This window comes from Eubalaena glacialis, chromosome X (genome assembly GCF_028564815.1).
Source record: "Eubalaena glacialis isolate mEubGla1 chromosome X, mEubGla1.1.hap2.+ XY, whole genome shotgun sequence".
Classification (NCBI taxonomy): domain Eukaryota; kingdom Metazoa; phylum Chordata; class Mammalia; order Artiodactyla; family Balaenidae; genus Eubalaena; species Eubalaena glacialis.
The window spans coordinates 78181450-79334882 of NC_083736.1; the positions used below are offsets into that span (position 1 = coordinate 78181450).

A 1153433-nucleotide genomic window follows, 5' to 3' on the forward strand; every position below is an offset into this window, starting at 1 on the left:
CAAAGAAATATTGCTAAGACTGATGTCAAAGAGTGTATTACCTATGTTGTCTTCTAAGAGTTTTATATTTTCAGGTCTTACATTTAAGTCTTTAATCCATTTTTAGTTTATTTTTGTATATGGTGTGAGAAAGCAGTCCAGTTTTCCCAACATCATTTATCAGAGGCTCTCTTTTCCCCATTGTATATTCTTGCCTCCTTTGTTATAGATTAATTAACCATATAAATGTGGATTTACTTCTGGGCTTTCTATTCTGTCCCATCGATCTATGTGTCTGTTTTTGTGCCAGTACCATGCTGTTTTGATTACAGTAGCTTTGTAATATAGTTTGAAATCAGGGAGGGTGATAACCTACAGCATTGTTCTTCTTTCTCAAGGTTGTTTTGACTATTTGGGGTCTTTTGTGTTTCCATACAAATTTTTGTATTATTTGTTCTGGTTCTGTGAAAAATGCTATTATTGGTGGTTTGAAAGGGATTGCACCTAGAGGGTATTATGCTAAGTGAAATAAGGCAGGCAGGAAATACAAATACTGTTTTAATTCACTTATATGTGGAATCTAAAAAACAAAACAAATGAACAAACAGAAATAGACTTATAGATACAGAGGAAAAATAGGTGGTTGCCAGAGAGGAGGAGGAGTGTGGGGAGGATGAGTGAAATCAGTGAGGGAGATTAAGAGGTACAAATTTCCAGTTACAAAATAAATGAGTCATGGGGATGAGACGTACAGATGGGGAATATAGTCAATATTTTAATAACTTTGTATTGTGACATATGGTAACTAGACTTATCGTGGTCATCATTTTGTAATGTATAGAAATATTGAATCATATGTTGTGTACCTGGAGCTAACATAGTGTTGAATGTCAATTATACTTTAATTAGAAAATAATAAAAATAAGTGAAAATAAGAGAAAAATGCTATGTTGATAACATGAAGAGTAATAGTATCTAATATATATTAGAATGTGAATAGAAAACTAAGAGCTATTATTTCATCTTTTCAAGCTCTACAAATCCTCTGCTGAATTAGTATAGTCTTGCGATTTTTTCCCACACATGAAAAATTTGAATAGAACAATTCACTAATGCTTCTCGAGTAGAAAGTTGTCCATCTCTAAAGAATATTTCTTTTAGGGGTCAACTGTCTCATTGACGGGAAGAGGATTTACACATGCAAGTCCTATTAACATTAATAGGTGTTACCAGCATAAATCTCCCTGTAGTGATAGGTGAAAAAACCCTCCAGTCTACTAGGATTCAAGTTCTAATGATTACCTGTCAAATGGTCCTAAGAGTCATCATCACCAGAAAGAGAAGACGTGGCAACTTGTATGGGAAGGGCATCTCATTGCAGCCCCACAGCTAAACTATGTTAATAGAAAGAAAAGTGGCCTTCAAAGTGTGACCTGGGATGCTGTGTTAAACCTCTTGCATTTTTAAAAAGCCATCATTAAAGAAGAGAACTCAAACATACCAAAACACTTGTTTAAGAAAAAAAAAGTGTGAATACTCTTATGAACTCCAAGGTGTTTGAAGGATAATACAGCTACTTGTTTAAAAATTCAATTAACCTTATCTTTCTTAAACTTGATTCATTAATAATCTCACAGATAAATTGCCAGTTTTGAAATAATGATGTTATCTTTTGAATATGTCCTGTCTGGGAAGATTTAAAAATGACTTGGAATTGACAGAAAATGTCACTCTTCTTTAATTATTTGATTCAAGAACAAATCATAGTTCAGTGAATGATTTCTGCATGAAAAGAACATCAGCAGTCTCTTATCTGCTGCAAGTAAGCTGTTGGGGACTCAACGACCACAAAGAAAAACACTTCATGTTCTCATTCACCAAGTAAATAAGAAAAACGTTTCAGATTCTCATACACTAAGTGAGATGCGAAAACAGTTTGCAGGTAATGTATTGTAAAGCCATATCCCATGCCTCAGAACACTGATTTCAAACAGAATGAGATCTGATGCTGGCATCTAGAACAGTTTGCTAAGTAAATCATACCCATGTATCATTTGATTGCCTTTTTCAGAGACCTGACACAGTTGGCAGATGCCTAGAAATAAAACCAAGTATACAGCTGGACAATTAACTAAGAATTTAAGTAATAGACTGGTATCAACAAATAAATCAGTTCCAAGACAATTTTAATTTCTTGGCATATATACAAAATTTTAATATTAAAAAATAGGATACCACGCCTGAAAGGCATTAAAAACAGACTTTATTTCCTCTGAAAACTTACTGTTACAGTGTGCAAATTATGAATAATCATATATTCATGCTTTTGGAAATGCATATAAGAAAATCAAGAGTTGAGAGAGAAATTATCCAATACCAATAGCAGTAAATAACTTATTTGTAAGAAAACTGCTTTGAAGGATCACTACTATTTAGCAATCAAATTTCAACAAAATTTTTTCGAGGTTTTTAGGACTTTAGACAAAGGGCTGCCTTCTCCAGAACTACAGCTGTGACAGAAGTTAATCATTAGTGTGGCCATTATTTTACACAAAGGGCTACCCATCTCAGAAACCACTATTCCAGAAGTTAACCATTAACATGACTATTTTCCTATGAGCAGCTAGATATCATAGAAGATGGGGAAATTATAACTCAGTTTTCCTATAGAAAAATATATGTTTGTAATATACATATCATATATATCTATCTTTTTCTGGGCAGGCATACCAACTAGACAAAAATACAGTAGCAACATAGGGTTAGTAACCCGTTTTCATGTTGATCACTAAACTGAATGGTATTATCATTTTTGGTTAATAAGAAACATGCATAACATAAACATTTTAAACACATGAATAAAAATTCTTTGATAATAGCTATTTTCAAAATTTAAAATTAGCTACTGAAATTTCTGCATCACATACAGCATCTATATTTTATTCATATGACTTCAGGCTTACGGTTTTACAACAAAACTAAAAGGTTTTCCTTTAAAGCGATGAAAACAAGTATTTGCAGTAATTAAGATAGCTGAAAAGAATGCTCTTAGAATAATTTCTATTACATTCTGAGGCAACAGGAAATATCTAAAGTTCTCTAACACAAGGTTTTTAACAGTTGTGTATTATCTTAATCATCACTAATCATATTCAGGAGCTTTTAAACATTTCAACAGTATTTAATAAATAACCTGGAAGAGAAATTCCGATGCTGGCTAATGGATGAAATAGGGTACAGTATGGACTGGGCCATGAGACCACAGAATATCTCCTTCATTGTTCTAGAGAGCTGTAGTAAAGCTATCAGTATTTTTCTAGTCATTCTGGGTGTACCTGATTGGCTGTTTACATAAGTGTGCATGCTGCATCAAGAGGCCTTAACTCTAAGACTATAACAAAGTACAATATCTTAATTGGTGCAGCTTACTGCAATTGTATTCAGACTCAATACTCTCATATAGTGGAAGCTTTTATATTGCTGGTACTGCGGGGCAGAGCCAATACCCGGTGCTTATAGGTATGTATTGTGCATTTAGCGCATGCCGCAGTTGGGTTTCAGGAAATATGATTTAAGATAGATCTGAATCCATATAACAAAGTAGGTTATAATGTGATTCTATTGTCCCTGATTTGTATAACATTATAAAAGGGGAAGAAAGGGATAGAGGGGATTAAAGAGATAGGGGAGAGGCTATGCAATGGGGAGGATTAGGAGTAGCCTGAGAGGCTGGGAAGATTTTCTTCTGGATTCAGCTATATCTGCAGGGGGTTTAAAAGGTGAGGCAAGAGCTACATTCCTTGATTCTTTCCATTTCTCATGAGGCTGTGACCTGACAGAGCTGGCTTCCTTTAAGATCTTCTCTGAAATCTGGAGAGGTCAGAGCCCTGCTGCAGCTGAAGTACGTAAGAACTATGTGCTTTCTACTGTAGCCATGGCTCTCTGATCAGCAAGATAGGCCAGACTGCATGACAACACACTTTTAATGTATTTATTTATTGAAATAAGTTGTTGAGTCCAAACTATTGCTCAAAAAAGGTAAACCATTAGAGCTTGGCATTTGGAAAGATTTTAATATAGGCACTATCACTGTAACTAGATTTGCTGCCTATGTACAGCCCTTATATTTTTATGTTAAGTGCATATTAGGGTTTACCAATTGTCATATTCTATTTAGAGTCCTTGGTGGTTTCAGGTTTACCTACTAGAAGAGGAATATGAAGAGTTTATAGACTGTTTTCCTTATTAAGATTCAAAACCACAATTCCACGTTACTATGTTTACTTTTCTATTAGACTATAAAATACTAATTAAGGAAATAGATTTTTATTTTAAAAGCTTAATTCAATAAGAACACTATGATCTATTGTGTTGGGGGAGGTGACAGCAAACAATTATTTGCTGCATGAGATCTTTGATATTCACCCTCAAGTCAATGAGAAAATTCTGAAACAACTTTTATTCCAGAAAAACCATTCTAAGGATGGCACTGCATTTATCTTCAAAATCATTCTCATACAGTAGACATATGGAGAAACTGAGACCCAGAAGTTAAACAATTTGCTTAATATCATCGGTGGCATAGCTAGGACTAAATTAGGTCCATAGACAATTAGGCTAGTGCTCCAGATACTCGACTAGACAGAATTTCCAAATACCAATGAGCCTATTCAAATCTTTCCTTCCATTTCTTCAGTATTGAGCCTTCCTAGTGTGTTCAGGATTCACATACAAATATCACTACTAACATTTAAAAGAAAAAAAAAACACTGAGTAATGAACTCATGACTTGTTTGTAAAAATGTCTACTTTAATATTAGCATTTTCAATACTCAAGATAGAAAACAAAACAAACCTCTATTTCAAGCATAGGCTCCTGCCTGGATCATGACACTTTAGTTTTTATCAGCTATATTTACGTATGCTTTTATCATTTGTGTCACGATGCTCATACCAATATAGAAAATATAACTCAAATAATCAAAGGAAATATGTAAGCAGATTTTGAAGATGTGGTTTTCAAACAAAGATCCAAAGTGGCAAGCAAAAGCTGTCCTAATACCATAGAATTATTAACAATGCATAGGATCACTTTCATAAACATAGCTATATTTCTAGGAATCAATCCATTTATAATTTTTATCTGCTAATTCCACAGGTTTGGTATCTTAAAGCAGGCAAGTCAATGTGCTTTACAAGTGTTTTGTGGTCTTGGAATGTCCTTTTTAAGGAAAATTCCCTTTTGGATTTCTATCATCTGTTTCTCTTGGTAATTCTGCATGTCAACTGACTGCTGCTTTGTAACATTTTTCAAACAGTTCTTCCATCAAGAGGACTCTGAGGCTAGGAGGATTTTCCAAAATGTGCTATTCAGTTTGGTGTATACTCGTTATTCAGAGGGCTCCTGTGGGTTTCTCAGATTTGCGCTTTCCCTGGGAGTCTCTGAGTTGGCCTCTGGTATAGCACTGGATTCTGAAGCCTCTGGTTGTAAACTGTCTCCATCAAGGATAATGTCTTCAGGATTTGGTGGGGGTGGACAGAAGTCTTCGTTGGGGCAGATTTGTTGGAAAAGTGCTTCAGCCTGGCCAGGGAAAAAAGGGCACAAGAGTTTTTGTATATTAACTTAAAATGTATGTGCCTTTCTGGAACTATCAAAAAAATGAAGTATCACCCTTAAAATTTTCTTTAAGTTATAGAACTTTAGGCAGCATACATGACCTTCTAAAAACTGCTTTCAGAACTCCATGACTTTTCTCCCTCTAATTTATACATTCATTCAGGCCCACCCTTCAAGTATATCAGTACTTGCTAAGACTCTTTATGAAGTGCTCAAATAGTTGAGATTTTAAGGTCATTCATTCTACATGTCAACAGAAATACAATTTCCCTTAATATCCTTTATATAATTTCCTAATAGAGCCTGTTTGTGATATTTGCACAGTCTAATTTAGCATATACTAAGTTTAACAAGTCATTGTTCAAATCAAGAAAATTCTTCACTGTTTGCTCAACTATTTGCTTTTCTAATTTTCCTCTCCCTGTGCTTTGAGGAATATAACACAGTGTCCAAGACAATGGACACTGAATAGATAACCATGCCCAAATGCTGGCTCTGCCACTTAGCAGCGATGTGATCTGGGGAATGCTTACTCAGCTTCTGAGCCTTGCTCTCCTTGCCTATAGAATGGCAGAGAGTAAGCCTCTCTATTTGGTAACTGTAATCATTGTTATTAATAATAACATAAATTAAAATGTTGAGATTTAAGCTGAGCTTAGTCTGGCAGGGTAAGAGAATAATAAAGTAAATGTGATCTTAATTAACAACAACAAATACACACACATACAAGAAAGTTAATGTGGCAAGTAGCATTGTTATTCTATTCTAAACATATTCCTACTATTATTTAGATGCATACAGTTCTTTGTTAGATAAGGGTCCCTGCCAGGCTAGGGAGCTTGCACTCTAGCCTACTGGTAAAAGAACGTCATTAAAGGGTTTTAAACATATGCTTGTTTTGCTTTAAAGGTTACAATGTCTGTCTGTACCACTTCAACCCTTCTTCCCAAAGTACACGCAAGGTCATCCATTAGGCCAGGAGTTGACAACTATGGCCCACACGCCAGATCCAGTCTGCTGCCTGTTTTCATAAATAAAGCTTTATTGGAACACAGTTACTCTCATTCATTTATCTATGGTCTACAGCTGCTTTTGCACTGCAATGGTGGAGTTGAGTAGTTGCAAAATACATTATATGGGCTGCAAAATCGAAATTATTTGCCATTTGGCCATCTATAGCTGGTAAACTCCTACATCAGGTGAATAAAACCAGTATCTTTGGGACAGGGTGAAGGGTTGGTTAAGCAGAAACTTTTGAGCTTTGATGTGGAGTTGAAAGAAGGGGCAGGGAGAGAAAAATAGCTTCTTTCTTTCTTAAGTATAGTTCAAAGTTATATTTTTAGACATGCCATTTTATTATGGATATTTTGAAATTAAATATTTGAGATGACTGCTTTGCTTCCATCCTGGGGTCTTACCATATACATCTTTGCTGAAGACATTTAGTCCCTAGAAGCAGGACTGAGGTCAGACAGAGCCTCTACCTCACACTTTAGTTCCTCTAATGGTCATTGTGTCTGTTATCTCTACCTTGTCTGCCTATAGAAGTTCTCCTTCTCCTTTACTCTCTGCATGCAATCAATCAGCAAATCCTATCAATTTTATCTCTTAGTTCTTGACTCCACCTGTTCCTCCACTAGAGACATAGCCCAGACATGCACCATCTTTCCCCTGGACAACTGCAACATCTCAGAACTGGACTGGTCACTTTGCCTCTAGGGTTCCCCTGTGTAATCCATCTTTATGCTGCCCTTAGAAGGGTCAGTGGAAAATGAAATTCTGTTTATGCCTTTTTTTGGCTTAAAACTCTTCTAACAGGATAAAAATCCAAGATACTTATTATGGCAAACAACACCCTTCAGGCCTATCTTCTCTGGTCTCATCGTCTTCTTCTTCATCCCATCTCTGCCTCTCAGGCTTTTTGCTACACTGTTACCTGTTTATTGGTACTTTCTTAAACATACCATGATGTTTACATCCTGGGCTGGTGCAAATGCTATCAATTTGATTGTCTATCACTTGGATGAAGAATTGCTACTCATCTTTTATATTCTTCCCTGTAAGGTTCTCTGACTCCTAGATACAACTCATGGCTCCTCTATATTACTTTTATACTTTCGATATCATTCTCTTGTTGCATATACCACACTGCAATGTCATTTGTTTACACGTTTCTCTCCTTTACCAGACAGTGATTCATCCAGGAATAATGACTGGGTTTTAGTTAACTCTGAATCCTTAGTGCCAGGCATGGAGTAGAATCTCTCTTTCTCTCTCTCTTTATATATATATATATTTATATATATAATATATATATTTTATACATATATATATAAATGGAAGAACTTTAGAAACCATATAGTATACAAATGTTGAATATAAATATTGTAACAATTATTATTACTATTATTATTACTGTTCCTCTTACTTCTACTCCAATTCCTCTGTATCTCACACCTTGTCTCCCTTTTGCCACCTCCCTGTAGGATAGATTTTCTCCTGAACTCCAGTCCCTGCGGCTGGATCCCACTCGACCTGTTTTTGTATATCCCTGTCATGAACAATGTGTGTCCTAAGACTGCCAACCAATTGCAGGTTGCCGCCCTGCTTTTATTTGTGTTCTACCTGCTTGTGGAAATCCCACCTTCAGCTCACTGCCATTGGCCCTCTCTGATGCCAATTTCCTACAGCCAGACTCCAGCCTTTCCCAAGTCTCTCCTCTTTCCAACTGCTGGAACCTTTTAGGGTCAACTGCCACTTTCTGGAAGGTCTGTCTAATGCTTCTTGGTGAACTTCATTTCATTTGCCAACTAAGCCCCAGTTCTGAGAGTTGTCACCAAGAGGTTGGTTCAGAGTACTTAATTGTCAACTTTTAATCTTCCTTGCTCTTTTAAAGCCAGAAGTTAGCTTAAAGGGTAAAGACTTTCATGTGGTTAAAATAATTAAAAAGGGCTAATTATATTGTGAATTAGTTTCCTTATACTGGGAAGTACAGAGAGGACACGTTGAGTTATTTAGATATTCCTATGTTTCTTTAACATACATCTACACAAAACAAACAAATATTTTGTCAATCTAGCAGTTTAATGTATTTAGGATGTATCTGCATTAACGAGTTGAAAGTAGCATAGTATACTAGATGAGTGTACAAGCACTGGGGTCCAACAGACTTGAGGTTAAATCTTGGATAAAAAATTTACCAGCTATGTGATCTCTGGAAAAGTTATTTAGCCCCTTTGGGGCTTAGTTTCCTCATCTGTAAAATGGGGGGGATGTCACAGATACTTACCTCATAGGGTTGTTGTGAGAACCAAATACAATAATATATATGAGATGATTAGGACAATGCCTGGCATATAGAAAATGCTCAATGAATGGAAGCTTCAGAAGATATGACACCTAAAATTGCCCTCTCCCTCAATGGCTTGAGAAAGTGAATGCTACTGCACTATGTGAGCAACTTGACAGTTCCTACGACCTATAAAGCTGGTCTTCAACTTACAAATTATGTACCAAAAGTCATAAGCAAGTTGCTGATCTGTCCATATGAACAACATTCTACATGGTGGTTAGACTGCCAGCCCAGTCCACATCAGCCAATATAACCCATTTCATACCTTAAGTATAATACAGAGTACAGTACTATTTAACTATTCTTGTTCCCAAGGCAGTGGCAGCTCCTAGGCAATGGGGGCTCCTGAAGAAGGAGGGAGCTATCACTGGCTTGGGAGTACAGACAAGTAGGGACTATAGACCAGTCTGTTCATCAGTATCTGTGGGTAAATGAAACACTCCCTGTATTAAGGAAAGAAATATCTATGTCAGGTTCAGAAAAAAACTGGAGTAACATAAACTACAAAAACTAGCAAGTCACAGAAAGAGTCACATAATAGGGAATGTCTTGGTATGCTCCTGCACACAATTTTTAACTTGTAAGTAATAAACAGATCAGATTACTTTATATTTTTCATATGTCTTCAAATCATAAATAGCTTCATATGAACACAAGAGAGATAGGTCTATGTTATTCAACATCTATATACTTACAAATAAGAAGGGCAGATGCAAACTTGCCAACTAGCAAAATGAAGCATTTTATTTCAAAAAAAAAAAAGAGAAAGAAAGAAAAATGAAATCTGCAGGTACTTATGTTTCCTACACAGGCAAAGCTTAGGTGATGTTCTGAGGGCTTTTAGAGACAATTTGGAAAACAGAGTCATCAGTTAGTGTTTGGGATGAACAAAGCATGATATACTGGAATTAGAACACAGTTTATCTGAATAAACTGGCTATTTTTAAATGTTATTATTGATGTCCTTTAAGGTAGGCATTATAATATTTCTCCCAAAACTGATGTGAGGTTAAAAGCTGTATAACAAATATAAACCTACTTATAATTAATAGTATATAATAATTAGCACCCAAACTAGCATTATTACTGTTTTCTTCTGTGAAAACACTGTACTCAAGTCTATCTTCTTGGGAATCAATATCTCATGATAAAATTATCCTTCAATTATAATCTTTTAGCTTGCAGTTTAGATCACATGAGCACTTCTATATTAAGTCCTTATTTAAGGCCTTCCATTTTGGTTAAAAAAAACCATTAAAGTTCACTCAGGAATAAAGTTACCTGGCTGATAACTTGCTGGTAATTTCTTCTTGGAAAAAAATGGACCATCAAAGCAAAACTGACTTGGCCATTTTAAGCCATAAATGTAGATATTGAACCATCCTGAGTTGCTATTAAACTAACAGAATAAATGATGGATGAGAGATGTGACTTCCTATTTTTGTTTGTTATCACTGACTAAATATGATTATCCTGGATCACCACTAGACTCTGAAGATGGGAAACAAAGAATCTGGTAAAAAACTGTAAATGTATAGGTCATGGCCTTGCTGCTATGCCTAAAAATTAGATTAAAGGCTCAAAAAGGCCATCTGCTCCTATAAGATCCCTACCACTAGTGGGAATGAAACTTCCATCTGTGGTCTTAGAACAACGTTAAATTATCCATTTATTGATTCAATAAACAGATGCGCCAACTATATTGGTGAAAAGTTTAGACTTATACCTTAAAAAACAGTATTTTCTGCTCTTCTCTTCCTGTCAAGCGCAGAAAAGTGTGTTTGTACATGCATATGAATTTTCAGCTTAGTAGACTCATAATTCACTTTTGGCATTTTGTGTCACCTGCCCTGTACCTATTCATAGCCCTGCCCAGGAGTGCTACTCCTCAGCAGCTATTATAGTAGCTTTGGGACACCAGCTTGTGTCAAAACATGAAAGGAATCATGTTAATTGTGAAAAACTACATGTTCTTTTCCATGGTTAAGAATGTGCCTTAAAAATGTGCCATTTTAAAAATACATTTTGTATGCCTTACTAGTTACACTCCTTATGAAATGACTCAAGTTTACAGAGGAAAAAGTTTGTGTATTTCAAAATACAATGATAGGCCACCATTTAAATTAGAAGCAATGTTTCTTTAGAATACTGGCATTATAAATTCATTTTTCTGAATATGTATTTCTAACATCTTCTATCTTTATTCCCACAATGGAACTCATAAACAATCTCTTGTAGTTCATCATTATATTCAAGAACGTGAAAATATTTGATATTAAAGTGGCTTTGCTGTTCACCAAGCAAAAGTTTAGGGGCAAATTGCAGAGATGGTATTAAATGAGAGAGATGCTTTTTTAGTTTCTTTTCCCACCTCCTAGAGGAAAAAACAATTCACTTTCCCTACCACACCAACTTCCTAACATAAAACCAAGAAACACCAACAGCCTTACCTGTTTGACTGCATTATCATTTCCTAAAGCACAGTCTGGGCCAGAGCAGACATAAACGTTGGATGGTAAATCATTATAAGAGTTCCTGCTGACGTCTGAAGAATCTCTCATATTGAAGTAAAGAGCCCACAGAAGTCTTGGCTTTTCAACTTCTTCATTTTCTAAATGTAGACATAAATTTTACTTACATCTAAAGCACAACATGCCTCTCAATTACTACAACATGTAGCCAATTGCTAACAAAGCTACGACTATATATTGTAGTAAATCAGAGCTTTGTATGTAAACTATAGTAAATCTGTATCCACACACTCTAATACATGTGTATGATATTTCAAGCAATGATGGCTTTTCAACCTAAGGCAAGTTAGATTTTAAAAATTATTTTGATTATTAGTAAGTTACTTAGATTTAACTCCAATCATGTTCCCTTGGATTTGTCTTATTTCTCATCACCAGTATGAAAGCGCTTATGATCACATTCATCTTTAAATTATGCCAATGAAGTGAGAAGTTAACATAAAGTGATTTTCTTATGTTTCACATGGATAAACCAACTTAAAAAATTATAAAGTAAGTCAATACTATATACAGGATTATGAGATGACCAGAATAGAGAAATCTATAAAGACAGGAAGTAGGGGAATTCCCTGGCGGTCCAGTGGTTAGGACTCAGTGCTTTCACTGCCGAGGCCCAGGTTCAATCCTTGGTTGGGGAACTAAGATCCCACAAGCTGCGTGGCATGCCCGCCCCACCCCCCTCAAAAAAAGACAGGAAGTAGATTAGGGTTACCTAGGGCTGTGGGGGAATTGAGGGTAAGTGCAGGTTAATGGCTAATGGGTATGGGGTATGGGTTTCTTTTTGGAGTGATGGAAATATTCTAAAATTGACTGTGGTGATGTTTGAACAATACATTAAAAAACATTGGATTTTATACTTTAAATGGGTGAATTGTATGGTATGTGACGCTCAATAAAGCTGTTATTAAAAAATAGTATATACAGGATTAAAAATTGGATATCCTAACTCACTAACACTCTGTCCTACTAGATTACAAAAGTAATGCCAACCAACAAACAAATAACAAAAATATGATTATGAGACTGTAAGCTGTTTTCAGTGCACATTCTCTCATTTACAGCAAGCATCTATTATGTGTTAGGCATCAGGCTAGGAGCTGGGGATACAAAGATGAAGTAGACTTAGTCCTTATTCTCTTGCTCTTTCATGCTCCCTAATACAGAGCCTAGCACATAACAGATGCTCAATGAATAATTTCTGAACCAATTTTAATTCTGCTTTCAGGTATAATCAAAGCATGATGTGTTTATTAAAAGATCCAGCTCTCTTAATCTCAATACCTAAAGCCTAATCCTTGCTACCTTAATAATTATTTCTATGCCTCTCTTCTTTAGAAGTGTTATAATTACATTTTCTTTGGTTGAAAACAGAAAATATTGCTGTTAATATATTTATTGACTACAGTGTTTTCTTAGCCTGGATCTGAAGAAAAATTCAAATTCTGTACAATGATAATAAAGGATGTGCATGACTATTACCCAAGACCATAAGGCACCTTGTGAATCATAAAGAAAATTCTAAAGGTATAATTATCTAGTTAATTAACTCTTATTGGTAGATTTATAATCAGTGTAGAAAAGTTAGCTAATTGCGTTCCTCAGTTAAAAAGAATGTCCCATTCCCCAATTCAGGACAAATAGGTTTTTTATTATACTTAATTTAAAATATCTCCACTACAACAATACCAAATATGTTCTTTTTCTAGTTCATCCTGAATAATCCATAATTATTAATGTGATAGGATGAAGAAACTCTGGATGAAGTGATCCTTTAAGATGCCCCTTTCTAATGCTAAGATCTATGAGTCTAAGGTATCACTAACTTCATGTAAAGCACACAATAGGTGGCAAAACCTACTTACTGACAAAACAAAGGAACATAAGAGACTCATATTTCACAGCTAAAACCATATGGCTCTTAGTAAATTTATTGGTGAGCTTAGTTTCAGTAAATCTTACGGGAAGATAGTTAAACATACTGCCTATCACTTGTGAAACCAGACTCTAGGAGCATTGCAGAAAAGTGAGCTAAGGTCTGGAAGTCCTTTAATATTGCTCATTCCATTTCTAAGCATATACTAAGAGAGCTTATCTTATATTTTATGAAAGTTCCAGCTCAGAGGAGGGCTTTCATTCAATAAAAGTTAGGGGAAATGAATAATTCAATTATAGGAAAGAAATTTCATAGAGGTTGAAGTTTTGAAAAGAAACCGAGAGGAAGATGAAAAGTTGACATAGGCTGAAGATAAATGCTCTAGATACAAGGGAGTTATCGGGCTTTGACCTTAAAACCCTCAAAGAAACATGTAATTGCTTCATCTTTCTTTGAGGCCAGCTGGAAGGCAGAGAGATAGCTGGAAAAATAACATGCAATTGTGCAGTGCAAAATTGTCAAAAAAATATTAAAGCTGTCGAGGTTTGGCTAGGAATACATCACTTGGCCAGAAATAGAATTGGTTTTCTGTAATAGCTCATTTCATTCAATTAGATTGTGCAAAGGACTAAACAAGTATAGGTAATTTAGAATAAAATCTTGGGCGAATTAAACTGGGGCAAGTACAGAATAAAGTAGGCCTAAGAAAATCAACAGTGGCACACCAAATAAAAGCAACAAATAGTCTATAGCTGCATGCCATGTTTAGGGAGAGAGTGAACTATTTTAGCAACATAGCACAGTAGCACAAGACCAAGAGAGTAGGAGACTGCCACAGCTGTGACCTAGACTGGACACAACAAATACAAAAAGGAATTAAGATAAGGCATTTTACTTCTCAGCTCAGTAAAAACACCCTCACCAGCCACCTATTTCAAAATGACACCTATAAGGGGAATTCCTGTTTTTAGGCAGTGCTGCTTTTTTGAGATAGGAACTGAATGAGATAGAATGAGATAACGCCACATGCTGTGCCCAATGGAGGGAAAAAGAGAAAGAAGATGGTGCAGTGATGATATTACACTGCAGACATTTGAAGATATTGTACTAATGAAATTCTTGCTTCAATTTGTATGGAAATATCTCAATTTCCTGGGTAAAATAAGAAACCACTTAGGAAAGTTCTACCCGTGCTTTGAAGGATATTATGGAATCTGGAAGAATTAATGCACATATGAATGGTGAGCAATCACCTCATTTTCTCACCTGCAGAATCAGGTTTATTAAGCATAAAGTATCTGAAATTTCCTTGGACTGTGAAGTAGGGAAGAGTTTAGAGATCTCTGATGTTCTTAAAGGAGCCTGGGAAGTAGGGCTCTTAGAAGTACTAGTACAACTGCTTCTTAAGACAGAGCATATGTCAAGAGCTCCAGCTGATATCTTAAACATGAACAAGTAAGAAAGAGAGGGAATAGAAGGAATACCTTCACAAGGCTATTGGATTCCTCAGATACAAAGGCAAAGAAGTACTGTGTTTGAGAAGAGAACATTATCTTTTAATACGATAAATAAACTTCATTGCAAAGTGACTAGGCTGACTTTCACAAAAGCTCATGAAGCACAGCACTACACAGAACATAGAAGTCGAATAAAAAGAAAATAAGCTTAAATAATGTTATTCCTCTGGCACACATTTTAAAACAAAATATTTATAAAGCTTTAAAGCATAAGGTTTCATATCATTGTCAAATAAAACATAATAGTAAAAACCATCAATCTGTGAAAATAGGGGCTTTTGCTACAGAGAAGAATGTACTTTAATGTATTAAAAGTTCATATTGCTCATAAAGTTCCTTCTTCCTCATTTAGGCAGGAAAATGAGTTGAGTTCTCTTCTCCAGGTGACTTTGCCTCTTTGACCTGCCATGGCCCAGTGCTCACTTTATCTGGTGATTCATTTTCAATAACTCCAACAGTATTTGTTCTGACATTTTAATTAAAATATGACCACTACCTCATCCTGATGATAAAAAGGCCTATGTGTCAGTGAAAACTGGCTTTTCAGTGCCTCAGTGCACCTGAGGACCCCTCTGAGCACATAGTTCTTACTAAAGAATTTCACTCAGGTTCTAAACAATACATCATTTCAAAATGGGATCACATTAACCATTAAGATTAATGTTTAAAAATCTAAAATGGCTAGAGGATGCTAAGTAATGAATATGTAATTTCCCCATCTCGATTTTTAAAAAAAGAAAATGCATTTAAAAAGTGAAGAGCAATGATACAATATTCAAATTTAGTATATTATTTGGGACCACCACACAATGAAATTACAACCAAAAGTTATGAAAAAATTCAGAAATAAAGAAGGAATTCTGAGTTTTTATAAGCAAGGTAACTAAAGCCAAAGATAAAACTATGATTCCATTTTACATTTAGGAATATTATTGTGTACCGTAACTCTGCAATCAAATTTTTAACAATACATTTATATGAGACTTTCCAATGAAAAAAAAAAAAGTAAATATGAAACAAATTAAATTCCAAACTAAAGTGAAGTAAATTTTCAGATTGCAGAATTTGATTCAAGCAGCCCCCCCAAAAATTAATTATACTGATATTAGCTCCTGAGAATGGAGCAGTTTGTTTTCCTATGTAAATGTAAATGCCCCTTTATGCACTATCTTGCAAAGAAAACAAACAAGACACACAGAAGATGAACTAAAAGGAAATACAATAGGTAGGGGTAAATAAATGGTTGCCTGAACAAACATAACATCCAAAGAAAATGAAGATATATGAATTAACGAACTGGCCAGGATTCAAGTGGACATCCAAATCCTTAATGAAAATCACCGTCACTTCATATAAATGAATAAGATCCATTAGGCCATGTTTTGATCACCTACACATAGAATTCACTACAATTTGCTCCATTCACAGCTACAAGGGCTACCCTATGATGCGGGGAGAAAAGTTAAAAAATTCGTGGTTGAAAAGCATCTTTCCACCATGAGTAGGCAGCAAAGTGGCATATATGTTTTGAAAGCTAAATATTTATCACATCACTAGCATGCTATGCATGAAAAGACAATTATTGGTTAGGAAGGATTCCTATGTTTGCCAATTAATAGCTTAACCTTCTCTCAGTTGAACTAAGTTTTTTTTTTTCTTTATAAATGAAGATAACTTTTTCTGAAAAAGGAATATATGCTCTTCATACAACATCTATAAAATAAAGAAAATTAAAAGGAAAAATAAATTATACATAATCCCACCAAAATTGAGAGATTTCCTGACAGTCTTTTTTCTATGCATATGAGTATGTACACATATAAATGTATGTTTTTGCACTTAATTATATACATTGTGTGTGAGATGTAGCTTTTTCCCTTATCATTATAAATATTTCCCCATTTTTAGGAAGAGAATGTGCTTAGTCATCCTAGTAAAACATATAAGCACTGGTGCTGAATACATCACCTTTCAATTCAGGTTGCAGAAACCTTCCTGAGATCTCTAAAGAGGAATAAAGTGGTCACGTTACCTTTCCATCATGAATCACTGATTATTGTTCTTACCTATCTCCTTTTCGGTATATGGAGTAAACAATTTCTGCACAACTGGTTCTAAATCTTCTCTTGCTGTTTTAGAAGATGTACAAGTCAAATGAACCAAATCTGTTTAAAAAAAAAATATTTTGAGTTCCTGCTTATCACAAATTTCACTGTGTACTCATATTCAAGGCACTAAGCTGGTGCCATGGGGAACAGAACCAAGCACGTCATGGCTCCTGCCTTTAAGAACTTTATAATCTAGTGATGGGGGACATGTAAAAACCATAACAATATGCTATGTGTGTTAAAAAAAATAGCGAAAATATATGTTAACTAATAACCAAGAGGGAGCACACTAAGACTCAAGACTAAGTACCAGTTGATGGTTATGTAAAACCAGCAAGGTAAAAAAGCTTAGGAAACCATTTATTCATAGAAAGAGCTTAAGCTATCCTTATAACATTCCCAACGAGGGTGGATAAAGGATTGCTAAGCAAAATATTGTATAAAAAAGACTAAAAGTGGACTATTTTTTTTACCTAGAGAACACACAATATTCTTCAGACAGAAAAACCCATTTATACAAGCTTTACTGATAAGTTAAAAACAAATCATCTATTCATTATAGGGTTCTCTAAGAAAGCTTTTTAGGGAACACTGTTAGCTTAGTTTGAATCATACATATACTTAAAAGTCCATAATATGGCACAAGTCAAAACTTGTGTAATATTTTCAGGATTTCCAAATCACTTTGTTTTGCATTTACAGGTTCATGGGGCCCAGACCTCAGAGAATGTTTGGGTTAGAGAATATCATGTACAAAAAAGGTCCTTCACAGAAGTGAAATACTGTAGCCTAAGGCACTTAGAATTCCTAAAGGCCTACATACAAAGGGCAAAGGAAGGACAAAAGGTTCTACATACTGAAAGGAAGAACTAAGGGGATCCCTAAATGGGAGTAATTCTTGTGGTTTTGGAAAGGGTTTAGGGCAGAACAGAATTATGGCAGAAAGAATATATATTAGAGAAAAGTATATGAACTGAGACATTCCTACTCCTAAAACACCAGTAGAGAAGTACATGCACTTCTTTTCTAAAAGTTTACTTTAGGCTAGTAGACTTTTTTAAACCCCAGGAACATGGTTCAAAGTTTATCATGGAAGCGCAACATCAGAATAGAATTCTCTTTATTAAAATTAATTCCACATTCTACTCTAAAATATATCTAAGCATAAAGGGACTCTTAATAACCATGTGAGCTAAAATCAAATTTTGTAGTATTTTTTTCCAGGTGCACCAAACAAAGTGATATTCTAAGAAAGTTCCTGTCTTACGTATGGCCTAATAAAATATCTACCTTATTTAAGCAATGTTTTTATATGACTATAACAATGATTCCCATTGGTTCTGGGATATTGAAGGATATACAGTATTTCAAAAGGTATAATAACCTTTACAACAAAATTATTCCTAATGAACTTAAAATTTTCAAATGCAATATAACTTTGGTAGGGAGGGAGTTTAAAGTCCCTAGATAAATGCTGAATTAAACAGAGTATATAACTATAAAGGCAGAAATCTCTGATGTAACACTTGAGAGAAAATGTCCTGTCTCTATTATCCCACAGTCTCACAAAATACCAACGTTCATGTCAAAGTTCTCAATTTTCCAGTTCTTTCCTATTCAATTAACGTACACTAGGGGGAAAAGCAGATGAACGTGAATATAAATAAAACAGTATATTTTCAAAAATATCTTAACGGTAAACTACTAGTTCTATAAATCAGGATATATAAAAGAAATACACCAGAGTAACTATATCCTTATGTTTCCTAACAGTGTAACAGAGTTCAGTTCATGGAATGCTAGCAAAAATTTCTAGTAATAAAGTCAGATTATCATCTTGTACTTAATAAGTTTTATTACAATTCTTAGAAGGAAAAATTAAAGACATCTATACCTTGAATTCTAATACCTTGATTCTGCTTAGATGCTACATTATTAATTCATTTACAAATTTAAGGTACGAACAACTACTTTTTCTCCCTGCTTATTACCCGCTTTTCCTGTTATCTATGTCACTTCCTTGTATAGGTTACTCTCAATTTATTGCTTCTTTTCAAATCAGAGGTTGATTGTATTATTTTTTTAAAATTCAGATTATTTTCAAAATTGGTTTATTAATCTTCATACATCTCATAAGTCTTTAGCAAGGGCAAGTTTTAGAGTCAGTTTTCCTCTTTGTCGAATATAACTTTTACTTTTCAATAGGTGTTTAATAAACATTTGTGGCTAAAGACAATTCGCTTCCCTGACATGAGCAGACATTAAGTACTCACAGTCTTAGGAAGACATACATGTGCATACAAATATATGTATGCATACACATGCATAGGGAAAATTTTACTAGTTACTTATATGAAGTGTGGAAAAATTATCTGACTGACCAGGGTAGAAGTAAGGAAAGCATAAGTGGATAATCCTCAAATTACTTAAATCTGCCTGAGAAATGCTCACAGACGCTTTAAGATATATCTTTAAAATTCTCAAAAGAATTTAAAAGATTATCTAGAATTTACTGTATGGTGAACTTGCATGTGTCAGACACTACCCTAAGCATGTCAGAAGTATTATTTCATTTTACCTGTGCAATAGCCAACTATTATCTTCATTTTACAGGTGAGAAAACAGAGGAACAGTGGAGTTAAGCAGATTTCCCAAAGTTATGCAATTACTAAAAGGAAGAGCTGGGGCTCAGAGCTGGAATTCAAGCCCACGTGGTCTGCCTCTAGAGTGCCTGCTCTTAGTCACTGAACAATGTTGTGTAACTGTAATAATCTCCCGTAGAAGGTGCAGCTAGTCACTTAAGGCAGCAACATTCAAACTGGGAGGTGTATAAAGATACTAGAGGACTATCCACAAGGTAAATAACTCTAAGGGAGTCACTGTCCAGGTGCTCAACCTCGCCTCCTGCAATTTTATTAAGCAATGCATTTCAAGAAATTTACTTTGTGTTTAATAATCCTTTATCAAAACTGTAATATATTTATGATAGTTTGACTAATTTTGCACAAATATAATTGGATTAATTACTGAATCCAGAAGACATTTTTTTAAGCTTACTGTCTTTGGAAATTTAAAAAAAATCTATTTCCATTTATTATTTGAAGTGGGTGATAGTGGGTATCAAATATCTCTGATACTTAAATTCCATTGAATACATTTAAAGGGGTGATGTTACCATTTTACCATTACATACCAACATTTATAATGTTAGAAACTACACTCTTGGTGATTATTTGAATCTTATGATGAAAAACTGTATATGTCAAATTATACGTGTTTGAGGGGTACATGAGCAAAAAGGTTTCAATACCTTAAGGTGTTAACGTAATTGCAAAACCATACCTATATAACATGTTGTCATATTTCTACCAAAATTTAACTCTGTGTAAAATGCTCCTTTCTATTCTGTGACCTTAACTCCTCTCCACGAAACTAACTTGCTCAGTAAATGCTAAAAATGACCACAAATTAGATCAGATGGGGCAACTGCTTTCCTAAAAGTATCACATTCATTAGTGCCAATTAACAACTATAACTAAGATTGTGGAAGATGCAATAGAACTGGAAACATTAGCCACTGGCATCATGTGAGATAATAACTGACTCAAAAAATGGTTTAAACCTTGACTCTACCTTTTATAAAGTATGCTCCTTTTACTTCATTTAGCAACTGCTTAAAGGCTTAATGGGCTAAAAGATGACAAAATGTGTTCTCTATCACAATTCTTCCCTTGGCAATATATTTAGCTTTGCATTGGCATTAAAGAAACTGCAAAATACCCTATTCAAATTTATAAGCTTTTGCACAGCAAAAGCTGTGCAAAACAAAACGAAAAAACAATCTACAGAATGCGAGAAAATATTTGCAAGTGATGTGACCAATAAGGGCTTAATTTCCAAAACACACAAAAAATTACACAGCCCAATATCAAGAAACAAACAACCCAATCAAAAAATGGGCAGACCTAAATAGACATTTCTCCAAAGAAGACATACATATGGCCAAAAGGCACATGACAAAATGCATAACATCATTAATTATTAGAGAAATGTGGGAGCACCTCAACATATAAGCCAAATGCTAACAGCCATAAAAGGGAAAATCGACAGTAACACAATAATAGTGGGGGGACTTTAACAACCCACTTACACCAATGGACAGATCATCCAGACAGAATATCAATAAGGAAACACAGGCCTTAAATGGCACATTAGACCAGATGGATTTAGTTGATATTTATAGAGCATTCCATCTGAAAGCAGCAGAATACACTTTTTTCTCAAGTGCACATGGAACAGTCTCCAGGAAGATCACAAACTGGGCCACAAATCAAGCCTCAGTAAATTTAAGAAAACTGAAATCATACCAAGCATCTTCTCTGACCACAACACTATGAGATTAGAAATAAACTACAGGAAAAAAAACTGTAAAAACACAAACACGTGGAGACTAAACAATATGTTACTAAACAACCAATGGTTCACCGAAGAAATCAAAGAGGAAATCAAAAAATACCTAGAAACAAATGACAACAAAAACACGACGATCCAAAACCTATGGGATGCAACAAAAGCAGTTCTAAGAGGCAAGTTTACAGCAATACAATCTTACCTCAGGAGACAAGAAAAATCTCAAATAAACACCTAATCTTACACCTTAAGCAACCAGAGAAAGAATAACAAACAAAACCCAAAGTTAGTAGAAGGAAAGCAATCATAAAGATCAGAGCTGAAATAAATGAAATAGAAACAAAGAAAACAACAGAAAAGATCAATGAAACTAAAAGCTGGTTCTTTGAGAAGATAAAATTGATAAAATTGATAAACCTTTAGCCAGACTCATCAAAATAAATAAATAAATAAACAGGAGATGACTCAAATCAATAAAATTAGAAATGAAAAAGGAGAAGATACAACTGACACCACAGAAATACAAAAGATCATAAGAGACTACCACAAGCAACTATATGCCAATAAAATGGACAACCTAGAAGAAATGGACAAATTCTTAGAAAGGTACAATGTTCCAAGACTGAACCAGGAAGAAACAGAAAATATGAACAGACCAATCACAAGTACTGAATTTAAAAACTTCCAACAGAGTCCAGGACCAGATGGCTTCACAGGAGAATTCCATTAAACATTTAGAGAAGAGTTAACACCTATTCTTCTCAAACTCTTCCAAAAAACTGCAGAGGAAGGAACACTCTCAAGCTCATTCTACGAGGCCACCATCACCCTGATACCAAAACCAGACAAAGATACCATAAAAAAGGAAAATCACAGGCCAAAATCACTGATGAACATAGATGCAAAAATCCTCAACAAAATACTAGAAAACAGAATCCAACAGCACACTAAAAGGATCATACACCATGATCAAGTGGGGTTTATCCCAGGGATGCAAGGATTGTACAATATATGCAAAGCAATCAATGTGATACACCACATTAACAAACTGAAGAATAAAAACCATATGATCATCTCAATAGATGCAGAAAAAACTTTTGACAAAATTCAACACCCATTTATGATAAAAACTCTCCAGAAAGTGGGCAAACAGGGAAATTACCTCAACCTAACAGAGGCCATATATGACAAACCCACAGCTAACATCATACTCAATGGTAAAAAGCTGAAAGCATTTCCTCTAAGATCAGGAACAAGACAAGGATGTCCTCTCTTGCCACTTTTATTCAACATAGTTTTGGAAGTCCTGGCCACGACAATCAGAGAAGAAAAAGAAATAAAAGGAATCCAAATTGGAAAAGAAGTAAAACTGTCACTATTTGCAGATGACATGATCCTATACAGAGAAAATCCTAAAGATGCTACCAGAAAACTCCTAGAGCTCATCAATGAATTTGCTAGAGTTGCAAGATACAGAAATCTCTTGCTATACACTAATAATGAAAGATCAGAAAGAGAGATTAAGGAAACAATCCCATTTACCATCACATCAAAAAGAATAAAATATCTAGGAATAAATCTACCTAAGGAGGCAAAAAACTTGTACTCAGAAAACTATAAGATACTAATGAAAGAAATAAAAGATGACACAAACAGATAGAGAGATATACCATGTTCTTGGACTGGAAGAATCAATACTGTGAAAATGACTAGACAACCCAAAGGAATCTACAGATTCGATGCAATCCCTATCAAATTATCAATGGCATTTTTTACAGAACTAGAACAAAAAATTTCAAAGTTTGTATGGAAACACAGAAGACCGCAAATAGCCAAAGCAATCTTGAGAAAGAAAAATGGAGCTGGAGGAATCAGGCTCCCTGACTTCAGACTATTCTACAAAGCTACAGTAATCAAGACAGTATGGTACTGGCACAAAAACAGAAATATAGGAACAGGATACAACGTCCAGAAATAAATCCATGCACCTATGTTCAATTAATCTATGACAAAGGAGGCAAGAATATACAATGGAGAAAAGACAGTCTCTTCAATAAGTGGTGCTGGGTAAACAGGACAGCTACATGTAAAAGAATGAAATTAGAACATCCTCTGACACTATACACAAAAATAAACTCAGTATGGATTAAAGACCTAAATGTAAGGCCGGATACTATAAAATTCATAGAGGAAAACCTAGGGAGAACACTCTTTGATATAAATCGCAGCAATATCTTTTTGGATCCACCTCTTAGTGTAATGAAAATAAAAACAAAAATAAACAAATGGGACCTAATGAAACTTAAAAGCTTTTGCACAGCAAAGGAAACCATAAACAAAATGAATTGACAACCCGCAGAATGGGAGAAAATATTTGCAAACAAAGCAACCAACAAGGGATTAACTCCAAAATATACAAACAGCTCATGCAGCTCAATAACGAAAACAACAACAAAAACTGATCAAAAAATGGGTGGAAGATCTAAATAGACATTTCTCCAAAGAAGACATACAGATGGCCAAGAAGCACATGAAAAGATGCTCAACATCACTAATTATTAGACAAATGCAAATCAAAACTACAGTGAGGTATCACCTCACACTAGTCAGAATGGCCATCATCAAAAAATCTACAAACAATAAATGCTGCAGCGGGTGTGGAGAAAAGGGAGCCCTTCTACACTGTTGGTGGGAATGTAAATTGGTACAGCCACTATGGAGAACATTATGGAGGTTCCTTAAAAAACTAAAAATAGAGCTACCATATGATCCAGCAATCTCACTCCTGGGCATATACCCGAAGAAAACTGTAATTCGAAAGGATACATGCACCCCAATGTTCATTGCAGCACTATTTACAATAGCCAGGTCATGGAAGCAACCTAAATGTCCATCAACAGAGGAATGGATAAAGAAGATGTGGTATATATATAAAATTGAATATTATTCAGCTATAAAAAAGAGCAAAATAATGCCAGTTGCAACAACATGGATGGACCTAGAGATTGTCATACTGAGTGAAGTAAGTCAGACAGAGAAAGACAAATATCATATGATATCACTTATATGTGGAATCTAAAAAAAATGGTACAAATGAACTTATTTATAGAACTGAAATAGAGTCACAGATGTAGAAAACAATCTTATGGATACTGGGGGGAAAGGGAGGGAGGGATAAACTGGGAGATTGGGATTGACATATACACACTACTATATATAAAATAGATAATTAGTAAGGACCTACTGTATAGCACAGGGAACTTTACTCAATACTCTGTAATGGCCTACATGGGAAAAGAATCTAAAAAAAGAGTGGATATATGTATATTTATAACTGATTCACTTTGCTGTACAGGAGAAAGTAACCCAACATTGTAAATCCACTATACTCCAAAAAAAAATTAGAGAAATGGAAATCAAAACTACAACGAGGTACCACCTCGCACCAGTCAGAATGACCATCATCGAAAAGTCTACAAATAATAAATGCTGGAGAGGGGGTGGAGAAAAGAGAACCCTCCTACACTGTTGGGAATATAAATTGGTACAACCACTATGGAGAACAGTATGGAGGTTCCTTAAAAAACTAAAAATAGAACTACCATATGATCCAGCAATCCCACTGCTGGGCATATATCTGGAGAAAACTCTAATTTGAAAAGATACATGCACCCCAGTGTTAACAGCAGCACTATTTATAATAGCCAAGACATGGAAGCAACCTAAGTTTCCATCAACAGATGAATGGAAAAAGAAGATGTGGTATACATATACAATGGAATATTACTCAGCCATGAAAAAGAGAATGAAATAATGCCATTTGCAGCAACATGGATGGACTTGGAGATGATCATACTAAGTGAAGTAAGTCAGAAAGAGAAAGACAAATACCATATGATATCACTTATATGTGGAATCTAAAAAATGATGCAAATGAATTTATTTACAAAACAGAAACAGACTCACAGACATGGAAAACAAACTTATAGTTACCAAAGGGGAAAGGTGGGGGAGGGATAAATTAGGAGCTTGGAATCAACAGATAAACACTACTAAATATAAAACAGATAAACAACAAGGCCCTACTTTATAGCACAGGGAACTATATTCAATATTTTGTAATACCCTATAATGGAAAAAAATCTGAGAAAGAAGTTATATATATATATGTGTGTATGTATATATATGTATATACATACACACACATATACATATATATAACTGCATCACTTTGCTGCACACCAGGAACGAACACAACATTGTAAACCAACTATACTTCAACTTAAAAAAAAAGAAACTACAAAAGAAGTTTTAATTCATAGACCATAGCATAAGGGTAATAACTGAAAAACTTTGGTGAATGGAGTGCCAGTCACAATCAGCACCACTGAAACAAGAGCATCTGAAACTCAGAAGTCAGACATCACTCAACACAAACCAGAAATAACACACTTTCAGTTCTCTAAAACTGGGTTTGGAACACCCATTTTTCACATAAATGACTGCCTTCTTACAAGTTGTTGTTTTGAAACACACGGGAAGTGGGATTTCTACTCAGAATTTGCACAACAATAATAATGTACACATTTAAAAGTGACAAAAGTGAGAAGTCTAATGTGCAGTAGCAGGGTGACACAGTAGAGGATGGCTATGCAGGTCTTGTATTACTTTGGTCTTTGTATCAATTTGGCCAAGTCAGTTTATCTCTCTGGCCTCAGTGTTCTCATGATTAAATGGAAGGAGTGGAATTAGTTCCATCTACAAGACTTCTTCTAGTTCTAAAGTTTTATGAATCTAACTTCATACTCATCAGCCATGATTCTTTCAATGATGACAGATGTTAAACCCAAAACTGATGACATTACAAATGTGAATGTAAAACCTAAATGAATGCTTGCTGAAAAAAATAGGAACTCTATTTCTCAAGCTTCTGAGACTATCACACACAGCAGTCATACAAGTAAGCAAAATGGTTCCAAATGCATTTAAAGAAACTTTACGTACGGGCTAGTCAACAAGTGCATTTTGTTGGGCAACCTAACTAGGACTAAATAATTTATGTACATAGGGATCGATGTGGCTCATAACTTGTCTTTCATATAGGCATAAAGGCCAAATGTCATTTATGTAATATAGTCCAAGTAAGAATATGACTGTGTCAGTAAGATAGAAAAGGTCAGAAACACATTTTCTTTATGATACCAAGTGAGGAACTGAGTTTGATGACATATGGCACACAGTTTGGTTTCTGAATCCAACCATGAAAAACTCCAGAATAACTCCAGAGTCAGTTTGCACTTTCTCAATAGAATTTAATGGAAAAAAAAAAAACAAAACAAAAAACAAACCCTTGAATGTCAACTTAAGATCACTAGGAAATATCAGTTTATTTGCAAGATCAAATCCGTGCTTCATGACAATACTAATAAAAGAGAAAAGAAAAAAGGCACCAATGATTGTGTTAAATCATTATCTAAACTCATTTTTATGAAAGGTATATAACATTTTCTTTAAAGAATCATAAAAGCAGAAAAGATTATATAAACCAGTACCTACATAAAATTCTTGATTATCCATTTATATATATACTTATGTGTATATATATACATATGTGTATATATTCACGCTATGTATTCATAAATATATATTCACACTATGTATTCATAAATATATAATCATATCACAGATAAATAACATCCTGTAACATCAAATCCCAGAATAAAGCAGCTGTTACTGACGGATCATGTACACAAAAATCGAGCTTTCAAGCTGCTTAGAATACGAAAAAGTACTGTAAAAGAGTGAAACTGAATGTCAAATGGAAGGGCTACAGAGATGATGTTTTGCTCATTTACAAATTATTTTAGAAGAAGAAAATAAATTCCATATTAGATTCATTTAGGATATAAAAAAGGATGAGTTGAAAATAAAGATGTAAGGTATGTTTTGAAAGATGCACTATGTGTGTGAAAAATATAACTTGTTCACCTTTGGAAAACATAATAAATAAATTTCAAATATTTAAAAATCTTAAAACTTGAATCAAATTACCTGAAGGGAGGGGAAGTTAAATTGATTTACAGATTAAAAAAATGTAACATTACTACTTTAAAAAGATAAAATAACTAGGCTAACCTAGGGTTGCTTAGAAAACCCCTACATTAATGGATAACAATGATTTGCTATCAGTGTATCACATACACTTAACCAATACTGACCTCTGTTTATATTGCAATTACAGTAAGACCTCATTTATTCAGAAGCATTTCATCCACAATCAAGAACCAGGAAGTGTGCCCAACCCCCCCGAAGAAAGGCTTCAGCACCCAAGGCAGATGTTACAAATACCCATAGACTAACACAACCACTTTCTCAGGACTTGGTTAATATTACATCAGTTTCAACAAGCTTGGCTATCTTGTTTTCTGGCCCTCTGCAGATTCCAAGTAGCAAATAAGGGGGAAGAGCAGTGTGTGGGAAGAGCGGCCAGAAAGAACATCCTGACAGTTGCATGAAAACAGCTGGAGGAAGACATATAAAATGTAGATGCAAGAAATGATAGAAGCATGACAGTCTAGGGTCATTTAGCATAGGAACAAATAGACCTAAACACCTCAATAGGCCTCAAGGGCATCGCTGGATTACGATGAAATATAATAAATAATGTTCACAATATCCCTAAATTATAAGAAAAAGGTTAACTATATATAAACTAGGTAGCTAGTAAGGACCTACTGTATAGCACAGGGAACTCTACTCAATACTCTGTAATGGCCTATATGGGAACAGAATCTAAAAAAGAATGGATATACGTATATGTATAAGTGATTCACTTTGCTGTGCACCTGAAACTAACACAACACTGTAAATCAACTATACTCCAATAAAAATTAAATTAAAAAAAGTTAGGGACCAGAAAACAAAACAAACAAACAAAAAAAGGTTAAATTATGTTTCATATATTCAGTATACTATGGCAAAGGAAATGTGTGAAACATGCTAGGAAGGTAATTATTAAAAAACTTCAATCCTAATAAATTTCAATCCTGAAAGGATACATTTCAGCTATCTGAAGAATGCATTTGAGGAGACTACAGCACCCTAGGGGGTGCTAAAAAAATGATGCATTACTGACCAGTATTTACAAGCTAATTGATATTTCTAACTGGCTCTCAAACTTCTCCTATCTAACCTCAATTCCATTGTAATGAAAACTCATTTAACAAGTCACCTAAAATATTTTCATTTTGAACAAACGGTATTTCCAGTTTCCTTAGAAGGCATCTCTGCCAGGCATTTCTGGTCTGTACGCAGATCAGAAGTCTGCTTTTGGAGCAGGAAATTATTCTGAAATAAATGCGGATAATCACTGGCTCAGTTCACCAACACATGTGTCCAAGAGTATTCATCCATGTTTTTGGAACACACCTCTATGGTTCCTACGATCTCTCTAACTCTGGTGATCAATTTTTAAGTAAAAACTAATATGTACTGAGCATTTATAAGTGCCATACACTGTTCACATGAATTTGATCCTGGTAACAATCCTGAGGTAGGTACTATCATCATCCCTATTTTATAGATAAGGAAGCTGAGGCACAGAGAGATTAAGTAATTTGCCTAAGGTCAATCCAACTAGTATGTAAAAGAGCTGGGATTTGAACCCAGACTGTTCTCAACTACCATACAATACTGTATCGTTAGAATGCATCTTTCTTGTTAACTGAACTATACACTATCCCCATACTACCTGAAGGTAAACTTCAATTGTACACTTACGGTTTTACAAATTCTAAATCAAGCCAAATATAAGCCATGAAAACTTCTTAAATTAAGAAGACTAAAAGGTGAAAGTGAATTTAAGGCATTTTAATGTCTTAAGTACATTCTTGGCCACATACTTAAAGACTACGGTGCAGTGCAGTATTGACATAGCATTAGATGAAGAATTAAAAAGTCTAAAATATGTGATTTGTAAAAAGAAAAATTAAAATTGTTTACAAATTGAAAATATTGAGAGAATTATATGTTCTAGCTTATTACACAATGTCTAAAACATTAATATAAGATTGTCTTCGACAAAGACTACAAAATGAATTTTATGTCTGCTTCACTGAATGCAACACAGCAATTGAAAAATATTTAATATAAAGTACCAGAGTATTGGTCAACCCTGAATTATACTGTAAAAGGTCACAAATTTCTACCCTGTGCTCAATGGGAAGAAAGTAAAAGCTGGTGCTGATTCAAGAATGAGCAAGTTTGAGCAGTAGATACTCAACAGAGGTAAAGATAAACTGAGTACCAGAATTAGTCAACGAGTACTTAGTATGTGCTCAGAAAGAATAACATAAAACCTTCATTAACTAAGAGCAGAGTACCTGTGACAAATTTAAATTCCTTTGTTTTCTCATATTTATTTAAGTGGAGAAAAACACCTTTGAAATCAATAACATCATTAAAAGGAAAATAAATCATTAGATATAGATTGCTATGGCTAATGAAGAATGGACTATACTAGAGTTAGCTTCAATAAAACCCAGTATTTAAAGTAAAAAAAGACTTAAGGACCTACTGTATAGCACAGGGAGCTATATTCAATATCTTGTAATAACCTATAATAGAAAAGAATCTGAAAAAGAATATATATATAACTGAATCACTTTGCTGAACATCTGAAACACTGTAAATCAACTATACTTCAATTAAAAAAGACAAACTTTTACTAAACAATTCCTATTTTTTGTCTAGAAGCCATAATTTTGTCATATGTCTTACAAACAAGCTAATTTGCTCATGAATAATGTATCTTTAAAATGCATTTCACTGTTAAACAACTGAACTATAAATCGCCAAACTTCACATCATTTACTTTCTATACATTTCATTTTATTAACTTTGAGGAATGAATTCAAGTCACAAGCCTCAATGGTATATATTTTGATTATGTTTGATTTACTCAGGTACAACTGCATTAGTTACAGTGGTTGCCAACATTTGTCTTCAAGTGATTCTTCCAAGAGGAAGAACGATGAGTTTAGATTATGATTTCAACATTACAGCCTCAATTTTTAGAACAAGTGAAGGCTTTTGGTTCCACTCAGCTGGCAATACTGATTATTATGTGCCTATCGTTTATAAAATGGGACCAAAGTCTAGATGTATTTGTCTACTTAAGTAACAGTTTTAAGGGAAAATAAGCCACAGTAAAACCCACTTAATGACTAAAAAATATCAAATTTACACAACATTTAGAATTTATTCTAATACTATAATATTTTATTTTTTGATTTCTACAAAATGATGAGCACATGGATGATCATTAACAGCTCAACATCGTAATTAGTATAAATATGAGAAAACCACAACATAGCTAACCTAGATATATAAAAACAAGAACATTCAGACAGAATAGTAAAAAGTCTTCTCTCAAGAATCCTAACTGTGATAAATTCTTCTGAAGATACTTTTTTTTCCAAGTATGAGTAATGTCAAATTCTATAGTACTCCTCCCTCAAAAGGTGGGTTCTTACACCATAAATATTCAGCACTTTCACTTCTTGGTGCTTGACCTGGGAAATAATGAAAATTTTCTGTGAAGAAACAATTATATAAATTTTAAAAACCTGTTCTGTTGGGTTCAGGATATGCTTTATTCAAAAGGTTCAGGAAAAAAGACAAAACTCTTAAAAGAGATTTAGAAGTAAAAGTAGAGAGAAGAGAATGACTATGTAACACTGTAAGCTAAGAAATTTGTCTATAATCAGGGAGCTTCAAAAGGAAAATAAAATGAGCTGGGAACAGGTTTGGATACATAAAATAAACACATGGCATAGTCTTTTTTTTTTCTTTTTCCTGACTTAAAACAAAAAAAAAAAATCAAGAGAAAAGGAAAGCGTGCTTTAAAGTCTTCTGTTATATTATCAGAGTAGTTCTGTTTCAGAAGAGAAACTAATTACCAAGAGCAGAACAACTTGTGACTAGTTGTGACATGAATGACTCAATTAGGGCAGCAATCAGAAAATACACTTTTAAAGACTTTAACGTCCAAGTTACAAATTGCTCCTGAAAGTCTGTGAACAGGCCCAAAACATAAGAAAAGGAGGAGGAAAAAAAGAAGACAAACTTTAATTAAGTAATAAAAGCGAGTGAATAGTGATGTCAGTTTCTATCTCAGTGTATTTCTTAAATCTCCTTAATATACCATATAAAGTATTAACTCTATTAAAACTATTAACTAGGACTTTTTAAATACATGCATGTTATTATAGGAAGAAAGCATACAAGATTTAAAAATGAACATGAACTTCTTTTTTTCTCTGGAACAAGGCAACCTATAAATAATAAATTCGAACTTATCTCTTTCAGTCAACCTTCCTGGAATAAGCTGCCTTACTATTGAGACTGAAAAACCAAAACCAGTCCATTTGTCTATACTGCTGGCTTTATATTTATAAATTGATTAAGCTACAGCAAAGATCTGTAAGATAATTTAATCACAGAAAAAAGAAGTGAGAAAGTTGGAGACAGCTTTAAAAGAAAAAGGATCTTAGCTATTTTGCTTAAAATACTGTCACATACATTATTAAAAACGTATACAGGACAGGTGGCTTTTTGCACACACATGCAAAATCTGACCATTGAGGGTGTTCGATTTGTATGGGATCTTTCTAAATTCTTTAGACTAACTCCCATCCCCAACTTTTAATGAAGAAACCAAGACACAAGAAAATAAGAAATTTGTTCAAGGGTAAATAACTAATTGGAAGTAGTAATTCTGTAGACTCTTGGGCCAATATTCTCTCCACTATACCAGTATGCTCCTTAAATTTCCTATAAAGTCAAGCTGGAAATTGATTCCCACAACATTAGGTACATGAACTAGAAAACAAATTATTAAAATAATTTTTCATTTCAATTTCATGACATATTAAAGACAGAGTGCTTTAAAATCCTTTGTTTTTCATTTGCTAGTGGGTAAAAAATTTCTAAGAAACTTTAGTTTTTTAGCTTTAAAGTTAGAAAATGTCACTTTAGAAACAAGACTTTGCAGGTAGTTTTTTTGTTTTTGTTTTTTTTTACTCAAAGTACTAAGCATAATGTACATATTGGGTTGACCAAAAGGTTCATTTGGTTTTTTCCATAAGATGGCTCTAGTAGCACTTAGTTGTCTTTAACTTCATTCAAAACAGTTTTCTTAGATTGTATGTGAGAGCTGTCATATCAGTGTGCATTTACGAAAGACTTATCAAAATTGGTGAATTGTTGTGTAGCAATTTTAATATTGAACATGGAAGAAAAAAAGCAATTTTCGGCATATTATGCTTTATTATTTCAAGAAAGGTAAAAATGCAACTGAAACGCACAAAAAGATTTGTGCAGTGTATGGAGAAGGTGCTGTGACTGATCTGAACATGTCAAAAGCGGTTTGCGAAGTTTTGTGCTGGAGATTTCTCACTGGAAGATGCTCCACGGTCAGGTAGACCAGTTGAAGTTGATAGTGATCAAATCGAGACATTAATTGAGAACAATAAACGTTATACCATGTGGGAGATAGCCGACATACTCAAAATATCCACATCAAGTGTTGAAAATCATTTGCATCAGCTTGGTTATGTTAATCGCTTTGATGTTTGGGTTCCACAAGTTAAGGGAAAAAAACCTTCTTGACCGTATTTCCGCATGTGATTCTCTACTGAAACGTTCCGTTTTTAAAACAAATTGTGACAGGCGATGAAAAGTGGATACTGTACTATAATGTGGAAGGAAAGAGATTGTGGGGCAAGCTAAATGAACCACCACCAACCACACCAAAGGCCGGTCTTCATCCAAAGAAGGTGATGTTGTGTATATGGTGGGATTGGAAGGGAGTCCTCTATTCTGAGCTCCTTCCAGAAAACCAAACGATTAATTCCAACAAGTACTGCTCCCCATTAGACCAACTGAAAGCAGCACTCGACAAAAAGCATCTGGAAATAGTAAACAGAAAATGCATAATCTTCCATCAGGATACCGCAAGACCACATGTTTTTTTGATGACCAGGCAAAAACTGTTACAGCTTGGCTGGGAAGTTCTGATTCATCCGCCGTATTCACCAGGCATTGCACCTTCGGATTCCATTTATTTCGGTCTTCACAAAATTCTCTTAATGGAAAAAGTGTCAATTCCCCGGAAGACTGTAAAAGGCACCTGGAACAGTTCTTTGCTCAAAAAGATAAAAAGTTTTGGGAAGGGGGCTTCCCTGGTGGTGCAGTGGTTGAGAATCTGCCTGCCAATGCAGGGGACACGGGTTCGAGCCCTGGTCTGGGAAGATCCCACATGCCACGGGGCAACTGGGCCCGTGAGCCACAACTACTGAGCCTGCGCGTCTGGAGCCCGTGCTCCGCAACAAGAGAGGCCGCGACAGTGAGAGGCCCGCGCACCGCGATGAAGAGTGGCCCCCGCTCGCCGCAACTAGAGAAAGCCCTCGCACAGAAACGAAGACCCAACACAGCCAAAAATAAATAAATTAAAAAAAAAAAAGTTTTGGGAAGATGGAATTATGAAGTTGCCTGAAAAATGGCAGAAGGTAGTGGAACAAAAGGGTGAATACATTGTTCAATAAAGCTCTTGGTGAAAATGAAAAATGTGTCTTATTTTTACTTAAAAACCGAAGGTACTTTTTGGCCAACCCAATACTTAAGTTCTAGGAATAGAAATGGCAAGCCATGGTTCTGTTCCTCGTATTGGATAAGAAATGTAAAGCTAATTATGCTACAACTACTCTGAGAAACAGTATAGCATGGTGGTTAAAAGTGTAAGCCCTAGAGTCAGACTGTCCGGGTTCAAATTCTGCTTCTCCCTCTTACTAAATCTGTGACCTTGGGTGAATCATTTACCTATTCTGTGTCTCAGTTTCCTTATCTGAATAATAGAAAAGACAACGGCACCTATCTCAGATTTGTTGTGAGGGATAAATTAAGTTAATCCATGTGAAGTACTTAGAACAGCGCCTGCATATATTAAGTACTTGATAAATGTTAATTATCATTATTATTAAATTGTAATAAATGTTAACTTAGAAAGAAGTTCGAGTTCTACCTAAATAGAGGAGCAAAAGCCTAAGTACATGAATGAGGCAGGGGAAGGTGATAATATTTGAACTAAGATTTGAAGGATGAACAGGCATTTAACTGGTGCGCAAGGCCAACCCTTACGAAGCTTATGACAGTCTCTGTGTGAAATGCAGGGGTGAGTAGACAAAAGTTTTCCTCACCACAAATTGCTTTAATAGATACTGTCAAAGAATACACTTCATCCAAAGGCGGGGATCGCCTATATTTGGAAAGTGCAGAGATGTCCTACCACCATTTCTTACCACATAACATTTAACTCTGGAGAATTTAATAATATGAGGGAAGTTCCTTGACCTCTATAGTGATTCCATGAATAAATATAACTCTATTATATGAGAAAGCTACTAAGACAAATACATACATGTGAAATGCATTTTAGTGTTTCCCCCAAAGAATATATTGGAAATTTAACGATGTCAAAATTCCAAGGAAATGTCCCTGCGATGTTTAAAATAACTAAGATATTGCTTTTTTAAAAAAATGTGAAGGTCACAGTACCACTTCATGCTACATATGACTACAGAACACAAAGATACATGCTTTGTCCTTCTCAATCATTAGAAAGACTTTCCTGAATGAGCTGACCTGAAGAAGAGGTTTGGGGATGGGAAAGTATACACACACATAAATAAATGAATTAAGCAGGAACAGAATCCAAATGACAAAGAAGGAAGGAGCCACATGGGAAAGGGCTAACTTAAGATGGGTCACTGATTAGTATGTTGTGAGGCAATTTGGAAAAGTGGTTTAAAATTTCAGGAAATTATGTATCAAAGTAGGAAGGTTTGGTAGTAATGAAGCATAAAGAAAAATGCTCAAATTTAATGACCACTTGAAACATTTTTATATTGTAGCAGCCTGGAAATAAACACCCCAAACTGTGGATTCAATTGTACATAATCAAAATTATAACAAACATCTGGTATAGTATGTCAAATTTTGGTTACACTATTATACATGTCTGTAATATGATCCTTTATCTTTGTGGTATAACCAGTTAAATCTGTTTTTAATTCATACTGTAGAGAAATCAGAAAATCAAGGTAAACAAATAAAAAAAAACAACTAAAAGTTAGTTACTTGTCTTCCCACCATTTAGGGATAACCACTGTTATGACTATTTTGGCATATACTCTTTGGAATTTGTTTCCTATACAGTGATGTACTTATAAATACACATATGTGTCTGCATATGTATATATAAACCCACAAATAGGTTCATCCCTCACAATACAAAATTAGTTCAAAAATTTTACTCATGACAGAAAATTTATATAAGCAAACTTTATGTTATCATTATAGTTAACATGAAACCGCAAAGTTTCTTATATACCATTTTTAAGGCTAGGATCATGTTCCATATTTTTCTTGAAGAATTCCTAGATCATTTTAGACCACAGTGGCCTGTCCTGCATTTAACACTCATTGCTTGTATCCTTAGTTTATGCTACCTTGCTTTGCTTACTGTGTTTTTGTTTTCATTTTTAGTTTATTTGTTGTTGCTTTTCTCTTCCCCAGTAAATTTAAAGCTTCCTGAGATTATGGATTATTTATCACTTTCCATCTTACTCCCAAGACCTAGGGTAATGCCCTCTACCTAACCTATGTTTTAAAAAATGCTTAGTGAACCAAGAAACATACTTGTAACACCTAAGACCAAGGGTTGATACCCTTAACGTTTATTTTTTTATGGTGAAATAATCAGGTTTATGTTTTATGTTTTATTTAGTTTTTTACTTAATTTTTTTATTGGAGTATAGTTGATTTACAATGTTGTGCTAGTTTCTGCTGTATAGCCAAGTGAGTCAGTTATACATACACATATATCCACTCTTTTTTAGATTCTATTCCCATATAGGTCATTATAGAGTATTGAATAGAGTTCCCTGTGCTATGCAGTAGGTTCTTATTAGTTATCTATTTTATATATAGTAGTGTGTATATGTCAATCCCAATCTCCCAATTTACCTCTTCCCCCCTCCTTTCCCCTTGGTAACCACAAGTTTGTTTTCTACATCTGTGACTCAACTTCTGTTTTGTAAATAGGCTCATTTGTACCATTTTTTTTAGATTCCACATATAAGCGATATCATGTGACATCTGTCTTTCTCTGACTTACTTCACTCAGTATGACAATCTCTAGGTCCATCCATGTCACTGCGAATAGCATTATTTCATTTTTTTAATGGCTGAGTAATATTCCATTGTATATACGTACCACATCTTCTTTATCTACTCCTCTGTTGATGGACATTTAGGTTGCTTCCATGTCCTGGCTATTGTAAATAGTGCTGCAATAAACATTGAGGTGCATGTATCCTTTTGAATTATGGGTTTCTCCGGGTATATGCCCAGGAGTTGGATTGCTGGATCATATGGCAGCTCTATTTTTAGTTTTTTAAGGAACCTCCATACTGTTCTCCATAGTGGCTGTACCACTTTCTATTCCCACCAACAGTGTAGGAAGGTTCCTTTTTCTCCACACCCTCTGCAGCATTTATTGTTTGTAGATTTTTTGATGATGGCCATTCTAACCGGTGTGAGGTGATACCTCATTGTAGTGTTGATTTGCATTTCTCTAATAATTAGTGATGTTGAGCAGCTTTTCATGAATGTTTATTTTTAATTATTACTTTACCCTTAATGTTTATATTGTGCTTATAAGTTGATAAGAAAAGAATAATCAATAGACAAATGAAATGAATAAGGGATTCATAGAAAAAGTATAAATACCCAATAAACACTAAGAAAGGATGGTCAACTTCATGAATTATTAAATACACATTTAAACAAAATATTTTCTACTTTCAAACTGGCAATGAAGATTTGATAAGATAATACCCAGTGCTCTTGTTTGTTTAGAGAAACAGACATGTTTGCTTATAAACTACCATTGGATATGTAAGTTGATACAACTTTGGGAGAGGGACAATTTGACATTATGTATCAAAAGCCCTAAAAACTCCAGAAACTTTCAGAAACTTTGGGACTTCCATTTCCAGAAAGATGGAGTAAAGGTACTCTTCTCTATTGCTCTTGCTAACTACAGCTAAAAATCTTGGACATAATATATAAAACAAACATAAGAAAACCCTGAAGTACAGAGAAGAAAAGCAGACCAGCTAGGGACCTTGGGACCAAAGGGGGCCAACAAAATGGCAGAGTTCCCTGGGTTTTCTTTTGTTTTTTAAAATTAATTAATGAATTAATTAACTTTTGGCTGCGTTGGGTCTTCATTGCTGTGTGTGGGCTTTCCCTAGTTGCGGCGAGCAGGGGCTACTCTTCGGTGTGGTGTGTGGGTTTCTCATTGCGGTGACTTCTCTTGTTGTGAAGCACAGACTCTAGGCGCGCGGGCTTCAGTAGTTGTGGCACGCAGGCTCAGTAGTTATGGCTCGCGGGCTATAGAGGGCAGGCTCAGTAGTTGTGGCGCATGGGCTTAGTTGCTCCACGGCATGTGGGATCTTACTGAACCAGGGCTTGAACCTGTGTCCCCTGCGTTAACAGTCGGATTCTTAAACACTGTGCCGCTGGGGAAGTCCCTCCCTGGGTTCTCTTTTTGCCTCATATATCTCAGACTGGTTACCAGAGAAACTGGCAACCAAGAAACATCAATGGACTCAGACAAACAAAGCCCCAACAAAAGTCTACTCTCATTAGTCAGAAGACCAGGAAAGGGGCAACCTAGCAAGATAGAAAACTTTTAGACAATAGTTGTTCTACCCCAGTCAAAGACCATAGAAAAAAACCAAGGCCCCACCTCTACACTCACCATTAAAGGCTGAATGGGGAGTGTAGACTTCCACTCTTCACCAGGCTGTAATGAGGTGCCCCAACCTCCCTGGTAGGGTGGTGTCAAAGAAGGCCAAGTATGGAGCTAGGACTTTCATCCCCACAAGGAGAAACAGTCCCCATCTTCTACCATGTCAGCAGAGACCATGATGGGATCCTAGATTTTCACCCCTACCCAGCAGTAATGAGGACCGCTCCCCAGCCCCACTGTGGTGGTGTCATAGGAGGCCAAATGGAGAGTGAAGTCTCTCACCATTGCCTGAGTAATGAGGCCACACCTTCTACCCACGGTGTCATTGAGGCCATGTGGGGAGCAGTGTTGAGACACTGCTGCTCCTCCTAGCCAGGTTGGACTGAGTGGAGGCCTAGTGGAGAGCCAGCACTACAATCACTCAGCAGTAATAAGGAAGTTCTCCAACCTCTGGGTGCCAGGAGAGGCCAAGTGAGGAACCAGGACTTCCACGTCCACCTGGCAGTAACAAGGGAGCACTCCCTTTCCCCACCAGAGCAGTGTCAGAGGAAGCCTAAGAATAAGATCTAAGTCCCATTATATAACAAAAATGCCTGGGTATCAATCCAAAATTACTCATTATACCAAGAACCAGGAAAACCTCAACTTGAATAAGAAAAGACAATCAGCAGATGCCAACATGACACAGCTGCTGTACTTGTCTGAATATTTAATGTAGCAATCATAAAAGTGCATCAGGGACTTCCCTGGTGGCGCAGTGGTTAAGAATACGCCTGCCAATGCAGGGGACAAGGGTTTGATCCCTGGTCTGGGAAGATCCCACATGCCGTGGAGCAACTAAGTCCGTGCACCACAACTACTGAGCCTGTGCTCTACAGTCCACGAGCCACAACTAACTGAGCCCATGCGCCACAACTACTGAGCCCACACACCGCAACTACTGAAGCCCGCGTGCCTAGAGCCCGTGCTCTGCAACAAGAGAAGCCACCGCAATGAGAAGCCTGTGCACTGCAACGAAGAGTAGCCCCTGCTCACCGCAACTAGAGAAAGCTCGTGTGCAGCATTGAAGACCCAACGCAGCCAAAAAAAAAAAAAAAAAAAAAGCATCAATGACCAATTACAAACATACATGCTGGAAACAAATGAAACAAACTGTCTCAGCAAAGAAAGATAAATTGTTCATTTCTGTTTACAAAGCACAATATACATAACCATTATAATTTATAGATAGCTTAAGAAAAAGAAGGGTTCCTTAAATCCAGAAAAAAAGAAAATTAAAACATTAACAGTACTCTAAAAAATAAAAAGTCACAACCATCCCTCATCAGTTCGTTCCATCTTAGTAATGAATTCTTGTTCTAATCAATCATGGGTTAGTCGTCTCCTGATACCTGCTTCCTCACTAGAGTTCTGAAAATCCTGATGCATTCCACAAGTAACAAGTAGAAGATTTAAAGAAGAACCAAATGGAAAATTTTAAACCAAAAATGTAATAATTAAAATTTTAAAACATAATGGATGGGTCCAAGAGCAGAATGGAATGCACAGACGAAAGAATCAGTGAACTTAAAAGTAGAACTGTAGAAACATGACACAATATGAACAAAAGAGAGAAAATAGACTATATGAACATGAACAGAAATACATGTAGTTTGGGCTCTTCTTGCTCTTTGTACTATCTTTGTACTCTCTGTATCAATACTATCTTAGTATTGTTACCACTTTGGCTATACTCCTTCATATAATCCACTGTGTCTAGCAGGGTACACTGCTGTCAATAGGTGTAATAAATATCTTTGAATAAAAAAAATGAACAGAGCCTCAGAGACATGTGGAACTATAGTGAAAGATCTAACAGATATGTTTCCTCCCAGAAGAAGGAGGAGAAAGAGGGTTGGCTGAAAAGTACTCAAAGAAATAAACGATGAAAATTTCCCAAATTTGACAAAATATATAAGCCTGCAGATTCAAGAAGCTGTACAAATTCCAAATTAAATTAATTAATTTTGGAATTAATTTAATTCCAAAATTAAAGACTAAGAAAAAAATCTGGAAAGCAGCCTTGAGAGAAAAACAAACAAACAAACAAACACTAGCTATAGGGGAAAAACAAACAACAGCAGATTTCTCATGAGAAACCATGAAGGCCAGAAGAAAGTATACCTTACCATGGAATACTACTCTGCAATAAACAGGAATGAACTATTGATACATGCAACAAGTTGGTTGATCCTTAACGAAATTACACCGAGTGAAAAAAGTCAATCTCAAAAGATTACATACTGTATGATTCCTTTTATATGACATTCTCAAAATGGCAAAATTATTGAGACGGAAAAAGGATTAGTGGTTGCCAGGGATTAGGTAACAGGTGTGGGGAAGGAGGGATTTGGCTGTGGCTATAAAAGGGCAACAACAGGGATCCTTGTGGTAATGTCATAAGAATCTACACATGTGATAAAACTGCATACACACATTGTACCAGTGTCACATTCCTGGTTTTGATATTGCACTATATTGGAAGAAACTGGAAGAAGGATACATGGGACTTTTCTGTACTATCTTTGCAAATTCCTATGAATCTATAATTATTCCAAAATTTTAAAAAAATCCATACACTTTGACCCAATAATTCCACTAAAAAAAATCTTACAAAAAATAATGGATGCTCACAAATATTTACTTATAAAGATGGCTGTTTGTTACAGGACTATCAAGTAAAATTTTTCAAAACAATCCATCATGGGATTAAATAAAAATGGCATATCCACAATCACTGAAAATTATATCATAGACATGCAAAAAGATTTTTGTTGTATTATTAAGTCTTTTTAAAAAGCAGATTATAAAACAGTGTATAAATTAGTATTGCATTTTTATGAAAATATACATGCATACACAAACAAAAAAAAGACAAACATAATCAAGTATTTATCATTTCTAGGTAGAAAGATTATAGTAATTTTACTTTTCTTTTTTTACATCTTCCAAATTGTCAACAGTGAATATGTATTATTAGACTGGGAATACGAAATATTTCACATAGAAAAATAATCAATAAAAATAAATTTACAAAAATATTCACAAACATAAAATAAATGCAATTTAGAAAACTAAAAATGTGCAGTTTTATTTTATACTTAAGATGCTAACACAGATAAAAAGACACACACAAAAACTGGCTAAAGTAATAGGGGAAAAATAATACGGATAGCTGTCATGGTAAAGACTTACCTGTATCACTATAAAAGGAAAAAAACCTTCTCTGAGCTACTTTTTCAAATGGAAATTTAGGATTACAGCAATATTGGATAAGTTTTCTTCCCTCTCCCTGCTGGCATCAAGCTCTCACTTCTCTTTGACCACATTTTTGTCACTTTTTTTAAGTAATAGCACTACACTTGTAAACATAGTCAAGTGTTCCTTGACTAGGCCAAACCAGATTAGTCTTCTGCTTCTCATAATTCATGTAACAGTTTCAGTAAAACTTAATATAAGTTTATAGAATTTAAAAACATCCTAGCTAATGATACTGTTATGTTTTCCTCCTATGACTCTCTAGTGTCTAGTTTGTTGGTACCTCTCTTGTGGTATTTTAATAGTCTGCCTCTTACAGCTATTTCTGTGTTTGTCTTATCTGTCCCACTAGATTGTGAGTTCCCGAAGTTCAGGGCCTATGTTGTATTCATCTTTATCTATCCTGATATGCCTACCAGAGCACACGGTTAATATTGTCTTGTTCCATTAGATGTGCAGTAAGATTATGAATACTTCGAATCAGGAATGTCAGCCTCTGTTCCTTTATAATCCCTACAAGTACAGTTTAGGTCTAGGCATAGTGATGGCTAATGTATACATGCTGATTTCAATTTACTGAAACATCTTTAAGAAATATGTTGTAGGAGGCATGATACATGAGAGTGGTGAGACAGAAATTTTGATACACACAAATAAAAGAACAGATAGATTAATTAGTCCCTAACTTTAGTCTCATAAAAAAGAAATACATTGAAGATTTATACATGGTAGAAATTCAGTAACTAGGTTAAGAATTCGAAGGAAAAGTAAAGAGGAAAACTAGTAGTAAAGAAAATAAATTTTGTAAAAGTAAGTTTCCAATAAACTTAAAAAAATTAAAGAAAGAATCCTTGCAAAGGATCTTGGAACTAGACCTCTGTGAACTGGCTCTTTCAGTTTGTCCACTTAAAAGGAATAATAGGAGGACCTACAAGATGGCGGAGGAGTAAGACGTGGAGATCACCTTCCTCCTCACAAATACATCAAAAATACATCTACATGTGGAACAACTCATACAGAACACCTACTGAACACTGGCAGAAGACCTCAGATCTCCCAAAAGGCAAGAAACTCCCCACGTACCTGGGTAGGGCAAAAGAAAAAAGAAAAAACAGACACAAAAGAATAGGGACGGGACCTGCACCTCTGGGAGGGAGCTGTGAAGGAGGAAAACTTTCCACACACTAGGGAGCCCCTTCGCGGGCGGAGACTGCAGGTGGGCCGGGGGAAAGCTTCGGAGCCATGGAGGAGAGTCCAGCAACAGGGGTGCAGAGGGCAAAGCGGAGAGATTCCCGCACAGAGGATCGGTGCCAACCAGCACTCACCAGCCCGAGAGGCCTGTCTGCTCACCCGCTGCGGCGGGTGGTGGGTGGGAGCTGAGGCTCGGGCTCAGGGAGAGGACTGGGGTTGGCTGCATGAACACAGCCTAAAGGGGGCTAGTGCGCCACAGCTAGCCGGGAGGGAGTCCAGGAGAAACTCTGGACCTGCCTAAGAGGCAACAGACCATTGTTTCAGGGAGCGCGAGGAGAGGGGATTCCTTCCCTGTCTGCCCACAGAAGGCAGAGCACCGCTTAAACGAGCTCCAGAGACGGGCGTGAGCTGCGGCTATCAGCTCGGACACCAGAGACGGGCATGAAATGCTAACGCTGCTGCTGCAGCCACCAAGAATCCTGTGTGCAAGCACAGGTCACTATCCACACACCGCCGCACCGCCCCGCGAGCCTGTGCAGCCCACCACAGCCAGGGTCCCATGATCCAGGGACAACTTCCCCAGGAGAACACACGCCTCAGGCTGTTGCAATGTCACTCTGGCCTCTGCTGCTGAAGGCTCGCCCCGCATTCCAATTATAACTACCGTACCCCTCCCTCCCTCCGGCCTGAGTGAGCCAGAGGCCCCTAATCAGCCGATGCTTTAACCCCGTCCTGTCTGGGTGGGAACAGAAGCCTGAGGGCAACCTACACGCAGAGGAGAGGCTAACTCCAAAGCTGAACCCCAGGAGTTGTGCAAACAAAGAAGAGAAAGGGATATTTCTCCTTGCAGCCTCAGGAGCAGCAGATTAAATCCCGACAATCAACTTGAGGTACCCGCATCTGTGGAATACCTGAATAGACAAGGAATCAACCCAAAATTGAGGTGGTGGACTTTGGGAGCAACTGTAGACTTGGGGTTTGCTGTCTGTGACTGACTTGTTTCTGAATTTTATGCTTATCTTAGTATAGTTTTTAGCACTTGTTATCATTGGTGGATTTGTTTATTGGTTTTGTTGCTCTCTCATTTTTTTTAAGTACATTTTTATTTTTATTACTTTAATTATTTGTTTTTATTTTATTATTTTTTTTCCAATTTTCTTTTTCTTTCTCTTTTTCTCCCTTTTCTTCTGAGCTGTGTGGCTGACAGGGTCTTGGTGCTCCAGCCTGGTGTCAGGCCTCAGCCTCTGAGGTAGGAGAGCCGAATTTAGGACACTGGACCACCAGAGACCTCCCGGCTCCATGTAATATTAATCGGCGAGAGCTATCCCAGAGATCTCCGTCTAAAAGCTAAGACCCAGCTCCACCCAATGGCCAGCAAGCTCCAGTGCTGGACACCTCATGCCAAACAACTGGCAAGACAGGAACACAACCCCACCCATGAACAGAGAGGCTGCCTAAAAGCATAATAAGTTCACAGGCACCCCCAAAACACACCGCCGGACGCAGTCCTCCCCCCAAAAAAGACAAGATCCAGCCTCATCCACCAGAACACAGGCACCTGTCCCCTCCACCAGGAAGCCTACAAAACCCACTGAACCAACCTTACCCACTGGGAGCAGACACCAAAAACAACGGGAACTACAAACCTGCAGACTACAAAAAAGAGACCCCAAACACAGTAAGTTAAGCAAAATGAGAAGACAGAGAAATACACAGCAGATGAAGGAGCAACGTAAAAACCCACCAGACCAAACAAATGAAGAGGAAAAAGACAGTCTACCTGAAAAAGAATTCAGAGTAATGTTAGTAAACATGATCCAAAATCTTGGAAAAAGAATGGAGAAAATACAAGGAACATTTAACAAGGACCTAGAAGAACTACAGAGCAAACAAAGAAGGATGAACAACACCATAAATGAAATTAAAAATTCTCTAGAAGGAATCAATAGCAGAATAACTGAGGCAGAAGACCTGATAAGTGACCTGGAAGATAAACTAGTGGAAAAAATTACCACAGAGCAGAATAAAGAAAAAAGAATGAAAAGAATTGAGGACAGTCTCAGAGACCTCTGGGACAACATTAAACGCACCAACATTCAAATTATAGGGGTCCCAGAAGAAGAAGAAGAGAAAAAGAAAGTGTCTGAGAAAATACTGGAAGAAATTATAGTTGAAAACTTTCCTAACATGGGAAAGGAAATAGTCAATCAAGTCCAGGAAGTGCAGAGAGTCCCATACAGGATAAATCCAAGGAGAAACATGCCAAGACACATTATAATCAAAATATCAAAAATTAAATACAAAAAAAAATATTAAAAGCAGCAAGGGAAAAACAACAAATAACATACAAGGGAATCCCCATAAGCTTAACAGCTCATCTTTCATCAGAAACTTTGCAAGCCAGAAGGGAGTGGCAGGACATATTTAAAGTGATGAAAGGGAAAAACCTACAACCAAGATTACTCTACCCAGCAAGGATCTCATTCAGATTCAATGGAGAAATCAAAACCTTTACAAACAAGCAAAAGCTAAGAGAATTCAGCACCCCAAAACCAGCTCTACAACAAATGCTAAAGGAACTTCTCTAGGCAGGAAACACAAGAGAAGGAAAAGACCTACAAAAACAAACCCAAAACAATTAAGAAAATGGTAATAGGAACATACATATTGATAATTACCTTAAATGTAAATGGATTAAATGCTCCAACCAAAAGACATAGACTAGCTGAATGGATACAAAAACAAGACCCGTATGTAGGCTGTCTACAAGACACCCACTTCAGACCTAGGGACACATACAGACTGAAAGTGAGGGGATGGGAAAAGATATTCCATGCAAATGGAAATGACAAGAAAGCTGGAGTAGCAATTCTCATATCAGACAAAATAGACTTTAAAATAAAGACTATTACAAAAGACAAAGAGGATACTACATAATGATCAAGGGATCAATCCAAGAATATATAACAATTGGAAATATTTCTGCACCCAACATAGGAGCACCTCAAAACATAAGGCAAATGCTAACAGGCATAAAAGGGGAAATCAACAGTAACACAATACTACTAGGGGACTTTAACACCCCATTTTCACCAATGGACAGATCATCCAAATGAAAATAAATAAGGAAACACAAGCTTTAAATGACACATTAAACGCGATGGACACTATAAAACCTTTAGAGGAAAATATAGGCAGAACGCTCTATGACATAATCACAACAAGATCCTTTTTGACCCACCTCCTAGAGAAATGGAAATAAAAACAAAAATAAACAAATGGGACCTAATGAAACTTAAAAGCTTTTCCACAGCAAAGGAAACCATAAACAAGATGAAAAGACAACCCTCAGAATGGGAGAAAATATTTTCAAACAAAGTAACTGACAAAGGATTAATCTCCAAAATTTACAAGCAGCTCATGCAGCTCAATATCAAAAAAACAAACAACCCAATCACAAAATGGGCAGAAGACCTAAATAAACATTTCTCCAGACAAGATACACGGATTGCCTACAAACACATGAAAGGATGCTCAACATCACTAAGCATTAGAGAAATGCAAATCAAAACTATAATGAGGTATCACCTCACACTGGTCAGAATGGTCATCATCAAAAAACCTACAAACAATAAATGCTGGAGAGGGTGTGGAGAAAAGGGAACACTCTTGCACTGTTAGTGGGAATGTAAATTGATACAGCCACTATGGAGAACAGTATGGAGGTTCCTTAAAAAACTAAAAATAGAACTACCATATGACCCAGCAATCCCACTACTGGGCATATACCCTGAGAAAACCATAATTCAAAAAAAGAGTCATGTATCACAATGTTCATTGCAGCACTATTTACAATAGCCAGGACATGGAAGCAACCTAAGTGTCCATCGACAGATGAATGGATAAAGAAAATGTGGCACATATATACAATGGAATATTACTCGGCCATAAAAAGAAATGATATTGAATCCTCTTTAGTGAGGTGGATAGACCTAGAGTCTGTCATACAGAGTGAAGTAAGTCAGAAAGAGAAAAACAAATACCATATGCTAACACATATACATGGAAACTAAAAAAAAAAAGGTTCTGATGAACTTAGAGGCCGGATAGGAATAAAGACGCAGAGAATGGCCTTCAGGACTTGGGGAGGGGGAAGGGTAAGCTGGGACAAAGTGAGAGAGTAGCATTAACATATATACACTACCAAATGTAAAACAGATAGCTAGTGGGAAGCGGCCACATAGCACAGGGAGATTAGCTGGGTGCTTTGTGACCACCTAGAGGGGTGGTATAGGGAGGGTGGGAGGGGACACAAGAGGGAGGGGATATGGGGATATATGTATACATATAGCTGATTCACTTTGATATACAGCAGAAACGAACACAATATTGTAAACAATTATACTCCAATAAAGATGTTGAAAGAAAGAATTGGAAAGTCACAGAAATCCTTTCACCGGAGAGGTTAACAATGGTGCCTGTGAAGATTTAGCCATAGAAATGTTTAGAGGCAAGGGGAAGGTATGAAATGACTTACTGTATGAACATACACTGTTTGAACAAATACTGTGAATTAAAAAAAAATATATATATATATGGCAAAACTCTATTAACACAACCCTGACAACGGTAGCAACAGCTGTCCCCGTTTACTTCCCAAACAAACACAAAAGACAAAATACCAGACTCTGTTATGCTTACATGTGCCTTTCATGCATGTCATTGTTGAGGAACATAACTCAATGACCCGAACAGCAAAAGCTCCTGGTTCTTCTGCTGGCACTGTCAAAATGGAAATCTAAAAAGCAGAAACAAAATATCAGACATAGCTGTTAGATCTCATTTTCATTCTTCTATCATTGAAGTGCAATTAACTTCCAAACTGAGTGTCTTTTTTCAAACACTCATTGATGTTTGAAAAACACTGATCTGGAAGGATTGAATTTTAGAACACAGTTTGAAACATAAAGCATGCACATGTGTCCTAATGTCCAGTTTCTGCATTATTGATATATTTACATATGTTATATATTGCAGTCCTTTAATTTGTAGACAATAAATATTTCAAATATCTTTAATATTTATTAAATCCTTCACTTACTACATATTTTCAAAGGATATGATTAATTACTTCTGAGTTGTATGCACTTCACCATTTGAAATCAGAGCACATTAAATTATTTTTGATTATTCATATTGGCTAAAAATAGCAGTTATAGAGCACTAAAAATTTAAAATGTTACGAATCGCAAAGAAATTGAAATAAGCAAAGTATATGTCAAAATATACCAAAGTACAGCTAAACATATACCAAAATGTTTCAAAATGAATGGCTTCAAAGTAATTTAAGGACTCCATTAATATGTAGTATGCTGCCCTAGGCACCACTCATATGCTATATGGCTTTATATTTAAAAGACTTTAAATAACCATCAGGTCAGTGTTTCTCTACAGAACCAAAAGCTTCAATATTAATTCTCAATTTAATCTTCAATCTGAGGAAACTATATCATTTTATATAGGAAACATTGCCAAAAAGTAAAGCCCCATTTGTACTTTTACCTGTGAGCATTATGCTTAGATTTTTGACTGGCAATGTCACATTGATAGCCTACCGAGGAAATGCCTACAAGTTCTGAAAATAGAAATTATTTTGATAATCATGACTATCTTACTATCATTACCTGTATATACATTTTGGGTTTTACAATGTCTCAAAAATTGTGTTCTCCATATTCCTCTTAACTCCTTTTGCTGCTGTCTATGATAAAAAGTGTTGTACTTTAGCATTAAAGAGAGAAGAACCACTAAAACATGGATTTAATGTCGTATGATAATTATCAAATGACTATGACTAAAAAAATGTGTATAACTGGAAAGGTATCTTAAGGACTGTATCAACACGTAAGTACTTCTTTTGTTTCCTACAACTATCATCTATATTTTTTTTAAAAATTGAGATACAATCAGTGACCCCCTACCACAGTGCCTTCTGTCTGAACTCTGAGAATGTAACTGTCTTAAGTCTCAGAGAGATTATAACAGCCATCAAAAGATAATTCCTTCAACACTTTAATACCACTTCCATAAAATTTATCTAGACCGACACCTACTCTTTCCTCTAAGTCTCATCATTTTATTTGTGCTTCAAAAATTTAAAAAGGGGAAAAAAACTCATATAGGAAACAAAAAAAGGCAAGCCAGGTATACATTTTAGATTGATCTCTCTGATGGCTGTGTGGAGGATAGATTTATAGGAGACAAGATGAGAAGCAGGGTGACCAGTTAGAAGGAAGAGGTGATGAGTTCCAAAACTGGAGCAGTGAGAATAAGGATCAAGAGGAAAAGCAGAATGGAGCAACTTCTAGGATGTACAGTTACAAGGACCTGGAGGCTCATGAGATGTCAGAGATAGGAGGAAGAAGTTGTTGTTGGAAGGATGTAAGTGCTTTCATGGAAGTAGGAAGCGATGGATGAGTAGTTTGGAGAGGGAAGACGGTGAGTTCAGCTCTGAGTATGTTCAGTTTGAGGAGTCCTTGGGACAGATGTCCAGTAGGAAATTTGGCCTGTAGGCCAAAAGTCCTGGGAGATATACAAGTGGAAGGCTGTCACCAACTTTTATGCAGAGTTGGAACCATGAGAGTACATGGAGTCAAGCAGCAAGTGTGCAAAGAATAACAGATATGGTGGGCTGAGCTGAGAACCCCGAGGAGGCCCAATATTTAAGAGGAGGATAGAGCCCACAGAGGAGGCAGAGAGGGAATAGCCAGAGAGTTATGAGGAAAACCAGGAGAACACAGTGTCATGGAAGCCAAAGGAGTAGAGAGTTTCAAGAGAAAGGGAATAATCAACACTGTCAAATATACCAGAAAAGACCTAGTAAACAAAACCCAAAAAACGCCCTGTGGTCTTGACTAGTACAAAGTTATTAATAAACTTACCAAGAGAAACTATGGTAGGAATGTGAGGGTAAAAGCCAGGTTGGTCTAGAAATGAATGAGAGGTAAGGAGCTGGAGGCAGCAAGTAGAGATACCATCTCAAAAATGTTGACAGGGGAGAGATTGGATACTAGCTACAGATGGGGGCAGACTCAAGGGAGCATTTTTCTGTTTGTCTTATTATTTTAATTTTTGGAACAGAAAATGCTAATACATGTGTATAGGTTGAGGGGAAGGTGCCAATAGTGGGGAGAGGCTGAAAATGTAGGAGAGAGAGCAGGCATACAGGGTGGTGTGGGTGCATGTGTGTGTCAAGGGTGCTGGTGAAAGGGCTTGGCCTTGGACAAGGAGGGGAGCCCTCTCATTAGTCTCTGTGCTGGTGTACATAAGTGGTGGGTGGTCGGGCAGGAGGTCAAAGGGCACTGTGCTTAGTAGGTGTCCTTACTTTTCTCAGCAAAATGATGGGGGAGAGTGAGAGGGCTAAAGGTGGGTAAAATAGTGAAAAGTTGGACTAGGCTCTGAGGGGAGAGGGCACTGTCTGAGCCAGTGAGGAGCTAAACGGTGATGGGTACTGAGGGTCCTGTTGGATGAGGTTGGTGCACCCACCACTGTGGTGGCACCAGTCTGTCTGGTTGTACTGTTTTCCCAATCAGCCCTTAGTGATCCAGGTGTAGATCCCAGCTTCATCCAGGGATGGGACTTTCCTCTGTGGGTGCAGAGGAAGAACATGGCTACACGGGAATTGAAGGTGTTGGAGAAAGAGCAGTTCAGAAGATCCACCATGTGGTCTAGGACACGGAAAAGGAAGAGGGCAGAAGGGAGCTGGTAATCCCGGAAGAAACAGAGGGAACAAGGAATTGTAGGTCTCTTTTAATAGGTCAATGAGTAGGCTGGGTGGGGGTAAGAGAATGAAAAAGCTGGAAGGATCAGAGCAGATTAATGCCACTGTAAACCCATGACCTACAGACTCAGTTGGACCCCTCAACACTGCCCAGCCATCTGACCACGAGAAAGGTCACTCTCCACGGTGATTATTTTACACCTTTCCATGAGCTTTGACCCATCCCCACACTCACACCCCCATTCTCAGGAGATAACCTCACCTTGTAATTTAAAAAGTAAATAAAACCCATCAGATGGGAACTCCCAAACCTACAAATTCTCCTGCATTCACCCTCTTATTTCAAAGTGTCTCACATCCCATCTAAGGGCAATGTTTTTTACCTGTTCTCTGAATCCCATCCTCTCCAGCCTTTATCTGGACCTTGCTGCATCAATTATCCTCCTTTTCTCCTGGGAATCTTCAACCTCTCCCTCTCTACTGGCCCCTTCCCCATCAGTTGAAATATACTTTAATACAGGGGGCCCCAACCCCCGGGCCATGGATGGGTACCGGTGCCTGTGGCCTGTTAGGAACTGGGCCACACAGCAGGAGGTGAGCGGCAGGCAAGCGAGTGAAGCTTCATCTGTATTTACAGCCGTTCCCCATTGCTCGCGTTACCACCTGAGCTCTGCCTCCTATCAAATCAGTGGTGGCATTAGATTCTCATAAGAGCGCGAACCCTATTGTGAACTGTGCATGCGAGGGATCTAGGTTGCGTGCTCCTTATGAGAATCTAATGCCTGATGATCTGAGGTGGAGCTGAGGCGGTGATGCTAGTCCTGGGGAGCTAATTATCATTAGCAGAGAGGTTTGACTGCACAGAGACCATAATAAATCAGTTGCTTGCAGACTCATATCAAAACCCTATCAGTGAGTCACAAGTGAAAACAAGCTCAGGGCTCCCACTGATTCTGCATTATGGTGAGTTGTACAATTATTTCATTATATATTACAATGTAATAATAATAGAAATAAAGCACACAATAGACATAATACGCTTGAACCATCCCGAAACCATCCCCCCCACCCCGGTCTGTGGAAAAACTGTCTTCCACGAAACTGGTCCCTGGTGCCAAGTGTTGGGGACCGCTGCTCTAATACTTTAAAGAAATGCCCTCTTCGCTTCCACATCCCTCTGCAGGAATCACTTCTTCCCTCTTACTCTTCCCAGCTTAGCTTCTTCAGAAGCATCTGTTTGCTCTCTTCACTTTTCTGCCTTTGTCACTCTTCGACCCATTCACAAAGCTTATGGTTTACTGGGAGCTACAGACAAGTAAACTGGCAACTACAGGACAGTGTGATGAGTGCTATGGTTTTACCACTTCTCGCTCACACCTGTCACACTGTACTGTCGTTGCTATTTATCTGTCTGTATCTGTATCCTCTAGACTGCAAGCTATGAGGGCACAGATGCTATCATGGTTAGCACTATCTCCTCAGAACCCAGCACACTGGCTGGCATGTCGAAGGCACTCATTGTCTGCTGAATGATTAAATGAAACAATTTGCACTCACTCGTAAAATTAACATACTTGCTTTATATAATACAAAGCTTCCAACTTAAGGAAATTTCGGAACCTAGTTTTAGCAGTAGCATATAGGATAGGTCTGACAGTCACACTTACTGAGTAAGCTGATTTTATCAGTCCTGTAAACTATGGTCAGAAGGAGAAGGGGGCATACTTCTGGAATTTAAGTGTTCAAACTGAGGAAAAACCACAGGTATAAAGACATTTCTATCGAATCAGGGGTTATGAGGAGGAAGGGGGTACCGAAATGAACCATGGTGATGAGGAAATGTCAGAACTGAAAACGTGTGCTGACATTCATTCACACCGGGCCCCTAATGGTGAGCTTACCACCACTGCTGTAGGATTGGTTACCATAAAGCCTTTTCCTCCAAGATTTTTAAATGCTTCTAAATGCTTTTCTTCTCATAGTAATATACTTTCAGTTTCATAGAAATAGCTGTAAAAAAAACTACAATGATTTCAATATTCCTAGAATAAATCTGTTACATAAGACGCAATTATTTGTTCCACTGAAAGGAAATCTTTAAGAAACCAAGATTATTACATAATTGCCATTATGTATTTTTAAAATGCATTAAATGTATTAGTACATATTGGTTAATATATTTTATTTCACCGATATTAATTTACACATATTACCATGTAGATTAAGTTAGTAACATGTTATTAAAAAGTACAGGACTGGAATTACCTGTTGATCTGAATCTGTTTTTAGTACAGACCTATCCGTAATCAAGACTGCCCTGGAGATCTGCCTGTAATGCAGAAAACAGTTAATAAGTGACTCAGATTCCATGGATAAATTTCATTTATATAGCTATACAACCACCAGAAGGCATGTTTCAAAGAACTGTTATGATAAAAGTGTCACCTCCCCAAACCAAGTCAAGTTCTGCTTTAATCTTTTCTTGGCTCATGAAAGGAGGATGTGTGACCTGGAGACAGACCCCAGCTGATGCAAAGGAGTCAACATTAGGCTAGGCTCCTCCACAAAACCAGACCTTATAAGAGAACAGTGGTAACACACTGAATATATCTTTGGTTTGGTATACATTTGCATCTTACTTGAAGAACAGAGTCATACAGAAGTGTCAATGTAATCACACAGATGAATTTCCCTAAGTTTCACCTTCCCTAGCAGAGTGGTTGGAGGGGTGCCTTACCTGTATTGCACATGCGAGCATGTGTTCTCAGAAAAGTAACTGTCTTCCACAAGGAAATGCTTAGAGATTATTCTCTGACCAAACTGATCTATGATTGCTTTACATCTACAAAGAAGATAAGCACAGCAAAATAGTTCTCATTAATGATTACATAATTGAGAAAATGAACATAATCAGCTACCAATCTTGAATCTAAAACTAATGTCTTAGAAGACAAGATTTTAAAATTGCCTACAATTTCACATTTTTGACACAAAACTTCACTAAACTGCAGAATATACATTCTTGTTGCTATTTTGAAGTCTTTTAAACTATAAAATAAGTATAGACTAGAACTTATTTATTTTGAATGCTTAATAATAAGAATAAAGCTAGGACAAGTATTATTCTATAAGCTTTTCTAATGTTTAGGAACATAGAAGCTTTTTCTTTGTTTAGGAAACAGGCTTTTGTTTTTTTTCCTTAACAGATCTAAGAAGAGAGGGAGGAAAAGTTGATTAAATATCTTGTTATATCATTCACAGCCTATAAAAGTCACTAAAGGCTTTTTATTTTTCTGTTAAGTGTCACTTTCTCTTTTGTTGAAGAATAGCTATCTTGTCACACGTGTGATAATGTTTTAAACCAAAAAAACGGGACGGAGCTTCTTTTAATATCTGTTTCCACTTTACTCCAAAGGATGATCATATAAAGATTTCTTTCAAGTGCTGTTTCCAAATAAGGAAAACACTTATGCATGGACATTATCAGGTCTCTGTCATCTGATATGTGTTGGGAAAATGAATCATATAGAACCCTCCATTGACCTTCTTTCAATGTGTCTAGATAAAAGGATGAAAATTAGAATCCATCTCCTTACAGTGCCACAAGTTATAAATGTACTTTATAGGGCTCATTATCCAAACTAATGGACTAAGGGAAACATCCTTGAAATGGACTTACCAGCACTGACAAAGCCAGTATGCAATATTTCAGGAACTATATGCAAATGCCTGCATGTTTTCTATATCTTTTTATTATGGAAATAGCACAATTTACTTTTGTCACAGCTTTCCTTTTGGGACTAGAATTATTTTATTAGAAATACACTTATGTGTTACTCCTCATAAAACGCAAGCAAATAATTTCAAACTTATGTCATATTTTAAATATACTGGTATGAATTAAAATATGTTACATCACTCTAAAAATAAGCCAAGTAAGAGCTATTTACTAGGCATAAAGGCATTAACAGTAAAATGACAAATACCCAAGGCCAATTGTGAGAGGAATTTAATGTGTATTTCCTAAAGGCAGATTATGATATGCTGATATTCTTAAATAAATGGCATGCCACTGTCATCAGGATAGACTATGATATCTCGTGATGTTAGATATACATATTTTAATCAATTAACTACATATTAATGCATATGTTATATTACATTAATATTTACGTGATTTTCTTCCCCATCTCACCTCCATTCCACTTCCTTTCTCTTCCCCACTTATGTTTCTATGCATATCTCCTCACATTTCATTAAACTAGAGCTCTCACTTTATAAAATACTTAACTACATAGAAATAAGGTATTTATACCTATTTTCCAAAATAAGTATTTAAAAACTGAAAGGCAAGTTACTCATTCAGTCTCCTGTTTTATTTATTTATTTATTTTTTTAAATTTAAAAAAAAAATTTTGGGGCTGTGCCGTGAGGCTTGTGGGATCTTAGTTTCCTGACCAGGGATTGAACCCGGGCCCTGGCAGTGAAAGTACCGAGCCCTAACCACTGGACCACCAGGGAATTCTCTCAGTCTCTTGTTTAAGACATTCATATATAATTTAAAACACAAGGTACTTTGGTGAGGGAAAAGAGAAATCTGCGGATCCATCATGAAGCACTGATCCCTATTTGTCCTGGAAACACTGACAAGCCTTTTTCTTACCTTTAACTCAGAGACTATACAAAGTCAAGAGGGAATAATCTGGGCAGAAAAAAGAGGGTGTAAAAATCTTCTATATCTTGATAGGGATTTGGGTTATACAGATTTATCATCTGTCAGCACTCAGGTAATGAGCACTTAAGATTTGGGCACTTTAGGGACTTCCTTGGTGATCCAGTGGCTAAGACACTCCCAATGCAGGGGGTCCAGGTTCAATCTCTGGTCAGAGAACTAGACCCTACCTGCATGCCACAACTAAAGAGCCCGCATGCAGCAATGAAGATCCTGCGTGCCACAACCAAGACCCAGCACAGCCTAAATAAATAAATAAATATTAAAAAAAAAAGATTTTTGCACTTTATCATATGTAAATATTACATCAGAAGAAAAAGCTGCAAACAAATATTAAACTCTAGTTAATGATATGCATACTGAAGTGTTTAGGGGGAATTGTACTGATATCTGGAATTTACTGTGAAATGCCTAAAAAAGGTGAATAGATGAACAGAGGGATGAATATTTGGGTAGACATATGATTAAGCAAGCATATTAAAATGTTAACTGCAGAATCTAGGTGGTGGATATATAGGTGATCATCTTGAAATTCTTTCAACATTGGCGTAGAGTTGAAAATTTTCACCATAAAATGTTGGAATCAAGTTGAGAGAGGGAGTGATGTTAGTACAAATCTTGGACTCCAGTCTAAGTCTTTGCAAAGGGCTCCCATTTAAATAAACCACACAACTAAACCTTGCCCTCAAGCTTGTGGAGAGCTCCTTGCCTGTAGGCTTCCAAACACTAATGGGGCTGCTTTGGTGGTAGTTACACCTTTGGTGACAGGCAGACATTGGTTTCAGAAATTATGGTATTAGAACTACTGAGGACCACTCAAGAGGGAAGGATGGGTGCATGGAGATTGGGGAGCTCAACTATGCAAGCACAATTTGCCAATAAATGTGCCTCTTTATGCTGAAGCTTCTGGATGAAACAGTGATTCTTAGAGGAGAAGGAGGAGAAGGAAGCAAATCAGAATCACACCTGGGGGACTTTTTCAAATTATAAGTACCCCTGGAGATTCTGATAAGCTCCCAAATCCCAGGGAAGAATCACCATGTAGTGTGCCACAGTACTGTTGTATCTTTACGCTGTGCTAGGTGGAGAAAAGTCAAGAGCTATTGCTACAGAAAAAAATATTGATTTCTGCAGAAATTGAGGTGATGGTCAATATGCCTAGTCAGTCTGGTAGATGATAATACAACTTACCTGATAGTCTCATGCTAAAGTACTAAGGCTCTAGGCCTGAGCAAAGCTGTTCAAACCAAAATACATTTAAGTAAGTGATAAGATTTGTTTTCCCCTCAGATACTTACTTACTGTCATATATTAGGCCTAATTGGGAGAACAACGAGTAAAGGAATATTGATTTGGTACCTGGACTTAGACTTTGTATTACAAAGATTAATATAAAAAATTATGACATTCAAGTAATGAAAAACAACAAAATGAAACAGTGCTGCCAGAGACATTAAAATACCCCCTTGTCCACCCCTCCCACATGAACCTGAGGAAGCCATTAAAGACTAACAACATTCTGGATTTAGTTGAGGGCCTTGCTGAGCCTCATAAATAGTAAATTGAGGAGGAACATGATAGGAATTTCCAGTTACACGGACACAATGACCAAGCTGATCATAAGAATCACTGAAGCCAGACAGAACATTTCTAGAGCTGAGCTTTCTAAATCAACAAATCACAACAATTATTCAGTTCTTGGTTCAATGACATGAGGACATAAAGAGCAAAATGATGATAAGGAAGAAAACAATCAGCAAGATGAAAACTCTTTATCTGGAATTTGGCCCAGAAGATAAAAATAACATTAAAACAGGTATCCATTTTCTATAATCTTCAGAATTAATATCCCAACTGTTTTTATGATAAGGAACACATAAATCACATATGAAATCATGAAAAGGAAAATATATTAATTAAGGAAATTAGAAGATTCCCAATAATTGAAGGAAACAAGATAATTCCCCCTACTCACTATGCCCTTCCATACTTTCTCAAACACATTAGTTCAAATGCCACCTCTTCGATGAAACCATTCCAAAATGCCTATTACTCATTTTTCTTGGGTAAAAATCTACTCCAATAGTCTCAAACATGATTATAATTCCAAACCTATGGTTCTCTGTTGTAATCAATCCCAAGCTCTGTATCCATAGTTTTAACTGTCTATTACCTATTTTTTCTGGATAGGTAATAGACAGTTAAATCATGGCTCCTCACCTGCTTCCCCACTTGGAATCTCAGTCTCAGTTAATGGCATGACCAGCAGTTATAGAGTTTCCCTAGCTCAAAATCTCTCTTCCCACATCTAATCTGCTACTCAAAACTAGCCTCTTTTCTCCATCTCCACTGACACTGCCCTAGACTCTTGGTAAGTCTAATAAGACAATGGACTGCTAACACATTGGTAGCTCATTTGTTTGACATAAGTGTGTGGCATAACAACCATGTGCCAAGCACTGTTCTAAGAGGTAAAAGCTTGGGGGGGAGGGGTAGAGTATCAGGGAATGCTCTTTGGAGGAAGTGATACATTAGCTGCTTTTAAAGCAGTTAAAACCAGTTAAAGCAAGTAAATAAGAAGAACATTTCAGTAGAAGGGCAGCATCTGCAGGGGTACAGAGGCAAGTAAGAGAAGTACAGGGAGGGAACCACAAGCAGTTCAGTGTTCCTGACAATAAAATGGAAGCAGAGAGAGAAGAGAGATGAACTGAGAGAGGGAGGCAAAGGTCAGACCCCAGAGTCTCATGCGTCATGTAAAAGGGTCTCAGACTTCATTCTGAAGTGATATAAAGTCACTGAAACTTTTTACATAGGGAGGGACAAAGCCAGATCTGCATACTGAACAGATCTCAATGTGTAATTATCTCATTAATTTATTTGTTCTTTAATGTCCCCCAGTAGACTCTAAGCTCCATGAGAACAAAGACCATGCTTGTCTTGTTCTGTGCTGTATCTCCAGTGCCTGGCACACAGATAACAACTGTGCATGGATGACTGAATAGATGGACGGATGATGGAAGGATTCCATGTATGTGAATAGTGCAGAGACAGAAACAAAGATACAGAATCTCTGATTTAGCAGGTAAAGAATCTCTTTCCATCACAGTGCTTCTTCCAAATCACTTCCAATCACAGAACTTGTTAAAGTTCACTCATCTAGTAAGTGGGGAAGCCAGGGTACAGATCCAGGCCTACCTGACCTTAGAGCCTGTAATCTTTGTACACAAGGGCAAGATTCATGTTTTATTTATCTCCTTATCCCCATAGCAACTAGCATGTGGGTTGGTGGAGGTTAAATATCTAGAATATTACCACTATCATTTTGCAAATGGGACACACTAAAATCAGAAATTCAGCGATTTTCCTACAATGACAAATGGTATTAAGAATAAGTCACCTCATGCTTGGTCTAACATACTATTCATTACTAACTTCCAAGTACCTGGGAAAGGTAGAGTTATTCCTGACATCAGAAAAAAAGATATCTCCAAGAAATAGTAATAGCAGGAAATCTAGTAAGTGAGACAGCTGACGTTCACAAGAACACTAGCTGAAGTAATTAGATTCAGACTACTGGTTACAGACATGTCTGGTCCAAGGTCATCCATACCCTACCCTAATATCAAATACTACACTGCTAAATGGCCAAATCTAATGTACAGGAGTTTTACATGGTCAGCACTGCTGCAAAGAAAAAGAAAGCTGCTCAACAAGAGCATTCAGTGTCTCCAGAAACAGTCAACAGAGGGGTTCAGTATTAGAATTTAATGAGAGGGTAGAGAAAAGAACTACTGATACCCATGTCCTCTAAAAATCAGTAAAGCAGAGTCAATGGATAATATAGCCAAGAGAGCACAGTCAATGTGGATCTCAGGAGAGCAAATTAAACAAAAATGAAAAATAAGACAATACAAGTTTTTTTTATGAAAAAGAAATACTTTGAAGACCAGGTTCAAGATGGCGGAGTAGAAGGACGTGTTCTCACTCCTTCTTGAGAGAGCACCAGAATCACAACTAACTGCTGAACAATCATCAACAGGAAGACACAGGAACTCACCATAAAAGATACCACACATCCAAAGACAAAGGAGAAGCCACAATGAGATGGTAGAGGGGCACAATCACAATAAAATCAAATCCCATAACTGCTGGGTGGGTGACTCACAAAGTGGAGAACACTTATACCACAGAAGTCCACCCACTGGAGTGAAGGTTCTGAGCCACACATCAGGCTTCCCAACCTGGGGGTCCGGCAAATGGAGGAGGAATTCCTAGAGAATCAGAATTTGAAGGCTAGCGGGATTTGACTGCAGGACTTTGACAGGACTGAGGGAAACAGAGACTCCATTCTTGGAGGGCACACACAAAGTAGTGTGTGCATCGGGACCCAGAGGAAGGAGCAGTGACCCCATAGGAGACTGAACTAGACCTATCTGCTAGTGTTGGAGGGTATCCTGCAGAGGCGGGGGGTGGCTGTGTCTCACTGAGAGGACAAAGACACTGGCAGCAGAAGTTCTGGGAAATACTTATTGGCGTGAGCCCTCCCAGACTCCACCATTAGCCCCACCAAAGAGCCCGGGTAGGCTCCAGTGTTGGGTCCTCTCAGACCAAACAACCAACAGGGAGGGAACCCAGCCCCACCCATCAGCAGACAAGTGGATTAAAGTTTTACTGAGCTCTGCCCACCAGAGCAACACCCAGCTCTACCCACCACCAGTCCCTCCCATCAGGAAACCTGCACAAGCCTCTTAGACAGTCTCATCCACCAGAGGGCAGACAGCAGAAGCAAGAAGAACTACAATCCTGCAGCCTGTGGAACAAAAACCACATTCACAGAAAGATAGACAAGATGGAAAGGCAGAGGGCTATGTACCAGATGAAGGAACAAGATAAAACTCCAGAAAAACAACTAAATGAAGTGGAGAAAGGCAACTTTCCAGAAAAAGAATTCAGAATAATGATAGTGAAGATGATCCAGGACCTCGGAAAAAGAATGGAGGCAAAGATCGAGAAGATGCAAGAAATATTTAACAAAGACCTAGAAGAATTAAAGAACAAACAAACAGAGATGAACAATACAATAACTGAAATGAAAAATACACTAGAAGGAATCAATAGCAGAATAACTGAGGCAGAAGAATGGATAAGTGACCTGGAAGACAGAATGGTGGAATTCACTGCTGTGGAACGGAATAAAGAAAAAAGAATGAAAAGAAATGAAGACAGTCTAAGAGACCTCTGGGACAACATGAAACACAACATTCGCATTACAGGGGTCCCAGAAGGAGAAGAGAGAGAGAAAGGACCAGAGAAAATATTTGAAGAGATTATAGTCGAAAACTTCCCTAACATGGGAAAAGAAATAGCCAGCAAAGTCCAGGAAGTGCAGAAAGTTTCATACAGGATAAACCCAAGGAGAAACACGCCGAGACACATAGTAATCAAATTGGCAAAAATTAAAGACAAAGAAAAATTACTGAAAGCAGCAAGGGAAAAACGACAAATAACATACAAGGGAACTCCCATAAGGTTAATAGCTGATTTCTCAGCAGAAACTCTACAAGCCAGAAGGGAGTGGCATGACATATTTTAAGTGATGAAAGAGAAGAACCTACAACCAATATCACTCTACCCGGCAACGATCTCATTCAGATTCGATGGAGAAATCAAAAGCTTTACAGACAAGCAAAAGCGAAGAGAATTCAGCACCACCAAACCAGCTCTACAACAAATGCTAAAGGAACTTCTCTAAGTGGGAAACACAACAGAAGAAAAGGACCTACAAAAACAAACCCAAAACAATTAAGGAAATGGTAATAGGAACATACATATTGATAATTACCTTAAATGCGAATGGATTAAATGCTCCAACCAAAAGACACAGGCTCGCTGAATGGATACAAAAACAAGACCCATATACATGCTATCTACAAGTGACCCATTTCAGACCTAGGGACACATACAGACTGAAAGTGAGAGGATGGAAAAAGATTTTCCATGCAAATGGAAATCAAAAGAAAGCTGGAGTAGCAATACTCATATCAGATAAAATAGACTTTAAAATAAAGGATGTTATGAGAGACAAGGAAGGACACTACATAATGACCAAGGGATCAATCCAGGAAGAAGATATAACAATTATAAATATATATGCACCCAACATAGGAGCACCTCAATACATAAGGCAAATGCTAACAGCTATAAAAGAGGAAATCGACAGTAACACAGTAATAGTGGGGGACTTTAACACCCCAATTACACCAATGGACATTATCCAAACAGAAATTTAATAAGGAAACACAAGCTTTAAATGACACAATAGACCACACGTATTTAATTGATATTTATAGGACATTCCATACAAAAACAGCAGATTACACTTTCTTCTCAAGTGCGCACGGAACATTCTCCAGGATAGATCACATCTTGGGTCACAAATCAAGCCTCAGTAAATTTAAGAAAATTGAAATTATATCAAGCATATTTTCTGACCACAACGCTATGAGATTAGAAATCAATTACAAGGAAAAAAACGTAAAAACCACAAACACATGGAGGATAAACAATATGTTACTAAATTACCGAGAGATCACTGAATCAAAGAGGAAATCAAAAAATACCTAGAGACAAATGACAATGAAAATACGATGATCCAAAACCTATGGGATGCAGCAAAAGCAGTTCTAAGAGGGAAGTTTATAGCAATACAAGCCTACCTCAAGAAACAAGAAAAATCTCAAATAAACAATCTAACCTTACACCTAAAGGAACTAGAGAAAGAAGAACAAACAAAACCCAAAGTTAGCAGAAGGAAAGAAATCATAAAGATCAGAGCAGAAATAAATGAAATAGAAACAAAGAAAACAATAGCAAAGATCAATAAAACTAAAAGCTGGTTCTTTGAGAAGATAAACAAAAATGATAAACCATTAGCCAGACTCACCAAGAAAAAGAGGGAGAGGACTCAAATCAATAAAATTAGAAATGAAAAAGGAGAAGTTACAACAGACACTGCACAAATACAAAGCATCCTAAGAGACTACTACAAGCGATTCTATGCTAATAAAATGGACAACCTGGAAGAAATGGCCAAATTCTTAGAAAGGTATAACCTTCCAAGACTGAACCAGGAAGAAATAGAAAATATAAACAGACCAATCACGAGTAATGAAATTGAAACTGTGATTAAAAATCTTCCAACAAACAAAAGTCCAGGACCAGATGGCTTCACAGGTGAATTCTACCAAACATTTAGAGAAGAGCAAACACCCATCCTTCTCAAACTTTTCCAAAAAACTGCAGAGGAAGGAATACTCCCAAACTCATTCTATGGGGCCACCATCACCCTGATACCAAAACCAGACAAAGATACTACAAAAAAAAAAAAATACAGACTAATACCACTGATGAATATAGATGCAAAAATCCTCAACAAAATACTAGCAAACAGAATCCAACAACACATTAAAAGGACCATACATCATGATCAAGTGGGATTTATTCCAGGGATTCAAGGATTCTTCAATATGCGCAAATCAATCAATGTGATACACCATACTAACAAATTGAAGAAGAAAAACCATACTATCATCTCAATAGATGCAGAAAAAGCTTTTGACAAAATTCAACACCCATTTATGATAAAAACTCTCCAGAAAGTGGGCATAGAGGGAACCTACCTCAACGTAATAAAGGCCATATACGACAAACCCACAGCAAACATCATTCTCATTGGTGAAAAACTGAAAGCATTTCCATTAAGATCAGGAACAAGACAAGGATGTCCACTCTCGCCACTATTATTCAACATAGTTTTGGAAGTCCTAGCCACAGCAATCAGAGAAGAAAAAGAAATAAAAGGAATCCAAATTGGAAAAGAAGAAGTAAAGCTGTCACTGTTTGCAGATGACATGATACTATACATAGAGAATCCTAAAGATGCCACCAGAAAACTAATAGAGCTAATCAATGAATTTGGTAAAGTAGCAGGATAGAAAATTAATGCACAGAAATCCCTTGCATTCCTATACAATAATGATGAAAAATCTTAAAGAGAAATCAAGGAAACACTCCCATTTACCACTGCAACAAAAAGAATAAAATACCTAGGAACAAACCTACCTAGGGAGACAAAAGACCTGTATGCAGAAAACTATAAGACACTGATGAAAGAAATTAAAGATAATACAAACAGATGGAGAGATATACCATGTTCTTGGATTGGAAGAATCAATATTGTGAAAATGACTATACTACCCAAAGCAATCTACAGATTCAATGCAATCTCTATCAAATTCCCAATGGCATTTTTTACAGAACTAGAACAAAAAAAATCTTAAAATTTGTATGGAGACACGAAAGACCCCGAATAGCCAAAAGCAGTCTTGAGGGAAAAAAATGGAGGCAGAGGAATCAGGTTCCCTGACTTCAGACTATACTACAAAGCTACAGTAATCAAGACAATATGGTACTGGCACAAAAATAGAAATATAGATCAATGGAACAGGATAGACAGCCCAGAGATAAACCCATGCAACTATGGTCAACTAATCTATGAGAAAGGAGGCAAGGATATACAATGGAGAAAAGACAGTCTCTTCAAAAATTGGTGCTGGGAAAACAGGACAGCTACATGTAAAAGAATGAAATTAGGACACTCCCTAACACCATAAACAAAAATAAACTCAAAATGGATTAGAGACCTAAATGTAAGACCAGACACTATAAAACTCTTAGAGGAAAACATAGGAAGAACACTCTTTGACATAAATCATAGCAAGATCTCTTTTGATCCATCTCCTAAAGTAATGGAAATAAAAACAAAAATAAACAAATGGGACCTAATGAAACTTCAAAGCTTTTGCAAAGCAAACTACAAACAAGACGAAAAGACAACCCTCAGAATGGGAGAAAATATTTGCAAATAAATCAATGGACAAAGGATTAATCTCCAAAATATATAAACAGCTCATGCAGGTCAATATTAAAAAAACAAACAACCCAATCCAAAAATGGGCAGAAGACCTAAATAGACATTTCTCCAAAGAAGACATACAGATGGCCAAGAAGCACATGAAAAGCTGCTCAGCATCACTAATTATTAGAGAAATGCAAATCAAAACTACAATGAGGTATCACCTCACACCAGTTAGAATGGGCATCATCAGAAAATCTACAAACGACAAATGCTGGAGAGGGTGTGGAGAAAAGGGAACCTCTTGCACTGTTAGTGGGAATGTAAATTGATACAGCCACTATGGAGAACAGTATGGTGGTTCCTTAAAATCTAAAAATAGAATTACCGTATGACCCAGCAATCCCACTACTGGGCATATACCCAGAGAAGACCATAATTCAAAAAGACACATGCACCCCAATGTTCATTGCAGCACTATTTACAATAGCTAGGTCATGGAAGCAACCTAAATGCCCATCGACAGATGAATGGATAAAGAAGATGTGGTACATATATACAATGGAATATTACTCAGCCATAAAAAGGAACAAAATTGGGTCATTTGTAGAGACGTGGATGAATCTAGGGACTGTCATACAGAGTGAAGTAAGTCAGAAAGAGAAAAACAAATATTGTATATTAACGCATACATGTGGAACCTAGAAAAATGGTACCGATGAACTGGTGTGCACGGCAGAAATTTAGACACAGATGTAGAGAACAAACGTATGGACACCAAGGGGGGAAAGCGGCGGGGGGTGGTGGTGGTGGTGGTGTGATGAATTGGGAGATTGGGATTGACATATATACACTAATGTTTATAAAATGGATAACTAAAAAGAACCTGCTGTATAAAAAAAAATAACATTCAAAAATTAAAAAAATAATAAATAAACCTTGACCTTTGGAAAAAAAAATGAAAAATAAGATGTAGCTGAAAATAAGTATGCATTTAGTTACATATTCCATATTTCTCCTCTCAACATTGGTATGATACTTTGATGTGTAATCACCACGCTAAACTCAATGCTATGATCATTTATGCTTCTATCAGCTTTCCTCAGTGAAAGGTGAAAAGAAAAGCACAAAAAAGGCTATCATCAGTTTTTAATCTTCGTTCATTCATTTAACACAAAGCTACTGCGTATAACGGGTGATAGGAACCTGCCTTGGTTCTGGAGATAAAACAATGAGACCCTGACTTTTCTTACGGGGAATTTACAATCATAAAAGGGGACCTGAGTTGGGGGGCTGGGTTCTGATCTAGTCTGTGGGATCAGGAAATAAACTTAGACCTTAGACCTGAAGCATGCTTAGCTCTTAACTACATCGAAGACTAAAGGGGATGTCAAGTGTTCCTTATAGGAAAATTGGGGGAAAAAAGGCAATCTAAAACCATAAGGAGATAAATACAAACGTCTGCAGATTCCTTGATTAATATGCCAATTACACTTAAAATAAACGATTATTTGAGTCAACCTGGATTGCTTAAAAAGAAATGTATGCTGGATATGCCCAAATATAAACTCAAGTTTTTCCCCTCAAAAAATTATCCCTCACTTTATATTCAAGTCCTAACAAAACATCTCCTATTACTGGTAGGTCTCTCAATTATTTGATTTTGAATGACAAAATAGTATTTGGGAAAGATACATTAGCCTGAGTCAACTTCAATCAATGTTAGCTTTAGATGTTTATAGACACTCTTCGAGTTGATAGAATGGATATTTTAAAGAAGCAAAATTTCATAATTACTAGCAAAGATATGAATTTACAATTTTGAAGTACTGGTTGTCTCTTAAAAGAAACTTTTTAAAGATCCCATACACAATTTAGTATAGTAAGAATACTGTAGATATCGTGAATATTATAAATGCAGGTCAAATTTTTAACCGTCCCACTATTAAGGAATTAAATAGTTATGGCTCGGAATAAGTTTTCCAGTATGAGAATCATATGCAGAATACAAAATGGCTGTATCTTAACCACCCCAAGATGGACAAGAAAAAGATATTCACTGGAAAACTGAGGTTCTAGTAAAATAATAATAAACAGCATAAGTAGACATCTTGCTATTTCATTTACATTAATTAAAGTAGACACATACAAGTTGTTTGAACATTTTTTTCAATTTCTCACTGGGACTGAAGATAACCCAATATGTGAGAATGGACTACATTTGGGCATATAAAACATTTTAAAATCTTACTTCTAAGTGTTAAGGAAAAACTAAGTACTTTCAGTAACTCAACTGAAGCATGTCATAGCTGGGAGAAGACTCGAAAACTACTGCAGAGTCCATCTAACTCATCTTGCAGATAAGGGAACGGGCCCAGAGGAAAGTGACTTGTGTCCATTGTCACTCATGGCAGTGACAGAGTTCCATGTCTTCTTTCACTCCAGGGTTACCTGACCATTGCATGCCTTCAGAGTCGTTAGAGAATAACTGTTATGTTTGAGGTCCTTCTACAAAGATGTAGAAGAAATGAATTAAGACCTAGAGTCCCCAGTCCATCATGGAACATAGTACCACTGGCTAAATCCTGAACTTTACCTTACAGATCAGTGTTTCTTAGTGTCACCTAAGGAGCACCTACATTATATTCATTTGGGGGTGTTCCTTAAAACTGCAAATTCCCTGGCTCCACTCTAAGCACATTATCCAATTTCACTCTCCCAGCGTGAGGCACAGAAATGTGTATTATTTTTTTAACAAGTTTACCTAGTGATTCATAGGCACATTAAAATTTGAAAACTACCAAACTTTGGTCGTTAGACCCTTAGCCCTCAGCTATCTGTTGCAACTGAAATCTGCAGCAGACCACAAAGAAGAGTTCTTCTGTTCAGAGTCTGTAATAAAAACTAAGTCAAAGTTAAGGTAAATGTAGCCTTTAGTTCAACAGATGTTTTTACTGTACTAACATATCCTTTTTTTTTTTTTAAACAAACATGAGCCATGCAAATTCTTCATGTCACTAAAAGTAACGTGTAGGACTGGAATGAGGCCCCCAAAAGGTAAAAGAATCTAAGTAAATAAACACCAAACAAGCAATTCATTATCTGGCTTTCCATCACGGGTACATACTCATGCTTCAAAATGAATGCATAAGGAAAAATGACTCTAAGAGTCATAAAGACAACTATTCCTTCATGAACCTCCACAGAGCCCTTCACGCATCAATATATGAGTATCTTGGGCCTTCAGGGTGGATTTTTTTCACTGTAGATGATCATGCTTCATTTACGTAGTACCTTTCTGTTAAATTGCTAAAAGTAAATTATAAGCCTTTAAACCATGTGCCTATTTTATCTTATACTAGAGAATTACTTTTCTAAAGCAAATTCACTGTTTAACTATTACATATTCTAGTTGAATTTGTTCTCCACCATATCTTGAAATACTAGTTAGTGCATTATAACTGGCTTGTAAGAAGTGAACAGACATTTTATGCCACTTAGACTATACAGAATTACTGTAAAATGAAATAAAACAGCTTAAAATTTATATTTTTAAGCTTCCAGTTCAAGATATTAAGGTATTTTATGACCTGAAAAATACTATTTCTTTATATACCCCTAAAAACAGTCACACAAGAGATATAGCTCAGTATATGCTTAAGAACATATAACAAAAAAGAAAAATACATAGCAAATTAAATAGCTCCTAAAACTTGATCCAGTTGACCCGTTTAAGTTTCAATGTAAAACCCAGATATCAAAGAATACTACTTATTTAGTGTAATTTAGACAACAGCATATGCTAGTAACTAAATAATAAATCCTAGAAAAATATAGTTGAAATATAAAAATATACAGATAAACAGATTGTGCTCAGCTTTCTTTAAAAGCAGGTACATCCTTATTTCAATCCTAAACCAGCTGCAGACCTGATACGGTTGTAAAAGAATTTATCCTCAGATAACAGGGCAGCATAGTTTATGACAATAATCTACCTAAAAACTCATTAAAGTCTTTTCTCTTGGAGTGACATGCATTATCAGCAGAGATTAATCTGATGAGTCTTTAGGTGAGTTCCATTTTTAAAAATGCAATAACAGAGGGCTTTGTTGTCATCTGATGAAAATCAATTAGAGGAGGTAAGGCCATAAGGAAAACTAACATCACTCATCACCCACCCCCGGCAGCTGAAATGATTTGTCTTCCAAGCTTGGATGATCAGGAGCTATAGTCATATTGTAGGGAAATTAATTTAGCTTCTATATTCTGAACTCACTTTCCTTGTTCTGGAGGATGTAAACACAAATTACTTTTAATCAAGGTTGATATGCTATTAATACCAAGGAGGATCTTTGAAGAATCATTTTTTAAAAATCGACTTTAGCATTTTTCACTTGTGTTTGGGATGTAAATATAGGAAGGTAACTTATATCATCCTCACTTTCCAGATTCTTTGTCCACGACAAGGCACTGTACCAAATGGCGAAGACAATAGATTCCACCAAACACTGCACACATCCTAGGAAGAGAATAGGAAAATGAGGATTAGAATTCTTGAGTTCAAAATTAGGGTAACATAATATTCTTTTAAATATCTAACATTTAATAAATTTAATTGGTCTTAGAGAAAAAAGATTTTGACAATTTATTACCTTTTCTATCATGGTATTAAGAATCTCTCAGAGGTAAGATTAGTAACATTTTAATGCGGCACAGGTAATAGTGCTAATAATACAACGTGGAAGCCTAGAATTGTGACCAAGCCAAAAGTGTCCCTAAGCAAAGCTCAGCTACCCCCAACACCAAACCAGCTACTGACTGAGATACATAGGCTACAAATAGCCTCAAGAGGTGATGAGTGAGACCCCCCCAACAGAAGTGACCGCAAAGAAATGTTAAGGAAGAAACAAGCAGGGAAAGCTCTGGAGATTTACCATAAAAGTAAGCAAAAACTAAACCGGGAACTGAAAACCAGAGCAGTAAGCACAAGAGTTAATGCTACAGAAGCTCTAAGGAGTTTGCCAAACTCATGAATCTAAGGGCTGGGGTTTTAATGCCCGCCCACGTAGGGAAAAGAGAGGCCTTAGGATCCAAACAAGGCAGGGAGTAGAGAATGAGATATTCTCTAACAACATCTGGATCCTTAAAAGGACTCAGTGAAAAGGTGATCGAGGTAGAAAATCCAATGACTACAAGAGAGAGAAAACATAAGAAATTGTTTTACCTAAAGCCCTGTGTGGAAGAAGATATATATACCTCTATATTTATAACCAGTGGTCTGCTCTCACACAGGTTGGGAATTTGAAATTACACTACTACATGATCCAAGAAACCCTTAACCAATAAAACATCATTAAAGTGGCTCTGGGTCAGTAGTACCCCCTGGAAACTTGGTGGAAGCAACTGCTAAAACTTTCTGGAGAAATATGACCTCAACCCAGGCCACATGAGATTGTCACAGAGTTCCCTTATGATGAGTTTATAATCTAAAATTATACAACAGATGAAGAAACACATCTTATCCTGAGTGAGAATTATTGGACACAATAAACAGCAGGATTAGATTCCCAAAACACTTTACTCAGATAGTAGAGCTATCAGAGATTATAAAATGGGTATGCTTAAAAGGGATGAATTAAAAACATAAGAATGATGGAAAGTCCAGGAAGAAGACTGTGGTAGGCTGAATAATGTCCCCATTACAGATGTTCACATCCTAATCCCTGGAACCTGTGGATATGTTCTCTTACACAGCAAGAGGGTCTCTAAAGACGTGATTAGATTAAGGGTCTTGAGCTGGAGAGATTATCCTGGATTATCCCAGTGGGTGCGATGTCATCAGAAAAGTACTTTAAAAAAGGAAGCAGAAGGGTCAAAGTCAGTGAAGATTTTGAGGATGGAAACAGAGGTCAGAGTGATGCTACTGCTAGAAGGGGGTCACAAGCCAAGGAATGTAGGGGCCCTTTATAAGCTGGAAAAGACAAGAAACAAATTCTCTCCTAGAGCCCCAAGAAGGAAGATAGTCCTGCCTACCCATTTTAGACTTCTGACGTCCAGGACTATAAGATAATAACTTGTGTGGTTTTAAGCTAATAAGCTTGTGGTGATTTGTTATGGCAGCAATAGCAAACTAATATAAAGACCTATAAGTATATGAATATGATTATGACAGAGGTGGCATTACAGACCAATGGGGAAAGAATGGACCACTGAACAAGTGGTTTTGAGACAACTGTTTTACACCATATGCAGAATCAATCCCGGGTAGATGAAAGGTATAAATATAAAAGGCAAAGCTTCTAGAATATAGGAGGATATACATTTGAGCTCAGGGGAAAGAAATATTTCTTGAATAAGATACAAAAAGCAAAATCATAGAGAAAACCTTGAAAAAAATGAAGTATTTTAAAATGATAAACATCTGGACAACAAAAGAAAATGAAAAGCCACAGACTAGGAAAGATATGTGCAAATATCTTACAAATCATTTAAAAATATCAGTTTGGATAATAATTTGGCCATGTCTAATAAAGTTGACGATGCATACACCTACAGTGCAGCAATTCTATTAGGCATAAATCTTACAAAGACTCTCAGACACGTATACAAAAGAAGATGTGTATAAAAATATTTGTTGCTGCATTTTTTTTAGACAGCAAAACATAGTGGTTATGGGGAAGGATTCTGACTGCCTGAGTTTATACCTCAGCTATTCCACCTACTGACTGTGTGACCTTGAACAAGGTATTTAGCCTCTCTGTATCCTATTTTCTTCATCTGTAGAATGAGAATAATAGTATTTATATCACAGAGGATTCTTCTGGGAATTAAATGAGTTAATATTTGTAAAGAAGCTACATAGTGCCTGTCATACGGTATTACATAAAGCATTCATTAAATAAATAAATATCGGTACTACTTGATATACATCACATGCAACCCAAATGTCCATCAAGAGGAGAATGAACAAAAGAAAATGTGGTATATTCATATGTGTAATAAAGAATTTAACCTGGCCCACAAAGATGTCTGGCCTTTGTTCTTGGCTTCTGGGAGGTGATCTCTAAGGCCTTGGAATGCCAAGCCTGAAAGAAGTGTCCTTGTTTGTGTGTGGCCCTTGGGTCACCAGACAGTCTAACAATATGACTTAGGGTGAGGGCTGGCCACACCAGAGAGTCTTAGGGTGGGGACTAGTCATGCCAGAAAGACCAAAGTGTGATTTAGGGTGGAGACTTTGAGAACTGTGGTATTTCAGTTATCCTCTGGTGGGGCTGGAGACTGAGATCAGCCCCATGGGCAAATCAGTCACACCTGAGTGATGGAGCTCCAATGAAAACTCTGGACACTGAAGCTCCTCTGTGCCTCCCTGGTTAGCCATCCTCTGTGCATACTGCTATACATCAATAAGAGGAGAATAACACGGGGAGAGGACAACTGAAAGCTCCACATTTGGAACCCCCCTGTACTCTATCCTACACACTTCTTCCCTTGACTGATCTCAAGCTATACCCATTCCCTGTAATAAAGCATAATGGTGAGTTAACAGCTTTTAGTGAGTCGTGGGAGTCCCTCTAGTGAACTATCAAAACTGAGGGTCATTTTGGGAATCCCCCAAACTTGCAGTTTGTGTCAGAAGTGTGGGAGGTCTTGTGGGGACTACACCTTCTAACTGTACAGTTGGCTTAATCTCTCACATTGTACTATGGAATACTATAAGCAATTTAAATGAATGAACTACAGCCCCATCTATCACCAGGGATAAATGGCAAAAATGTAAAAATTGAGCGATAATAGCAAGTTGGGGAAGAATATATCCAGAGTGATATCATTTACAAAAAGTTTTAAAACTTTATATGCAAAATAATACTATATATATATATACACACACACACGCAATATCATTTATGGACACATATACATGTAGTAAAAGTACACAAACATTTAAGGGAATTATGAACATGAAATTCAGGATAGTAGTTATCTCTGAGAAGGGAAAGAGTGAAAGTTACACTGAAGGTTTCAATTGCTCAGTTTCTTTAAAAAATATATTGAGAGCAAATATGGCAAAATGTTAAGATTTGGCAAAACTGTGAGTGGTTACATGGGTGGTCTTTATATTATTCTCTGTACTTTCTGAAACATCCTTAAAATACTTCATAACCAGATTATAATGAAAAATATAAATGAGTGATACAGATAAGTGACTCTCTCTAAATATGGCATAATATTCTTATTGTATTTCTAAATTCAATCATTTTAGTAGCTATGACCAAGCTAATTAAGTTAGGTAATAATTCCTTCTGGTATAGAACAACGAGGAAATCAGGGGTTTTTTCCCATTGAAAAATTTAGACTAATACAAGAAATGGCACACTAGAGCAAGCAAGCAAAATTTCATGTGTTCAGAAACCCTTTAGACTGCAAATTGTACCCAGGACATTAGCTACAAGATATTCTCTTCTCCTTGCTAATCTTGTTCACCAGTCACATATCAAATTATGAAACAATATTTATTACCTGCGTTGGTACACCTGGTAGTATTTGAGACATTGTACTCAGATTCTAAAGAGTGTTAGATGAGGTCATATTTCTGCTGGACTGTTTAGCTACATTTCTCAAGTGATATTCTGCCTCCTGTTATTGGTAAGGGAATACTGATACAGTGAAATTGATGTGATCGAGACAAACAGCCCAACTTTCACCATCAGTTTCCTGATGATATTGAAGGAGATCATATGCACATGAAATGTTACTGGCCCACTAAAAATAAATAGGCTGAATTAGGTTAAGGCCACAATATGGACAAGCAAGTTAAAAGTGTGAATCACACAATTAGCATTCTCATTAGCCTGGGGATATCTTTTTCATGTGAATAGTAGCACCAGTGTTTCCAACTTCCTCGTAAGTAACTACAGATGAGCTGTTACCAACTGACCTGTGGAGCTTTTCATTTCAGTCAGACTGGTGCATGTTTCCCTCTCTCCCTCTCTCCCTCTCTCTCTGTCCCTCTCTCTCTCTCCCCACCTCCACACACACATCAATTCCCCCTCTGGGGAAAAACAATTTTAAGTATCTTCTCAGATTGCAAGAAAGGCAAGGGGATCAAGTTCAGAATTAGTCAGAGATTGTATAAGGCTAAAAAATCATAAAACATTATGTCATAGACTATTACAAGTTTATCAAAAGCATGAGAAATCCACTTAACTAAAATGAAATGCAATTTTCTACAGAGACCTCCTTTCATTATATATTGCACTTGTTTATGAAACACACTGCTACTTTAGTATATAATATTATCAAGTATCTTTTTGTTTGAAAATTCATTTCTATGAAGTTTTTATGGTAAATGAGACCTCTAAAAAATACATTTAAATATAAAATGCAACAGAGGCATCTATATTTATTTTAGTAAGCCATGAAAAAATTACCAGGTTTTCAAAAACATGATTTATTAACAGTGGACATATACTATATGGAAGAAACATAAGAACGTAAAGATGTTAAGAACTGGTTTGTGAGGATGATGGTGAATATTACAGAGGAAGAAGTACAATAATGACACTGTCATGATAATCCAACAAATTTCCTTTTAATTTTAAATGAGAACATAGGAAGTATTTTGTGCTCTTGGAAAGATGACTTGATATCTGCTATAAGTGTCTGTAACTGCAAAAGCATACAGTTGTATGTATACGTGTTTTTCATACTGCTTCTCACTGGCTTTTCTTCCCCTACAGCAAGGTTTACCTGTTAGGGGAGATATGTGTTGCTCACATTGGTGGCATTTGTTCTTTCTCACTTCAGTATTTTCATCAATGTACCTAGTGCCCAAGCGACAAAAAACAGTGTTTTGTAAAAAGTGCCGGGCAAAATGATGGGATTGATGAAAACTCCTCTGTGTGATATTCTTATGAAGCATTTTCACACTTAGTCTTTTTAAAAAATGTTTGTGGTTAGGGGAGAGCTACTTGGTGGCAATGAGCCACTGAGGAACTCTTTTATGAGTGGGTAAGAAGCACAACAGCAGGCAGTTCTTGAGAGCTGCATTCAAAACTCATTTACATGAGAAGCAGGGAATTACATGAGAAGTGAAGCAATAACTGTTGGCTACATAGTGGTCTTTGGAGCACACAGTCAATAATAATGACGACAATACAAATAATCATCATGTCTAGCACTGAGTGCTCACTACATGCCAAAAGCTTTACATGTATTAACACATTGTATCCTACAAATCCATGAGGCAGAGTTTTAGAGATTTGGAAACTGAGGGAAAGAGAGGCCAAGTGACTTGCTTAAGGTCATTTAGTAAATGGTACTGCTGAATAAAAACTCAGGCGATCTGGCCCCAGTGGCTTCTCAGTTAACCATCATACAAACTGCTTCACTGTCAGTACCATCTTTTTTGGTGTTATGAAGGAAAGCAACATGGAGTCAGATAGTCAAAGTTACTCTTAGAGTTGTTCTAATTCCTGACGAGTTGTAAAGATTATTACAAAGAGTAAAATAACTCCTCAATTTCTACATTGTCTCCTAAAAAGTACATGTTTATTCTCTATCTGTAATGTTAAATGGATTATGTGTGACTTCATTTTAGTTAGAACATAAGCTCAGAGTAAGAATAACCATGGGAGTACTCATCTTTAGAGTACCTAGCAAATTATGAATACTTTGCAATTCACATTTTAATAAATGTGAGGAGGTAATAAGGTTCTACAAGACACGTTTTCTTCCAGTGCATTAAATGGCAGCCTAGCGATCCAAGGGTTAACATGCCTTTTGATGGACAATTAAGCTGCCAAAGATGGTGAACATCAATGACTAAGATGCCAGTCAGGTCCCAGATTTCCCAGTTCATATCAGCCATCCTGGAGCCTAACATAATGCCTGGCAAGACAGCTCTGTACATCTACCTTCTAGAGTGTACTATGGGGCTAAGAGGCAAGCAAGTATACGTTTTATGGGACTTAAAAAAAAATCTACAAACATACTAAATACAGTAGGTAATACTACCAAAAAAAAGTCACTACAGAAATACATTTGAAACACTTTATCAAATGCCATTAAAAACAAACCAAACAAAAAAGTCCATTATAAGAGAGTTCTGAGTGACCACTGATCATCATCACTGTGCTTTAGTGACACTTCAGCTTAACCTGTACTGATACAGCAGAAGTTCCATTCAACAGTAATTAGGCAAGTCTAAGTTTCATGAGAGACAGACAAGCTTCAGTGATTCCATCTATCTATACAAAGTTCAACTGCGGTTACTTATTTGTAACTATATTCAGACACATACATCTATCAGAGCACTACATTTAAAGTAACACATTGAGCTTTCCATCATGTTTAACCAGTGCCTGCTGGTCTGAAAAACCTGTGTGAGGAGGCTTACATGTAGGTATATGTGTTTATTTTTAAATATTTAAATACACACATACACACAGTGGGTCCCAAACGTCTTAGTGCTGTTGACACACACATACTTTTAATATATATTACATAGAATATAGTATGTTTATGGGTTACATACTTACATTGCATATTTATACTACTACAGCATGTTAACTGGTTACATATTTATATTACTTAGCAGGGTGTTTACTTATACTACCATCCTTTTTTCCCTTTTATCCTACTTTCTTCCAGCAGGAAGTAGGGAGAAGGAGGGTGACTGTAGAGTGGGTGTCAGAAATGAATGATGCATTTTTGCTGTAGTTGGTCTGTCTCCTGGGAATACAAAATTGGGCATCATGTAAGTCACAGCATCATCTCCCCCCTCCACTCAATATCTCCCCAACAACTGAAGCTAGTGTCATCCAACTCAGCATAGACTTCCTATTGGCCCAGAACTGAATGCTTTCTTGAGAGCAAGAGCTACACAATAGGGAATGATTCCTGCAGCCTCAGGAAACAGTTATATTCATAACAATCTCAAGCTAGGCCTCATCCCTTGCTATAAGTTCTTGGGATTCATTACTATAAAGTTTTAGACTATGCAGCAAGACCATGAAAAAAGAAAGAAAAACAAAAAAACAAAAACACCTCAAATGAGTGCTCCATTACAACATGGTCTCATTCACAGTGATCCAGTATGACCAAAAAGGCACGCCCTACCTGATATTGGTCATGGTGATAGAACCCAAAGGAACTTGTTAGGCAAGCAGTGATCACCAAAACTAAAAGGTCACTAAAAGTCAAGTGTAAAATCTCAGTCATGATGTACAAATTGCACAGAGATCAAGAGATCACCTCTTAGAGGTGGTTGTGCAATCCACGTGGATGGTCAACCTCTGGAGTCAGGCTGCCTAGGTACCTATCTGGATTCCCCCACTTACTAGCTGTGTGACTATGCTTCAGTTCTCAAGACTATAAAATGGGGATAATAATAAAACCTACCACATAGGGTTGTTGTGTGGATTAAATGAGCTAATGTCTGTGAAGTGCTTATTCTGTGCCTGATACGCCGTAAACATTCAATAAATTGTAGCTTTTGTTAGCTATCACCTTCTATAGCAAAGAGGACAATGATTAAAGACTGTACCACCCATGTGGGGTTTATAAGGCTAAACTGTCGTTACTATGAGAATCTGCCTCCAGGTGTTCAAGGCCTGTAGTTTCTTCTAATACAATTTAAGCAACTTAGGTACCTGGTCAAGTCAACTACCTTCCCCAGAGGAAACTGTGACAGTTGTAAGAGAACTGCTGATGCTGATGAGCACTGAGATTTACTTCTTCATTCCCAAATATTTATGAAACTAGGCCTACTATGCATCAGCTGTAGTTCTGGATATTAGGGATACAAAAGTCAACAACACAAACACTGTCCTTGCTGACACATAACTTATCTAGTGCACAAGAGAGACAAGAAATAAAGTAATAGTAGACAGTGATATGTGTTCTGAAACAGTAAAACAGGATAACGTGAGGGTGATACATGGGTCTGAACATTAGATAGGATAATCAGGGAGAGCCTCTTTGAGGAACTGATATTTGAGCTGAGACCTAGGTGACCAGAAGACATCAACTATGTGAAGATCTGGAGAAAGAATATACTAAGCAGAAGAAACAGCAAATTTGAAACTTGTAAGTGCAGAGTAGCTCGGTGTATTTGAGGAAGAGAGAGAGCACCAGCGGGGCTGGAATGTAGTGACTTAGGGAGAAATATCGTATGAAATGGGGTCACAGAGATAGCCAAGGTCTTGACCATGCAGGGCTTCAAAGGCCACAGCAAAGACCTTGAATTTTATTCTAAGAACAATGAGAAGCCACCAGAAGGTTTTGAGCAGGACAGTGACATAATCAGACTTGTATTTTTTTAAAAAATGAGGCTGGCTGCTGTCTGGAGAATTGTCAAGGGGGCAAGAGTGGAAAAGGGGAGGCCAATTATGTCTGCAGTAGACCAGCGAGAGATGATGGTGGCCTGAAGCAGGGTCATGGCAACAGAAACGAAGTGGAGAGATTGGGGACACATTTGAGACATAAAGCTGACAAGAATTGCTGATGGACTAGATAGATGTAGCAGGAAGATATCTTCCTGAAGACAAGTTTAAGGTAATGCACATATCCATGAGAGCAGTCTCCCCTCTGAAGTGTGTAACAATCAAATTCAACTGCTCAAGTCTGGTACAGTCTTCACGTACAAGCAGCGCTTTGAAGGGCTTCTGCAGAAACCCTCTTCCTCCCCCTGGGGTGTGGTTATTAGAGTCAGCTATTTGTTACAAACTCAACAATCACTAACTCCTGACCATTCATCAAAATTACTACTTAATACTAATTTCTACATAGGAGGGCACAATGAACGGATTAGTTCCTATGCTTTCAAGGAGTTACCATGGGCCTGGAAGGGCACAGCATTATTAATGATTCAAGAAATTATATGGTATAAGTATCTGAGTCAGTGGGTCTTTTGATGCCAATTTCGTACTCACCGAAAAGGTTGTGGGCAGATGGATTGCCCTTTAGGCACTGCCGTCACTCTGGGAAGGCATTATCATCATGCTTAACTTAGAAAAAGCTGTCAAAAAGCAATACATAGCCTTCAGAAAACTCACTCCCAGAAACTGCCCCTATTTTATAGATCTTAGCCATATATCTAGCTTCCTCTGTTCTTGGTGACATTCTGTAGATGATATATTCTTTTTTTTTTTTCCAGCTTTTCCAGCTGTCTTTAAATTTAACTTTCTACAGGAAAAGTCACAATAAACTATGTATTGGATGACAGAAACAGATCTGTATTTAATAACTGCACCAGGGGCTCAGAATAAATTAGCATAAATTATAGAGTACAAGTCATCATTCAATCTTTAAAAAAATAAAGTCTTCCAAAAATACTGGGGGTCAATTTATACGCTTGGGTCACAACCTAGGTTCTGTATCTACAGTTCTTGTGTAAAATGGCTCCCTGGTTTGTAAAAGGGCCAGAATCACCATGCCAACTCAATGATTCTTCAATACAGCCTATCACAATGACACCCACAGAGCTTTTAATGAAAAAGCACTGGTGTTTCCTGACTACTCTTTAAACATATTATAAACTAAGCTCTTGATAAAACTGAATTTTTCAGTCTGAACACTCAGGCTAACAGCCTCATGTTTCTTATTTGCCACATGTCTGCTAAGGCAAATTCATTTAAAAATAGATCTTTCAAATTCAAAAGAAAGCCTTTTGTTCAAACTTTTGGGATGTAGCAGACAAGTCTACAGTAAATCAACTTATGTTCTCCATGAGATTTCTTTTGAAATCTCATCTCTTGTTTGAATAATCCTTATTCAAACCCTTGATCCATTTTCCTGCCTAGTCTTCAAAACTCAAATTGTACAAATAACACAGGTAAAAAGCCATCAATTTTGAATCAGAACAATAATACACTCTTTTATTTCTAATGCCCTTTATGATTATGTCAAGTATTATGTAAGTCTTTCTGAATGTAGACACAAGAATACCCAAAGCAAATATCTTCAGAGATCCCTACATAATGACTCCTGGATCCCTTTCATGAGTTGAAAAATTTGTGCACAGCCATCTTCTCAGACATAGTCTTTCATGCTATTTTCCTGCCTTCTCACATTGCCTTGTGAAACAGTCCTTCAGCTAATACTCTTCAGCTTAGTATTTTACTATCTACAAGCTCTCAGTGTCAACTATAAATTGGGAAGCAACTGGGAGAGTTACTATGCTGACTCTCCAATCATTTATAAAAATGTTAAAAAAAAAAAACCTAAACATTGATTCTTAGGAGAGCCTACTGTAAAAATCTCTGCATGCAAGTAAGAGCTCATTTAAACCACCCGTTTGTTTCTTCCTTCCTGTGTTTAAACTAGATCTCTATGCATGACTAAACATTATCCCCAACCCCATGGGGAGAGGACAGTTTTTAAAGCAGTCTTTGGTATAAAATCTTATCAAAGGCTTTTTGAAAATCTAAACGTTCACTGGCTCCGCCTTGTTCACACCTTATTTACCTCTCTCAAAGAACCCTGTTAGATGCTGAGGTATAATTACCTCACAAAAACCATGTTCTTTCCTCCTGTGGGTTATATGTTCAATAACTTCACCCTTTAGCTATTTATTACAAAACTGACTCTCAAGTCGAATAGTTAGCCTTATTCCTCTGTGGTTCCTTGGGCTCCTTCTTTAAACTATGCACCCTCTACACCTTCTCTATAAACCAAAGCAATTGATTTCCTTCAACTGCCCCTCCCAACCTGAACCCCTGCCCAAGCCTGTCACATTTTAAACTGAGATGGTTCACACACAAAAGTGACCCAGGCCTCTGTGATCCCAGATCCTTTCATTTTTTTCCTTTGTTGGCAATTCATATAGTAAAATAAAACAAAGTAGAGTCACTTCTGTTGGACAAATCCTAGAAAAGGCCTGCAAACCTTCTCAGTTCAAAGGTTAATGGTACTGGCCTGGGACCTGAAGGTAGAGCTGTCAGCCATGATTCACCTCGGGCTGTGTTATGAGACTGAAAGTGCTCAAATTAGCCAACCAGTCACCTGCCCTGAACGAATTTGCAATGATGCAAAAGTATTAAGTCATGGACTTAGCCCTCTGTTAAGCATATGAGACAAATGACATTACTAAGTGCAATAACTAGAGAAAAACTGAAGATTATATTATGTGGTAGAGACTAAAAGCATTCTAAAAGGGAGTTCAGAGAAGGAAGAGGTCAACATGTTGGAGGAGGCAGAATTACAGAATGTCAGAAACAGAGAAAACCTTTACAACAGCTGTACCAATTCCCTGTTACAGAACATCAGAGAAGTTAAGCTACTTGCCGAAAAGCACACAGCTTCTTGCAGCTAGAGGTACTGGAAGATCTGATGGCTGGGCCTGAATCAAGCCTTGGAAGAGGAACAGGGTAGGCTGTTGGGGGTGGGGGCAGACTCTAAAAGGTGAGAAAATATAAGGAAATGTAGAAAGGTGAGAATGTATATAGATATCTGAATAACTGAATGGATGTACAAACTGGGGAATGACAAGAAGGAGTTGAAGGATCAAATGATTATGGAATGGGGTTAAAAGGTAGGTAGAAGCATTGGATCTGATGTGGCAGACAACAGAATGCCACTGGAAGTGACATGTCATCTCAGTGAAGGTGGCAGATACTGGGAGCAGGAGGGCTGCTAAGGGTTACAGCAGGAACCCAGTTAAGTGATAAGTCCTGGATCATGGCAGAAGAGTGGAAACTGAGGAAAGCATAACTCTAAGAAATTGAGAAGAAATAACACAGTAATTAGGACAGAGTCAAAGGTTAACCCCAGAATTTCTAGGCTGTCAACTTGTGACAAGAAAAATATCGCTGAAATGCTTGTGGTTTCCTTAAGGGGTGCTCAATTTATATAGTAACTCAAAATCCAAGTCTAGACTTCGGAAATGGCATGCGCGTGGTATAAATACACTACCTACCACAGTTGCTAACTATGAGTTTGATGTAATGAAGAAGCATTTTAGAATGGCTATAATAATTTTTGAAAAATCTCAATTTGGTGAAAAATATCATCCTCTTAAATGCACAAATAAAAATTGTCATTTATCTATAGCAAGGAGTTGCCAACTGGAAGTCTATAGGATAAATCCGCCTGTAGATAAGTTTTGTATGACATCACAGTTAAAAAAAAAATTCCCTTGGCAAAAACGATCTGGATCTCTAGCTTCTTTGAATAAGAGAAAATCTGACAAAAATGGGTCTGCAATTGAGACCTAGGGTCGTATAGAAGCTGCTCCCTTTAGATGCATCCTGTGCTCAACAGTTCAGTGTGGTCTCTACCACTCCCACCATGTCCTTCCCAGCTTCACTTCCTTTCTAGGACCTGATTGGTCCCTGGAGACATTTGTCATTGCAATCCCTATGCCTCAGTTGTTCACTACGTTTTCTTTTGATATTTTTATTTACCTTGTCATGAATGTTCTATGTTAAACGACTATTATTCAGGATGTTGTTCATTACAATTTAAAATAAGGATCTTCTAAAAGAAAAAGAAATCCATTAAAGACACAGCAAAATGCAAATGTTAAGAGAACTGGTAGAATTCTGACAGTGTTCATTCATTTTATTAGCTATAGAAGATACTGAAAAAGGGAAAGGTATTTGATGCTCTGAGGTGGCCACAATTTATTTTTCTGAAAACAAGTAGGGTGTTTCCATTTCAAATTGACTGTAACAAGTAATGCAGGCATCTTGGGAAAGCCTGTGAATTATCTCAGCTTCCTTTAGATTAAAAAAAATCTACCTATGAGATGAGAGGCAGTGTTAAATCAAAGGTTAAACCTTATTTTGAATTCCTCTTACTTAGAATGCTAACACATTTTATACTTCGGTTATTTACTATTTAATACAGAGATATTCTTCGTACTTTTCAGACATTAAAATTAACACAATGAAAATACAAATTTGAAAAATAAGCAATGGTCATTCATGTGAAATTCATATCTGGGTCTGCCTAATGACAGAGAATAAAGACAATTTTCCTCACTTGTGAACATGTCTTCCTCTGTCAAACTAAGAGGAAAAAAAGAAAAATGTCACTTTCAAAGATACAAAATAAAATAATTATACTGCACATTAATTAGAAAAAATGACAACTTGTTTTCTAAGTTCACAAAGTCTTGGATTTTTTTCAAATATAAATTTATTTTAATAGGCTCTGACAGATGTATTGCTTGACTGCACAAAGCTGTGGTTAGAGTTTAAGTATCATCAGCTATGAGTGGTGGAGATCTACCATTCCCGTACATGAAACTGTAAAAAATACAAAGCTCAGCAGCAAGAAATTTCCCACTTGTCCCACTGTAATTAAGTTAAAAAGAACATGAGAATCCAAGTAAATAAGTTCCTGAAGAATAAGAAGCACTGAGTCTAATGAGATATATTTTTTCTGTTTCATATATTAAACTGCCACTTCAATTACTTGTTTATAACAAGCTCAAGTAAAATTCATAAAAGCAACATAATATCTATCCAATATATTATTCAGATAATTGTATATATTTGGAGCATAACCTAACTCTTTGATGCCATTAACCCCAAACAATAGACATTTAAACTGATAGAAGTCTAATTGAGTACTGCTTCCAACAGTGATTTAGATTTTACTAAAAGAGAGCACACCAACACTGTACTCACTTTCAACTTTGCCCTGGTGACATCAAATTGTATTACAGATAAATTAACAGTTGTGAAAATTTTTGGCTGGTAGCCCCTATCCTACATAGCCTTTAAAAAACCAATTTCAGTGCCTATCAAGGTAGGAATCAGCAGCGGTAATTTTTTTTAATACAGCTGCAAAACAATAGGACCCATTAATAGCTGAACTTTTGACAGCACTATTCATGATGATTTATGAGTTTGTATATAATTTGATTATTCTATTAATTCTGCTGATTACTGCTTCAGCTAATAAAGTGAAGGTCACTTCCAAAATAAATCTTCATTACATTTCACAGAAAGTAACTGCCTCCAACTAGTTGTTTTGTCTAATTAAAAGCTAATGTAACAAGAAAGAAAATAGACTTCAGGGTTACTGCATCTGTTGCTACAAGAAAAATGTACTGTGTGGATATAACGTTCCCAGGACAAATCCAACAAAACAGAAAGTATCTCTTCATCTAATTCCTTTACTTTCAACATGGAAGAACTATTTTATATATATTCATTTGTACTAATTTTGAAATTACAAGAATAAAATCTGAACTGTATTAATGCTTGAGAATTTGAAAACAAAGAATCTTTGAAAATATTCTTCAAATTCATTAATGTAAAATGTAAGGCAATGTTTTCATTTCTAAAATTATAAATGTGGGATTCTATTCAATATATATGAAAAATGAACAGTAGGTCTTTGCCTTAACCAGAGTTTTTCCTAAAGGTGGCAAGAGACCTTCTCTGCCGCTTAAGATAAATACTGGGCACAAGGCCCTGACAGCTTTGGAGGGAGATCAGAGGAAAAATGGCAAGGGCTCACATTAATATATTATTCTTATTTAATCTATTTTTACACACAGAACATTCTGTGTCCTGGATTTAATGCTTCATTTTATTATTTTTTTTAAAGTTCTCTAGACCTTCAGCTGAGGTCCTATCATCAAAGCTGTTGAATCATACAACTACATCAAACCAATAAAGAAAATTAAACATGATGCATATTTTTCCACAGAAGTCAAAAAGTAACCCTCAAACAGGAAATCATATTTCAAAAGATAGAAAGTTTGCATATAAGAAATTATTGGGACACAGAGGTGCTACAAAGAGCAGGTAGCAGTGATTTGTACGCTCACCTATGGCCTCAATTGGGGTACTGTCACAAAGTCCACTCTAACTTGCTCATTGTGTCCCGGTCATATTAACCTTTCTATAACTCAGAAGACCCCACTGTGACCTTTGACACAGTTCCCGCTGCCTAGACTCTTTCCTCAAATCATCGAAAGCTGAAACGGTACCATCTGTGGTGTCACTACACTCAAATGCCACCCCGAGTGGCCTTCCCTGACCATCACAGCATCTAATGGGGCACCTCCCTGCCCCGACCAACAGTCACTTCCTTCCATATCACCCTGTATTTTCTGCACAGCACATATAATTCTCTTAAATTTTGTCTACTGTCTTTCCATCCAACACTCTTCAACATCCCCACCCCACCAGAGACTTTCTGTTTCCAACAATGTATGTCTAGCACCTACAGAAGAGCTAGTATAAAGCATTCAATACATGCATTTATTAAATGAATTCTAATTTTTATTCTAAATTTGCATATGATAAAACAGAGAGCCCAAATTTATAGTCAACGCTCTCCTAACTTTTCGTGTAAAAAAGTATTCGTTTTAGGTCTTTGGTAAAAAACTCAGTAACTGTGACCCAGTGAGTGAGTGACTAAGTGTGTGTGTGTGAGTGTGTGTGACAGTGTATGGGTGTTTAGACAAAACACATATGGCTACCAAAGAATGCACAAAAACTGCCAATGTATTGGTGGTAACAAACATAATGAACACTCTTACTAGGTTCCTCGTGATCAAGAGTACACATCTGCAAGACACGTTAGTGGCTCAATCTTTGGCCAGGGAAGATATCCGTTTCCAAGAGGACATATTCAGTGGAAAGGAAAAAAAATGAGATCAGAACCAGTTTAAGTCTCCAAGGTCTCAGAAACTTTTTGCATTTTACAGGTTAATTTTAAACTTTCTAATGTAGAAAAAGCTGATTTCAGTGAAACTTCAAGTTTCTAGTTTACTAATCATAATAACTAGTATTCTTTACTCTTGTAAAAAAGTAGTACATAAACATATAAACACTGAACTGCTTTCTACACTATTCCTACATTCTGGGAAAAAAATGCTTCGACTTTGATAATTTGACCTTGGAAATATACACTCTACTTCCCAGTCCTCACTGGAACCTTGTGAAAACACTTAAAAAAAAAAAAAAAAAGAGGGTGTGTGTAATCCTTTCCCATAACTTAATTTCCCCAGTATATGGACTCAAGTGGACCTCTTTTAACTCTAATGGGAAATTCAAGTTTTTATCAAGTTATTTACAGAAGGATCAGTTTTTTCCTTTGTCAATAAACAATGTAAATATTTAAAAAGGCAAAACGTGCTTACAACACTAGAAGCCATGGTAGGGAAAAAAAAAGCTTTAACATTCTCAGACTTAGACAACAACAACAAATTTGTTTATCCAATGATACTTACCATATTGAGCAATCTGGAGGAACTGTTTTAGTTTTCAAGCATTAGAGTAGTTTTGACACTATGCATAAATTAAGGCTGGGATACTAAGTGAATAACAGGATGGTCAAAGTAAAGAGGATAAATGTTATGAAGGCTATTTTAAAAACCAAAATGATTCAAAGTAATTCTGATTAAAAAAAATTATCTCATCAACTTAATTTTTACATTCTTCAGACCTTCTATACTGTCTAAATTTCTTATCATAAGCATGGATAGTCTGATAAGCAGAAAGAGAAAAAATTATTTCCTTTTAGGAAAAAAATAAAGCTCAACTTGCTGCAAGGTATAACCAGGAAGTGTACAGTAGCACGTTAGGAAAGAAAACAGCAAAAGAGTAAACGGAATCCGAGGCTTACTGAATATATGCACTGCTGAAAATACATCTTTCAATTGGCTTTATGGAACTAAAAATACATAAAAATCTAGAACCACAGAGATAGTTCATATATCTTATATACTATAGTTCATATATCTTATATACTATTTTTTTTCTTCTGAACAAGACATCTAAAATTATGTTTTCCTTTATTCCTAGAACACAAGGAAACATACATATTGGCTGTTAATAAGCTACCTTCCATTTGGTAAGGTAAAAGTGATAAAAGCCATCACTCATAGGTGAATTCCAGATTTTGTATGAATTTTATGCTCAGTTTAATAACATAGTGGTTCTCAACCTTGGTATTCTGCAAGACAGTGTGCCTTAAGTTTGTGGGAGGAAAAAAAAAAGGTGGCGTTACAGTGAGACTTATGCAGAGACTAGAGCCTCTCAACTAGGCCAAAGCCTGAGTGGGTCAAACATGCAAATGGATGGATGCACCATGTATGCTGACAAAGAAAGGGGTTGAGAACTACTGGTTGTCTAAATATCCTATTCTTAACAAAACAAGAAAGCATCCTACATCACAGAGAACCTCAAAGCTGCCCAAGTACCTTCCACTATGCTTTTGTGCTTTGCTGTCTTCGGCGTCCTTTTTGCTACCGTGCTTTTATTTCCCACAGACAAGTAGGGTGTTTTTCTCATACCATTTCAACATATTAACTACATGCTCCAAACTGACATTAAGGAATTAAACTCACTTAGGTTTGCAAACTTAGCTTTGTATCCCTAGAGAAAACATTCCTACTTATGGGGAGATTTTACCCATGGTTTGACATCTTCCAGGAGGAACAAAATGCACAGAAGCTCAAGTTTAATCTGCAAGGTTGACAGATTCATTTTCTTAATCTCACTAACTATATATCATATATGAGGGTATTTAAAAAACCTTTCTGAATGCAGTGATCTGGCCAATTTTATTAGTATTCTGTGACTAAGATCATTTCCATAAAGAATGGTTAACAGCAGAAACATTCAGCCTGCTCAACTGACTGAACATCAAGAGCATCAGTATGTTTATTGGGCCCTTAAAAATACCAGCTCCAAAGTTTACATTCCAAGGAAAATTCTTTTCTACCCCAGCCAGTATTCAGGAATAAAGCAATATCTTTTCTCATGTAAGTTTTGATAATATTAGATCTCTAATTATTATATAACAAAAACTGCATTGGAGATAAGTAATAGTCTCATTATGGCCAGAATATTTAAGTTAAAATTTGAAAGAAGATGACCAAATGCTTGCTTTACACTTGATTTATCTGTACCATACAGACACTGCCTTAGTCTGCTGGTTTTAAAAGAGTCCATTTTAAGCATTAAAAGATTCATGTCCTAAACCGACATTCAATAGTGGTTTTTATTTCTACTTTAGAAATACAAAGAAAACTATGTTTGTTTTCAACTGATTTGTTTGTGAAAGAAGTACATCATAACATGCACTACCACAATGCAGGGAAAAGTCAGGTCTAACCTCACAAAAAAGGGACAAGCAAGAAAGCCAGTTCTAGGCAGGGGAGGAGGTGTTGCACTAGATTTCAGACAGCAGTGGCTCTGATCCTGGTACCTCCACCTCTATCCTAGGACCACTACAGGATGACAGTTAAGTGTTGATTTTGAAGACATCATGCAAGGTGGAAACACTTCAGTCAAAATTTTGGCTCTCAATTCATTAAGCATTTGGAACCACTCCACTATACCTAAGAACCCGAAATCACATCTGCACAACTTAAGAAACTTGGAAATTTTAAAATTTTGTATAACAAAGGCTCATGTAGTGCTTATCATGTGCCAAGTACTCTTCTAAGAGCTTTGCAAATATTCATTTCCTTAATCCTCATAACAGCCTTACATTGTTATTCCATTGTTATATAGGAGGAAACTGAAAACACAGGGTGGTTAACCAGTAGGTAAGTGCCAGAGCCAGGATTCAAACTCAGAAAATCTGGCTTCAGAGTCTCTACTCTTAACTACTACACTATGCTACCTCTAGGAATATGATATGTTAAAACATAAAATTAGGATCAAAGTTAATTGTTCATTCAACAAATGTGCATAATTCAAAAGAGGTTATTTTAGAGTTAATTCCTTCTATTTTTAAATGCACCTGAAGAATATGGGTCTATGTATATGGGACCACAATTAAAGATTATAGATTCAAAAATGAGTATTTTCAAATTCAAATATAAAAGAGATTTACTTAAGAAAAATAGCCACACTGTGATCCCATTTTTCTTTTCTTTTCTTTTTTTTTAACATCTTTATTGGAGTATAATTGCTTTACAATGGTGTGTTAGTTTCTGCTTTATAACAAAATGAATCAGCTATACATATACATATATCCATTTTTCTTTTAAAAACTCCAGTTGGGTAAGCAAAATGTTTGAAAAATATGGCTGTTTACAAATACATGTGCACGTGTATGAATTAACGTAGGGATACCAGTCTAAATGTAAGTTAAAAATTACAGGTTTATTATATTCAATGTATGTGAATTAAAAACTGTAGGAGTAATTAAAATAATTAGTTGAAACTAGTTTGGCTTCTTGAGTAGGCTAAATATACCTTCCTGTTTATGCTACTCATTTGTTTAGCAAACTCTGTTTACATACAGAGTATAAAGTAAAAACATTCAAATTGTTATGAATGTTAAACTGGTGAGATTGAAATTGGTGAAGTTTCGCCATATGGAAGTGGGGTGTTTTTTTGGCAAAACTTTTATTCTATTTCAATATATCAGGCAAGTGAGAACCTACTGCCTAATTTGGGGAGAGGGGAGAAGATGAGGCATGAACAGATAGAAAAATAAGGAGGAGGAATGGTTAAAAGCTACATTAATTATTTCAGCCCCAAGAGAGCTCTCTTTTACAAATTATTTCTCTAGTACCTGAAAGATAAAACAGTTTCTGTCCTGCAGTATTTAATTTCTTTCCATGGTAATTTCTAATTCCGTTTTCAAAATATTTGACTTATTAAGCACCTATTATGTGCCAGCCAAAGTTCTAAGCAGTTAACTATGTATGAGAAAAGTATACCAAATTCAATAGTAAAAAAAGAAAAATTATGGAGTACCCATTTACGTGCTAGGAACTACAGGAGACATAGAGGTGACAATTTTATACCGCAAATATATCTATCAACAGACTCAAATTATTAGGTAATTTAATTACATAATTAAATTCTAAATCTAGTTTGTATAAACTGGTCTACAATATATAAATTAATGTTTCAGTAATTAAAAACATTCATTCTAAATACCAAAACTGTGAAGTCATTCAATTTTTGTTATAATACCCTACATCAGTGTTGGACAATTTTCAACATACTTTCCCTAACATCATCACATTTAAGTCTCACAATAGCCCAGGTCAGGAGGTAGGATTAGATTTAATTACCCATAATACAGGTAAAACAATTGAGGCTCTGAGAAATTAAATGACATGTTCAAGTTCATGCAAATAATAACATGACAGAGCTAGAATCAGAACCCAATTCTAATACTGATACTTTTATAATACACGGAAAACTTTCTTTCTTGGAAATACGACAAGGTATTTTATAAAAAGATTCAGTTTTTGAGCACTCCTTACCAAAATAGAATATAAACTGATGAATAATTGGAAATGAACAGCTTTGTTACAACTATAGATGATCACATTAATTAGATCAACCTGGAACAAAACCAAATTAAACAAGGGAAGAGCAGAGAACGCCTGGAAACCCAGCTATCTAACATAGCTGGCAAGTAAAGCCTTAGATCTTTGTAATCTGGCTGCCCTAAAGTTTTTTTTTTTTTTTTACTCTTTGAATTGACTTGAAAATAAACACACTTCACATATTATTTCTATTACAGTTGCATAATAATATATTGGCTCCAAAGAGATGGGTTAAGAATTGTTTTGAATGATACTTAAGTTAGTCTATGCAATCACACAGTGTTACCTTTCAATTTAATCAAACTAAAATTTCAGCTCTAAACATGGACTTAATTCAAATATCATTGGACTTAATTCGAATATCACTCTTGCCCTATATATAGTCAGCCACCTTTCACTCTAATACAAGTTATTAGAATTATCTTAAGACCTGGAATAGCACACATAGACCTGGCGTAGTTACCTGAGGAGAAAATGATTGGGTGAGTTTAATCTAGTATCTGAATTAGCACTGAAAGGGGAAGGGGACTATTAGTAAAGTAGAACCTGAAACTGTATAATTTGTGTAGCCAATATAATTCTAATATATTCATAAAAGTCACAATAAATGCTCCAGCACCACACACTTAAGTGTAATGTAAGTTTTAATAAGAGGTTATTCCCAAATTAAAAGACTTTTCCTGTCAAAACCTGAGGAATAATGCAGGAAAGGACACAAAAGCATTCCATTGTTTTATTAATGACAACGCCCACTGATCTGTGAATAACCTGGAAAAAAATGAAGATTATTGAGTTACTTTACCTGTCTATCCATCCATCACCAGAGAACAGGTTTCAAAATGATGGATTATCTCACCACCCTGCAGTTTATCCCACACAATACTCTCTCCTCAAGGGAAAAACAAACAAGTGATCATACAAACATCATCACACTTACCCCCTATACTTTATGTATCATCTCGATGCCAATATCAACTATTAACTAGAGGGAAAACTGTCTTGAAAATCATATACAAAAGACTCAAAAAATGAGGTATGTCACTGTGTTTATTTTACCCTCTAGGATTTTACAGTTTATAAAAAGCCTATTCAAAAAATAGTCCTCAAACTATTGGGAGACAAGCTTTTGGTTAACCTATTCTAAAATGCTATTCTAATTTAATAAGGACAGTTCTCAATTGAAATAGTACATTCCAGTGGTTCCTAACCTTTTTGAGGGGTGATACACCCCTTGAGACACTGAGAGAAACTAGGAACCTCCTAAAAAATGCAGCTATGCACATTACACACAAAAAATTTGGCATGCGATTTCAGGGTATTTACCCCCAAACTCCTGAAACCCAGGTGGTTTACTCCAGGCATTGGAAGCCAGGTTATGGACCCCTGAATTTGAAGAACGCCTATTATTATACCGGCCTTCCACTGCTGTCTATTTTAAGCTGAGGTATGTGTTTTTAAGATGATGGCTATAAGTTGGCTTATGCTATAATTGAAGATGGCCGAATTAAAAAAAATTAAGAGGATTGTAATTACATGTACTCTTTAAATGTGTGGATTGAAAGAAAGGAAAAGAAAATATACCAAAATATTTAGTGTGGTTATTGTTAACAGGTGATGGGATTTAACTATAATAATCAATAGTAATACTTCTGTTCCTGTTTTCCAAAATTTCTGTACATGAAATTATATTTCTTTAAAAAATATATATTTATTTATTTATTTTGGCTGCACTGGGTCTTAGTTGTGGCACGTGGGATCTTTAGTTGCGGCACATGGGATCTTTAGTTGTGGCATGCATGCGGGATCTTTAGTTGTGGCATGCAGGCGGGATCTAGTTCCCCAACCAGGGATCGAACCCGGGCCCCTTGCATTGGGAGCGCAGAGTTTTAGCCACTGGACCACCAGGGAAGTCCCTATATTTCTTATATAATAAAGACATAATTTTATTAAGCATGATGACACCAACAATAGGAAAATGATTAAATAAATTATGGCACATAGGTCCATATATCAGAGAACTGTTCAGCCCTTAACATTTTAAGCATGCATATACATACATGTTCATACATAGATATCTGTATAAGCATGGGAAATATGGGAAGATATGCAACTAACTTAACAATGGTTAACTCTAGGGGTGGAATTCTAGGGTGGGAAATAGGGCTTGCATTTATTTATAAAAGTGTCTGTGTGCTTTATTATTTTTTTTCAGTATTTTCATTTTTTTCCTACCTACTAAGATTATATGTTACCCCAAAATTTGCTTTTTAATGTCTATTTAACATCTCCTGACAGGTATACTTTGCTAAATGACCTACATGAATTATTCCATTGATTCAAGTGCCAAGAGATTTTAAACTGTTCTGTTCCTTAAAGAATTTTTACATAGTTCCAGATTATAGGACCAAAAGTTGAGTAAGAAGATTGTAAGAAAGACCTGAAAGAACATTTTATTCTCCCTGCCTGTCAACATTTAACTAGAGAAGACTACACCAAATTAAATATATACTGAGTTGGACTAAACCAGTATTTCTCAAACAGGGATTATTTTGCCCCGGGGGACATTTGGCAATGTCTGGAGATATTTTTGTCTGTCACAAGTAGGTAGGTGAAGGTAGTGGCATCTAGTGGGTAGAGGCCAGAGATGCTGCTAAATAAACATCCTAAAATGCACAGGACAGCTCTTCCAACATCACAACAAAGAATTATACTGCCAAAAATGTCAACAATACTTCAATTGAGAAACTCTAGCCTAAATCAAGAGCCTCTAGAACAATTATGTATCTCACAGAAATGGACCATGTTCAATGACAAGGTGGGGTCAGACCACTGATGGTTCTTGGCATAGAGTGGAGCCCAATCTTCTTGCTCTTTTCTAGAAATGGATGGGTTAACAGAGCAGTCTGAGATTCCTATAACTTCCTAAGTGTCATCTGTGTGCTTTGATTAAATTAATTTCATGTCATATCTGTTTAGGCTCCTTCAAATCATTTCTGAGTACTGATGGCATTCATTCCTGCATTGCACATTCTGGAACCTGATGAAATATGTTTTCTTATTCTTTAATTGGTCCATGAGTGTGCATTTTATTTTCTTTCCTCAACTACAGTAAACACTATTGACACTGCCATCAAAGTCTGACTATGTCATATTCTTTTTCATATATATCCACTACACCTAGGAGAGTATAAAGCAGAGAACAGACGCTTAAAAAATAGCTGTTGAATTAAAATGGGAAGAAATGAAAATAATCAAACTTATAACAAATGACAGAGATGCTTCTTCACAAGTTTTCTGTCACTTTAACTAAATCTTTTCCTTCTTGTTGATTAGAATTGGGCCCAGAGAGCAATTTCCCTGGCTGCTTCCTCTTCAGCAGTGTTCCCTAAACAAGCAGCATCAACAACATCTGGAAACTTATTAGAATGCAAATTTCCAGGCCCCACTTCAGATCTACAAGTCAGAAACTCTGGGGATGGGACACAGTAATCTGTTAAATTCTGACGTAAGTGAAAGCTTGAGAAATACTGCTCTATGGGTCCTTTAACACCTAATTTTTGCAGCAATTCATAAATACCAACTATTCACTCATTTATCCATCAAATACTTAATGAATGACTAATAAATACCAGGTATTGCACTCAGGCAATTTTGTATAATTTCCTAACATCAGGGTTTTAAAAAAATTATTATTATGTTTTGTAGGCACAAGTCTATCCAGTTGATTACACTAGGGTCGGAAAACCTGCCACCTATTTTTGTAAATAAAGTTTTTTTGGAACACAGCCACGTCCATTCTTTTACATACTGTCTAAGACTGCAAATAGTTTCAACCAAAACCATATGGCTTGCAAAGCCTAAACTATTTACTATCTGACCCTTACAGAAAAAGTTTGTTGACCCACTGGATTAGAACACAAATCTAGCTCAGTCCCTAACTTGGTCTCATACTTGCCCTGGTAGCATTCTACAACAGCAGCAACAGCAGCAGTAATCATCATAATCATAGTAACAGTAAGAGTAATAACACCTAACACTTATGTAGTACTTACTAAGGCAAGCACTGTTTAAGCACTTTTTAGATATTAATTCACTTTAAGCCTCACAACCTATGAAGTAGATACTACTATTATTATCCCCATGGAAAAATTGAAGAAACTGGAACACAGAGAGGTTAAATAACTTGTGCAATGATACACAGCTAGTACATGGTGAAACCGGGATTTGACCCCATTGGTCTGGCTCTAAAATGTACACTCTGGTTCACTGCACTAAACTTACTTCTCCTCCTCCACACCACTAGAGCACAGATATCTGCTTGCATCTACCCAAAGAGGTGCCTGCAAATTACACTTCCAGTAGCAATATTTTCAAGTTTTCCCATCTCTCCCTGGTCTTTAGAGCCCAGAAGCACCTTTGCTATTCACTCTTTAGAACCTTTTCTTTTTATAAGCTCTTAAGGATGATTATCTGAGTAAAAAAATAATGCTTTCTTTTATAGAAAATTCCTAACAATGGTTCTCAACCCTTATTAGGTCATGGATGCCTGTGAAAATCTGATGAAACTACAAATATTTTTATAAAGATATACATATAACCTGTTATATATAAGTTCCAAGGACCTATGGACCCTAGATAAAGAACCTTTGGTATATTTCAATGCAGTTCCATTCAGCTGCACTGCTGCAAAACAATAGTGTGTAGAGATCCACTATGAAAATATTTCTTAACCATATGATTTATATACTTGATGTTCAATTAATTAATCCGTTTCTTTTTAATTCACTCTGGCAATTTTTTAACATTTAATTTCAAATATTTAAGGCTTGATTCAATAATCAAGCTTTACATAAACACACACACACATACATTTGGATTGGTCAAATCTACCAACAATTAGACATAGGGCCAGATTCTGCACCTAGGTGTATCGTGGAGTTCTACTTATGACACTGTGGGAGGAAACCAATGGGATTTGGAGCATAATACAGATCAATGCTAACTAGTCCCCAAAACGTATAAAACATAACTGCTACTGGGCTCATCTGCATTACTGTTTATCAAATGCATATATACAAGTTATAGGGGTGGGGGGGAGATCGATTTGCTCATGGTCTGTTTCTCCTTTTACTTTTATCAATTAGGTAAATTTGGGAAGTTGACATAATTTCTTTATTCATCTAAACTGGTATTTCCTATTGGGCATAGAATCAGAACATGTTTCTAGAACACGGTAAGAATGGCCCTTATTCTCTCCTGCCTTTTTTGCGGGGGTGGTGGGTGGTGGTGGGGGAATGACTATGCATTGACTGTGAGAAAAGAAATCATAGCAAATTACAAGTTGTTAAACCACAAATATTTAAAAATCCCCCCAAATAACAATATTTTTATTAACTATCTCCTCTTAATTTTTTCCAGAAAACATTGTTTAAAGAAACATTGTAGAAGAAGTGAGTTGTGTAGAATGCATACCAGGAAATCTGGTTTCTAGCCTCAGCCTCTCTTTACCTTAACTTTCCTCATTTGTAAAATTAGACAACCAGTCAAAACAATATAACAGCATTCTTCCAACTCTAAGTTTTTCTGTTATATAAACTAGCAGAATAGTAGGGAGATTTTTACAAGAAGAGAGATTAAGGAGAATGCTGTTGAGGGGGAAAAAATGTACCATTAAAGACTCTAGATCCATAATCTAGCCCACACTTGTTGGGGTGAAGGGGTAAGAACATTGGGGGCAGACAGTAAAAAGCCATCTCAATTTTGCTTTTTCTGACTTCACATGCAGTTGAAGCCATAAATAAACTCATAGAATTTTCCATCAGTATAATCTTTCATCAATTTTAAGGCTTCTCTTGGTTTTCAAATATGTTGATCCAGGTTAACAAACATCTCTTAGATTTCTGAAAATTCTCTGAATAAAAAAACTTGGTTATTACAGAACAAAATAAGCAGGTTACTTTGGTCTGAGAGATGTTTTATACTATGAGTTCTCCAAATGGAACAATACAACATTCAGTAAAGTGTATGTTTTGATCTTGGACTTTGGACTAAAGAAGTTATTTTTTTAAAGCAGAGGAAAAAAGACAAAATATAAAATACCTTACACTTTATATTAAAAAACAAATTCCATGGTTATGACAAAATCATAGTAGCATCTATGTGGCCCATTTGGGGCATCATTCTTTCTGCCATTACTGATTGAATGTATCAAATGGGAGATTCCCTTTCCTGTTGTTCCATGCTATTCCTATAATCTTGAGCAAGTTACTTATACGTTTTGGACTTTTGGTGTTCTTTCATTCTCTTTTTTAAAAAGCTCTAAGTTAATCAATGTGTGTTCCACAATTTCCTGAGGTAGATCACGCATCTATTCAATTTTCCATATACAATACTCAGGAAAACGATATTTGAATGCGAATACCTGGTACAAAATATTCGGTGGTGATTTTACACACACACACACACACACACACACACACACAATTTATATTACATGTTAAAAGTAAAACATACTCATTCTGTATGTTTTAACAATCCCACTACATTAAAGGAAAAAAAGGAAATAAAATGTAGGCTGAAATCTGAAGAATGGAAGGCTGAATTACCTAGTAAACTATTAGTTAAAGTCTCTCTCTTTACAAAAAACAAGTAACAATCTCCAGGCAGTCTAAGTCTATTTATAAAAAAAAAAAAAATGTAGAGTTTGTTTGCTCCCACAGGTACTGCTCCATTTCATAGGTTATGAAAACATGACACAGTATATGAAACCCATTCTGAACTAGAAAGTAGTTCTAAAGGCTACCATGTTACCAACCACACAGATAACAGAAACAAATTAGTTGGTTAGGGCTTAAAAAGGACTTCTGTTTGGAAGATATAGTGTGAGAGTTTAAAAATCTATATACTGCATACATATCCTGCCCAGTGTGCCAGAAAAAATATTAACCAACTAATATACAGTAGGGGAAATTCTATGGCTTGCTAGACTAGAAAAATATATAGGTTTCAATGACTTTCTTCCACTATGGTCCAATTTATGTATCTTGACATATCAATGGGTAGTAGGTAGTACAATAAATAAGCTTCATTTTCTTTGCTGAAAAAAACCCCTACCTATTTAAATTGATAAAAACCTCAAAGGGTGTTCATTCATGAAAGTTATCTCCAGTAGTTAAAATGTTATACTGTTTATGCAGAATTCATTTAGAATGCAAGGATATGACTTACAAAAGTCTTTGAATCCTTCACATAAATATGCATGCATGCCATTTATAACAGTAGCCTTGATGAGAACACACTGTAACTGGCTGTGAGAAATGCTTAAGAGGGTTATATTAAAACAGAATATAAAACGGTGGTTAGAAATCACAGAACAGGTGATACCTAATTCTGATAACCTGGTGATAAAAAGTGTAGACTATGATGTATAGATGGTGGTAATGTTAGTACTTTAGGATATAAACAGAACAATATTTATATGAAATTATAAAGCATTATGCAGGGAATCAAATATAAAATTAAAAGTTAATATCCCTAGGCCAAGTAAATGCATTTTATTATAATTTATAAACACACAGATTCATATATATAATATGTAGGAAGAACTCAGAGTTGCCTTAATTACCAAAGAACCACCCAAAAGTTTAATATACTACTTCAAACATAAGTCTTTTGTTGTTGTCTTTAATATCTATCTATCTACACATATACATATACATTTAATTATATCATTCCCTGAAATTTCAATTCACTTCAAATTGGAGAGAGCGAGATATAATTTTTATAACAAACATTAAATATGAACCACACACAAAATTCTGAGATAGGCTTGCAGAGGATAAAAAGATATAGAAGGCTGATAAAACCTCAGCCTTAAGAAGGTTACAATCATCTTTGGCGAAAAATATTTCCTTTGTCTAGAATTCAACACATAAGGGTATCATTCAAATTTTTTATCAGTACAGGACAAACAAATGAAACTTTTGAATGTTGTTTCCCTTAAAAACAACAAATAAACAAACATTAAATATATATTTACAAATATATAAATTAGGAAAGGAAATAAACGGATTTTGTGAAAAAATAAGAATGAGGTTAAATATTCCATTTTCATAAAGTGCTGGTAAGGAAGCCAGTGAGCTTCTGCTCACTCCCCAGTGACCTGTTCATTCTGTCCCTATTCCTTACCCTAAAGTTCTGTAGGAGTAAGTGGCAAGTGGGAACATGAGAGAAAGTAGTGTAGCTCCCTATGAATTGGGCAAAGCCACAGGAAGAGGAAAAGAATGATTAAGAAACCCATAGAACTCCCCTATTAGTTTCAATTGATAGGAGGACCTCTGGTCCTGGGGGACATGACACTGCCCATTCATCCCTACTTTGACAATAGGTGGAGGAGGAAGAACTTGTCTGGAATTACACAGACCTATCTTTCAGAATTAAGTTACTTTCAAATTTATAACATTCTTACCACCATTCCTAAAATCACATATTGGACTAGATACTGTGAAGGGACCTCCTATTACTAACAAAAGACTATTTCTTACATTAAACATAATTTTTATTGCACTGCTGAGAGTGAAGGAAATAAGAGAAATGTCCATAGGAAATCCACAACCCCAAACACACATATGCACAGTACAAACCCTGAGCTGAACTCAAAGCTTTGAGCAACAAACACTGAAAAAAAAAAAAAAAAAGTCGTGTTGCCTGTATCAGTGTGGGAGCTGTATCTGGGGTTCCTTTATTAAGCAAGGACCCCCTGAAGGGAGTTAGAATGGTCCCAAGTCTTAGTGCCTTCTGGCTGAAGGAAAACACAAATAATTCTTGAAGGAAAGCATTCTTAATTTGGGCCCCCAGATTTCTACAGATTAAAATCAATCAAATACAAACTCTCAGTCAAAAATAAGCATGGCACAAGGAAATAAATCATTAACATAAATCAACAGAAACAACACATGGCAGAATATAAAATATCTGTATATGAAAGAAATGACCAAGCAAAAGAGACTATCAAACAATGACAAGGAAGATTTGGGGGGAAAAAGCAGAACTTCTAAAAATGAAAGATAAAAATATTGGAGTAAAAAAAAAGGGTTAAATTGCAGATTAGTTACAGGTGAAGAGAATTAATAAACTGGAAAACAGACCTTTACTAGGTACCCAGAATGTAGCAGGAAACACAAGGAAATAGAAAATATGAAAGAGAGATTAAAAAACATGGAAGAGAGAATGCTAAATTCTAAAACATACCTATTTGTGGTTCCAAAAAGGTGAAAATAAGAGACAATGGATGAAAACAACATTTGCAAGATACTGACTGATAATTTTCTAAAATAATAAATGACAATTCACAGATAGAGGAACTTGCAATGTAGTTGTTTGAACCATATGGAATTATAGGTCAAAATGTTTTAATATTGTTTATTTCATATGGTTTGACCTACACCAAGCTAGATAAATACAAAGAAACTAATACCTAAATTCACTGTAGTGAAAATGCAGAACACTGTAGACAAAATATCTTAAAAACAGCCTGAGAAAAAAGAGATATCACTTATAAAGAAATGACAATTAGGCTGACATCAAACATCTCAATAACAAAAATGGAACCCAAACGACAGTGGAATAAAATTTTAATGTACTGAGAGAAAAGAACTGCCAACGTAGAAATGTTTACCTAACAAATATTCACTCAAGAAAAAAAGGTAAAAAAAAAAAGTTATTTTCATATGCACACAAACTAGAAAGCATTAACTGCCCAGAGCATAAACTAGAGGAACTTTTAAAATTATATACTTCAGAAGGAAGGAACAGACTCCTGTTAACTGCACTTACACTACTTGGTAAAAGATAGAAATTGTCAGATGGAATTAAAAATTCGTAATAATTTGCTATTTAGAGCTCTAAATATAGTTGAAAAATAAAGGGATGGAGAAAGATATAACAGGCAAATATTAAAAAGTTGGAGTAGCTCTTTGATATTAGACAAACTAGACTTTAAGAAAAAAATGTATTACTAGGGATGGAGAAAGTCAGCAGACTATGCAAAACATTAAATTCATCAGGAAGATTAAACAATTATAAATTTATATGATCTTTTTTTTAAATTAATTAATTAATTTATTTTTGGCTGCGTTGGATCTTCGTTGCTGCACGCGGGCTTTCTCTAGTTGTGGCGAGCAGGGGCTACTCTTCATTGCAGTGTGCGGGCTTCTTATTGCGGTGGCTTCTCATTGAGGAGCCACGGGCTCTAGAGCGCAGGCTCAGTATTTGTGGCGCACGGGCTTAGTTGCTCCGCGGCACGTGGGATCTTCCCGGACCAGGGCTCAAACCCGTGTCCCCTGCATTGGCAGGCAGATTCTTAACCACTGAGCCACGATGGAAGTCCTATATGATCTTAATAAATTGTCTCAAAATAAATATAAGGTAAAAATTGATAGAATTCTAGGGAGAAACTGACAAATCAAAAATCATAATGGGAGATTTCAAAACACGTCACTCTATTATTGACAGATCAAAGAAAAAACACTTCAATAAAAATACAGTTTGAAAATGACAACTCGAAGCTTGACCTATCAGACTTCAAGAGCAATAATTAGAGAACCCTGTACCCAACTAGATAAACACATTCTTCTTGAGCACACGTGGAAAAATTATAAAAACTGATGACATACTAAGTCATAAAGTTCAAAGAACTTTAGTTTAGTACCATAAAAACATATTTTCTAGATACAGTAGAATTAAATGAGATGGTAAGAGCAGAAGAATCAACCAGATTAGCTATTTTAAAATACATAACTCATGGGTCAATGAAGAAATCACAATGGAAATTAAGATAATTAGGATTAAAAGATAATGAAAATAATATATAATAATTGTGTAAGATTCAAAACAATAGTTAGAACTTTACCATATTAATGCTTATATTAGAAAATTAAAAAGGTGACTATTTAACTCATTAGGTTTCAACCTAAGAATTTGCAAGGGCAGGGGAGGGGAGGGATGAGTTGAACAAAACCCAAAGAAAGCAAAATAAAGGATAATAAAGACCAGAAATTAATGAACTAGGACACAGAGAATCAAAAAACCCAAAAGTTGATTCTTTCAAAACATAATAAAGAGATTGAGAAACTTGTCCAAGGTTACATGGCTAATAAATAGAGGAGCCAGGATTTAAATCTAGGCAGTCTGTTTCCATAGTCCAGGTTCTTAACTACTATGCTCTACTACCCCCAAAAGTGCTAAGTATAAAAGAAAAGATTGCTATATTTGACTACATTAATCTTAATGACCTCCATGCATCATAAATACCATAAGGCAAGATACATGCAACACATTTAACTGAGAAAAGATCAGTATTCAGAATATATAAAAACACCTACAAATCAATAAGAAAAAGACAACAACCCAACAGACAAATGGGTAAAAGACATGAACAAGCATTTCCCAAAAGAGAAAACATGAATAGCCAATAATCATATGAGAAGATGCTCAACCTCGTTAGTAATCCAGGAAATGTAAAGTAAAAATACAACGTGATGATACTTTATGTGAATTAGACTGACAAAAATTAAAAAGTCTGATAACACCAAATGTTGGCAAAGATGTAGAGCTATGAGAATTCTTATATACTGCTGGGGGAGGTAAACTGGTACAACTCTCTGGAGAAACAACTGGGCACTATCTTGTATGAACCTTCATATATCCCATGACTCAGTAATTCCACTCCTAGATATGTATACTAGAGAAAATCTTGAACTTGTATACTCTGAAACATACACAGGATGTTAATAACAACAAAAAACTGGAAAAACCCTGTGTCCATCAACAGAAAAATGGAATAATAACTTGTGGTATATTCAAAATAGAATACTATGTAGCAATGAAAATAAGTTTAACTATAACCACACACAACAAGGATGATGCTTTGAAACATAATACTGAGTGGAAAATGGAATTTACAGTATGATTCTATTTTATAAAGTTCAAAAACAGGCCAGACTGATTATATCATTTAGGTAAGCAGGTAGGCAGGCAAACAGATTATAAAAGAGTAGAACAACAAAGTATATGTTTGCATATACTAAATCTTGACTAAATCTCATGTTTGTCTTTTTATTTTTCATCTGTTATTCAAGTATCAGTTTAAAAGAGATAAGAAAACCAATGCCTGTCTTACCTGCAGAAACACTGAGGGAGTTCTCCTTGGCCATATAAAGGAAACAAAAATGGAGTGTTGCCATAACGCCCAAGACAGTGAAGAAAGTTTTTGGTAGCTCTGAGACCATCTATAGTACTGCTGGCTGTCTCTGATGTCATTGCAATTGAATGTAGGACAAAATATTGGAGGTTGGGGGTCAATTTCTGAGTTTTTAAATATTCAGAAAATGTAATTTCCTCATAGGCTATGAAAAGAAAGATGAAAATTTATCAATTAAAATCAAAACCAAACTTCCATTTAAAACCATTGCACAAAAATGAGATCAGGTCTGTTTAAAACACTTGGCAAAGGACACAGGTGGTAATATTATTACATTTTAGACAGAGACCATTGATTGTGGGGGGACAAAAAAAAAACTAGAAACAATCTCACTATCCTAATTGGACTGATGATACAATTTTTAAGCTTTAAATGATGATTCTTTGTTTAGTATTTTATGGATTTAAAAAATTAGAAAAGTATTAAATAATTCATTAATCATCACAACAGGTTTCCACAGTTGGCAATAATCTTACTTTATTATCATTAAAACTGCAGAATAATACCAATAGTTATACTTTGAAATATTAAATCCGACAAATGGCAATTTTTTTGGTGAAAACGATAGAGTACTACTTGATTTTTTTGAATTGCTATTTCTTCCTAAAACTACGAACAATGAACTATGACTAAAAAGTAATGAAAATAATTTCTGTATGGCTAGTGGAATCAGTCTTACGGCCTTATAATCACACCTCAAAACATAAGGATCCCCTAAATACTATTTCTTTAAGCCAAGAACAGAAAAAATGTAATTGGACTGTTAGTGGTAGACAAAAACTTTATAGAAATAATATAAACAAAAATTATAAACATTTCCTAAGAGAATATAAGTTTATACTACTGTGGAGAACAATCTGGCAGTATCTAATGGACTTGAAGCTTTAAGAACAAGCGCTAGACTTTTAATATTCCAATATAAAAAAAAAACTGCTGTATTTCTCATTGTAACTTTATAAGTGAATTGTCAGTATATTCCTATTTTGGATAACTCTTCCAGCTCAATGCACTTTAAGTGTAAAGCTCTGATATTAAAGTGGTGTATTCAACTTTCAACAAACTCTGAAGTAACTGGTCCCAGATCACACAGTGATATGGGTCAAAGCCAAGATTAGAAACCATCCATGTCTTCGCCTAATCCAGGGGTTTCCTACCCCCATACTATCTAGCTTGTTTTTAATCAATCAAAATAAATAATTCAACATTCCAAGCAAAAGTGATCCTGGAAAAATGAAAAAACATACAGATTTTTTAATGACTGATAAAAAAATTAATGGATGGGGGTGCGGGAGAGTAACATATACGCACTGCTATATGTAAAATAGATAAACAACAAGGACCTACTGTATAGCACAGGCAAATATATTCAATATCTTTCAATAAACTATAACAGAAAAGAATATGAAAAAGAATATATATATATAATATAAATATAACTGAATCACTTTGCTGTACTCCTGAAACTAACATAACATTGTAAATTAACTATACTTCAATTTAAAAAAATGATTAAAAAATTAATGGATAATGAAAAGGGAGTATCATCTATGAAGAACCAGTTGACAGCATTGTTTAATTAACAAGAATATAAATGAACACCCAGCACAGTATTGCTGTCATGATGAAAATGTTCTACAGCTGCACTGTAGCCATAGTAGCCACTAGCCACGTGTGGCCACTGAGCACTTGAAGTGTGGCTAGTGAGACTGAGGAACAAATTTTAAATTTTATTTTAATTAATTTAAATTTAAATATCTACATTTTGCTAGAGGCTAACCTATTGGACAGTGCAAAGTAAAAATATTTTAAAAGCATAGCGAGTGGCTCACTAAATCAGAGCAAGCATATTAAAATAATAAGAAATCTCAAATAATGTAAGAAAACAAATTTAATGAAAAACAATACCTTTATATTCATCAGGATGTTCCTCATACTCCATACAAAATGTGAGAAACTTCATTAGCATTCGCTTTTCTACCATAGTAAGTTGTTTGCTATTAAAGACATCTGCTCTGGAGCAAGGAACCTGAAAAACATGATTTTAAAAGTTAAGAAACTGCTTCCTAGTGATACAAGTATTCCAAATGACATTTTCTTTCCCTTTAAGTATAACAAGATTATTATTTCCTTTCTAATCAGGCTGTTTCATGTTACTTTCCATCAGTTCTTACGGCATCTCTGTTGACTTCAGAGCTAATTAACTTGTGAGCTCTCTTACTTAATCCTGCCAAGTTGCTCTTTATGCCATTAAAAGGCCACCAGCATGTCACCCTTAACTGGGAACAAATGACAGCTCAAATCTAGCAACGCTGTCTGAAATTAACACTTTCTCAACACCAACATCAAGCTGCAGAATAAATCATGAGAAAATTAACATTACACATTTTAATTGGCAATCTCTTACTATTTACAGTTGTTAATCACCATGCAGGATTGGATTATGCTGCTTTACCAGGAAAATAACAATCTTATTTGCTTATCCTTCCCAAATAAAACACAGTAACTCAAAATCATACCCAGTTACAATACTTGCTCAGCACAGTACCTGTTCCACTCTTCCTTCTCGAAATGCAAGAATCCTGGTAATATTTTTGAACTCTGCATATCGACTAACATTAGATTTGATTAGAAGATCAATTAGCAATCCTCGAGAATACAACAGCTGTACAAAGAAAATATTTTAGAGAATGAAATAAAAGGTGAAATAGTAGAAAACCTGATAAACACTAAATAAAGATAATTTTGTTATATTTTAAATTATTTGTAAAAAGCATTATACCTATTAATATTATAACAAATAACACAATTTATTATAGGTTCACCACTGATTATCTGAAATTCAAAATTCAAAAAATTCTGGAATCCAAAGGTTTCTCATAACTGACCCAAACTGATACAAGGCTCTTCCATCCACTTGTCCCAGTTAATGTGAATATTCATACATCTCACTGCAGAAATATTAATATGTTTAATTATAGAGTGACTCTTCAGACCCTGCTAAGAATGTTACATCATATATAAAATATCAGCCAGCATATATACTGTATTACTTTCTAAAATATATTTTTTTAAATTCTAATAACAACACACCAGGCCCCAAGGGTTTTGGATAAAAGACTATAGCTGTACATAAGGCCAGGTGGTTATTAAGAAGAAACCAGCCTGCTGGACCTCCTCATAAACTAAAAAAGAAAAAGACTAGCTACGCATGTCCACCCAAAGAGTCAAATTATACGGTCTCTGTAATCCTAGCAGTCTAGATTTATATGATATGTCGTTCTCAAGAAGTGAGGATGATGGTTATTGCTAGCATGCATGTGAGACTGATTTAATCTTTCAATATATCTCATAACCAACTTCAGAGAGACAAAAACAATTTCAACAGTATTGTCTAGCATGTTTTGAATTTAACCAAATGGATAAATGCAACAGATTTCACTACTTCCTAAACTGAGATACCTTTAATTATCTATAACTCGATAAATATTAAAAATGTAAATATTACATCTGAAATAAGGGGGAAAAAGAAAAAAAACAGCTTAACTACAAAAAAAAAGGAAATTTAAATACTCAATCAAAACCATTAGTTTGGGGGAGGGACCTTCAAGATGGCAGAGGAGTAAGATGTGGAGATCACCTTCCTCCCCACAAATACATCAGAAATACATCTACATGTGGAACAGCTCCTACAGAACACCTCTGAACGCTGGCAGAAGACCTCAGATCTCCCAAAAGGCAAGAAACTCCCCACGTACCTGGGTAGGGCAAAAGAAAAAAGAAAAAACAGACACAAAAGAATAGGGATGGGACCTGCACCTCTGGGAGGAAGCTGTGAAGGAGGAAAAGCTTCCACACACTAGGAAGCCCCTTCACTGGTGGAGATGGGGAGTGGGCGGGGGGGAAGCTTCAGAGCCACGGAGGAGAGCGCAGCAACAGGGGTGCAGAGGGCAAAGCGGAGAGATTCCCGCACAGAGGATCGGTGCCGACCAGCACTCACCAGCCTGAGAGGCTTTTCTGCACACCTGCCAGGGCGGCTGGTGAGTGGGAGCTGAGACTCGGGCTCAGGGAGAGGACTGGGGTTGGCTGCATGAACACAGCCTGAAGGGGGCTAGCGCGCCACAGCTAGCCGGGAGGGAGTTCGGGAAAAACTCTGGACCTGCCTAAGAGGCAAGAGACCATTGTTTCGGGGAGCGCGAGGAGAGGGGATTCCTTCCCTGACTGCCCACAGAAAGCAGAGCACCGCTTAAATGAGCTCCAGAGATGGGCATGAGCTGCGGCTACCAGCTCAGACACAAGAGATGAGCACGAAATGCTAACACTACTGCTGCAGCCACTAAGAATCCTGTGTGCAAGCACAGGTCACTATCCACATGCCACCATCCCCCCCACCCCAGCAAGCCTGTGCAGCCCACCACTGCCAGGGTCCTGTGATCCAGGGACAACCTCCCCGGGAGAACACACGGCACGCCTCAGGCTGTTGCAACCTCACTCTGGCCTCTGCTGCAGCAGGCTCATCCTGCATTCCAATTATAACTACCTTACCCCTCCCTCCCTCCTGCATGAGTGAGCCAGAGGCCCCTAATCAGCCAATGCTTTAACCCTGTCCTGTCTGGGTGGGAACAGAAGCCTGAGGGCAAACTACAGGAAGAGGTGAGGCCAAAACCAAAGGTGAACCACAGGAGCTGTACAAACAAAGAAGAGAAAGAGAATTTTCTCCTTGCAGACTCAGGAGCAGCAGATTAAATCCCCACAATCAACTTGAGGTACCCTGCATCTGTGGAATACCTGAATAGACAAGGAATCAACCCAAATCTGAGGCGGTGGACTTTGGGAGAACTGCAGACTTGGGATTTGCTGTCTGCAATTGACTTGTTTCTGATTTTTATGTTTACCTTAGTATAGGTTTTAGTGCTTGTTATCATTCGTGGATCTGTTTATTGGTTTGGTTGCTCTCTTCTTTTTTCTTATTACTTTAAATATTTTTTTAAATTTTAATAATTCTTTTATTTTAATAATTTTATTTTATTATTTTTTTTCTTTCTTTTTTTCTCTCTTTTCTACTGAGCTGTGTGGCTGACAGGGTCTTGGTGCTCTGGCCTGGTGTCAGGTCTGAGCCTCTGAGGTGGGAGAGTCAAGTTCAGGACACTGGACTACCAGAAACCTCTAGGCTCCACGTAATATCAATCTGCGAGAGCTCTCCCAGAGATCTCCATCTCAATGCTAAGACCCAGCTCCACACAATGACCAGCAAGCTCCAGTGCTGGACACCGCATGCCAAACAACTAGGAAGATATGAACACAACACCACGCATTAGCAGAGAGGCTGCCTAAAATCATACTAAGTTCAAAGACACCCCAAAACACACCACTGCATGCAGCCCTTCCCAGCAGAAAGACTAGATCCAGCCCCACCCATCAGAACACAGGCACCAGTCTCCTCCACCAGGAAGCCTACACAAGCCACTGAACCAACCTTACCCACTGGGGGCAGACACCAAAAAAAAACAGGAACTACAAACCTGCAGCCTACAAAAAAGAGACCCCAAACACAGTAAGTTAAGCAATGTGGAAAGACAGAGAAATATGCAGCAAATGAAGGAGCAAGGTAAAAACCCACCAAACCAAACAAATGAAGAGGAAATAGGCAGTCTACCTGAAAAAGAATTCAGAATAATGATAGTAAAGGTGATCCAAAATCTTGGAAATAGAATGGAAAAGATACAAGAAACGTTTAACAAGGTACTAGAAGAACTAAAGAGCAAACGAACAATGATGAACAACACAATAAATAAAATTAAAACTTCTCTAGAAGGAATCAATAACAGAATAACTGACAGAGAAAAACAGTATAAGTTACCTGGAAGATAAACTAGTGGAAATAACTACCACAGAGCAGAATAAAGAAAAAAGAATGAAAAGAATTGAGGACAGTCTCAGAGACCTCTGGGACAATATTAAATGCACCAACATTAGATTATAGGGATCTCAGAAGAAGAAGAGAAAAAGAAAGGGACTGAAAAAATATTTGAAGAGATTATAGTTGAAAACTTACCTAATATGGGAAAGGAAATAGTCAATCAAGTCCAGGAAGCACAGAGCGTCCCATACAGGATAAATCCAAGGAGAAACATGCCAAGACACATATTAATCAAACTATCAAAAATTAAATACAGGGCTTCCCTGGTGGTGCAGCGGTTGAGAGTCCACCTGCCAATGAAGGGGACACGGGTTCGAGCCCTGGTCTGGGAAGATCCCACATGCTGCAGAGCAACTGGGCCCATGAGCCACAGCTACTGAGCCTGAGCGTCTGGAGCCCGTGCTCCGCAACAAGAGAGGCCATGATAGTGAGAGGCCCGCGCACCACAAGGAAGAGTGGCTCCCGCTCATGGCAACTAGAGAAAGCCCTCGCACAGAAACAAAGACCCAACACAGCCAAAAATAAATAAATAAATTTAAAAAATAAACATGGCAATAAACAATACATAAGTAATTAGTCAAGCACATCAAGGCCAATATTAAAAAAAAATTAAATACAAAGAAAACATATTAAAAGCAACAAGGCAAAAGCAACAAATAACATACAAGGGAATCCCCATAAGGTTAACAGCTGATCTTTCAGCAGAAACTCTGCAAGCCAGAAGAGAGTGGCAGGACATATTTAAAGTGATGAAAGAGAGAAACCTACAACCAAGATTACTCTACCCAGCAAGGATCTCATTCAGATTCGACGGAGAAATTAAAAGCTTTACAGACAAGCAAAAGCTAAGAGAATTCAGCACCACCAACCCAGGTTTACAACAAATGCTAAAGGAACTTCTCTAGGCAGGAAACACAAGAGAAGGCAAAGACCTACAAAAACAAACCCAAAACAATTAAGAAAATGGTAATAGGAACATACATATTGATAATTACCTTAAATGTAAATGGATTAAATGCTCCAACCAAAAGACACAGACTGGCTGAATGGATACAAAAACAAGACCCATATATATGCTGGCTACAAGAGACCCACTTCAGACATAGGGACACATACAGGCTGAAAGTGAGGGGATGGAAAAAGATATTCCATGCAAATGGAAATCAAAAGAAACCTGGAGTAGCAATTCTCATATCAGACAAAATAGACTTTAAAATAAAGACTATTACAAGAACCAAAGAAGGACACTACAGAATGATCAAGGGATCAATCCAAGAAGAAGGTATAACAATTGTAAATATTTCTGCACCCAACATAGGAGCACCTCAATAAATAAGGCAAATGCTAACGGGCATAAAAGGGGAAATCAACAGTAACCCAAATAGTAGGGGACTTTGACATCCCACTTTCACCAACGGACAGATCAACCAAAATGAAAAATAAGGAAACACAAGCTTTAAATGATACATTAGACAAGATGGACTTAATTTATATTTATAGAACATTCCATCAAAAAACAACAGAATACACCTTCTTCTCAAGTGCTCATGGAACATTCTCGAGGATAGATCATACCTTGGGTCACATATGAAGCCTTGGTAAATTTAAGATAATTGAAATTGTATCAAGTATCCTTTGTGACGACAATCCTATGAGACTAGATATCAATTACAGGAAAAAACTTTAAAAAATACAAACACATGGAGGCTGAACAATACACTACTAAATAACCCAGAAATCACTGAAGAAATAAAAAAATACCTAGAAACAAATGACAATGAAAACATGATGACCCAAAACCTATGGGAGGCAGCAAAAGCAGTTCTAAGAGGGAAGTTTATAGTAATACAATCCTACCTCAAGAAACAAGAAACATCTCAAATAAACAACCGAACCTTACACCTAAAGCAATTAGAGAAAGAAGAACAAAAAATCCCCAAAGTTAGCAGAAGGAAAGAAATCATAAAGATCAGATCAGAAATAAATGAAAAAGAAATGAAGGAAACAATAACAAAGATCAATAAAACTAAAAGCTGGTACTTTAAGAAGATAAACAAAATTGATAAACCAATAGCCAGAGTCATCAAGAGAAAACAAAGAAGACACAAATCAACAGAATTAGAAATGAAAAAGGAGAAGTAACAACTGACACTGCTGAAACACAAAGAATCATGAGGGATTACTACAAGCAACTATATGCCAATAAAATGGACAAGCTGGAAGAAATGGACAAATTCTTAGAAAAGTACAACCTTCCGAGACTGAACCAGGAAGAAATAGAAAATATAAAGAGACCAATCACAAGCACTGAAATTGAAACTGTGATTAAAAATCTTCCAACAAACCAAAGCCCAGGACGAGTTGGCTTCACAGGCGAATTCTATCAAACATTTACAGAAGAGCTAACACCTATCCTTCTCAAACTCTTCCAAAATATAGCAGAGGGAGGAACACTCCCAAACTCATTCTACAAGGCCATTATCACTCAGACACCAAAACCAGACAAAGATTTCACAATAAAAGAAAACTACAGACCAAAATCACTGATGAACAGAGATGCAAAAATCCTCTACAAAATACTAGCACACAGAATCCAACAGCACATTAAAAGGATCATACACCATCATAAAGTGGGGTTTATCCCAAGAATGCAAGGATTCTTCAATATACGCAAATCAAGCAATGTGATACACCATATTAACAAATTGATGGAGAAAAACCATGAGCATCTCAATAGATGCAGAAAAAGCTTTCGACAAAATTCAACACCGATTTATGATAAAAACTCTCCAGAAATTAGGCATAGAGGGAACTTACCTCAACACATTAAAGGCCACATATGACAAACTCACAGCCCACATCATCCTCAATGGTGAAAAACTGAAACCATTTCCACTAAGATCAGGAACAAGACAAGGTTGCCCACTCTCACCACTATTATTCAACATAGTTTTGGAAGTTTTCACCACAGCAATCAGAGAAGAAAAAGAAATAAAAGGAATCCAAATCGGAAAAGAAGAAGTAAGCTGTCACTGTTTGCAGAAGACATGATACTACACATAGAGAATCCTAAAGATGCTACCAGAAAACTACTAGAGCTAATCAATGAATTTGGTAAAGTAGCAGGATACAAAATTAATGCACAGAAATCTCTTGCATTCCGATACACTAATGATAAAAAATGTGAAAGAGAAATTAAGAAAACACTCCCATTTACCATTGCAACAAAAGAATAAAATACCTAGAAATAAACCTCCGCAAGGAGACAAAAGACCTTTATGCAGAAAACTATAAGACACTGATGAAAGAAATTAAAGATGATACAAACAGATGGAGAGATATACCATGTTCTTGGATTGGAAGAAGCAACATTGTGAAAATGACTATACTACCCAAAGCAATCTACAGATTCAATGCAATCCCCATCAAACTACCAATGGCATTTTTCACAGAACTAGAACAAAAAATTTCACAATTTGTATGGAAACACAAAAGACCCCGAATAGCCAAAGCAATCTTGAGAACGAAAAATGGAGCTGGAGGAATCAGGCTCCTGGACTTCAGACTATACTACAAAGCTACAGTCATCAAGACAGTATGGTACTGGCAAAAACAGAAATATAAATCAATGGAACAGGATAGAAAGCCCAGAGATAAACCCACGCACCTATGGTCAACTTACCTTTGATAAAGGAGGCAAGAATATATAATGGAGAAAAGATAGCCTCTGCAATAAGTGGTGCTGGGAAAACTGGAAAGCTACATGTAAAAGAATGAAATTAGAACACTCCCTAACACCATACACAAAAATAAACTCAAAATGGATTACAGACCTAAATGTAAGGCCAGACACTATAAAACTCTTAGAGGAAAACTTAGGCAGAACACTCTGACATTAATCACAGCAAGATCCTTTTTGACCCAGCTCCTAGAGAAATAGAAATAAAAACAAAAATAAACAAATGGGACCTGATGAAACTTAAAAGCTTTTGCACAGCAAAGGAAACCATAAACAAGACCAAAAGACAACCCTCAGAATGGGAGAAAATATTTGCAAACGAAGCAACTGACAAAGGATTAATCCCCAAAGTATATAAGCAGCTCATGCAGCTCAATATCAAAAAAACAAACAGCCCAATCCAAAAATGGGCAGAAGATCTAAATAGACAATTCTCCAAAGAAGATATACAGATTGCCAACAAACACATGAAGGGATGCTCAACATCACTGATCATTAGAGAAATGCTAATCAAAACTACAATGAGGTATCATCTCACACTGGTCAGAATGGCCATCATCAAAAAATCTACAAAGAATAAATGCTGGAGAGGGTGTGGAGAAAAGGGAACCCTCTTGCACTGTTGGTGGGAATGTAAATTGATACAGCCACTATGGAGAACAGTATGGAGGTTCCTTAAAAAACTAAAAATAGAACTACTATATGACCCAGCAATCCCACTACTGGGTATATACCCTGAGAAAATCATAATTCAAAAAGAGTCATGTACCACAATGTTCATTGCAGCACTATTTACAATAGCTAGGACATGGAAGCAACCTAGGTGTCCATAGACAGATGAATGGATAAAGAAGATGTGGCACATATATACAATGGAATATTACTCAGCCATAAAAAGAAATTGCGTTATTTGTAGTGAGGTGGATGGACCTAGAGTCTGTCATACAGAGTGAAGTAAGTCAGAAAGAGGAAAATAAATATTGTATGCTCACACATATATATGGAATGTAAAAAAAAAAAAAAAAGAAAAACAGTGGTTCTGATGAACCTAGGGGCAGGACAGGAATAAATATGCAGACATAGAAAATGGACTTGAGGACACAGGGAGGAGAAAGGGTAAGCTCGGACAAAGTGACAGAGTAGCAATGACATATATACACTACCAAATGTAAAATAGATCGCTAGTGGGAAGCAGCTACATAGCACAGGGAGATCAGCTCTGTGCTCTGTGACCACCTAGAGGGGTGGGATAGGGAGGGTGGGAGGGAGGCACAAGAGGGAAGGCATATGGGGATATATGTATACATATAGCTGATTCACTTTGTTATACAGCAGAAACTAACACAACATTGTAAAGCAATTATACTCCAATAAAGATGTTAAAAAAAAAAAAAAAACCTATACACAGTATAACCAGCCAAACAAAAACCAAACCAAACCAAAACAAAAAAACATTATTCTGAGTATGCAAGAGGTTCAGTACAGACATTCTGTAAATCAGTATCAGTTAGGTATATTTTTTTAAACTATTATATCAGTCTAACATTGTGCAGAAGAAACAAAATTGACACTGCTTTTTTTAAAATCAATTACCCTGACTAAATACGGCATGTTACTTCATTACCTTCAGCCTAATACACTACACAACTGATATAGCTCATGCTTTTAAGAATATAGTGCCAAGTATTAATTCTATAATTATAATAAAAAAGTTACTTCAAATACCTTATTTGTTTAAAAACACAAATACTCAAGATTCAATGATCCCTCAGTATCATAATAATTTCACAAATATTAATATATCAAACACAGAATGTATTTTAAGATCTAATAAACCTTAACATTTAATGCCAGCTTTAAAAATAAAGCATTTAAGATACCACTGAAGAGTGAAAACATATTTCAATAAAAACTACATAACCTTTTGTCTGAAGCTTAGAAATAATGATTATGTACCATATTTAAACCTCAGCTTCTTTTCCATCATTATGTAAGTGACCTACCATAGCAATTTCACAGTGGTGAGAGGCTAAAGAATACTTCAATTTGATTATAATAATGGCAACTAAATTAAATAATTAACAACTCTTGCTTTACTTGGCATGTTGGTTTCATAATTATTAAGGGTATGGACTTTCTTAGAAATGAGTTTTATTTGTAAGAACTTCATCTTTGATCATCTTCTTTATAAGTCTAAGCAGTATAGTACTATATTTTATTTAACTAACCTATCCTGAGCTATAAGATTTCTTTTTAAAAGGCTGTATACAGGGATGAGTTTTGTAAACTGTAAAGCACCACAATACTTGCCAGTTTTATCATGATGACTCTGAAATGGAATGCATGTAGAAATGTCAAATAGTTTGGCGATATCAAATTGGACTTTAGGAAAGAGGTAGGGCTTCAGATAGATATTTGTCAATCACCCTACACTCAGATGTAATAACTGCAATTATTACAACAGATGGAATTTCCCAGGAATAACTGATTGACCCAATATCATGGAATATACTGCTTTCCACACAGTAAGTACTCAATAAATGTTCATTAAATGACTGACTTTTTAAAAATGATAATAAACCTCTTGTATCGCTATGGTTATACATTCTTTAGCTACCCCTGCTTTTGTAGGATGAGTACAGTAAATCATTATTAGTTATTTTTTAAACATGTGAACCCATGAAAACTATGCAGGACAAAATACAACTGCCCTAACTCCTCTAGACGTGTTTGTTTTTAATTTACCCTAAGAGAACCACTATTATTAACTGTTCAAACTCGTGAAAATACCCAGAAATCTCCTTCATAGTCTCCTCAAATATCTCAGCATCTAATTAAACTATCTCCCCCTGCACCACAACCAGCACGCATTTTCTTATACAAGTGAATCATTTCCTACAATAATTCCAAAAATTCTAACAGCACTTCTTCTACCATTTCCCTTTGCAAGATTTATACTATATTTCAGCTAACATAAAGGTTAGAGACTTTTATGAAGTAGTCTTGATTCTTAACCACCATTTATATCACCGTTTCTTTCAGTTAAGCATTCCAAATTCCAAGTAACTAATTCAAAATGAAAATTTCAGAACAAAACCTATTTGTTACTTGACTACTTCAGTGTTTTGTCTTGTTTATTGTTTTTTGTTTTTTTTAATTCTTTCCTGCTCATGAGAATAGGAAGACTATTAGTGAGCTATGATTAAACTTCCACCCAGAAATTAATAGCTAAGGTAACATGTAAAGAATGCTAGATTTCAAAGGATGGCAGGATCAAAGTAGGTGGAATAGACAGTACAGAAATATGAGGTAGGACCAAGGCAGTAGCCAACTCAGACCAAGGCAGAATCAGGCACAGAGAGCTAGCTCAGAAAGAAACTATGAGTAGTAAAAAGATATTCATATTTTCAGGCATCAGGTTCAAAGAGATCAGCAGTATGAGGATGTGTGATTGGATCAGCAAAATGTGAGGAGCATTAGTCCCTCTCTTTATAACCTGGAACTTCAGGAGAGCACATTAAATAGAAAAGCCTAGGTTTGAGGCAAGTCTGATGTTATTTACCACCCTCTCCTACTTCTTTTCAATTTCTTGTTTGCCCTCAACTTACAGTATTTGGTCTCTGCTTCTTTCTACTTTCACCCAGCCCTATATTGTAACCCTTTAAGGCCATTACCTTTTATGTTACTGGTTTTCTATTCTTTTGCACTAAATTAGCCTTGCTTCCTATAAACCCAGTACAACACTATACCCTCCTAAGACTCAGGGACCTCTTCTGAAGTCATACTGACCTAACATTAGAGGTAAGGATAGAAAAATAACTGAAGTAAATAGCATTCTTCCCAACCTCCCTGCCCCCACTACTATTAAATTATCCTCCAAAGTGCTCACACCTGAACCGATAATTTTCAAAAATGCGTTGTTTTTTTCAAAATGTTCATCATCATACAGATGTTAAAATAGTTACCATATAAATAAGGGCTAAACAAAAGTTCATTTAATAGATTGACTATAAATAACATGGATCTGTAATTAGGTTCATTAGACCTTTTTCTTGGTAGAATTCATAGTGCCCATGCGGTAGGAGAATATTAGGGTGGAATATGTGTTCCAATACAGAAGTATCCTTGATATAGTACTGAGCATTCTTAATGTGTTTTAAACTATGTTTAAAAAATATTTTAATGGAACTATAAACTTCAGATACTATCTCTTTATAAAGTAAATGTCCTACATTTCAGAGAATAAAATTATTAAAATTGGGTTTATGGACCCGGATGCTATTTTCAATCCATTAAAATTTAGTATTGTTCTATGAAAAGATGGGTAAAACTGGTACTTACCTTTGATACCAAATCAATATTAAATCTCCTGCCTTCTTTAATAATTTGCGAGTAAGTAATCCTATTTTTCTTTGGTTGCTCTGCGGTGTTTTCGGCCATAGGCACATTTTCACTTGTTTCCTTTTCTGAAGTTGAGGGCACACAAGTTTTATCATCACAATGGCTTTCTTTCTCCCCTGTCGCTTCAAAATCATTTACTTCTAGGGCACTCTCTGGATCACTGCTTGGAGTTTGTTCTGTGGGTATTTCACAGCTTGCAGTACTTAATGACTGATCTTCTGTAGGCAGGCAGGCAGAATCTGCAGCTTCTGTGGAGTTCGCAGATGTCACAGAAGCGTGATTTTTCTGCAGTGCACCAGCTTCTTCGACATCTTCATGCAAATCCTGACTAATGAGAAATTATAATAATAATCCACACCAGGCTTTTGATAATTATACTTGGCTACCTTTTTGTATTATTTTAACTTTCAATGGCAATTTTTATTTCTTTACCTCATTTATCTTGGATGTTTTGCTTTATGTGACACACACATTAAACATTCATCTGTTAAGGTTTCAATACAATATGAAACATACTTAAGATTTGAAAAGTATACATAAAGATTTCAGGGTTTAGCAGGCCATGCCATGTGTGTGTGTGTGTGTGTATTTTTTTTGGTGAAAAGCAGATTCTTATTTTTTCATTTAATTTTTATTTTATATTGGGGAATAGTTGATTTACAATATTGCATTAGTTTCAGGTGTACAGCAAAGTGATTCAGTTATACATATACATATATCCATTCTTTTTCAGATTTTTTCCCATATAGATTATTACAGAATATTGAGTTCCCTGTGCTCTACAGTAGGTCCTTGTTGATTACCTATTTTATATATAGTAGTGTGTATATGTTAATCACATGTATATTTTTGAGAATTTAAGGCAGACAGGGGAATTGCATTTTAGAAACAAATCAACACAGTGCTTACAAGTACATCCCTCAGAATAAACAGATCGAGGTTCAAAGCCTCACCCTAGGACTAGATAATTCTGTGAATGTAGACAAGTTGTTTATCCTCTCTGACCTAAATTATCCATCTATAACATAGGGATAATACCACCTACCTCACAAGGTTGTTTTGGAGATTAAATGAAGTATCACATGCAAAGAACCTGACACAGTGCCTGGCACACAGTAAATGCTCAACAGTGGTAATTACTGTTGAGCAAAGATTATTATTCAAAGATTATTATTGTGGTGTGACAGAGCTAGAAAAAAACTGCTGTGAAAGCGTAAGTTGGCTTATCACAATGTGGTATTGAACAGGATCTTTCTGAATTCTTTCCTGCTGTATTTTGTTTTATTGTTAGTGTCTATTACTTTACTGGAAGTGCCACTTCCAAAGTTACTACTAGAGTTAACATTCTCAGTCCATTATTGCCTTGATTGACACAACAGGCTCCCATTCGGTGTGCCTGCATCATGTATCTCTCCATGATGTTTTATCCTCCACAGAACCTACGTTTTCACTGAGTTGCCCTACCGCTCAACACTAAAAATGCCTTGTACATGACAGGCTGTGGGAAGTGAACATCTGCTAATTGACTGCTCAAGAACTAACAGCAGTTCTTTCTCATATCAAATCTCAACACTACCCCGCAAAATCTTCCTCTTCCAGTCTCTAAACCAAATCACCTTCTTTATCAACTATCTTCTTTGTCTCATCTCTCCTACTTTCTGAAATGGCATCTCTAACTCCTAATTTATCAACTAAAATCTCCATGATTTGACCCATGTTAATTGCTTCTTCTGGGCTATTCTTCACACTTCCTGTAATATCACAATTCCCCCATCCCCAAACATAATCACATACTTCACCATCGACACATTTTAAGAAAAAGTTTAAATTTCACTTCCAAGAAGTCTTCCTTAACCAAACCACACTCATCATTCTGTTACTCCATGCCCCATAGTACACACATGCAGTATAGCTTGCATTTATTTATCAGTTCCTTTTTAATAGCCTTTTGGCTGTCCCATATATACTTTATCTTCAACTAGACTTTAATTTCCTTGAGGAAAGACCCTAACATCTTGTACTGAGTGCCCCTCACAACACTTACTGCACTGCTCTAAAGACGTGGTATTTAAAAAACACGTGATGAATAAATGGTTTATACATGCAAAAGATGGAAGTATAAATATATATTTATATAAAAATTTATAAATACATATTTATAAATATATATATTTAAATATGAAACAAACATTTGTATTATAGAAAACACAAAAAACTAGGCCAGGAAAAAACAATAAACTTTACATTCAAAAGTTTGTGGGGAGTAGCTTCAAGATGGCGGAAGAGTAAGACGCGGAGATCACCTTCCTCCCCACAAATACATCAGAAATGCATCTACATGTGGAACAACTCCTACAGAACACCTACTGAACGCTGGCACAAGACTTCAGACCTCCCAAAAGGCAAGAAACTCCCCATGTACTTGGGTAGGGCAAAAGAAAAAAGAAGAAACAGAGACAAAAGAATAGGGACGGGACCTGCACCAGTGGGAGGGAGCTGTGAAGGAGGAAAGGTTTCCACACACTAGGAAGCCCCTCCGCGGGCAGAGACTGCGGGTGGTGCAGGGGGGAAGCTTCGGGGCCACAGAAGACAGCACAGCAACAGGGGTGCGGAGGGCAAAGCCGAGAGATGCCCGCACAGAGGATTGGTGCCGACCAGCACTCACCAACCCAAGAGGCTTGTCTGCTCACCCACTGGGGCGGGCGGGGGCTGGGAGCTGAGGCTCGGGCTTCAGAGGTCGGAGGTCGGATCCCAGAGAGAGGACTGCGGCTGGCTGCGAGAACACAGCCTGAAGGGGGCTAGCATGCCACAGCTAGCTGGGTGGGAGTCCGGGAAAAAGTCTGGAGCTGCCGAAGAGGCAAGAGACTTTTTCTTGCCTCTTTGTTTCCTAGTGCGCGAGGAGAGGGGATTAAGAGCGCCGCTCAAAGGCGCTCCAGAGACGGGCGCAAGCTGCTGCTAACAGCGCGGATCCCAGAGATGGGCATGAGATGCGAAGGCTGCTGCTGCCGCCACCAAGAAGGCTGTGTGCACGCACAGGTCACTATCCACACCTGCCCTCCTGGGAGGCTGTACAGCCCGCCATTGCCAGGGTCCCGTGATCCAGGGACAACTTCCCTGGGAGAACACACGACGCGCCTCAGGCTGGTGCAACGTCATGCTGGCCTCTGCCGCCGCAGGCTAGCCCCGCATCCGTACCCCTCCCTCACCATGGCCTGAGTGAGCCAGAGCCCCTGAAGCAGCTGCTCCTTTAACCCCGTCCTGTCTGAGCGAAGAACAGACGACCTCAGGAGACCTACAGGCAGGGGCGGGGCCAAATCAAAAGCTGAACCCTGGGAGCTGTGTGAACAAAGAAGAGAAAGGGAAATCTCTCCCAGCAGCCTCAGGAACAGCGGATTGATCTCCACAAGCAACTTGATGTACCCTGCATCTGTAGAATGCCTGAATAGACAACGAATCATCCCAAATTGAGGAGGTGGACTTTGGGAGCAACGATATATATAATTTTTTCCATTTTTCTCTTCTTTTGAGTGTGTATGTGTATGCTTCTGTGTGTGATCATTGTCTGTACAGCTTGGCTTTTACCATTTGTCCTAGGGTTCTGTCTGTCCTTTTTTTTTTCTTTTTTAGGATAGTTTTTAGCACTTGTTATCATTGGTGGATTTGTTTTTTGGTTTGGTTGCTCTCTTCATTCTTTCTTTCCTTTTTTTTATTACTTAATTTTTTTTAAAATAATTATTCTTTATTTTTTATTTTAATGACTTTATTATATTTTATTGTACTTTATTTTATTTTATTTTATCTTCGTCTTTCTTCTTTCTTTTTTTTTTTCTCCCTTTTATTCTGAGCCGTGTGGATGACAGACTCTTGGTGCTCCAGCCAGGCGTCAGGGCTGTGCCTCTGAGGTGGGAGAGCCAACTTCAGGACACTGGTCCACAAGAGACCTCCCAGCTCCACGTAATATCAAATGGAGAAAATCTCCCAGAGACCTCAATCTCAACGCCAAGCCAGCTCCACTCAACGAGCAGTAAGCTCCAGTGCTGGACACCCTATGCCAAACAACTAGCAAGACAGGAACACAACCCCATCCATTAGTAGAGAGGCTGCCTAAAATCATAATAAGGCCACAGACACCCCAAAACACACCACCAGACGTGGACCTGCCCACCAGAAAGACAAGATCCAGCTTCCTCCACCCTAACACAGGCACCAGTCCCCTCCACCAGGAAGCCTACACAACCCACGAAACCAACCTTAGCCACTGGGGACAGACACCAAAAACAACGGGAACTATGAACCTGCAGCCTGTGAAAAGGAGACCCCAAACACAGTAAGATAAGCAAAATGAGAAGACAGCGAAACACACAGCAGATGAAGGAGCAAGACAAAAACCCACCAGATCTAACAAATGAAGAGGAAATAGGCAGTCTACCTGAAAAAGAATTCAAAATAATAATAGTAAAGATGATCCAAAATCTTGGAAATAGAATGGAGAAAATACAAGAAATCTTTAACAAGGAACTAGAAGAACTAAATAGCAAACAAACAGTGATGAACAACACAATAAATGAAATTAAAAATTGTCTAGAAAGGATCAATAGCAGAATAACAAACGCAGAAGAACGGATAAGTGACCTGGAAGATAAAAAAGTGGAAATAACTACTGCAGAGCATAATAAAGAAAAAAGAATGAAAAGAATGAGGACAGTCTCAGAGACCTCTGGGACAACATTAAACGCACCAACATTCGAATTATAGGGGTCCCAGAAGAAGAAGAGAAAAAGAAAGGGACTGAGAAAATATTTGAAGAGATTATAGTTGAAAACTTCCCTAATATGGAAAAGGAAATAGTTAATCAAGTCCAGGAAGCACAGAGAGTCCCATACAGGATAAATCCAAGGAGAAACACACCAAGGTACATCTCAATCAAACTATCAAAAATTAAATACAAAGAAAAAATATAAAAAGCAGCAAGGGAAAAACAACAAATAACACACAAGGGAATCCCTATAAGGTTAACAGCTGATCTTTCAGTAGAAACTCTGCAAGACAGAAGGGGGTGGCAGGACATATTTAAAGTGATAAAGGAGAAAACCCTAAAACCAAGATTACTCTACCCAGCAAGGATCTCATTGAGATTTGATGGAGAAATTAAAACCTTTACAGACAAGCAAAAGCTAAGAGAATTCAGCACCACCAAAACAGCTTTAAAACAAATGCTAAAGGAACTTCTCTAGGCAGGAAACACAAGGAAAAGACCTACAATAACAAACCCAAAACAATTTAAAAAATGGTAATAGGAACATACATATTGATAATTACCTTAAATGTAAATGGATTAAATGCTCCAACCAAAACACACAGACTGGCTGAATGGATACAAAAACAAGACCCGTATGTATGCTGTCTACAAGAGACCCACTTCAGACCTAGGGATACATACAGACTGAAAGTGAGGGGATGGGAAAAGATATTCCCTGCAAATGGAAATCAAAAGAAAGCTGGAGTAGCAATTCTCATATCAGACAAATAGACTTTAAAACAAAGACTATTACAAGAGACAAAGAAGGACACTACCTAATGATCAAGGGTTCAATCCAAGAAGAAGATATAACAATTGTAAATATTTATGCACCCAACATAGGAGCACCTCAATACATAAGGCAAATACTAACAGCCATAAAAGGGGAAATCGACAGTAACACAATCATAGTAGGGGACTTTAACACCCCGCTTTCACCAAAGGACAGATCATCCAAAATGAAAATAAATAAGGAAACACAAGCTTTAAATGATACATTAAACAAGATGGACTTAACTGATATTTACAGGACATTCCATCTGAAAACAACAGAATACACATTCTTCTCAAGTGCTCATAGAACTTGAGAAATTTCTGGTTTGGAATGAGAATGGAACATTCTCCAGGATAGATCATATCATGGGTCACAAATCAAGCCTTGGTAAATTTAGGAAAATTGAAATCGTATCAAGTATCTTTTCCGACCACAACGCTATGAGACTAGACATCAATCACAGGAAAAAAACTGTAAAAAATACAAACACATGGAGGCTAAACAATACACTACTTAATAACCAAGCATTCACTGAAGAATTCAAAGAGGAAATCAAAAAATACCTAGAAACAAATGACAATGAAAACACGAGGACCCAAAACTTATGGGATGCAGCAAAAGCAGCTCTAAGAGGGAAGTTTATAGCAATACAATCCTACTTTGTGAAATAAGAAACATCTCAAATAAACAACCTAACCTTACACCTAAAGCAATTAGAGAAAGAAGAACAAAAAAACCCCAAAGTTAGCAAAGGAAAGAAATCATAAAGATCAGTTCAGAAATAAAGGAAAATGAAATGAAGGAAACGATAGGAAAGATTAATAAAACTAAAAGCTAGTCTTTTGAGAACATAAACAAAATTGATAAACCATTAGCCAGACTCATCAAGGAAAAAAGGGAGAAGACTCAAATCAATAGAATTAGAAATGAAAAAGGAGAAGTAACTACTGACACTGCCGAAACACAAAGGATCATGAGAGATTACTACAAGCAACTATATGCCAATAAAATGGACAACCTGGAAGAAATGGACAAATTCTTAGAAATGCACAACCTGCCGAGGCTGAACCAGGAAGAAATGGAAAATATGAACAGACCAATCACAAGCACTGAAATTGAAACTGTGATTTAAAATCTTCCAACAAACAAAAGCCCAGGACCAGATGGCTTCACAGGCGAATTCTATCAAACATTTAGAGAAGAGCTAACACCTATCCTTCTCAAACTCTTCCAAAATATAGCAGAGGGAGTAACACTCCCAAACTCATTCTATAAGGCCACCATCACCCTGATATCAAAACCAGAAAGATGTCACAAAGAAAGGAAATTACAGGCCAATATCACTGATGAACATAAATGCAAAAATCCTCAACAAAATACTAGCAAACAGAATCCAACAGCACATTAAAAGGATCATACACCATGATCAAGTGGGGTTTATCCCAGGAATGCAAGGATTATTCAGTGTACGCAAATCAATCAATGTGATACACCATATTAACAAATTGAAGGAGAAAATCCATATGATCATCTCAATAGATGCAGAGAAAGCTTTCAACAAAATTCAACACCCATTTATGATAAAAATCCTCCTGAAAGTAGGCATAAAGGGAACTTTGCTCAACATAATAAAGGCCATATATGACAAACCCACAGCCAACATGGTCCTCAATGGTGAAAAACTGAAACCATTTCCACTAAGACCAGGAACAAGACAAGGTTGCCCACTCTCACCACTATTATTCAACATAGTTTTGGAAGTTTTAGCCACAGCAATCAGAGAAGAAAAAGAAAAAAAAAAAGGAATCCAAATTGGAAAAGAAGAAGTAAAGCTGTCACTGTTTGCAGATGACATGATACTATACAAAGACAATCCTAAAGATGCTACCAGAAAACTACTAGAGCTAATCAATGAATTTGGTAAAGTAGCAGGATACAAAATTAATGCACAGAAATCCCTTGCATTCCTATACACTAATGATGAAAAATCTGAAAGTGAAATTAAGAAAACACTCCCATTTACCATTGCAGAAAAAGAATAAAATATCTAGGAATAAACCCACCTAAGGAGACAAAAGACCTGTATGCAGAAAATTATAAGACACTGATGAAAGAAATTAAAGATGATACAAATAGATGGAGAGATATACCATATTCTTGAATTGGAAGAATCAACATTGTGAAAATGACTATACTACCCAAAGCAATCTACAGATTCAATGCAATTCCTATCAAACTACCACTGGCATTTTTCACAGAAGTAGAACAAAAAATTTCACAATTTGTATGGAAACACAAAAGACCCCAAATAGCCAAAGCAATCTTGAGAAAGAAAAACGGAGCTGGAGAAATCAGGCTCCCTGACTTCAGACTATACTACAAAGCTCCAGTAATCAAGACAGTATGGTACTGGCACAAAAACAGAAATATAGATCAATGGAACAGGGTAGAAAGCCCAGAGATAAACCTACACACCTATGGTCACCTTATCTTTGATAAAGGAGGCAAGAATACACAGTGGAGAAAAGATAGCCTCTTCAATAAGTGGTGCTGGGAAAACTGGACAACCACATGTAAAAGAATGAAATTAGAACACTCCCTGACACCATACACAAAAATAAACTCAAAATGGATTAAAGACCTAAATGTAAGGCCAGACACTATCAAACTCTTAGAGGAAACATAGGCAGAACACTCTATGACATAAATCACAGCAAGATCCTTTTTACCCACCTCCTAGAGAAATGGAAATAAAAACAAAAATAAATAAATGGGACCTAATGAAACTTAAAAGCTTTTGCACAGCAAAAGAAACCATAAACAAGTCGAAAAGAGAACCCTCAGAAAGGGAGAAAATATTTGCAAATGAAGCAACTGACAAAGGATTAATCTCCAAAATTTACAAGCAGCTCATGCAGCTCAATATTAAAGAAACAAACAACCCAATCCAAAAATGGGCAGAAGACCTAAATAGACATTTCTCCGAAGAAGACATACAGATGGCCAAGAAGCACATGAAAAGCTGTTCAACATCACTAATTACTACAGAAATGCAAATCAAAACTACAGTGAGGTATCACCTCACACCAGTTAGAATGGGCATCATCAGAAAATCTACAAACAACAAATGCTGGAGAGGGTGTGGAGAAAAGGGAACCCTCTTGCACTGTTGGTCGGAATGTAAATTGATACAACCATTATGGAGAACAGTATGGAGGTTCCTTAAAAAACTAAAAATAGAATTACCATATGATCCAGCAATCCCACTATTGGGCATATACCCAGAGAAAACCATAATTCCAAAAGACACATGCACCCCAATGTTCATTGCAGCACTATTTACAATAGCCAGGTCATGGAAGCAACCTAAATGCCCATCGACAGATGAATGGATAAAGAAGATGTGGTACATATATACAATGGAATATTACTCAGCCATGAAAAGGAACGAAACTGAGTCGTTTGTTGAGACATGGATGGATCTAGAGACTGTCATACAGAATGAAGTAAGTCAGAAAGAGAAAAACAAATATCGTATATTAATGCATGTATGTGGAACCTAGAAAAATGGTACAGATGAACCGTTTTGCAGGGCAGAAGTGGAGACACAGATGTAGAGAACCAACGTATGGACACCAAGGGGGGAAAACCGCAGTGGGGTGGGGATGGTGGTGTGCTGAATTGGGCGATTGGGATTGACATATATACACTGATGTTTATGAAATTGATGACTAATAAGAACCTGCAGTATAAAAAAACAAACAAAAACAACTAATACTAAACTTTCTTTGGGTTATTTGTATGGAAATATGTTAATATAAATGTTTCAGACATTACATGAAATTTCTAAAAATCTTATATGTTCTGGTATAATGTTATAAGTCATAATTCTAGTTATTACTTTAAAATGTATATCTCAGAAACAACTAAATTTCCTTGTCAATTGCATTATTATGAACTTTCATCAAATCTTTAACCGTGGTCATTTTTAAGTCTTTTGTCATTTACAGACAGTTCTGGGTGTACTATGATGCTTTTGCAAAAATGTTCCTATAAAAGGGTTTCATCTTCAAGGAATTCATGGAAAAGACTCTGACAAGTACAGGTTTCTGGTAACTGACTATACTGATGAACTGAATGAATAAGCATTTTCAGAACTCAAATGGAAAACTGATGAATTCATAAAAGTGCTAACAAAATATCAAGATAAAAAAATAATTAATTACATGGGACTGAGTGAACTGATGAGGATGATTATAATTTTTGTGACTTTCTGTTTGAATTAAAAAACAAAAAATCCCACAAGGACTCAGAGGCAAAAAATATACAAATCAATTTTCACTGCAAAGTAAAGGAGCTGTTCCAGTGGAGGATTACTGGACTGAATGTCAATATTATGACATAGTATGAGTGTGTTTCGTTTTTGGTAGTTGCAATCATTGTTGCTTTTGTTATGGTCATCCATTTACAATGCCTGGTGTCAGTTTATTTATTTCTTGTAAAAATAAAATACAGTGTGTGTGTGTGAAAAAAAGAAAACAACAAACAAACAACCCAATCCAAAAATGGGCTGAAGACCTATATAGACATTTCTCCAAAGAAGATATGCAGATTGCCAACAAACACATGAAAGAATGCTCAACATCATTAATCATTAGAGAAATGCAAATCAAAACTACAATGAGATATCATCTCACACCAGTCAGAATGGCCATCATCAAAAAATCTACAAACAATAAATGCTGGAGGGTGTGGAGAAAAGGGAACCCTCTTGCACTGTTGGTGGGAATGTAAATTGATACACCCACTATGGAGAGCAGTATGGAGGTTCCTTAAAAAACTAAAAATAGAGCTACCATATGACCCAGCAATCCCACTACTGGGCATATGCCCTGAGAAAACCATAATTCAAAAAGAGTCATGTACCAAAATGTTCACTGCAGCTCTACTTACAATAGCCAGGACATGGAAGCAACCTAAGTGTCCATCAACAGATGAATGCATAAAGAAGATGTGGCACATAGACAGAATGCAGTATTACTCAGCCATAAAAAGAAACAAAATTGAGTTATTTGTAGTGAGGTGGATGGACCTAGAGTCTGTCATACAGAGTGAAGTAAGTCAGAAAGAGAAAAATAAATACCGTATGCTAACACATATATATGGAATCTAAAAAAAAAAAAAAAAAAAAAAGGTCATGAAGAACCTAGGGGCAAGACGGGAATTAAGACACAGACCTACTAGAGAATGTACTTGAGGATACGGGGCAGGGGAAGGGTAAGCTGGGACAAAGTGAGAGAGTGGCATGGACATATATACACTACCAAACGTAAAATAGCTAGCTAGTGGGAAGCAGCTGCATAGCACAGGGAGATCAGCTCGGTGCTTTGTGACCACCCAGAGGGGTGGGATAGGGAGGGTGGGAGGGAGGGAGACGCAAGAGGGAAGAGATATGGGGACATATGTATGTGTATAACTGATTCACTTTGTTATAAAACAGAAACTAACTCACCATTGTAAAGCAATTATACTCCAATAAAGAGTTTTAAAAAAAAATTTAAAAATTTAAAAAAACAAAGTTTGTGGGCAGTGAACAAAAAGTGCCTCATTGAAATTAACACAATAAACACTACAATAAGAAAGGGTACAAGGAAAGAATAACTTATTTTAAATGTTAAGAAATAAAATACCATGGTTACTGTTATAATCTAGTCATTTCAATTAAATATAATGAAAAAAGGATGATATCATTAATATCAAAACAATTTTCAGATCTAGGAAAAGGCAGTGGGAAAATTCTAGTCCTGGATGTATTACTTAGCAGATATTAGGCAAGTCACTTAACCTTTCAGATTCCCCATCTATGAAATGGGAGATCATTCATCTGCCTTAACTTTCATGAGGCTTTTGTAAGATAAATGAGCTAACATATATGAAGAGTATTTTTCATAAACTCCAAAAGGTTAATCAAACATAAGATATTAATCAAACCTAAGATATTGTTAAATTTCCCACAGGTCAACAGGCAACTCAAAACATGTGTTCTTAGGTTTTTAATCACATGTTGAAAGCTCTCTGGCCACATAACCACATAAGAGCACCACTGCCATTAAGCAACATTAAAAATGAAGAGCAATAATATGAAATGTGATTTGTATATTTTCTACAGAATTGTTCATGCTTTGTATTCACTTTCATTATTTTGAAAACCAGTAAACCAAAGTGTGTTCCATGAGGGATCTAAGGTGACAACTTTCAGCAAAAAGTTCCACGTCTAAAGATTAAACTAAGAAATGGCAGGATAATTAATTATACTTTACAGATAAGACAGAATATGGCAATTTCTCTTATTACAGAGCATGATGATGACACCATGGAAATGGAGCACAGCTACTATCTGGTCAGTGGCTCTCTATTATATTCTGAGAAAAGGAGCTTTCTAGAGTGAATGAAATGCATTAACCAGTACTGGACAATCTGGAAAATATAAGTCCAAATACTTAATTAAGGGTGTAAGTTTAAGGAAAGGAGTTATTCTTTGTGAATTTGTTCTACACGCATAAGCTATTAAGTTTTACTATTCTCAACATCATAATCTGGTGAAATTCCTAGCACTATGGAAAACACATGCAATAGAAACACTATAGTTTCCTTACTTTCCATTAATGACAACTAAAATATTTTTTGGAGTTCTGCCAACATTGAATTTAATACCTAACTAGAAGTTATAAAGACACCAGAAAACTCCCCAAATTCCACTTAATTCCTCAGCAAGCAAAATTCTGTTCATCAAAAAGGACTTATCGTCCCTCAAATTTAAAACTTTATACTGTGGTTTAAAAAAAAAATTTTTTTTCTTAAAAAAATAATTCAAACTTTGGAGAACACTTCAGAATAATAACTCAATTTTATTAATTTTAAAGTATTTGAAAAGTATAAAAACACATTTGCCATTTGTAAATGAATGTGGCTGAATTATAAGCTCTCAAGGGAACCTTTGAGTTCTAAAACACTACTATGATTTTAACATACAAAGGGGAAAAATCTTCATCATTAGTTCTTATAAAAATTTTCAATATGAAAGTAAATTGACAGATGAAATCTAATGTCACTTATATTGCTTATTTGAATTTCAAAGGATATTTACAATACAGTGTAACAATATTTTTGAGATAATTTTACCTAATTGCAACTGCTGAATAACTGCTTAGTTGAATGCATTTTTTACCATTTGCCACAATCTACATATAACTCTGAGAATTTAGGGGTATAAATTCTGATATTACCTAGTATTGCTTATCAATTAATGGTAGTAACAAGGGAATGCCTCAAAGTGAATATGTCTTATTAATGCCTTGTAACAGTCACCCTTTCAGATAAGTCAAATGAAAAACTGCCAACCAGTTGGTTAATTTATTCAGCACAGGTGTTCACTATTTATTTTTCAGTCATTTGCACCTTTTTTCCCCACAGTATAGCTTGTTGCAGAAATTGTATTCTTTTACTTTGATGTATGCACTTTGTGCTAAGGCCATTCACTTTTGATTTGCACAGTACACGTTACACTGCTACCCAGCTGTTTATTCCTGCAAATAAATGTTTAATGGTTACTCATAAGAATCAGACTATCAAAAAGTTGTTGTTCCAGAAAACAGAAATATAAAAAAAACACTGTAGTCGATTTTGAATTGCTGCAATATAATATATTGGTAGATATATTTCCTTATTTGTTACCAACTTAAAATGTTAACACATACAGTAGAATATAGCTGAAGTATCAACCTCTTGTCACATTTCTCCAAGAACAAAATAGCATAAGGTGGTGTACAGCAGGTACTATTGGTTGCCTACTCAACAACCATTATTGTCTTCCTCCCTGCCACAAGAGCTGCAATTTTGTTCCAATATCAGGCAGAAGGTACCCAGAACTAGGGGATGGATCATGACTGATTAAAACCAATTATGGTAATTTTACTGCCCTTTGTTAGTGACTGATTTAAGAGTGAGCAGGTTATCTAGTTTTAGCCATTGAGACAAGGGAGAATCTGCTGGGGGCTTTGGTAAAGACACCCTAGTATAATAGTAACAAACAAACAAACAAAAGCATACACATGTTAGAAGAAAATCTCTCCCCCTTAATTTCTCGTTGAGATTTCTGCTGTGTGAAAACCTGTTCAGAATCGTGGCAACTATCTTGTAACTCTGGACAGGAAGCTAAGAGAAGTGCTGGGTACCCACCCCAACTCTGATGTGATTAAGATTCTCAATTAGTAAATTCTGCAACAGGACCAACCAACCCACCCACCTGCCTACCCTCCCATCTACCCATCCACTTTTAGTTGGGCACTGTGTCACTTATAGCCTAAAACAAACTTACTTGTACACAGTGGTAAATTATAGCTTCCTCTAAATTATAAAACTTATAGGTGATTTTTCATTTTTTTAAATTTTGTATTTCTTTCTTCTTATTGGTATTATTACGTTTTTGCTTAAGAGGCTCATGTTACTTATAAAATTTTTAAATTAAAGTTTTAGAATCTAAAGTAAATAAACAGAATTTTAGATGAGTATTACAATGTCTTTATTTTAGTATCAATCCACGAAAGAGCTGGTTCGTCTGTAAATCTAAGAAGTAAGTTTTCATCCTGTTTTAACATTATCACGCCAGAACGGGGGAAACAATTTTCAGTATTATGCAAAAAAAGAAAGGACAGAAAAGGTACAAGTTCTTGCCAATATTTTAGAAAGATAAAAATCTCTTCTCACTAAAGAAACTACATGACATCATGCAATTAACAGGCAACCATCTTTTACCTAAGAACTGTTTGGGTTTGCGTGAATTAAGTGTGAATTAATGTACTGTGCCTTTTCATCTTCTGTTGGATATTTAAAACCAGAAATAGCAGCTGCTTTTATTCCCTCACCTAAACTACTATATTCTGTGGCGTACAAACTACAGTCACAACAACCAAAGGTTACTGGATTCATCCCTTATCTTCCGAACATTGGGAGTTAGGCACTTTAATTCCCCAATATAGATATAATTACTTTACAATTCTAAACACTATTCTAGTAAATTAAAGAAGTAAATGTACTTCTTTAGGTGCTAGTCTTCACAAAGGAAATACTTTATTCACTTGGTGGAATGGCTTCCTTGATGCGCATACATGTATTTATCTGATGCCTGAAATACAACATGACACAATGGAAACAGCACAAACTTTTGAGATAGATAGATGTGGGCTCAAATCCTGGCTCTCCTATCTCTGGCTCTCCCTGGTCATAGCACAGATTAAATGAAACTGAATGAAATAAAATATGTAAGGAAGCAAGTTATAGCAGCTGCCACAAAGATAATATCCAATAAATGCTATAGGTCTTTTACTCTTCCCTTCTATAAGTCAACTGTATAATCACAAAATTTGTTTCAAAGAAAAATAATCTATGTATAGCAAAAGTATTTCTGGCCCAAACAAGAGATTATCTCACCTATTACAAGCAGCATTCAGGGTAACAAAGCACTGATGAAACAAAACAATCTGGGTAGTTCTTTATAGAATTTGTGATAACTGGACTTAAGTTATGAAAAGAGACTAATCCCTACAATTTCTATTTTAATATTTAGCCTAACTATGCAATAACCAAAAAATACTAACTTTAATGTTCAAAAGATCACTAAAACCTTTAGATTGAACACTTAAGATTTTTGAAAATAAGTAAAGTCAACAATCATAAAAAAAAATAGTGTGCTATCCTATATGTTTACATTAGACTATGGTGTTACTGACTTGCCATGTACTTTGAGGTATTTTCCAAGCAGTGGTGATGGGTTTGCACTGATCTACTTGCATCCTTGCCCTGTCCTCCTTGTAATCAAAGATTAAAAATCAAAAGGCTACTGGTTATGACTATAATATTGTTTGTGGCCAAGAGATAGACACTATTCTTCCTTGATGAAATATCAAGCGACGTCTGTGAGAATCAAACCATAGATTTTGGCCTAATAAACGTCAACTCTATAAACTAACTCATCTGGTCTAAGATGGGAAGACAAGTCATAATATTTTAGCATTCATATCATTATAAAGCTATCTTTACATGATATTTTGGAAATTTACCAAAATATCAATATTTAAAACAATATTCTATATGCATAATTTACCAAGGATTGAGGTTTTACTTCTCTCTATATGCCTGATGCAACTAAATAAAATAAACTCTTGGCATGAATGACCATTAAAGTGTAAGGCTTCTGGTAATTTGTCATTTGGTCAGATTGTGGATTTGACTTGCATATGCTGAGAGAGTAGTGTACAAGATCAAGATAATTAGCAAGTGAGAGAACCTAAATGATTGCCCAGCATTAGCGTATAATTACAAAGTCCTCAGGAAGTGATAATAACTTCCTTTATGAAAAAAATGCTCATTAAGTGAGCCTAAGGATAAGTAGAAAATACAATTAACTTGCAGTATGTGGCTATGGACAGAAAACACATGACTCTCAATAGAAAATAGACTCTTAAAAAAAAGTCAGTGGAAAGGAAGACGTAAAACTGTTCCTCTTTGCAGAAAATATGACTGCCTATGCAAAAATCCCAAGGAATCTACCAAAAAATTCCTAGAATAAGCACGTTCAGCAAGATTTCAGGATAAAAGATGAATGCATAAAAACCAATTATATTTCTAGATACAAATAATGAACAAGTGAAAACCAAAATTAAAAAGGCAATAATACCACTTACAATTGCACTTGCTCCAAAGAAAATTAAATACTTAGGTATACAATTAACAAAACATGTACAGAACTGGTATGCTGAAAATTACACAAGCCTGTAGAAAGAAATCAAAGATGACCACCTTAAATGGAGAGGCATACCTTGTCGATGGATTGGAAGACTCAAAATAATAAAGATGTCAATTCACCCCAGGTTGATCTGTAAGTTTAGTGCAATTCCTATCAAAATTCCAGCAATGTTTTCTAGACATGGACAGGATTATTAAAACATTTATATGGAAAGGCACAAACTGTAGAAGAGCTAAAACAATCTTGATAAAGAAGAATAAATTGGGGGAAATCATTCGAACTGATGTTAAGTCCAACTATATAGCTGCAGTAATCAAAACAGTGTGATACTGGTGTGGGAAAAGACATAGACATCAATGGAACAGAAAACAGAATCCAGAAATAGACCATCCAAGTACAGCCAGTTGATTTTTGACAAAGATGCAAAAGTAACTCAATGGAGGAAAAACAGCCTTTTCAACAAATAGTACTGAAGCAACTGGATATCCTTAGGTTAAAAAAAATGAACATTGACCTAAACCTCACACCTTATACAAAAATTAATTCAAAGTGGATCATGGACTTAAATGTAAAACGTAAAACTACAAAACATTTTTTTTTTAAATAGAAAATCTCTTGGCTCTACAGCTAGGCCAAGAGTCAGAAGAAAAAATTGATAAATTGGACCTCATCAAAATTTAAAACATTTGCTCTGCAAAATACCCTCTGTAAAGAGGATGAAAGACAAGCTACAAACTGGGGGAAAAACTTGCAAACCACATATCTAACAAGGGACACATTTAGAATATATAAAGAACTCTTAAATCTCCACAGGAAAAAAAAAATCCATCCAATTAAAAAATGAGCAAAAGACATGAACAAATATTTCACCAAAAAGGACACATGGGTGGCAAATAAGCACATGAAAAGATATTCAAAATCAGCCATCAGGGAAGTGCAAATTAAAACCACAATGAGATATCACTACTGCACACCTATAAGATTGGCTAAACTAAAAAAGTTACACCACCAAATGATGGTGAGGATACGGAGAAACTGAATCACTCACACGTGCCTGGTGGGAATGTAAAATGGTACAGCTTCTCTGGAAAAGTCAGTTTCTTCTAAAACTAAACATACACATGACCCAGGAATTGTACACTTGGGCATTTATCCCAGAGAAATAAAAATTTATGTTCACACAAAATCCTGTAAACCAACATTTATAGCATTCTTATTTGTAACAGACAAAATGGAAACAGCCCAGATGTTCTTCAATGGATGAATGACTAAACAAACTGTGGTACATTGCTACCATGGAATACTACTCAGCAATAAAAAGGGACAAAATACTGATGCAAGCAACAACCTAGATGAATCTCTAGGTAACTATGCTGAGTGAAAAAAGCCAATGGCAAAAGGTTACATACTGTACAGTTCCATTTACATAATGTCCTCAAAAATGACAAAATTATACAGTTGGGAAACAGATTAGTGGTTGCCAGGAGTTAGGACTTTGGGGAAGGAGATGAGGTGTGGTTATAAAATGGCAACAGGAGGGATCCCTGTGGTGATGAAACTGATCTGTTCTCTGACTGTGGTGATGGTTACATGAACCCACATATGTGTTAAAACTGTACAGAATGAAACACAGACACACACACACACACACACACTATATCCACAAAATGTAACAGTAACATCAATAACACATATGTAAACAAAGCAATAACAACAAAAAGCCAGGAACCTGCACCATATTTTTCATTACATATTTACAAAAGGGGATTCACAAGGAATTTTGTGATGCATCCCACAAGAATGTCGAGGATCTACTACATAGTGATATCCTTTCTTAGGGAGAAAATGAGGGAATTTTCTAAGAGAACCAAAACTAATCTCTTAAAATGATAAAATTTTTATTTTAATCAGTTTTGTTTTGTTTTGTTTTGTTTTTGGCTGCGTTGGGTCTTCGTTGCTGTGCGCCGACTTTCTCTAGTTGCGGCCAGCAGGGGCCACTCTTTGATGCTGTGCGTGAGCTTCTTATTGCGGTGGCTTCTCTTTGTTGCTGAGCACAGGCTCTAGGCGCACGGGCTTCAGTAGTTGTGGCACGTGGGCTCAGTAGTTGTGGCTCGAGGGCTCTAGAGCACGGGCTCAGTAGTTGTGGCACATGGGCTTAGTTGCTCTGCGGCATGTGGGATCTTCCCAGACCAGGGCTCGAAACTGCGTCCCCTGCATTGGCAGGCGGATTCTTAACCACTGTGCCACCAGGGAAGCCCTCTAATCAGTTTTAATACGCATCTTTCTAAAGTGTATTTCAAATACCCCCCCACCTTTTCATGTGGAGTAGAGAGAACATAATTTAACTTTTGCCTGAAGATATCGGGATAGAATTATGATCATCAATTGTTATACTGTGCTATAATACAGTGATGTCTTTGAGGGATCCTGATTTGAAGCCATTTGCCCCTACACTAAATGGCCCAAAGCCTGCTCTCAGCTTGCTGATTCTGTCTACTTTTCCTCTGTTAGTCTATCAACTAACACGTAAAACAGCAGCATGTTGGAGCCCACAGGGACTTCTGAGATGACCTAGTCCAAGGGGACATCTTTTGCTCAGTATCACACAGTAAGTTGAATCATAAAGGCAGGAGTATAACCCTGGTCTCAGTGTGGTTCTCAGTGTGCCTGCCTCCAGCAGACACCCCTTTCCTATTTGCTGCTTTAAACTACTATAGTAGGAAAACCAGAAAATAGGGTTGTCAGAAATATGTATTCAACAAGGTTTTTGATTTAAGCCAGTGGGTCCTGGGTGATGAATTCTCATATAAAGTAAATCTTTGTGACAGGTATTCTGGCCCTAGCCCTTTTCATATAATGCCAAGTTTGTGGTCATGATCCAAAAGGTTAAGGACGCCATAGTCTGGCTGGGGCTAAGAAAGGTACTGTTATTCCTGTTTACTCATGTTTGTAGCACTTATTATAGACAAGTGGATTTTCTGTACATTCCCCCACTGGATGCTCTCAGGGCTCATCCTGCTTACTATGGCATTAATAACTAGCTACCCTTTCCAAGTAAATGAAGACATATAGAACATTATCCCAGTTCACCTCTTGTTCCACGCTCTAATGGGCAATGAAAATATATAGCAGAGTCCTACTTCTCTGTTTTAAAACAAACCTTCCACCACCAATCTTTTATCACTTTGAGAAGTTCCAAAAATGAAACTGAAGAGATCAGAAATAAAAAACGAGATGATTTCCTCTGCACTCAAAATGTGTCATTTCAGTCGCTGGAAACCATAAACACTAATTGTCATGAAGCATAGAGAAATCAAAGGCCTTGAAATAGCAAAAGTACCTCTCAAAGGGCCTGAGTGTGACTGTCACTATATTCTAGTCAAGTAGTATTCATGGACACACAAGAAAGTTACCAAATATTTATTCCTGGTTTCATTAAAGCATATGAATTTTCAGTTGAGATCACCTTCCGTTCTAGATCTGTCTACGCTGGGTCTAAACAATATCAGAGTTATACCTTTCCATACTGAATGCCATTTAGCATTATGCAAATTATAATCTGTATCTGACATTTCAAAGGCTGTCCTTTTGCAGAAAATCATAGAAAATTAACTATGTATTAATGGCAGAAAATGCTAGTCACCTGACAGATACGAATATAGGTTAAGAAATCAACCACAGGTTCCCCAACTTTTCACGGGCTCAGGTCACGCTTACCACTGTGCCACAACAAGGATATGTATGATGACAGTACACGTCCAGAAAAATTTCTAGTATCTTGGATTTTAAGTTTTAATTACTATTAAAGAGCTTGACAGTCTGATTTCTAAATCCCTCAACTCCATAACAGTTGCACTGAACTATGTGATTGTTACCTTTCAGCCCATCAACCATGTCATCTGAAAAAATAAACTATTCCAATTGTTTTAAAACAATGAATTCTTTCACTCAGGAGAAACTGAAACCATTACTTCCCCCCCCACTTCTCTCTTGATTTACAAAAATATGCCCCTAGATGTCATGGCCACTCAATTTGATTTTTTTAATTCAAAATTATAATTTTCCATTTTGCTACACTGAATGTTATCTAAGAGTTAGAAGAACACTGAATTAGGATTAAAAAACCCTGGGCTTTAATCTTGGACTCCACCACTATCTAGCTTAGGTATGGCCTTGACATTTATCAAGCCATGTGACCTTCAGCAAATTAAACTCTTTGAGCTCCACTGAGGACTCTTTGAAAAATCTAACTAATACTATTTGCTCTATCCTAGCACAGGACCATTGTAAGGATCAAATAAGATAATGTATTTAAAAGAGCTCGCGGGACTTCCCTGGAGGTCCAGTGGTTAAGACTCCGTGCTTCCACTGCAAGGGGTGTGGGTTCGATCCCTGGTCCGGGAACTAAGATCCCACATGCCACACAGTGCGGTCAAAAAAACATTTTTTTTAATAAAAAGTAAAAATAAAAGAGCTCAGTAAGTTATAAGTCATTAATATATTATCTAAACAGAGAAAACTGAAAGTTTTATTTTTTTCTTCCAGTTTTATTGTGATATAGTTGACATAACGGCACTGTATAAGTTTAAGGCGTACAGCATAATGATTTGATTTACATACATCATGAAGTGATTATCACAATAAGTTTAGTGAACATTCATCATCTCATACAGATACAAAATTAAAGAAATAGAAAAAAATATTTTTCCTTGTGATGAGAACTCTTAGGATTGACTCTCTTAACAACTTTCATATATAACACACAGCAGTGTTCATTATATTAATCATGTTGTACATTACATCCCTAGTACTTATTTATCTTATAACTGTAAGTTTGTAACTTTTGACTGCCTTCATCCAATCCTCCCCGCACCCTGCCACCACCACCCCCATCCCCCCACCCCCGTCTCTGGTAACCACAAATCTGATCTCTTTTTCTATGAGTTTGTTGGTTTTTGAAGTTTAATTGCGACAACATTGATGGACCTAGAGGGTATTATGCTAAATGAAATAAGTCAGATAAAGACAAGTACTGCATGATATCACTTATATGTGGAATCTAAAAAATAATACAAATGAACAAACATAACAAAACTAATGTTACATTTTTAAAAATGCAAACCAGCATATCAAGTAGACTTGTAGCAACCAATGCCATATAAATTCTTACTGCTGGCTTCTTCTGAAGACATGTGAATAAGAAGTCATGAACATAGTTTATTGTAAATAAATACTTTTCATACCTGGCATAACAAAACACTTCCACATGTTGAATGGTTTTGTCCTTCCTGCTAAGAGAAATAGCTTCTTCATTTTCAAGGATCTTCTCTTGCCACGGAGGGCATTCATTTACAATATCACTGTTTTCCTAAACAATATACAGATAAGAAATTGTAATTAAATTGGGTACTCTGAACCTCTACTTTTCTGAGAAAATTTATACCTTTCTAAATTCACGCTTTTCCTCTCATCCCATCAAAATGCACATATTACTTATTAATAATAAAGTTTTTGCATTTTGTTGTTAAAACAGCAGGCCCCAAATTACTTCATTCTGCTTACTTTCAGATTTTTGAAGGTTGGTCACTAGCCGTGTCAAATATTGATTATATGTAAAAGTATTTTTGAAAAGTACTCAGCCCAATATAACTAAGGACTTTATAATAATCGACCTGAATATTTTATATTTAGAAATACAATAAAAACAAGAATGTATAACAAAGTATATAAACTCTCACTAAGGATTGAAAGTGGCCCTTTAAGTTTTTCAATAATTCCTAATTATATTTTATGGAGAAAGTTATATGATACAATATTTGAATACAGGGGATTTTTGAAGACGTCAAGATATACCTTTTCCAAAGGTCAAGGATCAATTTTTAATCTGTTTAAAATTTTAATCCATTTGTTACACATCTCTCAGAGAGAAAAATTTTTTAATGTATTATATATACTCAACAAACTAGTAGTGAAATATAACTACAGTAGCCTTTGTTTTAAGTAAATTCACCTCAGAAAATTTCTAAAGTTACAGATTTCATAAAGTTGGGCAATAATTATTTTTAAAAGGCTGCATTGTCCTGAATTTAATATTTTAAGCTGAAGAAAAGTAGTGGCAGATGGCTCTTATTATCAAGTGTAATTATTAGACAGCATTAAACATCCCAACATAAATAGAAGAGGAGGTGAAGTACAGGAACTTTGAACATATAGACAGGGGTTAGCAGCCTGAAAAAAGAACTATGGACCAGGGACAGAGAGTGAAGGGAAAAAGGAAATGCTGACAGAGTCAAGATGTTGGAGTAAAAGAAGCATTAAAATAAAAGAAACATCTACAAAAATATTTTGTTTTAATAAATCTAACCCATTACCAAAATTTATTTTTTTAAAATCCCTTCACTCACCAAAAATTTTCCATTCAGACAATTAGGGTATTTTTGTTGTTGTTGTTCTGAGAATCTAGACTAAATTTTTGCATGGAAGTACTGAATATGCCTCAACATGAGGTGATCCTCACACACACTTCCCAAGGATAAGGTTCAAAAAAGGGTTTCTGATCAACATAAAATATTTGAGGCATATTCATTTAAACAGTTAAATGAATCTACTTATAACATTTACTTTCTTGATTTATACATAGTTTGAGTTATTACATGAAATGTTACTTTACAAATATTGCTTGTTTCTCCACACTCTCATTTCATACAATAATAAGATTCAAACTGAATCTTCAGTGTACCTTCAATGTCAATGTCTTTGTCATCACTACACTTTTTAAGTCATATATACCATTAAATCAATCAAGAAAACTAAAATGCTTAGCTTGGTACATGGTAAGTGCTTAGTTAAGTCTTAGCTGTATTATTCTTAGTTAACTGAATACAATTTTCTACAGTCTATCATCCTCCTTTCCCAAATGTCTAAACCCTTTTGAGATACAGCAGTTTCTGATTCTATGTATGATGCTCTCAGTAGGAATTCCATTTCAAGCCACATGCACCATTTACATAAAATTAGGACAGTTTTTTTAATGTCTCATAAAAACTGGTAAACTGCATGACAATCAACTCCCCATGTTAAACGTACGCTGTAAATGATCTCTAAAAACTTCTTTACAATGATATCCAACAGTTGTGGTAGTGAGATCCTACCCTTAGGGAAAAACAATTACTAAATTTATATTGTTTCTTTCCTTGCGTTTTGTTTTTACTGTCAGGTATGATTCTGTCAGGTGACTTCTATAAATATGCAAAACCACCAATGACTGAGATCATTTCAAATTAATGTATCTTCCCCAAACACTTAGGTTTTTTTCCAAAACATACTAACTGAAAGAACAACTAGTAATATGTGAGATTTTATAAGGACTGAAATATTTTTTCTGAAAGACTGTTTGGGAGAAAAAAAATCTTGCATGATATTTGGGCGTACAGAGTAATTAGCAAACGGTATGAAACATATACGATTTATTCTTCAGCCAACGTTAGCTGTTTATACTTAAAAAGTGAAATCTACATTTTAGAGGTATTGGAAAAATATTAGCTGAAAAGGTGACTGCACAGTTTTTGTTAAATAAGTAAATAAAAATAAGTTATCAATCCTATATTACAGATGAAACTTAGTGTCTTCTTCAATGCAGGGTTATTATGTGACACAAAATATAACCTAGTAGATTAAAAAATCAGATAAGAACTTTACCTGGTGTTCCTTTAGCCAGGACAACAGTCCTGAAAAGCTAAAACTGGCCCAGTTTCCTCCATAGTAGCTTCTTCTGTAACAATAAAAAATAAGAGTAAAGAAAAGGGTATATAAAAAATCAAGTCACTGATCTTCATCCCATGTCATCTTCAACACTGCTACCCCAGAGTTCAAAAGCACACATAATAGGGATGTTGAGATTAGAGGAGACAGTAGAACAAAATAAATAGAAGTGGGCCTTTCAGATCTCAAGGTCAACTTTTCATTGTATAAGGAGTTAAAAGATTGCTTTGGCCTCCTTAGAGCTTTCAGCACTGATCAAGTGCCACTGGATCATGTGATTGTGAACATCCTGATATGGTCACTGAGCAGTATATTTGTTTTAACATAAACAAATCTCACTCCTGGGTTAATAAAAATGGCTGGGAAGAAAATCTTGGTAGATCTCAAAGAAAGCCACTGGAAAAAACTGCTAAGTTTTCCACAAGCAGTAAATATCCACTGCTAGCACCGCCACCAAACCCATCTCCCATGCCTAAATAAATAAATAAATTTTGTATATATACATATATAATTGGCTACTCGAGATCTACTGGAAGGCCCTGTGCCATTCTAAGCCTTCAGAGCCACAAATAAAAGTAGATCCTGGGACACAGTCATTCACATCAAGACTTCTGTGATAAGTATAACAACAACAATATTTCCACTGGTAACTGGGTAAACTATTCTTCACTCCACAGTCCTGTGAAGATCACTCCGTTTTAGAGAACCCAGAGGTCTCCTAGCTAGGATCAGGTAAACCTTGTAGACACTGGACTTCTGATTAACTTCTGTAAGTAGCAGACTTTTGGCAACCAGAACTCTCAGCACTACATACTGGGCTTCCCAATCCTTGCAAAACTCATCACGTTATACTGATTCTTTGTATGATGAGCCCCAAAGTACACTCAAACCCACCTACAATATCCACTCTAGTTCTGAGAGATTCTTGGTTTCGTTTACATTTTTGCTTCTCTGTATCCTTCTCTAATGAAATAAAAATCTATAAAATGTCTTCTTTAAACAAAAACTAAAACCTTTAAGATGATATCTAAAATTACTCATCCATAATGCTACTGGATATCCTCTAAAAATTCTGATAGATTTCTCCTCAATCAACTCTTGATTGGTCTCAAGAACAGTCAGTTTTTAGGCTCAAATATTTTACCAAAAATCACTGCTTGCTCTAACAGAGAAAATGGTTAAACTGAACACCTGTGAAAGTAGGTCTATTAATACAGATCACTACTTTACTTATAATCTGATAGTTCTCTTGGGGATGATGCAAATTCCTACACTGTCCAGATCTCTAGAGAGCTTTAAAATTTAGGCAAAATTTCAGCTATACTAACAATTCTAGGTGTTGGAATCAAGGAAGCCTAGAAGCTATGATCCCTTGGATCAGAGACAACAGTGGGAGGAGAAGGTGGGCAATAGCCAGTATAGAGAAGAAGGAGGGAAAAGAGAGGGATGTTAGAGTTTTCCCCTGGCAAATTTATACTCTCCTCTCCCTTGCCTGAGAATAATACACTTCTGCCATCCCTTCCCATCCTCTAAATATATCACTCAACAAAACTATAAAATATCCTGAGTGTTGAAAAAAAAAACCCTGAAGCAGTGATAAAAACCACTGTCTTTAAATTTTTTGTTGAGATATTTAGATTTCTTTTAAGCCACCATAAGGTCCTAAGTGAGAAGCTCTGACTACTGGGTGAAAGCTTCAAGACCTAAGTAAAATTTTTTAATGGCTACATCAATTTATAAGTAGTAAATATATATCAGAAATCTGACAATCAGGGTAGACAAAGGCTTCTCAGACAGGACACAGAAAGCAATAAAAACTATCGATAAATTAGAATTCATCAAAATGAAAAACTTTTCCACAAAATACGTCATTTTAAAAAATGAATGGGCTAGGCACAAAATAGGAGAAATATTCACAAAACATATCTGACAAAGGACTGGTATCCAGGATATAAAGAACTCTTTCAACTTAAAAATAAGACAAATATGCAAATTTTAAAGTAGGCAAAGGGTTTGAACAGACGTTTCACAAAGGAAGATAGATGTGGTTAATGAACATATGAAAAGGTGCTCAACATCATTAGTCATTGGGTAAATACACATTAAAGATGAACATGAGATACTGCTACACATATACCAGAATTGTTAAAATTAAAAAGACTTACAAGACCAGGTGTTGGTGTGGATGGCCAGAATGCTCACACATTTTGGTGGGAGTAAAAAATGGTACAAATACTTTGGAAAACTGTCAGGCACTTTCTTACAAAACTAAACATATACCAACCCTATGACCCAGTAATTCCATTCCTAGGTATTTACACACACGGAAAGCATATGTTCACAAAAGAGCTGTACAAGTTTTTTCATAGCATCTTTATTCATCAATAGCTCCAAACTGGTAACAATTCAAATATCCATGAATAGGAGACTAGATAAATAAGCTGTGGTATATCCATATGATGGATACTATTCACTAATGAAAAGGAACAAACTACTGATACAAATATAACAACGTCAATGAATTTCAAAAAATGTTATGCTAAGTGAAAGAAGCTTTGCCCCAAAAGAGTGCATTCTCCATGATTCCTTTTATATGAAGCTCTGGAACAAGCCAAATTAATTGATCTGTGGTGAAAAACATCCTAAGAGTGGTTGCCTTTGAGGGTGGGAGTAAGGGCAGGAATTGACTTTGAAGGGGCGTGAGGGAACTTTCTGGAGCGATGGCAATGTTCTTTATCTTGATAAGGTTCTTAGTTACACAAGTGTATGCATTTGCTAAAACTTATTAAATGGTACACTTAAGATCTGTGCATTTTCTTGCAATTTTATCTCAAAAAAAAAGAACCATAAATAACTAGTTAATGATATGCATGCTGAAGTGTTCCAGACTGAAGGTACTGGACATGTACAACTTACTCTGAAATGCATAAAACAGTAAGATGGAATGATAGATGGATAGAAAAATCAATAAATGGATAATTATATAATAAAGCAAATACAGCAAAATGTTAGTGGTAGAATCTAGGTAGTGGAAACATAGCTGTTCACAGTGCAATTTTCTCAACTTTTCTGTGTATGTCTGAAAATTATCACAATACAATTTTAGAAAAACAAAAGTAATCTAACATGAGTTTTCAAATACTGACCACAATGTGCCAATTTCCAAGATATTTTCTGCTATTATTAAAAGTCTTAAAAAGCTCTAAGAAGGGCCATCTTGCTGTTTCTTTCCATTATTAAATGACCTGAGGTCAGTTCATGGTCAAATTCTATTTTTCTCCCCTATACTTGGTCATATGGTTTTTGACAGAGCTAATTGGTTCTAGTATTTTTCCATGCAGCTCCTATTTTCAACTTTTCCTGTTGATGTGCTCTTAACATCAGCATCTGGTGATCTCATCCAATTATGTATGTAAAAGGTGAAACATGGTTTTCATTACTGTGGTCTTTCTGACAAAAGAGGGTAACATAATTATTAATAAACTCACTATAAAACCAAAGCAGATTTTGACTAAATTCATTTTGGTATTTGCATGGTTCTAAATATTGTTTACAATACCCTAAAGAGAAAGCCGAAGAATTTAGGTATCAAAATCATGACAAAAAGAAAAATAAAAAATCAATACAACATTGTAATATGCTCTCTAGAACATTATTGCAATAGAAATAGTAATAATTAAAGCCCACCAAATATTTTCTTAAATTTTATCTTTAAAGATATAGCTTCAGAATTCTGACATTCAAATTATAAAATACTATTTCTATAGTCTTTAAAACTGTTTCTGTAATGAATAACAAGGCTAAGTTACTGGTTTTGTTTTTAAAACCATAGATACAATTTATTTTAAGGACAAAGTGAGAACTTCCTGACTGAGGAAAAAGGGGAATGGAACATTTTCTGCCAATTTTGTGTCACATCTGTCTCTGTACATCAAGTAAAGGAAAAAGTAGTTTATGATGAAGGATGACGTTTATCTCTATTGCCAGGAACACTATTTTATATGATGAAAAAGACTTCCTTAAAACTAGAGTCTCTCTGTGAAACTAGAGAGTGAGTATTCACAGTATTTAAACAGCAAACATAAAACTATTATCTAAAGCCCTCTCAAGTTTCATGATGGAAAAGTGACCTATAATTGTCAGCTAGAACAGTAAAAATCACAAACGGACATTTTTATTTTCAAAGGCAGAAAAGCCCAATTATCACAATACTGAGGTACAGCTTTGCATTGTGTGAAATATTGACTTCACAATTGTAGAAAACATGGTTTTAATCTTTCTAAAGTTTCGTAAAGCTTACTCAAAGTAAAGCTTACTCAAAGTACCAACTACGTTTTTCCAGACACACAAAGGAAATGAGTTACACAACTGTCTTCATTAACACCAACCAGTAAAACAGAAAAAATAGTATCAAAAGAGTAACAAGAGATTTCTCGTCATTTACATAGTGTTTAATGTTAAAGCAACATCACTTTGCTTAATGTCTACTAACAGAAAAGAAATACATTACAGGTAGACATAAAGAAAGTTGAACTGTAAGAGAAGGCAGAGGATTAAACCTATTAATTAGAGCCTATTAATTAAATCCTAACAATTTTCTATTGTGCATCATAATTACAAATCAGTATTGAATATTTAGCAACAGCCATAGTTACATGATGCTAAACTACATCCTGTATTGGGAAATGGCTTCTGTAAACAAGGACAAGAACATTGACAAAAGATAGAGCTACTGACATTCAGGCACATTCATCTGGGAACCATTTTAATTATTAGGAAACTGAGGGTTGAAAATGTTTTCAGGAAGGTAGTAGATGGAGTCCAAACCTGCTCAACAGAAAAGAGAAGCAGCTTAGCTCAAACTCTAGATGTCCCTATTCTATATTCACTGCTCCTAAATTCCTTTTCCTAGGATAGTAGTAATACCACCTTCCACTGACAGCATCTTTCATTTTCAAAATCGTTTTCACAACTATTTTCTCATGGATTCTTCCAACAATCTTGTGAGGCAGATAAGGGTGTTATTTTACAGATGAAGACACTGAGAATGGTCTATGTAGAGATTAAGTCAGTTCAGGGCCACACAGCTACAACTGGCAGGACTGCCACTGAAACTTAGCTTTCCAAACCCTAATCCTGTCTACTGCAACATAAACAATCCCAAACATCTAAGCTGGCTAGCAACATTTAGACCATAGGATATTATATTGGTCGTTGTGGTTTAATGAAGCCAAACACTTAGATATCAAATAGCACCTGGACCCAATTACTAAATTCACCTTTTCCAAACTGTATCCCATCAATAACATGGGCTGTTAACAGGTATTCCAAGAAAAAAGTTACAATGACAAAATAAATTTGGAACATGCTATGTTTAAAAGAGTAAAACCACCAGAAAATGGTTTATTTATGGTAGACCTTCTCAGCACCATTAAATATGTTAATGTCTGTTCTCTCCAAGAAGGAATAAATTCAGTTAACCAATGAGCATTTTTTTTTTTTGAAACAGCATTTGGCTCAACAACGTATTTTGAGAAATGCTGGCTTAATTCATGTTAAGGGGAAGAAGAAAAATAGGTACTATATATGTTGAGCTTCTCATTTTCCATTCACTATCTCATTTAATCTTCACAAGAATCCTGAGAGATCGGTGCTATAATTATCCCCATTTTAAAATTAGAAGGAAAAAGAAAAAAAAACAACCATGACGTTGAGTATCTTGTTTCAACTCACTCAGCTAGGAAATGGCAGAGCCTGCCCTTAATTAAGCCCAGGGCATATCAGGCCCCCAAGCCTATGCTCTTTCCACTATATAAAACACTGTCTGCTATAATCTACAAGATTGGAATATTGAAAATTATAAACATAAGCACATAATACAAATCTTGGAATCTGACTTACTATAAGTAAAGGCAATGGGATCTATTGATATTTACAGACATTAGATGGGATGAAGTCTAATTTTTGTTTTGTTTCTCCAACTCATCTGGATAATGAAAATGGAATAATAACTTCATGACTACATCTATTCTAATGCCAAACCTGGAGGGACTATTCATTTCTAGGACCTAAAATACAATCAATTTTATTACATAACTCATATTTAATGTGCACAAATATCTTTCTGTATATGATAGGAGTAGGAAAACAATAGTGTGGCATGTCTACTTGTATCAATTTGCCAGCTATACACCATGCACACTGAAAGAGGCTCTATTCTATTTAAATTTGGTTGTAGTATTACAAAGAACCATGACATGTTTCTGTCTTCCTTGTTGACAAATAACAGAACAGCTTAGGGAATATAATAGATTTACCTCCTACACAAATTCTCATTTACTAAAAGCTCCATATACCTGATACACAAGAAAGTCAAGCTCCTTTCACCATACCCTCATTCTAAGATCAAGGAAGGTCAGCCTCCTTGGTAGAGTATGCAGATGCAGTTCTAATGTTAGAGAGGAAGACCAAGCCCTTACTTGGTTTTTAGAGTCCTATAAAGCTATAGGAAGCTGCTTTGGCAATCAGATCAGTCTGCCAGAACAAAATGGCAGACTGTGTTCTCAGTCATTAGGGCTGGAGAAGATACCTTCCTATGTTTAGAGTTATTAGTCATTCCACACTAGTCCACCCATTCAAATCCATTTTTAGACAATCAAGCCAGGTAGACGAGTGGGTAATGTACAAAGGCTGCCCTCAATTCTTGTCTTCCTCTATGATCTCATCTATTCCTACTGACTCCATCATCACTTCTCTACCAATGACTCACAAATTGCCATCTCCAATCTGGGCCCTCTGGGGAGAGCTCCAGACTCATAGCTATTGATATTTCTGTACTGAAAATACATATCATGAGTCATTAGCTTACTGGACATCTCCCTCCACTAAATATCCCAGATTAGTTTTAATCTCTACAGGTCCCGAAGGCAAATTTATTATCTGTCCCCCACCCAAAATTTGGTTTTCCTCTTGGTTTCCCCATTTCAATAACACCATTCTCACAGCTGCCAATGCTAGAAAATCTTGAACTCACTCATCATCCCTTCCTCATTTGTCAATTCTAGTTAATTTCTCAAACCCCTTCTATCTTTGGATCCTTACCACTGCTGCCTTATTTCAGGCCCTCTCTCTAATCCCATTTTTTTCATTAGCCCCCTCAAAGGTCTCCCTGCCTCTAGTTTCTTCCCTTCCAACCCAACCTTCACATTACTGCCATTGTGATCAGGTCTTGGCAGACCACATTATGTCATTCCCTGGCATAAAGATGTTTAATGGCTTACTAATGCCTCTAGAGTAGAGTCCAAAATCCTTGGCATCGCTCTAAGAACCTTCAAAACTTACTGTCCAGCTTTATGTCTAGACATCACTCTTCTCTGCCATGCATCCAATGCATTAGCCACAACTACACAGTCAACACTGCCTGAGTGAGTCAAGTGCCTGCATGTCTCTCTGCTTTTATTAATGCTATATCCTATACCCAAGGTTATTCCATCACAAAACTAATGGTGGAACTAGTCAAACCAGTTGGAACTACTCAAATCCAGTATCATTTTCTCTGTGAAGCCTTCAGCTCTCCAATATATAAATAAAACTGATCTTTGTGCTTCTAGAGCTCTGCACATACTTCTGTAAGAGCTGTCATACTGTCTTTTTTAATGTGAAAAAAGAAATTCACATTTATTTACAGGTATAACAATTCATGCATTGATAAAGAGGTAGTAATATGATTGCTTTACTGTAGCCCAGCATAACCGATATGATTGCTCCACGGTAGCCTAGCCTATACACTAATGAATGAATCATTATACAATTTTTATCTGTCATATTGTCTTGTAATTAGACTGCATGAGTGTTTCCTCTGACTAGACCAGGAGAAACTTAAGGGCAATAACAGCAGTTTGGTCATCTTGGAACCCTTAATGCGTGGTCATAATTGTTAACTAAGAGGAGTAAATGCATTGTTATTAATCAAGGCTTCAGGATCAGATGGACCTGGGTTCAAACCCCAGCTGTGCCTCTTACTAGCTGTGTGACCTCAGCCAATAACCTTGCAGTTACTCTTTAAAAGCCTCAGTTTCTTTATCTTAAAAATAGGAATGAAAGCACTTAAAGCAGTGCCTAGCACATAGTAAGTTATCATCCTCCCCCCCCCCATGCCAAGTGTAGACACAGGAGAACACGCCCACAGGAGTCTCCAGTGCCCTTTTCATTGGCAATTACCAGAGTCCAGTGCCAGCCAGGCATAGCTAGGTTCACTGACAACCCTGAGAAGGAAGAAGAGAGAGAGACAAGAATGGGGACTGCTGAGAGAACAACAGAACTGACAAGTCAAAGGATTGAAGATTGTTGACCCCCTCTCCCTTCTTCCCTATCCTCTACTTCATAGTCACAGCTCCTAAAATTTACCCTTGCTTTGCCATGGAAAGGCAAATCAAACTCCAGTTTCATTAACGGGGAAAAAAAGGGAAATTAGAGTGATAAGAAAAAGCTTTAAGCTTTATTGCTGTCGATCACTCTGCTTCCAGCTGTCAAGCTGATTAATAGTCTTCAAAGCTCCAAGGAGCTGGTAAGAACAGTTGCCATTTCAAAGTAAAAACAAAATGCACAAAACCTTCCTTTTCGAAGGAGAAGGAGGGTGAATGATAAAGAAATTGCTCAAGAGGAAGAAGGTGGGGGGGGGAAGGAGAGGTAGTGAAAAAATGCATATGTACATTCAATTATCTTTGCCTGCAGTTTTCTGGTCTGTGTGAAAGCTATCCTCATTCAAACCCACTGAATAAAACAAGTCAAAGTTAGTAATATCTAGAGAGATGCTGATATATCATGATTTCTGCACAGAGCTATCTCAATCAGTCTAGCCTCTGTTTGAGCTCTATAGGAAAAAAATCCTCCTTACGCAAGAATTGTCATTTGCAAATGAAGCTCCTGTCATACAGATTTCAGTGACCTAAAGATAAAATGACATTTCTGTCTAAAAACCATAAAAATTCACGAATTGCTTCCAAGGATTTTTTTTTCCCACACTGTCCTCCAAAATAAAGACTGAACATATTCCCAGTGATTCCAAAGTAAAAACCTTTTAGTGAACCTGGTACATATGACTGTCAGACCTTGCTGGCCACACCTCAATTTTTTACATGTATCCCACTGGTCCCTCACAGGGACTCTTCAAGGTAGGTGGTACGCTACGCCAATTTTACAGTTGAAGAAAACAACATAAGTCACATAACTAATCAGTGACAGAGTAACAGCCTGAATTGGGTCTCTTGATCATCAAACCCAGGATTTGTTTGTCTTCCAACCCTACAGCTTATCTTAGTGAAAGAGCATAGGCTTTGCAGTCTAATGGACCTGGCTGTAAATCCTGGTTCGTCCCCTTAATAGAAATGTGACATTGGGCAAGTTATTTCAATTCTCTGAGTTTGTTTCCTCATCTGCAGAAGGAGAGAATTTATACTTCTTTTAGAGGAATATAATAAAAATTAAATAGCTTAATATTTGTAAAGTACCTAACACAGTACTGAGCAAATATTCAGTAAATGGTAGCTATTATTATTACATCACGTTGTTCGTAACAGCATACACCATCCTGAATACTAGATAAGCAACTGAAAACTACTTTCACTCATAAATTAGTGCCACAGACCTCATGAAATGTCTTTAACATGGGGGAACAGAGAAAGGGAAAAGCTAGGGTAACACTTGCTTCTCTGATACATTTTTCTCATCCTTACAGGAGACAGAGCGAGGTTTTCTTTCTTTCATCTAGGTAATAGAAGGTAAAAATAAAAATTTTCTTCTAAGTGAGGTTACATTTCTTTTACTTCCCTATCCCTTTATGGTAGTCTTAAATCTAAAACCTTTCAAATATTTATCTTTGAGCTACCTTATTGACATATGTGCAAGTATTCCAGTATAAGAGAAAGACCCATGTTGTTTTATTTTTGCATTAAAAAAAACATGAACAGACCTGAATTTTCACAAACTAAAACCACTAAAAAGAAACTTCACAATAGGATTAGCTGTTGAATCAATACTGGTTCCTTTTTTTAGGAGCCAATAATCATTGAACATCTGAACAGATTATTTTTGTTCTTTCACTGCAGAAGCAAGGCATCAGACCGAAATTTTTCACACAATTCCACATATTAATTTCCAGGGCAGAAAAACATCATAAAATTCATTTGACACACAACTGCAGATGCAATTTCTGAGGTGACTCAATGAGGTAGAGTTCTATTAAGCCACACAAAAAAAATGCCTCTAATAAGAAATCACTTTAACTCTTTCTATAAAAGGAAAATGATGCTAGTTGTCAAAGATCTTTATAGTCCCATATCCATGGTGAGAAGTCAATAAGAAGTTATTGTAACCACTCCCATTCAAGCCACCCTCCTACCACCAAATCTAAATAATGCCCCCATTACTCTCTTAGAGCACTACCCTTTTTTCCTTCATAAGCACAATTTATAATATAAAATTTAAGCATGTTTAATGTCTATTTCCCCCTACTACGGTCCAAGGTCATCATGAGGGCAGGAGTCATGATCTGTTTTGTTGTTCACCTCTCAATACTCGGGGACTAGCAATACCCATAATCTCATCTGGTTTTACAACTGGTTTCTAATAATAATGTATATATTTCTTGAGAAGTGACAATTTTTGGCAAATTTTAGTGTCTCCCACCTCAGTGCCAAAACATAAAGATGAAAAATGATATAGAGGAAAAGAGGATGTCAAAATAATGTCAAGTCAGTGGTGGAGAAACAGTGAACCCAGAAAGTGTCCTTTGAAATCATGGTCAGCCATAGCTCTACAACTCTCAAGAAACTTACTGGGATGAATTTTCCTAATACAATCCTATATGATCTCATCTAGTTTTGATCAACTATTTAGCTGTGTAAAAAATTGTTTTTTAATTGTTTTTTCCACTATTAGTACCATAACATAATATTACTAAATAATATCCTTAAATGTGAAAAGAATGTGCAAACAGACACGATGATGAGACACTATTATGGCATATTTTCACCTCATCAATTCAATTCATTTTATCCTTTCACTCACGCATTCATCCATTCTCATAAAACTATCTTTAATTCCACCAGACAGAATACACCACACCAACAGTGGTCTCTCGGGAGTGGTATGTGGGCAGAATGACATGTATATTTTTATGTATATGTGCATGTAATATACAGACATATACATTGCTTAAATTTTTATGACAAACATATGTATATTTTTATGATTAAAGGCAAAAAGTTTTTTCAAACAAACAAAAACAGAAAACAAACCAGAGACAAAATAATTGTTTACTTCTCTTTATCACAATTCCTAAATAATTCTTAACTAGACACACTTGCTAAATAGAAAACAAAAATTTCGTTTGTCAGACCAAAGAGAAATCTAGCCCAGAAACTGATAGACATATAATAGTGACATCAGTTCCTAAGCCCACAAGATAATACTATTTAGATTAATATCCTTCTTTGGTCAAACTATTAAAGTATAACAATGTTTTCAACTTTTAGAAATAATAATATGGTTATTACATAAGACTAAAGCATCAATAGCTGTATCTGTGACATTCATTTGGGTTGACATCATAAATCCACTAAATACTTAACAGAATCGGATGTAAAGACTTCAAACACTGAATACTCGTTTTTAAAAAAGACTCTAAGAAATCATGAATTTGGATTAATTCAGTGAGGTAACATCGTCATTTTCAATTTATTTAGTTTATTTTCTCTTTGTCTGAAGCAGTTACAGTAGAAAGTAAAGACTTACAGGAAACAAAATAAAACTAAACAATGACATATATGATTAGAAGAAAAGACTGACTGAGGATGTGCAGATGAACAATTATTGGTAGAAGTAGATTCTGTTCAAGTGTAAACTTTTGGTCCTGTTGCACCTCCCTCCAGCAACTTCAAGATTAAAGTAAATGCCAATCTCTACATTCTGAATTGCTAATTGCTTCTCTAAATCACAGCACCTATTCTCGAACTTTCACATGTCAACAGCTCATTAATATCTACTGTAAATGTAGTTCTCTAAAAAGAACCACAGATTTTACATTTATTTAGACACATAACTGGCACACAAAAACAGAGCTCCTTCAATTACAATTTGGCAGAAGTTTAATTTAAAATCTGCCTGTGAAATTTATGACAACACAGCAATGAAATGACTATTTTAAATGAGATTAGCTGCTGTTGATAGTGATAATGCTTGGATAGTGCTTTTAAATCAACAGAGGTTGTACTTAGGATTTTATAATGAGTCATTTCAGAACCATCAACTATCATCACTTAAATGGTATATAAATGTAAACAGTGTCAGGAGGTTAAAGTACTAAGTTGATCTTCACAAAATCATGAATGTAATCCATACTCATAAAAAAACTCAAAGTACATTTTTGCCTGCTGTTATTCCTATAGCTTTTGTCTCAGTTAATATTTAATGTTTTAATGTAAGAGAGACTTTAACCAAGATTAGAAAAACAATACCACTCAACAGTTCATCAGGATGAAATAATCAGTTCAGGTCACTATTCTGCTGGCTAACTACATAAATCTTCCTGCAAAAAAAGAGAATTTTACCTAATTCCTTATCATAACACTTAAGTTTATTGAGGCACAGGAGTTACACAATCTCATTAAAGTCACTGACTTTGTGAATTTTTAAATTAGAGAAAAAGAAAAAGATCATAAGGTGATTTTACAAATATACAAATGTGGTAAAAATTTGGGAAAATACCCTTTTTCCCAAAATATTAGAAATTTATAAATAAAAGCCATATATATATGGATGTCCACATTTTGCTTATAACAGGAAACTGGAAACAGCCTCAAATACAGCAGTAGAGAATTGGTTAAATAAACTGCAGTGTGTTTGTATGAATAAAATAATATATAGCCCACTACAACTAATTGGAAAATCACATTTTTGGCAAGTTAAAATGTTGTTTAAGTATAAAACAAAAAAAAAAGTACATCTTCCCAGGAATGCAAGAATTTTTCAATATCCATAAATCAATCAATGTGATACACCACATTAACAAATTGAAGAATAAAAACCATATGACCATCTCAATAGATGCAGAAAAAAACTTTTGACAAAATTCAACATCCATGTATGATAAAAACTCTCCATAAAGTGGGCATGCAGGGAACATACCTCCATGTAATAAAGGCTATATATGACAAACCCACAGCTAAAATCCATACTCAATGGCAAAAAGCTGAAAGCACTTCCTCTAAGATCAGGAACAAGGCAAGGATGCCTACTCTCACCAATCTTATTCAACATAGTATTGGAAGTCCTAGCCACAGTAATCAGACAAGAAAAAGAAACAAAGGAGCCCAAATTGGAAAAGAAGTAAAACTGTCACTGTTTGCAGATGACATCATACTATACATAGATAATCCTAAAGACGCCACAAGAAAACTACTAGAGCTCATCAATGAATTCGGTAAAGTTGCAGAATACAAAATTAATGAACGGAAATCTGTTGTATTTCTATACACTAACAATGAACTATCAGAAAGAGAAAGTAAAAAAACCACCCCATTTACCATCGCATCAAAAAGAATAAAATACCTAGGAATAAACCTACCTAAGGAGGTAAAAGACCCATACTCAGAAAACTATAAGATACTGATGAAAGAAATTGTAGAGGATACAAACAGATGGAAAGATATACTGTGTTCTTGGATTGAAAGAATTAAAATTGTTAAAATGACCATACTACCCAAGGAAATCTAAAGTTTCAATGCAATCTGTATCAGAATACCAATGGCATTTTCCACAGAACCTGAACAAATAATTCAAAAACTTTATGGAAACACAAAAGACCCCAAATAGCCAAAACAATCTTGAGTAAGAAGAACAGATCTAGAGGAATCATGCCCCCTGACTTCAGACTATAATACAAAGCTACAGTAATCAAAACAGTCTGGTACTGGCACAAAAACAGACACATAGATCAATGGAACAGAATAGAGAGCCCAGAAATAAAGCCATGTACTTATAGTCAATTAATCTACAACAAAGGAAAGGCAGTCTCTTCAATAACTGGTGCTGGGAAAACCGGACAGCTACATGTAAAAGAATGAAATTAGAACATTCTCTAACACATGAAAAGATGCTCAACATCACTGATCATCAGGGAAATGCAAATCAAAACCACAATGAGATATCACCTCATACCTGTCAGTATGACTATCATCAAAAAGAACACAAATAACAAATGTTGGAGAGGACGTGGAGAAAAGGGAAGCCCAGTAGGAATGATACCTAGCATTCAGAACTTGGTTTCTAAATCCCATTCTCAAATACACGGAGAGAGGGCTCTTGGAAAAGTGGTTGATTCTAGGGCTAGAGCAGGGAAAACACAAGATGAGGCTGGAGCATCTTGCAGTGTCAGAAAGTAAGGAAGTGCTCAAGCAAGGACTGGATATTTCACAAGGACACAGGAACCAACTGGAAGGAACTCACAATGACCAAAGCTGGAACAATTTGAACAACAAAATAAACAATGGTAGTATGAGATTATAACCCATAGTATAAAATAAATATCTATGAACCCACAGTGATACATATAATTTAATAAATAAATAAATGAGGAAGAAGAAACAGCTCTTATTTACAGAAGAATTGCAATAAATAAGTGAAGATGGGAAGAGGAAAATAGAAAATGACCATTAGGCAAACATTAGTGTACCTTGGGGGAGATAATTTGAGACTATTAACAACTAAATGCAAAGTGGGATCCTGGACCAGATCCTGAAACAGAAATATAACACTATTGAAAAAAATCAGTGAAATTCAAATTAGGTCTACAGTTTAGTAGTTAGTATTCCACCAATATTAATTTCTAAGTTTTGATAATGGTACTACGGCTACATAAGATGTTAGCATTAGGAGAAGCTGAATAAAGTATATACAGACCCTCTCTGTACTAATTTTTCAACTTTACCACAAATCTAAAATTTGTTCAGAAAATCTTAATATTTTAATGCATTTAATGCATTATAATATTTATAAAATTTACACACCAGGCAGATGCTCCACTGTTTATCCTTTGGCTTCATATGCCACCACCACCCCAAGCGCCAACACCACTACAGTTTGAGAAGCATGATTCTAATCTATTCAACAGTAGAACTTAATTGAGAAAAAAGCAAAAATACAAGGTAATGATTTTCTACTGTGTCTACAAATTAGAAATAGTTAGAATAATTCAACTAATTGTTTTTCAATAAATATATACAGGTACATCAACAACAAAGACAGTGTGGTATATTTCAAAGAATGTTGGAATAGGAATAAGATCTGAGTTTTTCCCCAGTCATCTGTTTGTTTGACTATGTGCAAACCTCAACTTTCTCATCAACAGATAACTCCCTTCCAAACTACCATGAATCTACCATCTGTAGATGAGCAAGGACCAATGTTGCACTGAGCATATATGAGGCAATTCTAAATTCCCATCACTAGAACAGTGGCTTGGCATATATAATATTTACCAAATATTTATTTAGGGACTGCTGTATTCCAGACCTCTCAGGCACTGGGGATATAAAGATGACTAAGACATGATCCCTAATCTCTAAGAGTCTAATAGAGCCAAGAGATCTACAAACAATAATAATACTGCGTGAAAAATATTATAAGAACGTACAGAATACTTGAAAGTACAGGCAAATAGAAAAATTAATACTACTTGGATTATCAAGGAAGACATCACTAGAAAGTGGTATACTAGCTATGTCCTAAAGGAGTACTCTACTCGTATAGAATAGGGACCAGCGTGAAAAAAGGCATAAAGATGTGAGAGAATACAGTATACTTAGAGAGAGTACATGATGGGATACTGTTGAAGCAGGCTGTAGGTGGAAGGGGAAATTTCTATGAGAATTTACAACTGCAAACTTGAACCACAGGTGATTATGGTGTTCTAATACATACTACTCACGTAAACCAAGAACCCTCAAGCCTAGAAATTAACATACAAATTGTTTTGAGCCAGTGTAGTAGATAATGGTTCCCCAAAGTTGTCGATGTCCTAATCCCCAGAAGCTGTGAATAAGTTATCTTATATGGCAAAACGGACTTTGCTAACATGCATAAATAAAGTATCCTGAGATGGGAGGAATATCCTACGGTATCCAGGTAGGCCCCGATGTAAACACAAGGCTCCTTATGAGGGAGGCAAGAAGGTCAAGGGCAGAAAAACAAGGTGGCATGATAGAGGGTGAAGTGAGGCTCTTGAAGACGGAAGAAGGGGCCATGAGCCAAGGAATGCAGGTGGCCTCTAGAAGCTGAAAAAGATAAGGAAACAGATGCTCCCCTGAATCCTCCAAAAGGAATGTAGCACTGCCCGCCTACAACTTGATTTCAGACCCGTAAGATTCATTTCATACTTCTGACCTGCAGAACTGTAAAAGAATAAATTTGTGTTGTGTTAAGCTACTACATTTGTGGTAATTTGTTACAGCAGCAATAGGAAACTAATATGGTCAGTAATAGCACTGGCTAACCAGGCAAAAGTAAATGCAAAACCACTTAGTACGAACATACCCCCTCAAACAGGTCACACAGCATTCCCACAGATAAAGCCCCACTAAAGAAAAACTGGAAATTTTAGGGAAAGGAAATAAGAAAAAGTACTGACCCTGAAGATGGAGAGAAAATGACAAACAGCAGTATTAAAGCTCAAAGAACTTCACATAAAATACTTCACACGTTTTAAAAAAAATGAATTGAAACACAAAGAAAGAACACGATGGCTTTAAAAAATAACCCAACAGGACTTCTAGAAATGAAAGTCATTGAAGAAAATGATAGCTAGGATAAATAGAAAATTAGACTCATCTAAAGACAGCATTAATGAACTAGAGGTCTGCAAACATTTTCTATAAAGGGCCAAATAGTAAATTTTTAGGCTTTGCAGACCACACAGTTTTTGTTGCAGCTGCTTAACTCTTTGACTTTGTAGTGTGAAAGCAGCCATAGTCAATATGTAAACATGTATATCTATAAGTATGTAATAAGCATGGTTGTGTTCCAATATGACTTCATTAAAAAAAAAAAAAAAAACAAGTGGCTGACCTGTGGGCCATAGTTGCTAACCCCAGAACAAGAAGATAAAGCTGAGGAAACTACTCAGAGTGCTGTATCAAAAAGTAAAAAGATAAAAAATATGAAAGTGACATTAAAAGGCATAAAGGATAGAATGAAAAGGTGCAATTTATAAGAGAATTTCCAAAAGAAAGAAGAGAGATGTTTGAAGAACAGTTGAGGGTTTTCCCACCAACAAAAGGCATAAATCATCTGATTTCAAGAAACAAAACAATTTCTGAACAGTATAAATAGAAATAAAATCCACACCTTGACAGATAAGAGGAAGACTATATAACTATAAAGACAAACAGAAGAATATCAAAGCAATCAGAAAATTAAAAAGAGAATTCACCTACCAAAGAACGACATTTCTCAACAACGACAAACAACAGTATTGTTAGAGTAATATAAGTTAACATTTACTAAGGGCTTACTATGTTTCAGGCACTGTTATAAATCCATTACATTGATTATTTTATTTAATCCAATAAACAATCTTATAAATTACTATTATAATGAACTTTATATCAAGAAACTGAGTTACAGAAAGATTAAGTAACTTGTCAAAGGTTACACACCTAGTAAGTGAAGAAACCAGGACTTAAACCCAGGTATTCTAGCTTAAAAGCCCATACACAACTTCCCAGTTGGAGCCAAAGCATGGGAAGTTGGTTGAAATGTAAAAGGTACCATTGCTATGGAAAGTAGTAAGGCAGTTCCTCAAAAAATTAAAAATAGAATTACTATATCAATTCTGGGTATATATCCAAAAGAACTGAAAGCAGGATCTTGAAGATATATTTGCACATCCATGTTCATAGCAGCATTATTCACTATAGTCAAGAGGTGGAAGCGAGTCAAATGTTTATAAACAGATGAATGAATATAGTATATACATACAATGGAATATTATTCAGCCTTAAAAAGGAAGGAAATTCTGACACATGATACAAAATGGATGAGCCTTGAGGACATTATACTGACTGAAATAAGCCAATCACAAAAAGACAAATAACGTATGATTCCAATTATATGAGGTATCTAGAGAAGTAAAATTCATGGAGACAGAAAGTAGAATGGTAGTTGCCAGGGGCTGGGGGGAAGAAGAATGGAGAGTTATTGTTTAATGGGCATAGAGTTCAGGTTTGTAATATCAAAAGAGTCCTGGAGATCTGCTACACAACAATATGAATATACTTAACACTACTCAACTGTATACACTTAGAAATAGTTAAGACGGCAAATTTTATGTTATGTGTTCTTTTTACCACAATTTAAAAGTTATTTAAAAAAAAAAGATATACTCCAATAAAGATGTTTAAAAAAAAAAAAAAGAAAGCATGGTAAGGTATGTCTGTGGAACAGAGACATACGGTACTATTGTAGATGTAAAGCAGAAATGAAAGGGCTAGGGAAGACTGAATCTAACTATGAAGAACCATAAGTGCTAAAATGAACAAAAATGAGAAAATATTTAAACCTGGCTCAGAGCAGGAAAACATTCTATAAATCAATACCTAGATGTATCTAAACTCTCAAAAGCTACCAAGTCTGAGGCTCTAAAATAGAAGAAAAAAGTTTTGTCACTTTGAAATACTATGTATTAAGGTATAAGTTCTTAACATTATCAAGTCTTTCTAATTGATCCATTGTTTATCGAAATTAGATTTAGCTTCTTATATTCCTAATCAAAATTTACTCTGTAATATCAGTAAACCCTATGTGATTTATACAATATTCTTCATTGTGTGAAGATCTCAGGTTTTAGAATAAGAAAACACAAAATAAATTTGCATTTAAACTTAGACATGCACTAGCTGGGTAAAGTTAGAAAAATTACTTAACCTCTCTATGCCTCACATCCCACCCCCATTTGCTAAATTGGGATAACACCACCCTCCTCACTCAGCTGTGATGAAAGTTAAATTATATAACGTGTAAAGAAACTGATATGGGAAGTAGCTTACAGTGCGAGCACAACAAATAACTTTGGGAAATTTAAGATTTTATTTTCAATTTTAGGTTAATTAACATTATCAGAAATAAATTTCAATTTCCATTCTTATTAAGCCTTTTTAAAGCACACTGGCCCAGTACCTCAGCTTTCAAGGCAGCAAATTTTTCAGCATGTGAATCCATATGTCAAAAAGACTGAAATAAGACATTAACACAGCAGTTACACATATGATAGTGAAAGAGAATTCCAAGAGCAGGACTTGAGAACAGAAACTAATTTAATTTAGAAATTTCATCCAATAACTGAGGAGTTAATATGCTTTGAAAATAAATTTAGAAAGGGTAAATGAACTAATACCACTTTTGGATTCCTACATATTTACAATGGGATAATATATGAGAAGGCACTGTGAACTGTAACAAATCTTGTTATTCTTAGTATTCTGACATTCTGAAAAACTTGCAGTTACTATCAAACAGAAAATATAAAGTCATTATTTCTTGTTTCCTTTCTACTCCTATTTAATGAACAATTAAAGGGCCAAAATACAACGGTCAAAAGCACTAACTAGATAGGCAAAAAGTTAAGGGTTTGTTTCAGGAGGAAGCAGGAAGGGAAAGATTTATGCTTTATCTTAAACTTGAATTTTCCATTAACTTCCTTTTTATCATCACATTTAAGGGAAAAGGGGGAAAACAAAATTCTAGATATTCTAGATTTTTCTAATAGTTTAAATTTTGATGAATTTTAAGAAAACCACATACTCTTATCAGCCGATTTTTTCAACAATCAAATGCAAAGCCTAAAATACAGCAGCATATACAGGTTTTACACACCCACACATGTATATAATTAAAAGGTCAGGTGTGAGGTTTCCAAGCCTCTTGGAGAATTATCATTTAAAAAAACAAAATCACTCATGTGAAAAATAAAATTATGGTACATTTGGTTTATCCTCAAAGGAAACAGAACACTATTTCACAGAGTATAATAGTAAAACCTGTACATTTTATATTTCACATGTTTTTGGTGAAAATTAAACAATTCCAATTATTTTCCTAACTTACAAAGTTCATATAGGACGTATATATATACACACACACACATGTGTATATTTAAATTTTAATTTTGTATAGAGGTATTTAGGAAGTATCAAATGCTACCATTGATAAACTTACGAATCAACATGCAGAACCCTCTGGCCACTTCTTGAACATGCAGCCGCAATGATGGATTCAGGCAAACCTATAAAAACATACACCTATATCATTTAGAATGTAGAAATATATATATATATATATATATATAAAACACAAAAAATGTTCATGCCATCACTGTATAGAAGAGTTTAACGAAAGAGGCTCATTCTTGTATTCAAAATTATAGTTTGTATTATTATGCTGTTGAATGATGTTTCTTAAACATATACTACTAATACTGAAAATTTTATCATGTGGAAGAGAGGTTTTTAAAAATCAAGTACTTAAATTCTTTTTATCTGCCAATTACCATAAATGAGCAACTGTCAAAATATTGTTCATATAGCACTTTGTTATTTAGAAACTATGTTCACACACTAGCTCATCTGATTCTCCCAAAAGCACTGAGAGAGAAGGATCTGCATACACATTTTAGAGATGAAGAAGAAACTAGGGTGCAAATTGGTTAACTTGCTGCCCAATGCTTTAAAAAAAAAAAAAAAAGTTCTAGAGTTGAAATTTTAACCCAAATCTTAACTCCAAGCCACAGTGCCTCTTTGGGGGAATGGCATACATTTTTCAGTTTAAGCAATAGGTTAACTAATTTAAAAAGAGGCCATTTACATGATATATTATTTTACTTCTGGTTAATACAGCAGTTTGATAAGAATATTACTGTTTGGGAATTAAATTAAGCCACACCATAAAGTTTGTTATCGTAAAAGGAAATATATATATTACTACTACCAGTACCAAAAAAAATTTACCAAAGATAACAATTTTATAATAAAAAATTCAGATGTTCAGCTACATCAGCTAGTTAATACTCTATGTTGTAAATTCAAGACTTCCATGACTTTTTATCATAAGAGCTACCATTTCAACAGAGGCTATTAAATCTTTTATATCAGTCCGATGAACAAAGCATGTTTTGAAAGTTTAGTGCTGCTACTGTTTCACTACAATGAGATACCCCGGTCTTCCTGGATTTTTACCTAGTAGAAAAGAAATAGCATTCTTTTGGCAAGGGTTTAAACTACACACTAAGCATCAAGGATTTCAAGAAAAGAGAATGATTATCTTCTTTATGTAAAAAGCAACATGCATATGGAAGCAACTGATGTAGTCAATCTCTAGTTAAAACCACATTAAACAAAAGATCCAGCTGCATTCATGGAAGAACTAGAGTTTTCCAGTGGTGAACACTTTGTGGGTATAAAATGTTTGGTTCAAAAAAGCAGTTCTGACCAAATGTACTGAATATAGCCATTAAATATCAATTATTGGAAATAAGCCATCATAAAGTTGCAACCTTAACTTTGGATATAATACACAGGAAAAAAGTGAGTTTGTGGTGTAGGAGGAAATAGAAGGAAGGAAGGAAAATTCTAAATAGTTAAGCATACTTAGTTCTTCAAACGGTTAAAACTGTATTGTTCTAATGTCCTTTATCTTAAGACTATCTGAACTTTTTACATCTAAAAAATAACTTTCCTTATTAATGAAATGCAGTCACTATGGTACTGTAAAAGCTGCTAAGTGGCTTAAAAAGGGCAATAGCAAAGAAATATTCAGGAAGCAGAATTAGTAGTATGTTTAAGTGTGTAATAATGACAGCATTAATAATACACCACCAAACATCAGCACAGGGCTTTATGATTCACAATGCATTTTCATATACATCATCTCATTTATTCCTCATTATAACCCTGGGAAGCAGGCAGTATTATCCATGTGAAAAAAATGGGATGAGAAATGTTAAATAACTTGCCAAAAATCAAGTAATTCAGTAATTCGGCATCACAAATTCAAATTACCATGGTAAATTCACCCTCTCCAACTTGGACAAGAGTCTGAGAATGAGGATGTAAGGGCAGGATAGCAACGTAATGAAATGGGCATGGTCCCAGTCAGACAGAGCCAAGTTTGAATCTTAGTTTTGCTGCTTAACTAGCTATGAGACCTCAGGCAAGTCACTTGACTTCTCTTAGCTTTTGTTTCTTCATCCATCAATGGGAATGCCACCATCTATCTCGTAGGGTTGTTCAGTTGTTAGCAGAGGGTACTTGCTCTATAAAGAATACCTACTTTTATTTTCTTCAGAAAGATATTTTAGAAGCGCTACATTTTCACCTAAATACTACTCCAAACATACACCCATTTTTACCAGATGCCAACTCCAATGGCAAACAATAATAAAATTACCCTCCTCTATTTGAATCAAATTAGCTGTTACTTCGGATAGGCAAATAGGCATGTGGTTATTCCCACGGTTGTGATCAACACTGTCAGAAGTCACGTCTCTGCTGACAAAGCAAAGCCAAGGACAGATTTCAATACTGAACATGATTTAAGTTCAAATTACATAAAACCAAAATGATTATCATTTGTGTTTTCCCTTAATATTTCCATCCAGACATCCCCTCAAGTTCGTGAAACTGATAGGCTATTTCTGTGTTAAATGGCAAGGGCCTATTATCTTCATGCTTTTTTTTTTTTAACTGTGAATAAATTTTAGTAAATGTACAGTCATGCAACTACCACCACAATCACGTTTTAGAACACTTCCATCACCACCAAATTTTCCTCAAGCCCCTTTGTAATTAATCCTCATCCCTACCTCATGCCCCAGGAAACCAGTTTTGCCTTTTCTAGAATTTCATGTAAATGGAATCATACAGAACAGTATATATAATTTTTTTCTGGATTTTTTTACTTAATATGATACTTTTGAGATTCATCCATGTTGTTGTATCAGCACTCCATTCTTTCTAGTTGTTACTAATCCATTGTATATCATCATTTTCTTTTTTTATCTGTACATCAGTTGATGGGCATTTGGATTGTTTCCAGTTTGGGACTATCATGAAATAATGATACTATGAACATTCATGTATAAGTCTTCCAGTGGACATATGTTTTCATTTCTCTCAGATAAATACCTAAGAGTGGAATTGCTGGGTCATATGGTAAGTGTATTTTAACATTTTAAGAAACTTCATTTTTTGAAATGGCTATATAGTTTTGCATTCCCACCAGCACTGTATGAGATTTCCAGTTGCTCCACACTGTCACCAATTCTTCTTATTTTTAGTCTTTTAAATCTTACCAACTCTAGTGTGGGTATAGTGGCATCTCATTGTGGTTTTAAGTTGCATTTCGCTGAGAATCTTTTCATGTGCTTTTTGACCATCCATATAGTTTCCTTTGTGCGGTATCTATTCAAGTATTTTTCTCATTTTATTATTGGATTGCTTTCTTATAATTGAGTTGTAAGAGAATTTTATATTGTCTGGATACAAGTCCTTTTTCAAATATATGCCTTATAGGTATTTTCTCTTTATCAATGGCTTACCTTTTCATTTCTTGTGTTTTTGATAAGCTAATGTTTTAATCTTTATGAAGTCCAACTTACTATTCTTTCTTTTATGATTCATGCTTTTTGTATTCTATGTAAGAAACTTTTACTTGATTCAAAGTCACAAAGATTTTCTCCTAAATTCTTCTAGAAGATTTATGGTGCTAGCTCTTAGATTTAGGCCAATGATCTGGGGGGTTTTTTGTTTGTTTTATTGGGGTATAGTTGTTTTACAATGTTGTGTTAGTTTCTACTGTACAGCGAAGTGGAGTTCCCTGTGCTATACAGCAGGTTCTCATTAGTTATCTATTTTATACATATTAGTGTATATAGGTCAATCCCAATCTCCCACTTCATCCCACCCCCACCCTTTCCCCCTTTGGTGTCCATATGCCAATGATCTGTTTTGACTTAAATTTTGTGTATGTTATGAGGAAAAGGTTTAGGTACCTCTCTTAATGTCGATATCCAATTATTCCAGCATGATTTATTGAAGACTATTTCCTACCTTGGTAACTTTATCAAAACTCAATTGACCATGTCAGTGTGGGTCTGTTTCTGGACTCTCAACTCTGTTGCATTAATCCACGTGTCTATCCTTATGCCACTACCACACTGTCTTGATTATTGTACATTTTACGGTTAAGTCCTAAAATCAGGTAGAATAAGTCCTCCAACTTCATTCTTTTTAAATATTGTCTTGGCCACTCTAGATCCTTTGAAGTGCTGCATTTTCAATACACTTTAATGTTATATAATGCTACACAGTTTTATAGACAAAGAAGCCACAGACACATAGAGGTTTGGACAATTTGTCTGACTTTACAAGGTTGGGTTTCCTGTCTCTTTGTGGCCACAACTCATTTTCCTACTGGAATGTCAGCTTCACAACAGCAGGGACTGTGTATATTTTATTCACCACTGAATCCCCAGTAAAGCAGCGCTTGTGGTAGGTTTTCAACAAATATGTGTTGAACAGAAGATACCTTCATGCTTAGAATGATTAGAACGACAGACTAATAATACAGTTAATAATGTCTTCCTGGCCAGGATTTCATATTTCTTCCCACCCATTCAATAAACACCGAGATCCTTGAACAGAGGAGGCACATAGTAGATTCTCTATAAATACCTGTTTAAGGAAAGAAAAGAAGAAAGACATACAATAATGGGGAAAGGGAAGAGAGAGAGAGGGATAGAACAGACTGTGATAGGTAGTGAGGGAAAAAAAGATAAAGGCAATGCCTAGCCTAAAAGAGCTCAGAGTCTAAAGAACAAGAATTTAAAGGGACTGAAATAATAAAGGTAATTAAAACTGTTAGAGGAACACAAAGGAAAGAAGCATTCCCTCTGTAGAGGGGAGTCATGGAAAGCTCCAAGGAGCAGGGGACACTAACCAGCTGGGTCTTTCAGATCTGTAATAACACAACTGAAAAGTGTAGAAGAAAAAAGCTGAAGGAAAAGGGAAAGTGGAAGGGAATATTCTTGGCAAAGGGTGAAGGAAGAGAGTACCAAAAAGTGATGCCCAAAAGAGTGGCTGGAGCCAAACTGTGGAGTCTGAACTTGAACCTGTAAGCAACAGGGAGGCTAAGATTTTAGCCATAAGAACAAGATCTAATCAGTGTTTCAGAAAAATAACTCTAGGCACAGCACGAAGGATGAGTTTGCATAAAACTGGAGCTTTAGGTTTCACTTTTTTTTTTTTAATTCTTATTTAGGAAAAGTTAACATAATTAAACTTTTTGGTCTTACTTATAATTTAGCAAAATAAGTAAAACAACTAACTGCTTGTTTTGTTTAAATTAATATTTGTAAGCTCAATTTTAATAGCTTTTAAACCCTTGACTAATTTCAAAATAAAGCCTTTTTTTAACACTTGGCACCATAAAAAGTGAACTACTTAGCTTCTGAATCATTACTCAAATTCACACAACATCCTTGTGAGGCATTTATATGGAACATATATAGGCTTATTACAATGAATTATACAGTCTCTCCCACAAGGGAAAGCCAGACATGAGTTAGAAACAAATAATCAGGGTTAAGTCACACAGCATTACACTGGAAACACACTGTAAAAAATTTGACTACAAATATACAAGTACAATGTTTTCAACTGTAATATAGGGCTAATAATATATCTCATAGGGATATAGGGAGGAATAGGTTAAAAAATGATATAAAACACCTTACACAGTGTCTCCTAGCATGTCGCTGACATTCAATAAATATTGGTTCTCTTCCCTTCTCTTCCTACCCCTTCAGTAACAAATCTGAAGTTATCTGAAGTTATACTTAAGTTATTTGAAGGGAAAAAAACTACCATTTGTTTACTATTGACTTAAGTTATCCTCAAAGATCTAACAACTTAAAATAGTTTTTTGAAAAGAAGTCCAATAGCCTTTTCTATACATACACTATAGGGCTTTTCCAGATGTATGCTATAGAAGTTCATCAAATACTTAATATCCTTTAAACATTTCACATCATTAAATATGATCATTAAATTCATTAGTGAGGCTGTTTCAAAGAACTCTGCCAAAGGATTATAGGAAAAATGTATAAATCTGATGCAAGATCATCAACTTTTACTGGCAAGTCATTTTTATCAAACACAGGTAAATACTAGGTATTACACTAGCATTTCATAACAGCTTGTAACAGGGGAAACTGAGGTTTGTTACATTACTTCCTTATCAGTTGAGGTTCTGTTATAAAGTTGGCAACTAGAAAAAATATATTAGAAGCTTATAGAATGTTATATGATCATATAACAAACACATAGTCCCAGCTCTATGATTTTCCAAAACCTGTCTAGATAAAATAAAGATGTTTCACTATCAAACGAAGCTAAGCTAAAATCAAGCCCAAAAGGGTATGAAATTAGTGTTTTCAAGAATCTTATCTAAAATATTTTATAGGAACGAAACCATTATTTATTCATTTTTCAAAATCCCCTTTTAATCCAAATCCTTAATGTTGAACCTCATCACTTACAACTACAATATTTAGGTTAGCACTCTATGATCTATTCTTAAAATTGTATTAGTATCTGGAATTGATTTTTCCTAACACTATACTTACATAAGATAAACATTAAATAAAGTACTTACACCACTCCCAGCATATCAAACAATAAATAATAGATTCCCCTGACAGGACTTTGATGACCTGGCAAAGCCTGAGTGCTTTCAGCCCAAATCATATGAAACCATAAATCACTCTTTATTTTATAGAACATTTCAAAATGGATTCCTGCTTTCTACCTTGAAAGTCATTTCATGTGTTATTTATAACTAGTGAAGACCAGAATGGAAAGAAAATTACATAGAACTAGAAAATTTACTGTGACTTTTTATAAAGAATAACTTCTTTTTTTTAGGAATAAAGTAGAATTACTGGCAAGGAAAAACTTGTGAGTATAAGAAGCTTTTAGAGAGCCACATCCTTTACTACTTAAACAACCCTATGTACAGACTTTCTGTACCATCGTAAACAAAGCATAAACAACATTAGGTACAGAACTGACTAGACTGAGCAATGCAAAGGTAAAACGACCCACTTAACTCATGTCACAGCCGCTCAAAAAAAGTGACATCACAAAATTAGACAGAAATTAAATTTCAACCCAGGTTTAAGTAGTTTTGTTCATTCCTATTAAATTATAAGTTAAAAAGTTTATATCTTATATTTACTTTTTAGTGGTTACCTTAAAAAGAAAAAAACTGCCAGTGAAGTAGCTTAGGGAAATTTCAAGAAGTATAGATAAAAATACTGTTTTTAAATTGACAATTATTGTAATTCACTTTGACCCACACGAAATATCAAACATACTAATAAATGTAGTAATTTAATATCTATGGGCTTCTTCCTCATGGGAGAAAATACTGTTAATATCTATGTAATTTTTAGAACTTTGGATAAATATACTATCCATTAAAATATTAACTCACAAAATTCATGTTAATTTTTAAAAATTCAATATAGTGTGAACTTTTAGGAATGTCTAATAAGAACACTGTCTCAATACTAGGAAAATTGGATTCTTGTTTTCAGGTATATACTAAATAGCTGAAAAGTCACTTAACCTCTCTGGAATTCAGCTTCCTTATAAATATGCTTATAGATAAAATGAAGAGCTTGAAATAAGTGACCCATAAGGTTTGCTGCAAGTTCTCAAAGGTGAATGTTAGTGATAGATCAACAACTTGGACTCTGTTCTTGTGCAAATGACTTGAACTTAAAAATAAAAACAGGATAAGATGGCATTAGCAGCAAAGTTGCTGAATCTCCCCCTGAGACCCCCATAAAAACAGACAGTGCAACCAGGATACCGAAACCAAACTCCCAGGGACAACATCTACAACAAAGCTAGATGACAAAATATCGTGATGAACTCCAAAACACAAGTGGGTCATTACAAACCTTCAATAGCTATAAGACCAACGTGATATCAGAGACTGTGCAAGAGGAAATGAAGGGAAGACAAAGAAATTTGTGACAGCGCTGAGAGCCAGAGAACCCCAAAATTGCTATCAGGCACTCACCGGAAGCTTGCAAGTTCATTGTGAAAATAGCAGCAGAAAGTGGGAGGGGACTTCACAGGCTCCAACCTGTGGATGAGTGCAAAGGAACCCCTGGGAGTGCTAGAGTGGTGAGGGAGTGGGAATGGAGTTGGGCCCTATGAACTTAGGAAAATGAAAAACTGCCCTTCTAGATAAATCCCTGCACAGAGGAGTAACTCTTGGGAATATAATCCAAATTCAGCAGAACAGGGAAAATAGGTGCAAAGGGTAGAGAAGGTCCATACAAAACTGGGGGAGGGTGACACAGCTATCAGATCTCAGATCTCAGGCTATTTTTTGGATTATTTAGTGAAAATACAGGAGAGCTCTAGAGCAGTTAAGTTAGAAAAGCTATCCTGATCCACACTCCCTATTAAAAACACAAGGAACACTTTTTTCACTTAAAAATGAGCAAAACAAAAGGATCTTTGTTGAATCCCATTCAATGTACAGCAAAATATATATATACATAGAGAGAACAGAAGTGAAATAACAGCCTAACAGACAATGAAAGCATCCCAGAAAGACATGCTTGCAAATTAGATGAAAACTATAACCTAACTATGGTACTATAAGCTAAAAGAAATTAAGAAAATAATTGACGCTCTGAAAGAACAACATAAATCAGAATTAGAAAAACTTAAAAAGTGTGGTGATTAGATAATAGGAATATTTGAAAAAAGAATGAAATGACTCAAGAAGAAATGAAAGAAAAATCATTTCAGAAATAAAAACTAAGCTAAAAGGAGTACTAGAGCAAAGAAATACAATGGATAAATGCCTTAGGAAGAACTGAAAATGCAAACAAGGGCATAAAGCTACTGTAGTTATGTTTAAAAAGGAGAGCCCTTGTCCTTTACATATATATTGAAATATTTACAGACGGAATGATATAATATATGGGATTTGCATTAAAATAATCCAGGATTGGATCATGAAATGAGAAGGTGGAGGGTACAGAAGAAAAGAGGCCATAAATTGATAACTGTTGAAACTGGGAGATTGGTACATGGGGAGTTATTTTATTCTATTTTTTTATGTTTGAAACTGGCCATAATAAAAAGTTTAAAAAATAAAATTCAATACCAAATTTACAGAGCTAATGAAAGGCTGGGTCTACCAAATAAAATAATCCCTTGGAAAGCAGAGATTTAGTATTTTGTTTTTTATCTAAACCGAGAAAACTATATCAACTCAAATCTCTTAATGAAAGTTTTATTAAGTAATGTAAATATTTGCCAAAGACCTATTCCATGCCAGGAAATAAAATAAGCAGATTCCACTACAATTAATTTTTACTTAATTTTCTTAATACTAATATTTCTGTTGTATCAATTTAAGTGACTAAAATGATCTTTTCACAGCAAAGGATATCCCAGTTGAGCTCTCTTCAAACTTAATAACAAATAACATTTAACTTGTGATGAGGAAAATAAGGTTTCTTTAACAATATTTAACTCGTAATGAGGAAAATAAAGTTTCTTTGTTCAGAACATATTTTACTGATGTGCCACAGAAGAAAAATGACCTTTACTGTATTATTTATAAAGCTATGAGACTAAAATAGATGATGAGAGAGACTGTGCTCATTCCAAGAATGTTACAAAATCACACAACAAATAACCTTCCTTCCTTATATGAAATCCTATGATGAAATCCATTTTTTAAAAAGTAGAGAAAAAAACCCTTATGAGCCTTATAAACTAAATTTGAAAGGGCCTATGAATTTGTTATTATATAACATTCCTTAAAGTAAAACACTTCAAATTAAGTTTTAAATGTAGTCTCATTATGTATCTAAGAGAAAACTGGCTACAGTATCATTGAGAAAACATTGAGGATAATTATTTTATCCTGCTTATTAAAAAGCTGAACAGTGATTACACTGAGTTTATTAAAATAAAACAAAGGATAAAATTTTATCTAATGAAAATTACAATTTTATTGCATTAAGAATTTCTTAAATGCCGTAACAAGAGGGATAAACCAAAAATCAATGTAAAAGGTTTATGAATCACTTGTCAGTGATTTTACACTTTAAAATGCATATTAAAAATACTTAAAAAGCAGCAGGACAGTTACTTTTCTTTTTCATTTCCTCTCTTACACTGTAAATATGATACAATGCTAAAGAAAATATTTTAATCACCCATAACCCGACCCCTAACAAATTTTTTTTTTCGTTTTTCCTTTACTTTCTATTCTTTGTCCACAGGTACACATAAGGCAGTAGAGGATGGGGAAACTGAAAACAGGGGTTAAGTACTTTACCCAAAGTCATATACCCAGTAAATGGCAAAGTTAATACTGGAACCTATCTAGTCTGGCTTCAGGACATCTAAATCTCTTTGTCCATCCCCATCAAGCAACCTTAGAATTAATTCAGTTTCCCAAACGACTTCAATCTTGGAAATGGGTACTCTAATTGGTAGATACCAGTAATACTAGAAAGGTATGTTCTCTTTTGTAAATTAAGAAATTGGCATTCAGTGGCAGCTATTAAATGTAGAAGGAATCAAAGACCTAGAAAAAAACATCATTTTGCAAGTCCTAATGAAAATACTTATTCATATAAGGACTACCTATTGATGTTAAAACAATGCTGTGAATAGTTGGTATCAAACTGAATGGTTTGCATAGTGCCAAAAGCAATATACAGATTATTTTCAATACACAGGGGAAAAATAAATCCATACAATGGAGGCATCATATTGTCATCATCCTAATCCTGGGTCAACCTTAGCAACACTCATAGCGGATCAACCAGATATTTTGTCTTCTGGTATGATCCAACATGATATCCATATCACCAAAGATGTTCTAGCCAAAAACGTTAACCTTGAATCCACCAAGCCTTTAGATATAACTTTCAGTTTACAGGAAAAAGACAGTCTAGAGGAACAAGGTAAATGATACTACAAGGAAGAAAGCAGCCAAATCTAAAAGGTAAGGATCACTGGCCTAGTTTTTCTGTGACATCTCAGTCGTCACTTCAAAAAACAAAAAAAAAACAAGCTAGAATAAAACAGACTTACAGGATATAACAACCAGAAGCAATGCATAATAATGAACTGGACACAAGTTTGTACATATCAGCTGTAAAGGGTATTTTGGGGTGGGAGAATGTAGAAAGTTAAACATGGTCTGTGTGCTACATGGGATAAAACAGTACTGGAATGGAAAGAAAGGTGAGAATTATTGACTGAAAAAGTTGCAGAACGACGTGTACCTAACGATCTTATTTTGTCGTGAATGTGTGTTTATGACATTATACATTTCCTGAGGGAGGCAGGGGCCTTGAAAAGCTGAAAACCAAAGGGCAAATAAATACAATTATTTTGGTGAATATGCATAACCTACTGAAGTTGAAGATTTGCAAGCCTAGAATACTATATAATAGCAGTGTGTGAGTGTGTGTGTGTGTGTGTGTATGTGGGAGTATGCGGGGGAATTACAGCTATATGTATCTGTACAGATGAATCTCACAAGCATAACACTGACCAAGGAAAGCAAGTCACAGAAAGAATACATAGAGTAGAATTCCAAAAGTTAGACAAGGGTCAAAAACAGGAAAAACTAACAACATATGGTTTGGTGATATACACGTGATAAAAAACACTTTAAAAAAACAAGAGGACAATTAAAGCAGTTTACCATAACGGTTACAGCTGTGGGAAAGGAAGGGGAGATGGATGGTGGTGCACCCAGAGAGCTCCTAATGTACTGGTAATATTCTGGTAGTGTTCTTTTTCTTTAGGTGGGTCATACATACATGCCACTCACTTTGTTACTGTTCACTGAAAGAAAGAAATAAAAAATATGTATACATACACACACATATATTTCATTTGTATGTATGATATTTTGTAATAAAAAATATCCTAGGCCACACTGTAAAACTGCCTACTCCATCAGTCCACCAGACTCCTTTGAGACATCGGGGCTCTTTGATATACAACATTATTTCCAAACTTTACTATGATAAGCAGCTTTAAAATAGATGTTGTCACCCTTGTAGCTTTTTACCTCTATTGAATGATTTTTCTCACAATAAATTCTCAGATCTGGAGTTACTGAGTCTAAGGGAATGAACATATTGACAATTCTTAGTACGAACTGTTACTTTGCCAAAGTGTTGTCCCAATTTATAATACCATCAGCATTTCAACTGAATACAACTTCATCAACAATTAGTTATTACTCCTTTAATTTAATGTTTTTGATTATCAGGTTATTTTGCATTTGACTATTAATCAGAAAAAAATATTTTCCCTGCAGTTTGTTGACTATTTGTAACCTCTCGTGTCTGTTTACACTCTCTGCCCATTTACCTGTAGAGATCTTGACATTTTTCATATAAATTTGAAGGTATTATTTGTATGTAATTAGTCCTTTGTTATGAGTTGCAAATACCCCTAATCTGTTTTCCTTTTTCTTTTAGTTTGCTATTTTCCAGAGTAGATGCTATAATTTTTTATATATTCAAATATTGCCTTGTATTTCTTGAGATTTCAAAGCGGGAAAGTTATCATTTCTCTACAGATCAGATGACCCAGTCTATTCCCACTTTATAGTTCCGACTACACTCAAAGAGACACCCAGATTACTGGCAGAAAGTCCAAAAACTGATCATATAATAAAAAAAATAAAGTATTTCAATTCAGTGGAGAAAGAATACATCGATGGTGTTAGAATAATCAGCTAATGATTTAGAAGGTAAAAACCCTCATATTCTACAACAAAGTAAATTTCAGGTGAATTAAAATTTAAATGTAAAAAATAAAATATTAAAAAAGAAACTAAGAGTAATTATTTACTTAATCTTGGAGGGGAAGGCTTTCTATGCATATCTCCAAAGGCAGTAACCATAAAAGAAAAAAACATTTGACAGATTTCACTACATGAAAATTATAACGTTTCATACATGAGAAACCACCATAAAAAAAGAAGGCAAATTTACAAAATACATGACAAAGATTTAAAGTCTTTAGTATATAAAGAATTATTACATGTTGAAAAGAAAAAAATGGCACAATAGAAACATGGGTAAGGGCAATTTACAAAAGAAACATAATTGACCAATATACCTATTAAATAGTCAACTTCACTTATGATCTGAAAATGTAAATGCAAACAAGGAAATATTTTTTTGGCTATGATGTTGACAGTAATTAAGAATAAGACATTCATAGACAATGTTGAAAGACTATGGGGAAATAAGCATTCTCATACTCCACTGGTGAGATTAGACTGGCAAACTTTCCTTAAGGCAATTCATCAATACAAATCAAAAGCTTTATGTAACCACCCTCTAAAATTCAATTTAACAGTTACAGTTCTAGGTATTTATCCTAAGGAAATAATTAAATACGTACAAAAGATTTAGGCACAACCGTGTTCATCACAGCCTTAGTTTATGAAAGTGAAAAACTGAAAACCTTAAATGTCCAACAAAAGTTGCTAATTTAAATAAATGACAGGACATCTATAGACAACAATATTTACTAAGCATCTACTTAATATGACATTTAATAAACTTTTGGAAATGATGTAATCATAAAGATGAAGAACAGATTAGGGGTCGCCAGGATTTAGGGATGTAGGTAGGAGGCAGGTGTCCATGGCTATAAAAAGGTATCATGAGAGAGTATGATGAAACTGTTTTATATCTGGATGTGACACCAATCTTCACGTGATAAAACTGTACAGAACTAAACACACACGAGTACATGTAAAACTGGTGACATCTGAATAAGGTCACGGGGTAAGGTCAATTACCTGGTTATGCTACATGTAGTTATGCAAGATCTTACTTACCACTGGGGGAAGCTGGGTGAACATATACAGGATCTTCCTATATTATTTCTTACAACTGCATGTGAGTCGAATTATCTCCAAATGAAAAGTTTTTAAAAAAGACACTGAGGAAGAAGATTTGATTAACATGGAATGATGTTCATAACATACTGTGAAGCGAAAAACAGAATAGCATACACACATCTATACACACGGGTCTGGAAGTATATTCGTAAAAGTGTTAGTTATTAATATTATTTGTTAATGACACGGTCCTTGGAGGGAAAAGATACCACATCTACTCTGTCAATTAAGATGCATCCATTGCAAGTGCTGACAATTGTTGACAATTATAGGAACCAAAAGAAGAGTCAATTAAAAAAAGAAAAGCTTCATAAACAGAACAATGAGTCTCATACTTGATCTTGAAAATTCAATTTACAAGTGCATAAAACTAAAAAAAATTTGTTTAAAAAGACAAAATGGCAAACCCTCGCACATGCACAAATAGCCTATAGCTCATTTTTAACAATGGTTTTATTTCTGTGGGAAATTACGTATCTTGTAATCAATGAATAATTCCTAGGGAAACAGATTATCACTTGAAATATGACTGTATTTTCTGATCCCATTTCTAGCCATTACTTTAGTGGCTGATTCTGTTTTTTCAGTTTTAAGGGATAAACACAACCAAATCATTCAGTTCACCTTCATCAAAAGGTTTGCGAGTTGACGACAGATGTCATGATGCTGTCAATAATGAGTTAACACCACAAGGCTTTGCTGGCATCAGGATTTTAATGTCAACAATGGTAACTCCCCAAAATGAAGCAACTGTCAACTGCTAAGCTAGAACACAATAATCTAATCTTGAGAGTATAAGGTATTTTTTCACATGGAAGAATCCAACCAGCTCAATCTAATACCTAGCCAGAGCAACTCCAGTCTTAACAGTTTGACCTCGGTCAAACTTAACCAAGCCTTAGGTTCCACATTTGTAAAATGGAGATAACAATAAGCATCTAACACAGACAAGGTTACTGTGAGAATCAGATGAGATAATGCATTTTAAGGGCTTAGCATTGGATTCAGCATAATAAATGCCAGAAATAATTTCATATATTTGTTTAACAGTGTGTTGTACATACTAAATTTAATTCTATGCCCTCTATTTGGCCTAGATAGCTCATGCCAAAGTAACATAGAAAACTAAGGATTAGAACACAACTCAGCATCTTCCTAATATGCCTGATATCTGTATGTAAAACCTTCTTTCTCTGTACTTTAGCTTGTGCAAACTTTTCCATAATTATTTTAAATGCATATACAGAAAAGCAGTTGAACAAATGTGCAAATTCACACAGATAGATGATCCAAAACAGTTCAAAGCAATACAAAATGACTAAAACTGCCATTAACCAAAAGCCATTGTAACTCAACATCAACACTAGGCTGGACAAAAAAGATATGTATGAACACTACTCAGGAGAAAAAGTAGATGTTGGTACTTTTGTAAATGTGATATAAACCAAATCAGTCAAGCGGTATGACATTACCCACTTAAACTCTTGGTAAAATCTAATATGAGATCAAACACTCATGTGAAGCACCACCCTGGTGAAAAGCTGCCCCTGGTCTCTTCACCTATTTTCAAACTATTTTTTAAATAGTCTCATTATGATAACATGATAGCTCTCATAATCATACTTGGAGAAATCAGTATCCGTGATAAATTACCATCTCTTTTTACACTGCCCTTTAATAAGATTACTAGAAAAGCAAAAAAGAATAAATCTTTCAAAGTATCCCTATTTTGTTGGTCACAACTAAATATCCCCAAAATGTTTCCAATCTCTCTAGCATATATACATAATATATACATGTGTATATATTGACATATATGTGTATATATATGTAGTCTTGTAATATACATATTAATATAAACTGGGAACTGACGATTTTTAGACTATTTTACTTTTTAAACCATTTACATACATAGCAGGCACAGCCTAACTTTTCAGTGGAAAGACTGTACTGAAACTGAATAGCAGATGATTTAGCATGAGTAACAGGTCAATTACATGGAATTATAATTGTTTCTGTGCATTGGGATTTTATGTGAAACATGAGAATGTGATGGTGAGCAGCCGTGTTTGATTTTAATTGCTGTAGCTTGAGTTCTCCAAAACATCATGAGGATACTGGAGAAAATGAGAAAATGACGTGAGGCATGGGAGATGAAAATGATGCTGCGGAGAGAACCCTGGTAACAGATGCGGCTCTCTCTGAGGGATTGGCTCAAACTTATGATTTACAGGGAAGCGTAAGCCTCTCCAGAGAGTCTTCTCCAGAGTTATATAACTCCCCTTACTTTTCTAGGTATTGAGAGCAGAAAAGGCATACTTTTCCATCAATAAATACCTGAAGAATTGCAAAGCATTTTTCAGAACAGCAAAACCTGTAAGCTCTCTTTAGCTCCTTCAGCATTCTTACACTGACAAGGAAGAGTTTCACACTATGCCTCAAACAAGATAAATCTATTCAAAACCTTCACACTATGCCTCAAACAAGACAAATCTGTTCAAAACAAATGACAAATAATGCAAGCTGGTGAACAAAACAGAGTAAAAGAAAAAAAAAAAAAAGGAAAGAAAACCGTCAGTTAAGAAGTCTGATAGAAATAGTGGTAACAGACACACAAAGGTCTTTCCCACCAAACAGCCAATGGGAAGAGGAGGAAGATGACTCAGACACCTGAATCTTTCCACTGCTCTCCATGAAAACTATGAGCCTTTCCTTGGAAGCATTCACCGTAACAGTAGTGGTGATAAAAGCACCTCAGTATGGCATTATGGGCTATAAAAATCAACTACATTTTCTGAGCACTTACTAAGCATTTTACAGAATTATTCCGTTGAATCCTCAACACAGCTCTGTGAGATTTATTCTCTTTTAGAGATGAGAAAATTGAAACTTAGACATTAAGGAACATGTGTGAGGTGGCACAAGAGGCAGAGATGATTCAAACACAGTCTGTCCCGTTTCAGAGCCACCTTGTCAATCACTACACTATGCTCTCAAATGAGATACATACATGTCAAGGTAAATAAAACATATGGATGGTATAGCATTTGTAGAACCAAATGACTTTTGAAATATTACTTTCATTCCTACTCCCTATGTTATTCAGTTAATCAATATTCTCTAAACTTTAAAACTTTTTGCCCCTAGCCACCCCCAAAATATATATGAATATATGTATGTGTGTGTGCTTCACACAGTGATACACACATGAAATATATGTTTCATGAAACTATACTCATCCTGGGACTTCCCTGGTGGTCCAGTGGTAAAGAATCCACCTTCCAATGCAGGGGATGTGGGTTCAATCCCTGGTCGGGGAACTAAGTGGGCAACTAAGCCCGCACAGTGCAACTACTGAGCCCACGCACCTCAACTAGAGAGAGAAAACCTGCACACCACAACTAGAGAGAAGCCCACGCACCACAACAAAGAGCACGCATGCCACAACGAAGATCCTACGTGCCGCAACTAAGATCCAACACAGCCAAAAATAAAAATAAATAAAATATTTTTTAAAATGTTGCATCCAAAAAAAAAAAAAACTATACTCATCCTTACTACATGTAATATATTCTAATACATATTCTATTCTACTTCTGTTTTTTTTAATGCTGGAATTGATTTCATGACCCACAAATAGGTGGCATCTTGCAATTTAAAAAATAACAACTCTGCTCTAGACCACAGGTTCACGGATTTTAGGAAATACAGGCAGAGAAAGTATGGACATCTTCTGATACTAGAACCACACACAGGCATCCTGGGAGAGGATTAAATAAGATACATATATGAGAAATCACTTGGCAGAGAGTCTGGCATAAACAGGTATTTAGTAAAAATCAGTTTCCACGATACCTCCTACAACATTACTATCCCCCAACGTTTAGAGAAGCGAAGTTACTCCACCATCATCATAAGCATTATAGTCAATGAGCTGCTGGCCAAAGTTAACCACCTTAAAGTTTCAATGCTCAACTAACATCAAGAAATGGAGCTGTGTTACCTACATGACCTTTCCTGATGAAAGCAGCTTATCATTTCCAAGAAAATGTTTTTTTATGAACCACTTTGATAGAAAAATTTCTGAAGTATATCAAACACTGACTTAACTTCTTAAGAGGACTATACAGAATTGTCTTTTCTCAAGGACCCAGGATCATAATTATGCACACACAATGGTAAATTTTAGAGCTGGTAGATGCCTACCTTAGAGGTCACCTAATTCAAGTCTCTCACTTTACAGATGAACAAATTGATGTCCCAAGATGTTACGCAATTTGCCCAAAGTTACCCAGTAGGAAGGTTAAGTGATTCCCATTATGCCATGCTGCCACATCGATTTTGGACTATGCTGAGCATGATCTAGCAAGGTAGTCAGGATTTAGAAGCAATACCCCTTGTAATTTCCCCCATGTTTGTTATTTTTGTTATCTCACTTCTTTCCCCATAATCTTTAGCAATAAAACTCTTAAATCAAAAAAGGATCTATGTGTTTATGCTCTGCAGGAAAAATGTTAAGCTAGCCTACTCCACAGCCCATTTAGGGGAAGAATTCCAAAATATAATATGTGTGGTGTACTTTAGTAAGGAAAGGGATGCAGAATGAATCTCTATGTGGCCTTCAGAAAGCAAGAAGGATGCAATGAAAAGGCCACATTGGCTTAGAACAGCTCTGAGCATGTGACAGTCAGGAACCCCAAACAGCTCCTCAGAATAGGCAACACAGTAAATGTCACAAGGGCAGGGACTAGGTTCTCAGTAAATGTGGGTTGAATATTCTAAAAAATGTGTAGTCTGTCACTACACTAAATGGTGCTAGCTCATTGTGCTGTCTGACGCAGGTTTGCATTTTAGGTGTTTGTCTCTCCCCTTTCCCATAAGGATATGAACTGTCACTTACATCTAATGACACCCCCCCAAACACGGCTTTTGCAGAAGTTGATAACGTTTCCTATATCGTCTAATAAGATGCTTCTAATACACTCTGAGCATGCTAGAATTTTCTAAAATAAGAATGAATAGGCTCTAAGTAAGAGAATGAGGGATTCCTCTATGTAAGAAGCATGCCGATATTATCCCATAACTCTTGTAACTTCCATCTTGTCTGCCCTTCTGTTGAGTGGATGGCTCTGTTGAGGGTTACAGATTACACAGGTTGCCAGATAAGTCACCTGCAGTGAGGTATTATGCTACTGGGACTATTTTTAACCTGCAACCGATGATACTTCTCTGTAACCCACAAAATTATCACTCAAATGTCTTTTTAAATGGCAAAATGTCTTAAAAATGACAACCGTGCACCCAAACTGAAGGCCATTTTCTAGACACTTATTACTATATCCATTTTTTAAAATAATTGTCATGATTTTTTCATTAAAATTTTTTTTAAATTTTATATTGAACTCACTATATCCATTTTTGTCCTCTCCCTTGAGACTCCATTTGGCGCTCCTTCCTTATTCCATTTTCTTCTATATTTTCCATGGTTCAAGTACTTTATCTTATTCTTCTGCCTTTGGGTGTTCGAGTGATATTTCCTGTATTTTGTAATCAGGAGGAAATGGGCTTAACTAAGAAAATACATACAAAACTTTATTTTCCCATAATCTCTTCAAAACATGATCTTAAGGAAAACGTTGTGTTATGAAGAATGAAAAGAAATACAAATTAATCAAGGTCAAAGGGGTTTACAATATTATCCACAGATTATTTTACTTGATAAAGCAATTGTCTCTTGATGACATTTTAACTAGAACTAAACCTGCTAAAAGAAAAACTGCATCTCATAGCCTATTTCTTCATGTTTCTGATACGTGCATGATTAATTTTGCTTTTGTTATTAAAACTGAATCTTTGAAACACTAATTTTTCCATGATTTACTCAAGCTAGTACGTCTAGTAAGGCAAACACATCTTAAAGACCACTTTCAGCAAACTATTTCAGAAGAGAAATATTCCAAACACATTAAAAATCATTCTTATTCAGTAATGATTGGAATTATTGGATTCATTTATTTGGGAAATGGCTTTTATCCAATTTTTCCACTTTGACTTACCTAAAAACAAAGCTTCATATCATAAATTTAAACAATGTGCTTGAAAAGTAAAAATGTGTTCACTAAGTGATATGAAAAACTTCTAACTCAAATAAGTTCTTCCCATACTTTGAGAAATAACATTACTCTCACGGAAATAAGTCTAAAATGAATCTTTTTCCAAATACACCAGATACCCCTGATGCAATTTTCTGGATCACTCACAGAATCTTCCTACCTCTATCATAACGGACTCTAACAGGATGGATGTAATCCATATTATGAACTGAACTAGAAGGCAAAATATGTCTTATATAAGAATTAACAGCACTTAATGATAAGAATTAGCACCCTTATCAATTAAAATTTGAATCAAGATAAGAAAAAGTATCTTAATGATTCAAAGTAATTTTTAAAACACCCTAAGTGCCAAGGTAACAACAACAAAAAAAGGCAGTAACACAGGACCCAAGTATGGTATAACAACTATTCTAAAGTGGATATTGTTCTAAGTTTTAGGATAGACTGGAGAGAATAGAGTCTGTTGACTCCTTCCAGCTCTCATCCAACATCTGTTCATAGCAGCTACAGCAAGGTTATCTGTAGCCATGCAGTTTTCAGGTTGAGAATAAACATGTCCTTGCTGTTTTGAAAACAATTACCCATGTACAACTAGAATAAGATAATTTTTGGTTAGACAACACTGGAAAGGTTATCTAGTTTACCCTCCCTATGTTCAAAAACAAGGAAACTGAGGCTCAGAGAGAATAAGTTCCTAGCCCTAGCAACTCACACAGCTAGTTAATGGCCAAGCAAGGTCTAGAACCAAGTTTTCCCAATTATTTCCATTAATATGGGTTAACTCTGAGGGTCAGAACCACTGATTCTCCTTCTGGTATGGAATTGACCTTTGGAAATTTACCGGCTGTGTGATCTTGAGCAAATTGCAACCTTTCTAATCCCTTTTGCCTCCTCTGTATAGTGTAAAGAATACGTACTCTAACAAGGTTGTTGTGAGGATTATATACGGCTTGTAAAGTGCTTAGCACGTCGATTAGCAAATAATAAGCATTCGAAAATAAGTAGTTATTATTTTTACTCCCGACCTGGAAACATGGCTGCTCCTACTGTTTAAGAAGACAATGAACTGAATTCATCAACACAATGGACAGGGTCTCAACCACCAGGGTTCCCCAGCCTACCACGTTCTGTAGACAGGAGAAAACCCCACCCAACAAACTATTTCACCCCATCTAAAATCCACCCTTTACACTGTTAAGAAAAACAAAATACCAACTGCTGCCAAATGTTCTCTGCCACGTGTTGTACGTGTAATTTGTCAACTAGAAATTGCAGGGGGAGTTCTGGCACCACCCAAAACATGAAGAATAAATGATGGGAAAACAAGGGGAAGATAAGATCACACACCTGAACTGGACTCACAGACGCTTGTTCTCAGCTCATTTAGCTGTGGGTAGATAGGTGGGTGGTAGAAAGCAAAATGATTTCTTTCAGCACCATAAAGCAGGAATAATGGCCACCTCAACAAATTACAACCCCCTAGGCTTCTCAACAAAACATAAAAGAATCCATTTCATCGCCTTAGTAAATTAAAACGTACACGGGCAACAACTGAGTAACAAAATGTATCCGAGCTGCACTGCACCCTAGGGTTATATAAATATATGAAAAATTCCTATGAAATGGCGAGACAAAATGATGGGGACTATCACCTTGAAATTAACAAGGAGGAAATCATGTCATGCCAAAGGTGTCTCCATTGACAAAATCCCCACCCTCCGTTCTCATGACACTGCAAACCCACCTCCCTCTAAGGAAATTACAGGAATCACCCGCAGCAACCAACCTCAGCAATCGACATCGACCAGATCGACCCCTACTCAAATGGCGCTAAGCACCGCGGGTCCAAGCCCCTCCCTGCAGCTGCCAAGTCCCGCGCTGGCTCCAGACTACTTCGCTTCCTTTCCGTCCTCCCTCTCACGCTCGACCCCCAACATTTCTCGCCGACCCTCGCCACTGACAGAGAAGGTAGGAACGGGAAAGACTTCCTACACTTTGTCCAGTGAGTACCAGAGCCACACATACCCGTCCCTATTACGACCACATCAAACTCCGAAGGTAGATTATCCGCCATCTTGACAGGAAACGTGTCATGTGACTATTGCTTCTGGAAATGAGATCAATTTAGGCATTGCCGTGGTAGAAGGCGGAAGGGAAAACACTGCATTCTGGGTATTGTAGTTCCTGGCCGGCGGCTCCAGATAGGCGGCTACAGCATTGTATTTGAAATGTTTCACGCGAATGTTAAAAGCTCGATTCATTTTCCAGGCTGAGTGCAGTAGCGCATTTAGCCTGGAGTTTTGGGGTAAAAAAGAGTTGTAGATTTTTACTCTGATGGCTAGGATGAATGTGGGAAGACCTGGGAACCCCTTGACAATGATGAAGCAAGAATTGTTAGGAGAAATGGAGGGCGGAGTGAAATTGAAAGGGGATTGCTTTGTGAAGAAAGGAAATTTTCATTCCAGCCTGGAAACTGTTTGTTTCCCCCAGCATGTCTGTACTTTCGTTTTGGCCTGCGAGGCATCATTTTTCACACCAATACCTTCAAACTCTATCCCTTATCTTTTTTTGTCTCTGTCTCCCCAATGAAAACCCACGAAAAATCTCGCCCTAGCTTCGCCAGAATGGAACCGTCACTGCATCTGTATTTGTTCTAGTTAGTCCGATCAGCCACCTTGGCCATATACATATGCAAAATTAGTCTTGCTTTACAGGAGGGAAAAAAGTTATGAAAACATAGTAGTTGCTTGGTAGGCGTTTATTGATTCTGAATCTGGTTTTGTATATGTATACAAGGAGTTCATACAAGATTTTCCCAATAAGGTACCGCAGAAATGATCAAGGTAAAGTGTCCTTTATATTCAAGTGATTGTATTTGATGAAGAGGATTTAGATTGCCTGTGCCAAGCAGCTAATGTAGCTCTGATAAGTACTTTCAGGGTCGGCCTCCTCCCACCCGTACCCCCAGCCCCGTTATTTAAAATGCTTTGGTGTCTGACAATTCCAAAGCAAAAAAGAGGTAGAGAATGCATGGGAGTGAGGGAGGGTAATTTTTTGATCCCAGAAATTCATTGTGTAGTTATTTTACCAGAGTTTCAAGATAATTCAGAGAGTGCAGTGGTGGACCTTCCCTTACACCACCTGACTGACCTCTGAGCTGTTTGTGGTTCCCCAGTCACACTGTTGTTCCTTCATCGTGGAATGATCTTCCCGTTCTCTGGCTAACAATTATCCCCAAGGCTCAGAGTCATTTCCACCACCTCCTCCTTACATTTCCTCCCTATACTGGGTTATATTTCCCTACATTGTGCTACCCCTCTGTCATAACCTCCCATATTGCACTGAAAATTATTTGCATTTATGTTGGTTCCTATACTGGACATATATCCCCCAAAATACATACCCAGATATACAATACCCTAAATTATAAGCCCCTATATGATAGGGATTGTGCTTACTTATCTTTTTACCCCCTGCATCTAACATAAGCCCGGTGTATAGTAGGAATTCAGTAAGTGTTTGCTGAACTAAGCTTGGCTCTGATTCCCCTAATACATGGTAAGTACTATAGATTCAGAAATTTCCTAACAAATATAATCACACTGTGAAGATACAACTCACTAACGCATTTAATTTTCCTTAAATACTCATTGAGTACCTACTATGTGCAAGGCACTGATTTAGATGCTGGGACTACAGCAATGAAAAAACAGACAAAAATGCCTGTCTTCATGAAGTTTACATCTAGTGAAGTAAAACAAAATAAACAAGTAATTACGCTGTAGTGCTAATTTTCCACTATGTTTTCCCCCAAATTTAAAATCCTTTTCTTCCCCCTGAGGATAGAGAGCACAACCCTCAGAAAGATAAAAGTGCCAGCCTATACTTAGCTGCCCTTTCTTTAAAGTTATCACACCCTCTCTGGGCATAGAAAAGATTATTATATTCGAAAAATATAAAGCATCTGCATGGAGAAAACGCTCAAAATATCTTTTCCTCCCAATGTATTTTTGTTAATTTTTTGCAAGGCAAAAATGAATGTGGGAGTTGACAACATCAATAAAATAGCGTAAAGCAAAGCAGCTTAATTGTTGTCTATTCTATTATACTAAGGACATATATTTTTGAGAACTGAAATATTTTATTTGGATAAATCACAATACAATGAGATGATGGATACCTACAAATTGACTACACTGTTAAATCACTGTGACATTGATATTTTACTTAATGTTTTCCTGGATTGAAAAATCACAATTCCCTGAACATTTACCTTGTATTCAGAAGTTTATTCAAGGGTGGGATCTGATGTATCATATTTTTACAAACCAGTAATTTAATGGTCTCCTCCTATGCCTTTCCTTTGAGCTCCAAATCCATATAACCAACCCCTTACTCAATATCTTTTCTGGACATGTCCAATACTGAATTCCTGAATATTTCATCCCCACTCCCAAACCTCTTCGTCCAGTGTTCCCCAGCTTAGAAATGGTACCACCTTCCAATCAGTTACTCAAGTCAAAAACTTAAGGATCATCCTTGATATATTACTCTCTTTCACCCTTAAACCAATCCATCAGCAACTCTTGCCAGATTTATCTCAAAGATATATTGTAAATATATTCACCTCTAAATCTGTTCTGCCCCCATAATCTCTTCCTAGACTGCAATAGATCCCAGTTGGCCACCTCATTCATGCTTGCTTCTCCCCAGTCCACTCCCCACACTGCCAGTAAACTTTTAAAAATTCAAATCTGATCATGTTCTCCTTTACCTAAAACGTTCATGATTTCCTATTGCTGTTAAAATCTACTCCAAGATTTTCAACGTGTTGTAAAAGGCCCTGCTGAACTCAACAGTCTCATCTCGTACCTCTCACTTTTCTCTAAGCTCCAGCCATATTGGCTCTCCTTCCTCTCCTCTGATGTCCCATACTCCTTCCTACTTCAGGGCCTTCCCACATGCTCTTCCATGTGCCTGAGGTGAACTTTGATCCTTCTTCCCCCTTTCTTCTAGCTTAATCCTCATTTTGCTGTTCATTCGAAACAACACATAATCTGGCAAGTGCCTCAGTCTATCTTAGGATCTCACCCTATACTCCTCCTCTGTTGAACTTTTCATGATGGGAAATATCAAGTTCCTTATGCAATTACGTGTTTCATATCTGCCATCCTCTTAGAAGGTAAGTTCCACAAAGTCAAGGACTGTTCCTATATTGTTCATTATTATATTCCCAGTACATCATTCAGTGCGTGGCAAAAAATAGACACTCAAAAATATTCCTCTTATGAGTATATATCCAAAGCAAATAAAAACACTATCTTGAAGAGATATCCACATTCATTGCAGCATTATTCACAGTAGCCAAGATATGGAAACAACTTAAGTGTTCATCAACGGATGAATGAAGAAAATGTGGCATATATATGTATACTAGATATAAATATTATTTAGCCTTAAAACAGAAGGAAATCACATGGATGAACCTGGAGAACATTATGCTAAGTGAAATAAGCCAGACACAGAAAGACAAATGTCGCATGATCTCACTTATAAGTGGAATCGTAAAAAAAATTTTAAGTCAAACTCATAGTAGCAAAGAGTAGAATGGTGGTTACCAGAGGCTAGGGGTAGGAAAAAAGGGGAGCTATTGATCAAAGGGTACAAAATTTTAGTTATAAGATGAATAAGTTCTGGAAACTTAATGTACAGCAATGGTGGCTATAGTCAATAATAATGCATTGTATACATGAATTTAGCTATGATTGTAGATCCCAAGTGTTCTCACCACACACACACACACACAAAAGGTAACTATGGGAGGTAATGAATATGTTAATTAGTTTTATTATGGTAAGCATTTCACACTGTATACATATATCAAAACATCACGTTCTATACTAGTATACCTTAAATATATGGAATTTTTATTTGTCAAAAACAAATAAATTTTAATCTACTTAGTGAATGGATGAATAATATGGTGTAGGAATTCTTCAGGAAACAACATAAGAGTACAATTTTAAATGGGAATAAAATGAGTTGCTTGCCCAGTAAAATGTTTCATCAGCAGGTTTTGTGTTTATAATTGAACAGGTGATATGCACGTGGTTAATAAAAAATTAAATCAGCACAGAATGTCATACAAAGACATATTAGTAAGTCTCCATACCCTCATGGCCCCCCTGTTGTCTTCCCCAGAAATAAACACTGTTATCAGTTTCTAGTGAATCCTGCTAAAGATTCTGTGTGTGTGTGTGTCTGTGTGTGTGTGTGTGTGTGTGTATGAAGGGAGTGGTAATCCCTTTATTTCTTTTTTTGACACAGACAGTAACATGCTTTAATCATTATTCCTTACTTTGCACCTTTATTTTTTCATTTAATACATATTTGGGAGATCCTGTATTCTCAGTACATATAGGGGTGCCTCATTTTTAATGGCTTCCTGTAATTCCATTATATGGATATGCCATGATTTATTTAATATTCCTTTATTGATGGATATTTAGTTTTTTTCTAGTCGTTTGCTACTATAAGTGGTGCTGCAATGAACAGCCTTTTCTTAGAGAGGCAATATAGGATAATGGTTATGAGTTCAGGTTTGAGTCCCTATTCCATCCAACTGAACAGTCTCAGGTAAATTATTTACTCTCTCTGAATCTCAGTTTCCTCATCTGTAAAATGGTGACAATAGTATTACTAACCCTCCAAGGTGGTTATGAGGGGTAAATAAATAAAGTGCTTAAAACTACATTTGACTGGTAGTAAGCACTCAATAAATGTTGTTCTTAGTAGTAGTAACCTCAGCAGTAGTAGTAGTCATTGTGAGCATGAGGGAGATAACAACTTTCACCAATCCTATTGGCAAAAATGAAAATATTTGATAATATGGTATTGGTAAATGCATGGGGAAGTGGGCACACTGATACGTTGCTAATAGAAGTCGAAATTGATATAATTTTTTGGATGGTGATTTGGCAATATCTGTCAAAATGTTAAATGTATATACTGGTGATTTAGCATTTTCTCATTTGGATTTTATCCTACTTGTGAACTTTTAAATTCTTATTTGTGATACTATAACACCATATTGATCATTTAAATATTTTTCTGATCCTTCAGTTTCAAATTCGTGTGATCAAAAAATAACTTTTTAAACAAATAACATTATAGTGACTTCTCTAAGTGACCATATTTATTTAGTGTAGAAAGGGAGGTATTATTCATGATTCCTATCTTTTGCTCACATCTGTTTAGTTTCTTCTCTGTAATTTTCTTGTGGTCTTAAAAAAAGCTTATTTCTATTCTTTTAGCTGTCATTTATATTTTTTGTGAAATGGTGATTATGAAACAAAATAGAAAAATAAATAACAGAAGTAGTTAATATATCTGAAAAAAATAACTTTTTATGTTAATAATTATTTTGACATGCAGTACCATAGCATAGATAATCTGTTCTCAAAAAATATATAAAATGTGTTCCCTCCAAGATGGCTTGGGAACTGAACATATATACATATTTAAGAAAGGCTTATATAAATTCAAGAATCATAAGTTCTTGGTTAGGGAACTTTGTTCACTGAACTATCCCAAACATCTAGAAGAATGCTTGTAATTGAATAGGAGCTCAATAAATATTTCTTAAATGCTGAAGGGGTGGAGAGCTATAATACTGCCCTATGAAATCCCTTTCACTACCATGGTTAACCTCTTTCCCAAAGTGTGTTCTGGGGGGAGAAAGTAATTCTTCAGGATATTAATAGGGGTTTCATGATCAAATACATTTAGGGAGCAATTAAATTTAAATGGTTTCTTTACTGGAGAACTCTTCAAATCTTTTATAATAAATATACATGTGAATTATGAGGATATCACAATAACTTTTAAGCCACAGAACACACTTTAGAAAACACTTGGCTGGAATTGGTCTGATCCAGAATGGCATTTCTTATGTTTTCATAGATGATGTTATTGCCCCGTCATCAGTAGGACATGCAAAAGAATTTCTAGGAGTGGTAATGAGCCAGATGAACCAGAACTATTATATACTCTTCCCAGATTTCAGTGTTATTAGTACAGTTTATGATCCAGCAATCACATAATTTTATACACACACACACACACACACAAATTGGATCCACTACAGTAGAATCTCATTCTTACCATATTGTAGAAAACCAAACTAACCAGACACTGATCTTCTACTATATAAACTAAAGCAAGAGTGTCATACAAACCATCAATACTCTGAGTTCTTTAAGAGAACTTCTTAGAAAATAACTATGTCTGTATGAATGTATAGCTCTTAACACCCCCACCCCCAAAAAACAAGCAATAACAGTTCAGGAAGTAGATTATTAACATCTTACTACAAGTTCCAGACTTACAAAGGAAAGTTTTTAAAAACGAAGACCTAGTGTTAGAACTTGCTTTGAATTAAAAATTTTCTGTCTAAGCCTGTTGTTGTAGTGGTAACAAAAATTCACAAGCACAAGTGCTCTGGACAATAAAACATAGCTAAAAGTGGAGAAAGTCCAGTCTACTGGAGAAAACAACCTGAAATTATACAAAGTAGAACTTTTGTGAGCACACAAACTATCTCAGTTTTACGGTATACACAGATGAAGTCAACTTAGACTTTTCCATTTCAAATAAGTACAAATATTATTACATCCATTTTCTGCTGTATAAAATTCAGGTTCTTTGAGTTCATGTTCATTTCCATCTTTAAAAAATATTCAGTGTAATCACAGGAATCATTTCCACTATATCAGAAATATGTTTTAAGTGCTAGTTTTAGTAACAAGATGATTATTTGTAGTAACTATTGTATTTGTCAGTTTCTTCAAAACAGAAATTTTCAGAACACGTTTGCATTTTTTCATAGTCCTTACAAAACAAAACAAAACAATAAACTTAATAATTTTGTGGGAATTTCATGAACATTTACAAAAAGTCTTGCTGTTCTTCTTTTAGCTGTTTAATTGTAATGTCATAGTAACAGAAAGCAGCATACCCAATTCTGCATGGATGAATAAGCACATTCAATAAGGAAGATTTAACAGAGTAAATCAAACACTGGATTAAACATTTTATGCATAACAGACCACAAAATGGGCATTCATTTTACCAATGGATCCTTGGCATTAGAAGCAAAAAGAAGTGCATACCAACATAATTAAACTGAATATTCAGTGGCCTGATTGCAAAGTTTCCCTATATTTTATCGAACTAATATCCAGTTAATTAGAATTGTCTAAACATACTCAAGCACACACAATGAAAAGATTAAGTATAAACACTATTCATTTGCATTTCATCATTCAATAAAATAATTGTTTTCTTCTGTTTTATTATCCCCAAAGTTTGAATGTAGCAAATTTTCTGTATGGTTGCACAAAGTAAAAAGTTTAGACAAACACATGGAAATCTGCAATATGGGATGAGATGGCTTCCCATTTAATTGTATTTGATTTTTCATTTTTGATAAGAAAAAAATTCTTATTTAAAGAGATAATTAATCTCAAAGGGTGAGCTATTTCCCCCCAAATTTGCTGACACAACGTCACATCAGAATTTATAACATGAATATTCATAGTAAAATTTTAAAACATTCTATAATTTGTACCAGTAGTCTCTCCTATTATTTGCGTTTTATTAATACAGTTTGTTTTTACTGTAATACATTTATGTTTTTTCTCAATGCAAAAGCATTTCAAATTAGTCTTTTTCAGGAAATGGTTGAACAACCTAAGATTCTGATCCTCAAGGATAATGTTTTATTAAGTCTATGTATGACTCAAACCATTAAGAATAGAAAGAATCATTTCATGTTTGGACTAATTTTGTGACAAGTTTGAATATGATGAGGTCATTTGAACCATATTTTGCATTCTCTATAGGTATAGAATAGGAGTTTTGAGAGAATTATATGAAATACCTACTAAAAAGCAGGAATTGTCTCTGTATTTCTGTAGTACCAATGTCTACCATTGCCACTGTACCTCCTGGAAGCTACCCCTCCTACATCCTTCCAAAAGGCAGCAATCATGTTTTAAATACCACACAACTTCAAGCCTCTAACCATTGGAGGAAAAAGAATAAAGCTAACCCAAGAGAATCCATGGCTTGCCAAGATTTATGCCTAGACTTGAGGCCTGTTTAAAAAGATAACCCAGGCCAACCAGATTCCCTGTTCAGGAAATTCTAAATAAATGACATAGATAGAAGATACAGTATAAGAGAAGCTGAAAGAAGTATTGAGATTTGTCTTGATGTAAAGTGGGCTGGAGCAGCCATTGTGTAAGGCATCCATGTTGTATACGGCCATAATCAAGATAAATAGGCTACCTGAAGAAAAGCGGGTGTTCTTCAAGAGGAAGTCAACTGGTAGAGAGAAAGGAGAGTGGAGGAGACCTTCAAAGAGAAGTACAGTTGCCATGAGAGCAAGAGCAAGTCCCTGCCCTTGTGAGGAAAGAGTTGTGGTGTCTGTCCCATGATGATTGACTGTGTTTTGTTCTTTTATCCTTCAGTTCCAGCAAACTCCAGTGTATCTTTACAATAACACCCCCTTTTCTTCAGGTAGCCTGGGTGAGTATTGCTACCAAAGAGTTTTGATTAAAAGATTTTAAAACACCCATGTAGCCAAGGACAAATTAGCATATGTGCCCTATACAATAAGAGACAATTACACATGGTTCTCTGTAAACTATTTCTCCACCCAAAAATTACAGCTGAAAGAGGTTTTTATTATCACCATTCAAATATTATCACAATTCAAATTTAAATAGTGATCAAGAAATCATAGGATGAGAACAGATCTTAAGAGATAATCTGTCAATCTTTTGCCTTCAGCCCAGTTCATAGCGAAATTATTGCAGGTGGCTGGAAGAAGCTATTATATTTTGAATACCTCTGGAGATTTATATTTCATTATTTTTTGCCCATTTCTTCACTGTTAGGAAACAACCACTGCAATGCTGCTTTCTATAATTTTTAATATTAAGTTTGGAGTTCTAAGTGATGTATTAATAACTTATTAACATATCATCATGAAATGATTGAATATAAAACAACTGATGCCAATTCAGCCTAGCATTCAAAACCCTCCATACAATGGTCCCAATATAAGCATGATATCAAGGAGTCTTTGAGAAATGTTATAGAACTATCAAAACATATGAAATCAGCTGCATTAATGGTGAAACCTCAGAGTCCTAATTGCCCTACTGCGGTATACAAATTACAGGTTTTCATCAAGACAGAAAATTGAAACTGCGGTAGCCAGCCTCCAAAATGGCCCCAATGGGTCCCACATCCTGGCAGTCATGCCCTTGTGCAGTTCTTTCCCACGTAAAACTGGCTGACCTGTGTACAAATAGGATTTTGTGGAAATGATGGAGTGTGACTTCAGAGGACAGGTCATTTAAGACATTGCAGTTTCCACCTTACTCTGTCTAGGATCACTTGCTCTGGGAAAATCTAGCTGTCAATTTATGAGGACATTCAAACAACTCTGTGGAGAGGTCAATGTGGCAATATCTTCTGTCCACAGGCAGCAAGGAACCAAGGCCTCCTGCTAGCAGCCGTGTGAGTGAATGAGCGTTCTTGGAAGTGGATCTTCAATTCCCAGTTAAGCCTTCAGATGCCTACAACCTCAGCTGCCATCCTGACTGCAACCTCACAAGAGACCTCAAAACAGAGCTACTCAGCTAAGCTGCTCCTGAATTCTTGATCCACAGAAACTGTGAAATAATAACTGTCTATTGTTTTAAGATACTAATTTCTAGGGTGATTTCTCATTTAGCAATAGGTAGCTAGTAAAAGAAATAAAGCACTATAATCCACCTCAGGATGACATTTCAATCATGCTGTCTCATGGAGAGAACTGCCACTGCTACAGCCAAGAAATCTATGCCCCTACTTCATCCCAAATGTTTTAGTCAAGTCAAGCCCTAATCTAACCCTCCCAGCTTTATCTACCATTACTTCTCCACTACCTATACTGTATGGTCCAGCAAAACTGGTCAATTTCACTATTCCTTGAATATTTTTATGCCTCCATGTCTTCATTCAGATTGTTTTCTCTCACTGAAAAACATTTGTTTTTCCTGTCTTTGCTGTGAAAGTCACATTCCCTTCAGAATTCCTCTCATTTGCCATCTGCTCCATGAAAGCTTTACTGATGTCCCAAACTGGGTGATACAGCTTCTTACTTTTAAGCCCTGTATTATTCAGGACTATTTTAGCTGCAAGTGACAGAATCGCAACTCAAACTAGTTCAAGCAAAAAGGGAATTTATTGGCTCACAAAAGTGGGATAGCCAAAGGGTAGAGATGATTTAACCATGACTGGATCCTGAGGCTCAAACAATGTCATGAGCTCGTTCTCTCCCTCTCCCCTCTCTCTCTCTCTCTCTCTCTCTCTCTCTCTCTCTCTCTCCATATATAAAGGAAGACTCTGACTGTTCATGTCTCTCAGGGTCCCAGCAGGAATTGAGGGCACACTCAACCTGCATAATTTGTTCTCAGAGTTTGGGGAAACCTGCAAAGAATTTTGCAGCAATTACAACTGAGGAGAGATGTTATCCTCACTGGTCCAGAAGAGATAAGGGGTGGGAATAGTTACATGAGCCCAGAGAGGGTAGCTGTATGGAGAAGGCCACCTGGCATGTGCTGTGACTTCAGTAGAGGGATGCAGCCAATTCACAGCAAACTTGCAAAGAAAGAACCACAGGAATAAATATACTGGCTGGCCTCATTTTCCTCCCTCCCTTATTTTAATCTCTTGAGGCTCCTCATTGGCTGAACCCAAAAAGAAAACAGAGGACAAAGAAGTCCATTAATTTATTTCATGAAGGTCGGCCTTCCAGGGCTCAGAGCAGAATAGAAAAGTGTAGATAATATCAATAGCTCTGGAGAGAGGGAGGAAAAATATTTAGGACACCCTACTTTGGTCATGTGCCCATACATAGACCAATCACTGGCACAGGACAGGCTAGTCAGGTTGACCAGCTTGTGTCACATGATCACCCTGGGGGAAGGGGACTGAGGCGGGGGCAAAGTGGCACAATAATTAACAGAACCATCAGAACTGTAGATTGATACAAGGGTAGTACCCCAAATGATATTGGATAAAAATGTATGTCTAATGCAAACCCAGTTCTGCTTTAGAACTTTTTTGAGGGTATTTATTGATTTCAGTCTTAAGTTCTGACTTTTCTTATCCCACCAATCAGAGTAAAAGCACCTAGAGAACACAACTTATGTGGTTTTTTTAAATCATCTTTGAGTCCCCTGCAGCCTCTATCACAATACCTGGAACATAACAATTCTTAAATAAAGTTAATGAATATTCAGTTGAAATATCTTTTGTTTATATATTTTGAGAACAGTTAATGGAAATATAAAGTAAAGCATTTATCTTCATTCTATTTTTGAGAAGTTTCATATGTTCCAAGTTGGCTCAGAGATGTCTTTTTTAAATGCCTGGTAATGAATGATTTGTACGTTTTTGCTCTTACAAAAAGTTATACCAGAGCTTGCATTGTTGGCACAGATGCCCTTATCTAAGAGTGACATGAGGTTAGGATTTACAATCTGTCAGATTTTCTCAGCTGGAAATCCTGCCCCCAAGGTACATTTCCTGCACATACATAGATGCTTTGCTCCATATATTTATGGCCGTCTGTTTCTAGGCATTTAGGCCTACTAAAAAGTTGGTTTGACCTTTGCCATAGATCTTAAATAATGATGAAGTTGAGAGAGATTAAGTGTACTACATGCCATGTGTTATTTCTCCTAATAGAACTTTGAAATGTTTAAATTATCAATACATACACTTATGTGCAAAAAACTATTTGTTAGTGAAATGAAATAGTAATTAATATCTTTATTATCCTGGAGGTATACTTTTATTTTAATAAAATCACAGATCTGTGCAAATTTCATAGAAGTGGCATGATTTGACTTGCCAAAATGTAACATTGACAAAATTTTGCACATAATCTAATAAATATTCGTTTAAGATCACCAAAAGAGGGCATCAATCTTTGAAACTAAAATTGTAAGTTTGTCTTTGCTTTTCCTTTGCAAACTTCCTGGCTCCATTAGGACCTAGTCTTAGAATAAGAAATAGTGTCATGGCAGTTGAGGTATGAGTAATGTGAGAAATGTTTGTGACCACAATCATACAGTTGTGAGAAGATGTGCAAACACAGATATAAAATGGTCCTAACTTTGGATTTGCTGTAATTAAAAGGGGAAAAAAGAAATACTTTAGTTTATAAATGCTATCAAAATTATTCTTTCTTATTTATCCTCAATTTCACACATCCACTTACTCCTTTATTATATTTTCTGTTGTGAGCCTTTTTATTCTAAGAAAATATCAAACAGCTTCTACAAAAAGATATTTTTAATGTGAATCATCAGTCTCAATTATATATTTCCTATGATACAAGCTCATAGGTGTTCTGAATTCTTGCTTAAAGGATCCAACCTATAGTAGGCCTTCAGCTTCTTCTTCAATATCTTTTTATTTTATTGTGTTTTTATATAGTTCTTTCTTTGCATCTGCCTCTCATTTTATCTTTCCCTAATCCCATGTGGCACATTTCTTTTTCCTTCCATTCAATGAACATTTTAAAAGCACCTATTATTTTCAAAGATGAATAAGAGAGATGAGGGATCATGATGGAAAGGATGGACACACACACAGATGTTTTATATAATATCAGTCATAAGATGAGTATGATAAGAAAAGTATAAATAAAATAATATGAGCCTGAAGAATAAAGATCTAGTCATTCTTTTTTAAATTAATTAATTAATTTATTTGTTTATTTGGCTGTGTTGGGTCTTTGTTGATGCACGTGGGCTTTCTCTAGTTGTGGCAAGTGGGGGCTACTTTTTGTTGTGGTGCGCGGGCTTCTCATTGCAGTGGCTTCTCTTGCTGCAGAGCACGGACCCTAGACACATGGGCTTCAGTAGTTGTGGAGTGCAGGCTCAGCAGTTGTGGCTCGTGGGCTCTAGAGCGCAGGCTCAGTAGTTGTGGCACACGGGCTTAGTTTTTCCACAGCATGTGGGATCTTCCCGTACCGGGGCTTGAACCCATGTCGCCTGCATTGGCAGGCATCTTCTTAACCACTGCACCACCAGGGAAGTCCCAAGATCTATTCATTCTGCCAAGAAGGATGGGAGAAGGCATACAGGAGATGGTAGCATTAGGGTAGGCCTTAAGGAAAGAATAGAATTTAAACAAATGGAAATGAATGAAACAGGCATTATAAACAAGAGAGACAACATGATCTGAGATATGGAGGCAGCAAAGTGCATGAGCTTTGAGGAAGAGAATAGACTTATGTGGTTGTAGTATGGAACATGGGGAAGAACTGGTTAAAAATGAGATTTTAAAAGTAGTTACAGTGAGATCATGAGGAACTTTGAATGACAGGCTAAGAATTGTGGGCTTTATAGGTAACTGGAAGCACTGAGAACTTTTGGTACAAGCAAAGGTATAATTATATCTTTAGAAGAAAATTCTGCTTGTGGTATGAAGGATATAGTAGAAAACAGGAGATAGAAAGATCAGTTAGGAGGCTATTGCAACAACTGAGGAAAGGAAAATGAGTAATGAAACTAGGGCAGTGGCAGTGAGAATGGAATGAGAATGAATTTGGGAGACTGATCAGTAGAAACGACACACCAGTCAATATGTTGTGGAATGGATGTGAGGAGAAGTAAGAAGTCAAACTTGACCCTAGGTGATTGGAGAATGGCAATGAAATCAAAGAAGATTTTATCAAGGCTACCATGTCGCCCAGTTCTAGGAGGCACCACTGACATTGTGTTCTATATAAATGGCATCCTCTGGAGTAGTGCAGCACACAGCCTGCACAGCTATAAGCAGGGGTCCTGGTTCCTGTTCCCCTCCTTTATTAAGAAAGTACCATTTACTGTTATTGACCAATAGAAATTTTAATGACATTGATTTCTGAGATGACAAGTAAGCCATATAGTAAAGCGGAAATAAAACAGTAAGAGAATAAAATTTAGGGAACCGCAAGTGAGCAAGTTGAATAATAAACCATTGAAGTGACTAGGGATGTGTGTTTAAATGTTATTTATGCATCAGTTTACTATGCTGTTTCATTTGCATTGTTACAAAAAGCAGTTGTCTGGGACTAACAGTGGGCTTTCAAACTAGTGTTCTCAGGGTTTAGGACAAAGCGGAGTTTGTTTTAACAGCTTTATTGAGAAATAGTTCATATACCATAGAATTCATTCATTTAAAGTGTACAATTCAATGGGTTTTTAGTTTATTCACATAGTTGTGCATCAACACGGTTTTAGAACATTTTCATCACCCCAAAAAGAAACTCCATACTCTTTAACTATCACCCCCTTTTACCTTTTGACACCCTCCCACTCCCTAACTCCTGGCAACCACTAATCTACTTTATATCTCTGTAAATTTTCCTGTTCTGGACATTTCATATGAATAGAATCATAAAATATGTGGTCTTTTGTGTCTGGCTTCTTTCACTTAGCATAATGTTTTCAAGGTTCACTCTTGTCATAGCATGTATCAGTACTTCATTCCTTTTTATGGCTGAATAACATTCCATTGTACAGATACACCACAGTTTGTTTATTCATTCATCAGTTGATGGACATTTGGGTTGTTTCTACCTTTTGGCTATTATGAGTAATGCTACTTTAGTAATGCTATAAATATCTGTGTACAAGTTTTTGAATGGACATTTGTTCTCATTTCTTTTAGGTATATACCTGGGAGTGGAATTGTTGAGTCACATGATAACTCCATGTTTAATGACTTGAGGAACTGTCAAGACTGTTTTCCAAAGTGACTGCACCATTTTACATTCTCACCTGCATTGTATCAGGGTTCTGATTTCTCCATATCTTTGCTAACACTTCTTATTATCTGACTTTTTAATGCTAGCCATCCTAGTAAATATGAAATAGCATCTCATTATGGTTTTTATTTGCATTTCCCTAATTGTTTGGAGCTAATAGCAGACCTTCAAACTAACATCCTCACATTTAGGATAAAGCAAAGGTTATTTTAAGATCTTGACATCAGTTTATTTAAGAAGATATATTTACATCATTTATTTGAGTATGTAAATGAGAAAGAATCAAAAATTGTTAAAATTAAAAGATACATTGAGTAGACCTACTAGGTACAACACATCAGCAGAGTATAAAAGATGAATAAGAAGTAGACATATCCTTCTTTGAGAAAAGAAACAAAAAGTGGCTTATAATACCAGACATTAGATGATAAGTGCCATTATACAGGAATAAACAAAATGCCATGGACATGCAAAGGAAGGAGTTCTTCCTTCTGCTCTGTGGGCTAGTAGAAGTCTTCAATGAGATTAAAGCATTAAAGTCAAGATATGTCCGAAGAACTAGGAAGAGGTCTGTCCTGCTGTAGCTAAACAAACTGTCGAACTTATTTCTTCACATAAAGATTATTTTAAGTAATAAAACATGTATTCTGGATATCTTTATAATTGTTAAGTGATATAGCCAGTTTCTTCCCTTGATGTAATTAATATATGAATTCTTACATTGTCCATTAAACATTTATGCTGATTAGGACATTGACAAATATAGTTTGAAGCAAGTTCCTTTATAACATGTGGGCTATAGGTAGAGTTTTAAATGGCAGAATAATGTGTAATTTTGAACAATGTATATTGAGTTTTAAAACTAAATGCAATGTGGAACTTCCCTGGCTATCCAGGTGTTAAGACTCCACGCCTCCACTGCAGGGGGTGTGGGTTCAGTGCCTGGTGGGGGAACTAAGATCCTGCATGCCACATGGCAAAACAAAAACAAAAACAAAAACAAAAACAAAACCACAAAAACTAAATGCAATGAGCTATAATAATAATATTGTAATTGTCATCATTTCTTATGGGGTTGCTGTTAGGTATTTTAAGTACATTATCTCTAACCCTTTGGGGAACTTTACAAGATAGATATCTTCATCTTCATTTTATAGATTAAATAGCTGAGGTTCAGAGAGGTACAAAGGCATTTGAGACATAATTCCTATATTGAACTCTCTCATACATAACTAACTTTTCAAGCCAATTTATTGGCTTTACACCCCATCTGCACAATGTGACTATAATTTGGCATCCCACAAACCTTGACACAAAACTTGACTCCTTCACTGGCTTTCACAAGAATTCCAATCATATTGAGCATATCATTCTTGTTTGTCTTTGTTTGCTTTTTTGTTTTGAGTTTTACTGAACACTTGTGGGAACACAGTAGGATCACTCTGCACGTTGCATAGAATTTAATGACAAAAATCCTTCTAAGTTTCTCTAGTTGCATCAACAATGTGTGTGCGTGTGTGTGGGTGTGTGTGCGTGCGAGCTTAGCAGGGAGGGGGCCAGTGATTCTTCCATTCCCTCCTTCCTTTTTACTTGCAGTCTTCCTCCTTACTGTCCAGTCTTTTTGACTTGGATCTTCTTTGATCCAAGATCTTTCCCCTGGACCTTTAAATCTTGCTCCTTTCTTCAGCAGCACTGAATTTTGAATTTTTCCTCAGCTCTTCCAAACTCATACAGCAGATATAAATTGCACTGTCCCAAAATTCAGATATGAAACTTCAGAACTTCTATTTTACTGTAATTCAAATTAGCTCATGAATCCCATTTTCACAAATGGCAGAAAACTTAAAACTACCAATTCAATGTAACTCAGTCACCATATTTTTAAATATGGTCAGTGCAGGACTTGAATTTATCACTTCCTCCTCCTTTTATCTTCAAAACTGGTTCCATCAGCACTGTCTTGATCTCTTCTTGGGGTTCTGGAGCACATAGTTGCTTTACAGGCACCATGTTGAGGTATGCATGATGTATGCAGGCTGCCCTGAGGTCTATTTTCCTAAATACCTCCCACCACAATTGCTGATCTACTGCCAAGGTACATCCCTAGGAGACTTTTAGTTTTCAGTACACTACACCTTGAGAAGCTTGACAGTGGTCTCTGGTGGTCTGCTTACCACACTCCAAAAAACAAAAACATAGCAAAAGCCTCACTTAATGGCTGATCATATAAACTGCGTGTTCTCAGCTTTGGCTCCATATATAAGTTTTAGAATGCCAGGAACATTTTTCTTTATCAACTATACTTGGGTCTTATAAATCAAAATACTTTGGATTTTAAATTATCATGTCTGTTATAAGTTTCAAAATCCAATCAGCAACTCAGTTGACATCTTTAAGACAGGTTCACCCTGCAAGCATGGGCAGGGCATATTGTAAGCTATCTCTGTTGCCCAATTAGTGGGAAAGGATAATGGATACAAGGAATAGAGGCAGTGGAGATGAAGGATCTCAAAATTTTAGCTCACAGTAGTTCGCATAGACACCCACAGGAGCTCAACAAATAAAGGTCTCTAAATTTACCACTATTCACACTCCCTAAAACGCAGTGGGAAATTAGAAAAAATTTAATAATCATTTCTGTTACACAATAATATAACATTAATATTGAGACATAACTTTAATATTTACTTACTAGAGAAGAGGAAAAAATGACATGTGGAAATGTATGTACACTTCATACGTGTTCCACTGAAACTCTGTTTTTGTCAACTTTTGTGAACAAGGACATGAGAAGCATTAGTGTAAATTGGGTTGCCTACCCTGTTATTCTAGGACAGTAAGCTCCATGAGGGCAGATATGCTGTCTGTTTTGTTTACTGTTTTTATCCTTGGTGATTAGAATAAGGTCTGGAATATAATAGTAGAAGCTCAATAAATATTTGTTACATAAATGAATGCTGGAATTTGTTTGGCATGCACAGTGTTGACAATAAAAGAATAGTTGCCAATATTTAAAAATTGGAGTATTTCATTTAAAACTGCAGATTTTGAGGCTTTCTTGAAAATTCAAGGGATATGGCAATACTGGATCCGTATCCCCACAGGACAACTGAATTGAGTAGCATATTTGCTTTCCAACTCACCACAGTCCCCACTGATCCTTTGTCTCAAATAGCCCACCTCCTTCATTCATATTACCTGCCTTATCTGTGTAGATATTTAAGTTTGTGATCCTTTCTTAAAGTTATTAATTCATTTCACACATATACACATGCACATGCACACACACACTAAATAACTTTATGTTATGTTAAGATATCCACTACTTGACTGAATGAAACAAATAGCCCATGAGGAAATGTACATTTTATCCATTTTCTGATTAATTATTTTTGAAAATTTGAGGTATAAAACTTATTTCAAAAGAGTAAATATAAGCTTCTCATGTGAGGTTTTAAAAATCCACAGAAATGTTCTCCTTTATTTACCAATAGGACTTCTTAATCATTTGATTCCTTCCCAAATAGCTTAGCTTCTAAAGTCTTCAAGAAAAAGAACAGGATGTCCACTTGTCCCCACAACAATTTTCCTCGGAAGTGTTGTTTTTCACCCACCCCCAGTTTCTTTTGACTCCTAAATCTGTCAGCTTATTTGTTCAGCTTGTTCTGTGGAGGCAACTCACTTTGTTCTACATACTTTATTGAGTGTCCTTGAAGTTTTCTGGACTCTTCCGTCAGAACATTATGGTGCATTGAGTAGATATAAGTTCACAACTTACTACTCCTCATGGACTTCGTGATGATACATTTGTATCAGACAGAAAATCAAACTCAGACTGCCTCAAGTTTAAAGAATTCGTTGACTTGTATAACTGAATATCAAGGAGTGTGGCCCAAACAATGTCACTAGAACTCCACTTCATTTTTCAGCTTTACCTTCTGCTATATGTCACTCCTTTTTCAGACTGTGGTGGCCCTCCAGTGACTCTAGGCTCTCCTTTTCTAGTGACAAGATAGTTGCTGTAGCTTGATCCTCTTAGTTAAACACAGTCTTAATAGGGAAGATAACTTACTTTTCTTTCAATCAACCCAGTAAAAGTCTCACTAGCTCCAACTGGGCCATGTGCCCATCTCTGAACAAATCATTGTGGAAATATGAAGTTCTCAATGGCAAGGATCAAGTGACATAGGTGGCTTGCCTTAGAACTTGGGATGGACTCAGCTCCACCCTAAGCACATAAACTGAATAGAAGAGAAGATAGTACCTCTAAGGAAAATTATGGTACATTTTGTCACAAACCGAGTGCTGAATGATTCCTCAGGAACAAAAGTAATAGACGTCTACTATAGCATCTTAAGAGTAGGAAAATATATTGGGCTACATTTTCTATTTTTATTGATATTTTAAACTTGCATATAATTCAATTTTTTTAAGACCCTGTTAATTTCTTTTACATCTCAGAATTCAAGGTCTTTACTAATTTACATTATTGTTTGTAGTTTCTGGCAATTTAAAATATAACCTTTATTTTCTCTTTTTCTTAGTGCTTTATATTCATGTGTACATCCTGTTAGCATATATTCTATATTTCTGTGGTAGACCTGGACAGGATAGAGGAAGAAGCCCCTGGGAAGTGCCTTTCCTGGGAAGAAGTCCCAGGAGTTAATTCTTAGATAATATGACAACTAAGAAAGTTATCACTTGGGATACAGCTTCATTATATTGGATTGGCCAAAAAGTTCGTTCAGGTTTTTCCATAACATGGAAAAACCTGAACGAACTTTTTGGCCAACCCAATATTTTAATCTCTCTACAGCTGCTTTAGAGCACAATTTTTAAACCTATATTTTGTTTTAGAGGCTCTCAAAACTAAAATCACCTTTTTATATGGTTTTTGAGAAAAGGTAGACAACAGAAAAAAAATACCGTCATGTTTGTCACTTAAGTTTTCTAGATATTTAAGCATAGAGCCAAGATCTGTGGAGTCTAAGATGAAAGCTACTGGGAAGCTACTGGAGAAAGAGCTGCAACTGGGCTAGGAAGACTAACATTACTGTCCTGGATATGGGTAACTGGTTCCATCTCACCTGGCATCTGTGTCTAATTCTCAAGGGTTCTATTTGTGGTTTAGGCCAAGACACTAGTAGTCCCTTAGAGAAGGGGATTAAGATTCACTGAAAGGGGCAGAAACTAAGTCAAAGTGACTGAAATTACATGTGGATGTAGGAGGAAAAGATTGCAGCTGGTTGAAAATGCAGGTGCCTGTGGAGCTTCCCTCAGGCGTACTGAATATTGGATTAGGGCAGGGGTTCTCCAACATGAGTATCAGAATCACCTGGAACACTTAAAACAGATTCCTCCACTCATTCACCAAGTTCCTGATTGGATAGACAGGTCCGAGGTGAGGACTGAGAATTGGCCTGGGAATTTTGCAGCAAGTTCCTATGTAATAATGATGCTGCTGCTCTTGGGACTTCACTTAGAGAACTACTGGATTATGGCAACAAGACTAATTACAGACTCTCATCTTCTGGTGGAAATTGAGAGCTCCTGGTAAAATGCCAGGCTTGGTCAAGCACTGTTTTAGGAGGAGATGATATTAAACCTACAGTTTGAAGGTTTCAAAATCTAAATCTTGATAGGGCAGAGTAAGTGGGGACTGACATCTCCTGGGCCGTGGGGCGCTGGAGCCGTCCACATGTCTTCCTAGCTCCAAGTTCAGGAATGTCAACTTCGTGGCTTGAAATAGACCTTGGTGGGAGATTTACACCACACATATTAAGCAGCACATCACTGCCTACAAGTGATATTGAGTGCTGATATGTGATAAGGTTAGATACTCTACAGACCCTAAAACCCACAAACGCTGCTTTTAAGAACTTTTATATTTTATATTCCAAATACAATTATAGCTATCCCATTAAAATTGTGAGGTATTATTCATTCAACAAGCATTTATTGAACATTTGCCATGTGTCAAGAACGTGACAGGTGATGGGGATACAGCAATGAACCAGAAAAAGTCCTTACCTTCTTGGAGCTTACACAATTCTAGAGAAAAGAAATAATTGTAATGTGAGTGATTTAGCTTAAATAATTCTTTGTTCAATAACTGCTGAAAGTACATTAGCAACAAAGAGTATAAACTGTTTTTAAAACTCAAAATAATGAAGAAAGTTCCTAGTTGTTATCTTTACAAGCCCTGAAGCCCAGTGGAATATTGTAATTATGAAAATTATTTATACCTTTTGACATTTACTACATATTCAATATGCTTATTGAAAGTGTAGATGTAATTACAGTCTATCTGGCTCTCTCCAATACCAAATGTGTTCAGATTTAGAAACATTGTGGGTACTTACTGCTTCTTAGGTAAGTGTTCCCTCATTGCTGGATACAGAGTTCATTGCCTTCACACTCTGTGTATCATTTTTAAAAAGAAAAACTTGTGCCATCTGGGAGAAAACAGTTGAAAGAAAGAGGCTTAAAGGTGCTTAAAATATTTACATTTTTGCCAAAAGGGTAAATACATGTTAATTTCAAGAAGAAAGTGGTGGGTTTTTTTTTAACATGGCTTGGTTTTGTCAATTATCCTGGTTTCTATTATACAGAGTGACAAATTTTAAAGAAGTAATTATTTAATGTGTGTTAGGTATAGTAGGGCAATTTCTGAAGTAGGTAATGGAGAAGAGGATAGGAGTGGGAATTTAAGAAAGACCTGACATGAACATAAATGTTGCTTCTGGGCTATACCCTAGGCACCCCTCTATCTCCACTCCCTTGCCTGCTAGAAAGTGCCAGGTTCCAACAAGGGTGTCGGAATGGGCAAGAGCCTGCACTTTTTGGTTCCTGGGTGAGTGAGGATATGAAAAAATAACACCTTTTTACTCTCATCTCACCGTCTCACTAATAATTTTTCAATTGCATAATTAACATGACTTCCTCTACAGTCTTATTATATTCTGAGGCTACTCAAAGTGAGGTCCTTTGACCAGTACCTGACCCAAAACTGTTACGGGCCTGGGATAAGTACAGAAATTGAGAGTTAACATTAACAAATGTTTATAGGAATTAACAGTAATTTAATGTATATTGAATATAATAATTAAAAACTGGGGCTTGTATTTTATGTCTTTTCATTTTTCTAGTAATCATTGTATTTTACAAGGTATCAGTCTGTAATTGCAAATTTCTTAAAAAGTTACTTCACAACAGATGGTTTGAGAAGCACTTGTCTAAGCAATTTTTAGGTCAATGTACAGTTATTACCTTTAAAAATGTTGATAGGGTGCTACTTTGGGAGACAGATCTCAAGGGTGAGAAACCACTTTACCCTGCTCCTTCTCTAGCCATACTTCTCCTTTGAGGCATTAGTGGGATGGTAAGAGGCCAGAGAAGATGAGAATGGTAATAGTTTACAAATACTTGTCCTTCTCATGCCATTCATTCCCCCCACATACTGAATGATGCCCTTGACCCACTGAATGCTCACAGCTAGAATGCTCTGCTATACCTTCATACCTCTGCTCTGCTGGTTGTATACTTAGCAAGAGTCAGTTTATGAAAACTAAATCAAATATCTCAGACCGACTGAATAAAGTTTAGTTGCTTTAAAAAATGTTGAACTGTGGGGAAACTGCCACAGAGTGGGAAAAACCATAATCTGAAGAATTCTGCATTTAGACTTACTTACAAAGGTCTTTAAGGTTTTTCCTTATTTAAAAGAAATAAATTGAAATAGTAACTGACTGTATAGAACTTGAGTCAGCAGACGTGCTCTCAAAAAGCCTTGGCCTCTATGTCAAAAGATCGTCAAATATACATACGTTTATATTATTTACATTTCAACAAAATGTTTTAGATATGTCACATTTTTCACTAAATTTTTTAATGAGCATAGTTGCTTTACAATGTTGTGTTAGTTTCTGCTGTACAGCAAAGTGAATCAGCAAGACATATACATATATCCCCTCTTTTGTGGATTTCCTTCCCATTTAGGTCAGCACAGAGTATGGAGTAGAGTTCCCTGTGCAATACAGTATGTTCTCATTATTTATCTATTTTAGACATAGTATCAACAGTGTACATATGTCAATCCCAATCTCCCAATTTATCCCACCTCCCTTTCCCCCTTGGTATCCATATCTTTGTTCTCTACATCTGTGTCTCTATTTCTGCTTTGCAAATAAGATCATCTATACCATTTCCCTAGATTCCACATACACATGTTAATATACGATATTTGTTTTTCTCTTTCAGACTTACTTCACTCTGTATGACAGTCACTAGGTCTGTCCACATCTCTGCAAATGACCCAGTTTCATTCCTTTTTATGGCTGAGTAATATTCCATTGTATATATGTACCACATCTTCTTTATCCATTCCTCTGTTGATGAACATTTAGGTTGCTTCCATACCCTGGCTATTGTAAATAGTGCTGCAATGAACATTGGGGTGCATGTGTCTTTTTGAATTATGGTTTTCTCTGGGTATATGCCCAGTAGTGGGATTGCTGGGTCATATGGTAATTCTATTTTTAGTTTTTTAAGGAACTTCCATAGTGTTCTCCACAGTGGCTGTATCCATTTACATTCCCACCGAAAGTGTAAGAGGGTTCCCTTTTCTCCACACCCTCTCCAGCCTTTGTTGTTTGTAGATTTTTTGATAATGGCCATTCTGACAGGTGTGAGGTGCTAAGATACCTCATTTAGTTTTGATTTGCATTTCTCTAATATTTAGTGACGTTGAGCATCTTTTCATGTGTTTGTTGGCCATCTGTATGTCTTTGGAGAAATGTCTATTTAGGGCTTCTGCCCATTTTTTAATTCAGTTGTTTGTTTTTTTGATATTGATCTGCATAAGCTGTTTGTATATTTTGGAGATTAATCCTTTGTCAATTGCTTCATTTGCAAATAATTTCTCCCATTCTGAGGGTTGTCTTTTCATCTTGTTTATAGTTTCCTTTGCTGTGCAAAAGCTTTTAAGTTCCAATAGGTCCCATTTTTTTTGTTGTTTTTATTTTCATTACTCTAGAGGTGGATCAAAAATGATCTTCTGCAATTTCTGTCAAAGAGTGTTGTGCCTATGTTTTCCTCTAAGAGTTTTATAGTGTCTGGTCTTACATTTAGGTCTTTAATCCATTTTGAGCTTACTTTTGTGTATGGTGTTAGGGAGTGTTCTAATTTCATTCTTTTACATGTAGCTGTCCAGTTTTCCTAGCACCACTTATTGAAGAGACTGTCTTTTCTCCATTGTATATTCTTGCCTACTTGTCATAGGTCAGGTGACTGTAGGTGTGTGGGTTTATTTCTGGGCATCCTATCCTGTTCCATTGATCTATATTTCTGTTTTTGTGCAAGTACCATATTGTCTTGATTACTGTAGCTTTGTAGTATAGTCTGAAGTCAGGGAGCCTGATTCCTCCAGCTCTGTTTTTCTTTCTCAAGATTGCTTTGGCTATTTGGAGTCTTTTGTGTCTCCATACAAATTTTAAGATTTTCTTATTCTAATTCTGTGAAAAATGCCCTTGGTAATTTGATAAGGATTGCATTGAATCTGTAGATTGCTTTGGGTAGTATAGTCATTTTCGTGATATTGATTCTTCCAATCCAAGAACATGTATATCTCTCCATCTGTTTGTGTCGTGTTTGATTTCTTTCATCAGTATCTTATAGTTTTCTGAGTACAGGTCTTTTGCCTCCTTAGGTAGGTTTATTCCTAGGTATTTTATTCTTTTTGTTGCAATGGTAAATGGGATTGTTTCCTTAATTTCTCTTTCTGATTTTTTGTTGTTAGTGTATATGAATGCAAGAGATTTCTGTGTATTAATTTTGTATCCTGCAACTTTACTAAATTCATTGATTAGCTCTAGTAGTTTTCTGGTGGCATCTTTAGGATTTTCTATGTATAGTATCATGTCATCTGCAAACAGTGACAGTTTTACTTGTTTTCCAATTTGGATTCTTTTATTTCTTTTTCTTCTCTGATTGCCATGACTAGAACTTCCAAAACTATGTTGAATAAAAAGTGGCAAAAGTGGACATCCTTTTCTTGTTCCTGATCTTAGAGGAAATGCTTTCAGCTTTTCACCATTGAGTATGATGTTAGCTGTAGGTTTGTCATATATGGCCTTTATTATGTTGAGGTAGGTTCCCTCAATCTCCACTTTCTGGAGAGTTTTTACAATAAATGAGTGTTGAATTTTGTCAAAAGCTTTTTCTGCATCTATTGAGATGATCATATGGTTTTTATTCTTCAGTTTGTTAATGCGGTGTATCACATTGATTGATTTGCATATATTGAAGAATCCTTGCATCCCTAGGATAAATCCCACTTGATCAGGGTGTATGATCCTTTTAATGTGTTGTTGGGTTCGATTTGCAGGTATATTGTTGAGGATTTTGGCATCTATATTCATCAGTGATATTGGCCTGTAATTTTCTTTTTTGGGATATCTTTGTCTGGTTTTGGTATCAGGGTGATGGTGGCCTCATAGAATGAGTTTGGGAGTGTTACTCCCTCTGCTATATTTTGGAAGAGTTTGAGAAGTATAGGTGTTAGCTCTTATCTAAATGTTTGATAGAATTCGCCTGTGAAGCCATCTGGTTGTGGACTTTTGTTTGTTGGAAGATTTTTAATCACAGTTTCAATTTCATTTCTTGTGATTGGTCTGTTCATATTTTCTGTTTCTTCCTGGTTCAGTCTTGGAAGGTTGTGCATTCCTAAGATTTTGTCCATTTCTTCCAGGTTGTCCATTTTATTGGCATATAGTTGCTTGCAGTAGTCTCTCATGATCCTTTGTATTTCTGCAGTGTCTGTTGTAACTTCTCCTTTTTCATTTCTAATTTTATTGATTTGAGTCCTCTCCCTTTTTTTTCTTAATGGGTCTGGCTAAAGGCTTATCAATTTTGTTTATCTTCTCAAAGAACCAGCTTTTAGTTTCAATGATCTTCGCTATCATTTTCTTCGTCTCTATGTCATTTATTTCTGCTCTTATCTTTATGATTTCTTTCCTTCTACCAACTTTGGGGTTTCTTTGTTCTTCTTTCTCTAATTGCTTTAGATGTAAGATTAGGTTGTTTATTTGAGATTTTTCTTGTTTCTTGAGGTAGGATTTTATTGCTGTAAACTTCTCTCTTAGAACTGTTTTTGCTGTATCCCATAGGTTTTGGATCACTGTGTTTCTGTTGTCATTTGTTTCTAGGTATTTTTTGATTTCCTCTTTGATTTCTTCAGTGATCTCTTGGTTATTTAGTAGCATATTGTTTAGCCTCCATGTGTTTCTGTTTTTTACAGGTTTTTTTTTCCTGTAATTGATTTCTAATCTCATAGTGTTGTTGTTGGAAAAGATGCTTTGTACGATTTCAATTTTTCTTAAATTTACCAAGGCTTGATTTCTGACCCAAGATATGGTCTATCCTAGGGAATGTTCCGTGAGCACCTGAGAAGGCGTATTCTGCTGCTTTTGGATGGAATGTCCTATAAATATCAATTAAGTCTATGTGCTCTAATGTGTCATTTAAGGCTTGTGTTTCCTTATTAATTTTCTGTCTGGATGATCTGTCCATTGGTGTAAGTGGAGTGCTAACGTCCCTCACTATTATTGTGTTACTGTCAATTTCCCCTTTTATGTCTGTTAGCATTTGCCTTATGTATTGTGGTGCTCCTATACCGGGTACATAAATATTTACAATTGTTATATCTTCTTGGATTGATTCCTTGATCATTATGTAGTGTCCTTCCTTATCTCTTGTAACAGTCTTTATTTTAAAGTCTATTTTGTCTGATGTGAGAATTGCTACTCCAGCTTTCTTTTGATTTCATTTGCATGGAATATCTTTTTCCATCCCCTCACTTTCAGTCTGTATGTGTCCCTAGGTCTGAAGTGGGTCTCTTATAGACAGTGTATATACGGGTTTTGTTTTTGTATCCATTCAGCCAGCCTGTGCCTTTTGGTTGGAGCATTTAATCTGTTTACATTTAAGGTAATTATATGTATGTTCCTATTACCATTTTCTTAATTGTTTTGAGTTTTTTTTTGTAGTTTTTTCTTCTCTCATGTTTCCCGCCTAGAGAAGTACCTTTAGCATTTCTTGTAGAGCTGGTTTGGTGGTGCTGAATTCTCTTAGCTTTTGCTTGTCTGTATACCTTTTGATTTCTCCTTCGAATCTGAATGAGAGCCTTGCTGGGTAGAGTATTCTCGGCTTTTGGTTTTTCCCTTTCATCATTTTGAATATATCATGCCAGTGGTCCATCATCCTGGACACAGCACTCCCACCCCAGAGGCCGAGGCCTGACTCCTGGCCAGGGAATTAATAGCCCACAAACCACGAGAAAAAAGAAAGGAAAGAAAGGGGGAAAAAAAGCAAAAGAAAGTAGATAAATGCCAAGACAAATAGCAAAAACAAAAGCAAACAGCAACAACAACACAACACACACATACAATAAAAGAAGGAACAAAACAAATGGATACACCAAACTGAAGACAAAGAAGACAACAAAACCAAACTAGCAGAAACAAAGAAGCAGACAGAAAAGAAAAAAAAGAAAATACAGGAGAACAAACAAACAAAGGAACTCAAAAATGAGAACAATCAATAAGGACTAAACTACCAAAAACAAAAAATGCAAAATAAGGCAAAAGCAGAAAGCAAACTAAAAAAAAATGCAAAGAAAACATAAAACAAACACATAAAAAGATCAAAAAAATCAAAAAAATATAGAAAAAAAGAAAGAACAAAACAAGAAAAAACACAAAACAACAAAAAATAAAGTAAAAATAGAAAAATAAAAAAAGATATATTAAAAAATAAAAATAATAAAAAATAATAATGAAAACAACACCAACAACTGAGCAAAATGAAACAAACAAAAAGAATAATAGTAATAAGAATATTTTCCTGGAGCCTCCTCTGTCAGTGTTCTTACTCCCTCAGTGAGCCATGGCCAACCCCCGCCTCCCCAGGAGGCCCTCTAATACATCTAGGTAGGTCTCTGGACATGCTGTGGGCCCTCTGGGGGTGGCTCAGACTCTGATCTGGCCCACCTCCCACGTGTACTTGCCCCCAAAGTCCACTGCTGCTAAAGCTAGACCAGTCTCAGTTGTGGGAACACTTGTTGTCTATTCAGATATTCCACAGACAAAAGATTTACCAAGTAGATCCTGGGGATTTAATCTGTGGCTTGTGTAGCTGCGAGGAGAGATTTCCGTTCCTCTTCCTTAGTTGCACCACTCCTGGGGCTCAGCTTTGGTTTTGGCCCCACCTCTGCATGTGCACCACCCTCAGACATCTGTTCCCCTCCCAGGCGAGAGGGAGCAAAAGCAGTGGCCCATTCAGGCACACTTGCTCACTTAGGCCAGGGAGGGTACGGTGGCCACAACTGGGGTGTGTGCGAATTGCCTGTGGCAGCGTAGACTGGCAGGCAGTTGCAACAGACTGGGGTGCACTGGTTAGAGTCCCTCCCAGTGCCTGCTGAGGCAGGGGCTGGCATGTGGGTGCCGTGGCGGCCCTGTCTCTTGTGTGACACTCAACAATGGCGCCTTGTTTCCTAGGTATACCACGCTTCATCTAGGGGCATTCCCGGCCACGGAGCCCCTCACTCCTGTCCCTTCTGTTGTATCCACACAGCCAACATCGGTCCTGTACCCAGATCTGCTCTCTTAACCCCATGCTTTAGCACTCAGCCCCCATCAGCTTTGGTGGATTCCTGTTTCAGGCAGGGGTGCCCAGGGCTGATTCCCAAGGAGGCTTTGGGATGGGCGGCACTCGGGACCCCAGAGCCTACACGGGTGGAGGAGGCCTTGGCTTGAGGGGCAGGTGAGCCTGTTCAGATGGGTGCCCCTCCCAGTGCCGGTGGAGGCTGAAGAAGCCAGCAGGTGGGGAAAGGGGTTGTAATGGTGGCTCCGACACTTGCACGCCACTCACCAATGACGCCTTGCTTCTATGGTGTCCCAGGCTTTTTCTGCAAACTTTCCCAGCTGTGGCGCTCCTTACTCTTGTCCCTTCAGGCTATCTTTTCACAGCCAACAGCTGTCCCCTCCCTGGGTCCATGCCCCAAGCCCCACTTTCCGCAACAGGAGACACATGACTCAGGCTGGGGTGCACAGGGGTGCAGCACAGACCATGCACGCAGTTCTTTGTCCTGCCTTCCACAGACCGTCTGCTGTATTCACCTTTGAGCCCCTGAACGTCACTTTCTGTCCTAGCTATTTTCCCCACCGTGAGGAGGTTTTCTGAGTGCAGGGACCTCTCTTCACCTTCAGCTTCCCACCAGGGTTGCTGGTCCCTTTTTTGATTCCTCTTTTCTTTTTTTCTTTCTTTCGTCCTACCCAGTTGTGGTGAGGGGTTTTTTCTTGTCCTTTCGGGTGTGCGAAGTCTTCCACTAATGTTCAGCATGTGCTCTGTGAGAACTGTTCCATTTGTAGATGTATTCTTGATGTACTTGTGAGGAGAGACGATTTCCCCATCCTCCTATTCTACCATCTTGACTCCTCTTTCATTAATTTTTTAATAGTAACCTCCAAAGTATGGTTCCCAGTTACATTGTTTAAGAGAGCATCTACAGTATGGACAAAGGTATAACAAGTGTTCATAGAATGGAGGGATTATTTTGTACTGGAATTTCAAGTATGACATCATAGAATACTTGGAGAGACGTTGAAAGATGGGTAGTATCAGTAAATATATTAGTTCAGGAAAAACTGCAGGAGAAAAGAGATAAAGACAGGAAGGCATGAGCATATTTCTGAGGGGTACAGTGGGGCTGGGTCAAACTTGGATGAAGGTTCATACCAGTATCATAGACTATTATTGTAGATTAGCTAAAATAAATTCTATGACCTCAGAGCAGCCATTCTGGTTGAGGGCTCTCAGCTGTGCTCTGGGCACAGTTGCTTTCAAACATTTTGGAGGCAGCAACCCACAGTAAGTTTATATTGAAACTACATATATAGAAGAATTAAGGAGCATCATCAGGAAGAGAAGGGACCAGTAAGAGAGGAGCAAGAACAGCATAATGACAAGAGTCTGGAGGAATCCTTTAATTCTGATGTGAATAATGAGAGAAAACCAAACAAAGTCAATCTGGGTTTTGATGCCTCATCTAATGTTTAACAGTGTCTACAATTCCTTTAGAGTTTTCAAACCAAGCATACTACTTTTTTCTGAATACTAGAAAGAAACAACTCATGCCCATCATATTACTTAGGCATATACGCATATTTGTGTTTTTGCAGAGAGAAATTGAGGTTGAAGAAAAAAATAGATTTTACGTAGCAACTCAGTGCACACATGATGTATTATGTGTATTAGAGTCTAAGTGCTCTGATATTTTCTATTCAATTCGATTTCATTAAAAAATGCTGGCTGGTACCCACTAAACTGATTTCAGTACCCAGTAAGGGATGTGCCTCTCAGCTTGAAAAGTACCATCTAGGGAAGTGGTTCTCAATGGGAGGTGCTTTTTCCCCCCAGGGAACACTTGACAGTGTTTACAAATACTTTTTGTTCTTGCAATTGCAAGGGTTGGTGATGAGGTGGGGGTAGCTCCCAGTACCGGTGGAGGCTGGGAGAGAGCAAAAGCAGTGGCTGATTCAGGCACATTTGCTCACGCACAGGACAGTCTCTGCCCCTCCTCTCCCAACAAAAAATTATCTGGCTCCAATTGTCAATAGTCACAGGTTGAGAAACTCTGCTATAGAGAACCCATTACTGGTATGTGAGAATTTGCTCTAGAGATTTTTATTTTCCCCGAGCAACTAAGACTCCAGTGGTTCCTGTATTGCCATCCTGCAACTTCCAATGAGTACAGCTGGATGAGAATTCACTCTCCTCTTTTCTATTGCTAGGTGCCCTTAGCTCCCTTCCGTAGCACAATTATACAGAGACAAGAGGATTCACTCCTAAGATAGTTAAGATGTCGCTATCCAAATTCTAAACTTCATGAACTGACTGTAGAATGGTTAGATAGGTGCAGTTTATAGTCTTTCATTCCACATTGGTGTTCTATTTAGATGGTTTTGCACATGCCACTATGCCTTTCCTGAGGCCATAACATTAAATATATTGACTCTGCTATAAATTTGTTGGATGCTGTAGAAACGTGAAGTTAACACTGGAGGGTAGAACATGGGAGAAGTGTTATAAAGAAAGGGCATGGTTTCTTACAGGAATTTGGAAAGTCAAAAATACAGTCAAAGAAAGGAATTTGTTCACAGTGCAGCATATGATGAAGTGCCAAAAGCCAGTGAGGACATAACTCCTGCCTATAGCCACATGAGTGAAGTTTAAAGTGGATCTTCTGAGGCCTGTCAGCAGTCCGGTGAGTGAACCTAGACGTACATCGTCCCCCAGAGAAGCTTTGAGATGGCTGCAGACCCAACCAAACCTTGACTGCAGCCTTGTGAGAGCCCCACAGAAAGTATTCTTAACCCACAGAAACTGGGAAATAGACTTTTGTTCTTTTAAACCAATACATTTTGAGTTTAATGTTTGTAAATTATATCTTTATATATCCATTTCCTTTATTTTTTAAGTTTTGAAGCTTCTTTTGTATTTTATATATATATATATGTATTTTTAATTTATTTTATTTTTATTTTTGGCTGCATTGGGTCTTCGTTGTTGCGCATGGGCTTGCTTTTTTTTTTTTTTAGTTTCAGCGAGCAGGGGCTACTCTTTGTTGCTGTGCACGGGCTTCTCATTGTGGTGGCTTCTCTTGTTGTGGAGGACGGGCTCTAGGCACGTGGGCTTCACTAGTTGCAGCACGCGGGCTTCAGTAGTTGCAGCACGCAGCTCAGTAGCTGTAGCACACGGACTTAGTTGCTCTGCGGCATGTGGGATATTCCTGGACCAGGGCTCGAACCCATCTCCCCTGCATTGGCAGGCGGATTCTTAACCACTGTGCCACCAGGGAAGTCCCTACATCCATTTACTTTCAACCTATGTCTTTTAATTGAAAGTATATCTCTTTTAGACAACAAATAGTTGGGTCTTATTTTCTTTTTATCCATTTTGACAATTTCTACCTTTTACTAGGTGTATTTAGTTCAGTAATTTTTTAATGTAATTATTGATGTGTGTTTGATTCTACCAATTGCTTTTGTTTTCCACTTGCATCCTCTGCCTTTCATTTCTTTTTCTGTCCTTTCTTGCCTTCTATTCAATTATTTGAATTTTTTAGAATTACATTAAATTTCTTGATGAATGTTTAGCTATAATTCTTTGCATTTTATTTCTTTGTGATTTTATTAATCCTTAAATTCTGTAGTCCATTTATAGTTAATAATATCCTTTCTGCTATAGTTGTTATATGTACTATATCTAAATACATTCTAATGACTGCAAGACAATGTTATTTTTTCATTAAACAGTTATGTGATTTAAAAAGCAATTAAGAACAAAAGGGCAAAAACAAAGTCATTTTTGCATTTACCCAGATATTTGCCATTCCAGTGCTTTTTATTCTTTTCTAATGGTCTGAGTTTCCATCTGGTATTATTTTCCTTCAACCTGAAGAACTTCCTTTAGCATGTCTTGTCATGCATATACAGTAGTGATGGAATTATCTTAGCTTTCTTTTTTTGAAAATGTCTGTATTTCCACTTCATTTTTGAGGAATATCTTTGTTGGATATACAGTAATGGGTTAACAGTTTTCTTTATTTCAGCATTATTTTTTTCTCTCCATTCTTTTCTAGCCTCATTCTTTTCTGATGAAGCCAGGTGTTAATTGAACTATTGTTCCCCACTCTCACCATCACCACCAATATTGTTTTACTCTTGCTGCTTTCAAGACTGGCTCTTCATCTTTGGATTTCAGTAGTTTACCTATGATGTTCCTTGGTATGAGCGTCTTTTTGTTTATTTTGCATGATGTTTGTTGAATATCATGAATCTTCAAATTTCTGACTTTCATCAAATTTGGGAAATTTCAAGCTATTATTCCTTCAAAAATTTTTTCTACCCCATTCTGTTTCTCCTCATCTTCTGGTATTGCATTTTCAAACATGTCAAATCACTTGATATCACCTAATGGTTCCCTGACTCTTGGCCTATTATTTTTCAATCTTTTTGTTCTCTGTACTTCACATTAGATAATTTTAATCAGTCTTCAAGTTCACTTACTCATTCCTCTGTCATTTCCATTTGGCTGTTAAGTCTATTCTGAACTTTTAATTTCAGAAAGTATATTTTTTCAGTTCTAAGATTTCCATTTACTTCTCTCTTATTGTTTCTCTTTCCTTGCTGAAATTTTTATTTATTCAAACCATATTTTTTTTTTACTTCATTGAAGATGGTTATTATAGCCACTTTAAAATTGTTGTATATTAATTCCAATAACTGATTCATCTTGGGGTTAGATCCAATTGATTTTTTTTCTCTTTCCAATATGCTCCACTTTCTTGGTTCTTTATATGCATCATAATTTTCTACAATATCCTGGATATTTTGCATGTTAAATTGTGGAGATTTTGGATTCCCTTATTTTTCCCCATTGAGTGTTTGTTGTCTCCTTTGTTTTAGCAGGTGACTTTTTTTGTAGGTGGGGCTGGGCTGAACTTCAAACTTCAAACTCAGTTCAGATTGGATTTAGATGTGTCTATGTTCGGGAATTACCCGTGAGTTGTCAGCTTGCAATCTCTGGTCTACAGTTATATGGTTTAGCTGAGATGTTTTCAGTCTGTTCCATACATGCCCAATTCAGAGGTCAGTCAGAAATGTGGATGGACAGAGTTTGGGGATCCACTCTTTGGTTCTTTCCCTTGCAGGATTCCTCCATTCTCATCAGCATTCCCAGTTTCCTGCATTTAATGTTCTTATTTCACAGGCCAGAGACAGGTTGTGTTTTGTTGTAGTTGTTGTTGTTTTTCTACATGAATCCCAGCCAGGTGTGGACTGCAATTAGCCTCAGGCTAAAAACTGCAGAGATAGGAATTTGTCTCCCTCCCCCCAAGTGAACTTGCCCTGCCAACCCAGCAAACACTTCTTTTCACTCTCCAGTACGTTCAGGTATTTGCTTTTTGTTTTATGCCCAGGTTTTATAGTTATTTTATGCAGTGGGGTGGGGGTGGAGAGTTGTCAGGGAGGGTCTTAATCTATCATACCTGGAAGTGGAACTCTATGTAGTTTTAATTTTTTTAATGAAAAAATTCAAACAAAAACAGAAAACAGTACAGTGGATCTCCATATACCTATCACCAGACTTGGTCACTATCAAGATTTGCCTCACTTGTTTCATCTATCTCTTTTTTGCTTTTTCTCATCTTTCTTAGGTATTTAAGTCAAATCCTAGATGGCATTATTTTGCCTCTGTGTACTTCTGTATGCATCTGTAAAAATTGTAGATAATCTCTTACATAACCACAATGCCATTATCATGCCTAAAAAATTAACAATATTTTTTGGTATTATCTAATATCTAGTCCATAAACAAATGTTCCTGATTGTTTAAAAATGCATGTTCAATTTAGGATTCAAATAAGATCCACAAACTGCATTTGATTGATATGCCTGTTTGGTCTCTTTGAATCTAAAGCAGTATCTTCTTTCCACCTTCATTTTCCCTGCCATTGCCTTATTGGAGAAACCACATCGGTTGTTCATATGGAATATTCCACATTCTAGATTTGTCCGTCTCCTTCCTTGAGGTGTCATTTTACTTGTTCCTCTGTCCTTTATGTTTCTGTAAATGAGAGTTAATTCTAGAGAGATCAACTTCTTGGCAAGAGTAGTTCACAGATGGTGCTGTGTACCTGACACCACAATGTCTGGACAGCCTAACAATTTTTATATTTTGTTCTAAACCAAAAGTCACAAATTAATGACAGCACATGGCCAAATCTTGTACATTGACATATTTGAATTCAATTGTTAATTGCTATTTCTTGTTTTGCTTGCAGTGTTGTTTTTCCTAAAGTAATTCAAAGGAAAACAAACAAAAAAAGCTGTAGCTGTATGTCATCAAAAGTGGGAAAATGGAAGACCATGATTGCTTCTTATTTCAACATAATTCTTACATCAGAGAGCTTCGTTCATTTATATTCCCTGCCAGGCCCCTGTAAACATATGAGTCTGTGACTGCTGCTATATATATTCTCCAACCCATCATAGCAGGTACACCAAAACTCTGATCACGTGTTGAACCTACTCTCAGTAGTCAACTCACACTTACCTAAACCACATACAATTGTTTTTGGTGTGCTGAAAGCTCTGTGTCACTGTATAGCTGAACTCCAATTTGAAGCTTACATTTTCTGTACTTTTTAAGAAATGGGAAAATTAGGGAAATTAAAAGAAAATATAACCCTCCTACAACCCTGAAAAATAAAATTATACACGACCAAAAAAAATCCTTCATAATCCCCAAAGTTTTGAAACTGATTAAACTCCTTTTAGAATTTTACCACATATTTTTCACAAAATTAAGAGGGTTTAAGGTGGTTCATAAGCTAAAGCACTGATGTCTCTCATATGCAATATCTTAACTTAGACTCTTTAAAAAGAAACCATAAACAAAAGGCAATAAAGACATTATATGAAATGAGTTCTTACAAACTCAGATTTGTTGAAGAAGACACTTATTTTAAGCTTACAGGAATATAAATAAATATGAAACTTTAGTACCAAGACATGCAAACCAGAATGTTGAAAAACATAAGTTACAGGTTAAGCAGCATGTTTCCCGTTCCTTCAGGGACAATATATTTATGTAGTGTCTAAATTGAGACAAAGGAAGTCAGAAAGAGGGGGGAATTACCAAAAGAGTGTGTTATAAGTATTCTCCTTGAGATGGTTTTTGAAAGTCTTTAAAAACTGGGTGTGTAAGTTAAAGCTGCTTTTAGCACTTCCTCGACAGCTCACCTTAGATTTTGCTAAACTTGGCAGCATGATAGGGGTCATATTTTCACACGGATGCACTCTTCCTGAACAGAATGTATTTGACAGAAACAAGTGTTTCTTTCATGCCAGGCATTTGTGTGTCTGCTTTCCATAACAAACAGCAAGACAAAGCTCACCATTCTGGACTCTCTCCCAATATTTCTATGGGAGAGAGCTATGAAATTTAGCTATGAAAACAAGATTTTTATTTCATGGTTTGGAGGCGTGCCCTTTAAAAGTTAACTCTTTAAGAGAACACAAAATTTTCCCTCAATAAACATTTTATCTTTTATGATTTGAATTTTGTTTTCATTTCTTTAGATATCCCAAAGTCTATCCTCACATCACCTGAGTTGATAATGGAGATGTTCTCATAACTTAGCCTTTTTTTTCTCCCTCACAGAATTTAGCATTTTATTATAGTTCTTATTTGCATTATTTTCTGTTTCAGATACTAAGTCTGATCTCCATAATCAGATTGGGGCAAGCATTTATTTTGTTTCTAGGTTTTTTGACAGAGTCGGCAAGAGTACAAAGCTGCCAGAGTTTTGTCTGAAATGGACTGTTTTTCAAGATTTCAGCTGTTTTCATACTCTATCCTTTCATAATGAATAGAGTCTGTCCCCAAAAAGGACAAATTATTATGGTAGGTTAGGATCTTAAGTAAAAAAGAAATCTTGCCAGTCTATATCTAAAATATATGTTCAAATATACCACAAGCCTAACTCCAGCAGTTCCAAAGCCAGCATGCCATGCTGCCAGTATTCTGCCTTCCACAGAAGTCAAAGCATCCAGTGAAAACTTTGACACAAAGAATGACCATTCAGTTCTTCGTCCTAAAGCAGGTTATTAGAAGGAGACTGGCAAGAAGACCTATTTTTAAATGGTCACATTCCTCCTAGGAAGAGAGAGAAATGGATTTTTTTATTTGTAAAAGAAAATGGATGAATTAAAATTGATATTTTAGCTGAATATAATTATGTCATCATAAACATCATCATTATCTTTGTGAGCCTAAGTGACTGAATTGGAATAGCATGTTAGTATATTTCACATAACACCTTAATTTTTACTGTCATGCTTTCCTTTTTAAAATTTGCTTTTTTTAGCTTCTGATGTGTTCAAAGATGCTATTATCGTCTTTTTCAGTTCATAGGCCCACATTATTCACTGTTCAAATACAATATAAAACTAGAACAACTATTTTGTGCTGAAATCAATTTTGCCATTTTTCCGGGAGAAAAAAATATCAACTTTCTTATAGACAGAAAACTGATATACAGAGATATTAATTGATTCCATACTTCATAGGAGTACTACTTGTACATGAAATGAGATATTAGAAAACATTAATATACATATCATTCTGTGTGACTTCACATCACTAAACTTATGAAAGTCTATTTAGAATAGTGGTGAGCTAGATACAAATCAGATGCAAAAGCATCATAAAAAACAATTTTATATCATTTCAATATGAGTTGAAATTTATTTTTAGTCTTTCTCTTAGTGTTCAATATAGTCGTTATAAAGCAAGGATTACACTTCATGAACTGGGCCTTGTTCGCATTCGCAAATGTGTGTGATTGCGTGTGTAGCTTTCAAGTTTTAGTTTGAATACAAAACTGAACTTTGCTGCCCATGTGTAAAATCCCTGAATTTTCTAGGCTATTCCAGCCTGAAGAGAAAAGTTATATCATCAGAAGAGCAACAAAACTAAATTTTTCTGACACTTCTCCTATAACTATTGCAAGAGATCAGGAAGAAGAAGAAGGCGTGGTGTATCTTAAATAGCAATGCCCTTCCTCTCTATTTTTGTCTAGCTAACTCCTGACCCCCATTTTGAGTTAGATGGCTTGCCTCTGTACATCCATAAAACCTTATGCCTAACTTTATCCGCTTTTCACAGTGTTGATTATAGAAATGTAATAATTGATTTACATATTTGATGCCCTATGCCCTTTCCATCATCTCATTCCTCTTCTTCTTTCTCTCCTCTTTTTCTCACTCCCAAATGACCACACGTACACAAGACTATGAGCTCCTCTCTGGTAGGGACTATGCTTTGTTGGGCTTTGCATTTCTAGCACTTAGAATAATGTCTGGCACATACAATGACCAAGCAATATTTATTGAATGAATGTGTATGAATAAATGAATGCTTAGGAACTAGTCATATCAGCTATCACCATTTTCTTTGTTTCCTCCAGCTTGCTAGCATAATGTATCCTGTTGCTGCTAATGCCCACTATATTAGTGATGCCCATAACAAAATACTACAGACCGGGTGGCTTAAACAACAGAAATTTATTTTTTCATAGTTCTGGAGGCTACAAGTCTGAGATCAATGTGTCATCAGGGTTGGCCCCTTCTGAGGGCCGTGGAGGAAGGATTTGTTCCAGGCTTCTCTCCTTGGCTTATAAATGGCCATCTTCTTCCTGTGTCTTCACATGTTTTCCCTTTGTATATGTTTGTGTCCAAACTTCCTCTTCTTATAAGGTATAAGGATAACACTCATATTAGATTAGGGCCCACCCTAATGACATCATTTTAACTTAGTTACTTCTTTAAAGGCCCTTTCTCAAAATACAGTCACATTCTGAGTTTAATTTTGGGGAGCGCACAATTCAGCTCATAACACCAAGGGTGCTAGTATTAACCATGTTGTTAAGTATGTATTTTCTGAGCACATATTTTGCATCAGAAAATGTGCTAAGTGCTTTATATGCATATCTGTGACACATTACCCCCGTGCCTACCACAGGCACCCATACCCACTGAAGCCCACCAATATTTTGTCCATTCTGTGGTTTAGTAGTTAACCCCTCTAGAGAAAGTACCCTTTACGTCCATTGGTGTGATACCCTCCTAAGGAAGGTACAGAGAAGCACTGCTCAGTACTATTAAAGACTTAAAGAAGTAGCTCTTTTCCTTTTTTTTCTTTCATTGCACTCTCCATGTATGATACCTCAGCCATGAGTCCACAGAAGGTAAACCAGGGGACCATGCTGAATGAGAACCTGGGGGCTATACTCAGAATTGTACCTCCCCATCCATTCCCTCGTACTGTCTTTATGTGCTTTGATTCCCTCTTTTTTTAGTTTGAATTTTCCCCAGTACTTACATGTAATAGATCCGTGGGCAAACCACTTCCCTTATATCTCCAGATATGTCTGATTCCTAGAAAATACATAGCCTAAGTTCTCAATTGGAGATCCCAGCTAAATCTAGCTGCAAATTGAGTCTTCACTATGTTTTCTAAAAAATTTTGACCTATGCAATTGTTTTTCCATTTTAAATATACTGTTAGAGGTGGTGAAGTGGTAACTTTCTTAAACCTGTAAGCATCAGTTTTTTGTTATGAGGACTGAGGAAGTTTGGGCAGAACTGGAAATTGAGGGAACTTGAGTGTTTTGGGGAAGAAAGAGACTGTAATGTAAAGAGAAGTAACCTTGTAAGTTCATGTAGTCCATCTTTTTGCAGCTAGATTATACAAATGCCTATATTATAGGCACTTAAGAGCATAATTAACTTCTGCATTTTTCCTTCTCATGAGAAAAAGTTTATACTCAGGTAGTGGAAAAAGAAAGGAGTTGATGCATGAGTGAAAAAAAAAATCAATTCTCTTCTTTTAGTGGTGTTGAGAATAGCTACAACTGTAGCGGCTCCAAAGCTGAGCAAGTCCTGGTAGGTGAATATGTTCTACTTCAGCCTCTCTGTGCATTGATAACAACAGCCTGCATTCAGGGCCAAGGAATGGTTGACTTACTCAGTCCCTCACCATGTGAGTAGAGACAGAGTTGCCCAGAGACTTTATTCACCTAGCTAAATCCTTCCTTCTAAAGATGATTTTGGAAATCCAATTACTCTAGTGTTTAAAAAAAAATGAATCCTAAATATACCCTGTAAGTTTCTTTACTTTAAAAACTTGAAATCAATAGAGAAAAAGGGAGTTCAAAGTTGTTTTCCATTCTACAAGGGCTCCACCACACGATTCAATTAGCACCTTTGTATTTATCACAGTTTGAAATTTAATTGACAACATGTTTCATAGTCCTTTAGTATTGTGATTACATTGCAGTACATTAATAATATCAAAACTTTTCAAGCTAGATTACCAAAATTGTGGTGACCTTTGCCAGGATTTGACAGAGATTGTTTCCCCATACTTCAATCCTTTCATCCTCTGTTTAGTTTACCAGAGCCTCTTATAATTGCTGTTCTTGTAGTGTCAGGTAGAATTTCACATCTCTTTGCAGAATTAAACTTATTGAGTTGGTGTTTCATATGCCAGACCTATAAATTTTTTTCTTATCCTTGGGGATTGCTTATTCACATTAGTGGGAGCTGAGTAAACATATCAAGCAAACAGGAGCCATCCCTTCACTTGAGAACCAGGTAACAAGGGTACAATTATCAGTGCTAGTAATATTGCATCTCCAGTAGAATTTAAAGGATCACTTTTAATTACAGGTAGAGAACTAAACATAGCTGAACTATTTATAAAATTACAAATCCCTTCACAAACATTTTGGAAACTGACTTTTACAAGTTAGCATTATCATAAAAATATATTTTTAAATGTATGCAGTTAAAATTTTTACCAACAATCACCGTGGAGACGAAAAAGGCCCTTAGTATGAATTCCTTAGGAGAAGGCAACACAGCACTTTTTCACCTGGAATTTTAATTTGCAGATCTAATATCCCTGTCCAAAGAAATGCAATTTAGTATAACTTGCACCAATATGTAACATGCCACTTAGGTGTCCCAAACAAGGTCAATCTCCATCTCAGTGACCCTTAAGTAGGCCTTAAGGACTGACAGGATTTCTTTACAATTCTAGGCTTTACACTGTTGGCACTTCTCATAGATTGAAAATGCTTCATTAGATCTTAAATTTTCCTAACAATATTATATGATATCTATAGGTAAGTCTTCACGTTTCCCAAGCAACAACAAAAAAAAGGGGCTATTATTAAAGAGAAAATATTAAATTTTCTGTTTGGGATTCATTCCTTTTTAAATATAATATCTACTTCACAGTATTATTTTACCCCCAAATAATAAGCCAAACAAAATATATGGCAGGTATAGAGCATGATTTGGATATTTCACTGGTCAGTTCTTTTCCACACCATTATTGGGAACATCATCCTACTGGCCATAGAAGCAAATGACTAAAACTCAAGAAGGCTTATATTATACTCTCATGTATACTCAAAGGGTTTGATGGGAGGAAAAGTGACATGTGAAACCCTATGTAAATAAAATAATCCAATGCTATTCCATGTAGATAGTTCTTTGAGACAAACAATTTATGTTAAAAAGCTTTGTACAGAGATCTATTTTTCCAAGTGTTTTCTGCTTGAATGGCTTTTGATGCTCCCACAAGGAAAGAATAGATGGCCCTTCCTTGTAAGTGTTTTATTGCTTCTGCTGTACTGAGAGTCTGCATTGAGAAACAGTTAAAACTGGTAAGAGTTAAATCTAAAAAGGGCTGCCAACCAGTGAGGTCCTACTTTGACCGTGTGATGAGTACATGAGGCAATTCAAAGAATCATCAGTCTTGAAATAAGGATGCTGTGGCTGCTTTCCTTCACCCCAATCTGATTTTTCTTAGGTTCAAAACAAGGGCATAGGTGTATATTTTATGATTGGTTTAATATACCAAGCTATAGAGCTGCAAATCCTTGTTTTTGTGGTGAACTGAATCTCTTTACATCGTTGTCCTTGAGATATTTACTTTTAACATTTCTTATGTTATCTAATAAGGTGTTGTTATAGATCCATTAAGCAGTCTAAACCTTGTTTTCACTTACCAACTTTTGTGATGAAACTACCTAAAATAAAAAAGAATCTTTGAATGCTTACAGGCAAATATGAAAAGTAATAAGTTTTCTTCCTAAGGTTTAAAGAAAATTAACAATCCACATTTGACTTGGAATTCAGCAAATTCACTTCTCTTAACAAACATAGAGAAAATAGTAATAGTCAAATTTCCAATTTGAAATGTGAAATTGATGACAAATATAGCAATTCCTCTTATCTGTTCTGTTTCTATCCAAATGCTTATTTAAGGAATGTAGATTACTTTGGTTGAAAAGAGCCCTGAACACTGACCAACTATCCAAGGTATTTGTTATTTTTATGAGTTTTCTGATAGAATGGAAATTGCTGAGTTTGTAAGCTATGTTCTCATTCAAGTCATTCTTACCCATGCTGAGAAGAGTGAAGGATAGGGCTCTGTGGCGCAATACAGAGACTTTACTGGTGGTTGATATTGATCCAGTAATTGGTATTTACCCAATTATCCAGCTAATATTTCTTTATTTTACCTATAAAAATGTAACTAGAAATGTGAAAGTTTTCTAATTCATTTGGTTCATGAAAATTCAGATAACTTATTCTTTTAAGTTTCCTTTTTCCACCACTTGGTAGTTTTCTGTGTATCCATCCAGAGCTTTACTGTGTAAATAAGGCATATATACATTTGTGTAAATTTGTGTTCCTTTCTTTTACACAAATAATAGCATACTATGTAAATGGTAGCAGACTATGAAACTGTTTTGCATGTTGCTTCTTTCACATAATACATCTTGGACATTATTCCAGTAAATCTAGATCTGCCACATTTTAAAAGGCTGCACTGTATTGTAATCGTATGGATGTACCATAATTTATTTAGTCAGTTCACAGTTGATAGACATTTAAGTTGTTTCCAATCTTTTCTCTTGCAAGCAATGTTCAGTAACTATCCTTGCTCATACTTCTTGGTGCACATTTACACTAATACCTATAGAAAACAATTCTAAGAGTAGAATTGTTGAATGAAAGAATACTGATTTGAATAGATTTTGTCAAAATGCTTTCCAACCAAAAATTTACGAGAATACTTGATTTCCTACACTTTAGCACTTCTGTTTTTGTGTGGCTCAATTAATTGTTAAAAGTTTTTTCTTGGGCTTCCCTGGTGGTGCAGTCGTTAAGAATCCGCCAGCCAATGCAAGGGACACATGTTCGAGCCCTGGTCCAGGAAGATCCCTCATGCTGCGGAGCAACTAAGCTCGTGCACCACAACTACTGAGCCTGCGCTCTAGAGCCTGCTAGCCAAAACTACTGAAGCCCATGCGCCTAGAGCCCGTGCTCCACAACAAGAGAAGCCACCACAATGAGAAGCCCACGCACCGCAAGGAAGAGTAGCCCCCGCTTGCTGCAACTAGAGAAAAGCCTGCACGCAGCAACGAAGACCCAATGCAGATAAAAATAAATAAATTAAAAAAAAATTTTTTTCTTATACTGAGCTGCAATCTGTTTTTCTGTAATTTCCCCCATTAGTTCTAGTATGGACCTCTGGATTCACACATAACATATTCAGTCCCTCTCCCATGTAACAACCCTTTAAGAAGTTAAAGAGCATTATCCTGTCCTGCCCAAGTCTTTTTCCTCCAAATTTCACACTCTCTATTAGACATCTGCTTGTGGGCTATCGTATTCATCCCTTGCCCTTCCTTTGTTCTGCCTGAATCACAAAGGAGTTACCTTGTGAGGTTGTTTTCCCCAGGTTCATATGTTGGCTGACTTCTGACTGTGTTCACCAATGAGAGATAATGGCAGGAGTTTGGAAGAAGGAAAGATCTAGTTAGTATTCTAGGTATCCATCTCAAGAAATTAGGAAAAGAACAGCACATTAAACTCAATGAAAATAGATGGAAAATCATAAAAATAAAAGCAGAATTTAATTGAATAGAAAGGAGACATACAATAGAGTAAATCCAAAAGATCAAAATTACTTCTTTGCAAAGACTAATAAAATTGATAAACTCCTTGCAAAACTGCTCAAGACAGGAAAAAAAAAAGATAAGACAAATCACCAATATCAGGGATGAAAAGAAGAATACCACTAAGGAGCCTACAGATATTAAAAAGATAGTTTATTTTAAACTTATGATGATAAATTTCAATTTTAGATAAAATAGAAAACTTCCTTGAAAAAATGCAATTTACCAAAACACACAAGAAATAGGACATTTGAATAGTATTGTATGTATTAAAGAAATTGAATTTGCAGTTAAAAACTCCCTCCTCCACACACGCAAAACTCCAGCCCCAGATGACAGTAAATTTTTCAAAACATTTAAGGAAGAAACAGCACCAATGTCACACAAACTCTTTCAAAGAATAGAAAATGGGAGAACGTTTACCAATTCAGTCTATGTGATCAGAATAACACAAAAAAATCTGACAAGGATATTATAAGAAAGAAAAATTACAGGCCAATATCTCTGATGCACATAAATTAAAAAATTATTTTAAGATATTTTAAAATTGATTGCAGTGATATATAAAATGGATAATCATCATGGCCAAGTTAGGTTTATTCCAAGAATTGAAAGGTAAAATGATATTCAAAAAAGTATTCAATTAATATATCAACATTTTGATAGCTCTAGTTTTAAGAGTACTGTCTCTTCCCATGATACATTTAACATTTTTTCCAAATACTTTAGTATAAGCTTATTGAATATTGACTCCATGCTAATAATAAAAATTAACTTTTTGTAGTAAATGAACAAACCAAACAAAAACAAACATGTAGATGAAGAGAACAAAATAGTGGTTACCAGAGGGGGAGGGTTTGGAGAGAGGGCAAAATGGGTAAAGGGGATCAATAGTATGGTGATGGATGAAAACTAAATTTTAGGTGGTGAGAATGCGGGGTATACAGAAGTAGAAAATAAAATAAACTTTTTGTAAAGAAAAAATTATTCAATTTATTATAATTTAGTTATATTGATAAAAAGCAATTGAGGGGAAATGAGAAAAGAAGGAGAAATTAGAAGAAGCTTATGATAATCTCAGTGATGGATTACAGTTAAAATTCTACACCCATCTATGTTTAAAAAACCCACAAGCATTTAGTAAACCAGGAATAGAAAAACACTTCCTTAACTTCATAAGAAGTATATCAAACAAAATCTTACAGCAAAGATTATATTTAGTGGTGAAATATTGAAAGCCTTCTTCCTGAGGGTGGCAATAAGACAAGAATACCTGCTATTACCATTTATATTCAACATTGTACAGGAAGTCATAACCAATGCAATAAAGCAAGAAAAATAAATAAAAGTTAAAAGAGTTGGAAATGAAAAAATATGGGCATTATTATTTGCACATGACACTTCATGTATGGAGAAAATCCAAAAACATCTACACACATATGTTATAAATAGTAAGTGAATTTAAAAAGTTTTCTGGATACAAGGTCAATATACAAAAATCATTTAATATTAGAATTGAGAAAATATGTTATCTTTTATAACAGCATCAAATACTTAAGAACAAATCTAAAAAATATATGTGCATAAACCCTACACAGAAGGCTCTAAAACATATTGAGAAAAATTAAGGAAAACCAAAATTAATGGAGGGATATGCCATGTTCATGAATTGAAAGACTCAAAATTGTGAAGATGCCAATTAGTTGCAAACCTATATTTTGATCCCCATGAAAACCTCAACAAGTTTTGTATAGAAACCAACAGGTTTCTTCTCAAAATTATATTGGAAATGCAACAGCCCAAGAATAGTCAAGGAAAGCAACTTCAAAGAGGATTAATAAATGAAATTGTGAGATATCAAGACCTATCAATATACTTTGACTCTTTGACTAGGATAGTATGATATTGGTGCATGCATAGGCAAAGAGAGGAATGGAATGAAATAGAGAATCCACACATATATGGTTCCATGATTTATGATAATGTTTAAGTGCACTGGGGAAAGAATGTTTTGCTTAAATAAATGTGTCATTTTGATATCCATGTAAAAAAAGACCCTTATATCACAACATAAAAAGAAATAAATTCTAAGAGGATTGAATATATAAATATGTGTGAAAGGTAAAATTATAAAGCTTGTAGAATATAACATGGGAAAATATCTTCATTACCAGTTGGAGTAAGCAAAGATTTCTGAAGCAGAACACAAAAAGCACTAACCATAAAGGAAAATATTAATATATTAGACTTATTCAAATTTAAGATGTCTGTTCTTTAAGAACTCTAAACGCTGCCATTTGGGGATCTGTTTGCTTTACTGCTCAGTCAGCTAATATTGAAGCTTCCGGGTCTACAAGCTCTACCAATGGACACAAAGAACAGAGAAGAGAGGTTAACAAGCTTTTTGAGGAAGCTGAAATGACTGCGCAGGAATAATCTGGTGAGAAGGGATCTTATGAGCATGCTCTCTGCCATATGCTAAGTCAGTTACCACACCTCTATGCACTTTTTATATTTTCCCTTATCTCTTAAGACAGTAATTATACTTTTTTTTTTTTAACTTTTCTTCCATTCCTAGCCTTGTCTATATTTTCTCCAATTTCCCTTTCTCTGTTTTGGTCTCTGTCACAATAAAGGCTTTAAAAAATCCCATTAATATTATTTTACTAGGGTTTCAGGAGCGAAGAGTGGATAAATGTCTTTGTGTATTCTACCATTTTCAACCTACAGTCTCCAGGTGATTTTTCGGGTACACTAAATCTGGAGAACACTAGGCTATATCCAACAATGTAATATTAACCAACCAGAGAGATTATAGAGCTGATTCTCTTTTTATGTCAAACATCTAAAATTTCCAGGATCTAAATCTTGGGCACTGATTACTATTTGTATAGTATTTTGTTCTTGTTTCATAGCTGCAACAATTTCCCTCACCTGTCTGAGCACATTATTTATATATTTTACACTTTTATTCTGTTCCCAGCCTTGGCACCCTTTTTTTTCTCTCTCCATGTTTTCTCTGTTTAATTCGGTCTCTGTTTTTTATAGCAAGCGTCTTCCTTAAATATCTGATGATATTTGGCTTCCCATTCTTGTTGAAAATGAGACACCACAAAGCTATAAAGCTATTTTCAGATGCGCCAGGACATAAAAAGTACCTTCCATGCAGTACTCAGAAAGTGACTGAGGATATGACCTACCAAAAAAAGGAGTAAATTAGGAAATAAGAGGATTAAAGGAACAGGGGATTCAACACAGGATGATGGCAAAGGGAATTCCTAGAACAATAGACATGCAACAGACTCGGAGTGAAACTAACCTAAAACAGAGCAGGAAGATAAAGGGCTCCAGGTGGGAAGTCTTCTGGGAAAATATGAACTGAGAAATTATCTGACGTGTTTGCTTATGTGGAAAAAAGTACTGAGACAGTGATGGGGTGTTTGGATAGAATTAGTAATAAGTACATAAAAATCTAAGCATATATGAGGCAATTATCAACATCTGGGGAAACAAGAAGTTGTTAGAGAAAAGAAATGTAATCACAATATACTTACTATTGGCTCAACTCTGAATGAGATGTATATGATCATACCAATGTAAACACTGAATACTGATTTTCCCCAAATTGTGATATAACTATACTGGGAGTGTGGGGGAAGAGAAGTATAAGGGTGGAAGTGGAAGGATCCTAAACCTAATCAACTGTAAGAGGAAGTCAAAGGGAAATATTTAAAATTGATTAATCAAGAAATAGCAATATAAGCATATTATTTAGGAATGTGGAGGTAAATGCCAGTAGAGATAACTAAAATATATGAAAGTTGTTTCCTTTGAGGAGGAAGTTTAAGGGTTTGGGAATAGATTGGCTGGGGGACTATTATTTACTGAGGGTTTTTTAGCATTGTTTGACTTTTAAAACTATATTCACTTTCTACTTTTAATAAATTAAACAGATTCACCTGAGCAGTTAATTAAAACGCAGATTACTGGAGATATGGATTCATTTAGCACACAGGGATGAATCTGCATTTAAGTAAACATCCCAATTCTGAGAAACACATCAGTGTAGCATGTTTTTGTTCTTGTTCCAAATATAACTTTTTTAAAAGGCACGTTTGGAGATTTTACATTGTTCTTCTAATTTTATAGTTGTTATCCCTTCCTTGGCTTCAACCTTCCTAATAGTATACAAATGTGTAATTTAAAAATATTTGTCCTTGAGTGTGTTTATTTTCCCATCTTTTGTATGCCTCCTTTTACAGTCTGAGCTTTTATAATCTGAGCTCATCTGAAAGCTCCTTATAAGGTAACATCATCTTTAGATTCACTCTCCTTTTCTTGTACTTGGGGATTATTTTTAGTTATATAGTGAGATTATCATTTTTGAGAGCTTCCCACCCTCTTAATGCAGTTTCTCATTCCGGGAAGTACTCCTTGGCGTGAGCCCTCATGGAGTCCGCCATTAGCCCCACCAAGGAGGGGCTGCTGGGTCGCCTCAGGCCAAACAACCAACAGGGAGGGAACTCAGCTCCACCCATCAGAAGACAAGCAGATTAAGTTTTACTGAGCTCTGCCCACCAGAGCAACACCCAGCTCTACCCACCACCAGTCCCTCCAAGCAGGAAGCTTGCACAAGCCTCTTAGATAGCCTCATCCACCAGAAGGCAGACAGCAGAAGCAAGAAGAACTACAATCCTGCAGCCTGTGGAATGAAAACCACATTCACAGAAAGATAGACAAAATGAAAATTCAGAGGACTATGTACCAGATGAAGGAACAAGATGAAACCCCAGAAAAACAACTAAATGAAGTGGAGATAGGCAACCTTCCATAAAAAGAATTCAGAATAATGATAGTGAAGATGATCCAGGACCTCGGAAAAAGAATGGAGGCAAAGATCGAGAAGATGCAAGAAATGTTTAACAAAGACCTAGAGGAATTAAAGAACAAACACCTAGAAGAAATAAAGAACAAAAAACAGAGATGAACAATACAATAACTGAAATGAAAAATACACTAGAAGGAATAAATAGCAGAATAACTGAGGCAGAAGAATGGATAAGTGATCTGGAAGACAGAATGGTACAATTCACTGCCACAGAACAGAATAAAGAAAAAAGAATGAAAAGAAATGAAGACAGCCTAAGAGACCTCTGGGACAACATTAAATGCACCAACATTCTCATTATAGGTGTCCCAGAAAGAGAAGCCAGAGAGAAAGGACCTCAGAAAATATTTGAAGAGATAATAGTCGAAAAGTTCCCTAACATGGGAAAGGAAATAGCCACCCAAGTCCAGGAAGTGCAGAGAGTCCCAGGAAGGAAAAACCCAAGGAGAAACACACCGAGACACATAGTAATCAAATTGACAAAAATTAAAGACAAAGAAAAATTGTTAAAAGCAACAAGGGAAAAATGACAAATAACATACAAGGGAACTCCCATAAGGTTAACAGCTGATTTCAAGGCAGAAACTCTACAAGCCAGAAGGGAGTGGCACGATATATTTAAAGTGATGAAAGGGAAAAACCCACAAACAAGATTACTCTACCCAGCAAGGATCTCATTCAGATTCAACGGAGAAATCAAAAGCTTTACAGACAAGCAAAAGCTAAGAGAATTAAGCACCACCAAACCAGCTCTACAGCAAATGCTAAAAGAACTTCTCTAAGTGGGAAACACAAGAGAAGAAAAGGACCTACAAAAACAAACCCAAACAATTAAGAAAATGGTAATAGGAAAATACATATCGATAATTACCTTAAATGTGAATGGATTAAATGCTCCAACCAAAAGACACAGGCTTGTTGAATGGATACAAAACAAGACCCATATATATGCTGTCTACAAGAGACCCACTTCAGACCTAGGGACACATACAGTCTGAAAGTGAGGGGATGGAAAAAGATTTTCCATGCAGATGGAAATCAAAAGAAAGCTGGAGTAGCAATACTCATATCAGATAAAATAGACTTTAAAATAAAGAATGTTATGAGAGACAAGGAAGGACAATACATAATGATCAAGGGATCAATCCAGGAAGAAGATAAAACAATTATAAATATATATACACCCAACATAGGAGCACCTCAATACATAAGGCAACTGCTAACAGCTATAAAAGAGGAAATCGACAGTAACACAATAATGGTGGTGGACTTTAACACCTCACTTATACCAATGGACAGATCATCCAGACAGAAAGTTAATAAGGAAACACAAGTATTAAATGATACAATAGACCAGATAGATTTAACTGATATTTATAAGACCTTCCATCCAAAAACAGCAGATTACACTTTCTTCTTAAGTGCACACAGAACATTCTCCAGGATAGATCACATTTTGTGTCACAAATCAAGCCTCAGTAAATTTAAGAAAATTAAAATCATATCATGCATCTTTTCCGACCACAACACTATGAGATTAGAAATCAATTACAGGGAAAAAAACATAAAAAACATAAACACATGGAGGCTAAACAATACGTTACTAAATAACCAAGAGATCACTGAAGAAATCAAAGAGGAAATCAAAAAATACTAAGAGACAAATGACAACAAAATCACAATGCTCCAAAACCTATGGGATGCAGCCAAAGAAGTTCTAAGAGGGAAGTTTATAGCAATACAATCCTACCTCAAGAAACAAGAAAAATCTCAAATAAACAATCTTACCTTACACCTAAAGGAACTAGAGAAAGAAGAACAAACAAAACCCAAAGCCAGCAGAAGGAAAGAAATCATAAAGATCAGAGCAGAAATAAATGAAATACGAACAAAGAAAACAATAGCAAAGATCAATAAAACTAAAAGCTGGTTCTTTGAGAAGATAAACAAAATTGATAAGCCTTTAGCCAGACCCATCAAAAAAAGAGGGAGAGGACACAAATAAATAAAATTAGAAATGAAAAAGGAGAAGTTACAATGGACACTGCAGAAATACAAAGTATCATAAGAGAGAACTACAAGCAACTCTATGCTTATAAAATGGACAACCTGGAAGAAATGGACAAAATCTTAAACAGGTATAAACTTCCAAGACTGAATCAGGAAGAAATAGAAAATATGAACAGACCAATCACAAGTAATGAAATTGAAACTGTGATTTAAAATCTTCCAACAAACAAAAGTCCAGGACCAGATGGTTTCACAGGTGAATTCTATCAAACATTTAGAGAAAAGCTAACACCCATCCTTCTCAAACTCTTCCAAAAAATTGCAGAGGAAGGAACACTCCCAAACTCATTTCACAAGGCCACCATCACCCTGATACCAAAACCAGACAAAGATACTAAAAAAAAAAGAAAATTACAGACCAATAACACTGATGAATATAGAAACAAAAATCCTCAACAAAATACTAGCAAACAGAATCCAACTACACATTAAAAGGATCATATACCATGATCAAGTGGGATTTATCCAAGGGATGCAAGGATTCTTCAATATATGCAAATCAATCAATATGATACACCATATTAACAAATTGAAGAATAAAAACCATACTATCATCTCAATAGATGCAGAAAAAGCTCTTGACAAAATTCAACACCATTTATGATAAAAACTTTCCAGAAACTGGGCATAGAGTGAATCTACCTCAACATAATAAAGGCCATATATGACAAACCTACAGCAAACATCATTCTCAATGGTGAAAAATTGAAAGCATTTCCTCTAAGATCAGGAACAAGACAAGGATGTCCACTCTCGCCACTGATATTCAACATAGTTTTGGAAGTCCTAGTCATGGCAATCAGAGAAGTAAAAGAAATAAAAGGAATCCAAATTGGAAAAGAAGAAGCAAAACTGTCACTGTTTGCAGATGACATGGTACTATACCTAGAAAATCCTAAAGATGCCATCAGAAAACTACTAGAGCTAATCAATGAATTTAGTAAAGTTGCAGGATACAAAATTAATACACAGAAATCTCTTGCATTCTTATACACTAACAACGAAAAATCAGAGAGAGAAATTAAGGAAACAATCCCATTTACCATTGCAACAAAAAAGAATAAAATACCTAATAACAAACCTACCTAAGGAGGCAAAGGACCTGTACTCAGAAAACTATAAGATACTGAAGAAAGAAATCAAACACGACACAGATGGAGAGATATACCATGTTCTTGGATTGGAAGAATCAACATTGTGAAAATGACTATACTACCCAAAGCAATCTACAGATTCAATGCAATCCCTATCAAACTACCAAGGGCATTTTCCCCAGAATTAGAACAAAAAATCTTAAAATTTGTATGGAGACACAAAAGATCCTGAATAGCCAAAGCAATCTTGAGTAAGAAAAACGGAACTGGAAGAATCAGGCTCCCTGACTTCAGACTATACTACAAAGCTACAGTAATCAAGACAATATGGTACTTGCACAAAAACAGAAATATAGATCAATGGAACAGGATAGAAAGACCAGAGATAAACCCATGCACATGTGGTCACCTTATCTTTGATAAAGGAGGCAAGAATATACAATGGAGAAAAGACAGTCTCTTCAATAATTGGTGCTGGGAAAACTGGACAGCTATATTTAAAAGAATGATATTAGAACACTCCCTAACACCATTTACAAAAATAAACTCAAAATCGATTAAAGACCTAAATGTAAGGCCAGACACTATCAAACTCTTAGAGGAAAACATAGGCAGAACACTCTATGACATAAATCACAGCAAGATCCTTTTTGACCCACCTCCTAGAGAAATGGAAATAAAAACAAAAATAAGCAAATGGGACCTATTGAAACTTAAAAGCTTTTGCACAGCAAAGGAAACCATAAATAAAACAAAAAGAAAGACAACCCTCAGAATGGGAGAAAATATTTGCAAATGAATCAATGGACAAATGATTAATCTCCAAAATATATAAGCAGCTCATGCAGCTCAATATTAAAAAAACAAACAACCCAATTAAGAAATGGGCAGAAGACCTAAATAGACATTTCTCCGAAGAAGACATACAGATGGACAAGAGGCACATGAAAAGCTGCTCAACATCACTAATTATCAGAGAAATGCAAATCAAAACTACAATGAGGTATCACCTCACACCAGTTAGAATGGGCATCATCAGAAAATCTACAAACAACAAATGCTGGAGAGGGTGTGGAGAAAAGGGAACCCTCTTGCACTGTTGGTGGGAGTGTAAATTGATACAGCCACTATGGAGAACAATATGGAGTTTCCTTAAAAAAGCTAGAAATAGAATTACCATATGACCCAGCAATACCACTCCTGGGCATATGTTCAGTGAAAACCATAATTTATAAAGACACATGCACCCCAATATTCATTGCAGCAGTATTTATAATAGCCAGGTCATGGAAGCAACCTAAATGCCCACCGACAGACGAATGGATAAAGAAGATGTGGTACATATATACAATGGAATATTACTCAGCCATAAAAAAGAAAGAAATTTGGTCATTTGTAGAGACATGTATGGACCTAGAGACTGTCATACAGAGTGAAATAAGTCAGAAAGAGAAAAACAAATGTTGTATATCAATGCATATATGTGGAATCTAGAAAAATGGTACAGATGAGCCAGTTTGCAAGGCAGAAATAGAGACAAAGTTGTAGAGAACAAACATATAGACACCAAGGGGGGAAAGCAGAGGCAGGGTGATGGTGGTGGGATGCATTGGGAGATTGGGATTGACATATATACACTAATATGTATAAAATAGTTAACTAATAAGAACCTGCTCTATAAAAAATAAATTTAAAAAATGTATAGCTCAAAAAAAAATACAGTTTCTCTCTTGGGATCTCAGTCAATGAGTTCAGGTCAAAATTTTTCTGAACTTAATTACCTCAGGTTATGTAGACAATCAGAGTTGTCTGAGTTTAAATTTGTTGTCTTTGTGTTAAATTTAAGAATTACCTCTCTGTCTAATTCTTGCCTTATGATGCCGCAGGATACAATAATATAGGGCCTTACTGCTTTTCCTGGCGCTACAACAAAGTCTCCTATTCCTGAGTTTACACATGGGAGGTTTTCCTCTGATGGATTACTGTAGCCTAACCCCTGACCTACATGCTGACTTTAAATAAGAAATGCTGAATGAATTCAAAACATGCATTTTATATACTTTATTATTTTTTTTAATTTATTTATTTTATTTTTATTTATTATTTTTGGCTGTGTTGGGTCTTCGTTGCTGTGTGCGGGCTTTCTCTAGTTGCAGTGAGCAGGGGCTAGTCTTTGTTGTGGTGCGTGGGCTTCTCATTGCGGTGACTTCTCTTGTTTCAGAGCATGGGCTCTAAGCACACGGGCTGCAGTAGTTGTGGCTCACGGGCTCCAGAGCGCAGGCTCCGTAGTTGTGGCACGTGTGCTTAGTTGCTCTGTGACATGTGAGATCTTCCCGGACCAGGGCTCGAACCCGTGTCCTCTGTATTGGCAGGCGGATTCTTAACCACTGCGCCACGAGGGAAGCCCAAAACATGCATTTTAAATGGGAAGCAAAATATCTAGCTCAGAATTGAAGAAACTAACATGAATATTTGGAGAAATAAATCTTTTATTTAATGTCCTTTAAATTTCTACTATAACATTCTGACTGATGATTTCTGGACACCAGATAATGTGTTTTTTAATCTATCTAACTAAAGCAAAATGTTGCTTCTAATGATTCCTCTTGCTATATTAAATATCTTACTTAGGAAATTTTACCCTTTTTTAAAATTTAAGATTCCCATAATACAGATGAAGCAATGACCACTTGAGGCATCAAGCTGGGAAAATGTACTTCTGATGTTTGAGGTATCTGTGCTTACTCAAATTAATCATTTTAATGCCCTATTAATTTTCACATTAATCATAAAAGATTTTGGATTTTCTTAATGTTGAAACCATTATATAATTCCTATCACGTTCTTTATTTGCATCCATTAAAACAGAGTTACGTAATATCTAGGATATAACACAGACACTCATTAACTGTTTCTCAACTTAGATTCCACTTCTGGGGTAAAATCATGAATATGAAAACAGAGAAAGATGACCAGGAACAAAGTCTACTTTATATTGCTTTGAATATTTTACATGATGCAAATAGATTGTCTTTTAAATACGGAAAATAAATTTTTATAATTCCCAAATAACAACATAATTGAATCAGCATTGTATGTACTTAATTCAAAATCATTTAAAACATACTCCAACCATAGACCAAATATTCCAATTAATTAGTCGATGTCTATTTCTAAGGCATCAACTGATGCCTTAATCCTTACATTCCTAACATTAGGATTCAGTTATATCACTCTGACATTTCTTGAATACAATTCGATATTAAATTATGAAAGAGCTAAGCCTCAGAAATCTACTGTTACTTTTGTTTTCCTTTCTAGCCCAGATGGAGAAATGGTTATATCACACACATTTTAATGTGACCTCTATAACTTTTTACAAGACAGATTAATGAGATTTTGTTCCAGTGACTCTGTGAAATTAAAAGTGGTTGCTAACCTAGAGACCCAGAACCTACCCATTCATATTTAAGGGTTTTCCTTACTGGCAGAGACAAAAGAACTGGCCCAATCACCCCAGCAGTTCTTCAACTGATTGAAGTGATTAAATTGCCCATTTGGAGTGGTCAGCATCCATGGTAAATATTTTTATCCTGTTCCTTACGGAAAAGTGAACTAACTAAAAATATTATACATAGTTCTTTCTATTTTTAAAAAGTTAGGACAGATGGTTTTTAAATAAGCACTATTTGACACTAAATACTAGTTCTTTATAAAATGTGGACGTTACCCGGAAGTTGCCATTTGTAGTCAATAGGGCTGCATTTGATCATTAAGAAGTCTGAACAGAAATCCTGCAGTACCTCTGTGTTTCCTAGTTTAAACAAGAGGTCACTTTCCAGATTGAGGTTACTGTGTGTGTGTGACCCTGAAAAACGATAGTAGGGCACTGTTTTAAAAAAAAAACTTTCTTACTCTTACACAGCTAGATTTTACAGATATATTTAGCACAACTTATTTAATACCCTATTTCTGAAAGAATTCTAAAATATTTTGACCAAATGTTAACACTTTTTTCCTTCAAGGCAATATTTATGTAGACATGAATGCAAGGAAATCATTTGTGACAACATCTCAGGAACCTGCACACACAGAAACTTCTCAAGATAAGAGCTGCGTATGTAAGCACATTCTATAAAAATAGCAAATTATTATTATTGAAAACAATTGGTAAGTCAATAAAAAAGAAATATTATTTCAGCATAGAATTTCAATAAGTTTAAGATGGACAGGAACGCATAATATGTATAGTTTACATTTTCATCACAAAGTAAAATGTTAACATGCTAGAAACATGGAGGAAGTCCAATTTATTTGAAAACAAAAATAATTACCTTCATTTACAGTCAAACAATGCTGTGGCAGCTATAATGTAGACTGAAGAGTTCTTTCAGAGTCTTTCTATTGATTTTCTTGTTTATTTCCATTTTCTTTTACTTTTAAAAATTTTAGGCAATTTAGTTTTGAAAAATAAAAGGATTAAATACCCCTACTTGTCACTAGATGGCGGTAACTCCAGGATGGGTCTCTTGCAGTAAAGCAGTAAAATGGAAATTTTTGTTTGCTTGCACTAAAGATAAAGGTACACCACTAGTTACCTATGATTGAGATTTTAGTGGTAGTGGTAGAATGAGTGTGTGTTTGTGGGAGAAGGGAAGATGGAAGCATGTATGTGTGTGTGTATGTGTGAATGTTTTTGTGTTGAAGACATTGTCCATGGCTTACAAGAGAATTGAAACTCTGTTTTAGATTACTTTTTTGCATATGTATGAACTTAAAACCAAATGAATTAGAAAAAGATGAAAATTTCATATGATAAAATACAGAACATTTTCATTTTCATACGTTACCCTTTTATGCAGACATTTAGTATTTATATTCCAAACAGAATGATTTACAAATCATTATTGATGATGATAGCAGGACATCATTTTTATATAAGAGCAGGTCACATCTTCTACTTGGCATTTTCTTCCTTTTCAGACATTTTGGACTCAGAACGTATAGTTTAGATAAATTATTTGAATATGCATGTCTTATTGAGTTTTAAATGAATTTTTGAGACTCCTAGTGAGAAGTGATGACAATGGGAATTTATACCTTGTATGAATAGCCCTCCCAGGACAATAGAGACAAGTGTGATTTGCTACAGTAAAGGCCTCATGGTGAGAAATTTTAGTGAGTAGCATGATGAAAATCAGTTCATGCTTAGAACAAAACTTTTCAGAAGTCAGTATCCAAATAGGATACAAACATCAGTTTACGTTAAAGGGTATTTGGTTCTTTCATCAACCATCAGTTATTGGTGAAAAATTTCCTTTTGGAGCACTCAAATTTCCTCCTCCAGCCATAAAATTACACTGCAACCTGACATCCTGACCGTTGGAAACAGTTGCATAGAATGTGGAATGTGACATGTTCAAAGAAGAGAAGTGATCAGATTCCTTACTGGAGAAAATCAAAGGCTGATCAGCTCTCACAGAGCAAGGTGAAACCTGTTGAAGGTTCTGAAAGAAGAGAAAGAATTTTGGACAGAGCAGAGCTTTGTATTCTTTTAATCAACTGTTTTTGCACAACGGCTGCTGTGTTTGCACCTGTCAGACTTCACTGTGAACTTGGAGAAAAGGGTTGATAATTCAACTAAAGTAACGTCCCTTTCATTTTTTTTTATCATTGTGAAGTTTGAGTTTTGTAGATAATCTGAAGGGCTCACCCCTATATTTCATCACTCTCTCATACTCCTATCCTCCAACCATGTTTACTATTATCTTCATGCCTCTACCTCACACATCTTGCCCCATCCTTGCACCCACTTTCTTCACCTAGCTAACTTCAAGTGATCTTTCATGATGGCTCAAGGATCACCTCACCTGAGAAGCCTTCCCTGATTCCCCCTGTGTAAGGGTTGCCAGATTTAGCAAGTAAAGTTAAGGGAAACACAGCTAAATTTGAATTTCAAATCAGCGATGAACAATTTTTTGTGTAAGTATGTCCCAAATATTGCATCCTGTATTTTTACTTGCTAAATCTGGCAACCCTACCTTAGTTAAGAGATTTTTTTGTCATTTACAAAATGCAGTGTTTCATTGACCTTATCAAATAATTCCACATGAGAATTCCTTCATCATTTTTTGCTTCATATACTAACAAAGTACATGAGCCTGGCTTTTGTGAAAGGACTGATTACAAAATGTTACAAAGTGGACTTCAACACAAAATTCTCCATTCTTCCTTTTTGGTCTGATTAAACTATGTTTATATCTTTGCTCTGCAACATCTTAGTATGGCAGAGGAGTAGCCTACCCTTGCTAATTGATAAGCTTTCAGTGTGATAGAGCAATGTAACAAAAGAAGAGTTCCTCAGTTTATTTCAACAGAAAGAAAGGGTTTATGCCTGAGTATTGTTACTCATAGTTGATAATGGATTAAAATATAGTTATTGTAAGAAGTATAAATGCCTCTATTAGATCTTTGTGAAGATACCACCATAAATGTCAATCACTGAAAACATCTCTAGTAACTCCTTCTTTTACTTAATAAGGGATATCCCATCTTTAAAACATTAAAAACAGATGTCACTGCATTACTTCACTGCTGATGTATGTAATAGAAATGACACACTAATTAATTTAATGCAGTATAAATGTACTGATTATTTATCATGGTTGACAATAAAATTATGAAAACATTCAATTACAATCAGTGGTAATTCATTATTTATTGATTTTACATTATGCACACGTTAATACAATGCACTTAATTACACAGAAGGGATCATTTTTCTGTTGATATACAGACATTTGAATTCATCAGTTTTATTTAAAAACAAAAAAAAATTAAGTTTGAGTAATAAGAGTTGATCCAAACTGAAATAAGAATGTGCTTGAGATATTAATATCAAACCGAATTTGTCTCCTTTAAAGGGATGCCTAAGAAATATAAGCTTCTGAGCAAGATTTCATTAATTTTAATATGCTGCTCAATTATATATCTCTGAGATGGCCAATGATTTGTCACTTCCTAGAACTGCACAGCTTTCAGCACTTAAACACATACCCTGCACAATGCCTAATAGAATATCTTGTGTACAGTAGGAATGCAACAAATATTTGCTGTCTAAATGTTGATCTTGAAAAAAATGTAAGAAATTTTTATGATGGAAATGTGTTCTATAGGTTTTCGGAGAAGGTATTGTCACCTCTGCCTGTGGCAGTCAGGGAAGACTTTAAAACTGACCAAATACTTTGGAAGATAGATTTTCATAAGCTGAGCGAGATAATTTTAGGCAGAGTAACAGCATACACAAAGGCTTGAAGGCATGGAAGAGAAATGCAGGCTTTGAGGATATTGACTCTAACAGTTTGACTTGTAGGAGAGTAGTGAGAATAAAATGTGACGATTCACTTGGGCCAGGCTGGGGAGCAGGACAAGATAAGCAGGGTGTCTAGAAAAGGTGAGTTCATGGTGGAAACAAGTTCCATCACTTAGCGGTGCTACCCTAATAATTGTTCTTCTACCATGCCATAGGCCCCAAGTGGTCCCTTGGCTTGGTATCTTGGCTCAACCTAATATTGTATATATAAATGAATTTTTAAAAGCAAATTATTCTATTTGGTGTGGGTCATTGGAGAGAGCAGGGAGCTTTTTTTTCTTACCGTGCAAGACAGTATTTCTCCTACTTTAAGGTTTCCATTAAACTGAGTTTGACTCAGTAATATTAGTAAAGCCAAAACTATAGTGAAACTGCTCCCAATACCATCACCTGAATTCCACACCACAAGCCATAGTTTTCTTTTTAGTTCTGACAGGAAATTATTTTCATAATCATTTTTCGAAACAGAAAATGGGTGACTCTAATTGTAAGCAAAGGAGAAATCAGCCTTCTAGTTGGTGAAAGGGGGGAGGAGAATTATAGCCTCCCTTTCCTACATTTTTCTCCACTTGTTTTTGGGGATGTAACTCACTTAATTGTAAAGGTATACTGTTCGGGTTTCCATTATTTGAACAACTTTCTTTCTGGAAGCCTATTTCCTGTTAGTTTTTCCATATCTCTTATAACCTACATAAATTACTGTTCACAGAAACTTAGAACATGTTTGCATTTATAGAAATTTCTAATGAAGAATATAGTGTATGTACTTCAGGGTCTCCTTGGCTTTCCTGTCCACTGTCAATGTTATCAGTTCTACTTCAGCAACGGCAAGTTAAGACATTAAACAATATTCCATGTACTACATTTAACTTGAAAATTAACTGAGAATTGAGTTCTTTTAGGGACCAGGCATATGTGTGGCTTTTTTGTTTATACAAGTACATTTATGCACTTGATGAAGATGATTGCAATAATGGAAATGGATTGAGGAGAAACAGGATTATAGGTAAAGTTCTCTGACAAGTATGTCTCCTCTCTCCTTTGCCTGCATCCTGGCAGTCTTAAGGTTGGGTTAAGTTGTCTGTGAGAAGAAATGGTGGAAATGGGAACTCAGGAACACTAGTGTGTGAGTGGAGCTTCACAGACAAAACTGATCATTCTGTTATGACTATGAAATCAGCAGAATTCTGGAATCCAGACAGCATGGAGGAATACAGCACCAGCTAAGGCTTCCTGTTTATTTTTATGCATAGGACCCATTAAAACTAAGTAGTTGAAGGATAAATGGACAAGATGAGGCCCAATCAACAGCCAGATGAAGGATATAAGTAGGTCTCTTTTTTATATAATGTGTTCCTGGAGAATATATATTTTTAAAATTCCTTACCATAAATGAAAATCAAGCAACAAGTGTACTTTATCCTGAATGCATGTGTAGTGCTACCATCATCTCTTCTGACATCATTGGAAATCACTGATAAGTGGTTAAAGTAGGCAAGAAGTGGAGCAGATAGGTCCTTCTCCAAATGTGAGGGCAAGGTTCCTCAAAATGTCTTTAATAGAGGTCATATTTGATAAACTTACAACTTTAGGCATCCAGATTTAGAAGCACTGACCCCATGAGTGCACCCAGAAGCCCTTATAAATGGATTTTAAATGCATTAAACTGAGACGATGACTCTGGCACATTAAGAGATGGACTTACAAGGGCTTTTTTTCACATTATAAATGACCAATACAGAGGACTGCCCAATTAGTGTCATTTGTCATACTTTGCTCATAAGAAACTTCTCAGGATTTCCTTCTTTCTCCTCTCTGCACTTGAGGTTTCAAGGAGAGGCTTATCACCTTGTTTCACTTTAATGCTGGTTGTGTGCGCATTAGTAGATGGTAACAGTGTTCCTCGTTGTCTAGTCTACCATTCAAATGCTCACAGCCTTTCAAGTGTTATGACTCAGTTTCTTTTTTCTCAAGCTGCAGATCTCAGAGAAGCATAGACCCCTGGAAGTTCTGGATGAAAAAAATCTTTTGGGGAATCCTTTAAAAATGACCCCATTTAGAATTAATTTGTTTCAACTCTTCTTCCTACCAAACATGCTCTCAGATCTTCTTGCCCGTATCTCGATTACCTCCTTCTCAGATGCCTGAATATAATTCTAAGGCCTGGGTTGCTTTCCCTCTGCTTCTTGTATGTCCCCCTGATTGCACTGCAGAAATGTATACTTTGTCTCCTACTCATTTCCCTTTTCTATTACTACTTGTCTGCATTCCCCTCTCCCTAACTTTTCTAATTCTTCCCAGTTTGGGGAGTCATAATTTGTATATACTGAAACTGAAATTTTGAAAAAAATGTTTAAAGATAAATTATAATAGTTAACAGGAATAGCACTCTGTGACAATCACTATTCTAAGCACTTTAAATGTGCTGTATATATTAACTCTTGCGATCTCACAAAATTCTATGGGAAAGTACTATTATTATTGTTCCGATTTTACAGATCAGAGAACTGAGGCAAAGCAAGGCTAATTTGCCCGAGATCACCCAGTTTACTAAATTGTGGAGCCAGAATTTGGACCCAGGAAGTCTGGCTTGCAGATTCCACTCCCTTATCACTAGGCTAGACTGCTTTCTAAGAGAGGAATAACTAAGATTTGGTCTGAAGGGATCTTATGGTTGTGGAGGGATTGCTGTATTGTAGAGTTCTAATTAGGCACCAAACAATGAATAAAATAGTGAACTGTAAAGTACCAACAAGTACAATTACTCCTACTATAATGGGATATCTTGAGTTTATGTTCATTTTCATAAAGTATTCCTCTTCATTGGTTGAATTTAAGGCAAGTTTTGGACATGTTGAACATTTCTCAATAGTTTGGAATGTGCAGATACATTTTTGTGCCATTTTCCCTCACCTCAGAACTTAGGGATTTCAAATGTAAACTCTGAAAGTTGTTTTATTAACATTTAAAAAAAGCTTAAACCTGCAATTTATGGTCTGTGTCACCCTATGGAGAATGGCTTAAAATCCAAGATAAAAGCTTTATCTAATATTCAGATGGGGTATTTTTTCTAATGTTACAACCCTTCTATTTCTTAAAATATTTTTCCTATCTTGTTTATTAAAGATGCAACTTTATATTTAAAATATCTGAACTTAAAATTCTTTTAAAATTTAGTGTAGAGCAATATTTTTTAAAGAAATGAAAGTGTAAGCATAGTGCAGTGGTTAAGATTTGGGTTTCTAGGGACATATCTGAATATTATTTCCAGCTTAGCCACTTCATATCAGTGTGACCTTGGACAAGTTAATCATTTTAACCCACTGTCTCCTCATCTGAGAAATGGGGATAATAGAATCTACTTTTCATTGCTGTCTTGAAGATTAAATAAGGTGACGTACAGAAAGTTTTTAGTACAATGCCTGCACAAAGTAAGCATTCAATAAGTTAGTTACATAAATAGCAGTACAGTAACTTTATTATGAATATTTTACATTTTTAAACAACTCACTCAACTATCAGATGGTGTGTATATATATTAACTAGTAATATATTATATTACTAGTTAATATAAGTAGCTAGAGCTGCTTATCTATATGAATTCAGCCAAAAATGCTTGTCATTTTTGTCTGAATTGTTCCAGCAAAACCTAGGGAAAGCCTTAGCTATGTTTTCAATAACACATCAGTTAGAGTTCTTGCTTTCTTTACTCATCTTTTGCAGAATAAAAATAACAACAACAAAAGGCAATAATTGCCTAGTATTCTGATGACTCTGGGAGTATAATGCCTCATGTTTATATTTGCCTCATGTCAAAGAAAGGTACCTATTTCTCTCCTACTCAAGATGAAGAGGGGTACAGTCTCTCTTTTTTTCTCAAGTCAGAGCTGGTTATTTTGCATACAGTAGTAAATTTACATTAGCTTTGTATAGTTTTAACATCTCCCAGCAATGATTAGAAATAGTTATCATCCCAGCAATAATTAGAAATAGTTATCTCAGTGACTTACTTCCTCAGTTAAAATACCCTTACATAAAACAAAACATGTAGAATAAAAAAGTTAATAAGGTTTCAAACAGAGATTTAAATGTTTTATTACATAATTACATAAATTAAATATATTTTATTATATTTTATAATATATTCATTGTAAATGTATAACAAATTTTTTAGGGTTCATAGAAGCAAACATAACAATGTAAATTTATCACATTTTAAAAAAAGCTTTTGTGAGGAAATTAATGCTTAGATAAGTAAAAATTGAAATAATTCTTAAGTAATCTGAGAAGCCAGCCATCACTAAAAAGATCCAGAAACTACTAATAAGCAAAATCATCATTCTTTTAACAAAAAAACATATCTTTAATGCACACCAACCTCTTAGACTCTACTTCAAAATTGTTAATAACGAACATTTATATAACTTAACAGCTTATGAATGACTATCACATATCATTCATTTACTAAACACGCATGGGCACCTACAATGAGCCAGGCACTGTGGTTGGCACTTGAAATGGCATATTGGTTAGATACACGTGATCCCTAACCTGACTAACCTTATTCTAGGAGAGGACCTAATACAAAAGACTGTAATAAAAGGCAGCATGTTTTAACTGCGTTAAGAGAGGCACAACATGCTATGAGAGTTCAGAAGAGAGAGAGCCCATTTCTGGCTGGGAAAAAAAAATGAAGGAGTTCTTTGTGGAGGTGAATTGGAGTACAGTCTTAAAGGATGGTTAGTATTTGGATGGGTGGAGGTGAGGTGGCATGCAGCAACATATTCTATGTGGAAAGAATGACATAAGCATTAACACCAGGGTGGGAGGGTATAAGAGGTTTGAGAAGAGTGGAAAGTAATGCCCATTTACCAGTGTACAGGCAACATGTCAAGAGTATTGGAGGAAAGGATGACAGGTAACTCAAAGAAGAAGTTAAATGTCACTCTTAAAAGTTTGGAATTTATCTGGTGGCCAGAGAGCTAATAATGAAGACGTTTAAATAGCAGAGTGAAACTTTAGAAAAAATAACCTGGTATACTTGCTAGATTGCAGGAGGAAGCACCTGAAAGCAGAGAGATTGAGGTAATTGTTGTAATGGTACAAACAACCAATAATGGAAAAAACTAAGGTGGCAACATTGAGAATGGAAAGGAATGGAAAAAGGTATTGCTGAAAGGGAAGTCATGAAACTTATTGACTAATTGGATGAGGGTACAATGGATACAGAGAAATCAAAGGTTTCTTCCAAGTTTCTGTAACAGGTGACTAGCTGCATGGAGAAAGCATTAAGAAATATCAGAAGTGAAAAACAAAGAACAGATTTGAAGGGAGTAAGATAATTAATCAGTTTGGGGCATGCTGAGTTTGAGCTGACCATGGGACATCCAAGTGGAAATGCCCAATTTGCCAGGAGAGTTTTAAGAAAGCTGGAAATAAGATTTGGTGTAATCTGTAAAGTGGTGGTTGTTGAAGCTGTAGAAAGTTGATGAAATCACCACAAGTAAGACTATAGACATTAAGAAATTTTAGCATTTCAGGGTCAAGAGCAAGGACATGAAAAGGAAAAGGAGAGTAAGAAAGAGGAGAAACAGATTATTGGAAAGCCATGAAAGCCAAGGGCTAGGTGTTCAAGACTGATGCCGGTAGTGTAAATAGCTGCAGAATCTCAAAGGATGAGGATTTAGAAAACGACTTTGAATTTGGCATTAGGAGATCAGTGATTACCTCTGTGAAAATAGTTTCAGCCAAGTGGTGAGCAGAAATCAAATTGCAAAAGGTTAAGGCATGAAAGTTTGCTACGGAAGAAGAGAAACAATTATAGATTTTCAAAAAGTGCGTGAAAGGTTGGTAACTCCAGGGCAAGTGGGTCTCAAAGTTTTGCAGGCATTGGAATCACCAGGGCTTGTTACAATGCAGGTTGCTGGGCCTCACTCCGAGAGTTTCACATTCAGTCGGTCTTGGGTCAAGCCTAACAATTTGCATTTCTCTCAAGTACTCAGGTAATGCCAGAGTGGTCCACAGACCACACTCTGAGAACCACCGGTTAGGGTTGAGGAAAGTTTTTGTCTGTCTGTCTAAAGGATTCCTAGCCTTGAACATTTTTAATAATAGTAAAAGGGGAAAAAAAAGATCAAGTAGAGAGGAAGAGATTGGAGATGCCAAAGAGAGTGATGGAGATAAATTTGGTAGACAGTGACTTGGAGCTAAGAGGGGTCATGAACATCAGTGAAGGGAGTAGAGAAGACTTTTTATTTTCTGAGGGATGAGGGAAGAAGTAGAAGATAAGAGGGAATATGGACAAAGCTTTTTAGGGGAAAAGGGAGGTGGAGGGAGCTCCTTTTGAATAACTTTGTGGTAAAATCATAGAGAAGTAGGAGGCAATAGCTGATGAGAGGGAGGGGGAGGGTGACTTGCAGAGTAGAAAAGGGTTGGAGTTGCTGCTGCAGGGAATTTAACAGGGAGTCAACAAAATGAATAAAAGGATACTACGTAGCAGTGGGCATCCAGCTGAAGTTAGAATGGCTTGAATTTGAACAGTCAAAAGCCTAAGATTTAAAGGGGAACAATACATATGGAGACAGAGATGGACTTTAAAGTTGACACATCTCCTTCTCCCGTAGAACAGTGCAGTTAGGGGTATGACATGTTGAAAGTTGGCAAGTGCTTATACTTTCTGAGGTGCTTTGAGAGTTTCTTTTTATATTTCAGTTGGCAAATGTTCATTTTTTCTTTAAGCATCTGATTTTTAACTGTTACTCCTTCAGTTTTGGTCAGTTGGTTTCTCTCTCCAGTGGACCCCCTTCTCCATCTTTGCCTCCCTTGGAACTCATCTTTAATTTAATGTTGAACTGAATGAGAAAAAAGAATTTATATTATAGAAGGTCATTTTATAGCCAGTTTCCTAGGAAACCATATATTCCATTGAGTGGGGTATACCTATAGGCTTTAGCCTGTTAAACTCTTGATTATAGGAATGCTTTCATTTCACATTTATTGCCTTGTGCAATCAAATTCCTTTTATTGTTTGTCTGAAAATGAATCTTAGAGGGCTCTTGAGAGGTTCTGATTAGAGGCCATATTAGAGGCTGCAACCTCAGTCATCTGAGGGTTTCAAATAATACCATTCATTACCTTGGGTTTTGCTTGAATGCCCATTCTAAAAACCACCCCCTTCAAATGGTTCTGGACATTTTGTAATCCTGCATAAGATTGCCAATATATTTATTTATTTTTAATGAAAATGGTACCTGCTTTCACTGACAATGTGGAACAAAGTAGAATGTTTTGCCTAAAGTCACAAATGAGCACCCTCTCCCTCCAAACTGAGCATGAATTAGGAGTAAATGTAAATTGCTAATTAAATCACAGAAGATTATAGCATTTCAGTGTATGAGAGGCTACACTTAGGCCCCAAATCATTCCACTGGAATAGTGGCATCTAGAACTTCTTGTTCTGATGAGATATGATATCTGTTTGCATTAATTTTGTTCTTATTTGCTGGAGTGCCTGGAATGCACACACCTTGAGTATTTATGTAGTTTTAGTTTAGTGCCTCTCTCCATAAAGAGTCATCTCCCAAGGGTACTCTGTTTACTGCAGCCTTTATCATTTTATATTGCTTCATGCAGTTCCAACTTACAGGGTGTTGATGTGCAAGGCTTCCTTGGGCCTTGTAGAAACCCAGACTTATTTAGAAATCTGTTTGGTTTATGGAAGACATTAAAGTCAGAAAGGGATAAAAACAAACTCTCCATGGGGAATTTGTCTCAATCTCAAAGCCTAGATAATAATAAGAGAAGAAATAGCATAATAGAAATAAAGTAATCAAAATATCAAGAAAACCCAAGGAGAAAACACCTGGTCTATTAGATCTAAATGACTAAATCTTTAAATTACAAGTATCCCTTATGAAAATTACCAAGTTTATTTTCTAGAAGGCTGCAAATGGGAGGGAATTCAAATAATGAAGCCAATGGTCTTTTGTGTATTTCAAGCTTCCAAGGGACTTTAACCCTTCAATGATCAATTTTAGTCTCTAGTATTTCTACTAGAAATTGAACCTTAATCTCTGGTAATAATTAAAATATTACTACATATCTGATAGATCACATTAAATATATGACATATCTAGTTTGAGCCTTTTCAAAAGTTGTTTTCAATAACAAAAAGTAACTTTTTGTTATTGAAAACAACTTCTGTTTTTCAATATTACAAACAGTGATTGCAGCCTGAATGTTCTACCTTTCCTTTTTATATATCAGAATTTCTTAAATTTGAAACATTGAAACATCTGTGCAACATCCCATTCCTGAAAACTCCAAACCACTCTGCGAATAAAAAGGATTTGATAATGTGAGTGTAGCGATACACAGGGAGCACAGCTTGGCCTTAGGATTTTTAACGCAGTTAGAGAAATTTCTAAAAACAAAAAACACCCAAAACCCTTCCCTTTTAAAGTCAAACTTATTCATCTCGAAATTTCAATCACACTCAGTTATCAAAGTTGAGTTATTTCGGCACACAGCTTAATAGACATTTCTGTCAAAACACTTGTTGAACACAATTTGGGATTTATCTTTAAAAAAACCTGGTAAATACCAACATTTCTATTAGTGCTTTCCTATTCTTTTCTGAAAATCTCTACTCTTCAGAATAATCTGATAATCTTTCTGATAATCTTTCTCAATTGTCCTTTTTTGTTCCTTCTTATTTTCTTTCCACAACAGTAGCAAACTAGCAAGAACAATTCAATGCCTTTTGTGGCTGCACCCATTACAGTCTATTATGTTAGAGTTGCTTTTCACCATTATTCCAAAAGCAACTATCATCATAACTTCTTAGCATTTTGACTCCATACAATTAAAAATTGAAACTTTAAAGTGACTCAAAGGATAGTTCTTACTACTTGGTTGATGAAATGATAAAAGGAGAAAAGATGTTGAAGAGAGAGGCTGAAAAATCCAATTCAGGACATTTATGTCTTACTAAGGGAGGGAAAAAAAAGCCCACTTATTCCTACTCTTTGATACTGCTAAGTACAAGGAGATCTGAGTAAAATTCAGTAAGTTCCTAAAATTATTTACATTCTGTAAGAGTATTGGAGACGTTGTCTTAGCTGTATCATTGATAACGTTTTGTAAGGAAGCAAAAGCATGGATTTCACTTTCTGAATAACAGCCTCTAGAGGAGAGGAGCACAGGAAAGGAAATACCTTGATTTCAAAGAATTGAAAGGTCGACAAGGAGTCTTCACACAACTTTGCCAGTGATCTAACCACCATGTGATGTGTGGAAAAGACCATGCCTTCTCCCTGGAACATACCTTGCCTAGACATTTTGCTTATTATGGGCTCTTACAGTGCGTTTGAGGGCACTTGACAAGTGGGGAAGGAGGAATCTTGAGCTACACTTCAGGACGTGGAGCTCTAATCACTGAACCATCCAAGCCCACAGACGAGGGAAGAAAATGCAATATTGAAGAGCACAAACCCTGGCTCTTCTCTCATATTCTGTAATGACTGTCTTGAGACATAAATGAACTTTTCTTATCAATTTTAGCCGAGGATGGGACAGGGCAATCCTGAAACTAAGGGATGGCGACACAGAAAGCCGAGTCTGTTCCAGGATAGTGGCGGAAGTTCCGTAAAAAGAGGCGTCCGTCCGCCACCCAAAAACCAAGTCTCTGCCTGTTTCCAAAGTGTTCACTGGCTCGCTGTGCCTGCTGATTGTCAGTGCATAGAAGCGGGTTAGCAACCCGCGACTGTGATTTGAGTGCGATATTGGACGCTGGTTCCTCTGTGCACTGGATGTGGGAGAACTTACACCAAGCGCGCTAGATGGGCTGGAGAAAGGCTGTTTACTTCTGAACTTACTGCACTCATCCTCTTGGAAGCTGGGCGAAGCCATTTCTTAGCTCCCGCAGAGTTTGGGAGCAATGTGCAAATGGAATTGGAGCTGCCACCTCTCTTTCCTCGACTGAACCCGGGTGCGGAGTGGCAACAGATTGGGACGAGGCACCGTCTGGAATCCCCCTTTGTGTTCCCACCTCGACACTCTTGGGGCGCGGAGGGGAGGAGTTCGTATCCTAGGCCACTTTGAGAGCTCTGCGTAATAATTGGACGTTCTCTCGTCAGACTGCTAGGCATGAAGCAGAGGCACCACACCGCCCCCTTCTCGGGCTCCATCCCCATTTACCCGCTGGCCCTGAACTGCCTCAGGTAGTCGGGAGGCAGGCCAGGAGTCTCCACCTCCTCGTGGGCGGCAGCCATTCGGCGCGCTCGGGAGCCGAGGAGTTGGGACCCATTGGCTGGGGGGCGCTGCCAGTCTCGGGAGGGGGTGTGGTGGGGTGGGGTTTCGGGCCGCCACTGGTCTGGGCCGCTTACGGTTTGCTGGGTGGTGGGCGAGCGTGAGCCTAGCTACTGTAGAATTGCAAACAGTTCGGAGCAAGCGAAAGCGCGCCAGAGAGAGAGCGAGAGAGTGAGGGAGAGAGTAGGAGGAGACCTAGAAGAGACAAGGCAAGAAAGCGAAGGCCTGAAGACCAACGATTTGAGACTGAATGACCATGGCCGTCTCCGCACCTCCGGTGATCTCTGCAACTTCCAGCGGCACAGGCGTCGCGGGGGGCTTATTTCGGGCCGAACCCCTGTACTCGACTCCTGGAGAGCCTCCTCGTCTCACCCCCAATATGATCAACAGTTTCATGGCTAATAACCACAGCGGCAGCGCGGGGGGTGGCGGGGTCGGTAGTGCCAGCGGAGGCAGCGGCAACACCAACACCAACGAGTGCAGGATGGTCGACATGCATGGGGTGAAGGTAGCTTCGTTCCTGATGGACGGCCAGGAACTGATCTGCCTGCCGCAAGTCTTTGATCTCTTTCTCAAGCACCTGGTGGGAGGGTTGCATACGGTGTACACCAAGCTGAAGAGACTGGACATATCTCCGGTGGTGTGTACTGTCGAGCAGGTCCGGATCCTCCGCGGGCTGGGGGCCATCCAGCCCGGGGTCAACCGCTGCAAACTCATCACCAGGAAAGACTTTGAAATTTTGTTCACCGATTGCACCAATGCCAGGTGAGATACTCGTTTCTTGGCTCGCTCTTCCCCCTTTGCCCTCTTCTGCATGTCTCATTCTCATCCAACTTTGTAGAGAGTGAGTCTTAACTAGCTTGCTCTACTCTTCACGGTGTAAGACGGTGGGGAAAGAGGACTGGAAGGACTCATTAACTGCCTGTCCCTTCTAGTCTGAGCTCAGTGGCAGGGCTTGGGTCTAAGAAAATCCCGCACAAACTTCAGTTTGCGGTCCTGTACTGAAAGTTTCCAGCCTTTCTCCCATATCTTGCATGGCTTTCTGGCTGCTTGTGGTTATTTGTTAATTTCTCTATTTGGTTTTCTTTCCTGCTCTTTCGTGGCCGTACGGGTCGGATAGGTTTTTCTCCTGAACACGGACACCAAGGGCTTTCTGGAGGAGTGGGCTGGCTGAGCTGTAAACTGGGCTCCTAAGCTGGCAATCCAGAACACAGCATTTGGGGGATGTAGAGGGTCGGAAGTCTAGAATCCATCCCAGAGGGTGATTCGTTCCCCATCCCGTGTGTTTGTTGTGAGAGTGCGTTGGTGTGTGGTGGCGGTGATGGTGATGGTTTGTGTGTGTCTGGGTGTGTGTGTGTGAGAGAGAGAGACAGAGAGAGTGAGAGAGAGAGCGTGAGGACAAGTGCTCACGCCTGCTGCGCAAAGCTTCCCCGTACACGATACAGGAAAGTCGATGGAGCCTATTTTTTTTTTTTTAAAGAACGATGACAGATGTCACTTTCCTGGGATCGTCCCTTTGGGTCATCTGCAGAGGGCAATGTGGGGCATGAACGCTGGGGCTGGGACCGGGTTGGGGATCGGAGTAAAAGTTGGCAGGTTTTCCAGAGAAGATGCTTTCAGCTCTTCCCCCCAGGCAAACAGTTGGAAGATCCCATTCCCCCAAAGAGAGGATTCCATAAATGATGATGGCCAGCTTCTCTGGTTGTAAGTGTACCTCCTTCATATCACAGCTTAGAAGTACATTATAGAACAAATAGCCATTTGCATATATCCATAAGCAAATTTTATTCAATGTTTCTGAGTTTTTTAAAAAAGAAAAGTAAACTATATTCAAAGATTATTTGATTTTTTTTTAAAGACCTGTAAATTAGTCTTCTTAGTATTTATTCCATCTGCAGTCTGTTAATATCTGTTAGGAAAGTACACATTTGGCAGATGTGATTAGCATACAAACCAAACCACCATCACCAGGCTAAAGGGGGCAAAGGGTTTTGTTGTAAAATAGCACTGCTGTTGATCATTTTGCAGAAAACTTCTGCAGAGGTAGACTTTCTTACAGTGCAACTTTAGATCATAAGATCTCTGGGTTTATGAACCAAAACTAACTCAGTTGTCACATCTGTTGTAAAGTCCAAATTACTATGTATAGTTGAAGTATACTGGCAACTTGTAGACAAACTGTTGCTGACTGCTACAATCAGATAATGGTACAGAACTTACAAGGGAACCTTTTGTTTTTCTTTTTTTCCCTTTGAGCAGTGTTCTTCTGTGTTCTAGCAATTAAACAGAAACCTGTTCATATGAGAACTCCTACCTGATTCATATCTGGGGCTTAAAAACCTGGTTTATTAGATCACATTTTCTTAAGGAAGATGGATGGCCTTAAAACACAAAGGATAACTGCTCCCTCAATAAAATAAGCAAATATAGGTTTTAAGAGTAGAAAGGAAATTTTATTTTGACCACAAAGCACCCTACGAATACACAAACTCAGAGGGTTACCAGGGACTTCAGATGAGGGCCATCTAGTTTATTTGTTGTCATTTGAAAAGATTTAAACAATCGCAGACCTGAAAACCTACCTTCTCTCCTCCTCCTCCTCCTCCCTATCTTCTTTTTCTCCTCCTTCTCCTCCTTTCTCCCTTCCCTCTTCTCTCTCTTACAAATGCCCACTCTTAAAGAGGAACAATGATTACACATAGGAAATTCTACCTTCTTTAATAATTAATTTACACACCCTTGAGCAAAATCTATGACTTTCATTAAAAAAAAAGATTAGTATTTTAATGTGATTTTGATGCTTTCCTCTGTAAATAGAAACTTTAATTTTTATTAGAGCTACTTACTGAAGGAAAAAATGATAAATTTCTCTGTATCCAGAGGCAAGTGTTCTTATACTATTTTTGGACCCTGTTATATGATGTGTTTTTAGGTTATTATTTTTATTCAGTTAAGTTTTATTTAATCCTTATCACAGCATTTACAATGCCAACTTTTTTTGGAGTTTAGATTGCTTTTGTGTATGTGCACGTATAAAGGTGATAGAGAAGTATTAAAAATGTAAGAAGAAATATATTTGAGATATGATGCATGTGCTTCCTATGGCATTTTTTTCTTTATGAGTATTTTATTTATTACATGCATTTTCTATAATTGTGTTACAAGTGTTGCAATATATAATTGTAAAAATTTATGAAATGTATTCTATGAATTCAATCGATAAATAAAGATGAGGAAAACTACTAGAAACATCTATATTGCAGTTTCTAGGTAGTAAACAAACCCTCATAATTTCTGGAAAAAACCTAATTAACATTACCAAATTTTGTTGCAAAATGCCCTCATCATCACATAGTTAAAAAACTACAAAATATGATAATGCTTGTAATGAATGCCTTATGACTTGAGGTAACATTATTTACAGATATGTGTACTTTAAATCATTCCCAAAATCTGAATGATTTTATAAAATTGTGAAATAATTAGTATTTAAGTAAACATTATTTCTATGACTTTTCTATTCAGTGAAAAGAAAGATGAGGGATGTAAATAGGAATGAGGCCCAAGAGAGATAAAATAAGGTAGATGAGACACAGAGCCAGTAAGAGAAAAGAGATGTAGGATATGAGCAGAATGATGCCATGAGAGGGAGTGAAAGATGGATCAGAAGAGCTTATAGAGATGCCCAAAGAAGATGAGCGATGTACCAGTGGAGACTTGGCTAAAGAGGACTGTCTTTCAGGACTCATGACTTCCTAGCACTTTAAGCTAAAAGGGGGAAAAGTGCAAGGAAAAAGTCCGAGTGGAAACTCCTACATACTATTCTTATTTGAGAAAAGAGATTCATCTTCATGTCCTGATGGATGAATTTCCATAGTGTATTGTAGAATGGAAGGCCTATTTGTAATGGTGTCATTGGCAATTTTCTTTTCCTACATAACAAACATTTCTCCCCCTCTCTGTCAGATAGCTGGGGAAGAGTATAAGTCCTGATTTAGGGTATTTTAATTTGGAATGCTTCCTACACTATTCCAGAACACACAAAATAGACCATTTTCAAATTGGTCATTTTCAAAGACCTTAAGGTATTGCCACGAAGTGGCACTTTGATTTAGCTCAGGGCACGTTTTTATTAATGCACACTGAAGAAAAATGAATGAGTAAAATACATATATGATTGTTTCTTTGACAGTACTGAAAGCCACAAAAAGAACTCAGTCAGTGCCTTACATTAACTACTTTTATTAGCTAATTATCAAAATATTCAAAGTTGTCTTCCCAGAAAAGAAGTTGGAAAATAATACCTACCTCAGCTACTAGAGAATAGAAAGACTAAAACTCTTGACTATTCATTGTTCTATTAAGTAAGTCAAGCTTTACATCACTGCAATTACAGAGGGCTATATAAGTATTTTTCCTTGATGCCCTTTAGCTTTAGAAATTAATTGTAAACAAAATTATTTTGAGGGTTATTAAGAAATGATAAAAAGACCCAAACCAAATAGGAAAAATTGTTACCTTGTTTCAGATCTTTGTTTTTGCAGATAAAGCACCGTGATTATTTTTTCTACTTCTTGTCCAAGAGAACTTGGAGTTTTAATATCAGAGAGTGCAAGCAGGTCAGAAAGCAAATGTCTAAAAATCTCACTCTTATGCAATGGATTTTCCTTACTAAATTCTTCAAAGTTTAGTGTGGCAGTAAAATATTAAATTAAAAATTGGTATTCAGTAAATGTGAAAAATCAGCCAATACATTTTAGTGTTAGCTCTCTTTATCTACCTATCTATATAAAAGTTACATTGTCAGATTTCATGATCGGCATTTAATTTCATTTGAGGACCAACTGATTAAATGTTATTCAGTCATTTACATATAGTTAAATGGATGCTTAAAGAAACAAGAATGTATGATTAAGAAAACATTTTAATGCATTTAGAGACATGATTCAACATATATTCAAATTATTAAAGTTCATTTGTTTAAGTAAAAATTTAAATGGTCCAGTTGTGGTTTATTGTTATTTTGACTGTGTGAACAGAACATAAGTGGGCTTCCACGTTAGAATAACTTTATGTGACTTATACTGACTTTTACAACAATTTAAAACTACTGCTTTCAAGTACTAGAAATATGATTATTTTAAACATTCAATGAGTTTGGCTTTGTATTCACACTTGATGAATATAGTTCATAATCCATAAAGAATAACAATTTACTTTGAAAATTGATGTTTTCATTCATAGTAAAGTTAAGCAAAATCAAATTTTTGAAGAACTTGTATCACTTTCCTGGGCTAATATTTTGTATGACTTACATTTTCGGAAACGATAAAAGGTTCTAGAAATTAATCTGGGCAGTAAATGCAGACATTTTAATTCATGGGATAACGAGGGGATAGTCATGTCTGTTAAAAGTAGTCACATAGTCTTTTATTAGAGAATGATGTCAAGATTATAATTAAGGCAATCTAGTCATGTGCCAGTGCACAGAACTTCCATGTGTACATTCATTTTAAATGCACACTTCTGTATAACCAACAATATTTGTATTTAATCTAATACTTTAGCTAGATTTCATATTTGTCCCAAACACTCATTATTAGGTGAGGGATATTATATTAAAGAAATGATGCATGGCATGATGGAGAATATCTTTGGATATTTATATATGATATTAACCTCAGTGTATAGTACATGAATGCCAATAAATAATTAGGAAGTGATAGTCTTCAGACATTAATGTTTTAGATGGTTTCATACAGGAAATCCCAAATAACTGTATAAAATATCAAGTCTGAATTGTTTGCTGCTTTCTTAAGTAACCTTATTTTGTCTTAATGAAATCTCTAGATGTTTTAAAAGTGCTTCCAGCTGGCAAATGTAATTGTGAGAAATCCTAATCATAATATATTATATTTCAGTTGGCAATCTATATCTCCAGTGGCACTTTATCCGGTGCATTTCAAGAAACAAATGATTTAGATATATCCACTCTATACATCTCAAATATACATTAAAACTACCCTAATTGACTAAAACTGAAAAGATCATGTTTTCAGAGAAAGGACATCAAACCTTTCCCCAAAAGGAAAACAATTAGGTATTAATGATATTCTTGTTGCATATTCAAAAGGTCTTTGGTAGCATTTTTTTCCTCCTTTTCTTCTCTTTCACCATCTCAACCTGCAAAACTCTTCACTGTCACTTCAGATCACACAATTCTAAAAAGATAAAACAACATTTAAACACATTTGCTTTGGAAGGGAAATCGAGCATTTGCACCCAATAAGCCTGATTGTGGAACTGCATGTAAATTGTGTTTTGATTTATCTCTTTTACACTTTTTTCCATTTGAATTGATCTTGCATTAATTTCACCAAGCGGCTCTGTGAGGCTGCAGATGTTGCCCTGTGTTTAATAAATCAATGAGACAGATCTGAATGAATCACTTCAGATGGATTCTCTGCTCGGTTTGATGTCTAGATGTTATTCTTAGCTTGTTATCATGACAGATGCATTAATGTTCCCATACACTGCCAGCAATGTCAAAGAGATTGAAGCTTTTAAAGTGGCTGCATCCTTTTTTCCATTTTCTGCTAGAACAACTAAATTTATTTTATTTTATTTAGGAATCAGAGAAAAATAACAAACCAATCATAAGTTTCTTCATGGGAAAGATTCTTAATTTTCATGCTATGTTAACTCTCCCAAAATGGTGGAAATCAGTATCTTAAAAGCTAAATATAGTGTAGCTGCTTAATAGCGCCTCCACATTAATATGTAATCATGGCAGGAAAAATGAGAATAAGTAATATATGATTGGGACACATTGAAAGTGTCACTATAAATAGAATAATGCTGTATCCAAATTGATTACAGAAGGGTGTTAGTTTTTAAATCCTTACTAATAAGCTTCTTGTTGGCTTAATGCAGCTGCAATATACTCTTACCAAGGGATTTAGAACTCCTTCAGGATTTAATATTTCTTTTTAGTAAGAAGGAGACAGCCTGTGCATTGTGTATTTATCATTTCCTCACTTTGCAGTGCTGAAAATCTTAGAAAAGTTTATTTCATTTTAGTATGCCTCAGCTATTTATATTTTGAGTAATTATTTGTAAATTACAAATCATTCAATAACAGTAAGTGCTACTTTTATAATTTAATTTCTTAGACTATAGAAAAACATATGCACTCCAAAAGGAACTTCTATAACTCTAGTGAAATTTATTACCTACCTGCATTAAATATCATCACTATCATACTTTGTTTCATTTCATCCATGGCATCATTGGCTTGGTTTTTGGAGAGAAACAATTCTGTTAATTGTTGTGAAGTATTTTGAGTTTAATGTTGTCAGTGTTATAACTTTTCAGTTAATCTCTGATGTTTGAAAATACAGATTTTAAAAAAGATATTCAATTTTTCTCTTGTTTAACTTTCTGGAGAATATATATTTTTAAAAATCAGCTTTCAGAGGTAGTTCCTCTTTGCAGGCCTTTACAGTATTCTTTCATCATAATTTTACTGTTAGCTTTATTAGAATAGGAAAACAGGAAACATTGTTAACTGATACCGTTGAGGTCTCAAATTCTTCAGGACATTTTTATCTCCAGTGTTAGGCTAATCTTGGAAGCTTAAGATTCATGCTATGATCTACAGTATAGTTTAAAAAGAAGTTTATAATGAAGTTCAGTAAGTTATGGACAAGAGTTAACTTTTTTTTTTCAAATTTTGCTTAAAGCATGGGAATGTCTTCATGGTGAGATCTTGCCACATCCTTCTTTAAAGATAAATTTATATATTAGAATTGGTGAAATTATTCTACTGAGAATGTGATTATAAGATATAATATACATTGTTTTGTGCAAAATTGGATATAATATAGCTAAAGAGCAAACTGATATATTTATCGCTACCTGTAATGATATCCCTAAAATAAAACTGAATTTTTTACATAAAACAAAACCTTGGATTTGTAATAATAATTTCTGAGGAGTTATCTTTAACTTCAGTAATATTCACTGTAAAACTTTAGTAAGCCTGATATTGTACACATATTAGGCACCTAATTCACATTTGTTAAATGAATACAATCATGGACACACACACACATTTATTCCTCTCATCAGCATTCTTTGCACAAATTGCTGTGCTTTAAAAAAAGCTAAGAAGTAGTTATGTAAAGTATACAATTATAAAAAGACACTAATCCTAAAATTTTAATTCCATTATAAAACCATTTGTAATCATGCCATAAAATTTTCACAAATATACATATAAAGCTATCAAAATATGAAATTAGAATGTTTAAGTGAAATGTATCTTTAAAGAAAGTGTGACTTCTTGATTTTGTTTTTTAGTGAAAACCCATAGGAAATGTTCTAATATTATTAATAGGCAAAAATTAATAAATAAAACAAGCCTACTACCATAAAATGATTCTCAACTATTTAGATTTATACTACTTGATGTCAGCACTAAACCAGGTAGTTGACTTGATCTTTTTTCAAACAGTGAATGCACGTTTATGAAAAATGAGTTAGTAAGAAGAGGGTTCTCCTCCCTTCTATCTACAGTTTGTGAATAGAAAGAGAAATACTTAAGTATAATGATTTACTTTTTTCTTGGATAATCTCAAGACACATCCAATTGCAACACAAATTTGCATGAAGTATTCCCCCCCCCCATTTAAAGGAATAGCTTAGTTCTTTCCAGTGTAATTAATTTTGAAGAGTAACATTTCCTTTCATCTAGGACCCCTGAGGTTGAAACTATTCATACACATGTACTATTTTGACCCATTACAATTATTTAGTTTATTAGAGCAAATAGTGGTGAAAACTTTGTGATTATACTACTGGAAAAATATATAGTACAGGAAAGTTTAAAAAATAATGAACCACAGTATTTTTATTGCTCTATAACCTTTTTTTTTTAAAACAAGTTAATAGTGTATAATGTAGTGTGTATGTTAAGGTATAAAACATTCAGTTGCGATTGTGTCCAATGATCTTATCAGGTTGCTGGCAACTGCTAGCTGCTAACAGCATTTAGGCTACATTTAGTCTATCTGCTATTTATGTGATGGGTTAAAAAGAAAAAAGTAATATTGATCTGTCTCTGGATTAAAGTTTGAAATGGGCAACAGCCTGAACACAAAAGGCTTTTTTTTTTTAAGGTTTCTCAGCTTGCCATTGATCTCCTAGTTTTATTGCATTCATTATTTATTAAAAGAATTTGCAAGCTAAACATAATGTTAAGCTAGTTTGCACACAGGGACCGCACTTAGGAAATTGAATGGAAATTGCATTAGAGATGAACATCTGTGCTATTTTTCCACTCATGTGTTTATGGGTTTGTATAAAAGGTGTATTGGATTAACAGTTATAACCATTATAGCTTACAGCAATATGTTAGATTCTGAGCTTTTAGTTATTTTGGAAGAAGTCTGTCTCTCAATTGTTTTGCCTAAGAAGTATAGTAATATCATCAGAAACAATATTTGGATAAATTTATTTTATTATTATATTTGTTAATGCATTATCTACATTATGTATCAATTGTGAGACTCCCTGCTTTATTGAAATAAAAACATTTTTTAAAATGCATACTTAATTATCATGTAAGACTATACTGTCTCTTAATGGATTTTGGTAGTAGGATACATAGGTGCTATTTACACAGTACCTATTTTAAGAAAGTTGAGTTTAATGCCATATTAAAGCACACCAAATTCACAGAAATGATATAAAAATTTTAATGTGACCATCCATAAAATGTTATTATATATATATGTTAGGCCTTGATCCTTCTGAAAGGATAATAAACATTCAGGCACTGAAGACTTGCTCTATATTATACTACAGACAATAGGGTGAGATGCTTTATGATATGGTTTCCCCTCTTGAATTCAATCCAAGCAAGTTTAATTATAAAAACTCAAGAGGAGCTCACCTGAAATAATTCTCTGGAGGACATAAGTTAGACCCTAGTGAGTATCTTCATTGCGATATTGTCTTTAATCTGTAAACTTTTGGAAAATTCATTCTATCCACTTAATTATTAGAATTTAAATAAAACAAAAACTTCTTCACAATAATTTTGATCTCTCATGATTAGATTTGTCATAATTGTGTGTGTGTGTGTGTGTGTGTGTATGTGTGCATGCGTGTGTGTGTATAGAGTATATTCTGTGGTGCCAGGCAGTGTTTGTTCTAGGTGAAGAGAGTGAACAAAGCAGTCTCTTCTCTCATGGAGCTTACATTCTAGAATCATGCTGTCTTTAGCTTTTATATTTTATATTTTATATATTTTATATTTTATATCCCCCCTTTTATATTTGTTAAATTGTGAAATCTTTGAGATTACAAATTTTTGCCTTATCCAGTGTTGAATAATTCTTAAATTTCCTTTCTCATATCTGCCTCATATGTTATATCAGTAAACACTAGATTTTTTTTAGTCTTTAGAATTATACCAGAAAGGTCCAACGAAAAATAGTCAGTTATTGATATATAAAATATTTTAGTTTTATGAATGTAGGGAATTACTTAGGTTATAAATAAAATATACATCACGAGCAGCTTGGAATAAAACAGGTATTTCCACTTAAGAATGGCTGTAGTTAATTGACTTTAATATCTTTTCTCTGACATATATTTGTTGCAAGGGATATGAGTCCTTAAAAATTGATAAAATTAGTCATTCTATGAGACATATGCTTTTGTAGTAGAATGTGCAACTATGGATTAGAAAAACATGTGTTTTTTTTCCCCATGTAAAAAAGCTTGCTTTCATTTATGTTAGAGTTTTAAATAGATCCTCAAGCTTGATATGCTTTGGTTATAGTCCTATACAATATTATGTGCCAAAAATTAAAACGCAGCTGAGAAAAAGTTATTTGTTTTTATTTGTTCAGAATACATTGACCCTTACATGTATTACATTTAAACATAAATAACTCTGGAAAATAAGATTACTTGCAAACATGTATAATTAAATGTTTAATGTTAAATTTGCTGCCTTGAAAATAGAATATGATCTGCTAAACTTCTAAATGTATTTTGTAAAAAAGTTTACGAGTACTATCTAGGTTTTTATTTGAGGAAGACAAAAGGGGAATTCATTCATACAAAGAAATTTACTGCGTAGTACATTTTATGCATTGAACACAAATTTTTGGTCTCATTTTATAAGCCAGTTAGAACACACACACACACACACACACGTGTATCGTGTGTGTATACGTATATATAATATGTATATATTGTATATTTCCAATTCACCCCATTTGTCACTTCATTTCAACAAATATTAAATAAGTTCCTGCTATTAGTCTGTACAAGGCTACTTTTTAAGGGGAGAGTAGTGATCTTAAGAACTATCCAAATTCTTTTTTGTCTCATCTCCAGATTACCTAGGTAGAGTTTTATTGTTACATGGTTAACTCTCAGCTAACCTACATTAATGCAAGGAATAGCAAAATCATGGAAGATTAAAATAACATTAATTAGGCTTTGCAGTACATTAGAAAATGTTTATGGTAGCTTTACCTGTCTAAATATATTTTGCTTACTTCATTCTACTATTAAATTGTATTTACATTTTATAAATATGCACTGGTGGGAAGGAGAGATAGCCAAGAAACATGCTAAGGTTGAACTAAATCTGAAATTAAATGCTTTGTGTAGAAAACATCTGAAGTGAACAAAGCGTAAGCAGACATAGAGCTTATTTGTCATAGCTAACAGCTGTGTACTGGATCATGTTAGTTAGCGCTTAACTAAATTAGTATATTTTGCTTGAATTTACTCTTATGTTGTCTATGGAAAGACTTATCCACTTAATGGATACAGTACTCATTATAGCTATTAGCAGATCAAAACCTGGCAAACGGCATGAGTCCAGTTGTTGACTTTAACATGCTTTCCTGTGCTTAGGACCCCTAAATAACCATCTTGCATAAGTTAAATAAACATTCGTTCACATCAGAGGAATCATGGCTTTTGGGTTAAAACACATTGATAAGTATAGCACTAAATCAGATTTTTGTGAAGTGTTTATGATTGGGACACTTAACCGATATTCCACTTGCAGTTTAAAAAATGGAACATTATAGTCTTGATGCTGATCATGTCCTGCAAGAGTGGGCATTTTGACGATGGGCACATGTTGAACATTGTGATCTCTGAAGAGGGTAGTAACTGCTCCAGAGCTTAATTGATGCAAGTACATTTGGCATAGCTGCTTTCTTGCACTTCCAGTTGTTTTGGATTGGTCCTCGTCATACTAGAAGACTGACAGGTTTTTGCTATTTTAGGGGCATGCTCTTTTTCATCAGGTTGTATGATGTTTACATAATCCCCATTCTGCCAGTCTAAAGCTTTTCTTATTCTTTGCAGTTTAGTCCCATTGAATTGAATGACTGCTCTTCTGTGTATTGTTTTGTTTTTTTTTCCCCCCCAGGGACTCTCAGTTTTTAAATGTAAATACAACTCAAGAAATTCCGCTTTTTAGATCTTTTTCTGTATTAGTGGGAAAAATGTAAAAGTGCCCATCAAAGAAGGGGAAGTGGAGCTCAATAACTTAAAGTTTTCTGTCCAATTAGGAAGGCTCTTGATTTTAAAGATAGGAGGACTCTAATTTGGGTCATGTTAGCATTGATGTAGCTCCATTTGTGCATGGACAACGGAATGAAGCTAAATAAGGGTGAAGAAAACTTGATGAGAAAATATTTCTCATGGAAATATTGAATGGACCAGGAACTAGATGATAGATTAGAGGAAGGCAGCATAATGTGGACTGATGAAGTACTTTCCATAGCGCTGTTGAATGATCTCTTTTAATTGCATTCATTTTATTTTAGTAGTTAGTTTAAGCAGATTCATGAGCAGGAACAGAAAGGATAAAAAATATTAGCTATAAGTAAAGATAAAAACACTAAAGGCAAAATGTTATTCCATTTGCCGTGAGATGGTAGCATTTGAAACCATAATAGAACATTTGCATATGTGTTGTCACTAAAATAATATTCCTTTACTACACTTGTAAATGTTACATTAATTTCTAAAATATTTTATGCAGTGTCCGTTTATACTTCTTCTGTAAGTTGCCTTACTATTACTGGTCTGTTAGCCTGACTCTAGCTTGCCGTAGCACATTTTTGAAACACGTGTTGAGTATGAGTGTTTTAAAAAGGGTTACATTTTGCCTTTGGGTATGTGTGTGAAGTTTTTATTGTATTCAATAGTAACTAAGTTTGCATTTTAGGGAGTAATTTGAACCACTGCATTCAAGATTGTTTAATGAACATTAAAATTTGAATTAAAGAACATCAAAGTGGCATTTTTGTCATTTTTGTATTTAATAAGTACAGTAAAGTTTAAATATTTCCTTCATGCCTTCTGCCTGAAAATATATCTGGAAGTTTAAAATTACTAGCTAGGTGTAATAGTAAAAAACTTTACATGTATATACTGGTTTATAGTTTATATAGTACTTTCATATACATTAGCTCATTTAATCTAATCCTTAGTCTATTTTTGTAATTTTGTTGTGAAATTTCTAAATTTTTCGTAAACAGATGGCTGATCACTTTACAACTTGATACTTCTGGGGGTCACTTAATCTCATATAGACTTTTTTCACTCAATGCTAAATCAGCATCATCCATAGTTATATGAAACTTACAATGCTTATAGGGGAAAAGTAGTAGGAACAAGATCACAGTGGTAATGTTGGCGGGTCATATAGGGCCTTTTAGGACATTTTGAGGACTTTGAATGAAATGGGGAGTCACTGCACAGTTTTGAGCAAAGCTATCACATGACTTGACCTAGGTTTCTAAAGGATCACTCTGGCTGCTAGGTTGAGAACAGGCTTCAAGTGGGGCAAGGTTAGAAGCAGTTAGGATGCTACTGCAGTGAATGAGGAGAGAGATGGTGGTGGTTTAGACCATTGTGGTAGAGTAGAGATAGTAAGAATTGGTCAGATTCTGGGTGAGTTTTGAAAATAAAACCCATAGAACTTCCTGATGGACTAGATACTGAGTATGAGAGAAAGAAAAGAGTCACAGAAAACTCCAAGATTTTGGTCTGAGCAACTGGAAGGATGAATTTTCCATCATTTGTGAAGGGGAAGGCTGTAGGTGGAGCAGGTTTGGGGAGAAAGTTCAGGAGTTCAGTGTTATACGTGTTAGTTTTTAGATACATTTTAGCCTTTTCAGCAAACATGTAGTCATTGGATGTAAGTCTGGTGTTTGGAAGAAATACCTGAACAGGAAATATAAATTTTGGACAGGAGTGACTGTAAATAGAAAAAAGGAGAGTTTCAAGGACTGAGTTCTGGGTCTCACCAACATAAAGAGAATAGGGAAAAGAGGAGGAATCAACAAAAGCCTGAGAAGGAACATGCAAGGAGGTAGGAGGAAAACCAAGAGAGAATGGTGTCCCGAAAGCTAAGCACAGAAAATGTATCAAAAAGGAGGCAGTGATCAACCATATCAAATGCTGCTAATAAGCCAAAAACCATGAGGACTGAACATTGGCCATTGGATATGGCAATTGCAGTCATTGGTGAGCTTTATGAGAGTAGTTTTGGCAGAATAATAAGAATGAAAAGTCTGAGTGACATGTTTAAGAAATATTATTAAGAGGAGATGAATTAGAGAGAGTATAGACAACTCTTTCCAGGGATTTGCTGCAAAGAGAGCAAACAACTGGAGGTGGGAGGGAGTAGCTTGAGAGTAGGAGGGAATGGATCAAGAGGTTATAGCATGTGCTATTAGGATTAATCCAGTATAAATTTAGAAAATGATGTTGTATGAAAGAGAGGAGTATTGCTGAAGTGATATTCTTGAATAGGAGATAGCAGATAGGATCTAGTGCACAAGCAGAGGCATTGGCTTTAGGTAGGAGCAAGGTTAGTGCATTTCCATTAACAGATGGTGGAGATTCTGGTTGCACTGGTATTGGGACTCCATGGGAGTCCTCTTCTGATTGTTTCAGTTTGCTCAGTGAAGTGGGAAACAAGTCATCAGTTAAGAATGAGGATTGGAAGGGAGGTTTTGGAGATTTGAGGAGAAAGAGAAAATGTAAAATAGCCATCTTTATGAGTAGGAGAGTAAACTACTTAAAGTTTAGTATGATTGCCAGGCAACGTTAAATGCCCATTGAGGTTTTTGGTCATAAATTCAAAATGGTCACTATGGCTGTGTGTTTTAATTCCACCATGTAAAGCTGCATCAGCCTGATGCAAAGAATGCAAATAATTGGATTTAATAAGAACTGTGGTTTTGCTAAGTCATATGAGTATAGCAAAGCCAGAGGGTGCAAGAGAGTTGAGGGTTCATGCAAAAAGTGATTATAATGAATGACAACACACTTTAAACTGGTAAGGAAAAAAGAGGATTTCAAGGAAGTGAGAGACAGTGAAAGGATGGTGGTATCAATGAATTGGAGGTTCCAAGAAGAGGTCAAAGGATTTTTGGAGTTGGAGTACTAGAAGGAGTGAACCAGAAAGAAGTAGTGGTAGTCAGAGGGTAGGATGCCTGAAATTAAGAATATGGAGGAGTTGAAGTTATTGCTAATTACAAGGTTTAGGGTATGGCCATGGGCATGAGTGGCAGAAGTAAAGAGAACAAGATCTTTGGAGGAGAGGAGGTAAAAAACCGGAAAGGCTAGAGTGTTGGTCATTTCATCTATGTGTACATTGTTCATTGAAATTCCTAAGGATTAAGAGAGGAGTCTTGATGAGTTTCAAATTTTGTAGTACATATAGTAATGCTATTAGAGTGTGCTTTGTTAAAAAAACTAACTTAATTTCTAAAATTTTAAAATTAAAGTTATCAGAATTAAGAACTCAGGGAGATCAACTTGACAAATGTGTTCTTTAAAAATAATCCACATTAAGTATATTATGAAGATTTGAATATTTACTTAATAATCCCTGTTTTGCCATGGGCATGCTGTGCTTCAGTTCAGCCGTCTTGAAGAATATGAAGAAAAATAACATTTTCTAAATAACTGAAATAATGTTTGGTTTATTTCATGTGAAACTAACATTATTTTACAATAGATGAGGTACTTCATTTTATTATGAACTGATTTTATACCAGAAGCATTATTGGTCCCAGGATGTGTGTTTGTTGATCGTATTAGTACGTCATATACTCATGAAGAGTACATTAGGCTCCTACTTTCATTTCAACACATTGGTAGTTTACAAACAGAGTACTACAAAGCTGCTAGGCACGGTCCAGAACTAGGAAATAGTCATGGTTCTTTACTTATAGATGGTTCATAATGTATTCAAAGTGGCATAAACCCAATCAATATATACACTTAACACCTGCTGTTCTGATTCATGTATTATTAACCTCACATGGAATCTACTTAAACAGCTCCTGCTGTAGTCACTACTTCTCCTCACTGCTCTTTGACTTCTTTTGGGATTTCTGTGACCTTGGAGATTTGATGATGAAGAAATAGTTAGGCTTTAAATCAGGTTCTCATGTGAAATCATAGCAGAGAAAAGCTAAGAAGTTGGTGAGCTCAGTCTTAATTCCTTGCTAATTACCTAGGAAGCAAAGTTTCTCTGGTGGGGCATGCCCAGCCATTCACCTGGCACATTAATAGAGTGGTTGGGAAGAAGGGTTTGGTCAGCATTTGCAAACTAATAGATTGTGTCACAGATTCTGAGTGAGTTTTAATTTCTGCAGCTGGAGAAGAGCAAGGGAAGCCAGATGTAGTAACATCTGCTATTAAGACTATTGTTTAGGGAAAAAAGGCAGATCCATTGTTAAAATTTGATTTTAGCTCTGTTGGGTTGATTAAAAAAAATCTCGTTTCCCTTCTTTATATAGCACTGAAAAGAGACATGTGAGTACACTAGACACTGGGTTATCTTAATCAGGATAGGCTGTGCAAAGTGTTGTGGAAAAACTATTTTAGGCACTAGGACCCTAATATCTACTCCACAAAAGCCAAGTAAAGGAACAAGTGATTACTCATCCTGCCCAGTATTTCAAATTTGATGAGCTTAGAACTGCAAATGAATATTTTATGCAAGCATGAATCATTGGCGGGTTTGTTCAAACTGAATGGAAGTGAACTAAAGTAATGTAAACTGCTTAAGAAAACTGAAATCAGAAAATGTTAAGGTTGAGATTCCTTTCCAGGAAGAATTGCAGTATAGAAATACTCAAGGTCTTGTTGAAAACAACCATCTTTAAAGATCTAGCTGAAGTCTTACCTCCCTCTATGAGGACTTCTTTTATCACCTGCAGTGATCTCTTGCTTCTCTGAACTTTGATCTGCAGATAGCCTTTCTTCTCTTTCCCCTTTCCCCTCCCCTTCTCCACCTCCTCCTCCTTCTCATTTTATAAATTGTTTTAAGCTGTATATGTTTTCTCCCTCCCCAAACTACCTTCCAAATTCCTCAACTTCAAGCACAGTCTGATGTGTTGTTTTATCATTCATAGCGCCTAATATAGTACATGGATGTAAGTACTCAAAATGTTTTCAGTTTGTTGCTTTGACAGTGTAACTATGATTTATTATAATTAAATGCATTTAACTTAGGGAAATGTTCATATTTTAAGGAAATTTTTTGTTATACCTAAGGGGTGTATTTTTCTGACTCTGATTGACAGCTCTTCTTGAACAATGAAAGCCTAGGGAATTACTATTCTGTCTCAGATAGCCACATTTGTTCTAACACTTTCTAGATGTATGACCATGTAAGCCTCAGTTTTTTCATCTAAAAATGGGGATACTATTAGTCACATAACTTCTGGGCTGGTTAAGAAGATTAATTGAGATCATGTACATAAAGTACTTAGCACATAAGAAGAGCTCAGTAAATGTTAGCTCTTCTTAGTGAAAGTGGTATCACAGTACTCTGTGTGAGCGCACACATACATTCAGAACACAAGAAAAAGAGCAAATCTCAGAATAAAATGAACCGGTTTTCAGAAATTTTTGCTACTAGAACTAAATTAACTGGTTGACTGTGAGTGACACTGTACGCACTTCATTTTCCAGGAAATTCCTGTCTGTTGACTTTCTAGGCTGATATGGCAGCTGGTAGGCCATTTATTACTAGTTCTGTTTTGGTGGAAAATTCAGCCTTGTGTGTCATTTAGAGTTTGTGACACATGTACCCTCCCAAGGCTTAATGAGTTGTCTGCAGATGGGCTGTTATTTATTACAGTCATGTAGAATAAAATTGATTGTCTTCTAAAATTAATTTTTCATTTGCCTCCAGCCTTGCTTTAATAGAGGACACACAGTTGCCTGTTTGCAGAAATACTGTTTAATCACATTAATATCTCAGCCCCCCAGGCTGAAGAAGATAATTGTACAAACGAACAGCAAAATCTGTATCTTTAACTTCTTTTTATGATTAAATTATGCAAATGACTTATCTCCTGCCCTTCCAAGCACTAATCATCTAATTAGGAATGATGTGTTAAAGGGATGGTTTTGAATCAGGAGAGGGATGAATGCAGAAAGCAGAAAATGGGAGCTGACAATGAAACCACTGAAGGCACAGTAATGTGTACTAGATGAGTCTACGTATATGGTACAAAAAGAAATGGGAAGGCTCATACATACTATCCATAGACCTGACATGTGTCATCTTTTGGCAGGAAATATAGTTCCTTACCTCTGATGACATCTTTTTTGGGATTAACTTCAAATTCTTAGTAAGGCAAGTGTTAAGTTTCCTGCGTTCTTGAAAACTCAAGAGATCTAGGGGTTTTATTATCTCACCCAATGAAGGCATTGGCTTGCTTTTTGAATCCATGGAGGATAATCTGCGGTCAAGGAATGGGACTGTATATTGATTATGAATATACACGAGGTTTTCAGATTACTGCTTTAACAAAAGCAGTTCCCCTTTCCCTGAAAAATTAAAGTCAGGACATGCAAACCCAGAAAAAATATAGTCCTCCTATTAGGGAACTTAGATTTAAATTCCAAGCATTATTCCAGGTATGTATTTGCAAGATCTTACCTTCTCAGTTTTGTGCTTCTGCTTCCAGACATTGATTGTGAAGAGATTTTAGCACAATTGTCCTATTAGCTGTGGCCATAATTATTCTGTACAATATAGAGATCGTTTCTTTATCAATGATAAATACTTATTATGTTAATTAATAACTATAATGATAATAAATAATATTATTAATGTTCCTTAGCAACCATATCAAATTTTATACATTGACATAGTACTTATAATGTAAAACAAAGCATAGTAAATCAGACCATAGCAATAAAATTACTGTGGGTATTTTAGAGCCTCCTAAAATTCTTTCTTATAGGTACATTTGTGAGAGTCAGAAATCATAATGTTTATGTCCTTTTAATATAGTCTTTAATTGATTTGAATTTTGTGCTGGTTATTACAGTGAACTCCAGGGTATTTTCTTCATATAATGTAAACCATTTCCCAACATATTTGAGAACAGAATCTCAAGAAATATATACAAAATAGAACATAAAATTTTTTTGTTTTTTTGTACCAGATTTGTACCAAATAAATATTCTCAAGTTCTTGAAAGTCATGAAAGTGCTATCATTCTGTTACTATTTCTCATTGAGCTTATTCTCCTGCATGTGCTGGTTCAGTTCACCGAGAAGACCCAGTGATCACCAGCAGCTGCTGTTTATTGGTGTGCGGCAGATCCTTACTATATCGATGCCAACTGGATATAGGCATTTATTTAACATCTTTTCATGTTAAGAGTAGGCATCAAACTATAGTTTATCTGCTTTTATTGAGGAAAAATGTTTAAGCTGTTTATTCGGACAGTTGAAGCCAATGAGTCTGACTTACTGGACTTTCCAAGGTTGACATTTTTGAACTTTGTTGTTGAGATTTGACATGCATTCCTGTAGAGGACAGCCATTTATATTTAGATTTCTACAGTGAAGAGACCACTGCCTCCAGGATTGCACTGAATTCAGAAGGGTTAAGTTAGCCTATGGAAGTGAATAGTGAGTCGTTTATAACTTATTTCATTGCCAATCCATGAAGCTTTTTCTCTCTTTTCCCTTTGGAAGCTAACATGATTATTACATTTCTCACCCCCCCCCAAAGTCGTGCATTACCATATCATATGATAAAAAACAATGAACTGAATATGTCCCTATTAATACATTCTTTTTTGAGATTGAGTTAATCCTTAGTCACCACTGTGGTTTTCCAATGAGTCTAAATAAGTTTAACAGGACTTCCCTGGTGGCACAGTGGTTAAGAATGCGCCTGCTAATGCAGGGGACACGGGTTTGATCCCTGGTCCGGGAAGATCCCACGTGCCACGGAGCAACTAAGCCCATGGGCCACAACTACTGAGCCTGTGCTCTAGAGCCTGCGAGCCACAACTACTGAGCCCATGTGCCACAACTACTGAAGCGTGCGTGCCTAGAGCCCGTGCTCTGCAACAAGAGAAGCCACCGCAATGAGAAGCCCGCGCACCGCAACAAAGAGTAGCCCCCACTCACCACAACTAGAGAAAGCCCGCGCACAGCTACGAAATCCCAACGCAGCCAAAAATAAATAAATAAATAAATTTATTAAAAAAATAAGTTTAACAGACATTCCTTTGGTTTTAAAGGTGCCAAAGAAGAATGGTTTGAATATCTGGGAATAGTAGTAATCGATTTTATAATCCCTGGCTTCTAGTAAGTTTTCCACAACATGTCATTTGTATACGATGATAGAACAGTGATATTCAAACTCATTTTTATTATTTTATTATAATAAAATAAGTATATCTATGATTTATCATTTAATTCTTTACATAAAAGATTAACAGGAGATCTGCTTTAGTTGACTGAGAAACTCAGTCACAACATCAAGTGCTACCCGTATCTCCTGGGCTCTTAAAACACCTTTACAGAATCCTTGGGTTATGAGAAGCAGATTTTAAAACATAGTTTGGAGCAATTAAGTGCTTTCTAAGTATTATCAAGAAAATTAGAAAACAGTTTGAATCTAAAACTCCACTATTTTTTCTTCATTTAAGGCCTAGATGCATAAAACAAGCTGACTATCCACCAAATGGGAGATTAGGTACCCTCTACAGGAAGCTTATCTTCTCTGAGAATTGAAAAAACACTCAGAGAAGTTTATCATCTACTGTTACATTATAGTCAGAATTAAGAGATCACTTTCTTAAAATTCCAAACTACAAGCAGTTGGGCTTGTAATATGCCTCAGGAGGACTCAGAGGAATAGGAAGTATGGGAGATTAATGTGCTACCGTTTTATTTGTCCTTCTCTTCAATGATTGGGAAGATGAGTGATCTTTGGAAAACCTGAGCTTGCCATCCATTTATGGTGACTTGGTATATGTCAAACCTTAGTAAATCATCTGGTGGCGAAGAATATATGCCTCTGGTGAACCCTACCTGTAAGAGGCAACCTTCTTTATTCCCTAAGAATATAGGGAAGCACCATCAATAGTTTTTCTCAGTGTTCCTCTCATTCATGTGACTATTTCTTTTCTCTAATCCTTTGTACTGTGTAGTGGTAGGGAATCTTAATGAGATGGGACAGGGCCTAACCCCAGGCTGTAGTTTCTAGGTAATTAGTTTAAGAGACTGAAGCAGAGGAAGAACATGTCTTTTAGTTTGCTAAAGGGCCTGATTCCTTACCCAGTGCATACTTAACCTTCTGGCATGCATGGTTCTCTAGAATCTTGCCCTTGGTTGATACCAGTTTTGTGGTAGTGTTTAATTTCTGTATTTTTTGTAGGAGCTCTTGAAGTTCACTCATTTTCACAGTTCTAATAAACCATTCAGAATGATATTTATTCAATGTAGAGCATTATATAGCCTTCTTTCATACATGTTCTATATATAGAGGTTATTAAATTTTGAATAACTTTCTAATGCCCCATAGCATTAGTTTCAAAACCTGATTTATTAAATGGCATTCATTACCATGTATCTGTACCCAAACAGACATGGCTGCTGCACTGTAATTAAATGAAAATTTGTAGATTGAAGTTCCTAGAAAAAAATCAGTCTGCAATCTTTTTATAGGGTTTGAAGTTATAATAATAATTTCCATTTATTGAGCATCATCTGTGAGGCAGACACGGTGCTTGGGACTTTCCATTCGTTACCCAATTTAATCCTCACAGCCACCGTACGAGTTTGCTATTGCTAGTCTATTTTTACAGTTGAGAAAGCTGAAGCTGAGGGAAATTAGATAAAAGAGCTAGTCAATGGAGAGCCAGGAATTCTCTGACAGCAAACCTATGCTCTTTTTGACTATTCTATTCTGTACTAGCTAAAATGATACATTAATTAAACATCTGTAAATTGGGGCACCAACTGGATCAGACTTGAGGAAAGGATATTTGAAATAAGGACAGAAAATTGAAATGATCTACATTTGGTTGCTTAGAATATAGAACACATCTTGATCACTGATATATACTAGTGCATTTTTGAGGGGTAGTTGTGTTGGCAAATGCTAGTTTTCTTCAGATATATTCCCATCAAGCTCTGATTATGAATGGAATAGAGATTGTCATCTGTATAATGAATATCTGTTTATTTTGACAAGTCAGTTATTCATTGAACTTATCAGTAAACATTCCAAATAATGAAAAATATATTTCAGGGGGAAATAGAGTCATTGAACCTACAATTGTTCTGTTTCTCTTGTCTACTGCCTTTAAATGATAAAATGGTGTTTTGAAGACAGGTAGTAACAATCCTCTAAAAAATAATTCAGGCAGTTGAATGTTAAGTAGGATGTTTATAGGGAGCTATAAACTGGAAAAAGTCTTACATCTCTACTGCACAGGATTTAATTATGCAATTTGCTGCGACTTCAAGGAGAATGAGAGACCACGTTCCATTCAACATTACAAAGGAAGCACATTGGGGAAAGGAATAGTGAGAATCCATACAAATTGGGGTCCACACCCCAGGCAGGGGTATAGAATAAGTCAATTAACATTTTCCTAATAATAGTGGTGATCTAAATTGTAGGGCATATATGGACTTCCTTTTTCATACATACATTTTCATGACACTCTGTGAAGTTAGTACTATCTCATTTTGCGAATGGAGGCACCAAGTCTCATAAGGATTGTGTCCTATCAAAGCCAAACTGGCAATGGTGGAAAAAAAATGGCAATGTACTTAATTTGAGTCCTCTAGTCATCAGACAATGTTTTCTATAATGTCATTTTCATTGCTATATAACTCAATTTACGTAGGGATATTGGAAAAGCTTATTAACAGTAGTTAATGAAGTATTACGGTTACATAGGATGACAATAAAATTTAATGAGAGGTATTTAATTATAACAGAGTGAGATGTCTGACTGGATATTGTGAAAACATGGTCAGAGGTGTCAACTACCTCGAGATTATAATTGATGCTATCAGAGGAAAATTTCTCCTAAATTTCTGGCATGGCATAAACCACTATAAGAGTGTATAGAAAAAGGTTTACTAATGGTCTCTCTTTCAAATCTTACCATATAAGGGAGAAACTGCAAGATATTTTAGTTGATATATACTTCCTATTCAGTAGTAACTAATGAGGTAACTTGTCATTTGACTTAGATGGTTTTTGGGAAAACACTTAACAAAACTTTTCCAATTTGAGACCAGGAGGGTACCAGTATGTATCTAAGTCTGAGATTCCACTATGAGAAAGAAGGAAACTCTAGGACATGGAACGTCAGAAGGGTTAGAGTAGAGAGGAAATACATATCAAGGAGATGGGATAAAATAAATAATAATGGGTTTCCAAGATTGATTTATTGTCATATACTTCTAAAATGGTTTGCAAATAACTACAGACCTGTCTTCGGGCAATTATTAATAAGGAAATGCTATGTCAGTAGGGAAGGAGGTTGTTTTATTGGTTAGATAGTCTGTTTAACTCCAAAGAAAGGGAGCTTATAAAATTTTATGTGGTCTGGAACATTTTAGGTATTTTTATCTGTACAACTGATAAAACGAAAGGGGTACTCAATAGTAATTCCCGACCAGCCAATGTCTGCTGATAGTGTAATTAGCATGAATTGTTAAGTCCATTTTCTCTGGTCTTTATTTTCTTTTTTCTCTTCCACTGTTTAAATGCTGTAAATCAAGAACTAAGGGAAGATAGGGAGGATAGTGATTAAAACTCAGGGCAAATCAGTAGTTGGGAAGAGTTGTGTTGACCTTTACTCCCAACCTTCAGTCTGGTTATAAGTAAGGAGATATTCTTTGATGGTGCCTACAATAGAGTATTTCTGTGGCTGCAACACTGATCTTACCAGATAAGGTACTTGACATCAGTTTCTGTCTTTTTACTATAAACCTTGTGGTTGGCTGAATAATGGCTCCCCAAAGTTTTCCACATCCTAATCCCCAGAACCTGTGACTATTACCTTACATGGCAAAAGGGTTTTGCTGATGTGATTAAGGTTAAGGACCCTAAAATAAGGAAAGTATCCTGAATTTTCTGAGTGAACCTGACATACTCAAAAGGGCCCTTATAAAACTTAAGTAGGAGTATCAGTCAGTAGCAGGAGATGTGATGATGGAAACAAGAGGTTGGAGTGATGTGAGGAAGGAGCCATGAGCCAAAGAATGCAGGTAGTGTCTAGAGGTCGAAAAAGGCAGGAAAATGGATTCTCCCCTGAAGGAACCAGGCATGCTGATACCTTGAGTTTAGACTTCTGCCCTCCAGAACTATAAAAAAATGCATTTGTGCTGTTTTAAATCACTAAGTTTGTGATAATTTATTACAGCAGCAGTAGGAAACTAATATATACCTTAAACTCAGTTGTCTCTTCCCATAATATCTATTACGTGACTGAGTACATGGTAGACAGTAAATATTTTTTGCTTGGCTATATTACCAGAAAAGCTAGTAAAAGATTAACTAGAAGTGACTTTGAGAATCTTTATATAATCAGTGGGCAGTTGTTGAAAAGGTTTGGAAAATCTTCAACATTTTTGTAAAATGCTGGAATTTGTCCCAGAGAGATTAATGGTTAAGGTAGCTAAATTCTATCCAAAATACTATAGGTCTCCATATTCATACAAATATTTAGAAAGTATAGGAAGTTAGTTGTCATTAGATATTTTGACTGTGTTATCATTTAGCTCTGGCAGAAATGTCTGAATGCAATGGACCATCCACATTGCTACTTTTATTGCTGGAATTAAAACCGAATTATATTAAATAGGAAGAATGATAACTTGAGGTGTTTGGGGGGCTTTGGTTGCATTCACCTTCATAAACCATTGTCAGTGAGCAAATATAATTTATTCAATTGCTTATTAAGACTTCATCATATTGATAGGTTCAAATAATGGACAAGAGCACATCACAGATAGGCACGTTTAAAATAACAATAGCCTGTATGGCTCTGTAACAGCCTCAGAATGAGTTATATAAAATACTGCACTTCTCAGTTTAGTCTGAAGGCCCTTAAGTAGGGTGTATTAGTCATTAAGTAAAGTAACTAAACCAAAAGAATATAGGTAAGACTTTTCTTAGGTCATGGTACCAAAATTCTAAGTAAAAATGTTACTATGTAGGTTATAGCTGAATTAAAAATACACAAAATATTAAAATAAAAATATTTCATACTCATATTTTAATGTCTCTCTGGCAGTGAAACATCATAAAAATGAAATTTATAATTTTCCTATTGTCAGATGGTCACTGTTTCTACTTTTTCTATCTTGTTAATAGTGTCACCTAATCCCCTAGACTTTCAATCTCATAATAGTTAAAAAAAAAACTTCCTTTGTTTTTCACATCCAAACTGCCAAATCCTGCTGCTTCTTTCTTCTCAATATTTCTGAGACCATCTCCTCTCTGGACTCCTATGCAGGTCTCTACATTTCATTCTTTTCATCGTACCATAAACCCTATACTAACTCCTCTTTTTTCATTCTCTGCATATTTGACCAATTTCATTACTCATTACTCTCCATCATGGAGACTTTTCTGCAGACATTTTACTGTGCTTCAATTTCCCTTACTCAAGATGCATTCATTTCTGGAAAGCTCACTGTACTCCTTTACGCTAATACCTGTCTCTTACCCTTTTGAAAACTACTTCAAAACTTCTGTTTTAAAACAATCTCTTTTAATTAGTCTTACTCAACTTTGATTCCTCTTTATTCTTACTGTAGTTTCTAACACTTACTGATTCCATTACTTGTGTTTTGTAGGTGAGGCAGTGCTAGCCCATACTCACGATGGCACTCTTATTGCTAGGTGCTTGGCTCACCTTACCTCTATCAATGTCCCAGACGTGTGTAGTATCTGTTGAGTGATCTTGAATGCAGTTTCAGATTTATACACAGTCAAGTTTCATAGAAAAATGGCCAAAAATATTACTCCATATTCTCACTATTATGAATAGTGTTGAAGTAAACAATTGTTTAAAAAAGAATCCAAAAAACCCTAGTTAAAGAAAAGAGCACTTCGTGTATCTGATTGCTGCTTTCTAGGTTGTTATCACCTTGAAATCAATAAGAAGCCTTGTGTGTTTTGATTTTTCTACAAAACAGTGGCTCACAAATAGGAGGTGCTCAATAAGTATTGAGTTTAATCAAAACATTATAATGAATATTTTATTAATGATTAAATGATGCAACTGCTTTTGGTTTTTACTATTCAGTCTGTTTGCAACCAGCTTGACTTTACCAGTGAGAAATACTGCCCAAATCACGATATAGTGAAAATTCAGTATTTTGTATAAAGTAAGTGTGTGTGTTTGTGTGTGTTATATACCCTAGTAAAGGACCTGTCACATAGTGAATGCTAGGTTAATGGTAATTGATAAGAGTAGTATTTGAAAAAGATCCAGTCTTCCTTTATGGGATGTGAAATAGAGATTTGGTGGATTGTTGCTATAAGTTGTTGTCTTGGTTAACTCCATGTAAACGTCTAAAATAAATTTAACAAGTAGGGTTCATTAATATATTTAGCCCTAGGACACAGATGGTGGATTCCAAAGATGTGAATGATCTGCTCCTTTTTCCTACCTTCAAGGAATCCCATTGGATAAACAACATCTGCACACATGAAACAACAAAAGAATATAATTATCAAAACATGCAATATAGACTCCTTAGGTTCTGTAGAAGTTTAGAAAAGGATCATGATGTTTTCAGTTCTTTAAAAAATGTAAGTCTGCTTTTCATTTATTTTGGGATGGTGTGGAGAATCACAACCTCCTTATCCTTACACATTTAAACTATACACTGCAAGAATTTGGCTTATCTTTTTTATGCAGTATAGTGCCCTCTGGTGAATGTTCATTCCAGTGTAAGGATTCTATTTCACTGACTTTTTTTTTTGTAAAATCAGTTATTCTATGCAACATTATTGGAAAATAAATTCTATTTGCTCATCAGTTTCCACAAAGTAAGGACATGTTGAATAAGAGAAAGACAATATTCTGATTTATAATTAAAAATTTAAAATGATTGTGACTTAAGCCCACGTAAATTTCTTTTACTCAGTACAACAAAAATTTGCCTGCCTCTTTTTTCCATTACCCTCCTATGTGAGAAGTAAATTCAACTCCCTGCATTTATTGACAGTGTTGCCAGTTGCTACTTTTGCATTTCTAAAGATAAAGAGGTTGTACTAATACTGATCGTTCAATAAAATGCAACAACGTCCAGGAAGTTATTATTCTACAGGGGAAAGCATTTGATCTGCAGGCTCAAATATCACAGGTCAAAATTGGGTTGCGTTATTTTTCCCCTTATTTAAGCCATGAATTCTGTTAACCCTTTCTTTAGAACATGCTTGCTTAAGGAAGTAGAATCTATGTTTTTATGGATGTAACTAGAGGCTATCTGGTGTTTAAAGTGGCTTGTAACAATATAACAAGTCAGGGAGAATAGATGTTTTAGACAGATATATTTTAAGAATTTCAATATAGATTTTTATGACCTCAGCCCAATTCTTGACTTTTTTCAAGGAGTAAACCAAAGGTCACCAAAACAAACAAGGTGACTATCTTAAAAGAACAGTAATCATCCTTACCAATTATTTTGTCTAAGTACTAAGAACTCCTTTAGACAGTTTATTTACTAAGGGGTATGTGCGGTTAGTCACAAGATAACTAACTGCAGGTTCCATCTACCATTTGTGAATAACTCTATTGTTTTCTTTAGAGACCTTTATATGACATTAGTATTTCAAAGATCTTCATATCATTTTGTTTTTTTAAGTGAACATAGGTTGAAGAAAATATACTGTAAATTCTGCTAATTATTCATAAGTCAACTTCGCTGTTCACATCATTGTGATGTGATCTTCTTGCCCCACTAATAACCTTTATGTATATCACTTGAAACTGACAGATTGATGGAATTGTTTAGAATTCTGCCCAATTCAGCTAATTTGACTGAGGGAGACTAATTAGCACTGAGTTGATTTTTTGTAAAAATATCAAAGCCATGGAGAACTTGGTTAAAGTGAAACCCATCTTATGTTGGGGATAGTGCATCTTGGGAAAAACCCTGCATATTCTTCATGAAGAAACTTATAAACTCATTAAAATGTAGTCTCCCTCCAAGATATAACTAAGTAGAAATATTTGACAAATATTATTTTATGCACTTAAAGTTATTTATTTCAGTTGGTTGTTCATCCTAAAATACTTGTGGTTTCTTAAACTACTCTTCAAGGGAGCAACTATTAAATATTTAACATGAAAAATTTTATAGAATGAAGATGAAAAATTATGGGTAAATAAATAATATATATAAGTTATTTAGTAGTAATTAGTTTTCCTAGATTAAAGTATATTTTATTTGGGTATATTGAGAGAGTAATTCTACCATGATCTCTATTAAATTCAATCTAAATTCATACAACTTGGGCAAGTGCTTGCTGTGATTTTACCTTTTTCAGACTAGAAGCATACTTACTCTAAGTGACTGAGGTTCTAGTCTGTCCCTCTCCCATTTTTTTTCAGTTTTATTGAGGAATAACTGACAAATAAAATTGTATATATTTAAAGTGTACAATATGATGAGTTGATATATGTATACATTGTGAAATGATTACTATAATCAAGTTAATAACATCCATCATCTCTCAGTTAACTTTTTTTTTTGATTCCACGTGTGAGTGATACCATACAGCATTTATCTTTTTCTGATTTATTTAACTTAGCATAATGCCCTCCATTTTCATCCCCATGTTGTCACAAATGGCAGAATTACCTTCTTTTTAAAGGCTGAATAATATTCCAGTGTGTGTGTGTGTGTGTGTGTGTATGTGCATGTGTTTGTGTGTGTGTTTGTATCAATATAGTCATAGTTTCTTTATCCATTTATCTGTTGGTGGACACTTAGGTAGGTTCCATATCTTGGCAATTGTGAATAATGCTGCAATGAAAATGGGATTGCAGGTATCTCTGGGAGCTACGGATTTCATTTCCTTCAAATACATACTGAGAAGTGGGGTTGCTGGATCGTGTGCTAGTTCTATTTTTAATTTTTTGAGGATCCTCCACACTGTATTGCACAGTGGCTGCACCAGTTTACATTCCCACCAACAGTGTACGAGGACCTGAATAGACATTTTTCCAAAGAAGACATACAAATGGCCAATATGTACATGAAAAAGTGCTTGACATAACTAATCATCAGGAAAATGCAAATCAAAGCCACAACGAGATATCACTTCACACGTCCTATTATCAAAAGGACAAGAAATAACAAATGTTGGTGAGGATTCAGAGAAACAGGAGCCCTTGTCCTTCTCTAACTTACTGTGTGAAGTAGGACAAGTCACGTATTCTTCCTCAGCCCTGTTTATTTGTAAAAGAGGGATAATAACCACCTTACTTACTTCTATGAGTGATTGGAAAAAATTGAATAAAAACTGTGAATGTAGGTTTGCAAAGCATCAATATACATTTTTATATTTGTTTTATCCTTCCCTTCACTAAATTATAAGCTATTTGAAGACAGAAACTGCATCGTATTATCTCATCCTAATTTTCATTTAGTAGGTACCTACTATGTCTAGGCTCTGTTCTAGCTACTTGGAACAAAAAGATTAATAAAATACAGTCCCTATGCTAGAAGAGCATATGCTTTATTTTATGGAGGGAAGGAGGATGGGATAAGAGATTTTGAGGACTTGACAGTGGCAGTGGGGATGGAGAATGGATTTGTTTGAGAGCCATCTCTGAAGTAACATTTGACAGGATTTGCGGACTGAATGAAAAAGTGGAGAGAGCCTTTTTTGGTGTTGTGACTCAGAGCCATGCACCGTGCCTTGTACATAGTAAGGGGTCATTAATTTGTTGACTAACGGGGTTGATTAAGGTTTGTTGAGTAATTGAAAAAATGCATGAATGAATAAATGCCAGCTTGTATGTATAATGTTCCATCTAAACAAGGCATTGTGGAAATTTCAAAGACAGCTAAGATCTGGTTCTTTACCTTCAAAAATTTGTAATGGAGTTGTAAGCTCTTACCTGCTGCCTACTCCAAATCAATAGCTTTCATGCTTTACAAAGTGCTTTTATATTTATTCTTTCACTGAATCTTCATAAAACTCTATGAAAAACAGACTTTTCCCTCGTTTTATAGGGAGGGGAAAAAAACTTACCTAGGTTCTACTGCTAATAAATGATAGAAGGATGAGTGCAATCTGTCCTGTGTGTGTTGAAAGCCAAACTCTGACCAGTCCCTTGCTAGGAATCTGTCACTGATGAACCACACCCACTTTATCATTTTGTTCAGTCAGCATAACATATGAATTTGCACTCCTTGGTATATACATTCAATTTTTTCTTAAGTTATTTTCATTGGGGCATGTTCCAAAAGGAAGAAACTAGGTTTACTTGTTTTTCAAATCCTCTCCTAGTTAGTGTTCTGTCGGCACATGCTGAAGAATGCATGTCACTGAGAATCTTTGGCACCAGATGATGGTTGGGTCTGAGTCTGTTTAGTACTTTCCCTTCTTGCATTGCCTGTCTCAATGAACAGTGTTGGTAAGGTACATACTGCATTTGTAAAATGTAGACTGATTTGCACATGTCTTCTGAAAAATAAAAATACAAACAATGCCTTCCACTTATCAGGAAGGCATCATGATATAATAGAAAGACACCAGAAGCTAGACGAGAGTCAGAAGGCTGAGTTCGAGTCATGGTTCCAGAACTTATGAACATGTAGCCATGGCAAAGTCATTTAGTCTTGCTAACTCTCTTTACTCATTTGTAAAATGGGAATAATAATAACCATCCTGTTTGCCTCATTGAATATAAAGTGTCTTGTTTTCCTCACAGTTTACTATCAGAGAGTCTGTCCTTGGACCTACCCCTATAGCAGTTTTCTAAACTAGAGCAATGCCACACACTAAATGGACTTCAGTGGCCTGAAAGGTTAATGCTCTTTCATAACATGGGATGTTTGTTCCCATATTTTAGGAGGGAAAACTAGGTGCAATATTGGGTAAGCCCCTTATAATCTTTATTGTAATTCACTTTAAAACTGATTATGTCACTTGATAACGTTATAAACCAGTGATTCTCAAAGTTTGGAGAGCATCACAGTCTGCAGTGGACCTTGTACATTTTCAGGTGACACCAAAAGATTCAGTGGTTTGGTGTGGGAGAATCACTGTTACAAACCCTGTTTTAACCATGAAGTGATCAAGGAAAAAGGAAGTAAGGTAAAATGATTTAGTCAAATGTAAAGATTAGTCAGATACATGTTCCCAGTTTGGGGTCTATTATTTTATGCTCCAGGCCACACTTCTGTCTTCTATTGTCAAGAAGGGGAGAAGTAGATTGGGTGGCATTCCCCTATGTCCTAGAACACAGATCTATTGTTTTCTGGTTCCGTAGATTCTACAATCCAATCAGTCTTTGTGTAATTTTGCATCATATTGCTTTGCACTAGTGCCAGGATCTTTTTAGTGGATGTAGTCCATGCACAAGCTATCAAATTTTTATTAACAAATCTGATGTGGCTGCAGATTTGACTAGGCATATGCTAAAATATGCTGCCATTAAAAATAAATTTTTAGGATTTTGTTACCAATTATGACTCTGGTAGAAGACCATAATGAATCTGGAAACCTTAGGCCAACAGCAAACATCTGTATTTTAAAATAAAACTATATTTTTGTGGACCTGTAAAATGATTGAGAAAGAATATGATTTGGTTTTGCTAAGGTAAAGAGCCAGGTAATGGATATCGGAGCTGAAGCTTTGAATTAAAACTTTTGTAATACATTGGGCCCATAATAATCTCCTTACACACCCTAAAATGGAAGAAAAATACCTATTTATGTCATAAAATAAGTAGCTTTGAGGTAAAATTTGGACCTAAACATTTCCTATACCATAATACTTATATCAGCTCTATTTTATTCTATTCTATTTTAGTTTTGAATAATTTTCATTTTCATTACTTGATAGAAACCCCGTAACTTGCTATATTTGATTTGGGTTAATGAAAAAAATGCAAACAGAAAAACAGAATTCATTATAGCAAGTTAAGCATTTCAGCCTGCCCTCCACAGTACTTTTCCAGCATGGTAATGATATTTTGCTATTCAAAATTCATATAGTTTATAATTAGAAAAGACTACAGTTCCTAATACAAGGTCCGAATATAACACCATTTCTTGATCACAAATAATAACATTTTTGAAATTTAGAGCACCTCAGTGGGGTTTTGGGATTGGGGTTACTTTTCTTTGTCCATCTGTAGATTGATATTTACAAAACTATTGGGCAGACAGTATGTTTGTAGAGGACTTTGAACTCCTAGCAGGAAAAGCATTATAAAATGTAGCTTTTTATTATCATCGCACAGCCATTATAACTGGTACAATTGGTTGTGCTGAGCACTGAAGATCAGGGTTCATGGATTACATTGTCAGTTTTGTCATAAACTTCCTATTTGACGTGAACATCCAACTTCACACCTTTTGTTCCTGAATTTGCCTTCTGTAAAATGTGGATAATAATATTTAACTACATCATACAGGATGTTATGAAGCTTAACTTTCCTTTTTCAAGATTCTCAAATATAAAGGACCATAACAATTATTAGCACACTTTATTCTGAGTGGCTGGCATCTTTGTGGACAGTCTTAGCATAGCATGTATAAATAAATTATAGAGATAAAATCTTCTCCTTCTCTCTAGTATGTAGTTATAGAATTTTTCATATATCTTTCTCCTATATTCCCTCCTCCCACTCATGGACTTGACGGCGGGATCTTGTATTCTTCTGACTTAAGTTGAAATATTATTCATTTCACTCATTATATAAATATTTACTGAACACCTACTGTGTGCTGGGAATTGGGTTTAGTGCTGGAAGTTCAAAAATGGTACTTCCCTGTCTCTGCTTTTAGAAGGCTTAGAAGTATAGATCACAAGTTTCTTCAGCTGAGTTCTGCTGTTCTTCAGGTACATGCAAGAAAGCAGCGCGCTGACAGGGCCCAACAAAGTATGCCAGTTTAAGTTATTCATGACCATGTCTATTATTTCACAGGAGAGAAGCTTGAGGTCCTGGCTCTTAGTTTCCATCATTCATCTATTACCTAGCTGTGTGAACTTGGGCACAGTAGCGTAGCTCCTTTGCATCTCAGTTTTCTCATCTGTAATCTTTAAGACCTCATTTAGTTCTGAGTTTCTGTGAGTTTCTGTCGTCCTGCTATAGGTAAGACAGCAGTTCTTAAAGGCAAGGGAGTTTGTTTCTTTTGATTAGCCTTATTAGGCAATCAAGATTGTAGAAGAATGTCTGAGATGAAAGGTCCCCTATCAATCCTTGAATAAATAACACCTTTCATTGTGTGTGTGAAGGGAAATGATGAGCTTGGTGATCCTATCTAGCCCACCATAGACACAAACGAAAACAAACTCTCAAACTGAGTTTGTTGTCTTCTTGGATTACATTTCCTTAATTTAGAGGACCAACCAAAATTGGACTTTACTTTGAGGCTGTTGCTGTGTGCAGTGTTAAGTGAAGGCAGAAATGAAACATTTTATTTTTCAAACAGAGGGCTTTATGTGATTTACTCTTTGTTGTAGGCAGATTTATCTTGCTCAGAATATCCTTTTGTTTGTACTCCTTGGAGTCCTAAGAAAACTCATGCATAATTTCCATTTCAGTGCAGATAACACAGGCTTTCTAAAAGTTTCAACTTAGAATCTGTATTTTTCTTTCCCTGCTTGATGTGGTTGGCAGGAAGGTTATGGGGGAGGGGTAAGCCTTCTACCACTTGTGTATCATGGCCCAGCAGCTCAACTCTTTGCTTTAGGCGATTATTTCAAAATCGAATATATTCAAACTTTGGCCTCTGAGAGCAGTCGAATCAGTACACCAGAACAATAGCGTGGTAAATATAGAATTGTCATTAAAGAAAAATACTATATTCTGTCATTTTAAATCAATGTTCAGAAGGTGATCTCAGCATTCACAACCTACTATGTGCTCTAGCTTTGTGCTGGTGAAGAAAAGAAAGGAATAGAAAAGAAATTGACAGTTTCTTTCAAATATTATTGTGGCATAAAGAAATAAGTTTAATATATGCCAAGAGTGAGCTCCACTAACATTGTGCATTAATTTAATGTGAATCTCTTTGAGCACTGCATAATTGCTGCCAAGAAAGTTAGTGCAGCTCAGTGAAGAATGGTTTGTGCAGAGCCACCCCAGATTTGTCTGGCTGACTAGCGTAACACAACAGTTACAATTTCTAGTTTTATTTTTTCTTCACAGAATTGGTTCATATGTGAAGATTAAAAAAGGGGCTCTCTAAAAATGTCCATTTGGTTCAAAAGCATGATTACTATCTATATTTTCCTTGAATTGCTATTATATCATGTTCATATGATATACATTTTAATACAAAAGCTGTTTTGTATTAAAATGCATGAACGTTTGCATTTAGGATGTGTATAATTTTTCTGTGTGATTATATCCTTTTAAGAATAAATAATTTAAAAACCACTTTTAATCTTGTGATAGTTTAATTTTTAAAAAATCCTCCAAAGCAAAGGAATGAATTAGTCATAGCTTTATTGTTGTTAGTCTATGGACTTTGGCTCTGCAAACCTCTGTTCAAGATTCCTTTGATAGATAATTAAATAAGAAAAATTTAAAAAGATAGACAAGAAACACTGACATCAGCTCCAAAGTTTTTTGCTGACTTTTAGTTAACAAAGCTCTAAATGGCTACTAGTCTTCCACCTGCAATCAAGTGTAATAAACCTTCACAGCAGAAGTCAAATTCTAGGGGAAAAAAAGTTGGAAGCTCACACTTACACCATAAAACCTTGTTTATTGCAACCATCAGTCTTCTAAGATATGCCCCACAATGGGATTTGGTAAAGCCATTACAAGGTGCTGTATGAGTTCCATTTGCCTACAGTAAATAGAATGTCAGAAGTGTCAGGGGGAAATAAATATCGGGCTGGTTAAAAGGGAGCAGAGATGGCTCAAAGCATCATTGAGAGGATTGATTTATCTGGCGTGCTGTAATGACTGCAGATGTGGATCTGTTATTCTAGATGAGCAATGAATTTGATGAGCTGATAACACAGGGCCAGAGAGGCCTGGTTTTAATTACTGATGAGGAATTTATTTGTGAAGCACTGTGATTTACTGAGGGTTTGTTCTGTTATTGACAGGTGACCTTGGGGCTTTTCTTTTCTGATGAATCCCAAAAAAGGAGGTTTTAAAATAAATAATCAAACAAAATGTATTTTATCTGTACTGAGAACACAACGAAGTCATTTGAGATACATTGTTGGGGTGGAAACTACATTTTTTCTACACATAAAAAGTTTGCAGTTCTGATTATTTGCTGCTTATAAATTACTGCTGATTTTTACTCAAGTATATTTTTGTATTTTTCCTTTTAAGTAAGCCTTAATTCTGTGAATAGATGTTGGCATTTATTAGTGTGCCTCTGTCATTAGTATAAACTGTTGAGGCAGATTTGGATGGAACCCTGGGATGTGTAGCATAGCTGCTTCATTAAATGATGGCTAATTTGTGTAATTTGAGTTGGGAATCAGAGGGGAGTTTATGGCTCTGACATAGTTCTCTTGGTGGACAGCAGTTTCTTGTTCTTATGAATGATGCAGAATATTAAAATTAAAGAAAGGAAGGTCAAAACCACAAAGATCATTTGTATTCATTGTATTAACTCCCCTCCTTAAAGTTATAGAATTTGCCTTAAGTTAACTAAATGACAAATTTTGGATATTTGTTGTGCTATTTCTATGCCTTTTATCTTGGTAAAGTGGAGTTCGGTATGGAAATTCTATATATTAAAAGATTAAAATGTAGCACCTTTAGGCTTTCATCTAAAGTATACATTCAAAACTATGAGCTCCAAAGCATCACATACCTATTTTACTTTATTTCAACTAGCAGTTTACAGAAGTGATTCTGTGGCAAACACAGTAATTTCTGTTGTTGCAGTTGTTTGTAAGAAACATTGACCCTGTCCAGTTTACAGATAGTTAATTGTTTACAAGCTATTTAGAAAATCACTAAAGCAGGAAAACATCTGGACCTCAAAGTTCCCTAGAAGAGACCTGACTTGCATTGAATGGTATTTATGTGTATAAATGTGCTACTAGTTTGTTTGGGAGAAAGTCAAGGATCAAGTCAGTTGAGAGGTAGTCACCTAATTTTCTGTGGCAAACTTTATATCTTATTGTATTTCTTTCTTATTTTGCTTTTATTTCTGAAGAGCTAACTGGCAGTGGCACTGCAATTTCTTTCTGAGGATTGTAATGTTTTCTGCAAAAATTATTATATAATCTAGAATGTTGAAAATCTTTACATATATAAATAAGCTGAGGTTTGTATGTTTGCATTTGCATGCATGTATAGATCAACAACTAACTAAGCTATTTTATTTATAGTGGATTTCATTAACTAATATCCTGAATATTTTGGATGGGAGAATTTTATGGTTAAAGACAAATGTGAATATTTTAGAATGGATTTATAACTTAAATAGCACCCCAAATTGTGTTACTATAATGTATACCTAATGTATGTATTCCTGAAACTATGATTTTTTGATTTATCAAACCTTCTTGACTTGAATTTTTTTTCAATTGGAGTAAATTATACTAGAAAACTACGGTAATCAAAGCAGCATGGCACAAGAAACAAACACACAGATCAATGGAACAGAATAGAGAATCCAGAAATAAATACATGCCCCTATGGTCAGTTAATCTATGACAAAGGAGGCAAGAATATACAATGGAGAAAAGACAGTCTCTTCAATAAGTGGTGCTGAGAAAACTGGACAGCTACATGTAAAAGAATGAAATCAGAACACTTCCTAACACCATACACAAAAATAAACTCAAAATGGATTAAAAACCTAAATGTAAGGCCAGACACTATAAAACTCTTAGAGGAAAATATAGGCAGAACACTCTTTGGCATACATTGTAGCAATATTTTTTCTGGATCTGTCTCCTAAGGCAAAAGAAATAAAAGCAAACATAAACAAATGGGACCTAACTAAACTTACACATGCTCTTTAAAGTCTTCAGTGCAGTCTCCTGACAGCATTCTATTAGTCTCCATGACCAAACTCCAAAAAAAAAAGAAAGTAAATATCATAAATTCCATTTACTGTGGTGAGACTGAGAAACCAAAATTAAATACTTTTGAAAGGTTGATCCAGTAAAGGAATGAACATAATTAAGAGGCTACTGATAGACAAAGGAATAAAGGTGGAGTAGGCACTTGCTTATGAATTGTGTCTACAATGTGATATTTAATAAACACATCAGAATTTCTGTATCTAAACTAATTATTTAGATATAAACATTTCCCACTAATACTGCTCCTGCTCATAACCGTTTTTGGAATTATATTCTAATCATGTATTTCATTTTTCTTAGTCATTGGTGTCAGCCCTTTAGTATGATTTATCTTTCATTATAACATCATAAATCTACATATTAGTGAAAAACTGGAAAACTCAAGTAATCTTTTTCTAAGTCTCATTTTACTTGTTTTTCCTGCAGCCTTTGAGAAGTTTGGAATTCTTTCTTCCTTGCCTTCTGTGACAATATAATTTTCTGGTTTTCTTTGGACTCTTTGATCACTCTTCATCATTTGCTGGTCCCACTGCACCCCCATACCTAATGAATAACAAAATTCTGTCCCAAGCTCTCTGTTCTTCTACCTCTATATTCACTGCCTTGGAGAGTTTGTGACTTTAACTGTCACCTCTTCAAAAATGATCCTCAAACTCCAGAAACAATAGCTTCTCTCTTCTGTCTTAAAATTCTAGCTGCCTTCTGTCATGTCCTACTTCACATATCCCAAACTGAACTTAGAATTTTCATCTCTAAATCAGCCCTCATAATTTCCTATATTTATTGGTTGTATATATAATAATTGTATATATTTTTCATAGTTGTGTATAGCATCTCTATGATTTCATTTGACAAGCTTATGATTCCCACTCACACTTTCCTGACTTTTGACACCATCTCCCCCCCACCCCCTTTCCTCTCCTTCCCTACTTTCCATTTCCAGCCAACCGTAACATAAAATAACTATAATGTTGAAATAGCTTCCTGGCTTTTTCAGTCTCTTCATTTTTCTGGTTTATCCTTCATATTGCTTCTAGAATAATGATTTTAAAAATTGTACGGCATGCTGTTATTTTCCTTAAGAATCTTTAGTGAATTTTTTAGTGACTTTTTAATTGCCTTTAGTATTAAATTTGAACTCCCAAGCTAAGTATTCAGTCCTTTCCATTAATTGATTACCACCTACCTATAAAAACTTATCTGGCCTTCAGAGTGTTCATTCTAACAGCTTCAATGATCAGTCATGGGCTTGTGGCTCACAAATTAATACCTTAAGTTTAATGTTGTAGAAGAATGATGAAACTGGTGAATCAACTCACTTGGCTTTGCCTCTAGCCAAGTAAGTATGAGTAAGTCAGAGATCTCTACAGTGCATGCAGAAGACACTCAAAAAATGTTGATAGAATTAAAATGCTGTCTTAAAGTAAAGTTTTCAGGACTTCCCTGGCGGCCCAGTGGTTAAGACTCCATGCTTCCACTGCAGGGGGCACAGGTTCGATCCCTGGTTGGGGAACTAAGATCCTGCATGCTGCGTGGTGTGGCCAAAAAAAAATAATATAATAACATAACATAAAATAAAGTGTTTTCTCTCTGTATGATTATTTAAAAATAGTTATCTTTATTTCCATGGATGAACATCTATATCACAACTATAATGGAATCCAGAGAGCTTTCTGCATTAGTTCTAGACCTTCCTTTGTTTTTATTCAGTTTATTATTATTATTATTATTATTATTATTATTTAGCCTCGGCTGGCATTGGTCTAGGACTAGGTTAAAGAACAGATCTTGTTTTTGTTTTGTTTTTTTAAAAAAAATCTTTATTGGAGTATAATTGCTTTACAATGGTGTGTTAGTTTCTGCTTTATAACAAAGTGAATCAGCTATACATATACATATGTTGGGTGGGCCAAAAAGTGCCTTCGTTTTTTAAGTAAAAATAAAAGACACATTTTTCATTTTCACCAAGAACTTTATTGAACAACGTATTCACCCTTTTGTTCCACTACCTTCTGCCATTTTTCAGGCAACTTCACAATTCCATCTTCCCAAAACTTTTTATCTTTTTGAGCAAAGAACTGTTCCAGGTGCCTTTTACAGACTTCCAGGGAATTGACACTTTTTCCATTAAGAGAATTTTGTGAAGACCGAAATAAGTGGAAATCCGAAAGTGCAATGTGTGGTGAATACGGTGGATGAATCAAAACTTCCCAGCCAAGCTGTAACAGTTTTTGCCTGGTCATCAAAGAAACATGCAGTCTTGCAGTATCCTGATGGAAGATTATGCATTTTCTGTTGACTAATTCTGGATGCTTTTTGTCGAGTGCCGCTTTCAGTTGGTCTAACTGGGAGCAGTACTTGTTGGAATTAATCGTTTGGTTTTCCGGAAGGGGCTCATAATAGAGGACTCCCTTCCAATCCCACCATATACACAACATCACCTTCTCTGGACGAAGACCGGCCTTTGGTGTGGTTGGTGGTGGTTCATTTCGCTTGCCCCATGATCTCTTCTGTTCCACGTTGTTGTACAGTATCCACTTTTCATCACCTGTCACAATTTGTTTTAAAAACGGAACGTTTTCATTATGTTTCAGTAGAGAATCCAATGCGGAAATGTGGTCAAGAAGGTTTTCTCGCTTAACTTATGTGGAACCCAAATGTCAAAGTGATTCACATAACCGAGATGGTGCAAATGAGTTTCAACGCTTGATTTGTATATTTTGAATATGTCAGCTATCTCCCACGTGATATAATGTTGATTGTTCTCAATTATTGTTTCGATTTGATCGCTATCAACTTTAACTGGTCTACCAGACAGCGGAGCATCGTCCAGCGAGAAATCTCCAGCACGAAACCTCGCAAACTACTTTTGACACGTTTGATCAGTCACAGTACCTTCTCCATACACTGCACAAATCTCTTTTGCGTTTCGGTTGCATTATAACCTTTCTTGAAATAATAAAGCATAATGTGCCGGAAATGTTGTTTTTTTCTTCCATCTTCAATATTAAAATGGCTACACAGAAATTCACCGATTTTGATGTCTTTTTTAAAATGCACGTTGATATGACAGCTGTCACATACAATCTAACAAAATTGTTTCGAACGAAGTTAAAGACAACTAAGTGCTACTAGAGCCATCTTACAGAAAAAAAACAAATGAACCTTTTGGCCCACCCAATAAATTTTTCTTCATGCAAGCTACACACAGTATACTACTCTTCCTCATCCTTATACACAAACGTTTTTATTTGTATTTATTTATTTTTTTTACTAAATGGAAAAAAGTTAACTCTTAAAATATTCCTTAGTTTCTTTAACGTCTCAGCAGAATTGGGCATTTGATGGCTTCTGGGCATTCTTATTTTGGCTTCTCTGGAATAATATTCTTGATTTCTTCCCTACCTGCTTGATCTCTTTTTAGACACCCTTTTAAAAAAACTTGATGTGTACATGGCATATGTTTGGAAATAGATCTTTATTTATTCTAATTTTCTTTGAGGCACCATTTCTCTTACAATGGCATAGTAGGATTTATTGAATTTAGAAATTTTTATGGGATTTTATTTCCTGTCTGTATAAGATTCAAAATAATGAAAATTAGCAGCTTTCATAGTTTTCAGAGTCTTTGGGTTCACAGTGAAGGAACTTGTGGTTGAACTGAATAGTCTTGCATCTCTTTAGCTGTTTAGAATGGAGAGAATTACACAGTCATTAAGCATTTGTATCATGTAAATATAAAGCGAGAGAAACCTAAACTTCTTGTGTTGAAAACAAAATTTATTTATTCAAGTAATTAACATTCTAAAACACAAGGTTGACATTAAATTATGAGAAAAGCATTTGTGATGTCAGTATACGGCATAAGGTGTAGAGAGTGAGATAGTTTCCTTTCTCTTTCCCCTCTCTCTGTCTCATTCTTGGTTATAGTCCTTCCCAGTGTCCCCAAAATTATATTAACTATTTCCTTCTTATGCAAGATATGTCTTTTCCCGCCTTTTTTTTCTCTCTACACTTTTTGGGAAATAAGCTACCCTTTGGAAGGCACATAGTTGACAAATTGGATCACATCTCTAGAATACCTGGATCTAAGGAAAACATAGAGTTCAACCTCAGGAATTCTACCATTTAAGAATTCTTGATAATATATACCCAGAATGGACTGAAGATTCTTAGATATTCTTTTTGGGAAGAGTTTGCTAAGCAAAACAGTAATGACAAGGTTGAATATGTATTATTTTAAAAACTATGCAAGACAACTTTCAAGTGTTTTAGTCATATCTAGGCATATACAAGCAATGGATGTACTATCCTATGATGCAGAATATAAATAGACTTCTATAAAATCTAGGTTCTGCTTGAATAGATAGTGGATGCATGTGTTCAGAAAAATTACAAAAGGCTATGGTGTAAAAAGGAAGTCTTCCTTCAATCACCCCCTGTCTGCCACTCACCTAGTTAGTTCCCTTTGGCTGGGTTTACATTTATTGGAGATTGTGGCACTTCAGTTCTGAGCACCTGCCCCTTGCAAATTAGCTGAATAGCCTGAGAAGAGGTTGGTGAGGATGCAGGCACAAGGGCTAGGTTCTTGTGTTCTTGATAGCAGGTGAAGGAAGTTCTCCTGTTTGAAGTAACTTGACAAGAGTAAGGATAGATCATTACCCAAACTTCTACAAAAAAGAAGTCAGGTTAACATATGTTAGACTCAAAAGTTTTTATTATGACAAATGTGAATGAGCCATATCTGAGTATTAAAGCAGTACTTCTTGGCAACTTTGTTAGCAGTTCTCAGATATGACTGTATGGATCTACATTCTATAAATACAAAATTTTCACTATATTCAATGACTATTTCCTCCTTTCCTGAATGAGCAAATCTGTGTATATTTATAAAATGATAAACTAAATATATTAATAACTAATCAAACAATATGATGATTTTGTGTACATTATAACATCCACCTTTAAATATATCATTGATCTCAAATTTGATACAACATTTGATTGAGCATGTATGAACAGGTTGTGACCACCAAATATTGTCAGGGAGATATCATGGCTTTAGGAAATATAATTATAAACAAAAGATTCATACTTTTGGAGATAAATGTTTTTCTGGATACCTGTTTGGTAGTTTTTATTTGTGACAGGGAGATTGGATTGAATGCTGAATTCAACAAATACTGCTCCAGTGACTTTTCAAGAGGGGTTTGGAAAATTAATATAGTTGTAAAGAGAGGGAGATAGCAAAAGTGAACAGCAATAGTTATAAACATTGAAAAATAAAGGGACTGTAATAACTATACAGGCACTTCTTTATTCAATATGGTATTGAAATACATTTTACCTTTGAATAATGCAATAATAAAAGAAGCATTAAAGGGAATGTAAAGAATGGGAAAGGTAAGAATGAAATAAACATAGTAACTAAAATGCCATGTTATCTATTATACACATCCTATTTGAAAAAATATAGGTTTATTTACAAACCACTCTGCCCCATTTTGTTCTTCTACTCTTAACTAATAACAAAACAATTATGCATCAGAACGTCTATTCATGAAATTTAAAAATGCCCTTTTAGATAATTAATGTGTAAGCTGTAAATTCATTATTAATAATAAAACTACAGAAAATGTCACTTATCACATTTAAATATTTACAATGGAAACTTGAGACAATGAAAAGTATTGAAAGAATAAAAGAACAATTTATTTGAATAATATACTAGTATTTCAGGGAACATACTAACGCACATGCAAAATGCATAAAATATTAGTTAAGTCAGTAATCAAATCTGGCAGTTAAACATGGGCCTGGATTTGAGAATGATAGATAATATCAAAACCACAAAAATAGAAATAATGAGAGTCTTACTAAATGTAAAACTGCTTTAAAAAATACTAGTGGTTTAGAAAAAGAAATAAATAATTTAATATTAATAACATTATAGAAGAAATCAGTAGATGAAGAAGGAAAGATCATGTAGAAAGCGAAAGAAACAAAATGGTTAGAAATTGTAAACAGAGTGAATACAGGTAACAAATATGTCATGAAAACTCTCAGGTTACACATATCCAAAGGTGAACAGATCCAGTGTTTTTCCAACTATGGTTCTTGGAATTCCAATATCATGCAGAGTCGCCTCAGGGGCTATGGAGCAGGATGGGGTCTGATAGTTGTAAAGGGGCATTAATTAGAGTAGTTCTGTTACATGTTGGGCTTCCAGGTAGGACTGCTTAGATAAAGGATATAGTGGTGTATATCCTCAATCTCTTTGTCTTTCTGTCTCTGTCTCTCTTCTTGCTCTGGGTGACTGCCCAGCTAACATGAGAAAAAGGCATGAATATCATGCTGTATATTACAGCTAGGATAGTGTGTAAATCAAACAATCTAGGAAGAACATATGAATTTATTCTGCCTCAAAAACATTTCAATCTTCAAAATTAGATCTTAGTTTGTGATAATTTTATAGAAAAAAGTTTATTAATAAATATTTATCTTGTTATACTAACGATTTACATTGTCTTTAAAGATTATTATGTAAATGGTTTCCTCAAAATAACTGTTAAATTACTGTCAATTTTTCCTCAATTGTTGAAAAATATTTTCCATTTATTGATTTTTCTAAAATTGGTCATTAGCAGAATGACTTTGTTAGTGAGAGTTAGTGAAAGTCTGCTTTTTTGGTTAATTTTTAAGTAAATGTTATCAGCACTATCACATTTATTGCATGGTTAATACTTTCTGATCACCCTTTGTGCTAAAGTTTGATGGTTGACGGTAAAACTGGAGTATATAATTACATGAATTCTAAGAAAGAATAAAGGACAATTCTTTGGATCACAGTTTACTTGTGAAACTTTAAAGTTCATGAGGGCTTATGCCATCTTTCCCCTTTGACTCTTTTTGTGATTTCCCATTAGGATCTGCACATTGTATAAATTGTGAGATTTGAGTAAGGACAATTATTTTTATATTATTTGTATTCCATATAACTTAAAAAATTCAATTTTACTTAAAAATCTATTTAAAAGGAAATACTTCCCCAGTCCCACAAAACTTGAATTCTTATCTCTGGGTTGTAATTACTGGAAATGTGATAAAAAGATATTTAAAGAAATACATAACGGGTTGATCTGCTCTCATTTCTTCTTTGATATCCTGAAAGAACTTGGGAAAATAGTTTGAATGTCCTTCAAATACACATTGATAGAAATAAGATGTATGATCCATTTTTATATTTTAGTAAATTTTAGTAAAAACTGGCACTATGATGAACTACTTAATGTCACTTTTCTAATGTAACATCTGTACAAACTCAGAATGTAAGTTGATGAATTTAGATTGTAATGTTTGGGTTTATGCAATATTTTCGATCGGGGACACTTCATATGGAATAGATTTCCCTCAACAATTTCTGAGAAGAGGGTTTATGATCCCTAGGGAACTTTCCATGGAATCATTTTTTATATCATGTTGTTTAGTACAAAAGAGCTTGTAACCAAACTACTTTTAAATAAAAATATTTGGTAAGTTGAAACATGAATAGTGAAAATGGTTATCTGTTTTAACACAACATTAATTCTTATATAATGGAATTTGTGGACCAGGTTAGGACATAGAATGTCATTACATTAAAATAAAAAGTTAAATGAGAACACAGCACTGTTATGAGTTCTAGTTCTTTTTCCTTGAAGGAAACTTAATTTATGATCCCTACCATCTAATAGTTGGTGCATTTATAGTCATATTTTAAACAAGTATTTATTAACATAAATAACAAACTGGAGCAATACTTAGATCTGTAAAGTCAGATGTATTTGTCTACCTAAGCTGCCATAAAAAATATACCACAGATTGGATGGCATAAGCAACAGAAATTTATTTTCTCACAGTTCTGGAGGCTGGACATTCAAGATCAAGGTGTCAGCAAGTTTGGTTTCTCTTGAGGCCTCTCTCCTTGGCTTGCAGATGTTTGCTTTTTCCCTCTGTCCTCTCATGGCTTTTCCTCTGTGTATGCACAAATGCTAAAGAGAGAAATCTCTGATGTCTCTTCCTTTTTTTATATAGACACCAGTCATATTGGATTGGAAGTCCACCCTTATGACTCATTTAACCTTACTTACCTCTGTAAAGGCCCTATATCCAAATACAGTCACATTGGGGGTTATGGCTTCAACATACAAATTTTAGGGGGCACAATTCAGTCCATAACATCAGGTAAACCTCCTAAGATACAGTTTGCTTTAAGTGAAAATAATGCATTTAATTGGATTAGCATATAAGAATAGGAATCTCTCAATCCTCTCAAATATTAGCAGGATGAGTTGGGTCTCTAGAAATGATTGCTTCAGATTGTGACAGGCTGGAGTATTGGGTCAGTTCTAGATGATGAACTGTGATGCATAAAGGGATCTACACATGGTCTATTCAGAATACCATTCTGGAAGTACAGGATGGGCTGTGTCTAGCTTAATAGCAGCTCATGAGCAAATGGCCTAAGAACCAACAGTGCAAGAAGGGGATCAAGGTAGGTATCAGTTGGTAATGAGTAGATTCCTTTGGGAATTGGATACAAAACAATCATATGGCAACTAGAGGACGAGAGTTCTGGGGCATGGGGTCAGTTATTGGATGGGAGGGTTTAGGCAGTCAAGGATAAGAGAAAGATACTGGGACTGGTACTGAGAAGGAGAAGCTGACAGTAAAGTGGTAGTTGAAGAGTCCCAAAAGGCAGACAATTTCATGATTTTACCGAAGGGTGCTAAAAAGAAGTCTAAGGAAGAGAATGCAGCACTAGGGAGTGGGACACAAAATAGACTACTTAACCAGGAGAGTTGGATCAAGGAAAATGGCCACCAACCAGGAGAGCATTGGAAGGGAGAGAAAAGTCTGAGGAAATTGCATGAAAGAAAGAAGGGAAATTACAACGGTCCTATGTGAAGGGAGTCCAATTTTTTATTAGGCCAAAGTTGAAGATGACCAAAAAAGAAGAAAATACTTTAAATTGTACAATAAAAAAGGGATATGTGTGGGGGCAGGGAGAAAAGTTTAATGTCTAGGAAAGAGGGTACAAACTTTGTGTTATGATGCAATGTGAACCTGCCTCAAAAATTACACTACCAAATAGCTACAACTCCTGCTTACAAAGTGGAGTATTCCACAAAAAAGCATATTATTGAATGGTTATATCATAACTCATGGATGAATTAATAACTCATTGCTTTGTAAACAATAAGAACTTAATAAATAATACCTAACTGATATTCAGTCACTGGCCTTTGTGCTATAGCTGTTTATCCTATCCATAGGAAGGGACTGAAGTATAATCACGTTGTTGAACTTCATATTTTTTATGTATAATGTAATGTCCTTAATAGAGAAATTTGCTTCCTTTTACATCAAACCTCAAAAAGATGTTTTCTTTCTTACCTCTAGATTTTGGTTTCTGTTGGTGCCTTTTAAAATTTTAGCCTGATACCCTTTTTGTTAAATCTCCTACGTTAGCATGATGTCCCAGCAATGAAGAATTCCCCTTCCTGAGCTCAAGTATACTCTGAATTTTGATGCCGATAATTAACCTTACATAGTTATGTATATTATGTAAGTAAATGTGTATTATTTTTATGTGTATGTACAATAAAGGGCATCTTCTTTCTCTCCTCATTTATTTGGTGCTAGATAAAACAAAACCCTTTTTCTTGTACCAGAAAATAGAATTGGAGATGTCTTTATAATGAGGAGCTTACCATCAGCTCATAGATCATCCTGACAACTTCTGTTTTCAAGGGAAGGTCCAAACAGAAAGGGACATCACAGTTTGTATCCCTGCCAAAGGGAAAGATAGACCTGAGCTTTAAGGAGAAATAGCCTTTTGCTGTTCATCTGGCTGTTGGGGTTGTAGTTATTTATCTTCTGTTGTGCACGCATTCTAACGCATTGAATGCTGGACTGATGTTCCCATTTCCAGATGATGACCATCTTTTGAGAAGTAGGGCCTTGGTGTATCGCTGTGTAGCTTGTATGTCTTAGTAACATGGAAAGGTGTTTCATCATTTATCAAAGAGGGTTCTCTTTGAAATTCTAGTTTCATAGCTTTCTCCATCATTCTCTTCTCTATGTTTGGAATGTTGTTTCTGTTTTGTCTTGGGGTATTGATCTGGTATTTGCCCTTTCCCGTAAGAAGGAAAACTGTCATTTAGAAATAATGTGAGTTTCTAAGTTTGTTGGTTTTTTTTTCACTTAGGAACTGAAAATGGGCTGAAGTATGCACGTTTATCTAATTTATCTAGAGATGAGTTCAACTTTAAGAAGTTATTTAAGAACTCGTGCATTTTTGTGTGAAGTTTTGGTTATCTGTTTTAAAAAACAAAAATCTTGTTAAGTACCATGGGAACGTATTTGATTCTTGTGTCTGTATTTGCTAGTGTGCTCACTATCTCTCGCTTGAGAAACATATTCCACACATATCTGGTGAACACTGGCGCATGTGTATTCTGTAACTTATTAATCACAAACCAGCACTTTCCACACTAACTTGTACAAATACTAGTAGATGACCCAAGTTACCCAGAACTTTCAGAATAAGTTTAATAACTATCCTTATTTTCTATTTGAAATGGATGTTAATAACTTAAAAAGTGAGGTGACATCACAAGGCTTTTTCTAAAATTAGGTTTTTTCTTAACATTTTATTGGGAGGCAAAATTTGCAAATATAATTAATAAAACATTTATAAGAGGAAAAGGTTTTCTCAAATGCTGAGAACAACTGGATTTTCTTTTCAACTAATTCAGCCTTCTGTTAATCATACTCCTGAAATAATGATTTAATATGCAACCATTTTATACAATTTAAGAATAAGAAAATGCATGGACTTCAAGAAAACCTAAAGAGTTCCCCTGTTATTGGCATCACAAATAATATGCTTTACTCAGCAAAGCTGCTTTGTTGTTTCTAATACAACCCCCAGCTCCACCACCACCCCCATACTTGGAGAGTTTAGTTCCTACATGTGGCAGGAGCCTTCATTGAGGCTCTGAATGATCGGTTAGAGCTGACAGTACTGACAGGGAATGGAGATGTTCTTTGTTAACAAAGTCAGAGATGCTCTTCACTTCCTAGTGAGCTCTGGCCTTAATATTTCTCTAATAAAATTATGAATTTTGCATGCCCTCTCTTGAAAATCTACGAACACTCTAAAATGAGAGCTAATTTGTATTTCCAAATATGCTAATCACCTGCATCCAGAAGTGTAGGGAACATATATATATATATCATTCTGTATATAAGTTTCAACAAATAATTTTATTGTGATTTTGTTTCAATTCAATATTGCAAAATACTCATCCTCCCCAATTACCATGTTAGGAGGCTAGCGTTCTTTTAAAAAATTCTTTAACTAGCTGATTTTCATGACTCTGGCAACTAGTGGCTTGGGATGTTTTTATTTCAGATTCAGACTGGGAATTATCTAGTTTTAGAATTTACCAAAGAGATTTCCCCCCTGTTATTTCTTTTCTTGCATAAAGGTGGTCTTGGTTTACAAAATGTGACACAGATTTTTCTCAGTGGATATTATTTTGAAGTTTTTGAATATGGATCTGAAATTTGTCTACCCTTTGCTTCACAAGGTTTCTCCTTTGAAAAAAAAGTCTGGAGCTACAAAGTAGCCTATTTGTCCCAAAACTTATGAAAAGGAGAGGGAGGGAATGTTGGGACCCATCTTGATAACAACAATCGTCCTTTGTAAGGTTTCATTCCAGGCTAATGGCTGGTGAAATTGTTCTGGGTAGTTAAAATGAAATGAAATGAATTAAAGAACATGAAGGAGAGCGAGCAGAATGGTTTATTGCTCTTCTTTGAAGGCACAATAGCTATACTCTGTCTCTTTTTGTTACTCATATCTGTGTGGCAGATATTTAAAGCCAGGGTTTTGAATACCATTATGGCTAAATAAGGGCTATAAATCCAGAGCTATGGTGCAAAATTCTATGGCTAGCAGGTACTAAAACAGGATGCCAAAGACTCCAGTTCCCAAGTTGTTTTAACTGATGAATATTCATAGTTGAAGAAAGGAGCAAGCACAGTTCTTTCCCCTCTTTGAGAAACATCATACTAGAAGTGGCAGAACTAATGCCTGATTTAAAAAAATACACAAATTGAATATGGACATAAGAAAGCAAAGCACTGTCCAAGTCAGAGTTGTTATTTCTTTTGGAACTGTTCAAAAGTTTTCCTGAGAACCCTATAAAGAGGAATGTAGTTTTGAATGTATGAAACAGTCAAGTGGTAGGTTATTTAGTATAATTCAATTAAAAAATTAATCAGCTAGGTGACTTGGATTTTGGAATGAACAAAAATTGGTCTGGAAGCTTACAGCTATCAATGCAAAGGTTTCATGAATTGGTATAATGCAGCTTAAAAAGCACTTGGTTTTATGGTGTTGTTACACAGCTGAAAAAATAAAGTGTCATATCAGGTTGGGGGTCACATTTGTCTAAGAAAAACTAACAGGAGGATTTCTTTTGTCAACATAGGAGATGAGCTGTATGATAAGGGCAAATTATACTCTCTGATCTACCCTTCTGTTACAGAAGTGACTAGGGATTAAAGCCTCAGTCTGGAGTTGCATTGCTTTTATACATTTTTCATGTAAGGCAATTTTTGCAAAAAAATGCTGGCAAAAAGAGTTCCAAATTTCTTTACAAATCACAAGTCTGTTTGGGATTCTCAGTTTTATTTCTTTCTTTAGTTTTCTGACAAATGGATTTAGAAGGAAAGAAAAGCCAAGTATTCCAAGTCAAGAAGTTGTGTGTATACATACTATGTGTTTCTAATATGTCTGTATTCATCATAAGTTGTATGTGAAAAGCAATTCTCTTATTTTTACTTCAAATAATGGAATATACATTATAGTGTCAATATAATTTGTCATTGGCAAATTACACTAATTTCTCATTAAAATTTACTTTTAATGTTAACTGGATACAAATTTTGTCATGAAAATATAAAGAGATCTTTTTTTTTGAGAATTTTTGCCCTTGTCATTTGGATATAGAGATAAGTTTAGTCAGTCATTTAGTCTGACAGAAAAAAATATTCTACCTACTCTTCCAAATGTGGAGATCACTATTGTTTTAAATATATGTCACTATTAAAATAATTTAATAGTTGAAATTATTTGACATTTAAAATAATGGTTTACATTTATTGAGCATGTACTATGTGCCCAACAGCAATATAATAAGTTCAAGCTCAATCATATGAAATGGATCTCATTGATGAATGAAGTAGGATTATATTCAATATGTTTTTAACATTATGATACCTGTGCTTGCCTTTTTCTTTAATACCACAGATTAGTTGGGTACAAGAAAAGTGCTATGTTGGTTTATAAGGACTTAGCTTCCTACTTCTATAAAGAGAGCTTTTCCCCTATATCCTTTGGTGTGTTTATTCAACATCTTTGCTTGGTTTTCTTTATCTCACCAGCAATCATATGTAATTACTTCATTTTTTATCATCCCTGTTTGTATTAAGCATTCTTTTAGCCATACTCTCTGGGATAGGCTTCAAAGAATACTCATTCTGACAAAAATATTTACCCCTTATGAACTAACTTGGTTCCTGAAATTCTCAATACTAGTCATGTAGGTCCCCCCACCCCGCCAAGATCTTGGCATTAATGCCTCTGTTAAAATGCTGTTCGGTTCTTCATGGTAGGCCTGGATGTGGTATGCAACCCTGGACATGTTGGCCCTGGATGACCAGTAGAGGGCAGGCCAATTGGGAGAAATCATGTTGATGATCTTGAAAGATGCTAAAGACAAATCTGCCTCAATTCATTTGCTTACTCATTACCACCAGCCAAGAATGGTGTAATGAGTTGGAATTCTGAACTCTTTGGAGGTACCAAGAATGCAACTTCTCTGAACCATCCAGTTAGACCAGTTTCCAGGTTGGGACTTGAAAGCCCAGGTTCTGGCAAGAGTAAATTCTATGTGCTCTAGGGTGGGAGATAGTAGTAAGGATAAACCTAGGGAAATAAAGGACAGTGGGTTGTGCCTCTGGGAGAACTTCTTAAGGTAAGCTAGAGGAGGACTCTGTAGAGGAAATTCTTTATAGGAAAATGGATAGTGAGCAGTTTTTCAGTGTAGGTGTTTGTAATTCAAGATAGATAAACATCTCTCTGCATTTGATTCACTTGGGAATATATTTTTCAGGGAGATGAACTTAGAGGACATAAACTTTGGATGAGGAAGATTTTTTTTTTTTAGCATTTTTTTTTAAATTTTATTTATTTATTTTTATTTATGGCTGTGTTGGGTCTTCGTTTCTGTGCGAGGGCTTTCTCTAGTTGCGGCAAGCGGGGGCCACTCTTCATCGCGGTGCACGGGCCTCTCACTATCGCGGCCTCTCTTGTTGCGGAGCACAGGCTCCAGACGCGCAGGCTCAGTAGTTGTGGCTCACGGGCCCAGTTGCTCCGCGGCATGTGGGATCCTCCCAGACCAGGGCTCGAACCCGTGTCCCCTGCATTGGCAGGCAGATTCTCAACCACTGCGCCACCAGGGAAGCCCCGAGGAAGATTTTTTTTAAATGGTACAAATTATATCATTTGAAGCCTGTGGACACTGACATTTGCATATAGAATGAGTGGTGACCTGGTCAAGAAGACTGAGTATAATTTAATGTGTTTTGAGAAATTTCAAGCTGGTCCACCACAATTGGACTGGCTTCTCTGATTCCAGCTATTATTATTTTGCAACATGAACTCTGCCTACAAATTAATCTTACGTACTCAACATTTCCTGAACACATACAGCGCTCTACCAAATTTTTACCTTGGCTACCTCCCTTTTTAAAATAGATTTTATTTTTTAGAACAGTTTTATATTTATAGAAAAAATGAGAAAATAGTACGGAGAGTTATCATATACCCTATACCTCATATACCCCGTACCTCATTCCCCCTGTTGTACATTAGTATGGTACATCTGTTACAAATAATGAACCAATATTTACACCTTATTATTAACTAAAGTCTATACTTTATCCATAATTTCTTAGTTTTTAACCTAATGTCCTTTTTTTCTGTTCTGTGATGCCATCCAGGATGCCATATTACATTTAGTTGTCATGTCTCTTGAGGCTCTTGTTTGTGACAGTTTCTCAGACTTGTCTTGTTTTTGGTGACCTTGACAGTTTGAGGGGATACCGATTAGGTAATTTGCAGAATGTCCTTAATGAGATTGTCTGATGTGTTTCTCATGTGTTTCCCTGAGTTATGTTTTTCTCATAACAAGCCTGAGTTATGAGTTATAAGACCACAGAGGTAAAGTGCCATCTTCATCACATCATATTAAGGATAGATACTATCAACATGATTATAACTGTTAACTTTGATCTTTTAGGATAAAGTTTTAACTCTTTGGTTTAGCTTCCTGTCTTGTCTCCTTTTCCACCATTTCCTGCTACCAACCTTCACTGAAGCCACATTGAACTACATGTACTTCACGCTGTTTCACCTCTTTAGACATGCAGTTCCTTCTGATTACTTTTCCATCTTCATCTAGGTCATGCATTCATGTAGTTCATACCTTCTCCGGGGTGCCTCTGCTCAGTCAGATTTAGATGAGCCTCTTCTCTGTTGATACAACAATGCCCATATTCCTATAAAGCTCTTATTAAGCTGTTTGATAGCTGTTTTTACTTGTTGGACTTTCCCACTGGACATAATCTCCAGGACAAGAACCATGTGTTATTTGAGTTTGTATCCTCAACCAGCAAACAATGTCTCATAATTTGTGGGCACATAGTAAATGCTTATTGAATGAACAAATGAATGAAGGAGTGAGTAAAAGAACTATGAAGTTGAAAACAGAGTTGTTAACATAAGCTCATACATTTTATGTCTCACATAACTATTTCCTCTATAATTCACTATTAAAAGGAAGCCTATTTAAAAAGGGAAAAAGATATGCATCAGATTCTTGTTGAAAATCTAGAACAGATGACTTTGATGGAGTATCCTTTGGCAGTACATATTTTTGTCCTCTCTTTTTTCTACATTTGATGTGTTCATTGACATGCAGAATTATGATCGTGTGGTCTTGTGAGATCTTTAATCATTTTGGATTAATGTTGTTCAAGTTTTGAAACAAAAGCAGTTTTCACCTTAATCCTGAGGTAATCAGAATTTCCTAAATCGGAATAATCCATTTGTGGCTCTTTTTGGCTAATCAACGTTCTATTATAGTTTTACTTGACAGATTTTGCAGGGTCATATTCATGGTAATAAATATTTCTTAATTCTAATGATTTGTCCACAATCACTCTTTTTACCTCATTAGCCTCATTTTTGTATGATGATCTTTAGATGCCTTTTGGTAGATTCCCCTTCCTAAACATCATCAAGTTTTTCCTAATGATACGGGAAACATTCATAGTATATTTCTGACAATCCAGGTTGGGTTAAAAATAAAGGAGGAGGGGGCATTATTTTGCTGTGCTGACCAACTTTTAAATACAACTTTATTTCCTCCTTTGAAAACCTTCAAATATTTAATGGCTATCTGGTAGCACTAGACAAACATGATACATTCTTGCAAGGAAATAATCAAGTCCTTCATGGCAAAAAAACAAATGCCAAACTAGCAGCTTTTTATGGTTATGAAACCTATTCTTAAACTTTGAAAATGATGTATATGTTGGTAAAAATATAATGTTCCAGCAAAAGTCATTGCCCATTTATTAAGCTGCTACAACAGTACTGTATTTACATAATGAAAAGCTGATATTTGGGTAGTGTTTACTTTAATAAAATTGCCCATTGCTTCTCTCTGATTGTATCTGTACTTATATAAAAGAACGATTCAGATAGAATAATAGTTTGCATGGCATAATGAATGTGTGTCCCTGCCAGTACATCATGCAAGAACATGAAATTAATCAAAATATAAGGTTTTTAAAGTTTCCAATACTGGGTGTATGCCTTTGTCTTGAGTTCAGTTGATTCGTGGGATAACTAAATTTTATATTAAAATTCAATAAAAGAGGGTTTTCATTTAAAAATATTAACATTGTTATTTAAACAAAACAAGCAAATATAAATCATGACAAAATAATTCAGCCACGACAGGATGTGGCTGTGTGTCTATAGTTATATGGATTAACGGGGTAACTGCTAGAAAGTGAAAAGTACTAAAAATCAAAGGAAAACAAAGAGGAATCTTTAGGATTTGCATTTTTGTTGCCAGTGAGCCACTTCTCTGCTAATAGAGAAAAGAGTAAGGTCACAATACCAAATTTTATCCATCACAGTTTATATCATAGTTAATGTAGTATTATTACAGGTAAGAGTGATGAGATAAAGCAGTCATGGTTACTGGTGTGAACTGAGGTAACTAATTGAGGTTGTTAATTTTAGGTTGTTAATTTTTTTTTTCCATCTTAATGAAATACACCTACAGAGGAGTGCACAAATCATAAGTATACAGCTTGATTAATTTTCGCAAGTAGAATACACCTGTGCTTGTGAAGCCAGCACCCTGAATTAGAGCATCAGCAACACCCCAGAATCCCCTTTTTTGCCCTTTTCAGATACTATCAATCACCCTGCCAAAGGTTAAGCTGTATTCTTACATTTATCATCATATGTTTGTTTGCCTATTATTTTTATAGGTAATACTTCCTTTGTAGTTATTACAGAATATTGGCTATATTCCCCATGTTGTATAATATATCCTTGTAGCTTATTTTATACCTAATAGTTTGTACCTCTTAATTCCCTACCCCTATATTGCCCTCCCTCTTTCCCTCTCTCCCCACTGGTAACCACTAGTTCTCTATTTCTGTGAGTCTACTTCTTTTTTGTTATTATTCACTAGTTTGTTGTATTTTTTAGATTCCACATATAAGTGATGTCACGCAGTATTTGTCTTTCTCTGTCTGACTTATTTCATTTCGCATAATGCCCTCCAAGTTCATCCATGTTGCTGCAAATGGCAAAACTTCATTCTTTTTTATGGCTGAGTAATATCCCATTGTATATATATACCACACATTCTTTATCCATTCATCTGTTGATGGACACTTGGGTTGCTTCCATATCTTGGCTATTGTAAATAATGCTGGCATGAACATTGGGGTGCATGCATCTTTTTAAATTAGTGTTTTTGTTTTTAGATATATACCCAGGAGCAGGATTGGTGGGTCATACGATAGTTCAATTTTTAATTTTTTGAGAAACCTCCATACTGTTTTCCACAGTGGCTGCACCAATTTTCATTCCCAGCAACAGTGGACGAGGGTTCATTTTCTCCACATCCTCATTTGTAGACTTTTTCATCATGGCCGTTCTGACTGGTGTGAGGTGTTATCTCATTGTGGTTTTGATTTGCATTTCTCTGATGGTTAGTGATGTTGAGCATCTTTTCATGTGCCTGTTGGCTATCTGCATTTCTGTTTGCCAATTATTGAGCTTCCTCTAAATAGAATCACGATGTATGTAGCCTTTGTTATCTGGCTTCTTTTATTCATTATTGCCTGTGAGATACATTCATGTTTTTATGTTTAGTGATAGGTTGTTCTTTTTTATTGCTGCATAATATTCCAGTGTATGAATATATCACAATTTATTTTGTCATTCTAATGTTGAGGGAATTTTGGGTTGTTTCTGTTTTAGGAGCTATTATGAATAGTGTTTCTATGAGCATTCATGCTATATATATAGGTTGTATCATAAGATACTCTTATTTTAAGTTTTATAGATGCTGCCAAATAGTTTTATACTCCCATCACCAAGCACAGTATGAGAGTTCTGGTTTCTCCACTTTATTATTAACACTTGGTATAATCCATCTTTTTTGTTTTAAGCATTCTTGTGTCTGTTTAATGAAGTCTCTTAAAATTATTAGAAGGGAAAATATGTATCTGCATAGGAATTTTTAAATATAGAAAAAAATTTATTCAGTCAGTGAAGATCTGTAAGTGATAACCTGATATTAACTGCAGAGTCACCTGGCTGGGAAGAACCAGCGTCCTACTCAGTGTCATCATTTCTCCACAGAGAAGCTCAATGTCATTCACTTTATTTCAGTCTTTTCATCTCACCAATTACAACTAAAGCAAGCAATGTCCAAACTGATTCTATTTAAACTGTCATTTGAAACCAGCCCTGTAAGCTAGTGGAATCCTGGAAATGAAATATTTAATAGTCTTGAAAGATTAACCTGATTAAACCCAATTCTGAATTTTAAATATATACTCACCAGACCAGAGTTTTGACGTTTTTTGGTGATCAACAAGTGGGCTATGCATTTTGAAAGTCTGTGTAACTTTTAGGAAATGTCAAAATTGGATACTCTCAAACAAGTTCTTTAGGCTACATGTATTTTGAAATTGGATGTAATAAGAGAATACGTAATCACTGTGGCTGCTGTATCAGAATATTATTTTATTTCTTGCTCTTCATTTTTTCCCGTATGGTTTTTAAAACTAGATGTCAGTGAAGAGATAGTTACTCTGTCAATCACCATTTTCTGATCATTACCTCTTTAAGAGAGATTATTTTTCATCTGCTTTAAACAGATTATCTTGATGTGGTAGGTTGCCCACTACTCAGAGAAAGTGGATTTACACAGAGGCAGAGAATATTTTCTTTGGTGTTGTTACCACTCAGGGTTTCTTCCAAGAAAGATGTGTTCTCCACAGTCTCTGGTTATCTTTTTCAGTTAATCAGAATAAATATGTAATTATAACATAGAAAGAGAAGATGTGGAAAGATACCTGATCATTGTTTATGAAGGCTAATTTATAATATATCAATAATATTCAATCAGGTCATAAATTAACTCTGAGGTGGCATTGTTTTCAGAGTCATGGAATCCATAAGATTTTTCTGTCTGAAGCCACCAGATTATTCACATTTCCACCCCATCACCCTAATATTAGGCAATTGGCAGTATTTTTGTAGCATTATATTTAATATTTATTAAAATTTTTGTGTTGATAGTTTAGAATAATTTCATTTTTACTTTACCATATGTCAGTATCTGACTATCCGGGAAATTCAATGAGTGTTCCGTATTCACAGAGCAATATTTGTAGGTCAGGTCTACGCTGTAATATATTTTAAGAATTGGTTATCTTGTATTAAGAAGTGGGAGGTTATTCCTAAAAGGGTTTAATCTGTTATTAGGTCCTAAGTGAGGTCACATTGCAAAGCCACTCAAGAGCACTGGTTACATCAATCTGAGTTTATTGCATGTCTACACTGAATTTAAAAAGAGGATAGAAGCTTTTCTATTGTATAATCAACCTCTGAGTCAATTGATTATCCTAATACTACTAATACTACTTCCAATACTGAATAAATATCTTGGAAAGATATAGTTATAGTTATTTTATGGATGGAGCAAGGAAAGTTATTTGATTAGATTGAGGTTGAGGTAGTAGCAGAAGGAAGGCTGGAATAGCTGGCAGAAAATTTATAGTCCTTAGTTGCTATCTGTGTTAACATTATGAAAATCACTTAACTTCTCTTGATCTTAGCTTCTTCATCTGTAAAAGGAGGGGAAATATGTACCCTTACCATCTTATATATCCATCATAAGCATTAAAAAGATGTGCAAACTTAAAGCACTCTGTAAACGTAGTACACTGTTATTAGGATTTTACGAATCTAGGTTATAGAGATTGGCACTAAAAAGTATTACAGGAAGAGAAGAAAACTTTATTTCTGTTGAGTACACATTATATATGATAACTGGTAAAATAATGGAACATAAAACAGAAAAATACATTTGCACCTTGTGTTATGTATATTATGCAATTTTAATTATTTAATAAAGGTTTGCACTATCAGTAAGAGATAGTCTGATAAAGGATTTAAGGCAAGACTATAATAACAAAATTAATATTATTATAGAAAATAATATAGGATATAATGTGATAAAACCAATAAAGCAAAGATATTGTTATAACTATCTTACTTAGAGGAAACATTGGAAAAAAACTCACTCTGAATTCTCCACCACCAGTTCTTCCCATCCATGGCAAAGGAATTAAAGTAAATGTGAAAATTCAAGATTATCAAAGACAAGCTACTTAAAATATCATCAGTGGGATCATGTATATGTAACGGCTGGGTATGTTTGAGAACTGATTCTCCGTTATTTTGGTACTAGTTTAGGAGGAATATTAAATACTTGCCTATCACTTGGATATTTCTAGCTCAATCAGAGTATTGCTTTGTTCTAGGGAAATAGGTTCATATTGTTATATGGATATATACAATTAATTGGAGCTATAAAAATGATTATTAATAATATTACATATTTTATGACTGTACTATTTCATCTTTTTGCATCTTTTCTCATTTTCTTCATTTTAGGTTATTATAAATTCTGAAAACGGTATCTGAATTCTATACATTCTTATTATAAACTCCTTTTATAGGTAACCACAAAGTTCCAGGAGTAGAGAAATTAGATATACCATTCTGAATAACATTTATTTGGTTTTTAAGTTAATGTCACTGAAAAACCTCTGCAATATAATAATTCAGTGAATCCACAGTAATTTAACACCAAATAAAGAGCTTATAATATTGATCTTTCTGGGTTATTACATCTGCTTTTAAAGGTAAATGAAGCATTAACACCTGAGGCTACAGCATTGATCATAACAGTGTCATTGCAAAAGCCTCACTGCTGTCAGTTTACTTCTAAGATAAAATAAAGGGCAGCCTACCTTTAAATCAGGTGATTAACTTACTGGAGGTGCAATGTGAGATTTCCAGTTAGTTTCAACAAAGCACATTTCCCTGTAGGTGTTCTGACTCTTAACTTGTACAGATGCTGCAAGCATCAGATGCTTGCTTGCATTACCTTTCCAGTTATACAATGTATCCACATTTGCTCTGAGTTTTAAAAATATATCATTAAAAGAATTTATGTAAAGCACAGTTGTCTATTCAAAATAGATATATACTTTAAATGAGTCTTGGAGATAGTCTGTCTTCACAGTCTCATAGAAATATCAAAGATGTAAAAGCAGCAAATTTTGTCTAAGTTTCACTAAATGAAAAAATATTTTAGCCTGTTTGAAATTTCTCATTCACTGACAATCTTATCGCCTCTTAAATGACTACTTCCTAAATTCCCTTCTATTAAATTGTTGTTGCTCAAATGATCAATATGTGTTGCTTTTTTGCATGTTGATATGCAAATCCAAGAATTTCTAAAAAGAAACCCTTCAAACAAGACTAGTGAGATTCAAATTTGACATCTAAATAGCCCTGGAAAATAGAGTTCTAAACCAGTTTTGACATGAGAGGTAAATAATAGACTTCGATGGCTTCAGTTTAAGAATTTTAAGGGAACTTAGTATAAACATGTGACTCAGAGGAATGTGCTACTTGTCAACAAATTTTTTTTTTACTTTACTTTCTATTTGCATTCGTCTTTAGTTTAAGAACCAGATGGATTTTGAAAACCAGGAAGCTCCGGGATGGATGGAAAGGTAAAAAAGGCTAAATCCATAAATACCATACAAGTCATCCAGGAATCTGGTTGGATTCTTCATGTTTACTATATTAGGGAGGTGATTCCGGTAAGGAGGTGACAAATATTTGCAGATTATGTTATCTGTACTTGTGATGCTCTGGTCAGTATGCTTCCCATATTTACAGATAAATATATTAAATCCTAACAAATATTTTGTATGATTGATTGGATTTTCAAATGCTCCCTATGAATATTATAAATCAGGGAATACTAAATTGAAAAGAATCAGCTCCAAGAAAAATCCCTGGGTATAAAAGGCGCATTAAAACTTTTGTTAGGTGATCAACTTTAATCAAAACATATTTTACTTTGAATATAGTATCTACACTTCAGAACATGGGGAAATTGGTTTTTCTGACAATTGACTAATACTTTCTAACATGTTTAAATGAATTTGAGCATGCATTATAGATGATCATCAGACACACAGATATGTGTAACAGCATCACTTTAATATTCTTCTGTCTATTTCAGAGTAAGGCAAATATAATCTTCAGAATTGTTGCTGAAGATGAATGACCATTTATCCATCTTTTCTTTCTCTTATTCATTACCTTTTTAGAAACTTGAGATTCTCATATGATGCTCTCTCCCTTTCTTTGGTGTTTGCTCTCAAATATTTTTTGCAAAGCAATTAAAAGCCTTATTTCAGTAACTAAATTTATATCATATGCCAAATTCAAAAATGGTAGCTAAGAATAAAATTCAGCTCTAGCAAGGAGGCTTTTAACAAAGAATCCTTGCATCTATTCCAGTGACTTCCCAGTGGTAATTAAATGATTTCTTGACTCACTATTTCTGCACTTCTCTGCAAATGAAACTTCTCTACTTACTTTTTGTTTTATTTCACAAGAACTAAAGCACTCATTAAAACAAGGAAGGAAGGAAAGCAAGTACAACTTAAGATACACTGCCAAGTATGTGGTCTGTCATTCAAATATATATGCGAGGGAGGAGGTTTGTAAAACAAAAATTGTGGAAAATGTATTTTCAGTTTGCTTAAAGAAGAACACACAAAATAAGTTTTTCTGAGATAAAGATGAAAAATGCACATAGGGACAGGTGGTGCCATTAACCTTGCTGTTGGGACTGACGGATCAGTACCGAAGTGGCATCAGGACAGGGAGGCATCAGCTTCAGTAATGGAGAGATGTCTGGGGGAAAGATTGCTCTATCACAGTGATGGGTTCCTAGCATGTTATAAATCGAAGATTGTTCTTTCCTGCCACTGAGATGAGCAGCTCTTTCTCCTTTCCAGAATGAAATGTTGGACAGAGACAGGGAACAGATGAAAACAAAAAAGTAGGAGAAAGTTTTATCTCTTTAACATAAATCTCCAGGAGGGACAGAAAGACAGTGTAGTGCCAACCTCCAGCTTAAACGTGAGGTGAAGAAAATGCCCCCTTGCAGCAATTCCTTCTCATCCTATCATGCAGAATAGTTAGATGATGATAACAATTCTCTACTTGGCTTGATGTAACTTAGTTCTTAATTTTAAAAAGTCAGAAACAGAAAAATGTTAAAGAACTCACAGTTTTGGTTTAGCATGAAAGCCATCTTGGGCTGGGATGATATTCAGTTAGAAGAAGGTACAGTATGTAGTAAAATATATAGAGCTCAGGTCTCGATTTCTGGCTAACCACAATTCTACATAAGCAACCCTGCTATTTTAAGCAAGCTACTTATTATTACCCTCTTTGAGTGTAGGTCTCCTCATCAGTAAACTGGGAATAATAATACTGATCTCATAAGTTACTGGGAAAATTCATGGGATGACATATAAAAAGAACCTAGGACAGTGCTTTGTGCATCATAAATAATTGAAAATGTTAGTCTCTTTCCCTTTCCAATAGCCTATTAACTTATGTAGTGAGCATTTGTCTTTTCCTAGAAATGGTTAAATGGCAACAAAAACCTTTTTTTCTTATTGTTTAAAAAATTTATATTACTGTCATCAGTATGATAATATCATCTAGGATATGTATGTGTGTGTGTGTGTGTGTGTGTATATATATATATATATATATATATATATATATATATATATATATATATATAATCACTAACTTACCAAAACTGATAGCATTTTTAATAAACAAAATGAAACACACCTAATTTACAGAAGAAAAATTTCCAACAAAGTATCTAAGTTTGTAATATGAGGAGGGTGGTAACTTTATCATCATCATTTTAGCCACAGGTTGGTTTTAAGTGACCTGCCTAAAACCCCAGAGAGAATTATAGTCAAAGTATAGAAAAACATTCTTACAAAATAACATGTTGAATTAAGGCTGCAGTTCTCAAAGTATGATTTAAGGTTTGCCTAGGAGCCCCTAAGATACTTCCAGGAGGTCCAAAAGGTCCCCTCCTTTTCCAATTACACACGTGTGTAAGGCTGGATTTTCTCTGTGTATTTCAACCAAAACAACATAGTGCATCAGACTGAATACAGAAGTAGATAGAGAATTCAGCTATCTTCCAGATATACAAAAATGTAAAACAAAGCCATTCTTCTCACAGAATGTTAAAAAATGTTTTTTTTGTTTTGTAAAATAGTTATTTTTTCATAAAACGTGGTATTTTTGTTAATATATATTGGTTTTATTGTTGTTATTTTAAATGAATTAATAAATAAGTTGGAAAGTGATCCTAAGACCAAAAAACTGCTACACTAAGATATAAGGATTTTTATTTGTGTTTAGAGATTAGATCATCTCATAATTTACATAGATGTATAGTCTGATTATAAAAGTAAAATATGCTAGAGAACATTTGGGAATCTATATAAACACAAATATAAACTTCCTATATTTCTACCATCCAGAGGTATTGCATATCTTCTCTCTTTTCTTCTATGCATACATCTACCTATTTATTTAAACAAAACTGTGATTACAAGGCATACACATTTCTCCATTCTTTTTTTCCATTTAACTTTATATCATTAATACTTTTACAATGTTTTTCATAATCTTCAGAAACATTCTATTTACTGATGGTGTAATGATTCCTTATATGTAATCTTTAACATTCTATTAATGGCGATAGTATTATTATCTTCATCATCATCACTCTTGTCATATCAATTATTGAGTTTTACTTATGTTCTAGGCACTGTGCTAAATTCTTAACATGCCTTATTGTATTTAATTCACTTTTGAGGTGTCTAGCTATTTCCTCTAAGAAGTAATCTTCTTTCTTTTGTCCCTTGAATTCTTTCTATCATGGGATCTAGTGGACAGATCATACTTAAAAGGGAGTGAGGTATATTGGACCATCTCTTGCTTTTAGTAAATAAGAAGCAAAGGGAAAAACTGTCTAATTATTGCAGTCTAACTCATTCTAATGAGCACTATCTATATAAAAATATTGTGGTTATTTTTTTTTTTTCTGCTTCTGTTTGATGTGATTAGCTAAGGTCCTCTCTTCCTCTCCACCCCTTCTTCAGGATTCCTGGGATGGAGGAATTTGCTCTATTTAGTTTGGTTGGAAATGCCACAGATATGGGTCCAGATCTGGTAGGGGCCAGGAAGCCTTAAATGCAGAGAAATTCCACCTCACAGATATGCAGTGTACTGCTAATTCCAGTCTACTGTGTTAAGGATCCAAATAAAGTCTATAGTTTAATACTACTGTACCAATGTTAATTTCTCAGTTTTCATAAATATACTATGGTTATGGAAGATGTTAACAGTAGGGGAAGCTAGGGAAAGGTATATGGGAACTCTCTGTACTATCTTTACTCTTCTGTAAAGCTAAAATTATTTCAAAATAAAAAGGTTTTTGAAAAAAGAAAAAAAAAGAATGCATGTCAGTGGTTATGAAGACAATCAGGCAGGAGAATGTGGATATCTCAGTACAAGCTATCCATGAGGGTTGTGGAGTACTAATGACATTTCTTGCATATTGAACAAAAAAATATTTTCCAAGATAAGGTGCCAACATAGAAATTATGAGTATTGACTGCCTCATTTTCATACAATTCTGTTTAAATTATTTTATCAGAAAGTTGTTCATACTTTTTAAGCTTGGCTTTGCACATTAGATTTTTTTGAGAGTATTTGGGCACATTCTAAATGGCCCAGACATGAGGAAACTTAAAGCACACGTTTATTGAAGTGAAAAACTCTGAGAAACAGTTTTCTTTCACTGAATTTAAAATTCTTTCTATTTTGCCTTTTGTAAATGTGAGTTTGATTTACTTAGGTAGGAAAATGAGAGGCTAATCAGATTTTGCCCCTCCTGTGCATGTGCAATACCAACTGAAATAAGTGATTATTTTTCATTATGATCAAGATTATGTATTATAAATATTTTAAATACCATATCCTATAGTTTAGGCATGTATGTTTTTTAAATGTAACTTCTTAAGAGAAAATCAGGTTAGAAGTATAGCAGCTAGGAGTGAGAATGAGTTCTTAAAATCAATGATAAAAATGCATGAAGGGACAAGAATACTTAGTCTAATACATTTTCCTGGGTACGTATTTACGTGCCATGCTTAACTTCAGAGTTGTATTCTTTGAATAAAAACTTGTTATTTATAGAACAAAATAATTTTTCAGAAGATACCCATGTTGGTCATGGCAAGACTCATTAAACATTTAAATAGTGTTATTCAGTACATCATTAAAATACATGTACAAATTGTTTAAGTTGTCTATCCATATATCAAATATAAAATGTTATTAATGTGCTGAGTGGAGGAGATTTTGGCTAATTTTTGAATGGGTTTATTGTCATCTAATATTTTGGGAATCTTTCTTTTCTTTAAGGAGACTAAAGGGAACTTTTATTTCTGTGGGTGATCGTGACATGCGCATTTAAAAATGAAATGCTTATAGCCAGGACATGGAAGCAACCTAAGTGTCCATCGGCAGATGAATGGATAAAGAAGATGTGGCACATATATACAATGGAATATTACTCAGCCATAAAAAGGAATGAAATTGAGTTATTTGTAGTGAGGTAGATGGACCTAGAGTCTGTCATACAGAGTGAAGTAAGTCAGAAAGAGAAAAACAAATACCATATGCTAACACATATATATGGAATCTAAAAAAAAAAAAATGGTTCTGAGGAACCTAGGGGCAGGACAGGAATAGAGACGCAGACATAGAGAATGTACTTGAGGACACGGGGAGGGGGAAGGGTAAGCTGGGATGAAGTGAGAGAGTGGCATGGACATATATACACTACCAAATGTAAAATAGATAGTTAGTGGGAAGCAGCCACGCAGCACAGGGAGATCAGCTTGGTGCTTTGTGACCACCTAGAGGGGTGGGAAAGGGAGAGTGGGAGGGAGATGCAAGAGGGAGGAGATATGGGGCTATATGTATATGTATAGCTGATTCACTTTGTTATACAGCAGAAACTAACCCAACATTGTAAAGCAATTATACTCCAGTAAAGATGTTAAAAAATAATTAAAAAATAAAAATAAAAAATAAAAATGAAATGCTTAATGGATTCATGAATAAATGGGAACAGATTTGTCTGTCAAAAATTAAATAGCAGTATTCTTTGACTAATATCAAAATCTAATCTAAAATAGTTTTAGCCATTTCATACAGGTGACATCTGTGCTTAAATATAATTTTTCTCTCCCTGTTCTGGCATGACTGTTAATTACTTACTCAATGTAGTTCAACATTTAGTTAATAAATATGTCAAGCTTTTACCATGGTGTTCTTTTTGCAGAGTTGTGAATTTGCAATTAGTTTTAGATTTACAGCATGGTGACAGACAGTGCTGTATAAATAGAGGTTAAACACACAATTTACATATTAATTTCATGATTCATTTATTCAATGATTTATGTGGATATAGATTGTATTTAATCTCTGTGCTGTAGTTGTTTCAGGCATGACGAAAAGAATCACTATACTAGCAGAGAAGTAATGATGTCTGTATTGAACTATAGAAAGTTGAGAGGAAAATGAGAAACGTTTGGAAACACGATTCACTATCTTTAATACTCTCTGAGAGGCAAGTGAAAAGCAATAATGGATTTTTAAAAGGACCATGTCTGACAACACTGAGAGTGGGGGAGGAGGGAAGTTAACCAGCTAGCACAGTGCCTTGCACGTAGTAAGCACTGCAACATTTGTTAAATTGCAATGACTTGAAGTTGAAGATCATGATATATTTTTAAGTCTGGATAAAACTTAAGTTAAACTTTGAGAATTTGTAAGCAATTCTTTTTAACTGGCTTCTGTTAATTAACCTTGTTTCCTCATGACAAGTACCCCCATATTTTTAGAATTCTCTTCTTATCCATTCATGTACCTTTATTTGATATTCTTGGTCATATTGATGTAATGCTAAAATATAGATTACAGTAAGAGATTTTCTTTCTGCTTATTTGTATTTGAAATATTGATATATCTGAAGGATTGAAATAGATTGCCTCATGTAATTTAAAAAAAAGTTTGCAGTGAACGTGGGTCAGCTTTAAATTGACCTACTTAAAGTTTTCAACATATTTCAAAAAAAACTATTTAAGATGGGTAAATTCTGTATATACACCTCTTTTTGCAATATCAAACCTTATGACAAAGCAGTTTAAATCAGACAAAACTTAATAGTTGTGGTAATATTCCTGGATCAGCTTGTGGTCTTCAAACTGACCTCATTTTGTTCCTTTTAAATAGGAACCACACTATTGTGGAGAATCCTTAACTTAGTGCTGAGAGATTGACCTTGTTTTGTTCTCAAGAAGGAGATCATGCCCTACAAACCTGATATTCTCAAGGCCCTCTCCTATGTGAAGGTACAGATATAAAACCCATTAATGCTCAGCAAGGACTGTGGAATGCTTTCACAGGTCACTGAGCTCGGTTCTCCCAATAGGTAAACTACTTTGGACATCTTTGTATTAAGCATGTACTTTTTAAGTCACTAGGGTTAACATTTAGTGTAAGAATTGGAATTTTTGAAGTGAAATTCTAGTGGCATGAAATAATAACAAAAACCAGGCACCATTTATTTAATTTAATAAAATAAATCTATTCAGTATGCTTTTATTTAATCTCTTTTTTAATGCCAGGCCCTTTTACATACTCAAAAGATCTCATTTAATCCTCAAATACCCCCTCAATAAGGTACTATTACTTCCGTTTTGCAGATGAAAAATCTGAGCCTCTGAGAGATTAAGTGGCTTGCCCCATGGCCAATTTATGAGGATTAGAATCCAAATGCGGGCTCCAAAGACTTACTTTTTCTTTCACATTATGTTGTTTCCTGTTAAGGGAAGGAGTTTATGTGTTTGCAAAGTTATCTGAAATATCCCAAGAAGTAAAAATGGAGGATCTAACCCAGGTGCTCAGTCTTCACTCCTGGCAACACTGATTCCACTCTTAATGTTGCTCAGTCTAATAGTGTCTGTGATGATTCCAGTAATTTTAGCTGATTTACTTAGTAGACAAAGTTGATTATTTCTATTGCCTGTGTTGCCTTTTGTTGGTTCAATTCCAATTATTTCTCAAGTTTGGAGTTCCCGCATACTTCAGAAAAGTTCTAAGGGCCAAAAGAGTTGGTTGGCCCTTAGACCAATGACAATACATGTTCACACTTTTCCACTCAGTAGTGTGTCAGTGCTTTTCTTGAATGCAGTGGTTTCTTTGATTTCACTCAAAAGTGATGAAAACTTGTTTCCAATAGAGATAATATACAAATCTGTGACATGTGTTCAGTCCGAAAATTTCACAAGCCAGTTCTTTGGTTCCTCTTTCCCTAATGGTTCTTATCTCCTTTCTTCACTCCCGTACTCTATTGCCATGCTGCTTTCCAAAGAGTGAGGCAGGGATTAAGACTTGATTTCATCTGAAAACGTCTTCTGACTACTTAAAATTCACAGCAAGAAGTACCGGATTTAAAATTGTCAAAAGTGATTGACTAGGAGTAGAGGGTGGAGAGGAATTCCTGGGAGGAAAATGCTTAATAGAGTATATGGCATTCTGGGACCCATACTTGAAATGATAGCTATTTCCATTTGCTGAGCACTTAATAGGAACTTTTCAACTTTAGCAAATGGAGGAGAATAAAATAAGCCTCTTCCCATTAAGAAAACTTAGTTTATTATAGCCTTCTGCACTGTGAGCTGTCTTCTCAGCCAATGAGCAATGCCACCTAGAGCATGCATGTGGAGGAAAATTGAAGTAGGGTGAGTGAAGTGGTCATTTTTAACAGTAGATTGCCTAGAAAAAGGCAATTTAATGAACGAACAGGCAGGTATTCTTGGTAAGATTTCAAATATGATCTCAAAAATAAACACTTGAATGCTAAGGACAGGAAAGGGTGCCAAGGCTTAAATATTCTTCTCCCATATAACCCCACAAAACTGAATCGATTGCATTTCCATTTATTTAAATAATTTGCATACTATCAGCAATGTAGTCTCATCTTGGTTTATAGATGAGTTTCTTTTTTTCTTAATAGACATAGAGTTAAATCTCACTTAAATCCCTAGAAATTGTAATGTGATGAGTAGCTGACTATAGGGAGCAGGTGTCAAACAATATTTAAATGACATTCTCAACAAAATAAATATTGAACCACCCTGTCACTTTGGTGAGGGAATAATCTGCTCAAAAAAATCCCATTCATTGTATACCGCCTCTGACATTTGTTCTCAGGAATTATTTGCAGTTTATCTTATGAGCTGGAGCCTTTTATCAGCACAGCAGTTGAACTACAGTGTGAAAAAATGGTAATTGAGTATTTTATCAAATGCTTCTAACAAAACGGACTTTGCAAGTCGTAAATGAAGATTAAAACCATTGCTCGCAGGGATGAACAAGTTGAAATGATTTATTATCTGAAGCATCAATATGTCATTGTTCAGAAATAACATAAAAATAAACAAACAACCCCAGCTCCCCTCCACATTAACACTCCCCTCCACCACCCCACTCCCAGAGATATGCACCCAAAGCACCCTTAGCTGCAGCCAAAGCAGTGAAGGTAAGTACATTTGAATTATTTGCGCTGGTGAAACCGCTAAAGAAGACAGGTGAAAAAGCATCATAATAATAGGCCAGCTGCTGAGGGACATTATGTAAGGAAAAGAGACAGTAATAAAAGAACCATGTCAAAGGAAAGCAAATATAAATATGTACTTCAGTGCTCCTGATTACAGAAAGAGGATTAAATATAATAAATGGGGCAATTTAGAAAAGTGAATTTACTGCTTATGTTTAACACCTAAGTAGCCAATGCTTTTAAAGTGGGCTTTATCTCACTTATCTAAAATAGCTTTAAAGAATGATGTTAGAAGAATATGCATTGCAGGAGTGCTCTGTCTTAATTATTTTCATTTTGGGATGATTGGATTAAATGCAGCATGTCTATGTATTCAGACTGTAGCCACCAAGTAGATTAACAACATGAAAATCATTCATAGGGACTTGATATGTTTTTCTCACATTTTATTAAATAAATATTAAGGTTTTTCTTTTTTAAGACCAAAGGTCAGAATTAAGTTGAGTAAAAGAGATACCTTTTTTGTGATAGTTCAAGCTACAAAAAATGGTGTTGTGTGACTCTGGGAATGTCATTGAATGAGAATGTTTAGCTTCCTTCCAGGCTGCCAGCAGGATGCCATTGTCTTTGCAGTTCATTCTCTGTGTGAATCTAAGAGCTTACCACTCATGACTACTCACTAAGTACAAATCAAATGCGCTTACATCAGGTAGAAACCCAGGCTGGGACCATTTAAGGCATGTGAAAAACAATTAGGTACAGCTCTTTTGGTTAGGATAAAGGAAGCTTTATTCTCTTCCCTCATTGCCCCCAAACTTCTATCTCTTTCAGATTTTTGGATATAAAATGCAAGAGGCAATTGATTGTTAACATGCCAAGCATAGAATAATTTTATAAAGAATTCATAAGTTGTTGAATAATATTTTAAAAAGTTAAATAATCTTCTCCCTTGCAATCAGGCACATGGAAACAAAACAATTTGCTGAATGTAGTTTTTGTATAATATATGCTTAAAATATTTATGTGATTTAGATATTGACAGCAACTTGAAAACTGAATTCATCCAGATAGATGCACATAGATTTGAGTAAAGCTAGCAAATTTGTAGAAAAAACAAGATAAAATCAGATGTACTAACTTGCACTTGGGAGAGGACATTCTGAATTAATGAAAAGTTTGAGTTATAGGATATTCCTAAAAATTGCAATTATTAAAAAATAACAAGGGGACACATATTGGAGTCCCCATATTGGAGGTGATGAATATGTTTGTTACCTTGATTGTGGTGATGGTAACATGAGTATATACATATGTCCAAACCAAATTGTATATATTATACCTCAATAAAACTGGGGGAAAAAAGAAATTATGTGCTTCACACGGAAACAAGCATTCATATGTAAATCTATCGCAACATGAGATATAAACACTACTACACTAGTACTCAATTCACCATATTCATTTGTGACATTGATGAAAAATTTGATCTTTCCAAACAAATTTTGGATATGATTCTCCTTACAGACACAAAACCAAGAAGTTAGTTATATTTCTGCTGAGGAAAAAAATAAGTTGAATATTTTAATGTTAGCTGGTTAAAATTAGTAAGTCTTGGGAATTCCCTGGTGGTCCAGTGGTTAGGACTCAGCACTTTCACTGCCATGGCCTGGGTTCAATCCCTGGTCAGGGAACTAAGATCCCGCAAGCTGCTCGGCACGGCCAAAAAAAAAATTACTAAGTCTTATTACAAACTGCACTCTAAAAGTATTGGTAATCATGTCAAATATGTTTAAAAAATTAAATTTGAAATGACAATATTTTTCATGGACACTGAATATAAGCTCATTTATTACAATATATTTTCAATGCTAAAAAGCCAAAATAAAATCCATCATAGAACAGTGAAAGAAAAAACTACAATTTTTCATGTACATTCAGTAACTTGAATTGCTCTTTTCTGACAGCTATTCTAATGACTATTCTAATGAATAGATATTTATATACATTTGTTGTGGGACTGTGCTTAAGTAGCTTGTTTTCTCAAGTGGGTTAAATCAGCTCACCTACCACTTTATTTGCACCTATACTAAGTTTTTGCAAACTTCATTTTTGTTAGGTAGGATAAAGATATTCAGCATTTTATTTGAGAAACATCAAGATTAAATCCTTTATATTAAAAGTTTGGTATCTCCAGCAGTTCTTTCCAATCCAGGTTAAATTAGATAGGTTCAAACTCAACAGCTTTTAAAAACCTGAAGATGTTACAAAACTGTTCTCTTACAATTTAACCAACAGTGAGTTACTACAGGTAACAATGTAAAAATCTTTCACTAGATTTCTATTTTTATAAAAAATGGGAATATTAGAAATAGTATTATTGAGAGAGGCGTTATGGTGTTATAAAAAGATTGGTGGGCTGGACATTAGGAGATGTCAGTTCTGCTGCATGTTGGTCATGTGACTGGAGTAAGCTAACCTCTCTAAGCCTTTGTTGTCTTATTTGTGATACGAGAGAGACTTGAGAGGTTATTTCCTTTAACTCTTAACGATCTGTGACTTCCCGAAACTGGGACCAGAACCTTAGCGTCCTGTTTTATAGTTCATGGCACTGTGCTATATAGACTTGTCCCTCACTGTAAAGGTTTCTTTTGGGCTGGAGAAAAAGAATTCCCAAGTTCTCAGCTCTCTGTGGGAAATAGCCTTTATCATGATTTTTGCTGAAGTACAAACCTGGGGATAAGATAACAAGAGGGCTGTAACTAACATCTCTAGTCATAAAGGCGCATGAGGAGTTGAGAAGGGGTGGATAATCTCCACGGTCATTAGGTTCAAAGCCATCTTAAAAGTTTTACCTGATAAGCTCAGCATTGAAATGTACAGAGATCAGTGCATATTATGGGGAGTGAATGTTAACAGTTCCTTGTACTTCCCATGTTTCAATAGAAGCAGTTACTTTTATAAATGAACACACGTAGGCAACACTACTGTGGGAAGGATGAGTGGTAAAACAGATTCTCTCAGTCTTCCTAGAGTGTAGGGGTCTCCTTAAGGGAACATTTATATTTATCTCCAATAGTGCCTGTTGTATTAACTTTCTAAAAGACTAGTGTCACTCTGTATTTTAAAAGTCTTGTTACCACTTCCCCCCCTTTCAGTTGCTGACCAATTTGCCTAAAACAAAGGCAAAACATGAAGGTTATCAAAAACAGAAAACATTACCTAATTTTTGTCTTTGGTAATCAGAGTTTTTAAAAAATTCAACCTTGAAACAGAATTCCAATAACATTACTGCTTTATTTTTTGAATAAGTACTAGCTGACTAAAGGTAATTTGATGGACATGCCCTGTCTTTGAACCAATATTTTGAATGTTGAATCAGCACATTTGTGCACAATATAAAATCAGAAAATAAACAAAGCATTAATTGTGCATTTCTATTTCTTTAGTTAGCACACTTCTAGAGTCATTGATAGTCTAGTAACTTTGCATCTTATGAAAGAAGTGGTGCCTGCTACAGTGTGGTCCACAGATGCTGAGATCAGAGAGAAAGAGGACACATTTTACTATCTTAAAGAGGAACTTCGGTAGAGGGGAGATTTTCTTTTAAAGGTAGGTGAGCGTGGAGATTGGAATGGAAATATGTCTGGGGTATGGCAGAACTATCTACACAGTACACATAAATAACATGATCATACCTATTTATGTATATTATGTAGATAATATTAGTTGTAATTACATTTATACATATGATCATGTTATCTATGTGTATAATGTAAATAGTATAATATATATCTATATATGTAAAAATAAAATTTGTGTGTGTGTGAGTATATGAAAGGAATTGTTTCTTATTCTGTCTGTAAAACTAATGGGATTTCAACTAACAAAATGAAGTTGTCCAAAGCTATGACTTGAGTTTAGAGGAAAAGCAGGTTCTAGGCCAATGGTTTTCAAACAATCATGGATCAGAAACTCCTGGAGGTCTTGTTAAAACACAGATTGCTGAGCCCCACCCCTTCTTTCTGATTTGGTAGGTGTCCTGTGGGACCAAGAATTTGTATTTCTAACAAGTTCCCAGGTGATGCTGATACCACTGGTCTGGGGATCACACTGAGAAGCACTGTTCTAGAATCAATCTACTAGATTTTTCTTTCATATCCAATCTATCTTAACTCTGTAGGAAACAAGGACAGGTGCTAGGGTCAACTCAACTATAGGTAATGAAATGATTTTAAACAATTAAGTTCCAGAACCTCCCTGAACCTTAGTTTCCTCATGCATAGAATGAAGAGATTAGACTTGCATAATTTTGAAGGCCACTACAGCACTGAAATTCTAAAAAAAAAAGAGAGATAATGACAATTGATAATATCAAAGTATATAATTTTACTAAATTATATGGCTTCATGAAGTGGTTTATGCAATGTATTTCATGTAAATTTGTAGCATGATCTGGAGGCACCATAGCTTAATAGTTAAAAGTGTAGGTTCTGGAACAGACTGCCTGGATTTGAGTGCTGGCTTTGCTGCTAACTTGCAACGTGAGCTTGGGCATGTTACTTAACTTCTCTGTTTCTCAGTTTTTTCAACATGTTATGTGGTTCCTACCTCATGGAGTTATAAAGAATAACTTACATTATCCATGTAAAAGTGCATTAAACAATTTCCTGATGGTCAATAGGTGCCATATAACTATCAGTTACTAATATTATTAGCCAGTTATATAAATTTATCTCTACAAAATATTTTATGGAATATTGAACTAATTTTTCTTTTTTTGTCTTTGATATTCAATATCTTCTTTAGATAAAAAATAATTTAGATAGTAGTCTGAAATAATCATAATCATGCAGCTCAGATTACTTTCTAAATTATTTTTCTAAATGTTTAAGGCCAAATTTAAATCAATTCAATTTGTTTGATTATTTTTATATTGATGAATGATCATGAGTTTACACTAATGATTAGCCTTGCTTTTGATTTGTAATTTTTGAAAGGAATATATCATTCATTACTGTGGATGAAACCTTCTGTATACATATACTGAATATTCAGTATCTAAATTTTAGAGAATATTCCACTAAGTTCTAGAAGACAAATTGAGATAAGTGAACATAACTTTATTCATTAGAACTTCCTATACTGTTGAGATGCGTGTTCATATGAAGGTCTGTGAAGGTAAGAATCTATTTAAGTATAAATAAATATAAATCTGCAGACTGTCTTGACTGTTTTGACATGGAGAAGTCTGAAATCTGAAAATTTCAAAAGTTACTGATTCTGTTAAAATATTGTGTTTCTTCTTTGAATCTTTTTTTTTTTGCAGTTGACAAGAAAATTAGTTATTTCTGAGATATACATTTTAAAGTAATAACTAGGATTATGACTTATAACATTATACCAGAACATATAAGCAGAAAAATACAGCATAATCTTAACTTTGAGAGCAGAAGGAAACATACCAATGGTTATCTCTGTGTCACTATCTCTGGGTGGCAAAATTATCTTCATTAGACTTCTCTGTATTTGTTAAGGTTCTCTACAATAAAGCTTAGACTTTATAATCAAAAGAAAAAAAAAATATTGTGTTTCTTGAAAATCAGTACCTGAAGTGGAGACTAATGATTGAACGCCTTCTCAAAGATGAATTCATATGTTTTCTCATGTCAGTTATCCCTGTGTGTCATTAGTCTATTCATTTAGTCATTTTAGGCCTAAGTCACCTCATTTGTAAAATGTGGTCAGAATCAATGGTTTTAAGATCATTTTCAGCCATTATGTTCTGCGATTCTTTTACTATTAGTACTATGAGAAAGTCATTACAGTAGTGTGCCAAATAGAGATTGTTCATATTCACTGTCTTAATGTTTTAAAACCATTCCTGGCTTAGTATGTTAAGTATCTACCCCCACTTTTTGGCACTAAATGTTATGGTTAGATTCATTGTTGACCTAAATTTCACCATACATTGTCTTCATGGCTAATATAAGTAAAACAAGTGCTTATTACTTGAATGTCACAGACCACAGCCTGCCAGGTTAAATTCTGACACCAGAAAATTTGAGGTCAGTCAGAAGGAGAAGAGAGAGAGAAAGGACCTAAGAAAATATTTGAAGAGATAATAGCTGGAAACTTCCCTAACATGGGAAAGGAAACAGTCACCTAAGTCCAGGAAGTACAGGGAGTCCCAGGCAGGATAAACCCAAGGAGGAATATGGCAAGACACATAGCAATCAAATAGACAAAAATTAAAGACAAAGAAAAAACATTAAAAGCAACAAGGGAAAAGTGACATATAACGTACAAGGGAACTCTCATAACATTATCAGCTGATTTCTCAGCAGAAATGTATTGGGGGGAACAGTAGTGGATGAGAACAATTGGCAGGGAAAACAGATGGCTAGAAACATAAGGACATTTTTTTTTTCTTTCAAGGAAATTAATGATTTCAGCTCTGTGGATGAAAAGAGCTGGGTTAACTTCATTGTATCATGTGTGAAACTGTAATAATAGATTTTATTGCTTTATTCATCTAGTGGAAATATAATAATCTCAAATTTCTTAAGTTCCTTGAGAAAAGCTAGTGTGCAAATTAAAAGTAATTATAGTGAGTAGTAGCTAACATTTAGTGAATTCTTACTATGTGCTCAGAATTCTTCTAAGTGCTTTATATATATTGACTCATGTAATCCTCACAACAACCTTTGAGTTAGGTACTATTATTATCCCTGTTTTTCAGCTGAGGCACAAAGAAGCTAAGCAATTTGACCCGTCTCCCATGGCAAGTAAACAGTGAAGCTTAGTTGAGGACCTAATAATATACTAATGATAAGAAATACTCCTTAGAGACTGTTATTACTAGGTGCAAAATTACCTTCTTACTCAAAGCTACCTGAGCCAAATATACAGTAATAGTAGAGATAATTTTTTTAGAATAAGTTTACAAAACAAAACAATGATGATTCCTCAAAATCAATACCTAGGCTTTATCTAGGAGGGAAGTTGAAGGTGTGGTTAGGCTGTCCTAGAGGTTTGTGCTATGCACTCTATTGTTGCTGTCTTTGGAGAAATAGAAGTGTTGGTGAAAGCCTTTTGGATTATCACCATATTTGGCTTGAACCTTTAGCAGCCAAACCCTACATACCACATAAAGGGACAATCCACTGCCATGTATTTTAGTGAATCTGCCAGTAGTCTGCCTATTTTAAAAAAATGTAAGTTCTGATAATACAGATAATCAAAATTCACAATTCAGAGAATAATCTGGTCTTCTGTAAGGGCAGGGAGAAAATTTTCTGCCCCATATAAAGAACTCAACAATTCACTGGATACATTATCTTTTTTAATATCCTCAATGCATATAACCTGATATCTTCTTTTACCAAAGGCAGGACTAAAACCTAAAACTATATTACAACGGGACAAAGTTTATGTAGAAATGAAATGTTAGGCGTCAACATGCTTAACTGTACAGCAGAATGGGCTGAAATTATAGAACTTAATCATTGCTCTCTAATGGGGTTCTTTAAGATTTGTCATTTTGTGTTAAAAATTACTCTCAGACTTTTAAGTCTTTGCTGTTTGGTTGTATATATATACTATTATTACCTATTAGATTTGAATTTTTAAGCTAATGGAATGATTGTTTCTAAATGTAAGGCTTTCAGAAAAGTGAATAGGTATTAATTCTCCACTCACTCCTCTAAGTGGAAAACAACCTAAGATGAAATTCATCTTTTAATTATATTTTTTCTTAAAAAATTAATGAACTCTCACATCTATTTTCTAATTTATATTCAGAAAATTCTTCAATTGGGTAAAGTTGGGTTGGGGGTGGGAATGCATGCAGATTGTAGAAATTCATGTTTTCAAATGGGTGTATTTTGGTCAACACAAAGTTGAATGACTTATAGAGCTTTGAAGGCTGATATTGGAACCTAATGCTGCTGATCCTTAGACTTTGGTACAAAATATGACTTTGAATAGTAAAACCATTGTTTCTACACTGATACTGAATACAGAAAAGAAACAACACATAGATTTCTTTTTGAGACTATAGCAGGGGACCTATGATAATGAAGCAAGTTGGAGGGAAAATGAGACAATGATTATTAAGTAAATTTCTCCATATACACACTTGTGAATAGCTCACTCTATATAAAAGAGTTATGAATCACATGTAATTTGCCAGCACCTCTAAAAGTCATTTGGATTACAAGACATGGTTAGTTAGAAGTTGGATTAATTTCAGGTCAGATTTTTCTATAAATTTATAAGTTTAATTCCTCAGTAGTCATTGATTCTGATGCTTCAAAACCACAAGAACTTAAAAATCTCTTCACTCTTTATACTTGCACATATTTTAGCAATTTTTCTTCTAACTCATTGATTATCACTCTTGCCAAATGCATTATTATATTTGGATAATAGGAAGACAGGGTGTAGACTCAACAGTATTTGAAGTATAGTTTTCCATTTGATTTGACAATGTGCAGATTTCATCTGTTTCACTTTTAACATGTGAGTGAATACAGATATCCTTTTTGGGTGCTTGTAGGTTCCCCAAAGAGGGAGATATCTCCTCTTTTTAAAAAAAGCATCAAAATAAATCAAATTAATATTTAGACAAATGTCTAAAAAAACCTTCAATTTGCATAAATAAATGAATAAACCAATTAACTATTTCTTGGTTGTCTACTATGTGTCCACTCTATAATAGATATTGTAGGGGACATTTATAAGAAATATAAGATGTTTGGGCACTCACACAGCTTATAGGCTCCTGTAGGAGTCAAGACACACAAAAAAGAGTACACAACAGCCCTATAGCAAGTAAGTGCAAAATTGTATACTATGGAGAACAAGTGCTCTAGGAGGACAGAGGAGAGGTAGTCTCATCAAGACCCCTCAAAAATTAGTTTGTTTGACTCGCTGTGTTAATGCTGTCCTTTTTTGTTGATGCTGTTCAGCTCCTCAATATTTCCTGCCCCACCCCCTGCTCAAATTTCTACTTGCAATATTTTAAGGCTAATTCAAATATTACCCTTTCCTTGAGTCCCCACAGTTAGATTTCATTTTTCCCTTTTCTGTGTGTAGAATATTGTAACACAATGTTTCTAATATTTTGTTTGTCTCTAGTGCCTATCACAGTGCTTTGCTCATAATAGAACTTCAATGTATGTTTGTTCAATGGAATTGTTATTAAAGATGGGAACTGTATAGAAGCTGAGCCGTGAGAGATGAGTAGGAATTGGTTAGGCAGAGAAAAGTAAGGAATACAGTTATGGGGGTGCAATTGAATTTGCCAATGTTATAAACAGTAGAAAAGTGCATTCTAAAATATAGTTTTATTTGAGTATAATAAAGGTATTTTTACACTTTCCATTGTATTCCCCAGAACCAATGGCTATCAATGTAAGAGCTAAGATATGCTACCTCAAATTTTATTATGCCCTTGTTAAAATAGTTTTATAAAAAGGCTTGGTGTGTTTTTAATTATCCTTCTTAAAATAATACCTATGATGTTAAATATATTATTTTAATGGAAGAGGGCATTTTGAGGAGAGTGGGGAAAAAAGTAAAAGATGATAAAATTTAACTTGGATTAAGAGAGAACTTAAGAGTAAATGATAAGAAAGTTAAGTTTATTGTAGAGGTCACTCTCTGAAAGTAGCTAGAGTATAGAGATAAAACAACAACTCAAAAAAAAAAAAAAAAGAACATGAGGAAAACTGCCTTGTGTGAGCTTTACTAAGATAGTTTGGATTGGGATAAATTGGACACCTAATTAAAGGGTTGGAAAGATCTCTAGTTATTTCTGATGCAGAGTGAAAATGACATAAACCTGTACCATTGAAGAGCAACTAGATTTAGATTGCTGTCCAGTTGAATTGTATGGATCAATTCAGAAGTCAACTCAAGTGAGGTGGTGTACATCAGAGAAAAGTCCCTGCAAAGATTTGCTTGATAATTCCATATCATAAGATCAGTTGAAAATCGTTTTTGAATAAACAAAATCTTTCCCTAACATAGTAAATACTGCCAGACTCTCAATGGGATAAAGTAGCTTTTATCAATATATCAGCAAGTCTGTGGCTCTCTTGGTTTTGTGTATCAGTTGTAATAATTTTTTTGGGGGGAGAGGACTAAAGATTTTGACTGCTGACAGGACCACAAAAGAGCTTCCCCCCCACTCCAAGTGGTTGTCTTCCTCTTTAACAAAGATGACATCCAAAGAGGGGACATACAAATGACCCCATGCCACTCAACAGACAAACCAATTATTTGATAATAGAGAGATTTTTAAAAACTATGTATTCATGTCTCTGTTACCATTCATAAACCTTTTTATACTGCCCCAGTTATCTCTATATGTATTTTAGGAAAACAAAATTATAGAAATAAAAAGTTATATGTTTTTACAAATAATATATAGTTATGTCTGTCTTTCAAGAGGTCTTATTACTTCACTTTTACTTTCAATTAGCCCTATACATTAATTTCCTATTTGTTTATGAAAGAATGAGCATTTCCTTTTTTTCTGAAATCTCCTACTTTATTTGAATAGGATGCCCAGCCAACTTTCCTAGGATTTCTATTACTTACTGGTTGTTAGTTACAACTCAGTTCTAATTTACTCAGTCAATTTTAATGTACTCTTTTTGGCCTCTATTTAACACACTTAAATTGTTATATATTAAGTGATGCCTTAGTCAGTGTCCTAAAAGAATACACATATTCCTATTGGTCCCTACTGAGAAAGCAGACTATGGCTAATAAGTGGGAAAAGTCTCCTTTAAAACAAATATTCCATCAGATAACATAGAAAATTACTAAAAAGAGTTTCAGCATATCACCATTTAGATTTTCTTCAGATTAAAAATAAAAGCATGTTTTTGATATAAAGTTAGTCAATATGGGATATGAGTTTTGAGAGATCTATATTATTATGGTACTGTGGGAAATAAAAAAGGATTAGTTCACCTGCAAACAAGCCATGCTCTCGATATCAGTAAACTTTGGGAAAATCAGAAATGTTTAGCATTTCCAAATTTTATGATTCTGGTTTAATAGGGTTACCCCCAGATTCATATTTAAGAGAAACCCTGTAGGTCATAAAAATAATATGCTTATTGCTTTCACAGTTGATTTTAATGTTTAGAACACTTTCTTTTGATCTTTACAGAATGTGCATTTTAGATCTAGGTATCCTATTTTGGTATTTTTATATTTTTCCTTTAGGGAATATTATTCGAATGCATGCTGCACCAGAAGTTTCAAGGTCAGCATTACTTGCACAGTTGTAATAGTCCCAACAGAAAGATAAATATATATTGACTGAGGCTGGAGTTCCAGTTCTTTCATTTGCTGAAGGTCAACAGCCCCTTAGAGGTACTTTCTAACCTTCAAATGTCTATAGGTTAAATTACTGATGAATCACTGCACTTTTCTAAATGGAGGAAACCTACATTGCACTGGGAAGCAGCCCGATATATTGTCTTTTGACTGATGTAATTCTGAACAAGATGGGAAGCAATTTCAATTCAGGCCCAGTTCCAAAACTTTATGGAAATGACTGTAAAACTGACCACTCAGGCTGAATATACTGGCCAAAAAAAGACTTAGTGGCACCATTTCTTTTACAAACCTGAGTTGAAACATTGTCTTAGGATAGATTTAGAATGAGCTGACAATTTAAATTCTCAATCATGTAAAGATTTTAAATTATGTAATTACTGAAGGCATATAGTATTTAAAAGACTGGGAGTGTTGGGGAAAGAATTAATTAATAAAAACAATAAGGGGCATCACAAAAGAGGGTAATATAAAAACCATCTTCAGTGAATACAAAATGATTTGAGGCTTGAGGTAATTATGTAGCACAGAGTATTGAAGGCAGCACAGCAGGACATAGTAAAACTAAATGAGACACGACTTTGCACATTTCTACTGGCATGTTTTAGAGAATTTGATCCCTGCAGGTCAAGGTTGAAAGAACTAAACAGGCAGAATAAAGAAGAATGCATTGCAGCTGGTGAATTTTTTTCCTCCTGGTTTACATGTAATGAAGTAATACATCACAAAGGGTTTAAACCACAAACCTTATTGTGTAATTTAAAACTTCTTTGTAGTTTAGTAAAATTCCTATTACAGAAAGTTGATACCACAACACCATTTTGATATTGTCCTTTCAAAAATGATTTCATGTTTAATTATTTAAATTTTAATTATAGATTGATACTAATTTAGAATCACTTAATTAAAATCTTGGATGGAATAATAATTTAAAATAACTTTTTGTAAACTTTTTATTTTATATTGGAGTATAGTTGATTAACAATGTTGTGATAGTTTCAGGTGTACAGCAAAGTGATTTAGTTATACATATACATGTATCTATTCTTTTTCAAATTCTTTTCCATTTAGGTTACTACAGAATACTGAGCAGACTAGGTCTTTGTTGGTTATCCATTTTAAATATAGCAGTGTGTACATGTCAGTCTCAAACTCCCTGACTATTCCTTCCCCCTATCTTTCCCCCCTGGTAACCATAAGTTTGTTCTCTAAGTCTGTGAGTCTGTTTCTGTTTTGTAAATAAGTTCATTTGTATCATTTCTTTTTACACTCTGCATATAAGTGATATCATACGATATTTCTCTTTCTCTGTCTGGCTTACTTTCACTCAGTATGACAATCTCTAGGTCCATCCATGTTGCTGCAAATGGCATTATTTCTTTCTTTTTAATGACTGAGTAATATTCCATTGTATATAGGTACCACATCTTCTTTATCAATTCATATGTCAATGGACATTTAAGTTGTTTCCATGTCTTGGCTATTGTAAACAGTGTCCCAATGAACATAGGGGTGCATGTATCCTTTCAGACCATGTTTTTCCCCAGATGTATGCCCAGGAGTGGGATTGCAGGATCATATAGTAGCTCTATTTTTTTGGAGTACAGGCCTTTTGTCTCCTTAGGTAGGTTTATTCCTAGGTATTTTATTCTTTTTGATGTGATGGTAAATGGGATTGCTTCTTGAATTTCTCTTTCTGATCTTTCATTGTTAGTGTATAGAAATGCAACTGATTTCTGTGTATAAATTTTGTAACCTGCAACTTTACCAAATTTATCGATGAGCTCTAGTAGTTTTCTGGTAGCATCTGTAGGATTTTCTATGTATAGTATTATGTCATCTGAAAACAGTGACAGTTTAGCTTCTCCTTTTCCAATTTGAATTCCTTTTGTTTCTTTTTCTTCTCTGATTGCCATAGCTAGGACCTCCAAAACTATGGTGATAATAGTGGCGAGAGCTTTCAGCTTTTCATCATTGAGTATGATGTTAGCTGTAGGTTTGCCATATATGGCATTTATTATGTTGACGTATGTTCCCTCTATGCCCACTTTCTGGAGAGTTTTTATCATAAATTGGTGCTGAATTTTGTCAAGAGCTTTTTCTGCGTCTATCGAGATGATCATATGGATTTTATTCTTCAATTTGTTGATATGGTGTATCACATTGATTGATTTGAGGATACTGAAAAATCCTTGCATCCCTGGGATAAATCCCACTTGCTCATGGAGTATGATCCTTTTAATGTATTGTGGGATTCAAATTGCTAGTATTTTGTTGAGGATTTTTCCATCAATGTTCATCAGTGATATTGGCCAGTAGTTTTTTTTTTTTTGTGGTATCTTTTTTTTTTTTTTTAAACATCTTTACTGGAGTATAATTACTTTACAATGTTGTGTTAGTTTCTGCTGTATAACAAAGTGAATCAGCTATATGTATACATATATCCCCATATCCCCTCCCTCTTGCATCTCCCTCCCACCCTCCCTATCCCACGCCTCTAGGTGGTCACATAGCACTGAGCTGATCTCCCTGTGTGATGCAGCTGCTTCCCACTAGCCATCTATTTTACATTTGGTAGTGTATATATGGCAATGTTACTCTCTCACTTCGTCCCAGCTTACCATTCCCCCTCCCTGTGTCCTCAAGTCCATTCTCTACGTCTGCATCTTTATTCCTCTCCTGCTGCTAGGTTTGTCAGAACGAGTTTTTTTTTTTAGATTCCATATATATGTGTTAGCATATTGTATCTGCTTTTCTCTTTCTGACTCACTTCACTCTGTGTGACAGTCTCTAGGTCCATCCACCTCACTACAAATAACTCAATTTCATTTTTTTTTATGGCTGAGTAATATTCCACTGTATATATGTGCCACATATTCTTTATCCATTCATCTGTCGATGGACACTTAGGTTGCTTACATGTCCTGGCTATTGTAAATAGTGCTGCAATGAATATTGTGGTACATGTCTCTTTTTGAATTATGGTTTTCTCAGGGTATATGCCCAGTAGTGGGATTGCTGGGTTGTATGGTAGTTCTACTTTTAGTTTTTTAAGGAACCTCCATACTGTTCTCCATAGTGACTTTATCAGTTTACATTCCCTCCAACAGTGCGAGAGGGTTCCCTTTTCTCCACACCCTCTCCAGCATTTATTATTTGTAGATTTTTTGATAATGGCCATTCTGACTGGTGTGAGGTGACACCTCACTGTAGTTTTGTTTTGCATTTCTCTAATGATTAGTGATGTTGAGCACCCTTTCATGTGTTTGTTGGCAATCTGTGTATCTCCTTTGGAGAAATGTCTATTTAGGTCTTTTGCACATTTTTGGATTGGGTTGTTTGTTTTTTTGATATTGGGCTGCATGAGCAGCTGGTATATTTTGGAGATTAATCCTTTGTCAGTTGCTTCATTTGCACATATTTTCTCCCATTCAGAGGGTTGTCTTTCTAACTTGTTTATGGTTTCCTTTGCTGTGCAAAAGCTTTTAAGTTTCATTAGGTCCCATTTGTTTATTTTTGTTTTTATTTCCATTTCTCTAGGAGGTGAGTCAAAAAGGATCTTGCTGTGATTTATGTCATAGAGTGTTCTGCCTATGTTTTCCTCTAAGAGTTTGATAGTGTCTGGCCTTACATTTAGGTCTTTAATCGATTTTGAGTTTATTTTTGTAAATGGTGTTAGGGAGTGTTCGAATATCATTCTTTTAAATATAGCTGTCCAGTTTTCCCAGCACCACTTATTGAAGAGACTGTCTTTTCTCCATTGTATATTCTTGCCTCCTTTATCAAAGATAAGGTGACCACATGTGCATGGGTTTATCTCTGGTCTTTCTATCCTGTTCCATTGATCTATATTTCTGTTTTTGTGCCAGTACCATACGTTCTTTTTCTTTTTTACATATACATATGTTTATTCTTTTTCAGATTCTTGTTTTTTTCACACACACACGCTGTATTTTATTTTTACAAGAGATAAATAAACTGACACAAAGCATTGTAAATGGATGACCACAACAAAAGCAACAATGATTGCAGTTACCAAACATGAAACACACTCATACTATGTCATAATATTGACATTCAGTCCAGTAATCCTCCACTGTAACAGCTCCTTTACTTTGCAGTGAAAATTGATTTGTATATTTTTTGCCTCTGGGTCCTTGTGGGATTTTTTTTTTCAAACAGAAAGTCACAAAAATTATAATCATCCTCATCAGTTCACTCAGTCCCATGTAATTAATTTTTTTTCATCTTGATCTTTTGTTAGCACTTTTATGAGTTCATCAGTTTTCCATTAGAGTTCTGAAAATGCTTATTCATTCAGTTCAGCAGTATAGTCAGTTACCAGAAACCTGTACTTGTCAGAGTCTTTTCCATGAATTCCTTGAAGATGAAACCCTTTTTTAGGAACATTTTTGCAAAAGCATCAGAGTACACCCAGAACTCTCTGTAATGACAAAAGACTTAAAAATGACCACAGTTAAAGATTTGATGAAAGTTCATAATAATGCAATTGACAAGGAAATTTAGTTATTTCTGAGATATACATTTTAAAGTAATAACTAGAATTATGACTTATAACATTATACCAGAACATATAAGATTTTTAGAAATTTCATGTAATGTCTGAAACATTTATATTAACATATTTCCATACAAATAACCCAAAGAAAGTTTAGTATTAGTTGTTTTCTTTTTGTTTGTTTGTTTTTTTATACTGCAGGTTCTTATTAGTCATCAGTTTTATACACATCAGTGTATACATGTCAATCCCAATCCCCCAATTCAGCACACCACCATCCCCACCCCACCGTGGTTTTCCCCCCTTGGTGTCCATACGTTTGTTCTCTACATCTGTGTCTCAACTTCTGCCCTGAAAACCGGTTCATCTGTACCATTTTTCTAGGTTCCACATACATGCGTTAATATACGATATTTGTTTTTCTCTTTCTGACTTACTTCACTCCATATGACAGTCTTTAGATCCATCCACGTCTCAACAAATGACTCAATTTCGTTCCTTTTTATGGCTGAGTAATATTCCATTGTATATATGTACCACATCTTCTTTATCCATTCATCTCTCGATGGGCACTTAGGTTGCTTCCATGACCTGGCTATTGTAAATAATGCTGCAATGAACATTGGGGTGCATGTGTCTTTTGGAATTATGGTTTTCTCAGGGTATATGCCCAGTAGTGGGATTGCTGGGTTGTATGGTAGTTCTATTTTTAGTTTTTTAAGGAACCTCCATACTGTTCTCCATAGTGGCTGTATCAATTTACATTCCCACCAACAGTGCAAGAGGGTTCCCTTTTCTCCACACCCTCTCCAGCATTTGTTGTTTGTAGATTTTCTGATGATGCCCATTCTAACTGGTGTGAGGTGATACCTCATTGTAGTTTTGATTTGCATTTCTCTAATAATTAATGATGTTGAGCAGCTTTTCATGTGTTTCTTGGCCATCTGTATGTCTTCTTTGGAGAAATGTCTATTTAGGTCTTCTGCCCATTTTTGGATTGGGTTGTTTGTTTCTTTAATATTGAGCTGCATGAGCTGTTTATATATTTTGGAGATTAATCCTTTGTCCATTGATACATTTGCAAATATTTTCTCCCATTCTGAGGGTTGTCTTTTGGTCTTGTTTATGGTTTCCTTTGCTGTGCAAAAGCTTTTAAGTTTCATTAGGTCCCATTTGTTTATTTTTGTTTTTATTTCCATTACTCTAGGAGGTGGATCAAAAAAGATCTTGCTGTGATTTATGTCAGAGTGTTCTTCCTATGTTTTCCTCTAAAAGTTTCATAGTGTCCGGTCTTACATTTAGATCTCGAATCCATTTTGAGTTTATTTTTGTGTATGGTGTTAGGGAGTGTTCTAATTTCATTCTTTTACATGTAGCTGTCCAGTTTTCCCAGCACCACTTACTGAAGAGGCTGTCTTTTCTCCATTGTATATTCTTGCCTCCTTTATCAAAGATACGGTGACCATATGTGCGTGGGTTTATCTCTGGGCTTTCTATCCTGTTCCATTGATCTATATTTCTGTTTTTGTGCCAGTACCATACTTTCTTGATTACTGTAGCTTTGTATTATAGTCTGAAGTCTGGGAGCCTGATTCCTCCAGCTCCGTTTTTCTTTCTCAAGATTGCTTTGGCCATTCAGGGTCTTTTGTGTTTCCATACAAATTGTAAAATTTTTTGTTCTAGTTTGGTGAAAAATGCCATTGGTAGCTTGATAGGGATTGCATTGAATCTGTAGATTGCTTTGGGTAGTAGAGTCATTTTCACAATGTTGATTCTTCCAATCCAAGAACATGGTATATCTCTCCATCTGTTTGTATCATGTTTAATTTCTTTCATCAGTGTCTTATAGTTTTCTGCATACAAGTCGTTTGTCTCCTTAGGTAGGTTTATTCCTAGGTGTTTTATTCTTTTTGTTGCAGTGGTAAATGGGAGTGTTTCCTTAATTTCTCTTAGATTTTTTGTTGTTAGTGTGAAGGAATGCAAGAGATTTCTGTGCATTAATTTTGTATCCTGCTACTTTACGAAATTCATGGATTGGCTCTAGTAGTTTTCTGGTAGCATCTTTAGGATTCTCTATGTATAGTATCATGTCATCTCTTTGTCTGGTTTTGATATCAGGGTGATGGTGGCCTCGTAGAATGAGTTTCGGAGTTTTCCTTCCTCTTCAATTTTTTGGAACAGTTTTAGAAGGATAGGTTTTAGCTCTTCTCTAAATGTTTGCTAGAAATTGCATGTGAAGCCATCTGGTCCAGTACTTTTGTTTGTTGAGAGCTTTTTAATCACAGTTTCAATTTCAGTACTTGCGATTGGTCTCTTTATATTTTCTATTTCTTCCTGGTTCAGTCTCGGCAGGTTGTGCATTTCTAAGAATTTGTCCATTTCTTCCAGGTTGTCCATTTTATTGGCATAGAGTTGCTTTTAGAAGCCTCTTATGATCTTTCGTATTTCTCTTGTGTCAGTTGTAACTTTTCCTTTTTCATTTCTAATTTTATTGATTTGAGTCGTCTCCTTTTTTTTTTTTTTTGATGAGTCTGGCTAAGGGTTTATCAATTTTATTTATGTTTTCAAAGAACCAGCTTTTAGTTTCATTGATCTTTGCTATAGTTTTCTTTGTCTTATTTCATTTATTTCTGCTCTGGGTTTTATGAATTCTTTCCTTCTAGTAACTTTAGGAGTTGTGTGTTCTTTTTTCTCTAGTTGCTTTAGGTGTAAGGTTAGGTTGATAATTTGAGGTTTTTAATGTTTCCTGAGGTAAGATTGTATTGCTATAAAGTTCCCTGTTAGAACTGCTTTTACTACATCCCATAGGGTTTGGATCATTGTGCTTTCATTTTCATTTGTCTCTAGGTATTTTTTGACTTCCTCTTTGATTTCTTCACTGATCCATTGATTGTTTAGTAGCATATTGTTTAGCCTCCATGTGTTTGTGTTTTTTACAGTTTTTTTAAATTGTAGTTTATTTCTAATCTACTAGCATCGTGGTCAGAAAAGATGCTTGACATACTTTCAATTTTCTTAAATTTACCAAGTCTCGCTTTTTGGCCCAGCATGTGGTCAATCCTGGAGAATGTTCCTTGTGCACTTGAGAAGAATGTGTATTCTGCTGCTTTTGGGTGGAATGTTCAATAAATATCAATTAAGTCCATCTGGTCTAATGTGTCATTTAAGGGCTGTGTTTCCTTATTGATTTTCTGCCTGGATGATCTGTCCATTGATGAAAGTAGGGTGTTAATGTCCCCCACTATTATCGTGTTATTGTTGATTTCTCCCTTTATGGCTGTTAGTATTTGCTTTATATATTGAGGTGCTTCTTTCTTGGGTGCATGAATATTTACAATTGTTATATCTTCTTCTTGGATTGATTCCTTGATAATTATGTAGTGTCCTTCTGTGTCTCTTATAACAGGTTTATTTTAAAGTCTATTTTGTCTGATATGAGTATTGCTACTCCAGCTTTCTTTTGATTTCCATTTGCATAGAATATCTTCTTCCATCCCCTTACTTTCAGTCTGTATGTGTCCGTAGGTCTGAAGTGGGTCTGTTGTAGACCGCATATATATGGGTCTTGTTTTTGTATCCATTCAGCTAGTCTATGTCTTTTGGTTGGTGTATTTAATCCATTTACATTTAAGGTAATTATCTATATGTATGTTCCTATTACTATTTTCTTAATTGTTTTGAGTTTGTTTTTACAGGTCTTTTTTCTTCCATTCGTCTCTTGTTCTCTTCTCTTGTGGTTTGATGACCATCTTTAGTGTTGTGTTTGGGTTGCTTTTTCTTTTTTGTTTGTGTATCTACTGTAGTTATGGGGTTTGCTATTCCCATGAGGTTTTGATATAGCAGTCTATATATGTACAATGTTGTTTGAAGTTGCTGGTCTCTTTCCCACCTAGAGGAGTTCCTTTAGCATTTGTTGCAAAGTTTGTCTGGTGGTGCTGAACTCTCTTAGCTTTTACTTGTCTATAAAGCTTTTGATTTCTTTATCAAGTCTGAATGAAAGTCTTGCTGGTTAGAGTATTTGTGGTTTTAGGTTCTTCCCTTTCATCACTTTAAATATATCATGTCCCTCCCTTCCAGCCTGCAGAGTTTCAGCTGAGAAATCAGTTTATAACCTTATGGGAGTTCCCTTGTATGTTATTTGTCATTTTTCCCTCATTGCTTTTAGTATTTTTCTTTGTCTTTAATTTTTGTCTATTTGATTACTATGTGTTTCGGTGTGTTCCTCCTTGGATTTATCCTGCACGGGACTCTCAGCACTTCCTGGACTTAGGTGACTATTTCCTTTCCCATGTTAGGGAAGTTTTCAGCTATTATCTCTTCAAATATTTTCTCAGGTCCTTTATCTCTCTCTTCTTCTGGGACCCCTATAATGCGAATGTTGTTGCATTTAATGTCGTCCCAGAAGTCTCTTAGACTGTCTTCATTTCTTTTCATTATTTTTTCTTTATTCTTTTCTGTGGCAGTGCTTTCCACTATTCTGTCTTCCAGGTCACTTATCCATTCTTCTGCCTCAGTTATTCTGCTACTGATTCCTTCTAGTGTATTTTTTATTTCAGTTATTTTATTGTTCATCTCTGTTTGTTTGTTCTTTAGTTCTGAAGGTTTTTGTTAAACACGTCTTGCACCTTCTCGATCTTTGCCTCCATTCTTTTTCCGTCATCCTGGATCATCTTCACTATCAATTTTCTGAATTCTTTTTCCTGAAGGTTGCCTATCTCCACTTCACTTAGTTGATTTTCTGGGGTTTTATCTTGTTCTTTCATCTGGGACATAATCTTCTGTCTTTTCATCTTGTCTAACTTTCTGTGATTGTCATTTTCGTTCCACAGGCTACAGGATTATAGTTCTTCTTGCTTCTGCTGTCTGCCCTGTGGTGGATGAGGCTATCTGAGAGGCTTCTGCAAGATTCCTGATGGGAGGGACTGGCTCTGGATAGAGCTAGGTCTTGTCCCTCTGGTGGGCAGGGCTGTGCTCAGTAAAACTTTAATCTGCTTGTCTATTGAAGGGTGGGGCTGTGTTCCCTTCCTGTTGGTTGTTTGGTCTGATGTGACCCAGCACTGCAGCCTACAGGCTGTTTGGTGGGGCTAATGGCGGCCTCTGGGAGCGCTCACACCAATGAGTACTTCCCAGAACTGCTGCTTCCAGTTTCATTGTTCCTGCAGTGAGCCACAGCTGCCTCCTGCCTCTGCAAGAGACCCACAATACTAGCAGGCTGGTCTGGCCCAGGCTCTTATGGGGTCACTTATTTTTTCCCCTGGGTCCTGGTGCACACAAGACTTTGTGTATACCCTCCAAGAGTGGAGTTTCTGTTTCCCCCAGGCCTGTGGAAGTCCTGAAATCAAATCCTGCTGGCCTCAAAGCCAGGTTCTCTGGGGACTCCTCCTCCCATTGCCAGACCCTCAAGCTGGGAAGCATGGTGTGGGACTCAGAAATTTCACTCCAGTGAGAGAACTTCTGTGGTACAATTGTTTTCCAGTTTGTGGGTCACCAACCCAGCAGGTATGGGATTTGATTTTATTGTGATTGCACCCCTCCTACCTTCTTGTTGTGGCTTCTACTTTGTCTTTGGATGTAGGGTATCATTTTTGGTAGGTTCCAGAACTTTTTTTGTCGATGGTTGTTCAGCAGTTAGTTGTGATTCCAGTGTTCTCATAAGAAGGGGTGAGCGCACGTCCTTCTACTCTACCATCTTGAGCTAATTCCAAGATAACTTTTTTAAACAACAAAAATTATTTGTGAAAGTCATATATGAAATATCTTAATACAACATATTGGTATAATTTGTGACAAATGTATCACCTCAATTATATCTAAAATTTAATCTTTACTATTAGTAGAGCATATGTTCAAATTTCCCTATAAAATACAAGAATCAATGGCAGTGTCTTCCATAAATTTATATCAGAGGAATAATCTCTTTTCTATCATTAACATTTTTATTATTAGACCCTCCTTGTTATTGTGCTTTCTTTTAATTTGTCTATAAGCTGAATAAAAATGGAATCCTTTTGATTTCAAATGGAGATTTTGAGATTTACATATATATATCATGTTGATTATAAAGGGATCTGGTGAAATTGATTATGTATGTACTTGTGTTATTATATTTTATAGGGTTTAGTAATTTTATTATAGAGGATTATTCTTGAGAATTCAGGTGGTGGGGGATATGTAGAGACTGCACACAGAAGATAAAATAATAGATGTTACTGGCAGTATCTTGTTGGAAGACAGGGAGCCCAGAAACAGGGATGCAGCACATATATACACACATTCCATAATACACCCATTCACAAACATACTTTTTCTGGTTTCAGAGTCATATACAGAAACATACAATTATATACAGAAACATAATCTGAGTAGTTAAGGCAATGAAAACGCTCCAATTCTACCAATACAAGGTGTCAATCTGGTAACCTTATAAAGCGTGACAAGTAGCTCAATATTCAGATATCATAGGGTTAAAGAAAAAAAAAGAGCTTTGACCTTCCTAGATACATTCTTTCCAATGACCAAGGGACAAAGGAGACCAAGTTAACAGTCCATGGTTACAGCTGGCTCTCATTATGGTTTGTTACAACCTGTATCACTACCCAGTGATAGCAAGTGCCTTTCTGCTTTTGGTGTAAAAAATTAATTTGTCAGTTGTATTGGTCTGTGAGCAGCTGTCTGAACACTAAAGCATACAGCAACCCCATCATAGGAGGTTAGTTGTACTAGGAATAGGTGGTCCTGTGATCATATGATTTCATTTTATGTAGAACATTTCAGAATTTCTGCCTTCTTAATGAAATCGCTTTCTGACAAGAGTAATGACAAAAGGAGAATTTATTGGAATTCAGTCAGAATGTATGAGACTGTTAAATTACTCTACTGCAAGTGAATCAGGAGCTAAGTGTGTGAAATTGGAGATAGCTGAATTGTGAGTGATAATACTCAGTGGTCACACCATAGTATGTTGGTTTAGAAAATGTTTCATGCTCTACTCATACTGCTGTCAGAAGAATAATAGCTGGATAAAAGAAAAAGTAAAGATATTTCCTCTAGTAGATAATTCTACCTATTTATATATGGTCAATGGGATATTAATAGGGAGGCCATATAATTTATCTTCCATACTGGAACATTATTGAGGGTGAAACTGGGAGTGCCATTAATAATTACATCAATTCAATGGGCATAAACTAGGAAGGACTGTTTCAGACAAAATGGGATGTATAAGTACTTTAAGAATGAGATGGAAAACTTTACAAGATAGTTCCACAGGTGACTCAGGACTGGCCAATAGTGAAACTCATTGTCATCTGCCTAGTACTGAAGTGACATTTGTATAAATGAATCAATTTCCATATAATATGTATTCACTTTATAACATGAGGATATAATATAGTTCCTGAGCATGTTGAGTCTATGGATTTTTCTTCTGAGACCTAAAGAAGTTTCAATGTGGTAGGGCGTTGCAATATCATTGGATGGAAATGACTCATACAGTGGCTGCCATCAAAAGTGATATAATTCTATAATTTCTACTAGTGTTTTGACCTTTTTGGCCTACTTCCAGTTTCTGTTTCCTTCTTAGAATTTTTGTTTGAGACTGATTTACAATCTAACAAAATGTGGTATGTTTTATTTGCTTCCCCTTTGAACCCTATTTTTTCTGCACATCTGACTAATATGGATATTCTAGTTAAAAGAGAGGCTTGAGAAAAACACTCTTAATTCTCTTGTTTGCTCTGATGCTTTCTCACTGTGGCCTGTTAGACAAATGACCAAGTGGTTTTGTTAACATCTTTATGAAGTTTTATAATAAACTGTGAATACATTTTATGCAACTTCCTTAGGTTTTTCAGCTGAAAGACGATATAGCCACATGGAGTATTATTATCTCAATAGAACCACAAGCTAAGTGCTTTACAGGTGTAACAGTCATCCACAAGTCTTTAATTCACTGTTCAAAATGCTGCTGAAAAGAAGATTTTTCTAATTTTGAAAAGGCTGAATTAGATCAATTGTTCCGATGCCTCTGAATTATTTTCATAGAAAAAGGTTTCAAAGTTCAGGTGCAACTTGTAAATGATGGCAAAAATTATTTTAGCTGTGAGCTGCTTGGCTAGTTCATATTTGTTTCTGTATTTCTGCACCTTTGATGTATAATTAGATACATTTAATTTTCGTAATATTTTGAGAAAGAACAATTCAGTTTAAAATTTTTTTGTGACTGTGTAACTAACTGTGCTGTTAAAAGATAAGGACACTCACTCCACCCTCTTCATTGGCTAAGAGGAAATGTAATCATCAATGTATTCTCTTAGCTCAGTCCATTGTCAAGTTGCATTATTTCTTAATTTGTATCTTTAGATTCTGAGATATGTTGAGTTTGGAAAGTTCCTCTTTACTCTGTCAATATCTTTGTTTCTTTTAAAATAATTTTCCACTTTGTATGCACATATTTTAGTAGCCTCAAACTTTACTTTTGTAAGCTACACAACCACTTTTCATGAATATATAGTATCTTTTTTTTTGAAGGAGACTAGGTAATGCCAGTTGCATTTTGTAATTAAGTTACTCTGGATCAACCTTTACACAATAAGTAAGAAGCAGTTTTATCATGATTCCTATGTTACATGCAGTTGAGTTCACCTTTCTTTACCTCATTCCTCTACCCTAAATGAGGATTTTCATTCTACTTCTGCTTTTTTATATCCAGTGACATGTGAATATAATGATTATGTTTAACTATGCAGTGATTGTGAAAGTGCTCAGCACAAAGTAGGTGCTTCTTTGCTGAACATGATTTGGCCATAAAATTTAGTTTTGTAACTCATAAAGATTTGTATGCTGAGATATGATTACCTAAGGAATATTCAGGACTACCGGGAGTTGTGATGGTTGCTTTAGTCTAGGTTTTACCTATAGTAACAGAAAAAGGTGAATACCTCCTCCAAATCTGTTTCATATTCTGAGAAGTCAGGTTATTCCATGACTTGAAAAAGATGTCATTGCTCATTCAAATGAAGAAGCAAATGTTTCCAAATAATGTGCATCCACATAGAGCTCAGCTTAAAATCAGGGCCATTTCTAGCATTTCTCCCCATTTGGCCTCTTCCATCTGTCAGCATTCTGAGAAGGGTGTATGCATTTGCAAGCAAGTAGCCTTTCCATAAAATTTGCAGGTTGCTGACAGTAACAACATAAAACCTATTTTAGAGATTCTCATTCTATATTTTTTTAGTATACAGTCATCCCAGATAAAACACTTAATGAAGAAACTTCAAGGAACTACTACACTTTACTTCTTTGTGAAAGAAAATTGCACCATGGTGATTGAGAAAAAGGTGTCTCTAATTCAGTGCTGATAATGTTAGGTTTTAATGGGATTTCACGTTACTGGTAGAATTTCTCAGGTTATGTTACTTTTATTTTAACCATGAGAGATCTTTATTTTTAAAAAAGTTTCCTTTATAAATATACCAGTTTTTAAAATAAAACATTTTTAAACTAGTATAATAAAAAAACAAAATAAAATCCAAGAGACTCATCTTAATTTAACTTCCCAGTGGCTTTACCCTTGAATACCTGACTATACAATTTATAGTAATCTTAGGGTGTGGTACATGAAAATTCTATTTTGCTGGCTTTTCTGCTCATTCAGTTTCCTACAATTTAAAAATTATTAAAATGGAACAAATATTTACCCTCATCTAAGAAAAATTTTCTTTCAATCTGAAACAATGCATATGTTAATGTCAGTATTGTGAGCAATGTAATATGAAATGGATTTCTTTAGTGGTCTGTATGTTAAGAAAGGTAACAGGAAAAAGGAGAAGGAATACAATGTCTGTGTTATATGTGATGTATCTTGCCCTTAGAATATTGAGCTAACACATTGGACTCAAGCAAGGTAAGAGGAATAACGATCATAAAACATATACAAGCATCCATTACCTGTGACTTTCAATTATTTCAGTCATGGAAAAATTGGACATGAGAGAGAAGTGTAATGAGATTATTCTATATGTTCTGTAATGTTAACAAAGAACATTATAGAAATGTCTTAAAGTTTTCACTGTATTACAATGGATTGGGCAACAGATCAACATAATAGCATAATTTTCTTTGCTTTTACCAGAACCAGATATAGATTAATAAATATTTTATTGAAAGCATTTAATTTTTAAAACCTTGTCTTACTGCTTCAGTGATAACAAATTATTCTTGAAATATATAGAAAATTATTCTTGAAATACAAAGAAACTGCCCTGTGGTCAATGATCGTCTTAACTACTTGTCAATCAAAAGCAGAAGTTTGTTGAGACATTTAATTACAAGATAATGTAGTCATCAAAATGTCGTTGTGGTAACTGACAGCTCATTTTGGACTGAAAGCATACAACTACCTCCCCTGAGGTCAGAGATGTTCGGAGGTTAACTTAGTAATGACAAGTCCTTTATTATCGCATATGACATTGAAAAACATTGCAATTATACTAATAAATTAATAACAGTAATAAAATGACAGTCATAATTGCATAATATACAAGTTGTCAAATGCATTTTTGTTACATGATCGGAATTTTTAGCTTATAAGTATATCTGCACTATGTTAATTGTTCTCAATATGGCATAGACAAAGAAAAATTTCTGAAAATTTTCCAAAGCCATGTCTATACTTATGGGAGGCCAGTGTATCCATATTTTTGATGCCACTTATTTTCTTTCCTCCTCTCTCTCCTCTTCTGTTTTACAAAGCCTTAAAATAAATAAGGAGAATTAGTAATTACCACCTGACCCAGTGTTAATATGTAGTTAACATCCTTATTACTTCACCAAGCTTTATCTTCTGTCTTCTTAAGGTTTTTTGGCTTAAATGTCTTCTACTTCATGCATTCAGATAAATGAAGGGAAAAGGACCTGGTTTGACATTTTTCTCTTTTATTCTATAACTCTCCTCACTCTCGGGAAGAACACATTGTATTTACCAAACATTTTGCACAAATGTTTTATAAAGTAGATCCACTTTTTATGTTAAAATGAATGATAATGTCAGTAATTACTTCTAAATAGCCAGAGATACAATTTTAGTATTTAGATTAGTCTAAATAGCTGTAGACAAAATCTTTTATTTCCTAACTTTGCATAACTCTAGAAAATAGATCTCTTTAGTATCTGATTTCTTTCTGCTGTGAAATCTTCCAGTTAATCTAATTTAAGAAAGGATAAATTTCTCTATGAGTAGATTAATAATAGATTTATGCGTGAAGTGATCTAGCCATGAGTTTGCACTTGGTGGTTGACATTTATTCATACAGAAAGCCTCTGAAAAAAGGTTTAGATGGCTACTGCTTCCATTAGCCTGAATTACAGAGAATTAATTGTATATTTTTGCAAACTTTCTCCTGGGATTGGCAAGGACCTTTTATAATGGTGAGTTGTTCCTTTTTAAAATATTTTCTTGCAACTTTTTCTTTATATCTTCTCTTGAGTGTGCTTAAACACTCCTGGGTGTGCCAAGGAGAAAAGTTTTCCTCTTTGGTACCCAAAGTCAGAAAGTTTACCCAAAAGTCACTGCCCAGGCCAGAAGATTAATAAACTGTTAAAGATCTAATTTCTTTAAGATAAATTTGAAAGTAGTGCACAATAGCTATATATAAACAAAGAAGCTTATATCGTTTTTCTTTCCTCAGTGGAGAGAAGGAATGCTTATAGTCAAAATACTAATGATAATAATAATAACCAGTATTTACTGAATAAAGTTGACTATGTTCTGGCACTATTTTAAGAACATCACATATATAAACACACATAATCCACCCAAAATTGTATGGGGGGGTACTACTATTATTGACATTTTGCAGGTGAAGAAACTGAGGCGCGGAGAGGGTATGTACAACTAGTATGTTGTAAAGGTGGGTTCAAGCACAGGCAATCTGTCTCCAGAGTCCATGTTCTTAAGCCACTAAGGATATCATAGGACAATATACTATAAAGAAGTCTGGAGTGGGAATCAAGAGACCTGGATCCTAATTTTATTTTTATGGTTAGTAAGTAGTCCTATGGTCTGCACAAGATTATTCACTGGTCCCAAGTCTCCTCACATGCAAAATTGAAAAGTGCAGGGGTCTCTAATCTGGGGTTATGAGAGCTTCAAAAGCAGACTAATTATTTTGGCATCCATGCCTTGGCCACTGAACTTCTGCTTCAATGCTTAACATTTGTTATATTGTCTATAGAGGGTGAACTTAAAGGAAAAGAGGTTTTGGTTGAAATGTGAAGTAGACCTTATTAGTCTAAGCTGTCCAAAGATGGAATAGGCTGACTTAAGCATATACTGCATTCACCGTCAGTGGAAATTTTCAGGCAGAGGTTTGGAGGAAAATATGATGGGGTGCTTAAGAGAGGACTCAAGTACCAATTATGCAGTAGGATAGACTGGATGACATCCACTCAGCTTTATTAAAGTATGACTAACAAATAAAAATTGTATATATTTAGTTTGTACGATGTGATTTTTAAAGTGTATAATGTGATATGTACATTGAGTTTCTTTTTAACATCTTTATTGGAGTATAATTGCTTTACAATGGTGTGTTAGTTTCTGCTTTATAACAAAGTGAATCAGTTATACATATACATATGTTCCCATATCTCTTCCCTCTTGCATCTCCCTCCCTCCCACCCTCCCTATCCCACCCCTCTAGCTGGTCACAAAGCACCAAGCTGATCTCTCTGTGCTATGCGGTTGCTTCCCACTAGCTATCTATTTTACGTTTGGTAGTGTATATATGTCCATGCCACTCTCTCACTTTGTCACAGCTTACCCTTCCCCCTCCCCATATCCACAAGTCCATTCTCTAGTAGGGCTGTGTCTTTATTCCCGTCTTACCACTAGGTTCTTCATGACCTTTTTTTTTCCCTTAGATTCCATATATATGTGTTAGCATACTGTATTTCTTTTTCTCTTTCTGACTTACTTCACTCTGTATGACAGACTCTAACTCCATCCACCTCACTACAAATAACTCCATTTCATTTCTTTTTATGGCTGAGTAATATTCCATTGTATATATGTGCCACATCTTCTTTATCCATTCATCCGATGATGGACACTTAGGTTGCTTCCATGTCCTGGCTGCTGTAAATAGAGCAGCAATGAACATTTTGGTACATGACTCTTTTTGAATTATGGTTTTCTCAGGGTATATGCCCAGTAGCGGGATTGCTGGGTCGTATGGTAGTTCTATTTTTAGTTTTTCAGGGAACCTCCATACTGTTCTCCATAGTGGCTGTATCCATTTACATTCACACCAACAGTGCAAGAGGGTTCCCTTTTCTCCACACCCTCTCCAGCATTTATTGTTTACAGATTTTCTGATGATGGCCATTCTGACCGCTGTGAGGTGATACCTCAATGTAGTTTTGATTTGCATTTCTCTAATGATTAGTGATGTTGAGCATTCTTTCATGTGTTTGTTGGCAATCTGTATATCTCCTTTGGAGAAATGTCTATTTAGGTCTTTTGCACATTTTTGGATTGGGTTGTTTGTTTTTTTGTTATTGAGCTGCATGAGCTGCTTGTAAATCTTGGAGATTAATCCTTTGTCAGTTGCTTCATTTGCAAATATTTTCTCCCACTCTGAGGGTTGTCTTTTGGTCTTGTTTATGGTTTCCTTTGCTGTGCAAAAGCTTTTAAGTTTCATTAGGTCCCATTTGTTTATTTTTGTTTTTATTTCCATTTCTCTAGGAGGTGGGTCAAAAAGGATCTTGCTGTGATTTATGTCATACAGTGTTCTGTCTATGTTTTCCTCTAAGAGTTTGATAGTGTCTGGCCTTACATTTAGATCTTTAATCCATTTTGAGTTTATTTTTGTGTATGGGGTTAGGGAGTGTTCTAATTTCATACTTTTACATGTAGCTGTCCAGTTTTCCCAGCACCACTTATTGAAGAGGCTGTCTTTTCTCCACTGTATATGCTTGCCTCCTTTATCAAAGATAAGGTGACCATATGTGCGTGGGTTTATCTCTGGGCTTTCTATCCTGTTCCATTGATCTACATTTCTGTTTTTGTGCCAGTACCATACTGTCCTGATTACTGTAGCTTTGTAGTGTAGTCTGAAGTCAGGGAACCTGATTCCTCCAGCTCCATTTTTCATTCTCAAGATTGCTTTGGCTATTCTGGGTCTTTTGTGTTTCCATACAAATTGTGAAATTTTTTGTTCTAGTTCTGTGAAAAATGCCATTGGTAGTTTGATAGGGATTGCACTGAATCTGTAGATTGCTTTGGGTAGTAGAGTCATTTTCACAATGTTGATTCTTCCAGTCCAAGAACATGGTATTTCTCTCCATCTATTTGTATCATCTTTAATTTCTTTCATCAGTGTCTTATAATTTTCTGCATACAGGTCTTTTGTCTCCTTAGGTAGGTTTATTCCTAGAAATTTTATTCTTTTTGTTGCAATGGTAAATGGGAGTGTTTTCTTAATTTCACTTTCAGATTTCTCGTCATTAGTGTATAGGAATGCAAGAGATTTCTGTGCATTAATTTTGTATCCTGCTACTTTACCAAATTCATTGATTAGCTCTAGTAGTTTTCTGGTAGCATCTTTAGGATTCTCTGTGTATAGTATCATGTCATCTGCAAACAGTGACAGCTTTACTTCTTGTTTTCCGATTTGGATTCCTTTTATTTCTTTTTCTTCTCTGATTGCCGTGGCTAAAACTTCCAAAACTATGTTGAATAATAATAGTGAGAGTGGACAACCTTGTCTTGTTCCTGATCTTAGTGGAAATTGTTTCAGTTTTTCACCATTGGGGATGACGTTGGCTGTGGGTTTGCCATATATGGCCTTTATTATGTTGAGGAAAGTTCCCTCTATGCCTACTTTCTGCAGGGTTTTTATAATAAATGGGTGTTGAATTTTGTCGAAAGCTTTCTCTGCATCTATTGAGATGATCATATGGTTTTTCTCCCTCAATTTGTTAATATGGTGTATCACGTTGATTGATTTGCATATATTGAAGAATCCTTGCATTCCTGGAATAATCCCCACTTGATCATGGTGTATGTTCCTTTTAATGTGCTGTTGGATTCTGTTTGCTAGTATTTTGTTGAGGAGTTTTGCATCTATGTTCATCAGTGATATTGGCCTGTAGTTTTCTTTCTTTGTGACATCTTTGGTTTTGGTATCAGGGTGATGGTGGCCTCGTAGAATGAGTTGGGGAGTGTTCCTCCCTCTGCAATATTTTGGAAGAGTTTGAGAAGGATAGGTGTTAGCTCTTCTCGAAATGTTTGATAGAATTCGCCTGTGAAGCCATCTGGTCCTGGGCTTTTGTTTGTTGGAAGATTTTTAATCACAGTTTCAATTTCAGTGCTTGTGATTGGTCTGTTCATATTTTCTATTTCTTTCTGGTTCAGTCTCAGCAGGTTGGGCATTTCTAAGAATCTGTCCATTTCTTCCAGGTTGTCCATTTTATTGGCATAGAGTTGCTTGTAGTAATGTCTCATGATCGTTTGTATTTCTGCAGTATCAGTTGTTACTTCCCCTTTTTCATTTCTAATTCTATTGTTTTGAGTCTTCTCCCTTTTTTTCTTGATGAGTCTGGCTAATGGTTTATCAATTTTTTTTATCTTCTCAAAGAACCAGCTTTTAGTTTTATTGATATTTGCTATCGTTTCCTTCATTTCTTTTTCATTTATTTCTGATCTGATCGTTATGATTTCTTTCCTTCTGCTAACTTTGGGGTTTTTTTGTTCTTCTTTCTCTAATTGCTTTAGGTGCAAGGTTAGGTTGTTTATTTGAGATGTTTCCTGTTTCTTAAGGTAGGATTGTATTGCTATAAACTTCCCTCTTAGAACTGCTTTTGCTGCATCCCATAGGTTTTGGGTCGTCGTGTCTCCATTGTCATTTGTTTCTAGGTATTTTTTGATTTCCCCTTTGATTTCTTCAGTGATCACTTGGTTATTAAGTAGTGTATTGTTTAGCCTCCGTGTGTTTGTATTTTTTACAGATCTTTTCCTGTAATTGATATCTAGTCTCATAGCATTGTGGTCGGAAAAGATACTTGATACGATTTCAATTTTCTTAAATTTACCAAGGCTTGATTTGTGACCCAAGATATGATCTGTCCTGGAGAATGTTCCATGAGCACTTGAGAAAGATGTGTATTCTGTTGTTTTTGAGTGGAATATCCTATAAATATCAATTAAGTCCATCTTGTTTAATGTATCATTTAAAGCTTGTGTTTCCTTATTTATTTTCATTTTGGATGATCTGTCCATTGGTGAAAGTGGGGTGTTAAAGTCCCCTACTATGATTGTGTTACTGTCGATTTCCCCTTTTATGGCTGTTAGTATTTGCCTTATGTATTGAGGTGCTCCTATGTTGGGTGCATAAATATTTACAGTTGTTATATCTTCTTCTTGGATTGATCCCTTGATCATTATGTAGTGTCCTTCTTTGTCTCTTGTAATAGTCTTTATTTTAAAGTCTATTTTGTCTGATATGAGAATTGCTACTCCAGCGTTCTTTTGATTTCCATTTGCATGGAATATCTTTTTCCATCCCCTCACTTTCAGTCTGTATGTGTCTCTAGGTCTGAAGTGGGTCTCTTGTAGACAGCATATATATGGGTCTTGTTTTTGTATCCATTCAGCCAGTCTGTGTCTTTTGGTGGGAGCATTTAATCCATTTACATTTAAGGTAATTATCGATATGTATGTTCCTATTCCTGTTTTCTTAAATGTTTTGGGTTTGTTATTGTAGGTGTTTTCCTTTTATTGTGTTTCTTGCCTAGAGAAGTTCCTTTAGCATTTGTTGTAAAACTGGTTTGGTGGTGCTGAATTCTCTTAGCTTTTGCTTGTCTGTAAATGTTTTAATTTCTCCATCAAATCTGAATGAGATCCTTGCTGGGCAGAGTAATCTTGGTTGTAGGTTTTTCTCCTTCATCAGTTTAAATATGTCCTGCCACTCCCTTCTGGCTTGGAGAGTTTCTTCTGAAAGATCAGCTGTTAACCTTATGGGGATTCCCTTGTGTGTTATTGGTTGCTTTTCCCTTGCTGCTTTTAATATTTTTTCTTTGTATTTAATTTTGATAGTTTGATTAATATGTGTCTTGGTGTGTTTCTCCTTGGATTTATCCTGTATGGGACTCTCTGTGCTTCCTGGACTTGATTAACTATTTCCTTTCCCATATTAGGGAAGTTTTCAACTATAATCTCTTCAAATATTTTTCTCAGTCCCTTTCTTTTTCTCTTCTTCTTCTGGGACCCCTATAATTCGAATGTTGGTGCGTTTAATGTTGTCCCAGAGGTCTCTGAGACTATCCTCAGTTCTTTTCATTCTTTTTTCTTTATTCTGCTCTGCAGTAGTTATTTCCACCATTTTATCTTCCAGGTCACTTATCCGTTCTTCTGCCTCAGTTATTCTGCTATTGATCCCTTCTGGAGTATTTTTAACTTCATTTATTGTGTTGTTCATTGTTGCTTGTTTCCTCTTTAGTTCTTCTAGGTCCTTGTTAAATGTTTCCTGCATTTTGTCTATTCTATTTCCAAGATTTTGTATCATCTTTACTATCATTATTCTGAATTCTTTTTCAGGTAGACTGCCTATATCTTCTCATTTATTAGGTCTGGTGTGTTTTTACCTTGCTCCTTCATGTGCTGTGTGTTTTTCTGTCTTCTCATTTTGCTTATCTTACTGTGTTTGGGGGTCTCCTTTTTGCAGGCTGCAGGTTCATAGTTCCTGTTGTTTTTGGTATCTGTCCCCAGTGGCTAAGGTGGTTCAGTAGGTTGTGTAGGCTTCCTGGTGGAGGGGATTAGTACCTGTGTTCTGGTGGATGAGGCAGGATCTTGTCTTTCTGGTGGGCAGGTCCACGTCTTGTGGTATGTTTTGGGGTGTCTGTGGTCTTATTATGATTTTAGGCAGCCTCTCTGCTAATGGATGGGGCTGTGTTCCTGTCTTGCTAGTTGTTTGGCATTGGATGTCCAGCACTGTAGCTTGCTGGTCATTGAGTGAAGCTGGGTTTTGGTGTTGAGATGGAGATCTCTGGGAGATTTTCACCGTTTGGTATTACGTGGAGCTGGGAGGTCTCTAGTTGACCAGTGTTCTGAAGTTGGCTCTCCCACCTCAGAGGCACAACCCTGATGCCTGGCTGGAGCACCAAGAGCCTTTCATCCACACGGCTCTGAATAAAAGGGAGAAAAAATAGAAAGAAAGAAAGAAAGAGGATAAAATAAAATAAAATAAAATAAAGATAAAATAAAATAAAGTTATTAAAATAAAAATTAATTATTAAGAAAAAAGTTTTTTTAAAGTAAAAAAACAGAAACAAAACAAAAAAACAAAACAAAACAAAAAAAAACGGACAGACAGAACTCTAGGACAAATGGTGAAAGCAAAGCTATACAGACAAAATCTCACAGAGAAGCATCTACATACACACTCACGAAAAGAGGAAAAGGGGATAAAATAATATATCTTGCTCCCAAAGTCCACTTCCTCAATTTGGGATGGTTCGTTGCCTATTCAGGTATTCCACAGATCCAGGGTACATCAAGTTGATTGTGGAGATTTAATCCGTTGCTTCTGCGGCTGCTGGGAGAAATTTCCCTTTCTCTTCTTTGTTCGCACAGCTCCCAGGGTTCAGCTTTGGATTTGGACCCGCCTCTGCCTGTAGGTCGCCTGAGGGTGTCTGTTCTTCGCTCAGACAGGATGGGGTTTTAAAGGAGCAGCTGCTTCGGGGGCTGTGGCTCACTCAGGCCAGGGGGGGGGAGGGGTACGGAGTGCGGGGCGAGCTTGGGGCGGCAGAGGCTGGCGTGAAGTTGCACCAGCTTGAGGCGCGCCGTGCTTTCTACCGGGCAAGTTGTCTCTGGATCACGGGACCCTGGCAGTGGCGGGTGGCACAGGCTCCCCGGAGGGGGGGTGTGGATAGTGACCTGTGCTCGCACATAGGCTTTTTGGTGGCGGCAGCAGCAGCCTTAGCATCTCATGCCCATGTCTGAGGTCCGCGCTGATAGCAGCGGCTTGCGCCCGTCTCTGGAGCTCCTTTAAGCAGCGCTCTTAATCCCCTCTCCTCGCACACCAGGAAACAAAGAGGGAAGAAAAAGTCTCTTGCCTCTTCAGCAGGTCCAGACTTTTTCCCGGACTCCCTCCCGGCTAGCTGTGGTGCACTAACCCCTTCATGCTGTGTTCACGCTGCCAACCCCAGTCCTCTCCCTGTGATCCGACCGAAGCCCGAGCCTCAGCTCCCAGCCCCCGCCCATCCCGGCGGGTGAGCAGACAAGCCTCTCGGGCTGGTGAGGGCTGGTCGGCACCGCTCCTCCGTGCGGGAATCTCTCCGCTTTGCCCTCCGCACCCCTGTTGCTGCGCTCTCCTCCGTGGCTCAAAGCTTACCCCCTCTGCCACCCGCAGTGTCCGCCTGTGAAGGGGCTTCCTAGTGTGTGGAAACCTTTCCTCCTTCATAGCTCCCTCCCAGTGGTGCAGGTCCCATCCCTATTCTTTTGTCTCTGTTGTTTCTTTTTTCTTTTGCCCTACCCAGGTACGTGGGGGAGTTTCTTGCCTTTTGGGAGGTCTGAGGTCTTCTGCCAGCATTCAGTGGGTGTTCTATAGGAGCATTTCCACGTGTAGATGTATTTCTGATGTATCTGTGGGGAAGAAGGTGATCTCCGCATCTTACTCTTCCGCCATCTTCTCCTCCTACATTGACTTTTAATGTTCTTTTCTACTCTGAAGTTTTATGATGCTGTAAATCCCATCAACATCTTATTCATTCATTTAAAAACAGCAATCTATCTACATCTATAGGTACATATATATGATTATGTGAATATACTGTATACATTTTTCTTTAAGAATCTGGCTTATAGAATGAATCTTGCATGAATTTCATCTATTTAAAAAGCTTGTAGATGTTCTAGTTCTAAATAAGCTAAAATGTAAGTGGCAATTTTGCTTATTTAAGAAAGATAGAATGTTTAAGAATATTGATTTATAGCTTAATATGGCATTATACAGAAGGCTTCAGCTATCTATTAAGCAGATATTTTGTAATGGAGCATACTCTAAGTAGGTGAAACTACATAAAGAATGGCACTGGAGATAAGTTGTGCTCCCTTGACACTTCCTTCCTTATACCTTAATTATAAACAACAGAATGGTTGTAAGTATGGGCCCTAGAGAAAGCATTGTCTAGATTTAAATGAAGGCTGTACCATTACTACCTGTGAAATTTGGGAAGTAATTTAACGTTTTCAAATCTCACTTTCCTCATTTGTAAACTGGGGGTAATAAGGGGCCTGGCCCCTAGGGTTATTTTTAGAATTAAATTATTTAATATGTGGGTCTTTTAGCCATTATTTTATATATATGTTTTTTCTGTTTTATTTGTTAAGCTTTATTGAGGTATAATTTAAAAATATGAATTGCATATATTTAAGGTGTGCAACTTGAAGTTTGTGTTTTATTTTTTAATGTGATCCAATATTGACTTAAAATTGTGGTAGAAGATTGATGGTATGTTTAAGGGTCATATAATGTCAATATTGCTACGTGAATACCTGGTATCTAAAGCATATGGCTTTCATGTCAATATACGCTAGCTATGTGCACTCTAGGCACTTGTCATAGAGCTCCTACATAATTGAGTAGTTCACAGCTTCCACCAAAAGTTCAAGAGAAATGAGTGAAATGAATGAAGTGAAGAGAGGGAGGGAGGGAAAGAGAGACAGAGAGAGAGAGAAGGATGAATTAACTATGTTATTTCAGTGCCATGTTTTTAAATCAAGTTGGATGACTCAAAAGTGTATCCGTAATGTAGTACCTGATTGTTCTTGCAAATACTCTTACTGAATTGTGATTTAATATTTGGGGCTGTACTTTTATTGAGTATTGAATTAAATTTTAGTCAAATGAACAATAAGCTTGAATCTATTTTTAATGTAATTATCTTTTTGTAACTTGATTTTTTATTTTTATTATTTTAGTTTAATTTTCATTGTTGCCAGTGGTATTGTAAGGATAGTATACAATCAACTTGGTGCCATTTTAATGAAGCCATTACTACTTATCAGTAGTAATTTTGTTCTTTGCAAAGCTGGAAGCTGGGAGTAAAATCTTTCACAATAACATTTCCAACTTTAGAAGATGTGTCATTATTTTGAACCGATGGGGGGGTAATCCTAGGTTTAAAGAAATAGAATGTTGTTGAATTTAGCTAAATTCTTTAATTAAAACAAGGTGAACAGACTTTTTTGTCTTATAGAGAGACTATTACAGTATAGTGGAAAAGTGGAAGCTTTGAGTAGATATATGTGGTTCTAATCCTTGCTTGGACACTCACTAGCTGTGATTTTGGGTAAATTACTTAATTTTACTGAGCCTCAGTTTTTGCATTTTTAATTTGTGTTAGTAATATCTGCTGGACAGAGCTGGAGAACTTCATTAAATAATGCATGTAAAACTTCTGTTGAATGCTTGTATGTAAATGACTATTTCTGAAGAATTTAAATTTCCTACCTTGTCAGGCTGCTCCCTGAAATTTCTCCAGTTGTCACCATTTGCACAAAATACAATGTGAATGGCACACCTTGGAGTTTTGCAATCTTCGGCCCTTATTTACATGTTTAAATTTTCTTTCTTAAGGGACCTTTACTTTCTAGATTTTAAAGAGGTAAATTTTAAGTTGGATGTGTTCAGAACAATTCTAATGACCCTGCCTTCTGTGAGTAGTGAAGAAGCCAAGTGAAGGAAATAATGATCTGTTCATTCATCTCTCCATCTACCCATCCATCCATCCATTCTTCCATTTAGCTTATATTTTTCAAGAGTTGGCTGTGTGCCAGGCACGATCATAGTCACTCAAATCTGTGTAAGTGGATGAAAATAAAATATGTGTTTGAACTTGAGTAAGTAAATACCTTGAGGGATAAAATGACACAACTACTTTTTTAAAATAAGGGCTCTCTGCTGTTAGATAAAACTAGGTAAGAGACCTGGAAGTCTTTGTATTTTCCCTTCACTTAGGACATCTGCCCAATATTGCTTTGGCTGTCACTGTGAAATACTGGGCATTTTTAAATGGATGGTGAAACTTGAAAGGAAAGGAAATGTTAATGTAAATACCCTCTTTCTAATCACTTGCAGATTCTTGTGTTTTCCCCACCTCTGGCTTTCCTTTTCACCAAGAAACATATATCATTCTTAAACCAGTCTTACACCCTAGGCTTTGAGAGAAAAATAGATGTTAGACTGAGATTCCTATTAGTTTTCCAATGGTTGGTTATTCCTGGTGAATCAATATTCTTTACTAAATGCCAATATCAAATAGTAGTGAAGTCAAGAATAGATTATTTTTCCTCTGTTCCCATTACAAAATGAAGCTATTATGAGTGTAAGAGAAAAGATAGGAAAAAATCAGTAATGTATACCTTAAAGCTTTTCAGTGATTTCAGTTACCTTAGAATTTTCACTGATTAAGAGACAGAAGGGACATTAGATATCATTTAGTTTGATGTCTCATTTTATAGATGAGGAAACAAAATCTAAAAAAAAAAATGATATGGCTTGCCTTTCATAGCTCAGATGTTTAGTAATAGCCACTGGAACCTAGTTTTTGAGACTCAGCCCAGTGTACTTTCTGGCACATCAAGCTTACTCTCCTCAATTTTCCTTTATTATTTCATTTATCTTCAGGACTATAAGGGATAACTAGAACAAATCTTTCTTTTCAATCCACATTAAATTTTTATTTCAGTATTTTTTACTTTCCTTTCTGCATTTGTGTATTTCCCAATCTTCCTTATAATTAGTAGCTTTTCCCCATTCCTACAATACATGTTTTTTTTCTTCTTCCTTGGTAACTTTCTTTCTCAGCTGGTTTTCTTCTTTTTTTCGTTCTTCATTGGAAATGTTTACTATAGCTACATATAAAAACACAAAAACAATTTCATTCACACCCACCGTGTTATCTTTGTGGTTTTGATCTCTCTATGGATCAAGAAGGGTACTCTTTTCCTTTTGGTAATGGACACTGTAAAAGGACTGAAAGGGTAGAAATCCTGGTCTAATTATATCCTATGTATTAAGCTTCTTAGGAGAGAAGCATGTATTGTATTTGTGAGATTATAATCTAATAAGGTATTAGGAGCATCTCATTGGGAGAGTCATTCACTTGAAGAATTTCACTTTCATAGGTGACCATTAACCAGAAAGTGAATATTGGAGGTAAAATAAGGATAAGTGTTCACTTAAAATTGAATTTCCAAGTAAGAATTATAAGAAATGTATTAATTTCCTTGCAGCTTTGTTTTTTAATCAGAAAAGTCTTTGCATTTTTTTCTCTTTATTTGCCAATATGAACCAAATTGCGTGAAATGTTTACTTCAGCAGAAGTTGCAGAAAAAGAAGAAATTCAGAAGGAAAAACGGCCTCTGATTTTGAGGTCTGAGACTCCTACTTTTCAGCTTTCTCTTCAGTCTCTAAAAGTACTGTGTTTTGTAGACTGTTTCCATTTGGGTTTGGGAGGATTCTGCTTATACTTAGCTTTCAAGTCATTTGCCTTTAATTCTTGAAATTCAATTAGATATAAACATTTTTTCTTGCCCCCACTTCCCTTCTTGCTTTTTAGGACAGCAATTTGGAAGGGTTGGGTGGGTAGGTTACCATTTTATCCATCTCTATTACTCTGACTGATAGAGCTATTAAGTAAAGGCAAACTGTAATTCTTTATTATCTGCCTGCCTCATTCTGCTCTTTGCCCTTGAGAAGAGCTGGTTAAAGATCAGAGTATTATTGAAAACTCCTGAAAAATAATAACTTGTGTGGCCACTCAAGCAATGACAATTCCTGGGAAAAACAGGTTTATTGTGTATGTGTGGATGGGAAGGGGTATTCATCTTGAAGTACTTAAGTGATGTGATGGGGGTGGAGAAATTATTCAGAAATTATTACTCTAGAGTAGTTGAGAAACAGTGGTATTCATAAAGAGAAACTGAGAACATCTATGTGATAAATACCCTTGTAATTAGTGAGATCATTAGCATGGACAAAGTATACTTTAACATCCACAAAGAAGTCTTTAAGCTAAGCAGTTAGCTTCACTATGAAGGGAAAAAAACCAAAATGAGCTATATACAGCTGAATAGGCTTTTCAGAGTCTCCAAGGAGGTGACTTGTCTGTTGATGGCCAGTGGGGGTGGACCAGTGAAATAATTACTTAACAGCATGTAAACAATGTGAGATGTGAAGTACGCTTTCCCCCCTTTTACCCCCCTTTTTCATTGAGAGAGTTTCTTGTTGCAATGGCTCCACTGGGACAGGCAGCAGAGAAATTTGATTAAATGGATGCCTGGAGTCATGACCCTGTCTAAACATGGTGCAGCTCTCAGCATTAATCAAAGAAATTTTTTTCTTACTTAAAAAATTCTGACCTTGCTGTATATGAGTATTAGTGAGCTTTGGATTTGGTTGTGGTTGAATAGGGGGCTGTGTAAGTCTGTGTGAGCATTCTGTTTACAGATAAAAAAATGGAAGAGGAGGCTGTCTTCAAGGACAACAGAAAAATATAACATTATTTTATATCATGTTAAGGGACTTTCATTTCATAATAGCCTATCAACAGCCAGTGGGATTTGGAGCTCCATTAGAATTCACTAGGACTCATTTATTGCAAACCACTGTTGACATTGATCTGAGTGTTTAGAAGATATTTATAGCATTGTAGTTGGTGTGGGATTCCAGTGTTCAAAAACTCTCTGGGAATGCTTTTATTTTGGGCTAGTGTTTGAAAACTCATTGGAAGTGATTTTTCTTGGAAAATAGAGAAATATACATGTTTGGTGACAGAACAACTAGAATTGTGGTCATTGGTGACTCAGATAAAAGCAAGAAAAATGGAACTTTCCTGAGCAGGCATGTGCCATTGTATTATTATATTATGCCTGAGAAGGCATGTGTGTGTGTATAATAAGCAGAATATTTGCTTCAGGTGACAGATTTGTTATTCATCCTTGTTTTAGGAAAGAGAACAAATTTGGTATAACTAGATAGATATTTCCCTCACAGGAATTGGCTTAGCAGAGTGTAAAACTGATTTTAGATCATCAAAATCTTACTTGTTCCAAATAAGAATTCTTTTGTGGAATGTGGACTTACTTACATCAAAAAGCTTTATTAACAAGATGGATCAGGTAAGGAGGTCCAGCTAATTGAAGTTAATCAAATATTTTGTTGCTAATCCTTGTTGAAAATCTTTTTAATAATATTGGCCCATTTTATTGCCTGCCTTATGTAGCATAGTACAGTGAACATAAATATAACTTTATTTGGGTGATTAAGCTCTTAGGACCTCAGAATCATCATTCTCTCACCATTTTAATTGTGCAGCAATGTGGATAGATAGAAGTTTGGTTTTTCTGTGTCTTGCAATATGCTTGTAAGTTAGTGATGCTTTATAAAACAATAATAATTTTCAAATATCACTTCTTAATATTTTCTCCTAATCGTAGTATATAATTAAATAAATGGAGTTAATTATTCTAGCTAATTGAATTTTAGATAATCAAGGTATTTAATTTGGGTTTTCCTTGGATGGCAGTGATGGAAGTTATGTTTACATGTTTTTTTGTGAAGTAAGTAGACTTGTTACAATACTTTTGACAATAAACATATGGGACCTTAAGAAATACAGACGTGGAAAGCATCACTCCCTTGAGGTAAAAGTATTAATTTAGTGACTTGAGGTGAATCATTTAGATTGCTTAGACCATGACCATGTGGATTTAGTCCCTACTTCATGATTTGAACATCTATGGAGAACATGATTTCAAATGTACAGAGATCATTTGAACTTAGTATACATATACATGAATTTTTACTTACAAACCCACAATTTCACCGTTACTCTGAGAATGGGGGAGTGTATTTTTCACTACAGAATTATGATTCAAACTGGTGTACTGTAAAAAATAAAACCAGCTTTGTATTTGAACATGGAAAGCTACTTCCAATGCTTGTCCATTCACCATGGAGTTTGCACATGTCACAGCAAACAGTTTTTGCTTCATACATCATCGGATGAAAGGTTACCAAGTTACTACTGTTGGGACAGTTACAAGAGGCGAGGCTGTTGATGTCAGTAAACGTAGGCTTCATCAACAAAGGCTAACCAAATGCGGTCAATTATACTGCTTGATGACAACAGGGCTTTAAAATAACAGCAAGGTCACTTGCATAATATTCCAGACAAGAGCCCTTTCCTAGAACCTTGATATTACCTCTAGCTATAGAATATTAAATACTCTAAATTACAATGTAAATCCCTGAAGAAAAAAACGGAAGCAAGTCTGTCTGCAGTCTAATCGTCACTGACTGGTGCCTGTCCTCCAGGTTGACATTGCTATCATATAGGGGATTTTATCTGCCCTCTACTTTTACATAAAAGGTAAATTGGCAGGAAAATGTGCATGTCAGAGAATTATTATGGAAACTATCAACGCTTGATTGTAGGTGATCTTTTGCTATCAAATGTCTACTTTCACAATTAAAAAATCATAGATTAATATTAAAAATAAGATTTGATTAATATAGGTGTTAAATCTTTCAACTTGCAGTGGGTGTGACGGGTGTGGTTTGGAGGAAGGGAAGTAGAGACATTACACAATTCCAGGATCTAACACTTCTCAAACCTGCAGGTGCTTATGTTAGTGATGATACATGTACTGAGTAAGACCCTGGGAGGTCCTGAGCCATCAGGAAAAATAGGATTGAAATACATTCCCATTCTGAGCTTATAAGGCTCCGTTTGAAAAGATTTTCACCCACTGGGAGTTTTCTGTGTAACGCTCAGTTAACCTGAAAATTAAGCTTAAGTGAAAACTCACATTTGCCTGAAAAGTATGGTAACTAAGGTTTCTTTGTAAAATGTTGATAAAGTGTCTTAAATGTATGGCTGTATAGTCACTGAGCTAATATCTAGAAAACCGTGCAAGTGGTGGGTAAATTTTTTATGACATATTGGTATATATGTCTTAGTGCTCTGTGCTACTTATTTCTTACCATTGTTTTTGTGATAAATGAAATGATTTTATTTTGAAAACACTTTGATTCTTCAAGATCAGTACTGTCTAATTAATAAATACTATTTTCCATGATACTAAATTGTATCTAAGGATCGTATTGTTGGTATGGCCTCAGATTGCTAGCTATTAGTTCTATTTGTGTATGATCAGATCTAGTACTAAGCAGTGTATTTCAATAAGTACTTTAATCCCTGAAAAGTAAAATGAGGAAAACTTTGACTGCAGTTCCACCTTTATTACTGAACTCAACTTCTTAATGAGAGTTAGTCAATCTGCAATTAATGATTATAGTATCTGTCTTCAGGTACTATTTTTATATATGTGTATTGAGATAATATATTAAGATCATTTTGAGTTCTTTAAAGAAATGTTATTATAGACACATAACACTAACATGTCTAAAATACAGGGACCTGAGAAAATGCTGTATTGTTATTATCAGAGGATTAGCTATGATAGTAACAATTATGCTGAACTGAACAATTTTTAGAAGATAGGTTTAAATTCTGAATATTTCTTTATCTTTTGTGTTTGTTTAGGATTAGAAGACTAAAATTCCATAATGACAGGCTAAAGAATTTCATCAATGCAACGTACTATAACCTATTTGTTTTATCCCATCAAATTTATAAGATTATATTACAGGAAAAAAATACATTGAGAGTAAGAAAAGCATGTGTATATTTGTGCATGTGTTGTATTTTGCTTAATGCTACCATTTTAAACAAGTGTTAAGTAATTTACACTTATTAGTTTCTCATTGATTTGTTGCTATGACTAGTACTTTATAAATTGATATTATATTGACTCTTTTGCAAAGAAAAGAAAACAACATACGGAAAGTACCTTGTGATTTAGAATATTCAAAATCCAGAGCTATACCACTCTATGATTTAATGCCTCCAGATGTAGACTTCTTTTATTTTCAGAACTTTCCTTCTTTTATTCTGTTGATTTCCAATTTTTGAAGTTTTTATATTTAGCAAGGACCATTTAATCTCATTTCCTGATTCTTCAAATGAAAGAAAACTTAAAAGATGAAGTAATTACATATTTAAAAATCATGCACACTTAAAAAAAGGTGAGCTTGCTGGATAATTTCAAAAGGCTGTGTCACCGGAAGCCTGCATTTTGTTGAAGGGAAAATGCAATAGAGGCTTACTCCCCATCCTTGTGTGAATTCTCCAGTGAGTCTGTGGGAAGGAATGACCTTTGCTGATCTTCTCACACTCTTAGCAGTAGCAAGTGTGGTCATTTAGTCTGAACTTGAAGCAAGGGGATGGTGAAGAGAGCTTGAAAGCTAACAATGAGAATTAGTAACTAGTGGACAAGTCTAAACATAGGCAAAAAGTGCGCTTGTTGACTTAAATCAAAGGAGCCTGACACTCCTTTATGTACCAGGATTTTCTTGATACTGGTCAAAGAGTGGTAGATATTTGGGAAAAAATAATGAGATGTACAGTTCTATAAGGTTAATCTTGATTGAAATGTTAGTCTTTGATAATTATTTTAACATTAAATTGAAAATGACTATAAATATGAATTTCATTAGCTGGCACAATATGAAACAGGAAATATCTTTAAATCTGGTACTACCTCTCAAAGAGCAATTGCAATACCTGGTGGAAAAAGAACTTATTCCTTATAACATTGTTTCACAAGAAATCAGAGCAAGGGAACTCACCAGTCCAGATTTCTACATTTTGAAGTTTCATTTAGTAAGTACAGTAGATTTTATAGGCTTTCTATCCTCATATATCAAATAAAACAAATTCCCTTTACTCTTATGGTAATGATACTTGGTTTACCAGAATAATAATTATAGCAGACATTTATATCCCTTACTATTTGCCAGGCATTAACATGAACACCTTAATATATTTTGAACTCATTGAACATAGGCAAAAACCCTATGAAATAAATGCTGTCATTATTCTTATTTTACAGATGAGGAAACTGAGGCACGGAAGGTTGAATTACTTGGTCAAAGTCACACAGCTAATAAGTGGTGGAATTTTTTTGAATGAAGTTCCTAATCCTGGCTTCAAATTCCATGCTCCTTATTTCTGCACCACAGTGCCTCTTAGGTTTGGTGCAAATTTGCCAAGAAATCAGGAAAAGGGAAGGGAAGAGCCTGAAGGTCTGCAATAGTTTTAAAAACTTCTTTCTGAAAGATTCTATGAAAAATGAGAAGCAGATTCACTATGTATACTGTGTTTCTTTCCTTCATGAGGTTAAATGAAACTCTAGAAGATAGGAAATGGAATACCCTGATACTGCAACATTGAAATTTTTTCACAGAAAAATATGTCAAGAATTGTTGGCTACATAAAGTGCATTAATAAACTTTGTAAATTATCTTTAAATAATTGCCAACTTTTTTGAAATCCTTTTAAAAAGGATTTGAAATATTTTCATCACCTTATCACCTGCACAGTTAATAAAAATCAGTAAAAACATTGTTTTTTACCTTTTACCTGGCAAATGTTTTTGACTTGAGTGATTTTCCTAGGATGCCTTAGACTAATGTGGGATTTGGGTACTGGCTTATTCTTTATCCAGGAAGAAAAATATCAATCAAGTATACATTACTGAATGGAAAAAGAGTCTGCTTCTGTTGGAGAGCTATTTGTAAGTAATTGTAAGTGGTTGTGTGTGGGGGTACTATTTGACAGCTTTCTTGGTACTTCAGATAGTAAGTTTCTAACAATTCTTGACCAGAAAATTGGAGACTTAATCCTGTCAGCTGCTGATCTGAGTATGTTTATAGCCTCAATTCCATTTTGCATCATCTGTGCCGAAAACTGTAGGGTGACATAGAGCCTAGAAAATTACAATCATAGAGGCTTCTAATCATATCCAATGGAAGAAGTATCCATTTTTTTAAAAGGCAGAATTCTGCTGCAGTCACCTATTGTCTAGAGGAAAAGAGAGAATGTAGCCGAAGTAGTAAAGGTCAAGAATAACAACTAAAGTGATAATAAAACCCTTGGCATTTTAGGCATTAGAGTTTGGACTTAGAGAATTCAAGAATAAGGGTAAGGTCTTTAAGGATTTAGCTGGAGATTAAGAGTATATCACAAAGATTAGCAAGTGAAATTACTTGTGAAATAGTGTTCATTATATTGATGCCCTTGGAAGATATAATTTAAAATATTCTACAATCTATTATATATTGGATAGATAGTGGAAGCTTAGATTACGATTTTCAAAATTCTAGAATTCTAGAAAGAAACAGCAAATACCAAGGGTTTAATGATATAGCCCCAATCAAAAAGTAACTGGAAGTGTGAATGTATATAGAAATATACATCCTGTTGAAAATTGAGATCCTCTTTGGACCCCTTGCCCATTTCTTTTACATCATTAATTTTCTAGTTCTCTAGGCTCGAAACCATATCTTTACTTTTTTGTCTTTGGTCTCAGGCAGTATATCAACAAGACCTACCAACTTTTTTTTTCTGCATTGTATTTTAAAAAAATCTTATCTTTTAGTTTTATTTTCTTATTTTTCATACTGACTTAGGCTGTTTTCACTTCACATCTGGAACTTCTTTTACCATCTTTTAGTCATATTTGCTTCAGTCCACAGTCATTTTTCCTTTCTAATCCTATTGAAAGATACTCTTGCCTACACTTAATTTCTTCCATATTGTTTCTATGCTCAAGTATCTGTGGTGACAAGTCCGCAGGCTCCTGCCTGACGTTCAGGGCTTTCTGACAGATGTCTTTCCCCTTGTCTAATTGCTGCAAGAGAGCACACACACATCTGACCAACTTCTTTTCTGGTTAGCTTTTATAGGCTTTCATTTCTAGATCCATAAATCCTAATTAAACTCAACCACCTTCAATGAGTATTGCATTTAAAGTACTTGTGGTTTTATTTGTCTTCTGGATTTTATGTTACTGATGATATCCTTTGGATACTCTAGTGTAGTTATAACCAGGAATTCCAGAGATGTATTTGGGTGAGCAGTATTATAATGATATTACGTTTCCTTTCATTTTAAATCATTAAACTTTTCAAGATATTTTCTGTATTCCTATAAAGTTTCTCTCCTCTTTCTGTGAAAAAGAGGTAATTCAGAGCTAAATTTAACTTTAATTAACCAATCAGGGTTGCTGGGGATCAATGTTCTTATCCTGATGAAGTTGATAGTTCAGCTATGGCTTCTTTATCCTTATGGTCTCAGGAAATGGGAAGTGTTGAGGTTGTGTCACACCTTCTTTTTCAAAGCCAATAAACCACATTTTAATAGCCTCATGAGTTTACTGTTTCACACATGAAATGATGAAAGGTAAGAATGCAAGCTCTTTTCGTTTATAGATAGATTTCCTGACAAGGATTAGATTGTGTTTTTAAATTCATTGCAGAAAAAAAAAATAAAAGGAAGGAAGAGGAAAGAAAATAATGGGAAGAAGATATAGAGGAAGGGAGGGAGCAAGGAGTGAAATAAAGAAGGAAGGAAAAGAAAGAAAAAACAGTCATGTAAGTAACAGAAAGAAGAATAAAAATTATTTGAATCAATATTGTCACTTTCTAGAGGTAAAAGTATTATTCAAGTTTTATTCAATAAATTAATCAAGTTTCTTAGAAAATATAATGGACCATGCAACCTCAAGTTACACCAACTGCCTGACAAGGCAAAGCTGGATTTATGCAAGTCTCCTGTATACCCAAGAATGCAGACATTTCCCTTACGAAATGAGGCAGCCTTATCTTTATTATTCTAGTTCATTTTAGTTTACAGTTTTGCTGTAAACAGTATTTCAGAAGCTTATTTCAAGATTCCTAAATAAATGAACAGGAAAAAATAATGCTCAGTGGTGGTAATCTACATTTCATATATTGTATGATTGAAAAAAGGTATTTCTGGATAACAGAAAAATAATTAAAAAATGATAGTTGTGCTTTATTTAGTAGAATCTGTGTGAATAATGGAAGGTAACATGAGCTGCTGAAAAATCTTTGTATTTTCTAAAAAAAGATGTTCGCCAGATTGTGATGACTTTGAAACTCAAGTACTAGGAACATCTCAAAGAAGACATTCCTATGTCTTTTAATCTATGTCAAAATTGCTGTTATGGTAAAACATTTTTACTTGAGTACTAGTACGCAGTGCACAATAATCTGCCTAACCTCTAGTCAGGGCATAAATTCATCTTGTTCCCATCTCTCTTTCTGTGCAGGTTGAAGACCAGAGTTTTATTTGCTCTGGCAAACATTCCTTGGCGAAAACCAAGTAATCTAATGTTAATTGCATTGCCTTACCCTGATACCCACAGAAAGTGTCATTTCCATATTTCAGGAAAAATTTAGAATCTTTGTGTTCATAGAAAACTATCCATTACATGTCATAAAAATTATGTAAGTTAGACCTGAGAGTATTACTGGCTTCTGAAGATAAAATCCTATGAAATGAAACAGTTCAGCATGGGTTGGAGCAGTATGTACCACTTTCATCTTAAGATAAAACCCAATAAAATAAAACAGCTGCCTTGAGCTGGAACAGGGTGTGCTATCTCTATACTACAAATCTGTTTCTTATCTTCTGTCTATATAACTGAAACATCAGTTGTAAAGTTTTTACAGTATTTCTCCCTTTCCTCCATTCAAATAACACATTTCCTTGGTAAAGGTGAATTAAAATTTAGATTCCCTATTGAGTTTTCCTTTTTGGTGTTAGTTTTACGCCCTGAGACGTTATGGGAAAAATTTGACTGCATACAATCACTGGGAACATAAACTTTCCCAGTGATTCTAAAATCCCATAGATTTTAGAATTCAGGATATTTTGGGCCTCAACACATAATTATTTAAGTAGTTTTTCAGTATAATTTTCAGCTTTAAAAATTAATATACTTTTATTTATTTTATTTCATATTTTAAATTTGTGTCCTAAGTGCTGTTTAGCATAATGTTTTCAGGGAGAAGTTGTTTGTAATTTCAAGCACACAGATGCATTTGCAATTTCCCTTAAATAATAAAGAATTATCAGTGTAAAAAGAATAATAGAAAATCTTGGATCGTGATTCTTCTGGTAGAAGTAGTTACTAGTCAGTCGCAGATTCTATGATGCTCAGTGGGAATTTTTTTTTTATAAATACCAAGGAATTTAATTTTTATATAATAATATTATCTATTCACATCCCATATTCAAATGTCATCAACTTTTGCAATAATGTCCTTTACATCTAATTTTTTCTTCCAGTCTAATTGAGATATAATTGACATACAGCACTGCATAAGGTTAAGTTGTACAGAATGATTTGACTTACATCATGAAATGATTATCAGAATAAGTTTAGTGAACATCTATCATCTCATTAATTTTTTTATTTTTATTTTTTAACATCTTTATTGGAGTATAATTAGTTTACAATGCTGTGTTAGTTTCTGCAGTATAGCAAAGTGAATCAGTTATACGTATACATATATCCCCATGTCCCCTCCTTCTTGCGCCTCCCTCCCACCCTCCTTATCCCACCCCTCTAGGTGGTCACAAAGCACCGAACCGATCTCCCTGTGCTATGCAGCTGCTACCCACTAGCTATCTATTTTACATTTGGTAGTGTATATATGTCAATGCTACTCTTTCACTTTGTGCCAACTTACCCTTCCCCCTCCCTGTGTCCTCAAGTCCATTCTCTACGTCGCGTCTTTATTCCTGTCCTGCCCTTAGGTTCATCAGAAACTTTTTTTTTTTTAGATTCCATATATGTTACCATATGGTATTTGTTTTTCTCTTTCTGACTTACTTCACTCTGTATGACGGACTCTAGGTCCATCCACCTCACTACAAATAACTCAATTTCATTTTTTTAATGGCTGAGTAATATTCCATTGTATATATGTGCCACATCATCCTTTATCCATTCATCTGTCGAGGGACACTTAGGTTGCTTCCATATCCTGGCTATTGTAAATAGTGATGCAATGAACATTGTGGTACATGTCTCTTTTTGAATGATGCTTTTCTCAGGGTAAATGCCCAGTAGTGGAATTGATGGGTCATATGGTAGTTCTATTTTTAGATTTTTAAGGAACCTCCATACTGTTCTCCGTAGTGGAGGTATCAATTTACATTCCCACCAACAGTGCAAGAGGGTTCCCTTTCTCTATACCCTTTCCAGCATTTACTGTTTGTAGGTTTTTTGATGATGGCCATTCTGACTGGTGTGAGGTGATACCTCATTGTGGTTTTATTTGCATTTCTCTAATGATTACTGATGTTGAGCATCCTTTCATGTGTTTGTTGGCAATCTGTATATCTTCTTTGGAGAAATGTCTATTTAGGTCTTCTGCCCATTTTTGGTTTGGGTTGTTTGTGTTTTTGATATTGAGCTGCATGAGCTGCTTGTATATTTTGGAGATTAATCCTTTGTCAGTTGCTTCATTTGCAAATATTTTCTCCCATTCTGAGGGTTGTCTTTTCTTCTTGTTTATGGTTTCCTTTGCTGTGCAAAGATTTTAGGTCCCATTTATTTATTTTTGTTCTTATTTCCATTTCTCTAGGAGGTGGGTCAAAAGGATCTTTCTGTGATTTATGTCATAGAGTGTTCTGCATATGTTTTCCTCTAAGAGTTTTATAGTGTCTGTCCTTAGATTTAGGTCTTTAATCCATTTTGAGTTTATTTTTGTGTATGGTGTTAGGGAGTGTTCTAATTTCGTTCATTTATATGTAGCTGTCCAGTTTTTCCAGAACCACTTATTGAAGAGACTGACTCTTTTCCATTGTACATTCTTGTACATTCTTTGTCAGAGATGAGGTGACCATAGGTGCATAGGTTTATCTCTGGGCTTCTATCCTGTTCCATTGATCTATATTTCTGTTTTTGTGCCAATACCATACTGTCTTGATTACTATAGCTTTGTAGTATAGTCTGAAGTCAGGGAGTCCAATTCCTCCAGTTCCGTTTTTCTTTCTCAAGATTGCGTTGACTCTTCGGGGTCTTTTGTGTTTCATACAAATTGTAAAATTTTTTGTTCTAGTTTGGTGAAAAATGCCATTGGTAGCTTGAAAGGGATTGCATTGAATCTGTAGATTGCTATGGATACTATAGTCATTTTCACAATGTTGATCCATCCAATCCAAGAACATGGTATATCTTTCCATTTGTTGGTATTGTCTTTAATTTCTTTCATCAGTGTCTTATAGTTTTCTGCACACAGGACTTTTTGTCTTCTTAGGTAGGTTTACTCCTAGGTATTTTATTCTTTTTGTTGCAGTGGTAAATGGGAGTGTTTCCTTAATCTCTCTTAGATTTTTTGTTGTTAGTGTGTAGGAATGCAAGAGATTTCTGTGCATTAATTTTGTATCCTGCTACTTTACGAAATTCGTTGACTAGCTCTAGTAGTTTTCGGGTAGCATCTTAGGATTCTCTATGTATAATATCATGTCATCTGCAAAAAGTGACAGCCTTACTTCTTCTTTTCCGATTTGGATTCCTTTTAGTTCTTTTTCTTCTCTGATTGCTGTGGCTAAAACTTCGAAAACTATGTTGAATAATAGTGTTGAGAGTGGGCAACCTTGTCTTGCTCCTGATCTTAGAGGAAATAGTTTCAGTTTTTCACCATTGAGAGCGATGTTGGCTATGGGTTTGTCATATATGGCCTTTATTATGTTGAGGTAGGTTCCCTCTATGCCCACTTTCTGGAGAGTTTTTATCATAAACGTGTTGAATTTTGTCAAAAGCTTTTTCTGCATCTGTTGAGATTATCATATGTTTTTATCCTTCAGTTTGTTAATATGGTGTGTCATGTTGATTTGTGTATATTGAAGAATCTTTGCATTCCTGGGATAAACCCCACTTGATCATGTTGTATGATCCTTTTAATATGCTGTTGGATTCTGTTTGCTAGTATTTTGTTGAGGATTTTTGCATCTATGTTCATCAGTGATATTGGCCTGTAGTTTTCTTTTTTCTGTGACATCTTTGTCTGGTTTTGGTATCAGGGTGATGGTGGCCTCATAGAATGAGTTTGGGAGTGTTCCTCCCTCTGCTATATTTTGCAAGAGTTTGAGAAGAATAGATGTTAGCTCTTCTGTAAATGTTTGGTAGAATTCGCCTGTGAAGCCGTCTGGTCCTGGGCTTTTGTTTGTTGGAACATTTCTAATCACAGTTTCAATTTCACTGCTTGTCATTGGTCTTTTTATATTTTCTATTTCTTCCTGGTTCAGTCTCGGAAGGTTGTGCTTTTCTAAGAAATTGTCTATTTCTTTCAGGTTTTCCATTTTATTGGCATATAGTTGCTTATAGTAATCTCTCATGATCCTTTGTATTTCTGCAGTGTCAGTTGTTACTTCTCCTTTTTCATTTCTAATTCTATTGATTTGAGTCTTCTCCCCTTTTTTCTTGATGAATCTGGCTAATGGTTTATCAATCTTGTTTATCTTCTCCTCAAAGAACCATCTTTTAGTTTTATTATGTTTGCTATTGTTTCCCTCATTTCTTTTTCATTTATTTCTGGTCTGATATTTATGATTTCTCTCCTTCTGCTAACTTTGGGGTTTCTTTTGTTCTTCTTTCTCTAATTGCTTTAGGTGTAAGGTTAGGTTGTTTATTTGAGATGTTTCTTGTTTCTTGAGGTAGGATTGTACTGCTATAAACTTCCCTCTTAGAACTGCTTTTGCTGCATCCCATAGGTTTTGGGTCGTCGTGTTTTCATTGTCATTTGTTTCTAGGTATTTTTTGATTTCCTCTTTGATTTCTTCAGTGATCTCTTGGTTATTTAATAGTGTATTGTTTAGCCTCCATGTGTTCGTATTTTCTACAGAATTTTTCCTGTAATTGATATGTAGTCTCATAGCATTGTGGTCACAAAAGACACTTGATATGATTTCAATTTTCTTAAATTTACAAAGGCTTGATTTGTGACCCAAGATATGATCTGTCCTGGAGAATGTTCCATGAGCACTTGAGAAGAAATTATATTCTGTTGTTTTTGGATGGAATGTCCTATAAATATCAATTAAGTCCATCTTGTTTAATGTGTCATTTAAAGCTTGTGTTTCCTTATTTATTTTCATTTTGGATGATCTGTCCATTGGTGAAAGTGTGGTGTTAAAGTCCCCTATTATGATTGTGTTACTGTCGATTTCCCCTTTTATGGCTGTTAGCATTTGCCTTATGTATTGAGGTGCTCCTTTGTTGGGTACATAAATATTTACAATTGTTATATCTTCTTGGATTGATCCCTTGATCATTATATAGTGTCCTTCTTTGGCTCTTGTAATAGTCTTTATTTTAAAGTCTATTTTGTCTGATATGAGAATTGCTACTCCAGCTTTCTTTTGATTTCCATTTGCATGAAATATCTTTTTCCATCCCCTCACTTTCAGTCTGTATGTGTCCCTAGGTCTGAAGTTCGTCTCTTATGGACAGCATATATATGGGTCTTGTTTTTGTATCCATTCAGCCAGTCTTTGTCTTTTTGTTGGACCATTTAATGCATTTACATTTAAGGTAATTATCAATATGTATGTCCCTATTACCATTTTCTTAATTCATTTGGGTTTGTTATTGTAGGTCTTTTCCTTCTCTTGTGTTTCCTGCCTAGAGAAGTTCCTTTAGCACTTGTTGTAAAGCTGGTTTGGTGGTGCTGAATTCTCCTATCTTTTGCTTGTCTGTAACAGTTTTAATTTCTCCGTCTAATCTAAATGAGATCCTTGCTGGGTAGAGTAATCTTGGTTGTAGGTTTTTCCCTTTCTTCACTTTATATACGTCCTGCCACTCCTCTCTGGCTTGCAGAGTTTCTGCTGAAAAATCAGCTGTTATCCTTATGGGGATTCCCTTGGATGTTATTTGTTGCTTTTCCCTTGCTGCTTTTAATATTTTTTCTTTGTATTTAATTTTTGGTAGTTTGTTTAATATGTGTCTTTTTATGTTTCTTCTTGGATTTATCCTGTATAGGACTCTGCGCTTCCTTGACTTGATTGACTATTTCCTTTCCCATGTTAGGGAAGTTTTCAACTATAATCTCTTCAAATATTTTCTCAGACCCTTTCTTTTTCTCTTCTTCTTCTGGGAACCCTGTAATTCGAATGTTGGTGTGTTTAATGTTGTCCCAGAGGTCTCTGAGACTGTTCTCAATTCTTTTCATTCTTTTTTCTTTATTCTGCTCTGCAGCCGTTATTTGCTCTATTTTATCCTCCAGGTCACTTACCCGTTCTTCTGCCTCAGTTATTCTGCTATTGATTTCTTCTAGAGTATTTTTAATTTCATTTATTGTGTTGGTCATCATTGTTTGTTCTTTAGTTCTTGTAGGTCTTTGTTAAATATTTCTTGTATTTTCTCCATTCTATTTCCAAGATTTTGGATATCTTTCCTATCATTACTCTGAATTCTTTTTCAGGTAGACTGCCTATTTCCTCTTCATTTGTTTGGTCTGGTGGGTTTTTACCTTGCTCCTTCATCTGCTGCGTATTTATCTTTTTTCTCATTTTGTTTAACTTACTGGGTTTGGGGTCTCCTTTTCACAGGCTGCAGGTTCGTAGTTCCCATTATTTTTGGTGTCTGCCCCCAGTGGGTGACGTTGGTTTAGTGGGTTGTGTAGGCTTCCTGTTGGAGTGGACTTGTGCCTGTGTTCTGGTGGGTGAGGCTGTATCTTGTCCTTCTGGTGGCAGGGCCGCATTCAGTGGTGTGTTTTGGAGTGTCTGTGAACTTAGTATGACTTTAGGCAGCCTTTCTGCTAATGGGTGGGTTTGTGTTCCTGTCTTGCTAGTTGTTTGGTATGGGGTATCCAGCACTGGAGCTTGCTGGCCATTGAGTAGGGGTGGGTCTTAGTGTTGAGACAAAGATCTCTTGGAGAGCTCTCTCTGATTGATATTACATGGAGCCGGGAGGTTCCTGGTGGTCCAATGTCCCAGGCTCATCCCTTCCACCCCAGAGGCTCAGGCCCAACAGCCGGCCAGAACACAAAGACCCTATCAGCCACAGGGCTCTGAAGAAAAGGAAGAAAGAAAAAAATAAATAAAAACAGAAACAAAAAAATGAACAGGCAGAACCTTAGGACAAATAGTAAAAGCAAAGCTATAGAGACAAAAATTACACAAAGAAGCATACACATGCACATTCACAAAAAGAGAAAAAGGAGGAAAAAATATATATATGTATAAAAAAAAAGGAAGAGAGCCACCAAACCAATAAACAAATTCACCAATGATAATAAGCACTAAATACTAAAGTAAGATAAACGTAAAACCAGAAACAAATTAGATGCAGAAAGCAAACCCCAAGTCTTAGTTGCTCCCAAAGTCCATGGCCTCAGTTTTGGGAACATTTATTGTCTATTCAGGTATTCTTCAGGTGCAGCGTTTATCAAGTTGATTGTGGGGATTTAATCTGCTGCTGCTGAGGCTGCACGGAGAAATTTCCCTTTCTCTTCTTTGTTCGCTCAGCTTCTGGGGTTCAGCTTTGGTTTTGGCCCTGCCTCTGCGTGTAGGTCACCCTCAGGCACCTGTTTCCTGCACAGACAAGAGGCGGTTAATGCAGCGGCTGATTAGGGCTCTCTTGCTCACTCAGGCTAGGGGGAGGGAGGGGTACGGTAGTCATAATTGGAATGTGGGGGAGGCCTGTGACGTTAGAGGTCAGGATGACGTTGCAACAGCCTGAGGTGTGCCTTGTGTTCTCCCGGGGAAGTTGTCCCTGGATCACAGGACCCTGGCAGTGGTGTGCTGCACAGGCTCCTGGGGGTGTGTGGATAGTGACCTGTGCTTGCACACAGGATTCTTAGTGGCAGTGGCAACAGCGTTAGTGGTTCATGCCCGTCTCTGGTGTCTGAGCTGATAGCCACAGCTTGCGCCCATCTCTGGAGCTCGTTTAGGCAGTGCTCTGCCTTCTGTGGGCACACAGAGCAAGAATCTCCTCTCCTCGTGCACCATGAAACAAAGGTCTCTTGCCTCCCTGGCAGGTCCAGACTTTTTCCCTGACACCCTCCCAGGTAGCTGTGGCACAGTGCATTAGCCCCCTTCAGGCTGTGTTCATGCAGCCAACCCCAGTCCTCTCCCTGGGATCTGACCTCTGAAGCCCGAGCCTCAGCACCCAGTTCCCACCCACCCCGGAGGGCAAGCAGACTCAGGCTGGTGAGTGCTGGTCGGCACCGATCCTTGTGCGGGAATCTCTCCACTTTGTCCTCTGCACCCCTGTTGCTGCGCTCTCCTCCGTGGTTCCGAAGCTCCCCCCCTCCGCCACCCACAGTCTCCGTCCGCGAAGGGGCTTCCTAGTGTGTGGAAACTTTTCCTTCTTCACAGCTCCCTCCCAGAGGTGCAGGTCTCATCCCTAATCTTTTGTCTCTGTTATTTCTTTTTTCTTTTGCCCTACCTAGGTACGTGGGGAGTTTCTTGCCTTTTGGGAGGTCTGAGGTCTTCTGCCAGCATTCAGTAGGTGTTCTGTAGGAGTTGTTCCACATGTAGATGTATTTCTGATGTATTTGTGAGGAGGAAGGTGATCTCCACGTCTTACTTCTCCACCATCTTGAAGGTCTCCTCAGTGGGAATTTTTAATTTAAGAAGTTCTAACTGGTGAAATTGCTTAAAAGAATAAGTGAAGGAAAACCAGCAATATTCAAATCATCATTATTCCATTAGTATTGCTTATTGTCTCTTGAAGTATTTTCCTCTGATTAAGTGCAATTTGGATTTTTCGAGGCCATAAAATAATCAATGAATCACCCACAACAGTGTAGCTGAAGTAGTCAGAAAGTACAATTTCCTCTCTGTATTCCTGTCCACTCAGCACGTGGGTACACTTGCATACACATACACACAAGGGCACACACACACACACCATTTCTTTAGTTTTACAGCCTCACTCCAGGAGGTTTCTCTCTTTCTAATTAGATACACATAATCCATTCAGCCCCTTTGTGAAGTTCACAAGTTGATTCCCTCTCGCTCTTTCTCTTGTCTTCTCTGTCTTCAACTAGACAATGAAAACAAAGATACAGTAGAACTCATTTTCTCATTATTGATTTCATGCACCAGCTGCCAGCTGTTTTAGCTTGTTCGTTTATATAACCCTCTGGGTAACTTTTTTAAAGTACTTTTCTTGGACCATCTGTTAAATACGATTTCTTTAATAATTAAAGACTCACCATCATCTTTCAAAGAAACATAATTTTTGCCGTTGCAGCTGAGATATCAACATTTTGGATTCAGATACACAGACGGGTTTCATTCCATGAATCAGTATCAAATCAAATTCTTTGGGACACTAGTACTGCATGAGTCCCTTCCCGTCACCTCCCCCCCCACCACATGCCCTGCCAAACAGTTTATGTTAAGGGGAAAAGTTCCTTAATATTTAAAACTTAAGCTTTCTGTTTAAGGTCTTTTCCCCTCAACTTTTGCTTTCAGGTATTAGGGATCGATACTTAAGCCTGTTAAAATCTCATTTTTATGAATACACAGGTAGTTTTTGAACATATATTCAGGAAGGCACTTCAGGTGGATGTACTCATAAGACCACCCATTGTAATGAATGCAGATATTTTTCTAGAGAGAATCAAGCTCATGGATTCTAATGTGGAAGTATTGTTTACAAGTCAGCATCTCACCATCTGTCTTTTACTTAGTTGAAGGCTATCTCATGTACAGACAGAATCTGGGAACAAACCTTCTACTCAGACCCTTATCATCTTGGAATGTTGCTAAAATTGACATGCTTTGCCATTAGGCTTATGAGTGATGCTGTTTCTTAGTTTTCTTTACTTACCATGGTAGATATCTATACTTTGTGTTATTGACTCAGGATGTGTAGGTTTTTAATCTTTAATATTGGAAGTGCATTTATTGGGTGATAAGCAAAAGACATCAAACCATTATTTGAATGGCATCACCAGAGTTTAATTCAAATGTGAAAATGGATACAACCTCAGTTTGAACTCTTCTTTAAGGCTCTGACTAGGCCTAAACGTTCCAATGATTTTTGCATTGCTTAAAATGTTTTTTGAGGAAACCTTGTTTATAAAAGCTTTTGCCTTTTGTTTCCAGTATGTACCAGTCCTATAGGGTGAAAAAAGTATATCAATTTTTATGCCACCTCTATACTATTATCAGTACACTTAATTTTTTACAGAATTATTTGTTCAGCCCTATAACTCATTGCTCTAAAATTCACATTTGCTAAATTTGACATGAGGGAAATTGTAGTATATTTTAGATTTTTGAGGTGGAGGTAACATTTTCTTTTTGTGAAATCTAACAAAACAGTTTTCTTCAAAATAGAATAAAGGAAATGTTTTCTTAATACGGTGAGCATAACTTATATTAGCTTCTGTGAACCTGAGAATTTGGACTTTGTTTAAAAAAGCATTCCCATCTTTAATATTTTTGTCATTATAAACACACCTCTATTCTAGTCAGCTTTGGACTCTGGCCCCTGTTAATTTTTAAAATGGAAAAGAGCAGGTTGACTTTTCTGAGATAACTGCTTAAATATTCTTACAGATCAAATTGATCTCATTCAGATTAAGGTGTTGTTTGAATGGGAAGCTGCATTTTTACAGTAATCTTTGCTTTTCCATGAACCTTCTCATCATAGTTCTTTTACATCTCACACAGCATAATCATTTTTAGAAACATAACCAAGATCTAATGAACTATGGAAGCTAAGCTGAACGGTGGTCCTCTGAGTTGACTTTCTCTGTGTATTCTTAGTTATATTAACGTGTCTATATTATATTTGATGAATATTTATTAAAGCACTGCATTTATTATTTTTATTCTGTACAAACAGGATTATGAATTGTTTGGCAGTTGGTTCTGTGTCTTAGTTTTAGGAAATAGGCACAAAAAATACTTCCTACATTTTAGAGTTTTAAAATGCCTGGGTACACAACGTTTTACACAGTGGAAGCAACCTGAGTTCTCTATGAGGAAACATATAGGTAAGTGTTCCCCTTATAGAAGCCAGTACAACTTATAGGGTCAGGTCAAAAAAAAAAATAATGCTCTTATCCTTAGAGTGAAATTCTATGATGTAACATTCTTCATATATTTAAATAAATTAGAACAGAGTAGTACCATTTTTCCTAAGCTTTTTCATGGCTTTTCCAAACATGTAGCCTTAATAAGGAGTGATTGGGTATTACCTCCATGTTTTTAAACTCATTCTTACATTCACCTGCAATCCAAAGGAAGAAACTGAATTGCTACACCAATGTACACTTGATTAAATGGAGCGAACTGATTAAAGGATAGCAATAAAGATCCTATTTATGTATTTTTTTTCTTAATATACATCAGGCAAAAGTATTGATAGAAATCTTCTCCCCTTAATTCCAAAACAAAGGGCTTAGGTCAATCCTGTAGAGACAGAGAAGGTGATAACTGAGTGGAGTTTTTAAGGATGATTAGGAGTTAGCTGGGCAGAGAAGGTGTGTGTGTGTGTGTGTGTGTGTTGGGGGGGCAGGAATTACAGGCAGTGAAGGCACTAGATTTATGGATTACTCTCCTTCTCCTCACACCCTATTTAATCTTTCCTCAACCTTCCTGTCACCTCCCCTCCCACCCCACCCCTCTGTTTCTCCCCTCCAGAATTTTGTTTCAGATTATAATTTGAATAAACTCAAGTGTAGTCTAATATTTGCTTAATACCAATATTTCTATATAGAAATAGTTCTACCAACAAATTGGACAACCTAGAAGAAATAGATAAATTTCTAGAAACATACAATCATCTTCCAAGACTGTTCATGAAGAAATAGAAAATCTGAATAGACTGATTACTAATAAGGAGATTAAAACAGTAGTCAAAAAGCTCCCAGCAAACTAAAGCCAAGGACCTGATAGCTTCACTGGTGAATTCTACAAACCATTCAAAGAAGATTTAATACCTATCCTTCTCAAACTCTTTCAAAAAATCGAAGAGGAGAGAAACCTTCCAAACACATTTTATGAAGCATTACCCTGATACCAAAAGCTGACAAGGAGACCACAAAAAAAGAAAATTACAGGCAAATATCCTTGATGAACATAGATGCAAAAATCCTCAGCAAAATACTAACAAACCAAATCCAAAAATACGTTAAAATGATCATACACCACGATGAAGTGGGATTTATTCCAGGAATGCAAGTATGGTTCAACATCTGCAAATCAATTAGTGTGATTAACAAAATGAAGGATAAAAATCATATAATAATCTCAATAGATGCAGAAAAAGCTTTTGACAAAATTCAACACCCATATTTGATAAGAACTCTCCACAAAGTGGTCATAGAGGCAGCATGTCTCAACATAATAAGGGCCTTATCTTACTCAATGGCAAAAAGCTAAAAGGTTTTCCTCTAAGATCAGGAACGAGAGAAAGATGCCCACTCTTGCCACTTTTATTCGACATAGTATTAGAAGTCCTAACCATGGCAGTTAGGCAAGAAAAAGAAATAAAGCCATTTAAATCAGAAAAGAAGAAGTAAAACTGTCATTACTTACAAGTGACATGATACTATATATAGAAAACCCTAAAGACTCCACCAAAAGACTGGTAGAGCTAATGAATGAATTCAGTAAGGTTTCAGAATAGAAAATCAAAACACAGAAGCCTGTGGCATTTCTATACACTTATAACAAACTCTCAGAGAAATTAAGAAAACAATCCCATTTGCAATTGCATCAAAAAAAAAATGAAATACCTAGGAAAAAGTTTAACCATGAGGTGAAAGACTTGTATGCCAAAAACTATATGACCCTAATGGAAGGAATTGAAGAAGAGACAAAAAATGGAAAGAAACTCTGTGCTCATGGATTGGAAGAAATCTACAGATATAATGCAATCCCTATCAAAATGTCAATGGCATATTTCCCAGAACTAGAACAAATAATCCTCATATTTTTATGAAACCACAGAAGACCTTGAATAGCCAAAATAATCTTGAGAAATAAGAACAAAGCTAGATGTATCACACTCCCTGATTTCAAACTATACTACAAAGCTACAGTAATGAAAACAGCATGGCACTGGCACAAAAAATGACAGATAGATTAATGGAACAAAATGGGGAGTCCAGAAATAAACCCACACATATATGGACAATTAATCTATGACACAGGAGCAAAGAACATATAATGGAGGAAGGACAGTCACTTAAACAAATAGTGTTGGGAAAACTGGACAAGCCACCTTTTTACAACATACACAAAAATGAACTCAAAATGGATTAAAGACTTGAATGTAAGACCTGAAACCATAAAGTTCTTAGAAGAAAATATAAGTAGTAACCACATTGACTTCAATCTTAGAGATATTTTTGTGAATTTGACTTCAAAGGCAAGGGAAACAAAAGCAAAGGTAAACAAATAGGACTACAGCAAACTGAAAAGCTTCTGTACAGCCAAGGAAAGTCTCATCAAAATGAAAATGCAATCTACTGAATAGAAGGTATTTGCAAATCATATATCCAAGGGGTTAATATCCAAAATATATAAAGAACTCATACAACTCAGCAACAAAGAAACAAGACAATTAAAAAATGGACAAGGAATATCTCAATAGACACTTTTCCAAAGAAGACATACAAATGGCCAACAGACATATGAAGAGATGTTCAACATCACTAATTATTAGTAAAATGCAAATCAGAAGCACGAGATGTCACCTCACACCTGTTAGAATGGCTATTATCAAAAAGACAAGGAATGACAAATGATGGAGAAGATGTGGAGAAAAGGGAACAGTTGTGCACTGTTGGTGGGACTGTAAATTGGTGCAGCCATTATGGAAAACAGTATGTAAATACCTCAAAAAATTAAGACCAGAACTACCAAATGACCCAGCTATTCCACTTCTGGGTATATATCTGAAGAACATGAAAACACTAATTTGAAAAGATACATGCACCCCAGTGTTCATGGCAGCATTATTTACAGTTGCCAAGATATGGATGCAACCTATGTGCTCATTGACGGATGAATGGATAAAGAAGATGGAATATATATATATATTCCATATATATATATGATGGAATACTACTCAACCATAAAAAAAGATGAAATCATGCCATTTGTGACAACATGGATGGACCTTTAGGGTATTTTGCTAAGTGAAATAAGTCAGATGAAGAAAGACAAATAACATATGATTTCACTCATTTGTGGAATATTAAAACAAAACAAACAAAAAATGAAAAAAACGCATCAATACAGAGAACAGATTGGTGGTTACCAGAGGGGAAGGGGGTTTGGGGGTGGGTGAAGGGGGTCAACTGTATGGTCATGGATGATAACTAGACTTGTTGTGGTGATCACTCTGTGGTGTTTGCAGATGTTGAACTGGGTGTAATGCTGTACACCCAAAATTAATATAATAATAATAGTAATAATGATAGTAGTAATAATAATTAAGCAAAGAAATAATTATATCTTTCAGCCAAGTTGTAAGAGAGAGAAATAATTCACTTTAGAAAATCTGCATTACTAGCTAGGGCTCTTTGAGTTTGTATGTTTCTTCCAATCACTTTCTCCACTGGTTAAATAAACTTGTTTACAGTACTAGTCAGAGTAGATTTAGTTGAGACAAAAGTGTGTTTTCCAAATTATCCCCTCTGAGCCTTCTCAAACACACGCACGCGCACACACGCACGCACACACACACACACACACACATACTCCAGATCTGGGTAGCAATTATGGAGTTGTTGTAGAGCCCCTCCGACTCTGCTGCTAACTGATAATCCTCTTCTTTTTAACCTCTTATTGTCTGGCTTCCTGAAAACACTATGGAACAGACTCATCTTGAGAATCTCAGCCAGAAGGAATGCCCAACAGCATGGTAGCAAAAATGAGTAGGGGAAAAGCCCCTATTAGGAGCTCTTTCTTCCTCTCAGCTCATCTTTGATTATTCTTGATTGCAATAAGAAAAAAATATATAGTCTCCATTTTGCAAATGACTGATGAAAGGATGCTATGAACGTGCTGTTAAGACTGAAATTTTATGCACTTTCTATAGAAGTCCAGTTTTAATCAGTCTATAGCTGACATATCCTAGTAACAATCTGATTAATGGGGGTTGGAGGAACCTTCAGCTCCTTGGATAAGAAGCTAGGCCTGCAGAATATCATTGAAATTTCCATTTTTGAAACTTTCAGATCAGATTTGAAAATGATGATCTAGTGTTACAGAGCCAGGTTGCATAGCCAGTGGGAAGTGAGACATGTTAATGGATGTTACATATTGGTCAAGAATGTGCCCCAAGAGAAAGGAATAAATAGGACCATTATGTTTTGCCTTGTGTGTGTTTAACTAAAAAGGATATCTTTAGGTTCTTACAGATAATTTTATTACAATTAAGATTAATTAATGTTGGTTCTGATGCTGAATATAAATGCTATTATCAACCTGAAAAATAAAATTCAAGGCCAAATGAAGAATTAGGATGAAATATATTGCAATACAAGTTTCATATGGAAATGTCACCTGTGGGCTGAGCTATATTTTAATATTATACATTAAAAATATCCACCCTCCATAATTTGTGACATCTTGCATTATCCTAGAACACAAGATTTTCTAATATCGTTACGGCAGGGAAAGGAATCATAAACTTGTATGGTAACGTAGAAGACTAAGAGCAAGGTGAGAAAGTGTTAAATTCTGTTTTCAGCTGACTAGAATGATTCCTCCTGCACATTTGATTCATCTGTTCATTTTAGATTTGTGGTTTCTCTAAGATTGTTTCCTCTAATTAAATATTCATTGTTTATATAGCATCCATATAATGGTATCCAATATGTTACATATCTATATGTCTTCTGTTCCTTTAGGCACTATAAGCATTTGTAGGATAATAACATAGAATCAGATGTTTCTATATCACGATCACTACTACCCTGCAGAATGATCTCGTTCCCAAGGATATATTTCCCCCTCTACTTCAAGCTTCCGTTCTGTTGGCATCTTTATATAAAACACTGGAGGAGTGATAGATGGAGGATAAGAGTGAAACACACACACACACATCCAAGCACATGTATTAGAATGGACATTTCTTACTAATACCATTTTCTGTTTTTTCCCCAGGAAAATAAGATCAACAAATTTTTCATTCTTGAGGACCCTATAAAGGCTTAAGGAAAAAGCACACCTTTACATTTTATAGTATCAACAAAATGCATATTTTCACCCTATTGTTTAATAGTTCAGTAGTGTTTTTTATGTGATTGTTATTCTTCCAAAGGCCTGCAGCTAATGTACATTACTTTTGATTTGGGTGCATCTCCCTCCTATTCTTTCCTAAGAAGAGACTGAATCTCTTTTTATCTTTTTGGTAATGAAAAACTTTAACAAGCCAATGCTAAATGATTTCCAAAACAAAAAATTTGAACACAGTTATATGACCAACAAATAACTTATTCAAAAAACACTTTTACCCTAATGGCATTAAAAGAAGCAAAACTTACATGTTAAATAATATTTTACTGATACCTTAATATTTATCTTTGAATGATGATCCAGAATGTGCATTGTTATTGATGAGCATATTTTGAGTTATGGTATACACTTTATTATTCTGAGCTACCCTTGAAAAACCCATTATTACAACATTATTAAGTCAAAACACATATAAAACCTGAAATAATCTTTTGGAAATGAAAGAACAGCTTGTCTTTTTTTCTGCCCCATCTGGCAATTTGCTAAAATTTGAAAAACTCTTTAAAATGTACCTGCATTTTAAGCATTTTTCAGCAACAATATATAATTTGTAATATTGTGCATAATTTTATTATTTTGTGTGTAGACCTACTGTCTCTCTTTTTGTCTTTGTTGTTTTTTTTTTTAATGTTTTTATTGGAGTATAATTGCTTTACAATGGTGTGTTAGTTTCTGCTTTATAACAAAGTGAATCGTTGTTGTTTTAATTGGAGTGTTTAAGGTCACCAGAGGCAAATTGTGAATATTACTTAATATTATAGTTTTAAAAAATGTGGTTGATATCTAAGGATGGTGGTTATTGAAATGATACATTTTTCAGTTTATATATGATTTTTTTTCAGTTGAATAATTTTTATTCCATTATTTGATTCCAGTGTTTCAAAAAGAGAAGTCCAATGGCTTTCTTGATATTTTATGACAGGATCTCCCTTTCAAGAGATATAATGGTGTTTCAGTGTGTATAATCATAGCAAGATTATTATTCATTTTGTTAACACTTTTTCTCTCTGCAAAATAAAATTATTTCATAATTAAGTATAGTGTTTAAAGAAGGGCTTTATTTGGAAGGTGTCAAGATACCTTGCAAATTGGTGTACTAAGACTTTATAGTTTTTTATTCAGTAGATGCAAGCATATTTGCACTATCACAAAAAGATATACATTTAATAAACTGCTCATTTTTATAAAATATTCTAAACATAGTGCTCAACTTGTATCATATGAGAGAATGATGAATATTTTGACATGAAAATGAAGTTGAAAAGAATACAGAATAAATTATATCTATTTTTCTCCTTTAAGTATTGAGTTAAATATGACAGATTCAAAAGGATTTCTTTTGCAGCATTTAAAAAATTATAGAGAACACCACTCATTTAAAAATTCAGAAATACAAAAATTAACTTACCTGATGTTACCTTGATGGTTACAATTGTAATAATTATGAAAGAGTAAACAAACATCTGATCCATATTAGTAAATCTCTGTAATACGCCCAAATGATTATACCTATAGTAAAACATGCTGAGACTATGTCAGAAAAATCCTTGGATTATTCTTGCTTTTCACTAAGGAAATATTCATTGTGTGTTTAATGAGTGTTAGTCTTTAGAGCAGTGCTAGATACTTTAGAACAATGCTAGAAACTTAAATATTCAAATAAGAAGGTATTGAGAGTTTACATAGTCATTATGGCCCAGGGCAGAGATGAATATAAAATTTAGAGTCCATGATTTCAGTTATACTGTGAGGTATAAATTCAGAGAAAGAGAGCATCTTTATGGCATTAATTTTAATAATGGAAGTTATTAAATTATATATAGGTGTGTATATATGTATATGTATACACACACACAGAATTGACAGAAAAATGCAGATAGCCAAAAAATGAACTTTAAAAAATTGGCTAAAGTCTAAAGTGTAAAAGTGATGAATTTTAACCAACATCTTTAAAATAAATTAAAACAAATTTAAGATGGTATAGTAAATAAAATAAAGAAGTTTAAAAGGAGGGTTGTTTCGAAAAAAATATTCGTAATAGATATACCAATACAACATACGGATAACTTGGGGGAATTCATTTGCAAAGGAAAGAAAAGTCTTAATTCCTTGACATTCCCCCACTTCATTCTAATAATTGTTTCACGTGAAAGGAAAACATACACTTTCATGTTTTCTAAGATACTTAACCTCTCCCTTTTCTAGAGCCTGTGCAAACAGAAGTACTTATAACGCCAACATGTTACCAACTTACTAAACTTTGAAAAGACAGTGACTCTGAAGTAGTGTAGATTTGCCAGTTGCTAAGTAGATGACTTTTCAGTACTATATTGTAGTTAGTCTTACATTTAATTGTGATAATACTTGTATTCTAGAAATCATAGTATTAGCTTAGGAGCAGTTCATCAGTATTTAGCAAAAATCCTTTGGTGAGATGGCATAGGCTTGAGACTTGGTGCTTAAATTCTAAGTTTTCTGGCACTTTTGGCTAGTTCAAATATAGGAAAATAAGGCCAGAATCTAGTATATGACACTGATCAATTTTCAACCCAAAGAAAAACTGGTTCTAGGAAAAAAACTATTTGTCAAAAAATTCAGATTGTTTGGAATTTATTCCTATTTAATAACATAATATTTCCCTAATAAAGTTTTTCTAATAAGACATATATGTTTAGATTATACTTTAATTATATCAAATAATCTAGGGTTTCAAAGTCAAATTTAACTGCTTTATTTGGAATCAGATTTTCTTAAGTTTGTTTTTTCTTTTTTTGAAAAGGTAGTAATTAAAGAAGAAGTAATTGATTTGGAGCCTCATTTTTCCTTTGTTAAGGTGTTCTTGGTGCTTCAAATAGATTCCAAAGAAAATTTTCTGTCTAATAATCATCCTGTTTACAACTGCATAACCTTTAAAAGTTTTCACTAAAATATGATATGGTCAGCATTAAAATATTTTGATCATGTAAAGGATCCTGTTGATATTGTCATGTGACAGGGTGGTGAGGTAAATTTCCCTATGTTGTGACAATGGCCCTTGCCTAACCACAACTTAATCCTAACATTTGAGAAGCTGTCAAAACTATATTATAACTGATTTTCAGAAGTCTTCTATGAAGACAGCTTGCTTCTACTTAATTGAAAATATACATGATTGCTTTCACTAGTCTTTTTTTTTCCTTTTGGCAAGAGACCAAAATTGGAATTTTAATGATGACAGTTAATTATAAAATTATCTTTTCCCCTGAAAAATAGTTCAGAAAAATCATGTGGTCTAGTATTAAGATTTCATTTCTCTGGAAGGACCACATACATGTTTATATGTAGGTTTACATTCTACACACATACTATGTTCAGCAGATGAAATGTTTGAACCACAATAGTATTTAAAGGATATAAAAGGCTATTTGATTAGCAGGCTGTTGTTACTTACAAATGAATTTTGTCTCCTACAATTAAAAAAACATTTATCCTTGTGTTGCACATGGTTTTTATTTTACTTTTTGATTTTAGTACTCAAAGACTATTAAAATAGGACATTAGTTTCTTTCCTATTAAAAGCCTTTAAAGAAAATGATGTTTTAAAAAGAAAGGCAAGACTTTGAACACCTTTGAGTTTTTCTCCCATTTCTAAATTCTCTGTAAATTGTGTGTGAAGAATTTAAGACCTGTATGCTTATATTGTGACATTGCTATTGATTTGTAAAATTTTTGTTTGCTGCAGATTGTAATGGGTAAATGGCGAGTGTGAGGTAAGAAGGGCATGCTATTTGTGAGCATGGCAAAAAATGTATTGTTTCCTACTAGGAATACACCTTCAAAAATAACTGGGTGGTCTTTTATTGCCACTTGATGTGATTTTTAGGGGGAAGCAGTCACAGATACAAAGACATTCTTCAGGATGTGATCACTATAAGACCAAGGGCCTTACAAGTAAGCAGAGTAAAAGACTAAAGATCTCATGTAGGATTGCTACATTGGTTAGAAGAAAAAAAGGGAAGACCTAGTTGCCCTGGAGAGATGAGGAGGCAGTCTGAAATCTCTTGATTTTCAGTGTGAAGATTGCTACACTTTCTACAGTGTGGAAGAGAAAGAATGCAGTACTAAGGAGTCCTAAACAAGGGGTGACTATAGAGACACTAGGTGAAGCATGATGTGATGGGTGGAAAAGACCCACGACACATGCTGGGGAGTATTGAATCATTTCTATTAACAATGATTCATATTCATATAACTAACAGAAAGGTAGAGTCCTTTTCTTTCATTCATTCTTTCGTTGTTCTTTTCTTTCATTCTTTTAAAATTTTGTTTGAATCGAGAGAGAGACAAAGTGTTAGGAAGAGCTACCTCCAATTACCTGTGACAGTATTGCTGATAAACTTTTAGAAAAAAAAAAGCATGGCTGGTGAAGTATTAGACTTCAAGGGGCATATCTTCTAACAGATGGAGTATACACATAGCTATGTATGAATAAAGAAGATGCTTATGCATTATTTGAGAAGACAGTTATGGGAGTAACCTCTAGTAATTTATAAAGTGAAAAGGATAAATATACAAAAGGACTAATACAGACAACTTCTGAAAAGGAGAGAAAAACCCCACTTAGTCACTTAAACAAAGAGAATAACCAAAAGAAAATATTAGGTAGTGAAATAGCTAACAGCCTTCATAGGTATTCATTTAGAGCTAATCATAACCCTTGGTGTGAATTTAGCTAAGAGATGTATATTTGAATAAGCTGCCTAGATATCCATATATTGGAAATTTTGTTTGAAGACTTATTGGTGGGCCTGTTTGATTTTGCTAAAATGTTAAAATTGACACCTAAAATACAAGACAGTATCAGAATATTGATTTTCACCAAGGAGAAATAATTATTTTATTTTATTGGGATCAAGTGATAAAGGCAAAAACTTGTATTAAAAAAACCTGAGTGAGATGATACAGAACACTTTTGAGGCAACAGAAAACTAACTCTGGAATGTGTGGAAGGACTACAACAATAATACTTAGGGAAGGAAATTTCAGTTGGAGGAAATTTTCTGTAATTCATAATTCATAATTCATGGCATTGCAACAAGATAAAAAGTATTAAGATCAGATAATGTAAAAAATTCAAACTATGTTCATAAAGATTTTAGTAGTATACATAAAAATCTGGGGAATAATGAACATAATAAAGAAATAAAGATTAATTTTAAATTTCCATTAAAAAGCAATATTTCATTGCATCAAAGATTTGATATAAGACCTGGAAAAATGAGCTTGCTCTTGACATTTACATTTGAAATAAATACCATCACCTCAAATACTTTTTATCAAACATGTGTCTTCTAAAGACTTTAATCATGTTTTATAATGTTAGAGCTGATTTTGTTATCAAGGGGGTGTTAAGTAGTTAGGTTTTGTTGTTCTCAAAGAATCACAGCGTAGTGAGAGAGACACACATATGACTGAGTGCTATAACACAGGCAAGCACAAAGTGCTATGTGAGCAGAGGAGAAGGAACCATTGTTAGTTTATGTGTTTAAAAAATGTGAAAAAAAAAAAGAGGCAACCAGGGTTAATGTTAAGATCAGCATATTATTTGACCTCATTTTACTATTAGAAAGGAATAGGGGAACTTATTCAGAGCAGAGGGACAGAAAGTTTCACAGCTCTTTTAAATGTTCGTTTTCACCACTTTGTCTTAGAGGCTTTGTGTACATGGTCTTATTGTTAGACACTACAAGGAGATATCCATTAGTTATGGTTCTTGCTTTTAGTTGTTTGCATTTTAAATGATAAAACCAGCAGATACTGATGGGGTTAGGTAATGTTGAACATATCAATAAATAGATGAAAATGTACATACTGTTATGTCTTTTCACTTTTATCATAGGAGGAGGAAGTGGGATGGTAGACAGCAGTTAGTGGGAGTGGTGTGTTTTTCTCTGTGTAACTGTTAGGCAAACTATGTCTTTCATTTTCTATGTTTCTAGGAATTTTCCAATGAGGAAGTACCAGATAAAAGTAACTGCCTAAAGGAGAAATGAAAATAACAGTGACTTTCTTGATGAATGACAGCTTATTTTTACCTGCATGCAGGGTTATAGGAAAGACCTAAAATTCTACAGGATAGATGATGAGATTACAACATTCCTATAACCCCACTTAGAATGTTATGTTTAGTTCTGTTTACCATATTTTTAAAAAAGATGTAGCATTTGAAAAAGGGAATTAGATTGACCTTAGAACTACCAGGTATTAACTGTGAAGACAGGATAGAACCCTGAATTTCTGTAACCTTTAAAGTGCAAAGGTTGAAGAAGATTTAATTGAAAATAAACTCACTTCAATATACGTATAGATAGAGACATATAAATTTCAATAGAAGTGAAACTTGCTTCTGTACTTCTCAGGTTTTCAAGTCAGTTTTTCTGTAGCATGCAAACAGAACAATGCTCTACTGATTTCCCTTGTGAGGTAAAATGTCTGAAGAATTTTCATTCAATACTTTCCTGAAACATAGAAAGGATATGCCCCTTAGCTGAATACCACTGACAGACATTGCGATAACTATTTATGAATCAAGAAAAAGTATGTCTCAGGAGTGGCAACTAAGTTGCAATAGCTACTAATTTCTCAGAGAAATTTTAATTTAATCTACCTGTATTTTAGGCAGGTTGTTGGCAACTCGGAAATCAGAGAACCATAGAGTATTTGAGCTATGATAGGCTGGAGAGGTCAATTTATCCAACCTTGGTTTTACAAATAAGGATACTGGGATCTAGAAAAGGGAAGTCATTTGCTAATGGTCACACATCCAGTTGCATCGTTGATACTAATACCCAAGTCTCCTTATGTCTTGTTCAGTGTTCTTTCTGTTGACACTATTGCTTACAGAATAGGTTGTTTGAAAATTCATTTATAACTTGGTTTCATGGAACTTGGAAAATCAATTTTCATGGAATCAGTCATAAGCTCAGAGTTCTCCTTTGTTCCATTCTATACTTTGTTTCCATGTTAATTTAAGCTTTAAGTCATATTAATGCTAGCTTTAGACTCTCTGTTGCACATGTCCATTCCTTTTTATTCTCATCTCTATCTACCTGGTTATCTCATGCCGAGGACATTGCAGTAACCTTCTGCCTGATCTCACCTCCAGACACTCTTGTAGCAATTCATTCTGCCCATCCTGTCAGTTTCAACTTCCTAAAGCATTGTTATCCTCTTTCTTTGTTTTCCAAAACCTATCTATTCCTCTAGGCCCCAATCAAACGTCATCTCTTTCATAATGACTTCACTTACCACTCTAGGTATAAGTGATGCTTCAACTAAATTCTTATAGCTATTAGTTTATATCACCATGCATTCAACTTTCATTCATCTGATATTTTTGAATGCCTACTCTACACCAGGAAATCATGTGGCATTTATCACTCACAGACTTTCAATGTAACAATTTGTGACTATGATATGTCTCTCGTTTCAGATTGTAATATTCTTGATATCAGGGACCATGCTTGAAGATCTTTGTATTCTCCATAGCCTATAGCAAAGAGGCTTTTGTGCATAGTTGATGATCAGTAAGTATTTGTAGATAAATATTGAACTAAGAAAGTGCTATCATAGAGTAAGGAGATAAATGCGGCCTCTGTGGGATCAGTACGAAAACTGTTAGATATCAATTATAAGTATGTTTGAAGAGCTTCCCTTAACCCTTAAAGAAGTTGGTTCTTTACATATCATGAAAGTGATCAAGCAAAAAAAGTATCAAGAAAAAGGGGTATTTCATTCATATTCAGATAAGTAAATATTGTCAACAACAGGAAGTGGAAGAACACTGAATCAAATTAAAAACCCTTCAGTCTCAGTTTCTACATACATAAAAGTGGGAAAGTGTTTCAAACCCACTTTTGCACACAGAATAGTTTTACTCCTTTAGTTAATGATGAGAAAAATGCTCTGTTAACTGTAAAACTATGTAACAATAAGGTCTTATTATTTAACATGAGATTTTGGATACAAAAAGGAGCTACATCAAAAGGTAATCAATTGTAATGTTAATTATCTGCCTCTGATGTCTTAATTGGTGAGGAACATGCTTTTTATTTTATTTTATCTTATCCTATTTTATCTTATCTTATTTAATGGTGGTAGAGTGGTCCTTGTCAGAGATTAAATCAAGGGATGAATGTAAGGAATTTAACAGACTTTGAAATAAGTAATCTTCATTCCCACTCCCACCTCTTAGTATTACATTGAGAGCATGTCCAGGCCGAGATTCCTTTGCTCTGACCCTGCTTGATTGTCTTCATCTGCAGCTAGACTAAACCAGATAGGATTACCAGAATGATCAACTGGCAAATGAACTCATTTTGCTAGAAACAGCTTAGCTGAGTTCTGCATACAGAACTGTTAGTGTTTCACATCGAATTTAAGCTTCACTAAACAAATAAGCCAAATGTTAGAAAAAATTAAGGTATAATTAAAATAAATTTTAGAATATTCTTTCTCTCTTGAATAACTTTATAATGACTCTATACTTTTCACCCATCAATAATTCAGAATATTTGATGCCATCAACTAAATTTGGGCTCATGATATTTCTGATCAACTTTACCTACTCAGTGAAAGTTCACTCATTCTAAAACACCCCAGCTATCCCTATATAAATTAAGCCCCATCATCAATGATGTAAATCAGTGTAGCATAGAAGAAATAGGTTCTTAAAATATATTTTATTAGAATAAGCTTGAAGACTCTATACAGTGATGGATTTAAATGAGTAAATTGTCCCTTCACATAGCCAATGTTCAGTTCATTGACAAATTTTTACTGAGTGCTTAGTCTGTGAACAAGAAACCTAAACTCATTCTTCAATGGAGATTGCATTTCAAAAGGAAAATAGATCTAAGACATGTAAATAAATAAAATATTTACCCATTACTATAAATGCTATGAAGGAAACACCATCTTAATCAGCAATTCACAGTTGGAGGCTGCGACAAAGTTCTCTCCACAGGCAGCATACAATTTAGAAGTAGGCCAATTTACTATCATCTCAGTGTGTTATCAAACCATCAAAACCAAAGTTAACTAAAAGCTGATAAAGCAGTGTTTGCATCCAATGTCTCAGGGGCTTTAATGTACATCTACCATAAATGTTTGGTTTGGCTTCTAGAACATTTCCTTAGTGTTTTCTCTGAGCCATTCTGAACATACTATAGAAATACATAATCATCAACTGGAAGACATGAAATACAACTAGTGTAACAGGGTTTAAAAAGTCCCTTACAAAAGACTGGCTAGAACTCCCATATGGATCAAAGGACAAGATTCAAAGGGTCACTCATGGTGTCTTTAGCCAAACCTACAAACAAGGAGAAAAATTTCCAACAGAAATATTGTGAACAAATATGCCACAACAATAAATAATTTAAAATTTATGAAGGTTTTGAAGGATTTTAATGTTAAAACTTTATACAGTAGAAATGATTTCAGATAGGTTATCTAATAATTAAAGTTAATTTATGTGACTGATATTTATAATATATATGTATTGAAACCCCCTTCTTTCAAACAAAAATTTTAAAATGCTGTAAGCTTATTTATCTTTACTATCAACCCATCCCGTATGTAATTTTCCCTTTTTTTCCCTTTATACTGTGACTTTAAATCACACTGACATTTAAAGAGTCAAGCTCATGCACCAAAGTATTTCAGAAGAAACATATTTAGTATGACCAAGGTTTTTGTTATTCTCAAATAGTTCTAGGAAAAATAAATTTCTGAAAGGAGGAAAATAGTTTTATTTTTCAGGTTCTTGAATCGGAAGATCATGCCTTTAGAGACTTAAGTGATCAAGAGGTTGTTTGGATACCCTCTGGAAACTTAAATAAGCCTAAAATATCCAGGCCTCTTTCAGTTCCTTTTTCTTTTGACATACATTCTTGTCAAAGAATTTCCAGGATCTCTAAAGAGATTAAACAGGTTTATAAAAGCTGCTGTGGAGCAAGAGTTGACATATAAAATGAATAAAATTATTAGTTAAGAGTGAGGGAAGCTCCCCAAAACCTCCAACACTGGAAATGCAAAAGTTAACATGATTTAATCATGTCTCCAGAGAGAAACTAAAAAAATTTTACCAACACGTATTTACTGGTCATTTATCCCCTACAGATGAAGTTAGGGGTAGGGGCAGGACATTGCTTGACTTATGTCCTATTTATTTATCATATTTGCTCCCAAATCAACATTTTGTTCATTGTATTGGGCCAGGAAAATACATTACATGACTAAAAGATCTTATCTGTATGAGGAACAGCTAAAGCCTAATTTAGTAGTCCCCAAAGTATGGTCATATATGTCAGGTTAACAGGTGACTCCCATTTAAAAGCCTGAGACATTTTTCCAGCTTTATCGAGGTAACTGGCAAATCAAATTTGTGTATTTTTGAGGTGTACAATCATTTTACATATATCAAAGCATAGGAAACGTTTTATTGATCTTTTGGAATTTTAAATATATGGTTACTACTCTGATTGAACGATACTGCTTCTGAACAAATTCAGAAACATAGAAGCCACGTTTTATTTTGAATGTCAAAAATAAAGTATATGTATTTAACTTGTGGTCCCTAAAGTCCTAGAATTATAGCTAGTGTTAGGCAGTATTGTAAAATGCATTCTCACATTTGACAAGACAAATGAGAAATTTTCAAAAGTCAAGGTAAACTCCTAATTTTCTAAGAAATTTTAAGATCCTTAATAAAAGGACAGTTAACTCATGGATGTTTATATATTTATTGTACAATTCTAACAAGAATGTTTCAGTATTTGGTAATTTCAAAATCTATGCTTAAATAATCTATGAAGCTCAAGCTATAGAAGATTTAAATTATTTTTTAACTTAGTATAATTATGTACATATGGTGACAGTCAAAAATATTCTGTTGTCTTCAGGAAATTTTATAGTTAAAAAAGGAGGATCTCTGGTAAAAGGGAAAAAGTCCTCCAATATAAAGCCCATTGGATTAAGGAAGTATGCATTATCATTGACTTGGTATGTATGAGTATATTCTACTTTAAGAAAATGTAATTTCAAAACAGGTTGTGTGAGTGAACTATAAAGCAAAATCAAATAGTTCTGACAATCAAGTGACAGAACACAAGAGTAGGTGAAAAAATGCTCACCTTCCTTCACTGCCACCTCCTTTCCCCCGCAACCCCAGATACATGTTTTCATCTGTGGGTTTTTTAAAAAATGTTTCCATAGGCCTTTAAGCAGGGAAGAAGTTGCCTTTCAAAAACAAACAAACACCTGAAAGGAGTCTTTTAACAAAAAGGCTATTAGAAGAAGAGATTATGAAGAGGGTGATGAACTAACCATATATATTTGTAGTGGACATTAGAAGGAGGTTCCTGTTTCTATACTACTAAGAAGTGCAATAAGGCTCAGAATAGCCAAATTACACTACTTATAGTTTTTTTGTATCTTGTCATTTTAAATTTCATTGTTCTTTATTAAAGGGTTTAGGAACACTGGGAAATACTATACTACTGGAAAGAATGGTTGTTTTGTTAACTAAGATAATTATGTGGGTTTTTTATTGATCTCTTTTGTATGTGTTTAACTTATTTTGTGCAGATGTGTGTATGACTGTGTATGTGTGTTTGTGTGTGAGTGTGTGTGTGTGCATGTGTAACCCTTTTGGAGAAGATGTAAGATAGTTCAGTATTGCTTCAGAAATCAGTATATAGTGAGCTGTGTGATTAATGGCTCCATATTTAGGAAATTAAGGCATAACATTGATATTGGCTTACTTTCATCATCCTGTTGGCCGAATAAAAATGAGAAAAAAAAACTAGAAGGGATTTTTGTTCCCTAAAAAGTGTTGGAATACCCAATGGGATGGGAAGGAAGGCTCTTGAGAGAAAGGGGAAAGACACAATATTGCTGAATCTTTTTTTGGAATTGTTACGACCCGAGGCCATTTTCTTCAACAGAAATTTACAACCATATTTCCTTGCCTTCATGTATAGAAAAGCCCTAAACCACATGACATTTCACATTATTCTTTACTCAATGGGGATTAGACCAGAAATGTAATAACATTATTCATATATTTAAAACACTATCTAATAGCAATTCAGGCTTTCCTACCTTCTTTGTGCTCTTCCCTGTTGGTGTTTCATTGTGTGTAACCTATCTAAAATTTCTGCAGAATTTAAGAAGATTTTTTGTGAAATATAATAAAGCCTTGATTAATTGGAAGCTACTAACCAGAACTCTCAATTAACCAGTTTTATTTATTTATTTTTTGCTACACTCTCCTTTTAGAAGGAAGAGGCAAATGACAAGAAAACAAGCTGTTAACAGGTATTTATGTATTTATTTTTTAAAAATCAACTTCCTGGGAATGTCCTGGAGCCTGTACAGATTCAGCCCAACTTCAGTAATTTTATTCCCTGTACTATACTTACTAAGGTAGGAAAGTAGAGCCATTTAAAATTTTCAGCAGCAAATACTGAATCTTGCTTAATCTTTAGTTAATAATAAGAGAAATGAAATCCAAATAGCTAATTAGAACCTGTCTATCCATTTGAGGGTTCTAGTTAATTGGGGTCTTCATGGTTTCACTATTGCCAGTTAGTGATCATTCATATGTATTAACTGGGAGTGAATCCCAGGAACGCGTAGTTGGGAGATGACTTCCAGCCACAGAGAGCAACTCCTTCCCTGGGAACTAAAGCGGAAGCTAGAGAAAGGCTGCAAAGTTGATGGGGGCTGAGTAAGGGTCACTGACATAAAAATCATGACATCTATGTAAAATAATGGGAAAGTAATTCAACTGCCCCATGGCTCTGAAATGCTGAGGAAGGTACATTCACTTTTGCAGGGCAGCACAGGCTATTAAGTGTGCTACAGCAATAATGGCAAAAAAAAAAACCCAGGCCTTCTAATCTTCTGGAATCTTTCTAAACATTAAGCACAGATATATATTGTAGGCATGCTACTAGTTCTAAAATATTTGAAATTATTTTTTCTCTAAAAATACATTTTAAAAATATTTGGAACTCTAAGATTTATGCTTGAAACTTCCTAAAATATCTATGACAATTTCAGTTAAATTGCAATCAGAGACACCATATTGCTCCAGACTTCATACCTTTTAGGTTGTAATGGGAACAAAGAATGGGCAGTTAACTCAGAGATGCAAGGGAGAAGGAGGGCAACCCATGATTCTAAAGTACAGTTTGATATTGACTGCCACACACCCTTCTCAGGTTAAATCACCCTATGGTGACTTTACCCCCTTCCTTCAGGGCTGCTCATGATGCATGTTTTATCTGTATTTTTCTAAAAGAAAAATGTCATAGGGTTGTTAGAGAGATGGGGACCACACCATGTGATTTATCCTGGGTTTTCAACATAGAAAATGAAAATCATCATGGTGCTGTTTCTAATATCTGGGGCATTTTCTGTACTAAATATTACTCTTAAATATCATGCACACTAAATAATACCCAAGTGACCTGAAGCAGTGGATGTGCCTCCTTAAGTGCTAAACTTATTTTTAAACTGTGACTTCAATGCTGGCGGAGACTAGAACCCACTAGATTTCATTAATGAATGATTTTAACTGAAAAAGTTTAAGTGGATTGAGTTTTGAGATTAGGTTTGGGATATTGAAAGTAAGTGTTTTGATTTTATACGAATGTAATTGAATTCAGGCATTGAAATTGACTTTTTTTTAGTAAAATGATATGTAAGTGAATGTCAACTTCTTGTTTTTAATTAAGCATAACAGTAGTTTATAACTGTATAGATTTACTTCTAGATTAATCAGAACACACATTACATATGTGTATATATATATATATATATATATATATATATATATATATGTAATGAGTTTTTACACTAACTGTAATCTGAGAAAAACTGTGAAATGTTTTTGAAAGTATGTGTGCTGACACTCAAATAAACTACAGAGAAACAGGAGAGTTGCAAACTCTAATGCCTACTGAGACAAGGGTGGTAGCATAAATGAAAGGCCATAAGCAATAGGGAGTGGTGGGGACTATGGTGACCTAGAGAGCATATATTCTTTCCAAAGGTGGCAGCTATTACTCAGCTCAGCTGATTGCTACCAGGTGGGAATGCAGGCCCACTGTTGTTAAGATTTGACTTTTTAAGAGAAACTGGGAATCCAGATTTTTATATGAAATTCTCCAATTCTTAAATGTTGGTAACTAACTCAACAAAAAGCAACACTATGCAGGCAAAGCAAAACCCATCTGTGGTCTGGATCTAGCCCATGGGCTATCAGTTTGCGACCTCTGCTTTAAACTTAAGTCCTCTAGGTACTGCGGTTTAGAAAATCACAGTATGTTATAAATGCACCCAAAGATCTTGATGGAAAATTCAAGTAAAGTAAATAAATAATAAGTGGAGTGCTTGTAAATAATTCTCCTGATACTCAAAATGGTGGTTATGCACTTTGTGATTTTTTTTCTTACTACATGGAAATAGCCAAGATATTTTTCCCTTAATGTGGTTTGAAAGCTAAGATAAAATTATGAATTTTTAATTTTCATATTTATCAGTGCAATGCAGTATGAAAGATAATTTCTTCTATGTCCAAAAGAGAATATTTAAGTTAGGTTCTGTCATATAACATCATTAAGGCTACTATTTAAAGCCCAATTTATGGTGCTTTAATAGGAAGAAAGCCATGTATATAGCATGTGTTGTTTTATTTTAAATTGGCTTGCCTTTAAACAAATTCCCTATTTTATCTGGTGAAATTCCTTTGTTTTTACAAATGGTTAAAGTAAGAAATAAAAGAAATGTAAGTAGTTAGCACAACAAAACTTCATTTGAACTTTTGATAGGCATTGGCAAAGATAAAACAAAAGCTGGTCATTTGAGATTTTATTGAGGTAACTGTTTGACTGATCTGAGACTTTGATTGTTTGTCTGTCCTGCCCTGGACCTTAGCACATAATCCCACTGTGCTACAGTGCTTTTGACATCTGTATGCCCCTTTCATCACTGGCAATCCAAAAGAATATTTGTCTAAAAAGGAAACAATTAAATTCCAACCTCTCTAGGAAAAAAAAGAAAACCAGAAAAAAAAAAAAAAAACACTGCTAAACCTGCTTTAATGACCCCTATGATCTGTACCACAAATCCTTAGTCAGGATGGTAAGTTAATATTGTCATTTTTGTTGAGAAACGTTTATCAGAGGACTTAAAAAAAAGAGAAAAGTAAAAAAGAAAGAGAAAGAAAAGAATTCACAATCTCAAATACTAAATTAACTAAAAAAAAACCCACCCCTCATTTGTTGACATATTATTCTACTTGCAGATTTAACACAAAAACATATGAAAGATGATAAATTGTTGGACAACTGGTCAACACATATGACAATGTGCAAAATAGCTGATGTTTTACTTAAATAAAATTTGGGTGGACAGTGGTACCCTTTCTAGATCATCAGATAGTTTTGACAACAGGTAATCTGTTGTGTGATAGGGATGAACTACGTTTAAATGTATTAATTAATTAAAACCATTCCTTAAAAACTCCAACAAGTGGAGATTCTTAGTTAATTGGCTAGTCCTGAAAGATACAGAATCTAAGAAATAAGTGACTTTTTGATGCATTTGACCAATGTAGACATATAAATAAGGTTATTCAGGATAAATTTTGATGAACTAGTACTTTTTATAATATCTAACATTTTTCGAACATGATATCCCTGGTGTTTTCCATGTATTAGTTCATTTAATCATCATAACAGCCCTATAAGGCAGGTGCTATTATTGTGATTCTTGTTTTACAGATGATGACATTGAGGTACAGAGAAAGTTAAGTGATTTATCTAAGGCCACACAGCCTACAAATACCAGAGCCAGCATTTGAATCAAGGCCATTTGATTTCAAAGCTCATATACTTTGGATCAATATATTTTACAACCTGACAACTGGAATCAGACTAATTACCAAAACACCTAATTTCGTTATATTTATATATATACATATACATTATATGTATATATATATATATATATATATACTTTTTCTGACTTATCAAAAATGACATTTCTATTCTGAAATCAACTTTGGTAACATCACTTTGGTAGTGTGTAAAGTTAGCAACATTAATTATAAAATAGTTCAAATAGAAAGAGCAGGAAATAATGAGAGATACCTGTGGACCAATAATCAGGTCTACATTTTGCTACATTTGATTCAGAGCTCAATTGAAAAAATTACAGATACAGATGTTTCTGTAAAGCATTAGTGATATGATTAACACTAATATTCTTTCTATTATACTTCACCCTTCATTGGAAGTAACCACTGCTTTAAAATTGGTGTGTATCATTGCTATGTTTTTAAATTTTATGTGTATTTATACGTAAATAATATGCAGTATTGATTTTTGTGTTTTTAAAATGTACCTAAATGGTTTGGTATTATAGTATCATTTTGTAATTGTTGTTTTCGCATTATGTTTTTGAGATTTATCTGCATTGATACACGTAGATCTAGTTCATTGTTAAAAATTGTCCACTATACTCTTTCATTCTATGAGTATACCACAGTTTGATTATTTTTTACTGTATTGATGAACACTTAGGTTGTTTCTAATTTTTGTTGTAATGGGCATCATGTTTTCTTGTGCCCCTGTGGGAAAATTTCTCTGGTGTATAAGCCAGAAGTGAAATTGTTGAGCTGTGGGCTATGCACATCTTCAACTTAATAGTTACTGCCAAATTGCTCTCTAAAGCTGTTCTGATTTATCCTCCCACTAGCATTTTACGAGAGCTCTTATTTCCCAAGATTCTTGAAAATGTAGTAGGTATTTTTAACAAAAATTTCTTTGAAGAAAACAATAATTCTTTTTCATTGATTCTCTTTCATGATTATACACTACAGACGAAACGTTGATTCTGATCACAGTGTACATAACAATGTTTACTGATACTATATATTTGTGTCATTATTTTTCGTTTAAAAATATATGCAGTTCAGATAAGCATAAGGATACTATGTAAAATTTGTAAAGTATTTTCCAGGTTTCAAAGCACTTTCCCATAAAGCCTCATTTGATGAGATATTGTGGTATATCAGGAAGAGCTCTGGAAAACGAGTCAGAAGTTCATGGCCTTAAAACAACCCTGCAAATCACTCTATGGCTTGGGACCTCAGTTGCTGCATCTGTAAAATTAGGATGTTGGACTAAGCTATCTCTTAGAGACATACTATAACCTTTGATCTATGATACATATCGCCCCCTTTCCTTGAAGCTGTAATTTACTTATTGTGCATAAAACATAAAGACAAAATTGAATTTTATCAATTTGTGAAACTGTTGTAACACCCTCTCACTTAGTTAAGATCATGAGTTTATCCTGTTTATCTTTGTGTTTCTCTTAATGCAAGGACAATTGGGGGTGGGGGTGGGAAAGAAGATGGGAGCAGGAGCTCAGCATTATAAGGACTAGTCAGTGGCAACACACCATCTTGAATTAATCTTGAATGTTCCACACTCTGAAGCATTACATTGCAAATGCTGAAAATACAATGAAAGTTCAACCACTATTTTTTGTGGCTGTGTGTTTCTTTTCTAGCTCTTTTTATGCATTTCAGATTCAGAGAAAAGAATATTCAGTATTTTCAGCTCACTTAAGATTTGATTCTAACAGTGCTTTTATGGTGCTGCACATAGCTACTTAAAGTAGAGGGAGGACTCAGGTTGACTGTTCTGTATTTCTTTTTGGATGGGGGAGGGTAAGTAATTGATTTTGTGTTTGGAGAGACTTTTCATTAGAAAGATCTGGATCTTTAACCTGAGGCTTAACAAAGAGCTTTCAAGCTTTCTTAGATTCTATGTGTGCTGGAAAGAACACTCAGTTAGAAACCTATCTAATATTGTAAGAGATTAAAGTATAAAAGGGAGAGAGTTGAAACTGATTTTATTTAAACTCCCAGAATTGCAAATATAACACACTCACAAACACTCACACATTCACACACACAAGTGTATCCTATCTCAAGCACAGAATACCTATTATTTTCAATGACTTTTAAAAAGGAAACTCTGTTTATCTATGAGGATATTGAACATAGTTATGTTTTTAGTGAAGCTTCTACTTATGGAAGGTAGCAACTCTGGCAAGCAGAATCTAAATCAGTTAATCTCTGGTGATGAAGACATTTTTTGGGGCCTCTCTTTTTTTATGAATAGTCCTGGGAAAAAATGTTTGACTATGGCCTTCCTAGGAAGTGAATTGACCTCCTACAGAGATTCAACATCAGATATTACAAGAAAATTGTGGTTCACACACTTTGTTCAGATGATCTCCAGATTAATACAATTCACGTGTATCCCTCATTGTACAAATGTGACACTAAGCCTAGAGAATCCCACATAAGTTGCTTTTGAGTGTTTTTACCCACTTTGACGTATTTGTGAACTGACTGTGGGGCCCATATCTAAGAACTTCCATTGCTATTTTTGCTAATTGGCACCTTGCTTTACAGTTTAAGCATACTCTGAAAACCACTATTTTGCTCATTGTGTTACTTCCACTAGTTCAATGAAGAGGAACTTGTGCCAAGTTAATCTAGACTATTTTTGCCCTGATCTTACTTATCCTATGTGGGGATTTAATCAGGTTATCTAACTTTTTCAATAAGCACTAAATAAATCACTCAAAACGCAAGATATTCCAAAGTCTTTCAACTAGTTTCTGTAGGTCAGAGCATTTTTAAGACAGCACATCTTAGATACAATCACAAAGTAGCTGATAAGACTGTTGGGAAATTACTACTCTACTTTTAAAAAGAATAAAAATCATGGTTCTGAGTATTTATTAAAAAACAGGAAAGGAGGAAATGTAAGCATTGCTGTTTTGCCTTTTCATCTGCATTTCTAAAAAGTATTATTTGCAGTTGAGATATTAACAATGTTTATTTACAAAACCGTTTGCTGTTGTTCTATGTACTACTCCTTATTGAGTGCAGACGCTTTTGTTAGCTTGAACGAATCCTTGGCAAACAACATTTATGTTTTATCCACAAAACATCAAAATCATGGACACTGTTGTCTTTACCACTGTCTCCAAGAATACCCCGGTGCTTTGCCACTGATGGCATTTAGATAATAATACTATAATATTAGTATGAAAATATTCCTTTTTGCTTTTATTGAAAACCCAGTTTGAACCTTGAGCAAGTCATTTACATGATGTTTCCTTGGGATTACCTACATTCTTGTCCACTCTGACCTTGTAATTTTGCTCACAGTTGGAAATGTAATGCAGAGTGACTAAGATAATGTTGTTTACACAGACTTTAAGTGGAGTGACATTATAGTCAAGCAAGTGTCACATCACCCAAAGTGAAGGAAGACTTAATTACCATAATCCCGTGAATACTAAAATTTCTTGGCTATGTGTAGCATAATAATGTAATGTTCTGCATGTTCCATTTAATAATGTGAATGTGCAATACATTAGGTTTCAGGTTGTGTGTCTCTTTAATATAAAGGAAAGGAAAGTGAATTATAGAAGGAAAATGGCCTTTTGTAAGTAGGATACTTGTCTGAATGTTCAGGTGAAGTCGGTCCTTTCTTTTAAACTTAGAAGAGTTGCCTAGTGATGTGAAAATAAAGGGACTGCTAAAATATCCATAAATCTAGACACCAGTGTGTAGAGTGACAGACCATGAATTTCTCTGGAGGGTGCAGGGTAGATTTAACTAAATGACTGAGACAGGATAAAGAGGAAAGGTTGATAACCACCTATTATTGTGCAATGGGGAACATATCATTAATTTACAAAGAGAGTGGTGACATTTTCTAAAAATTGTATAGCCCTATTCTTAAAAGTTTGTCAGTGTAACTAATTAGTTGCTAAAATGGAGTTGATTCTAAGACCCAGTATGAATGCATTTGAAAAGGCAGTGCATTGTCCCTAAATTGGTAGGGTTTGTAATACATCTTGATGAATGCTACAAAATAATGTTCAGAAATGGGACTATTATGCCAAAATGGCCGTTCTTTGGTTTGTAGTCCTTGAAGGAGTTATGTTCCATGGCAACGTGCTCAACAGTCCTGCATACATGTGAAGTGCCTTAAAGACGTGTCCTGCTTTCTGTTTTTGATAACACTGAGTTTCCAATACAAAGAATAAACTTACTCAAAGTGTTCACCTCCTCCCAGCATATTAGGACTACAAAGATCTGCTGTTACTTTGGATTATTATTGGGAATTTTTGTTTTTTAACTAATTGTAATGTTCAAAAGGGGGCAAGTACAAAATGATTCAGCCACAAAATGTAAAACATTATTTTAATAAATCCATTAGAAAACTAAGATGTAAAAACTGTATATAGCTCAATCAACAGATTCATGTAAGTTGATATCTCATAATTTATGATATAAACTGATAGATCATCTGATATATAGTGTTCTAGATATTTTAAAAAATATTTAAAAGATGTTAAAACATATAAAATATTGAAGCCTATTAATAATAGCAGTCGTGCTTTGATTTATTGCAATTAGAAGAGTTTAAAGCATTTTAAACTGATTTATCATTACCAAATATTCTCCCTGTGACAATATTTTTATTTAAATATATAAACAAAGTTATTGTTTGATTTTTATTTGATGAAAATCAAATAACTTGGACGTTTTCATTTAAAATGGCTAATTCTAACCAAATAGTATATTTCTACAATACAGTTAGTCAGTAGAGCTGTATGCTTATACTGCTTTAAAATGAAATTAGCCTAAATAACAAATATAGCTATTTTATATTCTTTATGCTGCAAGAGTTTTACAAATACCCATTAAATCACATATTGATGTATCTAACATATTACGTGTAAAGAAGTTAGTAGTTTTTATTTTTTAGTCATGGATTACTTTTGGCAATAAAGCACCCACTGTATTCAGAACATTATATGAAGGGATTTGGGACATCTGTTTGAGGCAGCCCATTAAAAAATTGTATATACATATTTTACTTTTTGGTTGAATTAACTCAAATTGTGCTTTCCTTAATTCGTTTGTCCAGCTCTCCCTCTTCAAAAATCACTGCTTGTGATTTTTGGGACTAAGTTGGACTCCTATTCATGTAGAGATAAAGCAGTTTTTAATTAAGTTGGGCTTGGCACAAAAATGGTTAGAGGCAATGTTTTTTTTTTTTTCTTTTTAATGAAGTTTTTGTTTTAGAACCGTTTTAGATTTACAGAAAAATTGCAAAGGTAGAAAGACTTCCCATGCACCCTGTGTCCAGTTTCCTAATTGTTGTTAATATTTTACAATTAATGAATCATTTGTGACAATTAATGAACCAATATTGACACACTATTGTTAAAGTTTATAGTTTATTCAGACTTCTTCAATTTTTCCCTAATGTCCTTTTTCTATTCCAGGATATAGGATACCACCTCATATTTAGTCATCATGTCTCCCTAGACTCCTCTTGGCTTATGACAGTTTCTTAGACTTTCCTTGTTTTGAATGACCTTAACAGTTTTGAGGAGACAGGTCAGATATTTGTAAAATGCCCCTCAATGGGAGCTTGCCTGGTGTTCTTCTCATTGTTAAATTAGGTTTTTGGAGGGAAGACCACAGAGGTAATATTCCATTTTCAACACATCATATCAAAGGTACATACTATCATTATGACTTATCATTGTTGAGGTTGACTTGATCACCTGGTTCCTGTAGTGTTTGTTAGGTTTCTCCACTGTAAAGTTACTTTTTTCCTTTTTCTTGACTGTACTATTTGGAAGTTTTTGGAAGGAAGTCACTATGTGCAGCCCACAGTTAAAGAGCAGGGAGTTAGTTATGCTTCACATTCTTAAAGGCAGAGTATTTGCAGAAATTATTTGGAATTCTTCTGCAAGGGAGATTTGTCTCTTCTTAATATTTATTCATTCATTTTTTTCACTATGGTCTCATAAGTATTTAATTTATATTTTAGATTATAATCCAATGCTACGTTATTTATTTTATTGCTTAAATTTTTCTAGCTTTGGCCATTGGGCACTCTTTCAGTTGGCCGCTGGGTACCTTCTACATGCCCCTATCATTGTAAATTTTTTGAGCCCTTCTTTACTTTCTAGCACTACAAGATACTCCAGGCTCATTTGGTAGATTTACTGCTCTAGTCCTAGAATCAGCCATTAAGGGAAAGTTTGGTTAAAGGAAGATTTGATCTTCTCAATCTTGAGCAAGTGTTGGAGGTGGCTAAGAAAGAGGGTCAGGGGGACTCTCTCAGTTCCACTTTCTTGTTGGTACCCTAAATTTTCCATCATCCTGATAATGCACATAGGCCTCATTGTCTCACCACATATATCTCCTCATTTCTTTCACAATATCTAGTGTTATAATATCATATCTTCTAGATATCATAGTCTTCTACAGTCACACACATTCATGGTCATGCATAGATTTAGAAATGTACTGTGCAACTCTCCAACATACATGTCCTTTCTGCAAAACACCGCCCGTACCCTGCATCCAATATACTAAGTTTATCATCAGTTCCTGAGTCACTGTGGATTCATTTTTTTTTCTTCAGAGAGGGTTTGGGGTCAAATAAGTTTGGGAAATATGGGGTTCAGTAAAAATAAACAAGTTTGTTTACCACAGGTCTTCTCAGGGTTTATACTTTGTTAATTTGCTCTATGAATCTATAAGATGTAATATACACAATTTCTCAGTCTTTTTTGATTAAAAGAACCTTTTTGTTTAGAGAACTAGTGTTCCATGAAGTACACTTTTGGAAATACTGGTATAGTGGTAAGAGTCTTGAGTTTGTAGTCAGAGATCTTGTGTTTAATCCCTCACTGCTAACAGCTAGCTCTCTGATCACAAGCAAATCACTTAACATCTCTAAGTCTTTGTTTTCTTATCGATCAGATGGACCTATGGATGTCTCTTACAAGATTGTTGTGAAGGGCAAAAATGAGCAAAATATGCAAGAATTTTTTGGAAAAGCTAAAATGCTTTGGAAATTTAATAACCACTGTGAAGGTGGGGACTGTGCCTTTGTTTTGCTGACCACTGTTATCTCCAGTATCCAGCATATTTCCCTGACATTTAGTCTTCAGTATCCAATAAATATTTATTGAGCAATTGAATATTACTATCACTTACATTATTTTATATTTTTCTCCTAGCGCTGTACAGCAGCCTATGACATTTTATAAATTGTTTCTGAAATTAGGAGTCTATGTAAAAAAAAAAAAATAACAGAATGCAGGCACAGTTGAAGTGACTATATGCATGAAAAAAAAACTTTTGATTGCAGCCTTTGTTTTACTGAGCATGTGTTCCCAGCCAATGACTGGCTGCATTCAGATTAGTTTTCATTGCTTCAAGCTGACCAGATTTCCTTTTGAAATAAGGGCACTGGAGCTTTCACCTCGACACTGTGGTGATGTAAAATTCCTGCTGCAGTCACTGAGCTGGTGCTAGAAGAAGAGGAGCACCTGTGAGCACAGGCTGTCAGAAGGCCCTCTGAACCCTAGAGTGTTGAGGCTACAGCTGCTGGGTTGAGAAGCAATTGGAAGCGCTTTGTCACTCCTTCTTGTGCAACCGCAGGAGACCCACTAAAGGATTTGTACTTTCTTTGGATGTATAATCTGTGTTGGTTAACAGGAGTTATTGGGTGTAGCTGTGCTGGGGGTGGCAGGGCAGGTCCTGTTAAGCAACATATTTTGGTAAGGATAGTAGGGTCCAGATAGTAACAGGAACAGGGACCTCACATCATCTGTTTTGCCTAATCCCCCACAAAACAGCATATTCTATAAGTATTCTCAGAGGCAAACATTTTAGGTTCCAGCTTCTCTTTTCAGGGAATCAACTGGAGCATGTTTATTATATTTGATTTTGAAAAATTGTTAGCCTCCCTAGAAATGCTAGCTGATTATTTGAAGTCTAGGAAGAACACATTTAGCTTTGGAAATTGTAAAAAGTATTTTAATCAAGTTCTAGGTTTGTTGGTTAGTTAGTGAGAAAATAGGCAAGATCAATGCAGGGGTTTTTCCTTTCTTACTATTTAAATCATAATGACACATACTAGCAAAGCTTTGTTCATCATGTAGTTCATGAATGCTGTAAAATAAAAAAGCTTTAGTTAAAAAAAACCTCTATATGGGATAATGGTATCCTATCCTTTTCACAAGTGTTTGTCAGACATGGAAATTCCACAAAGATAGTTTAACAATTTGTAGAATTGCTCTTATTTACACTCTGAAATAGTTAGAAATATCCCCCATGCCTGCTTCCCCATCAAAAGATGAAGTATATACTTTAATTTGAAGCTTCTATAAAATACGTGTGTGGGTGGAGAAGCGAGGGCTTAATATTAGATTATACAGTACTATGACTGTATTGCCTGATGGATGTATTATTTTTTCTCTGAATCTACCTTCACTAAATAATTCATTGCAGATTTTAACCAAATTTATTAGTTCTTTATTTAATTGAATAGATTGTGGGACAAGAGATTCTTTCACATGTGCTCTTGAAAATTTTGCAACTTTTATGTAAAATAGAACCATCTTCTTTAAAATAAGCATTTACAGGAAGGGGTTTTAAGCAAACATTTAAACCTTAATGCAGAAATTACATTCCGGAATCTTTCCTTGCACTTTGAAAATGCACCGAGTTTTTTGAATTTATGGCAGCACAGCTAAATTCCAGCAACTGCAAAAATAATTAGTGAAATTAAGTTGAAAATTTTGTAAACAAGTAAAGTCATTATTCATTCTGTACCATACTACAAATGTGGGAGGACATGTTAAATGATAAATTAGGCATGAACTGTTTTAATCTGTAAACTGAACATGTTAGCAAACGGCTTGCGTTTGTAATTAGTATTTACGGCCACAGGAGAGTGCCTCTTTTAAAACAGTGACAGGAAATTGATCAGTTTAGGTTGTCATAGCAACCAAAATAGTTCCATTGCTTCTGTTGGGTTTAGCCTATTATGCTATATGCCCATGTTTAGAAATACATTTATGAACTATAAAGATAAACTACTCAATAATGCAAAAGAGGTTGGGATGCCAAACTGACAAAAGTCTGAATGAATGCTTGAACACTTCGTAACAAGCTTAAGTGTTCTATGGTTGTCATGACATTTCTTTTACAAAGCAAGTGATGTCTGGAAAAAAAATCTTAAAACTAGATGAAAATGCAAATCCCTTTATGACAGTATGTGGCTGTCACATTTATAATAACAGACAATAATTGATGATTTATGAGATGACACCGTGGCAACAAAGTCTTTCATCATTGGCACCCCTAGGTTACTTTTATATTAGGGGCTTGCGGGTGCCTGTGAAAAGTTTCCAACATGACATACAAGAAAGTCTACTCCTATCTTAATCCATTAGATCTCATTTAATGCAGGGTGGAAATATGGTAGAGATTTTCAAATCATCTGACAAAGTGAAAGCTGGCAATGTCTTTGGTAAAAAATACTGTTAAACTAGTAAGCACATTCAGTAGCTGAAAATGGACAGATTTGTTTCTGTCACTTAACGTTTCAAAGAAAATCTGTAATGCCGCTTTTAAGTTTGAGTGCAAGCTGTTAGGTTGTTTAAAGTTATGGTATCTGATAATATCCTTATATAGGGAGGTAGGAGAAGGAAAAAGGGGGTGCAGTGTGCATTGAACTTGCTTGAACTCAGAAGAAAGATGATTTTTTAATTTGATTTTAATGTTGAGGTCTTTCTAAAAGTGGAATAAATGTACAATTGCATATTCTAGGTTGATGTTAATGTGTGTGGTAGGCTGAGGAATAACATGTTGCCATTACTTAAAGAGGATCATCTATCAGTTTTTCTGTTGTAGGTGATTTAAAATATTGGAAATATAATGAACCTTCTGCCTTGGTTTTACTGTCAATTTATCAAAAATGAAATTATTCGATATTTGGACTTCTAGAAAGTTTCCTGGGTTTTTCTGCCACCTATTTGATTGAAACAAAGGGCTAGATCAGATAATCATTTTGAGATCCTTTCAGTGGAGTTAGTCTATGATTTATAAGGAGCTGTAGAAACATCAAAAATCAGAGCTATTGAATGTAAAATACTGAAACTATCTGACTTTAAATGACAGAAATATAACATAAGCATGCATATCAAAGTTAACCTAGCTTTTATACATGAGGCTTTAAAAAATATGGATGTAAGGAATTTTCCAAACACTTACTTCTTATCTAATTTAAACCTTTCTAAGGATAAAAATACATAGTACTTATTTCATTCAGAGGATCAGATAAGCCAATTATATAAAGTAGGATCTCTGGTATCTATTCATTAATACCTTTTATTTATACATTTCCTACAAGGCTGTGGTAGGAATATAAAATCCTTAATTAACTCTGACTATTCTCAGAGTTAGTAATTTTGCTCCCAATTAATAGTTAAGAAAATGGAGTTTACCATTCAATGTCATAATGATTTACCTCAGTTTATATAAGAAAATAAGTTAATTTTGATTGCAAATCTTCTTCTAGATGATGGAGAAATCACACAAGAGGACATGATTTTTAATTTAAAATGACACCTGGTCTTGGCTCAAGATTTTACTCAGTGATCTGGAATATATATATAAGATGCAGAACACATTGTCTCTATTTCCTAGAAGTTTATAATTTAGTTGACCAAGATATTAACTATAAGCATGAATCAACCAGAAAATAAACCCAAAGTACTGAATTAAGAAAGTGCAATGTTGTATTATATATAGATCACAGGCATAAGAAGTAAAGCTATTTGTGATAAGGGAAAAAGTCTGAAATGGCTTCATAGATGATAATAAGTTAGGAGGTAAGAATATTCTAACTCAGACCTTAAATGAATTTGGGAGATTTGAATTGTCAGAAAAGTGCTACTCTAGGTTTTGAGAGCCCAAATGAACAAAGACACAGAGATAAACGTAATCATGGAATATGATAGGAACACTGTAGAACTCTGTCTGACTTACACTGAAGTGATAGCACTGGGGACTAGTAAGAACAACACTTTGATATTGAATAGTCACCTTATTTGTTTCTCTACCTCCATTCTTGGCTGATCTTGAGAATTAGTCCATCCTCCACACTGCTGCACATCACTACTCCCCTTGATCTTACAATAAAGTCCAAATATCTTAACATGACTTTCAAGGCCTTTATATCAGTGGTTCTTAACTGGAGGTGATTTTGCTCCCACTAGATATTTGGCGGTGTTTGGGGACAATTTCGGTTGTCAACACGGGGGGTGGTGGTGCTACTGGCATCTAGTGGGGAGAAGCCAGGAATGCTGCTAAAATTCTGTAATGCAGAGGGAAGCTCCAGAAATACCACAGAATTACTCAGCTTAAGTCGTCAATCATGCTGAGCTGGAGAAATGAGAAATGCTACCTTATATGTAACCCCTGCCACATTTTTAATCTCATCTCAAGCTACTTTCTCCCTTACTATCAATTCAACTGCTTTGGTGCCCTTGAACATTCCAGTTTCTCTCTCACTTTCAGATTTTCATAAATGCTCTTCTCTCTACTTGGAACACACGTCTGTTCCCCTTCTTCCCACACTTCTGCCCTTCAACCTGCTAAAACCTATTTACTCTTCTATATATGCCTATTTAATAGACTCTGAGTGCAGGAAGCATGTTGTATTCACCTTTGTATCCCCATTGCTCAGCATGTTGTTTGAGACACAATAAATGCTTGTTAAAGAAATAGCATCAGTTGGTAAGGGTTTGGATACTGAGTTAAACAAAGACGGCAAGGACCTGGGTGATTATCTATAATGGCTGTGGGGATGAAGAGGAAGAAGTAAATTTGAGAGAGACTGCAAAGGGAGAATTTCCTCAGATTGGTAAATGATTTGATGTGGATTGTGACAGGAGAGTCAAAGATGATTTCTACAAACCAGGTAGACTGAGGGAATGGGGACAGAAATGAGGGAGTTCATAAGGAAGCTTGATCTTGAAGAGTCAGGTAATGATTTACTGATGTCTATAAGCAGTGGGAAAAATATTTCAGTCTGAATGAACTTACTAGCTCTGTGATCATTTAACCCCAGTTTCTTTATCTGTAAAATGGGTAAAGTATGAGTACCTACCTAATTGGGTGGTTGTAAGGATTACATGAGTTAATACAGATAGATCCTATATTCAACTGTACTGTTATTTAAGATGTAATAAAGAAGTTTGACATGAAAAAAAGCACTTATCCCAGTGCGAGACATATAGTTAACACTTAATAAATGTTAGCTATTATTATTATTATTATTTTGCTGTGAGTGTCCTTTCCTTCTTTGGTCTTTGCCTTTTAAAATTAAACTTCCTCCGGTACATCTACTACCTTTTCCATGAAGCCTTTTATGATGATTCAAGGGAAAGATGATCACCTTCCTCCTCTAAACTCCTATAGAATTTTAGTTTAGCAACTTTTTTTTTGCACTTCTCACATACTGCCCAGTCCTACATTTGCACATGTATTTACATTGTGAGTTCCTCGAGGGTAGGACTGTGACTTACTCATCTTTTCTTGACATATAGAAAGTGCTAAATAAATGTTAGGTTATGATAATTAGTTGTCATTGTTATTATTATATTTGGGGAATCATTAGGGTATGATAGTTTACTCTTAGAATTAATGTGTTCTCTCATTTATATTCAGTATCAATGCTCCTAATATTTTCAAAAAGCATCAATTATGTTTTATGAAATAGTACAGAACATCATTTTAAATTGAGTACTAAGCAATTTGAATAATTTAAATGTATTTAATTGATGCTAGTCAAGTTTCATTATTATTGGAAAGCATACCTGATTAAAGAGCATTTTTTTAATTAGATATTTTTAAGCTATTATGTAATAGTGAAAGGTCTTTTGTTTATAAGTTATGAAAGAATATTTTTGCTTTTAATGCCAAACCTTTGAAGAAACAGATGTATTAAATATTGTATAAAAGATGATGGACTTTTTAAAAAATGAAATAACCAACGTCCATGAATTTCCAAGAATGCACATCCCTTGTGGTTTCCCTTGAGATTGAAGATATAAAATATCACTTATGTAAGTGTTCAGAACTAAGTTCAGAAAATACAGCCCAGGGATGTCTGGAAAGTTTTGTAGTTATACTATATAACTTAAGAACTTCAGTGTGAGATATTCTTTCATGTCTTTTGCACAGATTTAATTTGATTCAGTGATTCAATAAACTTCTCTGTGCTTAGGGAACTGTTTTATATTTGTGATTTGTTTATTATACGTGGACATGATCCCTAGTTGGATCAACCTTCTTTTACTATAGATGTGAGTACAACTGCCATAGAATTCAATTGGGACTTCAAGTGCACATCTTAGGGACATACTTTGCCTTTGGTTTACAGGTGTAAGCAGGACAGTAAAATAAATGCGTCTTAACTGAAAGGTTACATGAGCATACTCTGATTTATAATGACCAGCTCTAACATATAACATCAAAGGACTAGGTGAAGCCCCATTTGGAAGATGTAATTTTTAATACGTTACAGTATTTCCTTCCAAGCAATTTCACTCTAATCTTATAAAAACAGAACTTTTCCAAGTGTTCAGTAGCCTTAGTTAAGTGGTACATAATTAATCAAGTTATTTTTGACATTTGGGATAGTTTCTTTGATGTGATTAGCTATTAGGCAAATGTACATTTTTCAGAAAAAGTTGATAGTTGCTTCAAAGAAGAGAAAGGGTGGAGTTACCTGGATGTTGCATAAATAGCATGAAAAATGTTAATATTTATTGCACTATTCATGAACTTGCATCAACAAGCAGTGACATTTAGCTGGTAAAAAAATAAGTGAAAGAGGTAAACTAATGAGGCAGTATTCCATAAATATCTATGAATATTTGGTTGACTTCCTCAGAATAGGTAAGAGACAAGGGCTAGAAATAGATGTAATTTCATAAATGTATAAACACACTATAGACCAGAAAACATCCTATTATTCAACCTTTTATTTAATCAACTTGAGTGATATTTAAACATAGTTAAATTCAACTTCTTGAATTATAAAGGGAAAAGTGCCTATCATAATTACTTTTATTCTCTGTCTCTCCCATTCTTTAAGGCCTAGATTATGTCACCTCCTCCATATACCCTTCTTGAAGGGAAGGGAACAAAAAAATATATTCCCCCTTTTCTGAACTCTTCTTACATTCTTTGTTGTGTATCACTCATATATTTATTATTTCTTTCAGTTTATTAAAAATATTTATTGAGTACCTATATGTACCATAGATACTATTCTAGGTACTTGACATACAGTCATGAACAAGGTAGACAGAAAAAAAAAATTCCTGCACACAAGGAACTTACGTTCTAGTGGGTGGAGACAGACAACAAACAAGATAAACTAGTAAAATGTATATTAATTATATTATATTATATTATACAGTAATAAGTGCTAAAGAAAAAAATAAAGATGGAAAGGGGGATTTGAAATTTGAGGAAGAGGTGAATTGAAATTTTGGATAAGGAGACTGGGGAGACTTTACTGAGGTGACTTTTGAGGAAAGACTTGAAGGATGTGAGTGAACCAGCCATGTGGGTATCTAGGGGAAGAACCCTCCAGGCACAAGGAACAGTAAGTATGAAGGTCCTCAGGCAGGAGCTTTGACTGATTTCTCCAAAGAACAGCAAGAAGGGCAGTGTGGCTTGAGCAGAGTGAATGAGGGAATGAGTGGTAAGAAAACAGACAAAAGAGGTGACAAGGGACCAGAACATGTAGAGTCTTGCTTTTACTTTTAAGGAAATGAGAAGCCATTGGAGGGTTTTGAAAAGAGGAATGACATATTGTTACTTAAGTTTTAATAGAATTATTCTGTGGAAGGATCTTGTCTACTAGGATATTTTAACCAAGGATTATAACAGGAATATATACAGTCAGAGAATGATCCAGGTATCTAAAATCTTCAAAAGATTAGGAAGAATGACCTGTAAATCAGTAGATGAGGCTAAAAGAGGACTATTTGATGAATATTTTGATAACATGGGGTTCAAAGCTCAGTGTTTTACAGAAAGAGTGAAAATGATCTGGAAGCAATAATGAGGAGCAAGGTAGACACCTACTTCACCTCAGGCCCAGTAGTATGAGGGGTGTGGGAGAGTAAGCAGCCAACAGTTGAGTAGGCTCATATATTTTAACCATGTAGTAATGTCTTTAACTGTGGTCTATGTAGGTCTTATACACTCAACTACACTGCAAGTCGTATAAGTAAGATTGAATAAGAGGGTGGAAATTCACAGGTCTCCAGGTTATATATATATGTACCTCACTGTATTTGTAAGTTCCTGGGGACAAGGGCAAGGTCAATGTTCAGGAAGTTCTTTGTATAGGAAAAAAAACTTCACAGATAGTCACCTTTTAAAATAATGAATCAGGGAATTCCCTGGCAGTCCAGTGGTTAAGACTCCGTGCTTCCACTGCTGGGGACCCGGTCCCTGGTCAGGGAACTAAGATCCCGCAAGTCACATGGGGTGGCCAAAAATAAAAAAATAAAAATAAAAAGCAAAAATAAAATAAAATAATAAATCATAATATCCTTCAGAGAACAAAGTTGCTTTAAAAAAAAATATTAGTAGTATAAATTGCAAAAAAAAGAGAAAACATAATTCTATTATGACAGAATGAAGTCATATAAGCATAGAGAGAACCATAAGAAAACAATTCTTTCACCCGATGCATTAAATGACATAATGAAAATACTCAAAAATACTATACTTAACACTATTTTAACAAATTATGAGGATAGAACAAGTCAAGGTTGGTAAAACAAAAAAAGAGTACTTTTGCCATGAGTTATTTAAGCAATTAAAAATAAATGTAAAAATGTTTTCTGTTACTCATGGCAATATGAGTCTGAAACAAGTTCAAGTAATAAGATGTGTTTTATGTAAGGTTTATTACTTCTTCTTAAATAGGAAAATGCTTTATCCAAAGAACACTGAGTTTTTATAGCAAGGGAATATAATAGGAAGAAAAGATGCTCATAGGATTCATTACTAAAAATAACACTAAAATATAGTATTGACAGTATTTTAAATTTAATTAGGATGTCTGTTAGAGGTGTTGATAATGAAACTGGCATGGTTTTAGTTTATATTGACCTCATTTAAGGCATAGACATCATTTAAGTTAGTTCAGAAATGCTAAGATATGTCCAGAATATATGAGAGAATGACTAATCCCTATAATAAACTTTGAGTCGAATGCTAGGAAAAATGTATTCCAGATTTTCACTTATGTTCTTACATCAGAAACAGATCTACAGCCCTATTTTCAAAATTTCTGCAGAGAACAGCATGTATATCTGGTTAATGGTCTAAAAAATAGTTTTAGATCCAAGTTTTTTTTAAAAAACTTATTACAATTACTTACTTTAGATTTTTTTAAAAATGAAAACTTCCTATCTGAAGAATTTTAAAGACCTAAAAGGAAAATGCGGAGGGGGGAAAATGCATGTGAATCAACTCATGAAACACAAACATTAGAATTAGTGTCAGACTGGATTATTTTTCTTCTTCTTTGGTCGCGTAAAGCTACTTGAACACAGAAACTTGAACTAACATGATTTAGCTTGAAAAGTTTTAGTTAACATGATAATGTGATAATCAACTAAAACAGTGCATTCATCTATTCATTTATCAACAGTATTGAGAACTGATAGTACTGTGCTAGGTGCAGGAAACAAAGCTTGGAAGTTTGGAAATCTAGTTGGGAATACAACATAGCAAAATTTAATGAGCATGGTAGACCTGGATTTATATCCCCAGCTCTGCCACTTGCTTTGTGACCTTCTGCCAGTTACATAATCTTGTTGAGACTCAATTTTCTTATTTATAAAAAGGATAATAATATTCTCTATGATATTGCTTTGTTGTGGGAATATATGATGCATGTTAAGTACCTATCCTTCAGTACTCCATCTGCAAGGGGTGGATTTTCTCTTTAAATTTCAATCCCTTTTCTGTGATTACAAACCTGACATGATTAGTACAGACAAAAGTTTTGAAGAGGGAGAGATCACTGTGGCCTAAAATACTTTGTGACTCCATGGATGAGAGAATGGCATTGAATTTTGGTTGAACGTTGAGTTGTATTCAATGGCTAATGGATGGGGAAGAGCTTCTAAGTGGAGGCACACCATACTCAAAGATGTAGAGAAAGGAAGGGAGAAGTTTTTTAAAAAAAATTTTTGTTGAAGTATAGTTGATTTACAATGTTGTGTTAGTTTCTGGTGTACAGCAAAGTGATTCAGTTATATATATATTCTCTCTTTCTCTCTCTCTCTCTCTCTCTCTCCCTCCCTCTCTCTCTCTCTCTATATATATATACATTCTTTTTCATATTCTTTTCCGTTATGGTTTATTGCAGGACATTGAATACAATTCCCTGTGCTTCCCAGTAGGACCTTGTTGTTTATCTATTTTATATATAGTAGTTTGTATCTGCTAACCCCAAACTCCTAATTTATCCCTCCCCTATCCCCTTTCCCATTTGGTAACCATAAATTTGTTTTCTATGCGAGTCTGTTTCTGTTTTGTAAATAAGTTCATTTGTTTCATATTTTAGATTCAACATATAAGTGATATCATATGGTATTTTTTTGGTATATATTTTTATGGTATATATCTTTTTCTGACTTACTTCACTTAGTGTGATAATATCTTGGTTCATCCGTGTTGCTGCAAATGACATTATTTTATTCTTTTTTATGGCTGAGTAACATTCCATTGTATATATGTACCACATCTTCTTTATCCATTCCTCTATTGATGGACATTTAGGTTGCTTCCATGTTTTGACTATTGTAAATACTGCAGCTATGAGCACTGGGGTGCATATATCTTTTCAAATTAGAATTTTCTCCAGATATATGCCTAGGAGTGGGATTGCTGGATCATATGGCAACTCTATTTTTAGCTAAGGAACTTCCATACTGTTTTCCATAGTGGCTGTATCCATTTACATTCCCACCAACAGTGCAAGTGGGTTCCCTTTTCTCCATACCCTCTCCAGCATTTGTTATTTGTAGACTTTTTGATGATGGCCATTTGACCGGTGTGAGGTGATACTTCATTGTTGTTTTGATTTGCATTTCTCTAATAATTAACGATGTTGAGCATCTTTTCTTGTGCCTCTTGGCCATCTGTATGTCTTCTTTGGAGAAAGTTCTATTTAGGTATTCTGACCATTTTTTGACTGGGTTGTTTGTCTTATTTGTTACTGAGTTGTATGAGCTGTTTGTATATTTTGGAAATTAAGCCCTTTTTGGTCACATCGTTTGTGAATATTTTCTGCCAGTCTGTAGGTTGTCTTTTTGTTTTGTTTTGTTTTGTTTATGGTTTCCTTAGCTGTGTAAAAACTTATAAGTTTGATTAGGTTCCATTTGTTTATTTTTGCTTCTATTTCTATTGCCTTGGGTGACCGACCTAAGAAAGCATTGCTATAATTTATGGAGACGAGTTTTGATAAAAGTCAGTTGAGGCAATTTTTTTCTAGGGCCTTGAGGCCCAAAGGTTTAAAAGCATGAGTATTACATATGAAAAAGATAGGCAGAACATTCAATCTCAAGGATGGATGAAGATTTTGCAGCACATTTAAACAGTTCTTCAGAAGAATTATTTGAGAAATTGAAAATGATACTTCTTTGACTTTTGTGTTTTCTATTTTATAAAGCTTTCTCCTACTCCCAACTCATTTGTTTCTCAGGCCATTCATTTGAAGAAATCAATAATAATTGTTTTCCTTCTTTTTTTCAGGTAAGGAAATAAACACTGTGGGTTCTGTAATTAGTAACTGGCAGATTTAGGACTTAAACACATGCCATTTGACTGAAAGCGCAATACCCCCTTCGCGGCACTGTACAACTTGAGTGCTATTCAATGTCACTATGCTATGGGTTCAAAACCAAATGATACTATTGGGACTATATACAATTAAATAGTGATGGATTCTCAATTGCAGCCTTTAGAAACTGTAAAGTCTAGCCTATAACAACATTTGAATACACTATGACCATATTTGATAATCTCTGACAAATATTTAATAAGCATCTACTATATGCCAGAGATTGTGTTGGATAGAAGGGATACAAAGATGAAAGTAACCTGTCAAGTAGCTCAGTGTATTGTGAATGTTGGGTTCAGATAGTTGGAAGAGAATGGGAAGTTGTGGGAAACAATTTTTTATAAGCGTGTTAAATTGTATGCTAGTGGTATGATTCAAGTGCTATGAGAACACATGAGAGGATTCCTCTCCCTACCTTAAAGTTAGGAAAAGAACCTCAAACACAGATACAGTAGATAACACTACTGGGTCTCTAAAAGTACTGTTCTTATATAAATGTCTTTTACACAAAAAATAGCATATTAGATCATTTTACTAGGATTGCTTCAATTAGAAATTTTAACGCTAACCCCATAGGTAAACCAGCTGCATTTGTGTGAGAATCTTGAGATTTGAGAAGAAGGAGTTGAATTAAAGTGGAGTAGAAAGAAAATATCTGGGAGGAGCTCTCCTGGAATATGCGCTTCCTATCTATTCCTGTTAGGACCTGGACACAAGACAGCTCTTGAATTGCTTTTAGTCACATGCACCATGTATGTTTTTTTTTCCCTAACTTCACTGTAAACTTCTGGAAGACAGGTGTCAAGAAACTTGTTTTGATAACCTAGATGCAATAATGTGCACATTAATAGTTGCTCAATAAATAAAATAAATAAATGAATCATCAAATAAATATGAATCAATTAAAAAATGGTTGAACTAGGGTAGAAGGTGACATTAAATTAAATAGACATATATTAAGTCTTTACCCCAGGTCCTTCAAGAGCCTACCTTCTTTTCCCATCCAGGATAATCCAGGGGAGTAGTTTAATTTTTGAGATTAGTAAAGGGAGAGGAATATTTGGCTAGCTATCTATTGAAGAGCAAGAACTAACCATCACTCTTCTTTGCTGATGGTTTGTCAAGTTACTCATACAAAGCTGAATAATTTTTAGTTATTTTTACAGACCATTACTTATCCTATCATCCTTCTTAGGTTACATAGATATGGTGTGTGAGGCAAGTGTTAAAAAAAAAACTATTCGTAATTAAGTGACAATTGATTACTGAAGCACTTGGAGCAGTAACTGGGCAAAGTAGTACTTCATTTCAATATACAAAGAGTAATACAGCAAATATAGAAAAGGGAGTAAAATATATTTTTTATATAGTTGACCTAAAGCTTGTTTCAAATTGATAAATGCCTTCTGTCCAAACAAAAAACTAAACAAAAGCAACTGAAAACTTGCTCTGAAGTAAACAGGTGAACAGTACGTAAGACAAAGCAGTTCCCCAAAGGCATTCTTAGTACATGGTCATTATTTAACCCCTGACTGAAAATAAACAATGCTGACAGAGTGTGTTGGGGAGCTATGATATATGAACAGTGTCAATGCTGTAGGCTGATAACCTATAGCTTGACATCCTTATCTATAAACTTTGACAGATACATCACTTTGTTATTGCCACTATATTAACTTGCTTCTTTGATAGCAAAAGATAATCTTTCCACTGTCTAAAACAGCAATACTTTACTGAGTGAAATATTTGGGAAGCTGTCAGTGATGTTCAGTTTTTACTAAGGAACAATCCTTTAAACTTGGATTCATATTAAATAGCTATTTCTCAATATGGGATTACGTTGTTTACATATCAACAGTAAACAATAAATTGTTTTGTCATATTGAATTATTTGTGCCAAATAATCATGACAGCTTCCTTTTAAAAATAATGCTTTGCTAGAAAATGTTGCTCTGGTTGCCTAAATTAAACATTGTTGCCTAATAAATTAATATTTTGGTCTTGTGAATTTTAATTGGAAAATAACAGCTGTTCCTAGTTGGAACTGACTACTTGCTTTCCTAATAGTCTTCTACTCTGTGGATACAGTGGGAATTACACAAGCCTCCACATTAACATGGGAAATTAAATTTGTTTCATCCTATTGTGTCTGGGAATTTGAAGATTAGTCTTCTAGTGACCCTTTTTCAACAGTTCAGTTTTTTAATTTTTTGCTTGATGTATTTTCTGCCATTAACCTGATATCATTCACTTGATATTAGGTTAATTACTAATGTCAATTTGAAATTTGTTGCCTCAAATCCCAAACCAAACATGTTTGGAGATGGGATGCTGATCCTGATTGTGCTTATTCTTCTCACCTTTTCCTTTCCCAAGGAATATCCTGATTTACCCTATTTTCATTAAAGAACATCTTCCCTATCCTACCTCCACAATATCCTTGTTGTGTCCTGTCTCTGGGAATCTTTAATTGACAGTCCAGTCATCTTTCTGCCACACTTGCTGGATCTGTCCATCCACATTAGTCATACAGTTTATTGTCAAAGTTGTACTTAGGACATGAGAATGGTTTCATGAGCTCTATGGCTTTGGCAAGTGTATGTATCAAGTGTTAGTCTACAAGAAGATGATCTTCTTCTTCTTGTTGACATTTATTGCCAATATGTGCTGAGCACATGTGTCTTATTAAATAGACCAGCGTTGAAAAAAAAATGAGACTTTAAAGCAGATTGAGATTATCATAGCTAGGAAAGAAAATCAATCTTTCTTTCTTTCTTTCTTCCTTCCTTCCTTCCTTCCTCCCTCCCTCCCCCTCTCCTCCCCTTCCTTCCTTTCCTTTTCTTTCTTTCTTTCTTTTTCTTTCTTCTTTCTTTCCTTCTTTCTTTCTTTCTTTTTCTTCTCTTTCTTTTCTCTTTCTTTCTTCCTTCCTTCCTTCCTTCCTTCCTTCCTTCCTTCCTTCCTTCCTTTCTTTCTTTCTTTCTTTCTTTCTTTCTTTCTTTCTTTCTTTCTTTCTTTCTTTCTTTCTTTCTTTCTTTCTTTCTTTCTTTCTTTCTTTCCTTCTTTCTTTCTTTCTTTCTTTCTTTTCTTTCTTTTCTTTCTTCTCAAGGACCATTTATGGAGAACATGGTTAGAATTGCTTACTCAATATCATGCAGTTTCCTCATTGCTCTCTGTGGTGTGTATCAGTCCCTGGAGAACAGAGCCCTGTTGGAAGAAAACTAGTAACATTTGTTCTTATTTTGCTTAATTCTAAATTATCTTTTTCTTTGACTTTTTTGTGGTAAGAAAAAGGAAATTATGATTTCCCTCTATATTTTTATTCTATTTCTATAACATCTTAATTTTAGACAACAGGCTGTCATGAATTTTTTATTTTACTCCAGGATGTTATCTTGCTTTTGAGTTTGGCTTGGTGCAGTTTTATCTTAAAGTTCTTCCTCATTCACTCTTTCCCTTCCCCTCCATTCTTGGTACTGACATTCAATTTTCTGCATCATATTAAAATACTTTTAAGAAGATTTCCCTCAAATTTATAAAAAATAAAATATTACTAGAGTGATTTGTACTCAACACAAAATTTCATCTGAAGAAAATGTGTGCTCCCACTGTACCTTGGCTCAAGTCCAGAATTTCCAGCAAGAGGGAAATTACAATATTTTCTCTAACAAGGAGGAAATTGTTAGTCAGAGGATGTCTGAGAGAGTTATCCACCTGATACACTGAGAAACTCTACCAAAATATTTTGTATATATAAGAAGATATCACTGCCTCTATAAACCACCAGGTTTCCGAGGGGAAGAAAGAAAATGGGCTCACTAGTTTTATTCCTCTTTTAAAGATTCTCAATCCCTTTCTGTTTATATTTCTGATTTGCAGTCAAACAATAAGTTTGCTGACCCTTATTGAGAAGCTGGTGGACCAAAACGAGAGTCGTAACTGGGAAATAGAGAAAAGTCAAGCAAAATGTGGGAGATTGAAGGACATAGATTTAGGAATTTAACAAGATTGTATATACAGAAACCTCCTTCTTTTTGTCCCTGAAATGAGATTCCACAGAGGTATGAAGACAAATGTGACTTTGTACTTATTTGATGAAATGAATGGTCGTTTTTTTTGGGGGGGTGGGGACTGTGTTGGGTCTTTGTTGCTGCACGCGGGCTTTCTCTCTAGTTGTGGCGAGCGGGGGCTACTCATTGTTGCAGTGTGCAGGCTTCTCATTGTGGTGGCTTCTCGTTGCAGAGCACGGGCTCTAGGGCACACGGGCTTCAGTAGTTGTGGCACGCGAGCTCAGTAGATGTGGCTCGTGGGCTCTAAAGCGCAGGCTAAGTGGTTGTGGTGCACAGGCTTAGCTGCTCCGCGGCATGTGGGATCTTCCCAGGCCAGGGCTCGAACCCATGTCCCCTGCATTGGCAGGCGGATTCACGACCACTGTGCCACCAGGGAAGTCCTGAATGGTTGGTTTAAGTTCTGAAGAGACTGACTGGGTAGGGTGGGAGGAGTACAGCTCAAAAAATTGACTCATAGTGAATGGATTCAAGTAACTTATCCTCTGGTTATACTATTTTCATTGCCTTAATTGGAATATATATATAGTGTTTCTTGTTGCAGTTTATATGTGATATTTTTAAATATAAAAGAAAGGCTGTCTGAGGTGTGTGTGTGTATGTGTAAACTCATTTATTATAAATGAGCTTTCTGTTACTTAACAGAGACTTGGGTTCCTTTAAATAGCATTTCTTGGTATAATAGTAGCAAAAAGATGCAGAAATATCTGTTCATAAGGAAGGTGGGAATGCAGAACTCTAGATATACTTAATTGTTTAGAAGGCAACTTTCTCATGTTTAGCTTGTGCAATATTGAATGGGAATTTCATGAAAGTATAGCTCTTGGGGGGTGGGTCTCAGAAAATTTTGTGGAACGGTAACACCAGTAAGTAGTTGCTTTTGTAAGTGAGCTCCTGATTCTTGGATTGAGGCAAGGCAGCCATAAGATCATACAGGTGATACCCAGCTTCAGGGAGGTAGCCTGGTCTAATAGAAAAGGCATAGATTTTGACATCAGAGAAATCTTGGTTCAAATCCATGTACTATTTCTTCTAGCTATTGGGAATTGGTGAAAATTTCTCACATTCTGTGAGCTCAGTGTCCTCAGCTGTGAAATGAAAATAATATTATCCTAAAGGGTCATTGTGTGGAGATTGAGACCTGACACATATCAGTGCTCAGTAAATGACAGTCTCACCTGCAATGAGCATTCCTAGTTGTACAGTTTTCCTATTGGCTTCAGTTCCTGATAGAGAACAAAAACAGTTAAGGAATAAAGCAGGGCATCTAGTCAATCATATTTACCTCAATGATAGGAAGCTCTGCCACTAAACGCATGGTGCCAGTACTATATGCCAGTTAAATAAACAACCGCACTTTCTGTGTCTATAATTTATTATGCTCTAGGTCTCTGAATAAGATACTTTTCTTTTGACCAGAAATAAACATCACTGATGACTTTATTGTCTTGTGATGCATAAATGAGGAGGCAGACTGTTAATAAATTTTTGTGACAGATGCAGACATGTACACTTTCTTTTCGTTAAAGAATTATAAATTAGCATCTTTAGAGAGGGCTTCCTTAAAATATTCCATGGAGTATATGCCTTGTCTAATAAAATCCCAAGTACTGTACATGTATTTGTGCCCAAGCATTTTTCTTTTTGTAATAGAACACATTTACATGAACAGAAAACAGAACCTGTCACATTTTCCCAGCAGCTTATTTTTATTCTATAATTGTGTTACAGAAAATTTACCCTCTGTCTAACCCTTAATCATATTCACATGCACCTAAACTGTATTGCTTACTGTCAGAAGTTAATAATAATAATATCCCTCATTTACATTAATGTAAAATTGAAAGAACACAAGAAATTATAAACGTTTAAAGTTATTTGCTTCATTAAGATGTAAATTAATAAAGGTTTTGAATTTATGAATTCAGTCTCCTAGATATCAGTAATTTTGATTACATTTTATTTTTTAACCATAGAACGCTTTGAACAGTTTTAAAGAAGTTTAGTATATTGTATGCTGCCCTTAAATTTTTTAATGACTTTTTACATAATGAATCACATACAAAGAAAAAATATAAATAATTATATATTATGTAGGAGTTTTTAGTAACTGATGGTGGAAGCTAATTTTCAGCCACTTATACAACTATAAAATGTATGTTTCTTCTCTAGACTTTTCCTTTTCACTCCATTTACCATGCACCAAAGCATACAATACTTTATAATGTACACTTGCACTCTGATTTTTAGTATAAGTAAATTGTAAATTATGAATGTAAGTTTTATGGCATATCCTTACAGAGCTTGAAGATAAAATATTTCATGGATATGAGCAGATGCTTTCATACATGTACCCAGCAAGTACTTTTAGAGTGCTTACAACAATAGTTAACAATTGCATAGTGCTTCATAATTTAGTAAGTGGTTTAGCACATGTTATCTCATGGATCTTTAAAGCAGCCCCAAGAGTTAGGTGGCGCTAAGAGTCCCTTTAGACCGACAGATTAAGGATGCCAGGATTATTAATGGCTGAGGGAAGATTTAAAACATAGTATTTGAGCAGTGCCTTGAAGGGTAATTGATTTGAATGGGTGTAGATTAGGATTAAGGATATTCCAGGTGGAGGGAATTGCACAAGCAAGAGTGAAGTGATGAGAAAACATAGGGTGTGTCTGAGAAATGCAGAACAATTCTGTTTGGCTATAAAGAGAAACAGGTTAAAGTTTTTTGAGTGAAGACCTGGTAAAAGAATTTTCTTTGCCTTGTTAATTTCTTTAAAGATAAATCCAAATTCCCAACACAGAAACTTTTGTTGTATGAATGTATTGGTATCATCTTCCTTTGTCAAATCAACTTCTATTATAAAATAATTCAATTTTTGGAATGCTACTTAGCTTTTAGCTAGAGGGGGAAAAATTCTCAGACATATGGAAGAAATACTTTGTTTATCCCAGCTGGTTGTACTGGAAAAAAGTCCTGCTTAGTCATATGGGATAACATTTATAATACTTAAATTCTTATACCATTGACATTACAGCTATGTAAATAGCTTCATAGTTTAATGGAAAATGAGGGAAGCCCCCTGGGGAGGGTTGAGGCAACAGGCCAGAATAAAGTTGAAAAATTTAAACTTATGCCAATAATGTGTATGTAGGAACTACAATGAAAATTGGAGGAAAAATCTCTCACTGTGTAAATATAGTTCATTGTTCGTTAGTATTTAAGGATATGACATCCTTACAATTAAGAGGCTTTTTCTTAAGTTAGTGCAGAACAGAAAAGAACTGACATTTATAGTATGAATGGTGAAATGAGTCAAGTAAATACTCTACCGGGAAAAAAATTGCAGATCCAAGTTTCTTTTTGATGTTTTTCTTTGTCTTTTCCCTGAATCAACTGACAAAATAGTTTTAAAAGACTAATTTGTCCTTGTTTTGTTTTATATTATGATTCCATTATTTACCTTCTTTGGCTATAGTTTTCCTTCCTCTTCTGGAGGAAGTTGACAGTGAGAATAGCATTGCCGTATTTGGAATCTTTTGTGATATTTAGGGGGAAGGTTACCTTGTAATTGATTGTCCTTCATACATGAAAATCACCCTTTTGAGTCTTGCTTTTGTTGTTTTTTAAAAAATTATTTTGTTTTATTTTAGCTCAGTCTATGTTATCTCTTCTAGGCCACGCCCTGTTTTCAATGGTATGCCTTTGCAGAAAACTGACTTAGGAGACAGTCTGTAATTGTTGGTCCACATAGGGATCAAAACCTTTGCTTTGGCCTAACCCAGTGTTCTAACTAACCAGTCTGTATTCATGACGAGTCAGATACTAAATTTCAAATCATCAACCAACCATTATTACACTTGAGCTGTTATTTATTATACTGCCCTACTGTCCTCAAAGAGTTCATGCAGCCTTCAGAAATAACTTCATACTCTTACGAATGGTGTATAATGGAAAAAAATCATAATGATCAGATTCATCATTTTTATCATATTAAATACCATCCAGTAAACACGTATTTACCATCATTTCATGCTAGGTAGAAGCTGTACAGATAATCTAAATATAGTGATGTCTTCCTGAAGGATTTAAAAATTGAAGGCAAATCTGATGCACATCAACACCTAAAGGATACATGGCAGGATGAAAACACTGAAGAAATGCAAATAGGTAAAATGTATACATTATATACATGGGAGGGCTAAATGTATTTTAGGTGAGAAGACAGTAGATAAATTCTTTTTGTAAGTAGAAGGAGGTACAGTTAATTTTGAGAGCTCCATATGTTGATTGTAGCTGGATACAGGAAGATGATCTCTCCTTCTTTGATCATTCCAGAAAGTTTCAAAAAGTGGAAGGATATTAAGGGGTTACAAGTAGGAATAGCAATAAAAAGGTTTGGCACTCTTTGTAATCATAGGAGGAGCATTTCTTGTGCCATTTGGGTGGAGCCCTTGAAGGAGAGGAAAGGAATTTGCCATACTCAACCTAAGTTACAATTAGGGGTATAGGGTTAAAAGATCAGCTTTACTTAGTGTAAAGAGTCCTGGTGAAGAACTATGAAGCACAGATTAAGTAAGGTGATAAGCTAGGGTTAGGTAAGGTTTAAGGTATGGTATGACCCAGATAATGGGCTAGGATGACAGCTTTCCTGAAGCAGCAAATAACTATGTTTAGTGGTACTAAAGGGTGAAAGAACAAGTTAGAAATTATACTAGTTGGGATGAGCAGGTGTAAGATCAAAAAATAAATTAGTACAAAGGAATGCTTGTAATACTGAAACTGAATGCTTAGGAGACTGATATATTAGAAAAATTATGTAATAATGTTGTGATTTTAAAATAGCAAATATTTTAGCCATGGAATTGAATGATGAACATGGAGCTCTTCTTCCTACCTATTTGGACTTGGTGCGTGCATAGTTAGCTAGGCAAAAGCATACTTATCAGAGTATTAAAGTTGATGGTACTGAAGTTTCCATCTGGTGATGGGGGTGATATTACTTATGTGGGGTGTGTGTGTGTGTGCACATGTGCATACGCACCTAGCAGGTTTCTCCCCCACTCCACGTGTGCCCTCTTTTTCCTTTGGTAGCTATAGTTATTTCCTTAAAGTCTGACTTGCTTTCTCTCTCTACTTAAGAACGAGTTTTACCAGTTCTGAGGGTTGATTTGGCTATGTTGTCTAGGGTGTTTCTCTACAAACTTTTTAAAAATTATCAGGAGTTCTTTTTTTAAGCTATAATTACTAAATAAAAGCTTTTTGTAACAGATTCATTGGATAACTTTGTAATGTAATGTATTCTTAACTCTGAACAACTTTGCTAAATTTATAGTTATATAAACTTCCCCCCAGTTCTAGATGCTTATTGGCAGAATTAAAATAAATTGTGCCTTTATTTCCCTGTCTGCCTCCAGCTTTCTCTTTCAAACAGAGAGAGGATAATTTCTTGTCATTGTGATTAAAATATTTCAATTCATTATGCTTACTAGAGTGCTGGCTTGTAGAACTAGCATTCTCAGTCTAAGTCTCATTCTTCAGTCTAACCCCAAAGAGACAAGGTACAGATTTCCTCAAGGTATTTATGCATTTTGAATAATTCCGTTTGCCTTTACTTACAAAATAGGATAAAAACAAATGAAAAATAAGCATAAATATGCAAATAAGAAACTAGAAAAACATTTAATGAGAATAATTTATATCCAATTTAGACCCTTTAGAAGAGCTGATATATTTGCTTTTTTTAAATAGATTTCACTTAGAGAGTGCCTACCAGCCAAAATGCAGGAGCAGCATTAAAATATTTAGAGTATATCCCTTTTTGTCAGTTTTCTTGTTATTTCTTTTGCCTGATGATTCCACTTATATCGTTCAAAAGAATTCAGTCCAGATGATAGGAGCTCTTTGTTACATTTAATAACTTACAAGAACAATTTACTCTTTTTTTTTCCTCCACATCATAGGGTAGTCCTTTATTTTTTTTTTTTATTTTAACATCTTATTGGAGTATAATTGCTTTGCAATGGTGTGTTAGTTTCTGCTGTATAACAAAGTGAATCAGCTATACATATACACATATCCCCATGTCTCCTCCCTCTTGCATCTCCCTCCCACCCTCCCTATCCTGCCCCTCTAGGTGGACACAAAGCACCGAGCTGATCTCCCTGTGCTATGTGGCTGCTTCCCACTAGCTATCTATTTTCCATTTGGTGGAGTATATGTATGTCCATGCCACTCTCTCACTTCATCCCAGCTTACCCTTCCCCCTCCCCGTGTCCTCAAGTCCATTCTCTACGTCTGCGTCTTTATTCTTGTCCTGCCCCTAAGTTCATCAGAACTGTTTTCTTTTATATTCCAGATATATGTGTTAGCATATGGTATTTGTTTTTCTCTTTCTGACTTACTTCACTCTGTATGACAGTCTCTAGGTCCATCCACCTCACTACAAATAACTCAATTTCGTTTCTTTTTATGGCTGAGTAATATTCCATTTTATATATGTGCCACATCTTCTTTATTCATTCCTCTGTAGATGGACACTTAGGTTGCTTCCATGTCCTGGCTAAACAATTTAATCTTACCTTAACGAGTCTGCCCTTTATCTTTAAAGACAGGCTGTGCTGTAGATTGAAGTCTAGTGTTGGTTGTATATTGAACATGGATCATGCCTCTTAATTGGTTCACAAAATATTGTCTTATGTTTGAGGGAGAGATGTAGGTTTTATAATGTTTTTCAAAAATAACACTGCAAATTGGGCAAAATCTTTTATAAATTCAGGATTTGAGATTCTGGTCAATAGAAAATTTTTGCAGATTAGTTCTACCACTCCAGGGAAAGATTTTTGCTTCTTTTTCTTTTCAGTGATTTATTTCTATGAAATAAATTTGGTCTCAGTATATGATGGATTGTCTGCGGAAAAAAGAATTCCATTCTGGGACTACAAATGTTAGGAATATCAGTTGTTCTGCAGTCTCTTGGAAGTATTTCCACAGGTGTAGACTATGGGTGGCTTGATACTTGGAAATTCTCTAAACTTTAGGTTTTTCTTTGCTGAAACCGAAGCTGATCCTAGATCCCTGAGAAAAATTTGTTTATAAAAAGAAGTGTTCTTCTAGCCACGGATGTCAAAAATAATGGTAAATCTTTCCAATATAAATGAAAAGTCTTAAATATATAATATGTAAGAAGCAAATACCATTAAATATTTACTAACTTGATTCAGGAAATGGAAATAAAAACAACCAAGGCTAGAGAAATCTGAATCAAATGATCTACTTGATAATATAAGGGAAATTTTTACATATATGTTTGGATTTAAGTTTCCTTGTTCTACTTCCAGAAAAGATAATGGTTGGAGGTTTATTTTGGAAAGCAAAAGGTTGATGTAGTATAAGTATTTCTTGAATTTCAGAAACTGATCTTGACAGTGTTTTAGGTTGAGTGATAAAAAGATTTGGAGGATTCTTCAAATCCCAATGCATCTAAACAGAAGTTTGTACATTATTTAAAAGTTAGAACACTATTTGTTTATTTCAAAACTGTGATGAAATTTATACTAACTACAGTGAGATTGTTAAATTCAGAATATGCAAAAAATTTAGCAAGAGAGATGTAATAGAACCGTTAGATCCCATATTATACAATTTACAAATTAATAAGACAGTAGCTTAAATATAATGTAGATATATTGTGTAAAATCCCAAATAAAAGCAGAAAATTTAAGATTAAAAAATAGCCACTGAAATTGATATCATACATATACTCTTCAAGAAATGTCAGTACAAAAATTCAAACAAAAGAATGAATATAAATACAGATTATTAAATTTATAATTTATAGATGCATATTTTCATAATGTTACTGAATTCAGTTGTTAAAATGCTGTTTTGCTTGGTTTTTATCTTTACAAAAGCCACCACTGCTAATGCCTATTTGATTGTTGGCCTGCTTGAGGCGAATGGCTAATTACTATTGATGATATTATGAGTTTATGGGCTATTTTAATTCTACAAATACAATTCCTGCAGCCAACTGAAAGTGCCTATTTATTAGAACTGGAAAACAGTCAAATGAGTGGCCTAGAGTGAAAGGCTATGTTAAAACTGCCCTCTTTAGCTATTTTAAAAACTTTTTTTGACATCTAGTTTAGTTGATATAGAATCTTCATTCCAGACAAAAATATATAGTATATTCTTTAATTTGTATTCTTAAATTCCTTATTCACTTTTTTTGGAAAAATTTATCAAAATCTTTAATAACCTGAACATGTCTAGAAATTCATGTATCAATACTATGGGAGCTGGTCCCTAAACTTGTTATTTTTAAAGTGTTTTATAATGTTAAGACAATATTGAGTGGTAATTATCCCCTTTTATACAAATGAAAGATAGGTTGGAGACTTAAGAGCCAAGTATCTAGCTACAGACTCCATTAATTCAGGGCCAGATCTAGCTTGCTTTTTATTGTACCCTTAGCACCTGGTGTGGTGCATTGCATATACAGGTTGTTGAATATATAAAGGCCAGATTAGAGTCTCTGAATTTGTCCTTTACAAAATTCAAAATTTTGTGGACTTTTGAAAATGCAGAGGAGACATTTATACTTTTTTCTGATGATCACAAAAATTGAGAAGCTAACAAACCTGTATAAATAGAGTGGAGAATCTTTCTCTGTGAATTTACTTTCATTTGGCCCTATTATTTTTTTCTTTTTCCCATTGCATGTTCCCCCATACTTTCTATAAATTGTGTCCACTAAGATTCAAGTAAGCAAAATTTTATTTTGACTTGGGGAAAGAGAAACACTTGGGGTATTGAAATAAATACTGATTTCAAATGTAACCTGCAGGTGTTTCAGAGGATTAAGTTCTATTTTTTAATACTATACTAATGTAACTCAAAAGCTATCCATCAGTTCCAACCAATAGTGATAAGAAACATGCTAAGAGTCACTTATGTGATGTTGAAGCCTGAGTTTTGCTACCTAGAAGCCTTAGCTTGTGGTCCTATTCAATGTAGCAGCCTCTGTGCATATTCCCTTCTGTATAAACATTAACTCTGTTATGAGTGACTAAACTCTATTGTTTGCTGCCTTGAAGTTGTCTAAATTTTATCTATCCATTGAGTAAATTTCCTCTTCTATTTTGGACTTGCAAGTGAACAATCTAGGCATACCAATCATATATAGTGATTTTTTATAGGTTCATAGTTCCTCCAAGTAGAGAACAGAAGCTGCGGAAAGGAAAATTATATTACTCTCATGATGGTTTTTATGAGTTAAAAGCGTGTAGCCACCCTTACGTAAATTTTGTGTCCCTGGGAAAATTGAGGTCATTATTATTTAGCCAAATTGGTTTTATTGAATTATTTAAGGATGAAGTAATGGGTTATGTAATGCTCAGAATAATTTTTAAAGCAAATTGAAGAAAATAGGTGAAAAAGAAAAATGAAACAAATGGTGTCTCATTTAGAAAGTAATATTCAAATGGATTTAATTACCACAAAATTTTTCACAATACATAGTCAGCGATTATAGGGAAGAATAATATGAGCTTTTGAAAACTTGTATCCAACTGAGAACATGAAAGATCAGACAGTGAATGTGAATGTGATGATTGGTGCAAGTAGTGTAGTGGTAGAAATGATACAATTATTTAAATTCATGAGTCTGAGTATCGTACACAGAGTGACTCAGCTCCCCTGTTATAATACCATTACTGCCACCACAGAATCATAACAATAATAATAAAACAGCATAATAACAGTGTAATGAGAGTAATACCAGTGGTCATTTGTACAGTCTCTTAACATTTCAGGTTCTGAATCATTAGATTATTTACTCAAGACTAGTTGTATAATTTGTACCACCAGTAGACAACGGCTGTTTTGAATTTTGTACTAGTCATCCATTTGACTTTACATTCTTTTTTTTCTTAATTCTTCTTTAAACAGCTCATAAAAGTTGAACCTGTAAAAGTGCCATTGATCATTCTATTTGTGATAAAAAGATGATATTTGGACAAAAGGGCTTGGATTAATAAAGACTTTTCTATATTTAGTTTGAGTTTTTCTGGTCTTAGTGAAAAAAATTATTTTTTCTTTCTGGATTGTCAGGTCTATAATAAAAAGGAAGTTTTAGGGTCCAGAGAAAACTCACTTAAAGAAAATATAAACCTATCTGCTAGTTTTATTTGGATTGACAAGCGTGCCCAGGATACACTGTTGGCTGCCACTGAAACATGCTTCATCAGAGAAAAGTCCGCAAAATCCCAAGTCAGCTGAAATGTTAAATAACTTAGACTATCGGAATCTTGGAAAAGTTTGAGGGACAGGAAACAAACTGGGTGTTTGTTTTCCGTTTGTTTGTAGGTACAAAAAAGAATTCGGTATTTACATCTTCCCATGACATTTTGTACTGCTACAGTTTTAAACAGATTAGAGTATAATATTAAATAAATACAACCAAATGAGCTCAGGGTTCTGTTTTCCCTGGTACTGAGTGACAGTAATCCTCTCTGACAAAAGAGGGTTTCTGCCATTAGTAAAAGCTGTTATGTAGTTTCCTCTATAGCCTGTAATGCACATTGAGAAAGGAGGAATCAGAAATACCAGACTGAGAAGAAATACCATTCATCTGAAGCTTGGAAGAGTAGTCAAGTGTTCCAAATGTCCCAGGCAAATATACATTTTTCAAGCTTTATTGAGATATAATTGACATATAACGCTGTGTAAGTTTAAGGTGTACAATGTAATGAAATGATACTCATATGATTTGGGAAATGTTTACCACAATAAGATTAGTTAATACATCCTTCACCTCACATAATTACCATATTGTTGTTGTTATGGTGAGAACATTAAAGCTTTTACTCTCATAACATTTTTCAAATATATAATACAGTATTGCTAACTATAATCACCATGCTGTACATTATACCCCTGGAAATTATTTATCTTATAACTAAATGTTTGCACTCCTTTGACCAACATTTCTCCATTTCTCCAATACCTCTGCTGCTGGCAACCACCATTCTACTCTTTGTTTCTATGAGTTCAATGTTTTTAGATTCCACATATAAGTGAGATCATACAGTATTTTTCTTTCTCTGGTTTATTTCACTTAGAACAATCCAGGCAAATATCTTGTTTAGCAGACATTATAGTTGTTGTGTACAACTTACACATAACAGTGTACACTGGAGACTCAAAATGATACATCTCATTTATAGAATGGAATTTGGTATAAGACAGGTCTCTTTTTCTCCATCCTGTGGGTTTATTACTATAAATATCTCTAAAGAACCTAATCTATGAAATTACTTCCATGTGGAGTATTAGTTTTAGGTTTACAGAATTTTGCTCTTGCATGGCCAGATGAGAGTTGTACCCTAATTAAAAGTTGTGCTAGTGGATTTTGAATCACATTATGAAAGCAAAACTGTTAAGACTACAAGATACAATTCTGTTATCTGAGAATTGAAGAACAATCAGTAAAACCATACTTAGAAGAAGCATAGTGTTGTGGTTGAACACATGGACTCTGAAGCCAGATTGTGGAGACTCTCACCCTAGATTCAGCATTTGCTAGTTATGTGATCCTGTCCAAGTTACTTAAACTGTCTCTTTCAGTTTCTGAATCTGTAAAACAGGGATGGTGATGATAATAATAAGGCTGTTTTAAGAATTAAATGAGTCATTATTTGTAAAGTCCTTAGGACAATGACTGGTACACTGGAAGAGTATATGTGTTTGTTAAATACATACATAAAATTGGGGGAAGAAATTACTTCAGCCCTCATCCATGAGATTATAGGTTGATATTTCCTGTGGTGGTATCTAGAAAAACTTTTCTGATTAGGTCCACATGGTTAAACATATAAAGCTCAAATACAGTATTATTATGATTTCTTTGATAAATATACTGGGTGTTTCAGATTTCCCAGGATAAGTCTTATAGTACATGCAACTAAAATAATGTCCACTGGTAAGAAAAAGAATAGGTAATTCTCAATAATTTAGGGGCTGTTTATAATATTCCTTTTCTTATTTCTTTTTTTCATTCACCTTTTGTATACCAGGCATTTAAAACTTTCACTAGAGCATGGGTAGATAATATAAAAGGAGACGAAACTCCATTTTTAAAGTTATCAGTAGCTATGATAGATGGTTTGGCTGAAGGAACCATTTAGGCTGCAATTGCGATAACAAATGCATGGTTTCATTTCAATTATTATGTCTTTATTTTGGAACTATGTAGCTAGATAATTAAACTGTTCTGTAAAATTAGACTAGGAAGTTAACCCATTTATTTTCTCATTGGTGGCAGATTATCAGGTATTTACTGTACTAAGAACAAGGAATTAAGAAAAATGATCAGGAGTTTATTGTATTTAACAATGAAGGTCCAAGCAATGCAGAAAAATATCACATATATTCTTGGGTCAAAGTGAGAACAGGCTTGTGAATGATGCAGTGCTCATGGAAGGTAATCTGCAACATCAAGTGACATGACACACAGAAAAGCATTAATTAATTGGGACTGTGCTATGCAGGGTGTAATTCTTAACTCATTTGGTGTTTTGGTCAATAGCTTACCTGTATGAGAGAAAAAAAAAATCTACCTTTTAACATGCAGAATTTGATTTGTTAGCTTTTAGTGCTTTCATGTATATGATAGCAACTTGACCATTTTTTTCCTCCTCATGTACATGCAATTTTATGCCTACTTTAAAAACTGTGCCTTTTCGAAACTTAAGCTAATTTCTTCACTTATGACTTCCTGATTGGCTACTGTATAATATTTTCTCAATCTTTTCCAGAATAAAAAAATTCATTTATCTTGATGGTTCATTTATCCATCATGATATACTAATATAACTGTGATTCAAGTAAAAGTATAGAAGCATATTGTATTATACAAACTCATTTTGCAATCTGACAAGATTAAAGGATAGTTGCAGAAATTCCTAAGCTATCTACATCATGTGTGACCAGGTTCCATTTTGTTTTTGTCATGTGTATCCATGGAAATCCCTTCCTCTCACTACGTTTTTATTTTCTTGAATTCTCTTCAAATGGAATTTAGTGAAAAAATATCATTTCTTAGTGAGGGCTAAATTAAAGGAGTGTCATTTGGATAAATCAGTTGTGACTTATAAGCTGATGACTGGTATACATCTTTGAAAAACATTTAACTTCTTGATTCTAGCCTCTGTTGTGGCAATTACTTTCCACATCTGTCAAGGTCTTTTAGCATCAAGGTTTTCACATTTTGATTAAATATAGGGTTGTTACAGAAATGGTTAGCAGCTTATATTGAAAACCTGTGTATTTCCAAGCTTATATCAATTTGAAACTTTTAATTCTGTTTGTACATTAGCAGAAACTTAAGTTAAATAATAAAATATTAAAATTTAAATTTGATTTGAGCCAGAGCAAATGTGGCTAACAAATATTATGATGTATTTAATATTAAGTTCTCAAAAACATATGAAGTGTGACTTCAAAAAATTTTCCCAACTGCTTTTTTGGTTTGGCATCCCCAAATAAGGCCTATTTTGGATTAATTCTAAAAAGAAAATACAATAGCAGATTTAGATGGAAGGTTGAATGTATTATTTTTAAAGGTCTAGGACCCTGTATCAGTGTACACAAATGAGTTTACATTAGTAGAATGTCAGTTTGTATACTCTACTTCCAGAAAACTGGCTAGAAATGGCAGCACAAGATTGTGCATTCATTCTTAAAGCAGTTCTACTCTTTTTACAAATAAATGACACACTCTGAATGTACAAAACAGCATTAAGTGGATAATGACTGTTTTAACATGGGATTAGTGATCCAAAGAAGTGAAATCTGTTTCCACTCAATTTGTGGCATTTTGCATTTATGAATATCTTTATTCCATGGCAATTTTTAAAAGGATTGACTGATTTCAACTGAATTTGATATACTAGGAAATAGATTGCAGAATATCTCAATATGCATATCTTCTGTAATTGTCCTGAGGGAGATCTATAGTTCATTAATTAATCAAATTTTATTCGCTTACAATGTATTCTGAAATATGAGCAGTCCTTTGAATTATAGACTTCCCACTGAGCTATACCGTAATCCTGAAATCTCTATTGATGTACCATTAAAAATTCAGAAGTTATGCTCATAAGAAAAATTTTATCAACTACTATTTTAATTCAAGGATGTAACTGGAACTGTTTAGCAGCATCAAAAATCAGTCAACTCTTTTGTTTTCACCTTTTTCAAGACTAAATTTCTGTGGCAAAGTGGAACTGAGACCAGGTGCATTTTCCTCTCCCTGAGGTATTTTTTAATAGAGAAAACATAGGTAAGAATAGAATACATATAGTTTTTTCTTTAGCCTGTTATGTGATATGTGATGGAGTATATAAATTCATTTTCTTTTATTTATGTTTTTAACTGAAGTATAGTTGATTTGTAATGTTATATTAGTTTCAGGAGTACAGCATAGTGATTCAGTATATTTGGAGATTATGCTCCATTAAAAGTTTTTACAAGATAATGGCTGTAATTCCATGTGCTATACAATATACTCCTGTTGCTTATTGATTTTATACCTAGAAGTTTGTATATCTTAATCCCATACCCCTATCTTGTCCCTCCCCATTCCCTTGCCCCTTTGGTAACCACAAGTTTGTTTTCTGTATCTGTGAGTCTGTTCTGTTTTGCATATACATTCATTTGTATTATTTTTTAGATTCCACATATAAGTGATATATGACATTTGTATTTCTCTGACTTACTTCACTTAGTATGATAAACTCTGAGTCCATCCATGTTGCTGCAGATGGCACTATTTCATTCTTTTTTTATGGCTGAGTAATATTCCATTTCATATATATACCACATCATCTTAGTCCAGTTGTCTATTGGTGGGCACTTGGGCTGATTCCATGCCTTGGCGATTGTAGATAGTGCTGCTGTGAACACTGGGTTGCATGTATCTTTTCAAATTAGTGTTTACATTTTCTTTGGATACATATACAGGAGTGGAATTGCTGGATCGTATGGTAGTTCTATTTTCAGTTTTTTGAGGAGCTTCCATACTGTTTTGCATACCGGCTGCACCAATTTACATTCCCACCAACAGTGTACAAGGGTTCCCTTTTCTCCACATCCTTGACACATTTGTTATTTGCAGACTTTTTGATAATAACCATCTGACCAGTGTGAGGTGATATCTCATTGCTGTCTTGATTTGCTTTTCTCTAATAATTAGTGATGTTGAGCTATGCCTGTTAACCAGCTGTATATCTTCTTTGGAAAAATGTCAATTCAGGTCTTCTGCCCATTTTCTGATTGGATTGCTTGTTTTTTGCTATTGAGTTGTATGAGATGTTTGTATATTTTGGATATTAACCCCTTGTCAATCACATCATTTGTTATATTTTCTCCCATTCAGTAGGTTGTGTTTTCATTTTGTCAGTGGTTTCCTTTGCTGTACAAAAGCTTTTAAATTCAATTAGGTCCCATTTATTTATTTCTGCTTTTATTTCTTTTGCCTTAGGAGACTGATTCAAAAAATATTGCTACAATTTATGTCAAAGAATGTTCTGCCTATGTTCTCTTCTAGGAGTTTTATGACTTCAATTTAGGTCTTTAAACAATTTTGAGTTTATTTTTGTACATGGTGTTAGGGAATGTCCCAATCTCATTGCTTTACATATGACTGTCTAGTTTTTCCCAGCAACACTTGTTGAAGAGACTGGTTTTTCCTCCATTGTATATTCTTGCCTCCTTTGTTGTAGATTAATTGACCATAAGTGAGTGGGTATATTTCTGGGCTCTCTATTCCATTCCATTGATCTATGTGTCTGTTTTTGTGCCAGTACAATGCTGTTTTGATTACTGTAGCTTTGTAGTATATTCCAAAGTCTGGAAGGGTTATACCTCCACCTTTGCTCTTTTTTCTCCTACTTCTTTGGAAATTCAGGGTCTTTTGTGGTTCCATATGAATTTTAACATTATTTGTTCTAGTTCTGCGAAAAATATCATGGGTATTTTATAAGGATTGCATTAACTCTGTAGATTGCTTTGGGTAATGTGACCATTTTAACAATATTAATTCTTCCAATCCAAGAGCACCAGATATCTTCCCATTTCTTTGTATCATCTTCAATTTCCTTCAACAATATTTTCTAGTTTTCAGCGTATAGGTCTTTCACCTCCTTGGTTAAGTTTATTCCTAGGTATCTTATCCTTTTTGATGTGATTTTTAAAAAGGTTTTTTTCTTCTACTTTCTCTTTCTGATATTTCATTATTGGTGCATAGAAGTACAATGGATTTCTATATATTAATCTTGAATCCTGCAACCTTACTGAATTCATTTATTAATTCACATAGTTTTTGGGGGGAGACTTTAAGGTTCTCGATATAAATTATCATGTCCTCTGCAAATGGTGACAGCTTTACCTCTTTCCTTCCAAATAGGATACTTTTTATTCCTTTTTCTTATCTGATAGCTGTGGCTAGGATTTCCAATGCTATGTTAAATAGAAATGGCAAGAGTGGTCATCCTCTTCTTGCTCCTGAACTTAGTGGGAAAACTATCAGCTTTTTTGTTGAGGATTTTTGCCTCTATATTCATCAAAGATGTTGGCCTGTAATTTTCTTTTTTGTAGTGTCTTTGTCTGGTTTTGGTATCTGGATAATTTTGGCCTCACAGAATTAATTTCGAAGCATTCTCTCCTCTTCAATTTTTTTTGGAATTGTCTGAGAAGGATAGGTATTAGTTCTTCTTTATGTGTTTGGTAGAATTCCCCTGTGAAGCTGTCCAGCCCTGGACTTTTGTTTGCTGGGAGTTTTTTTTTTTTTTTTTTTTAATTACAAATTCAATTTCAATTCTAGTGATTGGTCAGTTCAAATTGTCTGTTTCATCTTGATTCAGTTTTGGCAGGCTATATGTTTCTAGAAATTTGTCCATTTCTTCTACGTTGTCCAATTTGCTGGCATATAACTGTTTATTACATTATCTTATGATTCATTCAAGAAGACATAATTCAGTATGAGACTTGTTTTGTGGCCTCGTATGTGATCTATCCTGGAGAACGTTGCATGTGCGCTTGAAAAGAATGTGTATTCTGCTGTTTTTGGATGTAGTATCCTGTAAATATCTATTAAGTCCAACTGGTCTATAGTGTCATTTAAGACTGCTGTTGCCTTATTGATTTTCTGTCTCAGTGATCTGTCTGATGATGTCAGTGAGGTATTAAAGTCCTCTACTATTATTGTGTTATTATCAATTTCTCCCTTTATGTATACTAGTTTTTGCTTTATATGTTTAGGTGCTCCCATATTGGGTCTGTATATGTTAACGAGCGTAATATTTTTTCTTGTATTGATCCTTTTATAGTTACATATGCCCTTCTTTGTCTTTTGTTATAGCCTTTATTTTGAAGTCTATTTTGTCTGATATGAGTATTGTTACACCCGCTTTCTTGTCATTGCTGTTCACATGAAATATTTTTTTCTATCCCCTCACTTTCAGTCTGTTTCTTTAGCCTTGAAGTGAGTCTCTTGTAGGCAGCATATTGAAAAGTCTTGTTTTTTTAATCCAATCAGCCACCTTTATCTTTTGATTGGAACATTTAGTCCATTGACAGTTAAAGTAATTATTGATAGGTATGTACTTATTGCCATTTTATCACTTGTATTCCACTTGTTTTTGTAGTCTTTCTCTGTTCATTTCTTTTTCTTTTTGTTTTGCCCATTGTGGTTTAATGATTTTCCTTAGTAGTATGCTTGGATTTCTTTCATTTTGGTTTTTGTGTATCTATTGTAGGTTTTTGATGTGTGGTTACCATGGGATTCATATATTGACTTATAATTATATCTACTTGATTTAAACTGATAGTCACTTAAGTTCAAACACATTCTAAAAGATCTACAGTTTTTCTCCTTTCCCCCACATTTTGTGTTTTTGATGTCATAGTTTACACTTTCATGCTTATCTCTTCACTGATTATTATAGTTATCACTGCTTTTACAATTTTATGTCTTTTAATCCACATAATGGCTTATTTAAGTAATCTTCAATCCTTACTACATATCTGCCTTTTCTAGTGGGATTTACTCTTTCATATAGATTCTTACTTTTTTTTCCATTTAGAGAAGACACTTAAACATTTCTTTTAGGGTAGGTTAGTATTGCTGAATTCTTTTAGAGTTTGCTTGTCTGAGAATTTCTTTTTCTCTCCTTCTATTCTAAATGATAATCCTGCTGAGTGGAATATCTTAGGTTTCAGGTTTTTCCTTTTCAGCACTTGGACTATATCATGATACTCCCATCTGACCTGCAAAGTTTCTGCAGAGAAATCAGCTGATACCCTTATGGGTATTCCCTTGACATGACTCTTTGCTTTTCTCTTGCTGCCTTTAGAATTCTCTTTTTATTCTTAACTTTTGGCATTTCAATTAATATATATCTTCCTGTGGCTCTGTTTTGGTTCATCTTGTTTGGGAACCTCTGTGCTTCCCATACCTAGATATCTTTTTCCTTCTTTAGGTTTGGGACGTTTGGAGCCACAATTTCTTCAAATACACTTCTATACCCTTCTCCCTCTCTTCTCCTTCTGGAACCCCTATAATGCGAATTTTGGCATGTTGAATGATATGCCAAAGATCTCATAGATTTCTTTCATTTTTTTTCATTTTGTTTGTGGCACAGAGTGAGCAGGCCTGGGTGTTCACTCAGCTCAGACTGGGGAGCATTGTGAGGCAGCAGCTGCTATGGCAGATCTCTCTCTGCCTTGCCTGGGGGCAAGCCAGTACCTGTGCCCTCCTCACAAGTGGAGTCTGTGCTTCTCCAACCTTTCTATCTGTCCCAGTGGTTCTCCAATCAGCCAAAGGGGCTTGTCTCCCACATGTAGGACCCCAGGACTGGGATGCCTAGTCTGTGGCTCAACCCGCTCACTCTCCAGAGTGTCCAGCCATGCAGTCTCCCTTTTCCTTTGAGTCCCCTTCTGGGGTACAGGTCCTTACCTGATCTCTTTTCTTCCAGTCCTATCCGATCACATGTGTATCTTTCTTACAGTCTCAGTTTTACACGAGTCCTTCTGGTGGTTTCCAGTTAGTTTTCCAGGAGAATCGTTCCACATGTAGATGTATTTTTGTAGTGTTTGTGGGGGAGGTGAGCTCCATATCCTCTTAGTCTGCCAGCTTGATCACCCTCTCCACTTCACATTAATTTATTTTTGAAATTTGAACCAGCCTTGCATACCTGGAATAAATCCCATTTGGTCTTGGTGTAAAATTATTTTTATACATTGTTGGATTTGATATGCTAATATTTTGTTGAGGATATTTGCATCTATGATTATGAGATTTAGTCTTTTCTTTTTGTAATGTTTTTGTCTGGTTGTGATGTTAGGGTAATGCTGGCCTCTTAGAATGAGTTATGGAGTTATTTCCTCTGCTTCTATCCTCTGAAAGAAATACTGGAATATTTATATAATTTCTTCCTTAAATATTTGGTAGAATTCACCAGTGAACCCACCTCAGCCTGGTGCTTTCTATTTTGCAAGTTTATTAATTCTTGATCAATTTCTTTAATAGATGTAGGTCTATTCAGATTATCTATTTCTTTTTGTAAGAGATTTGCAGATTGTGTTTTTTAATGAATTGGTCTATTTCATACAAGTTATCAAAGTTATAGGCATAGAGTTTATTATATTCCTTTATTATCCTTTTATTAAACTTTTAATGTCCATGACATCTGTAGTGATGGCTCCTCTTTCATTTCTCATATCAGTTAATTTGTGTCTTCTTTTTCCTTAGTTCACCTGGTTAGAGGCTTATTGATATTGTTGAACTTTTCAAAGAGCCAACTTTTGATTTCGTTGATTTTCTCTATTGATTCAATCTCTTTCAATTTCTTTTGTTTCAACTTTACTTATAATTATTTTTTATGTTTTGCTTACATTAGTTTTAATTTGCTCTTTTTCTAGTTTCATAAAGTGGAAACTTAGATTATTGATTTTAAATCTTTACTTTTTAAAAATATATGCTTTCAGTGCTCTAAATTTCCCTCTGAACAATGCAGTCACTGCATCTCACGCATTTTGTTAAGTTGTATTTTCATTTTCATTCAGTTTAAAATATTTTTACATTTCTCTGGAGACTTCTTCATTGACACGTGTTATTTGGAAGCATGTTGTTTAATCCCTAAGTAGTTTGGAATTTTCCAGCTGTCTTTCTGTTATTGACTTCTACTTTAAATCCATTATGGTCTGAGAGCTGATATTGTATGATTTCTCTACTTTTAAATTTGTTAAGGTGTATTTTATGGCCCCAAATGTGGTCTATCTTGGTGAATCTTCTATTTGAGCTTGAGAAGAATGTGTATTCTGCTGTTGTTGGATGAAATAGTCTATAGATGTTCATTATATCCAGTTGATTGATGGTGCTGTTGAGTTCAACTATGTACTTATTGATTTTCTGCCTGCAGGATCTGTCCATTTCTCATAAAGGGGTGTTGAGGTCTATGACTATAATAATGTATTCATTTATTTCTTCTTGCAGTTCTATCAGTTTTTGCCTCACATATTTTGATACTCTGTTGTTAGGGTTAGGTACATACACATTAAATATTATTATGTTTTCTTGGACAATTGACACTTTTATCATCTTGTAATGGCCCTCTTTATCACTAATAATTTTCCTTGCTCTGGAGTCTGTTCTGCCTGAAATTTATATAGCGACTCCACCTCTCTTTTGATTAGTGTTTGCATGGTATATCTTTCTCCATCTTTTTACTTTTAATCTATATATGTCTTTATATTTAAAGTACATTTCTTGTAGACAACATATAGTTGGGTCTTGTTCTTTGATTCACTGTGACAGTCTCTTTTACTTGACATATTTTAGATCATTGACCTTTAAAGTGATTATTGATATAGTTGGATTAATATCTGCCATATTTGTAACTGTTTTCTGTTTGTTGTCCTTGTAATTTGTTCCTATTTTTGTCTTTCACCCTTCTTCTACATTCTCTGGTTTACATTGAGCACTTTTTTTTTTATTTTTATTTTTTATAAATTTATTTATTTATTTTTGTCTCTGTTGGGTCTTTGTTGCAGCACGCGGGATTCCTCTAGTTGTGACAAGCAGGGGCTACTCTTTGTTGCAGTGTGCGGGCTTCTCCTTGCAGTGGCTTCTCTTGTTGCGGAGCACTGGCTCTGGGTGTGCGGGCATCAGTAGTTGTGGCACATGGGCTCAGTAGTTGTGGCCCTTGGGCTCTAGAGTGCAGGCTCAGTAGTTGTGGTGCATGGGCTTAGTTGCTCTGTGGCATGTGGGATCTTCCCAGAGCAGGGATTGAACCCATGTCCCCTGCAATGGCAGGTGGATTCTTAACCACTGCGCCACCAGGGAAGTCCCTATGTTGAGCACTTTATATCATTTAATTTTCTCTCCTCTTTTGCAAATCAATTATACTTTTTTTTTTTTTTTTTACATCATTTAGCAGTTGTTCTAGTGTAATGGAACATACATTTTAAACAAACCCAACTCTACTTTCAAATAACATTATACTACTTCCTAGGTAGGGCAACTACCTTATAATAACAAAATATTTCTAATTCCTTCCTCCTGTCCCTTGTATTATTACTGTCATTCATTTCACTTATATATAAGCCATAGTCATTGAATGCATTGTTATTATTTTGAACAAACTGTTATCTATTAGCTAAATTAAGAATAAGAAATGTTAAGGTTTTATATTACCTTCATTTATTCCTTCTCTAATACTTATCTTTTCTATATGTAGACTGAGTTTCTGACCTATATACTTTTCTTTCTTTCTGATTAACCTATTTTAACGTTTTTGCAAGCCAGGTCTACTGGCAGCAAATTTCCTCAATTTTTGTTTGTCTGAGAAAGTCTATTTCTCCTTTACTTTTGAAGGATAATTTCACAGAATACAGAATTCTAATTTGGTGGGCTTTTTCTTTCAACACTTCAAATATTTCACTTCACTCTCTGCTTGCTTGCATGGCTTCTGAGCAGAAGTCAGATGTAACTCTTTGCTGTTCTACAGGCAAGTTTTTTTTTTTTTCAATCTGACTTATATCCAGGTATTTTTCTTAATCTCTGGTTTTCTGCAGTTTGAATATTATATGATATGTAGTCAAATGTAGTTATAATACCACTGTCTTCTCCCTCCCTATACCTATGGAATTGAATATGAGGATGAGAGCTTGAGAGTTTCAATAATTTATTCAGAATGCAGCCTTATGCTTATGGAAAAAGGAGGAGGGAATAAGATGTCATCTCAGCAGCCTGTGGTACTCAAGGAATTCTGGGTCAGGAGGACAGATAGCAACTCTGTAAGTAACAGAAGTGGTCGGGATCAGAGTACTACATGGCCTGTTATCTCAGCCAGACTGTGAGAAAGCTTCGTGAGGCATGGCCTGTTACAGGATTAACTGTGCTTAGTTATGACTGATTGAGAGCAGCTAGACATTCAGGGGCAAGGTCACCTACATGCAAGAATCTCACAATCAGTTTAACTTACACTATTGTGTAAATTTAAGTGTAGGATGTACCTAAAGAAAACCTACTAAATTCAAGTTTACTTATTTACTAGTTAAAATTATCTATTGATCGCATGTGCTAGGTTTAGTTCTAGGCCCAGAAATGTAATAATGAACAAAACAAAATTATATTTACATTATAGTTGAGGGAGACAAATGATAAATGAGTAAACAACTTATAAGTCATATGAGATAAGTACAATGAGGAAAAATAAGGCAGAGAAAACAAATGAAAATGTCTTTGGGATATTTTTTCAATTAGGTGGTTAGAGAAGGCTTTTCTGATGAGGCAGCATTTGAGCCTGAATAAAACGAGTGGCAAGCAACCTAAATATTGGGTAAGAATGTTTTAGGCAGAGACAGCAGAAAGTACAAAGATTCTGAAGCTAACACCTTAAGGCTTAGTCTGGTGAGAGAAGGGTGAAAATTTTAAACCCATTGGTGTTTGTTTGGGGGATGGCAGATCCCCAAAGTGGATTGTTCCCAGCAATACTTACCAATATGAAACTACACAGTGATCAGTTTTAAATAAAACACCTCATTTCATTTAGTAATTATATTTTAGTCCATTCCAAATCGTTCCAGTAAATTTGATTGACAAATTACATGAAAGAGAAATTTTGGTTTTAGACTCTCTTTCTTATACATTGCTCTTTTTACTGTATCAGAGTCTAAACTTATAATTGAACTATCCAAACTCTTCTTACTTTTCAGGATATTTTATACTTTATGCTCTTTTTGTGTCATATTTTACATAATAAAGTTTTCATTAAAAAGCTAAATATTGGAAAAAGCTCCAAGTCAAAAAAGATTTTTCAATTTGACATTCATGATAGGATTTGTAAGTCTTTAAACAGGACTAGATTAAGACCCTGTGAGTAATGTGAAAGGGTAACACGCAATCTGGAAATAAAGCTGCTCACCCAGTCAGGGGCTGATAGAACGTGATTAATGAAGGAGATAATGGACTGAAGAAATATAGCAAAAAAGTACATTTGTCTTGGTTGTGGCCTGTTTTCTGATGCAAGCTAAAGAATACAGTTTTATTCCTGAGGGGAAACGAATAGTAGGTCGTCTTAGGACTTCTGATAGTGACGATATGGTCATGAAATAATACAGCGTTTTGGTTCTCAATTAATATTCAGCTTCTGTAAATAAGAGATATTTATTATAATGGGTTGTAGAAGTTGGTTCATGTTCAAGTCTGTACGAAAGAATTTGTAACAGAAAGAGCTAGATATAGTATAATTGGAAAAAATTATAAAGATTTCTTTGAAGATAAAGGGTTAAGCATGTGAGGCAAAATTTACTATATAGACACATTACTTATTATATAAGGGCTTAAACAATTTTGAAGTAAAAGAAATAAGAGGGATGGTTTTAATCACAAATAATTGGTTTTAAGTCGTGTAAATATTCCAAAAATAAACATTTTTTTCACCTCAAACATGAAAGTAACATGCTATTTTGTTCTTCAGTTGTTTTATAACACGTTTTACCCTGTAAAACTTGTTTCCCTAAGAAGCTTAAGTTGTAGATTGGAAGAGATATTTATAGAAGCTGTATAAACTTTTTATTTTAATTTCCATTTTTTTACTGGGGTATAGTTGTTTTACAATGTTGTGTTAGTTTCTATTGTACAGTGAAGTGAATCAGCCATATGTATACATATATACCCTCTTTTTTGGATTTCCTTCCCCTTTAGGTCACCACAGAGCACTAAGAAGAGTACCCTGTGCTAATACAGCAGGTTCTCATTAGCTATCTATTTTATACATACTAGTGTATATATGTCAATCCCAATCTCCCAAATCATCCCACCCCACCTTTTCCCCCTTGGTGTCCATATGTTTGTTCTCTACTTCTGTGTCTCTAATTCTGCCTTGCAAACAGGTTCATCTGTACCATTTTTCTAGATTCCACATATAGGCATTAATATACGATATTTGTTTTACTCTTTCTGACTTACTTCATGCTGTATGACAGTCTCTATGTCCATCCACATTTCTGCAAATGACCCAGTTTCATTCCTTTTTATGGCTTTATCCACTCGTCTGTGGATGGGCATTTAGGTTGCTTCCATGACCTGGCTATTGTAAATAGTATTGCAATGCACATTGGGGTGCATGTGTCTTTTTGAATTATGGATTTCTCTGGGTATATGCCCAGTAGTGGGGTTGCTGGGTCATATGGTAATTCTATTTTTAGCTTTTTAAAGAACCTCCATATTGTTCTCCATAGTGGCCATATCAATTTACATTCCCACCAACAATGCAAGAGGGTTCCCTTTTCTCCACACCCTCTCCAGCATTTATTGTTTGTAGATTTTTCGATGATGGCCATTCTGAACGGTGTGAGGTGATACCTTATTGTAGTTTTAGTTTGCATTTCTCTAATAATTAGAATTGTTTAGCATCTTTTCATGTGTTTGTTGGCCATCTGTGTGTCTTCTTTGGAGAAATGTCTATTTTGGTCTTCCACCTATTTTTGGATTTGGTAGTTTGTTTTTTTGATATTGAGTTGCATGAGCTGTTTGTATGTTTTGGAGATTAATCCCTTGTCCATTGATTCGTTTGCAAATATTTTCTCCCATTCTAAGGGTTGTCTTTTCGTCTTTTTTATGGTTTCCACTCCTTAACACCATACATAAAAATAAAGTCAAACTGGATTAAAGACCTAAATGTAAGACTGGACACTATAAAAGTCTTAGAGGAAAACATAGGAAGAACACTCTTTTTTTTTTTTTTTTTGGAAGAACACTCTGATATAAATCACAGCAAGATCTTTTTTGACCCACCACTTAGAGTAATGAAAATAAAAACTAAAATAAACAAATGGGACCTAATGAAACTTAGAAGCTGTATAAACTCTTAAAGACCATTATAAGGCATCTGGATGCTTCTCAAAAATATTTATGAAAAGATTAATTATACTTTTGCAAGAATTTTAACTGTTTCTTTAAAATGCTTTCTGAGAGAATCCTTCAGTTATTTAAAAACAACCTTTGAGCACTCACTGTGTACCTGACACCATGCTGTAGGCTTTGTATGTTTGCTCATTTGGATTCATGGGATTCAAACATATTTTACTAACCTCTAAGTTTGTGTGACAAATTAATGTAGGATACAGATATATTTCACTGACTTTTAACTTAGCAAACTTAACTTGTAAATATTAAAGATAATGAAAATGCCCTGGTTCATTCTTTGTAGTTTCTGCTTTCTTAGATAATGTTTAGTTTTACTTGGAATAAGAGTCTCCTAAATTTCATTTTAGCACATCTAATGATTAGAATTGCAACAGTTTTGTAATGAAAACATCTCTGACATGATAGTAAGTGTGCAGATCTGGTGCTATTAAGTAGCATACTTAGCTACTTCTAATCCCAAAGTTAAGTTCCTTTACTCAAAAATTTTTTTGATAAAATAAAAATGCCATGCACAGGATAATGAATGTCTTGTTATATATAGGACTATAATAAGAAGCTGCCTTTGTATGATATTAATAATGTCCTCATTACTTACTCTTTACTGTAAAATTGTCCAGTGATTCTCAAAATGTGTTTGTGCAATTGAATTGCTAGTCAAGACTTAATTTGAAAATCAAGTTTGCTCCCCCTTCAATTTTAACAACTCGGAAACTTCTCCGTTTTTTTTTCTTTTCAATCCACACATATTTTAATTGAGCATATTCATTACTTTGAAGACATTTATAGAATTATAATAGATCCTTCTTTTGATATGTAACTTTTAGTGTACCATTACTTTGATATAATTACTTTTTTAAAACATCTTTATTGGAGTATAATTGCCCTACAATGGTGTGTTCGTTTCTGCTTTATAAAAAAGTGAATCAACCATACATATACATATATCCCCATATCTCCTCCCTCTTGTGTCTCCCTCCCACCGTCCCTATCCCATCCCTCTAGGTGGTCACAAAGCACCGAGCTGATCTCCCTGTGCTATGTGGCTGCTTCCCACTACCTATCGATTTTACATTTGGTAGTGTATATATGTCCATGCCACTCTCTCACTTCGTCCCAGCTTACCCTTCCCCCGCTCCCGTCCTCAAGTCCATTCTCTACGTCTGTGTGTTTATTCCTGTCCTGCCCCTAGGTACATCAGAACCATTTTTGTTTTTTTAGATTCCATATATATGTATTAGCATACAGTATTTGTTTTTCTCTTTCTGAATTACTTCACTCTTTATGACAGCCTCTAGGTCCATCCACCTCACTACAAATAACTCAATTTCGTTTCTTTTTATGGCTGAGTAATATTCCATTGTATATATGTGCCACATCTTCTTTATCCATTCATCTGTTGATGGACACTTAGGTTGCTTCCATGTCCTGGCTATTGTAAATAGAGCTGCAATGAACATTTTGATACATGACTCTTTTTGAATTATGGTTTTCTCAGGGTATATGCCCAGTAGTGGGATTGCTGTGTCGTATGGTAGTTCCATTTTTAGTTTTTTAAGGAACCTCCATACTGTTCTCCATAGTGGCTGTATCAATTTACATTCCCACCAACAGTGCAAGAGGGTTCCCTTTTCTCCACACCCTCTCCAGCATTTACTGTTTGTAGATTTTTTGATGATGGCCATTCTGACGAGTGTGAGGTGATATCTCATTGTAGTTTTGATTTGCATTTCTCTAATGATTAGTGATGTTGAGCATCCTTTCATGTGTTTGTTGGCAAACTGTATATCTTCTTTGGAGGAATGTCTATTTAGGTCTTCTGCCCATTTTTGGATTGGGTTGTTTGTTTTTTTGATGTTGAGCTGCATGAGCTGCTTGTAAATTTTGGAGATTAATCTTTTGTCAGTTGCTTCATTTGCAAATATTTTCTCCCATTCTGAGGGTTGTCTTTTGGTCTTGTTTATGGTTTCCTTTGCTGTGCAAAAGCTTTTAAGTTTCATTAGGTCCAATTTGTTTATTTTTGTTTTTATTTCCATTTCTCTAGGAGGTGGGTCAAAAAGGATGTTGCTGTGATTTATGTCATAGAGCGTTCTGACTCTATTTTCCTCTAAGAGAGAAACTTCTCCCTTGATTTCATAACAAATGAAGAGCTGGTTACTTAAAAATAAAAGAGAATCAAAAGCTCAAAACCTCAGCCTACTGTCACATGAGTAAAACATGTTAGGGGTCATAGTGGTTTCTTAAAGAAAGAAACTTACAAAAAAGATATTTAGGCACTAAAATGTGTAACAATAATGTAGTAAATGTTATGAGAGGAGAAACTTAGCCTTTGAAATAGAAAAAGATTTTTTACATATCTCTATATACAATATTATTTAATTACTATAATATTACTAAATTTCAAACTGCTATGTGTAAACGAATTATGAATGCTATGTTTAAAATGTAAGCTTTCTCTGGACTTTCTTTTCATAAAGAATGCTTAGTGTACTCTAACCAATTATAGAATTGAATTCTATTACAATAGAGCTTATTTTTAAAACACATATGTGATTATATAACAGGTCAAATCTCATCTTTAGAAACATAACCAGTACATGTCTTAATATTGAATAAGTAATATGCATTTAACTTTGCAAAATATTGTACTAAGCATTTATATTCTTGGGTTCTAGCATGTATTGTTTACTATCTTAAATATAAGCATCTGAAATGTTTAGATTATAAATTATTCATTATCAGAGTGTATCCTTGTTTTGCAGGCAACAAAACTCAGTGATCTGAAAGATTTTAAATTTTTCCTGAGAATTGATAGCAAAGGAAATATCTCAGCAAATATCGATAGTTCATTAGGCAAGGAAACTTACAAGGGAGTCTAGAACAGTGTCACAATTTGGAATTATATTCTAAATTAGTAATTTTCAACAAATTCACATGTAAAACGAAAAAAAAAATGAGATCCATGATGTTAACAAAATCTTTATTGCCTACTCTCCCACCACAACGAGATATATAATTGCGAACATAACATGGCTTCATTATTGCTTGCCTACTAGAGCCTCAGCCTCTAGACTTAGACTTACTTTACAAGTCTAAGTCAAAGTAATACCCATTTTTAATTTCATGAAAAAAACAAACAACAAAACTAGCCAGGTGCTTAAGGCAGCTGCTAGCTTAAAATTAAATTAAATGGTCTCATATTGTAATTATTCATGCTAAAAAAATCTGTGAATTCCAGTGTAGCTTTTTACACTGAATTCCAGTGTAACCCTCTTGCACTTGAATGCCTCAATAATGTGTGAGGAATAATTTGTGTCATTTTTGTCATCATATACCATCCAATTCAAAATACAATATTCAAGTGTTTGAGGGAAGCACTTGTTTGCATGAATGGATTAAGGACTCATATTTATTTAATTATTCTTTAGTGGATAAATTTTGAATGCTGTTAACTTACATGTAATATTTCTTAAAATGGGATCAATGCACAACCATTAAATCTAAGGAGCATTGAATTGAGATAGTTCTCTTTCCCACTCCCACCTCCTATGTTTGGAAGAAGAATGTTATGCAAATAAAAGTATGGGAGAAAGGGATTTTTTTTTGCTTTCTTTACTTATTGCTAGAAAAGCTTAGTGGTATTTTCAAAGTGATATTACCCCTCAGAAAAGGAGTAATGCATCTTTAAAAGCTAAACTACATCTTCTTTACTTTTATCAAATTCTCTATAAATCTTTCATGACAGTTTATTTAACAAAGTGTCATTGAAACTGTATAGATGATTGATGTGACCCATGTAAGATCAACATGAAATGTTTGTAAATGTCAGCAAAATGTGGCCATCTAAAAGCATATAACGATGGAGTTTCTGTGAAAGTGAAAAACAAACAGAAAAATGTTTATCTTATTCTTTACTTTCTGGTATGCAATTACAAATTCATAGAAGAGGTATTGTATTTGATTTTCCTTGGAGTTCATGTCATCAGAGGTCTAATTTGCTTTTGACATTTACCCTTTCAAAGCTTTGGTCTCTTATTCATTGGATAAGTTTTCTCTATCATGTATGAAAAAATAATATAGACTCAGAACTTCTTAGCAAAAAGATAATTATTTTGGAAAGTATTAGCATGACCTTGACCAAAAACCTTTATGTACAGATTATGGGAGGCTATCCACATAGAAATGTCATTGAAGAGTTCCCATCTATATGTGTAGACAAAAAAGTGTTGTTCATTTTCCATTTAATTGAAAAACATTTATGATATAAAAACAAATGTTATAAGATAGAGAATGAAAGAGAAGGAAAATAACAGATTAAACTATAAATATATGAGTACCTCAGTAGCTCACTCTGACTTGAATAGTTTCTTTATATTTCTCATAGATGTATTTTTGTATAAAACAAACATTATCCTTAGAATAAATTCCTTCCTTGGGAGTGATGTTTTGGTTGTTATATTTTTGCATTATATTGACACAAAAGCAGAATGAATAGAGTGAAATTAATGCAGATGATGAATGGGAAATGAACAGTAGAGAATACAAAACTGAAATTTGAAAATCAGTTGTCATCGTGAGATTTTCCCATTGAAATGAGAGCATTTCTGCAGGAGGGGGATTGTACATGTATTGTTCACCTAATTAATACATTCTTCACTCCTTTTGGCAAATAAATTCACAAGTCCACAATACAATGAAGAATTGCAGAATGCCTATTCATCATTGTAAGCTGTTTCCTATCATAATGGTTTTGAATGATTTTGTATATATATATGTATTTATATTATATGGTTTTTTATATATATGTATTTATACATTTGTAAATTTTGTATATATGTATTTATACATTTATAAGTATATATACATATATACTTGCATAGTATATATTTTTAAATGGTATATGGATGTCTTGCTCATTCTGTAGAGTGGGTTGGAAATGCTTGGTAATGTTACAGCAGAACCATGATTAACTGAAAAACAACTACTTTAAATACTCAATTAAACAAATTTCTCTGGGGAGTTGTACTTAACTTTGAGGAGAATATGGCAAGATAAGGCAATTCAAGAAGTATCTTGGCATCAGTACACATTTCATTTCAATTTTATTTGCTCTCTGCATCTCTATGGCACAATGTTTAGTTATGTTCAGAGTGATGACCCTAAGCTATAGCAAGATCTCTGGTCATCTGAGAAAGATTCCATTTTATTTATAAGCTTGTATTTGCAAAAGTAGGAAATTGTTCTAACATTTCTAAAGATATTAAACTATAGGACTTTAAGCATAATTTAAAGTCATTTTGAGCAGATTCAGCAAAGCTCTATGACATACTAAGTATAATATTCCATTCCCTGAACAATTCTGTTAATTATTATACTTTGAAAAACATGTTAACTATCTTTAAGCCTATTATATGTGTATGATTTTATTTTCATGTATATGATAATATTCAAAGAACTGTACTGGACATTATAGGAGTATATGGAGGCACATGTTTTTCCTGCTTGCCCCTTGAATCTAATATGAGAAATAATTCATGTATTTCTGTATTGATTAAATAAAAGGTAAGAAGTGTAAATGCCTTAAGACAGGTATAGAAAAAGATAGAGAATAGCGTGACCTCAGAAGGATGAATGGCTTTTAGCTGCTAAGAATAGGAAGGCTTACAATGAATAAGATAAGAAAAGAAATATATATTATTAAGAAAAGAACAGAGCTGAGCTCAGTATTATGCTTTTTCTTGACTCCTAAATTTCTACAAATCATAATTCAAAACTAAACAATTTTTATAAATTTACATTTCTGTTTTTCTCTGAAAGAAAAAGTATGGATAGTTTTTCTTCCATGACAATCTTTGATTTTTTACTCTAGTGAAAATATAAAATTTGAAATATACTACAGCTTTAAATTCAGAGAAAGAGAGACAAATAACAAAATATTTGATAATGTCATAAAGTTCAACTTAATCAAAATGCACAAATGAGAATTTTTGGTATATTTGGAACTCTTCTATCCTTTCAGAAAAGAGGTATGGACAGAGATTTGCATGTCCAAAAAAGAGGTGAGCTATATTTGCTTCCTTTGCAAACCCTCTGTCTTGATACTGTCAGGGATACTTGCATGTTCCCAGCAGCTCCGTTTTGAAAGGAACCTGTGGTGTCCATCAGATCATGCTTAAATGCATGGAGCACCCAAGACTATGGCTTTGAATTTGTGACATTCTTGACTAGCAGAATACACATCCAGATACCATAGTTTCTGACAGATATCTGTAGGTTCTTTGAAGTAAAGGGCACCAGATCCAATGAAACTGGCCATAATTTTGACAACCTGGAAGAGATGTGTACATAATGTTGTGGGATATCACGTTGATGCCTTAAGTCTTCTGTGCCCTGACTTGATTCCTACAAGCTTTAAAAAGGTGGTTTAGAGTATTTGTTACTTCAAAAAGAATTACCTACTTTTAATCTCAATACATAGAAAGATTGCTTTAATATATTCATTTTCAATGCTTTTTCAGAATGAATGACCTGAAGAGCTTTGCAGTTGGGGCTCTCTGTATAGTAAACACAAAAATGGGATAATGCATTTGTTTTGCCTATATGTTACTGATTTCCCATACTATGACCTTTGAAGACCTTGATAAATTCATTTTATTTTGCCAATTTGGGGCAAGGAAGCTGGAGGTGTTAAAGACTGTGCTATATGGTTCCCCATGGCTGCACAATCTAAATGCAAATCTAACATTGCAGATGAAAGTAGTAGGCTACATGGATAAGTTGTTGAATGGTAGAAGTGGGGTTGGTACTTTATAGTGATAGACAGAATATGGTTGGTGAGGCTTCTTCAAGCTCATAAAGCTATTTTACATGTTGGGGTAACTGGCTTCAAATATCTAACCTTGTAATTTAGAAAATGTTCTAAGGGTGAAATCATGGTGTCAGCAGAAATGATGCTGAACTCTCTTTTCTTTTTTCCTAAGTAATATCTTATTGTTTCTTGGTATCAGCAACCAGAAGTGATTAGAAAGTTCCAATTCTGCTTAAGAATGAAAGGTGTGAAAGAATTACCAGAGCAAGCCCTGGTTACTGCATTCTTATTTGGACAGTATTTTCAATCTAGAAATATATAGTAACTGTCAATGATTATGAGTCAAGTTCATATGTGCTTGAATAATAAAATAGAATATACGCAGAACACCATGAAATATATAGAGCTGCATGTTTACATTTTGGTGTTAGAGTATTGCTGACTAGAGTAATGTTCTAAGTATTTGGATGTCATTTAGGGAGCTCTCCTCTTCATTTGCCTACATTTGTAACTTTGTAAGCTATTGCCCATTTTATTCATCTTATTATTTTCTTGTTGTCATTTATTGGTATGCCATTTATCATTTGTCCTTATTCCATTTTTAACTGAGCATGTCTTCACTTATTTAATTCTAACTCCTTCTTTTAAGATGTCAGGGACTCTCTTCATTATGTCAATTGAAAGCTAGTGGGCATATTACCAATTCTTTTTTGAGCTTTTTGCTATGAACTCATCTCATTTCTAGTTAAGGCATCTGTAAAATACCACTCTATATGCTGATTCCAAGCTTGTTACTCCTAGAAATTAATGCACCCACCGAACAAGGTTAGGGAGTGTGTCTTGTCATCATGTTAAAGACCTGTATTCAAAATCCAACAAAACCCAAAAGACAGTTATAATGTGATATTGTCTAATATGTTGGAAGTTAAAGACTTAGCTGTTTATTTAGCCTGTGTGGCTTAGGAAGGGAAGGGTAGGGACAAAGCGATAAGGACCAGCAGTTGGAAGAAGACATATTTAATGTCCTCCATTTTAACCCCCAGTCCGCAGTAAGCCTCACAAAGATAACATTGTTGGTAGAAGAGATGTGACAATACATTTTTAGGGAGTTACCTGTGGAAAATTAAAGTGGATTAAATCATTAAGTCATTCAATAAACATTTATTAAGTGTTTACCATGTGCCATGAATTCTACTAGGCTCTGGTGATGTGGAAATGTATATACACACATATATACATATTTTATGCATGCACCTATGTTTTTGTGTAAAGTTTCCAAATTCTACTAGATTGATAATGAGTGCTAACCAATGGTAAATATTAATAATTCAATAAGCATTTGCTATATCAAATTGAATGAATTGAGATTGTTATTGCCTTATTCTCCAACTTTGAAAATGGGAACTTAACAGTGTTTCCTACCGAAACTCTGCCTCTTTCTATCCTGATAGATGCTCTCAGTAAGTTAGATATTTCATTGATATTCTACTGTGGCACTGTTAATCTTATTTTGATTGAAACAACATTCTGGACAGCAAAATCGATGGGTGCTTATGGTGAGGCTGTTGCAAAAAAGTAGTAAGAAGGTTTCATATTTAGGTGTGCCTGGGGCAAGAATTATGACCTTCTTTAAAGTTATAATTTAGAAAATATTCTGCTTATTGTGCTTCTTTTAGCACAGTATGGATTATCAATATATGTATTTAAGGATTTTTAATATCTATATTTTGATTGACATACCTTTTGTCATTTTCAATGATTTTCTTGCCTAAACAACATATAATAGAGTTTCACAGTAGACAGGACATTTATCTTTCTTGTTAGGTGATACCTTTTCCAACACAGAAGTCGCACTGCCAGCCATATGTCATATAATAGCATCATCAGATTCTTGAAGACAACTATCATGTAGCATATTTGTTGCACAAGTTAATTTTAGGACAATTTTGTTAGATAGAAAATATAAAGAGGAAGTAAAATAAAAATTAATACAATGTGGAAGATATTATGCTTAGCTTAAAATACACATTATATGTCAAAAGATAAGAGATATTTTTGCACAGTGCTATAATTTAGTCATTAGTCTAGCTCTTTGCTATTATCTAAAGTAAGGATTTGAACTAAACTAAATTATGATCTAAAAATGCAGTAAGCCTTACTAATTGGTGGAATCCAAACCTCCAAATTATTATCATTATTATTTTTACTAAATCACAAGCTGAGCTAAATTGTTTTTAATCCAATGACTCAGTTAGAACTGGAAATGAATTTATAGATTTTTCTATAACTATTGAACTAGAACAAAACCAGTATATCAAAATAGCCTCTAAACTGAGCAGATATCTCATTCAGTTCACTCATTCCTAGCATAAAATATTTGTATACTATACCTATCTTAATATGTTTAAAAATAAACTTAGAACACTGACAACCTTGTAAGTTTTGCCACTTTAATATTTTATTTATAGTGATTGTTTGCGAGACTTTTTTTCCCTCTTTATTTCTGGCTTAAAATACCTTTTAATTCACTAGTTAGTTTTAATTAATGTTTAGAATAATGAGTAACTTAGGATGGAGTGTTCTATATCTGGTAAAATGTCAGCCTTGTTATTTGGATTTATGGCAGTTTTATTTATTAACAAAACTTGAATTCTCTTTGGTTTGAATTCTGCTATGATTTTTCACCTAGGAAACATTTTCCTCCCTATATGAATTAAGGATTTTACCACAGTAAGCATAGGAAATGAAGAACTATTTTCTAATCATTCAATAAGACATTATTCAGTATTAGGGCTGTGTGCATCTGAAGAAATAAAGTTGTGGGGGTATAGTCTTTTTTTTTTTCCTGAAAGAAGGGAGAAATATTTCTTGAAAAGAGACAGATGGCAGCATGATACATTATTCTTCACTTAAGGAGAGATAGTGTAATAAGACAACTTTCAGTTGTAAATAGCAGTTATGATTTACGTAAAGACCTGTTTTTGTCCTGTAAGGCAAAAACATTATAATAGTAAATGATCACTAACTGTTCAGATATAATCACCTTATGTTGTACATGTCCCCACTACACTGCATTATTTAAAATAACATATTTCAGACATTATTTAATTAGTTGAATTGTTACAATGAATAATTAGTTATTCTAAAAATCTGTCCATATAGATTTTTTCTGACAGCTTCTTGATCATAATTAAAACCCATGTAGGTTTTGCAGCGTTTAGAGACGGAGGATTTGAAGAAAGCTTGTAAAACTAACAAACACTGAATGCTAGAGCATTGGACACATTGAATATCAGTTGTTTTGCTAACATTGTTAACTGAACCTGGTAACTCATGAGAGATTTTTTTCGTTCAGAACCAAACTCAAATACTTTTCCTCAGGGTTAAATTACAGCCAGAGAGAGTGACATTACACACACACAAACACACACACACACACTTAATCTTCTATTCTACAGTACTATTTACTCCCATGCCAGATACTAAACATACTGCCTCTTATAGGAATGTTTTACATTACATTTATATGACAAAAGTAATACACACTTAATACTATTACCTGTTGGGGGAAATCAGGATTTTGACAATTGAAGAGGATGATAGGAATAAAAGGCAGATATTGTTTTCTGATAGAATAAATCCACTATTATTGCTGTCTTTATATTCCAACTAATGTTCAGCAACAAGTTAATACCCAATGGCAATTGACATTAAGACTGGCTAATGGCCAATGTTTGATATATGTAAAAGCACAGTTTATACTAAACCAGCTGTATGTACCATGGAAAATAGTATATAACTAGAAGATACAATGTTTATCTCATATATTCGTGTTGGTTTTTTTCCTGCTTTGAACACTAGCTAGATTCTCAAGCTAGTTTTGATTATGTGTTTTTTTTCTAGCAATACGTATACTAAAATTGGAATGATACAGAGAAAGATTAGCATGGCCTCTCTACAAGGCATGCACATTTATGAAACAATCTTCACATTCATCATACTCATCGTTAAGGACCAGATCAAATGCCACCCCCTTTGGTCTCAGGATGAATATTTCTCTCTTTTTGTCCTCGAAATGCATTGTTTATGTCAGTATTTTAGTCCTTAGTGTACATGTATATTTTTCTTATTATATTTTGAGTTCTGACCATGTATAATGCATCTTTATACTCCCCACAACATCTAACACAGTGCCTTGTGCATAGTGGGCACTCAAAACATCTTTACAGAGTTGAATTTTTATGAGTCATTTGCTGAACATTAGCTGCAGTATGCACACGTACAAGTACACAGGCTTATAACTTATATAAAATAAATGAGAGAAGATCATTTAAATTTACCAGTTGCTCTAAGTTTTAGAAGTTTTCTGGATGTCTAAACGATAAAGGAATTGGTGACAGATTTTAGAAAGAGAGGAGAAGGCATTGCGTATGAAAGGAGAAATGTCCCTGGTTCAGGCCTCACTTTTTAAAGCAAGCAGTTGTTTGGAATTCTAAAACAATTATACTGACTATTAAGGAATAGGCTCATGTAAAATATTGTGGCAGTAGCTGAGCTTACCCCTTTATGTCATTTGGGTTCTGTGTTTCTTTTTGTTATATATCGTGGCTTATAAGTGTACCATTTTCCCTTTGGGACTACTAGAGTGACCTATTTTCTCAGTATGTATAAAAAGTTAAAGGTATCTTGTAACAGCTTATAGCTCATGGGGAAAATGTGTCTTTGCATCTGTTTGCTTGTAGACATTGTGCTATTAAAGAGTTGCCATTTTTTCCCAAAAATAGTATTTAGGAAAAAACACAGTCTGGAAAAGTTATGGGCATTTTATTTTCACCACATCTAAAGCTTTCCAAGTGTTCTGAATGAGCCACTGCACACTTTGATATTTTCACCTTCAAGTCTCTCTGTCACTCTGTGTGTATGTGTATCTATGTATTATGTATGTATGCACACACACAGGTATATATTTGTTACATTTTTTTTTTACCGTTCTCAAATATGCCATGCTAAACAAATGGTTGCCTTCTATCAACTTGCAGAGAATATTAGCTTAACTGTTTTGACTGGTGATGCTGAAGCTCAGCAACGATTCTGTATCTTTACTGCAATCTTAAAACTTGCCATGAGTGGAAGAAGGATTGTTGAATTGCCACCACTATACAATTGCACCAAGATTAAGTAAAATGTTCATCTCTGTCGAATTTAGCTGAATAAAATCCATCAAACAATGGTCATATTTTTCTAAGTGTGCTTGGAGCTCTGTGGATGTACAAATGAAGGACCATATGGAGGTGGCTTTCTCCAAGGTACCAGTAGGTATGGTTTTGTGGGTTGCATGTGCCTGTTGGCACTGTTGGCAGTTCAGTACCCTGGGAAAGGCATTGCTTTCAAACATGAGTAATTGATGAATTGTACGTAATATGCAAATGTGAATGCATAAATCTCCTGAATGACAGCTTAATTTATGTGAGCTTTTAAGAATGTGGGATTAGATTTTAATTAAATATCTTCAAAGGCACCCTGACTTATTCAGTTTTTTGGCTGCTGTCTTTAGAAAGAAGTGGGGGAAGGTTTAAATCAAAATTTTACACACACTATTTACATTTTCCAACTAAGTGGTCATTGTTTAATAGAAAAATCAAGGTATTTAAAGAAGAAAAACATTTGTCTTTAATTATAAGAACACTGCCATTATATTACAATGGTTGCAGTTTGTCATATATGATAGATAGATACAGAAAAATATATGTGGTTTGAAAATTAATGTCTTAAACTTTAAATGTAATTCTTAAACATATTTCAGACACTACCATATATTTTAGTGTGCCAAATTGAACAATGGTAATTGTGGATAACATTTCTTAGTATAGATTGTTGGGATAGTAATACTGTATATGACTTCCTACATGTTATTATCTTAAAAATACCTAAAATAAAGTCAATGGAGACAGAGCTGACTACCCACCTTTGCTCTTAAATATGTAGTGTGTATAGATGTAGCTGTGTGTGTGCATAGTTTTAACCTCTGTTTGATAATAGTATATCAAACTTTATGTAATATGAAGATTAGGATAAAAAGGGTAATTAAAAATCTTTGAAATTTTCCACTTAATCTTTCTAAGTGATCAGATTATGAATTAAAAGGATATAAAGTTAATAGATCCACTTAAAGTATGTTGTAAGTGCTGTTAATTCTTTTAAAGTATAGCACAGGGAACTCTACTTAATGCACTGTGGTGACCTAAATGGGAAGGAAATCCAAAAAAGAGGGGATATATGTATATGTATAGCTGATTCATTTTGCTGTACAGTAGAAACTAACACAACATTGTAAAGCAAATATACTCCAATAAAAATTAATTAAAAAATAAAATATATTTCAATTTATTTATAGTTTATAGTGAATCACATTCCCCATAAGTAATAAATTTTATGAATCTCGACCAGTTATAGGCTATGCCTAGTTTTTACCTATTTCTCCTACATATTTGCTTTCTCTTAATTTGCATTGAAAAGCTTAATTGTTGACTACAGAGAAGTGGTACCTATATGTCTTTGCTTGAATATGCTTTTCCTCTAATGTATCATTGTAGTGGTTAATTGAACAAACTCTGGAATCACACTTCATAGGTTCCAAATCCCAGCCCTAACACTACCTGTTGTGTGACTTTGGGCAGATCATTTAACTGTGCCTAAGTTTCAGAATTTCTGCCAGAATGTGGTGACAATATAAATCACTTAGAAATGTGCCTGGTACTTGGTAAGCCCCATGCAACTTATTGTTATTATTTATTTTCACTGTTCCCATCATACTCTTCATTTTTACCTTGCAGGCCTGTCTCCTCTCTGGTCCCAAGACAGCTTCATTCTTATCTCTATGATTTAGTCTGGAATGGGTGTACCATGCATCTTCTTGTCCAGGTCCCATCCAAATTGAGACCTGGCTAAGGGCTCCTTTCCTCCATAAAATCTTCACTGACTCCTTCCTCTGAACCAGCTCCACTTTTTCTTAGTTTTCCTCTGTCGCAGTCTTTGTTGTTTAATCATTTCCTAATTTCTTTTGTTTGCACCAGATTTACAGTTGTGAAACCTATAGTCCACTTATTTGGATTCTGTCATGTAACCTAAAAATTACTCCTAGTGTGAAGTACTAGCCCCCTTTATCTTTTTTGCCTTTATCCAAGTTGTTTGGTAAATCATGGAGATGCAAGATGTATCAAGCCTCAAGTGAGATGAGATGACCAGGCACAACTCCACCCTTCAGGCCCTGCTTGTTCTATTCTGTTATGGTTGAGTTTGTTTCTTCCACTCTGAGGAGGTGCTCTTCTGTTTATCAGAAATTAAGGAAGGGTCATTTGTCCTACACTAGGTCAAGAAATACATGCATATGATATAGTGGATTTAGAGTCAGACAGATGAGAGCTACAGTTTGGATCTCTTGGCTGGCCTTCAGCAAGTTAGCCTTTCTGAGGGTTAGCTTCTGGTCTTAAAATAGGGATAATAGTACCCATCTTACAGAATTATTCAGAGAATTAAATTAAGTTGATGTGAACTTTAGCATAATGCTCAGCACATAGTAGGTGTTCGTTTGTCAGTACTTTTCCTTCCTTTTAATCATCCAACAACAGTAACAGAACTCATAATAATGGGCTATGCAATGGAATTAAAGCTCTTCCTTAACTGAGATCTGGGGAAGGAACAGTGGAGAGTTTGTCCAGGAGCAGTATGTGACTAAATTTTCAAATTTCTTCTCTGCAGGGACCAGAATGTATAGATACCTAATTTTAACACATACTATTATTTTTTAAAGGAAATAAAAAGGACCAAAATCACGATGCAGCTGTTTGGGGTTTTTCAGTCAGAATATGGACTTAGGTTTTCCAGGTCTCAGAGAAGACAAACTTTACTCCACTGTGGGCTCATAATTGGATTCACTTTAAATATAATTTCTCTGGCTGTAGTCATTTCAACTCTTTGAAACAGCCTATTATATACTCTTTCCTGTTTGATTCTGTGAACTGGGTATACTTTTTCTGTAGTCTAACTCAAACTACATTTGTGTGTAAGGTACTATGCCAGGAACTGTGGTGGGCTCAATGATGAAATTGGTAAGCCTCACACAAAACTGGCCATGTGGGCCTAATATGGTGAGGAGATCTTGCAGAGCACTTTGCACTAGCTAGGGTCTCACTAAATATCTATTTAATTTGATATTTCAATTCCTAGAGAATAGAACTCTTTCATAGAGCATGCATGTAAGACTGTTTACCTGTATTCCTTTTTCAAGCTCACCTTTTTTTTTTTTATAAATGACAGTTCTATATTGAAAATACTCAATGACAGTTTAGGTTAAAATTTTCTCTTCCACACCATAACAGACATTTTAGTAAAAATAACTTTTTAAAAATAATAAAATGTCTAATTATAAATGATCTCTTAATTAAAACCATTCTTATCAACTACATGTAAATTAGAAAAATAAATTATGATCTTTGTTATAAAAGAAAAGCACACAAAGTTTTTTCTCCATGGGGTAAAAGTTGTAAAGTATTTTCATATTGCAACCACTACTCAGATAGTACAAATGACATAGGAGTTTAAAGTCAAGCAGACCTGATTTTGAATTTACTTACTAGCTGTGTGACATTAAGCTGGTTATCTGATCTCTATGAGCCTCAGATTCCTAATCCATAAATTGAGGACAATAATATCTACTAGGCTTCCTTGGTGGCGCAGTGGTTGAGAGTCTGCCTGCCAATGCAGGGGACACGGGTTCGAGCCCTGGTCTGGGAAGATCCCACATGCCGCGGAGCAACTGGGCCCGTGTGCCACAACTGCTGAGCCTGCGCGTCTGGAGCCTGTGCTCCGCAACAAGAGAGGCCGCGATAGTGAGAGGCCCGCGCACCGCGATGAAGAGTGGCCCCCGCTTGCCGCGACTAGAGAAAGCCCTCGCACAGAAACAAAGACCCAACACAGCCAATAAATAAATAAATTAAAAAAAAATAATAATAATAATATCTACTAGCAGAGTTTTGGTAGTTATTATATATGTTATATCCATATATCTATATTATCTATATCTCATTCTATCCATCTATCTCTCATCTATCATACTTTATATATCACACTTTATATCTCAGTGTTTCCATTTACTTTTGTTTGTATACAGTCAAATTCAACTCAGATAATTATAGACATGCATCATTTTTAATAGTCCAGATTGGAAAAATGAAGCAAAGGAGAAATGCTTAAAGGGATTATCATGATTATTATGGAAAGACCCAGGGGCTGGAAATCAGTAAACATGGGTTGCAATCATGGTTTCTTTCTAACTAGCTGTGTGATCATAGATAGGCAAGCCATTTCATCTCTTTGAGCTTTAGTTTCCTTATGTGTACGAGGAAGAATTTGCACTGTCTCCTAAGGTTCCTTACAGCTTTAACTTTTTAGGATTCTTTAGGTTCTTTGACTCTTGAGTTAGCATAGCATGGCAAGTCAGTGTGTGGGACCAAGATTCAGATTGCCTGGGCTCTAATCTCAATTACCCAACATAATAGCTGTATGACTTGGGAAAGTCACTTAATCCCTTGAGCCACAGTTTCCTGATCTTTAAAATGAGCAGGACAATAATCATATACACTTTGTAATGTTGTTAAGAGTATTAAATGATTTGACATACATAAAGAACTTAGAAGAATTCCTGATACATAGTAAGTACCCACAAAAAATTACATGTTATTATTACACAAAACTGCAGAGGAGGTATACTAATGAAATATGTCCTGCTTATCTCACATCCTGATGATGCAAGCATATATTCATAAGACCAGTGAGTATAGCCAGTAATCCAGCAGGATAGTTCACCCATCTATTTCAATATTGAGATCTTACTTTGAATCTGCACAGAACTGAATAACCTGTATTTAGGTCTAATATTATATTTCCCTATATTGTTAGATATCCCTTCATGAATTCATATCTTACATTTGTAAAGTACTTGAGAGCAAAATTCACATCTTATACTTTCTATTGTCCCTCATTCAGGTCATCTGACATTGGACCTTACCCCTAGTAGATGCTCATGAATAGTTGACTGATGATACAGGTTTTAATCCTTCCCAGAGTAACTGCATTAAAAAAAACTCCACAGTTCTCATTTTAAGTTTAATATGACTCTAGATACATATTTATGGAAGAATGCACCCTGAATCATGATGAGCAAATAACAATATTGGGCAGTATGGATGATAAAGATTACAGATGACCTCACTTCATAAATTACATTTTAGGCTAGACTACTTTCACCATCACATTTCTGACTGTTTTTTTCTGAAATAATGTATCCTTGTATATTATATTTCTAGATGTTAAATGCTCACTGTTGTGCTATAAGATTGGAAAAATATTGTCTTATTGTTAGAAGAAGAAAATTCTGCTGATTAAAAGAATTAGAAAGTCTCTTTAAATCTATTCTTTATAATTATTTAGAATGTTTACTTAGTATGGTTTGCATCAGGCTTTAAAACAAATAGGCTAGAAAATTACTAGAAAATAGCCTCTTTGGGCAACAAGAATATTTGCTCTGTCATTAATGTTTACTTAAGGAAAAGCTATGTAATCAAAGTCAGGAAGTCACAGTATACTTTAGAAGGAATCTTAAACTCTTTTTGCCTGCTACCATTTGGACATAGTTGCAGAGCGCATCCATGTATTCTCTTATTCATTTTGCAATTTATTTCCTCTCCATTTGTTTTAATTTTCAGAACACTCACATTACGTGCACTGTAAAATGGAGACAAGTTGTTTTGTATTCTTTGTTCCTAAGTAGAAAAAATAACAAGTACAGACATCGCCTTAAAATATTGTATGTCTCATTCTAAAAACAAACCAAGCCCAGGCTAATTTTGTAGAATGCAATAGTGAACGAAAAAGGGTAAATTTCCATTACTGATCCCTGTGCTGGGGGCAGTTGTGGATCTTAGAGCAATGCACTATCACTGGTCTCATAATCTGGAAGCAATACAGGAGATGGCTCTCAGAAACAGAAATAGAATGTCAGATAGTCTGACTATATCTGAATAATAATGCCAAGAAATGTAATGCTGGTTACCAGCAATCAACCTAGGTCAAGTTTGTTCATTTCTAGTAGAATCAGACCAAACCCAGATACTTCAATCCCTTTTAGTTATCCGAGTTTGAGGTGGCTATGTGCTGCATAGGTCCTATAATGATTTCCTGTGGCTTAAAACTCACCTTTAAAAGAAATTCAGTAGGTCTGGAGTAAGGCCTAGGCAGTTGTAATTTTTAAAAGCCTCACAGGTAATTCTGATATGTTTCTCAGATTGAGAATCACCAGGTTACTCTTTTCTATGATAAAAATTGTCTCCCTTTTCCATTTTCTTCAGGATGAACTGCTTTCCCAGTGAGACTATAAATTAAGTGAGCAATGGTTTGCTGTAATCATTAGAGTCTTAACACTGGTAGATTTTTTTAGGTAGTGAATTGTAACCCATCTCTTATAGACGTAGGCAGGTCCTTTCAATTGATGCGTGTATGGATTCATGAATACAGTTGTATGTGACTTGATTTGGAGGATTGGAGTTGAAGACCATTAGCTAAAATGGTAACATAAAATACGTTAAAATCAGCCTAGATACAGAAATAAACTCCAAGTAGAAGCAAATTGAGTTTCTTAATATGTATTATGCACTCAGTAGACAAAAATACTTAGAATACAGAATAATTCCACAAGAAAATACAACTATAGCCTAAAATGTAAAAAGTTTAGTCAGCCAGTCTGTCTTCTGGCTATTTGATATACACAATACCTTGTACTCCAGATGTTTTACTTACATGAACATAACCATTGTACAGGACAAACTTCTTAACAGGATGACTGAATTTCTCATTACTCATGTAGGTATTTTGTTGCAGTACAGTTGCCACTTCAGAATGTTAAATCTGTTTTGAAATACAAGGATCCCTAATTTCTTTACAAAACAAACTCTATGCACAATGATGTCACTAAGAGTGGCCATAATCAATATTCAAATAATGTATACAATAATACAAAATATTTCATTTAACAATGTTTGCTTCTATATGAAAAAAGAAACAAACCTTTATTTTGGCAGCAAGCATTTCCAAAGGAAGCAAATGTTTTAGTCACTGTGGCCAAAATAAATGTTTTCTTTAAGGCTGTTAAGGCAGCCAAATGTTTTCATAGCATTTTCAAAATGTTTCCACCCTTTATTTTCACAAAGAGAGTCTCTCTCCTTCCCACCCATCACACTATGGAAATATTTTGAGAACGTATTTTGGCCATGAAAACAGCAAAAACATTTTGAAAATGTTGTCTTTGTGTTAGAAGGATGCTCTCAAAGTTTAAGGAAGTTTAAACAAAAATGACAGTGTAGTGCAGTTGAAAGAATACTAGAAGCGATGGAACTAGATACTGGCTTTGACTCTGTAGCTTACTTGTTAGGTCATCTTTAACTGATCACCTCACCTCTCTCAGCTTTCAGTTTATTAATCAGCAAGACGAGGGAGTTTTACTAAATGCCATATAATCTGCATTTTGCATTTCAGTAAAATATCTATTGAATACATTGCGACAGGCAGGGACCTGGGACCTGGGACCCATTGCTGCAGTGCTGCAATGCTTGCACCTGGACAAATCTCTCCTTGAGCAACAAAATACAAAGAAACTATAGGGTCTAAAAATAACTACACGCATGCCCAGTTGGGGCAAATTCTAGACAGAAAGATACAAAAGACTAAAAAACCCAACTGCCACTTCTGAAGAGCCCAAGGCAAAAACTGGGCGTTGGGAGCAAAAGCAGGGTACTGCGCATGCCCCCTGCACACACCACCACCTAAGGGGTGGGCAAACCACCGAAGCCACCCCTCCAGCCTGACCCCCTGGACACACCCCTACCCTCACCCCATATAAGGAACGAGCTCGCCCCCCGGACTCAGGGAGCCAGTGAGTGAGCAAGGGAACCTGTTACTTGTTCTTGCTCCCCAGCAGGGGCCCCAATAAAGCCTTGCCTGAATTTCTTGTCTGGCCTCTGGTCAACTTCTATTGATTGGGGAAGACCAAGAACCCTGGTCAGTATCAACATGAGTCTTCAAAGATCTAAGTATCTTCTATATTTTTAAATAAAACGCGACCCATATCATAATTTTATTTTTATAATGGTAAATTCTCTTGCCCTTGTGTTTTATTTAAATAAAAACAAAGAAACAAATAAAACAGTATTCTGAGACCTGAATTAAGTATTTCCAGTTATGTGTAAGTACTATAAACCTGAGCAGCTATGGATGGATTCAAGTGTTTTCCAGTACAATACAACCGTCTCTAAAACCAGTTTAAATGATTTTCCTCTTTGTCTCAGTTTCCCGGACTGGGCAAGTAAAAATACCTGCATCTGTCTTAAGTTTGATAAAGAGGAAAAAAAGTGAATATAAACACTAAATGAACCATGAGTAGTATTTTTTTCATTGTTCTGTCACTGTGGTTTAAAACTTTAGGCTGCTTATGGAATTCTAAGGAGATTTACTCAGACAATATGGATAAGAAATTTGAGAAAAGCAAAATATGATGCTCATTATGTACTATACTACAGTGAAAGAAAAATGTTATACCAATTAAATAAACTGTATCAATTTAACAGTTCTAAGGTTCTTAATTACAACACTACTACCAATAATAGCTGTTAAATTGTTAAGCACAATTATTAAAGACTATGTACCAGGCACCACTCTGCAGGCATACTTTGTCTCTCATGTGTGCTCGTGTGTGTGTGTGTGTGTGTGTGTCTTTTCTATAACTCTGAGAGGTAGGTGTTAAAACTTCTAATTTGCAGATTAAGAATCGGAGACACATAGAGGTTAAATGACTTGCTTAGTATCAAATCACTTGCCTAGGTACAGCTGGCAATAGGCTCAAAACCTGATCTACATGATATTAAAGGAATTAAAACATCTATGTTTCTTTGTCATACAACTGCTGCAACTAACAGCCTTTATAATAGTAATGCAATAGATAGGTGAAGGGTATGAGCTGGACAGTTTCGTCAGTTCCTAGAGACCTTTTCACTTGGACTTTAGAATGAGACTAAGACAGAAGCAATCTTGATTGTCCTGACAAATGACCTGTCCAAAGCAAGGCCCCAAAGTCAAACTCTGGTCATAATTCTTGGAGGTCTATTTCATGCCTTTTGACTTAGAAGGCCACAAGGTGCTTTCAGCCCATTAGTGTGGCCTAAATGGAGAGGGTGCTAGCCCTGCTCTAGTATGACCATTGATGTTATCTCTGCCTAATTCTGAATGGCAGTGAAATCCATATGGCTGCAGGTGAGCAAATAGTATAACAAACTTACAGGAAGATGTAGCCGTGACATTTTGCATACATGGAGCAAGGCTTTAGCAACTGAAGAAAGGTATCTGGAGGTGCATTTTAAAAATTTATTTGTTTGTAAGGACTGCTCTTGATTTGTAGTTGTTCCTAAATAAGAAATTTTCCTTTCTGGGTCAACTTTTAAAACTCACAAATAGTGAATGACTGCTAATACCCCGACAATTTTTTAGCATCAATAATGTATATAAGTAAATATAAAGATGCAGGGATCCTCAAGGAACTTGAAATACAGTTAGGGAAATAAAACATTAATTAGATTTTAAATTGGAGAGACATGAGCACATCTGACTAAGATATAAGAAATGTCACAATGAAGATGAGTGGAATGAACGAATAAAGTAACTTCAGAGCTGTGACTGGGCACCTAACTCCCAGCCTCAACATCTTCCAATCAATATGTTTAATCTTGTATTTTTTTCTGGAATAAGCCACTATGCATATTTCTTTTCTACCACTGAATCACCAAGTGACACCTTTATCTCTCTTGGTTTCATCTTGTCTTTTTCAGACTCTTTTTTTTAATATCAATGAAATGAGGTTTAAAAAACAAAGATCATTTGATGCACCAATATTTACAGATGACTATATATATTCTAGACCAATGTTGTCCAATAGAAATATGATGAGCCACAAATGTGATCCCCATGTGTAATTTTAAGTTTTCTAGTTTCCACATTTAAAAACTAAAAAGAAATAGGTAAAATTAATTTTAATACATTTTATCGATCCCAATATATCCAAAGTAATATCATTGCAACATGTAATAATATAAAAATATTAATGATATATTTTACATTATTAATTTTTTGTACCAAGATTTCAAAATCCAGTGTGTATTTTAGTTACACAATATCTCAATTTGCACTCACCATGTTTCAGGTGCTCAGTAACCACATGGGGCTACATAATATTATAAGGCTTATTTTGATGTGTAAATTTCTATATTTCAGCTGTAATTATTGTTATAATTAAAGAACTGTTTAAATGAAAGAAGTACAATGCTTATAAAAGCTAGAACTATGATAAACTATTTCTTTAATACCAAAATCCATTCTTATTAAACAGGCAAATAAAAGTGAGTGACCATAGTTTTAACGTATGGCTGAACAGTGACACTGCAAATATAGTTTGCATTACAGGTAGATGATTTACCGAAACATCGATAGCTAGGTTGCTAGCATAGATATGGTATTAGCATGTTATTAGCATTAAATGTTTTGGAAATGCTTTTAATTGCTCCACATCACATTATCTGTACTTTCCACCATGGGAACATACATATTGTGAATCATTCCTTAGAACTGTCCCTGCTTAGGAGACTGGCAGTTACTTAGCAGTCAACTTAGACTTTTTTTTTTAAGTTGGATTTTTAATTTAGGTAAGAATCATACCTGTTTTATAGTTATGACTTGCTGTAAATTATCATGAATTATCACTAAATATGGAGATGGCCTAGACCAATTTATTCATATGCCAATATTTTCTCTTTAGCACTTGAATGTATACTTTTTGGCCTGCCTGTTGAATAACATTTCTCTCAAAAGTGTATAAACTCAGAGTCTGAAATATTAAATCAATTCGTTCTTGTCTTTGTCACTCCAAATCTAGTCAGTTTTGATTTATATATTACTTATAAATATTTGTTTCTGGTTAAAGGCTGATAACTTACTTGCTTTGTGTTTCTTTGCTGATATATATTATACTTAGAGAGCTTTAAAAAATCATCACCATTTTAAATGTTTGCATCATATCAAAAATTTAATGTTAAAAAAAAATTTAGTGTAGTAACATTGTGCATTAACTACCAATGTGTACATAGGCAGCTTATTTCTTTTGAAATATCCTACTCAGATTACAAAAAACAATTTTGGATTTGAAATAGTTAATCTTAACTGGAAGTAAGGACATTGTTGCTCAGAATGCAGTTGGTTTAGTTTGCTACCCATTTACCTTTGTGGAGAGTTAATGCACAGAAAAAAAGAATTCATGATAATGTAGGAAGATCCAATAAAAAACCTCGAGACTCTGAAGGGTGAGAGTTGCTATTGAATTCTCCATAAGCCATGCTGAATGTTATTGCCCCCCCATAAAAAGACAGGAAAAATTGACCCATATGGAGGCAAGTGAAGGCTCCTTGGTATTATCCCAAAGATCCTATAATATTAAATAGAAGGAACAGAAGTCATTTAAGCTGACATCTTCAGCTTACGAATATAGAGGAATGGTGTCCAAGGGGTGGGGTAACTCACCCAAGATTGTGGAGATTATAATGGCAGTTCCAAATCTGTTGTAATACTCTTATGCTTCTAAATATGCTCATTTCCAGGACTACTAAATGTTTAAGAAAATAGCTTTCCATATCTTTTGGTATATAGATATGTTTCTCATAGTTAAGTTTTGCTAAAATCAGATACTTTACACTGTTTCTTCATGATTTTTCATTGCAGATATAATAGTTTTATTTTCAATTATATAAAATATGAAAATGGCAAGGTCAAATGAAGAATTATTTGATTTAGAAAACATGACCACCATGGTTTCCTCTCAGACAGTTATGTTCTGGTAAATGTTTAACAACTGGCTGCGGGTTAGGGTGGGAGTGGAGCCCTGATTTGTAGTATTGGCTGATTTCCGTGGTGTAAATACTCCCAGCACGGCCTATTTCAAGCTACCAACATGAAAGCCTCAATGTGAAGTTAGGAGTTGATGCACATAATTGGTGCTCGAAAGCTGGTAAAAATTGGTTCCGGCACATAACTGCTTTCAGAGCCCAAATGACAGACTGGGGATCTGATTCAGGGTCTTTTTTTTCACTTGGGTTCTGAGTTTTAGTTTATATACTTATACACTCACTGATACATACATTCGACTTCTGAATTTCATGATTTTGTCTGTATTCTCTTTCAGCCTGATTCTGACCAGAGTTCTTGGCCTTCCCCAATCAATAGAAATTGAAGCCAGACCAGAAATTCAGACAAGGCTTTATTGGGGCCCCTGCTGCAGCAGGGGGGAGCAAGAACAAGTAACAGGTTCCCTTGCTCACTCACTGGCTCCCTGAGTCCGGGGGGCGAGCTTGTTCCTTATATGGGGTGAAGGTAGGGGTGTGTCCAGGGGTCAGGCTGGAGGGGTGGCTTAGGTGGTTTGCCCACCCCTTAGGTGGTGGTGTGTGCAGGGGGCATGCACAGTACCCTGCTTTTGCTTCCGACCCCCAGTTTTTGCCTTGGGCTCTTCAAAAGTGGCAGTTGGGTTTTTTGGTCTTTTGTATCTTTCTGTCCAGAATTTGCCCCAACTGGGCGTGCACACAGTTATTTTTAGTCCCTTATAGTTTCTTTGTATTTTGTTGTTGGAGGAGAGGTGTGTCTAGGTGCAAGTATTGCAGTACTGCAGCAAAGGGTCCCAGGTCCCAGACTGTCTCAAACCCAATATCCATCGCTTTGGTAATGGATTACTATTTCTCCATATATTAAAAATATTACCTTGAGTAGTAATAGATGCTTGCTCATAGGAGGATGTAAACCTTAACATTAATCAGGACATTTCTTGATTAAAAACAAAACAAAACAAAAGGAATTTCCCAACACTACAAGTAGCAATATTTGAGCAAAACCCTCATGTCTTTGACTTTGACGTGAGGTCCTAAATAATATGACATACTTCCTCTAAGAACATCCTTTATTCATATCCCACACTACCATTCACTCCTTCAAGGAATGAAGTTGTAAAAAAACAATGCCATTTAAAGTAGAAATCTTGAAAAATAAACTATGAACTTCCAGTGTAATGTTTCAGAGGACGGAAACATCTTGTATTCATTGCAATTTATCTGGAACACAACTTACTTAGACTTTCTGTAGTACTCTTAGTCAGAGGTGATTAACCACCAATTTTAGAGCACTGACAGTTGCACAATGTTAATGTTTAATTAGCTAAAGGGAAACACCTGTAGTATGGAGGAAAAGACTAAGATTAAACTGTATGCATTCAGGTTGTAACAAAAGGCAAATTAAATGAGCGTACTATTTATCTTCAGGGAAAACATAGCTGCTAAATTGTTGGACAGCCCCAACTCATGGGAAGTACAAGCAGTGAGTAACCTTTTGCATGTATATTTCATTGCTGGCTTTTTACCAGTAAATTCCAATGAGGAATGTTTGTGAGTTTCCTGTCCTTCCAGCACAAAGGCAGGCTGATTCTGTTTGGGGCGTTTAGACAGATCTATCACACCTTCAGTTTAATGTTTCATGCCTTGCATTTGACATGTTACTTCTCACCCAAAGAATTGGTTTGCCTCCCTTTCCTTCTCTTCTTCATCAGCCTTCCTGTATTCAAATGGAGGAGATTATTCTAAGTGCTTTCTTAACACCTTTCCTTTGCTGTTACTTTCACATTTATAATTATCCTTTTACGAAAGGATAAAAAGATTTAAAATGATTATTCTTGGCAACAGGCCTAAGGTGAAACCCTGTTGTAGTTAACGTGTAAATTATAATGTGTGCAGTTGTGAAGATGGGTTTGTGAAATGCTCCTGTAAACGCAAGAATTTAAAGGAAGCTGTCAGAGAGTTTGTACTCTTTAACGGCTTATAGTCATTGAAAAGCATCTCAAGATATGCTATATCTGAAGGGTAAATGAATAGTTTAAGTTAAATACAACCACTAACTTTCTGGAAGACAGGAAGATAAAGGATACAATAGCCTCTCAGCAAGGGTTTAGGAAAATGCAAAACCCCTTCCTTCCTCACTGTTACTTTGAAGTTTATTTAGAATGATTAATTTTCCTGTGGCTTAATGTAAATTGAGAATTAAATAGAAACTATGTTACCTCACTGACCTTGCTTCCCCAGTTTTCAAACTAAGCTTGTGGATGGCTTTTCTAACCAAGTGCATTAGAAGCAGAATCAATCCTTTCATTTAAATAGGAAACTAAAGGAAAATACTTTTCAGTTTTTATATCCTGCCAATTTTCAAAAAAGTTTTCTTTCAAAAGTTTAGATTTGAAAAAATATTCGGTGTGATTCTCTCCTGTTGCACTAATTGGTAACCCTGCCACCTGTTAATTTTGGTATTTTAAGCCAGTTCTGGGAGAGTTCAGGAGCCAAATATATTTGGCTCTTCTGCCTCCAAAGCTCCAAAGGAATCTCACAAAAGCGCTTCCATAGCACAGTACAAAGTATCCTGATAAAACATGAAAAATAATTCTCTTTCCCTCCCTCCATCCTTTTCTTCCTTCCTTCCTTCTCTCCTAGATGATGTTTACTTTGTACCAAGAATTTTGTTAGGCACAATCAAGCACGGCATATTCAATAAGATATATAGTCCCTATCAATAAGAAATTTAGAGTTAAGACAAGTAGCTATATTCTAGTTACATCTAATTTTTTTTTTTTTTTTTTACAACAGGCAGAGTGGGACAAACTGCTAACTTTACCATGGTGCTGAGATGAATTTAATTTACATTCATACAATGCCTGAAAGGATGAAAGTGTTGTACACATGAAATACAAGGAAATGCCTTGCTGTTCTGAACATAGAAGGAGCATTAGAGTGAGGGTCATCATCAGCTCTTTTGTGAGGTGGATGTTACATTGCTCTCAGTACACCCTACTGATGGGGTTAACTTGCCAAGAGTGTTTAAGAATTTTAAATCTTCTGTGGTTTTGACCTTGATAAATGTTATTTTTTTCCCAAAAAGGAGAAGCAATCAACAGGTTTTCACTGCTTAGAGCAGGCTTTAAATTATATTTAATAATTATGTAATAGAAGCATGTTAGTTGAATTTGTCTTGGAAAAAAATTATCAGTGATAAAACACTTCTTTTTGAAATACTTCTAATTTTAGGATATAAAAGTTTATTTCTATCTATATCCTCCTGCCTTGAGGTGAGTGTTATTTAACAGCATATTTGTTATTGTCTATCCTGCTGTGCCAGAAAATAACATTCTCTCAAAGAAGAAAACAACCCCCAGAAAGAGAAAGTCCAAAGACAATGAATACATACACTATGAGATTCTGTCACAAAAAGTATTTTCTAGTACAATCATTATAATAATATTAATATAAGAGTAATGGTCTAGATAATGGCATGAATCAAAAAACAAAAGCAAAACCATACAAAATAAATACATACTCTCATTTCTTATTTATAAACACAGTTCCCTCATGTAAACTTTGAAAAAGTTTCTAATGTTATTTTACTCCATTTCCCTCCCTATATTTTGGGATAAATTTTGTCATTTCAACTGTTAAACAATGAACATAAGTGCGTATATATTCATTTTCTCACAGTAAAACTATGGTTTTCCATTTTGAGTTGTGTCAGGCATTTTTCTAACCTTGAACTGTGCTGTGGGTTTAGCCATCAGGGATGTGCCCACAACAACATATCCTACTCTTAGAGGCCTGTATAGGCTTTGAATCTAAATCTAACTTATGGATAAGCTGGTGAAGTTTGGTTTCAAGTTTATGTCACATTAGTTAGAAGTCAGTCTTAAGGACTTGTATCACATTGCCCTTTTTGCAACCTTGTCTTGTTGCTAGTAGGAGCTATAGGATCAAATTGTCATCAGTATTATCAAGAAATCTCATCTGAAATGGAGACCCACATTAGCCATGGGTGCTATTAAATTTCATTTTGCTTCAGAAAATGGTAAAACATTCTAGTGAGGGTCAAATGTACTTATGAGGGAACATTAAAATATGCAAATTGCATTGATTTTATTTTCCTATAGTTAAAGAAGAGATGTAAGTTATAGGTATGGGGGAAATAACCATGTTTTTTGGAAAAGGTTCTCTTTTACAGGAAGAGTTTATTCACACTGGGTGAGGGGAACCTAGAAGGAAATAGGAAAATAATCTTTGCCAGCAGTTGGATTTGTTAAGTTTGTTTGCTTGAAGACAGTGAAGTAAAAGGTTATTTTGAGAATTCCATACTGAAAGTGATAGTGTTTTTGACTTAGAACAGCTAATGAAGGAAAAAAAAAACAGCTTCAAGGATACCCCTATAAAAACATTATCAAAGTAATTGTATGGTGCACCACACCACTACTGTATAAAGTGAGAATCTGTTTAAATTGGAAAATTCTGCTCAAAGATGCTCACACATTAGCTGTTTCTTTTCCCTTCTTGCATATTATTTTATTGTGGAGGATTTTAGAGAGGGGAGTTTCCAATTCTTCATAATTCCTTGAATCAAATCATTTTGGTACCCATTTAGCAGATGATAAAACCGAAGCATAGAGAAGTTGAGTTTCTCAGGGTCACAAACTGGATCAATGGCACACATAAATTCAGTTTCTGGGTTCATAGTCCCTTGCTGGGCTATTGAATTTTGCTGCCTCACGGGAACGATGATTTAGGAAGAAAAATGACTTTTAGAAAAGTGTGTTAATGTGTATCCAGGCCGCACTGTGTCAGGATTTACTTGTGATATTTGAATCTACCCAAATTTACCTGACTTCAAAATGAAAGTGAGGGAGGGCAGGGAACCTTATAAATGCATGTCCACTGCCATGGCCACCTTGAAGATCTTCATGCCTATTCACTAAAGTTTAGCAACTTATCCATGACTATGCCACAGTCAGCAACAAAGAAAAATTAGAATTTAGTTATCTATTTTCTAGTCAACTGCTATGAGCTATTCTGTCTTTGATGAAAATTTTCTTTATTATTTCAAAGCGGGAAAGAGATGGGGGGCAAAGGTTTTTGGGGGGAGGAATACCTAAAAAAACTGTTTTCCTATCAAAGTAAGGAATGGGGAAGGAAAATGAGAAAGAAATCTGTGTATAATCATGTATTACATGTATTACAGTTACCTTAAGAAAAAATTAGAGTTGTGAAATTAAAGTGTAAAGGTTGAGCTCTTGAATTTTGCCTTACAAGCAAGGACGTATCGGGACGTAAATTAAGCATGTAGTAGGAGATGGTTGGGAGAGTTGGAAATTCTTTCAGTACTATCATTCAGATGAGGAAACTACTTTTCTAACATGTAAACTGCAGGATATATCTCTCTGGCTAGCCTTATTTTGGCCTTCAAAATTATTTCAGTGGAAATTTTAAGTCAATTAATAACTGCAAGCATAGTAATATTACTGTTGAATTTATATAGCACTTTAAAAATTGTGGTAAAATACATATAACATAAAATGTATCATCTTAAGCATTTTATTTATTTATTTATTTAAAAAGTTTTGGTAAAATACATGTAATATATAACTTACCCTCTATACCATTTTAAGTGTATAGTTCAATAATGTTAACTGTAATCACATTGTTATGCAACAGATCTCCAAAACTTTTTGATCTTGCAAAACTGAAACTCTATGCCCATTGAAGAACAACTCGCATTTCCCCCCCTCCTCCCAGCCCCTGGCAAACACATTTCTACTTTCTGTTTCCATGAGTTTAATTACTCTAGATACCTCATATAATTGGAATCTTATAGCATTTGTCTTTTTGTGACTGCCTTATTTCACTTAGTATAATGTCCTCAAGGTTCATCCATGTTACAGCATGTGTCAGAATTTTCTTCCTTTAAGTTGTATAGCACTTTTAGCTTTTCAAACTGGTGTTCACATATATTGATTAATTATCTACACACAACTATAAGGTGAGGATAATGCTATAGTATTATGCACATATTTTGCCCTTTTTTGGAGTAATTTTCCATAGGGCCAATCCAGCAGCTTTACTTAAAATATGAGCTAAAATAGACACATGAGAAAGTGGAAAATTATGTATACTTAGAAGTTAATGAATTATCTGCTTTTGACCAGAAATGTAGCATGATTCTAATGATCAGATTAATAGATTATTTAGTTTACATCTCTAATCGTAAAATCAGATAACATATTTAGAATAGTCATGTAATTTGCCTGAGGTCACACAGCTCAATAATGGCAAAACTGGTATATTAGTTTTCTGTTGCTGTGCAACCAATTGCCTCAAATTTAGCAACTTAAAATAACAACCATTTACTGTCTCACAGTTCTATCTGTCAGAAATCTGGAGGGGCTTGACTGTATTCACAGTCTTACAAGGCTGAAATCTAGGTGTTCGTCAGGGTGGGCTCTTATCTGGAAGCTCTGCAGTAGAATCTGCTCACAAGCTCATTGATGTTGACAGAAGCTAGTTCATTTCAACTGTAAAACTTGTGTACCTGTTTTCTTGCTGGCTGTCAGCCCAGGGTTGCTCTTGGCTTCTAGAAGCTACCTGCATTCCTTGACATATAACGCTGTCCATTTTCATACCAGCAATGGTGTGTTCTCTAATTTTCTGTTTTTAAAGGGTTCATATAGTTAGATTGGATCCACCTAGATAATCTCCTTTTCAATTATCTCAGTCATGTGATTAGTTACCTTAATCACATGTAGAAAATCACCTTTGCCATGTAATATAACTTAATATCTCATTACATTCACAGTTTTAGCAGTTAGGGCTGGAAATCTTGGGATGGAGGAGAATTTTGGAACTCTGCCTCCCACAACTGAGATTAGAACTCAGGTTTAAGTCCTAGTGCTTTCCACTGCATTACACTGAATATCTAAGATTGTTTAAAGTAGTTTTATTTTAATATGGGTTGCTAATATTTATCCATGTAGAGCAAAATTTTAAAAAGATTTTGAATCAGCAAGGAAACTGGCTTCTGTATTTATCAATTGAATATATGCTTCCAGGCTGTATTCCTAACCATAGAGACTAATGCAGTCGGGTTAATAGTGATCAGCTTCCTAAAAATCTTACTCAACTTCCTAAGCTCTCCAGGGTTGTGATATTAACACCATACTCCTGCAGTTTCTGATTGACATTCAAACATGAAATGTTAACTCTTGAGATCATCATGGGATTATGCACAGACTGACAATTACCAATGCGACTTCATTTGCCAGACATGAAAAATAATATTTTGGCTAGTTGTAACACGCTCCCTTAATGCTGGTACTGAAGTTCCCTTTGTGATAATCATTAAAGAGAGCCTGTATGATGACACAAAGTAAAAGGCAGTGGCCTTTCAGAAAAACAGCACCGTTTACAGCAGGTTATACTGAAACCTTCCCAAGACAGTGGAGCTTAACAAAATTTGTCCCCAGGAACCCTAATACCTTGAAGACATTTCACAATGGAAGGGTTCTAGGGTCAAATACTACGCTTAGCAGATAGTGAATCTACTCATCCAGCTGGAGAAGAACATTCATTTAAGAAGTAATTAGAGAAAAGGGAAGAAAGATATATTGGGGCAGATTGCTAGACCAAGGCATTTAGAATTTATTTTGTATGCAGTCAGGAAGTATTGAGGGTTCTAGAGCAAAAGATGACATAATGAAAGGATGTTTCACCAAAATTCAGATCACAGTTTATGTAGAATGGATTGGAACAATGAAACAACTTGTTGAACATAACCTGGGCATGAAGTGATGAGGGCCTGAAGTAGGGTGTTAGAAATAGGAATGGATAGAGATGGAAATTTGCAACATATATTACAATGGAACAAAAATATTGGAGACTGAAAATGAAGGGAGGGGTGGAGGGAGAATCAAAATTACCCTCAAGTTTATAGTTTTGGCAAGGAAAAGCATGCCTATATTGCTGACAAAACAAGAGAAGGAAGGTGCGGGGAGTGGGATTTGGGGAGGCATATTTTGAATTTGAGATGCCAGTGGAATGTATCCAAATGTGAATGTTAACTTCTTACCATTCTCTTAATATCAAATTTTTGAGCAGTGACACATTCTTTGAATTCAAGAATGCCTGTATTTTAAAAACATTGTGTCTGACAGTGATATGACACACTTTAGAAGGGGAAATGGTTATTTCTTTTTTAAACCTTTTATTTTATTATTATTTTTTAACATCTTTATTGGAGTATAATTGCTTTACATTGTTGTGTTAGTTGCTGCTGTACAACAAAGTGAATCAGCCATACGTATACATATATCCCCATATCCCCTCCCGCTTGCGTCTCCCTCCCACCCTCCCTATCCCACCCTTCTAGGTGGTCACAAAGCACCTAGCTGATCTCCCTGTGCTATGCGGCTGCTTCCCACTAGCTATCTATTTTACATTTGGTAGTGTATATATGTCAATGCCACTCTCTCACTTCGTCCCAGCTTACCCTTCCCCCTCCCCGTGTCCTTAAGTCCACTCTCTACGTCTGCGTCTTTAGGGAAATAGTTATTTAATTTGATTCACTCTAAGATTTACTAAGGTGCAATGATTCCATTGATGTTAATTGGAATTACATAAGCAGAACGAAAAGAGGCTACTAAGAATTCGTCATATGCCAGCATTTCTGTTATACAATCTTTGTTAATTATACTAAGACGTTTATTAGAATTCAGTCAATTTATGACAAAAACTAAACTTGTTTAAAGGTGCTAACACCAGGCTTAGAGCACATTTAATTTAAATAGGGAGCAGAGTCAAGTAAATGAAGTATAAAATAGCTTCACATTTATACTTTCTAAGAAGTGAGTAGTCAACCCTTAAATTGTCTATTACATCAGATTTCTTTTTTTATTGAAGTAAAAATAGAAATTCAGCATTAGAAAAGGAATTAAATATCACCATTTAAAATAATAACTATAAATTATCCAATTTATGACAATCATAAGATTAATGCTAAACATGAATTATTCTACATGATCCTTGGTATTGTAATACATGACCCTAACAAGGAAGGTTTTCCCTCATCCCCTGAACACCCTTATGTTAAAGATAATTTCCTTAACTTCCCTAACTCTAATGGAATGCTGGTATTGATGCTTTTAATGCATTCAAATTTAAGTTTTGGATATGCCTATAAGAACTGAAAAAGGGAGTAAATGGTAATGGAATATAAATGACCTTGCCTCTGGTGTGTTTTTTTGTTCCTTGTGTTGATAGCTCCTAGAGACATGATGAGCCACACTTTAAGTTCCCATAAACCAAGAGCTGATTGACGCCCAGTTTAACATAAGCACGATTTTATGAGAGTTACCATAGTGACCAGGTTCCAGTTATCAGCTTGAACAATTTCATATATGATTAATGTTAATTGCCCATTTTGCATGGATGACTTTTTCCCGGGTGCTGAATTGGCTGCTGCTGCCTTTGATCTGGTTGAGAATACAATCCAGTGCAATAGTTAGACAAGTGATCAGTTTGCTAACACTGAGAGAAGATGGATTTAAGTTGCTGTGAGGTCAGAGTTTGTTTCTCTTCATAAACACTGAAAGGTCAGGTAGAGTTTAACTACCATTGGCATCCTTGAAATGTTGTAATAAATGTCAGGCCTAAGAGATTATTATTAATCCACAGTGCAATTAAAAGTCTTATTGTTCTGATAGAAAGATTCTTATTTAATTTAACAAGCATATTGAAAAGTCAGAGCAGCACTCTCACAGTCAGGTAAACAACACCTTCAAAGCTAATGCCATTCTTGGTTTTCTTGGCTTCTGATGTAATTGAAAAAAATGACACATTCAGGGACTATCCCAAGGGATTTTAAATATCAGTGATGGCTCTGAAAAGTGAATCCCAGGTCATGGCTCATGGCTCGCAGCTCCCACTTCAGGAATCCAATTGCAGCGATCTTTACAAGTTGCTGCTAATACCACAGTTAACTGCCACTATATCCTCAGTTTGTCCAAGAATGTTATGAGTGTTTCTTTAAAGAGTAGTAAGCCAAACTTTCATTGAAGAGGATAACATGACTTGTGGTTCCTCGCTAAATCATGTGCTGACCATATATGGTTTACATTAAATATCTTGAAGTCTCATGATATCACTAATTAATTTATTAATAATATTTTTTCTTTGAAATAAAATTACTCAATTGTTTACTCCTTGATTCATATACAAATGGCTGATGATACAAGATAAAAATAACTCCAACAGTGAAATTTCATAATCTTAATGAGCAAAGTATCAGCTACTTTATTACAACTTGGAATAAATATTTCACAGACTGTGTCATATCTTGTTGACACCAGAAGACCTACTGAATTTCTTTCTTAGGGACCCGTCAACTCTACAAAGTTTATAAACTTTGAGGTAGCGCTCTGATGGTAATCCACTTCAACTGCAGAAAAATGAAATACTGTTGATACATATTTCAATTTGGTTTTTTCTTTAATCTCAGGAAGCTGAGTTACTATTTCATTTCTTCTGAAGAAGTTTACAGAGTGAAGGGTAAAATACATATCAGGATAAATTATGTTATAGGATGACCTGGACCCAGAGAAAATCATGATTCTTTGGTATAATTTCCTTCCAAACCACCTATAAATGTTACACCTAATGTTGATTTTATAAAGCTGATGATCTCAAAGATTTAGCTGAGCTTTTTAATAAGAGTTTTGCTATTTTGGCGGGTTGTTTGCCTTGTACCATAAAGTTTTGTTTATGGTGTTCATGGGTGATATATCCACCGAGCCATTTGGGTGGGAACTTTAAAAAGGGCCTGCTTTATTTTACAGAGTACAAGTAACCTTGTAATTAAACTGAAAACAAATAATTGCCAACAAGCAATTATCATTCATTTAAAGAGTAATTACATGGTTATTTGTGCCCTGTAAAATAAAGCATTACTGAAATCAGTAACACAATCAATATCTTAGCAGAAACAGGATGCTGCAGTGATGAACCTTTCAACCTATGCTGATTAAATTGTCATCCAAATAACAGTTTTCTAGTTAAATCACCACATGTTTATTTGTCTTGATTAATATGTAAATATCTGCCTAATGCTAATAAAGCTCTTAAAGATAAGAAGTGTGGCAAGATCATCTATCAAGAATATTTCCCAACTTTCTACAGAGTCCTCCATAGTCTTTCATCATGTTGTCAGGCTTGTGTTCTTTGAAAAGAAATGCAAGAACTTTATTGCTAGGAATGTCTTACTACTGAGGGTTATTTGGTCTAAAAGTAAGAATAAATCTGTCTTGTATTAGTATGGAGCTCTATTGATTATAAAGCACCTTCACAAATTTTATTTTAATTAATTTACCCTAGGGGCCCAAGTCTTCTTTCCAAGAGTATAAACAAAGGCATCTGAATATGATTTTTCTCACTGATAAGTTTAAACAAGTTTGGAAGGATACATCACACAGCCATACTCACTAAAGAGTTAATCATAAATTTTAAATAGCAGGTCAAACACACATCTCTATCCCTAGACCTTAAGCTCTTCAAAGGCAGAAGCTGTTCTAGGTTCTCACAATATATCAATGAACAAACAGACCAAAACCCTTGCCCTTGTCAAGCTAACTTTTTAACCTTGTAACCCTGATACCTAGTTTCAATGCCAGATACACACTGAATGGACACTTAGTGCATGTTTGTTTATTGGATGATTGAATAAGTGAAACTGTCATTACACATGAATAACTGCTGGAACCTTCAGCCCTTGAATGGGTCTTGAAGTTTGTAGGAACTTTCAGACGTAAGACAGTATCATCTACCCTTCTTTAACCTTGTAAATAGTCAGATTGGACTGGATCATATTTTGAAGCTCTTATAATTGCCGTAAAGTCCAAAGTTTAAAAGTGTTTACCTGATGATTAAATGATGGCTTTCTATTTATTTGGTCAATAATAGAGCAATCTAAGGAATATTTGGAAACTGTAGCCATGGCAAAATAATGTATCCTATCATTACTCATTAACTGATTTTAATTAACCATTTACCAGCCCCTACTGTGTGCTAGACACCATGAGAATTGCTCAGGGTACAGTGACAAACAAAAACAGACATATGTGCTGCCTTCATGACCTTACATTTTAGTTGGGGAGGCTCACAATTAATCATACCAACATCATAAAAGTATAAACTGAAAATAATGTTAGGATGGAGAATATGATCCTCTTGGCTTATAGCATTTGTAGTAAATACTACCAAGCCATTTGTGACATTAGCCATGAATTCCCCAATATAGATCTGATGGTGGGAAATTTGACCAAATTTTTCAAATCTTGGAATTTAAGGCAGAACCATCAGACTAAGAGGCCTGCAATCTAATGCCCCCCAAGCCTGAGTCAGCTTATTGGAAAAGAGCTACATCAAATTGTGAGATTGACCAATAAATTTGGAACAGAACTATTTAAACCTTATAGCTTCCAAAGTATACTGTCAACAACTGGCTCAGGGAAGTAGAGTGAGCATCAGGCTGCTTTCTTCTGGAGACAGCCTGTCTGAAATTGATTATGAGCATAAAGACAGCACTGAAATTTTTATGCTGGAAAAGTACAAAGAGTTATCAGGTGGGCTTTAATAAAGTTAGTAGGCTTGAATTCTGACAAATAGAAAGACACAAAGAATCACTTGGAAAGTACGGACTTGGTGACGATTATTCAACAAAAAGTGCCTTTTTCTAATGACTGGATATAACCTGATGAATATTGTTCAGTGACCTTGGGATCCTTTAGGGCATTTGAAGTAAATTGGATATTTTTCTTATCACTATTCCTTCAAAGAGTTAGGAAGCCATAAAACAGGGCAAGGACAAACAGGATAACAACTCTGAATTAAAGAAAATAAATTATAGCCCAAACTTGAGTAGAAAGAGGGAGAGGAGATGCAGTTTATAAAATTGAAACATTAAACGAGAAAAAAAGAATCTTTCATGCTAGATTGATATACAATATTGATGTACAATGAAAGAAAATAACATCAGCACAGTGTATGAAAAATGAACTGGGTAATAGTACCTCTGTATAAGGCTGCTAGAAGTTGTCTTCATTTAAAAGCAGAGTTTGTCTTACATTGATGGAGCACTTTGCTACTGCAAAGTTGATAGAGTGAGGTTTAACTTAAATTTCTTTGTGAACAAAAAGTCATTTTTGGAAATGTTCTCTATCTGAACCTTATAAATTTTTGCAGCTTGGGTTATTTAATATAGTGTTTTGCAGTATTTTGTCAAAATCCCTCTTATTCAGCTTTGTAAACTGCATTTCTACTAAGAAGCAACAGCAGTATTTTAAGTAACATTAAGAAAGTAATATTTGAAATATACTGCATGACTTGAGAATGACTTGATCCTAATGTTCAGTGACTTATAAGTCTGTTCATGTGGTGACAGCTTCTAAATGATATATTCAGTACACTGACTGTATTAGGGTACAAGATGGAAGCCTGATACTGACTTTCTATTTCATTATTTTATGGATTAACATTTGCAACTGCAAACTGTTCACACCTGGGTGAAGAATGTGCAAATAAAATAAGTTAGGTTAATGTTTTAAGTTTAGCATCAACTCATCAGTTAAAAATACCAATCAATCTGTGAGAAAAAACAGCCTAGATTGCAAAGGTGGCAGGTTTCCTTAGTACAGACACTCCAAGAGAGTGTACTGCTGGTTATACAGCCTGGTTTAAATAATAGGTAGGAAAAAACCTACTGAGGGCAGGGGTTCTTTGTTCCCTGTGGGCTCCCAGCAGCTGTGGAAATGCTAGTAAACATCAGGCCTTATTCTACATATCAGCTTTTTACCCCTCACCTCTGGCATGCTGAGCAGAGACTTAATCACTTCACATTCTATACAATCCTAATTCTGTGAGCCCCTATCTCAGATCTCAGTTGCATGTATTAATACCAGGGATCAAGTGTAGCTTTAAGAGCGGGGTTTGGGTTTCTCACAACAGGTAAGCTGTATTGCAAAGTGCTGGCTTGTAAATAGAATCTAAGCTAGAAATTGATCTCTTATGGTTTTAATGCTTGCCATAATTATTTTGGAAGTTTAGTATAAAGTATTGGTCTGTTAGTAATCAATGAAAATAGTCTTTAATATAAAATTCTATCATTCTTGGCAATTAAACAAGATTTAGGCGAATGTAGCAAGTGATGGTATTTCCAAAGAGCATATTTTAACCTGATCTTTGTCTGTTTTTCAACAGTTCAAGGCCTGGCAGGCCTCCTAAGCGTTCTTTGGGAGTGTTGCAAGACAATGCTCGCCTTCTGCCCCATTCAGTCCCAGGCCTCTTATCACCAGGACTTATCACTCCGACAGGTAATAAAATCCATCCGATGATCAGCCTTGTCTCTTCATACTGCCCAGCATTTGAAATGAACTAAAATTGATCTAACTGCCTTGTCCTTCAGAGCTTTTCAAGCTCTACTAGAGGTTACATTATTGAATTTTTTTGAGTATTCATGAAAACAGTTTTGTTACTCCAGTGACTCAAATCAAATGGACATGACTTAAAAATTAATTATCATTTCCTTGTAAGAAACCTCTTTCAAGGCCTTATTGTGTGTATGTATGTATGTTTTTGTGTGCTGTGGGCAGAGATGGCGGGGGCAGGGGGGACTGGCCAAACTAACATTTTCTCAAAGCCTCCTATGGGATGTAGTATACCTACCTGCTTGTTGATATGTCTCAATAATATTCCTTTTGTTTTCAAAAGTTCTGGGCATCTGTGTATCTTTTCCATGTTATTACTCTAGGATAAAATGTAGAAATAATATGCATCATCCCTGGTAGTACCTTATGATTAGAAAAGAAGAAAGTGCAAGTAGTCATTGTCTTAAATAATGATTCAGTGTTTTTCATCGAACACTGTGATAAACAGTACTCCCCTAAAAATACCGGTCTCATAAATTTGCATTTTTGATTCTCTAAAAAAAAAGAACATAAAAGCACATAAAACACTTAAAAATAAGCTTGCAACTATACCTCAATTTAAAAAAAAGAATTGAAAAAAAATAAGCTTGCTATTTCTCTAACTGAACCTTTAAAAATCATTAAAGCTACTATGTGGTAGAAAATGTATTTAATGACACTATGATCTTTGTATCTTCAATGATACAAAAAACTAAAAAAAACTAATGTGTTTTGGGTATTAGGTCCTAGGTAATGCAAAATTATATGAGTAGTAGTCCTTGTCACAGTAGAATTAGGGAGAAGGTCATGTAAACTAATAATTTCAATTTCATTAAAGTATGATAGAGACTATAATACAAGTACATACAAGGTGCTATAATATCACAGAATGGGAGCAACTAAATCAATTTGTTAAGTTGGGTAATGCTCATAGAGATTTGAGTTATGTCTTATAGACTGAGTGTTGGACAGATGGAGAATCAGAGGAAAAACATCCTCTGTAGACAGATATACACTGATGAGAAAGGACCTGGTATGCTAGGGGGAATAGCAATTAAGTGGAAGAGACTGGAGCAGAGATTTAAGATGCGAGACTTATAGGCGATACAGTTAGAGTTAGAAAGAGTGGGAAAAACCAGCTTGTGAAGCTATCTTGTTTAACAGTTTAGGATTTTCCCTATAGACCAATGGTTTTCCAAAGGGTCTTTCAAGGACTTTCCTTACTGGCTGACATGGGATTGGGGAAGTACTTCTAGGTTCCCCACTTCTGCCTCAGAATTTTACATGTTCTATTTCATATAGGATTTTGTTCAAATAAAAAAAAAAGCTGCGGTAGGTAAAAGGAACCACTGATAAGTAACTGAGTAAATGCTTTAAAAACAATTGCTGTTGAAGGTAAGTAGCAATGAAGGGAGAAATACTGAGGACCTGAGTTGAGGAGAATTCAGTAGAGTAGAAAAGAGATTCATAGTTGCTTCATAATTAGAATTAATCACACTTGATAACTGATCAAAATAGAGAGCGAGAGGATGAAATCTAGGATGATTCATGTCTAGCCTAGGTTATAAGTTGGATGATTATGTCATTAGCTAAGATAGAGAATTTAGGAAGAGACTCAGGCTTTGGGGATTAGATAATGATTTTTTAGACTTTAAATATTTATAAACAAATTCTGATACAAGAAGAAAGCAGCCCTGTGCATATAAATGAATATAGAGGGCATAACAGTGCCTGAAATATATTACCTTGGTGCTCAATAAATGATAATCTATTTATTGACTTCTAAGATACATTGACAGAGCCTAGAATCAGTACCATGTAAATAATCAGATCTGTGTCCTGATGAAAGATGTATCCTGTGTAGATGGAAGAAAAAAAGGATTTTATAATTGCTTTGAGGCTAATGTACTCTTGAGTAAACTTCGGTACCTTATCTGTTGAGAAAAACCTGTAATATATATTAAGTTTCTATTATGTACCAGGCATGGGTGCTAAGTGTTTTATATACACTTCATTTAATCTTATAGTAACCTTATGAATATTGTCTTCATTTTTCAAGTAAACAATGTATGGCTCAGTGAGTTTAAATTAATTGCTTGAGGTTACAGAGCAACTGAGTGGCAGAACTGGGTTTCAGACCCTGGTGTTTTAAAGTCCAGGGCCCATATTTTTTCCTCATCATCATGATGTCTTATAGTAAATGTTAAAATCCAGTTTGAGGTTTTCATCCCCTCCTAGTTTACTTGGCATGTATGCTTCAATTCCTACAAGATAACGGAGCCTCCTTCCTTGGATTAGAGCCTTGGCCTTCTGTCTTACAACTTGGATTTACCACAGTGAGAATTATTGGAAAAAAAAAAGACTCCTCAATTCATAACCCTTTGCTTGTGCCTAGAATGAGATGATAGAGATAGATAAAGGATTGAGTGAGTAGGGAAAAGCATAAATACTTCAGTCTAAATGGCAGACAGTAGAAAAATCATTAAACGGGAAGGAAGAAGAATCTGCACAGCTCTATAGTCATTTCTCTTCTTAGAATACATTAATTTATTTTACATGCTCAAGGATATCCTACTCACTTCCAGTCATATAAGAAGAAAAATGCTCTGTAAGCCAAGTAGAAATAATTCTGGGATTATGCATTATTTTGCATTAGACACACTTCTTCACTCCTCCATTAGCAAAGATAATTGAGATAGAATCAATTCGCAATTTAGCTATCAGTAAGTTTCATATTTGGCATTACACTTACTATCCATTACAAACTTAACTTTCATTAATTTTACTTAAATATACTTTTGAAGAAGTCGGTTGATATTTTTAATATGATCTGTTATGGGTTGAGAATTATCCTTTTTTTCCCAAATGATTGTTAAAATGCTTTACAGTATTTTCCTGTTTCAGGTCCTTATGTCTCAACATTTTTTTGTAAAGAAAGAGATAATATTTTACAGCTCTGTATAATTTTACATACAACTGTCAAATTAATTATTGATAAGAGTCTGCTGTTACCTTCTGTTTCAATGTCATATGTCTGGAGAAGCCTCTTTGAACCCTGCTGAGTTTGCCTAAGTAAATGAAACTTGTTCTCCATTTGTTTATATTATTTCTTTGCATTTGCAATTTGAAAATGGGGTCTAAGGGTAACAAAATACAATGATCATGAGATCTCTTTTTAAATATAGTGATGTTTTTGTATATTATTTTTGCCTTTAAATTGTTATTTTCCCCCCAACAGTTGCAAGCAAAAAAATGCAAGTAAAAAGGTTTAAAATGGTTAAGTCATCATGCTTAGATTTGAGAAGAGTTCTCTATTATTCATATAGCTTGACATGTAAATTCTTAAAAATGCAGAGTAATATCAGGTATGCCATATTGTTTTATCTGCTTAGCAAAAAGGTATTTCAAATTTTCTACTTTATGTGATTTTATTTCCTTTTTTGATGTGTATCATTTTTCCATTTCAAAGATGTTTATTTTCCTCTTCGTTATATTTCCTCTATATAATGGAAACTGATTCATTCAAACCCCACTAATTCAGATCTTGAGATAATTCAGAGAGTGGCTATGCTAAAGTCTCTGGTATTAATTAAACGTATCTCATTTAGCAAATGAAAAGTATAAATAAAAATGTGTGTGTGTGTGTGTGTGTGTGCATTGGTGTAGGGTCATTAAAATACTTGGGAAATTTAACTGTACTTAGGTATCTAAAAATTACTTCAAAAATTAATTTCTATATGTATAATCAACATACTAATTACTGATGATAATTCTTTTTTCACTACGATAGGACCCACATGTGCTATTCTCGACAATATTGTCTGATATCCATTTAGAGATTATATCTATGTAACTATAGGCCAAGAGATATAGTATGTATGTATATATGTATGTATCTATCATCAATTAATATCTATCTATAGATAAAAATGTATATAATTCATGATTTTCATTTAACATATGTTTCTTTTTTTAAATTGGAGTATAATTGCTTTACAATCTTGTGTTAGTTTCTGCTGTACAATGAAGTGAATCAGCTATATGTATACCTATATCCCCTCCTTCTTGGACTTCCCTCCCACACCCCCCCATCCCACCCATCTAGGTAGTGACAGAGCACCGAGCTGAGCTTCCTGTGCTTTACAGCGTGTTCCCACTAGCTATCTATTTTATGCATAGTAGCGTATATATGTCAATCCTAATCTCCCAATTCATCCCACCCTCCCCTTCCCCTCCTGTGTCCACATATCCGTTCTCTATGTCTACGTCTCTATTCCCGTCCTGCAATAGGTTCCTCTGTACCATTTTTCTAGATTCCACATATATGCGTTAATATATGATATTTGTTTTGCTCTTTCTGATTTACTTCACTCTGTATGACAGACTCTAGCTCCATCAACATCTCTACAAATAACCCAATTTCGTTCCTTTTTATGGCTGAGTAATATTCCATTGTATATATGTACCACACCTTCTTTATCCATTCACCTGTTGTTGAACATTTAGGTTGTTTCCATGTCCTGGCTATTGTAAATAGTGCTGCAATGAACCTTGGGGTACATGTGTCCTTTTGAATTATGGTTTTCTCAGGGTATATGCCTAGTAGTGGGATTGCTGGGTCGTATGGTAGTTCTATTTTTAGTTTTTTAAGGGACCTCCATACTGTTCTCCACAGTGGCTGTATCAATTTACATTCCCACCAACAGTGCAAGAGGGTTCCCTTTTCTCCACACCCTCTCCAGCATTTATTGTTTGTAGATTTTTTGATGCTGGCCATTCTGACCGGTGTGAGGTGATACCTCATTGTAGTTTTGATTTGCATTTCTCTAATAATTAGTGATGTTGAGCATCTTTTCATGTGCCTCTTGTCCATCTGTATGTCTTCTCTGGAGAAATGTCTATTTAGGTCTTCTGCCCATATTTTAATTGGGTTGTTTGTGTTTTTGATATTGAGCTCCATGATCTGTTTGTATATTTTGGAGATTAATCCTTTGTTGCTTCTTTTGCAAATATTTTCTCCCATTCTGAGGGTTGTCTTTTCATTAACATATGTTTCTTGAACATCTGTTCTGCACCAAACAATATGAGAAAACATTACAACACATTGAAATAAAATTCATTTGGTGAGTCAGATTTTTCTCAAATTCCATCCAGCCTTTTATTGAGTTACTAAAAAATGATGAAATTTCATTTTTTTTTTGCCTTCATATATTGCACTGCTGATATTCTCATCTCATGTTTCTGTCTCTGTTTCTATTGTGCAATCTGTGTCTTAATTCCCTGATAGGTCATTAATACAAAATAATCCTATTACCTAGTATTTTCTGTAAAATATTTTGGGTTATAGAGGGAAAAAGAAGAAGGACTTTTATCCCCATCTTTCTCTGCAGATCTGAAGAAGTGCTAATATCCCTGGATCACACTCAAAGCACGGATTAGTCATGTGTGCCTTTGAATTTCCCAAAATATGACTACTCCCCTTTCCTCAGTTTATGAACCATTTCAAACAGACAGACATGGAATTTGGCCTGAGAGAGACTTAAACTGACAGCTTACAAGGAAGTAATAAAGTGCTTCAAATGAAATTCCTGTAGTGTTCACTCTTTAAAAGATAGCAGATTCTTCATCTGTTTGGTTTTTTTTTTCTTCGAGTTCTATCGTGACAAAATATTTTTAGGAATTTCAGCTGCCATCCAACTCCCTGGGAAACTGAGCCTGTGAATATCCAATCCTGTAATAGTAGCTACAACAATCAACTCAGGATTGGCAGAGCCATAAGTAGAATCCTGCCAGGTCTTTGCAGTGAGATCTTAGCTTCATGATATGGTATAATGCCAGTTAGCCTGATAGCATGATTGGAATCAGCACCCTTCCCTTTTCAAGATGCATTTCATATTCTTATTCAGTTGGCTTGGATGCTAAGAAGTGGTCATAAGGAGGACAGAGTGGTCCTAGGCCTTTCTTCTGTGAGTGTAAGACAGGAGAGATCTATCTAAAAAGAACCAAACCAACCTTTTTAACGGTCAACTTAAGACATTTCTGTTTCTGTGACTATCTTTGACTTTTTCAATGAGTAATATTGTAAGGCAAGCTTCATGTCACACAAATGGGAACTGCTTTTATGTCATTGCATTTTGTTTATTTCTTGTGTGTCCAGGAAGAACCATTGGCCTAATAGGAGCCAGAGTTGAATGACTAAAATTTTCTAATATGGAGTTTAGACTAACATACAATTTCGGTATCTCCACTGAACAAAAAGATTAACTACATCAGTTTAATAACAGGAACTTCATTCATTATATTAGCTAAATTTGGGTTTCCAAAACACTGATTTCTATATTTGTCAGTGCTTTTTTTCTATATATATTATAATTATCCTAACCTAAAAATGTCTCCACCCAATTTTTTAGATGCCTGTGAATCATTTTTGTATTATATTGATGGCTCATAGAGCAAAAGCCATTGCTTATTTCCAATGTAGGTGGAGGAGAAAACTTGGAATTTAAGCAAACCTTACAGGATGATGATGGTGATGATGATGATGATAAGCTTTATAGTGCTTTATTAAGTGCTCCCAAATCTTTAATGTGTGTCTATGTGTATGTAGGTAGCTAAACTTTTAGTTTTAAAAAAGAACACTTTTCAAGGTCCATCCATGTTGTCATGAATGATGGGATTTTATTCTTTTTTATGGGTGAGTAGTATTCCATTTTATATGTATACCACTTCTTCATTATGCATTCATCTATTGATGGGAACTTAGGTTTCTTCCGTATCTTGGCTATTGTAAATAATGCTGCAATGAATATAGGGGTATAAATATCTTTTCAAAATAGTGTTTTTGTTTTCTTTGGATAAATCTCCAGGAGTGGAATTGCTGGATCATATGGTAGTTCTATTTTTAATTTTTTGAGGAACCTTCATACTATTTTCCATAATGGCTACACCAATTACATTCCCACCAACAACGCAAAGGGGTTTGCTATTCTCCACATCTTTGCCAATACTCGTTTTTTGTTGTCTTTTTCATAATAGCCATCCTGATAGGTGTGAGGTGATACCTCATTGTGATTTTGATTTGAGTTTCCCTGATGAATAGTGGTGTTGAGCATTTTTTCATGTGCTTGTTGGCAATCTGTATGTTTTCCTTGGAAAAATGTCTACACAGATTTAATCAGGTTGTTTGTTCTTTTGATGTTGAATTGTATGAATTTTTTGTATATTTTTGGATATGAACTCCTTATCAGATATATCCTTTGAAAATATGTTCTCCTGTTCAGTAGGTGACATTTACTTTCTGTTGATATTTCCCATCACTGTACAAAAGCTTTTTACTTCGATGTAGTCCCATGTGTTTATTTTGCTTTTGCTTCCCTTGCCCGAGGAGATGTATCAAAAAAATATTATTAAAACCGATGTCAAAGAGCTTATTGCCTGTGTTTTCTTCTAGGAGTTTTATAGTTTCAGGTCCTACATTTAAGTCTTCAATCCATTTTGAATTTATATGTGTTCATGGTGTGAGATAGTAATCCAGTTTGATTCCTTTGCAAGTAACTGTTAAGTTTCCCAACGCTATTTACTGAAGAGGTTGCCTTTTCACCATTGTATGTTCTTACATTCTCTGTTGTAGATTAATCGATCATAAGTGTGTGGGTTTATTTCTGGGCTCTCTATTCTGTACCACTGATCTATGTGTCTGTATTTGTGCCAGTACCATACAGATAGGATTACTATAGTTTCGTAGTATAGTTTGAAATCAGGAGTGTGACATCTCCAGTTTTGCACTTTTTTTACTTAATATTGGTTTAGCTATTTGGGGTCATTTGTGTTTCCACACAAATTTTAGAATTTGTATTCTAATTCAAACGATGAATTATTTATTACACTTCTATGAAAAATGCCATTTGTATTTTGATAGGGATTGCATTGTATCTGTAGATTGCTTTGGGTAGTATGGTCATTTTAACAATGTTAATTCTTCCAGTCCATGAACATGGTATATTTTCCATCTGTTTGTGTCATCGTCAATCTTGTTCATCAGTGTCTTATAGTTTCTTTGAACAGGTCTTTTCCTACTTAGATTTATTCCTTGGCATTTTATACTTTTTGATGCGATTGTAAATGGGATTGTTTTAATTTCTCTTTCTGATAATTCATTGTTAGTGTCTAGAAATGCAACAGATTCCTATATATTAATTTTGTATCCTGCAACTTTACTGAATTCACTGATGAGTTCTAGTATTTTGGTGGTATCTTTAGGATTTTCTGTATATATTATAATGACATCTGCATAGTAACAGTGACAGTTTTATTTCTTCCATTCCAATTTGGATTCCTTATATTTCTTTTTCTTGTCTGATTGCAGTGGCTAGGACTTCCAAAACTATGTTGCATAAAATTGGTGAGAGTGGGCATCCTTGTCTTGTTCCTGATTTTAGAGGATATACTTTCAGTTTTTCACTGTTGAGTATGATGTTAGCTGTGGGCTTGTCATATAAGGCCTTTATTAGGTCAAGGTTTGTTGCCTCTATGCCCATTTTGTGGAGAGTTCTTATAATAAATGGATGTTGACTTTTTAAAAAAATATTTCATTGAAGTTTAGGTGATTTACGTTTTCTGTATTTCTACTGTACAGCTAAGTGATTCAGTTATACATACACACACACACACATATATATATATATATATATATATATATATATATATATATACACATTCTTTTTCATATTCTTTTCCAGTATGGTTTATCACAGGATATTGAATATAGTTCCCTGTGCTATACAGTAGGACCTTGATGGTTTTTTTTCTTTTTTTAACATCTTTTTTGGAGTATAATTGTTTTACAATGGTGTGTTAGTTTCTGCTTTATAACAAAGTGAATCAGCTACACATATACATATATTCCCATATTTCCCCCCTCTTGCATCTCCCTCCCACCCTCCATAACCCACCCCTCTAGATGGTCACAAACCACTGAGCTGATCTCCCTGTGCTATGTGGCTGCTTCCCACTAGCTATCTATTTTACATTTCAAGTATATATAAGTCCATGCAACACTCTCACTTCTTCCCAGCTTACCATTCCGCTCCCCATGTCCTCAAGTCCATTCTCTACATCTGCATCTTTATTCCTGTCCTGCCCCTAGGTTCTTCAGAACCATTTTTGTTTTAGATTCCATATATACATGTTAGCATACGGTATTTGTTTTTCTCTTTCTGACTTACTTCACTCTGTAAGACAGACTCTAGGTCCAACCACCTCACTACAAATAACTCAATATCATTTCTTTTTATGGCTGAGTAATATTCCACTGTATATATGTGCCACATCTTCTTTATCCATTCATCTGTTAATGGACACTTAGGTTGCTTCCATGTCCTAGCTATTGTAAATAGAGCTGCAATGAACATTGTGGTACATGACTCTTTCTGAATTATGGTTTTCTCAGGATATATGCCCAGTAGTGGGATTGCTGGGTCGTATGGTAGTTCTATTTTTAGTTTTTTAAGGAACCTCCATACTGTTCTCCATAGTGGCTGTATCAATGCACATTCCCACCAACAGTGTATGAGGGTTCCCTTCTCTCCACATCCTCTCCAGCATTTATTGTTTGTAGATATTTTGATGATGGCCATTCTGACAAGTGTGAGATGATACCTTATTGTGGTTTTGATTTGCATTTCTCTAATGATTAATGACGTTGAGCATTCTTTCATGTGTCTGTTGGCAATCTGTATATCTTCTTTGGAGAAATGTCTATTTATGTCTTCTGTCCATTTTTGGATTGCGTTGTTTGCTTTTTGATATTGAGCTGCATGAGCTGCTTGTAAATCTTGGAGATTAATCCTTTGTCAGTTGCTTCGTTTGCAAATATTTTATCCCATTCTGAGGGTTGCCTTTTCGTCTTGTTTATGGTTTCCTTTGCTGTGCAAAATCTTTTAAGTTTCATTAGATCCCATTTGTTTATTTTTGTTTTTATTTCCATTTCTCTAGGAGCTGGGTCAAAAAGGATCTTGCTGTGATGTATGTCATAGAGTGTTCTGCCTATGTTTTCCTCTCAGAGTTTGATAGTGTCTGGCCTTACATTTAGGTCTTTAATCCATTTTGAGTTTGTTTTTGTGTATGGTGTTAGGAAGTGTTCTGATTTCATTCTTTTACATGTAGCTGTCCAGTTTTCCCAGCACCAATTATTGAAGATGCTGTCTTTTCTCCATGGCATATTCTTGCCTCCTTTATCAAAGATAAGGTGCCCATATGTGCGTGGGTTTATCTCTGGGTTTTCTATCCTGTTCCATTGATCTATATTTCTGTTTTTGTGCCAGTACCATACTGTCTTGATTACTGTAGCTTTGTAGTATAGTCTGAAGTCCAGGAGCCTGATTCCTCCAGCTCTGTTTGTCTTTCTCAAGATTGCTTTGGCTATTCGGGGTCTTCTGTGTTTCCATAGAAATTGTGAAATTTTTGGTTCTAGTTCTGTGAAAAATGCCAGTGGTAGTTTGATAGGGATTGCATTGAATCTGTAGATTGCTTTGGGTAGTAGAGTCATTTTCACAATGTTGATTCTTCCAATCCAAGAACATGGTATAGCTCTCCATCTATTTGTATCATCTTTAATTTCTTTCATCAGTGTCTTATAATTTTCTGCATACAGGTCTTTTGTCTCCTTAAGTAGGTTTATTCCTAGGTATTTTATTCTTTTTGTTGCAGTGGTAAATGGGAGTGTTTTCTTAATTTCACTTTCAGATTTTTCATCATTAGTGTATAGGAATGCCAGAGATTTCTGTGCATTAATTTTGTATCCTGCTACTTTACCAAATTCATTGATTAGCTCTAGTAGTTTTCTGGTAGCATCTTTAGGATTCTCTCTATATAGTATCATGTCATCGGCAAACAGTGACAGCTTTACTTCTTTTCCGATTTGGATTCCTTTTATTTCTTTTTCTTCTCTGATTGCTGTGGTAAAACTTCCAAAACTTTGTTGAATAATAGTGGTGAGAGTGGGCAACATTGTCCTGTTCCTGGTCTTAGTGGAAATTGTTTCAGTTTTTCACCATTGAGGACGATGTTGGCTGTGGGTTTGTCATATATGGCCTTTATTATGTTGAGGTAGGTTCCCTCTATGCCTACTTTCTGGAGCGTTTTTATCACACATGGATGTTGAATTTTGTCGATAGCTTTCTCTGCATCTCTTGAGATGATCATATGGTTTTTCTCCTTCAATTTGTTAATATGGTGTATCACACTGATTGATTTGTGTATATTGAAGAATCCTTGCATGCCTGGGATAAACCCCACTTGACCATGCTGTATGATACTTTTAATGTGCTGTTGGATTCTGTTTGCTAGTATTTTGTTGAGGATTTTTGCATCTATGTTCATCAGTGATATTGGCCTGTAGTTTTCGTTTTTGTGTGACATCTTTGTCTGGTTTTGATATCAGGGTGATGGTGGCCTTGCAGAATGTGTTTGGGAGGGTTCCTCCCGCTGCTATATTTTGAAGAGTTTGAGAAGAATAGATGTTAGCTCTTCTGTAAATGTTTGATAGAACTCGCCTGTGAAGCCATCTGGTCCTGGGCTTTTGTTTATTGGAAGATTTTTAATCACAGTTTCAATTTCAGTGCTTGTCATTGGTCTTTTTATATTTTCTGTTTCTTCCTGGTTGAGTCTCAGAAGGTTGTGCTTTTCTAAGAATTTGTCTATTTCTTTCAGGTTGTCCATTTTATTGGCATATAGTTGCTTATAGTAATCTCTCATGATCCTTTTTCTTTCTGCAGTGTCAGTTGTTACTTCTCCTTTTTCATTTCTAATTCTATTGATTTGAGACTTCTCCCCTTTTTTCTTGATGAGTCTGGCTAATGGTTTATCAATCTTGTTTATCTTCTCAAAGAACGAACTTTTAGTTTTATTGATGTATGCTATTGTTTCCCTCATTTCTTTTTCATTTATTTCTGGTCTGATATTTATGATTTCTTTCCTTCTGCTAACTTTGGGGTTTCTTTTGTTCTTCTTTCTCTAATTGCTTTAGGTGTAAGGTTAGGTTGTTTATTTGAGATATTTCTTGTTTCTTGAGGTAGGATTGTACTACTTTAATCTTCCCTCTTAGAACTCCTTTTGCTGCATCCCATAGGTTTTGGGTCATCGTGTTTTCATTGTCATTTGTTTCTAGGTATTTTTTGATTTACTCTTTGATTTCTTCAGTGATCTCTTGGTTATTTAGTAGTGTATTGTTTAGCCTCCATGTGTTTGTATTTTCTACAGAATTTTTCCTGTAATTGATATGTAGTCTCATAGTGTTGTGGTCACAAAAGACACTTGATATGATTTCAATTTTCTTAAATTTACAAAGGCTTGACTTGTGACCCAAGATATCATCTATTCTGGAGATTGTTCCATGAGCACTTGAGAAGAAAGTATATTCTGTTGTTTTTGGATGGAATGTCCTATGAATATCAATTAAGTCCATCTTTTTTAATGTGTCATTTAAAGCTTGTGTTTCCTTATTTATTTTCATTTTGGATGATCTGTCCATTGGTGAAAGTGGGGTGTTAAAGTCCCCTACTATGATTGTGTTACTGTCGATTTCCCATTTTATGGCTGTTAGTATTTGCCTTATGTATTGAGGTGCTCCTATGTTGGGTGCATAAATATTTACAATTGTTATACCTTCCTCTTGGATCGATCCCTTGATCATTATATAGTGTCCTTCCTTGTCTCTTGTAATAGTGTTTGTTTTAAAGTCTATTTTGTCTGATATGAGAATTGCTACTCCAGCTTTCTTTTGATTTCCATTTGCATGGAATATCTTTTTCTATCCCCTCACTTTCAGTCTGTATGTGTCCCTAGGTCTGAATTTCGTCTCTTACAGACAGCATATATATGGGTCTTGTTTTTGTATCCATTCAGCCAGTCTTTGTCTTTTTGTTGGAGCGTTTAATGCATTTACATTTAAGGTAATTATCAATATGTGTGTTCCTATTACCATTTTCTTAATTCATTTGGGTTTGTTATTGTAGGTCTTTTCCTTCTCTTGTGAGTCCTGCCTAGAGAAGTTCCTTTAGCATTTGTTGTAAAGCTTGTTTGGTGGTGCTGAATTCTCCTATCTTTTGCTTGTCTGTAACAGTTTTAATTTCTCTGTCAAATCTGAATGAGTTCCTTGCTGGGTAGAGTAATCTTGGTTGTAGGTTTTTCCCTTTCTTCACTTTATATATGTCCTGCCACTCCTCTGTGCCTTGCAGAGTTTCTGCTGAAAAATCAGCTGTTAACGTTATGGGGATTCCCTTGGATGTTATTCGTTGCTTTTCCTTTGCTGCTTTTAATATTTTTTCTTTTTATTTAATTTTTGATAGCTTGATTAATATGTGTGTTGGCGAGTTTCTCCTTGGATTTATCCTGTATGGGACTCTCTGTGCTTCCTGTACTTGATTAACTATTTCTTTCCCTTATTAGGGAAGTTTTCAACTACAATCTCTTCAAATATTTTCTCAGTCCCTTTCTTTTTCTCTTCTTCTTCTGGGACCCCTATAATTCGAATGTTGGTGCTTTTAATGTTGTCCCAGAGGTCTCTGAGACTTTCCTCAATTCTTTTCATTCTTTTTTTTTCTTATTCTGCTCTGTGGTAATTATTTCCACTATTTTATCTTCCAGGTTACTTACCCGTTCTTCTGCCTCAGTTATTCTGCTATTGATTTCTTCTAGAGAATTTTTAATTTCACTTATTGTGTTGTTCATCCCTGTTTGTTTGCTCTTTAGTTCTTCTAGGTCCTTGTTAAACATTTCTTGAATTTTCTCCATTCTATTTCCAAGATTTTTGATCATCTTTACTATCATTACTTTGATTTCTTTTTCAGGTAGGCTGCCTATTTCTTCTTCATTTGTTTGTTTTGATGGGTTTTTACCTGCTCCTTCATCTGCTGTGTGTTTCTCTGTCTTCTCATTTTGCGTAACTTACTGTGTTTTGAGGTCTCCTTTTTGCAGGCTGCAGGTTCATAGTTCCCGTTGTTTTTAGTGTCTGCCCCAAGTGGGTAAGGTTGGTTCAGTGGGTTATGTAGGCTTCCTGGTGGAGGGGATTGGTGCCTGTGTTCTGGTGGATGAGACTGGATCTTGTCTTTTGGTGTGCAGGACCGCGTCTGGTGGTGCATTTTGGGGTCCCTGTGACTGTATTATGATTTTAGGCAGCCTCTCTGCTAATCGGTGGCATTGTTTTCTGGTCTTGCTAGTTGTTTGGCATAGGTTGTCCAGCACTGTAGCTTGCTGGTCGTTGAGTGGAGCTAGGTCTTAGCATTCACATGGAGATCTCTGGGATGGCTTTTGCCGTTTGTTATTTCATGGAGCCAAGAGGTCTCTGGTGGACCAATGTCCTGAACTCGGTTCTCCCAATTCGGAGGCTCAGGCTTTACTCCTGGCTGTATCACCAAGACCCTGTCAGCCACATGGCTCAGAATAAAAGGGAGAAAAAAAGAAAGAAAATAATAAAATAAAATAAAGTTATGAAAATAAAAAATTATTAATAATTAAACAAATTAAAAAGTAATAAAGAAAAAGAGAGAAAAAAAGAAAGAAGAGAGCAGCCAAACTAAAATCAAATCCACCAATGATAACAAGCGCTAAAAACTATACTAGAAAACAAACAAACAAACGAAAAAAACAAAAAAATGGACAGACAGAACCCCAGGACAAATGGTAAAAGCAAAGCTATACACCCAAAATCACACAAAGAAGCACACACATACACACCCACAAAAAGGGAAAAAGTTTAAAAATATATAAAAAATAAAAGGAAGAGAGCAACCAGATCAATAAACAAATATACCAATCATAATACACTCTAAATACTAAACTAAGATAAACATAAAAACAAAAACAAATTAGATGCAGAAAGCTAACCCCAAGTCTATAGTTGCTCCCAAAATACACCACCTCAATTTTGGGATTATTCGTTGTCTATTCAGGTATTCCAGAGATGCAGGTACATCAAGTTGATTTTGGAGATTTAATCTGCTGCTCCTGAAGCTTCTGGGAGAAATTTCCCTTTCTCTTCTTTGTTCACACAGCTCCTGGTGTTCAGCTTTGGATTTGGCCCCGCTTCTGTGTGTAGGTCGCCTGAGGGTGTCTATTCTTCGCTCAGAGAGGATGGGGTTAATGTAGCAGCTGATTAGGGGGCTCTGGCTCACTCTGGCTGGGGGCAAGGAGGGGTACGGAATGCGGGGTGAGCCTGTGGCAGCAGAAACTGGCGTGACATTGCAACAGCCTGAGGTGCCCTGTGTGTTCTCCCGGGGAAGTTGTCCCTGGATCACAGGACCCTGGCAGTGGGGGCACCATAGACTCCCAGGAGGGGAGGTGTGGAGGGTGACCTGTGCTTGTACACAGGCTTCTTGGTGGCTGCAGCAACAGCCTTAGTGTTTCATGCCCGTCTCTAGTGTCTGCGCTGATAGCCGCGGCTCACACCCATCTCTGGAGCTCGTTTAGGCGGTGCTCTGAATCCCCTCTCCTCACACACCCCGAAACAATGGTCTCTTGCATCTTAGGCAGGTCCAGACTCTTTCCCAGGCTCCCTCCTGGCTAGCTGTGGTGCACTAGCCCCCTTCAGGCTGTGTTCATGCAGCCAACCCCAGTCCTCTCCCTGGGATCTGACCTCCAAAGCCCGAGCCTGAGCTCCCAGCCCCCACCCGCCCCAGCGGGTGAGCAGACAAGCTTCTCAGGCTGGTGAGTGCTGGTCGCCACTGATCCTCTGTGCAGGAATCTCTCTGCTTTGCCCTCTGCACCCTTGTTGCTGCACTCTCCTCCATGGCTCTGAAGTTTCCCACCCCCCCCCCACCCAACCCCTTTCTCCACCAGTGAAGGGGCTTCATACTGTGTGGAAACTCTTCCTTCTTCACAGCTCCCTCCCAGAGGTGCAGGTCCCATCCCTATTCTTTTGTCTCTGTTTTTTCTTTTTTTTTTCCCTACCCTGGTACATGGGGAGTTTCTTGCCTTTTGGGAAGTCTGAGGTGTTCTGCCAGCATTCAGTAGGTGTTCTGTAGGAGTTGTTCCACATGTAGATGTATTTGTGATGTATTTGTGGGGAGGAAGGTGATCTCCACGTCTTACTCCTCCGCCATCTTGAAGGTCTCTCCTGGACCTTGCTGTTTGGGTGTTGAATGTTGTCAAAGGTTTTTCTGCATCTATTGAGATGATTATATGATTTTTATTTTTTAATTTGTTAATATAGGGTATCTCATTGATTGATTTGCAGATTTTGATCCATCCTTGCATCCCTGGGATAAATCCCACTTGACCATATTGTATTACCCTTTTAATGTATTGTTTAATGTATTGTTGTGGATTTTTGCATCTATGATCATTAGTGATATTGGCCTGTGATTTTCTTTTTTTGGATATCTTTGTCTGGTTTTGTTATCACTGTGATGGTGGCCTCATAAAATGAAATTTGAAGTATTCCTTCTTCAGCAGTTTTTTGGAATAGTTTGAGAAAGATGGGTGTTAACTCTTCTTTAAATGTTTATTAGAATTCACCTGTGAAGATATCTGGTCCTTGAATTTTGTTTGTTTGTGTTTATTACAGATTCTATTTTATTACTGGTGATTGGTCTGTTGGTATTTTCTATTTCTTTCTGGTTCAGTCTTGGGGGATTGTACATTTCTTGGAATTTGTCCATTTCTTATAGGTTGTCCATTTTATTTGTATATAATTGTTTGTAGCAATCTTTTATTATCGTTTGTATTTCTGTGGTGTCAGTTGTGTCTTCTCTTTCGTTTCTAATTTTATTGATTTCAGCTCTCTCTCTTTTTTTCTTTATGAGTATCTCTAAAAGTTTATCAATTCTGTGTATCTTTTCAAAGAACCAGCTCTTAGTTTCATTGATCTTTTCTATTTGTTTTAGTCTCTATTTCGTTTATTTCTATTCTGATCTTTATGATATCTTTCTTTCGTTTAACTTTGAGTTTTGTTTGTTCTTCTTTTTCTTGTTACATTAGGTGTGAGGTTATGTTGTTTGATATTTTTCTTGTTTCCTGAGTTAGGCTTATATCACTATACAATTCCTTTTAGAAGTGCTTTTGCTGTGTTCCATAGTTTTTAGATTGTTCTGTTATAATCTTCATTTGTCTCCTGGTGTTGTTATGATTTCTTCAGTGATCTATTGGTTGTTTAGTACTATGTTGTGTAGCCTCCACGTGTTTGTGTTTTTTGCAGTCTTTTTTTCTTGAAGGTGATTTCTAGTCTCATAGTGTTGTGGTCGGACAAGATACTTGATATAATTTCAGTTTTATCTAATTTATTGAGACATTTTTTGGCCTGGCATGTGATATATCCTGGAGAATTGTTCCATGTGTACTTGAAAAAATATGTATTCTGCTGCTTTTGGGTGGAATAGTCTATATATATTTCTTAAGTCCTTCTGGCCTAATGTGTCTTTAAAGGCCAGTGTTTCCTTATTGATTTTCTTTGTGGATGTTGTGTCCATTGATGTACTAGGGGGTGTTAAAGTCCCCTACTATTGTTGTACTATTATTTTCTTATTGTCAACTTCTCCCTTTATATCTGTTAATATTTGTTTTATGTGTTTAGGTGCACCTTTGTTGGGTGTATATATACTTACAATTGTTATATCTTCTTGGATCTATGCCTTGATCATTGTGTAATGTCCGTCTTTGTCTCTCGTTATTCTTTGTTTTAAAGTCTATTTTGATGGATATAAGTATTGCTACCCTGGCTTTCTTTTCATTCCCATTAGCTGTAATAACTTTTCCCATTCCCTTACTTTCAGCATGTGTGTGTCTTTAGATCTGAAGTGAGTCTCTTGTACACAGCATATATATAGGTCTTGTTTTTGTATCCATTTAGCCACTCTATATCTTTTGATTGGAGCATTTAGTTCATTGACATTTAAAGTAATTATTGATAGGTATGTACTTATAGTTATTGGTTTGTTTTTGTAGTTCTTTTTTGTTCCTTTCTTCTTCTTTTGCTCTCTTCCCTTGTGATTTGATGACTATCTTGAGTGTTGTGTTTGGATTTCTTTCTTTCTGTGTGTGTGTGTGTGCATGTGTGTGTGTGTGTGTGTCTATTATAGATTTTTGGTTTCTGGTTACTATGAGGTTTATATATCACAATCTCTCTCTCTCTCTCTTCGATTATTTAAGTTTCTGATTTCATAAGTTTAAACACATTTTAACAACCTTGCATTTTTACTCCACCCCTCCATGTTTACCATTTTTGATATCATATTTTACATCTTTTTTGTGTGTATCCCTTAACTATGTATTGTGTATATAGATGATTTCATTCCTTTTCTCTTTTAACCTTTCTACTAGCTTTATACATGCTTGATTTTTTACCTTTACTGTATATTTGCCTTTACCCATGAGATTTTTCCTTTTATAATTTTCATATTTCTACTGTGTCCTTTTGTTTTTCATTGAAAGAGGTCTGTTTATTTCTTGCAAAGCTGCTTTTGTGGTGCTGAACTCTTTTAGCTTTTGCTTGTCTGTAAAACTTCTGTTCTTTCCATCAAATCTGAATGAAAGCTTTGTTTGGTAGAGTATTCTTGACTGTAGGTTTTTCCTTTTCATCAGTTCAAATATTTCATGCCACTCCCTTCTAGTCTTTAGATTTTCTGCTGAAAAGTCAGTTGATAGCCTTATGGTCATTTCCTTGTACCTAACTGACTGCTTTTTCTCTCACTGCTTTTTAATATTCTCTCTTTATCTTTAATTTTTGCTATCTTAATTACAAAGTGTCTTGGTGTGGTCCTCTTTGGATCGACCCTGTTTTGGACTCTCTCTGCTTCCTGTACATGGATGTCTGTTTCCTTTCCCAGTTTAGGGAGGTTTTCAGCTAGTATGTCTTCAAATATGTTCTCTGCCACTTTCTCTTCTCCTCCTGGGACCCCTATAATGCAAATGTTAATATGCTTGATGTTGTAAGTGTTTCTTAAACGGTCCTTATTTCTTTTTATTCCTTTTCCTTTTTTCTGTTCAGCTTCAGTGATTTACGCTAATCTGTCTTCCCACTCACTGATCAGTTCCTCTATATCATCTGAACTACTGATTATTCCTTCTAGTGTATTTAAATATTTCAGTTATTGTATTCTTCATCTCAGTTTGGTTCTTCTTTATATTTTCTAGCACTTTATTAAAAACTTCTATCTTCTCACTCTGTTCATCCATTCTTCTCCTGAGTTCTTTGAGCATCTTTATGATCATTACATTGAACTCTTTATTGGGTAGATTGCTTATCTCCACTTCACTTAGTTCTTCTTCTGGGGTTTTATCTTTTTTCTTCAGTAGGAACATATTTCTCTGTTGCCTCATTTTGCCTAATTTGTTGTTTTTATTTCTATGTATTGGTAGGTTGATTACTTTTCTAGACCTTGGAGAAGTTGCCTTTTATAAGAGACCTCCTATGCTTCCCAGTAGCACACTCCCCTCTGCTCATCAGAGTTATATGCTCTAGGGGTGTCCCCTATGTGGACTGTGTGGATCCTTCTGTTATGACAGGCTGCCTACTGTGGTTGGTCTGGTAGGTGTGACTGACCCCCATTCCAGTTGTTTGCCAGGCCTTGCCTTGTGCAGAGGCTGTCAGTGCTGGTGGGCAGGGCTGGGTTTGGAGCTGCTGCTGGGCAGAGACAGGTTCCGGAGTAAATGGTTGTGGCCTTTGGAGTTCTGGATCTACCGTTGGCCTGCTGGTGGATGGGGCTGGTTTCTGACATGGTTGGCTGCAGGTTCCATGGTGTTGAAAGCTGGTGTTGACCTCCTGGTGAGTGGGACTGGATCCTGGGCCAGCTGGCTGTGGGATCCAAGGTGTCTCAGAGCTGGCATTAGCCTGCTGGTGGGTGGGGCATTGCAAAGACATGTCCTGGGGCTGGTGTCAGCCTTTTGGTGGGGGCAGGGGCTGAGGCCCAGGGCATCCCAGAGCTAGAGCTCGCCTGCTGGTGGAGTTTTTGGCTGCAGGACCCTGAGGTCCTGGAGCTGGTGTTGGTCTGCTGGTGGGTACAGCCAGATCCCAGGGTGGCTGCCTGAGGGGCCCAAGGTTGCCAAATCTCCTGTTGGCATGCTGTTGGGCAGAGCTGGGTCCCAGAGAGTCCCAGAGTTGGTGCTACCCTGCTGGTGTCTGGGCTGTTTCCTGACATAGTAAGCTATGTGGCTGTGGTGGTCCTAGGTCTGGTGCCTGCCCACTGGTGGGTGAGGCTGTTCCCAGGACTAGTTCTGGCCCATTGGTGGGTGGAGCTGTGTCCTGAGTTCTCTGGCTACAGGGTCCTCAGAGTCCCGGTGCTAGTGCCTTTGTACTAGTGTGTGAGCCCAGGTCTTGTGACCTCTGGTGGGCAAGGCTGGGTCCTGGCGCTAGTAAGCTAGAGTGAGGATTCCAAAAAGGCACTTGCCAGCACTGGAGTCCTTGATGTAGAACAAGCTTCCAAAAATAGCTGCCTCCAGTGTCTGTATCCTCAGGGTGAGCTCCAGTTGCCTCCTGCGTCTCCTGGAGGCTCTCCACGATAAGCAGGTAGGTCTGACCCAGGTTCCTGTCAAATTACTGCTTTTGCCCTGTGTCCTGGAGCACATGAGGTTTTGTGTGAGTCCTTTAAGTGTGGAGTTTATTTCCCACAGCCCTCTGGCTCTCCCAAAAGTAAGCTCCCCTGGCCTTCAAAGTCAAATGTTCTGGGGGCTCTTCTTCCAAGTGCAAGACCCTTGAGCTGGAGAGTCTGATGTGGGGCTCAGACCCCTCACTCCTTGGGGAGAACCTCTGCAATTGTAATTATCCTCCTGCTTGTGGGTCACACACCTGGGGGTATGGGTCTTGATTATACTGTGTCTCCACCCCTCCTACCCCTTTCATTGTGGTTCCTTTTTTATATGTTTAGTGGTAGAATATCTTTTCTGCTAGTCTTTTGATCTTTCTCATCAATAGTTATTCTGTAAATAGTTGTAATTTTTGTGTGCCTGTGGGAGGAGGTGAGCTCAGGGTTTTCCTGCTCTGCCATGTTGGCCACTCCCCCATACTACATTTTCTTTAACCATTTCTCCATCGATGGACACTTAGGTTGTTTCCATATCTTGGCAGTTGTAAATAATGCTGTGTGATTTCACTCACATGTGGAATCTAAAAAAAGACACAAACAAACAAAATAAAAACAAACTTATAGATACAGAGAACAGATTAATGGTTACTAGAGGGGAGAGGGGGTGGGGGGGTGTGCAAAATGGATGAAGGGGGTCAACCGTATGATGATGAATGGCAACTAGACTTGTGGTGGTGATCACATTTTAGTATATACAGATCTTCAATTATAACTCTGTACACCTGAAATTTATAAAATAATAAAAATTAAAAGAATGATTTTCAAGTGTTTTCTCATGTGATACTCGTAGCAATCCTGTAAGCTTAGCATTAATATTTATTAACAGATGAAGAAAATTACTGTTCAAGAATTTAAATGATTTGCCTCAAATCTTAGAGACAGTAAGGGGTGGAGCCAGAATTTCAAAGCCCAGGTCTCTTGACCACTAATACCATAACTTTACAAATACACTGAGCTATATCTTTCATGCAAAAACTTGACATTGAAAATTGAGGCTATAAATCTTCAGGGTCATATCAGAACTGCGTAAGTTAAATATGAGAGATAGAATGTGTCATGTTTTGGAAGTAGGAAATTCTTGGAATAATCCATATAATTAACTGTTGGTGATTGTATAACTTCAATAAAATAAAACCTTGATCTTCTCCTTTCCTTTTTTGATCATTCTTATAGAAGTTTACAGTGTGGGACAGCTATTATAATTAGATATGGCTATAATTTTTCTCTCCAAGAAGTATAAAAAAATATTTTGAATGATTGCAACTTACTTTTTCTGTAGAAAAAGGTAACAGTTATAAATTGTTTCTTGTGACAACTCTTGAGTGAATTACTTTGATATATCTGGCTAATGAATTAATATGATTAAGTTAATGAGAAATAGAAATGTTGCCAAACTCCATTAGTCTGGCTGTAATGCTTCTCCACATTTACAGTTCTAGCTTCCCCCTGTGTTGAGAGGATAAGCACACACTGTCATTGTGATAAATGATATATTGCATGTTGCCCTGCTTTCCATCTGGTCAATACTCAAACCATCCCCAAATGAGAAATCTCATAAAAATCACATTGTCGCACGCCAAGTCTAGTGGATTGTAGAAAGATACATTTGCCTTTCCAGGACCCATCCCCCAACCCTGTCTTCTCCATCGTAGGCAACGTACATGAAATGAAATATACAACTCTTCACCTACTACATGTGTCACTCTTTCAGTATCTGCTCTTTATGCTGGCTTGTTTTTTCCCAGGGAAGAAAGAGTCCATTTATGTAGCACAATAAAACTTTCCATTGTACAATATGCCTGACAGATGATAAGCTACTTTGTCACCACTTTATTTTATTGGCGGCAGTGGAGGGCTGTATTGAAATAACCCATTATAATACTAAAGCATGTAGTTAGGTTAATCAAAAAATATTCTGTATAGTTATTAAAAAATACACTGAGTATCAATCATTCAAGGAACCCTACAGAGCAAAATATTGAATACATTTCATACTGTTTTCAATTAAAGAGGTTAAGGGTAATAAGATTTAGCACCTATAGGCATCATGTTCATATTGTGACCAGAAATGAGTAACAAAAATTAGCCTCAATACCTGGTTCCCACCTTTAAAAAAATCTATAGACCACCAGATATCTTTCTTTTATTATCAGCCAAAAGTTGGGGGTAGGCATTGATTACTGTGGTGTTGGAGGTGGTGAAAAAGTTTTGTGTGACTTCTTTGTTCCCCTTTTTGCAATGTATGAACTCCAGATCATATATTGAACTCATTTTGTTTATAATCAATAGAGGCAAAATCCTGAGAGTTCTCAAAATGGAAAAAAAAATTATTGTGTTTTTGTACACATGCCTGAGTCAATGTAGAGAGTGCCCAAATATAGAACTTAAAAATGTTATTAATATATGCTTTTAGTCTCTGAGTGCTTTCACTTAATCCTTTTAATGTATACCTGAAAGTATCAGGTGAGAAGTTTTTTTTTTTTTTTAATGTTATTTTTTTAACATCTTTATTGGAGTATAATTGCTTTTCAATGGTGTGTTAGTTTCTGCTTTATAACAAAGTGAATCAGTTATACATATACATATGTTCCCATATCTCTTCCCTCTTGCGTCTCCCTCCCTCCCACCCTCCCTATCCCACCCCTCTAGGTGGTCACAAAGCACCGAGCTGATCTCCCTGTGCTATGCGACTGCTTCCCACTAGCTATCTATTTTACATTTAGTAGTTTTTTAAATCTTTCTGTAAAATAAATCTGGGTTAGCAAATCATTTAATATTCTTCTTACATTAACACTGGAAATAAAAGTTATAATTCTGACTTTAAATGACAACATAAAAAGGGCCAGTTAAACTCTGACTGAGTTTTCTCTTTTGTCTGAATCCTCAAAAGTAATGTTTTCTTTTTCAGTATTGTTACTTCTGTAACCCAAGGACCAACAGAGAAGAACTGTCTTTTTAACCATATAAAATACCCTTTCCCCCTTGTATCACATGTGAAGGTACATAAAGTTACTTAAATCACTGTAATAAAAATAAATAAAAATATCTATACAGGATAGCAATGAATATTAAATTGAAGTCAGGGTGAGAAAAGATGGGGAGTTTCTCATATAGACTGGCATTGGTGAAAAAGGGCAATTGCCAATAATCAATTGGTGGATAGAGGGTCATCATATGCAACTGAGGATTGTTGCCTATGTATCTTTATTTGAAAAAGATTGAGAATATTCCTTGCTAAAAATACATTCTTTTTAAAAAGCTTTTTTCTTTGGTGGCATAACTTTCATAGAATAAGCTGTACATATCTAAATGTACAATTTGGTGCTTTGACATATGTACATACCCACAAAACCATCATCACAATCAAGATTGTGAATACATTCAATACCCTAAACTTTCCTATTGCCCCAACCGTACTTCCCTGTCTGTCTCCCAGGCAGCCACCATTCTGCTTTCTGTCACTATAGCTTGTATTTTCTAAACTTTTATATGAAGGGAATCATAGAACATGCATTATTTTTGTCTAATTTCTTTTACTTAGCATAATTATTTTCAGATTCCAAGTTGTTGTGTGTATTAATAGTTCTTTCATTTTTATTGCTGAGTAATATTTCATGGTATGGATATACTGCAATTTATTCCTACATTTCCCTCTTGTAGATATTTGAGTATCTAAGTTTTTGGCTATTGTGAATGATATTGCTTTAATCCTTTGTTTACCCATTTTTCTGTGGATATGTATTTTCATTTCTCTTGAATAAATATGATACTGGGATTACTTGGTTGTATGGTAAGTGTATGCTTAAGTTTATAGGTAACTTTAAAACTGTTTTTCAAATTTGTACAATTACATTCCCATCAGCAATGTGTAAACGTTTCAGGTGTTCATATCATTGCTCACAGTTGGTGTGGTTGGTTTTAGAAATACATTCTTTGACAATCTATCCCTAAATCCTGAATTCAAGCCTTTGCACCAAATACTGTCCTGTTTAAAGGTTAATCCTTGAATTAAAGTAAGTCATACTTTGTTTAATCATGAGACCTTAGTATAAATGGGTATCTATTTCTGCCTAAATGCAGGATTATAGTCAATGAGGAATGAAGATTGAGGATCAGAGTGAAGGGCCTATCCTTCTGGGGTGATAAGTGGTTTCTTTCTGTGCAACATCATGGACCTTGACATTGTGAAGTAGAACAAAAGAAGGGGCAGGGGAGAGAAGCCAATACTAGAGAGATAGGAAAGATAACCCAGACAAATTCCTCCTACCTCATGGTTTGCCTAGAGTCATCGCAGGGTAGAATTAGACAAATATTTTCAAGCTGAAAGTTGGAATCATACATTTTATGACTTTCTTATTTCACAGTTTGCTCTTTGGTTGGGATCACACTTGAAAGCTGAAGTAGATATTTCTGGGGAAAAAAAGCAACTTCCCATAAGGGTAAAGAAGAAAAATAATTTTTTTGAATTCATTTATGTGAAGGGCTTTATGTACAGACCACATACTTTGGGCTTAGATGCTTTGGTCACAAGGGATAAAAAACCCAAGTCTAGTTTTTCAGGAAAAGCTCTCAAGATATTACACCTCACTGTGAAAGTGTGAGTTGAATTAAAACTTAATTAAACTAATTAGATAAATGGATTAATAGCAAAGAACATTGTCCTTAAACTGTGAGAAATGTGTGGTATTCCATCACACTATCAAAGGAAAACTGAAGTTTGAAGTCAAACATTTTCTGGTGTGTATTTTAGTGAAGAATATATGGTCTCTGGAAGTGGACCTTTACATTTTCTGAGCATAACTTCTATGCCTACTACTTAAAAAAAAAACTTTGTGTCCCAGGCTGATGTTGATATCTGTACATTTGATTTTATTTTAGGACTACAATATCTGTTGAATGTTTTGTGAAAGATAACTAAAATGACCGAGGGTGTGGAGAGGCTTGCATAGGAAGCAAGTTAAAATGAATTGCACCCTTTATGCAAGATAGATAAAATTTAGAAGAGAATATGGTCTAAGTATACTAGCCTGTTAAAGACATGTACTGAGTGATTGAAGACCTGTTTACTAATTTTCATAATATGAAATAAATATCTTGACGATTGGAGGAGGATATAGGAGTAATACTTGAAAACTTTATAGGCTGAAAAGGAGAGAACGATATTGATTTTCTGGTTTAGAAGTGTGTTTGTCTCAGTTATAGTCTAGTGAATTGTCTGTTAGACTTATTCAGATAACAAAGTCATAGAGAATGATTAAGAAATCTTAGGAATGTTCATGATAAACCCATTTTTCCCCCAAAGGTGACATTTGTTGAAGTAAATGATCATGGTTTCCCACAAATCATCCTTGGGTGTCCTGTTAGAGGTAGAACAAAAGAAAGGCCTATTTTCTCATGACATTGCTTACATTGTTCATTTCTAAAGAAATAACATTGTTTAAAAGAAGTATGCAGAATAAAGTTCTTTTTGTCCTTTTGTATGTTTTTGAGGAATTCCAGCTAAAAATATATATTTGTTTAAATATTACTTTTGTTCATTTGAACAGCAATGAACATTCCTTTAATAAGTTACATATTCAAATTTATTTTATATTAGTAATTTACAATTGGCAGTAACTGATATATTGTGGTTTTCCAAAAATTTAACATAAAAATTAACTGAAGATAAAATGCATAGCTTCCAAAGTTGTGTCCATGTTTAAAATCCCAAAAGGAGAGTACTTTAACATTAGTCCTAGTTGTAGTCAACAGATCAACCCTCCTGTAGCACTTCTGATCTTTCAAAAATACAAATCTCTTATTACCCCTTGCTTGAAACTCTTCTATGGCTTTTTATTGACAGCAAAATAAAGTTCCTTAACATGGAAAAAGAGTCTGTCTGATCCAGGCTCAGCATAACTTTTTACCATCATCTCCTACAACTCCTTCCTCAAACACCGTGTACTGTATAACCTCATTAAGCTTCTCTCTATTCTTCAGATACCCCATGCTCTTCCACACACCCATGACTTTGTGTATGCTCTTCCCCACATCCTTGACTTTGTGTATGCTCTTCCCTCTGGTCTGCTCTACTTATGAAGGTGAGCAAAAGCTATTACGTCAAAACAGAATCTCTTTTGACATAGGAATGTCTGAATTAGCATAGCAAGATATTAATTGTATACAATTATTTTATTTTCTTTAAAATAAAAATAAAATACTTGAATAGTGTGACCATTTCTGTCAATTTACTATGAGTATCAAGCTCTTTCAACTAAAGTATTTAATGAATACTTATTGAGCATGATTTACATTTTTGACTCCTACAACCTCTTTGGTGTCACTAATTTATGCCATTTTAAGGTTTTGATTCCAGAATGGCAAGAATAATGATGCCACATAAAGCCAAATAATATCTCTGGTGTGTCAAATGTGTGCAAAAGTAAGAACTTCTATGATGCAATCTCCATTGATTTGATTACTTGAAAAAAGGCACTGCCAACCTTTGTGAAGTCCTAGGAATTACTTACTACACATGCTCTGTTACCCAGAAAAATGGACTGACAACTTGAGACTGTTAAAAGTACTCTGGAACATTGATTTATCTGCTAGCAGCTCCCCTGTAGCCCGATTACTTTTTTATTTTTGATTTATTAATTTGAAGCCCCAGCCATCTGTCTGCAGTATTCCATGATGGAGTTGGGGAGAGCAGCTGGAAGGAAAGTAGAAATCAAAGATGGTGGAGGGAAAGTACCCCAAGATGAAGCTTCACCACAGTATGGCTACCATTGTATGAAGTTACAGAAAGGGAGGGAAGAAGTTAATTGTCCATTTGTATTTGTCTAGCTAGTAAAAAATGTGGGTTGTATGCAGTGTTTCCATTCACAGGATAGGAAACTGAAGAAGTTCTGAATTTTATCACCTGGGTCGGGTATAGTAGGATGACAAACAAATAGATAAGGAATTAACAAATTGTTTGAAAGGGACAACATCTCTTCTCTTTCATTAACATTCTTCCATATTAATCAAACAAAAATAAAAACCTATGTGCATTGAAGACTGTACGCCCAACATTTTGTAATCGAGTCCTACTGGCCAGACCATATTCACCTTGGGCTAAACCATGCATTAGATTACACTTATAGTTCTTGCCAGACTCAGGAGTACTCCCCTTTCTTTCTATGGTTGATCCATCTAAGAATGACCTAAAACTTTATTTCATGTAGCCCCATGACTTTACTAAAATGCCATTTCTTTTTTAATTGTATATTTTCCTTTATGGAGCCTCAGTATTTGACTGTGTCTTTCTTCTTGAAAACCTTATATGCTTTTGGCTTTATGATTGTACACTATTCCTAATTTTTCTCTTAATCCATCCCATTTTCTGCTTACTCCATTTTTGTACTGTTTAAATATTATTTCTGGCAACTTATTAACTACTTGTTATTTTAAATTGTTTATCTTTTTTCAAAATAATTAATCTCGAATTTTCAATTTGTCTCATCAAATTTACCCTGATCCTCAACTAAATATAAAGGAAATCCAGTTATCTGACTACACTGAACTTGTTTATAACTTTCCTGTCACATACAAATTTCCTTAGTAAAAGCAAAGAGATGAAAGGGACAGCCAATACGTAGAAATTCTCAATTAATTGTGATATGCCAAACAATACATAATTTAAAAGTTATTCATAGCTCTTTTTACAAAGCATTGTTTTTAAAAAAAATTTTTATGTTTTTTGAGGTGGAAGTAGTAACTTCATCTATGGAATGTCTCATTCATTCAACTCATTTATTTAGCATTTAGTCAGTGGGGATTTGAAGTTTAGTATAACATGACACCTGCCTTCAAATAACTCACCCTCCAAGTTGGGAGAGTGTCTCAATAAACTTGCAGTTATGAGATAATTGTATTTGGGTCTCTTTGCATATGAAAGAGAGGACACCATAAAAGAGAGACTGAGAATGTTTTAGACCAAAGAAATAATTTTGTGATTGAAATCTTTGAATGTGTAGGGAGACAAAGGAGTTTACCATAAGAATAAGGGTGGGGGGCACATTTCTCTAAGTATAACGAGTGAAGAATGGAGAGAGTCATGACATACTTTCCAAAAGACAGATATCAGTGTTCACCATAGGTGTGTGTCCTTTTGAGGACAGCTCCAGAAAAAAGACCTCGAGTGTATCACCTTCCCACTTTCATTTTATAATAGCTTGAAACAGTTTGTTTTGTTGTTGATGATGATTACTCTCTTAAGCATGCATAGTACCTTAGAAATTTAAAAGAATTTTGGTGACTACTACCACATTAAATCCTTCAAGGTAAAGGAGTATTTATCTTAACATTTTTGCTGATAATGAAACTGAGGCCTAGACAAATTAAATGGTTTGCTCAAGAATACAGAGTTGGGACTTCTCTGGTGTCACAGTGGTTAAGAATCCGCCTGCCAATGCAGGGGACATGAGTTCGATCCCTGGTCTGGGAAGATCCCACATGCTGTGGAGCAACTAAGCCCGTGCACCGCAACTACTGAGCCCACACGCCACAACTACTGAAGCCCACGCACCTAGAGCCCGTGCTTCGCAACAAGAGAAGCCACTGCAATGAGAAGCCCGCGCACCGCAATGAAGAGTAGCCCCCGCTCGCTGCAACTAGAGAAAGCCTGCACGCAGCCAAAAAAAAAAAGAATACAGAGTTAATAGCAGTAATAGCAGTAGAATCAGAATAGAAATATAACTTTTCTGGGTCCATATTTAGTGCTCTTACAATGGCAAAAAAGTGAAAACTGCTATGTTGAGAACTGAGTGCATTTAAATGTGAGGCACACAAAGGCGTTATATAACTAGCTCTATGACTGTGAGCCTATTTTTCTTTCTTTTCTGTACCTGACTTTCCTCACCTGTAGAAAGAAGATAACAATAGTGCTGGCCTAATAAGTGTGATGTAAGAGTTAAATGACATTATGCATGTAAATAACTTAGCATGGTGTCTGGAATAATAAGCATTCAATAATGGTCAGCTATTACTATCATTATTATTATTTGGGAAATATGACTTAAAATCATGTAGCCATGGCATAAAGATACTATATTACAGCTGATCCATCTGAAAGGGGTTCTTTCCATTTACAACTTGACTTGGGAGGTTTAAGAATCAGCAAAAATAATTTTTAAAAATGAATGATTGTAAAATTATGGTCATAAAGCAGTCCCATTTTTCTCAACTTAAAAAAAGTTATAAAATAATGTTATGTTTAGCTCTGATAAACTCAATACATCTTTAAAAAAATCTCTGTCTAAACATAACATTATTTGATTTTTTTGTCTGGGCATTTTAGAGAATGTATCGGGTTGGCCAAAAAGTTCATTCAGGTTTTCTGTAACATCTTATGAAAAACCCGAACGAACATTTTGACCAACCCAACATTTGATTCATCATTTTTCCACTACTGGGTAGTTGCTGCCTGCCAATTTCTGGATAGTCCTAAGTACCTCTCAATTGACCTTTTTCTACATTTGAGGAAAATCAGGAGTAGCCAGCACATATAAATATTCAGCAGTTTATACTGGGCCTACTACTATCTGAAATAAAATGCCAGGAAGATCACAAACTAAGAAACAGGATGTAGAATGTGAAAGACCCTGAGGACAGAGGCTACAACCATGATGGAAAGAAAATATGCATCACCTAACCTGTGTGAGAAACATTACCAGCTTCACATCCATTTTTGTAACCACATTTGTATGCATAAGAAGTAGCCCAATCAGCAGAGTCATTGTCAAGTATGAAGAGTGATACCATGTGTCTTGATCTCTTCTGCTGGCACATTCAGTACAGTCACATCTTTTGGTGAATACCCAAATTATGGCTGCTGATCTGGAAGTTAAATTGCTGGACCAGTAGCTGTTCCTCAGTTGGAAAATGGTATGAGATATTTATTTATTTATTCATTCATTCATTACTTTATGTAGCATAGAGCTGATTCACTTAGTTTCAAAATTACAAACTCCAAATTAGATAAATATTTGCTTTATGTTGTAATTTTTAGTGTTATGATTGCTATAATTTGTTGCTATTCTGACAGGCTGTGAAAAAGATGTGGGTCTTTACTAAATAAAAATACAATAAATTAACGGAAATTACTGTGCTAGAGAAGTAATAGTCCATATGTTTATGAATGCTGATGGGATGCCTGGTTGGCATCCAGGAATGTTAGGGCTAAACAAAGTTTTCATCCAATAATGAATATCATCTCTCACTCTTTGGTCCTGATGAGCCAAGGGACTGAAATATTCATGACCAAATGCTTACCTGTGAAAAAGCCATGTATTGCAAAAATGTGGGTGCTAATATAATGATTACAGTGTTTAGTTAATCCTATAAGTCAGAAACACATTGATATGCAAAGCAGATTTCCTTTCTTGCTGTAAAATCAATTTTTTGACTGAAGACATATCAGGTTCTCATTCCTACTGTATTGAATTTACAAAACGCAAGAGAATATGTAACTGTTACTTGATGATATTAGAATGTGTGCTCCATATCACACAGTTTTGGCCTCCGTGATAGTGCTTCTTTACATCTATACTGAATAACAGTTGCTTTCTTCCCACCCCAGTTTGTGGGCTCATTGTGGTCCAAGTCTGTTTTATTCCCTCCCATCCCCCCTCCCCACCAGTGTCTAACATTGTATATTACCTTTAATAGTTGCTGAATATGTGTTTGTTAAATTGAAATATGCATATAAAGATATGCATATCACATATCTAGGCTAAACTCGAACAAAGAGTTTAAATTTGGTTACCTATTAACTCTTTGTCCTTGATAAAAGGCAACCCAGGCTTCCTTAGGCTAACATTTATACACCTTAGTTTGTAAAATGGAAAAAGGGAAAAGTCTGATTTTAGTCCAAGAATTATTATTAAAAAGCCAGGCAAAGAGATCAATAATACTAAATTTATTTAAGATTATATTTGTGAGAAAAAATAATAGATAACATTTATTGAACACCTTGAATGCCCAGTACTGTACTATACACACATCATCTCATTTAATCTTCACAACAACTATATGAGATAGGTACTGTTATTATTTTGATGTTATAGATAAAGAAATTATACCACACTAGTATGGGGGGTGGTGATGTGATTTTTCCCAGGAAACAATCTGCCATAAATGTTGGCCATAAGATTTCAACCCAGGAGTCCTGACTCTAGAGCTTGTACCCTTAACCCTTGCATTTCTGGGAAAAAAAGGAGTTTTTTTTTTTTTTTTTTTTTTTTTGAGTGTTAGGGGATGATTAATCATTATCTTAAGAATTTGCACTTTTTACATTTTAGAATAAATACCCCATCTCCAGCCAATACTTGCCCCATGATTTCACTATGAACAGTTTGTTTGTTTGATTGCAGAAATAGTGATGTAAAGATGGAGGACACTTGTCTGCCTTTTGTCTACTTCTCTGCTTGTTTGCTTCTCCACTGGAAAGGTAAGGGTAGAAAAAGAAAGCAAAATTCCCTGGAGCAAGAGTAAGGTATCAGATTTATTTTGCTTAACAATCACCCTTCCACTCAATAACACAGATAATCTAAAATTTAATATAATCCCCCCAGTCTGAAAAACATAAATAAGGGCAAAAATGTTAAAGTGATTTAGAGCCCATGGTCTTTTTTGTAAACCTCAAAATTTTCATCCAACTCTTAGTCTATTTTGGCAAGTTAAATACGTAATGTTACTCTTATTTTCATACCTGTAATTTAAATTAGGAGTGAGACATTTTTTAGGAAAAAGTTGTTAAGAACAGATCATATATATATATATATATATATATATATATATTTTTTTTTAGTCTCCAACATTTTATTTATTTTTATTTTTTTGACATCTTTATTGGAGTATAATTGCTTTACAATAGTGTGTTAGTTTCTGCTTTATAACAAAGTGAATCAGTTATACATATACATATGTCCCCATATCTCTTCCCTCTTGCATCTCCCTCCCTCCCACCCTCCCTATCCCACCCCTCTAGGTGGTCACAAAGCACCGAGCTGACCTCCCTGTGCCATGCGGCTGCTTCCCACTACCTATCTATTTTACGTTTGGTAGTGTATATATGTCCATGCCACTCTCTCACTTTGTCCCAGCTTACCCTTCCCCCTCCCCGTATCCTCAAGTCCATTCTCTAGTAGGTCTGCATCTTTATTCCCGTCTTGCCCCTAGGTTCTTCTGACCATTTTTTTTTTAAACATCTTTATTGAAGTATAATTGCTTTACAATGGTGTGTTAGCTTCTGCTTTATAACAAAGTGAATCAGTTATGCATATACATATGTTCCCATATCTCTTCCCTCTTGCATCTCCCTCCCTCCCACCCTCCCTATCCCACCCCTCTAGGTGGTCAAAAAGCACCAAGCTGATCTCCCTGTGCTATGCGGCTGCTTCCCACTAGCTATCTATTTTACATTTGGTAGTGTATATATGTCCATGACACTCTCGCACCCTGTCACATCTCACCACTCCCCCTCCCCATATCCTCAAGTCCATTCGCTAGTAGGTCTGTGTCTTTATTCCCATCTTGCCACTAGGTTCTTCATGACCTTTTTTTTTTTTTCCTTAGATTCCATATATATGTGTTAGCATACGGTATTTGTTTTTCTCTTTCTGACTTACTTCACTCTGTATGACAGACTCTAACTCCATCCACCTCATTACAAATACCTCCATTTCATTTCTTTTTATGGCTGAGTAATATTCCATTGTATATATGTGCCAGAGCTTCTTTATCCATTCATCCGATGATGGACACCTAGGTTGCTTCCATGTCCTGGCTATTGTAAACAGAGCTGCAATGAATATTTTGGTACATGACTCTTTCTGAATTATGGTTTTCTCAGGGTATATGCCCAGTAGTGGGATTGCTGGGTCGTATGGTAGTTCTATTTTTAGTTTTTTAAGGAACCTCCATACTGTTCTCCATAGTGGCTGTATCAATTTACATTCCCACCAACAGTGCAAGAGGGTTCCCTTTTCTCCACACCCTCTCCAGCATTTATTGTTTCTAGATTTTTTGATGATGGCCATTCTGACTGGTGTGAGATGATACCTCATTGTAGTTTTGATTTGCATTTCTCTAATGATTAATGATGTTGAGCATTCTTTCATGTGTCTGTTGGCAATCTGTATATCTTCTTTGGAGAAATGTCTATTTAGGTCTTCTGCCCATTTTTGGATTGGGTTGTTTGTTTTTTTGTTATTGAGCTGCATGAGCTGCTTGCATATTTTGGAGATTAATCCCTTGACCGTTGATTCATTTGCAAATATTTTCTCCCATTCTGAGGGTTGTCTTTTCATCTTGTTTATGGTTTCCGTTGCTGTGCAAAAGCATTTAAGTTTCATTAGGTCCCATTTGTATATTTTTGTTTTTATTTCCATTTCTCTAGGAGGTGGGTCAAAAAGGATCTTGCTGTGATTTATGTCATAGAGTGTTCTGCCTATGTTTTCCTCTAAGAGTTTGATAGTGTCTGGCCTTACACTTAGGTCTTTAATCCATTTTGAGTTTATTTTTGTGTGTGGTGTCAGGGAGTGTTCTAATTTCATACTTTTACATGTACCTGTCCAATTTTCCCAGCACCACTTATTGAAGAGGCTGTCTTTTCTCCACTGTATATGCTTGCCTCCTTTATCAAAGATAAGGTGACCATATGTGCGTGGGCTTATCTCTGGGCTTTCTATCCTGTTCCATTGATCTATATTTCTGTTTTTGTGCCAGTACCAAACTGTCTTGATTACTGTAGCTTTGTAATATAGTCTGAAGTCAGGGAGCCTGATCCCTCCAGCTCCATTTTTCGTTCTCAAGATTGCTTTGGCTATTCGGGGTCTTTTGTGTTTCCATACAAATTGTGAAATTTTTTGTTCTAGTTCTGTGAAAAATGCCAGTGGTAGTTTGATAGGGATTGCATTGAATCTGTAGATTGCTTTGGGTAGCAGAGTCATTTTCACAATGTTTATTCTTCCACTCCAAGAACATGGTATATCTCTCCATCTATTTGTATCATCTTTAATTTCTTTCATCAGTGTCCTATAATTTTCTGCATACAGGTCTTTTGTCTCCTTAGGTAGGTTTATTCCTAGATATTTTATTCTTTTTGTTGCAATGGTAAATGGGAGTGTTTTCTTAATTTCACTTTCAGATTTTTCATCATTAGTATACAGGAATGCAAGAGATTTCTGTGCATTAATTTTGTATCCTGCTACTTTACCAAATTCATTGATTAGCTCTAGTAGTTTTCTGGTAGCATCTTTAGGATTCTCTATGTATAGTATCATGTCATCTGCAAACAGTGACAGCTTTACTTCTTCTTTTCCGATTTGGATTCCTTTTATTTCTTTTTCTTCTCTGATTGCTGTGGCTAACACTTCCAAAACTTTGTTGAATAATAGTGGTGAGAGTGGGCAACCTTTTCTTGTTCCTGATCTTAGTGGAAATGGTTTCAGTTTTTCACCATTGAGGACAATGTTGGCTGTGGGTTTGTCATATACGGCCTTTATTATGTTGAGGAAAGTTCCCTCTATGCCTACTTTCTGGAGGGTTTTTATCATAAATGGGTGTTGAATTTTGTCGAAAGCTTTCTCTGCATCTATTGAGATGATCATATGGTTTTTCTCCTTCAATTTTTTAATATGATGTATCACGTTGATTGATTTGCGTATATTGAAGAATCCTTGCATTCCTGTAATAAACCCCACTTGATCATGGTGTATAATCCTTTTAATGTGCTGTTGGATTCTGTTTGCTAGTATTTTGTTGAGGATTTTTGCATCTATGTTCATCAGTGATATTGGCCTGTAGTTTTCTTTCTTTGTGACATCTTTGTCTGGTTTTGGTATCAGGGTGATGGTGGCCTCGTAGAATGAGTTGGGGAGTGTTCCTCCCTCTGCAATATTTTGGAAGAGTTTGAGAAGGATAGGTGTTAGCTCTTCTGTAAATGTTTGATAGAATTCGCCTGTGAAGCCATCTGGTCCTGGGCTTTTGTGTGTTGGAAGATTTTTAATCACAGTTTCAATTTCAGTGCTTGTGATTGGTCTGTTCATATTTTCTATTTCTTCCTGGTTCAGTCTTGGCAGGCTGTGCATTTCTAAGAATCTGTCCATTTCTTCCAGGTTGTCCATTTTATTGGCATAGAGTTGCTTGTAGTAATCTCTCATGATCGTTTGTATTTCTGCAGTGTCAGTGGTTACTTCTCCTTTTTCATTTCTAATTCTATTAATTTGAGTCTTCTCCCTTTTTCTCTTGATGAGTCTGGCTAATGGTTTATCAATTTTGTTTATCTTCTCCAAGAACTAGCTTTTAGTTTCATTGATTTTTGCTATTGTTTCCTTCATTTCTTTTTCATTTATTTCTGATCTGATCTTTATGATTTCTTTCCTTCTGCTAGCTTTGGGGTTTTTTTGTTCTTCTTTCTCTAATTGCTTTAGGTGCAAGGTTAGGTTGTTTATTCGAGATGTTTCCTGTTTCTTGATGTAGGCTTGTATTGCTATAAACTTCCCTCTTAGAACTGCTTTTGCTGCATCCCATAGGTTTTGGATCGTCGTGTCTCCATTGTCATTTGTTTCTAGGTATTTTTGGATTTCCCCTTTGATTTCTTCAGTGATCACTTCGTTATTAAGTAGTGTATTGTGTAGCCTCCATGTGTTTGTATTTTTTACAGATCTTTTCCTGTAATTGATATCTAGTCTCATAGCGTTGTGGTCGGAAAAGATACTTGATACGATTTCAATTTTTTAAAATTTACCAAGGCTTGATTTGTGACCCAAGATATGATCTATCCTGGAGAATGTTCCATGAGCACTTGAGAAAAATGTGTATTCTGTTGTTTTTGGGTGGAATGTCCTATAAATATCAATTAAGTCCATCTTGTTTAATGTATCATTTAAAGCTTGTGTTTCCTTATTTATTTTCATTTTGGATGATCTGTCCATTGGTGAAAGTGGGGTGTTAAAGTCCCCTACTATGATTGTGTTACTGTCGATTTCCCCTTTTATGGCTGTTAGTATTTGCCTTATGTATTGAGGTGCTCCTATGTTGGGTGCATAAATATTTACAATTGTTATACCTTCCTCTTGGATCGATCCCTTGATCATTATATAGTGTCCGTCTTTGTCTCTTGTAATAGTCTTTATTTTAAAGTCTATTTTGTCTGATATGAGAATTGCTACTCCAGCTTTCTTTTGATTTCCATTTGCATGGAATATCTTTTTCCATCCCCTCACTTTCAGTCTGTATGTGTCTCTAGGTCTGAAGTGGGTCTCTTGTAGACAGCATATATATGGGTCTTGTTTTTGTATCCATTCAGCCAGTCTGTGTCTTTTGGTGGGAGCATTTAATCCATTTACATTTAAGGTAATTATTGATACGTATGTTCCTATTCCCATTTTCTTAAATGCTTTGGGTTTGTTATTGTAGGTGTTTTCCTTCTCTTGTGTTTCTTGCCTAGAGAAGTTCCTTTAGCATTTGTTGTAAAGCTGGTTTGGTGGTGCTGAACTCTCTCAGCTTTTGCTTGTCTGTAAAGGTTTTAATTTCTCCATCAAATCTGAATGAGATCCTTGCTGGGTAGAGTAATCTTGGTTGTAGGTTTTTCTCCTTCATCACTTTAAGTATATCCTGCCACTCCCTTCTGGCTTGCAGAGTTTCTGCTGAAAGATCAGCTGTTAACCTTATGGGGATGCCCTTGTGTGTTATTTGTTGTTTTTCCCTTGTTGCTTTTAATATGTTTTCTTTATATTTAATTTTTGATAGTTTGATTAATATGTGTCTTGGTGTGTTTCTCCTTGGATTTATCCTGTATGGGACTCTCTGTGCTTCCAGGACTTGATTAACTATTTCCTTTCCCATATTAGGGAAGTTTTCAACTATAATCTCTTCAAATATTTTCTCAGTCCCTTTCTTTTTCTCTTCTTCTTCGGGGACCCCTATAATTCGAATGTTGGTGCGTTTAATGTTGTCCCAGAGGTCTCTGAGACTGTCCTCAGTTCTTTTCATTCTTTTTTCTTTATTCTGCTCTGCATTAGTTATTTCCACCATTTTATCTTCCAGGTCACTTATCCGTTCTTCTGCCTCAGTTATTCTGCTATTGATCCCATCTAGAGTATTTTTAATTTCATTTATTGTGCTTTTCATCGTTGCTTGGTTCCTCTTTAGTTCTTCTACGTCCTTGTTAAATGTTTCTTGCATTTTGTCTATTCTATTTCCAAGATTTTGGATCATCCTTACTATCATTATTCTGATTTCTTTTTCAGGTAGACTACCTATTTCCTCTTCATTTGTTAGGTCTGGTATATTTTGACCCTGCTCCTTCATCTGCTGTGTGTTTTTCTGTCTTCTCATTTTGCTTATCTTACTGTGTTTGGGGTCTCCTTTTCACAGGCTGCAGGTTCGTAGTTCCCGTTGTTTTTGGTATCTGTCCCCAGTGGCTAAGGTTGGTTCAGTGGGTTGTGTAGGTTTCCTGGTGGAGGGAACTAGTGCCTGTGTTCTGGTGGATGAGGCTGGATCTTGTCTTTCTGGTGGGCACGTCCACGTCTGGTGGTGTGTTTTGGGGTGTCTGTGGCCTTATTATGATTTTAGGCAGCCTCTCTGTTAATGGATGGGGCTGTGTTCCTGTCTTGCTAGTTGTTTGGCATAGGGTGTCCAGCACTGTAGCTTGCTGGTCGTCGAGTGAAGCTGGGTCTTGATGTTGAGATGGAGATCTCCGAGAGATTTTCACCGTTTGGTATTACGTGGAGCTGGGAGGTCTCTTGTGGACCAGTGTCCTGAAGTTGTCTCTCCCACCTCAGAGGCACAGCCCTGATGCCTGGCTGGAGCACCAAGAGCCTTTCATCCACACGGCTCAGAATAAAAGGGAGAAAAAATGCCTAACCTAAATGCCCGTCAACAGACGAATGGATAAAGAAGATGTGGTACATATATACAATGGAATATTACTCAGCCATAAAAAGGAACGAAATTGAGTCATTTGTTGAGACGTGGATGGATCTAGAGACTGTCATACAGAGTGAAGTAAGTCAGAAAGAGAAAAACAAATATCGTATATTAACGCATGTATGTGGAACCTAGAAAAATGGTACAGATGAGCCGGTTTGCAGGGCAGAAGATGAGACACAGATGTAGAGAACAGACATATGGACACCAAGGGGGGAAAACTGCGGTGGGGTGGGGATGGTGGTGTGCTGAATTGGGCGATTGGGATTGACATGTATACACTGATGTGTATAAAATGGATGACTAATAAGAACCTGCAGTATAAACAAACAAACAAAACAACTAATACTAAACTTTCATTTGGTTATTTGTATGGAAATATGTTAATATAAATGTTTCAGACATTACATGAAATTTCTAAAAATCTTATATGTTCCGGTATAATGTTATAAGTCATAATCTTAGTTATTACTTTAAAATGTATATCTCAGAAATAACTAATTTTCTTGTCAACTGCATTATTATGAACTTTCATCAAACCTTTAACCGTGGTCATTTTTAAGTCTTTTGTCATTTACAGACAGTTCTGGGTGTACTCTGATGCTTTTGTAAATATGTTCCTATAAAAGGGTTTCATCTTCAAGAAATTCATGGAAAAGACTCTGACAAGTACAGGTTTCTGGTACCTGACTGTACTGCTGAACTGGATGAATAAGCATTTTCAGAACTCTAATGAAAAACTGAGGAGCTCATAAAAGTGCTAACAAAAGATCAAGATGAAAAAAAAAATTAATTACATGGGACTGAGTGAACTGATGAGGATGAGTATAATTTTTGTGACTTTCTGGTTGAATTTAAAAAAAGAAAAAATCCCACAAGAACTCAGAGGCAAAGAATATACAAATCAATTTTCACTGCAAAGTAAAGGAGCTGTTACAGTGGAGGATTACTGGACTGAATGTCAATATTATGACATAGTATGAGTGTGTTTCATGTTTGGTAATTGCAATCATTGTTGCTTTTGTTGTGGTCATCCATGTACAATGCTTGGTGTCAGTCTATTTATCTGTTGTAAAAATAAAATACAGTGTGTGTGAAAAAAAAAAAAGAATAAAAGGGAGAAAAAATGGAAAGAAAGAAAGAAAGAGGATAAAATAAAATAAAATAAAGCCATTATAATAAAAAATAAGACAAAAAATTATTAAGAATAAATTTATTAAGAAAAAATTTTTTTTAATTTTTAAAAATAGATTTATTAATTTTTTATACTAAAAATAAGGAAAAAATTATTAAGAAAAAATTTATTAAGAAAAAAAAATTTTAATTTTTTAAAATAAAAAATATGAAAAAACTTATTAAAAAATTTTTAAAAAATTTTTTTAAAAATAGAAAATAAGGAAAAAATTATTAAGAAAACATTTATTAGGGAAAAAAAATTTTTTTAAGTAAAAAAAAAAAAACAACGGACGGACCTAACCCTAGGACTAACGGTGAGAGCAAAGCTATACAGACAAAATCTCACCCAGAAGCATACACATATACACTCACAAAAAAAGGAAAAGGGGAAAAGTTAATATATCCTCCTCCCAAAGTCCACCTCCTAAATTTGGGATGATTCGTTGTCTATTTAGGTATTCAACAGATGCAGGCACATCAAGTTGTTTGTGGAGCTTTAATCCGCTGCTTCTGAGGCTGCTGGGAGAGATTTCCCTTTCTCTTCTTTGTTCGTACAGCTCCCGGGGTTCAGCTTTGGATTTGGACCCGCCTCTACATGTAGGTCGCCTGAGGGCGTCTGTTCCCCGCCCAGACAGAACGGGGTTAAAGGAGCAGCTGATTCGGGGGCTCTGGCTCAGTCAGGCCGGGGGGAGGGAGCGGTACGGAGGAGGCGGGGCGAGCCTGCGGCGGCAGAAGCCGGCGTGACGTTGCAGCAGCCTGAGGCGCGCCGTGTGCTCTCCTGGGGAAGTTGTCCCCAGATTACGGGAGCCTGGCCGTGGCGGGCTGCACAGGCTCCCGGGAGGGGCGGTGTGGAGAATGACCTGTGCTCGCCCACAGGCTTTTTGGAGGCGGCAGCAGCAGCCTCAGCGTCTCATGCCCGTCTCTGGGGTCCGCGCTGATAACCACGGCTCGCGCCCGTCTCTGGGGTCCGCGCTGATAGCCGTGGCTCGCGCCCGTCTCTGGAGTTCGTTTAAGCGGCGCTCTGAATCCCCTCTCCTTGCACGCCGCAAAACAAAGAGGCAAGAAAAAGTCTCTTGCCTCTTTGGCAGCTGCAGACGTTTTCTCGGGCTCCCTGCCGGCTAGCTGTGGTGCGCTAGCCCCTTCAGGCTGTGTTCACGCAGCCAACCCCAGTCCTCTCCCTGGGATCCAACCGAAGCCCGCGCCTCAGCTCCCAGCCCCCGCCCGCCCCGGCGGGTGAGCAGACAAGCCTCTCGGGCTGGTGAGTGCTGCTCGGCACCGAGCCTCTGTGCGGGAATCTCTCCGTTTTTCCCTCTGCGTCCCTGTTGCTGTGGGATCCGCGCTGATAGCCGCGGCTCGCGCCCGCTTCTGGAGCTCGTTTAGGCGGCGCTCTGAATCCCCTCTCCTTGCGCGTCACGAAACAAAGAGGCAAGAAAAAGTCTCTTGCCTCTTCGGCAGCTGCAGTCTCTTTCCCGGACTCCCTCCCGGCTAGCACCGAAGCCCGAGCCTCAGCTCCCAGCCCCCGCCCGCCCCGGAGGCTCAGCAGACAAGCCTCTCGGGCTGGTGAGTGCTGGTCGGCACTGATCCTCTGTGCGGGAATCTCTCCGCTTTGCCCTCCGCACCCCTGTGGCTGCGCTCTCCTCCGTGGCTCTGAAGCTTCCCCCCTCTGCCACCCGCAGTCTCTGCCCGCGAAGGGGCTTCCTAGTGTGTGGAAACCTTTCCTCCTTCACGGCTCCCTCCCGCTGGTGCAGGTCTCGTCCCTATTCTTTTGTCTCTGTTATTTCTTTTTTCTTTTGCCCTACCCAAGTACGTGGGGATTTTCTTGCCTTTTGGGAGGTCTGACGTCTTCTGCCAGCGTTCAGTGGGTGTTCTGTAGGAGCAGTTCCACGTGTAGATGTATTTCTCATGTATCTGTGGGGAGGAAGGTGATCTCCGCGTCTTACTCTTCCGCCATCTTGCCCCTCCCTCCATTTTTTTTTAAGAACAGATCATATTTCATAATATTTTTTGTATCTGAGAAATATGGGCAGATTAAAAAGTGAACCCTGAAGGGAAAGAATAAACTCAAGAAATGAAAGATATAATCTTTCATAAGTCTTAGCATATTGAAAGAATATTTGTACACTGTCTTATTAAATTAGGCAAGATTACCTTTTCATTTTACTAATGTAGATGGTTTGTGTGGTTGTGTACTTTATTCCTAAGGAAAAAATGGATGAATCATATCACAGAATAAGAAATAAAACATGGACTAAAATAGTAGTAATTTAGATGGCATTTAATAGTATTCATTATTTTTCAATTATTTTTATAGCAGGTTTTTCCTTTGAATGGCTCAATTAATATGGGAATAAATCATGTGCAAATTGATTGGCTATCCCTTTCAAATGCACTATTTCCAAAATTCCACCAGCAGGTGGATTCAGCCTAAGGTGGTCAATGTTCAGTGTTTGGCTTGGTGAGCTGAACCTCTTGCATCTGAAACCTTGGGGAGGGGCAGATGCTGCTAGGCTGTTGTTTGCCCATATCTACCTTTTTTTTTTTTTTTTTTTGCAGATTGTAAACCATTTGAACTGTGTCCTCTTTTACTTTCCTTAATATTAGCACGGTGGGACTTGCCCTTCTCCGCCCTTGTCCTGGTATTGTCAACCTCAACCTCACTCTTGAAGCCCCTTTATCTAGACATTGGACCTATAGAGTATAGAAAAATTTGGGTCACATGCCTGTGGATTAGAGGAAACTGTTTTTAGTGGAGGAGTGAAAGCAATGTAAAATTCTCCAATGCCCCAGTCTAGTTGTTTTGCCTGATGCCCTTTTGCCATGCCAGAGAGAATCTCTATTACATAAAAGAAAGAGGTTAACTTGTAGAAACAAATGTATATGCATTTAATGAAATGTTATTGAACACCTACTAAGTGCATGGCAATTAAAGTAAACCCTGGGAGTTTCCTTAGATACTATTTATAATTACATTGGTCAGTGGGAATGTCTATTATGCATTGGTAATAGATGGAAATACATTTTGCAAAGGTCACCATTTATGAATCAAAGTTTGTATTTATAAGTCATTGATGTTGTTCTCTTAATTGTTTCTATGATCATTTCGACCTTGTCATTTGATGTATTGTTTTGCTTTATGTTGGGATGGTGCTACCTCAGTCAGCTTTTAGAAGAAATGAAGCCTAAAGTGCTGCAGCACACACATACATACCACCACCACTGCCGTCACTGCCACCACACATACCCCACACACCAAGCAGCTGCTTACAGTAAAACACATTATTGACATGAGTCAATTTTGAGGGAAAGATGGTGTCACAGTGTTTTCCTTTGTACCTTTTCTGGTTGATTTTAAATATGTATTTTAAAATCTATTAGTAAAGGAAGTGAACCTACCATTGTATGGCTGATTGGTATGGGTGGTAACTTGAGGTTGTAAGGTGGCTAACTCCTTTTCACATTACATATTACATGGTAAGGAAAGCACAACAATGCATTAGGAAGAGTTAATTCCCACTATCATTAACGCTCAATGGTTCTGCACATACATGCAGAAAGCTGTTTTTGTTACTCCCTGCACACACTCAGTGCTCAGTGGAGTGCAGTTGACTTGGGCCTAGCAATCACTGAGCAGGTGACTTTATTAAACGGAAATCAGGCAGAAAATGTCCTCTTCTGGCCACTCAAGTGAATCAGTCAAATTATCGAGTGGCAAAACTAATTCTATGCCTTGGGCCACCAGAGCTGCCACTTCCTATAAGTCAAGCCTTCACTTAGAGTGAAATTGTTTTTTATTTTATTCTCTTTCATTTATTATGCTTATTTCAGTTAATCCATTTAGTGAATGTGAATCAGTCAGTGTGCTTGGGTAGGTTTAGATATGCAACCTCCTCATCTACTGGGGCCGAAATACTTTAGAGTTGCAATGCATTTAGGAAACATCCAAAATTTATTATGATTCATACCGTTATTAAGTACAAACAATGCTATGATTTTAAAATGAGGCACAATGGGGAAGAAAAGATTAAATAAGATGAGCTTTAATGAAATTTTACTCCTACTAAATTTTTCTTAATAGAAGTACAGACACAAGCTTTAGAAAACGGGACATACTTTCAGTTAAATACAGATTCTTAAGTGAGAGAGAATTTACTCTTGGTTAAACAAACAGTGCCTCCTGCCCATCTCTGAAGCAAACCTCCATGCAGTTTCTTACCCATTTTTGAATTTCTGTATCAGATTTAACTCTTTTTAACAGAATCATTGTTATATTTGTACATATGTGTAGAAATTAAAGTGCACAATAGAATCCTTATATGCATATCAACTTCTATTTATCATTTGAATGGGACAAAGAAAATGTAACATCTTAAAATATGTAAAAAAAATTTTATGTAATGTGCAGTTTTCTGTCCACTTCTGCTTATTGCTTGTATATAATAGGAAAATGTACTATTTTGTAGCAGTCAAAAACCTGAACTTGAGACCAACATTTTAAAGAATAGCCAGTAGTTACATGTATTTCTGTGATTGGGAGCATTTTCTTAGTGATGTGGTAGACTATTTGAATATTTGTTCTCCTACTACAGAATGTCCCTTAAAATTTTGTTGGGAAATGGCAGTTGAATTGCTGAGAATTTTCTGCCTACATATGTTCATTTAACAAGATTCAGTTGTACTTGCAAAAGTGGATGAGCTATAGTCTAGGATGTTAGATGTCACATGTCAGATGTCACACACACGCATTTCTTCAGGTTGGCAGCTGGGAACAAAAATCCCATGTTCTACATATTTTGTTTGACATCTCAAGAAGCATTTGTGTATTTTGAGATATACAGGTATGAGTCCTTTTCTCTGGGAACAGTGTATCCAAATTATACATGATATTTTTCTATTGATAAAAATAATGTTGTTAATTTCCCACTTTAGATAACACAGTTTAAAACCATAATGTATGCTTTGTTCCTGGTAGAAATGTTTTCAATTTCTGTAAGGCAGTTATTAAGAAATAGTCTTTGGCATGTTTAATAGCATTTTCCACAATTTTGAAGTATAGTATTATATAATTCTAGTAACATGTAAGAGGAATATTTAAAATCTTATTTAAAATGCATGATGCATGAATACTGCTTAAACTATGCCCTGATTTAACAATTGTTAAAATTTTCAATGAATTCTGTTAGGTATACAGTGAAAGAATTAAAAAAATATTTATATGTAAAAAAGATCAGGAATCAGGAGAAAAAGATTTTTTCTCCTTTATAGTCTTTCAGGTGTAAGTTAAAAACACTATTTTACTTCATAACAATATTGGGATTATGAAGGCTTTTTTAACCTAGAAAATCACTAAAAGTGTAGTCAGACCTACCACTTATATTTTATTAAATCTACATCTGACATTACTGGCATATTCCTAAGAATAATTGGAGTAAAATGCATTTACATATTAAGATGTTTAATTTGAATGTTCACTTTTCAACTTAATTTCCATAAATAACTTTTGGAGTCAAGGAATACATTAATTTAAAATAGTTATTAATCAACCCACACTTACCTTTAATAAGTGACCAGATTTATACTAAGAATGTAAATAGGCCTCAATCATCACTTTCTGTGAAAACTATTATTTATCAACAAAAGATGAGGTTTATTTTTCTGGCTTATAAATATGCAGATTTATAAAAATAATTACAGTAATCTTTGTGTTGAAAATTGGAGTCTTTGGAGTCTAATGGAGGTCACCTTTGATTGCAAAATTATATACCTTTGTGAGATTAGAACTTGAGTGTTGCAAATTTCTTAGTGATACCGAGAAAATTATATTGAAATAGTTGGATCTTTTAAAACTTAAATGAAGCATATGAAGACTCTTGAAAAGTATACAAGGCAATACAGAGATGATAATTTTGAATGATTTGATTTGAAATATTTGGAATTTTGCAATGTCTTGTAAAAGAAAATTGAATTTAATCTATGGAAAAGTTTCATTTCAAATGAGTATGTTTGGTTTTTCTCCTCCATGACAAGGTGGGAGAAATATGTTTGTGTAATCTAACTGCAGAATAAAAGCTTCTAGGATTAAACTATTAGATAGATGAAATGAAGTGTTCTATAGCATAAGTGCTAATTTTTTCACTGTGTAACTTAGCAATGAAAACCCTCATTGAGTGTAAAGGCTAAAAAAAGAAAAAGAAGTCCTTTATTTTTCTTCAAATTGGGGCCATATTGTTATGTCCTTGTGCCATTCTCAGGTTGTGATAGCCCGATGATGTTGGCCTTCCTGGAGGGAAAAAGAAATCCTGGACTCAGAGATTTTTATGGGTAAAAAACAGGTTGTAGGTAATGCTATCTGCTTTCACTTTATCAGTTACAAGAAGAAAATGCCCCACAAGGAGGTCAGTGGTGAATACCCTCTTCAAGTGTTTGGGTTCTGCTACTAAAAGACTGACTAAAACTGAGATTACTGTCATGAAAACTGTTGAGTATTATGTGGAAAAATGGTCTAGTTATTGTGTATCTGCTAAAATTAATTCCCAGAGGTTTGTTTTACATGGAAAATATGATTCTTACAACAAGCTTTTAAAAAGTGAAGGAGTGAAGTGGGAGGTGGAAGTATGGTTTCAGCATCCTCTCAGTGGCAACAAATAAAAGATTTGTTCCTCATTAAGCCATTTCTTGATGTTTCCCAATAGATTTTGAGCTGAACACTTGTTCATCCCAAAGCTCTGACAAGCGAGGCCTGCAGAATTAGGCCAGCCACTGCTACAAATAGTGTACATGAAACGGTAATCATTGCTTTCCAGTCTATTATTAGATTAACTTCATAGGGATTGCTTTTTTCTCCTGTGAGTTGATGCATAAATGACATGCTTTACCCTCCAATAAATCTAATAGCAGAGTGGCTATGGCATGATGTTCATAGCCCTTGGTCCCATGACAGATTATTTTTGATTGCTACAGGAGTTTGGAACAGCTTAAAGCTATTAGAATTTAAAGGCATCATTGAAATGTTACAGCATACCTGCCTCATACAGAATATTGCTGATTCTGAGTTATGTTCACAGCTTTTTGCCCCATGATCTCGAATATCACTCAGTAACTAACTTAAGAAACTGATTACAAATCATCAAGTTGAAAAACAATTTTACACCAAGTCGTAATAAGAGTGATGCCTCTGTCCCTTGAGGATTTTTAGCATTGCTAAATGTCACCATGGAGAGTTTCTGTCAATACTTTGTATCTAACTACATTAAAACTTCCTTTTCCTCTTATTAGTTACATTAGGAAGGCATGATATTGGATGTCAAGCCTCCTATACAGGTAATTCTAAATACATTATTTCTGTAGCAGAAAAATTTTAATTTTTCAGAGAATCAGTAACTTGTTTCGTGTTGGTATTTCCTTCTTACCTCAATATATGAATTTTGTTTTTCTCCTGATGACTCAAATCCAATCTGTTTATCATTTCTTATCTTGTGGAAATGGCTTAGATAACTGCTTAGTAGAAAATGTGATCTGAGCGTGCTTTTTCTAGGTTGCGGAAACTTGAAGATTTGCAGGTCTGGTTCCAAGTGCTTCCGGATTCCCTTACAATTTAATTTTAGGAGGAGATCTATGTATTAAAACTAGGGTGATTCATTTTTCTGGGATTTTCTTGGTCTATGCTTGGTCTGATGCCCTGCCTGCTTTTGTGTTTTATCACTCTCAAAAGTGCCTTTATTTGAAAGATAAATTATATATTTATCTTAGTTATTAAGCCATCTAATTTTTATACGAGTAAATTTATCTTAGTGCCTTTTGAAGCTTAACATGTATAGAAGTGAATTCTAATATTATTTATTGTTCCTCTCATATAGCCAATACCTCTCAATTAACACTTTTCTGACTGGAAGAAAATAAAGAGGCATATTATGCATAGCAGGCTACCTCATTTCAGATATTCATATGGAGACAATTGGAATGTTAAAATGGGTATTAAAAAGTTAAAAATTGTTGTACCCACCATTGACCCTCACCCTGCCCATGGCTAAACTAGCTGTAAAGTAGCACTTTAAGTATTCCAAATTTTCTCTATATCATCATAATGTGAAGTGCTAAGACATACTTAATGATATATTTCTATTCACTGTATTAGGCACTGGCATTATTGCAAAACACTCCAGGTAGCACAACTAATGAGGGAGCTAAGGATGGGTCTCTTCTTAGGAAAGATTAAAATGCAAAGCAAGTTTGAATCGCTTTAATCAGAAATTTTGAACACTTAAAAATGTTAAAGGTAACAATACAATTCATGCTATGCAAATGCATGGTATGCTTGACTATAGCTACATATGAAGTAAAATGTGCTATAATTTGGTTGAAAAATGCCTTCATTAAATTTATAGCAGGATTTGTTACACACAGAATGTAAAGCTAATGTGTATCTAATCTAATCCAATGGCTGTTAATTACCCCTCCCCCCTTTTAAAAAAAATAATAGACTTTCCTGGCTTCCATATTCAGCAGTGAAAGTCCCACAGGAAAACAAAAATGTTCCTAACATAATGTTTATTGTTACTTATGTAATACATTTTAATAACTAAATATGCATCAGATGATACACTATGTAGTATATAATCAAAATCCAAGCAACAGACACATTTAGGGAAGGAAGTTTACTTCAAAGAAAGAAAAAATGTACATAGCAATGGTAGATAAATATGTGAGTTTAGATGCTTCATAGATAGGTAGAAAAGTTTAGTAAGTAGGTAGGTAAGTTTAGAAGTCAAATGTATTGGAGATGACTTATTTCACACAGTCAATTGTAAAGTCCAAATGTGATGAACTGTTGATTCCTGTTTCCAGGTTGCTTAGATCTTTCTGGTGGCTAATAGCCTTTCTTGACCATCAGTTAAAAAACATCTTTAAACTTATTTGCCGAGTTTAAATGGTTCATGGATAAAAATAGGACAAAAACAACAACACATGTCTGAGTACTGAGGTCAGAGCACCACATTCAGTGACTACTCAGCACAATTTTTTTTGTTTGTTAATGTGCTTTAAAACAGGTTTCTTGTGTGTGTGTGGCAATATTTGATTTCCCTAATACAGCTAATTTAGAAACTTTTTTTAACATCTTTATTGGCGTGTAATTGTTTTACAATGGTGTGTTAGTTTCTGCATTATAACAAAGTGAATGAGCTATACATATACATGTATCCCCATATCTCCTCCCTCTTGCGTCTCCCTCCTACCCTCGCTATCCCACCCCTCTAGGTGGTCACAAAGCACAGAGCTGATCTCCCTGTGCTATGTGGCTGTTTCCCACTAGCTATCTATTTTACGTTTGGTAGTGTATATATGTCCATGCCACTTTCTCTTCGTCCCAGCTTACCCTTCCCCCTCCCCGTGTCCTCAAGTCCATTCTCTACATCTGTGTCTTTCTTCCTGTGCTGCCCCTAGGTTCTTCAGAACCATTTTTTTTTTTTTTTAGATTCCATATATATGTGTTAGCATACGGTATTTATTTTTCTCTTTCTGACTTACTTCACTTGGTATGACAGACTCTAGGTCCATCCACCTCACTACAAATAACTTAATTTTGTTCCTTTTTATGGCTGAGTAATATTCCATTGTATATATGTGCCACATCTTCTTTATCCATTCATCTGTTGATGGACACTTAGGTTGCTTCCATGTCCCGGCTATTGTAAATAGAGCTGCAATGAACATTGTGGTACATGACTCTTCTTGAATTATGATTTTCTCAGGGTATATGCCCAGTAGTGAGATTGCTGGGTCGTATGGTAGTTCTATTTTTAGTTTTTTAGGGAACCTCCATACTGTTCTCCATAGTGGCTGTATCAACTTACATTCCCACCAACAGTGCAAGAGGGTTCCCTTTTCTCCACACCCACTCCAGCATTTATTGTTTGTAGACTTTTTGATGACGGCCATTCTGATGGGTGTGAGGTGATACCTCATTGTAGTTTTGATTTGCATTTCTGTAATGATTAGTGATATTGAGCATCCTTTCATGTGTTTGTTGGCAATCTGTATATCTTCTTTGGAGAAATGTCTGTTTAGTTCTTCTGCCCATTTTTGGGTTGGGTTGTTCGATTTTTTGATATTGAGCTGCATGAGCTGCTTGTAAATTTTGGAGATTAATTCTTTGTCAGTTGCTTCATTTGCAAATATTTTATCCCATTCTGAGGGTTGTCTTTTGGTCTTGTTTATGGTTTCCTTTGCTGTGCAAAAGCTTTTAAGTTTCCTTAGGTCCCATTTGTTTATTTTTGTTTTTATTTCCATTTCTCTAGGAGGTGGGTCAAAAAGGATCTTGCTGTGATGTATGTCATAGAATGTTCTGCCTATGTTTTCCTCTAAGAGTTTGATAGTGTCTGGCCTTACACTTAGGTCTTTAATCCATTTTGAGTTTATTTTTGTGTATGGTGTTAGGAAGTGTTCTAATTTCATTCTTTTACATGTACCTGTCCAGTTTTCCCAGCACCACTTATTGAAGAGGCTGTCTTTTCTCCACTGTATATTCTTGCCTCCTTTATCAAAGATAAGGTGACCATATGTGCGTGGGTTTATCTCTGGGCTTTCTATCCTGTTCCATTGATCTATATTTCTGTTTTTGTGCCAGTACCATACTGTCTTGATTACTGTAGCTTTGTAGTACAGTCTGAAGTCCAGGAGCCTGGTTCCTCCAGCTCCGGTTTTCTTTCTCAAGATTGCTTTGGCTATTTGGGGTCTTTTGTGTTTCCAAAAAAATTTTGAAATTTTTTGTTCTAGTTCTGTGAAAAATGCCATTGGTAGTTTGATAGGGATTGCATTGAATCTGTAGATTGCTTTGGGTAGCAGAGTCATTTTCACAATGTTGATTCTTCCAATCCAAGAACATGGTATATCTCTCCATCTGTTTGTATCATGTTTAATTTCTTTCATCAGTGTCTTATAGTTTTCTGCATACAGGTCTTTTGTCTCCTTAGGTAGGTTTATTCCTAGGTATTTTATTCTTTTTGTTGCAATGGTAAATGGGAGTGTTTCCTTAATTTCTGTTTCAGATTTTTCATCATTAGTGTATAGGAATGCAAGAAATTTCTGGGCATTAATTTTGTATCCTGCTACTTTACCAAATTCATTGATTAGCTCTAGTAGTTTTCTGGTAGCATTTTTAGGATTGTCTATGTATAGTATCATGTCATCTGCAAACAGTGACAGCTTTATTTCTTCTTTTCCAATTTGGATTCCTTTTATTTCTTTTTGTTCTCTGATTGCTGTGGCTAAAACTTCCAAAACTATGTTGTATGATGCTGGTGAGAGTGGATATCTTTGTCTTCTTCCTGATCTTAGAGGAAATGGTTTCAGTTTTTCACCATTGAGAACATTGTTGGTTGTGAGTTTGTCATATATGGCCTTTATTATGTTGAGGTTAGTTCCCTCTATGCCTACTTTCTGGAGGGTTTTTATCATACATGGGTGTTGAATTTTGTCGAAAGCTTTTTTCTGCATCAATTGAGATGATCATATGGTTTTTCTCCTTCAATTTGTTAATATGGTTTATCACATTGATTGATTTGCATATATTGAAGAATCCTTGCATTCCTGAGATAAACCCCACTTGATCATGGTGTATGATCCTTTTATTACTTACAGGTTTTATAAACCTTAATGAGAAGTTAATACAATTGTTTTTATGCTTTAGTTGGGTTTGTTATTGCTTTCATAAGTATCAGGAGGAAAGGTGTAATCGTATCACCCAGAGGCAGTCTGTATAAATAATAATAATAATAACGATAATAATGATGATAATGATTATGATATATTATATAAATTATAGCCACCTTCTTTTTGGAAATGTATTTTCTGCTTTATTCTCATGATTTTAATTGGTCAATACATTTTATTTTTAATATTTTTGCCATGAACATATACAAGATGAAACACTATATCAAATGGAAAGTTCTACTTCTGATTAAATTTTTTTACAGGGGCTTTATTGGCCTATATTATGTCTTTTATGATTGAAATGAGGGCATATATTATTTTACTCAGAAATTATAAATTGGGATGTAGCTGGGCAAGAGGAAGTAGTTACGCTAGCTTCTACTATTACTTAGAGAATATCATGATATTTCTTTTCTTCTGACTCTGTTATGGCAGCATGATGCTGTAGAATGAGACTGGATTGGGTCCTAGCTAACAACCAAATAAGTATCATTTCTGGTAAGTCATATTTATCTTCTCCAAGGAATATTTTTCTCATCTGAAAGATGTACATGGTCATGCTTGCCTTGTTCATTTCTTAAGTCATTACGAGTTACAAATGAATGTATGAATTGTGTTTGAAAATGCTTTGAATGATGCAAAATACTGTATTCAGTACTATTCTTACTTTTGTCAATGTTTTAATATGAATATATGCTACATTATGGAATTAAGACATAGATTCATTGTAATGTGAAGGAAAATATTTTGATTTTGTGGCTATCATAGACTAACCCATGAGCTGAATGATTTTTTCCTGACCTATGAAATATATTTCATTACCACCAAAAAGGTATCATTCATCCACTGTTTGTAAACCAGATGGCTAATAACATATGGAATAAATCTTCTACACACCTGCCATGTAACAGTTTCCTCGTGCTATAGCATAATACCTTAAGTAATACCAAAGCATACTTCTAATGACTTCAAAGCTATCCAAAATCACATTCATACAGAAAACATTTTATTATTTGTAATTTTGGGGTTTTTCTATATTAAATGTAAAAGAAATGAGTTTTGTAGAAAGACATGCCTTTCCATATGTGAGAAATATATTTTGAAGCTCACATATGCTCTCAGGAGTTAATGTTTTCAATATTTACAAGAGCAAATCATTCTGGAAACCATAAATGCTATGTATGCTATCAGTTGGGCAGTCAGCCACCATTTAGAAAAAAGTCTTCTTATTTCTATCACCCTATAATTTACTCCAGTAAAAATTCAAGCATAATTTGTATCTTTGAGAAGAAAAAATGCTAATTGAAACCATGTAATAAAGTACAATTTAGCAAAAATATTAGTTTTTTTTGTTTTTTGTTTTTTTTTACTATTTTAAGCCTATTATTTTAAAAATTACTTTAGTATTAAAAAGGCTGTAGAATTGTGCTCGGTGTCAGCAAATTATGTCTTCAAACACATTTTAATTCTCATTTTCCTTTGCTTAAATAGAAAAACTTTATAAATTAGAAACTAAAATTAATTGAATAAACTCCAATTGAATGTTTTTATGTTTTTGTATGCATTTTAAAAAGTGCATTGTAAATTTTTCAGAGCTGGTGACAGTGGCTAACGTGTTCAACCCTCCCAAATTTAATGCAGTGCAAGGGAAAATGATGTTGTATGAAGCACCGTTTATTTTCAGTTTTTAAACCTAATGTGTTTACTAAGTTAATATACACTTTAATTCCAGCATCTACAATATCTAAATTAGATTTGACCAGCATGATTTCCCTACCAATACAGAAAGTATGATTTGTGCAATAGCTATTTCAACCCACAGGCTCCCAAAATACCTTAAGTGTTAATGAGTAAAAGTAAGGCATCCAATTTAAAGGCATCGTTTCTCTATGTTAAGGATGCTTCTATTCATTTTGATAATAGAACTCTTATAGAATCCTAGAAAGCTAGAGTTTGCCATCAATCATGTGGTACACAATGCCAAACTCCAGTACTGGAGAATGGGGGTGATGGAAGTTTACAATAGGGAAAACGCTCCTGTTTTTCACACAAGTAAGCACTCAATAGAAGCAGGTAGTTGTAAGGGAGAGGATGCTAATTAATGGCCTAGAAGAAAACTGCTGCCTACTCTATAGTCAGAACAGACAATTCTTTTTAATTTAAAGAGTATATTAACGTAGTCATTCTCTTAGTCAGTTTAGGCTATAAAAAATACCATGGACTGGGTGGCTTAAACAACAAGTATTTATTTCTCATAGTTCTGGAGACTGGGTGGTCCAAGATCAAGGTGACAGCAGATTCGGTTCTTGGTGAGGGCTGTCTTCCTGCCTTGTAGACAGCTGCCTTCTCGTATTCTCACATGGCTGAAAGAGGTGGAGAGAGGGAGAGAGAGAGAAAGGGAGAGAGGGAGAGAGGGAGACTGAGAGAGAGGAGAGAAAGAGAGTACTTTTTCTCTTGTTATAAGGACATTAATCCCATCATGGGGCTCCCCCCTCATGACCTAATTAATTTCTGAAGGCCCCACCTTCAACATATGAATTTGGGGGGACACAAGCATTCAGTCCATAGCAGTCATGTAACAACAATAGAAACAGCTTCACAAGTGCTTACTATATGTCAGGAACTGTGCTGGGTGCTTTATATCCATTATCTCACTTAACGTCCACAAGAACTTATGAGAGTCATCATTATCCTTGTTTTATAGATGAGGAAACAGAGATTCAGAGAAGTCACAGTGCTAGTGAATCAATGTTAAGCCTATCTGGATTTTCCAAGATCCTGCTCTTAACTACTGGGCCACATTACCTTTTTCAGGTTCTAAGTTCCAGGTGTGGTATATGCTAGTAGCTGTGGGATATTGGAATAGCAAAAGGAGCAGGTACTCTTTCCTTGTTGTGCCTATAGCCAGATTTCGAACTGGGACAAATTGCTTAACTTCACTGTGCCTCATTTCCTCATCTATCAAATGGGAATGATAATCTGTCTATAGGTCATTTGGAGAATAAAATTAGGTGGGAGATGTGGGTGGGCTCTGAAAAAATATTTTGAAGATACTATATAAATGAATTTATATTCCAAGGCAAAACTTCCCAATAACACGTTTCTCTTATTTTCCTCATTTTTAAATATTTAAGAGTGAGGTGGCATTTTATTATTTTTCTGTTCATGGGGATGGGTACTATTATATTGCTGCTTGTCTGGAAGTTTGAGTTTTCAAGAATAAGGTGCATTTCTTTGCCTGTGAGATTTGTTTTGGTTATTCATTTTTTCCTCTCAATTTGTCTGTGACAATGAGATTGTCTGTTTCACTGCGAAGAGACAACACAATCTCATTTTGTTTGAAACAACTTAGGGTGCTTTCCCAGTTATGTGATTCTTATGAATGGTACATGGCTTCAAATGAAAGATTAGGAAGGTTGGAGCAATGAAAAGCTCTTCCTTTTCTCATTATAACCAGACGGTATACATAATCATATCAATGTTTCTGAAACCTCTTAACATAAATGGCCTATATTTCATATTTGAGCCACCTACTTAATGTTACTTAAAACAGACCTACTAGAGAATGGACTTGAAGATATGGGGAGGGGGAGGGGTGAGATGTGACAAGGTGAGAGAGTGGCATGGACATATATACACTACCAAATGTAAAATAGATAGCTAGTGGGAAGCAGCCTCATAGCACAGGGAGATCAGCTCTCGGTGCTTTGTGACCACCTAGAGGGGTGGGATAGGGAGGGTGGGAGGGAGGGAGATGCAAGAGGGAAGAGATATGGGAACATATGTATATGTATAACTGATTCACTTTGTTATAAAGCAGAAACTAACACACCATTGTAAAGCAATTATACTCCAATAAAGATGTTAAAAAAAAGTATATATACATATAATAATACACATTCACACCAAAGTAATGGAAAATATGGAAGCCTATTTTATTAATTTGGTGTGGAGATACATACATATATATCTATATATTATCAATCTTTGGCTTCCTAACTAAATTTTTTATTGAAGTAACATTGTTTTATGACATTATATAAGTTTCAAACAAACAAAAATCAAAATAAATGGTTTTATAATTTTAATCCAAAGAGTAAAATGGTTTTCTAAAATTGATCCTAAATTTGAATGGTAACCCAGGAGGTTTGTGTGTGAACAAAGTGCATTGATAAGCAGTTAAAAAAGGGCACATGGTCTTCCAGACACTTCTTTTGTAAGTTATTATTCCCAACGACTACAAGATTTGTTGGTGATGTCATAAATGTATTGTATCATTAATGCATTTGTATTTCCTTATTCAAAATCCAACATTTATTGGAAAGTAAATAGATGAAAAGAATTCAATAACAAAAATATGATTGGATTCCCATTTCTTTTAATATTCAAATATAGAAATTATAGATAGCCAAATATTAACTTGATAGGCATATGCAGAGGATTTGGACTTTATGAATATATTTCATTGCACAAGGTTTTAGATTGATCTGGGTTTCTCAAAGAAAAGGGTCAGGGAAATCTATATTTGTTTCTTGTTAGCCTTTTGTAGGGGAATTATGTTTTTTCTGAAATAGAATTTTATAATACATAATATGGGTATTCAGGAGAGACTGTGAATTAAATTTCTGCAAAATAGTAGGTGGTTTTTATGGAGTCAAAGCTGCTGAACTAATTTTAAGGAAATTCTATTATTTCATGTATGCTTACTGCACCAATATAGAAATATCACAATTATTTTTGATTAGAAATTAATGTTAAAGAAAGAATATTAATTTTATAGTCTTGACCATTTAAATGTGTATTGCCATCTTGGAAGTCCTACTGATTATTTTAAAGAGTTTGGCTAAAAAATAACAATTGTGTATGAATCAGGCAATTGTATCATTGAAAACAAGTGTAATATTAATTTGAAGGTACAATATTAAAAGTGTCACAGGGAAATATTTTAGACTTCTTTGGGACATAAAATTCTACATATAATAAGATGTTTGTTATTTACAATGAATGCCAACTCTATTTAATTTGGGAACAAAATGGAACATAAATGTTGGACCAAGAGACCATATGTAGTTATGCAAACAGCCCCATGTTTTGTCTTATTTCAGTCACTAGCTCTATATCCTGGGGCAAATCTTTTTATTCTCTTTAGCCCTCCGTTTTCAATATGCACTATTATCTCTCAAGTCCCCCCTAAGTTCTTTATCCATTGATCCACTTCTGTAAAACAGCTCACTAACATAATGCATGATTATTGTTGGTGTTATAAGACAAATTGTATTGCCAGCATTATAACCAATAACAAAGCACAAAAATTATATTGATCATCTGAATAAATTTCCTGATTTCCACATGTTTGTTCTACCTTTAAGGAAACTGCACCTCTTAGTTTTAAAATTTTCTCAGTTAACCCTTCACATGTACTACATCTTATATACCTGTCACAGCAGACAGTGATATTCAGGAGCAGCCAATAAACCTTAAGATAATTGAAGGAAGAGCACTTTGATAATTTCCCATTTTCTTTCCTGAACTATGGTACAAAATCCAAGTCAATGCCATATTGACATAGCTTTTCTATTTGCTATCAGTTATAAATGCTGGGATTACCTGAGTGATTGTTTTCTCAGAAAGCCATAATGTAATCTCAAACCTAATACTCCAACAACCATGCACTAATTAAAACTGCAATTATATTTTTGCTCAAACAAAACGACTTAATAAACATTATCACAAACTGTTTACCCTTCCCCAAAACAATTTATGCTCTCTAATACAATTTCCCATTAAAACTGCTGCCAGGTAAATTAAAAACTCTTGAAATAGTAAGTAAGTGGGAAATTAATTCAACAGTTTAATCTAGACCTAATAACAGTTGCAAGCTCAGAAAAAGATTGCTACAGCAGGGAGTTAATTAACAGCTTATCCCCCATTTGATAAAAGTAATCCACTCTAATTCCAGTGTAATTTACCTCAATGTAATATAAAACCACAAGCTGCTTCTGGTGCTGGTAATTATTAGCTTTGTCCTGTAGCCACATTGACAATAAAAGTCAGCTGTATCTTAATAATAAGAGGCTGTCTGCTAAATGCCCACAATTAAAGACGTAATATGAAATCTTCCAACAGCAGCAACCATGTATATTGCCACACAAGCAGAGGTCCCAGTTTAGAGTTAAACTGCATTTAATTGTTCCATCTAGTTCTACGAAACAGGTGTGCCATGCGAAAAGTAAGCATTTTATTGGCTTCATATAGGGAAGCATAGGGAAATTAGGTGACAAAACCATCCCATTCTTTCAAGCCCTAATGCCACTGACTTAGTACAACTGTCATCTCTTTTTACTTGGACAATTGCACAAATTTATGTAGTTTTTCTGCCCAACCCCAACACCAACCCATCCTCTGTGTAGCGACCTGCAAGAATCTCATCTTGTAACCACACTGGATATAAACTTTCACTGCTACCTATTGTCTGCAAGATGAATTTGAAATTCCCTAGCATGACATAAAACTTCTTTCATGTTCTGGCCCTTAATCTACAGTTTAAACCTTACTTATCAACTTGGAAAATAAATGAAGAAGATAAATTCTGCTGCCTGCAGTTCCGTTTCCTGATTTATCAACACTTTCCTTGCTTATCTACCACCTTCTCTGTGAAGTTTTCTTTGACACTCCCCAAAATTTCATCACCCCTTTTTTCTATTCTATTCTAACACTTTAGATTCTTCTATCATTTCACTTATTTTATTGCCTTTTATTTATTTATAGACAACTCTATATATACACGTGAACATCATCATCGTAATGTCATAGTAAAACCTTTATTTGTTTCAAAATAGTTTCATATTCAATTTCTTATTTCATCCTCACAATATCCTGTAAGGTAGTTGAAACAGATATTATTCTTATTTTACAGATGAAGGAACCAAGACCCAGATAACTGAAATGACAAAACTGGAATTAGAACCCAGGTTGCCTGAATGCTAGTCGAGTGCTCCTTCCACTTTGTTATACTTCTCCCATACTTCTACAGATTCAGTTCCATTCACCCAAAATGTATAGACTGACTGCTGTCTGCCCGACATTATGCTTGGATATATTTGGGTATGATGCATTCCAATGTCTTGAAGGATATTAAGTAAAAAGCAAACAAGTCTAGCTTGGAGTTATGACATAATAAAAAGAGATGTGGTTTAAGCCAAGACATATTGAAGAATGAGTAATGAATGAATAATGCACTTTGGAGAGAAGTGGGAGATTGGAAAGACAGATTAAGGTTGGTTTTAATAAGTGTACTGTTCCAAAGTGAAGTTTGAACCTTATAGGAAGCCAATGAATCTCTTTTGAATAGAGGATGCTGGAATAGAAATTTTCTGCAGATTTATCTGGCAGTTATAGGTAATTACATTGGAACAGAGAAGTAAGTGGGAGGAGTGTCTAGAGTTTTTGGCTCTAATTACAGGTTGTCATAATCCCAATTTGAGGAGGTGAGACCTGAGCTAGAACCTCAGCAGTGACAATAGAAAAGAGTGATATGTGCGTTCCTCATCTGTATATGTGTGGAGCGTGCTGTCTCTCTTCATTGTTTACAAGATCCTTGATGATTCCTATGTGCAGTTTTTAAAATTTCTACACGTTTCCCCTACAGCTTGGCAAATAAAGTGCTTTGCTTATTGTAGATGCCTGATAAATATTGTTAACTGGCTAGCTGTTTGAAACGTTCATTGTGTTATAGTAGATGAGGTTATAATGACATTTATTTTTGTAACTTTAGGGTTGGACTTTGAGTTTTTAAAAATTCCATTTGTTATTGAAACTTTAGTTTTGGTTTACACATGAATCAAGGGACAGTAAGGTTAGAGTGGAAGGTTACACTGAATGTTTGAATTACCTGTTTTTAGAAAAGTAATATCAAAATTTCCTAGCTTTTCCATTGTTTATATGGATGAAAATGTAACGTGTGAAATGTCACATTTTGTGTGTGACTCATGTTTCCTGCATATTTGGTGCCTTTATGCTAGATTCCTGATGACTGAATGCTGCTGTATAGATATATACTCTAGACACTGTTTGATTACTACTTGACAAATATGATGGTTTTGCCATTAACAAAAGTCGATATGTGGGAAGGAAAATAAGTAGATAAATGAAATATCAAAAACCCAAAGTTATTGAGAAATGGATTTGGGAAGAAGTTAGTTATGTCAGTCATGATCACTCCCATTTTCACCTTTTGGATCTTTTCTCCTGGTGTGGTATTACCTTTCCCCTATCTTCAGTACAGAATCTCCTATATATCTGAACAGATGTATAGCTCATAAAATTTTAAATACATGTATATATTTTTAAGTCCAATGTAACAGAGGATTTAGCCCAGTCTTTGGATGCATTACTACCAGATTGTACTATGAGTTGGTTCTTCAGAGCTTTGATCAGGCAGACTCTTTTGTTCCTGGTTGATATTCATTTATTACACCAAGCACATTTTTTTTCCACAGTAGATTAGGTTTGGTTTATGATGACAATATGCTAAGGCAGGTATCTCTCATCCTTGATGAGCTCCACAATTATCCTAGGGAACTCCTAGCAGCTCACTTTAATGTTGTACAGATCTAATAGGCTCTGAAATTAGGGAATCATCCGTAGTTTGTGACAAAAGTATAATTGGAGGTACTGTCATCATGCTTATTACTCTTTAAGTTCTCAGTCAATTGCACTACCAAAAACAAACTAACCACAGTAAAATGAAAATTCATCATTCCTAAAAAAATAAGAGGAAGTGACTGCATACCATCCTAGACCTCTCTCACCTAAGCTCCAGACTATATGTTCACCTTCTTTCTGGGTACCTAGTTTTCCAAAATACCGCTTAAACCCAACATATACAAAACCAAGTTCATTGTCTTCACCTTCATTATTTTATCCTCCTCCCTGAGTTTTCTTTCTCAGAGAAAGTGGTACAACCCTGGCCAAACCAGAAATCTGGAAGTCATCATTAACTTCTCACTGAAGTGAACAGTAAACTTATCCTATAGATTTTACCTTTTAACCCTCTCATATCTATTTCTTCCCCTCTGTTCTCACTGCCGATACCCTAAAAAATGCCCTTCACTGTTTTCATAGGCAACAACTTACGCCCCTTTAATGGATTTCAACTGATCTCTATAGAAGCCCCCCTCCCTTTACTGGGGTATAATTTACAAACAGTAAATATTGCCATTTTATATGTACCGAGTGATGAGTTTGGCAATTGTATGTAGTAATAATCACCACAATCAAGATTTAGAACATTTCCTACCCCCTTTGCAGTCCAGTCCCCTCCCCTGATCTCAGCCCCAGTCAACCACTGATTTGCTCTCCATTACAAGCATACATGATGTAGTCTTTTGCATCCAGCTTCATTCACTCAGCATAGTCCTTTTGAGATTTATGTATGACATTGCCTGCATCAGTAATTCATTACATTTTCTTTTATGGACATACTGAAATTTGTTTATCCATTCATTAGTTGATGATGATTGGCTTGCTACCATTTTCGCTACTATGATCTTACGGTGTTATACTTACAAGTCTTTGGATATATGTTTTCATTTTTCTTGAGTAAAAACTAGGAGTAAGATTTTTGGGTCAGATGGTAAGCATATGTAACTTTAGAAGAAAACTGCCAAATTGCTCAAGTAGCTCAACTAATTTTTATTCCTACCAGCAGCATGGGAGATCCAGTTGCTCTACTGGATTGTTATTATTCTTTCTAAATATTTAATCAGATTCACCAGTGAAGCTATTTTGTGCAGGCATTTTGATTTTGGAAAGGTTTGAATTCAGATTTTATTTATTTAATATAGAGCTATTCCTGTTTTATCTTCTTAGGTCAATTTCAGTTATTGTAAGGCCCTTTTTTTTTAACATCTTTATTGGAGTATAATTGCTTTACAATGGTGTGTTAGTTTCTGCTTTATAACAAAGTGAATCAGCTATACATATACATATATCACCATATCTCTTGCTTCTTGCATCTCCCTCCCTCCCACCCTCCTGATCCCATCCCTCTAGGTGGTCACAAAGCACCGAGCTGATCTCCCTGTGCTATGAGGCTGCTTCCCACTAGCTATCGGTTTTACATTTGGTAGTGTATATATGTACATGCTACTCTCTCACTTTTTCCCAGCTTACCCTTCCCCCTCCCCTTGTCCTCAAGTCCATTCTCTAGTAGGTTTGTGTCTTTATTTCTGTCCTGCCCCTAGGTTCTTCATGACCTTCTTTTTTAACTTTTCATTTTATATTGGAGTATAGCCGATTAACAAAGTTGCGATAGTTTCAGGTGCACAGCAAAGGGACTCAGCCGTACATATACATGTATCCATTCTCCCCCAAACTCCCCTCCCATCCAGGCTGCCACATAACATTGAGCAGAGTTCCCTGTGCTATACAGTAGGTCCTTGTTGGTTATCCATTTAAAATATACCAGTGTGTACATGTCGGTCCCAAACTGCCTGAATATTCCTTCCCCCTATCTTTCCCCCCTGGTAACCATACGTTTGTTCTCTAAGTCTGTGAGTCTGTTTCTATTTTGTAAATAAATTCATTTGTATCATTTCTTTTTAGATTCCGCATATAAAGCATATCATACGACATTTCTCTTTCTCTGTCTGACTTACTTCACTCAGTATGACAATCTCTATGGTCCATCCATATTGCTGCAAATGGCATTATTTCATTCTTTTTAACGGCTGAGTAATATTCCATTGTATATATATACCACATGTTCTTTATCCATTCCTCTGTCGATGGACATTTAGGTTGCTTCCATGTCTTGGCTATTGTAAACAGTGCTGCAATGAACACTGGGGTGCATGTATCCTTTCGGACCATGTTTTTCTGTGGATATATGCCCAGGAGTAGGACTGCAGGGTCATATGGTAGTTCTATTTTTAGTTTTTTAAGGAACTTCCATAGTGTTCTCCATAGTGGCTGTACCAATTTACATTTCCATTTTACATTATTTATTTTTAAATATTTAATCAGATTCACCAGTGAAGCTATTTCGGGCAGGCATTTTGAGTTTGGAAAGGTTTTAATTTATTTAATAAAGCTATTTCTGTTTTCTCTTTCTTCTTAGGTCAGTTTCAGTCATTGTAAGGCCCTTCTTAATCTGACTTCTGCATGACTCTTCATTCTCATCCTTCACACCATTCCTTCATCACAGCTCTTTGCTTTAGTTGTTATATATGTATCAGGTTGCAGTTCTCCTGAACAAGACATACTGCTTCAAACTTCCTTTACACAAATTTATTGATCTGTTGTTTGGAATGCTGTGCCCTTAGCTTCACATAGCTAATTATAAATTCTTTAATGCTCATTTCAGGATGCTCCCCTTTTCAGGGAAAACTTTAGTGATTTCACTTGATGTTTCCTTTTCCCACACACTTCTTCATTTCCCACTGCCAGCTGTCTTAAGTATTCTTCCTTGGTCCTCCCCCGAGTACCATGTGTATACTGCAAGTGTAGCCCTTCATATGTGTAGTAATTGTGTTTTCCTTCTTCTCTTATTAGACTTAGGTTACTGCAGTTAGGGGCCTTGAGTTTTATCTCTGTATTTTTTGTGTCAAGCACATGGAAAATATTCAATTAGAATGAAAGAAGGAAAGGAGGGAATGAGGAAGGAAAGAAAAAAGGGAGGGAGGGAGGAAGGAAGGAAGGAAGGAAGGAAGATCACAAAGGGAGGGGGAGAAAAACAGAAGATGGTTAAAGATGGTTTCTGTATCTGGGGCCTGGGCTGCATAGCATGGGAAACAAAAGCAGCTTTCAGGCAGCTGTACCAAAACAGTTCTTCTTTAGTAGCTATACAAACAATCTCTTTCCGTTGCCATAATTTTTACAGTCAATTAAAAAATATGGACCAATATTACTTGATGTGATGACATTTAATTGGTGAGGCCTGCCTGAGCCATTACTATTATTACCTGACCCATTGATCTTTATAATTACAAATCTAAAGATACACCTACATATATCCCTTATATTAACAAATGCATGTGTCCAAGCATACGGATACACATAGGGTCATTTTGGAGATTTTCATTGTGTATCTTCTGTCTTTTATCATACCCATCTCTCTCTATATATGCATGAGCAGGCATTGAGAACTATACACATAAATACTGCACATTTTAAACTTAACATAAGTATTTTAAATATTAAAATAAAAGAAGGTAGTGTTACATATAGAAGTTTTGCATTACAGTTGACCTTTGAACAACACTGGTTTGAACTGCAGGGTCCACTTATATGTGGGTTTTTTTCCAATAAACACTACAGTACTACACGATCTGTGGTTGGTTGAATCCCTGATGTAGAACCACAGATAGGGAGGGACAACTATAAAGTTATACATGGATTTTCAACTGCTGGGGGGTGCCCCAACCCTTACTTTGTTCAAGGGTCAACTGTATTTATTAAATATGTATATCCAATCAGGTTGGGGTATCTACTTTAGTATGCTCTTATCCTGAAGCAATGCTGTCCAATAGAGAAAGTCAGAAGATTTTAGGTTCAATCCCCGACACCTAAACTCTTTCTTATGAGGAGTACATCAAGTATTGATGAGATGTGCACATCAAAGCCTCACAGGGCAGAACACACAATACAGATCCATGGTAGCATGATCTAGTGAAAACTGTTGGTCGTCTGCAAAAGTGGGGGGAAATCATAGCTTACTTTTCTATGCCATAGTTACTTTATGAAAGTAAATGATTTGTGGGAGATACAGGCCAGGAAAGTTATTTAATTTAAAAATTTTGCTCATTTTATTGTGGAAGGCCCTGAATGTATAAAAGTTTGAAAGGTAAGGTTATGATCAGATATTCAAATGCACTGCTTTTCCCCGGTCATTTTGCTTACACTCTTTCAGGACCTGAGAAGTATTTCCTCTTTTCTTAATAAAACTATCAAACATAATTTTAGACTTGTTTTCCTTTCAAAATAAATGTCTCAATTTCCAAGGAGGTCCTGTATGTTGCAATATCAGGGGATGTAAGGTAGTGATTAAGATAGATAATCAAGGAGGCAGGGGGGGGCTGACCAGAGCCTTCTGATATACTCAGTTACTTATTCTTTCTTTATTTAAAATATCTTTGTTAGTAGCTAAAGGAAGAACAATAAAATCTCAAGTTAAAAAATAACTCTCACGGTAAAACAAAAATAGCACATAAACATTTGTTACTAACAATTACTTGGTGATTAATGTTTTATAGTTGATATAGCAATATGAGAAATAGATGAGAAATATATTTGTTTAATAGAGGGAAGGAATTTCTTTTTTATCTGAATGTGGGTCATTGGTTTGCTGATGTGCCATGTTGGGCTCTTGCTAGTAAGGAACTGTGTTTCCATTATAAAGATCATTTTAGCGAGTTAAAAAGAAAATAAACTATGAAGACTAATGCCAACTTTAAACTCTTTCTATAATAGATTTGGCACTTGAGAGTAATTTTTTCTTTACAAATTTTAATGACCAAAAAATTGATCTGGCTTGCTTTTGAGTTACAGCGAATTAGAAAGAATTGTTAATTATGTTCAGCTGCAGTTTGGGGAGGGTGCTTAAGAACACAAACAATGAATATGATTTCAATGAAAGTTGGCAAGTGATTAGTCCAGAGTTTTAGTTGGGTTGTATGTTCCATTTAACAGAAGGGGCCTAAGCAGGAGATTTAACCTTGAAGAGTACTCTACTTAGTTTGCAAATGAATTTTATGTGGTGCTCTTAGCCTTTTCTTGAATTCCCTGGAACTCCAGTATAACATAGTTTTTCATCAGAGCAGAATTCACTAAATCCTGAATCTCTCTTATGCTTAGAAGGGGGTGGGTAGTTATTGAAATAATAAAAGAAAAACACATTAGAACACAATAGTAATACAAGGCTGCTCACTTAAGCAAGTTCATAATAAGTAATTATTGATTGAACTGCAATATTAAACAGAAGCTCCAGTGTACTTGGACATTAGGGTATGGCTGTTCAGTTCAGCTAGGTTTCACACTATACATATAAGGCATAGGTTGTAAGACTTTTGGGGCAGTTAGTTCCACGGTCATAAATTGTGGCTCCCCTCAACTAGCTGTTTTGCAAATATGTGGTACTGGTCACAGAAAAATGAGCTATATAAACTACAGATGGTACAAGTAAAATCTCTCTCCATTAGTGTTGAAAACCACCTACTGGTTGCACATATGCACGTACAGACGCACAATGAAGCTGCACAGTGTTACTGTTTGAAGTCAAATGTTCAAAAGAAATACAATGGCAATAATTATTCATTAATTCATCCACTAGTTCATTTATTCAATGTATATTTTATGCCTTTAAGGTCCAAGCACTGTGCTAAACACAGAGCATTAATAAAGAAGATAACATTTGCCCTTAAAGAGCTTAAAATTTTGGGGGGGGTCTAAGGTAATTCAAAAATAGTCAATATTGAGTATAAATGCTATAAGAGAGAAGCAAAGAAAAGAATGATATAGTTTGTGAGGGGATCAGGACATGTATTATAAAGGAGATATGATAAGGCTAGATATAAGAAAATCGTATCTGATTTTGCCTAATATGCATTAACATATTTTACCCTAACTTTGCAAAGGGAACCTTTTTTTTAACATACATTTTTATCAGCATATATTAAAATAAATGGTTTGTCCTTAAATTCACATACAATATAGAATACAACGTAAAATATGTAGAATAGTTTTGGGTTAGGAAATATTTACAATAATTGATAATTTCTAATCTAGCCATTCTGTTCCATCATCTACGTGATAGGTCTTATCTCAAAACAACATTTTAAAATTCTTTTTCAAAAGTAAGTTTAACCTAAGTGTCCACTGACAGATGAATGGATAAGGAAGATGTGGCACATATATAAAATGGAATATTACTCAGCCATAAAAAGAAACAAAATTGAGTTATTTGTAGTGAGGTGGATGGACCTAGAGTCTGTCATACAGAGTGAAGTAAGTCAGAAAGAGAAAAACAAATACCGTATGCTAACACATATATATGGAATAAAACAAAATAGTTATGAAGAACCTAGGGACAAGACAGGAATAAAGACGCAGATGTAGAGAATGGACTTGAGGACACGGGGAGGGGGAAGGGTAAGCTGGGACGAAGTGAGAGAGTGGCATGGACATATATACACTACCAAATGTAAAATAGCTAGCTAGTGGGAAGCAGCCGCATAGCACAGGGAGATCAGCTCGGTGCTTTGTGACCACCTAGAGGGGTGGGATGGGGAGGGTGGGAGGGAGACACAAGAGGGAGGAGATATGGGGATATATGTATATGTATAGCTGATTCACTTTGTTATAGAGCAGAAACTAACACACCATTGTAAAACAATTATACGCCAATAAAGATGTTTAAAAAAATGCAAAAAAAAGTAAGTTTGAGCCTCATATCAAATGCTAGACATCATTTACTTTCATTATTATACTACTAGTTATATTCAAGAAATATTTACTTTTTACTGTATGTCAGGTATTGTAATGAATGCAACATCTAATTTAGATGAAATAATGCACCATGAGTGGCAGTTGCAATTATCTTTATTTTCTAAAGATTTTTGAGGTTTGCTTGTGTTTGTTTCTGAGGGTTTGTGTGTGTGTCTTGGAGCAGGAAAGAAGGAGTTAGGCAAGGTAGAAGGAAGTAGGAATGAAGTAGATGTCTGTCAAATTTTTGAAAATAGGCTATTATAATTAATTCTAGAGCTGTTTTACAGTAAAATACTCTATTATTCAGAATCTAGATCTGCTGTGTTCCTCAATGTTTAAAATTTTAAAATACTACTTTAAAATAATATGGTAGTGCTTTTTGGTATAGTGTTGTATAGATATTTTAAATAAAGGATTTAAAAAATATTTTTAGACTTACAGAAATGTTGCAGAGATGGAAATGAGTTTCCTTATGCTTGCACCCAGTTTTTCCTATTATTAGCACCTTAGATTACTACTGTATATTTGTCACACATTTTGAACAAATATTGATACATTATTACAGCTAAAATCCATCCTTTATTCATATTTTTAAATTTTTAAATTCAGATTTATTTTGTTTTTACCATTTTAAGAATGTCATATAATTGGAATCATAGAGTTTCTAGCCTTTCCAGACAAGCTTCTTTCAGTTAGCAATATGCATTTAAGACTCATCTATATTTTTGTGTGGATTGGCAACTCATCCCTTTTTATCTCCGAATACTATTCCATTGGATGGATGTACCACAGTTTATCCAGTCACCTATTAAAGGACATCTTGCTTGCTTTCAATTTTTGGTGATTATGAATAAAGCTGCTATGAATATTCATGTGCAGAATTTTTTTCATACATAAGTTCTCTATTCATTTGGGTAAATACCAAGAGCATGATTACTGGGTTGTATGGTAATGTTTAGCTTTATAAGAAATTGCCATATTATCTTTCAAAGTGTGTGTACCTTTTTGCATTCCCATCAGCAATGCTAGAGAGTTCTAGCCACTCTTCAGCCTTGCCAGAATTTGGTATTGTCAATATAGTTTAAAAAATTAGCCATTCTAATAGGTATAGTGGAATAAATCTCTGGATTTAATTTGCATTTCCCTAATTGCTGATGATGCTAATTATCTTTTCATGTGTTATTTGTTAAGAGTTTTTATCATGAACATATGTTAAATCCTGTCAAATGCTTTTTCTGTTTATTGATATGATCATATGATATTTTTCTTTTCATTTTCTTAATGTGATGTATCACATTTATTGATTTGCATATGTTGAACCATCCTTGCATCCCAGGTATAAACACCACTTGATCATGGTGAATGAATCTTTCAATGTGCTGCTGAATTCGGTTTGCTGGTATTTCACTGAGAATTTTTGCATGTGTATTCATTACGTATATTGGCCTGTAGTTTTCTTTTCTTTTTTTTTTTTCACACACACACACACACTGTATTTTATTTTTACAAGAGATAAATAGGCTGACACCAAGCATTGTACATGGATGACCACAACAAAAGCAACAATGATTGCAGTTACCAAACATGAAACACACTCATACTATGTCATAATATTGACATTCAGTCCAGTAATCCTCCACTGTAACAGCTTCTTTACTTTGCAGTGAAAATTGATTTGTATATTCTTTGCCTCTGAGTCCTTGTGGGATTTTTTTTTTAATTCAAACAGAAAGTCACAAAAATTATACTCATCCTCATCAGTTCACTCAGTCCCATGTAATTAATTTTTTTTTTCATCTTGATCTTTTGTTACCACTTTTATGAGTTCATCAGTTTTTCATTAGAGTTCTGAAAATGCTTATTCATTCAGTTCAGCAGTACAGTCAGTTACCAGAAACCTGAACTTGTCAGAGTCTTTTCCATGAATTTCTTGAAGATGAAACCATTTTATAGGAACATATTTGCAAAAGCATCAGAGTACACCCAGAACTGTCTGTAAATGACAAAAGACTTAAAAATGACCACGGTTAAAGATTTGATGAAAGTTCATAATAATGCAGTTGACAAGAAAATTAGTTATTTCTGAGATATACATTTTAAAGTAATAACTAGGATTATGACTTATAACATTATACCAGAACATATAAGATTTTTAGAAATTTCATGTAATGTCTGAAACATTTATATTAACATATGTCCATACAAATAACCCAATGAAAGTTTAGTATTAGTTGTTTTGTTTGTTTGTTTTTTTATACTGCAGGTTCTTATTAGTCATCAGTTTTATACACATCAGTGTATACATGTCAATCCCAATCGCCCAATTCAGCACCCCACCATCCCCACCCCACCGCAGTTTTCCCGCCTTTGTGTCCATATGTCTGTTCTCTACATCTGTGTCTCAACTTCTGCCCTGCAAACTGGCTCATCTGTACCATTTTTCTAGGTTCCACATACATGTGTTAATATACGATATTTGTTTTTCTCTTTCTGACTTACTTCACTCTGTATGACAGTCTCTAGATCCATCCACGTCTCAACAAATCACTCAATTTCGTTCCTTTTTATGGCTGAGTAATATTCCATTGTATATATGTACCACAACTTCTTTATCCATTCGTCTGTTGATGGGCATTTAGGTTGCTTCCATGACCTGGCTATTGTAAACAGTGCTGCAATGAACATTCGGGTGCATGTGTCTTTTTGAATTACGGTTTTCTCTGGGTATATGCCCAGTAGTGGGATTGCTGGGTCATATGGTAATTCTATTTTTAGTTTTTTAAGGAACCTCCATATTGTTCTCCATAGTGGCTGTATCAGTTTACATTCCCACCAACAGTGCAAGAGGGTTCCCTTTTCTCCACACCCTCTCTGGCATTTGTTGTTTGTAGATTTTCTGATGATGCCCATTCTAACTGGTATGAGGTGATACCTCATTGTAGTTTTGATTTACATTTCTCTAATAATTAGTGATGTTGAGCATCTTTTCATGTGCTTCGTGGCCGTCTGTATGTCTTCTTTGGAGAAATGTCTATTTAGGTCTTCTGCCCATTTTTGGATTGGAGTGTTTGTTTCTTTAATATTGAGCTGAATGAGCTGTTTATATATTTTGGAGATTAATCCTTTGTCCGTTGATTCATTTGCAAATATTTTCTCCCATTCTGAGGGCTGTCTTTTCATCTTGTTTATGGTTTCCTTTGCTGTGCAAAAGCTTTGAAGTTTCATTAGGTCCCATTTGTTTATTTTTGTTTTTATTTCCATTACTCTAGGAGGTGGATCAAAAAAGATCTTGCTGTGATTTATGTCAAAGAGTGTTCTTCCTATGTTTTCCTCTAAGAGTTTTATAGTGTCCAGTCTTACATTTAGGTCGCTAATCCATTTTAAGTTTATTTTTGTGTATGGTGTTAGGGAGTATTCTAACTTCATTCTTTTACATGTAGCTGTCCAGTTTTCCCAGCACCACTTATTGAAGAGACTGTCTTTTCTCCATTGTATATCTTTGCCTCCTTTGTCATAGATTAGTTGACCATAGGTGCGTGGGTTTATCTCTGGGCTTTCTATCTTGTTCCATTGATCTAATTTTCTGTTTCTGTGTCAGTACCATATTGTCTTGATTACTGTAGCTTTGTGGTATAGTCTGAAGTCAGGGAGTCTGATTCCTCCAGCTCCGTTTTTTTCCCTCAAGACTGCTTTGGCTATTCGGGGTCTTTTGTGTCTCCATACAAATTTTAAGATGATTTGTTCTAGCTCTGTAAAAAATGCCATTGGTAATTTGATAGGGATTGCATTGAATCTGTAGATTGCTTTGGGGAGTATAGTCATTTTCACAATGTTGATTCTTCCAATCCAAGAACATGGTATATCTCTCCATCTGTTGGTATCATCTTTAATTTCTTTCATCAGTGTCTTATAGTTTTCTGCATACAGGTCTTTTGTCTCCCTAGGCAGGTTTATTCCTAGGTATTTTATTCTTTTTGTTGCAATGGTAAATGGGAGTGTTTCCATAATTTCTCTTTCAGATTTTTCATCATTAGTGTATAGGAATGCAAGAGATTTCTGTGCATTAATTTTGTATCCTGCAACTTTACCATATTCATTAATTAGCTCTAGCAGTTTTCTGGTGGCAGTTTTAGGATTCTCTATGTATAGTATCATGTCATCTGCAAACAGTGACAGTTTTACTTCTTCTTTTCCAAGTTGTATTCCTTTTATTTCTTTTTCTTCTCTGATTGCCGTGGCTAGGACTTCCAGAACTATGTTGAATAATAGTGGTGAGAGTGGACATCCTTGTCTCGTTCCTGATCTTAGAGGAAATGCTTTCAGTTTTTCACCATTGAAAATGATGTTTGCTGTGGGTTTGTCATATATGGCCTTTATTATGTTGAGGTAGGTTCCCTCTATGCCCACTTTCTGGAGAGTTTTTATCATAAATGGGTGTTGAATTTTGTCAAAAGTTTCTCTGCATCTATTGAGATGATCATATGGTTTTTATTCTTCAATTTGTTAATATGGTGTATCACATTGATTGATTTGCGTATACTGAAGAATCCTTGCATCCCTGGGATAAATCCCACTTGATCATGGTGTATGATCCTTTTAATGTGTTGTTGGATTCTGTTTGCTAGTATTTTGTTGAGGATTTTTGCATCTATGTTCATCAGTGAAATTGGTCTGTAATTTTCTTTTTTTGTAGTGTCTTTGTCTGGTTTTGGTATCAGGGTGATGGTGGCCTCATAGAATGAGTTTGGGAGTGTTCCTTCCTCTGCAATTTTTTGGAAGAGTTTGAGAAGGATAGGTGTTAGCTCTTCTCTAAATGTCTGATAGAATTCACCTGTGAAGCCATCTGGTCCTGGACTTCTGTTTGTTGGAAGATTTTTAATCACAGTTTCAATTTCATTACTTGTGATTGGTCTGTTCATATTTTCTGTTTCTTCCTGGTTCAGTCTTGGAAGGTTATACCTTTCTAAGAATTTGTCCATTTCTTCCAGGTTGTCCATTTTATTGGCATAAAGTTGCTTGTAGTAGTCTCTTAGGATGCTTTGTATTTCTGCGGTGTCTGTTGTAACTTCTCCTTTTTCATTTCTGATTTTATTGATTTGAGTCCTCTCCCTCTTTTTCTTGATGAGTCTGGCTAATGGCTTATCAATTTTGTTTATCTTCTCAAAGAACCAGCTTTTAGTTTTATTGATCTTTGCTATTGTTTTCTTTGTTTCTATTTCATTTATTTCTGCTCTGATCTTTATAATTTCTTTCCTTCTGCTAACTTTGGGTTTTGTTTGTTCTTCTTTCTCTAGTTCCTTCAGGTGTAAGGTTAGATTGTTTACTTGAGATTTTTCTTGTTTCTTGAGGTAGGCTTGTATAGCTATAAACTTCCCTCTTAGAACTGCTTTTGCTGCATCCCATAGGTTTTGGATCGTCGCGTTTTCATTGTCATTTGTCTCTAGGTATTTTTTGATTTCCTCCTTGATTTCTTCAGTGATCTCTTGGTTATTTAGTAACGTATTGTTTATCCTCCATGTGTTTGTGTTTTTTACGTTTTTTTCCCTGTCATTCATTTCTAATCTCATAGCGTTGTGGTCAGAAAAGATGCTTGATATGATTTCAATTTTCTTAAATTTACTGAGGCTTGATTTGTGACCCAAGATGTGATCTATCCTGGAGAATGTTCCGTGTGCACTTGAGAAGAAAGTGTAATCTGCTGTTTTTGGATGGAATGTCCTATAAATATGAAGTCAATCTATCTGGTCTCTTGTGTCATTTAAAGCTTCTGTTTCCTTATTTATTTTAATTTTCGATGATCTGTCCATTGGTGTAAGTGAGGTGTTAAAGTCCCCCACTATTATTGTGTTACTGTCAATTTCCTCTTTTATAGCTGTTAGCAGTTGCCTTATGTATTGAGGTGCTCCTATGTTGGGTGCATATATATTTATAATTGTTATATCTTCTTCTTGGATTGATCCCTTGATCATTATGTAGTGTCCTTCCTTGTCTCTTGTAACATTCTTTATTTTAAAGTCTATTTTATCTGATATGAGTATAGCTACTCCAGCTTTCTTTTGATTTCCATTTGCATGGAATATCTTTTTCCATCCCCTCACTTTCAGTCTGTATGTGTCCCTAGGTCTGAAGTGGGTCTCTTGTAGACAGCATATATATGGGTCTTGTTTTTGTATCCATTCAGCAAGCCTGTGTCTTTTGGTTGGAGCATTTAATCCATTCACGTTTAATGTAATTATCGATATGTATTTCCTATGACCATTTTCTTAATTGTTTTGGGTTTGTTTTTGTAGGTCCTTTTCTTCTCTTGTGTTTCCCACTTAGAGAAGTTCCTTTAGCATTTGTTGTAGAGCTGGTTTAGTGGTGCTGAATTCTCTTAGCTTTTGCTTGTCTGTAAAGCTTTTGATTTCTCCATCAAATCTAAATGAGATCCTTGCCGGGTAGAGTAATCTTGGTTGTAGGTTTTTCCCTTTCATCACTTTAAGTATATCATGCCACTCCCTTCTGGCTTGTAGAGTTTCTGCTGAGAAATCAGCTGTTAACCTTATGGGAGTTCCCTTGTATGTTATTTGTCATTTTTCCCTTGCTGCTTTCAATACTTTTTCTTCATCTTTAATTTTTGCCACTTTGATTACTATGTGTCTCGGCATGTTTCTCCTTGGGTTTATCCTGTATGGGACTCTCTGTGCTTCCTGGACTTGGGTGGCTATTTCCTTTCCCATGTTAGGGAAGTTTTCGACTATAATCTCTTCAAATATTTTCTCTGGTCCTTTTTCTCTCTCTTCTCCTTCTGGGACCCCTATAATGCAAATGTTGTTGCATTTAATGTTGTCCCAGAGGTCTCTTAGGCTGTCTTCATTTCTTTTCATTCTTTTTTCTTTAGTCTGTTCTGCAGCAGTGAATTCCACCATTCTGTCCTCCAGGTCACTTATCCGTTCTTCTGCCTCAGTTTTTCTGCTATTGATTCCTTCTCGTGTAGTTTTCATTTCAGTTATTGTATTGGTCATCTCTGTTTGTTTGTTCTTTAATTCTTCTAGGTCTTTGTTAATCATTTCTTGCATCTTCTCAATCTTTGCCTCCATTCTTATTCCGAGATCCTGGATCATCTTCACTATCATTATTCTGAATTCTTTTTCTGGATGCTTGCCTATCTCCACTTCATTTAGTTGTTTTTCTGGGGTTTTTTCTTGTTTCTTCATCTGGTATATAGCCCTCTGCCTTTTCGTCTTGTCTATCTTTCTGTAAATGTGGTTTTTATTCCACAGGCTGCAGGATTTTAGTTTTTCTTGCTTCTGCTGTCTGCCCTCTGGTGGTTGAGGCTATCTAAGAGGCTTGATGGGAGGCTCTGGTTGTGGGTAGAGCTGACTGTTGCTGTGGTGGTCAGAGCTCCATAAAACTTTAATCCACTTGACTGTTGATGTGTGGGGCTGGGTTCCCTCCCTGTTGGTTGTTTTGCCTGAGGCAACCCAACATTGGAGCCTACCTGGGCTCTTTGGTGGGGCTAATGGCAGACTCTGGGAGGGCTCACGCCAAGGAATACTTCCCAGAACCTCCACTGCCAGTGTCCTTGTCCCCACGGTGAAACAGAGCCAGCCCCCGCCTCTGCAGGAGACCCTCCAACACTAGCAGGTAGGTCTGGTTCAGTCTCCCCCAGGGTCACTGCTCCTTCCCCCGGGTCCCGATGCGCACACTATTCCGTGTGCATCCTCCAAGAGTGGGGTCTCTGTTTCCCCCAGTCCTGTCAAAGTCCTGCAATCAATTCCCACTAGGCTTCAAAGTCTGATTCTCTATGAATTCCTCCTCCCGTTGCCGGACCCCCAGGTTGGGAAGCCTGACGTGGGGCTCAGAAACTTCACTCCAGTGGGTGGACTTCTGTGGTATAAGTGTTCGGCAGTCTGTGAGTCACCCACCCAGCAGTTATGGGATTTGATTTTACTCTGATTGTGCCCCTCCTACCGTCTCACTGTGGCTTCTCCTCTGTCCTTGGACGTGTTGTATCCTCCTTGGTGAAGTCCAGTGTCTTCCTGTCGATGATTGTCCATCAGCCAGTTGTGATTCTGGTGCTCTCGCAAGAGGGAGTGAGAGCACGTCCTTCTACTCCGCCATCTTGGTTAATCCTCCCTTCTTTTCTTGTAGTGTCCTTTTCTTGCTTTGGTTTCAGGGTAATTCTAGTCTTTATCTTTCCTGACCTATGTAATGGGCTAGGATCTCCAGTACTATGTTGTATAGGAGTGGTGAGAGTAGACATCTTTGCCTTGCTGCTGTTAGGGGAAAGTATTTACTTCTTTTGCTCTCAGATGTGATGTTAATTGTAGGATTTTTGTAGTGCCCCTTATTAGGCAGAGGAAGTTACTTTGTATTCCTATTTTGCTGAGAATTTTTACCATATTTGAATATTGGTTTTGTCAAATTCTTTCTTGCATCAGCTAATAAGATCATGTGTTTTTTCTTCTTTAGACCACTGCTATGATGGAGTATATTGATTGATGTTCAAATATTGAACCAGCCTTGTATCCCTGAAATAAACTCCAATGGGTCTTGGTGTATAAATTTTTTATATAGCTGAATTTTATTTACCAATATTTTGTTAAGGATTTGTGTGCCTATATGATGAGGAATATCCATCTGAATTTTTTTGTAAAATATTTTCTGGTTTTGGTATGAGGGTAATGTTTGCCTTCTAGAATGAAACAGGAAGTGTTTCCTCTAGAAAAATTATATAGAATTGGTGCTACTTCTTCTTTAAATGTGTGCTAGAATTCTGCAATGAAACCATAGAGTCTTGGAAATTTCTTTTTTTTTTTTGGAAAGTTGTCAACTATCAATACAATTTTTTAATGTTTAGAGGAATATACTATCTATAAACTACCTTTATCAGTGTGAGTGAATTTTGGTGGTTTGTGGTTTTCAAGATATTGGTCAATTTCTTATGAATTGTTGAATTTATGTGCATAAAGTTACTAATATTATTTTAATATTTTAAAAATTTTCAAGTGTGTGAGCTAGTCCCTTTTTCATTTCTAATATTTTCTCTCACTTTTTCTTTTTCATGCTTGATGTTTTTCTATTTTATTCATCCTTTAAAAGACAGTTTTTGTTTTCATTGATTTTCTCTATTTTTCTGATTTCTGTTTCTACTTTTATGTTTATATGATCCTTCCTTTTGCCTTATTTTTCTCTTCCTAAATTCTTAAGGTGAAAGCTTAGATTATTAATTGGAGATTTTTTTCTTTCTAATATAAGCATTTAATGCAATATTTTTCTCCTCAATGTTGCTTTAGCAGAATCTCACAAATTTTGGTGTATTTTATTTTTATTTTTGTTCAGTTCAAAATATTTTCTAATTTATCTTGATATTTCTTCTTTGATCCATGGATCATTTAGGAGTGTGTTGTTTAATTTCCAAGCGATTGGATATTTTCTTATGAATTCCGTTATTTATTTCTAGTTTGATTCCATTATGATGAGACCTTACTTGTATGATTTCAATTCTTTTAAATTTGTTGATGTTTGTTTAATGATGCATAATATGTTGTATATTGATGTATGTTCCATTTGTGTTTTCTGCTGTTGCAGAATGAGAGTTCTATGAATGTCAGTCAGATCCAGTAAGTTGATGGCATTGCTTAGTTTTTCTATATTCTTACTGATTTCTTTCTTCTTGTTCTATGAATTATTAAAAGAGAACTATTGGAGTTTCCAAATACAGAAATTTTCTCACCATATAGTTTTCTTTATCCTCCCCCTTTATGTTTCTTTATATTTATATAGGTATAAATATATAGGTATAAATTTATATATTTATATATAAATATTTATATAGGTATAAATATATAGATTATATTTGTATTTTTAAGAGCTTTATTGAGATATAATATTCCTAATATGTGTGTATTATGGCATATGCATACACAGAAAAGCTCATGAAGCAGTGCTACAACTTTTGCTTTTATTTGTCAAACCTACCTTAAAAAACTCAAGACAGGAATAACTGTCTGTTATATTTACCCAAATATTTAAGCATTTCTGTTATTCTCCCTTCATTCTTGATATTAAAGATTTCTTTCTTTTAAAATTTCCCTAAAGAATTTCCTTTTGCAATTCTTTTGGAGCAGGTCTACTGGCAATATTTTCTCCTTAATTTTTCTTCATTTGAAAATATCTTTATTTTACCTTAAGTGAAGGGTATTTTTCAGTGGATATAGAATTATATAGAATTTTTTTCTTTCAGTGCTTATAAATGTTGTACCACTTCATTAAGTTCTCCACAGTTTCTGATAAGAAATTCACAGTCATTCAAATAGTTGTGCTTATTTAGATAATGCATAATTTTTGTTTAGCTGCTTTTAAAATTTTTCATGGTCTTTTCCTTTCAGTAGTCTGATTATGATGTGTCTGGCACAGATTTCTTTGGGTTTTTTTTTGCTGTTCGTGGTTCACTAAACTTCTTTAATTAGTAGGTTTATGTATTTTGACAAACATGGGAGGTTTTCAGCCATTATTTCTTCACATATTTTTCAGCACTGCTCACATTCTCTTCTCTGGGACTCAGATGACATGAATATTACACCTTTTGTTATTATTCCACAGGTCTCTCAGGTTCTGTTCAATTTTTTTCAACTTCTTTCTCGATTGTTCAGATTGGATAATTTATATTGATCTAGCTTAACGTTCACTATTTCCTTTGTAATCTCTATTCCCCTATTGAGGCTCTCCACTGAGTTAAAAATTTTGATTATTATATTTTTAAGTTCTAGAATTTCCATTTGGGTTTTCTACATATCTTTTATTTCTTTTGTAATATATATATATTAAAAATTTTTTGCATTTGTTTCAAGAGCATGTATGATAATTTTGTTGAAGCAATTTTATAATAGTTGCTTTTATGTCTTAGAGAAGCCTAACCAACTATATGATCTTGGCATTGGTATCTGTTAATTATTGTATTTTTAAGAGCTTTATTGAGATATAATACACCTACCATACAATTCAGTCATTCAAACTGTACAATTCCGTGATTTTTGTATATTCACAGTTGTACAACCCTAACTACAATCTCATTTTAGGAAATTTTTATCATCCCCCAAGGAAATCCTGTACATATTAGGAGCCATTCTGCATTCCCTCTTTTCCCCGATGTGCTAAGCAAATACTAATATAATTTATGTCCCAATAGATAAGCCAATTCTGTGCATTCCTTATAAATGGAATCATACAATATGTGGTCTTTTGTGAGTTGTGTCCTTCACTTAACATAATATTTTCAAGACTTATTTATGTTATAGCATATATACTTTATTAATTTTTATTGCCAAGTAATGTTTCATTGTATGAATATACCATATTTTGTTTATTCATTCATTAGTTGATAGACATTAGGGTTTTTTCCACACTTTTTGGCCATTATGAATAAAGATACTATGAATATTTGTGTACAAATTTAACTGTTGTTTTGATTATACCCATCCTAATGGTGTTATCTCATGGTGTTTTATTATATTTTTAATCAATAGACTATTTTTTCAGGCCAGTTATAGGTTTACAGAAAATCTGAATAAAAAAGATAAAGTTCCCATATACCCCTCTCCCCTTACACACAGTTTCTCCTATTAATAACATTTTGCATTAGTGTGGTACACGTGTTATAATTGAGGCAGTATCAATATTCATACATTATTAAGTAAAGTACGTTAAGGTTCACTCTTTGTGTTGTACAGTTCTGTAATTTTTCACAAATGTAAGTCATGTATCCATCATTATAGTATCATGCAGAGTAGTTTCACTGACCTAACAATCTTCTGTGCTCCACCTATTCATCCCTCCTTCACTTCCTCTGAACCTCTGGCAAACACTGATCTGTGTACTGTCTCTATAGTTTTGCCTTTTTCAGAATGTTATATAGTTGGAATGATACAGATGTAGCATTTTAAACCTGGATTCTTCTACCTAGCAATATGCATTTAAGGTGACTTTATGTCTTTTCATAGGTTGATAGTTCATTTTTTTAAATTGGTGAATAACATTCCGTTGTATGGATGTATCACAGTTTGTTTATCCATACCTATCGAATGGCATCTTGGTAGCTTTAAAGTTTTAGCAGTTAAGAAATAAAAGAAAAAAAAGAATGAAGCTACTATAAATATTCTCATGCAAGTGTATGTGTAGACATGAATTTTTAACTCATCTGGGTAAATACCAAGGAGCACAATTGTTGAATCACATGGTAAGAGTGTGTTTACTTTTATAAGAAGCTACCAATCTATCTTCCAAAGTGGCTGTAGCATTTTGCATTCCCACCAACAGTGAAAGTGAGTTCCTGTTGCTTTACAGCCATGCCACCGTTTGAAGTTGTCAGTGTTTTGGATGTTTACCATTTTAATAAGTGTGAAGGGTATATCATGTTTGTTTTAATTTGCAGTTCCCTAATGATATGTGATATTGAACATGTTTTCGTATGCTTATTTGCCATCTGTGTATCTTTGGTTACGTCTGTTCGAGTCTTTGGCCACATTTTCAATTCAGTTGCTTGTTTTCTTACTGTTGAGTTTTAAGAATTCTTTGTATATTCTGAAACAAGCCCTTTGCAAGATTTTCTCCCCAAATATGGGAGAAATCCCAAAATGTGCCTTTTTATTATGTTAAAAACCTTTTTTGGCAGAGAATAAGTTTTTAATTTTAATTAAGTACAAATTATCAAATTTTTTTCATAGATTATGCTTTTAATGCTGTGTCTAAAAAGACATCACCAAACCCAAGGTAACCTAGATTTTGCATCATGTTATCTTCTAGGAGTTTTATAATTTTGTTTTACATTTAGGTTTATGATCCATATTTAGTGACATTTTTGTGAATGATGTAAGATCTATGTCTAGATTCACTTTTTTTTGCATGTGGATGTCCAAATGTTCTAGTAGCATTTGTTGAAAACACTATGATTTCTCCATTTAATTGTCTTTGTTCCTTCATGAAAGATCAATTGATTATATATGTATGAGGCTATTTCTGGGTTCTCTACTATGTTCCACTGATCCGTTTGTCTATGGTAAGTCTAAAAGTAATATAGTGTTCGTCCTTTTGTTTTTTTCCCTACATTTAAGTATCATGTTGCCTATACTGGGGCTTTTGCATTTCTGTTTACTCTTTAAAATTAGTTTGTTGATTCCACAAAATAATATCCTGAGAGTGTGATTAGGATTGTGATAATTGTATAAATCAAGTTGAGAAGAAATGACAATTTAATATTATTGAGTTTTAGATGCATCATCACAAAATCTCTCTATTATTTAGATCTACTTAGGTTTCTCTCATCAAAGTTTTGTAATTTCTTCCTATATTTCATATACATATTTTGTTAGATTTGTACCTAAGTATGTCATTTTTGATGCTAATATAAATGAAGTTGTGTTTTTAATTTCAAATTGCAATTGTTCATTGCTAGTAGGTAGGAAATCAATTGACTTTTGTATGTTAACCTTGTGTTCTGCATCCTTGCTATAATCACTTATTAATTCAAGGAGTTATTTATTGATTATCTGGGATTTTCTACATAGTCAAACATGTCATCTAAAACCAAAGACAGTATTACTTCTTCCTTCCCAATTTCTGTACCTTGGCTTTCCTTTCCTCATCTTATTGTATTAGCTAGGACTTCCAGTATGATGTTGAAGAGGAGTGGTGATAGGGGATATCATTGCCTTATTATTTTTTTTAGTGAAGATAAAATAAACATTTATGTTTTCTTATTCTTTTTTAGTGAGATGTAGTTGATATACAATATTATATTAGTTTCAGGTTTATAATATAGTGATTAAAAATTTTTATAGACTATACTCCATTTAAAGTTGCTATAAAATATTGGCTATATTCCCAGTGCTCTACAATATATCTTTGTAACTTACTTATTTCATATATAATAGTTTGTATCTGTTAATGCCCTACTCTTACACTGCCCTGCCCCCTTCCCTCTCTCCATTGGTAACCCCTAGTTCTCTGTATCTGTGAGTTTGTTTCTGTTGTGTTATATTCATTAGTTTGTTTTATTTTCTATATTACACATATGAGAGATGACATAGAGTATTTGTCTTCCTCTGTCTGACTTATTTCACTAAGCTTAATACCCTCCAGGTCCATCCATGTTATGGCAAATGACAAAATTTCAATCTTTTTTTATGGCTGAGTAATATTCCATTGTATGTACATACCACATCTTTATCCACTAATCTGTTGATGATACGTAGGTTGCTTCCAAATCTTGGCTATTGCAAATAGTGCTGCTATGAACACTGGGGAACATGTATCTTTTGTTTACTTTTTTTTAAATTGTATTTTATATTGGAGCATAGTTGATTAACAATGTTGTGTTAGTTTTGGGTGTACAGCAAAGTGGTTCAGTTATATATATACATGTATCTATTATTTTTCAAATTCTTTTCCCATTTAATTTATTAAAGAATATTGAACAGCATTCCCTGTGCTATACAGTACATCCTTGTTGGTTATCTATTTTATTTTAATTTTTTATTTAAAAAAATTTTTATTGGGGTATAGTTGATCCACAATGCTGTGTTAGTTTCAGGTGTAGAGCAAAGTGAATCAGTTATAAATATACATATACCCACTCTTTTTACATTCTTTTCCCATATAGGCCATTACAGAGTATTGAGTAGAGTTCCCTGTGCTCTATGGTAGGTTCTTATTAGTTATCTATTTTATATATAGTAGTGTGTATATATCAATCCCAATCTCCCAATTTATTCCTCATCCCCTTAACCCCCGGTAACCATAAGTTTGTTTTCTACATCTGTGACTCTACTTCTGTTTCATAACTAAGTTCATTTGTGGCTTTATTTTAGATTCCACATATAAGCGATATTGCATGATATTTGTCTTTCTGTGTCTGACTTACTTCACTCAGTTTGATAATCTCTAGGTCCATCCATGTTGCTGCCAATGGCATTATTTTGTTCTTTCTTATGGCTGAGTAATATTCCATTGTATATATGTACCACATCTTCTTTACCCATTCCTCTGTTGATGGACATTTAGGTTGCTTCCATGTCCTGGCTATTGAAATTGTGCTGCAGTGAGTACTGGGGCGCATGTATCTTTTCGAATTATGGTTTTCTCCAGGTATATGCCTAGAAGTGGGATTGCTGGGTCATATGGTAGTTCTATTTTTAGTTTTTTGAGGAAACTCCATACTGTTCTCCATAGTGGCTGTACCAATTTACATTTCCACCAACAGTGTAGGAGGGTTCCCTTTTCTCCACACCCTCTCCAGCATTCATTGTTTGTAGATTTTTTGATAATGGCCATTCTGACCAGTGTGAGGTGATACCTCATTGTAGTTTTTATTTGCATTTCTCTAATAATTAGCGATGTTAAGCATCTTTTCATGTGCCTTTTGGCCATCTGTATGTCTTCTTTGGAGAAATGTCTATTTAGATCTTCCCACCATTTTTTGATTGGGTCGTTTGTTTTTTTTTGATATTGAGCTGCATTGAGCTATTTGTATAGTTTGGAGATTAATCCCTTGTCAATTGCTTTGTTTACAAATATTTTCTCCCATTCTGAGGGTTTTCTTTTTGTGTTGTTTATGGTTTCCTTTGCAGTGCAAAAGCTTTTAAGTTTGCTTAGATCCCATTTGTTTATTTTTGTTTTTATTTTCATTACTCTAGGAGGTGGGTCAAAAAGATCTTCCTGCGATTTATGTCAAAGAGTATTCTGCCTATGTTTTCCTCTAAGGGCTTTGCAGTGTCCAGCCTTATACTTTAATCCATTTTGAGTTTATTTTTGTGTATGGTGTTAGGGAGTCTTGTAATTTCACTGTTTTACATATAGCTGTTCAGTTTTCCCAACACAACTTATTGAAGAGGCTGTCTTTTCTCCACTGTATATTCTTGCCTCCTTTGCCAGAGATTAGGTGACAATAGATACATGGGTTTATCTCTAGACTTTCTATCCTGTTCCACTGATCTACATTTCCGTTTTTGTGCCAGTACCATACTCATACTGTCTTGATTACTGTAGCTTTGTAGCATAGTCTGAAGTCAGGGAGTCAGTTTCCTCTAGCTCCGTTTTTCTTTCTCAAGATTGCTTTGGCTATTCGGGGTCTTTTGTGTTTCCATACAAATTGTGAAATTTTTTGTTCTAGTTCTGTGAAAAATGCCTTTGGTAGTTTGATAGGGATTGCATTGAATCAGTAGATTGCTTTGGGTAATATAGACATTTTCACAATATTTATTCTTCCAATCCAAGAACATGGTATATCTCTCCATCTGTTTGTGTCATCTTTTATTTTTTTTATCAGTATTTATAGTTTTCTGACCCAGGTCTTTTGCCTCCTTAGGTAGGTTTATTCCTAGGTATTTTATTCTTTTTGTTGTGATGGTAAATGGGATTGTTTCCTTGATTTCTCTTTCTGATCTTTCATTGTTAGTGTACAAGAATGCAAGAGACTTTTCTGTATTAATATTGTATCCTGCAACTTTACCAAATTCATTGATGAGCTCTAGTGGTTTTCTGGCAGCATCTTTAGCATTTTCTATGTATAGTATCATGTCATCTGCAAACAGTGACAATTTTATTTCTTCTTTCCAATTTGGATTCCTTTTATTTCTTTTTCTTCTCTGATTGCTGTGGCTAGCACTTCCAAAGTTATATTGAATAATAGTGACAAGGGTGGACATCCTTGTCTTGTTCCTGATCTTAGAGGAAATGCTTTCAGTTTTACACCATTGAGAATGATATTTGCTGAGGATTTGTTGTATATGGCCTTTATTATGTTGAGGTAGGTTCCTTTTTTGCCCACTTTCTAGAGAGTTTTTATCATAAATGGGTGTTAAATTTTGGCAAAAGCTTTTTCTGAATATACTGAGTTGGTCATATGGTTTTTATTCTTCAATTTGTTAATATGGTGTATCACACTGATTGATTTGCATATATTGAAGAATCCTTGCATCCCTGGGATTAATCCCACTTCATCATTTTATATGATCCTTTTAATGTGTTGGATTCTGTTTGCTAGTACTTTGTTGAGGGTTTTTTGCATCTCTGTTCCTCAGTGATATTGGCCTGTAATTTTTTGTGTGTGTGTGTGGTATCTTTGTCTGCCTTTGGTGTCAGGGAGATTGTGACCTCGTAGAATGAGCTTGGGAGTGTTCCTTCCTCTGTAATTTTTTGGAAGAGTTTGAGAAGGATAGCTGTTAGCTCTTCTGTAAACGTTTGATAGAATTTCCTATGAAGACATCTGGTCCTGGACTTTCGTTTGTTGGAAGATTTTGAATCACAGTTTCAATTTCATTACTTGTGTTTGGTCTGTTTGTATTTTCTATTTCATCCTGGTTCAGTCATGGAAGGTTGTATCATTCTAAGAATTTGTCCATTTCCTCGAGGTTTTCCAATTTATTGGCATATAGTTGCTTGTAGTAGTCTCTTATGACCCTTTGTATTTCTGCAGTGTCATTTGTAGCTTCTCCTTTTTCATTTCTAATTTTACTGATTTGAGTCCTCTCCCTCTTTTTCTTGATGAGTCTGGCTAATGGTTTATCAATTTTGTTTATGTTCTCAAAGAACCAGCTTTTAGTTTCATTGACCTTTGCTATTGTTTTCTTTGTCTCTATTTCATTTATTTCTGCTCTGATCTTTATGATTTCTTTCCTTCTACTAACTTTGCATTTTGTTTTTTCTTCTTTCTCTAATTGCTCTAGGTGTAAGGTTGGGTTGTTTATTTGAGATTTTTCTTGTTTCTTGAGGTAAGATTGTATTGCTATAAACGTCCCTCTTAGAACTGTTTTTCCTGCATCCCACAAGTTTTGGATTGTCGTGTTTTCATTGTCATTTGTCTCTAGGTATTTTTTGATTTTCTCTTTGATTTTTTCAGTGATCCATTGGTTATTTAGTAACATATATTTTAACCTCCATGTGTTTGCGTTTTTTACAGATTTTTTCCTGTAATTGATTTCTAATCAAATACCGTTGTGGTCAGAAAACATGCTTGATATGATTTCAATTTTCTTAAGTTTACCGAGGCTTGATTTGTGTTCCAGGATGTGATCCATCCTGGAGAATGTTCCATGTACACTTGATAAGAAAGTGTATTCTGCTGCTTTAGGATGGAAAGTTGTATAAATGTTAATTAAGTCTATGTGGTCTAATATGTCATTTAAGGCTTCTGTTTCCTTATTAATTTTTTCTCTGGATGAGCTGTCCATTGGTATAAGAGGGGTGTTAAAGTCCCCCAATATTTTTTTGTTACTGTCGATTTTGCCTTTTATGGGTGTTAGCCTTTGCCTTATATACTGATGTGCTCCTTTACTTACAATTGTTATGTCTTTTTCTTGGATTGATCCCTTGATCATTATGCAGTGTCCTTCCTTGTCTCTTGTAACAGTCTTTATTTTAAAGTCTATTTTGTGTGATATGAGTATTGCTACTCCAGCTTTCTTTTGATTTCCATTAGCATGGAGTATCTTTTTCCATCCTCTCACGTTCAGTCTGTATGTGTCCCTAGGTCTGAAGTGGTTCTCCTGAAGACAGCATATATATGGGTATTGTTTCTGTATCCATTCAGCCAGTCTATGTCTTTTGGTTGGAGCATTTATTCCATTTATATTTAAGGTAATTATTGATATTTATGTTCCTATTACCATTTTCTTAATTGTTTTGTGTTTGTTCTTGTAGGTCTTTTTTCTGTCCTTCCTCTTTTGTTCTCTTCTCTTTTGTTTCCTGCCTAGAGAAAGTCCTTTAGCAATTGTTGTAAAGCTGGTTTGGTTGTGCTGAATTCTCTTAGTTTTGCTTGCCTGTAAAGTTTTTGATTTCTCCTTTGAATATGAATGAAAGCTTTGCTTGGTAGAGTAATCTTGGTTGTAATTTTTTTCCCTTTCGTCAATTAAAATATACCCTGACACTCCCTTCTAGCCTGTAGAGTTTCTGCTGAAAAATCAGCTTTATGCAGATTCCCTTGTGTGTTATTTGTTGCTTTTCCCATGCTGCTTTTAATATTTTTTCTTTGTATCACACTTTTGTTAGTTTGATTGATATGTGTCTCGGTGTGTTCCTCCTTGGTTTCATCCTGTATGGGACTCTCTGTGCTTCCTGGAGTTGGATGACTATTTCCTTTCCCATGTTATGGAAGTTTTCTGGTATAATCTCTTCCAATATTTTCTCAGGCCCTTTCTCTCTTCTTCTTGGACCCTGATAATTCGAATTTTGGTGTGTTTAATGTTGTCCAGATATCTCTGAGACTGTCCTCATTTCTTTTCATTCTTCTTTCTTTATTCTGTTCTGCAGCAGAGATTTCCACCATTTTGTCTTCCAAGTCACTTATCCATTCTTCTGCTTCAGTTATTCTCATATTGCTTCCTTCTAGTGTATTTTTCATTTCAGTTATTGTATTGTTCATCTCTGTTTGTTCTTTAGTTATTCTAGGTCTTTGTTACACTTTTCTTGTATCTTCCTGATCCCTATCTCCATTCTTTTTCTGAGGTCTTGGATCATGTTTACTATCATTACTCTGAATTCTTTTTCAGGTAGATTGCCTATCTCCTCTTCATTTAGTTGTTCTTGTAGGTTTTTATCTTGCACCTTCGTCTTCAAAATATTTATTTGTCATCTCATTTTGTCAGATTTACTGTGTTTGAGGTCTCCTTTCCACAGGCTACAGGATCGTATTTCCTCTTTCTTCTGGTGTCTGCCGCCTGGTGGGTGAGGTTGGTCCAGAGGCTTGTGCCATTACCCCTTGAAAGGGGGTTTGATTGGTGTTGTAGAGACAAGAGCCTGCCTTAGGTATTGAGTTGAGCCTCCCCTTTGCTCTGCAGTTGTCACTGCCCTGTCAGGGGTGGGGTCTGCTCCCTGTTTGTTGGAGTACAGGCCCCCAGATCTGTTTCTTAGCTGAGATTCTGATATGCAGTGTGGGGTAGGCAGGATTGGAGCACTCCCAGTGGGAGAGAAGTCACTGAGTATCCCTCCTCTGGAGCTGTTCACCTGTGAATGTGCTCTGTTGTGTCCCCTTTCGCCTGTTGTGTGGACTCACAAAGTACACTGCTGTTTGCATTGCTCTTGGTCCTGCCTTAACTGTGGGTATGCTGGCAGTTAGACCTGGTGACTTTCAGGCATTGTTTTCACAAGGCCACTAGCACAGATCCACTGAGGTCAGGTCCCAGGACTGCAGTAGTTGTGCACCTGGACGCAGTGTCAGAGCTATGGAGGAAGCCCAGGTACTGGTCTGGTGCAACCCCTGTGGGTCTGTGCCCACAAAGCCCACAGCTGCTAAGCCAGACCCGTCTGAGCTGCCGAAGCACTTGTTGTCCTTTTGGATGTTTTGCAGGCACCAAATTTAGGAAGCCGTCAACAGAGGTGTGACTCCGCAGTTTGTGCAGCCGCGAGCAAAGATTTCAGCTCTTCTTTCTTAGTCACACAGCTCATGGGTCTCAGCTGTGGTTTCAGCACCTCTTCTGGGCATATTTCCTAGTGGGGGTAGCTATCTGTGCCCTCCCAAGACAGCACGTGCAGGTCCCGGCACCCACTGGTGGATTTCCTAGTGGGGATGGTATCCATGCACTTCTGGGACAGCAGTTCAGGTTCTGGGACCCACTGATGGATTTCCTAGTCATGGAAGCTCTCTGCACCCTCCCTGGACAGCGTGGGCAAGTCCTGGGGCCCGCTGGTGGGATTCCTAGGGGCAGGAGCTTTCCACGCCCTTCCTGGTCAGTGGAGGAGGATCCTGTGGCCTGCTGACAGAATTGCTAGTGGCTGGAGCTGTCTGAACCCTTCTGTGACAGCAGGGATGGGTCCTGTGGCCCGTTGGTGGAATTCCTAGTGGGAGAAGCTCTCTGTGCCCTCCTGGGACATCAGGGCAGGTCCTGGCACCCACTGGCAGATTTCCTAGTAGCAAGAGCTATCTGCACGCTCCCAGTACAGCAGGGCAGGTCCTGGCACCCACTGATGGATTTCCCAGCCACTGAATCTCTCTGCGCCCTCCTGGGATAGCATGGGCAAGTCCTGGGGACTGCTAGTGGAATTCCTAGTGGTCAAAGCTGTCTGTACCCTCTGGGTCACCGGGGGCAGGTCCTGGGGCCCGCTGGCTGGTTATCTATTTAACTATTGCAGTGTATACATGTCAATCCCAAACTCCCAGTCTATCCCTCCCCCCCCACCCTTCCCCCTGGCCCCCCACCCTTTCCCCCGGTAACCATAAGTTTATTCTCTAAGTCTGTGAGTCTGTTTCTGTTTTGTAAATAAGTTAATTTGTATCATTTTTTTTTAGATTCTGCATATAAACGATATCATATGATATTTGTCTTTCTCTGTCTGACTTACTTAGTATGATAATCCCCAGGTCCGTCCATGTTGCTGCAAATGGCATTATTTCATTCTTTCTAATGGCTGAGTAATATTCCATTGTATATATGTACCACATCTTCTTTATCCATTCATCTGTTGATGGACATTTAGATAGCTTCCATGTCTTGACTATTGTAAACAGTGCTGCAATGAACATTGGGGTGCATGTGCATGTATCTTTTCAAGTTAGTGTTTCCATTTTCTTCGGATAAACCACCCAGGAGTGGAATTGCAGAATCATGTGGTAGTTCTAATTTTGGCTTTTTGAGCAACCTCCATAATGTTTTCCACAGTGGCTGCACCAATTTACATTCCCACTAACAGCATTCTAGAGCGCTCTATTCTCCACATCCTCTCCAACATTTGTTATTTGTGGTCTTTTTCATAATAACCATTCTGACAGGTGTGAGATGATATCTCATTGTGGTTTTGATTTGCATTTCTCCGATGATTAGTAATGTTGAGCATCTTTTAATGTACCTGTTGACCATCTATATCTCTTCTCTGGAAAAATACGTATTCAGGTCTTCTGGCTATTTATTAGTTGGATTGCTTGTTTTTTTGATATTGAGTTGCATGAGATGTTTATATATTTTGGAAATAAACCCATTATCAGTTATGTCCTTTGCAAATATTTTTTCCCATTCATCGTTTGGCTTTTTGTTTTGTCAGTGGTTTCCTGTGCTGTGGAAAAAGCTTTTAAATTTAACTAGGTCCCATTTGCTTAGTTTTTCTTTTGTTTCCTTTGCCTTGGGAGACAGGTCCAAGAAAATTATTGGTGTGATTTATGTCAAAGAATGTTCTGCCTATGTTTTCTTCTAGGAACTTTATGGTTTCCAGTCTTACATTTAGGTCTGTAACCCATTTTGAGGTTTTTTTTTTTGGTGCATGGTGTAAGAAAATGTTCCAATTTCATTCTTTAAAATACAGCTGTCTAGTTTCCCCAGTACCACTTGTTGAAGAGACTGTCTTTCCACATTGTATATTCTTACCTCCTTTGTTATCGACTAATTGACCATAAGTGCATGGGTTTATTTTTGGCTCTTTATTTTGTTCCATTGATCTATGTGTCTGCTTTTGTGCCAGTACCAGGCTGTTTTGATAATTGTAGCTTTGTAATATAGTCTGAACTCAGGGAGAATGATACCCCCAGTTCTGTTCTTCTTTCTCAAGATTGCTTTTGCTATTTGGTGTCTTTTTTTTCCACACAAATTTTAGAATTATTTTTTCTGGTTCTGTGATAAATGCCATTGGTATTTTGATAAGGATTGTACTGAATCTGTAGATTGCCTTTGGTAGTATGGTCATTTTAACAATATTAATTCTTCCAATCCATGAAAACTATGTATCTTTCCATCTGTGTCATTTTTAATTTTGTTCATTAGTGTCTTATAGTTTTCTCATGTCAGGTTTTGCACCTCTTCAGTTAGATTTATTCCTAGATATTTTATTCTTTTTGATGCAATTGTAAATGGGATCATTTTTGTAATTTCTCTTTCTCATAGTTCATTGTTAGTGTATAGAAATGTGACAGATTTCTGTATATTAATTTTTTATCTTACAACTTTATTGAATTCATTGATGATCTCTAGTAGTATTTTGGTGGTGCCTTTTGGATTTTCTATGTATTATATCATGTCATCTGCAAACAGTGATGATTTTACTTTTTCCTTTCCAATTTGGATTCCTTTTATTTATTTTTCTTGTTTGATTGTTAAGGCTTCCAATACTATGTTGAATAAAAGTGGTGAGAGTGGACATCCTTGTCTTGTTCCTGATCTTAGAGGAAATGCTTTCAGCTTTTCATTGTTAAGATGGTGTTTCCTGTGAGCTTATCATATATGGCCTTTATTATGCCAAAGTATGTTGTTTCTATACCTACATTTTTATTATAAATGGATGTTGAATTTTGTCAAAAGCTTTTTCTGCATCTTTTGATGTGACCATATCATTTTTATCCTTCCTTTTGTTAATGTAGTGTATCACATTGATTGATTTGTGGATATTGAACCATTCTTGCATTCCTCCAATAAATCCCACTTGTTCATGTTGTATAATCCTTTTCGTGTATTGTTGAATTTGGTTTGCTAATATTTTTTGTGGAATTTTGCATCTATGTTTATCAGTGATATTGGCCTGTAATTTTCTTCTTTTGTGATAAGTTTGGTTTTGGTATCAGGATGTTTCTGGCCTTGTAGAATGAGTTTGGAAGCATTCTTTCCTTTGCAACTTTTTGGAATAGTTTGAGAAGGATAGATGTTAACTCTTCTCAAAGTGTTTGCTAGAATTCACCTGTGAGGCCATCTGGTCCTGGACATTTTTTCATGGAGAGATTTTTTATTATTCAATTTCATTCCTGTTAATTGTTCTGTTCATGTTCTATATTTCTTCTTGGTTCAGTGTTGGGAGATTGTACGTTTCTAGGAATTTGTCCATTTCTTCTAGGTTGTCCATTTTATTGGTATATAGTTGTTTATAGTAATCTCTTTTGATCCTTTGTATTTCTGTGGTGTTGGTTGTAACTTCATTTTCATTTCTGATTTTATTGATTTGAGCTCTCTTTTTTCTTAATGAGTCTGGCTAAAGGTTTATCAATTCTGTTCATCTTTTCAAATAACCAACTCTTAGTTCCATTAATCTATTCTGGGTGTTTTTTTTTGGTGTCTATTTCATTTATTTCTGCTCTGGTCTTTATGATTTCTTTCCTTCTACAAACTTTAGGCTTTGTTTTTTCTTCCTTTTCTAGTCTTTTAGGTGTAAAGTTAAGTTGTTTGGGTCTTTTCTTCTTTCTTGAGAAGACCTGTATCGTTATACACTTCCCTCTTAAAACTGCTTTTGCTGCATCTCACAGATTTTGGATTGTTATGTTTTCATTTTCTTTTGTCACCTGGTCCAGGTGGTGCTGGGGCTAGTGCCAGCTCACTGGTAGGCATAACTTGGCCTGTGGTCACTGGCTGCAGGGCACTGGGGGTCCTGAAGCTGGTGTTTGCTCATTGGTGGTTGGGGCTGAATTCCAGGGGCCACTGGCTGAGGGGCCCAACATGTCCCAGAGCTGGTGCTTGACTGCTGATTGTCAGGAATGAGGCCAGGGTGGGGGTTCCATGGCTGGTGCCAGTCTGCTGGTGGGTGTGCTGGGTCCTGCCATGGCAGGCTGCATGGCTGTGGTGTTCCTGGGGCTGGTGTCTGTCCATGGGCGGGTTTTCATTGGCTTATTCTTTATTTCAGCAGAAAAGCACTTAGTTTATAACCATTAATTATGATGTTAACTGTAGAATTTTTGTGATGTTCTATATCAAGTTGAGGAAGTTCCCATCTATTTCTACCTTATTGAGAGTTTCTATCAAGAATATGTGTTAGATTTTGTCAAATGCTTTTTCTGAATATATTTATATAATCACATGACTTTTCTTCTTTATCCTCTTGATGTGACAGATTACATTCACTAATTTTCATATGATGAGGCAAACTTGCATACCTGCAAGAAATCTCATTTGATCATGGTGTATAACTTTTTATAAATTGTTGGACTCAATTTACTAATATTTTGTTAAGGACATTTGTGTCTATGTTTATGAGGGATATTCATCTGTAGTTTTTGTTTCTTTTAATAAAAGAAAATATTTGGTATCAGTGTAATGCTGGCCTCAAAGAATTAGTAAGTTGGTTAGTAAGTTAGTAAGTTAGTAAGTATTCCCTCTGCATCTATTTTCTGTAAGATATTGTAAAGAATTGGTGTAATTTCTTCTTTAAATGTTTGGTTTTATTCACTAGTGTAACAATTGGGCCTTGTGCTTTTTGATTTCAAAGTTTATTAAGTATTGATTAAAGTTTTTAAAAAGATATGGGCCTACTATCTATTTCTTATTTGTTTGTTTATTGAAGTATAGTTGATGTACAAAATTATGTTAGGTTCAGGTGTAAAACATAATGTTTTGACATTTAACTACGTTACAAAATGATGACCATGATAAGTCTAGTAACCATACAAAATTATTCCAGTATTACTGACTATATTCCTTATGTTGTATATAACATCCCTGTGACTTATTTATTTTATAACTCTGGTATGTACCTCTTAATCTCCTTCTCCTATTTCATCCAACCCTCCACTTCCCTCCCCTCTGGCAACCACCAGTCTGTTTTCTGTATTTATGAGTCTGTTCTGTTTTGTTATATTTGTTCATTTGTTTTGTGTTTTTTAGATTCCACATATAAGTGAAATACAGATTTTGTCTTTTTCTTTCTGATTTATTTCACTTAACATAATACCCTCTAGATGCACCTGTGTTGTCACAAATGGCAAGATTTCATTCCATTTTATGGCTGAGTAATATTCCATTGAGTAATATACCATATCTTCTTTATCCATTCATCTATTGATTATGTTGCTAATTATAAGTTACCTTCCATATCTTGGCTTAGGTTGCTTCCATATCTTGGCTCTTGTAAATAATGCTGCAATTAACATAAGGGTGCATGTATTTTTTCAAATAAGTGTTTTTGTTTTATTTGGGTAGATACCCAGAAGTGGTATTGCTGTCTTGTAGGAAGTCCTATTTTTAATTTTTTGAAGAATGTCCATACTGTTTTCCATAGTGGCTGCACAAATTTACATTCCCACTGATAGTTCACGAAGGTTCCCTTTTCTGTACATCCTTGCCAACTTATTATTTGTTGTATTTTTGACAATAGCTGTTCTGACAGGTGTGAAGTGATAGCTCATGGTTTTGATTTGTGTTTCTTTGATGATTAGTGGTGTTGAGCATCTTTTCATGTGTCTGTTGGCCATTCGTATGTCTTCTTCAGAGAAATGTCTATTTGGGTCCTTTGCCCATTTTAAAATCCTGTTTTAATGTTTCTTTTTTTGATATTTAGCTGTGTGTTTTCTATATATTTTTGTTATTAACCCCATATCAAATATATCATTGACAAATATCTTCTCCCATTCAGTAGATTGCCTTTTCATTTTGTTGATGGTTATCTTTGCTGTGGAAAACCTTTTAAGTGTGATGTAGTCCCATTTGTTTATTTTCACTTTTTTTGCTTTCAGAAATGTATGTCTTTCTAGGAATTTTTCCATTTCACTTATGTTATCAAATTTGCAAACATAGTAATTTTCAATATTTCTTTATTAGTTTTTAATGTTTATAGGATCAGTGATAATGGCCCCTCTTTCATTTATGATATTAGTAATTTAATTCTCTCACTTTTTTCTTAGTTAGGCACGTTAGAAGTTTTATAAATTTAATAGACCTTTTCCAATAATCGGGTTTTGGTTTCATTGATTTTCTGTTTTCAATTTCAATGATTTTTGCTGTAATTTTATTATTACTTTTCTTCTGCTTTCTTTGGATTTAATTTGATTTTCCTTTTTTTAGTTTCCTAAGATGAAAGCTTGAATAATTCATTTTATGTCTTTTTCTTTTGTAATATACTAATGCAATTTCATAGATTTCCCTCTAAGTCCTGCAGTCATCACACTCCACATATTTTGATAAATTGTATTTTCATTTTAATTCAGTTCAAAATACTTTAAATTTATCTTTAAATTCTTTTTGATCCACGTGTTATGTAAACGTATGCTATTTAATGTCTATATGCTGCTGCTTTCCAAGTATCTTTCTATTATTAATTTCTAGTTTATTTTCATTGGGATCTGAGAGCATACTTTGTATGATTTTTAGTCCTTTAAATTTGTAACAGCATGTTTTATGGACCAGAATGTGGTCAGTCTTGGAGAATGTTCAAAGTAGTTTGAGAAGAATGTGTATTCTTCTGTTGTTGGATGAAGAATTTGTAAATGTAAACTAGATCTAGTTGATTGATGGTGCTATTCAGTTCAACTCTGTCCTTACTGATTTTCTGCCTGCTGGATCTGTCAATTACTGATAGATGGGTGTTGAAGTCTCCAACTATAAGAGTGGATTAGTTTTTTTCTACTTGAAGTTCTATTAGCTTTTGCCTCATGTATGTTGATGCTTTGTTGTTAGGCACATTCACCTTAAGAATTAAGACTTTCTTGGAGAATTGACCCCTTTATCATCATGCAGTGCCTTCTTTATTCCTAAGAATTTTCCTTGCTCTGAAGTCTGTTTTGTCTGAAATTAAGAAAACAACTTTGGCTTTCTTTTGATTGGTATTAGCGTGATATGTCTTTTTCCATCCCTTTATTTTAAATCTATCTGTGTCTTTATATTTAAAGTTGGTTTCTTATGAATAACATATAATTAGGTGTTTTTAATACACTCTGATAGTCTCTACCTTTTAATTGGCATATTTAGACCATTGACATTTAAAGTGATTATTGATATAGTTGGATTAATACCTATTGTATTTGTAGCTTTTTTCTTTTTTTGTAGCTTTTTTCTATTCATTGTCCTTGTGTTTTGTGTCTGCTTTTGATTCCTACTCTTTTTCTGCCTCTGATTTTAACTGAGCATTGTACATGAATCCATTTTATCTTCTCTTTTAGCATTCCAATTATATTCCTATTTTGCTGTTTTTTGTGGTTGCCCTAGAGTTTGCAATATACATTTATGACTAATCCAAGTCCATTCTCAAATAATACTACATCCAAAATTTTACAGTTAGTGCAATTACCTTATAACAGAATATTCCCAATTCCTCTCTTCTCTCCCTTACAATATTGCCATCATTCATTTTTGCCTATCCTTATGTTATAAGTTGCCAAGTGCATCATTGGTATTACTATTTTGAACATACTGCTAACTGCTAAATCAATTAAAAATGAAGAAAATAAAAGATTTCATTTTAACTTCATTTATTCCTTGTCTAATGCTCTTCCTTTCTTTATATAGTTCCAGATTTTAGATGTATATCATTCTCCTTCTTTCTGAAGAACTTCTTTTAACATTTTTTGCATGGCTAGTCTACTAGTAAAAAATCCCCTCAATTTTTGTTTGTCTAACAAATCTTTATTTCTTCTTTACTTTTGAAGGATAATGCCATGGAGTAAAGAATTATTGGTTGGTGTTTTTCTTTTCTTTCAACACTTTAAAAATTACACTTCACTGTCTTCTTGCTTGCTGTTTTTTGGAGAAAAAACCTACATAACTCTTGTCCTTGCTCCTCTATAAGTATGGTTTTATCCCCCTACCTCTTTAATTTATGATTTTCTCTTTGTTTTTGATTTTCTCTAGTTTGAATATGATATGCCTAGTTATAGTTATACATACAGTTGACCCTTGAACAATGTGGGGGTTATGGGTATGACTCCCCACACACAGTTGAAAATATGGATACAACTTTATAGTCAGCTTTCTGTGTCCCTGTTTCTGCATCCATGGATTCAACCAACAACAGATCATGTAGTACTGCAGAATTTATTGAAAAAAGTCCACATATAAGTGTACCTGTGCAGTTCAAACCCATGTTCTTCAAGGGTCAACTCTGTGTGTGTGTGTGTGTGTGTGTGTGTGTATATATATATATATATAGTGCTTCTTGTTTTCTGAGCTCCCTGGATCTATAATTTGGTGTCTACAATAATAATTTCATTATTACTTCAAATATGTCTTCTCTCTCTGTCTTTCTTTCTTCTCTTTCTGATATTTCCATGAAACATATGTTACAACGTTTGTAGTTTTCCCACAGTTCTTTGATATTTTGTTCCATCTTCTTCATTCTTTTTTCTCTTTGATTTTAAGTTTTCAAAGTCCATATTGACCTTTCTTCATGCTCACTTATTCTTTCTTTGTTTCCAGTCTATAGATGATCATATCAAAGACATTCATCATTTTGTTACAGTTTTTAAAAACTTTCTAGCATTTCATTTTGCATATTTCTTGAGTTCCCGTCTCTTTGCCTACATCAATTCACCTTTTCTTGCATGTTGTCTACTTTGTCTATTAGTATCCTTAGCATATGAATCATGGTTATTTTTAATTCTCAGTCTGATAATTATTAAATCTCTGCCATATCTGAGTCTGGTTCTGATGTTTGCTCTGTCTGTTTAAACTGTTTTTTTGTTTGTTTGTTTTTGTTTTTGTTTTGTCTTTTATTGTGTCTTGTGATGTTTTGTTGCAAGCTGGACAAGATGTACTGGATGAAGGAATTTAGATAAATAGGCCTTTTAGTGTGAGGTTTTATTTTTATCTGGGTGGTTGCTAGCCTGTGTTTAATGTTTGCTATCTCTGTAGGTGTAAGAAGCTAAAATTGTCTCTATTTTCTTTGTTTTTGTCTCCTGTGGACCTTGGGTTTCCCTAGAGACTACTTCTTAAATATTGTCTAGACATGGAGATTTTTCAGAGGTATCTGGAGTTAGGTTTTTCTCTTCTCCAGGTCAGTTAGTTTCCGGTAAAACTCCAGTCAGTTGGGCTCCGGTAATATAGTCTCCCTGAGGGCATTTTTTATTAGAAGAACAGAATGCTCTGGGTGTATTTAAAAATGGCTACATTCCCCCTCTTCCTGCCAAAAGTATTAGGGGATTTTTCTCTGATCTTCACTATGAGGAGCTGGTAGGTCTCCTGGAGGTAAAACACCTAAAAGTGTGGGGGACCCTCTAAGACTGGCCCTCCCTGGCATTTTTAACTCTCAAGCTTGTCTACTTTGAGCCTTTGGCAATTTGTCAATTACAGTTTAAGTTTTCTACCTTGGTATTGGCTCTAATAGTAAAATTCTTTTTCTAGGCCTCTGTTCTAGTAAGCTGTCAGTCTGTATATTCAACATCTTTTATTATGGTTTTAACTTGCATTCCCCTGATGGATACTGATACTAAACATGTTTTCATGTGTTTATTGGCTATTTGTATATAATTCATTAGAGAAGGGTTGATTCAGATCCTTTTGCCCAGTTTTTAATTGGGCTATTTGCCTTTTAATTAATGAGTTGTGTTTTAGTTTTCAGAGTATTCATTTTTCACTTCTTTCGTTAAATTTATTCCTAATATTGTATTTCTTTTGATATTATTGTAAATTAATAGTCATTTCAATTTCATTGTGTTACTTTTAGGTGTTTATAGAAATACAATTATTTTATATAATGATTTTGTATTGTACAACCTTGTTGATCTACTTTATTAATTCAATAGCTTTTAAAATTGAATTCCTTAAGATTTTCTGTATACAATATCATGTGATACACAAGTAGAGATAGTTTTATATCTTCCTTTCCAATCTCATAGCTTTTTATTTTATTTACTTCACTAATTCTTATAGCTTGAACCTCCAGTACACTTTTCAACAGAGGTGGCAATAGCAGGCATCCTTTTCTTTTTCATGATCTTAGGGGCAAAGCATTAACTATGATGTTCTGTGAGATTTTGTATATGCCCTTTACCAGGTTAAGTTCCCTTTATTCCCAGTTGTGGAGTGTTTTTTTTACTAAGAAAGAGTGTTGTATTTTGTCAAATTTTTTTGCTTCTATTGATATGATAATATGGTTTGGACCCTTTATTCTATTAATATGGTATATTACATTAATTGATTTTCTATGTTAAGCCATTCTTGAACTCCTCAGATAAATCTCAATTGGCCATGGTGTATACTGCTTTTTATATGTTGCTGAATTTGGTTTGCTAGTATTTTGTTGAGGATTTTTGCATCTAGATTCATAGGATAAATTGTTTTATAATTTTCTTTTCTTGTGATATCTTTGATTTTGGCATTCAATTTACTTAAATCTGGATAAAACTTTCCTCAGATGAAGAGCTGGGAATTGTTCCCTCCTCTTCTATTTCTGTAAAGGGTTTGTGAAGGATTGTGTTAATTCTTTTTTAAAAGCTTGGTAGAATTCTCCATGGTCACTATTGGGTTTAGGGCTTTTCTTTGTGGGAAGTTTATTTCATCTCTTTTCTTGTGATAGATCTATTCACATTTTCTATTTCTTCTTGAGTCAATTTTGATAGTTTGTTTCTGTTTCTAGGATTTTGTCCATTCCACCTAGGCTTATAATCTTTTTTATTTCTGTAAGATCTTTAGTAATGCCTTCTTTTTTATTTCTGATTTAAGTCAATTGAATCTTCTCTCTCTTTTTGTCTGTCTATCTAACAGTTTGTCAATTTTGTTGATCTTTCAAAGAAACAACTTCTGGTTTCCTTGATTTTATTTATTGATTTCTATTCTCTATTTCACTTATTTCCCCTATAAACTTTACCATTTTCTTTCTTCTACTCGCTTTGGGTTGAGTTTTCTCTTCTTTTATTTCTGGTTTCATAAGGTAGAAGGTTAGGTTGTTGTTTTGAGATTTTTTCTGTGGAAAAATACACATAACATAAAGTTTAGAAGGAGGAACTGTCCATGTTCCCTTTTATTCTCTACCTCAAAGATTCAACTTTTCTATTTTTATTTGAATTTATAATTTATATATATCTACTGCTAAGTACAAGTTAAGATTACAAAAAACAGCACACTTACCATAATACCATAAACACAGAAGTAGAAAATTAGTGTATGAAGGAGAGAAAAAGCCTACTAAAAACTTGGGTTAATACCATTGCAGTGTTTATGCTCAATCATGGGATCTAGCCATTCTTTTCTAATTTGGTGAATTTTTGGATGTAGGGCTGGGTCTACATTGGGTTAACAAAATGAACGTTTTAGTTAAAGCTTTTGAGGGATCCAAGTAAATGAAAATAATTTTTTAAAGGCAAAAAAATTTTACCATTTTAACCATTATAAAGTGTACAATTCAGGAACATTATGTACAGCCACAGCATTGTACAATCACTATGTTGCTCCAGAATTCTTTCATCATCCCAAAGTGATACCTTACCCATTAAGCAGTCACTTTTCATACTCCCTCTCCCAGCCCCTGGCAGCCACTATTCTGCTTTCTTTCTCTGTGGATTTGCCTGTACTGGATATTTTATGTGAAAAGAATCATACGATATGTGGCCGTTTGCATCTGGCTTCTTTCACTAGCATAATGTTTTCAAGGTTCATCTACGGTGTAGCATGTATCAATATTTATTATTTTCTATGTCTATTATTTTCTATTTTTTATTATTTTTATAGATATACCACATTATGTTTATCCATTTATCAGTTGATGGACATTTGGGTTATTTCCATCTTTTCACTACTGTGAATAGTGCTGCTATGAACATTAGTGTACAGGTTTTTGCTTTAAGACCTGTTTTCAATTATGGTATAGACCTAGGAGTGGAATTCCTCGCTCAGATGGTAATTCTATGTTTAACTTTTCCAAGAACCACCAAACTGTTTTCCACAGTGATTGCACTATCTTACAATCCTACCAGCAATGTATATGTGTTCTAATTTCTCCACATCCTCCCCAATACTTATTTTTTTTTCCATATGGTCATCCTCATGGGTGTGTAGTGGTATCTCTTTGTGGTTTTGAGTTGCATTTCACTAATGACTAATGACACTGAGTATCTTTTCATGTCCTATTTGGCTGTTAGTATATCTTCTTTGGAGAAATGTCTACTCAGCTCCTTTGCCCATTATTTAATTGTTTGTCTGTTTTTTGGTTGTAAGAATATTTACATATTCTGGATACTAGAATCATATCAGATATATGATTTGTAAATATTTTCTCCTGTTCAGTGGGTTGTCTTTTCACTGTTTTGATAGTGTTTGATGCACAAAAATGTTTAACTTAGTAAATTCCAATTTACCTAGTTTTTCCTTTTGTTCCTTGTGCTTTCAGTGTCATATCTATGAAACTGTTGCCAAATCCAAGATCATCAAGGTTTACCTTTATAATTTCTTCTAAAAGTTTTAGAGTTAGCTCCTGTTGTACTAGCATCATTTATTGAACAGACTATTCTTTCCCCACTGAATGGTCTCTTCACCCTTGTGATCACAGATGTGTGGGTTATTTCTGGATTCTCAATTCTATTCCATTGATCTAGATATTTATCCTTAAGGAAGTACCACACTGTCTTGATTACTACAATGCTGTAGTAAGTTTTGAAATTGGTAAGTTTGAGTTCTTCAACTTTGTTATTGTTTTTCAAGATTTTTTTTTCTATTTGGAGCCCTTTGCAATTCCATATGAATTTTAAGATTGTATTTTCCATTTCTGTAGAAAAAAAAAAGAGCTGTTGACATATTGATAGGGGTTGCATTGAATCTATAGATTGCTTTGGAGTGTATTGCCATCTTAACAATATTAAGTCTTCTAATCCATGAACATGGGGTGTATTTCCATCTTCATATTTAATATAGTCATTTACATCTACAAATTTCCCTTTAAACACTTTTTTAGCTACATTCAATAAGTTTTGGTATGTTGTGTCTTCATTTCATTCATCTCAGACTACTTTCTAATTTCCCTTGTGATCTTGTGTTTCAACCATTGGTAATTTAGGAGCATGTTTTTTAGTTACCTCATATTTGTGAATTCCCCAAACTTCTTCATTTTATTTTTTTTATTTATTTGATTTATTTATTTTTTAAATTTCTTTCTTTCTTTCTTTCTCTTTCTTTCTTTCTTTCTTTCTTTCTTTCTTTCTTTCTTTCTTTCTTTCTTTCTTTCTTTCTTTCTTTCTTTTTTCTTTTTTTTTGGCTGTGTTGGGTTTTCATTGCTGGGCACGGGCTTTCTCTAGCTGCAGCAAGCGGGGGCTACTCTACGTTGCAGTGTGTGGGCTTCTCACTATGGTGGCTTCTCTTGTTGTGGAGCATGGGCTCTAGGTGCGTGGGCTTCAGTAGTTGTGTCACGCGGGCTCAGTAGTTGTGACACATGTGCTTAGTTGCTCCGTGGCATGTGGGATCTTCCCAGACCAGGGCTCGAACCTGTGTCCCCTGTATTGGCAGGCAGATTCTTAACCACTGCACCACCAGGGAAGTCCCCTTCATTTTATTAATTTCTAATTTAATTCTACTGTGTTCAGAAAATAAAACTTGCATGTTTTCAATTCTTTTAAATTTACTGATGTTTGTTTTACTGCCTAGCATATGGTCTATCCTGGAGAATGTTCTATGTACTTGAGGAGAATATTTTCTGCTGGTTTTGGGTGTAGTATTCTATAGATGTCATTTAGGTCTACTTGCTTTGTAGTATTGTTCAAATCTTGTATTTCCTTGTTGCCCTACTACCTAGTTGTTCTATCTGTTATTGTAAGTGGATTACTGAAGTCTCCAACTATGATCTGAATTATCTATTTTTACATTTATTATTTCAGGCTTTGCACTATGCATTTTGTAGCTCTGTTTGTAGGTGCACATATATCTATAATCATTACATCTTTGTGATTTATTGACCATTATTATTATAAAATGTCCCTCTCTATTACTAGTAACATTTTTAAAATGTCTATTTTATCCCTCCTCAGAGGGCACAGCCTTTAGCATAAATACAGTCACTGTGGGATGACAAGGTTTTAGCATGGTTCTCTTTGACTGTCACTTTCTCTGATATCTCTGTCAAGCTGTTTGCCTCTGTTGATATCTCACCCAGCCCTTAGCCCTGAGTCATAACCAGCTGATTTTTCTCTTATTTTTGACAATGCATTGGGGGTATAAATACTACATATAGTCTGACCCAATTATATTCTGGCCACTTTGCAGGGGTTGATTTTATTGGCTATTCTTTGAGGTTTGTTCTGACCCCAGGAGGGATCCTCTTAATTGTTTCTTTCCCTGGTTTTCTCTGGTCAGCTAGCTGGCCTGTGGTTTAACTGGTTGTTCTCATGGAGTTATTAGCCTCCTCTTTATTGCTTACATCTAAAATATCCATTATATTCAACAGCACCATGAAGTTTGAACTTTCCAAAACTCTTCCAAATAAAGTCAGTTCCCTTGGGAGGAGCTTCTTAGTTTTCTGTTATTATGGCCCACTCTGTCTCTCCAGTAAACAATTGTGCACCATTTCTCTGGATTTGGGGACAGGGAGGTGGCTCGCTTCTCTCAGAATGACACCCCTGCTTCACATGGCAGTAACTTCTGCTCTTCTTGGCTTGCCTTTCCCAAGATAGAACCTTCGTCCTTTGAATGAGCTGGGACAAAAGTGATCTGGGCTGCACTGTTTCTGTTCTGCTGCACCTTGTTAGAACTTCTGCCTTGTAAATTGTGGCTAGGTGGAGGAAGAGAGACCTAGAACACTCAGAATGTAATAGAGCTTTTGCAACATGGAACTGAGGAGGATAAGAAATGTCTTTCCATCCTCAGAGATATCATAGCCCTTAACTGGGATCTGGGGGAAGAGACGACCCTGTGTTTTTGGTCACACCTGCTCATAGTGGAGCTCCTGTCCTGCTGAATTGAAGCAGAGGGGAGGGAGAGAGGGTTTCCTGGCTCAAGTGTCACTGACTCTTGCTGTTCTTATTGGGATTTTGTATATTTTGGGGGGGGGGATAAATGTTTCTTCTTTTGCTGTATTTAATTGGGACTATTTCTGCAGACTTAAAATTTTTGGTTTCAAATAATTCTTACCAATTATGTTTTCCCCCTGGGAGCAGTTCTGCAGAGCTCCTAACATCACTGTTCTAGAATTCATCTCTTATTGATTATTTCTTCCATGCAAGCTCAGTCTTTCCTGGTTCTTGTGTATCTAATAACTTCGTATTTTATTCTATATATTTTGAATATTATGTTAGATTTTAGGACTTATTTAAAGCCTATGCAGAATGTTGCCTGTGTAGAATGTTGACATTTTGTTTTATCAAGGAAACGACCTTTTTATTTTCAGGCCACAACTTCTCATCCACACTGTGTGTGCTGTGCTTTCAATGTAATTGTTGTTAAAAGTCTGTGCAGTGATTTTCAAATCTATCATTTGTGTGCATTACCTAGGACATTCTGGTGCTTGGCAGTGTTTTCATTTAGTTTATTTCTCAAAGTCTTTGGTATGCAGAATAAGATCAGATCCCCATGCATGCACAGTTCAGAATTGATACCAGGATTTCATAAACTATTTTATAGGCTCAGTGTCTTGAGTGCCTCCCTCTTCTTGATTTCTCCTGTGATTTCAAGTTCTTTGGGTCTCCTCTTTTCAGACCTTTGGACAGATATTTGAGACTTGGTTACTTCACTATATTGTGTACTTCCATTCCTGTGCCTGTGTTCATTTTCAAGTGGTGGGGAGTCAGAAATAAAAAATATCAATGGCCTTGGCCCCATGTTCTTGGTACCAGATCTCCTCTGATCAGAAGGGGAACTTCCTGTACTCTTGTTTCCACACTACAGATTGAGAGCTAGGACATGAGGGGCTGGAGAAAGGAAAACAAAGAAACAAAAAACAAAAGCAAAAAATCAAGGATTTCCATTATCTCTGAATGGTAGGAGTTCCCTTTCCTGCTCCTTAAGCCAGAAGCAGAGGGCTTCTCCTATTTCCCTCTCTGTCTGCACCAGTGCCCATTTATATGTTTCAGGCTATGTTGAGTTCAAGCTAGAAGATACTGGAGGGGAAATTGTGCAAACCTACTACCAGATCAGTAGTACTTTGAATTCTGATGTTCTTACTCTATCCTCCTGCTAATATACTATTCAGAATTCTCAAAGAGCTACATCATGCATTCTTTCTAGGTATCATTGTGTTGTGTGAGAGAGAAAGGGTGATATGTGTTTACCTGTTTTACCTAGAAGCACCACCAACTTTGTTACAGCATGTATTTTAGCCTTTCCCTGTATGGCAAGGTACACCATTTCTGTACCACTAATCACACAGGTAAATTATGGTATATGATTTTAGTAGTCCTTGCTGTACATGTAACAAAGGCCCTGAGTTTTGATGAACTTTGATTTGGATTACCCATCAATTTACTGATTTCCCCTTACAGTCCTAAGGGAAAGAGGAAATTCATACTACTATGGAGTACAATTAAACTCACAGCCTTTCCTTCACAATTTAAGACCTTGAAATTTATTTCATTTGCTTCTAGTAATGTTTGCAAACTCTTAAGTTTGTAACTCAAATGTTTATTTTAGTAAATATTTTTATTTAACTTGACACCATTATTACTGCATTAGAGTAAAGCAAAAATGTATTACTGTATATCTTCTATTACAGGTCTTTAATGTAATAAAGATCTGTAATGTGACTTTAATATTGTTTCAATTTTAATGTTATAGAAAAATACTCTGAAGATGAAATAGTTCTTATTTACTTTTCACTGTAATGAATAGTCTGTCAAGGGACAGCAGACATCTTTTCCATCTGTTCAGATAGAGGACAATATGTAGTCATCTGTGAATAGATACAGTTGGAAATTATGATTGAGGCCAATAGAAACCCAGGCATACAGACTTCCTTTCTCAATTAAAATAAAAATCCTGACTAAAAAAAAAATAAGAGCAGACAGTAAACTGTCCAGTTTCCATGATTTCTGGTTGAAGATCTTCATTATAGATTTGTTATTTTTACTGCAATATACAATGCAGATTCCTTTCATTATTGAGGATCATAATATTAAGTTCTTTCAAATGGAAAAGAGCTTATTTTCTTGGGAGAGTGTGCTGCTGCTGCTGCTGCTGCTGTTGTTTTTGTTGTTGTTGTTTTTCAGTCTCAAGGACAGAATTATATGTTTGTCTTTTGAACAAGTATTTAATATAGAGGATGCATTGAAAAAAGGGAAATGTTAACATCTAGAGACTCGGTGCTTATTTCAAAATGAATGGGTGGAATAAAATGTACCTTAGTTCTTTTGTGTCTATAAAATTATAGAACTCTACTCTCTTGTGAACATCCTTGATTTCCACTTGTCTTGCTTTAATGTTTTTCCATCCTCTTCCTCCTCTTCATTTATTCCAAAAACACTTATTGCATGCAAATGTTTCTTTTGTTCTATAACAATTTAGTGAGAATATATACAAATCAAAATTTGATTTAGAAGGGAAGCAGCGTGAGGAGTCAGTCGAGCACCAAGGCTCATTGAAACAGGCCGCCATGGCCCTCCACAACCCACAGTATATTTTTGGAGATTTTAGCCCTGATGAGCTCCATCAGTTCTTTGTGACTCCTTGCTCTTCGGTTGAGCATCGTCTATGTGGTGGAGCAGTTCTGCCTGGTGCACAAGCTGCTGATGAACTACCTAATGGAGAAGACTATTAGAGAATTGAATTTGGTGTTAATGAAGTAACTGAACCCACTGACACTTTGCCGAGAACTCCCAACTACATACAGTATTTCAAGCACATTGAATCCTTAGCCCCCTGAATTTATCATTATTTGCACAACTTCCCAAAAGATCCCTGATTACATAGATACAGAAGTGAACTGTAGCTCCACCGACTACCAGTACCCAGGCTCTGCCCTTGCTCTGGATGGCAGCACTAACGTGGAGGTGGAAGTTTTGGAAAATGATGGCATCTTGGGTGGTCTTGGACAAAGGGAGCGTAAAAAGAAAACAAAAGGAAAAACAAAAAAAGTCCACCTGGGTAGAGTTACTTGAAAGATGGCAGCAAGTGTAGTACTTCCACAGAAGCCCTGGTCAATGGCCATGTCAATCCCAGAGTCCAGAACAGTGTAGGTGCAGAGGATGCAAAGTTGATGGGTGATGTGCCCCTGTCGGGGACACCCAGAACTTGTGGCAGCCCCCAGGATGCCACAGACTTCGGCAGTGATGCTTTGCCTAGTGGTTCTTTCCCAGAGCTTTCATCAGCGGGGCCAGGACTGCAGGGGCAGCCTGAGGGCTGCCTGCCATGGGGCTGACCTTGAACAATCTTGCCTCCCCGCAGAGGCTGCCAGGGACACCCTTTTGAGGACAGCTGTGGCTCAGCCTTAGGTTGGGACTGATACTACTGAGAACCTTGGAGATGCCAACCGACAAATACTTCAATCCTTGGTTGAGGGCACAGCTGCCAACAGTGGAGTTGCACACTGTGCAAGCTCGGACACGGACCCTGTGAAAGCTAAGAGCACCTCCCCTCCTGCAGATGCCCGGGCCTCTGTGGTAGGCCCTGCTCCCACCAGTTGGCCTGCAAAGTCGTGGGCCAGTCTTTTTCAGGATTCTAAGCCCTCTTCCTCCTACCCCCTCCCCTCCCCTCTCCCTCCTCGTCTGTGGTTTCCATGGAAACTAAGTATGCCCCTCCCGCCACTTCTACCCTGGTCTCTGAAAAGCAGGTTGAAGTCAAGGAAGGGCTGGTTCCAGTTTCAGAGGATCCTGTAGCCATAAAGATTGCAGAGTTACTGGAGAACGTAACCTTGATTCATAAACCAGTGTCATTGCAACCCCGCGGGCTGATCAATAAAGGAAACTGGGGCTACATTAATGCTACACTGCAGGCATTGGTTGCTTGCCCTCTAATGTATCACCTGATGAAGTTCATTCCTCTGTATTCAAAAGTGCAGAGGCCTTGTATATCCACACCCATGATAGATAGCTTCGTTCGGCTAATGAATAAGTTTACTAATATGCCAGTACCTCCAAAACCCAGACAAGCTCTTGGGGATCATGAGGGATATCTGCCCTGGAGCTGCCTTTGAACCAACGTATACTTATAGACTCCTGACAGTTATCAAGTCGAGCCTTTCTGAAAGGGGTCACCAAAAAGATGCTGAGGAGTACTTAGGCTTCATTCTAAATGGACTTCATGAGGAAATGCTGAACCTAAAGAAACTTCTCTCAGCAAATAATGAAAAACTTACTATTTCCAATGGACCCAAAAGCCACTCAGTGAACAAAGACGAGCAGGAAGAACCAGGCAAAGGAAGTGAGGACTAATGGGAGCACGTTGGCCCCTGAAATAAGACCTCGGTCATTCACCAGGCGGATTTTGTCCAGACCCCAATCACTGGCATTTTTGGTGGACACATCAGGTCTGTGGTTTACCAGCAGAGTTCAGAAGAGTCTGCCACCCTGCAGCCATTCTTCATGTTGCAGCTGGATATCCAGTTGGACAAGATATGCACCATCTAGGATGCGTTGGAAAGCTTGGTGACAAGAGAATCTGCCCAGGGTTATACCACCAAAATCAAACAAGAGGTTGAGATCAGTTGAAGAGTTACTCTGGAAAAACTCCCTCTTTTTCTTGTGTTGCACCTGAAATGGTTTGTTTACGAGAAGACTGATGGAAGTCAGAAACTTATAAAAAATATTGGATATCCTGTGGACTTGGAAATTAATAAAGAACTGCTTTCTCCAGGGGTTAAAAAATAAGAATTTTAAATGTCACAGAGCCTATAGGCTATTTGCAGTGGTCTACCACCACAGCAGCAGCAACACTGGTGGCCACTACAACATGGATGTCTTCCAGATTGGTCTGAATGGCTGGCTGTGCATCAACGACCAGATGGTCAAGGTGATTAACCAATACCAAGTGGTGAAGCCCATTACTGAGTGCACAGCCTACTTCTTGTATTACTGCCATGTGGACCTGCTGTAGCTGTCGCTGTCTGTGCCCAAAGCTGCTTGTTGAGCACCAAGGCTCACCGACTTCCCTCCTATCTTTAGTGACTCTTTAGAGAGAAACTCTTTCTCCCTGTTGCAAAAATGGGCTAGAATGAAAGGAGACGCCTTGGAGTTTGTGCACAACATAGTTTATGTTGACTTCTAATTTCCAAATCAAAATCATTTGCTTGAAACCAATTGTCACTTGACTTAAGAAAATACACAATCTGTATATCTTCTTTGGAGAAATGTCTATTTAGGTCTTCCACCCATTTTTGGATTGGGTTGTTTGTTTTTTTGATATTGAGCTACATGAGCTGCTTGTATATTTTGGAGATTAATCCTTTGCCAGTTGCTTCGTTTGCAAATATTTTCTCCCATTCTGAGGGTTGTCTTTTCGTCTTGTTTATGGTTTCCTTTGCTGTGCAAAATCTTTTAAGTTTCATTAGGTTCAATTTGTTTATTTTTGTTTTTATTTCCATTTCTCTAGGAGGTGGGTCAAAAAGGATCTGGCTGTGATTTATGTCATAGAGTGTTCTGCCTATGTTTTCCTCTAAGAGTTTTACAGGGCCTGGCCTTACATTTAGGTCTTTAATCCATTTTGAGTTCACATACGAAAGGATGCTCAACATCACTAATCATTAGAGAAATGCAAATCAAAACCACAAAGAGGTATCACCTCACAGTGGTCAGAATGGCCATCATTAAAAATCTACAAACAATAAATGCTGGAGAGGGTGTGGAGAAAAGGGAACCCTCTTGCACTGTTGGTGGGAATGTAAATTGATACAACCACTATGGAGAACAGTATGGAGGTTCTTAAAAAACTAAAAGTAGAACTACCATGTGACCCAGCAATCCCACTACTGGGCATATACCCTGAGAAAACCATAATTCAAAAAGAGACATGTACCACAGTGTTCATTGCAGCACTATTTACAATAGCCAGAACATGGAAGCAACCTAAATGTCCATTGACAGATGAATGAATAAAGAAGATGTGGCACATATATACAATGGGATATTACTCAGCCATAAAAAGAAACGAAATTGAGTTATTTGTAACGAGGTGGGTGGACCTAGAATCTGTCATACGGAGTGAAGTAAGTCAGAAAGAGAAAAACAAATATCGTATGCTAACACATATATATGGAGTCTAAAAAAAAAAAAGTTTTGATGAACCTAGGGGCGGGACAGGAATAAAGATGCACACGTAGCAAATGGATTTGAGGACATGGGGAGGAGGAAGGGTAAGCTGGGAAGAAGTGAGAGAGAAGCATTGGCATATATACACTTCCAAATGTAAAATAGATAGCTAGTGGGAAGCAGCTGCATAGCACAGGGAGATCAGCTTGGTGCTTTGTGACCACCTAGAGGGGTGGGATAGGGTGCATGGGAGGGAGGCACAAGAGGCAGGGGTTATGGGGATATATGTATACACATAGCTGATTCACTTTGTTATACAGCAGAAACTAACACAACATTGTAAAGCAATCATACTGCAATAAAGATGTTACAGAAAAAGAAAATACATTAAAAAACCATATTTCTGAAATAATGCTGATTCTCCGTCTAACTGTACAGTAGAATAGATCCTGCACCAGTAACAACACTTTTAAATTTGTGGAAATGAATTTTATCTTTCCTTAAAAAGTAAATTTTTTAATACATCACACTTTCCTCCCCCACCATTTAATTTTTTGATAAATGATAAAAATGAGCTGTTATCAGAGAAGAAATAGTTTTTACTTCAAAAGATAAATAAACCCAAAAAATAAGTTGCTGTTTCCTAATAGGAAAAATACACTTTAACAATTGTGTGATGAGAAGCTGTTTATGTGCACATTGCAAATGAAATATTGGAGTTAAGATGTTAGCCATATAGATGGGTGATTGTAACTTTACTGCCCTTAAAAGATTTCAAATTGCATTCATGCTTCTGTGTACACATAATGAAAAATGGGCAAAATAATGAAGATTGACATTGCCCTATGTCTGCTGTTTAATTCTGCTGCCTGCTCCTCTACGATGCTACATCTCTAATTGTACACAGCTAGTGATACCTAGGAGTCTAAAGTTGTCCATCAATTAAAAAATCACAAAGTTGGTTTAAAAAAAGTTTATCCTCATTTTAAAAGAAGTTTATTTTTTGCAATTTAAAAATTGTCATTTTCCTAGTTTGGAATTGTAGCTTTCTGCATCTAGAAGAAGAAGAAAGTAATTTATTACTTGAATCACATTTGTAAAATGGTAATTATAGATTGATAGATGAAAGTATACCTTAATGAGGGACTTCCCTGGTGGTGCAGTGGTTAAGAATCTGCCCGCCAATGCAGGGGGCAGGGGTTAGATCCCTGGTCCAGGAAGATCCCACACGCTATGGAGCAGCTAAGCCCGTTTGCCACAACTACTGAGCCTGCGCTCTGAGAAGCCCACACACCGCAACAGAGAGCAGCCCCTGCTCTCCACAACTAGAGAAAGCCTGCACGCAGCAATGAAGACCCAATGCAGCCAATAAATAATTTTTTAAAAAGTATACCTTAATGAGGAAATGAAAAGATAGCATTCTCAGTGTAGTTTTGAAAACCATATCAATGGATATAAATACACCGCATACTTTTCATTCCTGAAATCTGAGGAAAGTATTAGATATTACAGAAAAGTTTCCTGGCTTTCTGTTGAGACAAATATTGGTTTAAGAAATATGAAAAAAACTAATAAATATATAATAAAATGTATTAAGTTGTATGAACTGTTTATATATTTTGGATATTAAAACTTGTTGGACATATTATTTGTAAATATTTTCTCCTATCCCATAGGTTGTCTTTTCATTTTGCTGATGGTTCCCTTTGCTGTTTAAAAGCTTTTAATTTTAACTAGGTTTCCTTTGTTTATTTTTGCTTTTATTTCTTTTGCCTTAGGGGACAGATCCAAAAATATATTTCTCCAATTTATGTCAAAGACTGTTCCTCCTATGTTTTCTTCTAGGAATTTTATAGTTTCAGGTCTTACATTTAGGTCTTTAATCCATTTTGAGTTTATTTTTGTATTTGGTGTGAGTAAATGTTCTAATCTCATTGTTTTACATGTAGCTGTCCAGTTTTCTCAGCACCACTTGTTGAAGAGACTGTCTTTTCTCCATTTTATTTCCTTAGCTCCTTTGTCATATATAAATTGACCATAAGCACATGGTTTATTTCTGGGCTTCCTATTCTGTTCCATTGATCTTTGTGTGTATTTTTGTGCCAGTACCATGCTGTTTTGATTACTGTAGCTTTGTAGTATAGTCCGAAGTGAGGGAGGGTGATACCTCCAGCTTTGTTCTTTCTCTCAAGATTACTTTGGTAATTCATGGTCTTTTGTGGTTCCATATGAAATTTAGGATTATTTGTTCTATTTCTGTGAAAAATATCATGGGTAGTTTGGCAGGGACTTCATTAAATCTGTAGATTGCTTTGGGTAGTAAGGCCATTTAAAAAATATTAATTCTTCCAAAGTAATAGCATAGGATACCTTTCCATTTCTTTGTATCGTCTTCAAATTCTTTCATCAGTATTTTATAGTTTTCAGAGTATAGGCCTTTCACCTCTTTGGTTAAGTTTATTCATAGATATTTTATTCTTTTAGATGTGATTTTAAATGGGATTTTTTTTTAACATTCTCTCTTCCTGATAGTTCATTATTAGTGTATAGAAAAGCCACAGATTTCTGTATATTAATCTTGTATCCTGCAACTCTACTGAATTTATTTATTAATTCTAGTGTTTTACGGTGGATACTTCAGTGTTTTCTATGTATAGTATAACGTCATCTTCAAATAGTAACAGTTTTACTTCTTCACATCCAATTTGGATGCCTTTTATTTCTTTTTCTTGTCTGATTGCTGTAGCTAGGACTTCCAATACTATGTTAAATAGAAGTGGTGAGAATACTACTTCTGACCTTGTCTTGTTTCTGAATATGGAGGAAAGGATTTCGGCTTTTCACCATTGACAGTGATGTTAGCTGTGAGTTTTCATAAATGGCCTTTATCGTGTTGAGATATGTTTCCTGTATACCCACTTTGATGAGAGTTTTTATCATGAATGGATGTTGAATTTTGTCAAATGCGTTTTCTGCATCTGCTGAGATGATAATGTGACTTTTATCCTTCCTTTTGTTACTGTGGTGTATCACATTGATTGATTTGTGAACGTTGAAACATCCTTGGGTCCCATGAATAAATCCAACATGGATCATGTTTTGTGACCATTTTTATATGCTGTTGGATTCAGTTTGCAAATATTTTGTTGAGAATTTTTACCTCTATATTAATCAGAGTTATTGGCTTGTAGTTCTCTTTTATTGTAGTGCCTTTGTTTTAGTATCAGGGTAATGGTAGCTTCGTATAATGAATTTAGGAGTGTTTCATCCTCTTAAATTTTTTGGAATAATTTGAGAAAGATATTATCTCTCCTTTCTATATTTGGTAGAATTCCCCTGTGAAGCTGTCTGGTCATGACTTTTGTTTGCTAGGAGTATTTTTTATTAAAAATTCAATTTCACTACTAGTAATTGGACTGTTCAAATTGTCTGTTTTTTCTTGATTCAGTCTTGGCATGTTGTATGTTTCTAGAATTTTTCCATTTTTTCTAAGTTGTCCAATTTGCTGGCATATAACTGTTCATAGTATTCACTTATGATTTTTTGTATCTCTGTGGTATTGTTAATTATTTCTCCTCTTTTATTTCTTATTTTGTTAATTTGGGTTCTCTCTCTCATTTCTTCTTGGTGAACCTGGGTAAAGGTTTAATCTATTTTGATTATCTTTTCAAAAAACCGCCTTTTGGTTTCATTGCTCTTTTCTATTATTTACTCTCTATTTTATTTAATTCCTCTATGATCTTGATTATTTCCTTCCTTCTGCTGGCTTTGATCTTTCTTTGTCATAATTTTTCTAGTTCTTTCAGGTGGTAGGTTAGGTTGTTTATCTGAGATTTTTCTTCTTTCTTGATGAAAGCCTGTATTGCTATAAATTTCCCTCTTAGAAGTGCTTTTGCTGCATCCCAGAGATTTAGGAATGTTGTGTTTCCATTTTCATTTGTCTCCTGCTATTTTCTGATTTCTTCTTTGATTTCTTCATTGACCCATTGGTTTTTTACTAGCATGTTGTTCAGTATCCATGTGTTTGTTTGTTTGTTTTCATTTTCTTTATGCAGGTGTTTTCCAGTTTCATACTGTTGTGCTCAGAAAATATGCTTGATATAATTTCTGTCCTATTCAATTCGTTGAGGCTTGTTTTGTGGCCTAGCATGTGATCTATTCTGAAGAATCGTCCATGTGTACTGGAAAAGAATATGTATTCTGCTGTGTTTGGATGAAATGTCCTGTAGCTCTCTATTAAGTCCAACTAGTCTATAATGTCATTTAAGGTCACTGTGGCCATATTGATCGTCTGTGTGGATGATCTGTCCATTGATGGAAATGAGATGTTAAAGTCCCCTAATATTATTGCACTATTGTCAGTTTATCCTTTAATGTCTCTTGGTATTTACTTTGTATATTTATGTGCTCCTGTATTGGGTACATATGTGTTAATGAGTGTGATATTCTCTTCTTGTACTAATCTCCTTATCATTGTATAATGCCCTTCTTTGTCTTTTGTTATATTTCTTTGGGTTAAAGTCTATTTTGTCTGAAATGAGTATTGCTAACTCCACTTCCTTGTCATTTCCATTTGCATGAAATATAATTTTCCATCCCATCACTTTCAGTCTGTGTGTGTCTTTACTTATGAAGTGATTCTCTTGTAGGCAGCATAGAGATGGTCCTGGTGTTTTCTTTTATCCAATCAGCCACCCTATGTCTTTTGATTGATGCATTTAGTCCATTGACATTTAAAGTAATTATTGATAGGTATGCCTTATTGCCATTTTATTACTTGTATTAGGGTTCATTTTGTAGTTCTTCCTTGTTTAATTCTTCTTTCTGTTTCTTTCCTTGTGGCTTGATGATTTTCCTTAGTGGTATGCTTGAGTTCATTTATTTTTGTTTTTGTGTATCCATTGTGTGTTCTTGATTTGTGGTTGCCATGGAGTCCATATATGTTGACACATAATTACATCCACTTGTTTTAAATTGGTACTCTTTAAGTTCAAACACATTATAAAAGATCTACATTTTTTACTCTCCCAACTCATATTTTGTGTTCTTTTTACATCTTTATTGGGGTATAATTGCTTTACAATGTTGTGTTATTTGATGCTGTATAAGAGAGTGAATCAGCTATATGTATATATATATCCCCATGTCCCCTCCCTCTTGTGTCTCCCTCCCAAACTCCCTATCCCACCCCTCTAGGTGGTCACAAAGCACAAAGCTGATCTCCCTGAGCTATGTAGCTGCTTCCCACTAGCTATCTATTTTACATATGGTAGTGTATATATGTCAATGCTACTCTCTCACTTCCTCCCAGCTTACACTTGGCCCTCCCCGTGTACTCAAGTGCATTCTCTACATCTGTGTCTTTATTTCTGTCCTGTCCCTAGGTTTGTCAGAACGTTTTTTTTTTTTTTTTTGGATTCCATATATACATGTGTTAACATACGGAATTTATTTCTCTCTTTCTGACGAACTTCACTCTATATGACAGACTCTACGTCCATTCACCTGACTACAAATAACTCAATTTTGTTTCTTTTTATGGCTGAGTAATATTCCATTGTATATATGTGCCACATCTTCTTTATCCATTCATTTGTCTATGGACATTTAGGTTGCTTCCATGTCCTGGCTATTGTAAACAGTGCTGCAATGGACACTGTGGTACCTGTCTCTTTTTGAATTATTGTTATCTCAGGGTATATGCCCAGTAGTGGAATTGCTGGGTCAAACGGTAGTTCTATTTTTAGTTTTTTAAGGAACCTCCATACTGTTCTCCATAGTGGCTGTATCAGTTTACATTCCCACCAAGAGTGCAAGAGGGCTCCCTTTTCTCCACACCCACTCCAGCATTTACTGTTTGTAGATTTTTTGATGATAGCAATTCTGATTGGTGTGAGGTGATACCGCATTATAGTTTTGATTTGCATTTCTCTAATGATTAGTGATGTTGAGCATCCTTCCATCTGTTTGTTGGCAATATGTATATCTTCTTTGGAGAAATGTCTATTTAGGTCTTCTGCCTATGTTTGTGTTGTGTTGGGTTTTTTTTGATATTGAGCTGCATGAGCTGCTTGTATATTTTGGAGATGAATCCTTTGTCAGTTGCTTCATTTGCAAATATTTTCTCCCATTCGCAGGGTTGTCTTTTTTTTTTAACATCTTTATTGGAGTATAATTGCTTTACAATGGTGTGTTAGTTTCTGCTTTATAACAAAGTGAATCAGTTATACATATACATATGTTCCCATATCTCTTCCCTCTTGCATCTCCCTCCCACACTCCCTATCCCACCCCTCTAGGTGGTCACAAAGCACAGAGCTGATCTCTCTGTGCTATGCAGTTGCTTCCCACTGGCTATCTATTTTACGTTTGGTAGTGTATATATGTCCATGCCACTCTCTCACTTTGTCACATCTTACCCTTCCCCCTCCACATATCCTCAAGTCCATTCTCTAGTAGGTCTGTGTCTTTATTCCCGTCTTGCCACTAGGTTCTTCATGAACTTTTTTTTTCTTTTCCTTAGATTCCATATATATGTGTTAGCATACTGTATTTGTTTTTCTCTTTCTGACTTACTTCACTTTGTATGACAGACTCTAACTGCATCCACCTCACTACAAATAACTCCATTTCGTTTCTTTTTATGGCTGAGTAATATTCCATTGTATATATGTGCCACATCTTTTTTATCCATTCATCCAATGATGGCCACTTAGGTTGCTTCCATGTCCTGGCTGCTGTAAATAGAGCTGCAATGAACATTTTGGTACATGACTCTTTTTGAATTATGGTTTTCTCAGGGTATATGCCCAGTAGTGGGATTGCTGGGTCATATGGTAGTTCTATTTTTACTTTTTTAAGGAACCTCCATACTGTTCTCCATAGTGGCTGTATCAATTTACATTCCCACCAACAGTGCAAAAGGGTTCCCTTTTCTCCACACCCTCTCCAGCATTTATTGTTTCTAGATTTTTTGATGATGGCCATTCTGACTGGTGTGAGATGATATCTCATTGTAGTTTTGATTTCTCTAATGATTAATGATGTTGAGCATTCTTTCATGTGTTTGTTGGCAATCTGTATATCTTCTTTGGAGAAATGTCTATTTAGGTCTTCTGCCCATTTTTGGATTGGTTTGTTTGTTTTTTTGTTATTGAGCTGCATGAGCTGCTTGTAAATTTTGGAGATTAATTCTTTGTCAGTTGCTTCATTTGCAAATATTTTCTCCCATTCTGAGGGTTGTCTTTTCGTCTTGTTTATGGTTTCCTTTACTGTGCAAAGATTTTAGGTCTCATTAGGTACTATTTATTTATTTTTGTTTTCATTTCTATTTCTTTAAGAGGTGGGTCAAAAAGGATCTTGCTGTGATTTATGTCACAAAGTGTTCTGCGTATGTTTTCCTCTAAGACTTTTACAGTGTCTGGACTTACATTTAGGTATTTAATCCATTTTGAGTTCATTTTTGTGTATGGTGCTAGGAAGTGTTCTAATTTCATTCTTTCACATGTAGCTGTCCAGTTTTCCCAGCACCACTTATTGAAGAGGCTGTCTTTTCTCTACTGTATATTCTTGCCTCCTTTGTCAAATTTAAGGTGATAATCAATGCGTGGGTTTATCTCTGGGCTTTCTATCCTGTTCCATTGATCTATATTTCAGTTTTTATGCCAGTACCATACTGTCTTGGTTAATGTAGCTTTGTAGTATAGTCTGAAGTCAGGGAGCCTCATTCCTCCAGCTCCGTTTTGCTTTCTCAAGATTGCTTTGGCTATTTGGGGTCTTTTGTGTTTCCATACAAATTGTGAAATTTTTTGTTCTAGTTCTGTGGAAAATGTCATTTGTAGTTTGATAGGGATTGCATCGAATCTGTAGATTGCTTTAGGTAGTATAGTCATTTTCACAATGTTGATTCTTCTAATGCAAGAACATGGTATATCTCTCCATCTGTATGTATCATCTTTAATTTCATTCATCAGTGTCTTATAGTTTTCTGCATACAGATCTTTTGACTCCTTAGGTAGGTTTATTCCTATGTATTTTATTCTTTATGTTGCAGTGGTAAATGGGAGTGTTTCCTTAATTTCTCTTTCAGATTTTTTGTTGTTAGTGTATAGGAATGCAAGAGATTTCTGTGCATTAATTTTGTATCCTGCTACTTTACCAAATTCATTAATTAGCTCTAGTAGTTTTCTGGTAGCATCTTTATGATTCTCTATGTACAGTATCATGTCATCTGCAAACAGTGACAGCTTTACTTCTTCTTTTTCGATTTGGATTCCTTTGGTTTCTTTTTCTTCTCTGATTGCTGTTGCTAAAACTTCCAAAACTATGTTGAATAATAGTGGTGAGAGTGGGTAACCTTGTCTTTTTCCTAATCTTAGAGGAAATGGTTTCAGTTTTTCACCATTGAGAGTGATGTTGGCTGTGTGTTTGTCATATATGGTCTTTGTTATGTTGAGGTAGGTTCCCTCTATGCCCACTTTCTGGAGAGTTTTTAATCATAAATGGTGCTGAATTTTGTCAAAAACTTTTCCTGCATCTTTTGAGATTGTCATATGGTTTTTATCCATCATTTTGTTAATATGGTGTATCACATAGATTTATTTGCGTATATTGAAGAATCCTTGCATTCCTGGGATAAACCCAACTTGATCATGGTGTATGTTCCTTCTAATGCGCTGTTGGATTCTTTTTGCTAGTAGTTTGTTGAGGATTTTTGCATCTATTTCATCAGTGATATTGGTCTGTAGTTTTCTTTTTCTGTGACATCTTTGTCTGGTTTTGGTATTAGGGTGATGTTGACCTGGTAGATGAGTTTGGGAATGTTCCTCACTCTGCTATATTTTGGAAGAGTTTGAGAAGGATAGGTGTTAGCACTTCTCTAAATGTTTGCTAGAATTCACCTTTGAAGCCATCTGGTCCTGGGCTTTTGTTAGCTGGAAGATTTTTAATCACAGTTTCAATTTCAGTGCTTTTGTTGGTCTGTTCATATTTTCTATTTCTTCCTGGTTCAGTCTTGGAGGGTTGTACTTTTCTAAGAATTTGTCCATTTCTTCCAGGTTTTCCATTTTATTGGCATATAGTTGCTTGTAGTAGTCTCTCATGATCCTTTGTATTTCTGCAGTGTCATTTGTTACTTCTCCTTTTTCATTTCTAATTCTATTGATTTGAGTCTTCTCCCTTTTTTTCTTGATGAGTCTAGCTAATGTTTTATCAATTTTGTTTATCTTCTCAAAGAATCAGCTTTTAGTTTTATTGATCTTTGCTATTGTTTTCTTCATTTCTTTTTCATTTTTTTCTGATCTGATCTTTATGATTTCTTTACTCTACTAACTCTGGGGTTTATTTTGTTGCTGTTGTTGTTCTTTCTCTACGTGCTTTAGATGTAAGGTTAGGTTGTTTATTTGAGAAATTTCTTTTTCTTGAGGTAGGATTGTACTGCTATAAACTTCCCTCTTAGAACTGCTTCTGGTGCATCCCATTGATTTCGGGTCATCCTGTTTTCTTTGTCATTTGTTTCTAGGTACTTTTTGGTTTCCTCTTTGATTTCTTCAGTGATATCTTGGTTATTTAGTAGTGTATTTTTTAGCCTCCATGTGTTTGTATTTTTTACAGATTTCTTCCTGTAATTGATATCTAGTCTCATAGCACTGTGGTCGGAAAAGTTACTTGATGTGATTTCAATGTTCTTAAATTTACCGAGGTTTGATTTGTGACCCAAGATATGATCCGTCCTGGAGAACGGTCCATGAGCACTTGAGAAGAATGTGTATTCTGTTGTTTTTGGTTGGAAAGTCCTTTAAATATCAATTAAGTCCATCTGGACTAATGTGTCCTGTAATGCTTGTGTTTCCTTATTTATTTTCATTTTGGATCATCTGCCCATTGGTGAAGATGGGGTGTTAAAGTCCTCTACTATGATTGTGTTACTGTTGATTTCCCCTTTTATGGGTGTTAGCATTTGCCTTATGTACTGAGGTGCTCCTATGTTGGGGGTATAAATATCTACAATTGGTGTATCTTATTCTTGGATTGAACCCTTGATCGTTATGTAGTGTCCTTCTTTATATCTTGTAATAGTGTTTATTTTAAAGTATGTTTTGTCTGATATGAGTTTTGCTACTCCAGCTTTCTTTTAATTTCCATTTGCATGGAATATCTTTTTCCATCCCCTCACTTTCAGCCTGTATGTGTCCCTAAGTCTGAAGTGGGTCTCTGGTAGGCAGCGTATATACAGGTCTTATTTTTGTATCCATTCAGCCAGTCTGTGTCTTCTGGTTGGAGCATTTAATCCATTTACATTTAAGGTAATTATCAATATGTTTGTTCCTATTACCATTTTCTTAATTGTTTTGGGTTTGTTATTGTAGGTCTTTTCCTTCTCCTGTGTTTCCTGCCTAGCAAAGTTCCTTTAGCATTTTTTGTAAGGCTGGTTTGGTGGTGCTGAATTCTCTTAACTTTTGCTCATCTGTAAATGTTTTAATTTCTCCATCGAATCTGAATGAGATCCTTGCTGGGTAGAGTAATCTTGGTTGTAGTTTTTTCGCTTTCATCACTTTAAATATGTCTTGCCAGTCCCTTCTGGCTTGCAGAATTTCTGATGAAAGATCATCTGTTAACCTTATGGGGATTGCCTTGTATGTTATTTGTTGCTTTTCCCTTGTTGCTTTTAATATTTTGTCTTTGTATTTAATTTTTGATAGTTTGATTACTGTGTGTCTTGGCATGTTTCTCCTTGGATTTATCCTGTGTGGGACTCTCTGTGCTTCCTGGAATTTACTGACTATTTCCTTTCCTATGTTAGGGAAGTTTTCAACTATAATCTCTTCAAATATTTTCTCAGACACTTTGTTTTTTTCTTCTTCTTCTGCGACCCCTATAATTCGAATGTTGGTGTGTTTAATGTTGTCCCAGAGGTCTCTGAGACTGTCCTCAATTCTTTTCATTCTTTTTTCTTTATTCTGTTCTGTGGCAGTTATTTCCAATATTTTATCTTCCAGGTAACTTATCTGTTCTTCTGCCTCAGTTATTCTGCTTTCAATTCCTTCTAGAGTATTTTTAATTTTTGTTATTGTGTTGTTCATCATTGTCTGTTTGCTCTTTAAGTCTTCTAAGTCCTTGTTAAATGTTTCTTGTATTTTCTCTATTCTATTTTCAAGATATTGGATCATCTTTACTATCATTACTCTGAATTCTTTTTCAGGTAGACTGTGTATTTCCTCTTCATTTGTTTGGTCTGGTGGGTTTTTACTTTGCTTTTTCATCTGCTGCATATTTCTCTGTCTTCCCATTTTGCTTGACTTACTGTGTTTGGGTCTCCTTTTCACAGGCTGCAGCTTCGTAGTTCCAGTTGTTTTTGGTGTCTGTCCACAGTGGGTAAGGTTGGTTCAGTGGCTTTTGTAGGCTTCCTGGTGGAGGGGACTGGTGCCTGTGTTCTTGTCATGGGGCTGGATCTTGTTATCCTGCTGGGCAGAACCACGTCCAGTGGTGTGTTTTGGGGTGTCTGTGAACTTAGTATGACTTTTGGCATCGTCTCTGCTAATGGGTGGGTTTATGTTCCTGTGTTGCTAGTTGTTTGGCATGGGCCGTCCAGCACTGGAGCTTGCTGGCCATTGGGTGGAGCTGGATCTTAGTGTTGAGTTGGAGATCTCTAGGAGATCTCTCGCTGATTGATATTATGTGGGGCCAGGATGTCTCTGGTGGTCCAATGTTCTGGACTCAGCTCTACCACCTTGGAGGCTCAGGTCTGACACCTGGCCAGAGCACCAAAACCCTGCCAGACACATGGCTCAGAAGAAAAGGAAGAAAAAAAAAAAACAAAAAAAAACACGAAGAGACAGACCCCTAGGACAAATGATAAAACGAAACATAAGCAGACAATATCACACAAAGAAACATACACATACATACTCATAAAAAGAGAAAAAAGGAAAAAAATAAAAACTAAAAAGTAAGAAAAAGAAAAGGAAGAGAGTAACCAAACGAATAAACAAATCCACCAATGATAACAAGCACTAAAAACTAAACTAAGTAAACATACAACCAGAAACAAATCAGATGCAGAAAGCAAACCCCAATTCTACAGTTGCTCCCAGAGTCCACCACCTCAATTTTGGGAACATTCATTGTCTATTCAGGTATTCCACAGATGCAGGTTTATCAACTTGATTGTGTGGATTTATTCTGCTGCTCCTGAGGTTGCACGGAGAAATTTCTCTTTCTGTTCTTTGTTCGCACATCTCCTGGTGTTCAGCTTTGGTTTTGGCCCTGCCTCTGCATGTAGGCTGCCCTAAGGCATCCGTTCCCCGTGCAGACCAGAGGGAGTTAAAGTAGCAGCTGATTAGCGCTCTCTTGCTAACTCAGGCCGTGGAGAGGGAGGGGTACGGTAGTCATAATTGGAATGCGAGGTGAGCCTGTGGCGGCAGATGCTTGAATGACATTGCAATAGCCTGAGGTGCACCATGTGTTCTCCTGGGGAAGTTGTCCTTGGATCATGGGACCTTGGCAGTGGCATGCTACACAGGCTCCTGGGGGGGGTGTGAGTAGTGACCTGCCCTTGCACACAGGATTGTTGGAGGCTGTGCAACAGCCTTAGCATCTCATGCCCATCTCTGGGGTCCAAGCTGAGAGCTGTGACTCACGCCCATTTCTGGAGCTCGCTTAGGCAGTGCGCTGCCTTCTGTGGGCACACGGAGCAGGAACCCCCTGTCCTCGCACACCTCGAAACAATAGTCTCTTGCCTCTTTGGCAGGTACAGACATTTTCCCTGACTCCCTCCTGGCTAGCTGTGGTGCACTAGCCCCCTTCAGGCTGTCTTCACACAGCCAACCCTAGTCCTCTCCCTGGGTTCTGACCTCTGAAGCCAGAGCCTCAGCTCCCAGCCCCCACCTGCCCTGGTGGGTGAGCAGACAAGCATCTCAGGTTGGTGAGTGCTGGTCAGCACTGATTTTTTTTGCTGGAATCTCTCCACTTTGCCCTCTGCATCCCTTTTGCTGTGCTCTCCTCCGTGACTCTGAAGCTTAAACCTGCCCACCCCCCATCACCGCCAGTGAAGGGGCTCCCTAGTGTGTGGAAAATTCTCCTCCTTCACAGCTCCCTCCCAGAGGTGCAGGTTCCATCCCTTTTCTTTTGTCTCTGTTTTTTCTTTTTTCTTTTGCCCTACCCAGGTATGTGGGGATTTTCTTGCCTTTTGGGAAGTCTGAGGTCTTCTGCCAGCATTTAATAGGTGTTCTGTAGGAATTGTTCTACATGTAGATGTATTTTTTTTTAAACATCTTTATTGAAGTATAATTGCTTTACAATGGTGTGCTAGCTTCTGCTTTACAACAAAGTGAATCAGTTACACATATACATATGTTGCCATATCTCTTCCCTCTTGCATTTCCCTCCCTCCCACCCTCCCTATACCACCCCTCTAGGTGGTCACAAAGCACCGAGCTGATCTCCCTGTGCTATGTGGCTGCTTCCCACTAGTTATCTATTTTACATTTGGTAGTGTATATATGTCCATGACACTCTCTCACCCTGTCACATCTCACCCCTCCCCCTCCCCATATCCTCAAGTCCATTCTCTAGTAGGTCTGTGTCTTTATTCCCATCTTGCCACTAGGTTCTTCATGACCTCTTTTTTTTTTTTTTTTTCCCTTAGATTCCATATATATGTGTTAGCATACTGTATTTGTTTTTCTCTTTCTGACTTACTTCACTCTGTATGACAGACTCTAACTCCATCCACCTCATTACAAACACCTCCATTTCATTTCTTTTTATGGCTGAGTAATATTCCATTGTATATATGTGCCACATCTTCTTTATCCATTCATCCGATGATGGACACCTAGGTTGCTTCCATGTCCTGGCTATTGTAAACAGAGCTGCAATGAATATTTTGGTACATGACTCTTTCTGAATTCTGGTTTTCTCACGGTATATGCCCAGTAGTGGGATTGCTGGGTCATATGGTAGTTCTATTTTTAGTTTTTTAAGGAACCTCCATACTGTTCTCCATAGTGGCTGTATCAATTTACATTCCCACCAACAGTGCAAGAGTGTTCCCTTTTCTCCACACCCTCTCCAGCATTTATTGTTTCTAGATTTTTTGATGATGGCCATTCTGACCGGTGTGAGATGATACCTCATTGTAGTTTTGATTTGCATTTCTCTAATGATTAATGATGTTGAGCATTCTTTCATGTGTCTGTTGGCAATCTGTATCTCTTCTTTGGAGAAATGTCTATTTAGGTCTTCTGCCCATTTTTGGATTGGGTTGTTTGTTTTTTTGTTATTGAGCTGCATGAGCTGCTTGTAAATCTTGGAGATTAATCCTTTGTCCGTTGCTTCATTTGCAAATATTTTCTCCCATTCTGAGGGTTGTCTTTTGGTCTTGTTTATGGTTTCCTTTGCTGTGCAAAAGCTTTTAAGTTTCATTAGGTCCCATTTGTTTATTTGTGTTTTTATTTCCATTTCTCTAGGACCTGGGTCAAAAAGGATCTTGCTGTGACTTATGTCATACAGTGTTCTGCCTATGTTTTCCTCTAAGAGTTTGATAGTGTCTGGCCTTACACTTAGGTCTTTAATCCATTTTGAGTTTATTTTTGTGTATGCTGTCAGGGAGTGTTCTAATTTCATACTTTTACATGTACCTGTCCAGTTTTCCCAGCACCACTTATTGAAGAGGCTGTCTTTTCTCCACTGTATATGCTTGCCTCCTTTATCAAAGATAAGGTGACCATATGTGCGTGGGCTTATCTCTGGGCTTTCTATCCTGTTCCATTGATCTATATTTCTGTTTTTGTGCCAGTACCAAACTGTCTTGATTACTGTAGCTTTGTAATATAGTCTGAAGTCAGGGAGCCTGATTCCTCCAGCTCCATTTTTCGTTCTCAAGATTGCTTTGGCTATTCGGGGTCTTTTGTGTTTCCATACAAATTGTGAAATTTTTTGTTCTAGTTCTGTGAAAAATGCCAGTGGTAGTTTGATAGGGATTGCATTGAATCTGTAGATTGCTTTGGGTAGCAGAGTCATTTTCACAATGTTTATTCTTCCAATCCAAGAACATGGTATATCTCTCCATCTATTTGTATCATCTTTAATTTCTTTCATCAGTGTCCTATAATTTTCTGCATACAGGTCTTTTGTCTCCTTAGGTAGGTTTATTCCTAGGTATTTTATTCTTTTTGTTGCAATGGTAAACGGGAGTGTTTTCTTAATTTCACTTTCAGATTTTTCATCATTAGTATACAGGAATGCAAGAGATTTCTGTGCATTAATTTTGTATCCTGCTACTTTACCAAATTCATTGATTAGCTCTAGTAGTTTTCTGGTAGCATCTATTGGATTCTCTATGTATAGTATCATGTCATCTGCAAACAGTGACAGCTTTACTTCTTCTTTTCCGATTTGGAATCCTTTTATTTCTTTTTCGTCTCTGATTGCTGTGGCTAACACTTCCAAAACTATGTTGAATAATAGTGGTGAGAGTGGGCAACCTTGTCTTGTTCCTGATCTTAGTGGAAATGGTTTCAGTTTTTCACCATTGAGGACAATGTTGGCTGTGGGTTTGTCATATACGGCCTTTATTATGTTGAGAAAAGTTCCCTCTATGCCTACTTTCTGCAGGACTTTTATCATAAATGGGTGTTGAATTTTGTCGAAAGCTTTCTCTGCATCTATGGAGATGATCATATGGTTTTTCTCCTTCAATTTGTTAATATGATGTATCACGTTGATTGATTTGCGTATATTGAAGAATCCTTGCATTCCTGGAATAAACCCCACTTGATCATGGTGTATGATCCTTTTAATGTGCTGTTGGATTCTGTTTGCTAGTATTTTGTTGAGGATTTTTGCATCTATGTTCATCAGTGATATTGGCCTGTAGTTTTCTTTCTTTGTGACATCTTTGCCTGGTTTTGGTATCAGGGTGATGGTGGCCTCGTAGAATGAGTTGGGGAGTGTTCCTCCCTCTGCAATATTTTGGAAGAGTTTGAGAAGGATAGGTGTTAGCTCTTCTCTAAATGTTTGATAGAATTCGCCTGTGAAGCCATCTGGTCCTGGGCTTTTGTGTGTTGGAAGATTTTTAATCACAGTTTCAATTTCAGTGCTTGTGATTGGTCTGTTCATATTTTCTATTTCTTCCTGGTTCAGTCTCAGCAGGTTGTGCATTTCTAAGAATCTGTCCATTTCTTCCAGGTTGTCCATTTTATTAGCATAGAGTTGCTTGTAGTAATCTCTTATGATCGTTTGTATTTCTGCAGTGTCAGTGGTTACTTCTCCTTTTTCATTTCTAATTCTATTAATTTGAGTCTTCTCCTTTTTTCTATTGATGAGTCTGGCTAATGGTTTATCAATTTTGTTTATCTTCTCAAAGAACCAGCTTTTAGTTTCATTGATTTTTGCTATTGTTTCCTTCATTTCTTTTTCATTTATTTCTGATCTGATCTTTATGATTTCTTTCCTTCTGCTAGCTTTGGGGTTTTTTTGTTCTTCTTTCTCTAATTGCTTTAGGTGCAAGGTTAGGTTGTTTATTCGAGATGTTTCCTGTTTCTTGATGTAGGCTTGTATTGCTATAAACTTCCCTCTTAGAACTGCTTTTGCTGCATCCCATAGGTTTTGGATCGTCGTGTCTCCATTGTCATTTGTTTCTAGGTATTTTTGGATTTCCCCTTTGATTTCTTCAGTGATCACTTCGTTATTAAGTAGTGTATTGTGTAGCCTCCATGTGTTTGTATTTTTTACAGATCTTTTCCTGTAATTGATATCTAGTCTCATAGCGTTGTGGTCGGAAAAGATACTTGATACGATTTCAATTTTTTTAAATTTACCAAGGCTTGATTTGTGACCCAAGATATGATCTATCCTGGAGAATGTTCCATGAGCACTTGAGAAAAATGTGTATTCTGTTGTTTTTGGGTGGAATGTCCTATAAATATCAATTAAGTCCATCTTGTTTAATGTATCATTTAAAGCTTGTGTTTCCTTATTTATTTTCATTTTGGATGATCTGTCCATTGGTGAAAGTGGGGTGTTAAAGTCCCCTACTATGATTGTGTTGCTGTCGATTTCCCCTTTTATGGCTGTTAGTATTTGCCTTATGTATTGAGGTGCTCCTATGTTGGGTGCATAAATATTTACAATTGTTATACCTTCCTCTTGGATCGATCCCTTGATCATTATATAGTGTCCGTCTTTGTCTCTTGTAATAGTCTTTATTTTAAAGTCTATTTTGTCTGATATGAGAATTGCTACTCCAGCTTTCTTTTGATTTCCATTTGCATGGAATATCTTTTTCCATCCCCTCACTTTCAGTCTGTATGTGTCTCTGGGTCTGAAGTGGGTCTCTTGTAGACAGCATATATATGGGTCTTGTTTTTGTATCCATTCAGCCAGTCTGTGTCTTTTGGTGGGAGCATTTAATCCATTTACATTTAATGTAATTATCGATATGTATGTTCCTATTACCATTTTCTTAAATGTTTTGGGTTTGTTATTGTAGGTGTTTTCCTTCTCTTGTGTTTCTTGCCTAGAGAAGTTCCTTTAACATTTGTTGTAAAGCTGGTTTGGTGGTGCTGAACTCTCTCAGCTTTTGCTTGTCTGTAAAGGTTTTAATTTCTCCATCAAATCTGAATGAGATCCTTGCTGGGTAGAGTAATCTTGGTTGTAGGTTTTTCTCCTTCATCACTTTAAGTATATCCTGCCACTCCCTTCTGGCTTGCAGCGTTTCTGCTGAAAGATCAGCTGTTAACCTTATGGGGATGCCCTTGTGTGTTATCTGTTGTTTTTCCCTTGCTGCTTTTAATATGTTTTCTTTATATTTAATTTTTGATAGTTTGATTAATATGTGTCTTGGTGTGTTTCTCCTTGGATTTATCCTGTATGGGACTCTCTGTGCTTCCAGGACTTGATTAACTATTTCCTTTCCCATATTAGGGAAGTTTTCAACTATAATCTCTTCAAATATTTTCTCAGTCCCTTTCTTTTTCTGTTCTTCTTCTGGGACCCCTATAATTCGAATGTTGGTGCGTTTAATGTTGTCCCAGAGGTCTCTGAGACTGTCCTCAGTTCTTTTCATTCTTTTTTCTTTATTCTGGTCTGCAGTAGTTATTTCCACCATTTTATCTTCCAGGTCACTTATCCGTTCTTCTGCCTCAGTTATTCTGCTATTGATCCCATCTAGAGTATTTTTAATTTCATTTATTGTGCTTGTCATCGTTTCTTGGTTCCTCTTTAGTTCTTCTACGTCCTTGTTAAATGTTTCTTGCATTTTGTCTATTCTATTTCCAAGATTTTGGATCATCCTTACTATCATTATTCTGAATTCTTTTTCAGGTAGACTACCTATTTCCTCTTCATTTGTTAGGTCTGGTGTGTTTTGTCCCTGCTCCTTCATCTGCTGTGTGTTTTTCTGTCTTCTCATTTTGCTTATCTTACTGTGTTTGGGGTCTCCTTTTCACAGGCTGCAGGTTCGTAGTTCCCGTTGTTTTTGGTATCTGTCCCCAGTGGCTAAGGTTGGTTCAGTGGGTTGTGTAGGTTTCCTGGTGGAGGGAACTAGTGCCTGTGTTCTGGTGGATGAGGCTGGATCTTGTCTTTCTGGTGGGTTCGTCCACGTCTGGTGGTGTGTTTTGGGGTGTCTGTGGCCTTATTATGATTTTAGGCAGCCTCTCTGTTAATGGATGGGGCTGTGTTCCTCTCTTGCTAGTTGTTTGGCATAGGGTGTCCAGCACTGTAGCTTGCTGGTCGTTGAGTGAAGCTGGGTCTTGATGTTGAGATGGAGATCTGTGAGAGATTTTCGCCGTTTGGTATTATGTGGAGCTGGGAGGTCTCTTGTGGACCAGTGTCCTGAAGTTGGCTCTCCCACCTCAGAGGCACAGCCCTGATGCCTGGCTGGAGCACCAAGAGCCTTTCATCCACACGGCTCAGAATAAAAGGGAGAAAAAATGGAAAGAAAGAAAAAAAGAGGATAAAATAAAATAAAATAAAGCAATTATAATAAAAAATAAGAAAAAAAATTATTAAGAGTAAATTTATTAAGAAAAAAAAAATTTTTTTAATTTTTAAAAATAGATTTATTAATTTTTTATACTAAAAATAAGAAAAAAATTATTTAGAAAAAATTTATTAAGAAAAAAAAATTTTTTAATTTTTTAAAATAAAAAACATGAAAAAACTTATTAAAATTTTTTTAAAAATAGAAAATAAGGAAAAAAGTATTAAGAAAACATTTATTAGGGAAAAAAAAATTTTTAAGCCAAAAAAAAAAAAAAAAAAAAAAAAAACAGACGGACCTAACCCTAGGACTAACGGTGAGAGCAAAGCTATACAGACAAAATCTCACCCAGAAGCATACACATCTACACTCACAAAAAAAAAGGAAAAGGGGAAAAGTTAATATATCCTGCTCCCAAAGTCCATCTCCTAAATTTGGGATGATTCGTTGTCTATTCAGGTATTCAACAGATGCAGGCACATCAAGTTGTTTGTGGAGCTTTAATCCGCTGCTTCTGAGGCTGCTGGGAGAGATTTCCCTTTCTCTTCTTTGTTCGTACAGCTCCCGGGGTTCAGCTTTGGATTTGGACCCGCCTCTGCATGTAGGTCGCCTGAGGGCGTCTGTTCCCCGCCCAGACAGAACGGGGTTAAAGGAGCAGCTGATTCGGGGGCTCTGGCTCAGTCAGGCCGGGGGGAGGGAGCGGTACGGAGGAGGCGGGGCGAGCCTGCGGCGGCAGAAGCCGGCGTGACGTTGCAGCAGCCTGAGGCGCGCCGTGCGCTCTCCCGGGGAAGTTGTCCCCGGATTACGGGAGCCTGGCCGTGGCGGGCTGCACAGGCTCCCGGGAGGGGCGGTGTGGAGAATGACCTGTGCTCGCCCACAGGCTGTTTGGTGGCGGCAGCAGCAGCCTTAGCGTCTCATGCCTGTCTCTGGGGTCTGCGCTGATAGCCGCGGCTCGCGCCCGTCTCTGGAGTTCGTTTAAGTGGCGCTCTGAATCCCCTCTCCTTGCACGCCGCGAAACAAAGAGGCAAGAAAAAGTCTCCTGCCTCTTCGGCAGCTGCAGACTTTTTCTCGTGCACCCTCCCGGCTAGTTGTGGTGCGCTAGACCCTTCAGGCTGTGTTCACGCAGCTAACCCCAGTCCTCTCCCTGGGATCTGACCGAAGCCCGCGCCTCAGCTCCCAGCCCCCGCCCGCCCCGGCGGGTGAGCAGACAAGCCTCTCGGGCTGGTGAGTGCTGCTCGGCGCCGAGCCTCTGTGCGGGAATCTCTCCGTTTTTCCCTCTGCGTCCCTGTTGCTGTGGGATCCGCGCTGATAGCCGCGGCTCGCGCCCGTCTCCGGAGCTCGTCCAGGCGGCGCTCCGAATCCCCTCCCCTTGCACGCCGCGAAACAAAGAGGCAAGAAAAATTCTCCTGCCTCTTTGGCAGCTGCAGTCTCCCTCCCGGACTCCCTCCCGGCCAGCACCGAAGCCCGAGCCCCAGCCCCCAGGCCCCGCCCGCCCCGGCGGCCGAGCAGACAAGCCTCTCGGGCTGGTGAGCGCCGGTCGGCACTGCTCCTCTGTGCGGGAATCTCCGCTTTGCCCTCCGCACCACTGTGGCTGCGCTCTCCTCCGTGGCCCCGAAGCCCCCCCCCTCCGCTACCCGCAGTCTCCGCCCACGAAGGGGCTTCCTAGTGTGTGGAAACCTTTCCTCCTTCACAGCTCCCCCCCACTGGTGCAGGTCCCGTCCCCATTCTTTTGTCTCTGTTATTTCTTCCCTCCTTTGCCCTACCCAAGTACGTGGGGATTTTCTTTCCTTTTGGGAGGTCTGACGTCTTCTGCCAGCGCTCAGTGGGTGCTCTGCAGGAGCAGTTCCACGTGTAGATGTATTTCTCATGTATCTGTGGGGAGGAAGGTGATCTCCGCGTCTTACTCTTCCGCCATCTTGCCCCTCCCCGTAGATGTATTTCTGATGTATTTGTGGGGAGAAAGGTGATCTCTACATCTTACTCCTCCACTATCTTGAAGGTCATTTCTGACCCAGTACCCAGGGGAAAGCAGTAGCAGGTCAGCTATGAGGCACTGGAATCTTCAGGAGAAAGCCTTCCTTCCCGGCATCCTCTCAGTCACAGTGCCTTCTGGGAGAGCACATTTTGTGTTTTTGATGTCATATTCTACATCTTCATGTTTATCCCTTCACTGTTTATTGTCATTCTAGTTGATTTTACAATTTTTTGTCTTTTAGTCTCCATACTGGTTTATTTAAGTGGTTGATACTCAATCCTTACTATATAGCCTTTCCTAGTGGGATTTTCCCTTTCCTACTTCTTCAGTTAGAGAAGACCCTTCAACATTTCTTTTAGGGTAGGTTTAGTATTGATGAACTCTTTTAGTTTTTGCTTTTCTGAGAAGTTCTTTATCTCTTCTTCAATTCGAATTGATAATCTTGCTGGATAATGTATCCTAGGTTATAGGTTTTTCCCTTTCTGCACTTTGAATATATTGTGCCTCTCCCTTCTGGCCTGCAAAGTGTCTGCAGAGAAATCAACTGATAGCCTTATGGGGGTATTGTATATGACTCTTTGTTTTTCTCTTGCTGTCTTTAGAATTCTCTGTCTTTCATTTTGCTATTTTAATTTTGATATGTTTTGGTGTTGGTCTGTTTTGGTTCATCTTGTTTGGGAACCTCTTTGCTTCCTGTACCTGGATATATGTTTCTTTCTTCAGGCTCAGGATGTTTTCAGTCATAATTTCCTCTAATACATTCTTGACCCCCTTTTCTCTCTCTTCTCTTTCTGGGACCCCTATAATGTGAATTTTGGCATGTTTAGTGTTATCCCAAAGATATCGTAGATTGTTTTCATTTTGTTTGTGACATGGAGTGAGCAGGGCCGGGGTGTTCACTCAGCTCAGACTGGGGATTGTGGTGAGGCAGTAGCCACTGTGGCAAACCTATAATGCAAATGTTGGTATGCTTAATGTTTTTACACAGATCTCTTAAATCATTTTCATTATTTAACATTTGTTTTTCTTTTTCCTATACTGGTTTGTTGGTTTCCATTATTCTACCTTCCAGATCATTTATCCATTCTGCTTTATCACTTAGTCTGCTCTTCATTCCTTCTAGTATGCTTTTTTTATTTCAACTGTCAAATTCTTCATTTCTGATTGGGTCTTTTTTATATTTTCTAGTTCCTTATTGAAGTGTTCCCTATGTACATGAATTCTTTTCCTTAATTCAGTTAACTTTTTTTATTACCAGTGGTTTGAATGTTTTATCTGATAGATTATTTATTTGTTTCATTTTTTTTAAGGTTTTTCTCTTGCTCTTTCATTTGAGAGTAGTTCCTGTGCCTTTTCATTTTGGTTAACTTTCTCTGCCTCTATGATTTTACTTGAAACAGTTACCTATTGCTGTCTTGAAGGAGCAACCTTATGTGGGAGCATCCCTATACAGACTGTGTGTGCCCAATGCCCTTGGTGGAAGAGTTGGATTTGATGTGGCCTCAAATCACACCTTTCCTCAGTGTGTGCTGGAAGCTCTCACCTTGGTAGGGTGTGGAGCTGGAGATGGAGTAGCTAGAGCTGGTGCCAGTGTTTCGGTGGCACTTCCCCTCTGGTCACTGGCTGTCACCACCTTATCAAGGGTGAGGTCTGCTCCCACATTGCTGGAGCAGAAGCCCTGAGTGTCGGGCCTGAGCTGGTTCTGTACCTTTAAGTGTGTGTTTTCCCTTTTCTTGTACTGAGACCCTTGCCCTGGAGAAGGGGAGTGCTGAGGCAAGTGGGGCTTGTGTGTCTTTTGGCTCATGTTGGCCATTGACTGACATCCAGTGCACTGCCTGTGGAGGCACCCACAATTGTTTCCCTTGCTCCACTCAGATGCAGCATAGGGTGCAAGTATCCTTTGTCCTTTGCAGCCAATCACTGCTTCCAGCCTTTGCTGCCAGCACCCTATTTTCGAATTGCTCTGCAGTTCACGAGGGGCCCACATGGCCTCTTGACTTGTTTCCAGGGCATAGCTGTGATGGAGAAGCTTCCATCAGAGATCTGGGCTGCTTCTGAGTCACTGCTTGAGTAAGCACCAATAATGGCCACTGCTGCCCCACCCAGGCTTCACCTTGTGACTGGGTCTCCTCTGTGTCCATGGTCAAATCTTTTCCCTGGTCATGATTGCCCCAGATCCAGTGCTGTGCTGTGTTATGGAGTGGGGCCAGAGTGTTCGCTCAGCTCAGGCTGAGATGCTCAGCTCAGGTTGGGATGCACTTGCCCCTGGGGGCAAGCCTGCATGCTTGTGCTCCTCAGGAGTACAGTCCAGGCTTCCCACAGCCCTTCTATTAGTTCCAGTGGTCCTCCAACCAGCCAAGGGGGCTTTTTTCCCTTATGTAGGACAGAACTGGGGCATCCAATCTGTGGCTTGAACTACTAACTCCCCAGGGCAGATGTCCGCCCATGTAATCTCCCTTTTCCTCTGAGTCCCCTCCCAGGGGCACTGGTCCCAACCCGATCACGTTTCCTCCCATTATACCCAGTTAAATATGTCCTTTCTTACAGTGTTCATTGCGCAAGAGTCTTTCTGTCAGTTTCCAGTGAGAATTATTCCACATGTAGATGTATTTTTGATATATTTGTGAGGGGAGGTGAGCTCCATATCCTCTTACTTTGCCATCTTGATCCCACAGTCTATGATTTTTTTAAGAATTATGTTTATTAATTTTATCTAAGAAATCTTTGCATAATCCAAGGTCACAAGTTTTTCTCCTATGTGTTCTTCTAAAATATTTTATAATTTTGGGTTTTACTACAGGTTTATTATATTAGTTTCCTAGGTCTGTTATAACAAAGCACCACAAGCTGGTTGGATTAAATAATATAAATTAATTTTTTCACAGTTCTAGAGGCTGGTAGTCTAAAATCAAAGTGTTGGCACAGTTTGTTCTGTTTGAAGGCTGTGAGGGAGTGAGGGAATGATCTATTCTATACCTGCCTTCTTGGTTTATAGATGGCCTTCTCTATATGTCCCTTCACATTATCCTATCTGTATGCATGTCCCTGTGTCCAAATTTCCTCCTTTTATACGGATATCAGTCATACTGGGTTAGAGCCCACCCTAACTGACCTCATTTACTTTTTTTTGGCCACGCTGCATGGCTTGTGGGATCTTAGTTCCCCAACGAGGTATTGAACCTGTGCCCTCATCAGTGAAAGTGTGGATTCCTAACCACTGGACTGCCAGGGAATTCCCAAAACTGACCTCATTTAAACTTGATTACCTTTATAAAGACTCCACCTTCAAACAAGACCGTATTTTAAAGTACTGAGTGTTAGGGCTTCAACATACGAATTTTGGTAGAGGGGACACAGTTCAACACATAACACTCTGCCTTCTGACCCTCCCACTAAATTCTCGTTTCTCACATGAAAAGCACATTCACCCCCATCTCAACATCCCCAAAAGTCTTATTCCATTTCAGCATCAACTCTAACTCCAGTATCTCATCTAAACCTCATCTAAATTGGCTGTGGGTGAGACTCTGGGAATTATTTATCCTGAGGAAAAATGCCTCTCCAACTGTGACCCTGTGAAACCAGACAACAAATTATCTGTTTCCAAAATGCAATGGTGGGACAGACATAGGATAGACATTCACCTTCCAAAAGGGAGATATCAGAAGGAAGAAAGGGCTCAGAAGGTACCAAACAAGTCAGAAACCTAACAGGGACAATTCAATTAGATTTTAAGGCTTGAGAATAATTCTTTTTGGCTCTATGCTCTGTCATCTGGGCCCACCAGGTGGCGACCCCGCCCCTTGTCTCTGAGCAGCGGTCCCACCCACTCAGCCTGCACCTTCTTGCATGGAGTGGCAGTGGCAGCCCCACCAGGCCCTGCATCTGTGGCTGTGTCCTCAAAGTCATTCTTCCTTTATTTTGTCCCATCTCTGTTTACTTAATTTAGGCTGGCAATGTTTATCTTGGTATAACATTCTCAAAAACTTTGTTAGCCCCTTGTGCAGTTCATGGGAGTTCAAGCCATTGAACAAGAGGGTCCTCCACGTATATTTTCTGAATAACCAAATATCTATCCCTTGCTTCTGCTAAGATAGTTGATTGGATCCATGAGTCACAGGCTTATAACTCTTTAGTTGTCCAGCTTCAGCCTTGGCCCTGTTTCCGGAGCACTTTATCTGGATAGGCTGAGAATTTTCATTTTTGCTTAATAATCCCCCCCCTCCATTTTACTATAGATTGCAAGCAGAAATCAGGTTGCTCCTTCAACACTCTGTTTAGAAATCTCAGCTAAATACCCAAGTTAATTGCCTTCAAGTTCCACCTTCCATCCAACAGAACACAATTCATACAATTTCTCTGCTACTTTATAAAAAGTCACCTTTCTTCCCGTTTCCAATAACATCTTCCTCATTTTCATCTGAGATCTCACCAGAAGCACCCTTAACATTTATATTTCTAGCAACATTCTGTTAATGACAATATATGTATTCTCTAAGATGATAGAAGCTTTCTCTACAGTTCTCTTTTCTTTCTGAGCTCTCACCAGAATTGCCATTAACATCCATATTTCTACCAACAGTTCCTTCAAGGAAATCGAGGCTTTTTGTAGCATGCACCTAAAAATTCTCCCATCCTCTGCTCATTACCCAATTCTACATTTTTATGTTTGTTACAACAGAGCCCCACTTCCTGGTACCAAAATCTGTGTTAATTTGCTATGGCTGCCATAACAAAATACTACAGACTAGGTGGCTTAAACAACAGAAATTTATTGTCGCAGAGTCCTGGAGGCTGGAAGTAAAAATCAAGTTGTAGGCAGAGATTGTTCTTTCTGGGGGCTGTGAGGGAAAAAAATCTATTCTATGCCTTTCTCCTTGGCTTGTAGATGGCCATCTTCTCTGTCACTTGACGTTTTCCCTCTATGCACGTTTCTATGTCCAAATTTCTCCTTTTTATAAGGACATTAATTATATTGGATTAGTACTTTAGAATGTGACTGTATTTGGAGATAGGGCTAATAAAGAATTTATTAAGTTAAAATAAGGTTGTTAGGGTGGAATCTCATCCAATCTGATTGGTGTCCTTATAAGAACAAGAAATTTGAACACAGAGATGCCAGGGTTATGTGCATATACCTGAATGACCATTTGAGGACACAGCAAGAAGGCGGCCATCTGCAAGCCAAGGAGAGAAGCTTCAGAAGAAACCAAACCTGCTGACACCTTGATCTTGGACTTCTAGCCTCCAGAACTGTGAGAAAAATTTCTGTTATTTAAGCCACTGAGTCTATGGTATTTTGTTGTGGCAGCTCTAGGAAACTAATGCACCCACTTAGCTACCCCTATCTTACTATCTTACAATAGTATGGCAGATTTGTTGCAATTAATGAACCAATATTGATACATTATTATTTACTAAAGTACATACTTTATTCAGATATCCTGAGGTTTTACTTAATGTTCTTTTTCTGTTCCATGATCCCTCCAAGAATACCACATTACATTAGTCACCTCATCTGTTTAGGCCCCCTTTGCTGTGACAGTTTTTCAGACTTTCTTTGTTTTTGATAACCTTGACAGTTTTGAGGAGTACTGGTTAGGTATTTTGTAGAATACTTCTCACCTGGTATTTGTTTGATGTTTGTCTTATGATTAGACTGAGGTTGTGCATTTTCAGAAGAAAAACAACAGAAGTAAAATGTCTTTCTCATCACATCACACCACCTTTGATGCTAACCTTGATCACCCGAATGAGATATAGTGTTTGCTGTGTTCCTCCACTGTAAAGTTACTCTCTCGCTGCCCCTTTCTATACTGTATTTTCTGGAAGGGAGTAACTATACACAATCATACTTAAGGAGGGAGGAATTAAACTCCAGTACTTTGAGGGAAGAGTAGCTATGTAAATTATTTGGACTTTGTCTATGTGGGAGACTTGTCTATTCTCCTTCATTTAATTGTTTGTGTAACCACTTATATCAATATGGAGTCATGATGAATTATTTTATTTTGGGTTATAATCCAATACCACTTTATTTCTTTTATTACTCAATTTTTTCTAGCTTTGGCCATTGGAAAATTTTATTTGCTCCTATGTCCCCAAGATTGTGTTTTTTAGTTTGTCGTTTGTTTTTCTAAGCACTTTCTTATTTTCTGGAGCTACAAGATGCTCCAGGCTCATTGTGTATATTTTCTACTACAGTCCTAGATGCAACTATATCTCCAAGAGCCCTGGTTTCTCTTATTAGAGAATGGTACTTAGAACCCAAGATCTGAGTTTTAGGTGCTAGTATATTTTAAAATTTCTGATTTACTAAAGATTTTTTCTTTTAAATCAAATAGCTGCTGAATTTTGACAAATGCTTTTTCTGTCTTTTGAGATGATCATATGTTCTTGTTGTGTTTTTAATCTGTTGATATGGTGAAATACATTTATTGACTTTGGAAAATTGATTTGACCTTACATTTCCTGGATAAACTCTTGTTGGTCATGATATATTACCCTTTTTTTTGTATTGCTGGAATTGCTATGCTAGTTTCTTGAATTTTTGCACGTAAGATTTTCCCCCAAGATTCCTGTCTCCTGGGTCTTCAAACAATATAGGTTTTACTGTGTAGGTATTTGAACATATAATTAAGGTTACTAATCAGTTGATCTTAAAATAAGGAGATTATCCTGGATTATCTTGTTGAGCCCAATGCAATCACACGAGTCCTTAAAAGAATATGGTGAAGACAGAAGTGTCAGAGGATGTAGAGAAAGAATAAGGAGAAAGAGATGACTCAGAAAAAGTCAGAGATAGTCCAAGGATAAGGATTTAAGCTCTGTTGCTGGTTTTGAGATATAGGAGGCCATGTGTGGGGACTGAACAAAGGCCATTGGGAGCTAAGGGCAACCACTGACTGGAAGCCCGGCAAAAGTATGGGGAACTCAGTCCCATAGCTGCAAAAACTTGATTCAAATATAAACCTGAATGATCTTGAAAGTGGATTTCTTCCCAGAGCCTTGAGTAAGGAATCCAGCCCTTCTGACATCCTTATTCTAGTCCTTATTCTAAGTCTTGTGTCAGACTTCTGACCTACAGAAACCAAGATAATAAATTTGTGTTGTTTTAAAGCGCTGTCTGCTCAATTTTTTTACATGAGCAATAGAAAACAAATGCACTTTCGTTATAGTCATTTCTACTTTCCTCAAGTAGTTATTGTATATTTGGTGGCATATTAAAGGTCAGATAGTAATTAAAGGAATGCTGATATATATACACACACACACACACACACATATATGTATACACACACACACACACACACACACACATATATATATATATATATAATTATGGAAAAGTTGAAGCAGTGACATACGTTATTTAATAAAGTAAGACTTATATATTGCTAACCCTGGAACCTGGTCTAAAATCCTCTTCTAACAGATGAGGTAACTGAGGCGTAAAGAAATTCAGAGACTCAATCAAAGACAAATAATAAGACAGTGGAAAAGCAAGGTTTATAATGCAAGATCTTTCTCCCTGAATCTTTGTTAAGGACAAAAAAAGGGGCTATTTTAGTCAATATGTTCTTCAGGTGTTCATAAAAAGATGTAGGATAAAGTTTCTGGGAATAACTTCACAGATGAGACTGAAATAGGTACTAAATTATGGGTAAGATTTATGTAGTTCAACAAACAAAAAATAGAAGTTTAGATACAAGAATGAGCCTGGTACATTAGAGAAGCTTGGGCAGTGGGTTAAGAATTGTAGAGGTCTGATGGGAAGAAATGATGAAGAGCACTGAACATCAGAAAAGTTTGTACTTTATACTGAAAGCTGTAAACGTTTCTGATAATAAATCATTTCTGATAGTAAAACCATTGGTTATAAGTATTTTGTTACCTTGACAATTAGGTAGTAATATGAGGACTGATAAAAATAACACTTATGGAGATGTTATTTTATGCAAAATGTGTTCAAAATTGACTTAAATTTAAACCCTGTATATAGAATTTTCATGGATACTGGAATTTTGATCTATGTTACACATGGTCTCAATGATTCTGCTGCTCTGTAGATGGCCACTAAGTCATTTCCCCGATTCTCAGTAAAGAACTGAAAACTTTTGTAGGAACTCTTTTCTTCAGGAGCTGGTGAAAAGTGTTTGTTGTCCTCTCAAACTGGTTTCATTCATCAGTTATTTGGTGGTCTTCTGGGGTTCATCAATCATGGAAACCAAATTACTAATGCCTTTTAAAACCACAAATTTGTGTTAAGAGCTTGTTTTTGCCAGTCTTTTAATTTTATTTTTAACATCTTATTCTTTCTGAGAAATGTCAGCTTGAGTCCTTGAATGAATTAAGGAAGATAAAAGTAGGCCATCAAGGAAAGGAAGGGTAGGTAGTTTTGAGCTGTTTTCCAAAATAGCTAGTAGGAAATGTGGGGTATGGGTATTTATGTTTAATGAAATGTGACAGTGATACTATCTAATAATATTGTTAGTTCCTTACCCCATATACCTACCTGATTCCCAGGAAGTTAGATTGAACAGAATAAATATGTATTTGAGAGATTATTTCTCTTCTGCAACTTTGTGGCTGAGACAAATAAGAATGTTAGATTACACTGTGATTTTTTTCTATGGCAGTAAGGAAACTAAACCGACATAAAAACCCATACTAATTTTTAATTTGTGTTTAAAAAACACACAATAACTCCCATTTCCCACCAAGGTACTTTTAAAGGTTTTAATGGCCAAGTCCATCCTTCAAAGCTCTAGAGATACAGCTATAATCCCTTGTGGTTCATTCTTACTTCTGGTTTTTCCCTTCAAACTAGAATTAGAAGCATTGTCTTTTTGTATGGAAAAATTGGAAGTTGAGAGAATTTGCTTGTCAGCTATTTGTGATAACAGAGCTTGGTTTCTATGGTAAGAGTAAGATATTATTACCTGCAATGTGTTGGAGCTGGAAGATAAACTTGGAAGTCTTTTTTTTTTTTAATTTTTATTTATTTATTTATTTATTTTATTTATGGCTGTGTTGGGTCTTCGTTTCTGTGCGAGGGCTTTCTCTAGTTGCGGCAAGTGGGGGCCACTCTTCATCGCGGTGCGCGGGCCTCTCACTATCGCGGCCTCTCTTGTTGCGGAGCACAGGCTCCAGACGCGCAGGCTCAGTAATGGTGGCTCATGGGCCTAGTTGCTCCGCGGCATGTGGGATCTTCCCAGACCAGGGCTCGAACCTGTGTCCCCTGCGTTGGCAGGCAGATTCTCAACCACTGCACCACCAGGGAAGCCAATAAACTTGGAAGTCTTTTAATTCAACTCTCTCATGTTTCAGATCAGGACACCAAGGCACATACATGGAATTGTGACTTGCCCAAATTTACAGAGGGAATCAGTGGCAAAGCCAGAACTAATGTTCATGTGTACTGGCTGTCAGACAAATGCTTTTCCTCTATAGTATTCTATCTATTATTGCTGGGAAAATGTTAGTGGCTTACTTTACCAAGTCCTAATTCTTGGATTAGTGATCACATGATAGATTTCTTCCTCATAGGAAAAGGCCAGTCAAATTCTCCCAGTGCATATTATCTCCTGGACACTTCTCAGAAGTTCTTTGACTTTTTCTGGAAATAATTTACAATTAAATGATCCATAGGCATCTAGAAGAATTAACATATTATTTAAATAGTCCAACTTATTCTTAAGAAATCTCTTTCCTCTCTTAAGGAAGAATAGAGGGCAGCAAAGAAAGTATTTACTGAGAGCCTGCTGTATTACCAGACTCTGTACTAGCCATGTCAGAGCTTATGCTACTTCAGCTAGTTTTAAAAGATAGATATCATTTTACTCATTTTTCTAGAACTTCAAATCGCTTTTTAAAGTTTCACAATATTTACCATCAAGAAATTTATCTTTATAACTGATCTTAATTTGGTTTTCAATGTTGTTTTCCTAGCTAAACATCTAGGTTTATGTATCAGGAGTTGAATGCATATTAACATGAGTAAGTAGTAGAATGTATTTTGTTATATAAATCTTTCCAATTTGCAAGCTCTGTAATTCTTAATACAGATATTTTGTGCTCATTTATCAGCGAAATTATAAGCTTTGTCTTTTCAGTAGTTTTCGGTTTTAAATAATCTATCATTTATTTGTGGTTAAAAAAAGGCTCTGTCCCTTAGATCAGGGGTCCCTAACCCACAGGCCACAGACTGGTATTGGTCCGTGGCCTGTTAGGAACCAGGCCGCACAGCAGGAGGTGAGTGGCGGGCGAGCTAGGGAAGCTTCGTCTGTATTTACAGCCACTCCCTATCGCTTGCATTACCACCTCCACTTCTTGTCAGATCAGGAGCGGCATTAGATTCTCATAGGAGCGCTATCCCTACTGTGAACTACGAGTGCGAGGGATCTAGGTTGCCCACTCCTTATGAGAATCTAATGCCTGATGATCTGAAGTGGAGCTGAGGCCGTGATGCTGAGCACTGACGAGCGGCTGCAAATACATATTATCATTAGCAGAGAGGTTTGACTGCACAGAGACCATAATAAATCAATTGCTTTCAGACTCATATCAAAACCCTATTGTGAGTGGCAAGTGACAATTAAGCTGCATCTTACGGAGTATACTGGACATAAGCAACACACTTCAGGTGTCACTGTCTCCCGTCACCCCTAAGTGGGACCATCTAGTTGCAGGAAAACAAGCTCAGGGCCCCCAATGATTCTGCATTATGGTGAGTTGTATAATTATTTCATTATATATTACAATGTAATAATAATAGAAATAAAGTGCACAATAAATGTAATGTGCTTGAATCGTCCTGAAACAATCCCCCCCATCCCGGTCCATGGAAAAATTGTCTTCCATGAAACTGGTCCCTGGTACCAAAAATGTTGGGGACTGCTGTCTTAGATAGAAGGGTCTTTCCCACTTCCCACCTCTTGTCAGTGTAGGTGTTCCTCTCTTCCTCTCTCACCTTTCTCTTTCCTCTCCATCTGTGAATCTCTTATCTATTCCGTGCTGGCTACTGCTCTACTGCTTCTGCCGCCTTTCTATTTCAGTATATATGTGTATGTGTGTGTGTGTATGTGTGTGTATATATATATATATATATATATATATATATATATATGGTTGGCCAAAAAGTTCATTCGGGTTTTCCCGTAATATCCTACGAAAACCCAAATGAACTTTTTGGCCAACCCAATATATTATATATAATATATATAATTCCTCTTTAAATTATTATCCTATTACTATTGATAAAACCTATTAGTAATGTCTTCACTTAATAATAAAATATTGTCTTATTTGGTATAATCCATGGGCAATAACTTCCTAGTAGAGTATGCTGTCTTGGATTTGGGAAGATGAAACAAATTATTTCCAGTTTTTAGTTTTGCCTACCTTGGCAGAACCTCATAATTAAAAGAAAGATGGTTTAATTATTAAGTTATCTGGATTCTAGTATTTACTGAGAATAAGATACTGTCATTGATGCCTTCTTACCAGATGGTGTGACCCCTTGATACCTCTTATAAAATATAATACATAAGCATATGTATCAATAATTCAGGACCCATGGCATAAATCAGTCATATGGTCTGTTCCAGCAGGTGGGGCAGGTCCTTCTATTTTCATACTTAAGATCTAATTCATAGCACATTACTCAGCCTATTTCTACATAATCCTCATATACTTGTAAAGGAGAAGTGCAGAATATACTTTTTGGTATAAACTAACGTTGACTCTTCTGAAAAACATTACTGTAGACCCATACAAATATTAAAAATGAGCTACTGTATTACACAGTTCAGCATTTTACTCAAAGACAAACTACAGTATAGCAATATAATTTTCTTAAAGAAATTTATTTTTTCAAGTGAGAAACTTGATCTGTTGGAAAAAAATATTGATTATTGTTTTTTTCCAGGCTCCTTGACCAAATGACTATATGATTTAGATGGGTAAGTGTATATTTATCAGTACTGAACAATAATCATGTTAAGATTCATTAACTTAGCTGCAACTTGATAGTGTTTGAGGAATCTTGAACTCTACCTCTAACAAGGAATCTTATTAATGGGAAACAGAATTTATTTGTAATACTCTACTCAGACTTTTGAAAAATGATTCTTAAAATGATATTCAAGAAATAGAAAAAAATAAGAAAAATATGATATTGGGGCTATTCAGAAAATTCTTGAGAAAAACACCTATCTTGGCTATAATACTTTAATGTTTACAAAAGTATTTGTCATATCTCATACCTCATTGACACCTCACAATAAATCTGCAGAGAAGATGTTATCTCCATTCTATAGGTAAGGAAATTGAAGCTTAGAGTTTAACATTATTCCCTTGATTCTGTGTTCAGTATCCTTTCTACTACTTTCACATCATATTTTTTAGTTTTAGCAGGCCACTGCTATTTATGTCATAGCAAAGGGCTTAGAAAGGGTTGGGGGAACATACTGTGGTTAAAGGAAAATTCTAAAAATCCAGCTGCCAAAAATTTTGAGGGAACACAGCTCAGTCATTAACAAAAGTGGGTTAATTCATATCTTCATTTAAGGCAAACTGCACCTAGGAGGTTAAGCAGTTTAAGATGCCCAAATCTAAAAACAGAAAAAGAACATTTACAAGATTACTTTTATGTCATTGATAAAAGTTCTTGCCCAACATTTGGCAAAGAATAGCAAAGTTTCTTGAATATGTCTATTAAAATTCTATACTTTTTCCATGCAAAGCCTTCTTTGGGAGAGGAACACAATGAATAAGTCCATACAGTGTTAGATCACTTTGAAAGCTTCTAAAGCACTGTATCAGGGCCTAATGTCACCCTTTCCTTACAGTCCTTTCTGAAAAAGGCCTTAACACAAACCAGAAAAAGAGAGTTTCTTCACCTGGAGGTATTGCTGTCAGAGTGTAGATTTGAGTTTCTTGAAGCAATTCGACTGCATTTTTTATCTCTTTTCTCCTTTAAAGTGATATTTCATGTCTTTCTGGGACAAAATTAGCAAGTGGAAATCTTTTATAAGGCAAACTATCCTGTCTTCATCTTATTACTCACAACACTGAATGGATATTGTTGCCCCTGTTTACATACGAAGAAACTGGAGTTCTGACAGGTAAAGCGACTTGGACAAAGTAAAGTGTTAGAGCTGAAATTTGAAACCGGATTTACATATCTCCAGATCACCATGGTCTGGTGGTGGAAACTAGACTACATATTTCAAAGACTACTACTACTAATAATTATAATCTGTGTATATATTTATTATATTTATTGATTGCCCAGTGTATGCAGATGTTTTATTTTCATAATCCATCTTAATCCTCACAGCAACCACACAAGTTGTGAAGTATCATTTTCTTTATTTTATAAGTGAGAACACTGAGAATTTGCACAAGATCATACATCCACAAAGTAACTAAAACAGTATTTGAATGTAAATCTCTCTGCCTCCAGAGCCTATAATCTTTCTTCTATGCTACATTGACCTTATAGAGGGACAGCAGCCATTTAATTGCCTAAAGTTTTAGCATAAGAATTTTCTACCAAAATTGGTAATAGTTTATTTTCTACAAATATTGGTAACATTTGTGTCAACTTACATGTGGTACATGTTAAGCACACATAAAGTAGCCAAATGTTATTAGAAAAAGTTCCTTTTTTTACCATAAAAACCTCTCAAATATAAGTATGATAAAAAACATTATTTCTCAACACAGAATAAGGATTTTTCAACTTAAAAAGCCCAGTTTTGAACAATGCATCCTGAAATAGCCTTGCGTATTAAAACATTAGACCATAGTGAAAACTTTTGCACTGAATTCTGGTTCCACCATCATTTAGTTATATGAATGGGCCAAGATTTTAACTTGTCTGCATTTCACTTTCCCTGTCTGCAAAATGAGACAACTTTCAATTCCTTTGGAATTATTTGGAGAATGAATTGAGACAGTGACAGTGTATGTTTAAAAAGGTATCATATTGCCAGACACAGTTTATGAGCTCAATGAATATTATTTTGGTGTTTGGTGGTTCAGTGCAAAATGTACTACTACATTTTGTTAATCATGAATAAAAAAGAAAAATGCAAGAAAGCATCATTATTTTACAAAAACTTTTCTGTTTTCTTTTGATTGTTTTTCTCTATGATATTTGATATCATAGAGATATAAAATGGATACATATATCTTATACAGTGCATAATATATATACTTGTTGAAATGTGCTAAGCTTAAATTGGACTACTTTGTAGAAATTTTCTGATGATTAAATAATGTTATATATGTGAATGTTTTATGTAAACTATGAATCTATATATAGATGTAAACTATTATTAATATTGATCTTTTAAATAGACAAATACATAGGTAGATGATAATATACAAAGTTAAAAGGCAATATTTTCTTTCAGATTTTTTATAAGTAGTTTTATCTTTTTATAATTTACATTAGATTTCTTATAACTAACTGCCTTGTGTTTCGTCTAACTCTCAATTATATTTCAGTTATTTGGAAATAAATACACCTTTTAAAATTGAATGTTTTGGCAGATTTGGGAAGAAAGAAGAATATATACTTGCTCATTTATATAAGCTACATGGAATTTCACAGTAGAATTGGCTTACCTACCATGTTTTATACTTTACTTACAACATCTATTTGCTCATTTTTTAATGTACACAGAATCATCTCTCATGATGACTTAGGTTCAGCTCTAGCTTTTTAAATCTCATACTTTCTGTCATGTGTTTTCTTCCATACAGTCCAGCTATTCATACCGATTTATAATTTTCTATGAAAATACACCTGATAGTCTAAAATGAATTTCCTTCAACTGGAAAATTATTTGTCAATGCTGGGTAAGAAACTTGATCATCAAGTATAACCAGGATCTCTAAAATATTTTTTTAAAAAAAAAGGAAGAGAAGTTGAAATAGTCAAATACCTGTTTGAATAGGTCTTTTAGGAACCCTACCACATAAAAGCATAAAATAATTATATGTAAAAATTTCCTTTGAAAAAGCAATGTCTGTTGTAATTGAATATCTATGGTTTAGACTCGGGCAATCGAGCTATGTCATATTTTATTTTCTATACATTAATCAAATATTCCTGAAAACCAGAAAAGCATCCCCAGGCAAATATTCTGTGTGAATTTCTTTTTACTGAAGTCAACAGGGACAAGCAAGGATATGGGAGAAATGGTTTTTAACCTAGTATCCTAAATACCTGTGAAATACATCAACCTATTTACCTCAAGAATATCTATCTATAAGGAATAAACTGTTTTGAAAATCATCCTATGCTCTCTGTGGCATTAACAATAAACTCTTGAGACTTCTTCAAGCCATAGATCCTGACTGACATTGCAATTAAATAAACCATGGTTCTCAGGATTTGAGATGCTGCATAATACCCACCTATCATTTTTCCTCACAGGAACTGTGCAAGTGAATTGCTGAATGAACAGAAAGACACAGTATCAGTTGTGCTTGGACTGATAATACAGTATTTTGCCTTAGTCACTGTACCATGAAATGTTGTATTACAATCACTCTGATGGTTTAATCACATTTAAAAATGGAAAATGCTTAGAGTTCTGCTAATGGAGGTATGCGTTAAATACAATACCAATTCATTATAAACAGAGAAATTGCAATGCAGTTGGAAGGTAGATATGAGGAGAAATAGTGTTCTATTTGTTAAGGCTCTAGCAGCTGAAATATAAAATATTCCAATTAAATGTCAGTCAAAAAGATAAAAAGGTTTTTACTAGTCACAAATTTTTATCATAATTTTAACATTAAGAAATATTTTAAACTCAAATGAACTTATTTCAGTCTTTGATATGTGTAGCTAGCTTTCTAATGACTAGTTTTTTTATTGAGAAAAATTGCAGCAAAAGTAAAATATGTTTTTTTTTTTAATTCACTGACTGCTTTACGTAGGTTGCAAATTTTAACTCTCATAAGGGAAACATAACCATGATTGTTTGAAGGATGGCTTTTCAAACTTATTCAACCAAATATCCATAGAATTAAAGTGGTTGAATTTTCCTTTATTTAGATCTTCAGTGATTGAAATGTTTCATTTCCCCTTCCCCCACCTCCACCCTTCAGCACTAAAGGTAAAATCATTCCAGTCAACTGTTAACTGTTCCTTTATGGTCATAATTTTAAAATGGAAAATCTAGTTACCTTTAAAGTTGTACATAGACAAAGGACATGAAATTGCATGGCCTCTTCTCATCAATCAAGTAACTGCTGAGACTGTCACTTGTGCTTTGTTCCCTGTTGCTTTCAGGATTGGAGATGGCTAATTGTTTTGAAATATGGAGAATAATTCTTCTTTCTCCATGGGCAACATGGATAGCACCCTTCCCTAGCTTCCTCACCATCATTCACATAAAAAAGGCATCAGAGAAGATAACCACTAAATGTTAATTGTATGCTTTCTCTCTTTTACATGCTTCCTCTTACTAGAGCTTTTTACCTTGAAGGATTGAAAAAAACCCTCAATGATCCCCTGACATATTGGTCTGTTTTTCTTTTGAAATTAGAATGCCAAACATATTGTAAAATCTGAGTCTCAAAAGTATTTTAATCTGAGCCTTCTATCCTCAGGATGTTTATATTTTGATTTGTTCCAGAGAACAGTTAGAAAGTTCTTTTGCTATTTTCTCTACTGTGCTTTATGTTTGTGATCGAGATAGACTGTGAAAGTGCTAGGGTAGAGGACTGAGGAGTGGGGCAGTGCAGGAGAGGAAGAAATGTCACTGAATAATCTTTTGACAAGCAAAGAAAGAAAATAAAAGAAAGGAGAGAAAGAGGGTATCCTAATCTACCCCATGTTTTTCAAAGACAAGTAGATTTGCAGGGACCTCCAATTCTGGGTAGCTGTCAGTTTTCAGTACAGAGAGTCCTTAATCTTTTTGATTGACATCCTCCTTTTTAGAGGTTAGTGTGACATAGGAACTATGGGTCTGTCTTTTAATAAAGTTGAAAAGTTTAAGATCCGTTAAAAAGAGGCTGTTGTATATGATGTTTCCTTTGACTTTTGTTTTCCCTTCTAAAATCATTTGCTAATCTATTCAGTATTAATTTGGAAACTCAAGCTTCTCTTTAGAGTCACTGATCTTTGTGGTGATCCTTGTCGTAAAAAAAATCCACTGGGTAAAGTCTTTTGATAGATGATGGGAAGCTGTCACTTAGAAATCTCTTATTCTTTTTTTTTTTAAAGCATTACAAGATGTAGATACTTATAGACAGCTTGCACCTGCTAAGAGAAGTGGCACATTAAGATAATTATCAGGATTATTCAAGAAATAAAACACAATATCCTAAACTTTCAGGGTGATAAGCTGTAAGCTTTTGACAAAAGTTAATTTGGGGAGGCATGAATTATCTAGACAAGTGCTTGATAAATTAAATAGTATAACTCTTCCCCACATCTCAAATAATGGCCTGTATTGTATATATAAGTCTATCAAATTATTGTAGCTTTAAGAATCATTAATTCATGGAACTAAGAAAAATAACTCTTTTTTGTTTTGTTCTAGCATTTTAATAATTAAAGAGCAGCATGGAAATAGAACTTTGGAGTTAGATAAAGCTTGGTTCAAAGCTCTGCCTTATTTCTTATTCACTATATGATCTGACAAAGCTAATCAGTTTCTTCTACTCTCACTTTCCTCATTTGTATTATCAGCATAATAGTCCTTGCATTTTCATAGGGTGGTTTTGAAGATTAAATAAGATAATGTATATAATGTTCCTACATGGTGCCTGACATATAGTAGTGAGCTTAGCTTATTGTTCTTCTTTTACATTGGCATTGTCCAATGATGAGCTACAAAGTAACAATAAAACTCTTCCAGCTCATGGAAAATGTACATTCAAGTGTACTTAAAATTAAGAAGGCCTTTTGCTATTTACAAATTTGTGGTGGCTTCAATGATGCTTTTCTTTGGAGAGCATTTCATAGGAAAATTTTGGGTTTTGAGCTCCCTTTTATGTTTTTTGAAAATATATCATGGATATCATATGATAGTGGCACTTATAGATGAAGAAAACGTGTTTGCCACTATTATTTTAATACCAGCTAACAAAGTAGGAATCTGTTTTACTAAACTTTGCTATATGCTAAAGTAATACAGAGCTATTAAAGCCTCAAGAAGAAAGCCAATTCATTTCAGTCATGATATCACCTAAAACTGAAGTATTATATAAAAGCTAAACAATGCCAAATGGATTTGGCTGAGATCAAAAGCCAAACCTATTTCTTTTCTTTCATCTTCAGTGTTCCATTTCCTGGGAGTATGACCTTAGTCAAACATCTATTAAAGTTACCTTTTGATCTCAACCCCCTTTTGGGGTAAAAAAAAATGTCAATCTTTAAATTTTTCTTCTAGAGACAATCACTCTATTGTGTTTTAATGTTCCAGTAGTGTGTGAGTAAATAGGATTCTCTGATATATGTGATAGAAGACTGGTTAAATGGGACAATCATTTTTGTGTCAGAGACAAGAATCAAAAGGAAGCATTCTTCAGAAGCTATTAACTGGAAAAAAATCCCCCCAGGTTAGTAGAAACATGTTAACTGGTCAGTCTGCTGCCTTTTTAGGTCCTTTGATGAAAATGCCTTGTAATTTGATAACAGGTAGCTGCTCATTTGTAATGTAATTTTCTCCTCACCAGTCATAGCTACTACATGACTAATCAGAGGAAAATACTTTTTCTCCACAGATTTTGTTAAATAAAAACTTTGTTTTAAAAATATCTTAAAACCACTAGGAAGGATTATGTACATTTCATTCTTTCTTTCATATATTAAGTAAACTATAAGGAAATTTCCACGACATATAAAAGACAAAAGAGACATGACAGCACATGGTGATTAGTTGAATTAAACAGAAAAAAAGTGGTGTTTGATGTCAGTGTATGTATGTGTGTGTGATTACTGTTTACCCGTATGTATGACTACATTCTGAGTATTGAAGATCTTTATAACACCTTTTCTAAACCTTTTTCTATAGAATGGTAAGTTCATTAGACATACATTTATCAAGTACTGTCTACAGCAAGACAACATTCTATATCCTGCTATGAATACAAAACTGAGTAAGACATAATGCCCTGCAGTAGCCTTCACAACCTTCTTTTTAGGTGGGAAAGTGAGGCCTAGTTATAGACATAATCATAATAAGGCAGAAAGTAACAAATATGTTTATATAAATGTGTCTATATAAAGTACTGTGGGAATGTTCAAAGAAGAGAATTATTTCCAATTATAGGAATTAAAGCTTTTTGGAGTTGATGGCATTTAAGTTGTGCCTTAAAGATTGTTTAGGCTGCAGCTGTCAAGACAGGAATAAAAGCATTCCAGACAAAAGAGACAATCTACAAAGGTGTGAAGATGAGCTAATACTGGGTTTGTATGGGCAACAGAGTGTTCAGTCTGGTTAGAGTGTGCAGTATATGATGGAAAAAAAAGTGGAGCTTTACCTGTAGAGTTGGGTGGGAGCAGATTGCGGGAGGTTGTAAATACCAGATTAAGAGTTCTGGACTTTATTCTATAGGCAGTGGTGGACCACTAAAAATTTTTTAATGTGGGTGAGTAATGTGAAAATAATGCTATTTAAGAAAACATTACTGAGAAGTAAGAGATTATGGGATGTACTGGGGGGGGGTAGAATTAGAGCCTGGGAGATTACTTAGGAAGTTCTTTAAGTAATCTAGCTAAGAAGGAATGTAGACCTATAAAAAAGTGATTGTGAAATTCTTAGTTCATTTTACAGAATCAAGATACCCCTTTTAGATTCATAATGTATGAGTTTGTAGTAATGCTGTTTAAAATCTGCTGTGTTTGAAATTACTGGTAGCAGGAATTCTAACTAAAAAGTAAAATGCACTTTGTCTATAAAATCTGATTATTTCATGTGGAACTTGTTGAAGTTCCTATGCTCTCAATTCAATTGCAACCAGCCAAAGGAAACCTTTTTTTTAATGTATCAGTCTTCCTGAGATACATGGCAACTGTTAAAAAAAAAAAAACCAGCACATATAACTAAACTAAGGCTCTGTTCCGTACAAACGTAGAGAGTAATAACTTGTTAAAAAGTTGTTTAATTTGACAGAGTTGAAGGGGCTTCATTACTAGGATCACCAACAGGAAGAATGGTGGTATAGATCACGTTGAAATGATACCTTTAACTAGAGAAAGCCATTATTTATGACAATCTGTTTGCACAAATTACTACACTCTTAATGGAAACATTGTCTTTCAAAAATATCAAAGACCTAGGAGGATAACAAAGAAAAAGGCACAAATAAATTGAAATGAAAGGGAATAAATAGAACATAGTTTGGAGAGCTGGAATCTGGGATGATGATTCTGTTCTTATTTATTGGTTCCGGACATAGTATCTTATTCACAGGAACAAAAGCCATGGAAATTCACAAGCCACAAAAGATGGAGTTCCTTGTCTCATCATCAACATGGTGTAGTGTTCCTAACATTTTGCTGGACTAATCTGTCCGCATCTATCTCCCAGCTGTGTGTGTTTGTTTATCTCTAGCTATAGCAGTTCTGAGGTCAGACATTATTACCAAAATGTTTGGAATTCTGACTTAAAAAAAGGTTAGAAAAGAGATAAATTTCTTTAGGGCTTCTATTTCATTTGATCCATTTGAGTTAGTGTCCCCCTTTAGCAACCTCAAGCTATTGGTTGAAGCAGAAAAAATGGTTTGTATCTCTCTCTGAATTTATTGTTAATAGGACTGTGATGGAATTCGGGAAACCAGAAAGTATGTGCCACCTTATTAGTCATTCATTAGCCCCCAGCTCCGTGAAGAATCATTTTTATTGTGTGTGTGTGTGTGTGTGTCCTCTATTAATGATCTGGCCTAGTTATTTAATTTCAAATTATTTTTCTGTCACCCAGGCACTAACTAACTCATGTCATAACTCGTGTATGATCAGATAAAGATGCTTTTGAGCAGGATGGATAGGAGCCAGAATTCTCCTTTGTAACTATCTGTTCTACTGGGCTATAATGAAATATTGGATGCTTGTAGTTCAACTATGTCATCTTAGTATCTTAACTGAGGATAATATTCTCCACAGCAATTTTAGGGGAAAATCATGCCCACTGGATATTTTTTTAGTGTTGTATGGCAATACCTCATAATTCCCTAAACCCTGCCCATCTTGGCAATGATACTGCTCTCAGAAGAAAGGCAGCTCAATTTAAAGTAAAACTTCATATGTTGTGGAAGAATGCTTGGCCATGTCAACACTCTGACAGCCAGGTGTTTCTGGTCCTAGAAATTTAGAGAGTGTAGTTTTAATATGGAAATAACAATACCAAAATCTTTTATTATACTTGGTTATTAAAAATGTAATGGACTGGTATGTTTCAAAAATGACAAAGGTCTTGAGTTATCACACTGCATTTTATGAGGCAAAGTAACGTAAACGTTGAAAAATAATCTGCAAGATACCTTGTGTCCTTTGAAGATTCAAGAATAAGAGCCAGGTTCTCACGGTACCTATTTACTGTGCCTTGTAACTCATATAGCAAATGTTCATGTTGTTGGTTGTTTCAGGTAGCTCCAAGTAATTACACATTCTGATAGCTAATAGAGACATAGTTATCAATATATATATATTTCAAAACATGTAGGAACATATACATACAATTGAATATTATTATCATAGTCAGCATAATTTAGACTTTCTTCTTTTGTCTATATTTCTCCAGAGTTTTAGAATTAGTCTCTTTAAAGTTTTAGATTTAAAAGAATTAGCATTCACATTTATTAAAATATTATACAAATGGAAGCCTCTGAGATGTGACCATACACTTATTCATATGTTTACATCAATACACCTATGGTTAACTTCATGTGCTCCTTAAATTGCAAATAAGACTAATTCTGTTGCAAAATTTTTCACATAATTATGTTTAATATAGCACATTGCTTTTCCTTCTAAAACAGATTCTTGACATATACTTCTTCAGTAAGCATAAGCTGATGATAAAGAATGGCACCATCAGACAGTGAAAGAGTAAAACAAACACAGAACTATTGGCAGTTCCAGTGTTTGAGTGAACCATCTCTTTCCCCACTTCTTATGTTTGTTGTCATGTCTTGGCAGGAAGGTCAGGAAGAATGTGATTGTGGAGAGAATGCAAAATAGTCCTACTACTAGAAAACCATGCACAATTACTAGTGTTGGGCAAGTAAAGTAGACCTTTTTCTTCCTCCTGGCAGTGTCCCTCACAATACCCATTGGTTATTCTGCAGTCATTCACTGGGCACCACCAACTACCCACTACTATGTCAGGCACCAAGGAATGCAAAAAATTAAGAATAATACATAGTTTCTTCAAGTAAGGAGGTTGCAGCCTAGATAGGGGAGACATGATTAACATATAAAATTAATATATGACAAGTCAATAAATGGTTATCTTGGAAGTAATTATTCTATGTAGACTCATTGAAAGTTAATGGTGGATTGAACCTCATATATATTTTTTTAAATTTATTTATTATTTTTATTTATTTTATGGCTGTGTTGGGTCTTCGCTTCTGCGCGAGGGCCCTCTCCAGTCGCTGCAAGCAGGGGCCACCCTTCATCGCGGTGCGCGGGCCTCTCACTGTCGCGGCCTCTCCCGTTGCGGAGCACAGGCTCCAGACGCGCACGCCCAGCGGTCGTGGCTCACGGGCCCAGCCGCTCCGCCGCACGTGGGATCCTCCCAGACCAGGGCTCGAACCCGCGTCCCCTGCATCGGCAGGCAGACTCCCAACCACTGCGCCACCAGGGAAGCCTGAACCTCATATTTTTAAGGACAATATTTTTAGAGCAGTTTTACGTTTATAATAAAAGTTGAGAGGAAGGTATAGAGGTTTCCCATATACCCCCTACATCCACAAATGCATAGTCTCCCCTATTATCAATATCACTCAGCAGAATGGTACATTTGTTACTAAGGATGAACCTATGTTGACCCAACATTATAATCCGAAGTCTATAGTATACCTTAGAGTTCATTCTTGGTGTCGTGCATTCTGTGGGTTTGGACAAATGTATAATGACATATATGCATCATTATGATGTTACACAGTATTTTCAGTGCCTTAAAAATGCCGTGCTCTCCCTATTTGTCCCCGGCCCCTGCCTCCCACCCTGGCTCCATCCCTGACAACCACTGATATTTTTATTGTTTCAGTAATTTTGCCTTTTTCAGAATGTCATATAGTTGGAATCATACAGTATGTAGCTTTTAAGACTGGCTTCTTTCACTAAGTGATATGCATTTAAGGTTCCTCCATGTCTTTTCATGACTTGCTAACTCATTTGTTTTTAGCGCTAAATAATATTCCATTGCCTGGATGTACCACATTTTATTTATCCATTTACCTATTGAAGGACATCATGGCTGCTTCCATGAACCTCATTTTTAAGACAAGAATATTGATTCTGAGAGAGTGTAAAGTGACTCAGATAGGCATATAACTAGCTATAGATAAGTCCAGATTTAATATCCAGACCTTATGATTCCTCATGCAGTATTTTTTACATCATAATTTGGGCCAGGCAAGCACTCTCCTTGCAATTTTCTCAGGTCTTTCCTGATGTTATATATTACACCTTGATTATCATAAATATGCAGATTATCTTAAAATGCAGGGTTTTTTGACCAATCAATGTTTCAAGATGTTTTGCTGGATTTTTTGGTTTTTATTTAAGTAGTATATAAATATTTAGGATGCAAATGTCATAATGTTGAATACAAATAACAAAGAATCATTTTAGTAGCTCTATGGGCAGCAGACCATGGCAGTGTTTGAGAACTACTATCTAGAAGAGTGGAGAATCCATTGCACAGTTGATTCTCTGGCACTTATGGCAGATACAAGGGAAAACCAGAAGTCTTAAACTATATCTTCCTAAACATCTTCCAATTACCTGAAATGCATATTTCAAAAATACATTTAGTACACTGAATTTCCTTTTCAATCTGGAATGTATCTGAAGGCAAATGGTTTTTGTTATAAATTTGAACTTGGCTAGGTTTGTTTCTCTTTCTCTCCTATTAATTCTGTAAATGCTAATCTTTCTCATTTCTATTAATTGGTGATACCTGCTGCAGAGCAATACCAAATCATCTAAATGTAGGCCTCACTTCAGTTGATTACTGTTATTATTGATTTGCTAATCAAAATTAAATTGAGTTAATGGATCACTATTTTTTTTTTCAGCTTTCTTCTAAGAATGTGACTTTTTTCTGTGGCTGTCTGTTTCTATAAATTAAAGTTATAGTTCAGATGTTATATATTTTATTGTATAATATATATTTTTATTGGCACCATAGAGTCAAGCACATTTCAAAATAGAAATTAATTTTGGTTAACATGCTTGAACTGAAACTTAAATACTTTCTTTGAGCAACTACGGGAGAAGGATAGCCACAAATTTGGTAGTAAGCCAGAATTAATAATCTTTTTTCTTCTTTTGTATCCTTGTTATCAGTTTTGATTTATAAGAGATCACTGACTTGACCAAATATGTTTTATTTTGCTCTGATAAAATACACATAGCAATTGAGGTATCTTCTCTTCATATCTATCTGTGATTCAACAAAGAGTGCAAACTGTGCATGCCAATATAGCAGATTTCTAGTGCCCACATCATTTGATGGCTTTGCTGATGTCTAGCTAAATACAGGTGCTATCTATTGTTTTGAGAACTTCACATACCTGTGTTTTGACAACATTTCCCTCATAGCCATAGAGCTGAACTGAGTAGCTTTTAATTTTGTATCTATCCCTGAATGGTGATACCTAAGAATCACTGTAATATTTGCTATTTGCTCTTCATTTAGGTAGCCTGTAACCACTTGCATGTCGCTTCTCTGCTCTTTCATTCTTATATTCTTATATCCATATGGCTTTCCCCTTAGTTGCATTCTAAATCTTTTTCGAGTCCAAGTGTTTTTCCCAATAACGGAGTTCAGAGCATAAGCGTCTCCTGAAACTGAACCTGAAATTGAACCTCTGAAAAGACTTACATCTATCCAGCTAATTTATAGGGAATTTCAAAACTGTTTCCACTAGATTCAATGTGGTATATATCACATTAATATTTCATACCACCGGATGTTTCATTATTCATGTTTTAGTGCATCATACTTGACCCAAAGTAGATTTGAATGCAAATAACAAACAAGCCAACATGCAGTACTTGGCTGGTAGAGTGAAATAATGTGGGAGATCTAAACTGCTTTTCATTTTTGGAGGGATATTATTAATGCAACACTTCGTTAATTTAATTAAATGCTATTTTTAAAATATAAAACCATGTTGCAGTGAACTGACCCACCATTTCATTTAATTGTAAACCTCAAGATTTGATTACTCATAGTTCTCCTTTAGTTAATTTACTTATTCACAGTTTTGACAGAAAAGCTTTCAAACTAATATGAAGAGAGAGGCACAGTATAACAAATTAGGAAACTATAAAATTGCCTTAATTTTTGTTCAATCACTGCTGCAAATACAAATTCACTTTTTTCCCCTTGTAAATTTTTCTACGAACCATGGATTTTTTTCCCCACTGCACTTCTAGGTTGAGGACTATAGATCACATAAAGTTGTAAGTCTAATGCTTGTTTACTAGTGAGAAAGGAGTGCAAGAAAAAATTTGCTTTAGAGCATGCATGGATAACATCAATACAAAACCAGAAGTATGACAAAACTATACAGTACAAAGTAAATCTAGTCAGAATTATTGCTTCATAAAGGACTGTAAAGACCACTTAGTCCAACCCCTTCATTTTTCATATTGAGTAATCTGAAGCCTTGAGAAGTTATATGACATGATTTCTCCCTTGTTCTAGTCAGTGACTTAAAATGCCTCTCTTCAAACCCATTTAGAGAGTTTTAAAGAAATTAAAATCAAGATTAAGAAGGTGGGATTTAGTGGACAAAGCACTAAGGGTACATGTCAGGAGACATGAGTTCTCATCCTAGCTCTACTGTCTGTGTTGTATTAAGTCCCTCACTTTTCCTCTCTAGGATTCAGTTTTTCATTTGTAAAATGGAGGGGTTGGTTTAGATATTCATTAAAGTTCTTGTTACCCTTAAGAACTATTTTCACCACTCTAAGTCTGAATTTGGAGCTTGTATACTTACCAACAATAATAATAATCAATCACATACACACACAAGTGTGCACATGTGCATACACATGAAATTATGATATGTTGGACACTTTCATATTGTTATGTTGAATTTTAGATTAGGAAATGAATGTAAATGATCATAAAGACTGTACATTATGACTTGGTCAATAATTATAGTGACTATACATGAGCCAATTATGAAAGTAAGTGAACAAAAATGAAAGGTGCTGAGGTTACAGAAGTAAATGTGCAAGTATCAGAAAATGCAAAAGGTGAATATTTTCCCAGTAACACTGAGTCTCTGCCTTGACAAATTATTTTCAATCAGTTAAATATATGTAATTTGAACAAAATGTAAAAGTTACCATTTTCAAACTCAGTCACTGAAAAAGACAACTTTTATGCTTCTAGATGTTTATATAGATATTTACCTATAATTATAGCATTTTCATTTTTAAAGGCATGTTTCATTCTCATTAAACTTACCATTTTCTACTTGTCTAATGCGAGCTGAAATTCTGGTTCCCAAGTAAAATTTAACTCAGCAGCTCCTAAATCAGCTTGTTCTTTTTATGTGTTATTCCAGGGCTGCATTTTGAGAACTTGGTGCCAGGAGCTAATTTGCTGTTTTAAATCCATCATTGTTACACTGAGCCACATCCTGAGGTTAAGAATTTAACTGAACAGTTGAATAAAAGGATAAATTGCTAATAAAATATCAAATAAACCATAACATCTTTTCCATTGCTTTCCATGTGTTTGATTATGGTTTTCCCCAAAGACAGTTATTCAGATGCTGTACTGAAGACTCAACAAATAGGATTTAAGATTTCATAAGTTTAAAGTCAATGCAATATGGACCATGAGGCAATACAAAACATGAGTTAGAGGCTAGGCCTCTAAACTTCAAATCAAATGTAAGGAGATATAAAAATACAAGTAATAATATGAGACTGTATGTGATAAGGGAATCATATCCCTTTAGAGATTTTCATTAATTCATGTTTGAACTACTACAGTACTTAAACAAATACATCTAGATCCCATCAGGAAACTTGAGTTTTGGTCCATATTTTCCCCTAAATAACTTATCTATGACATGTCATTGTGAGACTATTTCCTCATCTTCAAAATAAAGAGATTGAACTAGATGGCTCCTAAATATCTTTGTAGTGCTATTATATTATGATTCTTTACCACCTTAATGTTACTTTCTGAATTTGCTCACTGATTTTTTTCTTCACTGATATCATACAGATAGCATTTGCTTGAAAGAATGCATAGACATTGGAACTTACCACCTTTTTTATGAATTAAAAATATGAAGGGACTCTTGCTCATTAATTCTTAGTGTCATTGTGTGAGACACACATTTTACCTGGAATTTCTTGTCTATATTTTGTCAACTTTTATTTTTCACAGCACAAGAATCCATACATTGTTCACAAAAATCCACTATTTATACTACCAATAATGGAACAACTAGTAATTCAATAATTATTAGAGTCAAGATCCAGTTCTGAATTGCTAGTCAGGGGAGCTGATATAAATTTTGGAAACTTTTCCTGATACATTTTCATTTTTGGGGCACTCAGACCTAGCAGTCCTAAGCAGGATCCCTTTGTTTAAATCATTGCCATCATATTTTCTGCCCAGAGTTACCCTAGGATTTTGGACAGGCCGATTTGAGCGATTGTAATTCAGTAATGCTAAATATGGCAAGAAAATCTCTGGGACTATCTAGAAAATGTACAAATGTATACCATCATTTCAGAGATTAAAGCAATTTTCTTTCAGATACTTTCTTTGCCATGATTCATAGACAAGCTAATGTGGTGAAAAGTTTGCTTCATTTTGTGTTTTCCATGTGTTGTAAAAAGTGCAGAGTGGCAAAACAGAACCTCAGTGATTCCACCAAACATAGACAGTTGATGTTCTAGGCTGTACTTACTTCCCCTTACACCTTTGATAAGGATTCACCCTGCCCCTTAGAATCAGATTTTGCTAATAATAGTAGTTATATTTTCTTTTTTTTTAAGTTGGAGTATAGTTGCTTTACAGTGTTGTGCTAGCTTCTGCTACACAGCAAAGTGAACCAGCCATATGTATACACATATCCCCTCCTTTTTGGATTTCCTTCCCATTTAGGTCACCACAGAGCACTGAGTAGAGTTTCCCGTGCTATACAATGGGTCCTCATTAGTTATCTATTTTATACCTAGTGGTGTATATATGCCAATCCCAATCTCCCAATTCACCGCCCCCCCTTACCCCCCTGGGCCACATGTTTGTTCTCTACATCTATGTCTCTATTTCTGCTTTGCAAGTAGTTTCATCTGTACCATTTTCATCTATACCACTCATCTGAACCATTCCACATATGTGTTTATATATGATATTTGTTTCTTTCTGGCTTACTTCACTCTGTATGACAGTCTCTAGGTCCATCCACATCTCTACAAATGACCCAATTTTGCTCCTTTTTATGGCTGAGTAATATTCCACTGCATATATATGTACCACATCTTCTTTATCCATTCATCTGTTGGTGGACATTTAGGTTGCTTCCATGTTCTGGGTATTGTAAATAGTGCTGCAGTGAACATTGGGGTGCATGTGTCTTTTTGAATTATGGTTTTCTCAGGGTATATCCAAGTAATGGGATTGCTGGGTCATATGGTAGTTCTATTTTTAGTTTTTTAAGGAACCTCCACTCTTTTGCAACAACCAATACATGCCTTCTTTTCTTTGATTTGCATTTGCAGGGGAGAATGATTTCACTGAATTCTAAAATGCTGTTTTAAATCTGCCAGATTTTTTTTTTTCTTTTTGGTGCATGGTACCAGTGCACCAGTAGATGGTTAGGGATTTCAATACTATTTAAAAATAATCTAGTTGAATTCACTAGACGTTTTGAAGGGCATTGGTGGAGTACAGATTGATCTATTTTTAGTACCTATTTCCTGATATATTTCTATGGTTTTGCTGGATATAGACTTCCTAGGAGGAAGAATTTCAAACTTAAGCACTCATATTTTATCTTTGGGTTTTTTATTCCTAACTCTTTGTACCATTATATAGAGTTTTAAAAATTGCCTTATATTAATACAAAAGAATGTAATTATACTATAAGGGCTGGCACACTTTCAGAGGTGGCCTGCCATGTTTTCATTTATTTGGTCCCTCAGTATATAAGAAGGAGGCCAGTAAAAGGGTATAAAGACTACTTTGTGTTTCCTCCCCTTAATTCTTCTTTCTAAGGTAACTCTCATAAAGAAGGTAGCCCATTCTTTAGCAGAAGTGCCAGCAAGGATATTCACTAGAAAGTCGTTCCTTCTAGCATTTCAGAGTGCTTCCTCCGACAATGTTGTTTTAGATGGATTTTAGTGCATGGTGAGCTCTGTCTAAAACAACTGTCCAGAGCTCTTAAGAGACACCAGAACACATTAGCAAGAGTTTTGGAATTTCTCAGACAATTTTCACATTATGCTGTTTGTTTTCTCTGTGCTGTTTTCAATTGGGAATCAGACCCATATTTAATGCTTTTTCAGATTTTCAAACTGTCCATTGTAAGAAAAAGTTATTACAGGAGTTGAAAATTACTTTGTTAAAGGATATTATTCATAAATTAGACTTGGGGTTTACTTTTGGCTTGTCCTGTGCAGCATAGACCTGTTAAAGAAATGTATCCAGTCTTCAATTACATTAAGAAATGGTCCCTGTTTTAAAAGGAATGGTTCTGGTTTTAGGTATAACAGCTGCAGCAATGGCTGAGGCGATGAAGCTGCAGAAGATGAAGCTTATGGCTATGAACACTCTTCAGGGAAATGGAAGCCAAAATGGGACCGAATCAGAGCCTGATGATCTTAATTCTAATACAGGTGAGTGTCTTCAGGAATCCAAAGCAGGTGACTCTCATTGCTTTATTCTGGGAAGGGAGAGAGGAGGGCTGAGGGGAGAGGAGAGAATAATATGTATACTTTGATTATCAGCAGTTAGTACAAAAGGAGGCTTAACCCTACCTCTAACTTGTACATTGAAATTAGAAAACTATTATGGGTCAGAATCCCATTTCAGGAAACATTGATTTATCTCCATTGTTTTGTTGTGGTGGGGTTAAATTCTAATTTTTATAGTGCTAAATATTGCACGTTTTGATTGCTAAAAGCTCCCTCCTTCAGTTTCACCTCAGGCTTCTTCATTTTTCTCTAAATAATTTGCCACTGAAATGCAGTTCTGAGAATCCACCTTTGCTTCAAGCTGGAGTACCACCTCCTTAGATAAGTGAGGGTGCTGGGAGACGAGATATTATTGGCAGGGGCTAAAGAAAAGATGTAGAACAAGAAGAAGCAAAGAAAAAAAGATGGAAAAAGGGGAGACAAGAGAAAGATGCCTGTGGAGTGGAATGTCCCCTCCTTTCTTAGTAACTGTTTTTTTTTTCCTTGACCCTGTGATAACTGTACCTTGACTTGATCATAAGATCACCCCTGAGATCTCTTTTGGAAGTAGGTGGGATTATAACTATCAACATACATGAATGGATAAATAAATAAATAAAGTGTAATTTTAGTGGGGAATAATAAGGGGCAACCTAGGATGGTCTTAGGAGCCACAGGCTTCCAGTCTGCGTTTGCAGTTAAATTCAGTATAATGTGATAGGCAAATAAGTAGTAGCTTTTTCTCTCTTCTTTTTGGCTTCTAGAATTTCAAGCATGGTAAGTCTTTATTTTGGAGGGAAAAGGAAAGAGGAATTAAAGAGGGACATTATTGAGTCAAATCAGTATGATAAACTCATTTAAAGCTGAAGTGTTCATGGTGAATTATAGAGTGAGAATGGTCTTCAACCAGTGCTCACAGTGGGGAATAAATGGAAACATGCTCAGTTTTACATTGTGTAAGTTTGAGGTGTACAAAGTATTGATTTGATACACTTATACATTACAATATGATTATCACAACCGTGTTAACTAACACCTCTATCATGTCATAATTATCATTTCTTTTGTGTAGTGAGAAATTTTAAGATTGTATCTCTTAGCAAGTTTCAAGTATTTAATGGAGTATCATTAACGCTAATCACAATGTTGTACATTACATCCCCCAAATTTATTCATCTTCTATCTCCCATGTTAACTCATTTATTTCTTACCAAATTTTTGGAAAAGGGGGAATTTTTAATATTCCAATTTTTGCAGATTGGGAAACAGAGGAACAGAATGTTTTGGCTTTGCCCATAATCACAAAGCTAGTAAGTGGCAGAGCTAAGTTTCAATCCCATATATGGTTAAGTCCAAAATGTTTATTCTTTTCAAATTCTTCCTCCACTTCAACGTTGTTTTGCAACAGGAATTTTTTTTTAATTTATGTTCATTTTTGGCTGTGTTGTGTCTTCATTGCTATGCACGGGCTTTCTCTAGTTGTGGTGAGCGTGGGCTACTCTTCGTTGCGGTGTGCAGGCTTCTCATTGTGGTGTCTTCTCTTGTTGTGCAGCACGGGCTCTAGGCATGCAGGCTTCAGTAGTTGTGGCACGCCGGCTCAGTAGTTGTGGTTCGTGGGCTCTAGAGCGCAGGCTCAGTAGTTGTGGCACATGACCTTAGTTGTTCCACGGCAGGTGGGATCTTCCCGGACCAGGGCTTGAACCCATGTCCCCTGCATTAGCAGGAGGATTCTTAACCACTGGACCACTAGGGAAGCCCAGGAATTTTATTTTATTTAACCTCTGGAATAAAGTTGTTTTTATGATGAGGATACAGTAATAAACTTATGATCAATTTCCTAGTCTTAACGCCTCTCTTAACTGATACTGGCTTTATAATTTTTTGGTGTCTTGGAAGTGACCAACATTTTACAGGAAGCCATTGCAAATAAAAAGAATTTTTTGTACCAATAAAAATTAGTAGGATCTCAAGGAATAATTTCTGTCATGTTTTTCTCAGGTATACCAGTTTCTGAAAAAGACTTTCTATAAAACTTCTATGTTGTTCCTTTATAACAAGACAACAAAAAATATTTTTAGAGCTATACTGGTTACCTAATTTCTAACTTAGTAAATAGTTAATTTTCCTGGTTAACTATAAGCTGACTTAACTCCAGGTATCCATCTTTGTGAAAAAAGAAAGTATTAGGTTTCCATCTATGTATGTTATACTTGATGTTATAGAAATGGAATTAGAGTCGTCACTGTGCTTGACTTTAAATGTAAATGGATTAAACTCATCAATTAAAATGCACTGAATGGATGAATGGATAAAAAAAAATAAGATCCAGCAATATGGTTAGGTTGAAATTGAAGTGATGGAAAAAGATATACCATGCAAATGGTAACCAAAATAAAGTAAAAGTGGCTATAGTTATATCAGAAAAAATGGACTTTAAGTCTTAAACTATTTTTAGAAACAAAGAAGGTCATTATATAATTATAAAAGGGTCAATTCAATAGGAAGATATAACATTTATAAATATATGTGTACCCAGTAGCAGAACACTTAAATGTATAAAGAAAACATTGACAGATCTGAAGGCAGAAATTGACAGCAATACAATAATAGTAGGGGAATTCAATATCCCACTTACAATAATGGATACAACATCCAGACAGAAAAGCAATAGAGAAAAATCTTACTTGAACAACACTATAAACCAAACGGATATAACAGAAACTTACAGAACTTTCTACCTAACAGCCGAAGAAAACACATTCTTTTCAAGCACACATAGAACATTTTTCTGGATAGATCCCATGACAGGTCACAAACCAAGTCTTGACAAATTTATGAAGATTAAAATTATACCAAGTATCTTTTCCAACCACAGTGAAATGAAACTAGAAATCAATGACAGCAAGAAAATGGGAAAATTTATAAATATGTGGAAAATAAGCAATACTCTCTTGAGCAACCATTGAGGAAAGTCAAGAGAGGAAATCAAAAGAACATTTAAAAAGTATCTGGAGACAAATAAAAATGAAAATAAAACATACCAAAACTATGGAATGCAGCAAAAGTAGTACTAAGAGGGAAGTTTATATTTAAAAAATACAAAGTATCAAATAAACAATCTAATTTTACACCTCAAGGAACTAGAAAAAGAACAAACCAAGTCAGAAGTTAGCAGAAGGAAAGAATAAATAAATTATAATAAATAAATAAATACTAAATAAATAAATAATAAATCAAGTGGAGAATTAGAAAACAATAGAAAAAAAATCAACACAACTAAGGTTGGTTTTTTTTTGAAAAGATAAAATCAACAAAACCTTAATTAGACAAAGATAAAAGAGAGAAGACTTAGATAAATAAAATCAAGAATAAAAGAGCAGGCATTTAAATGGTACCTCAGTAACATAAAGGATCACACAGGACTAATAAGCACAATTATACATGAACAGACTGGATAACCTAGAGGAAATTGATAAATTCCTAGAAATATACAACCTACCAAAACTCAATCAAGAGGAAATAGAAACATGGATAAATCAATTACTAGTAACGAAGTTGAATCAGTAATCAAAAACCTCCCAACCAAAAAAACAAAAGCAAAAACAAAAAACAAAAAAGCCACCACCACCAACAACAACAACCCAGCTCCGGATGGTTTCTCTGGTGAATTTTACCAACGTCTAAAAAATTAACTCCAATCTTTTTCAAACTCTTCCAAAAATTGAATGGGAGGCAGTACTCCCAAACTCATTTTACAAGCCCAGCATTACACTGATAATAATTCCAGATAAAGATGCTACAAGAAAAAATTAAAGGCCAATATTACTGATGAGTATAGAGGCATAAATTCTCAATAAAATACTAGCAAACCAATTTTAACAGCACATTAAAAGGATCATACACCATGACCAAGAGGGATTTATCCCTGGGATGCAATGTTGGTTTAACATATGCAAATAATCTGTGTGATACAAAAAAATTAAATGAAAGAATAAAACCACATGATTATCTTAATGGGCACAGAAAAAGCATTTGACAAAGTTAAACATCCATTTATGATTAAAACTTAACGAAAAGGTGTAAAAGAAAATTAACTCACAGCTTATAGACCATATATGAAAAGCCCACAGCTAACATCATAATCAATGGAGAAAAACATAAAGCTTTCCCTCTATGTTCTGGTACAAAACAAGGATGCCCACTCTCAACACCTGCTCAACATATTACTGGAAGTCCTAGCCAGAGCAATTAGGTAAGTAAAAAGAAGAAAAAGTACCCAAATCTGAAAGGAAGAAGTAAAGTTATTTCTATTTACAGATGGCATGATCATATATGTAGAAAACTCAACAACAACAATAAAACAATTAGAACTAAAAAATGAATTCAGTAAAGATGCAGTATACAAAATCAATATACAATATGTTAAGATGGCAGAGTAGGAGGACACTGAGCTCACTTGCCCTCATGAGCACATCAAAAATACAACTACATGTGGAGCAGCTCTTTCTGAATATGAGCTGGAGACTGGCAGAATGGCTTTTCTGCAACCAAGGTTGTAAAGAAAGATCCATGCAGAGTCTGGCAGGAAGGGAGGAGAAGTGATCTGGTTGGGTCCCACATCCCTAGCTGGGGACCCAGAAAAGGAGGAGGATATCATGGGCTCTGGGATCCTCTCTTGGGAGTGAAGGGTACGAGCCACATATTAGGCACCCCAGCCATGGGGTCTGACAAGGAAGATGAGCTCCCTTAGCTTGTTTGAAAACCAGTGAGGCTTACTGGAGATCTATAAGAAACCAATACTGCTCTTGAAGAGCCCATGCACAAGCTTGCTTACTCCTGGCCACAGTGTGATGACAACAGATTGCAAAGTGCCTGGGGCTCTGGCTGGCTTGCCAGGACAACCCCAGTATGCTCCAGCCTGCACCAGGCTCTTACTCCAGTCTCTCTTGCCATTGCCAATGAGAGAGTGCACACTTGGAAGGAATAAAGCTGGCTTGGACCCTGGCCCTGTCTCTGACAAGGGTGGAAGCAGCCATTGCTAGCAAGTGTGTCCTTGCCCCTTTTGTGGGGAGCAAAATTGGTTGCAGGGTGGAGACCGCCATTCCCAGTGGACTGAAACCAGCTCAGTAGTGTGGCACCAAAACCTCTGGTTCCAACCCAGTCTCTAACTAAGGTGCACATGGTGAGGAAAAAGTTAAGCCAGCACAGAAGTGCAGCACCAAGCCCTCAGGCCCCAGTCATGACCCCAATCTAGAAAGAGACTAACATCAAAACCTGGAGACAAAAAATCTACCTCGGGGCTCATGCTACAAGCCCCTTGGTCCCTGCCCCAGCCCCAGCCCTTAAAGTGGTAATGACCACTGAGCCTAGGAGAAGCCCTGGCTCACACTTGGCTCTGGCTCTAGCCTCTCCAAATCCAGTCTTACCAACCAAGGTGGTGGCTGGACATCCAAGGGGAAGACACAGCCTGTGCTCACTTCAGATCCAGCTCTCTGACCAAAGCCACAGGGCACACACAGATTGCATAGGGCTGCTCCCACACAAGGACATGCCTTCAAGATCAGGTTAGGTACTGTTTCACATAATTTCATAGAGACACAGAAAGTTATACAAAATAAGACATAGGAATATGTTTCAAATGAAAGAAAAAGAAAAATACCTGAAAAACTCTAATGAAACAGAGATAATTTACCTGATAAATAGTTCAAAGCAATAGTAATAAGAATACTAACTGAACTTGAGACAAGAATAGATGAACACAGTGAGAATTTTAACAAAGAACTAGAAAATATAAAAAAAAAATAACCAGTCAGAGCTGAAGAATACAATAACTGAAATAAAAAATACACTAGAAGGAAGTAATAGCAGATTAGGTGATACAGAAGAAGACATAAGTGATCTGGAATATAGAATAATAGAAATCACCCAATCAGAAGGGCAAAAAGAAAACAAATTTTAAAATATAAGGATCGTTTAAGGGACCTTTGGGGCAACATCAAGAGTACTAATATTCACATTATAGGGGTTCCAGAAGGAAAAGAGAGAGCGAAAGGGGTTGGAAATATATTTCATTAAATTATGGCTGAAAATTTCCCACATCTGAAGAAGGAAACAGATATCCAGCTACAGGAAACACAGAGTTCTCAAACAAGATGACCCCAAAGAGACCCACAGCAAGAAATATAATTAAAATGGCAAAAGTTAGATAAAGAGAGAATATTAAAGGCAGCAAGAGAAAAACAGAGTCACATACAAGGGAACTCCTACAAGTCTATCAACTGATTTTTCAGCAGAAACTTTGCAGGCCAAAAGGGAGTGACATAATATAGTTAAAGTGCTGAAAAGGAAAAAAATTCAACCTAGGACACTCTATCCAGGAAGGTTATCATTCAGAATTGAAGGAAACCTAAAGAACTTCTCCAACAACCAAAAACTAAAAGAGCTAATCAATACTAAACCAACCTTATAAGAAGTATTAAAGGGTCTTCTTTAGGAGAAAATGTAAGGGCTACAGTATGAAACAAGAAATTATAGGAAAGGAAAAATCCCACAGGTTAAGGCAAATATATAGTGAAGGCTGTGAATCAACAACTTAAGTAAGCTAGTGCAAAGGTTAAAAGACAAAAATTGTAAAATTGATTAACAGTTAAGGGATAGGCATGAATATGTAAAATATGACATAAAAAACACAAAAGTGGATGGGGGAGTAAAAAATATAGCTCTTCTAGAATGTGTTTGAACAGAAATATCAGATTAAACAAGTAAATATAGTTAGAGGTCAATGTATATGACCTCCATGGTAACCACAAATCAAAAGCCTACAGTAGATACACAAAAACTACAGAGAAAGGAACACAAGCATCACACTAAAGGAAGTCATCAAACTACAAAGGAAAAGACTAAAAGAAGAAAAGAACAGAGAAGAACTACAAAAATGACCAGAAAACAAGTAAAAAAAAATGGCAATAACTACATGCCTATCAGTAGTCACTTTATATGTCAATAGACTAATTGCTCCAATCAAAAGACAAAGGGTGGCTGATTGGATAAAAAAACCAAGATCCATCTATATGCTGCCTAAAACAGACTCATTTCAGAGGTAAAGACATGCACAAACTGAAAGTGAGGGGGTGGAAAAAGATATTCCATGCAAATGGAAATGAAAAGAAAGCTGGGGTAGCAATATGCATATCAGACAAAGTAGACTTTAAAACATAGTCTATAGCAAAAGACAAAGAATTGCATTAGTAATGATACATATATCAATACAAGAAGAGGATATAACATTCATAAACATATATGTACCTAATATAGGAACACCTAAATATACAAAGGAAATATTAACAGAAATAAAGGGAGAAATTGACAATAATACAATAATAGTCGGGGACTTTAACACCCCACTGGTATCAATGGACAAATCATCCTGACAGAAAATCAGTAAGTCAACAGTGACCTTAAATGAAACATTTGACCAGTTGGACTTAAGAGATTTCTTTGGGACATTCCATCCAAAACCAGCAGTATACATATTCTTTTAAAGAGCACATGAAACATTCTCCAGAATAGATCACATGCTAGGTCATAAAACAAGTCTCAACAAATGTAAGAGCATAGAAATTATATCAAGCATCTTTTCTGACAACAACAGTATGAAATATAAATCAATTAGAGGGAGAAAAATGGGGAAAACACAAACAAGTGGAGTCTAAACAATATGCTACTAAAAAAACCAATGTGCCAATGAAGAAATCAAAGAGGAAGTCAGAATATACCTTGAGACAAATGAAAATGAAAGCATAGCTTTCTGAAATCTATAGGGCGTGCAAAAGCAGTTGTAAGAGGAAAGTTTATAGTAATATAGGCCTACTTAAGGAAACAAAAAGCTCAAAAAAAACGAGCTAACCTACCACCTAAAAGCATTAGAAAAAGAAAAACAAAGCCCAAATTCAACAGAATGAAGGGAATAATAAAAATCAGAGAGGAAATAAATAAAATAGAGACCAAGAAAACAACAGAAAAGGGGAAGTTTTTTGAAATGATAAAATTGATAAGTGTTTAGACTCATTAAGAAAAAAAATTGAGAGAACACTAATAAACAAAATAGAACATGAAGGAGGAGACATAGCACAGAGATACAGACAATCAGAAGATGATACTATGAGAAATTACATGCCAACAAACTGGACAATTTAGAAGAAACAATAAATTCCTAGAAACATAAAAACTTCCAAGCCTGAATGAGGAAGAAATTGAAAATCTAAACAGACAATTACTAGTATTGAAATTGAATCCATAATCAAAAAACTTCCAACAAACAAAAGTCCAAGACTGGACAGATTCACAGGGGAATTCTACAGATCATATAAAGGGTTAATACCTATCCTCAAACTATTCCAAAAAATGAAGAGAAGGGAACACTCCCAAATTCATTCTATGAGACCACCATTACCCTGATACCAAATCAGAAATAGACACTATAAAAAAAAAAGAGAGAGAGAATTACAGACCAATATTTCAGACTACTGTAGATGCAAAAACTCTTAACAATATACTAGCAAACTGAATTCCACCATATATTAAAAACATCATACACCGTGATAAAATGGGATTTATTCCAGAGATGCAAGCATGGTACAATATCCACAGATCAATCAATGTGATACACCACATTAACAAAACGAAGGCTAAAAGTCATATGATCATCTCACCAGATGCAGAAAAGCACTTGACAATATTCAACATCCATTCATGATTAAAACTCTCAATAAAGTTGGTATAGAGGGGACATATCTCAACATATTAAAGGCCATTAATGAAAAACTCATAGCTAACATCATATTTAATTGTGAAAAGCTGAAAGCTTTTCATCTAAAATCAGGAAAAATAGGAGGATGACCAGTATCACCACTTCTATTTAACATAGTAGTGTAAGTCCTAGCCACAGCAATCAGGCAAAAAAAAAAAAAAGAAATAAAATTCATCCAAATTAGAAGGATGGGAGTAAAACTGTCACTATTTGCAGATGACATGATACTTTACACAGAATACCCTAAAGTCTATGCCAAAAAGCTAGTAGAACTAATAATTGAATTCATTAAAGTTGCAGGATACATAATATACAGAAAATTGTTACTTTTCTATGCACTAATAATGAACTATCAGAAAGAGAAAGCAAGAAAACAATCCAGTTTAAAATTGCATCAAAAAAGAATAAAATACCCAGGAATAAACTTGACCAAAGAGGTGAAAGACCTATACTCTGAAAACTATAGTACATTGATGAAGAAATTTGAAAATGCTACAAAGAAATAGAAGGATAGCTTATTCTCTTGTATTAGAAGAATTAATATTGTTAAAATGCTCATACTACCCAAAGCAATCTACAGATTTAATGCAATCCCTATCAAAATACCCATGACATTTTTCACAGAACTAGAACAAATAATCTTAAAATTTATATGGAACCACAAAAGACTCCTAATTGCCAAAGCAATCTTGAGAAAAATAACAAAGCTGGAGATATCACATTCTCTGACTTCAGACAATACTACACGGCTACAGTAATCCAAAAAGCATGGTTCTGGCACCAAAAACAGACACATAGATCAATGGGATAGAATAGAGAGCTCAGAAATAAATCCACACACCTATAATCAATTTATCTGTGACAGAGGAGGCAAAAATGTACAATGGAGAAAGGACTATCTCTTCAGTAAATGGTGCTGAGAAAACTGGACAGCTACTTGTAAAAGTATGAGATTAGAACATTTCCTCACACTATATATATAAAAAAAACCCAATTTATTAAAAATCAAAATGTAAGACCTGAAACCATAAAACTCCTAGAAAAGAACATAGTCAAAACACACTTTGAAATAAGTTATAGAAATATTATTTTGAATCTGTTTCTAAGGCAAAAGAAATGAAAGCAAAAATAAACAAATGTGACTTAAACTTAAAAACCTCTGCACTGCAAAGGAAACCATTGACAAAATGAAAAGACGACCTACTGAATGGGTGAAAATATCTGCAAATGTTATGATTAATAAGGGATTAATATCCAATATATATAAACAGCTCATATAAGTCAATAACAACAACAACAATAAAAAAAAAACCCAATCAAAAAATGGGCCGAAGACCTGAATAGATATTTTTCCAAAGAAGACACACAGATGGCCATCAGGCACGTTAAAAGATGCTCAACATCGTTAATTGCCAGAGAAATGCAAATCAAAACTACAGTGAGATATTACCTCACATCTGTTAGAATGGCTATCATGAAAAAGAACACAAGTAACAAATGTTGGTGGGGATGCAGAGAAAATGGAACCCTTGAACACTGTTGGTGGGAATGTAAATTGTGAGTAACCTAAAAATAAATCTACCATATGATCCAGCAATTCCACTCCTGGGTATATATCTGAAGATAACAAAAACACTCATTCAAAAAGATACATGCACCCCAATGTTCATAGTAGCATCATTTATAATAACCAATATATGGAAGCAACCTAAGTGTCCATCAACAGATAAATGGATAAAGAAGATGTGGGATACATATACAAGGAATATTACTCAGTCTTTATAAAAAGAATGAATTTCTGTCATATGCAACAACATGCTTGGGCCTAGAAAATATTATGCTTAGTGAAATAAGTCAGAAAGAGAAAGACAAATACTATATGATATCACTTACATGTGAAATCTAAAAAATACAGAAAACTAGTGAATATAACAAAAAAGAAAGAGACTCACAGATATAGAGAACAAACTAGTGGTTACCAGTGGGGAATGGGAAAAGGAGAGGGGCAAGATAGGGTTATAGGATTAAGAGATACAAATTACTATGTATAAAATAGATAAGATACAATGTGTGTAATGTACAGCACAGGGAATATAGTCAGTATTTTATAATTACTTTAAATGAAGTATAATCTATAAAATTATTGAATCACTAAGCTGTATGTCTGAAACCAATATAATATTGTAAATCAACTATAATTCAGTATAAAAATGAAAAAAATTGATATACAAAAATTAGTTGTGTTTCTATACACACACAATAAAGTATCCAAAAATCAATTAAAGAAACAATCATTTACAATAGCAACAAAAAGAATAAGGACTTCCCTGGCGGTTAAGTGGTTAAGACTCTGAGCTTCCACTTCAGGGGGCACAGGTTCAATCCCTGGTCAGGGAACTAAGATCCCTCATGCCATGCGGTGCGGCCAAAAAAAAATTAAATACTTAGGAATAAATTTATTGATTAGGGTAAAAGACTTGTACACTGAAAATTACAACATAGTGAAAGAAATTAAAGTCACAGATAAGTGGGAAAATACCCCATGTTCATGGATTAGAAGAATTAGTATTGTTTAAATGTTCATACTAACCAGTGTGATCAGCAAATTCAATTGCAATCATTATGAAAATTCCAATGTCATTTTTCATGGACATAGAACAAACAATCCTAAAATTTTTATGGGACTACAAAATACCCTGAATAGCCAAAGTGGTCTTGAGAAAGAAGAAGAAATCTGGAGACACCACACTGCCTGATTTCAAAATATACTGCCAAGCTATAATTATCAAAACAGTACAGTAATGGCATAAAACACACACATATACCAAGGAAAAGAATGGAAAGCCCAGAAATAAATCCATGCCTTTAGAGTCAACTGATCTGTGACACAGATGCCAAGAACACACAAATGGGGAACGAATAGTGTCTTTAATAGATGGTGTTGGGAGAAGAAGATATCCACATGAAATTAATAAAATTGAATCCTTACCTTGCACCATATACAAAAATCAACTTCAGATGGATAAACGCTGAAATGTAAGACCTTTAAAAGTAAAACTACTAGAAGAAAACATAGGAAAAAGTGCTTCTTGATGTTGATTTGGGAGATGATTTTTTGAGTATGACACCAAGAACAAAAGCAACAAAAGCAAAAATAGACAAATAGGATTTCATAAACCTAAAAATCTTCTGCACAGCAAAAGAGGCAATCAACAGAGTGAAAAGCCAATCTATGAAGTGGGAGGAAATATTTTCAAACTATATATCTGAGGAGGGGGCTGAAATCCAAAATATATAAGGACCTCAGACAATTCAATAGCCATAACACCCCCCCATAATGGGAAATGGATCTGAATAAGCACTTCTCTAATAAAGAAATACAAATGACCAACAGGTATTTAAAATTGTGCTCTACTTCAGTAATCATTATGGAAATGCAAATCAAAACCACGAAATATTACCTCACATCTGTTAGAATTGCTACTCTCAGAAAGACAAAAAGATAATATGTATTGGCAAGAATGTGGAAAGAAGAGAACCCTTGTACACTGCCGGTTGGAATGTAAATTTGTACAACCATTATAGAAAATAGCATGGAGGTTTTTCAAAAAATTAAAAATAGAACTTGTTTATGATCTAGCAATCCCATTTCTGGGTATATTTTTAAAGGCAATGAAATCAGGATCTCAAAATGATATCTGCACTCGCATATTCATTGCAGCATTATTTGCAATAGCCAAGATATGGAAACAACTAAAATGTCTCTCCAAAGATGAATGGATAAAGAATTTTGTATATATATACAAAATGCAATATTATTCAGCCTTTTAAAAAACACAAATCCCTCCATTTGCAAAAACATGGATGAACCTGTAAGACATGCTAAGTGAAAGAAGCCAGATGCAGAAAGACAAATACTACATGATCTCATTCATATATTGGATTATAAAGTAGTCTAACTCATGGAAGAAGAGAGTAGAGTGGTGGTTGCCAGGGGCTGGAGGTGGGGGAAATGGGGAGATCTTGGTCAAGGTGTATGAAGTTTCAGTTTTACAAGATGAAGAAAATTTGGAGATCTAATGTACAACTATGTGACTACAGTTAACAATTCTAAATTGTATATTTGAAATTTGCTAGGTATTCTCACCACAAAAAATGAAAAAAATAAATAAAATCCTAACTATACAAGGTGATGGATATGTTAATTTACTTGATTATAGTGATTATTTCACAATGTATATCAAATCGTGTATATCTTAAATATATACAATTTTTATTTGTCAATTATACTTCATTAAATGGAAAAAAGTTTGGATAAATGAAATCTGTGTTCACTGGAAAATAATAAGCTACAGTTTCAAAGTGATCATTTACAAATGGAAATTCATATCAAGAATGTTAGATATGAGAATTTTTGATAATCCATGTACTAGTATATCTTTGATGCCCTTTGGGTATCCTATTACAGGATTTAAACTGGTTGTATTCTTTAACTTGTTTGAGGTAAAAGACTGGGCTTGATTTCTCTTTTTGAAAAATTTCCATGGTTATAACCTTTGATTTATTTTAGTGTCTTCCAAGAAAGCAAAGAAGCCGGTAGTCAGTGAAAAGGAAGACATCAGTTAACAGCATTTAAGTCTGATTACTGTTAATGGACATGGTCTTTCTGAATGTTTTGGTTCAAGCATTAATGGGAAATCAGATATTCAAACCAAAAAAAAACTGTTTGGAGAAACACAAAGGCTCTATTTACAAGATAGGTACTAGATCCAATCAGGCAAAGAAAAATCAGTCAGTGCAGTTATAATATTCAATTAAATTGTGAGGTGTCATATGAGGAAAAAACATATTGAATGTTTTATATAATTTGTGTGTTCACCTAGAGTCTGAGCATTAAATTATGATCTAATGTGATTATGAATTCCAGTGGTATGATTGAAGTGACTAGCAAATGGTAGATATTCCTAAATGTCCAGTATGTGAATGAAATAAGCCATGTAGCTAGTGACCATTAATTGCCACTCCATAAGGGGTTATAGTAACTCTTGAATAGGTTTTTTAACTAAATTCAATTTTAATCCACAATGTACAATATTCCAAAAATGAAAAAAGGCAATAAATTGACACTGTGAGGAGAAAAGACAAAAATTACTGACTTTCAAATGCTTATGATGTAGAAGAAACATTAAAGTGAATCAATGAATAAATGACCATACTCTGAGAAGATATGTGATAAAAGAAATGAGAGGAACAAAGAACTGTGAGAATATAGAGAAAGAAGAAAATTCTGCTGAATAAGAGAATCAGGAAGGAATTCAAGCTTAGGATGTGACATTTGAACTCGTCTTTGAAGGATGTCAAATTGAAAATAAGAAAAATGGATAGATTTAAATTATGTGTTAAGGAGACTGTATGAGTGATTCCCCAGGGCAGTCGTTTTCAAATAGTGGTTCTCAGAGCCCTTGGCTTATCTCTAAGAGTTGGGTAAGAGTTGACTATTTGCTTGAGGAAATATTATGTTTGATAACCAGGAAGTTTTAATTAATTGCATTCTTAGGTTAACTATAAAGCACCTGTTGTTTACATTTTTATTGGCAAGTATTTCTAAAATTAAATTTTAGAGATCTAAGTGACTTGAAATAAAGTACAATCCCCTCATACTACAGATGATGCTTGGAGGATGAGAAATTGGCTTATTTGTGGTCACACAGATAGGTAATGAAAGAGCTGGCAGTGATCTTTCTGCTATAACATTATGCTTCTGATATTTGAACTGATTTTCCAGTATAGTCTAAGGTATATAATAAAACTTATTTCCTTTATATTGAGTCTTAATCAATCAATAAGCCTGGAGATGGAGATGCAGCTGATAAAGGAGACTGTCCCTAATTGAGACTGACCGAAGTTCTATTTACATGGTCAGCCCTAAGGTTGACCATGACCTCAGGATCTACTGTGGGCATTACTATTTTGACTCTATTTCTGACAGGTTTTCTTTCTTGGTATTATCTTCTTTCTCCTAAATTAAGTGTGGTGTAGAACAGAAGTGTTTATAGTTCTGAAACTGGGTCCAATTAATTAAGCCTTAAAATATGTTAAACCCACAAATATCCCAAATGATGAAAAATGATTTAGAATTTTCTATCATTTTAAAAAATATAGCTCAGTGACTTACATCTCAGCTCTTAAATCAATCTGAGTGAATGTTTTAATTTTTCCCTCATGGGCAACATTTGTTTTTATAAGGCAAAATTGTAAATAGAAATGAATAATCTCTCTTAATCCCATTTATCTGTGGCCGTGTGAGCATTTTACCTTAGAGGAAGATGTTTAGCTCCTATAAGCCATTTTCACAACCATCTATATAACCAGAAAACTCAAGAAAGGAGGAGAATTCTTTTCATTTCAGAAGGAACATGCTCTATTTTAAACATCATATTGTGGCAGGATTGCCATTCAATTTCATCCTTGTTACGAGTTGCTAAATCCCCGAAAATAAAGTATGACAGCTGTAAAAATATATCAAATATTCAATGAAAATTTTGTATTGGTGTTAATATGTTTACAGTTTTGTCATTTAAAAAATAATTATATTTTAGTTTGCACATTTCTCATAACTTCTTATTCCAATCCCCATTACATGCTTGACTCTTGTCATTTAACTTTTGTTTATGATAAATTTTATCAGAATAAGGAGTGAAACATCACCTTTTCCATACTTAACAGGAAAATGTGCAGAATGTAACATTTTCCCCCAGGGTATGGGATCAACCATTGCCTATATTGTTCTTCAGATAACCAACAAGTGTAGTCACAGAGCACGTGCTCCATGACCCAAGGTAATTTTCAAATCTATTGACATATCCTGAAATAAGCAGGACAGGAAGCCTGTATTTAGTTGAGATGTTTGAATGTGAGTAAACAGGAATTTTCCTTCTGTGAATTCTTATATCACCTTCTATTTGGTTAAAATTGATATTCTTGGATGATTCTGTAAGAATAGAGCCAAAAAAATATGAAGTTATAGTTCATAACACTAGACTTTAAAAGGAAAAGCAAACATAGATGTTAGAGGATCCTTAGGCAAGAACAACATTTTCTCTTTTGAAGACCTATAGTTTCTTTGATTCGAGGTTTTGTTTAATAGCTTCTATAATGGCTGCACCATGACTCTGCATCAAGATTTCAGCATGAATAACAACCTGTTCGTGTTTCATTTAGCTCCAAATGAGAAATTCTGTCTTTTATTGTTTTAGGAAATTAGTCTGTGTACTATTGCTCCTGGAGCTTTATAATTAATCACACTAAAGGTTATGGCTGTGGAGAGTTTGTGGGAAATAGATGCTTGAATGATTATAATTGTAGCTGTCAAATCAGAAATACAGTTATACAGCAGCAGGTCCTTTTTTTTTTTTTTTTTTTTTTTTTACTATAACAAAGATTTCAAGAGTTGCCCATTTACTTGTAGAAAAAAATGGAGTATTTTTAAACTGCATTGATTATTTCAGGAAGAACTTTGCACAGTGACTTCCTCTGGAGAATCCAAGATGATTTTCATGTAAATCTTTATCTTCTGAGCAGATGTTAAGTATTTTACCTTTAGAAAATATAGTTTATAGTGGAAAGAATCAAAGTATATGTGGTTGATTAACTTACAAAGTAGAATTAGAAAATCCCAAAGGTTACCTTTTTTTCTTTATTTTATCCAAACACCTCATTGGATATGGAGCAAGATGTTTCTAGATAATCAGGTGAGGCATGCTTGTTTTCATTAGATCCTGACACTAAGAACTGTTTTTAGATGGCTTTTCTCATAGAACTGTAAACTTTTAGCACACTATCCATCTTTCTTCCATGCCTATGGCCCCTTGAAAAGGATGTAAACAAGGAGAACTCGTTGTATTTTTAAAGACCCTTCTAAAAATTTATTCCAGGAATAAGCAACTCTCACTATTGGAGAATTATGATGTCTACTCTTAATAATTCATGTAGTGGATTAAGAACTTGTTTTGTCAGTGTTACTAAGGCAGTTTGTATAAAAATACCTCCAAGTTAATCCTAACCATTTCATCTTCTTTACAGTGAATAATTTGAAATGATGTGATATTTCCTTATAGATCTTGTTTGCCAACCTATAATCATTCTGTTTTTTTTTTTTCCTTAATCTTCCACCTTCCTCCTGCCCCCATATAGAATATCATTAGAACAAAGGGCAGAAATCTACTTCTGAGGAAGAATCTAACCAGTGTTGTGTCTACTGTCTTAGTTCCTACATGTTATATACTCCTTAAGCATTTCTGTGTTTTTTGTGCATGAATACTAAATACCTAGCTCTGGTACAGTTTTGTCCTGTAATTTTGAATGAGTCCTTTCCTCTCTTTGGGCCTTAGATACAATGAAGGAGTTTGAAATATTCTTTATTGCCTTTGAATTCTCATCTTCATTTCTGTGATTTTCAAACATCATCTGTTTGTACCCATAGTCTGCTTGTATTGTTTTTACTTAACAGGTGCTCTCCTGAATCCAGTGCTCTGACATTCCATATCATTCATTTCTTATTGAGTCTTCATTAGTGATGTCACTTCAGATTCTGAATTCATCTTCAGAAGTTTTGGGCTACTGTCACCTGATCAAAATTATGCCTATGTCCATATTCAGGGCACTGATACAAACATTTGCCTGCCCTTGGGAATCTGGGAGATATTTTGTATTGTAACACCGGACTGACGTTGATCCACAGGTGACCACACTTAGAGTGTCCTTCTCCTGCCTCCTGAGAACTCTATGTAGGTGTATGACCTGCTTTGATTTTCACAGTTTATTGATGAGCCAATTGTTTAGTCTGGTCTCAGAAACCTTGATAAAGTCAAAATAAATTACATCTATTGCTTCCCCTCTATCTCTCAGGCTGTCATTCTGTCACAGAAGGAGATTAGATTTGTCTGACAAGACTTGATCTCTAGGAAGCTATGCTGGGTTTACCCAGCATACTTTTCTCTTCAAGGTATTTGCAAATTGATTTGCAGTATCATCTAGAAAACACATGTTTTCCTTACAGATTAAATGCAAACAGATGAAAAGTAACAGAAAAGGAAAATGTAAGTGATAGTTCTTAAACTGGACCAAAAAATAGAATTTTAATTGTCTTCTCTAAAATCTTTGGAGAAATTATTGTAAATAATTTGTTATATATGTTGCTTGAGAGATTGTGTTCATAAATGGAGTTTATAATAGCTGACTGTTGTACATTTTATCATTTTAAAGGTCATTTGTGAATTAATTGGAACTTGACAAAAAATTCGATAGTAATTTGCTTATTACAGTGCCAGATTTCAAAAGCTGATTTACAGCATATATCTACCTCTTAAGAGTATATGTGTAACTACAAAATTAAAATAATAGTTATTATACACTGTCATTATTGTTCCTATTTCTTTTATAAATGACAGCTTAATATACATAAAGTCTTACATAGAACTGGGCACATTAAATATTTTCTCACATTTAATGAATATTCACATTTAGTGAACACATTAGTGTAAGGGACCCGGAAATAATCACTATTTTTTTTTCTAAATTCTATCCTTTATAATTATGTGGTACTTGGATATCATCAGTTCAGTATGAATATGACCAGTGTATGCAATGAACCTAAATGCATGCATTGAACCGAAGTTCAATAAATACTTGTGTCTCTTTTGGAAAGTTTAAAAGTTTTCTAGCATCCAAAGTGAATTTTTTGTCTTGTAAAAGCAGCTTTTACTATACAGAAACAATTTTGAAAGCAATTGTTCAGAAAGTTTCTATCATTTTGTGGCTCAAATTAATGTTAGTCTATCAACCACAAATACTCTTTTCTGCACTTTGGAACAAGAAAACATAATTATTTAACCTTTGTTAATTGAGATATAATTGACATATAACATTATATTAGTTTCAGGTGTAACATAATGATTTGATATTTGTATATATTGCAAAATGATCACCATTATAAATCTAGTAAACATCTGTCACCATATGTAGTTACAAAATTTTTTGTGTGTGTTGAGAACTTTTAATACTCTTTAGCAACTTTCGAATATGCAATATAGTATTAACTATAGTCACTATGCTGTATATTACATCCCCATGACTTTAGTTACTTTATAACTGGAAGTTTGTACCTTTTGATTCCCTTCACCCATTTTGCACATTCCCCCTCCCTGCCTCTGGCCTCTGGCAACTAAAAATCTGTTCTGTTCTCTGTATCTGTGAGCTCTTTTTTTCTTTTCTTTTTTTTTTTTTTTTGGTTCCATATATAAGTGAGATCATAGTATAATTGTTTTTCTCTGTCTAACTTATTTCACTTAGCATAATGCCATCAAGGTCCATCCATGTTGTCACAAAGTGATTTTTTATAAGTTTTATTAAAGTATAATTCATATACCACAAAATTCACCCTTTGAAAGTATACAATTCAGTTGTTTTAGTAAGTTTAGATTTGTGCAACTATCACCATTATCTAATTCCAGAAATTTGTATCACCCCTGAAAGAAACCCCATAGCTATTAAGAGTCACTCCTGTTTCTCCTACTCCCAGCCCCTGGCAACCACTAATCTACTAATGCATTATATTGTCTCTATGGATTTGCCCATTTTAGATATTTCATATAAATGGAATCATACAATATGTGATCTCTTAAGTCTGACTTCTTTACCTTGATATGTTTTTAAGGTTCATCATACTTTAGCATTCCTTTTAATGCCTGAATAATATTCCATCATATGAATGAATAGTCTACATTTTGTTTCACAGTTCATATGTTGATGGACATTTAGGTGGTTTCCACTTTTTGCCTATTATAAATAATTCTGGTATCAATGTTTTCTTTGTTTTTTTTAACATCTTTATTGGAGTATAATTGCTTTACAATGGTGTGTTAGTTTCTGCTTTATAACAAAGTGAATCAGTTATACATATACATATGTTCCCATATCTCTTCCCTCTTGCATCTCCCTCCCTCCCACCCTCCCTATCCCACCCCTCTAGGTGGTCACAATGCACAGAGCTGATCTCCCTGTGCTATGCAGTTGTTTCCCACTAGCTATCTATTTTACATTTGGTAGTGTATATATGTCTATGCCACTCTCTCACCCTGTCACATCTTACCCCTCCCCCTCCCCATATCCTCAAGTCCATTCTCTAGTAGGTCTGTGTCTTTATTCCTGTCTTGCCACTAGGTTCTTCATGACCTTTATTTTCCCTTAGATTCCATATATATGTGTTAGCATACTGTATTTGTTTTTCTCTTTCTGACTTACTTCACTCTGTATGACAGACTCTAACTCCATCCACCTCACTACAAATATCTCCATTTCATTTCTTTTTATGGCACAGCAACGGAAACCATAAACAAGACCAAAAGACAACCCTCAGAATGGGAGAAAATATTTGCAAATGAAGCAACTGACAAAGGATTAATCTCCAAGATTTACAAGCAGCTCATGCAGCTCAATAACAAAAAAACAAACAACCCAATCCAAAAATGGTCAGAAGACCTAAATAGACATTTCTCCAAAGAAGATATACAGATTGCCAACAGACACATGAAAGAATGCTCAACATCATTAATCATTAGAGAAATGCAAATCTAGCTAGCTATTTTACATTTGGTAGTGTATATATGTCCATGCCACTCTCTCACTTCGACCCAGCTTACCCTTCCCCCTCCCCGTGTCCTCAAGTCCATTCTCTATCTGCTATCAATGTTGATGTGCAAGTTTTTAGGTGGACACATGTTTTCATTTCTCTTCCATATATACCTAGAAGTGGAATTGCTGGGTCAAATGGTAACTTTATGTTTAACATTTTGAAGAAATCCCTAACTGTTTTCCAAAATGGCTGCAACATTTTACATTCCTAAAGTAAATTTGTGGTTTATATATCCACAGATTTGTTTCAAAAATTACATTTTAATATATCACACATTTGTTTGGATACTCTTCATTCTGTGGTCTTTGTTGCGTAAATTCCATGGCATTCCAACGTTAAAATTCCCCTTTTTAAAGGGAAGCTGATCCTGCTGAGTAGCAGAAACTCCAGTGCCCCCAAGAATGTTAAGAAGAGCAAAGGTTGTGACTTTAAAGAGAATTTAAGAAGTGAAATATGATAGTTCGGTTGAAGTAGGGAGAGAGGAATTGACCTCTGACTTTTCTAAAGTTTCTAGTACATAAATATACAACAGAGAAATAAATCATACCACAAAGGGATCGTTATAGCTGTATTGTCATCAAAACCAGTGCTTTCATAGATAAAATCGTCCTAGAATTAGACTGGCATTCTAAAACTTGGCTACTAGTCATAGGTGGAGATAAGATTGTTCAGAGGGGAAAAGGTTAGTCAAAAGAGTGAGAAGAGTACTACTAGCAGGGATAAAGCCATGCCTATTTGACTCTGGGTTGGGGGGAGCAGGGAGGGTTGTGCAAGACTTTCCTACTGAAATAGCATGAACAAGGCAAGAAGAATTCATATACTGGAGAGTTTGTCACTGGCTGAAAAGTCTTAAGATACATTGTTTATGGATTCAGGTATGTCCTCAAGGGAGTTATTATATCCTCTTAGGACTTTTCCTTTCTCTCCCAGTTTACCATGTAGAATTAGGCCTGAATCCTAAACCTTAAAACAGTTAAATAAGAGCCCTTTCAAGGGAATTGTCACACCAAAAATCACACACACATTTTTTTTATCTGTATATAAGCACATGTATCATCCTAATGATAAAAGGGTAAGGCTTATACATAAGTAATTATTAAAATACTCTCAGTATATTTCTGCTTAAATTTTATTAACAAATAATTAAGTGGTAACATAGAAAGCTAAGGAAAAACAAAGCAAAACACAAATCTTAGTGCACACAGTGAAAATGAGTAGATCTTCAGGAGTAAAAGAAGAATATATTTGGAGAACATTTCCAGAAATCTCAATTAAGACCACTGGCTCTTAGGGTAGAAACTCAGTGTAGAAACTTAATGTAGGCACTCACTGTAGGAAATGTTTATTTCACTTATGTGTGAGAGTTTTGGTTTCTGACTTACTGAGAGAAGTTGATTGGGCATGGATTCTCATAGAGCATGTTTCCTTTAGCAAAATTAGATTCAATTAATTAAGTAATATAAAACACTTCATCAGAGCTGGTCTGATCTGTAAGTAAGATGATTTCATGGACTCTGGGAAATCACATCAGTGTTTGTGCCATTGTCAACTCTCCTAGTACCTGTCTAATGCAAAGTATAAATTCATTTCAAAGCTCCCCAGGACATTATAATTTTCACACTTATCAGTTGTTTACATCTTAGTGTGAATGAAAGTTTGAGAGTTGTTGCTGATGAGAGGAGGGAGTTCCCTGGGCAAAGCCTAACAGCTAGAGATTGTGTGCAACCAGAAGAGAGAACTGAAGGTTAGGACCCCAAACACTTAGTCTGACACTTTCACATTTCACCTCATTCTTTTCTGAACCCACAATATTTCCTAAAGGAAAGGTATATCTAAATTTAAAAATTTCTCAATTTGAAAATGCCTAACTTCTCCTTCTTGCCAAAAAAATGAAAGTCACTTCACAAGGACTATTCTCCACGTGCAAACTGAGTCCATGTCTACTTTACCTAATGTATTCCCAGTCCACGTTTCTTTTTCTATATGAATCAAATTGTCAAGCCTCTTTAGCTGGGTCATGAATAGTTACAAATACCTTATCTAGGTGATCATTATAAGATCCTAATATTTATCTTAAATGGCTTGCAGAAATTTGTGAAGCAAACTCTAGAAACCCCCAGGACTTATTTGCATCTAAATCATTCTTAACCAAGAGGCAAAAGTTTTTTTCTCCAGATGCTCAAGGTTTGCATTTTATGGGACAGCAGCTTCTGTGAAAAATATATACCTCATTATAAAAATAGAGCACAAATGCTCTTCCCTTCAAACTTTCTGGCTTTTAGACTGCTTTATCCTTCTGGGAAATAATCAATGGAGCATCGATGCATTGTACTGGAGACCGAACCTGCTCCCATAAAGGACTGAGCAAGGAACAAAGCATTTGTTTTCCTTGTGTAGCCTCTGAAGTTAACATGCATGGTTTAATAAATGTGTTTTTGTATTCCCAGGAGAGATATTAAGCAGTACTAAATATTTCAGTGGTATTTCCTTATGAAATTCAAATGTTTTGAATGTGGACCTTTTTTGGAGAGGGTAAGATGGGTGACATTTGAGGAATCCAGAGAATGGGGAGAAGTGTCCTGTTATAAAGTTTTATTGTTGTTGTACCTTTTTTCCAAATCTACCTGCCATGGAGTTTTCTCATAAATGCAAACATCCTTCATAATCTGTTTTAAAAAAACACAAATACATCATCACTCAGAGGAATATTTAACGAACCATCAGGAGGGGAAAAACTCATTGGTTTAATGGAATGCTGTCAAGTCAAATCAGCATCACAAACGGCACTGGGGCAGAATTGATACTTTTGCACTGACATGTTAAAAGAAAAGCCCATGCATTATTTAGAAAACCCAGAAATCTGTCAGCTGTATGATTGCCGAGTTAGCAGAAGCAGGAGGATGCTGCTCAAGTTGAAAAGAAATGCGTAGGCACAGATCCATATTGTAACCTTTCATGTCTACACCCACCATGAATAGTCAGCTATTATGCGGTCAGCATTTTTGAGTTTTTCTCTTTTAAATTTTCAAGTGCTTCAAAAGGCAAAAGAGGTAGGTCTTTTATTCTAAAAAAGCAAAATGTCTAGGCTGTTATTTTAGTGTTAGAGTAAAGATGACAAGACCAAAGAAAGACTGTTTTTCATCTTTATGAATGCTGTGCATGTTTCCCAGGAGTGTTTTAGGGTTGTTAAGGTAGGTATTATTTTTACACATTTATCCCATGGACAAAGTATTATTTTAACCATTTTCCTTTCAACAAACAGGAGACACTTTGTTTTAATGCTTTAACCACGCTAGCATACCATTTATAAACATGGAAAGTTTTATCCTCTACTAATATAAAATGAATATATAGATACTATATATATGAACATTTAAAATAATTCTATTAAATACATAATGGTGCCATCTTTCTAGTACTATATTGCAAAATATAGTTCTTGACCTTCTCATGCCCTTGTATTACTCCTGTGAGGCAAGTAAGAAGCCAGTACTCTTCCTGTTATCGTATAAAAGACAGGCACAAACAAATACAGTGCCTTCTTTAAGGTTACAGAGTTTTACAATAGGAGAAAATTAATGGTAATAGAGGCAAGATTTTATGTTTTCAGCGTAGTGAGCCTAGTGGGCTTTCTATGCTACTGTTACATCCAGAGTTTTCTCTGTAAGTTGCTGTGCATTTATGGGTTTAATTTGTCTCTGTGCCAGAAAACACTTAATAAAAATCTCCTATTCCATATTATCTGATAATTTATAATCAATGAAAAAAAAAATCACATAACTACCTGACCAAGAATAATGGCATAAAGTTGGAAAATAAGATTTTCAGTGTCATCTATATTTTGGAAAAGTCTGTCCAGATAGGTTGTAGAAGTTAAATTGCTAATGAGGTCCAGTTTAAAACTGCACCTTACTTTGGTAGAAAATTATAAACCTTTGATATTATTACCACTGGAAATAATGAATACGAGTAATTTATAGAATGCATGTTATTTCTTGTTTTCTGCATCTCTAACCTCTCTATGGAGAGAGATGTGCATATTTTGGCATATAGATGTTTAAACTTTCTTTTCATAAGTTCTTATGGGTTTTGTGTTACAAAGACTCCTTTGGGATGAGCATCAATTTATACTTCTTATTTTCAGAAAACTCGTCATCATTACCATTACCTGCTATTTCAACTGACTAAATCACAATAAGTGAAATTCTCAGGGAGCTAAATTAATATTTTCAGTCTACCTGTGGAATGATCTGAGGTCTAAATTACCACTTTATCTAGCTTCTTTGTCTCTTGTTGATGTTTTCTAACTCTGTCTTCTCCTTTTCCTCTTCACCAACCTCTTTTTACCCTCTTTCTGAGCTGTGTCTACCTTTGGAATTAACGGCCATCTACATTAATAAGAGCATTTCATATCCTGCAGTAATGTTTCTGGAGGTGTGTGTGAAAGAAAGAAAGAGAAAAGAGAAGAGGGAGAGAGAGATGTTCCTCCTAGGCAAAGTCTTCCTGATTATTTCTGATTATTTCCCACTTTGAATGGTATCATTATCTGTTACAGTTATTTTTCAAAATATATTTGGTACATACTGCATTTTATGAAATGGTTGTGTTGATTGAAGATAACTGGATTATATCTGATCAAACTGAAGTCCTGCCCTCAAGCAAGAAACAAGAACTGCCAGGATGGTTTGGAAATGAGGAAAAATAAGAGAGTGCATTTAAGGTTAAATTGTAAAGTTGCAGACAAAGCCAGCAGATTATTAAATGTTAGGAGATCTGGGTTCTAGAACCAACTCTGCCAAGAAGTAGCTGTGAGACCTTAAACAATTCTCTTCCTGTATCTGACCCTGTGCTTTTTGATGTGTAAAAGTAAGAAGTGGAACTAGATGACATTTAAGGATAATTCCAGCTGTGGTAATTCTACCTTTGGGCACAGGGTAGAATTATTTCCGGCACTCTAATTTCAGAAGGGGGCAAGAGAAGTGTTCTATATATAGGTAAGTGTGGCTGTTTAGTTCAGAGACTGCCTGTAAATAGATTTTAGAAAACTAATAATGCAGATATGGTTTTATTGTGAACCCTCTGTTACTTTTCTAGAATTTTAGTGTAACTAGAGTACATCTTCTTTATACATATTAGATAACACTGAATTGCTATGTAATGCTTCTCAACAGTACATGATAAAGAAAGTGGCCCTGGCCCAAATCCCCTTGCCCTCACAATAAAAGGGTAAAAGTATTAATATAATATATGCCAGAAGAAGAATTGGGTTTGTCACTGTTCTTGAAAGAGTTAAAACTCAGATGAGAAGCCTTCTATCTCCTTTGCTTGTAGGACCAGGTCAATTATATTTATCTCCTTCAGTTTAGAAGAATTCTGATTTCCATGAGCTGTATGGCTTAACATACTATGAACAGCAACACTTTAAAGCTCTCTTTGAACTACCTGAACAGACTTTCTGTGGGAAAAGTTGTAACTAAATAAAGCACAATAGATTGTATACTTCAGTTATTCAGTAGTGCTTCAGGGTATAGTCTTCCCTGGATGCATTAACGTTAATGGGAACTGCATGCACTCATTGAAGGAAAATATATACCTTTTAGTTTGTATTTCAGCCATTTAGGCATATTGCATGATCTACTTTACTTGATTTATCTAGTCTGTAACCTTCCTTGCATTCTAGGAACTGGCACTGTGTTTTAATAGCAGAAAATATAACTTTGTCTCATTGAATCAAAATTACCTGCTTGCAAGTAATCTATTTTCATATGTAAGCTTTGTTGTACCAAATTTACTTTGAAGTATAAGGAATATGTCTTTGTAGAACACAAGGAAATACCTCCAGGCACCTGCCACGTAACAGGGAAGGAACCTTTCAGTTTCTTGCTATATTTACTACAAGAACTAAAGGCAGTGCAACAAAAACTAATGATAAAAATGCAAGTAGCACAGTTAAACTGTTTAGAATGAAGCACTTTACATGTCTATCACCTTGCTGATCTTCTACAAATTTATGGGCTCTGAGTACAGAGGTCTAAATCTTCAAAGCTTAAAAAACAGAGTTGTAGCATGAACTAATCTTCATTTTTCCCCCTATCTTCTTACAGCAGCACTAATGGAAATGTATTTTGTTTAATGACTCTGAAATCCTGTTTGTAATTAGATGTGGGAATTGGTCTTACTTTGTAACAGATGATACTGGAATAATAATATGAGAGATGCTACACTGAGACCACTATCCTCCTAAATCTATATAATTTTTCATTTTATTGACAGGAGATATGTGCAAGGAACAAAGAAATTGATTTTAAAAAAGAGGAAAATAAGGTCTAATAAAACCTTCCAATCCAAATATTTTAGTGTTACTTTCAATATATTGCAGTGAGGGAGGGAAAGGGTACGTACCTTGTTTTTAATTTTAGGAAACAAGGGTTTTAGATTTGTTGTTTTGTTCCTGATAATGATTTTTGAATGTTATTGCAAAGACTAGGTAGAGAAGTTTAATTAAGTGACAGAGATCATATCATTGAAGCATGTATTATATGTTAGGATGATTATACAAAATAATTAATATCATCTTTTAAAGAACAAATTTTATATTTAAACAAAGAATTTAAAGAGTGGGCAGACTGAAAGCAACAGCTGTTCTGTACATCATGTTCTTCATTGTCAGTAAATGCTACCATCACAAATCATTCTGGTCACTGAAGATTTAGTAATGTTTGTAGATATTAGATGTTTTTACATTTAATGCTAATGGACTGCAGGAGCCACAAAAATACTTACAAAGAAATTAGTTGTGTTACGGATAGGTTTCATCTTCTCTTCAAACACATGTGTTACTGCCATTTATAATAGTAAGAATACTTGGACATTTTCTTGGAGATTTTGATTAGTATGTACTTAATAGTATATGTTCATCAGTTGAGGTGTTACTGCATTCCTTTGCTTTCTAATTCATGTGTTGGGCTCTTCTTAGTAGATCTAAGACTTGTCAAAAGAGAAAAAAATATTGTGTATCATTTCCTCAGAAGCTCAAAATTTTTAACGATTTACTTTACAAAGTGATTTTCATATCTATTTATTTCCTTTAGTTATCACAAAACTCCTGTAAAGTAAGCAGAACAGGTATTATCATTATCCCTTTTTGGTAGTTGAAGAAACCAAAGTCCCCAAAGGCTCAAAGATTTGGCTAAGTTCAAACAGATAGTATATGTTCAAATACATTACTTTTAACTCCAAAGCCAACATTCTTCCATGGCAAAATTCTCACTGTGAAGAAAGTAAATCGAGAACACATATGTTTCCATCAATATGCAGGTTAATAGATTTTGGTGACTCCATGATGGATAAGAACACAACGTAATTAGAAAATTTTCCCAAACCTTGGGTTCGTAACTCTGCTCACATTTTAAAGCAATGGAGTGGATTTCAATTCGCTGATGGTAAACAGAATATTTTATGTGCTGTGATAACTAGCATATTTTTTTCATGAAACGTAGGACCACCACTGGGTTCCCTACCCTTTCCTTGCAAAAGAAATCAAAGATCATATCAAAGACAAAGCAACAATTATAAAATCCTTGTTCTTTAAGATTAAAAAAAAGGCATGTGCACTTTACTTCTCCTGTTGCAATTTATTGCAAACACCAACATATTTGTATTGAAGGTGTTCATTAGATTTTCTTTTCCTAATTTAAAAAATCAATTTCTTTGTTATTTGTACATGTAATCAGTTAGCTATAAGGGTTAATAAAATGACCTGTTTGAGTTCAAAAGTACAGATTAACTGTAGGGATTCTAGCTGCTTTATTATGAAATACTAGAAAACTCTTTATACTTATGCAGCAATACAGTAAATGTCTCATTTTCCTGTTTATATTCATTAGCTTAGAATAATACCTTAATATAAAGTTGGTATGATAAATACATAAAGGATGGATCAATTATCAACTTTAACAGATGTTTCTAGCATGTAGTACGTACTCAATAAATATTTACTGAATGCGGATTATGTAGTGTGCATCTTATTCTATACATTACACTGGAGTCCTATGGATTACTACACTATATTGTCATTCTAGCTCTGTCTTCATTATTGACAAAGATACTTTTGTCAAGAAAAACAAAAAATTGCATTTCCCTGCAAAGTCCAAAATAAATACATAAATGAAAATGTTATGACTAACATTATTTCGCCTTCTAAGCAGCCTACAGAAAAGTATACCTAAAAGTAAAATAGTTATAATGAGCAATTATGTTATAAGTTTCAACTTAGAAACTTCAAAGGAAAATGTTGAATTTGTTGCCTTGATTTACTACCGCAGACAAAGTCAGTCACAGAGTACTTATCAATGGATTATTTTGAATCACTTCCAATTTGAAAGATAAGTTGTCTTAGTGATGGGAGCATTAGTACAGGAAAATTTGGGCATTAAGCATGGAAGGTAACATAAAAAGGTGATCATAGAGAATCTGGAAAAAATTCAAACCACTGAGAGCACTAAATTTTAATATATTTCGACCTGTTGCTGATAGTTTTGATAGCATGTGTCAGAGTAAATGGAAGAGGGCAGTGGTGGGTGTTGACCAATAGACATAAAGCTAGACAGAGTTGGAACAACATAAACCAAACCAGTGGAACCTAGCTATCCCAAAAGCAAAAGTCAAGTGATGGTGGAAATGGAGTCATTGAAACCTGTGAAAAGTCATGATATTGAATATAAAAGAGGCTCGAATAAAATAAATCCAGGAATACTGGATTAGAATGGTCAGTAAAATAAGCAAAGAAAAAAAAATAAAAGCAAGTGTAGGCATATCTACATTTTTAACCCGTTTATGGAAGCACTTAGAGGATCTCATGTCTGAGTTGAATTCAGTTATACAAAGTATAGTGAATTAGGATATTCCTAAAGATAGGAATGCAATATAAGTCAGAAAGGAAATAGTCCTCAAACTATAATGCTAAAGAAGAATACAGGCAAGATTGTATACTTAATCATCTAAAACATCATTACATATGTAGAATTGGAGAGACAGATTATAGATACATTGCCAAGAAATACCATAAAAATAAATAACAAACTGCTTCTTTTTTTATTCATTTACACATCCACACAATTGTAGACCTTAAAAAACAAAAGGGCCAGTTATTTACCAGCAAAATGTGTTTATTCAAGAATAGCAGAGAATTGTAATTTGGGACAAGCAAACTATGGCCAACCATAGGGAAGTCCGAAGAACAGAGGAAGGGGGCTTGCTTTTATAGAGGAAAAGAGTAAGTTGGGAGTGGCTATTTCTAAGAGGGTGGTGATGGCTTCTAATTGTCTGGGCTGTTACTGGGTAAGGAGAAATTCTTTCCTCCTGGTGAGGTCTGAGTGGTGGTGTCTGAAAGCTCCGCCTTCAGGGCTTTCTGACTCCATTTTAAATGAGGTTTCCTTTATTTATTTTCACACAATCTGTCTATTCTTCTTTCCTTTAATTCATGTATTCATTCAATAAACATTTATTGATTGCCTACTCTGTGACATTGATGGTAAGGAAGGGAAGAGTCTGTTCCCTAGAGATACTCGTAGAACTGTTGTGAAGATAAAATGAAATAATGGCTTTGAAGGTGCTTTCAAAAACTATAAGTACTTTACAAATGCTAAGTGTTGTTATTGCAAACTCCCAGTATGTGTGATGACTATCTCATAAACTTGGATAGTGTATACAGACAGTTCATTTGAATGAATTAGGCCTCGTGACTATCTTTTTCTTAATTTTTAAGGTAATTCTGGGAAATATATGTGGGAGGAAAAGTGGATACAAAGCTTTTCTGTATAACTGCAGTAATATTTTGTAGTTATACAGGTTATATAGAACTTTTATTTCAAAGCTGTTTCATATCCATTTTCTCACGAGTTCATGTTGTGAAAATCAAATGAAATTATGGATGTGAAATATACTTTTATAGATTCGAATTGTCAAACATTTGTGAGGGGTAATTATTTACTTATTTTAAGAATGGAGATTGTTTTTCTCCCAGAGGAGAGATACCACCTTCATATCCCTTGTGAAATCTACCCTAGTTCCCAACCTAAGCTCGATACCTATTCTGACCCTGCATCCTTGTGCAGAGTACACTTCTGCACTTATATTTTTTGACTGATGAACAGAAACAGGTTTTAGCAGTAAATTAATGGTGCAGCCACTAAGTGACGGTGAGATCTTGACCTTTCTCTGTGTGAATCTCTGTTTCTCCCATCTAAAAATGATCATTTTAAAAGTTCCTTCCAGTTGAAATATACTGTTACTATAAGTACAAATGAGAATTTGTTGTTGCTCTTTTTACGTTTAACATGAAGGAATAGGGTATGGGCACTGCTGTAGTTACCAAACTAGCCAGTATATTTTAATTCACCCCTCATTGTGACTCAGTTGTCTTTTCTGAGGAGTTACTGCTACCTAGCTATTTGATGCAGATAGACTTTCTGGTGACAGAAATCAATGGGGGAGGGGTGTTTTCAATAAGATATACTAAAGATGACAATAGTAATGGCCTCACAATCCAAATTTTTAATGTGTATTCACTTGATTGAATTGTTTCCTTTGTTTTAGCAGCATAACAATTGAATTTCATTTGGTACAGTGACAAAAAACTCTGTATGTCATATCTACTATATGAGTAGAAAATAGACGAAATTAAAAAAAATAAATATAATTATTCTCTAGCACTACAATTCTCAGTCATCTTAACTGTATATATGTAATACCTTCTAATTCAAGTAGGATCAGCTATATTCCACATTAGCTTGTTAAAATCCATGCATTGTACTAGCATTAATTTATTAATTAAATTTTAAAGGCATTAATTTATTAATAATAATTTGACTAGTTCTAGCTCATTAACCTTGACACCAAAAGTGTTATAGAGGATAATTTTTGGATAATTTTGTTCCCTACATAATTCCCCAGAATTCTGAAGACTTTTTGCAACCCTCTGCTCTTTTCTTTGCTCTCTCAGATAGAGCCAAAATTCATCATTGGTTCATTTTTACATGTGTATTCAGAGGGCATCCTTTATTACTCTTATTTAGAAGTCACCGTCACAGACTCTCAAAAGAGAAACCATTTGCCTCTACCTAGCCACAATCTCGCATTTGACAACTTTGGAATTCACAATTCATTGGACTTTATTAGCCACAGGGCTCAGGAAATATGTGACTGGAAATTTAGAAACCATAAGTGTCCAAGTGTTCTACCAGCAAAGAAGGCTGTGGCCCCAGTGTCAAGCTTGTTCTATCTTGAATTGATTTTTATTGGTGTATACATACAGTTGGTTTTGATCTTTTACAGCTGAATGGTCCAAAGTGCAGAATAGCGTCACATTTGATATAAATCAGGACCCACTCATTAAGATGTTGTACTTATTAAGGTTAAGTAACGTCATTGTGGATAGAAATCTTTTGGGTTTTCAGTGTTTATCTTCTCTGGCTTAAGAATGACATTGCACAAATTAAAAATCAGTCACTCTTCTGCATTTTGGCTTGTCTTATTTGATAATTGATAAAAATACAAGATGTCTACCTCATAAGAAAATGACAGGTATTTTAAGCTAGTTTTGTTCACTCTGTGAAACCTGGATACATCTACTCCTCTCCCATCAGTATTTGGTTAAAAGAAGTCTTGCCTTCTTCATGTAGCACATCCTAACATTAAATAATTTGAGTCTTAGAACCAAATAGAGTAGCCAGAGGTCATTGTGTGTATTTTTCCCTTTATTATTTTTAAAGAAGTGTTGAAGTACAGAAAACAAATATGTAACATATATGTAAATTATAAAGTATAATAATATAAATATCAGTGAACCCACCAGGCAACTCAAGAACTAAAACATACAAAACTTGCATTTATTTATGTGCCCATCTCTTTTCCCATCCTTCTGCCTCCACACCAACAGTAAGCACTTTCCAATATTTTGTGTTTAACTTCTCAATTTTTTTAAACTGCTTATTTTAAAAGAAATATTTATTTACAGGAAAACTTACAGAATCATAGAGCGCCAGAGCTGGAATGCTCCTTTGAGATCATCCAGCTCAACTCCATTATTTTATATAAAGAAAAACCGAAATCCATAGAAGGTAGAATGAGGATGTTAGCTTATAAGTGAGAGTATTATCATCATTTGGAGGTTGGAATAAAAGTAATATTCTATGAATCTACTATCCAATCAGTGATAACCACAATCATAATACTTGATATTGAAAAACTTAACAATAAAACTAGGTGTTACAGTTTGCAAATTAGGAGTCTTGGTAAGTTAAAAATATAAAAATTATATAAGGACATATTTACAGAAAAACTGCTTATAAATTAAAGTTGAATATATTGTATATTAGTCTCTTATTTATATTATAAACACAGCATCAGTCCCATTGGAAAGGAGCAAACTTAAAAATGTGCAGTAAATTCTTATAAAAGAAATATCTCAATGAAGAATAATTTCTGATGAAAATATTAATCTGCTCTGATTTTGTTTAGAATTATATTGCTGCATACATTAAAATAGCGTGGTGAACTACTGAACTAATGTGATAAGTTCAAGTATGTGTTCATATTCTCAGACCAGCGAAGCAGAGTATTAATTTCCAAAACTGTTCCTAGAAATTGTAGCACACTATTCGTTTGTTATCACAGTCATCTTCTTATAGAATTGATAACTAAAGACTTCTTTCTGATGCCTTGTCATTTTCACACTCCATATGTTGGCTACTGGATTCATTTAAGGGGCATTGTGAGTAAGATGGCACTGATTTAGCTAAATAGTCTTGCTAAAGTTTTTCAGTCTTAAAAAGACTATCAAACTCTTAGAGGAAAACATAGGCAGAACACTCTATGACATACATCACAGCAAGATCCTTTTTGATCCACCTCCTCAAGAAATGGAAATAAAAACAAAAATAAACAAATGGGACCTAATGAAACTTAAAAACTTTTGCACAGCAAAGGAAACCATAAACAAGAGGAAAAGACAACCCTCAGAATGGGAGAAACTATTTGCAAATGAAACAACTGATAAAGGATTAATCTCCAAAATTTACAAGCAGCTCATGCAGCTCAACATCAAACAAACAAACAACCCAATCCAAAAATGGGCAGAAGACCTAAATAGACATTTCTCCAAAGAAGATATACAGATTGCCAACAAACACGAGAGGATGCTCACCATCGCTAATCATTAGAGAAATGCAAATCAAAACTACAATGAAGTATCACCTCACACTAGTCAGAATGGCCATCATCAAAAAATCTACAAAAAATAAATGCTGGAGAGGGTGTGGAGAAAAGGGAACCCTCTTGCACTATTGGTGGGAATGTAAATTGATACAGCCACTATAGAGAACAGTATGGAGGTTCATTAGAAAACTAAAAGTAGAACTACCGTATGACCCAGCAATCCCACTACTGGGCATATACCCTGAGAAAACCATAATTCAAAAAGAGGCATGCACCACAATGTTCATTGCAGCTGTATTTACAATAGCCAGGAGGTGGAAGCAACCTAAGTGTCCATTGACAGATGAATGGATAAAGAAGATGTGACACATATATACAATGGAATATTACTCAGCCATAAAAAGAAATGAAATTGAGTTATTTGTAGTGAGGTGGATGGACCTAGAGTCTGTCATACAGAGTGAAGTAAGTCAGAAAAGGAAATACCATATGCTAACACATATATATGGAATCTAAAAAAAAAAAAAAGGTTCTGAAGAACCTAGGGGCAGGACAAGAATAAAGACACAGATGTAGCGAATGGACTGGAGGAAACGGGGAGGGGGAAGGGTAAGCTGGGACAAAGTGAGAGAGTGGCGGGGAGGGGGAAGGGTAAGCTGGGACAAAGTGAGAGAGTGGCATGGACATATATACACTACCAAATGTAAAATAGATAGCTAGTGGGAAGCAGCCGCATAGCACAGGGAGATCAGCTTTGTGCTTTGTGACCACCTAGAGGGGTGGGATAGGGAGCGTGGGAGGGAGATGCGAGAGGGAGGAGATATTGGGATATATATATATGTATAGCTTATTCACTTTGTTATAAAGCAGAAACTAACACACCATTGTAAAGCAATTATACTCCAATATAGATGTTAAAAAAAAAGAAAATAAAGACATTGGTGCTTTGTAAACTTATCATAATGTGTTTCTAATTGTTTATCATCTGAGTCTATTTAAATTGGAGCTTCTTGCCCTCCTACTGAGGAAATTAAAGGAATTCTGAATCCTTTTGTAAATTGAAGACCCAGTATTTGATTTATCTGTTCTTAAATTCATAGTTTTGCCTAAAGTTCAATCTCACCAGTTTGTATTAATAAGGAGGTAGTAAGTCTGAAATATAGGCCAGCACTGACCAGTAGAACTTTCTGTGATGATGGAAATGTTTTTACATGTTGTCCACACTAGACACATGTGACTCTATAGCTCTTGAAATGTGGTGTGATTGAGGCATTGAATTTTTAATTTTATTTATTTGAATAACTTAGATAGCAAAATGTAGCTTATGGCTACCATATTGGAAAGATCAGATAAAAATTAATAAAAGGTTAACTTGGCTATATTCAAGAAATAAGGATATAATCATAAAGAGACATCCTAATGGACATGTTTGTCTGAGTTGATAAGCATTTGTAATGACTATAATGTTTGTTTTAAAATAAATAATTTTAGGTTAGTTTCTTATGTAAGTAGAATAAATTAAAAAATGAAAAAGTGTTTACCTTTATACATTTCTTTTCATAGAATGGGGAAAGACATCCATCACCCCACACTTCATTAGTACAGTTACATATTCTAAATTTATTAGTGTAGATTTGTCATTTTCTCACAAGGAGTAACAACAGAGAGGGGCACAGTGATATGATTCTCATTTAACACAAGGAATAATAAGAATAATTTCAAAGACAAAATAGAGGAAAGCCTACCAATAGAAATACTGGACCTCAAAATATTTAGTTCCTATGATAGCATCCTTAACTAAATACCCTGTATAACCATTTTTGTGATTAGAAAAAGGGATCTTAGAATTAGGTTAATTAGTTCCTAAACATTTTAACGGATAACTTTTTCCTGAGTTGCCATTTTCATTTAGGAAGCATAAAAATTTTAGTATGAATATGTAAATTTTATCCTTGAAACTATTGGTTTTGCCAATCTCTAAAGATCCCTTAGAGCTTCTTTGAAAAGCTAGCTCTGCCATTTCATTGAAAACTATCAGAAAGAATGCTATTTTCCGACTATTTTCCTAAAATTAAAAGAGAAGCTTCTTTCCATTGACTAAGAGTTCTCTTGCCTTTTAATCATGTAAAAATGAAAACATTGCCAATCTGTCCTAAACACTGGCCCACAATTAAGTTAAAATAGGCTTTGGGTCTTCAATATACTCAGGTTGTAAATAGTAGTTTGACATCAACTGAAAGCAAAATATGGGGTGTGTGTGTATGGGGGGGCATTATTCCTAAAGTATAGCAGGTGCAGTAGTCCTGTGTGATAAGGACATTAGGAGACCATGTTAAAACAACTTTACCAAACAACCAACTCACTTATCAGAAGTAAAAAGTGAATTCTCAAGTTTTACAAAGTACAAGAGCTTTGGGAAGTGTGTATTTGTCATTATAGCTAATTTGCACATACCTCACTGAAGAAAAGGCCAGGGGAGCTAGGCCGAGAACACAGCTGTACAGGCAGCTCAACTAATTGCCTCTCCATCCTCAACCTCATTTATCTTCATTTCTTCCCAATTATACCAAATTATCAATAGTCTCTTTTGCATCAGAGTCTTAATCCCCTTTATTCAGGCAGCATTAGATAGTGGCAGATGAATTCTTGGAGGGAGTCAGGGTAAACAGCCATGAAATGCCACCTCTGGCAGATGGTATTGCTCACAAGAAATGTGACAAAACATTTGGAATATGTAACTGGGCATTGGTATGAAGAGGCAAGCTGTTAATATTTTTTTAAAAGATAAGGTGGTACATGGTAAAAATGTAACCCATATTTTAAGGAGAAAATACAAAGGTGCAAGTGTTCACATTTCAGAAGATTAATACATTTTTAGATGTTATATTCCCACTGAGCACTGTAGCCATGAAATCCTTTCAGGCCATGATATTTTATGATAATAAGTGGCTTATTTTCATTTGAAACAAGGTACACACATTCTGTATTCAAAGACAAAATATTATTTATTTTTCTTTCCAATCAAATAACAGAATGTGAAATATTTATTGTGTCTATTGCCAAACTGAAAATATGCTTCAAAATTGGAAAACAAATGTAACATCAAAAAGAAAACATATTAGTGAGACAGCAATGTTTGAAAACATTTAAATTTTTTATTTGGTAAAAGTGAGACAATAAGAATTCATTTTCATATCATTTACAAAATATCAGTAGCAGAAATCTAAATAACTTCATTTGATCAAAAAATTTGTTGATTTGCAGCAGTAATTACATATCAAGTACGTTTTATAAATTTGACTTTCAGATGCATATGATCTATAGACATTATTACACAGGTGTAATAGGAGAAATAAATAAATAAGAGCAACCTTTAAAATAAAATGTAAAATAGTAAAATAGACCACCTTAGTGTATTTTATTATCAAGTCAAAGACATATGTACAAGAGCTAGTGAATTTATCTTTGAACTTTTCTGCCCTGCTTAAGGAGTAGTTATCTCTTTCATCTTTGTCACCTGCATACTAGATGCTGAATTCAACTGAATGACTGCAAATTAGATGCCTTTGGTTAGTGACAGAGAAAGGGGAATAAAGGCAAATATATGGAGTTACCTGCTCCCTTGGCATCCCAGCTTCCATATCTCCATATCCTTTTCTCTTCTTAGTCTACTCCTGGGCAACAATCTTACATCATCCTCCATCAAGTTACACCCCAGAAATGTTCCTTCTCATCTGAGTTTCTACAATAATTTAAATTTTGCAAGCTTACTTTATAAAATGTGTCTGAACTATCTAGACTGCGTGAAGTAAACAGATATGAATTGAGTTGTTAATCAAGCTTGGGAAATAATAATTTCTAGCCTTTTAAAAAAACTTGCTCTTGTGGCTCCTTAAATTGAAACCCATTTTCCAAGGCTACTTTGTATTGTGCTGTGTTAGGTTGGGAAGGTTAAGGAAAATTGTGTAAATGTGCAAGGCTGAATTGCCCCTTCCCCCAACAGATCTATCAAGAGCTCATCCCACTCTTTATTTAGAGATCCTATCTGTGCTGTTTTCTGTTCTACAACCTGGGAAAAACATATATTACTACTATTGAAAACTTAACGCAAAAAACAGTTGTAGACAAATTCGAAGTTTTAAGATGCCTATAGTTTTATAATGTCAATAAGTTTGAAGCTGTTATTATTTTATAAAACTTCAAAAAGTTAGTTTTAAAATTTAACATACAGACTTTGCTTTCAGTGCCAGGCATAGGTGATGTATTGTTTTTTTTTCCAAATGTATTCATCACGCCAGATTATCAGCCTTGGAAACGAAAGTCTGTAAACTGGCCAAAAGCACCAGACATTCTTTGGCTATAAGTCTTTGCTGCCTTTGCTGCATTGCCAGCCCTAATGAGCTGAACCTGTGTGGTGTGCCGGTGCATATTTAACCTTTAATCCTTACAGGAATGAGTCTGAGCTTAATAGTGGTTAAGTATTGAGATTTAGTAGCCTGTGAACAATAAATAGAGAATCTCATACTAAATTACATTATGCAATTGAATCAGGGCTTGTATGTGAAAAAATCTGTGGTCTATTAGTAATTCACAAGAGATAAAATACATATTTAGGCAAAATAGACCCTTTTGTTTAAATTCTACTCTGTCTTTTCTGAGCATATCATACATATACGAAGAGATCAAGTCAAAGAATTTAATGATTGTAAAATACTCAATTTTTAATTGAAAAGTTCCAAGCATACTAAATTGTATTATTTTTATTTTGAGACTAATTTCACTCTTCCAAATCTTGCTGAAGTTTGAAAATGAACACTGAAGCATAACTAAAATATTCTAAAACTTTTCTAATTATGGCACTGCTCCTGAATAACTAAAACTTGTTCAAGTTAACTAATGATCATCCAGCCATTAGTGCAAAATATATAATCATATTTTTGAAACATCTGCCTGTTACACATGTGTGTATGTGTATGTGTAGTAAAAAATTACAGCTAAACTATTAACATATTAAGGATTTTTATGCAATGTTCTATATCTTTGAAAAATGTATTCAAAGGAACAACCTGGAATCAGAACAAACTATCAGATACTTTTTTTTGCTATCCTGCCTATGGTACAGTGAATGGCCATTTGGAGAGCAAATCAGTAGTGCCTCTCCTTGATCACTTGAAAATGTAATGTATATCTTAACTACACTCATTATTTTCTTTAAAAAAATTTAGTGGCTTTATAGCCAGTAAATTTATTTTACTTATTTAATCTATAATGACTCATTTCCCTTGGTTTTAAAACAGGACATTTCTTTATCTAGGACTCAGTTCACAGGGAGTTGAGACCATGTGTTTCAAACTCATAAATCTGTATGTATGTCTGATTCCATTCTGTCATGCTTGATATGATTTTCTTGAATTTGTTTCTTTATGATATGGTTAGCATATAATATCAAAAGAATGCAGCTACTAAAAGAATGTGCTCTCTTTTTCCATCAAGAAGACATAGAGTCTTATTTCTAATGTCTGTCTAATGCACTACTTGAAAAATAATTCCTGCTGGTTAAATAGAGGTTGGGAATTGAGGTTAAAAAAAAAAAAACAAAACCAAAACTGGAGTTTGATTCAAGATGGTGGAGTAGAAGGACGTGAGCTGACTCCTTCTTGCAAGAGCACCAGAATAACAACTAACTGCTGAACAACCATTGACAGGAAGACACTGTAACTCACCAAAAAAGATACCCCACATCCAAAGACAAAGGAGAAGCCACAGTGAGATGGTAGGAGGGGTGCAATCACAATAAAATCAAATCCCATAACCGCTGGGTGGGTGACTTACAAACTGGAGAACAATTATACCACAGAACTCCACCCACTGGAGTGAAGGTTCTGAGCCCCACGTCAGGCTTCCCAACCTGGGGGTCCAGCAAAGGGAGGAGGAATTCCCAGAGAATCAGACGTGAAAGATAGCGGGATTTGATTGCAGGACTTCGACAGGACTGGGGGAAACAGATACTCCACTCTTGGAGGGCACACACAAAGTAGTGTGTGCATCAGGACCCAGGGGAAGGAGCAGTGACCCCATAGGAGACTGAACCAGACCTACCTGCTGGTGTTGGAGGGTCTCCTGCAGAGGCAGGGGGCAGTTGTGGCTCACCACAGGGACAAGGACACTGGCAGCAGAAGATTGGGGAAGAACTCCCTGACGTGAGCCTTCCCGGAGTCTGCCATTAGCCACACCAAAGAGCCTGTAGCCTCCAGTGCTGGGTCGCCTCAGGCCAAACAACCAACAGGGAGTGAACTCAGCCCCACCCATCAGCAGACAAGCAGATTAAAATTTTACTGAGCTCTGCCCACCAGAGCAACAACCAGCTCTACCCACCACCAGTCCCTCCCATCAGGAAGCTTGCACAAGTCTCTTAGATAGCCTCATCCACCACAGGGCAGACAGCAGAAGCAAGAAGAAATACAACCCTGAAGCTTGTGGAATGAAAACAACATTCACAGAAAGATAGACAAAATGAAAAGGCAGAGGACTATGTACCAGATGAAGAAACAAGATAAAACCCCAGAAAAACAACTAAATGAGGTAGAGATAGGCAACCTTCCAGAAAAAGAACTCAGAATAATGATAGCGAAGTTGATCCAGGACCCCAGAAAAAGAATGGAGGCAAAGATCGAGAAGATGCAAGAAATGTTTAACAAAGACCTAGAAGAATTAAAGGACAAACACCTAGAAGAATTGAAGAACAAACAGAGATGAACAATACAATAACTGAAATGAAAAAACACTACAAGGAAACAAAAGCAGAATAACTGAGGCAGAAGAAAGTATAAGTAATCCGGAAGACAGAAGGGTGGAATTCACTGCTGTAGAACATAATAAAGAAAAAAGAATGAAAAGAAATGAAGACATCCTAAGAGACCTCTGGGACAACATTAAATGCACCAACGTTCACATTTTAGGGGTCCCAGAAGGAGAAGAGAGAGAGAAAGGACCTGAGAAAATATTTGAAGAGATTATAGTCAAAAACTTCCAAACATGGGAAAGGAAATAGCCACCCAAGTCCAGGAAGTGCAGAGAGTCCCAGGCAGGATAAACCCAAGGAGAAACATGCCAAGACACATAGTAATCAAATTGACAAAAATTAAAGACAAAGAAAAATTATTAAAAGCAACAAGTGAAAATGACAAATAACATACAGGGGAACTCCCATAGTTAACAGCTGATTTCTCTGCAGAAACTCTACAAGCCACAAGGAGTGGCATGATATATTTAAAGTGATGAAAGGGAAGAAGCTACAACCAAGATTACTCTATCAGGCAAGGAACTCATTCAAATTCGATGGAGAAATCAAAAGCTTTACAGACAAGCAAAAGTGAAGAGAATTCAGCACCACAAACCAGCTCTACAACAAATGCTAAAGGAACTTCTCTAAGTGGGAAACACAAGAGAAGAAAAGGACCTACAAAAACAAACCCAAAACAATTAAGAAAATGGTAATAGGAAGATACATATTGATAATTACCTTAAATGTAGATGGATTAAATGCTCCAACCAAAAGACAGATGGGCTGAATGGATACAGAAACAACACCTGTATATATGCTGTCTACAAGAGACCCACTTCAGACCTAGGGACACATACAGACTGAAAGTGAGGGGATGGAAAAAGATATTCCATGCAAATGGAAATCAAAGGAAAGCTGGAGTAGCAATACTCATATCAGACAAAATAGACTTTAAAGTAAAGACCATTACAAGAGACAAAGAAGGACACTGCACAATGATCAAGGAATCAATCCAAGAAGAAGATATAACAATTATAAATATATATGCACCCAACATAGGAGCACCTCAATACATAAGGCAAATACTAACAGCTATAAAAGAGGAAATCGACAGTAACACAATAATAGTGGGGGACTTTAACACCTCACTTACAACAATGGACAGATCATCCAAAATTAAATAAGGAAACACAAGCTTTAATTGACACAATAGACCAGATAGATTTAAGTGATTTTTACAGGACATTCCATCCGAAAACAGCAGATTACACTTTCTTCTCAAGTGCACATAGAACATTCTCCAGGAAAGAACAGATCTTGTGTCACAAACCAAGCCTCGGTAAATTTAAGAACATTGAAATCATATCAAGCATCTTTTCTGAACACAACGCTATGAGATTAGAAATAAATTACAGGGAAAAAACGTAAAATACACAAACACATGGAGGCTAAACAGTACATTACTAAATAACCAAGAGATCACTGAAGAAATCAAAGAGGAAAGCAAAAAATACCTAGAGAAAAATGAAAATGAAAATACGATGATTCAAAACCTATGGGATACAACAAAAGCAGTTCTAAGAGAGAAGTTTATAGCAATACAATCCTACCTCAAGAAACAAGAAAAATCTCAAACAATCTAACCTTACACCTAAAGGAATTAGAGAAAGATGAACAAACAAAACCCAAAGTTAGTAGAAGGAAAGAAATCATAAAGATCAGAGCAGAAATAAATGAAATAGAAACAAAGGAAAGATCAATAAAACTAAAAGCTGGTTCTTTGAGAAGATAAACAAAATTGTTAAACGTTTAGCCAGACTCATCAAGAAAAAGAGGGAGAGGACTCAAATCAATAAAATTAGAAATGGAAAAGGAGAAGTTACAACCGACACCACAGAAATACAAAGGATCATGAGAGACTATTACAAGCAAATATATGCCAATTAAATGGACAACCTGGAAGAAATGGACAAATTCTTAGAAAGGTATAACCTTCCAAGACTGAACCATAAGGAAATAGAAAATATGAGCAGACCAATCACAAGTAATGAAATTGAAACTGTGATTAAATGTCTTCCAACAAACAAACGTCCAGGACCAGGTGGCTTCACAGGTGACTTCTATAAAACATTTGGAGAAGAGCTAACACCCGTCCTTCTCAAACTCTTCCCAAAAATTGCAGAGGAAGGAACACTCCCAAACTCATTCTACGAGGCCACCATCACCCTGATTCCAAAACCAGACAGAGATAGTACAAAAAAAGAAAATTACAGACCAATATCACTAATGAATACAGATGCAAAAGTCCTCAACAAAATACTAGCAAACAGAATCCAACAGCACATTAAATCATACACCATCATCAAGTGCGATTTATCCCAGGGGTGCAAGGATTCTTCAATATTCGCAAAAAAATCAATGTGATACACCATATTAACAAATTGAATAATAAAAACCATATGATCATCTCAATAGATGCAGAAAAAGCTTTTGACAAAATTCAACAAAAATTTATGATAAAAACTTTCCAGAAAGTGGTCATAGAGGGAACCTACCTCAACATAATGAAGGCCATATATGACAAACCCACAGGAAGCATCATTCTCAATGGTGAAAAACTGAAAGCATTTCCTCTGAGATCAGGAACAAGACAAGGATGTCCACTCTCACCACTATTATTCAACATAATTTTGGAAGTCCTAGCCAAGGCAATCAGAGAAGAAAAAGGAATAAAAGGAATACAAATTGGAAAAGAAGAAGTAAAACTGTCACTCTTTGCAGGTGGCATGGTACTATACATAGATAATCCTAAAGATGCCACTAGAAAACTGCTAGAGCTAATCAATGAATTTGGTAAAGTTGCAGGATACAAAATTAATGCACAGAAATCTCTTGCATTCCTATACACTAACAACGAAAGATCAGGAAGAGAAATTAAGGAAACAATCCCATTTACCATCCCAACAAAAAGAATAAAATACCTAGGAATAAACCTTCCTAAGGAGGTAAAACACCTGTACTCAGAAAACTATAAGACACTGATGAAAGAAATTAAAGATGACACAAATAGATGGAGAGATGTAGCATGTTCTTGGATTGGAAGAATCAATATTGTGAAAATGACTAGACAACCCAAAGAAATCTACTGATTTAATGCAATCCCTATCAAATTACCAATGGTATTTTTTACAGAACTAGAACAAAAAATCTTAAAATTTGTATGGAGACACAAAAGGCCCTGAATAGCCAAAGCAATCTTGACGGTAAAAAACGGAACTGGAGGAATCAGACTCCCTGATTTCAGACTATACTACAAAGCTACAGTAATCAAGACAATATGGTGCTGGCACAAAAACAGAAATATAGATCAATGGAACAGGATAAAAAGCCCAGAGATAAACCCACAGACCTATGGTCGACTAATCTATGACAAAGGAGGTGCAGATATACAATGGGTAAAAGACTGTCTCTTCAATAAGAGGTGCTGGGAAAACTGGACAGCTACATGTAAAAGAATGAAATTAGAACACTCCCTAACACCATACACAAAAATAAACTCGAAATGGATTAAAGACCTAAATGAAAGAGTGGACACTATAAAACTCTTAGAGGAAAATATAGGAAGAACACACTTTGCCATAAACCACAGCAAGATCTTTTTTGATCCACCTCCTAGAGTAATGGAAATAAAAACGAAAATAAACAAATGGGACCTAATGAAACTTAAAAGCTTTTTCACAGCAAAGGAAACTATAAACAAGATGAAAAGCAACTCTCAGAAAGGGAGAAAATATTTAGAAATGAGTCAACGGACAAAGGATTAATCTCCAAAATATATAAACACCTCATGCAGCTCAATATTAAAAAAAAAAAAAAATGAACAACCCAATTAAAAAATGGACAGAAGACCTAAATAGACATCTCTCCAAAGAAGACATACAGATGGCCAAGAGGCACATGAAAAGTTGCTCAAACTCACTAATTATTAGGGAAATGCAAATCAAAACTACAATGAGGTATCACCTCACACTGGTTAGAATGTGATTATTTTGGGCATAATCAGAAAATCTACAAAACAACAAATGCTGGAGAGGTTGTGGAGAAAAGGGAACCCTCTTGCACTATTGATGGGAATGTAAACTGATACAGCTACTATGCAGAACAGTATGGAGGTTCCTTAAAAAACTTAAAATAGAACTACCATATGACCCAGCAATCCCACTATTGGGCATATACCCTGAGAAAAGCATAGTTCAAAAAGACACATGCACCCCAATGTTCATTGCAGCTCTATTTACAATAGCCAGGTCATGGAAGCAACCTAAATGCCCATCGCCAGATGAATGGATAATGAAGATGTGGTACATATATACAATGGAATATTACTCAACCATAAAAAGGAACAAAATTGGGTCATTTGTAGAGACGTGGCTGTATCTAGATACTGTCATACAGAGTGAAGTTAAGTCAGAAAGAGAAAAACAAATATCATATATTAAAGCACATATATGGAATCTAGAAAAATGGTACATATAAACCATTTTACAAGGCAGAAATAGAGACACAGATGTAGAGAACAAACGTATGGACACCAAGTGGGGAAGTTGGGGGGGGTGGTGTTGGTGGTGGTGGGATGAATTGGGAGATTGGTATTGACATATATACACTAATTTGTATAAAATAGATAACTAATAATAACCTGCCACATAAAAATATATAAAATAAAATTAAGAAAAAAAACTATCTAGAAAGTTCTCTATAGTTACAGCATTTTTGTTGTATTTTGAATAAGGTATATTTTCATTACTTTAAACCCATTGCTTTTTCTATAAATTAAACAAGTGTTAACAATCATATTGGATGCAGTAATGCTGCCTTTTCCACTTCAATTATTCTTTTCAGTTGTGGCATTAGGCCTTATATGTTTTGTCCTCTTTTCAGGGATTGACTTCAAGGAAATGCCATTATTTTTCCACTCTTTTTTTCTCTTCATGCATCAAGCTGGCCTTTTTCCTCTTGATGTTTTGCAGCCTCACCCACATTTTCAAAAGACAGAGAAAACACTACCCAGAGTTAGACCATATGATTTATGTTTTTCAAGACTTGCTTTTAAAAGAGGGACCTGAATACAAAAGCTTTCCTGCCTGCTTTTGATTGAGAGGTTTTCTTTTTTTTTTTAATAAATTTATAAATTTATTTATTTATTTATTTATGGCTGCATTGGGTCTTCGTTGCTGCACGTGGGCTTTCTCTAGTTGTGGCGCGCGGGCTTCTCATTGTGGTGGCTACTCTTGTTGTGGAACATGGGCTCTAGGCATGCAGGCTTCTGTAGTTATGGCATGTGGGCTCAGTAGTTGTGGCTTGCAGGCTCTAGGGCACAGGCTCAGTAGTTGTGGCACACGGGCTTAGTTGCTCCACGACATGTGGGATCTTCCCGGACCAGGGATCAAACCTCTGTCCCCTGCATTGGCAGGTGGATTCTTAACCACTGTGCCACCAGGGAAGTCCCAAGATATTTTCTTTAAAGGCCTTCCCACTTCACCACTCATGGGTCTGCTCACTACAGATTTGGCCTAGTCTAGTAACCCTTTTTATTTTTTAAAAATTTTATTGGAGTATACTTGATTTACATTTTTGTGTTAGTTTCAGGTGTACAGCGTAATGATTCAGTTATAAATATACATATATTCATTCTTTTTCAGATTCTTTTCCCATATAGGTTATTACAGAATACTGAGTAGAGTTCCCAGTGCTATATCATAGGTCGTTGTTGGTTATCTGTTTTATACATAGTAGTGTGTATATGTTAATCCCAAGCTCCCAATTTATTCCTCCCCCTCCCAAGTTTCCCCTTGGGTAACCATAAGTTTGTTTTCAAAATCTATGTCTGTTTCTGTTTTGTAAATAAGTTCATTTATATCATTTTTAAATTAGATTCTAGTATGAGTTAGGCTGTCTTTAAATCTCCCACTTTCTCAGTTATGTTCACCAAGTGCCTCATTTTGCTCCTTGGGGTTGAAATAGGGTGCATATGCACAAACAAAGCTTTAGTTAAAAGTATTTATATCAATATGACTTGTATAAACAACGGTTGACTATAGTAGTTTAGTGTGTGCATTCTGGAGCCTGTTTTGGTTCAATTCCTTACTGGCTATGTAAGCTTGGGAAAATTACTAAATCTTTTTGAGCCCAAGTGTTCTCTATAAAATATGATTGATTATAGTACTACTCTATAGGGTTGTTCTGAGGACTAGATGAATATTTTCTGGCACATAGTAAGTGTTCAATAAATGTGATTCCCACAGATATGAGATATGTATTGCTATGTTTTTCTAAGTAGTGGCTCATAACTATTAATTGTAGTTTTAATTTCAAACATAGTTATAAAGTTCATTTATGAACTTTTTTTGATACCATCAGCAGTAACTCACAAGTCCCCTCATGATAAATGTGAAAGATTCATTACATATATCCGTAGGCATTAAGAACCCAGACCTAGTAAATATTCTTATCAAATCCATAATTGTTATGTATTGTTATGGTTACTTTGATTCTGTAGTTATTCATTTCCCTTCTCCTACTCCATTTCCTTCTCCTTTCTTTTCCTTTTCCCTTTTAAAAAGCTGTGTTCTTCTATCATCTCTTTTTTTCCATCTAAAATAGATCTTTTTATATTCACTCTAATGCCTCTACTTAAAAAAATATATGTTTTTCCCTTTATATTGTTATCCTAGGCTCTGCCTTGTATTTCAATTTATTCTATTTTGCCAAGTTTTATAGCTTTCTGTGAACTTTGGTCTTTAGCTAAAAGCCCTATATCTGTTATCTTGTTTCTCTAGTGTAGATTTTGTCTTTATGTAAAATGATGATTTTTTTTTTCCTGGTGAAATTCTCCTTTCCCCTGGATCTTGTACTTTTACATTGTTTGCCTGCTTACTTTGTTATCTTTTATTATATTTTGCATTCATTTTAGAGTAACATTAAAACAATTTTAAAAGGTTATAATCCATTTTTTTCTACCAACATTCTTCTCATTTTAGTGCTTATTTCATCTTTTTAAAATATGTTGCTCTTTCTTATAGTTCTTCTTTCAGGAAATCCTAGGATTAATACCCACTGTCTGCCATCCAAACTCAGTCTCCTCTGTACAGAAAGAAAAAAAACAAACAATCTCCTTCTGCTTTCCCAAGACCAGAATATACGTACTTGTTTAGATCTCATTCAACCTCAACACGCTAAGTTGTTTTGTGAATAACTTTCTGAAATACCCACTATTTTCAGTATCTCTTTTTGTATCTGCTTCTGAGAAAAAGTCTGATTTTGCTAATAAGACGTTTTTTAAGAAAAAGTTTGGAGTATACATTTAAATATTCAAAGGTATTTTATTGTATAATTATCAATAGATTCCTTTACCTACCTTGTGAAAGGCATATTTTTTAAGTATGACTGACTGATGGACAGATTGGGAATTGCTGAATTAATGGGCACATTCCAAATCCTTGGCAAGGCTTGGTGGTAATTACATCTGCTGAACCACTTGATATGTTGTTGGAAGTAGCCCAGTAAGTCATATCTGGAGTTTTTGATTTTCAGTGCTTTAACATACCTGATTATACAGATCATTTTAAGGACAATATGTTAAAATGCATATGGCCATGCAAATAAATGCGCTACCCACAAAAATAATGAAATTTTACCTTTGTGGATTATTCATTTAATCTTTGGGGTTCCTGGTGCTCTTCCTCATATTGGTAGTATTGCTAAAAAGATATTTACCCTATAGACAACTTAATGATATTAATAACTAAAAACATTTTACTTTGTCTTTTATATTCTAAAATAATTTAAATGATAATTGCTTACACTTATTTCATGCTTATTATGTCCAGATAGTGTGCTGTTATACATGTTCTATCTCATTTAATCCTTACAACAACCATAAAGTGGGTAGATAATAATGTCTCTATATTAGATATCAAAAACCATAGCTATTAATTGGAGGAGGCTAGATTCAACCCTAGGTCTGTCTGATGCTCTTTCTACTATGCTATTCTAGTTTGGGGAGGATATAGTCCTTCCTTCTCTTTTTTGCATCTGTCTGTATCTGCCACTATTTTTCTTAGACCTTTACCAGTTGGCAACTGCCAGTCAAGTAAGATCACTCTAACCTCACCACTCCAAGGCATAAAAATCCCCACAAGCAAAATTATTGTATGAGTAATAATTAACTCTCCTCATCTGCTCCAAAAGATCATAACAGCTTCACTTCAGTTTCCTGGGCAAAATTAATTCTATTATCTAGAGACTACTTTATGGTTGCCCCAAATAATTTTTGTTACTCATAAGGATTACTCTTCAGGAAAGTAGAATTACTTGTAGGGATAATATTAATATACATGTATTATACATTTTACTCATATGTATACATATGATAATTATGTATATCATATTAGATGGGGGCTAAAACCCAGAAAAGGTGAATTCATCTGCCTCATTCCATGTGGCCAGTCTTGTCTTTTGCTTTTTTAGGTCTAACTCCTTAGCTTTAAAAGTATGGTTTATTTGGTTACGTTAACAGTGTAATAGAAGCAGTAAATGGCAGTGTAAATAGCAGGTTTGTAGATCATAGCTCTAGTGTGTAAGAAAATGAAAAATGAGGGTTGTAAAAATTGAACATTGTGAATACATATTTTGAGAGGATTTCTGATAGATTGTGAAAAGAAATTTAAGTTTGTGCTTCCTTTTTAATTTTTTTCAAATTAAGGCAGTTTTCTGAAAACTTTTGCTCATGTACCCCATCAGATAAATAATGAGCATGCTCTTTTAGTATGCATAAGTTGAATTATAAGCTTTATACACGTACTAACATATGTACACGAGGTAGAAATTAAATGTTTAGACTAAGATTAAAAAACAAGATTTCAAATAAAGCATTTTATTTATCAATGATATAAAAACTTTAAAATATATTATTAATAGCAATAAGAACAATACAACTAATATGTCCTATCTGATGACCCTGACAATATTTTACCTTTTAATGAAGGTGACAAAAATTTCCTACCAAAAGGAAAAGTATCAGCTCTGCTATTTTATTGTTCTTCTCCTGTGCTTCCATTATCTTCAATCTGTTCTTGTGTTGTCCATTAAGTAAGACATAGTTTAGTTAAAAATAAATAAGGTAGCCCATTAATCCACTCAATTAGGCATACGTAGATCACATCACAATGAGGTAAGAGTAAGTGTAACACTGGAGTTGCCAATCGTCAACCACTTGCTCTGCTTCAAACTCCCACTTTTCCTTTGAGATACCTCTAGCACTTGACTGGTGAGGGCATCAGTGATGATCCATATCTTAAATATTAGCAAAACATAATGTTGTACTTCCTTTTCAGTTAAAATAGAAAATAAAAATTGAACATCTTGCTTTATCTTCATCTTTTGTATTTCCTAGGGTATGCATACCTCACTTTAGGGACCTCCAGTTTAAAATATATTTCACAAAAGAATATGTCACAATTTATGAATTCTAGGACTCATATCTTTATAATAAATTCTTAGCATTTTTCTCAGCAGTAGATATTCAGTATTTCAGAAATATGACAGAAAAAGGGAAAAGATAGATATTGGTATTATATGATTATTTATTGCAAAGTGACGATAATATGGCTGTCATTTAGACAGACCTCATGCTGTTAAGGGTGACAGAGAAAACTCAAATTCAGATAAGAATGTACTGTCAATGGCTTGAAATTGTATGTTTTTGAGAATCTTTCAAATTTTACTACTTACAGTAGCAAGAAGTGAATCTAAATTTCAAAAATACTGTCACGTCACATACAAAAACGTTCTGTACTAGCCACAGCACACAGTTTATATGAAATTGAAGGATTTTTTAATTTGGCTCCAAGAAACACAAAGTTATACCAGATAAATACAAGGACAACTTAAAAATCTGTGGGGTTCACAGGAGAGTATCAATAATAGATAAGTTTATCATTTGGAATTACAAAATAATAGCAGACAAAACCCCATTTTCTTCCTGTCTTCAGCAAAATTCCTTTTAACCAGAGTCTTTTCCAAGTTATACAGACTAACAGTTTGCAAGAGTTTCTGTGACCCTGTCATCACACTCAGCAGGTCATACAGGCGAGCACTGTGCCTTCATTACATGTGACTTAATTCCCTATATATCTGAATTAATCTTTGAAACTCAATAATGTGATGTTCAGGTTTTAGCTACTGTGCTCTAAAGTGGCACACAGGGAATATGTACATCTTGTAGCATTTTAATTTAGAAACAAAGGTACTGGGACTTTGCTTGAGTTTTACATTTACTTAGTGAAACATGTCAGCCTAATTCTTAGAATGATGTATGAGTCAGGTGCAATTTATTTGGGTAAGCCTGAAATGGCTACTTAATTTTTAATTATTAAATATACTTTTAAGCAATAATTTTCCATTAATTCCAGATATAAACTTTTGGGATTGACTTCATATCCTTTAGGGTGGTGATGATGATAATGATAAAAATTTTCATTTTTAATTTTTTTAAAACATTTAAAACATTTTTTTAAAACAATAAAGTTGTTTTATTTTCCTAATTAGAGTGATGCTGATACATTGATACAACAGCTATAGAGCATGCCTGTCCATACTCATTCTTCTGTACTAGTGTTCATTGTATGTAAACTTGGTGGTCATGGGACCAAGATATTCCTTTCTTGCTTTCTGGATACTGCTCTGCTGTTTTCCCCCTACTTTTCTAATTATCCTTCCTGAAACTCCACCTTCTTTATTTTGGTTTTTGATAGCTTATTTTGGCAGCAGTGACAAGGGTCACTTGGAGAAGAAGATCCAAAAGGATCTTCAGGTAGGAAAGTCAGTTAAGAGACTCTTGAGATAAGTGATAGAGAAGCAAGGGTCCAAATGAAGGTGGTGGCAGTGGGAATGGAAATGGAACAAATGCAAGGTCAATTCCAGAGACTCTGTCACTTTAGCAGGGAGTGAAGAGATAGAGAGATGTCAATGATACTTATTAGATAGAGATCTTTGAGGACAAGGGCTCTGTTATCTCTGTTTTCTCAGTGCCTGAGAATGGCACCTGACACATATTGGGAACTCAAAACGTTCCAGTTAAAACAATTAAATTATGCAACTACCAGATATAGAGAGTAAAGGGACAAGATATTTTTCATTGAATAAGGGTCAATTTAGTATTGGATATGAATATTGGATAAATTGGATACTGAAGATGCTGTAGATACCTCTGTGTATTAAGTTGGTTTACACAAACAAACTGCTGACTCCTTATACTCTAGAATAGCACTATCTAATATAACTTTCTACAGTGAAGGAACTTATCAATATCTGTACCTCGCAATATGGTAGTCTCTAGCCATATGTAGCTTTTGAACACTTGAAACGTGACTAGTGCAACTGAGGAGCTGAATTTTTAATTTTATTCCATTTTACCATATTAAAATTAAAATTTAAATAGCCACATGGAGAAATGTCTATTTAGGTCTTCTGACCATTTTTGGATTGGGTTGTTTGTTTTTTTGTTATTGAGCTGCATGAGCTGCTTGTAAATCTTGGAGATTAATCCTTTGTCAGTTGCTTCATTTGCAAATATTTTCTCCCATTCTGAGGGTTGTCTTTTGGTCTTGTTTATGGTTTCCTTTGCTGTGCAAAAGCTTTTCAGTTTCATTAGGTCCCATTTGTTTATTTGTGTTTTTATATCCATTTCTCTAGGAGCTGGGTCAAAAAGGATCTTGCTGTGATTTATGTCATAGAGTGTTCTGCCTATGTTTTCCTCTAAGAGTTTGATAGTGTCTGGCCTTACACTTAGGTCTTTAATCCATTTTGAGTTTATTTTTGTGTATGGTGTCAGGGAGTGTTCTAATTTCATACTTTTACATGTACCTGTCTAGTTTTCCCAGCACCACATATTGAAGAGGCTGTCTTTTCTCCACTGTATATGCTTGCCTCCTTTATCAAAGATAAGGTGACCATACCCTGAGAAAACCATAATTCAAAAAGAGTCATGTACCAAAATGTTCATTGCAGCTCTATTTACAATAGCCAGGACATGGAAGCAACCTAAGTGTCCATCATCGGATGAATGGATAAAGAGGATGTGGCACATACATACAATGGAATATTACTCAGCCATAAAAAGAAATGAAATGGAGGTATTTGTAGTGAAGTGGATGGAGTTACAGTCTGTCATACAGAGTGAAGTAAGTCAGAAAGAGAAAAACAAATACAATATGCTAACACATATATATGGAATCTAAGGAAAAAAAAAAAAAGGTCCTGAAGAACCTAGTGGCAAGACGGGAATAAAGACACAGACCTACTAGAGAATGGACTTGAGGATATGGGGAGGGGGAGGGGTAAGATGTGACTGGGTGAGAGAGTGGCATGGACATATATACACTACCAATGTAAAATAGATAGCTAGTGGGAAGCAGCCGCATAGCACAGGGAGATCAGCTCGGTGCTTTATGACCACCTAGAGGGGTGGGATAGGGAGGGTGGGAGGGAGGGAGACGCAAGAGGGAAGAGATATGGGAACATATGTATATGTATAACTGATTCACTTTGTTATAAAGCAGAAACTAACACACCATTGTAAAGCAATTATACTCCAATAAAGATGTTAAAAAAAAAAAAAGCCACATGTGAAGACTGGCTACTATATTGGAGAGTGTAGCCCTAGAGATCCATCAACAAACTGCCATTTTTACCTCTGAGGAAACTTGAAACTCCTAGCCTATAACCTTAGGATGTGGTTGTTCCTATAGGCAACATTTCAAATCAAATAGAAGACAAGCTTGTTTAGAGACCTCTTCAACATTTTTGAATGGATACTTGTTATCTATTTTCTATAAATATCAGTTGAAACTCCAGAGACAGTGCATATTTTACATTACCAATCTGGACCAATCTAGAAAGTTGCTAAATGTTCACTTTTGTGAATGCATATAAGAAAACCAAATAAAAGCATAATAACAAAGTATGTAGATTGTAGCAGATCTGCACACATACTCCTAGCTTTCCATTCATATATTGCTACTTTTTTAAAATTGAGGAATAATTGACGTGTAACATTATATTAGTTTCAGGTGTACAGCATAATGATTTGATATTTGTATACACTGCTAAATGATCACCACAATAAGTCTAGTTACCATCCATCACCATTCAAAGTTAAAAAATTTATTTCTTTGTGATGAGAACTTTTACTCTCTTAGCAACTTTCAAATATGCAATAAAATATTATTAACTGTAGTTGCCATGCTGTACATCACATCCTCATGACTAATTTATTTTATAACTGGAAGTTTGTACATCTTGAACCCCTTTGTCCATTTTGCCTGCCCCCCACAACCCCCATCCTGTCTGGCAACCACCAATCTGTTCTCTGTATATATGACTTTTGCTTTGTTTTATTTTGTTGTTCGTTTTTTGTTGTTGTTGTTGCCTTTTAGATTCCATATATAAGTGAAATTGTATGGTATTTTTCTCTTTCTGTATGACATAATACCCTCTAGATCCATCCATGTTGTCGCAGATGGCAAGACTTCATTCTTTTTTCTGGCTAATGTTCCATTGTATATGTATACCAATCTTCTTTGTCCATTAATCTATCAATGGACACTAAGATTGTTTCCATATCTTGACTATTGTAAATAACGCTGCAATGAACAAAGAGGCACATATATCTTTACAAATTAGCGTTTTTTTTTTCTTCAGATAAATACCCAGAAGAGGAATTGCTGAATCATATGGTAGTTCTATTTTTAATTTTTTGAGGAACCTCCATACTGTTATCCATACTGGCTGCACCAATTTACATTCCTACCAACAGTACATGACAGTTGCCTTTTCTCCACATCCTTGCCAACACTTGTTATTTGATGTCTTTTTAAGAACAACTTTTCTGACAGGTTTGAGGTGATATCACATTGTGGTTGTGATTTGCATTTCCCTGATAAATAGTGAAGTTGAGCATCTTTTCATGTGCCTATTGGTCATCTCTATATCTTCTTTGGAAAAATGTCTATTCATGTCCTCTGGCCATTTCTTAATCCAGTTTTTTTGTTTCTTTGAGGTTGAGTTTTATGAGTTCTTTGTATTTTTGGATATTAAACACTTATATATGATTTGCAATTTTTTTCCATTCAGTAGGTTGCTTTTTCATTTTTTGATGTTTTGCTTGCTGTTCAGAAGCTTTTTAGTTTGATAAAGTTCCACTTGTTTATTTTTGCTTTTGTTGCCTTTGCTTTTGGGGTCAGATCCAAATAATCATTTCCAAGACAAATGTCAAAGTGTTACTGCCTATGTTTCCTCCTAGAAGTTTTATGGTTTCAGGTCTCACATTCATGTCTTTAATCCATCTTGAGTTAATTTGTGTGTAAACTGTAAGATAGTAGTCTAGTTTTATTCTTTTGAATATGGCTGTCCAGTTTTCCCAGCACTATTTATTGAAGAGACTGTCCTTTCCCCATTGTGTATTCATGCCTCCTTTGTCATACATTAATTGACCATATGCATGGGATTATTTCTACACTCTTGATTTTGTTCCATTCATCTATGTGTCTACTTTTATGTCAATACCATATTTTTTGATTATTGTAGCTTTGTAATATAGTTTGAAATCAGGGAGCATGATGCCCCCAACTTTGTTCTTCTTCCTCAAGATTGCTTCAGCTATTCAGGGTCTTTTTTGTATCCATAGGAATTTTAGGATCTTTTTGTTCTATTTCTGTGAAAAAAGTCATTGATTTTGAGAGGGAATGCATTGCATCTGTAGATTGCTTGAGTAATATTGATATTTTAACAGTATGAATTCTTCCAATCCATGAGCACAGAATATCTTTCCATTTATTTGTGTCTTCTTCAATTTCTTTCATCAGAGTATTATAGTTTTCAGTGTATAGGTCTTCCACTTCCTTGGTCAAATTTACTTCTAGCTGTATTATTCTTTTTCATGGACTTGTAAATGGAATTGTTTTCTTATTTTCTCTTTCTCATAGTTAATTGTTAGTGTATAGAAATGAAAAATTAATCAATTTTTGTATATTGATTTTGTATCCTGCAACTTTACTGGATTCTTTTATTAATTCCAACAGTTTTTCTATAGAGTCTTTAGAATTTTCTATATATAAAATCATGTCATCTGCAGACATTGATAGTTTCACTTTGTCCTTTCTAATTTGGATGTCTTTTATTGCTTTTACTTGCCTAATTGCTCTGGCTAAGACTTCTACTACTATGCCGAATAAAAGTGTCTTGTGATTTTAGAGGGAAAGCTCTCAGCTTTTCAATATTGAGTGTGATGTTAGCTGTGGGCTTGACATATATGGCCTTTATTATGTTGAAGTACATTCCCTCTGTACCCACTTGGTTAAAAGTTTTTAATCATAAAAGGGTGTTGAATTTTGTCAAATGCTTTTTCTCCATCTATTGAGATGATCATATGATTTTTTTTTGAACATGATATTTCTTTCCATTTACTTGTGTCTTCTTTAAATTCTTTCATTAATGTTTTGTAGGTTTTTTTTCTTTTTTTTTTAAACATCTTTATTGAAGTATAATTGCTTTACAATGGTGTGTTAGTTTCTGCTTTATAACAAAGTGAATCAGTTATACATATACATATGTCCCCATATCTCTTCCCTCTTGCGTCTCCCTCCCTCCCACCCTCCCTATCCCACCTCTCTAGGTGGTCACAAAGCACCGAGCTGATCTCCCTGTGCTATGCGGCTGCTTCTCACTAGCTATCTATTTTACGTTTGGTAGTGTATATATGTCCATGCCACTCTCTCACTTTGTCCCAGCTTACCCTTCCCCCTCCCCATATCCTCAAGTCCCTTCTCTAGTAGGTCTGTGTCTTTATTCCCATCTTGCCCCTAGGTTCTTCATGACCATTTTTTTTCTTTTTTTTTTTTTTTTTAGATTCCATATATATGTACCAAAATGTTCATTGCAGCTCTATTTACAATAGCCAGGACATGGAAGCAACCTAAGTGTCCATCAACAGATGAATGGATAAAGAAGATGTGGCACATATATACAATGGAATATTACTCAGCCATAAAAAGAAATGAAATTGAGTTATTTGTAGTGAGGTGGATGGACCTATAGTGTGTCATACAGAGAGAAGTAAGTCAGAAAGAGAAAATCAAATACCGTATGCTAACACATATATATGGATCATATGATTTTTATTCTTCAGTTTGTTAATGTGATATATCACATTGATTGATTTGTGGATATTGAACCACCCTTGCATCTGTGTGATAAAACCCACTTGATTGTGTTGTATGATCCTTTTAATGTATTCTTGAATTTGGTTTGTTAATTTTTTTTGAGGAGTTTTGCATCTATGTTTATCATTGATATTGGCTTGCAGCTTTGTGTGTGTGTGTGTGTGTGTGTGTGTGTGTGTGTGTGTGTGTGGTGTCCTTGTTTGGTTTTGGTACCATGGTAATGTTAGCCTTTTAAAATGAGTCTGGAAGCATTTCCTCCTCTTCAGTTTTTTAGAAGAGTCTGAGAAAGATAGGTGTTAAATCTCTGAACATTTAGTAGAATTCATGTAGTCCTGGACTTCTGTTTGTTGAGAGATTTTTGATTACTGATTCAACCTCCTTACTAGTAATCAGTCTACTCAGATTTTCTATTTTTTCGTGATTCAGTTTTAGACAATTGTATGTTTCTAGGAATTTATTAATTTATTTAGCTTGTCGAATTTGTTGGCATATAATTGTTCATAGTAGTCTATTATGATACTTCAGACTTCTTTGGTGTCAGTTGGAAATTCTCTTTCATTTCTGATTTTATTTGAGTTCTCGTTCTGTCTTTATTAAATAGTGAGTCTAGCTAAAATTGTCAAATTTTCTTTTTGCTGTTCTGTTTGGGTGAGTTCCACTGCCCTGTGTTTCAGATCGATGATTACTTCTTCTGCTTCATCTAGTCTGCTGTGGAACCACTCTAGTGTATTTTTCAGTTTATTTATTGTGTTCTTTAGCTCTGTGAGTTGTGTTTTGGGCTTTCTTATATTTACTGTCTCTTTGTTGAAGCTCTCACTGTGTTCACCCATTCATCTCCTGAGTTTGGTGAGCATCTTTATGATCATTACTTTGAACTATTTATTAGGTAATTTATTGCCATTTCATTAAGTTTTTTTCCTGATGTTTTATCTTTTTCTTTTATTTGTAGCATATTCCTCTGTTCCTTCATTTTGCTTGAATCTCTGTGTTTGTTTCTATGTATTAGGTGAAACAGCTACCTCTCCCAGTCTTGAAGGAGTGACCTTGTGTAGAATATGAACCTTAATGTTCAACCTTGCTCTAGCTCTTGGTTGTGTTCTGAAATTTTGTGAATGTCTAAGCAGCTTGATTTATCCTTGATAGGTCTTGGTTATTGAGTGTGTGCCAATACCTGTCAGTGTTCCAAAGGGGTAATCTTAGCACCTAGTTTCAGGTTGAGTGGAAGTCAGATTCTCAGGCTGCAGCTTTTAAAAAATCAAATATATACAGTCTTGTGGGACCCAGTTGTAAATCCTGCTTGCCCCCTGACTAGGTTATCTGCAGATGTCTCCTGGGTGATAGTTTCAAAAATTGGGGCAGATGAGTGTACAAGTTCCTTTCTGGGAATTACCAAGCTGTAGTGAGGCCAAGGAAAAATGAAAAGATGGCATTCCCTAGCCTGTGTTTCCTGAGAGCCCCTCCATAGCCTCTAGAAGTGTGGCAAACCTGAAACCTGCCCCTCAGGCTGAAACTCAAGGACAAGTAAACAGGCCTTTTTCACAGGAAAACTGGGGATGTGTGTCAGTTTGCTGTGAAGTGTCCTGTAGCCCACCAAGAACTGTCTCTCCAATTGTTTTAGTCATGTGTGGCTCAGCAACACAAGTCCCCCTAGCCAAAAGAGCCAGGCAAGCTAGCAGTGTCCCCTGTGTGGACTCTGTATGCCTGCTGGCTTTTACCAAGGCAGGGGGAGAGTTCAGGGCTTGGGCATATCTGCTGGCTTCAGCTTTAGTGAGGCAGCAGAAGAGCACAGGTTTAGGGCCCAACTGCTGGCTATAGCAAGGCAGTGGGATGGTGCAGGGCTAGGGTACTCCCGCCTTTTTAAATTAGCAAGTGGGAGAGCACAGGGGCGGGGCATGCCCACTGGCTTTAGTGGGACAGTGGAAGAGTGCTGTGACTGTGCATGCCAGTTGGTGCTACCATGGTAGGGGAACAGTGCCAAATTGGTGCTGGCCAGTGTCAGTGCCAGCCAGGTAGAAGTAGAGGGCGAAAATGCCACCCTCCAGTGCCTCTGTCCCTGGATAGAGTCCCACCAGACACATACCCTTTCACCAGATGCTTTAAGATTAGCAAATAAATCTCCTTCACATATAGTTTAGGCACTATGCAAACTGCTGCTTTTGTGCTGGGTCCCGGGGTGAGTGAGTCTGTGAGTGAGCACTTTAAGAGTAGAATCTCAGTCCCCTACAGCTCTTTGGGTTCCTGCATGTAAACTTTGTTGGTCTTCAAAGCCACACATTTTGGAGGCTCAGGTCTTCAGTGTAGGTCTCAGTGTTTGGGGTGCTGACATTGGGTACAAACCCCTTACTCCTCAGGGAAAGCTTCATATTTTTTAGATCACTCCCAATTTAATGATTTAATTATGACTTTTTTTGTACTAAAGGCTACATGCTATTTAGAGTCATCAAGCAATGTGCCTTCAGCTAGGACTCTAGCTAAACAAAATAGTCTATGAATGAGAAAACAAGCTTTACTTAGGTCATATGCTACATAGACTTTACTTCTTATTTGGCTGCTTGCTTTGTGCCTTATGTATATAAGATTACTGGAAACATGATCAATTTAGGCCCATATTTCAAATAGTCTGAGTTATATGTTTTGTTCTGGCTACAAAAGGCTGAAATTAAGGATAGCTTGTTATAAATATTTATATTTTTTTAATATCCGAGACCATACTTTTAGATTTCATAATTAACTTATATTTTCTCATAATAAGTAGCATTTACATTTTTGCTTTCCAATTTATATTAGCAACTCCTACTATATTATTCTTCTTAAACTTCAAAAGACACACTCAACTTTAGTCAGAAGAAAGAAATCCTTTTTTTAATATGAAATCCTTGTAGATGACTCACTTAAACCTAGTAGTCTTAAAAACTCAAACCCACAGAAGTAGTAGTTTATGAATTTACAGAGGATTACTCACCCCTATGGGGGGTATGATGATCACTGATTACTAAATTATCCTGATACCCTTCACTGTGATCTCTGTCAATGTTTTATTAGCTCCTTTCCACTCGTTCTTAACAGCAAAGCACATTAAGAAAGTGAAGACCAGTAGTCTGGTAAAATGAGAGTGTTATGGTTAAGAATGATGTGTGGTATTGGTACTTAGAGCCTTACTGATGGATTTCTTTTATACCCATTTGAAATAAATTGAGGGTTTTGGCTTGTAGGCCTATGATAATTTGAAACATATACTATTTTCCATTACTTTTCATGAACCTGACCACAGTAAACATTCTGTTATTAGGTGTGTCAGAAGAATGGGGGGTTGGAAGAATACTAGTTAGGCAAAATTTTGGTGAATTAAAATACTGCCTTGGGTCCTACTCATGTTCCTGCTTCTTTTCAAAATTATTATTTTTAAGTAAATGGATATAAAGGTCCTGTCCATCTCTGAAATTCTATGTGTCTATTGCAAAGTCCCCATGATTCAGAAGCCTCTTCCTTCTGACCACTTCTCCCACAAAGAAAAAGCAGCAAAAATAAACAATCCTCTGGGAACCCTAACATTTCACAATGGGTTTTAAAGAAAAAATAAATTGCAACTTAAGAGTTTATAACTAAGACAACAGAAGTTTGTTAAATGCTTTGTCAAATTAATATTTCCTCATAGTTCATCACTTAATTATTCTTATGCTGATTCTAATTAAGAATATGTTTCTACTAGGTGGAAGCTTATAAAAATGTACTTCTCTCTAGCTTTCTCATTGGAAAGACTGGGATCATATTAATTATTTAACTATAGTATTAATGTATAACAGTCCCTACACTGCTTATTTCATAGTTTTAGTTTTTCTAAACATTGAGCTAAAATAGTGATAAGTAGATGATATGGAAAAGCTGAAATCATTGATTCAATTCTTAAGGATTAGCTGTGTTTTCTACATTTTCTTTCTCTACTTAGGACTGTGTTGGGTTAGGTTTATACTTAATATGAAGCTCCTTGAAGTAAAGATGAAGGCTTTGATAAGCCTTCTCTGTTTGCCCTAACTACTACCTTTTTGTTTTCTTAGACATGCCTTGTTGAAATGCTGTCCAGTTTTTCTTCTCTTTACTAGAGGCATTCCCTCTTAAAGCTAGTATTATCTGATTCAGTAAAGGGTACATACTCTTGGGTTATGGGCTGAATTGTGTGCCTCAAAAATTCATATGTTGAAGGCCTGCAGTACCTCAGAATGTGACCATATTTGGAGATAACATCTTTAAAGGGTGATTAAGTTAAAATAAAGCCCTTAGAGTGGCCTCTAATTCAATCTGCTTGGTATCCCTATAAGAAGATGAAATTTGAACACATAAAGAGACACCAGAGATGCACACACATAGAAGAAAAACCATGAAAGGACACAAGGAGAAGATAGCTATCTGCAACCCAAGAAGAGAGGCCTTGGGAGAAACCAAATCTGTTGACACCTTGATCTTGGACTTCTAGCCTCCAGAACTGTGAGAAAATTAATTTTTGTTGTTTAATCTACCCACTCCATGGTGTCTTAGTCCATTTGGTCTGCTATAACAGAAATTCCATAGATGGGTGGCTTGTAAACAACAGGGCATTTATTTCTCACAGTTCTGGAAGCTGGAAGACTAAGATCAAGATGATGGTTGATTTAGTATCTGGTGAGGACCCACTTCCTGGTTCACAGACAACCATATTTTTGCTGTGTCCTCACATGGTATAACGGGGCTCAGGATGTGCCCTTCACAGAGTGGTAGAAAAAGGTTGACTCTAGATTACATTGGTAAAAACAATTTGTTAGCTTTAAGTGCAGTGGATGTTATTACAGATTGGCACAAGGGCATAGGGAAATGTAAAGTTTGGGGCTACCAAAGCCTCCATACTGAGTCATAAGTCAATTTGTATAGACTTTAAAATGATAAGTATTTTAGGTCAAAAGACAAAAATGTGTCCAGAGCTTCCTATGCAAATATCAAGGATGTCCCATACTCCTCTGTCACTCACTTCATGTATAGTTGCCTTAAGAATGCAGGATAATTTCATGTATTTATACTTGGTGAAGATGGGCACAGCTGGTAACCAGCTTCCTTGTATCATTTTTAACCCAGTAGTTAAAAAGATGAGAATTGTTGGAAAAAGTTCATCTAAAGCTCTCATAAAAGTAGACACAAAAACACCTGGAATCCTTTATTGCAGTTTAAAAATCATTTATATTCAAGTTATTTGGAATATGTAATATATAAAACATTAGACAATATCTAATGTACCATTTGTTATTGAAAATTGACTAAAGGATTTTCAATTTATAAAATAAATATTGACATAATCTCAGTCCTAGTATTGTTGCATGCTGTTGCTGCTGTGATGGTGCAATACCATGTTAATATCAATGGTATAATTTAGTGTCTTCTAAATGTATCTTTCTTTGTCAATGTGTTGCTCATCATTTTACAAATTACAGTTCTGTAATGGTGAGATAATTCATATCTTGGACATAGTGCTAAAATGATGAAGTGTTTCCGTTGTTGCTCAGCAATTCATCTTCCAAAATTTTGCATTTTCTGGTATTAATCATGTTTATGGGCCCAATGTTACTATAAAGAATTCTCAGTGTTGCAATGTGGTTACTTTCATCATTTATTAAGATACTCCCCTCATCCCCCTCCGCCATTCTTGTTCATTACAGCATAACAACATCATATTGATTTTAATTGGAATTTCAAATTTGTGAATGCTAAATTATGTCAATGCACCAACCATAAAATACCTCCCTGCTCTTAGGCAGTGACTAAACAACAGCAAACATCTGGATGAAAAGAGAGAACAACTGGTGTAATCATAAGAGTGTTGCATGTTTTCAGTAAACACACCAAACCTCAACATGATCAAGGGACTGATTTCTGGTCCATTAAGCCAATCTATCAAATTCAACCAAATTGCCTATCTTTTAAGCTTCCATGCATGTTAACTGAACAGCTTAAAGCAGAAACTGAACAATTAGCTACTTATTTCTTCCCCATTTGATTGGAAAACTTTGTTTTTATAAGCATGGCCAAGTACCCCTCAGACTTTATATATGCTGATGGAGAATCTAGTGTTTCCTTGTCTGAAACTTGCCTAATTGGAAATTGGCCAAGACTCCCACTTTTGGATTAGAAATTGACTTTGGCCACAAGATGACTTGAAAGAGTCCAGCAGAGGGGATTGATTCCCAGAAGTGGGATAAGAGCAGATGAATGGGTAAAAAGGTTAAAAAACAAAACAAAACAAAAGCAAACAAACAAATAAAAACCTCCCAGAGATTCTAGCAGTTTGCTTAAATAAATTTTAAATCTTCAGGGAGAACACCACTTTGCCTTGAAAACATTTCCCTAAAAAGTCTACAACTCTAAAAGCTGATTTAGCAAATGTGATACTTGAAAGCAAAAGTATAAACTAAGTAAATACTCTATTTTATAAATAAAAACATGCAACCTCTTTGACCCAGAAATCACACTCTAGGGAATTGATTGAGTCTAAGGAAATATTCAAATGAATGTTGTTGTTACAGTAAATTTATAATAGTGACAAATTTGAAACAAACTTATAATCCAATGTTTAATAAATTATAGTACATTAACTCAGTGGACTGCTATGTAGCCATTACACTTTGTAAATCTGATACCTGAAGCAACATGGCAGAGATGTTTATAATGTATAAATGAGTATCCATATGAACAAAGCCTAGGAGGAAACTCAAAGAAGTGAAAAAAATTACAATGTTGAATGTTAGGAATATGAGCACCTTGATTTCTTTCTACTTTTTTCTTAAGCCAGTAAGTGCACATATTTTACAGAATGCCCAAGATCCCCAGGCCTAAATCTCTCCACAAAACAGGGTCAATGTTTTGGCAAGCAGATGGGATAGAGTCAGCCAGGTGGAGATGCTAATGTCACAATTCCAGCATGGGAATAAGAGCAGAACCACTGATCTCTGAATTAATGAAATACATCAAGAGAATAGATGGGGCTGCCCACACAACCATTTTGTTTTCTAAAGCCAGACTGTGTGCTACTGCAGTGATTGGAATTCAACCCCTACCCCTCTGTTTAAAGTATTCTTCTTAAAAGGATGCCCTGGAAATAATTTTGTGGTTGTTTCCTATATGCTTTTAAGCAATGGTTCTGCCTCACAGTATGCTAAGTGCCAGATGAAATAGCTATGCCACTGTAGATTATTATGATGATATAGTAGTCTGCATTTATGCACACTTTACTTCACTCTCTACCATGGATGATCAAAGTAAAGCACTATTTCAAATTGAGAGCTGTGGTTTTATGTTTTATCCAGCTTATTTTGTATAAAAGCCTGCTGTGTATGAAGAGATTAACTTTTTGAGGGCTGGATCTGAGAACAAAATAACTGATCATTTTGTATCTTACCACATATTTTTGCATGTCATCATGCTCTTATGAATGTGTTCTTTTTGAGTGAATAGCAACTGCTCTTCATTAAGATATAGCACACGTATGTTAGCGGGTTGGAAGGAGAGGCAGTAATGTTCAGTTAAAGGCCTTCAACATATAAACTCTTTCAAAAGTTATTCATTATGCTTCCAGATTTTTTAGACTACCTGTAAGACAAGTGAGCCTATATTATTAGTGAAAGCTGTTTAGTCTTCCCAGAGTCAGCGTAAATCCAAGGCTATTGAAAGTTTTTGAAACCATCATAAAAATGAGTCACTTATGTTTAATAATAATTTTCTATATAGTACTATTAATAATTACAACCCTAAAAAGGGAGTTTAAAAATCCTTCTCATGGAAAGTTGTTAACTTGCAATCTGTTTATATGAATGTTTTTCAGGTGGAAGTGACTCTTCCTGGGATAAGGATAAGATGCAGTCTCCTCTTGCTGCTCCTGGACCCCAACATGGAATTGCTCATGCAGCCCTGGCTGGCCAGCCAGGCCTTGGAGGAGCTCCTACCCTCAATCCACTGCAGCAGAACCACCTGCTGGCCAATAGTATGTATACTGTCCTCCCAAAATTTGGTGTGTAAGAAAAATACCACCCAGGAACCACTGGACAACTTGCAATATCAGGGATGGTTTATTTCTCTTTGATAAGGTTTAACAATTTGAAGTTAGGAAGGTAGATAAAGAGGAATTCATTTGAAAGGGTGAGGTTTTTAGAACAGGGGTATATTGAGTGGCCATATAGCAGAGTAGAGGTACATAGGGGGCTATGTAAGAGAGTAGTTAAGAATTCTGGCTATAGTCACATAAACTTGGGTTTGAATTCCACATCTTTTGAATTCTGTATCACTGTCTTGCTCTGGAGAAGTCAGATAACTTTTCCAAGTCTCAGTTTCCACAACTACAAAATAGGAATAAAAATATACCTAGGCATTAAGGTTATTGAGAGGGCTAAAAATAATAAAGGAAAAACTGTTAGCAGTGACTTGCATATAGTAAGTACTTATTACTCAGTAGTCAAACTACAGCTGAATTATACAAATTCAGGTTTAGATAATGTTTTTAGGAACTTCAAAGACTCAGAAATCTTTCTGTAAGAAAGCAAGCCTTATATATATTGCTTAGCTAAAATCTTACTTTTCTTACAGACAGGAAATCTGGGAGAAGAATTCCATTATTCCTTTCTCTGAGACTTTCATTCCCCCACTAGGATTAAGACAACAGAGGAATTCTGAGATATTTTAACATGATGTCCTAAATCTTAATGAAATACATCAGTTATTAAGCATATAAAATAAGTTATGGTGTCATCCTTTAAGGAGATTATAATCTAAAGGGTGAAATGTCTCATAAAAAATGTAATGTTAAGCAAAAACAAATAAAATGAATGCCAGAAAAGTTGTAAATATTATAAGTCAAAACCAACTGATTAAGATAGACTTATGTCATAAAGAAGGGGAACCTAGAGGACTTCTTGTTTCTGGTCTGACATGTAAAGAGCTTATAAGTTGTCATTCTTGTCCTCACAACAAGAAAAAAGTGGACAGTCTGAAAATCAACAGCTCTTTTAAATCCATCAGAGACTGAGTACACAGGGTACAGTTATCCCCCAAACTGGATAGATTGGCAGATACAGAAAATCACAGATTATAGGGAGCAGAAGCCAGAGATAGAGCCTGGTAGAAGCATTTAAAGAGTAATTGAGTTATTTCTGAAGATTCAGAGTAGATCTAGCTTGAGAGATAAAAACTCCTGGGGGCCCATGCTTAGGGGGTCCCTACAGTTTCATGAGTTTTACCTCCAAAGCCCCATGAGGTTCTCAGGATGAAGACTTGAGAAAGTTGTCCTCATGCTTCTAGAAGAGGAGAGAAAAAATAACCATTTCAAAATATGTCCAGAATGTTCTGTTCTCCTTAACAGAGGCCCATCCTCAAAGGAAACTACTTTACCAGAGCTTAAACTATTTGGTTTCACCACAGCCTGACTTGGGGGAAGGGATACAGTAAACTCCAGTACCCTGTAGCCATTGATGCGAGGGAATAGAGATACAAAACTCCAGCCCCTTTAGTTTTTCATGTGGGGAAAGAGAAATACTCAACTCTAGTCCCCTCTAGCCTTCCTGTCTCACCTAAGAGGGCAAAAAGGCAGAAAAGAACTTGTGAAAGTCACAGCCCAAGGACACAGTCTCACTAGGAGACTGAGACTTAATCGTAGGATTATAGACCGTTTCTTCTCTCTACACATTAGGGCTCTGCCTAGTAACAGGGGGTTACAACTGAAAGAACAGAAAGCCTCAGAAAGCCTCTAGGAAAAAACAAAGACAACAGGGAAGATAGGAAAATACAGCTGCTAATATGACAGTTACAGCAAACAGTAAGCAGTCTAACTCCTTGCCAATAAACATAAAACTTCCCAATAAAGGTCTGTTTATGTCACTTCCCTTTACCCAATACACAATTTCTGGCTTTAAACAAAAAAATTGCAAGGCATGTAAAAGGCAAAAAACACAGTATGAAGAGAAAAAGCAAGTGACAGTACCAGAATTAGATATAGCAGATATTTTAGAATTATCAGACTAGGAATTTTAAATAACTATGATTAATATACTAAGAGAATGGGAAAAGTGGAAAACAAAAGTATTCATGGAAATTTTAAGCAGAGAAAGGGAAAATCTAAGCATCAAAAGGAAATACTGAAAATCAAAAATACTTCAATAAAATGAAGAATGCCTAAGATGGGCTCATCAATAGACTGGCCAGGGTCAAGGCAAGGATTAGGAAACTTGGAGATATGTCAACAGAAACTTCCCAAACTGAAAAAACAAAGCAAAAATGAATAATAAAAAAAAAAAACAGAACAGCATATCCAAGAACTGTGTGGCAATTACAGAAGGTGTAGCACACATGTAATGGAAATACTAGAAGGACAAGATAGAGGGAAAGGAACAGAAGAAATATTTGAAGTAACAATGGCCAAAAAATTTCCCAAATTAATGAGAGACTCCAAACTACAGATCCAGAAAGCTCACAAAACACTAAGAAAGATACATATTAACAAATCTACTGCTATGCATATTATAGTCAAAATGGAAAATCAAAAAGAAAAAATCTTGAAGGAAGACAGAGGGAAAAAAAACCAAAATCTCCTTACAAATACAGGAACAAAGAGAAGAATTACTTTAGACTTACTTTCAGAAACCAGGCATTAAAAAATAGAGTGGTGTGAAATTGTTGGTGATGAAAGAAAAAATTCCACCAACATAGAATTTTGTATCCAGTGAAATTTTCCTTTAAAAGTGTGGAAATAAAGACTTCCGCAGATGAACAAAAGTTAAAGGAATTTGTTACCATACCACCAGATCTGCCCTGTAAAAAATGTTAAAAGAAAGTCTTCAGAGAGAAGGAAAATGGTATAGGTCAGAAAGTTGGATCTACAAAAAGAAAGGAAGAGAGTTAGAGAAGGAATAAATTAAGGTAAATATTATATGTGTGTGTGTGTATATATATATATATATATATATATATATATATATATTTATATACATATATTCTTAATCGAACAAATAAACTGTTCCAAATAACAATAAAAATGATATATTGGGTGATTATACTTTATGGATAAGTGAATAAGTGATATAAATGACAGTGATGTTATAAAGGACAGGAGGGAGGAATTGGAAATACTCTGCTATAAGGTAACTTCACTACCCATGAAATGGCTTAGTGTTATTTGAAAGCAGATTTAAATAAGTTGTAAAATGTATATTACAAACTCCAGGGAAATGACTTAAATTTTTAAAAAAATAAGTATAATTAACATGATAAAAGAGGAGAGAAAAATGAATCATATAAAATGGTCAGTTAACACCAGAGAAGGCAACAAAAGAGTGGAAGACAAGATTTAAAAAAAAGAAAAAACAAGGACATGAATAGAAAACAGTAACAAATATGATAGCTACCTATCCAACTATCATAATCACTTTAAATATGATTGGTCTAAATACACCAATTAAAGACATAGACTGACCCATGAATATTAGTGACCTGGGATATTGATGATTTTGCTTGTACTTAAACAAAATACTTCTTGTATAATCAGGTATCAAGTAAAAAAAACAAGAAAAAAAAACATAAGCAACAACAACAAAAAGAAAAAATAATGGAGACAAAGTAGATAAGAAAACCCAGGAGCCAGCCATGCTGAGAACCACCCTCCCACCAGTGGGCTGGCACAATCCCTGGGACTGCCTGAGCAGTGCAGCCAGCCCAGTTAACACCCAGCCCTACACACCAGTGGGCTTGAAGCCATTGCACAAGGAAAGGCCTGGCAGCCAAATGGGCTGGGGACTAACCCCACCTACCAGTGTGCCCATAGTAATTGAACCCATCACAACAGAAGGGCTCATGCAGCCCACACAGAAGACACTCCTAGAGCACATAGCTCTGCCGACCAGAAGGTTTATGCTGCTGTGCCCCATAGGACGTCTCCTATAAAAGGCCAATTTTCCAAAATCAGGAAATGTAACCAACCTACTTAATACATAGAAATATACATAGAAAATTAGGCAAAGTGAGGAGACAGAGGAATGTGTTCCAAACAAAGGAACAAGACAAAACCACAGAAGAAGAACATAGCGAAGTGGAAAAAAGCAATCTACCCAATAAAGAGTTCAATTTAATAATCATAAAGATGCTCAATGAAGTCAGGAGAAGAATAGATGAACACAGTGAGAAGCTTAACAAATAGTTAGAAAATATGAAGAAGAACTAAACAGAAATGAAGAATACAATAACCTAAATAAAAAATGAACTAGAAGGGATCAATAGTAGATTAGATGATACAGAGGAATGCATTGGCAAAATGGAAGACAAAGTAGTGGAAATCACTCAAGCTGAACAGAAAAAAGGAAAAAAATTTTAAAAAATGAGAACAGTTTAGAAGACATCTGGGACAACATCAAGCATTCTAACATCAACATGCTGGGGGGGCAGGAGGAAAAGAGAGGGCAGAGAACTTATTTGAAGAAATAATATCTGAAAACTTCCCTACCCTGGGAAAGAAAATGGACATCCAGGTCCAGGAAGCACAGATAGTCCCAAACAAGGTGAAACCAAACAGATCCACATGAAGACAAATTATAATTAAAATGACAAAAAATAAAGAGAAAATCTTAAAAACAGTAATATGCAAGCAGCTGGTTACTTTGAAGGGAACTTCCATAAAACAATCAGACCCTTATCAGCAGAAACTTTGCAGGCCAGAAATGACTGGCATGATGAAAGTGATTAATGGCAAAAACCTACAACCAAGAATAAACAATCTGGTAAGGCTGTCGTTCATATTTGAAGGAGAGATAGTTTTACAGACAAGCAAAAACTAAAGAGTTCAACACCACAAAAACTGCTTTGCAAGAAATGTTAAAAGAACTTCTTTAAGCGGGAAAGACCACAACTAGAAATATAAAAATTATGAAAGGAAATGTCTCATTGGTAAAGGCAAACATACAGGAAAGGTAGTAGATCAACCACTTAAAAGCTGGTAGTAAGGTTAAAAGATAAAAGTAGTAAAATCATCTATATCCACAATAAGTAGTTAAGTGATATACAAAACAAAAAAATGTAAAATATGACATCAAAAACATTACCTGTGAGGGATGGAGAATAAAATGCAGGGTTGTTAGAATCTGTTTGAACTTAAGAGATCATCCACTTAATATATGAACCACATGGTAAACACAAACCAAAAATCTATAATAGATACACAAAAAAAAGGAGGAGAAAGTGTTCAAACATAACATTAAAGATAGTCATCAAATCACAAGGGAAGAGAGCAAAAGGTAAGAAAGGAACAAAAGAGAACTTCAAAAACAATCAGAAAACAAAATGACAGTAAGTACATATCTATCAATAATTACTTTAAATGTAAATGGACTAAATATTCCAACCAAGAGAAACAGGTTTGGTTATATGGATTAAAAAACAAGATTCATACATATGCTGCTTATAAGAGACTCACTTCAGATCTAAAGACACATACAGACTGAAACTGAGAAGATGGGAAAAGGTACTTCATGCAGATGGAAATGAAGAAAGCTAGGGTAGCAATACTTATATCAGACAACACAGACTTTAAAACAAAGACTGTAGCAAGAGAAAGAAGGGCGTTACATAATTATAAAAGGATCAATCCAACAAGTAGATATAACAATTATAAATATATGTGAACTCAACATAAGAGCACCCAAATACATAGCAAATACTATCAAACATAAAGGGAGAAATTGACAGTAACAAAATAATAGTAGGTGACATTTACACCCCACTTACATCAGTGGATCTATCACTCAGACAAAAATCAATAATGAAACATTGGCCTTAAATAACACATTAGATCAGATGGAATTAAAAGATACATACATAGAACATGCCATCCAAAAGCTGCAGAATAACATTCTTTTCAAGTGCACATGGAACATTTTCCAGGATAGATCACATGCTGGGCCACAAACAAGTCCCAATAAATTTAGCAAGGTTGAAATCATATCAAGCAACTTTTCCCACCACAACGCTATGAGACTAGAAATCAGCCATAATGAAGTGAACTACAAAAACACAAACATGTGGAGGCTACACAATATGCTACTGAATAATCAATGTGTCATTAAGAAATCAAAGAGGAAATTAAAAATACCTGGAGACAAATGGAAATGGAAAAAAAATAATTCAAAATCTATAACAAAATTCAAATCTATAAAAAAATAATTCAAAATCTATAACAAAAGCAATTCTAAGAGGGTTGTTTATAGTGATATAAATCCATTCCTGGAAAGAAGAAAAATCTTAAACAACTTAACCTTACACATAAAGGAACTAGAAAAAAAAAAAACCCAAAGATAGTAGAAAGAAAGAAATAATAAAGATCAGAGCAGAAATAAATGATATAGAGACAAAAATAGTAAAGATCAAGGAAACTAAGAGTTGGTTCTGTTAAAAGGTAAACAACATTGTTAAATCTTTAGGCAGACCCATGAAGAAAAAAAAGAGAGAAGACCCAACTAAATAAAATCAGCAATGAAAAAGGAGAATTTAAACCAATACCACAGAAATACAAAGGATCCTGAGTTTACCTCAAACAATTACATGCCAATAAAATGGACAACCTAGAAGAAATGGAAAAATTCCTAGAAATGTACAATCTCCCAGGATTGACTCTGAAAGAAATAGAAAATATGACCAGACCAGTAAGGAAATCAAATTAATAATAGAAAAACTCCCAACAAATAAAAGTCCAGTACCAGATGGCTTCACAGGTAAATTCTACCATACATTTAAAGAAGAGTGAATGCCTATCATTCTCAAACTATTCCAAAATATTGAAAAGGAAAGAATGTTTCCGAACTAATTCCATGAAGCCAGCATCACACTTATACCAAAATCAGACAAAGACACAACAAAAAATAAAATTAGAGTCCAATATCACTGATGAACATAGATGCAAAAATTCTCAACAAAATATTAGCAAACTGAATCAGCAATTGATTAAAAAGATCATATACCATGATCAAGTGGAATTTATTACAGGGATGCAAGGATGGCTCAATATCTGCAACTCAGTCAACATAATACACCACATTAGCAAAACAAAAGATAAAAATCATCTCAATAGATTCAGAAAAGGCTTTTGATAAAATCCAACATCCATTTATGATTAAAAACTCTTAATAATATTGGTATAGAGGGACAATATCTCAACATAATAAAGGCCATATATTACAGACCTACATCCAACAGAGTACACAATGGTGAAAAGCTCATAACACTTCATCTAAGGTCAGGAACAAGACAAGGATACCCACTCTCGCCACTTTTATTCAAGATCATTCTAGCCACAGCAATCAGTTAAGAAAAAATAAATAAAAGGAACCCAAATTGGAAGGGAAGTAAAAACTGTCACTGTTTGTAAACGATGTGATACTATATAGAGAACACTCTAAAGATACCACCCAAAACTATTAGAGCTAAAAAACAAATTCAGTAAAGTTGTAGGAAACAAAATTAATATACAGAAATCTATTGCATTTATATACACTAACAATGAACTATCTGAAAGAGAAGTTAAGAAAACAATTTCATTTGCAATTGCATTAAAAAGAATGAAACACCTAGGAATAAGCCACACCAAGAAGTTAAAAGTTTTGTACTCAGAAAACTGTAAGACATTGATGAAAGAAATTGAAGATGACACAAACAAATAGAAGGAAACGCTATGCTCATGGATTGGAAAAATTAATATTGTTAAAATGACCATACTACCCAAGGCAATCTACAGATTCAATGCAGACTCTATCAAAATACCCATGGCATTTTTCACAGAACTAGAACAAATAATTCTAAAATTTATATGGAAACACAAAAGACCCCAAAACAATCTTGAGAAAGAAAAACAAAGCTGGAGGTGTCATGCTCCCTGATTCCAAGCTGTACTTCAAAGCTATAGTAATCCAAACAGTATGGTACTGGCACAAGAACAGACACATAGTTCAATGAAACAGAATAGGGAGCCCAGATATGATCCGAGACTCACATGGTCAATAAATCTCTGGCAAAGGAGGCAAAGTTTACAATGGGGAAAAGACAGCCTCTTCAGTAAATAGTGTTGGGAAACTGGACAGCTACATGGAAAAGAATCAAACTGGACTACTTTCTCACACAATATACAAAAATAAACTCAAAACAGATTAAAGACTTAAAAGTAAAACCTGAAACATAAAACTCTTATAACAAAACATAGGCAGTAAGTTCTTTGACATCCATCTTAGCAAAATATTTTTGGATATGTGTCCTCAGGCAAGGGAAACTAAAGCAAAAATAATCAATTGTGACTACCTAAAACTAAAAAAAACTTTTGCACAGTGAAGGAAACTATTAATAAAAGAAAAGTCTACCTACTGAATGGGAGAAGATATTTGTAAAAGATATATCTGATAAGGCATTAATATGCAAAACATACAAAGGACTCATACAACTCAACATCAAAAAATCACCTGATTAAAAAATGGGCAGTGGACCTGAATAGACATTTTTCCAAAGAAGACATGCAGATGGCCAACAGACGCATGAAGGGATGCTCAACATCACTAATCATCAGGGAAATGCAAATCAAAACCAAAATGAGATCTCACCTTATGCCTGTCAAAAAGATAAGAAATAACAAATATTGGCAAGGATTTGGAGAAAAGGAACTCTCATGCCCTGTTGATGGAATGTAAATTGGTGTAGCCACTATGTAAAATGATATGGACATTCCTCAAAAAATTGAAAATAGAACTACCATACCATCCAGCAGTTCCACTCCTGGGTATTTATCTGAGGAAACCAAAAATACTAATTTGAAAGAAAAAATATGTACCTAACTGTTCATAGCAGCATTATTTATAGTAGCCAAGATAATGGAAGCCACCTAAATGTCTACAACTGATGAATGGTTAAAGAAGAGGTGGAATAATAATAAAGAATGCAATCTTGCCATTTGCAACAACGTGGATGGGCCTGGAGGGTATTATGCTTAGAGAAATGTCAGACAGAGAAAGACAAATACTGTATGTTTTCACTTATATGCGGAATTTAAAAAACAAATCAAATTAACAAATATTACAAAACATATACAGACTCACAGATTCAGAGAACAAACTAGTTGTTACCACAAGGGGCAAGTGTGGGGGGAAGGGCAAAATAGGTGACGGGGATTAAGAGGTACAAACTACAGGTAATAAAACAAATAAATCTTAGGGATGTAATGAACAACACAGGGAATAGAGTCAATATTTTATAATAACTTTGTATGGTGCATAATCTATAAAAGTATCGAATCACCAAGTGTACACCTGAAGCTAATATAACATTGTAAGTCAATTATATTTCAATTAAAAAAAAAGAAATAGCCCAATTAAAAACGGGTCAAAGACCTGAACAGACACCTCATTAAATAAGATATACAGATGACAAATAATCATATGAAAATATACTCAACATCATATGCCATTAGGGAGTTTCAGATTAAAACAAAATGAGATACCCCTGCACACCTATTGGAATGGCTAAAATCCAAAACTTCATCAACATTAATTGCTGGTATGGATTTGGAGCAAGAGGAGCTCTCATTCATTGCTGGTGGGAATGCAATATGGGACAGCCATATTGGAAAGCATTTGGCAGTTTCTCACAAAGCTAAACAGAGTCTCCCTTGTTTATCAAATGTATTGAAAATTTATGTCCACACAAATATCTACACACCAATGTTTATAGCAACTCTATTCATAATTGCTAAAAGTTGGAAGCAAACCACAGTGTACTTCAATAGCTGAATGAGTAAACAAACTGTGGTATATCCATGCCATGGAAGAATAGTTAGCAATAAAAACAAATGAGCTGTGATGCCTGGAAAAGACTAGTGCATATTTCTAAGTGAAACAAAGCCAGTCTGAAAAAACTAAATACTGTATGAGTCCACTTATATGGCATTCAGGAAAAGGCAAATCTATAGAGACATTAAAAGCCAAGTGTAAGAGGAGGGGTGAATAGATGGAGCAGAGGGGATTTTTAAGGCCAGTTAAACTAACTATTCTGTATTATACTGTAATGGTAGATACATGATACTGTGCATTTGTGAAAATCCTTAGAATTTGCAACACAAAGAATGAACCCTATTGCACACTATGGACAGTAGTTAATAATAATGTATCAATATTGATTCATCCATTGTAGCAAGTGTACCTCACTAATCCATGATGTTACTTAGAGGGGAAACTGCTGGTGGAGGGGAAGTATATGGAAATTCTCTGTAAATTCTCCTCATTTTTTTTTCTGTAAACCTAAAACTGCTCTAAAATTAAAGTCCATTGATTAAAAAAAGGAGGAGGACTTTTACCATACCCAAATAAATGTGTTAGAATGGTAGATTCCAGAGAGAGGCATCAACAAAAGTGAAGGCTAAGGTGAGTTAAAATTGTAGAGAGCTACAACTAGTCCAGAGGGGCTAGAGTAGAGCATACACAGAGGGATATAGTGAGATATAAAAGCTAGAAAGGTATTTTCACATGAAACCAAAGAGCTTATATTTTATTCTAGAGACAGTGAGTAGCCACTGAAAGCCTTAAAATTGGAGAGGAAAGGCAAATTAAATGGCATAGGAAAACCAGGAAGACAGGTTACCTTCTAGGCATGGTGGGATTGGTGCCTGACTGTAGCATGCAATATATCACAGAGGAAAACATGACTTGGAAACCAAATGAATGTGATATTTTAGAGGGAAGATTAGAGTATTATTGAAGTTTGTAACCTTAATGGCTGGGAGGAGGTGGTGCCACGCACTTACATAAAAGTTATAGGAGTTGCCAGAATACCAAGATGCATTAGAAAGAGTGCTTATAGTCATCTGCCTGATGTCCTTGTGGTTGACAGGAAAGAAAAAATCCATTTTGGTGATTTTTAAAAAGAGTTTGTCTTCATTACCATTCTATTAAAAGTTGCTGTACATTTCTGACATGTGACTAAATGAGCCAGATTGCTGGAGTGTTGTGTACTATTGATGGCTCTTAATGTTTCCAGCTTTGGGAAAAGGTTGACTTACATAATTCAGTACTTGCATATGCTTTGCATGTGCAGCTCAACTGGGGTCACTGTTAAACTTGCCTGTAATATAAATATTAGCTTAAATTCCAGGGTACTATAGTCAATTCATGGTTAGTTACTGTAGGTCATGATCTGAAATTGTGACTTTTAAGCCCTTCATGGTTATTTGAAATGTTTGATGAATTATATTTTAAAACTGTCAATGGGCTGTTAAATTCTGTTTGTGGTTTGCATTTAGTTTGCATGTCAATTGGACTTTAAGTAGGCATATGACTTGATACCGCCAGATGGTATCTGGATGATGCTGGAAAACTTTGGAGAATGAGGAAAGATTATTATACTGCTAAGGGAAATGTAAATTGAACAAAAGTTTATTTAAGCATTTGAGAGGTAAATGGAGGCACTGATGGCTACTTTTCATCTACGGTTTGATCAATTTTCTATTAAAATACTGAGTACATAAAGAAGAATTGGAAGTCTATAATTATCTTGGGTTTGTGGTAAATGAGAACCCTATATAGAAATCTACGTATGTTATTGATGGTTGCTATTATATGGAGCATAAAGTGAAGGTTCTTAGGGGAAGATAAATAGTGATTAATTTATGTTATGGAATATCCTATCATTATAGCAAAGCTGTATGATGGTTAACGTATAAAATGCATATATATCTAAGTAATTTTGAAAGCTTAACTGAAAATAAACTAATTTAAAATGGTGTGCAGAAATCCATTTTGAATTCAGTGTTTACATTGTGTTCAGGCTTTAAATTAATAATCACAGGAAAAAGTTTTCACAACTGAAAAGTATGTTTTGATAGATTGCTCCTAAAAAGGATTCAGAGACTGAGCCATAAGTGAAGTGATGGGGAAAAGTTTAAAATACTTTATTAATATTTTTTGGGGATTTGGAGTCATAGGAAGTATAGAATATGTTTCCCTTCTGGGGTTCCATGCAAAATTTGTTTCTAGCTTTTTTTTTAATCCTTGTGTAATTCTGATAACAGTGCATTTTGTGGCTATCTTTATCAGAAATATTGGTGATGGTTGTATTCTTTATTTACGAGTTTCTTTAATAGAGATAACCACTTTAATGTATGAGACCTGTCATATCTGGAAGTTTGTTTTATTCTGCTGCTTTTGAAATTGTTTTGTTAATGACTTTAATTCAACCATTATTGTTGAACCCAGGAGATGGACTTCAAATCAATTCACAATGTTTCTTCCTTCTAGCCTCCTTTTGGTCCTAAAAATATGTGTGTAAAGTGTTTGTATTGCTGTTGCTGTTGTTTTGAGGAATGATAGTTAGGGGGCCTCTGAATATATTTCCTATAGATTCATTGTTGTACACTTGCTGTTGTGATATGGGAAGCAAGAAAAAATGAGGGGATGGCAAAGAGGAAAAAGGGATGTTATTAACAGTTGATAATTGTGTGCAAGATGAACACAAACATTGCCCATAGTAGAATGTTAATAGTCTGTAATAATTTAGGAAAATTTTAGGTAAGCATGTTTTAGAACATCTGTTAAAGATTGCTAGTTTCTGGGCTCATGTCCAAAAGAAGGCAAGATTACTATCAAGACAATAGTTTAAAATACATTATAAGGTGCTATGGTTTACTTATTGTAGTCATGTTAGCATCCGTAATGTTAGGCTAACTTTCCTTATCCTCTGCTCAAAGGTATTTCTTCACAAATCCCAACCTTATAAGGGAAAAGTAGACAACTATTTTAATTTGTTACCATTTTCGTGATGACATATCTGTGGCTACCACAAGTGTAATGTGGATAGTACTTGAAAGATATTAAGAAATTCAAAATATGTGAGAAAGATTTCACATTGCATAAGAAAACAAATGGAATTCTTGACGCTACTCAAAGATATTGGTATTTGTTATTAAACTGGAAAACAGGCTGATATTTTGATAAGGGAGTTATTCCTTACAGACAAAGGCTCCAAATTAGAGCTATACACATTCATTTTAGAGATTTATAACTAAAAGAGTAGGACATATTCCAAGTCTTATTTTCTTCAATAATTCTGAAGCCTAGAGAATCTATATCTTATCATACCAGCACCACTATTATGTCTCCTAAAAAAAGAGTTAAGCTAGAAACTATCTACACATCAGTACATTATAATGTTTAAAAAGAAAGTTACTTCTTTTTGTTAAACAAAGTGATGTTCAGCTCAAAGATTTTTGTTTGTTTTTATAAGTAAAAAAGTTTGAACCTTGTAACTATTTTGGGAGTGAGAGCATGAACAAGGAATATTGTTAAATAAAAGTCTGTGGATATAGGAACATTTTTAAATTATAAAACAATGTTAAATCCCATAAATGCTATTAATTTCTCAAAGAGATACTAGGATATATTAAAACTTCATTTAAAAAAATTCAACAGGAGTGAAATATAGATTTTTTTTTTTTTTACTATTTTATAGGATCAATTTTGATGTGATTTCCCTTTGTCCAAACAATGTAACTAATGTAATAATTTAACATGCGCTGTCTCTTTTAGGACTGGATCTGCCATTTATGATGATGCCTCATCCCCTACTTCCAGTCAGCTTACCTCCTGCATCAGTTGCCATGGCAATGAATCAGATGAACCATCTCAATACTATTGCCAACATGGCTGCTGCAGCCCAGATTCACAGTCCACTCTCCAGAGCTGGGGCCTCAGTTATAAAGGTAAGAATCATGATTTAGAAGAGGACAAAGGTGTTAATTACATGTAAATTTTGATAAAATAATAGCAATACCACTAGATCTTCAGTATAAACACACAGCTCATTGACTCAGTTGCTTAGCATAAAGTATTGATGAGTTTGATTTCTGACTAGGCCTGCTAAGGTGTTTTTTGTTTTTTATTTTTGTTATTGTTGTTGTTTGTTTTCACTAAATGACCACAGATATGACCTTTAATTCAAGCTTCCTGTCCTGCATTCATGAGAACAGTGTGTGGGAGGTGTGCCCACCTAAGGACAGAGTAGAAGAATGTCCAAAATCCATTCCCATTGCTGGTGTGAAAGAAAGTAACCACTGCATCTTTTTGGTGTTTGTGATGCGGTTGTGGAGTAGTATATACCATACAAGACTTATAGTCGGAAAGACCTGAATTTCAATTCTTATTCTGCCAATTAATAGCTGAATGACCTTGGATATGACAATTAACCCTCCTGAACTTGTTTCCACAACTGTAAAATATAGATGATAGTAATAATCTATCCCACTTATTTCATTGGCTGTCTGGAAATAATATGAGTAAAACATAGTTTAAAACTGTGAAACATTAAATAAATACTTATGATAATTTATATCATTATCATCATATTCTAGAATAAAATTTTTCAAAATTTCAGGTCAACTGGGTAATGAAACACAAAGAATATTTTATAATCCTCCTTATGTCTCCTATTAGTTTGGCACATGGTCTCTCTGCCCTCCAAGTAACACGTGAACTAAGCTCTTTAATATATCTTTCCTTTTGTTGAGGAGATAATATAAGGGTATATAGGATCAAAAGAGTATAGTTAATCCAGGCCACCCTTGATTTGTTCCTTTCTTCCTTCATTTATTCAACAAATATTATACTCTTGATATATACACATCACAGAGAGCAATATAGGATATGAATAGGACATAATTCCTGACTTCCAGGACTCACAAACTAAATTTAAGACAAACAACAAGTACCATTTAACTTACATAACAACACAGACTGTGATGGATAGCATAGAGAATCACCAAGTATTACAAGAACTTAGAGGAGGGAGAGATCAAACCTAGATTGGAGAAAGAGGGAGCAGGAATCACAAATGGCATTACAGTTGATGGATTTGAGCTGGGCCTTGAAATATTGATATGATTGTAATAGATGCACATGGGAGTGAAAGAAGTGAAGGCAGAAGTAATGTGAGATTCTAGACATTTTTGTTCCATTTTAAATTAGCTTCCAGTTTGGGGGACTTCTAAAACAATGAAGAAAATTTAAAACATAACCTTTGTAGGAAAGGAAAAGAAAAACTGATAAATTTTTATTAAGCTCCATATATATTTCCATGGCCAAGAGTCAGTTTGCTTCCTGTAAAGGTTGTGGTCCTCAGTGGATTAGTCTACCCCAGCTAATCAGAGCTCTGTTTGAATACTTGATCAGAACGTAAACCAGGAATCGGAGTTGTCTTTGAGACAAAAAATCACACATGAACATTATTTAAAAGATGGAATAAGTTTCCTATGATTTTGAAATTGGATGGCTACTACATAAATGTGACCCCACACAAAACAGGGAAACTCTATTATGAAACAAAACGTGATTTACAGTAATGGAATTGTCACGCTTACTTTGAAATGATGAAAAAATACTCTCAATAGAGGTATGATTATGGCTCTTCAGAAGTACCTTTGTTTACTTTCTTAATGACCATTACTCAGACTGAATCAGCTACATTTTGGTTGAATGTTTGGGACTTTGGATAGCTTTGTGATGAATTTGGATCAAAGAGGCACTTGGGGACGGAGTTCATGACTAGTATTTGGTTATCGGTGGAGATAACGATTGAAATGGAAAGGATAATTATCTTTTCCTTTAATAATCCAAATATTGTTAATGTATAAAAGCAATATAGCTATATTTTTGTTTATTGCTGATTTGTCTATTTCATATGCAACCTATTTTAAGAGAAAGTCAGAACCTTCACAAACACAACTGGATGCTGTTTTGTAAAAGTTGACATAGATCACATGGTTATTTAAGTCCTGCAAATATGCAGAAACCATTTTACGCTGAAGAAAATTACATCTACTTTCATATAGTTATTTTGACTAAAGTCAGTTGAAAACAAAATATTTATTTTGAATTCCTTTTGATAAATTTCTCTGCAAATCTATTGAAGTAGATTTCCATCAGAGGATGAGAAGGAAATAAAAAAAATTTTTTACAAAGAGTTGATTTCAGTGAATACGTAGTGAGAAGCTTTTAATATAGTTGCCAAGTTTTGCTTGTTTATTTTTTCAAAGGTGCTATTGTATATAGTAACATTATTTGTTTTAAAATAATAATTCACAGGAACTACCATAACAAAATATTTTAATTAATTGACAAATTAGGTGTTCATATGTAAAAACCTCACCCCTTCTTTCAAGAACAGTTATCAATATGATACTCGCTATATGGTACCCAATTATATGGACAGAAATTTCACACCTCTGTTGATCTATATTTCAATGGAAATTTGTCTTCAATGTGCTTCTTGGTGAAGCACGTTTTCAAAGTTCAATCTATTAGAATATCACATGCAGTGGGCAAACCTATGAATTGAGAGTTTATCATGTACTACTACTTGTGGCATACAGGAACTATTCAAAAAAACCCACATTTTCTCTATTACATTTACAGATTATTTTTATCCTGGTAGTTTTTCATAAAAAAACAGATATTTAAATTTGTATTACTCATTGTAATTACTCACAAAATATTTGCATTGAAGTCATCAGATCTTTTATATTATATTTACCATTTAGAGGTAAACTGTCCTTCCAAAATTTGAATGATCAGAAAATTTAACATTTAACATTTAGAAATAAATGACATAATTATGGAATTTGATTTTTTTCTGACAAATCCACTATGAATTAAGGAAAGCCACAACGGCTTGCTTCACAAAACCCTCTTTGCTGTGTATTACATTGTCTGAGCTCAGACGGTCTGCTATAACAAAATACCATAAACTAGATGGCTTAAACAAGAGAAATTTCTCACAGTTCTAGAGGCTGGGAAATCCAAGACCAAAGTGCCTGCGATTATGTTCCTGGTGAGAGCTCTCTTTCTGGTTTGCAGACAGTCATCTTCCTGCTGTGTCCTCACAAGGTGAAGAGAAAGAGAAGAAGCTAGCTCTACCATGCCTCTTCTTATAAGGACACTAATACCAACATGAAGTTTCCCCCCTTATGACCTATTACCTCCCAGAGGCCCATCTCTAAATACCACTACATTTAGGATTAGAGTTTCAACCCATGAATTTTGGGGAGACAAGCTTTCAGTCCATAGCATAGACAATCTAATGTGATTATAGAGTCATCTAGGAAAGCATCTCTGTAGTTAAAAGTCGGCTAGTATTTCCCTACTTTCAAGCGATTTAAAACACAGCTGAAGAAAAAAATATATATATACCAGAAACTTGATATACACAGTAAGAGATTATAACACATTACAAAAAAGTCCAAAATATGTGTTTAGTTGTATTAAAATTTACAAATATTCACAAAAAGAGCTACCAAACTTATTGATGTGTTTAAATTATTCTTATTGTTTGCATATCTTTCTTTAAAAATAAATTTATTTATTTATTTATTTTTGGCTGTGTTGGGTTTTCATTTCTGTGCGAGGGCTTTCTCTAGTTGCGGCGAGCAGGGGCCACTCTTCATCGCGGTGCGCGGGCCTCTCACTATCGCGGCCTCTCTTGTTGTGGAGCACAGGCTTCAGACGCGCAGGCTCAGTAGTTGTGGCTCACGGGCCCACTTGCTCCGCGGCATGTGGGATCTTCCCAGACCAGAGCTCGAACCTGTGTCCCCTGCATTAGCAGGCAGATTCTCAACCACTGCGCCACCAGGGAAGCCCTGCATATCTTTTTTTTTTTACTTTTAAGTAAAATTTTTCCTGTTTTCATATCATTTTTTTAAATCTCTGGAATTAAAAAAAATGCTGTGATATTGTTTTCAGAATCCTTCTAAACACCTGCTACTCTCCTTTAGCCTAGTTTGTGTTAAGCTGATGCCTCTGTGTTGTCACTGATGCTCATGAGACTGTGATGACAATTTCCTTTGGAAGCTGGACTTGCAGTATGTGCTTTGAATATATGAGAAATAGAGAATATCAAGTTAGTGAATGAGTTGCTCTATAAACCATATTTAATTTCCAGCACTTAGCATTTCTTTTTTTATATTTCACATATTTTGACATTTTTATTGTTAAAGGGTTTTATTTTATTCTTTTTCAAAATATTTTCCCATTTGGTTATTACAGAATATTGAGCAGAGTTCCCTGTGCTATACAGTAGGTAGCTGGTTAACTATTTTAAATATAGCAGTATGTACATGTGTGTCCCAAACTTCCAGTCTATCCCTCACCTCCACCCCATGCTTCCCTGTGACAACCATAAGTTCTTTCTCTAAGACTGTGAGTCTGTTTCTGTTTTGTGTATAAGTTCAGTTGTATCATTCGTTTTTTAGATTCCGCATATAAGTGATATCATATAATATTTGTCTTTCTCTGTCTGACTTACTTCACTTAGTATGATAATCTCCAAGTCCATCCATGTTGCTGCAAATGCCATTATTTCATTCTTTTTATGGCTGAGTAATATTCCATTGTATATATGTACCTCATCTTCTTTATCCATTCATCTGTCGATGAACATTTAGGTTGCTTCCATGTCTCGGCTATTGTAAACAGTCCTGCAATGAACATTGTGATGCATGTATACTTTCAACCAAGTTTTTCTCCAGATATATACACAAGAGTGGAATTGCTGGATCATATGGTAGTTCTATTTTTAGTTTTTTAAGGAACCTCCATACTGTTCTCCATAGTGGCTGTACCAATTTACATTCCCACCAACAGTGGAGGAGAGTTCCCTTTTCTCCACACCCTGTCCAACATTTATTGTTTGTAGATTTTTTGCTGATGGCCATTCTGACTGGTGTCAGTTGATATCTTATTGTAGTTTTGATTTGCATTTCTCTAATAATTAGTGATGTTAAACGTCTTTTCATGTGCCTCTTGGCCATCTGTATGTCTTCTTTGGAGAAATGTCTATTTAGGTCTTCTGCCCATTTTTTGATTGGGTTGTTTGTTTTTACAGTATTGAGCCACATGAGCTGTTTGTAAATTTTGGAGACTAGTCCTTTGTTGGTTGCATCATTTGCAAATATTTTCTCTCATTCTGTGGTTGTCTTTTTGTTTTGTTTATATTTTCCTTTGCTGTGCAAAAGCTGTTGAGTTTAATTAGGTTTGTTTGTTTGTTTTTTTTTTAATTTCCATTACTGTGGGGGATGGATTGAAAAAGATATTGCTGCGATTTATGTCAGAGAGTGTTCTTCCTATGTTTCCCTCTAAGAGTTTTACAGTCTCACATTTAGGTCTTTAATCCATTTTGAGTTTATTTTTGTGTGTGGTGTTAAAGAGTGTTCTAATTTCATTTTTTACATGTAGCTGTCCAGTTCTCCCAGCACTATTTATTGAAGAGACTGTTTTTCCTCCATTGTATAGTCTTGCCTCGTTTGTCATAGATTAATTGACGATAGGTGCATGGGTTCATTTCTGGGCTTTCTATCCTGTTCCATTGATCTATATGTCTGTTTTTGTGCCAGTACCATACTCTTTTGATGACTATAGCTTTGTAGTATAGTCTGAAGTCAGGGAGCCTGATTCCTCCAGCTCCATTTTTCTTTCTCAAGATTGCTTTGGCTATTCGGAGTCTTTTGTGTCTCCATACAAATTTTAAGATTTTTTGTTCCAGTTCTGTGAAAAATGCCGTTGATAATTTGATAGGGATTGCATTGAATCTGTAGATTGCCTTGGGTAGTATAGTCATTTTCCCAATATTCTTTCTTCCAATCCAAGAACATGGTATATTTTTCCATCTGTTTGTGTTGTCTTCGATTTCTTTCATCAGCATCTTATAATTTTCCAATACAGGTTTTTCTTCTCCTTAGGTGGGTTTATTCCTATGTATTCTATTCTTTTTGATGTGATGGTATATGGGGTTTTTCTTTAATTTCTCTTTCTGATCTTTTGTTGTTAGTGTATAAAAATGCAACAGATTTCTGTGTATTAATTTTGTATCCTTCCACTTTACTGAATCCATTGATGAGGTCTAGTAGTTTTCTGGTAGCATTTATAAGATTTTCTATGTATAGTATCAAATGTATAGTATCATGTTGTCTGCAAACAGTGACAGTTTTGCTTCTTCTTTTCCAATTTGGATTCCTTTTATTTTGTTTTCTTCTCTGATTGCCATGGCTAGGACTTCCAAAACTATGTTGAATAAAAGTGGCAAGAGCAGATATCCTTGTCTTGTTGCTGATCTTAGAAGAAATGCTTTCAGCTTTTCACTGTTGAATATGATGTTAGTTGAAGGTTTGTCACATATAGCCTTTATTATGTTGAAGTTTGTTCTTTCTTTGCCCACTTTCTGGAGAGTTTTTATCATAAATGGGTGTTGAAAGCACTTAGCATTTCTGATTAAAGTGCCTGGGAGGAAATATTTTAATATTCCTGTGCTTCACTTTTTCTTTCTGCAAACTAGATCTCTCACATTCTTTACACTTAATTTCTATGTTTCCATTTCTTCTGATTGAGTCTACATCAGAAAACTGGTTAGGCTAATCTATAAGTCATGTTAACTCCTAATCATAATTCAGGTTAGCCAATTTGGCATTTGTTAGCAAGTATATTGTTAGCTATTTGAATCAGAATAAGCCACTGATATCTGGTTTAAAGCCATCCATATTTTTTGTTCTCCATTGATTGAGTCCCTATTATGCATCAGATGGTTTATAAGGCGTATAACCTAATGGGAAGAGACAAATAATAAACATAATTCTTTATTAAAAATTTAAATAGATGAAATGAACTAATATGTACTATTTTGAAAACATGCTTTTGCTGATTTTGTTTTATACTTCATGAGACCAGGATTCCTGAGTCATAAGAAAAATGGAAACTATGTACAATGATTTAAGTTTTCCTACCTTCTCTGTGCTTAAAAGTTTACTAGTAGATGATTGTCAGTGTGCCATGTTTGTCCTTAATTTTTCAGGTTCTTTAAAAGGACCAATGTAGAATGCATACAACTGTGATTGCATATTTGCATAATATGTGTTTTAATAATGTGACAGTGTACTTGTGTTCGTTTGAATGCTCATAGACTCAAATGAATGCAACACTTAGTGTACTTATTCATAATCTTGTTATTTGCCTAGTCTGATAATGTTGAACATTAGAATGAAATAAAAAACCTTCAAATCCCTATAATAGACTTAAAAGTTCAGTGTTTTAGAGTTTATATTTGGTCCAGCATCCAGTGGTGTGTCTGTAAAGCAGCTCTTCATAAACAAAACAAAATAAAAAAGAAAACCTCTGATTTATAACATTTGCTAATTTCTATGGTGTAAATATTCCCACCATGGCTGATTTCAAGTTAACAACAGCTTAACACTTGGCTCACAGAATTACTGTATATTTAACAATTAGCTCTAGTTTGAGCAAGACAACACTCCCCTTTTAAAGCATTACATGAAATATGAAATGTTTATCAAATCAAACTTTCTATGCCAATATTCTCCCATATCCATTAAGCAAATCAAACAAAATCTTTTCAAAGCAGTTTACCTATTATCTTTTATTTCTTCAGAAAGGCATAACATGTGAGTCAAAGTTTAAGAAATCTCTATAAAATGAATGAATAATTAGTTTCTTTGACAATTGATATTATACCAGCTTAACATAGAATAAAGTCAAATTGGAAAGAGCATAATTACATTTGTGCCTTTCTCTTCTACCACTGTGTAAATATTTCTACCCTAGTGTGAAAAAAGTTAGGTGATTAGAGGTGTTGACTCCTGCAAATGTCCTTAGATAGTGAAAGCTAACCCAAGGGAGACTAGACCTGGCTTCATCTTTTTAATTTCCTTTTCACAGGTAGGAGAGAAAACCATAGCTTTTTAGAGCTCTGAGAAGTGATGTGACTTTTAGAAGCTTAGAATCTAAAGAAAATATATATTTGCTTATGGTTTAATAAATTTCCCCACCTCCATGGTGGTAAACAATTAACAAAGTATCTTAGGCAGATGCATAGCACATACCTACTATAGCAACACTATTCAATATAGTAGCCACTAGCCACATGTGGCTATTTCAATTTAAATTAATTAAATAAAATGAAAACTTCAGTTCCTCAGTTTCAACTAGCCACATTTCAACTGCTCAATAGTCACATGGTACTTGACTACTATATTAGATAGCACAGGTAAGGAACATTTGCATCACTGCAGAAAATTTTATTGGACAGCACTGTTCTAAAGCATTAGATAGTATGGTTGGAAAGTTCAGAATCACTAGTAATCTTTGGGAAAAAAGGATAATACAGATTGAAAAATCAGCAAATGTATTGCAATTAGCCTTGAATTTGGCCAGAAATGATAGCTATTGCTGAATATTGGCTTACTCCATTATTATTGTCATCTTTTTCTATTAGAAAACAGAGAGCAAGAACACAGAATTCACTGATTTAGCAAAGGTCTAATATGTGCAAAGGATCATGTTACATTGCATTATCAAAAACACAAAATGAAACAGGCAGATGCCCCATCCCCCAAGTAATTTATAGAATTATATACTGTTTCTGGCTAGAGCCATCATAGTTTGTCAGCTAAGTAAGATGCATTGAGAAGATTTCACTGGAGGCAGTATGGCATGATGGGTAAGAGCACAAGCTCTGAAGTCAGATTGTCTGCCTGTATTTGAATCCTGGTTTCAAAATTTCTTTTTATATGACTTTAGGAAAATTAATTAACCTGTCTGTATCTCAGTTTGCCTTATTTCCCAATGAAATGGGGATAATAATTGTACCTACTTCATAGTGTTAACAAGAGACTTAAATGAGACAAATTTGTTAACACACTTAGAGCACTGTCTGACATCTAGTAAATACTCAGTATATGTATTAGGTAATATTATTTTATTTTATTATGTTTTATACTTATGTTTTCTTTTATTATGTTTTCTATACTCATATAGAAATAGTAATAAGTAGGAACCAAAATCATGGCAGAGAGCTAGCCTGAGAAAGAAGTAGCTTTCCCTATATACATTTGTCTGTGCAACTTCTTATCAGTACCAGGACCAAGGGTTCCCCACCATTAGATGCATATACAGGTATCGGACCCGCCCTCTAGAGAGCATCCATTCATGTGCAATGGCTATTTTGATCTCAGTGCCACAAAAGAAAAGTTAGGGATCTGGTGGGGACTGGAGAGATGTGCCCATTCTGATATCAAAATTGATCAAATTTGTATTTTATTTTAATTTATCTTTGAATGTTTATATGTGGATTATTTAGTCTTTAGTCTGAACTATGAGCATCTACACACCATATGAAGACACCCATAGGCCTTTCTTTCATCCTTAATGGGTATATTAGTCACTCAATAAATGTTTGTTGCATGAATGAATGAAAACTAATGATTCATCAGATATTAAACTTTGGGGAATGTTTTCAACATAAATGATCATTAGTGATACAGACGTTAATTCCCAAGCTGGAAAAGACATTATAAGTTGCGAACAAATTTTTTTTTGGTTTTGGTTTTGTTGTTGTTGTTTGTTTCTGTTTTTTGGCCAGAAACTAGTTTGGGAATATTGTTATGCCAGGCACATAGTCTTTAGGTCTGGCTCAGATCCCTTTACTGTTGGCTCAGATATTAGCATTTGTAGCTAATAACTAATATAACTATAACATGAATTGAAAATTGCATTAAGATCATTAGGCTTTCAAAGCTTTTCATCCTTCAGTTATATTACTCAATGTGGCAAAATCCTGAGAGCAGAATAGGTAAAATACCTGACTGATATGAAAATGTATTTTCCTACATTTAAATATTTTATAATACAGTTTTTCTGTATTTGTGGGAAACTTTGTCATATCAGTGTTCCATAGTTTTCTCTGATAACAAATTTAAGAAATTTAAGTAGGAAGCTGTTATTTGGCTGTTTACCAGTATCATCTGATTAGCTGTGTTTTTTGTTTAGCTGAGCAGCTGGCAATTAATGAATTGATTGGAAATGGTCATAAGGCAATGGCATTAGCATGTGAACATCTGGTATTAAAATTAGTCAACACAGAAAGGGTTTTTTTGTGATAATTCAAATTCACTGAAAAAATCACTAGTTGAGTCTTATTCTAAGTGCTCTGTGGAAAGACAAAGCTATTACTGTTTTTAGAACGTGAGATGAAGATGCATTGAGTGAGAATTAAGGTGTGTGTGTGTGTGTTTTGATGGGTGGCAGAGGTCCAAACCTACAACATAATTTACAAGCCATACATATTCCCACTGAACTATCCATTCTCCCACTCGAGGTCATTACATGCTATGAACAGATATTATGGCTGATTCCCTTCAGGTGTCAGCCTCTTCCAGAACAAGTTTCAAATTGAAGAGGTGAAAGGGTCCTTTGTCCAAATATTACATAGGTCACAGTTAGGGCATGCTTATGATTTTGGACTCTCTCATGGTTACATGTTCCAGTTGCACCCCCCTCATCTGTCTGTTTTTTTCTAAATTCATGAAAACCCTGCCATATCCATCTGTGTTAACTTAAATACATTTGTAAATTGTTGATTGTGGAGCACATACTAATTCTTAAACTGATTCATAAAAATTCATAAAGTGTCATGCATCCAATAGTATTCAAAGATAACAAATCTGAGCATCAAATTCTTCCTCAGGACTAATGGTAACCCAAGTTAGCAACAACAATGAACAAACTTCTTATTTTCTTGTTCCTGATTTTATTATTTGAGTCTGTCAAATTACAATCTGTTCTGTTTCTGCATAACTCTGGTGACAGTACAGAAGGAACTCATCAATTAAATATGAAATATCAAGACAAATGCATGAATAAAATATCTAGCATTCAGATAAACTTCCAAAAGCCACTCCTAAGCAGCGAAATGCCATTAAATCCTTTAGGAACTCATTAATAGATTAACATTTGGAAGAGTAATCACAGTGAGAGTCGAATTCCAATTAAATAAAAATAAAAAGACAAATTGTATGTTACATAACCCCACTGAACGCTTGAGAAGAATCAATATCATAAAACATCAGAGGTACAATTTAACATTGAGATAGGTTTTTAAAAGGCAACAACACACATGAACACATAAATATAAACACGTTTGATATGCGTGTATTAGTACTTCACAAGTTCTGCGTATATTATATTTCCAAAGATGTAAAGAAATACATTGAGATGAAATAAAGGATCTCCATGAAACTGGGCAGAGTTGATACCTTAGTGCCAACAAACTAAATCCTATACCAAACTGACTGTGTTAAACCTTGTATAAAACTGATTATTCTCAGCTTTGACCCTGGTTTTTATTAAGGTTCAAATGTACTTTCAAATGATTTAATATGATGAACATCTCCTTTGACCATATGTACCCCCCAAAAAGGGAAACAGTGTGATAGAAGAGGGAATAATAGGTACTAATTAAAAACATTTTCTATAATGACTCTTTCTTCTTAGTCACAAGCCTTGAACTATGTAAGTATATGCTAGAATTTGAGTTATTATTGCAGATAATTTTACTAATTTCAGGGGAAAGTGGGGATTGATTGGGTAAGTATGCATCAGTTTTGGAAATCTCCCTCTTTGCTACGTTGACTGAATATGGAGAAAACTTCTGCAGTGTTTCAGAAGAGCTACAGCTGTTTTTGATGGGGCATGAATGAAATACATGAAGAGTAACAGTGTTGTAAAAGTCATAAATGCCAAATAAAATTAAGTCATCAATGAGTAAAATGACTGGGGTTATAGATTTGCAATTTTCCTTTTTAAATGCCCTTATTGATTTGTTGCAAATACTGTTAACCCTGTATTTGGCAAATGGTGAAGACATTATCACTTGTGTTCTCATTTGTAATAAAACAGATTAACTTGCTGTGAAAATTTAACTAGGCTGAGACACAACAGTAGCCACCTAATGAACCAAAACACATTGCAGTTAAGTAGCTAAATAGATGCATACTGATTACAGGGCTGAAAAATGGATCTGTTTACTTGCAAAGTAGAAATTGTTTATAGAACTATTCATTATTTTAGGAGAAATTAAACATTCCCAGTTTCCTACAGATTTTTTTTTTTTAAACCCACCTAATTCTTAATCAGTATAAGGCACTGGATTCATCTAATGTTGTTTACATGGTGAAAAAAGTCTGACCTCTGTGAGGTCTTAGGAAACAATAACAATGAATTGAATCTTGATCGAATTTGGAAAGTGCAGGCTACAAAATATTAAAGCAGAAATATGACTATGCAAAATGTTAGCTCTAAGTGGCTCTGTCATGTTTTCAAAGTTAATGTATTTTTCCACCTAATGTACTGTTCAAAATGTCAAAGAAAGAGTTTAAAAGTAAATTATTTGAGTTCATATTATTTGTTCATATGAAAATTTTAAACATTTTGGAGGATTCCTCTTTAGAGCATTGTATTTTTTCTCATTATTTATAGTATTTTCTATTTGTGTAGATGTTCTTCCAATTTTTTAAAAATTCAGCATGAGCTTTCATTTTTTAAGCAGGGTGAGCAAGATCAAGTATCACTGTCACTTGAATTCTCTTGCTTTTCCAAACCATCAGCTTTATGAATCGCCCCCAAATTTTCCATTTTTATTATGGCAGCATATATTGCTGTGTATTATTCCTGTTTGCCACTACACAGTGATTTTGTTTGTTCAGTTCTATTTTTGCTCAGTAACTGCTGTACTTTGTCCCTATCCATTCACTTACAGGTCCATTAGAGATAAACATAGTTATTAAATTACATATTTTTCAGCAAATATCCAATGTTAGAATTCAAAGACTGGACATATTTTAGCATAGAATCATTGAGACTACACAACAGTGAAAAGCAAAAAATAATTTTGACCTCATATATGAAATTCCTTTTGTTGGGGTGTGTGTGTGTATGTTCACATGCTATTTAGGGATTATATTTTTAATCACTATACTTTAGGTTGAATTTCACAGCTGATGAACTACTAGTCTTTTCAAAAAGTAAAATGATGTGGTATAAAGTCTATATATAATTTGCTGCCCATCTCCATACCATCCCTCCAAAATACAAATATAATTATTTGGAAAAAAAATGATTCTCTTCTTCTGCTTTGCTTATATGTGTCTTTTGATCTTGCCCTGTGTACATAGTATTGCAACTGTATACTTAACTGTATACTAAATATAAATGAAATATATATTTCTCTGTCTTAAAACATTGTTTTTGAAGCATGACAAAAGTTATAGAGCCTTTAGGGTGTAGTATATATTTACAATTATTGGTATTTAATAACTATATCATATTGCAGCTAATATACTCAAAGTCCGCTATTCATTTCATTAAAATTATCAAATGTTAACTAAATGCTAAATAATAATATATAAAACACCATTTAAAAATGAACATACTACATTGATGACTATATTAGTTCTTTATTGCTTCTGTAACAAATTATGACAAATTAAGTAGCTTAAAACAATGCAAATTTATTATATTACAGTTCTGTAGGTCAGATGTCTGACATGGCTATCATTGAGCTAAAATCAAGCTGCTGGCAAGAGTGCATTTCTTTCTGTAAGCTCCCAATAAAGAATCGGTTTCCTTGCCTTTTCCATCTTATCTCTCTGACCATTCTTCCATAATCATATCTTCCTCTGACTTTCCTTTCGGCCCCCAAGATAATCCAGTGTAATAGCTCTATCTCAGGGTTCTCAGTCACATCTGAAAAGTCCATTTTGCCATGTAAGATAACATATTCACAGGCTCTAGCTCTTAGGATATGGACTAAACATCTTTGGCGGGGCAGGGGGGCACTATTCTGTCTGCCACAATGATAGACATTGCAAAATGTTAATTTCCACTAATGAAATAATAACCTTTAACTCTCATAATATTAATTTTGCATTAAACAGTTTTTCTTTAAGGAATTTATCAGTTTTGGACCTCTTGTGCAAAATCATTGTGAAAATGTATAAGAACATATTTGACAAACTAATTTTTAATGTTATGATGATTAGAATACTGAGGTTGTAACTACACATAATTAGACAGAACATTTAATTTAAGAAATTTATTATGGATGAATTAAATATTTTATAGAATAAACATTCTCTGTCCCAGCATGTCTATCACTGAGTCACATTTATTGCATATATGGATAAACACTACAATGTGTTTTTTTAATTGATCAAATTAACTAAATGATTTTCAGATTTATTCATTAGTTTGTGATGCATAAGCACAGTGAATAACTTCAGAGTTTTTAGCAATATTCATTATCACAAAAGTCCTGAGAACCATAACCATTACTGTTGAGATATGTAAAAGAAATATTTTATTTTTATTCAAATTCATAATTTAAAACTATAAAAATCTAAACAATACTAATGAACTGATGTTGATAGGTCTTAGTGTTAGTTTCAAAAACCCATCATTGTGTCCTGTGACTATCAAAGTATTTTGTTTGCAAAATTCAACATGAATTCCTAAGGTCTGATAGATCACAAGTATATTATTGCCATAATTTTTGTCAGTGCAGCAAGACACAACATGTACCAGGTGCCACTATTTGTAAGTTTTATTCCAGGGTTCCAGGTGTTTACCTTTGGGGGATCTTCTTACTCAGACAGTAAGCTCACTCTCCAGGTTATGGCCTGAACATTATATCAATGTAGAAGCTTACAATAACAAATTTTCACTAACAATAGTCACTTCACTTCGTAATCCTTGATGAATTTCCTAGGAAAGGAAATGGAAACTAACCTTCCTTGAGCTCTACCATGTATCTGGCGTAGCACTGAGCCTTTTCACTTTTTCTCTTATTTAACCCTCACAATATCCCATTAATTTCCGAAGAACAAAAAATATGGTTTTGTCTGAAGATATGTGTTTAAGACCAAGTATTATGGATGTATGCACTTTCAGGATGAGAGGTCAACATTTCAAATGTTATGGACTCCACCAACGTGAAAAACTTGGTGCAAAATCACATTTCCTTGTGTTTCCTTTTGTGTAAGGAACGGATCCCAGAGAGTCCTTCTCCTGCTCCTTCCCTGGAAGAGAGTCATCGCCCTGGGAGCCAGACCTCCTCCCAACCCAGCAGCAGCGTGTCCAGCTCTCCCTCTCAGATGGATCACCATTCGGAGAGAATGGGTGAGTATCTCACCTGAAGCAAGGAACTGAAAGATAATCTTTCAGGAAATTCTTCATTAGGCAATAGAGAGGGGAGAAAAACCGGGGGAATTGATGCTTTTTGAAAAGTGGTGATTTTTTATTACTGAAGCAATATGAACAACAAAAAAGGTGTTAGAAGTTTGTTCTCTGGAAGGGGCTTCATTTACTGTATCACTGGATCTCATGGGAACAATTTGATGGGATATTTGTAGAGTATATGTTAATTCAATATGCTGGTATTTGGCAGCTAGTGTGATACAAATCACTTGCTATATTCACAACACCCTTTGAATAATGGAAGATAAAATATCCTTTGGACAGTTGATCATGTAAGAGTGATTAAAAAGTGAATCAATATATGATTTGCAATAATCTCAGCAATTTAGATCACAAATTTTAACATGATTTTTCCTACGTTTCTTTTTTATTGTTTCAGAAGTCTTACACCACAGACACTATTCCAGAAATATTAGAATGTTATTGTCAGTGATCTGGCATATTGGAGACTTGAATCTAGACACAGTCTGGCACTAACTAGCTATGAGATCTTGGATATGTCACTTAACCACAATGAGTATCTTTACCTAACATATGGATATAATTACTGCTCTGCCTATTGCACTGGAGTTTTATGAGGTCAAATGAAATAATATGTGGAAAAAAACACTTCAGAAATTTAAAGCGCTAAGGAAATGTGAGGGATAAGCACTATTTTTCTCTGTGTGGCTTTACCTTGATTGCTTATCATCTCCTGCTGTTTGATCCTACTCAGGTATACAGACATTACCCAGTGCATTCAGCTATAACAAATTCTCATTTGGTATATAATAAGTATGAACCAAGTGAGCAAGGTAAAATCTTCATTAATCTTCTGTACCTACACAATCCAATTTCCTAAGTATCCATTTCCTTTAGGGAAAATAATATCTTTTCTTCTTTTAGTCTTACTATAGGGACATTTTTAATGTAAACTCTAAATTTTTACACTTCATAAGAGTGATTGCTTCAAGACTCTGCAAAATAATGTTTTTATGGGGGAGGAAAGGAATTTGAGGGATTAGGGAAGGTGTTAGGTTCTGGATTTGTGGTGGGGAAGGACAAAGATGATTTCTCTCTTGTGGAAATTCATCCAAGTCTCACTTAGCTTGTCGATATTATATATTCTTTATAACGATTTAGCTTCATAGTGAGCCCAGTGGGTCTCAAATCTGGCTCCCAATTATAATCACCTATGGAGCATTTACAAATCTGGATGCCCAGGCCACACGCTCAGGGTCTCATTTACCTGGTCTGGAATAGAGCCTAGAAGGAGTGTTTTGTTTTGCTTTTCAATATCTTCTCAGGACATTCTAATGTGCAGCCAGAGTTAACCACTGAATTAGAACTTGTAGCTAATGGCCATAAGGGAGTAAATTTAATTCCTGGAAGAGGTGACAGAGGTTTTCTAGCTTTACTCTGTTCTGTGGATACAGACTAACCTACTAGTTACAATATTGTGTGCAACAGATTCAAGGGAGTCTGAGCAAGACCTGTGGGGGTAGCCAGATGACCATAAAGGAATCAAGAAACATACATTCTTCTATTAGGATAATCTTTGTACTGATGAGAGAGGGCAGTAGAGAGGAAAAAGAGAGAGAGAATTATTTATTGAGTGCTGGCTAAAAGCAGAGCACACAGGGAAATATGTGTACTCTGTAATAGACATATCACAAGAGATGTCATACTTAGAAATAAACTATATCCAAAGCAATATAATATTCTAAAAAAAATCTTGACAACATAAAACATTTCTTATTCCACTGGCAGTAATTATACTCTCTATGCACATTCCACAATTATCCAAGCATGATAGTGAGATTGTCTATAAGTGAATTAAAAGGTTTGATGATTTTTGGTTTAAAGTGACCATACTTTATTGATAGTGCTATATAACATTTTAATAAAATATAACTAAAGAGAATTAAATGATAAACTGAAATTGACATGATTTTCCTCTTTCAATATAAATGTCTTGCGAAGAAGCACTTACAATTACCAGAAAATTATATTTTATCTATTAATTTTGCTATATATTTGCAAAAACTCTACAAAGTAAACTAAATTCATAATTATTTTAAACTCATGAGATTAAGTGCAAAATTCTCTCTGAAGCATTTTGGGAAATATATTATTAATTATGGAGGTCAATAGCTAATTTGCACATGAATTTCAAAAGAGGAAATATTTTAAATGATTTAAAGAAAATACATTGGAAATTATATATATACTATGTATTAATTATACTTTAAAATTCATATGATTAAGCAGCTTATTGATTTTTAAATTGTATGATCATCAGACCAACAAAATCTTTTCACTTGTTCAGAAGTAGAAGTGTATAAAATTCATGTTGTTATTGGAGTAAAATAGCTATTTATGTAATGGTTTTCTGCTTTTCTTTTGGGTGTTTTGCAAGAAAATTACTCAGTTATATCTCTTATTTATAGTTATGATGCCCAACAATAGAGAGGAACTTATTGTTGATCAGGATAATGGACCAACCATCAAAAAATTCCAAAGGGAAAATAAAGGTAAAATGACTTTTGCTTATTTGATGTACATATAAAGATCAGATACTAACTCAATTAACATCCCATTGCTGTATATTGCATCCACATTTCCCTAAGTCAGAATAGATCCATACTGGCTTTGGATAAATTCTTTTAGTAGTAAAAAAATAATATTTACCTGAAGCTTGTTTATTTGATGTTATAAATAACATATTATCCCAAAGTTTCTCTGTGCCTATGGTTGGAAACTTTACCCTAAGTCCTTTTATTATGCCTGATCCGAGACATCTGATTCTCTTTTTATTATGTATGCACTTTGTTGACTATATTTAAATGAATCACCATTTGATGGTTATGTTTGAAAAACTTGAGTTGCTGTCATAGAGGAGAGATGTTCCCCTCAACACTCAAAAGTGATTTTAAAAGTATATGCTAATTTGGACATTTCAGAGGAAAGTTTAGCAAGCAGCTCCAATCAGGTATTTACCTATAATATTGATAGATATGACATCAATCTGGCTTGTAATCAACTGACAAACGTGTCATTTCTGCACAGTATCCAATTTTTTCTTAGGATATCTGTTTAAAGAAGGTAGGGAAAGTAAGAATTTCAAAGACAGGCTTCCTTGATATGAAAACTGAGTAAAACTTTGTTTAAAAGGCTGTAAAGGTAAGAGTAAAGGAAAATATATCAGCATATGTTATAGGCTATGCATTATGACTGTCACCATGAGTTAGTAACTCTAAGCTAAAGAACATAAGCTAACATGTAATTTATCAGATCATCAGATGGTCTGATTGTACTTCACTATAGGCTGCATTTTTCCATCTTTAATAAAGATGCTCATAATATACAGAAAAAAACACTCCATGAGCTGAAGAGTTAATGGAGAAATTTTTTATTTCTTCTCTAGACTGAACTTGCTTTCTAATTACCTAGATGAGCATTTTAGTTAGAATTTGGAATAATGTATAATTTTAATTTCATTGATCCATTGTTGGTTTCCTTGCCACATGTTTTGTCTTTTCTTATCCAAACACTGAAAGACTGTACCCTCTGGGGCCCCAAGATGCTTGATTTCAGAAAAGTTGTCAGAATGGAAGTCAGGTTCAGTATATTAAACTACCCAAACTCTTACACAGGTAATGGAATTATAGTTAAAGATGAAATTTCATTCATAACTCAAAAACAATTTGTTCCTGAAACTTCTTTCCTAGCAAGTCATGACTATTTGAAGGACAGCTTGGAAGTAAAGCATATTTTCTAGGAAAATCTCAAGCTGTACATGATACATATGATTCTGTCAGAACTGCAAACCCCATAAGTCAAAATGGCATTTAGGACTGGCCTGTTTGCTGCAGTGTTCAAGTACACACTGCTGTGTCTTATTAAAAATCAGCTGGAGTGCTAGTACAGATGTACAGTAGCCAATTTTCATAAAATACACAGTGGTATGCACTGGCATTTCTGAATCTCTTACTGTGGAATGGCACAGTTATACTCATTTCAAATGTGTTGGTCACATATCCTGGTGAGGACATTAATAGACCGGAGTGGCATATTAAACTGTACTTCTCTGGTTATAATGGAAAACTTTATTTTAAATGAGATTTTCTATGTTAAGTTCTACCAGTTACATTTGTACTTAAGATAAAATATATTTTCCTCAAATAGATTTTAGTTCTTAAAAGGGAATGCAGTTAAAGTAGAAGTCTCAACATTTATTAAGTTTGACAAGTAGGCAGTTTATACAACTGTGGCAAACATATGTTTTCACATCTGTTTTGAGTAATATCGTGATTTTAAAAATGATTTATAGATCTGGAAATTATAAAATGCCAGCTTTGCTGTTATGTGGAAATTTTCAGAAAATGATTAGAGTATGCTTCATGTAGCCCGCCTCTTACTCTACGTTGTAAAATTGGGTGACAGCTAGTGTGATACATATCTCAAATGATAATTTATATTTTGCCTTAAATTTTCATATGCAGACATTTCAAAGTCTATATGGTCTGGGCTTTCATGCAGTGAGTTCCATTTAGACTGTGTCCAACATGACTTACCAAAATTGCTATTTTAGTTTTGACTCAAGTATTTTGACTAAACTGACTCGTCAATCAAATAAAGCCTTTGATTTTATTTTTCCACAGACTTAGTCAAACAAATTGACCAAATCAATCACATGTTATGACATTGTGTTACATAGTTTTTAGCAATCAGTTCTGGGATTCTTTAGAGTAGAGACTTTGGGACTATCCACCTTACTTCACCCATGTGGAAGCAAAGGTCCAAAACAAGACCCTCTTCCCTTGGCAGCCACTGGTCTCCCAAACTGCTGTCAGAAATAGGGGCTTTTTGATATTTTGCATTTTGTATTGAATGTATCTATTGAAAACTTTATATGTACGAGAAGTATTGATGATCAAATTTGGAATGCTGTATAAACATTGGAACAATAAATTTATCATCTAGCTACTGAAACATTACATGACTTGAGTCCACTGAAACATTACATTTTAAATCAGTCCACAGGCTACAGATGAAAAGCTAATAGTTTTAACATCTTTTGATCATAAGACTCTAAAGTATATCTCATCTAAAATAAAGGTACTATCATATTTATTTTTATACAAATAGGCTAATTTCAGTTTAGAGGAGGGCTTGGGCTATATATTGACACTATAATAATGTAAATACTTTCTATTCAATCAGATGCTTCTCCCTCTTAATCTATTCCTGAGACAATCTCAGATACTACACTAAATCATTTTTGGAAGGTGTTTGGAAATGATTATGACCCTGGTTAAAATGGAAAATATATCTGATGAATATTATATTTTTTGAATAAGAGAGACTAAAGTATCGGACCAACTAAAATATAAACATCATTACAAATAAACTTTATGATGACATTAAAATACATAAAAGAAAGTGAAAGAAATAATTTTGTGCATTTTATGCCATTCAGTGATTCCAAATAGAAATGAGAGAAAGAAGAAACATATCTTACTGGAAATTTTCTTTGAATTACCTTCATTTTTAAAACTTTTTATTTAGAAACAGTTGTGGACTCAAATTAAGTTGCAAAAAGAATACATAAAGATCTTGTGTAAACCCTTCAACCAGTTTCCCCCAATGGCAAAATCTTATATAATTTTACCCCGATATGAAAATCAGAAGTTTTACATTGCTATGTCCACAGACTTCACTCAAATTTCACCAGTTTTACATGAATTCATTGGTGTGTATGTCTGCATGTATCCTTCTATGGAATTTTATCACATGTCTAGATTTGTGTAACCACCAGCACAATCAAGATATAGGACTGTTCTATCACCACAGGGATGTCTCTCCTGCTATTCCTTTATTGTCTCCCTCTGCACTCCATGATCCCTAACCCCTGAAAACCACCGTTTTCCATCTTTATAATTCCATCATCCTAAGAATGTTCTAAAATTGGAATCTTGCAGTATATGACTTTTTAAGATTGACATTTTTTCACTTAGCAAAATTCCCTTGATATTCGTTCAGATTGTTGCATGTGTCAATAGTTTTCCTTTTTTATTACTGAGTAGTATTCTATGGTATGCATGTACCAGAGTTTGTGTAATCATTTATCCATTGTACGACATCTCATTGTGTCCAGTTTTTGTCTATTATTAATGAAACTTCTAGGAACACTTATGTACAGGTTTTTATGTAGATATAACTTTTCATTTCTCTGGGACAAATGCTCAAGTGCTGGGTCATGTGGTAAGTGTATGTGTAGTTTTATAACAATCTGCCAAACTCTCTCCCAGAGTGGCTGGATCATTTTTATATCCCCACCAGCAATACATGAGTGGTCCAGGTTCTCCACATATTTACTAGCATTTCGTGTGGTCCTTTTTTTTAAAAAAAGAAAAAAATTAGCTCTTCACATATGTGCATGTAGCGATATCTCATTGCAGTTTTAATTTTCATTTCTCTAAGGGCTAGTGATATTGAACCTCTTGGTTGTATATCACATTTGATGAAATGTCTCTCTTCATGTATTTTCCCCATTTTCCAATTGGTTTGTTTTTATTTTGTTGAATTATGAGAATTCTTTACATATTCTACATACAAGTCCTTTGTCAAATATGTAGTTTGCAAATATTTTCCCCACTCTGTAGCTTATTTTTATAACCTGTTAAAAGGGTCATATGCAGAGCAAAAGTTTTTAATTTTGATGAAGTCCAGTTTGTAATTTTTTTCTGTTATGGTGCTTTTCCTGTCAAGTCTAAAATCTCTTTACCTAGTCTTAGGTCCTGAAGATTTTCTCCTGTGTTTTCTTCTCTGTGTTTTATGGTTTTACTTTTTACGTTTATGATCATTATCTCAACTCAAGGTTCTTGTTGTTTTTCTGCTCCAGCACCATTTGTTGAAAAGGCTATTCTTCCTTCATTGAATTGCTGTGGTGATTTATCAAAAATCAGTAATCTGTACTTATTCAGGACTATTTCTCTATTCAGTTTTACCTATCTATGTATCTATCCTTCTACCAGTACCACAGTCTTGATTATTGAAGCCCCATAGTAAGTTTTAATATCTGATAGAATTACTCCTTCTACTTTATTCTTTTTTTCCCAAGATTTTCATGGCTATTCTAGAGACTGTGACTTTTCCATATATTTTATAAAAGATAGTATATGTCTATAAAAAACCTTGCTGGGGTTTTGATATTAATTACATTAAAACTATAGATTAATTTGGGAAAAATGACATCTTTACTATTTTGAGTCTTTCAATACATGAGTACAGTATGTCTTTCCATTTATTTAGGTTTTCTGTCTTTCATCAGCAAAGTTAGCTTTTGGCATACAAGTTCTGTACAAGATTTGTTAAATTCATACCTAAGTATTTCATTGTTTGTATAATTATAAATGGTTTGAATAACTATAAATGTGTTTGTATTCCCAAATTCAGTTTTCACACTACAGCTTTCTTAGTATATAGAAATACTGTTGATTTTTATATGTTGGTCTTAGATCCTGCCATCTTACTTAACCTCACTTATTAGCTCTACAAGTTTTTTGGTTGGTTTTAATCCTTGGGATTTCCTACATATGCATTCAGGCCATGCCATCTGTAAATAAAAACAATTTATTTCTGCCTTTTTAATTTATGGGAATTTTATTTCTTTTTCTTGCCTTATTGTCATGGCTGGGACTTTTAGTACTACATTGAAAAACAGTGATGAATGTGGACATCCTTCACTTCTTTCTGATTTTGGCAGGAAAACGTTCAGTTTTTCAACATTATGTATGATATTATCTGTACATTTCTTTGTAGATACTCTTTATCTAGTTGAGGTAATTTAGCTCTGCTGTTAATTGGCTGAAAGTTTGTATCATGAATGAGTGTTGTATTTTGTCAAATGAATTTTCAGCCTATGTTTATAGGATAGTATGATTTTAAAAAATTTTTAGCCTGTTGATATGGTGAAATACATTGATTGATTTTTCAATGTTAAACCAGCCTCACATAACTGGAATAAATCATACTTGGTTACTGTGTGTAATTTTTTTTATACATTGTGGGATTTGGTTAGCTAATATTTTGTTTGCAATTTTGCATCTATATTCAGGAGGGATTGACTTGCAGTCTGTTTTTGACAATGGCTTTGTATTTAGTGTCATAGTAACACTTGTCTCATAAAATGAATTGGGAAGGGTTTCTTCTCTTTCTTGGAAGAAATTATGTAGAATTGGTATCAATTCTTTTTAAAATGCTTGGTTAGAATTATTCAGTGAAACCATTTGGGTGCAAAAGTTTCATTTTGGGGATATTTTAAAATTCTGGATTCAATTTCCTTAACAGTCATAGGGATATTCAGACTATTTTTCCTATTAAGCAAGTTTTGATAGTCTGTGTTTTTAAAGAGTTGATCTATTTAATCTAACTTATTGAATTTATGTGCATAATATTGTTTGTAGTATTCCTTGTTATCCTTTTGATATCTGTGGAATACTTATAATGGTAATTTGTGCCTTCTCTTTTGTAATTGTCATTCCAGCTAGAGGTTTTCAAATTTTATTAATCTTTTCAAAATGTCAGCTTTTGTTTCTTTGATTTTCTTTATTGTTCCTTTGCTTACAATTTCATTTATTTCTACTCTTACCTTTATTAGTGCCCTTTTCTGCTTGGTTTGTTTATTTTGCTCTTCTTTTTTCTAGTTTCTTAAAGTGGGAGCTTAGATAATTTATTTTACCCCTTTTCTCTTTTCTAATATGAGTATTTAATATTATAAAATTTCTTCTCAGTACTGGTTTAACTAAGTTTTACTAATTTTGATATTTTGTATTTTTATTTTCATTCAGTTCAAAGTATTTCATAAGTATTTACTCATAATTTTCTCTTTCTGTTGTTCTTTATTTCTTCTTGATGTTCAAATTTTCCTTCTCTCATTTCCTTTTTGTTTAGACAATTTTCTTTAGCCATTCTTTTAAAGTAAGTTGGCTGGCAACAAATTCTCTTAGTTTTCCTTCCTCTGAGAGTTTCTCCATTTCCCCTTCATTCCTGAAGGATATTTTCACCAGATACATAATTCTGGGTTGATGATTATTTTTTCAGCACTTGAAAAATGTTGTCCCATTTCCTTCTGGCTGCCATGGTTTCTGATGAGAAATCCACTGCTGTTTGAACTGCTTTTCCTCTGATAGGTAATGGCTGACTACTTTCAAGATTTTTACTTTGTCTTTGGTTTTAGAAGTTTGACTATGATGTGTCTTGGTGAAGATTTCTTTGGATATATCCTGTTTGGAATTTGTTCAGCTTCTTGAGTCTGTAAGTGCATGTCTTTTGACAAATTTGGGAGGTTTTGGGACTTTATTTCTTTGAGTAGTTTTTTAGCCTTGCCCTCTTTCTCCTCTCCTTCTAGGACTCCAATGACACAAATGTTGGATCTTGTGTCATAGTTCCACATACCTCTGTAGCTCTTTTTCTCTCATTTTTTTTCCAAAGTGTGTTTTCTCCCTCTTTTTCAGATTAAGAAATTTCTATTTTTCTATTTTTAAGTTCACTGATTCTTTCATCTGCCCTCTTCACTCTATGTATTGAGCCTGTCCATTGAGTTTTAAAATTTTGGTTATTTTAGTTTTCAGTTCTAAAATGTCCATTTGCTTCTTTTTGAACATTTTTATTATTATTTTTTTTGCTGTAACTTTCCATTTCTTTGCTGATATTTTCTATTCTTTCATTTGTTTCACACATCTTTGTAATTGTTCATCGAAGTATTTTTATAATGACAGCTTTAAATCATCTGTGAAATCTTAGGGTTTATTGTCTTTAGTCATTCAAGTTGATATATTCCAGGTTCTTGGTTTCACAAGTGATTGTTTTATTGAAACATGGACATTTTAGGTATTATGAAACTCTGGATCTTATTTAAATCTTGCATTTTCTCAGGCGCCTCCTGACACGGCTCTGGTGGGGCAAGGGAGGCAACACTGCCTCATTTCTGCCAGGTGTGTATGGGAGTCCAGATTCTCCACTCTGCCTCCATTGAAATCCTGGGGTGAGCTGGTGCTACAGTAGTGCTGGGTGGGGGTAGTAATTCAGGCTCCTCATTCTGTTGATACCACCCTGTCTGGAAGGAGTTACTACTCTCCCTTGTGGCCTTGCCTTGCATTGCACATGGCGTCATTCTCACTGAGCAGTGGCAAAAGTCTTGACTTTCTGGTATATCTCCTCTGATACCACCCAAGATGGTAAAGGGTACTGGATAGAAGGTGGAAGTCTAGGCTCTCCATGTAGTCTCTACTGATACTGTGTGTGAGGGGGTGGCCTCATTGCTGCTAAACACTGCTAAAGTCCTGAATCTCCATTAAGCCTTCTTTTCTGACACCACCCTCACCAGTGGTGGTAGGGTTTGAAAGGCATTGGCACAGCTCATTATAGGCTGGGAAGAGTGAATTTTAGGTTTCCCATTTGGCCTTTGCTGGTGGGGTGGAGGTAGGGATGCATATTTTCTGGGGTGTTTGTCTGAGGTAGAGCAGTTATTGTTTAAAAGTTTTAGTATTGCTCAGCTACCCATTCCTGGTCCTTTGGCTAGAGAGAACACACTTTTCTGGGGGATTTATTTGTCTATGCCTATTGGTGTTTCTGGATTGCTGGCTTTTCCAATAGTCAGTCAGGGATATGAGAGGCAAAGAGAAATCCCAGGCTATTCACTACTGTGTTATTCCTCAGGTTCCAATGTCCCTAACTGGTCTACCTTTTCTCTACACATTCAGAGTCTTCTTATATTTGTTTTGTATATAATGCCCAGGGTTCTTAGCTGTACTTAGAGGGAGGAAAAAGGAAAAGTATATCTTCTCCATCTTTTGGAGGCAGACGTCTCTTTATCTCTCCTTCATTTTTAAAAAATTGAGATGTACCACATATATAATAAAACTCAACCATGTAACATGTATAATTCAGCATTTTTCATTATATTCTCATGGTTGTACAAAAATCACTACTATTGAACCCCAGAACATTTTCATAAACCAAAAAAAATCCTGTACCCATTAGTAGTCACTGCTCATTCCCCTTTACCCAGGCCCTGAAAATCACTAACCTGATTTCTATCTCTATGGGTTTGCCTAATCTGGATTTTTCATATAAATGAAATCATATAATATGTGGCCTTTTGTAGCTGTCTTCTTTCACTAAGAATAATGATTTCAAGGTTCATCCTTCTTATGTCTGAATATTATTCTATTGTATGGATATACTACATTTTGTTTAACCATTCATTAGTTGATGGACATTCAGGGTGTTTCCCTCTTTTGGCTATCATAAATAATGCTGCTATGAACATTCGTGTGCAGTTATTGTGTTCACTTATGTTTCCATTTGTTTTCTGTGTATACCTAGGAGTTGAATTGCTGGGTCATATATATGGTAACTCTATATTTGACCTCTTGAGGAACTACAACACTGTTTTCCAAAGTGGCTACAGAATTTTATGTTCCCAATAGCAATGTGTGAGTGTTTCAATTCCCCCCCATCCTCTTCAACACTTATTATTATCTGCTTTTTTGATTATAGCCATTCTAGTGGGTATGAAGTGTTATCATGTGGTCTTGACATGCATTCCCTGATGAATAATGATTCTGAGTATCTTTTCATGTGCTTATTGTCCATTTGCTTATCTTCTTTGGAGAAATATCTAGTTAAGTCCTTTTTTTTTTTGTATTTTCAAATTGAAATGTTTGTCTTTGATGTTTCCAAGTTTTTTAAGAGTTCTTTATATATTCTGGATACAAGAACCTTGCCAGATATATGATTTTTAAACATTTTATCTCATTCTGTGGTGTGTTTTCACTTTTTTCATAGTATTGTTCATAACAAAGTTTTTAATTGTGATAAAGTTCAATTTATCTATTTTTTCTTTTGCCACGTATGCTTTTGTTGTCATATCTAAGAATCCTTTGCTAAAACCAACTTTCTAAAGGTATACTCCTGTCCTTAGATCTTTGAAGATTAAACCATACTCCTTAAAGATATACTACTAATTCTTTGATCTAAGAGTGTTATTTTAGCTGTCACACTTAAACCTATGATCTCTGTTAAGTTTTGTGTTTGGTATTAGGCAGGGAACTACTTTTATTCTTTTGCAGTTGGGTATCCAATGGTCCCAGCACAATTTATTGAAAACACTATTATTTCCCCCATTGAGTTAGCACCCTTGTCAAAAATCGCTTGACCATAAAAGTTAAGGGTTTATTTCTGGACTCTCAATTCTATTCCATGATCAATATGTCTATCATTATGCCAGTATTACAATGTCTTGATTACTGTAACCTCATAGTAAGTTTTGAAATTTGGGAATATGAGTACTCCAATTTTTTTTATTTTTTCAAGATTATTTTGGAAATCATGGGTCCCTTATATTTTCATAAGAACTTCATAATCAATTTCTAATAAAATGCCAACAGGAATTTCTATAGGGAGTATGCTGAATCTGTAGATCAATTTGGGGTGCATTGACATCATAACAATATTAATATTTTGATCCATGAACATGGGATGTGTTTCCACTTATTATAGGTTCTCTTTAATTTCTTCAATAATGTTTTGTAGCTTTCAGAGCATAGTTTTGCACCTGTTTTGCTAAGTTTATTCATATTTTATTTTGAATGTTTTACATTCAATTGTAAATGAAATTGTTTTCTTAAATTCAATTTTGAATTGTTCACTGCTAGTGTATAGAAATACATTTTACTTTTCTATATTTAATTTGTATTCGTCAACCTTGTTGAACTTGGCTATTAGCTCTATGGGTTTTCTGTAGATTCTTTAAGGTTTTCTACATATAAAATCATGACATCTGAAAATGAGATCGTTTTATTTCTTCTTTTCCAATCTGTATGCCTTTTCTTTTTCTGACCTAATTCCCCTGGGTACAACGTCCAGTGCAATGTTGAATAGAAGTGGTGAGAGTGGAAATCCTTGTCTTTTTTTTCCAATCTTAGGGGGAAGGTGTTCAGTCTTTCATCATTAAGTATAATGTTATCAACGGGTTTTTCATATGCCTTTTATCAGATTGAGGAAGTTTCTTTCTAGGTTTAGTTCATTGAATGCTTTACCATGAAAATATGTTAGATATTGTCATATTATTTCTCTGCTTCAATTGAGATGATCATGTGGTTTTTGTCCTTTATTCTACTAATAAAATGTTTTACATTGATTTTTTTAATTTTTAAAGGAAATTTTATTTATAATAATAATTATTATTATTATTGTTTTATTGTGGTAAGAACATTTAACTTGAGATCTATCCACTTAACAAAACTTTAAGTGCACAATACATTATTTTTATTGTAGGCACAAAGTTGTACAGCATATCTTTGGAATTTATTCATCTTACGTAACTGAAACTTTGTGCCCATTGAACAGCAACTTCCCGCTCCCCTCCCTCTAGCTCCTGACAAACCACCATTCTCCTCTCTGTTTCTATAAGCTTAACTGTTTTAGATACCTCAGATTGTGAAATCATATACTACTTGTCTTTCTGTGACTGACTTATTTCACTTAGCATGATGTCCTCCAGTTTCATCCATGTTGTTGCATATGGCAGGATTTTCTTATTTGTGACTGAATAATTGTCCATTATGTATATATACCATATTTTCTTTATACATAATATTGTCCATTATGTATATATACCATATTTTCTTTATACATTCATCCGTTGATGGGAATTTATGTTGTTTCAATATCTTGGCTATTGTAAATAATGCTGCAATGAATTTGGGAGTGCAGATATCTCTTCAAGTTCCTGATTTCAATTCTTTTGGATATATACCCAGAATCCATCACATAGTAGTTATTTTTTAATTTTGGGGACCCTCCATACTATTTTCCATAGTGATTGCAGCATTTTACATTCCCACTCAACAGCATACAAGTGTTTCAATTTCTCCATATCCTCACAAACATTTGTTATCTTTTTAAAGTAACTGTCTTAACAGGTGTAAGTTATATCTCATTTTGGTTTTGATTTGAATTTCCCTGATGATTAGTGATGTTGACAATATTTTCACATATTTCTTGGCCATTTGTATGTCTCCTTTGGGTAAATGTCTAAGTACTTTTAAAAATCAGGTTATTTGTTTCTCTCTCTTTTTTTAATGGAGTTGTAGGAGTTCCTTCTGTATTCTGTATATTAACACCTTAACACATATATAGTTCGCAAATCTTTTCTTCAGTTCTGTAGGTTGTCTTTTTACTATTTTGATTTTTCCTTTGCTGTACAGAAGCTTTTTAGTTTGATGCATAACTACTTATCTTTTTGCTTTTGTTGCTTGTGCTTTTGGTGGCATATCCAAGTAATTAGTGCCTAGACCAATGTCATGAAGGTTTCCCTCTATGTTTTCATTTAAGAGTTTTACAGTCTCGGGTCTTTAATCCATTTTGAGTTGATTTTTGTGTATGGTGTAAGATAAGGGTTTAATTTTATTATTTTTCATGTGGATATCCAGTTTTCCCAGCAGCATTTTTGTTGAAGAGACTATTCATTGCCCATTGTGTATTCCTGGCACCTTTGTCAAAGTCAGTTTACCATATATGCATGGGTTTATATCTGTGTTCCATTGGTCTATATGTCTATTTTTATGCTAGTACCATACTATTGATTTCTACAGCTTTGGGATGGGGTTAATGTTAGGGTTGGGGTTAGAGTTAATTTTAAAGCAGGACTATGATGCCTCCATCTTTGTTCTTCTTTCTTAATATTGCTTTTGCTATTTGGGGTCATTTGTGTTTCTATATGAATTTTAGAATTGTTTTTTTTCCTATTTCTATAAAAATACTATTAGGGTTTTGATAGGAATTGCACTGAATTTCTAGATCACTTTGGGTAGTATGAACATTTTAACAATAAAAGTCTTCCGATTACTGAACATGAGATGTTTTTCTATTTATTTGTGTCTTTAATTTCTTTCTTCAATATTTTGTAGTTTCAGTGTTCAAGTCTTTCACCTCCTTGGTTAAATTTATTCCTAAGTATTTTATTCTTTTTGATGCAGTTGTACTTGGGAATGTTTTCTTAATTTCTCTTTCTGATTGTTCTTTATTAGTGTATCGAAACACAACTGATTTTTGTATGTTGATTTTGAATCCTGCAACTTTAATGAATTTTTTTATTAGTTCTGATAGGTTTTTTTGTGGAGTTTTTGGGGTTTTCTACATGTCACATCATGTCATTGCAAAAAGAGATATTTTCACTCTTTTTTTTATGTTGAACTAAACTTTTGTTCCTTGGATAAAGTCTTCTTGGTCATGATGTATAATTATTTTTATGTGTTGCTGAATTTCCATTGCTTGTATTTTGATGAACATTTTTTGCACTTATATTCATAATTGATATTGTTCTATAGTTTTTTCCTTTCTTGTGATGTCTTTGTCTAGTTTTAGTATCAGGGAATTACCACTTCATAGGATGAATTGGGAAACTGGCCTTACAGAATTAGCTGGGAAGTGTTCTCTAACTTCATTTTAATCTAACATATTCCATGAGTGGAAAAGTATATTGTACAATTGAGATACTCCTTTGACAAAAAAGAATTAATTTTTTTTACAGTGATGAAAGAACTATAGATAAAACAAGTGCACAACACCTGAAACAGCAATAGGCAAATGTGGTATGGGGATTAATTCTCAGAAGTTTTCTAACAGTTAAACTGAAAGCATCCAGATGAGGTGAACAAAGCACAAGCAGTGAGCTGAGAAACCAAGGCATACATTAAATTCAAAGATTTTAAAAGGCAATGTTATTTTATAACATCTGCACATTGTTTGGCTTATTACTAGTTTGGATCAGTTGTGATCTGTGAACTAGACTTTTTTCATGCCATTTTTAAGGTAAATAGTTCAAGGCATGATTTTATATGTGTCCTCAATGATGTTTTTGCTGGTAAATATATGTATACACACATATATATATGTATATAATATGCATATATATTTCTATGATAAATATATCTCCAGATTAAAGATCAGCCATTCTTTTTTCCCATTGTGAAAGATCATGACAAAATAAAGCCTTTAATAACAATAATTTAACAATTTAGATTAAAATGGCAAGGAGTTTTGAAATAACTTAAACTAGATATATCTCAATTTCTATTGCCCATACCTGAAAATCATGTTAGAACAGAGTCTGATGCTGCTTATAAGGATGTGATTGCTATAAGAGCACTTCTGGGAATATTTTGACAAATCTCAAACCAGACAGATTAAGCTAGTAGTTTATATCTTTTAGAAACCCCTTTCTCGTTCTTTTTTCCTTCTTATCAAAATTTGTCAAGATAAGCTACAACACTTTTGACACTGTCTGGCCTGTTTTGATCATTATGACTGGATTTCACTTTTTAAAAATTATTTGCACCTGATGTAGAGATTTGTTATAGTTCTCAAACATCCTTATTTGGATCATCAGCTTAAAAGCCAGTAATAACACATAAAACAAACTGGATGTAACCAGAATGTATTTCTGTTATTTTTAACTAAGAGCCTTTCTTTTTTTTTTTAACATCTTTGTTGGAGTATAATTGCTTTACAATGGTGTGTTAGTTTCTGCTTTATAACAAAGTGAATCAGTTATACATATACATATGTTCCCATATCTCTTCCCTCTTGCATCTCCCTCCCTCCCACCCTCCCTATCCCACCCCTCTAGGTGGTCACAAAGCACCGAGCTGATCTCCCTGTGCTATGCAGCTGCTTCCCACTAGCTATCTATTTTACGTTTGGTAGTGTATATATGTCCATGCCAGTCTCTCACTTTGTCACAGCTTACCCTTCCCCCTCCCCATATTCTCAAGTCCATTCTCTAGTAGGTCTGTGTCTTTATTCCCATCTTACCCCTAGGTTCTTCATGACCTTTTTTTTTTTCTTAGATTCCATATATATGTGTTAGCATATGGTATTTGTTTTTCTCTTTCTGACTTACTTCACTCTGTATGACAGACTCTAAGTCCATCCACCTCACTACAAATATCTCAATTTCGTTTCTTTTTATGGCTGAATAATATTCCATTGTATATATGTGCCACATCTTCTTTATCCATTCATCCTATCATGGACACTTAGGTTGCTTCCATGTCCTGGCTATTGTAAATAGAGCTGCAATGAACATTTTGGTACATGACTCTGTTTGAATTATGGTTTTAAGAGCCTTTCTTAAATAATGAATGAGCCATGGTGTGTGTGTGTGTATGTGTGTGTGTGTGTGTGTGTGTGTGTGTGTCCATGTGCATACTCGCCTTTTTAAGGGAGCTAAATTCTAAGACCAGTATTTGAGATTGTATTTAATTAAAATGTGAGAGCTCAATTAAGATAAACTTACTTGTTATTACTAGTTCTACATTAATAGTCTCATAGTCATATTCATAAAGCTCTGGCCTAAGAAACTTTCTATGATGTTATTAGAGTAGTATTATTAGATTACACAGTCTATATTCAGGTTTAAGCTAATTGAAAATATAGACATTTGAATACAAATATAAAAAATAGGTTGGTTCACTTGGTTCGTCTCTATTATAAAAAAGCACTTTTATTTTTTTAAATCAATGTGTTAAGAAGTCTTTTTATAAAAACATTTTATTTATTTATTTATTTTATTTTTTGGCTGCACTGTGTGTTAGTTGTGGCATGTGGGATCTTTCCTTGCAGTGCATGGGCTTCTCTCTAGGTGTGGTGTGCAGGTTTTCTCTCTCTAGTTGTGGTACGTGGACTCCAGGGCACGTGGGCTCTGTAGTTTGCAGCACACAGCCTCTCCAGTTGAGGTGCATGAGCTCTCTAGTTGTGGCATGTGGGCTTAGTTGCCCTGTGACATGAGGGATCTTAGTTCCCTGACCAGGGATCGAACTCACGTCCCCTGCATTGGAAGGTGGATTCTTTACAATTAGACCACGAGGGAAGTCCCAATAAAACAGCACTTTTAAAATACATTTAATCTCTTTTCATTTTCTAAGATTCTATAGTTATCCATCAATCTAGGAATATTTGTTATGCAAAGAAAAAGTCTGCTGTTGGTATTTAGAAAAGTGATATATTCTGATCCAAAACAATTTATTTACAATTCCAGTAACAAATCAAAAAGTCATAGTAATGTATTTCTATTTATTCTAATTTAGTTATCCTGGTCCTTTAGAATTTATTTGTGGAGATAATAGCATCACATATTATTTACTATAACCAGAGAATGATCATGTGTATTTTTAAAACTCAAACCTTCAATTTTTAGGTTTAATTTTCTAACAATAAATAGTTTTGTCAAGGTTTTAAATTATTTGCTCTGGATGTACTTGTTTGGATAACTGTATTATACAGAAGTCCTCAGGTAAAACTAAAAAAGAAAAATTTTAATTCTTTATTATGAATGAAAGTATAGTTAAACATATTAATTTACTGTGTATATTTCCATAAACAGAGTAATCTTGATGATTTCCATGGTTACAATAGATCAGAACAGATCTTGCTAAAGTACTGTAGTAGAGAATGCTATAAAAATCTAATTAGCATTTGATGCCACAGTGATAGAATAACAAAAAGAGTTCACACATGCACAATTTTCTCAAGGTCATAATTTGGGCCCTTAATATGATTTCAATTAATTATTTTTGTAAATAATGCTTTCTGTGCCCCACATTATTTCAGATGCTTGGAATGTAATGATGACAGTACCTTGTACTTGTACTCAAGTAGCTTGAAAATATATTCTTTAAAAAGACATTGTGCCTTCTGTCAGTCCTTCCTTCCTGTGGCACCTTCACTCTTCGAGGAATGGGGCAGCACCTCCGGCCCGCCAGCACCACCTGAGGATCCCGGAAGCTGCCCCCTCCATAGAGGAGGACCAGGAGCTGGAGAGCTTTGCTTTTACCATTTGTCCTAGGGTTCTGTCTGTCCGTCTCTTTTTTGTTTTTTGTTATTTTTTTAGTATAGATTTACAGCTTGTTATCATTGGTGGATTTGTTTTTTGGTTTGGATGCACTCTTCCTTCTTTTCAATTACTTTTTAATTTTTTACTTTTATTTTTTATTTTTTTAAACATCTTTATTGCAGTATAATTGCTTTACAATGGTGTGTTAGTTTCTGCTTTATAACAAAGTGAATCAGCTATACATATACATATGTTCCCATATCTCTTCCCTCTTGCATCTCCCTCCCTCCCACCCTCCCTATCCCACCCCTCTAGGTGGTCACAAAACACTGAGCTGATCTCCTTGTGCTATGCGGTTGCTTCCCACCAGCTATCTATTTTACATTTGGTAGTGTATATATGTCCATGCCATTCTCTCACTTTGTCACATCTTACCCTTCCCCCTCCCCATATCCTTGAGTCCAATCTCTAGTAGGTCTGTGTCTTTATTGCCATCTCACCACTAGGTTCTTCATGACCTTTTTATTTTTTTTTCCCTTAGATTCCATTTATATGTGTTAGCATACGGCATTTGTTTTTCTCTTTCTGAATTACTTCGCTCTGTATGACAGACTCTAACTCCATCCACCTCACTACAAATAACTTAATTTTGTTTCTTTTTATGGGTGAGTAATATTCCATTCTATATATGTGCCACATCTTCTTTATCCATTAATCTGATGATGGACATTTAGGTTGCTTCCATGTCCTGGCTATTGTAAATAGAGCTGCAATGAACATTTTGGTACATGACTCTTTTTGAATTATGGTTTTCTCAGGGTATATGCCCAGTAGTGGGATTGCTGGGTCGTATGGTAGTTCTATTTTTAGTTTTTCAAGGAACCTCCATACTGTTCTCCATAGTGGCTGTATCCATTTACATTCCCACCAACAGTGCAAGAGTATTCCCTTTTCTCCGCACCCTCTCCAGCATTTATGGTTTCTAGATTTTTTGATGATGGCCATTCTGACCAGTGTGAGATGATATCTCATTGTAGTTTTGATTTGCATTTCTCTAATGATTAATGATGTTGAGCATTCTTTCATGTGTTTGTTGGCAATCTGTATATCTTCTTTGGAGAACTGTCTATTTAGGCTTTCTGCCCATTTTGGGGTTGGGTTGTTTGTTTTTTTGTTATTGAGCTGCATGAGCTGCTAGTAAATTTTGGAGATTAATCCTTTGTCAGTTAATTCATTTGCAAATATTTTCTCCCATTCTGAGGGTTGTCTTTTGGCCTTGTTTATGGTTTCCTTTGCTGTGCAAAAGCTTTTAAGTTTCATTAGGTCCCATTTGTTTATTTTTGTTTTTATTTCCATTTCTCTAGGAGGTGGGTCAAAAAGGATCTTGCTGTGATTTATGTCATACAGTGTTCTGCCTATGTTTTCCTCTAAGAGTTTGATAGTGTCTCGCCTTACATTTAGGTCTTTAATCCATTTTGAGTTTATTTTTGTGTATGGTATTTGGGAGTGTTCTAATTTCATACTTTTACATGTAGCTGTCCAGTTTTCCCAGCACCACTTATTGAAGAGGCTGTCTTTTCTCCACTGTATATGCTTGCCTACTTTATCAAAGATAAGGTGACCATATGTGCGTGGGTTTATCTCTGGGCTTTCTATCCTGTTCCATTGATCTATATTTCTGTTTCTGTGCCAGTACCATCCTGTCTTGATTACTGTAGCTTTGTAGTATAGTCTGAAGTCAGGGAGCCTGATTCCTCCAGCTCCATTTTTCGTTCTCAAGATTGCTTTGGCTATTCAGGGTCTTTTGTGCTTCCATACAAATTGTGAAATTTTTTGTTCTAGTTCTATGAAAAATGCCAGTGGTAGTTTGATAGGGATTGCATTGAATCTGTAGATTGCTTTGGGTAGTAGAGTCATTTTCACTATGTTGATTTTTCCAATCCAAGAACATGGTATATCTCTCCATCTACTTGTATCATCTTAGTTTCTTTCATCAGTGTCTTATAATTTTCTGCATACAGGTCTTTTGTCTCCTTAGGTAGGTTTATTCCTAGGTATTTTATTCTTTTTGTTGCAATGGTAAATGGGAGTGTTTTATTAATTTCACTTTCAGGTTTCTCATCATTAGTGTATAGAAATGCAAGAGATTTCTGTGCATTAACTTTGTATCCTGCTACTTTACCAAATTCATTGATTAGCTCTAGTAATTTTCTGGTAGCATCTTTAGGATTCTCTATGTATAGTATCATGTCATCTGCAAACAATGACAGCTTTACTTCTTCTTTTCTGATTTGTATTCTTTTTATTTCTTTTTCTTCTCTGATTGCTGTGGGTAAAATTTCTAAAACTATGTTGAATAATAGTGGTGAGAGTGGGCAGCCTTGTCTTTTTTCTGATCTTAGTGGAAATGATTTCAGTTTTTCACCATTGAGAAGGATGTTGGCTGTGGGTTTGTCATCTATGGCCTTTATTATGTTGAGGAAAGTTCCCTCTATGCCTACTTTCAGCAAGGCTTTTATCATAAATGGGTGTTGAATTTTGTCGAAAGCTTTCTCTGCATCTACTGAGATGATCGTATGGCTTTTCTCCTTCAATTTGTTAATATGGTGTATCACGTTGATTGGTGTGCGTATATTGAAGAATCCTTGCATTCCTGGAATAAACCCCACTTGATCATGGTGTATGATCCTTTTAATGTGCTGTTGGATTCTGTTTGCTAGTATTTTGTTGAGGATTTTTGCATCTATGTTCCTCGGTGATACTGACCTGTAGTTTTCCTTCTTTGTGACATCTTTGTCTGGTTTTGGTATCAGGGTGATGGTGGCCTCGTAGAATGAGTTGGGGAGTTTTCCTCCCTCTGAAATATTTTGGAAGAGTTTGAGAATGATAGGTGTTAGCTCTTCTCTAAATGTTTGATAGAATTCGCCTGTGAAGCCATCTGGTCCTGGGCTTTTGTGTGTTGGAAGATTTTTAATCACAGTTTCAATTTCAGTGCTTGTGATTGGTCTGTTCATATTTTCTATTTCTTCCTGGTTCAGTCTCAGCAGGTTGTGCATTTCTAAGTATTTGTCCATTTCTTCCAGGTTGCCCATTTCATTGGCATAGAGTTGCTTGTAGTAATCGCTCATCATCGTTTGTATTTCTGCAGTGTCAGTTGTTACTTCTCCTTTTTCATTTCTAATTCTATTGATTTGAGTCGTCTCCCTTTTTCTCTTGATGAGTCTGGCTAATGGTTTATCAATTTTGTTTATCTTCTCAAAGAACCAGCTTTTAGTTTTATTGATCTTTGCTATTGTTTCCTTCATTTCTTTTTCATTTATTTCTGATCTGATCTTTATGATTTCTTTCCTTCTGCTAGCTTTGGGGTTTTTTGGATCTTCTTTCTCTAATTGCTTTAGGTACAAGGTTTGCTTGTTTATTTGAGATGTTTCCTGTTTCTTGAGGTAGGTTGTTTATCCGAGATGTTTCCTGTTTCTTGAGGTAGGCTTGTATTGCTATAAACTTCCCTCTTAGAACTGCTTTTGCTGCATCCCATAGGTTTTGGGTCGTCGTGTCTCCATTGTCATTTGTTTCAAGGTATTTTTGGATTTCCCCTTTGATTTCTTCAGTGATCACTTGGTTATTAAGTAGTGTATTGTGTAGCCTCCATGTGTTTGTATTTTTTACAGATCTTTTCCTGTAATTGATATCTAGTCTCATAGCGTTGTGGTCGGAAAAGATACTTGATACGATTTCAATTTTCTTAAATTTACCAAGGCTTGATTTGTGACCCAAGATATGATCTACCCTGAGGAATGTTCCATGAGCACTTGAGAAAAGTGTGTATTCTGTTGTTTTTGGGTGGAATGTCCTATAAATATCAATTAAGTCCATCTTGTTTAATGTATCATTTAAAGCTTGTGTTTCCTTATTTATTTTCATTTTGGATGATCTGTCCATTGGTGAAAGTGGGGTGTTAAAGTCCCCTACTATGATTGTGTTACTGTCGATTTCCCCTTTTATGGCTGTTAGTATTTGCCTTATGTATTGAGGTGCTCCTATGTTGGGTGCATAAATATTTACAATTGCTATATCTTCTTGAATCAATCCCTTGATCATTATATAGTGTCCTTCTTTGTCTCCTGTAATAGTCTTTATTTTAAAGTCTATTTTGTCTGATATGAGAATTGCTACTCCAGCTTTCTTTTGATTTCCATTTGCATGGAATATCTTTTTCCATCCCCTCACTTTCAGTCTGTATGTGTCCCTAGGTCTGAATTGGGTCTCTTGTAGACAGCATATGTACGGGTCTTGTTTTTGTGTCCATTCACCCAGTCTGTGTCTTTTGGTGGGGGCATTTAATCCATTTACATTTAAGGTAATTATCGATATGTATGTTCCTATTCCCATTTTCTTAAATGTTTTGGGTTTGTTATTGTAGGTGTTTTCCTTGTCTTGTGTTTCTGGCCTAGAGAAGTTCCTTTAGCATTTGTTGTAAAGCTGGCTTGGTGGTGCTGAACTCTCTCAGCTTTTGCTTGTCTGTAAAGGTTTTAATTTCTCCATCAAATCTGAATGAGATCCTTGCTGGGTAGAGTAATCTTGGTTGTAGGATTTATCCTTCAACACTTTAAATATGTACTGCCACTCCCTTCTGGCTTGCAGAGTTTCTGCTGAAAGATCAGCTGTTAACCTTATGGGGATTCCCTTGTGTGTTATTTGTTGTTTTTCCCTTGCTGCTTTTAATATGTTTTCTTTTTATTTAATTTTTGATAGTTTGATTAATATGTGTCTTGGCGTGTTTCTCCTTGGATTTATCCTTTATGGGACTCTCTGTGCTTCCAGGACTTGATTAACTATTTCCTTTCCCATATTAGGGAAGTTTTCAACTATAATCTCTTCAAATATTTTCTCAGACACTTTCTTTTTCTCGTCTTCTTCTGCGACCCCTATAATTCGAATGTTGGTGTGTTTAATGTTGTCCCAGAGGTCTGTGAGACTGTCCTCAGTTCTTTTCATTCTTTTTTCTTTATTCTGCTCTGCAGTAGTTATTTCCACTATTTTATCTTCCAGGTCACTTATCTGTTCTTCTGCCTCAGTTATTCTGCTATTGATCCCATCTAGAGTATTTTTAATTTCATTTATTGTGCTTTTCATTGTTGCTTGGTTCCTCTTTAGTTCTTCTAGGTCCTTGTTAAATGTTACTTGCATTTTGTCTATTGTATTTCCAAGATTTTGGATCATCATTACTATCATTATTCTGAATTCTTTTTCAGGTAGACTGCCTATTTCCTCTTCATTTGTTAGGTCTGGTGTGTTTTTACCTTGCTCCTTCATCTGCTGTGTGTTTCTCTGTCTTCTCATTTTGCTTATCTTACTGTGTTTGGGGTCTCTTTATCGCAGGCTGCAGGTTCGTAATTCCTGTTGTTTTTGGTATCTGTCCCCAGTGGCTGAGGTTGGTTCACTGGGTTGTGTAGGCTTCTTGGTGAAGGGGACTACTGCCTGTGTTCTGGTGGATGAGGCTGGATCTTGTCTTTCTGCTGGGCAGGTCCACGTCTAGTGGTGTGTTTTGGAGTGTCTGTGGCCTTATTATGATTTTAAGCAGCCTCTCTGCTAATGGATGGGGCTGTGTTCCTGTCTTGCTTGTTGTTTGGCATAGGGTGTCCAGCACTATAGCTTGCTGGTCATTGAGTGAAGCTGGGTCTTGGTGTTGAGATGGAGATCTCTGGGAGATTTTCGTGGTTTGGTATTACGTGGAGCTGGGAGGTCTCTTGTGGAGCAGTGTCCTGAAGTTGGCTCTCCCACCTCAGAGGCACAGCCCTGATGCCTGGCTGGAACACCAAGAGTCTTTCATACACATGGCTCAGAATAAAAAGGAGAAAGAATAGAAAGAATAAAAGAAAGAGGATAAAATAAAATAAAGTAAGATAAAATAAAATAAAGTTATTAAAATAAAAAAGAATTATTAAGAAAAAAAGAAAAAAAAATTATAGTAAAAAAAAAAAGGACAGACAGAACCCTAGGACAAATGGTGAAAGCAAAGCTATACAGACAAAATCTCACACAGAAGCATACACAAACACACTCACAAAAAGAAGAAAAGGGGAAAATATAATATATCTTGCTCCCAAAGTCCACCTCCTCAATTTGGGATGATTCATTGTCTATTCAGTTATTCCACAGATGCAGGTACATCAGGTTGTTTGTGGAGCTTTAATCCCCTGTTTCTGAGGCTGCTGGGAGAAATTTCCCTTTCTCTTCTTTGTTCGCACAGCTCCTTGGTTTCAGCTTTGGATTTGGACCCGCCTCTGCATGTAGGTCGCCTGTGGGCGTCTGTTCTTCGCTCACACAGGACGGGGTTAAAGGAGCAGCTGCTTCGGGGGCTCTGGCTCACTCAGGTCGGGGGGAGGGAAGGGTATGGATGCGGGGCGAGCCTGCGGTGGCAGAGGCCAGCTTGACTTTGCAGCAGCCTGAGGAGCACTGTGCGTTCTCCTGGGGAAGTTGTCCCTTGATCACGGGACCCTGGCAGTGGCGGGCTGCACAGGCTCCTGGGTGGGGCGGTGTGGAGAGTGACCTATGCTTGCACACAGGCTTCTTGGTGGTGGCAGCAGCAGCCTTAGCGTTTCATGCCCGTCTCTGAGGTCCGCGCTGATAGCCGCGGCTTGTGCCCTCTCTGGAGCTCATTTAGGCGGCGCTCTGAACCCCCTCTCCTCGTGCACCAGGAAACCAAGAGGCACGGAAAAGTCTCTTGCCTGTTCGGCAGCTCCAGACCTTTTCCTGGACTCCCTCTCGGCTAGCTGTGGTGCGCTAACCCCTTCAGGCTGTGTTCACGCTGCCAACCCCAGTCCTCTCCCTGTGATCCGACCGAAGCCCGAGCATCAGCTCCCAGCTCCGCCCACCCCGGCCGGTGAGCAGACAAGCCTCTCGGTTTAGTGAGTGCTGGTCGGCACCGATTCTCTGAGCGGGGATCTCTCTGCTTTGCCCTCCGCACCCCTGTTGCTGTGCTCTCCTCCGTGGCTCCGAAGCTTCCCCCCTCCGCCACCCACAGTCTCTGCCTGCAAAGGGGCTTCCTAGTGTCTGGAAACCTTTCCTCCTTCACAGCTCCCTCCCAGAGGTGCAGGTCCCGTCCCTATTCTTTTGTCTCTGTTGTTTCTTTTTTCTTTAGCCCTACCCAGGTACATGGGGAGTTTCTTGCCTTTTGGGAGGTCTGACGTCTTCTGCCAGCGTTCAGTGGGTGTTCTATAGGAGCAGTTCCACGTGTAGATGTATTTCTGATGTATTTGTGGGGAGGAAGGTGATCTCCACGTCTTACTCTTCCGCCATCTTCTCCTCTCCCTTAATTTTTTATTTTTAATAATATATTTTTTATTTTTTTTATTTTAATAACTTTATTTTATTTTATTTTATTTTTCTTTCTTTCCTTCCTTTTTTTTCTTCCTTTCCTTCTGAGCCGTGTGGCTGACAGGGTCTTGGTGCTCCAGACGGGTGTCAGGGCTGTGCCTAGGAGGTGGGACAGCTGAGATCAGGACATTGGTCTACCAGAGACCTCCTGGTCCCAAGTAATACCAAATGGCAAAAGATCTCCCAGAGAGCTCCATCTCAACGTGAAGACCCAGCTCCACTCAGCAACCAGCCAACTAGAGTTCTGGACACATTATGCCAAACAACTAGCAAGAAAGGAACACCACCACACTTATTAGCAGAGAGGCTGCCTAAAATCATAATAATTTCACAGAAACCCCAAAACACAGCACCGAAAGCGGTCCTACCCACCAGAAAGACAAGATCCAGCCTTATCCACAGGAACACAGGCACCAGTCCCCTCCACCAGGAAACCTGCATGACCCATTGAACCAACCTTACCCACTGGGGGAAGACACCAAAAACAACAGGAACTACGAACCTGCAGCCTGTGTAATGGAGACCCCAAACAGAGTAAGTTAAGCAAAAGGAGAAGACAGAGAAACACACAGCAGATGAAGGAGCAAGGTAAAAACCCACAAGACCAAACAAATAAAGAGGAAATAGACAGTCTACCTGAAAAAGAATTCAGAGTAATGATAGTAAAGATGATCCAAAATCTTGGAAATAGAAGGGAGAAAATACAAGAAACGTTTAACAAGGAACTAGAAGAACTAAAGAGCAAACATACAATGATGAAGAACACAATAAATGAAACTAAAAATTCTCTAGAAGGAATGAATAGCAGAATAACTGAGGCAGAAGAATGGATAAGTGACCTGGATGATGAAAAAGTGGAAATAACTGCTGCAAGCAGAATAAAGAAAAAAGATTGTAAAGAATTTAGGACAGTCTCAGAGACTTCTGGGACAACATTAAACACACCAAAATTCGAATTATAAGGTCCCCAGAAGAAAAAGAGAAAGAAAAAGGGACTGAGAAAATATTTGAAGAGATTATAGTTGAAAACTTCCCTAATATGGGAAAGGAAATAGTCAATTAGCTGTAGGAAACACAGAGTGTCTCATACCAGATAAATCCAAGGAGAAGCACTGCAAGACACATATTAAACAAACTATCAAAAATTAAATACAAAGAAAAAATGTTAAAAGCAGCAAGGGAAAAGCAACAAATAACATACAAGGGAATCCCCATAAGGTTAACAACTGATCTTTCAGCAGAAACTCTGCAAGCCAGAAGGGAGTGGCAGGACATATTTAAAGCGATGAAAGGGAAAAACCTACAACAAAGATTACACAGCAAGGATCTTATTCAGATTCGAGGGGGAAATTAAAACCTTTACAAACAAGCAAAAGTTAAGAGAATTCAGCAACACCAAACCAGGTTTACAACAAATGCTAAAGGAACTTCTCTTGGCAGGAAACACAAGAGAAGGAAAAGACCTACAATAACAAACCTAAAGCAATTAAGAAAATGGTAATAAAAACGTACATATCTATAACTACCTTAAATGTAAATGGATTAAATGCTCCAACCAAAAAACATAGACTGGCTGAATGGGTACAAAAACAAGACCTGTATATATGCTGTCTCCAAGAGATCCACTTCAGACCTAGGGACACATACAGACTGAAAGTGAGGGGATGGAAAAAGATATTCCATGCAAATGGCAATCAAAGGAAAGCTGGAATAGCAATTCTCATATCACACAAAATAGACTTTAAAATAAAGACTATTACAAGAGACAAAGAAGGACAGTACATAATGATCAAGGGATCAATCCAAGAAGAAGATATAACAATCTTAAATATTTATGAACCCAACATAGGAGCACCTCAATACATAAGGCAAATGGTAACAACCATAATAGGGGAAATCGACAGTAACACAATCGTAGTAGGGGACTTTGACACCCCAGTTGACCCATGGACAGATCATCCAAATGAAAATAAATAAGGAAACACAAGCTTTAAATGATACATTAAGAAAGATGGACCTAATTGATATTTATAAGACATTCCATCCAAAATCAACAGAATACACTTTCTTCTCAAGTGCTCATGAAACATTCTCCAGGAGAGATCATATCATGGGTCACAAATCAAGCCTTGGTAAATTTAAGAAAATTGAACTTGTATCATCAAATATCTTTTTCAACCACAATGCTATGAGATTAGATATCAATTACTGGAAAAAATCTGTAAAAAATACAAACACGTGGAAGCTAAACAATACACTACTGAATAACCACGAGATCACTGAAAAAATCAAAGAGTAAATAAAAAAATATCTAAAATAAAAAACGACAATGAAAACACGATACCCCAAAACCTATGGGATGCAGCAAAAGCAGTTCTAAAGTGGGAAGTTTATAGCAATACAATCCTACCTCAAGAAAGAAGAAACATCTCAAATAAACAAATCTTACACCTAAAGCAATTAGAATACGAAGAAAAAAATAACCCAAAGTTAGGAGAAGGAAAGAAATCATAAAGATAAGATCAGAAATAAATGGAAAAGAAATGAAGTAAATGACAGCAAGGATCAATAAAACTAAAAGTTGGTTCTTTGAGAAGATAAATAAAATTGATAAACCATTAGCCAGAATCAAGAAAAAAAAGAAGACTCAAATGAATAGAATAAGAAATGAAAAAGGAGAAGTAACAACTGACACTGCAGAAATACAAAGGATCATGAGAGATTACTAAAAGCAACAATATGCCAATAAAATGGGCAAACTGAAGAAATGGACACATTCTTTGAAAAGCACAACCTCCCAAGGCTGAAATAGGAAGAAAGAGAAAAAATAAACAGACCAATCCCAAGCAATGAAATTGAAACTGTGATTAAAAATATTCCAACAAACAAAAGCCCAGGACCAGATAGCTTCACAGGCAAATTCTATCAAACATTACGGAAGAGCTAACATCTATCGTTCTCAAAATCTTCCAAAATATAGCACAGGGAGGAACACTCCCAAACTCATTGTATGAGACCACTATCACCGTGATACCAAAACCAGACAAAGATGGCACAAAAAAGAAAACTACAGACCAATATCACTGATGAATATACATGCAAAAATCCTCAACAAAATACTAGCAAACAGAATCCAACAGCACATTAAAAGGATCATACACCATGATCAATTGGGGTTTATTCCAGGAATGCAAGGATTCTTCAATATACACAAATCAATCTATATGATAAACCATATTAATAAATTGAAGGAGAAATCCTTATGATCATCTCAATAGATGCAGAAAAAGCTTTTGACAAAATTCAACACCAATTTATGATAAAAACTCTCCAGAAAGTAGGCATAGAAGGAACTTACCACAACAAAATGAATACCATAGATGACAAACCCACAGCCAACATCCTTCTCAATGGTGAAAAACTGAAATCATTTCCACTAAGATCAGGAACAAGACAAGGTTGGCCACTCTCACCACTATTATTCAACATACTTTTGGAAGTTTTAGGCACAGCAATCACAGAAGAAAAAGAGATAAAAGGAATCCAAATTGGAAAAGAAGAAGTAAAAGACTGTCGTTCTTTGCAGACGACATGACACTATACATCCCAAAGATGCTACCAGAAAACTACTAGAGCTAATCAATGAATTTGGTAAAGTAGCAGGATATAAAATGAATGCACAGAAATCTCTTGCATTCCTATACACTAATGATGAAGAATCTGAAAGAGAAATTAAGATATCACTCACATTTACCATTGCAACAAAAAGAATAAAATACCTAGGAATAAACCTACCTAAGGAGACAAAAGACCTGTACGCAGAAAACTATAAGACACTGATGAAAGAAATTAAACATGATACAAACAGATGGAGAGATATACCATGTTCTTGGATTGGAAGAATCAACATTGTGAAAATGACTATACTACCCAAAGCAATGTACAGGTTCAATGCAAAATCTATCAAACTACCAATGGCATTTTTCAGAGAATTAGAACAAAACATTTCACTATCTGTATGGTAACACAAAAGACCCCGAATAACCAAAGCAATCTTGAGAATGAAAAATGGAGCTGGAGGAATCAGGCTCCCTGACTTCAGACTATATTACAAAGCTACAGTAATCAAGACAGTATGGTACTGGCACAAAAACAGAAATATAGATCAATGGAACAGGATAGAAAGCCCAGAGATAAACCCACACACATATGGTCACCTTATCTTTGATAAAGGAGGCAAGAATATACAATGGAGAAAAGACAGCCTCTTCAATAAGTGGTGCTGGGAAAACTGGACAGCTACATGTAAAAGAATGAAATTAGAACACTCCCTAACACCATACACAAAAATAAACTGAAAATGGATTAAAGACCTAAATGTAAGGCCAGACACTATAAAACTCTTTGAGGAAAACATAGGCAGAACACTCTATGACATACATCACAGCAAGATCCTTCTTGACTCACTTCCTGGAGTAATGGAAATAAAAACAAAAATAAACAAATGGGACCTAATGAAACTTAAAAACTTTTGCACAGCAAAGGAAACCATAAACAAGATGAAAAGACAACCCTCAGAATGGGAGAAAATATTTACAAATGAAGCAACTGACAAAGGATTAATCTCCAGAATATACAGGCAGCTCATGCAGCTCAACATCAAAAAACAAACAACCTAATCCAAAAATGGGCAGAAGACCTAAATAGACATTTCTCCAAAGAAGATATACAGATTGCCAACAAACACATGAAAGGATGCTCAACATCACTAATCATTAGAGAAATGCAAATCAAAACTACAATGAGGTATCACCTCACACAAGTCAGAATGACCATCATCAAAAACTCCACAAACAATAAATGATGGAGAGGGTGTGGAGAAAAGGGAACCCTCTTGCACTCTTGGTGGGAATGTATATTGATACCGCCACTATGGAGAACAGTATGGAGGTTCTTTAAAAAGCTAAAAATAGAACTACCATACGACTCAGCAATCCCTCTACTGAGTATATACACTGAGAAAACCATAATTCAAAAAGAGCCATGTACCACAATATTCATTGAAGCTCTATTTTCAATAGCCAGGAGATGGAAGCAACCTAAGTGTCCATTGACAGATGAATGGATAAAGAAAATGTGGCACATATGTACAATGGAATATTACTCAGCCATGAAAAGAAACGAAATTGAGTTATCTGTAGTGAGGTGGATGGACCTAGAGACTGTCATACAGAGTGAAGTAAGTCAGAAAGGGAAAAACAAATGCCATATGCTAACACATATATATGGAATCTAAAAAAAAAAAAAGTTCTGAAGCACCTAGAGGCAGGACAGGAATAAAGGCGCAGACATAGAGAATGGACTTGAGGACACAAGGAGGGGGAAGGGTAAGCTGGGACGAAGTGAGAGAGTGGCATGGACATATATACACTACCAAATGTAAAATAGATTGCTAGTGGAAAGCAGCCAGATTGCACAGGGTGATCAGCTCTGTGCTTTTTGTACATCTAGAGGGGTGGGATAGGGAGGGTGGGAGGGAGACACAAGAGAGAGAAGATACGGGGATATAAGTATATGTATAGCTGATTCACTTTGTTATACAGCAGAAACTAACACACCATTGTAAAGCAATTATACTCCAATAAAGATGTTAAAAAAAGAAAAAGCCAGCAGAAATGAAGCCACATTCTAGTGCCTTATGTACTATACCAGGAGAACTGACCTCTAGGATATTTTCTTCATGATCTTGCAAAACCCAGAAGTAAACATTTGTGATTACAACATGATCTGTCCTGCTGATAGGCCTGCTTCTAGCTTTTAACCCGTTTCTGCTGTTGGAGTCCCTGCAAGAAACTGTATTTTTCTAATTAATTCCCTCTTTTATTTACGCTGAAAAAATAAAGAAATTTAAAAAATAGAGATTTTTTCTGTGAGTTTAGTATTTTCCATAGGAGTCTATACATTTACATGGATGTTTCTAATATATATATATATTTAATAGTGTTTATTTTAGAGTATTTAAAACTGTTTCCACAGCATTTTGGTAATTGTCTTCTAAAGTAATGTTTTGCATAAATGTGTTATAAGGTACAGTGAGCTCAAACACACAGTGACATATTTATTCATTCATTGTAAACATGTATTGAGAATTCTGCTTCTAACAATATGTCAAATTAAATACACTAAATGGCTCTCCTGCTACAATGAAATCCTCATTAAAGGAACATATATTTAAATGCATTGTTCGATTCACAAGAGGAAAATCTCAGTGAACCAAAAAAAAAAGAGAGAGAGAAAGAAAGACAGAAAGAGAAAGGGAAGGATGGAAGAAGGGGAGGAAAGAATGAAGAAACGGAAAAAGAAAAGAAAGTATGCACAGAATTGAAAACCAAGTGTCAAGAAAGCAGCTATACACAGTAAGTAATAAATTAATAAGTAAGCTTGGTTGTCATAGAGATGAATATCTATATGGTAGTGAGATCAAGAGACAAAGCTTTGAGCTAAAAGCAAGGTGAGGATGCTGAACTTGAGACTCCTGCATTAAGCTAGGATCCTTATGTCAGTAGCACTTCTTGGCTCCTAGCATAAACCAATACATTTTTTTCACTAAAGTAAAGCATCTCCATTTTAGGTTCTTGGGATTCTCACAATTAAATTTAACCAAATATGATCTCACACACACACACACACACACACACACACAAACTGTTTAAACATCCAAGGAATCAAACCACCATAAGAGAGAATCACAGAAACAAAAAAAACCCCATAGATTTAGACCCCTAAGGAACTCAGATATATAGTCATTTGATACCTTATGTGAACTACCTAAAGAAATAAAAAATGAGATCAAATTAATGAGCAAGAAACTGCTCAACATATTTTTTAAATTACAAAATAGAATTGTTAGAAATAAATATAATATTTAAAATTAAAAGCTTGATGAATAGGTTAAACAACAGATTAGACAAAACTGAAGAGAGCAATAGTGGACTGGGAGACATCTCTGAAGAAATTATCTAGGATGCAATACAGATAGACAAGGAGATGGAAAATATGAGAGTTTAAGAGAAATGAGGGTAGGGCAAGAAATTCCAACACCTATTTAGGTGGATTCTCAGAAGAAGGGAATAGAGAACACAGAAGAAAATAAATATTCAAAGAGAAATGGCTAAGAAATTTTCCAGAACTTGTCTCTGGAACCAGAATTAATATAATTAGATAACTATGTTGTCTGCAATTGGAAACAGCATGTGTATGCTCCCTTTAATAGAGTTCAGCAGTCATGGGAAGGAGAGAGTGGATAGTGGCATGAGGGTAACAGACTTCAAGTGATTTTTTTTTTAAAATGGAGAAACATTTTTTTCTTGATAGAAAGTTAGAAGCCATTGTGAAAAATTTGTAACTCAAATCATCTAGCTAATGAAATTGTGTCCAGAAAATGTTTGTATAACCCAAATCCTGGGAAGAAAAGAAATCCCACACTTTCTTAATAGCTTAGCTGGATTAGGCTATATTAAGTGATAATACAATGTTTTTACATCAGTGTATTAATTATCCTCTACATTTAGGACAATTATCTTGCTGAATTCAGTAACCTTGACACAGCTAATGGTTTACTTCTGTGAATATAGAATACATATTAAACATCTATTTGCTTGGATTTATGTGTTGAAATCTTTACAAAATAGATAATACAGAGAGAGATGCAAAATGAAAAAGTATATGAAAAGCTAATCGTTACTGTTCTGAAAAAGATGTAGAAATTGAGAGCCACTGAAGAGAGAAGCTAAAGTGTCAATTAGTATTTCAACTACTTTAATCTCTAACATACTCCTTTGATCAAATTTGTACCCAGCATGCTACTTTGAAACACTATCTGAGTTGCTTACTTCTGCTGTTTTAGTCCATACAGGATTTTAGCACCAATTTCCTGTTTGACAGAGTGCATTTCTTCTCATAGAAAACAATTGATAGATTAATAAAAGTTAATAGAGAGATGAACAGCTTAAACATGGGCTCCATTAATCTACTCTATTTGAAGATATAGGATGTTATGAGAAAAGAATGTTTATATAGATGCATTCTGATAGATACATATTATAAATCTGTGTTAAGCTTGATATAATTCCATGTATATCTATAGCCATATATCTAATATTCTGCCTTCCAAGCAAAAGAAAGGGAATATGTAAAGATAAATGCAAGTAGCTATTTATCTTTTGACATACTTATCATAATGCCCCAGGTATTACAAATTAAAAGGAATTCAGATGGAAGGGAAATTTAAAAAATTATTTTTATCCATTCATCTCAACTGTTGATGGACACTTAGGTTGCTTCCATGTCCTGGCTATTGTAAATAGAACTGCAATGAACACTGTGGTACATGACTCTTTTTGAATTATGGTTTTCTCAGGGTATATGCCCAGTAATGGGATTGCTGGGTGGTATGGTAGTTCTACTTTTAGTTTTTTAAGGAACCTCCATACCGTTCTCCATAGTTGCTGTATCAATTTACATTTCCACCAACAGTGCAAGAGGGTTCCCTTTTCTCCATAACCTCTCCAGCATTTATTGTTTGTAGATGTTTTGATGATGGCCATTCTGACTGGTGTGAGGTGATACCACATTGTAGTTTTGATTTGCATTTATCTAATGATTAGTGATGTTGAGCATCCTTTCATGTGTTTGTTGGCAATCTGTATATCTTTGGAGAAATATCTATTTAGGTCTCCTGCCCATTTTTGGATTGGGTTGTTTGTTTTTCTTATATTGAGCTGCATGAGCTGCTTGTAAATTTTGGAGATTAATCCTTTGTCAGTTGCTTCATTTGCAAATATTTTCTCCCATTCTGAGGGTTACCCTTTTGTAGATGCAGACATAGAGAATGGATAAGAGGACATGGAGAGGGGGAAGGGTAAGCTGAGACGAAATGAGAGAGTGATATGGACGTACATATACTACCAAATGTAAAATAGATCGCTAGTGGGAAGCAGCCACATAGCACAGGGAGATCAGCTCGGTGCTTAGTGACTACCTACGGAGGTGGGATAGGGAGGGTGAGAGGGAAATGCAAGAGGGAGGAGATATGGGGATATATGTCTATATAGCTGATTCATTTTGTTATAAAGCAGAAACTAACACACCATTGTAAAGCAATTATACACCAATAAAGATGTTAAAAATAATAACAAGAATTAATGTGAGCAGGTCATCAATTTATTACTTAGACTCATCTGGAGTAGCTGGGTAATTTGATGTATTACTTAAAATTACTTATAAATGATGATTTATGACTATGAAAAAAGCTGGAAATGTGGCAAGTACAAGTCACATATTACACTATATTATGACATTGTCTACACGGCATTAAATAAATATGCTTTTAAAACTAAACACAAAGTATTATTTTTAAAGGTTTTTAAAAGATTCTTGTTAAAGGTAAAATTAGATGAACAAACAAAAGATTAAAACTATCAAGGATTCAAACCATCATTTCACTGCAAATGGATCAAAAGGGAGAGGTGATTTTGTCACCTCTTGAACACACTGCAAAAACTCCCTCAAACAAGTGTAACCTGAAAGCCATTACTTAGATCAGTGGGAAAATAAGAACTAAAATAACTTATATCTCTAAATTAGAATCTACAAGCAGTTATTTTCAAATAAATAGTGTTTTTAAAAATAAATCCTCGGAGACCTTCAAGATGGCAGAGGAGTGAGACGTGGAAATCGCCTTCCTCCCCACAAATACATCAGAAATACATCTACATCTGGAATAACTCCTACAGAACATCTAATGAATGCTGGCAGAAGACCTCAGACTTCCCAAAAGGCAAGAAACTCCCCATGTACCTGGGTAGGGCAAAAGAAAAAAGAAAAAAACAGAGACAAAAGAATAAGGATGGGACCTGCCCCTCTGGGAGGGAGCTGTGAAGGAGGAAAAGTTTCCACACACTTGGAAACCCCTTCACTGGTGGAGACGGAGGTGGCAGGGGGGAAGATTCAGAGCCACGCAGGACAGAGCAGCAGCAGGGGTGCAGAGGGCAAAGCAAAGAGATTCCCTCACAGAAGATTGGTGCTGACCAGCACTCACCAACCTGAGAGGCTTGTCTGCTCACCTGCAGGGGCAGGTGGGTACTGGGAGCTGAGGCTTGGGCTTCAGAGGTCAGATCCCAGGGAGAGGACTGGGGTTGACTGCGTGAACACAGCCTGAGGGGGCTATTGCACCACAGGTAGCTGGGAGCAAGTCCGGGAAAAAGTCTGGAACTGCCAGAGAGGCAAGAGACCATTGTCTCGGGGTGCGCCAGGAGAGGGGATTCAGAGCACCACCTAAACGAGCTCCAGAGACTGGCCTGAACCACGGCTATCAGCACGGACACCAGAGACGGGCATGAAATGCTAAGGCTGCTGCTACAGCCACCAAGAAGACTGTGTGCAAGCATAGGTCACTATCCCCACCTCCCCTCCTTGGAGCCTGTGCAGCCTGCCACTGCCAGAGTCCGATGATCCAGGAACAACTTCCCAGGGAGAATACACGGCACGCCTCAGGCTGTTGCAACATCATGCCCGCCTCTGCCACTGCAGGCTCGCCCTGCATTCCCTACCTCTCCCTCCCCCCAGCCAGAGTGAGGCAGAGCCCCCTACTCAACTTCTACTTTAACCCCGTCCTGTCTGAGCAAAGAACAGATGCCCTCAGGTAACCTACACACAGGGGTGGAGCCAAATCCAAAGCTAAACCCTAGGAGCTGTGCGAACAAAGAAGAGAAAGGGAAATCTCTCCCAGCAGCCTCAGGAGCAGCGGATTAAATCTCCACAATCAACTTGATGTATGATGCATCTGTGGAATACCTGAATAGACAACGAATCATCCCAAAATTGAGGCGGTGGACTTTGGGAGCAATGATATATACTTTTTTTTCCTTTTTCTCTTTCTGTGAGTGTGTATGTGTATTCTTCTTTATGTGATTTTGTCTGTATAGCTTTGCTTTTACCATTTGTCCTAGGGTTCTGTCCATCCGTTTCTGTTTTTTGTTTTTTTGTTTTTTGTTTTTAGTGCAGCTTTTAGTGCTTAGTATCATTGGTGGTTTGGTTGCTCTCTTCTTTCTTTCTTCCTTTTTTTTGTTTCTTTTATTACTTTTTAATTTTTTTAATTTCTAATAATTATTTTTTATTTTTATTTTATTAACTTTATTTTATTTTATTTTATTTATTTCTTTTTTTCTCTCTATTCTTCTGAGCTGTGTGGCTGAAGGTTCTTGGTGATTCGGTCAGGGGTCAGGCTGGTGCCCCTGATGTGGGAGAGCAGAGATCAGGACACTGGTCCACGAGAGACCTCACAGTTCCACATAATATTAAATGGCGAAAGATCTTCCAGAGATCTCCATCTCAGTGCTATGACCCAGCTCCATCCAACAATGAGCAAGGTACAGTGCTGGACACCCTACACCAAACAACTACCAAGACATGAACACAACCCCACCCATTAGCAGAGAGGCTGCCTAAAATCATAAGGTCACAGACACCCAAAACACACCACCGGACGTGGTCTTGCCCACCAGAAAGACAAGATCCAGCCTCATCATCCGGAACAGAGGCACCAGTCCTCTCCACCAAAAAACCTACACAAATTACTGAACCAACCTTAGCCACTGGAGCAGACACCAAATACAATAGGAACTACAAACCAGCAGCCTGTGAAAAGGAGACCCCAAAAACAGTAAGTTAAGCAAAATGAGAAGACAGAGAAACACGCAGCAGATGAAGGAGCAAGGTAAAAACCCACCAGACCAAATAAATAAAGAGGACATAGGCAGTCTACCTGAAAAAGAATTCAGAGTAATGATAGTAAAGATGATCCAAAATCTAGGAAATAGAATGGAGAAAATACAAGAAACATTTAACAAGGATTTGGAAGAATTAAAGAGCAAACAAACAATGATGACCAACATAAAAATGAAATTAAAAATTCAATGGAAGGAATCAATAGCAGAATAACTGAGGCAGAAGAAAGGATAAGTGACCTGGAATATAAAAGGGTGGAGATAACTACTGCAGAGCAGAATAAAGAAAAAAGAATGAAAACAATTGAGGACAGTCTCAGAGACCTCTGGGACAACTTAAAATGCACCAACATTCGAATTATAGGGGTCCCAGAAGAAGAAGAGAAAAATAAAGGGACTGAGAAAATATTTGAAGAGATTATAGTTGAAAACTTTCCTAATATGGAAAAGAAAATAGTTAATCAGGTCCAGGAAGAGCAGAGATTCCCATACAGGATAAACCCAAGGAGAAACATGCCAAGACACATATTATTCAAACTATCAAAAATTAAATACAAAGAAAACATATTAAAAGCAACAAGGGAAAAACAACAAGTAACACATAAGGGAATCCCCATAAGGTTAACAGCTGATCTTTCAGCAGAAACTCTGCAAGCCAGAAGGGAGTGGCAGGACATATTTAAAGTGATGAAAGGGAAAAGCCTACAACCAAGATTACTCTACCCAGAAAGGATCTCATTCAGATTTGATGGAGAAATTAAAATGTTAGGGACAACCAAAAGCTAAGATAATTCAGCACCACCAAACTATCTTTACAACAAATGCTAAAGGAACTTCTCTAGGCAGGAAACACAAGAGAAGGAAAAGACCTACAATAACAAACCCAAAACAATTAAGAAAATGGTAATAAGAACACACATATCAATAATTACCTTAAATGTAAGTGGATTAAATGCTCCAACCTAAAGACATAGACTGGCTGAATGGATACAAAAACAAGACCCGTATATATGCTGTCTACAAGAGACCCACTTCAGACCTAGGGACACATATAGACTGAAAGTGAGGGAATGGAAAAACGTATTCCATGCAAATGCAAATCTAAAGAACCTGGAGTAGCAATTCTCATATCAGACAAAATAGACTTTAAAACAAAGACTATTACAAGAGACAAAGAAGGACACTACATAATGATCAAGGGATCAATCCAAGAAGAAAATATAACAATTGTAAATATTTATGTACCCAACATAGGAGCACCTCAATACAGAAGGCAAATGCTAACAGCCATAAAAGGGGAAATTGACAGTAACACAATCATAGAAGGGGACTTTCACACCCCAGTGTCACCAATGGACAGATCATCCAAAATGAAAATAAATAAGGAAACACAAGCTTTAAATGACACATTAAACAAGATGGACTTTATTGATATTTATAAGACATTCCATCCAAAAACAACAGAATACACTTTCTTCTCAAGTGCTCATGGAACATTCTCCAGGAGAAATCATATCTTGGGTCACAAATCAAGCTTTGGTAAATTTAAGAAAATTGAAATCATATCAAGTATCTTTTCTGACTGCAACGCTATGAGACTAGATATCAATTGCAGGGAAAAAAATCTGTAAAAAATACAAATACACGGAAACTAAACAATACACTACTTAATAACCAAGAGACCACTGAAGAAATCAAAGCGGAAATCATAAAATACCTAGAAACAAATGACAATGAAAACACGACCACCCAAAACCTATGGAATGCAGCAAAAGCAGTTCTAAGAGGGAAGTTTATAGCAATACAATCCTACCTCAAGAAACAAGAAACATCTTAAATAAACAACCTAACCTTACACTTAAAGCAATTAGAGAAAGAAGAACAAAAAACCGCAGTTAGCAGAAGGAAAGAAATCATAAAGGTCCGATCAGAAATAAATGAAAAAGAAATGAAGGAAACAATAGCAAAGATCAATAAAACTAAAAGCTGGTTCTTTGAGAAGATAAACAAAATTGATAAACCATTAGCCAGACTCATCAAGAAAAAAGGGAGAAGACTCAAATCAGTAGAATTAGAAAAGAAAAAAGAGAAGTAAAACTGACACTGCAGAAATACAAACGATGATGAGAGATTACTACAAGCAACTATATGCCAATGAAATGGACAACCTGGAAGAAATGGACACATTCTTAGAAAAGCACAACCTTCTGTGGCTGAACCAGGAAGAAACAGAAAATATAAACAGACCAATCACAAACACTGAAATTGAGACTGTGATGAAAAATCTTCCAACAAACAAATGCTCAGGACCAGATGGTTTCACAGGCGAATTCTATCAAACATTAAGAGAAGAGCTAACACCTATCGTTCTCAAACTCTTCCAAAATATAGCACAGGGAGGAACACTCCCAAGCTCATTCTATGAGGTCACCATCACCGTGATGTGAAAACCAGAAAAAGATGTCACAAAGAAAGAAAACTACAGGCCAATATCATTGATGAATATACATGCAAAAGTCCTAAACAAAATACAACAGCACATTAAAAAGATCATACTCCATGATCAGTTGGGGTTTATCCCAGGAATGCAAGGATTCTTCAATATATGCAAATCAATCAATGTGATACACAATATTAACATATTGAAGGAGAAAAACCATATGATCATCTCAAAAGATGCAGAAAAAGCTTTTGAAAAAATTCAACATCCATTTATGATAAACACGCTCCAGAAAGGAGGCATAGAGGGAACTTACCTCAACATAATAAAGGCCATAGATAACAAGCCCACAGCCAACATATTTATCAGTGGTGAAAAACTGAAAACATTTCCTCTAATATCAGGAGCAAGACAAGGTTACCCATGCTCACCACTATTATTCAACATACTTTTGGAAGTTTTAGCCACAGCAATCAGAGAAGAAAAAGAAATGAAATGAATCCAAAAAGGAGAAGAAAAAGCCAAACTGTCACTGTTTGCAGATGACATGATACTATACATAGAGAATCCTAAAGACGCTACCAGAAAACTACTAGAGCTAATCAATGAATTTGGTAAAGTAGCATGATACAAAACTAATGCACAGAAATCTCTTGCATTCCTATACAGTAATGATGAAAAATCTGAAAGAGAAATTAAGAAAACACTCCCATTTACCATTGCAACAAAAAGAATAAAATACCTAGGAATAAACCTACCGAAGGACACAAAAAACTGTATGCAGAAAACTATAAGACACTGATGAATGAAAGTAATATTGATACAAACAGATGGAGAGATATACCATGTTCTTGGATTGGAAGAATCAACATTGTGAAAATGACTCTACTATCCAAAGCAATCTACAAATTCAATGTAATCCCTATCAAGCTACCAATGGCATTTTTCACAGAACTAGAATAAACAATTCCACAATTTATAAGGTAACACAAAAGACCCCGAATAGCCAAAGCAATCTTGAGAAAGAAAAACGGAGCTGAAGGAACCAGGCTTCCAGACTTCCGACTATACTACAAATCTACAGTATTCCAGAAAGTATGGTAATGGCACAAAAACAGAAATATAGATCAATGGAACAGGATAGAAAGCCCAGAGGTAAACCCACGCACCTTTGGTCACCTTATTTTTGATAAAGGAGGCAAGAATATACAATGGAGAAAAGACATCCTCTTCATTAAGTGGTGCAGGGAAAACTGGACAGCTACATGTAAAAGAATGAAATTAGAACACTCCCTAACACCATACACAAAAACAAACTCAGAATGGATTAAAGACCTAAATGTAAGGCCAGATATTATAAAACTCTTAGAGGAAAACATAGGCTGAACTCTCTATGACATAAATCACAGCAAGATCCTTTTTGACCCACGTCCTAGAGAAATGGAAGTAAAAACAAAAATAAATAACTGGGACCTAGTGAAACTTAAAAGCTTTTGCACAGCAAAGGAAACTATAAACAAGATGAAAAGACAACCCTCAGAATGGGAGAAAATATTTGCAAATGAAGCCATTGACAAAGGATTAATCTCCAAAATTTACAAGCAGCTCATGCAACTCACTATCAGAAAAACTAAAAACCCAATCCAAAAATGGGCAGGAGACCTAAATAGATATTTCTCCAAAGATATACAGATTGCCAACAAACACATGAACAGTTGCTCAACATCACTAATCATGAGAGAAATGCAAATCAAAACTACAATGAGGTATTACCTCACACCAGTCAGAATGGCCATCATCACAAAATCTACAAACAGTAAATGCTGGAGAGGGTGTGGAAAAAGGGAACCCTCATGCACTGTTGGTAGGAATGTAAATTGTTACAGCCACTATGGCGAACAGTATGGAGTTTCCTTAAAAAACTAAAAATAGAACTACCATACTATGCAGCAATCCCACTACTGGGCATATACCCTGAGAAAACCATACTTCTAAAAGAGTCATGTACCACAATGTTCATTGCAGCTCTATTTACAATATCAAGGAAATGGAAGCAACCTAAGTGTCCATTGACTGATGAATGGATAAAGAAGATGTGGCACATATGTACCATGGAATATTACTCAGCCATAAAAGGAAACGAAATTGAGTTATTTGTAGTGAGGTGGATGAACCTAGAGTCTGTCATACAGAGTGGAGTAAGTCAGAAGGAGAAAAACAAATACCGTATGCTAACACATATATATATGGAATCTAAAAAAAAAAAATTGGTTATGGAAAACCTAGGAGCAGGACAGGAATAAAGATGCAGGTGTAGAGAATGGACCTGAGGACACGGGGAGGGGGAAGGGTAAGCTGGGATGAAGTGAGAGAGTGGCATGGACATATATACACTACCAAATGTAAAATAGATAGCTAGTGGGAAGCAGCCACATTAGCACAGGGAGATCAGCTCACTGCTTTGTGACCACCTAGAGGGGTGGGATAGGGAGGGTGGGAGGGAGGGAGATGCAAGAGGGAAGAGATATGGGAACATATGTATATATATAGCTGATTCACTTTGTTATAAAGCAGAAACTAACACACCATTGTAAAGCAATTATACTCCAATAAAGATGTTTAAAAAAATAAAAAATAAATCCTCAAAAATCTTATACTACTTTGTGGGTGTGGAAATGAGAGAAAGGTGAATTTATTTCCCACCCTTTCATATTTTTTCTTTGAGGGTCTTCCATTGGTAAGGTGCTTTACTAGTCCCTGGAATCTGGAAGCCAGCTCCCAGATAGTTGGGAAAATAGAGTATTTTTTATTCTCTGTAATGAATAGAAATAGTAGCGATCTGTCTGCATGTTGCTAATTCAGATTCAGGAAGGCACAGTCTTTTTTAAGATGTCAACCTCCCACTTAAATATTATTACAAGCAAACTATCAGAGTGGGAAACATATTTGAATTAAAAGCTCTAAGTCCTTTGTCACAGTTTTCCAACATACTAGCTAATGTATCTAGTAAATAATTGACCTTTGATAATATAAATGAATTAGTTAAGTAATTAATCAATGAAAAATTAGACAAGTTAATCTCTCTAAGCCTTAGTTTCCTTATCTGTAAGAAGGAAATAATATGTGGCATCTCAGTGTTGGTCTGAAAATCAGTTGTATTGACGAATATGAGACTATTTTTTTACATTGTCAATTTAAAATTATTTATATGTAGGGTAGGTTAGTTTTCTTTTTGTTTTAAAAATGAAAGTGTCAAAGATAGAATTTCTCCTTAATTATTATTAGGATCCTTTCATAATTATTAGTAAAATAAACAATTAAAAGCAAATTTTTGAGCCCTAAAGAAACCAATAGAAGCAGATTCATATCTATTAAGGTCTCCTTTCCATCTCTCATGTGCCTTACATCAGCACAATTAAATATCTTCAATGTCTTGCCAGTGTAGCTGTTTCTCTTTCAAAATACTTAGCTAAGATTCTCTTTCCAGATATGTAATCTGAATTTGAATTTCAGAAAAGAAGGAAAATCTTTACATTTAGGCCTCCATCAGATTCCTACTTGATTTGAAATATCTGTTGTTTCATATATTTTAATTGATCTAACAAATAATTATGTTTTATTTTCCTCAGTGAAGCACATAACAAATGAGAATGGCTGCATTTTTTTTGGTGGCTGCATTTTTTATAGTCACAGATAACAGAGAGATGATCCTTATGAAGTCCAAGTTTTATCTTCATCTTTTCAAGAAAAATTGTAACAAAATCTGTAGAAACTTCTGTATATAATAATTTATTATAAACAGTGTTAGTTTTATATTGCTACCATAGCCTATTATCTCAAACTTACTGGCTTAAAACAATACAAATTTATTATCTTATATTTCAGTAGGTTGGGGAAGTCTGGTATGGCCCTTACTAGACTAAAATCAAGGTGTTGGCAGTGGGTTTTCCTTTCTGGAGGCTCTAGGGGAGAATCTATATCCTGGTCTTTTGGATTGTTGGCAGAATTCAGTTCCTTGTGGTTGTAAGACTAAGGTCCCTGTGTTCACACTGGCTATCATGTGAAGGCTGTTCCCAGTCTCTAGAGGCCATCTGCATTCCTTAGTTCACATCCCCCTTCCTCCATCTTCAAAGCCAGCAATGGTGGGTTTAGATCTTCTCATGTTGTATCTCTTTGACCCACTCTTCTCCCTTCGTGTTTAATGACTCATGCAGTTACACTAGGCCCATCCTAATAACCCAGAATAGTCTCCTGATCTCATGTCCTTAAGCTTTATCACATCTACAAATTCCCTTTTGCCTTGTAAGGTAATGTATTCACAGCTTTTAAGAATTAGGATCTCGGCATCTTTGGAGTAGGGTCATTATTCTGCCTATCATAAAGGGAGACATAAAGATTCTTAGTTCCAAAGATATGGTAAAAATGAACAACTATGCCCTAACATTAGATTGGACATCTGAAAAACAAAGACAAATGATACCACAATGTGAGGGTAACTACAAAATAAAGGAATAGAATATGAAAACAAATGAAGTAGCTATTGTTTTTTTTTCAATCTCTTGAGTCCATTTTTTTGTTATATGCACAAGTAAGAAGTAACAGGTAACAGTATCTGGCAGCAATTAATGTTTCCTGTTTGTTTGTTCTTTTTTAGAAAATCAACTATGAGGAAATTATTAGAAATAGAGTATAATGATTTCTTAAAAATATGTTAACAGTACTTGAGCTTTGAGATAAGAACTTAACAAATGTGTAAATTTGATGCAAAACTGCTTTTGAAAATGGGAGAGATTGCCATTCTTTATACTGTGTGCCAAGATTTGTACATTTCCACTGTTAGCATTTGGTCTGATTTCAAAACTGATAAATAATGATATTTGCTGTGGAAACAGCTTTGCAAAAAATAATTTTAAAAGACTATCCTTTTTGTTTCTTTTAATGGTTATATTCAATTTATTGAAAATGTATTATGTGCATATAAAAAATCTGTTTGCATCTGTAAAACAGATTTTAAATCATTCTAAAGTATTGATGTTCACAAAAAAAAACTGCTTATTTTGTTTGAAATTTTATTCCTTGTTATTGTTGTTTCTGAATGTAATTTGGACTATCATGACATCTGTTACAGCTGTTTCAAAAACTTGTAAATACTACTTTTTAGATAGTGGCACTCTATAAGGAGGGTCTATTTACATTTAGTTAAAGGCAAAATATAATATGATGAGCACACGCCAGTGGTTTATCTATGAAGCTTACTGTTCCACGTTACATGGAACAGTTAGTAAGTTCCAGCACTTATTTGTCAGAGGGCCATCAATCCAGAAAGATCTCAGCCCCACATAAAAATACATTTAACTGTTGAATATCAGCAAGTGGGTTTTGCTTTCCACAATGCAGTAATCTAAGTACAGTAGTTCCCCTTTATCTGCAGTTTTATTTTCCATGGTTTGAGTTACCCAAAGTCAACCATAGTCTGAAAATATTAAATGGAAAATCCCAGAAATAAACAATTCATAAGTTTTAAATTGTACCCCATTCTGAGTATCATGATGAAATCTTATGCCACCCTATTCCATCCCATCTGGGATCCCCAACCATCAACATCTTCTGCTCCTGACATCCAACCATCCACATAGTTATGGCTGGATGATCCAAGATCAACTGAAGCAGATTATCCCCCTGACCTATCATAAGAAGATCAATAGTAGCCTAATACTATGTCACAATGCCGATGTCATTCACCTCATTTCATCTCATCACGTAGGCATTTTATCATCTCACATCATCACAAGAAGAAGAAGTGTGAGTACAGTAAAATAAGATATTTTAAGAGAGAGAGACCATATTCACATAACTTTTATTACAGTATATATTATAATTGCTCTATTTTATTATTAGTTATTGTTGTTAGTCTATTACTGTGCCTAATTTATAAATTAAACTTTATCATAGGTATGTAAAAAAACAGTATATATGGGGTTCAGTACTATCTGCGGTTTCAGGCATCCACTGGGGGTCTTGAAATGTATCGCCCTCAGATAAGGGGGGGTGCTAATGTATCTAGCATTTATTAAGAACTTATTATGTGCCATGTATTGTTATAAGTGCTTTGCATGGATTGTCTCATTAAATCTTCACATTATATTTCTCATTTACATATGAGAAAACTGAGGCCCAGGGAAGTAAAATTTCTTGTCCAAAGTCACACGCAAGAAGAACTAGGTCTCATACACAAGTCATTGGACACATTCTTATTCACTATGTCTTAGTCATTCCTAGTATATCAAGACACTGTACCAAGTCATTAAGTTTAGGTGTTAATTCAATTAAGGAGCATGGCTCTGCAATTTAATAAGTACTAAGACAATGGGAAGATGTGAAACAGCATATTGTAGGAAAAATAATTCTGGACTTGGAATCAGAAGGCCTGGGTTCTAGTCCCACACTCTTCATTTGTCTGATGTGTGACATTGGATAAATCGTTTAACATTTCTCAACCTTGGTTACCTCATTGGTGAAACGGGAATAATACTTCACTGTGTTGTTAGAAAATTTAAATGAAATGATGTTTATGAAAGTACTTTGCACTCTACACATTTTAGATATCAATTATAGGTCTTTAAAAAGGTTGGGTGAGGGCTTTTTGTCAGTAGTAGAGCATGTGATAGTAAGAATTATGCCAGTGTAAAACCACAGCAACACCATTTTTAATGCATGGTGTTTAACATGGTGGCACTGAATCATTAAGTTTTTACTCTCTTCTTCCTTTTCTTTTACATATGAATTGGTATTTAAAATAAGATTATTATAGACCTTAATGACATTCTAGGAAAACCCATTCTACACTTAATCTTTTGTTTCTCAATATAATCGTAGAACTATGTGTTATGTAGTAAATGTACAGAAACCTAGTAGTGTACATAACCCAAGGCATGTCATTTTGCCTATTTTCCCCCTCAGGGCCTTTTATAAATCTGAAATTTGGAAGCTAATGTCTTTCTTTCACCAGTAGCACTTCATTCTTGAAACTGCCTTCTTTCTTCTATGACTTGGCTCTACCCTGACATTCTTTCCTTTATGGCTACTTTTTTTCTGTATTTCATTGGTCAGCTTCTTTCCCTCCTCCAAATTTAGATGTTCCCTAACATTCTTTCCTCAGAACTCTTTTTTTCTGTAAATATTTTCTCTCTTAAAAATCCTGTCCATGTCTGTGTGTTTAACTTCCAGCTCTAGGGAAATTATATCATTTGTGATATATCACAAATTATATCATTTGTCTGCTAAAATTCTCCAATGCCTCACACTTGTTTCCTAAGATAAATATTTTCCTGACCCTGGCATTGTAATTCTTAAACACAGTAGTGTCCTGAAAAGGGTTCGTCAACTGGCTCTCAATAAATAAATAACAAACAGTGCTGATTTGGAGCATTTGCCAAATTCTGTGGTGTAAATTCTTCTACTATGGCCAGTTTCAAGCTAACAATATGATGTCACTGAATGCAGACATGAAAAGAGATGCTAATAGTCACCTCTGGCAAACTAGTGTGAACCAGTTCCAATACACCACTGCATTTACCACGTCTTCAAATTTTATCTCTAGCTTTATTGCCTCTTTCTGCACCAAATTAGATTAAACAATTGTTTGCTGAATGTGCACCACGCATTTCTACCTGTATACTTTATAAATTGCTATTTTGTTCATGTTATTGACTAAATTTGGAAAAGCCTCACAGTCCACCTTTACCTAACTGAAATCCTAATCAGCTTTTAAAGGATAGTTCCTTGAAGACTTTTCTGGTATCAACACTAACTTACTCTGTAATGTTTTCTTTTGTGAGTTGCTTTTACAAAATTCCAAACCTCTCTATCTTTTTTCCACCATCAAGGTTCTTAATATCTTGAGTCCAGGGATTTGTTCTTCCTCCCAGTAGTACTCAGCCCAGCCTTGCTTATATCCTTAATACCTACAGTTGAAACAAATTGATAGCTGATGGACAGACCGATATCTCACTTGCAGCTAATTGATATGGTTTGATTTATTCTAGTGATACATTTAAACTCTCTCCTTCCCCATTTTGTAAAGTGGCAGAAACAAGTTTTCCTGAAACAGATCACCAATACCCAAAAAAACACTTGTTTAACCTTGTGTAGACTTGACCTATATCCAGTGAATCATTGCAGTGCACAATTGTCTTTAATAATTAATTTAACATTAGAGATTTAATTGATTATAAAATTTCACTATTGTAAGAAAATTAATACCACCAAAATCCCTGTGCTTTATCTGCTTTTGGGCTGCATAAGATTTGAATGGGGTTAATTCATTGGCTAGAACCTCTGAAGCAATATTTATCTTCTATAATGCTCCTAATTTGTATTTTACTTGTAACATTATTTAAACATATATTTCTCTCCTTCCTCCCTAGTTTAGGCAAAATATCACAAAGAAAGAAATGTCCCTTAAGTATTCAAATGATAGTTGCATTTTCTCTAGAAAGCATCAAGAAAGGAGGGCACTTGCCAGAAATGTGGGTGAGTGGTACTCTGAGAATCCATGTGTGTAAATAATTAAAGTACAGGCTCTTAGAAACTTCTCCAGTTACTATTAACTGAATTATAACTGATGTCAACTCTTAATTTGACCTTTTCTGTTATTTGCCACTCTAAATTCTCTTTGGCAAATTTATATCTCAAGCTAACTCAGGTGGCCTAGGATATATTTAACTACATTTAATGAATTAAGCAATCAACAAATACACACAAAATGCTTATAATATGGTTTCTTCTCAAAGAACATGGTGAGACAATTGAGGAACAGAAAGAGTAGGCAATTTGGCCACTTTGACACAGCTAGTAAGCATTACACCAAAATCTGAACACAGGTGTGCATGTTCTTTGCCCTATAACTCATTGCCTGACCACCTTCATAAAATATCTTCTGGACACTGAGCATGCTGTTTTTTCCTGTTAAGAAAAGGGTTCATCCATTAGAGACTTCTAGATGACACGGCAGGAAAGGTCAGTGGGATCCAGCTGTAGAACATCAGGAGTTTCAGGGTAAAGTGTTAATATTTTATTTTACAGGTCTTAGAGTGGTGTGATCAAAACACTGTTTTTGAAAGGTAAATCTATTGGTCATTTGCAGGATGGATTAGAATAGGGGGAAATTAAGTCTGCTTTTGCTCAGAAAATTGAGATTTGGGAGCATGCTATAGTTTAAGCAAAGCAGTTAGAAAGGAAAATTATCTTAAAATTATATGACATCTTTCACAATCAAATGAATTCGCTGCTTTGAATTATCCCCTGTATTAGATTTTCCTTTCTTTGACATCTTCCTTTTATGGATAATTAAGAATTGGCTCTATTATTGCTATAATATATCATGACAAATATTTTCCCTGTAGGGTAGTATATGGAATAGTATTTCTAAGTAAAATATCATTCACAGCTTTAAGCCAAACTTAAACATGGATTCTCTCATCACATTTGATATTTCTAAAGTGATTAATGGATTTTTTGGAACACCAATAAATTATCAATATAAAAAATAAAGAGAAAGATTGTGTGTTTGGCAGAGCTTCGTGATTAGTGGTGTCCGCTTCTGAAAGTAATTATATTTACATTTCCTTTTTAAGGCTGCACATTTTTCACATTCATTCTAGGTAAAACACTGAAAACTGTCAGCTCCGTTTTTCTAATTGTCTCTTTCTATTTGGAAGAAAACCAGTAGAATCTAGAAAGAGTTTGCTAGCAATTATTGGAAAATAATTGATCTTGGAGAGGGTTCAGTAACCTTATGATAAAAAGAACTTAAATGATAAATCTATATATCTTAAAAAAGATTATTTTGCATATATTGCAACTAATTTTTATAAAAATGCCAAGATATGTATATTACTAACTCATTTGATATAATTTGGAGTGTTACAATATGACTTTATGATTTTTTAAAATTCTATAATCATGTAAGCATATAGTTGTATAGTCATATAAGAATCAAAGACATAGACATTTTCATATTCTAGGCAGTATCACAGTAGGTTGAGGTAAAGTCATTTCACCTTACGGGTCACATTTATTATTTTAAGGACAGGATGCTGTTATTGATTTTGACACCCAAAATGATACCAGAAGCTCTGTGAGATTCCGCAGGTTTACCAGTAGTAGAAGACTGTAATTACAATGACCTTTTACCCTGTTCTCGTTTTATATGGGGAATGCTCAGTGACATCACCATTAATTTTAAAGCACAGATACACACGTAAACACATACCCATCAGTGACTGTATATGAGCCACTTGCTTATTTTTTTATTCAAGCACCAATATACAATATTCATGTGGATGCATGAATTTCCACAGCAAAATTATAGTGGTCAGTAATTCTTGGCTTTAAGAAATCTGTGGAGTCCAAAGAAGAATCATTTCTATCCATTCCTCTGTCAATGGACATTTAGGTTGCTTCCATGTCCTGGCTATTGTAAATAGTGCTGCTATGAATATTGGGGTGCATGTGTCTTTTTGAATTATGGTTTTCTCTGGGTATATGCCCTGTAGTAGGATTGCTGGGTCATATGGTAGTTCTATTTTTAGTTTTTTAAGGAACTTCCATACTGTTTTCCATAGTGGCTGTATCAATTTACATTCCCACAAGCGGTGTATAAGGGATCATTTTCTCCACACCCTCTCTAGCATTTATTGTTTGTAAATATTTTGTTGATGGCCATTCTGACCAGTGTGAGAACCTCATTGTAGTCTTGATTTGCATTTCACTAATAATTAGTGCTGTTGAGCATCTTTTCATGTGTTTGTTGGCCATCTGTAAGTCTTCTTGGAGAAATGTCTATTTAGGTCTTCCACTCATTTTTAAATGTTGATTATCGATTTAAGAACGTTCTCCTTTTGTAATATATGAATTTAAAGCAAGAATTTTTCTCTACAAATACTTTACCTGCAGCCCCCCTGAGTTGGCATGCTATATTTTTATGCAATTCACATTTTTCTAATTTCCTTTTATCACTTTTTCCAATATAATTATATTTTGCTTAGGGGACATAGTCTATAAGAATTCGATTGTTTGGCATTCTTTAATATTAATACTTAATTTATGGACTCATATAGTCTATCTGTGACAACATTTTATCTACACCTGAAAACAATGTGTCCATTAATTCCCAAATCTGCAGCATCACCATATTAATGCTTCACTGCATGCCTACTAATTTTTAATGTATACTAGGCATAATGGTTTACACAGTATATACAATCTGAATTCCGTTGTCTTTTTTTTTTAACATCTTTATTGAGGTATAATTGCTTTACATTGTTGTGTTAGTTTCTGCTGTATAACAAAGTGAATCAGCTATATGTATACATATATCCCCATATCCCCTCCCTCTTGTGTCTCCCTATCACCCTCCCTATCCCACCCCTCTAGGTGGTCACAAAACACTGAGCTGATCCCCCTGTGCTATGTGGCTGCTTCCCACTAGCTATCTATTTTACATTTGGTAGTGTATATATATCCATGTCACTCTCTCACTTCGTCCCAGCTTACCCTTCCCCCTACCGGTGTCCTCAAGTGCATTCTATAAGTATGGGTCTTTATTCCTGTCCTGCCCCAGGGTTCTTCAGAACCTTTTTTTATTTTATTTTATTTTTTAGATTCCATATATATGTGTTAAGGTACAGTATTTCTTTTTCACTTTCTGACTTACTTCACTCAGTATGACAGTCTCTAGGTCCATTCAACTCACTACAGATAAATCAATTTCATTTCTTTTTTTCTTTTTGTATTTGAAAAGACTCTACTTTTATTTAAAAAAAAAAAAAACTGAATAGTTTTGCACTTTTACCACAGAGAAAATATATACCATTTCAGGATAGCAGTTACCTCCAGAGAGGAAGGGAAGGAGAAGTAATGAGGAGAGAGGAGAGATGGATGGGGGAGGTCTCTATCTTTAACATTATGTTTTTTTTTCACATTTTTGTTGGAGTATAATTGCTTTACAATGGTGTGTTAGTTTCTGCTTTATAACAAAGTGAATCAGTTGTACATATACATATGTTCCCATATCTCTTCCCTCTTGCATCTCCCTCCCTCCCACCCTCCCTATCCCACCCCTCTAGGTGGTCACAAAACACTGAGCTGATCTCCTTGTGCTATGCGGTTGCTTCCCACCAGCTATCTATTTTACATTTGGTAGTGTATATATGTCCATGCCACTCTCTCACTTCATCTCAGCTTACCCTTCCCCCTACCGGTGTCCTCAAGTACATTCTATAAGTATGAGTCTGTATTCCTGTCCTGCCCCAGGGTTCTTCAGAAACTTTTTTTATTTTATTTTTTTTTAGATTCCATATATATGTGTTAGGGTACGGTATTTCTTTTTCACTTTCTGACTTACTTCACTCAGTATGACAGTCTCTAGGTCCATTCAACTCACTACAGACAAATCAATTTCATTTCTTTTTAAACAAAAAATATTCATTTTATTCACTGAGTAATATTCCATTGTATATATGTGCCATATCTTCTTTATCCATTCATCTGTCAATGGACACTTAGGTTGCTTCCATCTCCTGGCTATTGTAAATAGAGCTGCAATGAACATTGTGGTACATGACTCTCTTTGAGTTAGGATTTTCTCAGGGTATATGCCCAGTAGTGTGATTGCTGGGTCGTACGGTAGTTCTATTTTTAGATTTTTAAGGAACCTCCATACTGTTCTCCATAGTGGCTGTAACAATTTACATTCTCACCAACAGTGCAAGAGGGTTCCCTTTTCTCCACACCCTCTCCAGCATTTGTTGTTTGTAGATTTTCTGATGATGCCCATTCTAACTTGTGTGAGGTGATACTTCATTGTAGTTTTGATTTGCATTTCTCTGATAATTAGTGATGTTGAGCATCCTTTCATGTGTTTGTTGGCCATCTGTATATGTTCTTTGGAGAAATGTCTATTTTGGTCTTCTGCCCATTCTTGAATTGGGTTGTTTGTTTTTTTGATATTGAGCTGCATGAGCTGCTTGTAAATTTTGGAGATTAATCCTTTGTCAGTTAATTCATTTGCAAATATTTTCTCCCATTCTGAGGGTTGTCTTTTTGTCTTGTTTATGGTTTCCTTTGCTGTGCAAAAGCTTTTAAGTTTCATTAGGTCCCATTTGTTTATTTTTGTTTTTATTTCCATTTCTCTAGGAGGTGGGTCAAAAAGGATCTTGCTGTGATTTATATCATAGAGTGTTCTGCCTATGTTTTCCTCTAAGAGTTTGATAGTGTCTGGCCTTACATTTAGGTCGTTAATCCATTTTGAGTTTATTTTTGTATATGGTGTTAGGGAGTGTTCTGATTTCATTCTTTTACATGTACCTGTCCAGTTTTCCCAGCAACACTTATTGAAGTGACTGTCTTTTCTCCATTGTATATTCTTGCCTCCTTTATCAAAAATAAGGTGACCATATGTGCGTGGGTTTATCTCTGGGCTTTCTATCCTGTTCCATTGATCTATATTTCTGTTTTTGTGCCAGTACCATACTGTCTTGATTACTGTAGCTTTATAATATAGTCTGAAGTCAGGGAGCCTGATTCCTCCACCTTCATTTTTCTTTTTCAACATTGCTTTGGCTAGTTGGGGTCTTTTGTGTTTCCATACAAATTGTAAAATTTTTTGTTCTAGTTCTGTGAAAAATGCCATTGGTAGCTTGATAGGGATTGCATTGAATCTGTAGATTGCTTTGGGTAGTAGAGTCATTTTCACAATGTTGATTCTTCCAATCCAAGAACATGGTATATCTCTCCATCTGTTTGTATCAACTTTAATTTCTTTCATCAGTGTCTTATAGTTTTCTGCATACAAGTCTTTTGTCTCTTAGTTAGGTTTATTCCTAGGTATTTTATTCTTATTGTTGCAATGGTAAATGGGAGTGTTTCCTTAATTTCTCTTTCAGATTTTTCATCATTAGTGTATAGGAATGCAAGAGATTTCTGTGCATTAATTTTGTATCCTGCTACTTTACAAATTCATTGATTAGCCCTAATAGTTTTCTGGTAGTATCTTTTGGATTCTCTATATATAGTATCATGTCATCCGCAAACAGTGACAATTTTATTCTTCTTTTCTGATTTGAATTCCTTTTATTTCTTTTTCTTCTCTGATTGCTGTGGCTAACACTTCCAATGCTATGTTGAATAATATTGGTGAGAGTGGGCCACCTTGTCTTGTTCCTGATCTTTGTGGAAATGATTTCAGTTTTTCACCATTGATAACGATATTGACTGTGGGTTTGTCATCTATGGCCTTTATTATTTTGAGGTAAGTTCCCTCTATGACTACTTTCTGGAGGGTTTTTATCATAAATGGGTGTTGAATTTTGTTGAAATCTTTTTCTTCATCTATTGAGATGATCATATGATTTTTCTCCTTCAATTTTTTAATATGGTGTATCACATTGATTGATTTGTGTATATTGAAGAATCCTTGCATTCCTGGGAGAAACCCCAATTGATCATGTTGTATGATCCTTTTAATGTGCTGTTGGATTCTGTTTGCTAGTATTTTGTTGAGGATTTTTGCGTCTTTGTTTATCAGTGATATTGGCCTGTAGTTTTCTTTTTTTTGTGACATCTTTGTCTGGTTCTGGTATCAGGGTGATGCTGGCCTCATTGAATGAGTTTGGGAGTGTTCCTCACTCTGATATATTTAGGAAGAGTTTGAGAAGGATAGGTGTTAGCTCTTCTCTAAATGTTTGGTAGAATTCACCTGTGAATCCATCTGTTCCTGGGCTTTTGTTTGTTGGAAGATTTTTCATCACAATTTCAATTTCAGTGCTTGTGATTTGTCTGTTTATATTTTCTATTTCTTCGTGGCTCAGTCTCAGAAGGGTGTACTTTTCTAAGAATGTGTCCATTTCTTCCAGGTTGTCCATTTTATTGGCATATAGTTGCTTGTAGTAATCTCTCATGATCCTTTGTATTTCTGCAGTGTCAGTTGTTACTTCTCCTTTTTTATTTCTATTATTTCTATTGATTTGAGTCTTCCCCCTTTTTTTTTCTTGATGAGTCTCACTAATGTTTTATCAATTTTGTTTATCCTCTCAAAGAACCATCTTTTAGTTGTATTGATCTTTGCTACCATTTCCTTCATTTCTTTTTCATTTATTTTTGATCTGATCTTTATGATTTCTTTCCTTCTGCTAACTTTGTGTTTAGTTTGTTCTTCACTCTCTAGTTACCTTAAGTGTAATGGTAGGAGGAAAACATAGGCAGAACACTTTTTGAAATAAATTGCAGCAAGATCTTTTTTGAACCACCTCCTAGTGTAATGAAAATAAAAACAAAAATAAACAAATGGGACCTACTTAAACTCAAAAGCTTTTGCACAGAAAAGGAAAGCATAAACAAGACAAAAAGGCAACCCTCAGAATGGGAGAAAATATTTGCAAGCGAAGCAACTGACAAAGGATTAATCTCTAAATATACAAGCAGCTCATGCAGCTCAATATGAAAAATACCAAACAGCCCAATAAAAAAATGGGTGGAAGATCTAATAAGAAATTTCTACAAAGAAGACATACAGAGGGCAAACAAACACATGAAAAGAAGCTTACTATCACTAATTATTAGAGAAATGCAAATCAAAACTAAAATGAGATATCACCTCACATCAGTCAGAATGGCCATCATTTAAAAATCTAGAAAAAAAAAAGCTGGATAGGGTGTGGAGGAAAGGCAACCCTCATACACTTTTGATGGGAATGTAAATTGGTACAGGCACTATGGAAAACAGTATGGAGATTCCTTAAAAATACTAAAAATAGAACTACCTTATGACCCAGCAATCCCACTACTTAGCGTATATCCTGAGAAAACCATAATTCAAAAAGTCATGTGCACCCCAATGTTTATTTCAGCACTATTTACAATAGCCAGGACATGGAAGCAACCTAAATGTCCATAAACAGAGAAATGGATAAAGTAGATGTGGCACATATATACAATGGAATATTACTCAGCCATAAAAAGGAATGAAATTGGGTCATTTGTAGAGATGTGGTTGAATCTAGAGACTGTCATACAGAGTGAAGTAAGTCAGAAAGAGAAAAACAAATATTGTATATTAACACATATATGTGGAACCTAAAAAGATGGTTTAGACAATCTTATTTACAAAGCAGGAATAGAGACACTTATGTAGGGAACAAATGTATGAATACCAAGGGGATAGGGAGGTGGGTGCGAGGAATTGGGAGATTGGGATCAACACATATACACTATTTATACTATGTGTTAAATAGATAACTAACAAGAACATAATGTATAGCACAGGGAACTCTACTTAATGCACTGTGGTGACCTAAATGGGAAGGAAATCCAAAAAACAGGGGATATCTGTATATGTATAACTGATTCACTTTGCTGTACAGCAGAATGTAACAGAACATTGTAAAGCAACTATATTCCAATAAAATTAATTAAAGAAAAGAAAATTCTGGAGATTAAATTTTGATTTTGGATGGGGCAAAGATTCCTAGAAAAATTCCAAACCACAATCCATGAAACAAAAAAATGATTTTGTGGACTAAATAAAAATTAAAAAAAAATTGCTATGAATGGAAGGCAGTGGCGACTGCTGCAGCTGGCTCAGATGTACAGGCTGTACCCCCTCTCAGCCTGTGAGAGGAGGAAGCTAGTGGAGGGCCGGCACCAACAAAACCAAGGAGGAAATCAAGGGTCATCCCTCTTCTGAATGAGTTTAACCTGCTCCATCAGGAAGGGGCTCTCCCAGGAGTCACAGTGGTGGGGGGTCTGTGGGGGCAGAATCCAGGGCATGCAGGTCCACAGGGGCCTGGTTCAGGTTCTTTTCCATGAGCACAGTGGCTCCCAATTAGTCTTTGGTTTTACCCCACTCATCTTGGGGAGGTTTCTGGTTGTCCTGGATGACAGGGCGGCCGCTGCACTGGTTTTGCATTTTCAAGACACTTGGTGCCCCCGTGCTTCTCCTTGGACAATTTCCGGAAAAGTGGCCCACGCTCTCCAGAGCCAGTCGTAGATATAAAAGCCCAGAGTGAGCCGTGTGGCTGACAGGGTCTCGGTGCTCCAGCTGGTTGTCAGGCCTGAGACTCTGAGGTGGGAGATCTGAGTTCAGGACATTGGACCACCAGAGACCTCCTGGCCTGACGTAATATCAATCAGCAAGAGTTCTCCCAGAGATCTCCATCTCAATGCTAAGACCCAACTTTACTCAATGACCAGCAAGCTACAGTGCTGGACACCCCATGCCATACAATTAGCAACACAGGAACACAACCCCACCCATTAGCAGAGAGGCTGCCTAAAATCTTAAGTTCACAGACACCCCAAAACACACCATCGGACACAGTCTTGCTGACCAGAAAGAAAATATCTAGCCTCATTGACCAGAACAAAGGCACCAGTCCCCTCCACCAGGAACTCTACACAACCCACTGAACCATCCGTACCCAATGGGGGCAGACACCAAAAACAACAGGAACTATGAACTTGCAGCCTGCGAAAAGGAGACCCCAAACACAGTAAGATAAGCAAAATGAGAAGACAGAGAAATACACAGCAGATGCAGGAGCAAAGTAAAAACCCAACAGACCAAACAAATGAAGAGGAAATAGGCAGTCAACTTGAAAAAGAATTCAGAGTAACGATAGTAAAGATGATCAAAAATCTTGGAAATAGAATGGAAAAAATACAAGAAACGTTTAACAAGGACCTAGAAGAAATAAAGAGCAAACAAACAATGATGAACAACAAAATAAATGAAATTAAAAATTCTCTAGAAGGAATCAATAGCAGAATAACTGAGGCAGAAGACTGGATAAGTGACCTGGAAGATAAACTAGTGGAAATAACTACCACAGAGCAGAAAAAAGAAAAAAGAATGAAAAGAATTGAGGATATTCTCAGAGACCACTGGGACAACATTAAGCACAACAACATTCGAATTATATGGCTCCCAGAAGAAGAAGATAAAAAGAAAGGGACTGAGAAAATATTTGAAGAGATTATAGTTGAATAATTCCCTAATATGGGAAAGGAAATAGTCATTCAAGTCCAGGAAGTGCAGAAAGTCCCATACAGGATAAATCCAAGGAGAAACTTGCCAACACACATATTAATCAAGCTATCAAAAATTAAATAAAAAGAAAACATATTAAAAGCAACAAGGGAGGGCTTCCCTGGTGGCACGGTGGTTGGGAGTCTGCCTGCCAATGCAGGGGACACAGGTTCAATCCCTCGTCCGGGAAGAACCCACATGCCATGGAGCACCTGGGCCTGCACGCCACAACTACTGAGCCTGTGCTCTAGAGCCTGCGAGCCACAACAACTGAGCCCACATGCTAAAACTGCTGAAGCCCATGCGCCTAGATCCCGTGCTCCGCAACAAGAGAAGCCACCACATTCAGAAGCCTGCACACCGCACTGAAGACTAAATAAATAAATTTATTTTTAAAAAAAAAGCAAATGCGTACATTAAAAAAAAAAAAGCAGCAAGGGAAAAGCAACAAATAATATACAAGGGAAACCCCATAAGGTTAACAGCTGATCTTTCAGCACAAACTCTGCAAGTCAGAAGGGAGTGGAAAGACATATTTAAAGTGATGAAAGGGAACAACCTACAACCAAGATTACTCTAGCCAGCAAGGCTCTCATTCAGATTCGATGGAGAAATTAAAACATTTACAGACAAGCGAAAGCTAAGAGAATTCAGCACCACAAAACCAGCTTTACAACAAATGCTAAAGGGAATTCTCTAGGCTGGAAACACAGGAGAAGGAAAAGACCTACAATAACAAACCAAACACAATTAAGAAAATGGTAATAGGAACAAACATATCGATAATTACCATAAATATAAATGGATTAAATGCTCTAACCGAAAGACATAGACTGGCTGAATGGATACAAAAACAAGACCCGTATATATGCTGTCTACAAGAGACCCACTTCAGACCTAAGGACACATACAGACTGAAAGTGAGGGGATGGAAAAAGATATTCCATGCAAATGGAAATCAAAAGAAAGCTGGAGTAGCAATTCTCATATCAGACAAAATAGACTTTAAAACAAACACTATTACAAGAGACAAGGAAGGACACTATATAATGATCAAGGGATCGATCCAAGAGGAAGGTATAACAATTGTAAATATTTATGCACCCAACGTAGGAGCACCTCCATACATAAGGCAAATACTAACAGCCATAAAAGGGGAAATCGACAGTAACACAATAATAGTAGTGGACTTTAACGCCCCACTTTCACCAATGGACAGATCAACCAAAATGAAAATAAATAAGGAAACACAAGCTTTAAATGTCACATTACACAAGATGGACTTAATTGATATTGACCTTCCATCCAAAAACAACAGAATACACTTTCTTCTCAAGTGCTCATGGAACATTCTCCAGGATAGATCATATCTTGGGTCACAAATCAAGCCTTGGTACATTGAAGAAAATTGAAATTGTATCAAGTATCTTTTCCGACCACAACACTATGAGACTAGATATCAATTACAGGAAAAATTCTGTAGAAAATACAAAAACATGGAGGCTAACCAATACACTACTAAATCACCAGGAACTCACGGAAGAAATCAAAGATGAAATCAAAAAATACCTAGAAACAAATGTAATGAAAACATGACGACCCAAAACATATGGGATGCAGCTAAAGCAGTTATAAGAGGGAAGTTTATAGCAATACAACACTACCTTAAGAAACAAGAAACATCTCAAATAAAAAACCTAACCTTACACCTAAAGCAATTAGAGAAAGAAGAACAAAAAAACCCCCAAACTTAGCAAAAGCTAAGAAATCATAAAAATCAGAACAGAAATAAATGAAAAAGAAATGAAGGAAATGATAGCAAAGATCTATAAAACTAAAAGGTGGTTCTTTGAGAAGATAAACAAAATTGATAAAACATTAACCAGGCTCATCAAGAAAAAAAGGGAGAAGAGTCAAATCAAAAGATTTAGAAATGAAAAAGGAGAAGTAATAACTGACACTGCAGAAATACAAAGGATAATGAGAGATTACTACAAGCAACTCTATGCCAATAAAATGGATAACCTGGAAGAAATGGACACATTCTTAGAAAAGCACAACCTTCTGAGAGTGAACCAGGAAGAAATAGAAAATATAAACAGACCAATACAAGCACTGAAATTGAAACTGTGATTAAAAATCTTCCAACAAACAAAAGCCCAGGACCAGATGGCTTCACAGGCGAATTCTATCAAACATTTAGAGAAGAGCTAACACCTATCATTCTCAAACTCTTCCAAAATATTGCAGAGGGAGGAAAACTCCCCAACTCATTCTACGAGGCCACCATCACCCTGATGCCAAACCAGAAAAAGATACCATAAAAAAGGAAGATAACAGGTCAATATCACCGTTGAACAAAGATGCAAAAATCCTCAACAAAATACTAGCAAACAGAATCCAACAGCATATTAAAAGGATCATACACCATGATAGAGTAGGGTTTATCCCAGGAATACAATCTTTCTTCAGTATACACAAATCATTCAATGTGATAAGCCATATTAACAAATTGAAGGAGAAAAAGCATATGATCATCTCAATAGATGCAGAAAAAGCTTTTGACAAAATTCGACACCCATTTATGTTAAAAAAAACCCTCCAGAAAGTGGGCCTAGAGGGAACTTACCTCAAAATACTAAAGGCCATATATGAGAGACCCACAGCCAACATCATTCTCAATGGTGAAAAACTGAAACCATTCCCACCAAGATCAAGAACAAGACAATGTTGCCCACTCTCACCAATATTATTCAACATAGTTCAAGAAGTTTTAGCCACAACAATCAGAGAAGAAAAAGAAATAAAAGGAATCCAAATTGGAAAAGAAGAAATAAAACTGTCACTGTTTGCAGATGACATGATACTATACGTAGAGAATCCTAAAGATGCTACCAGGAAACTAGTAGAGCTAAACAATGACTTTGGTAAAGTAGCAGGATACAAAAAATAATGCACAGAAACCTCTTGCATTGCTATACACTAATGATGAAAAATCTGAAAGAGAAATTAAGGAAACGCTCCCATTTCCCATTGCAACAAAAAGAATAAAATATCTAGGAATAAACCTACCTTATTAGACAAAAGGCCTGTATGCAGAAAACTATAAGACACTGGTGAAAGTAATTATACATGATACAAACAGATGGAGAGATATACCATGTTCTTGGATTGGAAGAATCAACATTGTGAAAATGACTCTACTACGCAAAACAATCTGCAGATTCAATGCAATCCCTATCAAACCACCAATGTTATTTTTCACAGAACTAGAACAAAAAGTTTCACAATTTGTATGGAACACACCAGACCCTGAATAGCCAAAGCAAACTTGAGAAAGAAAAACGGAGCTGGAGGAATCAGGCTCCCTGACTTCAGACTATACTACAAAACTACTGTCATCAAGACAGTATGGTACTGGCACAAAAACAGAAATATAGATCAATGGAACAGGACAGAAAGCCCAGAGGTAAACCCACACACATATGGTCACCTTATCTTTGATAAAGGAGGCAAGAATATACAATGGAGAAAAGACAGCCTCTTCAGTAAGTGGAGCTGGGGAAAGTGGACAGCTACATGTAAAAGAATGAAATTAGAACATTCCCTAACACCATACACAAAAAATAAACTCAAAATGGATTAAAGACCTAAATGTAAGGCCAGACACTATAAAACTCTTAGAGGAAAACATAGGCAGAACACTCTATGACATAAATCACAGCAAGATCCTTTTTGACCCACCTCCTAGAGAAATGGAAATAAAAACAAAAATAAACAAATGTGACCTAATGAAACTTAAACACTTTTGCATAGTAACGGAAACCATAAACAAGATGAAAAGACAACCCTGAGAGTGGGAGAGAATATTTGCAAAAAGCAACTGACAAATGATTAATCTCCAAAATATACAAGCAGCTCATGCAGCTCAATATCAAAAAAACAAACAACCCAATTCAAGAATGGGAAGAAGGCCTAAGTAGACATTTCTCCAAAGAAGATGTACAGATTGCCAACAAACACATGAAAGTATGCTCAACATCACTAATCGTTAGAGAAATGTAAATGAAAACTACAATGAGGTATCACCTCACACCAGTCATGATGGCCATCATCAAAAATTCTACAAACAATAAATGCTGGAGAGGGTGTGGAGAAAAGGGAACCCTCTTGCACTGTTTGTGGGAATGTAAATTGATACAGCCCCTATGGAGAACAGTATGGAGGTTCCTTAAAAAGCTAAAAATAGATCCACCATATGACCCAGCAATCCCACTACTGGGCACATACACTGAGAAAACCATAATTCAAAAGAGACATGTACCACAATGTACATTTCAGCACCATTTACAATAGCCAGGACATGGAATCAACCTAAGTGTCCATCGACAGATGAATCATTAAAGAAGATGTGGCACATATATACAATGGAATATTACTCAGCCATAAAAAGAAACGTAATTGAGTTATCTGTATTGAGCTGGATGGACCTAGAGTCTGTCATACAGGGTGAAGTAAGTCAGAAAGAGGAAAACAAATACTGTGTGCTAACACATATATATGGAATCTGAAAAAAACTATGGTTTTGAAGAACCTAGGGGCAGCACAGGAATAAATATGCAGATGTAGAGAATGGACTTGAGGACTCGGGGAAGGGGAGGGGTAGGCTGGGATGAAGTGAGAGAGTGGCATTGACATATATACACTACCAAATGTAAAATAGATAGCTAGTGGGAATCAGCTACATAGCACAGGGAGATTAGTTCAATGCTTTGTGTCCAACTAGAGGGGTGGGATAGGGAGGTTGGGAGGGAGACACAAGGGAGAGGGGATATGGGGATAAATGTATACATATAGCTGATTCACTTTGTTATACAGCAGAAACTAACACACCATTGTAAACCAATTATACTCCAATAAAGATGTTTAAAAAAGGATTAATTTCACAAAGAAAAAATATAACAATTGTAAATATTTATGCATCTGCCCATTTTTTGATTGGGTTGTTTTGGGTTTTTTTGATATTGAGTTTCATGATATCAAAAAAACAACCCAGTCAAAAAATGGGTCCGTCAACAGAGGAATGTGAAAAGAAGATGTGGTACATATATACAATGGAATATTACTCAGCCATAAAAAGGAAGGAAATTGGTTTCTTTTGTAAAGATGTGTATGGACCTAGAGAGTGTCATACAGATTGAAGTAAGTCAGAAAGAGGAAAACAAATATCATATATTAACTCATATTCGTGGAATTTAGAAAAATTGTATAGATGAACTTGTTTGCAAAGCCTAAATAGAGACACAGACGTAGAGAACAAATGTATGGATACCAAGGGGGGGAGGGGTGGGGTGGGAACATTGGGAGATTGTGATCGACACATATACACTATTGATGTTATGTATAAGATAGACAACTGATGGGAACATACTATGTAGCACAGGGAACTCTACTTAATGCACTCTGGTGACCTAAAAACCTAAATCCAAAAGGGAGGGGATATATGTATATGTATGGCTGATTCATTTTGCTGTGCAGTAGAAGCTTAGACAATATTGTAAGGCAACTATACTCCAATAAGAATAATTAATAAAAAACAAAGAAGAATCATAAGTTCACAGTGTCAAAGACTTCTCAAATGCCAGCCCGTTGGCTTCAGAAACATCTTTTGAAGAATCATGAAGAATTCTTGGCTGCGTTAGTCTTGAGGTAGTTGTAAATAATCATTTGAATTGCCTCTGGTTTCCCCACATCAGATTAGCTCATTTTCCCCAGTCAATTGTAAACATAAAGCAAAATTCTGCCTTTTCTCCCTGACCAACTCTCATCACCAAATGGCACTCAAGGAAAAATGATACATTTATAAATCCATCAATTCCATTACTCAGAGATGGTTACAGAGTTATCTTTCTTGACCGTTTCTATCAATAGCTGGTCAGGTGACAAGGTCAAACTCTCAAATGTGGCCAAATACCAATGTTTTCAGAGGAAAATAACATGTTTTGGATATTGATCATAGCCAAAGAATCAAATCAATGTTATTTTAATTCTGGAATGTTCTGGGGCCCTAATAATAAGAGCAACTAAGATATAAAGCTTTCCTTGAGGAATACTATGTTATTTTCCGTTGACATGTTGGTGCCTAATACAGCGTCTTACTTCTGATGGTATGCACCAGATGCTAGTTAAGTATATAGAAGTTTGTAAAGTGCTCAGTGCATAACTCACTGGAAATGGCTAATGTCCTCAAATGTTAATCCCTTAATATATAGCATCAGAACATGTTTACATACTATATGTTAACTATTTTATTCTTGTGGTAGATTTTGTGTTTATGGTGACACTTAACTGGGTAACACTTTTGGAAAACAGAACAAAAATAGTATGGTCTTTTCATTTGAGCATCATAGAAATGTTGTATGGCTTGCTTGAAACTGAGGCTTATAGTGACACAGTATCCAGGAGTTGGGCTCTGAGTTACTTACAAGTCAGCTGGATGACGAGTCTGCTAAGGTTGCATTTGAACTGCTTTGGTTTGCTTATTTGCTTATGAAATTGATTTTTTATGCCTTTCATTTGTGATTGATCTAAAGTGAGAATGAAAATTATGATATTCCATGTTTAACTACATTGTCTCTTACTGCTAAACAAAATATACAAAATAGTTAAAGGTAAACACTGAAAAGGCTTTTTAAATTACAATTACTTAAAAATATAAATTCAAGCCATGGTTTCACAAATATCTGAAGTAGATCTAGAAATTATGGTTTTCATGAGCCAGAGAGATACTAAAGTTTGCTTTGAAAGAATAGCTTGAAGTTAATACTGATGCTAGAGTATGAAAGTGTTTAAGTGGGAAGATAATGTTAACTCAGCAGTATCATTGCTTTGATCTTTGTTTAGTCTTATAAAACTAGATTGCTATTTGATTGACAACATTGTCAAGAGTGAATGAAGACTGACACCATAATGTTGAAAATGCAACATTTAGAAAACTTGAAACCCAAGTTTTCTCATGACACTGCTTCTTTTGTGGAAGACTGCATTTTACATTGTTTTTAAATAAATGTGTACATTGCTAGATACAGCTAAACCTGGTGGGTTTTATATCTTGGCTTCTTGAATCCTGTTCACCTACTTAAACACATAGTTTAGGCGTGTCCCTATTAGCAAGCATGACTGAGAATCTTTGCTGTAAAGAAAACTCAAAAACCAAAGCCTCATCATCCTAACATGTGTTCTTTTTCAGAATATGACTTTTTGGGTTTGTGAAATGTTGATATATTAGTACAGTGTATCACAAGCCAGGCATTATGCTGTGTAGTTAAGAGACAGTTGTTAAGATTTCAGAATCTGGAATCAGACAGAAATGAGTTCACTTCTGAGCTTTGCTTTGTGATTTGGGCAAGCATCTTTAACCTCTCGAAGTCTGTTTCCTGAGCTAGAACATGGGAGAATAATAGTACCAATCTTATGCTGTTGTTATGAGGATTAAGTGAGATAATGTGTGTAAAGTGCTTAGCATAGTACTTGGCACACTTGTATAACTATTACTGTTACTATAGGGCTTTTTGTTGTTCCTAATTTTAACCTTATAGAAGTGTTCATGCTTTGCAAGTAGAGTGCAAAGTACCCATTCATCTTCTTTATATATAGCTGCAAAAATTGTGAAAACATAGAGATTATGAAATCATTATAAAATAAGGCATGGGTGTTTTGTTTTTTCCTTCATCTGAGAATAGTGGTGATAGAACACTATATTTAAATAGGGTGAGAGACAAAGGAAAAAGACACTGTCAGGGTTGTTATTCCCATTTTAATTGCCAGAAATATACCCTATATTTCTACTCCCATTGCATAGAATTAGTGTTCTGAAATGGCTTCCCTAAACATACAATGTGAAATGAAATCTTGGGTTGAATTGCCTTAATGGAGTCACACCATCATCAGTAAAAGACATTTATAGAATTCCTAAGGACATATTTTTCCCTACTATATGAGACAGGCATATTTGTGTTATTATTGTTTTAAGGAAATTATAAGCCCACACACACTGAGAATTCGATCAGGTGCTTTGTGGAAGTACACGAACTACACAAGTCTATCATCTCCTACTTTACAAGAGCTTAAAATCTAACTGAGAAAACTAAAATTTCCTCTACAAATCCAACCTCAAAGTATTTCTAACTGTGGTAATGATTCTTTCTAATCCAGAGAACCAATTTATGTAGGTAACCAGCTCACCATATTTTTATCTTTCTAAACCACTACAAGCCATTTAATGCTCTGAAAAGGACTCCAGTTTTTATTCTAACTTAGTGGAACCTGAAAGAGTTTCTCATAGCATTTACTAAGGAATCATAAATCTTGGCTAGGAATATGAATGCCTGGGTTACAAGAATACCTAGGTAATTATCTTAGTTTTCATTGCTTGCATTTTCTGTATGGAATTTTCAGAGTAAAATTTAGGTATTAGTTTTAGTGCAACAAAATTACATTGTTCCTGAAGGAAACAATTCTGATAGAATGAAGTGCTGAAATTATTTTGTTTATATATAATACCTATGCTTTAGGCTTGGTTTACCACAAATCTGATTTTAGCCCAGTATATTTTATTAGCAAATAATTGTTCATTTTCTTTCAAAGTATTTTTCAATATCATGATTTGATTACTTTGACACTTTTATAACTTGAATTTACACCTTGAATTATCCACTTGTAAATATCAACATAGCAATAATGAGAACAATTCCAAGTCTGTGATATTTTTCAACATTTATGCTCTTTGTTTAATATTTCAACACATTCTCAGAGTCACCCATCAGTGGCATTGGAAAGAGGCATTGAAACTCATTAGACTTACACCTCACTGTCAGCATCTTTACCACCACAATACTAACACATATCAGAGCCTTTCAGCATCAGCTTTTGCAATTTTCTTTTCTTTTTCTGATTATGCCCATTTTATCTCTTTGTAATTTATTCCTATTTCTCATCATTGTAGAAAATTGTAGAACTATTCTAAATTAGGCATTTAGAAACTAATTAAGTTCTGCTTTGAAAAGAAATATTCCTATGGTGCTTCACTCAAGTTTACAAAAGCTGTTAATTTTTTCCCCTGAGAATTGTATTTGCAAATGAAAAAAATTCCTATGTAAACAGCAGTTTAAATATCTCCATGGTGTTTTGAGCTTAGGACATTTCCTTAAAAAGAGATAAGTTTCTGCCACCCATTTAAAACATGAGTCTTCATTTACTGTTTTCTTTCATCTGTTGAAATAATTACTTTTCTGCCTTCAAGAGTTTGTTCTGGTCAATAACATTTCTGTAAAATTAAGTTTGAAAGGTGCTTTCAATGTTCAGATAGACTGCAGTGCACAATTGGCTGTTAAAATCAACCTACTTAAAGCTGAACTAATGTTTAACACTCACAGCTATATGAAGTAGTTCACTGCCCAGTTTAATGGTGCTGCCAAGGGCAATGAGCATATTACTTGCTATTATATTTTGGGGGGTTTGTTATTCCAGTAATAAAGACAATCAATGGCATTTCTGAACACAGTGGCTCGAGTCCTTTACATAGTGCTTTCCCACTAACAAGCTGCAAAATGTGATTTCAGTGGAAACAGTAAGTGGGAGGCATTAGTTGAGTTCTTTTTCATGGCAGTTCACTGAGAAAAGAAACTATTCATGACACTGTTGATAATTGTGTGTGTGCATGCTTATATGCACACAAGTGACAATGCATTTATGTGTGTGTGATGAGTATAAACTCATGAGACAGGTTTCTTTTTGTATATGAAATTTAGAGAAATCAATCTTATTATATTATTACCTTGTACAAAATAGAGTAAAACATAATCAACAAATAATCATTGTGAATCTATAATGTCTGCAAAGCAGTTTTCTAGGTGCTGTAGGAATGTAAAGAGGTTTAATAAAGAGCTCTCCTTATAAAAACCTTAAAAGTATATTTAGGAACAATAAGGACATCAGAAAAGGGAATGACACAAAGCAGGAAAGGATCACTTTGCTAATGACTAGTATAGCCAATCGATGCTGTGAGTGCAGGTAGTCATGAAAGCCTTTATGGAGGAGGTGGGACTCGATTTAACTATGTAAGGAAGAGTATGTTTTGATTAAGTAGAGTGAAGATATGAAGTGTTCCAGATGACATGAATAAATGTTCAGTGGATGATAATATCCTCAGTCCATCTTGTTATTAAGCAGAGCAGAACAGTAGAAATCTAGTGGCAGAAGAAAATGTCTAAAGTACAGTGCTGCTTGCTACCAAGGAAATGTTGAATTCACATTTAGACTTTGTTCTTCTTACACATTATCCCATCCAAAATATTTTTGAAATAATATTAATAGCAATAAAAACCTAATAAGATCTTACTTCAGGCCAGGCATGGCTCTAAGGACTTTACAAGTATTAACTCATTTAAACTTCAAAATGACCTTATACAGTAGGTACTATTTCAATCCCCATTCCACAGATGATAAAACTGAGGCCTAGGGGGAAGAAATTTTCTCAAGTTCACTCAATAAGTCGTGGAAATTTAATTTGAATCCAGACCATCTGACTCTAGAACCTGCATGCATAATGGCTAAAACATGTTTCTTTCCAGACTGTCTGGCCTAGGCATGAGACGAGGTAAAGGAGATCATGCACTACTTTCATGAAAATACCAGAATGGCACATACTTTAAGATATCTGAGAATGGTGGATAGATGGGAAAGATCTGGTTTACCTTGAACAAGTATATTTTCTTAGAGTTTATCCTTTTGTGAAAGAGAATATTTTGGACTAGAGTTCTTGTGTACACCTTCATACCTGTCCCTGCAGATTAATAGAGTCCTAGAAGAGAGGGTTCTCACTGGTGGCTGGGAGGAAGCATTATTAAATTTTGAAAATTTACTGAAAGACACTCTTCCTGACATTAAGGGACTCTCTAGTTTCTGTTTTCTATTTCAGATTATGTCTTATTTCCTTAAATATCAGTGTTTTGATGAAATACAAGAAAAATATGTTATATATTTGCCTAAAAAGTGCATACTCATTCATAATATTTATATTTATGTCTTTTAGATAGTTTTTAAAATCTCCAGTGATATTTTTTGTCTCTCTCTGAATAAAAGTGACATATTTAAATGGTTTACTTAGAAAAAAATCAGCTTTCATTTCTGGAACAAATAGCTTGTCAAACTCACTTTCTGCTATCAGCATTTTCCACATTCCTTTGAATGGCCAAACTCTATTCTGCAACCCTAATGACAATGCAGCGTATGATTAATATGAATATAAATAGATAATATCTAAAAGGATGCCTCAGGTAACATATAGAAATTTCATCTCAAATTAAAGCTTTTTCAAAGAGAAGTAAAAATCAGACAAACATGTCTATTTGAGTCACCTTTAAGTTATATACATCATCAAATAGTCATTAAGCATGCTATACAAAGACACTAAATGTATAATGCAAAAAAGTGGAAGCAATAGTGTTTACTGCCAACAAATTTTTATAGCTTAGTTAAGGAAACACGTCAAATGCATGCAGTGCTCAGTAATAATGAAAGACCTAACTACTGGTTTAGGATTTTAGAAAAGAAAATGAATCCTAATATGTATATTATTAAATGAATAATATTGTGTAAAAATGAATAACATTCATGATGCCCAGATTGAATAGAGCCATAACAGTGCTTTAATTTTTGTTTCATTAAATTAACTAACATTTATTGAATGTCTACTATGTGCCAGCCAGTATTCTACGTGCTACATATACAGCATTAAATAAAGGAGACACAAATACGTACTCCTAAGGAGGTTATATTTAGTTGGAGGAGATAGGTCATAAGGTAAATTATATATATTATATATATATGCATATCCATGTTTATATATAACTATCATCTATCTATTGAATGTTACATGGTGATAAGTGCTATGGAAAGAATCAACTAGAAAAGAGGGATGGGCTGTGTTGGCAGAGGTGAAAGTCATTCCATTTTAAATAAGGTGGCTATAAAAGATCTCGCAGAAGGTAACATTTGAATAAAGAGCTGAAGCAGGTGAGGGAGCTAGCCATACTGATACTGATGTCTGAGGGAAGGTCATTCTAACCAGGGAGAATAGCAAATGTAAGGGTCCTGAGGACTGAGTATGGCTGAAGCAGAGTGAGTAAGTGGGAGTGTAGTAGGAGATACAAGCAGAGAGGTAAAGGGAGCCAGATCACCTAAGAGCTTTTAGTGTCTTTTAAGGATTTTAGCCTTTCCTCTGCGATTGGAAGGCATTGGAGTGTTCTGAACAAAGAAAAGATATAGCTTTACTTACGTTTTTAAGGATCACTCTGAGTACTGATTTAAGAAGGGCTGAAACAGAAAGAGTAGTCAGAATGAAACTGCAGTGATATGATGTGAGACTAGAGTGTCTTGGCAGGGAGGTAGCAATGGAGGTGGTCAGAAGTGGTCTGATTCTGGATATGCTTTGAAGTAGAGACCAAAGTGTTTGTTGAAAGAGTTGTTATAATGTGTGAGAGAAAGAAGAGAATCAATGTTGACGCCAAAATTTTTTATTCTGAGCATTTGGAAGGATGGCATTGTTATTAGCTGACATGGAATGTCTCTAGAAGGAACACTTAAATAGAGGCGATAAGGAGCTTGATTTTGGTCATGCAAATTTTTAGTTACTTATTAGACACCCAATGAAAATGTTGAGTAAGCAGTGGGATATACAGTCTAAAATTTAAGAGAAAGGTGCAGGCTGGAGATGTAAAATTGGGAATAATCAGCCCATAGATGGTGTTTAATGCCATGATATTGAATGAGATCAACAAAAGGAATGATTAAAGAGAAAAGAGAACAGGTCTAAAGACTGAGCCCTCAGGCATCCAAAATAGGTCTTGAAGATGAAGAGGAACTTATGAAGGAAACTCAAAAGACACAGTAAATGAAGTAGGAAGAAAACTAACAGAGAAGTGTGTCCCAGAATTCAAATGAAGGATGTACTTTAAGAAAGATGGCATGATCAACTGTGTCAAAAGCTGGTAAGTAAGACTGGGGCTAAAAATTGATCTTTGCATATGACCATGTAAATAATTAGCCACCTTTATAAGAGTAGTGTCTGTGGACAGGTGGGCACAAAAACTTAATTGCAGTAAGTTCACAAGAAAATCAGAAATGGCAAACAAACAACTCTTTCAATGATTTTTGCTACAAGAGGTAAGAAGACAAGTGGTATGATAGTTGGGGGTATGGTCAAGAAAAGGTTATTTTTAAGATGAGAAAATTTTAGAAGCACACTTCATAATTCAAAGACAAGGAGACAAGAGGTAAAATCGCAGAGAGCCAGAGCTTGAAAACTTGAGAATTCCAAAAGCATTTCTCTATATATGTCACATATATGCCATATATGCTTCCCCAAATTACAATTTAGAGAATCTTCTCATAAGTTTCAAGAAAAAGGTAAACCAAGATGACTAGGTCCCAAAGATGGCTATGTACAAGATTCAGTTATTTCTATCTCAGAATTTGGCAGTTACATCATGAGAAGCAAATCTTTTTAGGAATATACAGGAGGAACCAGGGAGAGAAGAAATTGGAATTCCCCTCCTTCTTTCCTTAATCCCAAATACAGACCTTTAACTACTCCCTAACACCAACCCATCACATATACCCTGGTCATGGACTTTGGAGAAGGGTAGGAGAGAGGAGGCAGAAATGAAGAAAGGCAGGTAAAAACCACTTGGAAGTGGGGTGACAGAATTGAAATAAACAGAATATGAATCTTGGCTCCCTTTCCTCTCTCTTCAAACTGGAGCACAGAGAGCAGAACCAGAAGTTCCAGGAACAATAAGTAGGAGAGTGGAAATGCACATGCACGAATGGACCTAAAGAGCAAGCTGCTGCCCATTAGGTTGTGAGTACTTGGTAATGATTATATCACAGCTGATACATCTGCAACCTGCAGGGACCAAACCACGAACAGTCAGTGCTGGTGTCATGGTTATCATCATGATAAGGAGGCAGCCAAACTAATTACCCTAAGTGATGGGTGAGGATGTAGATGGAAACAGCATGCCCAAATTAGTCTGATGAAAATTCTTACTGATTTTGTGATAAAAGAAAAAGAAAAAAGCATCTCAAATGTTCAAAGTAGTCCTGGTTAATTGTTTACAAACCACTTATAAATAATTGTAAGTAATATTTTTTGTTAGTATTTCCTGTGCCAGTTGCAACACAGCATTGTGATTACTGGATTGGGAAAAGTTTTTCACTTAATGAACAGGAGCTGTGAACAAATTTAAGACTAATGTAGTAAACAATATTTTCCTTGAGAAATAATTTTCTTTCATCATCATTGCCTTTAATGAGGGGCTCAAAATAAATCTTCAAATGATGCCACCAAAATCTAGTACCAACAAAGAAACTCTCTAGAGGCTTAAACGGAAAACAATTTTGTGTTTTGACACCTTTGAGTGAAAATTAAAAGATTCATTTTACTCTGTCAAGGCTAGACAAGGAGTTAATTTTACAAAAACACAGATACACTGGCTAGAATGTGACACATAACAAATCCTATTTCTGTTCTCAAGCACATAGCTATGATGGAACATATTATTTGAGACCCCAGTCAATGAAATTCAATTTGCTTTTACAAGTTATATGCCTTGTCACAATTGTTGAACTACAGTGATACACAAAATTTGTAATTATGCCACTTTCCAATTTTCATTTTTTCTATGATTTCTTTATTTTAATTGATAATGCCCACAGTTCAAGCAAATGAGGATTTCCCTTTTCCCTTACTGTAACTTAATGAAGATTCTTCTCTTCCCAATGCCTGAATTACAGAGGTAAGGAGAATAATAGCTCGGACACAATCAGACAGTAAAAGAAAACTTATTTGTATTTACATTACACAGAAGGCACCTTTAAATCACTGGAGACTCACTTTTAAATTTCTCCTTTGTTTTTTTCCCGTCTTGATAAAATACCTACTTAATTAAAGTTGAATCAGGTTCTAAGAATATGTAGGAGGTATTCATTTTTCAACATAGGCTGTTTCTACTCCAAAGGTTAATCTAATTATACTTTTCCTGTACTGATTAGTCCTTAGATGTGGGGCTAGCTTTCCAACTTGTGAGAATTTCAATATGTCTTTTTGAAAAAAATTCCATGTATCTACATTTGAGGATTTATATTTAAGTTTTATTCCCCTAGGACAAATCTTTATTTTCAACCTATATAACTCTAGATAATTTTTACCATGCATGTAAAACTGATTAATGATTCATGAAAGAAAAGCAAAGTTGTTATTGTTATTGAAAATGGTTAAATTTTAGAGACTTCTCTGTGGTTTCAATAATGGAAAAGGACAGTGGCTTCCACAAGGTAATTTTATCTTCCTCATGAAAGGAGAAAATCACCCTTGTCTCTGATGGATATTTTTGCATGGCTTTCCAGTTTCAGGTATTTAATAGTAGGTTAGGTTTTAAAGGAGTAATCGACTATTTGGACTGTGTTTTGTTTGCATGGCTAACAGAGGTACATTTCCTCTAACTTTTAGGTTGTAACAACCTCTTGAAAATCGTTAAAACCCAAAAGGTTACATCTGGTGTCAGTAATTCTTTTAATTGCAAAACCAATAGATGAAGCCTATTTCAAATGCTACCTACAATTTGGAAAACAAATCTCTGCCTTTTAAGTTCTTCAATTACAATGTTAAAATACTGTGTTTATACAAAAGGTGTAAAAAAGTCTGATATGTATTAAGCCCTAAATAATAGCATACAACACTATCTATCCTGGTCCTTCTAAATTAATTTAAATAAGGTTTAAGATACTGCTTTATGTGCAACACTAAAGGGAGATCAGAGACAAAAGGCAGTTAAATACTATACATTTATGTGTAAATGTCTTGTTTGTACATGGAGATGCTGCAGCATAGAATTAACTTTCATTTCTGCTTTTGAAATACAATGCCAAAAGGATTTATAAAGCTACCTTTTTCTAAAGGTACTAGAAATAGATGTCACCTATAACCCAATCGATGTACAATTTGACAGAAGTGGAGGGTTGGAATCAACCAAAGAAAACAACAATAATTGAATTTCCCAGCTGTAATTCAATCTGAAGTAATGCATTAGTGGTACAGAAATTCTTTCATTTTTGCATAGAAAAAAATATTTCAGATGTGTACTATATTTCTTGGTAGAAATGCAGATGACTTCGAGTTTTATATGCACTTGACTCAATCCACATGCATTTGTACACACAGAGTTTAGTCATTAAAATTGAATTGAACAATCAATTCAATCTGAAAACATGTCAACTCTGTAAGAGAAATAATATGGTTTCTTTTTATCTCAATTTACTAAATGTTTTATACCAACTTGGTTCAGCAAAAAGGATTAAAATAGTTGCATGTGTAGAAACAGCTCAAGGTGTATACCACTATAGTTAGTCTCTTTAGAAAATGTAGTATTCAGGATTAAATTATATTTTGTTCTACATAATAAAGAACAAGTACATAAGAACTTAAAATCTGCAAACTTAAAATTCACTTTTTCAAAATATTAAAAGTTGAATTGAGGAATAACTCCAGTTTAGATTATAAATCGTGTGTTGTTATTAAGGATAAAAAACACTTATGTAATCACTGTCAAAGAAGGAGGATCTAGTTCCCACCAAGCATAGAATGTTGGTTAAAGAAATGTTCTCAAGTAATGCTGTGAAAATCATACATTTTCTTTTCAAGCCCTAAAAACTTATTCATTTTGGATTTAGGAAATTGGGATTTGTTCACTAGTGAATCAATACCTCAAAATCTTATTCTAATTAGTGATTTTCTTACCACTAGACATGTCTACAATTTCTAACAATCCCACTCCAACCACAAAATATGTACTATCCCATTGAGTGTTCTTTCCTTAAATTGAGATCATGGGAAGTTTCTAAGGATTCAGAGTCTAGAGATCTATTTGCCTTTATTGCTTCTGTGTTCTAAGTCTTGATATGTGCTCTCTAGATAGCCCTAACCTCTTTAAAATATTCTTATTGTTTCAAGTTCTAAGTAATTTAGAAATCAAACTGCAAATATACATTGATGTCAATTGTGTGTATGGCAAAATGGTAGCCTCTGAAGAGGAAAAAGAGAACACTAATTAGGCAATAGTCCCCATACTCAAATAATTTAATGTCTGACTAGGGATTTAAGGTAATAACATGAATATTTAATTACAGATAAAAGCTGTAAATAGCATTATGGGAGACATATTTTAGTAGATAGCACAAGTTTCTATATGTGTGCTTCAGAAAATTATCTCTGAGAATTGGAAGGCTATTGTGGGCTAAGATAGTCAGGAAAAGATTTAATGAAGAATATTAATTTAAGATCTTAAAGATGGATGACATTTCAAAATGTTTAGTGGATGTGGTAATATTTTAGTCATGTGTGTTGAAGAAAAATTATAGAAACTAGAAAGCTTTGTGAGTAGTAGGTAACAGGGAGACAAACAGGTTGAGTACAGCTGAGAATTTTGTAGGGGAATATTTGTGGATGAAGCACAAAAGGTAAGGTAAAATGAGATCCTTGAGGTCCTATTGGTTTGTTCACAGGGAATTAAATTGATTGGGGGCAATTTAGTCTGGTGGGTAGTGTCCAAAATGGAATAGGGTAGGGAAAGACCAAAGCTATGGACTCTAGTTAAGGAAATTGTTTTAACTATCCAAGTGCAAAGTGGTTGGAACAGGAGATATTTTAATAGTACTAAGAGGACCTGTTTAGAAAGATTAGATATGAGAGAGGTAAAAGAGAGAAAAGAGTCAAAGCAATTAGGAGGATTCAAGCCTTGGTAAGAGACGATGAAAATGACAATGAAAATGACAAAATAAGAATCATGATATGAAGTCATATTTGATTGAGTCCTGTGCTTGGATGATAATTGGCCTTAATAAAGTGATAGGTTTGCTTTCTCAATATTTTCATGTAATAATTGAATATTCCAGTGAAAGCGTCTAGTAGGAATGGGAAAGTACAAGATTGGACCTAAGAGTAAAAAAGTCATTGCTAAAAACATAGATTAGATACTTATTAATTCTTTCTCTTTCAAAGAAAAATAAAAAATGGAACTATACCTTTTCTTTCTTCAATGGTATGGACAACTTTAAGAGGCAGGAAAGAACAACTAATACTTATGACATATTTAAGAGATTTCAATATTTTGGCAAGCATATAATATAATTGATAAAAAAAGACAGCTGGATAAGTAGTAGTTGGTGAAGGTTTTATATTTCATGATAATAAATATATTCTTTTGGAAAAACAATTGGGAACCATTAGTAAATTTTGAGGAATGAAGCTAATTAATTAAAAAGTGATTATTGAAATGCATAAAAGAGAATAAACTCTTTGGGATAAAACAATGATGAGGAAAGAGTCCTTTTACTTTATCTTTTCTGTGATTCAATATTTTTATAGATTATATTCAATTTAAAGTTATTACAAAACAATGGCTATATTTCCTAATGTGTTACACAATATATCCTTGTTAGCTATTTTTTATTTTTGATAATATTATTAAAGTAATATAGCTCCCCATTTATTTAGGTTTTATTTTATATTTTTCTACAGTCTTATGTAATTATTGCTAAAGGATTTGCCCATCTTTCGATAGATTTATTCATAGAAAACTTGTAACTTTTGTTGCTGTTGTGTGTGTTTCATGTTCTAATTTCTAATTGTTTGTGTATTTGAATGCAATTTTAGTAAATCAATATTTTATCCAGTAATCTTGACAAATTCTCCTCTTATATTCCACAGTTTGTCTTGAAGAGTTTCCTGAATTTACTATGAAAACAATCTTATTTTTCCATCATCTTTCTTTCTTTCCAGTCCTTTTATCTTTAATTTCTTATTGTGCTGGCTTGGACTTTCAATAAACAGAGAATAGAGGTAGTGAAAGCAGGCACCCTTGTTTTGTTCCTGACTCTAAAGGAAATGCTTCAAACATTTCTCCAATACGCATGATATTTGTTGTAGATTTTTGGTAATCTGTACTAGGATATAGATGTTCCCTTCTACTCTTAGTTTACTAAGAGTTTTAGTCATGAATGAGTGTTGAATTTTATTTGTTGGCTTTCCAGTATCGAGTGAGATGACCATATGACTTTCTATTAATGTTAAGCCATCACTGAAATCTTGAGATCAACCCAACTTAGTCATTGTGTATTTTTTTATTTGCCAATATTTAATTAGAATTTTCACATTTATATTCAAAACTGACTTGACTTTATAATTTTTCTTTCTCATGGTACCATTGCCTGGTTTAAATACCAAATTTAAGCTAGCCTCACCATATGAGTCTAGAGGCTTATTGTATATTGTTCAAAATCAATCAATGTTTCATAATTTTAATGGCTTCACTAATGTTTGTATCATAATTTACTTACAAATTGAAGAAGACACTATGTATATAGTTTGTCAGTGATTTTAATAGCGAAGATGGTATATATTTAATAAATCCAATTTTAAATAATCTGTTATTTTCCTAATTTATTTGATTCTACCCTCATTTCACAAAGGTTTTCAGGTCAAACTGGTATGGCTGGCACTTACTTTTTTTGTTGAGGTTCAGTTCCTCCTCCAGAGGACTGTCATACTTGCTGCTCTGAAGATGGCATCATTTCAGATGACTCAGCTTGGCCCAGTGAACTTGAGGTTGGCCTTTGACCTACTGGGCCATCTTCTCTCTATCCCAAGACTATGCTAATTCATTTTCTTTCATTAAAATATGAAGGCTTTCTCTGCCTTCTGTGTTCCCCTGGGTCCTCTACTTTCTCTTACATTTAAAAGAAAAAGTTTTACATGCATTTGTTTTATTTTATTTGTTTATTTTAATTATTATTTTAATTAGAGTATAGCTGATTAACAATGTTGTGTTAGTTTCAGGTGTAGAGCAGAGTGATTCAGTTTTACATATACAAGTATCTATTCTTTTTCAAATTCTTTTCCCATTTAAGTTATTACAGACTATTGAGCAGAGCTCCCTGTGGTATACCGTGGATCCTTGTGGTTAACTATTTTAAATGTAGCAATGTGAACATGTCCATCCCAAACTCCCAATCTATCCCACCCCCTCCAACATTTCCCCCTGGTAACCATAAGCTCATTCACTAAGTCTGTGAGTCTGTTTCTGTTCTGTAAATAAGTACATTTCTATCATTTTTTTTACATTCCTCATATAAGTGATATCATATGATATTTGTCTTTCTCTGTCTGACTTACTTCACTTAGTATGATAATCTCCAGTTCCATCCATGTTGCTGCAGATGACATTATTTCATTCTTTTAAATGGCTGAGTAATATTCCATTGTATATGTGTACCACATATTTGTCCATTCATCTGTCAATGGAAATTTAGATTGCTTCCATGTCTTGGCTATTGTAAACAACACTGCAATGAACATTGGGGTGCATGTATCCTCTTGAACTATGTTTTCTCCAGATATATGCCCAGGAGTGGGATTGCTGGTTCATGTGGTAGCTCTATTTTCAGTTTCTTAAGGAACCTCCATACTGTTTTCCATTGTGGCTGTACCAATTTTCATTCCTACCAACAGTGTAGGAGGGTTCCCTTTTCTTCACAACCTCTCCAGCATTTATTATTTGTAGACTTTTTGATGATGGCCATTCTGACTGGTGTGAGGTGATATCTCATTGCAGTTTTGATTTGCAGTTCTCTAATGATTAGTGATGTTGAGCATATTTTCATGTGCCTATTGGCCATCTGTATGTCTTCTTTTGAGAAATGTCTATTTAGGTCTTCTGCCCATTTTTTGATTGGGTTGTTTGTTTTTCTTGATATTGAGCCGCATGAACTGTTTGTAAATTTTGGAGATTAATCCATTTTCAGTTGCATTGTTTGCAAATATTTTCTCCCATTCTTTGGGTTGTCTTTTCGTTGTGTTTATGGTTTCCTTTGATGTGCAAAAGCTTTTGAGTTTATATAGGTTCCATTTGTTTACTTTTTAAAAATTTCCATTACTGTAGAAGATGGATCATAAAAGGTATTGCTGTGATTTATGTAAAGAGTGTTCTTCCTATGTTTTCCCTTAAGAGTTTTATAACATCCACTCTTTCATTTAGGTCTTTAAGCCATTTTGAGTTTATTTTTGTGTGTGGTATTGAACAATGTTCTAATTTCATTTTTTTTCCTGTAGCTGTCCAGTTTTACCAGCACCATTTGAATCTGTAGATTGCCTTGGGTTGTATGGTCATTTTGACGATAATCATTCATTCAGTCCAAAAACATGGTGTATCTTTCCATCTGTTTGTGTCATCTTAGATTTCTTTCATCAGTGTCTTACAATTTTAAGAGTACAGGTATTTTGCCTATTTAGGTAGGTTTATTCCCAGTTATTTTGTTCTTTTTGATGCAATGTTAAATGGGATTGTTTCTTTAATTTCTCTTTCTGATCTTTCATTGTTAGTGTATAGAAATGCAACAGATTTCTGTCTATTTATTTTGTACCCTGCAACTTTACTGAATTCATTGATGAGCTCTAGTAATTTTCTAGTAGCATCTTTAGGATATTCTATGTATAGTATGGTGCCATCTGCAAAAAGTGACAGTTTTACTCCTTCTTTTCCAATTGGATTCTTTTTCCTTCTTTCTCTTCTCTGATTGCCGTGGCTAGGACTTCCAAAACTATGTTAAATAAAAGTGGTGAGAGTGGACATCATTGTCTTATTCCTGATCTTAGAGGAAATGCTTTCTGCTTTTCCCTATTGAGTATGATGTTAGCTGTATGTTGTCATAAATGGCCTTTATTGTGTTGAGGTATGTTCCCTCAATGCCTTATTTCTGGAGAGTTTTTTTAATCATAAATTGGTGTTGAATTTGGTCACAATTTTTTTCTGCATCTATTGAGATGGCAATATGTTTTTATTCTTCAATTTGTTGATGTGGTGGATCACACTGATTGATTTGCAGATATTGAAAAATTTCTTGCATCCCTGGGATAAATCCCACTTGTTCATAGTGTATGATCCTTTTAATGCATTGTTGGATTCAGTTTGCTAGTATTGTGTTGGGGATTGTTGTGTCTATGTTCATCAGTGATATTGGCCTGTATTTTTCTTTTTTGATGGTATCTTTGTCTGGTTTTGGCATCAGGGTGACTGTGGCCTTATAGAATGAGTTTGGGAGTCTTCCTTCCTCTGCAATTTTTTGGAGTAGTTTCAGAAAGATAGGTGTTAACTCTTCTCTCAATGTTTGCTAGAATTTGCCTGTGAGGCCTTCTGGTCCTGGACTTTTGTTTGTTGGGAGTGTTTTAATTATGCTTTCAATTTCAGTACTTGTGATTGGTCTGCTCATATTTTCTATTTCTTCCTGGTTCTGTCTTGGAGATTGTCCTTTTCTAAGAATTTGTCCATTTCTTCTAGGTTTTTCATTTTATTGGCATATAGTTGCTTGTAGTAGTAGCTCACGATCCTTTGTATTTCTGTAGTGTCCATTGTAACTTCTCCTCTTTCTTTTCTAATTTTATTGATTTGAGCCTTCTCCCTTTTTTCTTGATGAGTCTGGCTAAAGGTTGATCGATTTCATTTATCTTTTCAAAGGACCAGCTTTTCGTTTCATTGATCTTTTGTATTGTTTTCTTTGTATCTATTTCATTGATTTCTGGTCTAATATTTATGATTTCTTACCTTCTACTATGTTTGGGTTTTTTTGTTCTTCTTTCTGTAGTTTCTTTAGGTATAAGGTTAGGTTGTTTATTTGAGATTTTTCTTGATTCCTGAGTTACGATTATATTGCTATAAACTTCCTTTTAAGATCTGCTTTTGCTGCATCCTATAGGTTTGGGATCATCATGCTATCCTTTTCATTTGTCTCTAGGTATTTTTTGATTTCCTCTTTGATTTCTTCAGTGATCCCTTGGTAATTTAGTAGCATATTGTTTAGCCTCCACGTGTTTGTGTTTTTTACAGTTTTTATCTTGTAATTGATTTCTAATCTCATAGCATTGAGGTCGAAAAAGATGCTGGATATGATTTCAGTTTTCTTAAATTTACCAAGACTTGCTTTGTGGACCAGCATATGATCTATCCTGGAGAATGTTCCATGTGCAGTTGAGAAGAATGTGTTTTCTGCTGCTTTCGGGTGGAATGCTCTATAAATGTCAGTTAAGTTTATCTGGTCTAATGTGTCATTTAAGGCCTGTGTTTCCTTATTGATTTTCTTTCTGGATGATCTGTCCATTGATGAAATTGGGGTGTGAAAGTCCCCCACTATTATTTTGTTACTGTTGATTTCTCCTTTTATGGCTGTTAGTAGTTGCCATATATATTGAGGTGCTCCTATGTTGGGTGCATATGTATTTACAACTGTTGTATCTTCTTCATGGATTGATCCATTGATCATTATGTAGTGTCCATTTTTGTCTCTTATAACAGTCTTTATTTTACAGTCTATTTTGTCTGATTTGAGTATTACTACTCCAGCTTTTTTATTATTCCCATTTGCATGGAATACATTTTTCTACCCCCTCACTTTCAGTCTGTATGTGTCCCTAGATCTGAAGTGGGTCTCTTGTAGACAGCATATATACAGGTCTTGTTTCTGTATGCATTCAGCCAATCTTTGTCTTTTGGTTGGAGCATTTAATCCATTTGTGTTTAAGGTAATTATTGATATGTATGTTTTTACTGCCATTTTGTTAATTGTTTTGGATTTGTTTTTGTAGATGTTTTTTCTTCCCTTCCTCTTTTGTTCTCTTCTCTTGTGATTTGATGACTAACATTAGTGTGTGTTTGGATTCCTTTTTCTGTTTTGTGTGTGTATCTATTGTTTATTTTCAGTTTGCAGTTACCACGAGGTTTTGATATAGCAGTCCATATATAAACAATTTGTTTTTAAGTTGCTGGTATTTTAGTTTCAAATGCATTTCCAGTATTCTGCATCTGTGCTCTCCTCTTCTCACAAATGCTGCTTTTGTTATCATATTTGTGTGCAGATGACTTCCTACCTTTACTGTATGTTTGCCTTTACAGGTAAACTTTTCTGTTTGTAATTATCTTGGTTCTAGTTGTGGCCTTTTCTTTTCTGCCTAGAGAAGTTCCTTAACATTTGTTGCAAAGCTGGTCTGGTGGTGCTGAATTCTCTTAGGTTTTGCTTGTCTGTGAAGCTTTTGATTTCTCCATCAATTTTGAACGAGAGCCTCGATAGGTAGAGTATTCTTAGTTGTAGGTGTTTCCCTTTCATCATTTTAAATATATCGTGCCACTCCCTTCTGGCCTGCAGAGTTTCTGCTGAGAAATCAGCTGATGACCTTATTAGAGTTCTTTTGTACATTGTTTGTTGCTATTCCCTTGTTGCTTGAAATATTTTTTCTTTATCTTTAATTTTTGTCAATTTGATTGCTACGTCTTGGCATGTTCTTCCTTGGGTTTATCCTTCCTGAGACTCTCTGCACTTCCTGGATTTGGGTGACTGTTTCTGTTCCCATGTTAGGGAAGTTTTCAGCTATTATCTCTTCAAATACTTTCTGAGGTTCTTTCTATTTCTCTTCTCCTTCTGGTACCCCTTTGATGCAAATATTGGTTTGTTTAATTGTTGTCCCAGAGGTCTCTTAGACTGTCCTCATTTCTTTTCTTTTTTTTTTCTTTATTCTGTTCCATGGCAGTGATTTCCATCATTCTGTCTTCCAGCTCACTTATTCATTCTTCTGCCTCAGTTATTCTGCCATTGATTCCTTCTAATGTATTTTTCATTTAAGTTATTTTATTGTTCATCTCTGTTCTTTAGTTCTTCTAGGTCTTTGTTAAATATTGCTTGTATCTTCTCCATCTGTGCCTCCATTCTTTTTCTGAGATCTTGGATCATCTTTACTATCATTACTCTGAATTCTTTTTCATGTAGATTGCCTATCTCCACTTCACTTAGTTGTTCTTCTGGGGTTTCATCTTGTTCCTTCATCTGGGACATATTCCTCTGCTGTCTCATTTTATCTAACTTTCTGTGATTCTGGTTAGGCTGCAGCATTGTAGTTCTTCTTGCTTCTTCTCTCTGTCTCCTGGTGGATGAGGCTGTCTAAGAGGCTTGTGCAGGTTTCCTGGTGGGAGGGACGGGACCCTGCTCACTTGTGGGTGGAGCTGGTCTTGTCCCTCTGGTGGGCAGGGCCATGTCAGGAGGTGTGTTTATCAGGCAGCTGTTTATTCAGGAAGACTTTAAGCAGCTTGTCTCTTGATGTTTGGGGCCGTGTTACCACCCAGTTGGTTGTTTGAACTGAGGCATCCCAGCCATGGAGCCTACAGGCTGTTGGTTGAGGCCAGGTCTTGGTGAGAAAATGGTGGCCTCCAAGAGGGCTCACACCAATGAGTACTCAGCACAGTACCAGTGTTGTCACTGACAGTGTCCTTGTCCCCACTGTGAGCCACAGCCACCCCCCACCTCTACAGGAGACCCTCCAATACTAACAGGTAAGTCTGGCCCAGTCTTTAATGAGGTCACTGCTTTTTTCCCTGGGTCCTGGTGTGCATGAGACCCTGTGTGCTTCCTCCAAGAGTGGAGTTTCTGTTTGCCCCAGTCCTGTGGAAATCCTGTGATCAAACCCCGCTGGCCTTCATAGCCAGATTCTCTGGGGGCTCCTCCTCCTGTTGCCAGACCCCCTGGCTGAGGAGCCTGATGTGGGGCTCAGAACTTTCACTCCTGTTGGAAAATTTCTGGGGTATAATTGTTCTCCAGTTTGTGGTTCACCCACCTGGCATGTATGGGATTTCATTTTATCACTCTTGCGCCTCTCCTACCATCTCATCATGGCTTCTTCTTTGTCTTTGGATGTAGGATATTTTTTTTGGTAGGTTCCAGCATTTTTTTTCTCGGTGATTGTTCAGCAGTTATTTGTGATTTTAATGTTTCCATAAGAAGGGGTGAGCTCACATCCTTCTATTCTGCCATGTTGTCTCCAGCTTCTGCTTACCTATTTTATATAGTAGTTTGCATCTTTTAATCCCATACCCCTAATGTGCCCCTCCCCCCTTCCTTCTCTTTGCTGATAACCACTAGTTTGTTTTTTATATCTGTGCATCTCTGTTTTGCTATATACATTCATTTGTATTATTTTTTAGATTCTACATATAAGTGTTATAATATAGTATTTGATGTTCTCTTCCTGACATATTTCACTAAGCATAATACCCTCTAGGTGCATCCAAATTGTTGCAAATGGCAAAATTTTATTCTTTTTTTAGGGCTGAGTAATATTACATTGTATATACATATACAACATCTTCTTTATCCATTCATCTGCTGATGAACACTTAGGTTGCTTCCGTATCTTGGCTTTGTAGAAAATTCTGCTATGAAGATTGTGGTGCATGTTTCTTTTCAAATTAGTGTTTTCATTTTCTCTGGATGTATGCCCAAGAGTGGAATTGCTGGATCTCTGGATCTAGCCCCTCTATCTCCAGCCCCACCCTTTACCAGGATGATAACTGTCATCACATCCTGAGGAAATATGTGACTGTAGTCCACATCAAATCTAGCCCTCCCACCATAGTCACTGGGCACACAGAGTCTGCATAGGGACACTAGCACATAAGAACACCCATTCAAGACCACAATAGATAACTGTTTCACCCAAATTCACAGAGGCAGAAAAAGTTAAACAAAATGAAAAGGCAATGGAACTATTCTCAATTGTAAGAGCAATAGAAAACCCCTGAAAAAATAAATAATGAAAAAGAAATAAACAATTTACCAGATAAAGAATTAAAAATATTGGTAATAAAAATGTTAACTGCATTAGAGAAAATAATGGATCTAAATACACATAATTTTAACAAAGAACAAGGAAATATTAAAAAATTCCAATTATGAATGAAGAATTCAATAGTAAAATAAAAAACACACCAGAAAGATTGAATAGCAGACTAAGTTATACAGAAGAACACATAAGTGATCTAGAAGATAGAATAATGGAAATCACCCAATAACAAAGGCAAAAAGTAAAACTAATTGAAAAAGTGAAAACAGTTTAAGAGATCTCTAAGATAACATTAAGCATACCAACATTCAAATGATAGGGGTGCCAGAATGAGAAAAGAAAGACAGTGTTTGAAAATGTATTTGATGAAAATATGGCTGACAATTTCCCAAGCTTGAAGAATGAAACAGTATCCAGGTACAAAAGCTGAGGGTCCCAAACAAGATGAACTCAAACAGACTCACAACAAGACATATCATAATTAAATGGCAAAAGTTAAAGATAGAGAATTCTAAAGGCAGCAAGAGAAAAGTAGAGTCATTTACAAAGAAATCCATATAAGGTTATCAGCTGATTCCTGTACAGAAACTTTGCAGGCCAGAAGGGAGTGTCATGACATGTTCAGAGTGCTGAATGGGAAACCCCTGCAACCTAGGATTCTCTATCCAGAAAGATTATCATTTAGAATAGGAGGAACATAAACAACAAGGATTTACTGTATAGCACAGGGAACTATAGTCAACATCTTGTAATAACCTATAATGTAAAAGAATTTTAAAGCAGAATATAGATATAGATGTATACATATATTTATGTATAACTGAATCACTTTGCTGTACACCTGAAACTAACACAATATTGTAAAGCAACTGTACTTCAATTAAAAACAATAGAAGGAGAGATAAAGAACTTCTCAGACAAGCAAAAGCTAAAAGAGTTCAACAATACTAAACCTACCCTAAAAGAAATGTTGAAGGGTCATCTGTAAAGGGAAATGAAGTAAGAATCTATAGTAAAGGGAACATCCCACTAGAAAAGACAAATATAAAGTAAGGATTGAAGATCACCCACTTAAATAGGCCAGTATGTAGATTCATAGACACAAAATTATAAAAGCAACTATAACTACAATAAACAGTGATGGGATAAATATGAAGATGTAAAATATGCCATCAAAAACACAAAATGTGGGGGGAGGTAAAAAATATTGATCGCTTAGAATGTGTTTGAACTTAAATGCATGTATTTCTTTTGTCTTAGGAGACAAATCCAAAAAAAAATATGTCTACAGTTTATGTCAAAAAGTGTTTTGCCTGTATTGTCTTCTAGGAACTTTAGTGTTTTGGGTCTTACGTTTAGGTCTCTAATCCATTTTGAGTTTATTTTTGTATATGGTGTGAGGAAATTTTCTAATCTCATTCTTTTACATGTAGCTATCCAGTTTTCCCAGCACCACTTATTGAAGAGACAGTCTTTTCTCCATTGTATATTCTTGTCTCTTTTGTTGTAGATTAATTGACAGTAAGTGTGTGGGTTTATGTCTGGGCTCTCAGTTACCTTCCATTGGTCTGTGTGTCTGTTTTTGTGCCAGTACCATGCTGTTTCAATTACTGTAGCTTTGTAGTATTGTCTGAGTTCAGGGACCATCATACCTCCAGCTTTGCTCTTTTTTCCTTAAGATTGCTTTGTATGTTCAGTGTCTTTTGTGGTGCCATATAAATTTTAGGATTATTTGTTCAGTCCTGTGAAAAATGTCATGGGTATTTTGATAGAAATTGTATTAAATCTGTAGGTTGCTTTGAGTAGTATGTACATCTTAACAATGTTTATACTTCTAATCCAAGATAATGGGATATCTTTCCATTTTTTTGTATCATTATCAAGTTCCTTTATCATTGTCTTATAGTTTTCAGAGTATAAGTCTTTCACCACCTTGGTTAAGTTTATTCCTAGGTATTTTATTCTTTTTGGTGCAATCTTAAATTGTATTGTATTCTTTCTTTCTCTTTGTGATAGCATTTTATTAGTGTATAGAAAAGCAACAGATATTAGTCTTGTGTCCTGAAACTTTACTAAATTATTAGTTCTAACACTTTCTTTGTAGATACTTTAGAGTTTTCTTTATATAGTATCATATCATCTGCAAATAGTGACTGTTTTACTCCTTCCCTCCAGTTTTACGTATTCCCAGTTTTCATCCTTCTCCTTACCAATTTGGATGGCATTTATTTCTTTTTCTTGTCTGACTACAGTGTCTAGGACGTCCAATACTGTGTTAAATAGAAGTGGAGAGAGTGGCATCTTTGACTTGTTCTTGATTTTAGAGGAAAGGATTTCAGGTTTTCACAGTTGAGTATGATGTTAACTGTGGATTTGTCATTAATGGGCTTTATTATGCTGAGCTATATTCCCTCTATACCAACCTTGATGAGAATTTTTATCATGAATGGAGGCTGAATTTTGTCAAATGCTTTTTCTGCATCTTTTGTAGTGATCATATAATTTTTATACTCCATTTTGTTAATGTGGTATATTACATTGATAGATTTTCAAGTATTGAAGCATTCTTGCATCCCTGGAATAAATCCCCTTTGATCATGGTATATGACCCTTTTTATATATTGTTGGATTATTTTGCTAATATTTTGTTAAGGATTTTTGCATCTATAGTCATCAGACATATTAGAATGTAATTTTCTTTTTTTGTAGTGTCTTTGTCTGGTTTTGGTATCAGGGTAATGGTAGCCTCATAGATTGAATTTGGGTGTGTTCCATCCTGTTTAATTTTTTAGAGTAGTTTGAGAAGTATAGGTACTAGCTTTTCTTTATATGCTTGGTAGAATTCCCCAGTGACGCCATCTGTTCCTGGATTTTTGTGTGCTGGGAGTTTTTTTGTTTGTTTGTTTGTTTGTTTTTTTAAATAATTCAATTTCTCTACTAGTGATAGGTCTGTTCAAATTGTCCTTTTCTTCTTAATTCAGTCTTTGTAGGTTTTATGTTCTAGAAATTTTCCCATTTCTTCTATGTTGTCCAATTTCTTGGCATATAATTGTTCACAGTATTTTGTTATGATTTTTTGGTATCTCTGTGTTATCAGTTTTTATTTCTCCTCGTTCATTTCTTATTTTGTTTGCTTGGGTCCTTTCTTTTTTTTTTTCTTGATGAGCCTGGCTAAAGGTTTATCAATTTCATTTATCTTTCCAAAAAAACAAGCTCTTGGCATCATTGATCTTTTCTATCATTTTTTATCTCTATTTTATTTTATTTATTTATTTCCTCTCCTGTCTTTATTATTTTATTTATTTCCTCTCCAATCTTTATTATTTCCTTCCTTCTGCTGACTTTGGGCTTTGTTCTTCTTTTCCTAATTCCTTTAGGTGATAGGTTAGGTTGTTCATTTGAAATTTTTCTTGTTTCTTAAGGAAGCCTGTATTGCTATAAACTTCCCTGTTAGAACTGCTTTTGATGTGTCCCATAGATTTATAAAATTTGTGTATTCATTTGCATTTCATTCTTGAAGTACTTTCTGATTTCCTCTTTTATTTCTTCATTGAACCATTGTATTTTTATGTAGCATGTTCTTTAGTCTCCACATGTTTGTGATTTTCCCATTTTTCTTTCTGTAATTGATTTCTAGTTTTATATTGTTGTGGTCGTAAAAATGCTTGATATATCTTCTAATTCTTAAATTTGTTGCGACTTGTTTTGTGGCCTAGCATGTAGTCTATCCTGGAGAATGTTCCTTGTGCACTTGAAAAGAATGTGTATTCTGCTGTTTTTGTATGTAACGTCCTGTAGATATACATTAAGTTCAACTGGTCTATTGTTGCATTTAAGACTGTTGCCTTATTGATTTTCTGTCTGGATGATCTGTCCATTGATGTAAGTTGGGTGTTAAAATCCCCTATTATTATTGTTTTATTGTAAAATTTCCCTTTATATCTGTTAGTATTTGCTTTATATATTTAGGTGCTCCTGTATTGGGTGCATATATATTAATGGGTATAATATCCTCTTCTTGTGTTCATCCCTTTATCATTATATAATATTCTTCTTTGTCTTTTATTATAGATTTTGTTTTAAAGTCTATTTTTTTCTGATATGAGTATCATTATCCCTGCTTTCTTGTCTTTCTGTTTGCATGAGATATCTTTTTTCATCATGTCACTTTCAGTGTGTGTGTCTTTAACTCTGAAGAGAGTCTCTTTTAAGCAGCATAGAGATGGGTCTTTTATTTATCCAATAAGCCACGCTATGTCTTTTGATTTATTCTGTTGACATTTAAAGTAATTATTGATAGGTATGTACTTATTGCCATTTTATTACTTGTTTTCCCATTGTTTTTCTAGTTCTTCTCTGTTCTTTTTGTTTCTTCTCTTGTGTTTTGATGATTTTCTTTAGTGGTATCCTAGTGTTCCTTTCTCTCTAGTTTTTGTGTATATGTTGAGTACCATGGGGTTCATATATGTTGATCTATAACTGTATCTACCTGTTTTAAACATATAATCCTTTAAGTTCAAACACATTTTTAAAGATCAATGTTATTTACTCCTCTCCCTGACAGTTTGTGTTTTGATGTCATATTTTACATCTTCATGTTTATCCCTTTACTGATTATTGTAGTCATAGTTAATTTTACAATATTTTGACTTTTAATTTTCACACTAGCTTATTTAAATTGTTGATCCTTAGCCTTTACCATATATTTGCCTTTTTGTAGTGGGATTTTTACTTTCCTATGGATTTTTATTTTTTGTTATAGCCTTTTTTTTTTCTTTAGGGAACACCTTTAACATTTCTTTTATGGTAGGTTTAACATTGATGAACTCTTTTAGTTTTTGCTTGTCTGAGAAGTTCCTTGTCTCTCCTATCCTAAATGAAAATCTTTCTGGGTAGAATATTCTAGCTTGCAGGGTTTTCCCTTTCAGCACTTTAAATATATCATGCCACTTCCTACTGGCTTGCAAAGTTTCTGCAGAAAAATCAGCTGATAGCCTTATGGGAATTCCTTTGTGTATAACTCTTTGCCTTTCTCTTGCTGCCTTTAGAATTCTCTCTGTCACTTTTGCCATTTTAATTATGACATGGCTCTCTTTGGACTTATCTTGTTTGCAAATTCCTATGCTTCCTGTAGCTGGATATCTCTTTCCTTCTTTGTGTGTGGGAAATTTTCAGCCATAATTTTATCAAATATATTTTCAATGCCCTTCTCTCTCTCTTCTCCTTCTAGGGAACCAGAATGTTAGTATGCTTGGTGTTATTCCAAGACTTCTTATACTGTTCTCACCTTAACTTTTTTTTCCTTTTTGCTGTTCCCTTTGGATGATTTCCATTATTCTTTCTTCCAGATCACTTATATGTTCTTGTGTGTCACCTAGTTTGCTATTAATTCCTTCTAGTGTGTTTTCCATTTTAGTTATTGTATTTTTCAGTTCTGACTGGTTATTTTTTGTATTTTCTAGTTCCTTATTTAAATTCCTACTGTGTTTATCTATTCTTTTCTCTAATTCAGTTAGCATTCTTATTACTAGTGCCTTGGATTATTTACCTGGTCAACTGTTTATTTCTGTTTCATTATTTGTTTTTTCAGGGTTGTTTTCTTGCTCTTTCATTTGAAATCAATTCCTCTATTATCTCATTTTGCTTAACTTTCTCTGTCTTTATGAAATTAAGTAAAACAGATACCCTGATGAGGTCTTGAAGGGGTGTCCTTATACTGTCTGCTTGTGCCCAGTAGCTTTAGTGGGAGAGCTGGATATGACATGAACTTGAGTCATGTCTTTCCCCCAGGGTGTCCTGGAAGCTATTACCTTGGGAAGAGGTGAAGCTGGAGATGGAGGGACTAGGGCCAGAGCCAGGCATGAGCTGGGGCTTCCCCTCTACTAAGTGGCTTCACTGCCCTATCAGGTGCAGGGTCAGGTCTCAAGTTGCTGGATCTGAAGCCCTGAGATTCGGGTCTGAGCTGACTCTGTTGCCCTCAAGTGTGTTCTCTCTCCCTTTCCAGCCCTGGCACCCTTGCCCCTGAGGGGAGCAGTGCAAGAGCAAGAGATGTTCATGTGTGTTCTGGGCATCTCATGGGGCATGGCCTATGGCAGTCAAGCCACAGTCAGAGGTCAGGGCTATTTCTGATGCACTGCCTGTGTAAGCACCAGCAATGGCTGCCCTGCCACACTAGATGCCTTTTTGGGTCTGAGCCCCTTTTGTCCCTCACAACCAATCTCTCCCCTTGGCCTCTGCTGCCTCTGCTCTGGTGTGGAACTGTACTGCAGGTCAGGCAGGGTCTGTGTGGGCTCTCAGCATGTGTCAGGGCTCAGGCTGTGGAAGTTCAGCCACAAAAAGATGTCAGGGCTGCTACCAATGTACTCCCTATGTAAGTGCCAATAATGGCTGCTCTCACCCTGCTCAGACACAACTTTGGATCTTAGCCAGTTCTGTGTTTCACAGCTGAGCTCTTTCCTTGGTCAGGCAGCCCTTGCTCCAGTGTGGAGCTGCAACGTGAAGTAAGCAGGGCTAGAGCTCTCTCGTGGCTCAGGCTAGGGTGTATGCTGGTACGGTCACAGGAAACCAGTCAGCCACCTGTGCAGTTTTAGTCTGCCCTCTCTGCCCTGCTTCGTGAGCAAGTGTATGTGTGTGTGCTCCTCACAAGCAGAGTTCAAGCTTCCCACAGCCCTCCTGTTACTCTCACCAGGACTGTTCCTCCAACCAGCCAAGGGGGCCGTCTTTCCTGTGTCGACCCCAGGACTGGGGTGCCCAATATGTGGCTTGAACTGCTCACTCCCCAGGGAGGATATCCACTTGCATAATCTCCCTTTCCCTCTGAATCCCCTCCCTAGGACACAGGTTCCAACCTGATCACTTCTCTTCCCTTCCTACCTTATCATGTGTGTATCTTTCTTTCAGCCTTGCTTGTACAGGAGTCCTTCTCCCAGTTTCCAGTTAGTTTTCATTGAGAAGTGTTCCACTTGTAGATATATGTGTGATGTGTTTGTGGGGGGAAGTGAGTTCCACATCCTCTTACTGAACCATTTTGATCTCCTCCCCCTCCTTTTACGTGTCTTGAATGTTAGGGGAGAATATACACACACATATGCATACACACATACACTTAACATTTCCTGTTCACAAATATGGAAATGAAATTTATGAGGCCTGAACAGAGGAAACATGTAACAGTGATGAACTTAATTTTTAAATAATTCATAAGATTTTCTATAAAATTGAAAAAGCATAAAAACAAAAACATATATTCCAAAATTCAATTCTCAAAATCCTGAATTTAGGATTTGATTGTCTTTGCTTCTAAGTTAAACTCTAAGTATACTACCATGAAGAATGCATAGGTCATTTTTCCCTACTTTGACTCATTTCAACTTTACAAAAATACACAGCACATTGAGTATTTAAAATGTCATTTTTTTTTTGCTAAATTATAGTCATCAAACAATAACTCGTGCAGAAATAGTAAAAGCTATGCTGAAGGAAAATACATTTTTTGCCTTCGTTTTGGTAAATATATTGTAATATTGCAAATTGGCAGCCAGATTATTCATTATCATATTAGCATACATATTGCATTACACTTAAAATCTTTTTAAATTAACGAACAAGGCCTGTGAAAAATCAAGGAAATTATAAAGAGTTTGAGCTGTAGTATATAAGAAGACCTATTCTATTCTAGCTCTTAAAATTATTTAAACAAGTGCTTTGGGAAGCCATTGCCTTTATAAGGCTTTTAAGATATTTACAGCAAAACATTTTTTCCTGTGATAGAATTTTTCAAAGTACTAAAATATCATGGAGAAATATATTTTCTAACAGTTTTATGGCTCCCTAGATACATTCTCTACAAGTGTTGTATCTGCTTGGACACAAACAGTATTACAAAAAGGCCATGTCATTTGAAAAGGGTATACAGCTTTGAAAGGGTATATGCAACATACTAATGGGAATGCCAGTATCATTAGCATAATACAGTTTTAAGACGTGTCTTTTATTATAGTGGACCTGAGTAATTTGTTCCTGTCTTATATCTCTATTTTATTAGAGGTATTTTACATCTGTGGAAATACTACTACTGTGTGTCTTTACTTCTTGGCTTCAGAGGATGGCATGGGATATGCTATTTAAGAAGTCTAAGCAAGGAAAGACATAATAGCAGAATTATCCTTTATAAAATGTTTTATTTCATTGAAAAGTAAATAATAAATATTATCTGAAAATTCAGCCTCTATATAGTTTAAATATTTGGAAGGGTTTACAAAGTTTAAAAAGCTATGAGGTGTTGTTAATAGAATTTTGCTAACCATAGAGCCCACTTTCTAGGCAAATGGGAAAGGTAGCACATATTATAAGTATCCAGATAAGAAAGTATCTCATGGGATGTTGTAAGCAATAAATATACATTAATGTCTAAACTTGAATAGCATATTGTGTTGCCTTTACCCTCTGAAAGTTTTTCTTAAAACATCAGATTTTCTCACAGACAGTGTTAAATTAGATTAGATGGTTACTTGGGTTATTAGTACATTCTCCCAAGAAACTGTAATACAGATTTTGCTTGAGAATCACAGGCTAACTATAGCACATTTCACTATCTGTTAATACAGGTGTTTTAACTGAAGTTAGGATGGAATCCATTGTCAGTAACCAAAAGTAGGAAGTGATTTCAACATTGTATAAAAATATGGTATTTTCACACTGGAAAAATGCCAAGTGGGAACTGAATAATTGCTGGGAGGTGACAATGGACCCAGAGGCAGTGAGCAAAATGACTTTCCCTAGTGATCAATTCAGATTAGGAAAATGACAGCCTCTGAGGGAACTGTATGAATACAGCTGCTCAGGGGGATGGAGCCATGTTCCTTAAAGCCATCCAAAGCAAATATGAAGACATGTGCAGGTCAAATGCAAAAATGGCTAATATATGGTACTAAAATGAATATAATTTCATTGGAATCGAATGTTATAATGTTGCTCTTTAAAGCACTTTATCCAAATAAGTGAATCATAAAAGAAAACAATTTCATAGAATTGGAATCTAGAACAGAAAGTTTGGGCAATATATTCAAGTCTGATTACAACACATTCATAATGCAAGATATTAGATATTACTTCTTAATTTCTTTTTTTTCCATTTATTCTCACTACATGATTCCTCTGTCTGAGTTCATAATATTTTAAACATTCATAGATGTAGAAAATGTTAGAGAACTGCATTTAATATTAACTGTTTGTTTTTGTTGGGCTTTGTGCAAAGTGAATCTTAAAAAGATAATTTTTCCTCAAAAGAAATATCATTGATTATGAGTATGTATAAGGTTGGGATCAGATAAGGAAAGAAAAAGGAGAAAATCAGAGGGAACTAAACTGTCACTGGAAGTTGAGAGCTGAGAAATTACCTGGGCAGTTCTGATCAGTTTGTGCAGTATTATAGTAATTTTGATCACCCAAACAATTATTCCCTTTGTTTCACGCTTTGAATATATATAATAAACATATATGTATATTTTTGCAGGCTATTAAAAACATTAAACTCTTTTGTCTGCATAGACCCAGTTTCAGCATAGACATAGTCTTATAATAATTCTAAATATTATATTCAGTGAACGTTTTGGATTTTTTATTCAAACTAGAGCTCTTATGATAGAAGATGAAAAAAATCCTCAAGTACCAGGGTTATTAGCGAAAGTGAAAAATACCTGCAGTGTCTCAGCTTCAACATCTGCCATTCCATATGGATCCATAAATATTTGTAACAGATAGTAGGTGAAGGAATTTCAATGTTAATAAAATAAGGTTGAATTTGGCAGGAATATTTAAGATAGATATTTCCTGTTTTTTTTTCTTTTTTAGTAGAAAGCACACTTATTTTAAACTTGCAATTCTCCATGGGAATAAAAATGTAACCTCAATTAAATTTAAGGGAAAAAATGTGACTCAAAATATATGAACCTGAAGTCTTCCAACTACCTGGAAACTAATCTGAGAGATTTTAGTTACAAAACTGCAAGTTTGTTTTTCGTCTGGTTGTTAGGAAAACAAAATACAATGCTACAAAATCTTAATTAATGGTTGCTACATTAACTAAATCTTTCAATCAATTTACCATAAGAAATTTAAAGAAAAAGAAATTTCATGGGCGAGTCAGTGTACATTTAGTTCAATCATTTTTCTTAAGCATTCCATATTTAGAAGGCTAGCATAGTTTCAGATTTAGCCAATTTTTACTAAGGGCCTACTATATGCTAAGTACAGTGTTAGGTGCTTCCACGTTCGTTTTCCCATTTAAAACTCCCACAAACACTCTGAAGTAGTTCTTCCTATTCTACAAATAGGGACATTGAAGTTTAGAGATGTAACATTCGAAGACACAGAGAGGTTCAGTCATGTTCATTGTGTTTTAAGTAGAACAGCAGAATCATACATTTTAGGCAAAAAAAGAGTTAGAATAAGAAACTGGGGGTATCTGGTGATTAACCTTTCAGTAACTATTGAAGTTACTGTGAATGATACATTTGTGAAAACTCTCCAATTGATTGAGATTTCTAATATAATTATTAGAGGAAATCACTACAACACTCTTCAATTTACAAATCTGTGAACTCATAATTTACACCACAATACCAGGCACAACTGAGTACTCAAGTAAGTGTTTCCAATAAAAGTCACTAAGTTAGATGTGAATATTGAAATAGAAGAGAGTAAAATTGAAACAAGCCCCACAGCCTAACTAGAAATGTAGATGAGGTAGAGGCAATGTTAAAACACGAAAGAAAATGGCACACTAATTTGTTCTAGTGATGAAGTTTACCCCTCCCTGTTCCCTTGGTTATACCTTATGAATTATTTTATTATTATTATCATTTAACCAAAAAAAAACTTGTTCACCAGATGGTATAAGTGCTCATAGCATTAGACAATATCTAAAAATAGCATTGTGCATTTGGTGAAGGTTGTTGAATTGAGCATTATTAATAGATACCTGCTTCTTTGATAAAACTTCAGAGGCTTCCAAAGGAGAAGCAACAGTTTTGATGGTCTTAATGCCGACATTACACAGAAAAGGAAAACTGAAAATTGCAGTGCTTTGCTCTAATAATTAACATTTATTTTAAAGAAAATTCAGTTTTGTAAAATAATTAAATTAAATGATCAGTGTCATTTTGAACTGGCTAGGTTTACAATAGTGTAGTCATTATGATTCCAAAACTCAACTATTAGAAAAACCCTTAATTTTTTTCTATGATAAAAATATGGTGCCTCAGTGCCTCAATTTTTTATTTCCTAGCTGAAACAGAAAAATCAGTATATATTCTCACCAATGTATGTACATGCATGTTTGTGTGTCTGACAGAGACAGAAGAGAAGAGAAGAGATAATGAATAAAAGAATGTTCTCAATTTTATATCATTGGTACTGTGGAAACATCAAAAATATAAATATTCACAGACTATAAGCAGGTATAATTGCAGAGTTATTAGTGAGCATATAAATATAAATGTCAAACCTGTATAATTATCTACATATTCCTCATTACAGAGTTTATAGGAGGTGACAAATTATAAACTGTTATATAGACTGTTCTTGCCAAGTTCTCCATGACAGTGTCATTCTGATTTTAAATCATCTTTAATTTTTAATCTTAACCCTACCAAAATACCCACTTTCCATCTTTCATGGATACAAGGAATTAGTACTCAAGGATTAATCCATAGAACTGCTTACTGAACAGTTGCTTATGTTAAATTCATTCTTGGAAAAGTATTTTGCTTTTACCTGTATAGACTCACTAATTTTTTTTTACTGTTTTGTTTCCTGATTCTATGTTGCAAATAGGTTCCATTATACATTTTTTTCCAGTGCAATGTAAATTGGTTTTCAGAATCTCTAGATCTGTAGAACAGGCTAGTTGATGTATCTCTAATTTTATGCAATTTCTTGAAGCTGTGAAAATACGTACTTAAAATTAGGTAACATTTTGAAATTTCTTAAAATGGTAAAGACAACTATTTTTAAAAGGTACTATAATAGGAAGCAATATTAATCATCTTTAAATGTAGTAAAATTTACTTTTATATAGCTCAGTGGTTTCTCAAACTGTGGTCCCCACACCAGGAACATGAAACATCAACTGGGCACTTAGGAATTCCAGTTGCTAGGCCCTACCCTAGACCTACTGAATCAGAAACTTTGGAAGTTGGGAACGATTTTTTAAAGACCTTCAGGACACTCTGATGTATGATAAAGTTTAAGAACCACTGATGTTAAGGTACTGGATGAATAACTTGCTCCCTTGTACCTTCTACTGATCCACTCTACTCAGATATGTTAACTAAGTCAAAAAAAAAAATCAGTGATTTTAAAGTTAGCACCTGAACTGCCAGGTCAGAGCAGTAAATTTCTCTTCCTGCCTGATTTGTGCCAGATTAAGGAGAGAGCTTTCTTCCCTGGTTGATGGAAAGGATTGCACATTTCCCAGCCGGGAAGCAAAATGAAAAATCTGCTTTACAGCCTCTGCAGTCAGCTAGATGACTGAACCCCTAGTAAGGGTAAAAGTGGGGTTATATTAGAACCATGAGACCATTTTACAGATAAACCAGGGCAATGAAACATTGTCCCCTGGAAGGGTCAGCTGATTGATGGAAATATGTGCACTCTCCCCCATTTTTCCTAAACACATCTCTTTAAAACATCAGCTTCCTTCCCACTTTACCTCTATGCCCACTCCTGCCTCCTGTTTGCCAATTTCTAATGTAAACTCTTACATACTAACGTCTCACTCATTTAATGTTCTTCTCTCTGCAGCCTTTTTCACAGAGGTAGCCAGGCTTGTTTTCTGGAGAAGGGACTTGTACATGCCTCTGGTGCTGTTTGGTTGTTTAAATTAGAAATTATTGTCTGTCTTGCAGTTTTTAGATGAAATTCTAGTCTCTGTATGAAACTTCTTTCTATTCCAAGTCCCCAGCCTTTTTCTATTTCTAAGCTCTAGAAAATACAGATGTACTTCAAAAAAAATTGGTCAAGTTTGCTTTATCTTTGATGCAATAATACATCATCTCAAAGATGATAGGAAAGTATGTGTATGGGCCAGAAAGATTTATACTTTTACTATCTTTAGTCCTCAAAGGACTATGATATGCAGACAGGTTAAATAAATATACAATAGTCATCCTTTAATAACTATATCAACTATTTTTCAAAATTGTAATATTTCAGTTTATCACAATATCTGTAGACTATAGTAATCATTTATTTTATTGGAAAGGCTGAGAGTTGATAAGAAACTCTTTACCTCGATCCCCTCTTTCTTCCTTCCTTTCACCACATACTTGTAAAAAAACTTAAAATTATATATTCATGTATATATATAATTTTACCTTTTTGGAATAGAAAGAAAAAAGTGGAATCAGTCTGATAATCAGGAATCTTACCTCACACTTTAAGATTATTGGTACGTATCTAAAATCATTACAATTGTTGTAGACCCTGGACAGTTACTATTCTAAATGCCGAAAAGATAGCAATGGGAAAAAAAAAAAAACAGGAAAAGTCCCCACTTTCATGGAGAGTATATTGTAATAAAATGAAATGTAACAAAAATAGTGAATAAATAAGTTATATTGTATATTAAATGGTGATAAATTTTATAGAAAAATTCATGTTAAGGGGATGGAAATAAGGGTGCAGGCTGCAGTGTTAAATAAGATGTTTGGTGTAAGTTTCACTAATAAGGTGATATTTGAGCAAAGAACTGAAGTCAGGAACCTGAAATTAAATGCACAAGAACTCTAAAACGTACCTTGTAAAGTACTGTGTTAGTTCTACATCACTGATTTGACCTTATTGTCTTATTAAGCATATTAACTCTCTAGAAGAAGTTTAGTACAGAAAGGGAGATCTAGTGAACTGTTCATTCATTGAGATTTTCCTATGTAATTTTGAAACAGCAGTTCTCAACCAGTATTGATGTTTGGACCAGATAATTCTTTGGTGGGGATGGAGGCAGAGGGCAGGGCATCCCTGGCCTCTACCATTAGATGCCAGTAGCACACACCCCTACCTCCTTAGTTTTGACAGTCAAAAATGTCTCCAGCCGCTGCCAAATGTCCTCTGGGCAGCAAAATTACCCACAGTTGAGAACTACTGACCTTGACTTAGGAAGACTCCTCAGACCTTTGATAACTGAGAAAGTAACATTGGCCTAATTTAGGGTGAAGCCAGGCTCATCCAGTTATTACCTAGAAGAGGATCTTTCCAACATGTCTTTCATGAGGTGTTAGTGGATGCTTAGATGGTCAAATATGTTACTATGTTCTCTTCCACTCCTGGGAATTTTCAATTAACAATTTATTTAACAAACATTTATATTGCATTTACTTTGAGTAACTTTACAAATTTTAGCTTATTAATCTTTATAACAACCCTATAAGATAGGTATTATTATTATCCTAACTTTACAGATGAGTAAATTGAGGCACAGAAAGATTAAGGAACTTTTCCAGGGGCTAGCAAATCATAGAGCAGGGTTGCAAACATAGGCAATCAGGCTCCAACATCTTATACTCTTTGTCACTATGCTCTCAGCTATCTAATTTAACATGTAACATATGTTAATATTTAGAATTAACATTTTAAAGGCTCTGAGATGTTCTGATTTAATAAATTCAGCCAATTTGGGGATCTAGTTTTTCTTTTCCAAATTTGATGATGGCAACACTTGAGTCATTGTTCAACTCAGACCATGAACACTTCCTCATATTCATGCAGGTCATATCATTTCACAGCAGTTGGTCATTTTGTTGTTGTTATTGTTCCTCATTTTGGAAGAGGGAAGCAGGTGTCTTGCTTGTGCTGAATGTAATACTAATGACAACAACAAAAGAGAGTCCCCTGGGCCAGCTTTATTTAGGGGAAAGCTCTTAAATCAAATAATGAAATATAATTTATTTGTTAAAGAATGAAAACTGATGACCTGGTAGGTGGCTGTATCTTTCCACTGCTGAGTGAGTCTGCTGTGTTCAATTTCCATTCCTGTATCACAATCCTCAAAGCCCAGGGGAAAGAGGAAAGACTTAACCCAATGAAAAGGTGGGAAACCAAGCACTAGAGTCATACAGAAAGGTTCCAGCATCCTTGACTTTAATTTTTAGGGGGACTTTTCCATCCTGAGCATTTACCATATGGTTTATCTTTTTTTTTCTACAAATACACTTGTCAACTTTTGCATCTATTCATCTGGGCCCTAGGTAAGAACTTAAAATTAAAAGCTTGTTCTCTAGATGGATTTCCAAGTGCTATTACAAAGTATGGCAGGTTTAACAAACAAGTTCAATAAAAGCAGTCTCCAATTTGCTTCAATAAATTAAGAGGTTGCTCATACCCTCAGCTAGATAGCAGTTGTCCTATCTTTATCTTTTAGGTTATACCATTGCTTCATATGTGTTGATAAAGATTTTAATATATACATTTTGAACACTAGCTTTTTAAATCAAAATGCTCCGTCAAAACCCTTTCTCCCTGGATTACAAAGAGATGCTCTTATTTCACTGACAATCTATATTTCTAGTACTTGCTTATATTTTATTTCATTGCCAATTAGGATTTCCCAATCCTACCTAATAAATCCCTACACAACAGTGCATCTATTCAAACTCTGAGGAAAATGTAGGTGCCATTCAGATGTGAAAACTTATTACAAGATTGAAATAGATTTCTAATGCATTTATCATTCATTTTTGTAGCACGTGATTTAAATCAGAAAAGAAAACAATAATGAATGGTTTGACAGTTTCCACTCATATACACCAAACATAATACACTCCGACTAGATTTTGGCTATTATGGACCTTAACATACCATGTGACCTTGGTCTGGAAAAGCATGTTTGGTTTGCACAGAAACTTAATCGTAAGAAGTCATAAGTAGAAATATTCTTCTTTACTGCCTTTTCTAGGACTAGGAAATTTATTGCTTGTGGGACAGGTAAGATATGAACAATGGGCCAAATAGAGTCCGGGGTTATCTCATCCGTGTGAAAACTGCTGCTGAAAATCGATGTGACCTCTGCTACACTGTCATCCCAATTCCCACCCTCTGTGTCCTATTTGTCTTTTGGTAGAAGCTTAGATCTGTGTGCTGTCTCTATGTGTCTCTCTTGGGCCAGATTATCAAAATGAATCATTGCCTGCACACCTCTTATATTTCTATTTATTTTCCTGGTGTTGACTAGGTCTGATGAAATATGATTCTTTTTGCATTTGATCCTCACTGCAGCAAGCAACACCTAATTCAGCTGTGTCTATCTCTTTAAAGAAGAGTAATAATATTTTGAAACTTCAATCTTCTATACAGCAACATTACAAACCATAGACCATACAACCTGTCTTCATAGTCAATAGTAATTTTACTTTCAACCAATTTAATGGCATTTCATTCGTCTCCAAATAGAAGACTTCTGATGATTTTAAGGTAGTTCTAATTTTGTTTTATGCATACCTAACGTATTGCTTTCGTTTTCAGGTATTTTGTTTGTAGAATACCCTGATCACTGAGGTTACATGTGTGTGTAGAGTGATACATGACAAAGAATCCATAATTTTAAGAAGTCTCCCCTGATGCAAAATATTTATTCAGGAGAAACATTATATTATCTCGGAATCAGCAGAGAGTCAATGTTCTAACTTTGTGGTGGTTTATTTTGTAAAAATAGATCTTCCAGGCCACATAAATTCATCTCTAAGATTTATAAACATCAATATAAAGATGTTGAACCTCCCCAATTATTATTAATATTGATAGATCATAATGAAGTCATTCTACCTATCCACTTAATGCACTCATGTGCAGAAGACAAAATACTAGCTAAATACGTACTTCAAGTAACACAAATAAAGCATAATATTGCTTCATTAGCTGTTGAGAAATATCCCTTAGAGACATTAGAGCTGCTACCTAAAACATATTTTAGAATTTATATTTTAATGAGATATTTCCAATGTTCAAACCTTGTACTTGAAATAGATCACAGAACATGTGCTCACTCCCTCTGGAACACTTTGCCTCTTCCAAAACTACTACTGACAAAGAAGGAAGGGAGGGAGGGAGGGAGGGAGGAAGGGAGGAAGGGAGGAAGAAAGGAAGGAAGGAAGGAAGGAAGGAAGGAAGGAAGGAAGGAAGGAAGGAAGGAAGGAAGGAAGGAAGGAAGGAAGACATGTTCTATAAGAGGTTAGGGTTAATTTTACAAGCAAGTTGTATAAAATACATGCATCAAGCATTTATGATCAAAATATTATTTGTAAGTTTTACTAAAAAACAATTCCTGGGAATATGTTCATTATAGTTTCCTTTGCTAAAAAAAAAATTAGCAGGCTATTTTTTGCATACTATTGAATTCTTTAAAACTGATAAACAAATACATTTTGGATTCAAATAATGTGAAACTGCTGATTTCTAAAATAATCGTTAGCATTTTTATCCCTATAGGTTTTAGAAAATTAGAAATTGTAAAGGTGATCTATATCAAGAGTATTTTATTCAGAGATAATGCTATCCCATTAAGTAATCCACAGAAGTTCCCACAATTATATGCCACAGCTTCCCACACAAGAAATCCCACAGCAAACCATGATGACTGTGAAATCAATAGGGTTCAAGACTCTGCTCACTAAATATATAGGCTGCTTGCAATTGAAAAATGAGTTCTAACTGTATGACAAATCCATATTCCTATCCCTACAAGGACCAGACCAATAGCTAGATTTTTGTTTTCAAACCATGTGAAAATTGGTTAGGTCTAGATTCAAGCTTAATTTTTTCCTGAATGAGTCTCAAAATATATGGGGTCACTGAAAATTTTTATGACCAGAGAGATACATATTTTCAAACGTTGCTTGTGCTCAGTTACTGGTGAGTAGAGTAATTTTGTTTGAGGTGCTGTGATCAACTCATTGTGCACTGCTATTGAAGCCAGTTAAGAATGCCAGGTTTTGTTTGGCTACATTCCAAGATTACCTCTGTAGCAGTTTATTTTTACATATATCAAAAAAGCCCCAATTCCTAATTGCAGAGGAAACTTTGCTATCTGGTTCATACATCTCACAAAGATTTTCAACCAGAATTCAAGTATATGGCCAAGTAGTTAGCGTCTCAAAGTAAGAGGAGATTCCTTTTGTAATTAGATGTATCTTTGTAAAACAAATCTGAAATATCTTATTAGACAAAAATTCGGGCTTCCCTGGTGGCGCAGTGGTTGGGAATCTGCCTGCCAATGCAGGGGACACGGGTTCGTGCCCCGGTCCGGGAAGATCCCACATGCCTCGGAGCAGCTGGGCCCGTGAGCCACAACTACTGAGCCTGAGCGTCTGTAGCCTGTGCTCCGCAACGGGAGAGGCCGCGACAGTGAGAGGCCCGCGCACCGCGATGAAGAGTGGCCCCCGCTCGCCGCAACTGGAGAAAGCCCTTGCACAGAAACTAAGACCCAACACAGCCATAAATAAATAAATAAATAAATTTATAAAAAAAAAAAAAAAAAAAAAATTCTATTGGTGTCTCTTCATATGAAGCTGAGAGGGAATCTCATTAAAGTAATTAGTGTGTGGGAGAAGTTAATATAAAAATATAAGGGGAGAAAATATACACTTTGTGGTTTTACACATAGGTGGTTATTTTTTTCGTTAGAAATATTCTTCAAAATAAAAGGTAACACTGGAAACAACCCAGATGCCAAACTAGTGAATGATTAAACAGACAGTCATGTATCCATGCAATAGAAAACTTTTCAGCAATAAAAAGGAAAAAAAACACTGATACATGCCACAACATGGATGAACCTCAAAAACATTATGCTAAGTGAAAGAAGACAAACACAAAAGATCACTTACGATATGATTCTATTTATGTAAATATCCAGAAAAGGCAATCCCATAGAGACAAAATGTAGATTAGTGGTTGCCAGGAGCTGGGAATGGGAAAGGAGATTAATTGTAAATGGGCATGAGGGGTATTTTGGGGGTGATTGAGGTGTTCTAAAATAGATTTTTGGTAATGGTTGTACGATTCTGTAAATTTACTAAAACTCATCGATGCATACAATTAAAATAGATGAATTTTATTATATGTAAATTATACTTCAATAAAGGTGTTAAAATATGGAGATGATAGCTATAGATAGATAGATTTAAAGAGAAAAACTAAAAAGCAATTAGTGTTTTACCAGGAAGTGATCTGATTACTTAATTTATAGATATTAATAAGCATGTCAAATTTGTTTCTCCAAATTTTATGCCAATTAGCAGTAAATGTTGATTCATTTTCACTGATTCTTTACTGAAACATTTATTTGAGAAATGAGAGGCAGCTGGGAAATAGGTATGACTTCCAGTTATGAGTTTTCCATCATTTAGCTTTAGAAACAAAATCTTTATAGAGATGAAGGAAACATAGTGAAAATTTTGAGCTGTTAGTTTATGAACCTTCTGATATTAATTTTGTTTCTTGCAGAAGAGGTACCCGTTCAAATTCCAATGATGAAGTCACCCCTGGACAAGATCCAACTGACTCCTGGGCAGGCATTGCCTCCTGGATTCCCTGGACCATTCATTTTTGCTGATAGTCTGTCCTCTGTGGAGACTCTGTTGACCAACATTCAGGTCAACAATATTTCTATAAACAAAATAAATGTAATACAAGACATTAGCACCTACATAAATTATTTCATATTTGAGAAATTAAAACAGATAAGATGAACTGCATGTCATTTGCTGTACTTTGACAGGGTCTACTGAAAGTGGCTTTGGATAATGCTCACATCCAAGAGAAGCAGATTCAACAAGAAAAAAAGGAACTGCGAATGGAGCTCTATAGAGAGAGAGAAATTAGAGAAAACCTTGAAAGACAACTCGCAGTTGAGCTTCAAAGTAGAAGTAAGTTTAACAAGTTCAATATAAGTGAATAAGTAAAGATTGTGTTGGAGCTATTTTCAGTAGTAATAGAAATATTCTCAGGGATAGCCAGGAACTGCTGAAAACAAATGACAAGTTAAGAATCAAATACTGTGTGAAATCCACAAGGTAAGATGTTTACACTATTTCTCCTTGTAATTAAACATAATGAGCAAGATCTACACTTCATTTTTGGAAACATGAATATTCTTAGTTCCCTCACAATTTCACAAAATACTCCTGGATATATATATATATATATATATATATATATATATATATATATATATATATATATTCTCACAATTCCTTATGTATTAAATGCTTACTCTTTGCCAAGAACAGTGTTCGATTCTGGGGTTAGAAGATAAAACTCAGTCCCTGTCCTTCAAAGATTTACATTTCAGAGGACTAGCACAGCCAACCAGCTAATTATAAGACAAAGTGGAAAGAACAAAGATGTACATCATATATGTTTATATAGAGAGGGGGTAGTTAGCTCAGCTTGGTGGTGTGGGGAATTGATGGTCGAAGAAGGTTTTCTGATGCTGACACTTGAACCTGAGTCTTGAAGAATCAGTAAGCCAAGAAAAGCATGAGAGTAACTGAGTGATCTGGTCATTCTAGAACAATGAACATAGGCATGGAGGCAAGAAGCCTCAAACATGGGCAAATATATACAGTGTATTAATACCATGACTTTGAGTTTTATGAAGTGAATGTTGGGGGATAATGCATAACGAAAGTAGAGGCTAAATTATAAAGGCCATTTTCTTTTTTTAACATCTTTATTGGAGAATAATTGCTTAACAATGGTGTGTTTGTTAGTTATGTTTATAACAAAGTGAATAAGCTATACATATACATATATCCCCATATCTCCTCCCTCTTGCGTCTTCTCCCACCCTGCCTATCCCACCCCTCTAGGTGGTCACAAATCACCAAGCTGATCTCCTTGTGCTATGCAGCTGCTTCCCACTAGCTACCTATTTTACTTTTGGTAGTATATATAAGTCAGTGCCACTCTCTCACGTCGTCCCAGCTTACCCTTCCCCCTCCCCACGTCCTCAAGTCCATTCTCTACGTCTGCGTCTGTATTCCAGTCCTACACCTAGGTTCTTCAGGACTTTTTTTTTTTTTTAGATTCCATATATATGTGTTAGCATATGGTATTTGTTTTTCTCTTTCTGACTTACTTCACTCTGTGTGACAGACTCTAGGTCCATCCACCTCACTACAAATAACTCAATTTTGCTTCTTTTTATGGCAGAGTAATATTCCATTGTATATATGTGCCACATCTTCTTTATCCATTCATCTGTCAATGGACACTTAGGTTGCTTCCATGTCCTGGCTATTGTAAATAGAGCTGCAATGAACATTGCGGTGCATGACTCTTTTTAAATTATGGTTTTCTCAGTGTATATGCCCAGTAGTGGGATTGCTGGGTGGTATGGTAGGTCTATTTTTAGTACTTTAAGGAACTTCCATACTGTTCTCCATAGTGGCTGTATCAATTTACATTCCTACCAACAGTGCAAGAGGGTTCCCTTTTCTTCACACCCTCTCCAGCGTTTATTGTTTGTAGATGTTTTGATGATGACCATTCTGACTGGTGTGAGGTGATACCTCATTGTAGTTTTGATTTGCATTTCTCTAATGATTAGTGATGCTGAGCATCCTTTCATGTGTTTGTTGGCAATCTGTATATCTTTGGAGAAATGTCTATTTAGGTCTTTTGCCCATTTTTGGATTGGGTTGTTTGTTTTTCTCATATTGAGCTGCATGAGCTGCTTGTAAATTTTGGAAATCAATCCTTTGTCAGTTGCATCATTTGCAAATATTTTCTCCATTCTGAGGGTTGTCTTTCATCTTGTTTATGGTTTCCTTTGCTGTGCAAAAGCTTTTAAGTTTCATTAGGTCCCATTTGTTTATTTTTGTTTTTATTTCCGTTTCTCTAGGGGGTGGGTCAAAAAGGATCTTGCTGTGATTTATGTCATAGAGTGTTCTGCCTATGTTTTCCTCAAAGAGTTTTACAGTGTCTGGCCTTACATTTAGGTCTTTAATCCATTTTGAGTTTCTTTTTATGTATGGTGTTAGGGAGTGTTCTAATTTCACTCTTTTACATGTAGCTGTCCAGTTTTCCCAGGACCACTTATTGAAGAGGCTCTCTTTTCTCCATTGTATATTCTTGCCTCCTTTATCAAAAATAAGGTGACCATATGTGCGTGGATTTATGTCTGGCTTTCTATCCTGTTCCATTGGTCTATATTTCTGTTTTTGTGCCAGTACCATAAGGTCTTGATTACTGTAGCTTTGTAGTATAGTCTGAAGTCAGGGAGCCTGATTTCTCCAGCGCCATTTTTTTTCTCAAGATTGCTTTGGCTATTCAGGGTCTTTTGTATTTCCATACAAATTGTGAAATTTTTTGTTCTAGTTCTGTAAAAAGTGCCATTAGTAGCTTGACAGGGATTGCATTGAATCTGTAGATTGCTTTGGGTAGTATACACATTTTTACAATGTTGATTCTTCCAATACAAGAACATGGTATATCACTCCATCAGTTTGTATCATCTTTAATTTCTTGCATCAGTGTCTTATAGTTTTCTGCATACAGGTTTTTGTCTCCTTAGGTAGGTTTATTCCTAGGTATTTTATTCTTTTTGTTGCAGTATTAAATGGGAGTGTTTCCTTAATTTCTCTTTCAGAGTTTTCATCATCAGTGTATAGGAATACAAGAGATTTCTGTGCATTAATTTTGTATCCTGCTACTTTACCAAATTCACTGATTAGCTCTAGTAGTTTTCGGGTAGCGTCTTTAGGATTCTCTATGTATAATATCATATCATCTGCAAACAGTGACAGTTTTACTTCTTCTTTTCCAATTTGGATTCCTTTTATCTCTTTTTCTTCTCTGATTGCTGTGGCTAAAACTTCAAAAAGTATGTTGAATAATAGTGGTAAGAGTGGGCAACCTTGTCTTGTTCCTGATCTTAGTGGGAATGGTTTCAGGTTTTCACCACTTAGAATGATGTTGGCTGTAGGTTTGTCACCTATGGCCTTTATTATGTTGAGGCAAGTTCCCTCCATGCCTACTTTCTGGAGGGTTTTTGTCATAAATGGGTGTTGAATTTTGTTGAAAACTTTTTCTGAATTTTTGTTGAAAGCATCTATTGAGATGATCATGTGGTTTTTATCCTTCAATTTGTTACTATGGTGTATCACATTGATTGATGTGTGTATATTGAAGAATCCTTGCATTCCTGGAATAAACCCCACTTGATCATTATGTATGATCCTTTTAATGTGCTGTTGGATTCTATTTGCTAGTATTTTGTTGAGGATTTTTGCATCTATGTTCATCAGTTATATTGGCCTGTAGTTTTCTTTCTTTGAGACATCTTTGTCTGGTTTTGGTATCAGGGTGATGGTGGCCTCATAGAATGAGTTTGGGAGTGTTCTTCCCTCTGCTATATTTTGGAAGAGTTTGAGAAGGATAGGTGTTAACTCTTCTATAAATGTTTGATAGAATTCACCTGTGAAGCCATCTGGTCCTCGGCTTTTTTTTTGTTGGAAGATTTTTATCACAGTCTCAATTTCAGTGCTTGTGATTGGTCTGTTTATATTTTCTATTTCTTCCATGTTCAGTCTCGGAAGGTTGTGCATTTCTAAGAATTTGTCCATTTCTTCCAGGTTGTCCATTTTATTGGCATAGAGTTGCTTGTAGTAATCTCTCATGATCCTTTGTATTTCTGCAGTGTCAGTTGTTACTTCTCCTTTTTCATTTCTAATTCTATTGATTTGAGTTCTTCTCCCTTTTTTTCTTGATGAGTCTGGCTAATGGTTTATCAATTTTTTTGTCCTCTCAAAGAACCAGCTTTTCGTTTTATTGATCTTTGCTAATGTTTCTTTCATTTCTTTTTCATTTATTTCTGATCTGATCTTTATGATTTCTTTCCTTCTGCTGCGTTTGGGGATTTTTTGATCTTCTTTCTCTAATTGCTTTAAGTGTAAGGTTAGGTGTTTTCTTTCAGATGTTTCTTGTTTCTTGAGAGTAGGATTGTATTACTATAAACTTCCCTCTTAGAACTGCTTTTGCTACATCCCATAGGTTTTGGGTCATAGTGTTTTCATTGTCATTTGTTTCTAGGTATTTTTTGATTTCCTATTTGATTTCTTCAGTGATCTCTTGGTTATTAAGTCGTGTGTTGTTTAGCCTCCATGTGTTTGTATTTTTTACAGATTTTTTCCTGTAATTGATATCTAGTCTCATAGCATTGCAGTCAGAAAAGATACTGGATATGATTTCAATTTTCTTAAATTTACCAAGGCATGATTTGTGACCCAAGATATGATCTCTGCTGGAGAATGTTCCATGAGCACATGAGAAGAAAGTGTATTCTGTTGTTTTTGGTTGGACTGTCCTATAAATATCAATTAAGTCCATCTTCTTTTATGTATAATTTAAAGCTTTCGTTTCTTTATTTATTTTCATTTGTATGATCTGTCCATTGGTGAAAGTGGGGTGTTAAAGTCCCCTACTATGACTGTGTTACTGTCTATTTCCCCTTTAATGGCTGTTAGCATTTTCCTTATGTATTGAGGTGCTCCTTTGTTGGGTGCATAAATATTTACAATTGTTATATCTTCTTCTTGGACTGATCCCTTGATCATTATGTAATGTCCTTCTTTGTCCCTTGTAATAGTCTTTATTTTAAAGTCAATTTTGTCTGATATGAGAATTGCTACTCCAGCTTTCTTTTGATTTCCATTTGCATGGAATATCTTTTTCCATCCCCTCACTTTCAGTCTGTATGTGTCCTTAGGTCTGAAGTGGGTCTCTTGTAGACAGCATATATACGGGTCTTGTTTTTGTATCCATTCAGCCAATCTATGTCTTTTGGTTGGAGCATTTAATCCATTTACATTGAAGGTAATTTTTGATATGTATGTCGCTATTACCATTTTCTTAATTGTTTTGGGTTTATTATTGTTGGTCTTCTCCTTCTCTTGTGTTTCCTGCCTAGAGAAGTTCCTTTAGCCTTTGTTGTAAAGCTGGTTTCATGGTGCTGAATTCTCTTAGTTTTTGCTTGTCTGTAAACGTTTTAATTTCTCTGTCAAATCTGAATGAGATCCTTGCTGGGTAGAGTAATCTTGGTTGTAGGTTTTTTCCTTTCATCACTTTAAATATGTCCTTCCACTCCCTTTTGGCTTGCAGACTTTCTGATGAAAGATCAGCTCTTAACCTTATGGGGATTCCCTTGTGTGTTATTGGTTGTTTTTCCCTTGCTGCTTTTTATATTTTTTCCTTGTATTTAATTTTTGATAGTTTGATTAATATGTTTCTTGGCATGTTTCTCCTTGGATTTATCCTCTATGAGACTCTCTGTGCTTCCTGGACTTGATTGTCTATTTCCTTTCCATATTAGGGAAGTTTTCATCTATAATCTCTTCAAATATTTTCTCAGTCCCTTTCTTTTTCTCTTCTTCTTCTGGGACCTGTGTAATTCAAATGTTGGTGCATTTAACATTCTCCCAGATGTCTCTGAGACTGTCTTCAATTCTTTTCATTTCTTTTTTATTTATTCTGCTCTGCAGTAGTTATTTCCAATATTTTATCTTACAGGTTGCTTATCCGTTCTTCTGCCTCAATTCTTCTGCTATTGATTTCTTCTAGAGAATTTTTAATTTCATTTATTGTGTTGTTCATCATTGTTTGCTCTTTAGCTCTTCTAGGTCCTTGTTAAACGTTTCTTTTATTTTCTCCATTCTATTTCCACAACTTTTGATCATCTTTACTATCATTACTCTGAATTCTTTTTCAAGGAGACTGCCTATTTCCTCTTCATTTGTTTGGTCTGGTGGGTTTTTACCTCACTCCTTCATCTGCTGTGTGTTTCTATGTCTTCTCATTTTGCTTAACTTACTGTGTTTGAGGTCTCCTTTTCGTCGGCTGCAGGTTTGTAGTTCCCATTGTTTTTGGTGTCTGCCCCCAGTGGCTAAGGTTGGTTCAGTGGGTTCTGTAGGCTTCCTAGTGGAGGGGCCTTGTGCTTGTTTTCTGGTGGATGAGGCTGGATCTTGTCTTTCTGGTGGGCAGGACTGCGTCCGGTGGTGTGTTTTGGTGTGTCTGTGTCTTTATTATGATTTTAGGCAGCCTCTCTGCTCATAGGTGGGGTTGTGTTCCTGTCTTCCTAGTTGTTTGGCATAGGGTGTCTAGCACTGTAGCTTGCTGGTCATTGAGTGGAGCTGGGTCTTAGCATTGAGATGGAGATCTCTGGGAGAGCTTTTGCTGTTTGATATTATGTGGAGGTAGGAGGTCTCTGGTGGACAAATGTCCTGAACTTGGCTCTCCCTTTGTGCCCAGAGCACCAAGACCCTGTCAGTCACATGGCTCAGAAGAAAAGTTAGGAAAAAAGAAAGAAAGAAATAAAAAAGTAAAATAAAATAAAAAATTAAAAAGTAATAAAAAGAGAAAAAATAAGAAGAAACCAAAAAGCAAATCCACAAATGATAAAAAAGCACTAAAAACTATACTAAAAACAAAATAAAACAAACAAACAAAAAAAACCGGACAGACAGATCTCTAGGACAAATGGTAAATGCAAAGCTATACAGACAAAATCACCCAAAGAAGCATGTACATACACACTCACAAAAAGAGAAAAAGGAAAACAATATATATATCATTGCTCCCAAAGTCCACTGCCTAAATTTTGGGATGATTCGTTCTCTATTCAGGTATTCCATAGATGCAGGGTACATCAAGTTGATTGTGGAGATTTAATCCACTGCTCCTGAGGCTGCTGGGATAGATTTCCCTTTTCTTCTTTGTTCACACAGCTCCTGGGGTTCAGGTTTGGATTTGGCCCCGCCTCTGTGTATTGGTCACCTGAGGGCATCTGTTTTTTGCTCAGAAAGGATGATTTTAAAGGAGCAGCTGATTAGGGAGCTCTGGTTCACTCAGGCCAGGCAGAGGGAGGGGTACGGAATGTGGGGCGAGCCTACAGTGGCAGAGGCCAGTGTGACGTTGCAACAGCCTGAGGCACACCGTGTGTTCTCCCGGGGAAGTTGTCCTTGGATCATGGGACCCTGGCAGTGGCAGGATGCACAGGCTCCTGGGAGGGGTGGTGTGGAGGGTGACCTGTGCTTGCACACAGCCTTCTTGGTGGCTGCAGCAGCAGCCTTAGCGTTTCATGCTCATCTCTGTTGTCCATGCTGATAGCCATGACTCGGGTCCATCTCTGGAGCTTGTTTAGGCAGTGCTCTGAATCCCCTCTCCTCGCACACCCCAAAACAAAAGTCTCTTCCCTCTTAGGCAGTTCCAGACTTTTTCCAGGACTCCCTCCTGGCTAGCTGTGGCTCACTAGCCCCCTTCAGGCTGTGTTCACACAGCCATCTGCAGTCCTCTCCCTGGGATCTGAACTCTGAAGCCTGAGCCTCAGCTCCCAGCCCCCACCCATTCCGGCCGGCAGGTGAGCAGAAAAGCCTCTCAGGCTGGTGAGTGCTGGTCAGCACAATCTTCTGTGCAGGAAACTCTCCGCTTTGCCCTCTGCACCCCTCTTGCTGCGCTCTCCTCTGTGGCTCCGAAGCTTCCCCCCCGCCACCCCTCTTCTCTGCCAGTGAAGGGGCTTCCTAGTGTGTGGAACCTTTTCCTCCTTCACAGGTCCCTCACAGTGGTGCAGGTCCCATCTTTATTCTTTTGTCTCTGTTTTTTCTTTTTTCTTTTGCCCTACCCAGGTACGTGGGGAGTTTCTTGCCTTTTGGGAAGTCTGAGGTCTTCTGTCAGCATTCAGTAGGTGTTCTGTAGGAGTTGTTCCACATGTACATGTATTTCTCATGTATTTTTGGGGAGGAAGGTGATCTCCACGTCTTACTCTTCCGCCATCTTGAAGGTCTACCCATAAAGGCCATTTTTAATCATGTAAAAGATTAGCTTAGACTTTGTCCTGTAGGTTATGGGAAGTATTAAAAGATAAGCAGCAGAGTGATCTGGTCTGCTTTCAATCAGATAGACCACTCCGGTGTTGGGAATAGATTAGATGGGAATTGGAGTAAGACTACAAACAAGGAAACTATGTAAAAGGGGATTGCCCTCATCTAGGCCATGGTGATGAGGGCTGAATAGGGTAGCATAAGTATGGATGAAGAAAAGAGTGAGAGAATGGAAAATATTGTACAGAAATAGAAATAACTTTCTAACAATGGGTAGGCATTTGATAATCTATAGATGTGGATAATGAGACTAGCTCGTATCAAAACCAGAGCAAATTCAAAACTTTAACCAATAATTTTCACCTCTTCCTTATATTTACCATAAAATACAAAACAGCAGCAAAAGTGACTATTGTGCTTTTCAGCTTCTTTCTCTTCTTTGCTTATTCTTCTATAGAATGGTCACAAAGCAAAAGTCAATTAAAAGAGTTAAAGAGTGGGAATGAGAGGCAAAAAGGGAGAGAAAATTCACAACCCAGATAATGCCTCCCTAAACTAGGAAGAATTACTCCAGTCGAGTGAAATCCACTAACTTTATACCATTCCAGTATAGCATATTATATTCTGAAATTTGCATCAAGAAATTGAAATTTTACTGTATATTTTCCTTAAGACCTAAGAATTATTAGTTCAGTTCAAAATGGAAATTCAGTCATTACATTTAAAAAGAATTAAACCTCTTCTTATCTTGCCAAAGTCATTAAATACTACTAAACAAAAGCTAAATTGTCTTTTTAAAGTTTGGAGAAATTAGTTTATTTCTGATATTTGGGATGCAATATATATTATTATGATTAGGAGTCATAAAAGCGCATTTGTTTAGTAGGGAAATTATTTATACTAAAGTACCAAATATGTTAAATATAATAACATTCACAAATTGACTTAGGAAAATCTACTACATATAGTAAAATTGTCTTCTAACTTTTAGGGATGTACTCATACCGATTTCTATTTACTAACTTCTTATAGAGTCTTCAGGTCTGTCTTTATAATTGGTATCATATCTATTGCCTTTTAAAAAGCCTTAGACATTGTAGATGTAATATTGTATCTATTATCAGATTTACTATGAAGCATTTATTATTTAATAAATTTAGCAATTTTTATGATATAATAATAATACCACTACTAATATTCTATCATCATTACTACTACTGTCATTACTGTCACTACTACTACTACCATCACTACTACTACTACTACTACTACTACTACGACTACCATCACTAGCTAATGCTTATCAATTGTCTGCTATGTGCTAAGCACTGTTTTTAACATTTTACATCTTATGACTAGCATAATGAAAAGAAACTACTCTGTTATCCTCATTGATTTAGAGAAACTATCTGCTTCATCTCTATGAATCTCAGCATCATCATCTATTACAATAGTTGACTGCATGATCACTTGAATTCCTTTCTAGTTGCCTAAATATCTCATACCCAGTAAACCTACTTTTTAGGACAAAGGGTGAGCTCTTTATCTAAAGTCATATGATTGAAAAGAAAAATGGAGAAAATTGATATTGTAGTTAAAAAGTAATATCTCCCCAAGTTTATAGAAAAAATAGTAGCAACATATATAAAGAACATATGTAAAGCTATATATATGTATATAGTAAACTGTATATATATAAAACTATGTATATAGTAAGAATCACTATGAGTATCTTTTTTTTAAAGAAAACATTGTTTCACACTTATACATTCCTTCTAACTACCTTTTTTTTCCTAGCCAGAATGTGTTACTTGAGTTAAACATATGTTATAATATTCTTTGCAGCTTAAACACTTAGAATCAAAGAATGATAGAGCTACAAGAGAGCTTGGAGCTCATCTGTCTTGGTTCTTGACCAACTATATGGTCCCCAGGCTTTGAAACAACTACCCATATGATCTTTGGCCCTCAAGCTATGAGAACTACTAGTTCTGGGAACTTGAATAAATTTCTTGACCTCTCAAGGACTCAATTTCCTCATCTATAAAATGGAGATAACAATATCTTCCTTGCTGAGTTGTTGTAAGTTTTAAATGAGATATAGTCCTAGAAAAATGTTCAGTACATGGTAGGTCCTAAATAAATTATAGTTATTATTTTTATATAATTTTTATTGTAATATTCTGTGGCATTGTTTATAATATATGGAATCATAAATTTCAAGGGAATCAATATATGGAATATTTTTGAATAAATAATTTTACTAGAAGCAAAATTTTGTCTTATCAAGGACATTGCTATACATTAATTTGAATAAATCTATGTTTTTGATTGAAATAATTTACTAAATGCTTTATTTGAATGATGATAATTAAGTATAGTTATGATAGTAAAATCTTTTTATGCTTAACCTTATTTAATAGTCTTTTACCAAAAATAACAGAAACCATACATTCTCGGTGTCTTTATTCCAAGATTTCCATCTTGTTATTACCTTAGTCCTCTGAATTTTTGTCTTAAATGAACATAAATTTAGATGAGTAAATGACTCTCTTTAAGTTGCTGAAGGTCATTTATATGAAAAGACATTGAACTGTGAGATAAATACAACTGAAACTCAAATTAGCATCATATTCACTTTAGTGCAATCAAAATATTTTAATTGTATTTGAATAATTTTAAGATTTTTAAATGTCATATAATTTATAATTTTGTTTAATGTTCCTTGAATATTTTTCTATTGTCCTAATATCAATATCTTAAATTTTTACAACTGATTTAGGAAGAATGTGAAGGTTGGTCTGCTTAGAACCCTGCAGTGAACCAATATATTGCTGCAGCCCAGTAATTCTGTTTGAGAAATTATCACAGATTTCAAGGTTTCAGAGAACAGTAACAACCATACATTAGGGCACTTAAAGTTTCTAGTTAAGACATAAGGCCTTGAGAGTTGAGTTATAATTGTTTTTACCTCTTCTTTACCTTTTCTGTTTATGAAAGAAATGTTGTTGTGCCTTTACAGATTGCTTAACATAATCATTGCTGAAAGTTATTCTCTTTAAAATGTAGAGATAGATTCAAATATAAATATATGGAGAGAGACAGAGTCTGATGATATGTGCATATATTTAAAGAGATAGATATTTGCCCTAAAAACTGGTAACATCTCAAAGAAATAGACCCTTGACACTGTAAGTTTTAAAAGACATACCATGTTTTTTCTTTTTCTTCCATACATCTTTTTTATTTTCATCTTTATTGGAGTATAAATGCTTTACAATGTTGTGTTAGTTTCTGCTGTACAACAAAGTGAATCAGCTATATGTATACATATATCCCCATATCCCCTCCCTCTTGAGCCTCCCTCCCACCCTCCCTATCCTACCCCTCTAGGTCATCACAAAGCAGTGAGCTGATCTCCCTCTTCTATGCAGCAGCTTCCCACTACCCATCCATTTTACATTTGGTAGTGTATATACGTCAGTTCTACTCTCTTACTCCATCCCAGCTTCCACTTCTCCCCCTGTGTCCTCAAGTATGTTGCCTACATCTGTGTCTTTATTCCTGCCCTGCCACTAGGTTCATCAGTACTGTTTTTTTAGATTCCATATATATGTGTTAGCATACGGTATTTGTGTTTTCTTTTTCTGACTTACCTCATTCTGTATGACAGACTCTACGTCCATCCACCTCATTACAAATAACTCAATTTTGTTCCGTTTTATGGCAGAGTAATATTCCATTGTATACATGTGTCACATTTTCTTTATCCATTCGTCTGTCGATGGGCATTTAGGTTGCTGCCATGTCCTGGCTATTGTAAATAGCGCTGCGATGAACATTGTGGTACATGTGTCTTTTTGAATTATGGTTTTCTCAGGGTATATGCCCAGGAATGGGATTGCTGGGTCACATGGTAATTCTATTTTTAGTTTTTTAAGGAACCTCCATACTGTTGTCCATAGTGGCTGTATCAATTTACATTCCCACCAACATTGCAGAAGTGTTCCCTTTTCTCCACACCCTCTCCAGCATTTATTGTTTGTAGATTTTTTGATGATGGCCATTCTGACTCGTGTGAGGGGATACCTCATTGTGGTTTTGATTTGCATCTCTCTAATGATTAGTGATGTTGAGCATATTGTCATGTGTTTGTTGGCAATCCATATGTCTTCTTTGGAGAAATGTCTGTTTAGGTCTTCCACCCATTTTTGATTGGGTTGTTTGTTTTCTCAATATTGAGCTGCATGAGCTGCTTGTTTATTTTGGAGATCAATCCCTTGTCAGTTGCTTCATTTGCAAATATTTTCTCCCATTCTGAGAGTTGTCTTTTCATCTTATTTATGCTTTCCTTTGCTGTGCAAAAGCTTTTAAGTTTCATTAGGTCCCATTTGTTTATTTTTGTCCCTTACTCTAGGAGGTGGGCCAGAAAGGATCTTGCTGTGATTTATGTCATAGAGTGTTCTGCCTATGTTTTCCTCAAAGAGTTTGATAGTGTTTGGTCTTACATTTAGGTCTTTAATCCATTTTGAGTTTATTTTTGTGTATGGTGTTAGGAAGTGTTTTAATTTCATTCTTTTACATGTAGCTGTCCAGTTTTCTCAGCACCACTTATTGAAGAGGCTGTCATTCCTCCATTGTATATTCTTGCCTCTTTTATCAAAGATAAGGTGACCATATGTGTGTGGGTTTATCTCTGGGCTTTCTATCCTTTTCCATTGATCTATATTTCTGTTTTTGTGCCAGTACCATACTGTTTTGATTACCGTAGCTTTGTCATATAGTCTGAAGTCAGGGAACCTGATTCCTCCAGCTCCATTGGCTCTTCAGGGTCTTTTGTGTTTCCATACAAATTGTGAGATTTTTTGTTCTAGTTCTGTGAAAATGCCATTGGTAATTTGATATGGATTGCATTGAATCTGTAGATTGCTTTCAGTACTATAGTCATTTTCACAGTGTTGATTCTTCCAATCCAAGAGCATGGTATATCTCTTCATCTGTTTGTATTGTCTTTGATTTCTTTCATCAGTGTTGTACAATTTTCTGCATACAGGTCTTTTGACTCCTTAGGTAGGTTTATTCCTAGGTATTCTATTCTTTGTATTGCAATGGTAAATGGGAATATTTCCTGAATTTCTATTTCTGATTTTTCATTGTTAGTATATAGGAATGCAAGAGATTTCTGTGCATTAATTTTGTATCCTGCTACTTTACTAAATTCATTGATTAGCTCTAGTAGTTTTCTGGTAGCATCTTCAGGATTTTCTATGCATAGTATCATGTCATCTGCAAACAGTGACAGTTTTACTTCTTCTTTCCCAGTTTGGATTCCTTTTATTTCTTTTCCTTCTCTGATTGCCGTGGCCAAAACTTCCAAAACTATGTTGAATAATAGTGGTGGAGTAAGCACCCTTTTGTTGTTCCTGATCTTAGAGGAAGTGCTTTCAGTTTTTCACCAATGAGAATGAAGTTGGCTGTGGGTTTGTCATATATGGCTTTTATTATGTTGAGGTAGGTTCCCTCTATGCCCACTTGCTGGAGAGTTTTTATCATAAATGGGTGTTGAATTTTGTCAAAAGTTTTTCTGCATCTATTGAGATTATCATATGGTTTTTATCCTTCAATTTGTTAGTATCACATTGATTGATTTCCATATATTGAAGAATCCTTGCATTCCTGGAATAAACCCCACTTGATCATGGTGTATGATCCTTTTAATGTGCTGTTGGATTCTGTTTGCTAGTATTTTGTTGAGGATTTTTTACATCTATGTTCATCAGTGATATTGGCCTGTTTCTTTTTTGTGACATCTTTGTCCCGTTTTGATATCAGGGTGATGGTGGCCTCATAGAATGTGTTCGGGAGTGTTTAAAGACATACCATGTTTTGAAACTCAATAAATATCTTTAGATTTTCTGTGTTTTGAAATATGTATAGGAATAACCTGATGAATAATAAGAATATTTTTCTTAATCGATTTATAAAATATTTCATGCTATCACTAAATTCCTGTAGTCAAAGTAGAAAAGAATCTTCCACCACTACTACCACCACCATACAAATACATGTGTATTATAGAGTATACTTACTGGAGATGTGAAAGCAAAAATAAGTTGGTTGCATGATTGAATACTCTTTGGTTGAGTCTAATGATAATTGGAATCAAAAGAAGCTAATCTTATGCTGACTTATACATTTATATATCTCTCTGAATCTGTATCTATGGTTTATAATTCATCAAAACCGGCAACCTGATTTCAATGACTAAACCTTTGCAAACTATTTCCCTTTCCATAATTTAGCTACCATGCAAAAGCGCCTGAAGAAGGAGAAAAAAGCAAAGAGAAAACTACAAGAAGCCTTGGAATTTGAATCAAAGCGAAGGGAGCAAGTGGAGCAAGCACTTAAACAAGCCACTACTAGTGACAGTGGATTGAGGATGTTGAAAGGTATTGTTTGTATTGCACCTTCGCACTCAAGGTACACAAAGCAGAGAGAGGGAGAGAGCCGGGGAGGGAGAGGGGGAGAGGGAGAGGGGTAGAAGGAAAGGAAGGAGGGAAGGAGGGAGGGAGGGAGAAGCTTTGTCCAGGAATACAGTAATTAAAAAATCAATTTGAGGCCAAGTGCTTTAGTTCATTAATTAAATCTGTCAAAATAAGCCCTATTCTGGGAGATATAAATAGTCTAGGAACAGGAAATCCTGCTGCTTTTTGCAGAAGAAGTAATATTGATAACTTCCCTGCACTTAAAATGTAAGTGTTTTAGGTCCATTTGTGTTAAAATATGCTGATGTTTGGTGTACTTTATTTTAATGAGCTTTAGAATGCTGATTCCTTTAATGCAGATTGCATCAGTGATGAGGGCTTAAAGAGTGCCTGGTTGAAAATGAATGTTCTAAGTAAATTCCTGGAGCTCCTGTGAGAAGAGGTGCTTCTGTCATGAAATCTCTTAATTCCAAACTTTTCTGATTCCATTTTAAATTATGAAACCCCACAACGTAATTTCATTTCATAGGCTATTCAAGTTTTTCTTTCATAGCACATTAACAGCTAGTATATCTAACTGATATGTGTGCATAACAGGGATGAGCCTAAGAATATTATACACAAGCATACACATACTCCATACCTAATATGACACACACATGAACTAATAGGGGGTTGCTTCAATTGTCCCATACTAAGAATGAATAGAGAATACTGTACAATGTTCAATCGTATTTTTACCATTCCAAAAGTTCAGTTCCCTTTTTACTGTGACTGTCTTGGATCATTGTCCTCACAATCGATAGAAATACAGAGGTATATTATTAGCTCATGACAGCCATGCCTCATTGAGACACAGAAGAGAGAAGATAAATAATAATACATCAATATCTCATACTGAGGAACATCTTAGACAGTGGGAGCCAGCAATGGGGCCAATATTCTATGCACTCTAATTATTTGAGGCTCTGAACATGTAATTCTGAGGAGGTTTGTCATTTTTCTTTTTACGTATTTGAAATCCACCCATATGTGAATTCCACTCTAGCTCCAGTGTTCTCTGTTATAAAGGAAAAGCAGCTGTTTCTACAGCATGATGGGTAACTTGTATTCAAATCATTTCTTTCTCACATCAATCCTTGATGGATGATATATGGGCGTCTGTTATCACATTACCCAAGGGTGTCTGAGCAAATGTGTATATATATATTTATATATATATATATATATATATATATATATATATATATATATATATAAATATATAAATGGCCATATTAAGCAATGCTTCATGTATATGAATAACTTTTAGATAATCACATTTCATATTTAAAATTGAAAATAAAAATCCCAACTCTTTGTTTCTTTTTCTCAACTTTTTTTGAAACAATTCATGTATCTCTTGGCCCCTAGGACCAGTACTAAATAAAGACCACAAATCATAGCCTGTGTTTTGGTGTTCATGTGCATTTAGCATAGAGATAATCTCATCATCTATCACATTTTACAAACGGAAAATATACCATAAGAATGGGGCACTTCTACTTATGCAATTATATTCAATTTTTTTTTATTCCACAGTCAGGGCATGTTACTTGATAGTCTGAGGGGGTTTTATGGACAGATTATTTTCCCGAGTTTTATCTCTAGAGTGTAAAATGAATAAATAAATATTTACTATACACCTGGAAATATATGCCCAATTGTAAAATTCAGCTATGGTTTATAATTCTCCCTCCTACCATTAAAAACATATAGACATACAAAAAACAAAAACAAAATGCCACCCAAAGTCTCATGTTATCTATAGGACCAAAGCACTGGTGAACAGAGTTTTCACTTTAAATGGAATCAGGAAAAATAGAAATGTACCTTAATATTGAATGTCACTTCTTTCAGATACTGGGATTCCAGATATTGAAATAGAAAACAGTGGAACTCCTCATGATAGTACTGCTATGCAAGGTACAGTAAACAGTGTACTTCTTTCTGTAACTGCTTAATATGTGACCCCTGGGGGTGGGAAGAGGATAAGCTCCTATGTTGATACTTTTCATATAAGGAAAATAAATAAATAAGTTTAACTTTTCTTACTTCATGATAGAGGAAAAAGTTTGCAGGGTTTATTGAGACTATGTATTTAGGGACTAATAATTTTACATACACAATGTGTGCAAATTTCTTGTATGTTTATCTGTTAAAAGGATGTACATTTATATGTAAGGCATAGTCTAAAAATGCAAAATGTGAATATAATTTACCTTTCAGAAGTATAAAATAATATGCTTTTTAAATCTCACTACTTTACTGTTTGTAAAAGACACAGGTACAATAATCATAACCTATCAATATTTGCAAAGTATTCTAGGCAACATTTTTATCAATATTTAAGTCCTGATGCTAATTTTAGATACTTTTCAAAGCCAACTAAATATGAAAATAAGAGCAGGACTTGTAATACATAATTTGCAGGATTCCCACAACTGTTTAGATCCTTTATAATATTTTTAAAAGTATTTAGTAGTAAGAAAATAGGGAAAACAAATCAATATAGAGTCTCATTGGAGCGCAAAGACAGCTAAAAATAAAAATTGAATTTGACCACTGGAGTTTTTCAGTGTCTTTCTAATGCAGTTTTCTAGCCCTCTGTATGCAGATTACATTTATTTTCACATTCATGTCTCACTCTAATAAAAAAGAAAAGGCATCTCCATGAGAAAACGATTTCCTAACTTTCAAAAAGGAAGCCAGCCATAGAAAGGTTGCCTGCTGGATGTTTAACTAATCAGTGCCTTTCCACGGTGTAATGACTGGATATCTATGAAGGCAACAGAACTGGATGTGACCAAAAGATCCATGTGGGTTCATCTGTGGGTCACCATTTTGTGTGGCAACTTCAGAAAATTTAGAAATCCTGACTCATGTAGTTTTGCACATCATCTTTGCAAAACCAGGAGTGTTAGAGATCATGTATCTTCTGGTAATGCCTGATTCTGCTGCAGCTGGATAGACCTAATTAATGCATTAACTTCTGTGAAAGCATGCATGTTTAGCTCACTCAATAAAGCTTTTGCTGTTTCTTATCCCTCTTTTGCTTACCTGCTTTCTTCCCTCAACTTAAAGGCTCTGTCTGTGTGAGCAAAGCCAATTTGGATGGGACTCAGTGTTTATCCAATCAGTACACCACAGTGAAACATATAAATAAAGCCCCACTAGTTGTGGTTGTCACCATAGATCTAAGGTAGGGTTGAACAAGTCTGAAGCATTTGATCCCTTCTGAATCTGTGACACACACATATAGACCCAGTCTTTAAGGAGCATTGAGCTTGATTGGACCTTTCTTCGTGGGATGTAAGGTCAGCTTTGTAACTGTAAGAGGTAAACCATCACTGGGTTGTATCTTTATTATCCTTTAATTATCCTTGATTATCCTTTAATCCTATACTCCCAATTTATTGCTGTTTGTTTAATATATATATAAATTCTTTTAGTTCACAGTAGTAACATCTTTCCTAACTCTGAGATAAATATAAATTTTTGAACTGTCCTAAAGTTGCTTCATTTCCATGCAACAAACAACAGATAACTTATCCGTGGAAGGTCAGTTAGGTGATATAAGGAAAAGCTAGATTCACTATTTGGCTCAGTTTTTTATTTTAATGGAGTCTGCAAAGAATGGCTTTTGCATATTAATTTGTGATTAGGAGAGGACACATTTAATATTTGTTTTCAGTGAGCATGCTTTTAATAAGCTCTCCTAGTTTTTACTGGGTAAACAGGAGAGAATTAGCTGTACCTTTAAAAGGATTGAGATGGAACATATTTTAAAGCAAGGGGATTAACTTTTATATATATATTTCAAATTACAAATCAAATTGTCTAGCATTTGTGGTTAATATTTTCAATATATGGTAAAGTATGGTGGGTTAATAATTCTTACTAAATGTCTGCCTTTTAGGTTATGTTAAATAGTATTCTTGATAAAAGTGGTAAAAATGAAAAAGTATACATTCTCACATCTCTTAGCACAGCATTTAAGCATGGTAAATGATAAAGTTCCTATCATCAATTTATGAAAAACTAGAGTAAATGCCTTGTATTAATATGAGAGTAGAATCACGATATAATATCTAAAAGAAATTATTTTATGAGCAAAACCAATTTATTCTATTAGCCAGGGGAATAGGTGCCTGAAAATATTATCAGAATTAAATATAATTCATCAAATCAATCAATTCAAATAATTACCAAAAAATCTCAATAATATTACTTTTTGTTTAAGATGTTCAGAATTGAAAGATTACTTTTATATGTACCTATGAACTAGAGAAAATGTATAATGCTTGGAAAACAAAAGGCAAGCTTAACCATTGTTTTTCCATTCTGCCTAATAATTTTGCTCTTGTGTGCTATCGTTCCTTTCTTTTGTGACATATTTTGATACTGTTTTCATCTTTTTCACTTCCCTCAATTACCCATTTCTTAACTTGGAAGATTATTTCCCAGCATTGTTTGTGAGGTTCAATTCATGCATGCCAATCCAATGCCATTTCCACAACTCATCTTCATCACAACAAACAATTCCAGCATCAGTGAAGTCTTTTCCTATTGTCAATAGCTCTGCTGGATAGAAATCTGTCATTCTCTTAGTGCTCTTTCTCTGAAATTCAGTTAGTCGCTTTGTGACATTTCCTTAAGAGGACTTGGAAGAATGTTGCTTGGCCATCATTAGAAGTAATAAAGTCATATATAGGAGCCTTCGCTGGAGGTCCAGTGGTTAAGACTCCGTGTTTCCAATGCAACGGGCACAGGTTTGATCCCTGGTCGGGGAGCAAAGATCCCACATGCCACGTGGTGTGGCCAAATAAGTAAATAAATAGTAAAATAACTAAAAAAAAAAATAAACTCCTATATAGTTTTATGATAATTTCCACAAACTGCCCATGTACTAGGATTCTTACATGTATTCTAAATCTCTTCAGGTTAGTTATTTTATGTCTTTTATGCTTTGAATGTTTGACAGACAAGGTGTCATGCATAGACCACTTTCTGATAAAAGGGTTTCTGTATCCCTTATATTTTAGCAGTCTATGATAGCAACTCCTCCTGTATATTTTAAGGTGATTAAAAAATGTATACACACCCACTCTGATAGCGGTGTCCACTATTGCTGGCAGTGAAGGATATACACTAATATCCTCCCACACAGATTCCCATAACTCAGTTGGGGGCCCACAAGACAGCACATCAACCATCTTATCAACCAATCTCCATTTCACATAAAATAAACATACCGGGTGTCATTAAGTGTACCTTCAGATCAATGATTTTTGCAAATGACATTCAAGTACCATTTGAGTAGTGCATTTTTGCTGATAAAAGCAAATTAAATTAGGACAACTACAAGTGAGCTGATAAAAACTAAAACCAAACAGCAGTACCATTAGCTAACAAAGTAATATTTTCTCTTTACTGCATTCTGCCATTTAGTTATTATCCTATTGGAAATCTAATTATAATCCTTTTACTCCCTAGTCAAACTTCACAGTTTTTGCAAGCTTAGCACTGACAAGTGATTTCATTACCTTTGATTGCCCGTGCCCAGATTGACTTAACTTCACTTGGAGACCTAAAAGCCCTCTCAGTTTCTCAGATTCCCTGTTTGCACATTACAGCAACAGCTCCTTTAATTAATTAGCATGAACAGCAGTAACATGAACTGCTGAACAGAAAATAACATCATTTTATGATCACAGGGAGACTTCTCCTTTTGCATGTTTATACCTTAGTTAACTTTTGTATGACTATATTTCATTGTTAGGGGCTACTGGTACAGTGCATGTTTCTTTAGTTTTTGAAAATTGATATCATCATCTTAATAATAATAATAGATAAAACAAATCCAGAATATGAAACTTCTATATTTTAGAAAACAGACAACAGCCTTCATGAACTGACTTTCTAGTAACAAAATAAAATAATTTTTTAAAAAGTTCAGAGGAAATAACATCATAAAGTACAAGGGCACACAATGACGCATTGCTCCCATTTTTGCCACTGCATTTGTTTGGGAAAAAACAAAACAATAGAAAAAAGCTAGGAGCTGCTTTTGCAAGAGGAATGCCAATATCTTTGAATAATTTTTACATTTGCTTTTTAGCCTACATGCTTGACAATGACACAAAATGGTTTAACACTGGAATATATTTTTCATCTGATATTTTTTCGGATATATGGTGGAATCTTGAATAATTTTCCCTTCTTTTTGATACTAACACACCAGAAGTAGATAAGAAATCCAACCTACATGTCAAAGTTAAGCAAAATTTGATGTAAAAAATAAACATATTAAACCATTTGTTCCCTCTGAACCATTTTTTTTCAGAAAAAAATGTGGGAGCTTATTCAAAGGGTATAAACTTACCGTTCTGATATGTGAAATCCATGATCTCATCTATGCAGCATTTGGTGAAGATGCCACTGAATAATTAAAAGCAAAGTGACTAAAGTGTTATTTGACTCTAAAAGCAACAAACACAATTTTAACATCTCTATGTTAATAAGAACACATATTTTACAATGTAATTTAATATACATATATTTATAGTATAGAATTTTAAATATATTTATACTATGAAATATATATGAATATGTATATTCTTATCCATTTTCTCAAAATCAATTTGAACAGTGTTTATCCTTCCTTGACCTTTGACACCTCATTATCGTCTCTCTTTGCTGCTCACTTGGTAACCTAAAACTACATTTTTCCAAAGAGCTTAAGATGCCATACCAATATTTATTGAAAACAATTACCCTTGGGCTAAGATTGTCATTGCAGGATTTGATAAAATAGCAAGGAAAGTGATGGTAGGGGCAAGTAAGGGGACTGGAAAAGAGAAATCAACATACGATTTCTTGCCATGTATGTGATATGACAAGAAAAACTAAAAGGAGAACAGATAGAATTTCTCTACAGGCTTTTCTCCTAACTCCCACTAGAGTGTGGTTTACATCTTTCTCTAGGGGTTCAATAGACTATTTCCTGCCCTACCCTCATAACCATTAATTTCCCTCCCCTTTAATGTCTTGTCCTGTGTTGAAAGATATACATAGGCACTATAATATTCCCATTGTTAAGTAGAAATGTTCTCTTATAAAGTAGAAATACATAGCATGCCAGTGATTAGAGGGATTGTGGGAAGTGGGTCCCCTTTCCTCATAAATATGTCCTTTGAGAGTGGGAGACTTTTACCATCCAGAGAAACTTTACACAACTGCCATCATAGAGTGTGAAAGGGCTGTAGCACACACCCCACAGAAAAAATCCTAGCATCTTTCTCTAAAGAAGCAACATTTTTTTTCCTGTAAGATTCATTAGATGGCCTCATTCTTTTTCCTTTCTATCCCAGGAAGTATTTGTCTCTCATTTTCTTCATCCTCCACAGGATCTTTATTTTAACTGATTGTACCTCCCAGCCCATGTCATACTTCTTTGCTGTGAAATACCTGTCAGATTATAGCACACATTATGCTTCTATTTCTTTCTTAGGAGGATGTGACAAACATTACTTGATACTTTAGGGCCTGGTTTTCATGGAGTGGCTTGCACCACTTACCACTGCATTGCTAAAAGAATATTTGCAGTGACTAAAAGGCTGTCATGCTAATTATGATGATAACATAAAATCTCATCTACAGATCTAAGACTTACAAGTCTAGCTATATCTCACTCACATAATAGATGAAATTGTAGTTGTAGGGATAGCAAGATAGTGAGATTTGCAAAACAAAATATCAATAGGTTGTTCTGCTACTAAGCATTTTAGAGTCCACAGGGCTAATTCATTAATTAACAGGTCTTTCTGACTATAGTATAGGAAGAGTTGTTTAACTCAACTTGTATAACTGTTTAACTAGTCACTTTATGCCCCATCCTCTTTACATATGCAATACAATTTTTTAAGCTGAAGAGTCACTCTATCCCACTTACCAACCCAGATACACCTAAGGAACATGCAAAAGGAAAGCCTTTCTTGGATTAAAAGTTTAAGTTTTATTTTTCACTTTCACATCTCTGTTTTAATTAAGAAAACAGACAGCATTTTCATAGAAGGCTGTAATCATAGGCCACTGTTGTCACATCACTTAAAAAATAGAATTATTATATTGCTGACATGTTGATGTGTGATGGTTCTATGCCAAGATGCTTATCACTCTTGGAATGAGGAATTGATATTCTAAAATTGGAACAGTGAAAAAAAGAAAGACAATACCTAATATTTGTATAACCTGGTGAAATTTTGCCATTTTTTTCTTTTTTCTTTTTTGGGGGGCTTAATTTTAAAAGGTAATTTATTGGGTGACTTAACTGACACTTCAAAGGATAGATTCAGGCCTGGCTGGATCCATAAACCCAGCTAATAAATCCACTCAAAATGTCTCCCTTCCCAGTTCCTCCCAGTCTCCCTTCACTTTGAAGACTTTGATTTTTTCTTTTTAGATTTGGCTACGTTTTCTTGTTCCATTGCATAAAATGTTGCAAGTCCAGGCTTATTGCTAGCTCTCTCATTGGTAACATATTCCATCATAAAGAGGAACTTGTCTTTGTGCCATTCTTAATACACACATCCTCTAGCAGGATTATTCCTGTGTGATATTTAAGAAAGGTATAATTAACCCCTATTTTATAAGTAGGAAAATAACCCAAGAGAAGTTAATTGGCTTGCTATTGGTAATGGATTCTAAAACACAGGAATCTTAACTCCCTTACCCATTGTTTTCACTCTCAATCCATATTGATAATATCACTATCAATCCAAATCTGTAAAAACCTCTCATAGTTAGTAAGCTAGCTAGGATATTTAACTAGACTTTAATATTCTCCCATGCAAAACAATGCAGCAGGGCTGGGGTGGGGAAAGGCTTCTCCAGTTTGTAGTTAATTAACCAAAATAGACTAAAGCCAACTATAATTTAATAATCACTTCTGCCTTAAAACTTTGCAGAGATTGGGGTAATACTTACAAAAATTACACAAATGCAATCTCTCTTTTCTATTTAAAACTGTGTAGAGAAGCTGAAGTAGGAGTAGAAAAAAACTCTTCTATTTGTGGCTAAACTCACATCACCCTATTGGAACTAGACCTTAACAGATTTTCAGTTATCTAATTTTAGGCTAGGATTCCTTTCTGTGGGCCATTAGCAGAAAGTTTTATTTGTTGCTCTCAGGAAATCTTTTCTCATTTTTGATGGCCATGTAACATTCAATTTTGGAAATTAAAGTGAATTTAAAGAAAAACGTTGTTTAGAATTTTTTACAGACCTCCTTGACATTCCTTAATCTGTTAATCATAAAGTTTATGATTTACTTGTTTAATGTTTGAAGATTAACACTAGTAGTAATCCACATACTTAAGTTGGAATCTACTTTACCTCAGTAATACAAATGGTTATTTGGACAACGCTTTCACCAATTCCTCTATTAGCTTTTAAGAAAGCATCGTTTTTTTATAAGCATTTCTTCTCTATTTCCCTATTCTCCCATAATTTAAGCGCTCCTATTTTCTTTAAAACAATACAAATGAATGTCATGTTGATCTTAGCATTGGTGAGTAACTATTTAAAATGAGTGAGGCCAGGGAGATCAGCTCCGTGCTTTGTGACCACCTAGAGGGGTGGGATAGGGAGGGTGGGAGGGAGGGAGATGCAAGAGGGAAGAGATATGGGGATATATGTATATGTATAACTGATTCACTTTGTTATAAAGCAGAAACTAACACACCATTGTAAACCAGTTATACTCCAATACAGATGTTAAAAAAAATTAAAAAATAAAAAAATAAAATGAGTGAGGCAAAACCTGCAACTCAAATCTTACAATCTCTTGGTAACTGCATTTCAAACTTCTATGGGAAATGTTGGATGTGGTCATTTTTAACGTTGTTCAAATTAACATTTAATGTTTTTCCATTACTCTCATTTTCATTTTTCTCCATATTTTGATTCCATTTTATGATTACTTTGAATTGAGGAATTACAGTGTTTTTCTAACAGTTCAGCATACAAAAGGAGTAGTTAAAAGTTATAAAAAGAAGAACATAGTTCTACTTTTAAATATTACATTAAGAATTTTCCTGGCAGTCCAGTGGTTAAGACTGTGCTTCCACTGCAGAGGGCGCGGGTTCGATCCCTGGTCGGGTAAATAAGATCCCGCAAGCTGAGTGGTGCAGCCAAAAAATAAATAAATAAAAAGCTAAAACCAGCCTAAAAAACAAAAACAAACAAAAGCTAAAACTATAAAGCTTCTAGAAGAAAACTTAGGAGAGTATCTTTGCAAACTTTGGTTAGGCAAAGTCTTTTTAGAAAGGACATAAAAAGCACTAACCATGAAAAATTGTTAATTGGGTTTCATAAAAGATTTTAAAATCTGTTCGTCCAAAGATGTCAAGAAAATCAAAAGACAAGTCAAAGACTGGGAGGAAATATTTACATTACATACAGCCAATGAAAGACTTGTGTTCAGAGTATATAAATAATTTGTACAACTCAATAATAAAAATAAAAAATAATTATTACATTAAACTATTTCCAATATGCATCCTATACAAATCTCAAGTAAATTTGACCTTATAAAACATTTTGTAACTATGTACTTATGGAAGGTAGGTGATAACGACCCTAGATTTTTTTACAGCAATGACATAGACACGTAAGTAGCTTACCTCTTTTTACCATGACATCATCTACAACAAGAAGTAGTGAAAGAATATGGCATTCCACATATGACATAAGTGCTTAGAATGGCTTAGTATGGCTCCTAACATAGTCAGCATTCCATGAATACTAGTTTTTTATTTATTCTCCTTTCCCTTTCTTTCTCTTCCCTGCTGGAAAGTAGAGTTCAAATATTTCTAGAGCTCTTAGTGTAGCTCAAAATTTGCAGGTCTGTGTATTGAACACATGCAATTTTGTTGCTATTTTATAACTGGTCTATAGGAGGCAAAATGAAGTGGTGGGAAGAAGTCTAGTAGTCAAGGTTTCTCAGTTACTAACCGGCTAACTCTGTTAACTAACCCTGAGAAGTCATTCAATTTCTCTCTCCCTTAATTTTAGTAAAATAGTAATATTTGCCTAATCCTCCTCGTCAATAAGTTAGATCCATACTCTTTGACAAGTATAAGTACAGTATATTATTATTACTATGCCCTATAAAATACATATGAAGTTAACATTTGTGTTTGTATATGTAGATTTTAATAAGGGTGAAATAATTGGCATATAATTGATATATAAAACCATCTCTAAAACGTATGTTCTTCAGTATATAGTTGTGGTAAATATATTTTTATATTTTATCCCCATATGAGAATAGGAAGATAGCCATATCCCTTTCTAGGGTGTTTCTTACAAGAACTAGAGATTAAATAAAAGAGAAAAGTGTATATTAAAGAATTAATTCACAAAAACAAAGTGAGTTAAACGCAAGTGAGAGAGGTTGATACTCCATTATTATACCATTTGCAAAGAAAAGACGACTTTTACTGGTCTTTGTTTTGATTAAAGTATAAGTCAGAAATTTTTTAGGGCTAATAAGGCTAAGTGGTTATTATTTTCACTAAACCTCCATTTTTTTTGAAAAAGTGCTACATTATAAAAATAAGCACTAGATCTTTCTGAAAAATGACTCTAAAACAATGCTTTTCTCTAGAGAAAGAGGAATCAAATGCTATACTTTTATTTATCTGTCCCTATCTTGCAAAGGTCTACTTTTCCTACTCTCAGATTAGAAGCACTGTATTTATATTACTGTACTAATATCTAACTGGACCCCAAACTAACCTCACTACTGTTGCTTATTTGATTTGAGAATGTCCCATTCTGAACATGTTTGACAATTGAAGTAAAGTTCATACAAATAATTGCATATTTAATTTGGATTGAACCTAAGACTAAAGTGGAGCATTAACCAGCATGTTTTTTTTTTTTCTTTCTTTCTCTTACTCAGGTCAGGAAAACATGATCTTTTAAATGTGATGTTATTTAGTGCCAAATAACATAATGCCCATTCAAAAATTAGAAACATATCACTAATTAAGCAACTTCAAGAAAACAGAAAGAATAAAACTTAATACTTAGCAGGAGAAATTGTTTATAAAATATTGGCATCTGTTCAAGAATAAGTTAGCTACCCACCAAAAGAAAGGTTTGATAGCTCAAAGTATGCCTGTGATGAAGCCTAGTAGTTTTAAGGAAATCCCTTTGTTTATATAAGTGAATTAGTGGTGAGGCAACACTTGGAAGGAAAAATGAGCCCTGGGTAGAAAATATAATTTTTTCTAAACTTAAATTTAAGCCTTCAAAAATGTTATAGACATGTTTCTTGGTAATTTTCAAAAAATAAATAGTGAGAAGTTACTTTTAAATAACCATCCTGTCAGGGAAAGAAATCTCATCCTGAAAGGAAATTGCAATCATTAACAAAGATTTTGATTCAGAGAAAACGGTGTGGATCTTTACTCATGTTTTAGACTGTGAAGGGGAAAAACAACCCTTTTTAAATGGCTTGCTTATTAAGCTAGTCATGCATTTCACTGCAGGTTGTAAAGCAGTAGAACATGCACAAGAGGCTCATAAGCATATTTTAGAGTTAGGAAATATCATTTACACCATTTTTATATTGTTAATATCACACCCAGAGAATTTGCTTAAACTTCAAATTACTGTAAATCTACAGTTTTGCTCACCCTTGTATAATTTTGTTTTTAATAGAACGAGGCCCACATCAATGAATATATGATTAAGGGATATGTGTAATAAAATAATACATTTATTACACACAGATTTATTCAAATCTTGAACATATATAGCACAGCAAAATACTATAAAGCCAGTTTGTGGTTTTTAGTGAAGTTCATTGAGTAGATTTTGGATTTTCTTTGTTGGAATGAAATTTTGACCGGTTTTATTGTTTTTTCTGTGCAGCCTGAACACTGATGCCGGAACTCCAACTGATCATAGGCACGAATAGGGTGCTGTAGCAGTTACCTGCTTATCTAGTGCTGTAATTCTTTAAAATTCATACTCAAATTCTTAAAATATGGAACCATCTATTACTATTTGTTCATTACTGATAATTAGAACCTTGCACGTACAGGAAAAATGTGTTAGAGAATGGGCTTCACAAGTGTTTAGGGGATAAATCATAATGATGACTGAACATGATACTTTACACTTCTATAACCCTTTTCTTCCATGGAGTTCATAGTGCTTCATAAACATTATCACATTAAACCACAGAGCATCCTAGTGGGGTAAGTAGGTGGAAGAATTTTTAAGACATAGAAAATTCTATTTCTAAATGCTGTGACAGAAATTAAAATGCAGACACACCCACTTTAAGCTGTGATTACTATGAAATAGCTTTATATTTGGCTGACCCGAGATTTAACAGGAATTAACATGAGGAGGTAATTCATTTGTGCAAATGATCCATATTTGTTAGCATTGCTTTGGAGATCACCTTTCTGAAAGAAACACGTTACCTGTACAGTTCTCTAAGGAAATATGGAGAGCTCTAGTTTGTAGGTTTTACCACACTTAGCTCTTCCTTTGATTTGTTGATGGTGGAGCAAGTCATTTAACAACTTTCTACTAGCATATTCCTTACAGTAAAGAAGGCAATGATAAAAACACATACCTAAGCAACTAAAAATACCTCTTTTATTTTTTTCTGCTCTCCTTCCATCTCCAATACTGTTTCCTCTTCATCAAGCTATCAACAAGCAAACAGACTGAAAAATCTATACACCTAAGAATGGAGAAAGGCAGATATGATGGGTCAGTCACATCATGGATATTTTCCACTGCTCACCCTCTGGTCTAGACATGGCCAGATGCCTAAGATGTTCCAGTCATTAGAACCCAATGGGTCATTTGGCTTGAATTGCCCAGGAAATGGCCTGAAATATTTTTAACTGTTTACTTAATGGAGACCTGGCCAAAGGCTGGTGGCAAATACTTGTCATCATTATTTTCATGCCTCCTAAGAATCTAATAGAGCAGTATTCCAATGTGCTAAATAGTAGTCTAGTGATCAAAAAAATTAACTCCCCTCCTAAAGTGCCCTCTTTACACCAAGCAAAACCTAATCCATTGTGTTATTTTTACATCTGCCCTCGAACTAAATTCTGATGTGACAGAAGTATCACTCATCCTATGCAAAAGTCCAACTGAGTTTTTATCCATTCTCCAATAATCAGTTCCCTGTGGCAGTACATGCAATTTCTACTGGAATGCCCAGCTTCCCTACACATTTTAAAATATCACATTAATTCATATCTGTGTGACATTCCAGTCATTCCATGCTCTGAAGGAATGTTTTCTAAGGCTTTTGGTTCTCTCTACATACTGTAGAAGATCTATTTGTGTAGAGTAGGTATGTTGCTTTAACCTAATTCAGTGAAATAGTGCCAAATTAGAAATAAATCATGGAGAAGGACCGAGGCAAATAAATTTTTTTAGAACTTTATTAATATCAGGTATCTGAATTGAATAACAAAGAGGTGTGACTTAAAAAATAACATCCAGAAACGTCTCATTATTTGATAGTCAAACAGGATATATTGAACTATAGGAGAAATTGAACAGCATTTTCAAATTAATTAAGTTACTGAAAAATAAACAAATATCTTTTTAAAAATAGATATGTTAATTGACTTTGTTTGAACTCTAAGGAATCCTCGTGCATTTTCTTCTGGCCTTTTTCTACATACTTGCCTTCTTTGTGATGCCTGACTTTAGCTTTTTTTTTCATAAGCTTCAGATATATACCACAAAAGGCAAGTCTCACACTTACTTGAGTTTGTAACAACCAGGTGTGACCCTTTAAAGATAACTTATCAGCAGAGGCTCATCTCCTGTATGGAGGAGGACACACCAGACTCCTGTGCCATGGGGTATGCCCATGTCAGGCAGTGCTGTGCTAAGCGAGGGACTGTATGGGCCTTCTATTTTATTTTTAAAATGGTCACATTTGTGTGTATTGAATCCCCCTTTTACTTATCTGATATATCTTAAAGCAATAAACTCTGCCAGCTCTCCTGAAATGTCAGTGTGTGTCACTCCTTGTAAGTTCCCAAGCTCCCTAACATTCCTCTGGAGAGGCTTTGTTCATTGCTCTTCCTGATCTTTAATCTTGTTTACATCCAGAATGCATATTAGATCATCTCTGTTTGGAGCTCAAGTATAAACCCTTTTAAAAACATGAAACATTCAATTACTAATTAGCTGTTTCCTGTTCCTAATGAAGTGAGCATGCCAGGTTTGGATTAAAATTCAGCTACTGCTCTCCTCTGTTTATGGTTCCAGATGTTTTTGTTTTACCTAGGAGTTTACTTTGACAGCTACTACTAAATGATAAATCACTCATATTATAGCTGAAATGCATTTTGAAATTGAAATGTGGCAAACTTTGAGATTGCTCCAAGGATCAGTGTCAGTTAGCAGGTCAATATTGGCTCCTTCCATATGATCACAGTATTGACATATGTAGAAGAGTAACAGAATCTGTGTCAACATTGTACAGCATGCTACACAAGAATCTATTTTGCTACTATCCTCTAAATTAGGAGAAAAAAGTTTAACTACTGTGAAATCTCAACTTATTTTATTCTAAGTAGAAAAATTGATTCATATTAATACTGTCTTCTGCTGGCCTAGTTTTTCTTTGGATTTTTGAACTGCTGTGGAAACACTTCCTGATAGGCCTTATAAACTGGAACATTTAATGAAGGGTGTGGGCAAATATGTTTGTCTTTTTTAACAAAGACAAAAATTAAACATAATAAAGGAGGGCGATTTTTCAGAAACTGCATTTTTCTAAAGGACAGATGGTGATTGCTTTTTGCCATTTGTTACTGTGTTTATGTACTTTTTTTTTTTTTTTACAGGATGTTACTTTGTTTTACCATTGCTTTCAAATTTGTAATGTTCTCAATTTGTATTGCATGATTTAAGTTTTAACTATATTGTATAAATTTCAATTCTGGTAAAATGAGTGTCTGCTATTTGATGTTGAAGAGCTTTCTTTTGACATTTAGGCTGTGTATACAGAGGATGAGGTAGACTGGAAAATGAGCAACTATCTGGTGAATTTTATCAGAATAAATATTCTCAGACACCACAAAGGAGTCTGAGCAATTCTCTGGGGTAACAGACTACTACACAGTTTCCCAAAATTCAAGCTTTGTTTTCTTCTTCCCTGGAAAAGTTCAGGTGAATTCCATGGGCTCTTAGGCAAAATGCCTGGTTGCCCTCTAATGAAGTCTGAACCTCCAAGTGGTCTAACATAGAACCACATTCTTTTATTCTTCTATTACCTTACCACATCTTTATTTTTGGTTTTGAGGTATTATCCAGAAAACTCCACTGACTCGCAATACCTCTGACACAGAAAGAAAAAATATTTTAAAGATTTTATACATTAAAGGGGTATGTCTTCCTCCTGACAGTGCTAAGCTTTGACTATACTGAATTAATATTTTAGATGAGGCATATCAGTCCAACAATGATAATGTATTTTCCTTTATATGTGAAGATGATATAAACATAGACTTTAAGTGTTTTTTAAGCCTGGGTGATGGATTTGTACTGATCATCCACACTTTCTTTCCTTGTTCCGCTTTTGTCACCAAAAGCCAATTTTTATGAGGTAGCTGGATAGAGACTGGGGCTATAAGCCATGGCTATGGAAAAGAGGAAAGTTAGACAAAAAGAGGTGGAATTGTTTTTGGAAATTGTTTCCAACTATAACTTTTACCCACACCATCAAATATTTTCTAACTCTAGGATGGTATGGATTCTTTTGATTACCAATATTTAAATAGATACCATTTCACTAAACACTATGGTTAAAATGATATTCAGAACTTGTCTCCCTTCATGCAGTATACATGGACAGTTAACCTGGGGAGAGGAAACTAAATGTTTCATCAAAGCTGTCATCACCTTAGATCATAACCAGACATTCCTTTTTCCTTGTTTTGGTAAACCATATGGATCTCAAACATAGCATTCTGTACAAAAGGAAAAGTAAAGTAGATAACAATAGACATCATAGTTTATGAAGAGTCTTCTCAGTCTTTGATGTCTTCAGTGCAGTGGAAAGAAGAAAAGAAGCTGTAGCACGCAACTTGAAGGATCTTTGAAAACTGACACATTAACATATAGAAGTGTTAAGAAATTTTAAATTTTACCAATATTAAATCAAGCCTGTAACATCAGATCATTTAAGTTCGTGAAGATAAAAGTTTAGTATTTTAAAGCACGTATTAGAATTATACCTCAGAAAAACTAACTTGTTTTCTTTTTTTTAAAGGAGGTAACTATTACTATTTAGCAATGGCACAACAGTTTTATTCATCCTGAAAGGTCCTCGCTGACTTTACATACATGAAGATGCTTGTGATTCCAGTTTATCTCTGAAACTATTCAACATGGAGTTAATTCAATTGTGTTTATCAGCAAAGCTTTGTTTACCGAAGCAGTTATTCAATCTATATTACATTTTTTTAAAGAAAGAGCGTGTGTACATTTTAAAAACAATGACGTAAACTTTGTTTTTGCAATTGATTGACCAATTTAAGAATATGAGCTAAATCCCAATGACTAAAGTAACTTGACCATATTTGATGCTTTTCTATGCTCACTTCAGCTTGGCTTTTTGTCTTCTAAGGGAAAAAATGTGGTAGTGTGTTAGAGACTAGAAACATATGTATGGTTTCTCTGTTCTACCATATATTAAGTTAAAGTACACCTTCTTTGTTAAAAATGTACTTGCTAAACTTCAGCAAAATAAAAACATTTTGACTTTGTCAATTGAACTGAGTGTTTATTTTCAAATTGCCAACTGTAATTATTGAAGTGGAGTCAGAGCCCAAATCAAAATATAGGAACTAAGAACATGTTTGCAAAGCTTCCTCTGGTTTGTTTATTATTTCTAAACAAATATGAACATACATCTTACTCCATTTCACCTGTTGAAACAATTGTCTCCAATTGTTCTTATTGAATCGCACACGACATTGCCTTTTCCTGGCTGTGTGTGCTTTTAAACCTGCTTCCAGGAGGAAGCGTTGCACTGGGAAGCAGGAAAAATGTGGTGAATCCAGCTGGAAAATATTTTCTGAATATCTATTATTTCAAAAGAGTTTCTCCCGTTTTCAGTGGTGAACAAAAATATGAAGGGCATGTATCTACTTGGGGCCAAAGAAAATCCAGGTCTCCCTGTACCTCCAAATAGTCATTATAGGCTAATGAAAAATGAAAGCAAGTGAAAAAAAGAGCCTAATGATAAGCCAAAACCATAGCCCTGCCCTACAGTTTATCTAATCTGTCTCCACCTTCTCCTTGGTTCATTTCCACTAATATCCTGGAGGTCACCCAAATTCTGGTTCACCAAGGAACCCACAGTTTTTCCTGTGCAGTGCCACTTCCACTCCTCACCCTTTCTTATAAAAGGTGTGTTGTATCCCAAAATGCTTCTAGCTGGCCAGCCAAAGACTGTAGGTCTTCTGTTTGGGAACTGCTTTCTTCCACAAATATTTCCTCACATCATCATCCTTGTTTATGGAATTTTTAAGAGTCCTGAAAAGGCTAAAGCTCTTCCTCTGCTCTAGAGGAGAAAGATTCCTAAGGATTTTTGTTGGTTAAACAGGTGTGCTCTGGTAGTGTACCCTGTCCCCACCATAGCACAATAAGCAGGATACCAAATAGTTAATCATATGATATTCAGGGTCGCATTATTTAAAGCTTAATGCAATGACCAGAGGAGGTCTGTGCCATTAGCTGCCCAACTCTCAGGGGTCCAGGTGCCCAATACTATCTGTGGTTTAGCCTCATCTGCTAGAAGTTATCCACACTGGCTTAACATTGATGGGGGTGATTTGATTCTGGGTCACATAGATAACTGGGACTTGTTGAGAAGTGGTGCAACTATAGGAATCTCCTGGTTATTTGGAGCCCAGTTAATTGGCCCATCTGGAAAGAAAGAGCCAGATAATTACCTGGAGTGAAACCCACCCTGCACCACCATGTTTCCTGGGATAGGATTGCTTGCCATTTCAAAGCAAACCCTTGACCACCCTTCCACAGTCTCCTCCTCACTACTTCCTTCCTCCTCCAACAACATAAGAACCTTAAGAAAAGAAGCTGGGTATAGGATAGGAATTCCTTCATTGCAGGGCAGTAGTTTCACTCTATGTCAATTCTTTCTCAGGTATAGACTGTCTTCTAGGGTTGGGAGGATCACTGTTACATCATTGCCCTTGCACTTTCTTTAGAAAACATACAGATTACATTCATCCTGAGACTATGGCTAGAGGAGCTGGATCAGTCTCATACAAACTTAAGGGACTCTGATCTCAAGTTCACTGCTTGTGGAGTAATGGTGGGAGAACACAACTGCTCTCACCTCCACACATACAGTACCTTCATGTATAAATACAATCCTAGTATAAGAGAAGCACCTAACCTTTTGGGGGATCCAATTGTTGTCACTCTTCCCAGCTAACTAATACATGTATAAATGAACGCCAAGGGATTTGGTCGTGAAGGCCCCCTCCACCAACAAACACCAACATTGTGCCTTCTTACTCAGGGAAAATTGTCTCTGCGAATAGCATTGCAAAAATAACTTACAGGGACTTCCCTGGCAGTCCAGTGGTTAAGACTCCACGCTTCCAATGCAGGGGATGAGAGTTCGATCCCCGGTTGGGGAACTAAGATCCCACATGCCGCGGGGCGCGGCCAAAAAAAAAGAAAGAAAAAAAAGAAAGAATAACTTATAATAGAATGTTAGATTAGGAAATGAGTGGGAGGGTCTTCAAAAGCCATCAATTGCCTGACATCTCAAGGGTAGGCACACAATTACAATTATTTGAACAATTATAATGCCAGAGAGCTACTATTTGTTAGCCAGCTCTCAGTATTAGAAAGGTCAAAACTGATATTGAACCAAAATTTTGCCACTTCAACTTGAACTTGGTGAAGGAAAACCACCCCCAATTACACACATAGCTAGTCACTCCTTATTTAAAATGATAGAAGTCCATCAGATATTATAGGTATTGGAAAATGAATAAGCATAGTTTCATTCCTCTTTGCATTCATGTGTGTGCATGTGTGCACACACACAGTATATACACACAAAACATGTCTTCTTTTCTTTGTCAATGAATTATTGAAATCGAATTTGGACATTTAAAAAAATTCACCTGATTCAATTCTCCCTTGAAGTATATGAGCAGCTAAATTATGAGATACAAAAAGAAAGTCAAGTATAAAGATAGTTGATTATCATTGGGTAGGGTGGTAGTCATTTCAAATATAAAATGCCTAAATGTTGATGATAATTCTGAATCTCAACTCTTTAAAGGTTTAAATAAAAAGAAGTCCCCTTTCTCGGCCTCCACTAGCCATGTAAGATTTCCCTTTTTTATACATTATCTAAGTATATTGCAATACTTCTCTAAAGTTTCTAGTTTTAAACTAAATAATAGTAGAATTGGGAATACAGACCTAGGACCATGTTTTAAGCCCTGATACACTAGAAGTACAGGAAGCAGAAATTCCAGAAAGGCAAATGTACTGATTTAGCAATGGTAAGGCTGCCTGGTATATCTGGCATATTTATTAAAATCTTTGGAATAAATCTATCGACAACTTCTCTCACTTACTTTAATCAGAGAACCATGGTGACCAGTATGCACTACAATAAGTACAGATGCAGTTGAACTCAACTAATGAATTTTTCAGGCTGTGCCATGATAATTCATTATATTATGATGGGGAAAATATTTCTTTACCTTTGGATGATTTTTTTTTAATAAAACGAGTTAAAATACTTTGGGTAAAATTTATGCTTAAAAATACGTTAGAGCTTGACTCTTGGATTGCCATGGCATCTGAGATTAGCAGAATGTGAATGAAGATCTTTGAAATTCCAAAGCAACATGAACACACCAAAAAAATCTATCTTAATTAGTCAAAGGGGAGAATGAAAATTAAAAGAAAGTATTTAGGTGCAATTCAATGTCAAACATTGAAAATATAATTTTTATGTAACAAAAAATTCCAATAGAGTTAAAGCAACTTCCAATTGAGTTAAAGGGTTTACATTATAAATAATTAGAAATCACTATAAGTGCTAAATAACTAAATGTCAATATGCATGGTACAAAGGCTAAAGGAGAAAGAACATGTTATATGCAAGGATAATGGGCAGTTATTATGAAACTTGAATAGAGGACTAAAGAACAAGTAGGACTGGGGGTGGGTGAAGATAAGAGATCAGCACCTACTAAGCCAGAGAGTAAGAAATTGTAGTGGATTGACATATATACACTAATATGTATAAAATGGATAACTAATAAGAACCTGCTGTATAAAAAAATAAATAAAATTAAAAAATCAAAAAAAAATCAGGTACAATGCAAAGGGCATTTATGATTCTTAAGCTGAATCTTATGTAATGGTTTAAAATAAATGCATCCTTATCAAAAAAAAAGAAAGAAAAAATTGGAGCAGTATGTACTATTCATGAAACAGTGAGGAATCCACTAAAAGGAAGCACAGAATCTTGTCCAACCTTAGTGGGAGATAAGGTTTGGTAGTTAAGATGGGACTAAATTACAGAGCACCTTGAATAGGTAGCAATAAGCATATAATAGGAACGCATTTGAGAGATTAATCTGAGAGTAGTGTAAAATGGATTGAATGGATGGATTGAATTAATGGTACAGGAAGAGAGACAGTTACAAGCCATAAAATAATACCTTCATATTTTCCTCTACATATTTCTAATTCGTAAGCAGTATTTATTGTAATTAAGGATGACACACTCACTATTAATTTCCATAGATGTTTAAAATCTTAGTTAGCTGTGAAAATATCAGGTATCCTGTGGGTCAGTCAATATGAAGAATATGTTCTTGGTAAGATTTAATATTTGGATTTAAGCTTCTGCAAACATCAATAAAATCATAAGCTATAAACTGAGTTTTATTTGAAATAAGACATTTCAGCTGAAGACTCAGTTAACCTAATTCTTTCACCTTTACTATTACAAGCAACCCTTGAATTCTAAGTAGCATAACAGTGTATGAAAACAGCTCCAGCTTCCCTTCATCTCCCTTCCTATTATCCAAGGTTTCACTGTTTTTGCTACTTGTAGACTGTTGTACCACCTGGGAAGGCAAGCTCCCAATGAACCCTTGCCCATCCCCTACCACCTGTACTTCTGTGTCCAGGCTAACCCCAAAGTCAGGGCCTCTAAAACATTCACAGCCCATGAAACTCCTTGCTTCCATCACTCAGTAGCCTGAAATGGGAAATAAATAATTCCATATCCTGCTGCTAAAGATACACTGGTTTCTATATACTTTAGGTCTAATATAGAACTCAACATAAGGCTGATTTTTTCCCATGGACAAGACTGCTAGATTTGATAGGTAACTGGGAGTTTTAAATTACTTATTGTTCTATCTACAGATCAGATATCCAATTGGTTTAATTGTATTTTTTGTTGGCTTTAGAAGGTAAACATTGTAAATGGCAAGATTGATAGGGAAAATGTATTTTTCATTTGGAACAACTTAGTCACCAATGAAACTATTGAACACATTCTAGGTGGAAATCAAGGGTTGCCTAACAGTAATACCACACAATTAGACTTTGACAGGGAACAAGCTGTGGTCCATAAATAAATTTTCCCAGCAGCTAAAATTATTGTTTTTTATAGTCACTATGTTGTACATTGCATCCCCAGGAATTATTCATCTTATATCTGGAAGTTTTAGTATTTTGATCTCCTACCCACATTTCATCTACCTGCCATCCCCCACCTCTGCCAACCACCAATATATTCTCTGTATCTATCAGTTCAAGTTTTCCAGATTCCACGTATAAGTGAGATAATACAGTGTTTGTCTTTCTCTGTCTGACTTTTATCACTTAACATAATGCTGTCAAGGTCAGTCCAAGTTGTCCATCCAAAAGGCAAGATTTCCTTCTTTTCTATGGCTGAATTATATACATATATCACATTTTCTTTTTCCATTAATTCGTTGATGAAGACAGGTTGTTTCCATGTCTTGTCTATTGTAAATAATACTGCAATGAACATGGAGGTACAGGTATGTTTTGAAGATGGTGCTTTTGTTTCCCTCAGATAAATACCCAGAAGTGGAATTGCTGGATCATATGGTAGTTCTAATTTTAATTTTTTGAGGAAACTTCATACTGGTTTCCATAGTGGCTGCACCATTATACATTCCCACCAAAAATGCACGTGTTCCCTTTTTATCATATCCTCTCCAACACTTATTTCTTATCTTTTTGATAATAGTTGTCCTAACAGGTATGAGGTAGATATCTCATTGTGGTTTTGATTTGCATTTCCCTGATGATTAGTGATGCTGAGCATCTTTTCATGTACCTGTTGGCCATTAGGATATCTTCTTTGGAAAACTGTCTATTCAGTTCCTCTGACCACTTTTTAATCAAATAGTTTGTTTTTTTGTTGTTTTTTTTGCTGAGTTATATGAGTTCTTTATGTATTTTGGATATTAATCCCTTATCAGATATGTGATTTGCAAATATTTTCTCCCTTTCCATAGGTTGCTTTTCATTTTTTGATGGTTTCCTTTGCTATAAAGAAGCTTTTTAGCTTGATGTAGTCTCACTTTTTTTATTTTTGCTGGTTGTGTCAAATCCAAAAAATCATTACCAAGACAAACGTCAAGGAGCTTTCATCATATGTTTTCTTCTAGAAATCTTATGGTTTAAAGTCTTACAGTCAAGTCTAATCCATTTTTAGTTGAGTTTTGTGTATGGTGTAAGACAGTGGTCCAGTTTCATTCTTTGTATGTGGCTGTCTAATTTTCCCAACACCCTTTATTGAAGAACCTATCCTTTCCCCATTGTATATTCCTATCACCTTTGTTATAAATTAATCGACCATATAAGTGTGTATTTATTTATGTGCTCTCTATTCTGTTCCATTGATATATGTGTCTCTTTTTATGCCAAACTCTACTGTTTTGATTACTAAAATCATTATTTTAAACACTAAAATATTGGGGGGAGGACTAATTGAGGAAAAAGCAATCACATATATACCATATATGTCTTACTTCCACATGTTCTAAGGCCTAATTTATATTTTCTTTATGATTCAGGATCGTAATTATTTTTTCTTATGGGCTAACATGCAGGGAAGCCAACATTTCAGTTTGCTTGACTCTTCCTTCTATGTCCAGCAGGCAACTATAACTTTTACTGTCTCTGTGACTGGTTCTAATAATGTCCATTCTCCCCTACCTACCTTTTGGCTGGTTGAAATCTCCTGTCGCCTTCAGAATCTCCTGGTGTGGGTCTCTAACTGTTTAATATGCCCATTTATGCAAAGACTCAGATTCCTCCAAAATAGACCATATATTCACTCATTTCTTCCATGCATCTATTCAGTCTTTCATACAAATACTTATGGAGCTCTATGCTGCATGTTGGGATGTGGTGATGGATAAGATAACAATGGACCCTGTCTGCAGGAACCTCACAGTCCTTACAAATAATTAAACTGTTTTGTGTGATATTGGGGTGGTGGGTGGGAATAAAGGTTTCTGGGGGAGCACAGAGGGGGAACACTTAACTAAGACCTGGAAGTCAAGGAAGACTTCCTGGAGAAAATGACATCTCACTTGCAACCTGAAGGACAAGCACCATTAACTAGGTGATCAGAGAAAAGATACAATTTATTTCCAGAAAAACTCTACCTCTGTTCCCTAAAATCCTTCCTTTTTTAGTATCTTCATACTCTAAGAAAAAATAAGTCTAAAGTGTCCTCATCTCTATTTATCCCTTGATTTTCCCTTCTCTGTGATCCACTATTTCTCCAAAATTAGAGATGGCCCCAAATACAAGATACTCACTCCATAGTCCATAGGGCTTGAGGGATTCTGAAGTCCCTAAAAGCATCCAGTGCTTCAAGGCTCAAACATCTTCCCAGATTAAATCACCCTTCCTTATTTCTCATGATATTTGCAACTGTGAGAAGAGAAAATATGTGTTTTATTCTCTATCCATCCTCAATGGTGAGGGTGACAAGTTTTATCTTACATGACTAAAACCATAGCAGATATTTGTGTAGGCATTTGACAAATTGTCTTTACATAAATCATTTCATTTAATGTTAAATATTCAACATGTTTCTAAGGAAATACTGCTTCCTTTATTTCCATATATCCCTTCATTATACATCCCTGATGCTTTTCAGAACTTTACTTTAAGAAGTATGGCATGAGTGACATGGGTCTCAGGGATGTATACTCAAGCTGATTTAATGTTAGTAAGAATAAAACTTTAGATCATATCCTAAAGGAATACACGCTATGGTTTTAGTCCAGAGACTTTGTGAACAATATTTTAGCTTCTCAGGCTGATTTTCTTATTTTTGGAATTAGAAACTACTTGTGAAGAAGATGAATGGCCAGGAATCAGAGAGAGATAATTCAAAATTGTTGCCGAAGTCACAACATATAGTCTTACTGGAACACAAACATTTCTGGACTCATATTTCCAAGTGTCTGCTGTACTTCCCCATTTGCACACAACACACACAGGGTATGAAATATATTCAAAACAAAAATTTTGATCATTTCTTTGAAACATGCTCCTTTTGGTATAATCCTTTTCTTAGTTAAGGCATAATCACCCCTGCATCTCTCAAGGTAGAAACCTCAGAGACATTCTTGAATCCTTCCTTTTCTTTATTACCAACATCGAATCAGCCAGCAAATCCAGTCAGTTCTGTCTTAGAAATATCTTTCAAAATCATTTTCTTCCAAATTGCCACTGTATTAGTTCAAACCCCTATTTTCTCCTACCCAGAGAATTTCAGAGCCTATCTGGTCTTTCAGATTCTAGTCTTTCTCACTCATTTCATCATACACCCACCTACTAGAGAGATCTTTCCAGGATTTTATTTGGATCATGTTATTATTAGTCCTAAACTTTCAATGCCTTCTCCTTAATTGGGGATGACATACAAGGAAGTCTTACTTTTTCCACCCCAATTCCTACTACATTCCCTCACATACCAAACATGCACCTACAACCTAAGCAAGATGAAAGATTTAATGCCTCCATTTCCTTATATCTCATGTTCTTTCTGCCTAAAATGATTAGCACCTAAGGCCAGCTACATAATTTGTGAGGCCCAATGAAAAATGAAAATGTATGACCTTGTTCAAAAAGCAGGGAAGAAGTGCCATTAAATGTACATATAAAGGCTTTTCCTTTCTACCACGGCCTCTCTCTAATCCTGACATGGTGTTTTTTAGTTGCTATTTAATATCACTCTATGAAAAATAAAATTATTAGCATGCATTTTTACATTCAACTTTATTATGTGTGTTGCCACTTTTCAATACAAAATTTAGCCTTGCCAGTATCTCTTCTCCATCTGGTGAATTCCTACCTCAACCTTTGAAACTCAGCACAGTTATTTTCCTCTCTGTAAATTCTTCACAAAGCCCATTTTTTATTGACTTCATAACCCTTTACACTTTTCCCTGTTAATGTACACAGGCTTTGGAACCAGACAAATAAGTTTGAGACCTGAAGGTATCTCTGTGACATTAGACAAAATATTTAATTATTCTGAGTTTTAATTTGTCTGAAATGTAGGTAACAGTACGCACTTCACAGGATTGGTATGAGGCTTAAAATTATTTAAATAATTTGAACAGTGCCTAACACTTAATATAATGGTAGCTTTTAATGCCGTTATTAGCGGGTGACATTATACTGATTATTTGTATTGTATTCATCTCCTCACTAGACTAGAGATCATCCGTACTCTATAATTCCCCCAATATCTACAACAGCTCTCAGAACACTCAATAAAAGTATGTTGAATGAATGAGATAATGCTTTTATTGAGCACTTAGCACAGCACCTGGCACAGAGTACTCATTCTTTTAGTGTGTGTTGTATTACCTGTGAAGGAATGATTAAATGTTTTAACCACCATGATGTGCTTTCCAGTTGAAGCTGATATTGAGTGCTAAAAATCCACAATAAACTCCAATTGTGGATCCTTCTGCTCAAAACAGATTTTTCTAGAACTCAGAAAAATAGTTATTCATTTACCTCCTAAAGTCACAGTTCTCAGTTGCAGCCAAAATTAGGAAACAAAGGATGTAAGTGGAGGGATTGAAAGGAAGAAATTTTCCTTCATACTCCAAGGAAATGGAGTTATATTAAAAGGAAAATATTGGGGAGAGGAGATTATCAAATGTTTCCAGTCATTCCAGTCTTAGGGGATGCTGGGGTTTTTAAAAGATTTCTGACTTAGGCCAAGATTTTTTTTTCATTTTTAACATTTCTTTTAATACCATAGCACAAGATACCCAATGGAAGGCTTTGTTTTTCTTTTCTTGTTGAGACTAGCTCTTAGAATTCCACAGTAAAATAAATAGAGATTATAAACCATCTTTCTGAATTCCAAGTTGTCAGTGTTCCTGTTATGCTCAAGTAGTAAATGAAAATGCTGATGGAATGATATCTGATGTTCTGTCACAGTGCAGCAAACTTTTCAACACACCTAGAATGTCAGTTCAGGCCCATCTGTATCATTAACCTTCCGTGAACTGTTAGCATGAAGCCTCTGGGCATAAGTTTATCCATTCTCACAGTGCTGATTGAAGGAGCAGTACTATTTTCTCTTATGACTAAACTCCCAGTGAATTTTCACTGGTATAACCTAAGTATTAAAAATAAAGTTTAATGGTAGACATTTCATAAAGAACTTCAAGAGCCAACTGCCTGCATTTTCTTTAACTTCCCACAACTGTAATTTTAGTATTTTCCCTCAAACCTTGCTTTACATTTCTCTAAACTACACTGATATTAGCTTTGTGGTATGTCATTGACTGCTAATTTACCCTTCCAAGAAGAATTTTAAACATCAAACTACTGGCAAATGACATTTAGAGAATTATTAAGCTTTATAGGAGAAATCTATAAAGGTCTTATTAGCTTGCTACTGATAAAGATTGACAGGCCAGGATATAAAGCACAAATATCTCAGCCTTACCTAATTAAATGGTTTGTAACTAATATTTTGTTTTGCTGAGTTTTTCATACATTCAATATGAGCAAATTAGGATTATCAGCAAGCAACCACTGGTTCCTAAATATGACATTCAAATTAATTAATAAGAACAAAAATGTTACCTTTGTGTAACTCCCATGTGAATCAGGCTGCCAGAAAACATCCCTACATGATGAATAATATTTCCATTTCAAGGATGTCAAAGAGCTCCATAATAGTAATGTTTCTCAGTGGGATTGTCTTTCATGGTGAATGTACCCTATATCTGAGGGAGCCCCCAGTGACAAATACAGAAAAGAATAAACTGTATATCTGTGACTGCAGTCCAGAGAGATCAGCTGTAGAGACCCTAAGGCACTGCAGCAACTTTCATGCCGTAAAAGCATAACTCCAATAGCCATCTGCACAGAATTACTTATTATGCAATTTAATGTTTAAAATATTCATTTGTAACATGGCCTGTCTCACAATACCTAATGACAAGTTGAAGCAATGGATTGCTGTTGAATGCATTTAGATTTATTTTTCTAAAAAAGAGCAGTTTCTTTGCAGGACAACAATCACCAGTGAAAAGCTGAAGACAAAGCATATTACTTTTATCCAGTACTAAGTGATTCCAGTTTGAAAATTAAAATGCTCCAGTTTTGTACAGATTAAGAGCCACAAGCATCTATTTAATATTAGTTTTCTCTAACTAAATGGCTAAAAGTCATCAGCAGCATCATTATCAGGACAGGCTTATTGGATCTACAAGTTATCTAAAATAGTTACGACAGGAAATTTTAGTTGATAATTGGTATAGAAGATGTACGGCAGCTAACAAGAGTACACTTTCCAATTACATGGTCTATTTTGACTGTATGGAATATAACAATACATATAAAAGTGTTACTATGATTTTAAATTAACAGTCCTCAAATGTATGTAAGTGGATTAATGCCATGTTGAATGTATAAATCCAGCAATGTTTTGAAAAACAGCCACGGTAGAATGTTTTAGGATATAACCATGATGAAAAGTGAAAAATTACAGCTAAAGCATCAACACACCATTAACATGTATGTGCACATATCCTTATACTGACAATATAGATGATTATAAAGGAGAGGAAAAAAAAGAGTTGATTTGTCTACATGTATACAGATATACATGTATATCTGTATCTATGCAGAATATTATGCTTGTAGTTGTAGAATATTTTAAAAATATACTAGTAAACATTCTCTTTAAGATTCACAGTCATTTGCTTCATTACGAGATGTATTTAAATGTGCCTACATGAAATTTGCAAGTGTAATGACTGCTAACTTTAAAAGTCTCATTTTTTAAAGAAACCATAAAAGTAATTAAACTAATATAGATTAATATCTATATTGTGTTGTGAAGCAGGCCTCTCTAAGCGTAACTCCTGAGGCAGAAACCATAAAGGAAAAGACTTACAGATTTGACTCTTGGCAATAAACTATACCTGTATATTAAACATAATATAAAACAAATGTTAAAGAAAAATGACAGGTAATATATTTGCAAGACAGACTGAGAAGGGGTGTATAACTTTAATATATAAAGTTATTGATGATAAATAAGAAAAGTTAAATAAAAAATGGACAGATTCATCAATTTATTAGAATATTCAAATGTGAAACATGCCCAACATCACTTGTAATAAAATGCAAATTGAAATGAGAAATCCTCTTTTACATATAATATTAACAAAATGAAATAATAATTATCTCTAGGGTTAATGAAGGTGTGTGAAAAAAATCATTCAAACATTGCAGTAGATCGTGTTTATTGTTAACATTTTGGAGGATAATTTATCAATATATTTTAAAAGCTTTATAAATGTGCATACACTTTGACTTAGTAATTCTCTTTCATAAATTTGTCTATTAAATCCTTGCCATAACTATATAAAAATGAATATGCAATATTGCTCACAGTAGATTGTTTGTATCAAGAGAAAATAGAATCTATGGGTGTCATAATCACACAGAAACACACACACACACACATACATACACACAGACATCTGTAAATCTGTAAGTGCTACACTCTAAGGTTGTAAATGGTATTGTATATAGAGTTAATTTTTTCTTTTTCTGATTTCCTAACCGTGCTACAATGATTATGGAATGTTATTATAGGTATTTATTTATTTTAACATCTTTATTGGAGTATAATTGCTTTACAATGGTGTGTTAGTTTCTGCTGTATAACGAAGTGAATCAGCTATACATATACATACATCCCCATATCTCCTCCCTCTTGCATCTTCCTCCCACCCTCCCTATCCCACCTCTCTAGGTGGACACAAAGCTACGTGTTTATTTTTAAAACTTAAACTAGGTATTAATAAGCTTTCTGCTAAGAAAATCTAGAACTAGGGTCAGCCATGTTTTATTATTCGACTTGAGTCTTGACTAATTCATAGGTAACTTTGTCCATAAAAGTTAGACACCAATTTATAAAATGCACAAACGTTCCCAATTGCATTGTTACTTTCATAAAATTTATTTTTTCTCAATAGGGAAATAATATCTCATTATAAATAATTTTTAAAACATGTAAAAGGAAAATTAAAAAAATTAGCCTAGAATTTTACCACTGATATACAATCACCAATAACTTTTGATCTTTTCATCTTGCTTCTATTTATTATCAAGATAAAGTAGGGAAAGGAATCTAAAGCTTTTAAAAAATTGGAATCATATTGTACATACTTTTTAATACAACATATAGTTGTGTCATGATATTCACTTTAACAATTTGTCTTTTAATTGGCGTATTTAGACCGTTCACATTTAAAGTAATTATTAATATTGTTGGTTTAATCTACTACATTTTTAAATATGTTCAATCCATTTCCCTTGTTATTTGACTCTCATTTTGTGTTCTGGTTTTTTTTGCTCTAGTTGAGCATTTTATATGATTTCATTTTTATCTTCTTACTTAGCATTTCAAATAAGCTTATTTTAATAACTTCTAAGTGGATGCCCTAGAGTTTGCTTTATACACTTACAACTAATCTAGGTCCACTTTCAAATAACACTATACCTCTTCATAGGTAGTATAAGTACCTTGTAACAGATTATTCCCAATTCCTCCCTCCCATCTATTATAATATTGTTGATATTCATTTCTTTTATCCATAAATTATAATCACCAAATACATGGTTGCTATTATTATTTTGAAATAAATGGCTATTTTATATCTGTTAGATCATTTCTTTTCATTTCAGTTTTGGAAGTATCTATGGGCACATCTTCAAGCTCACTGATTCTTTCCTTGGCCATGTCTACTCTACTGATGAGCCCATTGAAAACATTCTTCACTTCTTTTTACAGTGTTGTTGATTTATAACATATCATTTTGATTTTTTCTTATTATTTGCATCTGTCTTCTTACATTACCCATGTGCTCTCCCACATTGTCCATTTTCTATTAGAGTTCTTAGCATATTTATCATAATTATTTTAAATCCACTTGACAATTCCAAAATCTCTGCCATATCTTAGTCCAGTTCTGATACTTGTTTTGTATTTTCAAACTGTGTTTTTGCTTTTTAGCCTGCCTTGTAATTTTTTGTTAAAACTCAGTTGCAGTGTATTGGGTAAAAGGAACAGAGGTAAATAAACTTTAATGCAAGGCTTTATGCTCATCTGGCTGGAGAGAGTCTGTGTTTACTGTTTGCTGAAGCTGCAGTTGGAAGAGGCTACATTTTTCTCTAGTGTCCTTGTTTTTGTTTCTTCCGTTGTCTTTGGGTTTCCCTAGAGACTTCTTTTAAAGAGGGTTTTATCCTTGCAGTACTTTAAGTTGTAATCCACTATTATTATAGAAGAGCCAGATCGATATGGTGGTAAGGTGTGAGTGAGAGGAAACATGCTATACTACTATAATTAGGTTTCAGTCATATAGGAGCACGTGTCCGGGGGTTGTGACATTCACAATTGCCTCTTAGATCTTCTCACATTAGGTGAGCCAGGACAACTTGAGGGGGCTGGTGTTGGGTATTTACCTTCTCTGAGGTCTGACAGGCTCTGGTAAAAAATAAGTGGATTAGTCTATGATGATTAGTTTGTGTTTTTGTTGTTTTGTTTTGTTTTGTTTTGTTTTAGGAAGGGCCATAGTTAAGGAGAACAGAATGCTCTGGGTGTTTTTCAAAATGGTTATTTTTCTCCTCCCTGTGCCAGAAGCATGAGAGGATTTTTCTCCAGCCTTCACCCTGAGAACTTGTTGGGGCTCCTAGAGATAAAACTTCCAAAGTTTTGGGAGCTGCACTAAGACTAGTCACACCAAGTTTTTAACTCTCAAGCTTGTCCTCCCTGAGCCTCTAGCAATTCAACCATTAGAGTTTAATGTTCCAACCTCTACTGGCTCTAGGGGCAGACTTCTGCTACTGGTAAGCTGTGAATCTCAGCATCCATCTCTCCAGTTTTCCTGGCAGTTGTTCACCCTCCAACCTCAATTCTCTGATGGATATAAGAAAAAGTGTTGTTTTTCAGTTCACGTTTTTGCTTATTGTGATGATGATAGTGACGAATTCTAAGCTCTTTACATGTCAGACCAGAAATCAGAAGTCTCCCTGTACATTCAATTTTGGAACCTCTTTAATTCACATAACATCACATCATTTTCTACAATACAGACTGTTTTTAAATGACTACATTGCATTCCATTCTTCAGAGGTATAATAGTTTAAGCTCATATTATTAGATCCTTAGGTTGTGCAAAATAATATAATTTTGAGCAAGATGGCAATATAGTAAGTTCCCTACTCATATCCTCTGACAATAACAATAATTTTGCAGCCATCCATGGGCAAAAGTGCTTTTGTGGGAGCTTTGGGACCCATGAAGGAGGTTGTGAAACATTGATTCAGCCCAAGACCAAACAGGAATCATTAAAACTACTATCATCAATTATATGCCCCAAAAATGGATAACTTAGAAGAAAAGAATAACTTCCTAGAAACATACAACCTATCAAGATTGAATTATGAAGAAATAGAAACCTGAAATGTTCAATAATGAGTAAGGAGTTTGAAGCAGTAATAATAAACCTCCCACCAAAGAGAAGTCCAGGATTAGTTGGCTTCATGTGTGTATTATACCAAAAATTAAGGAAAATTTACACCAATCCTTCTCAAACTCTTCCAAAATATTAAAAAGGATGAAACATTTCCTAACTAACTTTATGAGGCCAGCATTATTCTCAACCCAAGGCCATAAGGGCATGACATAAAAGAACATTACAGGCCAATATCCCTGATGAATATAGATGTAAAAATCCCCCTCCCCCAAATACTAGTAAACTGAATTCAATAACACATTAAAATATCATAAAGCATGATCAGTTGTAATATCTCTTCTTTCATTTCGAAATGTTACAATATGCTTACCTTTACCAGTGTCTTATATATTTGCTTATGTTTTCATGTTACTAATTAGAAACCTTTTGTTTCAGCCTAAAGAACTCCTTTCAGCATTTCTTGTGAAGCAGAAGTAGTGGTGATGAGCTCCCTCAGGTTTTGTCTGGGAAAATCTTTAACTCACCGTCATTTCTAAAGGACAACTTTGCTGAGAAAAGTATACTTGGTTGGAGGTTTCTTTTTTTCAAGACTTATATCACATTCACTCCTGGCTTGTAAAATCTCAGCTGAGAAATCTGTTGATAGTCTTGTGAGGGTTCCATTGTATGAGATTATTTTTTTCTACTGCTGCTTTTAAAATTATCTTTTTACTATGATTTTAAGCAGATTTCTTATAATGTGTCTTGGAAAAGATTACTTTGGATTGAAATTTTGGGGTGAACTATTAGCTTCATGAACTTGGATGTACAAATCTTTCCTGACTTTTGGGAAATTCTCAGCCATTATTTCTTAAAATAAGCATTCTATCTCTTTCTCCCTCTCTTCTCCTTCTGGCACTCCAATGCTGCCTACACACACATATATATATATATATATATATATATATATATATATTTTTTTTTTTTTTTCTTTTTAATGATTTCCCATAAGTGCTGTAGGCTTTCTTCATTCCTTTCCATTCTTTTCTCTTTTTGTTCCTCTGATTAAAAAATTGCAATGGATCTGCCTTACAGATCACTAAATCTTTCTTCTGCTTGGTCAAGTCTGCTGTTGAAGCTCTTTATTAAATTTTTCAGTTCAGTCATGTTATTCTTCAGCTCCAAAATTTCTGTATGATTCTCTTTTTTGTTTTCTATTTCTTTGTTAAGTTCTCATTTTGTTCTTGTATTGTTTTTTTAAAAAATTTTATTGGAGTATAGTTGCTTTACAATGTTGTGTTAGTTTCTACTGTACAGCAAAGTGAATCAGCTATAAGTATACATTTATCCCCTCTTTTTTTGTATTTCCTTCCCATTTAGGTCACCACAGAGCACTGAGTAGAGTTCTCTGTGCTATACCGTAGGTTCTCATTAGTTATCTATTTTATACATAGTATCAATAGCGTTTATATGTTGATACCAATCTCCCATTTCATCCCACCCCCCCTTCCCTCTTGTTATACATACGTTTGTTCTCTACATCTGTGTCTCTATTTCTGCTTTGTAAATAAGACCTCTATACAAATGTTTTCAGATTCCATATATATGAGTTAATATACAATATTTGTTTTTCTCTTTCTGACTTACTTCACTCTGTATGACAGTCTCTAGTTCTATCTATATCTCTACAAATGACCCAATTTCATTCTTTTTTATGACTGTGTAATATTCTATTGTATATATGTACTACATCTTCTTCATCCATTCCTCTATTGATGGACATTTAGGTTGTTTCCATATCCTGGATATTGTAAATAGTGCTGCAATGATCATTGGAGTGCCTGTGTCTTTTTGAATTATGGTTTCCTTTGGCTATATGCCCAGTAGTGGTATTGTTGGTTCACATGGTAGTTCTATTCTTAGTTTTTTAAGGAACCTCTATACTGTTCTCCATAGTGGCTGTATCAATTTACATTCCCACCAACAGTGCAAGAGTGTTCCCTTTTCTCCACACCCTCTCCAGCATTTATTGTTTCTAGATTTTTTTGATGATGGCCATTCTGACCGGTGTGAGATGATATCTCATTGTAGTTTAGATTTGCATTTCTCTAATGATTAATGATGTTGAGCATTCTTTCATATGTTTGTTGGCAATCTGTATATCTTCTTTGGAGAACTGTCTATTTAAGTCTTCTGTCCATTTTTGGATTGGGTTTTTTTTTCTTTTGGTTTTTTATTACTTAACTATATTTTATTGTATGTATATACATTTTATTTATTCATTTGCCTGTTAATGGACATTTGTAATGTTTCCTCTTTGTGGCCATTTATAAATAATGCAGCAAAAACATTTGTGTACAACTTTTTATTTTGAACACATGTTATAAATTTTTGGTTATGTGTATAGGAGTGAAGTTGCTGCATCATATGGTAACTCTATGTTAAACTATTTGAGGAACCTCCAAAATGCTTTTTACAATGGCTGCCCCATTTTATATTCTCATCAGCAATGTATGAAAGTTCCAATTTCTTCACATCTTTGCTAACAATTGTTATCTCCTTTTTAAAATTATAACCATGCTAGTGGGTGTGAAGTTGTATCTCACAGTTTTGGTTATCAATAGTAGTGTTGGTTTATTTCTATGCTCTCTAGTCTGTTATATTTGTCTATATGTCAGTTTTTATGCCAGAAGCCTACTTTTTGGAATACTGTAGGTTTTCAGTAAATTTTGAAACCAGGAAATGTGAATCCTCAAACTTGATTTTTCTTTTCAAGATTGTTTTGGCTATTCAGGGAAACTTGCATTTCTGTATGATTATTTTTTTATTTTTTTATTTTTTAATAGCTTCCCTCCCCAGGCTTCATTAGACCCAGGGTAGGAATGGCTTTTTTTTTTTAATTTTATTTACTTATTTATTTATTTTTGGCTGTGTTGGGTCTTCATTTCTGTGTGAAGGCTTTCTCTAGTTGTGGCAAGCGGAGGCCACTCTTCATCGCGGTGCGCGGGCCTTTCACTATCACCGCCTCTCTTGTTGTGGGGCACAGGCTCCAGACGCACAGGCTCAGTAGTTGTGGCTCATGGGCCCAGTTGCTCCGTGGCATGTGGGATCTTCCAAGACCAGGGCTCAAACCCGTGTCCCCTGCATTGGCAGGCAGACCCTCAACCACTGCGCCACCAGGGAAGCCCTCTGTATGATTATTAAAATAAATTTTTCCATTTCTGCACAAAAAAACAGGCTTTTGGAATTTTGATAGGAACTGCTTTGAATTTGTAAATTAATTGGTAAGTACTGTCATCTTAACAACCTCAAGTCTTTTGATCCAGGAACATGGGATGTCTTTCCATATACTTACATCTTTAATTTCTTTCCACAATGTTTTATGGTTTAGGTATACAAGACTTGAACTTCTTAAGATAAATTTATTCTTAAATATTTTATTCCTTTTGATGCTATTTAAATGTAATTGATTTCCAATTTAATTTTCAGATTGTTTATTGCTAGTGTGTGGAAATACAACAAATTTTTTATATTGATCTTATATATAGAAAGATGTATGAAATCCGCAGGGGAAAAACTATTAGAGCTACTAAATGAGTTCATTATAGTTGTAGATACAAGATTCACCCAATGACAGAATAATACACCTTCTTCTCAAATGCACATGGAACATTCTCCAGAATAGACCATGTGATTGGCAACAAAATGTGTTCCAATAAATTTTACAACAGTGAAATCATACAAAGTGCCTTCTCAAACCACAATGGAATTAAGCTAGATATCAATAACAGAAGGAAAACTGGAAAATTCACAAATACGTGGAAATTAAACAATACACACTTTAACACATTATTGACTGGGGGGTTTTTGCAGAAACTAATTCCTGTGGCCATAATATGTCTCTGGTCAAAACTCTGTTAAAATCAATGGATCAAAGAAGAAATCACAACAAAAACTTGAAAATACTTAGAGATGACTGAAAATAAAAACACAATGTATCTAAACTTATGGGATGAAGTGAAGATAGTACTAAGAGTAAAATTTATAGCTGTAAATGGCTAATTATAAAGAAAAAATGAACTCATATGAATAAGGCTGCTTTACAACTAAAGGAACTAGAAAAAGATGAACTAAACCTGAAGTTAGCAGAAAGAAGGAAATAATAAAGATTGAAGTAGAGATAAATAAAATAGAGAATTGAAAAACAATAAAGGGAATAAAGGAAACCAAGTTTCTTTTATTTCAAAGTTGTTTCTTTGGAAACATCAACAAAATCAAACCTTTAACTAGACTGACAATAAAGAGAGAGAAGATGCAAACAACTAGATTCATAAATGTAAGTAGGTACATCTCTGCCACCTTTAAAGAAATAAAAATGGTCAAAAGACTATACTATAAACAATTATGTCAACATATTAGACAAATCATATGAAATAGAAACATTTCTAAATGACTGAAGAAAAAACAGAAAATTCTCAAAAGTTCCATAACAAGTAAAGACATTGAATCAGTAATCAAAAATTTTCCAATTAAAAAAAGTTCAGCACTGACACAGAGGGCTCAGACAGCTTCCCTCAATAGGAATTCTGCCAACAGGCCACAGAACCTGTCCCTGTTGACCTGGAAGGGCATGTATAGCTCTAGCCACTAAGATTCCACCAGCCAGTGCCAGGACCCACCCATGCTGTCCCAGGAGGGCACCGAGAGCTTCCACAACTAGGAAATCCATCAGTGCATGCTGGAACCTGCCTGGCTGTCTGAGCAGAACGTGGATAGTGCCCTCCCACTAAGAAATCCATCAGCAGGTGCCAGGACCAGCCCATGCTGTCCCAAGAGGGCATGGATAGTTCCCCCACTAGGAAATCCTCCCAGTAGAGGATCTGAAAGCACAGCTGAGCCACAGGGGCTGTGTGGCTAAGGAAGAAGAGCAGAAATCTCTCCTCATGGCTGCATGAAATGCAGTCACACCTCCATTGACAGCATCCTAAATTCAGCACCAAGAAACATCTGAAAAGACAACAAGTGCTCCTGCAGCTGGGGTGGGTCTGGCTTTAGCACCTGTGGGCTTTGAGGGCATGCAAATGCAGGGGTTGTGTCAGGCCAGAATCTGAGCTGCCTCCAGAGCCCCCACAGTGGGTACAGGTGCATGACTACTGCAGTCCTGGGACCTGACCTTAGTGGATCAGCACCAGTGGCCTGGTGAAAGCAATGCCTGAGAGTCACCAGAGCCAATTACAGGCATACCCACAGTTAATGCAGGAACAAGAGCAGTTCCAACTATAGTGTACTTTGTGAGCCAGCACAATGGATAAAAGGGGACACAACAGAACACATTCACAGGTGAACAGCTCCAGAGGAGGAATACTCGGTGACTTCTTTCCCATTGGGGGTGCTCCAATCCCACCTACCTTGCACCACAGATCAGAATATCAGCTAAGAAATAGATCTGGGGGGCCTCTACTCCAACAACTAGGAAGCAGACACTGCCCCTCACAGGGCAGTGACAACCACAGAGCCAAGGGGAGGCTGTGATCAATATCTAGGGCAGACCCTGGTCAACACAACACCAATCAAACCCCTACCAAGGGGATAATGACACAAGCCACTGGACCAACCGTATCCACCAGGGGGCAGACACAGAAGCAAGAGGAACTAGGATCTTGTAGCCTGAGAAAAGGAGACCAAAAACACGGTAAGTCTGACAAAATGAGGGAACAAAGACATATGCTGAAGATGAAGGAGCAAAATAAAAACCAACAACAACAATTAATGAGGAGTAGATATGCAATCTACCTGAAAAAGAATTCAGAGTAAAGATAGTAAAGATGATCCAAGATCTCAGAAAAAAAATGGAGGCACGGATTGAGCAGATACGAGAAATGATTTAAAAAGACCTAGAAGAACTAAAGAGCAAATAGAGATGGACAACACAATAACTGATATGAAAAATACACCAGAAGGAATTAATAGCACAATAACTGAGGAAGAAGAATGGATAAGTGACCTGGAAGACAGAATGGTGGAAATCTCTTCCACAAAACAGAATAAAGAAAAAAGGATAAAAAGAAATGAGGAAAGTCTCAGAGACATCTGGGGCAACATTAAATGCACCAACATTCAAACTATAGGGGTCCCAGAAGAGGAAGAAAGAGAAAAGGCCTGAGAAAATACTTAAAGAGATTATAGTTGAAAAGCTCCCTAACATGGCAAAGGAAATAGTCACCAAAGTCCAGGAATCACAGAATCCCATACAGGATAAACCCAAAGAGGAACACACCGAGACATATTAACAAAACTAAGAAAAATTAAAGACAAAGAAAAAATATTACAAGCAGCAAGGGAAAAGCAACAAATAACATACAAGGGAATCCCCATAAGGTTATCAACTGATTTTTCAGCAGAAAGTCTGCAGGATATATTACAAGTGAAGAAAGGGAAAAATCTACAACCAAGAATACTTTACCCAGCAAGGCTGTCATTCAGATTAGACTGAAAATTCAAAAACTTTACAGACAGGCAAAATTCAGCACCAACAAACCATCTTTACAACAATTGCTAAAAGAAATTTTCTAGGCAGGAAACACAAGAGAAGAGAAATAAAAGAGGGAAGGAAAAAGACCTACAAAAACAAAACCAAAACAATTAAGAAAATGGAATTAGGAACACACATATCAATAATTACCTTAAATGTAAATGGATTAAATGCTCCAACCAAAAGACACAGACTGTCTGAATGGATACAAAAACAATCCCATATATATACAGTCTACAAAAGACCCACTTCAGACCTAGGGGCACATACAGACTGAAAGTGAGGGGATGGCAAAAGATATTCCATGCAAATGGAAATCAAAAGAAAGCTGGAGTAGCAATTCTCATATCAGAGAAAATAGACTTTAAAAAAAGAATGTTATAAGAGACAAAGAAGGACACTACATAATGATTAAGGGATCAATCCAAGAAGAAGATATAACAATTATAAATATATATGTATCCAAAGTAAGAACAACTCAATATATAAGGCAAATGCTAACAGCCATAAAAGGGGAAATTGACAGTAACACAATAATAGTCGGGGAAATTAACATCCCACTTACAGGAATGGATAGATCATTCAGACAGAAAATTAATAAGGAAACACAAGCATTAAATGACACATTAGACCAGAAAGACTTAATTGATACTTATAGGACATTCCATCAAAAAGCAGCAGAATATACTTTCTTCTCAAGGGCACACGGAACATTCTCCAGGATAGATCACATCTTGGGTCACAAATCAATCCTCAGTAAATTTAAGAAAATTGAAATCATATCAGGCTTCTCTTCCAACCACAGCACTATGAGATTAGAAATCAATTAAAGGAAAACAGTATAAAAAACACAAACACATGGAGCCTAACAATATATTACTAAAAAAGCAGTGGATCACTGAAGAAATCAAAGAGGAAATAAAAAAATACCTAGAGACAAATGACAACAAAAACACAATAATCCAAAAGCTATAAGACACAGCAAAAGGAGTTCTAAGAGGGAAGTTCATAGCAATACAATCCTACATCAAGAAACAAGAAAAACCTGAAATAAACAACCTAACCTCACACCTAAAGCAATTAGAGAAAGAAGAACAAACAAAGCACAAAGTAAGTAGAAGGAAAGAAATCATAAAGATCACAGCAGAAATAAATAAAATAGAGACAAAGGAAACAATAGCAAAGATCAATGAACTTAAAACCTGATTCTTTGAGAAGATAAGAAAAATTGATAAACCTTTAGCCAGACTTATCAGAAAAAAAGGGAGAGGGCTCAAATCACTAAATTTAGAAATTAAACAGGAGAAGTTACAATTGATACCACAGAAATACAAAGGAACATAAGAGACTACTACAAGCAACTATAAATATATGCCAATAAAATGGACAACCTGGAAGAAATGGACAAATACTTAGAAAGGTACAACCTTCCAAGACTGAACCAGGAAGAAAGAGAAAATATGAACAGACCAATCACAATCACTGAAATTGAGACTGTGATTAAAAATCTTCCAACAGGAGTAGGGGCAAGATGGCGGAAGAGTAAGACGCGGAGATCACCTTCCTTCCCACAGATACAGTAGAAATACATCTACACGTGGAACTGCTCCTACAGAACACCCACTGAATGCTGGCAGAAGACGTCAGACTTCCCAAAAGGCAAGAAAATCCCCACTTACTTGGGCAGGGCAAAAGAAAAAAGAAATAACGGAGACAAAAGAATAGGGATGGGACCTGCACCAGTGGGAGGGAGCTGTGAAGGAGGAAAGGTTTCCACACACTAGGAAGCCCCTTCGTGGGCAGAGACTGCGGGTGGCAGAGGGGGGAAGCTTCGGAGCCACGGAGGAGAGAGCAGACACAGGGGTACGGAGGGCAAAGCGGAGAGATTCCCGCACGGAGGATAGGTGCCGAGCAGCACTCACCAGCCTGAGAGGCTTGTCTGCTCAGCCTCTGCGGTGGGCGGGGGGCTGGGAGCTGAGGCTTGGGTTTCGGTGCTACCCGGGAGGGAGTCCGGGAAAAAGACTGCAGCTGCCGAAGAGGCAAGAGACTTTTTCTTGCCTCTTTGTTTCGCGGCGCGCAAGGAGAGGTGATTCAGAGCGCCACCTAAACGAGCTCCAGAGACGGGCGCGAGCCGCGGCTATCAGCGCGGATCCCACAGCAACAGGGGCGCAGAGGGAAAAACGGAGAGATTCCCGCACAGAGGCTCGGCACCGAGCAGCACTCACCAGCCTGAGAGGCTTGCCTGCCCACCCGCCGGGGTGGGCGGGGGCTGGGAGCTGAGGCTCAGGCTTCGGTCGGATCGCAGGGAGAGGACGGGGGTTGGTGGCGTGAACACAGCCTGAAGGGGCTAGCGCACCACAGCTAGCCGGGAGGGAGCCCGAGAAAAAGTCTGCAGCTGCCGAAGAGGCAAGAGACTTTTTCTTGCCTCTTTGTTTCACGGCGCCAAGGAGAGGGGATTCAGAGCGCCGCTTAAACGAACTCCAGAGACGGGTGCGAGCCGCGGCTATCAGCGCGGACCCCAGAGGAAGGGGCGAGCCGCGGCTATCAGCGCGGACCCCAGAGACGGGCATGAGACAGTAAGGCTGCTGCTCCCGCCACCAAAAAGCCTGTGTGTGAGCACAGGTCACTCTCCACACCACCCCTCCCGGGAGCCAGTGCAGCCCGCCACGGCCAGGCTCCCGTGATCCGGGGACAACTTCCCCAGGAGAGCGCACGGCGCGCCTCAGGCTGCTGCAACGTCACGCCAGGTTCTGCCGCCGCAGGCTCGCCCCGCCTCCTCCGTACCGCTCCCTCCCCCCAGCCTGACTGAGCCAGAGCCCCCGAATCAGCTGCTCCTTTAACCCCGTTCTGTCTGGGCGGGGAACAGACGCCCTCAGGCGACCTACATGCAGAGGCAGGTCCAAATCCAAAGCTGAACCCTGGGAGCTGTACGAACAAAGAAGAGAAAGGGAAATCTCTCCCAGCAGCCTCAGAAGCAGCAGATTAAAGCTCCACAAGAACTTGATGTGCCTGCATCTGTTGAATACCTGAATAGACAACGAATCATCCCAAATTTAGGAGGTGGACTTTGGGAGCAGGATATATTAATTTTTCCCCTTTTCCTTTTTTTGTGAGTGTATATGTGTATGCTTCTGGGTGAGATTTTGTCTGTATAGCTTTGCTTTCACCGTTAGTCCTAGGGTTAGGTCTGTCTTTTTTTTTTTTTTTTTTTTTTTTTTTTTTACTTAAAAATTTTTTCCCCCTAATAAATGTTTTCTTAATAATTTTTTCCTTATTTTCTATTTTTAAAAAATTAAAAAAAAATTTTTTAAATAAGTTTTTTCATATTTTTTATTTTAAAAAATTAAAAATTTTTTCCTAATAAATTTTTTTCTTAATAATTTCTTTCTTATTTTTTATTATAAAAAATTAATAAATCTATTTTTAAAAATTAAAAAAAATTTTTTTCTTAATAAATTTATTCTTAATAATTTTTTTCTTATTTTTTATTATAATAGCTTTATTTTATTTTATTTTATCCTCTTTCTTTCTTTCTTTCTATTTTTTCCCCCTTTTATTCTGAGCCGTGTGGATGAAAGGCTCTTGGTGCTCCAGCCAGGCATCAGGGCTGTGCCTCTGAGGTGAGAGAGCCAACTTCAGGACACTGGTCCACAAGAGACCTCCCAGCTCCACATAATACCAAACGGCGAAAATCTCTCAGAGATCTCCATCTCAACATCAAGACCCAGCTTCACTCAATGACCAGCAAGGTACAGTGCTGGACACCCTATGCCAAACAACTAGCAAGACAGGAACACAGCCCCATCCATTAACAGAGAGGCTGCCTAAAATCATAATAAGGCCACAGACACCCCAAAACACAACACCAGACGTGGACGTGCCCACCAGAAAGACAAGATCCAGCCTCATCCACCAGAACACAGGCACTAGTTCCCTCCACCAGGAAACCTACACAAACCACTGAACCAACCTTAGCCACTGGGGACAGATACCAAAAACAACGGGAACTATGAACCGGCAGCCTGTGAAAAGGAGACCCCAAACACAGTAAGATAAGCAAAATGAGAAGACAGAAAAACACACAGCAGATGAAGGAGCAGGGTCAAAACACACCAGACCTAACAAATGAAGAGGAAATAGGTAGTCTACCTGAAAAAAATTCAGAATAATGATAGTAAGGATGATCCAAAATCTTGGAAATAGAATAGACAAAATGCAAGAAACATTTAACAAGGACGTAGAAGAACTGAAGAGGAACCAAGCAACGATGAAAAGCACAATAAATGAAATTAAATATACTCTAGATGGGATCAATAGCAGAATAACTGAGGCAGAAGAACGGATAAGTGACCTGGAAGATAAAATGGTGGAAATAACTACTGCAGAGCAGAATAAAGAAAAAAGAATGAAAAGAACTGAGGACAGTCTCAGAGACCTCTGCGACAACATTAAACGCAACAACATTCGAATTATAGGGGTCCCAGAAGAAGAAGAGAAAAAGAAAGGGACTGAGAAAATATTTGAAGAGATTATAGTTGAAAACTTCCCTAATATGGGAAAGGAAATAGTTAATCAAGTCCTGGAAGCACAGAGAGTCCCATACAGGATAAATCCAAGGAGAAACACACCAAGACACATATTAATCAAACTATCAAAAATTAAATATAAAGAAAACATATTAAAAGCAGCAAGGGAAAAACAACAAATAACACAGAAGGGCATCCCCATAAGGTTAACAGCTGATCTTTCAGCAGAAACTCTGCAAGCCAGAAGGGAGTGGCAGGGTATACTTAAAGTGATGAAGGAGAAAAACTTACAACCAAGATTACTCTACCCAGCAAGGATCTCATTCAGATTTGATGGAGAAATTAAAACCTTTACAGACAAGCAAAAGCTGAGAGAGTTCAGCACCACCAAACCAGCTTTACAACAAATGCTAAAGGAACTTCTCTAGGCAAGAAACACAAGAGAAGAAAAACACCTACAATAACAAACCCAAAACATTTAAGAAAATGGGAATAAGAACATACATATCGATAATTACCTTAAATGTAAATGGATTAAATGCTCCCACCAAAAGACACAGACTGGCTGAATGGATACAAAAACAAGACCTATATATATGCTGTCTACAAGAGACCCACTTCAGACCCAGAGACACATACAGACTGAAAGTGAGGGGATGGAAAAAGATATTCCATGCAAATGGAAATCAAAAGAAAGCTGGAGTAGCAATTCTCATATCAGACAAAATAGACTTTAAAATAAAGACTATTACAAGAGACAAAGAAGGACACTATATAATGATCAAGGGATCGATCCAAGAGGAAGGTATAACAATTGTAAATATTTATGCACCCAACATAGGAGCACCTCAATTCATAAGGCAAATACTAACAGCCATAAAAGGGGAAATCGACAGTAACACAATCATAGTAGGGGACTTTAACACCCCACTTTCACCAATGGACAGATCATCCAAAATGAAAATAAATAAGTAAACACAAGCTTTAAATGATACATTAAACAAGATGGACTTAATTGATATTTATAGGACATTCCACCCAAAAACAACAGAATACACATTTTTCTCAAGTGCTCATGGAACATTCTCCAGGATAGATCATATCTTGGGTTACAAATCAAGCCTTGGTAAATTTTAAAAAATTGAAATCATATCAAGTATCTTTTCCGACCACAACGCTATGAGACTAGATATCAATTACAGGAAAAGATCTGTAAAAAATAGAAACACATGGAGGCTACACAATACACTACTTAATAACGAAGTGATCACTGAAGAAATCAAAGGGGAAATCAAAAAATACCTAGAAACAAATGACAATGGAGACACGACAACCCAAAACCTATGGGATGCAGCAAAAGCAGTTCTAAAAGGGAAGTTTATAGCAACACAAGCCTACATCAAGAAACAGGAAACATCTCGAATAAACAACCTAACCTTGCACCTAAAGCAATTAGAGAAAGAAGAACAAAAAAACCCCAAAGCTAGCAGAAGGAAAGAAATCATAAAGATCAGATCAGAAATAAATGAAAAAGAAATGAAGGAAACAATAGCAAAAATCAATGAAACTAAAAGCTGGTTCTTTGAGAAGATAAACAAAATTGATAAACCATTAGCCAGACTCATCAAGAAAAAAAGGGAGAAGACTCAAATCAATAGAATTAGAAATGAAAAAGGAGAAGTAACCACTGACACTGCAGAAAAACAAAGGATCATGAGAGATTACTACAAGCAACTCTATGCCAATAAAATGGACAACCTGGAAGAAATGGACAGATTCTTAGAAATGCACAACCTGCCGAGACTGAACCAGGAAGAAATAGAAAATATGAACAGAGCAATCACAAGCACTGAAATTGAAACTGTGATTAAAAATCTTCCAACACACAAAAGCCCAGGACCAGATGGCTTCACAGGCGAATTCTATCAAACATTTCGAGAAGAGCTAACACTTATCCTTCTCAAACTCTTCCAAAATATTGCAGAGGGAGGAACACTCCCAAACTCATTCTACGAGGCCACCATCACCCTGATACCAAAACCAGAGAATGATGCCACAAAGAAAGAAAACTACAGGCCAATATCACTGATGAACATAGATGCAAAAATCCTCAACAAAATACTAGCAAACAGAATCCAACAGCACATTAAGGATTATACACCATGATCAAGTGGGGTTTATTCCAGGAATGCAAGGATTCGTCAATATACGCAAATCAATCAACATGATACATCATATTAACAAATTGAAGGAGAAAAACCATATGATCATCTCAATAGATGCAGAGAAAGCTTTCGACAAAATTCAACACCCATTTATGATAAAAGCCCTGCAGAAAGTAGGCATAGAGGGAACTTTCCTCAACATAATAAAGGCCGTATATGACAAACCCACAGCCAACATTGTCCTCAATGGTGAAAAACTGAAACCATTTCCACTAAGATCAGGAACAAGACAAGGTTGCCCACTCTCACCACTATTATTCAACATAGTTTTGGAAGTGTTAGCCACAGCAATCAGAGAAGAAAAAGAAATAAAAGGAATCCAAATCTGAAAAGAAGAAGTAAAGCTGTCACTGTTTGCAGATGACATGATACTATACATAGAGAATCCTAAAGATGCTACCAGAAAACTACTAGAGCTAATCAATGAATTTGGTAAAGTAGCAGGATACAAAATTAATGCACAGAAATCTCCTGCATTTCTATACACTAATGACTAAAAATCTGAAAGTGAAATTAAGAAAACCCTCCCGTTTACCATTGCAACAAAAAAAATAAAATATCTAGGAATAAACCTACCTAAGGAGACCAAAGCCCTGTATGCAGAAAATTATAGGACAATGATGAAAGAAATTAAAGATGAAACAAATAGATGGAGAGATATACCATGTCCTTGGATTGGAAGAATCAACATTGTGAAAATGACTCTGCTACCCAAAGCAATCTACAGATTCAATGCAATCCTTATCAAACTACCACTGGCATTTTTCACAGAACTAGAACAAAAAATTTCACAATTTGTATGGAAACACAAAAGACCCCGAATAGCCAAAGCAATCTTGAGAACGAAAAATGGAGCTTGAGGAATCAGGCTCCCTGACTTCAGACTATATTACAAAGCTACAGTAATCAAGACACTTTGGTACTGGCACAAAAACAGAAATGTAGATCAATGGAACAGGATAGAAAGCCCAGAGATAAGCCCACGCACATATGGTCACCTTATCTTTGATAAAGGAGGCAAGCATATACAGTGGAGAAAAGACAGCCTCTTCAATAAGTGGTGCTGGGAAAATTGGACAGGTACATGTAAAAGTATGAAATTAGAACACTCCCTGACACCATACACAAAAATAAACTCAAAATGGATTAAAGACCTAAGTGTAAGGCCAGACACTATCAAACTCTTAGAGGAAAACATAGGCAGAACACTCTATGACATAAATCACAGCAAGATCCTTTTTGACCCACCTCCTAGAGAAATGGAAATAAGAACACAAATAAACAAATGGGACCTAATGAAACTTAAAAGCTTTTACACAGCAAAGGAAGCCATAAACAAGACCAAAAGACAACCCTCAGAATGGGAGAAAATATTTGCAAATGAAGCAACTGACAAAGGATTAATCTCCAAGATTTACAAGCAGCTCATGCAGCTCAATAACAAAAAAACAAACAACCCAATCCAAAAATGGGCAGAAGACCTAAATAGACATTTCTCCAAAGAAGATATACAGATTGCCAACAGACACATGAAAGAATGCTCAACATCATTAATCATTAGAGAAATGCAAATCAAAACTACAATGAGGTATCATCTCACACCGGTCAGAATGGCTATCATCAAAAAATCTAGAAACAATAAATGCTGGAGAGGGTGTGGAGAAAAGGGAACAGTCTTGCACTGTTGGTGGGAATGTAAATTGATACAGCCACTATGGAGAACAGTATGGAGGTTCCTTAAAAAAGTAAAAATAGAACTACCATACGACCCAGCAATTCCACTACTGGGCATATACCCTGAGAAAACCATAATTCAGAAAGAGTCATGTACCAAAATATTCATTGCAGCTCTGTTTACAATAGCCAGGACATGGAAGCAACCTAGGTGTCCATCATCGGATGAATGGATAAAGAAGATGTGGCACATATATACAATGGAATATTACTCAGCCATAAAAAGAAATGAAATGGAGGTATTTGTAATGAGGTGGATGCAGTTAGAGTCTGTCATACAGAGTGAAGTAAGTCAGAAATAGAAAAAGAAATACAGTATGCTAACACATATATATGGAATCTAAGGGAAAAAAAATGTCATGAAGAACCTAGTGGCAAGACGGGAATAAAGACACAGACTTACTAGAGAATGGACTTGAGGATACGGGGAGGGGGAGGGGTGAGATGTGACAGGGTGAGAGAGTGTCATGGACATATATACACTACCAAATGTAAAATAGATAGCTAGTGGGAAGCAGCCACATAGCACAGGGAGATCAGCTCGGTGCTTTGTGACCACCTAGAGGGGTGGGATAGGGAGGGTGGGAAGGAGGGAGATGTAGAGGGAAGAGATATGGGAACATATGTATATGTATAACTGATTCACTTTGTTATAAAGCAGAAACTAACACACCATTGTAAAGCAATTATACTCCAATAAAGATGTTTAAAAAAAAAAAAAGTCTTCCAACAAACAAAAGCCCAGGACCAGATGGCTTCACAGGCAAATTCTATCAAACGTTTAGAGAAGAGCTAACACCTATCCTTCTCAAACTCTTCCAAAATATAGCAGAGGGAGGAACACACCCAAACTCATTCTACGAGGTCACCATCACCTCAATACCAAAACCAGACAAGGATATCACAAAAAACGAAAATTACAGGCTGACATCACTGATGAATATAGATGCAAAAACACTCAAAAAATACTAGGAAACCAAATCCAAAAACACATTAAAAGGATCATACACCATGATCAACTGGGATCTATCCCAGAAATGCAAGGATTCTTCAATATATGCAAATCAAACAATGTGACACACCATATTAACAAATTGAAGAATAAAAACCATATGATAATCTCAATAGGTACAGAAAAAGCTTTTGAGAAAATTCAACACCTTTTTATGATAAAATCTCTACAGAAATTGGGCCTAGAGGTAAGCTACCTCAACATAATAAAGTCAGTATATGACAAAACCACAGCAAACATAATTCTCAATGGTGAAAACCTGAAAGCATTTTCTCTAAGATCAGAAACAAGACAAGGATGTCAATTCTCACCACTGTTATTCAACATAGTTTTGGAAGTCCTAACCACAGCAATCAGAGAAGAAAAGAAATAAAAGAAATCCAAATTGGAAAAGAGGAAGTAAAACTGTCACTGTTTGCAGATGGCATGATACTCTACATAGAAAATCCTAAATATGCTACCAGAAAACTAATAGAGCTCGTCAATGAATTTGGCAGAGTTGCAGGATACAAAATTAATACACAGAAATCTGTTGCATTCGTATACACGAACAACAAAAGATCAGAAAGAGAAATTACGGAAACAATCGCATTTACCATCACAACAAGAAGAATAAAATACCTAGGAATAAGCCTACCTAAGGAGGCAATAGTCCTGTACTCAGAAAACTATAATATACTGATGAAAGAAATCAAAGATGACAGAAACAGATGGAGAGATATACCATGGTCTTGGATTGGAAGAATGAATATTGTGAAAATGAATATACTACTGAAAGCAATCTACAGAGGCAGTGCAATCTGCATCAAATGAGCAAATGGCATTTCTCACAGAATTAGAATAAAAAATTTTGCAATTTGTATGGAAACACAAAAGACCCCTGAATCGCCAAAGCGATCTTGAGAAACAATAACTAAGCTGGAGGAATCAGGCTCCCTGACTTCAGACTCTGCTACAAAGCTACAATAATCAAAACAGTATGGTACTCGCACAAAAACAGAAATATAGATCAATGAAACAGGATAGAAAGTCCAGAGATAAATCCAGGCACCTATGGTCACCTATTCTCTGACAAAGGAGGCAAGAATATACAATGGAGAAAAGACAGTCTCTTCAATAAGTGGTGTTGGGAAAACTAGACACCTACATATACAAGAATGAAATTAGAACACTCCCTAACACTATACACAAAAATAAACTCAAAATGGATTAAAGACCTTAATGTAAGTTGGGACAATATAAAACTCCTTGAGGAAAACATAGGAAGAACACTCTTTGACATAAATTGCAGCAAGATGTATTTTGACCCACCTTCTAAAGAAAATACAAACAAAAATAAACAAATGGGACCTAGTTAAACTTAAAAGCTTTTTCACAGCAAATAAAACCATAAACAAGGCAAAAAGGCAACCCTCAGAATGGAAGAAGATACTTGCGAAAGAAGCAACTGTCAAAGGACTAATCTTCAACATATACAAACAGCTCATACAGCTCAATATCAAAAAAACAAACAACCCAATCAAAAAATGGGCAGAAGCCCTAAATAGACATTTCTCTAAAGAAGACATACAGATGACCAAAAAGCACCTGAAAAGATGCTCAACATCACTAATTATTAGAGAAATGTAAATCAAAAGTACAATGAGGTATCTCCTCCCACTGGTCAGAATGGCCATTATCAAAAAATCTACAAGCAATAAATGCTGGAAAGGGTGTGGTGACAAGGGAACCCTCCTACACTGTTGGTGGGAATGTAAATTGATACAACCACTATGGAGAACAGTATGGAGGTTCCTTTAAAAAATAAAAATAGAACTACCATATGACCCAGCAATCCCACTACTGGACATATACCCAGAGAAAGTCATAATTCAAAAAGACACATGCACTCCAATGTCCATGGCAGCACTATTTACAATAGCCAGGACCTGGAAGCAACCTAAATGTCCATCAACAGATGAATAGATAAAGAAGATGTGGTTCATATATACAATGGAATATTACTCAACCATAAAAAGGAATGAATTTGAGTCATTTGTAGAGATGTGGATGGACCTAGAGTCTGTCATATAAAGTGAAGTAAGTCAGAAAGAGAAAAACAAATATCATATATTAACACATATATGTGGAATCTGAAAAAATTGGTCTAGATGTCTTATTTCCAAAGCAGAAATAGAGACACAGATGTAGAGAACGGACGTGTGGACCCGGGGCGGGGATGAGGGTGGGATGTACTGGGAGATTGGGGTTGACATATATACACTACCATGCGTAAAATAGATAGCTAGTTGGAACATGCTGTAAAGCACAGAGAGCTCAGCTCAGTGCTCTGTGGTGACCTAGATGGGTGGGATGGGGGGGGTAGGAGGGTGATCTAACTGGGAGGGGATATATGTATTCATATAGCTGATTCATTTTGTTGTACAGCAGAAACGAACACAACATTGTGAAGCAACTATACTCCAATTAAAAAAAAAAGGAAAAATAACAATATTGTTGGTAAAGATATATAGTAATTTTACCCTTGTACACTGCAGGTGAGAATGTCAAATGGCACAAATGCTGTAGATAACAGTTTACAGGATTTTCCAAAATTTAAACACAAAATTGCAGTATAAACCAGGAATTCCACTAATATATATATATACATACATATATATATATATATGTGTTTGTGTGTGTGTGTGTGTGTATATATATATATATATATATACATGCACACAAAAGAAATGAAAACAGGGAATCAACTGATCTATGTGTCTGTTTTTATGCCAGTACCACACTGTTTAGATTACTTTAGCTTTGTAGTATAGTCTGAAGTCAGGGAACATGATTCCTCCAGCTCTGTTCTTCTTTCTCAAGATTGTTTTGGCTATTTGGGGTCTTTTCTGTTTTCATATAAATTTAAAATTTTTTTGTTCTGGTTCTGTAGAAAATGCCATTGGTATTTTGATAGGAATTGCATTGAATCTGTAGATTGCATTGGGTTGTATGGTCATTCTAGTAATATTAATTCTTCCAATTCAAGAAGACGGTATCTCTTTTTATCTGTTTGTGTTGTCTTCAATTTCTTTCATTAGTGTCTTATAGTTTTCTGAGTACAGGTTTTTTACTCGTTAGGTAGATGTATTCCTATATATTTTATTTTTTTGAAGCTATGTTGAATGGGATTGTTTCCTTAATTTCTCTTTCTGAAAGTTCATTTTTAATGTACAAAAATGCAACAGATTTCTGTATATTAATTTTCTCTTTCTGATAGTTAATCGTTAGTGTATAATAATGCAACAAATTTCTGTATATTAATTTCTGTATCCTGCAACTTTACTGAATTCATTGATACACTCTAGTAGTTTTCTGGTGGCCTCCTTAGGATTTTCTTTGTGTAGTATTATGTCATCTAGAAGCAGTGACAGTTTTCCTTCTTCTTTTCCAATTTGGATTCCTTTTATTTCTTTTTCTTCTCTGATTGCTGTGGTTAGAACTTCCAAAACTATGTTGAATAAAATAAGGTGACAGTGGGCAGCATTGTCTTGTTCCCTATCTTAGAGGAAATGCTTTCAGGTTTTCACAATTGAGTATGATGTTAGCTGTGGGTTTGTCATATATGGCTTTTATCATGTTGAGTTATATTCCCTCTATACCCAGTTTCTGGAGTGTTTTTAATCATAGATCAATGTTGAATGTTGTCAAAACCTTTTTCTGCATCCACTGAGAAGATCATATTGTTTTTATTCTTCAGTTTGTGAATGTGGTGTATCACCTTGATTGATTTGTAGGAACTGAAAAATCCTTGCATACCTGGGATAAATCCCACTCATCATGATGCATGATACTTTTAATGCATTGATGGATTTTGTTTGCTAATATTTTGTTGAGGATTTTTGTGTCTGTGTTCATCAGTGATATTTGCCTGTACTTTTCTTTTTTTTATGATATCTTTTCTTGGTTTTGGTATAAACATGATGCTGACCTCATAGAATGAGTTGGGAAGTGATGTATGTATGGCCATTGCTGCTCCCTTTTGTTTACCATTTGAATGGAAGATCTTTTTCCCCCCATCAGTTCACTTTCAGCCAATATGTGTCCTTAAATGTAATGTGCACCTCTTTTATAAAGCATATAGTTGAATCTAATTTTTTAATCTACTCATCCATTCTATATCCTTTGATTAATGAGTTTAATACATTTATGTTGAAAGTAATTATTGACAGGGAAATACTTAATATCACTATATTGTTAATTATTCTCTGTAAATCTCGTATTTCACCGTTCCTCTTTTCCTTTCTTGCTTTTTTCCTTTTTAGTGTCATTGTTTTTTTGGTAGTGATATGTTTTGATCCCTTTACCTTTTTTGTGTATCTTATTCAGGTATTTTCTTTGTGGTTACCATATAATTTATATATCTTATAGTTACAATAGTCTATTTTAAGCTGATAACTTTAATCACATACACTCTATGACTTTATGTTATTCATGTCATATTTTACATCTTTTTTTTTATTGTGTACCATTGACAAGTTTTGGTATTTACATTTATTCCTAATACATTTTTCTTTTAACTTTTATATTTAAAAGTTATTAATACACAGCAAATACAGTGTTATGGAATTCTATATTTGTCTATATGCTTACCTTTACCAGTGACTTTTAGATTCTCATATGCTTTCATGTTGCTACTTAGCATCCTTTTGTTTTAAATTGAAGAATATGCTTTTGCATTTTTTGGTGAGTCAGGTCTAGTGGGTATCAACTCTATCTGCTTTTGTTTGCCTGAAAAATTTTTTATCTCTCCTTTGATTTTCAATATGGTTTGGCCAGGTATAATATTTTGCTTAGCAGTTTTATTCTTTTAGCATTTTGAATATATCATACCATTTTCTTTTATCCTTCAAGGTTTCTTCTGAGAAATCCATTGATAGTCATATGGGGGCTCCCTTGATGTGGTAAGTTGCTTTTCTCTTACTGATTTCAAAATCCTCTTATTTGTTTCTTTTAATTTTTTAATTATTTTATTTTTTAAACTTTTTATAAGAGTATAGTTGATTTACAATGTTGTGTTAGTTTCAGGTGTAGAAAATATTTGTGAATGAAGCAACTGACAAGGGATTAATCTCCAAAATATACAAATATCTCATGCAGCTCAATATCAAAAAAAAACAAACAACTCAATTAAAAAATAGGCAAAAAAATCTAAATAGACATTTCTCCAAAGCAGACATATAGATGGCTAAAAAGCACAAGAAAAGATGCTCAACATCACTAATTATTAGAGAAATGCAAATCAAAACTTCAATGAGGTATCACCTCACACCAGTCAGAATGACCATCAACAAAAAATGTACAAACTATAAATGCTGGAGAGGGTGTGGAGAAAAGGGAGCGCTCCTAAACTGTTGGTGGGAATGTAAAGTGGTACAGCCACTATGGAGAGCAGTATGGAAGTTCCTTTAAAAACTAAAAATAGAGCTACCATATGACCCAGCAATCCCACTACTGAGCATATACCCAGAGAAAACCATAATTTGAAAAGATACATGCACCCCATGTTCATGGCAGCACTATTTACAGTAGCCAGGACATGGAAGCCACCTAAATTACCATCAACACATGAATGGATAGAGATGTGGTACATATGTACAATGGAATATTACTCAGCCACAAAAATAGTGAAATAACGCCATTTGCAGCAACATGGATGGACCTAGAAAACTCTCTTATTTGACTTTTGACAAATTATTATATGTCTCAGTGCAGTCTTCTTTGGGTTCACCCTATTTGAATTATTTGTGTTTCATGAATCTGGATGTACATTTACCTCATATTTGGGAAGATTTCAGCCATTATTTCTTTTAATAAGATTTTCACCCCTTCTTCTCCTGCTGGGTCTCCCATAATGCATACATTGATTCCCTTGCTGGTTTCTCATAAGCCCCTTAGGCTTTATTCACTCTTTTTCATTCCTTTTCTTGTTGTTTTTCCTCTGCCTAGATCATTTCAAATGACCTCTATTCAAGTTCACTAATTCTTTCTTCTGCTTGATCAAGGTTTCTCTTGAAATTCTCTATTCATTTTTTTTCATTCAGTTCTATTCTTCAGTTCCAGAATTCTGTTTTGTTTCTTTTAACGGTTTTTATCTCTTTGTAATTATTCTCATTTGTTCATGAGAATAAATGCTCATTTGTTTGTTTATGAGAATACATTTTTCTGATTTTGTTTAGTGGTCTTTCTGTGTCCTCTTGTAACTCATTGATCTTCCTTAAGATGATTCTAAAAAGTTCTTTCTCTGGTAATTCATAGATATCCATTTCTTTAAAGTTGGTTACTGGAGGTTTATATTCTTCCTTTTTGTTTTGTCATATTTCCCTGATTCTTTGTGTTGGTGTCAATACATGATAAAGAAACAAGCACTTCTCCCAGTTTTTATGGACTGGCTTGACATAGAGAGAATCAGCCCAGCTAGAGATGCTGGTAGCCTCTCAAACTTTTTTTTTTTTTTTGGCTGCACTGGGTCTTCCTATCTGCACACGGGCTTTCTCTAGATGTGGTGAGTGAGGGCTACTCTTTGTTGTGGTGCATGGGCTACTCATTGCAGTGGCTCCTCTTGTTGTGGAGCACGGACTCTAGGCATGCGGGCTCAGTAGTTGTGGTGCACGGGCTTAGTTGCTCGGCAGCATGTGGGATCTTCATGGAACAGGGCTCGAACCCGTGTCACCTGCATTGGCAGGTGGATTCTTAACCACTGCACCACCAGGGAAGTCCTCTCAAACCATTTTGATGGATGTGCATAATTAATTTATTTTCAGTACTAATGTAAATGTGACTTTTCCAAATAAGTAAATTTATTTATTTGAAAATTATATGTCTCACTATAGCAATATTATATACACTATTAATACATATACAAGTAAAGTTTTTTAAGAATGAAATAAAAATAAATAAAATTAGAAGTTCTAATATTTTTCTTACCTACCCCAATAAATCATCTTGCACACCATGGAATCCTCAATCAGCATGAGTTGAGGATCAGAACACCTGGGAAGGTTTTTCAAATGGCTCCTACCCAGGACCTACCAGGACATTCTGAATCAGAACTTCTGAGGGTGGAAACCTGGCAAGGATATTTTGAAAAAGTTTCCCTGCTGATTCCCATGTGCACCTCTGGTTAAGAAATACAGATCTACAGATTTAAAAATTAGAGGCCTTAAAAACCTGTAACTAGTAGTCAAATGGCTACTCTGAGTTGCAAAGAGCAGACAATTAATACAGGGAAATGTATAGGTTGATTAAATATCTGGATTATCACAGACCTCAAAAAACTTTGTCTTCTTCCCTCAACTCCATATATTTCTTCCTCCATATCTGCCCTCTCCCTTCACTTTTTATTATAACTTTAACTTTTCTGTTATAGACAGTTGGCATTCATTTTGAAAATAAAGATAAGCAAAAAGAAGAAAATGAAAACTCATCTAGAATCATACTATTACAAGATAACACTAAAATTTTTATTTAGAGCCTTCCAGATATTTATGCCAACATACTTTTAAGAGGGGAATGATACTGTACACAGTTTTTAACCTGACTTTTTTTCACTTGGTAATTATATTTTTTATATAACAACAATAAGAGTAACAGTGATGAGACAGCTGGTGCATGTAAATATGTTTTTAATTGCATATTTCACTTGTTCATTGCCCATTATAGAAAAGCAATTGTCTTTTGTATATCAACCTTATATCCTGCATGCTTGATATACAGATAGTCTCTGACTTTTATGATGTCTTGACGTACAATTTTTTTGACTTTACAATGGTGCAAAAGTTATATGTATTCTGTAGAAACAGTACTTTGAGTTTTGAATTTTGATCTTTTCCTGTTCTAGTGATATGCAGTATGACACTCTCTTGTGATGCTGGGCACTGGCAATGAACCATATCTCACAGTCAGCAATGTGATCACGAGAGTAAGCAACTGATACAATTACAATCTTTTCTGTATCTGTATAGCCATTCTTTATTTTTTTAAACTTTCAGTACAGTATTTGGTAAATCACATGAGACACTAAACATTTTATTATAAAATAAGCTTTGTGTTAAGTGATTTTGCCCAAAGGTAGGATATTGTAAGTGTTCTGAGTGTGTTTAAGGTAGGCTAGGCTAAGCTATGATTTTTGGCAGGTTAAGTGTATTAAATGCACATTTGACTTGCAATATTTTCAACTTAGGATGGGTTTATCAGGATATAACCCCATTGTAAGTCAAGGGAGATCTATAATTGCTTATTCGTTCCAGGAGTGTTATTGGTTGATTCCTTCAGATTTTTGACACAGATGATTATGTCATCTACAAAATAAAACAGTATTATTTCTTCCTTCCCAATTGGTATACACTTTCTTCCTTTTTCTTGTCTTACTGAATTAGCTAGAGCTTCCAGTACAATGTTGAAAAGCAGTAGTGAGAAGTAACACTCTTTTATTTATTTATTTATTTATTTATTTATTTATTTATTTATTTATTTATTTACATCTTTATTTGAGTATAATTGCTTTACAATGGTGTGTTAGTTTCTGTTTTATAACAAAGTGAATCAGCTATACATATACATATATCCCCATACTTCCTCCCTCTGGTGTCTCCCTCCGACCCTCCCTATCCCACCCTTCTAGATGTACAAAAAGTACGGAGCTGATCTCCCTGTGCTATACAGCTGCTTCCCACTATCTATTGTACATTTGGTAGTGCATATATGTCCATGCCACTCTCTCACTTCGTCCCAGCTTACCCTTCCCACTCCCCGTGTCCTCAAGTCCATTCTCTAGAAGCAATATTCTTGCCTCATTCCTGATCTTAGTGGGAAAGTTTGGAGTTCCATACTTTTACGTATGATGTTAGCTGTAGTTTTTTTTGTAGATAGCATTTATCAAGTTGAGGAAGTTCCTCTATTCTTAGATTGCTGAAAGTCTTTATTATGGATGAATGTTGGAGTTTTTCAAATGCTTTATCTGCACTTATTGACATGATTGTGTGATTTTTCTTCTTTAACATATTGATATGTTTGGTCATATTATTGATTTTTGAATGTTGAAACATTCTCTTATACCTACAATAAATCCACTAGATAGTGGTGTATAATTATTTTTATACATTGTTGGATTTGATTTGCTAATACCTGGTTGAGAATTTTTACATCTATGTTCCTTAGAAATAGTTGTCTCTAGTTTTCTTATAATGTCTTTGTTCAATTTTGATATAAAGATAATACTGACCTTTTAGAATAAGTTAAGAGTATGCCTCTGCATCGCTATTAAAAAAAAGATTGTAGATAATTTGTATAATTTATTCCTTAAATGTTTGGTTGAATTCACCAATTAATCCAACTGGGCCTGGTGTTTTCTGTTTTGAAAAGTTGTTAATTATTGATTTAATGTCTTTAATAGACGTAGACCTATTCAAATTTTCTATTTGATTCTATGTGAGTTTAGGAAGGCTGTGTCTTTCAAGAAATTGGTCCATTTCATCCATGTTATCAATTTGTAAGTGTAGAGTTGTTCCTAATATTCCAATATTATCTTTTTCATGTTCTTTGGCTCTGTAGTGATTTTCCTTCCTTCATTTCTAATTTAATAACATATATTTTTCTCAGTTAACCTTGTCTAGAGGCTTTTCAATTTTATTCACCTTTCAAAGAAGAAGCTTTTAGTTTTATTGATTTAGTTTACTGATTTCCTGTTTTAAATTGTATTGATTTCTGCTCAAATTTGTTATTTCTTTTCTTCTTCCTACTTTGGATTTAATTTGCTCTTCTTTTGTAATTTCCTAAATAAAAGCTTAGATTATTGATTTTAGACTTTCTTCTTTCCTGATATATGCATTCAGTACTGTAATTTTTCACTAGATATTGCATTTGCTACATCTTACAAATTTTAATAGGTTGTATTTTTATTTTCATTTAGTTCAAAATATTTCAAAATTTCTCTTGAGAGTTTTTCTTTGACCTATGTTTAATTTAGAAGTGTGTTTTTAAATTTCCAAGTATTGGGGGATTTTCCATCTATCTTTCTGTTATTGATTTCTAGTTTAATTCCACTGTGGTCTGAGAGCAGACATTGTATTATTTCTATTCTTTGAAACTGTTAAGTTTTGTTATATGGCCCAGAATGAGTTCTATCTTGGTTAATGTTCCATGTGAGCTTGAGAAGAATGTGTAATCTGCTGTTGTTGGGTAGTTTATAGATGTCAATTTTATCCAGTTGATTGATGATGCTGTTAAATTCAACTATATCTTTACTGACTTTCTGCCTGCTGGATCAGCCCATTTCTGATAGAGGGGTGTTGAAGTTCTCAACTGCAATAGTGTATTCATCTATTCCTCCTTGCAGTCCTAATATTTTTTGCCTCACATATTTTGACACTCTTTTGTTAGGTTCATAGACATTAAGAATTATTATGTCTGGGGGCTTCCCTGGTGGTGCAGTGTTTAAGAATCTGCCTGCCAATGCAGGGGACACGGGTTCGAGCCCTGGTCTGGGAAGATCCCACATGCCGCGGAGCAACTAAACCAGTGCGCCACAACTACTGAGCCTGCGCTCTAGAGCCCGGGAGCCACAACTACTAAGCCCATGTGCTACAAGTACTGAAGCCTGCGTGCCTAGAGCCTGTGCTCCTCAACAAGAGAAGCCTCTGCAATGAGAAGCCCGTGCACTGCAACAAAGAGTAACCCCCACTCGCTGCAACTAGGGAAAATCTGCATACAGCAACAAAGACCCAACGCAACCAAAAATAAATAAATAAAATAAATAAATTTTAAAAAAAAGAATTATTATGTCTTCTTGGAGTATTGAACCTTTTTTTCAGTATTTAATGCCCTTCTTTATCCCTGATAACATTCTTTGTTCTGAAGTCTGCTCTGTCTTATATTAATATCGTTATTCCAACTTTCTTTTGATTAGTGTCAGAATGAAGTATCTTTCACCATCCCTTTACTTTAATCAAGCTGTGACTTTATATTTAAAGTGGGTTTCTAGTAGACTACGTATAGTTGGCTTTTTTTTATCCACTCTTAAAATTCCTATCTTTTAACTGATGTATTTAGTCCATTGTCATTTAAAGTGATTTTTGATATAGTTGGATCAATATCTATGATATTTGTTTGTTTGTTTTTAATTTAATTCAATTTATTTCTTTATACAGCAGGTTCTTATTAGTTATCCATTTTATAAATATTAGTGCATATGTGTCAATCGCAATCTCCCAATTACTAGAAGAAATTTGAAAAGAACTATAACAGATATGCTTACAAAGAATAAAAAATGAAATCAATAAAATGCTCTATTAAAACCACAGAAGGCAGTAAAAGTGTGGATGACAAAATAGGCACAAAGAACAAGGGCAACATATTCTTCGTAAGCATATCTGTTATACTTCTTTTCAAATTTCTTCTAGTAGTTCTCTCTCTCTGTCTGTCTCTGTCTTTGTCTCTGTCTCTCTCTTTGTATATATATATATATATATGTGTGTGTGTGTGTGTATATATATATATATATATATATACCAAGTATCACTTCTCCAGTGTCCATTGATTGATGAATTGATAAAGAAAATACATTCCCAAGTAATATTCCATTTTGTGTATGTGTACACACACACAGGAATATTATTCAGCCTTATAAAAGGAGGAAATCCTGCCACTTGCAACAACATGGATGGACTTTAAGGGCACTATGCTAAGTAAAATAATTCAGAAAGAGAAAGCGAGTACCATATGATCTCACTTACATGTGGAATCTAAAAAAAGAAAAAAAGGAACTGATAGGTACAGAGAACAAATTGGTGGCTGCCAGAGGTGGAGGATGGTGTGGGGGATGGGGGGTGAAATGGGTGGAGGTAGTCAAAAAGTACAAACTTCCAGTTCTAAAATAAATAAGTCCTGGGTATGTAATATACAACAGCATGGTGCCTATAGTTAATAATACTGTATTGTATATTTGCAAGTTGCTAAGACAGTAGACCTTAAAATTTTTCATCAAAAGAAAAAGAATTTGTAACTAAGTGTGATGATGGATGTTAACTAGACTTATTGTGATAGTCATTCTTCAGTATATATCAAATCATTATGTTGTACACCTAAAACTAATATAATGTTATATGTCAATCATATCTCTATAAAAATATATTGCTTCCCCTAAATTCTTTCTATTATCTACTTTTGGAATCTGCATAATTTCTTTGGTTCTATCTTCTAGTTGGCTCTTCTACTGTATCTGATATTTTGTTTAACTCATCCAGTGGGTTTCCTTTTATCAATTCCTTGTTTTTTATGTCTAGACATTATTTTCCCCTAATATGCTTTCTTTGTGTGTAGACTATTTTTGTTTACTCATTTTGGGAATTTCATTTATTATTTATATATTTACTATATAGTTATTTCATGTCTGCGTCTAATAATTCTAATAAATGTAGTCCTGAGGGTATAAATGTGTGGATTTATTGCCTGAATGTTTTTGGTGATTTTTGTTGATAAATGCATATTCAATTATTCTTAATCTGTTAGAATTCCACATTGAGGAGACGCTTTTTTTCTCACTGGGCTACTGGGAGGTTGTGGGTGGTACAAACCTGGGACTACTTTAACTCCCTTTAAATCCCAGCTTTTGTGGGTGTCTTTTGATCAGTTTGCCAACACTGTCAATTAGTTTCTTTTTAATTTATTGATATATGATTTACATATAATGTTGTTTGTGTTTAAGGTGTATAATGTGTTGACTTGATACATTTATATATTGCAATATAATCACCACAGCATTAGGTAACATATCTGTCATGTTACATAATTATCATTTTTTTTTCAGGTAAAGACATTTAAGATCTAGACTTATAGCAACTTTGAAATATATAATACAGTATGCATTAGATATCCAGACTTATTCATCTTCTAATTGCAAGTTTTTGTCCTTTGACCAACATCTCCTTAATTGACATACTCCCAACCCATGATAATCACCATTCTGTTCTTTTTCTATGAGTTCAAAAATTTTAAATTTCACATATAAGTGATATCAGACAGTATTAGTCTATCTTGGTCTGATTTCTCTCACTTAGCAATGCCTTCAGAATCCATCCATGTTGTTGTAAATGGAAGAACTTCCTTCTTTCTCATGGCAACAAGATGAAAACTATAAGGCTTTGATGAAAAAAATTGAAGAAGACTAAAACAAATGGAAAGATATCCTGTGTTTATGGATTGGAAGAATTAATGTTTTTAAAATGTCTATCCTACCCAAAGCCATCTATAGATTCAATGAAATCCCTATCAAAATTCCCATGTCATTTTTTACAGAAATAGAAAAAAAAATCCTAAAATTTGTATGGAATCACAAAAGACCCCAAGTAGCTAAAACAAACCCGAGAAAGAAGAGCAAAGACAGAGACCTCACACTTCTTGACTTCAAACTATACTACAAAGCTATACTAATCAAGAGTATGGTACTGGCATAAAAATAGACACATAGACCAATGGAACAGAATAGAGAGCCTAGAAATAAACTTCAACATATATGGTCAACTAATGGTCAACAAGGAAATCAAGAACACTCTGTGGGTAAAGAATATTCTCTTGAATAAATGGTGCTGAGCGACTAGATAACCATATGCAGACAAATGAATAGGATCCCTATCTTACACTAATCACAAAAATTAATTTGAAATGGATTAAAGACATAAACACATGGTCTGAAACTTAAATTCCTAGGAGAAAACACAGAGAAAAACCTCCTTGACTTTGGTGTCAGCTATAACTTTTTGGATATGACACCAAAAGAACAAAAAGCAAAATCAATAACTGGGACTAGATCACTCTAAAAACTTCTGCACCACAAAAGAAATAATTGACAACGTGAAAAGACAACCGATGGAATGGAGAAAATGCTTGCAAATCATTCAGTTTCTTTATCACGCTATCACCCATAGCACTGAATTGAATATCCTCTCTCTGGGAAACACGAACTCTTGTGTTTTCTTGCTGCTCCTGCTCTGATTTGAGTTCAGTATGGCAGAGAGGGGTTATCTTGAAAGTTTTAGAAATCATCAGATATCAATTTATTAAATTAAAAAAAATTTTTTGAAATGAGAGAACCTTTAAGAATATATTTTTTCATGTTTCATAAAACACAAAACTTTTCTTGACTCAGTGTTTTTTGTTTTTTTCTGGAAATGCTTCCATTTCTTCTCACTTATTCAAAAATAACAATTTTTCTTTTAATACTCTCTGCTTTTAATATATCTGTTCCTTTTCCATTCTTAATATTTGTATCATTTCTCTTTTTGTCTTCACTGGTCTTGGCATATGTTTCCTTATTTTACAATTCATCCAAAGAACCAGCCTTTAGTGTCTTAATTATCTCTATTGTTTCTTGGTTTTCTAATTCATTAGGTTCTGCTCTTATTTATTTCCTTCTATTTTACATGCATTCTACTATTCTCATGTCTATATTATTGTGATGATTCTATTATTTATTGTCATGTATGTGTCACATGTAATGCATAGTCCTTACATTGCCTGTATTTTATAATCATAGGGGAAGCCCACTTTCTAAATGTGTACTAGCCAATGATGTATCTTTTTTTTTTTTTTTACTGTTGTTGTTTTTCAATATTTTAGGTTAAAAGCATAGCTCAGTAATTTTCAATAATTTTTCCTATTGTACGTATTCACTTAAAACTATAAATTTCCAGGGTCTTCCCTGGCAGTCCAGTGGTTAAGACTCCACACGTCCAATGCAGCGGGCTCGGGTTCGATCCCTGGTCAGGGAACTAAGATCCCCCATGCTGAGGGGTGCGGCCAAAAAAAAAAAAGTGCATAGGTTTTCTTTCTTGGCTATTTTTTCCAGGAATATATTTTAATAAAATGCATTTTTTTAGAAAATATTTTAAAAATTTGTTGCCTAGTACATGGTCAATTTTGCAAATATTCCATATGAAAAGAAAACCTATTCTTCAATTGTTATTTCCAAGGGTCACTACTTTCCATTAAATAAAATTCTTAATTGTTTTGTTCAAATCATTTATATCTTCAGCAATGTTTTATTGACTCTGAATTATAAACAAATTTTGTTAAATATTTCCAACTTTGTAGATTTTTAAACAGTTTTTTTGTAACTCTGTCAAAGTTTTCTGGATGTATTTTTGTGATTGTTTCATATTCCTCTTGAATGGATAAATTTATCATGAATTAATTACCCTCTTTACCACTTATCATATTTTTATTTTCTTTAACATTTATTTGTTTGTGTGTTAGTTGGGTTTCCTAGAACTGGAGCCTGTGATGTGCAAGGGGTTTACTGTAGGAGTTCTCTGAGAGAAGAGATGGAAGCAGGATTGGACAGCAGAAGAAGTAAGGCCAAATGCAATTTCAGGAAGTGTATAGTTTTAGTTTATTCCCATGATGATTTCTGTAGTGTGGATTGCACCACAGAGTTTGCAATTTCTTGAAGCAAGGGGTTTGGGCTTTTATAAACACACATTAACCAGTCACTGGCCAGGGATCACCCACGAGGCTAAGGACAAACCTCTGGAGAAGGGTGGAGGTGCGAGCTATTAGCCGCCAATGCTACAACAACTGTAATGCTCAACTTGGTAGAGTGGATCAAGCAAAGACAGGAACAACTTTTGCTATAGTTTGATAACAATGCTGCCATAGCAGATGTCTTTTAGTTAGTAATTATCTCCTTGGTATGTCTTTTCCTATCCATTTAATTCACCTTCTTTGCCACTTTATTATTGGTATATCTCTTGTTTAACACTGGAAAACTCAGTACAAAATAGTGACTAGGAGCATCATTTCTGAAGTTATACCACCTGAGTTTGAAACCACTTAGACAATTTAACAATTATAATAACCTGGGAAAAGTAATTAATATTTTAACCTCAGTTTCCTTCCTATAAAATGTGGGCTATAGTAATAACTACTTAATAGTGTTGTTGTGAGAATTAAAAGACTAAATGTGAAGTATTTAGAAAATTATGGCTCACTATATAATAGTTATTATTTCTGTTTTTCTAGTTAAAAAACTTAAAATTTTGCATACTCAACAAATTTTATAAAGTTAGGAAAATCTTAATCCTCCTTAAATCTCACTAACACTGATTTTCCTCCAACAGTTTCTGTTTTTATTGTCTAGGATTTAGTTTCATCAAGCATTTTTCATTCCCAATATTATTCTTTATTACATTGAATTATTTTTATAGTCAGTGGCTATATAAACTATTCTCATGTACAACTTTGTTTTAGCTCACCATTGTTTCTTGCATCCTAACATATCTTTTAGACCCAATTCCCACCTTACTGATGTATGCCTTTTTACTTTCTCACTCCCATGTTCTTCTGCATCTCCCCCCCTCCCCCTTTCTCTAATTATCTTTCTTGACATAAATATGGGTAGATTTCAGGCTTTAGTGGGAGAACCACACCTTTGTCTCCTTTCTCTGAGAAGTATTTCTCTGATTGAAATGATTCACTCAGTGCCACCCTAATCCCTTCAAAGAATTTTTACAATGGGAGTGAAGGGCATATCATTGATTTGATTCTCATTGCAAAGATACCTTTTAACCAGCTTACAGCATTTCTCAGGTTTTACCCTTTGGGTTTGAGAAGTAGCTGTCTCTTCCAATACTATAAATACTTTGACTATTCTTTCAAGTCCCTTTCATTTCTGTTTTAAATTGGACTAGTTCATTTTTGAGTTTAACTATTTTTTGTAATACCTTTGCAAATACAGCCAACAACAAGCAACACATGCTTTTAAAATTCTGTTTCCAACCATTTCCTCTAGAATAACAATTTGACCAGGTACATGATTCATCTTTCATGTTATTACAGGGAAGACATTTACATGTTTTGCTACTGCATAACAGAGCTAACAACCTTTCTAGTCTCTGATTATAACTTATTTGCTGCCTACTGACCAACCAATAAGCCAGTGCCAAATATTTTGAGCTTTTCTCAAGAAGATTCCCATAACTTCCATTTCAGTCTATTATGTTGCAATAATGAACAATCCTACAGTCTCATTGGCTTAAAACAACAAAGGTTTTTTTTTCTTGTTCACTTTACATTTTCATTGCAGTTGAATTGTGACTCCTCTCTGGCCCCCACGGTGGCAGAGTATCTATTAACTGGAGACTTATGGATAACCATAAAAAAACAGAAAGAAAGATAAAGCATGGCAAATTGAACACCAGTTCTTAATCTTCCACCTAAAGGTAATCACATTTAATTGCTTAAAGCAAGTCATAAGGGCACACTTCAATCCAAATGGATTAATCCAATTTGATTGACCAACTCCCTCATATTAAAAATGAGATTTGATGTCATTTCACGAATTTGAGTTACGTGGTTCTGAAATTTTTATAGTCCTTGATTTCAAAGAAGAGCTTCTATATTTATCCCTAGGTAGTAATTTTCTTGATATCCTTATACATCTGTGTTTTTCACTTGTCTGTATTTCCCTGTCTTTTCATACTCCTCTTCTAATATTTCTACACACCACAACAGAGGCAATCTCTTAGCAAAGCTAAGTATTATAAACCTTGCTGCCAAGTGGGAAAAGGAGCTACCTGAGGTGAGAAAATTCCTGCTCAACCATCTGATATCATTCCAAAGCAATGAAGAGTGGTGTAAAAACAAGGAAGCAGGATTTTGCAATAGGAAAATTTTATATTTGCTTAATATCTCAGTGTCCTTATGCCAACTAAATAGGACTCAAAGAAAAGACAGACAGGAAACTTGCTCAAGCCTCTTAGATAGCCTCATCCAACAGAAGGCAGACAGCAGAAGCAAGAAGAAATACAATCCTGCAGCCTGTGGAACAAAAACCACATTCATGGAAAGATAGAAATGATGAAAAGGCAGAGGGCTATGTACCACATGAAGGAACAAGATAAAAGCCCAGAAAAACAAACAAATGAAGTGGAGATAGGCAACCTTCCATAAAAAGAATTCAGAATAATGATAGTGAAGATGATCCAGCACCTAGGAAAAAGAATGGGGGCAAATATTGAGAAGATGCAAGAAATGTTTATCAAAGAACTAGAAGAATTAAAGAACAAACAAACAGAGATGAACAATACAATAACTGAAATGAAATGAAAAATAGAAGGAGTCAATAGCAGAATAACTGAGGCAGAAGTATGGATAAGTGACTTGGAAGACAGAATGGTGGAATTCACTGCTGCAGAACAAAATAAAGAAAAAAGGATGAAAAGAAATGAAGACAGCCTAAGAGACTTCTGGGACAACATGAAACATAACAACATTCACATTAGAGGGGTCCCAGAAGGAGAAGAGAGAGAGAAAGGACCTGAGAAAATATTTGAAGAGATTATAGCCGAATACCTCCTTAACATGGGAAAGGAAATAGTCACTCAAGTCCAGGAAGCACGAGAGTCCCATACAGAATAAACCAAGGAGAAACACACCGAGATGTATAGTAATCAAATTGGCAAAAAATAAAGACAAAGAAAAATTATTGCAAGCAGCATGGGAAAAACGAAAAATAACATACAAGGGAACTCCCATAAGGTTAACAGCTGATTTCTCAGCAGATACTGTACAAGCCAGAAGGGAGTGGCATGACATATTTAAAGTGATGAAAGGGAAGAACCCACAAACAAGATTACTCTACCCAACAAGGATCCCATTCAGATTCAATGGAGAAATCAAAAGTTTAAAGACAAGCAAAAGCTAAGAGAATTCACCACCAGCAAACCAGCTCTACAAAAAAAGGTAAAGGAACTTCTCTACGTGGGAAACACAAGAGAAGAAAAGGACCTACAGTATGGAAACACAAAAGACCCCAAATACCCAAAGCAATCTTGAGAAAGAAATATGGAGCTGGAGGAATCAGGGTCCCTGACTTCAGACTATACTACAAAGCTACAGTAATCAAGACAGTATGGTACTAGCACAGAAACAGAAATATAGATCAGTGGAACAAGATAGAAAGCCAGAGATAAACCCACACACATATGGTCACCTTATCTTTGATAAAGGAGGCAAGAATATACAGTGGAGAAAAGACAGCCTCTTCAATAAGTGGTGCTGGGAAAACTGGACAGCTACATGTAAAAGAATGAAATTAGAACACTCCCTAACACCATCCACAAAAATAAACTCAAAATGGATCAAAGACCTAAAAGTAAGACCAGACACCATCAAACTCTTAGAGGAAAACAGGCAGAACACTCTATGACATAAATCACAGCAAGATCCTTTTTGACCCAACTCCTAGAGAAATGGAAATAAAAACAAAAATAAACAAATGGGACCTAATGAAACTTAGAAGCTTTTGCACAGCAAAGGAAACCATAAACAAGATGACAAGACAACCCTCAGAGTGGGAGAAAATATTTGCAAATGAAGCAACTGACAAAAGATTAATCTCCAAAATTTACAAGCAGCTCATGCAGCTCAATATCAAAAAAAGAAACAACCCAGTCCAAAAATGGGCAGAAGACCTAAATAGACATTTCTCCAAAGAAGATATACAGATTGCCAAAAACACATGAAAGAATGCTCAACATCATTAATCATTAGAGAAATGCAAATCAAAACTACAATGAGGTATCATCTCACACTGCTCAGAATGGCCATCATCAAAAAATGTACAAACAATAAATGCTGGAGAGGGTGTGGAGAAAAGGGAACCCTCTTGCACTGTTGGTGGGAATGTAAATTAATACAACCACTATGGAGAACAGTATGGAGGTTCCTTAAAAAAGTAAAAATAGAACTACCATACGACCCAGCAATCCCACTACTGGGCATATACCCTGAGAAAACCATAATTCAAGAAGAGTTATGTACCAAAATGTTCATTGCAGCTCTTTTTAAAATAGCAACCTAAGTGTCCATCAACAGAGGAATGGATAAAGAAGATTTGGCACATATATACAATGGAATATTACTCAGCCATAAAAAGGAATGAAACTGAGTTATTTGTAGTGAGGTGGATGGATCTAGAGACTGTCATGCAGAGTGAAGTAAGTCAGAAAGAGAAAAACAAATACCATATGCTAACACATATATATGGAATCTAAAAAAAGAATGAAGAAAAAAAGAAAATGGTCAGAAGAACCTAGGGGCAAGACGGGAATAAAGACACAGACCTACTAGAGAATGGACTTGAGGATATGGGGGGGGTGGGAATGGGTAAGCTGGGACAAAGTGAGAGAGTGGCATGGACATATATACACTACCAAACGTAAAATAGATAGGTAGTGGGAAGCAGCCACATAGCACAGGGAGATCAGCTTGGTGCTTTGTGAACACCTAGAGGGGTGGGATAGGGAAGGTGGGAGGGAGGGAGAAGCAAGAGGGAAGAGATATGGGGACATATGTATATGTATAACTGATTCACTTTGTTATAAAGCAGAAACTGACACATCAGTGTAAAACAATTATACTCTAATAAAGATGTTAAAAGAAAAAAAAAGGAAAGGAAAAGACCTACAAAAACAAACCTAAAATAATTAAGAAAAAGGTAACAGGAACATATATGTCGATAATTACCTTAAACGTGAATGGATTAAATGCTCCAGCCAAAAGACACAGGCTTGCTGAATGGATACAAAAACAAGACCCATATATATGCTGTCTACAAGAGACCAACTTCAGACCTAGGGACATATACAGACTGAAAGTCAGGGGATGGAAAAAGATATTCCATGCAAATGGAAGTCAAAAGAAAGCTGGAGTAGTAATACTTATATCAGACAAAGTAGACTTTAAAATAAAGAATGTTACAAGAGACAAGGGAGGACACTACATAATGATCAAGGGATCAATACAAGAAGAAGATATAACAATTATAAATATATATGCTCCCAACATAGGAGCACCACAATACATGAGGCAACTGCTAACAGCTATAAAAGAGAAAATTGACAGTAACACCATAATAGTGGGGGACTTTAACACCTCACTTACACCAATGGACAGATCATCTGAACAGAAAATTACTAAGGAAACACAAGCTTTAAATGACACAATAGACCAGATAGATTTAATTGATATTTATAGGATATTCCATCCAAAAACAGTAGATTCCACTTTCTTCTCAAGTGCGCACAGAACACTCTCCAGGATATCACATCTTGGGTCACAAATCAAGCCGCAGTAAATTTAAGAAAATTGAAATCAAACCAAGCATCTTTTCTGACCACAACACTGTGAGATTAGAAATCAATTACAGGGAAAAAAACGTAAAAAACAGAAACACATGCAGGCTAAACAATACGTTACTAAAGAACCAAGACATCACTGAAGAAATCAAAGAGGAAATCAAAAAATACCTAGAGACAAATGACAATGAAAACACAACGATCGAAACCTATGGGATGCAGCAAAAGCAGTTATAAGAGGGAAGTTTAGAGCAATACAAGCGTACCTCAAGAAACAAGAAAAATCTCAAACAATATAACCTTACACCTAAAGGGACTAGAGAAAGACGAACAAACAAACCCAAAGTTAGTAGAAGGAAGGAAATCATAAAGATAATAGCAGAAATAAATTAAATAGAAACAAAGAAAACAGTAGCAAAGATCAATAAAACTAAAAGCTGGTTCTTTTAGAAGATAAACAAAATTGATAAACCATTAGCCAGACTCATCAAGAAAAAGAGGGAGACGACTCAAATCAGTAAAATTAGAAATGAAAAATGAGAAGTTACAACAGACACTGCAGGAATACAAAGCATCCTAAGAGCCTCCTACAAGCAACTCTATGCCAATAAAAAGGACAACCTGGAAGAAATAGACAAATTCTAAAAAGATATAACCTTCCAAAACTGAACTGGGAAGAAATAGAAAATATGAACAGACCAATCACAAGTAATGAAATTGAAATTGTGATTAAAAATCTTACAACAAAAAAAGTCCAGGACCAGATGGATTCACAGGTGAATTCTATCAAACATTTAGAGAAGCGCTAACACCCAATCCTTCTCAAACTCTTCCAAAAAATTGCAGAGGAAAGAACACTCCCAAACTCATTCTATGAGGCCACCATCACCCTGATGCCAAAACCAGAAAAAGATGCTACAAAAAAAAAAATTACCGACCAATGTCAGTGATGAATATAGATGCAAAAATCCTCAACAAAATGCTAGCAAACAGAACCCAACAGCACATTAAAAGGATCATACACCATCATTAAGTGGGATTTATCCCAGTGATGCAAGGATCCTTCAATATATGCAGATCAATCAATGTGATACACCATATTAACAAACTGAAAAATAAAATCCATATGATCATCTCAATAGATGCAGGAAAAGCTTTTGACAAAATTCAACACCCATTTATGATAACAACTCCCCAGAAAGTGGGCAGAGAGGGAAGCTACCTCAACATAATAAAGGCCATATATGACAAACCCACAGCAAACATCATTCTCAATGGTGAAAAATTGAAAGCATTTCCTCTAAGATCAGGAACAAGACAAGGATGTCCACTCTCACCACTATAATTCAACATAGTTTTGGAAGTCCTAGCCATGGCAATCAGAGAAGAAAAAGAAATAAAAGGAATACAAATTGGAAAAGAAGAAGTAAAACTGTCGCTCTTTGCAGATGACATGATACTATACATACAGAACCCTAAAGATGCCACCAGAAAACGACTAGAGCTAATCAATGAATTTTGTAAAGTTGCAGGATACAATATTAATGCACAGAAATCTCTTGCATTCCTATACACTAATGATGAAAAATCTGAAAGAGAAATTAAGGGAACACTCCCATTTCCCATTGCAACAAAAAGAATAAAATACCTAGGAATAAACCTACCTAGGGAGACAAAAGACCTGTATGCAGAAAACTATAAGACACTGATGAAAGAAATTAAAGATGACACAAACAGATGAAGAGATATACGGTGTTCTTGGATTGGAAGAATCAACATTGTGAAAATGACTCTACTACACAAAGCAATCTACAGATTCAATGCAATCCCTGTTAAATTACCAATGGCATTTTTTACAGAACTAGAACGAAAAATCTTAAAATTTGTATGGAGACACAAAAGACCCCGAATAGCCAAAGCAGTCTTGAGGGAAAAAAACGGAGCTGGAGGAATCAGATACCCTGACTTCAGACTATACTACAAAGCTACAGTAATCAAGACAATTTGGTACTGGCACAAAAACAAAGATAGAGATCAATGGAACAAGATAGAAAGCCCAGAGATAAACCCACGCACCTATGGTCAACTAATCTATGACAAAGGAGGCAAGGATATACAATGGAGAAAAGACAGTCTCTTCAATATGTGGTGCTGGGAATACTGGACAGCTTCATGTAAAAGAATGATATTACAACACTCCCTAACACCATACACAAAAATAAACTCAAAATGGATTAGAGACCTAAATGTAAGACCAGACACTATAAAACTCTTAGAGGAAAACATAAGAAGAACACTCTTTGACATAAATCACAGCAAGATCTTTTTTGATCCACCTCCTAGAGTAATGGAAATAAAAACAAAAATAAACGAATGGGACCTAATGAAATTTAAAAGCTTTTGCAAAGCAAAGGAAACTACAAACAAGACGAAAAGACAACCCTCAGAATGTGAGAAAATATTTGCAAACAAATCAAAGGACAAAGGATTAATCTCCAAAATATATAAACAGCTCATGCAGCTCAATATCAAAAAGCAAACAACTGAATCCAAAAATGGGTAGAAGACCTAAATAGACATTTTTCCAAATAAGACATACAGATGGCCAAAAGCACATGAAAAGCTGCTCAACATCACTAATTATTAGAGAAATGCAAATCAAAACTACAATGAGGTATCACCTCACACCAGTTAGAAAATCTACAAACAACAAATGCTGGAGAGGGGGTGGAGAAAAGGTAACCCTCTTGCACTGTTGTTGGGAATGTAAATTGATACAGCCACTATGGAGAACAGTATGGAAGTTCCTTAAAGAACTAAAAGTAGAATTAACATATGACCCAGCAATCCCACTACTGGGCATACACCCAGAGAAAACCACAGTTCAAAAAGACACATGCATCCCAATGTTCATTGCAGCACTATTTACAATAGCCAGGTCATGGAATCAACCTAAATGTCCATCGACATACAAATGTATAAAGAAGTTGTGGTACATATATACAATAGAATATTACTCAACCATAAAAAGGATCAAAATTGGGTCATTTATTGATACGTGGATGAATCTAAGGCCTGTCATACAGAGTGAAGTAAGTCAGAAAGAGAAAAACAAATATTGTATATTAACACATGTATGTGGAACCTAGAAAAATGGTACAGATGAACCGGTTTGCAGGGCAGAAATTGAGACACAGATGTAGAGAAGAAACGTATGGACACCAAGAGGGAAAAGCGGCGGGGGGTGGTGGTGGTGCTGTGATGAATTGGGAGATTGAGATTGACATATATTCACTAATATGTATAAAATGGATAACTAATAAGAACCTGGTGTATAAAAAAATAAATAAAATATAATTCAAAAAACAAAAAAGACAGAATTAAGCTCTAGGAAAGTAAAGCTCAAACAATTAAATGTACAGTCTTAGTGGAAGAAACACCTTTTACCTTCCTATCACATTTGTTTACATCAGTTTAGCTAGATCTTACTCACTAGTTAAATTCTTATGTCACCACCAAGATCAACATTCCTTCAGAGAACAGGTCACTTACGTCTTTTGTGTACTTCTCAGTATATATCCTAATCATTGTAGGTCTTCAATGGTAATTGTGGGTTAATTTACCTTCTAATGTAAAGTAGATGCTCAATAGGTATTTCTCAATGACTTAATTTCAACTTATAAAATAATGTTATTTACAGACGTGTCATTTCTAAATTGTTCATTGAATTTGTAACTCCACTTTTGTATGCCACTATTGTTACAACATTTGACTTCAACCACTTCAACCACTTTATTCCATGGCTGATTCATTTGTTCTGAGGAGACTGAGGTACCCTTATTCATTTGGGAGTAAAAATATCAAGAATTAAAATGAAGTAATCTTGAGTTTGATTTCGAGTTGAGTTATAAAGGACTTGAAGTTCGTATATTTTAATAGGCAGCCCGATTCTTTTTATTACTCTTATAACCATTTTATTACATTTGTGTGTTTTAAACTGAGATGTAATTGACATATAATGTTTAAGTTTAAGACATACAACCAGTTGATTTGATACATTTATATAATGTGATGTGATTACCTCTGTAGCACTACCTATCATCTCTATCACGTCACATAATTATCATTTCTTTTGGTGGTGAGAATATTTATATCTAGTCTCTTAGCAATTTTGAAATATATCATACAATATTATTGAGTATAATCACAAGGCTGTGTGTTAGATCTTCAGAATTTATTCATTTTCTAGTTGCAAATTTTTACCTTTTGACCAACATCTCCCCAATTCCCACCCCACTCCTGCCCCTGGTAACTACCGTTCTTCTTTCTGTTTCTGTGAGTTCAGCTTTTACAAATTCCAGATGTATGTGATATTACACTATATCTGTCTTTCTCTGTATTAAGCAGCCCCATTCTTGATTTAGCTTTCTCCAAGTTGTCTCAGAAATGACGAAGCAGGATTTTGTCTCTCCAATGTTACTTTCAGTCTTTTTACTATGGTAATTTAGTACTTGGAATCTGATGTATCTGTCAGTAGAGAACCCTTTCTCTGTACCTGTTTAATCTCTAAAGAAAATTAACTTCATACTCATTTAGTGGGTCTGGAATTTTTTCCCTGCAGGCACCCAATTAAGAAGAATAAAACTAAAGTCATGATTTATGTGGCTTGATGTTATAAAATGCCTTTGATATATCATAATTTTCTTAATTTAAAGTGATATTTCTTCTTCTGAGATTTATTTTCAGCCACTCTCTGTTCAATAATAAACACTCATATTTTTACAAATAAAGAGGGACATGCTTCTGTACAAAGTGAAAATTTCAAGAAAGACTATGTTTTTCAAGTAGTGTATATGATTTTAAGTAAATAGTTCAATTTTACTCACACATCCATGAGTGTATTTAACTACACACATCCATCTAAATAATATTAAACTTATCCTACTGAGTTCTTATTGGCACAGTGTCTTAATTTTTCAGAAAGCTTTACTTCTCCATTCCTTTTGTTTTAAAATAAAAGGAATGATTTCACATGCTTTTCACATTGTAATAACATTATATTAACATTTTGAGGAAAGCTTCTGCTTAAAGTTAACTCTCTAGAGCTGTGTCTTCCTTTGTAGTTCACAGGTAATTGCCTGATTGACAAAATATTTGTAGTGGGCCATATCAAATAACACACTTCTATAATTTTATTTTGATATACCTATATGAAACCTAATATAGGTAGGTTTTTCTCTTAATGATGTTGTATTAGTTCATTTTGTGATGTTTCTCATGGTTTTAATGGGTTTTAATGTTTAATGTTTGTTTTTCTAAGAAAAATATTTTAAGATATTTAAATACCTCACACAGTAAGATATATCTTATGAGTAAGATAGCCTTATGAGAAGGTTCATTCCTCATGATTCATGGGGACTGAAATCATATGTAATTATTCTTCAAAGTACTTCATATACTACAAATGACATATAATAGATAATAATTCATATTCTGACAGGTAAAGAACCTTAGCTTCCTTTGGCTGCAGCCACTTTGAGGTGGAGCTAAAGAATTTTTAGCTTTCAAATATTTGAAAAGAATATAATCTAAGTTTGCCAGGGTCACAAAAATATTATAGACATGTGAAGTCACTTACTTGATAAAATTCCAGGAAGCAATTTTTTTTAAAGTCATGATATCTGATAATCAGTCAGAACCTTTTGATTATAAATAATTCTCTGAATCTTGAAAACACACCTGTGAGGAATTGTATCTATTGATCAAGATAGAATATATATATGTACAGCAAAATTATTTGCTTTTTAACTAATTTTTTGAGATATCTATAGATATATATAATTATCATTTACATATTAACTAAGATCACACAATGAAATTGACTTTATTCAGGAAAGGAAATGTACTTTTCAAAATTAAGTTTTTCTAAACCTCTTATACGATGTTTTCCTTTTAAGGCATCAACGCTAAAAATGTGACTCAGAATTACAAGATCTGGTATCTGTTACTAATCACGGCTGACTTAGCCTGAGGTTAAAATGTGATATAGGCGAAGTTTGTTTCCAGTGTTCCATATGTTGAGAAAGTAAGCCATTGTCTAAATAGAATGACAAGAGCACTGCTAGATAAACCTATTTCTCAGTTCCAAAACATCTCAAGTTACGTTGTTAGAAATTACCCTTTATGGTTGTTGTTATTTTAAATTATTTGCATTTTTAATTGGAAAATAAATGTATATACATGGTGAAAATACAGACAAGACAAGAAAATATACCAGGGAAACTAAATATCACTTACTATTCAGAAGATTAATTGTTAGATCCAAGTTAAGCCATGGAAGAAGGCTATTTACATAAAAATGGAAAACGAATCTAGACCATCAAAACACTGACTTAGGATTGAGGGAATAAAAATGAGGAAGGGTAGAAAAACAAAGAATAGCTAAGGAATTATACTAAAGAAAACCTCACTACACTGTAGTACTCCACTCACACCTACACTCCTGAGATTGTGTTTCTTGCTCTGAAATGTTCTCTTTACAAACCAGACTTTCCCACCAAAACTTGTCAATCTTGTCTATATACCAGTCATGCTAATGTCAGGTGCTAGGCTAGGTGATATAATAAAATACTGATTCCTACAAATACATAATATATATACGTATGTACATATATTAAAACCACAATGAGAGTTTTGCCTATTTGGATAGCTTCCTTAAGTATTTATCTGTCAGTGATAATTAGGGCTCCTCACTCTTCTCTCTTTTATTCTCCATGATGTTTCTGTCATTGCTGGGTGTAAAGCAAGGGAAGAATAATCCTTTTGGCATTGATAGACTATTGCATATCAGTGTTTGGGGGACGATGATCTGTAGAGAAATGAAAATATGAAAGTGTGGCATATGAATATTACCATTACAATATGACAGGTAGAGTAATGTAAAATGAGTTGATAAACGTCAAAGCATTTTTATGCTATACTTGAAAGGTAATTCTTTTATAGACATCTTTTGTTATCACATAAGTAGTATGTTTCATTTATACTTACATTAGATACATTCAAAGTTTTTATTTGGTTTTCACTTTTAACACTGAATCCTTTTCATGAATTAAGAAACAATGAAAGAGATAGTCCTTCAAAGCATAATCAATAAATATACTCCCCCAAATTTCTATCACTGGGCTCATTCTCCTTATCCCATTTTTGGGCAAAAGTGTTTTCTTTCCATTTCTGGACTCCCCAAAATATCCCTGCCTTTTAGGTGAGAGGGAGGCAAATATGGAGGGTAGGAATGGAAAGTGAGATGAGGTTTAATCTAGTAAAAAATATCTCCTCAGGCCCCATAGTGGTCACTGAAGTGTCTCTGTTACATAGGAAAAAAAAAAAAAAAAAAAAAAAAAACTTTTGAGGAACAGACAACTTCTAATTTCTGTATGAATAAAGGGATCCTAAATTACTTGCAATCATTATTCCAAAAGGAAAAATTAATTGTAAATAACTAGAAGTAAATTAAAACAGGGCTCTGCTGGGTAATGCAAATCTTTTATAGTTTTGTTTCAGTTAACTGCCTCATTAATGATTTATAGATGTGTATACAGCTGTGGGAACCATAGCATTATCTAATGCACTCGGAGAATAATTACATATGAAAAGAACTAGGTAGCTCAAGGGAAAATCTCTGAAATTACTTACTGCCTTAACTTTAAGCATATTAAAATGCAAAGCATTTAGAAATAGATTATGGTGTTTTGTCATGTTTTTGACTGATAATGTTGCCAATTTTTTAAAGAAAAACTGAGATTTCCCATCATATTAAAATGTTTACATACTTCTCCAGTGCACAGCATGCAGAAACATCAAGGATTATCGAACAATGAAAGTAAGCAATTTATTTACTATTTAGGAGACCAATTCATAAAACATTTCTTCTCTTTGTGCATCTTTTATATATGAAGAGTAAAATTTTTCACAGTAAGACAATTTATAAGCCAAAAACATAATCTTTAATCTTTTAAAGTTATTATTATACTAGAACACAGGTAATTTTAAGATAAAAGTCGTAGCACATCAGTTTCCCACCAGATTGCATCCAGTATTTAGGGCAATACTTTTTATTACATCCACTGTTTCTTTACCTCCAGATTTTCCCAGATTTATTTTAACATCATTTGTTTCAATCCTTGTCCGTTTCTTCTTTGGTGACTATATTTCCTGCATTTTAACTGCCTAAATGATATATATCACCAATGATTTCTTGCCTGCTTTTGTTTCTGTGTTTGATGGACATATATATTACTTTGAACATCTAGGTTCTTAATTCTGACTTTATATTTACAAATAATGTGTATTCACAATTTCAGAGACTTTTATTACCTCAGTGAAGCTTCAATATTAACACATTTCTGGTTTTCTGGGTATGTTGAAACAAAATAGAAATTGATAAACAATGTGAGAGAGAAGTTAAAAAGCTACATATTTTTGGTTGTTAACACACTGCTTAGGAATATGTATCCTGCAGATTAATTACACAGAAGTATAATTTGTTATTGGGCATAACATCATAACTGGCAAACACACTTAGACCTTACTCTCTTCCTGTCAGAAGTTCTACTGAGTCAGGCTTTAGGTGACATTGAAATAACTTGTAACTCATATGCAGCACTTTCTCACTGAAAAAAATGATAGCATGTACACATGATTGCTAGGAAGATAAAATGTAATACTGCATAGAATTAGCTGAAGATCATATACTTAAAATAGGACTTTGTATTGTCCCATTAGGGTTGAATTTTTATTTAAACTTTCAGCATTAAACCAAATCAATGTGTTTTTTGTTTCATAGCAAAACCACGACTTTTAGTTAAAAACAAAACATATATTTAGAAAAAATGGAGGAGGCTGGACAAGATGATCAATATGTCTTTTTCATTTCTAATTTATATGATTAAGTGGCAAATCTTTTCCATTTGTTCACATTAATGTTGTATTAGGTTATATAAAAAGATAAAAATGATACCACATGAATAAATTTTAAAACTTTGATAGTGGTAATATACTGGATAAGACCAAAATGAAATAGTAACGAAAAATAAATATAAATAATTCCAAGGGAACATTATACATTTTTTGGTTTTTGACCTTAAATAAGACTTCCGACATTATTTGCACACATGAAACATGTGCACTTGGAAAAATCTTATTCTTTTAATAAAATTTTTTGTGATCTAGATATCCACTATTTCTATGGGAACCAAATTTCATGCTTTCACAGATTATGCACCTTTATACTTTACAACAGTTCAGAAGGTTTTATTTACAATGAAACTTTCTTAAAATCACTCAGCCATAAGGCACAAAGTCATTTTCTCATTTCCTAATAATTCTAGACTTGGACCATATAAAAACAAATCTTCAGATCTTCAGTTTTGTTTTTTTTCAGATTTTCAGTTTTAAATGGAAGGGAAAAAAACTGCCTAAGAGAATACTCCTGCTCTAATTTTTCTCAGATTCTTATTTAAAAGAACATTTAATAAAAACCAGCAAATATTAATATGAGAAAAACAGCAAAAACAATAAGAAATAAAAATTTTAAATTAATAAGAAAAAGCTAGCAAAAACTAAACAAGAGGCACAGCCCAATGTAATTAGTTTCAAAAAGTGGCAGCCAAAGAAAGAAGTGATAATGTGGAAGAACAGATGTTAGAGAGGAATATGACAAGGCCCACCCCACTCTTACACTTGAGAAACTGTAATGGTGATTCCACAAAATCCTGAGAATTTTCACTAATTTTACCTAATGTGAGAAAGCAGACTAATTGGGTATCCTTATTTTGACTCTCTTAGAGAAAACAGATGCTGGAGCATAAGTGTAAAACAGAGGAAGTTATGTAACTGAATTTCTCTGACAGAAGTGAAGATTCTAAGGCTAATTGAATTAGTGAAGTAAATTTGAAATTGGAGGATACACATCAAGGGAATGGAATACATTTGACAATTAGGAGAGTTCATCTTGGTACAGCAGACAAAACAAAACCTGGGAAAGGGAATCCAGGCACAAGATTGTCCTTTCTTCTCTCCATGGAAGCAGACTACAGAAAAAGTGGATAGGACATTAAGAAACCAGCCTGAAACAACTGTTCCTTGGAGGAAACATTTAACTCTCAGAAGCATTGTCAAGGGAGTTAAAGTTACCCATCTTAAAGGAGAACAAAGGAAAAGGTCTAGACAAAGCTACAGGGATTCCACAGTGTGAAAAAGCTAAAAAGATTTGGCATGGATATTAATGGCAATGCATTACAACAAAAGAAGAAAAATGTGAGACATTTTCAATACAAAAGACAGAGAAAGAAACTATACCTAAAGAAAACATAAGCCAAGGAACACAAGGAAAGTCACCACAAATGTTTTTACTGTAGATCAACTTGGATTAAACAAAATGAGCTAAAATATGAGAGAAAAAATGAGATTATTGACTTAATAAATCAAGGGTCAGAACTTCTTTAGGTAATTAATAAACTAGAAAGAACAAAGAACAGATATGGATAAAAAGCAAGTTATTAACATGGAGGAAAGACTTAAGATAATTACAGTGAACACAACTGTGAATGACAAACTAAGCAGAAAAAAATAGATATGAGAGACAAAGAAAATTTCCTATGTGGATAACTGGTGTCTCTAAAGTAAAGAACTCAACATATTGATTAGGAAAATTATTAAAATATATAATAAAAGTGAATTTCCAGAGAATGAAGAAAGAGGTATAAAAGCTTCCAGGAAAAACTGACACTGAATGGTCACACTAAGTAAGACATATCCCATGGTTAAGTGATTGAACTTTAAGACAAAGAAACATCTTATTCCTAAAGGAAATAAAATGTGACCCAAGAATTCTTAACCCAGAAAAAAGTGGTGAAACATAAAGGCAATAAGCATTCTAAAATATGAAAGAATTGAAGAAGTAATATTTCTGAAAGCTTTTTGAAAAAAAAAAAAAAAACAACTCCTTGATGATGAAACCAAGTGAATTAAGAGATACATCAAATAAAGAACAAAACACACAATTATAAACTTGTGCAAATTTTAGTAACAGAAGATACTTAAATAATATAAATCTTGATGATGTAAAAATAATAACATAAATCTCAAGTCAGGAAAAGGAAGAGAGGGAGGTATGACAACATGTAAGAATACTATGTCTATCTTTTAGGCACAGAGCCAATTGATACTCTGTAAACTTTAAAAGAGGAATTAAAGACACAAAAAGCAAACAATTGTTTTCAGAATCTATTTTCTTATATTTAGAGATAAATATCAAGGAACAATTTCTTTTTTGAAAAAAACACTTTATTGAAGTATAATTGATATAAAAAAGCTATACATAATTAATGAAAACAAATTGATGAGTTTGGAGATAAATATGCATCCATAAAACCACCACCAATATCAATGCCATAAACATATTCATCACCTCCAAAAGTTTTCTCTTACTCTCTTTATCAATATGTTACTATTTTTGTGTGATAAGAACACAACATATTATCTATCTTGTTGGCTAATTTTTAAGTATATAATACAGTATTATAAACTATAGGTACTGTACCATATGGTAGTTCTCTAGGACTTAGGCTAAGTGAAATAAGCAAGATAGAGAAGGACAAATACTACATGTTACTACTTAGATAAGAAATCGAAAATAGTCTAACTCATAGAATCAGAGAGTAGGATGGTGGTTACCAGGGGCTGGGGGGAGGAGGAAACTGGGAGGTATTAGTCAAGGAAATAATTTCTTATGATGAAGTAATACTTTTTAAAATCTTCAGCATTTCCTTAAATTTCACTTCAGTTTCTTGTTAAACTCATATAAATTTTCATTGAATATTTATTTTTTAAAATAATGCATGCATTAGGGTCCAATACTTATAAAACATTTTCTAATATTAATTTATTTATCTATCATCTATCTATCATCATCTATCTAAATACCTACCTATCCATCTGTCCATCCATCCATCTATCCATTTACCTTTATATCTTTCTAATTCATTGCCTGGAATGATATTCAGCTGATATGAATAATTAGGTATGGTACAACAAACTCTGTGTGTTTTTTGCATTTTCCTATATACATTTTCTTAATTTCTTAAATTATATATAATATTTTTTTCCAAAAACAAAAAATAATGATTTTTGTTAAAAAACAAACACAATTTGATAAAGCAAGATGGAATGGTTCCATGATTTAAATAAATCACAATCTTCCAGACCTTCATAAAAGGTACTTTTACTTTTGGGACTAATGTTGGTACCAATTTGGTACTCATAGATACTCACCTAGTTCTTTAGGGAGAATCATACCTGATGCATGAATGCCTGAAAAAACAACATTGAAAATTGTCATTCAGCATCTGCTTAAACACTCTCAGTGATGAAGAACTTACTATATCACAAGGTTGTCTTTTGCATTTTAGGATTTCTTTACATTTTTAGAACATTTTTTCTTTAAATTGGCCTAAAATAACTATCAGTCTTAAAACTAATCCCTCTTCCACATGAGAGCATTCTTATGTTTGGAAAGAGCTATTGCTTGCCCTTCCCTTTTAATTTATCTTTTCCAATTCTGTAGTTCCTTTAATTTTTCTTCATGTATCAGTGCTGTGAATACCCTTATTATTTGGTCATTCTCCTCTGGTTTCATACTTTGTACTGTGTCGTCTATAACTGTGGTACTATCAATTCCATTTTCTAGACAGGAATATCTATTAGTGCATTCTAGGAAGGGAATGACCACTTTTGAATTCTGTTCAGTCTTTTGACTGACATGGAGCTCACCATTGTCTTTTTCACAAATGCTGAGAAAAATACCCCTTTTTTGTATGGCGTAGGTTTTTTTTTTTTTTAATTGGGCCACAGGTACATCTTGTAAATGTCTTATTTTTGTATGTGATTATCTATTATTTATATTTATTTGTTTTTTTAGGCCACTTTATTCAGCCCATCAAGATGATTTGAAATTTTCTTCTTGTTAACTATGTATTTAATGTAGTCTCTGGTCACAGAATATACCAGCATGCTGTCAAGCCAATAAAATTTAAAATAAAATTTAAAGCCAAGGAATCACAAAAGCTACCATATTTTGAGTTGCAGTACAACCCCTCGTTTCACCTTGAGGATGATTAATTATCTCCTTTTAATCAAATCATAGAGACACAGAAGATAATCTTAAAACTTTAATACAACTTTCCATCCAGTACAGGAATTCCTGCTATGGCATCTCTAAAAGTTTCTCCTTAAAGAGTAGGAGGAGCACAAGGATTAGAAAAAAGGAGCACACATTTCTACTCCTCAAGATATTTAAAAATTCTTCTTTTGCATCTTCATATTTCACTGTGTAATTTTAGGTTTTCATTTTTCTGTTCTACAATTGAGATCAACACAGAATGAGGCTCGTCAGTATTCTATATGACAATTTTCTAAGATTTGAAAGAGCTATAATATTTATCTTCAGTTGTCTCTTATCCAGGTTAACACATGAAATTTTTCAAAATTTCTAACATGGTTTTTGTTATAAAGCATTTCAAATGCAGAACATGTAGAAAACAATATTATAAACAACTATGAACCAATTACAAAATTTTAATAGTCTCATATTTTTTCAAATTATTTTTAAAAGAAATAAAATGCTGCAATGATCATAGTGATGCATACATGTTTTCAATTTTTGTTCTTTGGATAAATACCCCAAAGTGGAATAGCTGGTTCATATGGTAGTTTTATTCTTAATTTTTTGAGGAATCTCCATACTGTTTTCCATAGTGGCTGCACCAATTTACAGTCCATCAACAGTGTGCAAAGGTTCCATTTTCTCCACCTCCTCTCCAACATTTGTTATCTCTTGTCTTTTTGATAATAGCCATGCTAATAGGTGCGACGTAATCTCTCATCGTGGTTTTGATTTGCATTTTCCTAATAATTAGTGATGTTGAACATCTTTTCATGTGCCTGCTGGCCATCTGTATTTCTTCTTTGGAAAAATGTCTATTCATATCCTCTGCCCGTTTTTTAATCAGGTGTTTGTCTTTCAGTTGTTGAATTGTATGAATTCTTCATATTTTTTGCATATTAACCCCTTATTTAATATATGATTTGCAAACATTTTCTCCTACTCAGTAGGTTACCTTTTTATTTTGTTGATGGTTTCCTTTGCTGTGCAGATGCTTTTTAGTTTGATGTAGTATTTTTGCCTTTGTTGCCTTTTCTTTTGTTATCAAATCCAAAAAATCTAATTTAAAAGATATGTGCACCCCATGTTCATTGCAGTATTATTTACAATAACCAAGATATGGAATCAACCTAAGTGTTCATCAAAGAATTAATGGATAAAGAAGATGTGGTATGTATGTGTATATCTCTATATCTCTATCTAAAACATCTATATCTATATCATCTATATCTATATCTAAAATGGAATAGTACTCAGCCATAAAAAGAATGAAATCCTGCCATTTGTGAACAACATGGATGAACCTTGAAGGTATTATGCCAAGTGAAAGAAGTCAGAGAAAGACAAATACCATATGATTTCACTCATATGAGGAATCTAAACAACAAAACAAATGAAGAAACAAAATAAAACAAAAACAAACATATACAGAAATCAGATTAGTGGTTACCAGACGGGAAAGTGTTTTGGGGTGGGCAAAATGAGTGAAGGAGGTCAACTGTATGGTGATGGATGATAAGTAGACTTATGGCAGTGATCACTTTGTAGTGTGTACAGATGTAGAATTATAATGTTGTATACCTGAAAATTATATAATAAAATGAAGAATAATAATACCAAACAAAACAAAAAGAAAGAAAATGTTATACACATAGTTATAGTGCCATGTGTGCCTCTCATCAATTCCATTTGTCTTTCTCCTCATTGGTGATGGCTCTATTGAATATTATTGAATTTTGCACTTATTCATACATATGTGAGTTTGTGTAATCACTCATTATATATCTGTGCATTCATTAGTGATATAAAAATTGCTGTGATGTTGTAACATTTTATATACATGATATAATACTGTACTTAAATATGCAACTTGTATATTTTATCTAATGTGGTAAAGATTTATCCATATCGATGCATTTGATCTAGTTCATTCATTCTCACTGCTGAATAGATTTTATTGGATGTATATACCAAAATATATTCATCCACTTTTCAATTGATATATATTTAGACTCACTCATTCTTTTTTAAAAAAATATTTATTGTAGTATAGTTGTTTTACAATGTTGTGTTAGTTTTGACTGTACAGCAAAGTGAATCAGCTATATGTATAAATATATCCCCTCTTTCTTGGATTTCCTTCCCATTTAGATCACCACAGAGTAGGTTCTCATTACTTATCTATTTTATACATAGTATCAATAGTGTATATATGTCAATCCCAATCTCCCAGTTCATCCCACCACCACCCTTTCCCCCTTGGTATCCATATGTTTGTTCTCTATGTCTGTGTCTCTATTTCTGCTTTGTAAATAAGATTGTCTATACCAATTTTTTCAGATTCCACATACATGCATTAATATATGATATTTGTTTTTCTCTTTCTGACTTACTTCACTCTGTATGACAGTCTCTAGGTCCATCCACGTCTCTACAAATGACCTAATTTTGTTCCTTTTATGGTTGAGTAATTTTCCATTGTATATATGTACAATATCTTCTTTATCTGTTCCTCTGTTGATGGACATTTAGGTTGTTTTCATGTCCTGGCTATTGTAAATAGTGCTGCAATGAACTTTGGGTGTATATGTCTTTTTGAATTGTGGTTTTCTCAGGGTATATGCCAAATAGTGGGATTGCTGGGTCACATGGTAGTTCTATTCTTAGTTTTTTAAGGAACCTCCATATTGTTCTCCATAGTGGTTGTATCAATTTAAATTCCCACCAACAGCACAAGAGGGTTCCCTTTTCTGCACACCCTCTCCAGCATTTAGTTTGTAGATTTTTTTTAATAATGGCCATTCTGACTGGTGTGAGGTGATATCTCATTGTAGTTTCTATTTGCATTTCTCTAATAATTAATGATGTTAAGCATCTTTTCATGTGTCTGTTGACCATCTGTAGTCTTCTTTGCAGAAATGTATATTTAGGTATTCCACCCGTTTTTCGATTGGCTTGTTTGTTTGTTTTTTTTTTTTGACATTGAGCTGCATGAGCTGCTTGTATGTTTTGGAGATTAATCCTTTGTCATTTGCTTCATTTGCAAATATTTTCTCCCATTCTGAGGGTTGTCTTTTTGTCTTGTTTATGGTTTCCTTTGCTGTGCAAAAGCCTTTAAGTCTAATTAGGTTCCATTTTTTAAATTTTGTTTTTATTCTCATTACTCTGGGAGGTGGGTCAAAAAAGATCTTGCTGCAGTTTATGTCAGAGTGTTCTGCCTATGTTTTCTACATGTAAAAAAATGAAATTAGAACACTCCCTAACACCATACACAAAAATAAATTCAAAATGGGTTAAAGACCAGACACTATAAAACTCTTAGAGGAAAACATAAGCACATCACTCATTCTTTTATTGATTTTTCTTTTCATTTCTGTCACCAAGAGGCTTACTATGAACACTTTTATACATCTCATTGCATAGATGTTCAGTTTTTTATAGGCTAATTTGGAATTGATTGATCAGGTTATTAGATTTTTGTATCCTGAACTTTACTAGATATTGTCAAATTGCTCTTGAAAATAATTGTACCAACTTATAACCCCACATTCATTATGTTACACTTTCTGTTTCTCCACATCATTGCCAACATTTATTGCCTGATTGATTTTTTGTCAGTCATATGGATGTGAAATAGTATCTTCATTTTAAAATTTGCATTTATTTGATTACTAATGAAGTTGAGCATTTTTTATATGTTCATTGGCCATTCTTTTTTTAAATTACCTATTCATTGACATTGCCCATTTTTATTGATTTTTCTTTATGTTATTAATTTGGAAGTATTCTTTCTGCATTCTGTCAGTAATGTACATTGCTAATGTCCTCTACTACATGACTTACTTTCAATTTTGTTTCGATGTCTTATTGTGAAGAATATTTTAAGCTTAGGGTGACCAATTTATCATTTTCTCATTATTTTTGTGGGTACTTTCTTTGTGTATAATTGAATAAATCCTATCCGACCCACTGAACATTGCAATAGTATCCTGGATCCCCCTCGAAATGTTATAAACTTTTTTTTTCCACATTAAGTTTTTTAATTTCTCTGAGCTAGCTTAGTTTTTTGTACATTAGACATAATAATATTTACATACAGAATTTCTGTAAGAATTAAATAAGATAATATATATAAAAACACAGTATTACAAGAAACAGTGCACTGGCTATTTTTCATTCTCTGTGACCCTGGATGGGTTCCTGGGAAGAGCACTGCCTGGTTACAGGAACAAATGCAGCCCTAACCTTTACAAATACATCAGAAAAAATAAGCCAAAGGCAGAAGACACGTGCCCAGTCAAGGTTAAAACTAAATGAATTTCGTAATGTGTTCTCTCTTTTCACTTCAATGAACTATTATATTTCAAGTGGTTCATAGAGACAAAAATTAATTTATCCTATTTTTCATAGATGGGAAGGCTTCAATTATGTGCATTAAATTTTGTTATTCATAGAAACATCCGTAAGTGGTGGAAAAGAAATTTGCAAAGAGACTTTCTAAGGAGCATTCATTGTAAAATGAGTGGGAAAGAGAGCAAGTGCTATGTCTGTGTGGTACAGCGTGGCATTAATGTCTTTGAAGATTGTCCTACGGGCATATGGAAAATGAAGAAACATTTATTCAAGAAAATATTGGGAAGAACAGCAAGAATCTGTGGCACTTGAACCATGACTTACCCCTTGTCTTCTTACACCACAGCTCAGTGTAACAGAGACTACGCAAAGTAGATGTGGCCAAGAAAATGGGAATCCCTATCTCCCAAACTCTGATTCTTAAGAAATCCACACGTACACACTATGAGCTCAGCAAATTTGCAGGATACAAGATCAATATACAATAACAATTGTATTTCTGCACACTATCAAGAAACAGTGCAGAAATGAAATTAAGGAAACCATTTCACTTAAAACAACATCAAAAATATTGAAAATATTTAGAAATACATTTAACAAAATAAGTGCAAAACTTAGACTCTGAAAATTACAAAACTTTGTTGAAAGAAATTAAAGATCTAAATAACATAAGTAAACATACATCCCACTTTCATGTATTAAAGACAATATTGTTTTCAGCACAATACTTCTCAAACTGATCTACAGATTTGGTGAAATCCCTATAAAATATTCCAGCTGGTTTATTTGAAGATCTTAAAAGCTGATCATAAAATTCATATAGAAATTGAAGGGACCCAGAACAACCAAAACAATTTCGAGACAAACAAAAATGAAGAATGCTTAATATTTTCTTTTTTAATTTTTATTTTATATTGGAGTATAGTTGATTAACAGTGTTGCATTAGTTTCAGGTGTACAGCAAAGTGACTCACTTATACATGTAGAAGTATCTATTCTTTTTCAAGTTCTTTTCCTATTTAGGTTAATACAAAATATTAAACAGAGTTCCCTGTGTTATACAGTAGGTCCTTGTTGGCTATCTATTTTAAATATAGCAGTGTGTATATGTCAATCCCAGACTCCCAATCTATCACACACCCCACCCTTCCCCCCGGTAACCAAAAGTTTATTCTCTAAGTCTGTAAGTCTGCTCCTGCTTTGTAAATAAGTTCACTGTATAATTTTTGTAGATTCTGCATATAAGCAATATCATATGATATTTGTCTTTCTCTGTCTGAATTACTTCACTTAGTATGATAATCTCCAGGTCCATCCATGTTGCTGCAAATGTCATTATTTCATTCCCTTTTATGGCTGAATAATATTCCATTGTATATGTGTACAACATCTTCTTTATTCATTCATCTGTCGATGGAAATTTAGGTTGCTTCCATGCCTTGGATATTGTAAACAGCACTGCAATGAACATTAGGGTGCATATATCCTTTCGAACCATGGCTTTCTCTAGATAAATGACCAGGAATGGGATTGCTGGATCATATGGTAGCTCTATTCTTAGTTTCTTAACGAACCTCCATACTGTTTTCCATAGTGGCAGTACCAATTTATATTCCCACCAACAGTGTAGGAGGGTTCCCTTTTCTCCACACCCTCTCCAGCATTTATTGTTTGTGGACTTCTTTATGATGGCCATTCTGTCTGGTGTGAGGTGATATCTCATTGGAGTTTTGACATGCGTTTCTCTAATAATTACCAATATTGAGCATCTTTTTCATGTGCGTCTTGGCCATCTGTATGTCTTCTTTGGAGAAATGTCTATTTAGGTCTTCCACCCATTTTTTGGTTGGGTTGTTTATTTGATACTGAGCTGCATGAGCTGTTTGTAAATTTTGGACATGAATCCCTTGTCTGCTGCATTGTTTGCAAATATTTCCTCCCATTCTGTGGAGTGTCTTTTCATTTTGTTTAAGGTTTCCTTTCATGTTCAAAAGCTTCTGAGTTTAAATGGGTCCCATTTGTTTATTTTTGTTTTTATTTCCATTACTCTAGGAGACGGGTCAAAAAAGATCTTGCTGTGACTTATGTCAAAGTGTGTTCTGCCTATGTTTACCTCTAAGAGTTTTATAGCATCTGGTCTTACATTTAGGTCTTTAATCCATTTTGAGTTTATTTTTGTGTATGGTGTTAAAGAATGTTCTAAGTTCATTCTTTTACATGTAGTTGTCCAGTTTTCCCAGCACCAATTATTGAAGAGACTGTTGTTTTCTCCATTGTATATTCTTGCCTCCTTTGTCATAGATAAATTGACCAGAGGTGCATAAGTTTTTTATGGGATTTCTATCCTGTTCCACTGATCTATGTTTCTGTTTTTGTGCAAGAACCATATTGTTTTGAAGACTGTAGCCTTGTAGTATAGTCTGAAGTCAGGGAGCCTGATTCCTCCAGCTCTGTTTTTCTTTCTCAAGATTGCTTTCGCTACTCAGGGTCTTTTTTGTCTCCACACAAATTAAGATTTTTTGTTGTATTTCTGTGAAAACTGCCACTGGTCATTTGATAGGCCTTGCATTGAATCTGTAGACTTCCTTAGGTAGTATAGTCATTTTGAAAATATTCATTCTTCCAATCCAAGAAGATGGTATATCTTTCCATCTGTTTGTGTCATTTTAAATTTCTTTCATCAGCATCTTATAGTTTTCAGAGTACAGGTCTTTTGCCTCTTTAAGTAGGTTTATTTTATTCTTTTTGATGTGATGGTAAATGGGATGGTTTCTTTAATTTCTCTTTCTTATTTTTCATTGTTAGTGTATAGAAGTGCAATGGATTTCTGTGTATTTATTTTGTACCCTGCAACTTTACTGAATTCATTGAAGAGCTCTAGTAGTTTTCTGGTAGCATCTTTAGGATTTTATATGTATACTATCATGTCATCTGCAAACAGTGACAGTTTTACTTCTTCTGTTCCAATTTTGATTCCTTTTACTTATTTTTCTTCTCTGATTGCTGTGGCTAGGGCTTCCAAAACTATGTTGAATAAAAGTGGTGAGAGTGGACATCCTTGTCTTATTCTTGATCTTAGAAGAAATGCTTTCAAGTTTTCCCCATTGAGAATTATGTTAGCCATACGTTTGCCATAAATGGCCTTTATTATGTGGAGGTATGTTCCCTCAATGCCCACTTTCTGTAGAGTTTTTATCATAAATTGGTGTTGCCACACCCCCCAGGCTTGGGAGCCTGACGTGGGGCTCAGAACATTCACTACTGTGGGAGAACTTCTGTGACATAATTATTTTCCAGTTTGTGGGTCACCCACCCAGCAGGTATGGGATTTGATTTTATCATGATTGCACCACTCCTAAACTCTTGTTGTGGCTTCTTCTTTGTCTTTGGATGTAGGATATCTTTTTAGGTAGTTTCCAGCTTTTTCTTTTTGTTTTCTTTTGTCCATGGTTGTACAGAAGTTAGCTGTTATTTTGGTGTTTTCATAAGGTGTGAGCTTATGTCCTTCTACTCTGCCATATTTTCTCTGTCTGAGAAGAGTTAATATTTTCTAATTTTAAAATTAATACGAAGCAAAAGTAATCAAAATAATTTTGTATTGGAATAAGAATAGCTGTACAGAAGAGTGGAATAGAATTAAAAATCCAGAAATAAAACCTCACATTTTATGGTTAATTCATTTTTGTCAAAGGAACTAAGATGTTTGAATGGCATAAACAAGTAGGACTGGTACAACTGGATACCCCCATAAGAAAAAATGAACTTGAATTCCTTCCCCATACTATACAGAAAAATCAACTCAAAAGGATCATAGACCTAAATGTAAGGGTTACAACTATAACACTCTCAGAAGCAAATATAGAAGTAAATATTGCTGAATTGGGGTTAGAGAAAGGATTTTTATATGATATCAAAAGCACAAGGGATGAATATGAAACTTCTTTTACAATTGAATAAAAATAATAAATTACATAGGAATAAATTTAACAGTGTACAATATTTGTACACTGAAAAATACAAAATATTGTTGAAAAAAATTTTAAGGAGCTAAATAATTGGAAAGTCATTTCATGTTCATGGATAGAAGAAAATATTGTTAAGATGGCAATATTAAGTAAAGCAATCTACAGATTCAATGCAATCTCTATAACTACCTTAGTGTCTTTTTTTTTTGCAGAAGTGGGAAATTTGGTCTTAAAATTCCTATGTAGCTGTACGGGACCTCAAATAGCCAAAACCATCTTGAGAAGGAAAAACAAAGAAGACTCCTCATTTCTTATTTAAAATTTACTACAAAGGTTCGGTAATCAAAACAGTGTAGTACTGACGTAAGCATAGACAAATAGACCAGTAACGTGGAATTGAGACTTCTCAAATAAACCCATACTTCTGTGGTCAACTGCTTTTCGACAAGGACGAAAAAACTTTTCAATGGAGAAAGAATAGTCACTTTAACAAATGATGCTGGAACAAGTAGTTATTGACATCAAAGTGAATAAGTTGGACTACTTACCTGACATCATATATAAAAACTAACTCAAAATGCACCAACAACCTAAATATAAGAGTTAAAAATATAAAACTCTTAGAAGTAAATTTACGTGTAAATCTTAATGATCTTAGTTTTGGTAATGGATGCTTAGTTATAACGCCAAAAACACCAATAAGAAAACAGTAGTTGAACTGGACATCATTAAAAATACAAACTTTGTGCATCAAAAGACAATATCAAGATAGTGAGAAAACAACTTACATGGTGGAAGAAAAAATCGCAAAGCATATATTGGATTAGGGCCTAGTATGAAGAATATAAAAAGAACCCTTACAACTCAAATACAAAAACATAAATAACCCAATTAAAGCATGGGCAAAAGGCTTAAATACACATTTCTCCAAAGAAGATATGCAAATGGACTATAAGCACATAAAAAGATGCTTAACATTATTAGTTATTGGGAAAATGCAAAAAAAAATCTCAATAAGATACCACTTTACATTCACTAAAATGGTGATAATTAAAAACAAGAAAAGAAAATAGCAAGTTTTGTTGGTGAAGATGTGGAGAAATTAGAAAAAGTGTACTTTGCTTGTGGAAATGTAAAATGGTGAATCTGCTGTGGAAAACAGTTTGGCAGTAACTCAAAAAGTTAAACATAGCATTAACATATGACCCAATAATTCCTCTCCTAGGTATATATATCCCAAATTATTAAAAATAGGTATTAAAACAAATATTTGTACTTGAATGTTTATAGCAACACTACTGACAATATCAAATATGGCAAAATAACACAAATGTACATCAACTGATGAATGGATAGAAAAATGTGGTACAACCATACAATGGAATATTATTTAGCCATAAAACAAGTGAAGTTCAGATGTATCTTTTCAAATTGGAGTTTTCTCTGGACACATGCCCAGGAGTGGGATTTCTGGGCAATTCTATTTTTAGTTTTTTGTTTGTTTTTTACTTTTTATTTTATATTGGAGTACAGGTGATTAACAATGTTGTGTTAGTGTCAGGTGTACAACAAAGTGATTCAGTTATACATATACATGTATCATTTATTCTTTTTCAAATTCTTTTCCCAATTAGGTTGTTACATAATATTGAGCAGAGTTCTCTGTGCTATAGAGTAGGTCCTTGCTGGTTATCTATTTTAAATATAACAATGTGTACATGTCAATCCCAAACTCCCTAACTATCCCTCACCCCCCCCACAATCTTCCCCCCTGGGAACCAAAAGATCGTTCTCCAAGTCTCTGAGTCTGTTTCTGTTTTGTAAATAAGTTCATTTGTATCATTTTTTTAGATTCTGCATATAAGTGATGTCACACTATATTTGTCATTGTCTGACTTAATTCACTCAGTATGATAGTCTCTAGGTCCATCCAGGTTGCTGCAAATGGCATTATTTCATCCTTTCATATGGCTGAGTAATAGTCCATTGTATATATATTTACCGCATCTTCTTTATCCATTCCTCTGTCAATGGACATTTAAGTTGCTTCCATGTCTTGCCTATTGTAAACAGTGCTGAAATGAACATTGGGGTGCATGTGTCCTTTCAGACCATGTTTTTCTCCAGATATATGCCCAGGAGTGGGATTGCAGGATCATATGGTAGCTCCATTTTTAATTTTTTGAATGAACCGCCATACTAATTTCCATAGTGGCTGCACATATTTATATTCCCACCAGTAATGTAGGAAGGTTTCCTTTTCTTCACACCCTCTCCAGCATTTATTTGTAGACTTTTTAATGTTGGCCATTCTGACTGGTGTGAGGCAATAGCTCATTATAGTTTTGATTTACATTTCTCTAATAATTAGCGATGTTGAGCACATTTTCTTGTCCTTATTGGCCATCTGTATGTCTTTTTTGGAGACATATCTATTTAGGGCTTTGGCCCAATTTTTGATTCAGTTGTTTGGTTTTTTTGTTATTGAGTTGTATGAGCTGTTTGTATATTTTGGAAATTAAGTCCTTGTCAGTTGCATCATTTGAAGACCTTCCAGTCCACAGGTTTTCTTACTTTGTTTATGGTTTCTTTTGCTGTGCAAAAGCTTATAAGTTTGATTAGGTCCCATTTGTTCATTGTTCCTTTTATTTCTATTGCCTTAGGAGACTGACCTAAGAAAGCATGCTATGATTTATGTCAGAGAATGTTTTGCCTATGTTCTCTTCTAGGAGTTTTGCAGTGTCATGTCTTATATTTAAGTCTTTAAGTGATTTTGAGTTTATTTTTGTGTACAGTGTGATCAACTTCATTTACATACATACAGCTGTCCAGCTTTCCCAACACCACTTGCTGAAGAGACTTTTTATCCATTGTACATTCTTGCCTCCTTTGTCAAAGATTAATTGACTGTAGGTGTGTGGGTTTATTTCTGGGCTCTCTATTCTTTTCCATTGATCCATATGTCTATTTTTGTGCCAATACCATGCTGTTTTGATTACTGTAGCTTTGTAGTATGGGAGAGTTATGCCTCCAGCTTTGTTTTTGTTTTTTTCCCCCTCAAGATTGCTTTGGTAATTCTGCGTCTTTTATGCTTCCACATAAATTTTAGGATTATTTGTTCTAGTTATGTGAAAAATGTCATCCCAGCATCATAAGGAAGGTTCAACATATGCAAATCAATCAATGTGATATACTACATCAACAAAAGAAAAGACAAAATTTACATTATCATCTCAATAGATACAGAAAAAGCATTGGCTAAAATTCAACATCCATTCATGGTAAAAACTCTTACCACAATGTGTAAAGGGGAAACATATCTCAACATAATAAAACCTATTTATGACAAATCCATAGCCCACATAATACTCAATGGTGAAAAGCTGAAAGCCTTCCTGCTAAAATCTGGAACAAGACAAGGATACCCACTCTCATCACTTCTATTAAACATAATATTGGAAGTCCTAGCCACAGCAATCAGACAAGAAAAAGAAATAAAAAGGTATCCAAACTGGAAGGGAAGAGGTAAAATTTTCATTATATGCAGATGACATGATACTATATATAGAAAATCCTAAAGACTCCACATAAAAACTACTAGAACTGATAAAGGAATTCAGCAAGGTAGCAGGACACAAGATTAACACACAGAAATCTGTTGCATTTCTTTACACTAACAATGAAATATCAGAAAAGGGATGTAAACAAACAATCCCTTTAAGAACCCCATCAAAAAAAATGAAATACTTGGGAATAAATCTCACCAAGGAGGTGAAAAACTTATATGTTGAGAACTACAAAATGTTGATAAAGCAAACTGAAGATGATTCAAAGAAATGGAAAGATATCCCATGATCTTGGTTTAGAAGAATTAATATTGTATTTTTTTCTTGTTCCTGCTCTACTTGGGTAATTTACATTATTGCATCTTCCAGGTCAGTTATGCTTTCTTCTGTATCACTTAGTCTGCTGTTAATTCCTTCTATGAAGTTTTTCATTTCGCTTATTGTAATTTTCAGTTTGGACTGGTTCTTTTTTATATTTTCTAGTTCCTTGATAAAATGCTGACTGTGTTATCTATTCTTTTCTCTAATTCTGCTATTGTTCTTATTATTTATGTCTGGAAAATATTTTTCTGGCAAATTAGTTATTTCTGTTTTATTAGTTGTTATTTCAGGTGTTTCTCTTGTTCTTTCAATTGAAACATATTCCTCTGTGTTCTCATTTTCCTTAATTTTCTTTGTCTCTCTGAAATTAGGTGAAACAGTTACCTATTATGGTCTTGAAGGGGTGTTTTTCTGTGGGAGCATCCTAACACAGTCTGCGTGTACCCAATAGCTTTGGTAAGAGAGCTGGATTTGACATGAGCATGAGTCATGTCTTTCCCCAGGGTATGCTGGCAGCTATCACCTTGGTAGGAGGTAAGGCTGGATATGGAGGTGCTAGGACAAGAACCAGGTGTGAGCTGGAGTTTCTTCTCTGCTCAACAGTTAGTACCACCCTATTAAGGGTGGATGAGAGTCCTAAGTTGCTGGAGTTGAAGCTCTGAAGTTCAGGTCTGAGTTGGCTCCATTACCTTTTAAGTGTGTGCACTCCCTACTACCAGCACCAGCCCCCCACCCCAGAGGGGAGTGGTGTTGTGCCAAAGGACCTAGTGTTGGCACTTGGCATAGGTCTGAGCATGGGCTGTTGTGACCCAGCCAGTGTCAGGGTCTCAGACTGCTTCTGGTGTGCTCCCTCTATAAGCACCATTAAAGGCTGCCACCACCCCACTCAGATGTTGCTCCGGGTATGAGCCACCTTTTTCCCTCACAACTGAGCTCTCCCCTTTGGCTGCAGCAACCTTCACCCCAGTGTGGAACTGCATCAAGAAGCAAGCAGGACTGGAGGGAGCATTGGCCCAGGCTGGGGCACATTCCTGGGCGGTCATGGGAAATAGTTTAGAAACTGTTTAACAGTTTAACTGTTAGAAACTGTTAGAAACTTTTTAACTAACTGGAAACTGGAGAATTACTCTAGTACAACTATGGCTGTAAGAAACATACAGACCTAATTGGGTAGGAAGGGAATAAAAGCATTTGGGTTGGGACCTGTGCCCTTAGGAGAGGACTCAGAGGAAAAGGGAGGTTACACAGAAAACACCCATCCAGGGAAATCAGCAGTGAAAACCACATATTGAATTCCCTAGTCCTGGGGTCCTACACTGGGGAGATGAACACACTTGGCTGGTTGGAGGACTGCTAGGACTAAAAAAAGGGCAATGGGAAGCTTGGATTCTTCCCATGAGAAACACATGTGTTGGCTTGCCCCCAAGACAAGACAGTGAGAGTACTGCTCTAGCTGCCGCTGGGTTCCCTGTGACTGTCTCAGTGTGCTCACCAGCATAAGCCAAGCAAGCACTCCTCCGCTCCCTTGCTCCATGTCACAGCACAGCACTGGATCAGGGGCAGCCATGACTGAAGAGAAGTCTCGACCATGAGACACAGGGGTGACCAGCTCCTGGGGCAGAGCCTGGGTGGAGCAGTGGCAGCTGTTGTTGGCACTTACTCTAGCAGTACATCAGGAGCACCCCAGATCTCTGAAAGTGGCTACTCCTCCACAGCTCACATCCCAATAAGTGCTGAGAGTCCATGCAGGCTCTGAACACCCTGCAATGTGGCTCCACAACAGGGTGAGGCAAGGGAGGCTGGCAGCAGTGATTGGTTGTGAGGGACAAAGGGGACTTAAATCCAAGGTTGCATCTGAGTGAAGCGAGGGAAACAAATACTGGTACCTGCACAGACAGCACACTGGAGACAGCCCAGACCTCCCTCTGTGTCTGACACAAGCCAAGAGCTTTCACTGGCCCCACATGCTTCAGCATTCTTCCTCTCTGAGGCAAGTGTCCTGATGTTGGGAGAGAGGAAAACACACCCTTAAAGGGAACAGAGCCAGCTTGGGCTGAACCTCAGGGCTTCTACTCCAGCAACCTGGGATCAGACCCCACATCTGATAGGGTGGTGACATTCACTAAACAGAGGGGAAATCCCACCTTACATCTGGCTCCAGCTCGAGCCCCACATACTGAGGAAACATGTGTCTGAAGTCCACATCAAATCCAGCTCTCCCACCAAAGGCATTGGGCACATGCAGTCTGTATAAAGACACTCCCATGTAAGAACACCCATTTAAGACCACAATAGGTAACTCTTTTACTTCATAAAAGCAGAGAAAGTTAAGCAAAATGAAAAGGCAAAAGAACTGCTCTCAATTAAAAGAGCAAGAGATTGCCTTGGGTAGTATAGTCATTTTCAAATTACCAATGGCATTTTGCACAGGAATGGAATAAAAATTTTTTAATTTGTATGGAAATACAAAAGACCCTGAATAACCAAAACGATCTTGAGAAAGAAAAACAGAGCTGGAGGACTCAGGGTCTCTGACTTCAGACTACACTACAAAGCTACAGAATCGAAACAATATGGTATTGACACAAAATCAGACATATAGATCAATGGAACAAGATAGAAAGCCCAGAAATAAACCCACACACCTATGATCAATTAATCTATGACAAAGGAGGCAAGAATATACAATGGCGAAAAGACAGTCTCTTCCATAAGTGGTGCTGGGAAAACAGGACAGCTACATGTAAAAGAATGAAATTAGAACATTCTCTAATACCACACACAAAAATAAACTCAAAATGGATTAAAAACCTAAATGTAAGGCTGGATACTATAAAATTCCTAAAGGAAAACATAGGTAGAAAACTCTTTGATATAAATCACAGCAGTATCTTTTTGGATCCATCTCCTAGAGTATGGAAATAAAACCTAAAATAAATAAATGGGACTTAATTAAACTTAAAAGCTTTTGCACAGCAAGCCTTAAAGGAAATGAAAAGACAACCTACAGAATGGAAGAATATACTTGCTAATGATGCAACTGAAAAGGGATTAATCTCCAAAATATACAAACAGCTCATACAGCTCAAAAAAAAAAAAAAAACAATCAAAAAAGTGGGCAGAAGACCTAAATAGACATTTCTCAAAAGAAGCCATACAGATGGCCAAAAGGCACATGAAAAGATGCTCAACATCACTAATTAGAGAAATGAAAATAAAAATTACAATGAAGTATCACCTCACACTGGTCAGAATGGCCATCAAAAAGTCTACAAGTAATAAATGCTGGAGAGGGTGTGGAGAAAATGGAACCCTCTTACACTATTGGTAGGAATGCAAATTGGTACAGACACTATGGAGAACAGTATGGAGGTTCTTTAAGAAACTTAAATTAAAACTACCATGTGATCCTGCAATCCCACTCCTTGGCATATATTCAGAGAAAACCATAATTGTACCCAATGTTCATTGCAACACTGTTTACAGTAGCCAAGACATGGAAGCAACCTAAATGTCCATTGACAGAGGAATGGATAAAGAAGATGTGGTATATATATATACATGCACACACACGCACACACACACACACACACACACAGAGGTATATTACTCAGCCATAAAAAGAATGAAACAATGCCATTTGCAGCAACATGGATGAACCCAGCATTTATCATGTTAAGGGAAGTAACCCAGACAGAAAAAGACAAATATATGATATTGCTTATATGGGGAATCTTTAAAAAAAATGATACAAATGGACTTATATACAAAACAGAAATAGATCCACAGACATAGAAAACAAACTTATGGTTACTAAAGGGAAAAGGGGGGAGGGATAAATTAAGAGTTTGGGATTAACATATGCACACTACTATATATTAAATAGATAACCGACAAGGACCTACTGTATAGCACAGGGAACTATACTCAACCTTTTTTAATAACCTATAAGGGTAATTATAATATTGTAATAACTTTGTATGGGAACAGATGGCTATTAGACTTATTTTGATGATCATTTCATAATGTATGCAAATGTCAAATCACTGCATAGTATGCCTGAAGCTAACATAATATTGTACGTCAACCCTATTTCAGGAAAAAAAAGAAAAAAATTGACAAAATCCAACAACCTTTCAAGATAAAAAACACTAAGCACACTAGGAATAGAAGGGAACTTCTTCAACATGATAACAGTCATATATGAAAAATCCAAAGCTAACGTCATACTTAATGTTGATAATCTGAAAATGTTTCCTCTAAGACCAAGAATAAGATAAAGATGATGTTTTGCTACTTCTATTTAACATAATGCTCACAGTTTTAGCAGGAACAAGTAGGCAAAAAATGAAATACAAGCCATTCAAATTTGAAAGGAAGGAGCAAAATTATTCCTGTCCTTAAATGGCATGATCTTTATTTAGAAAAATGTAAAGAATCCAAAAAAAATTTGGTAAAGCAATGAACAGTACAAAAAAGAAATTAAGAAAATAATTTCATTTACAGTAGCATGAAATAACATTCTTAGAAATAAAGTTAATAAGTGAGGCAAAAGACTTGTGCAATAAAAGCTATAAAACTATGTTGAAAGATATTGAAAATAATGTACATAAATAGAAAGACATCCTGTATTCATGGAATTGAATACTTAATATTATTAAGAAATTAATGATCAAAGTAATCTATAGATTCCAGGAAATTCAAAACAGTGTTCTTGCAGAAAAATAAAAACCCATACTAAAATTCATATGAAATATCATGAGACTCTGAAAACCAAATCACTCTTGAAAAAGAAGACCAAAGTTGGAGAATTCTTATTTCCAATTTCTAAAATTATGATAAAGCTATGGTAATCAAATCAGTGTGGTACTGTCATAAAGAGACATATAGAAAAATGTAATATAATAGAGAGCTAAGAATTAATCCCTCACATCTACACATCTATGGTCAATTGATATCTGACCATTGAGTACCAAGACTATTCAATGGTAAAAAGGCATTCTTTTCAACACATGGTTCTGGGTCAACTAGATATTCACATGCAAAATAATTAAGTTGGATGTTTACCATATAACAGATACAAATATTGACTTAATATGGATCAAAAACCTTAACATGGAAATAAAACTATAAAACTTTTAGAAGAAAACATGAGAAGAAACCATGACATTGGATTTGGCAATTATTTCTTGGATATGGAACCAAAAGCACAGGCAACAGAAAAAATATATATAAATTAGACTTCATCAAAATTAAAACTTTGTGCATCAAAGGACATTATCATAAGAGTCAAAGATACCCCACAGAATGGGATAAAATATTTGCAAATCATATAACTGATAAGGGATTATTATCCATAATTTACAAAGAATTCCTAAAACTCAACAACAAAATGTCTAACAATCCAATTTAAATATGAGCAAAGGGTTGATAGACATTCTCCAGAGAAGATATACAAATGAGATGAAAAGATACTCAATATCATTAGTCATTATGAAAGTGCACATCAAAACTACAATGAGATACCACTTCACACCCACTAGTATGATCATCATTATAAAAGGGGAAAATAAACAAGTGTTTCTGAAGATGTGTAGAAATTGCAGCTCTCATGCATTGCCAATGCCAATATAAATGGCACAGCTGTTGTCGAAAATAAGTTGATGATTTTTTAAATTACTTTTTATTGGAGTATAGTTACTTTACAATGTTGTGTTAGTTTCTACTGTACAGCAAACATTGAGTAGAGTTCCCTGAGCTATACTGTAGGTTCTCATTAGTTATCTATTTTATACATAGTATTAATAGTATATATATGTCAATCCCAATCTCCCAATTCATCCCACTCCCCCACCTTTCCCCCCCTTGGTGTCCATATGTTTGTTCTCTACCTCTGTGTCTCTATTTCTGCTTTGCAAATAAGATCATCTATACCACTTTTCATGTTGATGGTTTAATACTTTGGGTATGTCATCTTCTTTTGGACCATACACTTACCAGTGGTGTGCTGAAGCCAGTTTATATCAGCTCGCAAGAGATGATTGTTAAATATTCAGGAATTTTGGCTGTTTTTGTTAAACCATTGTTAACTTCATCTTGACCATGGCGTGACTATTTACATCATGGAAGTCAACATACACTCCATACAGGAGGTGTATGCCTATTTTTAAGAGCAAGTTTATCAGAATACTACTTTAAATCTTTCTATGAGTTTTTTTTGTTTTGTTTTGTTTTGTTTTGGTCCAACTAAGATATCTACTAGCTTCCCCCTGAAGTGTTTTTCAGTGATCTTAACAAAGGTACTTATAGTACAGTTATTCTTTACCCTGTATTTGTTCTTGGTCCACATCTTTGGGTGATTTTGATTGAGTAATAAAAATTTTTATTTTTAATTACTTTCTAAACTTTCTATCTTTATGCTAATTTTGCCTGCAAATTATCCAGTTATTTTCTGATCTCATCTCTGTCTTGATTATTGTAGGTGGTAATTTTTTCGAATATCTCACTACTGGTATAAAACTATTTGCCATTTCTCCAGCTTCGTATAAAAATGTCCTTGTTATTTTCCCACTGTCCTATAACAGATATTTTATGTCCCACTACTGGGTCTTAAAGCCAATACCACACATGTTAAAGTGTTTTTACAATAGCACCTCACCCAAATTAACATTTATATTTGTTGATTTTTACTACGATAATGCTTCATAACAACCCCACCCCAGGCAAAAAAACTCTTCATTGGCTAAAAAAAAAAATATCTATTCTTACTCATGTATTTATGGGTTAGCTAATATAGGATGGGCTTGGCTGGTCTTGACTCCAAGCTGCATTTTGGATCCAGGTCAGCTACCTGAGTCTCTTGTTCAGCTTGGTGTGAGGATATAACAGGCATGCTCTTTTCATGGCTTTAGCAGAAATGCAAGAAGGCAAGTCCAACTGTGCAAATATGTTTTAAGCCTGTGATTGCATCACTTCTGAAAACAACTCTTTAGCTAAAGTAATTCACATAGCAACGTCCAAAATCAAGGGACATGGATGTATACTTTGTCCACTAAGAGGCCACAGCAAGTCATATGATAGCTCCAAATAAGTGAAGCAGTGAAATACATTGTTTCCATGGAGGTGAGAAGGTTCCCAAATATTTGTCAAACAATAGTCTAACGTACAACATGGGCACTCAATGAATTTGTTAAAGATTGAATGAATAAAGAAATGACACTGTGTTACATGAATCTTTTAATATGAGTGTAAAGGTGAGCAAAGGGATGGAGCAAGATGTGGGGGGAATGTGGTATCAAGGAAGTATTTTTTTCAATAAAATAGATACAAGAGTATGTTTCATGTTTATAAGCTAAAGGAAAGACACTGTAGAGAGAGAGAGACTTATGATTGAGAACAACAGAGGTGTTGGTTTAAGAAGAGAGATTTCCTCAAATGTAAAACAGGCGATGATAATGATGATGATGATTATGATGATGATAGCTAACATACACAAACATATAGTGCTTACTCTTTGTGAAGACATTGTTCAAAGCATTGCACACACAGTACTTATTTAAACCTTATAGTAACTCTGTGCACAAGCTACTACTATTTTCTGTACTATAGAGATGAGGAAAGTGAGACAGAGGAAGTTTAAGCAATTTGTCTGAGGTTGTAGAACTAATAAGTGATAGAATTAGCATGAAGGAAAATTGATTTGGATGTAAAGTTTTACATTTGATGCTGTAAAATGACGGTATCTGATGCCTTCTATTTTCTCAATAAGGTTTTGATAAGACCGTCAGCTGAGAATGAGTGAGCAGGTGGAAATATCAGACATTTGAAAATAACAAGTTTTTAAATAGCTATCTTAGATAGTGAGAAAACATTTTAACAGGGACATGAGATGATTTTTTTGGCCTCATTAAGTGGACATTTGAAGGTTATAATCATGAATTTAAAATGAATTCAATCTCTATGATATCCAATCTTGAGTAAGTTATAGAGGAAGCTGGGTCATCAGATGACCTTTAGGTTTTACAAAATTCAACTAGATAAAATGGATATTCCAATAAATATTTGCCAATATGAGACAGATGAAAAATACACCCTCCTGAGCCCCTGTAGATACTCAGCATTAGCAACAATTAAAAGCAGCTGTACTGGGAACCTCCAGTACCAATCAGAAAATTGAGGGCATTGTAGAGGAACTTCTAATCTCTCTTCCCCTCAAAATGTCAAGGTTTTTCTCTGTTGTATTCAGTAACTTATCTGGAGAAGAGCCTGATCCAAAAAAGGCCTATCCTTTCAGGCCATGGTTTCATCACTCAGTGGTTAAACTATGAGGAGAGAGTGTTTCCTTTGTCCTATTGAAGATCATTGAAGTAGTAAACAGCTCTTCAACTTAAGACATGAAAAGAACATTTATGCTGCATAGATGAAAACTACGTAAGATCTGATCAATCCATTCACACTATATTGTAAGCAAAAATCTGGCCATGATAAAATTTTCATTATTCAAGTATATATACATAAATGGGCTGAAAGTTAACAACATAGTTTCTGAGAAAATGTAAACTTTTCAGTGGGAAACAAGGGTGAATTTTAGGCATATGTTATTTTGTATTGTCAGTTAAATTGAAGAAAACATGGTATCTGTGAAACAATGAATGGAAAAGATAAAATTAAAATACAGGAGAGTAAGTTGAAAACAAAACTGATTGAGACAGAAAAGAATAGAAAGAAGGTAAAACAGCCTAGAAAGAAGTGCATTAAAACGAAATTTGCGATAGTAGACTTTGGAGTTACCTAGAAAGCAATATAGAACAGCATACATTATGCAGAAGATTGAATCAGTTGAATGAAGAGAAAATCTAAGAAGCTATACCAGAATTTGGAAGAAAAGATAAGAAGGAAATGAAAATGAGAGAAAAGGTGATTGAGATGAAGGATAGAGACTAGGAAGCCAACACACAGATAATTGGTGCTGCTAATAAAGACAGAAATAAAGATATACATTTAAAGGTATAATCAAAGAAAACATATTGAAATGGTTTGCAAGATACTAGGTAAAGTTATGAAAAAGAGACCAACATTCAAACACACACACACACACACACACACACACGTGAAAAATTTTGAACTTCAATTATAAAAAGAATCTAATAAGCGTAGAGAAAATAAGGGACTTATAAAAAGAACAAGATTCTAGTTGCTCTCAGAATTATTTTACACAATATTACTTTTCAGAAGATAATGGAGAAATATCTAAGATTTTAATTAAAAAGGTTGTCATTCACAAATCATACTCTGCCAAATTGTAAATCATGTCATCTAATTTCAACAAAAAGTTATTCTAACTTATACAAAGGCTTATACAAAAGCATCCTGTTATTGTGCCATTTCTGGAAACAGACAACATAAATAATACTTGGAAAAGTATTCTGTCATATACAAGAGATGAGTCCAAATAATAGACCAAAAATTGAGTAAATCATAGTATAAAAAATTGATTATAAACATTAAATGGAGAAAATTAAAAATGGAATAAATTTGTTAATATTTAAATACAGATACAAATTTCATTGAAAATAACTTAAAATGAAAAATTTAGTAATATAAATATGTGTAACTTGAAAATGATAAATGAGGTATAAATATAAGATGACCCCAAAATAACAAATACTTGTAATTTGATAAATTTTTTCTTCACATAGATAATTGAAAATATATATTTCAATTAAATATAACCAAAGATAAAATTAAAATAGAAGGTATGCTTTCCAAATAATAAGAGCAAAGAAAATATAAAACATATAGGAAAATATAATAAAAAATGAAATACCAATTAAATATGATGGATTGTCAATACATAATTATCATCTATCCTTTTTGATATCATATTACAATAAAACTGATGGAATAAAAAGCACTAGGCTCCAAAAATGAATACAAGGTGAAAATGAATATCAGCAAATGAGATATTTTAACAAATTTATGGAAAAGAGGAAACAAATAAAGGAGTAGTAATTAATAAAGTGAAGCAGAAGATGTCTCCATGTAGAGTCTGGAAGGGAATAAATTAGAATAAAAAATTGGATTACTTGGTAAAACCCAGAATACCAAATTTTTACCAAGAGATTTTACACACATTAACTCACACACACGTACCACAAATAGAGCAGTTTTACTTAAAAGTATAGATGACACTTCCTTAATGAAATATTAAAAATTCATTATAGCTATATAGCACATAAATACAGCACATAAAAGCAGAGATAATTCAGGACAAAAGGAACTATAATAGGACATATAACATAATTTATCATATCACTACCACATAAGAAAAATATATGCTAATATGATTAAATAAGGAAAGCATATTTAATAAAGTTTATTTTCAGTTGGTTTTAATTTTTAAGGACATTTTAAAAAAAATTATTAATTAATTTATTTATTTTTGGCTGTGTTGGGTCTTCATTTCTGTGCAAGGGCTTTCTCCAGTTGCGGCTAGCAGGGGCCACTCTTCATCGCGGTGCACGGGCCTCTCACTGTCGCGGCCTCTCCCGTTGCGGAGCACAGGCTCCAGACGCGCAGGCTCAGTAGTTGTGACTCTCGGGCCTAGCCGCTCCGCGGCATGCGGGATCTTCCCGGACCGGGGCACGAACCCGTGTCCCCTGCATTGGCAGGCGGATTCCCAACCACTGCACCACCAGGGAAGCCCAAGGAATATTTTTAAAGTAGGAATAAGAAGATATTCTTTTAAGATAAAGAATTTCTAGCTCATTACAGGAACAACTATCATATTTAAAGATAAAATGCAATCATTATCATTATATTCATGAATAAAATAAGGCTCTCCCTTTTATCAGTAATAATTAGCTTTATTCTGGAAGTTCTTGCTAATGATAAAAATGATAAAAGAGAGAATTCCTTGGTGGTCCAGTGGTTAGGACTTGGTGCTTTCACTAATGTGGCCCAGGTTCAATCCCTGGTCAGGGAACGAAGATCCCAAAAGCTGTGCGGTGCGGCCAAAAGAAAAAAAGATAAAAGATATAACAGGTGAATTGCTTGCAACATGTCAGCCTTCTCCCCAATGAAATTGGTTAAAGTTATACAAAAACAACCATTTGAAGCCTCAGGCAATGTTCCTAAGATAAAAGAATAAATGAAGAAACAGCTATTGAAGAAAATCTATAAAAACTTAGTAATAAAGGTGAGAATTTCCAATACTTGAACAAAATCCACTTCCTCCCAATTCAGTGAGATGGAGACTCCACTCTAGACTGTTACAGCCAATAACACAGGGCTCCCTCACCTCCAGCTTCTAGTCAGAGGCTTTCTTTTTGTAAGGAGCAGGATTTCAGCATTTCACATCCTGCCTTAAGCTACCTGTTGCTGAGGCTAAATCCTGGTCACGTTATTTTCAAGAGGTGGAGAATCCATTCTTCCACCCAGTTCCTACTCAAAGAATGGTAACTCCACCTTGAATATGTCATACTAAGAATACTAGGGCCGTGATTGACCTTACTGTCGTTCATGAGGCAGTGGTTCCAAACCTAGTGGCAAGCCAAGAGGACCTCAAAGTGCTGCACCCTCTAGTAAGTTCTTTTCCCAAAAGAATTGACTTCATTTGTAACAGAGAGCTTCTTAAAAGCTTCTTTCAAATCTAAAGAAGCTCTTAAAAAAGGTAGAGGCTATAGTGAAATGCACTGGAAGATTTATGGATTGAATGAGGATCAGCTAGTTTGTAAGAGAGAATTGGGATATAAAAAATCTGGGGGAAGCCGTCTTGTGGTCAGAACAAATATCAACCTCAGACCCCAGAAACTATTCCTTCACAGGAACCACAATTTGATTTGGCTACCTTGTAGAGGAAATTCTGTCCCAAAGTATTGGTCAAAATAATAGAGCAATAAGAGAGCAATTAGAGAAATTTAACATCTGTGTCAGGGAAAGGGAGAAAGACAATTCTACCCATATCAATATCATCACAGGGTGACTGTGAGCCTATCAGAAGCTGAGGATCCCTGAGTAGCAATATTAGACTCTTAACACTATAAGATGGGTAGACTTTACTAAAATAATCCAGCCAGTCACTAAAAACTAAACAAACAAATGACAATGACAAGTCTCAGAGTGAGTGAATCAGGACCCAGAGATTACAATATGTTATGTAAAATAGCTAATTTCCAATAAAACATTACGAGTCATGTAAAAAACTAGAAATTATTAAAAATACACTGGAAAAAATTCAGGCAACACAAACTGCCTATGAGAGTAAACAGATATCAGACTTAATGGAAAAAGGCTTCAAAATATATATCATGACATATTCACAGAACTAAAGGAAAGTGTGATTACAGAAGTTAAGGAATGCATGATAAAAATATGGCATCTAATAGAGACTATCAAAAAGGAGGTTAAAAATTGAAAAAAGAATCAATTAGAAATTCTGGAGTTGAAAAGTACAATACCTGAAATTTAAAATTCACTAGAGGAGATCAACAGTAGACTTAAACTGGAAAAAGAAATAATGTACTCAAGAACATATCAATAGAGATTTTACAAACTGAAGCACAGAGAGTAAAAAGAATGAAGAAAAATTAACAGAGCCTCAGAAAAATGAACAAAGCCTTAGTATTAAGTGCAATAATATATGTGTAATGGGATTACCAGAGAAGAAAAGCAAGAGAAATGAGCAGAAAAAATATTCAAAGAAATAATGACAGAAAAGTATCCAAATTTATTAAAAAAAAAACAATAATTTATGCATACAGGAAGTAAATAATTCCGGTTGGATAAATACAAAGAGATCCACAAAAAGACATATTATAGAAAATATGCTGAGACTCAAAGACAAGGAGAAAATTTTGAAAGCAGCAAAAGACAAAGAACATATACTTACAAATTAATTCCAATAAGATTAAAAACTGAATTTTCACTATAAAAAGTGAAAGCCAGAAAACAATGGGTTAAAATAGTCAAAGTGCTCAAAGAAAAAACACTGTCACCCAAGAATCATATATACAGAAATCTTTCTTCAAGGGGGAAAAGTGGGAGGTTGGTGGTGGGAGCTGGGATGAATTGGGAGATTGGGATTGACATATATACACTAATATGTATAAAATAGATAACTAATAAGAACCTGCTGTATAGCACAGGGAACTCCACTTCTCTCTACAGTAGAAACTAAAACAACATTGTAAAACAACTATACCCCAATAAATAAATAAATAAATAAATAGCCATGCAAAAAAAAAAAAAAGCTTTCTTTACAAATGAAGGTGAAAAACATACTCCCAGATTAAAAAAAATTAAAAAAAAGCTGAGGGAATTTGTTGTTAACTTAACCGCTTTACAAGAAATGCTAATGGAAGTTCTTCAGGTTGAAAGCAAGTGGTTCTACCTGTTTAATTGAACCAACATGAAAAAATAAAGAGCAACCGTAAAATTAATAATGTAACTATAAAAAGCTCAGTATTAATACATATTTTCTCCTTTATTCTCATAACTTATTTTTTAACTGTATAAAATAATATGTATATAATATAATGTTGAGTCTATAACATAGAAATATCACATATGTGCAATATATTTGCCAATATCACCACAAAGAAAGTGGGTGGAGCAAAACTATCAGCTGAAGAAATGGCTACAGGTGGTAAATTCATAAATAAACTATGTATAACAATAATACTATGATAGGAGGAAAAGAGAATAGAATTATGCAGTAGTAACATTTCTATACATCACTAGAATTATGAGAGTATAAATCTGAAGCTAATTCTGATATGTTAAAATGCATATGGTAAACTCTAGGGCAACCATTAAAAAATTAATTTAAAATGCTGCAATCAAAAAGAGATTACAGAAATTAGAATGGTGCACTAGAAACTATTAATTTAAAAGGGAGCAGTAAAGGAGAAATAAAAATAGAAAAAGACATGATTCATATTAAAAAAGTAAAATGTAGATATTAATCCAATTATATTACATGTGAATTAAACAGTCCTACTCAAAGACAGAGACTGCACACTGTATAAAAACATGATCTAATTGTGTGGGATCTACAGGAGACACACTTTAGATTCAGAGATGTAAATTGAAATGAATGAACAAAAAAGATATTTCATGCAAACAGCAACCACAGGAAAGCTAAAGTTGTTATACTAATAACAGACAAAATAAACTTTAAAGCAAAAAATTTTACTAGAGAGAGAGAGGGACATTTTATGATGTTAAAATGTCAATTAATTAGGAACTATACAACAATTATAAACGTATGTGCCCCTCACAACAGACCACCAACCTACCTGAAACAAAACTGACAGAAATAAAGGATGAACTATTCAATTAAACATAATAATTGGAGACTTTAATATCCAATTTCAATTATGAATGGAAGAGCTAGACACAGTATTATGAGGGAAATAGAACATTTGGTCAACTTAATAAACCAACTAGACCTAACATTCATCCATAGTACACTCCCCAGTATCAAAACAGAATATACATTCTTCTCAAGTGCACATGAGGCAGTTTCCTGGTACCCAATATGCTAGGGCATAAAACAAACTTCAACAGACCTAAAAGTATAGAAATAATACAAAGTTATTCAACAACAATTGAGTAAAATTAGAAATCAGTAGCAGGAAAATTTTTGGAAACTCATGAAGACATGGAAATTAGACAGCACATGTCTAAATAAACAATGGATCAAAGAATAGATCAAAAGGAAAAGTAGAAAATACTTTGAGATAAATGAAATGGAGACAGAACATACCAAAACTTGTGTGACACAACTAACATAGTCCTTGGAGGGAAATTTATAACAATAAATGTCTATGTCAAGAAAGAAGAAAGATCTCAAATCAATAGGTTAATCTTCCACCCTAAGACACTGGAAAAAGGCAAGAGTGATGTCAACAAGATGGCACAGTAGGAAGCCCTGGACTCTTCTTCTGCCCACAAATACAATAATTCAGCAATAATCCATGGACAAATTCCCATTGTGAGAAATACAAAAACTAATTGAAAAGCTTCTGCACCCCAGGTGAATATGAAAAGCAGAGTCAATGAAGCAAGTATGGAGATTCTGGACACTCTTCCTGGAGTCCCTGCCTTGTGATCAGGAAGAGACCCCCTAGTTCTCAACTTCTCTCAAGGGAAGGAGGAATTTGGTTCATGTGTCCAGCATCTCAACCCTTCAGAAGGGGCTCCATAGAAGACTGGCTTCTGTCTTGTCTCTCTTGAAGTTCTGATGGGTCCAGCAGAGTCTAGCTGCCTGGGGGAGAATGGAAATGGAGGTTTAGAATGATAGATGCCATAAACCTTTGCCCTGCTCAGCACAGAGCCAGTGGACAAAAAAAATCCCAGCTCTCAGATTCCACCTGGGGAGGAAGAGTTGATCCATGAGTACAACGCCCCTATTTCTCTAGGGTTGTCCAAAGAACTGGCATCTGTATAGCTACTCTATGAATGAAGGAAGATTGGACAGAGACTCAGGGGGCACAGAGCATATAATTGAAAGTATGATGAGCAGTCTGTGGGAATGAGGAAAGGGCAGGGACAATCAGCTTATTATCTAAAATAAGATCCCACCACCTCTAAAGTTTATAGATTTTAGGCATGTGAAATTAAATAAAAACTGGACATAAAATTTAGAAGATACCAACATGAGAAGTAGGAGAGAGAGGCATAGAGCAGTAAAAGCTTCCCAAAATTATTGAATTGTCTTGGGGGGAAAATTTTTACTGAAAAAAGTATTTTAAAACAAATATAAATTTAAATATTTCAGTGAAAATATTAAAGGTAATTATTAAAATAAGACACAAATAATGTACGATATTAATCCATTAAAGAAATACAGAAAACCCATTTATACCATCATAAGGCAATAAAATGGAAAAATGAAATAAAGAGAAATCACTAACTGGCAGGCCTGGAATTATAATAAGAGTAAATCAATAAAATTCAACTATTAAAGAGAGAGACTCAGATTTCGTTTTTAATCATTTTATTTTATTTTTGTTGAGATATAATTTACATGTAATGTAGTAGTTTTAGGTTACAATGTAAAATTTGATATATGTATATATTAGGAAAAGATTACTACAATAAGTTTAATTAACATCCATCATCACACAGTTACAAATTTGTTTTTTTTGTGATGAGAATGTTTAGATCTACTCTCTCAGTGACTTTCAGATACACAACGCAGTGTTAACTACAATCACTAGGCTGCATATTGCATCTCTAAGACTTATTTATCTTTTAACTGGAAGTTTGTACCCTTTGACCACTCTCACCCATTTTACCCACTCATCACCCATTGCCACTGGCAACCACCAATCTGTTCTCTGTACCTATGAACCTGGTGCTTTTACTTTTTATTTTTAATTTTTTTTAGATTCCAAATATAAGTGAGATTTTATATTATTTGTTTTACTCTGTCTGACTAATTTATCTTAGCATAATATAATGCCCTCAACATTGATCCATGCTATCACAAATGGCAAGTTTTCCTTCTTTTTAATGCCTGAATAATATTCCATTATATGTATATATAAATCTTCCTTATCCATTCATCAATCAATGGACACTTTGGTTGTTTCCATGTATTGGCTACTGTAAATAATGCTTCAGTGAACATGGGGTACACATATCTCTTTTGTTTCCTTTGGATAAATACCCAGAAGTGGAATTGCTGGATCATATGGAAGTTCTGTTTCAATTTTTTTGAGGAACCTCCATACTGTTTTCTATAGTGGCTGCAACAATTTACATTCCCACCAACAATGCACAAAGGTTCCCTTTTCTCCACATAATTTCCAACACTTGCTCACTCTTGCCTTTTTGATTATTCTATTAGGTATCATTCTATTAGGTATGAGGTGATATCTCATTGTGGTTTTTGATTTGCATTTCCCTGATGATTAGTGATGCTAAGCATCTTTTCATGTACCTGTTGGTAATTTGTATGTCTTCATTGGAAACTTGTCTGTTCCTCTGCCCATTTTAAAATCAGATTTTTGTTGCTATTAAATTGTATGAATTCTCCATATATTTTGATATTAATCCCTTTATCAGATATATTATTTGCAAATATTTTCCTCCATTCTCTACGTTGCTTTTTCATTTTGTTGATGTTTTACTTTGCTGTACAAAAGCTTTTTAGTTTGATGTAGTCCCACTTGTGTATTTTTGCTTTAGGTGTCAAATCCAAAGTAATCTTTGCCAAGACCAATGTTTAGGAGCTTACCCCCAATGTTTATTTTAGGAGTTTTGTGGTTTCAGGTCTTACATTCAAGTTTTTAACCCATTTTTAGTTAATTTTTGTATGGTATTTTATAGTGGTCCAGTTTCATTCCTTTTTTTATGTTGCTGTCCAGTATTCCCAACACCATCTATTGAAGAGACTGTCCTTTCCCTATTGTATATTCTTGGCTCCTTTGTCATAAGTTAATTGACCAAGTACATGTGGGTTTATTTCTTGGCTTTCTATTTAGATTGGGTTTTTAACAGTCTAGTTCCATTCTGTTTAAAAAACACCTAAAACAAAACAGCACTGATAGATTGAGCATAAAGGTATTCCACTCTTGGCTACATCACCCCTACATCTTTCATCTGATCCTTGTTTACAATTGCAATTGTATGAGAATTTACATTCTGTTTCCCACCTTAAGAATATTTTTATTTTTCTGTCAGTGTTAATTATATTTCAAAACAAACATGCAAACGAAAAGCCAAACTCATAGTAAAAGAGATTAGACTTGTGGTTACCAGGGGCCTGGCATTGGAAGAGGGGGAATTGGATGAAGGCATTCAAAAGGTACATACTTGGAGTTATAAGATAAATAAGTACTAGAGATGTAATGTACAAACATGATCAATATGCTAAACACCGCTGGATGTTATATATGAAAGTTAAGAGATAAGTCAAATCATTATGCAGTATGCCTTAAACTTATAAAGTGCTATATGTCAATTATATCTCTAAAACTGGAAGGAAAAAAACTCACAACAAAAACACTTATAGTACTGTCATTCTGAGGCAAAGAGTGGTGAATTTGCCTAAGGCTAATATAGTACCAATATTTGTACCCAGGTTGTGAGGCTCTAGAGTTTGTGGTCTTATCACTGTATTTCCTCTCAAAGTGTTTCACATCCTTTGCACAAAAATGTAAGAATAATTTTGATTTTTTGTGAGAAACTTTAGATTAAGGATTGAAAGTCCCAGGAAATAACAAAATATTAAGCATGAAGAATATCTTAGGAAGCTGGAATCTATAAAAAGATTTGTCTAGGGAAAAGTTTCAGCTAGTAAGTAAAAGTAAGTGACTTTAAAAACTGAACTTTTTGACATTATATTTTTAAGTTTTGCTGTGTTTCACTATAATGTAATCTTCCAAATGTGATCTCCTCATAACATACATCAGAATAGTAATAAATATTTTTTGATATCGGAAAAGAACTGTTTCTTTATCTAAGCTGTAAGCTCCAGGGGAGAAAGAACATCATATATTTTTCACTGGTGTATTGGTATTATCTACCACAGCACTGAGAACAGAATGGCGTTCAATAACTCTATTCTATGAGTAAATGAAAACATGCATGAATAAAAGAATGAAATGACCAAAAGTCAATCAATAGGATGGTTGTCACATAAGCCAACCATATCATTTACTTACTTAACCAATGCTAAATCTCTTATTTAATTTCTTTCATAGATGAATATTCAGTTTCTGCTTTAAAACAATCCATTGTACCTTGAATGAGTTTAAAATTAAAACAAGGGTATATGTTTTTATGTGACTATATCTCTTGAGTTCTTACTAAGACTAATGCTGACAGGTTAAAAATTATTCTGTAAATTACAATAGATATTCAAGTTTGAAAAAGTCTTGTGTCTGTTGATACATTTAACAAAAATATTCTTTTAACTCTACAGATTTAAGTGCATTTGGATCTGTCTTTGTACAAAATGTACTATTGCTTTGCTAACATAAACACATATACATGCATAGATCCAAGTTACCAACTCTAAATCCCATCATAGCTCATTGACTATAAGACTAAAAATGTTTCTTTATTGTTAAACACAATTTAAATTATATTGAGAAATGTACTAAATTAATGTTATGTACATAGCAGGCACTTAATAAATCAACTTTTAATTAAATTGATTTTTAGACTATCAGCAGAAAAGATTTTACTGAAAATTCTTCTCTCATTTTCAAAGGCATTAACAGACTTTTAGACAGTCTACATGTTTTCTAAAGTAATGAAAAACATATCAGTTTGATTAAACAGCTTTTGGAAACTTGCTTTCAGTAAAACATTAAAATTTTGATGCAGTGTTCAATGACTGAGTGAAGAGTAACAGTGTTAAGCCAAAAGAAGACAGAAAAAAAGTCTGTTAACTCTATATTACTTATAAAATTAATATTTTGGAGGAGGAAAAATATTTTTGGGAGGCAGGAGATATCTTTATTAGAAATTAATGAGAGAAAACATTTAAATGTTTTACCTTGGTTAAAAAATCATGATTATGCTGAGACCCAACTATGGACATTTCTCATTTTCCATTAATCATTTACTTTTACATTTTAAGTTTTATAAGCACAGATGAGCATAGCATACTGATAGGTTAATTATATTAATCTTATAGAGATTCAAAGATTTTTCAGGTTATTATATTTTAACAGACTAGTACTGCATGTTTAAATGCAAAATTGTTTTTCCACTAAAGAAACAAAACATTTTTTAGAGCTTGCCTTTATTGTACATTTGGCAAATTTTCAGGAATGCTTACTCTCTTTTTCTCAGTCTTCTAGGACCTATAGACTAGACAGAAATAAAATTATCATGAAGATATTTTAAAAGGTTTGAATCCTCTGGAGATCCCCCCTTCCTTCAGTATTTAATAAGGAAAATCACCTTCTGTGAATTCAATAAAAATTGAGGCCCTCACAAAGATTTATACCATATTACACACTGAAATCCTGTTTACAATAGTTCCCACGTGTACTCAGTTATCAGAATAATATTCTTATACTGTCTGATCGCCTTACATTTTATGCCAACAACAGAAAATTTAATATTACATGGTGCAGAGGCATGTAATAAATATTACATGAAATATTTATTTACATATCCTATGCCTTAAATAGACTAGGTAGAAAAATAATTTTGGATATTTACATTTATTTCTAATGCATAATGCAAGCTTCTAACCCAATGATAAGATAACCCATTTTAATGTAGATTTTCAAATAAAAGTCTCTGTATTGTTACAAACATAACTTCAAGTCCACTAATTGATATGTTAGTTGACTATCAACTTACTTTTATATCAGCAGCCTTCATAAACACATTGCTTTCTGTTATTTATAAAAAGAAACTTCCTTTTAAAAAATTGAGGTAGAGAGTCACTGCTCTCATGGACACTCCCATACATTTATTTAAACACACTTATTTCTACTTAACTTAGAAAGACACACCTACATATGTGCAGAAATGCAGTCTGCTTGCAAGGAAAATGAACCATTTAATTTCATACATAAATAAGTCTTTCATATATACCCAAAGTGCTTTAACTAAGATACTATAATGCCAGACATCTGTAGGATTTTGTTTGCACAACACATATTTGTGGTTTATTAGCCAATCTTCTCTCTGTTTACAGTTGCTGCATTTGTTTCATAAGCAGCTATAAATTATGTTATTGAACAACTGTGCTCCAATGGATTCCAGAGATCATTCTCTGACAGTGCACACATATACACACACATGTGTACTTGCAAGAACAAAAATTGTAGCCACATAATTGTATAGAACTCAATTCTGGTTAGTAGAATGTTTCTGTATATAAAAAAATGGCCCTCTGAAATAACTGGGTATGACACAGAGAAAAATAAATTAATATAAACTGTACTAATATTGTTACTATAATTATTAGCATGGTTCAAATGTAAATTGTTGACATCATTGGAGTTATATTTTTAGTTGTTTTGCATTGAGAATGTTTACAGCTTGGGAAAAATAATGTAGCAATCCCAAAATTGTAAGTGGAAGGTTTGGAAATGTACATATTTGCTACCACGAAATGACTTTTTCTTCCTTAATGCCATGTAAGAACTCAATCGATATATTTATTTAAGAAAAAATAATGAATTGTCATGTTAATAATATCAACTGTTTTAAGAAACCCACATGACAGGCAGATATAGTAGAAATCAATCCAAATAAAGTTTTTCTTAGACATGCAATGAGTGTATTTAAAACCATGTGTCCAGAGCAGTATCCTCCCAATATTGGGGGAGGAAAAGTAAAGATGAAATCATCTTCAACTGAAAATGAAATAAGAGATTTCATATACTTAGCCTGAGGCCAATTTAAGGCATTACATTGCTAAAGGATATTTGAAAGTATTTCTGTAAACTGGTGACCAGTTTATAGAATACATCTACATCCATTTGAGTGGCAAGCAAACAGTAGAATAGGAAATACTTTTACAGGAGAATCATATCTAAATAGTCATCATTATAACATCTTGTTTGTTATAATGAGGCTATTTCCATGTTGTAGCAGGTCAACATGCTTAATCATAATGCTTAATCATAATGCTTTGTTGATTTGGTGACAGTGACATCTATTAAACCTCAAATCCTGTATAACAGATGGTTTCATCTAGCACCTGCCCATGGAGATGTCAAGGTCTATATAACAAGACATTGCTGTTTTTGCATTTATCTTTTATGTTAAAACCATATTTCCCAGAATTGTAAAGTGTTTTTAAGATTTATAGAATTTATTAAAAAAAATTGTTGGTAATTGAGACCTGGAATCCAAGAGGCACTGGATGAATAGAATAAAGCCAGAATGGGAGGAAATGTGAAAAAGCGTTAAGTATTGAATAATGATTCCATTAACATTCACAAGTTTTTTTTTTTTCTGAAATTGTAAACAACATTTCCCTTTGGACACTAATGGTAATTCACCATTAAAATAAAATTTAATGTAACAATAATTTTTATGGCCCATTGAATTTGTTAAAATGAAATTCTTCTAGTTTAGTTATTAAACTGTCAATATTACTTCTGTATCTATATATGTCAACTTATTGTGTGTAGAGAAAAATATATTTAAATGTTGGTTCTCATTATTTTACATGATCAAATAATGGTTAAAAGAACAGATATAATTGGTTTTTCTGTGAAATGATCTCCCAAACCATCTTTCCAATGTTCAATGACTACTGCTTAATAGTAAAACGCTAAACTAAATTTTACCATTGCTTCAATTACTAGGACATTTATGGATAAAGTAAAGGGGCTTTGTGAAAGTTAATCATGCAAATACATCAGAGCTCTTTCTTGTTACCAGTCTTGACATCAGTGCATTAGGCAGAGTTGGTAAAAGTGAGTTTTTAAATTAGTCAATATACAAGTGGTATTTTTTATATTTATGGTTTTTGATTGTCTCCCTGTATCACTCTTCTTCCAACTAGATCTTGAGTGCTATAAGGATAGGAATCTGTTGTTGTTGTTGTTGTTGTTCACGGGTAAATCACCAGCATCTAGACTAGTGCCAGGAACAATGTAAGTACTCAATAAGTATTTGTCAAATGAATGAATGTTTAAAACCACATTCTGAGTTTTCAATAGAATTGATGGGGGAGGAGTCAAGAAGGTGGAATAGGAGGATGCAGAATTCTTCTCTCCTCACAAGTACATCAAGAATACATCTACAAATGGAACAATTCTCACAGAGCACATGCTGAACATTAGTGGAAGACTTCAGACACCTAAAAGAACAAGAAAAATCCCCTCACAAAAGAAAGAGAAAAAGAAAAAGGAATCAAAAAATGGACCAGCAACCCTGGTGGGAAGCTGAAAGTGAGCAGAGACCCCTGCATTCAGAAAACCCCCTCACAGTGGGAAAATCAGCTGGGACAGAAAGGGACCTTCAGGGGATCAAAGGAGAAAGCAGTGGACAGTCTATGGAAGGCAGAACAAAGTAAGAACTGAGTGTATGGTCTGTGCTGCAGCTATGCAGACCTCAGTCTGAGTCATGTGTCTCCTGTTGCAGAGGGGGGCTGGGTGCTAAAAAGTGGTGTTTGGAGCATGGATCCAGGGAGGGGACAGCTGTTGGCTGTGAAAAGACAACCTGATGGGAGAGGAGTAAGGAGCTCCACAACTGGGAATGTTTGAGAAAAAAGCCTGGGACACCAAACAAGCAAGGTGTCATTCTTGAGGGGCGTACAAGGGGCAGGGCTGACATTGCAAACACTTTTCCCACCGGCCGGCCTCTTTGACCTCTGCAGGTACTGGGAGGGGCACTCATCTGAGCAGGCTCACCCACCCTTGAAGCCAAGGCCTCCTCCACTCGCGTAGGCTCCAAGGTAATGAGCGCAACACATCCCAAAGCCTCCTTGGGAATCAGCCCTGGGTTCCCCTGCCTGAGATGGGAATCTGCCAGTGCTGATGGGGGCTGAGTGCTAAAGCATAGGGTAAAGAGACCAGATCCAGGGAGAGGACAGCTGTTGGCTGCACAGATACAACAGAGGGGACAGGAGTGAGGGGCTCCGTGGCCCCTAGAGGAAATGAGGTCTACCTAGAAAATGAGGTGCCATTGTTGAGTGGTAGGCAAGTGGTGGGGCCACCACCACCCCCACATGCCAGGCCCTGCCTTCGTGGGCACTGGGTAGGACTCCCACCAGAGTGAGCACACCCCAGTCTCTTGCAACTGCCTGCTGGTCTATGATACTGCAGGCAATTCATGCACACCCCAGTTGTGGCCACCATATCCCTCTCTGACCTGAGTGAATAAGTGTATCCCAGTCAGCTGCTGCTTTTGCTCCCTCTCACCTGGGCGGTGAACAGATGGCTGAGGGTGGCCCACATGCAGAGGTGGGGCCAAAATAAAAGCTGAGCCCCAGGGGTGGTACAACTAAGGCAGAGGAAAGGAAATCTCTCCATGCAGCTGCACAAGCCACAGATTAAATCCTGTGATTGGCTTGGTAAATCCTGTGTCCATGGAACATATGAATACACAAGTGTTCCCACAACTGATACCAGTCCAAATTTTGCAGCAGTGGACTTTGAGCGCAAGTACTGGCATGAGTTGGGACAGGTCAGAGTCTGAGCTGCCCCCACAGTGCCCACAGAAGATCCACAGATCTACCTAGAGGTATTTAAGGGCCTGCTGGGGAGGTGGGGGTTGGCTGTTGCTCACTGTGGGAACAAGGAAACAGACAGAGGAGGCCCCAGGAAAATATTTCTATTACTATTATTTTTGTTTTGTTTTGTTTTGTTTTGTTTTGTTCAGTTGTTGGTGGTGTTGTTTTTATTATTTTTCATTTTTTTACTTTACTTTAACTTTTTAAAATACACCTTTTTTATTTTTCTATTTTTATTTACTTTCTTACTATTTTGTGTTTTTTCTTGTTTTTATTCTTTGTTTATTTTTTATTTTTTGATCATTTTTGTGTGTTTGTTTTGGGTTTTTTTGCATGTGTGTTGTGTTGTTGTTGCTGTTTGTTTTGGTTTTTACCATTTGTCTTGGATTTTGTATGTTTGTTTGTTTTCTTTTTCTTTTTATCTTTCATTTCTTTCTTTTTTCTCTGGCAGTGCTGTTCGGCTTGTGGGCTCTTGGTTCCCCAAACAGGGGTTGGGCCTGGGCCTCTGAGGTGGGAATGCCACGTCTAGGATTCTGGACCAACAGATAATTCCTGGGCCCAGGGAATATTAATCAGCATGCACTCTCCCAGAGGTATCTATCTCGATACCAAGACCCAGCTCCACCCAACTGCCTACAGGCTACAGTGCTGGAGACCTCACACCAAACAACCAGCAAGACAGGAACACACACCTACACATCAGCAGGCAGGCTGCTTAAAGTTGTACTAAGCTCACAAACACCCTAAAACACTCCCCCTGATGTGGCCTGGCACATCAGAGGGAAAAGACTCAGCTCCACACATCAGAGCACAGGCACCAGTCCCTCCCACCAGGAAGCTGACACAAGCTCCTGGACCAATCTCACTCCAAAGGGAGCAGACAACAGAAGCAAGAGGAACTACAACCCTGCAGCCTGTGGAAAGAGGACCATAAACACAGTAAGTTAAACAAAATGAGATGACAGAGAAATAAGTTGCAGTTGAAGGAGCTAGGTAAAATCCCACAAGACCAAATAAATGAAGAGTAAATAGGCAATCTACCTGAAAACGAATTCAGAGTAATGATAGTAAAGATGATCCAAGATCTCAGAAAAAGAATGAAGGCATGCTTCAAGAAGACACAAGAAATGTTTAACAAGGACTGAGAAGAACTAAAGAACAAAAAATCAGTGATAAACAGCACAATAACTGAAATGAAAAATACACTAGAAAAAATCAATAGCAGAACAATTGAGGCAGAAGAAAGGATAAGTGAGCTGGAAGATAGAATGTTGGAAATAACTGACACAGAGCAGAATAAAGAAGAAAGAATGAAAAGAAATTAAGACAGTCTCAGAGATATCTGGGACAAGATTAAATGCACCAACATTTGAATTATAGGGGTCACAGCAGAAGAAGAGAAAGAGTCTGAGAATATATTTGAAGAGATTATAGTTGAGAACTTGTCTGACATGGGAAAGGAAATAGTCAATCAAGTCCAGGAAGTGCAGAGAGTCCCATACAGGATAAACCCGAGGAGAACCACACCAAGACAAATATTATTCAAACTAACAAATATTAAATAAAAAGAAAAAAATATTAAAAGTAGCAATGGAAAAGCAACAAAAAACGTACAAGGGAATTCCCATAAGGTTATCAGCTGATTTTTCAGCAGATAATCTGCAGGCCAGAAGGGAGTAGTCGGACGTATTTAAAGTGATGAAAGGGAAAAACCTACAATCAAAATTACTCCGCCCAGCAAGGATCTCATTCAATGGAGAAATCAAAAATTTACAGACAAGCAAAAGGTAAGAGAATTAGGCACTACCAAACCAGTTTTACAACAATTGCTAAAGGAACTTCTCTAAGCAGGAAACACAAGAGAAGAGAACAAAAGAGGAAGGGAAGAAAACCTACAAAAACAAACCCAAAACAATTAAGAAAATGGCAATAGGAAGATACATATCAATAATTCCCTTAAATGTAAGTGCATTAAATGCTCCAACCAAAATACATGGACTGGTCAAATAGATACAAAAGAAGACCCATATATATGCTGTCTACAGGAGACCCACTGCAGACCTAGGGACACATAAAGACTGAAAGTGAAGGGATGGAAAAAGATATTCCATGAAAATGGTAATCAAAAGAAAGCTGGAGTAGCAATTCTTGTATCAGACAAAATAGACTTTAAAATAAGGGCTATTACAAGAGACAAAGAGGACGCTAAATAATGATCAAGGGATCAGTCCAAGAAGAAGATATAACAATTGTAAATATTTATGAACCCAACATAGGAGCACCGCAATACATAAGGCAAATGCTAACAGCCATAAAAAGGGAAATAAACAGTAACACAGTAATAGTGGGGAACTTTAACACTCCACTTACACCAATGGATAGATCATCTAGACAGAAAATTAATAAGAAAAAAAAAACATTAAATGACACATTAGAACAGATAGACCTAATTGATATTTATAGGACATTCCATCCAAAAACATCAAAATACACTTTCTTCTCAAGGACACACGGAACATTCTCCAGGATAGATCACATATTGTGTCAGAAATCAGGCCTCGGGAAATTTAAGAAAATGGAAATCATATCAAGCATATTTTCCGACCACAGTTCTATGAGATTAGAAATCAATTACAGGAAAAAAATATATAAAAAAACAAACACATGGAGGCTAAACCATATGTTACTAAATAACCAAGGGATCACTGAAGAAATCAAAGAGGACATCAAAAAATACCTAGAGACAACTGACAACAAAAACACAATAATCCAAAACCTATGGGATGCAGCAAAAGCAGTTCTAAGAGGGAAGTTTATAGCAATACATTCCTACCTCATGAAACAAGAAAAATCTCAAACAAACAACATAACTTTACACCTAAAGCAACTAGAGAAAAAAAACAAACAAAATCCAAAGTTAATATAAGGAAAGAATTCTTAAGATTACAGCAGAAATAAATGAAATACAAATAAAGAAAACAATAGCAAAGATCAAAGAAACTAAAAGGTTGTCCCTTGGGAGATAAACAAAATCAATAAAACTTTAGCCAGACTCATCAAGAAAAAATGGGAGATTACTCAAATCAATAAAATTAGAATTAAAAGGAGAAGTTACAACTGACACCACAAAAATACAAAGTATCATTAGAGACTACTGCAAGCAAATATATGCCAATAATATGGACAACGTGGAAGAAATGGACAAATTCTTAGAAAAGTACAAACTTCCAAGACTGAACCAGGAAGAAATAGAAAATATGAACAGACCAAACACAAGTAATGAATTTGAAACTGTGATTAAAAATCTTCCAACAAACAAAACTCCAGGATGAGATGACTTCACAGGTGAACTCTACCAAACATTTAGAGAAGAGTTAACACCTATCTTTCTCAAACTCTTCCAAAAAGTTGCAGAGTGTGGAACACACCCAAGTTAATTCTACGAGGCCACCATCACCCTAATACCAAAACCAGAAAAGATACCACAAAAAAACAAAATTAAAGGCCAATATCACTAATGAACATAGACACAAAAATCCTCAACAAAATATTAGCAAACCTAATCCAATAACATTTTAAAATGATCATACAGCATGATCTGGTGGGATTTATCCCAGGGATGCAAGGATTCTTCAATATAAGCAAATCATTCAGTGTGATACACCATATTAACAAACTGAAGAATAAAAACCATATGATCATCTCAATAGATGCAGAAAAATCTTTTGACAAAATTCAACACACTTTTATGATAAAAACTCTCCAGAAAGTGGGCATAGAGGGAACCTCCCTCAATATAATAAAGGCCATGTATTACAAATCCACAACAAACATCATTCTCAATGGTGAAACCTAAAAGCATTTCCTCTAAAATCAGGAACAAGACAAGGGTGTCCACTCTCGCCACTATTAACACAGTTTTGGAAGTCTTACCCTTGGCAATCAGAGAATAAAAAGAAATAAACGGAATCCAATTTGAAAAAAAAAAGTAAAACTGTCACTTTTGGTAGATGGCATGATACTATATATAGAAAATCCTAAAGATGTCATGAGAAAACTACTAGAGGTAATAAATGAATTTAGTAAAGTCACAGGAAACAAAATGACTACACAGAAACCTCTTGCATTCCTATACACTAACTACTGAAGCTCACCTGCCTAGAGACCATGCTCTGCAACAAGAGAAGTCACCTCAATAAGAAGTCCGTGCACCACAATGAAGAGTAGCCCCTTCTTGCTGCAAATAGAGAAAGCCTGCACACAGCAACAAAGACCCAATGCAGCCAAAAATAAATAAATAAATATATTTTAAAAAGGAATAATTTGTGACCCAAGATATGATCTATCCTGGAGAATGTTCCATGAGCACTTGAGAAAAATGTGTATTCTGTTGTTTTTGGGTGGAATGTCCTATAAATATCAATTAAGTCCATCTTGCTTAATGTATCATTTAAAGCTTGTGTTTCCCTATTTATTTTCCTTTTGGATGATCTGTCCATTGGTGAAAGTGGGGTGTTAAAGTCCCCTACTATGATTGTGTTACTGTCGATTTCCCCTTTTATGGCTGTTAGTATTTGCCTTATGTATTGAGGTGCTCCTATGTTGGGTGCATAAATATTTACAATTGTTATACCTTCCTCTTGGATCGATCCCTTGATCATTATATAGTGTCCTTCTTTGTCTCTTGTAATAGTCTTTATTTTAAAGTCTATTTTGTCTGATATGAGAATTGCTACTCCAGCTTTCTTTTGATTTCCATTTGCATGGAATATCTTTTTCCATCCCCTCACTTTCAGTCTGTATGTGTCTCTGGGTCTGAAGTGGGTCTCTTGTAGACAGCATATATATGGGTCTTGTTTTTGTATCCATTCAGCCAGTCTGTGTCTTTTGGTGGGAGCATTTAATCCATTTACATTTAAGGTAATTATCGATATGTATGTTCCTATTCCCATTTTCTTAAATGTTTTGGGTTTGTTATTGTAGGTATTTTCCTTCTCCTGTGTTTCTTGCCTAGAGAAGTTCCTTTAGCATTTGTTGTAAAGCTGGATTGGTGGTGCTGAACTCTCTCAGCTTTTGCTTGTCTGTAAAGGTTTTAATCTCTCCATCAAATCTGAATGAGATCCTTGCTGGGTAGAGTAATCTTGGTTGTAGGTTTTTCTCCTTCATCACTTTAAGTATATCCTGCCACTCCCTTCTGGCTTGCAGCGTTTCTGCTGAAAGATCAGCTGTTAACCTTATGGGGATGCCCTTGTGTGTTATCTGTTGTTTTTCCCTTGCTGCTTTTAATATGTTTTCTTTATATTTAATTTTTGATAGTTTGATTAATATGTGTCTTGGTGTGTTTCTCCTTGGATTTATCCTGTATGGGACTCTCTGTGCTTCCAGGACTTGATTAACTATTTCCTTTCCCATATTAGGGAAGTTTTCAACTATAATCTCTTCAAATATTTTCTCAGTCCCTTTCTTTTTCTCTTCTTCTTCTGGGACCCCTATAATTCGAATGTTGTTGCGTTTAATGTTGTCCCAGAGGTCTGTGAGACTGTCCTCAGTTCTTTTCATTCTTTTTTCTTTATTCTGCTCTGCATTAGTTATTTCCACCATTTTATCTTCCAGGTCACTTATCCGTTCTTCTGCCTCAGTTATTCTGCTATTGATCCCATCTAGAGTATTTTTAATTTCATTTATTGCACTTTTCATCGTTGCTTGGTTCCTCTTTAGTTCTTCTACGTCCTTGTTAAATGTTTCTTGCATTTTGTCTATTCTATTTCCAAGATTTTGGATCATCCTTACTATCATTATTCTGAATTCTTTTTCAGGTAGACTACCTATTTCCTCTTCATTTGTTAGGTCTGGTGTGTTTTGACCCTGCTCCTTCATCTGCTGTGTGTTTTTCTGTCTTCTCATTTTGCTTATCTTACTGTGTTTGGGGTCTCCTTTTCACAGGCTACAGGTTCGTAGTTCCCGTTGTTTTTGGTATCTGTCCCCAGTGGCTAAGGTTGGTTCAGTGGGTTGTGTAGGTTTCCTGGTGGAGGGAACTAGTGCCTGTGTTCTGGTGGATGAGGCTGGATTTTGTCTTTCTGGTGGGCTCGTCCACGTCTGGTGGTGTGTTTTAGGGTGTCTGTGGCCTTATTATGATTTTAGGCAACCTCTCTCTTAATGGATGGGGCTGTGTTCCTGTCTTGCTAGTTGTTTGGCATAGGGTCACCTTATCTTTGATAAAGGAGGCAAGCATATACAGTGGAGAAAAGACAGCCTCTTCAATAAGTGGTGCTGGGAAAATTGGACAGGTACATGTAAAAGTATGAAATTAGAACACTCCCTGACACCATACACAAAAATAAACTCAAAATGGATTAAATACCTAAGTGTAAGGCCAGACATTATCAAACTCTTATAGGAAAACATAGGCAGAACACTCTATGACATAAATCACAGCAAGATCCTTTTTGACCCAGCTCCTAGAGAAATGGAAATAAAAACACAAATAAACAAATGGGACCTAATGAAACTTAAAAGCTTTTGCACAGCAAAGGAAACCATAAACAAGACCAAAAGACAACCCTCAGAATGGGAGAAAATATTTGCAAATGAAGCAACTGACAAAGGATTAATCTCCAAGATTTACAAGCAGCTCATGCAGCTCAATAACAAAAAAAACAAACAGCCCAATCCAAAAATGGGCAGAAGACCTAAATAGACATTTCTCCAAAGAAGATATACAGATTGCCAACAGACACATGAAAGAATGCTCAACATCATTAATCATTAGAGAAATGCAAATCAAAACTACAATGAGGTATCATCTCACACTGGTCAGAATGGCCATCATCAAAAAATCTAGAAACAATAAATGCTGGAGAGGGTGTGGAGAAAAGGGAACCCTCTTGCACTGTTGGTGGGAATGTAAATTGATACAGCCACTATGGAGAACAGTATGGAGGTTCCTTAAAAAACTAAAAATAGAACTACCATACGACCCAGCAATCCCACTACTTGGCATATACCCTGAGAAAACCATAATTCAGAAAGAGTCATGTACCAAAATATTCATTGCAGCTCTGTTTACGATAGCCAGGACATGGAAGCAACCTAGGTGTCCATCATCGGATGAATGGATAAAGAAGATGTGGCACATATATACAATGGAATATTACTCAGCCATAAAAAGAAATGAAATGGAGGTGTTTGTAATGAGGTGAATGGAGTTAGAGTCTGTCATACAGAGTGAAGTAAGTCAGAAAGAGAAAAAGAAATACAGTATGCTAACACATATATATGGAATCTAAGGGGGAAAAAAAAGGTCATGAAGAACCTAGTGGCAAGATGGGAATAAAGACACAGACCTACTAGAGAATGGACTTGAGGATATGGGGAGGGGGAGGGGTGAGATGTGACAGGGTGAGAGAGTGTCATGGACATATATACACTACCAAATGTAAGATAGATAGCTAGTGGGAAGCAGCTGCATAGCACAGGGAGATCAGCTCGGTGCTTTGTGACCACCTAGAGGGGTGGGATAGGGAGGGTGGGAGGGAGGGAGATGCAAGAGGGAAGAGATATGGGAACATATGTATATGTATAACTGATTCACCTTGTTATAAAGCAGAAGCTAACACACCATTGTAAAGCAATTATACTTCAATAAAGATGTTAAAAAAAAAAAGGAATAAAATACCTAGGGCTAAACCTACCTAAGTAGGCCAAAGACCTGTATTCTGAAAACTACAAGATACTGATGAAAGAAATCAAAGACTACACAAACAGATGGAGAGATATAACATTTTCATGGATTGGAAGATCAATATTGTGAAAATGACCATAATTTTCAAAGCAATCTACAGATTCAATGCAATCCCAGTGAAAGTACCTGTGGCATTTTTCATAGAATTAGAACAAAAAACTTTACAATTTCTAAGGAAAGAAAAGAGACCCCGAATAACCAAGCCATCGTGAGAAAGAAAAATGAAGCTGGAGGAACCAGGCTCCCTGACTTCAGACCATACTACAAAGCTACAGTAGTCAAGAGAGCATGGTACTGACACAAAAACAGAATTATAGATCAATGGAACAGGATAGAAAGCCCAGAGATAAACCCACACACCTATGGTCACCTAATATATGACAAAGGATGCAAGAATATACAATGGAGAAAAGACAGCCTCTTCAATAAGTGGTGCTGGGGAAACTGGACAGCTATATATAAAAGAATGAAATTAGAACACTCTTTAACACCATACACAAAAATAAACTCAAAATGGATTAAAGACCTAAATGTAAGGCCCAACACTATAAAAAATCTTAGAGGAAAACATAGGCAGAACACCCTTTGACATATGTCGCAGCAAGATCTTTTCCAACCCACCTCCTAGAGTAATGAAAATAAAAACAAAAATAAACAAATGGGACCTAAGTAAACTTAAAAGTTTTGCACAGCAAAGGAAACCATAAACAAGACAAAAGGACAACTCTCAGAATGGGAGAAAATATTTGGAAACGTAGCAACTGACAAAGAATTAATCTCCAAAATATACAAACAGCTCATGCAGCTCAATATCAAAAACAAACAAAAAAACAAACAACCCCATCCAAAAATGGGCGGAAGATCTAAATAGACATTTCTCCAAAGAAGTCATGCAGATGGCTAACAAACACATGAAAAGATGCTCAGCATCACTAGTTATTCAAGAAATATAAATCAAAGCCACAATGAGGTATCACCTCACACCAATCAGAAAGGCCACCATCAAAAAACCTACAAACAACAAATGCTGGAGAGAGTGTAGAGAAAAGGGAACCCTCTTACACTGTTGTTGGGAATATATATTAATACAGTCATTATGGAAAACAGTATGGAGCTCCCTTAAAAAACTAAAAATAGAACTACCATATGACCCAGCAATCCCACTACTTGGCATATTCCCTGAGAAAACCATAATTCAAAAAGACACATGCATCCCAATATTCAAAGCGGCACTATTTACAATAACCAGGACATGGAAGCAACCTAAATGTCCATCAACAGAAGAATGGATAAAGAAGATATGGTACATATATAGAATGGAATATTATTCAGCCATAAAAAAGAACAAAACTAAGTCATTTGCAGAGACGTGGATGGAACTAGAGTCTGTCATACAGAGTGAAGTAGGAAAGAGAAAAACAAACATACATATATTAACATATGTATGCGGAATCTAGAAAAATCGTATAGATTATCTTATTTACAAAGCAGAATTAGAGACACAGACGTATAGAACAAACATATAGTTACCAAGGAGGAAAGTGGGGGATGGGATGAATTGGACAATTGGGATTTACACATATACACTATTGATACTATGTATAAAATAGATAACGAATGAGAAGATACTGTATAGCACAGGGAAGGTCCTCCATGCTCTATGATGACCTAAATGGAAAGGAAATCCAAAAAGGAGGAATTATATGTGTATGTATAGCTCATTCATTTTCCTGTACATGAGAAACTAATACAACATTGTAAAGAAACTATATTCCAATAAAAATTAATTTAAAATAACTATAGATGGATGAGTTTGCAAAAAAATGAATACATAAAGCAAAAAAAAATAGAATTGATGAATCATATCTAGTAATAAAGTAGATTGTTCAAATATATCAAAGATATATTATTGGTTTGGTATGAAAACAAATCAATGCAATATTCTATCTGCTTTCACTAATGTAGAAAAGAGAAACACAAAATAAAATTGTATGGGGATTCGACCAGAACATTCCACTTTGCATGGGGAGATATTTATTTGAAAACTAAAATTCACTGAAAGACCAGTTTGCTCACTTATAATTTAGAAGACTTGACCAAATTTGACAATAAACATATTTCAAGTAACTGGATTGTAATTAATTACTAGCAAAACTCATAATGAAATGTCATATATCCAAGTGATTAGCATTTATTTTGAATAGCACATGGACAAATCATAATATTAAGGCAATAAGCATTTTAGACAATGAAAAACACTTGCTCTTTTTGAGAATATAATCCTTTAAAATTATCTGCAATAATTGAATTTTCTGCATAATAAAAATAAGGATGTATGCTGGAGGATTTTAGTACTATTTGATTTGTAAGTTCCTTTTAAATGTTATACGTATTAAGATGAACAAAGTTAATTCATTAGAAATGTTATTAAGCTGTAGATAAATTGTTTCATGACAGGCTGACAAAATGCTTCACTATCTTATTAATGAGACTAATAATAAGATATTAGAAATATTACAACAAAGGCTGAGAAGGTTAACATTTTCTAGGAAAATTATGTCAATAAAAGTGTGAAATTTCTTAGGTATGATGTTAATCCTGCATGATAGAGCACATAATGAAAGCATTTGGTTATTTAAATCAGTAGTCAGGAATTGGTTTCAGAAACTCCACAACATCCTGTTCATTTTATTTCTCTCATATATTGGTCATTATAAGGAGTAAAAATACATCTCCCAAAACCTTAAATTCTGGTCCTTTGTGTAAATTATTTCCAATATTTCCACTACTATTCCTGAAAATTTTGAGCCCCACATCATTTCCTACTTTGATTTATACTTTTGTGGACTACATAATAGATTTTGATATTTTCCAGCTGAGGTGTGATACGCTGATCACTCTTTGAAAGAATAAAGAGAATTAAAAATACCAGGTTATTTAAAATCTATAAAGGCAGAAATAAATTCTCATCAGATATTTTTTATAATTTCCATTTTCATAAAATTATGATGAATATGTTCTCAAAACCACAAAACACTTGAAAAAATTATTGCTCGATTTCTTTGGCTAGACGCTTTTAGTGTCGTCTTTGACACCCTTGTTCCAGCATCACTATATAAGTAAAGGAAAGAGGCACAGGTATTTACCAATCTTGTGAATCAAGTAAGTGAATGATTATATATGTTAGGAATATTACAAAGTGAGCTAAATAAATGTTTGACTTTTTATGAGTTTAGATGTTATTGGCTTGAAATTTTGTGTTACTTAGATTCCCCCAAATAGTATGAAGTAACTCAGGGTGTGTTCACTTTAGTTTGTTCTACATTAGGTTGCTCTTTTGCTCCTAACACCCAAATGTTTCTAGCTAGCTTTTGAGATCTGTACTGATATACTACCATTTACAAGGTTATATATGGGTAGTAGTGGTAACTCCAAGGTCAGGAGATAGATTCCCCAAAAGGACTTAAAAGTGTATCTAACATTTAGTGCTACAAAGTGAATTTTATGCTGAGTTCAACATGAACTTTAATGATGTGGAGTTGTTTCTATTCATCTAGAACAAGAAAGAAGTAACTTTTATGAAAACAGTTTTAAAATTTGAGTTGTGACTTAATGACCATGTGGGACCAACTGTGAGCCATTCCTCATTTTTTAGTATACTGATAATAACTACTTTTTATTAATTAATTATTGATATGCCATGCTTTACTTATATTAACTCATTTAGTCATTACAATAGCTCTGTGATTTCTTTATAATTATTATTTTTATTTGACAGATGAGGAAATTAATGGTCAGTAAGTTTAAACAATCTGTTTAATATGACAGGGATAGTAAGTAAAAAGTTAAAAATAAAACAAAAACAAGTGTTGCTGGACTTTAGCTCACACATTCTTAACCACTGTGTCATACTGCCCTCCAACAGTATGACTAACCATTCCAAACTTGTCTATTACAGATAATGTTTTCTGAAATCTTACTAGGGAAGTTGTTTGATACTGTGTAGTTAATAATACTTAGCTTTAAGTAGAGGGTGGTTATATAACTAAGCAGGTTTCTTCATATACTTTCTTAAATATTTTGAAATATAGGTTACCTCTGAGTTCTAAAGCATTCAAATTTGAAAGTAAAATATCAGTGTAAGTAAACCAAGGGATTTTGCTGGATTTAGACAAACCTTTGAAAAAAATTATGTTTTATTAGCTGAGATCCTCCTTAATTCATTTTGTTTTTTAATTTCTACCCTTTGTTTTTGGTAAATTCATGTACCATTACAAATATATAGAAATCTTTTACGTTTCCTTTTAGCTGGAGTCTTGGGTTTTTAAAAAATTTTCTTTCACACTTTTCCATACTTTTAACTTATTTTTTATGTGAAGGGTTTCTTTATAATTTTTACATTAATGACTCATTTATGTTATTTTATCTATATATGTAAATATATAATTTGTTATTTTGTTCTTGGAAAAAGAAATGCAGGAAATTGGTCGAGTCATATGACTTATTAAGGTCTTTTTCAGTACATGCTCCTGAAAAACTATTCCAGAGAATATTATAAATAGAAAAATATTGGGGGGATTAAAAAATTTTCATTTATGATCTACATATTTTTCCTTAGGGTGAATTTAAAGTATATGAATTTATATTCATTCTGGGCTTACTCACAAGTTATGCACACAGGGGACAGACCCAAAGAATTATAGGAAAGGATTTGAAAACTGAACTTGATATTAACCACCATTCAAGTACCAGACAACTCCTTTATGGAACATACCTTGGGGAGAGCAAAATACTGTAAGCAAATTTAAGAACTGAAGTGATATTTGAACCATTGCCCACAAAAGGTGAGACAGAACTTGAAGACCAAATCCAACGAGATTGATTTTTCTGCTAAAACAACAAAAATGAAAGAATCTATCTTCTACCCAGAATTTTAACAGGATCCAGAATCTTACAACATAATATTCAAAATGTTCAGAATAGAGTGCAAAATTACTTGACATAAAGAGACCAAGAAAAAAACTCAATTCTCAAAGGAAAATATAATAGATGCCAACCGTGAGATAAACCAGGTGCTGGAATTATCAAAGAAAGGCTTTAAAATAGCTATCATAACCATGCTTCATGAAGTAGAGGTTAGCACTCTTGAAATGAATTAAAAAATATAAGCTTGTGGCATAGAAATAGAAACTTTATACCACAACTATAAAAAAGAAAATGGAAATTTCAGAACCTAAAATTAAAATATTTGAAAGACAATTATTGGATTGGTTCAACAGTAAAATGGAGACAATAGAGGAAATAGTAAACATGAAGACAGATTAATAGAAATTATCCAAGTTTAAGAACACAGAGAAAAATAATTACAGAAAAGTGAACACGAGAATCAAGAAAATGTGAGACAATAGCAAAATGTCTAACAATTATGTCATTGGATTCTGAAAAGCAGAGGTAAAAAAGATTGGAAAAGAAAAATATTTGAAGAAATATATGGTTAAGACTTTCTCAAATTTACTGAAAATTTACAGATTCAGGATTTTAGAGAAACAAAACATGAAACTAAACTGCTGAAGACCAAAGATAAAGAAAAAAATCTTGAAAGCAGCTAAGAGAAATATAAAACATTACATATGGGAAAAAAAGATTCAAATGATGACTTCTTTCCAGAAAACATGAAAGTGAGAAGATAGTGGTGCTTAAAGAAAAAACTGTCAATCTAGAATTCTATATCAAGCAAAACTATCCTTTAGAATGAAGGAAAGATAAAGGCATTCTCAGGTGCATGAAAACTAGGAGGATTCAGTGTAAGAATAATTGCTTTAAAAGAAATGATAAGGTAAGTTTTTCAGCCTGAAAGAACTTGAAACATCAGAAAATAAGAAAGAGAAACAAATGACAAACTCCTGGGGAAATATAAGACACTAAATTTTTCTCTCAAATTATTTAAAATATGCATACTGTTGAATGAAAAATTATAGCTTTATTGGAATGCAACTCAACATTTACAGATATAATACAAATGAATGTTGTAACATAAAGGAGGGAGGAAAAGAGTCTTATATGATTAGAAGGGTGTGATTTGAAGTGATAAGTATTAATACTAAGTAGACATGAAATGGTAGGTATATTGTAATCCCAACAGTAACCAATAAAATAATAATATGAAAAGATGCAGTCAAAAGAAATAGATAAATTGGAATTGAATACTAAAACAATTTAATAATCCAAAAGAAGAAAGAAAAAGGGGAAAGATAGGAAAAAAGAGAGACATACCAAAACAAATTATAAAACCATAAAATTAAATCCAAACATGTCAATAATTATAGCAAATATAAATTTTCCAAATACACAAACTAAAAGTCAAAGATTTTAAATGAATGCAAAACAAGACCCAGCTTACTGCCTACAATAATTCTACATTAAATAAGAACATACAGGTAAGTGAAAAGAATTAGAAACACTATACTATGCAAACATTAATCAAAAGAAAGCTCAAATAGATGTATTAATATTGGGTAAAGTAGACTTCATAACAAGTTAAATTACCAGGAATAAATAGAGGTATTACACTATGATAAAAGGGTCTTTTCACCAAGAAGGCATAAAAATCCTGCATGTGTATATTCTCTTAAGAGCAGAGCTCCAAAATATATGAAGCAAAACTTATAGGACTAAAAGGAGACATAGATAAATCCATAAATATAATTGGAAACATCAATATTTGTCTCTTACCAACTGATAGAAAAAGTAAACAGAAAATCAGCAAGAATATAGAATACTTGAACAAACTATCAACTGACTTGACAAAATTGACATTTGCCAAGCACTCCAGCTAAAAGCAGCAGAATACACGTTGTTTTTGAGCATCTGTGGAACATCCACTAAGATAGAAAACAATTCACCATGGTTAGAGGAAAATATCGAATAATAATTTAAATAGATGCAGAAAAAGCATTTGGGAAAATTCAATATACATGCATGATAAAAATTATCAACAAAAATGTCTTTATAACCAATTTGACCTATGGGTTCAACTCAATTTAGAGCAAAATCCCAGCAGATTTTTTGGTAGATACAGATAGGCTGATCCTAAAATGTGTATAGAAAGATAAAGAAATTGGAATATCCAAATGATTTAGAAAGAGAAGAGCAATGTTGGTGGACTTGATTTCAAGACTTGCTGTAAATGTACAGTAATCAAGTATTGGTGAAAATACAGACATATAGATCAATGGACATGATACAGAGCCCAGATATCACAATATGATCAATTGAAGTTTGAAAAAGATGCAAATGCAATTCAATGGGGAAAGGATAGTCTTTTCAACAGATGACACTGGGACAATTGGGCATGCATGTGCAGAAAAATGGATCACAACCTAAAGCTTATACTTCATACAAAAATTGTCTCAGAATATATCATGGATCTAAATGTATATTATAAAACTGTAAAACTGTTTAAAAGAAAATTTTGGAGAGTTTTTATTATAAATGGGTGTTGACTTTTGTCAAAAGAATTTTCTGCATCTACTGAGATAATCATATGATTTTATTATTCAATTAGTTAACATGGTGCATCACATTGATTGATTTGCATATATTGAAGAATCCTTGCATCACAGGGATAAATCCCACTTGATCATGGTGTAAGATTCTTTTAATGTGCTGTTGGATTAGGTTTGCTAGTATTGTGTTGAGGATTTTTGCATCTACATTCATCAGTGACATTGCCCTCTAATTCTCTTTTTTTGATATCTCTGCCTGGTTTTGGTATCAGGGTTATGGTGGCCTTGTAGAATGAGTTTGAGAGTGTTCCACTCTCTGCAATTTTTTGCAAGAGTTTGAGAAGGATAGGTGTTAGCTCTTCTCTAAAAGTTTGATAGAATTCTCCTGTGAAGCCATCTGGTCCTGGACTTTTGTTTGTTGGAAGATTTTTAATCAGAGTTTCAATTTCATTACTTATGATTGGTCTGTTCGTATTTTCTATTTCTTCCTGGTTCAGTCTTGGAAGGTTGTACTTTTCTAAGAATTTGTACATTTCTTCCAGGTCGTCCATTTTATTGGCATATAGTTTCTTGTAGTAGTCTCTTATGATCCTTTGTGTTTCTGTGGTGTCAGTTGTAACTTCTCCTTTTTCATTTCTAATTTGATTGATTTGAGTCCTCTCCCTGTTTTTCTTGATGAGTCTGGATAAAGGTACATCAATTTTATTTATCTTCTCAAAAAACCTGCTTTTAGTTTTATTGATCTTTGCTATTGTTTTCTTTGTTTCTGTTTCACTTATTTCTGTTCTGATTTTTATGGTTTCTTTCCTTCTACTAAATTTGGGTTTTGCTTGTTCTTCTTTCTCTACTTACCTTAGGTGTAATGTTAGGAGGAAAACATAGGCACAACACTTTATGACATAAATTTCAGCAAGATCTTCCTTGACCCACCTCCTAAAGTAATGAAAATAAAAACAAAAATAAACAAATGGGACCTAATCAAACTCAAAATCTTTTGCACAGCAAAGGAAACCATAAACAAGATGAAAAGACAACCCTCAGAATGGGAGAAAATATTTTCAAACGAAGCAACTGACAAAGGATTAATCTCCACATATACAAGCAGCTCATGCAGCTCAATATCAAAAAAAAAAAAAAAAACCAAACAGGCTAATTAAAAAAGGGGCAGAAGATCTAAATAGACATTTCTACAAAGAAGACATACAGATGGCCAACAAACTCATGGAAAGATGATCAACATCACTAATTATTAGAGAAATGCAAATCAAAATTAAATGAGGTATCACCTCACACCAGTCAGAATGGCCGTCATTAAAAATCTAGAAACAATAAATGCTGAAGAGGGTATGGAGGAAAGGCAACCCTCATGCACTGTTGGAGGGAACGTAAATTGATACAGGTACTATGGAAAACAGTATGGAGGTTCCTTAAAAAACTAAGATTAGAACTGCCATATGACCCAGAAATCCCACTACTTGGCATTTACCCTGAGAAAACCATAATTCAGAAAGACACGTGCACCCCCATGTCTACTGCAGCACTATTTATAATAGCCAGGACGTGGAAGCAGCCTAAATGTCCATAAACAGAGAAATGGATAAAGAAGATGTGGGACATATATACAATGTAATATTACTCAGCCACAAAAAGGAATGAAATTGGGTCATTTGTAGGGACATGGAAGGACCTAGAGAGTGTCATACAGAGTGAAGTAAGACAGAAAGAGAAACAAATATCATATATTAATGCATATATGTGGAACCTAGAAAAAATGTTATAGACAATCTTATTTACAAAGCAGAAATAGAGACAGTTGTAGAGAACAAATGGTTGAATACCAAGGGGAAAGGGATGTGTGTGGGAGGAACTGGAAGATTGGGATTGACACATATACACTATTGATACTATGAGTAAAATAGATAACTAATGAGAAATTAATGTTTAGCACAGGAAACTCTACTTAATGCACTGTTGTGACCTAAATGGGAAGGAAATCCAAAAAACAGGGGATATATGTATATGTAGAGCTGATGAATTTTGCTGTATGATAGTAATGAACACAACATTGTAAAGCAATTATACCCCAATAAAAATTAATTAAAAAAAGAATATTTTGGAGATAAAATTTTTTATTTTGGACTGGGCAAATATTCCTAGAACAATTCCAAACCATAATCCAGGAAAAAAATAATGATTAGGTGGACTAAATAAAAATTTAAGAAAAAATTACTATGAATGGAGGGAGGTGGCTACTGCTGCAGCTGGCTCAGCTGCACAGTCTGTACCCCCTCCCAGCTTTCAAGAGGAGGAAGCTAGTGGAGAACTGCCTCAACAAAACCAAGGAGTAAATAAAGCGTCACCCATCTTCTTGATGAGTTTCAAATGCTCTTCTAGGAAGCACCTCTCCCAGAAGTCACAGAGGTGGGGGTCTGTGGGGACAGAACCCAGGGCATTCAAGTCCACAGAAGCCTGGTTCAGGTTCTTCTCCATGAACACAAAGGTTCCCACAGTATCTTGGGTTTTACCCCATTCATCTTAGGGAGGCTTCTGCTCTCCTGGAAGAGAGGGCAGCGACTGCACAAGTTTTGCATTTTCAAGAAACTCAGCACCCTCATGCTTCTCCTCGACAATTCCAGGAAAAGTGGCCCATGCTTTCCAGAGCCACATCATCAAAATAGAAGTCCAGAGTGAGCTGTGTGGCCAACAGGGTCTCGGTGCTCCGGCCAGGTGTCAGACCTGAGACTGAGAGTTGGAAGAGCCGAGTTCAGGACACTGGTCCACCAGAGACCTCCCAGCCCCATGTAATATCAATCAGCACAAGCTCTCCCAGAGATCTCCGTCTCAACGCTAAGACCCAGCTCCAATCAATGACCAGCAAGTTCCAGTGCTGTACAACCCATGCCAAACAACAAGCAAGACAGGAACACAACCACAATCATTAGCAGAGAGGCTGCCTAAAATCATAATAAGTTCACAGACACCCCAAAACACACCACAGGAGGTGGTCCTGGCCGCCAGAAAGACAAGATCCACCCTCATCCACCAGAACAGAGGCAACAGTCCCCTCCACCAGAAAGCCTACACAATCCACTGATCCAACCTTACCCACTGGGGGCAGACACCAAAAACAATGAGAACTATGAACTTGAAACCTGTGAAAAGGAGACCCTAAACACAGTAAGTTAAGCAAAATAAGACAGAAAAATATCCAGCAGATGAAGGAGAAAAGTAAAAACCCAGCAGACGAAATAAATGAAGAGGAAATAGGCAGTCTACCTAAAAATGAATTGAATAATGATAGTAAAGATGATTCAAAATTTTGGAAATAGAATAGAGAAAATAAAAGAAACTTTCAACAAGGACCTAGAAGAACTAAAGGGCAATCAAACAATGATGAACAAAACAATAAATGAAATTAAAAATTCTCTAGAAGGAATCAGTAGCAGAATAACTGAGGGAGAAGAACGGAAAAGTACCCTGGAAGATAACTAGTGGAAATAACTACCACAGAGCAGAATAAAGAAAAAAGAATGAAAAAAATTGAGTACAGTCTCAAAAACGTGTGGGAAAACATTAAACACACCAATATTCGAATTATTTGGGGTCCCAGAAGAAGAGAAAAAGAAAGGGACTGAGAAAATATTTGAAGGGATTATAGTTGAAAACTTTCCTAATATGGGAAAGGAAATAATAAAATCCAGGAAGCGCAGAGAGTCTAATACAGGATAAATTAAAGGAGAAACATGCCAAAACACATATTAATCAAATATCAAAAATTAAATACAAAGAAAAAATATTAAAAGCAGCAAGAGAAAATCAACAAATAATGTACAAGAGAATCCCCATAAGGTTAACAGCTGATCTTTCAGCAGAAACACTGCAAGCCAGAAGGGAGAGGCAGGACATATTTAAAGTGGTGAAAGGGAAAAACCTACAACCAAGATTACTCTACCCAACAAGGATCTCATTCAGATTTGACAGAGAAATTAAAACCTTTAGGTATGGGCAAGATGGCAGAAGAGTAAGACGAGGAGATCACCTTCCTTCCCACAGATACATTAGAAATACATCTACACGTGGAACTGCTCCTATAGAACACCCACTGAACGCTGGCAGAAGACGTCAGACCTCCCAAAAGGCAAGAAACCCCCCACGTACTTGGGTAGGGCAAAAGAAAAAAGAAATAACAGAGACAAAAGAATAGGGATGGGGCCTGCACCAGTGGGAGGGAGCTGTGAAGGAGGAAAGGCTTCCACACACTAGGAAGCCCCTTCACAGGCGGAGACTGCAGGTCGTGGAGGGAGGAAGCTTCGGAGCCATGGAGGAGAGTGCAACCACAGGGGTGCGGAGGGCAAAGCGGAGAGATTCCCGCACAGAGGATCGGTGCCGAGCAGCAGTCACCAGCCCGAGAGGCTTGTCTGCTCACCCGCCGGGGTGGGCGGGGGCTGGGAGCTGAGGCTCGGGCTTCAGTCGGATCCCAGGGAGAGGACTGGGGTTGGCTGCGTGAACACAGCCTGAAGGGGTTAGCGCACCACAGCTAGCCGCGAGGGAGTCCGGGAAAAAGTCTGCAGCTGCCGAAGAGGCAAGAGACTTTTTCTTGCCTCTTTGATTCGCAGTGCGCAAGGAGAGGGGATTCAGAGCACCGCTTAAAGGAGCTCCAGAGACGGGCACGAGCCACGGCTATCAGCGCGGACCCCAGGGCATGAGACGCTAAGGCTGCTGCTGCCGCCACCAAGAAGCCTGTGTGTGAGCACAGGTCACTATCCACACTGCCCCTCCCGGGCATCTGTGCAGCCCGCCACTGCCAGGCTCCCATGATCCAGGGACAACTTCCCCGGGAGAACACACGGCGCGCCTCAGGCTGCTACCATGTCACGCCGGCCTCTGCCGCAGCAGGCTTGCCCCGCATCCAAACCCTTCCCTCCTCCCCGCCTGAGGGAGCCAGAGCCCCCGAAGCAGCTGCTCCTTTAACCCCGTCGTGTCTGAGTGAAGAGCAGACGTCCTCAGGCGACCTACACGCAGAGGCGGGTCCAAATCCAAAGCTGAACCCTGGGAGCTGTACGAACAAAGAAGAGAAAGGGAAATTTCTCCCAGCAGCCCCAGAAGCAGTGGATTAAAGCTCCACAAACAACTTGATGTACCTGCATCTGTTGAATACCTGAGTAGACAACGAATCATCCCAAATACAGGAGGTGGACTTTGGGAGCAGGATATATTAATTTTTCCCCTTTTCCTTTTTTTGTGAGTGTATATGTGTATGCTTCTGGGTGAGATTTTGTCTGTATAGCTTTGCTTTCACCATTTGTCCTAGGGTTCGGTCCGTCCGTTTTTTTGTTTTTTTTTTGCTTAAAAAAGTTTTTTCCTTAATAAATTTTTCTTAATAATTTTTTCCTTATTTGTTATTTTAAAAAATTAAAAATTTTTTTTCTTATTTTTTATTTTAAAAAATTAAAAAAATTTTTTCTTAATAATTTTTTTATTTTTTATTATAAAAAATTAATAAATTTATTTTAGAAAATTAAAAAAAAAATTCTTAATAAATTTTTTCTTAATAATTTATTTTTTATTTTTTATTATAATAGCTTTATTTTATTTTGTTTTACTTTATTTTATCCTCTTTCCTTCTTTCTTTCTATTTTTTCTCCCTTTTACTCTGAGCCGTGTGGATGAAAGGCTCTTGGTGCTCCAGGCAGGCATCAGGGCTGTGCCTCTGAGGTGGAAGAGCCAACTTCACGACACTGGTCCACAAGAGACCTCCCAGCTCCACGTAATACCAAACAGCAAAGATCTCTCAGAGATTTCCATCTCAACATCAAGACGCAGCTTCACTCAACAACCAGAAAGCTACAGTGCTGGACACTCTATGCCAAACAACTAGCAAGAGAGGAACACAGCCCCATCCATTAGCAGAGAGGCTGCCTAAAATCATAATAAGGCCACAGACACCCCAAAACACTCCACCAGGTGTGGACATGCCCAGCAGAAAGACAAGATAATGCCTGATCCACCAGAACACAGGCACTACTCCCCTCCACCAGGAAGCCTACACAACACACTGAACCAACCTTAGCCACTGAGGACAGATACCAAAAACAATGGGAACTACGAACCTGCAGCCTGTGAAAAGGAGACCCCAAACACAGTAAGTTAAGCAAAATGAGAAGACAGAAAAACACACAGCAGATGAAGGAGTAGGGTCAAAACACACCAGACCTAACAAATGAAGAGAAAATAGGCAGTCTACCTGAAAAAGAATTCAGAATAATGATAGTAAAGATGATCTAAAATCTTGGAAATAGAATACACAAAATGCAAGAAACATTTAACAAGGACTTAGAAGAACTGAAGATGAATCAAGCAACGATGAAAAGCACAATAAATGAAATTAAAAATTCTCTAGAAGGAATCAGTAGCAGTATAACTGAGGGAGAAGAACGGGTAAGTGACCTGGAAGATAAAATAGTGGAAATAACTTCTGCAGAGCAGAATAAAGAAAAAAGAATGAAAGAACTGAGGACAGTCTCAGAGGCCTCTGGGACAACATTAAACGCACCAACATTCGAATTATAGGGGTCCCAGAAAAAGAAGAGAAAAAGAAAGGGACTGAGAAAATATTTGAAGAGATTACAGTTGAAAACTTCCCTAATATGGGAAAGGAAATACTTAATCAAGTCCTGGAAGCACAGAGAGTCCCATACAGGATAAATCCAAGGAGAAACACGCCAAGACACATATTAATCAAACTATGAAAAATTAAATATAAAGAAAACATATTAAAAGCAGCAAGGGAAAAACAACAAATAACACAGAAGGGCATCCCCATAAGGTTAACAGCTGATCTTTCAGCAGAAACTCTGCAAGCCAGAAGGGAGTGGCAGGATATACTTAAAGTGATGAAGGAGAAAAACCTACAACCAAGATACTCTACCCAGCAAGGATCTCATTCAGATTTGATGGAGAAATTAAAACCTTTACAGACAAGCAAAAGCTGAGAGAGTTCAGCACCACCAAACCAGCTTTACAACAAATGCTAAAGGAACTTCTCTAGGCAAGAAAAACAAGGGAAGGAAAACAACTACAATAACAAATGCAAAACATTTAAGAAAATGGGAATAGGAACATACATATCGATAATTACCTTAAATGTAAATGGATTAAATGCTCCCACTAAAAGACACAGACTGGCTGAATGGAAACAAAAACAAGACCCATATATATGCTGTCTACAAGAGACCCACTTCTGACCTAGGGACACATACAGACTGAAAGTGAGGGGATGGAAAAAGATATTCCATGCAAATGGAAAACAAAAGAAAGCTGGAGTAGCAATTCTCATATCAGACAAAATAGACTTTAAAATAAAGACTATTACAAGAGACAAAGAAGGACACTATATAATGATCAAGGGATCGATCCAAGAGGAAGGTATAACAATTGTAAATATTTATGCACCCAACATAGGAGCACCTCAATACATAAGGCAAATACTAACAGCCAGAAAAGGGGAAACGACAGTAACACAACCATAGTAGGGGACTTTAACCCCCCACTTTCACCAATGGACAGATCATCCAAAATGAAAATAAATAAGGAAACACAAGCTTTAAATGATACATTAAACAAGATGGACTTAATTGATATTTATAGGACATTCCACCCAAAAACAACAGAATACACAATTTTCACAAGTGCTCATGGAACATTCTCCAGGATAGATCATATCTTGGGTCACAAATCAAGCCTTGGTAAATTTAAGAAAATTGAAATCATATCAAGTATCTTTTCCGACCACAATGCTATGAGACTAGATGTCAATTACAGGAAAAGATCTCTAAAAAATACAAACTCCTGGAGGCTACACAATGCACTACTTAATAACGAAGTGATCACTGAAGAAATCAAAGGGGAAATCAAAAAATACCTAGAAACAAATGACAATGGAAACACGACGACCCAAAACCTATGGGATGCAGCAAAAGCAGTTCTAAGAGGGAAGTTTATAGCAATACAAGCCTACATCAAGAAACAGGAAACATCTCGAATAAACAACCTAACCTTGCACCTAAAGCAATTAGAGAAAGAAGAACAAAAAATCCCCAAAGCTAGCAGAAGGAAAGAAATCATAAAGATCAGATCAGAAATAAATGAAAAAGAAATGAAGGAGACAATAGCAAATATAAATAAAACTAAAAGCTGGTTCTTTGAGAAGATAAACAAAATTGATAAACCATCAGCCAGACTCAACAAGAGAAAAAGGGAGAAGACTCAAATAAATAGAATTAGAAATGAAAAAGGAGAAGTAACAACTGACACTGCAGAAATACAAACGATCATGAGAGATTACTACAAGCAACTCTATGCCAATAAAATGGACAACCTGGAAGAAATGGACAAATTCTTAGAAATGCTCAACCTGCTGAGACTGAACCAGCAAGAAATAGAAAATATGAACAGACCAATCACAAGCACTGAAATTGAAACTGTGATTAAAAATCTTCTCAGAACAGAAAAGCCCAGGACCAGATGGCTTCGCAAGCAAAATTCTATCAAACATTTAGAGAAGAGCTAACACCTATCCTTCTCAAACTCTTCCAAAATATTGCAGAGGGGGAACACTCCCCAACCCATTCTACAAGGCCACCATCACCCTGATACCAAAACCAGACAAAGATGTCACAAAGAAAGAAAACTACAGGCCAATATCACTGATAAACATAGATACAAAAATCCTCAACAAAATACTAGCAAACAGAATCCAACAGCACATTAAAAAGATCATACACCACGATCAACTGGGGTTTATTCCAGGAATTCAAGGATTCCTCAATATACGCAAATCGATCAACGTGATACATCATATTAACAAATTGAAGCAGAAAATCCATATGATCATCTCAATAGATGCAGAGAAAGCTTTTGACAAAATTCAACACCCATTTATGATAAAAGCCCTGCAGAAAGTAGGCATAGAGGGAACTTTCCTCAACATAATAAAGGCCATATATGACAAACCCACAGCCAACATTGTCCTCATTGGTGAAAAACTGAAACCATTTCCATTAGGATCAGGAACCAGACAAGGTTGCCCACTCTCACCACTATTATTCAACATAGTTTTGGAAGTGTTAGCCACAGCAATCAGAGAAGAAAAAGAAATAAAATGAATCCAATTCGGAAAAGAAGAAGTAAAGCTGTCACTGTTTGCAGATGACATGATACTATACATAGAGAATCCAAAAGATGCTACCAGAAAACTACTAGAGCTAATCAATGAATTTGGTAAAGTAGCAGGATACAAAATTAATGCACAGAAGTCTCTTGCATTCCTATACACTAATGATGAAAAATCTGAAAATGAAATTAAGAAAACACTCCCGTTTACCATTGCAACAAAAAGAATAAAATATCTAGGAATAAACCTACCTAAGGAGACAAAAGACCTGTATGCAAAAATTATAGGACACTGATGAAAGAAATTAAAGACGATTCAAATAGATGGAGAGATATACCATGTTCTTGGATTGGAAGAATCACCATTGTGAAAATGACTCTACTACCCAAAGCAATCTACAGATTCAGTGCAATCCCTATCAAACTACCAATGGCATTTTTCACAGAACTAGAACAAAAAATCTCACAATTTGTATGGAAACACAAAAGACCCAGAATAGCCAAAGCAATCTTGAGAACCAAAAATGGAGCTGGAGGAATCAGGCTCCCTGACTTCAGACTATATTACAAAGCTACAGTAATCAAGACAGTTTGGTACTGGCACAAAAACAGAAATATAGATCAATGGAACAGGATAGAAAGCCCAGAGATAAACCCACGCACATATGGCCACCTTATCTTTGATAAAGGAAGCAAGCATATACAGTGGAGAAAAGACAGCCTCTTCAATAAGTGGTGCTGGGAAAACTGGACAGGTACATGTAAAAGTATGAAATTAGAACACTCCCTAACACCATACACAAAAATAAAGTCAAAATGGATTAAAGACCTAAATGTAAGGCCAGACACTATCAAACTCTTAGAGGAAAACCTTGGCAGAACACTCTATGACATAAATCACAGCAAGATCCTTTTTGACCCAACTCCTAGAGAAATGGAAATAAAAACAAAAATAAACAAATGGAACCTAATGAAACTTAAAAGCTTTTGCACAGCAAAAGAAACCGTAAACAAGACCAAAAGACAACCCTCAGAATGGGAGAAAATATTTGCAAATGAAGCAACTGACAAAGGATGAATCTCCAAAATTTACAAGCAGCTCATGCAGCTCAATAACAAAAAAACAAACAACCCAATCCAAAAATGGGCAGAAGACCTAAATAGACATTTCTCCAAAGAAGATATACAGATTGCCAACAGACACATGAAAGAATGCTCAACATCATTAATCATTAGAGAAATGCAAATCAAAACTACAATGAGATATCATCTCACACCGTTCAGAATGGCCATCATCAAAAAACATAGAAACAATAAATGCTGGAGAAGGTGTGGAGAAAATGGATCCCTCTTGCACTGTTGGTGGGAATGTAAATTGATACAGCCACTATGGAGAACAGTACGGAGGTTCCTTAAAAATCTAAAAATAGAACTACCATACGACCCAGCAATCCCACTACTGGGCATATACCCTGAGAAAACCATAATTCAAAAATGGTCATGTACCAAAATGTTCATTGCAGCTCTATTTACAATAGTCAGGACATGGAAGCCACCTAAGTGTCCATCATCGGATGAATGGACGAAGAAGATGTGGCACATATATACAATGGAATATTACTCAGCCATAAAAAGAAACGAAATGGAGGTATTTGTAGTGAGGTGGATGGAGTTAGAGTTTGTCATACAGAGTGAAGTATGTCAGAAAGAGAAAAACAAATACAGTATGCTAACACATATATATGGAATCTAAGGGGAAAAAAAATGGTCATGAAGAACCTAGTGGCAAGATGGGAATAAAGACACAGACCTACTAGAGTATGGACTTGAGCATATGGGGAGGGGGAGGGGTAAGATGTGACAGGGTGAGAGAGTGGCATGGACGTATATTCACTACCAAATGTAAAATAGATAGCTAGTGGGAAGCTGCCGCATAGCACAGGGAGATCAGCTTTGTGTTTTGTGAACACCTAGAGGGTTGGGATAGGGAGGGTGGGAGGGAGGGAGATGCAAGAAGGAAGAGATATGGGAACATATGTATATGTATAAGTGATTCACTTTGTTATAAAGCAGAAACTAACACACCATTGTAAAGCAATTATACTCTAATAAAGATGTTAAAAAAATAAGTAAATAAGTAAATTTATTTATTTAAAAACAAAAAAATTAAAACCTTTTCAGACAAGCCAAAGTTAGGAGAATTCAGCATCATGAAACCAGTTTTACAAGAAATGCTAAGGGAACATCTCTAAGCCGGAAACACAAGAGAAGTAATAGACCTACAATAAAAAACCCAAACAATTAAGAAAATGGTAATAGGAAAATACATATCAATAATTACCTTAAATGTAAATTGATTAAATGCTCCCACCAAAAGACATAGGTTTGCTGAATGGAAACAAAAACAAGACACCTATATATGCTGTCTACAAGAGTCCCACTTCAGACCTAGGGACACATACAGACTGAAAGTGAGGGGATGGAAATAGATATTCCATGCAAATGGAAATCAAAAGAGAGCTGGCATAGGATTCTCAAATCAGACAAAATATACTTTAAAATAGAGACTGTTACAAGAGAAAAAGAAGAACACTACATAATGATCAAGGGATCAATCCAAGAAGAAGATATAACAACTGTGAATATGTATGCACCCAACATAGGAGCAGCTCAATACATAAGGCAAAAGCTAACAGCCCTAAAAGGGGAAATCAACAGTAACACAATAATAGTAAGGGACTTTAACACCCCACTCTCACTGATGGAAAGATCATTCAAAATGAAAATAAATAAGGAAACACAGTCCTTAAATGGAACGTTAAATGGAATGGAGTTAATTGATATTTAATGACATTACACCCACAAAAAAAAGAATACACTTTCTTCTCAAGTGCTCATGGAACATTCTCCAGGATAGAGCATATCCAGGGGCACAAATCAAGCCTTGGCAAATTTAACAAAATTGAAATAATATCAAGTGTCTTTTCCGACCACAGTGATATGAGACTAGATATCAATTACAGGAAAAGAATGTAAAAAATAAAAACTCATAGAGGCTAAATAGCACACTACTAAATAACCAAAAGATCACTGAAGGAATCAAAGAGGAAATCAAAAAATACCTAGAATCAAATGATAATGAAAACACGATGACCCAAAACCTATGGGATGTTGCAAAAGTAGTTGTAAGAGGGAAGTTTATAGCAATACAATCCTACCTCAAGAAACAAGAATAATCTCAAATAAACAACCTAACCTTACACCTAAAGTAATTAGAGAAATAAGAATAAAATACCCAAAGTTAGCAGAAGGAAGGAAATCATAAAAATCAGATCAGAAATAAATGAAAAAGAAATGAAGGACACAATAGGAAAGATCAATAAAACTGAAATCTGGTTCTTTAAGAAGAAAAACAAAATTCATAAACCATTGGCCAGACTCATCAAGAAAAAAAGGGAAAAGACTCATATCAACAGAATTAGAAATGAAAAAGGAGAAGTAACAACTGTCACTGCAGAAATACAAAGGATCATGAGAGATTACTACTAGCAACTATATGCCAATAAAATGGACAACCTGGAAGAACTAGACAAATTCTTAAAAAAGCACAAATGTCTGAGACTCAACCAGGAAGAAATAGAAAATATAAACAGACCAATCACAAGCACTGAAATTGAGACTGTGATTAAAAATCTTCCAACAAACAAAAGCCCAGGACCAGATGGCTTCACAAGGGAATTCTATCAAACATTTAGAGAAGTGCTAACACCTATGCTCCTCAAACTCTTCCAAAATATAGCAGAGGGAGGAACACTCAAAAACTCATTCAATGAGTCCACCATCACCCTGATACCATAAACAGAAAAAGATGTCACAAAAAAGGAAAACTACAGGCCAATATCACTGATGAACATAGATGCAAAAATCCTCAACAAAATACTGGCAAACAGTATCCAACAGCACATTAAAAGTATCATACACCAAGATCAAGTGGTGTTTATCCCAGGAATGCAAGGATTCTTCAATATACGCAAATCAACCTATGTGATACACCATACTGACAAATTGAAGGATAAAAATCATATGATAATCTCAAGAAGTGCAGAAAAAGCTTTTGACATAATTCAACACCCATTTATGATAAAAACTCTCCAGAAAGTAGGCATAGAGGGAACTTACCTGAAAATAATAAAGGCCATATTTGACAAAGCCACAGCCAACATCGTTCTCAAAGGTGAAAAACGGAAACCATTTTCACTAAGATCAGGAACAAGATAACATTGCCCACTCTCACCAGTGTTATTCATCATAGATTTGGAAGTTTTAGTCACAGCAATCAGAGAAGAAAAAAATAAAAGAAATCCAAATCGGAAAAAAAGAAGTAAAACTGTCGCTGTTTGCAGATGACATGATACTATATATAAAGAATCCTAAAGATGCTACCAGAAAACTATTAGAGCTAATCAATGAATTCTGTAAAGTTGCAGGATACAAAGTTAATGCACAGAAATCATTTGCATTCCTATACACTAATGATGAAAAATCTGAAAGAAAAATTAAGGTAACACTTCCATTTACCATTACAACAAAAATAATAAAATACCTAGGAATAAACCTACCTAAGGAGGCAAAAAACCTGTATGTGGAAAAGTATAAGACACTGATGAAAGAAATTAAAGATGATACAAACAGATGGAGAGAGATACCATGTTCTTGGATTGGGAGAATCAACATTGTGAAAATGACTCTACTACCCAAAGCAATCTACAGATTCAATGCAATCTCTATCGAACTACCAGTGGCATGTTGAAAAAACTAGAAAAAACATTTCACAATTTGTATGGAAACACAAAAGACCCAGAATAGCCAAAGCAATCTTGAGAAAGAAAAACGGAGCTGGAGGAATCACGTCCCTGACTTCAGAGTAAACTACAAAGCTACAGTAATCAAGACAGTTTGGTACTGGCACAAAAACAGAAATATAGATCAATGGAACAGGATAGAAAGCCCAGAAATTAACCCACGCACATATGGTCACCTTTCCTTTGACAAAGGAGGCAAGATTATACAATGGAGAAAAGACAGCCTCTTCAATAAGTGGTGCTGGGAAAACTGGACAGCTACATGTAAAAGAATGAAATTAGAACACTCCTTAACACCATACACAAAAATAAAATCAAAATGGATTAAAAACCTAAATGTAAGGCCAGACTCTTTAAAACTCTTAGAGGAAAACATAGACAAAACACTTTATGACATAAATCACAGCAAGATCCTTTTTGACCCACCTCCTAGAGAAATGGAAATAAAAATAAAACAAAAAAAAAATGGAACCTAATGAAACGTAAAAGCTTTTGCACAGCAAAGGAAACCATAAAGATGCAAAGACACCCTCAGAATGGGAGAAAATATTTGCAAATGAATCAATGGACAAAGGATTAATTTCCAAAATATACAAGCTGCTCATGCAGCTCAATATCAAAAAAACAAACTACCCAATCCAAAAATGGGCAGAATACCTAAATAGACATTTCTCCAAAGAAGATGTACAGATTGCCAAGAAACAAAAGAAAGGATGCTCAACATCACTAATCATTAGCGAAATGCAAATCAAAAGTACAGTGGGGTATCACATCACACCAGTCAGAATGGCCATCACCAAAAAATCTACAAATGATAAATGCTGGAGGGGGTGTGGAGAAAAGGGAACCCTCTTGCACTGTTGTTTGGAATGTAAATTGATATAGCCACTATGGAGAACATTATGGTGGTTCCTTAAAAAACTAAAAATTGAAGTACCATACAACCCAGCAATCCTACTCCTGGGCATATAACCTGAGAAAACCATAATTCTAGAAGAGTCATGTACCACAATGTTTATTGCAGCTCTATTTACAATAGCCAGGAGATTGAAGCAACCTAAGTGTCCATTGACAGATGAATGGATAAAGAAGATGTGGCACATATATACAATGGAATATTACTCAGCTATAAAAGGAAATGAAATTGAGTTATTTGTAGTGGAGTGGATGGGCCTAGAGTCTGTCATAGAGAGTGAAGTATGTCAGAGAATAACAAATACTGTATGCTAACACTTATTATGGAATCTAAAAAAAAAAAAGTTCTGAACAACCTAGGGGCAGGACAGGAATAAAGATGCAGATGTAGAAAATGGACTTAAGGACACGGAGAGAGGGAGTGTTGAGCTGGGCCGAGGTGAGAGAGTGGCATTGACTTATATACACTACCAAACGTAGAATGGATGGCTGGTAGGAAGTAGTTGCATAACACAGGGAGATCATCTTGGTGCTTTGTGACCACCCAGAGGTGTGGGATAGGGAGGGTGGGAGGGAGATGCAAGAGCCAGGGCATATGGGAATATATGTATATGTATAGCTGATTCACTTTGTTATACAACAGAAACTAACACAATATTGTAAAGCAATTATACACCAATAAAGATGTTAAAATGTTTTTAAAAATAAAAAAATATAAAAAAAAGAATTGCTTTACAAAATGTGTTGAGTATGAAAATATTTGCAAATCATATTTCTTACAGAGATCTTTAATTCAGAATATATACAGAATTCCCCATACTAAATGATAAGCAAACCTAATTTACAAGATTTGAAAAGATACTACACCAAAAATATATATGGAAATATTATTCATCATCATTAGTTATTGGGAAAAATCAAATTAAAACCAGAAATAGACAGCACTACACATCCATTATGATAACTAAAATAAGCAAATAAAGACAAAAACTACCCTTACATGTACCAATTGCTGGCAAGAATGAAGTACATGTGAAGCTCTCAGTCATTACTTTTTACAATTCAAAATGACACAGCCACTTTGGAAAACAGTTTGGCCATTTCTTATTAAGTTAATCACACTTAAAAAATGACCCAACCATTCTATATCTAGATATGTATCCAAATGGATTTAAAACTTACATTCACATAAAAACCCATATGTAAATATAAATAGCAGCTCTACTCATAATCATCAATAACTACGAACAAGTGAAACTTCCTTTTTTTGTGAATGGACAAATGTTAGTATATCTATACTATGAATACTACTCAGCAATAAAAAGGAACAGGCTTTCGATACATGTTACAACATAGATGAAGTTTAAATGCATTATGTTAAGCGAAAGAAGCCAGATTCAAAACGCCACATAATTGATGATTCCTTTTATGTGACATACTCGAAAAAGCGAAACTATAAGTATACAAAACAAAGCAGTGGTTTCCAGGAGTAAGTGTTGGGAGGACTATTTGACTACAAAGGACTAATGTGCGTATTTTTTGGAAGGATGGAATTGTCCTTTACCTTGATTATAGTGGCAGTTGTGTGATGCTATGTATTGGTCAAAACTTATAGAAGTGTTCACCAAAAATGTTGGTTTTACGTTATGTAAATTTAAAAAATAAAAATAAAATTGATGGTTCAGGCTTCTGAAGGAAGAACACTGCCCCTCAACCGTGATATCATGATGATAAAGGAATACAGTTGGGAAAATATTAAAGTCAATTAAGGTGTAGTGTAAAGTACACTAGACAGGTTCGGAAAACTTATGAGTTATGACTTTGTTAATGAGTGATATTGAGCAAACCAATTAACCTCTCAGAGCCTTGGTTTTCTAATTTGTAGAGTGGGGTAATACTGCTTATTTCATCTAAGAGGTTCTAATATTTAACTGGGTTTATATACCTGAAATCTCCTTGCAAGCTATAAGGTGCTATTCCAAAGTCAATTCATTCAGTGAATGTTTAAAGAATGTCTACCATTCTAAGCACTACAGGAAATACAAAAATAAATTAGAAATAGATTATACAGTCAAGGAGTTTAATGTCAAGAACAGTAGCATATGTAGAAAGTACATATAATACAAGAAAGAATGTGATAAGTGCAAATGAGAGGAAGGGAGAAATGGTTACAAATGTCTTGAATTAAAAATATTATCCTGGGGGGAGGGATAAATTAGGAGTTTGGGATTAAAATATACACATTTCTATATGTAAAATAGATAACCAACAAAGACCTACTGTATAGCACAGGGAACTATACACAATATCTTGTAATAACCTATAATGGAAGAGAATGTAAAAAAAGAATACATATAATCAGATATATATATATATAAATAGCTGAATCACTTTGCTGTACACCTGAAACTAACACAACATTGTAAATCAAATATATTTCAATAAAAAAATTATTATATTAAAAAATACCCTGGAGAGAGTTCCAGTTCACAATGGCATAGAAATATCCTGAACTCACCTCCTCCCATGAAGACACAAAATCTACAGTTTCGTGTAGGAAAAATTCCTCTAGGAAAACCCCCCAAAACTAGTGGAACAGCCCCTTTACATTAGCCAAATGAAAAAAAAAAACACATTGAAATGAGTAGGAAAGACTGAGACCCAATCTAGCCACAAACCCCACCCCTGGCATGATGACCCACAATCAGAAGGGAACTCAAAACTAAGAGCTTCTCCCTGAGAAGTAAAGGGTTCATACCCCAAATTGGTCACCCAACTTTTAAGACCTGCACCTGAGAGATGAGGCCTCAAAACATCTAGCTTTGAAAAACAATGGAGTCATGCCCATGAGACCTGCAGGGCTGTGGTGAACTCAGAATGGCTCTTAAAATGCTCTTGCCACAGGGTCTAGCACAAAAGTAACCTTTGAAAAGTGTCCAGACTTTACATGAAAGAGACTCATTTGCTAATTTTAAAGCATCAGAGTGAAGGGCAGGGACCTGCTGGGATAATTTGAGGGATGGAGACTGAGGGATGCCATCTTCCCGCTCTCCCTCTATTTTACTAAAGCCAGTGGGTACCATCTTTTCTTTTTCCAGACAGGTACCATCTTTTCACTACAGTCAGCAGGCACCATCTACATGCACTATTTTTCCGCCTTGCTAAAGCCAGTAGGTGTCATATTTTTCTTTTGTGTATTCTTTCCTTTTTTTCCCTTTTTTCTTTTTATTTCTTTTTTTTCCCAGCAGGTGTCATCTTTGCACACCCTCTCTACTTCCATCCAACTAGTGGGTGACATATTCATGCTCTTCTCTACCTTGCTAAAGCTGATGGGTGATATATTTTTTCTTTATTTTTATTTTTTTGCTTTTTTCAGCAGTTGCCATCTTTGCACTCCCTCTCTGCCTCATTCCAATATCTCCTGAAGGGGAGCTTCTACATGAGTTTGGTGTCCTGATTTTTATGTCAGGGGATCCAAGTTTTGTGGATGCAGCCCAGGGGATGCTCCTTAATTGCCTGGCTTTGGAGGCCAGGAATGCTTGTGTTCCTGGGTCCCATGGGATTGTAACAATCAGAGAGACAGTTCTTAGCAGATTACCACTCCAATGGCACTGCACAGAGAGCGGACTGAAACACACCCTTAGTCTTTTTGAGAAACAGGCCTATTTTCTCATTTAGGAGTTTTGGCCTGAGGGGCAAGCTTTTGGTTTGGCACAGGTAAGGGGACCTATAGAGGTGCTCTCAGGAATGGAGGCCAGTGGACACAGTCTTTGTACTCTCCCTCTGTCTTGCTCCATCTTTTTGGTATCATCTTCCAAAAAAGTGTTTATAACCTTGTCTCCTCCATGATTTTTGTGCTGCTGCCTCTACATTACCAGGCTCTGGTTCCTAGTGGGGCTTATGCTCACAGGTCAAAGGGACTATAACCAAAGGAGAAAGAGTTCTTAAAGAGCTACCACCATCAGGGCACAGCAAGAGGCAACAGACCAAGAAGCTCAATCTTTTTGTGAAAGAGGCCTATAGCTTATCACAACTGCAGCCTGAAGGGCAGGCTTCTAATTAACCTTACATCTAATGGCTGGTTATAAATGTTTCCAGAGAACTTAGAGGATGGACACCATCTTTGTGCTCTCTCTCTGCTATGCTCCAGAGCACCATCGTCTCTCAGAGCAAAGCTCTTATACATGTCTCAATCACCTGGCCTTAATGGCCAGAGGGGCTTGCATTCCTGGGTCCCACAGGACTGTAACAATCAGAGAGACAGTTCTTGGCAGGCTACCTCAGGGCACTGCAAAGATTGCAGACTGAAATACACTTCCAGGTTCTCTGCAAAAGAGGCCTATTTGTTTGTCCTGGAACTTCAATCTAAGGGGTAGGCTTCAGGTTTGGCACACAGTTAGGAAACTATGGAGGTACTCTCAAGGAATGTAGGTCAGGGGACACTATCTTTGCACCTTTTACCTCTCTAGAGCTCACTGGTATTTCCTAGAGATGAGCTTATACACTGGTCTGGACCCCTGATTTTTGTGACTACTGTCCAAGGGACACCTCCATATTGCTTGACTCTGGTGGTCAGCTGGGCTTATGCTTGCAGTCCCACAGGACTATATATATTTGTATACTTTAAAAGGTGCTGGTTTAGTCTGGCATCCAACCAGCCCCAACCTAGATTCTGACTAAGATCCTTCCCTTCGGGACACTGATAGATCTTGGAGCACCCTCAACAACTGATAGATACTAAAAATAAAACTGGCTGCTTAGACAATCAAAAGATTTAAGAAACAATCGAGTGCTAGGGCAGGATTGAAGAATAAGATTCATCTCCTACACAAGGCCACTTCAAAACTGAGAGAGATGACTGTTTCACCTAATGCATAGAAACCAACACAGAGAGTTAAGCAAAATGAAGAAACAGAGGAAAATATTCCAAATACAAGAACAAGATAAAACCCTGGAAACAAACTGTAATGGAATGGAGATAAGTAAGTTACCTGATAAGAAGTTCAAAGTAATAGTCATAGAAATGCTCACCAAACTCAGGAGAAGAATGAATGAACACAGTGAGGTCTTCAACAAAAAGAGAGAAAATATAAGAAAATACCAGATACAAGTTACAGAGTTGAAGAATACAATAACTGAAATGAAAAATACACTAGAGGGATTCAACAGCAGACTAGATGAAGCAGAAGAAAGAATTCATCAACTAGAAGACAGTGCAGAAGAACTCACCCAGTTAGAGTAGAAATAAGAAAAAAGAATGAAAAAAATTGAAGATAGCTTGAGGGACTTAAGGAACATCAAGCAGACTAACATTTATATTATAGAGATCCCATAAGGAGAATAGGGAGAGAATGGGGCAGAAAATTTATTTGTAGAAATAATGGCTGAAAATTTTCTAACCTGGGAAATAGATATATAGACCCAGGAAGCCCAAAGTGTTGCAAATGAAATGAGCCCAATGAGACCCACACCAAGACACATTAAAATTAAATCGTCAAAAGGTAAAGACAAGGGGAGAACCTTAAAATCAGCAAGAGAAAAACAACTTGTTAAGTACAAAGAAACTACCATAAGACTCTCAACTAACTTTTCAGCAGAACTTTGCAGGTTAGAAGGGAGTGGCATGCAGCCCTGCCTCCGTGGGCTCAAGGAGAATGCACCCCAGCTGCCATCTCGGGGTTCCTGCCTCAGCAGGCTCCTGCACCCCAGCCGTCACCTCAATGGGCTCTAGGAGCAGATGCTAGTGGGTTGCCCACTCGCAGAGGTGGGGCTGAAACCACAACTGAGCCCCAGGGGCTGTGCAAATTAGGAAGCAGAGCTGAGAGCTTTCCCTGCAGCTGTGTGAGCCATGGATTAATACCTCTGTCACCAGCTTTGTAAATTCAGTGCCTGCAGGACATCTGAGTTGACAACAGGTGCTCCCACAGCTGGGATGGGTCTGGCATTAGCAGCTGTGGGCTTTGTGGCCCATGCACATGGGGCTGGGCTGGGCCAGGGTCTGAGCTGCTTCCATAACTCCCACAGTGGGTCCAAGTGTGTGACTACTGCAGTCCTGAGACCTGACTTTAGTGGATCTGCGATGGTGGCCTCATGAAAAAAACACCTGAGGGGCATCAGGGCTGATTGCTGGCATTCCCAAGGTTGAGATAAGTCTTAGGACAGAGCCAACAACAGTGTATTTTGTGAGCCGGCACAACAGGTGACAGGTGACACAACAGGGCACACTCACCAGTGAACAGCTCTGTCAGAGGAATACTCAGTGGCTCCTCTCCCAATTGGAGCACTCCAATCCCATCTAACTCACACTGCAGCTCAAAAATGCAGCTCAGAAATAGATCTGGGGGCTTCTACCCCAAGAACTAGGGAACAGAACTGGCCCCTGACAGGGTAAAGACAGCAGAGCAAAGAGGAGGCCCCACTCAACATCTAGTGCAGGCTCTGGTCACCACAACACACATCACACCTCCAATCAAGGGGATAATGGCTAGCATACACTGAGGAAAGCGGAAACAGGCAACCACAATAAAAAGAGCCTTTGCACCATAAAATATTAAACCTGTGCAGGCTACACAGGGATGCTTCCACATAAAAACAGCTCTCTAAGACCACAGTAGATAATTGTTTCTCCTAAACTCATAGAGCAAGAGAAATATAAGTAAAATGAAGAAGCAGAGGAACCACTCCCAAATAAAAGATCAAGAGAATTCCCCTGAAAGAACAAACAATGAAACAGATCTCTTCAGTCTAATAGATACAGAGTTCAAAAAGGAGATAATAAAAATACTGAAGAAATTCAGGACTATTGATAGAAATGCAGATTACTGTAATAAAGGTACTAGAAAATATAAGGAGGAGCCAAGAAAAAGAAAACTCATGTGCCAAGATGAAAGCTGAGCGAAAGGCAATGAATAGCAGAATGAATAATGCAGAAGAATGAGTAAGTGATCTGAAAAATACAATAATGGAAATCACCCAATCAGAACAACAGACAGAAAGCCAAATGAAAATAAAAATGAAAGCAATGTAAGAGACCTATGGTATAAAATAAAGCATGTCAATCTATGCATAATAGGGATCCCAGAAGGAGAAGAAAGAGAAACAGGGATTAAAAATGTATTTTAAGAAATTATGGCTGAAAACTTCCCAAACATAAAAAAGGAAAGAGATATCCAGGTACAGGAAGCACAGAGGGTCCCAAACAAGATAAAACCAAACAGAATTACACCAAGACATATTATAATAAAAATAGCAATAGTTAAAGAGAAGATTCTAAAGGTAGCAAGAGAAAAACAAAGAGTTAATTACAAGGGAGCCCTGATAATGCTATCAGCTGATTTCTCTACAGAAACTTTGCAGGCCAGAAGGGCTTGACAAGATATATTCAAAGTCTTGAAAGGGAAAAATCTGCAACCTAGGATACTCTACCCAGCAAGATTATAATTTAGAATAGAAGGAGAATTAAAGAATTTCTCAAACAAGCAAAACCTAAAAGAATACAGCAATACTAAACCTATCCTAAAGGAAATATTGAAAAGTCTTCTCTAAATAAGAAAGACATAAGAATCTATAGGAAAAAGAAAATCACGATTGGAAAGTGAATTACTTAAATAAGTCAGTACCCAGATTTAAAAAAAAAAATTAAAAAATTCTGTTAAAGCGATGATAACCACAATGAACAGCAAAAGGATGAAAATGAATATGTAAAAGAGGACATCAAAATTATAAAATGTGGGGGAGGAGAGAAAGAAAATGCAGATTTTTTTTTCTAGAATGTGTTTGAGCCTATATGACTACCAGTCTAAGGCAAGTAGATATAGGAAGGGGTTAACATACTTGAAAAACAGGGAAACTGCAAATCAAAAACATACAATAGATTCAAAAAAACCAAATAGAACATAAGCATAATACAAAAGAAAAGCATCAAACCACAAAAGGAATAGCAAAAAGAAAAAGAAAGGGACAAAAAAGAAATTTAAAATCAATGGGAAAACAAGGTTTAAAATGGAAATAAATACATATCTATCAATAATTACCTTAAATGTCAATGGAATAAATGTTCCAATCAAAAAACACAGTGTGGCAGATTGGATAAAAAATCAAGAGCCTACAATATGCTGCCTACAAGACACCCACTTTAGGACAAAGAACACACATAGGTTGAAAATGAGGGGATGGATAAAGATATTTCATGCAAACAGAAATGACAAGAAAGCAAGGGTTGCAATACTCATATCAGACAAAATAGACTGTAAAACAAAGGCTATAAAGAAAGATAAAGAAGGACACTATATAATGATAAAAGGATCAATACAAGAAGAAAATATTACACACCTCAACATATATGTACCCAATATAGGAGCACCCAAAAACATAAAACAAATACTAACAGACATAAAGGAAGAAATTGATGGGAATTCAATAATAGTAGGGGACTTTAACAGCCCACTCACATCCTTGGACAGATCCTTGAGACAGAAAATCAATAAGGCAAGAGAGAATCTAAATGATACAATAGAACAGTTAGATTTAATTGATATTTTCAGGACATTACATTCCAAAAAGCAGAATACACATTATTTTCAAGCACACACAGAACATTCTCTAGAATTGACCACATGCTATGGCACAAAACAAGCCTCAACAAATTTAAGGGTATAGAAATTATGTCAAGCATCTTTTCTGACCACAACGGCATGAAACTAGAAATCAACCTCAGAAAAAGAAACAAGGAAAAACAATTACATGGAGACTAAACAACACACTAATAAAAAACAATGGGTGAACAATAAAAGAAGAAATTAAAAAATACCTTGAGGCAAATGACAATGAAAACACAACCCTACAAAATCTATGGGATGCAGGAAAAACAGTTCTTAGGGGGGAGTTCATAGTGATACGGCTCTTCTTTAAGAAACAAGAAAGATCTCAAATAAACAACCTAACTCACCATCAAAAATATTAGAAAAAGAAAAACAAACAAAACCTAAAGTCAGCAGAAGGAAGGATATAACAAATATCAGACAGGAAATAAATAAAATATAGATTTAAAAAACAATAGAAAAAATCAATAAAACAAAGAGCTGGTTCTTTGAAAGGGTAAACAAACTTGAAAATCCTCTGGCCAGGCTCACCAAGAGGAAAACAGTGAAGACCCAAATAAACAAATTAAGAAATAAAAGAGGAGAAATCACAACAAATACCACAGAAATAAAAAAAAATCATAAGAGACTACTATGAACAATTATATGCCAACTAATCAACAATTTAGAAGAAATGGATAACTTTCTAGAAACATTCAGCCAACCAAAACTGAATCAAGAAGAAATAGGTAACTTGAACAAATTGATTAGCAGAAGTGAAATAGAGTCTGTAATAAACTTCCTACAAACAAAAGTCCAGGGCCAGATGGCTTCACAGACAATTCTACCAAATATACAAGGAAGAATTATACTGATCCTTCTCAAACTCTTCCAAAAGATTGAAGAGGAAGAAACACTCCCAAAGATATGCTATGAAGCCACCATCACCCTGATATCAAAACCAGACAAAGACATCACCAAAAAGGAAAATTACAGGCCAATATCTTTGATGAATATAGATGCAAAAATTCTCAACAAAATATTAACAAATTGAATCCAACAATACATAAAAAAATCATACAACACGACCAAGTTGGATTCATCCCAGGGTCACAAAGATGGTTCAACGTACACAAATCAATCAATGTGATACACTACATCAACCAAATAAAAGTCAAAAACCACATGATAATCTCAATAGATGCAGAAAAAGCATTAGATAAAATTCAACATCTATTCAAGGTAAAAACTCTTATGAAAGTGGGTATATAGGAAACATATCTCAACATAATAAAGGTTATTTATGACAAATCCACAGTTAACATAATACTCAACAGTGAAAAGCTGAAAGGCTTCTTGCTAAAATCTGAAAGACTTCTCACTAAAATCAAGACAACGATGCCCATTTTCACCACTTCTCTTCAAGACATTTGTCACAGAACTAGAACAAACAATCCTAAAATTTATATGGAACCATAAAAGACACAGAATTGCCAAAGCAATCCTTAGGAAAAAGAACAAAGCAGGAGTTATAACCCTCCCAGACTTCAGACTATACTACAAAGCTACAGTAGTCAAAACAGTGTGGTTTTGACACAAAAACAGACATATGGATCAATGGAACAGAATAGAGAGCCCAGAGATAAACCCACACACCTACAGTCAATTAATCTTTGACAATGGAGGCAAGGATGTACAATGGAGAAAAGAGAGTCTCTTCAGCCAGTGGTGTTGGGAAAACTGGACAGCTGCATGCAAAATGGTGCAAACATTATGGAAAAAAGTATGGAGGATCCTCAAAAAAACTAAAAATAGAGTTGCCATATGATCCAGCAATCCTACTCCTGGACATATACTCAGACAAAACTATAATTTGAAAAGATACATGCACCCTTGTGTTCATAACAGCACTATTTACAATAGCCAAGACATGGAACAGCCTGAATATCCATCAACAGATGAATGGATAAAGAAGAAGTGATATATATATATACAATGGAATATTACTCAGCCATAAAAGCGAATGAAATAATGCCATTTGCAGCAACATTGGTGAACCTAGAGATTATCATACTAAGTGAAGTAAGTCAGAAAGAGAAAGACAAATACCATATGATATCACTTCCATGTGGAATGTACAACATGACACAAATGAACATATCTATGAAACAGAAACAGACTCACAGACATAGAGAACAGATTTTGGTTGCCAAGGGGGTGGGGGTCGGGGAGGGAATGATTGGGTGCTTTGGGTTGGCAAATGCAAACTAGTATATATAGGATGGATAAACAACAAGGTCCTACTGTATAACACAGGGAGCTATATTCACTATCCTGTGATAAACCATAATTTAAAAGAATGTGTAAAAGAATATATATATATGCATAACTGAGTCACTTTGCTGAAAAGCAGAAATTAACACAACATTGTAAATCAACTATACTTCAATACAATTTTTTTAAAAAGAAGGGAGTGGCATGATATATTCCAAAGGGATGAAATAAAAACCCTACAACCCAGAATACTCTTCCTGGCAAGGTTAACTTTCAAATTTGAAGGAGAGAGTTTTCCAGACAAGTAAAAGTTAAAGGAGTTCATCACCACTAAACTGACCTTACAAGAAATGTTAAAGGGACTTCTTTAACCTGAAAAGAAAGGATACAAATTAATAACAAGAAAATATATGAAAGTATAAATCACACTTGTACATGTAATATATTGTGATGGTAGTTGTTTAATCACATATAATGCTAGTATGAAAATTAAAAGAAGGAAGTAATAAAATAACTGTAAATACAATAATTATTTAAGGATACACAAGATAAAGAGATGTAAAATGTGACATCATAAAACATGGGGACAGGGGAAAGTAAAAATGTAGAGCTTTCAAACTTAAGTTGCATTCAAACTTAAGTTGTTGTCAACTTAATATAGACTATTATAAAAATTTTATCCTGTATTTCCAGTTTCAGCTCTGACATGTAAAATCTTGGAAATTTTCACTCTCATCAATACTATAGGAAAGAGGTGGACAATTTGGAAATCAATGACTTTTCATGGACCTATCAGAAAACTGAGGTTTCAGGGCAACCCATCACCCTGAAATCGGAAGACTCATGCTCATTAAAGCAATATCATGGATATATCATAAAAGCAATTATCTGAAGAAGAAGCTGCTTGAAGTATAAACTTGTAGGAAGCCTAAATGTTAATTTTTGACAATTGCTGGAGGCTGAGTGTGGACAAGGTTCCAAGTAAGAAAATCTTGACTGCCACAGTCTTAGGGGCCTCCACAGTTTTTTTGGCTTTCCCTCTTGAAATCCCACTAGGTTCTTATAGTAAATCCAAGAAATGTCCCCTGGCAGCTCTGGCAGGGAAGAGGATGATTAATCATTGTAAAGTGTGATGTAAACTGTGGAGTTTTCATAAATGCCCTTTATCTTATTAAGAAAAATCTCTTCTGTTTCTAGTATTTTGAGTGTTTATATCATGAAAGGGTGTTGGATTTTGTCAAATGCCTTTTCTGTGTGCACTGTGATGACCATGTGTGGTTATTTATTTTTTACCTTCATTCTATTATTTTGGTCAATTACATTGATCAATTTTCATATGTTGAACCCCTATTACATTCCTGGGATAAATACCAATCTACTATTGTGTTTAATTCTTTTAATATGCTGCTGCATTCTGCTTGATACTATTGAGAATGTTTGCATTTACATTCATAAAGGATACTGTTGTGTCATTTTTTTGTGATATCTTTATCTGGCTTTGGTATCAGTATAACACTGGCCTCACAGAACGAATCAAAGGGTGTTTCCTCTTATTGGATTTTTGGGAAAAATTTGAGAAGGATTTGTGTTAATTCATCTTTAAAGGTTTAATAGAATTTACCAGTGAAGACTTCTGGTCCTGGACTTTTCTTTTTTAAATTTTAATTACTAAATAAATCTCTTTACTTGTGATAGGTCTGTTCAGATTTTCTATTTCTTCTTGAGTCAGTTTAGGTAATTTGTATGCTTCTAGGAGTTTCTACATTTAATCAATATTATCTAATTCGTGTATGATTATTCATAGTATTATCTTATGGTCCTTTTTTAATATCTGTAACATTGGTATTAATGTCTCTGCTTTCCTTTCTGATTTTAGGTGTTTGTATCTTCTCTCTTTCTATTTTTTTTAGTCTAGATATAGCTTTGTTAATTCTGTTGATCTTTTGAAAGAACTAATCTTTTGTTTTATTGTTTCTATTGTTTTTCTATTCTCTATTTTATTTGTCTCTGCTACAGCATTTATTATCCTCTTCCGTGTGCTAGCTTTGGGTTTAATTTTTTCTTCTTTTAAGTTCCTCAAGGTGTAAAGTTACATTTGATTTTATATACAGTAAGTCCCCTCCATACGAGTGAGTTCAGTTCTGAGAGTGTGTTCATAAGTCCAATTTGTTCGTAAGTCCAACAATGTTAGCCTAGGTACCCAACTAACACAATCGGCTATGTTGTACTGTACTTTGGTATCAGTATACCAAATAAGTTTATACCAATAAGTTTATACCAATAAACTTATACCAATAAGTTTATAATAGTTTTCACACAAATAATACATAAAAACAAACAAAAAATAAACATTTTTAATCTTATAGTACAGTACCTTGAAAAGTACAGTAGTACCATCTACATCAACACTGTTTTTATGCTTGCTTCCATAATCCTGAACTTGAAATAAAGATACTGTACTCTATATAGCACTGTACAATAAAGTACACAAAAACACAACCACGTAGAGGATGCACACATGTGACAATGTACACCAGACACGTGAACTAACTTTTGTGATTGGACATGTGAACGCATGTTCGCTTCTTTGAAAGTTCACAACTTGAAGGTTTGTAGGTAGGGGACTGACTGTATATATATATATATATATATTTTAATGTAGGCATCTACAGTTATAAAATTCCCCCAGCACTGCTTTCCCAAGGCTGGGCAACCTGGTGTCTATTGGTGGGGGAAAGGAGTCTCAGTTCCATGACTACAAAGAATCATCCCATGTTGGCTGTTTGTTGTGATTGAGTTCCTCTTGCCACTGCAAATCTGACAGCCTAGTATCTCTCAATGAAAAAGTAGACTCTAAGGCCTAGCTGAAAAGGACAATAACACCCCTGGATACTTATTTTTAGTGGGGCTCCCTACTGATTCCCTTTCTCTTTGTGCCATACTTGCCTAGTGTTGTGGCAAACTCCTGACAATCTAAGAGAGGAATGAGCTTACCACAGCCAGCTCCTGCTGTCATTTTGGGTGTCAGTAAGTGCAAGGTCTGGCTCACCATTTTCTGTTGGGAGAGCAAAATAAAATGCCCTGCCATTGTCTTATTTTTCCAGTCCTGGGGTCTGAAATGAGTTCACCTCTTTCTCACCACCTGTTAGTGTTCTCCTTTGGTCACCTCTTTTGATAATTTCAGGGTTTATATTTTTACTTAGCAGAGAAGTGTAAGGAGAAATGAGTCTACTTCATTATGCCTGAACTGGAAGTATATCCTATGCATTTTTATCAGCTGAAATTTGAATAACTGATCCCTTTATATAATCTTTTAACCCACTGAGAGAAAAATATAGATAAAAGTTATATGACATAATCTAATGTTTAACTTCTTTGTTGTTTTTTTTTTTCAACACAGACAAAGCAATTATTTTGAAGAAAAGTTTAGAAGACATAGAATTAGTGAGAACCAAAACGTATCAGCACTTTTTAAAGTGTACTTCACTAAGGGGATAAAGAGCCCTAGCCTTGTTTTTTGTTGTTGTTTTGTTTGTTTTACTTTTGTTTACCTCTTCAAGCTGCTTCTTGCTAGGTAGACTCAGTTAACATTCTTAAGGAATTTGGGAATGCGCTAATGGAAATTAAAAGTCTTTTAAATGACATATTTTACTCTATTGAAACATAGAGATAGCACATAAACTTCAAACGTTTTAATCAATGAATTAAAAAATGTCATACAAGGTTTTTGCACATTAATGTGTCCCTGCCCAATATTTCTCAAATAAAAGATCTCAATATAGCAGTCATTCAATTGTGAGTGTGAATAAAAATACTTGGAAATACATACTTATTCAGAGAGTTATAGTCGTTGGGAGAATTTGCTTCGGGGAAGAATAAAGCTTGTCAAAACTGGAATTATATTAATATTTAGCTCAAACTTTGTTTCCTTTGTAAAAATGAAAATATAAATGCTTCCCTTATCCCACAGTTGTTTAAATTTTAAAACATAAAAATTATAATGCATAATTCTAAAAATAATTTAATGATTCCTACCTAATAATGTGGCGGAAACAAGCTTAAGTGTGTAAACTTTTTATTGATTATGTTTTCTATTTTTAGCTAACTTTAAAAATAAATGGCTTAGGTTATCACTTCTCTGTTAATATTTTTATAGAGATAGGTGTTGATTTTTTTATTGCCATTTCAAATATTGGATCTCTCTAATTTTCTAGGAGATTTTTAAAACATATGCTATAAATATTAATGACAATTCAAACAATCATCATTACAATAATTAAAACAATTTTTCTCCCAAGTATAGGAAGATCTTTCTGAGGGGGGTAGATTTATTTCTATTCATATAAACAAGGTAGAACTTATATAGACCATGTTTTTTATTCCATAGAAGGACAAATTGGCATCTGGTGAATTATCCTGTCATTACTTAGAGATAGGCCAGGTTGACCAAATAAAGAGTAAACGGAAGTCAGAGGCAAATAACTCATCATTCTCTAATTAGTACTTGGCATGACAGACTAATGGCTCAAAACATTCCTTTGTCAGAATCTATGTATCAAAGATTATTTGGGTAAATCTTGATAACAGCGATGTAATCCTCTTACACACTGACGGCAGGCTACAATCTAGTTCACTTAATTTAAACAGAACTATTAAATGGCCCTGTGCCTTTTGGCCTACTCATGTACTTTCTGACCTCAACCTTTTACCTATATTTATTCTTACTTTGAGAGTTTTCTTGTAAATGCACAGAGCACTGAATTGTGGGTCAAAAGGTCTGAGGATCTATTCCTCACTCTTCTATTAATATTTATTATTCATGTAAAGTTAGACAATTCAAAAGATCTCTTTGAAGTGTGATTTCTTCATTCATATCATGGGCATAATACCACCTGACCTAATCAAAAAGCATTTCTCTGAGAATCAAATTAAGTAATGTATGCCAAATGCTTGATAAACTGTAAAAGACAATGAAATTGTAACATGATGCAATGAAATACGTAACAATTGTTGGAAAGTCAAGTGTATACATCTCTGAGAATGTTCATAATAATTTGTCAAATGTGTAAATACTCAAATATATATGCAAATGTTCATAGTTAAATGATTAACTGGTTAACAATGATGCATAAGTAATAAAGGTGTACATAATTGATATTTCTGTTCTTACATGATTACATATTTAACAAATGAAGACTTTTCATTAGGCATTATTAGCATATTAAATTAATATTTACTGAGTCACACAGACTAGGTTTTTGAGCTTGAGATTGTTGCTCTAATTATAAAGAATGAAGAGGAAAATATTTGCTTAAAAAATAATTCTGGTACTTAGCACAGTCCTGGAGCACAGTGGTAGTCAGCAAATTATTATTATTACTATTATTATTATTTACATCATCTCAAATAACTTTAAAACAACCCCAATAAGTTGTTATTATCCCTATTTTACAGAGAATATTAAAGCTTAAAATAATTTGCCAGGGATTACATAGCTTAACATCCTTGTGATATGTGGAAAACCCATAAATAAGATGAATAATTTGAATAGAAGAACTCATTGAGAAAAAATGTCATTACAATCATGTATATATATTAGCTCAAGAATGTAGGGTATTTATCGGTTGGTGGACATGAGCCAAGCCTTAGTTTGTGGGTGAGTGGGAAGTAAATGCATTTACATCTACGGCTGTGACTATAGGGCATCATAATAACTGATAATTTAGTATGGGTCAAGACACATAATCTATTTGTTACTTAGTTGATAAGTCAAATCTAGTGAAAAGTTGAATCTATTTTCCATTTAGACACAGCTTCAGCTAGAAAAACAAAAAACAAAAAACAGAAAAACAGACCACTGTGTGCTATTCTATATAAGCAGTATTTGTCTTTCTCTGTCTGACTTATTTCATTTAGCGTAGTGTTCTCCAAGTCCACCCATGTTGCTGCAATTGCAAAATTTCATTTTTTTTATGGCTGAGTAGTATTCCATTGTATATATATGCAACATCTTCTTTATCCATTCATCTGTTGATGGACACAGGTAGCTTGTTTATCTTTGTAACTGTAATAATGCTGCTATGAACATTGGGATGCACGCATCTTTTCAAATTTGTGGTTTTGTTTTTTTGGATATATTCCCAGGAGTGGAATTTCTGGGTTATATGGTAGTTCTATTTTTAGTTTTTTGAGAAACCTTGATGTTACCCACAGTGGCTACACAAATTTACATTCTCACCAACAGTGTACTAGGGTTCCCTTTTCTCTACATCCTCACCAACATTTGTTATCTGTGTTCTTTTTGATGATAGCCATTCTGACAGGTGTGAGGTGATTTCTCATTGTGATTTTGATTTGATGATTAGCAATGTTGAGCATCTTTTTATGAGCCTGCTGACCATTGGCATTTCCACTCTGGAAAAAGGTCTATTCAGCTCTTCTGCCTATTTTTTAATCAGATAGTTTTTTTTATGTTGAGTTGTATGAGCTATTTATAAATGTTGGATATTAACCCCTTATAACTCATATCATTTGCAAATATTTTCTCCTGTTCAGTAGGTTATCTTTTCATTTTATAGATGGTGTCCTTTGCTGTGCAAAATCTTTTAAGTTTAATTAGGTCCATTTTGTTTACTTTTGCTTTTATTTCTTTTACTTTAGGAGATGGATCCAAAATATATTGCTATGACTTATGTCAAAGAGTGTTCTGCCTATGTTTTCCCCTAAAAGTTTTATAGTATCTGGTCTTACTTTTAGGTCTCTAATCTATTTTGAGTTTATTTTTGTATGTGGTGTCAGATAATGTTCTAATTTCATTCTTTTACTTGTAGCTGTCCAGTTTTCCCAGCACCACTTTTGAAGAGACGGTTTTTCTCCATTGTTTAGTCTTGACTCCTTTGTCATAGATTAATTGACCATAAGAACATGGGTTTATTTCTGAGCTCTCTATCCTGTTCCACAGATCTATGTGTCTGTTATTGTGCTAGTACCATACTCTTTTGATTACTGTAGCTTTGTAATATAGTCTGAAACCAGAGCACATGATTCCTCTAGCTCCATTCTTCTTTCTCAAGACTGTTTTGGCTATTCAAGGTCTTTTGAGTTTCCATAAAAATTTTAAAATTACTTGTTCTATTTCTGTGGAAAATGCCATTAGTGTTTTGAAAGGGGTTACATTGATTCTGTAGATTGCCTTGGTTGGTATGGTCATTTTAACAATATTAATTCCTGCAATCCAAGAACACGGTGTATCTTAACATCTTCTGTGTCATCTTCAATTATTTTCCTCTGTGTCTTATAGTTTTCAGAGAGCAGACTTTTGCCTCCTCCCCCTCCTCATTATGATTATTATCATTATTATTATTCTCCATTTAGAGTTATTATAAAATATTGGTTACATTCCCTGTGCTGTACAATATATCCCAGTATCTTATTTATGTTTTTATATAGTAGTATGTATCTCATAATTCCCTAACCCCTATCTTGTGTCTCCACCCAACCCTTTCCCCACTAGTAGCCACTAGTTTGTTCTCTGTATCTGTGAAATTCTATTTTGTAATATTCATTTTTTGTTTTACTTTTAGGTTTGACATACAATTGATAGTATACAGGTTTTGTCCTTTTACATCTGATTTATTTCAATAAACATAACATGCTCCAGATCCATTCATGCTGTTGCATACGGCAAAATTTTATTCTTTTTTATAGCTGAGTAATATTCCTGTGTGTGTGTGTGTGTGTGTGTGTGTTGTTGTGGGTATACATAGACACCACAGGATATTTTTTTTAATCTTTATTGGAGTATAGTTGCTTTACAATGTTGTATTTGTTTCTGCTGTATAACAAAGTGAATCAGCTATATGTATACATATATCCCCTCATCCCCTCCCTCTTTTGCCTCCCTCACACCCTCCCTATCCCACCCCTCTAGGTGGTCACAGAACACCGATCTGATCTCCCTGTGCTATGCAGCTGCTTCTCACTAGCTATCTATTTTACATTTGGTAGTGTATATATGTCAATGCTACTCTCTCACATGGTCCCAGCTTACACTTTGCCCCACCGTGTCCCCAAGTCCATTCACTACGTCTGCATCTTTATTCCTGTCCTGCCACTAGGTTCATCAGAACCATATTTTTTTTAGATTCCATATATATTTCTTAGCAGACGGTATTTGTTTTTCTCTTTCTGACTTACTTCACTCTGTATGACAGACTCTAGGAACATCCACCTCACTGCAAATAACTCAATTTCATTCCTTTTTATGGCTGAGTAATATTCCATTGTAAATATGTGCCATATCTTCTTCATCCATTCAGCTGTCAACGGATATTTAGGTTGCTTCCATGTCCTGGCTGTTGTAAATAGTGCTGCAATGAACATTGTGGTACATGTATTGTTTTGAATTTTAGTTTTCTCAGGGTATATGCCTAGAAGTGGGATTGCTAGGGCATATAGTAGATCTATTTTTAGTTTTTTAAGGAACCACCATACTGTTCTCCATAGTGGCTATATCAATTTACATTCCCACCAACAGTGCAAGAGGGTTCCCTTTCCTCTACACCCTCTCCAGCATGTACTCTTTCTAGATTTTTAATAATGGCCATTCTGACCTGCGTGAGGTGATACATCATTGTGGTTTTGATTTGCATTTCTCTAATAATTAGTGATGTTGAGCAACCATTTATGTGTTTGTTGGCAGTATTTATATCTTCTTTAGAGAAATGGCTATTTAGGTCTTCCAGCCACTTTTATATTGGGTTGTTTGTTTTTTTGATATTGAGCTGAATGAGATGCTTGTATATTTTGGAGATTAATCCTTTGTCAGTTGCTTTGTTTGCAAATGTTTTGTACTATTCTGAGCGATGTCTTTTCATCTTGTTTATGGTTTCCTTTGTTGTTTCCTTTAAGGTTCATTAGGTCCCATTTGTTTATTTTTGTTTTTTTTTTTCCATTTCTCTTGGAGGTGGGTCAAAAAGGTTCTTACTGTGATTTATGTCATAGAGTGTTCTGCCTATGTTTTCCTCTAAGAGTTTTATAGTGTCTGGCCTTACACTTAGGTCTTTAATATCCATTTTGAGTTTATTTTTGTGTATGGTGTTAGAGAGTGTTCTAATTTCATTGTTTTACACGTAGCTGTCCAGTTTTCCCTGGCACCACTTATTGAAGAGGCTGTCTTTTCTCCATTGTATATACTTGACTCTTCATCAAAGATAATGTGACCATATGTTCATGGATTTATCTCTGGGCTTTCTATCCTGTTCCATTGATCTATATTTCTGTTTTTGTGCCAGTACATACTGTCTGATTACTGTGGATTTGTAGTATAGTCTGAAGTCAGGGAGCCTGAGTCCTCGAGCTCTGTTTTTCTTTCTCAAGACTGCTTTGGCTATTTGGGGTCTTTTGTGTTTCCATACAAATTGTAAAATTTTTTTGCTTTAGTTCTGTGAAAAATGCCATTGGTAGTTTGACAGGGATTGCACTGAATCTGTAGTATAGTAATTTTCACGTGTTGATTCTTCCAATCCAAGAACATGGTATATCTCTCCATCTGTTTGTATCCTCTTTGATTTCTTTCATCAGTGTCTTATAGTTTCTGCATACAGGCCTTTTATTTCCTTAGGTAGGTTTATTCCTAGGTATTTTATTTATTTTTTGTTGCAATGGTGAATGTGTTTCCTTAATTTCTCTTTCTGATCTTTTGTTGTTAGTGTATAGGAATGCAAGAGAGTTCTGTGCATTAATTTTGAATCCTGCAGCTTTACCAAACTCATTGATTAGCTCTAGTAGTTTGCTGGTAGCATCTTTAGGATTCTCTATGTATAGTTTCATGTCATTGGCAAACAGTGACAGTTTATTTCTTCCTTTCCAATTTGTATTCCTTTTATTTCGTTTTCTTCTCTGATTGCCCTGGCTAAAACTTCCAAAACTATGTTGAATAATAGTGGTGAGAGTGGGCACCCTTGTCATGTTCCTGATCTTAGAAGAAATGGTTTCAGTTTTTCACCATTGAGAATGATGTTTGCTGTGGGTTTGTCATATATGGCCTTTATTATGTTGAGGTAGATTCCCTCTATGCCCACTTTCTGGAGAGTTTTTATCATAAATGGGTGTTGAATTTTGTTGAAAGCTTTTTCTGCATCTGTTGTGATTATCATATGGCTTTTATCCTTCAGTTTGTAATATGGTTTATCACATTGATTGATTTGTGTATATTGAAGAATCCTTGCAATACTGGGATAAACCACACTTGATCATGGTGTGTGGTCCTTTTAATGTGCTGTTGGATTCTGTTTGCTAATGTTTTGTTGCGGATTTTTGCATTTATGTTCATCAGAGATATTGGCCTGTAGTTTTCTTTTTTTGTGACATCTTTGTCTGATTTTGGTATCAGGGTGATGGTGGCCTCCTAGAATGAGCTTGGGTGTGTTCCTCCTTCTGCTATATTTTGGAAGAGTTTGATAAGGATAGGTGTTAGCTCTTCTCTAAATATTTGATAGAATTCACATGTGAAGCCCTCTGGTCCTGGTCTCTTGTTTGTTGGAAAGTTTATAATCACAGTCTCAATCAGTGCTTATGATTGGTCTGTTCATATTTTCTATTTCTTCCTGGTTCAGTCTTGGAAGGGTGTGCTTTTCTAAGAATTTGTCCATTTCTTCCATGTTGTCCATTTTATTGGTCTATATTTGCTTGCAGTAATCTCTCATGTTCCTTTGTATTTCTGCAATGTAAATTGTTACTTCGTTTTCATTTCTAATTCTGTTGATTTGAGTCTTCTCCATTTTTTTCTTGATGATTCTGGCTAAAGTTTATTAATTTTGTTTATCTTTTCAAAGAACCAGCTTTTAGTTTTATTGATCTTTGCTATTGCACCCTTCAATTCTTTTTCATTTATTTCTGATCAGATCTTTATGATTTCTTTCTTTCTACTAACATTGGGTTTTTATTTTTTTTTTCGTCTGTCTCTAATTGCTTTAGGTGTAAGGTTTGGTTGTGGATTTGAGATTTTTCCTGTTTCTTGAGGTAGGTTTGTACTGCTATATATTTCCCTCTTAGAACTTTTTTTGCTGTATCCCACAGGTTTTGGGTCATTCTGTTTGAATTGTCAGTTGTTTCTAGGTATTTTTTGATTTCCTCTTTCATTTCTTCAGTGATCTCTTGGTTATTTCATAGCATAATGTTTAGCTTCCATGTGTTTGTATTTTTTCCAGTTTTTTCATGTAGTTGACATCTAGTCCCATAGCATTGTGGCCTGTAAAGATATTTGATACGATTTCAATTTTCTTAAATTTACTGAGGCTTGATTTGTTACCCAAGATATGATCTATCCTGGAGAATGTTCCATGTGCACTTGAGAAGAATGTGTATTCTGTTGTTTTTGGGTGGAATGTCCTATAAATATCAATTAAGTTCATCTTGTTTAATGTATCCTTTAAAGCTTGTGTTTCCTTATTTATTTTCATTTGGATGATCTGTCCATTGGTGAAGGTGGGGTGTTAAAGTATCCTAATTTTATTGTGTCACTGTCAATTTCCCCTTTTATGGCTGTTAGCATGTGCCTTGTATATTGAGGTGCTCCTATGTTGTGTGCATACATATTTATAAGTGTGATATCTTCTTCTTGGATTGATCCCTTTATCATTATGTAGTTTCCTTCTTTGTCTCTTGTAATAGTCTTTATTTTAGTCTATTTTGTCTGATATGAGAATTGCTACTCCAGGTCTCTTGATTTCCATTTGCATGGAGTATCTTTTTTTCATCCCCGCATTTTCAGTCTGTATGTGTCCCTAGGTCTGAAGTTTGCCTCCTGTAGGCAACATGTATACAAGTCTTGTTTTTGTATCCATTCAGCCAGTCTTTGTTTTTTGGTTGGAGCATTTCACCCATTTACATTTAAGGTAATTATCGATATGTATGCTCCGATTACCATTTTCTTCATTGTTTTGGGTTTGCTTTTGTAGGTCTTTTCCTCCTCTTGTTTCCCGCCTAGAGAAGTTCCTTTAGCATTTGTTGTAAAGCTGGTTTGGTTGTGCTGAATTCTCTTAACTTTTGCTTGTCTGTAAAGGTTTTAATATCTCCATCGAATCTGAATGAGATCCTTGCTGGGTAGGGTAATCTTGGTTGTAGGTTTTTCCCTTTCATCACTTTAAATATGTCCTGCCACTCCCTTCTGGCTTGCAGAGTTTCTGCTGAAAGTTCAGCTGTTAACCTCTTGGGGTTTCCCTTGTATGTTATTTGTTGTTTTCCCTTGCTGCTTTTAATATTTTTTTCTTTGTATTTAATTTTTAATAGTTTGATTAATATGTGTCTTGGCATGTTTCTCCTTGGATTTATCCTGTATGGGACTCACTGCACTTCCTCGACTTGATTGACTCTTTCCTTTCCCGTATTAGGGAAGTTTTCAACTATATTCTCTTCAAATATTTTCTCAGTCCCTTCTCATTCTCTTCTTCTTCTGGGACCCCTATAATTCGAATGTTGGTGCATTTAACGTTGTCCCCGATGTCTCTGAGACTGTCCTCAATTCCTTTAATTTTTTTTTTTCTTATTCTGCTCTGTGGCAGTTATTTCCACTATTTTATCTTCCAGGTCACTTATCTGTTCTTCTACCTCAGTTATTCTGCTATTGATTCCTTCTAGAGTATATTTAATTTCATTTATTGTGTTGTTCATCATTGTTTGTTTGCTCTTTAGTTCTAAGTCCTTTTTAAACATTTCTCGTATTTTCTCCATTCTATTTGTGAGATTTTGGATCACCTTTACTATCATTACTGTGAATTTTTTTTCAGGTAGACTGCCTATTTTCTCTTCATTTGTTTGGTCTGGTGGGTTTTTACTTTGCTCCTTCTTCTACTGCATATTTCTCTGTATTCTCATTTTTTTTTAACTTACTGTGTTTTGTGTCTCCTTTTTGTATGGTGCTCGTTCATAATTCCTCAAACTTTTGGTGTCTGCCCCCAGTGGGTGACGTTGGATCAGTGGCTTGTGTTGGCTTCTTGGTGAGTTGCCCGGTGCCTGTGTTCTGGTGGTTGGGGCTGGATCTTGTCCCTCTCATGGGCAGGACCACATCTTTTGGCGTGTTTTGAGATGTCTGTGAACTTAGCATGATTTTAGGCTGCCTCTCTGCTAATTGGTGGGGTTTTGTTCCTGTCTTGCTAGTTGTTTGGCATGGGGCATACAGCACTGGAGCTTGCTGGCTGTTGGGTGGATCTGGGTTTTTTGTTGGCACAGAGGTCTCTGGGGGAGCTCTCGCCAATTAATATTACATGGGGCCAGGAGGTCTCTGGTGGTCCAATGTCCTGACTCGGCTCTCCAACCTCAGAGGCCTAGGCCCAACACCCAGCTGGAGAACCAAGTCCCTGCCAGCCACACTGCACAGAAGAAAAGGATGAAAAAAAGAAAACTAAACAGACAGAACTCCAAACAAATGGTAAAAGCAAAACTAAACAGGCAAAATCACACAAAGAAACATACCCACACACTCAGAAAAAGAAACAAACAAACAATGAAAAAAGGAACAGACAGAATCCCAAGACAAATGGTGAAAGCAAAACTAAAGAGACAAAATCACAGAAAGAAACATATACACACACACTCACAGAAAGAGGGGGGACAAAAGAACGAGAGCAACCAAACCAATGTACAAACCCACCAATGAAAACAAGCACTAAATAGTAAACTAAGATGAACATAAAACCGAAAACAAATCAAACACAGAAAGCAAACCTCAAGTCTACAGTTACTCCCAACGTCCACCACCTCAGTTTTGGGAACATTTGTTGTCTATTCAGGTATTCCACAGATGCAGGGTTTATCAAGCTGATTGCAGAGATTTAATCCACTGCTCCTGTGGCTGCACAAAGAAATTTCCCTTTCTCTTCTTTGTTTGCCCTGTTCCTGGCTTTCAGCTTTGGTTTTGGCCCTACCTCTGCATGTAGGCCACCCTCAGGCATCTGTTCTCTGCCCAGACAGGAGGAGGTTAAGGCAGTGGCTGATTAGGGCTCTGTTGCTCACTCAGGCCGGGGAGAGGGAGGGGTACAGTAGTCATAATTGGAATGCTGGGTGTGCCTGTGGTGGCAGAGACCAGTGTGACATTGTAACAGCCTGAGGTGTGCTGTGTGTTCTCCCAGGGAAGTTGGCCCTGGATCATGGGACCCTGGCAGTGGTGTGCTGCACAGACACCTGGGGGGCTGTGGTTAGTGACCTGTGCTTTCAGGATTCTTGGTGGCAGTGTCAGCAGTGGTAGATGTCCATGCCCACCTCTGGGGTCTGAGATGATAACCATGGCTTATGCCTGTCTCTGGAGCTTGCTTAGGTGGTGCTGTGCCATCCGTGGGCATATGGAGCAGGAAGCCCCTCTCCTCGTGCACCCCAAACCATGGTATCTTGCCTCTCTGGCAGGTCCAGACTTTTTCCCAGACTCCCTCCCAGCTAGCTGTGGTGAACTAGCCCCCTTCAGGATGTCTTCACACAGCCAACACCAATCCTCTCCCTGGGGTCTGACTTCTAAAACCTGAGCCTCAGCTCCATCCCCCACCTGCCCCAGTGGGTGAGCAGACAAGCTTCTCAGGCTGGTGAGTGCTGGTCGGCACCGATCCTTGTGCAGGAATCTCTCCACGTTGCCCTCTGTACCCGTTTCTGTGCTCTCCTCTGTGGCTTCGAAGCTTCCCCCCTCCATCCCCACCAGTGAAGGGGCTTCCTAGTGTGTGGAAACTTTTCCTCCTTCACAGATCCCTCCCAGAGGCATAGGTCTCACCCCTATTCCTTTGTCTCTGTTTTTCTTTTTTCTTTTGCTCTACCCAGGTACTTGGGGATTTTCTTGCCTTTTGGTAAGTCTGAGGTCTTCTGTCAGTGTTCAGTAGGTGTTCTGTAGGAGTTGTTCGAAATGGCAGGAAGATGCCAGAAGAGTAAGACGTGGAGAGCACCTTCCTCCCCACAGATACATCAGAAATACATCTACACGTGGAACTGCTCCTATAGAACACCCACTGAACGCTGGTAGAAGACGTCAGACCTCCCAAAAGGCAAGAAACTCCCCACGTACCTGGGTAGGGCAAAAGAAAAAAGAAAAAAACAGAGACAAAAGAATATGGATGGGGCCTGCACCAGTGGGAGGGAGCTGTGAAGGAGGAAAGGTTTCCACACACTAGGAAGCCCCTTCGTGGGCGGAGACTGTGGATGGCAGAGGGGGGAAGCTTCAGAGCCATGGAGGAGAGCACAGCAACAGGGGTGCGGAGGGCAAAGCGGAGAGATTCTCACACAGAGGATCAGTGCCGACCAGCACTCACCAGCCCTAGAGGATTTTCTGCTCACCCGCTGGGGCGGGCGGGGGCTGGGAGCTGAGGCTCGGGCTTCGGTCGGATTGCAGGGAGAGGACTGGGATTGGCGGCGTGAACACAGCCTGAAGGGGTTAGTGCACCACAGCTAGCCAGGAGGGAGTCTGGGGAAAGGTCTGGAGCTGCCGAAGAGGCAAGAGACATTTTCTTGCCTCTTTGTTTCCTGGTGCGCGAGGAGAGGGTATTCAGAGCGCCGCCTAAATGAGCTCCAGAGACGGGTGCGAGCCGCTGCTATCAGCGCCGACCCCAGAGACGGGCATGAGATGCTAAGGCTGCTGCTGCAGCCACCAAGAAGCCTGTGTGCAAGCACAGGTCACTATCCACACCGTCCCTCCCGGGAGCCTGTGCAGCCCGCCACTGCCAGGGTCCCGTGATCCAGGGACAACTTCCCTGGGAGAAGCATGGCGCGCCTCAGGCTGCCGCAACATCACGCCGGCCTCTGCTGCTACAGGCTCACCCCACATCCGTACCCCTCCCTCCCCATGGCCTGAGTGAGCCAGAGACCCCGAAGCAGCTGCTCCTTTAACCCCGTCCTGTGTGAGCGAAGAACAGACGCCCTCAGGCGACCTACACGCAGAAGCGGGTCCAAATCCAAAGCTGAACCCCGGGAGCTGTACGAACAAAGAGAAAGGAAAATTTCTCCCAGCAACCTCAGAAGCAGCATATTAAAAATCCACAATCAACTTGACGTACCCTGCATCTGTGGAATACCTGAATAGACAACGAATCATCCCAAATTGAGGAGGTGGACTTTGGGAGCAAGATGTATTATTTTTTCCCATTTTCCTCTTTTGTGAGTGTGTATGTGTATGCTTCTGTGTGAGATTTTGTCTGTATAGCTTTGCTTTCACCATTTGTCCTAGGGTTCTGTCCATCCATTTGTTTTTTTTTACTTTAAATTTTTTTTTCTTGTTTTCTTAATAATTATTTTTTATTTTTTTATTTTAATAACTTTATTTTATCTTACTTTATTTTATTTTATCCTCTTTCTTTTTTTTTCTTTTTATTTTTTCTCCCTTTTATTCTGAGCCATGTGGATGAAAGGCTCTTGGTGCTCCAGCCAGGCATCAGGGCTGTGCATCTGAGGTGGGAGAGCCAACTTCAGGACACGGGTCCACAAGAGACCTCCCAGCTCCACGTAATACCAAATGGCGAAAATCTCCCAGAGATCTCCATCTCAACACCAAGACCCAGCTTCACTCAATGACCAGCAAGCTACAGTGCTGGACACCCTATGCCAAACAACTAGCAAGACAGGAACACAGCCCCATCCATTAGCAGAGAGGCTGCCTAAAATCATAATAAGGCCACAGACACCCCAAAACACACCACCAGACGTGGACCTGCCCACCAGAAAGACAAGATCCAGCCTCATCCACCAGAACACAGGCACTAGACCCCTCCACCAGGAAGCCTACACAACCCACTGAACCGACCTTAGCCACTGGGGACAGATACCAAAAACAACAGGAACTACGAACCTGTAGGAGTTGTTCCACATGTAGGTGTATTTTGATGTATTTGTGGGGAGGAAGGTGATCTCCACGTCTTATTCCTCCGCCATTGTGAAGGTCTCCTCAACACCAAATATTCTTTATTCCTTCCTCTGCTGATGGGTACTTAGGTTTCTTCAATATCTTGGCTATTGATGCTACTATGAATCTAAGGGTGCATATATGTTTTCAAACTAGTGTTTTTGTTTTCCTCGGATATATACTGAAATATGGAATTGCTGGATTATATGGTAGATATATTTTTAATTTTTTTGAGGAATTTCCATAGTGGCTGCACTTAGTTATTGTGGGAAGTGTTCCCAACAGTGTACAAGGGTTCCCAACAGTGTACTAGGGTTCCCTTTTCTCCACATCCTGCCAACATTTGTTACATGTGGTCTTTTTGGTGATAGCCATTTTGACAGATGTGAGGTAATATCTCATTGCAGTTTTTATTTGCATTTCTCTGATGATTAGCAATTTTGAGCATCCTTTCCTGTGTCTGTTGGCAATCTTCATGTCTTCTTTGGAAAAATGTATATTCAAATCAACTGCCAACTTATAACTTGAGTTGTTTGTTTGTTTTTGAGTTGTATGAGGTGTTTAAATATTTTGGGTATTAATCCCTTATTGGTTATATCATTTGCAAATATTTTCTCCTATTCATTATGTTGTGTTTTTGTTTGATCAATGGTTTCCTTTGCTGTGCAATAGTTTTCAAGTTTAATTAGGTCCCATTTGTTTGTTTTGCTTATTCTTCCTTTGCCTGAGGTCACAAATGCAAAAAAAAATATTGTCACGACTTATGTCAAAGAGTGTTCTGCCTATGTTTTCTTCTCGGAGTTTTATGGTTCCTGGGCTTACATTGAAGTCTTGAATCCCTTTTGTGAGAAAATATTCTAATTGTTTTCTTTTACTTTTAGCTTTGTTTTCCCAGCACCACTTATTTGTAGAGACAGGCTTTTCCCTTTTTAAATTTTTACCTTCTTTATCATAGGTTAATTGACTATAAGTATGAGGATTTATTTCTGTACTCTCTAATCTGTTCCATTTATCTCTGTGTCTGTTTTTGTTCCACTACCACAGTATTTTGATTACTGTATCTTTGTAATATAGTATGAATTCAGGGAGCACAAGGCTTCCAGCTTTGTTCTATTTTCTCAAGAGAGCTTTGGCAATTCAGGGTCTTTTCTTTTGCATATAAATTTTAGAATTATTTGTCCTAGATCTCTAAAAAAATGTTGTGGGTATTTTGTTAGGGATTGCATTAAATCTGCAGATTTCTTTGGGTAGTATGGACATTTAAAAAATATTAACCCTTCCAATCTATGAACACAGGATACCTTTCCACTTTTAATATCATCTTCAACTTTTATCATTAGTATTTTATTGTTTTCAGAGTATAGGACTTTTACTTGTTTGGTTAAGTTTATTCCTACTTATTTTATTATTTTGATATGCTTTTAAATGAGATTGTTTTCTTACTTTCTCCTTTTGATAGTTCATTATTAGTGTACAGAGAAGCAACAGATTTATGTATATTAATATTGTATCTGCAACTTTGCTGAATTCACTTAGTAGTTCTTACAGTTTTTTGGTGGAGACTTTAGGGTTTTCTATATAAAGTATCATGTCATCTGCAAACAGTGATAGTTTGACTTTTTCCCTTCCAATTTATTTATTTTTCTTGTCTAATTGCTGTGTCTAGGACTTCCAATACTATGTTAAATAGAAGTTGTAAGAGTGAGCATCCTTGTCTTGATCCTGATTTAAGAGGAAAATTTTTCAACTTTTCACCATTGAGTATGATATTTAGCTGAGGGTTTGTCATAAATTGACTACTATTTTGAGATATTTTCCCTCTATACAAATTTTGATGAGAGTTTTTATTATGAATACACGTTGAATTTTGTCAAATGACTTTTCTGCATCTATCGAGATAATGATGTGATTTTAATCCTTCATTTTGTTAATGTGGTTTATCACATTGTTGTATTTTTGAATACTGAACCATCCTTGCCTCCCTGTAATAAATACCATTTGATCATGGTTTATGATCTGCTTTATATATTGTTGGGTTCGGTTTGCTAACATTTTGTTGAGGATTTTTGCATCTGTCTTCATTTGAGATATTGGCCTGTAATTTTCTTTTCTTGTAGTGTCTTTGTCTGATTTTGTGTCCGGGTAATTGTGGCATCATAGAATGAATTTGGGAGTTTTCCATCCTCTTCAATTTTTTAGAATAATTTGAGAAGGATAGGTATTAACTCTTCTTTCTATGTTTGGTGAAATTCCCCTGTGAAGCTGTGCAGTCCTGGACTTCTGCTTGCTGGGAGTTTTTTTATTACTGATTCAATTGCACTACTAGTGATCAGTCTGCTCAGATTATTTATTTCTTCCTGGTTCAGTTTTCAGAGATTGTTTATTTCTAGAAATGTTTTTTTCTAAGTTGTCCAGTTTGTTGGCATATAACTGTTTATAGTATTGTCCTATGAATTTTTGTATCTCTGTGATAGCATATGCAATTTCTCCTCTTTCATTTCTTACTTTGTTTATTTGGGTCCTTTCTCTTCTTTTCCTAAATGGCCTGGCTAAATGCTTATTAATTTTGTTTATTAAAAAAAAAACAGTTTTTAGTTTCATAGATATTTTCCTTTTTTGAGGGGTCTCGTTTTATTTATTTCCACTCTCATATCTATTATTTCCTTCCTTCTGCTGACTTTGGGCTTTGTTAGTTCTTTTACTAATTCCTTTATATAGTAGGGTAGGTTGTTTATTTGAGATTTTTCTTGGTTCTTGAGGCAGTCCTTTATTGCTACAAACTTCCCTCTTAGAACTGCTTTTGCTGCATCCTATAGATTTTGTGTATTCATTTTCATTTTCTGATTTCCTCTTTGATTTCTTCATTGACCCATTGGTTTTTTAGTAGCATGTTGTTTAGTCTCCACATGTTTGTGTTTTCCCCATTTTTCTTCCTGTAATAGATCTCTACTTTCATACAATTGTCATAAAAAATATGCTTAATATAATTTCTCTCCTCTTAAATTTGTTCAGACTTGTTTTGTGGCCTAGCATGTGGTCTATCCTGAAGAATGTTCTATGCCCAATTGAAAAGAATGTGTATTCTCCTGGTTTTGAGTGGAATGTCCTATAGATATCCATTAGGCCAACTGGTCTAATGTGTCTTTTAAGGTCGCTGTTTCCTTATTGATTTTCTGTATGGATGATCTGTCCATTGATGTAATTGAGATATTAAAGCCCCCTATAATTATTGTATTAATATCAATTTCTCCCTTTATGTCTTTTAATATTTGCTCTGTATATTTAGGTGCTCCCATATTATGTGCATATATGTTTACAAATGTTATATCCTCTTCCTGGTTGTCCCCATAATTTCCTTCTTTGGTTTTTATTATATAATTTGGATTAAAGTCTACTAGTCTGATATGAGGATCACTATCCCAGCTTTCTTTTTCTTTCATTTTCATTTGCATGGAATATCTTTTTGCATCCATTATGTTTCCATCTGTGAGTATTTAGCTGTGAAGTGAGTCTTTTGTAGGAAGCATATAAAAGGTCTTGTTTTTTTTATCCAATCAGCCATGCTATATCTTTTGATTGAACCATTTAGCCCACTGACATTAAAGTAATTATTGATAGGTATGCACTTATTGTCTTTTTATTACTTGTTTTCTGGTTGTTTTTGTAGTTCTTTTTTGTTCATTTCTTCTTCTTTTTGTTTCTTCCTTTGTGGTTTGATGATTTTTTACTACTATGTTTGTGTTCCTTTTTTAAGATTTTGTGTGTCTATTGTAAGTTTTTAACTTGTTGTTACCATGAGGTTCTTATATGTTGGTCTAGAACTATAACTACTTGTTTTAAGCTGATAGTCATTTAAGTTTGAACAGATTTTTAAAAGATCTACATTTTTTACTCCCATAATCAGTTTTGTATTTTTGATTTCATATTTTACATCTTCATGTCCATCCCTTAAGTGTTTGTCATAGTTATAGTTGTATATACAATTTTTGTCTTTTAATCTTTGTGCTGACTTATATAAGTAGTTAATCCTCAGTCCTTACCACAGATTTGCCTTTCTTAAGGGGATTTTTTCTTTCCTATAATTTCTTAGTTCTTTTCCACTTAAAGATGAACCTTTAACATTTCTTTTAGGGTAAGTTTAGTATCGATATATTCTTTTAGTTTTTCTTTTCTGAGAAGTTTTTTTTTATCTCTTCTTCTATTCTACATGATAATCTTGTTGGATAGAGTATCCTAGGTTGCAGGTTTTTCCCTTTCAGCACTTTGAATAAATTATGCCACTTCCTTCTGGCTTGCAAAGTTTCTGCAGAAAAAGCAGCTCATAGCCTTATGGGAATTCTCTTTTATATGACTCTTTGTTTTCCTCTTGCTGCCTTTAGAATACCTTATTTATATTTGACTACTGCCATTTTAATTATGCTATGTCTTGATATGGGTCTGTTTGGGTTTATCTTGTTTGGGGCCCTCTGTGCTTCCTATACCTGGATAGTTGTTTCCTTCCTCAGGTTTGGGAAGTTTTCAGCCATAATTTCTTCAAATACATTTTTGATCTCCTCCTGTCTCTCTTCTTCTGGGGCCCCTATTTTGCAAATGTTGGTATGCTTAATGTTATCTCAGTGTTCTCTTAGATTGTTTTCATTTATTTTAAATTGGTTTTTCTTGTTGCTATTCTGATTGGGTGATTGACATTATTATATCTTCCAGATTACTTACACATTCTTCTCTATCACCTAGTCTCCTGTTAATTACTTCTAGTGTGTTTTTTATTTCAACTATTGAATAGTTCTTTTCTGATTGGGTATTTTTTTATATTTTCTAGTTCCTTGTTAAAATTCTCACTGAGTTTATATATTCCTTTCTAAAGTTTAGTTAACATTTTTATATTTATTACTATTGTTTTGAACTCTTTATCTGGTAAATTATTTCTGTTTCATTAGGCGTTTTTCTTTTCAGTTTTTTATTGTTATCTAATTTGAAACATATTCCTCTGTCTTCTCATTTTTTAATCTCTCTTTGTCTCTAAGAAATTAGGTAAAACAGTTACCTATCCCAGTCTTGAATTGGTTTCATTGTGTTAGAGTATTCCTATGCAGTCTGCATGTGTCCACTGGCTTTGGTGGGAGAGCTGCATCTGAAATGAGCATGGGTCATTTCTTCCTCTGAGATGCACTGGCAGCTTCCACCTTGGTAGGAGGTTGAGCTGGAGTTGGTGGGGGGAGCTAGAGCCAGAGCTATGTGTGAGCCATGGCCTTTCCTGTGATTAGTAGGAGTCACCACACTATTGGGGGCAAAGTTGGGGCCCAAGGTACTGGATCAGAAGCTCTTAGGTTTGAGTCTGTGCTAGTTCTATTCTCTCTAAGTGTGTACACTCGGTTTGGCAACAGCAGCCTCTACTTGACTGGAAAGGAGTGCTGAAGCAAGAGAGACTGGACCAGGTGCATGGTGCAGGCTACGGTGCACATTGGGATGGTGCTGGGAAGCTGGTCAGAGTCCCAGACAGTTTTTCTCCTGCCTTTGTATGTGTGCTGTTAATGGCTGCCTTTGTCCTGTTCAGAGGCAGAGTCAGGTCCAACCTGGCTCTGTTCCCTTTCAGTATACACACTCTCCTTGGCAATGGAAACTTTGCCTTAGTGGAGAACTGTGCCAGAGAAAGAAAGGCTGGAGCAGGTGTCCCATGCTGGCTGGGCTGCAGGCTGTGGTGGCCACAGAAAAAATCTGCTTCTTCTGCACTATTCCCAGGAGTAAACAAGTGTGCATGCATGCTTTTCATGAGCAGAGTCTTGCTTTCTTATTGCACTCTAGTAAGTCTCACTGGTCTTCAAACTATGTAAAGGGACTCATCACCCTTGTGTTGGACCCCAGGGTTGGTGTGTCTAATATGTGGCTCAAACTCCTCACTCTGGAGAGTTGAATCCTGGGCCTGTGACATATCCCTCCTCTTATGTGTCCCCTGCTAGGGGTGCAAACTGATAACTTCTCCTCCCTTCCTACCTGATTCCCTGTGGATCTTTCTTTACAAACTTGGTTGTAGAGGAACGTTTCTGCCAGCCTCCAGGTTGTTTTCAGTGTGAGTTGCTCCCCATATACATATATTTTTGATGTGTTAATAGGGGGAGTTGTGCTCAGTATCCTGCTACTCTGCCAGCTTGATCTCCCTTCTCTAGAAAAAGAATCTTCAAACTTTTAACAGCGTTTTAGAAAGATATATGTCTGAGTATTAATCTCTAACATTTTTATGATAAAACAAAATATTTTAATCAATTAGTATTTGGAAAACAATGCTGATACATCTACATGAGTATTTCCTTTGGTAATGCATTGTTTAACCAAAATAGTAATCATTAATAAAAAAGGTGACCCCAAAATATATCCCCCTCTATTGTATTTTGTTATAAATGAAAATGCATAATTAAAAAAAGAAGAAAGAATAAAGAAAGAAAGATGAAGAAAGAAATGAAAGAAGGAAGGAAGGAAAGAAAGAAAGAAAGAAAACACTGTTTAGAAATGGGATGATGGAGGTTTCAGTAAAGATATTATAATGTGGCATTTGATGTCCTAGTGGGATTTCAACAAGTTTTGCATGGTCAAATCCCATAAATAAGCTGGCTTTCTTCCAAGGATATGTGTGTCCCTCTCGTCTGCCACGGTGTCCTCAGTGTGAGAAAATCTCACCTCACCTGCTCAATTGTAGCACAACATTTCTAATTGCTTCTTTTTGCTCATTAGCACTAAACTGCTTTAGATAAAATGAGAACTTTATATCCAGTGTTACTGATCAAGAATAAAAGAAAAAACTAAAGGACAAAAAGCATAACTCTACATCCTTTTAAGAAAATAATAAATTGATATTTGAAGTTGCTACTATTTACCTCATCTTTTCAAATAGAACATGAATTTTAAATAAAGGATCCATGGATTCTATTGATTTGCATAACCCACTGTACCTTGTCCACAGTAGTATTTGTGATTTAAATAAATAAATTTTAATAATGCTGTAAACTCTGAATTCATCCTGATATATTTAGAAGTTATTGGCCAATGGTTCTCAATCTATTTTCTATAATATAACCTATATAATCAAGGTATACAATGTACTTCCATCAATAACAGCTGCTCACTAGATAGTAATTTGCATGCATGAAGAATGAAGAGTGAGGTGACAGAAGGGTGGTACAAGGCCTCTGTGGGTGCATCAGAATCTGGGGAAGTAGGGATTATTTAGTTGGAAAAACTATTCTTTCCAAATTGTTCTGATATGTTTCCCACATCCTACCTCTGTGTACCAATTTTAGAATCATCATTATGCCTATTTGTCCCTTTTAACAAAGGTAAAATTAAACTCAAGTCATAGGCAACAAAATTATTTTAAATTTCCATTACATTAAGTTGAAGACTTAAAATAAATCAGAGTACATCAAATGAGGATTTAAATTAATACCCAAGCCAAGGAAGGAAGGAGTCAGTAGTAAGTGAGAAAGAACTGCAGACTTAGACATGGGTTTGGGACTATGGCTCTCGAAGTATGGTTCACAATAGTACTCAAGATTAGGCGCAGGCAGTTTAAGTTCAGTTTAGGCTGTTAACCAAAAGTAGTAGTTTGATGCAAAGCTAAGGAGATAAGAGAAAAAGAAACAAAGAATGGAATTGGTAGACGTCAAGAAGGAAACATGCATCCAGTATATAGTTAGACTCTTCCCAGGCATGAGAACCTGAGGGGACAGAGAAAGCCCAAATATCAAAGAGAACTAACATTAAAATTGTAAATAAGATAAGTTTACCTTTTCATGATCAGAGAAGAAAGAGAAAGCTACTTCCTGATAATATCATGCCCCAAATGCACTAACTAGTCATGGCAGAGTGAATATCCTGCCTGAATGGGGTTTATTGACTCAGAGAGGAGGATTAGAGTACCTGCAGGAGGCTGCGATTGTATAGTGGGTGATGTCGGGCTGAGGGAAGACAGTACTTAATACCACAGGATGAAGAAGCTCATTTCCCAAGAATCAAATTATGATAAAATTTCCACTTATAACTTGTTTTTAGACACAATCTTCATTGACTTAATAACAGTATTATATACAATATTTAACTTTCCTCCTTTATTCAATTAATTAGCTAAATATTCACTTCTTTTGCCATATAACATTTCCATACTTAGACCAACTCCATGGAACTTGTGAGATATACATATTTTCACTAGTATGAACACTTTAATTTTCCTATGTCTCATCCACTTTTATTTTAAAAAGGGCAAATCATAATAAAATATTTAAATAATTCCCCAAGCATCCTCTACAAAGACAACAAGACTTCACAAACTTGGCTAAATCTTTGGCTGGCAGCTAATATATAAAAGTCTGAGTCTGATACATGGAGCTTAAAGATATCATTTATTACACATGAACATGCAGGATATTTGAAAGTTAGATTTATGGAAGTTGAAGTATGTTTATACAAAAATAGATAAAATATGTGCAATATATGCTTAAAGCAACATTTACAAAACCGTATTCCTCAGAACACTAGTATTTTGTTTTGTTTTGTACTGTTTGTTTCTTTGTTGTTAATGAAATATTAATAATAGGTCCAAGAGAAAAAATTCTCCATAGTTAATAAGTTTGACCTACTACACAGGTTATCTCTGTCTTGGAGAGTCATGACACACATTACCATAATAACTTTTAGAAATCTTGCAGTAAGGAAACATGTTTATCTTTGAACCATCACTTCCTCAAATTCTTGACCAAAGAACACTTTTTAAGAGAAACTATTTTGTGTCTGACAATGATGGAAGCCTACCTAGCAATCATACTCTTGTCCCTTTTCCTCTATGCTAATAAAAGCAACCTTCTATTAACAAGATGGAAAATGCCAATTACTACATTTTTCCAGCTTTTCTTCCAACTAAGGAACAGGCCAATTAAATTTTAAGGCAAAAGTTCTAATTCGGGGAAAAGTTTTTTTTTTCCACTCTAGCAAGTACAGACACTTAATAGGAAATCAATCTCTCTCTCTCTCTCTCTGTCTTCTGTCTCTTTTTGGTTATGTTTATGTCTACATGAGACATTGGATTTTCTGCAGTCATTTCATTATTATTAAGGGGAATATAATTGATGTATGGAAGATGGCAAAACAGAGTTGAAAGGAACTTGGGTCTTTCACATCTTTGCACTCCTTAATTAACCATTTTGGAGTTACCTACCTCAATACTTTTTGTCACAGGTGATATAAATTATTTTGTTTAAGTCATAGCTATTTGAACTAGTTAATACTTATAGCCCAAAGCACTCTAACTGATACACTTATTAAAGTGTCAAAGGACACTTGTGCTTCCCAAACAAGCTTTGGGATACAGTGGCTAGAGAGAACTTTAAGGCAGTCATGACTCCCCATTATTATGTGCATTTTGGCTATCCACTACCAACTAGGGAAAATTTAATTGAAAACTTTCAGCCCTTCATATAAAAACAGGTAGAAATGACTTATCATTAAGGTAACTTTAGAAAAAAAAGGGAGGCATATGAAACCTATCCCTTTAGGCAAGATGAACAAAATGAAATGAAGGAAATAAATATATTTTTTAAACTTTCCTTGTGAGAATGTTAGTGTAAACCCATTAACTTTAAGAGTACAGGCAGATATAAAGGACAAAGAATCATATAAAATACTCAGGATGAAAGAGAAACCTCGTTTATTGAAAATAAAATAATAAATGAGTGGATTCATATTCCAGAAATTATAAAAGTGTTCCTCAAATAAGGGAAATATTTATTAAGATATATAATTTTTTGTTGTTGGCTGCATTGGGTATTTTTTGCTGTGTGTGGGCTTTCTCTAGTTGCAGCGAGCAGGTGCTACTCTTCATTGTGGTGCACAGGCTTCTCATTGCAGTGGCTTCTCTTGTTGTGGAGCATGGTGTCTAGGTGCGCAGGCTCCAGTAGTTGTGGCTCGTGGGCTCTAGAGTGCAGGCACAATAGTTGTGGCGCATGGGCTCAGTTGTTCCATGGCATGTGGGTCTTCCTGGGCCAGGGCTCAAAGCCATGTCCCCTTCATTGGCAGGTAGATTCTTAACCACTGCACCAGCAGGGGAGCCCAAGATATATAAGCTTATTTTTCATACTAGAAACAAGAAAAAGTAATCTCTAAATGGATCAGAGATCCAAATGTAAAAATATGAAATCAAATAAGTACTGGAAGAAAACATGGGTGAATTATTTTATAAATTAGGTATAGGCAAAACATTTCTATTTCTAATTATGACTCAAAGTGGATCATTTATGGGAGCAGGTCAGGGAAATTAGGAGTCATTTACCAAAAACTATTATGTTGGGGTGTTTCAGGGTTCTATATTTGCTGCCAGAAAAGGTTTTATAAAAATTGACTTTGAAATATATATTTTGAGACAAAGAAAGAGAAAGAATAATAAAAAACTGAGGTGGTGAAAATCAGAAAAATAATAAGAGAAAAGGAACAAAAGATGAATGTAAAGAAATTAAAGTTGATGTATGAGGATATACTATTTGGAAAACACATGTTAGGTGTATGGATAATTAAAAGATGCAAAAGCCACAGTTCCTGCCTTACAAGAGCTTTCATTCTATTGGGGAAGACCAAAACACAATATAGTTTTAAAGGCAAACTTGATAATTATTATAATTGAGGTGCAAATAGTTAAATGAAGATGGAGAAAGGAGGGTTTAGACCATCAGAGAAAGAATGCTTGGAAGGTTTAGAGGTTTAGATGGACCTTAAGGTCTTCATAAATAACTATGGATCCAGGAGAAAGATAGGATATCCGAAAAGAAAGACTTTCTCATGAAAAGACACAGAAACAGGAAAGTAGAGAATATTTTGGAAAATGTCAAGATGATAAATATGTCAGAAATATTGTTTTCTGAAAGGAAAAACAAGGTTGGAATTGGGGCATGTAAAACTGGAAATGCACATGTCATACATATACATACTGCAATAGTAGTAAAAAAAAAAAGGAAAATTTTAATTAAAATCTTGGAATGGAGAAAGTCTTTCAAATTATGACTCAAAATATGCCATGAAAGAAAAGATTGATAATAAAAGTACATTTTCAAAAATGTAATCATGGCTAAAAACACCATACCAAAATTCAAATACAGGTGTCCAGTTGGAAAAAAAAATATTTGTAACTCATAGGATTAAAAAGCTAATTTCTCTAATGTATAAATACCTCCAAAAATCAAAATTAGAAAAGATTAATAACTTACTAGAAAAAAAGGCAAAAAATATGAATAGAGAGTTCCCAGAAAGGAAATATAAATAATTCTAAAACTTAAGAATAGTTGCTCAAGTGACATTAACAAGATAGCATAATAGGAGGTGCCAGATCTTATCTCCCCACAGAAATACAGATTTGGACAGCCATCCATGGACAGAAAATACATTTGTAGGAGCACTGAAGTCTAGTTGAGGTTCTAGCATTATGTCAGAGCAAAATCTGAGAGTGATGCCTTGAAGGGCATAAGAAGAGTAATTTCAATTTAACTGTATTACCCATTCTCCAAGGCACTGATTCCTCCCATGTGGGAAAGTGAGAGTGTAATGAGTATCCAGTTTCCCTGGGCTTGTGGGGTGCTACCCAGGGGCCCCACTTCTGTCTCAACCCACCCAGATCACTGAGGGGATCATCATGGCTGAATTATCTGGGGGCAGTTAAAAGCAGGGAGAAGGGACAAGAGTTCACAGAAACTGGAATGTGGTTCTCAACAGCCAGTTGCAGAACTTTCTGACTGGTTTATGCACTCCACCAAGAGGTCCACCAATGCCCCCCCCAGATGACTTCCCTGAGGACCTCCATAACCAACTCATGCATTCTTCCAGCACTCTGCATGCCCTCCTCATCCCATAGATAATATTCCACACATCCCAGTGTATGGCCTGCATGAGTTCCCACTGACAGCACATGAATCTCAACAGTAGTTACGGATCTTAGCAGCCAACTGACTCTGCTGGTTTGGGAGAAGTCACACAACACTGAACACTTCAGAGAACTTCTCCAGGGAAAATAAACTGGAGGCTCTCTGCACCACACCTGGCTTTGTGGGATTGAGAGAAGGCACAAAATCTTAACACAAGGGAACAAGAAAAGTAGAGCAGATGTATTCACAGAAAAGGTCTAAAAGACCCCCAGAATGTAGGGTTCACTGGTGAAGATCTTTCTCTCCCAAAGCTAATCAATAAAAACTGGAGGAGATAAGCACTTTTCCAAGTGTGAACAGAGCAATGCAAGGCTTCAAGAAACATGAAAAATCAAAGTAAAAAGATACCATTAAAGGAACAAATGCAGATCTACAAATTGCTTGAAAAACAATTCAAAATAATTGTCTTAGAGAAGCTCAGTAAGACAGAAACGAACAAAGATAGGCAAATAAACAAATTTAGAAAAATAATACACGAACAAATTGAGAAGTTCAAATAAAAAACTAAAAACCATAAGCAAGAACTAAAGAGAAATTCTGGAGCTGAAAAATAAAATGTCTGAACTGAAAAATTCAATAGAAAGCTTCAACAGTAGACTTGAAGTAGCATAAGAAAGAATCAGTGAACTCAAAGACAAGTCATTTAAAATTATCCTGTCAGAGGAATAAAACGGAAAAAAAAAGTAAAGAGTGAAGAAAGCCTATGGGATATTTTGGGAGCCCCAGAGGGAGTAGAGAAACAGAAAGGGGCAGAAAGTTTATTTAAAGAAATGAGAAAACTTACCAAATCTGGAGAGGGAAATGAACATCCAGATCCATGAAACCCAAATATCTCCAAATATGATGAGCAAAAAGAGGTCTTCACCAAGACACATTATATACAAATTGTTAAAAGTCAAAGACAGAGAATTTTGAAAGTAGCAAGATAAAAGTAACTTATGAACAAGTGAAGCCCCATACGACTTCTAATTAAAGCAGAAACCTTGTAGCCCAGAAAAGAATGGGAAGAGATATTCAAAGTACTGTAAGAAAAAATCTGACAATCCAGAATGCTATACTTGGCAAATATGTCTTTTGGAAATCAAGGGGAGATAAAGAATTTTTCAGAAAAACAAAATCTAAGGGAATTCACCACGGGACTTCTTTACAAGAAATGTTTGAGTTCTTCAAGTTAAAACAAAGGACATTAATTAGCAAATCAAAACGAGAAGGAGATATCGTCTCACACCTGTTAGAATGGTATTTTAAAAATACAAAAGACAACAAGTGTTAGTGAGGATGTGGAAAAAGGGAACCCTTGTGTGTTGTTAATGGGAGTGTAAATTGGTACAGCCATTTTCTATTACTGTATGGAGGTTCTTTGAAAATTAAAAATAAAACTACCATATGATCTAGCAATTTCTCTTTTGGGTATGTATCCAAAGGAAATGAAATCAGCATCTTTAATCCCATGTTCATTGCAACATTGTATACAATAACCAAAATATGGAAACAACTTTAACATCCATTGACAGATGAATGGAAAGAGCAATTATGGTATATACATACAACACAATATTATTCAGCTTTTTTAAAAAAGGAAACCCTGTCATTTGTAACAAAATGGATGACCCTGGACTACATTATGTTAAGTGAAGTAATCCAGACATAGAAAGACAAATATAAGTATGATCCCACTTATGTGTGGAATATAAAATAATCAGACTCATAGAAGCAGAGAGCACAGTGGTGGTTGCCAGGGTCTGGGGGAAAGGGAAATGGTTAGGTGATGGTTAAAGGGTACAGAGTTTCAGTTATGTAAGATAAAAGTTCTGGAAATCTACTATACAGCATAGTGCCTATAGCTAACAGTACTATATTGTATACATAAAATGTGCTAAGAGGATAGATCTTATGTTAAGTACTTTTACCAAAAGTGAAATAAAACAAAACTAAAATTGATAATGGTAAATGAGGTGTGAGGAAACTTTAGGAGGCACAGTATGTGTTTATATCCTTCATGGTGGTAATGGTTTCACAGGTGTATACCTATCCTGAAACACACTGAGAGTACACATTAAATACATACAGCTTTTTATATTTCAATCATACCCCAATAAAGTAGTTTAAAAATAATGAATAAGTAAAATACTCTTGGTGATAGTTGTACAGCATTGTGAATGTGATTAATGCCATGGATTGTACACAATATTCAAAATGGCGAATTTTGTGTTAAATATATTCTGCTACAATTTTTAAAAATCAATAACAATATATCAGAAACCATCAAATTGTACACTTTAAATGTGTGAATTTAAATTGTGTGATATGTGAATTACATCTCAATACATCTGTTAAAAATATTTTTAAAAATAATAGTTTTTCTGTCAAACTTATATTAAACAAAAGCAAATAAGACTACACTGAACTAGCATTTATTCATTATTAGAAACGAAAAAATTCTGAAGTTTTGATAACACACTCTATTGTCTAGATTGTGGGGAAACTGACACTCATGAATTGCTAGTAGGAATGTAAATTAGTACAAAATCTATGAAAGACAATTTAGTAGTAATTTTCAAGTTACAAATTCTTTTAATTTGATGGAGCTTTTATACCTGAAATAATTAATTGCACATTTTTCTAACACATATGCAAAATGGCTTTTGTACAGAATTTTTCATTGAAGCCTTGTTTCTAATAGCAAAATATTGGAAATAATCCAAATTTCCATCAAAGGAGGACTTCTTAAATTACATTACATGCATGCAATGGAATATCATTCAGCTGTAATAAAAGAATGAAGATGCTGTCAATGCACTGCCTAGAAAATAAAAGCATGGCATTAAGAGAAGAAAAAAAAAACAAGGTACAAATCAATGTTTGGATATACTACATTTTGTGTAAAGAATAAAGGAAATGAGAATGTCTTTTCATCTTTGCTTGTATGCACAAAGAAATTCTGGGAGGATACAAAATAAATTAATACAAATGGTTGCTTGTGCAGGATTGGGGGTAAGGTGGAACTGGGCAGATGTGGAACAGAGATGGTAGGGAGATTTTTCACTGTATATCTTAAATGTTTTATTTGAATGAAGTGTACTTACTAGTTATTTAAAATTTTCAAAAGAATAAAACTTTGGATAAACTATACAGTTATGGCAATAATATTTTGAACATCTGTAGCTACATGGATGATAATGATGTTGACCAAGACAGAAAATAAAATTGGACAGAAAAATTTGGGTATATGGAGAAAAGCTGACTGAGTTCTGCTTGGGATATGTTGATTTGTGGTATCTAGGTTTATATGCACATGGAAATGCCCAGAAGACAGTTAAAACTAGGTATCTCAGGAGATTTTAATTTGAGGAAGGAAAATATGAATGTAAAATCAAACAGCACACAGTAACCCATGCTTGTTATTTCTGTTAGTATTACCTGAGTAAGAATAGTTGATGAAGTCATTTTAGAGGATGAAACTATTTTAGTAAAGCCCTTTGAGAGGTATTAGTAGGTGAATCCCATGAGATTTTACTATAAAATCAAGGGTTGTCTCAAGGGCAGTTCTGCAGTTTCTCAACATTTGTGATCAACAAGATAGTTTGAGGACTCCAGGTCAAATTCAAAATAGTATTTTGGAAAAAAAAATGAGAGCAATAGGGTATATTAGTGATTTCTATAAATGAGGTGCCCCACACAGAAACAAAAACAAACAAAAAACAAAACAAAAAAGTTAGCTTATTGGATTTCATATTTGGTCCCACCTTTCTTTGATCCAAAGTAAATTGTATTGGTCAGAGGAAGTATTCTAGAGATGTATAAGATTAAGCAACATTTACAATGTGCCAATTTCCATCAGACTTGATTATTTAAAGATTAAGACACCTGTAAAACATACATAACCAGTAGTATGTCAGGTACTAAGCATGGAAACCTCATCATAAAAGTACATATGTGTGTGTATTGGTTTTCTGTTTTCTATTGCTACATAATAAATAACTACAATCTCAGCAGCTTAATGCAGCACAAATTTATTATCTTCTGTGGATCAGGTGTCTGGGCATTGGTTAGCTGGGCCCTCTGTCAGGATCTCATTAGGCTGCATTCAAGGCGTTGGCTGAGGCTGTGATCTTATCTGAGTCTTGGATTCATCTTGCAAGTTCACTTGTTCTCAGAAGAATTCACTTTATGGTTGTAGGACTGAAGCCCTTAGCTCCTAGGGCTGCAAGTTACTCACTGCCAGATGGCCCTCTCAACAAACTGGTAGTCTTCTTCTTCAAGACCAAGTGTAGAGCATCTGTTGCTTCTTCTCTCTTTTATGATCTCATCTCTTTAGGTCAAGCCCACCAGGGTTATTTCCCTTCTAATTAAATCAAAGTCAACTGACTAGAAATATTACTAAAATACTCAAAATCTCTTCTCAATATAAGGTAATGCAATCATTGGAGTGATACCCATCACATTCAGTTCTCATTTACAATCAAAGAGAGGAGATTGCACAGGTTGTGTACAGTAGGAGGGCAGGAATCTTGGTGGTCATCTTAAAATTCTGCCTATCACAGTGTGTGTGTGTGTGTGTGTGTGTATGTGTGTGTGTGTGAAAGCACACACAAGCATGCTCATTTGGGATTGGGAAATGGCCAAATTATAGGGTGTATTTACATTACTTTCTCAAGTGTTACAGTTTTTTGTCAGATACTTTGAGCATTATTAAGACCAATGTATTTCTCATTCCACTTGTCATTTTTCCTCATAGAATAGTAATTTTGAGTCAGTACATATACAAGTCAATGTATCACATAGAAAAACTGTTATATCATGTCTAGTATTACTCTAGTGGCGATCAAGTGCTAATGAATAAGGCCTAAATAGTACTTAGAATGTTTTGTAAATAAGTTTTTATGTTACCCTTCTCATCTCTGGACTTGGTTGATAACATTAACAGTTGATTAAGGGGAGAACATTCAATTAATCCTGGCCATAGTCTGGTTTAATAAGACATTGAGGGTATAAAAGGAAATGAAGGCAGCTGTGAGGCAGCTGTGAAGCAGTTGTGAAATCACTAAGTATATCTCATAGATGCAGTGTCTGTGACAAACCAAAGGAAGAGTCACAGAATCTCTGTTCTCATGCCTAGTGGCCTCCAACAGCCAAGGTGATTCACAACTAGTAGACAAGTGTTCTTATGGTATGAATTTGAACTGCAGTCTATAGATTGTTGAACTTCATATGAAAAAGATGCTAAGTGCCACTTGTCAATATATAAATATGTTATCATAACTTTACTTTTGGTACACTTGAATTGGTTTTCATCTTGAGCTTATGAATAAGTGTCTTCTTCTATGAATGTATATGAAAAGTTAAAGACCAAAAGAGAGTATTGTAATTTCATAATTTTATTTCATTGTATATGCTGTATGTGCAACTTAATGTGATGATGTGCTATTTAAAACTTATATGTTACTTCTGATATTTTTGCATGGATTTTTTAATAATCACATTTGTGGGCTGTGACAAAATATCATAAAATTGAAAGGCTAGAGTGCTATATTATTCATTATGTAGAGAGTGGAAACTAGTTAGAGTACAATTTAAGCAATTCTTGCCCACAATTTTATAGCAGATGACCTTAATTAGTGTAAAGATATTCTATCCATATTATATTTGTTCACTCGTCTTACTGGGCAGTTGATGTCTGCTGTGAGGCATAGAGATTTTTTTTTGTCCTAATCCCTGTGATATAACATGATTAATGAGATAAAATTCCCATTTGGAGTTTCCTACCAATCAATAGGCAGATGGGCAATAGTGGATGTTGAACAACAAGACAGCAGGAGATGCTTAAGCTCTTCTTACTTTCATAAAGAAAAAAAAAATATTTAGAGAAATATTATTTAAAGCTACAGTCAACATTTTCTGTACCTTATTTCTATGTCAGATATCTTTCCTCTTGTTGAGTGTTTTGTGTCTCAAGCATATTCTTGTTCCAAGTGAAGATTTTAGCACACATGTTCTCTTAGTTACTAAAAAGAGTAACAATGCAAACAGGAGAATTTCTAATGCTTCACACTTTTGCTAAAGATTATATAGCTGTTAATATGTGGGTGAATAGCACAATATACACAATTTCTTATTACATTCTTACATATCAAAATGAATATTTGTAGGCTGTAGCAGTCACTCTTCCATCTAAAATATAGTTGCATATTAAGCAAACCATTTGACATATAGATCGTGATTTGCTTGAATGTGTGTCAGAGATATTTATCTTTTTCATACCTTTATCAAAGCATAAAAAGAAATCCAAACTTTTTTCAACTTCTTTAGCATTAAATCATTGCATATTGTGCACACCTTGCAGAATGTAGACTTATGTGCAAAGCTCTTTATCCATTTTAATTTTACCCCTGAGGCTATGTACCACAAAATCTTTTTTATTCTCACCATTATTTAATAAGTGACACATAAAAAGAAAGGAAAAAGGACTATTCTCTGAATTCTGTCAGTAAAAATCACCTGTAGTAAAAGCATGAAATATGATCTTAGGGCTTAGACGAATCGTAGGCAATTTCAAAATGTCTTTATAACAGCTGTGGAGAGAGTAGCATATTTTGTTATACTCTTTTATTTTAAAGAATTTTCCCTGTATATTATGAACTCTTTAAAAAGTTTAAATTCCAGTGTGCCACAGATAGGAAATAAAGGGGGAGTAGATGAAATTTAAGTCATTAAAATTTTCTAAAAATGAGTATAATTTACATAGATTTCCTGCTCAGGACTATAGATATCACTGTAATTACTCTAAAAGCAGACTAGCAGGTGGGAGAAGCCACGGAGCTCATTTGACAAAAAGATTTAAAGTCTAATGTGTCATCTTTGCTCTTATCTGTCATTAATATTTCCCACGTGCCCTATAACAGGACCATTCTAGTTCTTTCAATATAAAGACATCCAAGAAATACTTGCTTCCATGTCATGTAGAGACCGTCATTGGTCTTGTATATATTATCACTAGTCAGGAATGTGCAAATTATTATTTTTCCCATTATATACTTGTTCCCATGTCTCCTTTTATAATTAAATAGAAATAAATTGGATCTATAATGTCTTTAAATAAACAAAAATACAGAGATAAAGATAAATGCACTACGGGATGAAAAGTTCTATTGAATTATCTGCTTCATTCCCCTGCTTTTGCATTATTGATCACAGCTATGTATTTTCTGTACCTTTTTAAGGTTTATCTGCAATGTTCCTAGAGAGAATGCTATTCTATAATACTGCTATCCAATAGTTGATGCTTCAACAACACAGTAAAGATCTTTGTACTGCAAAGTTGTCTGCCACTGATAGCTACCTTCTACCGTTCCCACATGGCCCATTCCACACACATATATACAGTATTCTTTACAAATTCTTTACAATAACAATAAAGACAAGTTTTTTTTTAATTCTTAGGGTGTCTTTTTATAATTTTTTTTTTAATTGGAGTATAGTTGCTTTACAATGTTGCATTAGTTTCTACTGTCCAGCAAAATGAATCAGCTATACATAATATATATCCCCTCTCTTTTGGACTTCCTTCCCATTTAGGTCACCACAGTGTATTAAGTAGAGTTCCCTGTGCTATACAGTATGTTCTAATTAGTTGTCTATTTTGTATAGAGTAAAAATAGTGTATATGTATCAATCCCAATGTCCCAATTCCTCCCAGGCCCCCTTTCTCCCTTGGTATCCATACATTTGTTCTCTATGCCTGTTTCTCTATTTCTGCTTTGCAAATAAGACATCTATACCAACTTTTTCAGATTCCACATATATGCATTAATAAACGGTATTTGTTTTTCTCTCTCTGACTTACTTCACTCTGTAAGACACTCTCTATGTCCATCCACATCTCTACCAAAGACCTACTTTCATTCCTTTTAATGGCTGAGTAATAGTCCCTTGTATATATGTAACATATTTTCTTTATCCATTCATCTGTCAATGGACATTTAGGTTGTTTCCACTATTTACTATTGTAAATAGTACTGCAATGAACATTGTGGCGCATGTGTCTTTTTGAATTATGGTTTACTCAAGGTATATGACCCGTAGTGGGATTGCTGGTCATATAGTCATTATATTTTTTAGTTTTTTAAGGAACCTCCATACTGTTTTCCACAGTGGATGTATCAGTTTGCATTATCACCAACAGTACATGAGGATGCCCTTTTCTCCACACACTCTCCAGCATTTATTGTTTGTAGAGTTTTTGATGATGTCCATTTTGACAGGTGTGAAGTGATACCTATTGTGGTTTTGATTTGCATTTCTCTAATAATTACAGCTGTTGAGCATCTTTTCATGTGTGTTGGCCATCTGTATGTCTTCTTTGTAGAAATGTTTATTTAGGTCTTCTGCTCATTTTTGGATTGGGTTGTTTGTTTTTTTGAGCTGCATGAGCTGCTTTTATAATTTGAAGATTAATATTTGTCAGATTTTTCATATGCAAATATTTTCTCCCATTCTGAGGGTTGTCTTTTCATTTTGCTTATGGTTTCCTTTGCTATGCAAAACTTTGAAGTTTAATTAAGTCCCATTTGTTTATTTTTGTTTTTATTTTCATTACTCTAGGAGGTGGGTCAAAAAAGATCTTGCTGTGATTTATGTCAAAGCATGTTCTGCCTATGTCTTCCTCTAAGAGTTTTATAGTATCTGGCCTTCCATTTAGGTCTTTAAACCATTTTGAGTTCATTTTTGTGTATGGTGTTAGGGAGTGTTCTAATTTCATTCTTTTACATGTAGCTGTCCAGTTTTCCCACCACCACTTATTGAAGAGGCTGTCTTTTCTCCATTGTATATTCTTGACTCTTCATCAAAGTTAATGTGACCATATGTGCATGGGTTTATCTCTCAGCTTTCTATCCTGTTCCACTGATCTATATTGCTGTTTGTGTGCCAGTACCATACTGTCTTGATTAGTGTAGATTTGTAGGATAATCTGAAGTCAGGGAACCTGATTCCTCCATCTCCATTTTTCTTTCTCAAGATTGCTTTGGCTATTTGGGGTCTTCTGTGTTTCCATACAAATTGTAAAATTTTTTGCTTTATTTCTGTGAAAAATGCCATTGGTAATTTGATAGGGATTGCATTGAATCTGCAGATGCCTGTGGGTAGTAGAGTCATTTTCACAATATTGATTCTTCCAATCAAAGAACGTGGTAAACCTTTCCATCTGTTTCTGTTGTCTTTGATTTCTTTCATCAGTATCTTGTAGCTTTCTGATTGCAGGTCTTTTGCCTCCTAAGGTAGGTTTATTCCTAGGTGTTTTATTATTTTTCATGCAATGGTAAACGAGATTGTTTCCTTAATTTCTTTTTCTGATATTTCGTTTTTAGTGTACAGGAATGCAAGAGATTTCTTTGTATTAATTTTGTATCCTGTGACTTTACTAAATTCATTGATTAGATCTAGTAGTTTTCTGATGGCAACTTTAGGATTTTCTATGTATAGTATTATGTCATCTGCAAACACTGACAGTTTTACTTCTTCTTTTCCAATTTGAATTCCTTTTATTTCTTTTTCTTTGATTGCCATGGCTAAAACTTCCAAAACTATGTTGAATAAAAGTGGCGAGAGTGGACATCCTTGTCTTGTTCCTGATAGAGGAAATGGTTTCAGTTTTTCACCATTGAGAATGAGGTTTCCTGTGGGTTTGTCATATATGGCCTTTATTATGTTGAGGTAAGTTCCCTTTATACCAACTTTCTGGGCAGTTTTTATCACAAATCGGTGTTGAATTTTGTCAAAAGCTCTCTCTGCTTCTATTGAGATGATCATATAGTTTTTATTCTTCAATATGTTAATATGGTGTATAACATTGTTTGATTTGCGTATATTGAAGAATCCTTGCATCCCTGGGATAAATCCCACTTGATCATGGTGTATGATCTTTTTAATGTGTTGTTGGATTCAGTTTCCTAGCATTTTGTTGAGGATTTTTACGTCTATGTTCATCAGTGATATTGGCCTGTAATTTTCTTTTTTTTTTGATATCTTTGTCTGTTTTTGGTATCAGGGTGATGGTGGCCTTGTAGAATGATCTTGGTGTGTTCCATGCTCTGGAATTTTTTGGAAGAATTTGAGAAGGATAGGTATTAACTCTTCTCTAAATTTTTGATAGAATTTGCCTGTGAAGTCATCTGGTCCTAGACTTTTGTTTATTGGAAGATTTTTAATCACAGTTTCAATTCCATTACTTGTGAATGATCTGTTCATATTTTCTGTTTCTTCTTGTTTCAGTGTTGGAAGGTTGAACCTTTCTGAGAATTTGTCCATTTCTTCCAGGTTGTCTGTTTTATTGGCATATAGTTGCTTGTAGTAGTCTCTTATGGTCCTTTGTATTTCTGTGGTTTCCCTTGTAACGTCTCCTTTTTCCTTTCTAATTTTATTGATTTGAGTCCTCTCTTTTTTTTTTTTTTTTGATGAGTCTGGTTAAAGGTTTATCAATTTTGTTTATCTTCTCAAAGAACAGCTTTTAGTTCTATAAATTTTTGCTATTGTTTTCTTTGTTTCTATTTCATTTGTTTCTGCTCTGATCATTATGATTTCTTCCATTCTAGTAACATTGGACTTTATTTGTTCTTCTTCCTCTAGGTGCTTTAGGTGTAAGGTTAAATTATTTATTTGAGATTTTTCTTGTTTCTTGAGGTAGGATTTTATTCGTATAAAATTCCCTCTTAGAACTGCTTTCACTACATCCCATTTGTTTTGTGTCATCGTGTTTGTGTTGTCATTTGTTTCTAGGTATTTTTTATTCTCTCTTTGATTTCTCCAGTAATCTCTTGGTTATTTAGTAGTGTACTGTTTAGCCTACATGGGTTTGTATTTTTTACAGTATTTTTCCTCTTATTGATTTAAAATCTTATAGCTTTGTTGTCAGAAAACATGCTTGATCCAATTTCAATTTTCTTAAATTTACTGAGGTTTGATTTGTGACCTAAGATGTGATTTATCCTAGAGAATGTCACTTGAGCATTAGAGAAGATAATGTATTCTGTAGTTTTTGGATGGAATGTCATATAAATATTGATTAAGTCCATCTGATCTAATGTGTCATTTAAAGCTTGTGTTTCCTTATTGATTTTCTGTCTGGATGAGCTGTCCATTGGTGTAAGTGCATTGTTAAAGTCCCTCACTATTATTTTGTTACTGTTGATTTCCCCTTTTATGGCTGTTAGCATTTGCCTTATGTATTGAGGTGCTCTTATGTTGGGTGCATAACTATGTACAATTGTTATGTCTTCTTCATGAATGGACCCTTGATGATTATGTAGTGTCCTTCCTTGTCTCTTCTAATAGTCTTTATTTAAAAGTCTATCTTGTCCAATATGAGTATTACTACTCCAGCTTTCTTTTGATTCCCATTTTCATGGAATATCTTTTTCCTTGCCCTCACTTCTCACTTTCAGTCTGTATGTGTCCCTAGGTCTGAAGTGGGTCTCTTGTAGACAACATATATTTAGATCTTTTTTTGTATCCATTAAGCTAGTCTGTGTCTTTTGGTTGGAGCAATTAATCCATTTACATTTAAGGTAATTATCAATATGCATGTTCCTATTGCAATTTTCTTAATTGCTTTGGGTGTGTTTTTGTAGGTCTTTTTCTTCTCTTGTTTTTCCTGCTTAGATAAGTTCTTTTAGCATTTGTTGTAAAGTTGGTTTGGTGGTGTAGAATTCTCTTAGCTTTTGCTTGTCTGTAAAGCTTTTGATTTCTCCATCAAATCTGAATGAGATCCTCACCTCATAAGGTAATCTTGGTTGTAAGTTTTTCCCTTTTGTCACTCTAAATATGTCATGCCAGTCCCTTCTGGCCTGCTGAGTTTCTGCTGAAAAATCAGCTGATAACCTTATGGGGATTCCTTTGTAGGTTATTTGCTGCTTTTCCCTTGCTGCTTTTAATATTTTTTCTTTGTGTTTAATTTTTGTTAGATTGATTAATATGTGTCTAAGTGTGTTCCTCCTTGGGTTTATCCTGTATGGGATTTGCTGTGTTTCCTGGACTTGACCGACTATTTACTTTCCCATGTTAGGGAAGTTTTTGAGTACAATCTCTTCAATATTTCCTCAGGCCCTTTCCCTTTCTCTTCTTCTTCTGAGACCTGTATACTTTGAATGTTGGTGTATTTAATGTTGTCCCTGAGGCCTCTGAGACTGTCTTCATCTCTTTTCATTCTTTTTTCTTTTTTCTGTTCCTTGGCAGTTATTTCCACTGTTCTATATTCCAGGCCACTTATCCGTTCTTCTGCCTCAGTTATTTTGCTATTGATTCCTTCTAGTGTATTTTCAATTCAGTTATTGTGTTGTTCATCACTGATTTTTTGTTCTTTACTTCTAGATCTTTGTTAATCATTTCTTGTATCTTCTCAAGCCATGCCTCCACTATATTTCCGAGATCTTGAATCATCTTTGCTATCATTCCTCTGCATTCTTTTTCAGGTAGACTGCCTATTTCCTCTTCTTTTATGTGGTCTTGTGAGATTTTACCTTGCTCCTCCCTCTGAAACCTATTTCTCTGTTGTCTCATTTTGTCTAACCTACTGTGTTTATGGTCTCCTTTCCGCAGGCTGCAGGGTCATATTTCCTCTTGTTTCTGTTCTCTGCCCCCTGGTGAGTGAAGTTGGTCCAGGTGCTTGTGTATGTTTCTTGGTTGGAGAGACTGATACCTGTGCTCTTTTAGGTGGACCTGAGGCTTTTCCCTCTTAAGGGCAAGGCTGCATCAGGTAGTGTGTTTTAGGGTGTCTGTGAGCTTAGAACAACTTTAGACAGCCTGCCTTCTGATGTGTGGGGTTGTTTTCCTCTCTTGCTGGTTGTTTGGTGTGAGATGTCCAGCACTGGAGCCTGCAGGCAGTTGTGTGGGGTGCCATCTTCTTGTTGATATGGATACCTCTGGGAGCGTGCATGCCAATTAATATTCCCTGGGCTGGGGAATTCTCTGGTAGTCCAGAGTCCTGGACATGGCACTCTCATCCCAGAGGTCCAGGTCTGACACTTGGCTGGGGAAACAAGAGCCCACAAGCCACACAGTAAGGCAAGAGAAAAAAGAAAGAAAAGAAAAAAAAAGAAAATAAAATAAACAAAACCAAAGAAAAACAGCAAAAAAACAAAAAACAGCAGCAACAATAACACAACACACACACACTCAGAGTAAAACGAAAAATAAAAGGAAAAAAATCAAGAGGACAAAAAAACAAACAAAATAATTAAAAAATGAGAACAATACCTAAGGGTTAAAGTAACTAAAACAAAAAATGAAAAATTAAACAAAGACAGAAAGCAAACAAACAACAAAAAAAGCAAAGAAACATAAAATGTACACATAAAAACAATCAAAAAATAAAGAAAAAATAAATTAAATAAAAAACAAAGAACAAAACAAGAAAAAACCACAAAACAAAAAAGTAAAACTAGAAAAATAAAAAATATATATATAAAATTAAAAAAAATTAAAATTAAAAATAAGAATGAAATTAGAACACTCCCTAACACCATACACAAAAATACACAAAAATAAACTCAAAATGGATTAAAGACCTAAATGTGAGGCCAGACACCATCAAACTCTTAGAGGAAAACATAGGCAGAACACTCTATGACATAAATCACAGCAAGATCCTTTTTGACCCACCTCCTAGAGAAATGGAAATCAAAACAAAAATAAACAAATGGAACCTAATGGAACTTAAAAGCTTTTGCACAGCAAAGGAAACCATAAACAAGACCAAAAGACAACCCTCAGAATGAGAGAAAATATTTGCAAATGAAGCAACTGACAAAGGATTAATCTCCAAAATTTACAAGCAGCTCATGCAGCTCAATATCAAAAAAAGAAACAACCCAGTCCAAAAATGGGCAGAAGACCTAAATAGACATTTCTCCAAAGAAGATATACAGATTGCCAAAAACACATGAAAGAATGCTCAACATCATTAATCATTAGAGAAATGCAAATCAAAACTACAATGAGGTATCATCTCACACTGCTCAGAATGGCCATCATCAAAAAATCTACAAACAATAAATGCTGGAGAGGGTGTGGAGAAAAGGGAACCCTCTTGCACTGTTGGTGGGAATGTAAATTGATACAACCACTAAGGAGAACAGTATGGAGGTTCCTTAAAAAACTAAAAATAGAACTACCATATGACCCAGCAATCCCACTACTGGGCATATACCCTGAGAAAACCATAATTCAAAAAGAGTCATGTACCAAAATGTTCATTGCAGCTCTATTTATAATAGCCAGGACATGGAAGCAACCTAAGTGTCCATCAACAGATGAATGGATAAAGAAGATGTGGCACATATATACAATGGAATATTACTCGGCCATAAAAAGGAACGAAACTGAGTTATTTGTAGTGAGGTGGATAGACCTAGAGACAGTCTTCAGATTGAAGTAAGTCAGAAAGAGAAAAACAAATACCGTATGCTATCACATATATATGGAATCTAAAAAAAAAAAAAAATAGTCATGAAGAACCTAGGCACAAAATGGGAATAAAGATGCAGACCTACTAGAGAATGGACTTGAGGATATGGGGAGGGGGAAGGGTAAGCTGGGACAAAGTGAGGGAGTGGCATGGACATATATACACTACCAAACATAAAATAGTTATCTAGTGGGAAGCAGCCGCATAGCACAGGAAGATCAGCTTGGTGCTTTGTGACCAGGTAGAGGGCTGGGATTGGGAGGGTGGGAAGGAGGGAGATGCAAGAAGGAAGAGATATGGGGACATATGTATATGTATAACTGATTCACTTTGTTATAAACCGGAAACTAACACACCATTGTAAAGCAATTATACTCCAATAAAGATGTTAAAAAAAATAAAATTAATGATAAAAAATAATTAAAACAACAACACCAACAGCTGAACAAAATGAAACAAACAAAAAAGAATAATAGTAATAAGAATATTTTAGTGGGGCCTCCTCCGTCAGTGTCCTTGCTCCTGCAGTGAGCCAGAGCAAATCCCTGCCTCCCCAGTAGGCCTTCCAATACCTCTAGGTAGGCCTCTGCACCTGCTGTGGTCACTGTGTGACCATCTCAAACACTCAGCTTACCCAACTGCTGCTTGTACTTGCCACTAAAGTTCACTGCTGCAAAGGCTAGAGTTGTCTCACTTTTGGGAACATTCATTGTCTATTCAGGTATTCCACAAATGCAGGATTTACCAAGCCGATCTCAGAGAATTAATCCATGGCTTGTGCAGCTGCATGGAAAGATTTTCATTCCTCTTCCTTAGTCACACTGCCCCTGGGGCTCAGCTTTGATTTTGACCCCGCCTCTGCATATGTGCCACCCTCAGGCATCTGTTCCTTGCCCAGGTGAGGGGTAGTGAAAGCAGCAGCTGCATGGGGCACACTTACTCACTCAAGCTGCGGAGTGGTACAGTGGACACAATTGGGGTTATGTGAGTTGCCTGTGACAGTGGAACCAGAAGTCATTTGCAACAGACTGTGGCAAGCTAGCTCTGTTGGGAGTCCCTCCCACTGCCTGCAGAGGCAGGAGCTGGCGTCTGAGAGCAGTGGCAGCCCTGCTCACTGTGCACCTCTCAACAATGATGCCTCACTTTCCAGGCTTCCTCTAGTTGCATTCCCGGCCATACATCCCCTCACTCGCATCCCCTCTGATGTATCTGGGCAGCCAACAGCACTCCTCTCCCTGGATCCATTCTCCCAACCCCATGCTTTTGCACTCAGCCCCCACAAACATTGGCAAGCTCTTGTACCAGGCAGAGACTCCCATGGCTCTTTCCCAAGGAGGCTTTGGGATGGGCAGCACTCAGGTGCCTGGACCCCACAGGCAGAGGAGACCCCGGCCGGAGGAGTGGACATGCCCACTCAAATGGGAGCCCCTCCAAGTGCCCACAGAGGCCAAAGAATCCACGGGTGGGGAAAGGGGTTGTAATGGCGGCTCCACCACTTGAACGCCACTCAACAATGATGCCTTGCTTCTATGGTGTCCCGGGCTTTTTCCACAGACTTTCCCAATTGTGGAGCTCCTTACTCCTGTCCCTTCAGGCTGTCTTTTCACAGCCAACAGCTGTCCCCTCCCTGGGTCTGCAGTCCAAATTCCACTTTCCGGAACCCAGCACCCCTTCGCAACAAGCAGCTCACGACTCAGGCTGGAATGCACAGAGCTGTGGTGCAGACCATGCAAGCAGTTCTTACTTTGTCCTGCCTTCCACAGACCATCCACTGCATTCTCCTTAAATTTCCCCAAAGGTTCTTTTCTGTCCCAGCTGTTTTCCCCACCGTGAGGAAGTTTCTCTGAGTTTGGGGACTTCCACTCACCTTCAGCTTCCCACCAGGGTTGCTTGTCCCTGTTTTGATTCCTCTTTTCTTATTTTCTTCTTACATCCTGCCTAGTTGTGACAGGATTTTTCTTGTCCTTTTAGGTGTCTGAAGTCTTTTGCTAATGATCAGCAGGTGCTCTATTAGAAATGTTCCATTTGTAGATGTATTCTTGATGTACTTGTGAGGAGTGATGAATTCAACATCCTCTTATTCCACCATCTTGACTCCCCCATCTAAGACAAGTTTTATTTTGCTTTCCTTACTCCCAGAGTCATCACCCCTCATGGAATTAGAAAGAGCAGAAATGCGAATATCATCTAATTTTGAACTTTTATTATCTTTCTAAGATGTTTTATAAAAGGATATATGTACTTTTGCTTGATAATTTATCTTCACGTGAGACATCCCATAGGTAAATCAGTGTTTTAGTTCAACATTAAAGTTTATAGAGTATAATCTATCTCTTTGGACTTAACTGATGCAACCTACTTGATTTTTGATATATATAATTGTCTTCCCTAAAATTAAGCTGTATATTTTTATGCATAAGATTGGTTTTAATCAACATTGAAAAGGATATTTAACACTGATGCAAGTAATGGTATATCTATTATGAAATTTCTTAAGATAGAATTTCAAAGAGACAATGTTGAAAACAAACACTGCACTTATTTTGCTCATAATCTTAATCTATGGCAGTATCTTCTAAAGTTAGAAGTATATTTACAACGTATTTAACAATCCATTGTTTGGCCCTTGGGCCAAATCCAACCTGTTGCCTGTACTTGTAAACAAAGTTTTATTGGAACAAATTTGTGTTATTGTGACAGAGACTGCATAGCCCACAAAGTCAAAGATATCTACTATCTGGTCAATTACATAAAATGTTTTCAACCTCTTTACTAACACTTCTGCTTCAATGAGAAAAAAATAAGGTTCAATAATTGGACAACTTACCCAAAACAACTCCTTTACAAATAAATTTCATTCAAATTATCAACTTCTCCACACATCTTTTGTTACTCTAATTTACAATAAGTGTAAAATTCAGGTTGTCATTTTTTTTTAAATTTATTTTTGGCTGTGTTGGGTCTTCGTTTCTGTGTGAGGGCTTTCTCCAGTTGCGGCGAGCGGGGGCCACTCTTCATCGCGGTGCGCAGCCCTCTCACTGTCGTGGCCTCTCCCGTTGTGGAGCATGGGCTCCAGACGCGCAGGCTCAGTAGCTGTGGCTCAGCGGGCTTAGTTGCTCCGCGGCATGTGGGATCCACCCAGACCAGGGCTCGAACCCATGTCCCCTGCATTGGCAGGCAGACTCTCAACCACTGCGCCACCAGGGAAGCCCCCAGGTTGTCATTTTTAACTTGCTAAGAAAATATACTTCCTAATGCCCATATAATTTTGTATTTGACAGATGGTTAATGAATTCTCCAAAAAACACATTGACTCATATTTTATTCTTTATGAGTTCCTTTTTAAAAGTTGCTAGATACAAGATATCTGCTTGTTTCAATCTTTTCCAAAAAAAACAATTTATTTGAATAGAAACAGAGAAAATTGTTGTTAAAAAGTCAGTTCCTTGGACATTCTTTTGTATACATGACCACTTGTCACCTTTGCAAACGGAGTGCCTAGTATTGTATGGTCATTGCAGATAATTATATATATATACATACACACATCCTGCACATGCACATAGTTAAACTCTAAGGTATTTGGCAACAAAATAATTATAGTAGTCTCTCAGGCATAACCAGTTTTATGCATTCACACCAAACAAGGGTTTTGGGGGGTCCTGGGGCTCCCAATACCTTCCCTGATGTTTGCCTGAAATAGGGTTATTGTTTCCAAGATCAACCTGAGCAAAGAGTGGAGACACAAATCATTTGCAGCCACTCCAAGATTGTTAAATGCAGTGTCATGAAGGTTTCTCTAATACTGAAAAAAAAGATAAATATAAAAGAAAAAAGAAAACACACAGAAACATATTTTCACAAGAGGTCTTTTGGAAACAGTACATTTAATTGGGGAAATTTTTAAAAACTCTATCCATGATGCAACCATTATATTTTTGTAAATGATATCAGAGTATTTTTTTCCTAACAATTATGAACTAGTTAAAACAGTAGAAAAAAGCAAATGATTAAGCAAATTGCAAAAATAACTTTAGGCATTAAGTAAAGGAGAAGATCTTGTTTGAAAAAATAAAGGTCAAGTAACAATTGAAACAAAGATGTTCTTGATCAGCAGATAATTAATTTAAAACATTTCATGCCTGAGGCATGATGTCAATGCACAATAATCATCCATTCCAGAGTAAGTCATGCTATTAGAATAACCTTAAAAATTCAAAGTCATTACTTAAATAGCCTTGTTTAAATCTTTAACAGGTTTATTACAACTTCATACTGATGTATGCCTGGACTAATATTAGAATTTTTGTGCTGGGCTTTAAATTAGACTAAGAAAGTTATTCAAATGCCAAAATGTAATAAAGCAAGCCATATGCACATAGTTGGCCAGTTCATTTTGTTAATAACTTACTATATTAAAAAATTTCGTGTGGAAATAAAAATTTGAAGATGAGAAAAAGCCATAAAATAAACAGAGTGTGCAAGCAACAAATGTGGTTGTCTATATATTTAGGTGTACTAAAACAGATAACAAAATTTTATAAGAATTTTTTTTTTTAATCTCAGAAAATCCCTTTTGGTTAAAGGCAAAATATAAGGCATTTCAATTTCTGAAAGAATCATATGACATTCTTATTGACGTTAAATTCAAAATTGTAATTTTATTCAGTAGGAAAAAAAACAAATTAAAATGAGTTCCTTGTTCCATGAGAACTTTGTCATGGAATAAAATCCACAAGAATTATCTTTGCCCTAAAGTGATGAGAGAACAGAAAATAAAATAATTTTACCATCTTAGCAAATGGTGAATGTGTTGATTGGCCTACCTATATTTTAAAAATTACAACAGTTTGAATCTGAACTGTCATAAGTAGACTAATTGATCAGATCAAGTGTTCTAGACATAAAAAGAGTTTAAATTATTAAATATCATTAAATAGTTTCTTTTATGCAGTACATCATGCCTGACTTCCAACGAAAATTACAAGTCATACTAAAAGGCAAAAAACATAGTTAAAGAGACAGAGCTAAGGATCAAAATCAGACTCAGATATAAAAGGGATGTTGGAATTATCAGACCATCTATTTAAAATAATTATAATTAATATGCTAAAGATTCTAATGAAAAAAGTGGACAACATGCAAGAGCAGATGGATAATGTAAGGAAAAAGATGAAAAGCCTAAGAAGGCCTAGAAACAAAATTCAAAAAAAATGCTAGAAAATTCAAAGTAATGTTAGAAACAAAAAAACAGTGTAACAGAAATGAAGAATGCCTTTGATGGGCTCATTAGTAGAGTAGACACAGCTGACAAAAGAATCAGTGATCTTGAAGATGTGTCAATAAAAGATTCCCAAATTGAAAAACAAAGGGAAAAAAGATTGTAAAAAGGAACAGAATATCTAGGAAATGTGGGACAATACAAAAGGTGAAATATCCATGCAATAGTAATACTAGGAGAAAGAAGAAAGAAAGAAAGGAAGGAAGGAGGGAAGGAAGGAAGGAAGGAAGGAAGGGGGAGAGAGAGAAAGAGAGAAAGAGAGAAAAAAAAGAAAGAAAGAAGAAAGAGAAATATTTGAAGTAATATTGACTGAGAATTTCCCTCAAATTAATGTCAGATACCAAAGCACAGATCCAAAAGCTCAGAGAACACCAAGCAGATTAAATTCTGAAAAACTGCACCTAGCCATATAATAGTCAAATTGCTGAAAATCAAAGACAAAGGAATAATACTGAAAGAAACCAGAGGGTGGAGAAACATCTTACCTCTAGGTGAGCAATAACAAGAAATTGCATTTGATTTCTTTTCAGAAACCATGCAAGCAAGAATAGAGTGGAGTGAAATATTTTAAGTGTTGAGAGAAAAAAGTCCACATACTCGAATGCTGTATGCAGTGAAATTAACCTTCAAAAGTGAAGGAGAAGTAAATACTTCTTTTTTCAGGCAGAAAAATTAAGAGAATTTGTTGCTAGTAGACGCACCTTGCAAGAAATATTAAAAGAAATTCTTCAGAGAGGAGTAAGATGATACAGGTCATACACCTGATTCCACATAAAGAAAAAAAAAAAACATTAGAGAAAGAATAAGTGAAGGCAAAATAAAAATTTATTTTTCTTATTCTTATTGACCTAATTATAACAGTTTGTTCAGAATAATAATAGCAACAATATATTTAATGGCTTGTAGTACTTTAACAATAAAATTAAGTGATAAAAGGTAATACTAAAGTACATTATTTTAGGAGACAGCATATAAGTATTTATATGTGTCATTAAGTACAAGTACTTAAAAATACATATGCAAAACAAAAATATTAGAAGGAAGTTTTTTTAGAAAGTTCAGGTGACAGAGGATGAAATCCTGCATAAGAATATGGCAGTGTGGATGGTGAATAGAAGTTTATGTAGGGTATGGAAACAGGAAGAAGTAATGATACACAGGACCTTATTTTCTAGAAATAATATTTACTCTCAGAGAATCAAAAGGGTGAGACAAATTGCAGACTGGTTATTCTGGGAAATTTCATGTATGACATGTGAGAAGAGAGAATGGACACTTATGCAGGGGTCTACCTATACCAGAAACCTTGAGAGAGTGAGAAGTTACATTTCGTGCCTTGTCTCCAATCTCTCATTGCTTTTTCAGCTTAAGAAAATCTAATTCTCTCCAACAGAGAAAGTGACTTCCTGATAGTTGCTTGCAGATTTGGTTAAAAGGTAATTTAAATTTTATTTTTAAACACTGTTTCCCAGAATGAACAATTTCTTTAAGATAACAGTTTTATTTTCTATAGTTGTATACAAATACTATGTGCAGGTACTAGTATTTCCTTCTTGTAGTAACAATATTTCCCTGTCACCTGTAATAAATTTAAATGTGTAGAAATAAGTACAAAATATGGTTTTGGTTTAGGTCTCAGTAAAATATGTCCATGAAACATGTATAGTGTACATTTTGGCTATGTGTATAGAAAATTAAAATGCAGACACACTTTGACCAAATAATAATATTTGCAATCATTTACCCCACAGAGGTACAGTTCTGCACTAAGATACATATACAAAAACATTCATTGTAACATTGTCAATAATAGAAAACATTAGAAACGATGGAAATTCACATTAATAAGAAGCAAATTGGGCTTCCCTGGTGGCGCAGTGGTTGAGAATCTGCCTGCCAATGCAGGGGGCACGGGTTCGAGCCCTGGTCTGGGAAGATCCCACATGCCGCGGAGCAAGTGGGCCCATGAGCCACAATTGCTGAGCCTGCGCGTCTGGAGCCTGTGCTCCGCAGCAAGAGAGGCCGCGATGGTGAGAGGCCTGCGCACCACGATGAAGAGTGGCCCCCGCTCGCCACAGCTGGAGGAAGCCCTCGCGCAGAAACGAAGACCCAACACAGCCATAAATAAATAAATAATTTAAAAAAAAATAAGAAGCAAATTAAAATATACTTAATACAAATGGGCCAATTCCTTGAAAGACAAATCTGTCAAATTTCACACAACAAGAAATAGCCAATAAGAATTAACCCCTATCTGTTAAAATCAGAAAACACCAGGCCAGATGGCATCATTGGTGAATTCTACCAAACATTTAAGGAAGAAATTATACCAATTCTCTACAATCATTTTCAGGAGATGAAAACAGAAGGAATGCTTCCTAATTCATTCTATGAGGGCAGAATTATCCTAATAACAAAACCAGAGAAAGATATTGAAAAAAAAATTCTACAGACAAATATCTTTCATGAATATAGATGCAGAAATCCTCAACAAAATATTAACAAATAGAATATGACAATGTATAAAATAATTATACCTGGGACCATTAGGCTTTATCCCAGGTATGCAAGGTGGGTTCAGTATTCAAAAATCAATTATTTTAAACCATAACATCATCAGACTAAAGAAGAAAATTCACACGATCATATCAATAGATCCAGAAAAAGGCATTCGACAAAATTCAACTCCCATTCATGATAAAAAGAAAACAGTATATAATGAATACAGTGGGACTTCCTTAACTTGATAAAATATCTACAAAAACCCTACAGTTAACATCACATTTAATGGTGAGAAACTTGGAGCATTTCCTCTAAGATCCACAAGGCAAGGATGTCCCCTTTCACCACTGTTTTTAAACATTTTATTGGAAGTCCTAGATAGTGCAAATAAGACAAGAAAAATAAATGAAAGGTATAAAGATTTAGAAGGAAGAAACAAAAATGTCTTGGTTGCATATGACATGATCATCTATGTAGAAAATCTGAAAGAACTGATCAAAAAAACTCCTGAAACAAATAAGTGATTACAGCAAGGTAGCAGGATACAAAGTTAATATGAAAGAGTCATTCATTTTCCTATATACCAGCAATGAACAAGTGGGATTCAAAATTAAAAACACAAGACCTATTACATTAGGACCCCCCCCAAATGAAATACCTAGGTATAAATCTAAAAAGTATTTACACACACCATTGTAAAGCAATTATACTTCAATAAAGATGTTTAAAAAAAAAAGTATTTACACAGTCTATATGAGGAGTTACTAAACTTGAAAGATATCAAAGAATAACTAGATAAATGGAGAGATATTCATTACTCATAAATAGAAGTCAATATTGTCAATATGTCAGTTCTTCCCAACATAATTTCATAATTTAGAGATTCAATGCAATTCCAATCAAAATCCTAGCAAGTTATTTTGTGGACATTAACAAACAGGTTCTAAAGTTTATATGAAGAGACAAAAGACAGAGAGTAGCCAACTCAATATTGAAGAAGAACAAAGTTGGAAGACTGACACTACCTGATGTTGACTTGCTCTAAAACTGCAGTAATCAAGACAGTGTGCTATTGGTGAAAGAATAGACAAATAGATCAATGGAACAGATTAGAGAGTCCAAAAGTAGATCCTCATAAGTATAGTCAACTCATCTTTGACAAAAGGGCAAAAGCAATACAATGCAACAAATGCAGTCGCTTCAACAAATGGTGATAGATCAACAGGACAAACATATGCAAAAAAAAAAAAAAAGAACTTTAACACAGACTTTAAACCCTTCACAAAAGGTATGGTAATAATTTTGATACATTACCAAACTCATGATCCCTGAAAAAAATAGTTGATAAGTTGGACTTCATTAAAATGAAAAATTGCTCTGCAACAGATAACACCAAGAGAATGAAAAGACAAGCAACAGACTGGGAGAAAATACATGCAAATACACATCTGATAAAGGACTGTTATCCCAAATATAGAAAGAAATAACCTGGAGGACATTATGCCAAGTGAAATAAACCAGACACAGAAAGAAAACTACTGCATGATCTTATGTGTGCAATCTAAAAATGTTAAAGTCACAGAAGTAAAGAGTAGAATGGAGGTTACCAGGGGTGGGGAGGTAGAGGAAATGGGGGGACGTTGGCTAGAGGATACAAAGTTCCAGTTATGGAGGATAATAAGTTCTAGAAATCAAGCATACATCATGATGACTATAGTTAATAATGCTGTATTATATACTGGAAATTTGATAAAGGGTACATATCAGGTGCATTCAGCACACACACAAACACAATAGTAACTATGTGTGGAGATAAATATGTTAATTACCTTAGCTATAGTAATTACTTCACTATGTATATGTATAACAAAACACCATGTTGTAAACATTAAATATATATTTTTTATTAAAAAAAAATCAAATAAATAAAAATTTTAAAACCCCAAATTTACAAACAACTCAAAAACTCAACAAGAAAACAAAAAAACCCAATTAAAAAATGGGCCAAGGACCCTAATAGACACCTCACCAAACAAAATATACAGATGGCAAATAAGTATATGAAAAGATGCTCCATATCACATGTCATCAGGGAAAAGTAAATTAAAACAATAATGAAATACCCCTAATCATTTATTAGAATGGTCAAAATGAGGAACACTGATAACACCAAAAGGATGTGGAGTAACAAGAATTCTCATTCACTGTATGTGGGGATGCAAAATGGTACAGCTCCTTTGGAAGACAGTTTGATGGTTTCTTACAAAACTAAATATATTCTTGCCATATGACCCAGCTATCGCTCTCCTTGGTATTTACTCAAAGGAGGTGAAAACTTATATTCACACAAAAACCTGCACAAGATGTTTGTAGCAGCTTTATTTATAATTGCCCAAACTTGGAAACAACCAACATGTCCTCCAGGAGGTGAATGGATAAATAAACTGTGGAACATCCAGAAAATGGAACATTATTCAGCACTAAAAAGAATTGAGCTTTCAAGCCATGAAAAGATATGGAGGAAACATAAATGCATATTACTAAGTGAAAGAAACTAATCAAAAAAGGTTTCATATTATAAGATTGTAACATATGGCATCTGAAAAAGGCAAAACTATGAAGGCATGAAAAAGATAAGTGCTTTCCAGGAGATAGGGATGGGGTAAGAATGATGAGTAGGTGAAACAGAGGACTTTTAGAGCAGTGAAATTCTCTGTATGATGTTATTATGATGAATACATGTCATTAAACATTTGTCCAGACCCTTAGAGTGCAGAACACCAAGAATGAAACCTAACATAAACTAAGGACTTTGGGTGTAAATGATGTATCAGTATAGGTTTATCAATTGTAAAAAATGTAAAATTCTGGTGGGGTATGTTGAAATTTGGGGAAGGTGAGCGTTTGTGAGAACAGGTACAGTTATGGGAAATTTTTATACTTTCCATTTTATTGTAAAACTAAAAACGTGTTAAAAATAAAATCTTTTAAATATTTAAAATAATGGTCAAGACATCTGAAAAACATTTCATCAAAGAAGCTATAAGAATGGCTAATAAACACATGAAAAGATGCTCAATACAATTGCTTTATGAAATGTAAATTAAAAATCACAAAGAGATATCACTACAAACTCACTAGAATGGCTGTGATCCAAAAGACAACTATACTAACTATAGGATATATTGAGAAATTGGAATGAATATATATTGCTGCTGAAAATTAAAAAGTGGAGCAGTCCCTTTGGCAAATAATTTGGCAATACCTTAAAGAGTTAATCATAAATTTAGCATATGACCCAGCAATTACATTCCAAGGTATATACCCAAAAAAACTAAAAACGTATGTTCAAGGGAAGAAGTAAAACTGTCCCTATTTGCAGATAGCATGATGCTATATATAGAAAACCCTGAAGTTGTCACTAAAAAAACTACTAGAACTAATAAATGAATTTAGTAAAGTCACAGGATAAAAGATTAATACAGAAATCTGTTGCTTTTCTATAGAATAATAATGAATTATCAGTAAGAGAAAGGAAGGAAACAACTCTGTTTAAAATTGCATCAAAAAGAATAAAACACCTAGGAATAAAAGCCAAGGAGGTAAAAGACCTGTACTCTGAAAACTACAAAATATTGATGAAATAAATTGAAGATGATACAAAGAAATGGAAAGATATCCCATGTTCATGGATTGTAAGAATTAATATTGTTAAAACATCCATACTACACAAAGCAATCTACAGATTTAATTCAATCCCCATCAAAATACCCATGACATTCTTCACAGAACTAGAACAAATAATCCTAAGATTTATATGGAGCCACAAAAGCTGCTGAATAGCCAAAGCAATCTTGAGAATAAAAGAACAAAGTTAGAGGTATCATGATCCCTGACTTCAGACTATATTACAAAGCTATAGTAATCAAAACATTATGGCACTGGCACAAAAACTAACACATAGATCGATTGAACAGAATAGAGAGCCCAGGAATAAACTCACGTACTCATGGTCAATTAATCTATGACAAAGGAGGCAAAAGTATACCATGGGGAAAAGGCAGTCTCTTCAATAAGTAGTGCTGAGAAAACTGGACAGCTATATGTAAAAGAATGAAATTAGAACATTTTCTCACACCATATACAAAAATAAACTTGAAATGGATTAAATACCTAAATGTAAGACTGGAAACTGTAAAACTCCCAGAAGAAAACATAGACAGACCACTCTTTGATATATATCATAGCAATATTTTTTTGGATCTGCCTCCTCAGGTAAAAGAAACAAAAACAAAATAAATAAAATGGATCTAATTAAATTTAAAAGCTTTTGCACAGCAAAGGAAACCATGGCCAAAATGAAAAGACAATCTACTAACTAAGAGAAATATGTGCAAATTATATGTCCAATAAGGGGTTAATATCCAAAATATATAAACAGCTCATACAACTCATTATTTTTTAAAAAAAAACATTAAAAATGGGCAGAAGATTTGAATAAACATTTTTTCAAGGAAGACATATAGATGGCCAACAGGCACATGAGAAGATGCTCAACATTGCTAATCATCGGGAAATGCAGATTAAAACAACAATGAGATATTGCCTCACACCTGGTAGAATAGCAATCATCAAAATGACCACAAATAACAAGTGTTGGTGAGGTTGTGGAGAAAAGGGAACCCCAGGACACTGTTGGTGGTAATGTAAACTGGTGCAGTCATTATGAAAAACAATATGGAGTTTCTTCAAAAGAAGTAAAAATAGAACTACCCTATGATCCATCAATTCCTGGGTATATATCCAAAGAAAATGAAAACACTAATTCAAAAAGATATATGCACCCCAATGTTCTTAGCAGCATTATTTACAATAACCAAGGTATGGAAGCAACCTAAGTGTCCATCAACAGATGAATGGATAAAGAAGATGTGTTATACATATACAATGGGGTATTACTCAGCCATAATAAAAGAATTAAAATTTGCTATTCGAAACAGCATGGATGGACCTGGAGGGTATTATGCTTAGTGAAATCTGTCAGACAGAGAAAGACAAATACTGTAAGTTTTCACTTATATGTGAAATTTAAAAAACAAAACAAATTAATAAATATTGCAAAACAGAAACAGACTCAGAGATATAGAGAATAAACTAATGTTTACCAGTGGAAGAGTGATAGGAGAGGGGCAAGATAGGGGTATAGGATTAAGAGGACAAGCTACTATGTGTAAAATAAATAAGATACAAGGTTGATAGTACAGCAAACAGAATACAGCCATTATTTTGTAATAAATTTAAATGGAGTATAATCTATAAAAATATTGAATCACTATGTTGTATGCCTGAAACAAATATAATTTTTTAAATCAACTATATGCTAATAAAAAGAACATATGTTAACACAAAGACTTGTATAAAATATTCATAGAAGCATTATTCATAATAGTTGTAAAATTGACACAATCCATATTGTGGTTAAACAAAATGTGGTTTTATACAATGGAATACTATTTAGAAATAAAAAAGAAGCAAACTACTATTGTACACTATAGGGGAACCTTAAAAATATTATGCCAAGGGAAAGAAGACAGATACAAAAGAATGTATCCTGCATGACCTTATTTACATGAAATTTCTATAAAAGGCAAATCTTTAGCCACTGAAGCAGAATAGTAACTGGATTAGAAATGAGAGTGGGGATTGATTGTAAATGAGCCTGAGATAAATTTTGGGGGTGATATAAATGTCCTAAAACTGGATTGTAGTGATGGTTGCACAACTCCCCAAACTGGCAAGGAGTATGTGTGATGTCTCTTCTGCTTGATATTGCTGTGAACCTGAAACTGCTATAAAAAATAAAATCTATTTAAAAGTTTAATTAATTCATATGATGAAGTACTATGCATGAATTGCATATATGTGTACAGAAAAAACTATGTATAGAATACACACATATGTATAGTAACATACAGAAAAGAAAGCATAGTATATTCCAATTTGTGTAAAACAAGGAAGACAGCATGTACACTTACACCCAAATCATAGAATGATAGAGAGATACACAAAAAATGTTAAGCAATTGCCTTTGATGAGACCAGACAACTGGGGAATCCAGAATATATAGGATTGGAGGTATATTTTCTTTTGTAATACGAGATATTTTTTATTCTGTGCATGCGTTACTTTTTCAAATAAAACATTTAAAGTATATTTAAGAGAACATGGCTAACACTGCTAGTAATAATATTAATTTATAAATCATAGAATCCTGTACTATGAATGTCAGAAAAAAAAAAGAACCTTAAAGGCTATCTGATGCTTGATGCTATGACATTCTTGGCAAGTGCTCACTCAGCCTTTACATGAACTCTTTAAATAACTGGGAACTCGCCAATCTATATATAGTACATGGACAGTTCAGGCTACTGGAGAATTGTTTTTTATACTGAACTGTATTCTCTCTCCCTCCTTCACCCATTGCTCTTAGTTTTATCCCTTGGGACCATAGAGAATAAAGTGAATCATCTATCCACATGACAACCTGTAAGAAATAAAAATGCAAACTAATTTCTGGGTTTTTTTTTTCATTTGTTTGTTTTTGATTTTTGTTTGAGCAGATCTTAAAAGTGTCCATAGAGAAGATAGCAATAATGAAAATTCTGTCAGTGTTACCCCAATTTTTATATTATCAAGGCATCCTAATAATTTTATAGTGGTATCATTCTTTTAAGGAAAAACTAATATTACTTTGCTAGCATATAAATATAAAATTTACTCAAAATATTTAATCAAAGTAAATATACTATTTACTCATATAATTTTCTTTTCATCCATAGATAGGTTATTAAAATAGAGGATAGGGAGAAATAATGCAGTGATACCACTCTAACCAAGTTAACACTTTGCAGCATTGTTCCTACAGTTTTTAAAGTGATAGGATTCTGTGTCTTTCTAAAATCTCAAGTTCTCCCTTGGGTATATCCTCTGGAACCTAATCAAAGCAGTTAGAAAGGTATAAACAACAATATTTTTATTTATTTATTTCCCACACTATGCTATTCCACTGGGCAAAAATAAAATTACTTTTGAATGTAAAAGGGACTTCCTGTTGGTAGTTCTGAAACTTTATGAACAAGTCTAATCTTCAAAAAGTAAAAATTTAAATGTGAACATTTTCTCACTCAATCATAAGCCCTGAAGAATTGCATAAGGAAATAAACCGTAAACTTTTATTTAAAATTAACACTTTGATATTTATAAAATAACGCAGATGTGTGCTTTCTAAAATCGTTAAAGAACAAGGAGGGAAACCTATTTTCATACAAAGTAAAACCACTGGAGAGGTAAATAAAATTATAAAAGCAGCAAAAAAGTAGGCAAGTACTTATTCTGGAGTCTACATCATTTACACATACGAGAGCCTGTGGAAAAACAATTTACCTTCAACACATGTTTTCCAAAACGTGCTCCATGAAGTACTGACCCAGCAAGATGAGTCATTAAGATATGCTTTATAAGATATTGTCCTCTCGGAGATTTTCCATACCCATTAGCACATTAAAAGCTCTGGGAAGTGTGCTGCATTTAAGAAACCCATTTAACTTTGATTATTCTATCATTTCCAAATCTATTTGACTAAGAAAATCTTTTATTGCAAACACTGATTAGCAACCAAGTAAACTGATGTTTCATGGAATTGACTTAGGGAAATTGTGCCTAAGATGAACACATTTTTATCAGAGCCTACATATCTGCAAACTTTTCAGAATTCCTTAAAAAAAACATTATCTTAAATACTTTTGAAATAAAGACAGATACTTCTATTTATCTGGTGAATGGGACAATTAAGCAAAAGTGCTATAATTGTTTGCCTTTAAAAAAAAACAGCGGTTGTCTCCTGTAGGAAAATCATTCAGAGGAAAAAAATGATGGCAAGAATAATAGTAAGGAAGTGGAAAGATGAATGTATACATAGTGGAGATATATGGCCAACTTATTAGAGAAAATGTAACTAACTGTATGGAGAATGGTAGCATTGTTAAAAATTAAGCCAACAACATGATTTTTTACCAACTTTGTTAGAACAAGAACCATTGCCTTAAGACAATGGAATATCTGCAGTTCACATAATGCAAAGTGGAACCAACCTCTTGGATGATTCTTTTCAGTTTTCGTTGGCTTATCTTTTTTACCCCAAAATCCTAAATATGGACATTCTCCAAGACCTAGTACTAGGCCCATTTTTCTTTCTATGCACTGTTACCCTCAAAACTCTCCTATATTCTTATGGTTTCAATAACCATTACTAACACAAGCAATCTATTCCCAAATCCATATCTCTAGGTCAAATGTGTTTCAAGCTTCAGTTTAGCATATAATGCACATGTGGAATATTTCCCTTCATAGGTCTTACCCTTAGGTACCTCAATCAAAGTATTTCTAAAACCAAACACCTTACTTTTTTGCCCATCCAGATTCTCTATCAGGTATCTCAATTTCTATCATCTTTGTTCTTTTTTCTCTGCCTATCAACCTTTTCCCTGATTCCACTTTTATTAATACAATTACCTTATTTTGAGAGTTTGTGACCTCATGCCTGGACTGCTGCAATAGTTTTCTAACTGATATCACCATCTCTAGCATCTTCCCCAACCCATGATGGAAACTTGTTTTGATAATACCACTTTCCCCATCTCAATTTACTAGTGACTCCCCACTGCTTATAGAATATTTAGAGCTCTCTATTAAATTCAGAAAACTTTTTCATACTCATTTTGCACTTTATTCCTAAATAAATTCTCTTCTCCAATCAAACTGGCCTAGTCACTTCCCACCAGCACCCCCTCAGTCACCTCATACTTGCACAACCTGATGGCTTCATTAATCCCATTTTTACTCTTCTCTCCATCTAAACTCTACTCATCTTTTAGCCCATAGTTCAAAGCTCCTTTCCTCTGTGAAACATTTATTTATTTATCCAAACAGGGTTTGGCTAGTCCTTACTCTGACCCAGGCTCTATGCTAACACCTAGGAATGCAATAATAAGAAATAGTTATTATGGTCAAGAAGCTTATGATATAGTGATAGAAATGATCAGAAGGGTACAACTTCCTATATAGTATAAGAAATGCAATTATTGATTTATGTATCAGTTTGTAGAGACCATAGGATCAGGAAAAATTTCACAAAAGAAGAGACACTTAATCTGAGAATTTTAAAATAAATCATAGGTGTTTAGAAAACACCAGACAAAAATATTAATGGGACTAAGTATTTTTTAACCCAGAACAATCCACAAATAGAAATAATGATTGTCTTCAAATATTTAAATGATTATTGTGCAAAAGACAGACTTGTACTGTATAGTTTGGCTTTGGCTCTACTGAGTTTGAGGTTTCTGCATGAAATTCAAATGTGGATTCCAAAAAGTAGTTAAATATACAGTTCTGGGGTTCAGAAGAGTGTTATCATTAGTCATGATGAACACATGTCTTATTTATTAAACATAACTGAGGGCCTACTATGGGTTTGGTGATTTTCAAATTATGTGCATGTATTAATTTATTTTATTGTCTTAATGATCCTATTTGGTAGGTATTATTATTATCCTATTTAATATGTGAGAAAAGCAAGGCATAGGAAAACAGATTTGGGAGTAATCATCAGGATCAGGTGAGGCATGATATAGACAAAATTTCTTAGACTAAGTGGGTAGACTCAAAGCATTGTCTGATAAAACTGTACAATGATGGGAATGTTCTATAATTTGCATTGCCTTATACAGAATTCACTATGTAGGTGTCATTATTGAGCACTTGAAATATGGTTAATGTGACTGAGGAGTTGAATATTTAATTTTAATTAATTTAAATTTAAATTTAAATAGCCACTTGTGGCTAATGGCTACTGTATTGGGCAGCACAGGTAGAGTGAGAAATAAAGAGGGTCAAAGTTGAAACTTAGAGGATGTTAACATCTAAGTGATGAATACATGTAAATTAGAGTCTATAGAACATTTTTGATCACCTTGGCCTAAAGTAACTTAATCTTCTACATTCCTTTTCATCTACCACCTACTTCATTCATTTGGGATATACTTTCTTTAATATATTTTTTACTTCTTTTTATATTTCCATTTCTACTTTGCTATTCTGTTCTGTTTTTTTGCTTTTTATTTTATTTTATTTAATCATTTTTATCAGTTTGTTCTGTTTCCTTGCTTTATTCTTCAGTTGGCACACAGCTTTGGTTTTGTTTTTAGGTTTTGTGTTTTTGTTGGTTGTGATTCTAATAGTTTGATTCAATTTTGGGGTTCTTCTGTTTGTCTGGTTGTTCTCTTGCTTTTTTCTTGGTTCTGTTTTTTTTTTCTTTTTTTTAATCTGTGTATTTTATTTCCTTGTTTCTGTTTTTGTTTGTTTGATTTTGGTTATACCATTTTCTGGGGTTTTGGTTGTCTTTTTTCTTTCTTTAATATAATTTGTATTTTATTGTTCTATGTTTCTATTTCTACTTTGCTTTTCTGTTGTTCTGTCTTCTTTCCCCTTTCTTTTTTCTTTTTTTAAAATCATTTTTCTCAGTTTGTTTTGTTTCCTTGCTTCATCCTTCACTTGACACTCTGCTTTGGTTTTTTTTGGTTTTGTGTTTTTGGTAGTTTTCCTTTTAATTGTTTGATTACATTCGTGTATTCTTTTGTTTGTCTGGTTGTTCTCTTGCTTTTTGTTTTATTTAGTTCTGTTTTTGTTTCTTTTGTGTGTGTGTGTGTTTCCTTGTTTCTATTTTTGTTTGTTTGATTTTACTTTTTACCATTTGTCTGGGGTTTTGTTAGATTTGTTTATTTTTTTTAATCCTTTTTATTGCAAGGATGAGCGATTTGTGGGGTCTTGGTTCCTAGATTGGAAGTCAGACCTGAGGCTCTGGGTTGGGAGCACTGAGTCCAGGATACTGGACCACTAGAGAATTCCTGGCCCCAGGGAAGAGTACTCAACAAGACCTCTCACGGAGGCCACTATCTGAATCTAAGACCTGGCTCCACCCAACTGCCTAGCTCACAGCATTGGATGCCTAACACCAAACAACAAACAAGACAGGAATACAAACACACCCATCAGCACACAGACTACCTAAAGTCATACTAAGCTGACAGACACCACAAAACACACCACATGACGTGGTCTTGCTCATCAAAGGGAAAACACTCAGCTTTGCCCAACAGAATGCAGGCACAAGTCCCTCCCATCAGGAAAATTATGCAAGACACTGGGCAAACCCCACCACTGGAGGTAGAGAACAGAAGAAAGAGGAAATACGACCCTGTAGCCTAAGGAAAGGAGACCTCAAATACTGTAAATTAGAGAAAATGAGAAGACAGAGCAATATCTTGCAGGCAAAGGAGCAAGATAAAACCCCACAAGACCAAATGAATGAAGAGGAAATAGGCAAACTATCTGAAAAAGAATTCAGAGTCATGATACTAAAGATGATTTAAAATCTTGGAAATAGAATAGAGAAAATACAAGAAAAGTTTAACAAGGACCTAGAAGAACTAAACAACAAACAAATAATAATAAACAATGCAATGACTGAAATTTAAAATATTCTAGAAGGAATCAATAGCAGAATAACTGAGGCAGAAAAACGGATAAGTGATCTGGAAGATAGAATGGTGGAAATAACTGTGGCAAGCAGAATAAAAAAAAAGAATGAAAAGAATAGAGGATGGTCTCAAACACCTCTGAGACCACATTTAATGCACCAACATATGAATTATAAGGGTCCCAGAATAAGAAGAGAAAAAGAAAGGGTCTGAGAAAATATTTGAAGAGACTGTAGTCAAAAACTTCCCCAACATGAGAAAGGAAATTGTCAATCAAAACCAGGAAGTGCGGAGAGTCCCATACAGGATAAAGCCAAGGAGAAACACACAAAGACACATATTAATCAAACTAACAAGAATTAAACACAAAGAAAAAATATTAAAAGCAGCAAGGGAAAAGCAACAAATAACCTACAAGGGAATCCCCATAAGGTTAACAGCTGATCTTTCAACAGAAACAATGCAGGCCAGAAGGGAATGGCAGGATATATTTAAAGTGATGAAAGGGAAAACATTTCAACCAAGATTACTCAACCCAGCAAGGATATCATTCAGATTTGATGGACATATCAAAAGCTTTACAGACAAGCAAAAGTTAAGAGAATCCAGCACCACAAAATCAGCTTTACAACAAATGCTAAAGGAAGTTCTCTAGGCAGGAAACACAAGAAAAGGAAAATGCCTACAAAAACAAATGCAAAACAATTAAGAAAATGGTAATAGGAGCATACGTATCAAAAATTACCTTAAATGTAAATGGATTAAATGCTCCAACCAAAAGACACAGGTTCGCTGAATGGATAAAAAAATAAGTCCTGTATATATGCTGCCTACAAGAGACCCACTTCAAACCTAGGGACACATAGAGACTGAAAGTGAGGGAATGGAAAAAGATAATCCATGCAAATGGAAATCAAAAGAAAGCTGTAGCAGTAATTCTCATATCAGCCAAAATAGACTTTAAAATAAAGCATATTAAAAGACACAAGGAAAGACACTACATATTGATCAAGGGATCAATCCAAGAAGAAGATACAACAATTGTAAATAACTATGCACATAACATAGGAGCACCTCAATACATAAGGCAAATGCTAAGAGCTATAAGGGGGGAAATTGACTGTTACACAATAATAGTAAGGGACTTTAACACCCCACTTACACCAATGGACAGATCATCCAAACAGAATATAAACAAGGAAACACAAGCTTTAAAAGACACATTAGACCAGATGGACTTAATCAATATTTATAGGACATTCCATCCAAAAACAACAAAATACATTGTCTTTTGGAATGCCCAAGGAACATTCTCCAGGAAAAATCACATCTTGGTTTACAAATCAAGCCTCAGTAAATTTAAGAAAACTGAAATCGGATCAAGCATGTTTTCCAACCGCAGCGCTATAAGATTTTAAATCAATTACAGGAAAAATACTAAAAAAATTAAAAAAAAAAACATATAGGCTAAACAATACGTTACAAAATAACCAAGAGATTACTGGAGAAATCAAAGAGAAAACCAAAAAATACCTAGAAACAACTGATAACACAAACACAATGACCCAAAACATATGGGATGCAGCAAAAGCAGTTCTAAGAGAAAAGTTTATAGCAGTATAATCCTACCTCAAGGATCAAGAAAACTCTCAAATAAAATACCTAATCTTATGCCTAAAGCAATTAGAAGGAGAAAAAAAACCCCAATATTAACAGAAGGAAAGAAATCATTAAGATCAGATCAGAAATAAATGAAAAAGAAATGAAGGAAACAATAGCAAAGATCAACAAAACTAAAGGCTGGTTCTTTGACAAGATAAACAAAATTGATAAACTATTAGCTAGACTCATCAGGAAGAAAAGGGAGAAGACCCAAATCAATAAAGTTTGAAATGAAAAAGGAGAAGTAACTACTGACATGATAAAAATACAAAGGATCATGAGAGATTACTACAAGCAACTATATGCCAATAAAATGGACAACCTGGAAAAAAATGGACAAATTCTTAGAAAAGCACAACCTACAGAGACTGAATCAGGAAGAAATAGAAAATATAAACAGACCAATCACAAGCACTGAAGTTGAAACTGTGATTAAAAATCTTCCAACAAACAACAGCCCAACACCAGATGGCTTCACAGGCGAATTCTATCAAAGATTTTGAGAAGAGCTAACACCTATCCTTCTCAAACTCTTCCAAAATATAGCAGAAGGAGGAACATTCCCAAACTCATTCTACATGGCCACCATCACGCTGAAGCCAAAACCAAAGACACCACAGAAAAAAGAAAATTACAGGCCAATATCACTGATGAACATTGATGCAAAAATACTCAACAAAACACTAGCAAACAGAATCCAACAGCACTTTAAAAGGATCATACACCATGATCAAGTGGGGTTTATCCCAGGAATGTAAGGATTCTTCAATATAGGCAAATCAATCAATGTGATACACCATGTTAACAAATTGAATGATAAAAACCATGTGATCATCTCAATAGATGTAGAAAAAGCTTTCAACAAGATTCAACACCCATTTATGATAAAAACTCTCCAGAAAGTGGACATAGAGGGAACATACCTCAACATAATAAAGGCCATATATGACAAACCCTCAGCAAACATTATTCTCAATGGTGAAAAACTGAAAGCATTTCCTCTAAAATCAGGAAGAAGACAAGGCTTCCCACTATCACCAATATTATTTATCATAGTTTTGGAACTTTTAGCCATGGAAATCAGAGAAAAAAAATAAAATGAATCCAACTTGGAAAAGAAGTAGTAAAAATGTCATTTTCTGCAGATGACATACTATACATTGAAAATCCTAAGGATGCCACCAAAAAATTACTAGAGCTAATCAATGAATTTGGTAAAGTAGCAGGATATGAAATTATTGCACAGAAATCTCTTGCATTCCTATACAGTAATAATGAAAAAGCTGAAAGAGAAATTAAGGAAACACTCCCATTTACCATTGCAACAAAAAGAATAAAATACCTAGGAATAAACCTACCTAAGGAGGTGTATGACCTGTGTGCAGAATACTATAAGACACTGATGAAAGAAACCAAAGATGATGCAAACAGATGGAGAGATATACCATTTTCTTGGATTGGAAGAATCTACATTGAGAAAATGACTGTACTACCCAAAGCAATCTACAGATTCAGTGCAATCCCTGCCAAATTACCAATGGCATTTTTCACAGAACTAGAACAAGAAATTTTACAATTTGTATGGAAACAAAAAGACCCAAATAGCCAAAGCATACTTGAGAAAGAAAAATGGAGCAGGTGGGATCAGGCTTCCTGACTTCAGACTATACAACAAAGCTACAGTAATCAAGAAAATATGGTACTGGCACAAAAACAAGAATATAGATCAATGGAACAGGATAGAAAGCCCAGAGATAAACCCACGCATATATGGTCACCTTATCTTTCACAAAGGAGGCAAGTATATACAATGGAGAAAAGACAGCCTCTTCAATAAGTGGAGATGGGGAACCTGGAGAGCTACATGTAAAATAATGAAATTAGAACACTTCCTAGCACCATATACAACAATAAACTCAAAATGGATTAAAGACCTAAATATATGGACAGAGAATATAAAACCCTTAGAGGAAAACATAGACAGAACACTCTATGACATAAACCACATCAGGATCATTTTACACACATCTCCTAGAGTAATGGAAATAAAAACAAAAATAAACACATGGGACCTAATGAAACTTAAAAGCTTTTGCACAACAAAGGAAACCATAGACAAGATGAAAAGACAACCCTCAGAATAGGAGAACATATTAGCAAATGAAGCAACTGAACAAGGATTAATCTCCAAAACATACAAGCAGCTTATAGAGCTCAATATCAAAAAACAATCAACCCAATCCAAAAATGGGTGGAAGACCTAAATAGACATTTCTCCAAAGAAGACATACAGATTGCCAACAAACACATGAAAAAATGCTCAGCATCATTAATCATTAGAGAAATGCAAACCAAAATCACAATGAGATATCACCTCACACCAGTCAGAATGACCATCATCAAACAATCTGGAAACAATAAATGCTGGAGAGGGTGTGGAGAAACAGGAACCTTCCTGCCCTCTTGGTGAGAATGTAAATCGCTACAACCACTACGGAGAACAGTATGAAGGTTCCTTAAAAAACTAAAAATAGAGGTACCATATGACCCAGCAATCCCATTACTGGGCATATACCCTGAGAAACCCATAATTCAAAAACGTACATGTACCACAATGTTCATTGCAGCAGTATTTACAATAGCCAGTACATGGAAACAACCTAAATGTCCATCAACAGAGGAATGGATAAAGAAGATGTGGCACATATATACAATGGAATATTACTCAGCCATAAAAAGGAACAAAAATGAGTAACTTGTTGTGAGGTGGATCTAAAGTCTGTCATACCGAGTGAAGTAAGTCAGAAAGAGAAAAACAAGTACCATAAGCTAATGCATATACAAGGAAGCTAAAAATTCGGTACTGTTGAACCTAGTGGCAGGGCAGGATTATTATTATAGAAGTAATAATATCTAAAATAAAGATAGCCAAAAACATTTTGGTGAGGTCTTTAGCTAGTTTCAGATCATCATAACAGTATTTTTTATATTTGAAATATATCCATTAATTCATTGTATGTTTTAAGTCTTAAAATTACTGGTATGGGGGATTGATCAAGATAGTGGAGTAATAGGATGTGGAACTCACCTCTCCCCATGAACACATCAAAGTACATCTACATGTGGAACAATTCTCACTGAAAACTAACTAGAGACTGGCAAAAATATTCCTGTATAACCAAAGTTATAAGAAAAATACGCATGGAACCAGGTAGAAAGGGGAGAGAAGTAATGAGGTTGGGACCTGTGTTTCTGGGATGGAAATCAGAGGAAAAAGGAGAATACATGGGTGGAAATCCATCCTGCAGAGTAAGCAGTTTGAGCCACGTATTAGGTTCCCCAGTCCTGGGCTTGGACACATGGAAGGTGAGCCTCCTTAGCAGGTTGGAGGTGCACTGGGGCTAATATGAGGTATGTGGGAAGAGTGGACTCCACTTGTGAGGAGTGTACAAGGCTTTCTTGCTCTTAAGGCAGGACAGAAACGGCTAATTGAGCATCACTGGAGTGGCTGCCTGGTTTCCCACACCCAACCTGTCACAGACCCCAGCCTGAGCTCAGCAAATGCTCCAGCCCTGCTTACTTCACCTTGCAGCTTCCCACTGGAGTGAGGCCTACCATGACTAGGGAGAGAGCTCAGCCATGGGATGCAGAGGTGACTCAGTCCCAGGGCCGCATCTGAGAGCAGAGAGGGAGGCCATTGCTGGGGCTTACACAGGCAACACATCAGGAGCAGTCCCAATCTCTGATGGCAGCTAGATCAACACAGCCTGTACCCTGAAACATGCAAAGAGTGCACACAGGCTTTGTGTACCTTGTGGAGTGCCTCCACAACAGGGCAGGTTTGTCAGAGAAGGGGGGAGTGATCAGCTGTGAGGGACAAAGAAGACTCATGCTGGGGGGCTACCATTCCTGGGGTTTGCACAGGTGGCATCTCAGAGTCAGCCTGGATCTCTGTCTGGGGCTGGCCTGCAGAAGCCTGCACCCTGTCACATGCTGAGAGCCAACATGGGTCCCACTTGCTCCAGCAATATTCCCCTCTGGGGCAAGTGGACTGGTGCTAGGAGATAGGAGAGCACACATTTAAAGGGAACAGAGCCAGCTAAGACTCAACCCTCAGGGCTTCTGATCCATCAATGTGGGATCCAAACTCACCCATGATAGTGAGGAGATGGCCACTGACCAGAGGGAAAGCCCTGCCTTATATAGCAAGTCCCCTACATACAAACGAGTTCCATTCCAAGAGCACGTTCATAAGTCCAATTTGTTCATAAGTCCAACAAAGTTAGCCTAGATACCAACTAACACAATTGGCTATATAGTACTGTACTGTAACAAGTGTACGTTCACATCTTTGAAAGTTTGCAACTAGAAGGTTTGTATGTACAGGACTTACTGTATACAAAAATCAATTGAGTTTCAATTCACTAGCAATGAACAATATGAAAATGAAATTAAGAAATAATTCCATCTGCAATATCATAAACAAAATACTTAGGAATAAATTTAATCAAGGAGCCACAAGACATACTGTGAAAATTAAAAACATTGTTATGATAAATTAGAGAATATTTAAATAAATGGAAAGACATCCTGGGTTCATGGATTGGAAAACTTAATATTGTCGTGATGGCAAAGAGGAAAGACATGACTTTTATTCACATCAAATCCATCTCTCTCACCAAATGCACTGAGCACACAAAGATTATATAGGGATGCTCACACAAAAGGACACCTTTTCAAGACCACAATAGGTAACTGTTTTACCTAATTTCATAGAGGCAAAGAAAGATAAGCAAAATGAAAAGACAGAGGGATTTTCTCAATTGAAACAGCAAGAGAAAAGCTCTGAAAAAACAACTAATGAAACAGAAATAAACAATTAACCAGATACAATATTTTAAGTATTAGCAATATGAATGATAACAGGATTAGAGACAAGAATAGACAAACAGAGTGAATTTTAACAAAGAATTAGGAAATATAGAAAAAAGCCAGTTAGAACTAAAAAATACAAACACTGAAATGAAAACACACTTGAAGAATGAATAGCAGACTAAGTGTTACAGAAGAATGCATATGTGATATGGAAGATAGAGTAATGGAAATCACCCAATTAGAACAACAAAAAGAAAAACAAACTAATAAAAAAAGAGATAACCCTTGAATTATACAGGTCCCCGAAGGAGAAGAAAGAAAAGGGGGTCAAAGATATATTTGATGAAATATAACATTCCTATACACTAGCAACAAAAGATGAGAAAGAGAAATTAAGGAAACTATCCTACTTACCACAGCAAAAGAAGAAAAAAACACCTGGGAATAAACGTACCTAAGGAGGCAGAACACCTGTACTCAGAAAACTGTAAGATACTGATGAAAGAAACATGACACAAACAGATGGAGAGATATACCATGTTCTTGGATTGGAAGAATCACTATTGTGAAAATGACTATACTACCCTAAGCAGTCTAAAAATTCAAGGCAATCCCTGTCAACTTACCAATGGCATTTTTCACAGAATTAGAAACAAAATTTTTACAATTTGTATAGAAACACAAAAACCCTCACACAGCTAAAGCAATCTTGAGAAAGAAACATGGAGCTGGAGGAATCAGGCTCCCTGACTTCAGACTGTACTACAAAGCTGCAGTAATCAAAACAGTATGGTACTGGTACAAAAGCAGAAATATAGATCAAGGGATTAGGATAGAAAGCCCAGAGATAAACCCTTGCACCTATGACCACCTAATCTATGACAAAGGAGGCAAGAATATACAATGGAGAAAAGACTGCCTCTTCAATAAGTGATCCTGGGAAAACTGGACTGCTACCTGTAAAAGAATGAAATTAGAACACTCCCTAAAACCATACACAAAAATAAACTCAAAATGGATTAAAGACCTAAAGGTAAGGCCAGGCACTGTAAAACTCTTAGAGGAAAACATAGGCAAAACTCCCTTTGACATAAATCACAGCAAGATCTTTTTTGACCCACCTCCTAGAGTAATGAAAATAAAAACAAAAATAAACAAATGGGACCTAATTAAACTTCAAAGCTTTTGTGTAACAATGTAAACCATAAACAAGACGAAAAGACAACCCTCAGAATGGGAGAAAATATTTGCAAACAAAGCAACTGACAAGGGCTTAATATCTAAAATATACAAACAGCTCATGCAGCTCAATATTAAAAAAAGAAACAACCCAATCAAAAAATGGGTGGAAAACCTAAATAGACTTCTTTCCAAAGAAGACACAAAGATGTCCAAGAGGCACATGGAAACATGCTCAGCATCACTAATTATTAGAGAAATGCAAATCAAAAGTACAATGAGGTACCACCTCACACCAATTAGAATGCCATCATCAAAAAATCTACAAAGAATAAATGCTGGAGGGTGTGTGAAGAAAAGGTAACCCTCTTACACTGTTGGTGGGAATGTAAACTGATACAGCCACTATGGAGAAGAGAAAAGAGGTTCATTAAAAATCTAAAAATAGAACTACTATGTAACCCATCAATCCCACACCTGGGCATATACCTGGAGACAACCATAATTCCAAAAAATACATGCATCCCAATGTTTACTGCAGCACTATTTACAATAGCTAGCACGTGGAAGCTACCTAAATGTCCATCAACAGGCGAATGGATAAAGAAGATATGGAACATATATACAATGAAATATTACTCAGCCATAAAAAGGAACAAAATTGTGCCATTTGCAGAGACATGGATGGACCTTGATACTGTCATATAGAGTGAAGTAAGTCAGAAAGAGAAAAACAAATATTGTATATTAATGCATATATATGGAATTTAGAAAAATGGTACAGATGAACCTATTTGCAAAGCAGAAATAGAGACACAGACGTAGAGAAAAAACTTATGGACACCATCGTGGGCAGTGGGGTGGGATGGGTTGGGAGATTGGGATTGACATATGTACACTACTATGTAAGAAGTAGGTGGCTGGTAAGTGCCCACTGTATAGCCCAGGGGGGAAATAAAAGAGGGTACAATCTGTTTGCAGGACATCTATTAAGTTAACCTTAAAAGCGCATTCCGATATACATTAGGTGCAGATAATACTGTTTGATTCCACTTATACGTGGTTCCTAGAATTGTCAAATTCATAGAGTCAGAAAATACATTGGTAGATGCCAGGTGCCGGGGGGGTGGGGGTGTGTGGATGGGGAATGGGGAATTAGTGTTTAAAGGGGATGGAGTTTCTCTTTAGGAAGGTGAAAAATTCGGGAGATGGATGATGGTGAGAGTTGCCTGACAATGTTAGTGTACTTAGTGACACTGAATTGTACAGTTAAATATGGTTAGAATAGTATGTTTTATACAAGATTATGTGGCTTTTACCACAATAAAAAAACATTAAAAAATAAAATAAATAAGCTACAAGGATATATTGTACAGCACAGGGAATATAGCCAATATTTTATAACAAGCATAATTGGAGTATAATCTTTAAAAATTTTGAATCTTTATGTTGGATACCTGAAACATACAATATTATAAATCAACTATACCTCAATTAAAATAGTGAAACAATTGCAACTGTTTATAATTATAGTTACTTTAATTTATTTACTATGTTTGAGTTAATATTCACATTTTTCTTTTGAATGTGTCCATTGTGATCCTTGGTGATTTCAAAAGCCATAAAACTACTTAGATAAAAATTTTAAAAATCCTCTAGATTATTATTATTCCTTTTGCTGTATTGTTACTTAATATATTCTAAAGTGTTAAATTAGGTCTTACCCTTCAGTTAAATGAGCATTTGAGAATTCTATAGGATGTGGAATCAAATACTATCTTAAGCACATATCAAAGCAAATCTATGAGACATTTTGAGGGATCCTAGCTTGGTAAAGGGTGATAAGATTAAGAAAAGAAGAAAAGGAAGGACTTTTTAATTAATTTATATAAAATACCTCCCAAAGACATTATGAAAAAGGAAAATTAGATATGATTCTCTCTAATGAGCATAAATGGAAAAATCCAAAATATGTTAGCAAACAAAATTACTAATATATAATCTTGTGATCATAATCACATGAAGTTTATACTAGAAATGAAAGGCTGGTTTAACATTACAAAATTAATATCAATATAATTAATTATGTTAACAGTAAAGGAAAAGAAATATGAGCATCTCAATAGATGAAGAAAATTCAACACCCAATTATGAGCAAACTTCTTAGTAACTAGAATTTGAATGGCAACTCATTAATATGTAAAAGAGCATCTCCGAAAAATCCTAGACCTTTATAATGATGCAATATTGAAAGTTTTCCCTTGAGATTTGTACGGGACAAATATACCCACTCTAAATTCTTCTATTCAACATTGGACTACATGTTCTAGCTGGTGCAATAAAGCAAGAAAGGAAAATAAAAAGATTAAAAAAAGTTATTTTTGAGAGTTATAAATAAAAATCCCATAAATAAAATATTATGAATAAAGAAAAATAAAATATAAAAGAGTTATTATATAATATTATTCACATATGCCATGGCTGAGCATGTAAAAGTATACAACAGTCTATGGAACAATTATTAGAATGATTAGAAAATTTATTAGAATTAATAAGTGAGTTAAGACTGCTACATAGAAGTTCAATATATTAAAATCAACTGTATTTCATATCCCAGCAACAAACATTTAAAAATAAAATAGAGGTGTATAATATATTCATGGGTTAGAAGATTAAATATTGTAATGATGTCAGTTCTCTTAAATTGATCAATCATTTCTGTGCAATCCCAACAAAAAGCCTATCCGGGTTTTGTGAAAATTTACCAGATGATTTTCAAATCTACGTGTAAAAAATAAATGTCCAGAAATAACAAATGTGAAAGACAAACTAACAGATATCAAGACTGATTTTATATTACAGTAAGTAAGAGAGTGTGGGACTGATGTAAAGATAGATAGATTAACAGAACAGAGTCCAGAAATAGAAAACACATGTATGGACACTTGATTTGTGCCAAAGATGGCCCTGCAGAGTACTGAATAAAGTACCATATTTCAAATAAATATGAATATTGAGCTCTCACCAACACAATACACAAAGAAATCCAGTTATGCTATGTGTATGTAGCAAAATCAAAACATGATGAAATGATGCTAACTATAAAAGGAAAATTTGACTAGTTTGGACTATGTTAATATTACAAATTCTGTTCAACAAAAGACAACAAAAATAGAAGTGCAGGAGAGGAGAGTTGTAAACAATGCCATAAATGACAACAAAAAAAATTTAGAATATAAAAAGTATGTCTACAAATCTGTACAATAAAGACAAAACAAAACAAAACAAAAAGGCATGAGCAGGCACTCTACAAAAGTAAATAGCTAAATGGATAAGAAACATATTAAAAGGTATATTATTTAATTGGTATTTAAACAAATTAAAGCCATGAAATACCAGGGAAAACTATCTGAATGGTTAAAATTTAAAAAGAAGGTAATAATACCACAATAAACAATTTTTTCATGTCTTATGATACACTTGTATGTTTATGCATTTCTTTCAGTCATATACTTGAGGTTGAATGATATAGTCAGTATATACTCAGCTTTAGCAGATATGATTAGTTTTCCAAAGATTTTGCACCAATTTACGCTTCTACCACCAGTGCATAAGAATTCCAGTTGGAACTCATAATTGTCAATATTTTGTACTTTTCATCTTTTTTTTATTTTAACAAGTCCTAATGTAGTCCATCTTATCATTTTCCCTTTATAATACATTTCTTTTGTGTCCTGTTTTCAGTCTTTCACATTTTTGTTAAATGTATTCCTGAATATTTGAAGATCTTATAATACTATTGCAAATAATATATTTTTTAAAATTTTATATCATCTTTGTTGATAGCATATAGAAGGCCAAAATATATTTTTTTGTATATTTGCTTTGTATACAACAAAGATCATTGGTTTTGGGGAAAGAGATTTTTTATTTCTCTTTCCATTTATTTTATGATTAATATATTCAGGTATACTATCTCTTTTTGAACCACTTTAATTCTTATTTTGGTTATATATTCTTTTAAATGTTTATTTTTTATTGGAGTATAGCTGGTTTACAATGTCATGTTAGTTTCATGTGTACAGCAAAGTAACTCAGTTTTACATATAGTACATATATCTATTCTTTTTCAGATTCTTTTCCCATTTAGGTTATTACAGAATATTGAGTAGAGCTCTCTGTGCTATACAGTAGGTCCTTGTTGATTATCTATTTTACATACAGTAGTGTGTATATGTTAATCCCAAACTCCTAATTTATCCCTCCCACACACCTTTCCACTTTGGTAACAAGAAGTTTGTTTTTGAAGTCTGTGAGTCTGTTTCTGTTTTGTAAACAAGATCATTTGTATCATTTTTTTAGATTCCACATGTTAGTGATATCATATGATATGTGTCTTTCTCTGTGTGACTTTTACATCACTTAGCATGATAATCTCTAGGTCCATCCGTGTTGCTGCAAATGGTATTATTTCATTCTTTCTAATGGCTGAGTGATATTCCATTGTATATATGTACCACATCTTTTTTATCCATTCATATGTCGATGGACATGTAGATTGCTTCCATGTCTTGGCTATTATAAATAGTGCTGCAATGGATATTGAGCTGCATGTATGTTTTTGAATTATGTTTTTTTCCAGATATATGCCCAGGACTGGGAATCCTGGATCATATGGTAGCTCTAGTTTTAGTTTTTTAAAGGAAGCCCCATACTGTTGTCCATAGTGGCTGTACCAATTTACATTCCCACCAACAGTGTAGGAGAGTTCCCTTTTCCCCACACCCTCTCCAGCATTTATTTTTTCTAGATTTTTTGATGATGGCCATTCTGACCAGTGTGAGGTGATACCTCATTGTGGTTTTGATTTGCATTTCTCTAATGATTAGTGATGTTGAGCATCTTTTCATGTGTTTGTTGGCAATCTGTATGTCTTCTTTGGAGAAATGTCTATTTAAGTCTTCTGCCCATTTTTGGCTTCAGTTGTTTGTTTTTTTGATATTGAGTGTATGAAGTATTTGTATATTTTGTAGATTAATCCCTTGTGGTAACATCATTTGCAAATATTTTCTCCCATTTTGTGCATTGTCTTTTCATTTTGTTTATGGTTTCCTTGGCTGTGCAAAAGATTTTCAGTTTAATTATGTCCCATATATTTTTGTTCTTATTTTCATTACACTAGAAGGTGGATCCAAAATAATATCGCTGCGATTTATGTCAAAGAGCATTCTGCCTATGTTTTCCTCTAAGAGTTTTAAAGTATTCTGTCTTACATTTAGGTCTTTAATCATTTTGAGCTTTTTGTGTGTGTGTATGGTGTTAGAGAGTGTTCTAATTTCATTTTTTTTTACATGCAGCTCTCCAGTTTTTCCAGCACCACATATTGAACAGTCTTTTCTCCATTGTATATTCTTGCCTCCTTTGTCATATATTAACGGACCATAGGTGTGTGGATTTATCTCTGGGCATTCTATCCTGTTCCATTGATCTATATTTCTGTTTTTGTGCCAGTACCATACTTTTTTGATGACTGTGAATTTGTAGTATAGTCTGAAGTCAAGGAGCCTGCTTCCTCCAGCTCCGTTTTTCTTTTTTAAGATTGCATTGCCTACTTGGAGTTTTTTGTGTTTCCATACAAATTTAAAATTTTTTTCTTCTAGCTCTGTGAAAAATGCCATGGGTAATTTGATAGGAATTGCATTGAAGCTATAGATTGTCTAGGGCAGTATAGTCATTTCAACAATATTGATTCTTACAATGCAACAGCATGGTATATCTCTCCATCTGTTTACATCATGTTCTATTTCTTTCTACAGCATCTTATAGGTTTTGGAGTATAGGTCTTTTGCCTCCTTTGGTAGGCTTATTCCTAGGTATTTTTTCTTTTTGATGCAATGGTAAATGGGATTGTTTTCTTTATTTCTCTTTCAGATCCTTCATTGTTAGTATATAGAAATGCAACAGAATTCTGTGTATTAATTTTGTATCCTGCAACTTTACTGAATTCATTGATGAGCTCTAGTTATTTTCTGGTTACATCTTTAGGATTTTCTATGTATATTATCATGTCATCTGCACAAAGTGACAGTTTTGCTTCTTCTTTTTAAATTTGGATTCTTTTCATTTCTTTTTCTTCCCTGATTGCTGTGGCTAGGACTTCCAAAACTATTTTGAATAAAAGTGGCGAGAGTGGATATCTTTGGTTTGTTCCTAATCTTAGAGGAAATGCTTTCTGCTTTTCACCATAGACTATGATGTTAGCTTTGATTTTGTCACATGTAGCTTTCATTATATTGAGGTATGTTCCCTCTATGCCCACTTTCTGGAGAGATTTTAGTCATGAAATGTTGTTGAATTTTGTCAAAAGCTTTTTCTACATTCATTGAATTGATCATATGGTTTTTATTCTTCAATTTGTTAATATAATGTATCACATTGTTTGATTTGCAGATATTGAAAAATACTTTCATCCCTGGGATGAATACCAGTTCATCACGGTGTATGATCCTTTAATGTATTTTTGGACTCCGTTTGCTAGTATTTTTTTGAGGATTTTTGCATCTATGTTCATCAGTGATTTTGGCCTGTAATTTTCTTTTTTCTGGTGTGTCTTTGGTTTTGGCTTCAGGGTGATGGTGGCCCCATAGGATGGGTTTGGGAATTTCCTCTCTGCAATTTTTGGAATAGTTTCAGAAGGATAGGTGTTAACTCTTCTTTAAATGTTTGATGAAATTCGCCAGTGAAGTCACTTGGTCCTGGACTTTTGTTTGTTGGGAGTTTTTAAATCACAGTTTCAATTTCAATATTTGTGATTCTTCTGTTCATATTTCTTATTACTTCTTGGTTCTTTCTTTGGAGATTGTACCTTTCTAATAATTTGTCCATTTCTTCTAGGTTGTTTATTTTATTGGCATATAGTTGCTTGTACTAGTCTCTCATGATGCTGTGTATCTCTGTGATGTCTGCTGTAACTTCTTTTCCATTTCTATCCTTATTGCTTTGAACCCTGTCCTTTTTTTCTTGATGAGTCTGGCTAAAGTTTTATCAAATTTGTTTATCTTTTCAAAGAACCAGCTTTCAGTTTCATTGATCATTTCTATTGTTTTCTTCATCTCTATTCATTTCTTTCTTCTGTGATCTCTGTGATTTCTTTCCTTCTACTAACTTTGGGTTTTTTGTTGTTGTTCTTCTTTCTCTAGTTGCTTTAGGTGTAAGGTTAGGTTATTTATTGAGATTTTTCTTGTTTCCTGAGGTACGATTGTATTGCTATAAATTTCCCTCTTAGAAGTGCTTTTGCTGGGTCCCATAGGATTTGTATCATCGTGTTTTTTTATTTCATTTTTCTCTAGGTATTTTTTGATTTCCTCTTTGATTTCTTCAGTGATCCATTGGTTGTTTAGCAACATAGTGTTTAGCCTCCATGTGTTTGTGGTTTTTACAGTTTTTTTTTTCCTGTAATTGGTTTTTACCTTCATAGTGTTGTGGTCAGAAAAGATTCTTGATATAATTTCAATTTTCTTAAATTTACTGAGGCTTGCTATGTTGCCCAGCATGTGATCTATCCTGGAGAATGTTCCATGTGCACTTGAAAAGAACGTGTATCCTGCTGCTTTTGGATGGAATGATCTATAAATATCAATTAAGTCTATCTGGTCTAATGTGTCATTTAAGGCTTTGTGTTTCCTTATTGATATTCTGTATGGATGGTCTGTCCATTGATGTAAATGTGGTGCTAAAGTTCCCAACTATTTTTGTGTTTCTGTCCGTTTCTCCTTTTATGGCTGTTAGCATTTGCCTTATATATTGAGGTGCTCCTATGTTGGGTGCATATATATTGTTATCTCTTCTTCTTGGATTGATCCCTTGATTATTAGGTAGTGTCCTTCTTTGTCTCTTGTAACAGTCTTTATTTTAATGTCTATTTTGTCTGATATGAATATTGCTACTCCAGCTTTCTTTTGATTTCCATTTGCATGGAATACCTTATTCCATCCTCATTTTCAGTCTGTATGTGTCCCTAGATCTGAGGTGGGTCTCTTTTAGGCAGTATATATATATATATATATATATATATATATATTTGTTTTTTTTTCTATCCCTTTAGCCAGTATATATCTTTTTGTTGGAGCATTTAACCCATTTACATTTAAGGTAATTATTGACATGTATGTTCTTATTGCCATTTTGTTAATTGTTTTGGATTTGTTTTTGTAGGTGTTTTTTCTTCCTCTTTCTTTCTCTTCTATTGTGATTTGATGACTAACTTTAGTGCTTTGTTTGGATTCATTTTTCTTTTTGTGTGAATGTATCTATTGTAAGTTTTGCATTTGCTGTTACCATGAGTTTTTGATGTATCAATCTTTATATATACAAGGTTGTTTTAAGTTGGTGGTCTTTTAATTTCAAATGAATTTCCAATATTCTGCTTTGTACTTTCCTCTTCTCATGATTGCTAGTTTTTATATCATATTTGTGTGTGGATTATTTGCTACCTTTACTGTATGTTTACTTTTACTGGTGAGCTTTCCCATTTGCAATTTTCTTGTTTCTAGTTGTGACCTTTACTCTTCTGCATAGAGAATTTCCTTTATCATTTGTTGTAAAGCTGGTTTGGTGGTATTGAATTATCTTAGCTTTTGCTTGTCTGTGAAGCTTTTGATTTCTCTGCTGAATCTTAATGAGAGCCTTGCCGGGTAGAGTATTGCTGGTTGTACGTTTTTCCCTTTCATCGCTTTAAATATATTGTGTTACTCTCTTCTGGACTTCAGAGTTTTTGTTGAAAAATCTGCTCGTAACCTTACGGGAATTCCCTTGTATGTTATTTGTTGATTTTAATATTTTCTCTTTGTCTTTAACTTTTGTCAATTGTATTAATATGTGTTTTGGCATGTTCCTCCTTGAATTTACCCTGTATGGGACTCAGTGTTCTCTGGATTTGGGTGACTGTTTCTTTTCCCATGTTAGGGACGTTTTCAGCTATTATCACTTCAAATATTTTCTCAGGACCTTTCTGTCTCTCTTCCTCTGGGACCCCTATAATGCAAATGTTGGTGCATTTAATGTTGTCCCAGAGGTCTCTTAAACTGCCCTCATTTCTTTTCATTCTTTTTTTCTTTATTCTGTTCCCCAGCAGTGATTTCTATCATTCTTTATTCCAGCTCACTTATCCATTCTTCTGCCTCATTTATTCTGCTATTGATTCTGTCTAGTGTATTTTTAATTTCAGTTACTTATTGTTCATCTCTGTTTACTTGTTCTTTATATCTTCTAGCTCTTTTTTAAACATTTCTTGTATCTTCTTGGTCTGTGCCTCCATTCTTTTTCCAAGGTCTTGGATCATCTTTAGTATCATTACTCTGAATTCATTTTAGGGTAGATTGCTTATCTCCTCTTCACTTAGTTGTTTTTCTGGGGTTTTATCTTGTTCCTTCATCTGAGACATATTCCGCTGCTGTCTCATTTTGTCTAACTCTCTGTGATTGTAGTTTTCATTCTGCAGGCTACAGTGTTGTAGTTCACCTTGAATCTGATGTCTGTCCCCTGGTGGATGAGGTTGGTCTAAGAGGCTTGTGCAGGCTTCCTGGTGGGAGAGACTGGTGCCTGCTCACTTGTGGGTGGGGCTGGATCTTGTTCTTCTGGTACGAAGGGCCACATCAAGTGGTGTGTTTAGAGGTGGCTGTGGTCTCAGGAAGATATTAGGCAGCCTGTCTGCTGATGGGTGTGGCTGTGTTCCTACTCTCTTGGTTGTTTGGCTTGAGGTATCCCAGCACGGGAGCTTACAGACTGTTTGGTGGGGCCAGGTCCTGGTGTCAAGATGGTGGCCTCCAAGAGAGCTCATGCCAATGAGTATTTCTCATTTCCTCTGTCAACAGTGTCTTTATCCCCACAGTGAGCCACAGCCACACCCCACCTTCTCAGGAATCCCTTCTAGACCAGCAGGTAGGCCTGGCCCAGGGTCCTATGAAGTCACTGCTTTTTTCTTGGGTCCCAGTGCACATGAGACCTTGTGTGCACCCTCCAAGAGTAGCGTCTCTGTTTCCCTCAATCTTGTGGAGTTCCTGCAATCATGTCCTTCTGGCCTCCAAAGCCAAATGCTCTGGGGACTCCATCTCCTGATGCCAGACCCCCTAGGCTGGGGAGCCTGACATGGGGCTCAGAACTCTCACTCCTGTGGGAGAACCTCTGTGATATAATTATTTTTCAGTTTGTGGGTCACACACATGGTGTGTATGCAATTTGAGTTTATTGTGAATGTGCTCCTCTGACCGTCTGTTGTGGTTTCTACTTTGTCTTTGGTGATAGAATATCTTTTCTGGTAGGTTCCTGTCTTTTTTGTAGATGGTTGTGCAGCAGTTAGTTGTGATTTTGGTGTTTTCATGAAAGAAGATGAGCTCAAGTCCTTTTACTCTGCCATCTTGGCTCCAGCTTCCTGATTATATTTTTAAAAATCTCTTTGGCAAGCACCCTATCAATTGAACATTTTACCAAATTTTGAAAGACATGTAATCAGGGGACAATGGTCAGGTCCTCCTTCTTAACTCCATCTTAACCAATCAACTAGAGACTTGAGAAAACAGAACATCTCCATCGAAAAATAAAGAACTCTGTTGGGCTATCCAGAACCCTTCAAGCCAGCAAAAGTGTCCCATTTTAATTCTGAGTAGTTTCCAAAATATCTTAAGCTTTCCTTAGATTCTGAAATTTATTGACATAAAGTTGTACACAGTATAATTTTTAATTTCCTCCATAACTCTTCTATGGTTTCCTTTTTCAGATGGCTTATTTCATACTTATTCACTTTTCATATTGATCAAATTTGCCAATAGTTTGTCTATTTATTGGCCTTTTTGAAGAACTGAATTTTGTTTTCATTGATCAACTCTGCATTTTTGATAGTTTTCTATACTGTTAGTAGTATTTTCTACTTATTTTGAAGTTTTTGTCTCTTTGTTATTTACTAGCTTCTTCATACTCTGGCTTAGTTATTTTCCTCTTAATAGTTCTTTAGTTTTTCTCTTAATAGTTTTTATGTGGTTCACTCATTTATATTCAAAGAGATTTTAATTTTTGAAAACATTTTCCTGGTAGAGATTTAGGGACTGTACAATGTGTTAATTAATTGTATGATGCCCATCTAATTCATTTAAATTTCTCTAGTGACTCTCACCTTTTTGGAACTCTTTTCAAATGTTAGGACTTATGTATGTATCTTTCAAAGTTTTTGAATTTCATTTATCATCAAACCAATTCTCTTCTTAGCTATGTCTATTCCATTAAACTCATCTAACAAGCTTTAATTTTGAATATTTACTTTATTTTCAATATGTTATTTTTATGTATACATTACCCAAATTTCTCTTATTATATTCAATATATTTATTTTTAGAATGACTCATTATCATTTCCTTAGATGTTTGATTTTTAGCTATTTCAATATGGGGGTATCTCTTTTATATGGTGTTGATTTTACTCAAATATTTGGAGATTCTTGATTGTCTAAAAATTTTTGTATTTCATAATTCTTTCTTGTCTATATGTTGTTGATTATTATCTTTATGTTGTAGTCTACAGTAATTGCACAGATAATAACTTTGCTTTTTGGTGGAATAATCTAGGAGTGTGTTTTCTGGGTGTATGTATTCTGATCTTGTGACTCAATAGCCATGTGGAGTACTGCTATGTATTTATGTCTGAAGTATCCACACTCACTCTTTTAGTTATAAATACACCACACACACACACACACACAGAGTCTTAGCTCAGGGTGCCATAACAAAATACCATAGTTTGGGTGGTTTAAACAACAGAAATGTATTTTCTTACACTTTTGGAGACTGGAAGTCCAAGATCAGGTTGTCAGCATGGTCAGGTTCTGGTGAAGGTTCTCTTTCTGTCTTGCAGACTGTCACCTTTTTGCTGTGTCCTCATGTGGCTTTTCTTCAATGTATGCATGTGCAGAGAGAGATAGATCTGTCTCTTCCTCTTCTTACAAGATCATAAATCCTTTTGGATAAGGATCCCACTTAAATGAGGGTCCATTTAATTTTGATTATCTCCTAAAATTCCTGCCTCCAAATATGGTCACACTAGAAGTTAGGACTTCAACGTATAAATTTTGTGGAGACAAAATTCAGTTCATAGCACACACATACTTTACTATTTTCTTCTCAGAATAAACATGGAAGAGAATGTTGAAAAAGAAAATTCAACTAAGTAAATGTAAAAAAATCTTATTGGCTTTTTTCAGTGATTCATGAATCAGGCAGCATCTCACTAGCAAATAAAAAAGATCTGAAGGAACTGTACACAATGAAAGACTTCTATAAGAATAAATAAGGGAGAGGGACAAGGAAGTTATACTAGCAAAGAACGTATTGTGGCAAGAATAATCTTCTTTAAGGGATCGCAAGGATATATCAGGCCGATTACCTCACTAGTGCTGACCAGGTAATTCCAGGCTGACTGGTTTAAGGTTCCATTCCTGGGGGAGGGTGAAACCGTAATTAAGTTAGGTATTATATTCCAGTTTGGTGACATGGGGCTTAGCACAGTGACTCCATTTGGGGCTTATTGTCTTGTATTTAACAATTCCCCTTTTTTGATAAGACTCGCAATCAAACTGAGAGATATGATAAAAGTTTAAGGCATTAGCACCACTTTCAGCTACCACTCTGAGGTTCTCACAGCTTTTGCTGATCTTCTGTGTGGTATTCACATGTCATAATGTCTTTTTGCTGAATCTATGTGGTATTTACATGTCAGAACTTCAGGTTCACATTTTAAAAATCATTCATTCTCTTCATTTCTTTTCTGACATTCTAGTATTAAGGAGATTGTTTACTTGGTGGTTAGTGGTTTCAAACACATTTAAAGCTTTTGAGAGAATACAGCACACCAGGAAGACTAATATGATTATTACAAGCAGGATAATTCCCAATGTCTGCAGTGTATTTCAGAGCCATGGTCCCCAAGACCAAATCCAAACAAAGAAAGACCCTGTTGAAGGAGTCACTTTCTTAAGGCAAATGGCTTGTTCAGTGATCTGATATGGTTGAGTTTCAACTTCCCCAGAAGTGTTAATCAAGATGTAACAAGTGGTGTTGGCCACAACACAGACATTTATTATCCTCAGCTAAACTATAATCAAGGGCTATCCTATTATCAAGAGCAACCTTGGCCAGAGAGTTTAAGGATTTTTACTAGGTAGCTATTGCTTTAGTAGCAGATTCTCCAGTGTCTTTAAGAGTTAAGGAGATATTTCTTATCATAGTCTCATTTGTACTCACTTCTAACCAGGAAAGTCGGGACCTGCCAAAGGAAGCAAATCCTGAATCTTGAATGCCTCCTGGTAGGTCCTTCCTAACTGGATGATGAAAATTCAGGGGAGTTGAGCAATGAGGTATCTAAGTTTGTTTGTGAACATTTAGGGGCACATTTAGCTAACCTAAGGGGCATTGCCCCATTATACACCAGACATCAAGGCATTCATAGGCCCAAGGATAATGATAACCACCACAGACAAAGAGAAATCCTGTTGAGGCACAAACTACTACTAAGGTGACACTGTTAATGGATTCATTCACAGGGATGGTTGCATTTGCAATTTCAAACCAGGGATCAGTTATGTTTTCAGTGTATTCAGGAAGCAAATCTCCCAGCTTTAAATAAAAATTGTTCTAAATTCCTCGCAAATATGAGTGCTACTGGTGAGATCTATTTGTAATTGGTGGCAGATCTGATTTAAATAATCATAAAAATGTGGGGGTGCAAATGTACTATGATTTGCATAGGTATTTGTGTCTAATTGCACAAGTTCAGTCATAGTTGGAGAAAGTTAAAAACAAGGCATTGGATGTACTGGCTGTAAAAGTTGGACTTTGTAAGGGACTCATGGGGGTGGGGGGACAACTGTAGTTTATGTTGACATTGGGAAAAAAATGGTCACACGGGATCTAGGGGAGTCTCTAGCATCATGAACAGATTAGAGTTTTTGATGACAAATCCAGATACCTTAAATATTATCCCCTTTTGCAATAGCCTGGAAGATATGGATTATGGCATTATCTTCCCAGGCCAATGCCAGAGTAAAGGCAAGAAAGAGAAGAAAGATTTTCATGTTTAGTTAAAATATGAGGGGTGGGATAGGGAGGGTAGGAGGGAGGGAGACGCAAGAGGGGAGAGATATGGGAACATATGTATATGTATAACTGCTTCACTTTGTTATAAAGCAGAAACTAACACACCATTGTAAAGCAATTATACTCCAATAAAGATGTTAAAAAAAAAATGAGGTTTTAATCTGACATCTTGGGTGGAAACAGTCTACCTCAATGTCAGCTACTTCTCTTCCTTGCCAATTTGGTTTGGAGGTCTCCAGCATTTGCAAAAACCAGATGTCATGTGGCACATTTGTAAGCTGTGGAATGTGTACCCAAGGTTCAATGCCTTCTAGTTTTGTAGCTTTATAAGTGGTAAAGAGCATTTGGTAAAGTCCTGTCCATGAGTCCCAGTTTTGTAAAAGCATCAGGGTAAAATAATTGTCTATAAATGACAAAAGACTTAAAAATGCCCATTGGTCTGATGACAGCTCATTTGATAAGGAAATGTATTTATTTCTGTAATACACAATATTTAAGATAATAACTGAAATTATGACTGATAACATTATATCAGGAAATGTCAGATTTCCAGGAATTTCATACAATTTCAGTAACATTTATAACATTTACCTATACAAATACAACATAAAGAAGGCTTAACATTACTTATTTGACAATGCTTTCCATGTAGTTTAATATATCAAATAAGCCTAATTAGTTTAACATCTATCTTTTTATAAGGAGAAAGAACAAATCATTTGAGATGTTCCAGGGACTCTCTGCAAAATCCCCAAATTACTTCCAGATCAAAAAAATTCATTCAGAATTTTATTTTGGGGGAATTTTATCAAAAATATATAAAGATTTTTAAACATTTGTTCAAATAGAATCATAGGTCACTGTGAAACAGTGATGTGTCACAGATATCACAGGCAGATACAAAAAGTTAAATAGTTGTAAGAAAAACTTTAGCTTTTTTAACAGAGAAGACTCAGCTTCCTTAAGTAATCAAAGTCCTGATAAAGACCACGAAAAACACAGGAAATTATTTTAATAAAACACAAAATTTTTGTTTTTTAGGCAGATTACTTAGAAGCTAAAGAAAATCTTTTGTTCACAATTTCTTATTAAGAGCAGACCAGTAATCTAATAAAACACATCTTATCAGCAGATGAAACAGAATTAAGGTTTAGTTTTGTGTAAGTATGCTATTGATATTAAAGCTTATTTTAAAAATCCAAATAATTCATTCAGTTTTACCCAGTTTGGCCATGCATAAAATTGCTTTTCCAGGATTCCTTTTCTACAGACCTCCTACAGTTTTGTTCTTTGTCTTTTTAATTCTGAAATAATCGGCCTCACTTTAGGACAAAGTTACTTTCTTTTCCCTCAACAAAAACGCATCCCCATTCCTCATCCCTTCTTTTATTGAAAACAAACATTCTACTTTCCTTGCCTTTCATGAAGAAATGACTTATTTCTGCAACTTCAGGGTCTAGTGTTCTTCTTGACACATGGTAATGGAAGGAAGGAAGGAAGAAGAGAGTTGTTTATTTCTAGTAGCTTATTATTTCTAGTAGCTTTAATTACATATATTAGAATTCTTAACCTTTAAAAACCTTAATTTCTAGTGAAAATTAGAAGTAAACAATTGTAGACTCTTTTACATTCTGTGGATTAGCAGACTTATAAATACATTTCATAATTTCTAGAAGTATATTCTTCCTCATAGTAATTTTTTAATGTGGCATAAAACTTATAAACCCAATAAACTTACTTATAAACCCAATAAGCTTAAATTTCTCTGTAATAAGAAGCCAACAGTACAGATAAACTTATGTTCACTAATTAATGTTTCAGTATTTTATTTTATTTGGAGATGATCTAGACATTCAATGACTATACATCATTTAATCTAACTTAGCAAAACTCTCAGGTTTCAACTTATCAAAAAGATTTGGGCAAACTATCAAGTAGACATACCCTAAAATAAATATATAATTATTGACAAAAAGTTCACCTAGAAACTTATATCCCACTTACATCCATAAAGTCACTTGTTCTCAACAATTATGTTCAAATTACTCATGAAAATTTCATCACACCAAGTTATTTTTCTTACTGACAAATTTTGTAACAGAGGTAACATGAAGTTATTTGATTAGCAAACCCAGGCAGACTAAAAGCTGCATACTTTCATTATTTGTAATGCTGATAACTCTGAATACATACCTATTTTAATTAAACCAACAAATTTAGACTACCCTTTACTTTCCAAAGATTATTTTAGATCACGTGCACTTGAAAAACATTTGGGTTAGTTTCTGTATTTCTGAGAGTTTTAGGAATCCTTAATTCATATGAGCACTTGTTCGTTCTTAAGTCAAATAAATAGAGCTCTTTTATAAATTAATTTTAGCAATGTCATCCAGAGGTAGAAAAATATTTCACATTTATAACATACATGTACATTCAGACAAATGCAGAGATCTTCTAGCTTTCATTTTTATATTTTAGCCATGTGTATGATAATGCAAAACTCACATGCTTATGAAAGAACAGTTAGATCCAAACTACTCTTTTTTTGGCAATTGAAATCATTAAATTTACCTGGCCAGATGGTTAAATTTTTTTGTACCAAATTTATGGAGAAATCACTTAAGGTTTGCATTCATCCTTGACAAGAAATCTTATGGAAGTGTGGGCTAGATTTTGGGCAAATGAGCCTCTGAAGCAGTTTGTATTTTTGAAAAGCCTCTTTTCTTCTTTTTTTCAGTCTTAGGAATTTATGATGGCAAAGGTAAGTGGATTTTGAATTGTTTCTAGAGCTGCATTTCTGGTTTTGCAAACATTTGTAAGATAAGAACAGTTTCTTTTAATTCCTAAAAGAATTGGGTTGAGGTCTAAATGACATCAAGGGGCTGATCTGCCTATCAAATCACATTATTTTCAGATTTTATAGGGAGAGAATTTCAAACTAAGATGGAAATCAAAAGATGTCTGTGTTCTGGATTTAGTGCTGTTTGTCTTTGAAATGTTTTGGTAAAGGCCACTAACTTGGCAGACTTTTGTTTACAGTCTTATATTCTCTTCAGAGTGGAAAGACAATTCAGATAGAGGATTAATAGAATGAACACTCAAGTAAAGAGGCATAGAGGGGAGAAGTAGGAATTGCATCAATCTTACAGTCTTTTGTTTTAGGTACTTCTTGTGTCTTTAATTTTTCATTAGCCTTTTCTAATAAATTTTTCAATGAAGCCATTTTGGAATCTTGAAGCCTTTTGGACGCTTCTGCATACCAATTAAAATGGGTATCCCATTCTGTTTTTTTTTTTGATTTGGGAAACCTTGCTTTCAAATGCACTTCTTAAATAAAGGATCTTGTTTAATTGGAATGTTCCCATAATGGTCATTGTAATTCTAGGTTGTCTTAGTAAGATTTTGCCATTTTTGTAGATATTTATAGCTTCTGGGACCATAATTCTTAGACATAAAATAAGCAGTTGTGCCAGAAAGTGGCGTGTTAAACTCCTTGAAACTTAAGGATCCCGTTTTAGCTAAGTCTTGGGTCTCTTGGAACCAAATTAATACCTAAGAGGGATATGCCACTGGTTGGGCATTGTGTGATGTTTTAAAGTGTACTTCATTGCATGAACATTTTCTTGAGCGTTGTGGGTGACCTAGTATCAGTCTAACTCATTCAGTGGCCAACTTATTCTAACATGGGAGTCTTTGAGTTAGTTGGCAAGCACTGTAACAGTTTTTAAGTGCTTGACCAATTTTGCAGCTTTTGGCTTCTGATATTCCCATTGGCAATAGCCTTTACCTCATGTGCACATTAACACACCAGCTGTAACCAAAGTGATGTTACTGCAGACTAGCTAAGAGAAGGCCTTAGGTGCACATCACCAGCATTTCCCAATGTAGAAGTGCAGACTGAACCAGTAGACCTCAACAAATGAGGACTGCAGACTAGCTGAGGGCTAGGAAGTTGTGTTCCAGCTGGAACTGTCAGCTAGTTCAAGCTGATCTGGACTGGGATGTCGAACTAACCAAGGGCTAAGGACTGGCACCCTGGTAGAGCCTCCTGTGAGTCTAGACTGACCTGTTAACTCTGGATTGGAAAGCCAATTAAATTGGGAGCTCAATGGAAAAAAGAAACAGAGCTCAGAACTGAGAGGAACTTACCCATGGCCCTCAGAAATGGCAAGAACGACAGAGAACTCACAGAGTTCACAGAAGCCAGTGCCTGTGTTTCTCCTTGTCACTGACACCATAAGAAGTTTCCTTTGGATCCCATCACTACCCTCAAATCTGTTAAGAAACAAAATTCAACTGAGTAAATTTTAAGGATCTTATTGGCTTTATTCAAAGATTCATGAATTGGGCTGCATCCCATCTAGCAAATAGAAAAGAGCTCCAAGGAGCTCTACAAAAAGAAAGACTTTTATGGGCAGAAGTGGGTAGAACAAGGAGGTTATACTAGCAAAGATCTAATTGGAGCAAGAACACTTTCCTTTAGGGGATTACAGAGGTCTTTCTATAAGGCAGATTACTTCACTAGTGATGACCAGGTAATTTCAGATTGACTGGTTTAAGATTCCATCTCTGGGGGAGGCTGAAACTCTAAGTTAGGTATTGTCTCAGTTTGGTGACATAGGGTTTAGCGTAAATTACTCCATTTTGGGCTTGTTATCTTGTTTTTAACAGAGGTAAGGATTTACTGACACAGCTGTTTCAAATGCAGGTTCTCATTTAATTTTCCTGATGATTTTCCCAGTACTCCTTTCTATTCATTCTATAGATTGACTCTTGAAAAGGAACTTTCTTGAAACCTGTTTTTATTTATATTGTTTGGGTTGTAGACTGTACTTTCCTGTATACTTATTTCTCCATAGATCTCATCTACTTTCAATCTGTTGAGTATTCTTTAAAATGTCAGGTCTACTGTTAATTATTCTTGTTTGTGTATATTTTACTCTTTATTTGTGTGCATTAATTTTGCCACAATGACCCAGTTAGAACATTTAATTAATAGCTAATCTAAAAATAATCTGATGAAGAATCCTTTTCACCATTAGCTTTAGATTATACTTTAGATTCAAATGATCTTGACACTCCTTCAGGGGTGACAGCAATAAAATAAAAGAATAAGAAAATCTAAAAATTCAGGAGCTGGAAAAATTTCAGGGGTTTTTATTTTTTCAGTATCCAGTTTTCTAGGGTTTATTTATATTTTTTCCTTCCCTGAAATCAAAACAATTCACTTCTACACTTTTAAAATGGATATTCATATTTAATTTATTTACTGCATTGTGTTTCCTCTTTCCTTAGTTACATTTGTTACCAGAACACATTTCACTGGTGTGGTTAGGGGATCATGTATCCATTTATCAAACATTCACGAAATACTTCTATTTAAATTCATCACCACAATTACGATAATGGATACATTCATCACACCCAAAAGTTTCCTCAGGCTCCTTTGTTATATCTTGCTCCTGACTCCTCCCACTCCTCATGGCCAAGCAGCTACTAATCTGCATTCTGTCACTGTAAATTACTTTGATTTTACAGAATTTTATATAAATATAATCATACACTGCATACACTTTTTTCTATTTTTTATTTAAACAGCACAATTATTTTTAGATTCATCCAACTTGTGTGTATCAATAACCCTCATTCATTTTTATTGCTAAGTAGTATTGTACTGTATGGATATACCAGAATTTGTTTGTACAGTCACCTGTTGGATATATGGGCTGTTTTCAGTCTTTGGCTACTATCAATATCCATGTACATATCTTTGAATGGATAAATGCTTTCTTTTTTCTTGATTAAGTTCCGAGGAATAGACTTATCTGGTAGTTTTGTACGCTTAACTTCTTGAGAAATTGCCATGCTGTGCTGTGAAGTTGGTGTACCATTTTCCATTTCCATTCACAGTTTTCACATCTTTCAACACCTGGCATGGTCAATCTTTCGAATTTTAGACATTCTAATAAGTGTGCAGTAGTATCTAATTGTATTTTAATTTGCTTAGCATCTTTTCACCTATTTAGTTGACCATCTGTATATCTTTATGGGTGAATTGTCTGTTCAAACTTTTGCCCATTTTCATTGGGTTGTTTGTTTACTTAATATTGAATTTTTAAAACTATTTTTAGAGAAGTTTTAGTATCATAATAAAATTTAGACGAAGGTAGAGATACTTCCCATATAGCCTGTTTCCCCACACATGCATAACCTTCCCAATTATCAATATCATTCACCAGAATGGAACATATTTTTGCAAGGAGGAACCTGCATTGAGATAGCAAAATCACTCAAAACTTCAATCTTCAGTGTTCACTCTTGGTGTTGTATATTTTATGGGTTTGTACAAATGTATAATGACATATATCCATTATTATAACATCACACAAAGTATTTTAACTGTGTTAAAAAACCTCTGTGCTGTGCCTATTCAAATTGCCCCATCTCACAAATTGTTGCTGGTGACCATAGACCTTTTTATTGTCCCCATAGTTTTGTCTATTCCAGAATGCCCCATAGTTGGGATCATACAGTATGTAGCCTTCTCATATTGGCTTCTTTCACTTAGTAATATGCATTTAAGTTTTATCCATGTCTCTTCATGGCTTGATAGCTCATTTCTTTCTAGTGCTGAATAATATTCCATAGTCTGGATACACTAGTTTATGTATAAATTCACCTACCAAAGCAAATTTTGGCTGCTTCAAAGTTTTGGCAATTATGAATAAAACTGCTATAAACATCCATGTGCAAGTTTTTGTGTGGATATATGTTTTTGATTCATTTGGGTAAACACCAAGGAGCATGATTGTTGGATCATATGGTAAGAATAAGTTTAGTTTTGTAAGAAACTGTCAAACTGTCTCTAAATTTAACCTGATCATTTTGCATTCCCACTAGCAATATTTGAGAGTTTCTGTTGTTTCACATCCTCACCAGCATTTGGTGTTGTCAATGTTTGGGATGTTAGCCATTCTTATAGACATGTAGTGATATCTTATTGATCTTTTAATTTGCATTATCCTGATGACATATGATGAGGAACATCTTTTTATATGTCTATTTACCATCTATATATTTTCTCTGTTAAGGCGACTGTTAAGGTCTTTGGACCATTTTTAAAATTGGATTGTTTGTTTTGTTATTGTTAAGTCTTAGGAGTTCTTTGTTACTTTCAGAAAACAGTTTTTTTTTTAATCAAATGTGTCTTTTGGAAATATTTTTCTCCCAGTCTGTGGCTTGTCTTTTCTTTATTTATTTTAAATTAATTTTTATTGAAGTATAGTTGATTTACAATGTTGTGTTAGTTTCTGCTGTACAGCAAACTGAATCAGTTACACACAGACACACACACACACACACACACACACACACACACACACACACATACATATATATATATATATATATATATATATATATATATATATATATATATACACACACACACTCTTTTTTGATTGTTTTCCCATACAGGTCATTACAGAGTATTGAGTAGAGTTCCCTGTGCTATACAGTAGGTTTTTATAAGTTGTCTATTTTATATATAGTAGTGTGTATATGCGAATCCAAATCTGCAAATTTATCCCTCCCCCCGTTCCCCCTTGGTAACTGTAAGCTTGTTTTCTACATCTGTGACTGTATTTTTGTTTGATAAATAAGTTCATTTGTACCATTTCTTTAGGTTCCATATATAAGCGATATCAAATGATATTCGCCTTCTCTGCCTGACTTCACTCAGTATGACAATCTCTAGGTCCTTCCATGTCACAGCAAATGGCATTATTTTGTGCTTTTTTATGGGTGAGTAATATTCCATTGTATATATGTACCACATTTTCTTTATCCATTCATTTATTGACGGGCATTTATGTTACTTCCATGTCCTGGCTACTGTAAATAGTACTGCAATGAACATTGGGGTGCATGTATATTTTTGAATTATGGTTTTCTCTGGATATATGCCCAGGAGTGGGATTGCTGGATCATATGGTAACTCTAGTTTTAGTTTTTTAAAGGAATCTCCTTAACATTCTCCATAGCGGCTGTATCGATTTACATTCCCACCAAGAGCTTAGGAGTGTTCCCTTTTCTGCACACACTCTTCAGCATTTATCGTTTGTAGTTTTTTTTTTTGATAATGGGCATTCTTACCAGTGTGAGATGATACCTCATTGTAGTTTTGATTTTCAGTTCTCTAATGATTAGTGATATTCAGCATCTTTTCATGTGCTTTTTGGCCATCTATATGACTTCTTTCGAGAAATGTCTGTTTAGATCTTTCACCCATTTTTTGACTGGGTTGTTTGTTTTTTGATATTGAGCTAGATGAGTTGTTTGTATATTTTGGAGGATTAATCCCATGTCAGTTGCTTCATTTGCAAATAATTTGTCCCATTCTGTGGGTTGTCTTTTTGTTTTGTTTATGGTTTCCTTTGCTGTGTAAAATATATTAGTTTAATTAGATCCCATTTGTTTATTTTTGCTTTTATTTCCATTACTATAGGAGGTGGATCAAAAAAGATCTTGCTGCAATTAATGTCATAGAGTGTTCTGCCTGTTTTCTGCTAAGAGTTTTATAGCATCCAGTTTTACATATATGTCTTTAATAAATTTTGAGTTTATTTTTGTGTATGGTGTTAGAGAATGTACTAATTTCATTCTTTTACATGTAACTGTCCAGTTTTCCCAGCACCACTTATTGAAGAAACTGTTGTTTTCTCCATTGTATATTCTTGCCTCCTTTATCAATGATAAGGTGACCACATATGTGTGGGTTCATCTCTGGGCTTTCTATCCTGTTCCATTGATCTATATTTCTGTTTTTGTGCCAGTACCATACTGTCTTGATGACCGTAGCTTTGTAGTATAGTCTGAAGTCAGGGAGCCTGATTCCTCCAGCTCCATTTTTCTGTCTCAAGATTCCTTTGGCTATTTGGGGTCTTTTGTGTTTCCATACAAATTGTGAAATATTATTATCTTTTCTCCATTGTATATTCTTGTCTCCTCTGTCATAGATTAGGTGACCATAGGTGCGTGTGTTTATCATCTCTGGACTTTCTCTCCTGCTCCATTGATCTTTATTTCTGTTTTTGTGCCAGTACCTTGCTGTCTTGATTTCTGTAGCTTTGTAGTATTGTCTGAGTTAGGGAGCTTATTTTTCTTTCTCAATATTGCTTTGGCTATTTGGGATCTTTTTTTTTCCAAACAAATTGTAAAATCTTTGTTCTAATTCTGTGAAAAATGCTATTGGTAATTTCATAGGGATTGCATGGAATCTGTAGATTGCTTTGGGTAGTACAGTCCTTTTGACAATATTGATTCTTTGAATCCAAGACCATGGTATATCTCATCATCTGTTTGTGTCATCTTTGAGTTCTTTTATCAGAATCTTTTAGTTTTCTGAGCATATTTTTTTCCTCCTTAGGTAGGTTTATTCCTAGGTACTTTATTTTTTTGGGGAGGGGGCAATGGTAAATGGGATTGTTTCCTTAATTTCTATTTCTGAAGTTTCATTGTGAGTGTATAGGAATGCAACAGATTCCTGTGCATTAATTTTGTATCCTGCAACTGTAAGGAATACACTGATGAGCTCTAGTAGTTTTCTGTTAGCATCTTTAGGATATTTTATGTATAGTATCCTGTCATCTATAAACAGTGATGGTTTTACTTCTTTTCCAATTTGGATTATTTTTATTTCTTTTTCTTTTCTGATTGCCATGGCTAGGACTTCCAAAACTATGTTGGATCAAAGTGGCAAGAGTGGACATCCTTGTCTTGTTCCTCACCTTTGAGGAAATGCTTTCAGTTTTTCACCATTGAGATTGATGTTTGCTGTGGGTTTCTCCTATATGGCCTTTATTATGTTGAGGTTTGTTCACTCTATGCCCACATTAGAGAGTTTTTATCACGAATTGTTGTTGGATTTTGAAAAGAAAGATTTTTCTTCATGTATTGAGATGACCATATGATTTTTACTCTTCAGTTTGTTTATGTGGTGTTTCACATTGATTGATTTATGTATATTAAAGAATCCTTGCATTCCTTGGATAAATCCCAATTGATCATGGTGTTGTTGGATTCTGTTTGCTAGTATTTTGTTGAGGATTTTTGTGTCTATGTTCATCAGTGATATTGGTCTGTAATTTTCTTTTTTTGTGATATCTATGTCTGGTTTTGATATCAGGGTGATGGTGGCCTTGTAGAATGCATTTGGGTGTGTTCTTTCCTCTGCAATTTTTTTGAAGAGTTTCAGAAGTATAGGTGTTAACTCTTCTATAAATGTTTGATAGAATTAGCCTGTGAAGCCATAAGGTCCTGGACTAGTTTGTTGGGATTGTTTAAATCACAGTTTAAATTTCAGTACATGTGATCAGTCTGTTCATATTTTCTATTTCTTCCTGGTTCAGTTTTGGAAGGTTGTGCCTTTCAAAGAATTTGTCCATTTCTTCTAGGTTGTCCATTTTTTGGCATATAATTTCTTGTAGTAGTCTCTTATGATCCTTTGTATTTCTGTGGTGTCCATTGTAACTTCTCCTTTTTCCTTTCTAATTGTATTGATTTGAGGCTTCTTCCTTTCTTTCTTGATGGGTCTGGCTAAAGTTTTATCAATTTTGTTTATCTTTTCAGAAAACCAGCTTTTTGTTTCATTGATCTTTTTAAAATTTTCTTCTGCTTTATTTTATTTATTTTTGCTCTAATCTTCATGATTTCTTTCCTTCTACTAACTTTAGGTTTTGTTTGTTCTTCTTTCTCTAGTTGCCTTAGGTGTAAGGTTAGGTTGTTTATTTGAGATTTTTCTTGTATCCTGAGGTAAGATTGTATTGCTATAAACTTCCCTATTAGAAATGCTTTTGCTGTGTCCCATACGTTTTGGATGGTCATGTTTTCATTGTCATTTGCCTCTAGGTATTTTTTGATTTCATCTTTGATTTCTTCAGTGATCCATTGCTTATTAAGTAATATACTGTATGCCTCCACATGTTTATGTTTTTTAGTTTTTTTCCTTTGTAATTGATTTCTAATCTCATAGTGTTGTGGTCAGAAAAGATGCTTGATACGATTTCAATTTTCTTAAATTTACTGAGGCTTGATTTGTGGCCCAAAATATGATCTATCCTGGAGAATGTTCCATGTGCACTTGAGAAGAAAATGTATTCTGCTGCTTTTGGATGGAATGCCATATAGATATCAATTAAGTCTATCAGGTCTAATGTGTCATTTAAGGCTCCTGTGTTTCCTTTCTGTCTTCACAATCTGTCCATTGGTGTAAGTGGGGTGTTAAAAGCCCCCACTATGGTTGTGTTTGTGTTACTGTCAATTTCTCCTTTTATGGCTGTTAGCATTTGCCTTACATATTGAGGTGCTCCTATGTTGGGTGTGTATATATATATACAATTGTTATATCTTTTTCCTGGATTGATCCCTTGATCATTATGTAGTGTCTTTCCTTGTCTCTTTAAACAGTCTTTATTTTAAAGTCTATTTTGTCTGATATGAGTATTGCTACTACAGCTTTCTTTTGATTTCCATTTGCATGGAATATCTTTTTCCATCCCCTCACTTTCAGTCTCTATGTGTCCCTAGGTCTGAAGTGGGTCTCTTGTAGACAGCATATATACAGTTCTTGTTTTTGTGTTCATTTAGCCAGTCTGTGTCTTTTGCTTTTAATCCATTTACATTGAAGGTAATTATCAATATGTATGTTCCTATTGCCATTTTCATAATTGTTTTTGGTTTGTTTTTGTAGGTCTTTTTCTTCTCTTGTTTTTCCCACCTAGAGTAGTTACTTTAGCATTTGTTGTAAAGCTTGTTTGGTGGTGCTGAATTCTCTTAGCTTTTGCTTGTCTGTAAATCTTTTGACTTCTCCCTTGAATCTGATTGAGAGCCTTGCTGGGTAGAGTATTATTGGTTGTAGGTTTTTGTGTTTCATCATTTGAAATATATCATGCCACACCCTTCTGGCCCTCAGAGTTTCTTCTGAAAAATCAGCTGATAACCTTATGGGGATTCTCTTGTATGTTATTTGCTGTTTTTCCCTTGTTACTTTTAATATTTTTTCTTTGTGTTTAATTTTTTTCAGTTTGCTTAATGTGTGTCTCGGCTTGTTCCTCCTCGGGTTCATCCTATGTTGGACTGCACACTTCCTGCACTTGAGTGAGTGTTTCCTTTCTCATGTTAGGGAAGTTTTTGACTCTCTTTATATATTTTCACAGGCCCTTTCTCATGCTCTTCTCCTTCTAGGACCCCTGTAATTTGAATGTTGGTGCATTTAATGTGGTCCCAGAGGTCTCTGAGACTGTCCTAATTTCTTTTCATTCTTTTTTCTTTATTCTATTCTGTGGCAATGATTTCCACCACTCTGTCTTCAAGCTCACTTATTCATTCTTCTGCATCAGTTATTCTGCTATTGATTCCTTCTAGTGTAGTCTTCATTTCAGTTATTGTATTGTTCATCTCTGTTTGTTCTTGAAATCTCCTAGCTCCTTGTTAAACATTTCTTGTATCTTCTCCATCTGAGCCTCCATTATTTTTCCAAGGTTATGGATCATCTTTACTATCATTTCTTTGAATACTTTTTCAGGTAGATTGCCTATCTCCTCTTCATTTATTTGTCCTTTGGGTTTCTATCTTTTTTATTTGTTTGCAATGTATTTCTCTGTAATCTCATTTTGTCTAACTTTCTGTGTTTGTAGTCTCCTTTCCTCAGGCTGCAGTATCGTAATTCCTGTTGCTTCTGGTGTCTGCTCCCTGGTGGGTGAGGTTGTTCCAATGGCTTGTGCAGGTTTCCTGGTGCGAAGGACTGGTGTCTACCCTCTAGTGAGTGGAACTGGGTTTTGTCCCTCTGATAGTCAAGGCTGCGTCAAGTGGTGTGTTTTGAGGTGACTGTTGGCTCAGTACAATTTTAGGTAGCCCATCTTTTGTTGCGTGGGGCTGTGTTCCTATCTTGTTGGTTGTTTGGCCAGAGATATCCCAGAACTGGAGTTTTCAGGATGTTGGGTGGGGTCAGTTCTTGTTGCCGAAATGGAAATGTGGACCTCCAGGCGAGCTCATGCCGATTAATATTTCCTGGGTCCTCTGCTACCAGTGGCCTTGCCCTTACAGTGAAATACTGCCAACTTCCACCTCCTTAGGAGACCCTCTAAAACCCCTAGGTGGGTGTAGCTCAGGTTCCTATGGAGGTACTTCTTTGTGCTGGGATCTATTGCACATGAAAACTTGCGTGCACCCTGCAAGAGTGGAGTGTCTGTTTCCCTCAGCCCTGTGGAGCTCCTGTACTCAAGCCCTGCTGGCCTTCAAGGCTAAATGCTTTGGGGGTTCTTCCTCCTGATGCCACACCCTCAGACTGTCTTGGAGTGTTATTTTTATGTGGGAATGTCCCTGTGTAGCCTCCATGTGTTTAACATTTATTGGTGTGAGGGTTGTTTTTATTATATATGTCTGTCACCTCTTTCCTCAGTGTATGCTGGCCATTATCCCCTTCATAAGAGGTGTGACTGATGTTGTGTGACCAGAGCCTGAAGTGGATATTGAGCAGGGCCTCCCCTTTGCTCTGTGGTTGTCACTGTCCTGTCAGGGGTGGAGTCTGCTTCTTAGTTGTTGGAGCAGAGGCCTCCAGATCTATTTCTTTGCTGTGTTTCTGATTTGCAGTGCAAGGTAGGTGGGATTGGAGCACTCCCACTGGGAGCGAAGCAGCCACTGAGTGTTCCTCCTCTGGAGGTGTTCACCTGTGGGTGTGCTCTGTTGTGTCATCTTACACCCGTATGTGAGGTCTCAGATTGCACTGCTGTTGGCACTGCTCTCTGCCCCACCTTAACCATGAGTATGCTGGCAACTGGCCCTGGTATCTCTCAGACATTGTTTTCACCAGGCCACCAACGTAGATCCACTGAAGTTAGGTCACAGGATTGCAGTAATCATGGTCCCAGGATTGCAGTAATCATTTCCTCAGGCTATCTCCTCACAGATAACAGCAGCCCTCTCCCTGGGTCTCCTCTCCGAACCCCACATTTCAGCACCCAGCCCCCATCTGCACCAGCAGACACACGTCTTGGGCTGTGGCATGCAGGGCCGTAACATGGACCATCTGTGTAGGTCTCAGTCTGTCCTGCCTGCTACAGATCAGTTGCTGCACTCTCCTGCTATAACCCCTGAGGCTCCCCTTCTGTCCCAACTGCCAGTGAGAGGGCTTCTCCAGATGTGGGAACCTCTCCTCTCCTTCAGCTCCCCCACAAGGGGCACAGGTTCCATCCCGCTTCCTTTCCTCTTCTTTTTCTCTTCTTCTTTCTTTCATCCTACCTTGTTACTTGGGGGTCTTTCTTGTCCTTTTAGGTGTCCATCGTCTTCTGTTAGTGTTCAGCTGGTGCTCTGTGAAAAGTGTTCCATATGTAGATGTATTCTTGATGCATTTGTGGGGAGAGATGAATTCCATATCCTCCTACTCCTCCATCATCTTGTGGCTTGTCTTTTCATTCTCTTCATATTGTCTTTCACAGAGCAGAAGTCTTTAATTTTAATAAAGTCCAGTTAATCAATTATTTATCTCATGGATCTTGTCTTTGGTGTTGTATCTAAAAAGGCATCACCACACCAAGTATCATCTAGGTTTTCTCCTGTATTATCTTCTAGAATTTTTGTAGTTTTGCATTTTACTTTTAGGGCTATGCTGTATTTTAATTTTCATGTAGACTGAAGGGTCTATGTCTAGGTTCTTTTTTTTTGCATGTGGATGTCTAGTTGTTCCACCTCATTTGTTGAGGGGACTGACTTTGCTCCATTGTATTGCCTTTGCTCCTTTGTCAAAGATCAGTTAATAATTGTATAACGGTTTACTTCTGATATGTCTATCTGTTCCACTGATCTATTTGCCTATTCTTTCATGCATTCCACATTGTCTTGGTTACTGTAGCTTTATAGTGAGACTTGAAGTCAGGTAGTATTTACCTTCCAACTTTGTTCTTCTTCAATATTGTATTGTCTGTTCTGGGTCTTTCGCCTGCCCATATAAACTTTAGAATCAGTTTGTGAATATCCATAAAATAATTTGCTAAGGTTTTGATTGGGTTTGCATTGAATCCATAGATGAAGTGCTGAAAAATGATGTTTTGACAATCTTGAGTCTTCCTATCCATGAACGTGGAAAATCTCTACATTTATTTTTTCTTTGATTTCATTCAAAAGAGTTTTATAGCTTTCGTCATAGATCTCGTATATATTTTGTTAGGTTTATAAGTAAGTATTTCATTTGGGGGGGAGCTAAAATAAACGGCATTGTGTTTTCCATTTCAAATTCCACTTCATTGTTGGTATATAGGAAAGCAATTGTGTATATCAATCTTCTATTACATAACCTTGCTGCAATTGATTATTAGCTCCAGGAGATTTTTTTATCAGTTATTTAAGATTTTTCTGTTCAGATGATCCTGTCATCTAATAACAAAAACAATTTTATGTCTTCCTTCTCATTCTGTATACATTTTATTTTCTTTCCTTACCTTATTGCACTAGCAAGGACTTCTAATACAATGTTGGAAACGTGGTGAGAGGGGACATTCTTGCCTTATACTTGTTCTTAAAAGGAAAGATTCAACTTTCTCACCATTAAGTATGTGGTTAGCTTCAGGTTTTTATTGATAGTCTGTATAAAGTTGAGAAAGTTCCCCCTATATCCTAGTTTACTGAGAGGTTTTTTTTTTTTTCTTTTTTTTATCATGAATGGGTTTTGGAATTTGTCAAATGCTTTTTCTGGATCTATTGATATAATCACATGATTTTTCTTTTTTAGCCTGTTGACATTATAGATTACATTAGTTGCTTTTTGAATGTTAAACTAACCTTGCATACCTGGGATGAACCCTGTTTGGTATCGGTGTATAATTCTTTTTACAGTTTTTTTGGATTTAATTTGCTAATACTTTGTTGAGGATTTTTGCATCTGTGTTTATGAGAGATATCAGTCTGTGGTTTTCTTTTCTTGTAAATTTTTGCCTTGTTTTGATATTAGGGTAATGATGGCCTTACAGAATGAGTTAGGAAGTATTGCCTCTGCTTCCATGCTCTGAAAGAAATTGTTGAGAATAGGTAAAATTTCTTCCTTAAATGTTTGGTAGAATTCACCTATGAACCCATCTGAGCCTGGTGTTTTCTGTTTTGAGCTGTTATTAATTATTGATTCAATTTCACTGATAATATAGGCCTATTCATTCAAAGTCTCCAACTATGATATTGGATTCATCTATTTCTTACAGTTTTATCAGTTTTTGCTTCATGTAGTTTGATGCTCTGTTGTTAGGTTCATACAAATTGAGAATTGTTATGTCTTTTTGGAGAATTGACTCTTTTATCATTTTGTAATGCCTTCCTTTAATCTTGATATCTTTCCTTGTGTTGATATCTACTCTGTCTGAAATTAACTATTTCTGCTTTCTTTTGATTAGTGTTAGCATAGTATATTTTTCCCCATCCATTTACTTTTACTCTATATGAGTTTTTATATTTAAAGTGGCTTTCTGGTTGACAGATTATAGTTGGGTTGCATTTTTTATCCACTCTAACAATCTCTGTCTTTTTATTGGTGCATTTAGACCATTGACATTTTAAGTGATTATTGATATAATTGAATTAGTATCTACTATATTCATTACTGGTTTATATTTGTTGAACTTCTCTTTTATTTCTATTTTTGTCTTCCACTCTTTTTCTGCCTCTTGTAATTTTAAGTTATTGTTTCATATGATTCCAATTTCTCTCCTTCCTTAGCATATCAGTTACACTTTTTAAAAGATTTTTTTTAGTGGTTGCCCTAGAGTTTGCAATATACATTTACAACTAAAGTACACTTTTAAATAACACAGTACAATTTCACAGGTAATATGTGGACCTTATAATAATAATAATATAATCCCAATTCCTTCCTCCTTTCCTTATATCATTGCTGTCATTTATTTCACTTATATATAAGAATATGTAAATATATGTATATGTGTGTATATATATATATATGACACTTAACAATACCTAACCAAATACATTGGTGTTACTGTTATTTTGAACAAATTGTTATCTGATAGGTCACTTAAGAATAAGAAAAATAAAAATTTTTATTTTACCTTCACTTATTTTTTCTTCAATGCCCTTCCTTTCTTTATGTAGACCTTAGTTTCTGACCTATATTATTTTCCATTTTTCTAAAGAATTTCTTTTAATACTTCTTGCAAGACAGGTCTACTGACAACAAATTCCCTACTTTTTTTTTGTCTGAGAAAGCCTTTATTTCTCTTTCCACTTTTTGAAGGATAATTTAGCAGGATATAGAATTTAGTTTGGTGGGTATTTTTCCTCTCAACACTTTAAATATTTTACTCCACACTCTTCTTACTTGCCTTGCTTCTGAGGAGAAGTTAAAAGTAGTTATTATATATTTTTCTTCCTCTATACATGTTTTTCCCTCTGGCTTCTTTCAGAATATTTTCTTTATCTTTGATTATGTGTAATTTGAAAATTATATGCCTATGTGTAAATCTTTTGTACAATTTATTCTGCTTAATATTCTCTGAGTTTCCTGGATATGTGTTTTGCTGTCTAATATTAATTTGGGGAAATTCCCAGTTATTATTGATTCAAATATTTCTTCTGTTCCTTTTTTCTCTTTCTGAAATTTCAGTTATGCATATGTTATACATTTTGTAGTTGTCCCATTGTCCTTAAATATTCTGCTTTTTTGTTTGCTTGTTTCAGTTTTTGTTCTCCTTTGTTTTTTGGATTTTGAGGATTCTGTTGCTATATGCTGTAGCTCAGAGATTCTTTCCTTAACCATATTCAGTCTACTAATATGCGCATCAAATGTATTCATCATTTCTGTTACAGTATATTTTATCTTTAACATTTCTCTTTGGTTCTTTCTTAGGATTTCTATCTGTATGCTTACACTTCACTTCTGTTATTGCATGTTGTTCACTTTAATCTTTAGAGCCCATAGCATATTAATTATAGTTGCTTTAAACTCCCAAACTGATACTTCCAACATCTTTGCCATGTCTGGTTTTGATGTTTGTTTTGTCTCTTCAAAATTTTTTTTGGCTTTTGGTATGCTTTATATTTTTTTTCTTGAAAGCCAGATGTGATGTAGAGGCATACCTCAGAGGTATTGTGGGTTTGGTTCCAGATCAATGCTATAACGTGAATACTGCAATGAAGCAAGTAACACAAATTTTTTGGTTGCTCAGTGCATATAAAGTTAAGTTTACACTATACTGTAGTCTATTAAGTGTACAATAGTTTATGTCTAAAAAAAGTACATACCTTAATTAAAAAACACTTTATTGCTAAAAAATGCTAACCATCAACTGAACCTTCAATGAGTCATAATCTTTTTGCAACAGTAAGACCAAGATCACTAACCACATCACCATAACAAATATAATAATAATGAAAAAGTTTGAAATATTGTGAGAATTAGCAACATGTGACACAGAACACAAAGTTGAGCAAATGTTGTTTAAAAACATTGCACTGATAGCCTTGCTTGATGCAGGATTGCCACAAACCTTCAATTTGTTTAAACACACACACACACACACACACACACACACACAATATATATGCAAAGTGTAATAAAGTGAAGAAGAGTAAGATGAACTATGCCTGTGCTGGGTAAAAGAAACAGCTGTAAATAGGCTTTTATTAATGTGATGGTGAGGTTTGAGGAGAGGGGAAGCATTCTACTGTCCGATGATTAGGTTGTAGTCTTTCAGTGCACCTACACCTATGAACTGTGAACTTCACAATTTTGTATCAGTTTTATTTCCACCTTTAGGTTGGACAGGATGGCTACAGTTGTCTGGATTTGGTTTATTTCCCTTCCCCAGGTCAGTTTGGTGCTGATTATTGTTTAGGTGCGAATAAGGGTTTAGGCTGTGGTTGGCTAGTTTCCCCTGAGGTCAGGCTTGTTAAGAAGAACAGAATGCTGTGGTATATTTCAGAGTGGTTCCTTTTCCTTTCCCCCGCCAGAAGCCTAAGGGAATTTTTCTCTGATACTTACTCTGGGAATTTGGTTGAGCTCCTGGAAATATATCTCACAATACTGTGGGCCACCCCCATAACTGAGCCCCTACTGGAGTTTTTAACTCTTGAATTGCCTGCACTGAGCATCCACTAAATTCTTCAATTCTTACAGTTCAGGTTTCCCTACTCTGGAACTTGTTTCCATGGTTATTTCTACTCATGAGTCTCTGCTTCCATAAGCTATGTCTCCCTGTCTTCACCTGTCTGTCTCTCCAATCTTGGAGTCAGTGGTTTGTCCTGTGCCTTCACTTCTTTTACGGATGCAAGAAATGTTATTGATTTTTCCATCTGTTAAGCTTTTTACTTGTTCTTAAGACAAAGTGGTGATGTCCAAACTTCTTATGTGCAGAACTGGAAATGGGCAGTCCAATATTGAGTTTTAAAAGTCTTTAAAGTCCTGTATCAAATAAGTGATGGGCAAAATGCTCTCTATGTCTATGACTTGTGTTTTCATTCTTTTAATGGTATCTTTCAAAGAGCAGAAGTTATTAATTTTAATGAAGTCCAATTTATAAAGTTTTATAATTTTATTTATTTTTTTTAACATCTTTATTGGAGTATAATTGCTTTACAATGGTGTATTAGTTTCTGCTTTATAGCAAAGTGAATCAGCTATACATATACATATATCCCCATACTCCTCCCTCTTGCATCTCCCTCCCACCCTCCCTATCCCACCCCTTTAGGTGGTCACAAAGTACCAAGCTGATCTCCCTGTGCTATGCAGCTGCTTCCCACTAGCTATCTATTTTACATTTGGTAGTGTATATATGTCCATGCCACTTCGTCCCAGCTTACCCTTCCCCCTCCCCGTGTCAAGTCCATTCTCTACGTCTGCGTCTTTATTCCTGTCCTGCCCCTAGATTCTTCAGAATCATTTTTTTTTTTTTAGATTCCATATATATGTGTTAGCATACGGTATTTGTTTTTCTCTTTCTGACTTCACTCTGTATGACAGACTCTAGGTCCATCCACCTCACTACAAATAACTCAATTTCATAAAGTTTTACAATTTTAGATCTTACATTTAGTTCTATGATCCATTTTGAGTTATGTTTGTTTATGTTATATAATATGGGTTAAATTTTATTTTATTTTATTTTCTGTACATGGATATTCAACTGATCCAGCACCATTTGTTGAAAACACTAAACTTTCTCTATTGACTGATATTGGCACTTTGTCAAAAATCAATTTATCATATATTCTTAGGTCTATTTCTGTTATGTTCTATTGATCTATTTATCTATCTTTATACTAATACTTTACTGTCTCAATTATTGTAAGATTGTAATAAATGTTGAATTCTGATAGTGTTAGTTTTACTAATTCATTATTATGTTAAACTTTGTTTGGCTATTCTAAGTTCTTCAAATTTCCATATGAACTTTAGAACAAGCTTATCAGTTTCTACAAAAAGACTTGCTAAGATTTTGATAGAAATTGTATTGAACCTAGAGATCAATTTGGAAATACTTAACAGCTTAGGAATATTGAGTCCTCATTTCCATTAGTGTTTTATATTTCTCCATTTATTTCTTTAATTTTTATTAACATTTTGTAGATTTCAATGTGTGACATTTACACATATTTTGTAATATTTATTCCTAGGTATTTCATATTTTATTCTATTGTAAATGGTATTTTAAACTCATTTTCCAGTCGTTCATTGATAGTATACAGCATTTCAATTTATTTTTTGTATGTCGATCTTGAATCCTGCAACTGTGCTACTCTCACTAATAAGATCTAGCAAGTTTGTTTGTTTGTTTGTTTGTAGATTCTATAGAATCTGTGAATACAGATAGCTTTACTTACTTTTCTTCCAATCTGGAAGCCTTCTTCCCCACCTTTTCTCTTGCATTATTTCATTGGCTGGAGCTTCCAGCACAATGTTAAATAGAAGTGGTGAAAGTGGACATCTGCCTTGTTTCTGATTTTAGTTGAAAACATTCACCTTTTCCCCAGTAATTATATGTTATCTGTAGTTTAGTTGAGAATTTTAATCAGGGATTGATGTTAGATCTTCCTGTATCTATGTGGATCATTTTTTTTTTCTGCTTTATTCTGTTAATATGTTGAATTTCATTGACTGATTTTTTTTTAAGGATTTCCTCTGGTGGTGAGGTTGAAGCGTGAGTCTCTGAACACTGCTATCTCAATATTTATTTGTCACTTAATACTAATTGGAAATTTTCACAAAATGCCTATCTGGTCCCATTTTCTCATTAGTTAGTTTAGACTGTATTTGAGCTGGGAGGATCCTTTGGCCTATACTATTACAGCAGCTACATCAGCAGGAGGAGAAAGAAAAACTTGAAGCAATTTTTTAAAAGGGCTTTTCTAAGAAAGCTAAGAGGACAACAGAGATTCTGAAAGGAGAGAGAGTCCTGATGAGCATTACAGGCAGGAGCAAGAGCTTTGAACCTCATTGCTTCTCCCACCAAATGCTCCATCTCAGATACCTTGGTTTAATCTATGTTCCTGACCCACACACCACAACAGAACTTTTCCTATTCAGGATTAAGGGATTTGAACTCCCTCTAGAGGCTGAAGTGTGCCGCTAAGAGCAAGTCTGTACAATATTAAATGCCATATGTGTTGAAAAAAAGCCAAGTGTGAAAAGCTGTGAGAATAATGAAGAGGCAGTTACTGGGTCTAATGCAATACAAGCATACCTCGGTGATATTGCGAGCTCAGTTCCAGACCACTGTAATAAAATGAATATCAGAATAAAGTGAGTCACAGAAATTTTTTGGTTTCCCCATGCATATAAAAGTTATGTTTAGACTATACTGTAGTCTATTAAGTGGGCAATAACATCGTGTTTAAAAAAATGTACATACTGTAATTTAAAAATACTTTATTGCTAAAAAAATGCTAACCGTCAACTAAGCCTTCCATAAGTCACAACCTTATTGCTCATGGACAATTTGAAAAATTGCTAGACTTACCAAAATATGGCACAGAAACATGAAGTGAGCAAAGGCTGTTGGAAAAATGGCACCAATAGACTTATTTGATTCAGGGTTGCCATAATCGTTTATTTTGTAAAAAAATGCAATATCTGCAAAGTGCAACAAAATAAGGTATGCCTATAACTTTTAAAAGGCTTTGTATAGAAGGTAACAGAGTGATTGAAAGAATGAGCATATGAGTGTTGCATTGCTCTAGTTCATGCTTGATTGCACAAATTTTCTCATTCTGAATGCTTGAAAATACACATAAACTATAGGGTGCATATTTCTATTTGGGAAATGAGACATTTCTTGGTTCTCTTTCTGGAATTTCTCTAAGTTTCTTATTGCCATTCCTGGCTGGCGTCTGTGCAGAAATGCTTAGCTCTTCCTGAGACATGGTGTATGATACTAGTCCCTTTGAGTCTCTGTTGGACAGGCACATGTCTGCAATCTTCCAAAGGATTTTGAAGCACCTACATGCCCCAAATACAGGATCAGGTATTTTGAAATAGAATAACAAGTCAGACCTCTATCTCCTCTGCCTACATTTCCTCCATATTAGCTTTAAAAAGGGTGATGATATTTAGGAGGGAGGAGCCACCCAAAAAGAAGCACAAAGTGATTCTTTTCTTCAACACTGGGAAGTAATGGGTTTGCTTTGAATCTTGTGTGCTGGGGGGAGGTGATGATCAAGGATTTAAATTACTTTCCAAGTTATTTTTAATGAAACTCTTGCTCCAGGGGTTAAGAAATCTCCCTCTGTAATTGATGTCTTTATTCAGTGGCTGCTTGTGATCAAGACAATTTTACTTAAAAGGTATAAAATCTGGTATTATTATGGCATTAGAAGATTTTGTTTTGTAATTACCAGCCAGTGAATCTAGAACCACTAGATCTCATACAGAAAAAAAAAAAAAAAAAAACAGACATTTTAGTGCAAACCATGCTTATCAATCAAGAAAACTCTGTGCTGTGCTGTTTGCAGCAAGAAATACCATTGGCTTTTCCTCTTTGGAGTTTTATCTTGTCCTATTCCATTTATTTTATAATGAAATTATTGGTTATATTCATTCTAGAAAGTTTTGTAAACAATGCCTGAGGATACAGATCTAGGCAAAAAACTGTTGAATTTAAGACAATATGATGAGGAACACTTGGGGAGAACATACACCAGAGGTCAGAAAAATTTTCCATTTAAGGGCTAGATAGAAAATATTTTAAGTTTTGTAACCCATATGATCTCTGTTACAACTATTCAACTCTGTTCTTATGATGTGAAATCAGCCATAAGCAACACATAAATGATAAGCATGGCATTTTCTAAGAAAATTTTAATTTATTTATGGACATCAAATTTGAATTTTATATAATTTTCACGTGCTACAGAAATATTCTTTTTTGATTATTATTCAAACATTAACAAGTGTAACAAAAAAAAAACATTCTTAGCTCACAGAAAAAGGCAATGGAACAGATTTGGCCAATGGGCCATAGTTTGCTGACTTCTAACAAGGACTAATCTCAGGACCCTCTTGCCACTGTTCGAGAAGTACGTGACAGAGTGGAAGAGAGTATGTTTCTTTGTCTCAGGTGTGACCATATGTATCACTCTCACAGAGGCATTAGTGTTGGTAAAATATTGAAAGATATTTAAATATTAAGATAAGGAGATTTTCTGCACTCTGCTTCTCCCAATAGTCACTGTTCCAATGACTAAGCACCTTCATATGAGGGAATTCTTCCCGAAGTCTTAATTCAATCCATTGTGCTAGAGGTAAGAATGTATCACCCAAATGAGACCAAACTCCAAACACTAATGCATCTGAATTGTTTCTCCATAAAACTCCATGGCATGGAAAGAGTATAACTGTAGGTATAAATCATAATAGGAGGGCAGTTTCTGCAGTGTGGGTGTAGATTAGCACAACCCAACTAAATGGGCATTAACATATCAGACTTCTTGTCACCTGGAAAGAATCTTTGTCAAGTTTACAGTCCATTTTATACTAAAATCTGATGATGAAATGAACTACTTCCAGAGACATGAGTTTCTCACACTGGTAAAAGATATAAGTATGGGGAACTCACTGATTGATTTTTATAACCATATACCTCAAAAAGACTTCTACGTCATGGCAAAAATAAATGTCTTTGTTCTGGAGTAGACAATTTGAAATATTTATTTTTGCAGAGGTTAAGTTTTCCTGTAATACTTTTGGTTTAGGATTCTAAGAATGGCCAGAGAAGCTGAGTCTAAAGGTTTCCTTCATATACTTTATCTACTAAAATAATTATTTGAAAATAATAAACAGGGTGAAATGTAATAACCAATTCCAAATTTCAAAATACTTTGAGAAAAAAATGTAAACTGTGCTTTTATTTAAGGAGATAATTTCATTAATATTATTTTATCTATTTACCTACCTATGTATCTAGCTAGCTACTATAAAAGAGTAAATTTTTGAGAATAATTTTATCTTTTAAAACTGATCATTCTGTAAAATATAACCAAAAAATTGGCCTCCATTCAGTATGGTTTATAACAGAAGAAAAGCATTCTTTCTGTGGTATTTAAGATCAATTTACTAAGTCAACCTAGATGGACAGTTTCAAGGTTGCATATGACTTTAAACCTCAATAGGCTTTTCACCCAGTAATATAAGCTTTCAGTTGGACAAGAATTTGTCATAGCTCCACAAATAATAATTGACATAGCATATCTAAGTTTTCTGCTGAATATTAACCTTATAATAAATACTATGTTGCCATTAATAATAACTATTAACTATTGAGTATTCATCATACACCAGAAATGTTGGAAATAATAACATCCCAAAATTCTGGGATAAAATCCACTTTGACATATTCTATTATTACTTTAAAATATGGTGCGATTAGATTTTCTAAATGTTAAGAAAATTTGCATAAATGTTTATGAAGGGTACCACAGTTTTCCTTTAATATCCTGTAGTTTTCTTTCCTTATAATATCTTTGTCTAGTTTTAGTATAACTGGCCTCTGAGAATGCTGGCCTCTTAGAATGAAATGGAATATATTCTCTTTTCTTTATATAGAAGAGTTTAAGTATACATATGTATTATTTCTTCTGTAAATGTTTGGTGAAATTTATGAGTGAAGTCATCTGTGACTGAGGTTTTCTTTGTGGGAAGTTTTGTAACTAAAAACTCAATTGTTTAATAGATATAAATGTATTCAGTTAATCTATTTCATAGCATTGTGGTTGAAAAAGATGCTTGATATGATTTCAATTTTCTTAAATTTACCAAGGCTTGTTTTGTGCCCTAGCATGTGATCTATCCTGGTGAATATTTCATGTGCACTTGAAAGTAATGTGTATTCTGCTCTTTCAGATGGAACACTCTGTATACATATCAATTAAGCCAATTTGGTTTAATGTGTTATTTAAGGCCAGTGTTTCCTTATTGATTTTTCTGTCTAGATGATGTCCACTGACGTAAGTGTGTTGTTAAAGTCCACTGATGTAAGTGTGTTGTTAAAGTCCCGTACTCTTATTGTGTTACTGTTGACTTCTCCCTTTATGTCTGTAAATATTTGTTTTATGTATTTAAGTGCTCCTCTATTGAGTGCATATATATTTACAATTGTTATATATTATTGGTTGATCCCTTGATCATTGTATAATCTCCTTTGTCTCTTTAAAGTCTTTACTGTAAAGTCTATTTTGCCTAACGTAAGTATTGCTTCCCTGGCTTTCTTTTGATTTCCATTTGTATGGAATAACTTTTTCTATTCCATCCCTTTCAGTCTGTGTCTGTCTTTAGATCTGAAGTGAGACTCTTGTAGGCAGCACATATACGTGCCTTTTTTTTTTCTTATTTATTCAGTCACTCTATATCTTTTGATTGAGCATTCAGTCCATTTACATTTACAGTAGTTAATGATATGTATGTTCTTATTGCCATATTGTTACTTGTTTTGGGGTTGTTTTCATAAATAATTTTTATTCCTTTTTTCTTCTTTTGTCCTCTTCTCTTGCTATTTGATGACTGTATTTAGTGTTATGTTAGAATTCCTTTTTCTTTTTTGTCTGTATATATATTATAGATCTTTGGTTTTAGTTACCAAGTTGTATATATTCTGATTATTTTATGTTGCTGATCTCTTAATTTCACATTCATTTTAACAGCCCTTCATTGGTACTCTTCTCCCCTCACAATTATAGTTTTTGAGATCATATTTTATAACTAATTGTTTTTTTGGTCCCTTAATTGCTTATTGTGGATATAGATGATTTTACTACTTTTGTCTTTTAACCTTCTTACTAGCTTTGTGTATGGATGATTTCCTTCATTTACTGTATGCTGCCTTTATCAATGAGCTTTTTTTTTGTAATTTTTATTTATAGTTGTGGCCTTTTCTTTTTTGCTTAGAGAAGTTCCTTTAATATTTATTGTAAAGCTGGTTTGGTGGTGCTGAACTCTTTTAACTTTTGCTGTTTTGTAAAGCTTTTGATCTCTCCATCAAATCCAAATGAGCCTTGCTGGTATTCTTGGTTGTAAGCTTTTCCCTTTTATCACTTTAAATATATTGTGCCACTGCTTTCTGGCTTGAACATTTTCTGCTAAAAGTCTGCTGATAATTTTATGGGAGTTCCCTGGTATGTTATTTATTGCTTTTCCCTTCCTGCTTTTAATATTCTCTCTTCATCTATAATTTTTGCCATTTTTAATTACAATATGTCTTGGTGAGTTCCTCTTTCAGTTAATCCTGCATGGGACTCTCTGTGATTCCTGAACTTGGGTGACTGTTTCCTTTCCCAGGTTAGGAAAGTTTTCCGCTATTATGTATTCAGATATCTCACTCCCTTTCTCTCTCACTTCTCTTTCTGGGACCCCTATAATGTAAATATTAGTGTGCTTGATGTTGTCCCAGAAGTCTCTTAAACTGTCTTCATTCCTTTTCATTCTGTGTTTCTTTTTTCTGTTCAGCATCAGTGATTTCCACTACTCCATCTTCTAGGTCACTGATCTACTCCTCGGTATCATTTAGTTTACTGTTGATTCCTTCTAGTGTATTTTTCATTGCAGTTGTATTTTTCATCTTTGTTTGGTTGTTTATATTTTCTAACTCTTTGTTAAAAACTTCTAACTTCTTACTCTGTGCACTCATTCTTTTCCTGAGCTCTTTGATCATCTTTACAACCACTACCCTGAACTCCTTCTTGGGTGTATTGCCTATCTCCAGACACTTCATTCTTCTTCTGGTGTTCCATCTTTTTCTTTTTTCTGGAACATGTTCCTCTGTTACCTCATTTTGCCTAAGATGCTGCTTTTTATTTTTATGCATCTAGTAAGTTGGTTACATTTCCTGACCTTGGAGAAGTGGTCTTTTGTAGGAGACATCCTGTGTGTCCCAGCAGCACACTACACTGTCATCACCTGAGATATATGTGCTAGGGCTTCTCTCTATAAGGGGTATGTGTGTCCTTCTGTTTTGGCGTGCTCACTATGAGGAGGTCTGGTAGGTTTTGTTGGTCTCTGGTTCAGTTGGTAGCCGGACCCTGCCTTGTGTGGAGGTGGCAATCTGCTGGTTAGCAGGACTGGGTCACAAGGCAGCTGACTGCAGAACCCAGGAAGATTATGCTGGCTCACTAGTGGGCAGAGTCAGGGTCCAGAAAACTCCAAGGCTGTTGACTACCCACTAATGGGTGAAGCCAGGTGCTGGGGTTAGTGCTGGTCCACTGGTGGACAGAGCTGTTTTGTGGAGTCTGGTTGCAGGACCCAGGGGTCCCAGAGCTTGTGTTGGATCACTGGGGAGGGGAGGTTCCTGACACATTTAAGGACATGGTCTGGGATGTCTTGAAGCATGTGTTGGCCTACTAGTGGTCAGGGTCAAAGCTCAGCTGGTCCCAGGGCAGGGTCTGGCCTGCCAATGGGTAGGCTAGATCTGCAGCCTGTAGGATTGTGGTTTCTTGAGTCTGGTACCTGTCCCTGGTGAGTTAGCCTGGTCCAGAGGCTAGAGTAGGCTCCCTGGAAGGAAGGCCAGGACCCAGAAGATTCTAGGGCTGGTGCCAGCCCACCAGTGATTGTAGCTGTGTCCTGAGCCCTCTGGTGGGCAGGGTCATGCCCAGAGGTGGCTCTGGGCTCAGGGGGTCTTAAGGTAGCCTGTATGCTGATGGGTGGGGGTGTGTCCCCACCCAGTTAGTTGCTTGGCTCAATGTCTCCCAGCACTGGCACCTACAGGCTGTTGGGTGGGGCCAGGTCTTGGTGCTAATGAGCAAGAAGGATTACACAATGGCGCTTGCCAGCACTAGTGTACACATGTCAGAAAGAGCTCCAAAAAAATGGCTTCCACCAGTGTGTATATTCCCAAGGTGAGCTGCAGTTGCCTCCTGCCTTTCCAGAAGACTCTCCAATATAAGCAAGGAGGTCTTACCCAGGATCCTTTCAAATTACTGCTTCTGCTCTTGGTCCCAGAGCATGTGAGATTTTGTCTGCTCCTTTTAAGAGTGAAGTCTCTATTTCCCCCAGTCCTCTGGGTTTCCCAACATAAGCCCTGCTCACCTCCAAAGCCAAATACTCTGGGGCTCATCTTCCTTGTACAAGAGCCCCAAGCTGGGGAATCTGACATGGGGCTCAGATCTCTCACCTCTTTGGGAGAGCCTCTGCAATGTAATCATTTACCAGCTTGAGTGTTGCCCACCCAGGGGTACTGGACTTGACTATAATGTGAGTCTGCCCCTCCTACCCATCTTGTTGTAATCTCTTATTTATGTCTTTAGTTATAAAAGATCTTTGTGGTGGATTCCAGTCTTTTTGGTCAATGGTTGTTCTGCAGATAGTTGTGATTTTTGTGTGCCTATTAGTGAAGATGAGCTCTGGGTCTTTCTACTCTGCCGTCTCCATTTGCTCACACACTGTTTTCAATGAACAATCTGTTGTCATCTTATCTTTGTCCCTCTGTACATAACAGGTCTTCTCTACAACTGGTTAACAACACTTCCTAGTACTTCACCTGATGTCCCTGAATTATGAACCTTTCCAATCTGGCTAGTGGTAACAGAAACTATTTTAAGACCTGTGTGAGCTCCATGCAGAGGTTTCTCTAATCCTTTCGTTGTTCTTTCCTTGAGCTTGGGTAGTTTCCTTACACACATGCATTGGTCAGTACTCAACTGAATACTTAACAGAGAATCTCTATAGATCTCTAGATTTCTCTTTATGTACATTTCAATCTTCTTAATACTCTGAACTGTGAACTCTAGCTACTTTGGCTCACACATATTGCCAGCTCCTTACCGTTATCTCAGAGAAATTGTCAGTCTTGGTCTGGTTTTTCATCCCTGTGCAGTGGACTGGAAACTTTCTCCAGAAAGTAGTCCAGTGCATACATGGTACTATTTTGTTTGTAATACTTATAGGTAGAAGGATTACCTTGTTACTCCATTTTGGCCAGAAGCAGAAGTCTTATACATTTTTATAAATTGCCTTCTGTTTTCTTAAGATAATAAACAACTAAAATAACAGCTGGTAACCAAGATCAACAGCATGGGAACTGAAAACATTCCACCTAAACATTGGTGAAACAGTGAGAGAAACAAAGATCTAGATTGTTAAAGCAAAATTGATTAAAATCAAATTTTCAATTTTCCAAAGTTTTCTTTATATTTTGTTGATGTGAAATATCTCACTGAGTTAACAATATCTCACTTGCTAAACACTAATCATTATCAAAAATTCATAGGAGAATAGACACTTTCAAAGGATGATATTATGCAGCACAATGTTAATAGATTAATCATATGGGTTGTAGAATTTTCTTAGTAAATATTGTCAAATAGTTGCTGCTGAGAAGGTATTAAAGACACTTTGCTCACCATTTCTTTGTAAAGGTAAGGTTTAGAGCATTCTATTTTGCACTCTGAAAATACTTCCATTATACAGCAGGCTGATGTACTCATAGTGTCAATCATGTAAAATCATGTATAAAAGATACTAAAATCACTGACTATCTCTGGGGCACCCTCTGCTATTCACATAAGTCTGCTTGAATACAGAGCAAATACAGGCTTCTTTTAACCAGAAATGACATAGTAATCATTTTATTAGACATACAGATAGTATAAAAGACATACAGATAGTATAAAAGAATTGTCTTCTTAGTGACTAGGTTTTGTTAAAGTAATTTAAAACTTATCCCAACAAATTTGACATTTTATACTGCTGTGAAGAAAGCATGTAAAATAAGTCCATGTTTTAAAACAGCAGGGTAGCTTCCAGTGCAACAAATAACTGGTAACATATGCCACTGCTGCCAGGAGGATTTTTAATCCCATTAAACATTAATGTAGCATTTTTGCTTCTGTCACAATAAGGCAGCCATCTGTGTTTGAACCCGCTGTGAAACTGGGGATATGTTTACAGAAGGAGAAGAAACAAACAAACAAAAAAGGCAAATAGGCAAGAAATTCACATTTATAAAGCTGGTATCTAAAGTAAAAATCTTTTAAAAAAAACATTATTTAAGGAGTTAGATGGCTATATGAGCACTTTTGATCTGCAACTGCTCAACTGCAGCAACTGCTTTTTTATTTTTACATAAATAAGTAGTTTTTGACTGTACTATAGGACACATTCATCCATCTATCTGAAGAGTAAAAAGAAGGCAATTTAGTCTAGAACTAATAAAATATTTGTTAATATTTTATAAAACAATGATTGCAATGCTTGCTTAGAACTGACCTTCGCATATTCAGAAGGAGGTAGTGTGGGTGTTTCAAAAGTTGCTAAAATTCAAGTGTAGTACAACTACACTTTAGAGACTTCTTAGAAAGTCAATGATCCAAAATACATGAAGGAAAAAGTGTTAGCTTACAGTTAACAGTGTTTCCTAGTCACAAATGTTCACTTGAGCCCTAGGATGCTGAAATGGTAGCTTTTGAATTGTTACTAATTTGTGTACACTATATAATGCATGAGTATGCTCCTTCTTATATTTCACTGAATTTAGTTCACTTTAATGAAATCCAGTGTGCTATACTGAAAGAAATATAGTACAGAGTTAGAACATCACAAACCCTAGGTTCTAGGATTTAGCTTCTCTACCATATGAAAATATAAAGTAATTTAAGTACCCTGAACCTGTTTCTTCAGTTACAAAAGAAAGACAACTGACAAATGTTTGGTTTTTAATTTTTTTTCACTAGTTTAATTCTTCAACCAATAACTCACACAAGTGCACAACATGTAAAATCCATAAAGGGTAAGCTTCTTTTATAAAATAGAATGAGTAGGCCCAGAAGCTCTTCTACCTCAGACTGCATGAGGAAGTAGTTAGAAAACACATCAAGTTGAAAAACTACATATCAGTGAAAGAAAAAGTAGTTAATTTGTTGGGAAATGTGTGTCTGATCATAAGTTCATAGAAAAGTATAATTACTATTAATGGGATAGAAAAGTATAGTACAAATTCCAAGAGAAAAAAAAAGAATAAAAAGGAAGTTGACTAAAGCATGAAAATAAATTTAAGAAGGAGAAATAATTAAAAAGCAATACAAAATTAATAACAAAATATAGAAGTATTAAAAATTCGATATAGGTATAACTGGGAGATATTGTGGGTTCAAATCCAGACCATCTGAATAAAGCAAGTCACACAAATATTTTGCTTTCCCAGTTCACATAAAAGTTATGTTTACACTGTACTAAAATTTATTGAAAGTGTAGTAGCATTATGGCTAAAAAAATGTGCATAACTTATTTTAAGACAATGTTGTTGGGAAAATGGTGCCAATAGACTTACTCCGTGCAGGGTTGCCACAAACATTCAACAAGTAAAAAGGTAGTATCTGTGAAGTGCAATAAAGTGAAGTGCAATAAAACGAGGTATGCCTGTACTCTTCAGAGTAGGATAACTGGAATTGTAATCTCCACAATTCATCCATAATGTCCATTATTTAAAAATAAATTATGAAACATGTTAATCTGCATGAAAATGTGACATATAATTAAGAGAAATGAACAATAGAGGTACTCAAAATAAGCCAAATGTTGCAATTAGCAAATACTTTAAAACAGATATTTTAAGTTATTTATTTATTTATTTATTTTGTATTTTTGTTCTTTTATTTTTTTAAGCATGAAAAAACAATTTCTGTACAGATTCTTGAGAATAATATCAGTCACTATTTCACTCAGTCTAAAGTTTTAATGTCTAAGATCCATAAAACTTTGTTAGATATTTTCCAATAATCTGTTTATTTATTTAAATGCTAATATATTTTAAACCATTGTTCTTCACCAGAGTTTCTTGGAATTAATAATTACAAAAAGTAATTGTAAAGTACAGATATTCAAATGCTAGTTGAGACAAGTACTCAGGCTGTCCCTCTGACATAGGCTAGAAACACATGCAGGTGTTTCAAGAGCGTTTTCCATTGAAGAAAAATTTACTCAGATTACATGTAAATAAAGGTGAATTAACTATAAAGGATCAATCTTACTGTGAAGAATTTTCTATGAACATGCCATATTTCTATGGTTGGAAGTAGACATTATCCATGCACCCAAACATAATAAGCAGAATCATGAATATGAGGGAATTCTGTGTTAAAAAATTACTAAAGGAACTCCTGAAGATTTTTTTTTCTATTTTATTTTTTAACATCTTTATTGGAGTATAATTGCTTTAGAATGGTGTGTTAGCTTCTGTTTTACAACAAAGTGAATCAGTTATACATATACATATATCCCCATATCTCCTCCCTCTTGCCTCTCCCTCCCACCCTGCCTATCCCACCCCTCTAGGTGGTCACAAAGCACCGAGCTGATCTCCCTGTGCTATGTGGCTGCTTCCCACTAGCTATCTATTTTACGTTTGGTAGTGTATGTATGTCCATACCACTCTCTCACTTTGTCCCAGCTTACCCTTCCCCCTCCCCGTATCCTCAAGTCCATTCTCTAGTAGGTTTGCGTCTTTATTCCCGTCTTGCCCCTAAGTTCTTCATAACTTTTTTTTTTTTTTTTAGATTCCATATATATGTGTTAGCATATGGTATTTGTTTTTCTCTTTCTGACTTACTTCACTCTGTATGACAGACTCTAGGTCCATCCACCTCACTACAAATAACACTACAGGGACAGAAGTAAGATCATTGGTACTAAGGGCTTCGGAGTAGTGGGGGGGTACTGATTTAACAAGGGCATGACAGGAATTTCTGACTGTGAAGGTGATTACATAATTGTATATATTTGTCAAGTCACCAAATGGTACATCATAAAATGGTAAATTTTTCTACATGTAAAATATGCATCTATAAATCTAACAAAAAGCAAACAACTTACAGCTTAAAGAAAAAATGATAATGTATTGTGGGATTTAGAACATATACAAAAGTACAATCGTTGACCAACATAATACAAAATATGGAAAGGGTTAATAGAATTATAATCTTGTAAATTTTTACAAAAATAGTATGAAAAAAATTAAACTTTTTTTATTAGCTGCACTAAATATAAGCAGGTCTAAACCAGTATCCCTGATTAATATAGAAGCAAAATTTTCAACAAAATATTAGTAAACTGAATTCAAGAATTCATAGAAGGATTATATACCATGACCAAGTGGGATTTATTCCTGTGATGCAAAGATGGTTCAGCATACAAAAATCAATAAATGTGATACATGACATTAATATAATAAAAGATAAAAATCATATAATCATCTCAAAAGAGGCATAAAAAGCATTTGACAAATTCAACACCCCTTCATGATAGAAACCCTTCACAGACTGGGTATAGAAGGAACATACCTAGCGTAATAAAGGCCATATATGACAAATCCACAGCTAATATCATACACAACATAGATAAAAATGAAAGCTTTTCCTTTAAGATCAGGAATAAGAGAATAGTGTTCACTCTCTCCTCTCTTATTCAAGGTACTACTGAAAGTCTTATCTAGAGCAATCAGGCAAGGCAAAGAAATAAAAGGTTTCCAAATCAGAAAGGAAGAAGTAAAATAATTATTTGCTGCTGGTATTGAAATTCCCAAAGACTCAACTTGAAAACTGTTTAATCAATAAATTCAGTAAAGTTGCAGTGTATAAAATCAATACACACTTAGCATAATACCTTCCAAGTCCCTCCATGTTGTTGCAAATGGCAAAAACACATTATTTTTTATGGCTGAGAAGTATTACATTGTATATGTATACCACATTTTCTTTATCCATTCTTCTGTTGATGGACACTTAGGTTGCTTTAATATCTTCGCAAATGTAAATAATGCTGCTATGAACATTGTGGTGCATGTATCTTTTCAAATTAGTGTGTTAGTATTTTTTTTCAGATAAATACCAAAGAGTGGAATTGCTGGGTCATATTGTAGTTCTATTTTTAGTTTTTTGAGAAACTGCCATACATTTTCTACAGTAACTGCATCAATTTACATTCCCACCAAAAGTGTAGGAGGGTTCCCTTTTCTCCACATCCTCACCAACATACATTTGTTATTTGTGTTCTTTTTGTTGATAGTCATTCTGACAGGTGTGAAATGATATCTCTTGGTTTTAATTGGCATTTCTTTGAGGATTAATGATATTGAGCATCTATTCATTTGCCTGTTGGCTATCTGTATGACTTCTTTGGAAAAATGTCTATTCAGGTCTTCTGCATATTCCTTAACCAGGTTGTTTGTTTTTCTGATGTGGAGTGGTATGAGCTTTCTTATATATTTTGGATATTAACACCTTACTGGTCATATCATTAGCAAAAACTTTCTCCCATTTAGTAGGTTGCCTTTCCATTTTGTCAATGGTTACCTTTGCTGTGCAAAAGCTTTTAAGTCAATTAGGTCTCACTTGTGTGTTTTTGCTTTTATTTCATTTGCTTTAGGAGACAGATCAAAAAAGTATTATGATTTATTTTTATTTTTTTAATTAATTTTTATTGGAGTATAGTTGCTTTACAATGCTGAGTTAGTTTCTGCTGTACAGCAAAGTGAATCAGTTATACAAATACATATATCCACTCTTCTTAAGGTTTCCTTCCCATTTAGGTCACCACAGAGCACTGAGTAGAGTTCCCTGTGCTATACACTAGGTTCTCATTAGTTATCTATTTTATATATAGTAGTGTTTATATGTCAATCTCAACCTGCCAATTCATGTCACTCCCCCCTTCCCCCCTTGGAAACTATGTTGGTTTTCTACATCTGTGACACCATTTATGCTTTGCAAATAAGTTCATCTGTACCATTTTCTAGATTCTACATGTAAGCAATATTATACGATATTTGTCTTTCTCTCTGTGACTTACATCACTTATTATGATAATCTCTAGATCCATCCATGTCACTGCAAATGAGATTATTTCATTCCTTTTTATGGCTGAGTAATATTCCATTGTATATATGTACCACATCTTCTTTATCCAATCCTCTGTTGATGGACATTTAGGTTGCTTCCATGTCCTGGCTATTGTAAATAGTGCTGCAATGAATGTTGGGGTGCATGCATCCTTTTGAATTATGGTTTTCTCCAGATATTTGCCCAGGAATGGGATTACTGGGTCATATGGTAGCTCTATTTATAGGTTTTCAATGATCTTCCTTACTGTTCTCCATAGTGGCTCTACCAATTTACATTCCCACCAACAGTGTAGAAGGGGTCCCTTTTCTCCACACCTTCTCCAACATTTATTGTTTGTAGATTTTTTGATTATGACCATTCTGACCAGTGTGAGGTGATACATCACTGTAGTTTTGATTTGCATTTCTCTCAAAATTAGTGATGTTAAGCATCTTTTTATGTGTTTCTTTTTTTTTTTTCCATCTGTATGTCTTCTTTGGAGAAATGTCTACTTAGGTCTTCTGCCCATTTTCTGGATTCAGTTGTTTGTTTTTTTGATATTGAGCTGCATGAGCTGTTTGTATATTTTGGAGATTAATCCCTTGTCAATTGCTTCATTTGTAAATATTTTCTCCCATTCTGAGGGTTGTCTTTTCGTCTTGTTTATGGTTTCCTTTGCTGTGCAAAAGCTTTTAAGTTTAATTAGGTCCCATTCATTTAAAAGAGTGTTCTGCCTATGTTTCCCTCTAAGGTTTTTATAGTATCCAGCTTTACATTTAGGTCTTTAATCCATTTTGAGTTTATTTTTGTGTATGGTGTTAGGGAGTGTTCTAATTTAATTCTTTTACATGTAACTGTCCAGTTTTGCCAGCACCACTTTTTGAAGAGGCTGTCTTTTCTCCATTGTAAATTCTTGTCTCCTTTGTCATAGGTTAGGTTATCATAGGTGTGTGGGATTATCTCTGGACTTTCAATCCTAATCCATTGATCTATATTTTTGATTTTGTGCCAGTACCATACAGTTTTGTTGATGGTAGCTTTGTAGTATAATCTGAAGTCAGGGAGCTTGATTCCTCCAGCTCAGTTCTTCTTTCTCAAGATTGCTTTGGTATTCTGGGGTCTTTTGTGTTTCCATAAAAATTATTTGTTCTAATTCTGTGAAAACTTCCCTTGGTAATTTGATAAGGATTGCATTGAATCTGTAGATTGCTTTGGGTAATATAGTCACTTTCACAATACTGATTCTTCCAATCCAAGAACATGGCATATCTCACCATTTGTTTGTGTCATCTTTGATTTCTTCCATCAGTACCTTATAGTTTTCTGAGTTCAGGTCTTTTGCCTCCTTAGGTAGGTTTATTCCTAGGTATTTTATTGTTTTTGATGTGATGGTAAATGTGATTGTTTTCTCAATTTCTCTTTCTGATTTTTCATTGTTAGTATATAGGGATGCAAGAGATTTCTGTGTATTAATTTTGTATCCTGCAACTTTACCGAATTCATTGACGAACTCTAGTAGTTTTTTGGTAGCATGTTTAGGATTTTCCATGTATAGTACCATGTCATCTGCAAAAAATGACAGTTTTACTTCTTCTTTTCCAATTTGGATTCTTTTATTTCTTTTTCTTCTCTGATTGCCATCGCTAGGACTTCCAAAACTACATTGAATAATAGTCGTGACAGTGGACATCCTTGTCTCATTCCTGATCTTATAGGAAATGCTTTCAGCTTTTCACCATTGAGTATAATGTTAGATGTAGGTTTGTCATACATGGTCTTTATTATGTCAAGGTAGGTTCCCTCAAGCCCATTTCTGGAGAGTTTTTATCATAAAAGTGTGATGAACTTTGTCAAAAGGTTTTTCTGCATCTCTTGAGGTGATCATATGGTTTTTATTCTTCAATTTGTTAATGTGGTGTATCACATTGATTTGTGTATATTGAAGAATCCTTGCATCTCTGGGATAAATCCCACTTGATCATGGTGTGTGATCATTTTAATGTGTTGTTGGATTTGATTTGCTAATATTTTGTTGAGGATTTTCCGTCTATGTTCATTGGTGATTTTGGCCGGTAATTTTCTTTTTTTGTGATAACTTTGTCTGGTTTTGGTATCAGGGTGATGGTGGCCTCATAGAATGAGCTTGGGGGTGTTCCTTCTTCTGCATTTTTGCAAGAGCTTCAGAAGAGAAGGTGTTAACTCTTCTCTAAATATTTGATAGAATTTTGCCTGTGAAGCCATCTGGTTCTGGACTTTTGTTTGTTGGGAGTTTTTTAATCACACTTTCAATTTCCTTACTTGTGATTGGTCTGTTCATATTTTCTATTTCTTCCTGGTTCAGTTTTGGAAGGTTGTACCTTTCTAGGAATTTGTCCTTTTCTTCTAGGTTGTCCATTTTATTGGCATATAGTTGCTTGTAGTTGTCACTTATGATCCTTTGTATTTCTATGGTGTCCTTTGTAAATTCTCCTTTTTCATTTCTAATTTTATTGATTTGAGTTTTCTCTCTTTTTTTCTTGATGAGTCTGGGTAAAGGTTTATCAATTTTGTTTATCCTCTCAAAGAACCAGTTTTTAGCTTCTCTGTTCTTTACTATTGTTTTCTTCATCTCTATTTCTTTTATTTCTGCAGAAATCTTTATGATTTCTTTCCTTCTACTAAGTTTGGGTTTTGTTTGTTCTTGTTTCTTTAGTTATTTTAAGGGTAAGGTTAGGTTGCTTATTTGAGATTTTTCTGGCTTCTTGAGGTACAATTTTATTGCTTTATCTTCCCTCTTAGAACTGCTTTTGCTGTGTCCCACAGGTTTCGGATCCAAGTGTTTTTGTTGTCATTTGTCTCTAGGTATTTTTTAAATTTCCTCTTTGATTTATTCCATGATCCTTTGGTTATTTAATAATATATTGTTTGGGGACTTCCCTGGCAGTCCAGTGGTTAAGACATCACCTTCCAATGCAGGGGGTGCAGGTTCAAAACCTGGTCAGGGAACTAGGATCCCACATGCTTCATGGACAAAAAACCAAAACATAAAACAGAAGCAATATTGTAACAAATTAAATAAAATCTTAAAAATAAAACTTAAAAAATATATAGATCGTTTAGCCCCTCATGTTTGTGTTTTTTACAGTTTTTTTTTCTGTAATTGATTTATAATCTCATAGTATTGCTGTCAGTAAAGATGCTTGATATGATTTCAATTTTCTTAAATTTATTAAGACTTGATTTGTTACCCAAGATATGATCTATCCTGGAGAATGTTCCATGTGCACTCGAGAAGAAAGTGTATTCTGCTGCTTTTGCATGGAATGCCATATAAACACCAATTAAGTGTATTTGGTCTAATGTGTCCTTTAAGACTTGTGTTTCCTTATTAATTTTCTGTCTGAATGATCTCTGTCTATTGATTTAAATGGGAAGTTAAAGTCCTCAACTAGTATGGTTTTACTGTCAATTTCCTCTTTTATGGCTGTTAGCATTTGCCTTATACATTGAGATGCTCTTATGTTGGGGTCATATATATTTACACTTGTTATATCTTCCTGGTCGTTATGTAGTGACCTTTCTTGTCTCCCTTAAAGTCTTTATTTTAAAGTCTATTTTGTCTGATATGGGTATTGCTACTTCAGCTTTGTTTTGCTTTCCATTTGCATGGAATATCATTTTCCATCCCCTCACTTTCAGTCTGTATGTGTCCCTAGGTCTGAAGTGGGTCTCTTGTAGACAGCATATATATGGATTTTGTTTTTGTATCCATTCAACCAGTCTATGTCTTTTGGTTGGAGCATTTAATCCATTTCATTTAAGGTAATTATTGATATGTATGTTCCTATTGCCATTTTCTTAATTGTTTTGAGTTTGTTATTGTAAGTCCTTTTTCTTCCCTTCCTCTTTTGTTCTCTTCTCTTGTTTTTCTTGCCTAGAGAAATTCCTTTAGCCTTTGTCATAAAGCTGGTTTAGTAATGCTGAGATCTCTTAGCTTTTGCTTTTCTGTAAAACTTTTGATTTCTCCATTGAATCTGTATTATAGCCTTGCTGGTTGGAATATTCTTGGCTGTAGGTTTTTCCTTTTCATTACTTTAAATGTATCATGCCACATCGTTCTGGCCTGCAGAGTTTCTGCTGAAAAATCAGCTGATAACCTTATCGGGATTCCCTTGTATGTTAATTGTTGTTTTTCCCTGGTTGCTTTTAATATTTTTATTTGTATTTAATTTGTGCTACTTTGATTAATATGTTTCTAGGCATGTTCCTCCTTGGGTTTATCCTGTATGGGACTCTCTGTGCTTCCTGGATGTGGGTAACTATTTCCCTTCCCATGTAAAGGAAGTTTTTGACTATAATCTCTTCAAATATTTGCTCAGGCCCTTCCTCTTTCTCTTCTTCTTCTGGGACCCCTATAATTTGAATGCTGGTGTATTTAATTATGTCCCAGAGGTCTCTGAGAGGTACATTTGAGGTACCTCAATTGAGGTATTCATTCTTTTTTTTTTTTTTTATTCTGTGTGGCTGTTATTTCCACCATTCTGTCTTTCAGCTCACCCATCCATTCTTCTGCCTCAGTTATTCTGCTATTGATCCTTTCTAGAGTATTTTTCTTTTCAGTTAGTGTATTATTTATCTCTCTTTGTTTGTTCTTTAGTTTTTCTAGGTCCTTGTTAAACATCTCTTGTATCATCTCAATCTGTGCCTCCATTCTTTTTTTGAGATCTTGGATCATCTTTACTGTCATTATTCTGAATTATTTTTCAGGTAGATTGCCTAACTCATCTTTATTTACTTGTTCTTGTTTATCTTGCTCCTTTGTCTGCAACAGATTTCTCTGTCATCTCATTTTGTCTAACTTATGTGTCTGTGGTCTTCCTTCTGCAGGCTGCAGCATTGTAGCTCCTCTTTCTTCTTGCACCTGTCCCCTGCTGTGTGAGGTAGACATTGAGCAGGGCCTCCCATTTGCTCTGTGGTTGTCACTGCACTGTCAGGTACATGATGTTCTCCCTAGTTGTTGAAGTAGAGGCCCCGAATTCTGCTTCTTAGCTGTGAGGAAGGCAGAATTGGATCACTCTCAGAGTGAGAGAAGCCTCTGAGTATTCCTCCTCTGGAGCTGTTCACCTGTGAGTGTGTTCTGTTCTGTCCCCTTTCACCTGTTGTACAGGCTCACAAAGTACACTGTTATTGGCACTGCTTTTGATCCCACCTTAACTGTGGGTATGCCAGCAACTGGCCCTGGTGACTCTCAGGTGTTTTGTCTTCACCAGATCACTGGCACAGATTCACTGAGGTCAGGTCCCTGGACTGCAGTAGGCATGAACCTGGACCTGCTGTGTGAGCTATGGAGGCATCTCAGACTCTGGTCTCGCTCAACCCTCACAGGAACATGCCCACAAAGCCCACAGCTGCTAAAGCCAGACCCATTGCAGCTGCAGGAGCACTTGTCCTTTGAGATGTTCTGCAGGCACTGAATTTAAGAAGCCATCAGTGGAGGTGTAACTCCATGGTTCTTGTAGCCATGAGGAGAGATTTCTGCTCTTCTTCCTTAGTTGTACAGTCCCTGGGCTCAGCTGTGGTTTCAGCCCTACCCCTGTGTGTGTTCCTCCCAGCAGTGTCTGCTCCTGAGGCTGCCCCAAAGCACATGTGTCCACACAGGCCAGCAGGGGAGGAAGTGTCGAGGGGTGTGGTTACTGGGGCCGACATGGCTGGAAGAAGTTTTGGCTGGGGCGGTATTGCTATGATTTATGTCAGAGTATTCTGCCTATGCTTTTTTTTTTAGTTTATTTTTGTATATGGTGTTAGAGAATGTTGTAATTTTGTTCTTTTACATGTAGCTGTCCAGTTCCGCCAGCACCACTTATTGAAGAGACTGTCTTTTCTCCATTGTATATTCCTGTCTCCTTTGTCAAAGATTAATTGACCATAGGTGGATGCGTTTATTTCTGTACTCTCTACTCAGCCATAAAAATGAATGAATATTTTCCATTTGCAACAACTTGAATGGACTTGGAAGGTATGTTAAATGAAATAAGTCAGACAGAGAAAGACAAATACTGTGTGATATAACTTATATGTGGAATCTAAAAAGAAAGCAATCTATTAAATATAACAAGAAAGACTCACAGATATGGAGAAAAAATTAGTGGTCACCAGTGGAGAGAGGGAAGGGGGAAGGGGCTAGATTGGGGTAGTGAATTAAGAGGTACAAACTATTATGTATAAAATAAATAAGCTATAAGGATGTGCTGCAAAACATGGAGTATATAGCCAGAATTTTGTAGTAAGTAAAAAAGGAGTATAACATTTAAAATTGTGAATCACTATGTTGTACACTTGTATATTATGTAATATTGTACATCAACTATATTTCAATAAAAAATGAAAAAAAATTCAATACACAGAAATCAGTTGCTTTTCTATACAGCAACAATGAAAAATCTGAAAAAGAAATAAAGAAAACTATTTAATTCACATTAACATCAAAAACAATAAAATATCTACAAATAAATTTAACTAAGTAAGTGAAAGATCTATACAATAAAAACTACAATGTGTTGCCAAAGAAATCAAAGGAGAAACAAACAAATAGAAGCATGTACTTCATTTGTGGATTGAAAGCTAATATTACTAAAATGTCCATGCTACCCAAAGCCATCTATAGATTCAATGTAACCTCTATCAAAAATCCAATGGTATTTTTCACAGAAATAGAAAAAAATCCTAAATATTGTATGGAACGATGAAAGACTCCAAATAGCCAAAGAAATCATGAGAAAGAACAACAAATCCAGAGGCATTACACTTTCTGATTTCAAACTATTCTACAAAGCTATAATATTTAAAAGAGTACAGTACAGGCATTAAAAATAGATACATAGAACAATGGAATAGAAAAGAAAGTTCAGAACTAAATACCCATGTATATGGTCAACTAATATTTGATAGCAGAACCAGGAACTTCCATTGGGGGCAGTATGGTCTCTTCAACAAATGGTGTCAGGAAAACTGGATAACACATGCATAAAAATGAAATTGGACACCTATATTACACAACTCAAAAAATTAACTCAAAGTAGATCAAAGACTTAAACATAAGATGTGATACCATAAAACTCCTAGAAGAAAACATAGGGAAGAAGATTTTTGACATTAGTCTTGGCAATGCTTTTTTTGGATTTGACAGCCAAAGCAAAAGTGACAAAAGAAAAAAACAAGACCACATCAAACTAACAAGATTCTGCATAGCAATAGAAACAATCAACAACATAAAAAGGCAACATGTGGAGTTGTAGAAAATATTTGTAAACCATGTATCTAATAATTGGTTAATATCCAAAATATATAAAGAACTCATATAAGTCAATAACAAACAAGCAAACCAAATCTGATTTTAAAAATGGGCAGAGGAACTAATCAGACATTTCTCCAAAGAAGACATCCAAATAGACAACAGGTACATGAAAAAGTGTTCAACATCAATAATCGCCAGGGAAGTGCAAACTAAAACCACAATGAGATATCTCCTGACACCCATAAGAATGGCTATTATCAAGAAGATAAGAAATGACAAGTGTTGGTGAGAATGTGGAGAAATGGGAATCCTGTACACTGTTGATGGTACTATAAACTGGTTCAGCCACTATGGAGAACAGTATGGAAGTTCCTTAAAAAATTAAAAATAAAACTATATCATATGGTCCAGCAATCTCACTTTTGGATATATATCCAAAGGAAGTGAAAATAGGTTAACCAAGGGACACCTGCACTCCCTTTATTGCAGCATTATTCACAATAGCCACGATATGGAAATAACCTGTGTCCATCAATAGATGAATGGATAAAGAAGATGTGGTATTTATATGTACAATGGAATACTATTCAGGCATGAGAAAAAAGAACATTCTGCCATTGCAACAATACGAATGGAACTTGAGGTCTTTATTCTAAGTGAGATAAGTCAGACAGAGTAAAACAAATACGGTATGTCATCACTTATATGTTGAATCTAAAAAAGCCAAACTCATAAAAATAAAGTAGTAAGGTTGTTAGCAGTGGCTGGGAGGATGGGGGAATTGGGTAGATGTTGGTCCAATGGTACAAACTTACAGTTAGAAGATGAATAAGTTCTGGAAATCTAACAAACTATTTAGTGATTTTAGTCCACAATATGGTATTATATAATTCAAAGTTGCCAAAAACTAGTTCTTAAATATTCTCAGGAGAAAATAAAATGATAATTATGTGATGTGATGGAGGTGCTAGCTAACACTTCAGTGCTAAAAGTACTGCAATATATAAATATGTCAAATCAACAAGTCGTACACCTTAAAATTACACAATGTTATGTGTCAATTATGCATCAATTTTAAAACGACTGAATATTCTAATTAAGATAAATATAATATTGGATTTGGGTAGAAGGAAATATGAAGTATACAGGAAAACAATTTTCAAACATGATAAACATTGATAATAATGGGAAAGAAATACTAGGAAAGTACAATCAGAAAAATAATTTAAAAATGGTTATATTAGTATTAGACAACGTAGAGTTTAAGGTAAAAAGCAGAAAATTAACTGGATATTATATAATGATAAACAGTTTATTTTTATAAAATTAGAGTTAGTAATATGTAAAAGTCAAAATAACATAGCAGTGAAGTAAAGAAAAATAATCTGAAACATAAGGAGATGGTATTGAAACAAATACAATACATTTGTTTATTATAAGAGGACATTATACACCTCTTCTAGAAAAGAACAAAGGTAGTAGATTACAATATATATGGCTACAAAAGAACTACACAATGCAAATAATAGACCTGATTCACAGATATATAGAAAATCTTCATATTAGACAGATCATATGTGTATTGTTTTTCTAGACACATGGGCCTTTTATAAAAAACTTATTACATACTTGAATTCAAATAAAATTTTAAGGCATTTTTAATAGAAGAGATTTTTGCAAGACAAATTATCATATTTTAATCAATAAAGTTAAGAATACATGAAAGTTTTGACCAAAAATCTTAAGTATCTGAGAATTAACAGGTACAGTACAACACAGTCCATGAACCAAGAGGTTATTAAAAGGAAATTTATCAATTATGTGAAAAAAATTAAAAAGAGAACTTTCCTCACAAATAAGTTTACAATTAATCAAATATGTTAGAAAAAAATATTTTATTACATTCATTTTCTTTCTTTTTAAATTTTAAATCATGGAGTTTTAAAATACATATAAAAGTAGAGAAAACAATATGATGAACCCCACACATCCATCACTTAGCTTCAGCCATTACCCACATTTTATTAATATTTTTTCATCTGGATTTTCCTTTTATGTTGGAATAACTTTGAAAGAAATCGGAGACATCACATCATGTCATTCATTAATATTTTGAGTACACATTTCTCTGAGTAAAAATTATTTCTCACATTCAGAATATGGTTAAATAATTCCTTGTGGTGCTTTGTAAGTATTTATTTTTCCCTAGTGTATCCTTACAACTGGTAGTCAGATGTGTAAAGGAGTATTTAGGATATATACTCATACTTTGGGACCTAGACTATTTCACTGGTAGAGCTGCATACTTCCTACTGCATCATATCAGGAGGCTCATAATATATTACTTTTCCACTTTTAGTAATGTGAAAACTGGTCAATATGTAGGAGTTGTCAGCCTGATTCATCTGTTTTAAAAATCTCATCAAGCTTTCATCAATGGATTTAGTAACCATCATACATGATTTCCTTAAGAATAGCAAAAGTCACATTTTTTTATTTTTATTGTTTCATCTTTCTAGAGGTTCATTATGAATAACTATTGTATATATTTAAGGTGCAAAGCATGATGATTTGTTATGTGTATTTTTTTTTTTTTTTTTTGGCTGTGTTGGGTCTTCGTTTCTGTGCGAGGGCTTTCTCTAGTTGTGGCAAGCGGGGACCACTCTTCATCGCGGTGCGCGGGCCTCTCACTATCGCGGCCCCTCTTGTTGCAGAGCACAGGCTCCTGACGTGCAGGCTCAGTGATTGTGGCTCACGGGTGTAGTTGCTCCACGGCATGTGGGATCTTCCCGGACCAGGGCTCGGACCCGTGTCCCCTGCATTGGCAGGCAGATTCTCAACCACTGCACCACCAGGGAAGCCTGTTATGTGTATTTTTTAGATTCCACATAAAAGTGAGATTATACAGCATTTCTCTTTCTGTATGTGGCTTATTTTACTTAGCATGATGTCATCTAGGTTCAACCACATCACAAATGGCAAGATTTCCTTCTTTCATGGCTGAATTGTATTCCATTGAATATATGTAACCAAATTTCTCTTATATATTTATTCATCTATGGACACTTAGGTCATTTCATGTCTTGGCTATTGTGAATAATGCTGCAGTGAACATGGGAGTACAATAAACATGGAAGTACAATATCTCTTTAAGATACTGGTTTCATTTCCTTTGGTCATATACCCAGAAGTGAGATTGCTAGATCATACAATAGGTCTATTTTAAATTTTTTGAAGAATCATCATGTTGTTTTCCATAATGGTTGTACCAGTTTACCTTCCCACCAATAGTGTACAAGGGTACCTTTATTGCCACACCCTCATCAACACTTGTTATCTCTTATCATTTTGATAATAGCCATTCTAACATTTGTGAGGTAATATTCTTGTGAGGTTGATTTGTATTTCCCTGATGATTAGTGATGTTGAGCATCTTTTTATGTACCTGTTGGCCATTTGTATGCCTTCTTTGCAAAATCAACTATTCAGAACCTCTGCTTATTTTTCAATTGCATTCATTGCTTTTTTTGCAATTGAGTTGTATGAATTTTTATATCCTTTTTCCAGCTTTACTGAGGTATAATTTAGAAATAAAGTTGTATAAAAATCACAGTATACAACATAATGCATTGATATATGTATTTATTGTGAAATTATTAGCAGAATAAAGTTAAAATATCCATCACTACACATATTTGGATGTTAACCCTTTAGCAGATATGTGATTTGCAAAATTTCTTTCATTCTACAGGTTGCCTTTTCATTTTGTTGGTTATTTCCTTTGTTGTTCAGAATTGTTTTAGTTTAATGTAGTCTCATTTGTTCATTTTTGCTATAGTTTCCAGTACTTTTGGTGTCATGTATCCAAAAAATTATTGCCAAGAATAATGTAAAGGAACTTTTCTCCTATGTTTTCTTCTAGGAGTTCTACAGTTTTAGGTCTTCTGTTCAGGCCTTTAATCAGTTTTCAGTTGATTCTTGTGTATGGTCTAAATAGGTTTCAATTTCATTCTTTTCCATATGGATTTCTAGTTTTCCCAGCACTATTATTGCCCAATTGTGTATTCTTGGCACTCTTGTCTATGATTAACTTTCCTTAGAGGTATGTATATATATCTGGGCAGGCACTTACACAACAATCCACCCTGTGACACCAAGGCATCAGAGTTAATTGTTGGGACATTAACACCTAGGTAGTGGATATGTTAAAAGTCAGGAGTGGGACATATTGTAACCAAGAATGTACACATCTGATTAAGATTATAGTAGCAAATCCTACAATAATTATACAGGCAACAATCTAAAATCCAATCCATAACAATTGTCCCAAATTTGAAGGGCCCAGCCATAAAAACAGGTCAGTAATCTAGGGGTCCCTGGGAATCTTTTCAAAGGTTTGGGTAATATTGTGGAGTGTTTAACATTTTGGGCTATATGGGAAGTGAGGAGGTCTCTGAGGTTGTGATATGTCCTTAAAGCATCACCTATATTGTAGGAGG

General features: G+C 35.3%; 2 protein-coding genes, 1 non-coding gene and 1 pseudogene across 3 annotated transcripts; 3 read left to right on the top strand and 1 right to left on the bottom strand.

Moving 5' to 3' along the window:
• Positions 1 to 5138: 5138 nt before the first annotated feature.
• On the bottom strand, positions 5139 to 182185 carry CHM (CHM Rab escort protein). The gene is made up of 15 exons (XM_061178456.1): positions 182129 to 182185; positions 160164 to 160230; positions 139833 to 139905; positions 137378 to 137502; positions 115698 to 116085; positions 104246 to 104362; positions 103606 to 103726; positions 101620 to 101845; positions 68619 to 68696; positions 53269 to 53373; positions 52797 to 52860; positions 47453 to 47549; positions 16936 to 17034; positions 11399 to 11559; positions 5139 to 5560 (listed from the first exon to the last, which is right to left on the bottom strand). The coding sequence occupies exons 1-15, from the start codon at positions 182175 to 182177 to the stop codon at positions 5369 to 5371; spliced, it is 1962 nt and encodes a 653-aa protein (XP_061034439.1). The 5' UTR covers positions 182178 to 182185; the 3' UTR covers positions 5139 to 5368.
• Positions 182186 to 251624: 69439 nt separating this feature from the next.
• DACH2 (dachshund family transcription factor 2) lies at positions 251625 to 862778 on the top strand. The gene is made up of 12 exons (XM_061178171.1): positions 251625 to 252139; positions 396967 to 397005; positions 487209 to 487321; positions 646952 to 647083; positions 711761 to 711919; positions 725520 to 725692; positions 740861 to 740996; positions 743504 to 743587; positions 845919 to 846067; positions 846193 to 846340; positions 860593 to 860739; positions 862675 to 862778. Exons 1-12 carry the CDS (start codon positions 251625 to 251627, stop codon positions 862776 to 862778), a joined length of 1899 nt encoding a protein of 632 aa, XP_061034154.1.
• Positions 459813 to 459918, top strand: LOC133082780 (U6 spliceosomal RNA). Its single transcript, XR_009699007.1, has one exon. It is a non-coding gene; the product is annotated as a U6 spliceosomal RNA (small nuclear RNA).
• Positions 592447 to 594893, top strand: LOC133082432 (ubiquitin carboxyl-terminal hydrolase 10-like; annotated as a pseudogene).
• Positions 862779 to 1153433: the final 290655 nt, after the last annotated feature.

Bases quoted from the DNA above. Each gene is read 5' to 3' on its own strand.
- CHM (XM_061178456.1), bottom strand. From the start codon at position 182,177: ATGGCGGATAATCTACCTTCGGAGTTTGATGTGGTCGTAATAGGGACG. The intron at 47,550-52,796 runs GTAATTCCAGTC...TCTGCTTTTTAG, and splicing joins AAACAGATTCAGATCAACAG to ATTTCCATTTTGACAGTGCC. The intron at 11,560-16,935 runs GTAAGAACAATA...GTCTACATTTAG, and splicing joins ATATACCGAAAAGGAGATAG to AAAATGAAGAAGTTGAAAAG.
- DACH2 (XM_061178171.1), top strand. From the start codon at position 251,625: ATGACCATGGCCGTCTCCGCACCTCCGGTGATCTCTGCAACTTCCAGC. The intron at 397,006-487,208 runs GTATTTATGTAT...GTTTTTCAACAG, and splicing joins AGAAAACAAGCTGTTAACAG to TTCAAGGCCTGGCAGGCCTC. The intron at 725,693-740,860 runs GTAAGAATCATG...CTTTTGTGTAAG, and splicing joins CTGGGGCCTCAGTTATAAAG to GAACGGATCCCAGAGAGTCC.